The 1,153,433-nt window shown below is 42.6% G+C and overlaps 3 protein-coding genes, 3 non-coding genes and 1 pseudogene across 12 annotated transcripts in view; 3 read left to right on the forward strand and 4 right to left on the reverse strand.

Moving 5' to 3' along the window:
* Positions 1 to 21,209: 21,209 nt before the first annotated feature.
* Positions 21,210 to 541,246, reverse strand: LOC124799274 (membralin). Of its 6 annotated transcripts, none has more exons than XM_047262842.1 (14): positions 540,981 to 541,228; positions 539,265 to 539,542; positions 462,670 to 462,908; positions 458,895 to 459,079; positions 433,943 to 434,001; positions 425,620 to 425,737; positions 401,942 to 402,185; positions 361,606 to 361,650; positions 350,754 to 350,844; positions 323,215 to 323,272; positions 280,240 to 280,323; positions 188,902 to 189,034; positions 79,149 to 79,248; positions 21,210 to 22,979 (listed from the first exon to the last, which is right to left on the reverse strand). In XM_047262842.1, the coding sequence occupies exons 2-14, from the start codon at positions 539,508 to 539,510 to the stop codon at positions 22,293 to 22,295; spliced, it is 2,289 nt and encodes a 762-aa protein (XP_047118798.1). In that variant the 5' UTR covers positions 539,511 to 539,542; positions 540,981 to 541,228; the 3' UTR covers positions 21,210 to 22,292. The 6 variants fall into 6 exon arrangements, with proteins under 6 accessions (XP_047118798.1, XP_047118799.1, XP_047118795.1 ...); XM_047262843.1 differs by having other exon boundaries at positions 539,265 to 539,574; positions 540,977 to 541,228; XM_047262839.1 differs by having other exon boundaries at positions 540,977 to 541,227.
* On the forward strand, positions 77,140 to 77,214 carry Trnas-cga. The gene has a single exon. It is a non-coding gene; the product is annotated as a tRNA-Ser (tRNA).
* An 11,996-nt stretch (positions 541,247 to 553,242) lies between the features above and the next one.
* Positions 553,243 to 607,050, reverse strand: LOC124799276 (UBX domain-containing protein 6). Its single transcript, XM_047262845.1, has 9 exons — positions 606,932 to 607,050; positions 603,131 to 603,198; positions 590,035 to 590,362; positions 583,108 to 583,289; positions 580,093 to 580,220; positions 579,674 to 579,919; positions 569,411 to 569,568; positions 563,431 to 563,560; positions 553,243 to 554,141 (listed from the first exon to the last, which is right to left on the reverse strand). Exons 3-9 carry the CDS (start codon positions 590,265 to 590,267, stop codon positions 553,872 to 553,874), a joined length of 1,347 nt encoding a protein of 448 aa, XP_047118801.1. The 5' UTR covers positions 590,268 to 590,362; positions 603,131 to 603,198; positions 606,932 to 607,050; the 3' UTR covers positions 553,243 to 553,871.
* Positions 607,051 to 769,164: 162,114 nt separating this feature from the next.
* Positions 769,165 to 769,238, reverse strand: Trnas-cga. The gene has a single exon. It is a non-coding gene; the product is annotated as a tRNA-Ser (tRNA).
* A 139,820-nt stretch (positions 769,239 to 909,058) lies between these two features.
* Trnas-gga lies at positions 909,059 to 909,142 on the forward strand. The gene is given in 2 exon segments: positions 909,059 to 909,098; positions 909,108 to 909,142. It is a non-coding gene; the product is annotated as a tRNA-Ser (tRNA).
* A 64,100-nt stretch (positions 909,143 to 973,242) lies between these two features.
* Positions 973,243 to 973,370, reverse strand: LOC124799704 (annotated as a pseudogene).
* Positions 973,371 to 1,151,397: 178,027 nt separating this feature from the next.
* Positions 1,151,398 to 1,153,433, forward strand: part of LOC124798483 (sequestosome-1) — a 21,683-nt gene continuing 19,647 nt past the window's right edge. Inside the window, exon 1 of one of the 2 annotated variants that reach the window (XM_047261920.1) lies at positions 1,151,398 to 1,151,562. The gene's annotated coding sequence lies outside the window, so the exon portion shown is untranslated. The remainder of the gene's footprint in view (positions 1,151,563 to 1,153,433) is intronic. The other variant, XM_047261919.1, reaches the window with a different exon arrangement.

Raw genomic sequence — 1,153,433 nt, forward strand, 5'->3', positions numbered from 1 at the left:
GATAAATTCCTTGGGTTGCTTTCTGACGAAATGTCAACTTCGACAACTGTTGTTGTAGATATACTGCAATGTTTGCTTTGTTTATCGTTGGCATTGCTCTGATTTGTATCAACACTACTAGGTACTTTAGCACTGTTGTGAGTTACTCGTCGACTAAGCAGTTCGACTACGCTCCGTAGCCCCATGCTGTGTTCACCTTTGGGTACCTCCAGTCCAGTTCCCTGTTGCCCTTAGCAGCCAATATTGTGGTTGCGTGGTAGACAATATGTGGGGCATCCAAAGCCGTAAACGACATTGGCCTTCGCGACTTCGCACTCCAGGGGTTCCTCGTCAGTACCGTAGCCTGCTATACCCCGCCCAACACGATGATACCCCTATGAGTCAGAATCCCTATCAGGCTGGTCCCCACAGGTTCGCAACTTCCGAAGTACCAAGTCAACGACAGCCTCCAGTTCACGCTAAACTGATCGTTTACTAAATGTTATCGACATTTTCATTCAATATATACGATAAAATCTGTGTTATGAACGATACCGACAACTGGCATAGGCATTCGTACTCTTTCTGCCTAAATTGTGAATCCTACGAAAGTACTGCAGTGGAACGAAAGATCAGCTAACTCTAAAAAAGAAAGCTTGCAAAGAGAATTATTCGTTACTCAGCTTGATATAGTGCTGTTACACGAAACATGATTCAAGTCTAAGCAAACCGTTCGGTTTGGAAATTATTTCATAATAAGGGAGAACGGTCCCGATGGAAAGTTTCGTGTTGTTGCGTTGCTAAAAGAACAGGACTGAGGTTTAACTATCCTTGAGTTTGAGCCACGTCCAATATGTCAATGTTCCTCCATTAGAATTTGTTTGAAAATAACTTTCTATAGCCAAGACCACATAAACACTTATTTGTTTTCGACAGCTGGTTTTGACAGGCTTTGCTGTCATCTTATAGTATTCAACAATGTTTGTTACAAAATGCGTTCATTGTGAGTTGGAACCTCACGCCAACTTGCCTTATTAGTTGCTAAAAATGTAGCACATTATACAAAAAATTGTCAGGGATAAAAAGTTTACAATCAAAGATCACCTTGTCTACATTGCCATGCTGCATATGTAACGCTCACAGATGATTGTTAAATCTGCTGTTACACCCCAGGATGTGGCTGGCGAACACTAAAAATTCGTCGCACTTCTACCTTGGCAGTTCCCTGAACCCAAACTGCCTGTTTAAATTACCTATATACTGTCGGCTAAGAGTAAATTCTGAAAGAGTTGCGGCAAACACGGAAGCTATCGCAGCATGGCGAATGACCAATCATCCAAGTCTGCAAGCGAAACATGATGACATCACGAAAGCAGAGAGATATTGTCCCGCTAGTGGAAAAGCAGAGTGTCGTAAGGAAGACTTGGTACAACACAACAATAAGTATTTTAGGTGCCAAGTTAGCAGAAAAGAGCCTCTGAAAAGTGAAGTTTCGAAAGTCTGAAGTCACTAGGAGAGCTGACAGCGAGGGAAAACCAGAACGCTTGATGTAATAGCCATTTCCACCGCTGCAGAGCGCACGGGAAGCGCCAACATAAGTATCATACCTTTCTTAACAAACGGCTGGTTACTGAGAGCTGATTACTGACTATCCAGTGTGTAGTGTCAGCCCGTGTGTCAGCTACAGCTATCCAGTGAGAGGAGCGGCATTGGGGGTCGACTCTCAGCACACCTAGCTGTCTCCGATCATCTATGGAACTACGAGTCTGAGTGGAAGGATGCTGCTGCTGCTGACAACTTCTGAGCCAATACTGATGGGGCACAAAGGCAACGATCGCCGTACAGGTCATTCGCCTTTGACAGGGTGGGCATTGCTGCTGCTCATGGGAATTCCTGTGGCACAGACTATTACTGCTGACTCCTGTCTCCTAAATGGGAGCTGAGAGCTGATCCCTGTGACACAGTGAGTATTTCAGGTGGATCTGGAGCAAGGCTCCTGAGTGCAAATTTTCAACGTCAATGAGTGCACTTTGGAGATCAATATGTAGAGCTGGAGGCTGCCAGAGTCCTTTGGTTGATGTCTGCCTCCTGATGCAACAACCACAACCCACCCGATTGTACAGCAAAACGAGTGCACACCAGCCCCTCTCTCTGTTGACGAGGTGCTGCTCCACTGGACCATCTTTGGCTTGGTGCTTTGGAAGACAATCTTCTATTACTGTCTAATAAATGTATTATTGTCAATTACGTTTTCTTGGCGCTATCAAATGTATCTAGGTCACTGGGTTGGAGGGGTGGTAACATGAAATCTTGATTTACGAGACCCCTGCAGCTTCTGAGGGACCTACTAGCACAGGCTATGGCTGTGGCAGGTGCTCGAGGACAAGGGATTGGTGACTGTGTGTACTAGAATGTGGTACAGAGGTACCATATCACTGTTGACGTCGAGGCTCGTCACATCGAGCTGTATTTGTGAGTGGACCCAAATGGCAAAAAAGCAGGCATCGGAGAGCAATGTGTGTCTTGATATTTTGCTTGCAGTGGGTGAATGGTATATTTCTCAGCATGAATTTCTATGCTAAACTCCTGATGACTGTAGGAGTCTGGGAGCAGACTCCTATACCTGGTGTCAGAAAGTGTCTGCCATTGACAGGGACATGAACACATAGTGGCACAACTGCTCATCTAGGACAACAGCGGCCAATCTTCTATGCAGCTCTGACGAGAGGTCAGCAGCTATAAGGTGTAGCGGCACCACCGTTTAAAATGGGAAACGGTTAGCTTCGGTGCAATATTTCGGAGTGAACCAGTTATGGCCCGGCGTGGGCCTGATGATAGTAAGTTTCGCTAAAAGCGGTTGACAAGTAGAATGGAGGACACAGGGCCGTAGACCCGCTGAAAAGAGTAAATGCAGTGGTTTGCATGGCACAAGTTACAGGCAGAAATGGCCCACTGGCCCAACCCAGGTGTTACGAGTACATGACTCGGAGCAGCGCTTTTGGAAAACAGGGGTGCACAGCTGCATACACATAGGTGCCGCTTCACTAACAAGGCATTCAAGTGTCACAGATCTCCTGGATGGCGGGGCATGTCACACCACCTGCTACAGGCACAACCAGATGGGGTACCAGCCTTCCAGCCCAGGGCAGGTCACTGGTTCCACCCTCTGAGGCCAACGCGGGGACTGCAGCCAGCCAGCGGCGGGCCATGCCACGGCTCGCTACTGTGAGCAGTCTTGTTGGCTCCCAACACACGCCAGAGGCATCCCGAGGCAATGGCCGCAGATTCGGTTGCCAGATCACGGGCACTTGTTCTCACGCAGATCTTAACCACGCCGGCGAGGAAGCACACTGCGGGCCGCTTTGCAGCTCCCAGTGGGCGGCACTGAGGTGGCAGGGACAGAGATCACTGAGTCGACTGCCGGCGTATTCTGAGGTCATCACAACTCTGTGGCCGTACTAGGCCGGCACACAGCAGTGCACTGCACGGGTTTCTGAGGCAGCCATTCCGTTCAAAAATGGTTCAAATGGCTCTGAGCACTATGGGACTTAACATCTGTGGTCATCAGTCCCCTAGAACTTAGAACTACTTAAACCTAACTAACCTAAGGACATCACACACATCCATGCCCGAGGCAGGATTCGAACCTGCGACCGTAGCAGTCGCGCGGTTCCGGACTGAGCGCCTTAACCGCGAGACCACCGCGGCCGGCAGCCATTCCGTGCCAAGCCGTTTCGCAGACAGTGAAGTGGTGTATTCAGCATTGCGGGACCTGGTGACACAGACCGAGAGGAACGGGGGCACTCTAGCTGGAAATAATAAATCATTTGGGAAACTCGGACAAGTTTTAATACAGCGCATCCTGACAGTTTCCATCCTCGTCCAACATTCCTCTACATTTGGTGTCAAAATAGCGGGCATCGTCTGTACACAACAATGTTCAAGCCCACCACCTGCATTACAGTCACAAAATGTGGTAGGTGTTGACAATTTTTTTTTGTGTTGGACGTTTCCTTTTTTTTGTGTTTTGAGTATGGCTCCTGGACAGTCATTTTAGATGTTTTGCGTAGGGAATTTTTTTTTGTCAGAATAAGTGTTAGTGTGTTTGGGGCAATGAGATGTTTTTCAGGGCATTTGATTACTTTTGTATTGGTGTATGATGATAATGAGTATGATGATACGGAGCTGTAGGAAGTCAGGTTATTCTAGTACTTAAATGTTTTGTTTTGAGACAGCAAAGAGCAATTGATGTATTTTTTAGGGGGTTACCAGCGCATATGTCGCGGAAAGTGCGTGAAGAGACTCCAAAAGATTTGTATTTGGCCATTCAGCTGGCAATTCAACATGAGGAAATAGACGTGGCAATGGGGGTACGTGATAGACAAACAGTGTTTACAGCAGGTATGAAATGTTATAAGTGTGGTCGTACAGGACACATGCAGAGGCAATGTACCCAGTCACCGAGGAATAAAGGGGTGGAAATCAGTAGCGTGGAGGATGGAGAAGTGGAGTTAATAGAGGTGGACAATTTTTAAATGGCAGAGGGGGGCCCAAGACCCACCTAAGGAAGCTCCCATTTAATTTCAATGCTACAAATATGTATGCAGAGGTGTTCAATGTTAGGATCCAAGAGTTTAATGGGACAAAGGCAGTTAGACCCACCACGTTATAGGTTGTGTGGAGTGGGGGATATGGAGGTCACACCTTTGCGGTCAGTGACAGCTGACTTTCGCATAGGGAAAGTCCGATTTGATGCATGCATGGAGGTAGTACCGTGGGTAAGTGACGGCTATGACATGATCCTAGGAGTAGATTTCTTGCATCAACATCATGCCAGAATTGACCTTGGACAACGAACTGTGGAACTTGGCGGAATGATATTTCAGCTAGGCGAAATTGCTGTCGATGCAGAGCTGTCGCGAGAGGCATTCCTCATAATGAACAAACCAATTGAACAGCATACATTAGCATTAAGTCTTAAATCACATGAGTGTTTGCCTAGTGGCACTGGGAAGTCGCTTTGGCTGAGTGTATAGTCGAATCTACCTTTGGGTGCGGTATGTGGCAGTGAATCATTGGAGGATAATGAATTTTTGGATCCATTACGTTGTTTTGTGAAATGTAGAATTGTACACGTACAAGAGGGAAACGGCGAGCGAGTGGTCCCTGTGAACATGGATAATTTTAGCGCTGTACACGCGAATTTGAGAAAAGGAGTATTAGTAGCAAATTTCGATGTGCCAGATGACAAAGACTGGTGTTCGAGATGTAGGTGTAGTGATCAACCACTAACTGCCAATAGATCGGCATTGCGTAACAAAGTTAAGCATTTGAAAGGAGGAGAAAAAGAGCGTATATAAGAATTATTGTGGGAATTTAAGGATTTGTTTTTTCCACAAGGGCTGTTACCAGCAGCCGGCCGAAGTGGCCGTGCGGTTAAAGGCGCTGCAGTCTGGAACCGCAAGACCGCTACGGTCGCAGGTTCGAATCCTGCCTCGGGCATGGATGTTTGTGATGTCCTTAGGTTAGTTAGGTTTAACTAGTTCTAAGTTCTAGGGGACTAATGACCTCAGCAGTTGAGTCCCATAGTGCTCAGAGCCATTTGAACCATTTGTTACCAGCAACTCCATTAGTTCAACATAGGATACCAACAGGGAACGAAGCACCTGTTTTCCATACGCCATACAGAATACCAAGCTATTTGCAACCAATTTTGGAGGATTTCATTGAGCAGCAGCTTGCAGACGGTATTATAGAGCACAGTATTAGTTGCTGGGGAGTGGGCATTGTTGTTGTGCCTAAAAAAATCTATGGATGGAACTAAGAAATGCAGGTTCTGCTATGACTACTGAAACCTCAATAATGAGACACAGTAACAGACGCATAACCCATTCCAAACGTATCAGAGATTTTGGATCACTTAAGAAAGTTCCAGTACTTTTCTACAATGGATTTGACAAATGGTTATTATCAGTTAGAGGTGGCTCCAGAGGATCGTCCAAAAACTGCTTTCTCTACTCCAGGAGGCCATTGCCATTACATCAGAATGCCATTCCGTTTGAAAAACGCTCCAGCAACGTTTCAGGGGTTGCTAGACAGTTACGGAAGGGTGTGAAACTTGAGTGGACAGAAGAGTGTCAGAAAGCGTTTGACAAACTGAAAGAAGCATTAATATCAAGTTCGGTTCTTGCGTTTCCAGATTTTGAAAAGGAATTTATTCTAGCATGCGATGCATCGAATCAAGTAAAAGGGTGCGTTCTTAGTCAGGGAACTGATGAGAAAGAACATCCTGTAGGCTATGCGTCTAGGCAGTTGAATGCAGGAGAGGGGAATTACTCAACAACAGAGAGGGAGATGCTTAGTGCAATGTATGGAATCACATATTTTAAATGTTATTAATATGGGAGAATATTTCGGGTAGTGACAGATCATGCTGTGTTGAAGTGATTGTTGGGGTTGAAGGATCCATCCACTAGACTCGCTAGGTGGGCTGTGAGGCTCAGTGAATTCAACTACGAGGTGGTGCGCAAGCCTGGGAAGGAAGCACAGTAATGTGGATGCGCTTAGCAGAAAGGTGGCAAAAGTAGAAGTCATAGGTTATGACCTAGCAGTATGGCAAGAACTACAGGGCGCTGACAATGAGTGTAAATTGTATCAGACACAGCCAAAATTTAATATGTATGACATACTTCTGTGCAGGGAAATGAAGTTAGGACCAAGGGTAGTAGTGCCAGTGAAGCTGAGGGATGAGTTTTTAAAGGAAGCACATGATCACATGTTATCTGGTCATAGAGGGTGTAGAGCGATGAATAGGATAGTGGCAGAGAGGTACTGGTAGTGAGGTAGGAAAGTAGATGTAGATTAGTATGTCAAGAATTGTATACCATGCAGGCAGAGAGTAGATTTAAGTTGGAAACAGATACAGTTACAACGATTACCGGAAGCAACATGCCCATTCTCTATGTTGGGGATTGATGTCTTAGGACCTTTCAGCCAAACACCATTGGGGAACAGATTCGTTCTGACCATAATAGACCATTTTTCGAGGTATGTGGAGATGGTGGCTATGCCAAATCAACAGGCAGCATTGGTCGTGCAAGCATTAGTAAATAACTGGATTTTGAAGTTTGGTGTCCCAGGGACAGTAATTACTGACCAAGCGACCAACTTCATGTCGGATTTAATGAAGGAACTGTGTAACTTGTTGAACATAAATAAGTTGAGGACGAGTGCACTGCATCCACAGGTGAATGCGAGGACAGAACGGGTACATAGAACAACCAGGAAGATGCTGAGTTTTTATGTGGATTCTCTTGATCGTCAGTGGGACGAGTATTTGAAGCATACTGTAGGCGCATGCAGTGCAAAAGTCCATACCAATACTGGTTTGTCTCCGTATGAGGTAGTGTAAGGTCGAAAACTGCCGTCACCGTTTGATTTAGTGAAGCTACAGAAAGAAAGGACCGGTGAATCTGTACGTCAATTTGCGAGAACAATTCGGGATGTTTGGAAATGGGTACAAAAGCCGAATACGAAGGCTTTGGAAAGGCAGAAAGATGCATTGAAGCGGAAAGGAAGTTTACAACAGTATAGAGTAGGGCAATGAGTAACGCTATCCAGCCCCTATACGTCAAAAGGGAAATGAAGAAGTTCGTCATGAGGTATCAAGGGCCACACCAAGTAGTTGAAACCAAATCCCCCGTCAATGTTAAGCTTCAGCTGTCAACTAGAACAAGAATAGTACACATTGGGCAGTTGCGGCCCTTCAAGAGTTGTCCGGGTGTGATTCCAGGCATGTCACAGGAAGGGAAGAGGAAGAAAGAGAGAGTGAAGAGAGGTGTTCAGTGCAGAGAAAATCAGGAAGATAGAGTACAGCATGATGTACTGTATGCTTTGCGATCCAGAATGTAGTGGAGTACTTTTAGTTCTTTTGGTTCTTTTGTTATGTATCATGGGGTTTGCGTGGATTAATTAGGCATTGTTTTTGCATATGTTGTATGTGTTTTCGAGTACTGTGAGCCTGTTAGGGGCAGCAGTCTCTTTGAAGAGGGAGGAAGGGTGATGGTGTCCCGTTCTCAGGTCGCTGAAAAGGGGAGCATTGAGCAAGTTTCTAGAAGTAAAAACTGAGGAGGTACTGCTGATCTCGGCAGTTAACAGCCAGTACGCTGAGATGACAAGGGAGGAATCATGGAGCTGCCATAGAGCGAACGTAATGGTATGTCCAGCCAGGGTGATAAGAACCAATCTGGACACGTGCATGGTGCAGTTATTGTTAACGAGGAGGAAAGAAATAGACTGTCCAAGGGACATCATGGAGCCTAAACTGAGCTTGAAATGGATTGGGATGCATTGGATCTTCTCCACCTACGAAAATTTGATAGTAGTAGCAGGTTGTTTTGAGCAGGGAGTATCTGCAGAAGCAAAACGTATGGAGCTCGGGTGGAGTGGAATTTTAATCAACAGAACTCCATGTAACATAATAGGACCAACTTTCCACCTGCCAGTGGAAATTTCAGGAGTCGCGTAATTGAATGTTACACAGCCACATTTGTACTGGCCAGAATCAACTTTAGAGTTTTGCCGAGGCAGAATATGTCCTTGTTAAATCAAACTCTTGAGTCAGGTCTGTTGAGATCCATAAACCAGTTCATTTCAGAGCAAGAGGGGCGCATATCAGCCGAACAGCTTCTGCAGCACGTCACTCAATACAGGGAAAGGCAATGACAAGTAACGATCGTTTTGAGCACCTCTGTGCCAAGTGCCACTGCAGCCTTAACTTTGTTGTATGTTGTTTTCATTCTGATCATGTGGAGAGCCAATTCCAAGAGGGTACCACAGTAGTCAAAGTCCCAGTAGATTGGATACTGAGGGCATAAGATGGTTAGGTAAGGGCTTGATCGAGCATTAAGTGGAGTGGTCATCTAGTAAGGAATTTTCATGTTTTGTCTCATGTCATATGTTTTAAGAGGACTACACCACATCTAAATTTCTAATAGTAGTAGTAAATATGTCATAAGTACGCAAAAAAGTTTAAGAGTAGTTAGAGGTCGACCCAGAGGACCTAGTCTTTCTGAAGGGGGGAATATTGTAGCGGCACCACCGTTTCTGATAGGAAAAGGTTAGCTTCGGTGCAATATTTCGAAGCGTACAAGTTACAGTCAGGTGTGGGCATGTTGACAGTAAGTTACGCTACCAGCTGTTGCAAAGTAGAATGGAGGCCATAGTGCCATAGACCTGCTGAAAAGAGTAAACGCAGCGGTTTGCATGGCACAAGTTACAGGCACAAGGGGGCTCATTGGGCCAACCCAGGTGTTATGAGTACATGACTCGAAGTGATGCGTTAGCAAAAGAGGTGCACAGCTGCGTATAAATAGGCGCCAGTTCACTAACAAGGCATTTAAGTCCGACAGCTCTACTGGACGGACGAGCGTGTCACACCACTGGCTACATGCAGCAGCAGATGGGGCGCCAGCCGTCCAGTCCACGGCAGGTCGCTGGTTCGACCCTCTGAAGCCAACGTGGGGTCCGCAGCCAGCCAGCGGCAGGCCATGCCACGGCTCGCTACTGCAAGCAGCCTTGTTGGCTCCCAACACACGCCGGAGGCATCCCAAGGCGAGGGCAGCAGATTCCGATGCCGGACCACGGGTGCTTGTTGTCACCGCCATCTTAGCCATGCCGGCGAGGAAGCACGCTGAGAGCCACCTTGCAGCTCCCAGTGGGCACAGCTGAGGTAGCAGGGATGGAGACTGCTGAGTCAAATGCTGGAGCATCCTGACGTCGTCACAACTCCATGGCCATACAAGACCGACACACAGCAGTGCGCTGCATGGGTCGCTGAGGCAGCCATTCTGTGCCAAGCCGTTTTGCAGACAGCAAAGTGGTGTCCTCAGCATTGCAGGACCTGGTGACGCAGACTGAGAGCAAGGGGGCACTGTAGCTGCGTATAATAAATCATTTGGAAACTAGGACAAGTTTTAATACAGCATATCCTGACAGCTTCCATCCTTGTCCAACATTCCTCTACAGAGGTGAAGTTTGTAACAATACAGTGTTGTGACTGTTATTTGTTTGTTTTCTTGATCTGTATTTTATAATGTCCATGTCGAGACACAGCAACCACCACAGTACGTTAGAAGTGTCACTGATCAGGCCACAGGAACTTACAGAGTTGCCTCAGTTCTGAGGGAACGCTAGAGAAGTTTACTTGCAGCCATTGAGGTGTCCTTACTGTAGTTTGCCTAGACTTTACTTGCCATGCATTCACAGCTGCCTGTGGTATGTGTAGTGCACAAAATCTCACTGGGCTATGATACGATATAAAGATTAAGTATAGTTTCATTCCTTTGTTTTTGCCTAATTTTGCCTACTTTTCTGGTCTTAAACAACATAAAATACAATGAAATGTTGTCAATAACACATCTCTTTGCATCAGCTTGACATGCCTTATTTATTGGTCCATCAATGTGCTATTGTGTGAACAGATGTGCTCTTGTACATTTCATTTAGATTGTGTATTTTAAGACTTAACAATCATCTGTGAGTGCTACATATATGGTAATGAAAATGTACACAAGTTGCTTTTCGATTCTAACCCTTTTATTTCTGACAAATCTTTGCATAATTTGCTACTATTACGAACTAGTAAGACAATTTGGCATGAGGTTTCAGTGCCTAATGAATACATTTTGCAACAAAAATTGTTGAAGACCAGAGAATGATAGCAAAAACAATCTACAACGGTTGTCGACAATAATTAAGTATTGATGCGATTTTGGCTATAGAAAGCTTTTTACCAAGTAAAACAGATTGCTCCTTCTCACTTCTCAAAATTATAAATTTCATTCAAACTGTTCATAGACAGTATCTTTACGCCTTTCGACTAAAGTGGTATTGCTAATCGTCTCATCCCTCTCACAATGCTGTGCATTATTTATGGCTTTATGTACTGTCATAATAAACTTCAAGCTCCACTTCATAATTTAATTGAGACTGCATTAGCAGATGTGTGATGTAAGAAGTGGAGTGAGGTTCAAGCAACAGATGACACTGTGGCTACCAATTCTGTGAGAAGCTCCACCAGTTTAGCGAGCAGATAATCTGACTGCCCACCACAACAGAAGATTTAGGGGTTACCCTTGGACCAGCATCTCTAATATCTAATTTCCATTTATTGTAATTTTTCTAACAATATAACTCAGATTTAATTGATAATCATCTAATCATCCTCACAATAGTAAGCCATCACCCACTCACATCAGATTTTATTTTAATAACTGCTTTCAGTCAAATTAGAATAACGATAAAGCGGATGAAGCACTTCGTGCACCATCCGCTCCAGCCAAAAAATGCGCGCCGAGCGAAATGATTCGTGCTGATCAGGCGAGTTGCTAACATGGGGTCATATGGTACAGTTCAGTTTAAGGGCCGCAATAAGTAAAGCAACACTTTTTTTCTCAGACGATTTTCGTTGAAACAATGCAGAATTTGTTGTGGGACATCGTGGAATATTCCCACTTCAGCCCCTATAGTTTCATGAAGTTCCAATAGTTAGCGGTGCTGTGCATTGCCTTCAGAATGACATCTGTAAAGGAGGTGCATTCCAAGCAGAGTACTGTCACTAAGTTTCTTTTGGAGGGAAATCAGAGCATCGCAGATATTCATAGACGCTTGCAGAATGTCTATGGAAAATTGGCAGTAAACAAAAGCATAGTGAGTCGTTGGGCGAGGCGTCTACCATCATTTAACAAGGTCGCGCAAAGCTCTCCGATTTCCCATGTGTTGGACGGCTCCACACAGCTGTCACTCCTGCAATGTTGGAACGTGCGGACACAGTCATTCGAGTTGATTGACAGATCACAATCAAACACCTCTCCACATACCTGGACGTCTCTGTTGGTAGTGCTGACACACATATCCACCAGTTGCAGTTCTCAAAGGCGCGTGCCCGCTGGGTTCCTCACTGCCTAACAGAAGACCATAAAGAGCACTGAAGGACTGTCTGTGCAGAATTTCTGTGCGTTATGAGGCTGCACATGACAATTTTTTGACGAATATCGTCACACACGATTAAACAACTTCAGTGAGTTCATTGCCACAAAAATAAAAATATCTTCTCCTTCCTTATGATAACACAACGCCTCACCAAGTCTGCGCATCCGAGAGGAACTTACGAAACTTGATTGGTTTGTTCTTCCTCATCCACCCTAGAGCCCCGACCTCGCACCTTCCATGACTTGCATCTATTTGGGCCAATGAAGGATGCACTCCTTGGGGAGCAGTGCATGGATGACAGGAAGGTTATTGATGCAACAAAACATTGACTCTGAAATCGGCTAGTAGAATGGTGTTGAGCAGGCATACAGGACTTGTCAGTAAGATGGCGTCAGGCTATCGCACTGAACGGAGATAGTTGAAAAATAGGTTTTTTTTTAGCCAAAAGTGTGTCAAATGATATAGTATACTGGAATCCTGAATAAAACCAACCTGCTTTCAGAAAAAAAATGTTTTGCAGTATTTATTGAATGGCCCTTGTAATTCATACTGCAGAATCATAGTAAGTGTTACATACATGAACTGGGTATCGTGTGAACAATGGATTATGGAATAAGTGGTACTTCTGAGTAGGTACAAGAACACCAGTAGAAGACATCAGATGAGTGGACGATTAGAGAATTTCAGTGTTCTCCTTTGATGCAACAGAGTACATCAGGCCCCTCATGTCCTGCATTCCAGTACAAATGGTAAGAGTTTCATCTTTGGTCTGGCTCTACTGCCATAATTGTATCGCAAGTTTTCGTTTCTTTTGCTTAATTTTCCGTTGGTTCATGCTGTTTTCTGATTTTTCCCTAGTTTTGAGTGAACTAACGTATTTTGAAGTTAAAATAATTCTTTGTTTCTGACCATTTATCTCTGTCATTTTACTCCACTTTGCAATTTATATTTTCCTCATCATCCGAAATGTATATAGTTTCCTCAGCTTCATAGCCTGATTCATCTCCTTACATATCATGACAAATCTGTCCCCTGCCATCCATTGTTTCGCCACTCTATTTACTAGTTTCATCTCATACTGAGAGTCATGGAATCTTCAGAGATAAAAATCAACCACTTCACAGTACGCATTTATGGTATCCAAGTTTCAACCGATGCACAATTTCTTAGTTATTGTTCGCTTTTATCGTGTATTCCTGACTAGGAGCACATGACATCGCAAGTGGCCAATATTTCTTTCATCCATGACATCAAGTGATGCAGATGATGAATATAAGGCAAAGACAGATTCACTTTGAACACTCAGTATTTGTCTTTTGATTACATGTAGTAAGTAGAAAAGAGACAGTCAATTCAGAATACATAGCTTATCACAGAAAACTTCTTGTGATCTGTGCTAGCGGCCTTCCGCATGAGAACACGAAATCAAAAATATGCGACAACGAACTAACTGTAGAACAGATGTATCTGCCAATGTTCAGTCTAAATCTAGACTAGCTGATTACCTGGCTTTGCCCACGTACGTATTTATTCTAATCTTCTATTTGTATATCTCCTCGTTCCCTCTCCCTCTGTCCATCTCCTCCCCCCCCCCCCCACCCTCTCAGTCCATCTCCTCCTCCCCCTGTCCCTGTCCATCTCACACTCCCCCTGTCCATTTCCACCTCCCACCTATCTGCGTCCATTCCCTCCTTCACGTATCCCTCGTCGTCTCCTCACTCTCCTCAATAGGAAGTTGCTGGTTCTTACCCCCATAGTACTTCTTTCCAGATAGTAAGTAACATATGTACCAAGTTTGGTTGAAATTGTTGGGATTTAGGAGCATTTTCCACCTGCAGTTTCAACCGTGTATGCCTATTTCACTTATATTTCACACACATTTAACGTATTTCACACATATTTGTGCACAGATTTCACCTGTTTAAATTTCATCCTGCAGTTTCACTTTCACACGGCTCAATGTTTAAGACATCTTATGTACTGAACTGTGTGTCGTACAACAGGTACATCCAGCGGTATGTGTGAATATGTCTGCAAAATGTGTCGTGAACAATAGTAAAGAAGTAATAAATTAAATCATCGTGCATGATGCGACAGTACATGCCTGATGCGGCAGGTTAACCGCAGGGGAGAGTGAAAATGTAGTGAGTGATAAACTTTCGTATGAGATGCCAGTGGGAAAAACTGTTGTAAAGTGTCGAAATTGTGTTATAAGTTTGTTGCATTCTCAAATATTAGGTGAGTAAATTCTGGTATGTGCTTGTCGTGGGCTACACATCTTTTCCACCCTACCCCTATCCCTTTGCCGGCCGTTTTGGCTGAGCGGATCTAGGCGCTACAGTCTGGAACCGCGAGACCGCTACGGTCGCAGGTTCGATCCTGCCTCGGGCATGGATGTGTGTGATGTCTTTAGATTAGTTAGGTTTAAGTAGTTCTAAATTCTAGGGGACTGATGACCTCAGATGTCACGTCCCATAGTGCTCAGAGCCATTTGAGCCATTTGAACCCTATCCCTTTGATATGTAAGTGGTTCTTTTATAATACGTGTGATTCATAAATGGAGGCATACATTTTGTCCATATTTATTTTATCTACAAATGCTTACCTGGGGAGAAAAGAACCTAGCTATCTAAGATGTCAGAATCGGAGCAACACGGAGCTGCAGGCTTGTGCTTGTTTCTGCGGTGTCCCTCTGGAGAAGATGCAACTGCCAGGCATCATGGCCAGATAGATACAAAAGATTTATTTCTCCTAAGGTCATTTGGTGAACCGCAGAAGGAAAAAGTTTGTTAGTAAGATTATACCAGCCTGCACGGAACATACCAGGCTTCACTGTGGTTATCTGTCAGTTTTTTACAAACTGGCATATAACCTAATTATCACTCATTATTTAAAGCAGAAGACCCCAGTATAGTCATAATAAGAGTAGTGCACTTGGATATGCATATAAGTGTGAGTTATTATAGTAACTGTGAATCCCTTTAGTTTCTGTTCAGTCTTATGCACAATGGCGCTCATTCTTTCTGTTAGGAAGTTACGCGAGCTGCCGGGGAACATTTCCGCGCTGGGTTGGGATACTGATTTGCAAATGTGTTCGTTTCTGAACGCGGAGTGCAGAAGCAGTCGCCGCTGCACTTAGCTAAAGTACAGGGTCGTTCGCGGGACGTAACAACAGATAGCATCCGGTCGAAACTGTTGTTAGTTTGGTCTTCAGTCCAAAGACTAGCTTGATGCAGCTCTCCACGCTACTCTATTCTGTACAAGCCTCTTCATCTCCACATAATTACTGCATTCTACATCTTCTGCATCTGCTTACTGTATTCATCTCTTGGTCTCCCTCAACGATTTCTAAACCACGCACTTCCCTCCAATATTAAACTGATGATCCCTTAATTTCTCAGAGTGTATCCCGTCAACCTATCCCTTCTTTTAGCCATGTTGTGCCACATATGTCTTTCACCACAATTGTATTCAGCATTATTCTGTAGCAACACATTTCGAAAGCTTCTATTCTCTTTTTATCTAAACTGATGATCGTCCTTGTTTCGCTTCCATACATGGCTACATTCCAAACAAATAGCTTCAGAAAAGACTTCCTGTCACTTAAATCTATACTCGATTTCACCAAAATTTTCTTCTTCAAAAACGCTTTTCTTGCCGTTTCCAGTCTGCATTTTATGCCCCCTCTTCTTCGGCCATCATCAGGATCAGTTATTTTGCTGCCCAAATAGCAAAACTCATCTAGTACGTTAAACATCTCATTTCTTAATGTAATTCCTCCACCTGAATTAATTCTACTACATTCCATTATCCTTGGTTTGCTTTTGTTGCTGTTCATCTTATATTCTCCTTTCAAGACATTGTCCATTCCGTTGAACTGCTCTGCCAAGTCCTTAGCTGTCTCTGACATAATTACAATGTCATCAGCAAACCTTAAAGTTTTTATTTATTCACCCTGGAGTTCAATTCCTACTCCAAATCTTTCCTTGGCTTCCTTTACCATTTGCTCAATGTACAGATTGGATAACATCATGGATAGGCAACAAACCTTCTCAATCACCGCTTCCCTTTCATGCCCCTCAACCCTTATAACCGCCGTCTGGTTACTGTATAAGTTGTAAAGAGCCTTTCGCTGCCTTTATTTCTGATACCTCCAGCATTTAAGAAAGTATTCCAGTTAATATTGTCAAAGGCTTATTCTAAGCTTACAAATGCTATAAACGCAGGTTTGCCCTTCCTTAACGTATCTTCTAAGATCAGCCGTAGAGTCAGTGCCACCTCAGTGTTCATATATTTCTCTGGAATCCAAATTTATCTTCCCCAAGGTCATCTTCTACCAGTCTTTCCATTCTTCTGTAAATAATTCGTATTAACATTTTGCAACCATGACTTATTCAATTGACAGTTCGATAATATTCACACTTGTCAGTGCCTGCTTTCCTTGGAATTGGAACTGTTAGATTATCCTTGAAGCGTGAAGGTATTTCTTTCACCTGTCTCATACGTTTTGGACAATAGATGGAAGGGTTTTGTCATGGCTGCTTCTCCCAAAGCTGTCAGTAGTTCTGACCCTGTCGTCTACTTCCAGGGTCTTGTTTAGACTTCGGTCTTTCCCATCTCATCTTTGTCTATGTCTTCTTCTGTTTCTGTAATATTGCCTCCTGGTTCATCTCCTTTGTATAGACCCTCTATATAGTTCTTCCAGACTTCAGCTTTGCTTCAGATAGGTTCCCCATCTGAGCTCTTGATATTCATACACCTGCTTCTCTTTTCTCAAAAGTCATCTTCAATTTTCCTGTACATAGTATTTATCTTTCCTTTGGTACTTAAATCCTTTCATTAGTCCTCGTGCCACTCCTACTTAGCCATTCAGCAGATCTTGTAAATCTCATTTTATAGATGTTTGTATTGCCTTTCGACTGCTTCATTTTCTGCATTTTTATATTTCCTCCTTTCATCAATTAAATTCAATATTTACTGTGTCATCTAAGGATTTCTACTTGGACTTGTCTTTTTACCTGTTTGATCCTCTGCTGTTCCCTTCACTATTTCATCTCTCGAAATTACCCATTGGTCTTTTACTGTATTCCTTTCCACTCTTCTTTACAGTCATTGTCTAATGCTTCCTCTGAAACTCTAAACAACCTCTAATTTGTAGGGAAGCAGTATACTCACGCCTTATAAAATTCACATCAGTCTTTCCATTGTGTGCCAGCCTAGTCCGCTGTAACTAGCTCTGATGTCAAATGTTGCGCAATACTTTAAAAATCAAGTAAATAACCTGAAACGTTTCTAGCATGTCAGGAGTAATACTAAATCAATATGTGTTGAATATCAGTTCAATAACTTTAACCATTTTCGAAATTTTGACGTTTTTCTGTAAAAATCATTGGCGCAACAGAAAAGAGCTAGAAACTTAAAAATTTATATTTAGATTCCTTTTGCATAATAATTTAGTAGAAACAGTATTCTGGATCTCACAAATTTAAATTTTAGTTGAAATTCATGATTTTCTGGTTTTTATCTTAAAAATTAAGGAAGCAAGATAGAGTAAGTAGGCGAATAAATAAAGCTGGGATGTTTAAATTTAAGTAGAAGGGAGATCTGCAATAATCATAAGGATGTGAAGTTTCAACTGAATAACTATAAAACTGTATCGATAGCGTATCTCCAAAGGGCAAGTTCAGAGCTCGTGTACTGCGTGTAGTGTAATTAAATTAATTATCTCGCCCAAAATATTTGACTTAGCCACGTCAGACTTTTATTATGGTTACTTAACTGTGTGCTGATTGCACATTTAAATTGAGAGCTTCATCGGCCATCAGCAAAGGAAGCAATGATTTATTCAATAACTTAAAGTGCTGCATTACTAGCCCAGCGGCTAGTCGGGAGAGCAGATTTGATCAGGCGTTCTCTTAGCCGTCCGCACCGTGGCTTTATATGTAAGAAAGCTGCGTGAAAAGAAAGAAGGCCCCAGTTCTCTCCAGACGCTGATTAGCTCACGAAAATCATTTGGTGGGCGGAGGAAAGGCCTCGCCTCTGTGTACAAGCCTCTCCTCTCATTTGCGAGGATAGAATGATACGCTTTTGGAGAGAAAGAACTTCGAACTTCTGCTCGCACTTTACAGACAGTTAACATCATTGATTAATCAGATCGAAATACGTAAGGAAAGAAATTTTGGTAACATATTTCCGAAGTTTTTGTTGGCTGGAGTTCGCAGTCTTTTCCGTAATTGCCTAGAGAGTTTTCGACGATGGCAGAACCAGCACAATTTCTATAATAGCGAGCGTAGACACACACAGCACATCTTAAGCGGACACCGAGAACTCTCCGCCTTTGGAGCCCAGCGTCTTGTAGAGTTTGGACACACTCGCAATAAGGATGCAAATGCGATGAGCAGCGTTAAGAGTCCACGGCTGCCACGCTAGTCACACGCTACGACATGTACGTGTGGTAAGAAGATACAGCAGCTGCGCACATCGTGACGATGGGACCTAGAATTTACTTATTTCCAGATTGTTTTGGCTTAACTGAACTCACACTGGTAGCTAACCTGACTGAGACGAGGGAACTGGTGCTTGCATACAACTTTGAGTCTTATTTCTGGTATGGTCTTCAAACCCAATGATTAGTTACATTGACAGTCATTGGGTTACGTGGGGACTCTTGATAATTTTATTCGCAATCCTCTTTCCACCCACTCATGCCAAGGTCTTAACATCTTACTGGTTCACCGCGCATTCTACGCTGGTTGTAGATTCAGTCCACGTTTATTAACGACCTTTTGCATTTTTGTAGGAAATTTAGCTTAAGTGTAGCTTTTCGTTTCATTCCTTAACTTGATGAAACTCTTCTTTAATATATCTACGTGAGCTATGGTCCCATTTGTCGTGTTTGATAGGGCAACCCATATTGTCGACCCAAATTGCAGAAGCTTCCACTGCTCGACTTTTCATTAATTAATTTCACATGATTCCATAGGTGGGGCTATCTGTTTACTGATTAGGACATCAGTTACGGGTCTCACTAGCATCATAAGGGTACACTGAGCACCCCCCATAGGCTCACAATGGAATATACGCCATTTCCCAAGACTGAGAAGCAGAGGATAGTAACACTGGCGTGTGCACAGAATACTTAGGCCCGAACTATGCTGCACATAAGTGGTAGGCCCTTTGGCGCCCGCTTGTCTAGCAAAACAGCCCCCATTGCTGGGGTAACTCAAGCACGATTGTCCAATGGAGTTCTGCTCAGACATAATTGGTTGGAATCATGGTCGTGAAAAAATTTTCTCCCACAGCATTTGACCATCAAGATGATGAGAGAATGCGGAGTGAATTTCAGGTCACCTGACTGACGCCAGTGTGCTGGAGTTAATTCCAAACCTCTCTGCAGGTCCTCTTAGAGTGAGAGGGTGTGGCACTGTTTATGTCCAACCATCGGCCGGATGGGTCGTATGTTCGTCGGCATTCTTTGTGTTGCTCTACAGGAATAGGCTATCTATCATGACGATTATAATGATGCTCATAAGCAACACCACCAACAATACCAAAACAACATCACGACACACTTCACTTGCACTCACCACTGTCACCTAAACGATAGAGTAATAGTTATACACTGCTAAAATGTAAGGCGCCCAGGAAGCCACTCCTTGCTCTTTCTCAACAAACCTTGCAAAATTGCAAGGACAAATGCGAAGGACCACTGTCGACACACCAAGTCACGAGTGCTTCTACTGCCCTTCAAGATGACTATATTTTTTATGTGATCATGACTGCAACATTTTTACCATTTCCTTGAACTGATTTTTGTGTGTGTTTGTATATGTATCGCAATCACAACTGATAAATCAAGTGCTCCATAGTTTGCTGTTTTATTATCTTTCGATTTCAATTTTAATCTTAACTGATGGAAGCTAATACATGTGAATCACTTAACGAGAGACAGTAAAACATGCGACTGTAAATTGTGTACTGTACATTGGCAATGCCTTTGCATACTGAAATTATTTTCCAGGTATGAATTCTTGTTTGAAAAGTCTATTTTTGATGACTAGCTTTTGCATATAGAAAGAAAGAAATAAAGCTCTACACATCATGAGTGGATGTAATATTTTAACTTCGACGACTTACCTGTCACTGTCGTTCCTTGTTGGTTAAAGTAGCTTCTCATTTGCTCTCATGGGGCTCAATGGGTTTGGTTACAGACATTGGTCACAACGACTCAAACCCGGAGCGACCACCACAGCAGCTGACAGTACTAAACACTACACCAACATAAAGCGAGTGGCGACCAGTTGTTAAATATAGCGAGAGGAAAAAACTTGAATGTAATGGCTTGGTAGTTCCAATACTGCCATGCTGCTTTAATAATAGAATGGAAGCTCCTGACAAGAAATACAAGTGGTAGGATTAACACTTTCATTGAACATTAAAAATGGTAATTACGTCTAACGCCTATAAAATTATTGCAAATGTAATTTCGAGTATTCCCCATTAAATTCATAACAATGAATTTAGTTTCAATCGAATCAGATTATCGCTCCCGATACAAAAACGTGAAGGTGGGAGACTTGCTGTAAGTATTTCTTGCTGAACAATTGAAGGTCAGTGGAGTAACGTGCATAATGTTCATAGTCTATAGAGAAAATTGTTGTCTATGAGACCTGTCGCTACGCAAAATGACGTTACCGAGGTTGACAGAAGGGAAAGTAGGAAAACATGTTACGGAAAGACGTTGTAACCCAAGTGATAAGTATCCTTTTCACACTGACACATACATTCTACAGTTACGAAATTTTTACTATCAACAGCACTAGGATGACTTTGCAGCAGAGGTAATTGAGCGAAAAGTGGCAGAAAGCTAGCCCATTAAAATAGAAACTTGTGAAGAAGAAATGAAATAAAAACTGGCCGATAAGAGACGATTACAATAAGTTATTATGAATGCCACAACAGAAAAGTCGGAAAGTAGGAGAAATAGTACTTACCGAATTGAACATTCAAACGGACAGTTTCTTAGAAAAATAAATAAATTCCATGTGACGGTGTAGATTAGAGTAGCTCAGTACTCATTCAATAGCACAGAGTGCTGAATATGAGCTGATTTTCCAGTCAAGAAATGGGATATCAATTTTTTGCTCACATATCAAGAAAAATAAAGATAGTAAAGAAAATCTGTAAAATGTCACAGTTGATCACTTGATTCGATGTCATAAAACAACCATTAAAGTAAATAGGAATTATTAAAGCTTTAATTTATTCTTCTCGTTTAACATATTAACACTTTGTAACAAGAAGACTTCACAACATGCGCCTTACTTTAGAAACATACTTAAACGAAATGTTTCATGCACATCTGATGGCAGAAACGAATTTCTCTTTAATGTACAGTATTTGTAAATCAACTGCCAAAGGTAGACTGATCAATACAGATATTCGTACATATTAATGGAGATCTAAAATATCATGAATCAGTCACTTATTTCCTACGAAAAGAACCACAAAATATGTAAACACAATAATTTTTTCGAAGTACGTGACCCATTAACTGAAGTGCCATTTTGATCAGTAAAAGTGATAGAGCATTTTCAATTTAAAAGAAACACAAAGCAGCTGTCGCAGTGCAGAGTGGTAGAATAGGTGCTAAGAGGTCTCGATCTCACCGACATCTGAGACTGAAGTACCCGTCATAATCTTGCCTTCAATGAAGCACAGCTTTCAGTGTTAAAATACTTCAGAAAGTACAGAGCAAATATTAACAAAAACGCGATAGGATGTGCTAACATTTATGACCATCTAAATTGCACTGTCTGCTGCGATTAATAAAGGGTAGGCATATGTAAAACCATAAAATGATTTTACACATGTCAACAGTTAGCCATCACATGGCCAGTCTTCAGGCATTGAGGATCCAAAATTTCATCGTGGGCAATACATACGAACAAGACAGGTCTCCAGAGAATATAGTCCTCAAATATGTACAATACAAAAAAAATCACATCAGACCTGTACATATAACAATGTGGTCTTCACAGATAATAACACACATGGGCATCACATCACGTCACGTCACAATTTTACGCACACACAGATTTTATCAAAATATCCTGCTTTTAACGCTCCCACGTATCACGTGGTAAGTCACTGTAGCAAATAGCATCAGAGTATTTACAGCAACTCATTTGTGAGAAGAGTGTCGCAGTTCCCGTGTTGCCCATAGGCGAAAGTTCCGTCTTCTTGAGAAGTGATTCAGCACGACGAGCACCTGCTTGTATTCAGCACAGGAACTATGTTAGAGGTACAATGGGAATCTGTCGTCACTGATACTGATCCTGCTCCTGCCCGGTCGCTACTTGCCGTTGGTCATTTTCTGATCCGTCTCCGGTAGGAGATGTTGACGAGACATGAGCATCTGACTGCCCCGTATCTCCTTGACGCGGCTGACTCATCTGCTGTTCCACCCCTACATCTCGGTGCAATGACTTTGAGGAATTAAGCGGCGACTGTGTGGACTCTTCACGTTCACTGGCTGAGATGGTGGTTTGATCTCCGGTTGCGTCAGATGAAGACGTACTCGCCTGTAAAGACTGCGTAAGATCCTCCTCAACCTCTTGTAGACTCTGTGAGACTGTTTGCACGCTAGGCGGGAAAACTTCTTGACTGTCAGCTGCCGGCCCGCGCTGTTCGGAGCCCGCGGACTGCTCTCGCTGCTGTGATGCCGGAGACGCGCTCCCTCCTGCGGCGCCTGTCACCTCACCTTCGGCAGCTGTCGACGATTCCGCCTCCGGAGCAGCAGATGACGGTGGCGGGAGCGACGCCTGAGAACCCTGCTGCAGTGAGGGCGGGGCCTCTTGCTGCGGTGAAGGTGGTGGCGTAGGCGGCGGCTGCTGTTGCTGCTGCTGTTGTTGCTGTTGCTGCTGAGTCCGCAACAGCAGGTGTTGGATATGAGCCTGCTGGAGGATCACTGGCAGCTCGTAATGGTGGAAGAAGTACAGCATCGAATGCTGAAACAAAGCATATAAAAGTAAGTTATCGTGACGGAGCAACGTTATGTACTAACAAAATCTTCGCGTGCATGTTTATGGGTACGAAACATATTGACAGAAGTGTGCAGAAAAACAAGTGAATGACACACAAGGTGTAAGAGAGTAACGCTTTAAAAATTAGAGATACTGTAAAGGATGAAATTTTGAACGTTTTATTATAAGGAATCTGTAGCCGGAAGTGTGAAATAAAGTTCCCACAGCCACCGCTGGGCTATTGAACATCCACACACTACCTGCACAGAAGGTTATTAGGCGAGATTCTCAGTGAACGTTTGGGCTGAAGTTCTTGGAGAACATTTTGCTGGACCACACATCTGCTCATATCGTTTGAATGGTGCATGGTATTTGAAGTTTCTGGAGAATGCCTTCAGTTAAGTTGTGGAGGATGTTCCCTAGCAACTGTGCGCCAGTCTGTGGTTTAGAACGATGGTCATCCAGCGCACTTTGATCGTCAGACCAAGGCATCTCTCACGACCAACTTCAGGTAGAAAATAGTTGAAAGGGGATTGGGTCAAATGGCTCTGAGCACTATGAGACTTAACTTCTGAGGTCATCAATCCCCTAGAATTTAGAACTAATTAAAGATAACTAACCTAAGGACATCACACACACCCATGCCCGTGGCGGTCGCGCGGTTCCAGACTGTAGCGCCTAGAACCGCTTGGCCAACCCGGCCGGCGAAAGGGGATTCCCAGTCCCCTGGCCTTTGCGCTCCGCTGACCTCACCCCTCTTGACTTCTTCCTCTGGAAGGGGGGGGGGGGTTGTTACGTTAAGTCCCTTGTGTACTCAACACATTAAGAATAGCATCTGAGGTAACTGAGCGCATCTTTATAGCGCATGATACCATCAGACCAGACCACGAAATAGTAAAGAGAATGAAACGGGGCATTGTTCGTCGTTGCACATTATGCAACGACGCTGCTCGTCATCACACTGAACATTTACTCCACGTCAGCACAGGTTCGGTTTACAGTATTCGATTGTACTGTATTATCAATAAACCTTTTTTTATAAAATACAGTATTGTTGTGTTTCATTTGGACTACCAAAGCGTAGAAAATGCATACTGTGTATAAATGTTATTTCACATTTCCGGCTGCACGTTCCTTACATAAAGAAGGTCTAAATCAGATCATCTACATTTGCCAAATTTTTAAAACGTTATCCTACTACACCTTGCACAAAAAGAAGCTGTAACGTAACACCAAAAACTGTGCGGCAAATCAACCTAAGGAAAAAATTAGTTGGCACGAGTCATGATTACATACTCCACAGGAATAAATTCACGTCTTCCAGATTTCAGGCATTTCCACAAGTTTTGCTGATGACATGTGACGCCTGATCACCACCCCCACCCAAAAGAGAGAGAGAGAGAGAGAGAGAGAGAGAGAGAGAGAGAGAGATCAACGATATGGATCACAAATGAAGCTGAAGCAACAGTAAGCAAGTAATCAGCCCGTAAAAATGAGACTACTATTCCTTCTGACCGTATGAAAGATCTATTCCGCAGAACATTTTTGTCATCTACCAGCTTTAGCTTCATTCCTTGGTTATTATACACCAATACAATTATTATACAATCAGGTCTCACAACAATTTCATTCATTTAAGACCTCGTCTGTTTTCGGCTTGTCAGGTGACAACTGCTCACGTGCGGGAATCAATAAAAATTGTTGCACAGTACCAAGAAAATTTTTGAAAAATCATGACTCGACACAATGGCTGCACGTCGGAACTACTAGTTCCGGTCAAACCGACCGTCCTCAGCTATAACAAAAAAAAGGGAGGGGGGACATTAATTTCAGGACATGCGACCAATCAAAAATGGTTAAAATGGCTCTGGGCACTATGGGACTTACGATCTGAGGTCATCAGTCCCCTATAACTTAAAACTACTTAAACCTAACTAACCTAAGGACATCACACACATCCATGTCCGAGGCAGGATTCGAACCAGCGACCGTAGCAGTCGCGCGGTTCCGGACTGAAGCGCCTAGAACCGCTCGGCCACCGCGGCCGGCTCCGACCAATCACCATCATTTATAATTATATCGACCTTACATTTTAACTGTAATAACACTGTAAAAATCGGAAGAGAATCTGGTATATTTGAATGTATTTACACCTTGAGTGTCATGGTCAAAATGAGTAAACTGCAAGCCATGTTAAGCGCTTCAGACAGTTTGATTCGTCATCTCATTTGTTGTCCATCTATACCACCGAAACTTTAAAAAATTCTTGATGGAAAAGTGGAGCCTATACGTTATCTCGTAGTTGGCGTCGAGAGTTCAGCTCGGACGCCAAGTACGAGATAACTCGTTATCACAATCAGTCACAAGCTTGCGTATTTCGAATGATGTTCGACAATACGATACATGTCTTTGTTGTAACTGTATTAGTAGTTGTTCAGTCTTAGTTGTAGATGATTCACACCTGTATCGTTACCTGCGTTCAATTTTCCTCGTAAACTGGCTAGTAATAAGAAATTGAGTGATGTAGAACTTGAACAGCTAGCTAACGTGAACGAATTGGAATGGGACGAGTTTATGGACAAATTCTCGGATAGTGGAAAACTCTGCGAACCATCTCCATGTGAGTATTCAAGTGAGGACTCATATGTAGGTAACAGTGAATGTAATGGAGAACACAAGCAGGTTGGTCCAGTAGCATGCACTACGTACAACACTGATGAGTGGAGTGACCAGAAATGGTGTTCAACGAAGATATGGGATTGAAATTAGACAAACAAAATTTAGATGCCAGTGGACTTATCGATTCTTCTTCCCCCCCCCCCCCCCCCCGAAGAGTTCCCAATGTCTTTATGCGAGAAAACAAATCTATATGCAAGCCAGGAAGCAGAAAAACGTAGGAGGAGAAGATCCACCAGGCTCTCGAGATGGAGAGAGAGAGGCATGTTGTGGAAATGAAAGTATTTCTGGGGCTGTTGGTGCACATGAGACATTGTTGTTCTGCACTGACAGAACATTACTGGGATACAAAACCTTTTCACGTCCCATTTTGGAGTTCTGTTACGAGTAAAAATAGATTTCAGCTGTTACTGGGATCTCTACACTTCTCAGACAACTCATTGCAATCCAGTGACTGACTCTACAGAATTAGATCAGTTTTGGACAATTTCAATAGCATCATGAGCAATAATTACGTTCCAGGCAAGAATCTGTGCATTGACGAATCAATGGTTTCGTGTCGTGGTCGTCTGTCTTTTAAGGCAGTATACCAAGAGCAAGAAACACAAGTGTGGTGTAAAACTTTATGAATCTAATGGAGTGGTTCCCAAAATAAATATCTACTATAGCAAGTCACAGGAGAAGGTAGAGATGGGTCATGCATCAGAATTTGTTTTACACCTGATGGAAGTTTTGTTGAACAAGGAATATGGTCTTTTTTATATGTACAATTTTTGTAATTCTGTATCACAAAACTGTTCTCGACTTACATAAACTATGTGTGTGGAGTATTACGCAACAACAGAAAGGAAAACCTAAAATCGTTAGTTACTACGAAACTGAAGAAAGGTCAGATGGCGCGAAAAGATGACACCGTTGTTGTTTGCAAATGGAAGGACAAAAGGGAAGTCCTGAACATTTCTCATAAGCATGGTCGAAGTTCGCAATAAAACGGCAAAGTTGCCTTGAAACCAAACACAGTCAGAAACTACAACAATGGAATGGCAGGTGTCAATCGGTCAGAACAAACGCTGTTGTATTATTCAGCACTGCTACTAACTCATAGATGGTCGAAAAAGCTTGCTCTACAAATAATGGAAATTTATCTGCATAGTGCCCATCAGTTTTATAATCAAGCAGCAGGGAAGGATTATCAAGTCTCTAGCTTTGGGAGAAAAATTTATTCAGGCTTTGACTGGGGATAAGATTCCAGACACTCAGAAGAAAACCAGGACAGGTGGCAGCTTTCATTATTTAGAGAAAAAAAGGGCGGCCAACAAAGCCGCGCACGAAACAAAACAAACGCCTGAATCGTGGTATTTCTGTCCCATTTATGAAGAAAATCAGGTTCTTTGCGTGGAAGAGAGCTTCAACATATATTATCGTTAAAAAAAAACCTTTATTTTCATTACGATTAGTGACACATGTATATATTTTACGTCTAAAGCTAAAATATTTGTATGAACTTTTGTACGCATTTTTATGTTAGTTTTTCCCATGCGTGAAAATAAAAATTCTGTTCCACCACGCCCAGAAAATTTACTATACCTGACCCTGACGCCCAAGACCCGTAAATCGTACATATTTGCTACGAGTCAACTAGTAATCGGCGCAGCGGCGAGGTCGTCAGGTACGAAATAAATTGTAGACTGGCAGTCAACGTGTCGAGCAATAAGTTGACCGGCTGTAGGACAAGGTCAGAGTAGCCTCGCAAACATATTGCATAATGCACACCGTTGATCTACATGGGAATGAGCATGATTATAGATACGAACTGTAATTAACGTCTTCTTTCACGCCTGAGGATAGTCTATTTTACGGAAACTAGTAGTTCTAAGATAGTGATAAACAGTTGTTGTGTCAAATAATTTGTCAAAACATTTAAAATATGTAAATCATCAACTGTTTAAAATAGATCACGCACCGCTATTTGAGACCATTTTTGTTGACGACGGATGCTGGCAGTTCGTTGCTCAGCGCAGCACAATAAAATTATTACACACAAGTGATGAACACAAAACAAATTATTATGATGTTGATGTGTTTATAACAACAACCATGAATATGACACACACACACACACACACACACACACACACACACACACACACACACACACCACGCGGTCAGAGAGGGCCTGTGGGGGAGGGGGGTACAAGAGGGGTGTGGTCACTGCATGTACCACATTCTTCTGTTTACTGGTTACGTCGCAACAAGCAGTCCTCAGTGTACCACCCTTCGGAGTCAGGAGACTTTCTTTCACAGCTGCGCTTTGTTTAAGGTTCTTCATTCACTGTTTTAGGTACACATGAAAGTGCGTTGGTGGTCACACGTTTACGCCGTCTGTCAGCCTAACCGCTTCACCTTTGTAATGTGTTTATACAAGCCTCGGAGTTCAGTCCAACTGGCGTTGGAATTTTTATCGAAATTTTTTTATATTATTTACCTTTCAGATACGATACTAGTAATGGAAGGGTTATATCTGTTTATCGTAAATCGAAGGGATATTTAACGTCTCGTCCACAGCATAGCTATTAGATGTAGATCGTAGACTGTATTCGTCAGAGGAGGAGGAAAAGAATTTTTTCAAAGGAACTCCACCATAATGCTCGGGAAGACAGAGAGAAATTTCTAAGAAAAACTTTTTCCGTACGCGGATATGGACCCAGTGCCTCCCCATTATGAGAGCAGCGTCTTAGTCAACACATCACATTGCTCGATCGTAAATTTCGGAAGTGAGTGGAACAGGTACGAACAATGCTCAGTGGCTCGTGCATGTGGACTTGTGACGAGCAAACGGTTGTTAAACAGTATAAAGACATTCGTTGTTTGTCTAGCTGACAACACTGGGAGCTTTGACGTAGTATTAATCGTGAAGTGTGTGCAACTGGCAATTCTTTTGTGTTTTTCCTCAGAACCTTCATGCGTGGACGTGGCCTGTCTTTGAAATACATTTCTAGAGCTGAAGAAAACTAATTACAGCAATTAGTCTACCTCTCTTCAGAATTAACGTACGTGATGGTCGATTTTTAATTTTGCTTCAGGTAGGGACTGCAAGTGAATAGGGGTGGATGACACACCAGAAGACTCTTTACTAAGGTTTACTCCTCCACCTTCCAACCGAACAGCATCACAAAACATTCTGTTCCATTTAAGCGAATCCATCGAGTATGCTGCAGAAAAGGCGCCGTATCGGAAGAAATGCCCGCAAGGCGAGAGCATCACATCTCCCTCGAAGTGAATAACCGAGCATACAGGATTACAAGAGCAGCAGCCGTGCAAGAAAACGCCGTTGTGGGCTGGCAGCCGCGGGCAACAAGCCGACGAATTATTTTGCATAGTGAAGCATTTTAATCTTGGTGGCTGCTCAATATGCAGATGAGCGGCGGAGGCTGCGTCGGCGGCGGTCAGGCGGGCGTCTACCACCAGAGTCTGGTGCCGAGGGTAAAGGGAGATAGAGGTGGGGGGGGGGGGGGGGGGGGGAGAGGACGGAAGAACAGTCCGACAGCGCGCGGGCCGCGGAAGCTACAGGGAGGGAGGCGGTCTCTTCGCTTAATCCCAACAGCGTCACACTCCTCAACAAATTAACAACTCTGACAGGAAGCCCAAGCACTTCACATGGACAATGGAGTGAACCAAACGCCTCACTGGCACTGTACGAAGCGAAGTCAAAGTTTTAATTATCACCTCCAAAAAATTAGTATTTATTTTGCAACCTGCATTTCTGGCGAGCTGAAATCTCACGCCACAGTGCCAAAAGACAAAACCAGACGATGGAACCAAAAGAGGAATATCAGAAGGCAGCTCCTTTCCTGCATTTGAAGCAGCACATTGATTCAGCTCTCCATGCTCTCATGTCTTAAAATAGGTTTCTTCGAGATGACAATCACAACTCGTAGCTCGAATCTTATGTTTAGACAGTTTATCTGATAAATGAGTTCACGAAGTCTGTAGCTATCGGGTTGGCATATTAGTTCGTTCCGTTTTTCCACGAGTTTAATAAACACAACAGATACACATAACAGAGACCTTTGAACATCAATAATATGTTCTCCTTCACTATTTACAACGGTCTGTCAACGTTGGGGTGTCTTTCCGATTCCGTTACTGTAGAAATCACGTAGTTTTGAGGCGACGAACTCGTCGAGCCATGTTCGGAACGCATTTTCATCCACAAAGGAAATTGTTTGGAGGTTGCTCGATAGAGCGCGGAAAAGGTGTACTTGAGGACGCAAGATCTGGTGAAGAAGGTGGATGCGGAATGACTTCCTAGCCCAACTTATGTATATTGTTTTTTGTCAGTCTAGCAGCAGGTGGGCGGGCGTTACAGTGGAGTAAAATCACTTCAGGCAGTCTTCCTGGTTGTCGTCGTTCTTGGATTGCGACAGCAAGACGTCTCAGTTGTTGACAATGAATGTCAGCAGTGATGTTTACACCTCAGAGAAGCTATTTGTAGTACACCATACCATCGGCGTTCCACCAGATGCATAACATTGTTTTTTGTGGATGTGCTCAGGTCTTGGTAGGGGAGTTGCTGCTTTGTTTCCGCTCAACCATTTCCTTCTCTTTCCTTATGTTAGCATAAATACACCATTCCTCAACACCAGTAACACTACAGGATAGGAATGGCCGGCGTTGTCCACGAGTCATTTGATGACGAGCAAGCAGAGATGCACATATGGCCCACCCGCAGATTTTTGTGATTTTCGCTTGGAGCATGCCGTACCCATACACCACATTTTTTAATCTTCCTCATGATGGAACGATCATTGTACATAACATCTGCCAGTTCTCGAGTAGACTGACGTGGGCAATAGTGGATTAATGCGTTTAAACGATATTCATCGAACTCCGAAGGTCATCCTGATCGTGGGAAGTAACTAATGTCAAAAAGATTCCCCTTAAAACAAGAAATCCATTTTCTTGTCGTGCTCTGTCCAACAGCATTTTCCCCATACAGGTCGCAAATGTTTCTGTTGCCCCCGCTGCTGTCACCGTCTACTGAACGGAAACAAAAGAATATTTTGAAAATGTTCCGATTTCTCCACCTGGCACTCCATTTTCAAAAAGCGTTTACAGCTTCACTTACTATCTCAGAATGACAAAATTGCAATATGTCAACTCAGACAGCAACAGTGAACTATTAATAAAGGGTGACAATCGTCAAATAAACCCATAAACCAATGGCCCTATGAGGGTAATTAGACACATGATTACGCCCCTCTTGACAATCAGTTACGTATACCATACCAATAAAAATCTTTGTCATTTAATCATGGGCAGAATCTTTAAGATACAGCTTTATAAACATAAAATCACAATCTCTGCATTGGATGCATTAATTTATATACTTGCAATCTTACAGTTGTCAGATGTCATACTCACAAAAGACAAGAAACTGACGAGGGAACTACTTTCGTTCAGGAACGAAAAATCAATCAAAATTGTAGCACAAACGTAGGTGCCTGGTGGATCGCTAACAAAAATCGTACGGATCGGCTACCTCGCAATCCAACAGAATCTCCCAGTCATTGCAGTAGTAGTTCTCACGTCAACCATACATACAATATTGCTCTCAGTTTTAGCAAAACTGGTAATTTGTTGATTTTAGGCTCCATGAACCTGGCAGCTAGATTAATAGCAGTGATAACTTTCAGTATGAAAAATTGCTTACCAACGTACTTAAATAGCAAAAATTAATACATGTATTGACTTGGTGAAGACAGAACAGGCAGAACCCTATTCTCTTACGTTATACGAAGACGTCGCCAAAGACGACATAATATAATATAATAATAATAATAATAATAATAATAATAATAATAATAATGAAACTATAATGGCTATGGTTTATCGATCTATATATGACTTGCGTCTTTAGAAAATCGAAACGATGTTACCAACCAATTAAGATCAAAACAAGATATTAGTAACAGGATATATTTTTCAGCTTGAGTGAATTACACTTAAGGGTAACAGACTGCATGAACCAGCCTTCGACCAGCATCCAAAAACATACACTGAGGTGACAGAAGTCATAGTATAGCTCCCAATATTGTGTCGGACCTACTTTTGTTCCGCGTAGAAACTCGATATGGTATGGACTCAACAAGTTGTTGGAAGTCCCCTGCAGAAATACTGAGTCATGTTGCCTCTATACCCGGCCATAATTGCGAAAGTGTTGCCGGTGCAAGATGCTGTGCACGAAATGAGCTGTCTATTATGTCCCATTATTGTTCAATGGGATTCATGTCGAGCGATCTGGGTGATCAAATCATTCGCTCTAACTGTCCACAATGTTGTTCAGATCGCGAACAATTGTAGTACAGTGACACGTAGTATTGTCATCCATAAAAATCCCATATTTGCTAGGGAACATTAAGTCCACGAATGGTCTCCAAGTAGCTGAACATAACCATTTCCAGTAAATGATCGCTCCAATTGGATCAGACTACCCAGTCCATTCCACATAAACAAAATCTACAGCATTATGGAGCCACCACCAGATTGCACAGTACCTCGTTGACAAATTAGGTCTGTGGCTTCGTGGAGCCTGTGCCATACTCTAACCGTACCAATAGCTCTTACCAACTGAAGTCGGAACTCACCTGACCAGGCCACTGTTTTCCAATTGACTAGAGTCCAACCGATATGGTCACGATCTCAGGAGGGGCGCTACAGGCGATGTCGTGCTGTTAGCAACGTCACTCGCGTCGGTTCGTCTGCTGCCATAGACAATTAAGGCCAAATTTCGATGCACTGTCGTAACGAATACGTTCGATGTAAGTCCCACATTGATTTGTGCACTTATTTCACGCAGTGTTGGTTGTTTGTTGGTACTGACAACTATATGCAAACGCTGTGAGGACGGGGCGTGAGTCGTGCTTGGGTAGCTCAGTTGGTAGAGCACTTGCCCGCGAAAGGCAAAGGTCCCGAGTTCGAGTCTCGGTCCGGTACACAGTTTTAATCTGCCAGGAAGTTTCAACTCTATGCAAATGCCGCTGCTCTCGGTCGTTAAGTGAAGACCATCGGCTACTGCGCTGCCCGTCTTCAGAGGAAATGCATGATATTCCCGGCACACTCTTGAGACTGTGGATCTCTGAATACTGAATTACCTAACGATTTTCGAAATGGAATGCCCAATGCGTCTTGCTACAACTACCATTCCGAGTTCAAAGCCTGTTAATTCTCATCGTGGGCCATAATCACGTCGCAAACCTTTCCACATTAATCACCTAAATACAAATGACAAACCCGCCAATGTACCGTCCCCTTACACGTTGTGTACGTGATACTACCGCCATCTGGATACGTGCATATCGCTATCCCATGATTTTTGTCATCTTGCTGTATAACGTGCTTAACATACACATTGTTAAGATACCTTCATCGTAAGAAGGGCCCGTGCTTCATACACACATTGTTATGATACCTTCATCGTAAGAAGGGCACGGGACATCCAGCAGTGTACAATCTTAGCGTCTGCTATATAATATCCCACTACCGTGCAAAACAGATACCCGCTGGACAGCCCTACAGAAAACACACATTCAACCCGCCTATGAAAACAGTAGCAGGTGTCGTACAGACGTAATGCGGTAACGGTTCAAGTTTCCATCAGGTACGGCGCGCCAGCTGGAACGTAACGGACCATTTAGGAGCGAGCCAAACAGCTCTCGAGGCGCTGCGTGTAATGGGCGACCAACGTTAAACGCTGCCGATGTCGCACGGCCGAGTGAAGAGCGCGGAGTGGAGGAGACCGAACGGCCCGCATTTCACGCCCCGCAGCCAGAAGCAAGTGACCGCGAGGACCGCGGCGCTGGCCTGGGGTGCGCCATGCATATGCAAAGCAGGGCGTAGCGCGGGCAGCAGATAACGCCGGCCGCCGCAGCCCTAGCGCCACCCCGCTCCGCCAGCAGTTGCTGCTGCTTCAGGCTCCAGTTAACAATATGTTAATCACGCTGCCGCAGCCACACGACGTCTTTGTTCCCAGCAGTAGAACGGGGACGTGCCAAGATATCTTAACTCAACCAACAAGGGCATTGCTCTCCGTTAATATAGTGACACCTCGAAGGCGTCACGCAACAAACGTCAAACCGACACGCACTGTAGTGCTCTAGGCTTCGTTACGCAAATGATTAGCACGTCAGCGCTGCCGCAAAGGCAGGCACGTGTAACGCCATCTACGTACGTTCTATACGCTATACCGGGCGATTCGGCTGCCCTTGCCGCCGACGTTTTATGCACAGCGCAGTGATATAGCCGGATTTCATAAAACAGGCGCGAGGTTTTCATATCATCTCGCTCGCTACGTGCAAACTAGTCCTATACACAAAAAAAATAAATAAATAAATAAATAGGACCGTCTTGTGGGAAATTTAACGTTCCAAAATCTAGGGTGATTTGGAACTACTGGTCTGAATTGGAACACCGTTTCCGGCCGCTGTGGCCAAGCGGTTCTAGGCGCTTCAGTCCGGAACCGCGCTGCTGCTACGGTCACAGGTACGAATCCTGCCTCGGGCATGGATGTGCGTAATGTCGTTAGGTTAGTTAGGTTTAAGTAGTTCTAAGTCTAGGTGGCTGATGACCTCAGATGTTAAGTCCCATAGTGTTAGAGCCATTCGAAGTTTTTGGAACACCGTGTCCTTCTCAACAAGTCATCTTTTCTGAGGAGAGACACTTTCGGTGCAACTAATGGAAATTGTCCCTCACAGTGGCCAGAGTTACTGGGTGTTACAGTGATACAAAAAACGTGTGTGTCAAAGATTATACAGGGTGTCACAAAAAGGTACGGTCAAACTTTCAGGAAACATTCCTCACACACAAGTAAAGAAAAGATGTTATGTGGACATGTGTCCGGAAACGCTTAATTTCCATGTTAGAGCTCATTTTAGTGTCGGTCAGTATGTACTGTACTTCCTCGATTCACCGCCATGATTTCATACGGGATACTCTACCTGTGCTGCTAGAACATGTGCCTTTACAAGTACGACACAACATGTGGTTCATGCACGATGGAGCTCTTGCACATTTCAGTCGAAGTGTTCCTACGCTTATAAGCAACAGATTCGGTGACCGATGGATTGGTAGAGGCAGACTAATTCCATGGCCTCCACGCTCTCCTGACCTCAACCCTCTTGACTTTCATTTATGGGGGCATTTGAAAGCTCTTGTCTACGCAACCCCGTTACCAAAACATAAACTATGGAAAAATAAAAAGTATTTCTCAGTTTAAATACTTGGGGGGAAATCACACAAGTAAACTGCCTGGAAAAAGCTGCAGACGAAGATCGCTGTCAAAAAATGGCAACTGCATTCAAATCAACACAAAATATTTATAATAAAAAGCAACTTTCTAAATTCAGTAAATTTAGACATTACAGTACTGTAATCAAAACTGAGTGTCTTTATGGAGCAGAAATTTTAATTTTAAATAGAAATATGGATACCGAAGAAATTTAAAAGACAAAGAAAGATTACTAGGAAAATGTTAGGCCCCAAAATTACTGATGGAAAACTTATAGGCTCAGAAGTAATAAGGAAATAGAAGGATACACACACATATATGGTGACATGAGAAAAAGAAGAGTTAAATTTTATGGGCACATCAAAAGAATGCCAACCACTAGGTTGACAAAACAAGTAGTAGAATTCTACGAAAACAGAAGTAACGCCAAAACTGAGCCAATTAAATGGATCGCTGCGATTACGAAGGATCTTAAAGTAGCCGGTATAACTCAGGCAGACGTTACAGACAGAAAAACGTTCAGACAAAGGATATTTCATTGCAAAGTTGGTCAGAGGGAAGTTAGACAACGGAGTAGAACACCGTGGTCTCATTAAAGAAAGAGACTTCATTCTGAAAGGATGAAACAAATTTGGACACAAAGAAAGGCAAAGTATCAAAAGTGGCATTGATGGCTTGTACTCGCGTGGTCCTATTGGGCCCAAACGTGAATAATAATAGTAATAATAACAATAATAACAATAATAATAATAATAACAATAACACAACACACTAAACTGTAAAATTTCTTGTTTTCCGAAATTCTGCAAACAAACTATTGTACACCTACTCCGGTAATAGTAATACGGTTCCCAGACACTGGAAAGTGCAGGACAACTATCAGTCATGATGTAAGGAAAGTTAGGATATGTTTTGTTATGTTATTCGTTAGCTACAGGCATTAATACATAAAATCATTTTTTTTCAAGGTGAATTGAAACATGCCTCGAGCCTACAAAAGGAAGATTGGACCACCTGGCTGTCACAGATATAGCGATACAAGCTCCCAGAAAGCTGTTAATGAAGCGAAGGCATGTAAAATATTTCTCAGCAATCCATCAAAAAGATACGGAATATCTGTTAGTCCGCTTTCAAGGAAGCTAAATAATAAAAAGTCCTTTGAAAATAGGTGAACAAAATGTCTTGATGTTAGAAATCTGTGGTTTATTTAAATGTCCAGAATGATGTCAGCCAATTACGACCAGTGATGTTACGAATATTGTGAAGTGCTACTTGGGCCGAAGTGGAAGATTAGAAGAGAGGTTTGAAGACAATTGGCCTGGATATGAGTGGGTGAAAAAACTGCTCTCATATAACAAGGATCTTTCTATATGTTTTAGTAAAAATGTAAAGTTATAGCACACTATTTCAAAAATGTGGAGGAGACTGTGAGGTGTGTTCCACTCAGACAAGTTTGACAAGACCCTATTTCATCCTCCGAATGACGGCGGATACGCAAATGTGTCTCGACACGGACACAACCCAGACATTTTTGGCAAGATGCTATTTCATCCTCTGAGCGATGGCGCATAATCGGACGTTTCCGGCGCAGACACGGTCCGGACATGTGTGACTGGACCCTATTTTATCCACCTGAGTAACGGCGGATTTTCAGACATGCCTCGGCCCGGGCACAGCCTGGACATGTATGACAGGACCCTATTTCACCCTCTGAGTGACAGCTTCTACTCAGACGTGTCTCGGTACGGATACGGCCTGGACATGTGTAGCTAGACCCTTACAGCTCCAGTCAGTGATGGAGATGGCCAGTAGGTGCAGACACTCTTGCATGGAGTAAGTCAGTCAGACTCCTTTGTTTTAAGCACATTTTAATGCCACACCGTTTTATCGGACTGCTACTGTATGGCGAACGGCAACAAAATAAACGGATTGCAGGAGACTTGACCTTCCTTGGCGGTAATCTCTTACATAGCTACGGGAAAGAATACATTTATTTTGAATGTAATACTTATTCATTATATTTATTTCATTCTCTTCTGTCCTAAAGCTGCTCAACATATCAAACAACCGCAAAATCGGTGTCACATGTACAGTACAAGACGACGCAACGATCAGTATCCAATGGAATGCTTCCATCTAAAAAATGAGCTAGCTTGGAGCTCGATATCTTCTCATTCACTAAAAATAAATAAATTTGAAATTTAGATGGACAAAAGCAGAGGTCACACATTTCGTTTTCGAAAACCATAGAAAGGATGGCGAGAATTCACTAAAAGAACGTCATGGAACTCTATTTACATGGCTCACGCAACTGACATAAAAAGGATGATACAATTTTTTTAGATAAGTAAGAGTGAAATATGTACGACTTCCCATATTGGAATCATTTCAGAACTATTTATTGACTCTCAACTTGTCGTCACTAAAGTAGTAGCTAATGTTTTTTAGACCAACCCTTGCTGGTACCGATGGGGAAATGAAATACAGGGTGATTCAAAAAGAATACAACAACTTTAGGAATTTAAAACTCTGCAACGACAAAAGGCAGAGCTAAGCACTATCTGTCGGCGAATTAAGGGAGCTATAAAGTTTCATTTACTTGTACATTTGTTCGCTTGAGGCGCTGCTGACTAGGCGTCAGCGTCAGTTGATGCTAAGATGGCGACCGCTCAACAGAAAGCTTTTTGTGTTATTGAGTACGGCAGAAGTGAATCGACAACAGTTGTTCAGCGTGCATTTCGAACGAAGTATGGTGTTAAACCTCCTGATAGGTGGTGTATTAAACGTTGAAATAAACAGTTTACAGAGAATGGGTGTTTGTGCAAAGGGAAAAGTTCTGGACGGCCGAGAACGAGTGATGAAAATGTAGCACGCATCCAGCAAGCATTTGTTCGCAGCCCAGGAAAATCGATTCGCAGAGCTAGCAGAGAGCTGCAAATTCCACAATCAACTGTATGGAGAGTCCTACGAAAAAGGTTAGTTATGAAACCTTATCGTCTGAAATTGGTTGGATCGGCCGCCAGGCAGCCCATGACAGAGCACTTCATCACTGGCCTCCAAGAAGCCCTGATCTTACCCCCTGCGATTTCTTCTTATGGGGGTATGTTAAGGATATGGTGTTTCGGCCACCTCTCCCAGCCACCATTGATGATTTGAAACGAGAAATAACAGCAGCTATCCAAACTGTTACGCCTGATATGCTACAGAGAGTGTGGAACGAGTTGGAGTATCGGGTTGATATTGCTCGTGTGTCTGGAGGGGGCCATATTGAACATCTCTGAACTTTTTTTTAGTGAAAAAAAAACCTTTTTAAATACTCTTTGTAATGATGTATAACAGAAGGTTATATTATGTTTCTTTCATTAAATACACATTTTTAAAGTTGTGGTATTCTTTTTGAATCACCCTGTATATTGAAGAGCATTCTGTGTGCTTTTCGTTTACTTCTGTCACGAGCGAACTAAGTGATTTATCAGAGTTCCTAAATGGGATAATCTCTGACCGCGAGGCCAAGGGGCACTGTCTTTATAGCAGCTGGGTACATGTACCGTTTCTTGTGTGTCGATAGTGGAAGTCCCCCGTTTATGGGTTATTGCCACCAGTGTAAATAAATTTCGTCGAGATTGCACAGCTGCAAGTGCCTATAACGTACAAGGTTTATGTCGGCAACAACTACTCAAGTCCACCAGACACGCTACACTGGGGCAGATCACCGTCTAAATGAACGAAAGCAGCCACAATTGCGTTTGTCGCAACGGCTCAGCAAAGACAGTGCTTAGTGTGACGCTCAGTGACAATGAAAATAATGGTGCACCTGCACAAAACGATTGAATTTGCTCGACATCCAGAGCAGAGCTGCAGCTGTATGGCGAGGGACAACCTTCTGCTCCACAGGAAGGACGGACGTCAGACGAGAAACGACGGAGAACACAAGGTGGTGTGAGCAGCAGTTGTGATTTGGGGAAGATATTCCTGACACATTCCAGGACAATTAATCAAATGTGAATTATACCGAAACTCCCGGCAGATCAAACCTGTGTGGCGGACCAGAACTCGAACCTAGGACCTTTACCTTTCGCGCCCAAGTGCTCTAGCGACTGAGATATCTAAGCACGACATTCCAAACTTACAGAATTTCTGCTGCCTAAATTCCGGCACAAGCACTCCTGGAAGAAAGGATATTATGGAGACATAGGTTGGCCACAGTCATGGGGATTCTTTAGAGAATGAATTTTCACTCTTCCGGGAATGTGTGCGCGTACAGTAGGAGACGATGTACTGGAGGAATTAAAGCTGCGAGGAAGGGCCGTAAGTCGTGCTTGGGTAACTTAGTCGGTAGAGCACTTGCCCGTGAAAAACAAAGGTCGCAGTTCAAGTCCCGGATCGGTACATAGTTTTGAACCGCTGTGATGATTCGTATCACCACATACTCGGCTGCAGAACGCAAGTTCATTCTGAATGATAGTCTTGGCCGCTCAGGTTACGAACCTGATCCACAGATATCATGGTTCAAATGGCTCTGAGCACTATGGGACATAACTTCTGAGGTCACCAGTCCCCGAGAACTTAGAACTACTTAAACCTAACTAACCTACGGACATTACACACATCCATGACCGAGGCAGGATTCGAACCTGCGACCGTAGCGGTCGCGCGGCGCCAGACTGAAGCGCCTAGAACCACTCGGCCTCTTCGGCCGGCCAGATATCAAGTTAACGTTCTTAAGATGAGTGTTATCTCTGGGGTGGACATGATCTGGCCGCATCATAAAGTGCTGTGCAGCACAGCTAAAACTGTCAGCTCAGGGCCGTAAGGGTCCGGTACAGCCTTCAAAGCTATTTCCTGGCCTCCAAATTCCACGGGTATTTATCCTAGTGGACTGATTATGTGAGATTTCCTGAATAATAATGTGTAAATCTTTCATCACACATGCACCAATATCCGTGTAGAACACGGTAGTTAGTATGATTCCAAACATCTGTGGAGACCTACCAGCAACTATGAGCTTTCACCTCCTCTATCTTTTCTGTGTGTTTGCAAGTGACAGTCTGGATAGTTTCAGCTAATCACAACGATGCGGCAAGATGTATATTTAAATGCTGCAGGAACACCCCTTGTACATTTCTCCACACTTCTATAATATAATGACTTTTCAGTTCTTACAGAAACTTGGCCTCCAGGAATTACAGATAATTTCCATACAAAATTTACTTTTTTTGTTTATAGAAAACAGCCATGTGGAGGTGTCGGAACAAGCAGCCACTTGGCAGTTTTCCTGGTCCGTGCTGACAACTCGTGACCGATACGTAAGAGGAGAAACGTGCCATATTTGTTAGACGTCATTCGCCAAGTAGCGTTGCGCTTCAAGCCAAGCTCACAGAGAATATGGTGCTCCCGAAGTTACGGCCTCCTTTTGCTTGGTTTCACTACTGACAGTTTTTAGGTATTTTTCGAGCAACATACTTTTGTCGAAGTGGTTTCTTCAAATATTTATAATGTGATAATGTTACGTAAGATCCTTCCAACTGCCGGCCGGTGTGGCCGAGCGGTTGTAGGCGCGTCAGTCTGGAACCGCGCGACCGCTACGGTCGCAGGTTCGAATCGTGCCTCGGGCATGGCTGTGTGTGATGTCCTTAGGTTAATTAGGTTTAAGTAGTTCTAAGTTCTAGGGGACTGATGACCTCAGATGTTAAGTCCCATAGTGCTCAGAGCCATTCTTCCGACTCATTGTTGCAAAAAAAATAGTGAAGCGCACGAAAAATGACACAAAACTTCGTAACTCATTTCAAGGCTACCTGCGCGACGTTTGACTTTCCGTACACAGAGAAATCATTCTGAATATACCAGGCCTCGCCCATTAAAGCCGTCAGACTTTTTTTTGTGTGTGCTATCTATTTAGTTCTATGCAACTTTGCATTGAATAGATGGAATTAACCCATAGCACGTCTAATGAGACACCCTGTGTTGACGGGAACCGTTAGTTTAATTCTTCTTAAACATGAAATATATTTTAAAGTGGAACTGTATGGAACAGCAAATCTCGAAGAATAACCAAGACTCCTACATGGATTAAGTGGTCCTGATCCATGGGGTAGCAGGTACACAACGCGCTGCGTAGTGATGCACGTGACGCGGAGGGGCGTGCAAGGTAATGATGACCAAGAAACCTTTGCCGATATTTCGGTATTGCTGATCAGGAACAAGTCCTACAGACACAGTACTAACACAAGCCACCACAGTTATCAATTAAATACACATCTGTGGAAACGTGTTGAATGCGCCGGACTCGCACCAAGTCGTGTGACTTAATGTACCTCAAATGTGTCTGCTACCGCCATGCAGCAGCGCTAATCAATCGCAGATGGCGCACTGGTTTTTCTGTCCCTGTTACCACATAAAGCCAAATGAAACATTGCATCAGAATAATATAGGCTCGCTCTATCCACTGTGCGCATCAATTCCCCCTTACAAAACATTTTGTTGCAACGAGGAATAAAGCGATAATTTCGGTCGATGATAGGCGTTGCATAAACACTTGGTGAACAGCATTTGTCAGGGTTGACTGCTCGTACACAAGGCAAAAGAAAATTGCAGAAATAAATTGAAACATAAAACAAAATGAGCCTAGCGGCTACAACGAGAGCCACGCGCGTAATTACTTCCCCTTCCGTTATGGCCGTCTAGGAACCATGTGATAATTTCCATCTCTTCTCATCTGTTCTTTCGTATTCCTCCAATATTCTTTAATCTTTTCACCACGTCTATTTTTTTTCAGAGAACTTCACACCTCTTCTCTTACTATATGAAGATGGTATCTGTTCTTTCACATAGGTAAGGCTAATCAGCCATTGACCTCCTCCTCCTCCTGTGCGGATGCACACGCATGACCCGAACTCTTACGGGACTCAGTAAGATTGTCTGCCGCGAGTAATGAGTGTAATGGGCAGGGGCACCACGAATGTAGTGTGTGGACATTAAGTTGGGAATGTGGGTCTCACGGGGAGCGTGCAAGGGATAAGTCCCTGCAGTCGCTCTACCTTCAGTGTCATCGGTGGCTCAGATGGATAGAGTGTCTGCCATGTAAACAGAAGATCCAGGGTTCGAGGCAGGGTACACATTTTCAGATGTCCCCGTTGATGTATATCCACGCCTGTCGATCTTAGTTACCATTTTGTTCTCTTACTGTCTATGCATTGAAATCTTTGAAAATTCAACACTTTCCTTCTGAAAAATCTCTTTCTGTTGCTTAACTTCTAGTTTCATGCCGTGCACATGTAACACTTTTACGTTTTTGAATCCGGATTATTACTGATTTCGTTTCCCAGACCTACTGATCTCTTCTCCTTATTGCTCCCGTTACTTTTTCTACTTATGTCATCGTTGCTTCTCAATTTCCAGGGTATTGTTATTTTATTATATGGTTCAAATGGCTCTGAGCACTATGGGACTCAACTGCTGAGTTCATTAGTCCCCTAGAACTTAGAACTAGTTAAACCTAACTAACCTAAGGACATCACAAACATCCATGCCCGAGGCAGGATTCGAACCTGCGACCGTAGCGGTCTTGCGGTTCCAGACTGCAGCGCCTTTAACCGCACGGCCACTTCGGCCGGCTTATTTTATTATAGTACGCACAGTAAATGAGTTCACTATGGTGGATTTCGTATTTTATCATTGGTTGGACACTTCCCAAGCGTCGAGGATTACATAATGTATCGGTGGGTAATTCATTCAGATCCACGTAAAGTGGCCTTTTGTAGTTGGGGGACTGACATTTTATCAATCCAAATGGTTCTTAAGGATACAGGGTGCTTTTCCGGCTCAATATTATATAAAAATCAACACCTATTTCTTTCAGGCACTGTTATAATGTATATGTTTTACAATTTTTTTGTTGGTACCAGGTATTGCAGCACACTTTCTAAACAAATTAGAAGTATTTTGAGAATTTTTCCATCTGCTTAGGGTTATTAACAAAATTACAGAGAAATTGACGCCATTTTTTCCCCAAACTGCTTCCTCAAATTGAGGTACCATTTAATGCAGTTTTATACAGTTGAAGGAGACCAAATTTTTAACAGATATGCATGACACGATGGCTGAGGTACTACACCTATTTAATTAGACCTGTTATGTATATTACAAGGATAAAAAATATCAAATCTTACATTTTAATTTTTATAATTTTTTCCTAATAAAAATGTAATTTTTTCTATAATTTAGTTGATACTGCAATAAAGCTTAGGTCTACTATATAAGTATGGACTATTCCAAGTTAGAGAAAAAAATCAGAGCAACGCTTTATAAACTTTAGGAAATATTTGTACCTCAATTCTGAAAAATACAACTTGCGGGAAATTGCGAATGAAGATATGAGTCCAACTAAACTGTGCCTCAGGACATTCCTGAAGCATAGTCTTCATCCTACAGCATTTCTTCATCTTCCAGCTTCCTCTTGGCATTCCTTTTAGCACTTCTTGCTTATTTGGTAACTTGAAGAGCGAATCTTTGAGCTTTATGCACCCGTTGTCTGTCACGCCTAAGCAATTGATCTATATTAAAGCCACACATTATGCCTCAATTTCTCAGGCCTTCCAACCTTCCTATCACTCCATCACTGAACCATATCACTGCATCTAGTACACCAACTTTTAATGTAAAGTCCTGCAAAAACATTCTTGGGTAATCTTTCCCATATGCAATGGTTGAAACTTTCATTTGTATTCTCTCTAAAAACTGGCTTTATTTCATTCATAACAGGCTCAGGAAGAGAATGCCTCATTCGTGCTGGTTTGACAATATATAAAGAACCTTAACAAGGCATTTCCCGATCATTGCTACCTAACATCCTAATTAGCTTTGTTGGATCTGATACGAAGCAACTCTCGTGCAAATATTAACCGATCAGCCTTTATCAGTTGCACAAGGTCAAACTTTTCTGAACTGTTAAACTGTAATCTACCAGCCAATAATGGGTGGTTAATAAGGGAGTGTTTCAGACTCTGCGCGTTATCAGTCTGAACGATGTTTCTGCAATAGCTACAGATATGGTCAATTGTTTAGCCAGCTTCTCTGCAGTGTCTGCACTTTGGATCTTTCACTGTTTTCTGGATTCATGGCGTCAGTTCTGATGACGTGTTTCCGCGTGCATCAAAAATTAGTTCTTTAGCTTCCTTCTTCAGGGGTCCACTGTTAAGCCAAGACCAGGTCTTTTCTTCATCTCATTCGTCTTCAGACTTCTCCGAAAACTGCTCATGTAATGCTTTAGTCCGAAGGCAGTCAGTCAGGCACTGGAATACAGCTTTTCCCTACTGATTCTTGGTTTATTAATGGGCGTGATAGGGCCCTACTGAATCACGCAAAACTTTATGACAGAATTTTTTAAGTTTCAACGCAGCTCTCATTTTTTCTCCGTTATTTCCCTTTATTTCTCCAACCCATTTAGTTTCTGTTTTTTATCGTAGTTTCATTCTCCGACTGCACTTCTCATGTATTTTTTTTATTATGACCACAACGTCAATGGAATTTATTTAAGCTCTTTCTGGATTATTCTCCTTGTCGTTTACGTTAAAATTTTGTGGACAAGTCTAGTTGTTGGGAGTCCGTAAGTGTGTCTATAACATTTTAATCTTCTTCTTCTTCGGATGTCTGCCGATAAGTTGCACACTTTTTCTTTTGTTTCCTACTTTTTAGTCTATAGTCAAAATCCTCCTTTTTCGGCCAGGAATCTTTCTCAGAGTTTTACATCCTTTGTTTGCGTGACGAAACAATCTTCAACTGACTGAACGGTCAGTGTGCATTTTCCTTGTATTTCCGTTTTGTCAATTTTGAGTTACGTTTTTTAAAAAAGTCATGTTTACAGGAATGGTACACTGTTATGTTTCCGAACACGTCTTGAGGAGAGGAGTACCGAATAAAAAATATAAGGTGAAATTCAAAAAAGAAATTGCTGCGAGTGTCTTGGCAAAGGACAGAGTTACAACAAACACAATCATGCTGGTTATTTCGGGAACACATGGCAGATCCGCTCACACAGCATTCACACGAAGAAGCAAGCACTGACTGGACAAAAAGGAAATAAAAGTGCGTAGATATTGTTCTGAATGTTACAAAACAAACAAACAAACAACATTTGGGCGCTAAGCAGCTAGAAAATTAGCTAAACAGGTTTTTACCTTTTGTAATAGTCCAAATCTAAACCCCATCTTTGTACTGAACGTTTTACTACATTACAATTGCAACATTTGTTACTGCCATTCCAATGAACAAAAGTTGTCCAAACGAAAAATGCACTGTCAGCCCAAACGGATTCACTTTGTCCAAACGAAATGTACATTGTCAGTCAGAGGGCAGTGATGGCGCGCTTGAAGTGTTAATGTCCCCCTGGGAGGAAGTTAGTTATCAGGGGTATAAAAGAAACGACAATTCGACGTCCAAAACGAATACCTTAAGAGTTACGAGCACTCGTTCATCTTCGATACTGTGAAACACATCTCTTCTACTGAGAGAGTACTCATAGCTGTTAAGGTTTAAATTTTAGAGCCCTTGTTTACTAGAAACCTTTTCTTGTTTTTTGCCATTCTACTTCCACTCAAAGTTGATACAGAAAGCAAAGGGCTTGAAGACATTTGTTTCACAGCATCGAATAGGAAAAAGTGCTGATAGCTCTTAAGGTATGCACTTTAAAGCCCATGTTTACTACACGCTTGTGCTCTCATAGAGCTGGTTACTGACCATTCCTTCTGGGGAGCCTATATATAAAGGGGCAGTCAAATGAAAACCAAACAACTGCCCTAACACAAAGACCAAGCGACAGCTGACCCCAATCAGTGGGATAAATGTCTTCAAATGTGTGGTGATTATTTTTGAATGGAATCATTCCACTGTCCCTTTGTGGAGGGTATCCGATTTTCATTTGACTGCCCCATATATACAGGGTGTTAATTTTAACTGAAGACATTGAAATATCTAGAAAACTACTCACTGGATCAAAAAAAGTTATAATTCCAATTTCAAACCGTAAAGAAGTCACGTCAAGTTGCAGACAGACAACTGTGCCTGTCTGTAGCTTGACGCGTCTTCTTTACAGTAAATAGCAATCTGTATTTTCCTATAATTCCAATTTTGTGTCTTCGAGGGGGACAGCCAATGGTACCACACTCGAGCCCCCACCCAAACCTGAGCGTGGTTGGCAGGAGGGCAACTTGGAGAACTTCAACGGAAACCTCCGTTTTTTATTGCAGATTACGACCCTACAGCAAAATGTACACACGTTTTGTCCGAAGCATTTTCTTCGTTTCGCCACAGATAGCGCTGTAATCGGAGGAACAGAAATGGGTACAAAATGGCTCTGAGCACTATGCGACTTAACTTCTGAGGTCATCAGTCGCCTAGAACTTAGAACTAATTAAACCTATCTAACCTAAGGACATCACACACATCCATGCCCGAGGCAGGATTCGAACCTGCGACCGGAGCGGTCGCTCGGCTCCAGACTGTAGCGCCTAGAACCGCAAAGGCCACTCCGGCCGGCAAATGGGTACACCATCGTAATTTACGACATGCTACTCAATGGCCCTTGAGAATCCAATGACACGTGGGACCCCCACATCCATGCTGCGAGGGTAAGACAGGCCAGTGTTTCATAATTTCTAATTGTAGGTCCCACCCACAACGCTGTATTCCTCCGACATATCGAACAGGCGACTACTCGATGCGCCACTGCAGCCGTGGCTCGAGGCGAACGCTACTCCACTTTTCCAATTACAGTAAGCGTTCAAACGAAGTACCGCCAACTTCAATGCACTTTGTGATCCGCTTTTCAAATGGGCGTACACAGGACAGAAGCATATCTGCGGGAATGTCAGCACAAGCCTTTCTGATGCGGTCGACCATGCCTTCACGGCCTGTTGGCACTTTCTGGTACACTGTATCTTTTAAAAATCCCCACAGAAAGAAATCCGGCGACCCAATGGGCCAATGGGCCAATTAATAGGGCCACCTCTGCCGATCCACCGACCACTGTAAACTTTGTCTAATACCTCCCTGATTCAACTGTGTGATGCGCTGGGCTACCGTCATTCTGAAACCAAATTCGTTGTCGAAGGTCCAGGGCAGCATCTTGCAATAGTACAGGTAATTGCTGCTCCAAAAACGTTCGATATTTGTATTCGGTCACGCTGGCGCGTCGAGTAGTCCAAATGGTTCAAATGGCTCTGAGCACTATGGGACTTAACATCTATGGTCATCAGTCCCCTAGAACTTAGAACTACTTAAACCTAACTAACCTAAGGACATCACACAACACCCAGCCATCACGAGGCAGAGAAAATCCCTGACCCCGCCGGGAATCAAACCCGGGAACCCGGGCGCGGGAAGCGAGAACGCTACCGTACGACCACGAGCTGCGGGCTCGAGTAGTCCCTTGTTCCATATGTCGGAAGAATACAACGTTGAGAATGGGATTTCCAATTAGAAGCTATGAAATACTGGTCTGTCCTACCCTCGCAGCATGAATGTCGGGTCCCACATGCCATTGGATATGCAAGGGACACTGAATATCATGTCGTAAATTACGATTATGTACCCATTTCTATTACTCCGATTACAGCGCCATCTGTGGCGAAATGAAGAAAATGCTTCAGACAAAACATAGGTAGATTTTGCCGTAGAATCGTAATCTGCAATGGAAAACGGGGGTTCCCACTGAAGATTTCAAAGTTGCCTCCCGCCACCCACGCACGGGGTGGGGAGGCGGGTCGATTGTGGTATCGTTGGGTGTCCCCCTCCTAGACAAAGAAATTCGGGTTTTAACTTTTTTTGATCCGATGTCTAGTTTTCGAAATATTTCAATGTCTTAAGCTAAAATGAACAATACACACACACAGATGCGTTCGACGTCTTCTGAGTTATGAAGAACGGACGGCTAGGCTTAAGGCAGTCGGAAACTTGACAGGTGATAATCGAGGTCCCCAACAAAGAAGGGGCGGAGAGCACAGTATGGACGTCCCGGGGCCAGACGGCCGTGCTTATAAGGAGCGCCACAGCGGCACGCCGTCTTCCTGCGCCGTCGAATCTATATGGAAATGTGTCGCCGGCGGTGGGCTGGATCTCTGGGGGTTCGGGGGGGGGGGGGGGGGGAGGGGAGGGGGGGGGCTAAGGAGTGGGAGGAGGACGAGGAGGAGGATGAGATGGCGGGCGGGCGATCAGTCGGCCGGCGGCTGCTCATTAGACAAACATAAGTTCCGGGAGTGCGGCGGCAAACGCTGATTTCCGCCGAGAGGAGGCGCCCACAACTCCGGCCTTGCTGCCCCACTCAACCCATCCCCCCCCCCCTCCCTCCCTCCCGTAAAGACTGTATTTTAGGCATTGTGTCACGTGATGTTTAACGTACAGTCGACGACTATGTTATCAGACGGAAACAACATTGTGGGTCAACATCTCCCGTCGTCGATAACGGCAACAGAGACGGGGAACAAACTAGGGTCGGACTAGCAGGGGACAGAATATCACCCGTGGCTCCTTCTAAGGAACCTTTCCACCAATCGCCTCACGTGATTTATTAAAGCCTGTACACATGAACATGGATGGGCTGACGAGGGTTTGTATCCTTCTCCTCCCGAATGCGGGTCTAGCAACAATACTCATTAAACTCACTCACTTGGACGCGGTCATTATAGACGGCGAACACGCTCAGCTGTAGAGGTTGGCGGGAGGAACCAGCTGTTGTCTTACTAAGGGTTCCATACCGGAATTTGGCTGTAGGGCTTTCAGTAACAGTACAAATCCTTAGGTAGGATATTGTCATATCATGGTTTATAAAATTTGCACCGTTAAGAGAAAGGTTTTGACCAGCGACACACTACTTGAAACTTTGAAGAAAGCTTGGAGCGAGAGGTTATCTATGACTTGTAGAGGAACCACAATGCCGTTCTAAGAGTCGAAGGGATGAAAGTGAAGCAGTAGTTGAGAAGGAAGTAAGATACGTTTGTAGATTCTTCGCCGCCGTTAATCAATCTGTACACTGAGAAATCATTAACGAAAACCAAGGATACGTATGGAAAGGGAACTGCAGTTCAGGGAAACGAAATAAAAACATTTAAGTTTGCCGATGACCTTGTAATTCTGTCAGTGATGGCATAAGGACTTTCAAGAGCAGCTGAAGGGAATCACTATTGTCTTGAAAAGATATTCTATGAAGGATATAAACATCATTTGCACGAGAGTCCTGGAGTGTAGCGGAACTAAATCACTTGCAGATGCGGGAATTATATTACACAATGAGACACTAAAAGTAGTCAACGAGTTTTGTTATTTGAGCAACAAAAATAATTGATGGCAGCCGTAGTAGAGAGGCACAGCAGCTCGAAAGCATTTGTGGGGGGAAATAACAGAAATTTAAGTGCGCGAAATCGTTTTGAAGGTACAGGAAGTCCGACGAAGGGGTCCCTGATTTCAAAATTAAATATGTCAAAAATTAAAATCAACAGGGGGGAGCTATAAAAGACATATTTATTATGAGCGCTATAAGAATTTTATAGAGAAGTTTAGAAATAGTTTGAAAAGCTGCTAACAGATAGCTCTGTACTCTTTGCAGCTCGGTGTGCATAACTAAACTCGTTCTATGCGAGTAGTCTTTGCAATCACATCACAGTCTTTCGAAATGTCCACCACTCATAGTACGGAAGTGGCGCAAACGAACAATGAAATCTACCATCACATTCTGCAGCGCCTCAACGGAAATGGATTGGGATGCAACAAGGATCGCCGATTCAAGATCGTGTAGCATGTGGGATGGATACGGTAGGCAGTGTCTTTCAATGTGTCCCAAAAAAACGTAGTCACAAGGAGCCAATATGGAGGTCAAAATATCCCTGCTCCAGTGTAATGACTCTACTCTCCAACTATTCATCAAGAAAGCGAAACATCTGTTCGATGTAATGTAGTCTGCCCCCATCTTGCATCAACCACTCGGTGCTTGGTCAATCCTCCAACGCTAGTTGCGTGCCGATACATTGTCCGAAAACTGCAAGTAACGTTCACTGTTGAGCGTTTCTCGCATGAAAAAAATTGGGAGAATACAATGGTTTCGCTTCACAGAAATGAAGAAGTTGCATGCAGCGAGGTAAAAAAAGAATAAGCTCTTCCCGAAGATGGTTGGCATGACACTCGCCGCAACGTCGTGGTATGTCGACACTGCCAAGTGACTGGAAACCCGGCAATTTTTCCATCAGCAGCATACGTCTGGAAAGTCTACAGTGACGAAGATTAGCGCTGTGCCACCCAAGCATTATTTTCTTCCTTATTTCTTCACCAGATGATTACCCATGTACCCGATAACTTATTTGCCCCAGCAGCCTACCCGTTAGTAATGGAACGTATCTAAATTCAAAGTAATCTTATTTGCATTTTTTAAAATTATAACTATACAACGCAAGCTACAAATCTCGATTACAAATATGTTTGTACGTATCACCCCCGAGAGTATCTTAAGTACATTTGTAGACGATTCAATCCTAGCACAACCAAAAACAAGTTCTCGTTGGAGTCACAGTAATCTCAAATTCGCTCCGCAGTACTTAACAGACTGCCCCTGCCACTTCTTGTTCCAGATCTAGAAAGCTCGTCTCATTGGAAGCTGCTCTCAAAGTTAAAATGAAGATCAGTCGAAAGTTGTATCCGTAGAATAATTAGTCTCCTTTTGCTGGCAAGATAGTAGCTTCTATTACATCGCTTGGGGATTTTCTTTACAAACAGCCTTAAGCTGTTGCGAAGTTTTAGCGGGTGGAAGACAGACGGGACAAACGGAAACACTGCTTTCCCTCCATCGTTTTTCCTTTCCCCGATAAGTAAAAGAGCGTCAGACAACGAATATTTCAGTCCTATCCTCCACAGTTCACGATTATTTAGATGTCTTACGGAATAACCGCTGTGGTATTACTTGTCAAAAGATTGTCAACCACCCCAAGCAAAGAAAGCGTTGCGTGTATGATCGCTTTCTGTAAGTATTCGTTCTAAGTTAAGGAAATCATTTGGATTAAGGCATTATAAAGGAATGTCATCTGGTTTTGAGCACACCAAGGGTTGGGGGAGGAGGGGGCGGGGTTGTAATGACAGTTATGCCAAGGCAATAACATATTCTCAAAGTCACTTACTTGCGAAACATAAACGCATAGCATAATTTTCATTCGTGAGTTTATTAATTTCAATCCGCAATACGATACGAAATATTTCAAAGTATACGCCACTGTTCTGTAATCGTAACCATTAACGCAGCATAAGAAACTGTTTGCATAAATACTGTCATTTTGGTCTGAGCACTTTAGTATTTCTAAACAACATTATTTGTATAATCAATTATTTCAAAAGTTAAACTATATTGTAAAGTAGGATGTGTGCTAGGAGGAAACGAAGTATGTAAAATATTTATTGTTCTTGTACGAGAGCCGCAGTAGTTAGCCAGGGACTTTTTTTATCGTGACAACTTTGGAAGCAGTAGTTCGTCGTGGCGATGTCGCGTGCTGTGTGTGCAACTGTGAGTATTCTGTGGTGATCGATGAAATACGTGTGAAGGAATATTTATAGCGTGGCTGCATCTGGAGGTACTAGACTGAGAAAAGTGTCACTAAGTAATAATTAAAGTAACACGACAGTAAAAGGAATAAGGACAAATAATGAAATTATTTATCGCCCACTGAACAGCGACATCACAGCAACAGTCTAGCTAACTGATATTTATTTGTAAAGTGAACTTTCTCACTAGCTGTTTATGTTCTGATACTGAACGAGTAAATACAGTGTAAACCACTGATTTCTTTTATTAACTACTCATTACAAGTTACTCTGGAACTCTAAAGCTTCACTACGAGCGTACTGCTTCCGCCATTGCAAAAAATTATTCAGTTTAGTAAGTGTACCGTATTACCTACATGAAATACTTGTACTGATTAGTCCATCAATAGTATAATAACGTGCGTGCATGACGATGCGAATTACTAATGTAGTCATTACTTTACTAGATCATAATGTGACCCAGTGGTGCAGTGTAAAACGTCATTAGCTGCTCTACATCAACCTATCATTTGTCATAGCTAATGTTTCATGCTGATTATCAATTGTCAGTAAGTGAACATAAACGTGGAATAATATTCACAGGGTACTGAAATTTAGTTATAACTCTGCGTCGGACAATATTTCCGGTTATATTTTCAAAAAATTAAAATGTTTCGTAGCAAATCCCGACAGCCCCGTTATAGGGTGCAGTTCATGTTAGTTTTAGGATGAATGATGGAATAGTTTTGATACAGCGTGCGAAATGGTACCAGTCGCACTTGCTAGTAGTCAGTACCCAGTACGCGTTCTCATTTACATACAACTGACATTGTCTGGTGGTGCGGGATGCGAATCCGGGTGGCGGAGATTTTTTATTCTAAGGAAGGGGCCAGCAGCTCTCCCCTTCCCCTCCTAAGGTACCCCCTTTGGTTTTTACAATGAGATCACAAAAATCATGAGATATCTCCTAATACCGTGTCGGACCTCCTTTTGCCGGTATAGTGCAGCAACTCGAAGCGGCATGGACTCAAAAAGTCGTTGGACGTCCCCTGCAGAAATTCTGAGCCATGCTACCTCTACAGCTGACCATAATTGCGAAAGTGTTCTTGTGCTGGATTTTTTGCACGGATTGACTTCTTGATTATGTCCCATAAATGTATGGTGGGATCTCATGTCAGGCGATGTGGGTGGAGAGATCATGCAATTGTCCAGAATGATCTTCAAACCAATCGCGAACAATCATGCACCGGTGAAATGGTGCATTATCAACCATAAAAATTGCTTAGTCGCTTGGGCACATTTAGTCAACGAAAGTGCAAATGGTCTCCAAGTAGCTCAACATAAACATTTCCAGTCAATGAACGATTCAGTAGGAAAAAGAGGACCCATTCATTTCATGTAAACACAGCCCACACCATTATCGAGCCACCACCCGCTTGGCGGTGCTTTGTTGATAACTTGTGTCAATAGCTTTGTCGAGACTGTGATACTCCCGAACCCTACTTTCAGCTGTTACCAACTGCAATCGGTACTCATCTGACCAATCTGTATTCCAGTCGTCCAGGATGCAACCGATATGGTCACGAACGCTAGAGAGGCCCTGCAGGCGATGTCTTGCTACTAGCAAAGGCAGTCACATTGGTCGTCTGCTGTCATAGACCATTAACGCCACATTTCATCGCACTGTCCTAAAGAGTATGTTCGGCGTCCGTCGCACATTTCATTTCTGTTGTTATTTCACGCAGTGTTGCTTGTCTGTTATCAGTGACGACTCTACAAACACACCACTGCTCTTGGTCGTGAAGTGAAGACCTTCGGTCACTGCGTTGTTGGTTGAGAGAGCTGGTAATGCCTGAAATTTTATATTCTCTAACTCCAACTACCATTCCGTCTTCAAAGTCTGTTAATTCCTGCCCTGTGCCCACAATCACGTGGGAAACCTTTTCATATGAATAATCTCAGTGGAAATGACAACTCCGCCAATGCTCTGCCATTTTATATCTTGTGCCCATGACTTCTGTCGCCTCAGTGTAAATACTTGAGTATAGCTCACTCCAGAAGAAGGGAGATGGCCAATACCAAGGCTAACGAAAGACTAACAGCTGTACCGCTGGACGCCAGAAAAAGGAAAAATGCTTGTTATAACACATACTTTCTGGTCCGTTACATTTACTGTTATCAGTGCAAAAGTCTTCCGATTTTCTCGATATTATATTTAATGTGAGTTAGGAATACATATATCTCACGCTGTTAGACAAAACATAATATCTGAACAAAATTTAGCCAATATGGTCAGTGTACCGGCAGACGCCGATCCGAGCGGACGCGCTACAAGCGGTAATAGCAGCAGCGTTGTCCGATACACAATAATTTAGTTTAGTGTGGTTTTTTCCACTTGCTTCTGCAAACAAGTGAACTATACCTGCGTATTCTACTGTGTAGACTAGTGATTAGCAAATTATCATAAGTTTTTGTTTTTGCGTAAATCTTGGTGCATATCCTTAAGTAAGGCGACTTACTAGTGTAATTTTCCCGCTAGCAGAAGCCCCACGTCACGCCACGAATTTTAATTCTCGTGCTGGTTCACAGTATGTAGTTTTAGAGTAGTGGATTGTAGTTTGCATACTTATCTTGTGCAGAAGCTTTTCGTTTCTAGTAACAGGTAACTGAAGAGACAACCACTTCAGTAGAGCCGTCTCAGGGTATAGTGAGAAGTCTAAAGAGCAGTTTTCAGGGTTTCTTTATTCTCCTCGTTACATTTTTCGTACATTCCATCCTCAGTAGCTCCATTTGAGATCTTGTATCTGCTTATTACTCATTCCGATATGGCTAGGAACTGTGCTTGTTGTGAGCGGACGGAAGGAGAATTGGCTGCTGTCCGTAAACAGACGGAAGCAGCGTTGGCTGCTGTCGAAATGCTTCTAGCTAATGTTCAAAGTTGCGGTGAGGTCGGGGCGCCAGTGATGAGACCTGCAACACCTTTGGTGCCACTGGAATCTCCTGGTGACCCGGACGTCGTTGCGGCTCCTGATACACAACGCCTGACCGGTCTGTCCTTACCCTAGCGTGGGTGGAATATAGTGCTGGGTGGAAGGTGAAAGAAGGAATAGCTCTCGCGGCTGGCTCCCTAAGCCTTAGCTACAGGTACGAGGTGCTACCCAGTGTTGATGGTAACTCAGCAAGCACAGGATGCCTCTCCTGTTGGGCCAGCGGCCGAGTTTCCTGTCCAGTCCGGACAAATATGGAGGGTGGGTATGGTTGTCATTGGGAGCTCTAACGTTAGGCGGGTGATGGAGCCCTCAGAGAAATAGCAGGCAAGGCGGGAAAGAATGCTATTGTGCACTCGGTATGTTTGCCAGGGGGGGGGGGGGGGGGGCAGAGGGTCTCGTCCGTGATGTGGAGGAGGCCCTGCCAGCGGCTATCGAGGGCACTGGGGGGCAACCGGCAGCATATAGTGGCACATGTCGGCACGAATGAAGCCTGTCGCTTGGGTTCTGAGGGCATCCTCGGCTCCTTTCGGCGGATGGCTCATTTGGTGAAGCCAACTAGCATCGCACGCAGGCTGCAGGCTAGTCACTTTACCCAGAGTTGATCGCGGTTCTCTGGTTTGGAGCAGAGTGGAAAGTCTAAATCAGAGGCTCAGACGACTCCGCGACCATATCGGATACGAATTTCTCGACATCCGCTATCGGGTGCAGAACAGGCCACGCGTGCAATTCACGAAGGAAGCGGCTATTAGGGTAAAGGAGTACGTGTGGCGTGTTCACAGGGCTTCTTAAGGTTAGAGAAACCCTCCCTTGAGATCAAAGATGATTTACCTGACAAATTAGCCCCAATAACCTCAGAGAATATTCGTCGTCGCAGATAAAAGTAGAAAAGATTAATATGATTTTAGTGAATTGCAAGAGCATCCAAGGAAAGGTTCCAGAATTAATATCGCTTACTGAAGGTTACAATGCACAGATACACTGAACCACCAAAGAAACTGATATAGGCGTGCGTATCCAAATACATAGGTATGTAAACAGGCAGAATACTGCGCTGCAGTCAGCAAAGCCTATATAAGACAACAAGTGTCTGGCGCAGTTGTTAGATCGGTTACTGCTGCTACAATGGCAAGTTACTAAGATTTAAAGGAGTCTGAATATGGTGTTATAGTCGGTGCACGAGCGATGGGTCACAGTATCTCCGACGTAGCGATGAAGCGAAGATTCTCCCGTACGACTATATCACGAATGTGATGGTAAGTTACTATGGGACCAAATGGCTGAGGTCATGGTCCCTACGTTTACATACCACTTAATCTAACTTAAACTAACTTACGCTAAGGACAACACACACATCCATGCCCGAAGGAGGACTCGAACCTCCGACGCGGGGAGCCGCACGAGCCGAGGCAAGGCGCCTCAGACCGCACGGCTATCACGAATATACCGTGAATATCAGCAATCTCGGTAAAACATCTCCGACATCGCTGTGGCCGCAAAAAGATCCTGCAAGAACTGGACCAACGACGACGAAAGAGAATCGTTCAGCGTGACACGAGTGCAAGTGTTCCGCAAATTGCTACAGATTTCAATGCTGGGTCATCAACAAGTATCAGCGTGCGAACGATTCAACGGAACATCGTCGATATGGATTTCGGAGCCTAAGGCCCACTCGTGTACGCTCGATGCCTGCACTACACAAAGCTTTACGCCTCGCCTGGGCCCGTCAACACCGACATTGGACTGTTGATGACTGGATACATGTTGCCTCGTCGGAGGAGTCGCGTTTCAAATTGTATCGACCGGATGGAAGTGTACGGGTGCGGAGACAACCTCATCAATTCATGGACCCTGCATGTCAGCACGGGACTGTTCAAGTCGGAGACGACTATGTAATAGTTTGGGGCGTGTGAGTTGGAGTGATACGGGCCTCCTGATACATCGAGATACGACTTTGACAGATACGTACGTAAGCACCCTGCCTGATCACCTACATCCATCCATGTCCATTGTGCATTCCGACGGACTTGGGTAATTCCAGCTGGACAATGCGATACCTCAGACGTCCAGAATTTCTACAGAGTGCCTCTAGGAACATTCTTCTGAGTTTAAACACTCCCGGTGGCCACTAAACTCACCAGACATGAACATTATTGAGCATATCTGGGTTGCCTTGCAAAATGTTGTTCAGAAGACATCTCCATCCCCTCATACTCTAACGGATTTATGGACAGACATGCATGATTCATGGTGTCAATTCCCTCCAGCATTCTAGACATTAGTTGAGTCCACGGCACGTCGTGTAGCGCCACTTCTGCGTGCTTGCGGGAGCCCTAGATGATGTTAGGTAGGTGTACCAGTTTCTTTGGCTCTTCAGTGTAGTGTCACGAACAGAAAGCTGGTTGAAACCGAACGGTAATGACAACGAAATCCTAAGTTCAGATTGGAATATTTATCGTAAGGATACGTTAGTGGCCAACGATGGACGCGTGTTTACTGCAGTAAAGAGATCGACAAAATCTAGAAATGTTAACACGGATTCCGGTTTTGAATTAATTTGGGTGAAGTTATGTACCAAAGATCGGTCACAAATGGTAATCATATGATTTTTTTGAGTGAGTAAGTGAAACATATAAATTATTAATCTCAGGCACAGCCACAACAGTTCAGAAAGTGTAATTTTGCGTAAATGTTTTGCCTACATTAAGCTGTATATAGTTGCAGGTGAAAAACTGTTTAACAGCCTTAACAATAAAAAAAACCACTGATGATGCTGCAACTGCAGTGAAACATGTCTGGGACAAAAACAAAATAGTGTTTTGCTAAAGGCGGACCCCACTCAAAAACATATGTTATTGTTAAAGCAAATATGGACAAAAGAGCTTCAACATCAAGATGATGGTAATCAGATGGTTTTATAGAGTGCCTGGGTCAGGCGCTGCAGAGAGAAATCGCAGAATATCGTTAGCAATTTTCCCGATCATAACGTTGAAATAGGGGTGACTTCAACCAGCCAGGTACACATTGGGGGTGTCATGCTATCGAAACTGGTGCCAGAGAAAGGCATTCGTGTGACACTGTTCTGGATTTCTTGTTCGAAAAATGACTTTGAGCTGACAGTTAGGGAACCAACTCGTGAAGGTAACGTCTTAGACCTCCTGGCAAGAGAAAGACCTGAACTTATCGACTAAGTTAATGTATAGGAAGGTATCAGTGATGATAAAGCTGAGACAGTATGTATGACAAAGGGTCAAAGAATGTTAAGACAAATTGGAAGATGTTTTTGCTTACCAAACGCGACAGGATACAAATTTCAGAATATCTGAGCAGTCAGCATCAGACATTCGGTGATGAGGACGACGACGTGGAGAACAAATGGAAAAAGATTCAAAGGCATCGTGCAATATGCCCTTGACAAGTATGTTTCGAGTATGGTCATGATGGGAAAGACCCACCGTGGTTTAATAGCTGTGTTAGAAAACTGCTACGTAAACAAAGAGAACTTCATCTCAGATTCAAGAGAAGTACAAACCTAGGTGACAAAAAGAAGCTGAAAGAAGCGAAAATGAGCGTAAGGAGAGCAATGAGAGAAGCGTTAATAACTTTCGAAGTAAAATTTTGTCAACTGATCTGAGTAAAAACCCCAAGAGGTTTTGGTTGTATGTAAAATCAGTACGTAAATCAAGATCATTTATTCATTCACTCAGTGAAAATACTGGCAACGAAACGAAAGATAACAGACCGAAGGCCGAAATACTGAGTTCGGTCTTATGACATAGTTTCACCGCGGAAGATCGTAGCACGATCCCTCCTTTCAATCGGTGTACGAACGTCAAAATGGCAGATATTGAGATAACCGACCGCGGAATAGAAAAACCACTACAATCGCTAAGTAGTGGAAAGGCGTCAGAACCAGAACAGATACCTGTACGATTCTACAAAGATATGCGAAAGAACTTGCTCCCCTTCTAGCAGTAATTTATAGCACGTCGCTTTAGCAACGAAGGGTATCTTGCGACTGGAAGACCGCCGCAGGTCATTCCCGTTTTTAAGAAGGGCCGTAAGACAGATGCAGACAATTATAGACCTATATCGTTGAAGTCAATCTGTTGTAGAATTATGGAACATGTTTTGTGTTCAAGAATTATAGCGTTTTTGGAGAGTGGAAATCTCCTCTATAAAAATCAACATGAGATCGCTAAACAGAAATCCTGCGAAACGCAGCCCCCCTCTGTTCCTCCAGGAGATTCACAGCGCCGTAGACAAGGCGCTCAGGTTGATACCGCGTTCCTTGACTTCAGGAAGGCATTTGACATCGTCCCGCACTGCCGTTTAGTGGAAAGAATACGATCTTATAGAGTATCAGAGCGGATCTGCAACTGGATTCAAAACTTTTTTCCAGACATAACTCAACATGTCGCTCTTAGGGAACAATATCGACAGATGTAAAGGTAATTTCCGAAGTACCACAAGGAAGGGTGATAGGACAGTTGCTGTTTACAGCAGATATAAATGATCTAGTAGAAAGAGTCGTATTCTGTCTAAGGCTCTTTGCAGATGATGCGCTTGCTTATACCAAAGCAGCAACGCTAGAAGATAGTAACGATTTGCAGAATGACCCCCAGAGAAACGATGAGTGGTGCAGACTCTGGCAGTTGATCGTGAACGTAAATAAACGTAACATATTGGGCACACATAGGAAAAGAAATCCACTACTGTCCAGCTACACTACTGATGACAAACCGCTGGAAACAGTATCTACCGTAAAATATCTAGGAATAACTATCCAAAACAAATAGTGGGAAAAGCAGATGACAGACTCGAATTCGCAGGGAGACTTTTAAGGAAATGTAACTCGTTCACGAAAGAAGTGGCTTACAAGGCACTCGTTCGACCGATTCTAGAGAATTGTTCATTATCTGGGATCCCAACCAGGTACGACCGATAGAAGATGGTTCAAATGGCTCTGAGCACTATGGGACTTAACTGCTGAGGTCATCAGTCCCATAGAACTTATAACGACTTAAACCTAACTAACCTAAGGACATCACACACATCGATGCCCGAGGCAGGATTCGAACCTGCGACCGTAGCGGTCGCGCGGTTCCAGACTGACCGCTAGAAGAAGCGTTACGGAGATGCTCAACAAACTCCACTGGCAGACGTTACCAGAGAGGATCTGTGCATCACGGAGCGATCTACTACTGAAGTTACGAGAGAGCACTTTCCTGGAAGAGTCGGAAAACATATTACTCCCCCTCGCCCTATATACATCTTGCGTAATGACCACGAGGAGAAAGTTCGATAAGTTGGACCCAATACAGAGGATTATCGACAGTTATTGTATTCGCGAGGGGAACAGGGTTGGAGGGCTCAATAAGTGGTACAAAAATTACCCTCCGCCACACAGCATTAGCTGGCTTGCGGAGTATAATGTAGATGCAGATGCTGGAAACAAAAGACAGAGAGAGAGACGATGATGATGATGATGATGATGATATTTGGTTTGTGGAGCGGTCAACTGCGCTGTTATCAGCGCCAGTAAGAATTACCAATTTTTCAGTCCACTCGCGCCACTTTTCCCGAATGATGATGAAAAACGCGCCGGTTTTCCTGAGCGGAAAAAATCCACGTCCCGGCCGTGAATCGAACCCGTGACCCCGTGATCCAGAGGCAGCAACGCTAGCCACTAGACCTCGAGCGGCAGACAGAGAGGCAAAGTTGTGCCATGCGTAATGTGTGATTCTAATAGCACGCCAGTCCCCTTCTCCTGTATCATATTTCATGTGTCTTCAAGTATCGTGCCAAACTTGTTTAACCCTAGAATCCTACACAATTTCGAGCCCTTCCATACCTATATCTTCGTCGATTCGACTACACACCAGGGTCTGGCTAGGAAAATTACTAAAAGCGACGCACCGGTAGAACTATAAACCCTCGCTTGTATCTGTGTATGTATATATGTACGTTTTGAACTGGGGACCTATAAACGACGGAGAGGCTTCGTCCCCGCCGTAGCCCTCATTGGTAAACAATCCCACAACAGGCTACAGTAGTCCACTCACCCCACCGCCGCCCCACACCGAACCCAAGGTGATTGTGCGGTTCGACCCCAGAGAACGTCTCATTCCAGAACGAGTGTACCCCAATGTTTGCGTGGTAGAGTAATTATGGTGTACGCGTACGTGGAGACAGTGTTTGCGCAGCAATTGCCGACATAGTGTAACTAAGGCGAAATAAGGGGAACCAACCCGAATTCGCCGAGGCAAATGGAAAACCGCCTTAAAAACCATCCACAGGCTGGCTGGCACACCGGACCTCGACACTAATCCGCCGCGCGGATTTGTGCCGGTTACTGGCACGCCTTCCCGCTCGGGAAGCAGTGTAATTCTAGGCTTTCACGGCGTATGATTATTTTGAAAACTGGACGACGCCACTAGGGCGAATATCGGACAATATTTAAAAGAAGTCGCTGCACGTTAACAAAGTATCATTATGGTCACCATTAGTTCAAAACATCTTTTCGCCATATGTTGACGAAACTAAATGTACTTGTCAACAAACTGTTGGATGAATGACGTATTTACCTTTTACGGCGTCAGACCAGGCCACACCAGACTAATAAGGCATCAAACAATGCAGACAATAAACTGCACTAATAACCTCTAACACCTTGAAGGACAACACAGCGAGAAAATTTATTGACTGCTTCTCAGTAAACAAGAAAAATTAAACTATGATCACGATCAGTGACATTTTGCCACGAGTGTCATAACGCTAGTCCACACTTGTGCAAGAATAGCACTGGGAAGCCAGTCAGGCGCAAACCAGTAGCTGACAAAAAACTTAACGGACGGCGAGGTCCGGTCCGATCCGATCCCGGCCGGCCCTGCCGAGAGGCGCTAGCGAACGCAATTAATCGCGCAACAGCGTCCCCGGGAACACTCGAGCTGCTACCTGCCCGGGGATGACCCACTCCAGCAGCAGAAGCCAATTTCGGCGATTGGGCGATACGGCGCTCGAGACCAGCGCTGCCATCAAATCCCGCGGCACCCTTCAGCGAGCACGGAGCAGCAATCGCCTTGATGGTCCGGATGTCGGGACCCACAGCCGCGCGGTTCACGTCTCTCAAGCAGTTATAGTTACGGACACAGCTTCATATGATACGGAAAAATTAAGTTGTTCGCTGAACGACACTACATGCAATCCACAACAGTCTCCGTACTTCCGTTAGTTACTTTTAGCTTTGTTCACTGTTCTACGAGATCACACTTCAGTCCCAACTGGAGATCGCTTTTACAAAGAATCGTGTTCGTTCCTCATTACCTAACTGTAATGGTGTTACTCTGATAGGGCGTGGAGGACACGCCTGCCTACCCATTGTAAGTGCGCATTCAAATATAACAATATCATAAATACGGGACCAAATGCACGCTACTGAGTAATTTATTCTCTTAACACATATTTGAGCTTGTTATAGCGATTAATATATTTTCAAAATGGTAATTAATTTCACCATTGTCAGAACCTTAATTGTTCAATTATTTCGTAAATACTGTCGAAAAGAACTCATCTCTTCCCACCGCACATTCTCCTGTGTTTCTATGTGGGTTAGGTAAATTTATCAGAAAACTTCTATCTCTCTCTTTTCTGTTGATACAAAAGCATCAGGGTAGTATATCATTCACCAGTGGCGTGAATTATCTTTCTGTACGCATTAATTACCGTACTTCTTTATTTTTAGTAGTCAAGTCTCTTTATCGGGTGAACAGGAGTTGGGACGAAAGTCATTGCAACTTTTTTCTTTTTTTCTTTCTTTTTTTTTCCTTGCACACAAGCGAGCGTATCACAAACAGCTATACGTCGCGTGGAAGCTATATAGGCACAGTGTGTACGTCGTCTGTTCAAAAAAGAGGAACATTCGTAATTCCGCGCCAATGGTATGTTGGAGCGAAACGCGGTTGGCATCCCAGAATACGCCTGTGTTTAATGTCTAGCTGCTGGAAGTTTCGTTGCTGTATGTCTGTTAGTTATTGTCCAGAGCTGTATTGAGTAGAAAGCTATGTCGCGCAGTTTGCGAATTTCGAGATGGAAAGAGTTAGAAAAGCAACGCGTCTGCATTAAATTTTGCGTGAAACTCAAGAAAACTTTAACACAGACATACTAAATGAAGCAGGAAGCTTACCGAGACGAGTGCTTAAGCCGTACTCGGTTTTACGAACGGTTCAGAGGGTTTAGAAACGGCCGGAGTGAAGTTAAAGATGACCATCGTTCAGGGTGCCCTTCGATGTCTACCGACGACGCTCATGTCAGAAACGTCAACGAAATTGTGTGTCCCAATCGAAGACTGACTGACAGAGATTGCAGAAAAACGTAACACTTCAGTTGGATCATGTCATGAAATCCTGACACAGCATCTTGGAACGCATAAAGTTGTCGCCATGTTCGTCCAACGGCTCATGAGTCAAGACCAGAAAGACCTTCGCCTCGCAACCTGTGTAGAGCTTTTGGATCGCGAAATTGAGAACGAGATGTTTCTTAAGACAATCATAAATGGTACCGAGACTTTTTTTATTTCCAAAGTTGAAAACCTCGTTGAAAAGACGAAGATTTGCAATTATAGACGATATAAAAGAAAATCTGCACTTGGCGTTTCACGCGATGCAGCAAGAGGCGTATCACTACTGCTTCCGGAAGTGGAAACGGCGTTGTGTGCGGTATATCAATTGTGGAGGAGAGTATTTTGAAGGAGACCTTGCACAGTAAGTAAAAAGTAAGCGCAGAAAAAAATTGCGGTCACAACAACAGATGGCTCTGTGATTGCAGGAAGTAGCACAGAGGGTACTTCGAAATCATTTGTGTCGTGAGCGTCGTTCGAGAGGAACGAGCAGGACATTAGTGTTTAACGTCCAGTCAACAACGAGGTCATTAGAGACAGAGCACGAGCTCGGATTAGGGAAGGAAATCGGCCGTACCCTTTCAAAAGAACCATCCCGGCATTTGCCTGAAACGATTTAGGGAAATCACGGAAAACCTAAAACAGGATGGCCGGACACGGGTTTGAACCGTCGCCCTCCCGAATGCGTCGAGCGAGAGGGAAGTACCTGTGTTGACCAGCGCGCATACATAAAAATGGCCGTTCTGCGAGGGAGAATGTCATAGTGAATTGGTGGAAGCCCTTGGAAATAGTGCCCTCCCACAGCGTACAGTAACACGGTGGGCAGTGAAGTTTCAGCAAGGACATGTGGCAACCGGCGATTGGGAACGCTCGGAATGACGTGTCAGTGGTGTGGTCGGATGTGGCACGTGCCGTCATCGAGCGGCTCCAGGAGGAAGACAGACGATGGACGCTACTGGAATTAGGGCAAGTGGCACCGAGAAACACACAATTCACAGGACACAGCTATGCGCAAAATTTCATCGCGATGGACACCGCACGGACTGACGGAAGTTCGATGGTGGATATGATACGCAATACTCTCCGAGCACCTAGCACGCTGGCAACTAGACGGCGACCACTTCCTGTCACGAATAATGGCTGTCGATGAATTTTGGGTTAGGGCATACGAAGCGGAACTCAAATGTTAGCCCGCGGAATGGCGACATGTCGGATCACTGAGGCGGCAGAAGTTCTGTCAGAATCCTTACCCCGTGAAATTGATGGTGATCGCCACGTATGGTATCATGTGTATCACTGTACGCCACTTCGTGCCACGTGACAGAGCAGTGTGCGCAGATTGCTACAGGGACATCCTGGTATAACGCGGTAGTCGGGAGAAACATCCGAATCTTGTGGACAGCACATTCATACTGCTTGACAACGCAAAACTATGTAAAGCAGAATGTGTAAGTTGGCAAATGCGACGCTGAAAATGGGAAGAATCGAAACACCCACCGAACTCTGCTGACCTTTCGCCACTAAATCTGATCTCAAACGAAACGAACAGGAACCTCTACCGTACGTGGTAAGCCGTTTGTGGCACGAGGGGACATTGTCAATGCTGCACGACAACAGATGTCCCGATTGAGAAATGATGCGTCAAATGGTGATAGAGATGGTATCCAGTGCCTCCCACATCGTTGGCAGCGTGAGGTGAACGTTACAGGGGATTACTCTGAAGGCCTTTAGACCCAGTCTTGAGATGTCAACTGTATGTGGTGCTGTGCTGTAATCATCAACTGTATGTGGTGCTGTGCTGTAATCATTTTGCACCATGAAACCGGTATTGTGCTGTACACAAAAAAGTAAAACTACGTCCGAACAGGCTCAAGGTACCGACCGACCGCCGTGTCATCCTCTGCTGATAGGATGCGGAGTGTGGTATGTAGTCACCACACCGCTCTCTGAATGCACCCCGCTTGCCAACAGCGCTCGGCAGAGGCAGAGTCACCCATCCAAGTGCTAGCCAAGTCCGCCAGCGCTTAACTTCGGTGATCTCATGGGTCCGGTACTACCACTGTGGCAATGCCGTTCGCGCTGTCCTGTACACTAGCATAATAAATAAATGAGACACAATATTCGCGTAGTCTTCAATGTCCACAGAGGTAGTTTCTAACCCGTCCTTTCACCTACATAAGTCGCATTTTCCAAGCGGACTGCTATCTACAACGGAAAAAAAGTTGCAATGACTTTTGCCCCAACCCTCAAATGTCGTTTCTCACATATTGTTATATTCTGTTAAGCTCGAACATTTCGGCATAATTATGCGCTGAACAGACTCGGTAACTTTTGCAGCGTAGTGCAGCACTCGTTTCGTCTATCCTTGAGAACATTTATTCTCTAATACCTTTACCAGTACGTGTTGGAATTCGACTTTGGCAGAACCGTGGTCCATAGAGACTGCAGTTTATCTTCTTACGATACTGTTGTTCACATTGGTCGGAATCCACATTACTGTCAAACTAAGATACGGTCGATAGGTTCAGGATGGTTATCTCGACGCCATGATAGAACTCAACGGATCCAAGCGACTAAGGCCTGAGAGCAAGGCTTTTTCGCACGGGTGCCCAGGACTTGTAAGTCAAATCAAGTACTTTGAGTTGGGAAATCTGTTTCTCAGCACCAAGACAAGTAACCACACAGAGTGCGGCGACGAATAGAGCACTATAGGCTGTCAGTGAGGTGATGATTACTGCGGTTTCCATTGACGTGGCAGCCGAGAAAGACGCGCCCTTAGTGGAGCACCCAACAAAAGCACTACATACCGGATTTGTACCACATCACAGTCTGCGTGCAGTGTCACCACAGACGTATCCGTTTGTAGCGGCCCCAAGCAGAACGAACGTTGCCGTATTGCAACAGTCATCGTTATACGGGCATGATAGTATGCGGTGCCATTGGGTACGCAACATGGTCACCTCTGGTTCTTGTAGCTGCTCATGTAGATTGCACCCACTCCATTTCTGACACCTAAAGGCCGGTGTTCTGATCTACCTTCGAGTTTTCCGTGACATTGTCTTTCAACGAGATGTTACAAGACGGTATCTTGGCTGTGCTGCCCTGAGCTTCCTCGAAACGGAGGCTGTTCGGCTGGTTGTCCAGCCAGCAACTTTTCCAGATCAGCTGCCCGCTGGAAACGCCTGGCCATGGCTTCCCGAGAGACTGATATGCCACCACTTACCAGCCACTCCATTTATGAACTGTGGCACTGTTCAAACATCATGGGCTGGCGTGCCTCTATCAGTGTCGCAGCTCAGTTCCAAGAGTTGTCCAGCCGGTTTAAGGGCGTTGTCGCTAACAGAGGCGGCAGCTCTGTGTAACGAATTTCGCACCCTGTGTATCCCTAATACACAATTTTAGTTGCGTATTCTCGCTACTATACTGTTATAAGTACATTAAGGAGAATGTAGATGTCTGCTATCCTTCCTGGTGTTGCAGCTTTAATTGCTAACAGTGGTACTTAGACGATTTTCATCCCGGACAACGATCAGGAGGAAGTCACCGAGAATGGCAACGTTCATTTGTTTGATTGTCACAGTGAACACAAACTGTGGGGTTTCCAATTAAATTCCTGGCAACTTAACCAAGGCCAAGTTTTAGCCCTTAACTCCAAAAAATCTCTTACAACTTGAATCCTAGCAGGTGATATAAAAGAAATTTGGTCTCCATGAAGGTCTCTGGCGTAACACTGAACTACACACTTTTCAATATTCAAGAGTCCTCACTGAAAGTTTACACAGAAACACTTTTCCGCCTGGACCTCAAAAAGAAGATTTGTGTAATCAGAAGCATAGGGAGGTGGATTCGTTACCCATCTAGGCGAACCAATTATAAGAAAGCGTGATGTCTGTTCTTTCGGACATGTCCAAAGGAATATCGTCCCCATCATCCAAGTACGGCTTCCCGCGGGACGCATCCTTCATTGGGCCAAACAGATGTAAGTCGTGGAAGGGGGCAGATACGGGCTGTAGAGTGACTGAGTAACAGTCCAATGAAGTTTTTCTGAGCTCCTCTCGGGTGCGCAGACTTGCGTGAGGCCTTGCATTGTCATAAGGAAGGAGAAGTTCGTTTGCATTTTTATGGCGACGAATACACTGAAGTCAAATGGTTCAAACGGCTCTAAGCACTATCTGAGGTCATCAGTCCTCTAGACTTAGAACTACTTAAACCTAACTAACCTAAGGACATTACACACATGATCACACACATCCATGCCCGAGGCAGGATTCGAACCTGCGACCGTAGCAGCAGCGCGGTTCCGGACTCATGCGCCTACAACCGCTCGGCCACAGCGGCCGGCACGCTGAAGTCGTTTCTTCAACTTCCTGACGCTAGTGCAATATACTTCAGAGTTAATAGTTTCATCGTGAGGGAGGATATCGAACTGAATAACCGTTTCAGAGTCCCAGAAGACCGTCGCCGTCACTTTACCGGCTGACGGTACAGCTTTGAACCTTTTTCTTCGAAGGAGAAGTGGTGTGGCGCCACTCGATGGATTCCCGGTTTGTTTCCGCTCGAACAGATGAACCCATGTTTCATCGCCTGTGACGATATTCGACAAAGAATTGTCATGATTAGCCTCGTAATGGGCACGGAATTCCGCACAGCTCGCTGCTCTTCATAATCTTCCGATAGGCGGCGAGGTAACCGGCGGGCACACACCTGTGATTACCCCAGCCGGCGGCCGAGTATGTCAGCACTACCAACAGAGACGTTGAACTGCGAGGTGTTTGTTTGTGATCTGTCGGTCACCTCGAACGAAAGTGTCCGCAGGTTCCAACATTGGAGGAGTCACAGCTGTGTGTGGCCGGCCGGCACGCTGGAGATCGTACAGGTTTGCGCGACGATGGTGATAGATGCCTCGCCAAACGACCAACCGCGCTTTTGTTCACTGCCAGGTCTCCATACACGTTCTGCAGGTGTCCGTGAATATCTGCGATGGTCCGGTTTTTCGCCAGGAGAAACTCATTGCGATCCCTCTGCTTGGAAAATGCACCTCCGTTACGGACGACATTTTGAAGAGTACGTATAGCGCCGCCACCTATGAAACTGTAAGAGCTGATGCGGTAATATTTCACTACGTCTCACAACAAAATCTATATGTTTTCAACCGAAATAGGGCGAGAAAATAAATGTGTTGCACCACTTACTGGGCGCTTCTCGTATTTTGAAAAACCGTACTTCGTAGCTAACGCTTTTATGCTACGGAATGGTTACGGTTCTACACCATGAATACGGTTGTATTCACTGTGAAGCACACCTAATGTAATTAAAAAACGCAGTTCTTGATTACTAGTCTTATCAAAAGAAATCGATAGTTGAATCTCTGACTATGTCGTCTCACCCGGTGCTCAGTATATATCGCGAACGGCGTTGCACTATGAAGGATTCGTGATATCGTGAACACTTGTTGCAGCTTCAGTTCAGAAGACCTATTAACTTGAGACATACGGTGGGCTGGAAACCCGAATCACCTTCTGATATCTCAACATGACGCGCTCGCTGCATTCGGCTCTTCCGGATAACAGGCGAGGACCGGCGTTGCTCACTTCCGGTGCACCTGCCCCCGGAAAGAGCTAACGAGCGGGGCGGCGTGGCAGCGGCTACTTATAACAAGCGCCGTGCCGCTCGGTCGGCCCCCGCCTCGTAATTGGAACAGAGCGCGCGGCCCGCCGCCCCTGCAGAGACGTCCTCGCGTGGCGCCCACTGTGCCGGCTAATTAGCAGACCTTACGTCGCCGAGCTATTTGTTACGGCTGGCGATTCTTTTTCTGTCCGAGGACGCACAAAATAGACCGGGCACCCGTACTCCGCTACACAACCCACCACCACCGCCACAATCCTGCAAACGACGGGCTCGTTGCAGAACAGGATTCAATTAGTATTTACGTGGAAGACGTAATATGCGGATGATACTTCACTACATATTTGTGTGCAATTCCGCGTAAATGCGGGAGACCTGAATGAATGTACGCCGTGGCACACAGGTAGTCACGTTGACAGTCTGATACTGATTTCCGTATCATTTACATTTCGGTTTATCTTTGCATTTTTACCCAACGCAAACTTCAGCAGTTGACAGCAGTCGAATTTGGCCTCTACAATCCTCAGCTACGGCGCACAGGAATCGATAAGGGACTTCACCGACTGGATCTGAAGGTCAGTGCCCAGATATCAGTTCCCTAAAGCAGTGCGCAGAGTAATCATTCATTCATTCTCTCTCTCTGGATGGATATAGTCTGGATATTTTGCGCACCACGAGTTGCGCTGCCTCAAGACGTACACACAGTTTCCAACACTAATACTGGTCCTACTGTGTTAAATCTTTAACGTAGAAGTATATGCCTTAATGAGGAGATTATGACAGCATTTTAAACTGCGTCAATAATTACATAAAGTACTGAAAATGACATTTTTGTTACCCCTTGAAGTCGGCAATAGACAACATGTAACTGGGTATGGGTGACACTTTCAGCCGTTTAGTAATACAGATATTGAATGATGAACTCACATAAAAGTTGCTACGAGTACTAAAGATTGACAGTTACTAATACGTTCAGCACAATACTGTGATGTCACATGTTAACGAAAGACAGAGAGATGTTTCTATTATTTGTAGTGACAGCATGCAATTAAGAATGAGATAGCGGTACATCGAAGTTTCTAGAGAAACACATCAAATAATTACGTAATTGGTCAATACATAAAATAACAATATAGTTAGCTACACAGCTAGGAGATAGAGAAGAAACTTTTTTTTTTAAATTGTGTGGTTACCTATTTCTCTTCCTCAGTAAGAGAAGCAAAATCTCAATACTTCTCCCAGTTACGGTTGTTTTCTCTTTCAGTCAGCAGTGCTATTTTTTCTTTGCCTTTTCTCACTAATGTTCTAGGAAATATCTCCTTTCTCTTCCTCTCTGAACACTACTCCCATATCCATTACTGCCGCGCAGCCCACAGTCAATCTATATGTCTGAAATTTATCCATATTATTCCACTTTTGCAAAAATGTTAATGTTGTCCTGTAGCCTTCCAGATGTGTGGTGATACAGTCGAATGCTCAAGATTTCCTGCGTAGACAAGATATCAAACGAAGACATACTGCCGGCCGCGGTGGTCGAGCTGTTCAAGGCGCATCAGCCCGAAACCGCGCGAATGCTACGGTCGCAGGTTCGAATCCTGCCTCGGACATGGATGTGTGTGATGTCCTTAGGTTAGTTAGGTTTGAGTAGTTATAAGTTCCCTGATGTTAAGTCCCATAGTGCTCATTGCCATTTGAACAATTTGAAGACGTACTCCACAGAGTAGAGGAAAAGAAGCCATGTCTCCCGAAGGTAATCTAACACAGAAGGGACACATCGGCCGGCCATCTGCTGAGACACCATGGTATCAGTAAAAGTGGCCTTGAAGGGACAGAAGAAGGGAAAAATACAAGGGAGCAGACCGAGACTAGAATACATGAACCAGATCATGGAAGATACCAGCTGCACCACCAATACCGCTCTCAAGAGGAAGGCTGAAGACAAAACACATGGCCAACTGCCGCTAAGAATATGGAAGAAGAAGAAGTAGCTAATTCTGTTTTCAGTATTTATACAATAACTAAGCACTGAATTTTATATTTAACGTTAAAATCTGTTCCGAAATATGTATCACGGTAAATCTAATGTGAAACATGAAAAATGCCGAGTTCGATGTAAGAGAAGAGCCAGAAAAGAGGCATCTGAGCCCATGAAGAATGATAAAAATGATCTGTTGGGGTCTATTCTGGAATCTTCTATAAATCTCTTCCGAGACGATACGATGGTATGACAAAATCAAGAAATTGCCGAACGCATCATTAGCGAAGAAACGTGAATTCAAATCTCAAGTTTTGACCACTATCTTTTGCAGCAAGTGGAAGACTTCGGGCCGGCGATCTCGTCAGTCTGCGTTGCAGCAGCCGCCAGGGTCACGACAGCTGTAAATACAGCCTGAACGCAAATAGCAGCAGGCTGGGAGGGCAAACAAGCAGCCTGGGGCGCGGTAAACAATGAAGCGAGGTGTCGCGGGCGGGCAGTTCATTTGCGCAGGCCAGGCTGCTGGCCGGCCAGCCCGCCGCAAGAACAAACGAGACAGGCGGCGGGGGCGTGGCCGAGGCGAGGCGAGGCGCCACGGACTGGCGGCCGGTCGCAAACAAGAGCGCCGGGACAAAGGCAGGCCTACTAGGGCCCAGACGGCGCCAGCACAGCGGCACCGCAGCGCGTCCCTGCGTCTCCTTACAACCCGCGCATCAAACCGACTACTTGTACAGCAACAGCCGCGGCTCCAGTCTAGTAGATACATTTATTTTTTAACATACATCAGTTTACAAGTTAACTGCAAGGTATCAGAGCACAAATTAGTACTAAACTAAAAGCGTCGAAAATGGTAATGAATTCTAGAAATTCCGCAACACTGCGTCACGAAGAGGACGACCCTCCACAGGGAAAAAGATACCTCTCGAAGTTAGGCAGAGGCGAAAACCAATTCCTTTGCTTACCACGCTAGCAAAACCATAGTGTTCAGTACTGTGTCCACAACGAACTGCTTCGTTAAATTCATCTACATCTCATCTACGTGATTACTCTGCTATTCACAATAAAGTGCCTGGCAGAGGGTTCAATGAACCACCTTCATGCAGTCTCTCTACTGTTCCACTCTCGAACGGCACGCGGGAAAAACGAGCACTTAAATTTTTCCGTGCGAGCCCTGATTTCTCTTATTTTATCGTGATGACCATTTCTCCCTATGTAGATGGGTGCCAACAGAATGTTTTCGCAATCGGAGGAGAAAACGTGATTGAAATTTCATGAGAATATCCCGTCGCAACGAAAAACGCCTTTGTTTTAATGATTGCCACTCCCATTCACGTATCATTTCTGTGACACTATCTCCCTTATTTCGCGATACTACAAAACGAGCTGCCCTTCTTTGTACTTTTTCGATGTCATCCGCCAATCCCACCTGATGCGGATCCCACACCGCACAGCAGTACTCCAGAATCGGGCGAACAAGCGCAGTGTAAGCAGTCTCTTTGGTAGACCTGTTGCACCTTCTAAGTGTTATGTCAATGAATCGCAGTCTTTGGTTTGCTCTACCCACAATATTATCTATGTAATCGTTCCAATTTAGGTTATTTGAAATTGTAATCCTTAAGTATTTAGTTGAATTTACAGCCCTCAGATTTGTGTGACTTATAGCGTAATCGAGATTTAGCTGATTTCTGATGAAGGTGCGTCCAAAAATTTTATTTTATATTGAGTAAGTTATGATGCTATCATAACTGTAACAGAGTGTGTTACTGTTATAGTTCATAAATCAGTTGCATGACGTATTTACTTCGCAAATTTTTGGACGAATTCTTTATCGAATCCAATATTCAGTTATTTTCAATTTCTTGGACATTATGCTACAGCGGTGTACTAAGTACCGATGTACAGTAATATTCGGACACTATGCGATTACCGATCAAGGTGGCGCAGTGGTTAGCACACTGGACTCGCATTCGTGAGAACGACAGTTGAAACCCGCGACAGGCCATCCTGATTTACGTTTTCCGTGATTTCCGTAGAACGTGGCAGTGTTCTTGTCTGAGGCTGTATAAACACATTTGGACCGGGTGAAATAGTGTTCATCGGCAGTATTATTGACTGACGTGTCTATCTGAACATATTAAAAGCAACTTACGGAAATATGCTGAAAAAAATGGGATACCAAACACGTTCACGTTTACCAGGATAACGGACGCGAAAGGCTCGCACTGTGCAGGAATATTTGTCGTACAATCGGTCGAAAGTCTTACAACCACCACATCAATCACTAAACCTCAAATCTAACGAGAATGTGTGAGGCGAACTAGAGCAACGTATTAGATAAATACCAATACATTCCAACGAAACTTTGACGAGTCGATTAAAAGACGAATAGCACGGTGTACATAATGACAGTTAAAACAGATGACGAACAGTATGCCGCAGCATTTGAAAGAAGTGGTTCAACGGAATGGCTACCCGACAAGATACTGGAACATACATCTTTCACAAAAATTTGTCTTGAAATAATTAGTTCTGAAAGTACCCGAATATTAAAGTAGCGTGAAAATAGTGTCGAGTTTTACTGAAATTGTATTATTAAAAGACCTTTGTAAGTTATATTAATACAATTTATGCTATTATTTACAAGATACGTAACTTAATATACGTACTTGGTTATATTTTACGTTCGTTTTGCTAAGAATACGAGGGCGTGTGAAACCGTGCAAAAATAAAAACTACTTACATGTTTGAGGTAAATCTTTTTTATTTTTCGACATAGTCTCCTTTTAGACTTCGTCCAAAGCTGTTCTAATTTGTTGATTCCTTCTGAATAAAAGGAACTGTCCAAGTCTACAAAATAGCTATTAGTTGCTGCACTCATCTCGTTTGAATAAAATCTTTATCCCGCCAACCATTTCTTCAAATTGGGGAACAAAAAGTAGTCCGAGGGAGCCAAGTCTGGAGAATAGGGGGGATGTGAAACGAGTTGGAATCCTATTTCCATTAATTTTGCGACCACAACTGCTGAGGTGCGTGCTGGTGCATCTTCGTGATGGAAAAGGACATTTTTGCGGTCCAATCGCCGGCGTTTTTCTTGTACCTTGTTTTCAAACGGTCCAATAACAATGAATAATATGCACCTGTAATAGTTTTACCCTTTTCCAGATAGTCGATGAGGATTATCCCTTGCCATTGTCAAAAGACAGTCTCCATAACCTTTCCGGCCGAAGGATTGGTCTTCGCCTTTTTTGGTGCAGATTCTCCCTTGGTAACCCATTGTTTAGATTGTTGTTTGGGCTCAGGAGTATAGTAATGTATCCATGTTTCATCCACAGTGACGAAACGACGCTTAAAGTCCTGCGTACTCTTCCTGAACAGCTGCAAACAATCCTTGCAACACTACACACGATTCCGTTTTTGGTGAAGCGTGAGCAATCGCGGAACCCATCTTGTGGATAGCTTTCTCTTGTCCAAATGTTTATGCAAAATATTATGTACCCATTCATTAGAGATGCCCACACCACTAGCAATCTCACGCCCCTTAACTCTTCTATCATCCATCACCATATAATGGCTTTTATCAATGATATCTGGAGTCGTAACCTCCACAGGGCAACCAGAACGTTCAGCATTACTTGTGCCCACATGGCCACTCCGAAAATTTTGAAACCGCTTAAAAACTGTTGTAATCGAAGGTGCACAGTCACCGTAATGTTTATCAAGCTTCTCTTTAGTCTCGTGAGACGTTTTGCCTTTCATAAAGTAATGTTTAATCACCACAGGAAAATATTTTTCGTCCATTTTTGGGAAATCACTCGACTTCCTTGATTCACAAGAATGCCAAACACAAAGAAATAGACCAATATGGCTGAATCTTGGTGTGCGTTCTTTCCAAGGATCCTACTAACTAAACATGACCTCGATATGCGCCGGTGGTGCCATCTCTCTGACTTTGCACGGACTTTTCAAACGCCCCTCGTAAAGTTATGATGCCACAAAGTAAAAATCTCATACTGCCCGAATATTAACGTTAGTCACGGTGCATTAATCCTAGAAAATTCTGGTCCAATGTAAAATCGCTAGGTGGGTCTAAGGCTTCCACCTAGTCACTTGTAACCAGTCTGGTGTGGCAGTTGAACAGAGCAAAACGAAAGCCGAAGTTTTAAATTTCATATTCAAGAAATCGCTCACGCAGATGACTCGTAAAAACACACCGTCGTCTGACCATCGAAGAGACTCTTGTGTGGATGACATAATAATACGCATCCCTGGCGTAGAGAAACAACTTATGGAATTGAAAATAAGAGTGTCACCGGATCCACGGCATTAGCCCCTTTCTTAGCTTGCATTTATCCAGAATCTCTCGCCCAAACAAAGTCCCAAGCGACTGTGACAAAGCGCAGGTGACGCCTGTGTAGAAGAAGGGTAAAAGAACGGATCCGCAAAACTACGGACCGATTTCCCTAACATCGATCTGCTGCTGAATCTGGAGGATACCGGATGACTTACACAAAATTTCCAGTTGGTGTGATGAATGGCAGCTAGCACTAAATGTAGAAAAATGTAAGTTAATGCTGATAGGCAGGAGAAACAAATCCATAATTTTCGGATACGGCATTAGCAGTGACCTGCTTGACACAGTCACGTCATTTAAATATCTGAGCGTAACGTTGCAAAGTGGTATGAAGTGGAGCGAGTGTCTGAAGATAGTGGTAGGTAAGGGAAATGGTCGAATTCCGTTTATTGGGGAGAATTCTAAGAAATTGTGGTTCATCCGTAAAAGAGAGCGCGTATAGGACGGTAGTGCGACCTATTCTTGAGAATGTTTGAGATACTACCACTTCGGATTGAAGGAGGACATCGAAAAAATTCAGAAGTGGGCGGCTAGATTTCTTACTGGGAGGTTTGACCAAATGGGAATCCCTGAAGGAAAGGCAACGTTCTTTCCGAGGAAAACTACTCAGAAAATTTAAACTGCTCATACGGAGACATACAGATAGTTGCTTTTTGCTCTTTCTATATGCGAGTGGAACAAGAAAGGAAATGACTAGTAGTGGTACAGGGTACCCTCCGCCACGCGCCAGAAGGTGGATTTCGGAATATCGATACAGAACTACACGCAGATTATGATTTTACTGTTGGTGAATAACGCAACCAGCCACATATACTTTTGAAATGCTTTAGTTTATTGTAAACAAAAACATCGAACGCAAAGCACAGGTGCGAAGCTGAAACTCACACGAATATTATGAAGTGTGCCACAGTGATTTATTTCGAAATTGTACGCTATTTCCACTGCAACGGCTTACACAGTGTCTTGGAAAATATTATGGACAATTACAAGAGAAAACGCCGTCCAACGGAACATATTGCAGGGGTGGGCAATACGCTGCTGACCAAAACAATGTAATCGGAAATAATAGCGGAAATAATAGTCACCTGAAGATCGGCAACATAGCGCGAAACAGGTTGTGGCATGAAGTAAAGCATTGCAAAAGTATTGGTGGCTGCTTCCATTGTTCACCAACAATCGTTAAAAGCCACGGCGTTCACGAGATGCAGCATAGATAAATTAACATTATTATTATTATTAGTGTATCAACACATTTTACTGTCATTATTATTATTAAAATCATACGCACACGGATCACGTTAAAAGTGACGATGGCGCAAGTGTTATAACGGGGGGGGGGGGGGGGGGGGGGGGGGGGAAGCTTAAACACAGTACCAACCGTGACCGCCTACAGAACTTAGTTTTCGAACCGCTCCTGCCAGTTTGGCATTATCATATTCCAGGAACAGCGTTTCCGCATTTTGACGTCCGTAGGAGCAGTACGGCAGAATTACACCACGTAAATTTGTCTTGTATATGGCTCTTACGTCATATAAAATGGCAAAGTAGCATTCAAGATCCTCTTTGAGGTCATATCACCGGCGAAACTAAGCTTCCGTGCTTTTAGGCACCGGCCTTTCATAGCAGTCAATCTTCCGATCCGGAAGAGAGAGGTTTTGTAGGCGATGATTTCTATGAATTTCGGCGTCCAATCGCTTTATAATGATTTTGAATACGCCAGCTCTCGACCCAATGCAGGGTCACCATCACACGGTGGGTATTTAGAACTATATGAGCGCCGGGATCGTGGCGATGTCTTGTAGTCACATACGTTATAACCACTGCATTTTAAACGGATACATTATTCTTGTATACCAACGTAAGAAACAATGTTCAAGTATCCAGAATGAGATTTTCATTCTGCAGCGGAGTGTGCGCTGATACGAAACTTCCTGGCAGATTAAAACTGTGTGCCGGACCGAGACTCGAACTCGGGACCTTTGCCTTTCGCGGGCAAGTGCTCTACCAACTGAGTGGTAGAGCACTTCCCGCGAAAGGCAAAGGTCCCGAGTTCGAGTATCGGTCCGACACACAGTTTTAATCTGCCAGGAAGTTTCGTATCAGCGCACACTCCGCTGCAGAGTGAAAATCTCATTCTGGAAACATCCCCCAGGCTGTGGCTAAGCCATGTCTCCGCAATATCCTTTCTTTCAGGTGTGCTAGCTCTGCAGGATTCGCAGGAGAGCTCCTGTAAAGTTTGGAAGGTAGGAGGCGAGGTACTGGCAGATGTAAAGCTGTGAGGACGGGGCGTGAGTCGTGCATGGGTAGCTCAGTTGGTAGAGCACTTGCCCGCGAAAGGCAAAGGTCCCGAGTTCGAGTCTCGGCCCGGCACACAGTTTTAATCTGCCAGGAAGTTTCGTAATGCTCAAGTAGTTCTGCGGGGTGTCGTCCGTAGTCGTGTATCATCTATCACATTATACAGTCGTATCGATTATCAGTTTCAGTTACCAAAATGAATTACCAGCCTGCAGCGCTGATTTGAAACTTCCTGGCAGATTAAAGGTGTATGTCGGCCAGGGACTCGAACCCGGAACGCTTAGAATGTAGGAAAGGGATGTTAGTAGAAGTAAAGACGTGAGGGCAGGTCGTGAGTCTTGTCTGGACTGTTCTTCTGGCAGAGCATTTGGCAAAGGCTAAGATTCTTGGTTCGAGTTCCGCTCTGGTACACACTATTACTCTGCCGTAAATTTCAACTTTTCCATTCTTTCCACAGTTGTAAAGACAGTTCCTCGCCCTTGTGACTCAATGAACTGCATACACATCAACTGAGGGGTCCCTAGAAACATGCGAAATACGTAGCCGTTCACATGATAAAGGGAGCTGCTCTTTGGGGCCTCAACTTTGCTTGGACCAAACACCAACAACTTCTCCATGCTTATGTTTACAGGTAACCCCCCCCCCCCTCCCCGCCCTTACCTCTACGCACCGCTCTCCTCACTAGGAGTATAATGACTGTCCTAGTCCCTCCCCCCCCCCCCCCCTCTCCCAACCAGGCGTTGTAAAAGTATGCTTACGTATCACTAGCTCCCCACACCCGATGTCCACAAATAACGATGCTAAAGATGCATGAAAGATTTATTTTAGTTCGTAACTTGTCACATAATGAAAGGTTTCATTATAGTATCAACCTCTATGACATAACGATTCACAGCAGTCTTCTTCTACCATGCATGCTAAGCAAAGCAAGAAATTTCAGCGAGGCCCTTTAGCGTCTACAAAGAGATTACTTGTAGATGAGAAAATTGAAAATGTGAGCCAAACTATGAATAGCCCATATGTAAATTAGATGGTATAATGTTCCTCACAAAAACGTAAACAAACTAAACAGGATGAGACACGTAGTGAATTCAAAGTAGTTACATCTTGAAATCACTGTTTTCGATCAAATATCTATAATAATTAATGACAAAAGACTAATAGTGCATCACAACAGCAGGGGTAAACAAGATGAAAAGTGGGAAGAAAAAGTTCGGAACATAAAAACATGCTTATCTTTCGTAAATAGAGTTTCAAGGCGAAATCCGGGACGTGACCAGAAGAGTAAACGTAGGTGCCAACTAAAAAGCGAAGAACTGTAAGTAATCACTTATTTACATAAAAAACGAAACGTGAACTGTTTTATAATCTACACATAATACATACCAAAACAAAATTTTATCATTCTAGAGAGTACTGATAATGCCCTAAAGTGAAAAAAGACGAACGTACCTGAGAGAAATAAAATATAGCGCAGGAAGAGAAGGCTTTTTTTTATTAACAAATCAAATATTTCAGTGCTTATTGCTGAGGATGGCCAAGCAAACAAACTTGATAAAATTGTGAAAATTTTCTTGTTTTATATTCATGAATCTATCACGTTCTTTAAAACCGATGAGTTGTACCTCATACATCTGACTGCTTCACACAGAATAATTATGGAAATCGAATTTTGATGAAGTGACGAAATTATTACTCTCTCTCTCTCTCTCTCTCTCTCTCTCTCTCTCTCTCTCTCTCTCCCACCTATCAGTTCTGTACAGTACTCGCCCATGACTATGAGATAAGAAGTTATGCGATGTATTACCACACGAGATTATGTGCTATAACGTGCTCACTGGAGTATCTCAAAAAGGTCTGAAATTATGAAAGCTATAAATCACTCCAGTTTATGATAGCATATCCAAATAACACAAAAAAGAAAATTAATTGAAACTAAGATTGGCAACATGACCAAAAACCAATCAGTTAATGTCAAAGACAAAACTATACGTAAATTGCAGCACCAACCTGTATGAATAGCCACGACGTGACGAGAGCCAACCTGCTGTATTGCCCGTTGAACCGGTAGTGGTACGCGTAGAACGAGAAGTGGTAAAGATAAAAGAACCTGAAAGCAAATAGAAAACAGTAACTGTAGAGTGCAAACCAATTTGAAGTTATCAGGAAATACACCAAACATGCCAAATCAAATCCATTGTCATATTGATGAAACTATAACAGCATATACACAATGAATAAGAGCCAAAAAAGCACTTCTGATGACATGCTGGTTTATAAAATAAGGTGCTAGGCACTTAGCTTCATACATGAGATTTTTACCAGCTGTGAGCTCCAACAGTTCAACATGGCAACTTTCGAAAATATGGGAGTTTCACATCTAAATGGAAACCTTAAGCTTTGGTATATAAATAAATACTTACAATTCGTTATAATTTCTAGGTGACAAATATATGAACCGGACAGATGTCTCCACAATGGGATATCTGATCGTTTTGGGGGCTTGTAAAATGAATTAGAGGCTGTGTATTGTGCTGCTTTTTATTCATTAGTTAGTGTTTAATTCCTGGGAAAAAGCATAATATAAAGCTACAATTCTGTTTCATAGAGAAACCATTTATAATGGAACCCAGCCCTCTTGTGCCGTGGTGTCTGGTGTCCACAGGGCGCTTGGTCCTGCCGAGGTTCCTTTCCCCTGACTACCAAATAACAGTGGTGCTTGCAGCAAGTGCTGCATAGCAGATCCCTCCAACATGCAATGCCTCGCATAGCCAGCCATCGAAGCTGTGGTGAGTTGGCATGCGAGAAACTTGGGCTTGCAAGCGCTGTGACGTTCCCTAATAAAGATGTAATTCCTACCTTCAAGACGCCTCTGAGCATCGGTCTACGTATATAGTGCATGGCAGACCCAAGCTTGAACGCTAACTTGGATGTGGCATATTGTGGATCTGCATCCCAACATCGCTCTGTACATTGTGCGTGGCAGATCCACCTTGAAACCCTATCCCAGACGTGGCATACTGTGGATCTGCCAACCAACATCGTTCCGGATAGAACGCGTGGTGGATCCACACTCGAATGCTAACTCGGGTCTACTGTGGGTCCTGGGAGCCATCCGCAACACATGCACATACACAAACATGCAGAAAACAGAGAAAACGCTTTGCAACATACAGAAAACAGAGCAAACGCTTTGCGAATGTGGAATACGTGGGGTGAATGCAATCCGGTAGAGTGCTATACTATGCCTCGCGATCAGAAAAACAGTGAGTTTGTGCGAGGTGTTGGCAGCTGTACTACACTTACAAGTAATTTTAGAACACGGAACGAGAGGTTATGTCATGATCGCATGGGAAGAACTGACATAAAATCGATAGAATTGCGAAAAATGATGAGAGAATAAGTATAAACTGAGGGAATACACACCAAAATGCATTTGAGGATGAGCTTGCGTGTCTTCTGGTTAGCACAGAACAATTTGCACATGGGAACAAGTATGCAGCAGCAAGAGGAATCCGAGAAAACGTCGACATGTAAGCGAAGGGAACCAGGGAAACAGTCACTTTTTTTCGTTGAAGCAGTATTCTACTGTATGTCTATTGAGGTAATGGTGAGACATGTGAGTTGACTACTGTATTTCACGCTTTTCATGAAGACAGAGAACCATCTGTCTCTAGACTTACATGCATAAGCATTAAAGGATAACAGAGTGGATGGGGTGATCGATTGAGATGGAGATGTAAAGAGGAACGATTTAATGGCAGACTGACGATGCATTATAGAGAGGGAGATGTTGTTGCAGGTCATTTGACCATTTTTTCCACTGTTCTGTCAGGATGCATCAGTCACATGACATAGCCTGCTTTCGACTCGTATACAACCACGTGTTCTGTATATTGTTGAGAGCACTGTCTACTTGCGAACATTAATGGCAAACCTCTCAGTCTTCACATATGTCATGAAACGTGACCATCCTGTTTCGACACAATCCCCAAAACGAACGAAGATTTATGCAATGTACTCCATCCCCTTGTCGCATCTTGGGTGTAAAATCGAGACTTCAGCTTCATAACTAAGATGATTCTAAGTTAGCGACAGGTGTTTGCGAGACACTGCAATCCCCATGTATACATCTGCATGACAAATGTGCTGTTTACAGAGTTAGTGGTGGCATGACTTGTAATTTCACACGTCGGACACTGCTGCTAAACGCTTATCTGTTTCCTTGTAAGAGGTATTCTCCGTTACTAATGATCATTTTATATAGGACTGATATGGGCATAGTATAATTTCTGAACCATGATCAGATGTGAACAGTGGATGCTATACATCTCTGGAAAGTTATATTGTGCATGTATCTCACAGAGCCAATGTTTTATGGAAGTATATTTTTCATTTTACAGTTTGTTACATTAGTTCATCGTAGAGAAAACTGCAAGAAAGATGCATGTCATTCGCTGGAAATATATTTCTTACGCTGGATTATTAACAGTTAAAAACTCAAGCGATCTAATATTATAGCCTGTTTTAAGTGTAGAACCGTGTAGCCTTAGGAGTGCGTGTGTTTATGTTCTCTCTTACCAATACCCTCCTGGTATTGATCAAAGACACTAGAACCACACTTTAAAATTGATAGCGTAGTTGATTTAGGTAAAATGCTTCAAACTCCAACAACGCAAAACTCTTCCTGTTTCCTTATGTTGTAACTGTCTTTTATTTAAAATCATCCAGTGTGTGTAATGTGTTATGGTAGCAGCAGTAACAACATGATTTACTCCATGCAACCTCTAGTTTTCTGTGAGAAGCAATGGATCAGAATCTGTTAATGTCCCTTTAGAACCTGACACAGACCTCGAAGTCGTGGTGGGGAAAAAATGTATGGCAGTGTACAAAGTGCGTTACAGCAGAAAAAACAATGTTTCAAACAATGACACAGGGTCACCTGGGAGTGTGTCTTGAAACTTACAGTATAGTTTGTGGGATACGGTCATCCTCCTACAGTACAGGCGATGCAACTTTACACTGGTCTGTGCAATGGATCAATACCTGTATATTTAATATGATCATCACATGCGCTCAATACCTGCACGCAGACAGTATTTGTTTTCGATACATGGGAGGAGAGCGATGCAGTAAAAATCTTATGGAATTCTCCATCGGATGAAGTTAGTGGAGCTTTTAGAGTTCGTAATTTTTCTCTCTTTGATGGTACAGAATGATGATGATAGCACGTTGGGATGATAGACGTGAATGGGCCCTGAGGGATGCGGATCTGCTTCGGACTGCAGTATCTGTATGTAGTTTGGGGATGCACCACAATGCAGAAGTAAAATCCTGTCCTCCTCTCAATTCCCATACTTTCTTTTATACTACCTCGTGTTGCAGGAGCAGGCTTCATTTGGCGCTGACTATATATGTCATAAACTCTGGCGGAGCTATGACAACTTGTTCCCATTTCTACCGAATGGTCAGAACGCGGTCCTGTCGCACTAACTCGGGTCACTCTGTTCCTACACTGGTTGCAGAAGGTGGTGGATATAGCTCTCTCCGACTTGTGCTCAGTTCCGACTTAAATTGGAATGATCATGTGTGCAAACTTGCAGATATGGTAGCAGTTGCAAGAGGCATAGGGACTACATCAAATTTTACTGTAGCAGATAGGTTCGAAAAAGGTGACTGGTTTCGAGATATGAGAGTGCCAGAAAATGATTCACTAGTGGCTGTAATCATTAAAGGACTTCTCCATCGGATACAACACAGGTATGTGGTTGAATGGAAAGACTTGTTTCCAAATCATAGACATCATTTCTACTGGAAAGCATAGCACTAGACATGTGAAAAGCCAGTGTCCATTTCTAACGACCTAAATCAGCACACCGTCTACTGTTTGAGATCCTTCTCAATCAACCAATGCCCATAACCCAGTCGATATATCACCGAAACACTGACATGGCATCGCACAGAATGCATTACAATTACTGGAGAATTATCTAGCGGCGACGTGAGGGAGTTGCATATACCGGGTTCATACCATGTTCCTTAGCCAAATCCTTTCTAAATTCGATGATTTTATCATGATGTTGCTCCATCGGCGACATGTAACCGCACTGTTGGTCTGATAATATACACTCCAGTGATCACTGTCTATATTCGGTGTCGCGGTATTTGTCCAGAAAAACCACTTCATTCGGAGGTAATGCCGTACCTCGCTTTCTAAAGCCGGTATAACTTTTAACATGGATACTTGTGTGCACCTGTAGAACCAAGACCGATTGTGATAGTAATATGGTCGTTGCGATCGCGTTTTTTTAACACCTGGCTGTGTTTAAGGCGATTACTCCTCTCTTTCTAAGACACTCTCTTTCTAAGACACAGTGGTACCACTCGCATGGAAAACTTATGAGACATGCCCACCCAATCTCTGATTTCCCTCAGTATTATTTCGTATGGCCAGCAATTTTATTGGCGAAGTGTTACATTTAGTAGTAGGGGATGTGTGATAGGTTCACCTTGATATTTCTATTTCCAGAGCCACAACCGTCAGCAGGCTGTATTTCCGATACTTCGCTCATTGTCAAATGTCGACCAATTGAGACCGCGATTGTAATATTTAGCTGTAAGTTCAGTGATAAAATATATATGTGACAGGTTTCCTAGGATGATTTGGTCTATGCATGCTTGCCGTGCAGCGCTCGTTACCTGTGCATGGAATTAGTCAAGTTTCCGGCTAACGGTAGGAACTGTATGAGTTGAGAGGCCTGTTGGGATGCAGAAATATAGCTGACTTAATGTTGTCTTCTTCTAGATGGCTGAATAGCGAACTGATACTTAGTATGCGTTGGACAGCTTTGGTGATCGATGGAAATTTGAGACGATTCAATATGGAAGTGTGTTTGCACTGGACTATTATTCCCTCCCATGTAAATTGTCCAACTGATTACTTCTGCACATTTCTCGCCTTTTGTTTAGTTCAGAGAACATCGATTTTGGTGTGCACATGTAACAGGCGGAAGACATGTTTGCTGGCTCTCTAGACATGATAAATACCTTAGTTGACTTTGTAAATTATAAGAATGCTTTGGAACCTGTTACATCACCGACATCAGTATGCGCAAGTGGGTATATCAGTTTCCTCTATTTTTTTCGAGTTGTCACATAAAGGTCTTCACAGACAGAATAAGTTTCTAGTTGCTCAGTGGTTTACAGCACGCTATACCTCGCTAAGGTTTCGGGTTTCTAGAGAAATAATTTCCAGTCTATACCTTCGGAATTATACTGTGCGAGCGATACTACTGCTATGCAAGCAATATTGCTGTGTGCTTGATATCGAGAAGTGTCACGTAATTGGTATGATATTCTGGCAAATCGAATGAAATTACATATGTTCTTGTAATCCCAGAGTCTGGAGATGGTGTAAAAAGCAAGCAAGATGGAACATCAGGGTCAGAAACAGTAATGCCTTTGTGCCGAATGGAAATGAGCCCGTCTTTGTACAACAGTTTGGAGAGTAGCTTCGGGCCGCTCAGGGCGTTCTGGTCACGTCGGGAGTGGATGACTTGCGACCTCCTGACCTTGCGGGAAATAACTAGTGCTGTGAGGAGTATATACGGTGCTGCCTGTCTTCATGGTATATGTACCAGTGTCTGGCGGTCAATAGCTTAATGAATGATGCGAAAGGGGCGATTTTGTACGGCGCAGAGTACGACTTGTATGTTTACTACATCAACATGGTATGTGGTGATATACTGTCGGGTTGGAGATTAGTTTCACGCTCTAATATTCAAGCTTCTGTCCTCAGTGGCAGAGCAGTATAATTGATTAAGAGTCTTTCTGTATATGACAATCTGTAGGCCACTTTGAATAGTTTAACTGTGAATGCAATATGGTGATCTGTACAAAATAGTTTTGCTGCTGCAAGTCTCGTCTGCAAAAAGAGAAAGGCAGCCAGTGCTTCCACACCGGCAGCATCAGTAATTTGGCAGGTAAATTCAGTACAAGCCGATCATAATGCTCCATTCATTTACAAGACATCCTTTGTGCAGGGGCATAGAAGCCTCTACATAGCAGTGAGAACGTTTGCGTTTCGGAGATGTTTGTTGAAAGCAGGACTAAATTATTTTCAGGAAGGGTAACACGTGATGGATGGGGTGCCACATTTGGACCATCAGGAGTAATGAATTCGGTGTTATTCTGGGCTATTTTCGTAAACAGAATTTCCATGCAAAAAAGCTGAGACATCACAACAGCTCCTACAAAAGCGATTGTTAGCTATTTCTGCGACACTTTACGATTTCACATAGTCATGTAATGTCAGTGTAATGTTGAGAACCTTTTAGCAGCATCTGCAAGAGAGAGTAGCTGGGCAATTAAGTCTTTGCTATACCGCAGGTAGAGCGGCATCACACTAGCAATGGTAAACACATGCGCTTCCAGAGGGTGACTTGGCTCTTATTTACATAGACCCGTAATGTCAGTGTAAACTCGAGGAATTCTAACTGTATACCTGAAAATAGATGCAACTTTCACCTACTGGATGTATGTGGTGGCAGGGTGAGAGCAATAGCTCGCACCCCTGCATTTGTCTGACCGGCGGTGCTTCATGGTGGTGTCAGCACATGCGCGTGTTGGAACAGCTCGCTGATATGTCATGACTGACGACAGTTCGAAAGTGTTTTTTACATGCACTGAGTGTTTGTGTGCTGTATTATTTTCGGCTGTTTAAGCGTTGTGATTGTGTTTACAGAGCCTTTTCATGCATTATTTTTTGAAAATTTACGAGTTGTTTGCGTGTCTGTCGCATTATTTTGCGAGCAGGTCTGTATGCTGTGCTATGCATCAGTTCAGTAATTTACGAGTATTTTGCAGGTCTGTATGCTGTGTACTACATTATTTCGATAATTTACGAGTAATTTGTATGTCTGTTGGCTATGTAGTGTGACCCCAAGCACGTCAGGGAGAGTGTTTTGTATCAGCATAATAAATGAACTACATGAAATCCATTCCTAAATAAATTGTTCAAAAATAAATACAGTACACTCCTTCCTCTCTCCAGCTGCCCAGCACAGGCCGAGTCCTTTTCCCGTCATTTTCCCCCAGACTGCCATCTCGCATTATGTCATGGAAGGGATGATAGCGCCCTCTGGCGGCAGTACTGTGTCAGTTGGACTCCAGACCACTGGATGGAGCTACTGCCTCAAATTGTTTGTTTAAACACTGCATATAAAATAAAGACTTATGTCCATCCTATCCAGCAGCCCAGCACAGGCTAAGTCATTTGCCCACAATTTCCTACGAAGACGTGGCGGTTGGACGACTTAGGTTAGTGGAGGTGGCCCAAGTTACCCTTTTTGCCATTTTCTTAGGTTAGTGGGGGTAGCCGTGCTGCATTGCATTGTGCTGCTGGAATTTGAACTTCCCGCCATTTTCTGTGGGAGGGGAAGGTGGTGGTGTGGGTGGGGAGGGGGTTACGTTAGTGGAGGTAGCCTAATTGACCTATTTTCCCGCCAAAATTTGAACTTCATGCTATGAATGTCACTGCGACATTGCCATATCTATCGCTGCCATCTTGGATCCCCCATCTTGAATAAATTTGACAACAATGCAATGTTGCGTAGTATAAAGGTTACCCTACTACTATATGATCTGCAGGTTGTAATTGATTAGAACCGCAATTCTCTTTGAATGGCAGTACATCTACTAGAGTGCATTTGCGCTGTTCACGTTTAAGGTTGTTACGAGGGCTGTTGGTGTACATACGTGGATATGAACAGTGTCAGATGTTGACTGTAGAGGACACAGTGACGCCGTATACTCATATGAGACAGCATTATCAGCAGGTGACAAGAGTTTGTAAGTGACCTAATTGCTTGTCTCAGTTTGGCCTTTCGTCAAATCATGCTATATCCCAATTTGTGGGGTGTGCAGAATTGACAGTGCCCCAACGTCTGACCAGCATGGGAATTTCAAGTCAGGTATACACTTCATCGAGGTTCCAGTCAGCTATGTCTGATCACCTCAAGGGAGGATCGCCTTATAGTACACCAGGCACATCAAAGCCCCTTCTTGTTTGCGCCTGACATCCGAGAACTGCAACATTCTGTGTCATACCACACTATTGGTCAGAGGCTAGCAGCAGCAGGTTTAGGGAATCACTGTACCATGCGGTAAGTTGCCGTTAATACCACAACACAAACGGCATCGTTTGGAGTGGCGCTGTGACTAGGAAGCATGGATTGCTGGTGTTCGGCGTCGCATTGTGTTCATTGATGAAACGCGGTTCTGTACTACTCTGGGTGGGCGACCTGGTGAGAGGTCCCATCCTTCTAATGTTTAGGAGAAATACAGCACTGTTACTCCAAGCGTCATGGTGTGGGGAGCGATTGAATGTAACTGCAGGTCACAGCTGTTAGTGACGGCGTGAATTCTGATGACGTCAAGGACATCCTATGTCCTCATGTGTTACCTCTCATGCATCATTATTATGTCGCCATTTTTCTACAATGCTCGTCCACAGAGTCACGTGTCTCTATGAACTAACTGCTTGATGTTAAAATACTCCCGTGGCCAGGAAGGAGGTCTGGAGGAGGAGGAGATTAGTGTTTAACGTCCTGTTGACAAAGAGGTAATTAGAGACAAAGCAGGTATTAGGGAAGGATGATGAAGGAGAGTGGCCGTGTCCTTTTGAAGGATCTATCCTGGCGTTTGCTTTAAGCCATTTAGGGAACTCACGGAAAACCTAAATCACGATGGCTGGATGTTGGTTTGAACCGTCTTCCTCCCGAATGCGAGTCCAGTTTCCTGATAGAACAAGTGCGGCACCAGCTCGGAGCCACTGTGTCCCAGAGCCTGTATCGAGGATATCAAGGACTAGTCGCAACAGTTGTAGGCTAGCTTGCCTGGGGTGAGGCTACACTGGATTTATGATACCTTCCCCCACCGAACCAGTGCAAGCATCCAGGCCAGACAGGGCTGAACATCACACTGGAAAGTGGGCTCACACTCCCAAGTTCTTTGTGAATTTGACACGAAAATTGCAAACACTGAAATAACATCACATAACCGGAGAAGTGGACAGAGGTCCACAAGGTACTCTCTTGTGCTGGGGGTGGGAAACTGCCCTAAAGGGGGAAGAATCAGCAATGATCAACGGCATGAGGATGCAGAAAGCAATGGAAACCACTGCATTAAAGAAACATAACGCGTATCCACAGGGCATGTGGCCTCCAATTGAATGACGAAGAAATTTCTGAGAATGTACGTTTGGAGCACAGTGTTGTATGGTAGTGAAACACGGACTGTGGGAAAACCGGAACAGAGGAGAATCGAAATATTTGAGATACGGTGTTACAGACGAATGTTGAAAATCAGGTGGACTGATAAGGTAAGAGAAAAGGAATATGTAGAAAACACTTGACAAGGAAAAGGGACAGGATGATAGGACTATTGTTAAGACGTAAGGGAATGACTTCTATGGTACTAAAGGCAGCTGTAAAGAGCAAAAACTACAGAGGGAGACAGATATTGGAATACATCCACCAAATAATTGAGGACATAGGTTGCAAGTGCTACTCTGAGATGAAGAGGCTAGCACAGGAGAGAAATTCGTGGTGGGCCGCATCAAATCAGTCAAAAGACTGATGACTTAAAAAAACAAAAACTCGTGAAGTTTCGTTTCGTTTCCAGCTCCCATTCTGGGAGCTTCACATTTTTTTGTCAAGCAGTGTATATTCGAAGCCGTAAAACACGGGGTGGGAGTACACATTATTTATTGAACGACTCTCGAATGTTTATGTGAACTTTATTCCTTGGTTTGGTGTAAGAAATTTGTCCCCAAAATTCGTAAAATTATTTCCAAACCACGTTGCATAAATTTGTGGATATCAGGGGATTAGTACTACACGAAACGTACATTGTAGGATAGAACACTCCGAAGGAGGCGGGAGAATTAGCACGTCCACGTCGAGGCGTCGGCATTCGGCGCCGTCGTGGCCGGCTTAGGCGTCGGTGTGGAGAGGCGACGCATATCTGCTTCCTCTGGCGCTCTCGGCGCTATTGTGGCGCCGGCGCTAAGACATATGGAGGACACACAAAGGCCGCGCTGGTAAGGCTATACGACGGCCGGGCGGGGCCGGTAGACAGAAAGGAGAGTGGCGGTCACGTTGCCGGGATTACCCCCGCACATCCGTCACACACAAAGGTCGCCCCGTGGCTTTGTCTGCGCCTCGCTCCGCCCCGGGAGAAACCTGCCGGCGCGACGCCTTCTGCTAATGCCTTTGCAAAGGAGTGGTCCACACGGGCGAAGCTTTCTCGTAAGAAACTCCCGTCCCGGCCGACACACACGCGGGGGCGCTTCACGAGCTCCGCGTCTTGGGGTCGGCCAGGCGCTCGACTCCACTCGACAGTACCGCCGCACACAACACTCGGGAACGACATTCGACAATTCAGCCTTAGTCTCAAGTGACAAAGGAAAAACCGTGAAGTGGATCATGAGTACCAGGAGTAAAGACCGATTCACACTAGACCTCAACGAAACGGAACGGAACAGTAGTCTACGTCACCGTCACCGTGAAATTATGGTGCGTTCACACCAGGCGAAACGTCACCACAACGTCACTTGGCTTAACCCAGCAACGGTGAAAGTGAGGATATGACATACCACCTCTAACACAAAAGGTCGGAATATACGAGGGACAAAATCATGTAGGGAAAAAAGTTGTGTATTTTTACAAAATAGAACTTTCACTGCCCTTCACCATAATCCCCACCAATATTAATAAACTTGTCCGAATGACGAACTAGTTCCTTTATACCTGATGCAAAAAAGTCTTTGTCTTGTTGTTTGAGCTACGTTCCACAAATTCTTCCTTTCCATGCTTTGTCTTTAGGGTTCAGGTTAAAAATAGCGAACCCAAGTTTCATTACGCGTTAAAATCTTGTTTAGAAACTGGTCATCTTCCGTTCCAAAGCTTTCGTTCAAGTCTGTAAACATTTTGAGTCGTCTTTCGCCCACCATACACTTGTTTCACTGTACGTGAGCTTGTTACTGATAACGTTATGGACTCTACCAACACTTACCGCAACTGTTTTGCTATGTGTTTAATCAAGCGAAGGAGTTGACACTTCAACTGGCTGGCCAGGACGTTGATCGTCATTCACCGAGGTTCGATGTTTCTTCAACTGTTCTACGCCTTTATCAGAATATCCGCGGTTCATACAACTTTCATCATGCTGTAAAATTATTCGACAAAAGCTTTTCACTGGGTTTTCATCGACAAAGAGCCCAAAACTTAACTTTTTTTTCAATTAACGTGGAAATTTCAAGCAGTATTGGATGCAAAATAATTTCGTGGAACGGTTGGTAGACGTCACGAGGATAGCAGGTGAGTCGCGAACGGATCTGATGTTTTTAAAAGTGTGTTTAGTGTATCAAGTTGGGAGTGGGTAAACCTTACTGATCGACGAAGTTCTGTGCGAAAAGCTCCGAAAGAATTTGCAAGTACATTTATATGCGCAGGAGTGGGAAGAGGCCTAGACATTTGCCGGTTTCCTAGACGAGTGTCGCAATTTAATGGGCGAATATCCATAGGGAGATGCCGCATAGTAGATCATGGAACCATTACCTAGCTGGAGGTGGTGTTTAACCGAACGAGGCGGACTATATGAGGTCTAATACAAGAAAAAATTCCTTTTTCCGATGGAAAGTTCAAGTGTTTTGTTTACCGAGCGAGGTGGCGCAGCGGTTAGGACACTGGACTCGCATTCGGGAGGACGATGGTTGAAACCCGCGTCCGGCCATCCTGATTTAAGTTTTTCGTGATTTCACTAAATCGCTTTCCCATCCTCCCCAATCCGATGGGACAGATGACCTCGCTGTTTGGTCCCCTATCCCAAATCAACCGGTTTTATTTGTGGATGAGAGTATCGGCGGAGTAGCTGGAACCTAGCTGGAGACGGTTTATTGACTGTTCGCGGTCTGCACTTCCAATCTTGTTGGTCGTAACCTAGTGTCTATTAACGCAGTTAGATTTGTAAAAGCCATCGATTAATAGGACTACAGGCAATTTAATCTTGTACCCCGGGTCAAAGCGAAGCTGCCAACACTTATTTAGACTGATTTAACAGTCTAACACCGCAGAGAATTAACCCGGGTACTCCAATAAAGGTTTCAGAGTTAATGTGTGCAGGCTATATCGTGGCGCAATTAGTCCGGTGCGCCGACAACGCAAGTTCTGTGTTCATTCTGACCACGGCCGCGAGTGGGACTTCGTGCGTTGCCACGATACGTCCGAGGACAAACGTAAAAGATCGTTTCAATCCTGCTGGTTTGGAAACGATAATTCACAAAGGGACGCATTTATAGTCTGGTCGCTGTAATGTGGGTTACTTCGGATGTTATTTTTGAAGTTTTCTAGGCGTAACTAATATTCCATGAGGTTTCGAAAATGCAGATGGATTACGTCAACATCTTCTAACGATATTTCGGTTAACAGCCATTCAGCCATCTTCTGGTTAGTCCTACAATGGAGATTGCTGGTGCATGTCGCTGACTTTATACTAAAAACTGGCGGGGTAAAATGAAATGAGCTTACGACACAGGTAGGGTGTAAAAACAACCGCTGCCTGTCAGAATAGAAGGTGATTTTATTGAATTCACGATCGGTATCGGGCTTATGCTGATCTTTAGATAGTTTTACACTCAATTACATGATTCAAGGTTCATTGTTGGAGATCACTGTTTAAATTAAAAGCAAATAATGTGATGAAGACTAAACAGATCGAACTGAAACACTTTGTAGTTACTAAGCGACATGTGTTATAAAAATTACAGTATTTAAATATATCTGGCATATCCATTACATTGCCACATTACATTTATCGCATTGTTGACAGAAATATCTCGATTACACATTAACTTTATATACAGCACGGAAAATATTGGTACTTCCATTTTACGCATTTTGGTACACTACTGTATGTTCTGCCTTTTGAAGCGCTACTGGATCTAAGTAGTCATCATCACATCATTTGCATTTAATTTAAACAGTGATCTCCAACAGTGAGCAGCGAAACAATTGTATGTAAAACCACCTGAAGATGGGAACAAGCCCGAAACCAATCGCGTTAAATGAAATCGCCTTCTATTGTGACTGGTAGCGGGTATTATTTTTCACCCTATAAAGGAACAACCACGGAGTTCAATTTCATCCATTCTAGATCAAACTCACGTATGGTACAATTGTTTCTGTCTGAAGCCACTTAGCGACTTGCGGATCTTTGTGGGAAGGACGAGTTATAATTATTGGGACAATAGAAACAGCAAGTTGTGAATACGTTTTCGCTGCCTGATCGCCTTTTTTCCAATATTATCCCATCTGAGGCGCGCAAGCATATGCGGAACAGTAATATTCCACGCACTTCCGCTTTCGAACTGCATGCCCGCAGAGTTAAAATTCAGTGGCCAAACTAACCAACTTAATCCATAGAGTGTCCTGTGGAAATACAACGCTCAGCAGGCTTCCTGGGCTGCAAAAGAAGTGTGTCGCGACCATGTTCAACGCACCTTTTTGAACTGTGCCTTTAAGCTTTGTCACATTGGCACGGTAATCTGTACGCTCTAACCCTTCGCTAACTCTCATCATTCTTTATTCAGTCGAGAAAAACAAAGTCTCTGAACATGATCGGAAGATTACTTAAACATACTGTTTCTATGAGATTTGGTCAAATTTAAATGAAATGTTGCCCCACATGGGAGGAACACCCCGCTAAATGTCGAGTCTAGTGACAATTACTACTACTACTACTACTCTGGCCACTGAGTTGAACTCCGTTGACCAGCGATTGGACAGAGGGTGTGCATGGATTGTCACCGTCACACGTGTCCCTGTACGCCTCAGATACAACAACATTTGACAGAGGGCGCTAAATTCAAGACAGGGCCGCTCATGAAAGAGAAACTTAGGCGCATGAAAGGCTGATAATAAGTCCTTGGCTTTTCCTACTTAAAATGATGTAGATTAATTCTGTTGTTTTGGCATAAACCTTCTTCTTTACGTTATATGTGCCGGTAATTGGGTAACAGTAACAATGACTATTATTTTTCTGTACACATTTGAAGCGAAGATGGCGCCAGAAAATAGAGATATAATAGTGAAAGACAGTCGTGCTGTGATAAACTACTTTTTTAAAGCAGACACGAACAAATTTACGATGGTATATCTGGAACATTTGGTGGTAACTGCCTTTGCTACTCCAGTATTAAGAATTCAGTTGCTGCGTTTAAAATTGGGCATTTCAGGACTGAAAATTCACATCCCAAGGCCAGCTCATGTCACAGTTCCCAAAAATCATGGAGACTGTTCATTCACTGACCCTGGATGATTCGAGGATAGCTGCTAAAACGACAGCAGAGACCCTGGGCATATACCGAGAATGTGTGGGACACATCATTCATGAGATTTTGGACATAAGAAAGATCCCAGCCAAATGGCTTCACAAATTACTCAACGCCAAACCAAAACCCAAATGAGTGGTTGCTTCACGTTCCATTTTCGTCCACTTTCGCCGGGATCGTGAGGGGTTTTTGGATCGTCACCACTGATGAAACACGGATATCCATTTATGATCCAGTGTCCAGACAATGGAGACATAGTTGTTATCCACGGTCACAGTAGTTCAAAACACAAAGATCAGCATGCACACTGCTCGCATCCATCTTTTGAGACAAAGACGGAATCCTGCTTGCTGACTCCTTACAACATGGTAAAAGCACCACGGAAACGTACTTTGTTGAATTTCTCCACAAACTGAAATAACGACTGTGCCCAAACGTCGAAGAAAGCTGAGAAAAGCAATCTTGTTTCTGCAAAACAAGACGGCCATCGCGCACCAAAAATTGCCAATCTTCACTCTGAAATCCTCAAACATCCAATCTATTCACCTGAATTGCCGTCCCCACCCCCTCCCAAGACTATCGTGTGTTCGCAAACTTCAAGAAACATCTCTAGGCTAACAATTTCTGAACAATGAGGAAGCCAGAACGACTGCGAATGAAAAGTTTGCAGCACAATCGAAATCTTTTTTTTTTTTTTTTTTTTAAATGAGATAAAGAGTCTGGGAGGAAGGTGCCACAAAACTCAACGAGGACTATGTTGAGTAAATACATTTTTTATAGCCCATAACGTCATTTTTTTCTTTTTACAGTGAGGTGGCACCACGTCATGGGATAGTGATACGCACATATAAAGGTGACGATAGGATCGCGTAAGAAGACAGCGTATTGGCGGACCTGTCATCTGTACTCAGGTGATTCATATGAAAAGGTGTCCGATGTAATTATGGCCCACGATGGGAATTAAAAGACTTTGAACGCGGAATGGTAGTTGGAGCTAGACGCAAGGGATATTCCATTTCGTAAATTGTTACGGAATTCAAAATTCCAAGATACACAGTGTCAAGAGCGTGCCGAGAATATTAAATTTAGTGTGCTAGCTCTCACCACGGACAACGCAGTGGTCGACGGCCTTCACTTAACGACCGAGAGCAGCTGCGTGTGCATAGAGTTATCAGTGTTAACAGACAAACAACACTGTGTGAAATAACAGCGAAAATCAATGTTTGAAGTACGATGAACGTATCCTTTAGGACAGTGCGGCGAAATGTGACGTTAATGGGCTGTGGCAACAGACGACCTACGCGAGTGACTGTGCTAATAGCCGGCCGGTGTGGCCGAGCGGTTCTAGGCGCTTCAGTCTGGAACCGCGCGACCACTACGGTCGCAGGTTCGAATCCTGCCTCGGGCATGGATGTGTGTGACGTCCTTAGCTTAGTTACGTTTAAGTAGTTCTACGTTCTAGGGGACTGATGACCTCAGATGTTAAGTCCCATAGTGCTCAGAGCCATTTTGAACCAGTGCTAATAGCAGCGCCCCTTCTGGGCTCGTGACGAAATTGGTTGGACCATAGACGACTGGAAAACCATGGCCTTATCACATGTGTCCCGATTTCAGTTGGTAACAGCTGACTGTAGCGATCGAGTGTGACGCAGACCCTGCGAAACCATGGACTCAAGTAATTAACAAGTCATCGTTCAAGCTGGTGGTGGCTCCATAATAGTATGGAATGGGTCCTCGTGTTCAAATGAAGTGAATATTGACCGGAAATGGTTATGTTCTGTTACTCGGAGACCAAACAACGAAGGAAGTTTTATGGATGACAATAGGCTACGTCACTGCTCCAGAACTGTTCACGATTGGTCTGAAGAACATTGTGGTTTAAATGGCTCTGAGCACTATGGGACTTAACATCTGTGGTCATAAGACCCCTAGAACTTAGAACTACTTAAACATAACTAACCTAAGGACATCACACACATCCATGCCCGAGGCTGCATTCGAACTTGCGACTGTAGCGGTCATGCGGTTCCAGACTGAAGCGCCTAGAACCGCACGAGCACACCGGCCGGCAAGAACATTGTCCTAGACTGGAAATACTTTCGCAATTATGGACAGCTATAGAGAAAACATGGCTAAATATATCTGCAGGCGACTTCCAACGACCTGTTGAGCCCATGGCACGTCGAGTTGTTGCACTATAACGGGTACAGGGAGGTGCGACGCCATATTAGGAGGTACCCCACGACTTTTGTCATTTCAGTGCAAAGTGAAGGACAGCACCGAGTCGTATGCGCCACTGCGCCAATTTTTTTGGAAGAAAAAGATTTGAATTGGCTGAATGGTTCTCCACTGAAATCTTGTGGCAAACTGACTACGCCATCTGGCTGCACTGCCGAACACGGAACACCGGTTTACTTCTTTTCGACTACTTTACCCAAAAACCCAGTGTGGTACGCTAGATGGGCGGAAAGATGAAACCCCGCGTACGGCCAGCGGTGCGTACGAAAGCCCGCGGAGAGGCGGGGCGCGCTGCGGTGCAGACGACTGATTGTGGTCATCAATCGCGGACGCAGAGGTAACGAGTACGAGCGGCGGGGTCGGGTCGCCGCTGGCCGGCAGCGGGCGAATGACGGATGGCGCCGGGGGCGGCCGCAGCCGCCGACACCCGACACCCGATCCCGCCGCCAATTTACCTGCCCTGAAATTTTGCGCGCGCCGCGCCCAGCCGCACGCACGCTCATCCATCACGTAATGAATCTCGCCGCCCGACCAAAATACCATATTTCTGCGTGAAGGAGCTCGCTCCTGTAACCGGATGTACAGCGATTTCTATGAAATATTCTGCTGATCGGAAACCTAATGCCAGATGCGACCGAGACGGTCGTCACTTCCAATTATTGTGTTACAAGCAGATTTACAATAACAATGGTCTTTTTTCTTTTTCCCAAGTAGAAAAACTAATTTATATTTCAGCTAAAACCTAGGCAGCGGCTGTACGAAAACTGGTTGTTCTCACGGTTAGCGTGGCCTATAGTCTGATTTACGTTATATGAAACTATTAAGTCCTATAGACCACCTCAAGTCTCAAACATCGATGGAGTATATATCCACACTGAAGCGACGAATGAAATTAGTATCTAGGCTGAGATTCAAACCCAAGTCTCCTGCGTACTAGGCAGATGCACAATCCACTACGCCACCCTGCCACAGTGGCCTTTGCACAACTGCACGGACTAACCCTATACTAGCACGCCTCCCTCCCTCAGTCAATTTCCATTCACGCTTCAGTTCACTGGTATTATCACGAAACTGAGCGGGAGATCCAGGTTCGAATACCGACCTTGGTATAAATTTTCAGTCGTCTCTTCAGTCTGCATATACACATCACATATGTTTGAGAGTTGAAAAGATCTCTGGAACCATATAGTTTCATCTGATTAAAGCACCTCTGCCTGGTTTGAGGAGGGATCCCCAGTTTCGTTCGATGCTGAGATGCTAATCCAGTAAACTTGGAGAACCTCTGCAGATACTGTTCGAGTTTAGGGTGAATACTAGGGGGGGCTGAGGCATCTATGGGAATTTGGATTGAGGAAGGAGGCGTGCTAGGGTAGTCCGTGCAATTGCGCAAAGTCACTGTGGCACGGTTGCATAGTGGTTAGCGCATTGCCTAGTAAGCTACAGACCCGGGTTCGAATCCTATGCACAGTGCAAATTTTCATTCGTCGCTTCAGTCCACATATATACATGATTTATATTAGCTGGTCTTCGACATTAAAGAACCAAGGTTGTAGCGCAAGTAGTGTGTGCAGGCAGCTGTCATAGAATTCTGCTCACCGCTGCGTCAGAAAATCTCATTACAGTACCTATCACCTACAAAAATCACGTAAAATTTCTGAAACTGACACTGCCCATCGCGGGACTGAATGGTGCCTAGTGACGCTGCGGGCTCGTGACCCGTTAACGAATTTAAATAAGCGGAACAGAAGCGAATGGGAAATCAGTTGTTCGTCGATAAGGGCCACAAATAGGGCAAATACACTGACATAAGCGAATCTCGGAAATGGTAATTCGTTACGGGAAATTCGCTTATCTGCAACGGCGAAGCAAGTCGGCTGTCGTCAGTACCTATTACACAAAGTACGCGACAAGCTATTGGACGTCCGCGACTCCTAACTTTCGAGGTCGAAGGGGAGACATCTCTGTAAAGTAGGACAGGCGGCCATATCTGTGTAGTTCTGGCAGGAGAGTATAATGATGCTTCAGACGCATGTATTAAGGAGCACACCGTTCGGCGCACATTGCTGAGCCTTCAGCTCTGCAGCATACGACCCCTTCAAAACTCCCTACGTTGAGCCAACGACATGGTCAACTACAACTACAGAGGGCACGCGATCATCGAGACTCCACTGTGGGAGAAGCGAAACGTGTCGCCTGATCAGATGAATCACGTTTCTTGTTACAGCAGGTCGAGGATCGCACCCGGATACGCAGTTACCCGGACCAACGTCCGCTCGAAACGTGCACAGCGCAACAGACTCTGGCTAGCGCAGAGCAGTTAAGCCACGTGACACATTCACGTGGGATTACACGGAATCGGTGGCAATACTATGGCACAAGACACCACGATAGTGGAGTACTACGTGAACGTCAAGGTGACAATAATTGAACTATATGAAATAAAATCATCATAACTTCTGAAACGGTTTGCGTTAAGACGTTCAGACTGCACAGTTCGCCGTGGGGCATGATCGGAATTTTATGGTTTGGTTTAGTGACGCAGCCAACTTTCGTTTGAATGGGTTCGTCAATAAGCAAAATTGGCGCATATGGGTGACAGAGTCCGCATTCCGCGATCGAGAAGACCCTTCACCTTCAACGCTTGACTATGTGCTGTGCAAAATCCAGTCACAGAATAATCGGTGCAACATTTCTTGACGGCACGGTGACTACCGAATTGTACGTGAAGGTTTTGAAAGATGATTTCATCCCAATTATCCAAAGCTATCCTGTTTTCAACAAGATGTGGTTCATACAAGACGCAGATCGACCCTATCGAAGTAGGAGAGTGTTTGATATACTGGAGAAGCACTTTGGGGACAGCATTCTGACTTTGAGGTACCCAGAGGCCTCGACTGGCCGCCATATTCTCCGGATCTGAACACATGTGACACCTTTTTGTGGGGATGTATTATAGACTAGGTGTACAGCAATAACCCACAACCGTTGCTGAGCTGAAAACAGACATTCAGGAGGTCATCGACAGAATCGATGTTCCCAGCGGGTCATGCAGAATGTCGCTATCTTTAGCGCCTCATCACCGCCAATGGTGGCAGGCAAATCGAACGTGTCATAACGTAAATCCGAATATCTGTAGTGAGGTTTACATGTTGAATAAAGTGGGTGAACGCCGTAGTTTGTAACTAATTTAGGTTTTTTTTTTCATATACTTCAATAATTGTCACCCTGCACCCGCAACCTTTCACATTCTACGTACTCCTAGTCGGCGATGGCATCTTCCAGTAACTGTCCATGTCACAAGACCAGAATCGAGCTGACCTGAACGCGAAGGAAATCCTCTAGGGCACACTCGGGCGCCAGATTCGCGCCCACAAACCTCATGCCCGTAGTTTAAGAGAATCGCGTGATTTGTGCTTAGATATCTGGTGCATCATACCTCCCGAAAACCTAACAAGCACTTGACGAATCCATGCCTCATAGAATCACTGCCGTGCTGCCTGCCGATGGTGGGCCAACACTGCTATTTAGTACGTGGTCATAATGTTTTTGCATATCAATGCAGATTTCTGTAGTACCCTCAAGCACGTAAAAAATCTATTCTTAATTTTAACTAGGGCCAGAGTTATGCCTTTTCTTTCAAATAGTCGATTTTTTCGCTTCTGGCTAAGTTTCATACTTAAGAACCGGCAGCAAGCACAATGCTTTGCGCAGCGTCCCTTGGCACTACGGTGGGACTCCGCAATTCCACGATACAGGTGGTGTATTGTTGGCGAAAGTAGTCCAGGCCGCTCGCTGTCGAATGACAGCTACTTTAAATCAGATTGCACCAGTAATTACCCATGTTAAGACCGTCTGCCGCGACTTTTGAAAAGATTTTAACACTGCCTGAAGAACTAGTTGATGAAATATGTGATTGTGAAAAAAGTGAGAATGTATGTAACTGTTCTGACATTCTAAGAAAGAGGAAGACGGGGTGGCAAACTAAAGTTCCAGTATGCTTGCTTGTGTTTTCATTATGTCACTATTCAACGTATGAGTTTAAAAAAATAATCCTAAAACCGTACAGATTATAACTTCTTCATACACACAAATATAAATTCATCAAAGCTAAATTACAGGTTTTATAGCTCTCAAAGCGTTAGCAAAGTCCAAAAGAGGAAGCACAATTAAACATCACGAAACAAACTAGGTAAAACATTATAAAAACTTCGTGGTTTGATAAAAATGTGTGACAGTCTGAAGGAAAAATACACTTATTTCAGGAAGCAAAAGGACAAGGTGATATTAATATGGAAGAAACGACGTCGGCAATACAGGCTACAAAAAATGGGAAAGTACTTCGCGTGGTTTCAAAGTTAACTAAGAACTGCATAACGTACTTAATTTTAGACTTTTAGATAATTTTTATATTAATGCTGGAAGCATAATAAAATATCTCAAAATTAAAAGAAGACAAAAAAACAAAGATGGTGTGTGTGTGTTCCACGTCTCGTCCTAACCACTGAACCGATTTCAGCTAAACTTGGTACACACATACCTTACAGTCATTCGACGGTCACTGTGGAGGTAAGAACCACCAACCTATCAAACGGATGGAGGTGAAAAAGAAGCTTAGCTTCTAACGCGTGGATTCCTAGAATTCATTAATCCAATATCTGAGAATATGAGCACCTACAGACTTGCAGAAAACTTTATACACAATTTCAACCCTTTACGAAACTTTTTCTCGTTGATTGGTTAGTTGATTTAAAAGAGGGAGGAAGGGACCAAACTGCTAGGTCATCGGTCCCTTGTTCCGAATAAAACAATGCCACAAGGGTGAGGATAAAACAACCAAGACTGACAACACAAAATGGAGAGAAAGGAAAAACCACAAGAACGACAGAAGAGCAACAAACAGTTAAATGGAAAAAGGGGAGAAGAAAACAACAGAAACGCAAGAAACAGGTAGAAGAGATTAAAACGACAAAACGGATTTCCATGGCTGGCTGACCATGAAAATAAAAAGGAGAAGCCAGACACTCTGCAACACATTACAACCTCCACCTGTGGAGGACACAGGGACAAAGGACATGCGCTAAAATTTAGATCAAACGATAAAACCCACCCTCACGAATAAAATGTAAAACTAAATCAGCCGAAGAGGCGTTGTCAGATAAAAGTAGCGGCAACGAGTCCGGTAACCGAAGATTTCGTCGCAGGGCAGTCAAAGTGTGACAGTGCAACAGAATATGGGCCACTGTCAACCGGGCGCGCATCGACACTGAGGCGGGTCTTCGCGGCGCAGGAGGTAGCCGTGGCCCGCGCAGAATTAGCAAGAGCCAGCACTTCATTATTTAGTTTTTGTGCTTATGTACATACATGGTTGTTCTAATAAAGGAAAAAAAACAGTCTAAGGCGCTGCAGTCGTGGACTGCACGGCTGGTCCCGGCGGAGGTTCGAGTCCTCCCTCGGACATGGGTGTGTGTGTTTGTCCTTAGGATAATTTAGGTTAAGTAGTGTGTAAGCATAGGGACTGATGACCTTAGCAGGTAAGTCCCATAAGATTTCACACACAATATAACTTTTTTTTTTAGGTAGCCGTGGGTCGCCCAAGCGTGGCCAACGCGTAGCCGGCAGAGAACCACAGAGTTCCTGGGAGAGGCCCGCATGGAGGACTGCCACACATTCGTAGTCTCCTTAATGGCACGCAGTTTGTTGTGCGAACTGACACTATGCCATTTCGTCTCCCAAAGCCGAAAAATCTGGCGACGTAAAAACGAATGCAGGTCAGTTATTGGAATGCCGATCTCCATAAGCGGTTTCGTGTAGCCTGTTTGGCCAGCCTGTCAGCAAGTTTGATGCCAGGGATTCCGACGTGTCCTGGGGTCCACACAAACACCCTTGAACGACCGGACCGTTCCAGGGCATAGGTGGAATCCTGGATGGTCGCTACCGAAGGATGACGAGGGTAGCACTGGTCGATAGCTTGTAGGCTTGTAACACCATAATCGATAGTGAGTAGTTTATACAGTGTAATTTATTATGTGAAGTATAAAGTGTTTACTCTTTACTGCTTAAAGTCTTTGCATTACTGTAAGGAAGTGGAGTTTAGCGAAATATGGTTCAAATGGCTCTGAGCACTATGGGACTCAACTGCTGAGGTCATTAGTCCCCTAGAACTTAGAACTAGTTAAACCTAACTAACCTAAGGACATCACAAACATCCATGCCCGAGGCAGGATTCGAACCTGCGACCGTAGCGGTCTTGCGGTTCCAGACTGCAGCGCCTTTAACCGCACGGCCACTTCGGCCGGCAGCGAAATATGTTTGTAGAATTATAACTGTGTGCTTAAATAATGGAATTTTATTAAGTATGTTTGTTTATGTATGAAAATCTGCAATGTAAAAAAACTGGTTCATGCTTAGGGATTTGTATTGTATTATATAAAAGACATAGTGATTCCCCTCTGCTGCAGAGTGGTGAGGCGTGAGCTAGAAGGTGGAATTGGCGCTGAATCTGGGCGGCAAGCGAGAGAGACAATAGGCAGTCAATGGTCAGTAGTTGTGGAGTCACCGCAGGTATGGAGTGAAGCGTTCGGTATCCTCATCTCTGATGGAACGGCCTCGGATGGGGTTACTGCTATAAAATGGTACTTTCGCATTGGGAATGGCTCTAACATTAATATTTACGTCGCCAAGAAGAAATGAAATAGAGAGACCAGGTAGCTGCCGCGTGCTCGCCACAGCTATTGCGCCACTGCTCCAACAACTTCAGGAGGTTAGAACTGTATATCAGTATGAACCAGTGTGTTTGCGCGTGTCCAATTTTTCAATAATAATCCAAGTGTTGCAAAAACTGGTATTTAAACCATGAATTTACTCAGTTCATGGTACATAACAGGGTCCTCTCCTCAAAATTACTAAACACCGAGTAGCCTGTGTATGAAAACTGATAATAATCTGTGTTATTTGCTTCTGCCTAATTCCTGAATGCAAAAATATATAAATGTGGACAGTCAGATTAATGGTTTCATTGAAATCAAAGGAGACACTTACTGGTGAATTTATAAAAATCTCCAATGTGTTTTTATTTGCTTCTATCTTACAAATATCAGTGTTTTAATGTTCAGTGGTACAAAAGTTGTCAATGAAAATCATTTGCTCCCCCAGTGGTGTTATAAAGCATATGGTTTTGATGCTATTTGAAGATGAATTTTTACTTGAAGTCATTTCTGCAGTCGTAGAGAGTATTGTCAGTGCAAATAATGTTAAAACTTTCCAAGACAAATGATCTTAAGTGGGGCAGTAATTCAGCTTTTTTTCATAAATCAAAATATTTCTGAAAAGTGTGTACAGTTTGCTAATATAAAGAAGGGATGGTTTGTGGGACCCGATGTCATTCTTTTATGTCAAGAAGAAATCGAACTGAATAGTTGTTTTCTAGCTAAAGAAACTAGAAGTGATTATTTAAAAGAGTATATATAAAAGGTGTATGTACAGTGTTACCTTATTGCATTTGTGATGTATATATATGTGTTAGTCAAACTTTAATTCTTACTATATGCCACTTCCGTCTTGTGTATGCCCTAGGGAACAATTCATATGCGAAATTAGCGAAAGGTAGAAGTGAAGATTGTGGTTAACAGGCATAAAGACTCTCTTCTCTCTTCCATTTCTGTGATTGCTTAACTATACCGTTGACAACTACTGCTACCCACTGTGTATCTGGTTATTGTAGGTGTTCATTCACTTGATTAAGAAAGGATTTATGAAACTTTCTTTTGCGAGAGTAAAAATAGATTCATTAATGTTTCCACTTTATTATGCCTAATTAGGCTGGCGACCGTTTTATATTTCATATACAGGAACTCTGTTATTGTAATTTCTTACAAAATTTTAGTCTCTCTGTTGTCTACCAACTGCTACTATTACGAACTTCATGTTCGATTCCCTCTGTCTGCTAGGTAACACACGGTCAAACTTTTAAAAATCCTCCCAGAGGGTAACATTTACTGCAAGTTTAAACCAAATTTGGTAATCATTAATACACGGTAGTGTTATAGGCTCCTCAAGGAGTCAGTACACAGAAGAAACGCCTGCCCAGGGCAAGAACGGATGTGCTCAAGAGCATGAGATATAGCCACCGCCTCTGCAGTGAAAACACTGCAGCCATCGGGCAAGGAATGCTGTTCAGTACGTCCTCCATGGACATACGCGAAGCCAACGTAACCATCAGCCTTCGAGCCGTCAGTGTAAACCGCTTCATAGACTCGATACATGTCAAGAATCGAGATGAAGTGACAGCGGAGAGCCACGGGATGAACTGAGTCCTTTAGGCCATGTGGAAGGTACAGGCGAAGCCGTGGCCTAGGTGTACACCATGGAGACGTACGCGATTGGACCTCGAGTATAGGTGGTAAAGAGGCAAGGACTCCAGTTCAGATAGAAGGGATCGGACGCGAACTGCAATTGTAAGCCCTGACCTCGGCCGCCGATGCGGGAGATGAACCGCCGTGGGTGGGAAAAGGAGACGGTAATTCGGAGGCGCGCAGAACTACGAACGTGTGAAACGTAAGTGGCGAGCAGTTGTGCACGCCTGACTCCAGCCTCCGCAAGGACGCTGGTCACCGGACTCGTCCTAAAAACTCCCGTCGCTATTCCAACGCCACAGTGGTGCACTGGGTCGAGTAAACGCATAGCTGCGGGCGCCGCCGAACCGTAAATCAGACTACCATAGTCAAGATGGGATTGAACAAGGGCTCTGTATAGCTGCAGCAGCATAGAGCGATCTACAGCCCAGTTGGTGTTGCTCAGGCAGCGGAGGGCATTGAGGTGCTGCCAGCACTTCAGCTTAAGCTGATGAATATGTGGAAGCCAAGTCAATCGGGCGATGAAAACCAGTCCTAAAAATCGATACGTCTCCACTACAGTGAGGGGATCGTCAGTAAGGTAAAGTTCTGGTTCCGGATGAAAGATACGACGCTGACAGAAGAGAATAACACACGACTTTGCGGACGAAAACTGAAAGCTGTGGGCTAGAGCCCATGACTACGCATTGTGGATGCCTCCCTGTAGCCGCCGCTCAGCAACACCAGTACTGGTGGAGCAGTACGAAATGCCGAAGTCGTCTGCATACAGAGAGGGTGGGGCAGACGGCCCTATAGCTGCTGCTAGACCGTTAATGGCCACTAAAAATAGATATACACTCAATACAGAGCCCTGGGGGGCCCGTTCTCCTGGATATGGAGGGAACTATGGGAGGTACAAACTTGGTCAAGGAAAGAACGAAGCGACAGGAAATTATGGATAAAAATCGGGAGCGGGCCTCGCATACCCCACTCGTATAATGTTCCAACGATATGATGTTGCCCGGTGGTGTATAACCGCTTTTCATAAACCAAAAAAGACGGCAACAAGGTGTTGGCGTCTGGAAAAGGCTGTTCGGATGGCAGATTCGAGGGACACAAGATTATCAGTAGTAGAGCGACCCAGGCGGAAGCCGCGCTGGCACGGAGCCAGTAGGCCACGTGATTCCAGGACCCAACCCAATCGCCGACACACCACACGTTCCAGCCGCTTACAAAGAACGTTGATGAGGCTGATGAGCCGATTACTATCCACATCAAGCGGGTTTTGCCGGGTTTCAGCACTGGTATGACGGTGCTCTCCCGCCAGTGCGAGGGAAAGACGCCATCGCACCAGATCCGGTTGAAGATCACGGTCAGACGGAAGATATTTAATCATCTGACTGTGTTGCAATCAGGCCCAGGAGCTGTGTCGGAGCAACGTGCAAAGACACTGAGGAGCTCCCTCTCTGTAAATGCGGCGTTATAGGGTTCACTGTAACGTGTAGTGAACGAGAGGAATTTCCCTTCCATCCGCCGTTTGGGGGATAATTCTTAGACGCATTTATGTTAACACCTGTTTGGGTCTGGTACCCAAAAACTTGTTTGATCTTCGCCCACACTTGGGTAGATGGCGTATGGCACCCAATGGTCGACACGTACCTCTTCCAACACTCCTGTTACCGACTTTTGATAAGCTGGCGAACGCGGGCACGGAGCCGTTTAAAGGCTATGTGGTGCTCCAGGGAAGGGTGCCGCTTATGTCGCTGCAGAGCTCGTCGACGCTCCGTAATTGCCTCAGAGACGTCCAGCGACCACCAAGGGACTATCTCTCGCCGCGAGCACCCTAAAGAACGAGGGATCGCGTTTTCCGCTGCGGAAACGATCGTTGTAGTTACCTGCTCAACTACCACATCGATGTTACCTTGTGGGGGAGATTCAACGGTGACAGCAGAAGTGAAGGCTTCCCAGTCTGCCTTGTTTAAAGCCCATCTGGGCAGGCGTCCGTAGGCCTGACGCCGGGGCAATGACAGGAAGGTGGAGAAGTGGTCACTACCACACAGGCCATCATGTGCTCTCCAGTGGATAGATGGGAGAAGGCCAGGATTGCAAATCGAGAGATCAATGGCCGAATATGTGCCTGTGCCACAATGAAATGTGTGGCGGCCCCAGTATTAAAGAGGCAGAGGTCGAGTTGTGACAGTAAATTTTCGACATCTCTGCCTCGGCCAGTAAGAACTGTGCCACCCCACAAGGGGTTAAGAGCGTTAAAATCTCCCAAAAGTAGGAAAGGTTTAGGGAGTTGATCAGTGCAGTCAATGCCTTCAGAGGTACTGCACCATCTGGAGGAATATATACGTTGCAGACAGTTATTTCCTGTGTCTTCGTGGCCGTGCGGTTCTAGGCGCTACAGTCTGGAACCGCGCGATCGCTACGGTCGCAGGTTCGAATCCTGCCTCGGGCATGGATGTGTGTGATGTCCTTAGGTTAGTTAGGTTTAAGAAGTTCTAAGTTCTACGGGACTTATGACCTCAGCAGTTAAGTCCCATAGTGCTCAGAGCCATTTTTGAACCTGTGTCGTCCTTATCCTGACAGCCGCAGCTTCAAGAGGGGGTTTGAAGGGGCACGGGTTCACTGCATACTGAGTTCAGGACATAGGCGTAACTCAACCTGACACTCGATTATAGTTGCTACGGTCCCTGTAATGTCCATGTCCCTTATAGCCACGGAGGGCAGGGGTCCACACTGCTGGCAACCAGGTTTCCTAGAGTGCAATGCAGAAATCAGGTGTAAACCTTAACCGTTGCCATAGCTCAGCCAGGTGGTGGAAAAAAGCCGCCGCAATGCCACTGGAGGATGGCGTTATCATGAAGCACGCAAGGTGGCAGGTTATGCCTCAGGGTCACATGCTGCCTCCGACTGAGTATTTATAGCCATTTCTATGGTGGATGAGGCATCAGTGACATCCAGGTCCACAGGGGACGCTAAGATCTCCACTTCATCCTCAGAAGCAGAATAGATAGGGAGTGGTGCTGCTGCGGCCACCAGAGGGTCCTGTTTCTTAGCAAACCACGTCTTAGTTTGCTTGCTCCCTCGCTTCTCTTTCGGGGCTTGCTGGGAAGATTTGTCTGAAGCAGCTTCAGGCATGGAAGAAGACCATGAACCTCTTCATCCAGCAGCTTTTGGCTCCTTGAGCCAGTGGCGAGTGTCCGCCATGGCATTAGTGGAGACCTCGGGAGTGACGGCCCCAACGGACCTCTTCTGCACGAAAGGAGCCAGAGGAGGCTGTTGCGGCTCTGGCAGGGGGGAGGGGACCGACGTCCCCTGAGATTGGGGGGGGGGGGGCTTGCTCCCGAAGTAGGTGCTTTGGGAGCAATGGAGGAAGATTTGCCCCCTATCACAAAGGGGGTGGATGTATTCTAGTGGCCCACTATTCGTGGCACAGAGGGAGGAACCACTGCAACTTGGGACAGCGATGGTGATGTAGCTGCAGCATATGTCGATGTCAACTGAATGGGGTGTAATCTTTCGAATTAATGTTTAGCCTCTGTGTACGTCAACCGGTCCAGGGTCTTGTACTCCATGATTTTCCGCTCCTTTTGGAGTACTGGGCAGTCTGGCGAGCAGGGGGAGTGGTGCTCTTCACAGCTGATGCAAGTGGGAGGTGGCGCACATGGAGTTTCTGGGTGCAGTGGACGTCCGCAGTCTCAACATGTGGCGTTGGAAGTGCAGCGGGAAGACATGTGCCCAAACATCCAGCACTTAAAGCACTGCATAGGAGGAGTGACATATGGCCTAACGTCACAGTGGTAAACCATCACCTTGACCTTTTCACGCAATGAATCACCCTGAAAGCCAAGATAAAGGCACCTGTAGCAACCCTGTTGTCTTTGGTTCCCTTGTAAATGCACTGGATGAAATAAACACCCCACCGTTCTAAATTGGCGCGGAGCGCGTCGTCAGACTGCAAGAGGTGGTCACTATGGAAAATAATCCCCTGGACCATGTGGAGGCTGTTATGTGGAGTGGCGGAAACAGGAATATCACCCAACTTCTCACAGGCGAGTAACGCTTGGGATTGGTTGGGGATGCTGTCTGAATCAAGACCGCGCCGTTTCGCATCCGGGACAGCGCTGTCACTTCTCCAAACTTATCCTCAAGGTGTTCAACGAAAAACTGAGGCTTCGTAGGTAGAAAAGAGTCCCCATCGATGCTGCTACAGACTAAAAACCGAGGCGAATATGGCTCTCTCCGTTCTGTAGCTCCCATGGTGTAGCGAGGGAGGGAAACGATTTAGGGTGATACCGGATTGCATTATATTCTATCTTGCCCTTCTTAGAGGTACGGTCACCAGCAAGAGATAACTTAGTCCACTTCATTGCTGGTCGTCTGCCCTGATGCTACCCACACCGATCAGGGGCTCTCCCCATGAGCGCCACCCAGCCACAGCAAAGGCCAACTGGCATGGTGGTCATTGCCGGGAGTCCTGATGCCCCAGGAAGACAGGCATCTACTCCTTGGCATACGTGCGGAGTTTACAGCTCAGGCTTCAGCAGTGCGATCCCTGTGTTGTCATGGGGCTACAACCACAAGGGTACATGACGGCCCCACCGCAATGGACTGGCTACTATGCTAGATATTGGGTGCAAAGAAATCCAATATTGTCATGGGGGCGAAAGAGGACAGGAGACAACAGAAGAAGACGGCATACCCCGGAAAGTGTCCTCGCCCAAATAGTTGAATCGCAGGCGGAGATGCGAAGCCATGACAAGAGTTTCAGGTGATCGAATCTAAGGGCACTCGTGCACCACATAAGGCACCCTTCCCCATATGGCCCGCACTTTTATATACCTGCAGACGTGGCTCTTATCTAATTCTGGTAGGCTGCTAAGGATAATATAAGCACTTACCCCTTCATCTTTAACAACATATCAGAATTAGATAACAGTCAATAAGAAAAAAGATTTTTCTCATTCAGAAGTAAACAAAAACACCCCGAAGAAGGTAACAGTGACCGAAATGGTGGTAGTTTTACATATTGAGAATGCGGTCACAAACCCAGAAAAATTTTATTGACGGTAGTCAAATAGTTGTTGGATAAAAATAACTAATAATGTAATGCAGCATTTCCTTATATGCGTTTGGTGAGATTGTTAGTAGCAACTATGGCCCTCTTACAATACTAACAGTACATTGCCATCACCTGGATTTACAGTCATAAGGGTCTAAGCAGACATATTCAACTGTTTGGTATCTGCCCCCATTAGGTAGTACACAACCAGAGCCCTGGCTCTACACTACTCTGCCACACAGTATGCTTGCCCTGTTTGCTGCAGATCCAGTCACGCTAAGCAAGTTCATACATCTTTAAAAGAAACATGTCGACTCATCACTGGTTGTCTGAGATCAAGACCACGTCATAAAGTTCATTGTTTGACATTAATCTCCCCACCAGACATTAGAAGTTGCATCTATGAACGACTGGTATAAAGCACTTGACACTCGCGCAAGCTAATAGGCTGTTTTCCTATGTTAAAAATATGGTTCAGATTCCAGAATGAAATTTTCACTCTGCAGCGGAGTGTGCGCTAATATGAAATTTACTAACAGATTAAAACCGTGTGCAGGACCGAGACTCAAACTTGGTCCCGAGTTCGAGTCTCGGTCCGGCATACAGTTTTAATCAGCCAGAAAGTTTCATGATTCAGATTGTCGTTGTGATTGATTATATTTAAATAGCAATTATGGTCAATATTTTCACACAATACTGCTATTTTTATGTAATAAAAGCTTAAAAATCATTAAATATCAAGATCTGGTCATGTAATGGAAAAGGCTCTGTTATTGACTGATACTCTGGTGACATCGCAGGCTACGAGTAAGACTTGTGCTATAGGGGCGTTAGCCGAAGTTATTATCCTTATACGTACTTTTACTGCAAACAGGTTACCTGTTAGTGATGGAAAATCACAACTCCAGCTTTTACGTAACAATACAAAGGAATCGCACAATTTTTGCAAATGGGTTCGTATATTATAACTAGATTGTCGACTGTCAGTATGAGCTGCGACCCAAAGCGCAACAAAATTACTCTTGGCAAAACTTCCTGCGTGAAAGGCATTCAGCACAGATACTGCACCTGTTGGGCATTCCATAGCGCAACTGATAGCGCATTTGACTGCAGTGCAAGAGGTCACATGTTCGACTCCGGGAAAGCTCATATATTTTTAACAAATTGTAGCTGTTGTTTCGAGTGTGGCATGTGTTATACATAGCTTCACATTAGTCTTACTCTGAGAAACGGAAAACAGAAGATAATTGCATTTATTTTGCGAGCAAACAACTCACTTTATTTGTAAAGCATTTCTAGTAGTGAAAAGATTACCATACATTCAAAGAACAATGAGGTGTAGGACTATGAGGTTATACAGAGAGATATAAAGCGTGTACAACATGCAGGTGACACAAACGATGTCTGTGAGTGTGAATTAATGTTAGCGTCTGATGCAGTCTTACTTCAAAAGTTAAACAATAAGGATCCTAGCTTGACAGTGCGAATATGAAAAAGGAAACATTGTTTCTAACAACTGAAAAGTGTTTGGTCACATTAATTAGAAAACATCTTTCTGAACGGGCGTTTAAGAACAGAGACTGCAAATGTAAGCGCATGTAAATAGCATAGAAAACGCAATAATATTCTGTTTGTGATCGGAGTGCTGAAGCTTTGTAATTGTGATACTGCTTTCACATGAGAGGACTGACGAGTCGTTTTAGAAATAAGTTAAAATTTTCTTTAGGGTTAAATCCGAACCAGTGATCTACGGACATCGTCTTATAAAATTCGACGGTGTACCGTTCTAACAACTGAGCCACCGAATAACTGAGGTGTAGGCAGGTAAAAGACAATTTTCACTAGGTGTTTAATTTCGTTGAATGACGCTATCCTTCGTTGTCACTGTGGGAGAGCATATCTCGGAGATAAGTTATGTTAACTTCACTTTGCAACACACTTTTAATTAAGTTAGAACTTGTGCGTCGACGTGGTGGCAATTTGCCAGTACAGTGCAACCACATTTTACGCATCTTCTCATTCTCTGGAACACCCACACACAACTTTTTCAGGAGTTTTTATAGATGTATTCCTACGGGAAGTTACTACACACCATTTGTAACCCATTTCCCGAAAGGTAAATTCCAAAACAAGACATCAATGTGAATTAGCATTATGACAGTAGGGGCAACGAGCTAGCCGGTGACGTCACACGCATCACATGACTATAATGGTGCATTTTTTGCAGGCGTTCGGATTATTTAAATTTCATTTCCGTTTTTATAAAAGAATACTGACGTGCAAGAGGAGCGTAAAATGACATAAATGACAGTTTCCATAAAACAGTCAAATATGCTATTGTGTGGCTATCAATCTGCCTGCGAATAATTCAAGCCTAGGAGTAGTCTCCTCCACACAACCGAAAATCTACACTAATCTCCCAAGACTTCCACCACCACCACCAAGGACGCTGTGTTCACATGCCTACCAAAGCACAAAAATCCTACATTAAAACAACTTAAATATATCTAAGTTGGTGCGTTTATCCCACTGATTAACCTCCAAAGAAGGCTTAAAATTCTAAACGTATAATATTGAATAGCCATGAGGACATGTATAGTATAGTGGGCAATGTTTCTTAATGAATAAGTTCAGTATCACTAAATTACACTAAACCAATCACGGCAACTATTCGTGTATTCGGACACGCTTACCAATTTTCATTCTTAATACTGTCATATATCATCATAGCTCATTAGTAAAGAGCGGATACTGTTGCTAGATAACACCGTTTTGTTTCCACGACTCCTCGACACTAGCGCGCGTGAGTCTATTTCCTTTCCGAACACGTGATTGTTCCCTTCTCTGATTGGCTGGAACATATTGTAGCCAATCAGCTTCATAGCATTCCGGAGACAGCATGATAATTTTCCTCCTTGACGAATCCTCAACTTGGAATCACATTACGTCAACCATTTTTTTAAAATTTAGTGTTTTCAGAAGAGGAGGTAAATTGTTTCCAAGCCAATATTTACTTGGTTTAAGGACAAAAGTATGTTGGAGGCACAGATTTGTGTTTCTGGAAACATCCCCCAGGCTGTGGCTAAGCCATGTCTCCGCAGTATCCTTTCTTTCAGGAGTGCTAGTTCTGCAAGGTTCGCAGGAGAGCTTCTGTAAAGTTTGGAAGGTAGGTGGTGAGGTACTGGCAGAAGTGAAGCTGTGAAGACGTGCTTGGGTAGCTCAGTTGATACAGCACTTGCCCGCGGAAGGCAAAGGTCCCGAGTTCGAGTCTCGGTCCGGCACACAGTTTTAATCTTCCAGGAAGTTTCCTATCAGCGCACACTCAGCTGCAGAGTGAAATTCTCATTCTGTAAGCACAAGCTATGAATAAGTATATGTTTTTACATCGATAACTGCGTGTAAGGGCGAAATTATTAGCAGCATGTGTCTCGTTAGTCTGAGAATACGGCACACACATTTTCGACAAGAACTTGTTTTATGTAGTGGCCTCAAACAGCCCTCGTACAATGAAGCCACTTTACAGCAGGAAACAAAACGTTTTCTCCATCCTGCCAACACGCATGTATAGTGCAGCCCGTCTTTTACACAGCTTTTTCCAGGGTGAACCAAATTTTATGTCACTTCAGAGCTCACTAAGCTAAGTGTGTAAAAGCTCAGACAGACAGAACGATCCCGCGCCGCAGCACAATAAAGACAAGTAGCAAATCCCCTACGAAACGCCAGGACAGACAGCCGTGACTGTCGAAATGGCGGTCGCATCGGAGGTGAGTCTTTGACACCCTGAGGCGTGTTGTTGCAGACGGAGGCTAGAGAGTGGGCACTTGGCCGTTTCGGAACGAACAGAAAGTCGTCGCCGGCAGAAAACAGCCATGCTAGCAGTGAACAGCTAATGGGATAGCCGTGTAGGACGCGAGTGGCGGCGGCGACGACGGCGGCGGCGGCGGCTGCGTCGCGACGTGGTGGTGGTGGCGGCGGCGCCTAGGGAGCCACGTGGCGCGACGTACCGGGAGCGCTTCGCCAGCCGCTGGGGCACAACAGTTCTACAGTGGGTGGACAAATATATACAAGCACCAAAATCACAGCGCATAACAACAACTAATGCGATGTAAGAAAACCTTTGCCATTCAAAACAAATACTAGGCGTCACGGCACGGAAAAATACAGGTCCTGTATGGTTTTCAAGGCTGTCTTACACCGTTCTTCCTGCAAAACATTGGCAAGTTCACGTAACGCTGGTGGAGGTGCATGGCGATTACGCAGCCTTCTCTCCAACGTAGACCATAAACGCTCAATGATTCTGAGCTCTAGTGACTAGTGTCCAGGAGAGATGCGACAGTTCGTCCTCGTTGTCAGAAAACCAGTACCGGATGATGTGAGCTTTTGTGAACAGAGTTCATGTCGTCTCGGAAGACACATTGCATCATGAAAGCACCTAGTCACATAATCCTTGGCAGTAGTGTGACCTTGCAGAGTACCCATCAGGCACATGAAACATCACGATATGCCTGTCCAGATCATCGCCGAACCCTGGTCGTGTTTCACTTTTGGGATATAAACTCAGCCAGATGTTTGAAACAACGTCTAACGAAACCTCGTCCGACCAAATGGCTTTCTTCCATTGCTCCATACTAGAGGCTTTATGGCTTCGGCACCACATTTCCCTGTTACAGGTATTTGCAACAATGTTAAATTATTTTGGAATTCCCGCTCAAGAACTCCTTTCCTGTTGTTTTGGTGCTAACAGACTTCGCGAGTGCGACATTCAGTTCTGCAGTCACTTTTCAATTGTCGTCGTCCTATTTTTCTTCACAATTCTCTGTGTCTGCATTATACGAGCACCAACAATTTTCCGACTCTGGAATGCAATTGGCTGCGACTGCTTAGCTCACACCTGCACAGAAGAGTGTTCTGACCACGACTCACACTTGCAACGTATTGAGGACATTGCTCACGTGCCATTCGTGGCCAAATACGACGGGGCAACCTGCAGACTTGACTAGCATAAGCATTTACGTTCAAGCGTGCAGTCCTCGCGGTGTTTTCAAATTTTTGTCCAACGCCTGTAAGTACCCCAGTTGGCACACGTGGCTTTAATACGTAAGACACTCCTCACGTGATTGGAATTCAACCCAGGGCAACGGCGCACAGTCTGGAGAACAGAATGGCTATTAGAGAGCGTTTCAGAGTGCTCGAGCATCCAAGGTCTCTGCCTTTATTTCTTTGTTTGCTTCTTTTTTATGCGAAAACTAAGCGTCTAGGCGACATGCCGGTGGCTGGACTCTGTTAGTGTCACATTTCGCTAGTGCCTTCGCCGGCCGCTGTAGCTGAACGATTCTTGGCGCTTCAGTCCGGAACCGCGCTGCTGCTACGGTCGCCCCCCCACCACCACCACCACCGAGAAACACAATCTAAATTCAATGTCGAAGAGGTGTTAACGGTTTTCCTCGATTTGAATGCAACTGTATACGTCAATCTTTACCCCGAAGGTAAGTCAGTGAACAGACATCAGTCGGTCGACAGTTATTACTATCTACACCTACATAACATATACTCCACAAGTCAGTGTTCCGTGCATCGCAGACCGTACATCGTACCACTATTATCGATTTTCTGTCACATTCAATTAGCATACTGAACGAGGCAAAAATGACTGTTCATATGCCTCGGTTCGTGCCCTGATCTCTCGTATCTTTTTCTCCTGATCCCTCCGCGTGGTGTACGACGGCGGTAATATACTGGTCGCGCAGTCATTTTCGCATAAAGCATTCTTATGCGAGCGCTTGGAAATGTTTGCGCAAGAAACTGTGCAAAAATATGTAACAGATGTCACACGAACATTCATGATTCCTTCATCACAATGACGTGCCTTCACCATCAGTTTTGTCAATTCGTGAGTTTGGTTCACTGATTCTCCAGGTAATAACATTACACCATTATTATTTACAGACACATCAGACACATCACATCTGTCGGTGGCGTTACACAAGTAGTCATTGGCAAATTTTGGAGTAGCGTTTGTCAGGACACGAACACATTTTATTAAGCGTGAAGTCATTTTACAGCTGCAATCTCCAGGACAGAATCGACACTTCACCTTTTGTAACTCAGAAAGTAACAGCTTTGAACAATGAAGGCCCTTGTGGTAGTACACCTCTGACGACATCCGCCCGAAATTAATTAATCGGTCGTGGCACGAAATGCGCCTGTATGGCTAGCTGAAATAATTGAACAAAATGGGGTCGCCACATTAATGTTACTCAACGAGTCTCCTGAAAGAGCAACCACTCACATTAATAGAAATGCTCTGCAACAAGTGTCATTGTTCCGATCCTACTTGTAACGTAGGAAGGGCAGTAATAGAGTGACAGTATTGGTGGGCGTAGCAAGATTAATCAGTTATTTGGGCTGGTCACGCAAGAAGATTGATTAACATAAGAATCGTCGTAGAAGCTCACCTAAAACTTGCACCCCAAATATTGTGGGAATCGAAAGTGCTATTGATGTGTGATTTTCACAGAATGGATTTGTAGTCTGGGGCTCGTATTGTTAGTCAATAAACAGATTGCAATAATACTTGAAAAGTTTATTTTTTGTGCAAACATACATTTTTTAAACTGAACAATGCCTATTGACATTTACAAAGTCGGGTAAACTATGTCAGTGGCGTTTGTTGCAGAATTCTGGTACGAGTCGTTTAAGAGATGCCGTATTTTGAAAAGTTCCCACACCCACACTTGCACAACATATGTACCTGAGTATTAAAACCTCTCAAAATTAACGGTTTCTGAATTAACCGATTTTCGGATTTTTTTATTCCTATTATTTCCTGTAATATACGCAGATATTAAACAACGACTAAAAAATCTTGACTCCCTCAGTTTCAGATACACAAAATCAAAATATTAAATTAAATAGGCAAATAAAAGAAAACAGTCTGTCAACCGTTCGCTGCTTTTCTCGAAAAGAGATTAGTGGTAGAACACTACTATAAATCACCACTATTCTCGTGCTGATTCTAATTTTTTGAAGCTCTGCTCAAAACTCTTGTAATCATGGATCACACCACTATTTGGAGATTACGAATACTCAGTGCTAAAGGGTGAAAACAGATGAAATATTCTGCTTTTCGAGTTAATTTGTCCGTTTTTGAAAGCAACAGTCAGATAAAGGCATATTATGTAGATACAGGCAACAGATCAACTACTTTATATTTTTATTGTAAACTTTGAATAAACTGTTAAGTTTAGGGATGGTGTCATTCTGTAATACAATTGATGTCCGACAACTGCGAGAAACTACTTACAGAGCAGATGGTGTAAGCCACTGTATGTTCACGCGTACAATCCAATAGGCCGCGCCACAGCGTAACAGGTACATTATTGTCTGAGTAATTCTGTACCAATTCTTATTCTGTACCAATTCATACGCAGGTGTTTGTCGCCTGTTTCTGTCGGCATTGTCAGTACATAGCACTGGACTCTTTTTCCCATTTTCTATAATAACGAAGATGGAAATTTTACGAATAATAATTACTCGTTTTTAAAAAATGTTTTACTTAAATACCAAAAATTTTAGCACTGCCATAATGGCTAATTGGTATTCGAGTTTTTTACCCAGTTATCAGTAAGAAATGAAAAACACCGAAAAATACCGGCTATTCAGAACTAAAATACCGGTATCTGTTCCAGCCGATCGGTTTCTTCCATCCCTATCACACGCCCTGTTGTGCGAATCACTTCATTCTCTGGAACAACATCGATGGGTACAAGTGACTATATCCCGACAACAGTACGCAACTGGAAGTTCTGACTAATTTTAACCGATATTACATTTCGAAAACAGCACTCGTTAAAGGCCATAATGGTCAAAGGAGTTTACCTGTCTACCATTTAGTACGAGAGCTATCCACAAAGTACATTACGTTTTGGAATTAAATAAAGTATTGGAAATTTTTTTATTATATACAGATGAAAGCCACACTTAAATACTACTTTTCTACATAGTTGCCATTTAGATTAAGGCACTTATCGTAGCGATGGACGAGCTTGGAAATTCCTTCGTCGTAAAATTCGGCCGCCTGCGCCTTCAACCACGTGGCGACTGTCTTTTGGGACAGAAAAGGTGTGATTTTTGTGGATTTCCTGGAAAGAGGCACTACAATAAATTCTCAAAGGTATTGCCAAACTCTGCACAACCTCAGAAGAGCAATACAAAACAAGCGCAGGGGAAAGTTGGACTCAAAGATCTTCCTGATTCACGACAACGCCCGGGCCCACACGGCAAATGCCACTCGTGAAGTTCTCGAATCTTTTAAGTGGGAGTTGTTCCCTCATCCGCCGTACAGTCCCGACCTGGCACCGAGCGACTTTCACTTATTCCCAGCAATGAAGAAGTGGTTGGCTATGCAGCGTTTTGATGACGACGCACAGCTTCAAGAAGAGGTAACCACGTGGTTGAAGGCGCAGGCGACCGAATTTCACGACGAAGGAATTTCCAAGCTCGTCCATTGCTACGATAAGTGCCTTAATTTAAATGGCAACTATGTAGAAAAGTAGTATTTAAGTGTGGCTTTCATCTGTATATAATAAAAAAAATTTCCAATACTTTATTTAATTCCAAAACGTAATGTACTTTGTGGATAGCCCTCGTAACATACTCTCATTGACGACAAAATCTGTGCATTCATTACGTAGATGAGATAAAACTCAACATGTTAATCACACTACCAAGCAACGTTAAGAAACCGGTAGGGCAAAAATAGTTCACCGAAGTAACATGATAAGCGATTCAGACAACCTAAGGCAGAATACTCAAATTATTACTGGCAACATCACACTAGCCTCACTCCGAGCTCATCGTTTTCCCATCATTCCGAAATATTATTATTTCCCAATCACCTATCTTGGCGTTACCCTTAGAGATCTATACAAGTTGTACACAGCTATTTCTTTCGCTCTGATACTGTCATCTTAGGAGTAAGTTATAGAACTTGCCCAGACATCGCCCACAAAGTGACGGTGGCATAGTACACTCACATGAAAGAAAAAAATAATGCTTATTTAGGCTGCCTGTTCGTTTGTATGAAGAGGAAGAAACGTTACGGTTTAACATCTCATCAAATCGCAAAGAGTGGGTGCTCTAAGGAACTAGTGCAGCATTTGCTGCAAATGATTTAAGAAAACCACAGGAAACTTTAGACAGAACGGCGAAAGGGAGATTTGAACCCCTGCTCCTCCCGTTTACGAGTACAATGTGTCACAACCGCACCTTCACCGTCTGTCGGCATCTCTCATGTTATTATAAAAACGACATTGAATTGACGAGTTTAATACAAATTCCACGTTAAAACAAGTTCCTGTTCTCCCGGTTTCGCCACGTCTTCAAAGGGCTTGTAGCGATGGCAAAAAAAAAGTTAAGTCACGAGATGAGATTAGCATGTTGCCTTAGCATCGCCAGATGCGACAGGAAATCCTCTTGCAACATGGCGCGAGACAGCTTCCGAAAACTCGCAAATGACACTAGTTTAGAAGTGCGAGGAGGTGTGCCGACCGATCGCCAGGAAGCGTCAGCCCTGCTACCGACAAGACCAACTAATAATGAAAGCCAGGCGCCAAGGGACTTCAGAAACTTATAATTGGCTTCCGATTGTGGAGCGGGCAAAATACTTCCACTCTAAACCAGCTGCACGTGGATATTGGCGCTTCTATCCGCAGGGATCTCGTAAAATGTAAGCAACTGTAGTTGGCTCCGACGTACCACATACACAAGAGGGGAAAAGCAAAAGAAAATCTCCTTTGTTTTCGTTGTATTCCTTCCCTCCTCTCTGAATTTTTATTTCAGATTCTGCAAGGTCACTGAAAGTGAGCCCTGTTACATACTTGAGGCAACACATTTCGGAACCTCCACATCGTATCATCCTCGCCTAAATATTTGTCCCTCTTTAATCGGTTTTTGTTTGCATACATTAACAGTTTCTGGGTTGGCTGAATCTGTCGATATCGGACTTGTTTATTTATATATTTTTTAAAATATAGCTCGTGGTGACAGAATTCTCTGGAGTACAGTGCGAGCTATAAGAGCAGTTTTGTTGTGAGTTGGCGAAACTAACGAATGTCTTGTTATGAGGATAAGGCGTGTACTTGGCACATTTTAGATTCCGGTGAGTGGTATCGGCAGGTTCAATATTTCGGATTTTCTTCCCACTTTCCTTTTCTGTCCCGCAGGACCTGCCTGAATGTCAACGTCTTCGTAACGTCACTGGATACACACACAAAAGACAGAGGAAACGTAATATCGAAATAAGTGGAAAAACTTCTCAAAATTAACAACCAGGAAATGATATCTTTTCTTCTTTTCTTTCTTTTTTCGTAAATCCAATCCGATCTAAAGCTTACATGACATAGTTTCTTCCATAACATTACAACGAAATCCTCCGCCTTAATAGAAGGGTACTGAAAACTTTAACTTAATCTGAATTAACATTTTAAAGTTCGGCCCCCTACGATTGCGTAAAATCCATAAAGAACGGTGTTTGTTCGCTTGTAATTCATACAAATCTACAGTTTTATTCCGATTTTGATGAAATTTCTCACACTCCTAGTTACAAGACAAGGGGAAGATCGCTGAACATAACGTTTTGTAATCTGTATGTAATATACAGTGAGATGACAAAAGTCATGGGATACCTCCTAATATCGTATCGGACCCCATTTTGCCCGGCGTAGTGTAGCAACTCAACGAGACATGGACTCAAGAAGTAGTTGGAAGCCCCCTGCAGAAATATTAAGACATGCTGCGTCCATAGCAGTGCCGCCGGTGCAGGGTTTTGTACACTAAATGACCTCTAGATTATGTTCCATACACGTTCGACGGGATTCAAGTCGGACGATTTGGGTGGCCAAATAGTTTACTCGATTTGTCTAGAATGTTCTTCAAACCAATCGGAAAAAATTGTGGCCCAGGATCATGGCGCATTGCCATCATAAAAATTCCATCGTTATTTGGGGACATAAATTCCATAAATGGCTGCAAATGGTCTCCATGTAGCCGTAGCCGAACATAACCACTTTCGGGCAATGATCACTTCAGATGGACCAGAGGACTCAGTCCATTTCATGGAAACACAGCTATCATCATTGTGCAGCGACCAGCAGCTTGACGGTGTCTTGTTGATAACTTGGGTCAGTGGTTCGTGGGGTCTGCGCCACACTCGAACCCTTCCATCAGTTCTTGCCAACTGAAATCTGGACTCATATGACGAGACCACGGTTTTCCACTCGTCTAGGGTCCAACCGATAGGATCACGAGTCCACGAGAGGCGCTGCAGGCTACGTCATGTTGTTAGCTATGGCAACCCCGTCGGTCGTTTGTTACTATAGCCCATTAACGCCAAATTTCGCCGCACTATCCTAAAATACGATCATCGTACGTTCCACACTGATTTCTGCGGTTGTTTCACGCAGTGTTGTTTGTTTGTTAGCACTGACAACTCAATGCAAAGGCCGCTGCTCTCGATCGTTAAGTCCGCGGTGAGAGGTACTGCCCGAAATTTGGTATTCCCGGCACACTCTTGACACTGTGGATCTCGAAATATTGAATTCCCTAGCGATTTCAGATACTGAACGTCCCATGGATCTAGCTCCTACCACCATTCTGCGTGCAAAGTAAGTTAATTGACGTTGGAAAGCTTTCCACATAAATCACCTGAGCACAAATGACAGATTCGCCAACGCACTGCCCTTTTACACCTCGTTTTATACCATGTGTACGCGATAATACTGCCACCTGTTCATGTGCATATCGCTATCCCATGACTCTTGTCACCTCAGTGTATAAAGGGGAAAAGTTGTTACCAAACATCTCTATAGAAGTTCTTGGCCGATTTACTTCGAGCAGACTTAAGACGTCTTATTTTTTTATGTACACGTTGTTACCCAATATAGCGAAAAGTACTTGAACGATTTACTGCAAATTCCTTGGCATATTTGCTTCAAATGTCTACATTCAGATGAAACATTGAAAAATATTAACGAAAAATCGCTGTTACATATGAAGTATGCCATGGACGATATTTTACTCCGTGTTTTACACTTATTTTATGATTAAAATCCACTGTGCCATACAAATGCTAAGGCAGGTCTTGAATATACTACGAACCAAAGTCACTAGATAGCGGACCGATCAAAAAATCGAACAGAACCTGAGATTTCCCGAACTGTGACGTGAACTGTTCGAACAGTTCGAGTAGTGCTCAAACACAGTTATACTTGAAACCATGCAAACTGAAATGAAACAAGAGAAAACGAATTCTCCAAAAGCACAATGAGATAGTTACCCGCAAAATGTAAGAACAGATGGCGCATTTAATCATCTTTTCATGTAGGGGAAAACATGGAGTTCGGGAAAATGCCTTGAAAAAGTGAATTAAAAATGCTAATAGGCACAGAGCCAATCACGTTTTGTGGCAGATCTCGAACATCCCGCCGAACGCCGGGCACTGTGGCTAGTAACAGTATAAATGTAGACTGAATATCGCAGCTAGTCATAATTTAAGTGCGAAGTGTAATCATTGTATTACATTGTTGTCTCATATACGGTCACAATAAATTACCTACTGTAGGTGTCGAATAAGAGCACCACATACGTATTTTACACTTGTCAGCACAGTTCGCGTGTTTAGAATTTGTCTCCCAACAGGAAACAAACAACAAGAGACCATTTGTTTTAGGAGTTACCAGATGTTTGTAACTACATATGCCCTAATCCACCTACTTGTCTCAACAGTCCTCTGCAACACTACGAAGAATTTTGAACATTCTGCTTTCATACCTCCTACTGAGTAGACAGCCCATAATCGGCCTTCAGATTTTAAAGCGAGTTGAACCACAGTCTCCAAGTGATGAGCGTGAGCGTGCCTCCCATGCTAGAGACTCCATTTTTTCAACAATTATTGTAGTGATGACGCTTACACTTAATGGCCTGGGAACTTGAACTAAATTAAGACCCGTCATCGGCCTTTAAATTAGGACGATACGATTAGACGCAAGACAGGCACTGCAAAATCACGTTCAATAACTTTTACAGAATAGACATCGTTGTTTCATCAATATCAAGGAAAAAATGTACATTCTGAATCATTTGTTTTCGTACCAAGGGAACGCACACGTATCTTCTGAGGATACAGAAGGAGTTTCAAACGTATAATTATATAGTTTCATGTGTGTGTGAGAGGGAGGGGGGGGGGGGGGGGAGAAGCTAGAGCTCCAACAAGAAACCCACCTGGACAAGTTGGAGAGCTGCAGTTAATTAGTTACTCCTCAGCCATGGCGAATTGTTAATCTTTTCACGTCTACTTGTTGAAAGAGCATTTCCTACCACCTTCACTGTTTCGACTCTGCGAGCTTTCGCTAACGGACGCCCTACACCACGAAGATGAACAGCTACAATAGCAGTATGACAACGATGGTAGTGAAAATAGTAATCAACTTACCGGAATCAGTTACAGTTTCTCAACAGAGAGAGCTCTGTAACCGTATCGATTACTGTGAGGAAGATGGGCAACGGATGCTTCTTGTTAATTCTTATACAGAAATTAGCACTGCCTGTATGTTTTTCCTACTAGCTAAAGGACGCTAACAAGGAGTGGTCCCCAGCGATGGGATCGACTTTTTGAAACACTTTATGTGGTGATTTAGGTTAAGGTCCAAAGGATCACACCCTGCAGCCTTCACCCTAGTCAGTTGAGCGAGTATGTTCGGCGAGCGAGAAACGCGGCCGGGGACGGCCAGGGAGACAGTGCTGCTGCAGACGCGAAAGTGGACAGTTCGGCTGGAGGAGTGAAACGACTTAGAAAATTTCGCGTTGTGTGGTATCGCGGGAGCAGCCGAGCGCCTGTTGTGAGCTCTTCACTTTTCCCGTAGTTAAGGAGGCGGGGTATTGGACTTGTGTTTCGCGATGAGATTGTGAATGATCTAACTGTATCAAATGGATATGCGCTCGAGTGTAACAGTAACTCTAAATACGACCACTTTCGCTATTAGTTTGCTTTCTGAATAAACATTATCCTAAGCAAATAGCAACTGTGTGGTCTACATTATTTATGGGTCGTTAATTTAGTTCCCGATATTATTATTACTGTTATTGCATTTATATTAACTTGGCATTTTGCAAACTTGCCATCAGCCAGACAATTTAACCAAAGGGTCACAAGTGTCTACTTTAGGGCTTGTAATGCGTCACGCCGGCCGGAGTGGCCGTGCGGTTCTAGGCGCTACAGTCTGGAGTCGAGCGACCGCTACGGTCGCAGGTTCGAATCCTGCCTCGGGCATGGATGTGTGTGCTGTCCTTAGGTTAGTTAGGTTTAATTAGTTCTAAGTTCTAGGCGACTGATGACCTCAGAAGTTAAGTCGCGTAGTGCTCAGAGCCATTTGAACCATTTTGTAATGCGTCACGTGCGGTTCAACCCCTAGACGACTTTCAGTCATTTAGACGAAGAGGAATCGCATGTGAGCCCGCACATGTTTGGGATGTTACCTCGCAGAACATTCTTAGAAATTTCTTCCTCAAAGTAAGACCTATGTTTGATATTAATAGACTTCTCTCAGCCAGGAATGCCCTTTTTGCCAATGGTTGTGTGTTATTTTGCTATATGGGTAGCAGAAATCCTTAGCATCATCTACTTCGTGATCAACAATTCCGATGTCCAGTTCTCGCTGTTCTATTTCTGCTACTTCTCATTACTTTCGTCTTCCTTCGATTTACTCTAAAACCATATTGCGTATTCATTAGACTACTTGAATTTAAACCCATTCTTGAACCTTCCTTTTACTTCCGTCACTGGATCTTCGACGTACAGACTGAACCGCAGGGCCGAAAGACTTCATCCCTGTCTTAACCCTTCTTAATCCGTGCACTTCGTTCTTGGTCGTCCACTCTTATTATAACCTCTTAGCTCTTGTACATACTGTACATTACCCGTCCTTTCCTGTAGCTTATCCCTATTTTTCTCAGAATTTCGAACATCTTGCAGTATTTTACACTGTCGAATGCTTTTTTTAGGTCAATAATTCCTATGAATCTGACTTGATTTTTCTTCGGTCTTGCTTCCAACCGCAACGTCCATTCTTCTATATGTTATTCTTGTCAGCAACTTGGATGCATAAGATCTTAAGCTGATTCTGCGATAGTTCTCGAACTTGTTGGTTCTTGCAGTCTTCGGAATTGTGCGGACGATGTTTTTCCGAAAGTCCGTGTTTCTCATACATTCTACACACCAAAGTGAATAATAGTTTTCTTGACACTTCCCTCAATGATTTTAGAAATTCCGATGGAATGTTATATACCCCTTCCGCCTTATTCGATTTTAAGTCTTCCAAAGCTCTTCTAAATCCTGATTCTAATACTGGATCCTACTATCTCTTCCCTACTCCTGTTCCTCCTCCTATCACGTCATCATGTAAGTCCCCACTTCATGAAGACCTTCAACGTACTCTTTCCACCTATAAGTTCCCTCGCAATTCCCACTGCACCCTTAATCTTACCGACTTTGCTTGAAATTTCACCGACGGTTGTTTTAACACTTCTATAGGCTGTGTGAGCTTTTTCGACAATAATTTATTTTTCGATTTCTTGACAATTTTGATGTAGTCATTTCGTCTTAGTTTCCCTTCAGTTACTATTTAATTCCATTTCCAAGTGACTTGCATTTCCCTATTCATCAAGTTGCCTGAATACTCCGTACTTCCTTCTTTCGTCTATCAGCTGAAGTATTTCTTCTGTTACCCATTGTTTCTTCCCAGCCACCTTCGTTGCACCTATGGTTTTGCCTCCAACTTCTGTGATTGCCCTTTTCAGAGATGTCCATTCTTCTTCAAATAAACTATTCACTTTGTTAAAATAACCCTAAGAAATGTTCAGAATGTAATCATATGTACAAATTAATTTGCGATATGAAAGTAAAATAACTCCTACCAGATCAATACGATGTAGCGTGCAAAATGATCCATGGCAATTGTAACTAACTGCCTACTGAGGCATTCATTGATGCATTATCTATAGCCTCAGAGAACTTCAAGCTTATCTCTTCATTTCTTAGTACTTCCATATTCCACGCCCTTGCACACTGATTCTTCCAGACTAGTCTCTTAAACTTCGGTCTCCTCTTCATCATTACGAAATTGTGCTCCGAGTCTATACTTATCTCTGGATAAGCCTTAAACCCATCATCTGATTTTGTTACAAGGTAGTAATGATAATCTAATGACAGTAGCATTCGTGTTGGTACTGATCTCATTCCAGCATTACAGGAAAATTTCTATTTTTACAGCCGTGAAACAAAATGCTTCCTCCTGTCAACGGGTAGTTCTTCATAGCTCTACGAGCATTGTATTAGCGGCATTAATTCTTGTATACAGGCGTCAACAGCGAAAATGTGGGACGTATTGACATTTTGTAATGAAACTACCCCTTGCACCAACTAGTCCCCGCATGCGCGAAAACTTCAGTCTTCAGACAGATCCGAACTGAGAACGAGACAGAACACAAACAAGAGTGGAGAGGAAGCGGGTGGACGGTCTGCTAATGAAATGAAGCTGTACAGAATCGGAATGGAGCCGTCGCGCGGGAACACTGTCCAGCCACAGTTCCAGCAGCTAGGGGGTCGGGGTGGTGGTGGGGGTGGGGCTGGATGAGAGACTGGGGCACTGAAACCCTGCAATGGCAGCGGCCGCGGTCGCTACCAATTATCTTAAGTGGACTGACAAGTGGAGCTCGCGGTTGGGACACTGCTCCTGCAACTCTGCCATAGGACTCGTACCGCAATGGTTGCCTACCTACGGAGTGGGGGGGGGGGGGGACAGAGAGAGAGAGGGGGGGGGGGTGGGGGAGGGTAGAGAGAGAGAGAGAGAGAGAGAGAGAGAGAGAGAGAGAGAATTACATTAATGGAGTGAAACAATTTACAAGTTGCAGATATCGAAACCATAATATACGATTTACTTGAGACAATATTATGGAAATGGAAGAGGACATATGTATGAAGACGAGATGGGAGATATGATACTGCGTGAAGAATTTTCCACAGCACTGAAACATCTCAGTCAAAAAAAGGCCCCAGTAGCTGACAACATTCCATTAGAACTACTAGTAGCCTTGGAAGAGACAGCCATAACAAAACTCTACCAACTGGCAAGCAAGATGTAAGAGACAGGTGAAATACGCCCATATTTCAAGAAGAATATAATAATTCCAATCCCACAGAAAGCAGGTGTCGACAGGTGTGAAAATTACCGAACTATCAGTTCAATAAGTCATGGCTGCAAAATACTAACACGATTTCTTAACAGGCGAATGGGAAAACTGGTAGAAGCCGACCTCGGGGAAGATCAGTTTGCATTCCGTAGAAATGTTGGAACACACGAGGCAATACTGCCGCTACGACTTATCTTAGAAAATAGATTAAGGAAAGGCAAACCTACGTTTCTAGCATTTTTAGACTTAGAGAAAGCTTTGGCAATATTAAATGGAATGCTCTCTTTCAAATTCTGAAGGTGACAGGGGTAAAATACAGGAAGTGAGAGGATACTAATAATTTTACAGAAACCAGGTGGCAGTTATAAGAGTCGAGGGACATGAAAGGGAAGCAGTGATTCAAAAGGAAGTGAGACAGGGTTCAAGCCTATTACCGGTGTTATTCAATCTATACACTGAGCAAGCAATAAAGGAAACAAAAGAAAATTTGGAGTAGGAATTCAAATGCATGGAGAAGAAATTAAAACTTTGAGGTTTGCCGATGACATTGTAATTCTGTCAGAGAAGGCAAAGGACCTGGAAGAACAGTTGAACCGAACGGACAGTGTCTTGAGACGATATAAGATGAACATCAATAAAAGCAAAACGAGGATAATGGAATGTAGTCGAATTAAATCAGATGATACTGAGGAAATTAGATTAGGAAATGAGACTCTTAAGATAGCAGATGGGTTTTGCTATCTGAGAAGCAAAATATCTGATGATGGTCAAAGTAGAGAGGATATAAAATGTAGACTGGTAATGGCAAGGAAAGCGGTTCTGAAGAAGAGAGATTTGTTAATTTTGAGTATAGATTTAAGTGTCAGGACGTCTTTTCTGAAAGTATTTGTATGGACTGTGGCCATGTTTGGAAGCAAACATGGACGATAAATAGTTTAGACAAGAAGAGAACAGAAGCTTTCGAAATGTAGTGCTACAGAAGAATGCTGAAGATTAGATGGGTAGCTCATGTAACTAATGAGGAGGTACTGAATAGAATTGGGGAGAAGGGGAATTTGTGGCACAACCTGACTAAAAGAAGGGATCGCATTGGTAGAACACGTTCTGAGGCACCAAGGGATCACCAATTTAGTATTGGAGGGAAGTGTGGAGGGTAAAAATCGTTGAGGGAGACCAAGAGATGAATACACTAAGCAGATTCAGAAGGATGTAGGTTGCAGTATTTACTCGGAGATGAAGAAGCTTGCACAGGATAGAGTAGCATGGAGAGCTGCATCAAATCAGTCTCTGGACTGAAGACCACAACAACAACAACAACAACAATATACGAGGGAAGATTGGAAACTAACACACAATAATTTTATTCGCACAAAAGTTTAATAGTTAACGAAAAGGAAAAAATCAAAAGTGAACTGACATATTTTACCTTATTTTCTTCATAGTTACCAACGTTGTCAACACATTCCTCCCGCCGTTGTACCGGTTTAAATATGTCCTGTTTGTAGAAGTTCGTTTGGTTGGACTATAGTCATATTCAGATTGCTGATTTTACTTCCGCAGTACCACAAAGCATTGGCCAGTCAGGAATTTCTTCATGGGAGCAGACAGATGAAAGTCCGACGGTGCAAGGTCCAGACTATAAGGTGCATGCTGCGAGCACGTAGGTTGTAGCATTCACAGTGGTCTCGTGTTCAGCAGTCTACCGCCCACAAATGTCAAACTACACTTCGCTGCTTTTCACAAGCTGACGACAGTAACATGCGTTGCCATGTTTGTTTCGTAGTTCAAGCTTCTCTAGCTACAGCTGCACACCAAAATAAAATACCCTCAGTAGCGCAAACTTTAAACTACATCTTCGTGAAATTTCAACATTCCTGCTGCAATACCAGGAGAGAAGAAAATTATTGTGCGTTACTTTCCGATTCTTCCTCGTACTAAAGAGCAATCTTTCGAAAATATATGCTTAGTATACGACGTTCCATCATAAAGAAAATCATCTGAATCACCGTGTGTCGTTATGTGATGTGTATTTAAGGTGTTTATTTGTATGGCATAGCAAATCATTTCTGAAAAATACATCCCGTAAAAGAGATTACAGACAAACTGGAAAAATGAACAGTAAAAGTGAACACAAAACAACAAGTCTCACTTGACACACACACAGCACAAAAACAGCAGCGTTTTACCCATTTCTAGCGACGAATTACAAATAATGCGATTTTTGAAACACAAAGTACAGTATGTTCAAAATAAACCTACAGTTTAACAATTCATCGATAAAATGTTTGCAGAGCACATACTGTTGTACCCTAGGAGTGAGTTGCCCTTAGTGTCTTCCGTTAGTAAAATGCGAAAGACGACGCAATGATACGCTTGTTATTCAGAAGATGCGACTGCAGGATCCCTCATAGCCATACCTTAATCCAAACACAGTTACAATGGCACACCCTCCTACGGCTCCTGTATTCACTGCAGTTAAACAGTCATTATATTTCACCAAATATTTCATCCGTTATTTCACTTAAACACCGACGGTGGTGGTGGTGGTGGTGCGATTTTCCACACCAGAGATGCTTCTCTTGTCATCGGTGAAGTCTACAAGTCTCATGTTTTAGTCTTATTAAATAGACGATGAAGGGCCAACAACCCTTCATGAAGCGGAATAGCGTGCACGTGACTCTGCGCCGTATAGCAAACTAAGAGAAGTGGCCCACCGGTTAAAACACTGGACTTTCATTTGGTAAACTGGACTCTTATTTGGTAAGTTCAAGACATAAATCAGCTCTGTATATCCAGATTTAGGTTTTCCGAGATTTCTCTATAACGATCAAGCCTAATCTGGAACGGTTACTTTGGAAAGGACATGCTAGTTTCAATCTCCAGGCCGTGCGGTTCTAGGCGCTTCAGTCTGGAACCGCGTGACCACTACTACGGTCGCAGGTTCGAATCCTGCCTCGGGCATGGATGTGTGTGATGTCCTTAGGTTAGTTAGGTTTAAGTAGTTCTAAGTTCTAGGGGACTGACGACCATAGATGTTAAGTCCCACAGTGCTCAGAGCCATTTGAATTTTCAGTCTCCATCCTTATTTAATCCGATTTTGTGCACCATCTCTAATGATTCAATCATCAAGGTACCGTTACTTCACCTGTTCACGCCCAGAGATTAAGTGACCGCGTGTGACTCACTTTGAGACTAAGCGGAGACGCGTCTTTTCGTAGCTGATTTTTTCAAAAGATAATCAAAAGTTTTAATTAAATGATTACATGAGTATAATTAGTGCGAAGATCGTAGTAATGAATGAGATAAACATGGCGCGCACACACCGTTGCCCGTGACGGACGTAATTCCCAGACCATGTCCTCCTTTAGGACACACATTTATTCTACAGTAGCAGAAACCGTGGCTGTTCGTGTACATTCTTGAAAAAATAGCGACGAAATTATGTTGATGAGATGTACTTTAGGCAAAAGACCGAATAACACAATCTGCTTCAACGTCAGGCCATGCGTCTTTCAACGGATAATGGAAGTACCAGGCGGGTCATGTGGCTACTGTGGTGATCTACTGCATTCCTAATGTAGCATTCACGCAGTCGAAAAAATCGCTAGCCATACGATGGTTTACTACCTTACTTTTAGAAGCACTCTTGTTGAAAAACTGCATTCAACTACACGCGAAACGAAGGGATAAATCTCACATGGAAACCATAAAGTAATCAAACAGAAGATAATCAAAACTTTTTTCATTCAAAAATGTTGTACTGAAATAATTATTGGCCGCTATGAATTTGCAAGATGTAATCTGCACAGATCTAAGTGTTTACGTAGTTTTGTCATCACTTTCCTGCATGTCTCTTTAAACGGGCTCAAGTGACAAAGATGCCTTGCGACACATTCCAATCAGACTTCATCGAATTTTATATGAATGATGCCCTCCACAGTACCAAAACCCAAAATTCTATGAACGAACGAATATATCGACACAAGGTTGTCAATAAACCATGATTCACAAACAGGCAAATACTTTGTTGCGTAGTTATTTTTTTATCGTTCGCAAATCAACTTAAAATACGGGAAAGTAGCTCCTCCCTTGTTAATCTCTCTTATCTGTTAACTTAGGTCTCGGACCGCCGTCATTGATAATATTAGTCAGCTCAGTGTCGCGATCCATCCAAGTATCTGTCATTGAGCTACTAAACCACTGGCCGTAACGAATGTGCCTAGGCTTCACATTACTCAATAAGGTTTCCATTCTTTGTGCCGTAATTGTAGAGAGCCTTTGCTAACCTCTATTTTCTACCTGCTATATACAGAATCAATAACGTCAAAAGCTACGCATCACTGTTGTTCCACATACGTTTCGTTTCATATCTTGAATTCTCAAGTCTTACCAACAACCAACTTCTTCACCATTATTCGACTAGATGCTTGTGAGTATAAAATATCCATTTTTATGGAGTATCCTTCACAAACATTTGGAAATAGCTTTGTAACACAAACTATGCAGTATTGAAGAAACAAAGGATATTTAAAATCTGCCCAGTGACAACCAGTGTAGCAGACCGGGTAGGACAATTTGTGGTTGCGACGGACCCCGTTGTGACTAAAACATTCAAAGTTTCCCCAGTTATTACGCAGATAGTACACTGCGGAATGTCCGATCTTTGAACGTAGTAGCGCAGCTAGGTCATCTGCAGAAGGAAAAGCACACGCTCATCTGGACATAGTAGGAGTCAGTGAAGTGAAATAGGAAGCAGGTAATGGTTTATGGTCACACGAATACAAGATAACATCAACAGCAGCACAAAATGGTATAACGAAAAACGACTATTTGTGAATAAGAAGGTAGGGCAGCGACTGAGTTACTGTGAACAGTTTTGAACTTGAGTTGTTATTAGAATCGACAGCAAATCAACGACAACAAGAATAGTACCGATGAATATGCCGACGTCGCAAGAAGAAGATGTAACGTTACAGAAAGTATACAAGAATTCTGGCAGGGTAATTCTGTATCTAAAGGGAGATGATAACATAACATACGTGGGAGACTGGAACGCGGTTGTAGGGGAAGGAGTAGATGGAAGGGTTAGAAAAGAATATGGGCTTGTTAGCAGGTATGAGATAGGAAAAGACTAATTTAGTTCTGCAATAAATTTCAGCTAATAATAGCGAATTCTCTGTTAAAGAATCACAAGAAGAGGACGCATACTTGACAAGGGTTGCGAGATACGGGAAAATTCCAGTTAGATCACATCATGGTCAGACAGAGATTCGAAAATTACATACTGGATTGTAAGATGTAACCAGAAGCAGATATAGACTCGGATCACAATTTAGCAGTGATGAAAAGTAGGCCGAGGTTTAAGAGACTAGTAAAGAAGAATTAATGGGCAAAAAAAGTGGTATACTGAAGTACAGAGCAATGATACGGCGCGTTGAAGATATGTAAGGCTGTAGAAACTGTGATAATGAATACTTGAGAAGGCAGTTCAGTTGAAAAGGAATGGACACCTCTAAAAATGGAATCACAAGAGCTGGGGAAGGAAACTGAGAAGAAACCTTGGACGACAAAAGGAATATTTAAATTAATCGATGGAAGAATGAAGTACAAAAATGTTGAGGGAAAGACAGAAACACAACAATTGAAGTCACTTAGGAACGAAACTAATAGAAAGTGCATGGAAATAAAGACGAAATGGTCGCAGCAAAAATGTGAAGAAAACGAAAAAGAAATAGCTGTCGCAAGAACTGATTTAGAATACAGAAAAATCAAAACAACCTTACATCGTAGTCCCTTTGGACTGTAAAAAAGGATGTTAATAATGTAAAAGTACGAATAATTTACGCGATCTCCATGATGTACACAGCTTCGCTATCGCTCATTGTAGACGTATTTTTACGAGGTGCATTCAAGTTCTAAGGCCTCCGATTTTTTTTCTCCGGACTGGAAAGAGAGAGAATCATGCGCATTGTTTTAAAATGAAGCCGCGTTCATTGTCAATACGTCCCAGAGATGGCAGCACCGTACGGCAGATGGAATTTTACCGCCAGCGGCGAGAATGAGAACTGTTTTAAATACTTAAAATGGCGACGTTTTCCTTACTTGAACAGCGTGCAAACATTCGTTTTCTGAATTTGCGTGGTGTGAAACCAATTGAAATTCATCGACAGTTGAAGGAGACATGTGGTGATGGAGTTATGGATGTGTCAAAAGTGCGTTCGTGGGTGCGACAGTTTAATGAAGGCAGAACATCGTGTGACAACAAACCGAAACAACCTCGGGCTCGCACAAGCTGGTCTGGCGACATGATCAAGAAAGTGGAGAGAATTGTTTTGGGGGATCGCCGAATGACTGTTGAACAGATCGCCTCCAGAGTTGGCATTTCTGTGGGTTCTGTGCACACAATCCTGCATGACGACCTGAAAATGCGAAAAATGTCATCCAGGTGGGTGCCACGAATGTTGACGGACGACCACATGGCTGCCCATGTGGCATGTTGCCAAGCAATGTTGACGCGCAACGACAGCATGAATGGGACTTTCTTTTAGTCGGTTGTGACAATGGATGAGATGTGGATGCCATTTTTCAATCCAGAAACAAAGCGCCAGTCAGCTCAATGGAAGCACACAGATTCACCACCACCAAAAAAATTTCGGGTAACCGCCAGTGCTGAAAAAATGGTGGTGTCCATGTTCTGGGACAGCGAGGGCGTAATCTTTACCCATTGCGTTCCAAAGGGCACTATGGTAACAGGTGCATCCTACGAAAATGTTTTGAAGAACAAATTCCTTCCTGCACTGCAACAAAAACGTCCGGGAAGGGCTGCGCATGTGCTGTTTCACCAAGACAACGCACCCGCACATCGAGCTAACGTTACGCAACAGTTTCTTCGTGATAACAACTTTGAAGTGATTCCTCATGCTCCCTACTCACCTGACCTGGCTCCTATTGACTTTTGGCTTTTTCCAACAATGAAAGACACATTCACCAGCCGTGCTGCTATTGCCTCAGCGATTTTCCAGTGGTCAAAACAGACTCCTAAAGAAGCCTTCGCCGCTGCCATGGAATCATGGCGTCAGCGTTGTGAAAAATGTGTACGTCTGCAGGGCGATTACGTCGAGAAGTAACGCCAGTTTCATCGATTTCGGGTGAGTAGTTAATTAGAAAAAAAATTGGAGGCCTTAGAACTTGAATGCACCTCGTACAGTTAAAGAGACCCCTTACGGATGTGAAGATGACATGCATATGTATTAGATGATTTTTAGGTTCTGATGTGAGCTAAGGCACATACATTTCCACTTGATAATGGCCACACGCCCGAAATTGCAGTAGTAGATTGTACAAATCATTCAAAAGGCAACCATGTCATCATTTACAAAATTTTACATGACCGTGAACATCAGGTTCAAGAATTTAAAACAAAATTGGTAAAATTAAAAGAAAAGGTGTCCACATTAAGATTGCACGAGGAATTCACTGCTGAACGTATAGGAATGAGTACATAGATCGAAATAACGCATTCGAGGCCTATTAAATGACGAGGTAATGTTTGCACACGCGATAGAAGAAAAGGAATTCGATGTGGAAGGAAACCAATTTTACAGTCAGAGTTTGGCAGAACTTTGGAAGATTTGTGATCAAGTAAGGCGAAAGGATTGATAACACTTCTTCAGAATTTCTAAAATCATTGGTGGAAGTGGAAACTAAACGGCTCTTCAAATTGCTATGTAGGATGAACGACACTGGAGACTTATCAAAGACATTCGAAAAATTATCATTCATACAATCCTGAAGACAGCATGGACAAGTAAATGCGAGAACTGTCGCACAATCCACTTAAGGGCTCATGCATCCAATTGCTGACGAGAATAATATACAGACGAACTGAAAATAAAATCGATCACTTTGGCTTTAGGAAAGGTAAAGGCACCAAAAAGGCGGTTCTGACGTAGCGACTGATAATAGAAGCAAGACTTAAGAAAAATCATAAGAGTTGAGGGCATTGGCAGAAGATGTTCGAAATTCTGAGAAAAATATGAGTAAGTTATAGGGAAAGAGGGGTACTGTAAAATATGTACGAGAACAAGAGGGAACAATAAAAATGGAAGATCAAGAAGGAAGTGTTCGGATAAAAAAAGGTGTAAGACAGGGATGCATTCTCTCTCGCCTACTGATCAATCAATAAAAGAGTGGAACTGAAATTCAGGACGAAATAATTTCAGCGATAAGATTCATTGATGGCATTGCTATCATCGGTTACAGCGAGAAAGAATCACCCGATATACTGAACAGAATAAACAATGCACAGGGCACAGAACATGGACGGATAGTAAACCGAAGACAGACAAAAGTAACGAGGAGCAGCAGAAATGAGATCAGTAACAAAACTGTCATCAAAATTAGGGACCAGCAAGTAGACAATATGAAGGAATTTTGTTATCTAGGAAGTAAAATAAAACATGGCGGACGAAACAAGGACGACATACAATGCAGATTAAGGCAAAGAGGGCACTCCTGGCAAAAAGAAGTCTACCAGTAACTTACCAAATATCGGTCTTAATTTGAGGAAGAAACTTCTGACAATGAAAGTTTGGTGCACACCATTGTACGGCAGGGAATCGTCGTCTGTGGATGAGGAGGAGGAGAAGAAAGAGATTAGTATTTAACGTCACGTCGACAACGAGGGCATTAGATACGGAACACAAGCTCGGATTAGGGAAGGTGGAGAGGGAAAGCGGTCGTACCCTTTCGAAGGATCCATCCCGTCATTTGCTTTAAGCACTTTAAGGAAATCACAGAAAGTCTAAATCAAGAAGACCGGACGCGGTTTTCAACCGTCGTCTTCCCGAAATTAAAGTCCAGTTTGCTACCCACTACGCTACCCCGTTCTGTTTGGACTACGGACCAAGTGGGAAAACGTAAGTACACGGTATAATATGAACGAAATCTTCGATTTTTATCACCACCGTTTGAATAATCCGATTGCTTGGACGAAGATTTCTGTATCTTGTAAAGATTCCTGTGCGCAGAAATTCAGGACATTCTAACACATTAACGGGCACCTGTTCAGTCCGATTTTGTGAGATACCCATCACAGACGGTTACTGCAATTTTAGCAATTTAACGATAGTTTGGTTCCCGTATACACGTGTGATGGAGGACTTTTTGTTTTTTTTGTACAGACTCCCAAATACACTGGTTAGTTATCTTGCCTTCTGCTAGTCATCATCATCATCATCATCATCATCATCATTATTATTTTGAACCGTTTCCAACCCAGACTAGGTATGTGCGGAACATAAGCCTCGTCATTTAATCCCGTTTTCCCATCATCTTCCTATATTCACTTTGGTCCAGTCCTCGCCCCCTTTTTTCAACACATTCCTTCACACCTTCCAGCCATCTTTCTATTGGTCTTCCTCTTGGTAGATTCCCTCGCATCTCTATTTCTTTTATCTTATGGGAAATCCTTTTGTTTATCGTTCTCTTTAAGTGTCTATACCATCTTAGTCTTGATTTTCCTATTCTACTCTGCAAGGGTTCCTCTTTCATTAGTTTCCTTACGTTTTCACTCTTCATCCTCTGTCTCCTCCTTATTCCTAGCCTACTTCTGAGTAATCAGCTTAAATCTCTGTTTTTCATTACCCACGTTTCGGATGCATAGGTTAATACTGGCGTGTAGTAACTTACATAAACACGCATAGAAAAAAAAGTTTTGCATCACCTCGATTCCGAGAGTTCCGGAACCTGTACAGAAAATTAGAATAGAGATCAACATAAACATCATTTCTGCCTTTTTGTTGCTCATGAAAACCACACATTACATATTGTACCACCATACAACGAGGCCTTCAGAGTAAGTGGTCCATACTGCTATACACACCGGTACCTCTAATACCCAGTAGCACGTCCTCTTGCACAAATGCATGCTTGTATTCGTCGCGGCATACTATCCACAAGTTCAATGGTCGGAGGATGGCATGTACGTATCGTACAGCCGTTACGGCGCCTTCCATGACCACCAGCGGCGTACGTCAGCCACACATAATGCCACCCCAAAACAACAGTGAACCTCCACCTTGCTGCACTAACTGGACAGTGCGTCTAGGGCGTTTAGCCTGACCAGGTTGCCTCCAAACACGTCTCCGACGATTGTCTGGTTGAAGACATATGCGACACTCATTAGTGAAGAGAACGTGATGCCAATCCTGAGCGGTCCATACGGCATGATGTTGGGCCCATCTGTACCGTTCTGCATGGTGTCGTGATTGCAAAGATGGACCCCGCCATGGACGTTGGGAGTGAAGCTGCGCCCAGATTGAGTTACAACACGACGTCCTGTGGTTGCACGGAAAACATTATTCAACATGGTGGCGTTGCTGCCAGGGTTCCTCAGAGCGATAACCCGTAGGTAGCGGTCATCCACTGCAGTACTGGCCCTTGGGCGGCCTAAACGAGGCATGTCATTAACAGTTGCTGTCTCTCTGTATCTCCTCCATATCCGAACAACATCGCTTTGGTTCACTCCAAGACGCCTGGGCACTTCCCTTTTGGAGAGTCCTTCCTGGCACAAAGTAACAATGCGACGCCATCGGAACCGCGGTATTGGCCGTCTAGGCTTGGCTGAACTACAGACAACACGAGCTGTGTACCTCCTTCCTGGTGGAATGACTGGAACTGATCGTCTGTCGGACCCCCTTCGTCTAATACGCGCTACTCACGAATGGTCGTTTACATCTTTGGGCGTGTTTAGTGACATCTCCGAACAGTCAAATGGACTATGTCTGTGGTACAATACCCACAGTCAACGCCTATCTCCAGGGGTTCTGGAACCGGGATGATGCAAAAATTTTTTGATGTGTGTATTATCGTTTTGTGGGATATCTTTGTCCCAAAGTACGTCCTAACACCTAGCAGGAATGCTTCTTCCTGTCTGCTACGTTTACTGATGCCTTTCTCATTTCTTCCAATTTTGCTGTCTCACACTTCCCAAGTTTTTGACGCTCTCAGCTTCCTTCCACCGTTCATCGCGAATCCTTATTCCGCTAGTTGGTATATCTTTCCTTCAAATGGTTGAAATGGTTCTGAGCACTATGGGACTTAACATCTGAGATCATCAGTCCCCTAGAACTTAGAACTACTTAAACCTAACTAACCTAAGGGCATCACACACAGCCATACCCGAGGCAGGATTCGAACCTGCGACCGTAGCGGTCGCGAGGTTCCAGACTGAAGCGCCTAGAACCGCTCGGCCACACCGGCCGGACTATCTTCTAGTTATGACTAGGATCGCATATTTGTTTACATTAAATTTCGTTCCATACTACCTCAAGGTATCTTTCCGAGCATCCAGCTGTTCCTGCATCTCCTCTTCCCTGTCCCTCTAAATCATCAAACCATCCAGCAACACCATTGCTTTCATCTTGTCTTCTCCAGTTTCTTCTGCCACCTTAGTCACTGTCTCACAACGAAGAGATGAGGTGACAATGCACTGCCCTGTTTCACACCATTTGTTTGCTGGAACCAATCCGTTCCCACTTTTAGACAACACGGGCTTGCCGATTACATCTCGTCCACTCGGCTTGCTCCTCCTAGTATGATACTCAATTACATTGTTCATCATCCATAAATTCAACGAAAATAACATAACACACGAATAGACACAGTGGTCGCTTTGGGGCGCTGTAAACAGTGTAGAATTGGTACCAGGCCGTCACGTGACAGACCCCCGCTGATATAATGATATAGGCCTAAGTAGTGTGTGTGTGTGTGGGGGGGGGGGGGGGATATGTCGACTTGGAGACAACAGAAAGCAACGATCAAGTCTTGACGTGGACACTACAACACTGTGAATAAAGTTGTACACTTTGTTGGTGCATCAACGCGGAGTGCACAACGTGTCTATAAGGAATGACGTACCACTGGCAGCCGTTTAACATGCCGTAAAAGCAGAGGTCATAGCCGTAAAACTACCCTGAGAGATAAGGAACGGAGGCGAGTGTCACGCCTTGTCAACGACAATAGGTTTCAAATCCGGAAGGAATTGCTGTAATCAGTGAAAGTACATCCATCTTAAGTTGTTTCCGAGCGAACGCTGCGAAGAGAACTGCAGGCAACGGGCATTTGAATTCGGGTACCTGCTAAAAGGCCATTCTTCACAGCGGACCGTAAAGCTTCATGTCTTCATTGGGCCGAATAATATATGAACTTGAAAGTAGCAGGTTGGAGGCGTGCAGCGTGCCCTGATTCCTCCCTCCCCGATGCAAGGCGAGGGGTTCAGCGACGGTGCAACGATGAGTTTAATCGGCAGTTTGTGCAGGCAGTATTCCAGGTCGAAGGTGCTTCTGTGACGTTCTGGGGGGGGGGGGGGGGGGGGGCGGTTCGTTTCGTGACTACGGCCAACTTATACAAGTTGCCGAGAACATCAATCAGGACATTTATCTCCACATTCTCGGTGACCAGATGTCACGGTTTTCTTGAACTTCATCTCGATGAGTATGCTGTGAACACTCCCTTCTTCGAAGATGACAACCGTCGTATTCCCAGGGATGCCTCGGATGCGTTTCTCATTTGACAAACACTGCGGCACCCTATCGCTGCTCGATTGACTCGCTGAATCACTCAGTCTTAAACTCGAGGAAAATGTCTAAGGCTGTCTGGAGAGAGAGGGTGAAACGCAGCAGTCAACGTCCTTGCAATCTGGCAGCTCTACGTGATCTAATTACCAACTAATGGCTTCAGTTGGATATGGCCTAAATGAAGAAACGTTTGGGCTCTATTTTTCCGTCGATACGCGGTCATTACCAAGACCAGAGGCGGTGCTGCAGCTATTAGCGTGATACCTTTTTGGAACGAATTTTTTTTTTTCTGGTGTGCCTAATATCGCTCTTACTTAAATGTGAGCTTCGCGAGATGAAAGTGCTCCGAAACTAAGATTTTCAACAGCGCACGCGAAAAATAGGAGAGTTGCTCCGATCTCCCCTGAGGATTACACAGCTCCTGGGCAGGGAAGCCGGTATGTCAACGGGGCTCTCGCCAGGGCGACGCTCGACGAGCGGCAGGGCAGGCGCCGGGGTGTCGAACCGGCGAACGGCGCCGCAAACGCGCGTCGGTGCGGCAGGCGGGCGCCGCGACGCCACAAAAACAACAGCCGGCGGGCGGCCGCGCCGCCTCCGCCGCTCGCGCGCAGCGCAGCGCCGCGACGCACACGGACGCGCGCCGGCGCGTTTTAATTAAATTTCACTTAGAGCGCCGTCGGCGCCGGCGCCGACCCCCGGTGCGTGACAATAGGTTGCAGGGTGCGGGCGGGACAGCACGCCTCGCCGCAGCAATAACAGCTCTCGTCTCGTCTGGACGGGCCGGGACGCGCCGCGTCACGCTACGTTAATCGCCGCGACGCACGGAAACAGTGCCCGCGACTGCCCGACCGTGAACCCAAAGTTTGGACATCGCGCGCATCATCAATAATACTGCGGGCGACGCGGAGCGACGGGCCAAGCACAACCGGTCCCCCCCCCCCCTCCCACACACACACACACACACACACACACACACACATACACACTGCAACTGACAAATCAGAGGGCGAAATGCACCACAAAACCACCGCGGGTCTTTGATAGTCTGGCGAAAGCGTGGGTGTCTTCCATTCAGCACCTAACACTGACACCTGCAATTACAACGCGTGTCAGTATCCCCACAGGTTACGCAGTGAGCGAAAAGAAATCTCACAGTGAATAATCTGCGTTCCACACGCGCAGTCGTTACTCAAACGCCAAAGTGTTGTCGCTGTACGCCAAGTTCTCGTCCACAAACATGTTGCAGCGTTGAGTTTCGGCGTATGCTTCTAAAATCATCACCGGGTGCCAAGAGGATTAAAGCATGGTAAACACTAAACACAGTTCTTGCAGACTGGGGATAACTAGAAAGCCACAAAGAGGAAGACGGTCTTTTTCTACGAGTAGCTGCGTATATAGTAGCAAAGCATTAGTTTAGTAAGTCATGGTTCCAATGTACTGACACGAATTATTTTACACAAGATCGAAAAAACTGGTACATCTTCGAAAATAAGCTGAAAATAGGCAAACTTTCGGTTATCGCATTTGTTGATCTGCAGACAGATTTTGACAATGTTCACTAAAATACAGTCTCTGAAAATCTGAAGGTAGCACGGATAAAATAAACGGAGCGAGATGCTAGTCCTGAAACCAGATTGCCGTTATAAGATTCGAAGGGCTTGCCCGGTGTAGTGCAGCAACTCGTCGTGGCATGGACTCAACGAGTCGTCACAAGTCCCCTGAAGAAATATTGAGTCGTGTTGCCTCATAGCCGTCCATAAATACGGAACTGTTGGTGGTGCAGGATTTTGTACATTAACTGACCTCTCGATTATGTTCCATAAATGTTCGATGGGATTCATCTCGAGCGATATGGGTGGCCAAATCATTCGCTCCAAATGTTCGGAACGTTCTTCAAATCAATTGCGAATAACTGTGGCCCTGTGACATGGCGGATTAAAAACTCTGTCGTAGTTTGTGACCATGAACTCCATGAATGGCTGCAAATGGTCTCCAAGTAATCATACATAATCACTTCCAGTCAATGATCGGTTCAGTTGGACCAGAGGACCCAGACATACCATGCAAACACAACCCACACCATTACAGAGCCACCACCAACTTGCAGAGTGCCTTGTTGACAACTTGCGTCCATGGTTTCGTGGGGTCTGCACCACACTCGAATCCTATCATCAGCTCTTACCAGCTGAAATCTAGACTCATCTGACCGGACCATGGTTTTTCAGTCTTCTATCGTCCAACCGATATGATCAAGAGCCCATGTTGTGCTGTTAGCGAAGGCAATCTCGTCGGTCGTCTGCTGCCACAGGTCAGTAACGTCACATTTCACCGCTTTGTCCTAACGGATACGTTCGTCTTACGTTCCCCATTGATTCCTGCGGTCATTTTAAGCAAATTTTCTTGACTGTTAATACTGACAACTCGTAGCAAACCCGCTAATCTCGGTCGTTAAGTGAAGACCGTTGGTCACTGCGTTGTCCATGGCGAACGGTAATGCCTGAAATCTGGTACTCTCGACCAACTCTTGACACTGTGGATCTCGCAATACTGAATTCCCTAACGATTTACTAAAAGGAATGCCCATGCGTCTAGCGCCGGCTACTATTCCGCGTCCAAAGTCTTAATTCCCGCCGTGCGGCCATAATCACGTCGGAAACCTTTTCGCATGAATCACCTGAGACAAATGATAGCTCAACCAATGCACTGTCGTCCCATACCTTGTGTATACGATACTACCGCCATCTGGATACATGCATATCGCTACCCTATCACTTCTGTCAGCTCAGCGCATTTCGCAAGCAGTGTCCCAGATGAGTTGACCCCCTTACGCCGGACACACAGTTTGGCGGCGAGGCGCCGGCGACTTCCCGCGCCGGCCAGCTGGTGGCCGCGTGTTCGCGAATGCAGGACGCCGCCTCGAGTCTTCGCATCGTGTGCGCCGGCACGCGGCAGATTAGCCCACGCCGGGATTAGTCCGGCCGCGCGCGCGCCCGCTGGACACGGGGGCAGGCGGCGGCGTGCCTCGCCTGATCCTGTACACACCTAGCGCAACTCTGCCGCGCGTCACGCCGCTCTCTGCGCGTTCGTAACTCTGGCCGCCTTTGTTTACCTGTGTCGCGACGTAAACGCCCCAGTGCGGTAATCCCGCCTCCCTATTTGAGTGCATTTGCAATTAACACCCAGACGTCCGGCTTCAAGCTGGGCGGAGGGGAGTGAGACGCTCAGTTACTACGAAATAAACACACCTGATAGGTTCACAAAATTGTCAATATCAAATAACCTCACGGCCGTGAGGTAAATAATACGCATCTTACGTTCATTCAGTATTAACAAAACTACTGCAACGTTTCAGAAACCCATACTCTTGAAACAGTTCCAAAAGAAGCCCAAAAACAATCCAGGGTGTCTACGTGGACAAGAAAAAAAAATTCCCGGATTTTCCACGGATTTCCCGGTTAAAAACACGATTTCTCCCGGATGAAATTACGTATAAAGCGGATGAAAATACATCCGTGTTAAGCAACAGTATAGTTTCCCTGGGAGCTGTAAAACCTATCAGTCCTTTGAATCGTAAAGGTCTTATACCGGCGGAGGACGTCCCAGCACTTTAGAAAACGAAATCCAGGAAAAACAATAACGTTTGGAAAGATGTTTGATGCAAGACAATATGCACAGAGTTTATTTTCGTATTGCGAAAGTATACACACAAATTCCACAAATTAACAAATTACAGCACGATAGCTTCGGAAACACTAAAACAGAGATTGCGTTGAGCGATGCACTTTTGTCAGCCAGTCATAGCTCATGTCACGTGATCTCGCTAGCGAATGACGGCAGTTATTCAGAGCACGAGGCCTACGAGAAAGACAGGCCGCGGCGCGTACGTTACGAAGGTAGGCCGAGCTCGCTCAACTCAGCAAAGTGCGTTTCTACAGCGGTTAACTCGTAGATGTGTATGTACGAACGAGAATTGCATCGTCTATTGGCATCCACTGTTATTAGTCCTACAATGATAGGAAGTCCGTAGGCCTACTAACAGGCTCTAATTTGGCAATTAAAATCGTGCCAAAATGATTATCAGTTGCGTACACAAGTCGAGGTGTTCTGGCATGAAAAGACTTGTGACATTACTCATTAACACATTATGCACATTTTTCTGAAGGTCAATTACACTTTTTGCCATCGATCGCATAATTTTTATCTATGTAAGAACAACATTAAATATGAAAACTAACTTGAAGCTCGGTCTTTTTTTAGCGTGTGTTACACGTTAAGTCATATCAAATACAAATGTGCCGGTAAAATTTTAAATAGTGGCATAAATGACTTATCTTCTGGGCCCGACATTTTTCAAATGGCTGATCCTCAAAGTGTTACGTTTTGAATGAGAGTTGTAACGCCCTGTGTTTTAAGAAATTCACTGCACATTCTCACACGTAACATAAATCATCTTGCGTGGAAATTTCCTTTGAAAGTAACGCATCTCAAGCCACTATTCGTAATATTTACTGGTGACCTGTTAGAAATGTAAACAATTGTGACGTCACGCACATTGAATGCACGTTAGTTGTTACGGACGTACTGCATAATCTTCGACCTAAAGCCTTTGACACTTTACGGTGTTGGCAAACTGGTCTGTGCATTGTGTAAATTACCCATTTTCCATGCAACTAAACTTTTATTTTGGTGTTATTCCCTGATTTATGTTTCATTGCTGCAGTATTATTCAGCAGTAGTGGACTAAAGTTCTTTGTCAGAGTATCAGATCTTACACATCAAACCTACAAAACTTTAACTGAAATCTAAAACAACGAAAAATCCCGGAATTCTAAGAAATTCCCGGGTTTTTCCCGGATGAAAAAAATTCCCGGGTTTTTCCCGGATCTCCCGGATGTCCCGGGCCGTATACACCCTGCAATCACGTAAGTGTAATCATGCCTTTTCGCCAAAAACTTCGTTTTAATATTTCAAGTCCAGCTTCTCCAGACGACACTGTTCGTGGTTGGGTGTAATTGTGCTTGGAGCCTTCTGTTTTCTATGTCGACATAATTTGGCATCAGATGGATGCTCACTGCAGCCAGAAAAATTTCGATGCCGGTCGCCATCATCATCATCATCATCATCATCATCATCATCATCTTCTTCTTCTTCTTCTTCTTCTTCTTCTTCTTCTTCTTCTTCTTCATCGAAGACATCGGAATCTAGTGTTCTCTTAACACAGCTGACAACAGTAATTTCGACACGAGTTTTATTATGAACAATAGTGTCCCACACAAGTGCCAACTTTCATTACCCGCGGTGATTTTTAATATCTGAATATAAATAGAAACTCTTTCTATTGAAAATGCTACTAATTTAGATAACACAGCCACTTGGCAGTCGTGGTGCTCGTGTTATTCGATACCAGTATCTCTATTTCATATTCACCGCTGGGTAAACGACGCCTCTAGACTCTCCCACGGAGCTACATGCATCCATGTTGGAACTGTATGTTTTCTAGTCTCATCCATCAGTCTTCAATCAGGTCGTCGTCTCTATCATTTTTTATCCCTTAGAATACGACAAAGAAATTTCTTGTTGGATCTAGCATCTAATCATGTCGCTACCTGTCCCACTGACCTACCCTTCATTTTCATTACGGTCATAATGACGCCATACACTCCAATCTGATTCTTTTTCTAATAGTTGCCAAAATAAACCTCAATCCTGCAGGCATAGAATTCTATGTTCTGTATAATTTTCGTAATTTAAAGTCTATATTTCAATTACAGGCTTCTAAATTGGTAACAGACAACCACTGTACGCTTTGCTTTTCAAGTAAATCAGAACATTAATCAAATACTTCAAGCCATTTTTCCTCTTCCATTTATTTCGTCTAATCTGCGTCCAGTCACTGTCTTCAACTGCTCTAAATATACTGGTATGCGAGACTTAAAAAGACGAAAGCAACTTAACGAATGATGTGCACTGTGAAGTACCACAGCTCGATCGAACTTGCATCATACATAGAAATAACTGCTACAGTACAGTACAGAAGGTAACTGAAAGAAATACGCAATGAGACGAACGGAAATGACACTATTATTTGAAGACAATAATTGCACTGAAGACACCGCCACCATTTATGATGGTTCCCTGGCCGTCGCAAAACATGGGACATGATTCGTACTAGGGTGTGTGTGATCAGCACGGACAGCAATGCGCGTTCTGCAACGTGCTCTCATGCTGCCCGCAAGGTTGATAAGGAGTTTTTGTGGTGTGGCGTTCCAGCCCTCCACCAGTCAGGATGACAGCTGCTGGATGGTCGCTAGTGCATGTGGACCTGCTCCAACACACCTCCCAATCACATCCCACAACTGTTCGGTGTGATTCAACACGGGGGAACGAGCACGTCAGTCCGTTAGCCGTATATCCTCTCGTTCCAACAGCTCATCCACCTACGCAGTTCGATGATGTAAGCAGTGTCAGATTTAATAATTTTGCGCCCCTAGGCACACCATATTACATGCGCCCCCAAAAAAACATGTTTTAAATAATAGCTATTACTGATCACTTCACACTTGCCGTTTTTTGTGGGACCGCTGTTAGCTGTTTCCGTACTCTGCTATTTGTTGTTCTGAAGGACGCGTCAGTGGTCTGGTCGCGCTCAATCAAAATGTAATATGGTTCAAATGGCTCTGAGCACTATGGGACGTAACATCTGAGGTCATCAGTCCCCTAGAACTTAGAACTACTTAAACCTAACTAACCTAAGGACATCACAAACATCCATGCCCGAGGCAGGATTCGAACCCGCGATCGTAGCAGTCGCGAGGTTCCAGACTGAAGCGCCTAGAACCGCTCGGCCACACCGGCCGGCTGTAATATGGTTCCTGAATTGTGCTTGGTGTTCGCCAGCGGAAGAAACAAACTTAAAACTGCATTCTGTTAACACATTCTTCTGTCGAAAGACAACAGAAACTAACACAAGGAATGGCTTAAAATTTCAGCAGAGTGTAGGAGACAACGGATTTTTTATACATTCATTTTTAATACGTTCTTTTACACGAAACCGTTGAAAATGAAAACCAAAAAGTTGTATTACGATCTTAAAATTAAAGCGAACATGTCGTACATTAGAAATCAATACGTACTTTCACGGAGAAGCGTTCAAAATTAAAATTAAACTGTCGTTTTACGCTCTAATAACTTGAATGTGTAGCAGATAAAAAAAACACATTCGGTATTAACACGTGAATCTGTAGGAAAGCGTAAGAAATGAAAATGAAATAGAGATTTCGGCGCACGAACTAATAACTAAATACAGGCGAACAAACATATTACTGGATTTGCTATTGCATAATTTTACAGACTAGTGTGGAAAAATCAAATCTGTCTTATAATCTAATAGTTAACTTGTAAAGCATTAGGGCCTGTGTAGCGAGATGCTGCATAATAAGTGTACACAATACCTTTAATCCACGTAAGGGCTGAACAGTTTTGTACTGCAGCTACTGCTCTCACCATAACTCTTTCTAATGCTATTAGCAAAGCTTTTACGTATTTACCGACAGAACTTAACTACGTTATTTATTAACACTTTTTCATCTGAGTGTACTCTCCGATAACGTGCATTTTCGCGATAACTATACATTTCAGCAGACGCCAAGAATACGCATCAGTTGTAATATACTACAGTATCAGTATGAATTGACCGTACAGCGCCGAGCGGCCTGTGTCATTCGGGTATTGTTTAGTAGTGTTGGGCGTCTTCGGTCACGTCTGCACGTAAACGAGGTTTAGTTCCGCGTTCTGCCATCGGCAAATGGAAACAGGTAATACGTAGTTTGTAAATCCAATGAATGTGCTCTAAATTATAATAAAAATCACATTATAATCTTAAATTTTTAAAACTAATATGAATAAACAAACTCATCAGTCAGCAAAGTTTGCGTCTGACTTTGACGGCAGAAAACTCGCTTGATCATATCTTCGTAGATCAGACGGATACCAGTTACGAGGTCGGCTTCGATGTGAAGAATGGACAAGACGTTCAATCTATTCTCGACAACGTACAACGTAGGTACGATTTCAGCCTTTTAAGAGCCGAAAACGAGCGTTATGCTGAACAATTTTGCAAGTGCCATACATAGGAATATTGTAAGAGTAATGTCAACATTCGGAAACACAGGCTGTAACCTCTCTTTCCGTAAAAATTTACTCATTTCGACTGGTATATCACTAATCTCAGAAGATTTCAAAAGTTCCGCAAAATATACACATTCACTAGGGACGGAAGGCTCTAAATCTGGGTCGTATGACGCTTCGAGTGTTACTGCACATTCAACAATATCGTCAGGTGAACTCTTCTTAACGTTACTGAAAACTGTGAAGGAGTCCAACAGTGTTCTATAGCTTTCCTTCCTCCTCACTAATTCGGCATACAAGTTGTCGAGTGACGGGAGAAATGTTTCAACTCAAAATTTTTTCCCTTCTAATCAGAAAAACTTCTCGAGAGTCTCCTTCTTCGTCATCATGAAGTTTGCGTTTTCGTGATCTTTTATAGGTGCATTCATAGTCTATGTCAGTCACAACCTCCATGGCTTTATTTTCATATAGTCGAACATGATACGAATAGACGCAATAAATCCTACAAGTGATTCATACAATTCATACACTGTTTTAGTATTTGCAATTTCAGATTTACACTATTAAATCTCTGGAGTATGTCCTTTCAAACTGTTATCATGAATACTGATTCTAGTCTGCTGAGTTGATTCAATAACGCTGAAGCCTCATTTCGCACAAGTGGTTTTTAAAATATATTATTGGCAATATGTGTGAGGGCATTGATAACGCCCTCCCAGTTTTCATAGAGACTTAAAAACGCTTCCTCTCTTGCAAACTAACGTGTTTTGCATAAACCTTTTACCGTTCTGCTTCCTAGTTTCATGAAAGAAAGAAGTTTATCCCAGCGCTGTGTAGAAGCAGAGAAAAAATTATGAAGGTTTTGCACTACATTGAAAAATGAACATGCTTCCCGACAACAAAAAAATGTTCAAATGTGTGTGAAATCTTATGGGACTTAACTGCTAAGGTCATCAGTCCCTAAGCTTACACACTACTTAACCTAAATTATCCTAAGGACAAACACACACACCCATGCTCGAGGGAGGACTCGAACCTCCGCCGGGACCAGCCGCACAGTCCATGACTGCCGCGCCTTAGACCGCTTTCCCGACAACAGCAAAGCATGTGCTGCACAAGGCACAAAATGCGCTTGTGGATTTCGTTCTTTAATGCCTGCAAACCAGTGTAGGTTCCTGACACATTGCTTGCGTTGTCATATGACTGGCTTCTACAGCCCGTAATATCAATGGAATTTGTCGACAGGACTTTTGGTACGGCCTCAGCTAAGTTTTCGGACATGTGTCCCGGGTTTGGTACAAACAGAAGGAAATGCTCAACAGGTTCACCATTCTCGTTCACATATCTTAATATGAAAGATAATTGATCAATATGTGAAATGTCCGCAGTAGAATCTACTATTACAGAGAAATATTAGGCCTGTTTTATTTCACTTATGATAATTATTCTTATTCGTTCAGAAAGAATCTCTATTATTTCATGACAGATTGTTGAAGAAAGATAACTTGTATGTCCCTGCCCTGGATTTCCATATCGTTCAATGTGCTCTGCAAGAAAAGGATCAAACTCGGCTATAAGTTCAAGAGACATCACAAACTGACCATTACGTAATCAATGGAATCTTTCAACGTGTCCACGTAGGGGAAGTCATCGATCTGTTAGCTTCGTCACTACTGCAAACACCCTTTTCAACACACTGCGCCAGTACATTTTTTCTGTCTCAACATATGACTCGAAATCATTTTTTCTGTCTCAACATATGACTCGAAATGGTTATCTATTGTTCCAAGTGACTTTTTCTTGTTAAGAGTGATAAATCAGAATTTTGGTGTTCAAGTGAATTCTCATGATGAGATAAAATATTAGAAATACTTTTCCAGTCTGCAATATCATTAGTAGCAATCGCAGCCTTACCTCCAAACAATTTACATGGTGTACAACAAACAGCACCGGTGCTACAGGAGTATAATAGAAAATCACGCAAAGCTGATTCACCACTTAAAAGTTTGCGGTAAAATACATTTTTGTTCAAATATCTGGTTTTATCGCCTACTGATCTCTTTGACTTAGAAAAATCACCGTTACAATTTGATTAAAGCCATGTTGTAAGAGAATGTCGAGTGTTGATTCACTGACACAGCATTACGCAGGATCATCACTAACGAGGTTATTTGTTATTGTAATGTCTGACTCGACACTTTTTCGTGAAACTCGAATTCCGGAACAATTTGATTTTCTTCCTTTTTAACTTTTGTTTCGTCTGTATTCACTTCTTTTACAACAGCTGCAGTGCCAGAAATATCATCTGTACTACTTGAACTCGAAGTCGAACCAGCAACATTTTTTGCGAAAAATTTATCTACTCTGCCAAGTGTTTTTAGAACAATGGCTTCTCCTTCTCGCCTTTCCGAAATGCAGCCCCACTTAATCTGGCACCTTTGCTTTTTTCACTGTTATTCATGTTAAGGCACTTACAAAATTGTCAACCAACAGTCAAAACAAAAGAAAAAATTTGTAAAAGGAAAGAATCGTACTACACCGCACATGAGCACAAAGCTTTTTACTTTAAACACGGCACACGGGCACAAAGATTTTTCCTTTAAACACGGAGCGATGAACTGACCAACTCGGATTACTCGACGTAACTATGCTATGAAAGAACGACAATGCAGAATAATTTAATGTCATTGTCGCCTGTTTCTCTGTTGTCAGTGAACCGTAGAAGTACACCTGCCGGCTGGATTTCGTCTCGTGAAAAAAACGGGACAGCCGGTTTTTGGCTTCTGTTTCCCGCGTCACCGGAATTTTAGCTGGGACGTAAATATGTTCTGAATATTTTTGTCACAGTCTCACTAATTTAAAAAGCAAATAATTTTTACAATTCATGCAGTGAGGTGTGGTGGATCGACTCTTGTCCCACTTATTCTTCTAACTTTTTAGCGGTTTCTGTGGGCAATAAGAGACTAAAAACTTTAAGTAGTCTTGTTGGCAGTTGATGTGTGTTGTCATTTGTGTGACTACTGCTGTTATGTCTACATGCAAATGCACCTTTTGTTCCAACTTAAAATAAAAATAACCTTTCTTCGAAGAAAAAAAGCTTAGACGTTTAATATAAAATTTGCAACGCCACGTACTATTCGATTGCACAGTGTGGGAACTTTCATATCGTGCACGCTGCAGCACAATAAATCAGACAAATGGAAGTTGGTTTCTTCTTTTGTTTTCGCAAAAAAAAGTAACTAAGTAAATAAATAAATAAAATTTTTAAACTGTTGTGAAGTGTATTTCACACATTATTAGATATTCTGCTTATGTTCATTTCGTATAAACGTGTTTAAAAATGCATAACATTCCCAGTATCAACATGTTTTGTTGAACGGTTCCATTAAATCAAAGCTCAGATACTGAAGACCACATAGCTTTCACATTAATTACAGTAATGGAGAGTTGACTCGATACTTCCCCGTAATTTCTACAAGAAATTTAAGTAGAGTGAGGTTTTACATACCGAGGCCCACACAGTATTTAAGAAACTGCTGATTAGTTTATCACAGCTTTTCAGAAGTCCTGGTATTTTCATGGGGAAAATTTGGTAGGTTTAAGTAGAAGCCGACAACGTTCTCGGAATAATAACGTTTCAAACATTGTATTGTAGATTTCCGTCCTGACAGGTTACTTCAAAATATTTTGAAAATCATGAAGATGATACCAGACAGAAACGCAATGTAAAATTTCCATTCCGAGCGGTTCTAAGCGCTTCCGTCTGGAACCGCGCGACCGCTGCGGTCGCAGGCGCAGGTTCGAATCCTGCCTCGGGCATGGATGTGTGTGATGTTCTTAGGTTTGTTAGGTTTAAGTAGTTCTAAGTCTAGGGGACTGATAACCTCAGATGTTAAGTCCCATAGTGCTTAGAGCCATTTGAATCATTTGAACCGCCACGATGGCTGTAAGGACCAAATCCACCGCTGAAAAGACGCACTTGGGGGGAAGAAGTACAGTATCACTATAATGTTCACAGGTCAGTGCACCATGTTCAAAGTTTTGGATATTGGTCCCACCACGCAACATTATCCCTCCCCACACTGTAACACCTGGACTATCAAATCGATCATGCTGGACGTGCCCTCACAGAGCGAGAGTTGGGAATATGTTATGCAGCCAGGAACATGCTCGAACGTGATCATTTTGTAGGTCCATTTGTTAAGGTGTGGGGAGGCATAATGTTGCATGACGGGACTAATCTCCTACAATCTGAGTGCGGCGTACTCACTGACCAACTTACTGTGATACTATACACCTTCCCCAAGTGAGTCTTTTCAGGGGTACATTCGGCTTTAACTTCGTTTTTATGGATGGGAATATGCGACCCCATCGAACAGCGCAGGTGTGAGGAGCTCTTCGAACGAGAGGATTTTAGGAGGATGGGCTGGTCTGCCTGTTTCCCCCGAACTCAAATCCCGTCGAGTACGTGGGGGATGCATTGGGGAAGAAGTATTCCAGCACGTCCACATGCGCCAAAGTCCTTCCACCAGCTGTCAACCGCTCTGGTGGAGCAATCGAACGCCCTACCGTAAGAACTCCTGAACAATCTTGTGGCCAGCATGAGAACATGTTGCAGAGCATCACTACCTTTTGTAACGTCCAGGGGACCATGGCAAATTCACAGTGGCGTCAGTGTAATTAATTACTGTCTGTGAACAGACAGTAATTCCGTTCGTCTCATTGGTTGTTACTTCCAGTTACTTTCGTTACTGTAATGTACTGTACTATGCTGTAGCAGGTCTTTCTTATATCGACCAAGCTTGTTCGATCTACGTTACTTAGCAGTGACATCATAAGAAAGTTATTTTCGTCCATAAGTTTTGCACACCACTGTACGAAAACTGGCCTGGTTACATGACTTCCTGGTTAATTTCTACTATTTTCTTTTTTGCGTGTCATTTTTGTCTTGTAATTTTTGATGTTCAGTTGTAATCTGAAACTTCCTCTATTAAGTTGTTCCACTCTTTCCTGAAATTGATACCCACTGGAGGCAATCAATAAATAGCAGTCAGGAAAATGAACGCAGTTCAGATGTGTTCCATTAACACACTCTACTCCTTTGTTTTCCCTACTTCAAGGGTCACAAACCTTCCTCTAGGACGACTGAGAATGCTTCTGACGGACTCTTACAATCCTGCATTTTTCTTCAATCCAATGAAGTCTGATAGAAGCTATATCTTATTTATCAATGGCTGTTAATACAGATTTCGCTGATCAGGGTCAAAAAGTTTCCCAAGACCTGAGACTCACGGACACACACGTATTTCACACGTAGTGCTCCGCTTCATGATCTCCTTCACGACTTGATGATTGTCCACTGTGGTCTGTCTACTTCTAAAGCTAGCTCCATACTTTCTCTTATTAAAATCCCATCTTTTTTACCTATGATCAGGTATTGGCAATACTCCGTCAATATTTATGAACTTAGTAACTGAATATATTACGGAAATGCCGTAGCATAACGGAGATGCGTACAAAATCCGGGTGACCGCACATCATTAATTGCACGTTATTGCAAATAGCTTCACAGCAGGCAAAGTAGACATGGGGCCTCGTTGGAGCGTCATGGCTGAGAGATACAATTTCAATGGTCGCGGAAACAGCGCTTTTGAGCCGTGTATCAACGGAAACATCACTTGACCGAATGGAACAAGCTTTCTGTTGCAACACATTCATTGTCGTTTCAGAGCATTATCATACTTCATGGAAGTGTATGCTACGTAAATAACACGGAACATTCCCATACCGGTTATGGCAATATGAAGACCAAGGCTTTAAACGAAGGTAGGGGAATGTCGATGTAAAACAGAGTTAATCGCATGTAACACATGGTACGTCATGTGGTTTGTTAATATGGTTGATAGATAAACATCAAACCGAGAAATGGCTTTTCTGTCTCTATTTTTAGATTCTCACTAATGGCAACTTCGTCAGGATTTTTGCATGTAAAACATTGGTAGCTGCCAAAAATATGACTTCCAGTAATAGTAAACTGTACTGTGCTCTTGGCAGGAAACTGCTTTTCTGGGAAGAATTAAACAAATCCGATGTTGATGTGGGATACTAGAATGGAGGTACAGATCCTGAATGTGTTTCTGAACGCAAATGCGCTTCAAAAGTTAATGCTAGTCACGTAAATCTGAATAATTATTTACGCAAGTAAACATTGTTGTCCCCCTTACCATCGATTACGTGAATTTAACTGATAGTGTGACACCAGAAATGTTAAGGGGCATCCTTGACATTGTTTACGTGCTGTAGTAAGGCGACAAGAAAATGAATTTCATATTGTCCTGGATCACAGATTAATTTTTCTTGTTGTTATAAAAATGTGTGTGAAATCTTATGGGACTTAACTGCTTAGGTCATCAGTCCCTAAGCTTACACACTACTTAACCTAAATCATCCTAAGGACAAACACACACACCCATGCCCGAGGGAGGACTCGAACCTCCGCCGGGACCAGCCACCTTGTTGTTATAGTTCATTATTGCAAGAATTGGTAATTCAAATCTCAGTATTATAAAAACAATTTGTACATTTTAAGTTTGTATTTTTGAGAAGTTTCACGTTAATGATTCGTTAACGCGCCCCAAAAGTCGCAGTGGTAAGTCACTGCTAACCCATGTTAAGTGCACTCAATTTGCGAGTAAACAATGTGAAGTACCCACTGACCTATTTTTAAGAATAAAATATTTGACAGCCTTTACTATTTTAAAAATTGCCGTACGTCTAGAAATATTAGAAAACAATGACCCATTACAATAAATAAATCATAATGGATGTACTTAAAATATCTTATTCGTCAGATTTTACTGAAATTTTACTGTGCAATTTCTCAAAATAACCAGCTTATCCATTACTACTGTTGACAGCCTAGGTCTTCATACTGTGCTACGACGACAGGGACCTCGGCCCTTCTACGACATTGATAGTTATTGCACAACGTTTACACGAAGGTGGATATCACGTCAGTAATAATGCTAACGACTGATATCTGTCGCGGCGAGTGATATTCGGATAGGGCACTGCTTCCTAGTAGGATAGCTATCGATGCAACATGGTAAGGAATGTGTCTCAAGTAATTCGAGAAGCATGCATACGAATTCTAGTCACTACATTCGCCACACGTCACCGTTATCAACGTATCTGGCGGTGACGAGCACACAAACGACGTGTTCGTAACCTATTGGAATTGAGTGTTCTGTAAATGGATGTTTCGCTATGTCATCCACAAATCAGGCATGACCAAAGAACTTTTATAATCTACGGCTCGGCGAGATCGAGTTATTTTGATAGGAAATATGGACCAGTATTTCGTTTGGGAGTAGGCATAACAGCCTGCCTGATAAATATCTCTCACTCGCCACATCGACTTGATTCACTTAGACCGACAAATAGAGATTCTTCACAATATATTTTTACCTCGAAACGATAGTCCACAATAGGCTGTTTATTGTTTTCGAAGAAGTTGAACTTTTACTTCAACATTTATTTTGTATTAGTAGCCGTTCCAGCTCGGACTAGCTGTTGTCGTGATTTGTAAAGACAGTGTGTACATCAGTGTGAATGGAAGGACGTATTGTTGTGGGAAAAGTGTTAAAAAATACTTACAAGCCAACACATTCCTGTCCTCACGTAACGCGAATTAGTTTTAAATGTGGTGAAACACATTTCATCGATGTACATCCGTATTTGATAATCACTATGGGCTGAAACGTCATGACTAGAAACGCAAAACAAACTTTTGCTTCTAAGTTCAACTTGTTCCAGTAAAGCAAACAGCCTATAAAGGACAAAATAGTTTTAACCTACAGAAAATCCACTGCGGTTGCGAACCAGAATAGGAGGCAAATGTTTATTTTTTTTCTCGCAATTTTCTTGATACACGTGATTGACAACGTTTCGCATATGCCTAACTTCACCTTGCTTTAAATTACTTATTAACCTGTTGTTCCCGTCCTCTTACTACAAATGGCTAGGTGTTTCATTCCATGTTGGGGGAAAACGCAGCAGCATATCACTTAACTTGGGCAGACAGGCACTCCGTAATTCACGAAAGGTCGTGAGAGTTTACACTAAATACTGAACTGGAATTCCTCACCTTACCCTTCAGGCAGTGGATCTGCAAAACAAGTGTGTCCGAAGTCACTTTAAGGTCAGGTACATTATAGCTGGCGACAGAAACGAGCATAGAAGAGATGACCCTATTAAGTTACTTAAAAGTGCTGTTAGAGATGTAGGATAGTGATACTGGAGTTGGGAAACGGTGTGAACGTAATGTACAGTCAAAAACACTGTCATTCTATTAAAAATTTACATTAGAACATTACAAGAAAGTGGAATTAAATGGTGAAAAGGGTTGAAGATACTGGAACATAAAGAACTACAATGCCGATACTTTAACAATAGGAAGTGATTATGTTTTGCCTGATGGGGCAGGAAATAAGACTCATGATGCATCTTCAGAACAAGAACAGGCAAGAAATCAGTAACAGACGCAATAAAACAGAAAAGAAACTGAGTGCGAAAATGGGCAGCGCTGCCATTACTTCTTCTCTCTAACTTATTTTAATAATGAAGAAGCAGGAGATTGTTTTGTGATTTCATGAACATCAGGCCTGAAGATCCTTCTCTCGCATACTTCGCTGACTGCCATATAGAAAATTATTATGACGAGGAAACTGCGTCATTCGCAACTTGCATTTGGGCAGATGGGTCCTCTGCTCTTTGGAGAACAACAAATGGGTGCAAGCGTTTTCATTATCGTTTTAACTCTGTTCAATTCGACTCACCGAAACATAAGCATTTTGTGAGTAAGGTAATTTGATAACAGTACAAAGGGGCTCTTACAGTCGGCTAAATAGTGTCGGCCCTGGTTCCGTACCAAAAACATACAAGAAAACCAAAAAAGGAAAATGTTCATCCACAACAAGGTTGAGCAATGGCAAAAATATTTTGGAAGTATGTGAATTGCATACTGTCGTAATAATGGTCCACAAGAATTGATTTTTTTTTTAAATTTTATTTACGCCTCTGGTTTCGAGCTGTGATCGATTACTGTAGCAGTATGCATTTCATGCAATTTGTTGACGCTGCAGAACAGTGCACACAAGAAATATTTTTGAAGTGTTTTTCGTGCAAAGCTTAAATGTTACCGTTAGATTAAAACAATCTTCTGAAGAAAAGTACTGACAACTAAAGCTCTTATAATACACTTTATTTTCTTCAAACTATTTTTCGTCATCTTATTGTCAATTACGGTATTTACGACTACATACTGGTGTGGAACACTTAAAACACGAAAGTAGCTCTCGCACCATGTGTGACTGCTTTAGCACAGCTCGGTGAAACTTCGACCACACGTTTTACACAGCAGTTTTAAACACGACACTGTCCAGCGATATTAGAGGCGGTTCACACGAACTCTGCAACTTCTGCCTGCTCGACACCCACCTCGTAGACTCGCCCCCCAGCACCCGAAATTTGCAGTCACCAGCAGACGTTTGATTTGGCCAATCCCCGCAACGCATGAGCAAGCCATATCGTACGAGTCCCGAAATTTTAAGTTAAAGAGCACGCTATTAAATTTTTATTACAGAATTTACCAGCGAAAAACCACATTGTATGCAAAACTTCAGGTCGAAAGCAACTTTCGCGTGACGTGCCACAGCTACTTAAAATCGTTCCGTACATGGAAACAACTGTTACAATGTAGTGCAGCAGATAACCGAAAGAAATACGCAATGAGAAGAGCAGAAATACGACTTATTCAGAGACAATAATTACACTGACGTCACAGAGATTTATTATGGTCCTCTGGACAATACAAAAAGCATGGTATGGATCTCAATAGTGTGTGTGATCACCACGGGCAGCAGTGAATACTCTGCAACGTGTTCCCATGCTGGCCCCAAGGTTGGTAAGGAGTTCTTACGGTAGGGCGTTCCATTCGTCCAACAGCGTGGTTGACAACGGCTGGACGGCCGTTGCTGTATGTGGACGTGCTGCACATGTCTCCCCATTGCATCCCACATTTTTCGATGGGATCTAAGTCGGCGGAACGGTAAGGCCAGTCCATTCGCCGAATAAACTATCGTTCCCAGAGCTCTTCCACCTGAGCTGGTCGATTCGGTCGCACGTCATGGCGAAGGAGTACAGTGTCACAACGGCGTTGAGCAGCGAATTTACCGCGTTCAAATATTTGGAGATCAATATGCCCATACAACAAAATGCGTCCCCATACCATAAGGCCTGCGACATTAAAACGATAATGTTCGACAATGTTCCTGGTTGTACTGCGTCTTTCCTGCTCTCGCCACATGTGGGTACGTCTAGCATTGTCGAACGAGACCCATTCGGTGGTCCACTGGCTATGGTGCGGGGAGGTATAATAAATGGGCGAATGACCTCCAAATCTTTGAACAAAACCGCCATCGCTTCTGTGGCACAGTACTCCTACGCCTTGTGCGTCTTTTCTGGGGTTCATTCGGCACCTATTTCATTTAAATGAATGACCACGTGCGACCGCATCGAACTGCGGAGGTTCAAAATGGCTCTGAGCACTATGGGACTTAACATCTGAGGTCATCAGTTCACTAGAACTTAGAACTACTTAAACCTAACTAAACTAAGGACATCATACACATCCATGCCCGAGGCAGGACTAGAACCTGCGACCGTAGCGGTCGCGCGGTTCCAGACTGAAGTGCCTAGAACCGCTCGGCCACACCGGCCGGCCGAACTGCGGAGGTGTTAGGAGGAGAGGATTATCGGCGAGTAACTGGCCTGCCCGTTCCCCCGGCTTACACGCCATCGAGCACTTGTGGGGTGGGGTGCGGTGGGGATACTACTGCAGCACGCCCACATGCACTAATCACCATCCACCAGTTGTCAACCGCTCTACCACAACAACTCCTTACCAACTCTGTGACCAGTATGAAAGGATGTTGCCGTCGGTGGTGATCACACACATCCTATTCAGAACTATGTGCCGCCTTTTGTAGTGTACAGGGGACCATCATAACTCGCGGCGATTTCAATGTAATTATTGTTGGTTGGCTGGTTGACTTGGGGGAAGGGACCAAGCACCGAGGTCATCTGTCCCATCGGATTAGGGAATGATGGGAAAGGAAGTCGCCCGTGTCATTTTCAAAGCTAGCAACCCGCCATTTACCTTAAGCGATGACGGGAAATCATGGAAAACCTAAATCAGAATCGCCGGACGCCGGTTTTGAAGCGTCGTCCTCCCGAAAGCGAGTCTCGTGTGCTCACGAAGTTTCATTTCGTTCGTGTCATTGCGTATTTCTTTCAGTTATCTTCTGTACTATGTTGTAACCGTTCTTTCCATGTATGGCCCAAGTTTCCTCGAGCTATGTTAAGTGGCAGTGACACATCTAGCGAAAGTTGCTTTCTTCCTGAAGTTTTTCATACCATGTGGTTTACGCTGGTAAATTCTGTAATAAAAATTTAATAGCGCACTCTTCAACTTAAAATTTCTGGACTCTGACAATATGGCTTGATGGTGTGTTGCGCGGACTGGCCAAGACAAAACTTACATGTCTGCTGGTGTTTGCAGAGTTCGGGTGCTGGGTGCAAGGCCACTTCTAGCAAAGTCCCCGAATCCGGATGTCGAGCAGGTAAAAGTCGCTGAGTTCGTGTGAACCGCTTCTAATATCACCAGACAGTGCAGTGTTTAAAACTGCTGTAACATATCAGTTTGGGTCAATTCTGTCCAAATTTGTTCGACAGGTAATATCGCCGAATAATGCTTGGCCGCTGATGATGACGCGCCGTAGGCAATACAGTATGACACTTTGCGGGGCCCATGCAAACATCGGAAGTGCTCCACGACTGGCCTTCCGACACGGTGAAGGGGTGCACAGATCGCGTGGGCGTAGGCGCGGGCTGTGGGACGGCCGACCCGGTGGCGCCACGGCTATTAACTGCGCGTAATCCGGCGCGACGGCCTGCATATGGATGGCGGGTGGGGGCCGCCCCGCGTTTTATAAATATGCAAATAATTGCGTCTGCCCCGCTGCATTCATATGCAACGAGTCATCTAGCCTACGATTACAGCGCAGTCATCTGCGCCCCGGCCGGCCGCGTGTACCGTTCGTTACACCGGCGCCGATTTTCCGGCAGGCTGGCTTTAAACGGCCCTAACACGGCGTGGCGTAAACGCTGGCCGCCGTTCTTAGAGCGCCCGCTCACCCGCTAAAAACACTTCCGCACAAACAAGGGGACGGCAATCCAACACCCCCGCGTGCGACGGAAACGGAATTCTTATCGAACTCAACACGAATACTCTCTGGAGTCTGATGTGTTAATAACTGGGCAAAATCACAACAAGAACGTACGATCAACAACTTGTCGACGCAGCAGCAGCAGCAGCAGCAGCAGCAGCAGTAGTAGTTAAGACTTACGACATTAATTAAACGACACTGGGTTACCACTTATTAAGCCGGAAGCGCGCGGAATTTTTTATAAATACTGTCTGCTAACTACAATGTGGACTCAAGCTCCGCCGACAAAATTCAAGAATTATTTTCTGTAAATTTTTGTACAAGGGATTCGTGATCTCCGATGGTTCGCTTCAGAATAAATACCTTTCGTTTGATTTCTTACCCCCTCCCCCCCTTATCTTTGTACCCGTACTGGATTGAAAATATCTGCCCAACTGCGCAAACGTCCACTCGGTATTTCCTGTTAACAATAGTAATGCCCACTTCTAGCGTCACACCAATGAGTAAATGTAATTATCAAGTCATGTCATGAACGCAAAGTTGTATTCTCATTGTATTTTCTTTGACTTAAATTTACAACAGCAGAACTGTTTGGAAATATGTCAAAGAACTTATGATTGTAAAACATCATGTGGAATCTCAGCCTGGCTACGATTAATATACATGGAGAATTACCGTTGACACAGAGGGGCGTGGCAGGTTAGTGCGTGCGCACCAACTGCTCAGTATTCCATCTGTAACAGACTTCGTGTAAGTGCAGTGGTCGAATGGGTAGTGTTCGGCGCTCTAGTAACAACGTAGATACTTCGAGTTGTGAAGTAAAAAGAATATTAGAGTAGATAAAATGTGCAAACTTCCTGCTTTAAACTGCATTTACCAACCTCAAAAGGATGGTTTATATCACGTACAACTGCCGCAATATTAACTGCACAAAACAGTTTAGCAGAGAACAAGAACGTGCAGAAACCAAGTGATCTGTATAACTGGAGTTATATCTCTGAACATCTTCAAACTGAACATAAAATTCATCAGCTTCGAAGAATAAAGGCGTCACCTAAATATTGTATACACTATGTGATCAGAAGTATCCGGACACCTGGCTGAAAATGACTTACAAGTTCGTGGCGCCCTCCATCGGTACTGTTGGAATTCAATATAGTGATGGCCCTCCCTTAGCCTTGATGACAACTTCCACTCTCGCAGGCATACGTCCAGTCAGGTGCTGGAAGGTTTCTTGGGGAATGGCAGCCCATTCTTCACGGAGTACTGCACTGAGGAGAGGTACCGATGTCGGTTGGTGAGGCCTGGCACGAAGTCGGCGTTCCAAAATATCCCAAAGGTGTTCTATAGGACTCAGGTCAGGACTCTGTGCAGGCTAGTCAATTTCAGGGATGTTATTGACCTATAACGACTCCGCCACAGACGGTGCATTATGAGCAGCTGCTTGATCGTGCAGAAAGATGCAATCGCCATCCCCGAATTGCTCTTCAACAGCGGGAAGCAAGAAGGTGCTTAAAACATCAATGTAGGTGTGTGCTGTGATAGTGCCACGCGAAACAACAAGGGGTGCCAGCCCCCTCTATGAAAAACACGACCACACCGTAACACCACAACCTCCGAATTTACTGTTGCCACTACACACGCTGGCAGATTAAGTTCACCGAGCATTCGCCATACCAACAGCCTGCCATCGGATCGCTACATTGTGTACCGTGATTCGTCACTCCACACAACGTTTTTCCACTCTACGATCATCCAATGTTTACGCTCCTTACACCAAGTGAGGCGTCGTTTGGCATTTACCGGCGCTCGACCATGAAATCCAAGTTTTCGCACCTCCCGCCTAAATGTCACAGTACTTGCAGTGGATCCTAATGCAGTTTGGAATTCCTGTGTGATGATCTAGATAAATGTCTGCCTATTACACATTAAGACCCTCTTCAACTGTAGGCGGTCTCTGTCAAGTCAACAGACGAGGTCGGCCTGTACACTTTTGTGCTGTCCGTGTCCCTTCACGTTTCCACTTCATTATCACACCGGAAACAATGGACGTAGGGATGTTTAGGAGTGTGGAAATCTCGCGTACAGGCGTATGACACAAGTGACACCCAATCACCTGACCACGTTCGAAGTCCGTGAGTTCCGCGGAGCGCCCCATTCTGCTCTCTTACGATGTCTACTGACTACAGAGGTCGCTAATATCGAGTACCTGGCAGTAGGTTGCAGCAAAATGCACCTAATATGAAAAACGTATGTTTTTTGGGGTGTCCGGGTACTTCTGATCACATAGTGTATATTACTTCACAAACTTTGAACAACATAAAGGGTGAAGAAAAAATGCCGCACTAGGAGGTCGGCGTGCGATTCCTCGTCCAGATTTAAGACAAATTTTATGTAGTAAAATCAGATCGGGTGCATTTTTAAAACACATGTATAAAAACAAGGAGCTGGCAACACGATCACATAGTGCAGCGAATCGGAATGTACAGAGGAGCGTGTATCGACCCGCACTACTGTACCGCCTTACTTAGTAGTGTGCTGGGACATCAAAGCCACATCCACCTTGGAGCCAAGGTTGGAATCCTTGTGAGATGCCTTCTTCTTATTTTTTAGACGTCCGTTCGCTGGACCTCCTCGTTTACAAGTAAGACATCGTTTTGTCACACGGCAGTGGTATTCATTAAATTACGTGTATGTGTCTACTGAGCATGTAACGCAGAACCATAACTAGTCCTATCAGGTTCCTGTAGGGAGGACTGCCGCTGGACTACACAAACAATGAATACGTCGATATGATTCTGGAGTTGGGTGCATCCGATAACTGCTGCTGTTGTTCTTGCGTGTGTTGTACGGTACTTTCAAAGGCGCCATTCCGATAAGAAAATTTTTCGCCGCCTGTAGCAACGCCGCCAGCCGGGGTGGCCGAGCGGTTCTAGGCGCTACAATCTCGAACCGCGCGACCGCTACGGTCGCAGGTTTGAATCCTGCCTCGGGCATGGATGTGTGTGATGTCCTTAGGTTAGTTAGGTTTAAGTAGTTCTAAGTTCTAGGGGACTGATGACCTCAGAAGTTAAGTCCCATAGTGCTCAGAGCCATTTTGTAGCAAAGCCTTCAGGAAACCGTTACTCTTCGTCCACAAGTCAAGGACAGACGTCGTCCGAGGACTAGACGTACTCTACAAACAGAGGACGCGAATCTTGAAAGCTTTCACAAATCACCTCGGCGAGGTACCTCCGATATTGCGAGGCAGTTCCACATATTTCGAAGACAGGTTGTGGAAGTGTTGCACAATGAAGAACTGGATCCGTATCATTATAAGTTAACTCAACACCTGCGGCCAGAAGACCATATTCGACGAGTACAGTTTTGTGAATGGCTTTATTTTCAACTTCCACAACAGTCGTTACTGGTCGGAACACAACCCATATGTTACCAGTGAATGAGGCTTTCAGGTACGTTTTGGCATAAACCTATCGGGTGAAATCGTGGAAGCGCTTTTGGGCCCTTACCTTTTGCAGTACAAGTTGAATAAGCTCTTGTATCGTGCGTTTCTTTGTAATACTTTGTCTGACAAATTAGAAAACATTCCACTTGGTATTCGACGACAGCTATGGTTTCAGCATGATGGTGCACCACCACACTCAGGAATGTGTGCGCGTAACTATTACAATGAAGCGTTTACAGCGAAATGGATTTGTCGTGCAGGTCTCGTCCTCTGGTCTCCACGTTCCCGGATTTTAATCCATTAGATTTTTATTTGCGGTGTCGCTTAAAGGAACACGTTTATAGTACTCCACCGATGGATATACACGACCTAATAGCTCGTGTGCATGCCGCTTCGAGTTGCGAAGTGTTTGCAAATGCAAGGTGGCCGCTTTGACCACCTTCTAGGAAATGAACGTTGACCGTACGTGGATGTACCGGCTCTGTGAAGATAGGCCTGAACGTCAAGCGTACAAAATGGAATTACTGCGCGTAGCATAATGTGCAATCTAGTGTAGGCTACCTATCGTGTTTTGTCCGCCATTAAGTACAGACGATGTTACTGTATCCACTATTACCTTCTATTGACTTGACTTGTGTCATGGACGAAACAAAGTAGTCGTTTGCTTCTGTAAGAAGCTGATGTTATGTCTTGATGTTTAAATAGAGGTAAAAGCAGCAGAAAGAACTAGACAAGATACCGCATAGTTGAGACGAAAATTTGGTGTTTTAACTGAAAAACGAACGCTTCGCGAACATCGTCTAGTATGTATATCCGTTCTCCACGCCATTGCCTCGTCTCGAAGAGCTAATAGGAAACATCCGGCACAGCGCAGAGTTTATGCAACCTTTGTTATCCACGCTGCACGTAGTTACAGCGTTGCCAGAGGCTCATTTTTTAAATCGAATTTCTATTAAACCCACTGACGGGATTAGGTTTGCTAGATACATTTTTGTCTTGAATTAGGATGAGGAATAGATGGCTGACTGCTAAGTCCGGTATTTTCTCTTCACTCTGTATAGCGAATTACGAACTACATGTGTGCTAACGACTAAGGACTCCCCTGACTTTTCAATCCTTTAGACGAAATCTGTATGTACGAGTAAAGCTCTTTGAATATTGGTTTCGTTAATATTTCCATTACTAGTTATGCTTTACAGTACAAATGCAAGTGTGCACCATAAAAAGGCTATACCATAACGTGCTGTTACGAGAGATTTGAATGTTAAATAACCGTTAAGTTGTGCACTGTGTTAATAATCTAATCAAAACTGCTGACGTAGAAAGCCGTGGTGCCAGCAGGATTGTGACCTATGTTGATACGAGGTGAAGAAACTTGTAATTAATTAAACTTCAATTAAACGAAACTCGTAGCAAATGTAGTACTGTAGTTTCAATTTCTTTAGAAGTTAATGCAAACTTAAAAGTGCACACACCTTCAAAGTTGACAGTAAATGCATATTTTGCTTTCTTATGCTCATGTAATTCAACAATTAAAATTGCACACATTCACAGACTTAGCAGCAATGGAAATATTATGATCTCCTTTCTTAAAGTTGATACAACAGTACAGTACTAAAGTGAACACAGATTTAGAATTAGAAGCGAACGAAATGCTTATAGCTTCATTACTCAGTTAATTTCAAACAGCTTCTTTCAATTAAATATAAGTTTATTTTTATTAATAACAGATTGTTTTGGATTACATCACAAAGTTCATGTGGTTCAAGTTTTGAGTACAATTGTATGAGTAATCACTTTAGTTTCGTTCACACAATCTTAAGCTTTGTTAGTGAATGGAATAGCTCTGCAAATCCAAAGGCAGTGCAGAGAATCAGCACTCACATTCTGACAGGGTTAAATTTTCAGTCCACAGCTATCACAATATCTTCAAAATCTCAAATTTTCACATGGCTTGTCTAATATTAAGCACTAGCTTCACTAGCTTCTGTCTCAGCTGCGTGTCCTGCACTGCCACAAACTGTGCTGATGTTGGAAAATAATAAGCAGGCCAGTGTGACGTCGTTCCATCTACAGCTACATTTACATCTACCTGGATACTCTGCAAATCACATTTAAGTGCCTAGCAGAGGGTTCATCGAACCATCTTCACAATTCTCTATTATTCCAATCTTGTATAGCGCGAAGAAAGAATGAACACCTATATCTTTCCATACGAGCTCTGATTTCCCTCATTTTATCATGTTGAATGTTTCTCCCTATGTAGGTCGGTGTCAACAAAATATTCTCGCATTCGGAGGAAAAAGTTGTTGATTGTGGAATTTCTTGAGAAGATTCCGCCGCAATGAAAAACGCCTTTGTTTTAATGATGTCCATCCCAAATCCTGTATCATTTCAGTGACAGTATCTCCCCTAATTCGCGATAATGCAAAACGTGTTGCCCTACTTCGAACTTTTCCGATGTACTCCGTCAATCCTATTTCGTAAGGACCCCACATCGTGCAGCAGTATCAAGCGCAGTATAGGCGGTCTCCTTATTAGGTCTGTAACATATTCTAAGTGTCCCGCCAATAAAATGCCGTCTTTGGTTAGCCTTCCCAACAACATTTTCTATGTGTTCCTTCCAATTCAGGTCGTTCGTAATTGTAATTCCTAGGTATTTAGTTGAATTTACGGGCTTTATTAGATTTCACTGATTTATCACGTAACCGAAGTTTAAAGGATTTCTTTTAGGACTCATGTGGATGACCTCACGCTTTCGGTTACTTAGGATCAACTGTCAATTTTTGCACCATACAGATATCTTTTCTAAACCGTTTTGCAATTTGTATTGATCTTCTGATGCCTTTATTAGTCGATAAACTACAGCGTTATCTGCAAACAACCTAAGAGGGGTTGACCACCAGTGAGGACCGATCGGAGGACTCGAACGTGCCAGACGTCCGTTGGATCCCCACGGCCAGCTCACAACAATGGTGCGCATCCACTGCAGCCTCAAGCTGTGTAACCGAATCCATCACAGCCTGGAGCTGAGAGCAAAGTGTCACCAAATCGGCTCGCATCTGCACACAACACTCACAATCCCTATCCATACTAAAGACCGGAAAAAATCAAACTACCAAGATAAACGGACTACCGGGACGTGCTGTGGAAATGTACTGCAGACACTGATGAAAATGCAGCAATTGTGTTTAATTAATTAAATTAATATGCAAATATTCAAAAAACCTAACTATACAAGCACTCAAATGAAACTAAATGATTTGCCTCTGATTATGAACTTCTAAAAATCACAAAAGCGGTTTACTTTCCGACGCAAACGAAAATGCGAGAACTGCGGCTATTAGATATTAAATTAAAACGCAGAAACTCAAGGAACTAAACAATTAAAGTACACAGATGAAATGGTTAGGAACTCGTGAAAGTCACAAAATTGGTTACTTCTCTGTTGCTGTGTCTGTCTTGGCCGGCTGCAGCAGCCTGTTTAGTAACGGCCATAGTTCAGTGTGTCTTCAGACAGGGATTGTTTTTCCATGTTCCTTAGGTCATGACAAAGTTTTTCACTGAAAATCAGTGTAGCCACTATATTGAACGTGAAGTGACTACTAGCATTTATTTCTAAACTGATCTCGTTACAACATATTTATATGACAATTATTTATTTAATTAAATGATAGTAATTAATCAGTTCAGTCAAGTGCACAGTACTAGCTACGCAGGTAGTCTTGAGTAGCAATTGTCATTACAAGTGCAAACAGTTAAAGAATAAGATTTTCACTCTGCAGCGGAGTGTGTGCTGATATCAAACTTCCTGGCAGATTGAAACTGTGTGCCGGACCGAGACTCGAACTCGGGACCTTTGCCTTTCGCGGGCAAGTGCTCCAGCAACTGAGCTACCCAAGCACGACTCACGCCCCGTCCTCACAGCTTTACTTCTGCCAGTACCTCGTCTCCTACCTTCCAAACTTTACAGAAGCTCTCCTGCGAACTGGACAGGTTTACACTTGTAGCACAAGTGTAAATTCTGCGACATTCAAAAAATTTGCACCTACACTATTCGTTCTTGCTACATTTACAATGTCTCACCGCAAAGCAGGTTAACTACCAAATGGGGCCTGCTTCTGTGTCTGCAGCTCGAAGGGTCGAGGTGCAAAGCACATCCAGGTACCCTACCATATTGCATGTATAAGGTATTTCGCAAGTCACGACAAGCACACATTTTAAGGAGAACTATATGCGTTTCTTCATTTACTTGTCGATGGTTATAAACATGTTTGTTCTAACAATTAAGTTTAATTAAAGTCGTAAGTAGTCAAATAACATGATGTTCACTAAAACTTCATGCAAATACACGTGGTTTTTTACGAGGGTTGACGTGAATGTAATGCACCGCATTTTTTTGCTCAACCGAAAACAATGCTACGAATGCGAAACGTTACCTATGTATTATTTGAAGTCTTCTGAGTGAGCGCGACAAGATTACGTCACTTCCGACAGATAGCGTGGCGGCAGGACTGTTTCAAATTGGTATCTGTAGGTGATGTACGTTACAGCAATGCGCCGACATTGAATTTCTCACTGCAGAGAAAGAAACTGGGGAATATTCGCAGACGCTTGCGCAAAAGCCTACGGAGCATCTGCCCTCGACAGAAGTATAGTTAGTCGCTGGGCACGGAGAGTGGGGTCATCAGAAGGCGGTTCGGCGGAGCTCCACGATTTGCAGCAGTCGGGAAGACCATCCACGGTTGTCACACCTAACACGTTGCAGCGAGTTGATTTTGTCACTCGCGAGGATAGACGCATTACGACTGGGCAATTGGCGCTGCATCTGTCAATCGGCAAAGGAAGTGTGGATCCAATTATCCGCACTACTGGATATTCATAAGTGTGTGCAAGATGGGTCCCGCTGCGTCTAACGGTGGATCACAAATAGCACTGAAAAAACATTTGTCTTGATTTGTTCCAACGTTTTGAGGTTCAGGGGAAGGCTCTCTTGTTCCGGATTGTGACAGGTGGTGAAACCTGGATTCACCATTTTGAGCCCGAAACAAAACGACATCCCAATGGAATGGTGCCATTCCCACTCCCCACAGGAGAAAAAATTCTATGCAACTGCTTCCACCGGTAAGGTCGTGATCACCGTGTTCTGGGACTGTGAAAGTGTGATTTTCATTGATGTGACACCAAGAGGCGGTACCATTAATTCAGAAACGTATGTCAACACATTAACAAAACTCAAGACGCGCTTCCGGCGACTTCGTCGCCACAGCAACCCACGAGATGTTTTGCTGTAACACGATAACGCTCGGTCCCACACAAGTCTGAGGACTGCTGAACACATCGCAAAACAGGTTTGGACAATGTTACCCCATCTACCCTACAGTGCTGACCAAGCCCCTCGGACTTCCACTTGTTTGGGCAATTAAGGGACGCAAATTTGACGGCGATGAGGAGGTGATTCACACAGTGAAGCACTGGCTCCGCCACCAGGTTTAGGATTGGTACCGGCAGGGCACGCACGCCTTTGTTTCGCGCTGGAGGAAAGCCACAGAACAAGATGGAGAAAAATAGGGTGTGTAGATAAAAAAACATTCTTTCGTGTGTGTGATTCTCATTATGTTCAATAAAGAATTGCTGAAAAAACTTTCCTGGCAACCCTCGCAATTATATTAACTCTCAAATGCCATATAAATTAAATAATATAATCAGTGATGAAAAAAATATAGATTAAAAATTAAGTCTGAGCGGGAGAACCGTCACCTCACACACATTCGTCTTATGTAGCTAGAACGCTAACGACTTGACACCCAAGAACTACAGTATCCGGAACCTCTGCGCAGATATGTCAGTTACATAATCTATTTTCTCGGAATTACCTAAGTACTGCTCTGTTCTGGCTCGGATTTGTTTTACCGGCAGTGCCAGTTGTACGTTAACACTGATGCGTAGCAGTATGAACAGGTGTACTGAGCTAGGTGACATGCAACGGAAGATCCGCACTATGATGCCAAGCTGAAACCGCATCACATTACTTTTGAATCTGTACGTAAGCACCTATGAGGAGCACATGTTTCCACGTTAGAATGAAAACACTGGTCGTTTGATATATGGCAGAACACCAAGTCTGGATGAGTGTGTGACTTACACGCGATCGGTGACAGTCGTTCCACCCGCAATCGACGCTTTGCACGAGCACTGAAATACCAGCCAAGCAACCGTTACATTACTTTATCTTCTCTCCTGTACCTTCTGGTGATTGCATATTACATGATTCTTCACCGCTGTCAAGGTACGTTTTTGCAGAAACAAAGGTAACTGCAGGTAACAAACTGAATAAAAGATACTCGTGGCATTCTCTGGAGAAAAGACTTACTGAAATATACCGATATCGAAAACAGAGCATCAAACGTTTTAAATAAGTCTTTTTTTGTTATTTATTTCAAACTCTCGTAAACGGACTAAGTTTCAGTCAAAATAAATGACGTGATGCTGTAATGTGTAAGAATCACTGATTGCTTTGGTTTTCAGTCCGTCGTTCCACAGAACACCACCATTAATTTATTACTCTCTAACAAGCCAGCAAACACCATGGGTCACGTAAACCAATAATATTCCAAAAATATCCTTAAACAATCTCCTTAATTTTATCGGTGGAGTTCAGATTTGCCATGTATACAATAATGCACAGCGAAGACGGACGATAGAGGATAATTAATGTTCTCACGAAGAAACTTGTCTGTTGTCCTAGGAGACAAGGCCGGACCTAAAGTCAGTGGTAAGTCGAGGGTATGCTCTCAGCATCCGAAATAGTAGCAACTTAAGTGTATGGTTCATGCATTACGCACATTGACTGCTAGCTATGTTGGAGAAGAGACGTGACAGCTGTATGTCAGGAACGCTATATGTCTATTTCAAGCATTCCGGTGAGTAAGAGGAGATATCAAAAATGGAGGAAGTCAGATGAAGATCCACAACTAGGTATCCGTCTAACGAGATCGAGTCTACTACAAGTGGTGAACGTCTGGCCCATGAACGTTCTTGCTGGAATAACTTGGCGTTTTGTATCACTCTACAAAACTCTACGTGCACGTGGAGTGGAACTTTCACCCGTCTCTTATCGTCACGGGGAGGTCAGATCACCGAAGTTAAGAGCTGTCGGGCTGACCTAGCACTTGGATGGGTGACCATCCAGTCTGCCGAGCGCTGTTGGCACGCGGGGTGCACTCAGCCCTTTTGAGGCAAACTGAGGAGCTACTTGATTGAGAAGTAGCGGCCCCGGTCTCGGAAACTGACATACGGCAGGAAGAGCGTGTGCTGACTACATGACGCTCTATATGCGCATCCAGTGACGCCTGTGGGCTCAGGATGACACGGCGGCGGGTCGGTACCGTTGGGCCTTCATGGCCTGTTCGGGCGGCGTATGCCAGGTACACATTTGTAAGAAATTAAATTCACTGCCTATTAATATCAGAGGCACAAGTAGTGGCGCTTCCATCCTTACAAACAACTTACCGTAGTAGCTCCTGGACACCTTAGTTTGTTGTTGTTGTGGTCTTCAGTCCAGAGACTGGTTTGATGCAGCTCTCCATGCTACTCTATCCTGTGTTGCTTAGTTGAATGGAAGAATTATTTTGCACAAATTAATCAAATGTTTTATGAGAAACAGTCATGTGCACACAGAATTAAATGGGAAAATTTTGCTACGTCCATATCGTACACTATCTCTACAGATAACCTCCCGTGACAATCCTAACGTAATGGTAAAGGAAAAAACCTGGTGAACACGCCACTCCTTGTGAAGTTTGCTACACCACCACCACCACCACCACCACCACACCACAACTACCACCACCTAGGGCAGTTACTGTTGTTTTACTAATTAGTATTTGTTTTTACCGGTATATCTCTTCTATATGTGGACTCGTTCCACATCCATGAAACGTGTTCGCACATACAGACTTACGAAAGATCTATAAATAAATTTCACAAGCGATAATTAGATTTTATAATGGCAGCCAATTTAGCACAAAGATGTGCTTCACCCTCTGAATTAAGGGAAATGTATCCGAGAACTTGACAAGCTCGGCGATATAAGCGATTGCTGAACTGCTATGTTTACTACGCTCGGCAAAGTACAGAGAAACCTTTGCGAGAAAGCCGCGGCAGGCAAACACTGGCCGGTGGCTGTGCAGTCATATCGAGTAGGCTACCTGCTCGCTCGCTGGGTCGGCACGCAGCGCCGCGGCTTCAGGACGCAGACGCTTCTCGTCTTTGATCGGCGGCGGGGCCAAATAAGCCGCGCCTCCCGCGCTACACGCACGCGTGAGACCACGCGCCAAGCGGGAAGCAGGGGTCCGCGCGCAGCCGTGCACAGGACGCGCCAATGGCAATGCTCTCAATTACATTTGTTTGCACTGCAGATTGAAAACATGCACAGAAAATGCTTCTCTTTTATTTGTTTCCTTTTCAATTTTTTACGAAAAAAGAAAAGACACGGGCTGCAGCATTCACTCTACGTTTCGTTGAGCGCGATTCGCGGTCGCTTGATCACAAGAGATGAGCGTCTCTCTCTCTCTCTCTCTCTCTCTCTCTCTGTCTGTCTGTCTGTCTGTCTGTCTGTCTCTCTGTGTGTGTGTGTGTGTATATGTGTGTGTGTGTGTGTGTGGATGAGAAGGGGTGGGGAGGGGGGGGGGGCGCTTACGTCATGTGTGCTCTTGTTCTTCAATGTTCCATTTGCTACCAATGTCAACGAATAGGCAGCAACCTATTCAGTGACCGCTCAATATTTTCGCCATTCGCAATTTCATAAATAATAAGCGCTGTCTCACAAACAAAACATGTGCCTTTTGCTGTCTCCCTTTCTGCATAAAATCTTTTAGTTCTCAGATGTTCCTCATTATCTGCAATTATGATTTAGTTTCACATAGTTCAAACGCAAACTATTTTATTTTTGCCAGTGAAAACTAAGCATCGGATTATGAAAAGCATAAAGGATGCTGCAATACGGAGGAAACGGCACGGCGGTTCAGTATGTTTCGACAACAGTAGTTATGTAAAAATCTGCCACAGCAAAGTTTTTATCATCTGTACATAGCAACCATCTGTATGATTGAGAGGAAGCGGTAGTTAGTAGTCTTAGAGAGAGACAAAAAACTACAAGAACCAAGAGGAGATAATACGAGAGGAAGACCAAAACCGAAGTGCTCGGATTAAAAAGGGATGTACACTTTTTCCCTTCTTTTCAAGCTATACATCGGACAAGCAATGACGGACATAAAAGAAAGGCTCAAGAGTGGAATTAAAATTCACTGTGAAAAGTATCAATGAGAAAATTCACCGATGATAACAGCTATCCTAAGCGAAAGTGAAGAATTACATGATCGGTTGAATGGAATAAACAGCCTAATGAGTATACAATATGAATTGAGAGCAAATCGAAGAAGACGAATGCAATGCGAAATTACAGAAATGAGAACAGCGTGAAACTCAACATCAGGATTGGTGTTAACAACGTAGAAGTAGTTAAGGAATTCTGTCTGCTACCTAGGCAGCAAGATAACCCATGACGGTCAGGCCAAGGAGGACATAAGAATAAACTAGCTCTGGCAAAAAGGGCTTTCGTGGCCAAGAGAAGTCTGCTAGTATCAAACGTAAGTCTTAATTTGAGGAAAAAATTTCTGAGAATGTACGTATCGAGCCCAGCATTGTAAGGGAGTACGATCTGGACTGAGGGAAAACCAGAACAGGGCAGAATCAAAGCACATGAGATGTGGCGCTATTGAAAATTAGGTGGACTGATAAGGTGAGGAATGAGGAGGTTCTCCTTAGAATCGGCGAGCAATGGAATATGTGGAAAACACTGACAAAGAGATGGGACAGGAGTACAGGACATCTGCAAGGATTCAGGGAGTAACTTCCATGGCAGAGGGAACTGCAAACGGTAAAAAATGTACAGGAGGACAGACATTGGAATACATCCAGCAAATGATTGAGTAGATAGGTTACAAGGGCTACTCTGATATGAAAAGGTTGACACAAGAGAGGAATTGGTGGCAGGGCGCATGAAATCAGTCAAGTTTACCTGGAATTCATGTAATTTATAATATATGATACTCTATACTCAATCTGTAGTTACTCACTTTTCTGGCTAAATGGTTAGTGCCAAAGACTAATAAATTTAAAAAGAAGACTGATGACTAAAAAAAAAGTGAGAGAAGTCAGCAGAGGTAATCAAATGTTGGTCAGATGACGAGGAGGTCGAATTTACCACGCAAACAGCACTGAAGCGCCACTGACAGATGACAGCTAAGTAAAATTCGAACTCAAATAGGCAGGTTGTCAAATCATCATCAGTGATCAACACCTGCAATTTAGAGAATAGGTCTACCAAGTATGGAAACACCTAAGGTGAATTTTGTCAAATCCCAAGGGAGACGAGAGATTTTTGATGTACTCCTAGGATCATTTGGAGCCATTGCTGTTAGATGACTAGCCCACTCTGTCCATGCGTCAGCCTTCACCCACGACTGTACGTGCTGTAGAGGAGCCACGGTGTGGCTGGCAGCGCAAATAACCAGACTGCCACTTGGTAACGATATGCACTACAGCATACCAGTAAAAGTTCACAGGCCATTGCCTCCTTTGTCAAAGTCACTTATACGTAATGCCACAGAAGGTTATTCTCACATTACCATTAACATAATGGGCATAATACTGCTTTAAATCTCGGTTTGTGCCTGAAAGGTAACAGTTGTTTTGAAATCAGCATTTCAGTATAAGATTTTACATTAAGTTGTAAAGGAACTACCATAAATTTCTCCCTGACCTAAAGTGGGCGTCCATGTGAAAATGAAAGCAATTAAAATGTATACTTGACTCCACATAAATGGAGAACGACATCCCCTATGCTTAGAGAAGTCCTCATAGAATGATGATTGCTTCATTCTACAAGGCGACAATGCTGGACTTCTTAGTCTTCGTCATCGACCAGATACAACCCAGTTTCGTCCGACGACCTAAGTCCTATAGAGCATGTTTGGGCTCCTCTACGTTGAGATATTGGTACTGGCGGTAAGAGCCTTGTCAAGCCGAGAGCAGCTGTGTAATTATGTAACATTCATTCTGCATTTTCATGACCACGTACAAAGTTTCGAATTTAGGACTGGTGCTTCACCGTAGATCTACAGCAGAGAGGGTCTACTCAGGGATGGCCAGATAATCATTCCACAATATGATAAACACGGGTTAATCATTTAAAATCATAATTGTCATGCCGCCTTATCGTCTTACGCTATTATATGTGTTTATGTAAGCAGAGGTGCGATCAGTCTTGAGCTCCTGAAAAGCTACAGGTAAGCAGCCCACAATTTTGTGCCTCTATGTATCGCAGGTTGCCTATGTGGTCGTCTCGGTCCAGAACTGAAATTCCTACATTACACGACAAATGCAGCGGATTCTCTAACGGTCGACTTCACTGCAGATGATTACGAACTTTTCTTATAAACTGGCAAAGAGCCGTCGAGAGCGTTCGAAATTTGGGACTGCACTGTGTCGCTTCATACGTAAGACGTATTACATCTACATTTACATCTACATTTACACTCCGCAAGCCACCAACGGTGTGTGGCGGAGGGCACTTTACGTGCCACGGTCATTACCTCCCTTTTCTGTTCCAGTTGCGTATGGTTCGTGGGAAGAACGACTGTCTGAAAGCCTCCGTACGCGTTCGAATCTCTCTAATTTTACATTCGTGATCTCCTCGGGAGGTATAAGTAGGGGGAAGCAATATGTTCGATACCTCATCCAGAAACGCACCCTCTCGAAACCCGGCGAGCAAGCTATACCGCGATGCAGAGCGCCTCTCTTGCAGAGTCTGCCACTTGAGTTTGCTAAACATCTCCATAACGCTATCACGGTTACCAAATAACCCTGTGACGAAACGCGCCGCTCTTCTTTGGATCTTCTCTATCTCCTCCGTCAACCCGATCTGGTACGGATCCCACACTGATGAGCAATACTCAAGTATAGGTCGAACGAGTGTTTTGTAAGCCACCTCCTTTATTGATGGACTACATTTTCTAAGGACTCTCCCACTGAATCTCAACCTGGCACCCGCCTTACCAACAATTAATTTTATATGATCATTCCACTTCAAATCGTTCCGCACGCATACTCCCAGATATTTTACAGAAATAACTGCTACCAGTGTTTGTTCCGCTATCATATAATCATACAAAAAAGGATCCTTCTTTCTATGTATTCGCAATACATTACATTTGTCTATGTTAAGGGTCAGTTGCCACTCCCCGCACCAAGTGCCTATCCGCTGCAGATCTTCCTGCATTTCGCTACAATTTTCTAATGCTGCAACTTCTCTGTATACTACAGCATCATCCGCGAAAAGCCGCATGGAACTTCCGACACTATCTACTAGGTCATTTATATATATCGTGAAAAGCAATGGTCCCATAACACTCCCCTGTTGCACGCCAGAGGTTACTTTAACGTCTGTAGACGTCTCCCCATTGATAACAACATGCTGTGTTCTGTTTGCTAAAAACTCTTCAATCCAGTCACACAGCTGGTCTGATATTCCGTATGCTCCTACTTTATCAGGTGACAGTGCGAAACTGTATCGAACGCCTTCCGGAAGTCAAGGAAAATAGCATCTACCTGGGATGCCTGTATCTAATATTTTCTGGGTCTCATGAACAAATAAAGCGATTTGGGTCTCACACGATCGCTGTTTCCGGAATCCATGTTGATTCCTACATAGTAGATTCTGGGTTTCCAAAAACAACATGATACGAGAGCAAAAAACATGTTCTAAAATTCTACAACAGCTCGACGTCAGAGATATAGTTCTATAGTTTTGCGCATCTGCTCGACGACCCTTCTTGAAGACTGGTACTACCTGTGCTCTTTTCCAATCATTTGGAACCTTCCGTTCCTCTAGAGACTTGCGATACACGGCTGTTAGAAGGGGGGCAAATTCTTTCGCGTACTCTGTGTAGAATCGAATTGGTATCCCGTCAGGTCCAGTGGACTTTCCTCTGTTGAGTGATTCCAGTTGCTTTTCTATTCCTTGGACACTTATTACCATGCTGCAACGATCCAAATTAAAATTACACTGAACTTCGTGAGTAGCTAATTCTGCAATGGAATTTGTAATTCCAGTGCTGCAGCATCGGGTATTAGCAGTTTTTAATTCCAGCGGTGGAAAACTATTCTGACTCTGTGGTCGTCTCGCTTTAGGGTATTGCCGAGTACAGCTACCAACTGCGTCCAAGTAATGCATGGAGCTTTACTTCTTTTTCAGCGATATCGGTGGACATTAACATAACATCAGAATTAACAGACGCTTATTAATAACCTACCAAAAGCAGTTACCAAATGAGCCGCTTCTGGTAACCGTGCAAGATAACACAAAAGACATCATCCTACGGTCCAGGCGAAACCACGTGTCCTCCCATCGACACTGAAGACGAACAAGACAGTTCAATATTCCAGACTTGGCATACAAAACCGTTTCCGTATTATTTTCGTAGTATGGCTCAGACTAAAGTGAACTAGATCCTGTAAATTACGTGGTGGCGATTCGTGAGCTCTGAGGTGTTGCTGCTTAGCGAATGTGAGGAACTCGCAATACAACATCTGGCAGTGATCGGTGAATTCAAATGCTGCGAAAACTTTGATATGAGGGCAAATAAATACTTTTGAAAACCAATCTCGAATCGGCTTCCTCAACACTTATTAAAATTCATGTACTGTGCAAACATCACTGCTACGATACTTAAATGTGAACTGCCAAGCAAACGACAAATACCAAAATTAAAATACTCGGGAAATACGGAATTTGAAAGAGAGAGAGAGAGAGAGAGAGAGAGAAAGGCTGTTGTAGCCGTGAAGCCAACGCGACAGCAGCTGCTAAAAGCGCAAACTGAATCGACTTCGGTGCAGTCGATTGGCCGATCCATTGTGTAGGGCGGCGAGCGGGCGACGAATTCCCTTTGAGGTTTCGACGGCGATGGAGAACAAATAGCAACCGGGAACGGAACAACAGCCCCTCCCCCATCCACAGAGAGCCAAGTACCACAGTGCAGTGGCACTGGAGCTGCAGGGGCACCTGAAGGGCCGGGGGGGGGGGAGGACGGGAAACAGCGAGTCGGCCGAACAAAGGCCGCTGGGGACGGAAACTTTGCGGCAACTCCTGTCTTTACAGCGCAATGTATATCAAAACTCAGACGTAAAGGGGCGGAAAACTCGCGCCAAAAGAAACAAAAGCAAATGCCTTTTGGCTCACGAGGGACCTGTCACTGAATTCTCAGTCCACCAAGAGGCGAGTGCAAGCGGAGATTTATGCAAAATAAAAAATACCGCTGTACACTGTCCGGTATTCCGAAAACTCTAACGCAAACACATCTCGTCTCAGTAAAAAAGGCGAAGATGTCTATAGTTGACTGCTATCGATTTACGTCATGCAAGTATACATGTGATACGATTAAGACATAAAAAACACAAGACATGTACGAAATAACTGTATTATACACATTGAAACAAACGTATTCCAGTCCTCGTCTCACTCTTCCCCTGTAATTCGGAGGACTCCAGTAACCTATTCATTTATACGCCTAACTACTCTTAAGCCGTTGTTGTTGTTGTTGTCTTCAGTCCTGAGACTGGTTTGATGCAGCTCTCCATGCTACTCTATCCTGTGCAAGCTTCCTCATCTCCCAGTACCTACTGCAACCTACATCCTTCTGAATCTGCTTAGTGTATTCATCTCTTGATCTCCCTCTACGATTTTCACCCTACATTCTGCCCTCCAGTGCTAAATTTGTGATCCCTTGATGCCTCAAAACATGTCCTACCAACCGATCCCTTCTTCTAGTCAAGTTGTGCCACAAACTTCTCTTCTCCCCAAACCTATTCAACACCTCCTCATTAGTTATGTGATCTACCCATCTAATCTTCAGCATTCTTCTGTAGGACCACATTTCGAAAGCTTCTATTCTCTTCTTGTCCAAACTATTTATCGTCCATGTTTCACTTCCATACATGGCTACACTCCATACAAATACTTTCAGAAACGACTTCCTGACACTTAAGTCTATACTCGACGTTAACAAATTTCTCTTCTTCAGAAACGATTTCCTTGCCATTGCCAGTCTACATTTTATATCCTCTCTACTTCGACCATCATCAGTTATTTTACTCCCTAAATAGCAAAACTCCTTTACTACTTTAAGTGTCTCATTTCCTAATCTAATTCCCTCAGCATCACCCGATTTAATTTGACTACATTCCATTATCCTCGTTTTGCTTTTGTTGATGTTCATCTTATATCCTCCTTTCAAGACACTGTCCATTCCGTTCAACTGCTCTTCCAAGTCCTTTGCTGTCTCTGACAGAATTACAATGTCATCGGCGAACCTCAAAGTTTTTACTTCTTTTCCATGAATTTTAATACCTACTCCGAACTTTTCTTTTGCTTCCCTTACTGCTTGCTCAATATACAGATTGAATAACATCGGGGAGACGCTACAACCCTGTCTCACTCCTTTCCCAACCACTGCTTCACTTTCATGACCCTCGACTCTTATAACTGCCATCTGGTTTCTGTACAAATTGTAAATAGCCTTTCGCTCCCTGTATTTTACCCCTACCAACTTCAGAATTTGAAAGAGAGTATTCCAGTTAACATTGTCAAAAGCTTTCTCTAAGTCTACAAATGCTAGAAACGTAGTTTTGCCTTTCCTTAACCTTTCTTCTAAGATAAGTCGTAAGGTGACTATTGCCTCACGTGTTCCAACATTTCTGCGGAATGCAAACTGATCTTCCCCGAGGTCCGCTTCTACCAGTTTTTCCAATCGTCTGTAAAGAATTCGCGTTAGTATTATGCAGCTGTGACTTATTAACTGATAGTTCGGTAATTTTCACATTTGTCAACACCTGCTTTCTTTGGGATTGGAATTATTATATTCTTCTTGAAGTCTGAGGGTATTTCGCCTGTCTCATACATCTTGCTCACCAGATGGTAGAGTTTTGTCATGACTGGCTCTCCCAAGGCCATCAGTAGTTCTAATGGAATGTTGTCTACTCCCGGGGCCTTGTTTCGACTCAGGTCTTTCAGTACTCTATCAAACTCTTCACGCAGTATCTTATCTCCCATTTCGTCTTTATCTACATCCTCTTCCATTTCCATAATATTGTCCTCAAGCACATCGCCCTTGTATAAACCCTCTATATACTCCTTCCACCTTTCTGCCATCCGTTCTTTGCTTAGAACTGGGTTTCCATCTGAGTTCTTGACATTCATACAAGTGGTTCTCTTCTCTCCAAAGGTCTCTTTAATTTTCCTGTAGGCAGTATCTATCTTACCCCTAGTGAGACAAGCCTCTACATCCTTACATTTGTCCTCTAGCCATCCCTGCTTGGCCATTTTTGCACTTCCTGTCGATCTCATTTTTGAGACGTTTGTATTCCTTTTTGCCTGCTTCATTTACTGCATTTTTATATTTTCTCCTTTCATCAATTAAATTCAATACTTCTTCTGTTACCCAAGGATTTCTATTAGCCCTCGTCTTTTTACCTACTTGATCGTCTGCTGCCTTCACTACTTCATCCATCAGAGCTACCCATTCTTCTTCAACTGTATTTCTTTCCCCCATTCCTGTCAATTGTTCCCTTATGCTCTCCCTGACACTCTGTACAACCTATGGTTTAGTCAGTTTATCCAGGTCCTATCTCCTTAAATTCCCACCTTTTTGCAGTTTCTTCAGTTTTAATCTACAGTTCATAACCAATAGATTGTGGTCAGAGTCCACATCTGCCCCTGGAAATGTCCTACAGTTTAAAACCTGGTTCCTAAATCTCTGTCTTACCATTATATAATCTATCTGATACCTTTTAGTATCTCCAGGATTCTTCCAGGTATACAACCATCTTTTATGATTCTTGAACCAAGTGTTAGTTATGATTAAGTCATGCTCTGTGCAAAATTCTACAAGGCGGCTTCCTCTTTCATTTCTTCCCCCCAATCCATATTCTCCTACTATGTTTCCTTCTCTCCCTTTTCCTACTGACGAATTCCAGTCACCCATGACTATTAAATTTTCGTCTCCCTTCACTACCTGTATAATTTCTTTTATCTCGTCATACATTTCATCTATTTCATCATCATCTGCAGAGCTAGTTGGCATATAAACTTGTACTACTGTAGTAGGCATGGGCTTTGTGTCTATCTTGGCCACAATAACGCGTTCACTATGCTGTTTGTAGTAGCTAACCCGCACTCCTATTTTTTTATTCATTATTAAACCTACTCCTGCATTACCCCTATTTGATTTTGTATTTATAACCCTGTATTCACCTGACAAAAGTCTTGTTCCTCCTGCCACCGAACTTCACTAATTCCCACTATATCTAACTTTAACCTATCCATTTCCATTTTTAAATTGTCTAACCTACCTGCCCGATTAAGGGATCAGACATTCCACGCTCCGATCCGTGGAACGCCAGTTTTCTTTCTCCTGATAACGACGTCCTCTTGAGTAGTCCCCGCCCGGAGATCCGAATGGGGGACTATTTTACCTCCGGAATGTTTTACCCAAGATGACGCCATCATCATTTAATCATACAGTAAAGCTGCATTTCCTCGAGAAAAATTACAGCTGTAGTTTCCCCTTGCTTTCAGCCGTTCGCAGTACCAGCACAGCAAGGCCGTTTTGGTTAGTGTTACAAGGCCAGATCAGTCAATCATCCAGACTGTTGCCCCTGCAACTACTGAAAAGGCTGCTGCCCCTCTACAGGAACCACTTGTTTGTCTGGCCTCTCAACAGATACCCCTCCGTTGTGGTTGCACCTACGGTACGGCCATCTGTATCGCTGAGGCACGCAAGCCTCCCCACCAACGGCAAGGTCCATGGTTCATGGGGGGCTTAAGCCGTTAAAGAATCCAAAATGTGTTCGTAATACTCGTGAAAGCGCAAACAGATTTATCCTATTTGTTTTGTAAATAAAAAACGCCTTTGTCCTACCTTTAATGACAGGCAGTATCTTAAAAAGGCGTTGTAAGATGAACATCAGCAAAAATAAAACAAGGGAAATGGAATGAAGTCACATTATATCATGCGATCAGGCAATATCACATGCGGCTGAGAGAATTGGATTAGGAAATGACACACTAAATGCAATAAGCGAGTTTTGTCATTTGGATCGCAAAAAAACCGGTGACGGCAGAAGTAGAAAAGAAACAATATGCATACTGGCAATATACAGTAAAGCATTCCTAAAAAAGATAAATTTGTTGACATCGAATACAAATTTAAAAATTAAAAAGTTTTTCCCGAAGGTATTTGTTTGGACTATAGCGTTGAAAGGAAGTGAAACGTGGACGATAAGTAGTTAAGACAAGAAGAGAGCAGAAGCTTTAGAAATGTGGTGCTACATATTTAAAATTAAATGGGTAGGTGGAATACCTTATGAGAGGGTACTGAATCGAAATGAGAAAAATAAAATTTATAGCGCAACTTGAGACCAGAAATCAGTTCGTAGAACATATCCTGAGGCATCAACTATCGTTGGTTTGTGACTGGAGGCAAGTGAGTGGTGGTGAGGGGGGGGGGGGAGGAGAGGGGAAGGAGAGGAAAGAGGGGGGAGGGAGGGTGAGAGAGGGGGGGATTATAGAGAAACACCGAGGCTCGGCTACAGTGCGGAAGTTCAAATGGATGCAGACTGTAGCATTTATGCAGAGATGAAGATGATAGCCTACCTTGGACAGATGCATTAAACACCCCTTCGAAGTAAACAAAATAACAACAAAAACAACGGTGTACAAAACATTGGCAGCTAAAGGCCATCCACAAAACTCCAGCCAGGCAGCGACAAGTTAATAAAGGTGTAAAGCTGTCACAAAAATTATTGACGCCACTACAGTAATTCGAAACACGTCGGAAATTTTAGAGGTGTCCCAATCATTTCTTTGAGGATCAACGTTGGAACAAAATTTTGAAAATTTACTGCCAAAACCTATGGATTTCATAAGATAAGTTTCAAAATTTAATATTTTTTCCGCTTTCAACAATGCCTTATTTTACAGCTTCTTATGTAACTCTTATACGAAAATTTGGTTCATGCTCTCCGTACATTAGCAAACATTTTAAAATTTGCTTTTTGATTTCACTGTTAAAAAACATAGCACATAACAGTATCTCATTTTGATTTCTTTACACTGTCCCGTTTCTGTGGTGTAGTTCGCTACATTAACAAATTACTCGAATTGATGTACTTCTAACTTAGTTGATTTATCTGTGAGTCTTCACCCAGTAAACTGTACAGAAAGATCGCGTCTAACAAAACCAACTATGGATAGGAATTTTAAGTTGCCTGGCTTTGACAGTTTAACTTAAAGAATGAATTAACTTCTCCAGTAACTACGCTCTCGCTTTTTAGTAACCACCGAGGTCTCTCTTCCATAGAGCAGTGTGGGGACTGCAAGAGTTCTGTAGAATTTGAGCATCTTACTTAGTTTTCTTTTTAAGATTTCTATTCATTGTTCCACGGACCCGGCTTAATTTCTACATCTTTGCTGTCGCCATATGTCACCTCACAACGTAGGTAACTGATGGTTTACTTATTCTAAAATCGTCCGAACTACCACTATTTTGGTTCTAATGTATTCTTACCTCATGAAGATCATTGTCTTAGTTTTTTCTGTTGTGCTATGCCAAACGTGGTACTGGTTTATGTCAATAAGTAAATTCTTTTCTGAAGGTAATCATCTTTATCAGTTACGATCACTGTATCGTCAAATGGTTCAAATGGCTCTCAGCACTATGGGACTTAACATCTGAGGTCATCAGTCCCCTAGACTTAGAACTATTTAAATCTACCTAACCTAAGGACATCACATACATCCATGCCCGAGGCTGGTTCGAACCTGTGAGCTTAACGGTCGCGCGGTTCCAGACTGAAGCCCTACAATCGGCTACATCGGCCGGCACACTGTATGGTCAGCGCAGATTACGTTATTTAAAAGAATTCTTCCGTCTAGGTATATACCGTCCTGAAATTCTATTTTCCATATATGCGTTATTTCACGTATGTAATTGTTGAACAAAGATGGAGAGATACAGTAGCTTTGCCGTACTCTTTTGTTGACTGGTATCTCATTAGGCATTTTCCGTCCAGACCTAGAGTGATAGTCGTGCTCTGATGTAAACTTTTTATCGCGTTCACTAAGGGTTCGGATATCCGCGATCCGTAATTATCTTCCAAAGTTTCTGTCTATTGACACTGTCAAGAGCTTTTTCTTTCAAACCAATAAAAGTAATGTGTATGTGAGTATTTATCTATCGTATGCTCCATGTTTTTGCGTTATCTGCTGTAAAATAAAAAACTGCATCCATCGTGGAACGCCTTTTCCTAAAAACCATTTGTTCCTCATGCAGTAGTACTTCCATTATGTTTCTGAGTCTTATGTTTAAAATCTTAAGATCCGTTGTGTGTGCTGAGTCCAGCAAACTTATTCCTCCGTAGTTATTGCATAAGCTTTTACTTCCTTTTTAAAATCATACAAACCTGTTGCAGTCCCCACGCTGCTCTATAGAAGCGAGAGCCGGGTGATAAAAAGGAAGAACACCGTATTCAGACACAAAAAATGAAATTCCTGAGAGGAGTTAAACCTTGCACAATTGAAGATAGATTAAGGAAACAAGATATTAGAGAAGAACTAAAAATTTTTAATAACTGCTGTTTATTGAGTCAATCCATATCGCTGTACCCTTCCTTCTGCCCTGAAACTTGGCTTCCGTCACTCGCTTTGGTATTCATTCACCTTCCTTTCTCTTTACACGTAAAACCATTTCAACCTGTTCTTCTCAGATCTCTCATTCAATTTTTCTACGCCAATTTCGTTCATAACGTCTTCTTTTCTACGCTTTTTACCGTAACAGGCATTAGCTGGGGAAAGGGGACGTCCCACGCGCTCCTCGCCGACTGGCTGGCTATTTGTGTTCATACTTCCACAACGGTGCATTTTTTGGTTATTTGGCAATTTTTTCTCTACGTCACTATTCGATGTCCCCCATCCTGTTACTATTTCATTACCAACTATTTTCGCACTCTGTATACACAAGTAAGCAAGTGAATTAGGGACACCTCGTTGCACTAGTCAACAGCCATTCTGCATCTGGGATGCAATACATTTTAGTGTGTAGAATCCGAATATACCTTTCAAAATGTTTTAGCACGTACCATTTTTGAGTTTTTAAAGGTTTTTTATTTTTCGTATTCAGTATTTCGCTTTTTTCTGTTCTTCTGATTTGATATTTAATTGTTTGTTTTTGATTTGCAGAGGACAGCAAGAAGATCTACAAATCATCAGTAAATGGTTGGTGTGGTAATCCAGTGGTGTGAAAGAGATCCTCAGTGTGTGTTTCCTGTGAAAGATAATGCAAACTGTTTGTATTTAAAAGTTACACAACGAAAAATGACAACTAGTAAATCTCGTTGCTGTCTAAGCCACCCCGACAACTTTTGTTATGTCTGTGGGAAATTAACTCCAAAAGCCCAAAGAAAAACAATGACTGATTTGGTTAAAATGGCATATAAATTGTATTTTCATTGTTCTGTTGGTGATCAAGATAAAAACTTTGCAACTCGTACTGCCTGCATAGCCTGTACTACAACCTTAACAGAGTGGTTGAAAGGAAAACGTCGAGCCATGCCATTCGCTGTTCCGATTATGTGGTGTGAGCCTAATGACCATTATTCAGATTGTTACTTCTGTCTTACAAATATTTCTGGACATTGAAGCAAAACTAGATATAAAATATAGCATCCAAATGTATCTTCAGTGCATTTGCCTGTGCCCCATGATAAGGGGCTGCCTGTTCCCGTCTGTAATTTGAACGCCACGGGATCAGACACCATGTCAAGTAAATCAGAAAGTATTGAACATTTAGAAGAGTATTGCCCTAAATATCATGACATTTCGCCCCAGCTCTTTAATCAAAAGGAACTGAACGATCTGGTCCGCGATCTAAAACTTTCGAAACAGCAAACTGAACGCTTGGGGCCAAGACTGCAACAACGGGACCTTCTAGCTCCAGCGACAAAAATTTCCTGTTTCAGATCAATAGGTGCTTCCGACTTAACAAGAAGTTTAATAATAAACGTATTACGCAATATGCTTTGATAACAATGAGTCCAGTGTACATTTTCATTACGTTCGTGTAATCCTTGGTAGTCCTAAATGCCAAATCTTCAGATGAATATCTAAAACTGTGAAAAGAACATGTTTCGACCTGCATTCCATAAGCGATACCATTCTCCGATGTACGTTACGACCTGTGTTCCTTTGACATGACAAATGCCGTCTAAATTAACAAACTTACGAAGTTTTGAACATATGCCTCCTAGATCGTCCGGAAAGTCCAAATTCTGCAGCGATTTATCGGGAACGTTTTCTCAGGATAATGTGCACAGCGGCTGCAACAATTTCTATGTTCTGTCGAGTTCCAACATTAGCAGTTAGATAGGGCAGAACCTCGTACACAACAATCATTAATTTTTTTTGTTTTCATAGGAATTCTTTCAATTTAAGATATCACTAAGTTTGAAAGCACCAGTGTATGTACAAAAGAAAAAAAAATAACTTTTTCTGTTTCATTTAAAATCACACTCTCATTCATGTGTATCTGTAATTGGAGTCAACATAATGATCTCAACCAATAATAACTGAAACGAAGTATTGTGGGAACAAACACGGGATTGCATCATGTGACAACCTGGAGACGGACTGCACGCTCGGGCATCTAACGTAGCCACCAAGTCGGGAAAAACGGCCGACCGAAAGCTACCCATAGCCAGTGAGTGACCTAAACGACCGATCTGCGGTCGTGGAATGAAGTACCATGGTCCGTAGCTCCAGCGAACGAGCCGTACTTTTTGAGATCTGCAGCCGAGACAGAAAGGTATGAGCTTCCTTCCTTAGCCAGTCTGTGAATGGCAGTGAGAACTGCCTTCATAACACAAGAATCCGGGCAATGCGCTGGCAGGGGTGGCAGAGACAGTCGATTCGTCGCCTGGCAGCGCTCCATTAGGCAAGCCGAAACACAGATGTCGCCAGCCCCGACATAGTTTCGCGACTGCCTGCAGCTGCCGAGCCCGGTCTCCATTACCCTTCCCCTCCCCCACACCGCCATCACCCCAAGGGGCGTGATAGTTATCTCAAGGATGTTAGGAACGACAGCAATGTTGCAAACACGCCATGTCCGTGCAATGCCACGAAATCGTTACAAATGATCAACCGGAATCAAGAAGTACAAAACGACAAGTACTTACCTTTTAAATTCATGGATCACGGAGACCTCTCTAAAAACAAATAGGCAGAAATTCTACTTCGTGAAAGTTCATCGTATGGAAATTTTTGATCTAATGGCTTAATTATGTAAGCCTCTCTGCACGCTGTCATTTGCCAAATACGATTAGGTTTAATCAGGGAGATATTGTAAAGTTATATTTCAGTTAGGTGGATGGCATCTGCCTTCCTTACGTTTTTTGAAAGCTGTCCGATAACCAAAACCATGAAAATCAGTTGTTCTTTTAGCAGACATAAGAACTCTTAATGTAGAGGAGAGGCAGAACAGAACAAAAACTGACGCAGTTCTATTTTCTGTTGATTTTTCATACATCACGAGGAAATAAGCGGACCCGATGACGGTCCATTCTAATAGCTCTTTGAAGAACTATCTAATATTTGGCGAAAGAGATGTCAGGCAGTGATACTAGAGAACACTGAAGCCGTTGAATTTAAAAATGACATAAGTAACTAGGGGAAAGACTATGAATATTGTAACGCAAATGTACTCGCTGGTAAAGGCTGTTGTAAGAAGTCAATTCCTGTTGAATACAGAATTCAAGAACAGATATTATGTAGTACTTTTGAGCCGTATGTGAGTAATTTAGTGTCTGGCTATGGCATATTTTGTACCTGTTTTGTTTCTTTCTGTAACGTTAACGAAAAGTTCATAAATTATTCTCTTGTATTCAACGAAAAAAATAATTATGTGCACATAAAAATACAGGGTTATTACAAATGATTGAAGCGATTTCACAGCTCTACAACAACTTTATTATTTGAGATATTTTCACAATGCTTTTTCACATACATACAAAAACTCAAAAAGTTTTTTTAGGCATTCACGAATGTTCGATATGTGCCCCTTTAGTGATTCGGCAGACATCAAGCCGATAATCAAGTTCCTCCCACACTCGGCGCAGCATGTCCCCATCAATGAGTTCGAAAGCATCGTTGATGCGAGCTCGCAGTTCTGGCACGTTTCTTGGTAGAGGAGGTTTAAACACTGAATCTTTCACATAACCCCACAGAAAGAAATTGCATGGGGTTAAGTCGGGAGAGCGTGGAGGCCATGACATGAATTGCTGATCATGATCTCCACCACGACCGATCCATCGGTTTTCCAATCTCCTGTTTAAGAAACGCCGAACATCATGATGGCAGTGCGGTGGAGCACCATCCTGTGGTACGTTTAGCTCCCTGCTTGCTTTATTCGTCGACTTCCGCGGGCTACGCGTGAAACTTGCCCGCACGCGTTCAACCGTTTCTTCGCTCACTGCAGGCCGACCCGTTGATTTCCCCTTACAGAGGCATCCAGAAGCTTTAAACTGCGCATACCATCGCCGAATGGAGTTAGCAGTTGGTGGATCTTTGTTGAACTTCGTCCTGAAGTGTCGTTGTACTGTTATGACTGACTGATGTGAGTGCATTTCAAGCACGACATACGCTTTCTCGGCTCCTGTCGCCATTTTGTCTCACTGCGCTCTCGAGCGCTCTGGCGGCAGAAACCTGTAGTGCGGCTTCAGCCGAACAAAACTTTATGAGTTTTTCTACGTATCTGTAGTGTGTCGTGACCATATGTCAATGAATGGAGCTACAGTGAATTTACGAAATCGCTTCAATCATTTGTAATAGCCCTGTATATGATGCACTAAAATGTAATGTTGACATACTATGTAAATTGTCTAATGGACAATCTGTACACTTACAATATCTGGCATGGGAACGGTCGAACCCGAGATGTCGAAAGCTGCCCTGAAATTTTTTATACAGTAGAGATACAAAGAAAGAAGTTGCTAAGACACACTGCAAGTATTTTCAAAAATGTTCAAAATTGCCAAGTTCCTAGATCGCAAGGTCGCTGGAGAAATGTATACCCATGCGCAACACAGCAGGCACATACCCTTGGTTGATGGTACATCGTTAAACATGCGATCGTAATTTGTAAAGCACATTTCAGTGTCAGCTGAAAGTATCTACGACGCAGTTGTTCACAGTTACTATTCACTCGAATCTGTAACTCACTTAATATCCGTAACAAATAGCAGTGGTTCCTAATACCATCTATTGTAGCGCTGGTACCACAGTTTCACAGTGATGTGAAATCCAATTAATGCTTTCAACAACGCAAAAGAAGAAAAAGAAGACGGTGGTACGAAATCGAAATCACTTATTTCTCCTGAGGACCTACGTAAGGGTGTGTGTTATTTATTATTTAATTTCTTGGAATTCATTCGAATGATATCTGCATTTGGTTAGAAATCGTGGTAATACGAGTATTAGACGAAAGAGGAAATAACTTTGGCGATTCTGTGAATTGTAGTTCGAACGATGATTCTTGCGCTGATTTAAGTCTAGAACAAAAATAGACTACCTTCAAGACCGAAGAAAACATGTGGAGTAATAGCTTTCAGTGGCAAAGAAAATGCAGTAATGTTTTCAGTTAGATGAAGGGGAGAGCAAAGGCTTGAACTTAAGCACTGTCTCAAAGACTACTCGTATTTCGTTTCATAAGATCTAATCATATATTGTGTAACTGGCCTTTCACCAACTCTAACACAATATTGAAAACAAAATGAAAAAAAGCCATGTTCCATGTCGGAGCTGGCCTGCATTACATAAGAAATGAAAGTATTGGGCGAGTGGTTTCTATGGGTGACTAATCGCGCGCTATGCTTCCTCCTCATAACTTACCTCAGCCAGTGTCTCTTAGTGATGGACGTGTGACAGCAGATGGCATCATACTGGTCCGCAATCCACACGATTAGTATAATGTAGAAGGCTGTAGTCGTGTCGTTGAAGAACTCCGACATGATTGCCTCCATACCTAAAATAAGATACAGCATGAGGATATATGGTACATCTTTAAGTTCAGTTAAAACTATTAAAGGTACAACCTAAACGAACTAATGGTTCATTAACCTCCACCCTCACCCAGTCTCTCTCTCTCTCTCTCTCTCTCTCTCTCTCTCTCTCTCTCTCTCTCTCTCTCTCTCTCTATTTTTTGTTATTCAAATCAAAATACCGTATCTCCAATCCCCCGGTTTGATAAATGTTTATAAAAGGTAATCTTCATTAAATTCTGCAATAATCAGTAATAACACATATTTACATCATGCACTTAATTGTTCAACATTATATATAATAATTTGACGCTGAAAAAATTGTTACGATACAATTCCAATGCACAATAACAAACGCTCAAAAACGATGTGAACCTAACATAAAATTTCTCACTCGATTCTTACAGCAACGAGAACTCAGCTGCTTCGGTGTGAGTACTTTATGTGGCTAATGTTGCACATCAATAAAGTTCCAAATATGTCCAACTAGCGACATAATACGAAAATGTGGAGAGCAGAGTTAAGACCAGCGTCCAAACTTTGCAGGACAGGTCGCGCACAGCACGACTGACCCAGGACTAAGCATCATACTCCAGTATCGCGTCCATCTCATAAACTGAACTTTCTTCATCAGTAGCACAACACTGGAGCATAGCTGAGCAGTGAGAAATCCATGTCAGTACAAAGGTGGCGAATATGAGCATCTCTGGCGTGTTTCAGTAGCATATTGTCAGATATCAGACGTAAACGTGTGGCTATCTCACATCACGTGAGCTATGTGACGACACTGAGACATGTTATGTAAACTGAAGGTGGATAGCAGGGAAAGGGGACAGGGGAAATGGGGGGCAAGGGAGACAAAGGGGGGGCAAGGGGGACAAAGGGGGGGCAGGGGGGGCAAGGGGGACAAAGGGGTGACAAAGGGGGGCAAGGGGGGGCAAGGGGGACAAAGGGGGGGGGCAAGGGGGACAAAGGGGGGGGCAAGGGGGACAAAGGGGGGGGCAAGGGGGACAAAGGGGGGGGCAAGGGGGACAAAGGGGGGGGCAAGGGGGACAAAGGGGGGGGCAAGGGGGACAAAGGGGGGGGGGGCAAGGGGGACAAAGGGGGGGCAAGGGGGACAAAGGGGGGGCAAGGGGGACAAAGGGGTGACAAAGGGGGGCAAGGGGGACAAAGGGGGGGGCAAGGGGGACAAAGGGGGGCAAGGGGGACAAAGGGGGGGGCAAGGGGGACAAAGGGGGGGCAAGGGGGACAAAGGGGGGGGGGCAAGGGGGACAAAGGGGGGGCAAGGGGGACAAAGGGGGGGGCAAGGGGGACAAAGGGGGGGGCAAGGGGGACAAAGGGGGGGCAAGGGGGACAAAGGGGGGGGCAAGGGGGACAAAGGGGGGGCAAGGGGGACAAAGGGGGGCAAGGGGGACAAAGGGGGGGCAAGGGGGACAAAGGGGGGCAAGGGGGACAAAGGGGGGCAAGGGGGACAAAGGGGGGCAAGGGGGACAAAGGGGGGCAAGGGGGACAAAGGGGGACAAAGGGGGGCAAAGGAGGGCAAGGGGACAAAGGAGAGCAAGGGGACAAAGGAGAGCAAGGGGACAAAGGGGGCCGAGGGGACAAAGAGGGGAAGGAGGTACAGGGGGCAAGGGGGAAAAGACGAGGGGAGAGGGGGACAGGGAAAGGGAAGGTGGGAGGGGGAGAGGGGATGGTGAGAGGGAGAAAGGAGGGGGTGCAGGAGAAAGGAGGAGGAGAGGGAGAAAGGAAGGGAAGAGGGAGAAAGGAAGGGAAGAGGGAGAAAGGAGGGGAGGGGAGCAGGAGATAAGAGGGAGGGGGAGAGGGGGAAGGGTTTGAGAGAGGGGTGAGAGGAAATGGGGAGGGGGGAGGGGAGAGGGGATGGGGAGGTGAGAGGAAATGGGGAGGGGGGAGGGGAGAGGGGATGGGGAGGGGAGAGGGAATGGCGAGAGGGACTGAGGGAAGGGGAGGGGGAGGTGAGAGAGGAGGGTGAGATGAGAGAGGATGGGCAAGGGGAGGGGAGAGGGGAGGGGAGAGGAGAGGGGAGAGGGTAGGGGAGATGTGAGGGGATGGGCGAGGGTAGGGGAGAGGGGATGGGCGAGGTGAGGGGAGAGGCAAGGGGATGGGCGAGGCGAGGGGAGAGGCAAGGGGATGGGCAAGGGGAAGGGAGAGGGGATAAGCGAGGGGAGGGGAGAGGGGATAAGCTAGGGGAGGGAAGAGGGGATAAGCTAGGGGAGGAGAGAGGGGATACGCGAGGGTAGGGAAGAGGGGATAAGTGAGGGTAGGGGAGAGGGGATAAGCGAGGGTAGGGGAGAGGGGATAAGCGAGGGTAGGGGAGAGGGGATAAGCGAGGGTAGGGGAGACGGGATAAGCGATGGTAGGGGAGAGGGGATAAGCGAGGGTAGGGGAGAGGGGATGGGCGAGTGGAGGGGAGAGGGGATGGGCGAGTGGAGGGGAGAGGGGATGGGCGAGTGGAGGGGAGAGGGGATGGGCGAGGGGAGGGGAGAGGGGTAAGGGGATGGGCGAGGGGAGGGGAGAGGGGTAAGGGGATGGGTGAGGGGAGGGGAGAGAGGTAAGGGGATGGGTGAGGGGAGGGGAGAGGGGTAAGGGGATGGGTGAGGGGAGGGGAGAGGGGTAAGGGGATGGGTGAGGGGAGGGGAGAGAGGTAAGGGGATGGGTGAGGGGAGGGGAGAGGGGTAAGGGGATGGGTGAGGGGAGGGGAGAGGGGTAAGGGGATGGGCGAGGGGAGGGGAGAGGGGTAAGGGGATGGGCAGGGGGAGGGGAGAGGGGTAAGGGGATGGGCGAGGGGAGGGGAGAGGGGTAAGGGGATGGGCGAGGGGAGGGGAGAGGGGTAAGGGGATGGGCGAGGGGAGGGGATAGGGGTAAGGGGATGGGCGAGGGGAGGGGAGAGAGGTAAGGGGATGGACGAGAGGAGGGGAGAGGGGTAAGGGGATTGGCGAGGGGAGGAGCGAGGGGTAAGGGGATGGGCGAGGAGAGGGGCGAGGGGTAAGGGGAGGGGGAGAGGAGGGGGCAAGGGGGAAGGGTAGGGGAGAGGGGAGGGGGAGAGGAGGGGGCAAGGGGGAAGGGTAGGGGAGAGGGGAGGGAGAGAGGAGGGGGCAAGGGGGAAGGGTAGGGGAGAGGGGAAGGGGAGTGGGAGAAAGGGAAATGGAGGGGAAGGAGGGGAGAGGGGGAGGGGAGTGGGGTAAAGGGAAAGGGAGAGGAAGGAGGGGAGGGGAGGGAGCTCCATTGGGCTTTATGTGGATTCAGCAGCGATGAGTGAAAATGTGTCCCAGACAAGGACTTCAACCCAGGATCTCCAGCTTACTAGGTGGACGCACTAACCAATGCGCCACTCAGACTGCAAATGCGTTGACTATAATGGCAAGCTCCTCGGCCGACTCACATTCCCACCTAGCACTACCACTTACGTGTAGTCTCTGTCCATGTCCTTTGCGATTGCTAATTTTAGATTTGTGCATCTGCACTGACGGTGGTGGATTCATAGCCCATCAAGGTGTTCGGTTATATGAATGCTTGGTGTCTCTTCTTTCGGATATGTCGCTGGAACCGTTTTCTATCCGCTTTTCGCAATGTTTATCACGGAACTGCACTTAATATTACCTGTAATATTTTACTTCGAAGGATGATGAAGAGATGGTGCTATATCTTTGGAAATTTTTGGACTATCGATCTTGGAAGATGCACGTAAATCAAAGACAAAAGGTAGTTGTCAATCAGGTCTTTTATTTCATACGATGAGGTCGTAGGGTGAAATGTTGTTACTTGAATTAGCAACCGCGAGAATGTAGAGCAACAACATTCACATTAGCATTACTCCTGTTGCCCTGCGAAAACCAACTGACAAATAATAAAATTTCTCTCGTCTCGTAATGCTCTAACAACGTCATTTAATTGTGAATCATACCATTCACAGATATATTTTACTTTCTGTCAATGCTCTGGAGCAGGCAGCACATTTCACTATTGAGAAACGGACGACATCGGTCTTCCCATAGCTTCATGAATGCCACAGTCCAATGTTGCCGATGAACAGTACAGTTTTCTTCGAGATAAGGTACGATTTCATTAGACACGTACGAGAAAGACTACCCGCCACGATTGTTTGTGAAACAAGTCTGTAGTGCCTATTTGCACAACAAGTTTGTAGTGCCTATTTGCACAATTCCACTGCCCAATAACAAGACGAGGAGACTGAATATTCGTAACTGTCTCAACAGTGATTTTACGGCGTGATGTTTCAATCCTCGGCCTCTTCAACACCTCATATAGGGAACATGCTTTCCTTTAATCTGCGAAATTTCCGAAAGAAATTCAGAAACAAATCTGTCTCGTTAGAGCCTCATTCGAAAATTCAATGCAAGGTACAAATCGAACAACAACACAAGACAGCACATATTACCATCCGCGTAATATCCCAACCTTTTGTTACGGAAACCTGCTAAACTTGTATCATGGCCTGCTAGAATACTACATTAAACCTTCAGCAAGTCAACCGATGGCTAACGTATTCCCTGGATGCAACAGGAAAAGGAAGAGTAAAAAAACTTCTAATGCGAATATAGCCTGTTTTCTGGATACTATTACTCACATTGTATTAATCATTACTACACAGGCAATTTACATTATAGATGCTTACTGTGACACAGCACTGCCTTCTCTCTGTATATTACGGAGTACCAGAACAACTGCAATTGACACAGGAGCTTCTAGAAGCCTGCTACGAACGATTAGTTGGTGACTGACGAAGCAAACAATACATCAGCAGAGGTGAGCAGCTGACTAAGACCTCTTCATACACTCCTGGAAATTGAAATAAGAACACCGTGAATTCATTGTCCCAGGAAGGGGAAACTTTATTGACACATTCCTGGGGTCAGATACATCACATGATCACACTGACAGAACCACAGGCACGTAGACACAGGCAACAGAGCATGCACAATGTCGGCACTAGTACAGTGTATATCCACCTTTCGCAGCAATGCAGGCTGCTATTCTCCCATGGAGACGATCGTAGAGATGCTGGATGTAGTCCTGTGGAACGGCTTGCCATGCCATTTCCACCTGGCGCCTCAGTTGGACCAGCGTTCGTGCTGGACGTGCAGACCGCGTGAGACGACGCTTCATCCAGTCCCAAACATGCTCAATGGGGGACAGATCCGGAGATCTTGCTGGCCAGGGTAGTTGACTTACACCTTCTAGAGCACGTTGGGTGGCACGGGATACATGCGGACGTGCATTGTCCTGTTGGACCAGCAAGTTCCCTTGCCGGTCTAGGAATGGTAGAACGATGGGTTCGATGACGGTTTGGATGTACCGTGCACTATTCAGTGTCCCCTCGACGATCACCAGTGGTGTACGGCCAGTGTAGGAGATCGCTCCCCACACCATGATGCCGGGTGTTGGCCCTGTGTGCCTCGGTCGTATGCAGTCCTGATTGTGGCGCTCACCTGCACGGCGCCAAACACGCATACGACCATCATTGGCACCAAGGCAGAAGCGACTCTAATCGCTGAAGACGACACGTCTCCATTCGTCCCTCCACTCACGCCTGTCGCGACACCACTGGAGGCGGGCTGCACGATGTTGGGGCGTGAGCGGAAGACGGCCTAACGGTGTGCGGGACCATAGCCCAGCTTCATGGAGACGGTTGCGAATGGTCCTCGCCGATACCCCAGGAGCAACAGTGTCCCTAATTTGCTCGGAAGTGGCGGTGCGGTCCCCTACGGCACTGCGTAGGATCCTACGGTCTTGGCGTGCATCCGTGCGTCGCTGCGGTCCGGTCCCAGGTCGACGGGCACGTGCACCTTCCGCCGACCACTGACGACAACATCGATGTACTGTGGAGACCTCACGCCCCACGTGTTGAGCAATTCGGCGGTACGTCCACCCGGCCTCCCGCATGCCCACTATACGCCCTCGCTCAAAGTCCGTCAACTGCACATACGGTTCACGTCCACGCTGTCGCGGCATGCTACCAGTGTTAAAGACTTTTTTTTTTTCACTTGCTGCTCTTTATTTATTGACCCACCTTCTAATTGCTTATGGTGGGTCGTATTAAGCCGCTTAGCCACTGTGACTGGGCTCGGGCCCAGGAGTAGTTATGTGAGTTACCTCCCCTGTTCCCGATCCCACTCACACTGTTGCCCAAGTCTTGCCACGTGGAGGCGGGCTTTTACGTTATTTGTTCGTTTTTGTTCGTTGTGCAGCTTTTAGATACATTACAAATAATATAAATAATACGGAAATGGAAAACAATTTCATTTTGAATTTAAGAAGGAGTAAACAGAAAGATAGGAAAGAAAAGGATAGAGAAATTACCACCACCTATGTGTGGGTTGCGGTCAGGGTCTTGGAATGACCTTCAAGACGCTGGCCGCCACTCACAGTTCACATATGTACTTGTATACTTCATTAGCTTATTACTACTTACATAGTGCAAAATTAAATATTAACTAGTCTAGATGTGATGGAGTGATTTTATTGAATTTGTTTAGGTCTGTGTTTGTGTCATTATGTGTGGTTGTGGGTGTGTGTGTGTGTGCTTGTCAGACAAGTTCTCGCTTGATGAATGATTGGCACCTCCCGGCTATATGGCAACTCAGCCTGGACGGTGGTTTTCCCCGATCTACATTGTGTATCTGTCGGGTTGGGCCCAGCTAAGGGGAACCACAATTAAGATCCTTCCTTCCAGGCCCAGTGTTGCCTCTCGTCGGGAGGCGTAGGTTCGTATGGTAGGTGCCTATCTTGGAGTTAACCCTTGTTTACAGGTGTCATGTCACCTTTGACTGCATATCCTCTTGTGTGTGTTCTTGTATATATGTGCTATGTGCGTGTGTGTGTATGTGTGTACATGTGCATGTAAGACCAGTTCCCGCCTCCTGGTTACGCGGCAACTCAGCCTGGACGGTGGTTTTCCCCGATCTACGTTAAGTATCCGTCGGGTTGGGCCCAGCTAAGGGGAACCACAGTTAAGATCCTTCCATCCAGGCTGGGTGTTGCTTCTCGCCAGGATGCGTAGGTCCTTGGGGTAAGTGCCTGGCTTTTGACTATTACTCATTTGTGATTTTGTGTGCATGTGTGTGTTCTTTAGTGTTGTTCAGGTACCTAGACTACTCATACGCAGGTTGCCACAATGGGTCGTCGACATGGCTTATCTCAACATCTGTGTCTTCGCCCGAGGTGTTTGTACTGCTATCCATCTCATGGGCACTCTGTGGTCTGCGTCCCCGGCCTTGCCTTCTGAATGGTCTATTGTTTAGATATTCGGTATACAGAGACCTGGATATTTCGTCAGTTAGTGTATTAAGTTTGTCACATAGGTCTGGGTCTCGTAGAATGGTGTATATTTCATCTTGGGTATTCTGCCGGGTAATGTGTAGTGTGTGTCTAATGTTTGTGCGTTGCCCGCAGAATAGGACAGTGTGTTCTGGGGAGCCTTCTTCCCCACATGTGCATCTGGTAGTCTGCTGCAGACTCATGCGGCTCAGGTGCGTGGGATAAGGGCCGTGGCCTGTCAGAAAATGTACCATACCGCGGCTAGGATCGATATGCTTCAGTCTTAATCGTTCTTTGATGTCAGGGAAAAAGCTATAGACTCGTCGGCCCTTATCGCTGTTAGCCCACTCGCTCTGCCAGGTATCCACACGCCATGCTTTGAGTTGACGTGATGTAGCATATGGTACACCAGTGATCTGCCGAACCTGGTCTAGTTTCCCCATCTTTAGCCAGTACCTTGCCGCACGGTATCTTATGGTTACGTCTATTGGGAAGATTCCCATCACGACGCAAAGTGCGTCGACTGAGGTTGTGTTGAAGGCCCCTGTTAGTCGAAGCAGAATGCTTCTTTGCCCCCGCCGTACGGCGGTTCTGTTAGTGGAAAGGCTGAGTCTATGGGCCCACGTGCTGGCAGCAAAACATAGTACCGACTCGAAGAGAGCGCAATGATATGTTCGTATGACTGACAGTGGTAGTCTGTATTGTTTCGAGTTTAGCCTTGCCAGTTTGTGCAGTATTTTTTCTGCTTTGTCCGTGGATATTCGTATGTGTTCGTGGAAGTTCAACCGTTCGTCTATGTAGACTCCAAGGTAGCGTGTTACTTTTGATCTTTTAATGTTTGTGTCCCCGATTTTGACTGCTGGGTTCCTATGCAGGATGCCCTTTAGTAGTGTGTAAGTTGTTTTATTTTCTGCTACCTTGAGCTTGTTGTCTGTGCACCATTGTGTAATTGTTTTGAGTGTATCATTGGCTCTGTCTTCTAGCTGGGCACGGTTGTTTGCTGACACTGCCACAAGCAGGTCGTCAGCGTAAGCGACAACTCCATCTGTCGCATTGTGCTCCTCAAGTAATTCTAGGAGCGGTTCTAACATTATGTCCCAGAAGATGGGGCCGCAGATCGATCCTTGTGGACAACCTTTGGTAATGCGTTTGATTACCTTCTTGTCGTCCATGTGCCAAGCGACTGTTCTGTCCCTGCAGTAGTCTACAAGACTGTTGTACAGGGATTCCGGTACCTGCAGGTGTCTGAGCCTCTTGAAGAGGGCCGGCCACCATAGATTGTCAAATGCACCCGAGATGTCAATCATAATGGCTAGTGTGTACTTTGTAGGTGTGTTGTGTACAATTTGAAGTGCTTTCTTGATTGCATCGTCAATAGACTTTCCTTCCCGAAAGCCATATTGGTGTGGTGTCAGTCCCCGAAGTGTGCGATGTGTTTGTAATCTTTTGCAAAGGAGTTTTTCTTGTGTTTTAGCGAGTGTATTGATGAGGCATATGGGTCTGTATGATTTGGGTTCTGAGGGGTCTTTGTCTGGTGCTTTTTTGATGATGACCGCCCTAGAGGCTTTCCACACTGCAGGCACACGGCCTAGCCTTAATGCGTCGTTCAGCAGTGTTGTGAGGTATGGGGTGATCTGCGGTGCTATCTGTTTTAGTACCTCAGAGTGGATACCATCTGGTCCAGGCGCTTTCTTATTTTTAAGTTCTGAGATCGCTATCGCCACCTCTTCCTGCGCAAACGGACAGGTGACGGTTGGTGTGGTGTAGGCTGTGGTAAGTTCTCGTCTCAATGCTGCTTGTTCAGGTGAGTCTGTGGTGGCGATGTCGTCAGGAAGGAGTTTGCCTAGCAGGTACTCCGCTGTGCCTCTCCATCCTTTAGTCATCACCCCGTCATCCAGTCGTAGCGTTCCCAGAACCAGTGGGCTCTTGATTTTTTCGGTCACGATCTTGTAAGGTTCCCCCATATGTTAAGTTGTGTTTGTCTGTTAAAGACTGCGATGGAGCTCCGTATGCCACGGCAAACTGGCTGACACTGACGGCGGCGGTGCACAAATGCTGCGCAGCTAGCGCCATTCGACGGCCAACACCGCGGTTCCTGGTGTGTCCGCTGTGCCGTGCGTGTGATCATTGCTTGTACAGCCCTCTCGTAGTGTCCGGAGCAAGTATGGTGGGTCTGACACACCGGTGTCAATGTGTTCTTTTTTCCATTTCCAGGAGTGTATTTCCACCGCAGCAGTAGTTAAATCCCCTATATCTTGCCGAATGGCTACCCGCCACGCAGCGCTGCCTTGCAGAGAGTTTGAAATTTACTTCAGGATATAGCCGAGTAATGGCGAGAACTTTACGCCAGCACCACTCATCCAGTTTTCGGTCAAACAATGGAAATGAAAACTATTCCCCAAACGGGATTTGAAACAGCTACTCCTGGTTCGATCACGACCGCAATACCATGCGTTAACTAAGTTGCTTGTACTTGCAACGAACCACTTTCATTGCTGTTGTGATTCACCTCTAACGAAATATGAACCTGACGTATACAATACGTGTATATGCGTACAAAAATAGACTTACTGTGCATAAATAGGAAGAAAGAACAGTTCTTCTTGATTACACGACTACCGATCAATCGTTGAAAATAGTCATGATCATATAGGAGATTTCGTACAGAGCGAATTTAAGTTGAAGGATTTCATGAAACTAACCGTAGAATAGTAGATTCCAGACAGATTCATCAGAAGACTGCTAAGTAATCCACCCACAAAACAATTGGCTTACAAAACACTCGTTCGACTAGTTAAGTGAGAGAGGGGGGGCTGCTAAATTCTGAGAGCTTACTCCCAAAGAGAGTCACAAGTAACTTATTACTTCCTGTGACAGTCATCTTGCAAAGTGACTACGACGAAAATAACCTGGGAAACTACAACTCATACGGAAGAATGGGACATCTAGAACGAACTCCTCAGATAAGGAAGGGCGCAAGAAAAGGATGAGGATTTTCGCTCCCTTGTTAATCTATACGTCGGAGAAGCATTGACGAAAACAAAGGTTCAGGAGTGAGATTAAAAATCACGGTGAAAGGAATCAATGATAAGATTCGCTGTTGACATTGCTATCCTGTGTGAAACTGAAGAATTGTCGGACCTACTGAATGTAAATGAACAGTGCAATCAGTGCACAATACGGACTGAGAGTAGATCCAAGAAAGACGAAAGCAATGAGTAGTAGTAGTAGTAGTAGTAGTAGTAGTAGAAATGAGATAAGCGATGAAATTAGCAAAATTACTACATTGCAAAGAGGGCATAACTGACCAACAGAAGTGTACTAGTGTCAAACTTCGTCATTATTTTAAGGAAACTGTAGGTCTGACGCACAAAGTAACACTGAAGCAAATCCTGGAATGTCGCAAAATGTGAAAAAGTTAAAAACTCGTTGTGTGAGCGTAGTTTTTCGCGGCTACGTTCTTGAATAAACGCTTCACGGAATTCTTGTCGCGTGAGACTCGTCAATCTCGAGCTTTCGGCGACTTCCTACCTCGTCATCATCAGGAAATTAGATTTCAATAGGCCGTTAGGTATCTCAATTAGCCGATTACGTCTTGCAGAGGTCACGAACTCACGGATCCTACATGTGATACAAGAGTTTTTATGTCGATGCCTATGATTTCAGAGCAGTGATAGGGGTGCTGGTTGCTTTAAATGCCCGAGGATTCAATTGAATTCTATGTTGTCTTTCAGCGTCAAGCGCCGGTTCCCCTGCACCATTAGGAGTGTAGCCAGTATGTCAGTTAAAGTGGCTGTTGCACATTCTGATCTCAACGGTTCCTTTGGTGACAGAATCGCAGTAGGTGGCTGCATGAGATAATACTTTTGTTTTATCGAACATAATCGTTTTTATGTTCATGAGACAGTGTTCAGTAGCAGTAGATCTGTTCAAATCGCTGATATTTAATGTGGCGTCGGCGATCTGTGCATCGCTCTGGTATTGTTCTTGTTGATCTGCCATTGAAACTCCTACCACATCAATAACTCATTTTATAAATTCTACGGATACCGAGACCACGGCTATCTTTTACTGGGCGCAGTGTCTCTTTAATATTCTTGGGGGGGGGGGTAGGAAAATGCACTGAAAAAAATAAGAAAAAAGAACGTTTGCCGTCAATCGTTCTATACATGCACCGTCTGCAAAGGGAACAGAAAAGGGGGAGAGAGAAGTGGTGGTTTAGACGTCTGTAGGTTTGCTTCTCCCTCAGGTATCGCGCGCAGATTTAGTTGCTTGTTGTTTGGAATCGAGCCAAATTGTGAACGGCATGCGCTGCGCGTCATCCTAACAGTTGCTTGCCGGCTTCGTTAAAGAATAAAATTTTCAAAGAAATATAACGTATTCCAAAAGTCAACGAACAAGTGCTTAAAAATTTTTGTAAGTAATGAGAATGTGTTACGACAACACACTTCATCAAAATACATCTAATAGGCATTTATCTGTCAAATTTATATGAGGGGCAGTCAAGTGAAAGCAGATCAGGAGCCACAACGAGATCATGGAATGTTTCTGTTCAAAAGTAATCACCAAACGCGTTACGAAATGTATCCCAGTGGGAGAGGAGACGATCAATTCTTGTTTCGTAGAATGTAGTCGACCGCTGACAGATGTACAACCGCACCCAATCTTGCTCATCCTGCTGAAACCTACGTCCATGCACGTCTTTCTTCCGGTCGCCAAAGATGTGCGAATCACACAGCGAAAGATCCAGTCTGTACGGAGGATGCTGCAGTGTGTCCCAAGTACATTGGGGAAGCGTAGCCGTCGTCCGATTGGCTGCGCTGGGTTGGGCGTTTTTAATTTATGACGCGTCGCAGTTTCTGCGCTGCGCTTTGGTTGGTTGATTCGGGGGAGCGCACCAAACAGAGTGGTCATCGGTCCCATCGGATTAGGGAAGAATGGGCAAAGAAGTCGGCCGTATCCTTTCAAAGGAACAATCCCGGCACTTGCCTGAGGCGATTTAGGGAAACCACGCAAAATCTAATCAGGATGGCCTGATACGGGCTTTGAATCGTCGTCCTCCCGAATGCGAGTCCAGTGTGTTAACCACTGCGACTCCTCGCTCGGTCGCGGCGCACTAATGGAGGTCACGCGCTCGAGGATTTCGACTTGCAGAGGGCGACTGGAGTCGAAAAACCGTAATTCGTGCCACGATTTAGAGACCGAGGGCAAACACCAAAGATAGCAGTGGAAACATCCCACTTCTCAACCGCCAAAGAAATCCAAAGCTGCTCACGCAAGTCTCGGTAAGTTGGACGATAACGAACGCCCGCACAGTACCAATCGGACGCAGACTACGCTGCAGCAATTTATTTGGGAAACACTGCAACATCCTCAGTACAGCCCGGATCTTGCACCGCCTGGTTTTCATATCTTTGGCGACCTGAAGAAAGACATGCATGGGCATCGGTTTCAGTCGGACGTGGAAGTGCAAGACTGGGTGCAGTTGTCGATCCGTCAGTGTCCGAAAGCGTTGTACGAAAAACGAATTCATCGCCTCGTCTCTTTGTGGGATAAATGCCTTAAATCGTGTGGTGATTACTTTTTAATACAACCATTCCATAACCCCGTTGTGGCGGGACTTAGGTTTTGATTTGAGAGAGAGAGAGAGAGAGAGAGAGAGAGAGAGAGAGAGAGAGAGAGAGCTGCGATATGTTTTGCGACCTAGGGTGGTTTGCAGAAGGAATGGACGAATGAATATCAGGGTTTGTAAGTTCCATCGACGACGAGGTCATTAAGGATGGAACACAAGCTCAGAACACTTTCAAAGGAATCACCCTGGCATTCACCCTCAATGCTTTACACGGAGGCGACAAAACTAATGTGATACTTCTTAATATCTTGTCGGAGCTCGCCTTGCCACGTGTAGTGTAGCAACTCGACGTGGCATTGACTCAACAAGTCATAGGAAGTCTGTTGCAGAAGTATTGAGCCGTGCTGTCTCTACAGCCGCCCATAACAGTGAAAGTGTTGCCGCTGCAAGATTTTGTGCACTAACCGACCTGTCGATTATGTCTCATAAAGCGTCGATGGGATTCGTGTCTGGTGATCTGGTTGGCCAAACCGTTCGTTCGAATTGTCCATAATGTTCTTAAAAGCAATACCGAACAAACGTTGTGACATGGCGCATTTTCATCCGTAATGATGTCCATGAATGGCTGCAAATGGTCTACAAATACCCAGACATAACCATTTCCAGTCAATGATCGGTTCAGTTGGACCAGAGCAGCCAGTCCATTTGATGTAAATAAAGGCCACACCATTATGGAGCCACCACCAGCTTGCACAGTGCTTTTGTTGACAACTTGGGTCCACGGCTTCATGGGGTCTGCGTCACACTGAAACCCTACCATCAGCTCTTACCAACCGAAATCGGGACTCATCTGACCAGGCCACGGTTTTCCAGTCGTCCAGGGTGAAACCGATATCGTCACGAGCCCAGGAGAGGCGCTGCAGACGATGTCGCGCGGCTGGCAAAGGCACTTCCACAACCCACTCGCCGCACTGTCCTAAAGGATAATTTCTTCCTACGTCCCACATGGAGTTCTGCGGTTATCTCACGCAGTGTTGCTTGTCTGTTATACTGACAACACTACGCAAACGCCCCTACTCTCTGTCGTTGAGTGAAGGCTGTCAGCCGCTGCATTGCCAATGGTGAGATGTGATGCCTCATACGTGGTATTCTCGGCCTGCTCTTGACAATATGGATCTCTGAATACTGAACTCCTAAAGGTTTCCGAAATGGAGTGTCCCATGCGTCTAGCTCCAACTACTATTTCACGTTCAAAGTCTCTTTATTCCCGTCGTGCGGCCACATTAGGGTCGGAAACCGTTTCACACGAATCAACTGAGTCAAATGACATCTCCGCCAATCCACTGCCGTTTTACACCTTCAGTACATCATACTACTGCCATCTGTATATGTGCCTCTCGCTGTGCATGAGTATTGTCACCTTAGTATACAGATAACACGGAAAATCTAAACCCGGATAACTGGACAGGGATTTAAAATCCGTACCCTAGGTCACGAGTCTACTGCGCTTTATTATTGCGCCACCTCGCACTGTTGTGTATTGTTGACGTAGATGTGCAAAGAGATGAGACAGACATTGCAACACGCGGTCTACCGGCAACACAGAACCAATCGAAAGCGAAAGAATCGAAGCGATGAGTGGCTCGGAGACGGAGGATAGGAGAGGAGACGAGGGTGTGATCCACAGGGCAGCGAACGGGTAAGTTTTAATCGAGGTGGTGTTCCGGGAGGGAAGATTTATGGCGAGCGGTCATTAGGGATGCAGCGCGGGCGCCGGCGCCGGGCCGCTCACGGCTGCGACAAGTAATTACCGCGGCCGGCCGGCGCACAGGCGCAGGCGGAGGCGGAGCAGAGGCGCCGCAACTTTTAATGACGCCTGGCAGCCGCCTCCCGCCGCCACGCGACGCGACCAATCAGCCGCCCGCGAGCGACGCGCGCCGCTGGCCGGAGCCGCCTCGCCGGCACACAGCGGTGCCGCGAGCCTGTTATCCCATACGGCATAGCACCACCGCAGCCGGCCGCGGGCGCTGCCGAGGTCGGGCGCCGGCAAAAAGCAATGCCGCTGTCTCGCGAATAGCAAAATATGAACGTATATTTCACACAACCGAGCAAAGCAACACAGTACTAGAGACGGCTCTGTTTCTTTTATTCAAAATTTAACCGCTCCAACACGATGAAAAGATATTCCAGAAAAAGGGGTGCCTTCACCTCCAATATACAAGGCGTTCGAAGATAAATGGTGAATATTCAGGGATATGACAGGAACGATCATTCGAAGCAAACAATCTAAAATGCAACAGATAAAGTAGCCAAATATGGCCCCTTATCTAAATATCGCCACCTTACCTACTCTGAAGCGCCAAACAAACTGGTATAGGCATGCGTATTCAAATACAGAGATATGTAAACAGGTAGATTTGGGCGCTGCGGTCGGCAACACCCATATAAGACAACAAGTGTCTGGACCAGTTGTTAGATCGGTTACTGCAACTACAATGGCAGGTTATCAAGATTTAAGTTAGCATGAACGTGGTATTATAGTTGGCGCACGAGCGATGGGACACAGCATCTCCGATGTAGCGATGAAGTGGGAATTTTCCCGTACCACCATTTCACGAGTGTACCGTGAACATCAAGAATCCGAGAAAACATCAAATCTGCGGCATCGTTGCGACCGGAAAAAGATCCTGCAAGAACTGGATCAGCGACAACTGAAGAGAATTGTTGACCGTGACAGAAGTGCAATCCTTCCACAAATTGCTGTAGATTTCAATGCTCGGCCATCAACAAGTGTCAACGTGCAAACCTTTCAACGAAACAGCATCGATATGGGCTTTCGGAGTCGAGAGCCCACTCGTGTACTGACGGTGACTGCACGACACAAAGCTTTATGCCTCGCCTGGGCCCGTCAACACCGACATTGGACTGTTGTTGACCGGAAAGATGTTGCCTGGTCGGACGAGTCTCGTTTCATATTTTATCGAGCGGATGGACCTGTATGTGTATGGAGACAACCTCATGCATCCGTCGGCCCTGCACATCAGCAGAGGACTGTTCAAGCTGGTGGGGGCTCTGTAATAGTGTGAGGCGTGTGCAGTTGGAATGATATGGGACCCCTGATACGTCTAGATACGACTGACAGGTGACACGTACGTAAGCATTCTGTCTGATCACCTGCATCCATTCATGTCCATTGTGCACTCCGACAAACTTGTGCAATTCCAGCAGGGCAATGCGACACCTCACACGTCCAGAATTGCTACAGAATGGCTCCAGGAACACTCTTCCGAGTTTAAACACTTCCGCTGCCCACCACTCTCCGCAGACATGAACATTGAGCATATCTACATCTACATCTACATCTACATTGATACTCCGCAAGCCACCCAACGGTGTGTGGCGGAGGGCACTTTACGTGCCACTGTCATTACCTCCCTTTCCTGTTCCAGTCGCGTATGGTTCGCGGGAAGAACGACTGTCTGAAAGCCTCCGTGCGCGCTCTAATCTCTCTAATTTTACATTCGTGATCTCCTCGGGAAGTATAAGTAGGGGGAAGCAATATATTCGATACCTCATCCAGAAACGCACCCTCTCGAAACCTGGCGAGCAAGCTACACCGCGATGCAGAGCGCCTCTCTTGCAGAGTCTGCCACTTGAGTTTATTAAACATCTCCGTAACGCTATCACGGTTACCAAATAACCCAGTGACGAAACGCGCCGCTCTTCTTTGGATCTTCTCTATCTCCTCCGTCAACCCGACCTGGTACGGATCCCACACTGATGAGCAACACTCAAGTATAGGTCGAACGAGTGTTTTGTAAGCCACCTCCTTTGTTGATGGACTACATTTTCTAAGCACTCTCCCAATGAATCTCAACCTGGTACCCGCCTTACCAACAATTAGTTTTATATGATCATTCCACTTCAAATCGTTCCGTACGCATACTCCCAGATATTTTACAGAAGTAACTGCTACCAGTGTTTGTTCCGCTATCATATAATCATACAATAAAGGATCCTTCTTTCTATGTATTCGCAATATATTACATTTGTCTATGTTAAGGGTCAGTTGCCACTCCCTGCACCAAGTGCCTATCCGCTGCAGATCTTCCTGTATTTCGCTACAATTTTCTAATGCAGCAACTTCTCTGTATACTACAGCATCATCCGCGAAAAGCCGCATGGAACTTCCGACACTATCTACTAAGTCATTTATATATATTGTGAAAAGCAATGGTCCCATAACACTCCCCTGTGGCACGCCAGAGGTTACTTTAACGTCTGTAGACGTCTCTCCATTGATAACAACATGCTGTGTTCTGTTTGCTAAAAACTCTTCAATCCAGCCACACAGCTGGTCTGATATTCCGTAGGCTCTTACTTTGTTTATCAGGCGACAGTGCGGAACTGTATCGAACGCCTTCCGGAAGTCAAGAAAAATAGCATCTACCTGGGAGCCTGTATCTAATATTTTCTGGGTCTCATGAACAAATAAGGCGAGTTGGGTCTCACACGATCGCTGTTTCCGGAATCCATGTTGATTCCTACATAGTAGATTCTGGGTTTCCAGAAATGACATGATACGCGAGCAAAAAACATGTTCTAAAATTCTACAAGAGATCGACGTAAGAGATATAGGTCTATAGTTTTGCGCATCTGCTCGACGACCCTTCTTGAAGACTGGGACTATCTGTGCTCTTTTCCAATCATTTGGAACCCTCCGTTCCTCTAGAGACTTGCGGTACACGGCTGTTAGAAGGGGGGCAAGTTCTTTCGCGTACTCTGTGTAGAATCGAATTGGTATCCCGTCAGGTCCAGTGGACTTTCCTCTATTGAGTGATTCCAGTTGCTTTTCTATTCCTTGGACACTTATTTCGATGTCAGCCATTTTTTCGTTTGTGCGAGGATTTAGAGAAGGAACTGCAGTGCGGTCTTCCTCTGTGAAACAGCTTTGGAAAAAGGTGTTTAGTATTTCAGCGATACGTTGCAACGTGCTGCTCAGAAGAGATCTCCAACCGCTCCTACTCTTACGGATCCAGCCTGCAGGATTGATGTTGTCAGTTCCCTCTAGTACTACTTCAGACGTTACTCGAGTCAGTACCACGTCGAGTTGCTTCACTTGTGCGTGTTCGCGGGGGCCGTGCACGATAGTGGGCCGGTGTATCAGTTTCTTTGACTCTTCAGTATATATTCGAAAAAAGGTGTTGTATTCATCCCCAATATACAGGGTGACCGAAGATAGATGGTAACAATTCAGAGATATGACAGGAATGATCGTTCTAAGCAAAGAATCTAGTTAACATGAGCTCTACAATGCATAAGGTGAAGGATCCAAATACGGTCCCTTATCCAAATATCGCTACCCCAACCAAACTCTCCAACAAGTCGTGCACTCGTGCGGTATTAGCATGAACTTTTTCAGACGGCACTGGTAAGTCAAGCAGAGTGCGCTGAACAAGAAGCATTCTCTGAGACAGTCCTGAATCTTGTATTTTTATTTCAGACCAAAGGTGAATTTTTGGTATGTTTTAGTTACAGAACGTGTTTCATTGTGACATATAAATATTAGACAACCAATTTTTTAATCACAGGAAGTCGTCATTCTTTATTGTAGCTTAGATCTGTTGAACATATTTTACATCAACTTTACCTGCAATACAGGCCGTCCTTATAATATGGCTCCCATATAAACTTCAGTCATTTAAGTGACAACGGTGAAGATACAAAATGCCAGTGTGCAATAAACTGTTTTCGCAGCCCAAAAATAGATTCAGCGCATATGGCGCTTTTTGCGGAGCTATGACAAACGTAGTGTCAAACTTCACATAAAATTACAATTGCTTGCGCTCCTCGTCGGAAAAGTACACCGAAGAGCCACAAAACTGGTACACCTGCCTAATATCGTGTACGGCCCAGCGAGCAAGCAGAAGTTCCGCAACACGACGCAGCAAGGACTCGACTAATGACTGAAGTAGTGCTGGACGAAACTGACGCCATGAATCCTGCAGGACTGTCCATAAATCCGTAAGAGTATGAGGGGGTGGAGATCTCTTCTGAGCAGCACGTTGCAAGGCATCCAAGATCATCTTGCTTACGTAAAAGTTCGTTGCTCAGGCCAACTTGAAATACAATAGTCTCAGGTTGCTTTCCCTAACAATTAAGTGCCGTCGCCAGAGCATCATCATGGCTAGAAGTGAAGGGGTCGGTCAGTTCTTTCGGAAGTACAGAATAACGCCCACGCTAGTTTCAATACCATGAAAATTCCAAAATAACTGTGGTGTTCACTTGTACTGTCTTTAATATATACTCGTTGAGACAACGTTCCGCAACACACCTTACCGATTGTGAACTAGACACATGCCACTGGAAAGGTAATCAAAAGAACTACAAAACATATTGATTCATAGCCCTCTATACTGGGACTTGTCAATCGAACCTCTCCTACGTCATATGGGAGATGATGGCCACGTCCAGAGTAGTTATATAGGAAATTAACATCCACAATAGAGAGAGTCACAAATGGTGACCCTCTCCACAATGCAGCACTGGCGCGCGGACAACGAAGCAGCTATGGCCACAGAAAATTAAATCAATATTCTTAAAACGACAACTCTTCCTACGCAGACATCCCACAGTCGAAATAGAAAACACTTCCATCAACAAACACAATGAAGCCTTAGTTTGAGATCCAGTTGCATTAAAAGCTCAATTTTACATAATCCACCAACACAACCAATGCAACAAAACCCAGAAAACTGCCCGCGGAGCACACCCAACAAGTCAACGCGGCTAACTGTGAGGAAATGCGACAGATTTCCATAACCACTGATTACGCAACAAGTATCTGCTTATACAAACTTGTGTCCGCAGCAAACAACAAGCAAATCTTAAAACACGCACAGGGGGATGTGCTGTTTAAATTCACAAGCGCGTCTGGCACTACTTTAACTGATGCTTTGCTAACACCCTTCTACTGGCTCCAAAACAATGCTTATTAAAAGTTCAGGAAATAACTAAACACAGAAAAAGAAAAATGTCGAACTCCTGAACTGAGAGCTCAGCGTACGGCAGAACGACTGGAACAACTGTGTCATGTTAATTCAAGTCAAGACATGGGAAATTATTTCACAGGAAAAAGCTGAAAATCTTTTTTAGCAGCACAAATTTAGCAAAAACTAAAATATGTTTCAGTGTAACCGTACTGGAATATACCAAGTTAACAGTCGAGTGGATGATGTTGGAACCGGCCGATGTGGCCGAGCGGTTCTTGGCGCTTCAGCCTGGAACCGCGCGACCGCTACGGTCGCAGGTTCGAATCCTGCCTCGGGCATGGATGTGTGTGATGTCCTTAGGTTAGTTAGGTTAAAGTAGTTCTAAGGTCTAGGACCTGATGACCTCAGATGTTAAGTCCCATAGTGCTCAGAGCCATTTGAATCATTTTTTGATAATGTTGTAGACTCACTGAGGCTCTTCGCAGACGACGCTGCTGTCTACAGGGAGACTGCAACGGCATAAGACAGTTGCGAAATGAAGGAAGACCTTCAGAGCATCGACAATTGGTGCAGAAACTGACAGTTGATCCTGAAAGTAAATAACAGTAAAGTACTGCAGAAAAATAAGCGAAGATATTCACTGCTTTTTCGTTACGCCATTGGCAACAAATCACTGGAAACAATAACCAACGTAAAATTTGTAAGCTAACCGTCAGGAGCGACCTACAGTGGAATTACCACATGAAAACAAATTGTAGGAAAAGCAGACGCCAGGCTGAGATTCACTGGGACAATCTCAAGGAAATGTAATACATCCACAGAGAAGTGGTTTACTGAACACGTGTTCGACCGATTCTTGAGTACTGCTCATCACATCTGGGACCCTTACCAGGTTCGATTAAAAGAAGATACAGAGAAGAGTCAGTGCACTCTTACTGGTACAGCTTCAACATTTCACTTTATCAATGGCCTACGGCTCCATCTTGTTTTTGCTCCTGTGGTATGGTACTCAATTAATAACGATTTTATTTTTTCGATACATTAGTCAAAACTTTTTGATTACCACTCTTAGGCTACATATATAACAAGCGTATTAGCACTCTGTATCCTAACAACTATGTGAATATGATTTGTAATTGACTTTCTATTAATATGTAGGTGCCTAAACATGGAGCCTTGTCGCTTCGAAATCGATTCCTCTTTAACTGTAATGCAATAAACACAGCTGTCTGGATATAGAAATAAAACGAGAATAAATCAAATTTGCGAGCGTCTGGTGAAAAATAATACCTCCGAATTTTTTTAAGTGAAAACTCTTACGGCTTTTTCAATAAAACAGACGTTACTAACATTCTACATCTTCATTCTTCATATCTAACATTTGTAGCCCTCTGCCGCTAGAGCGTCCCGAATTACAGATTGTTACATGGCGGTGTGTAACGTACCTACAACGGTGCGTGAGGAATAGCGCGCTGTAATCGATTTTCGAATCGGAAGTGGTTGTCCACACATGGAGCGCCCCTCCTTAGCATGACAATGCCAAACCACATAGGAGCTCTGCGACATCTGCAGCAATCTGATGCCTTGGGTTCACTGCCGTCCATCATCCTCCATACAGTCCCCGACACGGTCCCATGCGATTTTCATCTGTTTACAAAACTTAAAAGAACACCTTCGAATACTTCACTTTTACAGTGATGAGGCGTTGCAGCTGGAGATGAAGTGACTCCGTCAACAAAGTCAAACATTCTATAGTGATACTATGAACAAACTTGTCTCTCACGGGGAGAAATGTGTACGTTGAAAAATTAAAATGCGTATACATGAAGAACAAATATGGAGAATGTCAATAACATTTGTTTTATTTAAAAAGCTTTACGTGTTTTCACATAAAAAATTCGGAGGCAATACTTTTCAGCACGTCCTCGTATTTTCCGTCGTCAAAATGTTAGGAGTTTCAGTATGGAAGCTAGTACATTATAAACGACAATCAGATGAAGTACAGGACCACGAACATAGATGCCTCTGACATCAATCTAATATGAGCGTGTCCAAGAGATAAGTTAGGAAACCTGAAGTAGTTTTCAAATTCGCGTAAAAAAGTCATTGGTACGGACATTGCCACCGTAACTGCACGTGAAAAATTGGAAAAGAAATAATTCGCTACGTCCACAAGGAATCTCAATTCGGCTGTACTTTGACACTGGGTCCTTACTTAGCTTGCATCTAATGTGAATCTCTCGCCCAGCGCGAAATCCGAAGCAAGTGGATAAAAGCGCGGGTGACTCCCGTGTACTGTATGAGAAGCGTAAAATAATAGACCTTCAAAGTTAAAGACCGATATCCTTGTCGGTTTGCTGCAGAATTCTCGACAAGATTCTAAGTTAGAATATAATACATTCCCTTGAGGCACAAAAGCTTCGCCGGCCGAAGTGGCCATGCGGTTAAAGGCGCTGCAGTCTGGAACCGCAAGACCGCTACGGTCGCAGGTTCGAATCCTGCCTCGGGAATGGATGTTTGTGATGTCCTTAGGTTAGTTAGGTTTAACTAGTTCTAAGTTCTAGGGGACTAATGACCTCAGCAGTTGAGTCCCATAGTGCTCAGAGCCATTTGAACCAACCACAAAAGCTTCCATCCGTAAATCAACAGCGATTTAGAAAGCATCGGTCGAGCGAAAATCAGATTGCCCTTTTTCTCGCAAAATATCCTGCGAACTGTGTATTAAGGGTAACAGGCAGATTGCTTATTTCCAACAGTTTTCGGAAACTAACACAGTCCGACACTCCAGAGTATCAACGAATGTCTGAAGATACGAAATAGGTCCTCAGATGTGTGTGTGGCTAGAAGACCCAGTTGTCTGTCTTGGACGACAAACATTGACAGGAGACAAAGCTGTCGTCAGGAGTACGTCAGGGGAGTGTGATAGGAACGATCTTGTTCTCTCTACATATAAAAGATCCGACGCATACGGCGAAAGGCAATCTGCGATTGTCTGCTGATGACGTAACTTAGGGGAAAGTGTCGTGTTTGAATTAATGCAGTAGGTTATAGGATAAGTCGGATAAAATTTCTATTTGGTATGACGAATGACACCTTCCTCTAAATGTCAAAGCAAGTAAGTTGATGCAGATGAGTAGGAAAAACAAACCTGCAATATTCGACCACGACATCAATGGTGTGCTGCTTGACATAACGGAGTCGATTAAATGTCCAGAAGTAACACACTCCAAATCGACGTGAAATGGAATGAGAACGTAACGCAGGTTACAGGGAAGGCGACTGGTCTACCTCGGTTTATCGGGAAGATTCTATGAAAACGTAGCTCATCCATAAAGGAGACCACGTACAGAACACTTGCTGAGTATTGTTCGAATGTTTGGCAGCCACATTACGTCGGATTAAAGATAGATATCGAAGTGATTCTGAGACGTTCTGTTAGATGTGTTACCGATATGTTCGATCAACACACGAGTATTAGGGAAATGCTGCGTGAATTCAAACTGTGGTCTCTGAAGGAGTTCAGACAATCGACATTTGCTAGTTATTGCAGAACGATTCTACTGCCACAAACGTACGTCTCGCCAAAGTTGTACGAGAACACGATAAAAGAGATCAGGGCTCGTATGGAAACAAATAGTTATTTTCCCACGCTCCACTTGCAGGTGGAACAGGAAAGGGAATCGCAGTGGTAAAGGATATCCTCCAGCACACACCATATGGTGGCTTGCGGAGTATGTACGTAGACGTAGAGTGTGCTGAAACAGACATACTTGATTAGTGACAACAAATGTGTAACACTGCCTTCCATTAAACGCAGCCGCTCGACAGGGAGCAAGTGGTTTAGACGGGTGCGCGCACTCGGCTCAGTGCATTTGCCGGCGCCTGCGCGCGGACGTCTGCGGCTACCTGCAGCGCGCGCGCGCCCCACTGGGCGGCCGTTTCTTCGGAGTGACGGCGCCGGCGGGTGCAATTAAAAGCCAGTTAGCGTGGCCGCGCGCGCGGGTAATAGCTGGCGGTAATCTGCTGACTTAGTACCGCGCGGGCAATTACACTCGCGCTGTCGTCCCACACGCCTGCCCGCATCCCTCCGTTGTGCCCTAAAGCGCCGCGCGTGTCCAGCCGTGCCGGACCCTCACACTGGCCCCCCGTCCCGTCAACTAAATTTCGCCCTGCGCAATTACCTAACACCGAGACTCTGGATTTGTTGGTTGCTTCTGGTCCTCAAACTACTACGACTTGTTATCCGATGTTTCCCGTCATACGTCAGTTAAAATTATTACATCGTACTAAAATAGGGCGAGGCGAAAAATCCTGTCTGCATGCTTCCACACAAGCCATGATTTCTCTCATCGTGTTCTCGTAGTACTTCGGCGAGACGTACAGTTGTGGCAGTAGAAACGCTGAGCAATAAGTCGCAAGTGCCGATTCTCTGAGCAACGCTCAATTTCAATTCACGCAGCATTTTCGTAATACTCGTGTACTCATCAAACCTACCGATAACAAATCTAGCATGTCTTCCTTTATTCCGACAGGGTTAGAATCCCAACACTCGTGTAATGTGTCTCACAACCTGATTTTCGTCTTGGGGAAGAGAAGCATTCTCAAAAAATCCTGAATATTGTGTATCGTATGTAGTCGTGAATTGTCACTGGGGAGTACGCAGAAGTTCGTAAGCCACTTCTACCGAGGGAGTTGGTGCAGTGGTTAGCACAATGGACTCGCATCCGGGAAAACGACGGTTCAAACCCGGGTCCAGCCATTATGATTTAGGTTTTTCGTCAATCCCTTAAAGTCGCTTCAGGAGAATGTTGGGATAGTTCCTTTGAAAGGGCACGCCCGAGTTCCTTGGCTACCCTCCCCTAATCCGAGCTTGTGTTCCCTTTCCAGTTGCCTCGTCGCCGATGGGATGTTACACACATCTCCTCCTCCTGTTCCTCCGCCTCTACATCTACATGGATACTCTGCAAATCACATTTAAGTGTCTGGCAGAGGGTTCATCGAACCACCTTCACAGTTCTCTATTATTCCAATCTTGTACAGTGCATGGAAAAAACCAACACCTACATCTTTCCGTAAGAGCTCTGATTTCCCTTATTTTATTATGGTGATCGTTTCTCCCAATGTACGTCGGCGTCAACAAAATATTTTCACATTTGGAGGAGAAAGTTGGTGATTGGAATTTCGTGAAAAGATTCCTCCGCAACGAAACCCGCCTTTGTTTTAATGATGTCCATCCCAAAGCCTGTATCATTTCAAAAAAAAAATGGTTCAAATGGCTCTGAGCGCTATGGGACTTAACATCTGTGGACATCAGTCCCCTAGAACTTAGAACTACTTAAACCTAACTAACCTAAGGACATCACACACATCCATGCCCGAGGCAGGATTCGAACCTGCGACCGTAGCAGTCGCGCGGTTCCGGACCGCGCGCCTAGAACCGCTAGACCACCGCGGCCGGCTCTGTATAATTTCAGTGACACTCTATCTCCTACTTCGCGATAATACAAAACGTGCTGCCCTTCTTTGAACTTTTTCAATGTACTCCGTCAGCCCTATCTGGTAAGCAGTACTCTAAAATAGAACGAACAAGCGTAGTGTAGGCAGTCCCCTTAGTAGATCTGTTACATTTTTTAAGTGTCCTGTCAGTAAAATGCAGTCCTCGGTTAACTTTCCCTACAATATTTTCTGTGTGTTCCTTCCAATTTAAGTTGTTCGTAATTGTAATTCCTAGGTATTTAGTCGAATTTACGGCCTTTAGATTTGACTGATTTATCGTGTAATCTAAGTTTAACGGATTCCTTTTAGCGCTCATGTGGATGATCTCTCACTTTTCGTTATTTAGGGTCAATTGCCAATTTTTGCACCATACAGATATCTTTTCCAAATCGTTTTGCAATTTGTTTCGATCATCTGATGACTTAACTAAACGACAGCGTCATCTGCAAATAACGTAAGACGGCTGCTCAGATTGTCTCCCAAATCGTTGATACAGATAAGGAACAGCAAAGGGCCTATAACTCTACCTTGGGGAACGCCGGAAATCACTTGTTTTACTCGATTACTTTCCGTCCATTCCTACCTGTCTGACAGGAAATCATTAATCCAGTCACATAATTGAGATTATATTCCATAAGTACGCAATTTCACTACTACTCCTCCTCCTCCTCCTCCTCAATTTCAGTGGACGTTTCCTGCTTGTGTCCTCCCTCCAACATCTTCGAACATTGCGACAGAAATCTTTACTGACCAGGAGGGAAGAACTTTTCATGAACAGTACCATACAAAGAGCTTAATTTCACTCTTTACTTGTAGAGATTTTTTCGGCCGAAATGAAGCATTTTTCTACTGCGACAGTTGCTGCTTAGTTTCATTTTAGAGTCATAGCCATAAACCCAGCGTTCTCCGCCAGTGACAGCCTTTGGAAAAAAGAAAAAGGTTGTTATCGTCTTGAAATAGTTCCTTACAGCAGAATTCACCGAGATGTTGCTAGTGATCACCTGTAAGCAGTCGTGGCGCAAACTACGCTGCAATCCTTCACGTGTTCAATTCTTCTGACAGAATACGTTCTCATGTAGCACATCTTATTCCCGACGTGTTACACATGTCTCGTATGATCTATCTGTAATCTTGCAGAATCAGATCCCTTCCTTCTTCGAATTTTCTGTTGTGATACCAGTTGAACATCGATCGCCTATATCCGCCAGTTTTTAAACGCATGTTCCACTCCCAAGTTTCGTCTTACCTAATGCGATGTCTCTACAAGCTTGGTTAAATATTTGGAGCGTTTATATAGGACACGCTGCACTTTCAGCCCAGACTTTGCAAAGCAGTAACCTGACGGAAGCATTACAATGGAAGTACGTTCATTAACAACTAACAAAGCTTATCAGCACACAACAAGTAGCCACTTGCCACACTGATTCAGGAAGGATGTACGGCGGCACAACCCGCTTTCTTTCATAGTGCTCGTAAGCTTTCGATGAAAATATAAAACTTTGATAACTTTTAGATACCACCACCATCAGCGCTATTTCCATGCAAATTTAAGGAACTTTTGGATACCAATACCACCACCACCACAATTGCAACGCTGTTGTTGCAGCTTCATTCCAAAGACTGTCTTGATGCTGCTCTCCACGTTAGTACGAATATATCTTGTGCATGTCTTTTCATATCTACATAATTATTGCAGCCCACATCCGCTTGGAACCTGCTTACTGTAGTAACTGTTGGTTTTCCTCTAGAATTTTTATCCCTCACACTTCCCTCTATTATCAAATCAATAACTCTTTGCTGCCTCAATATGTGTCCTGTCAACTTAGCTCTCCTTTCCGTGTGCCATACACTTCCTTTCTCCCCAATGTGATTGAATACCTCTTCATTAGTTACCCTATACATCCACTAATTGTTAGCATCATCATGTAGCGCCATAATTCCTGGCTGTACTGTATTGTCCATGTTTCACTTCCGTACAATGTTAAAATTCAAACGGAATCTACTTGAAGTTTATATCCACTTTAGTTCTGCCATCGTCGTTTATTTTGTTGCCCAGATAGTAACACTCTTCTACTATTTTTATGTTTCATTTCCCCATCCAATTCACTCAGCACAATCTGGTTTAACTGGACTACACTCCACAACACGTTTCTTATTTTTGGCGATGTTCACCTTATAAACTCTCTTCGCCATACTATCCAATACATTCAAGTGAGCTTCCAAGTCCTCAGCATTTGTAGGCGTAGAAAATATTTTGACAAGGTCTACTGAATACATTCTTTAAAGTTTCGAAGTAATCGAGGATCAAATACATGGACTGGAAGGTTATCCGTAACTTGGCTGGCAATCAGACAGCAGCTCTAAATGTCCAAAGATATGAAGTGGAGGCTCTAATTAAAGAGGGAGTGACTCAAAGCTGTGGCCGAGTCCCTATGTTGTTCAATCTTTACACATTAACGAGTTAAGGAAATCAATGAGAAATTTTAAAAAAATTGAAGTGCACAGAGAAAAAAGAAACACTAAATTTAAGGTTTTGCGATGAAACTGATACTCCATCGGAGATGCTATATTCCACAAGTTCGGTATATTTCCTAAAAAGAAGCAGTAACTGATGAAATCAGAAACCAGTTGACGGAAGGACTGAGTATGTTGTCACGACAGTAGTACTGAATTATAGCAGACAAATCAGTGACGCTGCAGTTCTCATGCGTCAGCTGTATACAGTAGCCAAATATATGTTGACTGTTGCGAAATTTTCTTTCCCAAACTGACAGGGATAGGATGTCCAAATTGCAATTATTCTGCCTGAATTTCAATATTGAGAATATTTCACACACTCTACTTGTGATGCGACAGATCCTTTAGGCATAAACATGAAAAAATAAAAAAATAAAAGGAAGAAAAGCACCTCAGCGTTCTGGCCTAGACGGGTCAATTGGGACCGACCGACCACCGTGTCATTCTCTGACAGTGGCATAATGCAGAAGGGGTCTGGAGGGCATAGGGTCAGCACGCTGCTCTCCTGGCCGTGGCTTGATCTCGTAGCCACTGTTTCTCAATCAGGTACTTCCTCATTTGGCATCACGAGCCTGAGAGCACTCCATCCCAATTCTCCCAGCAAACGAAAAATCCCTGCCAGTACTGAGTATCAAACCCTGGTACTCCACATAGTAGCCGTACAAGATGACGACTTTGCTACTGATGACAGTCACTGACATGAGATCGAATGTGACTGGATTGTTCGGCAAGTGTTTCCAACTTCGTGAGAGACTGGCTTCTTCCTCTGTGGCCAGTATGAGAATAATGATGAGGAGGGGATTTTCCTCAGATACGAGCATTGCGTGGCACTCAGGAATGCTTTCACTGTATGCCGTATTTAGAGAGTCCCTTCGTGACATTAATCCAACTCTTCTGACCACCAGTTTCCCCATAATTATTTCGTACTGTAGAGAGGGCTGAGCGACTGGGAATTGCCGTGAACGAGGAACCAAACAATTATTCTGCAACTACAGCGCTGATTTCCTACGTAGCCTAAATGCTAACAAATTTCGAGAGTTATGCTGACATTTTAAAGTCGGCAATTCCTTCGGGGATCGTCCTTACGATGTCTTCTCTCCCCCGCAGCAGCACAACGTGGAGTGTTACGGGCATTTACGAGTCTCGTAATTCCGTCTCATCATTTCAGTGCAGGCGGACCTTAATTTACGACAGGAGCTTCGCGTCAGTAATAGTTGACCAAGAGTTGCGACTTTGTAAGTTGGGCGTAGAGAAATTTAGCTCAAGTTCGTGCTGTTACTTTGTTGCAGTGTTGTATTACGTTGGCGAGCTAATAGTGCCTTGGAGAAAGTACTGGTCGAAGTGATGTAGTCATTAAAGTGGAAATAGACCGTGTTCTTTACAAGGAAACGGAATATTTAATTTACATGTCACAATCCCACATCCAAATCTTGTAACTAAATCTCTAAACTATTTCATTTGGTGAGCTTACCGATTATGACAAAGAGTCAGCCGACGGTTAAACTGAGACTCTTAAACTGAAATTAAATAACTTCGAGATAGTTGGAAGTTGGATAGATGTTTCAACGAATCGAGTAGTATGGTGAGAATCGGGCTGGCGGGGGGAGGGGATGAGGCGGCAGTGCTCAGGCCCACATCATCTGTTTTTGGAGCGCCACGTACAGTGTATGTCGCCTGTTACACGGTTACATGCATAGTCTTGCGACGAGTGGCTAGCTGCACGCCGGCAACAGTGCCCCCCGCACTGTAATCTGTCAATCACGAAGTTATTTTATCCGAGACGAAGCAATGTTCCCAGATACGCGGTGTATTGTTGTTGTGGTATTTGGCCCGAAGATTAGTTTGATGCAGCTCTCCATGCTAGTCTGCCTCGTGCAGACCTCTTCCATCACTACCCAACTACTCCAACACACATTTGTTTTCACCAGCTTACTGTAATCAAGCTTTGATACCCCTCTACAAGTTTTACCCTCCACGCTTACTTTTATTACCAAAAAAAGTATTTCTTAATGCCTCAGGATGTGTCCTGTCTGCCTATCTCTTCTTTTACTAAAGTTGTGCGATGAACTTCCTTTTCGATTCAGTGCCTCCTCTTCAGTCATTCGAAATACTGCTCTAATCTCCTGTATTTTTCTGTATCTCATTTAAAAAGTTTCTACTCTCTTCTTGTCTGAATTGTTTTTCGCCCACACTTCACTGTCATCTAATGCTACATCGACACATACAGGGGAAGGTCGGGTAAGTACTGAACAGCGGATTGTATCGTACAATAGCTGTTTCCAAACTTCGGCGCTAGTGACAGCCTCTGCCGCACCATTACAGTGTGAAATATATAAAAACAAGATCACGACTTTGAATCAAAACAACAGTGCGTTCCGGAGAAGCAACAGGTTGTCTTTTCATAGTTTTTCGGTGTACATTCTTAATTTTGCACTGTTGTATTTTCCTTGCAAGCAGGTATCTTTAGGTACAACTGACATCATTCTTTCATTTACACTGTAGATTCCGACAACGTCTAGTCCAAGTATGAATAATAGGAATGTTACACTACCACAGTGGTACATTTCTGATTGTATCGGACAAACCAATAATTCCCTACTGTAACGGACAAGACAATTTTTTTAAAATTTTTACGGATTTCTTGTTTAAGACAATTCGATGGAGATGAAAATAACATGAATGAATCCGTAGAAGAAGTCATAGAGCTTGAAATAGCAATATGAGAAGCTAGTGAGAAAAATTTAGTTCCAAAAAGTACATTAGGTAAGAGACAAAGCTTTGTGCGAAAAGACTTCATGGGAAATAAAGAAGTAGCCTGAAAACTGTTCTAGGAAATAACATTACGTCTACAACTTATGCAATAGATGGCAATGGTGGCATGTGGTGGCGCAGATGGTAAGTCGTTGTGCCACAGAATAAGCTCAGGCATTTTTAAATGTAGCGTCATCAAGATACTAGCGGATTTGTGATTCCATTATAAAGTTGTTCTCGATTGAATACGTCAACTTACGAACCCGACTCTCGTCTTTTGCGAGATATTTTAATTTTCTGCTTTAAGAGGAAGAAATCTAAGGGTGAGCCTCATAAAATGTTGAATATGGCCGCTATTAGTCAAAGAACGTGCAGATAACGGATTCAACACTTAAAGAACCGTGATTCTGACGTCGAAGATCGGCATGGCGGTGGAAGAGAGAAGGTTTTCGAAGCTATGGAAACCGACGGAAACAGTCACAGGAGATGGTCATCAAAAGCAGCTGATGCACGTGACCGCGTGATTATGCAGCATGACAGTGTTAGACTCGATGTCGCAAAAGCCGTCAAAACATACTTGGAAACGAAGTCCTGCCCCACCGGCCGTATTTTCCAGATATTGCTCCCCCAGATTACCACCTTCTTCGATCAATGGCACTAGTCCTGGCTGACCAGTACATATGAAAAAACGCCACATTGGATCGATTCATGTTCTCCTCAAAAGATGACTAATTCTTCCGCCGCGGGATTCGTATGCTCCCCGAAAGATGGGGGAAAGGAGTGGCTAGCGAGCGTGGTACTTTGAACCGTAAATTTTTTCGTAGGTTTTTCACAATAAAGCCTCGACTTCATGAAAATGCCAGAAGTAAAGTTGTGGACCTTTTTTCTTTTTCTTTATCGAGAACGCTTAATGAAGAACAGGAAACAGTATTATATGATCATGCTAAAAATTTAGATAGCCAGCTTAAGCGATTGAGCAATGTTGAGTTCTTAAATCTAGGGTACAAATATGCAGAGAATAAATAATTTACGTTAAATAGAGCAAAAATGAACGAGGGGAGACTTTTAATAAGATTTTATATTAAAAAAAACATGAGGCAGCACACAAGTCAGTCCAGGAGTTCCCAGCGAGTAGAAGGTTTCAGCTAGAAACAAGTTGATAGATTGATCAACTACATGAGCTGATGGACAAGTTCAACTTTTGCGACAAACATGACTTTTTTTTACACTTCACAGATTCACATTCGACACAATATTCCACAAATTTAAAAGACCAAAATGCCAAGGGCGGAAAAAATCGAAAAAAGAGCGAAGGTATATTCTTATAACATCGAATTTTTTAATTCTAGTAAGTAAAGCATCATAGTATTGTTTAATGTGAAGAATGTTGCAATATATATAATTTCGAAAAAGCTTACGTGTCCTATACTAACCGACTACTTTCGTAGAAGACTTCCAAACATATTTACATTAGATTTCAAAATGTATATAATTTTCAGAAAATCTTTTCTTTTAATACCAAATGTGCATTTTGTATCCTCTTACTGGCAAAATTTTGTAATTTATCCGAGGGCAATGCATGCGTAAATGCGCTGCTACTGGGCAGTTATCAGTTACCTCCGATTCGTGACACTTTAGCGTGATGCTAGAGTCTGTAGCACGACATTTTCGTGGTGTAGCAATTTTAATGGCTAGTAGTGTACAATGCGTTCATGATCTGTTGAAAGCATAATGGACGAACATTACTTCACGCAAACAAAGTGTTGAGTTGTAGTCATGTTTTAATAAGTAAATAAAACTGTTGTATTGAATTCTCTCTCTCTCTCTACAGATATAAACCGACGTCCCGCGTACGTTTCTTAGTGTATGTCTAGGCTAGTATGAGAACTATTGTAGAGTTTTTGATACGGTCTTGGAATTTCCGGGACTTGACAGAATCGATATCGATACGACGCAAAAATCGTTGAGACTCTCGATTCCCAGGATGGATGAGACCTTCATAATTAAGTTTGTACGGAACCCTCACTGCGTGAGTCCTACTTGCACTTTGAATTCTTTTTTTCTCCATCAGCCCCTTTCTCACATGACAGCACCTTAACATTTTCGGATGTCCAAGTATCTGTTCCTTCTCTCATCGTCTGTTAAGGACTTTCGTTTCATATACAGTGGTATCCAAAATTAAAGCAACAAACGGAAATTTTGCAAGTTGCGTTTATATGCGTGTATTATCTTCCGTTTCCAAGATAACGTCAACCACCTGTGCTCTATGAGGTCGAGCATTGTCATCTATCAATAAGGGGTCTGGGCGCACAGCACCTCGCAAGAACTGCAAACGACGTCCCAAGATCTCGTCACAATACCTGACAGCAGTTAAACCTTGGCGATTCATACGTACAATTTCGTGAAGAGGGGTTCGAGTGGTTAACACAATCCCTGCCCACACAATTACGTATCCTCCTCGATATCCGTCCCTTTCCACGGTGTTTGGGTGGCGAAATAGAGTTCCACGTTCCCTCCAGATTCGAATGCATCGAGAATCACTCTCCAGATCACACGGGGGCTCATGTGTGAAAAGAACACTGGCCCACTGTTCGACCGTCCAGGTGGCATGTTGACGACTCCACTCTAGACGCTCCCTTCTGTGAAGGCGCGTCAGAGGTACATATACAGCAGGTCTCCGACAGTAAAGGCCACTTTGCCGAAGCCTTCCTTACACCGTTTCCCTCGCCACAACACGTCCAGTGAATGCTGCGAGGTCAGATACCAGCTGCCGTGAAGTACTATGGCGGTACCGTCGTGCCCTTACAGCCAAATAACGGTCCTCTCTTTCTGATGTCAACACATTGCCGGCTCTGCCCTGGTCTTCGGGATACAATTTCAGTCTCTTATAAACTGTCGCCACATCCGAGACACAACAAAACTATTGAAACTTCCTCATAGATTAAAACTGTTAATCTGTCAGGAAGTGTCATATCAGCGCACACTCCGCTGCTGAGTGAAAATCTCATTCTGGAAACATCCCCTAGGCTGTGGCTAAGCCATGTCTCCGCAATATCCTTTCTTTCAGGAGTGCTAGTTCTGCAAGGTTTGCAGAAGAGCTTCTGCGAAGTTTGGAAGGTAGGAGACGAGGTACTGGCAGAATTGAGCCTGTGAGGACGGGTCGTGAGTCGTGCTTGGGTAGCTCAGTTGGTAGAGCACTTGCCCGCGAAAGGCAAAGGTCGCGAGTTCAAGTCTCTCGGTGCGGCACACAGTTTTAATCTGTCAGGAAGTTTCATATCAGCGCACACTCCGGTGCAGAATGAAAATCTCATTCTGGAAACAAAACGATTCACATTAAACCATCGGGCCACATCAGTTTGAGAGTGTCCTGTCACCATTCCTCCTATGGTCCTCCACCGCAGAGAGTCTGGCAGGCGTCTTCTCTGTGCCATACTGCACCGCCTGTGACTATGTACACAGCAACTGTGTACACAAAATCAAATGGTTCAAATGGCTCTGAGCACTATGCGACTTAACTTCTGAGGTCATCAGTCGCCTAGAACTTAGAACTAATTAAACCTAACTAACCTAAAGACATCACACACATCCACGCCCGAGGCAGGATTCGAACCTGCGACCGTAGTGATCGCTCGGTTCCAGACTGTATCGCCTAGAACCGCACGGCCACTCCGGCCGGCACTGTGAACACAGCAACTGTGGATGAGGGAGTACTCGGCAAACACTACCACGTTTGACAGGTGGCCCGTCTTCGTCGTTGACGTAGTTGTCCATTGACCGGAATGCTATCTTCGGTGCAGAACACGACTTTACAGACATATGTTGATAGTTTGTACTATTATCTCTAGAATTAGACACAGGACTGGCAAATAGCGGTTTGTTGCTTTAATTTGGGACATCAGTATACTTTACAGATGCACTTTATTTTGAACCACCTTTCTTAGCGCCATGTTCCTTCTTTTCAGTTTCTCTGTCGTTCAGACGTGAAGTGCCCAGCCCTTTTCATCAGTTACAGGGAAACACCTGAAACGAGTGCAGCTCTCCGTGCAGTAAACAGGCGCCAGCTGCCGTTCCCACCGCCCACGCGCTGCGCCCTACGGGATTGGGAGGGCCGGCGCGCCATTCGGCTGTTTATTGTTGCTCATCAGCGCCTCGCGCGGCGCTCAATCGCCCCCGGAACTCTCGGTAATACAGTATGTAGCTTCATAATCACTTTAATTAGAGACAGTTTCCGTTCTAATTACAACCGATTACGGGAGAACTGTGCCGTCTTCATCGAGTAATAGCTCCGCAGGAAATACGGCCCGAAATGCGCCGCTGCCGCCCCTACACCGCCACCTCCTCACCTCATTCCGAGCGCGTTACTAATTATTTTGCGCCAGCTTCAAGTTGTTTAAGAGCTCTTCGAAACACTTTATTATAGAAGAGGCGTGGAGAAAATGGAAAACACCATTAACAAGGCAGCCCTTCTTACGGGGATCTTCACGGTATCGAATAGCTCTAAAGCTAATAAGTAAGAGCCCCGTCCGCGAAAAAGACATGCGCCAGGTTCGAGTCAGAAAATTACCGCTAATTACGTCGATAAAATATCTACGCACAGATAGGTATAACTGCTACGTATGTGATATAGTCATCCATAAGTGAGTCTAATAGATAATCCGTCCACAACCCATCTAACAGCAATATTGGAACCTCTTATTCAAAAACGCACGTCATACACCCAAGCAAATTATTACGGAAGGAAAATTTCGCATGTAACATGAACTGTGGTGATTTCATTTGCTCAGAGACTCAGCGCTCTTAAACACTACAAGCCGTATCGTAACGCTGACGTCACGAGCACTTCGGTTCAACTTTGGTTTGGACGTTCAATGACGCGACGTTAACGTTAGGCGAATATGAATATGTTTTAAGTTGGTACACCAATTACAGTCATTTTTTAGTCTCGGGTTTCATTCATGTTGTGTTTATCATGTAGATAAGGTAAATTCAGTTGTTTGCAACTGAGTATTTTCTTTTCTATCACAAATTTTTCGCGTGTACGTACACGACTTTGTCAGTTGTCTATAATAAGAGTTCATTATTTAATTATACATATTTTGTTAGCAGATCTGTAATGTTCCTTCACAGAACATTTAAATTTCTAATTATTTATAAATGGTTTTCTTTTATAATTTACTTTCATTTTTCTGTTATTCTCATGTATCCACGGGTTGTTCCGCACACGGTAATGCACACAGTACACCTGTCCAATCGGTAGTTGGCCACTTTTGTTCATTTCACTACTCGCAACGTTTTCTGTTGCACACTGCAAATCGTCCTGCTCACTTGTTATACGGTTGACAAAAGGATCATGGAAGCTGAATAAGGTAATACTGGAGTAGGAGGACGCAGGGACGGCAATGGTGGGGCAGGCACTGCATGTGGATGCACGAGAAGAATAGAAAAAAATTCAAGCAGTTACTAAATATCAATCATATATTTGTAAATAATTAGATAATTCAATGTGCTGCCAAGAAACATTAAAAGATCCCTAATAAAACACACACAATTAAAAATTTTTCTTTATATTTTAGTCTCCTCATGATGCCTAGTATATGTAGGCAAAATATGTTTTGTTAGAAACAAGATAAACATTCAGCTGCAGAAGATCAAATTTTCCTTCAATGCATGATGAACATAATTGATATTGGAACTGAGGAGGAATGGCTGGCAATATGAATGTTTTCGTTCGTATATTGATCCTTGTTGTTTGTGATTTCCTCATTGAATACACTATTTGGTATATGTGAAATGAATTAAATGCTCTGAAATGAATTTCTTTAAACTCTTTTATAGCGACCGGTCAAACAACAAGGATATCAAAAGGAATCCAGGAAGTTATGAACAAATCTAAATGTAGTGCAGGAAACCCCCCCCCCCCTCCTCAGCTTAAAACAATTTAACTTGCGAGAAATCATATAGATTATTCGCTATCCCATCTAAAGCTCCGAGATGAATATGCAGGGAGTGATTTAAATTTTCTGAATACTGTATGCATTATTTCTTTTATAGTGAACTACATTCAACAATGTTCGTGATCGGTTGGAAATTTAAGTGAGAGTCCATTGCATTGTAACAGTAACGAAATAAAACGATGTAAAGTTAAATTCCATATTGGACGGAAATGTGTAGAATGGAATACTCTGTCACACAGGCCTAAACAGAAATTCTCCGAAAAAAGTAACGATTTTATTTCTGTTTTCCGTATCTATCACATTTAAATCACTAATGTTTTGTTGTTTTTATCTTTTTCTGTGACATGTAACTGGTAATAATTGTGTATGGAGGAATTTTACGAGCACTGTTACATTATACATCCGATGCTACCAGAAAAGACCGAGAAGTAGGATTTAATGCGGCTGTTATTAAGTTCGTTTCTAAACGCATAAGGTAGCGCACGGTAAATTTCGATCAGCACTTCATACGCGGAACTAATAAATTTTGCTTATTGACTGAACTGCGCAGATTTACCACCATTTCGTCAACTGTCCTTTCAGAAATACCTAAGATATTCAGAAGAGAAGAGCCTTGTTGAACGACGAAAGTAAATGATCGACGGAAGAACTAAATAACAGCGTACCTTTGCAGAAAGGCTACGCAAAGCATGCTCAAAGATTATGCACTTATATACTTTCAATTTCGATTTCCAGATACGGTGAGAGGTGGTCGCTATTTTCTTCCAAGTGGAGACTCTTAACTGACACGAGTAAAATAAACAATAGCTGTTGGGTATAATCGATATTACAACCTGCTGGTTTGCTTGTAGCTTTGCTTGTTAAGTAGTGCCCTTGGCCCAGTTCTTTTCTCGCTGATTACCACATTTGTTTTGTACAGACATCTCTTTCTGATGTGGATAGTGTGCAGCCAAGGTGATACATTCAAGACAAGCTATTAATCACAAATTTCGCATGGGAAGCCGCCACTTACTAGCTCTAGCCTGCAGCATCTAAAGATCTGTGAAGACGAACAGAGACAAAAGTAGTTACAATACAACGCAGTACCTCAGTGATCTGTATATTACTCTGAGGAAGACACTCTTGATCTCTGAACAGTGAACTTAGCATGCCTGAATATTTCTGTTGTCTACATCGTCCGCTAAAAGTTCCCATCGGCCTGGGCGTGACTACAAAAAAATGGTTCAAATGGCTCTGAGCACTATGGGACTTAACATTTGAGGTCATCGGTCCCCTAGAACTTAGAACTACTTAAACCTAACTAACCTAAGGACATCACACACATCCATGCCCGAGGCAGGATTCGAACCTGCGACCGTAGCGGTCGCGCGGTTCCAGACTGAAGCGCCTAGAACCGCTCGGCCACATTGGCCGGCGCGTGACTACAGACCGATTACTTCTGCTTATGACCCTCGTTTCACTTACCGTAACAATATCTAAAGCAGGCGACTAACAAATCAGTACAATATTGCAATACCAAATTAGAAGACAACGACGTAACAAAAAAGAATTCCTTCCTTCACAGGACCTGCGAATTTTACAATCCCTGTTTAAGTTTTGATCCTGCCGATTTATGTGCTCCAGAAATATGTATGGCCTGTTTACTATGTATAGCCTGCAGGAAACTGACAAGTATTTGCAACTTTACTACGGAAATGCGTTTTCTTTTACCTTGTACATGCATTTCTGTATAGTCTAAACAGATCACATGCCATATTGAGGCGCATAGGTATCTTTCTGACAACCTGTACTGAATGCTCTGTGGAGAAAAATATTTTGTCGAATTTCCAGTGCATGTGAATATGATATTGGCTGGCAACGTAAGTGCTGGTAGGCACTGCTTCAGCAACCATATGTGTAAAAATATATGTCGCTTTAGACTGAGAGGTAAACGTCCTTGCACATTCTAAAATCAGTTTACAGTAAATGGTATTCACTTAATTCATTCTTAATTTTTATCATCAACCGTGTCATAACTGAGCAAATTGTCAACTTTGTGAAAGAGGCTTGTACATTCTTTCCAGCATCTGATATTACGAATTACACACACTTAAACGTTTAGATAACATATTTCCTAATTTATCGATTCCTTCTGTGTCTAATCTTCCTTATTTTACACAACAGAGCAGAGAGTAGGTGAAGTAAAGCTGAATACATTTTCTGATCATCCCATACCTGTACGGTTCACAAGGAGTTTTGAAACGATACAGTAAAACTGTCTGCATATTTTGCACTAGCTCCGAAACTTTTCTTTTGTTCACAGCATCAATTTTCACTTTGCAGCAGAGTGTGCGATGATTTTAAAGTTCCTGACACATTAAAACTGCTTGCCGCACAGGTATTCGAACCTGGGATCTTTGCATTTGCGGACAAGTGCTCTACATACTGAGAAATGCAAGCACGACCCACGACCGGCCCTCAAAGCTTTACTTCCCACCAGTACCTCACCGCCTACCTCCCAAACCTCACTAAAGTTCTCCTGAATACCTGGAAACCATCCCCCATTCCGTGGCTAAGCTATGTCTCCACACTACCCTTTCTTCAAGGATTACTACTCCAGCATGGTATGCAGGAGAGCTTCTGTAAAGTTTGGATGGTAGTAGATGAGGTACTGGCAGAGGTAAAGCTGTGAGGACGGGGCGTGAGTCTTGCCCGTCAAAGGTCCCATGTATCTGTCCCAGTCCGCCACACAGTTTTAACCTGCCACAAAATCTCAGTTCATTATTTTTTTCTCCAGAAATATGGAACATTCTATCCAACAGGTTCATGTGACTGCACAATCATAAAGTTCTTTCTTTTGCGTCCTAGTAGCACTTAGTAGCCGGCATGTAAGCAAGAATCGAAATATTAAAATTTTTTTTTTAAAGTAATTTCCCAATGTAGGTTATTTTCTTTATCCGAAATAAACACTTAACTTCATTATTAGCGATTAGCTAATTTCGCTCCACTTGGGCATTAGCAAGCTGCATCACACCGCTCATACACCAGTATGGAACAAGTATCATGCAATGACATCCATAAGAAGATTTCAGCGTAACAACAATAGGTATGGTATGTGCACGACTATCAGAAATGTAAAGTTCATATGTAAAATGAAACGTGCAAACCACAGGCTAGTTTAGTCACCGTAACAGCATACATAACACTTTAAAACATGTCATCATACATATGAACGGGAAACAAGCATGGCGGCCACGAAATCTACCAGAATAAAAGCGCAAATTTGATTTGAAGATGTACTCTCATGCCTGAAACTGAGGTCCTAACCGCGGAATGAATGATAGCCAAAGTTAAAAAAAAAAATAAATAAATAAAAAAAGAGAGAGAGACGGAGAAACATTAGGGTTCAACGTCAAGTCGACGGCGATGTTATTATAGAAGGGGTGCAATCTCGGATTAGACAAGCATGAGAAACGAGAAGTAGATTGTGACCTCTTCAAAGGAACCATCACGGCATTCACCTAAAGCAATTTAGAAAATAATAGAAAACTTGAATCTCTGTGAAGTAAACCGTTAAATGTACGGAAGATCGTTTCAACGAGTATCGGTCTCTTTAATTAGTGCCACGACGCGGTATCCGCAAAATCAGTTTACCATTACGTAAGCAAAACTCAGTCAAATCATTATACAATGTCTTTTGGATTACGGATTACATAAATAACGATTATGCTTGTGATACTGCCGCGTCCGAAACCAGCAATCAGCAATTTCTTACTGACACTTTCTAATTCCAATACAGAATAAAAAAGTTGTATTTACAAAATTTTTAGGTACTCAAATTAGACAAAAACACTACAAACGAAAATTATTGGTTTTGTCACCTCACAATTTACGTTATATAGTGAGTTTTGTCGGAAGAGATCGTTTTAGTACATTAAGAACCGTTTTAGAAGGAACCAGAGTGGTAAGATGTACTTGCGAGAACTAACACACATGTTCAAGAAAATGTAAATAATCGAAGAATTACCCAAGTCAGATGTGGAAAATAATTCAAAAATACGATCAGTTCCGCAAGCTGTACGTAAAACACAAAAGTACAAACGACCAACAATGGCTGAGAGAATCGTTCAAAAAACGTAAAATACAAATTTCACTACTTGCGCTTGAATAATTTTATATACGTTGCAATATATAATTGTTTTAGTATGAACTGCAGTTACGCTAAAATCCGCATAAATCCATTCGCCGGGAACAATAAGAGCAGGTGCCTTACAATGGAAAGACGGAGATTCTAATCTCACTTTTCGGAATGCGCGCCCAGTACCAAAAACAATTCGCCAAACCGTTCTGGAATAATCAGTTACATGCCTTCGACGAAGAAATTCAGACGATGATCTTGGTAAGCGAGCAAACGCCGCAGTGTTTCGGGATGCAGATGACACCATCGAGTCGCTTCAGGCTGGAGCCGCTAACAACAGTGAAAGGTACGCAGCAACAAGCAGCGCGTAATGTCGTCCTGTTGTAAGAGAGGTGGCCACGGGAAAGATCTGAAGATAAAGTTCTAGAGAACGACGGCGCCTGTCGCCACATGATCCTGAAATACCCACAACGCGCGTGGAGATGACTGCCTAATGCTACCATATCAATAAATCGAACATGAACAGGTCTTAAATGAACGTCACCTTATAGGTGCCTTGAAAAATCCTTTGAGTCATGCTATCACCAAAGCGATCCAGAAACACCTATCCAACAGCAGAGGAACAGCATAAAAAAGTGGGCCCAGAAAAACCTGACGAAATTACATCAATAGTGCAAAACGTGCCAGAGCTTAGGGAAAGAATGCCTTCCAGCGAACTTAAAAACGAACAGCTGTCACTATATCCAGAATGAGTCTTTCACCCTGCAGCGAAATGTGCGATGGACTGGAACTTTCTAACGTCAAAAGTCTGTGTTGGACCAGTACTAGAACGAAGAACGTAGCCTTTCGCGGACAATGCTCTTATACAGTGAACTATCGGGGAAAGACTTACAACATCCTATTAGACACAGTTTCCATTCTGTCCGTAGACTCCGCTGCTCCTCTGTTGTGAGGCTGCGCCCTGGTTGTGCCTCCAGAGCTCTGTAGGCCGGAACATCGACAGTTAAAGGCAAGATTAAATTCGAACTACCGTCCGGCACACAGTTTCCGTCTGTCAAGAAGTTTCGATCGCTACATTGTTTATGTATTCAGTGACTAAGAACAAATTTCCTGTTTATGTACGTACACAATCGCTAGTGTTTTAATTTCCCGTTTAAGTCCGTACACAGTTACTGGCGTTTTTTTTTCGTTGTTAGGAAAACTGTTTGAACTCTTTCAAAATGTATTTTGGTACCCAGTTGTTTTCTGGTCTCACAGACGGTTGTGCGCCCATCTTTTTTCCGGTGTACTGGCAATTTCTTGCGACATTTGGGAATACCTAGCAGACACCATTCCGAAATGCGATAAACTATATGAAGCGATCGAATAATCGCCGTCGTATTTAAATCTTTCGGGATTAAATACTCATTCGGCAGACGACATGCGAGTTCCTGTACTTAGGTATTTTTCTCCTTTGTCTGTTACCTGTCAGCGTACACGTCGCAAAATCCAGTTCGTGAATAGTGATCGTGAGGTTGTCTTTTTCACTGTTCCCACTTAGGAAAAAAAAATAGAATAAATATATTCCAGGAATGATTTCAATTGGTTTTGAATATTTCATTCGCATTTAATAAATTATTGCGAAAAACCCCGTTTTTGTTACTCCACAAGAAGACATCTATAGATTTCACTTTCTAAAAACGCTGGAATTGAACAGACCATTATTACATGAATACAGTAAGACGGGCAGCAGATAGGCCACTAACAACGAGACAAATATTGCACTGTACTGTCTACGTATTTCCTATAAAACCGTTCCATTTTACATACACTGCCCCTTCGCTGCATGGAAAAGAGATGTAAACAGAACTAGTCATGTCCGTAGTCAGAGATATGGTTCAAATGGCTCTGAGCACTATGGGACTTAACATCTGAGGTCATCAGTCCCCTAGAACTTATACCTACTTAAACCTAGCTAACCTAAGGACATCACACACATCCATGCCCGAGGCTGGATTCGAACCTGCTACCGTAGCGGTCGCGCGGTTCCAGACTGAAGCGCCTAGAACCGCTCGGCCACATCGGCCGACGCAGAGATATGGCTATATACAAGACGTGCTACTTCTTTGTTTCATAAGGGTTGCAAAAAATGACGAATTTCAACTTTAAACTCTTCTGGGCAGATCCCCGTGCTATCTAAGTGCACGAATTAGGAAGATACAGGATGCAGACTGACGCCGCCGCGATTCACAGCACCTTGGATTCGATAATTATTCTATCCGTAATTATTCTATTCTCCGACTAAAACAAAAATTACAGTTACTTACTATGTTTTTCACCGACGGAGGTGCTGCAGTGGTTAGTACGCTGGATTCGCATTCGGGAGGACGACGGTTCAAACCCGCGTCCGGCCATTATGATATATGTTTTCCGTGATTTCCCTAAATCGCTTCAGGCAAATGCCGAAATGGTTACTTTGAAAGGGCACGGCCGACTTCCTTTCCCATCCTTCCCTAATCCGATGGGAGCGATTACCTCACTGTTTGGTCCTCTCCCCCAACCAACCAACTTTACTTTTCAGTGTCCGGAAATCAAATGACACTCTTTCAGCCCAGTATTGGGCCACGTCCAGAGCTTCTTTCTTGCCCAGCCAAAATCGTTGAGGTGCCATCTGTAGCGGCAATGTGGACAGGCCAGGAGCTGTTCCATGTCGTGCGCAGCACCAAAATAGCATTTGTCATCCACGGTACCATTACATCAACTAATCACGTTTGCTTCCACCGGGGGGCCACACGTGTTCTTATGCGGGTCAGGATCCCCCAGGTTTTTCAGTTTGTTGTGGAGCCGCTAGTAACCACCTGTGCAGGTGGATAATCAGGTGGTGGTTGTCCAACGTCGTTGTTTAAAGAACCTTTAGGGGATCTCAGTCGTCCCGGCTCGCACTCAGTGCCAAGAAGAGGATGCTTACCATCGATGGTTTTCTGAGCCTCTATCCGAATTCGTGAGTCGTTATTCGGGAGACAGGACTCGCTAGACCAACACACACACACACACACACACACACACACACACACACACACACACACACACTGCATCTGTTAGGAGACAAACCAAACGTCAAGATGACCGCGTAGCTGAATTCAGTGACATTTTAGGGAATACTGAAAAAAATCTTCAAGGAGCGCTCGTGAAGGTAGAAAGACGAGACAATGCTGAAGGGGTGGCGCAGAACTTGTCAATAATTTTCGAGCTTAAATGGTTTGTCTGCTGTTTCTATACTACTGGAAAAACACAGAGTTTGCCCGACAGAGAATGCGACACACATGTATCACTCATTACTCAGGCTCGGCTCGCAGGTCGCTGAGAACGCCCCCCTTTCCCGCTCCCGCAGTTCGTCCGGCCGGTGGGCCACAGCGGCGGCGACAGCGACTCCGCGTGACGGCGCGCCGGCCTGTCTCGCAGGGGCGGAACACAAAGGCCATCACGGCCGCACAGTTGGCGTCGGCGACGCGCGGCAGTCCGTAACGCGCCATTAACTCTGGATGGCAGCAGTTTAACTGTTATGCCAGAGAGGTGGACGCACTGGCCTCGCTAAATGCAGGCGCGCCCATAAACTGCCGCGGGCAGAGAGTGAGGGGCGCGGGGAGAGGGGCAGGAGGTGTGTCCGTGTAGCTCTTAACGCAATTACGTGAGTCCTGCAGAGCGACGAAAATAACGACGAGGCGAGGAATAGTCCCTCATCGGAAAAGCAGTCGCCGGAAAGAAGCGGCAGGTACTGCGCCTGGGCTGGCACAACTCGTATAACAGCGAGCTTTTCAACTGGAGTCAGCAACACGCGATGTGGAGCAGCTTCGCGAATTGTTACCAATGTTCTGTAACGATTACAGCACGAATAGCGGTTTCTTGAGATAGCTAAGAGACTTAAAAGGCATTTATTTCAAATGTGCCATTTCAAAAATCATTAACAGCATTCATACAAATTTATTTCCGACATATAATTACAATCTCACTCATTCTTGAATATTAGTTCACTATTCATTATAGCTCCTATGAAGTTCTATAGAACTGTAATATCTTACTAATGAAATTACCTCTACCATGTACACTGAAAACATTCTAAAACCACTCTATTCTCTATTACATTTTGTGGCTTGTTTCTTAGTTGTCTGTCCTCCTCCGAGGTTTCTCCAGTGCATTGTATTCGGTTCCTCTCTCACAATCTACCTTCCACACTCATAATAAAACCGTAAAACCGGTCGTTTGTCTGTCTGAACACGCTACGCACGAATTTTCATGGGAATTTCACAGGCAACTTGAGCTTAGCTCGGGGCAAGACACAGGTTTTACTTCATTCCAAATCGGAATAAAGAAATAAATTAAAAAATTCGCAGTTTAAAGTTTTAGAGATGTGTTCAGCTTTGTGGTTCGGATGTTTATCTTAGTGACACGACCATCATGAAGTAGTACACCAGAGAACCAGTGTTTGCGTCAGTGACAGAATTAAGCGCCTTTACGATTACAAACTGACACTAATTTTACTTGGTGAGGATACACGTTTTTATTGATATCGCTTTGTATATTAAAAACTTAAAGAAATTGCTTGCTTATTTCGATAGGTTTTATTTATATTTGGCTTCTTGGCTAGGAAATACGAGTTTACTTGTAATGTGATCCTATAAGGGTTCCGTTTTTATGGTACGGAACCCTAAAAAGCGACGGCAACCAGAGGCCATTCTTTAACTTCCGTTAGGATGAAACAAGGAGTATCAACGGTGTAATATTTGAGTACCACCTTGAAACCTTGGAGTAGTAAACGGCTTTGCGAATAAAAGAGGACCCAAATAAAATGTTTCATACCCAGAGAAACCTAATACAACTTCCAAGTAGCGATTGTGTCGTACTTTATAAGATAATGAATGGTTCAGTTCGATACTCACTTATCAGATGGAACGGCTGTTCACGTTGACACCGAGGTGTACTTTGCAGAAGCCTCTGGTTTCTTAGCGAGCCAGGGAACAAAGCCAGGATCGTCATTCTCTTAAAACAAGATTTAATAGTGCACGGCGGGGCAAATAAAAGGGGTCCGGAGAACAGAGTTCCAGGGTGCAAAGAAACACAACAGAGGAAAGGAAATACATACTAACCTGACTATAGCCGATGTTGAAAGTGACAACCATTCATCTCTTGGCAATTTTGAGCCCTGGTCAGCAAGCTGCCGAAGGCGGATCGAGGCTGGACTGCTGGAATTGCTGCGATCTCATGTGAAATGTTCTGGTGGAGGTCTTGAAGAGTATCGGGGTTGTTGCGGGCTCCCCACACAAAGTAATCGCACACTGATAGATCAGTTGACCTTGGTGACCAGGTAGGGCCGCTACCAGAGTGACCTCTGCTAACAACTCTATCAGAAGTGAAGATTGTGTAAATGTGCTCCAAGATTCGGTATGCTACATGGTCAGTTGCTCCATAGTGTTGGAAGTAACTGTAGTTGTTTTCCTCCTCCGTTAATGCATACATTCACGTCCAATCGTATCCAATTGTTAGGGCCACTTACCTGCCACACACAGTAGATGTATTTGGCACAGAGCCTAAGGTAACGAAGTTCGGGCTATGTACAAGGATCCCCTTTTCGATTTCTTGGTTCACGAAAGCCATATTAATACAAAGCTGTCCCAATTCTCTGAACTGTTTGCTCCTTCGCCTAGCCCAATGAGCCGTGATGTTCGGCAATGGGTAAGTACGAGGCTAACATTACTTCAAATCCGGAAATGGACAAGAAAGGGCGATAAACTACTGTCAAACACCTACAGCCACAAACTGTTCTTTCTTACCTATGAACTTTTAATCTAAACTAGTCATAATTTCGGTATCAGTCATGGTAACAATTGTTCACATAGCTTGTTTGATAGGCACTGTGAGGTGACGATACAACTCTATTGCTCTGACCTATATGCTTGTAGGACTCACGTGATCATGTAAACATGAATGGAATTTGTAACTGTAACTACGCAAGCTAGCACTACATAGAGTTATTCAACAGGCGGTGTTTGCTAATCCTGACAGGTGGAAAAAGTTTCCTTAGCATTCGTAAACAACATACTGAACCCATGCGATACATGTGACGAACAATGTTGGCCGTTTGCGGCGGTATTAAGAGGGCTTTTACAATTGTTTCGCTTGCTTCTGAGTAATTCCATTGGTGCAAAAAGGTTCCTACATCAGTGTAGTGTCCAGTGTTTCCATATCCAAAAGTTTGAAAGCATGATAGCAGAGCGAATTAACAGTTTGTCTTGCCATAAGATGTAAAATTTCTTGATCTATCAACTATTTTGACCAGTGTAAATTCAGATATACTGGTGAATGCAGGGTCTCTGGCTAGCAGATATGTTCTAGTCAGCTACGTACCGTCAGAGCACTGTCGTAATCGACTCTGCAAGGTGAGTCAAACATGGTAACGTGGTGATTTTATAGACGACCAGTCAAGCGAGGTGTAGTGCCAGAATGCTTCTGAAAAAGATTCTGCAATGTCATAGGTAAATTTTCTGTTTAAAGTTTGCTAATATGAGGATTTCAACTTTTCAGCTATAGAATGGGAGAGTCACGTGATTAAGATAGGTGCTCGGGATAGGGATTCGTGAGAAATGGTTTCGACGCGTATTATCTGCAATTTAACGTTGGACGTTACTTAGAAAATCTGTCCTCAGATCTGCTCCTTACAAACAGTTCATAGCTTCTACATTTAGTAAACCTAAGGAGGAAATTAAGAAACATAAAGCTGATATAGCACCGAAGACTATAGGCGTGAAATGGAATGTTAAAAAACTCAGGGAAATACATTTGCTTAGAAAACTTAACAGGAAATATTATCTGAGCAGTCAACACTACATATTCATTTCCAGCACCGAAAATGTCCCGTAGCAGTGGCTATAATTCAATAATATTGCACAATATGCTTCAGACATGAATATGTCGAGCAACATTATGGGGGATGGGAAGATCTACCCCGTGGCTCAATAATCGTATTAGAAAGCTGTTTCGAGGAGGGAGAGGGAGAGAGAGAGAGAGAGAGAGAGAGAGAGAGAGAGAGAGAGAGAGAGATGATAAACAATAGCTAAACGAACCCACGGCGTTCAGATAATAAAGGCAGATGTATTCTGTGAGATATAAAGTAAAATTATGTAACACAAATTTCACGAAAAATTCTAAGTAGTTTACGTAAAATCAGTAAACGGGTCAAAGGAATCTCCCTAGTCAGTGATCGCTCTACCACCGAAACTGAGGATGACGGGGAAAATTAACATAATGAATTCAATCGTTCGAAACTGTTTCAGGTATCGTAAAAAGGAATATCGTTAATTTTGACGTCCAAAGAAAGAAACGTAAATTAAGAATAATGAAATACATACTTTTCTATGTAACAACGAAATATTTGCTCTGACCACCCATATTTAAGGAAAACACTTTACTGATATTAAAGTAGCCCAGAAATAATCGTCATTTGCACAAAGGAAGAAAAAAAAAACTTTTAGTTTCTCGGCTTTCTAAAAGAACTAATACATATCTGATCTTCGTTTTGGCATAAAAAATTAAAGCTGCCCTCATCCTGAACGTTTGTTTAAATTCTGCTTTGCTTTACTAGATATGTTCCTGTTGCCTCCCTTGCCTCCTTCTAACTTTCGAGCTGACTAATTCAGTTCAACGTCCACTCCAGTCCACTGTGTAACCTGGCATCTTTCATATTAAAAAATCATTGCCACATGCGAAAAAAACGCTAAGTGACGAAAAGTTTCGAGGATCGACTTGGAATCTAACCGCACACTTTTGCATTTCAAATGTGGCACTTATCCTCTAAACCGCCAAATCACAACACTTGCGTCGATCTATCTCAACATTATACAGGATGTCCCAGGATGAATAGTCAATATTCAGGGATATGACAGGAACCATCATTCGAAGCAAAAAATTTAGTAAACATGGGCTCTAAAACGCTTACCTTAAGCGTTATGACCACTTGTTCATCTTCGCTTCTGTAATACACATCTTTTCTACTAAGAAAGTGCTCATAGTTCTTGAGGTATGCATTTCAAAGCCCGTGCTTACTACACTTCTTTGCTTCAAATGATCTCCCCTGTTACATTCCTGAATATTGCCCATTCCTCCTGGGATACCCTCTACATTTAGTAATTACAACCATTGTTGTATGTCAGACAACACGGTGGTTCTGTGTGTCACGTAGTGTACCACAACACACAGTGTGAACGTCTGTTCACTTTCTTCGTGTAGCGTGCGCGACCATTTTTACTTTTATTTACTAATACCCTACTTTTATTTACTAATACCCGTTCGGAGCACCCTAGTCGGTAACTCCGCATCTTCATGGTCCAGAAGTTATAAGTGGGTGTTCTTAATGTCTGCGACGATGAAGAGAAAAACTACACCGATAAGCCACAACATTATGACCACCGACCTACTATCGATACAAAACCATCCATGTGATAGCAGCGTCACCTGGCGAGGGGTGACTGCTAGTCATACACACGCACGACGCATGTAGTATCTATTTGAGTTTGACCGAGGGCAGAGTGTGATGGCCTGGAGGCTCGGACCGAGCATTTCGGAAACTGCACTAGTCGAGTGTTCGAGGATTGCTGTGGTGAGTGTCTTCAACACGTGGCGAAGCCAAGGTGAAACCAAGTCCAGACATCGTGGGGTTGGGCGGCCACCCCTCATTACAGATGTTGGACGTCGTACGCTGAGCAGACTGGTAACACAGGACAGGCGGCGAACTGTGGCGCAACTAACATCGGACTTAAAGGCTCGACTGAGCACAAGTGTGTCCGAATACCGATACCCCCTCATCATGCCGACGGAAGGGCGTGAATCCGTCGTCTTCCAAGGGAAAAGCTCCTTGACACCAGTAATGCGGGACAGAGACAAGCTGGCGCCTCCAATATGCTCTGGGGAACATACACGTGGGCATACATAGGTCCAGTGGTGTACTGTACACTGGTTGCAGATCACGTACACCCCATCATGGGTCATGGTTCTCGACGACAGTGATATTTTTCAGCAAGATAATAAGCCATGTCAGAAGGCCAGGAGTGTAATGGAGTGGCTCGAACAACACAGTGGCGAGTTCCAATTGATGTGCTGATCCCACAACTCGCCAGATCTGAACCCGATGCAAAACATCTGGGATGTGATTGAGCTTGGTGTCAGGGCTCATCGCCCCCCCCCCCCCCTCCCCAGACCTTACAGGAATTAGGTGACTTATGTGTTCCAACTCCTTACAGCGACCTACCAACGCCTCTCTGCTTCCACGCTATGACGCGTCGCCGTTGTTACTCATGCAAAATGTGGACATTCCGTCTATCAGGCAGATGGTTGTAACGTTCTGGCTGACTAGTGCATGTTTGTATATTATTGGTGATCAGAAGATATGTGTGTGTAAATCAAAGAACATTGTATAAGACGGACCTACCGAATAAGGCGGTGGAGCTATTCGGGAGGATGTGGTTCGTTCTGTCCCGACATCCTGATTTGGGTTATCCGTCGTTGTCCTAGATCACTGTTGGCAAATTCCAGGATGCTTCCTTCATCAACGCCACAGGTTGTCCCATCCTTACAGAGCATCCATACTAAGTATTCTGTGCATATCTGTATCTTGAGCTATTGAATTTTACTGTATTACAGTGATAACTCCTCTATAATTGTGAGACGTTCACTGGATGAAATAAATAAATGAATCCAAGAGGCAATGATTTCCTATTATTTGGTGGGGGGGGGGGGGGGGGCAGCGTCTAAGGGGTGCCGTATAGGCTTTGATCTGTATATTGTACCTTTCGCTGGATTTATAGGTTTTATTTGATTTGAATCCCATTCCTGTGCTCTTCAGGCATTTCTATGACACTACATGAAAATGCGAATGCCAAACAATCATCATTATTCGTCTCCAAGTGTAAGAAGGTACGAAAGAAGTATCAGCATAGTGGACACAGACTTTTCCTATTCTCTGTGAGATGTAAACTGATGCTTAGCCGGTATCCACTTGATCACCTTGCATCACAGAGCAGCATCAAGGTGGTGTAATGTGAACCTGAAACTGACTGCGAATCAAATAAGACCTACAAGCAGAGCTGAAGGTGTCATCCCTATACCTAAGAATCAAGGAAGTGTTAGCATCCCACTGTCCCCTCCTGCTCCTCCCCCCCCCCCCCCAAAAAAACAACACCCTCACTCTTTCCGACCACAGCTGTATAGGTGGGTGCAGTAGAATCTAATCTAAAACGCGGACGTCTCTGAGAAATCGGCTAGCGGAACGGCAGAGAGGGCTGCGACAGGAATCCCAGGAAAATGAGAAGCGGCGCGCCGCGGAGGCGTGCTACTGTGGGCCAGCATGTCCACAAGAAAGCACTAATATTATTACAGCAGCAGAAGCCGGTCGGCATTAAGGTAGATAATATGGCGGGCGAGGCGAAGTAGGGCCGCAGCGGTATTATCGCCGGACGCAATATAGGGGGCGACCGACGCGCCACGCCGCGGCGCGCCGAGCAAACACACGTTATTAGCCATTCTGACTTTGCGGCCAGCAGGTTTGCAATCTCCCCCTCCCTGGCCCCATATGCTGCTCGGCGGGCATAGGCCACCCCTATGCAGCAGCCACGGGCCTTTAATGAAGACCGTCGGACGAGCAGAGCCTGTTAGCAAGGTGCGCCACGTCCAGACGTGAGCGTGCGTTCGATCGCGCTTCCGCTGGACCCTTAATTAAAAGTATCGCGCGCAGTCTCTTCTCCGTACGGCTCATTCCAGACTTATTAACAGCAAAGTCGCGTCTGCTACCGAAAGCAAGTGCCAAAATAATTGGCTCCCCATGAAGAGCGCGTTTAAGGGAACGGAAATATCTCAATGTGGTGTCCCAAATCTCTTCTGACAGGTGACGAAACTTCCCAGTCCTCCTTAAGTTACTTTCATTTATACCTGTAAGGGATATCTGACCAGAATTGCGAATGGATTCACGACTTCATGTTCGGCGAACACAGGACTTTATCCGAACGGAGAGTCGTCCACAGACAAATAACAGGTAGAGCCATTACTTATCGTCCACCATACGAGTATGCTCACATCGAATTCCCCATAAATGGCTCTACGTCTCAAATCAGGGTGGTCTTCAACAAGTGAGTGCACGCAAAGAGATAAGTATTTTATTGTACTGTTATCTACCGACGTAACTGAAGCAGCAGCGGCTTTTTTGTTTTTATTTTTTTTAACAGAAAGTTGTAATTCCTTCAACAGCATTAGAAAAATACGAAGAAAAACACGTCACTGTTTGCAGCGAGATTTTTCGCTCATATACACGGTTTGCCTGCATGACTCACCAGGTTCCAAAACACTGCTTACTGAAAAGTATGCGACGCACACTGACGGATGACACATGAAAAGATAGATACAGTCACCAAGTTTACAAAAGTTCTCCTCGTGGCTCGCGTGCACGTTATACGGCAGGCCTGCGACGGCACTCTACACGATGGCGGCGATCTAGAAGAATAGTTTTCGTCCGCTAGAATACGCGGAAGTATTAGTCGGTTACGAGCGTTCAGGTGACTTTTTGCAGCTGTGGTGGTTGTTGATGATGATGTTTGATTTGTGGGGCGCTCAACTGCGCGGTCATCAGCGCCCGTACAAAGTCCCAATTTTCACAAAGTCCAATTTAGCCACTATAAACGAATGATGGTGATATGATGAAATGATGAGGACAACACAAAGACCCAGTCCCCCGGCAGAGAAAATCCCCAACCCGGCCAGGAATCGAACGCGGCAGCTGTGGTTGAGGCCACAAATGACTCCTGACTCTGAGACTGACATCTTTGAAGAGGACGGGGCTCCACCGAACTAGATCCGAGCGGAGTAGCGCATTAGTTAGCAACTGGACTCGCATTCTGGAGTAGAAAAAATCCACTGTCAGATGTGTCAGAAAGATTTTCGCTTGTAAATTTGACTCCGTCGTTTCCGGATCAGGGTTCCTTACCTCAAATTGGTACATTTACACTTCTCAATCATCCCTGAAAGTTTGTATCATCATCATCATCATCATCATCATCATCATCGTGAAATGATCCTGTGTGAAGGTTATGATTCCATATCGATTATGATTTGTACAGAAACCAGATGGCAGTTATAAGAGTCGAGGGACATGAAAGGGAAGCAGTGGTTGGGAAGGGAGTAAGACAGGGTTGTAGCCTCTCCCCGATGTTGTTCAATCTGTATATTGAGCAAGCAGTAAAGGAAACAAAAGAAAAATTCGGAGTAGGTATTAAAATTCATGGAGTAGAAATAAAAACTTTGAGGTTTGCCGATGACATTGTAATTCTGTCAGAGACAGCAAAGGACTTGGAAGAGCAGTTGAATGTAATGGACAGTGTCTTGAAAGGAGGATATAAGATGAACATCAACAAAAGCAAAACAAGGATAATGGAATGTAGTCTAATTAAGTCGGGTGATGCTGAAGGAATTAGATTAGGAAATGAGGCACTTAAAGTAGTAAAGGAGTTTTGCTATTTGGGGAGCAAAATAACTGATGATGGTCGAAGTAGAGAGGATATAAAATGTAGGCTGGCAATGGCAAGGAAAGCGTTTCTGAAGAAGAGAAATTTGTTAACATCCAGTATTGATGTAAGTGTCAGGAAGTCATTTCTGAAAGTATTCGTATGGAGCGTAGCCATGTATGGAAGTGAAACATGGACGATAAATAGTTTGGACAAGAAGAGAATAGAAGCTTTCGAAATGTGGTGCTACAGAAGAATGCTGAAGATTAGATGGGTAGATCACATAACTAATGAGGAAGTTTTGAATCGGATTGGGGAGAAGAGAAGTTTGTGGCACAACTTGACTAGAAGAAGGGATCGGTTGGTAGGACATGTTCTGAGGCATCAAGGGATCACCAATTTAGTATTGGAGGGGAGCGTGGAGGGTAAAAATCGTAGAGGGAGACCAAGAGATGAATACACTAAGCAGATTCAGAAGGATGTAGGTTGCAGTAGGTACTGGGAGATGAAAAAGCTTGCACAGGATAGAGTAGCATGGAGAGCTGCATCAAACCAGTCTCAGGACTGAAGACCACAACAACAACATCGATTATGACGGTGTAAGGTACTTCCTCAGCGGCACTACTTGTTTATTCTTACAGGTCGCGAGTGAATGTAGGTGTTGATGGTCGAAGGTGAAGCGCCGAGAGCGTTGGATCAGTTAAGTTTGTTCAGTCTGTAACTACATTAACTATTTAGAAAGTGTGTTTCTATTAAGAGTAGACACAAAGGGGATTATGTGAATGCTACGTAGAAGAATATTACGGTAGTGTAAGCGGCTGGCGCGCCGGTCACAATAGTTTGCAATGATGAACACGGGTGTCATTAGAGTGTTATCCCAGGATTGACCAGTGCACGAATTAACCGTTATTAGTTTGTGAGACAAATGGCTCTGAGCACTATGGGACTTAACATCAGAGGTCATCAGTCCCCTAGAACGTAGAACTACTTAAACCTAACTAACCTAAGGACATCACACACATCCATGCCCGAGGCATGATTCAAGCCTGCAGCCGTAGCAGTCGCGCGGTTCCGGGCTGAAGCGCCTAGAACCGCTCGGCCACCGTGGGCGGCGTTTCTGAGACAAAAGTGTGATTGTCTTACATCGAAGAAAGAAGAAATTAGTCTATATATTGCGAAATTAACGGAGACTTTGATTTCAATAGAACTTAAATTTAATTCAATATCAGTATGCTCTCTGCCGCCGCCCGTCACCCCCCCCCCCCCCCCCCACACACACACACACAAAAGGAACCATGGACCTAGCCGTGGTGCGGTGGATTGCTTGCCTCAGCGATACAGATAGCCATACCGTAGCGCAACCACAACAGAGGGATATCTGTCGAGAGGCCAGACGAGCGTGTGATTCCTGAATAGGGGCAACAGCCTTTTTCAGTAATTGCAAGGGCAGCAGTCTGGATGGCTGACTGAACGGGACTTGTAACATCAACTAACATGGCCTTCCTGTGCTGATACTGCGAACGGCTGAAAGCAAGGGGAAACCATAGCCCTTATTCTTTGCCGAGGGCCTGCAGCTCTACTATACTGTTAAATGATAATGACATCCCCTTGGGAAAAAAAAATTCCGGAGGTATAATAGTCCCTCATTCGGCTCTTCGAGCGGAGGGTACTCAGGATGATGTGGTCATCAGGAAAATAAAGAAAACTGGCAATCTACGGGTCGGAGCGTGGAATGCTAGATCCCCTAATAGGGCGTGTCGGCCAGAAAATTTAAAAAGTGAAATGCATAGGATGAAGTTGGATATAGTGACGATTAGCGAAGTTCGCTTACAGGACTAACGGGACTTCTGGTCAGGAGTGTACAGGGATATAAATACATAGTCAAACCAGTGTAGTGCAGGAATAGGTCTAATTCTGAATAAGAAAATAGAAATATAGCAATGTGGGTAAGCTACTACGAACAGCACAGTGAACGAGTTGTTATAACCCACACAGACACGGAGCCAACATCCACCATGGCAATACAATGCACGGCTATGTTTAAGAACATCTACATTAATACTCCGCAAGCCACCAGAGGGTGTGTGGTGACAAGGGTACTTCCGGTATCACTAACGGATCTCCATCTAACCCCCAACCCCCTCTCCCACCCCCACCCATCCCCTCCCTGTTACATTACTAAATGGTGTGTGGGGAGAATGATTGTCGGTTAGCCTCTGTATAAGCTCCAATTTCTCTAATTTTATCGTCACTGTCATATCGCGAGGCGTTTGTGGAAGGACGTAATATGTTGTCCGACTCTTCCCGCAAAGTGCTCTCTCGAAATTTCAATAGTAAACCACTCGGTGATCCACAACGCCCCTATCGTAACGTCTGCCACTGGAGTTTATTGAGCATCTCTGCAACGCTCCCGTTCCGGCTAAACAATACCGCCGCTCTTCGTTGGATCTTCTCTCTCTTCCATCGTCCTACTGGCAGAGATGCCAGATAGATGAACAACACTCAGGAAAAGGGTCGAACAAGCGCCTTATAAGCCACTTCCTACGTGGATTAGTTCCATGACCTTAAGATTCTTCCTATGAATCTGAGTTCGGCATCAGCTTTCCCACTATTTGTTCTATGTGGTCATTCCATTGAAGGCGCTCTGGATGGTTACTCCTAGCTATTTTACCGTAGATACCTTTTCCAGCGCTTTGTCATCAGTAGTGTATCTGCACAGTAGCGGAATTCTTTTCCTATTTATGCGCAATATGTTACATTTACTTACGTTCGGGGTCAACCGCAAGAGACTGCAACATACATCAATTCTCTGGAGGTCATTACAGTCTTCTGGCATTGCTACCTTGTTATAAAAACTGCGCCATCTGCGAATATCCTTAAAGAGCATTCGATGCTTTCTACTAGGTCATTTAAGTACACTGTAAACATTAACGGTCCTATCACACTTCCTTGGGATACACCGAAAATTACCTTTACATCAATCAATGTTGTTCCGTTAAGAGCCCACGTCGTGAGTTCCAGTTCTGTCAGCAAGGAAATCTTGAATACAGTTGCAAATATGCTTAGATACTCGATAAGCTCGTATTTGTTTCACTAAACGGCAGTGCGGGACGGTGTCAAACGCCTTCCAGCAGTAAAGCAACACGGCATCAACCAGAGCGCCGTTGTTTACATCGCTGTTGATCTCATGGAGGAACAGAGCGAGCCGAATTTCGCTAGGTCTCTGCCTGAGGAATCCATGTTGATTTCTGTAGAGGATATTTTCGTTCCCTAAAAACGTAATAATACTTGAGCGCAAAACGTGTTCCATAATTCTACACCAGTTTGACGTCAACGATATAGGCTTACAATTACGTGCATCTGTCCTGTGACCCTTTTTGAAAACGGCGGTATTTTCCAGTCGTTAGGTAACTTTCGTTGCTCCAGCGGCCTACGATAAGCTGCTGTTACAAAGGGAGCAAGTTCTTTCGCATAATCTCTGTAAAATCTTACAGGTATCTCATCTTGTCTTGATGCCTTTCCACTGCTAATCGATTGTGGCCGCTTTTCTATTCTGCGATCACATATCTCAATATTTGCCATTACGACGTTCGCACGATGATTGAATGGAGGGACCGTATTACGATCTTCCGCGGCGAAACAACGTCGGAACACCGAATTCAGCATTTCGGTCTTCTCTGTCAATTTCCGTTTCGGCTCCATTAAGGTCACTGAGTGACTTAACAGATGACTTTGAACCGCTTACTTGATTTTACGTAAGACCGAAACCATGGTTTTTATTCACATCGGTTGACGAAATTTTACTTACAGTCATTGAACGCTTCTCTCGTTTCTTTCCTTACGCTCATTGTCGCGCCGTTCATCTTTTGTTTGTCAGTTAGGTTTTGACTTGTCTTGAATCTGAGATGCTCTCTTTGTTTACGTACAGTTTGCTAACATGGGTATTAAACCACGGTGGGTCTTTCCTGTCCCTTAAGACCTGGCTTGGAAAATACTTGTCTACGGCATACTGAACGACGCTTTTGAGTTTTTCCGTTTGTGCTCCAGTGCTAGGTGTTGTCGGTTCTCTTCAGACTCAGATCGTCGACTATTAGGGCGTGCTTCGGCTTCTTGCGTTTCTGATGACTGAATTACGTAGAGGCGACAGTCGAGTGTTTGGCCAAGTTACAGGCATCAGTATTTGATGTTCCGTAATCGCCAGCAAGTTAGAAAAACTGTCACCCTCCTCCCCCGCGCCGGCGGCTGAGGCATGTGAGAGCAACTACACCGCCAGTGGCCGGACAGAGGAGTGCGCTTTGAGGCAGGCACACACAGACGTCTTGCGTGCGCGACCGGACGGCGCTTACTGTACAGGGCGAGTGGACGCGCGCTGGGCCGCCCTGTGTTGACACAGCTTTCAGCGCGGCCCGCGCCGCCACTGTTTGATCTGATTATAATGCAGGCTCTGGCAGCGGGAGGCAGGAGTGGGCTGTAAATAAAATCGCGAGGACAGAGCGCACCAGAAACAACGTTTGAACAGGTGTTCGGCCGCTGGAGGGCTCGCGGCCTCCCCGCTAAAACCCGAAGTGTGGCGAACGGGCAAAGGTCCGGTGGCGAATGTCCTCTCTTACTACGTAAATGTGCAAATGCAGACGTACTCCTCGCAGCGATCGTCCGGTCTTTGCCGAGCTAGAGCACCCGATACCCACACCTTCACTTTCCCTCCAATAAAGCCGTTACATTGTGAAACGTACAGCGAAGAAAACAGATGCTGTTCGCCACTCAAACAGTCGCATATTTTTTTTGTTTTTTTAAGAACATGCTACAGATGTGCATATAAAGCAGTGTTTGTCTGCTAGGAGTAGAGGAGAACCAGGAAAAAAACTGTTTTACGCAAATGCTGATTGCGAACGCATGTTTAAATTCGCACGAAAAGATAATCTTTCCCATCACGCCCCCTCAGAACAAAGTTAAAAGCACCTAACAAACACACCAAAAATTACTGGTAATGTTGTAAATACCACCTGTCATACACTCTAGAGCAGTGGTTCCCAACAGGTGGTCCGCGGACCCCCAGGGGTCCGTGAGCTATGCCAGAGGGGTCCGCAAGATGCTATTAGAATAAAAAATATATTAAATATATTTCGTATGATAACAGATTTTTTGTTTTGGCCGCTTCCTGCATGAGCAGTTTTAAGCTCAATATTTTTTCAATAATGAAGATGTCAATGTTTTTTCTAAGTACCAAAAATAGAAAATGTATAAAAAGACTCTTAATTTGGCTTTTTTGGTACTTGATACTGTCATATAGCAAGGTACCAATCATGCTCTATGAGGGGGTTCTCGAGAAAATTTTGTTGGGAACCCCTGCTCTAGAGTAACCACCTGCAGGTATGCCTGCCAATTTCCTTGTCGTTGTCCGTAGTCTTACTCGCTGTATGTATAACTCATCTGACAAGACATTTTGAGGTCTGATACAGCTCAAGGCGGTGCATGGTTCTTGAGCTGCACCATTAAATGCCAATGTCGCCTGATCTCACGGTATAATACGACTTTTTTTGTGAATAACTTCATCTATATGCCTCCTCTTCGAACAGCTTTGGCTAAACCGCGACGCCGCACAGCAACAGTAGTAAAACTCGAGAATGCTCACGAACCTATGGGGTTAGTTTGACTATAATTTGGATATTTGTCGTGCACCCAGTGGAGGACATACTGAACATTTGTAAAGCGTAAATGAAAACTTTGATCCTACACGTACTTGCAAAAATGGCCCCAAATTGTACAAGCATGCATCTCAAACATGCACTTCTATAAAATACGATGGTTCTTTTCAAAATGAAAACTTTACCCATCGCCCAACTGTACTCCTATCAACTGCAGCATTGCCGTACACTGCACACAAATGTTTATAGATGTTCACCACGGTTTCTTTTTCTGCACACAAGAATTCAATAACAGTACGCAGCTTGTAACGTGAATCGTACTACGGCTCTGCCATCTACCTGAACGGTTCGAAACTTCACCGGCGTACAGAACAAAAATCAGATATGAAGCACCAACAAGACGTTTGTCTATGCGCGACATAAATTTCAATAATCACAAGTAGTTTCTGTAACGACATGGCTGCCCCCAGATTGACTCATAATCTGACCAATGGGCTGCAAACGGTACACCGAGGAAAGTCTACACTTACACTTCAAACTGTTTCCTTGTAACGTTCTCTGAAGTCCGGGAAAGTAACAAGAGTCGGATGGACACCAAATAAAACTTACGAGTATCTCCAGAAACTATGAAGTTTACTTCTACAGCACGAAACATTTCCTATCGCATTTATGTGATTAGTACCTTTCTGTGTCGTCGTCTGGTTCAATCCCATTATGGGCGCAGAGTGCCTGGTCAGATGGCTTCAGTCCATTTACTGATTTAACATAACACGAAAACTTCTTAGGATTTTCTGTCAAGTCTGTAGATACGATTTTACTTTAGAGTTCATTTAATGACTCACACGTAGCCCTCTTTGCCCTCATTTTGGATTCGTTTGGTTTTTGTTTGTCGGCGTTATCTTCAAGAGTCCGTTACCTAATTAACTAGTCTAGGTTACTTTCGGATAAGGCACTTAGAACAATTTCACACGATCCTCTATCCTCACTACCAGAGTAATCGCTTAAGTCTCCCAGTCGGTACCTGGGAAAATGATATCTCCATCTAGAACTACAACATGAAGAGGAAATTTACGCGAAATATTCTCCAAGTTTCCCCTCGGATGCTCCGAGACTGCTGCTGCTGAGGCAGGGATCTATAAACACATTCAACGACCATGTTTGATCCACCTTCAACACGTGACTTCACCCAAATTATTTTGTATATTCAATCTGTATTAATCTCAACAGATATTACCGTACTTTTTTACTGCTATAAACACGCCACCAATGCAATCAGCATTCAGCTTATCTTTGCAATAAAAATTCATTTGGAGTTATTATTGGCGTGCTACTTGCTCTCAACGCTAGCACACTTGACAGTGGGACACCTCTAAGCTTTCGATTATGATACCAATTCCTCTTCCTCATGCTGATCCCCAAAAGTGAGTGGACGCTAGCTTTACCTGTAACTCTAGTAATGTTCCTTCACTTCAGCGATCCCTTAGTGGTGTGGCTTGTTGCTGGAGCCGTTCTTAAGCTCATTAGTCTTCTCTTAGCATTAATAGTAGTAAAATTGACATAAAATGATCTTGTGGCATTGTTGGCTGGGAGGCCCGTCTGGGGAAGTTCGGCTGTCGGGTTGCAAGTCTTATTTCAGATGACGCCACACTGGGCGACTTACGCGTCAGTGATGATGATGATGATGATAACACAACACCCAGTCCACGGGCGGACAAAATCTCCAACCCGACCGGGAACCGAACGTGGGCCCGCGGCATGGTAGGCAAGCACATTACCACTCAGCTAAGCAGGCGGACATTAACAGTAGTGTAGCGCCGCCACTATTTTCCTGGCGACTCAGTGGAAGAATGGCAATGCAGTCGGTGGGTGCATGATGTCGACATCCCAGTTACAGCAACACGGCTGTTTATACACTGTGAGACGGGTCAGGCCTAGCACCACGAACCTGCCAGCACAGCAGGGCCAAGGGATTTCGCCACCGGTATGCCGCAGAAATGATGTCAGAAAGCTGACCAGGAGTTGAGCATCGGCACAACAAATTAGCTGCTATCTCCTACAAATAGCTGTGACTCTTTAGCAGAGATATTCACAGCCTCATAAACCGACTATGAGGTGGGTCCTACAATGGGCATCACCATACTGAATCACGAAGCAGCAACCACGAACCCGGCCAGCTACACCACGGCGGCATCATCTAATAGCGCCAAGCCCACCTTCCGGGACTTGGTGCGGCACCAACTGTGGGTCACTCCCGGGTCGCCCCTGCAGCAGCTCGACTCTTGCATCGTGAGCGGGACGGTGCAGCCGCCCTCAACTCCCACCAACGCTGGTACGCCGCCACTCGTGAAGGCCGGACTCCCCACCGGGAGGCTGGCACTCCGTGCAGGTGGTTCCGGTCGCCAACTCCCACAGCGCAGCACACCGTCTCACTCGGAGTAAGATTCGCTACCATCTTACTTGCTGGCTCATACGACGGCTCCATTGAGGGCTCTGTCGTCTGCTAACCGGCTGCCCTGCAGGGAGTTGTTGACCATGTTTCCCGTGACAGATCCGGTGCTACTTTTCTTGTGGGGCCTAGTCCGGTTCCCTGCATGCTACCTGTCCTGGCCAATGAGGAATCCTGCTTTGCGACTGACGTCACAGCATACATAACGGGAACTTTGAGACAACTCCAGTCACGCGCCTGCCGGCCGACCTGTGATTTTTCTCAGATGATTGCAAAGAAATATTAGCTAAAAAACTTATTCTCACACATCTTGTAGCTTCATTCTTCAGCTTCATGGTGACCTGCTTATAATTTCGTTAATGGACACATTTATTGTGATATTTTAGGATTAAGTAAACAACTGCAAGAATTTTGGGAAGTTTGCAGTGAAAAATAAGAGGTTGCTATGAATTTGCGTTCGGTGCATGTTACGTCATATGTTGCTGCATATGAATTGTAGCTCACGCAGTGAATTTTTCTTTAAACTTTGAAGGATATTGGTATCTATAACCAATCTCGACAAAATGCATCTTATGTATTCGTTATGAGCTCGCGCGCCATCGAAAAAACTAAAATGAAATATTCACAGAATTCCTCGTATCTCGTTCAGATATCCTCGTTTCAGATATCTGAACAAAATTTTTGGCAAATGATAGTACAAAGAGAGGAAAACATTTTGCCATATAATTAATATTCGAAACTTCCCTATCTACTGCGATATTCAAGTGACTACAGAGTTTTTCAATGAAACGACGTAACACCTAACGGCTAACGATAGGTGGTGAAATAAGACTTACTGTGGGTTTGTAACAATATATGTGAAGAAATTACAGTTTAATTTTGTACCGAGAATAGGCATTTTTGTAAACTATTGAAATGTCTTTACAACTGTGCTGTTTTGTGGTTCTTTCACAATTTCAACTCCATTTGAATGTTTGTGAGATGAATATTTATAAACTCAGCTGTATTTTGGTGAAAGAAACCGATTAATATGGCAACAATTAGTTTTACGTATTACTCAAAAGTCGACACTGATATCGTTCCTCTGAATAAAAATAAAGGTCATGATACGTCTGGGGAAAATAAATCGCCACTTCTGTTGAAATTTCGGCGAAATCCTGTATCCCACTGTATTTTTAATAACGACTGATATGTATTGAGACTGGCCAACAGATTGTATTTCTATAACTCAATAATTAAGAAATATGAAAACAATTAATAGCACCTAGCATGCTATCTTTTCTTTTCTATTCCTATACAGAGTGAGATATTGTAATTTTTCAACGGAAATTCATTATTAAACAAACAAACAAACACACACACACACACACACACACACACACACACACACACACACTGGGGTACAGGATTCCATTAAAGTTTCAACAAAAGTTTCGATTTATTTTCGCAAGATTTATTATTCCCTTTACTTTTTTTCAGACACACGTCGTCGCTGTTGAGTTTTGAGTAATACGATAAGTTCCCGTGTCTCCACATTCAAATCTGCTTCATATCAGGAACATTCTAATGCGACAGAATCTTAAGGCAGCAACTGGTGGAAATACAAGTCAACAGTTTATGAAAATTCCCATTCTTGGTACAAAAATAAAGTGAAATTGCCTCGCATATGTTGTTCGAAACGTACAGTAATTCTTGTTTCACCAGCTATCGATGCCGCTTGACTATTATATCATTTCATTGGAAGAATCTGTACTCACCTGAATATCGCGGTAGATATGGAAGTTTCGAATATTAATCATATGGCGAAATACCCTTCTCTTTGCATACTGCCATTTATTAAAATCTTTTTCAAGTACCTGAAACCGTTTACGAGAAACGAGGAATTTTGTGAATATTTCATTCTGGCTTTGTCGCTGGCGCGCGAGCTCCGGAAGAAGCGCTTTACATACGATCCATTCTCTCGAGATTGGTAATAGATAGCAATATGCATCAAATTTTAAAGAAAAATGCACTATGTTAGCTACAATTCATATGCAGCAACATACGACGTAACATGCACCGAACACAAATTCATAGTAAGCTCTTCTTTTTCACTGCAAACTTCCTGAAATTCTTGCAGTATTTTACTTAATCGTAAAATATCACAATAAATATGACCATTAACGAAATTACAGCCGGTTCATTACGAAGCTGAGAAATGAAATTGTAAGATGTGCGAGAATCAAATTTTTTCACCAAATAGTTTCTTTACAATCGTTTGAGAGAGAACACAGTTCCGCCGGCTCGTGCTCCCTACCGTTCGCGGAGTCTAGGCAGCTAGCTAGCTTCCGCGCCAATCACACATCGTGTGAGGTAGAACTGTCGATATTTTTTTTTTTTAAATTACCGGAAACCCATTACATCGATACTTAGAAAGTATCATTATCGCGCCACGATATATCGAAAAAAAATCGGTACACAGATGAGAAAGACATCGACCTACCGGCCTATAAAAATATCGGCTGCACATTGTAAATATACTACGGGTTTTAGATCTGTATACTTAAGTATTGACTTATTATTAGATATTCTGTACAACAACAAGCTAGCTTCTTAAAGCAAGAATTGGAAAGAAAACGTTGCACGTTCACACTTGGCGATAACCAATTTTGCTAAAAAGTGTCCGATGGGTCCGTCGTTCGGTGTGCTACAGCTCATCACCGCCGTCCAATTCTACGTGGAAGTAACCCATCACTCCCTGGGTCGACTTCAGTGGTGTACAATCCAATTTGAAGATGTGATTCTTCGTGTGCGAGTGTGGCTTGACTACTTCTGTGAAGTCACGACTGTGGTTCAGGCGTTGCTATGCTGCCAATAGTGCAAAGTGGTTTCGTTTAGAATGAGAACTGGCTGTTTCGTACATAAGAAGTAATGCGTCAAACGTTAACAGCAGCAAACGCGAAGTGTTTTGGCACCGTAAGAAAAGCGAGAGTCTTCTTGCGAACCAGAGAGGGGACCGACGGAGGGTATGGTTCCTTTTATTTCTGTACTTGTTCGGTCCTGAGTGGACCAACGAGGATTTCGCACAGTCGGTGTTTTCGTTTTCGGATACGGCTGCTGAGGCTCGCAATATAAACAACGGACGTGCCCGAGTAGGGAAATGAACGAAGATTTAAAAGTACCGAAAAAAGAAGTCGGAGTAAAGAACCAAATCAGCCTGGAAAGCTAACAGGATTCTCGATGGCAAGCAACTGAGGTTTTAACACAGGCTAAAAGAAAAACCTACGAAGTCTTAGTGGATAGAGCAGTGGAACCCTACCTCAACTAACAATGCAGCGAAATCCGATCGCAACAAAAGGCACGCCGGGAACGTCATCACAATCTAAATTCACCGACTACCACGAAGTCGAAGTGGTATACTTAACTAATGTTATCCGCCAGCACAGATGTCTCAACAATTGAACTAGTTAAACATAGCAAAACTTGGGTCAGTTAGTAAAGACACAGCTCGTTTTTGGCTACCAATAATGAACGGCTGGTAACTTAATTATATCATGTAGCCTGACTGGAGTTTATCATCCCACGGACTTGAGAGAGAGAGAGAGAGAGAGAGAGAGAGAGAGAGAGAGAAGAGAGAGAGCTTAGTCCCTACTGAGCAAGTAAACTTACTGGGCAAAAAATCATATCCCCTCGAAAAGAGTACACCGGTCTCTTTGGAGTGCTGTAGACCGTGTAGAACTGATACAAGGAATGGTGTACCACTCGTACCCATGTAAGATGGCGTAGGGACAGCGATCGTAAGAAGATCTTAACCGATAGGGACCGGAGATTTGTAACACGCCCTGTCAACAATCTGTTTCAGGCCCGACAGGAACTGCTGTTCGTCTCAAGCAGATTCCCAGCGAACATTTCGAAGAAATGGCTCTGAGCACTATGGGACTTAACATCTTAGGTCATCAGTCTCCTAGAACTTAGAACTACTTAAACCTAACTAATCTAAGGACATCACACACATCCATGCCCGAGGCAGGATTCGAACCTGCGACCGTAGCAGTCCCGCGGTTCCGGACTGCAGCGCCTAGAACCGCACGGCCACCACGGTCAATATTTCGAAGAGAACAGCATGCAATGCCCATCCGGAGTCGAGTACCTCGCGAAAGACCACTGCTCACAGCGGCACAGAAAGTGGTCAGTAGCTGATGGAGACGTGTACAAAACCGTCTGACAAGTCGCGATCCTGCCTCTTTCCAAATGATGTGAGGCATCGAGCGAACCGCAGCTCAACGAGTCGTTCAACGTGCACTGTGTCTGGAGGGTGTAATTGACGCTGCCGATTGTGGTGTGACGCTTTGGTTGTGTTCCCCTTGCCATGACTCAGCACCACTAATTGAGGTTACCTTTAATATGAACCAGGCTGTTTGCTTCAAAATTCTCGGCGACTTAATGTAGTCCTTCCTTCTACATCTTCATGACGAATAAGATGTGGATATTTCCATTTTCCAAGATGGCAACAGCGGTGTTCCGAGGGCAACTCGAATACGTTCCTGGTTTGACGAACACCCAGGCATTCTACCGAGCCTCCATTGGCCAGCTAAGTTACTGAAACTTAATCCCATTGAGTATACCTGTGACTATTTGGGATTGAAAGTTATCTTCCCATCAATATGGAAGCTCTATGGGAACTAATCCGGAATGAGCGGCTTCAGCTGGATTTGGCATACCTGAAGGAAATTGTGGACACACTTTCGCCGAACTGTATTCATTATCAAGGCTAGAGGGGTGGGGGGTGTAAGAGTGTCACACGGTATTAGCATCATGTCTCCTGGGAATGATTAATTTTTCGTTCTGTTTGCTTATGATTAAGGAAACCAACTGTGTCCTTTTCGAAACTCTCCATATAGGCATTCACCTTAATCGAGTTAAGGAAAAATCCAAGTAAGCGAATGAAGTGCCTTAACCACAACGCCAGTTCACTGCGTGTGTGTATTTTGGTCGTGCCAAGACCAGTCACAAGGAAATGTTTCCACTCCCACATAACTATATAATACAGGCATTTTGTTGGGCACGGAGCCGTATCTGGTCGCCCCATTACACCGCCCCCTATACTGGATTGTCCATCCCTCTTTTCCCTCATCCCGCTTCTTAGAAAATTAAGATTTTATGTATAACGACGAAAGGGGGCAATTAATTAACTAAGGCACTTATTCAAACAGCAGCGGATGTTGCAGGTACGAAGCAAGTAAGAGAGAAGAAAATCTCTGCTGTAACGGGGTAATATTTAAATAGGAGAGTGTTTCAAGCAAACGAAAACAGAAACATGATAGCATATGCTACATTAAATAAAAACAGTCGAAAACATATTCGAAAGGACGAGAGAAGACACAATGAAAATACAAGAGAAACAAAAATACGAATACTAAGAAGACTCATGTCGAGTATACGTCATATTCCATCAGTCACGCCGGCACAGCAGCTAACAACTTAGAAAATATCGTACAACCATTCGAAAATCACTTGATATGTTTGTACTAGTCCTATATCTCAGGTCTCAGCAGAAGCACGGCAAAATTCAAACGAAAAGATTAAGTCTTATTTCTTGCAAAGTAACGTCATAATGGCAGCTGCTTTTAAATGCTACACTTTCAATATAATAAGAATTAAGTTATCACATACAGTTTGACTTAAAAGAAAAGAAGCTAATTATCTAGCGAACATTAAATTTTCATTTCGATTGGAAAGGACACAGTCCAGTGACATATCTGGATTTTTAGTCTTACAGTATAGAAAATGAGACTTCATAGTTCACAAGCAAATGAACTGAGTTGAAAAAATCGTACTCTGCAGTCCCAACGCACAAAAGAACTATAAAACAGGATCAAGTTGCTTCATGCAGCTTCAGTATGAAACTTCTCTGCAAAAGAAAGATCGCGCTGTAGCCCGAACGAAAAATTTGTCAAACGTAATAAAGAAGGGAGACCTAAAACGATGACTTCATTCCAACTTCTAATAACGGTAGTAAGAACAATAAGGGTAGAAAACACTCGCAGAATTCCACACTCGGAGATGAGATTCCTAAGAAGCCACGGTTAACTGCTCTTTATGAGATGAGCAGAAAAATGAGACCGTACTGATAAAAGCTGCCAGCAGGAAGGTAAAGGAATATGAGACGATACAACGCCGACTATCATAGGATTAATATCTATTAGACCAAATATAAAAATAAAGAAACGACGTTTTGAAATGTCAGAGGGCAGAAAAGTCATAAGTTTGAAAATTCAGGTTTGTTAATAGTTTTAGCAAGACATGAGAAGGGAACAATAGAGCACATCCACTAGGTGCTGACAGTGCAACATTGAATGTGACCCGTTTAGATGTCTCAATAATTAAAGTAAACGAGTTAGAATTTGAAGCACCGGTAGATAGTTAACACAACTGTAAGAAATTGCATAAAACTTAGTATCACTTGAGTTAGAACAGTGGTTCCGAAGCCGTTCTTAGACCATTACCCCCGAGTGTAATCAGACAATAGCTAGTACCAACGCAACCCCCCCCTCCTTCTCTACCACATTATCACCAACTTCAGCACCAAACTAAACTGTAGAATGAAACACTTTTCTTGGAGCACTTTTAAAGTGATGCAGAGTAAATAATATTTAGTTTGTTTGTGTTAGAATGAATGACGAAGGAATTCGTGGTGCATCGCAAATGCTACCCACAACTCCTCCTCAGAAAAGAAAACTAACTACCCACACACAGAGAGGGTACACACTTATCTTATTCCTCTCCACTGAGGCACTTGTTTGACCTGCACACTGCAACCCCACTTAAAATCAAACAAGTTCAGATGTGTGCACCATATTTACTGTTCCTATGTCACTTCACTGCTGCACTCCTTACTTCTGAAATGACGGAAATTGGAAGACTTCAGTCTGTTAATCCTTTGTGTCTAACCACTCTAATAACAATAAGAAGAAGAATTAAAAACTGTGTACAGTACTATAGTAGCCTTTATGTAGTTACTGCTGTGTCGAGCTGTCAATATCTACAACTTACAGAAAACATTACCTTGAGATATTTAGCATATGTTACGCATATGTCTCACTTTAAACATCACAGCAGTGTACGGAACAAAGTACAACATATGTGAGTAATGTGTGGGCTATGTGAGCAACCTTTAACCTCCACCGCATTAAGGCTATTAACTCAGAAAAAGTAATTATTGTTAACTTATTTAATCAATATTAGAGTCTTACAAAACTGTGACAACAGTGATGATTACAGTCATTTAGTTTCGTAACTGAAACAAAATCGAATCGTTTAGTTTTCATCCCTCCGAAAATTTCATTTCACCCCTCAGGGGATAATTACCCCCAGATTGGAAACCACTGAGTTAGAATTTTGCTTCTGCTTGCACTAACAGATCAGAAACGGCCCGAATAAGGGGAATGAGGTGCAGGAACGGTACCTACAACTTAGGAGAAAGAAAGACAGAGACCAGATGAAACTATTCTGTAGATCTTACAGAATACCAGAGTGGTACTGTGATTGGGTGAAACACAAGTGTCGCGTGGACGACACGTCAGCAGTGAGCGCTGAAACAGTGGGATACAACAGAAAATCTTCTGATGCCCCGATCGTCTGTAAACGCAGCACACTGCACTCGCATAGTTAAGCAGAAGAGTGTCATCTCTGGTTTTCACGGCCTTGTAACTACTAGAAAACCATGTGGTGTTTGGATATCAGGAGTTGTCTCTTGGAGTTTGGGCGGTCGAGACGTTTAGGATAGTGAATAAGTCTATGGAGCGACAAATGACGTCGCATCACATAATGTCGCAATGCAGGCTTGTCAGTATGGAGAATCGTTCGTTCATAATCTCTACCAGCCTGCAACGTGCCTCCAGTCAAAATTTAAAAATGAGGGGGCGTTTCACAGTTTTCCTTCTTGAAGCTCTTTCTGCTAGTCATTGCTGTATCACGAAAGCTAGTTAAAATATATTATCACTGTTCACTTGTTGCTTACAGTCTAAGACAGTCTGAGAGTACGCATTGGGGACGTGCTAAATTAAAAAAAAAAAATCCAGTGCTATGAAAGCTTCAGGGTCACCCAATAAAAGACTATCTGTAAAATCTGGACTGAGATAAGCCATAACCATGAAGTTGTTTCTTAATTAGGATATCACACGCACAAATTTTGCGCTTAATTTACACACTGAAAGAAAAATCGGCTGAAACTACTGCTAACAAATACAAAATCCCATGACGTTCGCCACACTATTCATTACGAAACTACAGCAGATATTGGAAGTTGTGTCAGTCAATCAGCCCCACGAAGCGTGGGTATCTCAGCTGACACAACGATGGTGTCTTAAAAAAAAAAAACTTTTTTTTTATAAACATTTCCGTGGCATCTTAGTTACGACTTTTAAGTGTTGATTACTCCAGGAAGAGTGCGTGTAAAAGTGAAAATACCAATTTTAAGACTCAAGTGAATTTAATGAAACAATTCACGGGTGGTGAGAAGAATTACGTTAAGGTAGAAGGACGTTACGGGTTGATTACCGCAAGGGGCGTTCGTGAACTTGCTGCAAGACAAAAAAAATAAAAAATAAAACACTGGCGTATGAGCCTCTAGCGAGACGTCATATCTGCCTAACTTTTGTACACAGAGACAGAAAACCCTTTGAGCATTATTTTCGGTAAGTTTCGTAAATCTTGTACAAACTTCTTCCCAAGAGAATAATCTTGCTGTAACGCACGGTTGAGTAAGACGTGAAATGTGTGGGAAAAAAGCTGTAATGCCTTAGCTAGGGACTTCCCGTATTATTCAAGACATCGGAACCGGCGGGCGACAAGTGTTAGATAGCACTATAACGAGACGAAGTTAGTTAACTCTCTGGATCTTTCGACACAATCAGCGCATATATACTGAAGAAAGTTTGCGTCCACTAACTGCTCTGGACCATCTTTCTATGATCAGCTTGGAAGAATGTAGTACGGTTACAGGAGGATAGTATACCGTAATTTCCCGGCCTAAAGTGTTCCGGGTAATCGGAAAGGAACAACAGATTGGTGTACTAGGAGACATCATGATAATATCTCTGCTCAGATCGCCATTATCATAAGTAAGTAACGTCCACACGTCACCACAAACTGTCATTAACTGACTCCTGGGTTCGCAGAGGACAGCACTTACTCCGAAATAGTTGTCGATTGTAATCTAGTGATATGTAAATTACTTCCATGCTTAGAACGGAGGCAGAGAATCAACATGATAAAGTTTCTGTGACACAGTCAAAAGCTTCACCCCTGCCGTTAGCTGATGTTCGAGACTCCTTTTCGCATAGGGTCGTCCCTTATGCGCGTAGGAAATATGCATCTTGCTGTTGAGTTTTTCAACGATATGTAGCAGCACATTCCGCGAGGACTGCATACCGAATGTAGTGATTGATTTGTCCATCGAACTGGCTTTGTAAAAACACAGATAACAGTTTCCTCTTACTCCGCTTCTGTAACACCACTGTGATGATCATACAACAATATAATTTTGCCTCCTGTTCACTATCTAACAGAAAAAGTAGTTATTGGTGTTGTTGAGTACATGCTTCTTCCAAAGTATTAAAATTCCTGTGGTCGTCCACTGGAAGGAGAGAGTAAAATGCAGCGGCGGCGTCCCCCATGGTTTTGAGTATCGTGTTTTCCTATACTGATCCTGGAGCGTTCCTCTCTTGATGTTTTGCCGTTTCCCTGTCAAGCTGGTGATGAATCAATCATGTAGCAGGTACCAAGTGGCTGTGTCGCGCCAAGGGTACCACAAACGCTGCTGCAGGCGACCAAACAACTTCTCTGACGCTGTTTCCAAACAACCTCTCTGACGCCGTTCCCAACGAGTACGTCTAACTCGACGTTAATACTTACCGCCGTGGAAAGTGCGAAACTGGTGGAACACGAATCAAAAAGGTTAACTGTATTTTTACTGACTGCGTGTACTGTTCAGTTAGAGTGATTACTGGTATATGATAGGTGGGTCTTAGCGATTTACAAGTCGACGGCGTGTCTACTGATAATTCATGCTCTGACAAAATAGTTTTGAGACACTAACCTCCTTTCTTCAGCAATCCCACAATCCATCTGTCAACAAACACATAGCCACTCAGTGACCAGCATGTTAGACGTTTGTTACATAAAGAATGAGGTGGGGTGGTGGTGGAGGAGATGGTTTGTGTGCCTCCACAATACATATAGACGAACCGCAGGTGCTACATTGTCGAAAGGCTATCAGCCGAGAGACCCGAATAAACTATGGCACACGAAAAGAAGCAGCAGAAATTAAAGTTCAGGCAGAAGACTTGTTTGGCGATGACATTTTATGAAAATCAAGCGTAAAGGAGTGTAATCGAATCGAATCACGTGACGCTGGCAGAATTAGGCTATTTGGCCAGCAAAATGCACTGTTGAGCCGAAATACTATGACCTCCAGCTCAATAAAATACTGTCCCATCTTTGAAACGCAATACAGGAGTGATTCTGCATGGTATGGAATCGACAAGTCACTGGTAGACTTACGCACGTACGTGGCACCTTATGTGTACCCACAGCTCACGCAATTCCCGAAACGACGGGCCTGCGGTTTGTGGTGGCGGAACCGGCAGCATTCCTGGTGTGTTCCACCGGATTCAGATCAGCGAATTTGAGGACTAAGGTACCGCCTTGAGTTCACTATCGTGCACTTAAAACCACAGTAGCACGATTCTGACTTGTGACACGGGCAGTTAACCTGCTGGAAAATGCAATCGCCGTTGAGGACAGTTGGTTGGTTGGTTGGTTGGTTGGTTGTTTTGGGGAAGGAGACCAGACAGCAAGGTCATCGGTCTCATCGGATTAGGGAAGGACGGGGAAGGAAGTCGGCCGTGCCCTTTGAAAGGAACCATCCCGGCATTTGCCTGGAGCGATTTAGGGAAATCACGGAAAACCTAAATCAGGATGGGCGGACGCGGGATTGAACCGTCGTCCTCCCGAATGCGAGTCCAGTGTCTAACCACTGCGCCACCTCGCTCGGTGTTGAGGACGGAATCTATCGTGAAAGGAGCAGCTGGCTCGCAATAATGTTCTCACAGTCCACAGCAGTATCACTGCCTTCGACTACTATAAATTTCTTGGAACCCAGGTGAATGTCCCTCCCCCACAACATAATACCGCCCCAACCGGCGTGCGTCCGCGACGAGATGCGCGTTTCGAGCAGCCGTTCGTCTGGATGACGACGTACCCGGACACGACGATCGACTTCGTGCAACAAGAAACGTGGTTCATCCAACCAGACGACACCATTCCATCCATCCATTCTCGGTAACCCCGTGTCGTCCACTGCAATCGTAACTGACGATACCTTTGGGCCAACATGGAAACATATAGGGATCGTCTGATACGGAGCCCCGTGTTCGACGGTGTGCACTGAACCGTGTGCTCCGAAGTTATGTGCACCCCACCTGCACCGTTGTCGACAGTACTGCCACAGAGCGCCGCTTACCCTGCTTTACAGAGCAGCAAGTCCTCGACGTCTACATCCGATACTTTGTCGCCTAAACATGGTTTGAAGGTCTTTCATTCTCTTCCCAGAAATGCTCAGCACAGCGGCACGCTGACAACCGACCAGCTTCGCCGTTTCTGATCTTCTCGTTCCCAGCCGCCGAGCCGCAGCAATCCGCCCTTCGTCGGAGTCGCTAAGTTAGTGGACTTTCCATTTGCGGCCCATACCGTCGCTAAAAATGTGTCCCAATCGCCTCTGCTACAGTTGTATATTTTTCCTACCCCATCACATGCCAACAGGCGGCATTCAACCTCGTGGTAGGCAATAGTCACACAGTTTTGGCTCGACAGTGTAGTCTAGCCCTGTCAGACGTAGTGAAAATATAAAATGTAGAAAGCCTGACGCAAAAAAAGCACTTCTAATGTTGACATCCACATATAATTTAATAGCAAGGAATTCTTTTCGTAAAGTATTATTCTGGTGAGTAAGAAGCCTCATACGGAAGAAAAATTTGGGTGTTAAACACTACAGACAAGAAAAAAACAGAAGCTTTTGAAACGTACGGTAACAGGAAAATGTTGAAGGTTATATGAATAGAATGGCTCTGAGCACTATGGGACTTAACTTCTAAGGTCATCAGTCCCCTAGAACTTAGAACTACTTAAACCTAACTAACCTAAGGACATCACACACATCCATGCTCGAGGCAGGATTCGAACCTGCGACCGTAGCGGTCACGCGGTTCCAGACTGTAGCGCCTTTAACCGCTATATGAATAGATCGAGTAACTTATGATTATGTACTGAATCGAATTTGGGATAAAAAAACTTTTTGGTAAACTTCACTGAAGTTACGTATAAGCTGATAGAAAATATTCTGAGGCATCAAGTAATATACGGTTTCATAATGGAAGGAAGTGGGAGGTAGAAATTGTAAAGGGGGAGACATCATAGAATACTGTAATGAGATTCAAATCAATGTAGGTAGGATTGGCACAGTTATTTTTAAGCCTATAAAGTACAATGGTTGTTAGAGGTGTGAATGAAAGTGCATTGTATCAGAATGAACTATGACTTATTATGCTTACTTATTTTGTTTAACAATACATTACTTACTGCTTTTAGCAATATTTAACAAATAACTGTCACCGTTAAACACCTTCACAGCGTCTCTGCAGTCTTCACTCAAGACAAAACTGAGAGATGCTTTTTTTTCTTTCTTTTTGTAGGTGTACAAGGAGGGGTTAATTTTGGGTCTTGCCCACTCGTCTCGTACAGGGATGCTGCGTTCTCTGAATGGTGGGGGGGGGGGGGGTTAGTGTTTAACGTCCCGTCGACAACGAGGTCATTAGAGACGGAGCGCAAGCTCGGGTTAGGGAAGGATTGGGAAGGAAATCGGCCGTGCCCTTTCAAGGGAACCATCCCGGCATTTGCCTGAAACGATTTAGGGAAATCACGGAAAACCTAAATCAGGATGGCTGGAGACGGGATTGAACCGTCGTCCTCCCGAATGCGAGTCCAGTGTGCTAACCACTGCGCCACCTCGCTCGGTCTCTGAATGGTATACTACAATTCAAGCAAATAACATTAGTAGTTTTATTTCTATAAAGTAGATTGACAATACTTAACTTTGGAGTTACATCGGTGTCAGAAGTGAAATGCAAAAAGTAATAGTTTTCGCTATAGAAAAAGTCCAAACAAGCAATGGATATGGACCCCTACGCACTCTCTGCTATGCCGTGCTAATGCTGCACTAATGTCCAGCCTAGGCTGGCAGGAGCGGCGCTTATATTCACTTCTCGCAGATGTTGCTCCTGTTGTCGCGCGGTCCTTGTCAGCGGGCTATTGGCTGACGTCGCCGCACCGCTTTCTCTGGTCTTGCATACCTCCTCTTCGTTCCGGCGCTTGTGGTTACACCAGAACAGTTAGTATCCTGAAGTTGCCTTTACCCATAATTCACTGTTACATAAAGCTATAAAACCGAATAACCAAACTGTTGCCCTCAATCCACCTCACATTACACAAACTGAAACAACTTAAGGTTTTCGCACGCTACAATAGTGCCATAACTGTTAGATCGCTGAGACTGGCAGCGGTCGTCTCGTAAGAAAACGAAACGTTGCGAGGAGTGCCGCTATGTTAGGAGCAGTACTTTGGAGGCCGTCTGCTAACTATTCATGAAATAAATAATGCAGAGAGGGGCAGTACTTTCGAGGCCTTCGGCTAAATCTTCCTGAAACAAATAATCCGCAGAGAGATGTTTGCTTAACTCACAGAGTCTAGCAGACTCATATGCAGTACTTACTAGTTGCAAAAAATATCGAATTAACGGGTTCTCATTTTTCCCCAATTGAAACTTTGACATTGACAATATTCAGATTTGTCGTTAGGCTGCGGAAACGAGTAATCCGTTCACTGTTCAGTTACTAGACCATCTGTTACATGCCAAATCGCGAACAATTTTTGTGGTCTGTTAATGAATTACGTAAAATGGTTCCTAGAAAAAAATCAAACTATGTGGAATAAAGTATTTTCACGTACTTTATTGCTCTCATAGAACAACTTCCCGAAATAACGTACAATATTTTATCATTAAGTAGTGGTGACAGCCCTTGGTGTGCGCTATAATAGTTATGCAAAAATGAACAGGCTTAGTACACACTAGTATCGAAAGCTGCATCAAACCAGTGTTGGAACTAATGGCTACGACACGAGCACGAGAAGAGGTTGGTTCGTTGGTTGGCTGGGGTTAAGGGACTATACAGAGAGGCCATCAGTCCCTCAGTGAAGCGATAGTTCGTCTTAAGAGTTAGAGACCTCAGCTAGAAATATGAGTGAATCAAGAAAGTATGTGGTAGTGGTAAATCGAGGCCTTGAAAGCAATACAGATGCCACAACTGAGAAACTATTTAAAGAGAGTGAGGTAAAAGCATACGGGTCGGGCGGCGGAGCAGACGAGGGATCTCCGAGGACTCGTCAGAAAACGAGCGGGAGAAAAGAACCGAACGTACCGGTCACTTTGTGCAACAATGAGTGTCAAGGGCCGGGGCGGCGGGCGAAAGCCAAGTGCGACGAGAGGCCGGTGCGGGGGCGGATCCCGGCGCGACGGGTGCGCAGACTTGCGGGTCGCCCGGTAGGTCGCGAGCGGCAATCAATGAAGTGGAAGGCGGCTGTGCGCGCGCCCGCGGTCCCAGGCGCCAGCGGCGGCACGCGCGCGCCGCTCCGCCACAAAGAACTTAATTAACAGGAAGCTACACGCTAATTAGCAATAGTCCACCTACTTAATTTCGGCGCTAATGCTCAAAGAGCCGCTGCACTCGAGACTCTGCCCGCCACACCGCAGCGCGATCCGCGCCGAGGCGGCGCCACAGACCCGTCAGCGACTGCGAGACTCGGTCTGTGACTGCGGCGTTGTTGTCGGTCGCTGAACGCGTCAGCCGCTTGCGGCGATATTCCATCGATTCGCGGAGCGAGCTGAAAACGTGCACTTTGATCGTATTCTCTGTGGCACACGACGGGCACACTTCTCTGCATTGGCTGTAATTAGATCTGACAGTGTTGTGGTGTAGGGTTCTTTGAAGCTACTGCCCTACCGTCGATTAACAAGAGACACTCACCAGGTACTTATCCTCGATGGGTTACATTAGCAGGGCGACTGTCAGTTTTACTAGTAGTATGCGCTACTATCTGCAGATCTACATGGTGTTGCGAAAACATTCATCACGTTTCACAAAAGTACGAGGGTTACCAGAAAGTAATGCACCGCTTTTTTTTTTTCCTTCAACAGTTCTTCATTGAACATAATGAGAATTACACACACGAAAGAATGGTATTTATCTACACACCCTATTTTTCCACGTAATTTAAATACCGTTCTATAGCCTTCCTTCAGCACGAAACAAGGGCGTGTATGCACTGTCGTTACACACACTTTTGAATATCCAAGAGTGCGGCTAATTGCATCCATATTTCTTTTGCTGATTGACAGATGCAGCGCCAACTGCCGAGTCGTAATGCGTCTGTCCACGCGAATGACATCATCATCTCGCTGAAACATATCAGGTGTGACATCCGTGGATTGTCTTCCCAACAGCTGCAAATCGTGGAGCTCCGCCGAACCGCCTCTGATTACCTCATCCTCCCTGCCCAGCGACTACCTGTACTTCTGTCGACAGCAGATGCTTCTTAGACTTTGCACAAGCGTTTGTGAATATTCCCCACAGTTTCTTTCTCTGCAGTGACAAGTTCAATGACTGCACGTTGCTTGTAACGTAGATCACCTACAGACGCCATTTTGAAACTGTTCTGTAGCTACGCTATCTGTCGGAAGTGACGGAAAGTTGGCGCGCTCACTCAGGAGGCTTCAAACAAGCCATACGTAACGTTTCGCATTCGTAGCATTGTTTTCGGCTGAGAAAAAAAATGCGGTGCATTACTTTCTGGACAACCCTCGTATATCATCTACATGAAAGAAGATCCCCCATCGCCTTGCTGAAGAAGGCAGCATTTATTTAGAAATACCGACGCGACCACGTCAAATCTCAACCTGAACAGCGATACAATGAGTGACGGGACATGACGCGACAAAATTTCGAAACGGTGGCGTGCTGTGACCCTTATCGAAAGAAAGGCGTCAGATACACAAAGCACTGTTGCTGACTGTGCATAAAGGAACAGGCTCCCTGGAGTATGAAATACTAACAAAGTTAAAAACAAGAATATTTTTTTTAAAAAACGTTAGCTTTATGATAATACTAGTAAGTCTCGCCGTATATGTGTTACCAGAATAAACATTTATAATTGTCGTTTCTTGGTATAACTCGTCTCAATCACAACTGGTCACAGACTGGCGAACAAACCAACCTCTGACTGTGCGGGGGAGAGGGAGAAAGGCGAGCGCAGTGACAGCGAAGGCAGCGTAGTCTGTACGTACTGTAGAGGTCTTTTAAAATATAAAGTAAATATTCTTAATCTCGAATTAAAGTGATGTATCTTGAGCCGGTGAAGGGATAATGAGAACAGTGCCCAGGTAAACAATGTGAACAAGTTCATTAATAACTACATAAACAAAAGCCCCTTCTTGGAGTAAGTTATTTACAAATGAAAAATTCGTTGCTACTTACGATCCAACAAGGAAAGCAAATAATGACTAAGTGGTCGAAGGCCACAGTGAGTAACAAATGGTTCAAGTCCAGGATCACTTGGATTGTTCTGAAGTTAATAACACCGCAGTACTTAGTTGGCGCAAGGCCAAAGTCTGGAGCAGTAAAATTACTGCCCTGTGGACGATACAGATGAGAAGTTAGTCATTCCACAGCGATTGTCCCACGTGGATCCTAGCGAGAGCTCCAACTGATGAGCTGTGGATGCTTCGGTGCCAAGCCCAGAAATCTCGAAGCAATGACTGGTTCGAGAGCTGAGATGGACTGCCGATACGTGGCTAAGTGACGCCCTGGAGTACTGTCGCGGCGCACGGATAGGCTACATGTCGTACGAAAAAAGTCACCCGCGATCACAGCGCCGTGGTCGTGGAAAATCACTCTGCTTGCACGGGACTTGCGCCTCTCGTTGCAGCTGCCAGAGACTCCGTGGACAGCAAAACAGCATGCTACTGTCGAGCAGGACATTTACCAAGATGTGGGACAAGCGCGGATCGCTAATTGGCTCGCAGGCGCTAGGGCCTGCTGAGGCAGAAGCTGCCTGAAACGTGGCCACCCGTGGGACGCGCGTGCGCTGCAGGTTGCTGTCTTGAAGGAGGCACACAGCATAAGCGCTCTCGGATTCACGTCAGAGATTTTTCCTCGACTCAAGACAGTAGCCGCAGAATTGTTTACATTAGCAGAGAATTCTTGCTGATAGATCCTTGTGAGAACCTTTGGTAAGGGTGTGAAAGTCTTGCGGGAGCAGTTGTCGGAAGCGTTTATACATGGCAGGGTAGGAGTGTCAAGAGAGCTGGAGATCATTCTTCGCGATAATTTTTTTCTGTCGTGGCTCTGTACATGCAGGAAGAGGTTGCGACGGAAGAGTGTCGGGCTGCAGTTGCCAAGAGGTTGCGATGGAAGAGTGTCGGGCTGCAGTTGCCTTTTTTAATACTTTTACCCTCAAAAAAGGAAATCGCAAACGACTGTTTTCGTGGATAAGGCGGGCAAGGATCTAATCGTATAGCTTGCAATGGAATCTCCACAACAATATCGTAATTTTATGAGAATGATAGCGACGGAGATGGAAGAAATACACTTTATAATTGGACTCAAAATTGACAATCTAGATATCTGTAAATCCATTAGTATTAAAGACAGACTGCTTGTGACACTAATATTTCTACAATCAACTATGTTTATTCTCTTTAATAGTCCGCCTGCTTAGCTGAGTGGTAACGTGCTTGCCTACCAGGCAGAGGACCCGTGTTCGATTGCCGGCCGGGTTGGTGATTTCATCCGCTCGACTAGGTGTTGTGTAGTCCTCAACATCATTCATCAGCTCCGACGCGCAAGTGTATTATCAGATCTACCGACGATACCGGTACGGTTTTTCTTGTCTGAGACCTAAGGTGAGCAGTTCTCGAGAGAAGGAGTTTGCCATCTACACGAGAGCTCCGAACTCGCAGAGAGCGACTATCTGGATGAGGTCTTGCCCCACTCTCGGACACTGCCGGCCAGACGACTCTCAGCGCTCTTTACACGGCACGTACGAGGGCAGTTCAATAAGTAATGCAACACATTTTTTTTCTGAAACAGGGGTTGTTTTATTCAGCATTGAAATACACCAGGTTATTCCCCAATCTTTTAGCTACACAACACTATTTTTCAACGTAATCTCCATTCAATGCTACGGCCTTACGCCACCTTGAAATGAGGGCCTGTATGCCTGCACGGTACCATTCCACTGGTCGATGTCGGAGCCAACGTAGTACTGCATCAATAACTTCTTCATCATCCGCGTAGTGCCTCCCACGGATTGCGTCCTTCATTGGGCCAAACATATGGAAATCCGACGGTGCGAGTTCGGGGCTGTAGGGTGCATGAGGAAGAACAGTCCACTGAAGTATTGTGAGCTCCTTTCGGGTGCCAAGACTTGTGTGAGGTCTTGCGTTGTCATGAAGGAGAAGTTCGTTCAGATTTTTGTGCCAAGAACACGCTGAAGTCGTTTCTTCAATTTCTGAAGAGTAGCACAATACACTTCAGAGTTGATCGTTTGACCATGGGGAAGGACATCGAACAGAATAACGCCTTCAGCGTCCCAGAACACTGTAACCATGACTTTACCGGCTGAGGGTATGGCTTTAAACTTTTTCTTGGTAGGGGAGTGGGTGTGGCGCCACTCCATTGATTGCCGTTTTGTTTCAGGTTCGAAGTGATGAACCCATGTTTCATGGCCTGTAACAATCTTTGACAAGAAATTGTCACCCTCAGCCACATGACGAGCAAGCAATTCCGCACAGATGGTTCTCCTTTGCTCTTTATGGTGTTCGGTTAGACAACGAGGGACCCAGCGGGAACAAACCTTTGAATATCCCAACTGGTGAACAATTGTGACAGCACTACCAACAGAGGTGTCAAGTTGAGCACTGAGTTGTTTGATGGTGATCCGTCGATCATCTCGAACGAGTGTGTTCGCACGCTCCGCCATTGCAGGAGTCACAGCTGTGCACGGCCGGCCCGCACGCGGGAGATCAGACAGTCTTGCTTGACCTTGCGGCGATGATGACACACGCTTTGCCCAACGACTCACCGTGCTTTTGTCCACTGCCAGATCACCGTAGACATTCTGCAAGCGCCTATGAATATCTGAGATGCCCTGGTTTTCCGTCAAAAGAAACTCGATCACTGCCCGTTGTTTGCAACGCACATCCGTTACAGAAGCCATTTTAACAGCTCCGTGCAGCGCTGCCACCTGTCGGAAGTCAATGAAACTATACGAGACGAAGCGGGAATGTTTGAAAATATTCCACAAGAAATTTCCGGTTTTTTCAACCACAATTGGCCGAGAAAAAAAAATGTGTTGCATTACTTATTGAACTGCCCTCGTATTACTCGCAAAAGCTATCTGAGAGCGAAGAACTCTCACATATATACCCAGCTTAAAGACTGCGAATAAATTTTTAATCAGATACTCGGTACGTAATACAGGATGTTTAAAAAAGATTGAGCCAGTTTTAAGATGATATATCTTCTACATGAAACAAGATAAAAACTGAGTGAATTTTAACTTACACACAAGACTACAAAAATTTCATTTTCGAAACAACAGCCCGACTTAAAAACGGTGCGAATAAAATCTTGGGGGGTACATTTCACAATTACGTTTAAGATCAAAGTTTTCATTCATCCATCACGAATGTTGAATGCGCCCTCAATCGGACGCACAAAAAAACTTCAGTCGGTAGCCAAAGTCGTCCCCTACTTTTGCGAGCATATGTCTCGAGTTACTGCATTCACTATTGTTGCTGTTCATCGCAAGTTGTTGGAAGGGAGGCACACAGACAGTGTCTCTCACAACACCACCTCTCCCACCTCCCCCCCCCCCAAAAAAAAAAAATAAAAAAAAGAGAGATGCAACACGAGACCCGTGTGCCTCTTACGGACTAAAGCGCTTGGTTTCAAAAACTAGAGCAAGAGACCGCCGCCCACCTCTCTCTAAAACGGCCTAACGTAAATACACAACTTAGCAACATATTCATAATTAGAGGAATTAAAGGTGGTGTATAATGTGTTCCTTCATGTGAAATAATTAATTAAAAATGGCTTATCCTGGTGTACCAAACTATAATCGGTCAGCTAAACATAATAATTGTAAATTGTCAGAATAGTTAAGTCACCTAACTAAAGAGTCACCCAATTCTTCGTCTATCCCATTAACTGCAACATCGATGCCAGGTTCATTTAAATCAACAATTACGTTGCAAACAAGCGCAGGAAAGCTGCTTCGAAAGTCAAAGTGCGATGAAATTGGCGCCAACTTTAAGCAGCGGGGTACCAGGACTCGGAACAGCTCGGCGCTAATGATACAGCACACGAGCCACGACCGCTGCTCTAGGCGCTGTGTGGCCGCGTCTTGCCAACTGTGGGAAGCATCTCACCTTGGCTTGGACAAGGTTAACAGTCAGGGCTGGTTTCGTCAGGCCACTCCTCCTCGTTGTTGGTACCCTGAGCAAGGTCGTGGAAGATCCACTCAATTCACAAAGTTGAAAGGCGAAGCTATAGAAGTGCCGGCGTTTCGTAGTTAGACCAGGAGTTACGCAGTCGCTCTCAGTCCTTCCCGATAGACGCCGCCATTCCAACACGCGAGTTCTCCCGTGAGATGAGCCCGTCTCATCACTGGTCTCCCACGCTGCCTACTACATCCTCTCAATTCTGGTTAGGTCTTCCTTAAATCTCTCTTTGGGAGACCAACTGTAGAAGAGCAATGCGTTGTTTCTAGGTTTCCTGGTAGGCCGTTTGTGTCTTCGAATGTGCTGTTCCAGTTACAAGGATTGCAACTTATACAAAATAGATATATGTTCCAGAGTTTTACCGTCCTTCACTGTGACAGAGACTCCTCGGGCAATAGACAGATCCACTCGAACTGGTGGTGCTAAGGGTGTCCTACGACTTTCACAAGGCTGAAACTGGTTATGCACAATGCTGCTAACTACTCTGAAGGGTAAAAACTACTTCGAAAGATGATTCAGTTGCTATTTATAGCAGATACCCTCAATAGTAAGAGATCAAACACAATACTCAAATCCCTTTCATCGCATTCTTTTCATAACGTTAACGTGATGCAATGCAGACGAAGCAATTCCAATTCGTAGGCCTGCGGCGCACCAACAATACCAGTCGCACTTCTTCGGACTGCGGTAGTTTTAGTCGAGTCCGGGACATGAACGGGTAAGTGTGCGCTTAGCAGCGACTATGCGTTTCGCTGCAGGCAGTGTCGCCGGGGTAAGGTCGTACATGCTCACCAAGTACGTAAATTATGTGAACGCGTGGTGTTTTGTTCTTTCGGGCATGCTCGAAAGAACAGACACCACGTGAAATCCCCGCTGTGAGAGATGTTACATAAACTGGTAAACTGAAGGTGAAGGAGGGATGAAGGAACGTGAATGAGGGAGAAAGGAAAAGAAAGCGAAAGGATTAGTGATGTCAGCTACGTCGGGACTGTGCGGAAGGAGCGGCGACGTGAGAAAATGTGTGCCGGACCGGGACTCGAACCCGTGATCTCCTGCTTGCTACGCAGTTGCGTTAACCATAGAGCCCGCGTACACAGTGTTTTCACTCGTCAACGCTGATTCCGCATAAAGTCCCGATGCAGCTGATATCATTAGTAGCTTCCCCTTCCTTTCCTTTCCTCTCTAACTCTGCCCCTTCAGTTTACGTAAACGTACGTACATACTAAGGTACCGCGACTCTGCGCAATATGCAGAGCAAATTGAGTGTACAAAAGTAACATTTTAATGTGCTTTATATCAAATTTGAGACTGCAACAGCATAGTTAACAGTATCAACAATGTGACTGAGGTCGAAGATTTATTTTATCTGTTGTAAGCGGTTTACAGTTTTGTCGTCTAACTTATTCCGGTTAATCATACCGTTGACGTACCTCAACTTTAAACTGGATTTCTTATTCAGCAGTTTGGTAGCTTTAGCCCACTCACTTCGACCTACGTGCTGTTTCTTCGCTGGGACATCATCATCATCATCATCATCATCATCATCATCGTTGTTATCATCAAGACACCAATTTGGTGTACATTTAGAACTCTTGCTCGTCGCAACTTGATGCGATAGTATGGCCCCTCGCACGCTCTGCTTTCAAAGTGGGAATTTGGACATGCCCACGTAATCTGTAGCAACACAGATGAGGACATACGCAGAACACTAGTTGTGCAGAAGATTAACACTTGTTCTCGTCGAGTTGCAAAGGTTAACTGGTTCCCAACCAGTTCTTGCACAATATTGTAGAGACCCCCGTTAGCATTGTTCCGCCGAACGTTAAATAACAAACTGCTGTACTGCAGTGTCAAATCGTACGTAATTTTGCTGAGTTTAACAAAGGGATCATTTCAACTTTTTACATTTTTTAACCCGAAAAGAACGAATAAATTCACATAAAATATTTCTAGTTTTGTACACTACACTTAAAAACTAACAAGAGAGAGACAGCGGGGAAGAGAGAAACGAGGAGGAGGGGTGTAGAGTACTACACTGAAGAGCCAAAGTAACTGGTATACCAGCCTAATATCGTGTAGGGCGCCCGCGATCACGCAAAAGTGTCGCAACCCAACGTGGCATGGACTCGACTAGAGTCTGAAGTAGTGCTGGAGGGAACTGACACCATGAATCCCGTAGGGCTGTCCATAAATCCGTAAGAGGACGAGGGGGTGGAGATCTCTTCTGAACAGCATGTGGTGTCACCGCCAGACACCACACTTGCTAGGTGGTAGCCTTTAAATCGGCCGCGGTCCGGTAGTATACGTCGGACCCGCGTGTCGCCACTGTCAGTAATTGCATACCGAGCGCCACCACACGGCAGGTCTAGAGAGACGTACTGGCACTCGCCCCAGTTGTACAGCCGACGTTCATAGCCATGGTTCACTGACAAATACGCTCTCATTTGCCGAGACGATCGTTAGCATAGCCTTCAGCTACATTTGCTACGACCTAGCAAGGCGCCGTATTCAATTGATATTGAGATTCTATTAATATATCATCAAGAGCGATGTTCTACAAATGTGGATTAAAGTTAAGTATTCCAGAAGCTACGTACTTTTCTTTATAGCATTCATTACGTACCCTGTTCCAGACCTCACGCCAGCCTGCGTGAGTTTAAGCGCGTGCCTTTCGGCTTCCTCTCATTGTGTCTAGGCTGTCTCTAGACACAACACAGCACGTTGCAAGACATCCCAGACATGCCCACTAATGTTCATGTCTCGGGAGTTTGGTGGCCAACGGAAGCGTTTAAACTCAGATGAGTGTTCCTGGAGCCACTCTTCTCAATTCTGGACGAGTAGAGTGTCGCACTGTTCTGCTGGAATTGCCCAAGTCCTTCGGAATGCACAATGGTCAGGAATGGATGCAGGTAATTAGGCAGGATGCTTTCGTGCGTGTCAGCTGTCAGAGTAGTATCTAGACGTATCAGGGGTCCCATATCATTCCAACTGCACACGCCCCACACCGTTACAGAGCCTCCATCAGCTTGAATAGTCCCCTGCTGATATGCAGGGACCATGGATTCATGAGGTTGTCTCCATACCCGTAAAAGTCCATCTGCGCGATACAATCTGAAACGAGACTCGTGTGACCAAGCAACATGTTTCCAGACATCAACAGTCCAATGCTGGTGTTTACGAGTACAGGCGAGGCGTAAAGCTTTGTGTCGTGCAATCATCAAAGGTAGAAAACTGTGCCTTCGGCTCCGAAAGCCCATATCGATAATGTTTCTTTGAATGCTTGGCACGCTGACACGTGTTGATGACCCAGCATTGAAATCTGTAGCAATTTATGGAAGAGTTGCACTCCTATCACGCTGAACGATTCTCTTCAGTCGTCGTTGGTCCCCTTCTTGCAGGATCTTCTTCCGATCGCAGCGTTGTCGGAGATTTGATGTTTTACCGGATTCCTGATATTCACGGTACACTCGTCAAATGGTCGTACGGGAAAATCCCCATTTCCTCGCTACCTCGTGCGCCGACTATAACATCACGTTCAAACTCACTTAAATCTTGATAACCTACCATTGTAGCAGCCGTAATCGATTTATCAACTGCGCCAGACACTTGTTGTCTTATATAGGCGTTTCCGACAGCAGCGCCGTATTCTGCCTGTTTACTCTTTATTTGAATACGCACGCCTGGGCGCTTTCTTTGGCGCTTCACTGTAGTTGAGATGGAAACGGGAGGAGAAAGAGAAGTGGGGAGGGGGTGTTCTAAACGCATCGCCCGAAAAACTATCGCAATAACGAATAGTCAGGGTATTTCTTATCACCTGAAAAAAAAGTGGAGATTTCAATATAATCTCGGACAGCAGAGACAAACCTAGAAGTGAACGAAACGTTAACTACGTAACTTTATTTTTTCGAGGAGATGATTAACACTTTGTGACTACTGCTCTCGTAAATCTTGGAGGTTGTGACGAAGGCCAAAGGCGCCGACGGGACGTGTGCTTTGCTCCGTCGGCGCCTCGTGTGCGGCAGACGAGCTGTTCTTTGTTTAGCAAAGGTGACAGCGGACGTACTGGGATACGCAGAGCGAAACCGTCTGAATATTTCAGCAGGCCTAATCCGAGCACCTCAAGGCGGCGGCTGCGGGCGCTGCAACATTTAGCGCGCCTCTGCTGGGTGCATTAGTAAAGGCCGCGTGCAACGCCCCCGCACCGGCTGCGGCGAGCGCCTGGGGACCGCCACTCGAGTGCATCCCCGCCAGGAATGTTCCTCACGGGGGCCACGCCGTTCTCCACTCACTTTCCTTGAGAACCCTATCGCTTTGCCATAGGCCAAGCCGTCCTGGACTCGTCAACGTCCTTACGAACATTCGTCCGTAATTCGAACATTCGTCTGTAATTACAGAAAGTCTATAAAAGCCGGTGTGAGGTTTATCTATCTTTTTTGTCGTTGGTGTTTCAACTGGTCAGATACCAACCTCTACAAATCTCAATTTCTTTCAATCTCTAAATACTTGCAAATCATCGTGCCCTTTATGATCTGTGCTGCTCCATACTTGTTATTTTCTCATTACTCTCTACCGTTCACCAAAACTATGTTTCTGGTATCAATGTTTTCTTTTCATTGCAGTCATCATTCCATCCATCCATCCTTATATATACTCCGCAGGCCAGTGTGTGGTGCATCGAGGAGGTTACCTCATACCACAATTTGGTTTTTTCTTTCCAGTTCCACTCGCAGACAGATCGAGAGAAACGAGCCTTAATTTCTATTATCGTGTCTGCGTGGTCCCTACGCGAAATGTACGTTGGCGGGAGCAAAATCGTTGTGCAGTCAATCCCAAATCCCGGTTCTCTAGACTTTCTCAAAGGTGCATCGCGAAAAGAATGTCATCTTCGTTCCAGGGATTCCCATTGAAGTTCACGAAGCATCTCCGTAATACTCGCGTGCTGATGGATCCTACCAGTAACATATCTATCAGCACACCTCTGAACTGCTTCGATGTCTTCCTTTAGTACGACCTGGTGAGGATCCCAAACACTCTAACAGTACTCAAAAATGGGTCGCCTTAGTATTCTCGACAGGTCTCGTTCACAGATCAATCTCATTTTCCTAGTATTCTCCCAATAAACCGAAACTGACCACTCGCCTTCCCTACTACAGTCCTTATGTACTAGTTCCGTTTCACATCTCTTTGCTACGTTACGTCTAGATATGTTTTCCACGTGACTGTGCCAAACAGCACAGCTACTTTCTACAATCAGAGCTAGCTGCCATTCCTCACACCAAGTAGAAATTTTTTCTAAGTCATCTTCTATCCTCCTACAGTCACTGAACGACGACACCACAGAGTCATCAGCAGCCGCAAATTGCTGCTCATCCTGTGTCAAATCATTTATGTATATACGAAGAATAAGAGCGGTCCTATGACACTTCCCTGTGGCACGCCTGACGATACCCTTTTGTCTGACAAAAACTCGCCGTCCAGAACAACCTACTGGGTTCTATTAATTAAAAGACTTCGAGCCACTCACATATTTGGCAACCTACTCCATATGCTCGTACCTTCGCTGTCTGCAGTGGGGCACCGCGTCAAACGCTTTTCGGAAATCTAGGGATATGGAATCTGCTTGTTGCCCTTCATCCATGGTTGGTAGGACATCATGTGGGGAAAAAGACGAGCTGAGTTTTGGACAAGCGATGCTTTCTAAATCCGTCCTGATTGGTGGTCAGAAGCACTTCCGTCTCGAGGAATTTTATTACATTCGAAATCATAGCTGGTTCAAAAGTTCTGCAGTAAGCCAATGTTAAGGAAATGTGTCTAATTTTGTAAATCCGTTCTTTTACCCTTCCTACACACAGGAGTCACCTGCTCTTTTTTTTCAGCCGTTTGGTACTTTGCGCTGGGCGAGAGAATTGCGATAAATGCAAGCTAAGAAAGGGGCCAGAGTACTCTGTGTAAAAGCAAATTCGGGTTCCATCCGGAGGCGACACATTTGTTTTCAACTCTCATCTGTTTTCAACTCTCATCTGTTTTCAACTCTCATCTATTTTCAACTCTCATCTATTTTCAACTCTTTCGGTTAATATTCAGGAAAATTTCGCCGACTGAAAATCCGTACCGGACCGGGATTCAATCCCGGATGCTTCGCTTCTCTATAACAGTTGTCTTAACCACCTCGGCCATCACGACACGATTCCCGACTGACCCAAATTCCGATCTCGTCATATGTTGATGCAGTGTCCCTGTCGATAATCACGGCCGCTAAATCATACCAGTGTGTAGTCTATGTTCAGTCAGACATGTCCGACAGAACAGACGCCGTACAGATGAACATAACGTAACCTTTCAGTTGCTTCTCTACGGCAGGGGTGCCTCCCTACGACAGTCTGTGCGATGATCAACGGCGATATGTCTGTAAGATTCTCCTGCAAGAATAATTTGTTAAATGTAAAATTTAAAACTTCACTTCTATTGCCGCACCAGACGGGTCAGTTATTGACTGGACAGAAGCGTTCGACCCGCTTAGTTGTTTTACGTAGGACCAGAATTTTCTGGTGTCCTCTGATAGATCTTCTGCTAAGGTATGACGGTGGTAGCAGATGTAGCTTCGCGCATCGATCTTGTTGCGTTGTATTTATACACCACCTATCTGCTGTCTACTTTGCATTTGCGTCGAGTAATCTTCACCGAACCTACACTTTCGGAATTGTATTCGTTGATTTAACGCAAAAATTTCAACAGGGTTAATATACTGACGATAGTTCGTGACCTTTTTTTTACCACTCCGTCAATTTCTCAACCTACTTCGGTACAAAAAAATACCTCTGTACTCAAACTCTTGTTACTATTTTTTCAACTTCCGAACAAGTTATGTCCAGGAAGTGCTCTTCGAAGACACTCTCAAATGCCACAGTTCCACTTAATAAAAAAATGAGTTTAGCGTCATAATTCGGCAGCTATGAACCTTAAAAATTACCAGCTCATACAACTGGCCGCACTGTCTGCTGTATCTTAGCTAAGTTTATTTTAAAATAAAGACTTTACCAACAAACCCCCAACTTTTTAAAGAATCGAGCCCCTATGTATAAAACAGCTTCAAAAATCTGATTACAAATCTGTTAATGTGTTAAATACTTGTCTTTAAGCACGTAAGCAATAAAACATTTTGGAAAGGTTTGAAATTCTGCTTAAAATCTGTTGTAAGTTGGTAAGTGCTCTGTTTCTCAAATACTGGATTTGAGCGCCATCAGTTACGTTGCCTTAAGACAAACACACGCCCCGTTCCTACCTGTAATACGTAAGATTATTTCTAATGAGTACGTTATGATAACATTTAAAATACGGTCAATAGTTACTTGAATTATTCTAAATCAAATTTTCGTTACCACAGGAGGCCGCTAAGATGGTCATACTGGAAGTGGTGCTGGATTCCCTGACAGCGGTTTAGTACTGTAGATTCCGATTTTCATTGCGTTCACTACCAACTTGTGTAAGCACATACAGAATACTGTAGTTCGACAATAATTGTTAATAGATGTTACAGAACTAGTTCCTCACAGCCTTTTGCCTCTGTTAATGTAAATGTCGGCTCGTTCTACAATCCTAAACGGTCTCCTATCCTACATAACTATCAACTCAACACGAAAAGTGAATAATGAATCATTGTGGACGACCGTATTAGTGAATACTGTCAGAGATTGGAGACGAGTGACACAATTCTCATGCCTTATGTCCTTAACAAGTACGTTTCGCCAAGAAAAACAGTAGTAATAGGTGAATTCCACGAAATTTGTCACTTCTTCCCAATGTTAGGTGAGCGTATTAGTGAAGATAAACTGAAACAGAGATTAGTAGGATCAATTTAAATGATGGTCGTGTAATATTGTATTATCTCATCGCGAATACCAAGCACCGACTTCATGCCTCTTCGTTGTGCAGTGTGTCATACCTAAGAGTCAGTTCGTATTCTGAAGAGCCTCTCACACAACGGAGAGTGTGTGCAGTACGACCAACGGAGTTTTCCTGAGCCATCTCAGTCGGAACCGAATCACTTCGATTGCGCAGTCGACATTTGTGCACAGTAACGTCAGTGAAACTAGATGTATCAGAACCCAGTAAGTCAAGTATGTTTGAAATGCTTCATCTCGCGCAGCGCAATATGGGTAGTAGTAGAAGATAGGGGCGGAGGACTAAACAGTCATTCCGGTATTCCCTCAAATCGATTTCGAGTAGCTACGAAAAACGTGTGTTTATGAAGAAGAGAGAGGAAACAATATGTAATGCTAGTTAAATTATATAGAAGACGTGGATATCTCATTTACTATCTTAGACTTCAAACAAAACAGAGTTCACTTTTTAACGATTACTGGTTTCGTGAGTAGCTAGAGTTAGTAATTTCAAACTATGTTGCATTTTACAAACTGCTTATTGTCTTCTGTCTAGGGTTCTTCGGCCGACGTTCGCCTGATGATTTTTCTGTCGTTTCGCCAGCACGAGTGGCTGTCATTATCAAAGTTTCAACCTCCATTGGTAGTGGTGGATTGGAGGGTGAAACTTTGATGCCAGCCACTCGTGCTGGAGAAACGTCAGAAAAATCATCAGACGAACCTCGGCCGAAGAATCCGAGGCAGAAGCCAACAGGCAGTTTTGTCAACGAGTGGTCACGAAAGTCTTAACAATTTTGTGTGTTGTATTTCATTGGATTTTCTTTTAAATTAAGGATTTATATACTTTAAGGCAAATGGTCTGCTTTATTTTTTATTTTTTAAGGGGAGTAGTGAAGGCCAAGAGGAGCTGATTACGTTCTGTCCTATAAAGACTGATTCACAGAGGGGCAAACACAGGTTATGGGACATACGAAATGTCCTGGGCTAAGCAACCGACAGCAGAAGACTCTCCATCCAATCACTGTAATCGAGCGATTAAAACCACCTGAGATCACAGAGTCTGCACCACCAGCCACATGCTTAATCCGTACGACGAATCCCGTGGATCCAAACAGAAAATAAGTTGCTCACGTTGCACGCCTCACTGTTGTCGCTGAAACGAATCACAACAAGGTATCCACAAATCATCTCAGAAATTGGAGAACAGGCTACAAGAAACATACGCTCGTTACTCTCAAATAGGGTAAAAAATAGTGTAGCCGAGCGCCAGTAGTGCGAGAAGAAGAAAGCAGCCGTCACCCCGCGCAGCGTCAACGGAAGCGAAGAGAACGGAGAGCCCGGAAAGAACTTACCGACGAGAGCGAGAATAACGGTGAGGAGCGGCGCGGCGGGGAACGTGATGGTCACGTTGAACTCCAGCATCTGCAGCACGTCCACTGAAACAGACAGCGTCAACAGGCGTCACGGAGGGCGGAACCAAATGACAGGCAAAAAGAGTAAAAATGGCGGGGAAGAAAGGGCCAAGTTCCGTAACCAGAATGAGGCGGCCGAGAGAACCCTGGACGCGAAGGGCACTATCCGAGTCTTGAGGGATCTTATGTGACTAATAACTGAAATAAAATGCATTGTGGGACACAGGCGTAAACAAACGGGGTAGTTAATAAGTGTATGGAAGTGGAAAAATTCCCAACGAAGCTACAGAAAGGAAACTCTACCGAATGTTACGTGACAATCAGCAAGAGCGAGAATAAAAATAAACAAATAAATAAATAAAAACAGCTCTGAATACTAGAAACCTTCACAGTACAAAATATTTTTCAGCATAAGAAGCGCCATAGATCTAAGTTTGTGTGGGAAGCGGCGAGTCTCTAGCACAGATACTGAGCAGTGGAATCATTCCACAATCACAAACGTCAAGTAGTCATAGAGTGCAAAGTGTTTTTCAGAACATCCGTGAAAAACAGGAGGCCGATCTCTTATTATGTACGTCTCTCTCCTTTCCGTCATCGGCCAGAATGCAAAAAAAAGACGAGAGCCACGTGAAATTATGAACCTTACATTTTACTGTTTATCCTGGAAAGCATGGCTATGGGTAAGCATCCCTGATTCCTATCCAATAGTTTCTCCCTCTCATTCCCAAATCATTCTTACTTTAGTTGAATTACAGTAAGGTTTTATTTCTATCATACGCGGACAGGTGTAGGGCTTCCACGTCACAGTGAGAATTGGTTACTGATGGAGCTGCATCGACAAGATACACGTGTAAAATGGGGCACTTTACAGGCAGAACGGCAGCAGGAAGACTCCAACATTTCGTCGACATCATTACAGTTTGTAAACTATCTCAGTTCAGTGAGGATTTGGGAGGAAAGAGCCACAAATTGACTAAGCTGCCTTTCCAGCATTCACATGCAGTGGATTATGAAAACCAGGGAAAACCTACATCAGGATGACCAATGTATCCAATTCTTTGTCCCGAAATCGCCTCCTGATTGCTTTGTCAATAATGGCCTACACAGTCTGGAAACCAAGAATAGTCCACCATTCAATTCGTATTGGAAATTATTGTGGTCATCACTGTCAAATCAAACGATTAATGTTACACTGGGGATTAAATCGCCGGTCTTAAAAAAGAAATGTGAAATTTCCGTGTGAAGCGTGTCGGGAAAGATTTCCGTCGCAAGAAGCTGCGTGAAAGGAGGAGAGAGGAGGAGGAGGAGGAGGAGGAGGAGGAGGAGAGAGAGAGGGGGGGAGGGAGGAGCGAGGGAGGGAGACGGCGAGAGAGAGCAGAAGGCGTAGCGCGGCGCGCCTGCAGAGCTGAAACAGAAATCCCATCTCATGTTCTTAAGGGGGTGGCGCTCACCTTATAGTCCGGCCCAAGCCATCCCCGGGGCCATGAATATTTCATAGCGACGGCGCGCCGTAGGCCACCACGCTGGCCTCCCGACTCCTCCTGCCGCCGCCGCCGCCGCCCCCACACAACACGTTTCCCACAAGCGCCACTGTACCGCCTTTCCTTTTCTGGCCCACACTCGCCCAGTCCACAGAATTAACACACTCGTATCACACTCAATTCGTCCCTTTCCTCCTGAATGTCGAGAGCATCGCCTCCAGCATGAGCAACAACCTTTTGGGACAGGGCACGCTTGGGCCCCAGAACTGTCAGTCTGCGACAGTGTCTACGGAATTTCCTAGTAAATTAGCCCCACGCTTAATTACAATTCATCGCAGATCGCTTTCGCTGAGAAAGGTTTCCAGTGACTGGAAAACGATCGCGATTCATATCCATGTACACAAACCAGTAGAAATGACTTACAGAACTACACTGCCATATCTCGACTCTTTCTGCAGCAAATACCACCTTTCTTATGTTTTTTTTTCTTTTTATGACACAATCACATGAACATTTCACAACGCCTTAACTGGTGGTCAACCTCAGGCTGTGGATACATTGTGCACTTGGTATTACGTGGACACCTTCACGCGGCAGTTTTAGGTGGGAGTATTTTGAACTACAGTCGCGTAAGACACCAGCAGAGATCGGGCCTGGACTACGTCGTTTAAGACACTGTAAACTTCAACAGGCCGGCCACTGTGGTCGAGCGGTTCTAGGCGCTTCAATCGGGAATCACGCGGCTGCTACGGTCGCAGGTTCGAATCCTGTCTCGGGCATGGATGTGTGTGATGTCCTTAGGTTTAAGTAGTTCTAAGTTCTAGGGGACTGATGACCTCAGATCTTAAGTCCCATAGTGCTTGGAGCCATCTGAATTTTGAAACCTCAACAAGCAATTGCGCAGTTGCCGTTAGCAAGTGTTACGCGACTCAGCGTTGCTTTGGGTTGTGCGTTGCTCGTTGGTTTCCTTTCTTACTCTGAAAGGAGTCAAGAGGCTAATCCTGACACATCATGTGGTTCGTGTACGACTTTCTCAACACCAGAAGTGATCGGTGATTCCTACGGCCATATGTCAGTTCCGCTTTCGCAAAAGCGCAGAACACAGTTGTATACCGCCAGCCTTGTAAGAGGAAAGCGGGGCATGTTACCTGTAACGCTCTCTCACCCCTGGGACTATCTAAGGTCTTGGTTGTTTACGCTCGGGCCCGACCGTCACGTAATAGTGTCCGCACTATAATGTATTAGTCGACCACAATATTATTGCAACAGGGATTGAAAACGCTTTGGTTGCATTATCGCAACTCAGTTCGTAATCGGTGTTGACAGTATAATGCATGCTTGATCTGAAAGCATTGACAACGCGATTAATTTTTCTTAGTCAAGACTTTACTTGTTTACTGTATCATCATCGCCTATTTTCGATAACGGACAAGTTCAATGATATCGTGATCTACTAATACTACTCAAACAAGAAGTTACTGCACTTCGCCGTTATCGAAAACATTCAATGATGTTACAGCAAAAAAGTAAAGTTTTGACTAAGGAAAAAGCATCGCACTGTCAATGCTTTCAGGTAAAGTGTACATTATACTATCAACACAGATTACGAGCTGAATCGTGATAAGGCGACCAAAGCGTCCTCAATCTCAGGTGCAATAATATTGTGGGCGACTAATAACGTTCCCGCTACATTGTCAACTATACTGAAAATAAACACTAGCTGGACGAAACCGGTTACACTATTGTGAAATGCTGTTGCGATTTTGTCGTACAAAATACAAAAAATATATAAGATCATAATGTGGACTAGAAAAATTTACAACAGATGTAAGACTTAACAAAATGGAAAGACCAAATGGTTTGACAAAGAACATTTACAACAAGAAACGCATTTCTATAAAAACTAAACCGAAACACCATATCACAGTGGTACAACCAGAATGTTTATATGGATCAGGTGCCTAAAGGTGAGCTATAAGCTAAAGAGAATAGAGGTACCTTTAAGACAAATTATTAGAAAATAATGGCTGCAATACAAACTATAGATGGCTGGGTAATGAGGAGATCTACAAAATATATACAGAAAATATCAGAAGTAATGGCTAACCGAATATTAATCTTTTTTGGACACCTCTACCGAATGAATGACAACAAGCTACCGGAACAAATGTTCCTTTATTTCTAGAAGAATAAATCGACATTAGCATGGACTGCAGAAATAAAGAAAGAACTAGAAAGAAATAACGTCAAAAAACACAAAAAGAGAAAATGAAACATTTTTAAGGAAAAAAGTGCTAAATTTAGAAGGCCTTCAAAACAGATGAAATAAGAAATCAGGAACAACATTGACAGAATAAAGGAAAAGACAACGTGAGGAGAAAATGAGGGAGCACTGAAAAAATAGAAACTAACAACAGGGAAAGAAGAGGAGTTGAAGCAGTTACGTGATCCTACTTCACCAGTAAGAAAATTTTAAAGAACATAAACAGTCAGTTAATCTCCACGGACAGTGCGTCATTCATGACAATCACCCAAAATTTCTGACATAAGGCAGTGTTATAAAACTAACGCCATAATGGATGACACGGATACGGATCAGGATACGGTATTTAATGGAAATATCAGCATCCAGTGACAGCAGATTAAATTATCATTCCACAGGAAAGACCAGCAATTGTCTCTTAACAAGGATTACATCACGAATAGTAAAAAAAGAAAAAATCAATCATCTGTGACTGCTGGAAAAGTCACAACTACAAGACTTACCTAATACAACTATGCCTCCCGAACAGCAATGCACGGACATACAAAGTGGACTAATTACATTGGCACTGTTGTTGTTGGGCGAAGCCAACGGCATCAGACTGTAATTCAGTGATGAAACATTCGTAGACTGCAAGTTGTTTAGGGATGTGTGTGTGTGTGTGTGTGTGTGTGTGTGTGTGTGTGTGTGTGTGTGTGTGTGTGTGAGAGAGAGAGAGAGAGAGAGAGAGAGAGAGAGAGAGAGATCAAGTTAAGCGACCAGACAATATCGATTGCACATCAGATAAAGAACAGCATGTGCTTGCATGACTGATGGAGTGTGTAGCAGAAAAGCTGCAAAATCTGTGCGCGCACACACACACACACACACACACACACACACACACACACACACACTAGGTGATATCTCATTAAAACATACTTCAAGAGTGTTCTATCACAGCGCAACGTACGACAATTACTAAATTTCCCACATATCGGACATGTTGGGACGGTGATGATACAGGGTGACAATTACTGAACTATATGAAATAAAATCGTCATAACTTCTGAATGGTTTGTTAGGACGTTCAAACTGCACGGTTGGCCGCGGGGCATGATGGGAATTAGTATGGTCTGGTTTAGCGACGAAACCCACTCATTTGGATGCTTTCATGAGTGAGCAAAATTTAGGAGACTGAGTATTCGCATTTCGAGATCGGGAAGTCTCTTCATCCTCAACGGGTCACTTGGGTGGTGTGCAGTGTGGAATCACGGAATAATCGGTACGACATTCCTTGATGCCACGATGACCACCGAACATGCAGGTTTTGGAAGATGATTACATCCCAGTTATCCAAACTAACCCTCATTTCGACAAGATGTGGTTCATGCAAGACGGAGCTCGACCCCATCGAAGCAGGAGAGTGTTTGATGTCCTGGAGGAGCACTTACAAGGTGGTCGGAAATAACCCTCAAAACCACTGCTGAGCTGAAAAAAGTCGTTCAGCAGGTCACCGACAGCATCGATGTTTCGAATCTTCAGCAGGTCATGCAGAATTTCGCTATTCGTCAGCGCCACACACCGTCAATGATGGCACGCATATCAAACATGTCATAACCTACATCGGAATATCTGTAGTGATGTTTATATGTTGAATCAAGTGTGTACACGCCGTAGGTATGTAATTTATTTACGTGATTTTCATGTACTTCAATAGCTGTCACCGTGTACAATAACGCACATAGACATTCATTCTTCCCTTCCGTCAAGAATGAATGGACAATAAAATGTACCCTTTGCAGATCACTTTAAAGAAACAGACGTAGCACATTTCAGCATACAGTCTGTGGTCCCTGCACCACACCTGTGGTGACCATCTCCCAACAGTAGCATTCTGACGGCAACGTATGCAGCATTTATCCATTCGAGAGTTAACCTGTGGAACTGATGCATTATACAGGCTACAAAGTAGATCTTTGAAGACTGTTCTATCTTACACAGTCATGACAACTTTGAAGAGCGGGCTAGCGCTGTGACTTGATTACAGAACCGTTACTCTGTGTCAGTTTTCTGCGTACCATTCCCTTAAAACAATCGTTTCGCAACGAGGATCAACGACGTCGTTAGCGTAAATAAAGAAACCAACATTTTCTCCATCACAGGTTGGTATTTTTGGTCTGCTAGAAGTGCGTTCTCATTATCAAATACCGTCTTTTCCGACTGGATCAGAAGACTGTTGGACTTTCGTCACTGTTCATTTATAGGTATCACATGTAACTTTTTTTTTTTTTTTGCGTGGAGAATAGGGGATTTTCTTGATAGTGCGAGGTACTACATAATACACGCTGTTCACTCAAGATCTATGATGACTGCTCTTTCAGAATAGTGTGAAATATACATACATGCAGACTCAAGATGGCTTATGTTTGGTAGCAAGATGCACACATCAGTCTATCGACACTAGCTTACCTACTGAAGCAACGTTCTCTTTAGTAATCTACGGAGAATATTCACGTGCGCGTACAGTTGTCTTCCAATCCTTCCGATACTGTCTGAACCATCTTAATATGGCAGAGCGGTATAAATAACTACTTCGGGTACTTGATGCATTTCCTCGAAGTACTCGCCCACTGTCACACATTATGAGATGAGACAGCGAACGCTAAAACTGCTAGTTGTTAGTTCTACAGCTCACACCCATACGATTGCCTAGAAATCACCTACGGCCACATTGACAGAACCAGATCACGCTCTTTGCCTGTACGTTCTACCCAAACATGCAACGAATCGTGTTGTGAATTCTCTAGCAGGAGTTCCATTTTGGAAACACGCCGTTGTGCCTGCGCAGCTGACATGCTTCACATCCCTCATTTGTTTGACGTACAAGGTTTTCTGAAGAAATATTTTCACATTCCGTAATACAATCCAACGGACACTACTCTGATTACTACTACGATGATTCTTCAATCGAATGCAGTCCTCATGCTCCAAAAATCGGGGGTACCGTAGTTTTTTCATTGGTTGAACAAAATCCCTTTACATTCGACATATCAAAATGTATACACTCTCCAGTTGTTCGTATCTGTCTTCTGAAGAAAAAGAAAAAGCGAGAGAGAGAGTGAGAGACATGGCTACGACGTACAATTTAAGAGTATGTGAAGCATGAAGTACTGCAATACTTTTTTAAAAAATTATTCTATCTCAGATAACAGCAATAACAATTTCTTGCGCTCAACGTACCACAATAAAAATATTGCGAAGAAAATAATTGACGATATCGGCGTAATTTTCATTAACTGGGACAAGTTACTTAACATGTCTTGCACCAGAACACGACGCACAAGGTTGTGTGTGTGTGTCAGAGAGGGGGGAGGGGGAGGGGGAGGGGGAGAGAGAAAGGGAGAATGATACGATTATCTGAGTCACTTATGTCGCAGTTTGTTGACTCTTATTTACGTTAGCAAACAAGTGATATCGATGATGGGATTTGTTTAACACATACATGCCAAAATATGTTTGACGGAGCCAAAAAATCAGAGTTATTTGTGTAGTACTGCGTAACGTCCAGCGCATATTACTGCAATAAGACGCAGAACCACGTTTTGCGCCTGCATTAGCCATTAAAAGTTTGAGATGACGCACCTAACACATGCTAATTTTCGCATATTATAGAGAACGTCATGCCAGTACCTCCAAGCTAATGGCATATGAAAATCCAATATACAGCCAGCTGCGCGACACGCAGTTAAATTTACGCAAAGGAAGGAAAAGAAGAAAGAAACCTCTCGATTTTCCCCATCCTCTTACTTTTTTTTAATAATTACAATTCGTTGTTACGCAGTACACGGGCAAGGCGAAAGGAGAGATACAACTCATGAAGAAAGTTGTCAGTATTCCTGAAGCCGTTTCATTATTTTTGACAACGAAGTTTGCTTCTGGAGATTATTTTGTGCTCAACTACTGTGAGTCACACAAGGGGAGGCCTCGGCGTTTGGGGTCACATATTTACTTCAGACTCTGTACATCTTTAGTAGGCCACTAAATCAACATAACGCGCAAGTAGTAAGGTGCACTACTCTGGCACTTCCGACAAAATCGCAAGAGAACTTTTACACGTCTATTATAAGAGTATAACGTATGTGCCTGTGCGTAGGTACCTGATGTTAGAGATCGTAAGACGAACGTGTATGAGGCGAAGGTTCGACTCCCGCTCTAACTTAATTTTTAATCTATATATTTTTCATCACTGGTCATATTATTTAATTTACACGATATTTGAGAGATAATGTAACTAAAAATAAACTCCTCTATTTCCATGAAGTTTTAGTGAATTTCCTGTTATCTGATTACTAACCACTTTTAATTAAATTTATTTATTAGAACAAACATATTTATAACTATCGACAAGTAAATGAAGAAACACAAAGAGTTCTCCTGAAAATGCATACCTGTCGTGACTTGCGAAATCCCTTACACATGCAATCTGGTAAGCTACGCGAAACTACTTTGCATCTCGACGCTTCGAGTTGTAGAGGCAGGCCCCATATGACAGTTAACCTGCGTAGCGATGTGACGTAAATGTAGCAATAACGAATACTGTAGGTGCAAAGTTTTTGAATATCACAGAATTTACACTTGTGCAACAAAAATGAAGATCTGAGAGGGAGTCGAATCGTCGCCTCATACACCTTCGTCTCCCGTAGCTCGAACGCTAACCGCTTCACCACCATTAGTGCTAACGTTCGGCACCCACGCAGAGGTACATCAGTTACATAATAGACGTGTAAATGTTCTCTTGCGATTTTCTCGGAATTACCAGAATAGTTCAACTTACTACTTGCACATTATGTTGTTTTAATGAGCTACTAAAGGTTCACAAAGTTTGAAGTAAATCCGTAATCCCAATGTCGTGGTCTCCCTTTGTCACTAACGACCAATAGAAAACTACATTCCATAAGGGGAAATAAAATAGTACTGAGGAGTATTTCCTCAATTTCACTTATTTTCTCAGAATTACTGCGGTATAATTTGTGCGGAGAAGAAACTTTTTTTTTCTTTTTTTTTATATGAGACGTCTCTAAGTAAATCAAGTAACGAGACGTATACTTCATTGAGGAAGAATAGGAAATGATCAGTTTTGGTAAGTTCTATGGGCGGAACGTTTCAGAAACGCTGCTTTGATCACCGCTGCGCGAGAGTTGAACGGTAAGGACGAGGGAGAGGGCGACTTTCTGATGACAAAGTCACTCACAAATCAGTGTATATATTTTGTCTCCATACTAAAAATTGTCGGACACACATTACTGTATTAATGCGCAGTGGTTTTCTGCGGTACGTATTATCTTTCCTGGAGTTTCAAATTCGGACTTCACGCGGAGTCTCGAGTTGTGGTGAAATCAGATCCTTGACTAGTCTCAACAGGCTTACAATGAGACACGGAAGAAAAAAAATACACTATCTGTTGGAAAAACGCAACTTTACTTTCGTGTATGAAGCGACGTGCTCGTGTGATTACGATCAGAACGAGCGTCCTGTGTAGTGCGACGCCTGACGGACCGTGTGTGAACCAGTGTCTGTTAAGCAGTTGCCTAGCAAAGGCATCTCGACAGAAGTCGCGAACAAATTTCGCTGTCCAATAGTCTTGAAAACTGTGTCAATTCGAGACATGAAATGCGTCTACAGCCCACTTTCGGCTTTGAGAAAGAGTGCACAGCGGCTGAACTTTAAGAATGTCCGTCACGGCGTCACAGCAGGCTCTGGCGATTTACCGTGGCCAGTGCGTCGAGGGAGGACGCCATCACCGGCACGTCAGGACGGAGCCGTAAATTATCCACAGACACTACCACGCGCTCTTCAGCCCCGAGGTATCATAAATGACACCTCTGTCTTTTTTTTTTTCTTCACGTCCACACACGCAGCTGAACTTTTTCTGGCCTGTGGTATCATGTACGACACACATCGTCCTTGCGACAGCTTACTTGTTCGTCCTTCTGCCGAGCGCCAAGAAGTCGAAATACTGATTGCGAACTTCGGATTTTGAAACTGCGCGACATTTGTTGGCGAAATAAACGTGCACAGACTGATACCTCCCAACTCGATGCCGACTTTATTTACGTAAGTTAAAGTGGCTTTTTCCGCTTGATTCCCAGTCGTGACTGCTATCTTCAAAAGAACAGCTCAAAATGCAGGGCATAAGGCTGCAAAGGCCTTAGGTTTGTACGACGAGAGCAGTGCAAAATGTTCCTTTGCTCCAGTAGTGACAGAAATTGCTTTAACACATTGCACAGAAAAATGGTACAAATGGCCCTGAGCACTATGGGACTTAACATCTGAGGTCATCAGTCTCCTAGAATTAATTAAACCTAGCTAATCTAAGGACATCACACACATCTATGCCCGAAGCAGGATTCGAACCTGCGACCGTAGCGGTCGCGCGGTTCCAGACTGAAGCCTCTAGAACAGCTAGGCCACAGCGGCTGGCCATTGCACAAACCCAAAAATTTAATCAGGGCAAATAATGTTAATGTTGATCCATGTACTAATATGAAGAAAAGCTACAATACTTTGAAAAATATTGCAGACATCCTGATCAAGGGGCATCCGCAAACTGTAATATTTGATGAAATGCTTCAAAACCAAGATCGCATTTAAATATCTAAAGTAAATGCAAAAAGTAACATCTCTCACCACGCTGCCACCTAGCGGACGTAAGAGGTAATTTGCTTCACACAGATTCAGTAAATCTCCAGACGAGCATGTGTGTGGTCGCACGCAGTCGGTGACAGTTGCATGGCAACATGATTGTAAGTAATACTTTTATGAACGACGTGCTGATTGGTTGTGATCTACTTGCTGCTACAGCTTGCATTTCCAATTAATTACATTTTCAGGACTGTCAGAAAACAGGGTCATTCTAAATATGGACCCATTTTTAAAACTTCATATTTATTCAAGTACAAATACAAAATCAACAAGCTTTATGCCCATGAAAAGAGGAAGTTTCAAAGTTTTTTTATATTGTTTGATATCAATTTAATCATTTGTAATTATTTGTAATAAATTGGTTTTTAATAATTATTTAATAATTAAAAATGTTATAAATGTTCAATGTGGCGACCATTGGCTGCACGCAAAACAACGACGCGGTAGCCAAACTCGTCCCACACACACGAAAACGTATCTGCTGTTACTGAGTGCACGGTAGCAGTGATCCGGTTCCGCAGATCGTTCAGAGTGGTTGGCAGAGGCAGGACGTAAACAGCTACCTTCACATAACCGCACAAGAAATAGCCGCAAGGTGTGAGATCAGATCTCGGTGACCAGAAGTGCAGAGCCAGGTCTTCGAGTCCCCTGCGACCGATCCAGCGCTGACGAAGGGAGTCATTCAAAAGCCTCGTACATCACGGTGCCAATGGGGCGGAGCTCCATCCTGTTGGAAAATAAAGTCCTGGGAATCTCCCATAACTTGAGGGAACAGCCATTGCTTCAATATGTCCAGGTACGTGATTCCAGATACAGTCCTTCCCGCAAAAAAAAAATGGTCCATAAACCTTTGTACGGAATACGGCACAGAACACGTTGATCTTGGGTGATACTCTTTCGTGTTGCAATAGTGAATGTGAATTTTCCAAACCCCATATGCGAATATTGTGTCTGTTGACTTTTTCACTAAGGTGGAACGTCGCTTCATCGCTAAAACTTACAAGCTGTAGAAATGCGTCATCCTCCATCTTTGCTAGGACATAACCACAAAATGCGAGACGCTTCTCTTTGTCACTGGGGTTGAGAGTCTGCACAAGTTGTAATCTGTTGGGCTTGTACAGCAAACGCCGTCTCAGAACTTTCCATACAGTTAGTTTGGGTATTCCAAGTTCTCGACTGGCTCTATTGGTAGACTTATTGGGACAGCGCACATAACTTTCTTGAATCCGTCGGACATCACCCTCTGACACACGCGGTCGGCCTGTGCTTTTTCCTGTACACACACTCCCAGTCTGTTTAAATTGCTTAAACCAACAGCTAATACTTTTGCGAATTGCTGGTTGAAAGCCGAATTTGGTACGGAATGCCCGCTGCACTGCAATTTGTGACTCACTTTTCGCGAACTCAAGAACGCAGAAAACCTTGTGCTCCACAGCCGCCATCTCACTCGGCACAACGGAATGACGGTCCTACCGGCCGCTTCTGAAACCATCACCACCGCCCACCAAAAACTTTGAAACTTCCACTTTTCATTGGTATAAAGCTTATTCATTTTGGTTTATTACTTGAACACAAAACAATTTTTGAAAATGGGTCCATCATTTAGAGTAATCCTTTATATGTATATTTTTGAAAAAGCTTAGGATGTCACCTATACGTAAAATATTATACTTAAGTTTTTCGTTCCTACTGATATAGAAAATATGTTAAACAAATGCAGTGTGTGTGTGTATGTCGTACTGCAGGTCCAAAGGCGACAGCAAAGTACTGCTGAAACCGGTCGTCAGTTTAAAAAAAATAAAAATAAAAAAATAAAATAAATAAATTAAACGCGATCTTGGCTCTGAAGTATGTCTTCAAATATTACTTTGAAAAATTTTTCTATAGCAATTTTGTTCCAATATTTTCAATTGTTTGCTCACAATTGTTGAAAATTTTGATACCAAGTGTGTATTTTGAGCTATCTTTGAACGTATAGCAAATATGAGGAATATGTGTGCGGTATATGATTTAAGTTATGTGCATAGTATTCCTGCTTAAGTCCTTACGTATCATATACGGTATCATCTATAAAAAAAAATTCACTACGGTCTCAAAAAAAATTTTGAGGGTCATTCATTGTTAACTCACATTAACAAAAAGGAACTGACACAACATATCTCATTCCTACTTCTCATAACTGCTTGGGACTGAAGATGATGGAAGTCATAAGTACGCTCAACGGCGACTCAGTAAATATTGTTGTTAAGAACCTTGAAACTCAAAACGTACAACGTAACACACGACCAGGGAAAGACCATGTTGCGTAGAAACAAGCGTGGGTGCAAATAACCGAAATTGAGAAATACGGAAGCAGAAAGAGTAATAGCTAAGGCCAACGTTAGAGCGTAATATATACAAGACCATGAAGGCGAATAAAGGCAGCACTGAGCCAAAATTCTATTACCAATAATGATAGAAGACAGCAATGACTGTAAAAATTACGATACGGTAAGACTTAATGAGAGTGAACAATCGCTTAAAAACTGTAGTATGTGGCGTGCAGAAGGGTGGACACGATCACGCTGTAGGCTTGAATGACAGTCAACTAGCCATACTCTGCCTACAAAGAACGAATAGACACGAATGTTGGAAAGGTACACGGAATGAAGCCTGGCCGAATACTATACCAGAATACATCAGAAAACAGCTGGCAGGTTATTGCAGCGGTGCCCAAGTAAGAAGACGTGTGCGCGATGCTTTCTGCGCAGACGGAGGCAGAGAATACTTTGCGGCGATGCCAGGGTGTTCCCTCTCACTCTCCCCACCACCACACCGTTTCCAGCTCTATCTGTTGGTAACGGGCAATGCTGTGGAGCAGCGCCACGCTGGCCTGTGTTGCTGTCCCTGTTTCTCGCTAGAAATGGAAATGAGCGTACAGAATTGTGGGTCGGGAGTCTCCCATTCCGGGGAAGTTCGGCCGCCGAGGGCAAGTACTTATTGCATTCGACGCCACATTGGGCGACTTGCGCGTCGGAGATGCGGATGAAATGATGATGAGGACAACACAACACCCAGTCCCTGAGCGGAGAAAATCTCCTGCCTCAGCCGGGAATCGAACCCGGGACCCTTGGCGTGGCATTCGGCCGCGCTGACCACTCAGCTAATGGGGGCGGACTTATCGCCAGAAAAAATTATATGCTCGGAAAACCATCAATGTCGCTTCTCAAAGTAACATTGTCGTGCTTGCTTTATGCTGCCCATAATGAACACTACAGTGGTTTTCCTCCCTGGGTCATTCGCAAAAATTATTATTTTTTATTAAACGCATTATTACTGCTTGCACAACCAAACCGATGAAATATGTGGCTGTAACACTGGAAAGTGAGACAAAATGGAACAAGCACGTACGAACGGTAGTAGGGAATGCGAATGGTCGACTTTGGTTAATTGGGAGAAGAAAAGTGTGGTTCATTTGTAAAGGAGACCGCATACAGGACGCTTGTACGACCTGTTATTGAGTACTGCTCGAATGTTTGAGATCGGTACCTGGCCGGATTAAAGGAAGACATCGAAGCAATTCAGAGGCGGGCCGCTAAATGTGTCCCCGATAGGCTCAAAAAACACGTGTTATGGATATATTTGGGAGCTCAAGTAGAAGTCCTTGGACGTAAGGCGACGTTCTTTCCAAGGAACACTACTAAGAAAATTTAGAGAACCGGCATTTAAAGCTTTATGCAGAACGACCCTACTGCCGCCAACATATATTTCTCGTAAGGACCAAGAAGATAATATAGGAGGAAACTGGGGCTCATACGGAGCCACAAGACAGTCGCTTTCCCCTCGCTTTACCGTCGAGCGGAACAGAAAATGGAACGACTATTAGTGGTACAGGGTACCCTGCGCGACGTACTCCACGGTGGCCGGCCGAGTATATATGTACATACGAGGCATGTTCAAAACGAAACCGAACTTTTGCTGTGTCAGCTTTACTGCTTATTGTACAACATTTTAAGCACTGCCCCTTGAAAATAGTCCCCTCTCAAAATGGTTCAAATGGCTCTGAGCACTATGGGACTTAACATCTGAGGTCATCAGTCCCCTAGAACTTAGAACTGCTTAAACCTAACTAACCTAAGGACATCAAACACATCCAGGCCCGAGGCAGGATCCGAACCTGTGACCGTAGCAGTCGCGCGGTTCCGGACTGAAGCGCCTAGAACCGCTGTGTCACAGCGGCCGGCATAGTCCCCTCCACTCGCAATACACCGTTCCCATCGTTTCTTCCAGTTTTGAGACGCCTCCTGGAACACATTTTGTGGGATGGCGCGCAGGTTTCTCGTCGCATTGTCTTGCATCTTCTCTATGGTTTGGAAACGACATCCTTTCAACGTGTTTTTCAGTTTGGATAATAGGAAAAAATCTACTGTGGCTACGTCTGAAGAATACGGTGGATGGTGCACAACGGGAATGTGGTGTTTTGCTACACAGCTGCAGACAAGGGGTGACGCATGAGTTGGTGCATTGAAGTGATGCAACATCCAACTCTGGTTTTCCCACATTTCAGGCCTCTTCCTGCGCCAGCATCCCTCATGCACACTAGGGTTCCCTGGTGGACTTCCTTGTTTACCGTCTGACCACGTGGCACAAATTCATGTTGGATAATGCCTTTGTAGTCAAAGAACACGACGAACATCACCTTTATCTTTGACCGACGCATGCATGTTTTTTTGGTCGAGGTGACCCTTTGCTCGCCCACTAGAACGACTGCATTTTCGTTTCAGCATCATAGCCGTACACCCACGTCTCATCGCCTGTTATGATGTTCTTAAGAAAGTTTTCATTACCATTAAAAGCGGCAAGCAGTTCCTCGCACATTTCAACACGGGTCTGTTTCTGATCTTGAGTCAAAAAAACGCGGTACGAATTTTGCCCGACAGGACGCACCTCAATTGATGGCATGATCCTACACTGATACCCACCTCTCAGTAACTTCCGGAGCAGTTAAACGACAATTTCCGCGAATGACAGTACGAGCGCTATCCACATTGCCATCATCTGTTGATGTGGAACAATCTGCCCTGTTGAAAACGTTTAAAGCACACGTAGCACAGTGCAGTCCTCCCCGTATGCTTGGCTAAGCATCTGAAATGTCTCTGTGAAAGTTTTGCCAAGTTTGTAGCAGAATTTCACACACGTATGCTGTTCTTCAAGCCCCTCCCTTGCACTAAACCGACGAGCACGCTGTACACATGCGTACTTCAGCGGCTGTGGTTCGCTTGCTAATTGTCCGAGCGACACAAGGCAAATGGAAGTTCGTTGTCCAAACCTGCCGCTAGGTGCGTTCAGTAGCCGCAGCGCTCTCTCTCTCTCTCTCTCTCTCTCTCTCTCTGCTGGTTTGCGCGCTATTTCAAAGGTTCGGTTTCCTTTTGAACACACGTCGTATACAAACAATCTGAAGTTTGCTGTACGCAAAAACTTCTAAAAAGGGCCACGTGACTGGCAATAGGCACACGGTCAGAGCCCTTTACTGTCACTTGTCGACGCGGAACGAAATAATTCCCCACGGCCTTGGACTACATTCGCGAACACTGAATACCGTCCGCATTCAGAACATGGCGAGAGTGGAACAAGTGTGGCACGGCACAGTGGGCTAGGCGCCGGCCTCGCTGCAGGTGGTGGAGCTGAGTGGAGTGGAGCCAGTGCACCCGCCGACGGCGGCCGCAACGCGACCGTCCCCTGGGCCGCAGTATTTGCGGACGCGGCTCCGGTTGCGCGGCGCGGCGCGGGCAATCCATCAGGGCGCAGCCTTCAGCCGGCTCGGGTCGCACAGCGCAGCGCGGCGCACCAACGGACCTCGGAATTGGCGGAAATGAAACCGCAGCGCAAACACCTGCCCGCCGTCCCTCCGCACGTAGGCGAGCGGCGCCGCGACCGGCCCTCCAGAACCACCAGTTAATCACCTCGTCGCTCGCGGATACTCGCCGCCATTCACCGACACGTGAAGCATACAGCCAACTGGACACTGATTTTGCTCATCTTTCGCACCACTGTAGTTCATATAGGGTGATAATTTTATTGAACTATACGGGAAACGAACGTAAAATAGTTACAAACTAAGGCGTGCACACATTATATTCAACATGTAAACGTCACTAGAGATATTAAGTTATGGCATGTTGGATACGCCTGCCATCACTGCCGATCATATGGCGCACACGAATAGCGAAATTCTGCATGACCCGCTGAAGTGTCGGAACATCAATGCTGTCGATGACCACCTCAATGGCTTCTATCTACATCTACATGGATACTCTGCAAATAACATTTAAGTGCCTGGCAGAGGCTTTTTCAAAAAAAATTGTTCAAATGGCTCTGAGCACTATGGGACTTAACTCCTGAGGTCATCAGTCCCCTAGAACTTAGAACTACTTAAACCTAACTAACCTAAGGACATCACACACATCCATGCCCGAGGCAGGATTCGAACCTGCGACCGTAGCGGTCGCGCGGTTCCAGACTGAAGTGCCTAGAACCGCTCGGCCACTCTGGCCGGCGAGGCTTTTTCAGCTCAGCAATTGTTTTGGGGTAATTCTTGCACACCTTATGTTTAAAATAGCCCCACAAAAACGAGTCGCATGTGTTCAGATCCGGAGAATATGGCGGCCAATTGAGGGCCATGCCTCTGGGTACCCCAGAACCAGAATGTAGTCCCAAAAGTGCTCCTCCAGGACATCAAACACTCTCTTGCTTCAATGGGGTCCAGCTCCGTCTTGCATGAACTACATCTTGTAGAAATGAGGGTCACTTTGGATAATTGGGGCGAAATCGTCTTCCAAAACCTTCACGTGCCGTTCGGTAGTCAAGGAATATCGCACAGATTATTCCGTGATTGGACACTGCACACCACACAGTCACCCGTTGAGGGTGAAGAGACTTCTCGATCGCGAAATGTGAATTCTCAGTCCCCCAAATGTGCCAATTTTGCTTATTGACGAACCCATCCAAAATAATTCCCATCATGCACTGCGGCCAACCGTACAGTTTGAACGTCCTAATGCAAGCCTTAGAAGTTATGACGATTGTATTTTTTATAGTTCAATATTTGTTATCCTGTATTTAGATGAACCAAATGGCGCTCTAATACTATGCGACTCTCAAGTATTTTATAAAATCTGATGTTCATCTAAATCACTATCTACACTCCGCAAACCACTTTACAGAGTATGGCGGAGGCAACTTTTGGTACTACTAACTTTGCCGCCCCTCCCTGTTCATTTCCGAACGCCTCGTATGAACAATGACTGCCGATAAGCCTCCTTATGACACTTTATGTCTCTGATTTTTTCCTGATGATCATTCCGCGTGACGTTTGTGGAAGCAATACAGGATGACTCCGTGATGGTGGTGCAAATTTTCAGCGTTGATGGTGTAGGATAAATGTATCAGTTTGAGGTACGGGACCTAGTCCGAGAACGACCGAGTCGAAAATGATAAGCGAAAATCCTTCTGACACCTCTGACAGTTGGAATACATGTACCAGTACTGATTTTGCTTAGTTGTAGGCTAGGCAACTTTTAGAGGCGGTGTTAGGCACCAAAACTAGAAACAAATGTCTAGTAAAAACGACTCTAAAATCCATATCTGAGGAGCTATTAGCATTTGTTCATGTCCACAAATATGAAACACATCTCCTCTACTGAACAACTACTCAAGCTCTTAAGGTACGCATATTGAGGCCCATGTTTATTAGACACTTTTTGCTATTTTTGGTCCATATTAGCACCTCCGAAAATTGCCTACCCTACGATCTTAGCAACAACACTACTGTAGGTATAGTCTGCTGTCAGAGGTACCAGAACGATTTTCGCTTTCTACTCGAGGGTTTTGTACCACGGTCCCTTACCTCAAAATGGCACATTTACCCTTCCCCATCACCCCTGATAGTTTTTCACTTCATCACGGAATCACCCTGTATATTGGCCGACTCTTCTCGGAGCCTACTTTCTCTTAACTTCAATTTTAAACCTCTCTGTGAGGCACATGCCTCTCTTCAAGCATATACCACTGGAGTTGAAGCATCTGTGTATTGTTCTTCCGCCAACTAAACGGTCTCGTGACGAAACGCGCCGCTTGCGTAGCATCTCTCTCTCTCTCTCTCTCTCTCTCTCTCTCTCTCTCTCTCTCTCTCTCTCTCTCCTATCCCCTGTCAAATTAATCTGGTAAGGGTCGCAGACTGATGGGTAATATTCAAGAAATAGTCAAACGAGTATTTTGTAATCCATTTCTTTCGTGCATCAATTATATTTTCTTAAGATTCTTCCTATGAATCTCAGCCTGGCATCTGCTTTTTCTACAATTTGTTTTTATGTGGTCATTCCACTTTCGGTCTCGTCGTAGGATTACATACAGATATTTTACAGTGCATATTGTTTCCACTGAGGCCGGCCGCGGTGGTCTCGCGGTTCTAGGCGCGCAGTCCGGAACCGTGCGACTGCTACGGTCGCAGGTTCGAATCCTGCCTCGGGCATGGATGTGTGTGGTGTCCTTAGGTTAGTTAGGTTTAAGTAGTTCTAAGTTCTAGGGGACTGATGACCACAGCAGTTGAGTCCCATAATGCTCAGAGCCATTTTTTGTTTCCACTGATGTGTCGACAATATTTTATTCATACAATGGTGGCCTACTTGTCTAAACTTTAATGACTGTGCTGATTTCTACAGGAGAGCCCCAGTCGTCAAGCAACGTTAACGGTCCTTTCTCCCATGTCACCCAGTAAAATACGTGATTTTTATGATTTTTTTAAACTAATGAAGCAACCAACGTAGATCTTTTTGCAGATTGTTTATTGATTCTTGGAGAGCATGTTTTTGATTTTTTAAAGAAATTGTCACCTTTAAGCGACTCGAGGGGTCAAAGTTGCTCTGTCCAAAATCAGGTGTGTCCATGATGAGAGTCTGTGGGGCGGCGGGTTGTTAATAATAATAATAATAATATAATAATCAGCCATAAGAAATGGGAGGAAAGATTTGAAATATTAGAATGTCGTTCGCTGTCTTCTACGAGAGCCTGAAAACTATTTCTGTGGTCAGCCAGAAAGCGATGGAGAACATACTGGCCATAGTTCCCATTCTGCAAGTCCACATTCTTGCCCAGTCCACTGACATAAATGTTTTTACTCTCTAACTGCTCAGCGGGATCAGGACTACAATTACGAGTATAAATGAAGAGTTTGAGTTCTAATTTGATAGATATATTTCAAAAAGTATCACAAACACAACATTGTAATCTTTATTATGTCGATACTAACAGTAAATCTCTCTATCCTAAAGAGCACTATGAACAGTTTAGAGGCGACCTCTACAGTAAGTTCCTATTAAATTGTCTTTCGCCCTGACTTCTGACAATCAACATAACTGCTCGCCACAAAAGTGGAAAATAATTGTTACCACTTGCCACGCAGATTTGTTAACATTTCGGGCGGCACACTAACAGTTACTTCTGCGAAATCTAAGCGGTCCAGGACGGTGTACAGTCCTCGTGAGTTCACTTTCCATTATTACTGAAAATAAGCGTTTAGTAACAGCCTGTCTCTGACGTCATCTGAGGCAGCGCGTACTCCGGCGTTTGACTGGCGCGCATTGTACAGAGGCTGGGTGCGAAGTCGAGCCTAGTCTTGCCTCTCGGGCAGTATTTATATATGTGGCGCAGCGGACGGGCAAGGGACCACCTGCTGTCATCCGCCCTATACCCACGGTAGCAGCCTCTAAACGGGCGCTTTCTCAGACACACAATATTTTATACCACTGTTGTGTATTAATTTAGAATCTTCATAATTTTTGTATGCATGTAGTTAAGTTGGTTAAAATTACAGAAAAAATTTTAGCTCGCTTGCATTTAAACGTTGCCGTCTAGAATTTTCAGAACGGAACTGACAGTACAACGTGACCTCTGAACTACAACTTTAAGAGACCTTGTGTTAGTTATTATTTACTGCCAGGCCTTGAAACTTATTATAGCTCAATTATTTAACAGGCTTCATCGCGTGTTGTAACCAAAACTTTCTAGCATTAATGTAATAGATACTTAATCTACTACAAATATGGGCATTTTAGTTCCATATTTAGTTTTCTGCAAACTACTAGAAAACTAATGTTGAACTGAAGCGTCATACAAATTTTTGTATTTCTAAGTCTAATATTTAGCGCCTTCAGTTTTTCTTAAAAACAGGGATTCTAACCAAAATATTTCTTTAATCACGTTGAGACTTGTACCAGTTAATTTTGACATACATCTGCACATTATGACCAATTTTTGGGTTTCTAGCTATATTATTTAGCACCACTTATTTTTTTAAAAAAAAACGATGTATTTAGGGAAAAACACAGACCTGATCATTCTGAGATTAAACAGTTCACGAATTAATATACTAAAGCACAAGCTAACAAAGTTTGGGAAACGAACTTTTAATTCCATTCTTAAATTACGGTGTAATACTTGTGTGCCACGCACAAAGGCGTTGTGTTGACTTGGCACTACTAGCAGTGAACTGGGGTAAGTCCCGGCACACTCGCTCGCCTCTGTATTTCTCCAACGATACAGCGCTTGTTTCGCCCCAAGTCCTGCAATCTGTGAATCTTCTTTGAAACACATATTTAAAAAAATCTTAATCAATAGGATAACGCACACGGATTAATAGCACGGTTTTTTGAAATTTGAAAAAATAAAGAGCGGACGTTTGAGACAAAGATGTAGTTTTGTCGTATGTTTCTGGTAAGTTTTTGTAATAACTAACGAATTAATTAAAATAAAAAGTAGCCCATTCCTCTATTCCTCCTTGAGAACATGCCCGAGGACTAATTCAGCCAAATTTCAGAAAGATATCTTCATTAGTGTGCCCGCAATTCATTCCGTCAGCTTGAAACACACTGCATATAAGCCTCACTGAATGGACTGCGATCACACTAATAAAGACATATTTCTAAAGTTTGACTGAATTACTCCTTGAGTATGTCCCCAAGGACTAATAGGCCACTTTTTTGGTCTCAAATAAGCTTGGCAGATTGCACGAATTCCATCAAGGACACACCTGATTTTGGACAGAGCAACTTTTAACTCCTCAAGCTGGGAGCTTAAGCCGGCCGGTGTGGCCGTGCGGTTAAAGGCGCTTCAGTCTGGAACCGCGTGACCGCTACAGTCGCAGGTTCGAATCCTGCCTCGGGCGTCGATGTGTGTGATGTCCTTAGGTTAGTTAGGTTTAAGTAGTTCTAAGTTCTAGGGGACTGATGACCACAGAAGTTAAGTCCCATAGTGCACAGAGCCATTTGAACCTTTGGGAGCTTAAAGGTGACAATTTCTTTATGAAAATCAAAAGTATGCTCTCCAGGAAATAAAGAAATAATGTGCAAAAAATTTACGGAGATTGCTTCATTAGTTTAAAAAATCATAAAAACCACATGTTTTACAGGCTAATTGATGAGACTGGACCTTACGCTCAACCCGGTAAGGCGCCAGACTACAACTCTTCCCATTCTACGATTGCATTTCGTCATTTTGTTCTAATCTCTCTAGCAAAGCTACAACGAATCCCATTTCTTCGGAAATGAACAATAATAACAATAATGACATTTACAGTGGTACAATCATGGCAAGGTATAATCGAGGTTGTCTCAGTCTTGTGTTGTATACTTTCACAATCAAGTCAGACATTTCCAGAGAGGATTTCAGAATGCTTCTACACCGTTGGAGGACCTGAGAGAAATATCATCTTATGAAGATTGCATTACGCTTAACTCCCTGGCATCCTCTCAGGTGACAGGTCCGGTAATCGTATCTATGTTGAAACACGTGTGATTTGCGCCGTAAGTCATATCTGAAGAGTATCTCTTTTTAAATATTTCCGAATGGAAGACAACAGAATACTAAAATTAATAATTCGTCATTAACCACCGAGAAGGCACAGGGTCTTTGGGAAGACCGACGAAAATGTAGAAGGGCCAATAATTTCAACCAAGAAGGCGTAACGGGCAAATGCCTAAATACACAGAAAGAAGAAGAAGAAGAATAAGAATGAGGTGTGCTTCCTGCGATCGTTACAAAAATCAAAGGTGTGTGTCAAGAAGTGTCATTCATAAAATATGCTTGGTGCAAGTCATGGGCTTCTCATGCCTTTATGGTATATCCAACCCCAAATTCTGCCGGCCTATCAATGAAAACGACGGTGGTATACAGCATACTGTAGACTGAAATGGCCAGAATACTTCCGGAGTAAACTTAAGTACGCCTTTTCTTTTACTGCTCCAGTACTGGTAAGGAGTGCGAACCTTGAACGAAATGCAAACGTCCCCACTACGCCCCATAAATTCACAACTGGATACACATCGTTCGAATGTGGTGAGGAGGCACTTCATTATCCAACTCAACTACATTTCTTCACTCTACCGCGGAGTGTGTGCGGATTTTACACCGCAGAGCAAGTTAAAACTGTGTCAAACCAGGACCCGAATCTGTGACTGCCTTTCGCAGGCAAGTGCTCTCTCGACTGATGTATCTGGGAACAACTCACGACCGCCCCACACAGCTTTACTTCCGCCAGCAACTCCTCTCCTACCTTCCAAACTTCAACAGACGTTGTCCTGCGTACCTTCCGGAAGAAAATAGAAGTTGACAATGGCACCGCAGCCTAGCGGATTGTCTTCAGACTGAATTTTTACTCTGCAGCAGAATATGCGCAGTACTCAAACTTCCTGGCGCATTCATAGCTGCCTGTCGGACCTGGAACCTTACCTTTCGCAGGCAACGAAGTTCGGAACGTTGAAGACAGGTACCGGCAAAAGTGGAAGCGTGAGGCTGGAACGTGAGTCGTGTCTGGATAGCTCAATCGGTTACAGCAGTGCCCGACAACGCCAAGCTTCTGTGCAATACACTTTTGACCTACCACGTAGTTTCAAAAAGGCTTCTCATTAATTTTCTATACAACTTCACGTAAGCCGAATCTGCACATTCTTCTTCTATTAGAACATCCATTAACCTGTCGGTATGTGCAGCGTTTTGAAGTTACATAAATAGCACGGCACATCCTACCCACTCCAAAGAGAGACATACAAGGGCTCTCTAGTAAACATCATCTACATGTATAGCACCTTCTCGATGATCAGGACCCTTGAACTAATGTGACCTGTATAGGAGCCAAGTCTGCCATCGAATCCTCACAGCTGGCAGCATGGAATCATTTGATCACGCTACTACATTTTGCCAATCCAGAAATTTCATAAGTCTGAATTCTAATAGTCCTAAAAACGGTTACGTAGCTTTCTCGGCTTCACGTTTGCCAATCATCACATTGGTGTATGACAGAGAGAAAGAAGCTTATAACGGAGTCTTAATAATTACTTACCTCAAGGGTCTGCCGCACCGATCTTCACAAGGAACATATTCCAGAGCTATCGTGTTTCAAGTTTCAATACTCTTACGAACTTGCAATATATCAGAGCGGAAGCTTCCAAGATTGGTTTGGTGAATTCACGAAGAATCAACACAAAGTGTACGAATACTTCACAACATGGCGTATCAACCAAATACTGCTACAGTCAAGTCTGTCGCTTTCATGTACCTTAGCCATTACACCTCTAATGGTAAAACCACGATTTCGGGAAATCGGAACTATTAAACGCATGAGACACCAAAATACTAGGAAGTCATTTTGGATGGGTATTAAAATATCGTATCCACTTGTATAATCGCAATAAAACCGCAGTCAGGAGTCAAGTAGCAGTTTGTGGGAATCATTTGGAGAGCAGGGTTCAAGGAGTCTGTGCAAGGGAGACTTTTGCCAGTCATATTTTCTCCGCAGCAGAGTACCGCGTATCAATATCTACAGGAAGCTTAACTACTCGAGTGTATAGTTACGAGTAAACTTAGGGCGACATGAATCCATCATGAGGCTCATGGTATTTGTCAACCATACACCTGCAGCAGAAGTCTGAATAAGAATATCCCCATAATCTGAGGTTTTACTATTAAACTGTATCAAATCAATGAAATTGGCGCACGAAAAAGATGTGATTGAGAAGAAACAGGGACATGAAAGAGAATGGCAACAGGTAATAATCACCACGTACACCGTCCAGCTAGGTCATCCAGTGAGCGTCAACTAATATATTCAGTCCGGCTCTAGGAAATTTAGTTTGCACCTGCTTTCAAATAAAGGTGTCTTTGTCGGCGTACCTGCCATTCGCACTCTTATACACAATTTTGTGTTAGTGAGTATACTGTACAGAACCTGAAATAGAGTTGCTATATCCAGTTTGCAGAAAATCGTTACTTTGTGACTGGTAGTCCAAAAATTCGGAAAGACAACGATGTAGAAGTCGGAACATAAAAAAGAAGAGAGATGGGAAGGGGGAAGGGGGCGGAGGAGACCAGTAATAGTACCAAAATATATTTTCTCCTCGAAGTTCCTAATCTGAGAATTTGTCGCAATTCAAATGTCATAAAACTATCTCGACCTTTCAATGCGCCACGTTACTTATTGGCATAGCTTTCTGACCCATTACAATTGCGTTTATATACAAGCATTTACGGGCATGTGTTGCAGAAACAAAAATTTCGATGTTCTGAAGGAAAAAAAGATCGACCCATGTTTTCAATGTTCAAATAGAATCCTTAAGATCCGCATAGCATATAGTTCTTTAGTGTGTGTTTTTTTCTTCATACTTAACCCTCTATGAGCCGTTTCCTGTATTAAATGTTTTTCGTAGATCTTTTAATTCATAGTGTAATTACTTAATACACCGAATTGTTTGTATTTACTGTGATTAGAAATCAATACATATTCTATAAATTATTTACCAGAGGTATTCCCTCGACTGGACGACGTTATAAGCCTCGACAATAAGAAAACAAATTAACATCATCTCCGTACGATTCCGTAATAATTACTGACAAAGTAACGATAAAATTAGTCAACTTTATTTAGATTCGTCGTTTATTTAAATACGTCTACCCAACAAAAGGCGTGTGCCGACGCACCCCAAATGGGTTGCTTCCGCGCCACAGCGTAAACTGAGGTGACTGAAGTCACGCGGTACCTCCCAATATCGTGCCGGATGTTCTTTCGCCCAGCGTACTGCAGCAACTCGACGTGGCATACACTCAACAAGTCGTTGGAAGTCCCCTGTGGAAATAATGAGCTATGCTGTCTCTGTAGGCGCCCATAACTGCGAAAGTGTTGCTGATGCGAGATTTTGCCTACGATCTGACCTCTCGATTATGTCCCATAAACGTCCGATGGGATTCACATGTCGGGCGATATAGGTGGCCAAATCATTCGCTCGGAATGTCCAGAACGCTCTACAAACCAATCGACAACAATAGTGACACGGTGACACGGCGCACTGTCATCCATAAAAAGTTCCATTGTTGAATGGCTGCAAATGGCTTCAAAGTAGCCAAACATAACCGTTTCTAGTCAATGATCAATTCAGTTGGATGTGTGTGAAATCTTATGGGACTTGACTGCTAAGGTCATCAGTCCCTAAGCTTACACACTACTTAACCTAAATTATCCTAAGGACAAACACACACACCCATGCCCGAGGGAGGAGTCGAAACTCTGCCGGGACCAGCCGCATAGTCCATGACTGCAGCGCCTTAGACCGCTCGGCTAATCCCGCGCGGCTAATTCAGTTTGATAGAGGGCACGCGGCACCCCATGTAAACATAGCCCACACCGCTATGGAGCCACCACCAGCTTTCACAGTATCTTGTTGACAACTTGGGTCCATGGCTTCGAGGTCTGCGCCACATTTGAAATCTATGGTCGGCTCTTACCAAGTGAAATCTGGACTCACTGACCACGTCGCGGTTTTCCAGTTGCCTAGGGTCCAACCGATATGGTCATGATCCCAGAAGAGGCACTGGGGGTGATGCCGTGATGTTAGCAAAGGCACTCGCGTCGGTCGTCTGCTGCCATAGCCCGTTAACACCAAATTTCGCCGCACTGTCTTAACAGATACGTTCGCCGTACTTCCCGCATTGATTCCTGCGGTTATTTCACGCCATTGCTCTCAGTCGTTAAGTGAAGGCCGTCGTCCACTGCTTTGTCCGTTTCGAGAGGTAACGCCTGAAATTTGGTATTCTCGGCACACTCTCGATTTCCGAAATAGAAGGTCCCATGCATCTTGCTCTAACTACCATTCCGCGTTCAAAGTCTGTTAATTCCCGTTGTGCGACCATAATCACATCGGAAACCTTTCCACATAATCACCTCAGTGCAAATGACAGATTCCCCCCCCCCCCAATACACTGCTCTTTTATACCGTATGTACGCGATACACCCATCTGTATATGTGCATCTCATTAGCCCATGACTTTTGTCAGCTCAGCACAAGTAGACGCACAGCAAAGGAGCCACTTTCATGTGGTCGATACCGCCGTGTGCTTCCACCCGATAGATTAAATTGTCATTTCACATCCAAGTTTCATAAAGTGGGGTTACGAAAATGGTTCAAATGGCTCTGAGCACTATCGGACTTAACATCTGAGGTCATCAGTCCCCTAGAACTTAGAACTACTTAAACCTAACTAACCTAAGGACACCACACACACCCATACCTAGAAAGGGTTTGAACATCTGCCAGTAGCGGTCGCGCGGTTCCAGACTGAAGCGCCTAGAACCGCTCGGTCGCAGCGGCCGGCTAAAGTTGCCACTTACGATTTACGAGCACAAAAACTGCGTTATAACTAATTGCTCCGATTAAAAGAAGCTTCTTAGGTTGCCAGAGCCAGAGATCAATTTATAAAATCTCCTATTTCATTAAATAAGATTCTAGTGTTGTCTTCAGGTATGCAGAGCTTTTGTGTGGATCAAATAACATGCTGTGCCAGCCGGCCAGCTTGCTCCCTTCCTCATTCTCCTGCTTTGCACAGCATAGCAACTATTTATTTAACCTACCTATTAACCATTAAGAACTCAAATCAGTTAAACAATTCCTTGTAGAATACTATAAACAGTAATAAGAGTGGCGCTCAAACTTATTAACTACAGAGAGATATTTTTTAGATCATTTACTTGAGTAATTTATAATTTCAAACAAATTTTGGCAGTAGTCTTTGACCTTCCGCAGTCCATATGTGGACCAAGGTCTGCCAGTTGCTGACTATAAGTCTAGACCAGGGGTGGCCAAGATTTCGGCTTGCGTGCTGCGCCTGGCACAAGCGCCTAAGTGCTCAGCCTCGCTGCATATTTCCCCGACCACCAAGCGGAGAGGAGGGAAAAGGGGCGGGGGGGAGGCAAACTGCAAACGCGCCGCGTTTAAATGGCAGTGCAGCCGCACTGCATACGACTTGGTTCTATATTTCATATTTCTCAACAACATAGATCAAAAAACAAAACACATTTTTAGTATTATTTAATTATTTTTGGCGCGCTGAAGACATAATTTTTATCTGGTACAAACTATCGGCGTACTGACAGACGCAGACAATTCCACAGAGTTTCATACATATTCGTGACTTACTTAGCTACACAATGTAAAAAAGGTCTTTCTCACAAATATGTCTATCGAAATGTTGTGGTACTCTGGACACTTCATTATGGTGACTTACAAACTCTGCCTGAGGAAAGCAGTGTAGACCTTCTGGAAAGTTTTAACATATGAATATTTATCCTTATAACTGGAATTACCTTATAGGTCAATCAGTTACATCTGCACATGCACAGTGGCACTTTCAACTGAAACGGTAAACGGTCTCGAAAACGGATGTAAGATTGATAGTGTCCTCAAAACCTTTGTAAAACTATACTTGTAATTCCTGCAAGGTCACAGTGATTTCTTAAAACCTCGAATTTTCTTTAACGCCAAAGATCTTAAGGGGCTAGACTGTCTTTGTCAGGATGTGTCCCTTCAATAACGCGATTTTCTTTTGAAATGCACCCCCATCAAATCAGGAAGAAGTTACCTTGCAATGTCTTACTGTGAGCAGCGTGCATTCAAGTCCTACATAAATACGAAGTCTGAAATTCATTACAGATGTTTGAATTTTCGTTACTGACTCCTTTTTTCGTTCATAAATTCAACAATAGCGAGTTTTATATCGAAAAATCGTTCCAGCCATGCCCCTTGACATAACGAACGTACTCTGCAGTAATATTTAAGTCTCCATACTCTTCGTTCAGTTCCACTGAAAACTGTTGCAACTGACATTGGAAAATGTGTGCAGCTTCAGAGATTTTACTATTCATACCACAAATTTCTTCACGTGTTCCATGCGTGTAAATTTAGCAAAGTGTTTCTCGATGTACAGAACAATGAATCTTCTGTCTGTCGATCGTTGTAATTTTTTACTCTTTGATCTTCAGCTAAATCTAAATTATTTCTGCATGGCGTTGTATGTCGTTACATAGCAAATGTGCAGTACCCGTCGCTTATGCGAACTGACAATTCTCATTCCTATCTTCTGTCATTCCCATTCATTTTAAACGGTTTGATAGATCGCTAGACTGCCTCTCTTTGTGCAAACAGCCACTGGACGTGTGAACATCCTTCATACCAATGACAAATAGAAAAGAGTAAACAGCGCAGACCACGATTCTGCCTGAAGTTGTGCCGACGGAAAAATTCCCCGCCGCAATTCTGAGTGGTATGTCGCGCTATACCGAGTACTTCCGAGAATAACCGAGCAAAGTCGAGTGATAGGCCGGGCCTTGGCCCACACACCATCCACATGTGAAGTTTGGCACGCCCTGGCGGGCCCTGATCTAGAATATTCTCGTTTCGCATTTAAGGACTGCTTGTCCATACGCAAGGAATTATATCGAGCAGAAGCCAGACTGCATATTAACTTATAAAAATGATGGCATTAGTATTACTAACATTTAGTTATGGAAGAGAATTTTACAGAAGGGAAACTGATATTAAATGAGTCACCTTTAATTCACTGCTTCTGTTTTGCAGCTGAACCGTAGCTAGTGAACTCGGAAAAATGAAATTGTAAACAGATCCGTTCATACAAGTGAAGGATGCACAGAAACGTAAAGTAGTTATGGCTGTCTATCACACTGGTGGTATGACATTGATTGTAGAAACGCTGACGCGGCAGCTTCCCAGTTGCCCTAGTAATAAGCTTCCGGAGAAATAAAACTCTTCGCAGTTTGGCTGGCAGACAGCTTGACTGTCCTCTGAACCGATGAGTCACAGCCGCACTCGCTTCACTTCGGGTGCGAAGATATTGCCAACTGAGAATTTTCTTTTGACATTTATAACGGTGAAAACCTACTCGCACTTGAATATTTTGTGACCTCTTGTTTGGTTGCGGAATGACGCATTTGGCAGAAACATACGAGATGTATCCTGCTTCCAGAACGTTATGATTTTATTCGAGGTACAATATTCAACCAAATCATATTAGAGTCTTGCTTGCAATCATTACTGGATACAGGCATTATCGTTACAGAATATTCGTTTTGTCCTCGTTTTGTCCCCGTTACTCGTGACTGGCTTCACTAATCATGCGGCTTCATCTACCCCGCTGGTGCGCGACAGTTACTAAGCTTTAGCTTCTCCACGTCCCTTTGGTTATTCGTCAGTCAACCAGTTCGAGGTCTTCCTCTCCCTCTCATTTTTGTAGCTATGGAAAGGCACTTTCTCACGGCATGGTCATTAGGTCTTCGTAATATGTGACCGTACAGTCTCAGCCTGGGTTCTGAGAGCTTTTCATTTATGAGAACGACTTTAAGCTGCCTCTTTTGAAATCAAAGTGCACTTTGTCTTTCAATGTAACGCCTCCCAGCCACCGTAACATACGCAATTTCCGTTGTTTGAAGCTCGCGTTCGTGTGTCTTTCTCATGCTAAGACTTCGATGCCGTGTAATATCGAAGAGCCTTACAGCTGTTTTAAAAATGTCGCCTCTTGTTTTTATGGACATTTTCGTGTCGCACGGAACTACTGAAACCATACGCCACTTGTTCCACTCGTGCGTTGCACTGTGGGTTACGTCTGCTTCAAACGATTCGTCTCAAAACTTTTAACTCTTGGACGTGCGATGTTATCATGCTATATGTTGATAGTGTAGCATCAGCGCTGAAGTTCCATGTTCTATTGGTGCGCAAGTCCTTTGTTTCAAGCGTCTTCCTACACTCCAACAGATTCTCTTGAGTTTAATGATCATTATTACGTACAACTGCTCCATCGTCAGCAAATAAATGATTCCACGTTGTTGGTTTCTGTACCTCAGACAACCCATTACAAAATTAAACAATAACTACTTAAGATGCGTCCCTGATGAACACTTGCATTAACATCAAAGCTGCTTCATATTCGTCGAGGACTTTTGATGCAACTTCCGTCACTGTTATCCACATTCATGGTAAGTAGTATATACTACTCCGGGACAAGATGTGCACATAGAGCTTTCCATATTATTGTGTCCTTGGTACTCATCAAAAACTTGTTTCGATGTCTACAATGAAAAACCAAAGATTTTGGTTGTTTTGTAGGGATCTTTCCACCGCTAGACTTACTGCACGAATAGCATCTGTAGTTCCCTTTTCCTGCTGTGAAACCATACTAATTTTCTGCTAATGATATAAATTGAGCTATTCAGTCTATTATATCTTGGGTATCATCACTTCGTGCTCATAAAATAAAAAGTACTGTAATGTAACAAGTCTATACTTGAGTTAAGTTTTCCAGAATTACTGATCGCTATTCCTGGTGAGTACTTCCGTACATCGTCTGAGCATTAAGTGAACTTTTGGAAAGAGGCTGGCGTGAAGGAGTTCTTTTACGTAGTCTTTATTCTCGTGCACTGTACGATCTGTTCGTAAATTTGACAGTTCAAAGAAAGTGGGGCGATGGGTAGAAAGGGCTGCTGTAACTGCTAAGTAAAATTTAACACTTTAGCAAACTAAAAATTTAATTCTGTCGTCTATTCTGACTACCAAACAGCTAGTTAGCTAGTTTCCAATTTTATACAATTTGCTACCGAGCTAAAAATGTTCACAAATACTAATTTTGAAGTAGGAGCCACGATGACATGCGAGTGAAGTCGTTCGGTGATTAGTCTTTTAGTGATTGCACTCAACGGGCAACCTGAAGATAGAGTCTCAAAATATACTGTTTACCATAAATTAGAGGAAGACCAAAACATTGTGAACACGAAATCTTGGCATGTTGTTTCGACAACAGTGGTGCACAGAACTACAATATGTAAACCACATAGGCTACAACTCACTCCACCATTTCTACAAAAGCCTTCATGTGAGAGTGTAAGACACTAGCAGGTAGAACAAAATAGACACATCTCGGATACTCTACCTGGTCGAATTGCATCGAAATATCATTTACCGGCCAAACTGCAACTACGACTTTTCTTTTCCAAAATAGCCTAAGCTCGTTTTCTTTCATTCTGTTAATGCAGAAGATTTCCTAAGTATTCGTTAGATATTGTTTTGCTCTTTGCAAGCCAAGCAACAAGAAAAATTCTCTTAGCTTAGACAGACACAATGCCAACACCCACCACAGAAGTACAAGTTTATAGCCATCTAGATCCGGTGATGACGAAGAGACTGAAAGAATGTATGATCGGATAAAAGAAATTATTCAGATAGATAATGTGGAGGAAAACTTAATTGTGCTGGGTAATTGAAATTAGGCAGCACGACGAAGAAGAGAAGGAACAATTGTAGGGGACTATGGACTGGGAGAGAGAAATGAAATAGGAAGACGCCGGATAGAATTTTGCAGGGAGGATATTTTATTTATAGCTAACACTTGGTTTGAGAATCACGACACTGGGCTGTATACATAGAAGAGACATGGAGACACCGTATGGTTTCAGTTTGACTATATAATGGTATGACAGAGAATTCGGAACCAGATTTTAATTGGTAAGACATTTTCAGGGGCATATGTGGACTCTATTGCTATGAGCTATTTATTGCTATTTATTGCTATGAGCTGCAGATTAAAACTGAAGGAATATGCAAAAACATAGGAAATTAAGGAGATGGAACCTGGATAAGTTGAACGAACCAGAGGTTGTGAGAATTTCAAAGGAAGCATTAGGCAACGACTGACAAACATGGGAAACAAATTGGGCGCGTATGACCTCAGTTGTTTCTGCGCCCTAAAACAAAACAAAACAAACAGGGGAAAGAAATACAGTAGAAGACGAAGTGATAACTTTGAGAGATGAAATAGTGACGGCAGCAGGGGATCAACTAAGTAAAGAGGACAAATCTTACCAGGAATCCTTGGATATAACGGGATGTATCGAATTTAATTTACGAAACGAGAAAATATAAAAATGCGGTAATGAAGCAGGCGAAAGGGAAAATAAACGTCTAAAAATTGAGACCGACAGGAAGTGCAAAATGGCTAAGCAGAAGTGGCTAGAGGACAAATATATGAATATAGAAGCAAACAGAACTAGGAAAAAGATACCGCCGATAGAAAATTAAAGAGGCCTTTGGAGAAAAGACAAGCAGCAGTATGAATATCAAGCGCTCCGTTGGAAAACCAGCACTACGCAAAAAAAGGGGAAGCTGAATGGTTGAAGTCGTATTTAGATGTCCGCAGAAAGGAGATAAACATGAATGCGATATTACAGAAATAGAGAAGGACGCAGATGAACATGACATCGGAGATGTGATACTGCGAGAAGAATTGACAGAGCTCTGAAAGGTCTACGCCGAAACAAGACCCCTGGAGTAGACGAGATTCCCTCAGACATACTGATAACGATGGGAAAAGGGAAAACCAGGTATAACAAAACTACTCCATCTCGTATGCTTGAGAAATGAGACAGACGAAATACCCACAAACTTCAAAAAGAATGTATTAATTCCAATTCCAAAGAAAACAGGTGTTGAGAAGTGTGAATATCATCGAACAGTTTACTACGTCATGGTTGTAAAATATCAATACGATTTATCTATAGAGGAATGGAAAAACTCGTAGAAGCCGACCTTGGGGCAAGATCAGTTTGGATTCTGGAGAAATGTAGGATCACGAGAGGCAATATGGACTTTACAACTTATCTTAGAAGATAGGTTAAGGAAAAGCAAACGTACGTTTGCAGCATTTGTAGAAAACTTTTCACAATGTTGACTGGAATACATTCTCTTAATTCCTGAAGGTAGAAGTAGTAAAGTACAGGGAGCAAAAGGTTATTTACAACTTGTACAGAAACCAGACGGCAGTTATAAGAGTCGAAGGTCATAGAAGGGAGCAGTGATCTGGTGTGATATATTTTTTTATACTTTTGCCTAGTTTGAATACCTCTAATTTATGGCAGTGCGTTATTCTTCACTCCTTTGCACTCGTGCATCTGTAGCGTTTTCGTTGGGTCTTTAATTCAAAGCATCAACCTATTTCTTCCTGAATGTTACTCCTTGCGTTTCACTCGCATTTTTGCTTGGCCGGACGTGCAGATACCATTTATGATTGTTTCGCGATTTTAAGCTACACTACTCGCCAAAGCAAGGCTTGATTCAGTTGGATTATGATGTTAAGTTTTCAATTGGAAAGGAGGATTCTTTCACATCATTCAGAGGGAAAATTTGCCTTAACTAGAAGTCTTAACTCCAGTCTGCAAAATAGCACTTGGAGTTACACATACTGAAGGTAATTTTCCTTTCGATTCAATGCTGATAATATTCTTTATAGTTTATAGCAGTATATGTTGTACTGCTATTGTTTCGACAGGACAGCCAAACGAACTAAGAAAAACTTGAGAGGCAGTGCTAGTTTTAGCGCCAATCTTTTGTTTAAAAAATATTATTTCTCTTTAATAAAAGACATTTAACAATTCTTGGTATAACGATTCAGTAATAGGTCGTATGAAATACGGGTTTTCCGGAACGCTGTTCTCTTCCCATTTCTTTGTTTGTCGCACGTACGTACTCCTGCGCTGCCTCCCTCCGCGATCTGTATTAGTCCTCTATTCTGTTTTTATCTTTTTTCTTATACTTCAGTGTAAACAGCTTCCTGGGCATTATATTTTGTCTCTGTGAATTAGAGTTACACTGTCTCGCAGGGGCCGTAAAACAGAAACGTAGCTGGGTTAAATGGGAGACCCTTCGGAGGGGCCTCTTGTCGGTAATGAATGCCGTTCTGGTCTGACTGCTTTATAACAACTGTCGCAGTGGAGAAGAATTTCTTTTTGCTTGTTTCCGTCGTCGAACAACTGCTTTATTGCTGTGAAATTAAATTCGTAGTATCGGATCGTTATGTTCCGATAACCAACAGAAAATTAACAAAAACGTTGTGCGACGCCATACACTTGTTTGCATAGGTCAAGAGACAGGGAGAAAGGTCAAACAAAACATAGAGAAATGAAATATAACGACACAAACACGAAGAAAAATTACCGGCAAAGAATTGATCTTCGAGATTTCAACAGGTTTGAAATATAGAAACTGAGAACATGGGAAAGGATCCTCCTGTAGTTCTCACAAACTAGTGCACGAGGGCAAGGTGGAAAAGTCTCTCCCTGGTACAGAGATGCGATGACGCCAATGAAACGTTTTAAAACGGTTGATGTATGTGACGCACAAGCGCAAATGAAGTTTCAACTTCACTTTCAAATAGTTTCGCTACACTGCGTTTTAAGATATCGGTGCTTTTTTCTTAGAAATGCTTATATTGAAATACAGAGCCGACGTAAAATTCTTTGTGTTGGACGGTTTATCGATAACGGAAATTGATCCGAAGTTGGCGAAGGTTCATAAGGAGTTTTTTCTTCCTTAGTTTTAAACAGTAGCTGATAACAACGTGACCATATTTCTCTTGAAGATTACCCGTGTGAAAGACGCCGTAAAACCGCAGACACAAATGAGATCATCGTGACAGAATGCACATAATGTTGTTGGACAATACGAGAATGCAGCTCTATGGAATAACTATCGCCACAGTTAAGTCACAAGAAAGAGTACAGTACGTTTTACTTGAAACATTCACTGTGAAAAAGATTCGTGTAAGAGTGCTGAATTTGTTGAATGCTGACGAAACGCATAAGCGAAAACGGATTCCTGTGTGTGTTCGTACAGTTTTAAAAAATTCGTCTGATTCGGAGTTTCGATTGCTCGCTGTGGGTTGGACGTGATTCTTCACCATTTAGCAAGAAATGAAACGAAGAGTCAAAGCAGCGGTGTATGTATGTGATCCTGCACCAAAAGGGGCGAAGACGATTCATCTGCTTGGAATTTCGATGTTAATTTCGTCACCTTCAGTCCGAAAACTGGTTGGACGCAGCTCTCCATGCTACTATATCCTTTACAAGTCTCACCATCTCCGAATAACTACTGCAATGCATGTCTATTGGAACCTGCATGTAATCGCCTCGTGCTCTCCCTAGGATACAAATTCCTTTTGTCCCCATTTCCTTTCAGTACCTCCTCTTTAGTTACGCGATCTGGCCTTCAGCATTCGTCTGTAGACCATATTTGAAACGCTACTTGTCTTAACTGCTTATCGTCCATGTTTCACTTTCACACAAGGCTACACTCCAGACAAGTTCCCTCAGAAAAGAAGACCTAACACTTAAATTTATTTTCGATGGTAGCAAATTTCCCTTCTTCAGAAACACTTTTCTTGCCATTGCTTTTCTCTACTTTATTCCCTCTATACTTCCGCCATCATAAGTTGTTTTACTGTCCAAATACATATGGAGGCGTGTGGCTGGTGAGGGAACGTCAAAGAGAAAAATGAAAGGAAAACTCTATTCCAACGGAAGGATAGGACGATCAAAATACAGGCGGACGGACAATGTGTCGGATAACGTTGTGGAGAAAGACATCAGAGGGTAGAGGAGAACTTCAGAAAACATATGCATGGAGGCAGATTGTTGATGAAGGTGAGAGTATTCAAGTGCCGTAATGTGGTAAAAAAGAAAAGAATGGGGTGACTTTGTGCCTCTGGTGAGACTCCAATTCCTGTAATAAAGGGCAGTTATCCCAGTTGAAGGCATCCACTGCATCGAAATCTGTCAACATCCCACACTTTTCCAGGATCTGGTTGCTTCGTTGGTCGATGTGGGAGGAGGGAACTAAACAGCGAGGTCATCGGTTCCACCGGATTGGGAAAGGATGGGGAAGGAAGTCGGCCGTGCCCTTTCAAAGGAACCATCCTGGCATTTACCTGAAGCGATTTAGGGAAATAACAGAAAACCTTAAGCTGGATAACCGGACGTGATTTTGAACTGTCGTCGTCCAGAATGCGAGTCCAGCGTGCTAACCATTGCGACAGCTCGGTCGGTCCTGGATCTGGTGGTGAAACCCCTGGAAAACTATATTAAACTACATTTAAAATCACTTAATGTTTCTTTCTCTGGACTTCAGTTTTGTCAAACTAGAACGGAGATCAGATGAGAATAGTTTTTGTCTTGATACCATTTATGATCGTATGATGGTAAGAAGGAAGCCAAATGAGCGTTTGGAATCAGGCTGTCTGCAACGAAGAAACACTGGACCCACATATATCAAAAAACTATGGTCTGGGAAGGGATTTCCTATGCCAGCAGGAGTTCTCTCGTCACTGTTCCAAGCATCTTGGCAGCAAATTTTTTCATCAGACAGGCGACTGAACCGGATGTGCTCGCAAGGTGGTGTTTCCTTAGTGTCGACAAATTGCCTTGGCCTGAGACGTCACCAGACCTTTGTCCCACTGAGCACGTGCCGGACGGCATACCCAACGTCACCCAGTACCAACATTAATCTTTGCTGATTTGACTCCCCAAATGTAACAGGCGAGTAACGCCGCCGCCCCCCCCCCCCCCCCCCACACACACACACACACACACACACACACACACACACACACACACACACACACATACACAAAAGGACTAGCCAGTTGCGACTCAAGCTCTGACGATTCAGTTCAAACTTAACTATGTGTACAGACAATTGATTAATCCCGGGAATCGAGAATCTCGGCGACATTTCCCTGTTGTTGGCGATCCCGGGAACCCCAAGACTTGCGAGAAAGTTTTAATTTTAAGCCTGAAATCTAATAACAAACGACAATACAAATATTTCTGTGTGATATAATTATAGATAAACTATTTCCATATTTTTTATTTACTTGTACTTGCTTCTTGCCCCATTTCATATTTCTAGGACAAAGAGAAGTACCCTGCTGGTTTTGGTGAGTGACTTTGTATCAACATATGTGACATAAATGACTGTATTTTTTTCACTGCTTTGACTTAGAAGCTTACATTTCTTTACACCACAAAGGGAAAGTACACCTTACTAGGTGGCATAAATTTCAACTTTATGCGTCTACCTGTTCCTGACAAAAAGGGTTTTTAACAATCGGACAGACAGACAACAAACTGATTCATAAAGGTTTCGTTTTTACCGATTGAGGTACAGAACCCTAAAAATTACATCGGCACCCATACGACGAGATGCATGCAGGTCCGCATGCCTGCATTCAAAATCGAGGCGACTACAAAGGTTTTTAAAGTATCACTATTTCACTTTTCTTCTTGCACATACTGCAACCTGTGACGTGGAAACTTGAATTAAATAAATGGGTTACTACGAAATTGCTGATCTTGAAATTTATTCCCCTGACCTAATGTCTTCTTCGAATTGTCATCTCATTTTCCACCAATGAGGTAGGAGGTCACATCTTTAAATACTCTGTGAACAGTTCCAAAGATATTCGCCGTTCAAGATCGCCGACAAAATACATGAAAGCCATGCAGATTGCCAGGTACTTCAGTAGGTCGACAGAGCAACACTGGTAGTCGGAGTTGAGATTGGGAGGAGAAACTACAATTGCAGCGATTTTTATTTATATTGAACAGTGAGTTTGTGTGTTCGTGTTTGTGTGGGGGTGGGATGGCGGGGGTGCCTCGTGACCGGGGCTTGAACCTGCGTTTCGCCCATTAGGCGAGCGGTCGCCCTAGTCTTTTTGGCTATCCGTGCACGACTGACGGCCATACACAAACTTACGTATGTTGTCCTCCATGCGCCACAATCTGCACCCGTAAAAGTTATGTAATTCCCGTACAGATGGGGGATTGTAATTGAAAGTTGCTGCCTGGTATCGGTGGATAAGTACGATATTAAGTGCCTGTGTTGTTAAGAAGTACGATGCAACGTTCTTACGGGCACGCATGTCTGTACAGACTGCAACTGTTGTAGGCATTGAAGCTAGACGACAAGCCACAACGTAAGCAGTTCGCTGTGGACGTTCTTCACCGTCCAGAGAAGGATGGAAATTTTTCTGAATAACCTATGTGAATGTATGGTGGTGCTTGATGGTTGATCCCTTTGTGACGCCCTTTTTCACAAGGAAAAATAACATTTAATTCTAACAATTACCTTCATATGCAGGAGTTGTCTGCGTTACCGCTCCTGGCTGACCGCCAAGAAACAGCCGTTTCCCAACCAGACAGTGCACCGCGACATTGAGCTCAGACCGTGCGACATGTTCTAGACCGGGTGTTTCCAGATCGCTGGATTGACACGGGTGGCCCACTTCCCTGACCACCTATATCTCCTGCCTTTACACCGATGGACTTCTTTCTATTGGAGTATGTCAAGGACACAGCGCTTGAACACAGACTGGATGTTGTCCGTGCCACCAAACAGGCACATGTCGAAATTGATTGAATGGCATCAAGACTTTGAGAGATAGTGTTTCACATACGACAAACATAGTGTGAATATCTTAATTAGTTCGGACGCTATAACACATTAAAGTGTACCGTACCTACTACGAAGCCCTATACAACTACGAAGCCCTATACAACCGCTGCAGTTTATACTGTCTGACGTCTTCAAGACGTTCTGCACCAATCGTGGAATCAGATTCGATACCGTTCTTTCTCGTTCTTTAGTTTCGCTTGCATCGTAGTTATTGACAGAAGCGAACGAGTATTCGAAAACAATTCGCCAGAGTTCACGATCATTCGGTTTTACCCGTTTGCACTGGAGGGAACGAAAGAGAACACGAGAGGTCAAGCTTAGCACGTCACTCGATAGCAACACTAGTTATAACAACGATGCCAAACTCTGACATTCAGATAGGTTTACTTTCATGGCGAGCGCGCTGATTTTGATTAAGGAAGCGGAACGTCGTAGGGAAAGGAGAATGTGTGTGTCTGAATTTGTACACGCAAGCGTGAAATGTGTGGAAGCAGTGCCCTCAACACTGAACTGCAGTTCCAGCTTTTCTTATCATTACGTACATATTTCAGTTCACGCGTTTCGATCGCTATACATCACAATCGAGGAGGAAATTTGAAAGGGAAACGCTACTTACCGACATAACCTGAAAAAGGGCTAACATTTACACTCTGATTATTAGCAACGTCAGACATTTAGGTTTGCAACTGTTCTGCATTTCAACAGCTGCAATATGTCAAAACCTCTACTATGACGTATACGAAGCACTTCAACGATTTTACTGAGCTATGTACAACGGAGGTAACTTGAATAAAGTCTGATAAACGAAATGTGAAATATACATACAATCTGTCACACAGACTACTTGAAAAATACGCTGTATACTTTGCTAGGGGGAAAAAAGAGTGTGATAGCTGGAAAACTATTTTTATCTACTTAGTTGTTACACTAGAAACCTCTAAAATGACAGTTATCACCTGCCAGCATTAATGCAAACAACGCAAATGATCAGATCGCTTACTAATTTCCAGTTTTAATTGGCGTGATAGGTACGGAATCGTTGTCGTTTACTTTCACGGAAATTTGTTGTGACGTTCCTTTTTAATAAAACGAAATGTAAAGCTTGAGTTCCGTTCCCATCTTACGGTATTTATCGCCTTTCTCATGTCCCCAGTTACGCCTTTGAGTGTCTCAACAATTTTCTTCCAATCAGATTTCTCTTACTTCTGTACTTGCTTTGTGGATCTCTTGGACCCTTAAGCACCGACGATATCGACGAGTGAATCTCGTATCAGCACGATTACATTTTGTTCAGCCCACTCCAGCCCTCATGCATCTCGTATCAACAGAAGAAACCAGAAGAAACAGTTCGTGCGCAAAGCATAATACGAATGCTCTCCGTGCTGTTAGCGCTGAATCGGGAAGAGTGCAAACTTCCTTAGAAGGTTTGATGAAAGACCGACAACCAGCAGAACACGAGAGAGCACCAGCGAATGAGAACTGAACACGACCAATCGCTGTTCGCTGGTGCTCGCCTGTCAGTTACACCGTAGAGAATTTCTCCTTCGCAGCTGCTTGTTCGCTTTCTTCGCTCCGCTGTAAACCAGATTTTATAGGCTTTAGCTTACATTTATTCACATTTAATGAGAACTGTCATTCATTATACCAAGTGGAAATTTTGTCCAAGTCTTCATGCAGTTCTTTACGACCATCCAACGACGATACTTCCCTACATGTAACAGCACTTTCAGTGAACAGTGTCACTGAATCCATCTCATACGGTCCAAGCTCTAGTCCCATTACGAAAACAGTCTCCAGTCAGTCAGGACACTCACATTATGCAAGTCTCCTGTTTGTGTTGTTTCACAGACTGCATTAGATGATTCTCTGATAGCGGTATGTACATAAGTAATCGTCTTGCCTGGGCAGCTCAGTCAGCAGAGCAATTGTTCGTGAAGGCAAAGTTCCCAGGTTCAAGTCCCAGCACAGTGTTAGTATGCCACGGAGATTCAATATTCAAAAATATGAACTTTGAACGCAAGCCAGCAGTTAAGAATCAGTTTGGCTACCGGTCACTGACTGTATACACTATGTGATCAAAAGTTTCCGGACACCTGGCTGAAAATTACTTACAAGTTCGTGGCGCCCTCCAACGGTAACGCTGGAATTCAATATGGTGCTGGTTAACCCTTAGGCTTGATGACAGCTTCCACTCTCGCAGGAATACGTTCAATAAGGTGCTGGAAGGTTTCCTGAGGAATGGCAGCTATTTTCTTCACGGAGTTCTGCACTGAGGAGAGGTGTCTTTGTCGGTCGGTGAGGCCTGGCACGAAGTCGGCGTTCCAAAACATCCCAAAGGTGTTCTGTAGGATTCAGGTTAGGACTCTGTGCAGGCCAGTCCATTTCAGGGATGTTATCGTCGTGTAACCACACCGACGAAGGCCGTGCATTACGAACAGGTGGTCGATCGTGTTAAAAGATGCAATCGCCACCTCCAATTGCTCTTCAACAGTGGAAAGCAAGAATGTGCTTAAAACATCAATGTAGGCCTTTGCTGTGACAGTGCCACGCAAAACAACAAGGGTGCAAGCTCCCTCCATGAAAATCATGACCACACCATATTACACATGCTGGCAGCTGATATTCACCAGGCATTCGCCATACCCGCACCCTGCCATCGGACCGCCACATTGTGTACCGTGATTCGTCACTCCACAAAAAGTTTTTCACTGTTCAATCGTCCAATGTTTACTCTCCTTACACCAAGCGAGGCGTCGTTTGGCATTTACCGGCGTGATGTGTGGTTTATGAGCAGCAGCTCGACCATGAAATCCAAGTTTCTCACCTCTCGCCTAGCTGTCATAGCACTTGCTGTGTATCCTGATGCAGTTTGGAATTCCTGTGTGACGGTCTGGATAGACGTCAACCTATTACACATTACGACCCTCTTCAACTGTCGACGCTCTCCGTCAGTCAACAGACGAGGTCGGCCTGTATGTTTTGTGCTGTACGTTTCCACTTCACTATCACATCGGAAACAGTGGACCTGGGGATGGTTAGGAATGTTGAAATCTCGCGTACAGACGTATGGCAAAAGTGACACCCATCACCTGACTACGTTCGATGTCCGTGAGTTCCGCGAAGCACCCCATTCTGCTCTCTCACGATGTCTATTGACTACTGAAGTCGCTGATATGGAGTACCTGGCACTAGGTGGCAGCACAATGCACCTAGTATGAAAACCGTATGTTTTTGGGGGTGTCCTGATACTTTTGCTCACATAGTGTATTTGTGATAAAGGCTATTAATAAACGGTGTGCAGTAAGTAATGGCGGATCGCGTTGTGCTTCTTCCTGACACCATGTTAAGTTTTTACACATAATTGACATGCATTAGATACAATGAAGTAAAAAGAAATGTACACCTAACTTAGTAACTGGGTTCGAACAACTTTGACCAAAATAATAGGGTTTCATCGATCAGTTTAAATAACCTGCACTTAATTAAAGTGCAATATGCAGATGTTGCAGTAACTGTAGAAAGATGAGGAGAACGTAGACCTATGATCAAGCAGTAATTGAAAAAAGCCGATGAACTAATTTACGAATGCCCGATACACTGATATTTTGATCAAGATAATGGACGGAGATGGGCCTAAACATACAAGCACCCCGGGAACAAAAAAAAGAAGATGTACCCCAGTAAAACATGAGTCGTCACTGATTTTAGCTTTCCTTTAACCAACTATTTTTCTCTTTGAAAGCACGGAGATACATAGCAAGGTTTTATTTTATTTTAAAATATGTATGTCATAATCAAACAAACTACTGCTGAAGTATAAAATCAAATGTAGTTCTGTACTCACCTATGAAAACAAATATCTGGTGGTGGGAGTACCGCAGCAGCATGGAAATGGACACAGTCTGAAAACGAAACAGTAGCGTTAGTTCGATACAGAACGTGCAATTTCTATGTTTACAAATACAAATTAGAAAACGTTTCACACAAGCATTGCCGTCGTTTACCAGTCCAACAAACTGCAAAGGCTTTTTCCAACAGCTACTTCCTATCGTCTGCTCCCAATTCAGATTCTGGATACAGTTAATGGGCGCGTACTTCCCGCATTTGAAAATATTTGTCCGTCAGATGCAAAAAAGTAGTAATATCACTAAAAGTGATAGCTCTATGAATGAAAACGAGATTTATAGACTCACTATCGCATCTCATTATTATGCCCACCTTTGCACATGACGCCTATCGCGTAAGCCCTGACATATGTAGAATGATATACTTACTGCCAAGCATCCTACTCTACAATAGTTTAACCTCGAGGGAAACACTTGTAGCTCCAGACGAGATTCACGTTAAGCTACAAGAAGCGCTTCTTTTCTCTACATTTGATATTACCCACAATATAACTTCATATATGTTCACCAAATTACATTTCACGTAACTACTTGTGGGGAAGTTTACCATTCAGAGTATTTTTTCCTTTTTTTAGCATTCATGCTGGTCCAACTTTACTTTTATTAGTTTTACGCATACAACGGAAATCTGGCTAATGAGAATAAGTCACTTTAGTTTGCTCAACATATACTGTACGAAGACAGCGCAAGAAAATTTTTTGCTGTATCAGTCTCAGAAATTTTTGTTACCTCAGGAAGAACATTTTCAATTCAAATTTTTGAAGGGGAGCCAATTTCGACCTTCACTGGAATTCAGCATGTAGAAAACAAACATAAAATTTGTATTTAATATAATGGTAAAGAGTACCAGAAGAGGTTTCATGATGAGCTAAAGGATGGACAAAAAAGGCAACTATCGTGGCCATAAAATAACAACAAGAAAAAGTAAAGTGCCGGGCTACAAATCCAAAGGTGCAGCATGAATAACTCAGTTTGTTGCAGGATTTTCTCTATAGCTTTCTCCCTCTGGTAACGAATTGTATATATGAAAAACATGAAACTACAGAATCGTCAATAATGTGACTGAGCCAATTCAGACACAGTTTTCACCCTATCTACACTTGCGTCATGAGGGACGATGATGATTTATAGCTCTCTTTACCCCTTCCCATGGAGGGCAATTGCCTTACGTATAAATGGCCGGCTGTTATCCAGTTGTTTGGAGACAGATAAGTGTGTTTATTTAGAAACCTTATCCCCATAATTTATTACCCAATATACAGTCCAATATGGTTACCACAATCAAACACGGTGCTTCCACAATGAAATTTTCACTCTGCAGCGGAGCGTGCAGTGATATGAAACTTCCTGGCAGATTAGAACTGTGTACCGGACGAAGATTCGAACTCGGGACCTTTGCCTTTCGCAGGCAAGTGCTCTATCATCTGAGCTAACCAAGCACGACTCACGCCCCGTCCTCGAATCTTTAATTTCGCCAGTACCTCCTCTCCTACCTTCCAAGCTTCACAGAATGTCTCCTGCGAAACTTGCAGAACTGGCACTCCTGGAAGAAAGGATATTGCGGAGACATATCCATATAAGTATATAGTTCTGGCAATACCGGCCATGACCTCCTTCTGTGCGGATGCACACACATTCCCCGAACTCTTACGGGACTTGGGAAGAATGTCTTCCACGAGTAATGAGTGTGCTGGGGGTGGGACACTACGAATGTAGTGTGTGGACATACAAGATAAGAATGTGGGTCTCGCGGGAGGCGTGCGCGAGATAGTCCCGGCAGTCGCGCTATCCTCTGTGCCCTCCGTAGCTCAGATGGATAGAGCGTCTGCCATGTAAGCAGGAGATCCCGGGTTCGAGTCACGGTCGGGGCACACATTTTCACCTGTCCCAGTTGATATGTATCAACGCCCATCAGCAACTGGAAGTGTTAATATAATTCTAATTTCACTCTAGGCGGCAGACATATCCATTTAAGTATATGTCTCCGCAGTATCCTTTCTTCCAGGAGTACTAGTTCTGCAAGGTTCGAAGAAGAGCTTCTGTGAAGTTTGGAAGGTACGAGACGAGGTACTGGCGGAATTAAAGCTGTGAGGACGGACGTGAGTTGTGCTAGGGTAGTTCAGTTGGTAGAGCACTTGCCCGCGAAAGGCAAAGGTCCCGAGTTCGAGTCTCGGTCCGGCGCACAGTTTTAATCTGTCAAGAAGTTTCATCTCGGTTCCTTCTAACGACATATGAACAGCTGCCGCTCCAACATAAAAACTCACTGCGGAGGTGCAAAAGAACTAACAGCTATCCTTCCTAGTTGCGTTGGTTACCAGGAATGGTGGAAAACCTGAGCGATAGCATCTACTGACAACCGCACACACAGACCGATACTTGCACAAACTTTCAAATCATCACTCGAGCAAAAAAATAAGAATGATTAATGCGCTTGTAACTCGTGCAAGACGAATATGTGAGCCGCTATATCTCTGGTACGATATGCAACACCTGGAATGCGTTCTGAGGAGCAAGGGGCACTCAATCCGGTGCATAAGAAGTGTCACGAAATCTAACACTCGGCAAAGTGACATGTCGGGTACAGTCTAACGACATACAACCCCAGGGTGATGGGTAGAATCGGCTGTATGCTTCGCAAATACGGCCTAAAGACTGTTTAGAAAACGATTAAGAAGATCAAAGGAGGTGTCACACTAGCAAAGGACAAAAGAGACCCACTCGCAACGTCGAAAATATACCGTCTACCATGTATACGTGGAAAAGTCTATTTTGAAATGACTGGACGATCCATCGACACCAAGTTTACCGAACAAACGATACTGCATGTTGGGACAGCTGGAGAAATCGGGCGTGGCGGAGCACTCGCTGTGTAAGAAGAACCACATGAACTTCGCTGTCGAGAAGAGCTACCACGCCCGCTTGTTCAAGGAAGTCATAAAATTTCACAAACATGAACATAGTTTCAACAACAAAAAAGGAAGCCTCGAAGTAAATGGATCCTATATTCCCGTGTTGCAGCAAACTTCCGTTGCAGTATAAAATCAGAACAGTACCATTAATTATTTTTATGGGATACTGATTTTATTACCGTCCAGAAAAACATCTTTGAACTGTAGAGGAGAGAAGACACTTTTTAGCTGGTCGCTCCTAGGATTTCGTTCCTCGTATGGTTTTACTCGATGTTCAGATTGTTCGTCCTCTGTCTTCACCTTCCTTTTGGCGCAGGCTTCCGAGCGAATGACACGCTTTCAGCCATTGTCCTGCCTTGATATTACACGCCTATTTCATTGTCTGTCAGGTCAGGAAGACAGGCATTTATATAAAAATTTTATCACTACAGCACCAACGGAAAGAAGTCATTAAAAAAACAACGTGAAAAAGACATTTTGTAATTCATTTGGTAGTTAGATGTGAAACGAATACACTTAACATTATTTTTAATTTCCTACGTTGAAGAAAGATATCCTATGTACTTATGATTGTGACGGTCCGCATATAACAACGCTGTGGGAGATAGACATTTAAAAAATTAACGTTGACTAATATTTATGTCGGCACAGCCACGTGTATAAAGAGAATCATACATCATCAGTGAAAGTAGTAACTTAATTCAGCATCTGTTTAGTAAGAATTGATATGAAGGACTAATGATCGTTCTTTTACACGGAAACACAAAGTCAGAAGATCAAATGATATTTCATTCATTTATTTAATAATTTCAATCCAAAAGTTATTTCACATATACAATATTTTCTATACGTCTGTTCACGCGGACGCTACCGCAGGTAGCATGGAGAGAAATACAGCGTTGATTACGTCAGGTAAAAGCCCTCAGACGCTGGCTAGACAGGTACATTATAATCTCCAGCCTGCCATCAGCAATGGAGGGTTGACCTTTGACAATGCCAGCCACTCGGCACTGTGAAACGTTAGGAAAGCTGTTAAACAAAAATTCGCCGAAGAGCCCGAGACGGAAGCCAACAGGCAATACGGCAAGAAGTGAACACGAAAACCTCAACAACTTTGTACATCTGATATATTAATTCAGAGGAAGAGATTTCTTTCAAAGTTGACACACGAAAATTACACTGCTGGCCACCGTAAATGCAACACCAAGAGAGACAAGAGGTAGCACAACAAAATTTATTTTGTAGATAACATGTTGACCAAGTATCAAATGATTACGTTTACAGACATCTGTGACACGTGGTTCCTGCCAGAATCAGTAGCCAGAGTAGCCACCATCGTTGGAGATCACCGCTGCCACACGTCTCGGCATTGAGTCAAAGAGACGTTGGATGTGTTCCTGGGGTACAGCAGCCCAAGCAGCTTCCACACGTTGCCAAAGATCATCTGGTGTGGCAGCTGGGGATGTAATCTGGGTCACTCGTTGAGCAACCATGGACCACATGTTTTCTATCGGCGAAAGATCCGGAGAGCGAGCCGGCCAGGGAAGCAATTCAATCTGGTTATTGACAAAGAACCTTTGGACAATGCGTGGCCGAGCCCTGAAGGTAAGGAAGGACAACTGGCTCCAGCACCTCGGATATGTAGCGCCGGCTATTTAAAGTACCGGCAATGCGTACTAGAGGCGTGCGAGAGTAATCACCAATACCGCCCCATACCATAATACCCGGTGCAAGACCAGTGTGGCGGTGCATAATGCAGCTGTCCAGCATCCTCTCTCCACGGTGTCTCCACACTCGAATCCGACCATCGTGGTGTTGCAGACAGAAGCGTGCCTCGTCAGTAAAGACAACGTCATTCCATTCTGCCGTCCACATCCGTCTGTCATCACACCATTGGCGACGGAGACGTCTGTGGTTCTGCGTCAGTGGTAGACGAAGCAATGGACGTCTTGCAGACAGACCATTCTGCTGTAAACGGCGTCGAATGGTATGCGCAGACACTGGATGATGCGTTACAGACGCAATGTGCTGTGCTATGGTTCGGGATGTCACTGAGCGATCCGTCACTGCCATGCGCACAATTTGCCTATCAGCACGTGCAGTGGTGCACCGAGGTGAATGCGATCGACCACGTCGGTCCGTCGTACCCTCCTGCATCCAACGGTCACATATCCGCATTACAGTTGTTTGGTTTCGTCCAACACGACTAGCGATTTCTCTGTATGATAATCCACAATCACGGTAAGCCACTATCCTTCCTCTGTCGAACTCGAATACTTGATCAAACGATGTTCGCTGTTGTCTACGAGGCATAACTGATCGTCTTGTGAAACAACCACAAGGTAAACACACGTGCCGAACGTACACTCGTCGAAATCGCCAAGCCTTAAATGGCGCTATGAGGTGGCGCCACAGGCGCGCGTGATGTGCGTCTGCGCTGAAATTCTAATCAGTTGCATATCTCATCGCTGCAAACCCATGGTGTAAATTTCACTTGATTCGGATGCTTCCTTCAGGGTGTTGCATTTACGGTGGCCAGCAGTGTATAAGACGTTTGTATGGGTGAGGTATCAAGTTAACAACCGAGAGCCATTAGAGGCGAAAACTCTGCTAGCTTATCATGCGAATTTCAAGAAAGTAGCTGTGGGGAAATCAATACAAGTGAAAAGCAAATAAATAATCTTTCAATTCAATGAGAGCAAAAAGGTACTACAGCTACCCAAGAGTCCATATTAAATTTGGTACAAAAATCAACAATGACACCATAAGCATAAAGAATAAGCTCATCGAAAAAAATCGCAACATCAGAAAATAATGTAGAGTAATAAAATTTACGGAGTACATTTGTCTAGGTAACATATGTAAGTGGTTAGCACTGCCGGGTCAGAGGTTAATGTCAGCACGAGATAAGCCGTTGTAAATGTGAAATCCTGGTGCATTAATAACCGGTGTAACCGCCAGAGTGCTGAACGCATGCATTCAAACGTGCATGCATTGTGCTGTACAGGCACCGGGTGCGAGTTCGTGGGATGGAGTTCCATGCCTGTTGCACTTTGTCAGTATAAGTGCAGTTAAAGTTCTTTGAGGCTGAAGCTAGAGTTGTCGTCCGACGATGTCTCATATGTGCTCGACTGGAGGCAGATCTGGGCACTGAGTAGGTCAAGGCAACACGTCAAGACATTGTTGAGCATGCAGGGTTACAACAGCGGTTTAGGGACGAGCGTTATCCTGTTGGAAAGCACCCCCTGGAATGCTGTTTATGAGTGGCAGCACAACAGGTCGAATCACCAGACTGACGTACGAATTTGCAACCAGGGTGCGTGGGATAACCACGACAGTGCTCCTGCTGTCATAAGAAATCGCGCCCCAGACCATAACTAGGTGTAGGTCCAGGGGTCCAGCACGTGAACAGGTTGGTTGCGGGCCCTCGACCAACCTGATTCTAACCAACACACGGCCATCACTGCCATTGAGGCAGAGTCAGCTTTCATAAGGAAACACAAAAGACCTCAGCCCTGCCCTTCAATGAGCCTTCGTTTGACACCACTTACTTAGGGTCAGTGGAATGCACGCTACGGGGCGTCTGGGTCGGAGCTGTCCTTAAAGAAACGGTTTTGTAACAGTTCGTTGTCTCATTATGGTGTCAGCTGGTGCTGAAATTGGTACTGCAGATGCATTATGACGTGCCGGAGCCATACACCGAACACAACAGTCTTCCCTCTCGGTGGCGCCACGTGGGCGTCAGGAGCCCGCCGGGTCTAGGGAGGCGGAGGGGAGGGGAGGGGAAGGGGGCGGGGGCAAACAGAGGTATCTGACCCGGGAGGCAATTTGAGGGGGGGGCGCCAAATTCATATTCTTGAAGGAAAAAAACATTGTTTAACAAAGCGCCTAGCATCCAGCATTGATCAATCGACTACTCATATTACACTCCTGGAAATTGAAATAAGAACACAGTGAATTCATTGTCCCAGGAAGGGGAAACTTTATTGACACATTCCTGGGGTCAGATACATCACATGATCACACTGACAGAACCACAGGCACGTAGACACAGGCAACAGAGCATGCACAATGTCGGCACTAGTACAGTGTATATCCACATTTCGCAGCAATGCAGGCTGCTATTCTCCCATGGAGACGATCGTAGAGATGCTGGATGTAGTCCTGTGGAACGGCTTACCATGCCATTTCCACCTGGCTCCTCAGTTGGACCAGCGTTCGTGCTGGACGTGCAGACCGCGTGAGACGACGCTTCATCCAGTCCCAAACATGCTCAATGGGGGACAGATCCGGAGATCTTGCTGGCCAGGGTAGTTGACTTACACCTTCTAGAGCACGTTGGGTGGCACGGGATACATGCGGACGTGCATTGTCCTGTTGGAACAGCAAGTTCCCTTGCCGGTCTAGGAATGGTAGAACGATGGGTTCGATGACGGTTTGGATGTACCGTGCACTATTCAGTGTCCCCTCGACGATCACCAGTGGTTTACGGCCAGTGTAGGAGATCGCTCCCCACACCATGATGCCGGGTGTTGGCCCTGTGTGCCTCGGTCGTATGCAGTCCTGATTGTGGCGTTCACCTGCACGGCGCCAAACACGCATACGACCATCATTGGCACCAAGGCAGAAGCGACTCTCATCGCTGAAGACGACACGTCTCCATTCGTCCCTCCATTCACGCCTGTCGCGACACCACTGGGGGCGGGCTGCACGATGTTGGGGCGTGAGCGGAAGACGGCCTAACGGTGTGCGGGACCGTAGCCCAGCTTCATGGAGACGGTTGCGAATGGTCCTCGCCGATACCCCAGGAGCAACAGTGTCCCTAATTTGCTGGGAAGTGGCGGTGCGGTCCCCTACGGCACTGCGTAGGATCCTACGGTCTTGGCGTGCATCCGTGCGTCGCTGCGGTCCGGTCCCAGGTCGACGGGCACGTGCACCTTCCGCCGACCACTGGCGACAACATCGATGTACTGTGGAGACCTCACGCCCCACGTGTCGAGCAATTCGGCGGTACGTCCACCCGGCCTCCCGCATGCCCACTATACGCCCTCGCTCAAAGTCCATCAACTGCACATACGGTTCACGTCCACGCTGTCGCGGCATGCTACCAGTGTTAAAGACTGCGATGGAGCTCCGTATGCAACGGCAAACTGGCTGAAACTGACGGCGGCGGTGCACAAATGCTGCGCAGCTAGCGCCATTCGACGGCCAACACCGCGGTTCCTGGTGTGTCCGCTGTGCCGTGCGTGTGATCATTGCTTGTACAGCCCTCTCGCAGTGTCCGGAGCAAGTATGGTGGGTCTGACACACCGGTGTCAATGTGTTCTTTTTTCCATTTCCAGGAGTGTATTTTCAACCGCATCTCTGTTGGTTTTTGAACACTTTTGAACACGTTCTAAGTTGACTTCTGAGCGAATCATAGCTGGCCGATGTGGCCGTGCGGTTCTAGGCGCTTCAGTTTGGAACCGCATGACCGCTACGGTCGCAGGTTCGAATCCTGCCTCGGGCATGGATGTTAGGTTAGTTAGGTTTAAGTAGTTCTAAGTTCTAGGGGACTGATGACCACAGATGTTAAGTCCCATAGTGCTCAGAGCCATCTGAGCCATTTTGAGCGAATCATAAGATGATATCTGATGCGTGCATAGTGTAGGTGATGTCTCTGCCACGGAAATCCACGTTGCATCTAGAAATAAACAAATTTCCCGCAGCCGAATCAACCCGAACAAGTGAATGCCAATCGGTGTTGGTTTATGTGGTTGATCGAGTGTGCGAATGATCGGCGTTGTAATAATCATTAGCGAAATCCATAGATTCAGACTACCAGAGTGGAAATAAACGACTAGCAGGAATAACATGTGCGAAACATTACATTATCTTCTCGGTGTATCCAAGAAAACAAAATTTTGACGGAAAATTTTTGCCAGATCGCTACACTTGTTGTACTGTCCCTTGTTAATAGCAGCTTAAGTTCTAGTCTCGGAATAACGCGGAAAAAGCATTGTACGAAAACTTAATATAACTTGTCTCTTGTCTTTACAGGTTTTGTTTCCTATATTTAATTTTTTGCCACACAAAAGGAAGAGTTATTGGCAAATAGGCAACAAATTTCCTGAAGAGTTCTTATTCTCCCGGTCACAAATAATTCCACCCATTATTTACTGTGAGTTTTTTTAAAGGGGGGGGGGAGGGTGTGAAACCGGCCGACTGGGAGAAGGAGAGGCCCCACAGGACATTTTAATTTCCACTGTACTGAATGTAGGTTTGATGGTTTCCATTACAAAATATCCACGTTTGAATTCCACAGAGCGAAATACAGTGACATGCGATGGAAAAATGCTGTGAGAAGATGCGTGGCACTGCAATTTGGGTACACTCAAGGCCAAGTAACTTAAGTTTCCTCGAACATGTATGTTTCATATAGCAAACTATTCAGGAAAGTGTGCGCTACAAAATGAACATATTTTTGAATTTTTTTTTTTTTTAATTTTGACGTCCTGTCTCAAACGCCAGAGGGGGGTGGAGGGCGCCACTATGAAGTTCTTACCCCATTTCCGAAATATCATAGATCCGGAGCTGGGAGCCTGGTATTCTTTCGACTGTACATTCTGGTGACCATAGCTGCCAGCAATCATGTACAGTGGCTACATTCTTGGCCAAGTCATTCTGTAATATCGCAGAAGGAACATCCAGCTTCTCGTAGGTCTAATACAAGACCTCGTTCAAACTCAGCGGAGTGTTGATAACCGTGTCTTTGTCGCTTTAGAGGAATTCTTGACAAACGTCAACTCACCATGCCCAACATAACTAACGTTCACGACCGTCACAACGTGTATTTAAAGCAAACCTGATTTGCATCCTCATAGTGGCACTACTAGCGCCACTCTTGTGCGACTGGCGTTAAATCTGAACAGACATCATCCTTCAGATGCACAAACACGATTACCGACTTTCGTTTATGTAGCGCAGCTCCTTCTTGATGTTGTGACTTTTTTCTGTCATTGTATTAATATATGACAAATTATTATTCGAAAAACCTGATTAGACATGCTTTGAAATCAAATCGAAGGCCAAACGATTCTTCCGATACAGACAGAATGGCGAGATCCCAAGAACCATTGAGTAAGCTTGACAATTTTATGTGTCTGTTGACTAACTCTGTAGCCTCCAGTTTTTCCATTATTTCTTATTTTTATAAAATTTTATTTCGATATTTTAATCGCTAACTCTGGGCACCATCGTCAGACCCTCCTACGCAAAATGAAATAAAGGCTCCAGACGTAGCGCAGAAATTCTCCGTTATTGCACAAGATTAAGACCTCACTGTTTCTAGAGCGAAAACAAACGCAATGGCATTCCCTGGCGAGGAACCAGTTCGATCAAAATTCGTACCCGCATTTTATTAACTTCAGTTTGTGAAGTCTCCTATTTTCTAAATCTGAGACGTAAAAACAAATTTTGGAGATATCAAGTACGTGGCGTATCACCAGAAATTTTAAAAAAAAGTAAGCACTGAAACAATTATGAAATTCTGCAAAACAGTAATCAAGCAGGCACTGCAATACGCCAGTGAGACCAAGACGACAAAGAAAAAGAAGAAACAAGATACACATTCGAGATGGGATTCGTAAGGAGAGTTCTAGGTATAATACGACACGGCTGGCACAAATGAAGATATCAGAAGACAACTCCATACAACTGCATTTAATGACATAATGAATTATAGAGAAAATGTTTGCTACATTGAGATGTATGAAAAATTACAGATTTGCATAGAACTTAATGATCTAGAAACCTTAGAGAAACTAAGTGGGGAGACAGAGATTTCACTTGGTGGAACACGTCTAAGACCTATTCCATGACATCATCATGATAAGTCTATTCAGAAGTGTGCGGAAAATCACAAGTAAAGCTACCTTCGTGGGACGTCCACGAAAACTACGTGAATGTCCTCTCCTTTGCTCCTTCACTCATCCCCATTCTGATATGATTATACGACAAACTACATCCTTCGTCTACTACTCCTACACTTCCAATATCAGTTATTGTGTCGAATTCAGTTAATCGCTGTATTCACTCCCCGTTTCTTGCATAGTCTTTTCATACGTATGACTTCAGAAACCTGATTTTTAGTCCGAAATCCATATTCAACACTAGCATTTCGATTCTTGTGTTACAGAACAGAATATGAAAATCTAGCTAATGTTTAATCCCAAACGCTAGAAAATTTTAAATGAACTAAGATCCCGCCGTTGGCACAGAAGTGACTTCCTGGTAACCACAAGCTACCTATTTCTACTGAAAGTACAAATTATCGTAACCAGTCACATTTATCACATTACACTTTCCCCTGTGCGTTTCAGAGGAGTATACCTTTATCATCAGGTGGAGTGGGATTGCTGTACGTACAAGTGTTATGTAACTTGCGTTCTTTGGCAGCAGACGAAACTATTTTAGTACAAAGGGCATACGCTTTAGGTATTAGCTTCTAATACGGCAGCTTTGGGTAGTTTAATGTGCAGCATTTGATTTAAATAAGAGTGCCGCAAACTGTGAGCACTAACACTATGTGGTAAAAACATCTACATAACTTTGAGCTCGCTCTGGCAGTACGCAGGTTACTCAAAAGTCGCACATTACAATACTTTCGCGCCCTATTAATGGACATAAATACACCTGATGATGGGACGTAATCTTCCGAACCGTGTAGTGGCAAGTGCAACGGAACAGATACGGGCAGTTCAACGATTTGTACATTTCATTGATGTTCATGAACTTCACGGACAGGCCTTGCCTAAAAATGAAAAAAAAAAAAAAAAAAAAAAAAAAACACCTAAGCTAACTCTTTATGTGTTAGGATCGATCGAGCACGAAAGCCTATCCCTCCGGTCAACATACTGAATCGCTGGGTTGCGCGGCAACGCTTGTGAAATCAAACATTTACTGCCAAATTCATCAACGCGTCTATCGGCCGCTGCGGGGTGGGGGAGTGCCGATCTAGAGCGCGAGTGGATAGGGTATGAGTGGTGCAAGCTAGATTACACGGCTCCGGCTCCCACTCTCCCAGACTGCCTTTATGACGTTGCCAAAAATAAACAGACGCCGTAAACGTGCACACGTCGGAGGAGGTGTGGCGGTTGTACAGGGTAAGAGCGAGAGGGGTAGGGTGGAAAAGCGAGCAGGGGAGGGCGATGGAGCACTGTGAGTGGCCTAAGTATGGGAGCGAGGAAGAGGGCGGATGGGGGGGGGGGGGTGGAGGGGAGCGAGGTGGAGAACGAAGGCTCGGCATCAGCGGCGTATTCATCTTGCTCGTATGCGGGGCGGGCACTGCGCAGCTGATGGCCTAATTAACCCCGGCTGCGCTGGGTTGGAGCAGAGGGAGGAAAGGGAAAGAGGGGGAGGGGGGAAGGGGAAGGCAGACACTGTACACCGACTGCGGCAGGCGCCGTATCAACTACTGTACCGCTCACGCCGCCGGCACAATGTATCAAAATTGTGATTATAGGAGTCTGCGGACGGTAATCACACGTCAGTCGGAGCCGGCGCCGGGGTCGGAACCAACGTCATCAGGCGCCTATTGACTGTGGCGCCGGCGCCGGCGCGACGCGACGCGACGCCATGCGCGGGGCCGGCAATCCGTCAGGCTCGCATGGCCGCAGCCGGGGGTTCCCCGGGGACGTAATTGTGCACAACACGACTCCCTGCCCGACCGCCGCGCCCACTGCTTCCCGAGCGGCCGCTGCCAGCTACACACCTGCGGCGCAGCTCTGCTATGACGTCGACGGCAGCCTGTTTGACAATGCCTCTGGCACAACGTAGTTGCAGTTCCCGTCAGCTCAGCAATACTGAGAGATGTAAAGTGCTATATTATGACAACAGAATGTCATATGGCCAAAAATTTAATTCCAGACACTTGTTACACCGGGGCTTTTCAAAATGAATATCTTGGTTTTCAACTTAACAATTGTAAGTAATACATCAAATGAAAAAGCAACCCTAACAGTTTTTCTCACAAGTGTTCAGTGTGAGCACCATTCGTCACACAGCACACATCGAGTTGATAGGCGAGCTCTTCCCAAACTGTGATCAGTGTGCCTGGAGTAATTAACAACTGCCTCGGTTTCTCTAATCAGGCAGATCAGTTATGCCATATAGGAGGTGCACCATTTTGCTGCCAAATAAAGTTATGTCGTTCAGCTTCTTCCTATTAAGAAAAGAGCCACATTTCTAGCGTATCAACATAAGAAACGTCAGTTACAGTTACTTCGAGAGAAAGAATGGTCCATAAGCTTTCCGCCGGCATATGGCACAGGAAAAACATTCAATTTAGGGGAGTCTCGTTGCAACTGTGCCATCTCGTAGGCATTTGCTGACCCCCAAACGCTCATGTCTGTTCATATTCCCACTTCGCTGAAATGTCAATTCATCACTGAAGACGAAACGATTCTGAAAATCTTTGTCGTCATGAAGCAACATTTCGTTTGCAAACCTTTGTCTGCGGGCTTAAGAGCTTGCAACAACTGCAGACAATGAAGCGTAGTTGTAGGTGTCTTCTTCAACATCTCCACACAGTCACTGGAATTGCTTAATTCACGACTAGCCATCAGAACGTGTGAAAACGCACTCACTCGTTCAACACATTCTTCACTCTTGTTCGTCCCGTATTCTTTCCTTTGCAAGCAAAGCTCGTATCTTCAACTGATGATTCCACCTACGCATCATCACTTGGAGGATTACAATGGAAATTAATGCTGAACGGACGATGCTCTGTGACAACAGATTCAGTCGCCATATTTGCTACTAGCGCTTTCTAACGGAAGACACAGGAATGCGCACGGGTTTACGAGCAGAACTGAATTGCTCTTTCATTTGCTGCATTATTTACAACTGTTGAATGCAAGAAGGGGGCTGAGATTGCTTATGTGAAAAGACGAACAACAGAAGAGTGTGTGTCCAGTTACCATTGTTCACTTATTTATCGTGTTTGTGAAAAGATCCCATGTAATGTTTTCTGCATTACACCTCGCAATGAACAATGAAATGAGCGTATAGCATCGTTGGCCGGGAGGCCCCATCCGGGTGCTCATTAGGGCTGATTTTATTTAAAGTACACTTAGAAGAAGTTTTGCAAAATTGGAAAAAAAACTGTGCACTTAACTATCTGCCAATGAAAAGGTCCTGATAGAGGGAGACAAAGACAACTGCACTTACAAGTCCAGGAAACTGCGTAGAGAATACTTAAAATGCTGCCTGAAAAACACAAAAAGATGAAGTATGTGGTAATGGGTGAAGGTGACTGAGGATTCTGAAACTTTAGTATTGTCTGTATCTTAAAATACTAGGGCAGCATTTTTACAACAAATGGAAGAAGCACACACAAAATTAAATAAAATTGGGCAATGAAAAAGAATAATTGGCTGACTTAAGTCCTTGTTATGGAGTGATGAAATGACAAAGAGAGCAAAAGTATTGTTGTAGAAGCCAATCTCCCAGGCTCTCAACATTAACTCTAAAAGCTGCAAATAAAATGTACACAATAATAAATGCCCATGCCCTGACAAATGATAAAAATAATAAAAAAGAACACAGAGAAGAGGTAGAAAAATTTTGGGAGCTCTTAGATCAAACGACGAATAACATTAATAAAAATCACATCAAAATTTTAATTGGAAACTTGAATGCCCAGTTAGGAAGGGAAAAGAGATATAGAGACATAATAGGGAAATGGACAGCACAAAGAAGAACAAACAAAAATGGCATAAGACTAGTGGAATTTTGCAGAAACCATGACATGATCTCAAAGTCGACGTATTTTAAGAGAAGACCAAGTAAACTAAAAACTTGGAAACATCCAGACTGGAAAAAAGGAGAATGGCAACTGGACCATGCCTGCATGGATAAGAATTACCACAAGGAAATTTACAATGTGAAAGTACTGAGAGGGACAGATACCGGATCAGATCATTACATGATAAAAATTAAAATTAAATTAACCCCATTAGCAAAGAAAAAATCCCACCAGAAGAAGAAGAGAACCTATGACCCTCATAAACTGATACAAAATGAGGATTATGAAGCACAAACCAGGGATATAAAAATAACAGATGATCTGGAAGAAATAATTCCCAAATTGAAACAAATAGCTGAACAAGTTGCCCCTATAAATCCAAGGAAAAAACACCAGTGGTGGAACGATGAATGTGATGAAGCAGTGTTGGATCAACACCAAGCCTGGTTAAGGCATCAAAATGAAAAAACAGAAAAATCATATTTGGAACTCACAAAACAAAGGAAGACAACACAAAAAATAATAAGGAGAGTTAAACGTCAGTACCAAAAAGATATACTTCTAATGATAGAAACAAATAATGAAAAAACAAACTCAAGAGACTATTACAAAATATTTGGCAGACAATTAAAAAGATATGATCCTCCAACATTAATGTTAAAAGATAAAGATAATAACCTAGCCCATAGCAATAGTAAAAATACAAAAATTCTAGCAGAAACATTTAACAAGTTACTAAATTGTGAAGATCCCCCAGAACTTCTTCAGATAAACACAGAAACCCCAATTAAAACACCAGCAGAAAATATAAATCCACCTACAATTAATGAGGTCTACAGAGCTTTGAAAGAACTCAAAAACTACAAAGCAAGTCGAGAAGATCAAACGTTTGCGGAACTTTGGAAATATGCAGCAGAACCAGTAAAGATAGCATTACACCAATGCATAGTAAAAATCTGGAATGAAGAGAAATTACCAGAAAATTGGACTACTGCTATAATACATCCATTACATAAGAAAGGAGAAAAATCAAATCCAGACAACTATAGAGGAATTTCCCTTTTGGACTGCACGTATAAGATCATGTCAAGAATACTATACAACCGCTGTAAAGATCAACTAGAACTGGAACTGGGAGAACATCAAGGAGGATTTAGATCCTGGAGAAGCTGCCCAGAACAGATAATCACCTTGAAGTTAGTTATGGATGTCTACAAAAGAAGGCAAAAACAACTAGTCATAACCTTTGTAGGTTTCAAAAAGGCGTATGATTGCATCCATAGATCTTCAATGATGAAAATATTAAGGAATTTTGGACTTCATCCTAAATTAATAAAAATGATACAGTTAACCTTAACAAACACCAAATCCAAAGTAAAATTTAGAGGAGAAATATCTGAACCATTTACGATTAAAACAGGGTTGAGACAGGGAGATTGTTTATCACCATTGCTATTCAATTGTGCTCTTGAATATGTAATGAGAGAATGGTACAAGGAAAATCCTATGAATATTAAAATTGGAACTAAGAAAGATAACATAAACCTAAATTGCTTGGGATTTGCTGATGACCTAGCATTACTAGCTAATAATATTCAGGAAGCCACGAAACAAATAACAAGCTTACAAAATATAGCACAAAAATTAGGACTCCAGATATCATTTGAAAAGACTGAAATAATGGTAACGGATCCACTTGTAATAGATCACATCACAGTGAACAATAGGGAAATTAAAATAGTGAAACAATTTAAATACCTGGGTGAAATTATAACACATAAATTGGACGAGAAACCTGCATGGCGAGCAAGAACTAATAAAATGATAAAAGCTCAAAAACTAACATGGTCTACGTACAATAAAAAATGTCTATCAATTAAAACAAAATTAAAACATTACAAGACGGTGGTTCAACCAGAGGTTACATACGGAAGTGAAACTCTTTTTAAAGTCACCCAGAAAAACAGAATTGACAAAATTTTAAAAGTAGAGAGAAGAATTGCTAGAACATGCATAAATAAGAAATATCAAAAAGCTGGGCAATGGCGGATAGTTCCAAATGAAGTGGTATACAGAGAACTGGAGCCCATCACTGATACTATACGAAAGAAAAGGATCTCTTTTTGTGGTCACATTCTGAGGACACCAGAAACCAGATTATCAAGGAAAATTATTGAGAAACTCTGGAATTTGAAACAACAAGGAGGATGGCTTAAGGAAATAAGAGAGGATATGGAAGAACTGGAAATAACTCTGGATGATTTGCAGAACAAAATGCCAAATTTAAAGAAGTTGAGGGACACAGAAATAAGATTTAAATCAAAAATTGACAAACGACATACAATGAAAAGGGTATTTACAGATAAGGAACGACGAAAAGCATCGGAACGAATGAAGAGATACTGGGCCACTCGGAAGGGGAAAATACCAAAGAAGAGGACCAGAAATGATTGACTGAAGTGGTCCAATGAGGCCGTAAAAGCAGAAGAAGAAGAAGAAGAAGCCAATTGTAGGGACTGTCACCACACACAGCACTGAAATATGGGAGTTAACCAAACAGGAGAAAAATAAACTCATCCCCTTCAAGATGGATTTCTGGAAAAGGAGTTGTCACACCTCCAGACTGGGAAACTTCAGAAGTGACAGAATATGGGAAATTATAGGCGAAAAAAGACACTGTTCTCGATGCCATAGGTGGCAAACTATTAACTTCATGCATCCAGCTCCAATGAATGGATGATAAGTGAAGGCCAAATAGATTCTGTGAACAGACACCAGCTTCGTGAAGAAAACAAGAAAATGTGGAAGACCACCTAGAAGATGGATGCAAGATGTCAAACATGTGATAAATTCTAGGGACCTTCAGGAAGAAGAATGGACAGATAGGAAACTACATAAGCTGATAAGCCAAATGTGACAACCGTCATAAAAAAGCCGCACACAAAGGGTGAATCGCCTAAAACTTGCACCGTAGATATTGTGGATATGGACAGTACTACTGATGTGCAGTTTCCACAGAATGGATTGGAAGTCAGGGATTTATACTGTTAGCCAATCAACAGATTGTGATAATACTTAGAAAGAGTATTTTTGTGCAAACATACACTTTTTTAAATGGAAAAGTGCCTTTTGACAAACTACAAGTTGGGTAAATTAGAATGTCAATAATATTTATTTCAGGACTCTAGTACAAGTCGTTTACACGATAACCCACACCGACACTTGTGCGACACCTGTTGTAGCACACACTAAGGAACAACACACAAGTGCATACACAAGTTACGTGGATTCTGACCAGGAACAAGGCAACTCACCATCACAGGTTATGTTCAGAAGGATCACTGGCAGCAGTAATACAGACTTCCAGCCTGGTATAACAACTGCTCCACACTTGCTAGCATTTCAGCAGAGAGGTCCAAGCAGGTTGCAGTAATATGTCATTGGATATCATCAGGTGTAGTTGGTACATCTTTGTAGACAGTCTCTTTCAGCTTTCACCACAGCATTCATGGAATGTGGTCTGTTAGGAGGCTGCAATACTTCTGTGCCTTGAGTGTTCCATCTGCGAGAAACGGACCTATGAGCTGATGGTTCACTATCCCACACCATATGTCTACACTCCCTGGACTCTGGTGTTCCACCTGATGAAGCCAACAGGGGTTGTCAACAGAACAATAGTGGATGTTTCGTCAGTTTACCTGGCCAAGACTGACAATTGTGGCTTCATCACTAAAAAGATACATCAGGAATATTCTGTTTAATGCCATATACAAAAGTTAACACTATTCTCATTATTGTTTGCAGGCAGCTCTTCATAAAGAGAGATGTGATAGGGATCAAACTTACGTCGATGGAGACTGCATAGAACAGTTGCCCGACTCATACCATTTCTTTGTGCGATTTCACAGTAGCTAATGTGTGTATCAACTGCAACAGCAGCAAGAAAATCAATTTCTCCTTCTTCTGTTGTCACTTGTCTCCTCCTGTTACATTGTCTAGTGTTACCCTACCACTTTGACATAACTGGTTGAAGAGGTAGATAAGTAATTCCTGGGATGGTTGACATCTATTTGGCTTATCTTGCCGCATACACCATACAATAATGAACTGCATTCCTCCCACTCTCTCCACACACCACAAGCATGTCTGCTTTTACTGCACTAGTAAATCCCATAGTCCACTCACTACCAACTGCTTCGACTGTCACACACTAACTGACCAGCAGGTCGCAATGCACTCGAGGGACACACAAGCACACTGTAAGCAAACGTAACAATACCGTACGTAGCCACTATGCAGGTTGAATGACACAAAAAAATACTGGGTGTGGGAACTGTCCCAAATACGATACCTCATAAACGACTCACACTAGATACTGCAAAAAACAGCACTGACCTTCAAAATTTCCTCTACTTTTAGTTCATTAATGTGAATGGGTTTTTCTCTATTTAAAAAGTGTATTTTTGCAAGAAAAATACACTTCCTTAGTATTATTACAATCTGTTTATTGGCTAACAATACGAAACCCTAACTACCAATCCATTCTGTGAAAATTGAACTTGTCTAGCACTTTCCATTTCCTCAATATTTGCGGTGCAAGTTTTAGGTGATACACCCTGTACGTATTGAGATTACAGCGCACGAAAACTAAGTCCTGAAAATTGCAAGGAATTCTAGGACTTACAAGCTATGTTTTACACAGGATACTTTTCAACTGGTGGTGTGCTGGCCTGCACATCTAGAAAAAACAATAGCCTGACCGGTCAGCACTTTCACAGGCTAGCCCCATGTAATGTCAACAACAAATCTGAGGCGTTTCATGAATCCACATGCAAGACCTGTAATCCACAGAAAATAGAGTAAGGAAAGACAGAAAGTGAAAGACCCTCCACTAACAGAAGGAAATAACAGAAAACTGACTTCCCAAATGTCAGCAGAAATGGCTGAAACAAACCACATTGGCCTCGGTAACACGCTCATATTTCAGCAGTTTGCAGACAAGTATTCAAAACTGCATGCTTAGTGAAATATTGATAATTATGAGAGCACACCTTGATTTATGTTCTGTATATTACGACATTATCAAAGGTGTGAGAGCTTGTTCTTATCACAGTTCTTAAATTAACTTCATGACACATTTACCTCTCAAATTTTTGGGTTTACACTTTTCAAAGGCTGTATTTTTCTGAATTGCAATTTCTTGGATGTTATACTAAAGAAGGTACTGTTCACTGGCATAAACAAGTTATTATTATTACATTAAAACATTTGATGGTAATTAAACAATTTATCACAGTTCATAGGTGTATTATGAGTTAATAGTGTCCAGGGGGACTATTTCAGCAATGAGGCACATCGCCAGCATCAGGGGTGTGGTTCAACAGCACACCTGGTGATGTCAGCATATCTGATAACCAAAATATTCTTACTGGCCACTATGAACTGGCAGTATGCCCATGACTGTTCAATCAAGTAATACATCAGGGTAAACTGAAGAATCACATAAAGAACTTATTAGTGATTGATTTTGGGGGAGGTGGCCAAACAGTAAGATGATAATTATTATCATCAATATTGTTGTTGTTGTTATAAAACTGCACACATTTAAGGCAGAAGATTATATTTGGGGGTTGGGGGAAAGGGACTAGAGACAGTAAGTGACAAACTGCAATCCTCATCACCAGACCCAAACCCTGGGATCTGAGCCTGCTTGCAAGGAATTAGTATGTGTTACATAAGAGCCATTGCACTTAAGATATGTTGTTATCTGACAAAATATAATTAATATTGCTTTGTTTTGGTTAACATGGACCCTATGTTACGTGATGAGAATTTGGGGGCAGTCATATTTCTTCTGTAAATAGAAAGTCAATGCTCAACAGGCTTTAAAAGGAAAAATGGAAATAACTGTAAGGATAATCAATTATGTAAAATTAACTTATGTGAAACAAACAACAATATATAAATAATCAACTGCCAGAACAGTTACAAATAATCAAATGTAATTAATCAGCTAGCCCCAGTCCAGATCGAGCTTATGTTGAACATCCACATAAAACAAGTTGTAGAAAAGGCTGAAGATTCACTGGTAGAATCTTATAGAACTATAATTCATCCATGAAGATGGTAACTCACAAAACCCTCATTCAGCCAATTACTGAATACTGCCCTTTAGTCTGACATGCTTAACAGATAGGATTATTAGAGGAGATAAAAAAGATCAAAAGAAGGGCTGTGCACTTTAACAGATTCATTTGGTTAGTATGAGAATGCCTTGAAAATGCTCACAACATTCCAATGATATACTACATCTAGATCTTCATAAATACTCTGCAAACTGCTGTGAAGTGCATGGCAGAAGATACTTATCATGGTACCATATGGGATGTTTCAATCAAGTATGGAATTTGTGAAGAAGGAGGGCTTAAGTGCCTCTGTGCAAACTATAATTAGTGTGATTTTGTCTTCACGGTCCCTACAGGAACAATATATAAGAGGCTGAAGAACCTGTCTATAGATTCTTCACATACTGTTGATTCTTGAAACTTTGTAAGTAGAGTTCTGTGGGTTAATTAGTGTGTTTGTTTTCAAGTATCTGCCAACCCAGGTTTCTTCAAGACTTCCATGAAGCTCTCCCATGAGACAAACAAACCTGTGACTACTCATGCTGCCCTTCTTTATATAAATTTGATAGCCCCATTAGTCCTAATTAGTTTGAGTCCCACAATTTGAGTAATATTCTAAAATGGGATGCATGAGTGATTCAAAACTAGTCACCTTTGTACCCAGACTTATTTTTCCCAGTACCGTGCCAATGAACCCTAGCCTGCCACTTGCCTTACCTATGACTAAGTCTATGGGGTCATTCCATTTTGTATCCCTACAAAATGTTTAAGCTACACTTGTATGAAATGACTGGTTCTAATTGTAAATCGCAGATATTGTAGTCAGAGGATAGTACTTTTCTCTCTTTTGGTGGAGTGAATAATTTTACATTTCTTTGCATTTAAATCAAGTAGCCAATCACTGCAACACTTTTAAATCTTCTCAAAAATATGATGTAACATTCTACAACTTTTTTCATACGGTACATCATTAAAGATAACTGCATTCCCTGCAAAAAGTCTGAGGTTACTATTAATATATTTTCAGGAGGCTATGTCCAGAATCTCTTATATATTCCGAAAATTTCATGATTACAGCTTTGAGCCAGTTTTGGCCAGCTGACCATCGTCATGTTCTTAAAATCATTTACAGCATCAGATAATAAAATCATGAATTTGTCACTGTTGTCACGTCTTAATAGAAATTACATCATCAAGATATATTGTGCTAGGCAGTGTACTCTTTCATGTTACATCAGCAACCTGTGTTAACACTGTCTGACAGTGACAGATTAACAGTTTTATTATCTGACTTCAATGATTTTATATTTGCCTATTATGATGATGTAAATGCTTTAAAGAATTTCTTGATGATCAGTCAACTGAAACTGGTTGTTTAAATGAATATTTTATCAGCAGCTCAAGGCAGCAATCATGACATTTTTCAAAGTTGCTATTAACATTGCTTGTCATGTCGTTAATACACAACATGAACTATAGTGACCCCGGCACACTTTCCTCAGCTACACTTGGCATTCCTTTTACAACTATCAATGACTCTCCATCCAAGATAACACTATTTACTGCCTATCAAGAAATCCTCAACCCAATCACAAGTTTTGTTCAATACCACATACAGCTGTATTCTTATTAATAAATGCTGGTGTGGTACCAAGTGAAATGCTTTCCCAGAAGTTGAAAAATGCTGCATCCACCTGACCACCTACATCCATGCCTTTCAGGATGTCATGTGCGAAAAGCACGGAGGAGGTCATTCTCTTGTTATCTTATCCCTTATCATTATCATTATCTTTGAGCTCATGATGTGTTCTAAGATTCTTCAACACATGGATAACAATGAGATTGGATGGTTGTTTTGTGGATCTCATGTGTAGACATGTGAATCATCCTTTTATCGAATTACTGGGCACAGTTTTTTGTTCGATGTATCTAAGGCAGATTGTGATTCAAACAGGAACTACCACGGCTACAAATTTTGTGTAAAATGTGACAAGGATCTCACTGGCCCTGGAGCCTTGTTTAATTTGAGCAAGCTGTTGTCAATGCCACTGACACTATTATCTATTTATGAAATAATTTTTACTGCTTCACTCACTACTTTTTATTAGTATTTATTAGCATGAAATGTTTTGGCAGTATGCTACAATTATCGACTGCATTACATTTACGTGTACATTAATCTGGAGTGTGATGAGAATTGTTTGGTGGGTGAGCCAGTAGGATTATGTACCAAAACTAACCATGTACAAGAAGACCAACATACTTCAACGTATACCTTAAGTAAATTTGTATGTTTGAGCTGTTTAACCAAATTCATTACATGTATTTTTTATGGAAATTTATTTTCCTGGCACACAGAGGAGAGTAATAAACACAACATCACTTAAGACATTCACATTCAAAATGTTTTCATTTGAAAGGCTATTAAGTGCTAAAAATTTATTTCAATTGCTAAGATATAATCGTTTTTATAGAAGCATATTTATGTCATGCCACATATTAAATATTAACAATTATTTGGTATTCCCTGGTTATTCAAGAATGTTCAGACAATATTTTTTTAGTTATCTCTTCCTGGTAGTAAAGTCCATCTCCATAGTTCAGTGGCCAGTGTATTTGGTTGCTATGCCAAGGACCCAAGTTTGATTCCCAGTACTGCCATGACTAGAACAGGGTGCACTCAGTTTTGAGATACCAACCGAGGAGTTACTTGAGCCATCAGTAGTGGATCCAAGATCAAGAAGGCAACAATTGCTGGGAGATCAGTATGATAACATAGCAAGCTTGCAATGATTGCACCTCTGATGATTAATACTTTTCTTCCCAGTAATTATGCTAAGTATCAAACTGTTATGTGTACCTTACATATGGTAACTAAATTCTTGAAAAGCGGAATTAGACTTTGCTCCAACTGAATTTATTACTCAGTACTTTACTTTCATTGTGCTGAGCCCAACACTATAATTAGTTTTCACTTAAGATTTATAAATCAGAAAATGTTGTTGATTGAACATCTTACATACGAATTTGTCATCATCATGTGAGCTAATACGCATTTGTAAAAGTAGCAAACCCATTCCAACTACAAAGCATCATTTTATTTTGCATGGAACTAATTAACTTATGAGATAATTACCATTGGAAAATCCATACCATCATAATTTCTATTGCCAATTTTGCCTTTGTATTTGATAGGTTCTGTACTTTTACAGCCCATCCTGAATAACAATATTTTAGTTAGCTGTTTCTTAAATGATTGTAATTTCTGAAGTAACAATTTGTTCATACAGCAATTTTTGTCAAATGTCATTCACAGTCATGCAGCATGAGCCCAGTCCCTGTCAAAAAGAATGTAACAACACTTAAGCTGCCAGCTTTTGTTTATGTTACAGCCATGTTCAATTTGTCCAAGGAAATATGTACACCTGCACCCACAAAAAGTAAGTACTGTTGATGCGTAATAACTTTAAAGTGATTTTCCTAATTCAAGTTAATGAATATTTTGCCTGGATTGTGTCACGATTGGTAGGAGGCATTGATTATCATTGTCATGTGAATGAGGTATTGCTGAATATTGTTACTCTCAACCAGTGAACTAAAGTAAACCATTGCATGTAATTTCACCCAATAGTTTTCTGCGACACAATACTGCCTGTGAACTGTGACATTTTGTGTAAATATGGAAAGCGTTTTCTGCCACACTTAATTACTTTGTTCAGTGACTTGTTGGAGCTCTCTTTGATTACTGAATAGGGATTCATTTAAGTTTGTTTGAAATTTGTATAAATACTTCTGCCACTGTAGCTTTTAGTTATTTGTGGGTACCATCCTGATAGTAGGTGCCAGTAACTTCATGAAATACTTAGGAAACCTGGTCATCATCTAAACAGTGTACCTTTAGTAAAAAAGTACAAGCTATAGTGTAGAGTACCTTTTTTATAGCAAATACCATCAAATACAGAGTAATATCTTCAGCTTCAAGTCAACAGACAGATGTGCTACTAAGAGGCAATGGAGGCTACAAAAATCAGGTTGGTGCTTTACAACAGCATCGGCAGAGGATGACGTGGTTGGTTGGTGTTGATTGACCCATTTGTGGCAGAAAGTGGAGTGAGTTGTTGTATTAGTGAAAATAATTAATTAAAAAATCTTCAGTATGTAACCTCATTGGCACATCCAGCAAATAATCCTGACCACACTTCAGATTAATGAACGTGTAACTGTAATACACCTGATGATGATAGCAGGCTGCTGAAACATGTCATGCTAATAAATGTTAGTAAAAATTAAATGCCATATAATATGGATAAATTTAAGACCAATATCTATATCGTCAATCTTTGCAGTGATGAGAAGAAGATAGCAGCATTCTGTATCTTCCTTAATAAAGGAACATTTGAAAACGGAGTTCAGCATTTTGTCTTTTGCTCTGTTAACCTTAATTTCAGTTCCTATACTGTCCATGAACATCTGGATGCTGTGTTTGATGCAACTGACACCTTTCACAAATGACCAGACCTTCTTTGTGTTTTGTGAGGGATCTTTTGATAAGATTCTGCTATGCCAGTCACTGAACATGCTCTGCTCTCTTACTAGCCAAAATGTGTTTCATTCAGCATCTCTCTATGGCCCTAGGCTTTGTTTTACACCTAATATGCAGTAGTCACTGTTTCTTTAGAAGTTTCCTTACAGTGACAGAACCAGGGAGGGTTCCTCCCATCCTTACAGGTTTCCATACAGTACATGCTGAAGCATTCTTTTAAGCTTGAGCCACAGTTCTGCTAAATGCTCCTTCCCAGAGGTAAATATTTTGAATTTATCTTCTAGGTAACAAATATCTGCCTCTTTATATAGTTTACTGAACATGTAAATCATCGAAACTATTTTAGCTACCCTCTGTACTGTTGTAATTACAGGTGCAAAACTGCCTCATTGACACTATACCAGTTTCAACACGGACATCATCTAACAGGTCAGATCTATTTGTTGCCATTAGGTCTAACATATTTTCATCATGAGTGGGCCCTCAAACTCGGTATTCTAGGTAGTTTTCAGAAAATACATCCAACAATGTTTTGCAGGATTTCTTCCCATGCTCATCCCTTGCTCTAATTATTCCAGTTCACTGTTGGATGATTAAAGTCTCCTCCAATTATGACAGTATGTCCGGGGAACATTCGTACTAGTGAAATGAAGTTATCTATAAAGTGTTTGGTTACATCTGGTAGTGAGTCTGATAGTCAACAGAAAGATCCAATCACAAATTTATGTCCCCCCCTTGATACTGTGTCTTGTCCAAACAATCTCCCATGTAGCTTCCATTTCTATATTGATAGATTTGAGTTTCTTGTCTACTGTAACAACTTCATTTCCCATTAGCCTATCCTTTTGATGAACACTAAGATTCACACCAAAAATCTCACTGTTAGATTTTGTGGCGTGTATTAAGTGAGCTCCACAGCTTTGTAGGGATGCTTCAAAGTCTGAAACTTCATTGCATACACTTTGACAGTTGAGCACTACAATTTTAATACTTTTTGATCTCTTAACACCCATCACTATACAATATGGATGGAGAGTCACTTACACCTTACATGCGCTCCACAAATTGTCAGCAACCTGTGTCTCTGATGTGCAGTTCATCCCTGGCCCACTTAGGAGGGCCTGTAATTCTCACAGGAAGTCACAGCATAAATTGTCACAGAACCTTTGTAGTCTCTGGTTCAAGCCTTCTAATCAGGTCAGAATTAGGCCCTGATCAGTTCTGTGGACAATGCTGCAGCTTATGAGCTTCACTGAAACTCCCTGAGTAAGGCTGGTCTTCTCAACCTTCTGCACCAGTTGCTGGCATGATCTATGTATGATCTAGACTCCAGGAGACAGGAATCTTGTCCAGCCTCAAGGAATGAACAATGGCTACCACTAAAGTAGTATACTTCCACTAAAAGGAAATTTATAATCTGTTTCAGCTAATGCTGTTGTGTGTAAGAGTACACTGGACATATAAGGAATATGCAAGAAGTCCATCCTCTTGCAAGCAGTGATATGCATATTCATAGGGTTAACTTGCCAAATGCTCCGAGTTTTTAATTATCTTATTTTCTAAACTACTGAGAATAGAGTGCATATTTACACAGTATTTACCATTCTGAAGATTATCTGCATGTTCTAATGTACATCTACCTCCTCTTTATACAGCCCACTAGATAATACAAAAGTTTTTCATGTACGCTCTTATATTCTGCTACATATCTGATCAGACACGAAGAACTCTATTCTCATAATCTAAATACACAGAACAGAACAAAAGCTTGTAATTTTAATTTTTTAAATGTCTACCTAACCCCAATAAGTTTTCAACCAAATTTTTTAGTAATATTAAATAGTGGACTTAAATGGCCTTTTGCAACGGCCATTTCCATAATTATTAACCAACAAAGTTATGTATTTTTAATGCAACAAAATCTGAAACTCAGTACAAAGTTAAGTATCTTAGCAAGTAACATAACAACAGACAAAATTATGCCACAATTTACTACAGAATACTGAAATTTAACCTTGAAGCTGTTATGCATTTTGCACTGCTTTATCAATATCAAACATAATTTCACTGGCATTTACAGAGCACTGTTTTAACTTTAATGAAAGAGACTACTTACAAAAACTAACATGATGAAGAAGGCTGCAAGATACGATGTCCTAGCCATCCACATGCTAACAAATCGATAATGTTCACCAGTGATGACATTCCTGAACAGAAGGAAAAAAGATTCACATAAATATATATTTATCAATATACAGGGTGCCCATAATTAAAGTTCCACTTCCAAAATGCTGTAGAAAGAGAACCACTGCTCAGAATGATGCCAAATTTGAAAAAAATAAACAAATAAATAAAAACATAAATTTGACCAACAGATGGCCCTGTAAGCATCAGGGTATGCATACGAACAACAGATGTGTGGCACATTGTACCTCAGTTTCTGTCTGAGATGCCTAATATGAATGTCTCCATGAAGGATTGCATCCTGCTGGTAAAGCTCTTTTACAACAACAGTGACTATGCACCAGTAGCCCTGCAGAAGCTCCAGGCACCCAAGGATATGAAAAAAAGGGTTGGTCTGATATCTGCTAAGGGTCTGCAGAAAATGATAACAAAATTCGAAAAAACAGGTTCTTTTGAAATGCAATGAGGCAGACAGAAGTAAGCAGTTGATGCGGCATCTGTCGAAGATAAAATTTTACGAAATTACCTGTATTGCTATCCACAGAAAATCAGTCATTTTCAGGAGTTGCTTCATGCTCGACTGCCAGCAAGACAAACATTCGCTCAGAATTTCTTGCTGACATGGAAGGGACAATGAATGGCCATGAAACATTCTGTGGACAGACAAAGCCCATTTACATCTCTACAGATAGGTCAATATGCAGAACTGTACAATATGGACAATGTAAAAGATGCATGCACATCAACCAGTATCACTTCATTCTGCAAAGGTGACTATGTGGTAAGGGTTGACAGCATCAGTTATCATTGGGCTGTATTTTTGCAAGTAGATGAGTCCTGCAGGTCCTGTTACATGTACCATCACTGGTAAACACTATGAGAGTCTTCTGTATATCAATGCCATTCTAAACCTTCAACAATGTGTATGTGTGGTTAGGAAATTTTTATGCAAGATGGCATTCATCCACAGACTGCACAGCCAGTGAAGGGGCTGCTGCAGAGGCATTACAGATACGCTAGATTCATCAGCAGTATTTCTCTACAGCCTGGCCATCCAGATCACTTGATCTTAATCCGTGTGAATTCTGGTTGTGGGTTATCTGAAAGAGGTGTTGTGTGCCTCAATTAAGAATATAGCTGAATTAAGCAACACATTCTGAATGTGACCTCTAATAAACTCCGATCTGTTGTGGAACATGTCATTTCTAGATTTCCACTTGTGGCAGAAAATGGCAGACAACATACTGAGTATGTCTTGCGCCAGTCCCACGACAATTATAAACAATGTCATTTTGCTTTTTATGCAGTTTTTGACCCCAAGGTAATTAGTTTTTGGACACAGAACAATTAAAAACTGAATTTTTCCACCCTGTGTGGTATGACCTTGCCGTGGTGGATGGGCTTACCTGACTAACAGTGCCAAAACTGTTGACTGCCGAACTTTATCAGTCATGCACAATGAACAGTATGGTTGGTGTAGTGTGCAGCTGAAACCATAGTTATTGCATTGTGATTCATCTGTCATTTGTAGCCAACTCCACTTGTATTAAGACACTTTATTAGCAAAATTTTTTTTAAACTTTTTTTGTTCCATGGCATTTCATCCTGTGTCAATAATATGCTATCCAAATTTGACATCATTCTGAGCAGTGGTTCTCTTTTTACAGTGTTTTCAAACTGGAACTTTAATTATGGGCACCCTACATCATTTTTAACACCCATACAAGTTATCAAATCTAAACATGTAAATAAAGATGAATGAAACCTTTAGAATGAAACAAAATGATAAAATGTGACGTAACTGGGTGATTTGATCTCAAATCATACAGGTCATGTCAACTCGTGATCATGAATTTCTTTGGAAAAAATATATATTAGACCTCTATATCATAGGTGTTAAGAAATATAGTGTTTTCATTTTGTCTTAATTTTTGTAAATGGTACGGCCCTTTGAAAAATTTATATTTTGTAAATAACTCTTAAAACAGTAGAGAACAAAAAAAATATAACTAATAAACCAAAAGTACAGGAGATCTGGCAGATGTTTTGCATTAAAGCTCCCTCTTAGGGTCTTGAAATTTTGTTTGAGACCTACACATTTATGGGCTTCTTTTAACTTACAAATTTAAGACAAACATTCAAAGTTTAAGTTAATTTTTCCACTTAATTTCACCCCCCCCCCCCCCCCACCCTAATCTGGAAAGTCACAGAGCACTAACTGGTATCATATTACCAGATACTACTGATGTAATTATAAACAGTACGTTCTCTGCTCCAGTTATCCATATTACGTAAATATTTATTAGTAAAAATCTAAAAAAATGCATTTTTATGAGTTTTCACAACTTATTTACTCAAAAACCCCCCATCCGAAAACTTTTGAGAACTAATGTGTTAGTAGTCAGTGCAAACACAGTGGGCAATATTTTTGTGTGTGAAGTGTTAAAAAAAATTTTAACATTCTGCATATTTCTCATCACTTAATTTCTAGTGTAAAATATGCATCTTGGCATCACTGTTTCCAGCACTCTTCTGTTTATAACAAGTGATAACTTGCACATAAACCATTCTGCACTGATTTTTGTGTTTTTGGTTTGAACTGTTTGGTAGATACAATGTCAGTGAGGAAATACAGTTGTGAAAGGGTGAGGTTTGTGGACTATGAAAAAAGACACAAAAAGGTGGTGTTTAAGAAAAGTGAAAAACACTTCACAGTTGTCAGAAATCTGTTACAGGTATTGCAGAAATTTCATGTTCTTCAGGTAATGGTATTAGCACCACATACATTGTGCAGGAATTGCTAAACTCACTACCAGAAGAAATTTAGTGACAACCCACCTGAATGATCACCATTACCCACATGTGAAACTCAAGAATACAGTGCAGATATTTATATACCTGGGTGTGATGCTGCTGATGTACTGTATGCTAGCATTTTTGCTGCAGCCCCTTAAACGTCCAGGAAAGGTAAGAAGCACAAGAAGAAAACAGTACGTAAAAATAAATGTGGAAGAAATTTAAACAAGTTTTACACAAGCAACATCTTCAAACCTTGTGAAGTGTACAATGTACATGTGCTTTGTGCAGAACCTGAAGATAGTGATGTGTGCACAAAATGAGATGTGTGGTTCAAAACTTAAATAGTGGTATCTCAGCAGCCACCTATACTGAGAAGGTACAGCTACCTGAGACTGATACCTGCTACTCTTAGCAGCAGATACAGAAATACATACCCACTTCCTCACATTATTTGATTTCAAAAGCTCATCAAATAAAGAATGAAAATGGTATTTTGGCATGCCCAGATGCTTACTGTGGGCATCCACTGCAAGATGATACACTTACTGCTGCTCTGGAATACTACCCAAGTGATGACAAAGATTGCAGTAGGCAAAGTCCTAACCAGGCTGATGTTTTCTCTGTTAGTGAAAATGGCGAAAAAGTTAAAAAGGTAAAAAGATATATGACAAGATCAATAAGAGAAGCATATCTCCTATTGAAAAAGGAGAACCTGAATTTAAAAACTGGTCTGACAAAATTCCTTTCCTTAGGACCAAAATAAATAAAATGCCAGCCATTGAATGAAGTATGCACATTTATTTACTGTATTAATTTGAAACTTGCTTGTTTCACCATAAGCAGTGTCACAGGAGAAGTACACAAAAATGGACCTGATGCTTTTGTGTATACATCAAGAGTGGCAAGATAAATGTTGGTTGCAGGAGTATGCAATGTGTCCTGGTGCTCAAGTGATGACTATTGAAGCATTACACCTTCAGGACACTGACAGAGACATAACCTATGCACTGTGGGAGGGACGAGAATTGGTGAAGAAGACTGTAGAGCCAGAGAAGTTTGTCATGAAAGGAATAGCTCACCTCATATCCTGAGGATTCAAAGATAGGCCATAGCAGAAGTAAAATCAGCCACATCCCAGAATACTGACACATTAGTTCTTCATTTTAACTGATAACTGATCTGTTACTTTGCAGAATGAAATTCAGTTACCAATGGCACACATCACAGGCATCAATATTCACATACGTTGCTCACTTCCTTGGAACATCATACTGTTTTGTTACTGTCAGTGATGATCTCATTCATGAAAGTGTACCTGCATACTACACTGTCAGCATGATTATTGATGACACAGCATCTGGAGGCCAAGTGTTTCCTATACATGTCTGTGTGAAAGATAGTGCAGCATCTCATTTTAAAAACCACTTTCAGCTTCATGAGCTTGCTCAACACTGTAGTACAGGAATCAAGACAAAAAATGGATATTTTCAGAAACACATCACAGAAAAAGTGCATGTGATGGGTAGGAAGTCTCTGTAAACATTTTGCAACAAGATTTAATCGCCAGTATAAAGCTGTTGGTGCTATAAGAGATGTTATTGGATTTGTACACATCATATCAACATTAGTAACACACATGAAAATCTTAATCCTTAATGAAAGTACATTAAGGGAATTCCATTTAAAAAAGAGAGAAGAGTGGCCTGCTATGAAGCCTGTGGTAGGAATTCGATCAAGTCACTACTGGGTTGCATCCAGGAGTGGCACATACATTGCAAGAATGGTTCTCCACAAAATGCAGCCTGTTACTGTGTGTGAAATGCAGAGATCACAGCATACGTTGGAAGACTTTGTAGTGAGTCACTTCATTTCTTGTGTATATGACAATCAGCGATTGGTGGGACAGATAATAAGTGTCTCTCATGAGTTGCACGATATAACCATCTCCTTTATGACATGTCATGGTCCTGTTAATGCTTTCAAATGGTCATCATCAAAAGATCAGTGTGCAGTTCCCATTTCCCAAGTACTGTTCTTGTTGGAGCATCCTTGTCCATGCGCAAATGCAGCTCAGCTATACAAGTTCAATGAGGAGCAGACTGGCCGGCCGGAGTGGCCGTGCGGTTCTAGGCGCTTCAGTTTGGAGCCGAGCGACTGCTGCAGTCGCAGGTTCGAATCCTGCCTTGGGCATGGATGTGTGTGCTGTCCTTAGGTTAGTTAGGTTTAATTAGTTCTAAGTTCTAGGCGACTGATGACCTCAGAAGTTAAGTCGCATAGTGCTCAGAGCCATTCTTTTTGAGAAGCAGACTACAAAAACTAACAAACTCTTTTCAACAGTGCAGTGTTGACTGTTACACTGTAGGCAATTTTAATTCATGGAAAGTTGTGAAGAAGTGAAATCATGACAGAATACAATAAAACTTTGTGAATAACAATCATACAAAGAAAAAGGAGTATAAATGTTCTCTGTCTCATTTTTGTTATAAAATGCTTTCAAACAAAATTATGAATTGTTCCCCACTCACTCATAATGTTGTAAAGTAATTTTCTGATTCATAAATACTAATGTTACATGAAATTTATTTAAAATCAGCAATCAATTAAATATTTAAGTGTCCATGAATTTTTGACATTGAGAGTAGCGCTCAAAAATTTATCACATTTTGTACTGACAAATATTGCCCACTCTGATTGTACATTCCCTAAGTACAATGAGCTACTAACGTACCATGAAATTTTTAGAACATTCAGGATGGAGGTTTTGGAGAAAATAATTTCTAAATAAGCAAAAAATTTGGGATTCTTTTATCTTTATGTACATATATTTTGACAGTTTAAGAATTTCATGCATTAATGTCCTAGCTGACAGTCAGTAGTCCTTCCACTTTGTCATTTCCCAAGACAGTTAATATACTGTGACTATTTATACTTTCATTTGCAAAAAGTTAAAAATTGTCATAGTTTATTTTTTTAAAAAAAAATAAAGAGGAGGCAAGCTAAGAAGTGTGAATGTATGTATTAACCATGTCTCATAGCACTGAGAACAAAGTATTTATTCCAGAATGAGATTTTCACTCTGCAGCGGACTATGTGCGCTGATATGAAACTTCCTGGCAGATTAAAACTGTGTGCCTGACCGAGACTCGAACTCGAGACCTTTGCCTTTCGCGGGCAAGTGCTCTACCATCTGAGCTACCGAAGCACGACTCACGCCCGGTACTCACAGCTTTACTTCTGCCAGTATCTCGTCTCCTACCTTCCAAACTTTACAGAAGCTCTCCTGCGAACCTAGCAGAACTAGTACTCCTGAAAGAAAGGATATTGCGGAGACATGGCTTAGCCACAGCCTGGGGGATGTTTCCAGAATGAGATTTTCACTCTGCAGCAGAGTGTGCACTGATATGAAACTTCCTGGCAGATTAAAACTGTGTGCCCGACCGAGACTCGAACTCGGGACCTTTGCCTTTCGCGGGCAAGTGCTCTACCACCTGAGCTACCGAAGCACGACTCACGCCCGGTACTCACAGCTTTACTTCTGCCAGTATCTCGTCTCCTACCTTTCCAGAAACATCCCCCACGCTGTGGCTAAGCCGTGTCTCCGCAATATCCTTTCTTTCAGGAGTGCTAGTTCTGCTAGGTTCGCAGGAGAGCTTCTGTAAAGTTTGGAAGGTAGGAGACGAGATACTGGCAGAAGTAAAGCTGTGAGTACCGGGCGTGAGTTGTGCTTCGGTAGCTCAGATGGTAGAGCACTTGCCCGCGAAAGGCAAAGGTCCCGAGTTCGAGTCTCGGTCGGGCACACAGTTTTAATCTGCCAGGAAGTTTCAAAGTATTTATTGTAAATAAATTCAGATCTCTTATCACTTTTGGATTATTTATTACAATTCTTCAGTTTTCCCTTTCATTGCGACATTTTCACAAATTCTCTCATTTAGAGAGGTCTGTGGTGTTTTAACAAATCCTCAGAAAATCAAAATATTGTAGTTTTGGAGAGGTGTCATGTGTAACTTCAACATAATTTCTTTTCAGCAAATTTTGAAATAGTGATGTGCCACATTCATTCTTGACCTGTATGATTTGAGATGAAATCGCCCAACTGATGAAATATTCTTCATATCCAAGTCACATAATTTCACTGTCATAAGGTTAATGTTTGAGGACAGCTATTGTATCCATTATTATGATTAAATGCTTGTAACTGCTATTAGACTTCTCTCCATTTTCTATCACTGGCACTGCTTTAATTCCCAGTTGCTGATCCAATGTGGTCCAACAAGAAAAAAGAATTCAAGTTGACAGTGCATTTACAGAAACTGTAGCTCAACACCAGAAGTGTTATAGCTTCAGTAATCCACTGGACAATAGGTATTTGGATAGTATAAGACCTATTCTCCATTTCATTGTTCTTGTTGACTAGAGAGTGAATAAATACGAACAGATACGTCTGCCAGTACTCACTCTCAGGATGCAAAATTTAGCTTTCAAAATTATTTTTTTGCTTCACTGGGAGGGAAAAGTGATATTTTGGGAAAGGTTAAAGAGGAAGAGCAGGTCATTCAGACCTCATGATGAGAGGGACCCACTTGAAGAGTGAACGAAGTTGCCAAGTTGTTCTGTGACAGTGCTGCCCCTTTCATGGACCCATTTTTTCTTCTTTAGCTACTGTGTTTCTACATTTAGCAATTTTCTCCCCTTTTCTTGCAGTCTTATTTGCTTTTCAGCATTAACAGTGCAATTAGTATCTATAGTTGTTTCAATTTTATTATTTTCTGTACATTCTTTCTGCAAACACTGTGTACAGAAACTGTAAATCTTATTTTATCATTTGGTGACCTTTTTTTAAATCTTCAGTATTTTTTCATTTCCAAAGAGTTGTTTAGTGACGCTCCCACTTTGGTTACATTTCTCCATTATTATGTGAACTTTTTACTTCTTTGTACGGTAATCTTTTTCCCTGTTTTTATTATTTGGCTGCTACTTATCTTTATTTAACTATATTCACCTATTACCTCGCATCTGGTCTGTTTTCCAGCCATCTTCTCAATACAGTTAATGACTGTGTTTTCTGTAGCTTATAGGGTAGTTAAAAACATCAGCACATGGCTAACAGAGAACACATTAAAACTTAATTGCAACAAAACTCAATCCATTCAATTTTTCAGAAATTTTATTGTACCAAGGTTATCATAGAATTGGTAAAATCAGCCATTTTAAATTCCGAAGACAGAGTACGTGAAGTATCGCATGCAGAAACTGAAGAAGAATTATGAGCATGACCTCCACAGTTACCGACATTAAAACATGAAGGGCTTGTTTACTTTGCTTACTTTCACTCTATTATCTTGTATGGTATTATATCTTGAGGCAACTCTGTACACTCACCAAGACTATTTTTACCCCAGAAAAGGGCTGTCAGCTGATCTGTGGTGTCATTTTATGAACTTCGTGTATGCCATAGATCAGGTGCCTCGGGAATTCAAACTCACTCGTCCCTTTTCATATATTCCATCAGTGGATTTGTTGTTGCAATACTGGCTCATTCAGAAGAAACTTTAACATTCACTCAGTGAACACTAGACATTAAAATGATATGCACTAGGGTAACACTTTCTTAAGCACTGTACAGAAAGATGTGCACTATTCAGCATGTTTCATTTTCAATAGGCTTTCAGCAGAGCAGGAAAAAAAAAATAGAGTGAGAAACACCAAGTATTCAAATCCAAGGTGAGGGTTTGCTCTGTACATGCAGTAACTGAGAAATTTTCTCTCTTATACGTTGTTCATTTGTATGCCCCCTCTCAACTTTTTTGTGTTTTATTAACTCTTTTGTTTATACATTTTCTAATCAGCATTCTGTAAACTGTGTACTGACAATGACCAATTAGCCTTACCTCTCATGGTCCAATGGAACCCAATAAATAAATATCTTTTCTGTGATATTTGCTACCTCTTCCTCATAACAGACATGCTCTTCTCATCTCGGGTGTGACTGACCTCCCCTTCTTCAAACTATCCCTTTGCCATCCCAAAGGAAGGATCTAATAGTTCTGAAAGCTAGGATAATGCCAACACTGTTGAAAGCTATGATGTCATCACTTCCACTTTTGTACGTTTCTACTGCCAGATTTGTCCCACTTCCATACCTTAGCAGTCAGCATGCCTGACAGCCACTTAGAGAACCCAGATTCAATTCCCAGTACCGCCAAGGATTCTTTCATCAGTTTCAGTATCACATCTTTATTCTTTATTCTGTATTCTTATTATTATTCAGTTCTGACTTCCAGAGATTTTCACTCAAATTATGTAACTTTACAGCTATATGAAAAAATACTAGCTTAGTGTATGGCTTTATCAAGGCAACCAATAGTTGGTACCACTGCACACAGTACAAAAGCTTTAAGTAAATGTATGTAGCCAAGTTCTATGTTCTTTTACCCTTGGTTTCTGAACTGGCTTCACATGTTAGCTTGTTATGCACCAAGAAAACCAAAACGAACTCCAGTTATACACCATATCTAGAGGCTGATCAACAACAGGTTTCACACTATCTTGGCAGATACAATTTAACTAACTATTCTCACTTATGTGGCATCAACATATGGATTTCAAAAAATGTGAAAGGAGTCCTATAGCTTATTATCTGTATTTAATATTAATTTTAAGAAAGTTTTTTTTGGAGCCTCTAAATACATTGAGGTGACAAAAGTGAGGGATACCTCCTAATATTGCGTCAGATCTCCTTTTGCCCAACATAATGTAGCAGCTCTACGTGTCATGATTGCAACACGTTGGTGGAGGCCCCTGCAGAAATAGCTGCCTCTACAGCTGTCTGTAACTGCGAAAGTGTTGCCAGTGCAGGATTTTGTGCACGAACTGACCGCACAATTACTTTCCATAAATGTTCAATGGCATTGACGCCAGGCAATCTGTGTGGCCAAATAGTTCAGTCAAACAGTCCAGAATATTCTCCAAACCAACTGCAAACAACTGTGGCCCGGTGACATGGCACACTGTCATCCATAAAAATTCCATCTTTGTCCTGGGACATGAAGTCCATGAAAGTAAATGGTCTCCAAGTAGATGAACATAACCATTTCCAGTGAATGGTCAGTACATTTATACCAGAGGACCCAGTCCATTCCATGTAAACATAGTCCACGCCATTATGGAGCCACCACCAGCTTCCACAGTACCTCATTGAGAACTTGGGTCCATGGCTTCATAATGTCTGCACGACACTCAAAATCTACGGTCAGCTCTTACCAACTGAAATCAGGACTCACCTGACTAGTCCATGGTTTTCCAGTCATTTAGGGACCAACCGATATGGTCATGACTCCAGTCAAGGCACTGGACGTGATGCTGTGATGTTAGCAAAGGCACTCTCATCGATCGTGTGCTGCCATAGCCTATCAATACCAAAATTTTGCTGCACTGTCCTAACAGATAAGTTTGTCATACATTCCACATTGATTCTTGTGTTTTTTTCATGCTGTGTTGCTTGTCTGCAAGCACTAACAACTCTAAGCAAATGCCGTTGCTCTCGGTCGTTAAGTGAAGGATGTTAGTCACTCCATTGTCTGTATTGAAAGATAATGTCTGAAATTTTGTATTCTTGGCACACTCTTGACGTGCTGATCTCTGAATATTAAATTCCCTAACGATTTCCGAAATGGAGTGTATAGCTCCAACTACCATTCAGTGTTCAAAGTCTGTTAATTCCCATTGTGCGGCCATAATCACATCAGAAACTTTTTCACATAATCACCCCAGTACACCTGGTAGATCCCCCAATGCACTGCTCCTTTATAACTTGTGTACACGATACACTCGTCATCTGTATATGTGCAAATTGCTATCCCATTGCTTTTGTCACCTCACAGTGTATGTTTACAATTAATTACTACAATGGGAAAATGGATCTGCTTTTAAATTTGTGGCTTACATTAACAACAGATTTATTTAAAATGTGTTAAAGTGGAACATACTGTAATTCACTGTTGTGACTGGACCCAATCTTGCTACTAAAATATCTGAAAGACAAAAATAAATGAGCATGTAAGCTTGCTTCACTTCAAATAACAGAAGAGATATAAGATTTTATTTCTCTGATAAAACACTAGGAAGTTATTAACCACCAGCACAGGAAATGTTTGAAAATATTTCTGAGCTTTATTTTTGACCAAAAGGTTACACCCCTAAGTAACAATGTGTGGCACATTTAAACAAACAACATGGTCAATACTGGTTTTATCCCATTAATGTGGGACTTCAACAGAAAATTAATAATATAAACTAATACAACCATGGGAAAAGAATGTTGGTGATCTCACAGAAGTCTCCCCATCTTCAAGAATTTAGCTAAGCGTCCATTTCTTCTTTGGTATTCTTCCCCTCTCCCCTCCTCTTTATTTCAACATAACCACAGCCATCACAGATAAAGTTTGAAACCATATGTTTTAATTTTACTCACAAGTGAGTAAACAGTGAGTGCTTGCCAAATGTCAAACTTTTAATTTCTGCCTAGGTAACATGCAGAATCATACCTACAAAATTCCACGAACAGAATTTCAATGAGTAACTTACCCATAGACCTGTGGTCTAGTGGTCACATCTTTGACTAGTAATCAAAATGTACTGGGGTCTCGCGTTCAAACCTAGACACTGCTTAAATTTTGAATCAATATCATCAGCAATGGTTGGTGAAGACTTCCCATGTAAATCACTCTCGTTCTGCCAACAGTCTTGTCAAAGAGGTTGGAGGAATGGAGAGAGGTCCAGAACACTCTATTGCCCTTAGGGTGGCAAACTTCCTCTAAAAGACAGAAGAATCAGCAATGACCAATGACATGAGGATGTAGAAGGCAATGGAAACCAATGCAGCAATGACACATAAGGTGTGTCATGATCATCTCTCCTTTGGCTAAAGATTCTGGATTAGCCTCCCATTCTGCTCTCTGGGAGGGAATGCCAAAGGGGAGGTGACAATGAGAAAAAGATAGCATAACCAATGAAAGAGTAATATTCCATGAGTATGAGCACAGAATGTCAGGAGTTGAGCATGGTAGCAAACCTGTAAAATATGAAATGGGCATTGCAAAGGCTTATTCTGAGAATTAGTCAGTGAAGTAAAATGGAAAGAAGATAAGAATTTCTGGTAAAATAAATACAGGGTAATATGAACAGCAGCAGAAAATGGATAGCTGGACAGAGTGATTGATGGGGTTAAAACTATGAGGTCAGTTCCCTTATCCTTTGTGTGTCAAGCCAGGAACCGTCCCCAGAATGGGAAGTCACAAAAGACAAAACCCAGTGGACTCAACTGTATCAGAGAATCCAAAAAAACAAGGGAGAGAAACAAGTGCAAGTGACAGAGGGGTAAAAGGACGAAGGTGGGAGAGCTGTCCCATTCACAAAGCAGCCAGACGCCATCATTACGCAACCAGAGTTACACATTCTGCATCTGACCAGTGCTTCCACACTCTCCACTACCACAACACAACTAGCTACACAGATAAGATAAAATCTCAGGACAGAGAACAACAATAATTAGTATGCTCCCCAACAACAGATGTGAAAGGATAAGAAATATTAAAGAGGTGGGAAGAGCAGGAACCAAGCTGGACCACCGAGCAACCCATTGGGTCGGAGGAGACACCATGGTACCCTACCCAATCCCTCTAGTGGCCGACGAGGCTGATGTGTCCTACGTCACGGGAGGAGTAAAAACGATTTTCACGGGTAAAAAATAAAACAAAATCAGCCTCTTTGGCTTTGTCAGCAAGTTTAAAGTTTCTCCGTAAGGTGGCCACATTTGGGCAGCCCAGTAGGATGTCTGTCACTGTGAAACATGCATCATTCTGCCAATGGTGATGAATCCTCATGCTGGAGGATGTGGCAGTGGGTCCGCCAAGTTTGGGCAATGTGAAGCAGACAGTGAACACTAGACTCCCTGTGAGAAGCATGAATGGAAGATTACCACACGATCGTCGTCTCCTTTATTGTTCGCAGTTTATGCAGAGAAACCAGTGCACACCAATCCACATTCCAAGCCTCCAACAATTGTCAGCATACAGTGGACCAAAGGTCCAGTTCCGGTACCCCCATCTCCTAAGTTGGCATCTCGATAGTCAACTTGGCCAAATGGTCAGCACTTTAATTCCCTTGGATCACAACGTGACCAGGAGTCCATACTAAGAAGACCAATCATCCAATGTGGTGGAGATTACACAGGAGATCCTGAATAGTCAAAACCAATGGGTTTGAAGGCTAGCACTGGTTGATAGCCTGAAGACTGCTCAAGGAGTCACTGCCGAATAAGAACAACTCGTCAGTGCGAGAATGAAGGCAGCTGAGCCGTGAATGCACTGCATCCATTTGGCAGGGAGTGTAGTTCACTGCATCTTGCATTTGTGCAGATTGTCTATAGCTCCTACAGCCATCGGGGTATACCACACCTCAACCCGGAAATACATCGAGGACATCCAGAAAATGGCGTGTGTTGTTGTTTTTTTTTTTTTTTTTTTTTTTTTTTTTTTTTTTTTTGGGGGGGGGGAGGGGGGGGGGGGCGCTCAACTACTGAGGTCATTAGCGCCCAGTCACAAATGTAAGTGCACATATAATCTGGTAAAACTCCAGGGGGGGGGGGGGGGGGGGGACCAGAAAGTTCTTACAAAGACGCAGATAAAATAATTAAAAGAGTTAGATGTCTTTGGACAAGTCCCTCAAAGTAATAAAACGAAGAACACGAGCAGCTGCTCGAGCGTCTTCAGCTAAAATTTCCTGTAAAGTAGATGGCAGAGACAGGACAACATGAGATTGATTAAAACGGGGAAACAATAAAACGTGGCGCACTGTCGATGCATGACCACAAGGGCACTGTGGGGCAGGGTCACGGGATAGCAGGTAGCAGTGGCTAAACAGGCAATGCCCAATCCGCAACCTGGCCAAAAGGGCCTCCTCTCGCCGAGATGGTTGGGAGGAGAATTTCCAAGCTGTTGGGAACGGTTCTATGGCCCGGAGCTTATTTTCTTGAAGTGACTACCAAGTATCCCACCATAATGACATAAGCCTCTTACAAACAACCCCACTAATGTCAGACGATGGGACACAAAGGGAAGCCGGCCGAGGCAGGAGGACTGCAGCCTTGGCCACAGCATCAGCAGCCTCATTCCCAGGCACTCCTACATGGCCTAGAACCCACATAAAGCTAACAGGAGAGCCATCATCAGCAAAAGAATGGAGGGATTGCTGGATCCGTTGCACCAAGGGATGGACCGGATATGGAGCTCCAAGGCTCTGAAGAGCACTGAGTGAATCAGAGCAGAGGACATATGGAGAATGGCGGTGGCGGCGGACATACTGAACGGCCTGATAGAGAGCAAAAAGCTCAGCCGTAAAGCTGGAACACTGGTCAAGAAGCCGGTATTTAAAGGTGACGTCCCCGACGACAAAGGCACAGCTGACACTATCGACAGTTTTGGAGCCACCAGTGTAAATAAAGGTGTTACTGGCGAGTCGTGCACAAAGTTCGACAAACTGTGAGCAATACACTGCATCCGGAGTACCCTCCTTCGGGAGCGAGCTGAGGCCAAGATGAATGTGAACCGGAGCCTGGAGACAAGGTGTTGTCAGGCTCTCACCCTCTCTGAAGGTGGTAGGGAGGGCAAAATCCAATTGTCGAAGCAGGTGATGAAAGCGGACTGAAGGGGGCAGCAGGGCAGACACATACAACCCATACTGACGGTTGAGAGAATCGGCGAAGAAGGACTGATAAGAGGGGTGGTAGGGCATTGACAACAGCCGGCAGGCATACCAACAAAGCAGTATGTCGCGCCGGTAGGTCAATGGTAATTCGGCAGCTTCAGCATAAAGACTCTCGAAGGGACTAGTATAGAATGTTCCGGTCGCAAGACGTAACCCCCGATGATGGATGGAGTTGAGACGGCGTAAGAGGGATGGCCGAGCAGACGAGGCTCCCATAATCCAGCTTTGATCGGACTATGGACTGATATAAGCGAAGCAGGACAGTGTGATCCGCACCCCAAGATCAACCACTAAGAACACTGAGGACATTAAGGGAACATGTACAACGGGCAGCCAAATAAGAGACATGCGGAGACCAACAAAGTTTCCTGTCCAGTGTGAGCCCTAAAAACTCCGCTGTCTCCACGAATGGGAGAACAACAGGACCGAAATGTAAGGATGGTGGAATGAATGTTTTGTATCGCCAAAAGTTGATGCAAATCGTCTGCTCTTCAGAGAACCAGAAGCCATTAGCCACACTCCATGAGTATAGGCTGTCAAGACAACGCTGAAGGCAGCACTCCAGGAGGCATGTTCTCTGGGCACTGCAGTAGATCGTGAAGTCATCGACGAAAAGAGAGCCTGAGACGTTAGGTGGAACGCAATCCATAATTGGATTGATCGTTATGGCAAAAATGGCTACGCTCAAAATGGAGCCCTGAGGCACTCCGTTCTCCTGGAGGAAGACGTCGGACAATACGAACCCACACGTACCCTAAACATTCGATCTGTTAAAAATGAATCAATAAAAAGGGGCAGGTGACTACGTAGGCTCCACCTGTGCATAGTGCGGAGGATACCTCCTCTCCAACAGGTATCGTAAGCCTTCTCCAAATCGAAGAAAACAGCTACCATTTGGCGCTTTCGCAAAAAGTTGTTCATGATGAATGTCGACAAGGTAGTCAACACCGGAGTGGCGTCGACGAAAGCCGCATTGAACATCGGTAAGTAGCCGTTGAGATTCAAGAATCCAAACCAACCGAGCGTTAAACATGTGCACCATCACCTTACAGACACAGCTTGTAAGAGAAATGGGGCAGTAACTAGAAGGAAGGTGTCTATCCTTCCCGGGGTTGGGTATGGGAACAACGACGGCCTCATGCCAACGCATGTGGACCTGACCTTCGGTCCAGACATGATTATAGGTACAAAGAAGAAAGCATTTGCCTGCCGGAGAAAGGTGTGTCAGCATCTGAACGTGAATGGCATCTGGCCCCGGAGCAGAGGACCGGGAGAGTGCAAGTGCACGTTCGAGTTCCCGCATGGTAAAGGCGGCATTATAATCTCCCAGATTCAGCGAGTGGAAGGAAGGTCGCCGAGCCTCTTCTGCCTCTTTTCTGGGAAGGAAGGCAGAGCTTGAAACCTCCGCAAAAAAGTGGCCGAAGGCGTTGGAGACATCCACAGGGTCCACAAGTACCTCATTACCTGAAGTCAGGCCAGGTATCGAGGAGTGGACCTTAATGCCCGACAGCCGGCGCAGGCCACCCCAGATGACAGAAGAGGGAGTAAAACTGTTAAAGGAGCTTTTGAAAGAGGCCCAACAAGCTTTTTTGCTGTCTTTGATGACTCGACGACACTGCGCTTAGAGTCGTTTGTAATCAATACAATTCGCCAGCGTAGGATGGCGGCGAAAGGTGCGTAAAGCACGTCGTCGAGCACGGATAGCGTCTCTGCAAGCCTCATTCCACCAGGGGACTGAAACGCGATGTGAAGAAGAGGTAGTACGAGGAATGGAACGTTCAGCAGCATTGATGATAACAGCCACGAGGTATTCGACCTGACTGTCACAGTTGAGAAAATCTTGGTCCGGAAAGGTCGCCAGGGAGGAGTAAAGTACCCAGTCAGCTTTCGGTATGTTCCAGCTTGAGGGACGTGGGGATGGGGTGTGGTGCAGGAGAAGAACGACACAGGGGAAATGGTCACTCGAATAGGTGTCAGAAAGGACATACCACTCAAACCGACAGGCAAGAGTGGTAGAACAGATCGAGTGGTCCAAGTGGGAGTAGGTATGAGTAGAGTCCGAGACGAAAGTCGGGGCGCCAGTATTGAGGCAGACAAGATTGAGATGGTTGAAAACATCCACCAAGAGGGAGCCTCTCTGACAGGATGCAGGAGAACCGCAAAGGGGATGATGGGCATTGAAGTCACCAAACAATAAAAACGGCGGAGGAAGCTGAGCAACCAGGTGCACCATGTCAGCCCGACTAACTGCGGATGACGATGGGGTGTAGACAGTACAAACAGAAAAAGTAAAGGCAGAAAGAGTAATACAGACAGCTATTGCTTGGAGCAGGGTAGTCAATGGGGTGGGATGGGATGGTAATAGACATCGTCCCAAAAGCAACATGACCCCACCGTGAGCTGGAATACCGTCCACAAGGGTTAGGTCAGATCGGTCGGAGGTGTAGTGGGTAAAAGCAATACTGTCAGTTGGGCGTAACTTTGTTTCCTGGAGACCAAAGACAAGCAGACAGTGCAGGCAGAGGAGCAGTTGTAATTCCTCCCGATTAGATCGAATACCTCTTATGTTCCAATGTAACAGCGCCATCGCGAATCAGAGAAAGGGGGAACAAAACGGGTGAAGAACTGTTCACCTCGACGGCCGCGGAGGGCCAGGTTTCGAGGGAACATCGCTGCAACCATCGGGAGGCGGATCCTGTTCCATCGAGTCGTCACCAGCTGCAGCCACATTCCTGGGTTGCGCAGGAGGGGCAGCATCGCCCGCCGACGACAGGCCAGCTGAGTGCCTGGCAGCAGAGCATCCCGGCGAAACTGAGGACGGCCGGTAGCAGCGACTGTCGGATGGAGCATCAGACAAAATGCGCCGGGGTGGAGAGGGGGATAAAGACTTCTTCTCTGAGGCCTTCTTGGAAGACCGATGACTTACAGGGATGATGGGCTGTGGGGGCTGGACCCGAAGAAAGTCCTCACGCTCGGGGTCCTTTTTGGAACGCCGGACCTCGTAAGCCGGGGTCCGTAACGTTTCCCCGATGGACGCCTGAGAAGAGGATTGCTTCTCAGGCGGAGGAGGAGGAGGAGGAGGAAGGGTGGCCCCTGGGGCAGACGGGGCAGGGGCCGCGAAGGAGGAGGATTTGGAAGGGAGGGAGTTGGGAGGCGGAGGCATAGACCCCGGATGGGGTGAGGAGGTGGAGGGGGGACAGGATAGAGGTGAGGATACTGCGGAAGGAGTGGACACGAACGAAGCAAACGACGTTGTCAACATCACGGGATGGAGGCGGTCATATTTCTTCCTGGTCTCGGTATAAGACAGGTGGTCCAAGGTTTTCAATTCTTGTATCTTCTTCTGCTTCTGATATGTGGGGCAGTCGAAAGATCTAGGCGAGTGGAGGCCAGGACAATTGACACACCGAAGTGGTGGGGTGCATGTATGTCCCTCATGAAGAGGACATCCACAATCGCCACGAAGGGGCTCAGCTTCACACCGTGACGACATGTGCCCGAAGCGCAAACATCGAAAGCATCGCATAGGATGCAGGACGTAAGGTTGCACGTCACACCGGTAGCACATCACCTGTACCTTCTCTGGGAGAACATCCCCCTCGAAGGCGAGGATAAAGGCCACAGTGTCGACGCGACGGTCTTTGGGGCCGCACTGGACTTGCCGGACGAAATGCACACCACAGCACTCCAGGTTGGCCCTGAGCTACCCATCAGATTGCAGCAGGAGGTCCCAATGGAAAATAATCCCCTGCGTCCTATAGAGTGCCAGATGTGGGACAATGGACACTGGGATGTCCCCTAGTCGGTCGCATGCCTGGAGCGCCGCCGACTGTGTAGCAGAGATGGTCTTTATGAGAATGGACCCCGAACGCATTTTACTAAGAGCCTCAATTTCTCCGAAGATATCCTCGAATTGCTGTACAAAGAACATGGGCTTGGAGGAGGCGAACGTCCCCCATCGGTCCGAGAACAGACTAAATAGTGGGAGAAGTATTTCGCCCCAAGCCGGCGGGTCTGTCCTTCCTCCCAGGGAGTGGCCAAGGGGGGAATGGCAGAAGTACCAGAACCAGAATCGACAGAACCTTTCCTCTTAGAAGATGCGGCCGCAGAGTGACCTGATGCATGTTGACGTCATCTGCGAAACGTCCGTCCCGATACCACCCACTCCAACCAGGGGCTCTCCCCACGGGCGCCACCCAGCCTCAGCAAGGACCACCTGGCAGGATAATTGCCGGGAGTCCTGATGCCCCAGGTAGACAGGCATCTACTCCTTGGCTGACGTGGGGAGGGTGCAGCTCAGGCATCGGAAGTACGATCCCTGTGTTGTCAGGGTACATGACGACCCCACCACAACGGGCTGGCTACCATGCTGGATTTCGGACGCCATGGAAAGTCCATCACGATCATAGGTGCAGATGGGGACGCACTATGGGCGTAACTTGAGCAACCCATCAGGTGTTTAGGCCCAAATGGAGGTCAAACCCCAATGGGGGACCATCACATTGAAGGCCGAAATGGTTGAAACTCCTTTTAGTCGCCTCTTACGACAGGCAGGAATACCTCGGGCCTATTCTTACCCCTGACCCACAGGGGGGAGAAAACGGTGGTGAAAAACCATATGGCCCGCTAAGTCTTTTGGTCCAAAGGAGAGGTCAAGGCAGACCCAAGGACAGAGTACACACACTGAAGTACCAAAGAAACTGGTATAAGCATGCGTATTCAAATACAGAGATAGGTAAACAGGCAGAATACAGTGTCACAGTCGGCATTGCCTTTATAAGACAACAAGTGTTTGGCAAGGTTATTAGATTGATTACTGCTGCTAAAATGGCGGGTTATTAAGATTTAAGTGAGTTCGAACGTGTTATTATAGTCGGCGCATGAGCAATGGGACACAGAATCTCCAAGCTAGTGGTGAAGTGGGCATTTTCCCACACGACCATTTCACAAGTGTACCATGAACATCGGGCATCCAGTAAAACATCAAATCTCCAACATCGCTGCAGCCTGAAAAAGATCCTGCAAGAACGGGACCAGTGTGGAATGAAGAAAGTCGTTCAACGTGACAGAAGTGCAACCCTTCCGCAAATTGCTGCAGATTTCAATGCTGGGCCATCAACAAATGTTAGTGTGCAAACCATTCAAAGAAAAATCATTGATATGGGCTTTGGGAGCCAAAGAGATACTTGTGTACCCTTGATGACTGCATGACAAGCTTTATGCCTCGCCTGGGTCTGTCAACACTGACAATGGACTGCAGATGACTGGACACATTTAACCTGGTCAGACGAGTCTCGTTTCAAATTGTACCAAGTGCATGGATATGTTCGGGTATGGAGACAACCTCATGAATCCATGGATCCTGCATGTCAGCAGGGGACTGTTCAAGCTGGTGGAGGCTCTGTAATGGTGTGGGGCATATGCAGTTGGAGGGATGGGGACCCCTGATATGTCTAGAAACAACTCTGAGAGGTGACTCCTACATAAGCATCCTGTCTGATCACCTGCATCCATTCCTGTTCATAGTGCATTCCAATGGACTTGGGCAATTCCAGCAGGACAATGTGACACCCCACAAGCCCAGAAATGCTACAGAGTGGCTCCAGGAACACTCTTCTGAGGTTAAACATTTCCGCTGGCCACCAAACTCCCTAGACATGAGCATTATTGAGCACATCTGGGATGCCTTGCAACCTGCTATTTATAAGAGATCTCCAGCCCCTCGTACTCTTATTGATTTACGGGCAGCCTTGCAGGATTTCCTCCACAACTACTTCTTTGGCTCTTCAGTGTACCATGGGGCACATGTAATTTTCCCCAAACCAGAGGTGACAGTGGGTAAAGATGGAGTTTAGAGCTGAGAATCTGTATGCAAATTGCGATCTTGACTCCAGACGTTAATCTCTGTTGTGGGAGGTAGATCTCCCTACCAGGAAAGACGACATGGCAGTTCAGAAGCTCAGTGGACTGTTGGCACCAAATCTGTAGGGGAAGGATGCCAGCTTTCACAAGTGTGCTGTTCACACAGCTGGTCTGAAAGGTGCCTGTTGCAAGTTGGACCCCACAACGGTTTATTGGGTCCAGCATCTGCAATTCTGAAAGGGATGCTGAGTCATACGCCAGGCTCCCATAATCAAGAACTGACAATATAAGAGCTTTTTAGAGCCACAGCAGTATAGAGCAGTCTGCACCCCAGCTGGTTTTAGTGAGACAGTGAAAGGATCCACCCAGGTTCAGTACAATGACGACCATGCTTTGCCACTGAGACAGAAACTCACCCTTGCTCCAGATATAGTTGAAAATGTCAGGAATGTGACATTGGCAATCCACTGATAAGTGTTTGAGCATTTGGTAGTGGATTCGGTCTGGCCCTGGAGCTCTGTCAGGGCAACAGAATTCACACTCACTGCATGAAGTTTATAAGGTTCCAAATGACATGTAGTAAATAATAAAGGAAATCGTCCTACCTACTGTTTGAGAACACAAAATGCAGATTGATAATTTTCAGATGCAGGGGATCGAGCATAATGAAAAGCAAAATGGTCGGCAACAGAGTCCGGGTGTGTGTACACATCACCATTCACAGAGATACCAGGTACACAATGGGGTACTGTTGTCCACACAGGTGTCAAATCTTCGCCAAAAGCTGCAAAGGAGGGATACGTGGTCCAGTGGTAGCAACATACTGTTCCCCATGCAGCAGACATGTCATGGATGACTTAATCAATATTACCTGACGAAGAGGGGTAAACACAAACAGAGATGTATAAAGCCAATCAGCATCATGGGAAGCCCAGCAAAGTAACCTGGCCATCGGGTGGTGGGAAAGGAATGAGAGTCAACGGGAAGTTGTCCCTATCACAGAGGTCATCGCGTGGTGACCAGCGCAATGAAGGGAGAAAGGGAGGGAAAGTGAACAAAAGATCTATGGCAGAAAAAATCCGTAAGCAGCACTGAAACAGGAAGGGGAACCATCACAAAGAAGGCACAGATCATGGTCGGAGGAGGAAGGGAAGGGGTACTTCCTAAGGAGAGAAGTTAGGGCAGCAGGCGTAGCTGGCCTATCAGTGTGAAGATAGAGATTGTAAACCATGACTGCAGAGTCCAAGTGGACTCAGATGTCCAATTCAGTACGAAGGGGGATCCATGTACTAACAACATGTGTGCTGTTATGAAACTTCCTGGCAGATTAAAACTGTGTGCCGAACTGAGATTCAAACTCAGGAACTTTGCCTTTCGTAAGCAAGTGATCTACCAACTGAGCTACCAAGCATGACTCACAACCCATCCTCACAGCCATGTCTCCACAATCTCCTTTCTTCCAGGAAGCCTATTTATGCAAGGTTCACAGGAGAGCTTCTGTGCAGTTTGGAAGGTAGGAGATGAGATACTGGCAGAAGTAAAGCTGTGAGGACATGTTGTGAGTTCTGCTTGGGTAGCTCAGTTGGTTGAGTACTTGCCGCCCGAAAGGCAACAGTCCTGAGTCCGAGTCTCGGTCCGACACACTGTTTTAATCTGCCAGGAGTTCCAACATCCATAAAGACCAACATTCTGGAAGCCCTCAATGGACCAGATGCAACAGAAAGCATAGCACCCACAAAGAGTCAGTATTCCTGGAGAATGATAGAAGCTGTGGAGTAAAAGGGAATAAGGGATTCCAAGTCCGGAAGGTGTTGGTAGTATCTGTTACAATTCCAATGAAAAAGCACAGAATGGGGATCCAAACATGAGTTGAACAGGACAAAACTGGCCATGCAGCCGTGTCACCATCCACCACCAACAAGGACAGGGTGACATTCATAAATGACGGTGAGATTTTCACTCTGCAGTGGAGTTTGTACTGATATGAAATTCCTGGCAGATTAAAACTGTGTGCAAGGCCAAGACTTGAACTCAGGACCTTTGCCTTTCGCGGGCAAGTGCTCTACCATCTGAGCTACCCAAGCACAACTTACGCCCGTCCTCACAGCTTTAATTCTGCCAGTACCTCATCTCTTACCTTCCAAAGCCATGTCTCTGCAATATCCGTTCTTCCAGGAGTGCTAGTTCTGCAAGTTTTGCAGGAGAGTTTCTGTGAAGTTTAGAAGGTAGAGATGAGGTACTGGTGGAATTAAAGCTGCAAGGATGGGGCACGAGTCGTGCTCGGATAGCTCAGATGGTAGAGTACTTGCCCACAAAAGCCAAAGGTCCTGAGTTTGAGTCTCGGCCCAGCATACAGTCTTCATCTGCCAGCAAGTTTCATAAACAAGGCAACTGTCTCAGGTTGTGAGGAGGGAGTTGGCACCTCTGGAGGCATCAGAGGGGCCTTGTCCTGGGACTTCTTCTTGTTTTCCTTTTTCTTCTTCTTCTTCTTCTTCTTCTGCTGCTCCTCCTCCTCCTCCTCCTCCTCCTCCTCTTTTTTTGATCGAGGAGGGCAGGACCCGGAGACAGCAGGCTTCAGCAAGACCTGGAACTGAGAGAAGCAGGCAGCCTTCGGGGCACAAGGGCTGTGGGTACCACGGCCACATTCTGGCAGCAGGCCTCTATCCTAGGAGATGCTATCGGAGGGGGACAGTTCTCCAGTCAGGCAGGGGGAGCGGCACCCAGAGAGGAGGGTGTGGGAGCCCCAAAGGAGAGGGATTTGGGACTGGGGTAAAGAGGAGGAAGGGGGGGGGAGAAGGACATAACAGAGGCAAGCTTAGATGTCACAGACACAGGGTGAAGATGGTCATGTTTTTGATGAGGTTCAGTGTAGGATAAATGATGAAGGGACTTATACTCCTGAATATACAGGGTGATTCAAAAAGAATACCACAACTTTAAAAATGTGTATTTAATGAAAGAAACATAATATAACCTTCTGTTATACATCATTACAAAGAGTATTTAAAAAGGTTTTTTTTTCACTCAAAAACAAGTTCAGAGATGTTCAATATGGCCCCCTCCAGACACTCGAGCAATACAACCCGATACTCCAACTCGTTTCACACTCTCTGTAGCATATCAGGCATAACAGTTTGGATAGCTGCTGTTATTTCTCGTTTCAAATCATCAATGGTGGCTGGGAGAGGTGGCCGAAACACCATATCCTTAACATACCCCCATAAGAAAAAATCGCAGGGGGTAAGATCAGGGCTTCTTGGAGGCCAGTGATGAAGTGCTCTGTCACTGGCTGCCTGGCGGCCGATCCATCGCCTCGGGTAGTTGACGTTCAGGTAGTTACGGACAGATAAGTGCCAATGTGGTGGCGCTCCATCCTGCTGAAATATGAATTGTTGTGCTTCTTGTTCGAGCTGAGGGAACAGCCAGTTCTCTAACAAATGCTTGCTGGATGCGTGCTACATTTTCATCACTCGTTCTCGGCCGTCCAGAACTTTTCCCTTTGCACAAACACCCATTCTCTGTAAACTGTTTATACCAACGTTTAATACACCACCTATCAGGAGGTTTAACACCATACTTCATTCGAAATGCACGCTGAACAACTGTCGTCGATTCACTTCTGCCCTACTCAATAACACAAAAAGCTTTCTGTTGAGCGGTCGCCATCTTAGCATCAACTGACGCTGACGCCTAGTCAACAGCGCCTCAAGCGAACAAATGTATAACTAAATGAAACTTTATAGCTCCCTTAATTCGCCGACAGATAGTGCTTAGCTCTGCCTTTTGTCGTTGCAGAGTTTTAAATTCCTAAAGTTGTGGTATTCTTTTTGAATCACCCTGTATATATATATTTTTTTCATTCTTATAACTGGGCAATTCAGTGAGTGTGAAGAGTGATGGGTCATGACAATTAATGCATACAGGTGACGGGACACAGGAGCACCCCTCATTGAGTGAATGTCCACATTCACTGCATAGAGAGTCTGCTGTACAGCGGGAAGACATGTGCTCAAAAAGCAAATACTGGAAACACCTCATGGGTAGTGGCATGTACGGCTTTACATCACACTGATAACACACAACCTTGACCTTCTCTGGGAGGGTAGCCTCCTCACGTGCCAGAATAAAGGTGCGGTATCAATGTGATTATTCTTACGGCCTTCCTGAACATGCCAAACAAAATGAACGCACCTCCGATCCAGACTGGCCCAGAGATCCTCATCAGTTTAAAGAATGAGGTCTCTCATAAAAATAACTCTCTGAACCAAATTCAAAGACTGGGAGGAGTAGTGGACACCAGGATGTCACCAAGATGGTCACAGGCACTAAGGGCCACAGACTGTGCAGCAGAAGTAGTTTTGATTGACAGCAAACCCGACTGAATATTACTCAGAGTCCACTTCATCAAACTTTCAATAGTTTCCACGAAAAATAACAGCTTGGTGGAGGTGAAAGTGCCCCCTTTAGCCTTGGTGTAGACCAAGTAGGGGGAAAGGATTTCACCTCAAGCTGGTGAGCCTACGTAGCCCTCCTTCCCGGGATGGCACCAGACAAGGGAAGGTGCAGAGTTATAAGGAGCAGCAATAAAATATCCATTGCCAAGTATGTAGATAACCATAGAAGAATGGTTAGCTTGAAAGTTAATGTGTTATATATGCACAGCATCCACCCTGATACCACCCACTCCGATCGGGGGCTCTCCCCGTGGGCACCGTGCAGCCACAGAAAGGATGGTCTGGCACGGCAGCTGTTGCTTGAGTTTTGATGCTCCAGAATAACTAGCAACTACTCCTAGGAATACACAGGCAGGTGTCAGATAAGCAATGCCTGTGTTGTCAGGGAGTTCAACCAAAAGGGTACATAACAACTCCACCACATGGACTGGCTACCATGCTGATTATCTAGCTTTAAAAGACAACAGCATCAAGGAAAAGATAGAGAGGTGGTAAGGCCACACGCCAAAGATGCTAAGTACAGTATACCCCACTTTTACATTCCCAGAAGTAACGTTTTCCCACTGTTTATGATATTTTTTATTGCTCCCATCAAATTTCTATGTTCACAATGTTAATTCACAACTGATTTTGCATCAACATATTTATAATTTTTGTGCAATTTACACTTTATAAAAAGTGTTCATAAGAATACAGGTATCATGACCAATCCAACCATTTCCAAACTGCCTCTACAGCACATGCACAGTTGTGTGGTTATTGTAATCATTGTCACACCTCTATCAAACCATATTTAGTGTTTCGTCTTTTGGCCGCTTGTAGCGTTAGTTGACACCTTCATTCGGTTTGCATTACTCAGATGTGTTTGGTTTAAACACAGCGCGAATTACGTATATTCTCATGCTGAGCCAAACATGTTTCAAGGATTTATTCTCATTGTTAAGAGCAATATTTACATACGTATTTTTTGTGATGTCACACAAAAAAACAATATGAGTGATAAGTTGTATGTGTGTGGTTTTCTACATAACTGAGGAGGCACAGTACCAAATAATATGAAAAAGACGACTACAGTTCAAGAGACGCAGAACAACATATATGCAAACACCACACAAAATACTTATGTAAATATTTGCACTTGATATTGAGAAAAAATTCTTGAAACCCACTGTGCTAAGCATGAAAAAATATGTAACTGATGCAGTGTTTCATTATTTAATTAATGAATGACAGCTGCAGGCATTCTAAAAACCATCTATAATGACGTATGAAATTTAGTCAAACATTTCTGCTTCCCAGTTATCAGTTCCCATTATATCAGTGGTTTTTATTAGATAATAAAAAGTCCCTGACATGAATATTTCGATGCTTATTATATGCACATATATAAAGTGTGAAAATGCAATGGGGTATCTTATACATAACTCTTACAGCTTAAAACGTTATTTCCCAAATTCTACATTTTCCTGCATTTTACACAACTTTTGTGAAGTCCCTTGAAAAGTGTAAAAGTGGGGTTTCACTGTATCTTGTTCTACCCACATTGTTTCTCACTACAGAGAGAAAATTTAGAAAGGGAGGTCAAACCTCAACCTCAAACAGGGAGCAAAAATGCCAAAAAGGAAAGGTGAAAATGGAACAGTAAGAGGAATAAAAACCAGAAGAAATACCAGAAACCAGGAGGATATCTGGGCCAATGTAAGCAAGGACTCTAAGAGAGGGGAAGGGGAAAGGGGGAAGGAGAAGGGACAGGGAGGGAGGAGCAATGGGAAGGGACTGAAGCTTCGGAAGGATGAAAGGCCCACAACAGCTGAGGGTCCCATGTGCACCTAGCATGAACACTCAGAACAGCCATGAGACAGCTGGGGGAAAAAATAAATAAATAAATAAATATTTAAGAGTATAATTTAAATACCAATTATACTTGTAGGCAGATGTGCACATTGGATCCAAGTCACATCTGTCAGTCAGTAGTAATATACTGATGAGCCAAAGCATTATGACCACCTACTTAAAAGCATGTTGGTCCACCTCCGGAATGTAGTTTGTGGGCACAGAGCTAGTGCCTGATAGCGTCCCAGCTGAGTTTCATTGAATTCAGATAAGCCAAATTTGATGGCCAAGACATCAATGGGAGTTCAATATCATGCTCCTCAAACCATTGCAGCATAATTATGGCCTTGTGACGTGGACAGTTATCCTGTTGGAAGATGTTATCACTTTTGGGAAGACATCAAGCATAAGGGGTTACAGATGGTCCATAGTAATGTTCACGTACTCCACAGCAGCTATGCTGCCTTCCATTACATAATACTGCTCCCACCAGCCTGACTGTGGCACAGTGCATGTTTCGAGCAGCCATTCACTTGGATGACCATGAACTTGGTTTAACAATAAACGTGATTCATCTGACTAGGTGACACAATTCCACTGATTCACAATCCAATCTCAATGATCTCATGCCCATTGCAATCATAGTTGATGATGATGTTGGGTCAACATGGGAACACGTAGGGATCCTCTGCTGCAGAACACCTTGTTCAACACTATGTGCTGAACAGCGCACTCCAAAACACTTGTACCTGTGCCAGCACTGTACTCTGTCACCAGATCACCACCTATCCTGCTTTAGTGTGGGCAAGGCTCCAATCCCTTAGTTTTGTCATGAAATATGCAAGTCCAACTTCTTGTCGCCTACTCATTGTTTCAGCATTCTTCAACCACTTTCCATTGCTGATCACGATAGTAGCAAGAAAACAGCTGACCAGCTTCACTGTTTCCATGCTCTCTACCAGGCACTGGGCCACAACAATCTGGCTTTTGTCAAAGTCATTTAAGTCACCGGATTTCTGCATTTGTGACTATTATCATCACTAGAATAAGTCCCTCATTCATTTCTGCTCCACTACTATACCTCTCTTACCGCATCACATGCCCACAACACCACTAGGCAGCATACAACTTTGTGGTGGGCAGTGGTCATAATGTTTGGGCTCATCAGTGTACAACACCAACAAAATCTGTGTTACATGGTACCTGGATATAATACATGCACAGGGGGGCACTATAGTGTTAGTGGTTCAATGTCAAGGTCATCACCAATCAGATAGCATTCAGGAGGCCTACACCTGAGCTGCTTCTGATTTGATTCTGCAGGCAGAAACTGTACTGGGTGTAGAAGTGAACAGTGTTTGCAATATCCATTCTTGGGTACTACCACATCCTGGCAATGAGTACATACTCCTGTTGAACAACTTCAGTCATTTGAATGGGTCACAATTGTCGGCCAGCAGGAAGCTGGATGATTATATCAATAGGTTGCCGCATATGTTGAGCATTTGATAGTGGTCTGTGGAAAATTCCCACACCTGTTGACCATACTCTGGACATCTACACAGTACAGACACATGTCAAGGTCAACACATTGTGTGAGCAGCAGTGGCCGACTGATCATCATCCAGGAAAGAAATCAGACACATGTTGCACATGCTGTGTCACCAAGGACCATTGGGAAACATTTGCTTGCAGGACTAAGATCACATGTGTATCTGGCCAGGCTATCACGGACACTGCCAAAAACGGCTATTCTGTTTTCATGAAAGAGTCAACTGGAGAGTGGAATGGCACTATGTTGTCTTCGGTGATGAGAGTAGGTAAGTGAAGGATGTACATGGGTGTGGCTTAGACCTGGTGAGTGGCCTATTATTGAGTGGATTAACCTATGACACACAGTTCCCATCCCAGGCTTCACAGTGTTGGGAGGTCATCAGTCACAACTCGTAGTCACATTTGGTATTTCTGCACAGTAAAATAACCAGTGCTCACTACATTGCAGAAGTTGTTATCCCCACTACTGCCATTTCTTCAACAGGATGGTGATGTGCTTTTTCAGCAGGACAATTCAGTTCCACATACGAAATTTCCTGGCAGATTAAAACTGTGTGTCGGACTGAGACTCGAACTCGGCACCTTTGCCTTTCACGGGAAAGTGCTCTACCAGGATTGCAGGAGAGCTTCTGTTGAGTTTGGAAGGTAGGAGACGAGGTACTGGCACAAGTAAAGCTGTGAGGACGGGGCGTGAATCGTGCTTGGGTATCTCAGTAGTAGAGCACTTGCCCGCAAAAGGTAAGGGTCCCGAGTTTGAGTCTCGGTCCAGCACACAGTTTTAATCTGCCAGGAAGTTTCATATCAGCGCACACTCTGCTGCAGAGTGAAAATCTCATTCTAGTTCCACATATGGTTGCTGGAACAAAACATGTTCTTCCTGGTGTACAACAATATCCCAGGCAAGCAAGATCTCCGTATCTCTCACCAGCAGAACATGTAGGGACATGGTGAAGCTTCAATTTACTTGTTCTCTAGAGCCTGCAACAACCATTGCCAAATTGCTGAAAAAGGTGCAAGATGCTTTGGACAATCTACCACACATTGCCATTCTGCATCTTTACAATCATCTGCGTGTGACAATACAAGCCTACATTACTGTCAGAGGGGGTATGCTGTGTAACGATGTGACCGTTTGGGCACCCTTTACTGTGAGATGTGTGTTTCATTTGGTCTGAATTTGTTATCATATAATCCTACACTTTTAACTACCTGTAACAACACCAGTCAATAAAATGACCTTGTCTTTGACGGTGGTGATTTTTTTTTCTAGTAGTGTAGTTACAGTAGTAGCAGTATTATTTGCTAATCTGAGTTACAATGCTTGCACAAATGACAACTGCTAAACAACTATCTCTCTCTCTCTCTCTCTCTCTCTCTCTCTCTCTCTCTCTCCACTGTTCCCCCCCAATCCCCCCCCCCCCCCAAAAAAAAAACAAAAAAACACTATATATAACATTAATTGAATTAATATATATCCTTTCTGGTAGTGTAAACTATGGTCCTCCACCAAATCCACTCCCGCAGAGCTGTTATTTCCATGTACCCAGAGGGGTGAAGGTGAACATCAGATATAATGTACTACTGGTTAAGGAAAACAAGAATCTGTTTAAGTCCTGTTCTGGTATAACGGTCTCAAAATATTCATTACATTTCAAGTTTAGCTTTTTTGTCCAATTTTCACTGATATCATTAAAAGTAAATGTATCTTTGCTGATTTCATCCCAAAGACTCCACTTCAGTCCAGTAATTTTAACTCAGTCCACATGGTGCAGTAATGGGAAGACTGAATTGAAAATTGAAAAATTGTTCATGAATAAGAAGTGCTCAGTAGGCCTCTTACTTATGATGTTGTTATAAAAGGAAGTAACATTAGAAACACTATCCCAAAAAATACCTCTGTCTTGTGTAAAGACATTACCGACTCAGTATCTAAATTAATACAGGAAGAGGAAGGACCGTATGAAGGCAGGAGGCCAAACCTGGATGCTCCGTGCATAGATCTGTTTGAGGATATTACTTCTCCAACAGTATTACAAGCCTACCAAAACTCAAAGAAAATACATGATAGGTGGTGCCTGCGCAGGAAAAACATATCTAAAAAGATGCCCACCCCTCCTTTATCTATCTACCCACTGAGATCATCTTTTCCTTGAAGGCTACAACATTTTAGCATAAGGGTGAGACCTAATTTACAACATGTTCCTTGTAAACAAAGGCACAAAGGTCTAACCCATGCTAAAAATTTGAACTATTCCTGATGCACTCTGGAGTTATTTAACATTGCACTATCAAGCCATCTGTTGAAGCCATCTGTTGACGAAGTTTTATTTTATCACTCCCCCTTCTTTCTGTAAATATTAGGATACAATCTTGTTTTGCGGAGGTATATGGGAGGTTTGTTGTGTGTCTTCGGCAGATTTCAGTATCTATGTAAACTACATTTGGATCTCCATCCAGTTCACCACACAGGACCAGTGTAACACAATCTAAGGGCTTCAACATTTTTCTTTTATAAGTTTTTTTTTAAATCACTCTTTTCTCATTCAACAGAAATCGCATTGCCTAGGGATAAAACATTTGATTTTTGTTGGGCTCAATGGGCCTTACAGTCTCCATTACAGACCCAGTTACAAATTTTGTTGGTAGTATGAGGGAGACAAATGGAGTTGTCCTAAGTCCATCTTTTGAACACGTGCATTCAGTGGAAGTGTTCATGATGGCTTTCAACTTTACAATCTGTGTAGATTAATACTTTTCTAATGGGCTGGTTTCATTGCTACTCCAAATGAAGAGACAAAAATGCATGATTCCCGTGCACTTTAAATCTGTTTTGCTTTGGAACAGAATATTTGCTGTCTCAATCTCCTGTATTTTTCTGCTCGTCTAAAAATACTATAATATCTTGAATATGTTGGCCTATTTGCTTAGCATTTCACACTGAATAGTTCCATAATACACAGAGTTCCATCCAAATATGCTGTCTGACTGCATTTCCTAAGTAGCATGTCCACTACAGGACACAGTATCAGGCCGTTAAGGTTGGCACTAGTAAGTTTTGGGTCATATTGTCTCTCTCTTTAAGACTGATAAACCCTCCTGTATGTTCAGGTAGTGTCAGCTGTATTCATATTGACATTTGACTCTTGTCTTCTTCAGCTCATCATTTTCTTTTCTTTTTTTCAAAATATTCTTCATGTCTATTACATCTTCCCTTTTCTTTCATTTTTTTCACGTTGACACACATTAAGTTTAAATCATATTGTTCCTCATTTGTCAATCATCACCAGAAGACAAAAGGAGACCACATGATTTTCAAAATGATGTAAACACAAAGCGGACTAACACAGCAAGAAAACTCATGGAGATGTTATTGCAATTTCGTGAATGGTGTGGGACGACCCTGTTGCCTCACTCAGCAAACTAAAATAGCATGTTAAACACAGTCAGTCAAAAAAGTTACAGATACTGTTGCTTGGGACATTGAAGGGATCTTGTTTTTGTTTTTGAATTTTGCGGAACATGGAAGACAGTCAGTTCTGAAGCCTACTTTGGGACATTTAGAAAACTGAGAAGTCATTCAAAACAAGCAATACAATCTGTTGACTATTAGTGTTGTGTTTTTGCAGACCAGCCATTTCCCACTGCAAATGAAAAAAAGGCTTTGGCCCACTTCAAGATGTGTCATGGGCTGACTCCAGTGTCTAAAAAACTAAACTCTGCCCTAACAGGCCATTAATGCCTAACGGTACCGGCCAGCTCCCATGTCATCCTCAGCCCACAGGCATCACTAGATGTGAACACAGAGCGGCATGTGGTAAGCACACCACTCTCCCAGCCATTATGTCAGTTTACAAGACCAGATCCGCTACTTCTCAATCAAGTAGCTCCTCAGTTTTCCTCACAAGGACTCAGTCCACCCCGTTGCCAACAGCGCTCGACACACCGTATGGTCACCCATTCAGGTGCTAGCTTAACTGAATTTATACAGAGATGATTAATAAACTAATTAAGAGATGTGATAAATACATAGATCTGAGGGGTGACTGCATGGAGAAGTAAGCAAAGATGGAGATTTAAGATTTTGGTTGAAATAAATGGACAGTGTCTTGAGAAGAGGTAGTAAGATGAACATCTAGAAAAGTAAAATAAAGGTAATGGTATGTAGTCAGACCAAGCAATGCTGAGGCAATTAGATTATGAAATGAGACAGTAAAAGTAGTAGATTAGTTGTGCTATTTGGACATCAAAATAACTGATGCCAGCCAAAGTAGAGAGGATATAAAATGTAGACTGGCGATGGCAAGTAACGCATTCTTCGGACAAATCTTATAACATCAAATATACATTTAAACATTAGAAGGTCTGTTCTGAAGGTTACTTGTCAGAGTTTAGCTTTGTACAGAATTGAAACTTGGATGATAAACAGTTCAGACAAGAAAGAAATAGAAACTTTTGAAATGTGGTACTATAGAAGAATGCTGAGAATTGGGTGGGCAAATTGAGTAACTAACGAGATATACCAAATCCAGTCAAGGAGAAAAGAAATTTATGGCACAATCGGACTGAAAGAACTGATCAGTTGATAGGACACATATTTAGGCCTTAAGGAATCATCAGTCTGATAACAGAGGGAAGTGTGAGGGCTAAAAGTTGTACAGGGAGAGGATGGCTTAAATATGGTAAGAAAATAAAAATGGATGTAGACAGTAGCAGTTGTGTAGATACGAAGAGACTTACATAGGACAGACTACTATAGAGAGCTTCATCAACCATTCTTTGATTGAAGACAAAAACACTTATGGTCTATCAGAGACCTCAAACACAGCATTTCTCTGCTCCATACAGAATGACATTTCAACTGTTAATACATTTCACTGGAGATGCAGATGGAGATATGCTACTGAACCACATTTACCACAAGTGTATTCACTATTACATGCAACAGTCACATGCCCAAATCTCTGGCACTGGAAACAGCTCATGAGATTTGGCATGCGAGGTTGATCTTTAAGGTGTGTGTGTGTGTGTGTGTGTGTGTGTGTGTGTGTGTGTGTGTGTGTTAAAAGCAGAGATGAATACTGTTGTTTATCATGGCAACAACTTATTGCACTTATCGTACAGTTCACATATTTTGGGATAGGCATCCATCTTCTATGTTCTTAGTAATTTTGTTGCCCACTGGGCTGTAGAAGTCTTCATCAGAAGGGTGGTATTTCACAGCTATTTCACAATTTTTAGGGTAGCTGCTATTACTCAAAATTCTATCTCAATATAAATGGTTTTGACAGAGCAACGCACTCTTACTAATCTTTGCTTCTATTTTATTTAAGACTTATCAGGGGAGCTTTTGTCTCACCCTCTCTGCTGATAGTCAATATTCCAACTTCCTAGCACACCACACAAAACACAGGGGGTGTTTGAAGTTGATTTTTGGGTTCTGTAAAAACCACCTAGTAGTTTGGGGTATACAAGACCAGTCAGGCAAAGTCATGCGTAACTGAATTAGCCTAATGAGGTATGGTTGAAGTCCAGAGGTTCCCCATCAATGACTGTTTCACATCATCAGCCATTCATTCCATCAACAGAAATCTGACCTTGAGATTAAAGATTTTTTTTTTTTTTCCATTACGGTTTTATCATGCACACAATTTGGGCACTTAAACTAAGTGCCCTTGTACTGTGACACATACACTGAGATGACGAGAGTCTCAGGATAGTGATAAGTGCATATACAGATGGCAGTAGTATCATGTACAAAAAGTATAAGAAGGCAGGGCATTGGTGGAGCCATCATTTGTACTCAAGCGATTCATGTGAAAAAGTTTACCAAGTGATTACAGCCACACAACATGAATTCATAGACTCTGAACACGGAATGGTAGTTGGAGCTATATGCACAGGACAGTCCGTTTCAGAAATCGTTATGGAATTCAATATTCAGTGATCTGCAGTGTCAAAAGTGTGTTAAGAATACAAAATTTCACGCATTACCTTTCACCACAGACAACACAGTCGCCAATGGCCTCCACTTAATGACAGAGCAACAGTAGTTTGGTAGAGTTGTCAGTGCTAAAAGAAAACAACACTGCGTGAAGCAACTGCAGAAATCAATGTGGGATGCATGACGAACGTAGCCATTACGATAATGCAGCAAAATCTGGCATTAATGGGCTAAGGCAGCAGACAACAGATGCGAGTGCCTTTGCGAACAGCACAATATCACCTGCAGTGTCTGTCCTGGGCTCATGAGCATACAGGATGGACCCTAAGCGATTGAAAAGCTGTGGCCTGGTCAGATGAGTCCCAATTTCAGTTGGTAAGAGCTAATCGTCGGGTTGAAGTGTAATGCACACCTCATGAAGCCACAGACCCAAGTTGTCAATGAGATACTGTGCCAGCTGGTGGTGGCACCATAATGGGGTGGGTTATGTTAACATGGAGTGGACTGGGTCCTCTGGTATAAATGGACCAATTATAGACTGGAAATGGGTATGTTCGGCTACTTGGAGGCCATTTGCAGCCATTCATGGACTTCATGTATTCAAACAACGATGGAATTTTTATGGACGACAGTGCACTGTGTCACCAGGGCACAATTGTTCACGATTTGTTTGAAGAACATTCTGGGCAATTCGAGCAAATGGTTTGGCCACCTAGATTACCCACATGAATCCCTTCATTTATTTGTGGAACATTAACAAGAGATCAGTTTGTGCACAAAATCCTGCACTGGCAACACCACAATTATAAATAGCTATAGAGGCAACATGGCTTAGTATTTCTGCAGTGGATTAATGACTTGTTGAGTACATGCTACATCGAGCTGCTGGCTTCTGCCAGACAAACGGAGGTCAAACACGGTATTGAGAGGTATCCCATGACTTTTGTCATCTCAGTGTAATGTCCTACTATCATACCTAATGGTGGCCACTAAAGCATTCCCAGATGTCAAGGTTATGGAAAACTGGCAAAGTCGAGCAGTATTGGCTGTTAGGATACATGGGTTCACAAAACTGATACAGAGAAAAGACTGAACGAGTTCTCCAAGTTGCTCGCCATTTGGTAGCGGCAGCCACCAAGCCAAGAGGACGTGCAGCAGCAGCACTTGCGTGATAAACTGTAAAGAATTTAGTTTTTTTAACTGCACATGTGTATTTTACTGTGTTGACTAGTGGCTAGAAAATTAATCATAGTTTTTGTTTTTGCGTAAGTCTTGTGAAGGGCGGCTCCCTAGTGTAAATTTTCTGTGTAGAGAAATTTATTTCTGTTTGATAGCTTGTGATCTCAGAGTTCAGCGAGAAATCTCCACACCAACTTTTAGTGTTACTTTCTTCTCCTTTGGTATAGTTTCAAACACAGTAGCGCCATTTGAGACCTTATATCTATTTTATAAACAGTACGATATGGCTAGGGACTGTGCTTGCCGTGAGCAGACACAAGGAGAGTTGGCTGCTGCCCGTAAACAGCTGGAAGCTGCATTGGCTACCGTCGACAAGCTTCTAGCTAATGCTCAAAGTTGCGGTGACGTTGGGATGCCAGTGATGAGACCTGCGACATCTTTGGTGTCACTGGAATCCCTTGGTGGCCCGGACTTCACTGCGGCTTCCGATACACAACTTCTGACCAGTCCATCCTCACTCCAGAGTGGATGACAGACAGTGGTGGGTTCGTGTTCCATTGGGCGGAAGGCAAAAGAGGGAGCAGGCCGTGCGGCTGGCTCCCTACGTCTTAGCAACAGGTATGAAGTGCTTCCCAGTGTTGATGACAACTCTGAGCCAGCACGGGATGCCTCTCCCATTGGGCCAGCGGTCAATTTTCCTGCCCAGTCCGGACAAGTACAGAGGGCGGGTATGCTAGTCATTGGGAGCTCCAATGTTAGGCAGGTGATGGAGTCCCTCCGGAAGATAGCAGGCAAGGTGAGAAAGAATTCCAGTGCGCATTCGGTATGTTTGCCAGGTGGTCTCATCCGTGATGTGGAGGAGGCCCTGCTGGCGGCTATCGAGCACACTGGGTGCAACCGGCTGCATGAAGTGGTAGCAGGCTTGGGTTTTGAGGCCATCCTCGGCTCCTTTCGGCGGCTGGCTGATCTGGTGAAGGCAACTAGCAATGCACGCGGGGTGCAGGCTAAACTGTCTATTTGTAGCATCGTACCCAGGGTTGATCATGGTCCTCTGGTTTGAAGCAGAGGCACAGACGGCTCTGCGACAGTATCAGATGCGAATTTCTCGACCTCTGCTATTGGGTGCAGAAATTTGCTTGTTAAATCAGCCACAGCGACCTCACATCAGAGATAGAAAAGATTAATATGATTTTAGGAACATCCAAGGAAAGGTCCCAGAATTAGTATCACTTATTGAAGGTTATAATGCACACACAGTATTGGGAACAGAAAGCTAGTTGAAGCCAGAAGTCAATGACAATGAAGTCCTAAGTTTAGACTGGAACATTTGTCATAAGGGTAGGTTAGTCGCCAATGGTGGTGGCGTGTTTATTTCAGTAAAAAATTTGATAAAATCTAGCGAGGTTATCACGGATTCCGAATGTGAATTAATCTGGGCAAAATTGAGTATCACAGAACGGTCAAAAATGGTGATTAGATGCTTTTGTAGACCATCTATGGCAGGATCTGTACTTGTAGAGCACTTCAGACAGCTTGCAGAATATCATTAGTAATTATCCTGATCATGCCATTGTAATAGGGGGTAACTTTAACTTGCCAGGTATAGATTGGGAGTGTTACGCCATCGAAACTGGTGCCAGGGACAGGTAATCGTGTGGCATTGTTGTTCTGGATGTCTTGTCCAAAAATTACCTTGAGCATACAGTTAAAGGACCAACTCATGAGGGTAATGTCTTAGACCTCCTGGCAACAAACAGACCTGAACTTATCAAATCAGTTAACGTAGAGGAAGCTACCAGTGATCATAAGGCTGTGACAGCTTCTATGACGATGGGTCCTACAAGGAATGTTAAGAAAGGTAGGAAGATATATTTGCTCAACAAGAGTGACAGGATACAAATTTCAGAATATCTCAGCAGTCAGCATCAAATATTCAGTGATGAGGATGAAGATGTGGAGAACAAATGGAAAAAATTCGATGGCACCATACAATATGCCCTAGACAAGTATGTTCCGAGTAAGGTTTTAAGGGATGGGAAAGATCCACCATGGTTTAATAGCCATGTTAGAAAAGTGCTACGTAAACAAAGAGCACTTCACCTCAGATTCAAGAGAAGTAAAAACACAGCTAACAAACAAAAGCTGAATGAAGAGAAAATGAGTGTAAGGAGAGCACTGAGAGAAGCATTCAATGATTTCAAAAGTAAGACATTGTCAACCGACCTGAGTAAAAACCCAAAGAGAGTTTGGTCGTATGTAAAATCAGTAAGTGGGTCAAAAACATCTATCCATTCTCTCAGTGACCACACTGGCACCGAACCAGAAGATAACAGAGGAGGCCTAAATACTGAATTTGGTCTTCCGAAGTTGTTTCACCGCAGAAGATCGTAATACTGTCCCTCCTTTCAATCGTCGTGCGAGTGTCGAAATGGCAGTATTGAGATAACCGATCGCAGAACTGAAAAGCAGCTACAATTGCTTATTAGTGGAAAAGCTTCAGCACCAGATTCTATAAAGATTATACGAAAGAATTTGCTCCTCTTCTAGCAGTAATTTATCATAGATCACTTGAGCAACAAAAGGTACCTAACGACTGGAAAAAAGCACAGGTCATTCCCGTTTTTAAGAAAGGCCGTAAGACAGATCCACACAATTATAGGCCTATATTGTTGACATCAACCTGTTGTAGAATTATGGAACATGTTTTATGCTCAAGAATTATGATGTTCTTGGAAAATGAACAGCTCCTCTATAAAAATCAACATGATTCCGCAAACAGAGATCCTGCGAAACTCAGCTCGCTCTGTTCCTCCACGAGATCCACAGTGCAGTGTACAATGGCGCTCAGGCTGATGCGGTGTTCCTTGATTTCAGTAAAGCATTTGACACCATTCTGCATTGTAGTTTAATGAAAAAAATACGAGCTTACAGAGTATCGGAGCAGACCTGCGATTCGATTCAAGACTTTCTTGCAGACAGAACTCAACATGTCGCTCTTAATGGAACTAAATCGACAGATGTAAAAGTAATATCTCCGGAGTACCACAGGGAAGTGTTATAGGACTGTTGCTGTTCACAAGATATATAAATGATCTAATAGAAAGTATTGGATGCTCTTTAAGGCTATTCGCAGATGATGCAGTTGTTTACATTATAGTAGCAACGCCAGAAGATAGTAAGAATTTGCAGAATGACCTGCAGAGAATTTATGAATGGTGCAGACTCTAGCAGTTGACACTAAACGTAAATAAATGTAACTTATTATGCATGCATAGGAAAAGAAATCCACTACTGTACAGCTGCACTATAGATAACAAAAAGCTGGAGACAGCATCTGCCATAAAATATCTAGGTGTAACTATCCAGAGCGATCTTAAGTGGAATGACCATATAAAACAGATAGTGGGAAAAGCAGACACAAGATTCAGATTCATCAGAAGAATCTTAAGAAAATGTAACTCATCCACGAAAGAAGTGGCTTATAAGGTGCTTGTTTGCTCGATTCTTCAGTACTGTTTATCTATCTGGGATCCATATCAGGAAGGACTGATAGAGGAGAAATAGAAGATTCAATGACGAGCGGCACGTTTTGCCATGGGGTCACTTAGCTGGCGAGAGAGCGTTACGGAGATGCTAAACAAACTCCACTGGCAGACGTTACAAGAGACACATCGTGCATCATGGAGAGATTTACTACTGAAATTTTGGGACAGCACTTTTCAGTAGTAGTCAGACAACACATTACTTTCCCCCACATACGTCTCGCATATTGACCACAAGGAGAAAATTCAAGAAATTAGAGCCAATACAGAGGCTTACCAACAATCATTCTTTACACACACTATTCGCGAGTGGAACAGGGTTGGAGGGATTATATAGTGGTACCAAAAGTAACCTCCTCGACACACTGTTAGGTGGCTTGCGGAGTATGATGTAGATGTAGATGATGATGTGCAAGCTGGTGCATCAAGCACCACAGATATGTTGAGCATTACTTTCCTTTTAGATTTTCTATTGTTGAAGCATTTTTCATTAGCCATTTTGTTGTATACTTTAAAATTATGGATAGAATGGCTGGCTGGGCAGCATGTTCTGTAAGGAGGCAATGTGTTGGTATGGCCAGAAGAAGAAGAAGAAAACCTTGATCGCCAGAGGTGAAACAATGTCAAGGTTTGTCAGACACTGCTTGGTAACCTTAACTTACTGCCTCTTATAGTCACACCCTGCCCTCATAATGGCCCTGAATGTGCATAGATTCAGACTGGGCAAATTAACTTGTAAATCTGTCACTCCGTTACAATGTGTTTATTGAAGATTGTTCATTTCAAACTTTATCAATTGAGACAATTATATCTGGCACTCACTCAATAAATCATTGTGTTCCATTTTCATCAATATTTCTTTGTGGTTTATTTTTTCACCCTGACATAGGCTTTCTCATTAACTTGACTGAAGTAAAAAAAGCCGACATCACAAAATATAATATGTTACAACATAGTTGAATCTCAGTCAGGCTGCAATACCAAGATAAGTAGTTCAGTGGAGAAACAATACATGTAAGCTGAGATACAATCTTCCAGTCCTCATTTATGTACCTGTCTATTTCCAGTGACTCCACTGCAGAAAGTGGTGACTGTTACTCACTCCTCCGTCTGCATTACAAATAGAATTTTCCATTACCATAGTATTTAATAATGTTATCTTCTTCTTCATGTACCACAATCTTTTTCATGAGAGGAAGTCTGAGGATGGTTTAATGAAATTTAAGGCTGTTACTGTTTATGTAAAATGTGATTTACACTCTATTTTAAAAACAATTCACCATTGTTTCTCCCCTGGCTTTTTAATCTCATCAGTTGCTTCATTATTATGATTCACTTCATCCTGCATGCTATGGTTTCATCATCTAGGATTTGATTGCTTTTCTGCTTTAAGCAAACCAGTGTGTTAGCATTTCAACATACCAGTCACTTCCTCAACTGCGAGTCAATTCTATAGGCAGTGACTGCCTTCAGGGATTGTCAACGGCAATGAAGTATACAGCAGTACTCACCTTTTACATCAGCAAGGGAATTCGACAACACTGAAAATATGCAGCAGCACTTGTCTTCCACATTGACGAGCCCACTTTGGCCATGTATAAACCCCCGGACTAGCCCAGCAGGTCATTGGCATGGCAGAGCCATGCACAATGCCCATCATGTGTCAGGCTCCACTGTGGCGTTGATGCAGTCATACTGACACATCTACCATCTTCGCAGCCTGCCTGCGAACTACAGACTGCTTCCTGAGGGCGTAGCCCACAGGCAACCAAGAACTGCCACCATATCCATGAGATCAGCTCCCATGATCCCAGGCACCAATTCATGGTCTAAGATGCAGGTGGGGTTCGACAACAACTGACGCAGCACCGCAGCCAACAAGCCTGGGTTCATCCCTTGGACAACAACGTCATCTGTCACATCACTGGGATGCTGGGCCATGACACATGCTGCCACCAGCCATATCAGAGGAAACATGCCAAGTACCATACCTACCCTATTATAAGCATAAGTTTTTGCCCAAATTTGTCATTTAAAAAATATGGGTTCATCTTAAATTCACAGATTAAACTACTGCTGCTGAGGTCAACATTTTTACCGAGTTAAATGCATTAATTAGGGGTTGTCCTACATGTACAAATGAAGCTTTTGCTACTGAGGTTTCATACAAATTTATTAATAACAATACCGAAGGGTAGGGCTTAGCAAACAATGCTTTCATTCGAATAGGCTCCAGATTTTCTAATATGCCGAAGCGCTCGATACAGTATCAACCTCACTCGAACAATCATGTGACATCTCACTAGCAGCACTAGTGCAAGAGATATGCGAGAATGAGCTAGCCACCACTACAACCTACTGGTCTGCTTAAAAAAATTTACAATTTTGTGAAACATAGGATCAAGTAGCATTAAATTCTATCAACTTACAAACTTTTGTTGTACTCTAATAGGTTACCATATATATACATTTATGCTGGTTTTTAAGTAAAGGCCATTCAAAGGTGAAAATCTTGCTCTTCAAAAACTGTAACTTGGTTCTGAACCCAAGTCAGTAGTTTATTGGGTTATGAGAAACTAATGATTTGCAAGGTGGGTTGCAAATGAGAAATACTGTCACTGCTCATGTATTACAGTACTGGGGAAAAATATCATCAGCTTTTAATCAGCCTTAGAATAAGATTGTGACATTCAGACGAAATGAGAAATAAAATTAATCCACAATTGAATATCTCGCATTGCGACCTTTTTTTTATGTACTAGTTGCTATTGTTGCATATGACCTGCACTCTAGAAGATATTGCCAAGCATGTTTCACTACTGTTCAAGCACAGCACTACAGAAGGGTTGGAGGGGGAACAATGACACCAGCTTGGCTGAAAACTACTATTGTGAGGGGAAGGGAGTGGCGAGCAGGCAACAAATTTCGTCATGCTGCCAACCATGGTACTCTTTTATACTGCGTACTTTATATACTATGTACTTTAACTTTTTATGAGCATCTACTATGTTTAAACTTCAGTTTGTCTGAACCCATTTGTATTCAGGATCAAATTGACTTTATAATTTGGCAAATAGTCAACAACAGCATATATTTCTGCAGGAGAAACAAATAAGTGCACAAACTCTTACGAGAATCAGCAGTAAAGCCGCGAGTAATGAGTATAATGGCCAGGGGCACTATGAATATAGTGCGCGACAATAAGCTGCAAATGTGGATCTCACGGGAGGCGTGCCAGAGATAAGTCCCTGCAGTCGCACTATCCTCTGTGTCCTCGGGGGCTCAGTTGGATACAGCGTCTGCCGTGTAAGCATGCGATCCTGGGTTCGAGTCCCATTTGGTGCATACATTTTCAACTGTCCCCATTGACTTATATCAACACCTGTATACAGCTAGGGGTATTCATTTCATTGTAATTTCCAAAACAAATAATCTTGATTGACTCCAGTGGCGTACGTCCTTATTTCATGCAACAGTGTTGTTAATGCTCACTGTGAGGTATGACAGATGACAGTAATAATTGGGGGGGGGGGGGGTCGGCTGCTTGTTCTACACAGTCAATGCAAGAGTGGTGGGCAGAAGATATGCTTGGAAGCAAGGGACATTGCAACCTTTTCATGTCAGTATAGAAGTGAAATCCGCTGTGTGTTCAGAAAAAAATGCTATGTTCTCAGATCCCACCATAACCATAACCTCAGAAATAGCAACACATTCAGAAAAAATAGCCAAATATTTGTGATGACGAAGATATAAGATTCACAGCTGTTATGTTAGAATGTTGGCAATGATGATTAAAAACAGTGACACACCACAGATGACTGTAAAAAAAATGGGAGTGAAGATAATGTAAACCATTTCTTTACGTTTATTTTATTTCTCCTTCTATTATCAATATGTAGACAGTGAAAAAATGGCATAAGTTTAGAATAGATGCAGTGTTAACTTTTTAGGCACATATCTTACAACAATGATTATCTGTAATTTTGATTAGTCATAATATGCCAAATAAATTTTTCTCAGGGAACCTCTTAAAAAAGAGGGCCATCTTATATTAAGGGTCGCCTTACATTTGGGTAAATATGATATTACAATTTGTCCGTGATTACCGTAATTTCTAGGCTAAAATTACAGTCTTACCCAAGCCCCTGCTAAAAGTAAAGAATTTGCTATTTGATTTATTGTAGTAGTTTGGCAATACATTGTTTTTCATTGCCTCATTTGGTGAAGAAGTATATTTCAGAAGTAAGGCAATAACCTTTTATCAACTGTTTAGCAGAGACTGCTTCATATACACACAAACACTTTTCTACTACAGCGCCTCACCAACTTCGCCTCACCAACTTCGCTACTGTGGGTGCATAAACTTGTAGTTATGTTGCGATTTGGTGCAATGATGTTCATGCTGTGACACCACAGCTGAGTATAAAGCTACTGAGTAGCATTTAAATTAACTCTCACTTTTTTTTTTCTTTTTTTTCCAGGTGTAGGTAACCAAATGTGAAGCTTAATGTGGTCTTTTTTTTTCTCCAGGTGTCTTTCTCGTGTCTTCACAATTACATCACAATTCTTTTGAACACGTCATTAGCAACTAAAACCACAGTTCACAAGTGACTAGCAACATATTCATTGCTCTGTTCTGTGTTTGCAGAGTGTCACACTTTTTGTCCTTTACAAGTATATTTAGTTATTAGTGGGTAAATAAATAGTCACTATTTTTTCTTTAATAACATTTTCAATTGTTTTATGTAGTTAGTTTTATTGTGTTATGTGGTTAGTCCTGCTGCTTTAAGAGAAAGTTTTGTTTTAGAGAAATAAAGGTAAAATATACGGTATCTATTTTTTACACACTGTTCTTTGCATTCAGTAATTAAAAAAGTAAGAGATTTTTAGTAAGTTTGGATTTAAAAGTTGACTGTAGTAATTCAGGGACCTATAATGGTGAAAATGCCACATTGTGGGGGGTGGGGGAAGGGGAGAACATTCGCGTGATTCAAAAGTGCACACTAGACTATACGAAAGAATTCCCTTGCCTCTTACAATCACAAAAGTCTATTCATCATGTATTCTGCAATACTTGTTCATGCAAGAGATGTCTGAGATGACTGTCGATGTCATACAAATAGCCAGCTCCATATCACAAAAGTAAGGCTTCAATAGAAATATTTATAACCTCTGTGAATGATAGAAACTTTATACGTAGTGCTGAATTACTCTTTACTGCATTTCCAATAGAACATAACCAACCACTAGCATGTTCTGATCCTGAAGGTCTCTTTCGTAAAATGTTTTCAGATTAAGCACTAGCAGTGTAATATGAATGTGCCAGAATGAAAACTGAGTAATGCTGTGACGTCTGACTGCATCAACACAAAGTGAAATTGCAAGTGTCATCACAAATAGCCCATTTGCTTTAGCTACTGATGGTAGTACCGATATGAATGATACATAACTCTGTTCAACTGTTGTGTCTTTTTTCAATGCAGAAATTAGAAAACAAGCACAGTGATGTTATCTGTGAAAGAGTCTACAGTAAACGTAGATGAAGGTATTTTTAATTTATTAAATACATAATTACGAGAAATGAACATTCCTTGAAAGAAATGCATTGCCTTCTCAGGTACCAATGCTTAGACGATGCTGGCTATTTCAAAAGAGTCATATCTTTTATTAAGACAGAGCAGCCTTTGTTATATGTTCAGAGCTGTGCATGTCATCTGATACATTTAGCGGCAAAACAGGGAATGAATTCCATCCACAATACTGAAAAATTTGTAATAGACATATACTAATCCCCACAAAAAAATTTCTAAAAGGCAGGCAGCTTTTATACTATGTCAATTACTGTATGGGATAAGCCTCAAAAGATCTTGAAGTATATGTCTACCAGATGCCTCTCTCTTCTTAATGCTGTTAACCATGTCATTGAACAGTGGGAAACATTAAAAAATTATTCAGTGAAACCAGTGAGAAGGAAAAATTTGCTCTGTTTCAAAGAGCAGTATTTTGTGTTCAAAATCCTGTTACCAAACTCTATCTACTTTTTTGAGTAGTCTGCTTCCAGTTTTTGTTTGTGTGAATGTGTTCTTGCAGCATGAGCAACCAGTTACTCATAAGCTTCACAGAAAATTCCTCATTCCTGGCTGTTCCGTATCAAGCTTAAAATCTAATGATTGAAAAAATCAAAAGGACAACCAAGACCTTGCTATTGGAGAGAACATACCTATATCAAAGTTTTACTTGGATGTTAGAGAATGCTATATAAGTAGCTGCAAATATGTAAAAGAAAAAATTCCCATTGTTAATGAATTTTTAAACAAAGCTGAAGTTAGCGCTATGAAATCTCAAACTTTTTCTTGTCTTCAGTATATGTTAACCAAATCCCCACATATCTTAAGTTCAAAAGAATCAGGGTCTATCGAATAAGAATTTTCTAAATACCAGTTGGGCAATTTTGAATCGTGTGAAAGTGATAAGACTGACAAATTTTGATACAACATTTCGGATATTTGAGATATGTAAGGAGTAAAAAACTATCCTTTTCTTTCAAAACTCACGCTGACAGTTTTACTGGTTCCAAAAAGCAATGCTCCAACAGAAAGAGTAATTAGTATGAGTGAGAAAAATGAAACTGAGCTTAGACCAAACATGAACACAGATACTTCAAGTGCATTAACAGTAGAAGAAATGACACAGCAGTCTGCAGACAGACTGTTATGAGAGAAAATTTTCAGAAGCTCAGTTGAAAGCAGCAAAGAAATCTACTTAGGCACACCTCACTTCAACAGTCAAGGCAGTTCTGGAAGAGAAGCACCCCTGGAAGAAGAGTATGCAAAAGAAGGTGGTCTGTAAGTGTGTTATACAAGTCTTTTGTTTAACCCTTTGACTGCTGGAGGCGCGCCACCTGCTTGGTGCGCTGAGGTGCCACGGCCTGCGGCGTAATACGTCTACCTGCGCTGCGTGCCTGTCCCTCGGAGCCACTGCCCGGACCAGATAGGCCCAGGCTGCCCAACCCGCCCTGTGCTGAACATTTCTCAGCTGAATACGACTCGTGCAGAGCCAGCATGAATTTTTGGTGACTTTGAGCTTTAATATCTCAGGCAATAGTTTTTGTAAAGAAATAAAGTTTAGCCATCTTGTACAACTTTGTATGTTCTCTTAAGAATAATAATGAAAAAAAAATTTACAAGCCATACTGAGCCAGAAAATTGTAGGAGGGGGGGGGGGGGGGGGGGGGGGGAGGGGGAAGAGAGAGAAAGAGAGACAGAGAGAGAGAGAGAGAGAGAGAGAGAGAGAGAGAGAGAGAGAGAGAGAGAGCGCCCGAAAAAATTTCGAAGTTTGGCTTCTTGCATCTCCTGAACTAATGCTATGACGAACGTGACACTTGGCATGTAGTAACCTCACAACACAAGGTTCTTAAACATAAAGTTTAATTTCATAGTACTTCTCAATACCGAATTAATTACGTGCAAAATTGAAGATTTTGTAAAAACATCAAAAATTTGGTATTTTCATTCCGATTTTGCTAAAAAAACTACGCTCTGTAAAACATACCAAGCTGTACAACTGGAATGAAAGTTGGGCGTGAAAATCAGGCCCGAAAACATTGTAAACTTCGGGTTAGCATATCTAGTAGTGTGAACGCATGATGAAAATGAAATTTAGAGTGAGATAGATTGACTGCACAATGATAAGGAATAAAAAATTTTATTTCCCTACTATTTTCCAATTATTTACAAATTAGTTAAAAAGATGTTGATTTTTGAAAAGACGAAAGCAGGGTATATTCAATACTTATTTTTCAAATACCATTTTCTATTAATGCTTCAAAGCCAGTCTCATTCGAACAACAAATTTTAAGCTCCCCCACCCTCCCCAGAACAATGAGTTTAATATTCAATATTCGCTAACAACATAGGCAAAGTAGCAAGAAAAAGCGCACTGAGAAAAGAGTTTTAACTTTGGCATGTTGTTTCTCGTTGATCAAAAGTGTTTAAATCAGTTATGGAAAACATGTTTTATACAAGTTGACCGAATGTGATCTACATTTGTACTACTAAGGATAAATGAATATAACTGTCCATGTTATGTGCTAATAATTTAAATGTATCATACACAGATTAAATATATGGTTTTTGTTATACTGGTGCAATGTTCTCGGTGTAATCACATTTGCCACAGTACAGATATTGCGCCATCTCAATCACCAAGTCCGTTCATTTGCCAGTAAACTGCTACATATGAAGAAGTCAGGCTTCGTTTGTATAATTTTACACCTGTTGCATCCATTTGACATCCTTCTACTCAATCCGGGCTTTGGGCCGGCACTGGCGAAGTTAAAAATAGATTTTTTATATTTTTTAAATTTTTGCCCTTTTTTGTTATTCATTTAGAAGCGTCAATAGATTTTCTCAGATTTAGTTCCCAACGATTAGTAATGCGTCTTTGTACGATAAGTCTCAAAGTGGGGTACAACACATAATGAAACGCCGCAAGTTTTGCATTGGTATCTAGTTTCCCGGTGCACTTTCTGTTTTGTGCAAACCACGCATCTGTGCATTAGTGTACTTTTCTGCGAATATTCACTCATGATAACAGCTGGAAAATGCCTCCCTGTGAATCACAGACAATTCTCATCGTCGTAGCACCTTCCCCTACCAGCTTTTCTCCGTTCTGTAGCATATTTTTCTACAATCTCCTTTATGAGAGAAAGGTGAAATTCTGTGAGTGCCATTTTTCGCCTTGTTACCGACTGGTGGAGAGCGTGATCATTTAGAATGCATAAATACAAAATGTGAAAAAAATATTTCTTATACCATTTCACAGTCTTATGCACTGAACCCACTGAGCTCAGTAACATGTCACAACAGTCAACTGCACCCATACTCGAAATATAATCTACAATATATAACGTCCCCCCCCCTTCCAAACCCCCTCCCCCCCCTCCACCAGTATTTCTGTCAGTCTCCTTCTTCTCTGTTTCAACTGTTTGTGTTGGGTCAACATGCAAACATTGGAACCACACAATAGCAACGAAGTGGCATCTAAGTCTACGGCCTTTTTGCCTTACGTAGGAAGCATTTCCAACAGGATTGGCCATATTTTGCAGAAATGTGATGTGAAATGTGTTTTTCAACTACCTTCTAAGATTAAGGCCCTGTTGGCGTCCGTAAAAGATGATCTTGGTTTGCGTAAGGCTGGTGTCTATGGTATTCCTTGCAGTTGTGGCACGTCATATATTGGTCAGACAATCAGGACTGTGGAAGACCGATGTATTGAACATAAGCGTCACACATGCTTACAACAGATGAGCAAATCCGCTATTGCAGAACATTGCCTTGACATCGGTCATCCTATGGAAAACAACAACATGGAGATTCTGGCTTGCACGTACAGCTATTGGGATAGAGTTATTAAGGAAGCTGTTTAAATCAAACTATTTTGGATTTTGTTTAAATGCTGCTTGGAATTCGGCTCTGTCTCTCATCAAAAAACAGAGGGACAGAATTAGTGCTACCTCACCTGTTGATTAATAGTCACTATCGATATTTCTGATGTTAGTTATCTTTGGTTGTGTGTTGACTCTGCGGTTACTTGTTCTGTGTGGTATCTTCCTTGTTTTTCCTCTGTGAACCGAGGTATTAAATTCCCTTGCACATTGCTTCCTCCTTGCAGTTGTGCCTTGAGAATGGCAGGGCGTGCTCCTGTCGAAATATTGGCAGTGGTCGACGACGTCACCCGGCAGCAAACCCGTAAGTTATTTGAACATTCAATTCGCCGGGAAAAGTTAAGGTCTCACAGTGCCACATGCGGCTGTTCCATGGTTGTGAAGCCAGAGGAACATGTCCAGGCTGAAGTACCAATTATCGACACATAGAATATGACACTGTTCTAAATATGGTCCCATAAGAGTTGCCACTACGTCGCCACTCTTTCCCAAATTGTGGAACCCAATTTCTGTTGTTGCACGTGCATATACAATAAAATCTAAAATATACCCACTCTGACAGTCACACAGTACAAATGTCTTTATTCTGGATCTACTTCGGTTGGTTGGAATAAATTGCTTAAAAGATAATCGTGCTTTGAACAGCAAGAGACTTTCATCTATACAAAGCTTGTGATGTGGGCAGAATGAATTACGAAACGTCCTACAAACTTTGTCAACAATCATCCTAATTTTAAATAGACTGTCGCCTCCAGTGCTCGCAGAGTTATCACTGAAGTGTAAGATTCCCAGAAGTAGACAAAAATGGTCTCAGGACATAATTTCGCTGAAAACTGGTGTGTTCAAAAGTGTATCTCTGGACCAATAATCACTCAATTTTTACTTCTTAACTTGCGCCGTTAGGGCAAACAGCAACAAAACAATACATTTCCTCAAATCCAGTGCCTTTCCACTTTTGACGGTCGAAAATTCATAGATTCTGTAGTATTTTCTCTGGTGTAAACATAAAAACGATTTGTCTCACCTGCAATAAATTGCAACAGTTCTTGAGACATAAATATCACAAAAATTGAAAGAATGCTTTGGTTAGTATCTAATTGACATTTGTGTACTGAACTCGAGTAATCGAAGTAATGGTTTAACGGTTGGAAATCTGTTTCTTTCTAGTCAAATGTGTCACTTAAGCGCGCTCTTTTCCAAACCGTTTCACTGGCACTTCCTGATTCCTCGGATTCAGAAGAACTGCTGACTGTAATTCTTTTCCTCTAACGTAAAGGGCTGAGGACTACAGCTTCGAAATTCCATTCAAGATTCATCACTGTTAGCAATGTCAGATAATTCACACTCACTGTCGCTCTTAGTGAGCATAAGTAGGATTTCTTTATTTGTGCAAGCACTGCAACGTGACATTTCTCACATAGAAAACAAGAAAACTGACGAAAATACAGGAACCTAAGTTGAATTCTGCACAGCGGGAACACAGCAAACAAAGATACATGCACTCTCGAACTATACAGTCAGACTACCGAACAGCTACTGGAAGAGCAGAGCAGAAAGACAGCTCTGCGTGTATACACGTCTGTAGCGCTCAGGGAGCTGTGACTCAGAGCACCTAAACTCTTCCCTAGCAGTGGGCAGGCTGGTGGCGCAGGAAGCGTAAACACATCCAAGGCCACAAGTATACACGTCAGGCGTGCCAGAGGAACGGCGAGGCATGACGAGTTTACACGTCCCCAGCAATCAAAGGGTTAAATGATGGAGAGAAAGTTACGATAACAAAAAAGATAACTGATCTATGTTTCACTTTTTCGTTAATATGACTGTGTTTGAAGTGTCATTGTATGCTTTCATTTGGTTTGCCTGTTACGCTACTTTTTAAACACACCCTGGAAATTCTCTCTGTCATTAGCAGTTCTCTGAAAGTATATATTATTAATGCAAGAGTCACGATTAAAGTTCAGTTTTTACTTCTTTGAAAATTCCCTTCACTGTTCACACCAATTATGGTACGTTTTCAACTGTTTTGCCCTTCAAAAATTGATCTTATTTTGCACTCCACTAACATTCTGCTCTAAAATAACATTTGCATTTTATACTTAAAAAATGTAACTTTTAGATCTAATTTTAAATTTCCAGCATCCTTTCTTCTCTTTCCTACTAGGTGTTAAAAGCCTACTTTTTACTTTTCAACTCAGCCGTAAATCGAGATTTTTACAGTCCTTGACAATGAGAAGAGCAGCTATTCCACCCCTCCATAGCAACTATAGCACTCTGCCCCATTACACTTTGCTCTTCTTACCCCTCTTCTACTGTGATGATATTCCTGCTCCTCAAGCTAGAGAATTTTCCACAGTTAGTGTGAGACTGCTTCTGTCTTTCGTGCTGTCAAATAATTATTTTTCATATCACAATGTGATTCCCAATAACCATAAATATACAGAAAAAGAAACATAAACCTGCTCTTGTATTAGCAACTTGTTTCTTTGCACTATAGTTAAGACTGATCTGACACGCACAGCAATACAAGCACAAAAACAATATTATCAAGATTGGATCCAGCACACTGTTCCATTACTGCATATGTATACATGATTTTTCTATGTGCCAATAAAACTTCAAATCACAGTTCTGTGAAATGTAAATTGGAGATGGATAAAATGGTTCTAGACAACTATTACAAAAAGTTTATTTACATTAAAAGATACTTACAACTGAAGATATTTATGCAACATTAAGTTAATATCATACCTCAGATACCCTTTATTGTCTTCCTGCTCAGCCAGTGTCTTGATGCTTGCCATTAGCAAATCATCATAACCCAAAAATTCATCTAAGATGAAACGGCTGAATGCATCTCCAAAACAGGAATCTTTGTTTGGATCTAGTGTCACAATTTTGACTGGTATATTTAGTCTTTGCCTTGTTCCAGGAGAAAGTCGCAGAAAACCATACTCTAGAGAATATTCCACTATGTATTCATCCTCAGGGAACACTAAAGAGGATAAAAAAAAATACAATGAAACATAAGAGAAGTTCTTTAGGTAAGCATCTCTACCTAATATGAAAATGTACAGTGAAAATTTTCAACCATCACAGGCTCTTAATTTTAAAATTATGTTGCAAATGTACAGTACCAGAGTTGCAATAAGTGAGAGGTTCTTGGATTTTAATAAAATCCACAACATTTAGATCAGAAGGAACAGAGTTACAGTAATCAAGGGAGTTACATCTGAAATCAACAACAAACACTATACAATGGTTAAATGACATTTGTTCTGGGCAACAGATTCTTAAGGAACACATGTTCATAAATTTCCAATACAAGACAACGTTTCAGCTGGCAATATAAAATTTCTTTGCTTACAATTGGAAAAGTTATTTGATGAAGTGTAGTGTTACAACAAAATTTTTCCTGTCAACATACACTGGTGATATAGTGTCAACTAATCATATGATTCCCTTTATAGGTCCTGATAGAGAAAACGTTTCCCCCCTTGCGCCACTGAATACCCCAAGTTGGTTGGACAGAAATGTTAGAGCATCCTGTTATGATCAGTCAGGTTTAACCTTTTACCTTGTAACGAGCATCTTGATAGAACATGCTTGTGATTAGTATGAGATGCCATGAAGAATTAATTTGACAGCTCCCATTTTGTTTTATAAAACTATCATTAATTCCAATTTCAGTGGCTTCAGTTATTACTCTGGCTCAGATGCGCTCACTCTGCAGAGGACATCAGTTCTCTCTACAGCATATTAATAGTGGTGTTTTAGCCATTTCATGGCCAAAATTCATAAACACTGCTATCTTTAGACTCTCCAGTACAGCAATCCACATGGCAAAGCCACATGAAGCAGCCCTATTCTCCACAATTTGCCAACTGCAACCTAAATGGTGCATGGCCTCCCGCAGCTGTGGAAACACAGTGGATAGCTACTTCACAACGAAGGGGTGATGTGTGGTGCCCCAAGTAAAGAGAGCCATCACACATACATTCTCTCACTTCACAACCTACGTGCAAACAAGCACACCTGAGTGAGCACCATCTAGCCATGCCAGCCAAGCATAGGCTACATCATAAGGTGGAGACAATATTGGCCACCTTCAGTAATTTCACCAAGTTACATAAAATTTATCCCCCCCCCCCCCCCCCAAATGAAGATCCTGCACAACCGTCTATTCAAATTCTTTTGGAAGTACAATCATATAACCAGAATGAAATTTTCACTCTGTAGCGGAGTGTGCGCAGATATGAAACTTTTGGCAGATTAAAACAGTGTGCCGAGCCGTGACTCGAACTCCGGACCTTTGCCTTTCGCGGGCATGTGCTCTACCATCTGAGCTACTTAAGCACGACTCACATCCCATCCCCACAGCATCACTTCTACCATTACCTCTTCTTCTGCCTTCCAAACTTCACAGAAGTCTCAGCCCAGCACACAGTTTTAATCAGCCAGGAAGTTTCATATCAGTGCACTCTTCGCTGCAGAGTGAAAATTCCAGAAACAATCCCCAGGCTGTGGCAAAGCCATGTCTCCGCAATATCCTTTCTTCCAGGAGTGCTAGTTCTGCAATGTTTGCTAGAGAGCTTCTGTGAAGTTCGGACAGTAGGAGATGAAGTACTGGCAGAAGTGAAGCTGTGAGGATGGGGCGTGAGTTGTGCTTGGGTAGCTCAGATGGTAGAGCACTTGCCTGAGAAAGGCAAAGGTCCCGAGTTTGAGTCTCGGTAAGGCACACAGTTTTAATCTGCCAGGAAGTTTTATAATCATGTAATTAGTTTCTCTCAATATCTAATCACACAAAAGGTTAACACACTTGGGAGCTAGTTTGACGAAATAGTGTTACAAAAACAGTCTGAAGTTGGAACCAGGTAAAGAATGTTATTTCAGCAGCCAGCCCTGTAGTAACTGACCATTGCACAGTGAAGGGGATGATCATGTTGCCTATATGGAATAAAGAACTCCCCATAGCTGATGCAGAAAAGAGGACTGCTGCTATTTATCTATCATTGAAATCTCAAAAGTGATTAAGAAAGTACAATTTGGAGCGAGATCAACAATGATTTATTTTATTTAAGTAGTTCCTTACATGACAACCAAACTGTTTCATAAATCATCAGTCACTATCAACTTCCTATTTGAGAAGCTACCATTTAGCATTTTGAAATTTTCAGATACTCTATCCCCTCCAAGGACAACACGATAGTACCAGGACAGAAAGCAGGTCAGCATCAATTGCCATATCATATTGCAAATCTATATTTCAGCTAACAGTGCAGCTATCATCAGTGTGTTACAGGTCGTCATGTAGACTCAATATAATTACAACGCACGTTCAAATATAACTTAGGCATGTGCAAGCATTAGTCTACATTTAGAGTTGGAATAATGCTTGTACCTGTCTATCTTATTTTGGAACATATGTTGTTATAATTACGTCAAGTCTACATGAACATCCACAGCTGTACTGTTAGCCAAAATCTATATCTGCAATAAAACTGACAGATGATATTACAACAAATGCTGACACTCTTTCTGTCCTGGATTACAAAGCAATCATGGAGTAAAATTATTCCCATGGAATTGAACATGACAACAGTACTAGTGAGGTATCTAAAACCAGCTCTGTTGTTAGCATTATTATGGAATAGCAAATGCCGTGCATCTATAAAATCTCTCTTCTAACAAATTATTTCTTTAATCTTTTATGGTGGTTAAAGGATTGATATAATGTGTTTGTAGTTCCCTTGAGATGACCCCATAGGGAAGGAATTCCAGACATTTATCCTACTCTAAGCAGCAGCAGGAGAACACATATATAAAAATGTTTTATGTGTGCAGGCTTTCAGAACAAGAGGCTCCTCCTCTTGGCTGAAGGGTTGAAAGGGAAGGAAGAGTGATGAAGGGTTGACAGATTTAGGAAAAGGGGTAAAGTTTGGAAAAGTCACCTAGAAGCCACAGGCAGGGGAGACTTACCAGATAGGACGAGAAGGAAAGACTCTTTCATCTTCTTCCTTCTCATCCCATGTGGTAAGTCTCTGCTGACCCAGTGCTCTGGGTGACTTTTTACAAAGTCTATCCCTTTTCCTAATCCTCTCCAGTCATTTTCCTTCACCCCTCTTCCTTGTCTTTCAACCCTTCTGTCACAAAAAGGAACCACTGGCTCCGAAAGCTTACGTAAGTGAAATCTTTTACAAATATGTGTGTGTGTGTTATCCTTCCACTGCTTGCTGAGTAGATTTTTTTGTCTATCCAATTACATTTTTCCACAATACATTCTTCATGCATGTCTCATTACTGGTATTCTCGCTGAAGGCAGTTGTCAGTCGCTACACTTCAGTTGGAAGGTGCTTCTAATCACTCGTGGCCTAAGTTTTGTGGTCAATACAGTGAGCTGGGGCAGACTATTGGGCCATCAATAAGATATGTGTGTGTGTGTGTGTGTGTGTGTGTGTGTGTGTGTGTGTGTGTGTGTGTGAGGGGGGGGTTTGTCATAGGAGGAGATGTCAATCAATTTTCTCAATTTCCATGAGGAATTTTATGGCCTTGTGGATGGCATTTACACTAATGAAAATTCATCCTGGGCCTCCCTGATATTTTGTCACACTATAAGGTTTTCACTGATTCAGCCTGAAAAAAATCAACCTTTAGAAACACGATTCCATCTGTTATTTCTGCAAAACATTCATACATACAAATTGGTAATTACTTCTGGTGACATCACATAGTGTATGGAAAACTCACTGACTTCTCAAGAATATTGTCTGTTTTAGTGCAAGTAGGTAGTCTGAGAGCCCTTATTGAAGTCTCACCATACAATCTGTGAACTGAAATGCACTGGTAATGACATTTAATTTCTTAGCAGCACATGAGTAAATATTAAATTTACATTAAAGCTTGCTAATTAATCTTACCTATTGAGGTATCTGTCTTCTATGTCTCTAACAAGTTAAACAATAAACACCGTGCCCAACAAATGATTTCAACAGTTCTGCAAGTGCTTGCACAATGCACTGTCCAAAATGATAGTATTCATAATTGCTGATAGATGTATTCCATTCTTATGTACTGTTGGAAAACAAAAGAAATAACGAGGTGCTGGTACCTCAGAGTGTAGGTTTCGCATGTTCCTCAGGTGAGCTGTAGGCTTCCTCGTTATGGTTGATGATATCTCAAGTTTCTAGTACGCTGGAACTTCCAGGGGTATTTTGAACTTTTAGTTGTAGGGGGAAGCATAAAACAAATGCATTACACAGACATCCCAGTCTACACTTGGTAGGTTACACCTACAAATAATACTGCATCACTGGGATCTTTGGTGGTACTGAGCACAAACATTGTCTGGACAATTTTACAACTGTTACAGTGAAATTAAGTGATTGGTACAAATATTATTATTATTATTATTATTATTATTATTATTATTATTATTGAAACATCCTGGCAAACTAAAACTGCAAGCCGGACCAAGACTCAAACTGGGGACCTTTCTCTTTCGTGGGCAAGTGCTCTACCATCTGAGCTACTCAAGCACGACTCACGCCCCATCCTCACAGCTTTACTTCTGCCTGTACCTCGTCTCCTATTGTTATTATTGTTGTTATTATTACTACTATTATAGTATCTTTACAATGTGATAATGCCGCTAAACAACACTGCTGGCAACAGATATTGTACACGCTGGCGGTGGCACAACAACAAGCCAAGGAACAGAACACTGTACAAGGAAATGAAAACTCATTGTGCGAGAGTCAATCTACTGCAAAGTAGAAAGTCAAAAACTGCACCAAAACATAAACTAGGCTGAACACAACACAAAGCATGCGGGTTCTGATGAATGAGCACACAGAAGCAGCACAAGGTGCAAGACGAAGACCATGAGCGTTGAACTCAATGTCAGAATTACCCCACCCACCTTACTTTTAAATGCAGGTAAACACTTTCGTAAGCAGGTCTGCCCATACAATGCATCATGTGTGCTCTCGATGGCAGCTGCCTGCAACAGTCATCTGTGCAACTCACCCCAGCTCAAATGCCTCCATCGCAATGTCCACAGACACGCATAATACATACTTTCCCCCTGGAAAGGCCCAGAAGGGTCGAAAATGGCCTAGTTTGGCCTGCAACCTCCGGTGCAGACTTGGAGAGAATGCCAGAGACCTGGACAGCAGACACACCACCAAAGGAGGAAAGGTCAATTCCACTGTTTCCACCAGTGGGGCAGAAGGATGTGGAGGCTGATGCAACAGTTATTCCACTGGCAGTGGTGTTGGTGAGGACACATTCACCTGTGAGAGGAGAGGAGAGAGAGCAGGTGGTGGAGGACTCAAAATCCATGAGCTCTTCATCAGCAGGCACAGAAGGGAACCTCGCTGGGGCCCAAGGCTGAAGCAAAGGAAGGATGGCTGTAAGCGAAGGGAGCATAAATGGTGAAGAACACCACTGGAACAACGTCACAGTCAACCCTGTTGCCCCTTCTGCTGGCCAAAATATGGTAGGCCATGGTGATCTGGGGCATGAGCTTCAGTGTGCAACAAATCGCAAAGATCTCGTGGCTAGCGTCCATGCAAATGTTCCACCGGACTGCACCCACTGACTGGCATCACCAAATAGATAGCCAGGAGACTCAACAATGCACCTTCACAGGAAGAGAAGACACTGACTTCATTTGGGTCCTGAACATATGCACAAAGAGCATCACCTCTGAGTTAGAAGCTGGTTGAAATAGGGAGGTAGTCAGATACAGAATACTGTCGCATGGGCGAAAGTCTTCAAATTCCTGAACCACAAATTGCTCACTGTTGCGAGTCATGAGGATCCTGGGAGACTCCTTGAAAAAATGGTTGACAACACGCGAACAGTGGCAGTCAGTGATGCAGAGAACAACTTGACTGTTTTCGGGAAGCATGACAAGGCATCGATCATCAACAACCACACACTTCCCAAAAACAAAGCTGCAAAATCAATGTGCATCCTGTACCAGGGTGCTCTGGAACTGGACAAGAAGAAACCTGGTACAGTGGCACAGACTAGTTCTGTGCATAGGCCCCTTAATACAGGGCCATCCATTGCAATAAACTTAATCTCATTCCTAATTATTGGACAAATATTTCTATTAATTCTAGAATCAGCACCAGATGTTTGATGTAACAATTCATCACCAGCCAGTAGACATGACATAATGCCTTCATATGAATCATACTTTAGTGCAACACATGCAGCAGCTAGAGTATGCAAGGATGCAACAACCAACAGCTTTGTTCCTCCATGGCAAGCAAGAGCACACCCTGGACAATGTTGAGTCAATCATGGAGGAGAAAAAACTGTACACCCCACCAGATCTGCGCTCATGCAATGCAAACACACTCTGGTCAATCCACCTGGACAGCTAAAATGACTTTCCAGATAAGCAGGTCAGCGGTCGTGGTGTTTATGACCTATTGTGCCATCAACAGAAACTCCAACAAGGTTTGCTACAAGGTATCTTCCAATGCAAACACAAAAGCCTTTGGCCAATCAAACTCCAGATCAAGCCCCACCAGCAGCTGTAATAGATATCATCATTTGCATGCTGAGCGGTCAAGCAATAACGAATGTCATAGCAATAATTACTGAGAAAGTGAGTCTATCTCTGCAACTGGTGGGCATTGCTATCTGCTAACTTGGAATGTGCATAATTACACTATGCGAAAGACAGCATTTTTTTTTAAATAAGTAAAGAAAAAAGAAAACAACACTAAAGCTCCTTTAGGTTCTCAGGCACTTGTAAGTGGGCAATGGTTTTGATGCAATTTCCATAGGAACTACATCTTTGCTTAGCACATGTCCCAAAAAATGCACTTTTAAGGAGAAAAAAACACTTTTCTAGCCTGCAATGAAAGCTGTTCTCCCACAGACATTGGAAAATCATACGTAGGTTTTGTAAATGCTCCTCTCATGTAGAGCCTGTACAACTCCTCCAGTTGTAGAACTAGACAAGAATCCACGACACACTGTGACTTATTGTCTGTTTAAAATTACCTCAAAGGTGCATTGAACCATCGGGCATCTGAATCGCCACCGATGGGGTGGCCCACTGATTTGACAAAACGTTAGAAACAACACCCTGATCCTGCCAGCGCTGCAACTCTGCCTTTACACTGTCGCACTTGGGGAAGAGAATTGGGGATGGGGAGGGTGATAAACTTTAGGAATTACCGATGGCTTAAGAGAAATGTATCCCAAGAAATTTTCTGTCCAACCCAAGATATTCTCAAATAGCTTGTTATGAAAGTAATACAAAAAGAATGACTTAGGCACTAAACAGACTACATCTACTATAAGAAAACCAAAAACAGAAAAAGTGTTTACCAAAAATATTTTGTGCCTGCAGGGAATTGCCTCTAACAACATCAGTTGCTGTTCCACTTTCTTGTAGTGTGCAAAGACTGAGAACTGAACCCTAAAAGGAATACACAGCTTATTATATGACAACTTGATGTAGCGGCCATTGCAACGCTGAGCAGCCCAAGAGCTTGTACGTACTGAAGCTAATAGGGCTGGCCATTGCTCCCATGGCTACCTGAAATTCAACTGATCACCCATCCAATACTCTGCCACTGATCGTGTATGGCAGAGGGTACTCCTGGTACCACTAACTGGTACCCCGTTTCCACTCACAAAAGGTGTGTCGGAAGAATGATTGTCGTTTAGCCTCTGTACTGGCTCTAATTGCTCAAATTTTCTTGTTGTGATCATTCTGCGAGATGTGTGTGGGACAAAGTAAAATGTTGTCAGACTCTTCCCGTGAAGTACTCTCTCATTGCTAAGTGGCCTACTTGACAGCATAAACCATACGTAGCTTCCACATCTGAGCAATCTTGTTAACATGGGTATCTGAGCAATCTTATTGAACATGGGCAGACAACTGGGGCAGGACCACTGGCTCACCCAATGAGTGGTAGGAGAGTGTTGCCGGGGACCAAAAATTGTTGTGGATGAGAATTATGATACTACGATCAATGAAAAACCACCGAGCTTGAAACAGGTGTAGACCGGCTGCACCACAGCACCAATGAACTGAAATCATCGACAAGCAGCAACTTGGCGAGAGGGAAGGCCACCTGGGGAACCCTACAGGCATCAGGGATGGTTTATCATTTACACCTGCCAACTGTTGGAAAGGATGTCTCTCGCCACCACCGTAAGGTCATGCTGTACCACAATATTGGCAATGTTGGCTAAAGACTGTTCGGGCAAGGTCAATGCCCTAATTTGGACCTCAGGATCAGGTGCTAACCAGACTATCACATTCAGAATCAGCAAGTCTGTGTACAAGGTGACACATTTTGGACACTCAAAACAACACTTCTGTGAGAGACCCTGCAAATCAGAAATCAAAGCCGTACATGACTGCCCAGGGCACTTGTGGTGGTGCTGCTGAGACTGTAATCATGCTGTTACCATGTGGGTTTAATGTCTGAAATACTGTGTAAGCAACCAACAGATTTCATCAAAGTGAAGTTTCTTGGGCTCAGAGGAGGACTCAAAATTTTGCACAACGTCTCATAATCACAAACTGCTGGACAACAAGAAGGTGGCTTCATCAACTGGCTCTACGGTATACCTTACCCAACAGCGCAGCAAGAACCAGTGTATGCAATTTTCCCAAATTTCTATAGACTAAATGAAACCAGAAAATGAGGGATGAGGAAGAAAATTGCACAGCGGGTGCATGGCCTGCCACCTGTGTGGCATGGGCATGAAGCAATTCCATATTCTGGTTTAGTTATCCAGGCTGTTGCTCCTGTAGGTATAAACTGTCCCTGCCAGCAATGCAGAAATTCCAGGTCCATGGTGTTCCAAAATTAACAATGAAAGGAAGGGAAAAAAATAGAAGTGTCACAAGCAAAAGAATGTCCTCTGTCGTCACTTTAGCCTCTGTATTAGTATGACAATGCTGCTAAACAACACTACCGGGACAAGATACTGTATGGGCGAACAGTGGGTCAACAACAAGCCTGGGAACAGAACCCCAGAACCTCACAGAAGGAAATGAAAACTCAGCAAGCAAGTCACCCTACAGGGAATCAGAAACTCCAAAATCGCAGACACATGCACAGGGATGAGTACAACACATGGCATCTGCAAGCAGCTGATGACAGAGGCTGTTAGGTTAGGTTAGTGTCGTTTAACGTCCCGTCGACAACGAGGTCATTAGAAACGGAGCGCAAGCTCGGGTTAGGGAAGGATGGGGAAGGAAATCGGCCGTGCCCTTTCAAAGGAACCATCCCGGCATTTGCCTGAAATGATTTAGGGAAATCACGGAAAACCTAAATCAGGATGGCTGGAGACGGGATTGAACCATCGTCCTCCCGAATGCGAGTCCAGTGTGCTAACCACTGCGCCACCTTGCTCGGTGACGACAGAGCACACAGAAACTGCAAGAGGTGCATGTCGATGTCAGCAGTGGTTAAACTCAGCGTTAAAACTGTCCCAGCTGGCTTACTTGTCTCTCAGAGATAAACACTTCCATCTGCGGGTCTCCCCATGTATGTTGTGGGTGTCACCCATGCCACTTGTCTGCACTTTTCCATTCACAGGCATACTATAATAATAATAATAATAATAATAATAATAATAATAATAATAATAATAATAACAGTAATTATTATTATTTATATTTTTCTCAGACCTTAGGTCTGGTTAAAAATGGAAAGTGACGCGGACCTTCATCAAGCGTGACTTCCTTTTAACCGTACGGTATATGTTACACTGTATTTAGGAACTTTCGGGTTATTGAACACGTATCAATAATTACGGATTTCTGTAGTTGTATATATACGTTTGGATGTAGCTGTATTGCGTTGATGTACTGGTGGATATTGTGTGGTACGACTCCTGTAGTTGATAGTATAATCGGTATAATGTCAACTTTATCCTGATGCCACATGTCTTTGACTTCCTCAGACAGTTGTATGTATTTTTCAGTTTTTTCCCCTGTTTTCTTCTGTATATTTGTTGTATTGGGTATGGATATTTCGATTAGTTGTGTTAATTTCTTGTTTTTATTGGTGAGTATGATGTCAGGTTTGTGATGTGGTGTTGTTTTATCTGTTATAATGGTTCTGTTCCAGTATAATTTGTATTCATCATTCTCCAGTACATTTTGTGGTGCATACTTGTATGTCGGAACGTGTTGTTTTATTAGTTTATGTTGTATGGCAAGTTGTTGATGTATTATTTTTGCTACATTGTCATGTCTTCTGGGGTATTCTGTATTTGCTAGTATTGTACATCCACTTGTGATGTGATCTACTGTTTCTATTTGTTGTTTGCAAAGTCTGCATTTATCTGTAATGGTATTGGGATCTTTAATAATATGCTTGCTGTAATATCTGGTGTTTATTGTTTGATCCTGTATTGCAATCATGAATCCTTCTGTCTCACTGTATATATTGCCTTTTCTTAGCCATGTGTTGGATGCGTCTTGATTGATGTGTGGCTGTGTTAGATGATACGGGTGCTTGCCATGTAGTGTTTTCTTTTTCCAATTTACTTTCTTCGTATCTGTTGATGTTATGTGATCTAAAGGGTTGTAGAAGTGGTTATGAAATTGCAGTGGTGTAGCCGATGTATTTATATGAGTGATTGCTTTGTGTATTTTGCTAGTTTCTGCTCGTTCTAGAAAGAATTTTCTTAAATTGTCTACCTGTCCATAATGTAGTTAATATAATAGAGGGAAACATTCCACGTGGGAAAAATATATCTAAAAACAAAGATGATGTGACTTACCAAACGAAAGCACTGGCAGGGCGATAGACAAACACAAACATACACACAAAATTCAAGCTTTCGCAACAAACTGTTGCCTCATCAGGAAAGAGGGAAGGAGAGGGAAAGACGAAAGGATGTGGGTTTTAAGGGAGAGGGTAAGGAGTCATTCCAATCCCGGGAGCGGAAAGACTTACCTCAGGGGGGAAAAAAGGACGGGTATACACTCGCATATATGTCTGCTTGTGTCTGTATATGTGTGGATGGATATGTGTGTGTGTGTGTGTGTGTGTGTGTGTGTGTGTGTGTGTGTGCGCGAGTGTATACCCGTCCTTTTTTCCCCCTGAGGTAAGTCTTTCGGCTCCCGGGATTGGAATGACTCCTTACCCTCTCCCTTAAAACCCACATCCTTTCGTCTTTCCCTCTCCTTCCCTCTTTCCTGATGAGGCAACAGTTTGTTGTGAAAGCTTGAATTTTGTGTGTATGTTTGTGTTTGTTTATGTGTCTATCGACCTGCCAGCGCTTTCGTTTGTTAAGTCACATCATCTTTGTTTTTAGATATATGTCCATAATGTAGGTTTTTTATGTCAATGAATCCCCTTCCTCCTTCCTTTCTGCTTAATGTGAATCTTTCTGTTGCTGAATGTATGTGATGTATTCTATATTTGTGGCATTGCGAACGTGTAAGTGTATTGAGTGCTTCTAGGTTTGTGTTACTCCATTTCACTACTCCAAATGAGTAGGTCAATATTGGTATAGCATAAGTATTTATAGCTTTTGTCTTGTTTCTTGCTGTCAATTCTGTTTTCAGTATTTTTGTTAGTCTTTGTCTATATTTTTCTTTTAGTTCTTCTTTAATATTCGTATTATCTATTCCTATTTTTTGTCTGTATCCTAGATATTTATAGGCATCTGTTTTTTCCATCGCTTCTATGGAGTCACTGTGGTTACTCAATATGTAATCTTCTTGTTTAGTGTGTTTTCCCTTGACTATGCTATTTTCTTACATTTGTCTGTTCCAAAAGCCATATTTATATCATTGCTGAATACTTCTGTTATCTTTAGTAATTGGTTGAGTTGTTGATTGGTTGCTGCCAGTAGTTTTAGATCATCCATGTATAGCAAATGTGTGATTTTGTGTGGGTATGTTCCAGTAATATTATATCCATAATTTGTATTATTTAGCATGTTGGATAGTGGGTTCAGAGCAAGACAGAACCAGAAAGGACTTAATGAGTCTCCTTGGTATATTCCACGCTTAATCTGTACTGGCTGTGATGTGATATTATCTGAATTTGTTTGGATATTAAGTGTGGTTTTCCAGTTTTTCATTACTATGTTTAGGAACTGTATCAATTTAGGATCTACTTTGTATATTTCCAATATCTGTAGTAACCATGAGTGGGGTACACATTTGCCTGAAACGATTTAGGGAAATCACGGAAAACCTAAATCAGGATGGCTGGAGACGGGATTGAACCGTCATCCTCCCGAATGCGAGTCCAGTGTGCTAACCACTGCGCCACCTCGCTTGGTGACGACAGAGCACACAGAAACTGCAAGAGGTGCATGTCGATGTCAGCAGTGGTTAAACTCAGTGTTAAAACTGCCCCAGCTGGCTTACTTGTCTCTCAGAGATAAACACTTCCATCTGCGGGTCTCCCCATATATGTTGTGGGTATCACCCATGCCACTTGTCTACACTTTTCCATTCACAGGCATACTATAATAATAATAATAATAATAATAATAATAACAGTAATTATTATTATTATTATTATTATTGTTATTATTATTATTACAAGATTATTTAATACAAAGATCAATTAATACCAACATTTTTCTGTACTCCTGTAATATTCTACCAAGCTTCACTAATCAGAGCATCATCCTTGCATAGACCACAGTGCTCAATTAATTTGTTGATGTGATCTTTCCAAGAGCATCATGCTCAGACACATTTACATGTGCCAGGTGGTTTCCATTGAAACGTCTTCTTTGGCCACCAATAATCTGGCGTTCTCAAGAAATTCCCATATCAGTTTATTTTCTTTCAATTCCATCAAACACTGTTTCATTTGCCCTCATACTAACTCTTATTTCACCATCATCAGTTTTTTCTTTGATTCTTAATATTCTGGTGTTCCTTCATAAGTAATCCATTTCCATAGCCATTGACCACATTCTGAGTTCACCATTTAAAACCCATAGTTCTAGTCCATAGCACAGGACAGATTCAACCATTAGCCTACCCACTCTTTTCTTACTACTGTTAGCAATGTTCTTGTACCACCAAAAAGAATTCATACACCCTCATACTTTTTTGCTTCGTTGTATTCTGTTTTTTTGCTCTACAATAGTAAGCCAGTTTTTTCAGTATATGTTCCCAGATATTTAAATTCCTCTACCTGTCTCATAACTGTGCTGCCAGTGACATGTACTTCAAATCTTTTGTCACTATTCACTACCAGATATTCGGTTTTTTTTAGACTCAAATGTAGTCCCCACCTGTTACATTCCTGATACAAAAGTTGTACCATGAACTCGAGATCATATTCATCGTGTGCTAGAATAGCCCAGTCATCAGCAAAACTTATGAAAATAACTGTACTTCATTAGCAACGATTCTCATTCTTCCACAGCTGTTCTTCCTTCTTCTTAGAGCCAGTTCTACATATAAATTGAACAAGATGGATGACATACTGCAACCTTATCCCACCTTTGTGATATTAATAAGTTCCCATAATTTGACCCTCTTTTAACCTGTACCTTTTTACCTCTGTGAATTTCAATAATAATCTGCAAAAGATGGTCATCCACATCTATTACCTTCCGTAACTTCCCACAGTTTGCTCTGGAAACCATGACATCAGCTTTTGCTAAATCTACAAAGGCAATGCGTAGCTCCTTCCCTACAGCTTTTAAATTTTTTCTGTTGGCTCTTGTAAAATAAAGAGGTTATCTGTAGGATCTGTTATGTGTATCTGAACCTTCCCCAATATGTCTGTCAACATCTTGTTGTATCTTCTCATACATAATTTTGCCATATAAACAGCTCATCATGCATTCCTCTATAGCAGGTAGTGTCTCTTCTACTCATCTTTCTGAAAACGGAAACCATATATCATTTCCACACAATGAAATTTTAATACAATGGAATTTTAATCCACTGGCAACACTTGTTCGTGACATGCATTACTCTTTTCTTCAAACGGTGTCCTCCAGCTTTCAATAATTCCACAGGCATATTTTCAGGACCAGGTAATCAGCCATTCTTCATTTTAGCTAATGCACAGTTTACTTCATCTATTGTAATGGTCCTATTTCGAAGAGTTTCTTCAGTCTTACCTTCTTCCTCTTTTGTGTACTTCAGCCTATCTTCAATTAGAAGATCTGTACAATGCTTTTCCCTTTCTCTTAAAGGAATTAAGTTGTCTACTGCTTTGTTTTACTGGTGTTCTCTTCATACCAGTAATTGTCCTCCATGCCTCCATCATTTGTGATCCTCCTATTAAACTCTCAATTTGAATGCATCCCTTTTCCCATACCCTGTTCTTTTCTGGTTTCATTCCTTTTCTTAACTCCTGATTGAATGTCTGGTAATTTTGTCTACCTTGAGGTAACTTAGCTGATAATTAGTTTTTATATAAACTCTTCTTTTCCCAAATAAACTTCTTATGATCACCTAACATCCTTGGAGGATCTGTTTGTCTGCACTCCCACTCTCAGTCCCCTGTACCTCTAGAACAACCACACACTAGTCTCTGTTGCAATGAATCTATAATGCTGGCCTGCTTCAGGAGAAAGAGCTTGTACCATGTCTGCTGTAGTTTCTCTCATTGTTCTGGCTAACCAGCTGCTGATGGTTCTCTCTTAAACGGACACATCATCTTTTGTAAAACTAAGTAGTGGTCAGATCCTCAGTTGGCTCCCAGAAAGACTCTACAGTTTTGAACTACCAATTTTCATCTTTGCTTAATAATGCTGTGGCTTGGTTCCAAAAGGGCCAATGTCAATATCTGTCAAAATTGGTTTTATTGGTCTACGCCATATAGTTTTATGTGCTCTTCATAATGTTATAATGGCCAATGTCTAAGCCACATAGGACAAGAGATACTGGGGTTTTAAGATGTAAGCCTCAAATTGTTTTATCAAGTTCCCAATCATCATAAAAGGGCCAATCTTGACATTGGCCATCCCTCTTACTTTACATTTGTTGTAAGAAGGGCCAATGTCGACATTGGCCTTTTTTGCTGGCAGATGGTTTCAACAACTGAAATAGTGCTGTGACATTGGACTTAAATCTGGGGGGAATACACAATAATAAGAGTTGTTTTTTAACAATTCCCCTAACTATTCGGTGCAGTGTTAGTGAGGAGTCTAGACAGTTTTGGTGGGCACAAACATCATGTTTCACAGAGGCGATAAGGAAGAGCTTGAGGAACAAACTGCACCTGAAATATCACTTTGCCTTGAAGATAAGTTTACTAAAGTAAACTGATATCAGGAGCATTTATCTCTAATGTTTCCAAAACATGACTATAAATTGACTGGTATCTCTACTTAATGCCAATCTAAAACATTATGAACCGCCTATTAAAGTTATTTCATTTTTAATTTCTTTAAGGTCATTCCAGTATTAGTACAGAAGGAAATGCATGTTCGTCATTATTGGCAGATGTGATTTCAAGTTCTGATGAAGATGTATTTGAAGATTCTGATGAACATGTTCCAAATAGTGGTGAAAGTAGTGATGAAAGCAGTGACGGAGGGAATATAGCTGTACAAAAGACAGTTAAAAGATCTTCAAGGATTGAAGAAATTTATCTAATTCAACAGCAGCTTGGCAATGAAACAAAAAGGGGGAGGAAGGGGGAGCAACAAATGTGATCCACAGGGTTCAGCCAGAAAAAGAAAGCAAAACGAAAAATTATGGGAGAAAAATCAGAGGAAAGAACTGAAAACTGCAGGAAAGGAATATGTGACGTCAAAAGGAAAAGTTATACCTGCTAAAGTTCTGAAATCATTGTGTAAGTGCAGCAAAAATTGTGGAGGAAAATTAAATGACTATGAGAGAGAAAAAATGTTGTCCCCAGAAGCTCAAAATCAGTTCATAGCTAATCATGTGTTTGAGGAAAAGAAACATGTGGAGCGTTTAAGGAACAAACCTGAGGGAACTGCAAGCAGCTGTAAATATTCCAGGAAGTACTTTATTTATGGTCTTTCTTTGCAGACTAAGATAGAAGTATGTCAGAATATGTTCCTTAGTACATTTTCCTTAACACAAAAGAAGATAAGAATAATTGTGGAGAAAAGATGGGGCTCTGAAGGAGGAGTGTGTTTGAAGATGGACGTGGTACACAATCTAATCATCCGAAAGTTCCATCTGATGACACTGATTTAATGAAGGAACACATTAACATGTTTCCTTCCTGTGAGAGCCATTATTCTTTATCTCATTCTTCTAAAAAATATTTACCTCCAGACTTGATTATTTCAGCAATGTACTGGCTCTATCAAGAATTTTGCCAAACCAAAGATATGAAGCCAAGAAGTGAAGCGTGTTATTGAAGAGCTTTTGTGATCTGTTTCAATCTTAGCTTCCACAAACCGAAAACTGACACTTGTGCAAAATGTGACCAATACTTCACATTACTCAAGAATTGTACTGATGATGCTGAGCGTTGTAAAGTTGAAGTGGAACAACAGCAGCATTTGGATTTAGCCCAGGCTGCTTACGATCAGAAAGACATGATAAAAAGAAAGCTGTGTAGAATTCCAATATAGTGACCCTGGCCTTTGATTTGCAGAAATGTCTACCCACTCCTTTTCTACACTGTGGTGTGACATTTTACACATAATAACTTTGGACCTGCAACTTGATCACCTATGTAAAGACACATATAGAATGTTCACCAGTATGTTACATTTGGAATGAAACAGTGGCGGGATGAGGTGGCAAAGAAATAGCTTCTTGTCTATATGATTATTTGATGATACTGGCTGACAAAAATTTTGGGGTACACCTGTACAGTGACTCGTGTACGGGACAAACAAATATTTTTATTGCCATCATGTTTCTGAGAGTAGTGGAAGAATTCATGATTCAGGTAAGACGTCTGTAAATCAACCACAAGTTTCTTAAAGTTGGACATACTCACTTGGAAGCTGACCCAATTCACGCAGCCTTTGAGAAGACAAAGAAAACAACAACTGTTGAAGTGTAACTGCCAAGAGACTGGACCAAATTTATATGCATGGTTCCCTGAAAGCCACCCATAACTGCAACAGAGCTGGAACAAAAGGACTTATACAACTTTAAAGACTTGATGAGAAGTCATTATCTGTACAAGAAAATTAAAACGGAAAGGAATCCTATTGTTTGGAATAAGATAAAATGGATGAAGTATCACTCAGGTATGCCAGGAATTGTCTCCTACAAACACAGTTACTCCTCAGAAGAACCATTCAAGATGATAGATCTGAACAGAAAGAAAATTCAATGCTTGTCGATGTCAAAACTTGCACTTATTTCTGATTTTATCATACCCAGCTCAGAAAAGAAATTAAAGGACTTAAGGGATCTCCTTACACACATCAATGTAAGCAGTTGTCCGTTCTACATGCAGATCATCAATCACCTGAGAGCCAATACACAGATGAAAGAGATAAACATATATCTTATGAAGGGGAGGATGAGGATGGTGATGGTGGTGGTGATGATGATGATGGAAACGATTGATATATTTTTTTCTCTCCCCTTTTACAATATCAACCATAGCGTATGCAAATTATTTGTATGATATTAAGAAATGTGAATAAATAGTCTCCCCCCCCCTCCCGATTATGAGACCAAAGAGTGTTTTCATGATTTACATGATAAAACGTGATTTTTGGAACATGTAACAGTTGCTATCAGTTATTAAATTCTTGAGGAATGAATAAAGTGATTTAATTAATGAGTACAAGGAAATTGTTTTCTTAAAATTACCTGTTTCTGGTTATTCATTCTACCTGACACTGATGTCCCAAGGGCCAATGTCAAATAATTTAAGAGAGTTCATGATGTTAAAAAGGGGCAATGTCCTCTTAAGTCCTTTAATTTTAAAGCTGAAAATTCTAGAAATTTATTATTTAAAAGCAAGCTTTAGTTAAGTTGATTTACTATAGTGTTAGTAACAAATAGCCCCAAATATATTGTTAGTAGCTGTCAGAAAATGTTAGAAAATATTCAAAAGCTTATAACTTAAAACTAAGATTCTTGACATTGGCCCTTTTAGGACCAAACCACAGTTATGATGCAAGTGATTAACAATTTCTGTTGTAATGAGGGTCGTTCCCACATATATCTGTGAGTATATTTATGCGAATAATGTGTGTTCAGAATTTTTAAATTATGCTCGTTACAGAATTCTACAATATTTTCTCCAGAACTATTAAAAACGTTATCTACATATCTTCGTACTATGACATCATTTCTTGTGAGCCTACTCTCGCGTTGAAGTCTTTTGCTATTATTTGTCACGTCCCCAGAGGATTGAATTAACAAAATGACATAGCTACTCATAATGTAAAGGTTTAGCGAGTATTTCTTACACGGACGCCGCGCAGTGAAACCCAAAGTTCCACAGACACGGAAGGGAAAGTGTCACACAGTACAACAGTACAAATAGCCTGAGCTAGTAAACACATCAAGGATACGAACAGCGCGTCTCTCGGACCTTGGAGGGCGAGAAGGAACTTTCTGCCCCAGGACTCTGCCAGACATATCCAAACCAACATAGGTCCACAGCAACGAAATGTCCGGGGAGACCGAAAAATAAGTTAGAGAAAGCGGATGTGAAGGCTGCATCCGAGCAGGACAGACCTTCAAAATGCGTATTTAAGGGCATCCACGAGCAGCAAGAAGCAGAGTCGCCACAGAAGTTGAAGAGGACACAAGCAGACGAGGCCTGGCAGCATAGAGAAGGTAGCAGCCGCTACTGATGAGTCTATAGGAACTGCAACTACAAGAAGACGGTGATGCTCTGGTGGATGCAACTACAACTGTCAGTTAAGTAGAAGTTTTGCATTGGAATAGTTTTGAACAGGGACAGTTTGTCTCTGTCTCAAGTAGACTCGACAGTTAGTTTCAGTAATAGAAGGAACAAGCCACTGGCTGGTGCTTCTCTCCTGTGAGATAGGACAAGGGTCCATTATTTAAACGAAGAGTGAATTCAAAGGTCGTAGTTCTCATGAGTAGTCATTTCCGACAGAGTGAGAATTGGAGATTCTGGCTAAATCTATAGAAGTGTACAGAGTAAGGGGAAGGGTCTGACACATCACATGTCCTTTGTGATATTAGTTCAATAAATTGTGTTAAAGGAGAAATCTCACCTTACTTTTTTGACAGTTCAGTGCTGCCAATTCCCCCCTTGTATCCGCTACCTATTGAAAGCATTGTCTAATATATCTACATCTCCTACACGCCCTTAGACAGTCCAGGAGATTCTACTCCCTCTCACCTCCATAATAAAGGTTAGTTAAAGGGAACCACAAACCCATAATTGTCGTCAACGTCCCGATTGCGCCACGTAGGCTCGACCAACGCTGTATTGGTATCCAGGACCTGTGCCGGGACACGACATATTATTTCTTGGTGGTTTTTAACTTGGTTAAGTAATGTTGAGGGTGACAATTCTATCATATAAAAATGTGTAATCCTTGATGTAAGAGCTCATAGATTCGTTAATTGGAAGGAAAACACCTGCTTTTGCCCATTAATGTCTAACAACTCCAGACCAAAAATTGATGAAATTCTCAAATTTCTCATTTCTTTGTCTCTTTTTCTTAGTTTCAGACAAAACAATTATGTGCACATTCAGTTGATTCACTTCATTCTCTAATTCAGTGTATTTATTTGCAATGTTGTGAACATTCCATGTATCAACTCCAAGAGTTCTTCTCCCTGCCAATAACTGTCATAATGTTATTCCATTCAAGTGTTGAGGGTTTACTTTGGAGTCCTGAACCTTAGAAAGTTTTTACATATAATGGGGTGCTCCCCCACTCACCCAACTCCCAACCTAGAGGACTACAATTTGACATCGAGGTTTACTCTCCTGGTAGTGTTCGCTTCACTATGCCTAAAGACACCTCCCTTCCCTACGAAAAGACTATAAAATGAAAATGTAGGACACCCCACCAGCCTTGTAACCAAATATTGTTGAGATCAAGAAAGCAAAAGTTGGCCAAGAGAGGGAGACAGAAAAGAAAACATAAGTCTGACACAAGTAAATGGAAGAAATGTCAGACTTACCTAAGGGCAAATGTGATTGCTGCCCTCATACTCCCATGGAGGGAAGCCCCTACACTGATACTCACCTCCAGATAAATTTGCAGTCAGAATCAGTTTCAACCACAATAGATGCAATGTTTTTGTAGACTGCAATGAACACTCCCCCTCCTACAATGCCCACCCTATTTACCAATAATATTCATTCCATGCCTCATTAAGTACAAGGAGTGGTCAAATGAAAAGGTATGAAATGTCATAACAATCCAGTCTCCAAGGTCTTATGAAGTTCAAGTGGGAACAGCTTGAGCAATCGCCTTGCAACCGGACATGTCAGCCTGTGTGTTTGGTCCACAAAAAGAACACCTCAAAGAGAAGCACTCCTACTCGGATGAGGAACTGGAAGACACAGAGGAGGACTGGCTCCTCTCACTGCGAAGCCACAGGAACTCTGGGAACAGCGAATCCCTCAGCTCATTAAACAATGTGATGGTTATGCTCAGGCCTCTGGGGATTACTGGGTTGCATCCAGTTCTCTCTCCTGAGTGTAATTTGATTGGGAAAGCTTTTCTTGGGACTATTCAAAGTGTGTGTTTTTTCCCATGTTCTCCTATCATTTCCCTACTCTTCCTTTACCTAGAATCAAGTTTCAGTCCCTCACCACAATTAAAGTTTTGTTTTTTTAACCCACATGAATAATTTCTTTTATCACTACAGACATTGTTTCGATATCTTTATCATGTGTGGAGCTACTATATACAGGGTGTCCCATTTATCTTGACCACCCTAAATAACTGTTTGTCCAGATGCAAATTACAAAATGTTTCAAGCAAATTTTTTTAGCCGTCAGGGTGGCACCCTGTATTTTTTATTTGGTAATTCATTCCCTCTCCTAAAGACCTATTCAAAAATGTATCACAGTGTACCACTCACTGAAATACAAAGTTATTAATTACATAACACAACTTTGATGTTGACGCTCCCAGCACTTAGTGCAGGTACTAGGGTTAAGGGAACACATCCAAGTGCTGACGTTGACAGAGGACAAATGTAAACATAAGTAGAATGCACACCCGTCATTGTTGAAGAGCTGTGCGAGTAGAATGTACACCAACGAAGAGAAGGTAGAAATGCTACTCATCTATGGGGAATGTAAGTTACCAGGACAGTAATTGCAATACTGTTTTCTTATGTAAGGATACATTTAGTACAGTCCTTTTAAATACTGTTGTGTAGAGTAGGCATACAGTAAAGGCTGTCCTTCCTACAAACTGCATAGACATAACATTTCTTTTATTATTGTTGTTGAAGGTAGGTGAAATGCTATGCAGGCAGCGGGAATGTACAGATAGCAATATCCAGACAAGAACCCACCTTCCCGATGGATGTTTTCTCACCTTGTTGCAATGCTTCAAGAAATGGGAAGTTTCAACCCACGACAACGCAATCATCATAGCACTCACACAGACGAAGCTGCCAAAGTTACTGTTCTCGCTTCCATCCCTATGAATCCACATGTGAGCACACAACAGATTGAACACAAGTTTGGCATTCCTGAAACCAGTGTACATTGTATTCTTACACATCACCGGTTCCATTCTTACCATATACACCTACATCAAAAATTGCATGGGAATGATTTCCAGAATCGTGTACATTTCTGTCATGGGAACAGCAGCAAATCCTTGTCAAACCTATCTTCATCTCCAATGTTCTATTTACCGATGAATGTTCGTTCTCAAACAAAGGACAGGTAAATACAAGGAACATGCATTATTGGTCCAGCGACAACGCACCTTGGCTTACACAGGTGGAACATCAGCGTCAGTGGAGAGTTAACTTCTGGCGTGGGATGCTTGGAACTACAATTATTGGCCCTTATTTCATCAATGGTAGTCTAAACAGCACAGCATATGCCAACCTCCTCAGATGAATTCTTCCTCCTCTTCTGGATGAAGAACCACTAAGAACCAGAATGCTTATGTGCTATTAACACAATGGATGTCCAGCACGTAATGCCTTGCCTGCACATAGTGTTCTGAACCGAAGGTATACTGCCAGATGGATTGGTCACGAAGGAACAGTTACTTAGCCTGCTACGTCTCCTGATTTAAATCCACTGGACCTTTTTCTTTGGGGATGCATTAAAGACGTCTATCGCGGTACTACAACTACTCCAGAGGACATGCAAGAACATATCGTGCTTGCTTGTAATTCTCTTCAGCAGGTAACACTGCAAGCAGTAAATAATTCTTTCATTCAACGAGTGCACCAGTGTATCGGTGTCCAGGGTCACCACTCTGAGCGCCTTTGAAAGTTCTACTCCTGGGCAATGGTACAGGAGAGTCAAAGTCAATTTTGTGTTATGTTTTTACTTGGTTTTCATTTGTTTTCTGACAACTCCAGCAAGTGGATGAGTTTGTGATCCCAGGCTCACAGCCAATAACATTGTGTTTCAGTGAATGGTACACTGATTTTTTAATAGGTCTTTAGGAGAGGAAATGAATTACCGAATAAAAAATACAGGGTGCCATTTTAAAAAAGACATACCGCTGTTCATATCTTTGTAAAAAACAAAGCTACAATGAAACAAGTACTAACAAAGAGATAGAGGGGCTGGCCAGTACTTACCTCAGCTCAGTACAGCCGATAGATCAGAAAATTTACATTCCTAGCTTTCGGAACTTTGTTCCTTCATCAGGGAGGAGAGAGGAAAAAAGGGAAGAAGGGAAAGTGGATTTAGTTACTCACAACCCAGGTTATGAAGCAACAGGAAAAGGTAAACAGGGAGGGTAGCAAGGATGGAGGCTGTACTGAACTGAGGTAAGTACTGGCCAGCTCCTCTATCTCTTTGTTAGCATTTGTTTCACATCTTTATACGAGATTTTCCATTAATCATTTAAAGCTACAATGAAGGCAATCATGCTGATTGATGTCCCCCTGATGGCTAAAGAACAATTTGCTTGAAACATTTTGTAATTTGCATCTGGACAAACAGTTATTTAGGGTGGTCAAGTGGTCAAGATAAATGGGACACCCTGCATATAAACTTGTACTACAGAGAGTCTCTCTTGTCTATGGTAACGCATTCACTGTGCTGTTCACTGTATCTATGGTTTAACCACTGGAAAACCATGCTCACCTGGTGAAAAAGAGCAAACATTATCCAAATGTTACATTGTAGTTTCAGATTAAAGTTAACAAAATCTGTGAAATAGCATACAATTTTTTCTTTAAATGTGAGAAGGAAGTAAAAATCCAACCTATTTATCCACATTTAAGAATAAATAATCCTCAATAGGAACCAGCACACAGTTTTAATCTGTCAGGAAATTTCAAATCAGCGCACACTCCATTGTAGATGACAATTTATTCAACAACAGAATAAATGATCTCTTACCTGCTCGCACAAGCTTCTCAACCTCTGACACAGATTCTTTCAATGGGGCAATAATTTTATCACTCGCCAATGGACTGTCGGCATCTTCCTTTATGGTTTCATTAGCACTTGGAATATACTGCAAGAAAGACATGTCACATGTTGAATAATATTCTGAATTTATATTGAACCACAACCATGTAAATTACATACCAAATAGCAAAAATAAAGAGATATCATCTACATTTACATTAATACTCTGCAAACCAATGTGAAGTGCATGGCAGACGATACTTCCCATTGTACCAGTTATTACGTTTCTTCCTGTTCCATTCACTCGGCAACAATGATTGATTGAATGCCTCTGTGCACCCTGTAATTAATCTAATCTTGTCCTCCCAACCTCTATGTGACCATTACGTAGGGGGTTGTTGTACATTCCTAGAGTCATCATTTAAAGCCAGTTCTTGAAACTTTGGAAGTAGACTTTCTCAGGATTGTTTACAGCTATCTTCAAGAGTATGCCAGTTCAGTTTCTTTAGCAGCTCTGTGACATTATCCCATGGGTCAAACAAACCTGTGACCACTTTTGCTGCCATTCTCTGTATATGTTCAGTATCCCCTGTTCGTTCTATCTGGTATGGATCGCACACACTAGAGCAATGTTCTGGAAAGAGTCACAGGAGTGATTTGCAAGCAATACCCATTGTAGATTGATTGCTCTTCCCCAGTATTCTAGCAATAAACTGAAGTCTACCACCTACTTTACCCACAACTGGCTTATGTGATCATTTCAAATCCCTACAAAGTGTTACACCCAGGTATTTGTACGAGTTGGTCCATTCCAAATAGTCGTAGGATACTATGTTTTTTTTGTTTTCAAGTGTACAGTTTTACATTTCCTAAAATTTAAAGTGATTTGCCCAACTTTGCACCACTTTGAAATATTTTCAAGATCTGACTTAATGTTTGCGCAGTTTTTTCCACGCTGTATTTCATTATAGATAGCTTCATCACCTGCAAACATTCTGAGGTTACTATTAATATTGCCCACAAAAATAATAATATGAATCGCAAGGTATGCAATACACTTCCCTGGAGTACACCCAGGACTTTATCTGTCAATGACTCTTGTACTTCCATTATGGATTTTCCATTGTTTGATTTTACCTAACACCTTTCCTTCCATCCCGTAATCCAGCATTGTTTTCCTCTGTTACTACCTTCTAACACATTACTACACTCAGTGTCTGCCAATATCTCTCTTCTTACCTCTGTTTCACCGGTTGCCTTCCAAAATGCACTGCACACTCTTTCTTACGAGTCACACTGTATCAACCATCTTGTCCATGCACAACATACAACTGCAATTCCACACTGATTGTTAGTGCAGCGTCTCATGTCCAACTTTACTCCTGTCATTATGAAGATGGTATCTGTTCTTTCAGACATGTCTGAAAATACAGATACCATCTTCATATAGATAAGGCTTACCGGCCAATGATCTTCTTCAGTGCAGATGCACTCACATTGCTCAAGCTCTTACAGGAATTGGTAGTTGACTGCCACAAGAATGCGTATAGTGGGCAGGGGTGCTACAAATGTAGTGTGTGTACAGTAAGCTGGGAATGTGCCACAGATAAGTCCCTGCAGTCACACTATCCTCCTTGTCCTCGGTGGCTCTGTAGGATAGAGCGTATAGTGTGTCTGCCATGTGAGCAGGAGATCCTGGGTTCGAGTCCCGGTTGGGGCACACATTTTCAACTGTCCCCGTTGATATTTATCAATGCCTGCAAGCAGCTAAAGGTCTGGATTTCATTATAATTTCATTACGCCTGTCAATCCCTCCCCACCCCAGCCAACCAGATTGCTTCTCCATTATGCACAGCTGCTCACAGTCTGGTCTTAACAGCCTTTTTTTTGGGCCAATCTGCGACTCAACATCTCCGCTATATGGTGAGTAGCAATCTATCCTTTTCACAATATTGTCTTTAGATGATAAACTTTGATGTGACACTGAGTCAAATTTTTTTAAACTGAAGAATACTTTATCTCGCACATTGCCTTGATCCATGGCTGTCAGGATGTCATGTGAGAAAAGTGCAAGTTGGGTAAAATGTGGACATCCTCAAAGAGGTCAGGTTTATTTATTGTTATTAGATTTAATATATTTCCATCATGAGTAGGCTTCTAAACTATCTACTCTGGTTAGTTTTCAGAGAAGGCATTTACTGATGTTGCACAGGACATTTATCATTCTCACCACTAACAACACTCATTTTCCCCAACTGACTGTTGGGAGACAATGTCTTCACCAATGATCACAGTATGATTGGGTAATTCACGTACAAGGGAACTGAGATCTTCTCTAAAGATTTCAATTACATCAAGAGATGAGTCTGGTAGGTGAAAGAAAGATCCAGTTACCATTTTATGACCACCCACTGATACTGACTCTTGCCCAAACAATCTCGTACGTGGCTTAAACTTCTATCTCGCTGGATTTGAGTTCCTTGTCTACTGCGACAAATACACCACCTCCATTTCTCATTAGCCTATCCTTTTGATACACACTTAAATCTTTGCAAAAAGTCTCACTGCTATCAATTTCAGGTTTCAACCAGCTTTCAGGAGCACTTCAGTCTCTGCCACTCTGTTGTAAATGCTTCGCCTGTTAACCACTAGGATCATAATACTCTCACCTGTGAGAGGCATTTCTTTCAGTTGTCACTTATACTTCCAGGTTTCCTTCTTACAGTGATACTTCTGTGTTTCCTACAGCTATTGTTATCTTGATTGGACGGAGGTCTCCCAATCTGAAAACCCTTGTGTGCAACCCACACATAGTTTGCTACCTGGACAGCAGTCTCTGATGTGTAGTGCACACCTGATCCATTTAGGGGGCCCTACAGTTCTCAACCCTATGGTGCATGTCCAGGAAGTGGCCTAGCTTGTCACAATACCTTCAAAATCTTTGATTCAGTCCTTACTCTCAACTCAGAACCAGGGGCCACAGTCAGTTTTGAGGCCAATGCTGTGAATTGTGTGTTCTGGGGCCTATACTGCAGATTGTGAGCTTCTTTCAGGTGTTCTCAACCTTATATGCCAGTCACTGGAATGATCCAAGTACGACCTTGGAGCCCAGGTGACTGGCTATGTCTGTTCCAACATGTGACACAATCTGCAGTTGGTTACACTCTCTTCCCTCAAAGGCTGCCACAATAGCCTTTCAAATATGTTGAATGAAACTCCCAGCATACACACCGAGTGCACCTGGTGTCCTTTCCTGTCCCTTGCTCCCATTTCCCCACGTGGTTGCAACATCTGCTATACATTTGAACTGCTGATGATTAGTAGACCGTTCCCCTTTTGTGTTTGCCTCCTCCTAACACAGGATGAAAAAGGTTTCCTCAAAACAAGCGAAGTGAGTCCCACTGGCGCAGTATCAGTTTCAGTGAAAGACAGCACCTAAAACTTGTTGGTTAGGAGGATCAGTATAACACCTCTAGTCCTCCCTGGTCCCCACCTACCCTGTAGAGGATCCCTAGACCTACCACTGAAACACCACATGCAGCCAAGTGGATGAGTAATGACAGGTTCTGTACCTTCTGCAGAGGAGACAGGATCCACAGGAGAACATAGTACTGGAGATATCTTTGGTACCTGTACCAAAGGTACATGACTCTGAAGAGCTCTTCCAACACAGCAATACACAGCCACTGCCAATTGTCTGACAATAGTCAGGGCGATTTTCAACTGCTTATGAACATCAACCGACTCATCCCATGTTTGGGAACAGCATTCACATTGGGGCTGCATTGTGGCTGGTGCCACATATGAAGCCCGTTTAAAAAGTATCCAACATTATTTTTTATTGTTGAAACTAATAATGGAATCATGCTGTGTGAGCTCTCTATGTTTGTTGGCATACGTAGTACGCATGCCGAAATTTTTTTTATGACTGTGGAAACAACCAGTCACTACCTATCAATTGACAAGTGAACATGTGTAAGTGGTATTTGCTAGATTTTGGTTTGTGGTCAATATTACAGGAAAAATGGAACAACATTATCGCATCAAATTTTAAGTTTGGTTGGCCCTCAACATCCACAAATGAGGTTTTTACTGATCACATAAGCACCCTGATGATTCAGGATAGATGAATCACGATCAGATAACTTACTGTCAAGGTTAAAAATAGTACTAGATCTATTCAACTCATTTTAATGGAACATTTGAACCTCAGGAGGATCTCAGTAAAATTTGCACCAAAGTTGCTAAAAACTGAGCAGAAGCAACTTCATTCAGGGATCGAACAGAACAAGCTGGATACTATGAACAGCAACCCCAACTTTGTTAACACAGTGATCACTTGTGATTAGTCCTGTATTTATGGGTACAAGCCAGAAGCAAACTTCCAGTCATCGCAATGGAAGCCCTCATCATTGCTGAGACCCAAAAATATGAGGCAAGTATGCAGTAATTTGAAAGTCATGCAGACTATATTTTTTTACTCCGGTGGTGTTGTCCATCATGAGTATGCCCCAGAAGGAACTAATGTCAATAATGAGTACTACGAAGAGATCCTGTGTCACCTTCATGAAGCTGTGAGATGCAAACAGCCAGACTTGTGGTCAGCAGGCAGCTGGCACCTTCACCATGACAACATCATTCTCAATTAATTCAGGTTTTTTTTGGACAAACACAACATGGCTGTGGTTTGTCAGCCTCCCTATTCCCCTGACCTATCACTGAGTCACTTCTGGCTTTTCCCTAAACTGAAAAAGATTCAAAGGAACCAGATTTCAGAAAGGAAAAAGCATTCCCCAGAACTGACTGGAGCAGCTCTGAACCATATCATACGAGGTTTTCCAGTGACGATTCCAGCAGTGGCAGCAGTGTTGAGAGAAGTGTGTACAAGATGAGACGTGGATGACTTTGAAGGTAACTAGTGTCAAATAATTGTATCTAAATAAAGACTGATTTTATTATAATAGAGGTAAACATTCCACACGGGAAAAATATATTTAAAAACAAAGATGATGTGACTTACCATACGAAAGCGCTGGCAGGTCGACAGAAACACAAACAGACACATACATACCCACAAAATTCAAGCTTTCGCAACAAATTGTTGCCTCATCAGGAAAGAGGGAAGGAGAGGGAAAGACGAAAGGAAGTGGGTTTTAAGGGAGAGGGTAAGGAGTCATTCCAATCCCGGGAGCGGAAAGACTTACCTTAGGGGGAAAAAAGGGACGGGTATACACACTCTCTCTCTCTCTCTCTCTCTCTCTCTCTCTCTCTCTCTCTCTCTCTCTCTCACACACACACACACACACACACACACACACACACACACACATATATCCATCCACACCTATACAGACACAAGCAGACCCCTGCTTGTGTGTGTGTGTGTGTGTGTGTGTGTGTGTGTGTGTGTGTGTGTGTGGGCGCGCGCGCGAGTGTATACCCGTCCTTTTTCCCCCCCTAAGGTAAGTCTTTCCGCTCCCGGGATTGGAATGACTCCTTACCCTCTCCCTTAAAACCCACTTCCTTTCGTCTTTCCCTCTCCTTCCCTCTTTCCTGATGAGGCAACAGTTTGTTGCGAAAGCTTGAATTCTGTGTGTATGTATGTGTCTGTTTGTGTTTCTATCGACCTGCCAGCGCTTTCGTATGGTAAGTCAAGTCATCTTTGTTTTTAAATATAAAGACTGATTTTATAAATAAAAGTCAGATACCTTTTGAACAGCTCTTACAGGACTGTGATCAACAATTTTAAACTAAGCCTGCCAATTATCTGTTAATCTCTTGAGTTAAAAACTTACTAATTCCTATAAGAATAGAAGCAAATATACAAAATGAGATTTCTATTAAGGCAACAGAAAAACGTGTGGTAAAATTTTTCAGTTTCTTAAAACTTTTTGAGGTTATTGTAGTCGTTAATATATTCAAAAATAGAATTAATTTACAATAAATGTAGATAACATACAGTTGTCTTTAAGGGAAAACTAGCTGTAATACAGTATTTTAGTTGCAATATCTGCTACAGTAACCAAATCACAAATGCCAATTTACTACAAATTAGATTATGCACAGGACAGTGCTAACTTCTGAAAATCCTCAAAAATGTATGTTTATTTGCATTGATACACACTGAAATTTGGAGTGATCTATCCTCTGGCAGTAACTGTGAATCACAAAATCTAATTTGCTATTAAGTAAGTTATCTACAATTTACAAAAATTTTCAAAAATACAGTTTTGTAAACATCTGAAATTTTTAAAAAGTAACCTGTTTCTGATATAATTATACATTGAAATCAGAGAACGATTTTTCTGAATGATGACAAGGCATACTGCTCTCAAAAATTTTAAAAGAGCAGAAATAAGTTGAAGCCTATAGTTGATGATAACAGTATGAATTTAACGCACACCTTCTTCACGAGTATAAAAAATCTACATGTTGTAAGAAGTAAAAGAGTGTTTGTATGTGAGAATGTGCTACACATGACTAAAAGACAGAATAAATCACTAGATCTGCCTTCTCTTACTATCTGAGAAACAAGTAACATGAAATTAGAAGATAAAAGCTCATTAATTTCTCCTCTAACACAATTAAATTTAGTTTTATTATATAACTGTATCCTGCTGCTTGAACCTAGTATTAAATTCTCCGCAAGAGATTCAAAGTAAGTAGAAAATCATCTTACAGAGATTGCTTACTCAAAATTTTACTATGGTTTCTGAAATGATTGCAACTAGTAACACAGCTATTTAATCTTCGGTATAATCTATTGATGAGTCACTGTTTGTTCAAGTGAATGATTATGCTTACACTTACTGGACTTGAAAGTTAGTGTTATTATTGTAACTGGATTGTCACTGTTATTATTTCTTTTAATCATTTTTTGCGTCATAATTCTTTCTCCTCACAATTTTGAATATTGGCAAAAAATACTCATCATCATTTACAATGATTCTTAGTGAAAATGTGACTGAACTAACTTGTTTTAGGAGTTCCAAAATGTGCTTTTTCCAGTTTAAATTCTTATCACTGTGGACACATGAAGATCTTGAAATTTCTACCACATTTTTAATTATCGTACTGTGTGCTATACTTATCATTGATTTAGTGCCTCGAGATGTGCATAACTGCATCTTTTAAAAATTGAGGGTGAATTTTACTTTCCCCATTATCCGTTTTACGTTATCATTAGACCATACAGTTCTTAGTAACATTTCAGGGCATTGTGAGCATTGTTTTGTAACTGTGGCAGGATGGAAAAAAAGTCAAAATGTGTTATGTTACACACGGTTTTAACAAAGTGACATCATTTCCAAGACTTTTGAGAATGTGATGAAATCTGTAAGAGTAACTCACCTTAGTAACTTTAATATCCTCAGCAAATCAGAGTTTGGGTTTCAGAAGAGTTTCTCTACTGAGAATGCCATTTACATGTTCACTCACCAGATTTCACAAGCAGTAAATACCACACTGGTTGGTATTTTTTGTGATCCATCTATGGCATTTGACCATGTGAATCATAGTATTCTCCGTGATAAATAGAAATTTTATGGGACTGATAGTATAGCCAACCAATGGATAATGTCACGGCACTTAATAATTCAACCAGTATAGGCCAGGGACAAAATTCCAACTGGGGCAAATCTTAGGTCCATTTAAACCATCTTCTGCATAATATACAACATGCAGAATTAGATCTTTCGGCAGATGACATTAGTATTGTAATCCAACCATATATACTGATACATAATATATGGTAAACAATGTTCTTGTAAGTATTGTTGGCTGGTTTTCTGAAAATTGTTTCACCCTCAATTTTAAAAAGACGCAGTTATGCACATCTAGAGGCACTAAATCAATGATAAGAATAGCACACGGTACGAAAATAATAAATGTGGTAGAAATTTCAAGATCTTCATGTGTCCAAAGTGGTAAGAATTTAAACTGGAAAAAGCACATTTTGGAACTCCTAAAACAAGTTAGTTCAGTCACATTTTCACTGAGAATCATTGTAAATGATGATGAGTATTTTTTGCCAAATTTCAAAATTATGAGGAGAAAGAATTATGACACACGAAATGATTAAAAGAAATAATAACAGTGACAATCCAGTTACAATAATAACAATAACTTTCAAGTCCAATAAATGTAAGCATAATCATTCACTTGAACAAACAGTGGCTCATCAACAGATTATACTGAAGATTAAATAGGTGTGTTACTGAAGAGAGCTGCTTAGTGAATAGGAGATAACAAATGCTGTACCATTGCTAACATTATTGTTATTTACAGTAAGACTGTTTGAAAATTAATTTACCTTATTAGTGTCAGAAAGGTTGCCATCCCAAGCTGTAGCTGAAATAGCTACGTCACTCCCTGAGAACAAATGAAAATATATGATGAATTATATATTTAAACACACTCTCTCTCTCTCTCTCTCTCTCTCTCTCTCTCTCTCTCTCTCCCTCCCCCTCCCTCCCTCCCCCCTAAAAAAAATGGTTCCCAAAGGCAAAATTTCAGTTTTCAAATGTTAATATCAAACTAAGAAGATGGGAGACTTTAGTAAGTTTACATGAATTGTTTGCCTATGGTCAGCTATATTGTGCTGGCTGAATGCAAATCAAAAATGTTAAAATATGTGTGAACTCCTAAGGGACCAAATTGCTTAGGTCATCGATCCCTAGACTCACACACACTTAAACTAACTTACGCTAAGAACAACACACACACCCATGCCCGAGGGAGGACACGAACCCCCAGCGGGAGTGGCTGTGCAGTCTGTGACATGATGCCTCAAACCACATGGCCATTCCTCGCAGTGGCTGAATGCACAATGTGGGGATGGCAATTTGTCAGGTAGACTGGGCTGATATGTTGGCTCATGTGGGGCAGGTGAGAGAGGAAAGAGGCAGGGAGGGTTTGGGAAGGGTAGCTAACAGCTGGGAAGGAGGTAGCAGGTACGCAAGATAGGAAAGTGGGAGGGAGAAGCAGCAGCTGCATGGTATAGAGATATGACAAAGGCAGCAGAGTTGGTGCATTTGTGCAGCGTGCAATGCTGACAATGTGAGGGAGTGGACTGGGAGGGGGTGACAGAACAGAGGGAGCGGAGACAGTGTGGAAAAGAGTATTGGTGCAGAAAGTTAGTGAAGACTGAGACCAGGAAGATCTCAGGAACACAGGATGTGCTGCATGGATAAATCCCCTGTACATAGTTCAGGAACGCTTTGCTGGGAGGGGGGAAAGATCCAGATGGTATGAGTTGTGAAGCAGACATTGAAACTGAGCATGCTGTGCTCAGCAGCACAATGTTTCTCTTGGCCACAGTTGGCAGTTGGCCATTTCTTCTAATAGACAGCTGGTTGGCAGCCATGTCCACATAAAATGCTATGTAACAATTGCAGCAGAGCTGATATGTAACATGGTTGCTTTCACAAATGGAACCTGCCTCTGTTGGGAAAGGAATGCCTTCAACATGGCTGGAGTAGAATGTGCTCAGTGGCCGACTTGAGCAGGTCTTACACCTGAGTTTTCCACAGGGAAATGACCCACTACCTCATTCCTTATTGTTGTTGTTGTTGTTGTTGTGGTCTTCAGTCCTGAGACTGGTTTAATGCAGCTCTCCATGCTACTCTATCCTGTGCAAGCTTCTTTATCTCCCAGTACCTACTGCAGCCTACATCCTTCTGAATCTGCTTAGTGTATTCATCTCTTGGTCTCCTTCTACGATTTTTACTCTCCACGCTGCCCTCCAATATTAAATTGATGATCCCTCAATGTCTCAGAAAATGTCCTACCAACCAGTCTCTTCTTCTAGTCAAGTTGTGCCACAAGCTCCTCTTCTCCCCAATTCTATTCAATACCTCATCATTAGTTATGTGATCTACCTATCTATTCTTCAGCATTCTTCTGTAGCACCACATTTTGAAAGCTTCTATTCTCTTCTTGTCCAAACTATTTATCGTCCAAGTTTCACTTCCATACATGGCTACACTCCATACAAATGCTCTCAGAAACTACTTCCTGACACTTAAACCTATACTCGATGTTAACAAATTTATCTTCTTCAGAAACGCTTTCCTTGCCATTGCCAGTCTACATTTTATATCCTCTCTACTTCGACCATCATTAGTTATTTTGCTCCACAAATAGCAAAACTCCTTTACTACTTTAAGTGTCTCATTTCCTAATCTAATTCCCTCAGCATCACCCGACTTAATTTGACTACATTCCATTATCCTCATTTCGCTTTTGTTGATGTTCATCTTATACCCTCCTTTCAAGACACTTTCCATTCCGTTCAACTGCTCTTCCAAGTCCTTCACTGTCTGACAGAATTACAATGTCATTAGCGAACCTCAAAGTTTTTATTTCTTCTCCATGGATTTTAATACCTACTCCGAACTTTTCTTTTGTTTCCTTTACTGCTTGCTCAATATACAGATTGAATAACATCGGGGATAGGCTACAACCCTGTCTTACTCCCTTCCCAACCACTCTTTCCCTTTCATACCCCTCGACTCTTATAACTGCCATCTGGTTTCTGTAAAAATTGTAAATAGCCTTTCGCTCTCTGTATTTTACCCCTGCCACCTTCAGAATTTGAAAGAGAGTATTCCAATCAACATTGTCAAAAACTTTCTCTAAGTCTACATATGCTAGAAATGTAGGTTTGCCTTTCCTTAATCTTTCTTCTAAGATACTTAATCCTTATACATCTAATCAATTGCATACTCACACATAAGTACTCCTTCTTTGGAGAAAAGATAAATAAACAAACCTGTGGCACAATCATGGGCACTAGCATGGCACCCTCCTACATCAATCTGTTTATGAGCTGGCGGGAGAAAACCTTCCTAGTGTCCCAAAACCCCTTGTCTGGTTCAGGTTCACTGATGATATTTTCATGATGACATTATCACCAACCAGCTGTCCACCAAGATTAATGGCCACACCAAACTGTACCATTATATAGTACAGTCTCTACTTTATCAACAATTCAAATACTTCTCTATTTGTTAGATCAACCAGTGCTACTGTTGTAATTATCATTTACTTCTCATTACCATTTTTGATTCCCTCTCTTACTCACATTTTTTCGCTCCAATGTTGTTCATTCTACCTTATCTAGTTCAGGAAACTGGCCCATACCAAAATCCTGTTCTATTCATTTTGCCTGATATCTTGGCATCATACTTTCTGTCTCTCATAACAGATTTGGCATAAAAATCACCATCCCTGGATGTCATCTACCCTTTCTCAAGGACAGATGAGCTTAGCAGTATTGATTTCCACATGGTACAGCGAAGGAGACAGACACATGCAAACACTTTACTCCTAGATTTCAGACACCCCCACTTGGAAGTAGAATTACATCTCAGCAGAGTGTTGCGTTGAGTTATGAATCGGAAGTTCTTGCTTTCCCTGTTTTGATTTAATGGCAGCCAGAGCTGGATGCTGGTGGCGCTTAACTGAAAACCTGCATCCTTACTGATAAGACTGTCCACCATACAGATTTGTCTGGCCTCCTTAACAACGTAATCCCAGAAAGATGCAACCGCAGCCAGAGATGGCTGAGCACAGGCCAGAGACTAAGTCCCGTTCAAGGTCACACAGTAACTTACGCGTGACAAAGCGTGCACACAACATGCATAAGTGGATCAATGTTTTTGTATTTAAAAAAAAAAAAAATCACGGGAGATAAGGAAACGACATAAGGAACTTTATTTTATTTCTGTAGTAATGAGTGAGATCACCCACTACTTTAATTTTTGCACAATTACCTCCACCTGTAACAAAAATACAGGCAGATTCACGCTTACTTATTTTGCGATGATTCCTTGTGTGAAGAACCAACAGCATCGAAGCCATATAACAAGACTGGTGCTATATAAGTGACGTTTGTCAGAAGACGGCGTCACTCGTCGAGCAGCTGCACGAGCAACAGCACTGAGACAGACTTATGATGCCATGTTACTACAGGAGGAGAAGACGTTCTCGTCTAACAGTTTATTAAGCTGTAGATGATGTTGGATTGAATGCTCAACCAGTAGGTGGACAACAGTTTTTGCACAGCCCTTCAGTGTTTTGTGGAGCTGTGTTTAATTTTACTTTGGATAACCTTGAAGCAAATGATCATGGAAATTGTTGGGTGACCATAGCTATTGTGCCGTATCCAATAAACGGTTAGAAATGATTTAAATTAAGAAGATTTCATTTACATAACAAGAGGTTGTAGGCAATGTGAATGAAATTCTTACTGCAAGTTTTAAGTATCTAACATGTTTGACACTGTTACTTTTCAGACTTTTCCTGAAATATATGTTGCAAATAAACTTCTCAGCCGGATTGTATTACGTAAATCCCACAATACCTCATTGATGCAACTGCCCAACATCTCTGGATGGTGATAGTTGCTGTTGTCACTGCTGCAAGATGCGACTGATTATAATCGCATGGCAGTATCAACATTTACCAGGGTAGGGGCAGACAATATGCGTGTGTGGGAAGAAATTCGCAGTTGGAGGAAAGCGGTGCACCTAGTGCCCCCTGCTGGAAGCTGCACAACAGCGTTCCGCGTGTGCACTGTGGGCAACAGCTGTGTCGCCAGACTCTCTTTCACTTGGAAGTTGAATTAAATCTCGGCAGAGCGTTGCGTTGAGTCATGAATCGGAAGTTCTTGTTTTCCCTGTTTTGATTTAATGGCAGCCAGAGCTGGATGCTAGTTGGCGCTTAACTGAAAACCTGCATCCTTATTGATAAGACTGTCAACCATACTCAACCATACAGATTTGTCTGGCATCCTTAACAACATAGTCTCAGAAAGATGAAGCTGGAGACAGAAATCCCATCTGTTCGTAAAACATGCGAGCCCCTTATCCAGGCAATGCTCTGCCACCACTTATTTAACAGATTGCCCCAGACATGTACGACGATGGTGTTCGACGCAATGTTCGTGCACGGTTCGGCATGTCTGACCAATATAAGAATTTCCACTTCGGCATGGGACCTTATACACACACCACATTTTCTAAGGCCAAGGTCATCTTTGACCAAGCACAAAAAATTCCTCAATTTTGCTGGTAGCCAAAAAACACACTTGATGTCATACCTTTTGAGGATTCTGTCTATTATTGAAGACATGCCACCAAAATAATGCAAGGACCCCGTTGCAATGGGTGCCTCTGCATCTCCATTTACATCACTGCTTTGAATTTGCTTAGAATGGAATGCATGGCATATCTGTCTATCAGAGTAGCCATTCTGTTGCAATACCATTCTTAGATGTTGTAGCTTAGCAGGAAGACTGTCGGCATCTGAGACCGCATGTGCTCTATGTGCCAAAGAGCATAACACAGTCCACATTATACAGGGTGATGACAACTTGTGTTCTGCAAAGATAGCTCCGTGTGTATTGGTTTATGATAAACACTATGTCCCACTTTATCATCGGCTTATCTTCTGACCATAACATGCAGGAATGGTACGATGCCATCTTTTTCCACATTCATTGTGAACTGTATATTCGGATGGAGTGAATTCAGATGCCGAAGAAACACTGGTAATGTCTATATTCCAGGAGGCCACATCACAAATGTATTGTCTACACACTGCCAGAAGCAGGAAGGTTTGAAACTTGCTGACTGCAGTGCTTTCTCCTCAAAGTCTTTCACAAAACAGTTGGCCATCAAGGAAAACAGAGGACTTCCCATGGTGACACTGTCCACTTGTTCAAAATAATGGCCACTGAATAAGAAATAAGTTGAGGTAACCATATGTTTAACCAATGCCACTATGACTTTCTCAAACTGGCTGTGGATAAGCTCTAACGAGTCCTGCAGAGGTTCTTTCATAAATAAAGTTGCAATGTCAAAGCCAATCGAAAGATCCTGCAGTTGTAACTTAGGGTCTTCAGGTGGCCCACGAAGTCCTCTGAATTCTGGATACAGTGGTCACACTTGCCTATGAGATGTCCCAACAGTGTAGTAAGATGTTTGGCCAGAAAATAGGTAGTAGCTCCAATGTTGCTCACTACTGGGTGAAGAGGAGACCCATTCTTATGTATCTTTGGTAGGCCATACAGTCTTTAGGGAACTGCAGCCTGTTGACGTAGCTCTTAATGACTGTCAAAGGAACAGAGCTCTTCTTCAGAAGGTCTTATGTTTTTCACTAGATATTGTCAGTCAGATCCTCTCTTAGCTTTGGATAAACAGGATCATTGAGTTGCGCCTCCGTCTTGCTGTTGTATTTAGTTTGCGAGAGGATGGTGATGTTCCCCTTGTTGGTAAGTAAAATGATCAGTTGTTTGTCCGCCCTTAAGTCTCACAGAGCCTTCCTTTCAGCTGAGCTGATGTTAAACTTTCTTGGTGGAATGCATGGCATATCTTTCTATCCTGTAGAGTTATCAGATGTGACTTTTCAGGCTTTCCCATTGGGTCTGCTGCAAATACATTTCTCAGGTTTGCTGCCAGATTGTATTGTGTAAATCCAACAATATTTCATCACAGCAATTGTTCAACATCTTCAGGTGGTGGTGGTGGTTGCTGCTGTCACTGCTGCAAGATGCAAATGATGATAATCGTGTGGTGGTGTCGAAATTTATAAGGCCGGGAGCAGACAATACACATGTGAGGGAAGATGCTTGCAGTTGGAGGAACATGGTGCTCTTAGTGCCCCCTGCTGGAAGCCGCAGAAAGGCCTTCCGCACATGTGCTGTGGGCAATAACTGTGCTGCCAGATGCTCCTGTGGTTGAAAATTGAATTAAATCTCAGCAGAGTGTTGCCTTAAGTCATGAATCAGAAGTTCTTGTTATCCCTGTTTTGATTTAATGGCAGCTAGTGCTGGATTCCAACCCGCATCCCTGTTAAGATTATCCACAGCGTGGATCTGTATGGCCTCCCTAAAACGCAGGGTCCTCTGTCTCCTATGGCGGCCAACTACACTCCTGGAAATTGAAATAAGAACACCGTGAATTCATTGTCCCAGGAAGGGGAAACTTTATTGACACATTCCTGGGGTCAGATACATCACATGATCACACTGACAGAACCACAGGCACATAGACACAGGCAACAGAGCATGCACAATGTTGGCACTAGTACAGTGTATATCCACCTTTCGCAGCAATGCAGGCTGCTATTCTCCCATGGAGACGATCGTAGAGATGCTGGATGTAGTCCTGTGGAACGGCTTGCCATGCCATTTCCACCTGGCACCTCAGTTGGACCAGCATTCGTGCTGGACGTGCAGACCTCGTGAGACGACGCTTCATCCAGTCCCAAACATGCTCAATGGGGGACAGATCCGGAGATCTTGCTGGCCAGGGTAGTTGACTTACACCTTCTAGAGCACGTTGGGTGGCACGGGATACATGCGGACGTGCATTGTCCTGTTGGAACAGCAAGTTCCCTTGCCGGTCTAGGAATGGTAGAACGATGGGTTCGATGACGGTTTGGATGTACCGTGCACTATTCAGTGTCCCCTCGACGATCAGCAGTGGTGTACGGCCAGTGTAGGAGATCGCTCCCCACACCATGATGCCGGGTGTTGGCCCTGTGTGCCTCGGTCGTATGCAGTCCTGATTGTGGCACTCACCTGCACGGCGCCAAACACGCATACGACCATCATTGGCACCAAGGCAGAAGCGACTCTCATCGCTGAAGACGACAAGTCTCCATTCGTCCCTCCATTCACACCTGTCGCGACACCACTGGAGGCGGGCTGCACGATGTTGGGGCGTGAGCGTAAGACGGCGTAACGGTGTGCGGGACCGTAGCCCAGCTTCATGGAGACGGTTGCGAATGGTCCTCGCCGATACCCCAGGAGCAACAGTGTCCCTAATTTGCTGGGAAGTGGCGGTGCGGTCCCCTACGGCACTGCGTAGGATCCTACGGTCTTGGCGTGCATCCGTGCGTCGCTGCGGTCCGGTCCCAGGTCGACGGGCACGTGCACCTTCCACCGACCACTGGCGACAACATCGATGTACTGTGGAGACCTCATGCCCCACGTGTTGAGCAATTCGGCGGTATGTCCACCCGGCCTCCCGCATGCCCACTATACGCCCTCGCTCAAAGTCCGTCAACTGCACATACGGTTCACGTCCACGCTGTCGCGGCATGCTACCAGTGTTAAAGACTGCGATGGAGCTCCGTATGCCACGGCAAACTGGCCGACACTGACGGCGGCGGTGCACAAATGCTCCGCAGCTAGCGCCATTCGACGACCAACACCGCGGTTCCTGGTGTGTCCGCTGTGCCGTGCGTGTCATCATTGCTTGTACAGCCCTCTCGCAGTGTCCGGAGCAAGTATGGTGGGTCTGACACACCGGTGTCAATGTGTTCTTTTTTCCATTTCCAGGAGTGTATTTTATGGAAGACTTTGAGAAGAAAGCACTGCAGTAAGCAAGTCAACACATTTGTGGTGTGGCCTCACAGAATAGAGACATTACCTGTGTTTATTCAGCATCTGAACTTGCTCCATCCAAAGGTACAGTTCACAATGGATGTGGAAAAAAATGGCATCGTAACATTCCTGGATGTCATGGTCAAAAGAAAAGTCAATAATACAATGGGACATAGCACGTATCGTAAACCAATACACACGGAGCTATCTTTGCAGGCCAAAGTTGTCACCACCCTACATAATGAGGTGCTGTATTACGCTCTTTGGCACATAGAGCACATGTGATCTCAGATGCAGACAGTCTTCCTGCTAAGCTACAACACCTAAGAATGGTATTGCAACAGAATGGCTACTCTGACAGACAGATACACCATGCATTCCATTCTAAGCAAATTCAAAGCAGGGATGTAAATGAAGATGTAGAGGCACCCATTGTAATGGGGCCCTTGCATTATTTTGGTGGCATGTCTTCAATAATGGAAAGAATCCTCAAAAGGCATGACATCAAGTGTGTTTTTTGGCTACCAGCAAAATTGAGGAACTTATTGTGCTTGGTCAAAGACGACCTTGGCCTTAGGAAATGTGGTGTGTGTATAAGGTCCCACACCAATGTGGGCAAACACAGTGAACCATGCAAGAATGTTGCGTCTAACACCATCGTCATACATGCCAGGTGGCAACATGATAAATCAGCAACATGATAAATCAGTGGTGGCAAAGCATTGCCTCGACATGGGGCATCACATGTTTTATGAAAATATAGAAATTTTATCCCCAGTTTCATCTTTCTGGGATTGTGTTGTTAAGGAGGCCACACAAATCCATACAGCAGACAATCTTATCAATAGGGATGCAAGTTTTTAATTAAATGCCACCTGGAATCCAGCTCTGGCTGCCATTAAATCAAAACGGGGAAAACAAGAACTTCTGATTCATGATTCGATGCAAAACATAGCTGAAATTTAATTCAGCTCTCAACTGCAGGAGTGTCAGGCAGCACTGTCATTGCCCGCAGTGCATGTGTGGAAGGCCCTTGTATGGCTCCCAGCAGGGGGCAATACAAGAGCCACTTTCCTCCAACTGCAAGCGTCTTCTCGCACATGCATATTGCCTTCTCCTGGCCTGATAAATTTTGACATCGCTGCGGGATTATCATCAGTCATATGTTGCAGAAGTGATAGTAGTAACTACCACCATCTGAAGGTGTTGAGCAGTTGCATCGATGAAACATTGTGGGATTTACACAATACAGTCCGGTGACAAACCTGAGAAGTATATTTGCATGTTTGACAATACTGAATCTTCCGCAAAGCTGTAATTCAGGGGAAAATGTTTGAAAATTTTACTACAGCTATGTTTGAGAAAGCAATGACACATTATTTGAAACATTTTTTTTGTCTTCACAACTGAAAACTGCTGTTTGTTGGAATTACGTCAACTGTTTAACAAACTATTTATCTGGGATTACATGTGTAATTTCGTTTTATGTGGGTGATAGTAGTGTTGTTGGATATTCAAATGGTATTTTTCTACATAAGCAAATTATTGGTTAATATGGTTTCCTATACTGAGATGTATCTGAGAAGAGTCTGTGGAATGAGAGAAATGTTTTTATTGTTTCTCACACAAGCACATTGTAATTACATGGTTATTGTGTAACTGCTTTCAAATTACAGGATTTGAAGTAATTGTGATTTTTTAAATTAATTAATTTGTTTTATTATTCTGGCTGTGGTGGTGTATGATTCTTTCATAGTCACAGGAAAGTGTGTGCCTTTGGGTTTTTCTTATCAACTGAGAACATTTACAAGCTTTCCAGTAATTTGACTATTAATGGAAGTGGTTTGCCTCATGGTAGCTCATTTGAACTAAAATTAGGCATTGTGAAGTTTAGGCAGAAAAATTACTTTTTCTGCTAAGCCACCACACCACCGTAAATTTAGCCCTCAAAAAATATGCATTCAGTTTTGTTTCTGCATCTGACTAATTCACTTCAGTGTCTGCTTCACAACAATTTTTACTTTTTCTTTCTCCAGATCAAATTTCACTATCAGACACAGCGCACTGATTGGCTACTTGCAAATGTCTAGTCAGTTGTTCCACCAGTTATCATGTTCATCGAGGCAGTGCTAAAGTCTCTCTTCAAGCAGCTGAAGGCTCTTACAGTTGGTATCGCAAACTTGTCAGCCACACTACCTATGCAAGATTCCATGACATCGCCTCACCCGCCTTTCTTTCCCCCTTACAATGATGTGGCCAAAGACTTGGAGACTTACTAGAAGCAGCTTCAGCAACACTACCTTGCTTTTGATGTTACTGAGCCACATGTGTAAGGCTTTGTTCCTTCCTTGGATTTATCACCAGATTTACCAGTTGTGGTGCCAGTTAGCCACACTCCAGGAACTAGTGTCACTTTTGTTCGATGTTATGTATAAGTTGTTGTCCAATTATTACCATGAGCACACGAATGTCAATGGAGAGTTCTATTGCTGTCAAGAACCGCCCCACCAGATCCTATTGGGCTTGAGTGGCCACACTCAACAGCCTTAGTCACAAATGCTAGTTTGTTGCTCATGAACATCAGAATTCCTCTGCTGATTCTATGGCCTATCATTTGGTTGGCTCCAGACAAGAAGGTGCATCAACATTCATTACACTGCCAGAATCTATCTTTGGCTGAAGTGTTGAGTACTGCTCAATCTTTCGAGGTATCTCATGCAGCTGCTGATCAGATTGAGGCTTGGTGTGATGTTGCCACGGTGGCTCCTTTTCCTCTTTGTCGGGTGTTGGTTAGGTCTCTGAGGAAGAAGGGCAGCTACATGGACCTTTACAAACACAGCCTCAGCATCCGTTCTGGGCAAAAATGTGCAAAACAACAACAACAGCAGCAACAGCAGCAGCAGCAGCAGCAGCACTCAGCACCCCCATCTTACCCACACTGTTTCGTGCAACACACAGGATCACTTGCTCTGAGCGCTGGGCGACTTGCAACAACGGTAAGAAAAATGTAGCGTCTCTCTGCCATTTCAAGTCCTCTCCTGCAGATATGGACGCGGGTGTTAATTGTGTGTCTCCAGTGCTTATGATTCATAACAAACTGGTTGTCAAAGTGTGATTGATAGGCAAAGTGCTCAGAGTACAAGCGGATACAGGTGCACCCATGAATTTTCTGAACTTACAAACTTATGTGGATTTGGGATCTCCAGCATTGTCTCCAGTTACTCAGCTTTTGGTCAGTTATGATAAACAACATATTCCAGTTCTGAGGCAATTTACAGCTCCTACTATGTATAAATCTGTGGTTCACTCCTCGAGTTTTTTGGTAGTGGGTGATGCTGGTACCACAGATTTGTTTGGTCTGGATGTTTTCAATCATTTTGTTTTCCATTTAAGATATAGTGCACCTTGTTACCGAAGAGGTCCCTTATCAGCAGTTAGACTGTCTGTAATCTGAGTTCTCAGGCCACCCTCTCCCCTCCCCAGGTGGGTTAGGTTGTGCCACTAATTTTGTGATCCATATTACCCTGAAACCTATCGCACAGCTGTGCTTTTTCCGGGCACACCCTATTCCAGTGGTCTATTACCCCCCCCCCCCCCCCCCCCGCCCCCACCTTGTGAATGTTACCGAATTGTCAGTTTTGCTTCTGTGACAACTTTAAAATTTCCGTTAATGCACAGTCTATAATTGACTCATTGACACCTACCATTCGCCCCATCAGAACAAATTGTTCCCCAAATTCACCAGGTCTCAGTTTTTCTCTAAAATTGATTTACCTGAAGCCTATTTACAGGTTCCATTGGACAAGGATTTGAAAAGGCTCCTTGTGATTGACACACACTTCGTGTTGTATCAGTAACTGTGTCTCCAGTTCAGCGTGGCTAGTGTCCCTGCAATTTCTCAGCATTTTCTAGAACAACTGACAGAGCCTGTTCCAGAGTACATCAACCATCCTGATAACAGTGTCATGGTAGGTCTTTCCACGGAAGAGCACTTACGCTCCTTGTTCACGGTCTTACACACCACAAGGTTGAAGTGCAACTTGCCCAAGTTCCACTTTTTTCAGCCGTCCATTGTGTATTTGGGGTTTCAGGTTTCTTAGGATGGTGTAAAGCCTTTACGTCGTCATGTCGCCATTGTCACAGCTCTGCCTCACCTTCCAATGTCATTTTTAGGGAAAATTGCCTAATATCACAAATTCCTTCCAAGTGTGGCAACATTGACCCACCCTCTCCACAAATTGCCTCACCAGAGCATTCCTTTTTGGTGGACGTCAGCCTGCAAGCATGCATTCAAGCTTTTGAAATCAAAGCTACGATCTGCTGTTTGTTTGGCTTCTTCCAACCTGACCACCCCCTCATCTTGGCTACAGACGCCTCTCAGTATGACCTTGGGATCAGTCTTGCACATTGCTATGAGGATGTCTGCAAACATCGAACAGCTCACATGACAAAAACACTCAACTTCTATGGGCAGTGCTATTCCCCAGTTGAAAAGGAAGCACTTGTGATCATCTATGCCCTCAAAAAGTTCCATATGTTCCTGCACAGGTGTAACTTCAACCTCATTACTGACCACAAGCCCTTGGTTTTGTTGTTTAATCCTTCTGCTTTGCTGCCCTACAAAGCAGCACGTCTCCTCCAGCACTGGGCCTTGTTTCTGTCTCACTACAACAATGAAATACTTTTCCAGTCTACTGTGCAGCATGGTGAGGTCAGATCCTACCATCACTCAGGATGAGCTCCTTTGTCTTCACTTAGATGTGGAGGCACAACATAGAGTGGAAGAGTTTCCTACTGCAGGCTTCCAGACTTCAGCTGCTTTGCTGCTGATCTGGTTCTACACTATGTTGTTAACCTTGTTCAGGATAGCTGACTGGACAGGCCTTCAGGCGAAGGCTTTCGATCCTTTGCATAACTATTTTGCCCTCCATCACCATCTTTCTGTGTTTGATCGATTGTTCTCTTAGCTATGGATGGGGGTGCCAACCAAGGTTGTGAACCTGGCAGTCCTACAGCGAGATCAGCTGCAGCTCCAACATCTGGAACATTGGAGGGATCTCTCATGACAAGCCACTGGCCTGTTGACATGTGTTTTGGCCCGACATCAATGGTGACATTATGTGTGCTGTTGCAGCCTCCTCTCAGTGAGGTACGCAACAAGCAGAGCTGCGGGTGATGCGCTCTCTGTGGCCCACATGACAGTGTCCATGGGAACAGATCAATGTTGATTTCACGGGTCATTTTATAAATTCTTACTAGTCATTGGTTGCCAATGCTTTCTCAAAATTTGTTTATGTTATCTGCCTTTCTTCCAAATCAGCTGTGGCTATGGTTTCCACAATTTGTCTAAGACCCTCCACAATTTCTGCACCCATCAAGGTATTTGTCCACGTGACTGCTCTCCATTACATGCTCATTCTAATGGCGAGGTGGAATGGCTAGTCTGCATGATCAAGGTTCAAATGAAGTACGTCATGGACTCTTCCACAGTCGATGCCTTGATGCACTTCTTGAATTCTACAAGTTTGTGTTAGTGGAGGATCAGAGTATGGTCGAAATGCACCATGACAGGGTGTATACATGGACAAGGAAAAAAAATTCCCGGTTTTTTTCCCGGATTTCCCGGGTGAAAAAAATGGTTCAAATGGCTCTGAGCACTATGGGACTTAACGTCTATGGTCATCAGTCCCCTAGAACTTAGAACTACTTAAACCTAACTAACCTAAGGACATCACACAACACTCAGTCATCACGAGGCAGAGAAAATCCCTGACCCCGCTGGGAATCGAACCTGGGATTCCCGGGTGAAAATACAATTTTTCCATGTTAAGTGAAAGTATACTTTTCCTCGGCACCGTAAAACTTATAAATCCTTTGAATGTTTATGGTTTTTTTACACAGACGTAGAATTTGCCGGCACTTTAGAAAACGAAACCCAGGGGGAAAAAAACACGTTTTGGAAAGATCTTTGATGTGCATCAACATCTGCACTGCTTTTGTTCGTGTTACGGAGGTATAAATTCGAATTCCACCAAACACTGCATATTACTTTCCGATGCAAATAAATCAAGATTGCGACGCGCTTTTGTAAGCCAGTCATAGCTCATGTCACGTGATCTAGCCAGCTGATGACAGCATAGGACACATGATGTAGTCAACCAATAGCAAGATCACTCTTAAGTAGCGCGAACACACAAAAAAGAAAAGTTAATGGTTTAAATTAATATATATAGTGTAGCTACAAGAAAAACAAAGCTTTCATAAATAATATTGGTCTCGAAGACTAATAAGGTGCAAGAGAAGCTAAGCTTCCACATATAATGCTGATCTTTTTGCGCGTGTTACACTTTAAGATACATCACACAAATGTGGCAGTAAAATGTTTAATAACGACATAAATGTCTGCTCTTCTGGGCTCGAAATCCTTCTAAATGTATCGTCTTCAATGAGTTGATTTTTATATGAGAGTCAAACGCTCTGTCATTCATAGTACATTCTCGCACATAGATTACCTTGCATAAAAGGAAATTTACTTTGAAAGTAATTCAAACCACCATTCGCAATATTTTCCCGCGACCTGTTAGAAATTGGTTTGTTTCAGCAGTTGCCAGAGAGCGCCAGATAACAGGCGTCGTCGCGCTTGGTCAGCTACGACGACGTAGGAAGCCCTTATGTTCGTACGTGTAGAACATTAAAAGATCTTACATTATGTCATAAAAAATACAAGGCATCAGAGAATACTCAGAGAGCATCGGAATTTCGTGAACCCAACTAAAATGCATAATTCAGCTTATAGTGCACACTCGCATGTCCAGATTCGGATGTAAATTTTCTTGAGTACCAGTACTGTATTATCTCATGTTTGGTTCTTCATTATGGCATAATGCTATACGAGCTATAAGTTGGAAAACGTGCAATTGAAATGCAGCAGACAGTTGAAACTAGCCAACAGTGTGAAATTAAACACTTCATTTCAAATAAATTTACTGCCTCACCGCAAAATATTAATAAAAGCCAAATCTCTTTAGCAAACTGACAAAAATAACTTCATTGTTCTGCAAGGCGATTAATGCTTGACTGTCATAAAGGTGGAAATAAAACCTGAAACTAACAACATATTTTAGCCTTCCGTAATTATGCGAACGTATTTTAATTCATTTGGTAGCTCCCGGCCACAGAAATCCGCTTTGTTTTCATTTAATGTGAGAGCAATAAACGAAGAGGAAACAGCAAAATCACTAAACGTAAACACAGGTCACGTGGAGACTACCCACCTCCCCACTACAACTCAGACTGCTCTGTGCATCAGCCCTGGATCTAAGATATTTCCGAACCACAGCAATTTCGATAGTGGCACCCAGCGATACAGTAATATCCTTCATTAGAATATTGGTTCTTACCAGTAAAAATCACAAAAATTTAACTGGTAACTAAAACAATGAAAAATTCCCGGAATTCTAAAAAATTCCCGGGTTTTTCCCGGTTTTCTCCTGGACGAAAAAATTCACGGGTTTTTCCCGGATCTCCCAGATGTCCCGATCGTATACACCCTGCATGATCACCATCTACGCATCCTCCTCCATCTGCTCATGCCACTCAACTAACATATGCCAGCGCAGCACTTATCACAGTTCACTCTGGGCTGCATGGTCTGTGCTCGAGGATTCAGTCGCCAACCGAAGTGCATCCCAGCCATAGTCCACACCTGCCGTGGCCACCCCCATCACCATGATCAGCTGCATCCTCACTCTATGGTGAGAGCTGTGCGTCTGCCGACATCTTCTCCTCCTTTGTCAGTACCTGTCCAGGCCTCACTGCGGGGGACACCCGCCCTCCTTGTGGTTGTTGCCCCTCCTCTGGGATCTGACATCCCAACACATGCTGCCAGCCCATCAAACTATTGTTTGTGTCTCACATTACAACAATGCTGGTATCTGGCAGCCATACTGTTTATTTTAATTACTTAATTTTGCATTTGCTTCATGGACAAAGTCTGGTTGTGTGTGGTTAACCTCGTGAGATTACTAAATATGTGACATCAGAAGGCACTGGTGACTGTTTAGTAATTTTCCAGTCTTTCACACAGAAAAACTCTGCACTCAGTTGAGAATGGAGACTAATGACTACCAGCTTAAAACCTCACTTTTTATTTACAATACGGACAGGCAAAGATAGTTGGGGATTCTTATTCACAGGGCAGGAAGCAATTTGAAATGTCAAGGTTAAACTTCATCAAGCTATAAATTTTGTTTAAGTCTTTGCAGCGCATCTAATTGTTACAGAAAATTAATTACATTTAGCATTTTCTAGCAGCCTCTTTGAGCTCACCTGACCTAACGCAAAACATTCTATGAAAGTTAAATCTATGAACAATTGTGAGCCTATAGTTAGCAAACTATCAATTAATTCAAAGAAAGAGACCAAGACAGTTACATGAAACAGTACAAATAAACACTCACTAATAGTACCTAAAACTTCATACAGGAACCAAATGCACATGTATCCTCTGTACCAGCTGAACCATTAGTTTTTTGTGTCAGTGGACTGGGCAGACACATATTAATGTATGATGATGACAACGATTATGTTTGTAAAGGGACTAAACTACTTTGTCATCAGTTCCTCCTTAGCACAAGAGAAACACGTAAAAAAGTAAAAACCAAAAAGTGGAAAAAAGGGACTTGATTGCTCAAACTGTATAAGCAAGTCAAAGAGTTTAAAAGGGCATGACAATAGTTGTAACACGACAGGTAAAAGAAAATAGAGATAACCTAGGCAGCATCTTGCACAAGAGGATCTAAAGGCACAACAAGATGAGGAGTAAGAAAGTAACCTGCAGTCACTTTGGGAGTATCCGCCACTGGGGGAGGCTCTCCTCCCCACAACCACCCCTGCATCTGGATGTGGAGGAGTATTATAGGTTAGTGTAAAATCCTCTCTCCCTCAGAAAATGCAAAATTTTGGTAGTAGCCATCTCACCATCTACAAATATCTGAGGTAGTGAGGTAGGCTAGCTGAGAGTGTGCCGCAGATCGACCAGCAGGGCGCACACAACATGCGCAATTATCAGTAGCCCACCACCACAGCTGCAGTGACTAGGATCCTCCTGATACAGAAGGAACTTATGGTTGAGTCTCTTGTGGGCAAGTCTCATGTTGCAGACACATAGTCGGCACAACAAAATGGCATCTTTCCAAGAGGACTGAAAAGATGTATGCTGCACCTTAGAAGACCCTTTGATCATTCTCAACTTGTTTTGCATATTGTATTGAAGCTGTAATCATTAAGTTCTTGCTCAGCATCCCATTGTCAAGTTGATCTCATGTAGCTGCGTCTTTAGCTAGGCGGTCGGTGAGTTCATTTCTCTGAATGCCTATGTGGCTGTGTGTCCAGATGAAGGTCACTGTCTTTCCAGAGCTGTAGAGGTCAGCCAGTAGGTGCTGGATGCTGGTGACCAAAAGATTTTTGGGATACCACAGGGTTATAACTTTTAAGTAACTTGTGGAATCGCTACAGACCAGAAAGTTTGTTGTGGCATGGGATTTGATGTACTCCAAGCCCGAGGTATTGCAACCAATTCTGCAGTGTACACACTGCAGGCACTCAGGAGAGAGTGCTTCTCGCGTCTCCTTACAGGTGTAAAAGCATAACTAACCCTGTCGTTGGCTTTTGCCCTGTCTGTGTAGATGAATACCAATTTAGAATAATTGTGGAGGATTGAAAGGAACATGTGTCAGAGAAGAGTAGGATCAGCATCCTTCTCGGGCTCACAAAAGAGGTTCACCCGTATCACAGGAGACGATGTCGAGAGGGAGCTCTAGGGACACGGACTAACAGAGGCTGCTGGAAGTCCTACAATAGAATATTGAGTCGGAACCCAGCTGATCTACCCAATTTCGAGTGATGCACAAACAGTCTGAATTGTTGGTTGTGGAACAGAGTTGAGTGACATGGGTGGGTAGGCATCTGACAGACTGCGACTACGTAACTTGCCAGAAGCTGCTGTCATCTAACCGGCAGTGGTGGGACTCAGGCTTTCACCTGGGGGCTGTCAACAGGGCTCATACAGAAGGCCCCCGTTGTCAACTGCACACAAGTGTGGTGAATAGGATCCAGCAAGCTCGGTACAGATGATTCTGCTGACCCGTAGGCAACTCTTTATAAGTCTGTAGTGTTAGGTCCTGATGGAAGAGAATACCTTGAATTCTATTGAGCTTGTTATGAGAAGAAGTGGTGACTGGCATATCTCTTAACTTGGCGCAGGGCTTAACTGCCAGTGATTAGTTGGTGTGTGATGTTTTTATCAGCAAAGATCAATTTCTCATCTTCTCTAGTGCTGCAACCTCCCCAAACCTATCTTCAATATTTTCAACAAAAAACCCTCTCAGAACAACTGTGCAGTCCGCACCCCACAAGGAGCAACTAAGAAAACAGAGCGCATTCAGCTTCTTCATGCAATTTGCCTTGAGCTGGTCGACATGCGGCAGCCAAGTTAGCTTGTTGTCAAATAAAATACCTAAGAATTGCCAAGTGTCAGTGACTTCAAGTAACTGGTCACCAAGATGTATGTCTGGGTGCAAGTGCACAGTCTGAAAGTGACAAAAATGTGTAACTCATGATTTTGCAGGAGAAAATTGATAGCCGTGTTTTAGGGTCCAGTCATAGACTCTCCAGACAGCGCCCTGAAGTTGGTGCTCAGTGATGCGCAGTGACGCAGAGGCACAGTACAGGCAAAAATCATCTGTGAACAGTGACTGAGAGACTGTGGTGCCCACTGCATTTACGATACCATTAATGGCGATAGTGAACAGAGTTATGCTCCAGTTTCCTGTACATACTGGTTGCTGAAATTCGAACCTATCTGGACAAAAAAAAAAAAACTGAGAGATAGGAAATTATCGATAAAAATAAGTAAACTGTTCCGGAAACTTCACTCGTGCAGTATAGGTAGGGTGTGATGTCATCAGATGGTCTATTATGCCTTAGATCAAAGAACACACCAATCAATGTTGGTGATGGGCAAAAGCATTGCACACTGTGGATTTCAAATGAGCCAGATGATCTTTGGTGGACAAAAAGCTCGAAAGACGATTTCGAGTCTTGATATATGCCCTCCAGCTTCAAGGCACCAACAAAGACAGCAGTTAACCATTCATTTGAATAGCTTACACAGCCCATTCGGTAATTAGTTAAAATATGTGGGTTCTCTCCCGGTTTCAGAACAGGAATAATAATACCTTCCCACAATCGAGAGGAAAATACTCCCTCCTGCCAAATCCAATTAAAATGCCCACGGATACGTTGCATGTTGTCGGCACAAAGAAGCTTGAGCATTTGGTTGTGGATTTTGTCGGGTCCAGCGGCCATATCTTGACACACTGCAAAGCTCTCATTCACTAAAAGGGACATTATATGATAGATATCTGTATGCATGGAAAGATAGTGGGCGGTGCTCAATAAGCTGCTTCCGGGTCAGGAAATGAGGATGGTAATTACTGCAAGTGGACATTTCAGTGAAGTGTGCTGCAAAACATTCGGCAAGTACCACGAGATCAGAGCAGATGTTACCATTGACAAGGATGCCAGGAACTGCTGCAGACGGTGTATGGCTGCAAATGCAGTGGAGTTTAGTCCATACTTCTGACAATGGGCAGTGAGATCACACAGTTGAGACATATTGCTCCCAAAACTCCTGCTCCCTTTCCTTTATTAAAAACTGCGCCTTTGCCCAGAGGCTCTTGATTGCTATTAAATTATCCATACAAGGACAGTGCTTCTGCCGTGGAATCACCCTGAAGTGTCCCCTGATAGCTACGGCTGTGTCTTCAGACGACCATGGGACCTATGATCATCAGGATGAGATGGAGGAGTAAGATGATATTGCTGCTACAGCATGAGTAATAGTATCAGTAGTGTCCTGTTCCAAGTTGTGCATCACATGACTGGCTGCAAAAGTAGTTGTAGAGGAGAAAGCCTGCCAATCAATTTTCTGAAGTGACCAACGTAGAGCATGTTCTATATGTCTGTGAGTGGAGAGGGAGAGAACAATAGGAAACTGGCCACTGTCACAAAAGATCACCATGGACGCACCACTAAATCAGGTGCATGATACTCGGGCTGAAAATTGCAACGTCAATAACTGAAAACATTCTGTGGGTTGCAGCTCCAGCATTGAGCAGGCAATGTCCAATTCTGAAAGGAGGTGTTCTACTACTCTGCCTCTGTGAGACATAGTGTCACCACCCCACAGAGGATTATGGGCTTTAAAATCCCCCAATAAGAGGCAGGGGACAGGGAGCTGTGCCACTAACTCTAACAGCTTGTGATAATGGAAAGGCAAATTACATACTGTCATCCAAACTGACAGGTCGACACTAACAGCTGTGGCCTCTTGTGGAGTAGTAACAGGCACCTGCTCATTGAAAATACCAGAGCATATGAGGGTACAGACTCCAACTTACGCTCTCAGAACATTAATGCAATTGGTACTGTAAGGTTTGTAGTTTTTCAGAGCAGAGAGGTGTGCTACCATAAACCGTGTTCCCTGAAGCGTTATACCAATTATGGAGTAGCCATTAAACGACTTAGTTTGGTCGAATGGCGATAGTAGTTGTTATAGTTCCATTGAAGGAATGTTGGAGTGAGGTCTGAGAAAGTGGCAAATGGAAAATATGGGTGTGATTAGTTTGCTACCAGGTAGTGGTGACCTGTATAGGCTTGAATGTTTCAAGGCTGAGGCCTCAGAAAGCAGTTTACCTTCCTGATTATCCTTCTTATCCTTCTGAGACTTCAATTTCTGTGAAGATTTCCCCATTTTATCTTCTGGGAGAGAAGAACACCTGACTGTTCTCTGGCATGCAGCCTGTGGCCACTGGTCCTTGTCTTGAGAGGGGGGCACTTTGACAGGTGTCTCTGGCCACACTGATGGTACAGGAACCACTGGTGCTACAGGTGTAGAGGATGAAGGAGCTGATGTTCCCTCCCCCAACCGTTGTGCAGGCTCTGGAATATGACCAGGGCCAGGTGGTGTCATGCGAGACCTTGTCATCGTGTGAGGCATGGACTGTGACATGACAGTTGCTAAACTGGAGACCATATCAGCCATATGAAGTCTTTCGAACTTTTTCCTTGCCTCTTTGTAAGATAGGCTGTCAAGCGTTTTACACTCCTGAATTTTCAACTTCCTCTTGAACAATGAGAATTGTGATGCATGAGGAGGATGTGGTTCTGAACAGTTGACACACTGAGTGGGTTGGTCACAAGGGCTGCCCTTGTGGGATACCCATCCAAATGCCCTACAGATAGCCTCATTAAAGCAGCATGAGGACATGTGTCCCATCCTTTGGCACCTAAAACACATTATGGGAGGAGGAAAGTGAGGCCTGACATCACACCTATGAACAAAGATCTTAACCTTCTCAGGTAAAATGTTCTATTGAGCTTGTTATGAGAAGAAGTGGTGACTGGCATATCTCCTAGCTTGGCACAGGCCTTAACTGCCAGTGATTAGTTGGTGTGTGATGTTTTTATCAGCAAAGATCAATGTATCATCTTCTCTAGTGCTGCAACCTCCCCAAACCTATCTTCATATTTTCAACAAAAAAAAACTGACTATGCTGTAGTGAAAGAACCACCGTCAGTGTGGGAACAAATCAAGAACTCGGCAAACTGTTCACTTCCATTTCTCCTTGCCTGGCTCTCGTCTTGAGGCATGGTCAATCACAGAAATGCCGTAGAACTGTAAACTTCTATATTAAAATCACTGTTCCTGACTGATGAAACTGCCTTGTTGACACGGCCACCATTAAGTTTAATCCTTTTCACTGTAGATCATTCACCCTGATGCCACTCACTCAAATCAGAGGCTCTTGCTGTGAGCACCACTCCACCAAGGCAAAGGCCACCTGGTGCAGTAGACATTTCCCGGAGTCCTAGTATCCCAAAGCAGATAGGCACTTACTCTTTGGCTGACACGGGGAGATCACAGCTTAGGCATCGGCAGTGCAATACCTGCATTGTCAGGGGGCTACCACTGAGAGAGTACATGACAACCTCACCATGACTGACTGGCTACTGCATTGGATTTTGGGTGCAGAGGTAGGTCCACTTGACTGGCAGGTGCAAAAGGTAACAGCGCACAGTGAAGAGTTAATGCACCACAGTACAAAATCCTTCCCCAAATGGCCCGTACTTCAATAAAATTTGGAAAGTAGAGGTCAAGCCCAAAAAGGGGACCAGAATTTAAAACTCGAAAAAAAGTGAGGGGAAAAAGCATTCAAAAAAGTGAAAAAGAGCAAAAACTGTCAAAAGTCTGAAGAACAGTCACAAGACCAAGGTAAAAAACTTGACCCAATAAAAAAGACTCTTACGATGAGCAAAGAAGGGCTGCACGTCTATTCTAGCCCCCAAAAGCGCAGTGGGTAATGTATAATAATGTGCGACAGAATGCCAAAAGGGTTAATATTTGAATGAAAAGATGGCGGTGGATACACAATAAGTTTTCCATGCAATTTACATAGCTTCATACATTTTCTGCAACAGTCACTTTTTTATCCCCCATTATTAGTCTTGAAAGCGTTCATATCCCTAAACAGGACAAATGAGGAAAAATGAAGTATATCTCAGGAATCTTCATTATGCTGAAGACACTGTACTGTTCGCATCTAATGTATAAAAAGTAGCCAAAGTTTTAATCATACCACAAAAAAAGTTATGTACTTAAATATTTGTTTATTTGCAAGGACATGTCTGCAGCCCAGGTACGTGCTGAAACTGCCATACCCCAGTAGCATATCATGCTGCTGGAGGAGCCACAGTAAAATGGTGCAGTCTGTTGATGAAGTGGAGTATCGTGTGGCAATTAATTTTCTGCTTTTGAAGAGGAACACTGCTGCAGCAATCCATGCTGAGTTACTGGGAGTGTAATGGAACAATATACCATCATCACACGCATAGTAAGATGGCACAGACACTCCCAGTGTTGTCAACCAGTGTTGAAGGACAAACTGACAGATCATCTCTCTATGAAGAACTATGGATCACAAGATAAGTGGAGGCCCCAGTGCTCGACCATTAGACACTCATAATGGGGGTGATAGAGGAAAAAATCAAACTGAATGGTGGATTAGTTTTCAAATTCTTGCATAACATTTTGAACATGATGAAGCTCACAACCCACTGGTTGCCATGACTATTCGCACCACTGCAAAATGTCCACTGAACCAAAGTGGCAGAATAACACTGCAACTGTCCTGTCAGTTCAGACGACTTTTTTAGCCGCCTTATTACCGAGGACAGGTGCTGGGTGTATCACTATGACCCAAAGACAAAGGGTCAAAGCAAGAAAAGGAAATGTGTATCACCACTGCCAAAAAAAGGCAAAGACCCAATTATCATCAGGCATGGTGAAACAAAGTGTTTTTGGGATTGCACTGGGTTGATGCTAGCAGATTATGCTCATAAGAGGAAACCACAACAGGACTATACTACCTATATCTCCTGACAAGCTTACGAGAGGCTCTCAAGATGAAGCACCATGTGAAGCTGTCCAATGATTTATTTTTGCTCCACAACAACACCCCAGCTCATTCCGCACAGAACACAGTCACACATGCTGCTTCTCTGGGCTATCAAATACTGCCTTGCCTCCCCCCGCCCCCTGCCCTCCACCCCACCATTCTCTATTGACATTGCACCCAGTGACTCCTGCTTCTTTCCTCAGATGAAGAAACTATTGTGTGGCAGGCATTTCCAGGTAATTTTTCAGTTGGAATGTTTCACAAACAGCCAAAATGCAGATTTCCAAGGCATTCACTGTTGAGAAAAAATGTGTCACAGTGAAGGATGAAAATGCAGAAAAGGCGTAACACCATCAACAAGTTTCATTGCCATACCTTGATTTTTTGAGATGCAAATTAAAATTTTACAATCCCCCCTCTTGGATATCAACAGTGGGTAAAAGAAAGAGCAAGTATGGCATGAACATCTATTACTGTACGACTAAAAAATATGTAATCAATGAATGAAAAAGGAAACAGTATAAATTAACAATGAACCATGGAACCAGTTGTCAATTTTATTTTGTTTTATTTTATTTATTTTCAAATTTATTTATTTATTATTATTTAGGACAGCTGATGGATGGATAAGAAAAGAAATAAACAGTTGAGCAAAAATGGACTGTTATGCTTTCAGTAAACAAATTAATTTTCAAAAACAAGTTTTTGATGGATCTGAAACGAATCCTTTACAGTCTGTGTATATTACTAGTTATGATATTTGGAATTGAGACAGGGACTTTTAATGTTCAGTTTCAAGGCATATGTTATATCATCAGATCACCAGGCCCAATTTTCACGAGACTGTAAATTGTTATTACACCATTTTGTGTAGTAAATCCTCCTTTCAAATACACTGCTTCTACTGGGCATGCCAGCAGTTAAGTTAGATGGTACAAATGTCATCTGCATGGATCAGCTCCAGTTTAAGCCTCTAGGGAAAAAGTGTCAAGTGATGTTTGCATTTGTGTTTTGGTGTACAGTGTGCCAAAAATGGATCATAAGTGTTCACAATTCAGGTGATATTTTGCCACCTATTCTAAGATATATGCAGGAAAAAGTTATAACCACTTACTGGCACTTTAAGACAAGGGTGTGCTGCCACCGTTCATTGTGCCAAAGTTACTGATACAGAAATCCCGTTAAGTTTTGCATATTTCTTAAAACAATCTCTCACCCAACTAATTTCTTTTTAATATGGATGTGTCTCATGCAATGCGGTTTATTATTCACAATTAAGGAAATCATGCAACCACACTTGCTAATAAGCTGAACAACTTGCTACAAAAATTTGGTAAAACATTCTAACATACCTTTCTCGCCTGTATCATTTGTGGTTTCTGTCTTGCTTGCTGTATTGCCAAACGTGTTTATGACATTCTCAATTTCAGTGCTCACAATTTTTCCATCTAAAGTCTTGTTCTCCACATCAGTTTCAGAAAGGCCACTTGGATCTTGGGTCACTTCCTCAACTGATGATGGTTCAATATTAACAAAGCTGGAACAACATAATTATAACTTCTGGTAGTACCACTGTAATACCTCTACATAATACTTAAGTGTCAATCTCTAAGATTCTGTCTTTGCAATGATCTTCCTGATTTGTGCACAAGAGTCACATCGTAATTTTTTGTAGTTTTATAGCTTCATTTAAACATACACTTAAAATAATAAATAAAAAACATGCTTGCTCTAGAGCATGAAACTGTCAGACACCCATAGTATCATGATACACAAGTACACAAACATTGGTTGCATTATTTACACAGCTTATTGCCCAGTCATTACTGTAACCAGTCGTCCAATGAATGTCAGCAACTCACAACACAAACTTATAAATGGATTTTAAATGTGCAGCTCGCAATGCAGAGCTCTCCATTTTCCCTTGGTGGCACACAAATTTAATCCTCTAATCTATCAGGACATTTTATTAGCAGGGACATTCCCTTGAAGAGAGTAAAATTCATTTTGGAAGCAACCCTTTGGCTGTGGATACACCATTCTTTGCCATACCCATACTTCCTTGACTGCAAATCCAGAAAGAAATACGGGAGAGCCTTCTGTTGTCTATAATAAATATTCAATAAATGTTTGCAAAATGAATGATGCACATAATGTTTTTGGAGAAGAAAATGTCTCAAACTGCAATAACCTAACACACAAGGTAGAAAACAAGTTTTACCTTATTACACATCAACGTGACTCAGAAGCTTAAGAAATAAAAAACAGTATCAGTAGTTAAGCATCTACAGAATTTATAGTACTGAATAATCAGGGGCAGTAGCACTCTTTGGTTCCAAATCTAAAACAGGAGCTGAAATGGATTTCACTGTGGACTAGAAGCACCAACCTGATTTGGTTCAATTTTTGTCAATATAATCTAGGGACCTATCCCAAAATACAAACTCGAACAGATTTATTAGGGTAACATCATTTCAGGATCCATTTCAATATGAAATCAGACAACCTATATGACCACAGCATTTGTTTAATCATTTGATGAAAGCTGGCAGTTTCCAAAAGGACATCCATTTCCACTCTCTTGAATTTTGAAACTATAAAGCTTTATTCAAGTATCTACACAACATAATAGGTAACATGTCTGCCAACTAAGTAACAAACATCTATGCTCTCATATTTCTGCTTACAGCTAATAAGGATTAGTGCAATTGCGAACCAAACTCACTCTCTCACTATGAAACAAACTTCATTTAAAAATCACCAACACATTCTACTCTACTTTGAAAATGGGTACAGCTATACTCACAATGCATTATTTAGCATTTGAGATAAAATTTTCATGACAGACAGTGTTCATCACATCTCCATCAAACCAAACCATGTTCTCTTTCCTCCTCTAGTTTCCTTTCTCAGTATACTGGGTGAGGGAGTTCTCATAACTACAGATGCATCTACTAATGAATGTATGGGGGGACCTTTTTTTTTGTATGGGAGGGGTGGCAACTGTTAAACTGCGCGTACTTTTGGGTATGACGGGTATGGTGGGTATGATGTAGATCGAGATAAGGATGGAGCCATCTGAGAGGAGGAGAGCAACATCTAGGGAAGTGGTGGAGAATGAGGATAAGGTGTCCTGGCCTCGGGTACAGATTATGAAGGTGTCATCAATGAACCTGAACCAGACCAGGGGTTTGGGGTTTAGGGAGGCTATGAATGTTTCCTCTAGGTGGCCCATGAAGAAAGTGGCATATAACAGTGTCATGTGGGTAACCACGGTTGTGCCACGAATTTGTTTGTATACTTTCCCTTCAAAGTGAAGCAGTTATGGATTAGGATGTAGTTGGTTTGGTGTATGAGAAACAAAGTGGAGGGTCTGCAATCTGCAGAGACTTGGAAGAAGTAGTGTTCCATCACGGCAAGGTCTTCGGCATGAGGGATGTTGGTATATAAGGAGGTTGCATCAACAGTGATGAGTAGGGACCTGGGAGGTAAGGGTTTGGGGAGGGTGGAGAGCCGGTGCAGGAAGTGGTTGGTATCTTTAATGTGGCAGGCTAGGTTTTGGGCAGTTGGTCGCAGATGCTGACCAACAAGGGCCGAGATTATTTCGGACGGGGGGGAGGGGGGGGGCTGTAACCAACCACAATGGGGTACCCAGGACTGTTAGGTTTGTGGATTTTGGGGAGCATGTAGAAGGTGGGTGTGTGGGCTGTTGCTCGGGTGAGTAGGGAGACAGATTCAGGGGAGAGATTCTGGGAAGGTCCTAAGGATTTCTGCAGGGATTGGAGGTTATGTTGGATTTCTGGGATTGGTCACTTCAGCAGAGCTCGTAGGTCGAGGTGTCTGACAACTGGCAGGGGGCTTCTGCAAGGAATTCACTCCGGTTCATCACAACATTGGTGGAACCTTAGTCTGCTAGGTGGATGATCAGGTTAGGATCCATTTTTAGACTGTATAGGGTTCTCCTTTATTCTTAACTGATTCATAATTCTCAACCAGAACTTTCCATACATTATTATTCTGTGATATGAAAAATTTGGTCTTTTATGTTATTCACTTTGTAACAGAAGGTTTTAACCTTTCAAAGAAGTTGTATACTTGGACTGGCTATATGGGGACAACTGAAGGACATTTGTTTTAATGTTCACATTAAAATAGAAGACACCTTTTGCACTCACATTGATTTCTAATGTGCCACATTATAATTATCTTTCCTGGAATGGACAGGTTTGAATTCCCCTTTTCCAGTCATTCCAATCTTACTCATTACTTACACTTATTACTTAGACTTACTATCTAATAGTAATACCCATTTTTTTGGCATTTAAGTCATTTTTGTACCTGATATCCAAACCTTCTGGCACGATTTGCACCATATCAAGTCTTATAAGTGTAATAGTCCCTTCAGTATTTTATCAGGACTTTTGAGTGTCCACAAAAATTCTTGTTTTTCTTGCTATTCAATTTGTTCTCTCAGCACAAGTTTTTTGTTGAACTTTTTGTATCTAAAGCTCAATTTTCAAACAATATCCTATTTAATTCAAATAGGAAAAGTCTTCCTCTTCATTTCTTAACCTTTCCTGAAATGCCTGTGACTACTAAATGTAACCCATTACATAATCAGGCTGCCCTGGGAGGAGGAGGTGGGTCTTGTTCCAGCAGCCACTGTGCAACAAGCCATTCACAAGCTTTTGCTCCTGGCACATCTGCTGCAAGAGAGCAACCTTAATGTGTGCAATTAATATGAAAGTAGTGAGAAACACACATCAAAATAACAAACAAATAAAAATTGAACAAAGCATCAGCAAAACCTTTCTGAAACATTTTGCTATATGGACCAATGTTTACAGCACTTTCAAGTGGCTTTCAGAGCGATAGATTATGGTGATCATCATCATCATCATCATCATCATCATCATCATCATCGTCATCAAAAGAGCACGGGTAAAAGTGGCCAAACCACTGCTTAGTTCAAAAGAGCACTGGTAAAAGTGGCCAAACCACTGCTTAGTATTGCACAAGAGAGTACAATCACTGGTCAAAAATGCTAATATATCTCAATTACAGCCTATCCTTCAGATGTTATGTAACTGAGTGCATACAGCTACTGTAAGTAGAATGTTATCTTACCCATCTCTTGTAAGCATTCCTATTACGGTGCTCAGATCAGCTGCTGAGTTTTCCTGCCTGAGTTTTTCTTCTTTAGCATAAGATTTTTCTATGTTATAATCCTCTCCTCCATTTCTTAATATTTCTACTCTTAAGATTCCTTCTCGAGGCCAGTCATCTTTTATTTTTTCTAAACAGTTTGTTGGTGTCCGGGAAAAAACAACATGGATGTACGCCAAAACAAAAAATGCTGTAATGGCCTGGAATTGAAAGGCATGGTTTATTAGTCATCAGTTTAATATAATAGCAGAAAGGACTAGTTAACAACATAAGACAGCCCATAATGAGAAACAATAGCATTTTCAAATCAAAATACATTACAGTTGCATTTCTGACATGTATCCTCCATAATGAACCTTTGGCACAGTGATTAACTTAATGGTAGCTAGGCAAGAGCTGTTCCAAAAATATTTAAGGTAAAAAATAAATACAGTGAAAAGAGCAAATCAAATAACTCTGATAAAAATGCAGATGCTAATACTCTACAATCTTTGAAGAAAGTGAATAGCTGGATGATTCCCAGATGTTAAATAGAATCATACATACAAGAACCCTAAAAGTGCACAAAAAAACAACAAACAAACAAACAAACATTAAGGATTAAGGTATTGCAAAAGGAAGGAAAGAAGACTAGGGTTTAATGTCCCATCGACATTGAGGTCATCAGAGATGGACAACAAGCTATGACTGTTTAAAGGAGGAGAAAGGAAATTGGTTGGATCCTTTCAAAGGAACCATCTGGGCACATGCCTAGTGCAATTTTGGGAAATCATGGAAAAACCTAAATCAGGATAGCTTAATGTGAATTTGAACTGTTGTCCTCCTGAGTGAAAGTCCAGTATGCTAACCATTCCACAACCTCACTCAGTTTAAGATATTGCCTCCTCAAAACTTGTCGGGAATTGGAAATACAACACAAGAATTCAAAGTTCGGCAGCACCTATTACTAAATAACAGTGCATACACACAGATGTCTAACATGTATATTGTCGTTGTGTGAAAGGATATGCTGTTACCAACAAATTTCATAAGGGTTGAAGAATCATGCTGTTAAATCAGACATCACCAGTCTTCACAATGATAAAGTATGAATTGTCAAATACTGAATCAACAGGAACTGAATTTTATGATAATTTAATCATTCTGTTTTTTGTACCGACCTCATAGTGAAATATAGACTTTTTTTTTTTTTAACTGAAGTTCCAGACACAGTACAAATGTCCAAAAATATTAATTTTATGACAAGACACAAATATTATTACAACATTACACTTTAAATCAAGAACACACAGTTAAACATTCTGTAAAGTTTTGCCATTTGATAAATAGTCAACAGTACAGAAGGGCAACAAATAGACAATACTGCAACCCACCTGAAAATTGGCAATTCTGCCAATTAATAAAGCAGGTTTGGAAGAAATCAACTGAAATGCAAAAGTATACATTTTAAAATCCAAAACACTAATTCTCCAAGGTTACTGGCCAATCAAAGCTGGGGAGAAGTGTACCATAAAAAATTAAAGTGAAGTGAAGCATTGCATAACAAAGATCAACAATCAGATAAAGAAAGAGTCGCAGATGGAGAGGGACGAAGGGGTATGATTAATAGATCATCCAAAAAAATTATCGACTTCTGAAAGAGACTATTTCCACGTACTAGATAGAAATTACAATCATATATTCCTGAGACAGGTGACACACTTAAATATATATCAAGTAATGCTGCTGCTGAATGAATGAATAAATGCTCACCAGAGAGCTTGAAGTGCGAACATAATAAACATTATAAAATTAGTCATTGAGTTCAAATGTTTCCTAAATTAAATAAGCAGACAAGGTTAGTGTCGTTAGTAAAGAAATATAATCAAGATATGTAAAATTACAGACAAGTTTCCTACTGTCATCAGTTTGAAAAACAACAATACACAGATTCGTTTGTAGAGTGCTACAGGATAAGTCATGTGGAATTTACAGAAGTTGCAAATGATACACTTGACAAAGATAACTGTCAATGTATTTTGGATAAATGGCAGCATTGGCCGTAAAGATAGAAATCTTTTATTTTACAGATTGATTTCAGTCACTGTGTGACCATCTTCAGTGCTAAAAATACATAAGAACCAACAGGCCTGAGGATCTTAACACAAATGTGGCCCTATTTAGAACCACCATCAAAAAATACTGAATCAGGGAAACACATACAAATATACAAATTCTCGTATGTACCAGACTCTTCACACCTTGTAGGCCCTTGTCATAACAACACAACATATTCTGTAAGGTGTAACATATAAGGTGATAATTACTTCCAACAGCTATCTTCACTTTTACTTCATACAATAGTTCTGAAATTACAAAAGAACCTATCTTCTGACCTTCATAGATTCCGGTCCAACATATAGTGAGCTTGTAGCTTACACAGCCAAATAGATAAGCTACGTACAGCAAAACAACCATCATAGTGCACTCTTTTTCTAAAGCATACACCACACAGACATAAAATACTGCAAAATAACAATAACAGAAAAAACCAAAGTTTCCATAAAAATAACCTTTAAAATCACATGACAATTTTACTGTCGGAAGTCTTAGCAAACTTTAAAAATGCAGTGCATAATAAAAATACAAAAAATTATGCCCTCTGACATAAAGTACAAGAAAAATTTATAAAAATATACCTAGTAATCTCTTAAAATCAAATACAGTAAAGTTAACCTCAGAAACAGCCTTTTTACATTTTCAAAACCATTGATTAGATGTAAAACATAAACCTTTACAACGGGACATTGCACCCTCTCTTATGATACTCGAAGACTTGAGCAATCCAATATTGACATTATCAGATTACATTCTTAACAGGCGTTTACAAAAAGTAATAACAAAATACAATGATCTCCCATACATACTGGACCTGTAATACTGCTATTTTTAATGTGAGAAATTAATGTTAAAATTCAATAATGACAAAGGGTGCAATTGTGGTAACTTCAATGAATAAACAGGCACATACTAAATATAAATTGCAAATAGGGCTCAAAAATAAAAGTAATACCCACCATTTGCTGTTATGAAACCGTTTAAATACATACAGCAAAAAATTACCAAGTTTACGCTCGTAGCATGAATCAGCATGTTGCACTGCATAGAAGTGTCATACCAGCTAATCTTCCATCACGTTGCTGGCCATGAGGACGGCCTTCTTGCCACACACCAGGCAGCTCTCAAAGTGCACCCAAAAATGGGTGCTTTTCGTAACTGACTGCTTGTTAAGCAACATGCAATTTCAAGATTTCAAACTACAGAAAATCTCCATCTCCTCAGGGAGATCAAGATATCTGCCTTTTTTCCCACTCTGTGCAGCAATTTAAGTTGTGATGTCAAGTCGGAGGAGCATGGCCCAGATTAATCAAATGTATCACACAACACCCACTTCATCATTATTGGCATTTAACATCAGTTTTGCACATGAAAAATAGCAGTATTGCAGGGGCAATACATAATATGGGAGAGCTTTGTATTGTATTTTTGTTAATGTCTTATGATTACCTTTTGTAAATGCATGTTAATAATTTGCAATGATAATGTCAATCATAAGGTTGGTCAAGTCTTCAATTATGATAAGAGAGGGCATAACAACCCACAGTAAAGGATTAATGTTTTTACATGCAGTTGATGTTTTTGGGAATGTAAAAAGAATGTTTCTGATGTTAACATTTCTGTATTTGGTTTTAAGAAATTACTATGTGCTTTTACGTTAGGCATATTCCCATAAAAATTTTTATCTTGTATATTATGTCAGAAGCCATAATTTATTGTATTTTTATTATGCCTGTAATGCGTTTTTAAAGTTTGCTAAGACTACTGACAGTAAAACTGTCATTGATTTTAAAGGTTATTTTTATGTAAGCTTTGGTTTTTCTGTTATTGGTATTTTGTTGCATTTTACGTCTACATGGTGAGTGCTTCAGAATGTAGAGGGCACTATGATGGTTGTTTTGCTGTACTGAGCTTATATAGTTGTCTGTGAAGCTACAATTTCACTGTATGTTGGACCGGTAACTATGAAGGTCACAAGATAGGTTCTTCTGTAATTTCAAAACTACTGTATGAAGTAAAAGTGAAGGCATCTGTTTGAAGTACTTGTCACAGTACATGTACACATTATGGAATATGTTGTATTATTACGATATAGGCCTACAAGAGTTTGTATATTTGTATATGTTTTCCTGTTTCTGTATTTTTTTTATGGTGGTTCTAAATAGGGCCATGTTTGTGTTAAGATCCTCATGTCTAATGGTTCTTACATATTTTTAGCATTGAAGATGGTCACACAGTGACAGAAATTAATCTGTAAAATATAGGATTTCAATCTTTATGACTGATGCTGCCATTTATCCAAAATATATTGGCAATAAGATAACTGAATTGCAACGATATTCATACATCCACTGAAAGTATCTGGCTCAACTAATGATAAAATTCCATTCAAAAAGTTAGAATCGCTGGGAATACCAGGAATACACGATCAGTTGCAATCGTACTTCAAAAACATGACACAAGGGGTAAAGGAAATACACATCTTGACTAAAATTAGTATTTTACTGGAGTTATTGAACCATTAGCACAACATTTCCAAAGACAAGCAAATTAAAATTGATACTGTTTTAATATATATCAGTGATATGTCAAACAGTATGGGATCTTTACATGCAGAGCTATAATTTCAGAAAAAAACTTAACTCCAGATATATATACAAATAATTCAAATGGAGGAAATCAGGCTTCTACAGTATAAAAGGACACACATCAGATGAAAGAAGGAAAATAACACTGTAAAATTAAATGCCAATGATATTCTAGTCTGCTGCTGGACACCAGAGGATATTCTTGGTTCTAACTTTCGAATTTTTCTGGGTGAGAATGGGCTACTCTCAAAGAAACAGCACAGGTTCAGGCAAAATCACGCACATGAAAAAAGCTTTGTCTTCATTCACACACAATATTTTTAAAACAGAAGTTGCAGGTTATCAGAAAGCAAGGAAGGGTGCAATATGGCTAAAAGCAGGGCTTCGGTAACTTTTCCGATAGTCCCACTTTCTGCAAAGGTGTAAATATCCATACCCACTGACCAGTGCTTACCGTTACAGAGCTCTCAGTCTTTTTCTTGGGCATCCAGGTCCATACGTGAGCTAGCTATCTTACTTCTTTGGTCCTGGTCATGAGGCATTTCACACAGTCATCCTGCATATAATTCAGTTGAAATGGAAACAGTGTACTCACTGTTGTTTCAGCCTTGTGACAATGGAGGAGAAGGAACAGTGTGAAGCCTACGATATATTACTTCTCTTAGTTGTATGTGAATGTCATGGCAGGCAGTACTGTAGTTCAATCTCTTTGTTCAACATCAATGTACATCAAGAGCATATCTGTCAATGTTTTATTATAGTGTTCTGTAGGGCCATTCATTTCTGGATGATAGACAGTTATCATGGTGTGGGTGATGTCAGGACATGAAATTATCTCTGATACTAGTTTTGAATGAAAACTTTTCCAAAATTAGAGACCAGTAAACAAACAGAACCTCCCCAAGATATCAATTTCAAATTTGGTGAAATGACGCTGCTGTAGGTAGAATTGATACCAGATGCATTGAAGGTAACTGTAGCATGTATTTCCATAGTTTGCATTCCTTATAATAGCTTACACCTTGCCATTTCTAACCCATTGGATCACAGCTCCTCTTACACAGTGCTTCATTAATTGACTAGAGTTCTCCTTTTGTTGGTTCTTCATCATGCAGGGCTCTCAAGGTTTTCAGCAAAATTGGATCTCCCTCTGTTAAACAGCAATGTCATTTACTGCAAAGCGACTAAAATTTCATCCACACTACTGTGTTCTGTCACAGAATTCAATGAAATGCAGTCGGCAGCCTTGTGTTTGCATCTGCTTTTCTATAACTACTGTGATGTTGTACTCCTGAAACCTCAGTTTCCATCTTGCTACTCAACCTGGTGGATCCTGTAGGCTAATAAGCCACCACAGATAATGGTAGTTTGTCACAGTGGTGAATAGTTTGCTAATTAAATGTGGTCAGAACTTGCCGATGGCTCACATGACTGTATGACATTCTTTCTCAGATGTAGAGTAGTTCATCTTGCACTTGGAGAGTACTCTGGAAACAGAAGTTATCACCTTTTCAGCGTCTTCCTGAATTTGCACTACAAGTACATCTATCCTATGACCGCAAGCATTAGTGTGATGTTCTGCCTTGGCTTTTTCATCATACAATGCTTGGGCTGGAGAAGACATTTGCACCTCCTTAAGGACAGGGAAAGATCTTTCTTGCACCTCATTCCACGAAAATTGGCATGTCCCTGCAGTAGTTCTTGCAAGGGATATGCCTTGGTACGGAGTCCTTTGTGAATTGCCAGTAGCATGAGCACATTCCAAGAAAACTTCTCACATTATGAATGTGCGAATGAATTGGAAAATCTGCAACTGCTCTTATTTTCTCTGGATCAGGACAGACCATACCACCATTCACTAGATGCTCTAAGACCTTTACTTCTTGGGTGGTGAAGAGGTACTTTTGCAGATTTAGGAAGGGGCCTACAAGTCTGAACACACTTCAACATGGCTGCCAGGCAGCTCAGGTGTTCTTCATACATTTTCCATGGTGCTGAGCCACAGTCAATCATACAGTATGTTTTGACTTACCAAATGAAAGTGCTGGCAGGTCGACAGACACACAGACAAACACAAACATACACACAAAATTCAAGCTTTCGCAACAAACTGTTGCCTCATCAGGAAAGAGGGAAGGAGGGGGAAAGACGAAAGGATGTGGGTTTTAAGGGAGAGGGTAAGGAGTCATTCCAATCCCGGGAGCGGAAAGACTTACCTTAGGGGGAAAAAAGGACGGGTACACACTCGCACACACACACATATATCCATCCACACATATACAGACACAAGCAGACATATTACCCTCTCCCTTAAAACCCACATCCTTTCGTCTTTCCCTCTCCTTCCCTCTTTCCTGATGAGGCAACAGTTTGTTGCGAAAGCTTGAATTTTGTGTGTATGTTTGTGTTTGTTTGTGTGTCTGTCGACCTGCCAGCACTTTCATTTGGTAAGTCACATCATCTTTGTTTTTCGATATATTTTTCCTACGCGGAATGTTTCCCTCTATTATAACCATACAGTATGTTTTGAAAGAACAAACCGCCATCTGACTATATATTACTGCATTTTTCTTCTGTACTATCTAGATTTTGGCTTTTACATCATGAAAGAGTACAAAGCTAAAAGTTCTTGGACCACTAACACATGATATATGGTCAAATCAGCCCAAAGCATATGTCTCCAAAAAATAACAGTGTCATCCAGATGGCAATGACATATCCATTTCAGGTGTCAAGGCAAGCTGTCCATAATATGTTTGAAAGTGACTGGAGCATTACACATCTAAATGGCATTACTTTGATCTTGTAGATGCCATCGGAAGCTATGAAGGCATCCTTTTCCTACACAGCCTCATCAACCTCTATTTGCCCATAGCCTTACTTCATATCCATAGTGGAGAAATACTGTGTTCCTTTCACAAGCAATCTATGGTGTCATCAGTGCAAAGCAACTGGTAGACATCTTTCTTCATTATTTTGTTCAGTTGTAGGTAGTCAGCACAGTAATGTCGAGTGCCATTCTCCTTCTTTACAAGGACTACATGAGAGGACCAACGATTTCTGAAGGTTCAAGACCTCATCACGCAGTGCCATCTCCACTTCCACCAGGATTATCCATCATTCAGCTGACAACACACTACAGTATATAAGCATTGGTTAGTTGTTGGACGATTGCTTGATCTGTCTTTTCCCCTCTCCTGACTTGAAAGCATCCAAAAATTGACCTAGAACGGCTATCATTCACCAATGTTGCTCCTCTGTTCGGCCAAATACTATTGGTAGGACAACAGTAGCTTTCCCTCCTGTGTAGTCTGCAGTGGCAGCAGAGCACAATTGTTTCTCAATGAAACTGGTTCAACTGCCTCTAAGAGCTTGCCTTTAGGGATGAGATATGGCTGCTCGTGCCAATTAATTATCCAAAGTTCTCCTTGGCCACCTAAATGCTTACAATCATCAGTAGTATGTGTCTTGTCAGCCTGAGTAGTTTTTTTTTTTTTTTTTTTTTTTTTTTGCAATTGATAACAGCTTCACATTTTAGCTGAGCATCTCAACCAGCAACTGGAACTCATCTTGATTATGACGATGGTGGGATAACAATGACTTCAATGGCAAACAACTGTCCAAAGCAATCTTTGTTGTGCGAGTTTGCTGGAATAGCTTCATCGATCTGGAGTTCTGATTTTCCACAGTCTATGAATGGCTGTGGTTACTGCAAGAAGTCCTATCCGAGGTTAACACTGTGGCTACATTCGGTTAAAACAACAAATTCGAAGGGCTGTGTTCTGTCATTGACAGTCATTCTTGCAATACACATTCTTATTGGCTGGATATATTTCCCATTTGTGACCTTTAGAATGATCACTTTCATATTACAGAACATAGTCTTCTATAGATGGCAACGATAAGCATCCAATATTACAGAAAAGAAAGCCCCTGAGATGACTAGCAGCCATACAGGTTGGCTATCAGTGATGACGACAATGAGATTTCCAGACAACTTGGAGACTGTCTGTCATCATTGGAGTATTTGCATCTTTGGCAGCCTTATCCCCATAGATGGTCATCATCTCACTTAGTTTTCCTGAAGCCAGAAATTAGGCAAGTAGATGGTACTTGGGTACAGCAATGGGGAACATTTATACTATGTCGGGGAGTGACCTCATCCAAGGTACGGCAATACATTGCATCTCACAGATCATCTGCAGTTGACTGGCATGAATAGAAGGCTTGCGAATGTCAATGTCTGGCAGCATAGTGGCTTCTTTGTCTCCAACAGTATACAATGGGCACAGATGTCCACAGTGGAAACACCGGCATGTTGTCCCGTGTCATCCAAATCTATGTTGTTCTATGGGGTGTTAAACTTGGCATAGGAGTTGGTTGTATCTGTGTTTTTGTTGTTTGATGGCTGCAGCACAACTCCAAGTCGGCCATGTTCATTCTTCCTGGCAAGTTAGCCTAGTGAGGATAATGTGCTAAAGACGGGTACGCCTCTTCATCAACATCCTCTATTACCTCCTGACATATCGGACTGACATTTGTGGTTGCTATCTCCTCCTTACTCAGTCTGACAGTTCTGGTTGCCATACAATGCTATACATCTCTCACTTCCTGGCATATGAGAGAGGCAAGGTCATGGCTGCCATAGAGACCACGTTCTAAAGTTGGTCTTATTTCTTTCACCCAGTCTTTTCTGTTGCAGTTCCTCAATGCGCTGACACCACTTAATGAACTCCTTGTTGTTGTGGCATCCTTTAGCAGAAGGGCCCAATACATGTTTTCTGCAACTCATTTCGTAGAGAGTGAGATTTTGTCACTTTTGTCTTATTTGGATTCACAATGTGACATAGGGCCAAAATATTGTGTATGTAGGGCTGTGTTCTTTTCTCATGATGATGGACCCTGTTCTTCTGCCAAGCTGATTTGCTGCTGATTGTTGCCAAACATTTTCTTCATTTGGCATGGAATTTATCCCAGTCACTAAGCTTCTCTTCTCCAGTCTTGAACATCAAACCAATTCAGTTCAGTGACACACTGCTAAGACTGCAACAGAGCAGTATAGCAAGTAAAAGAGTGTGGCAGATATGCTCAAGGAACAAGGCAGCATTGTTCTCATGAAATTCTCTTGCATAAATTCAGATACCCAGTATTTGAAGGTGAATGTGTTACAATTCTACTGCCTTCACCATACATATCACACAGATATCATGAGGATTAGGTTTTTTTCTGTATTGTATTTCCAAGAACCCCCCCATGAACCATGGACCATGGACCTTGCCATTGGTGGGGAGGCTCGCGTGCCTCAACGATATAGATAGCCGTACCATAGGTGCAACCACAACAGAGGGGTATCTGTTGAGAGGCCAGACACAGATGTGGTTCCTGAAGAGGGGCAGCAGCCTTTTCAGTAGTTACAGGGGCAACAGTCTGGATGATTGACTGATCTGGCCTTGTAACACTAACCAAAATGGCCTTGCTGTTCTGGTACTGCGAACGGCTGAAAGCAAGGGGAAACTACAGCCGTAATTTTTCCCGAGGGCATGCAGCTTTATTGTATGATGATGCTGTCCTCTTGGGTAAAATATTCCTGGGGTAAAATAGTCCCCCATTAAGATCTTCAGGCGGGGCCTACTCAAAAGGACGTCGTTATCGGAAGAAAGAAAACTGGCATTCTACGGATCAGAGCATGGAATGTCAGATCCCTTAATCGGGCAGGTAGGTTAGAAAATTTAAAAAGGGAAATGGATAGGTTAAATTTAGATATAGTGGGAATTGGTGAAGTTAGGTGGCAGGAGGAACAAGACTCTTGGTCAGGTGAATACAGGGTTTTAAATACAAAATCAAATAGGTGTAATGCAGGAGTAGGTTTAATAATGAATAAAAAAATAGGAGTGCAGGTAAGCTACTACAAACAGCATAGTGAACGTATTATTGTGACCAACATAGACACGAAGCCCATGCCTACTACAGTAGTACAAGTTTATATGCCAACTAGCTCTGCAGATGACGAAGAAATTGATGAAATGTATGACGAGATAAAAGAAATTATTCAGGTAGTGAAGGGAGACAAAAATTTAATAGTCATGGGTGACTGGAATTCGAGAAAAGGGAAAGGGAGAGAAGGAAACATAGTAGGTGAATATGGATTGGGGCTAAGAAATGATAGAGGAAGGCACCTGGTAGAATTTTGCGCAGAGCATAACTTAATCATAGCTAACACTTGGTTCAAGAATCATGAAAGAAGGTTGTATACATGGAAGAACCCTGGAGATACTAAAAGGTATCAGATAGATTATATAATGCTAAGACAGAGATTTAGGAACCAGGTTTTAAATTGTAAGACATTTCTAGGGGCAGATGTGGACTCTCACCACAATCTACTGGTTATGAACTGTAGATTAAAACTGAAGAAACTGCAAAAAGGTGGGAATTTAAGGAGATGGGACCTGGATAAACTGAAAGAACCAGAGGTTGTACAGGGTTTCAGGGAGAGCATAAGGGAACAAGTGACAGGAATGGGGGAAGGAAATACAGTAGAAGAAGAATGGGTAGCTCTGAGGGATGAAATAGTGAAGACAGCAGAGGATCAAATAGGTAAAAAGATGAGGGCTAGTAGAAACCCTTGGGTAACAGAAGAAATATTGAATTTAATTGATGAAAGGAGAAAATATAAAAATGCACTAAATGAGGCAGGCAAAAAGGAGTACAAACGTCTCAAAAATGAGATCGACAGGAAGTGTAAAATGGCTAAACAGGGATGGCTAGAGGACAAATGTAAGGATGTAGAGGCTTATCTCACTTGGGGTAAGATAGATACTGCCTACAGGAAAATTAGAGAGACTTTTGGAGAAAGGAGAAACACTTGCATGAATATCAAGAGCTTTGATGGAAACCCAGTTCTAAGCAAAGAAGGGAAAGCAGAAAGGTGGAAGGAGTATATAGAAGGTCTGTACAAGGGCGATGTACTTGCGGACAATATTATGAAAATGGAAGAGGATGCAGATGAAGATGAAATGGGAGATATGATACTGCGTGAAGAGTTTGACAGAGCACTGAAAGACCTGAGTCGAAACAAGGCCCCGGGAGTAGACAACATTCCATAAGAACTACTGACAGCCTTGGGAGAGCCAGTCCTGACGAAACTCTCCCATCTGGTGAGCAAGATGTATGAGGAAGGCGAAATACCCTCAGACTTCAAGAAGAATATAATAATTCCAATCCCAAAGAAAGAAGGTGTTGACAGATGTGAAAATTACCGAACTGTCAGTTTAATAAGTCACAGCTGCAAAGTACTAACGCGAATTCTTTACAGACGAATGGAAAAACTGATAGAAGCTGACCTCGAGGAAGATCAGTTTGCATTCCGGAGAAATGTTGGAACACGTGAGGCAATACTGACCCTACGACTTATCTTAGAAGAAAGATTAAGGAAAGGCAAACCTACATTTCTAGCATATGTAGACTTAGAGAAAGCTTTTGACAATGTTGACTGGAATACTCTCTTTCAAATTCTGAAGGTGGCAGGGGTAAACTACAGGGAGTGAAAGGCTATTTACAATTTGTACAGAAACCAGATGGCAGTTATAAGAGTCGAGGGGTATTAAAGGGAAGCAGCGGTTGGGAAGGGAGTGAGACAGGGTTGTAGCCTACCCCCCGATGTTATTCAATCTGTATATTGAGCAAGCAGTAAAGGAAACAAAAGAAAAATTCGGAGTAGGTATTAAAATCCATGGAGAAGAAATAAAAACTTTGAGGTTTGCCAATGACATTGTAATTCTGTCAGAGACAGCAAACGACCTGGCAGAGCAGTTGAACGGAATGGACAGTGTCTTGAAAGGAGGGTATAAGATGAACATCAACAAAAGCAAAACGAGGATAATGGAATGTAGTCGAATTAAGTCGGGTGACGCTCAGGGAATTAGATTAGGAAATGAGACACTTAAAGCAGTAAAGGAGTTTTGCTATTTGGGGAGCAAAATAACTGATGATGGTCGAAGTAGAGAGGATATAAAATGTAGACTGGCAATGGCAAGTAAAGCGTTTCTGAAGAGGAAAAATTTTTTAACATCAAGTATAGATTTAAATGTCAAGAAGTCGTTTCTTAAAGTATTTGTATGGAGTGTAGCCATGTATGGAAGTGAAACGTGGACGATAAATAGTTTAGACAAGAAGAGAATAGAAGCTTTCGAAATGTGTTGCTACAGAAGAATGCTGAAGATTAGATGGGTAGATCATACAACCAATGAGAAAGAATTGGAGAGAAGAGAAATTTGTGGCACAACTTGACTAGAAGAAGGGACCGGTTGGTAGGGCATATTCTGAGGCATCAAGGGATCACCAATTTAGTATTGGAGGGCAGCGTGGAGGGTAAAAATCGTAGAGGGAGACCAAGAGATGAATACATTAAGCAGATTCAGAAGGATGTAGGCTGCAGCAGGTACTGGGAGATGAAGAAGCTTGCACAGGATAGAGTAGCATGGAGAGCTGCATCAAAGCAGTCTCAGAACTGAAGACCACAGCAGCAACAACAACAACAACATTGTATTTCCAATTCCCGATCTGGGGCGGGCTGGCAGCAGCATTGGTGCTGCTCTTCAGCTGAAAGACATTATAAGTAGACAGGAAGACATTTAAAACAATGTATAGAAGAAAACATGGTGGAACATCGAAACAATAAAGGTAGAAGAGGATAAGGTAAAACAGATTCAGGTGTTGTTTGACATGTGAATGGAATACAACTTATATTAGTATGAAGGACCACACAATGCCTTGCAAAGTATGTACGTATATACACTTTACAGCAAACAAAAAATTATTAAGCAGGAAGGGTAAAGAACAGGTGGGTGAGGGAGGGTGCAAAGGGCAAGAGCAGGAAGTGTCCCAGTGATGCTTCGCGTGATGGGGCGCTGGCACTGCCACCGACCCATCCAGATCCCCATTCCATACTATGACCAGGACAATAGAGAGAACACCAGGGGAAGAAAGCGCAAGGAGAAGGGAAACAAAATGACACAAAAGACCAAACAAAATGTAGGGAAAAGGGTGTAGGGGGAACCTGGATGGTATGGAGGCACAGCCAAAGGCCTCCCAAACCAAAGCCATCGCTAACTGAAGGGCTCCAATATGTGAAGGGAATTTAGGTACTTAAATCTGGGTGGACAAAACATAGTCACGAAAAAGCTGAACACAGATGTAACCATGAAAGGGTCATTGCTAACACCTGTGACAAGGAGAGTGGGAGAGCATTTTTAGTGTGCAAGGATAAAAGGTGGGGGTAGTCCAGCAAAATATACACTACTCCTGGAAATGGAAAAAAGAACACATTGACACCGGTGTGTCAGTCCCACCATACTTGCTCCGGACACTGCGAGAGGGCTGTACAAGCAATGATCACACGCGCGGCAGAGCGGACACACCAGGAGCCGCGGTGTTGGCCGTCGAATGGCGCTAGCTGCGCAGCATTTGTGCACCGCCGCCGTCAGTGTCAGCCAGTTTGCCGTGGCATACGGAGCTCCATCACAGTCTTTAACACTGGTAGCATGCCGCGACAGCGTGGACGTGAACCGTATGTGCAGTTGACGGACTTTGAGCGAGGGCGTATAGTGGGCATGCGGGAGGCCGCGTGGACGTACCGCCAAATTGTTCAACACGTGGGGCGTGAGGTCTCCACAGTACATCGATGTTGTCGCCAGTGGTCGGCGGAAGGTGCACGTGCCCGTCGACCTGGGACCGGACCGCAGCGACGCACGGATGCACGCCAAGACCGTAGGATCCTACGCAGTGCCGTAGGGGACCGCACCGCCACTTCCCAGCAAATTAGGGACACTGTTGCTCCTGGGGTATCGGCGAGGACCATTCGCAACCGTCTCCATGAGCTGGGCTACGGTCCCGCACACCGTTAGGCCGTCTCCCGCTCATGCCCCAACATCGTGCAGCCCGCCTCCAGTGGTGTCGCGACAGGCGTGAATGGAGGGACGAATGGAGACGTGTCGTCTTCAGCGATGAGAGTCGCTTCTGCCTTGGTGCCAATGATGGTCGAATGCGTGTTTGGCGCCGTGCAGGTGAGCGCCACAATCAGGACTGCATACGACCGAGGCACACAGGGCCAACACCCGGCATCATGGTGTGGGGAGCGATCTCCTACACTGGCCGTACACCACTGCTGATCGTCGAGGGGACACTGAATAGTGCACGGTACATCCAAACCGTCATCGAACCCATCGTTCTTCCATTCCTAGACCGGCAAGGGAACTTGCTGTTCCAACAGGACAATGCACGTCCGCATGTATCCCGTGCCACCCAACGTGCTCTAGAAGGTGTAAGTCAACTACCCTGGCCAGCAAGATCTCCGGATCTGTCCCCCATTGAGCATGTTTGGGACTGGATGAAGCGTCGTCTCACGCGGTCTGCACGTCCAGCACGAACGCTGGTCCAACTGAGGCGCCAGGTGGAAATGGCATGGCAAGCCGTTCCACAGGACTACATCCAGCATCTCTACGATCGTCTCCATGGGAGAATAGCAGCCTGCATTGCTGCGAAAGGTGGATATACACTGTACTAGTGCCGACATTGTGCATGCTCTGTTGCCTGTGTCTATGTGCCTGTGGTTCTGTCAGTGTGATCATGTGATGTATCTGACCCCAGGATAGTGTCAATAAAGTTTCTCCTTCCTGGGACAATGAATTCACGGTGTTCTTATTTCAATTTCCAGGAGTGTAGATCACCATTGGGGGGGGCTGCACCAGCAACTACAAAGGGAGCAGGGGTCATTATGGAGCAAAAACCCATGGGTCAACCTGGTATGGCGCTGATACAAAGGCAGCAGAGGATGGTAGATTCCTGTCGGGAGAGTTGGAGGGAAGACCACCACATGGCGGCAGTCCCCTTAATCACATGAAGTTTATTAGATGGAGGTGGTCACTGGCTGCCAAGAGTTGGTCCACAACTGAGCGAAAAGGTGTTAAACATGAAGCCGCAGCCTGCACTTAGTATTTTTTATTTACCAGTTTCGCTCTTCAAATGAACAAGAGCATCATATGAACATAAAATGTAAAAGACATAAATTGTGATAATACAGAAAACTTATACTAAGCTATGTAAAGGACATAAGAGGTGATATCCAAAATTTTCAGGACTGTTGCTGCCATCTGTTGAAAACCTTACCTTTGCACTAATAGTCACCATCTCGCTCGAAGTAGTTCCCATCCTCAAAGTAGTTCCCATCCGCACGTACACACCGGTCCCAGCACTTCTGCCACTGGTCAAACTTTTCTGGGAGTCCTGTTCTTTGAGGGTGTTTATCACCGCCAGCGATGCTTCTTGAACCCTCTCTAGAGTGTTGAACTGACAGTCACAAGATGCCAAATCTGATGAGTACGGTGGGTGGGGTAAAAGCGCCATGTTGTTTTTTGCTAAAAAGGTCCTGGTGAGCAAGGACATGTGACAGGGCGCATTGTCGTGATGCAGCACCCAGTTCCCTTGACGCCAAAGTTCAGGCCGTCATCGCTGTAGGTTTCCACGGAGCCATCGCAAAACATCACAGTAGCACACGGAATTCACTGTTTGGTTGGGTGGGATGAATTCTTTGTGCACAATTCCCTTGGTATCAATGAAAATGTTGATCATGCTCTTCACTTTGCCCGGGCTCTTCCACTGGGACGATTGTTGCTTTGTCTCTTGGTCATAACCGTACATCCACCTCTCGTCGCCGGTGATAACCCGTGACAAGAAGGTTGGATCATCAGATGCAGTCTGACAAAGGTCCGTGCACACTTCAACATGCTGTGCTTTTTGATTGGCAGTCAAGATCCTTGGCACAAATTTTGTGGCGACACGATGCACTCCCAATTCATCAGTTAACATTCATTGACATGTCCCGTAACCAATAACCACTTCATCTGCAAGGTCTTGAATGGTTCAATGTCGATCCGCACAAACCAATTGTTGAAGTTTGGCAACAATGTCTGGCATTGTGTGGCTAACGGGCCTTCCAGTGTGTGCGTCATCTTCGACATCTGTACAGCCGGCTGTGAACCGAGCATGCCACTCAAACACATGCGTACAGCCCATGCTCTGTCCCCCAAACACTTGTTGAATCATTCCAAGGGTCTCCATAGCACTTTTCCCAAGATTCGCATAGAATTTGATACACACATGCTGTTCTGTTCGCGGATCCATTGTAAAATCACCACACACCAAACACAGAGTATTATGAGAATCACTGTGGACACGCAACTCATCCTCCCAGCTGAAAGCCACTCCACACACTGACTCCTCAGATATGCAGCTCTCTCCACCTAGCGGTGCAAAGATCTACTACTCCTACTTTCCAGATGGGCACCACCAGTCCCGAAAATTTTGGATTCCACATCGTATTCTATTTCCAGTATAGTGACTTGCATTTAAAGTTGGTTGACAGCACTAAAGATTGTATTTAAAGTTGACCAATAGCACTAAAGATTAAATTGGTTGTACTAAGTATTTAAACTTATGTTTGAACTACACTACTGGCCATTAAAATTGCTACACCACGAAGATGATGTACTACAGACGCGAAATTTAACCGACAGGAAGAAGATGCTGTGATATGCAAATGATTAGCTTTTCAGAGCATTCACACGAGGCTGGCACCGGTGGCGACACCTACAACGTGCTGACATGAACAAAGTTTCCAACCGATTTCTCATACACAAACAGCAGTTGACCGTCGCTGACTGGTGTAAAGTTGTTGTGATGCCTCGTGTAAGGAGGAGAAATGTGTACCATCACGTTTCTGACTTTAATAAAGGTCAGATTGTAGCCTATCACGATTGCGGTTTATTGTATCGCAACATTGCTGCTCGCGTTGGTCGAGATCCAATGACTGTTAGCAGAACATGGAATCGGTGGGTTCAGGAGGGTAATACTGAATGCCGTGCTGGATCCCAACGGCCTCATATCACTAGCAGTCGAGATGACAGGCATCTTATCCACATGGCTGTAACGGATCATGCAGCCATGTATCGATCCCTGAGTCAACAGATGGGGATGTTTGCAAGACAGCAACCATCTGCACGAACAGTTCGATGACATTTGCAGCAGCATGGACTATCAGCTCAGAGACCATGGCTGCGGTTACCCTTGACGCTGCATCACAGACAGGAGTGCCTGCGATCGTTTACTCAACGACAAACCTGGGTGCACGAATGGCAAAAAGCCATTCTTTAGGATGAATCCAGGTTCTGTTTACAGCATCATGATGGTCGCATCTGTGTTTGGCGAAATCGTGGTGAAGGCACATTGGAAGCGTGTATTCGTCATCGCCATACTGGCGTATCACCTGGTGTGATGGTATGGGGTGCCATTGGTTACACGTCTCGGTCACCTCTTGTTCGCACTGACGGCACTTTGAACAGTGGACATTACATTTCAGATGTGCTAGAATCCATGGCTCTACCTTTCATTCAATCCCTGCGAAACCCTACATTTCAGCAGGATAATGCACGACCGCATGTTGCAGGTCCTGTATGGGCCTTTCTGGATACAGAAAATGTTCAACTGCTGCCCTGGCCAGCACATTCTCCAGATCTCTCACCAATTGAAAATGTCTGGTCAATGATGGCCGAGCAACTGGCTCGTCACAATACGCCAGTCACTTCTCTTGATGAACTGTGGTATTGTGTTAAAGCTGCATGGGCAGCTGTACCCGTACACGCCATCCAAGCTCTGTTTGACTCAATGCCCAGGCGTATCAAGGCCGTTATTACGGCCAGAGTTGGTTGTTCTGGGTACTGATTTCTCAGGATCTATGCACCCAAATTCGGTGAAAATGTAATCATATGTCAGTTCTAGTATAATATATTTGTACAATGAATACCTGTTTATCATCTGCATTTCTTCTTGGTGTAGCAATTTTAATGGCCAGTAGTGTATGTTTAAAGTACAGTAGCAAATGATGACACTGATGTCACTAATGTCACTAAAAATTAAATTGACTGTAAATAGTATATGTTACATCCATAGTATAGTGTATCTCAAATTGTAGCTTTTACAGCGTATATTCTGATGATGCACTTGTTCATTTGAAGAGCAAAACCAGTAAATGAAAGACACTAAGTGCAACTTGTGAGTATTTTCAAAACTTAGTTTCAACAGTCCCTGTCCTTGCAGTAACCATTGTATGTATCTTGCACTAAAGGAAGTTCTGAGAAGCTGTGATGTCTTGGTAGGCATGAAACGTAATTCTGGTATCCACGGAACGGAAAAATATGTAGGCAGATGTTGCACTACCATATGGTGTCAACAAGTTGAATTCAAATCCAAAGTTCAATGGCTGATCCCAAAGTGTCTACCCTCCATTGAGCTGTAAGGGTAAAATCTTTGAAACAATTGAGATAAAGCTATGGCTGGGTCAAGAAAATAGTGACAAAAGTACTGAACGCACGAAGCACAGTTAAATAAAAAAGACAGTCTCCTATGGGGCTACATAAAGCATTTCAAAATGTTTGAGACTGTCTGCTGATGTGTTTAAACTATGCATTGACCAGATCTCTACAGAATCCAGATTTTAATTCAATTAGGCAAAGTGTTCTGTAGATGTTCTAAAAGGAAATATTGCAAACCAAAGGACTGAAGAAGAGTTTGTAGTTTATCACGATGTTTTAGCAAGTATCCTGGTCCACAATGAAGAATTGTCCCAGTAAAAGATGATCGCGGTAGAGGAAATAGGTACACTGTCCATGACACTTTATTCTGGCACAGAGGCAATGGGAGAGCTGAGGTATGTTGGTGGTGAACGCACAGCATCAACCAGCTGGGTGCACTTGTTTAGACCATGATGCTTTCAGCTGAAGGTGTCATGGGTTGAATATACCATCGACCACCTGTACACCTTTGAAGGCAGATGTGTTTTAACAAGTGATGTATCTTATCATTGATGTAGGCCATTTTAGCTACTTTAATACACTGATGACCCCTGTGTAATAGCTTGTCTGTCTATCTTTGGAACAAAGTACATCATTGACTCCGCGTATCAGGAATCTGACAGTTTGTTGGTAGTTTTGTGGAGGTATGTGGCATTGGTCAACTATGCACAGGTCATGTAACACAAGTAAACAATTGGCTGCTGATTTGCGTACAAAGCGATGGCACCCAATAATGACCCAGGTGAGTCTCATAGCATTTACATCAGGTGAATTTGGTCACCGAGACATTAATGTGAGTTAAATATAATGCTCTCCAAACTACTGTAGCTTGGTTCTGATTCCAACTCATGGACAATTATACTGTTAAAAGATGACTGCACCATTGGGGAAGACATCAAGCATGAAAACATGCAGGTGGTTCACAGCCGTCAGTGTGTCTTCGATTACTACCACGTGTCCCATGCAAGCATAGGAGAATGTCCCCCACAGCATAATACTGCTCCCACCAGCCTGCATCTGTGGCACACTGCATGTTTTGAGCAGTCATTCACTTTGATGATGGCATTTGTGGAGACGACTATCGACCCAATGTAACAAAAATGTGATTCGCCTGAAGAGCCAAAACGTTTCCACTGCTTGATGGTCGAATGCCAATGGTCCCATGCCCACTGCAATTGTAAATGATGTCATTGCGTCAACATATGAACACACAGGGGTGGTCTCCTGCGGAGCTCCACATTCAACAATGTATGATGAACAGTGTGTTCTGAAACACTTGTGCGTGCAGCACTAATTTGCTCTTCTGCCAAAGATGCCAAATATCACCATCTATCCTACTTTACAGAGCAGACAAGCCTTTGAACCCCACGTTCTGTGAAGAGTCATAGATGTCCAACCATTTAGCACCTAGTGGTAGTTTCCATAGATGCTCACGACTGCAGCACATGAACATTCGATCAGCTTCACTGTTTTCAAGATACTCTTTCACAGGCTCTGCATAATAACAACCTGGCTTTCATCAAAGTCGCTTATCTCAGTGGAATCCCCCATTTGCAGCCTTATCTTCACCAGAGTGATTCCCCGTCCAAGTCTGCTCCAGTTTCATACTTTTGTTACCACATCACATGGCCACAACACCACCAGGTGACATCCAACATCACGGTGGGCTGTGGCCATAACATTTTGGCTCATCGGTGTATACGTTAATGAGAAGTAATGAACTTTAAAATATGGAAGAGTTCAAATGATAGTTCATTCAAAGTCATTTCACAGCTCGGAGTAGAAGTTGTGATCTTTCATTTAGCATTCCCTGCAAGATGGAACAAAGTCCAGAAAAGCTGAACATTCAAGCTCAACAGTGACATGGTGAATCTGGACCACCAAAATGAAGTAATAAGACAATAGCTCACCAAGAAGAGACATTTGAGGTAAGAGGCAGCAATCTAAAATGGTGTTCAAAGCATACTCAAGTTCATATATAGTTACCCATAGCTTTTACCACAGCCATTCACAAATTTTACATCATAAGTTTGATATGCTGTTAGCGTCTCAGAAACTAAATCTGAGAGACCCAAACATCTCTCAGACAAGAAAAATACCGCAAGACTGAAACACACAGCAAAATCACCAGTTTCTGAAAGCTTGTATGAACAAAGATTCAAGAAAGATATGTTTAATATTCGTGATCTCTTTCTGAAACGGATTTATAAGCTCAGTCAAGAGGATCTAAAGTGACTATGCAGTCTTGAAGAGATACTTGGTAAGTCCTCCCAAACAGATACTCCACTACTCTTGGAAGAGTTGCCTGGAGTACACACAACACACTTTAACCTGGACGGCTGCACGCACAGCACAAAATGCTGTGAATCATTACAACTGATTAACAAACCAACCATGCATTCTCTATTCTGAGGACAACTTACTGCAGATTACGTCAGAGTTAAAGAACTGTTTCAGGAAGTTATTCGCCAAATTATTCTGATTATGACTATTCCAATAGTGTCAATGTCCTCTGAGATGTCATTCAGTAGCTTGACACAATTTAAAATAGTTGAGACTAATCCATCAACTCCTCCTCCTTGTTTGTCAAGATAGCTGGGAAAATTAATTTCACAGATGTCATGAAACATTTGTTTCTCGAACTATAAAAAGCTATGTTCCGGAATTGTTTGTAAAATTTTTGGAGTCTAAAAATAAATGACCTCTTCTGTTTCAAATAAATTATCACAGGGATTTTACAACATCAGTGGGAGTGGTGGTGGTGGTGGTGGTGGTGGTGGTTGTTGTTGTTCTAGTAGTAGTAGTAAAGACGTTTATCGATGGCCAATTCTTATTTATTTTTCAGTAAATTTGAACTACTGCTGGTAACTGATCTCAGAGAAGAGTAAACCAATGTCTTTTTGAAAATTAAAGGAACGAAACTGTTTCCAAGAAGCAGGATGTTAAAATTGGGTCCATATTCACAACTTCTAAAATTAATTAGATGTTTCTCTTTGTACAACAATGTAGTACTGGCTGCCTAAGACCTTCGCCCACAATCGAACACATATTATTTGCTTAATGGTTTTGTTGAAAGCTGTCTCAGATTAGAATGGGTTTCCTTGCTCTCCCCAACTATCAGGAAATACCTTGACACCCCCTATTGATGAAAAGCTCTTGAGTTTTCAGCTGGGTGGTGGGTTAAAATGCTGTGACATTTCGAAGAGTGTCATATTCATCATCATCTAACGAAGTGTAAAGATCTTGCACATCATGTACTATTTATACTATCACTGTGCCCCCAATACTCCACCTAACTGCAAACAGCTGGGTGCTGTCTGGCCAGAGGACAGGATGGAGGGTGAGGCTGCTGTAGTAGGGGTAGCGGGTGTGCCAGATGCTGTGCTCCCATACCTGTCTGGGCTTCCGGATGCATCTTGTGTGTTGGGCAGTGCTGGGTGCACTCTCTTCACTCTTCCAATAATGGGGGATTCCATACAGCACTAACATGGCATCGTTCATCCCTACTGACCAAATTCTCATGAATCCTTATTGCCATGGATACCTTTATAATACTGTCCCAATAGCCAGTTGCTTGGTACAGCACCTCACTGTTCTGTTCAAGTCAAATGTGTGGCCTTCCTTGAGGCTATCCTCTGCTATCGCTAATTTCACTGAGAGATCCAAACTATTCATGATGTACTCCTCACACTACTTTGAAATTCAGCTCAGTGTTTACCCTATGTATAACAGCAATGTAACGTCAAAACCCATGAGCAGGTCATCACTTTGCAATCACATGTCCTTAAGCATTTCACGGAACTGTACAGGTCTTCGCACAGTTACTACAAGGTCTCACAAGTGGTTTCACAAGTATCGCAGACTTTTTAGCCGGTCCTCAATTGTGTGAATTAATGGTGTAGAGTATTGGTCACAGAGGCACCCCTTCCTTGATCATTGTGGGCTGTCCGTACAGGCCTGGTGTCACTTCTTCACTGCATCTGACAGATCCGAGCAACCCAACACAGCTACCATTTTCCTGGTTGTAGTCAAACCTGGATCCTTCTTGAGCTTATTGTAGGCTGGATCCTGTAGCAACACACTTATTTTCCATCGATAGTCGTCGGTGCACAGCAGCATCATTGCAGTTCCTTTGTTTGCTGGAAGAAACATAGCATCACCATCATGTGTCAGTGATCAAAGAGTCTCCCATTCCACTGCAGTCATCTCCCATTCCACTGCAGTCATGTTCGCTTTCAGAAGTCCTGCCTGATGTACCGTACTTTCTTTGTCAAACTCACAATAGCTCTGTTGTTATTCAGGTCCTTGTGAAACACCTAAACTCTCAACAGTCTGTCAAAATTACCAAGGCATGGCAGCAACTATTTCTGTACCTCGCTGTCAGTGTAAGAGCTGCAGTCTGGCTGCTACCAAGTGTGTGCTGATAGTGCATACGAAGGTGGCACACAAGCAGGTATGCACATTCTTCCTCAGCTCTTTCCAAGTAGAGCAAATATGCTCCCTCTCAGTAGCCACGGCAGCTCATCGTACAACCAGTCGTCTTTTCAATTGCACTTGGTGTTTTAGTTCCACAAATCAAGTTTGGATCTTCTTATCTCAACACCATTGAAGGAAAGCCAATGTGCTGAGCAGTTTCGCTTTGCTGGTGTGTACTATTGATAAAAAGCTTTCGAAATTTCCAACTGAGTAGCAGTGTGAAAATACCATGACATTTTGAAGAGTATCATACCTGTCATATCTTGTCAAGTGTCCTACATTTTTCAGTTACTGTATTATTTGTACTAACAGAGGGCCTCACTCCACCTGGCTGCAGGTGGCTGAGTGCTGTTCACCCGGTGCAAGGGGGGGGGGGGGGGGGGGGGATGAGGTTGCTCTTCCATCTTTGTCTGGATATTCCCGATGTGTCTTGGATGTTGGACGGTGCTGGGTAAGCTCTTATCGTATTGCGGCTAATTCAGGATACAGTGCCTGCACCTCTGTTGCAGTTAGCCAGGTCCTTCTGAATCCTTACTTCTATAGATTCCTTTATAATACTGTCCCAATAGTCAGCTACTCGGCATAGCACCTTGGTGTTCTGAAAGCCAAAGGTGTGATCTTCCTTGAGGCTATGCTCTGCTACTACTGATTTTTGTGTGTATCCCACTTATATGTCCTCCTTGCATCATTTCCAAACACAGTGCTGCATATGCCCGAAATATTGTTGGCCACATTCACAGGCAATGCTGAATATCCTGGGTATGTTCAGTTTTAGTGGCTCTGACACAGAGCCAAGGTACTCTTTCTCCTTACGACGAGGTCAGAAGACAGTTTTTTGGTTGTATTTTTCAAGCATCCTCCACCAGGGACTTCTTGGCTCGGTTGTAGAGTTCAGATCTATTAGAGGCTGTATTCCAGGCAACAGCCACGCCAAGCCTGTACGGACTGCCAAAAATCAACAAGGAAAGGGTGACTATGTGGAAATAATCAACACCATTAACTCACACAACTGAGGATTGGTCAATAAACCCGTGATGCTTCTAAAACCACTTGTAGGACATTGTAGTCACCATGTGAAGACTCGGCCAATTTCGTGAAAACACTTATAGACATGTGACTACATAGGGGTGACCTGCTTGTGAGCTTCAACATTACATTGTTATTCACAAGAGTACCTCTTCAGGATTCCTTAGTGCTCCCGACTCAAACATTTTGAGCTGCAAACATTTAAACTTTCTGAACACACACTGACGATCATTTACTTCAAGTGCAACAGGTAGTATTATGAACAGACGGATGGACCGACCATGGGGTCGCCAATGACTCCCAGGCTCACAAATCTCTACATGGAACACACTGAGGACAAAGCCCTTCAAACTGCTTGGCATAAACCCAAGTATGTCTTCCATTACATAAACAATACTTCTGTAGTGGGAGAGCATGGCAGCCAGGCACTGGATGAGGTTCTGGACCACCTTAACAACATCCATCAAAACACGAGATGAGTGTCAGTAAAATATGCAAAACAGGAAGATAAAATAGCACATAAAACACAAGTAACAAAAGTTGGAAAACTGTGTGTACCTGCACAGAACCACGGAATGAAGTATTGTGTCAACAGTAAAACATTAACGACACAGGAAAAAAGTGGTATAAGGAGCCAAAACAATATAGCAGATGTAAATGGATGGCTGACCACAAGAATAAAAAAGGATAAGGCAGCCACTCTGCAACACACTAAAACCTGCAGCCTAAAAGTTTAGACTAGCATCAGGACACATCACAAAACTTTAAAACCTTAGTCACACTCATTTCATCAGCTAAAATCGAGGGCAGATCCCTACCAATATCTGTTTCTGCCCTCTCATCACCATTTAAAATGCACTCTGTTAAAATATGGCAAGTAGAGATGTGCACGCCACAAGCATCACAAAATGGGGGAGCCTCTCGCCATAGTAAAAAGCTATGTGTGAGAGAGCAGTGCCCAATTCTAAGACATGTGATGATCACTTCGTTCCACCTGAACAACTGGTAGGAGGAACGCCACAGCCACGTTGTTGACTTCACCAACCGCAGCTTATTTGCTGTCACCACCAACTATTCCTCATCCCACAATTGCATGCATCTACATCTACATCTACATCTATACTCCGCGAGCCACCTTACGGTGTGTGGCGGAGGGTACTTATTGTACCACTATCTGATCCCCCCTTCCCTGTTCCATTCACGAATTGTGCGTGGGAAGAACGACTGCTTGTAAGTCTCCGTATTTGCTCTAATTTCTCGGATCTTTTCGTTGTGATCATTACGCAAGATATATGTGGGCGGTAGTAATATGTTGCCCATCTCTTCCCGGAATGTGCTCTCTCGTAATTTCGATAATAAACCTCTCCGTATTGCGTAACGCCTTTCTTGAAGTGTCCGCCACTGGAGCTTGTTCAGCATCTCCGTAACGCTCTCGCGCTGACTAAATGTCCCCATGACGAATCGCGCTGCTTTTCGCTGGATCATGTCTATCTCTTCTATTAATCCAACCTGGTAAGGGTCCCATACTGATGAGCAATACTCAAGAATCGGACGAACAAGCGTTTTGTAAGCTACTTCTTTCGTCGATGAGTCACATTTTCTTAGAATTCTTCCTATGAATCTCAACCTGGCGCCTGCTTTTCCCACTATTTGTTTTATGTGATCATTCCACTTCAGATCGCTCCGGATAGTAACTCCTAAGTATTTTACGGTCGTTACCGCTTCCAATGATTTACCTCCTATGGCATAATCGTACTGGAATGGATTTCTGCCCCTATGTATGCGCATTATATTACATTTATCTACGTTTAGGGAAAGCTGCCAGCTGTCGCACCATGCATTAATCCTCTGCAGGTCCTCCTGGAGTACGTACGAGTCTTCTGATGTTGCTACTTTCTTGTAGACAACCGTGTCATCTGCAAATAGCCTCACGGAGCTACCGATGTTGTCAACTAAGTCATTTATGTATATTGTAAACAATAAAGGTCCTATCACGCTTCCCTGCGGTACTCCCGAAATTACCTCTACATCTGCAGATTTTGAACCGTTAAGAATGACAAGTTGTGTTCTTTCTTCTAGGAAATCCTGAATCCAATCACAAACCTGGTCCGATATTCCGTAAGCTCGTATTTTTTTCACTAAACGTAAGTGCGGAACCGTATCAAATGCCTTCCTGAAGTCCAGGAATACGGCATCAATCTGCTCGCCAGTGTCTACGGCACTGTGAATTTCTTGGGCAAATAGGGCGAGCTGAGTTTCACATGATCTCTGCTTGCGGAATCCATGTTGGTTATGATGAAGGAGATTTGTATTATCTAAGAACGTCATAATACGAGAACACAAAACATGTTCCATTATTCTACAACAGATTGACGTAAGCGAAATAGGCCTATAATTATTCGCATCTGATTTATGACCCTTCTTGAAAATGGGAACGACCTGCGCTTTCTTCCAGTCGCTAGGTACTTTACGTTCTTCCAGCGATCTACGATAAATTGCTGATAGAAAGGGGGCAAGTTCTTTAGCATAATCACTGTAGAATCTTAAGGGTATCTCGTCTGGTCCGGATGCTTTTCCGCTACTAAGTGATAGCAGTTGTTTTTCAATTCCGATATTGTTTATTTCAATATTTTCCATTTTGGCGTCCGTGCGACGGCTGAAGTCAGGGATCGTGTTACGATTTTCCGCAGTGAAACAGTTTCGGAACACTGAATTCAGTATTTCTGCCTTTCTTCGGTCATCCTCTGTTTCGGTGCCATCGTGGTCAACGAGTGACTGAATAGGGGATTTAGATCCGCTTACCGATTTTACATATGACCAAAACTTTTTAGGGTTCTTGTTTAGATTGTTTGCCAATGTTTTATGTTCGAATTCGTTGAATGCTTCTCTCATTGCTCTCTTTACGCTCTTTTTTGCTTCGTTCAGCTTTTCCTTATCAGCTATGATTCGACTACTCTTAAACCTATGATGAAGCTTTCTTTGTTTCCGTAGTACCTTTCGTACATGATTGTTATACCACGGTGGATCTTTCCCCTCGCTTTGGACCTTAGTCGGTACGAACTTATCTAAGGCGTACTGGACGATGTTTCTGAATTTTTTCCATTTTTGTTCCACATCCTCTTCCTCAGAAATGAACGTTTGATGGTGGTCACTCAGATATTCTGCGATTTGTGCCCTATCACTCTTGTTAAGCAAATATATTTTCCTTCCTTTCTTGGCATTTCTTATTACACTTGTAGTCATTGATGCAACCACTGACTTATGATCACTGATACCCTCTTCTACATTCACGGAGTCGAAAAGTTCCAGTCTATTTGTTGCTATGAGGTCTAAAACGTTAGCTTCACGAGTTGGTTCTCTAACTATCTGCTCAAAGTAATTCTCGGACAAGGCAGTCAGGATAATGTCACAAGAGTCTCTGTCCCTGGCTCCAGTTCTGATTGTGTGACTATCCCATTCTATACCTGGTAGATTGAAGTCTCCCCCTATTACAATAGTATGATCACGAAACTTCTTCACGACGTTCTGCAGGTTCTCTCTGAGGCGCTCAACTACTACGGTTGCTGATGCAGGTGGTCTATAGAAGCATCCGACTATCATATCTGACCCACCTTTGATACTTAACTTAACCCAGATTATTTCACATTCGCATTCGCTAATAACTTCACTGGATATTATTGAATTCTTTACTGCTATAAATACTCCTCCACCATTGGCGTTTATCCTATCCTTGCGGTATATATTCCATTCTGTGTCTAGGATTTCGTTACTGTTCACTTCCGGTTTTAACCAACTTTCCGTTCCTAATACTATATGCGCACTATTTCCTTCAATAAGAGATACTAATTCAGGAACCTTGCCCTGGATACTCCTGCAGTTTACCAATATTACGTTAACTTTTCCTGTTTTTGGTCTCTGAGGACGGACGTTCTTTATCAACAATGATAATGTCCTCTCTGGTAAGCCGTCAGGTATTTTATCGTTTCGCCCAAGGGGGGGGGGTCCCTCTAACCTAAAAAACTCCCGTGTGCACGCCACACGTACTCTGCTACCATAGTAGCTGCTTCCGGTGTGTAGTGCACGCCTGACCTGTCTAGGGGGGCCCTACAGTTCTCCACCCAATAACGGAGGTCGATGAATTTGCAACCATTATAGTCACAGAGTCGTCTGAGCCTCTGGTTTAGACCCTCCACACGGCTCCAAACCAGAGGACCGCGATCGACTCTGGGCACTATGCTGGAGATATTAAGCTCAGCTTGCACTCCGCGTACGATGCTGGTTGTCTTCACCAAATCAGCCAGCCGCCGGAAGGAACCAAGGATGGCCTCAGAACCCAAGCGGCAGGCGTCATTCGTTCCGACATGTGCTACTATCTGCAGCCGGTCACACCCAGTGCGTTCAATAGCTGCCGGAAGGGCCTCCTCCACATTACGGACGAGACCCCCCGGCAAGCACACCGAGTGCACACTGGCATTCTTCCCCGACCTACCCGCTATTTTCCTGAGGGGCTCCATAACCCGCCTAACGTTGGAGCTCCCTATAACTAATAGGCCCGCCCTCGGTGACTGTCGGGACCTTGCCGGAGAATCGGCCACTGGCCCAACAGGCGAGGCATCCTGTGGTGGCTCGGAAACGATGTCATCACCACTAGGAAGCACCCCGTACCTGTTGGAAAGGGGTAAGGCAGCTGCCACGCGGCCAGATCCCACCTTCGCCTTTCGGCCAGGCACGCGCGAGCCCACCACTGTCCGCCATTCACCCTGGAGTGATGGCTGACCGGTAAGATGCTCACTGCCGGAAGACGCAGTGACATCAGGGGTTGCATGTGATTCCAAGGCCACCGAAGTAGGCATAGGTCTCACCACAGTTGCCCCAACGCCACTACGAGCCGACGCCTGCGCCTCGAGCTCGATGAGCCTAACAGACAAAGCCTCCACCTGCCCCCGAAGAGTGGCCAATTCTCCTTGCGTCCGCTCACAACAACCACAGTCCCTACACATGACTATGTTTACCCTACTCTATATGGTGACAAATTCCCAAGATAATCTTCTGATGAGCTACTCTGATAATCAAGAAACACTCACTGAAATACGAGACGCGAAAACTACGCTAGGTTTTCCCAGAAAAACTATTTAAAAGCTAAGCGCAGCAAATAAGTACAAAAACGCTTTATACAAACAGTACTCGCTGCTGCTGGTGCTCTCGCTCTGGCTGTCACAAGACAACTGCTGATTCAAGTGACTAGTGGCTAACGGGCGCGAAACAAACAAAAGACGGTTTTAGGGCGCTTTCTGTTCTAAACGATCAAGAAAACACTAAGAAATCTAACACGAAAACTACGTAAAGTTTTATCAAGAACTGTTAGTTACTATGCAGAGCAGATAAACACAAATAGAATCCCTTCCTTAGTGGAAGGTCGTAAACAAAATGCAAAATAAACGCTTTATACAAACAGTACTCGCTGCTGCTGGTGCTCTCGCTCTGGCTGTCACTTCCTGTGTAGAGCAGAAACGACAGCCTGCAACGGAACAGAACACTGTGCCACATCCTGTTCTCTGCAGGCCTCCTTGGCAGCCCAATCAGCCTGCTCATTTCCCCATATCCCTACATGACTTGGCACACAGCAGAATGACATGTGCTTACCTGCCGTTGGAGCAAGTACAGTTGGTCATATATCAGCCAGGGAATCGGAGCAAATGAGAAACCGTTTGCCCCGAATACAACACATCTGCTCCAGTGCCTTCTGGATCGCTGAGAAAACAGTATACTCGTCAGGAAGGCTAATCCTGGTGACGTGGTCGGGGAACATTACACAGCAGCAAGGGAATTCCTTTGTTTGGAGCTATAAGTGTACACTACTGTGAACCCATCATGCACATCTAAAATGTTAAAAAAACAGAGATTGAAATGTAAAATATGATGTACAATCTTTCTTAAAATTTGTCAAGTCTAAAATAAGTCTGTGCCTCGGGGGAAGCCAAGTTGGAAATCTGCTCCCACCACAATGTAGAACATTAAGACCGTTCACACCCATCTCTAGAAGGCAATCCTGTGCACGAATCCCATAGGGCCTCATTGCTTGTTGCCGGTTATAAAAGAGCCTTTCCAGTGGAGGCTGAGCAATGGTATGGTAGGTGGGTGTGTAAGGTGTGGACAGTGTTTTATACGCCTGGCGCACCGTAAGTAACTGTCGCCTGATATGAAGTGGCAGTTCACCAACCTCTGCACAGATGCTTGGTATGGAACTTGTTCTGAATGCCCCAGTGGCCGACCGAATCCCTTCATGGTGAACCATGTCCAACATCTTTACATAAGAGGGTCTCAAAGACCCATACACTGTGCACCCATAATCGAGCCGAGATTGCACAAATGCCCTGTAAAACTGGAGCAGAAAAGTCCTGTCTGCTCCCCACGTACTGCGGCTAAGACATTTTAAAATACTTAAAGCCTTAAGTGACCATTCTTTCAGGTCCTTAAGATGTGGTAACCACATAAGCTTAGAGTCAAATATCAGACCCAGAAACATCACTGTGTCTTTAAAAGTAAGGACAGTGTCTCTCATCCTCAACTCAGGAAAGTTTAAAATGGAACGAGAACAGTTAAAAAGAACACACACAGACTTCTCGGTGGAAAACTTAAAGCCACTCTTCTGCACTCATTCATCCAAACATCGGGAGTTAGTTGCAACTGACGTGTTGTCATTGCGCGGCTTGAAAAAGAGCAAAACATAGAGAAGTCATCCACAAACAAGGAACACTGGACAGGACTTTTCATAATGGATATAATGCTATTAATAGCTATGGCGATGATAGTCACACTTAAAACGCTACCTTATGGACACCGTTCTCCTGCTCAAAGTGATCAGGCAGGATGTCACCAACTCTGTATCTAAACTATCATGGTGAGATGAAGAACTGAATTAAAAAAAAAAAAATGGGAAGGCAACCACAAAAGCCCCATTCATGAAGCTGCTCCAGGATAAGATGCCTCCAAGTAGAGTCGTAGGCCTTCTCGGTGTCAAAAAATATACCTAGAAGGTGATGCCAGCATAGGAAAGCCTGTTGTATAGCCACCTCCAGGTGGGCAAGGTTATCAAAGGTGGAGCAATACCCCCTGTGAATGCTCCAGTGAGCAATAGCTGGAGAGCAAAGTGAGAGATCAATGGCAGAGAACGACCCAGTTGCTGTGCACATGTGAGTGCTCTGTCCTGCACTTAGCACGTATGCACATGATGACATGAGAAACCTCTCAATTGCTCTGCCCCTGGGGCACGTAGTTGCAGAGGCCCAAAGCACACTGTGTGCATTAAAATCACCACATAGGATTAAGGGGTGGGGGAGTTGTGTAATAAGGTTGGTTAGGGCCTCTTCATCGAGTGCATCATGTGGGTGCAAGTACAGGGAACATATTGTCAACGGATGATGCATGTGCACAGATACAGCCAACTGCTTGGAAAGTCATTGTAAGTGAGAGAGGCGAGGAGCGGTAGTCAGTATTGAGGAAAATACCTATGCCTCCTGTCACTATCTCTACTCAGGTCCTTTTTGTAGAGTACATATAGGATGGGAGCCATTTCATCGATGTGGTTTAATTTACCCCTATCTTTGCACCACGGAGGTGAGGCACTTGTAGGGCAAGGAGGAGTAGAGGAGCTGCGTGGATCCAAGGCATCTAACTCCATGATGTCCTCCTCATCAGACAGATATGACAGAATGACGTCTGATGGCACTTGGGACAGCTTTTGACCCAAGCATCGTGAAGCTTCCCTGCAACCATCCCTTCGAGGATGAGGGGAAAAGAGGCCTTGAGAGACACTCAGCTTATCGTGTGCCTTCTCGACACTCACTACAGGACTGTTGCTGGTCATTTCTTTGGCAGCTGCTGGGATTGCTTTATCCTTACTTGTTTTGCCTCGGCATGTACACATGCAAGTACAGTTGCTTAGTGGTGAACAGTTGTACACTGGACAAGTCTACATCAAGGCACCAACCTTCGGGGCAGGTTTCTGCAACATGGAAGCATAAGAAGTGGTAAAGATGGGACGTTTTGTCACCTTATATTCCTTTTTGGCTTCAGCATAGGGGATCTGCATAGTGACTTAGTTCTTGAATTTTTCATTTCTCTGCAAAAACAGGGCAGTCTCAGCTCCAGACTGGGTGGCTCCAAGAGCAGTTAACGCAGACTGCTGGAGATGGACAGTCAATCCCAGCTTCATGGTCTGACTTTCCACACTTCCCACAGGTCACTTCACCCTCACAACTCAGCGTTGTGTGACCAAAATGCTGGCATTTGCAGTACCGCTCAGGGTTAGGTACATAAGGCCAAACCCCAAGTCGGAGGAAACCTGCCATGTTGTGGTCAGGCAGTGTAGTAGAATTAAAGGTAACAATAAATTTGGCGGTTTTCACAATTTCTCCATTATTCCTACGCATCCTTTGCTCTACATCCACTATCTCCAGTCATGCCCGTTGATATCCATGTCATGGCATGTGACCATACCCTTGGTAGAGTTAAGGGAGTTATGCAGTTCAACAGTTACATCATGTTCACGCAATTTTTCAGTCTTCGTAAGTAGTTCCACCTGCTTTGCCCTGTTGCCTCGACCAGTAGAGAACCATTCCACAGTTGCTTAATAGACTTCAGGCTTCCAGCAAATCCTTCCAAGCCTTTATGGATGTAGAAGGGGGACACTTTATCAAATGTCACCTCCTTGCTCTTAAGGACCAAAAACACATTTTGATTTATGACTCGAGCCCTGTTACTGTAATTCAACTGATGCAGATTACCAGGGGGGCTAGCCTCCCCCATTCGTTTGGAGGATTGGGTATGAACACTCCCAGGGCGGTACACCCTTCCCACTGGGAGGAGGAGGGGGAGGAGGCGGAGGAGGAGAAGAAGAATTTGAGAGTTCCATCTCAGTCCCACGAGCAGCTAGGGAAACAAGGGTTCATTCAGACAGAGCCCTGTGTGCCTGAGTAAGCCTTATACAACTGAGGTGCAGCAGATTCCCCGTAGGTTGCCTGCGAATGACTGTTCCACCTCAACAGCAATGCACCTCATCAATGCACAGCACACCTTTAGATTGAGATTTTTTTATAGAGGTTTTTACCATCCTCACAATCTGGGTGGTCAAGCCAAGATCCCCATTCCCTGCAACACACAACATTCCACTACTGCACCATAAAGTGGTCACTGACACATGCCCAGAGCTAACGGTAACAGGAGACTGGTGGTGCTTACCACGCTCCAGCTCAAGAATCCCAGGGTCGCCAAGCCCGTACTCAGCAAATGAATGCTGAGCCCCTGAGAGCTCCATCAAAACACCACTTTCATTATGGAAATAGCTGCCACCATCCAGCGCAAGGGCAGTTAGCACTAATCACCATTGTACATAGGGTGTGTGTCATCTGTGATAAAAAAAAAAGGCTCCCATCTGAAAGAAGTGTTCCGCAAAACTGGGTACCATGAAGCACAGATTGGTAGGGAATACGAAGATGAGAAAAGATGGAGCACACCATGAAGAGGAGGAAGACAGGAGAACTGCTCTCGTGCTGTACCAGGGTCCACTCTCAGCCAAAACTGCAAGCCTACTTGAAAAATCCAACGTAAAACCCGTCTTTTACCCAACCTCCTCCTAAGAGGAAAGAGTATCTTGGCTCTCCAAGATACCCACTAAAGCTGAATGCACCTATGATACATAGCACTGCTGGTGAATTTGGTCAACAATACATTGGGCAAATGAAACGCTGTATTCTAAAATGCTGCAAGAAGCACATCAGGCGCATACCACTGGGACATAGAAGAAATCAGCAACAGCTGAGCATAACCTCAAGGAAGACTGCACCTTCGTCTTTTAGACCCCCAAGATGCTACGCCGAGCAGCCAGCTATTGGGACAATATTACAAAGAAATCCATAGAAATAAAAATTCATGAGAATTTGGTTAATAGGGATTAATGATACCACCTTAGTGCGGCGAGGACTCCTGTTTTTGCAGCAAAATGATGAGTGCACACCGTGCACACCCAGCACTGAGCAACACACAAGGGGCATCCAAAATAATCAGAAAGAGATGTGAATGCAGTCTCTGGCACATCCATTACCCCAACCACTCAAGTCTCATCGCCTCTCACCCACAAGTCAGGCAGCACCCTGCTGCCCACAGTTAGGTGGAGGGGGGAACACACTAGAGTAAATAGTGCAGCATCCACCAGATCTTTACACCTCACTACAAATTGATAAGTATGACACACTTCAAAATGTCACAGTATTTTAAAACTGCCGACCACCTGGAAACCTGAGAGCTTTTCATCAATAGTATACACTAGAAACATCTACATTCACACTCACTATGTTTTTACTTGTGCTCTGTTTGACTTTGTAGTACTTGATGGTAAGTCTTAACTGGTTATTTACAACAAAGAAACAAAAGTACAGTACATAAGGAAACTACTAACAATTATGGCAATGAATGTGCAGTCTCATCAACGATAATTAATAAGATAATCATTGTTAATGCCATCAGCGATTTGCTATTTGTCACACTACTACAGAAAAATATGTTTTGAAGCGTACACTGCCACTATGATTTATCTACACTCCTGGAAATGGAAAAAAGAACACATTGATACCGGTGTGTCAGACCCACCATACTTGCTCCGGACACTGCGAGAGGGCTGTACAAGCAATGATCACACGCACGGCACAGCGGACACACCAGGAACCGCGGTGTTGGCCGTCGAATGGCGCTAGCTGCGCAGCATTTGTGCACCGCCGCCGTCAGTGTCAGCCAGTTTGCCGTGGCATACGGAGCTCCATCGCAGTCTTTAACACTGGTAGCATGCCGCGACAGCGTGGACGTGAACCGTATGTGCAGTTGACGGACTTTGAGCGAGGGCGTATAGTGGGCATGCGGGAGGCCGGGTGGACGTACCGCCGAATTGCTCAACACGTGGGGCGTGAGGTCTCCACAGTACATCGATGTTGTTGCCAGCGGTCGGCGGAAGGTGCACGTGCCCGTCGACCTGGGACCGGACTGCAGCGACGCACGGATGCATGCCAAGACCGTAGGATCCTACGCAGTGCCGTAGGGGACCGCACCGCCACTTCCCAGCAAATTAGGGACACTGTTGCTCCTGGGGTATCGGCGAGGACCATTCGCAACCGTCTCCATGAAGCTGGGCTACGGTCCCGCACACCGTTAGGCCGTCTTCCGCTCACGCCCCAACATCGTGCAGCCCGCCTCCAGTGGTGTCGCGACAGGTGTGAATGGAGGGACGAATGGAGACGTGTCGTCTTCAGCGATGAGAGTCGCTTCTGCCTTGGTGCCAATGATGGTCGTATGCGTGTTTGGCGCCGTGCAGGTGAGCGCCACAATCAGGACTGCATACGACCGACGCACACAGGGCCAACACCCGGCATCATGGTGTGGGGAGCGATCTCCTACACTGGCCGTACACCACTGGTGATCGTCGAGGGGACACTGACTAGTGCACGGTACATCCAAACCGTCATCGAACCCATCGTTCTACTATTCCTAGACCGGCAAGGGAACTTGCTGTTCCAACAGGACAATGCACGTCCGCATGTATCCCGTGCCACCCAACGTGCTCTAGAAGGTGTAAGTCAACTACCCTGGCCAGCAAGATCTCCGGATCTGTCCCCCATTGAGCATGTTTGGGACTGGATGAAGCGTCGTCTCACGCGGTCTGCACGTCCAGCACGAACGCTGGTCCAACTGAGGCGCCAGGTGGAAATGGCATGGCAAGCCGTTCCACAGGACTACATCCAGCATCTCTACGATCGTCTCCATGGGAGAATAGCAGCCTGCATTGCTGCGAAAGGTGGATATACACTGTACTAGTGCCGACATTGTGCATGCTCTGTTGCCTGTGTCTATGTGCCTGTGGTTCTGTCAGTGTGATCTTGTGATGTATCTGACCCCAGGAATGTGTCAATAAAGTTTCCCCTTCCTGGGACAATGAATTCACGGTGTTCTTATTTCAATTTCCAGGAGTGTATTAGGATTGTGGTTATCACCACTGACAAATGAAATAATGACTAACTGGAATTTTTTAAGTTTCTTCCCCAGATTTTTTGATTGCTGCAGAAACTACTATTAACGATTCTTTGATACTCACACAAGGACAAATTTATGTAAAGAAATATATTTCTAAATACGACTTATATTCACCACTGATCATGACAATAGTTTATCTTTAAATCCTAAGTTAGAAGTTTCAATATGACATTATTATAACCTTTAAATCCTAAGTTAGAAGTTTCATTATGACATTATTATAACTATAAACAGAACATTTTTCCATGCTGAAAACATTCCACAAACACACTCTTCTGCCACAGAAGTTAGTATTATTGTATTATACAAAGCACTTAATGAGAGCAGGTTCAACACACAGCTACAAAACAGCCTACTTCAACATAAACAGAACAGCTACTTTAACTGCTCAGCTTATACTGACAAGGGAACCTCCCCATCGCAGCCCTCTCAGATTTAGTTATAAGTTGGCACAGTGGATAGGTCTTGAAAAACTGAACACAGATCAATCGAGAAAACAGGAAGAAGTTGTGTGGAACTATGAAAAAAATAAGCAAAATGTACAAACTGAGTAGTCCAATGGCAAGATAGGCAACATCTGAGGACATAGTAAGCTCAGGAGCGCCGTGGTCCCGTGATTAGCGTGAGCAGCTGCGGATCAGGAGGTCCTCGGTTCAAGTTTTCCCTCGAGTGAAAATTTTACTTTCTTTATTTTCGCAAAGTTATGATCTGTCCATTCGTTCATTGACGTCTCTGTTCACTGCAATACGTTTAGTGTCTGTTTTGCGACCGCACTGCAAAACCGTGCGATTAGTAGACGAAAGGACGTGCCTCTCCAATGGGAACCGAAAACATTTGATCGCAAGCTCATAGGTCAACCGATTCCTCCACGGGAAAACACATCTGATATATTCTATACGATACTGGTGACGGCATATGTGTCACATGACAGGAATATGTTGTCGACCCACCTTGGAGAATGGGTAGAAAGATTCTTCTACCTTGCCCGATTTAGGTTTTCTTGTGGATGTGATAATCACTCCCAAAAAAGTGATGAAAACATAAGAGTTTGTCACATAAACTGCAACAAATGAATGCAACAGTTTCACAGTCGCACAGTTTTCCCTGTGCTCTGTCAAAACATATGTTTTAACATTTTCAAATTTTTCCGTGTGTAGACCGTCAAATCCTGCATATGTCCAAGCAAATCTGAACATGTCCTGGAATTTAGGAGAGCGAAGTTGATTATGTGTGAGTGCCTGAACTTCGATAATTGACACACGATCACAAACAGATAATAGTCTGAAAATAAAAAATTTAAAATTTTTACTCGAGGGAAGACTTGAACCAAGGTCCTCTCGTTCTGGAACTGCTCACGCTAACCACGGGACCACGGCGCTCCTGAGCCTATACAGTCCCTAATGTTGCCTATCTTGCACATGGACTACTCGGTTTGTATATTTTGCTTATTTTTTTCATAGTTCCACACAACTTCTTCCTGTTTTCTCGATTGATATGTGTTTAGTTTTTCAAGGCCTATCTACTGTGCCAACTTGTAACTAAATCTGAGGGGGGTGCGATGGGGAGGTTCCCTTGTGAGTATTCTGTGAAAGAACATTAAGAGTTCTAGTAAATCCCAGTTGGCTATAAAAAAACATTTCAACAACTGACGGACATTACATATGACGTTTCTAAAATCTGCTCACAAAGTGGTTGCAGGAGGAAACATATATATAGGTGTATGGTGAAGTTTAGAAAATGGGGAGGGAGCAGTCAGAAAAGTTGCCCAGAACTCCAGGTCATGAGGGGCTTACTGGATGGGATGAGGAGGAGTTACTGGGCCCAAAAGCTTGCAAATTTCAGTACCTTTATGTCTGTTTTTTCCTCTCACCTCTTGGTGACCAGATTTTTTTATCTATACAATCACATTATATTTTCGAAAATTGGTTATTTCTGTTATCAAGGTTTGCATATCCACAAGATATAGTGGAATCTTGTTTATCCAACCCTCATTAATCAAGATCTCTGGTTCATTAAGATCTCTCTCTCTCTCTCTCTCTCTCTCTCTCTCTCTCTCTCTGTCTGTCTGTCTGTCTGTCTGTCTGGCACGAGTGTACCAACACAGGCCTCAGCCAGAGCCCATTGTCATATCTAGGGCATCACCTGCTGCAGCAGCTTCAGTCAATGACCTGCTGATGCAGCATCCTCAGCAAAAGCAGGCTGCTTCCGCACTTCAATGCATCGCTGTGTAACAACCACCAGGCCTAGAACACTGACCCTCATTCGAGATGCTTCCACATGACATAGAAACATGGCTTCTTCTGAATGGTCAGCCCTCTACCGCAGTATTTATACCCCTGGTGCCCAGCCTGTTGTCATCGAACAGCTGGACGATGCCGTGATGTCCAGTACGTGCCAGTCAACTCTATACCAATGACACAACCACCACTACTGCCACTGCACCTTGAATCTTTGACAATTGCCTGACCACCGGGCACTTGCAACTCTGCAATCTGCTGCTTCTGCGAGTCTTTGCCACCAGGTTTCTGCTGTCTTCATGTGTTCAGGGCTCAAACTGCAACTCTTGTACCCTGTGCCACTGGGGCAATATGTTACTTGCTGTATTCTCTATGAAATCAACCAACCCTGCAGCCAGCATGCTATGATTGATTATTCCAAGCTTCCACCAACACAGCTATGAGGGGGGAGGGGGAACAGTAGGCACTCGCTACCACTGACTAGGCACGCTCTGGGAGATTAACACACTGCGTGACACCATGTCAGTGTATTTGCTGCTCTCACCAGAGATCAACATTAGGAGCATCAAAGACTGAATGAACATAAATAAACAACACTGAAGGGTTTCTTGCATCTTGCATCCATGCATCTTCTGCTACATCCATATCTATCTCCTGTACAGAATCAGAACCCACACCACGCAATACTAGACACCCCATTACACAAGTGTAAAATAAAATCAAAGAGAAAGAAGGTTGTAGTATCTACAGATAAGACACTGTGCAGAATGGATAAAGGAGAACTGTTGGGAAAAAAACTGGTATTGAATTTATTGTTGAAACATTTGCAAAAATCCCAGGGTGCTCACACATAGTTGTTATAGGACATAAACGACTGGTTTCAAAATGACAAAAGACACTAGCTGTAGCAAAATTTCTGATGATAAATTATCAGTTTGTTTGCCTTCTGAAAATGGAGATAGTGATGATGGATTAGCTGATGACACTGGCACTCAATCTGAAGATTTTAGGACACATACAGAGGCAAAAATGCTGCTAGGCAAAATGATGGCTTACTTGGAGCATTAAGCAGAAACAACTTGGTGAAACTACTGGGGTCAACATTTATGTGAAAACAGTGTGAAATTTGTGCCTTCAAGTAGAAATAATATGTATGTTTATATTATTAAATCTGTATTATTCTATTTTTTCTGACTTTCTGAATTATCAGGAGCTTTTATTATCCAGATGACCTGCAGTCTACTCTGTGTGAATACTCAGATCTGCCCATAACAAAGTAGGTGGACAAAGGTGATTTCATATGAAGTAAATAACATATTCTGACCACTTGCTGTTGCTGCATGCCACTATGCAAAATATCACTAACATAATCTCCTATGAGAAGTGGCATGTCTTTTTGTGAAATGTCAAAAATGCAGATAAGTTGTCTCAGTAGTACCGAGATCCAGTCTTTATTCTACAGTTCCATAAAGTTTTGTAAATACTGCAGATGTCACCAAAAAGAGTTAATGAATTGCTATGAAGCATGTGTATAGAAACCTTAGTCAGAGAGGAACACTAACCATTAGCCTGCAGAGAGACACATTTCTTGGATACACCAGCAAACAGCTGCCTTTTTTTAAACTTCTTTTTGTACAGAGGTTACATGTTAAGTGCTGTCAATTCTCCAACTGATACATCGATTTTGTTTTTTTGAAAAATAGAACCAAATTTTAATTTCCTACAGTTATACGAAACTTACTACCTGAAAAAACCTAGCAATGATTCACTTCAACTAACGAGCCATTCTTTCAGAACACTGTAAATAATTTATCACTGATTTAAATACATTACTGTAGTTTCTTCCAACTGTAAATAACTGTTTGTTCTTAACAAGATATTTTATGCTAAATACATTCTTAATATAAAATAACACAATGTGCAGCCTAAAATAAAACTGTTTTAATTTCTTTTAGCATCCTTTTAATTTCTTTTAGCATCCTTAATGGCTCTTTACTGCTGTACATATCCATACTTAAAGACATATTAAGGCAAGGACTCCAGATGTTGCAAACTTGAAGGAGCCACTGATCTGGAGATTAAGAACAGTTGGAGGGTGGATGTTCATTAGTGGTAATCATCTTCTATCTGAAGTCCCCTGCCACGTCTTCTGTCTGTACGTTCAGGATAATTTTAGGGACTACTGTGGGGATTTTGATGCAGTTTTCTCTAATAGTCAGACTGATTCATGAGAAACATGTTTTTCATATAATTTACAAACATTTCATGCAAACTGGCTGAACTAATAATTAAAGTTGTCGGGGGGGGGGGGGGGGGGGGGGGGGTGAATCAGCCCCAGAGCAGCGCAAGCTGTCATTACTGCAAGGCCAACACAAGCTACTGCTGACTTCTTAAACAATCTGCAATGCAGGAGCATCAGATATTAAGCTGATAAGGAAAGATTTCTTGTACAGAGTTAATGTTCAAAGGGGTGTGAAGTAATTACGGGAAAAGGTCACACCGATAAAATGGTTCAAATGGCTCTGAGCACAATGGGACTTAACTGCTGAGGTCATCAGTCCCCTAGAACTTAGAACTACTTAAACCTAACTAACCTAAGAACGTCACACACATCCATGCCCAAGGCAGGATTCGAACCTGCGACCGTAGCGGTCACGCGGTTCCAGATTGTAGCGCCTAGAACCGCTTGGCCACCCCAGCCGGCACACCGATAAAGTAGCTCATGCTGAACTGGTGCTGCAGTACGGCAGCCGGCAACTAGCTGTAGCTCGTCCCAAGCTCCACTGTGATTGTGTGGACTGTGCTGCGCTGGCACTGCAGTCAGGCAGCCGGCCTGTGGGCACAGCTCACACCAAAGCTGTGTTGCGTGTAGGCAGATTTGGCGACACAGTAAATTTCATCATTGCCACAGGTTGTCATGCCAAATATCAGTTAAATTAGGAATAGATAACATTTGTGCTTCCTAACAATTTTCCTTGCATCCACAGCCTAAATCATTTAAGTTAAACAAAAGTGATGCTACATATTTGAAGCCAGGACAGGTCACTAGTCTCAATATAAATAGAAGTTCACTGCTTGCATCAATAATGATTAAGTGATAAAGCTGCTTTCACAACTCGGGTGAATTTGCTAGTTGGAGGCATGGGACAGGTCTTGCACATGTGTCTTTCTACAGATGTAATTCAGGTCTCAAGGTGTCATGAGCAAGAGTTGCATTAGAATGGAGCAGGACATTCTGGAGGTTGAGTGGTAGGAAGTCACATGGATTAAGTGTGATAGTCTCAAAGAGCTACTGACATGATGTTACACCAGCTTCTAGTATAGGAAATCCTGGGTGGAACACAAACAATGGACAAAAGTGAGGACCCAGTAATGTCATCCTGATGCTGGAGACTGAATGGACTGCCCTGCTGGGCTGCTCAACATCTCTCGTATCAAGTGAGTGTCCACCTCTATTGTTTGCATTGCTCATACTGAAGAATGTACATTCACATGGGATATCTATCAACATTTGACTTGATTAAAAACTCTGTGACACTTAGTGTATTACACTAGATTAAAAGTCATAGATACAAAAATAATACCTAGTACGTGCCTGGAAAAAAGTATAGTAGCATTTTCATTCATATTTATATGAAACTGGAAAAAACCTCTCTTCCAATTTCATTAGGCACATCACTGGCTCAAACAATACAATTATGCATACACCTGGAGTGTTCACTAGGTGTGGCACAGAAGGACATCTCATGCTGCCAGGTCATGAGGCAAGACACCTATCGCAATTTAAGAGCTGCTGTGGACTGCGACAGCCTCTCTTTGTCAAACAGACAATATTTACAGTGAGCTCTGTGGTGAATCTACTGACGATTTGTTGTTATCTACCGTCTACGTTTAGCTAGCACACTGACTTGCCTGTCTACCTAATGCAGTACTGTCTTTATTCACTACTAAAATGACAGTTGAGTTTTCAGTAATGTATCAACAACATATGGGTGCACTGATGGCATTACTAGTGCTCGGGTATTTCCCAATCAAATCTAGCAATAGTGTTCTACTGCACTATTCTGTGAGTTAGTCAACAAACTTCCCAACTACTGTATCAGCTAAGAGGTACCCACTTCCTGAAGCATTGGTTGTGTGTATTTCCAGAAGAGTCAGTAACTATTCATTTCTGTGTTTTATTTGTACATAATTTGTGTTTAATAAAATCTGTGCTTACAACAACATCCATTTGAACCTATCCACAGCAGTCACGCCTTTGTCTCCCTCTACAATTTTTACCCCCTCACTTCCCTCCATTACCAACTGTCTACTCCTTGAACCTATAGGATATTTCCTACCATATGATTCCTTCCTTTAGTTAAGTTGTGCCACAAATTTATTTTCTCCCAAATCACTTTCTGTACCTTTCCATCTACATATACACTCCGCAAACCACCATACGATGTGTGGTGGGGCATACCTTCCACCACGACTAGTCGTTTACTTTCCTGTTCCACTTGTTCACAGGGTGAGGGAAAAATGACTGTGTGCCTCCATATGAGCCCCATTTGTCTTACCTTCTTGGTACTTATGCAAAATGTATACTGGCAGCAGTAGAATCATTCTGCAGTCAGCTTCAAATACCAGTTCTCTAAATGTTCTCAATAGTGTGCTTAAAAAAGAACATCACCTTCCATCAAGGGATTCCCATTTGAGTTCCTGAAGCTTCTTAGCAATTGTGTGTTGTCTGAACCTACCTATAACAAATCTAGCAGCCTGCCTCTGAATTACTTTTGTGTCTACCCCAACACTCGAGATGCAAGAATAGGTCGCACTAGTGTTCAGCATGCGGTCTTCTTCACAGATGAACCACACTTTTCTAAAATTCTTCCAATAGCTGCAGACTGCTACTCACCCCATCTAATAGAGGGAAACATTCCACGTAGGAAAAATATATCTAAAAACAAAGATGATGTGACTTACCAAATGAAAGTGCTGGCAGGTCGACAGACACACAAACGAACACAAACATACACACAAAATTCAAGCTTTCGCAACAAACTGTTGCCTCATCAGGAAAGAGGGAAGGAGAGGGAAAGACGAAAGGATGTGGGTTTTAAGGGAGAGGGTAAGGAGTCATTCCAATCCCGGGAGCAGAAAGACTTACCTTAGGGGGAAAAAAGGACGGGTATACACTCGCGCGCGCGCCCCCCCCCCCCCCCCCCCCCACACACACACACACACACACACACACACACACACACACACACACACGTCCATCCACACATATACAGACACAAGCAGGGGTCTGCTTGTGTCTGTATATGTGTGGATGGATATATATGTGTGTGTGTGTGTGTGTGTGTGTGTGTGTGTGTGTGTGTGTGTGTGTGTGTGTGCGCGCGCGAGTGTATACCCGTCCTTTTTTCTCCCTAAGGTAAGTCTTTCCGCTCCCGGGATTGGAATGACTCCTTACCCTCTCCCTTAAAACCCACATCCTTTCGTCTTTCCCTCTCCTTCCCTCTTTCCTGATGAGGCAACAGTTTGTTGCGAAAGCTTGAATTTTGTGTGTGTGTTTGTGTGTCTATCAACCTGCCAGCGCTTTCGTTCGGTAAGTCACATCACCTTAACAAGTCACAGATGATGTGACTTACCAAATGAAAGTGCTGGCAGGTCGACAGACAAATATATATATATATATATATATATATATATATATATATATATATATATATATATATATATATATATATATATATACAAAGATGAGGTGACTTACCGAACAAAAACGCTGGCAGGTCGATAGACCACAAACAAACACAAACATACACACAAAATTCAAGCTTTCGCAACAAATTGTTGCCTCATCAGGAAAGAGGGAAGGAGAGGGGAAGACGAAAGGAAGTGGGTTTTAAAGGAGAGGGTAAGGAGTCATTCCAATCCCGGGAGCGGAAAGACTTACCTTAGGGGGAAAAAAGGACAGGTATACACTCGCACACACGCACATATCCATCCACACATACAGACACAAGCAGACATATGTCTGCTTGTGTCTGTATGTGTGGATGGATATGTGCGTGTGTGCGAGTGTATACCTGTCCTTTTTTCCCCCTAAGGTAAGTCTTTCCGCTCCCGGGATTGGAATGACTCCTTACCCTCTCCTTTAAAACCCACTTCCTTTCGTCTTCCCCTCTCCTTCCCTCTTTCCTGATGAGGCAACAATTTGTTGCGAAAGCTTGAATTTTGTGTGTATGTTTGTGTTTGTTTGTGGTCTATCGACCTGCCAGCGTTTTTGTTCGGTAAGTCACCTCATCTTTGTATTTATATATAATTTTTCCCACGTGGAATGTTTCCTTCCATTATATTGATATCATATATATATATATATATATATATATATATATATATATATATAGAAAATAATTTTGGTCCTATCACACTTTTTTGGGGCAATCAACATGATACTCCCTCTCTCTGACAAACACCCACTGTTGAGGACAATATACTCAGTTCCATTACTTAAGAAGTCTTTGAGCCACTCCAGTATTGGGCAATCTGTTCTGCATGCTCACACCTTCATTAACTGTCTGAGGTGGGCCACCATGTCAAACACTTTTCAGAACTCTAATAATATGGAATTTGCCTGTTGCCTTCCATCCATAGTGCATAGTATATCGTGTGTGAAGAATGCAATCTGATTTTCTCGAATTCTCGGAAAAGTAATTTGCTAAGAGTCAATGGTGGTAGTTGTTGCATGCTTTGCGCATAGATCTTTTTACAGAGGCACACACTTTTACTAACTTTTGCCTGTCATTTGCACATCCTGTTTCAAACCAAGAGTGCAACATCTCAGCTTTCTCAGTAATTTCCAAATTTTGTTAAGCCATGACAGGTCTTTCCTGTCTTTAATGGCAGGTCTTTCCTGTCTTTAACACACTTACTCAGCAAATACTTCTCCAGAGCACGATTTGCAGTCCATTTAAGCTTTGCCCCTAATTCCATCATACTGGAACTATATAACATCAATTCATTTTCTAAGCACAAAGCTAACAACTACTTATCTGTTCTATCTAGAAAAAAATACTTTCCTAGCCTTCTCGATGGATTTATTGATTTCAGTAACTGTCGTCACTATGATGACATGATCACTAATCCCTGTCTCAATAATGACACTCCTCATTAGTTATCCCACCTACCAACCTAAGTTTCAGCATTCTTCTGTAAAATGACCTTTCCAAAACGGTTATTTTCTTTTTGTCTGTCCTGTGTATCACCCACATTTCACTTTTCCATACATGTCAAAAAAATTAATTTCTAACACTTAAGTTAATATTCCATGTTAAAAAACATCTCTTTTTCAGAATGGACTTCCTTGATTTTATCAGTTTGCATTTTATATCCTCTCTACTTCTGCCATTACCAATTATTTTGTTGCCATAATATCGAAACTTATCTATAACTTTTAGCGTCTCATTTCAGAATCAAATTCCCACTGCAACACTTGAATTAATGTGATTACATTCCATTAACATAGTTTTACTTTTTTATATTCATCTTATAAACTCATTTCAAGACTCTACCCATTCTTTTCAGCTGCTTTGCTACGACCGTTTTCATCTCTGATAGAATTACAAAATCGAGAATATTAGAAAAGGATAAATTGATACCCAACGCAAAGATGACACGAGTTACAGACGGGCATGATGAGAAGACTGTTGTTACATATAAGCTCTCAGCCAAAGACTCTTTCAGAAAAGAGAAATGAACGAACATTCATGCAAGCAAGCACACCAGCGTTGAACTGGAGCAACTTTCCTGAGTGTGACAGGGAGGTGGTAGGAATAGCAGGGTATCGGTGGGGAAAGAGGACTCAGCATCAGCACTGCCTGTTGGAGCATACAGAGACTACAAATGGAAGGATAGGGCTGACAGGCGCAACACTGAGAAGCTGGGGGAGGAGGCAGGGGGGGAGGGAGCAGAGAGTGGCGAGGAGGGGGAATGAAAAGGAGAAGAGCAGAGATGGAGAAAAGAGTGGTGGATGGGCCAACAGAGATTAGTGCATAAGGAGTGTGAGAGAGGCGAATTGTGACATGATGATAGAACAGAGGGTTGGAAACAGCTGAGTGGCGGGTGTGGGGACAGTAGGTTACCATAGGTTGACACCAGGATGATTTCAGGAGCAGAGAATGTGTTGTAAAGATAGCTCCCATTTGTGCAGTTCAGAAAAGCTGGTGGTGGAGGGGAGGACCAAGATAGCCCGAGTTGTGAAGCAGCCATTGAAATCAAGTGCATTATGTTCAGCTGCATGTCGTGCCAACGGGTGATCCACTCTGCTCTTGGCCACAGTTTGACAGTGGCCAGTCATCCTGGCAGACAGCTGGATGTTGGTCACACCAATATAAAAAGCTATAACAAAAAAATCAATTATTTATGAAATTATTTAATCAGATAGATAAAAAATCTACTCGCCAAGCAGCGGCAAAACACACACATAAAAGACAGTTGTGACTGGCAAACTTTCGGAGCCAGTGGCTCCTTCTTCAGGCAGATGGTTGAAGGGGTAGGAAGAAGGGTGAAGAAAAAGAAATGAAGAGTCTAGGAAAAGGGGTAGACTTTGCGAAAGCCACCCAAAACAGCGGGAAGGGGAGACTTACCGTACCTTCTTCCTTCCCCTTCAACCCTTCTTCCTGAAGAAGGAGCCACTGGCTCTGAAAGCTTGACAATCACAACAGTCTTTTATGTATGTGTTCTGCTGCTGCCTGGTGAGTAGATTTTTTTTATCTGTCCAATTAAACAATATAAAAAGCTGAACTATGATATATAAAATGGCTCCTTTCACAGGTGGCCCAGCCTCTGATGGGGTAGAAGAAGCCTGTAACAGGAATGGAATAGGAAATGCTGGATGGGTGGATTGAGCAGGTTTCGCACCTCGGTCTTGCGCAGGGATATGAACCCTATGACCGGGAGTTGGGATTGGAAGTGGCATAGAGATGGACTAGGATGTTGTCAAGGTCGAGTGGGCGACGGAATGCCATTTTAAAAGAGGGGTGGGAAGGATCTTGGGTAGGATGCCACCTAATTTCAGGGCATGATGATAGATAATCAAAGCCCTGAGGAAGGATGTGCTTCAGCTGTTCCAGTCTGGGCTGGTATTTGATGATGAAGGGGGAACTTCTTTGTAGCTGATTCTTGGGGATGGTAGGAGGACAGAGGCTATGTGGGGATATGGTACAGAAAATCTGTTTGCGGACTAGGTCTGGGGATTAGTGTCTGTAAGTGAAGGCCTGTTTTAGAACTTCAGCGTACTGGACAAGGGGGTTCTTGTCACTGCAGACACACTGGCCCAGGTGGCTGGACTGTATGGAAGGGATATTTGGTGTGGAAGGAATGCAGGTACTGTTGGTTGGTTTAATATGAACCGCAGTATGGATGGAGTTGTCAGAGAGGAGGACGTCAGTTTTGAGGAAGGTCGCACATGGGGTTGAGGAGGACCAAGTGAAGGGGATGGGAGAGAAGGTGTTGAGGTTGCGAAGAAATGAAGATATGGTGTCCATCCAACCTCCTAACGTCCTAGTCCATCCCTACGCCACTACCAATCCTAACCCCTTGTCACAGGGATCATATTCCTGTGACAGATCAAAGTGTAAGACTCGCCAATCCATCCCCACCCCTACCCCAGTACTTCATATTCCAGTCCTGTCACAGGACTATCCTACCCCATAATGGGCAGGCCATTTGTGAAAGCAGTCACATTGTATATCAGCTCTGCTGCCATCATCGTTCAGGTTTTTTATAATGGTATAACTACCACCTAGCCGTCCACCAATATGAATGGCTACAGCCGAATGTGGCTGAGAGCAAAGTGGACCACATTGCGGCACTACAAGCAGCTGCCTATAACATACTTGATTTCAATGACTTCTTCACAACCCGGACCATCTGGATCGTCCCTCCACCACCAGTTTTTCTGGATTGTACAGACAGACAGTATCCTTACAACACATTCTCTGCTCATGAAATCATTCTAGCCTCAACCTATGGTAACCTACTCTCCCCATATCCTCCACCCAACAGTTTTCCGCCGTCTCTGTCCTCTCACCTCCTCACAATTCATCTATCCTCACCCTCATTGTGCACTGCTCTCCGCCAGTGTATCCACCGGCCTTTTCTCCTTCTCTGCTCTCTTCCTTTCTGCTCCCCTTTTTCCCCCCTCCTCCCCCTCCCCCACAGTCTCCCAATGCTGCGCCTTTCAGCTCTGTCCTGCCACCTCCAGTCCATGTGTGCTCTGCCAGGCAGCACTGATTTCTCTTCCCCCATCCATACCCTGTTTCCCTTCCCCTTCCACACCATGCACCGGATTGTTGCTCCCATTCAGCACATTTCTGTTGCAGTCTGGCCGGAGGTAACGGTCACATTTATGTGAGGAGTGCTTGCTTGCATAAATGTGCGTGTGTTTCTCTTTTCTGAAGGAGGCTTTGGCCAAGAGTTTATATGCAACAGTCTTCTCATTGTGCATGTCTACAACTCAATGTGTCATCTTTACAGTAAGCAGCAATCTATCCTTTTCTGATATTGTTATATTCCAACCTCGACTTTCCATTGTTCGAATTACAAAATCATCGAATCTTTTATTTCTTCCTCATGAATTTTAATTCCATTTATAGACTGAACAACATTAGGTACAGGCTATGACCGTATTTCACTGCCTTCTCAACTACCACTTCCCTTTCATGTTCTTTGACTTTTATACACACAGTCTGATTGCTATACAAGATGTAAATAGCTTTTCACTTTCTAGGTTTTGTACCCACTACTTTCATAATTTCAAAGAGTGTATACCAGTATACATTGCCAAACACTTTCTCAAAATCTACAAATGCTATAACTGTAGGTTTTCTTATCTACAAGTTACCTTCTAAGGTAAGTTATAGGGACAGCATTGTCTTAAATATTTCTGCGTATCTCTGGAACCCAAAATGACCTGACCTGGGGTCATCTTCGGCCAGTTTACCCATTCCTATGTAAATAATTTTAGCCAGTATTTTGTGACCACAACTTAATCTGATTATTCTGTAATATTCACATCTGTCATCCTGCCTTCTTTGGAATTGGAATTACCCTATTTGTTTGAATATAGACTGCACTACCGTATTTGTTTGAATATAGGCTGCACATTTTTTTCCTAAATCTTGTCTTACACCAGCTGTAAATGTGTAATTGATACACACATCCAAAGACTCAAAAATACTTTTCATACTGCCAGGAGTAGTCCTTCGTTATCAAGTAATTGAAGAAGTGGAGGGGAAGGAGAAAGACTGAGATCCTGAGGACCTTAAGGGTCTAAAGCAAACCATTATCAACTTTTTGAATGTATCATGTGTGCATGCTTCCAATATCTATGAATCTTACAGAGAACTAGCTTTGTCTATACTGTTGGCCCATAACAAAATCTGTCTCACCAATTTCACTGGTATTCACTTCCATATGGGTCAAAAGCACAAAGTATAATATTGTTGCTCTGCACTGCTCAATTATTATGTAGGATTGTCAACATAGTTTAGTGTCTCCACCATCTACATAGTTGTAGTACTTATTAATCAGAGGCATACTGGCAGCTTTACCTGAACCTCAAGCAACAGAATGTTCTTCATGAAAATGATTATCATGAGGACCACAAAGTGTTACAACACGACAGAATTGTGTGTGTGGTACATTTCGTGTCTGTTCTTCATATTCTGACTCCAGTTTCTCATTAATTACGAACATTACCGGTTTCAGGCTCTGTCTCAGGCTGATACTGATCTTCGGTCTGACATGGCTGCTTGTCCTGTTCCAGAGGTTGCCCCTCAGTCTGCAAGATCCGGGCGGTCGCAGAGGGTGGGCTTACTGGTAGTTGGGAGCTCCAACGTCAGGCGCGTAATGGGGCCCCTTAGGGATATGGCAGCAAGAGAGGGGAAGAAAACCAATGTGCACTCCGTGTGCATATCGGGGGGGAGTCATTCCAGATGTGGAAAGGGTCCTTCCGGATGCCATGAAGGGTACAGGGTGCCCCCATCTGCAGGTGGTCGCTCATGTCGGCACCAATGATGTGTGTCGCTATGGATCCGAGGAAATCCTCTCTGGCTTCCGGCGGCTATCTGATTTGGTGAAGACTGCCAGTCTCGCTAGCGGGATGAAAGCAGAGCTCACCATCTGCAGCATCGTCGACAGGACTGACTGCGGACCTTTGGTACAGAGCCGAGTGGAGGGTCTGAATCAGAGGCTGAGACGGTTCTGCGACCGTGTGGGCTGCAGATTCCTCGACTTGCGCCATAGGATGGTGGGGTTTCGGGTTCCGCTGGATAGGTCAGGAGTCCACTACACGCAACAAGTGGCTACACGGGTAGCAGGGGTTGTGTGGTGTGGGCTGGGCGGTTTTTTAGGTTAGATGGCCTTGGGCAAGTACAGAAAGGGCAACAGCCTCAACGGGTGCAGGGCAAAGTCAGGACATGCGGGGAACAAGCAGCAATCGGTATTGTAATTGTAAACTGTCGAAGCTGTGTTGGTAAAGTACTGGAACTTCAAGCGCTGATAGAAAGCACCGAAGCCGAAATCGTTATAGGTACAGAAAGCTGGTTGAAGCCAGAGATAAATTCTGCCGAAATTTTTACAAAGGTACAGACGGTGTTTAGAAAGGATAGATTGCATGCAACCGGTGGTGGAGTGTTCGTCGCTGTTAGCAGTAGTTTATCCTGTAGTGAAATAGAAGTGGATAGTTCCTGTGAATTATTATGGGTGGAGGTTACACTCAACAACCGAGCTAGGTTAATAATTGGCTCCTTTTACCAACCTCCCGAATCAGCAGCATTAGTGGCAGAACAACTGAGAGAAAATTTGGAATACATTTCACATAAATTTTCTCAGCATGTTATAGTCTTAGGTGGAGATTTCAATTTACCAGATATAGACTGGGACACTCAGATGTTTAGGACGGGTGGTAGGGACAGAGCATCGAGTGACATTATACTGAGTGCACTATCCGAAAATTACCTCGAGCAATTAAACAGAGAACCGACTCGTGGAGATAACATCTTGGACCTACTGATAACAAACAGACCCGAACTTTTCGACTCTGTATGTACAGAACAGGGAAACAGTGATCATAAGGCCGTTGCAGCATCCCTGAATATGGAAGTTAGTAGGAATATAAAAAAAGGGAGGAAGGTTTATCTGTTTAGCAAGAGTAATAGAAGGCAGATTTCAGACTACCTAACAGATCAAAACGAAAATTTCTGTTCCGACACTGACAATGTTGAGTGTTTATGGAAAAAGTTCAAGGCAATCGTAAAATGCGTTTTAGATAGGTACGTGCCGAGTAAAACTGTGAGGGACGGGAAAAACCCACCGTGGTACAACAACAAAGTTAGGAAACTACTGTGAAAGCAAAGAGAGCTTCACTCCAATTTTAAACGCAGCCAAAACCTCTCAGACAGACAGAAGCTAAACAAGGTCAAAGTTAGCGTAAGGAGGGCTATGCGTGAAGCGTTCAGTGAATTCGAAAGTAAAATTCTATGTACCGACTTGACAGAAAATCCTAGGAAGTTCTGGTCTTACGTTAAATCAGTAAGTGGCTCGAAACAGCATATCCAGACACTCCGGGATGATGATGGCATTGAAACAGAGGATGACACGTGTAAAGCTGAAATACTAAACACCTTTTTCCAAAGCTATTTCACAGAGGAAGACTGCACTGCAGTTCCTTCTCTAAATCCTCGCACAAACGAAAAAATGGCTGACATCGAAATAAGTGTCCAAGGAATAGAAAAGCAACTGGAATCACTCAATAGAGGAAAGTCTACTGGACCTGACGGGATACCAATTCGATTCTACACAGAGTACGCGAAAGAACTTGCCCCCCTTCTAACAGCCGTGTACCGCAAGTCTCTAGAGGAACGGAAGGTTCCAAATGATTGGAAAAGAGCACAAGCAGTCCCAGTTTTCAAGAAGGGTCGTCGAGCAGATGCGCAAAACTATAGACCTATATCTCTGACGTCGATCTGTTGTAGAATTTTAGAACATGTTTTTTGCTCGAGTATCATGTCATTTTTGGAAACCCAGAATCTACTACGTAGGAATCAACATGGATTCCGGAAACAGCGATCGTGTGAGACCCAACTCGCTTTATTAGTTCATGAGACCCAGAAAATATTAGATACAGGCTCCCAGGTAGATGCTATTTTTCTTGACTTCCGGAAGGCGTTCGATACAGTTCCGCACTGTCGCTTGATAAACAAAGTAAGAGCCTACGGAATATCAGACCAGCTGTGTGGCTGGATTGAAGAGTTTTTAGCAAACAGAACACAGCATGTTGTTATCAATGGAGAGACGTCTACAGACAAAGTAACCTCTGGCGTGCCACAGGGGAGTGTTATGGGACCATTGCTTTTCACAATATATATAAATGACCTAGCAGATAGTGTCGGAAGTCCCATGCGGCTTTTCGCGGATGATGCAGTAGTATACAGAGAAGTTGCAGCGTTAGAAAATTGTAGCGAAATGCAGGAAGATCTTCAGCGGATAGGCACTTTGTGCAGGGAGTGGCAACTGACCCTTAACATAGACAAATGTAATGTATTGCGAATACATAGAAAGAAGGATCCTTTATTGTATGATTATATGATAGCGGAACAAACACTGGTAGCAGTTACTTCTGTAAAATATCTGGGAGTATGCGTGCGGAACGATTTGAAGTGGAATGATCATATAAAATTAATTGTTGGTAAGGCGGGTACCAGGTTGAGATTCAGTGGGAGAGTCCTTAGAAAATGTAGTCCATCAACAAAGTAGGTGGCTTACAAAACACTCGTTCGACCTATACTTGAGTATTGCTCATCAGTGTGGGATCCGTACCAGATCGGGTTGACGGAGGAGATAGAGAAGATCCAAAGAAGAGCAGCGCGTTTCGTCACAGGGTTATTTGGTAACCGTGATAGCGTTACAGAGATGTTTAACAAACTCAAGTGGCAGACTCTGCAAGAGAGGCGCTCTGCATCGCGGTGTAGCTTGCTCGCCAGGTTTCGAGAGGGTGCGTTTCTGGATGAGGTATCGAATATATTGCTTCCCCTACTTATACCTCCCGAGGAGATCACGAATGTAAAATTAGAGAGATTAGAGCGCGCACGGAGGCTTTCAGACAGTCGTTCTTCCTGCGAACCATACGCGACTGGAACAGGAAAGGAGGTAATGACAGTGGCACATAAAGTGCCCTCCGCCACACACCGTTGGGTTGCTTGCGGAGTATAAATGTAGATGTAGATGTAGACATTACTATTGTCAAAACACACTATTGTCACCAGCCTATATATGGAAATATTGTGAATTAACATTAATAATAAATATAATTCTTACTATTGATTATTTTTTCATAGTAAATATAGAAAGTTGACACTAAGTTAAAAAAAAAGTCAGACCTATGAGACCGTTATTATGTCAATAAATATGATTTTCAGAGACATCTGTTTTTCTCAGAACTTTGTGTCTGTGATACGTTTGTTTGCGTGGCCATCTTCTGCAGCAGCAAATGTGCAGTCAGCTCAAGACAGATAACCTGTAGTAACAGCTTCATGTCTGTGCTTTGGGTCCTTAAGGTCCTCAGTGCCTTGATTCTTTTTCTACTTGAACTTCATACTGAAACTTGTCCTACTGGTGATGAGTCACCCTCAGTTATGCAGGAGTTGAAGATGGGGAGGGAGAGAGATGCAACTCTAAGTATTCCTAACTGAACTTGCTCATAAATTTAGTCGTGCAACCTATGTTGAAGATTTACTTTTTACTATGAGGGTAATTTCAAAAGTTCTGCACACTGCAAATGCGTGACCATTACAGTGGCGTGATCAAGTTGAAATTCATGTCAGTTGTCAGTGAGCCTTTAGTTGTGATAGTCTAGTTCACATGACTACATGATGGGTAATTCAGTTTCAAAATGGAAGCTGAAACCTAGTTAGGTTGGATTACAGCATCCCTACGTCAAAATTGAACCTCTCTGTGGAAAGACGTCAATGGAACTTTACAATGCTTCGAGATACGTGTGTGGGTTTTGCTTTGTTTCGTTTTAGGGTGCAAAAACAACTAGGGTCATATGTGCGCATGTCAGAAATGTAGAACACGAAGAAAAAAAAAAGTTAGAAAAGACTACATGTTAAGCTTAATCGATGGAAGGACAGACAGCTAAAAACAGGTACTTCTAGAATGGTCCACAAAATGTGCCCTAGAGAAACAGAGGTCCTGAACTAAAGATTAAATGTCCTTCGCCATATTGCTATGACAGCCAAAAAGCAAAATGTGGTCGGTAGCCCAGGCATCATTCGCTAAAATTGCCAATAGCTCAAATGGCAAACAAAAATGAGAATGTAAGTGGTTAAAAAAAAAGGGCATTCCATCAGGAAATGGCGAACTGTCAGAGGCTGAGGGCAATGAGCAGAAAGAGGTGGGGGAGAACCACTTAACAAATGGCGATAGCTAAAAAGACAGTGTCCAATACACAACCTATCTAAAATGATCTCCTAGTGGTGAGAGGGCCGAGAGGAGGTTGTCCAAGCTGCTGGGAGAGATTTATTTCCACAGAGCTTGTTCCCATGAAGGGAGGACCAGTGCTAACACCAAAGTGACACCACCTACTGACAGAAGGCAACACAGACATCATCAGAGGGAATGGAGGAACTATTGGGCTGATGTATGAGGGCTGCAGCCTCGGCAGCAGTCTCAGTGGCCTTGTTTCCCATCAGACTGACCTGACCAGGAACCCACATAAACATCACAGTGGCTCCATCAAGAGTGTGCAAATGACAGCTTTCCTGGACTCGTTGCACTAAGGGATGGACTGTGTACAACACACACAGGCTCTGAAGGGCACTGAGAGAGTCAGAGCAGATGACGCAATGGAAAAGCCTGTGTCACCGGAGGTACTGCGTGGCCTGATACAGGGCAAAGAGTTCTTCTGTAAATACTGAGCACTGTTTCAGAAGCCAATACCGCGCATCATCAGTGCCAATGATGACGGCACACCTGACACCATGGTCAGTCCGACGGCTATCAGTGTACACAAAGGCACTATTTTGAAGTTCTGTGCACAGGTCATGAAACTTGCAGTGATAGAGCAAGGCTCGAGTAGTGTCTTTACGAAGTGAATGAAGGCCGAGGTGAACACAGGCCACTGCACAAAGTCAAGGTGATAAAGAGTTCACTCCCATCGGGAAAATGGCAGGTAGTGTGAAATTAAGCTGCTGGATCAAGAGCTGAAAGCGAATTCCATGATTTAACGGAGAAGAGGGATGCCCCCCCCCCCCTTACTGGCAATCAAAGGAGTCACTGAAGGAGGCGTATGATGAGTGGACAGGCATGGCAGACGAATGGCACGCGTATCTGCTGAGGAGAAAGTCACGGTGGTATGACAGCGGTAGTTCGACAGCTTCGGCATACAGACTCTCAATGGGGCTAGGGTACAAGGCACCAGTGGCCAGACGGATGCCACGATGGTGGATAGTATTGCCACAGTGAAAGAGGGATGGACGCGCAGATGCATAAACGAAACACCCATAATCTAGTTTCGAACAGACAATGGACTGATACAAATGGAGGAGGGTGGCCCGATCCGCTCCCTAGGAACTACCATTGGGGACACACAGGACATTGAGAAACCACATATAGCAAGCAGCAAGTAAGACATGTGGGAGGACTAAGAAAGTTTTCTATCGAGTATGAGCTCCAGAAATTTCACACTTTCAATGAACGGAAGAGCAACAGGCCCACGATGTAAAGATGGTGGAAGATACCAATTGTGCTGCCAGAAATTCATACAAATGAATTTTCTGTGGGAATGCGAAAGCCACTGCAGATGCTCCATGAGTAAAGACGATCGAGACATCACTGAAGACACGGCTCAAGGAGACAAGTTCGTGGAGAACTTCAATAGATTGCAAAATCATCAATGAAAAGTGAGCCGGAGATGCCCGGTGGAAGACAGGTCATTGTAGGGTTAATGGGGACAGCAAAGAGGACAATGCTCAGGATGGAACCCTGAGGCACACCGTTTTCCTGGATAAAGGTGTCCGACAAGCCAGAACCCACATGAGCCTTGAAAACTTCGTCTTTTAAAAATTCCTGAAGCAAACGGGCACAAGGCCACAGAAGCCCCACTTGTATAGAATACAGAGGATACCAGTCCTCCAGCAGGTGTCGGAGACTTCCTCCATATCGAAAAACATGGCCGCAGTCTGGTATTTCCACAGAAAACCATTCATGACATGTATTGACAACATGATGAGATGGTCAACCGCAGAGCAGTGTGCTCGAAATTCACAATGGGCTGTGGTTATTAAATTACAAGAATCAAGCCACCATACCAGGGGGGCATGAATCATACATTCCATCACTTTGCAAATAGAGCTGGTGAGGGAAATGGGGTGATAACTAGAAGGAAAAAGCTTGTTCTTGCCAGACTTTGGTACAGGTATGACAATGGCTTCACGCCAGCATCTGGGAAACGTGTCCTCTGTCCAGATGCGACTTTATGTATGAAGGAGAAAGTGCTTGCCCGCAAAAGAAAGGTTCTGTAACATCTTAATGTGAACATCATCCAGCTTTGGGCACAGGTGGTGGTTGTTGGGATGTTTAAGGGGGACTAAACAGCGAAGGTCATCAGTCCCCCATTCCAAAATCAGGCGAGCCCAAAATCGACGGAGAAGGTAAAAACCAAAGGGGGAGGAGACGTCCCCCGAGGCGCTAAAAGAACACAAATGCAGCAACAAACACTACAAACAAGAACAGGACAGAGGCACACCAGACAGAAAGAAACAGAAGAAAGGAAGATGGCCGGAGACTGGTTGACTGACCACGAGAACAAAAATGGGAAAGAGTCAACCATCTCACGGCACACCAGAACAGCAACAGACACAAGGACAAAAGACACAGAAAGGGAAAGGTGCAGGACCTCCCTAAATCGAACCATAAAACGGACTACCACGGATAAAATTTAAAACGTCATCAGCCCTGGAGGCATCGTCAGATAAAACCAAAGCCAAAGTGCCCGGGAGATTAAAAGATTGCCGGAGTGTGCGCAGTCGAGGACACTCCAGCAAAATGTGGCCGACCGTCAGCCGGGACCCACACTGACACAGGGGGGGATCCTCCTGACGCAAGAGATGGCCGTGCGTCAGGTACGTATGGCCGATGCGCAGCCGACACAGGACTACCGAGTCCCTGCGAGAAGCCCGCAGGGAGGAACGCCACACGGCGGTCGTCTCCTTGACAGCCCGCAGTTTATTCGGGGCTGTCATGCCACGCCACTCAGTAGCCCACATCCCAATCAGCTTACGGCGCAACACCATCTGCTGGTCGCGAGCCGTAAGGCCGATCTCCAAAGCCGGGGCGTCGATCGCCCCTTTGGCCAGCCTGTCTACACGTTCGTTCCCTGGGATGCCAACATGACCGGGCGTCCAAACCAGGACCACCGAACGACCAGAACGGGCAATGGCGGAAACAGTCTCCTGAATGGAGGACACCAGAGGAGAGGAGGGATAGCAGCGGTCGATGGCCTGAAGGCTGCTCAGGGAGTCACTGCAGATCACGACGGACCTACCTGAGCAGAAATGCATATGGTCAAGAGCGCGCAATATGGCCACCAGCTCTGCAGTAAAAATACTGCAGCCAGCCGGCAAGGAGCGCTGCTCAACATGAGCAGCATGAGCAAAAGAGTAGGCAGTGCAACCATCAACCAGGGAACCATCAGTGTAGACAGTCTCACAGTCCGAAAATGAGGCGAGGAGAGCAAGAAAACGGCGACGGAGGGCCACAGGCGGAACCGAGTCCTTGGGTCCCTGTGCCAAGTCCAGACGGACGGACGGCCGGGACAAACACCAGGGAGGCGTAGGTGTACGGACCCGGAAGGGAGGCAGAAGAGGGAATGACCCCAGTTCTGACAGCAGGGACTGGACACGGACAGCTATGGAAAGCCCAGACCTAGGGCGCCGTTCGGGCAGATGGAGGACCATAGCAGGGAAAAGCAGGCGACGATTGGGATGATCTGGTGAGCAATGAACGTGGACAGCATAGTCGACAAGCAGACGATGGCGGCGAATCCGCAGTGGGGGAACCCCGGCCTCCACCAGTAGACTATCCACGGGGCTGGTGCGAAAAGCGCCAGTGGCAAGCCTAACCCCACAGTGGTGTATGGGGTCTAACAACTTTAACACTGAGGGGGACGCAGACCCATAGGCCAGGCTCCCATAATCAAGCCGGGACTGCACAAGGGCTCTGTACAACCGCAGCAGCGTGCAGCGATCTGCACCCCAAGACGTGTGGCTAAGGCAGCGGAGGGCGTTGAGGTGCCGCCAGCATTTTTGCTTCAGCTGAGTAACATGAGGAACCCATGTGAGCCGGGCATCAAACACGAGTCCCAAGAAGCGGCAAGTGTCCACCACTTCAAGCAGGTGGCCGTCGAGGTAAAGTGCAGGATGAGGGTGGACCGTCCGACGCCTGCAGAAGTGCATTACTCGAGTCTTGGCAGCAGAGAACTGAAAGCCATGAGTCAGTGCCCATGATGCTGCCTTGCGAACGGCGACTTGCAGCCTGCGTTCGGCGACTCCCGTAGTCGTGGAGCTAAATGAGATGCAGAAGTCGTCGGCATACAAAGAAGGAGACACCGACGACCCCACTGCTGCTGCCAGACCATTAATGGCCACTAAAAATAAGGAGACGCTCAACACCGAGCCCTGCGGGACCCCATTTTCCTGTATATAAGAGGAACTAGAGGTGGCACCGACTTGCACCCGGAAAGAGCGGCGCAATAAAAAGTTTTGAAGAAAAGCCGGGAGCCGACCACGAAGACCCCACCCATGCAACGTGGCGAGGATGTGATGCCTCCATGTGGTGTCATACGCCTTCCGCAGATCGAAAAATACAGCAACAAGATGCTGACGTCGGGCAAAAGCCGTACGGACAGCAGATTCCAGCCGCACCAAATTGTCCACTGCAGACCGGCCCCGACGGAAGCCAACCTGGGATGGAGCGAGGAGACCGCGCGACTCAAGGACCCAACACAAACGCCGCCCCACCATACGTTCGAGCAATTTGCACAAAACGTTGGTGAGGGTAATGGGACGATAGCTGTCCACCGCCAGTGGGTCCGCACCGGGTTTCAAGATGGGGACAATAACGCCCTCCCGCCATTGCGACGGGAACACGCCTTCGCTCCAAATGCGATTAAATATCGCGAGAATGTGTCTCTGGCAGTCCCTGGAGAGATGCTTCAGCATCTGCGCGTGGATGCTGTCTGGGCCTGGTGCTGTATCAGGGCAATCGGCGAGGGCGGCGAGGAATTCCCTCTCGCTGAAAGGAGCATTGTATGTTTCAGAACGACGCGTGTGGAATGAGAACGGCGTCCGCTCGGCTCGCTCCTTTTCAGAGCGAAAGGCGGGGGGATAAGATGCAGTCGCAGAGCTCGTAGCAAAGTGCGCGGCAAGCTGTTCAGCAACGGCGGCAGCGTCCGTGCAGACAGCGCCGCCCAAGGAGAGCCCAGGGACACCCATAGGGGTCTGGGAGCCATAAATCCGCCGGATCCGGGACCACACGTGCGAGGACGAGACACGGGAGCCCAGGGAGGAGACGTACCTCTCCCAGCACTCCTGCTTACGCCGTGCAATAAGACGACGGGCGAAGGCACGGAGCCTCTTAAAGGCGATGAGGGTCTCCAGAGACGGGTGCCGCCTATGACGCTGGAGAGCCCGCCTACGGTCGCGAATAGCCTCAGCAATCTCCGGCGACCACCAGGGGACAGCCTTCCGCCGAGGGAGGCCAGAGGAACGGGGGATGGCAGCCTCGGCCGCCGAAATGATGGACGTGGTGAAAACACGGACCACCTCGTCAATGTCACCCTGTGGGGGAGACGCAATGGTTACAGCGGAAGTAAAAGCTGGCCAGTCAGCCCTGTGGAGAGCCCAGCGGGGCAAGCGCCCAGAAGAATGACACTGTGGCAGTGACAAATAGATGGGAAAATGGTCACTGCCACACAGGTCAGGATGTACCCTCCAGTGGAGGGATGGGACAAGTCCAGGGCTGCAAATAGAGAGATCGATGGCCGAGAACGAGCCATGGGCCACACTGAAATGTGTGGGAGCACCGGTGTTCAACAGGCTAAGGTCGAGCTGAGCCAACACATGCTCCACGGCCCGACCGCGATCATCGGAGACAGTCCCACCCCATAGAGGATTGTGGGCATTGAAATCGCCCAGAAGCAGCAATGGTGGCGGGAGTTGAGCCAGCAGCGCAGCCAAGACATGGCGGGGGAGCTCCCCATCCGGAGGAATGTAAACAGAGCATACAGTAATAGCCGGCGAGAGCTCAACCCTGGCAGCAACTGCCTCTAAAGGCGTCTGAAGGTGTACTGGCGAGCTACAGACAGAGTGGTGAACAAAGAGGCAAACCCCACCTGACGCTCGTTGACAGGCAGCACGGTTCTTATAGTATCCCCGATAACCGCGAAGGGCGGGGGTCCGCAGTGCAGGAAACCAAGTTTCCTGCAGAGCAATGCAGAGAACAGGGGAATCACTCAGAAGCATCCGGAGCTCTGGCAGGTGGCGGAAATAACCGCCGCAGTTCCATTGGAGAATGGAAGCAGGAAGGGACTGGGAGGGCGTGAATGCGACTAAGAGGCAGACAGCGCTTCAGAGCCAACCGCCGCCACTGGGGGAGAGTCAGCTGAGTCCATAGGAGAGGCCCCCAAGGGTTCCGTGAGGGCGAGATCCGCGGCAGAGGCGAGGATCTCCACCTCATCCCCGGAGCCAGGACTATGTACAGCAGGCGGTGCTGAAACCGCCGGAACGTCCTTCTTCTTGGACACATTCCGTTCCTTCTTCTCGCGTCTGCCCTTAGGGTGAGAGGGCTGGGAGAGCTTCTCTGAAGGAGCGTCGGAGGCTGACGACGACGCAGAAGCCCTACGACCAGCAGGTGGCGGAACCTTCAGCCACTGGCTGACATCTGGCTGGGAAGGAGAAGAAACGGAGGAAGGGAGAGCCCCGAGGGACCCCTTCCGCGAGAGAGGAACCGGCGGAGGCAACGCCGCCGGAGAAGGAGGGGGAGGAATCGAGCCTCCCGGTTGTGGAGCAGATGTCACTCCCGAAGTAAGCTTGGGGGGAGCGACAGAAGAGGGTTTGCCCCCAACTGCTAAGGGGGCAAGAGAGGAAGGCTTGCCCCCAGGCACGAGGGGGGCAGACAGAGATACATGGCCCCGAGGGCCCACTGAAGGCGGCACAGATGAAGCGACAACCGTCGCCCGTGCGGGCGACGATAACGTGGCTGCAGCATAAGATGTTCGAAGGGAAGCAGGGTACAACCTTTCATATTTCTGTTTAGCCTCTCGATAAGTAAGCCGGTCCAGGGTCTTAAATTCCATGATCTTCCGCTCCTTATGAAGAACGGGGCAATCCGGCGAGCATGGAGAGTGGTGCTCCCCACAGTTAACACATACAGGCGGAGGTGCACATGGAGAATCAGGATGAGAGGGGCGTCCGCAATCTCGACATGTAGCGCTGGATGGGCAACGGGAGGACATATGCCCAAACTTCCAGCACTGGAAGCACCGCATCGGGGGAGGCACGTATGGCTTGACGTCGCAATGGTAAATCATCACCTTGACCTTCTCGGGCAAGACATCACCCTCAAAGGCCAAGATAAAGGCACCGGTGGCCACCCTGTTTGTCTTGGGTCCTCGATGGACACGACGGACAAAATGCACACCACGTCGTTCCAAGTCGGCTCTCAGCTCGTCATCGGATTGCAACAAGAGGTCACGATGGTAAATAATCCCCTGGACCATATTTAAGCTACTGTGGGGAGTGACGGTAACAGGGACGTCACCCAGCTTATCACACAAGAGCAACGCTCGTGACTGGGCTGGGGAGGACGTCTTGAGGAGGATGGACCCATTCCTCATTTTTGACAACCCCGCCACTTCCCCAAACTTATCCTCCAGGTGTTCCACAAAAAACATAGGCTTCGTCGGAAGAAAGGAGTCACCATCAGTCCTGCTGCAGACAAGGTATTGCGGTACATAAGGCTCCCGCTTGGCACTAGATCGGCGTCCCTCCCATGGCGCAGCCAACGAGGGGAACGTCTGAGGGTCATACTGCGCAGCATCGAAGTCGACTCTACCTCGCTTAGAGACGCTGGTGGCCGTGCGACCACCAGCTTGATGTGATTTATTGCGCTTCATTGCGCCACATCCGCCCAGATGCCACCTACTCCTAATGAGGGCTCTCCCCAAGGGCGCCACCCAGCCAAAGCAACGGGTACCTGGCCGATATCCCGTTGCCCGGAGTCCCCGTGCCCCAGACAAGATGGGCACATACTCCTTGGCATGCATGGGGAGGAAACAGCTCAGGCATCTGTAGTGCGATCCCTGCGTGGTCAGGGGGCTACCACCAAGAGGGTACATGACGACCCCACCACAACGGACTGGCTACCGTGCTGGATTTTAGGTGTTTAAAGGGTCCACAGTTGTCGTAGGCGCTAAGAAGAAGAGTGCGCACAAGGCGAGGAGGAGACCACCCAGAAGATGTTGGGCGTAGTCCCCCCCCCCACGACAATAGGTAACATGCAAGATGGTGGAGCATGATGGACCAATACAAAAACACCACGTAAGGTGTCCTTCCCCAAATGGCACGCACTGACGACGGAAATTTGGAAGAAAAAAGGAGGTCAAACCCAAGAGGGGACCATCACAGAAGGCCGAAACGTTTGAGACTCCTTTTAGTCGCCTCTTACGACAGGCAGGAATACCGCGGGCCTATTCTTACCCCCGAACCCGCAGGGGGACTTTGGGCACAGGATCAGGCTGAAGTGAGAGCATGCTCTACCTCCCTCATAGTAAAGGCAGTATCATAGCACACACAATTCTGAGAAGAGAAAGGTATTGCCTGAGCCTCCTCCACTCGTTTCCAATGGAGGAAGGCGGGACGATAGTGGGAGGAGCTAGAAATCTTCACAAAATAGTGGCCCAAGGTACTGGAGATAGCAGAAGGGTCCACTATGACATCATCTGCTATGGTCAGACCGGAAATTGGGAAATGGGCCTTAGTCCCAGAGAGCCATCGAAGGTTGGCCCACACGATGGAAGAGGTAGTGGAACTGTTAAAAGAAATAGTAAAGGAAATCCAGCTAGCTTTTCTGCTATCCTGAAGAATGCAACGACAATGTGCATCCAACTGACTGTAACGAATGCAGTTTGCCATTGTAGGATGACGGTTAAAAACGTGGAGAGCACGTCTCCGTGTGCAAATTGCGTTGCGGCACACCTCAGTCCACCAAGGGACCAGGACACGGTGCAGTAAATAGGAAGTGCGAGGAATGGAACATTCTGCTGCAGTAAGGATAACATTTGTAAGATATTCTATCTAGTCATCGCAACTGGGAAAATGTTGTTCATCAATGGTCACCAGGGAGGAGTAAAGCCTCCAGTCGGCCTTAGAAAGCTGCCATTTGGGCATGCACATAGGTTGAGTAGGAGTCAGCAATCGGATAGCACACAGGAAATGATCACTTGAGTACATGTCAGAGACAACAAACCACTCGACAGAATGGGTAAGCTGGGCATTGCAGAAGGAGATATCCAAATGGGAAAATGTGTGAATGGAGTCTGAAAGGAACTGGGTGCTCCTGTGTTAAGGCAGATGAGGTTAAGTTGATTGAGAAGGTCCAGTTAATAGGGCACCTCTCTGACAGGTTCTGGGAAAACTGCAAAGGGGTTGGTGCACATTAAAGTCACCAAGAGCAGAGTGGGGTAAGGGAGTTGCCCAATAAGCTGGAGAAAGTCTGTCCTGGTGACACAGAATGAAGGAGGGATGTGAACGGTATAAAGGGAAACTGTCAAGTGAGGAAGAAAAATGTGGACTGCAACAGCTTGAAGCCAGGTAGTCAGGCAGATGGACTTGCTATGATCATCATCCTGGATGAGCAGCATGATCCCCGCGAGTTGGAATTCCATCCATGGGGGGAAGGTCAAAGCGGGCTGGGAAGAAATGAGAGAGTTCAAAGCGGTAATGAAGACGCAATTTTGTTTCCTGGAAGCAGAGAACAAGCAGACGCTGTGATTCTAAGAGCAGCCGTAAGTCTGCTTTGTTCGACTGAGGATCGGGAACATTCCATTGGAGGAGAGTCATGACAAGGAAAGGGGAGGAGAGAAAAAATGAAGGGGTGTCATCTCGGTGGCTGCCAAGTGCCAGCCTTCAAAAACTCACTGCTACAGGGCACGGAGGCTGCAGGATTCCTGCTCCACGAGACCTACAGAGGTGTCAGCATTCTCCTTCTGTCAGTCTGCAGAGTCCAGGATGGAAAAATGGTTGGCAGTGCGCACCAGTGACACAGAGGTCAGTCAGGCGAGGGTATCATTTCGTGACACTGTTGAGGAGACTCTCCAAGTCGGCAAAGCAGAAGACCGTTTGCTTTTGTTTGACTTCTTGGAGCCTTTCCAGTTGGCAGAGGAAGACTCAGATGTTTGTTGGCTGGAGGGACACAGGAAGTCTTCGCGGGAGTATTCCTTCTTTCCTTTCCGGCCTGCCAATTGTGTAGCAGGAGGCTTTGCCTTTGAGGTGAAAGTCTAGTGGCTTGTTGCACAGCTGGAGGAGAGGATAGGGATGCTATCATGACACTGGGTGATTTCACAACCACAGTGCTGAATTTGAGACCGCATGTCTGCTTGGCCACGTCCTTCATGGAGCAAGATGTAGCAAGAACAGTACTGTAAGTGGAGGATGGTAGAATGCAGGGTTTCCGACTAGCCAACAACTTGCGAGCGTCCGGGTAAGGCACTTTTTCCTTCACCTGGATCTCCTGAACAGCCCACTCATCAAGATACATGGGACAATTTCAGGAGGAGGCAGCATAGTCGCCTCCCTGCAGGGAGGAGGAGGTGGACAATCGTCTTCGTAAGCATCCCTAACACAGGTTACACATTTGGTCGGGTGTTGACAGGACATTCAAATGTGGTTGTAATGACGACATTGGTAGCAGCACATTGGGTTCGGAACGTATGGTCAGACTGTGATAACTTCATTACCCGCTTTGAAAGTGACGGAAGCAACACACTATCAAAAGTGAGAAAAAGAGTGTGTGTGGCCACTAAGAGTTAATCTACCTTTTTCATCACCCGATGGCCTGCAATGACAACCTGATCAGAGAGATATGTTTAGATTTCTGCCTCAGTCAGACCATTGAGCAGCAGAGTGAATCTACCTTTTTCATCACCCGATGGCCTGCAATGACAACCTGATCAGAGAGATATGTTTGGATTTCTGCCTCAGTCAGACCATTGAGCAGCCTAATGTAAATAACAAAACAGATAGAATTTAGCGTTCGATGGGCCTTGACGCCAATATCATAGCCATGGAGGATTGACACTGCAAGCAGTTGTTGTGCTTTAGAATCAGAAGTAGTCTCCATAAGCAAAGCACCATTGCATAAACGAGAGCAGGTTTTCACAGGAGCAGCAAATGTGTCAACACCTTTCTGAATAATAAACATATTTACCATAGAAAAGGACTGACCATCTTCAGTAAGTGAAACCATGATGAATTGTGGTGCAACTGGAAGGGTCTTTGAATTGCTAGCCTCATTCTGTTTATGTTTAGTAGATGTTGACTGTGAAGAAGATGATCGGCTCATTGCGATAAAATACCCCATGATTGCCAGCATCTCTGATGGCGTGCTCCTTCCAACTGGGGGGACCCTCAGAAGAGGGCACACCCACCTTAGGTGACTGTCCACACCTCAGGTCAGACCTCCCGAATGCCTGACAAAAGGACCAATAAGCAATTTGGGAAGCTCAGGCAATCACACCTCCCTGGCCCTCGCCTGCACCAGGCGGTATGTGCAAACCCTACCTGTCAACCCGGGCCTGGCATTACCCATTTACTTGTTACGTGTCAGGCACATGGGTGAAATGTGTGGGGATAGTGTAGTGGATCATAACACAGTACCAAGGTGATCTGTTTGTTTCTGTGAGACTTGGGTAAGCACTGACGACAAACAAGAAATGGAGGTCATCAACTGAAACACACTACACCTCTTAGGTTATTGTTATGACAATTTGAGTTAGGATTGAAGAAAAATGTGAGGAAATTGCATATGAGGCCAGAATGTCTATCACTTCATTTTACAGAATAACAAACATTAAACATGAGAAAAGTTGGTGACAGATGGGTTCTGGCATGATCTGAGTGAAGAGCAGAAAGCAGGTCACAAAAGAATCAGAGAAGAATTGCTTCCATGTTATCAGACAGAAGGAGGAGAGTTTCTGAAAAGGATTGTTGTACTTCATGAAATTTAGATCCAAGATTTTGAGGCAGAATTGAAATTTCAGTCATCACAATGGAAAGGTTCAGATTCACCATGCCCAAAAAAATTATGCCACCAACACTCAAAAGATGAAACTTATGATGATCTTTGCATATGACATGAACAATGTCATACCTACAAACAAAGTACTAAGGGTCATCTGTAACAGTTGCATACACTACAAGCTGTTTCTGCAAAAATTTTTGCACCCGAAAATTCATCAAAGAAGGCCTGACATGATTGCAGCTGGAGTCCTCATTTTGCACAACAATGCAAGATCGACTATTGCGTTGGTAGTGAGAGAAACACTTGACAAATATCGATGGTGTATACTTTCCCCCACACGCTATACAGGCCTCTTATGAGCACACAAGACTTTGATTTGTTTACCAAATTGAAGAAACAACTCAGTGGAAAATGTTTTGATACAATTGATGAAGCTTCCAGTGAGGTGTCTCAAGTAATCAGACAGCTCAATAATGAAGGTGCCCTATCCAGAGTACAGAAGTTGTCTTCATGTTGTGAAGCTGTCATAAGCAAGAAGGGAAATGATACTGAAGGCCTGTAAAGATATTTTGTAAGATAAATTACATTCTTCAATTCTGTCTTACAGTGTGCAGAAATTTTGAAATGAGCCTCATATAATCTCACATGAACTGTTGTGGTGTGACATCTATTCACTTAAATATGGTATTACATTCTTCTTTAAGTTTGAGGGTATTTTTCCTGTCTTATACATCTTGCACGCCAGTTGGAACAATTTTGTCATGGCTGGCTTTCCTAAATATCATCAATAATTCTGAGGGTTGTGAACTTCTCCAGGGTTAGATTCTACAGTGTTCTGTCACATTCTTCTCATAGTATCGTATCTCCCACCTCACCTTCATTTACATCCTCTTTCCTTTTCATAATGTTGTCTTCAAGAGTGTTGCCTCTCTGAAGTCCTTCAACACATTTCTTTCATCTTTCAGCCTTCCCTTCTTTACTCATTAATTGCTTGCCATCTGAGCTCTTGGTATTAATACAGGTGCTTCTCTTTTTCCGAAAAGTTTATGTAACTACCCTATAAGTAGCATCTACCTAGTCATACCAACATCAAAAGCTGTGCAATGCTTGCAGCAGAGCAGGTATGTGACATGGCTGCTTTATAGGCGATCTGGCCTCTGATGGGGTAGCATAAGCCTGTGACAGGACTGGAATAGGAAGTGCCGTGAGCAGGAAAATTTCGCAACCGTGTCTTTCACATGGATGTGATCCATGTGACATGGGATGGCTTTTCAACATGCCACTTTCCCCTAAACTCCCAACCAATACTCCGCAAAATCCAGAGCTGGAACAATCCCTGAACACTGTTGTTAACATTTCCATCAAAATCCTCAACCCCCACAGAAGCTCCAGTCTTAGCCAAACGATTCAGCTTCAGTCCTACACAAAATTTAACCATGTTGCCTCATCAAATAGCTACTCTCCTCCCAATCCCTGCAATTAAACACTTGTTTGCCACTAACCCCTCCAACCAAAGCCAACCTAATTCGAACTTTGAACCCTGCCTCTCCCGGACCATACCACCATTCAACCTCGACCCACCCCCTCTCCCACCTAACCACTTCCTGATCACCGTCCAAGAATTCCTTACCTCAAACTTGGCCTCACATCCTCCCCCAAGGTTGCTTTCTCAGAATACCAACCCATCAGTAGAGGACATGTTCTGAGGCATCAAGGGATCACCAATTTAGTATTGGAGGGCAGCGTGGAGGGTAAAAATCGTAGAGGGAGACCAAGAGATGAATACACTAAGCAGATTCAGAAGGATGTAGGTTGCAGTAGGTACTGGGAGATGAAGAAGCTTGCACAGGATAGAGTAGCATGGAGAGCTGCATCAAACCAGTCTCAGGACTGAAGACCACAACAACAACAACAACAACAACAGTAGAAGAAAGGACTGTCATATACTGGCTCAGCAATTCTACTTGCAGGCAAAGGTTCCACCACTGTTGTTATGAATCGCAGTGACTACCTAGCAGAAAGCGTCTGACAATGATCTGACTCCTCCACCTATAAACTCTGTCACACTGATCCCATCCCAGAAGTCCAATATAATCTCCGATCCCTGCTTGAAGTCTTAGGCTCATCCCAGAACCACTTATCTGAATCCATTACCCTCCTCACCCCCTATAGCACATCAAACACCAATCTTCTACACGCTCCCTAAAACCCACAAACACAACAATCCACGATCTGGTTACTGTGCTCCCACTGACAATAATTTAAAATCCCACTAACCAACACCTCTAACCAATTGCATCAAAGATACCAACCACTTCCTTCACTGACTCTCCACGATCCCAACCCCTTTAATTTCTGAATCCCTTTTCGTCAATGTTGATACCACTTCCCTATACACCAACATCCCTCATGCCCATAGTATTGCTGCTATTGAATACTACATCTCCCAACATCCTACAGACTCCAAACCCACTACCTCATTCCTTATAAACCTTACTAACTTTATCCTAATTCATCAATTTACTTCTGCATTGAAGGGAAGGTGTTTGTTTGTATACATACAAATCTGCAGCACAGTCATGGGCACCCACATTCCATCCTCCAATTTGTTTATGAGCCATCTAGATGAAGCCTTCCTAGTCTTCTAAAACACCATTCCTCAGGTCTGGTTCAGGTACACTGATGATATCTTTATGATCTGAACTCGGGGCCAAGACACCCTACCCTCATTCCTTCACAATCTCAACACCTTCTCTCTCATCAGTTTCACCCGGTTCTGCACAACACAGCATGCCACTTCTTGGATATTGACCACCTTACCTCTGATAGTCCCATCCACACCTCTGTTCACATTAAACCCATCAACAGTACCTGCATTTTGATGGCTCCCATGCCTTTTCCCAACAAAAATCCCTTCCATACAGCCTGGACTCCCAAAATGGCATATCTGCAGTGACGAGAACACCCACACCCAGTATGCTGAAAGTCTAATAAAGACCTTCACAGGCAGGCACTGTCCCTCAGACATAATCCACAAACAGATTTCCAATGCCATATCCCCACACATTCTCAATCCTCCCACCACCCCAAAAGAACCAGCTACAAAGGAGTGCCCCCTTCGTCACCCAATACCACCCCAGTTTTGGAACAATTGTACCACATCTTTCATCAGGGCTTTGATTAGCTATCATCATACCCTGAAACACATCCTACCCAAGATCTTTCCCAGCCCCCTAAAGTGGTATTCCATCACTTACCCAACATCCATAACATCTTAGTCCATCCCTCAGTCACACTCAAGACCACACCACCCCCTTGTCACACGAGTCATATCCCTGTGGAAGACCCTGGTAAAAGGCCTGCAGGCTTCATCCATTCAGCACTTCCTACTCCAGTCCTGTCTCATGCGTATCTTACCCCATCAGAGGCTGGACTACCTGTGAAAGCAGCCATGTCATATACCAGCTCTGCTGCAAGCATTGAACAATACTGAACATTTACATGAACAGCAGCACAAATGACATCACATGATTGCATTAGAGAAATACTGAAAAACCTAAAGTGAGAGATGTTTGAATACAGACAATAATTTTCCTATGACATCCTGCTTACAAAGTTTCAAGAAGCAGAATTTGTGAAGAATATAGAGATAGTCTGCATTCCCCTATATATAATTCTCCCATAGGGTCTAATTTCAGCATACACTGAGGTATTTAAGCAGTCATTATTATTGAGCTGAACATGCGATTGGAAGAGGAATAAACTATAACATGTGGTGCCCCATTAAGTACCCTATGCCATGCATTTTACAGTGGTTTGCAGATCATGCACATTGGTAAAGATGTGTGTAGACACATTTCAAAAGATAAATCTGCTACCAATAATTCACCCATATAATGTGTAAAAGTGGTCACTTAAAGAATGTTATTGCTAAAAACAAAGTATATACATGTCTCTGTGCAGAATCTCCAGTGGGTGCAGTCAACAGTATTAGTGATAAAACATGGGCAAGCAAAGTGCAGTCATTCATCATGTTTTACCATCAAAGTCCACTGCCTTTACTAGGTACACAGAATTGATTTCTTGGCTACTACAAGGTGTACAACTTTGCTCCTGCCGTTTTTTTCCATCATTTGAGGCTTTAATGAAACAAATTAGTTACACATGTATCATTCAAAGTATTTTCCATCGCTGGCCACTACTTTCCCCCTCTTTCAGGCAGTGTACGAATCCCCCATTGATAAAATTGTTCATCTTTTGAAGCGATCCGCGAATCGATCCAATTTGTGACTTTTTCATGAGATCAGAAGTGTTGGTCAGCCAGGCCATTGATCTAAATAAGTGACAGTCAGAGGCAGCAACGTCTAGAGAATACGGCAGGTGGAATAGGACTTCCCATTTTAACGTTTCCATGTATGTTTTGACCTCTTTTGCAATGTGGGCTTGAGCGCTTTCGTGCAACAAAATCACTTTATAGTGCCTCTCGCTGTATTGCAGCCGTTTGTCTTTTAATACTCTCCTCAAACGCATTAACTGCATTCGATAACGAACACCTGTGATTGTTTCACTTGGTTTTAACGCCTCATAGTACACGACGCCGAGCTGGTCCCACCAATTGCAGAACATGATCTTGGAGTCATGAATATTCAATTTGGCCGTTGACATGGAAGCATGGCCGGGATATCCCCACGATTTTTTACGTTTATTGGTTATCAGAATGAACCTATTTTTCGTCCCCAGTCACAATGCGATGCAGAAATCCCTCCTGTTTTTGCCTCTGAAGCAACTGTTCACAAACACACAAATGCCATTCAATTTCTCTTGCTTTCAGCTCACACGACACCCAAGTTCCTTCTTTCTGAATCATGCCCATAGCCTTGAGACATTTTGAAATGGCTTGCTGTGTCACTCCCACTAATTGTGCCAATTCTTCTTGAGTTTGATACGAATCTTCACTCAGCAATGTCTCGATTCTGCATCTTCGAAAACATTCTCTCTTCCACTACTATGCCGGTCTACGACATTAAAATCACCATTCTTGAAGTGTTGAAACCACGCACAACACGTTCTTTCACTAATTAGCATCCTTACCATAGGTACTGGAGAGTATTCGATGAGACTCAGCCACTGTTTTCATCATACTGAAACAAAACAGTAACACCTCCCACAAATGACGAGAATTAGGCTCGTAAACTGACATTTTCAATCAAGAACAACTTTATGATGCAGACACAAATCGACTAATGTTTGAATGAGGTTATGTTGACTGAGGTCCAAGCTAACCACCTGACATCTGCGATCTGTTTCTTTTGACTGCTACTTACCGTTGTCGCCACCTATCGGTAAACAGCAGAAGCAAAGTTGTACATATTGCATAATTTTTTTTCCAAATTTATTCACTACAAAATTTACAAATGAAAATATTCAATGTCAATGTCTTCAACTCATTTCAATGTAAGAGCAGCCAAAGAGGGCAGAAGGTTACCAATTAATCATTGTATTTTAGCAGTTCTCGTAGAGTGCTAGCAAGTGAAACTCTGTACCTCTACAGTTATAAATAATGATGGAAAAATATTAGATAATAATCCACTCAACTGATTAATTGGATACATCCTACATGTAGATACACTAAGTGGATGAGAACTTTCTTTCAACTCTGTCCTTTCTCAATTCCAAAACAAAATCTTCTCCTTCAGACCCAGAGCTCACTCAGATTTGGAGAGTGTGGAGGGATGATGGGCAGATGGGTGTGGGAGATGATACCCAAAACTAATGAGAATCATGATTAAAATGGTTTATATATTACGAAAGAGAAAAATATTGTAGTTTCCATTGAGGCAAATTGTGTATATAAGTGGATGCAATATCAGAAAAGGGTAATTTCCAAGAATGATTGTCTATCAAAGTCACAGGGTACAAATGAAACATATTGAATGTGCGATCGTAAATCGATCATGCAACCCCAGTGGCGGGCGTTAGGATCAATTATTTGTGATCATCATTTTTATCTGTTTTCCGTCATTCCCTTACTTGCTCTAAATTACATACCTCCACGAATTATTTGTGGGCTGCTAGGGAAACCCAGATGATTTATGTTGTTACTGAGTAGGACGTCTGGTGTTCTTGACGTTTCTTCGTCAAGATTATCTCACATGGAAGAATCTAATTCCATTTTTATGCAGCGTAGAAAATTGTTCAACTTTTGTAGCAAATTTGGAGTACTACCAGACAAGGAAAGAAGGGACTGTGTAGACTGTGGTGGTGTGAAGTGTGCAAAACTCCGTAAGAACAGTTTCAATGCTGAAATACCATTACAATTTCATTGCAGAAAGTGCAGAAAACGAACAAGTATCAGGAAGAATACACGGTTCGACTTTTCCAAATTATCCATCCAGATCACCGTAATGGACTTTCACATGACGACAACACCGACATCGAGTACGGTAAGTCGTCTCCTTTGCAATTAAAGGTATTTTTGTAACACTCTTCTTTTGTCATTGCTGTAGTGACCAACATAAACATACTCACAACGCCCGCCAGAGTCACACGATCGATTTACAATCGCACATTCGATATGTTTCGTTTGGACCCAGCGACTTCGATAGGCAATCATTCTTGGAAATTACCCAGAAAAGTAACATTTCTAAATTTAAATGGGTTACTTTGTATAGGAAACAAATAACAGATACCCATTCAAACCTGGCAAGGACTTTTCACTTTTCTTATTGGGAGACGTCTGAGCAGGAAAAAAGGGTATCCAAGAAATTCTACAAATACGCCACAGGGAAAAAATCCCAACACCAAAAAGTAATTAATGCAAAGTAATTAAATTTCAGGAATACATTTGTCTAAGTAACATATTTAAGTGATTAACATTATAAAGATCCCAGGTTAATGTAAGTACAAGATAAGCCATTGCAAATGTGAAATGCTGACACTTTAATAACTGGGGTAACTTCCAGAATGTTGAATGCAAGCATGTAAACTTGCTTGCTTCGTGTTGTACAGATGCCAGGTGTCAGTTTGTGGGATGGAGTTCTACGCTTGTTGCACTTGTCTTTCAATACAGGGACAGTTAATGCTGGCTGTGGATGATGCTGGAGTGGTCGGACGATGATGTCCCATACGTGCTTGACCGCAGACAGATCTAGTGACGGAGCAGGCCAATGCAACATTGGATTACAGCATCACTATGTGAACAAGCATTAGCCAGTTGGAAAACACTCCTCGGAATGCTTTTTGTGAATGGAAGCGCAACTGATCGAATCACCAGACTGACATACAAATTTGCAGTCAGAGAGCATGGGACACTCATAAGAGTGCTCCTGCTATCATACAAAAATCACAACCCAGAGCATAACTCCAGGTATAAGTCCAGTCCGTCTAGCATGCAGACAGGATGGCTGCAGGGACCCCAACTGGGCTAGTCCTAACCAATAATAGCCTTCACCAGCACCGTGGCAGAACCAGCTTTCATCAGAAAACACAACAGGCATCCTCCAATGAGCCCTCGCTTGTCACCGCTGAAGTTGCAAATGGCAGTGGATTGGGGTCAGTGGAATGCACACTACAGTGTGTCTGGCTCGGAGCAGCCTTCAAGTAACTGATTTGTATCAGTTAATTGTGTCACTGTTGTGCCAACTGCTGCTCAAATTGCTGTTACAGATGCGGTACGATGTGCCAGAGCCATATGGCACACACAATGGTCTTCCCTCTCGGTAGTGCCAAATGGCTGTGTGAATGGCATTCTTCTTCTGACCGTACATTCTCGTGACCACTGCTGCCAGCAATCATATACAGAGGCTACATTCCTGCCAAATCTTTCTGCAGTATAGCATAAGGAACATCCATCTTTTGTAGCCCTATTACACGGCCTCATTCACATTCAGTGAGGTTCTGATAACGGTGTCTTTGTCACCTTAAAAGCATTCTTGTCTAACATCTACTCTCCAAATCCAATCTCAAAGTCAACTATCACTCACGACTGTTATAACATGTATTTAAAGCAAACCTGATTTGCATCGTCATAGTGGTGCTACTACCACCACTCTTATGTGATGGGCTCAAAATTCTAACAGATATCATCTTCCAGGTGTAGAAACATGCCTACTAAGTTTCATTTTTGTCACCCAACTCCTCCTTGGTGCTGCATTCTGCCACCCCCCCCCCCCCAACCCCATCAGTGTGTTAAGTCATTTTGCTTGAAAAACAAGGAAATAGTGAAAACAAATTCTGAAAGGTCTTCGAGGAGTGTTCTGATTCAAAAAAAGAAAACAAAAAAACTTGGACCAAGGAAAAATGGAATGATGGTAGAGTTTAACGTTTTGCTAATGGTGTGGCCTCTGGAGAAAGAGAGAGATGAATAAAGCTACTTAACCAGCAGCAACAAACATCACCTAAAATACGGCATGCCAAAGACCATTGCCACACTTAAGCTATGATAAAAGAAAAATAAATAATACTAAATCTTTCAGACACAATGTGGCACAAGAATGGTGAATCACAAACATATCTGTTACGACCACTAAACTGAAGAAATATATGTCAGCATTAATATTCACACTGGCAATAAATTCACAAAAATTAAGAGCTAGCAATAATATACAATCATTTTATATTCTAGTTACATCCTCCTCTCTGTTTCACATCATTCAGTGCAGGCCTACTTATTTGAATGTAGCATATGTTTCTGAACACATGAATATAAGTTTAACACAACAAAAAAATATTTTTTTAATAGATATGAAGGAGGGGGTGGGTGAGTTGAAGATTGTTACTGGGCATGTATTGAGGCATGTGCAAAGTTTGAAGTAGTCACAAAATGCTACAGTTGTTGAGAAATGTAATTACTATGGATTCTAAATATAGTTAAAATAAAGACATATTGATAGAATTAGCAGCTAGACACAGAACAATAAATAAATAAATAATTAAATTATTACACCATGAAAACTTTGACAGGCAAATTTATCGACATGAGTGGCTAATGTCACATATTGGACCCCCACCCCATGCAACCTTCACTGTAGCAACAGACTCATCTGTAACACAGCCCGAAGTCTAGGTTGGGCTGGAAGGTGTCAATGTGGTTGCTTATTGGCGAAGCCAATGAATGTGAATGCTGAAAATCTGGTTGTGGTTTTAAACTGACTGGCAGCAAAGCATGTTTACATCCGCACCATAAAGGAAAATACAACAGGGGTCCAATACATAACTTTTACCCACACAACATCTTGTCATAGTCCTGCATTGGTTAAATACATTTTTTTAATATTATTAACATGTGTTATTTCCCAATTTACCTTGAGTAGTACAACAAATTCCAACACCCTCCTAACAGGTCTTGGAAATGTCCGTGCATATGCCAAAGCAGCTTTAAAGAAAAGTGCATGGAACAATCTGTCTCTCACATTGATTAAGGGATTCTGATTGTTGTTGTTTCGAGCTCTGTTGTTGTTGTTCCCATTTTCAGGATTTATATTTGCATCTGGAGCTGGTCCTGGATCTGGCCGCACTCCTTCTGCTCCCACCAGCTCCTCTCGTGGCATTGCTTCAATTGGTATGAAATTTGCAAATAATTCTGAAAGAACCCATTGCCTTATGAACTCAGCTCTGCAAGAGAAATGTCATTTCAATGCTTACTGTATCTATAAATTATTAATGGATAATCTCTCATTGAAGGTATTTAGGAACTTCCCAATACGATACACATTAACTTCTAATCCACGGAAGCACCACTAATTTCAAATTTAAAAGTGGAGTACTTCAAATACTGTTCAGATCCATGCGCAACAATATATTAATCATACATAGTCCCAGCATTTAAAAGAAATCTCCATTAACCTCCAAACATCCTCAGTGATAACATGTGTAAAAAATAACCTCCTATGAGTTACACATTGACAGTTTCAGAATGGTTTCTTATTATTTTACACGAAGAACAACAGTCATGGTTGGAATAAGAAATTTGGAAACAGATTTCTATATTATTATTAATCCACCCATGAACACAAGCTAAACATGACCTTCCATGAAAAAGTAAAGGTTTCCAAATCCTAACTAAAGCTGCTGACGGTTCACGTATGTAGGACAGTCGGTAAACTAAATTAAATACAAAAACTGGCAAGAAATGATCAATATCACGGAAGAAAAAGCTATAGTGAATCCATGTACAGATTTTTCGGATGATAAAAGGCACAAAGCATCAAGACAAATACCAAGTTTATATGCATTCCTTTGAGGGTAAAACAACAAGAGAAGAGATGGCTTGTAGTAAGTACTAAAAAGAATACTAAGCTGGCTTTACATGCAAATCTTCTACAGTCCTATAGTAGAGTTCACCATAAATTATCTAATAGTTCTGTAAGGTAATCAAATGGTAGTACTTTATGCTTTGGAAATGTAACATCAAACACACAGAGTTAGATGATACCTATCATGATATTAACCTCATCCATGTAATATTTAATTACAAAAATAAATTTTATTTATTCATATCAAATTAACCACTCTAAATCCTCCACTGTTGCTATACACTTCCAACATTACCAAAACTGAATAGGAGAAGCATGAACGAGGCATTTAAGTATATTACTGGCAACACATAAGGAACTGAAATTTATGATTATTAAGGAAGAATACGAAATTTAACAGATGAATGCGAAAAGTTCCAGTGTCAGATGTAGCACAAAGATGAGAGCAAAGTATGACCTGTCAACGTGAGTGAGTGTTAGTAATATATCTGGAAACATGCGACAGACATATCTGGATCAGCACAACACTACCAGTTTATTTCCTCCAGTCTCGTACGGAAAAATAAGTTTACAGTTAACCTTCAACAATAATAAACGATATTAACGGCAGGGTACTACGTTTATAATAAAAACAGTGCGAATGACTCCAGCCGAAAATACTGCGACGAGTATCGTTCGTGCACTGCTTTATTAGTCATTGCAACAGTTGACATCATTTAATTTTTAAGTGTTTGGGAAATTGGTAACAAATGTTACTATACCCACTACACTCCGTACGGTGTCTGCTGTCCACTGATAAACAAATCCATTATTTTGCATAGCTGCTTTAGAATGCACTCTGAAATCCTCCGCAGACTTTGCTCTTGGTTACCGGGTCAATTTCAAATTACATGACGATTCCTACAATGTTTTTGGACAGATATGATGCTGGTTACATGGTTCACACACAACACTATTACAACATTGGCAAACCTGCGCGTTATTCGGTATAGCGCTATTGTTATGTTATTAGCAGAACGGCATTATGTGTCGTCATTGTGTATTGTGATAGTTGCGGTTTCTTTATGACATTTCAGTTGCAGGGAGCTTTTCAGAGGGTTTCATTTTATAGTTTCACATACACAACTTAACGAGTCTTTTAAGATTTAGAAACTTCGACGACCGCATTTCGTATGAACGATTTTCATAAATTATCTTTGGCTCGAAGTCCTGCATTACACATTTCTAAACATCTGCGATGGTAGCTAACTTTCACAATATACGACGTTATGTCATTTCTGTGCTGTAAAACTGGATGTCGTGTCACACTATGATTTTCGGCCTTGTGATACCCTGTTTACAGCCCTGGTAAGACTGTCGGTAGAGTTCAGTAGGGCACATGTGGTTCTCGTTATGTCAACTTATGAGTCGGTACACATCAGATTTGGATGGGAGAAACGTTATATTAATTCATCTCGAAAGCTGCATTTTATTTTTTCGAGAATTGATTATCACCCACGTTGAAAAACAAACACGCATAAGGGGTTATCCTTTTTTTTTTTGTAGGGTTAGAAAACACGAGCCACCACTGTCAGATTATCGCAGTTCAAGGCAGTAGGCAAACGTTCAGTAGAAATTGACAGTTTGCTATAAAAATATGAGTATCATCTGTTTTCTCTTTGGCATTAATTTGTCCATAAGCAAACATTGCAGCGTATATACGAAGTTGTTTGCAATTTGCAGGGACTGAGCTTCCCATGCTACAGACTTGTAGCATTTTTTTAAACATTTTCATGAAATTCTTTTTACGTTCGTTGTTATAACCATTAAATAATGTTTGTAATCTATGAGAGTATAAATAAACATATTGATCAGCCAGAGCAAAGTCTTCAGGATATTGATCATGTAACAGATATTAGCCCAAAGCCATCATCTTCTGGCAATTCTGCATTTCATATGGCAAACCAAAATAATGTTTGAAGGGAAGCTACTGGGTCCACTCTCAACTGACCATGCCCCAACATGGAACTTTCACACATAAAGATGTGTTCGGAATGTAGCTAGTTTTAGTAATTTGTGAGGTCAGTTGTATGGTGCAGTACAACAAAATGTCTTTGAAGGTTGACATAATATCCAGGCAACACTAAGCTAAATCATTCACATAAGTACTACACTTTGAAATTCAGTGGTTGCTATTCATTTGTAGGTAAAGCGGCCAGGGAGTGAACCAGATTACCAAAAGAGATCTTAAACATCTGATGTGAGACTGTAGATCATCATATGGAGCACAGAGACTTTGTATTGCAAGAAAGTAATGTGACTGTAGTTATGTAGTATGTACACACCAAATAGCACCTACTTGCCTACCTTACTATGAGTATATAATACAAACAGAGAAAAGAAAGTCTAGTCACCAAGTGGCAGCAGGGAACACGAACACAACAGGATTTGACGTTTACGAGCTTTTGGAGCCAGTGGCTCCTTCTCAAGGCAGGAGAGTTGATGGGGAAGGAAGAGGGTTGAAGGAAAAGGACAAGTCACCCAGAACCCCAGGTCAGAGGAGACTTACTCATCCGGTAAGTCTATCCTGGCCTGGGGTTCTGGGTGACTTTTCTAAACTGTATTCCTTACTCTTAACCTCTCTAGTCCTTTCCTTCACCCCTCTTCCTTTCCCTTCAACTTTTCTGCCAGGTGGAGGAGCAGCCAAAGGCTCTGAAAGCTTGTAATAGTTAAATCCTTGTGTGTGTGTGTGTGTGTGTGTGTGTGTGTGTGTGTGTGTGTGTGTGTGTGTGTGTGTGTGTATGCGTGCGTGCGTGCGTGCGCGCGCGCACCTGCCACCACTTGGTGAATATATTTTTTATCTATCTGTATTATGAATAATTGATTATGTACTATGAGTATATGTAGTACATTCCTGGATCTTGTAAAGGCCTTTTACCGGGTGCCACACAATCTCATCTGGCTAGCACTTTGACAGCATAATGTACCAGAGCAGCTTATTAACTGGGTGCAGTTACTTTATGCACAGCCATGAAGTTATGTCTGTACAACCTCAGAACTATCCAAGGACTTCCCCATCACAGTCAACGTCCATCAAACTTGGTTTCAGATAAAGCACGGTTTAAACAGAGTTTGAAAGACTTTTTGAAAATAGGCAACTCCTTCTACTCCATAGATGAATATCTTAACAGAGACTGTTAAGTCAGCTTAAGTAAAAATATCTGTTAGATTTCAGTTTTGACAACACATCATCACAAAAGTCAAGATTAGGTATTTACCTAAATTCATTAATAGTGGATAACAGTGTTTCATTCTAACAGTGTGTTAATTCTGTAAATATTAGCTGTCTCAGTTTATTGCATTGTATTAGCTTATTTTCGATTATCTCCTGACAAATGATCAGGGTAGTAAGTATTATATTCTAATGTTTTATGTCATACTTTCGACATGTTCCACACACTTGAAAATCATCTCATTTTTTGGGTCTATGGAACAAAAACTGAATCTAATCTCAAGGTTCTGCATTATCACAACTTCTGCGCATTCTCGCAATGGACACTGTGACAGCTGACCTGCACCGGCCATTACCATGGACCCTACTTTTTGCTGACGAGATGATGCTGACAGCAGAAAACTAGCTTGATCTGCAGAGCCTAACTCAAGAATGGAGTGACCGGTTGGTTCAACACGGTTTGCACCTTAATTTGAAGAAAACCGAGTACATGACATCAGACAGACATGAAATGGGAACCATCATAATTAATGGTGAAGATCTGACTCGTGTGAGTAAGTTTAAGAACCTTGCTTCCACGATCACCGTTGGCAGACTCACCGAAGAGGTCAACACCAGCACTCAGGCAGCCTGGTTGAAGTGGTGAACAACAACCGGAGTCACTTGCGACCACAGGACGAAATCAAAAATCTATCACACAGTCATCCGACCAATTGCCTTGTATGGTTGTGTGTGCTGACAGACTACAGTTGAGACAGAATGCCACCTAAGTGTAATGGAAACGAAGATGCTAAGGTGGACAGCGGGCCTCACTAAGTTAGATCATGTTTCTAATGACAGCATTAGGAAACAGTTTGGTGTTGCTCCGATCCAAGACAAGATGCGGGAGAGTCAGTTTCAATGATTGGGGCATGTGATGACTCTATATTGCCAAGGCGGGTTACACACTTGAGGTTGTCGGCAGTAGACCCCAAGGACTACCTAAGCAACAATGGGCTGATACGACTCAGAAAGATCTTAAATGCTTCAACATCCACCCAGATGCAGCCCGCGATAGAGCAAAATGGAGACAACGGACCCATTTAGCGGACCCTGCAGGCATGCAGGACAAATACTGAAGGGAGAAAAGAGAAGAAAATAAGTATATGTAGTACAAGGTGTATTGAGTAAATTATTGCCACAAAAGTATCAAAGCTTCTTTTCAACTTACGGTTAAAAAAAAAAAGTTTGCGTACTCAATCTGAATATTCATTTTCCCAAATTTGTTGCCACTGAGTATTTTTTAACTTTTTATTTTGTTCATAGGTTTGAGAGAAATAGCAGGTTTATTTTGTGTAGATCAAGTTCATGCAGACAAACAGTGGCTTTACTCATAGGTTACCTTGTGGCATATGCTCAAGATAGATTTCATGTCTTATCTTGTGGTTTGTATTCCTTGTGGCATCAACTTCATGCTATACTTAAAACTATTTGTGAAAAATCAAACAATGGAAAATCCAGGATGGAATGTAACAATACGAGAGAAGGAAAATTGCTACTCACCATTTAGTGGAGGTGCTGAGTCGTGATAGGCACAATAAAAAGATTCATTCACACACACACACACACACACACACACACACACAAAGCACAACTTGCACACACATCTGCAGTCTCAGAGAGCTGAAACTACACTGCAAGCAGCAGCACCAGTGCATGATGGGAGTGGCGACTGGGTGTGGGTAAGGAGGAGGCTGGGACGGGGAGGGGGAGGGATAGTATCGTGGGAGTGGCAGACAGTGAAGTGTTATAGTTTAGACGGAGGGTAGGAGAGAAAGTGTGGAGGGGGGAGGGGGTAAGTAGCGAAAAGGAGAGAAATAAAAATAGATATAAAAGAAATTAACAGACTGGGTGTGACGGTGAAATGACGGCTGTGTAGTGCTGGAATGGGAACAGGGAGGGGGCTGGATGGGTGAGGCCAGGAGGGTTACAAGAATGTAGGATGTATTGCAGGTAAAGTTCCCACCTGCGCAATTCACAAAAGCTGATGTTGGTGGGAAGGAACCATATGGCACAGGCTGTGAAGCAGTCATTGGGATGAGGGGTATCATGTTTGGCAGCATGTTCAGCTGCAGGATGGTCCACTTGTTTTTTGGCCACAGTTTGCCGGTGGCCATTCATGCGGACAGACAGCTTGTTGCTTGTCATGCCTACATAGAATGCAGCACAGTGGTTGCAGCTTACCTTGTAGATCACACGACATGTAGCCCTGCCTTTGATGTGATAGGTAATGTTAGTGACCGGACTGGAGTAGGTGGTGGTAGGAGGATGTAAGGGACAGGTCTTGCATATAGGCCTATTACAGGGGTATGAGCCATGAGGTAAGGGATTGGGCGCAGGGGTTGTGTAAGGATGGACGAGTATATTGTGTAGGTTCGGTGGACGGCAGAATACCACAGTTGGAGGGGTGGGAAGGATAGTGGGTAGGACATTTCTCGTTTCAGGGCACGACGAGAGGTAATCGAAACCCTGGCGGAGAATGTAATTCAGTTGCTCCAGTCCCAGATGGTACTGAGTTACGAGGGGAATGCTCCTCTGTGGCCGAACTGAGAGACTTTGGGAGATGGTGGGAGAGTGGAAAGATAAGCCACGGGAGATTTCTTTTTGTACAAGGATGGGAGGATAATTATTACCTCTCGTCGTGCCCTGAAATGAGAAATGTCCTACCCACTATCCTTCCCACCCCTCCTACCGTGGTATTCTGTCATCCACCAAACCTACACAATATAGTTGTCCATCCTTGCACAACCCCTGCTCCCAATCCCTTACCTCATGGCTCATACCCCTGTAATAGGCCTAGATGCAAGACCTGTCCCATACATCCTCCTACCACCACCTACTCCAGTCCGGTCACCAACATTACCTATCACATCAAAGGCAGGGCAACATGTGAAACCAGTCATGTGATCTACAAGGTAAGCTGCAACCACTGCGCTGCATTCTATGTAGACATGACAACCAACAAGCTGTCTGTCCACATGAATGGCCATTGACAAATTGTGACCAAAAAACAAGTAGACCACCCTGTAGCTGAACATGCTGCCAAACATGGTACCCCTCATCTCAATGACTGCTTCACAGCCTGTGCCATATGGATCCTTCCCACCAACACCAGCTTTTCTGAATTACACAGGTGGGAACTTTCCCTACAATACATCCTACATTCCCGTAACCCTCCTTGCCTCAACCTTCGTTAGTCACTGGCCTCACCCATCCAGCCCCCTCCCGGTTCCCATTTCAGCACTACACAGCCGTCATTTCACCACCACACCCAGTCTGTTAATTTCTTTTACGTTTATCTCCTTTCCGTGGCTTACCCCCTTCCCCCCTCCGCACCTTCTCTCCTACCCTCCGTCTAAACTGCAACACTTCACTGTCCGCCACTCCCACCATACTATCCCTCCCTGCGCCAGCCACCTCCTTACTCACACCCAGTCGCCACTCCCATCATGCACTGGTGCTGCTGCTCGCAGTGTGGTTTCAGCTCTCTGAGACTGCAGATGTGTGTGCAAGTTGCACGTGTGTGTGTGTGTACTGCTGCAAAGGCCTCAATGGCCGAAAGCTATGATTTTTTGTGTGTGTGTGTGTGTGTGTGTGTGTGTGTGTGTGTGTGTGTGTCCTGCTGCAAAGGCCTCAATGGCCGAAAGCTATGATTGTGTGAATCTTTTATCGTGCCTATTGCGACTCAGCATCTCCGCTATATGGTGAGTAGCAACTTTCCTGCTCTCATATTGTGAAAAATCAAATGATTACAAGTTCGTGTAGGCATTGTATGGCTTTAGTATTATTGCAAGGTAGAGTGAGAAGTGGTATTACTGTGAAAGTCTGCTAGATTTCTCTACAGTGGTAAAGAATTCAGGGTTATTAAAAATGATTCATTACTTTTTGACATCTTATAAATTCCGTAGTGACGTGGGTCGGGCAAATGCCCAGTGGGCAGGACATTTATAAATGGGTATTTTTCAGGAATTTGCCCAAAACAGTTTTAAATGACCAAAATCTGAGTATTTATAAAAAAGTACTTTTTATAGTTTTTACTGCTAGAATGTGTAATTTATCAATTAAAATAAGGGATGGAATAAAATTAGTGAATGTTTACACTTAAATCTACATATATATCATCCATTGGCTTTATTTCTAAGAACAAAAGGAAAGAGGAGAGAAGCCTTTTTTTCTCATCTGGCATTCCAACTTGTACCAAGGAACAACACATGTTGTTGCTGACGTCAGCTAATCATTTATAATGTTGCCATTTCTACACACACACACACACACACACACACACACACACACACACACACACACACACACACACACACTTGGACAGCTGTTTAGTGATAAGCCAGTATTAAAAAAAATTACACAGTTTATGATTTCTGTCAAATCTCTGAATATTTTATTGAAGAATGATTATTGGTAGCAACATTATTGCTGAACGTATTAAACAGCTGGCATGTTTTTCTTGATGAAGTTATTCTTAAATGTTAGACTACTTTTTTCGGGGGGCAGGAGGGAGGGGAGGAGGGGAAGAAAAATTCTTGTTTGTCAAATGAAGCGACATTTCACACAGACAACAGTTTTTTATTCTGTTCCTTTATTTATCTAAAATGAGAATAGTAATATAAAAAGGATTTAATAACAAAGTGTCGATGCCCACCTTGCAGGTAATCTTTTTGATTCAGCAGTACGAGGTAGTAAATGGAAGTCTATCGAGATGCTTGTTGCAATAAGTTTTGTGACACAGCAGAGAACACTGGACTAAATTTTATTCAGGTTAGAGAAAACTTGGCTGATTATGGGGAAAAAACAAGGAATTTGGCCCCTACAATTTGTGTGGGAAGGAGTGAGTCCTTACCTCCTCACCCTCGGGAAGATAAGTCATTGTGTAAATTCTTTATTGTGGTGTTGATGTTTAAGAGGAACTTGTGAACTGGCAGATGTTGCTGTAAAAATTCTGGGCACATCAGTTACATCTGCTGCTATAGTGTGTCCTTTCAGCACTTTTGGGTGGATCCAAAGTAAAAAAAAAAAAAGCTAATTCAGATTAAAGAGAGCTGCAAAACTAAGCTACTTACAACTGGAGGTTGATGAGTGGAGCAGGAACAAAACGTAAGCATGTTGATCCCAAGGAAAAACCAATACTGAACAGTCCAAGCAAACACAAATTGGGAAGAAACCCAGGAATCAGATTCAGGGGAATCTGAGGCATAGTCGGAACTTCATGATTCTTGTTCAACTTGTGAAGATAAAGAAACTGATGGAAAACTATATTTACCTTCAAAAATTACTTTTAAGTATAAGTATTGTTTTCTTTTTTATTATGCACTACTACAAGAACTGGCCACATTGAAGATGTAAAAATTATGTTTATTGTCCAATTTATTTCCCCTAATAACTCTCCCCTAACAGTCAAGCAACTTTTTCAGTTTGATTGCCCAATCACTAAAGAAGCGGTGTTGCAAGAGACTTTTTCCAAAACAAAATATCAGCTTGAATTTTTTTATAAGTGTCGCTTATCAGTTAATCTTTAAAATGCATAAAGGAAATTATCCTAGGCATTTTCCCCAACTTATGCCCAGGCATTTTACACCTCTAAGCTTCATATATATAAATCCCACCCGTTGGACTAATGAACAAAAAAAGTATTTTAAAGCTTTGTTTGTGTCACTGCAGGTTTCATTATGGTTCTACAGGTGGCCAGTTTGCAAAATGGCAACTAATCAACAAACATTATGGAAACACTAAATCCATGACTGCCATGCAGCTTATGTTCCTTATACAATACAGCCACTAACCCATCCTGCTGTGGAATCAATGGTTCTAGGACCAAAGTTGCCTCTGTAAAGGATACACCTTCGGGTGATCACATGTTGCAGTTGAAACAATGGAGTGTGTCTGAGAGGCATTCTTTCTTAGCCCAAAGAAATCTGCACAGTGTACAAGTCATGAAGTGGACAGTACACAACCCTGTGGAAGAATCTGTGCAACCAATTTCAGAAACCATATAGTATAGAGCTGCTACCACAGTTACAGCCAAGTGACCGCATCGTCAGACATGAATTTCATGAACTGTTCCTGGAAGCAATGTAATAGTACAAATTTACCCACCAATTTACGTTCAGTGATAAGGCAACTTTCCACATAAAACGTCAAGTGATATTCACATTGTTACAGTGGAAACGCCAGGTTGGAATTAGTTAATGTTACAGTAGGATTGAGATAGATTCTTCTGTGCTGTTTCAAGTACCCAAATGTGTAAGTTCAACTTTTTTCTCAGAGGTATTTGTGATGAGTGCAATATGTTTACACATGTTGCACACTTGATTGCTTCCTAAATTGATATTCCAAACTTCATATATCAACAAGACCAAGCTCCAGTTCATTGGCGTATAGTAGTGCATCACCATCTGAATAAGGAACTTCTTAACTAGTGGGTTGGGAACTCATCATGTGACCCCATCAGGTCTCCTGAGTTTTTGATTTTTTTTTTTTTTTCTTTGGGAATGAGTGAAGACAATGTTTATGTACCACCTTAACCGACAACACAGGGTTGCATCATTGATGCGCTGATGAACAGTGACGGGGGCATGATCAAAAGTGTATGGGTCAAAGTCCAATATCAGAGACGTTTGTCATGTAGCTGAAAGAGGTGGACACAGAACACTTCAAAAATTGCTGTTTCATTGTGTGTCATTGATTTTTGTTATAGTTTGTGAAATAAGTTGCATTCACTCAAAACTCCATTAATCATTTGTAATCATCCTGCATTACAATTGTTGACCTGAATCAGAAGTGTGCCCAACTCATTGGAGATGCACAGTTGTTTACGCCATTTGTCATGTCTCCTATGTCTTAGCCAAAAACTAACAACTTATATTAAATGATCCTCTTCATCCCACAATGGTTACCTGCATATGCGTTGAGAGGAAGTGAAGATGATGAGAATATGCCATTTGTGCCGTTTTCTACCTGTAGAACAGCAAGCATTGCTACCACCACTGTTCATAGATTTTAGCAATCACATGTCTATAAAATGTTCTTGAGTCTGTCTTACCACTGCTAGAATTTGAAACTGTATATTGAAAACAAAATGTTTTTATATTCTATGTACCTGTATTAAGCAAAAATGTCTGTGTCCGTGAACATTTGGATATTTACAGAGTGGAAGAAGCCAGTTCCAGGACATTTTATGAGAGAATCTCCACTAGATGCTGCTGCTGATATATGTTTAGTCTCTTCAAAACTTTTTAAGGCCATCAGTCTCTTATTCACACCCTCAGCACAAAATGTGTATTCCCAGTCTGCATCTGAGTTGATAGTATGTGCCTAGAAGAGTCAACAATTCCTGTCAGATGAAGATGTGCAGCAGGCAATTACAAACTACTTCTTGCAACAGAACACAGCATTTTACCAAATGGGGTATCTTCAACCTGGAGTGTTGGGATGATTCGGTGTACCGATTCTGGACTGTATGGCTCTTGAATGGAAACGTTTTGATCACCCTTATAAATTTAAATGCATTAAGCCATTATGAGACACAATCATGTATGTTTGCTAAAAGTTTCATGTGTTATTTTTCTTCTACTCATTGTGTTGTTCTAGAACAGCCTTAATTTAATTTCATATTCCTTGCTACAAATATATACCACATTTGAAAATAACCGTTTCTCTAATGCAAACATTCACGAATCCATGTTTCCTCCACATCAAAATTTATACCGTAGCAGCTGATAGGTCAAGTCGCACACGACCATCAGTAGTCAGAACTGGAAGACAAAAAACACACACACACATATTCCCATCAAATCGTTTAACTCCACAGTGCTGTGCTACTTATCCCTCTCGCATGAGGTAAGCTGCCAATTTTACTTAGCTCTGGCTTGAACTCACCAACGCAAATTAAAATTAAGCACTTCTTAAAATATTACTATCTCTAAGTATTTTTATTACAGAGAATGAGGAAGAAAACTATGCTTGTAAGTTCTAAACATTAGTTGTCAGTTTTGAATTTGGCTGTTACTTGCTAGATGCATATTACAAAATGTGGCTCAGAACTGCGGGCCACTCAGATACTTGACTCGGGCCACAAGATGCCCACTGGCTGCAGTTTGACAAACACTGGTCCAGATGATTTAACTCAAATAGGAAAAAAAAAAGACTGTTAACTAATGTCCGTCTCCCTAACTGAGAAATTTTGTGTGTCCTACTGGACATTAGTCAGTAGACCTTATGTAATTTTAATCCATGGGATTTATGGTCAAGGAGATATTGGCATGTATAGGTGTCCTTATGGGAGGTACAGTTGTGTGTGCCCACCTTTTGCCACAGTTTTCTGTATGCAGCAATGAGGCACAATTGAATACTTTTGTTGCATTACTCCAGGACTAAGTTAGCAGGCTATTTCAATGGCAAATTTGTAACCATGACAGTTTTTTTAAAAAAATATTTTTAATGGCAGTCCTGGACTATTTCATAGATTGTTAGCCGCTTAGTACATGGTCTTTTGAACAAGAAAACAGAATGAACTCTTATCACAGTTGAAGGTGTGAGTGTACCTCTGGGCTGCTGTACAAATACAGCACCCCTCAGCGTTCTGTGATAAATAATCACTAGTATGAGCATGAGCTTTATAAAGCAGTTTTATCATCTCACTCTTCACCAATACTACTACAAATGTAGTGGAGGATCTTTAGTGCTAATATGGCTACATTGTACTTGGGATGGAAATACTAGCCATGCACTAAGTATTTCTAGAGCATCAAATTTTCGGTGCAGCTCACAAGTTACACTGAGATAGCACATGCTCCACAAACTAGTATTTACTGATGACCCTATCATAACGACAAACACATTGCTCATGTGATTGGGCTGTAGGGACTTTTTAATTTTAATTGCCTGCTCTCGACAGCATACCAAATGCTGCTAAATTAAATCTGCTGTGTGGATACTGATTTTTGTTGCTTTGAACTTTACTGGTATATTCAAAAGTAACTCAACCTACCTCTGTTCTATATCTTCCATCTATCACTGAGCAATCCTTTTCCTTAGTCTCTCTTTCTTTCCTTTCAACCCTTATGCCAGGAGGAGGAGGAGGAGGAGGAGCCCACTGGCCCCCAAAGCTTGCACATTTCCATATCTTTTATATCGGGTTTCTCTTGCCATGTGGTGAGCAGATTTTTTCAATCTACCCGGTTATATTTTCCAACAGTGCAAACTTAGCTGTGTATTAATTTCAGAAAATACTTTTAAATATCAGTTTAACAATGTGGATATTGACACTTGTTCGGAAAGTTCCTGCATTTAATGAAAATTCTTATAATTGTGTATCGAGTTGGAATTTTATTCCACAGTAGAATCACCTAATACCTGCCTCATGAAACAATGAAATATTCTCTCCTACAAAAGCAACTATCATTTGTCTGTAATAGTAGAACAACTACTCATGTTTTGAGGATCCAAAACAAAAGGCAGGTCTCTGCTGCCAGGTCCATTTAAATATAGCTCATCTCTCACTCCCATAAAATTTATTTCCTAGTAGCCATATTTTATTTTGTCTCCAGATCCACCTCTCACTTTATAACTTACACTACTAGAGCATTTGCAATAAAGCAACAGTGACTGCAGTTTTATACTCTAATATATGATCTAACAAATTTTGAAGTAATTATTCATTCGATTTATCGTTTGAATATTTTAAATTGTGGTCTCCCTCCAGCAGAACAAGCATTACTCTTTTATTTCCATTCCATTGCGAGTACACATTCAAATAGCTTGCCAGACAGCTTACAAAATTTATGTATAATTCAACGTTACACTCTGTGTACATAGTATATGAAATCAAAACACTGGCTTTAATATGGCATGTGCTCTAAGATTCCTTTACAAAACAGTATGGAATGCAACAACAGTCTTGTGTGGTGTTGATTAACAGCCCCAATTCACCATAAAAATGTCACTTTAGTTACCTCCTTGCTGTTTGTTTTGTTTTACTACCCAACCAAATTAGTAACATCATACAATTAAGTGCCCAAGAGCTTCAACAGCGTTTACTTGGTCGCAAGGTTCGAGACACTCAACATTTCCTGCTTCAGGAAGGCCTTAACTGCAGATCATTCTCAACCTTTAATATCAGCCATCCCTCTGCAGCTGAACAGCTTGAAGTTTTCCTTTCCAAGAAGAAAGCAAAAGTTACCACTAGTGCAAATACCATTTCTTGTAATCGGTGAAGGCTGTTAACAGAATTATCGTATTTTGTTTATAAATTTATATACACAGTTATTCAGATATACAGTCCATCAGTGCAATAAATAATAAATATTTATACAAGAGACAGCAATAATGCAGCAATGCACAACCAAAGGATGAAACTTAACAGATTCACAAAAATTTGTGAAGCATAACCATCATTACACAGCTTGTACAAGTAGCATGACTTCAGGTTTGAGATACATTGCTTGTTGGTCAACTGATTTTTCTTCTGTTTCCTGTGTGTCCCAAGAAAATATAAGAACTGAAGCTGGTACAAGGCGCAGATCAACTAACGTCTGATTTGCTTCCTCATGGCTCAAACGACAACCATTTGCCATTATGAGAATAAATGGTTGGTCATCTTGAACCAAATTCTCAGTAACAAAGTTAAGAACTGCGTCAAATTTTTCGTAGACATGGAATGTCCCCTGAAAATATAAAAATCATTCACTTCATATACATAATTTTAACAGTTTCACAATGAATTAAAAGATTGTCACAGAGCTTAAGAGGAGACAAGACTTTCTTCCAAGCACTGTATCATAGGTGACTTAACATACAGCATAGATGAAGTAACATTTAACTACTGTTAAAGGTACCAATCAGATGGACAAAAGCAGGCAAATTCAATAATTACTGATTATAAATAACAAGTTATAACTAATATCAAGAGCTGAAACTAGGAAAAAAATTGTTTCCTCATGTAGAATTACAAGATTCAAAATTAAGTGGTTTAGTTGAGTGAATTACAAATAGAGAAATGTTACAGGGATGGAACTGGCCCAAATATCACAAAAGGAGTAGTTAAAAAAAAGTCACAGCAGATCTCAGGAAAACAAAAGCTGTAGGCAAGCATTACACATAGTGAGAGATGCTCAAGGTTTGAGGAGATGATGTGATACAGAGAGTAACATTGTTTATAAAATATACAGGGTGAAGAAAATATGGTGGTTAGTATGAGATTCCTCATCCCACGTCAAGTGTATCTAGAAAAACCTAGTCTCACCAACAGGTTTAACAGAAATGCGATTTAAAAACGAGGCTCTGACGCTGCCGTAACTATGCGCAGCATGGCCAACAACATGCAGCATGAACTCTGTATGTGCCGGAGCTGTGTCATTAGCTGGGTGAGACAAGGCAATGACATGGGGAACGGATAATATGCAGACCTACCATTGTTCAAGTCAAGTTGCTGCCAAGCTCCTTCAATCATATTAATTAAACAATGATGTAGCTGTTGTTATTTAGTAATGCATTTTTTGAGTGCCTTACAAAGTGAAATTTGTTACTCCTCTTCAATAAGAAAGATGTTATGGTGATCCACTAACAATCTTCTTAGTGTATAAAATTATGTATTCTTTTAAATCATATAACATAATTCTCTCATCCAATAATGACACAACTGAGGTAACAACACATTCTTCTGCAATACAATCTGAGGCTTTCTGCAGCTCCTCATCTGATAATCTGTAAATTTTTCCAATGGCAGCTGAGAGATTTACTTTACAAAGTACGAAATTTCTTTTATTGGAGTCAATTTATTTGGTCTTCTTGGTTATGAAAAATAAAGAGTTGATCCACAATGGTGTGTAAATAAAAGGTTTACTTCTACTTTTTCATCTCTGGATAGCGCAAAAGTCATCTACTTTGCTTTACGTTTAGCTTTGGTCATAGGAATAAATGCATCATGTTTCTGTCTCCCAGTGACAGCTATGGCTATAAAAACTTTTTGCCAAGCTCCTTTTTTAGACTGCATGCTCATCATTTGTCACATATTAGTGACTGGTGGCTCATACAGGTGCTCTGAAACTATTTCTTCGCTTTCATACAAGAGACAGAGAACAAATATATTCAGATAAGGAACATATGATCTCTGAAGTCAACTTGTAATGTTAGGGAACATTTTGTTAGTGGTGCTATGGAAGCTGTTGTGTCGGTGTTGCTGATTGGGAACATGTACTGACATTCAAAACTGCTCTTTCCACGGATGGCTGGCTCTGAGGTCTGTTTGGAAACACACCAACTCATTTGCAAGCATCACCGCATTGTGTCAACTATGGTGATAGGTTGGTTGGACCACACTTCTTCTATTCGGCCTCAACAGATAGTGATACCATGTCTTCATGGAACTTGTTGCCAGGACTCCGGAGGACATACCTCTGAATGTTAGACCAAGGATGTTCTTTCAACACAATGGGGCACCATCTTATTTCAACATTGCTATGAGAAATCATCCGCGAGCCACTTTTGCGAACTGAAGGACCAGCTGAGGTGGCCCTATGGCCTGGCCACTCAGGTCACTTGACCAAGTGTTTGGATTGTTTCCTCTGAAGGCATATGAAGCAGTTGGTGTATGAAACAATTGTGGAAACAGAAGGAGACCTCATCACTATAATTGCCGTCGCTGCTGGTACCACTGTCGACATGACAGGAAATTTGGAATGGACACGACAATGATCTGATGATATACTGCGTGCATGCAGGCCAACAGTCACACATTTGAGTATTACCTGTGAATGGAACTGCTGTAATTAGAATGCTGAACAAATGTCTATCTAAATCATCCCCAACATCAGAAATTACCATCAGGGCCCATATGTACCATAACTAAATATGTGTGTTTTGATGTTCCTTACCTCCTGTATTAATTCGAAATAGTTGTTTTGGAACACTATGCACACTTTACCCCATTCAAACAACTGGAATGAAGCTAATATTTGATCACACTCTGCTTCGACAACCGATTAATAGAAGTATTAAGAGAACCATTTTGACTGAACATCCTCAATTGACAAATGTGCCGTTGTCATGATTTAAAATGCTTCATTTCCCAATAAAATGTTGAACCACTCATGCCTGAATACGACAAGTACAATATTTCACTTCATGTTTGTTTTCCAACGCGCCTTTCAACATTTTATTGGATGATTAAGCATTTTAAATCATGATGCAGCAGTTTTCAGTCACTTAATATCCCCTGAGCTCATGTGTTTAAAACGTTATACATGCATAAAGCACCCTGGTCCTAATTCCTTCACCACTACTTTGCTGATTTCATCTCAACAATTCATCTCTACTGAAGTGAATTACTGTCAATAGAAGTGACTGTGTGTACGTACGTACACACACACACACACACACACACACACACACACACACACACTGTTGTTCTACCAATATGTACAACAACTACCGTAAATTAAAAGTTATATAAAATAGAAAATGCATACTATCCCATACATTATTTATGTTAATTGTTATATGTCAAATAGATAAGACCTAGAGAACCCCCTCCATATTGGAAGGGGCTTGGCGCATGAGAAAAGGTGCAAGTGGCGGTCAATCTGGACGGCAAGAGAGAGAGAACGTTAGGCAGTCAGTGGCCAGCAGCTGCATAGTCAACACCGCAGGTGCCAAGTGGGGCATTCTGAAACCAAATCTATGATGGTATGTCCTCGGATGTGGTTCCAGCTGAAAAATGGTGCTCTCATATGTGGAAAGGCTCTAAAGATGATTAATACGTCACCAAGAAGAATTAAAGAGAGCTTCAAACTGCCAGAAGGAGACTTGATAGCCACCACGTGCTTGCCGCCTCTATTGCGCCACTGCTCAACCTACTTTGGGAAACAGATATGTATGCCAGTATGAACCAGGGTGCTTGCATGTGCTTTTGCAATAATAATTCAAGTGTTGCAAAATTTGAGTTTGAACTTTGAAACTGTCCTCTTCATGATACCAACCAAGGTCCTATCCTAAAAGTGCTAAAGACAGAGTATCCTGTTCATGAAGAAATGCAAATTTGTTTCTATTTAAATGTGCCTCAGTTTCAGTTTTAAAGCATACAAAAGTTGCTAGTTAAATCATTTGTTTCATAGGTAAAGAGAGAGGCACATTATTTTAAACTTGTTAAAAAGCTTTATTTTGCTTTGAACTGCTACTACTATGATTGTGCCAAAGTTTAGTGCTAAAGCGAATAAATGTTGATAATTAAAATCACTTGCTTCTCAAGTAATGAAAAAGGCACATAATGCTAAACCTATTTGAAACATTACTTTAACTTGAATTTATTTCCGAAGCTAAATAAAAATATTGCTAGTGTGAATTATTATAAAGCACCAAGGGCTAAATAATCTTAAGTGGGGTTGTAATTCTGCATTTATGTGATGCAAGTTGTTTCTGAAGTGTGTGCATAGTTGCTTATAAAGGGAGGGACAGTTTAAGGGCCCCCACTTTAATCTTTGCTAGTAGGAAAAGGTTAATTTCAATTCGGTATTTGCTATTGAAATCTGGAACATTTCCACAGTAGAGTGAAAATGAAATATCTTAGTACAGAGTTAAAATATTGCATTTCTGATGTGTATGTGTTAGTCAAACTTGAACTCTTGTTAGGTGCCACTTAATCTCTTTGAGAACATATTGTGCTGAATTAATTAATGGTTGAGGTAGTAATTATAGTTAACAAGAGTAAAGTCTCTTTTACATTTCTGTGATTGCTAACCTATGCTATTAATAGCTACTGCTATCCACTGTGCATTTCACCTGGTAGTTGTGTGTGTTCTTTGCACTTTACTAAGTAGAATTTATGAAAGTCCCTTTTGCAAGGGTATATTTAAATCCACTGAAAATAATGTTTTCACATTATTATGTCTAATTGGGCTGGTGACCGTTCATTATTTCATTTGAGGAACTTTATTTCCTTCATTTCTTACAAAATTAAAGTCTTTCTGCTTTCTACTAATTGCCATAGTATGAAATTCATGTTCGATACCCTCTATCCATTAGGTTAACACATGGTCAATTTCAAAATTCCTCCCGGAGGGTAACGCTATACTGTAGGTTTATGTCGTATTTGGCATTTGACATTCCGCGGTAGCATTACACTTTGCTTTCCTACGACAGGAGTAAGAGTTCAGTTATTAGGAAACAAGTAGCATGCACTGCCAATAGTGTTATAAGTCGGAATACAAACAGCAGTAAAATAAAATTTATTCCCATATGTTAACTTTAGAATACCACCATGAAATTCGGTACACACATTATCAGTGTACAACTAACATTTTTAAACATTTTTGTTTGGGAATGAAAAAAGGATTTTAATTAATTGGTCAAGCAGCCCACAGTTTTAAAGACTACAATAAACTGAATAAAATGGTATAAATTTTATGTCTGTATATCAAATACCTTTTGAGATATTGCCATTTTAAAGTTTCCAAACATGGCAAAAATCACAGTTTCGGGAGCTTTAAAAAATAATAATTCCAAAACTAGAAGTTCAAAAAAATTTTAGTTTTGGATTTTATCTTATTCTGATAAACAGAATAAACTGATAAAAATTACAAAATTCTAAACCACCAGGGTTGAAATTTATTTTTTTATTGGTTGATTCCATTTGGAATGACCCTTGAAGCATCAAACTGCATCCAATTTACACCTCCACAACGCAGTATCTTGTGAATTTCTTCCTGCTATTGTTACCTTCATGTAAGTATTAAGACATAACATAAACATCTTACAGGTGTAAACAACCACTTTGTTTTGTCCACGGTACAAATAATGCCACTACCAAATAATAGTGGATAACACTGTCTGTATCCAATGAGGTACAAACAACATTAGGTACACTACACTAGACTGCAAATCATGTTATACACAATAATTCCATTCTGTACGTCTGACATCCAGCCTTAGCTTCATAGAGCCGGTACATACACCTACTAGCAACGTTCACTTTCGAGATGATGTTCAAAGTGACCATCTTGCATTTGCAAACGCTTTGCCACTCACTGGATCATACTCTGCTGGACCCTTCACAACACACCTGCATCCACCGTTGCCGAAATGGCATGAACGTGAATGTACATCCATGGGTGGAGTACTATAACCCTCTTCCTTTAAGTGTCCCCAGACATAAAACTATAGCTGATTAAGGTCTGTGGAATATGCAGGTCAGAAAACTGGACCTCCACAACAAACCCATTTCTCTGGAAATGCTTCATTTAAATAGTTATGCACATTCATTCCAAAGTGTGCAGTGCACTATCATGTTGAAACCCTAGCTGTCGCCGAAGAACAAGCAGAATATTTTCTAATGAATTAGGCAAAGTATTGAAAAGAAATTAACAATACTGGGGCACATTCAACATGTCCAGCAATAGGTAAGTCCCAAAAGCACTCTTCCCTCATTTGCAGCCCACAGGTTTATGCCACTGTGTGCCTGAAAGCTGTGTTCACAACGAAATGTCAGTTGTGTTCTTACCAATAATGGAGATTGAAAAACCTTCATGAGTGAAGCTACAGGGTTTTTCAAAAATGACCAGTATATTTGAAACGGCAATAAAAACTAAACGAGTAGCGATAGAAATACACCGTTTGTTGCAATGTGCTTGGGACAACAGTACATTTTCAGGCAGACAAACTTTCGAAATTACAGTAGTTACAATTTTCAACAACAGATGGCGCTGTGGACTGGGAAACTCTATAGTACGATATTTTCCACATATCCACCATGCGTAGCAATAATATGGCGTAGTCTCTGAATGAAATTACCCGAAACCTTTGACAACGTGTCTGGCGGAATGGCTTCACATGCAGATGAGATGTACTGCTTCAGCTGTTCAATTGTTTCTGGATTCTGGTGGTACACCTGGTTTTTCAAGTGTCCCCACAGAAAGAAGTCACAGGGGTTCATGTCTGGCGAATATGGAGGCCAATCCACGCCGCCTCCTGTATGTTTCGGATAGCCCAAAGCAATCACACGATCATCGAAATATTCATTCAGGAAATTAAAGATGTCGGCCGTGCGATGTGGCCGGGCACCATCTTGCATAAACCACGAGGTGTTCGCAGTGTCGTCTAAGGCAGTTTGTACCGCCACAAATTCACGAAGAATGTCCAGATAGCGTGATGCAGTAATCGTTTCGGATCTGAAAAATGGGCCAATGATTCCTTTGGAAGAAATGGCGGCCCAGACCAGTACTTTTTGAGGATGCAGGGACGACGGGACTGCAACATGGGGCTTTTCGGTTCCCCATATGCGCCAGTTCTGTTTATTGACGAAGCCGTACAGGTAAAAATAAGCTTCGTCAATAAACCAAATGCTGCCCACATGCATATCACCGTCATCAATCCTGTGCACTATATCGTTAGCGAATGTCTCTCGTGCAGCAATGGTAGCGGCGCTGAGGGGTTGCCGCGTTTGAATTTTGTATGGATAGAGGTGTAAACTCTGGCACATGAGACGATACGTGGACGTTGGCGTCATTTGGACCATAGCTGCAACACGGCGAACGGAAACCCAAGGCCGCTGTTGGATCACCTGCTGCACTAGCTGCGCGTTGCCCTCTGTGGTTGCCATACGCGGTCGCCCTACCTTTCCAGCACGTTCATCAGTCACGTTCCCAGTCCGTTGAAATTTTTCAAACAGATCCTTTATTGTATCGCTTTTCGGTCCTTTGGTTACATTAAACCTCCGTTGAAAACTTTGTCTTGTTGCAACAACACTGTGTTCTAGGCGGTGGAATTCCAACACCAGAAAAATCCTCTGTTCTAAGGAATAAACCATGTTGTCTACAGCACACTTGCACGTTGTGAACAGCACACGCTTACAGCAGAAAGATGACGTACAGAATGGCGCACCCACAGACTGCGTTGTCTTCTATATCTTTCACATCACTTGCAGCGCCATCTGTTGTTTAAATTGTAACTACTGTAATTTCGAAAGTTTGTCTGCCTGAAAATGTACTGTTGTCCCAAGCATATTGCAACAAACGGTGTATGTCTATCGCTGCTCGTTTAGTTTTTATTGCCGTTTCAAATATACCAGTCATTTTTGAAACATTGGAACATATCACACTATTTATAAAATGTTAGCCACTCACAAACGGCTTCATAAACAGTAAATGCACTGTGCACTAAAAATTATAGCAGCCTTCTGAATATTTTCACATACCATTTTATAAATTTGTTTCTTTCCACAAGGCAATTTGTAGTTTGATCTCTTCAACTATCTCACTTCCAGACAAGGATCTTGGGTAGTATTGCGTATCATCAAGAGATGGCAGAGTAATACAGTTTTAATGTGGAACCGCAATTGTCAGTACGTGGCCAGGTTCCCACCAATGCACACATGTGCAGTGCTCGAGTACATACTGGCTTTCTAGCTCAAGAGGTTGCTGCATGAATCAGAATTCAAGTTTGATGTCCTCAACAATGATTGAACATATAAGCAACACAGTGTGTTCTCCTCATAGGGAATCAAAATTGATCATTAACTTGGTAAAAAGGAGTGTTATTGTCACTAGTTCCTGGTGGTTATGTTTTTAGGACTACTTCACAGTGTTTCTAATATTTAAATCTCTTTTACAATTGTAATACATATACAACATAATTATTATTTGATGCAATTTTAATGAAAAAGTTGAATGTAGTTTCATTTTAGACATTATTTGGTATGAAATTCTGACACTGACAAGTATGAGAAACATCTAAATAGAAGACAATGGTGTGAGTGAAGAGAACTGCTACCACCACAATAGATGGTGATGAACAAAGTACTTGAACATTATAACTTCGCTACAGAAAGAAGACATTTAACACTCACTGTTTAGCCCAAGATTGAATCAGTACAGCTTTTCATAACACTTGATTGTAACAGATATGTTAGGAATTCAGGGATGTAATCAGAAAATGAAAATTTTCACTGCACATGTGTACTATTCAGATGCTCTGTATGCTGAAAGTCCCTGACAGAACAATGAAATTGAACCTGGACAACAACAAAGCCGTTCCACAATTCTGAAGGCAGTTTTGTATAATGAATATATGGAGATAAATCTTTCCTGCCCCTACACTTAGAACCTGACAAATTCACAAATTTACGTTCAGTTTTGTCTGAATAAAAAATGAACTCAGTGTTCTATGAAGATTATATAAGTAAATTCACACAACACAAAAGATAATAGATATTGCATATAAATAAGGTACTGCAATAAAACTGAAGACTGAATGGAGCATCATAATGTGGAAAGTAAAGTGAGTGAGATTAGTTGTTTTAGTATGAAATAAATCTTTAAAAAAATGCTTACAGAACACGTTCAACCCAACTTTCATACGTACTACATTGTTAATATGCTATACCTGGTGAGAATTAAGTGCAACTAACACCTATTGTATCTTCCATTTCCATCCACAATGAACAGCATATCTCATGCTTATAACAGCTTTCTACCCACACAAATGCCGAAGTCCAATCTATGACCAAAGGCAATCTGAAAAAACAGTTGCAAGGGACACTTGTCAGCACAATATGGTCAACTTCAATTACTCCTTTAAAATCTGTGCCTTATGGATTCTTTGCATATCCTCCAAGAGCAACTTCTTGAAACTGCTGAGATGAATACTATTGCTTCAAAGCATCAGTTGGTCTTGCAATCATTCTGACCTTGATTTCCACTGTTTCCATGCCAATAATTGTCCTTGCCCCAGTTCCCTCCTATCATTATTCCCTCTTTCCTCAAACTAACTGCATACTTTCACACAATGCCAATGTGCTTTCCTCCACATGATTTTCTTGACAGTCTACTTTTATCCTGCTCCCTCTCTCCAGAACCCCTTCATGCACAAGAGCAACTATGTTGCCTGGACTAGGTAAATTTTCGGTTAATCTATCTTTCTTTTGTATACATCCTCATACAATTACCATTGTTTCATATGACATACCTGCAAGAGTATTCCATCTGGAAAGCGAACCCTGATTAAGGCATATCTGTATTTCTTCATTTCTCTGAGTTCGTCTTTCTCTCTCATAGCTTTTGTTCTGAGCATCATGCTCTTTTCGATTGTTTCAGCTCTGAAAGTAAAAGCATCTATTAATTGTGTAGTCATACTAATGAAATCCAGACACATTAATCAATTCTGACACAGAAAAGAAAGGGAATTTTTGAAGAAATGGGGAAGAAAGAAAAAAAAGAGAGAATGAAAAAAGGAGCAGCAGCACCAACACACACACACACACACACACACACACACACACACACACAAAAGAATTTTTATATACAAAGATTGTCCCTTTCTGACCAGAATACAGATAATGGAATCCTAAGACACAATACATGAAATGAAACTCTGAATTAGAAGTGAGTTCTTTTGTGCTATAAACTTTTCACTACCCATGCCAGCCTTTGCATGTTTTCATCAGCCATCTTTCTTTGGAAACTGATATTTAATCCATTTAAAACACCCCTTTCCCACAAAACCAATCTTCTGACAAACATATTTCTTTCACTGTGTCATTTTTGTCCCCCATCTCATACCATAATTTCTAGCTTAAAATCATTAAACTTAACCTAGATATCTCTTGTGAACCACAAGTGTACTCTTCCATAATTGCTTTTAAGCAAGGTTGGAATCCACCATGTTTCTCCAAGAGAGCTCAATATCCATAACCTGGGCACTCACTAGAAACAAATATCCTGAGCTGCTGTGGTAGGCAAAGCAGCTACCAGTGAAGGAAGAATCACTCACATAAATACCCATGCTCATTATTGAAAGAAACCAATTACTTTTTTAACCAGTTTTCAAGAATATAGGCACTACTCTGAATGAAAGGTGGTATGGCATAATAGGATTTTCTAATAGTTCTAAAGCTTCCGACAACTGAGTGTAGAGTATTTCCACATTTCCACTAGTAAAATAACCAAACAGTTGTATCTTTTGAGAAGTAATGAAGGGCAGCTTAAATCACTTAATAAAGGCAAGGCCACCGGGCCAGATTGTATACCTGTCAGGTTCCTCTCGGAGTATGCTGATAAAATAGCTCCATATTTAGCAATTATATACAACCACTCGCTCACAGAAATATCCGTACCTAAAGACTGGAAAATTGCTCAAGTCACACCAATACCCAAAAAGGGAAGTAGTAGTAATCCGCTCAATTACAGGCCTTTATCACTAACGTTGATTTGCAGTAGGGTTTTGGAACATATACTGTATTCGAACATTACGAAATACCTCGAAGACACACAGTCTGCATTGTTTCAGAAAATATCATTCTTGTGAAACACAACTAGCTCTTTATACTCGTGAAGTAATAAGTGCCATTGACAGGGGACGTCAAACTGATTCCATATTTTTAGATGTCCAGAAGGCTTTCGACACCGTTCCTCACAAGTGTCTTCTAACCAAACTGCGTACCTATGGAGTATCGCCTCAGTTATGTGACTGGATTTGTGGTTTCCTGTCAGAAAGGTAGTAATAGGTGGAAAGTCATCGAGTAAAACAGAAGTAATATCCGGTGTTCCCCAAGCAAGTGTTATAGGCCCTCTATTATTTCTAATCTATATTAACAACATAGGAGGCAATCTGAGTAGCCATCTTAGATTTTTTGCAGATGATGCTGTCATTTACCGTCTTGTAAAATCATCAGATGATCAAAACAACTTGTAAAATGATTTAGATTAGATATCTGTATGGTGCGAAAAGTGGCAATTGACCCTGAATAAGGAAAAGTGTGAAGTTATTCACATGAGAACTAAAAGAAATCAGCCAAATTTCAATTACGAGATAAGTCACACAACTCTGAAGGCTGTAAATTCCACTAAATACTTAGGGATTACAATTACAAATAACCTAAATTGGAATGATCACATAGATAATATTGTTGATAGAGCAACCCAAAGACTGCAATTCAATGGCTGAACACTTACAAGTGTGCAACAGGTCTACTAAAGATACTGCTTACACCATGCTTGTCTGCCCTATTCTGGAGTATTGCTGCGTGGTGTGGGATCCGCATCAGGTGGGACTGACGGATGACATCGAAAAAGTACAAAGAAGGGCAGCTCGTTTTGTATTATCGTGAAATAGGGAAGATAGTGTCACAAACCTGATACGTGAACTGGAGTGGCAATCATTAAAACAAAGGCGTTTTTCATTGTGATGGGTTCTTCTCATGAAATTTCAATTCTTCTCATGAAATTTTGATTACCAGTTTTCTCCTCCGATAGCGAAAACATTCTGTTGCCACCCACCTACATAGGGAGAAATGATTATCACAATGAAATAAGAGAAATCAGGGTTCGCACAGAAAAATTTAAGTGCTCGTTTTTCCCGCGTGCCGTTCGAGAGTGGAACAGTAGAGAGAGAGCTTGAAGGTGGTTCATTGAACCCTCTGCCAGGCACTTTATTGTGAATAGCAGAGTAATCATGTAGATGTAGATGGCCCGTACTTTAATGGGATAAGATAAACCTGTGACAGGACTGCAATAGGAACTGCGGGATGGGTAGATTGGGCAGGACTTGCAACTGTGTCTTCCACAAGGATATGATTCCTATGGCATGGACTTGGATTGGCATAGGGATGGACTAGGATGTTGTGAACGTTAGGTGAGCAATAGAACACCATTTTAGGAGGAATGGAAAGGACCTTGGATAGGACATCCCTCATTCCAGTGCATGATGATGGATAACCAAAGCCCTGACAAAGGATATGGTCCAGCTGTTCCAGCCCAGGCTGGTATTGTGTATTTTAGCTGGCTCTTGGGGGTGATGGAAGCTATTGGGGGGGGGGGGGGGGGGATGACAGCAAAGGAAATCTGTTTGGCTACATCCAGGGGATAGTGCCTGACTGTGACGGCCTTCCTTTGTTTAATTAGATTTTCTGAATCATTTCTCTATTTGCTATGACCTTTTTCCATAAGATTTCACTGGAATGTTTTTTGTTCATTCTTTACTGGGTTCTATTTTCTTGGTGAGCATGCATTTGCACAGCAGCAGATGCACATTCACCCAGAAAATAGAGCCAATAAAGAATGAATCAAAACTGTTTCAATGAAATTTCACAACAAAATGTTCCAGCAAGTAGAGAAATGTTTCAGAAAATCTAATGTTTGATGTGGCTTTCAAGTTACCACCATAAATTGTGAGTAAAACATGACACATTTGATGCCTCTGGAGTATACAGGATTGATTGTAGTAACTGTGATAAACATTATATTGGCCAAATTGGCCAGTCTTTTAACTTGAGGTTTATGGAGCATTCACAACTGCGTAACAAAACTGCTTTGGGATTGCACTCATCAGAAAGTGACAATACTGTAGGGAGCGTTGAGAATAATGTGTGTTTTCTCCACAGGGTGTAAAAAGGCTGTGGTCGCAACTTGTTAGATGAACTTCAAATTTATAAAGAAAAAAGAAACAAGGGCCAGCAACACTGTTAGTTGACAGCATGATTTTGTGCCCAATGCTTTGCTTTGTTTGACAGTGTTCTACTTTAATCATTGAACACCTCTATTGGATATGTATTGCCTTTGTCTTTACATAGTGTAAAGTGCTTTACATATTTGCTTTGTTTTCTTATGCTGAACACATCACTCATTTCTTGATTTATACAATATATATCATTAACTAGTTGATCATATTAACTGACTGGTACAGTTCCTTAGACAATTTCTCACTTATGCAGCATTTTGATGGTCGCACCAAGCGATGGCGCTCATTACTTACTACAGTCTGTGGTTTGATCCATTTGACTTCTTTCCCTGCTTAATTTTATCATTTTTATATTATTCTGTTAGCTCTGTAAACTTGTTCTTAAGAATTTCATTATATTTTAATCTAAAATTTGGCACAAGAGGGTATCGGAATTATTGTCACATACCTATTTCCTTCTTCACAATCTAACTTTAGTCATGTTTTTAATTTATTGCATTTTATTACTGTCATCACTTATACATCTGGTAAGCCCACTATAGACATTATCTACTGTATTCTTTTTAGTCAATATTGTACAATTATATAATTGATGAATACGCGTACACCTACAGTAGCAACAGCTAAAGAGCTTATGACATTAACATTTTGTGGCTACTGTTATGAACAACAGTGCTGTTAACAAGGTAACTCACCTGACACTGTAGCCTAGTATATGCCGTATCTCAAGTGTGTGTGATGATGCTAAGTTAGTCAGTTGGTTACATGTTCCATAGATCATTTGAATGTGTTTTAAGAAATGATGTGATAACAGTCAGTTTATAGAATATGCATACCATGGTCAATGCTAACATTAATGAACACATTATTATTTTATTCCTACTTATGTAACTAAACTTAAAAAGAAATGTTTTTCTTTTTGCAGGCTACCAGTTGAAATTCCTCAATGGAACGGAAGAGCTGTACGGGAGAAATGATTTTAAATCAGACTGACAACTTGCTTTGCTACCTGTCTGACATTTTATGTTACTGAGCAAATGATCAAAACATTTTATTCCTGCATACTGAATCCTTCTCTCTCCCATTGACAGCTTTAACAATGGGTAATAAAGATCTTTTCTCCACTAGTGTTCTCAAATTTTGATGGATTATTTATGATGAATTTCATTAGCGAAAATATGAACAGTGACGGCACAGTTAAAATGCCTACTTGAAGAAGTATCTACATGACACATTATCCTTACCGCTCACTTTTGTGTGACCAATATTTTCTTTCTATGTGATGAGTTACCCCTGAACATCATCCCGTATGGCATTATTGAGTGGAAATATGTAAATACGCCAGGAGATTGATACATTTGTTTCAAAGATAAGCAATTGTATGAAGAGCAAAAGTAGCTGAACTTACTTGTTTGAGAGGCACAGACGGAGCGCAAGCTCGGGTTAGGGAAGGATTGGGAAGGAAATCGGCCGTGCCCTTTCAAAGGAACCATCCCGGCACTTGCCTGAAACGATTTAGGGAAATCACGGAAAACCTAAATCAGGATGGCCGGAGACGGGATTGAACCGTCGTCCTCCCGAATGCGAGTCCAGTGTGCTAACCACTGCGCCACCTCGCTCGGTTTTAAGGCATGTATTATTTGATGAGTGAATATACAAATAGCATTCTCATTCAAGCAACCTTTCAGGAATCCAAACTGTGATAAGTAAATTGTTTCCATGTAAGTGTGCTACTACTCTCAAGTACATTACTTTTTTACATGTTTTGGAAAAAGGAAACTGTACGATAATTGTTTAAGTCTTTCTTGTGATTTTGAGTTTATCTTTTGATGATGCCACTATGGCTTCATTAAATTAGGACATGTTTTAAAATAGGTATGCCATGTATTTAAAGTGCATGCTTTCCACACGTATAGTAAACAATCCAACATTTGTATTTGTGTTTATCCCATGTTTTGCTGCAGGTATGAAGATGGTCATTGCTGATCAAAACCGGTAGTCTAAAATAAAGAAATTTATTCTATACTTTCAGGATCACTGTTCTACTCACAACTATGTTGCAGCTTGTGAAATCATTATCTTAAATTGAGGTATAATATCAAGTAAATAATACAAAAACATTATTTTGTATAATGTACAACAAAACAAGGTTATAGTTTCACTGGTCTATTTAGTTTTTTGAGCCCCCTTTACATTAGTAGTATCCACACTCCTTCTAAACCGCCTATTCAACAACCAATCTCTTCTCTTAATCACTATCCAATCTCAGTTTCCTTTTTCTGTGGCATCTATTCCCAGCTACTTTCTTCCTTCCATATCTGTTCCCAGTACATATTTTTTATTAATTTATCATCAATTCTTTTTATGCTTAGCAGATGTTATTGCTGATACACATGACTTTGTCAACTATTTTATTTATTAATGTACCACTAAAAATGGATTTTGATGCAAGATACTTGTATTCACGAAAATTCCTTAAAAAAAAAAATACCTTAACTGTTGTTCTTTCTTCAGTTCCTCTGGTGTCATTGTATAAAAAACTGGTGGCAAATCTGTCCTATGGGTTGCTTGTGAAGGAAGCAGCACTTGCAAATTACGATCTAATTCCAGTGAAATTGGTTCTGCAGATCTCAGGGCATCACATAATGTCTGAAACACAAACAAAATTAAATGGTTTTGGACACTTTCTTTTTATGTTCCAAATACACAAATTTTATTAATTTTTAATTTTTTTTTTTAAAAAAAAGATCATTAGGCCAACAAGAAGACTTTGAGCCAATGGGATCTAACACTCTCTCTCTCTCTCTCTCTCTCTCTCTCTCTCTCTCTCTCTCTCTCTCTCTCTCTCTGTAGCCCCCACAATCTACATTATCCAAGAGTGGTGAAATATGCATTAAAACGAAAAACTGCAGTTTTTGCATTCCGCTGTTGACTTTTTCACTACATGTATTATTCTGTTACTCCCCCTACTTCCCATTCCTTTTGTAATTCTGCTTTGCCTATACCCATTATATTACTGCAGCTTACAGAAAGATAACTGAAATTAAGGGTGTTACATTTTTCCACTACTATGGGATACTGGACCAGATTAAAGATGAGCAAGAAAGTGGTCCCCTGACAAGAAGTAGCGCTTTGAACCAAGAGGGATACCATTTCACAGTCATTTAATATATTATAAACTTCTCATAATTTTTTCCAAAGCTTAATAAGCAAAAAGTCAGTTGCAAAATTACAAGGACATTAGTATGTCTTATTCTCTATGACTACAATATCAACAAGTCACAACTGGATGGATGGCTGGTTGGGGGCCATCAGTCAAGGAAGGTCATCAGTTCCTGATCCAGAGGTGGTTCATCCAGTATTAGTGATGTCTGTAAAATACGTGGTCTGCTGATGAAAGTATGTAGGAGCAGTAAGACTGATGCATTGAAGGCAATACTGATGCCAGAGCCCAGAAAGAATTTATGGAGAAGTGTATGGTTGGGATGGTACGTAAGTCAGAGCATACAAGGGATCTTCCTCAGCTCATCCAATGGCAAGAAAATCCCCACCCTGCATCTGACCCCTGCAAGCCCAATGATGGGCAAAGCCAGTCACAGAGCAAAGAATACCTCCAAGTTGGTACATTCAGAACAGTAAAAGTGAGAAGGCTAAAAATGTAATAATAAAAACAACAAGAGAGAAATAGGTAAAGCAGCACGTGGGCACCCCCCCCCCCCCCCCCCCCCCCCCCGAGGTTCTGCATATGACAGGAGTAGCCCCACCTGCAGCCATCCCCATCCCTGCTCCAGTATAGTCAAGATTTTAAAAAGCACCCACTACTTAATACATTGCTAACTCTACAACAGACAATAGAATGCAGTATAAAAGGATACAAAACACATCAAAAAGCAATGAAATCAGAGTGAGAGAGGGACAGAAGAGTGAGCTGATCAGTCAGCTAGGATCACGAGACCCCCAGACTCAACATGCAGAGGAACATGCTCCACAACCCCAGTCATCCCACTCACACCCTGGGGACCGCTTGAGACCTTATATCTGAAAATAAAAACCACCTTCACGGAGAAAAAGGAGAACCAGCTCAACTATCTGTGAATTGTCTGTTTGTATTTGAGGCAAAGTATTTGGAAGGACGTGCTTAGCATGGAGGGCCAGGAGGAGAGAGAATTCCACCAGGATATTAACTACTACTGTAAGGCTCCACAACTACAATGTGGACATGGCTTAGTAAGTAAAATAAAACTATAGGTTAGCCTGGTATGAGCAACGTGGAGGCAGCATAGGGTGGTCAATTCCTTCTGGGAGGAGGTGGAGGGTTTGGGATACAAAAGGACCACATTACAGGGTCATCAGTCCCTTTTTCCTCAAGCAACCAAGTCTCAAGATAAAACAATTAGAGACAAAGGAGTTGCAGTACATAAAAGCATGTAAAAGTAACGCAGAATCACACCATAGGAGAAAACGGAAGAAGCAAACCAAAGGGGGGGGAATGTACATTTAAGGGCTGACTGATCACAAGGTTAAAAAAGATGAGCCAGCCACTCTGCAACACACTAAAATGTCTAGCGTAAAAGACAAAGGGAGGTGAACACACATACGGAAAAGACAAACACCAAGGAAAACAAGATGCAAAGAAAGAGTGACGAAGAAGTAAAAGGGAGGGAGGATGGAGGTCTGGGAGAGGAGCCCACACGCCCAACCTTAGATGTGTGATAACCCCCCCCCCCCCAAATAAAACGTAAAACCAAATGGGCCATTGAGGCATTGTTGCCTAGGTAGGGTGCAGCGCAGGCTGAAAGTCCACTGTTGAGCAGCTAAAATTGAGCAGTCCAACAAGAGGTGAACGACAGTTATATAGGAGCCACAGCAACATCAAGGTGGGTCGACGCAGAGCTGATAAAGGACAACAGTGACCCTACAAGTGGCTCGCATGGATTACTGCCACACATTCGTTATCTCCTTGATAACATGAGTTTGTTTGCGGTACTGAGAGTGCACCGTTCAGTATACCAGATCATGAAAACTTTGTGACAGAAGACCAATCATAGATCAGTCTCCAGCAGGCCGATCTACAGAGTTAGTGTACCGCTATCCTGTTTGGCCAGACTGTCAGCAAGTTCACTGTCCAATATCCCAACATGTCCTGGGGTCCAAATAAAGGTCACTGAATGTCCACAGTTCCCAAGGGCATAAAGCGACTCCTGGATAGTCATTACCAAAGGATGTCGAGGGAAGCACTGGTCAAGAGCTTGTAGGCTGCTTAAGAAGTCACTACAGATGACGATGGACTCACCGGCACAGGAGCGGATATGCTCACGAGCACGATAGATGGCTACCAACTCTGCAGTGAAAACACTGCAGCCATCCGGCAAAGAGCACTGTTCAGTATGGGCAACATGAGTGTAAGCGAAGCCAACAAGACCGCTGACCATTGATCCATCAGTGTAGACTATTTCTGAGCCCTTAAACTCGCTGAGAAGAGAGAGAAATTGCCAGCGGAGGGCCTCAGGTGGAACAGAGCCTTTTGGGCCTCGCAATAGGTTCAGCCAGAGGTGTACGTAAGTGGACCCACAGGAAAGATGGTAGCAGGGAAGCATCGAGTTCATTAAGAAGTGATCGGACATGGACATCAAGGGGATTCCCAGTTCTTCATCGCTGTTGTGGGAGATTGATTTCCGTGTTGGGGAAAAGGAGATGGTAATTTGGATGACAAAGGCGAACTATGAATGTGGATGGTATAATTTGCAAGCAGTAGTTGCCGCCGGAGCCGCAATGGAGGAACACCAGCTTCCACAAGGAGGCTGTTCATTGGGCTTGTTTGGAAGGCTCCCGTCGTTAGCCGAACTCCACTGTGGTGGTTAGGGTCCAGCAGACGCAATGCGGAGGGCGATGCTGAACCATACCCCAGGCTCCCATAGTCAATGCAGGACTGTACAAGGGCTTTGTACAGCTGCAGCAGTAAGGGACAATCAGCACCCCAGTTGGTGTGGCTCAGGCATTGAATAATATTAAGATTCCACCAACACTTGTCCTTAATCTGATGAAGATGGGGAAGCAAAGTTAAGCAGGCATCGAAGACCAGTCCCAAAAAGCGGCAAGTCTCCACTACATCAAGTAGCTGGTCATCGAGGTAAAGTTCTGGATGGGGATGGACAGTGCGATGACAGAAGTGCAAGATATCAAAAACTGAAAGCCGTGAGTGAGGGCCCACAATTGCACCTTCCATATAGATCCCTGCAGCCGGTGTTCAGCCGAAACAGAAGAGTGGCAGAAATAAACCGACAAAAAGTCTGTACAGAAAATGGGTTGTGGGCCCCAGACACCCCACTCATGCAGAGTAGCGAGGATGTGGTGTTGCCAAGTGGTATCGTAGGACTTCGTCAGGTTGAAAAAGATGGCAATAAGGTGTTGTCGCCGGGAAAAGTCCGATCAAATGACGGACTTCAGGTGCACCAAGTTGTCGACGGTGGAGTGCCCTTGGTGAAGCCTGCCCTGGGATGGAACCAGAAGGCCCCGAGGAGTCAACACAACTGCCGGCTCACCATACATTTGAGCAACTTGCACAGAACGTTGGTGAGGCTGATAGGATGATAGCTATAAACATCTAGTGGGTTCTTACCGGGCTTTAGCAGTGGGACGATGATATTTTCCCATCATTGCAACGGGAATTCGTCATAACTACAGATGTGGTTGATGAAGGCAAGGTGGTGGTGCTGGGAACCCACTGACAGATCTTTAAGCATTTGGGAATGGATGCGATCTGGGCCAGGGGATGTGTCTGGACAATCGGCAAGGGCCCTGAGAAATTCCCATTCACTCAAGAGAACATTATACGACTCAGGGTGGCATGGACCAAAAGAGAGCTAATGTCATTAAACCCACTGTTTGAGGAAACAAAAAATGGGGTGGTAATTTTCAGACACAGAGGTGAAAGCATAATACTCGGGAAGATGGTCTGCAATTATGTCTGATCGGCAGATAAACCTCCATGTGTGGTAATTTCACATACACCTGCAAGGGTCTAATAGCAGTAAAATCATCAAACCAACCCAGAAAGGAGAGGTTTGTGTACCAATGGTGAAGCCATATCACTCCCAACACTCCGGTTTCCATTGTCTGAAGAGTGTGTGGACCTGGGCTCGGAGCCGTTTGAAGGCAATGAGGTTCTCCAGGCCTGGGTGGTGCTTATGACATTACAGGGCCAGCCTATCGTTTCTAATGGCCGCAGCGATTTGTGGCAACCACCAAGGCACTGACGTCCGCTGGGGTAGCCGGAAGAACTGGGGATTGCCGATTCAGCTGCAGTAATAATGGTAGAAGTGATGGTGTGGATCACCTCATTGATGATGGCATGCAACGGAGTTTCAATGGTGGTAGCGGAGGTCAAAGAGTCCCAGTCAGTCTTGGGAAGAGGCCATATGGGCAAGCATTGAGAAGAGGGACACTAGGGTAGAGACAGGAAGAGTGGAAAGTGGTCACTACCACCAAGTCATCATGAGCTCTCTGGTGAGCAGACAGGAGAAGGCCAGGACTGCACACCAAGAGATCAATGGCCCAGGATGTGCCATGCGCCACACTGAAGTGTGTGGGGGGCATCTGTGTTTAGGAGGCAAAGGTCGAGTTGAGTTGGTACGTTCTTGACATCTTTTATCGCGGCCAGTAACCTTGGTTCCATCCTACAAAGAGTTATAGGTGTTAAGACCACCCAGAAGTAAAAAAGGTGGAGGAATTTGGAAATCAGTGCAGCTAATACGTGAGGAGCATCTTCATCTGGAAGGAGGTATACTATGTAATCAAAAAGTATCTGGATACATGGCTGAAAATGATTTACAAGTTCCTGGTACCCTTCATCGGTAATGGTGGAATTCAGTATGGTGTTGGCCCATCCTTAGCCTTGATGACAGCTTCCACCCTCGCAGGCATACGTTCAATCAGGTGCTGGGAAGGTTTCTTGGGGAATGGCAGCCAATTCTTCGCAGAGTGCTGCACTGAGGAGAAGTATTGATATCAGTCAGTGAGACGTGGCACGAAGTCGGCATTCCAAAACATCCCAAAGGTGTTCTATAGGATTCAGGTCAGGACTCTGTGCAGGCCAGTCCATTACATGGATGTTATTGTCTTGTAACCACTCCGCCACAGGCCGTGCACTCACTGTTGGCACTACACACGCTGACAGGTGATGTTCACTGGGCATTCGCCATACCCACAACCTGCCATTGGATCACCACATTGTGTACCATGGTTCGTCACTCCGCACCACATTTTTCCACTGTTTAATTGTCGAATGTTTATGCTCCTTACACCAAGTAAGCTGTCATTTGGCATTTACCGGTGTGATGTGTGGCATATGAGCTGCTACTCGACCATGATATCCAAATTTTCTCACCTCCTGCCTAACTGTCATAGTACTTACAGTGGATCCTGATGCAGTTTGGAATTCTTGTGTGTTGGCCTGGATAGATGTCTGCCTATTACACATTACGACCCTCTTCAACTATCGGTAGTCTGTGTCAGTCAACAGACGAGGTCGGCCTGTACACTTTTGTGCTGTACGTTTCCACTTCACCATAACATTGGAAACAGTGGACCTAGTGATGTTTAGGAGTGTGGAAATCTCACGCACAGACGTATGACAAAAGTGACACCCAATCACCTGACCATGTCCGCGAGTTTCGCGGAGCACCCCATTCTGCTCTCTCACAATGTCTAATGACTTACTGAGGTCGCTGATATAGAATACCTGACAGTAGGTGGCAGCACAATGCACGTAATATGAAAAATGTATGTTTTGGGGGGTGTCCGGATACTTTTGATCACATAGTGTAGATGTTACAGATGGTAATTTCTTGCGTTGTCCTCACCCTGACAGCCACAGCATCTAAAGGTGTTCGAAGAGGCACAGGTTCACTACAGACAGAAGTAAGGACAAAGACACAATCTCCACCTGACGGTCAGCGACAGGCAATGCGGTTTTTGTAGTATCCCCGATAGCCACAGAGAGCAGGGATCCGCATTGAAGTAAACCAAGGTTCCACTGGAGAAAGACATTTTCTGTCATCTGGGAACGTATGAAGTGACCAAGGAGGCAAATCAGGCCTCAGCATCACCTGCTGCCACCAGTTGAGTGCTATCATCCAATACCATTGCATCCGAGGCAAGGATACGACCCAGAACAGTTGTTCATTGTTGGAAGCCCAGAAGACCATGGAGCTTGGTCCTCACCTGTGATGAAGAGGCATATATTCCCACAGAGGAGACTTAACACTCCCAGCATTCCTTCTTACTGTGTTTAATTAGATAGTGAGCCTTTGCATGAAGTTGATTAAAAGTGGTAAGGTCCATCTGCAAAGGATGTCACTTAAAATGTTGCAGGGCTCTTTGGCGATTCCAAACTGCTATTCCAATGTCTTGGGTACACCAGGGCATTGCAAGCTGTAGAGAGTACCTCTAGAAAGGGGAATAGCAGTTCCAGAGGCATGGGTGATCACGTTAGAGACAACTTCATCAATGTACTATGACAGAATGGGGTGAAGGTGAATGTTGTGGAGTGTGACGTCATAATGGCCCGGAGTTTAGTTTATGAGTTTGTTGTGTTTGTAGATGTCGTTTTGCTGCAGTTGGTGGTGTCCTCTGGTGGTGTGTGTATGGTCCGCGTGTTATGTGGTGTATTGCGTTCATTTGTGTGTCGGTGGTTGAAGTGTGAATTTATCGGTCCTTGACTGTTAGTAAAGAACAGAAATTGGTTTCAGTGAGTTAAGAATTAATTTTCTTTTGTTTTTCAGTGTCGATTGTTGTTACTGGTTTGCTGTTTGTCATGCAGTAAGGCATTTAATTTAATTTGTGGCTACTTTTGTTAGGTATGGATATGACTTCTAAATTTAGCAGTGCGCGTCTGCGGGCTGAGAAGGGGGACGACATGTTGCCATCATTAAGTTTTTGTAACTGTTTGGACTTTCGGTGGAAATCGTGAAATGCAGCTTCTGCAGAGAGAACATATGATTGGCCAGAGTTCCAGTGTCTCGGACCAGGGACTGTTACATGTGGCGGTGCCAAAGGGATAACCTTTGGCGCTCCATAGGGCACGGTACCTGGTTCGAGAGGTCTATGTTGGCCATGAGAGAGAGTGAGTTTTGATGACGTCTTATTTTTGTTATAGATCCTCCATCAGTTTTTGTGCACATGAGATGTGTGAGAGAGAGGATGGTGTTAGACTGGTTTTCGTTTTGTAGTGAAGTTTGTACTGAATGTATTAAGTACAGAGGTAAGTTGCGCGGGCCTGGGGTGGTGGTTGAGGTAGACGAGTCGCAGTTTGGGAAGACGAAATATGGGAGGGGTAAGTCTCCAGTTGGTTTATGGGTGTGGGGAACCGTTGTTTCGGGTGGGGGGGAGGGCGGGGGGGAGTATTCAGAATGTGTTTTCAGGATTTTGGAGGGACATAAGAAGAGGGAATTAGTGGGGTTAACTGACGAGTATATAGAGGAGGGGATTACAGTAGTTTCTGATGCTTTTTCATCTTATAGGAGTTTGGGCAAGAGGGGTTATGATCATTTAGTTGTCAATCATAATTTAGAGTTCAAGAATTACGAGAGAGGGGCGTTGTACTAATACAATAGAGGGGTTTTGGGGAGCAGTTAAGTCAGTCATTGGGAGGGGGACGATGTGCTCTTCTAACCTGTAATCTCATTTAGATGAGTATTGCTGGCGGAAGAGCGTCCCTGGGAGCATTGCATTTTTCAGGTTTTTCTTTAGGGCTATTAGTAAAATATATATAGGCCAAGGGTGGTTAGTTAAGGTTGTTCTGTACAAGGGGGTGGGGGGGGGGGTGCGGTTGTGGCTCAGGGGGAAGGGGGTTGTTGGTAAGGTTTGTGGATTTTGGTGGGTTCGGTGGGTGGGATTTGCTTTATGATTATGTTGTGGAGGATCTGCTTTGCTGCAGTTGTTTTTGAGTTGTGTGTGTGATCGAGTTTTTTTTCTGATTTTTAATTGTTGGCAATTTTTTTTTGTTGAGGGGGGGGGGGGGCGAAGGTGAAGGTTTTTTTTTTTGGGGGGGGGGGGGGTTGGTAGGTTGTGGGTGGTTTGGGAGTTTGTTTTGGTTGTGTTTTTTTGTTTGTGTGTGTGTGTGTGTGGGGAGGGGGCTGAGTGTGATTGGGGTGGCTGGCCTAGTGTGTAGCGCCGGAACTTTTTTGTGGTAAGGAGTCATTTTTTTGGGTCTATTGTTCATGTGTTGTGATTTTTGGTGGGGTTTTTCAGGTGTTGTTGGATTGGTGTTATTTACTGTAGGTGTTTTATGTTTTGGTATCATCTGTTGTGATTGATTTTTGTAACTTAGGGGAAGTACCCGATTCCAATTTTTTTTGGTATTGTCAGTTGTATTTTACCTATATAGGTCAAGGGAAGTGTCCGATGTGTTGTAGCTACGTGTGTTTCTGTATCATCAGTTGTAGTTAAACCTATATAGGTCCAAGGGAGTGACCGATTCCAATGTCATCGTAGCTGTGTGTGTTTTGGTATCATCAGTTGTAGTTAACCTCTATAGGTCAAGGGAAGTGTCAGTTTCCAATGCATTGTCATAGCTGTGTGTGTTTTGGTATCGTCTGTTGTCCGATAGCAATGTGTCGTAGTTAAATGTGTTTTGGTATCATCGGTTGTAGTTGACATATATAGGTAAAGGGAAGTGTCCAATTCCAATTTTTGTTGTTTCAGGTGTTGGTTTTGTGGTATTGATAGTTGCGGTGTGATTATAATTTTTGGAGTGTTGGTTTTTATTTTGTGGGTATCGACAATTGCGGATGAGCTATGTAGGTGAAGGGAAGTGTGGATATTGTACGTGTAGTGGAATTTGGGAATTTTGTGTTGTTTTTATGTTGTCATTTTGTGTGGTTTGGGATCATGGTGTGTGTGTGTGTGTGTGTGTGTGTGTGTGTGTGTGTGTGTGTGTGTGTGTGTGTGTGTGTGTGTATTTAGTTTGTCCCCACCCCAAAATCCCCAATTTCCCGCACTGGTCCCATTCGTTTCATTATATTTTTGGAGTGAGATATGTTTGTTGGTTTCCTGTACGTATTTTCGTGTTTGTTGTCATGTTTATGTAATGACATCATAGGCGCCGCCATAGGTCAAAGCAGACGAGTGGAATCGGACGCTTCTGTAATATAGACAGAGGAGGTCACAATTTTGTTTGATTTAAGGGAGAGAGTAATGGACATTTTGAAGAAACTGAACTGATAGACACTTGAAGAGAGATGCGGACTATCTCCAGAAAGCCTCCTTACAAAGTTTCAGGAAACAGCTTTAAATGAATAATCCAGGGATATATTAAAACCTCTTCCATACCATTCCTACAGGGATTGCGAAGACAAGATTAAATCAATTACAATGCATACAGAGGCATTTAAACAGTCATTCTTCCTGCGCTCTGTATGTAAAATGAAAGTTAAAAAGCTCCGATAAGTGGCACAATGGGAAGTACCTTCTGCATGCACTTCACAGTGGTTTGCAGTTTATTAATGTACATGTAGATAGTATTGTTGCAAATGCTCCACAGCAGGCCTTTTAAACAATTTTGTATTTAGGTTTACATTAGTTTCATTTAAAAAAGAAAAAGAAAGAAACTGCTTACATGAAACCTCACTCTATTCCCTTAATTTACAGTGTCACAAGTAAATTATATGACATGAGAATTGTTACAGGAGTCGAAGAAACTTTTAGCAACACAGTTACTAAAATAAATGGTTTATTATAACTAAGTTTTACTTACTGATAAATATTCTAAGCTTTCAACATTCTGTTCAGAAAATACAAGGTAGTCCTCTTCACTACCTTGAAATTCTTCCTTTTTAATTTCAAATCCAGCTGCCATTAGGAAATCTTGAATTCCTTCAATGGGTGCAACACGTTCCTGAAATATTCTGTTTGACATTCGAATCTTTTTGTACTTATCTTCCGTTGGATTTTGCACTATGTTCTCTAAATACTTACAAAGTGTCTCCACACACTGAGCTATCTGTAACAAATATAACACAGAGATGTAAGTATTCAAAAGGATGTAATAACTGTTGCTGCAATTGCAGATATTACATGTCACATTTAATTTGGCAGGGGCAAGGTGGGGGGGGGGGGGGGTTGATGGAATAGGCTTTGGGCAAATAAAAAGCAGTGAAAGAATACCATACTTACTTTTTCCCTGTTCTTGTTGCAGGAGTGAATGATAAGACAAGATGTTAATCCACGTTCTTCTTCTAACTGAGAGTATAAGAATTCTTTAATTTTTACGGTCCACTCTTCTTTTGAAAGTATTTCATCACCTGTTGTGATAGAAACAAGATAAATCACAACCAGATACTTGAAAAATGAAGTCAATAGCAATTTACAGCAGATTACATTTCCTCGTTATCAATGTACATTGTGCTGCAAGTGGGACAGTCAGAACTTTCCTCGTAGTGCAGTTATGCTTAAAAATTATATTAAATGCAAACATTTAAACAGAAATTAACTTAAATGCAGGCATTTAAACAATTAGCAATGGTGACAAATGCTACAACTGATGTTAATCTCCTCATAGACACACAGCAGCATCTGTTAGTTAAAAGTTCTCATCGAGTGCAAACTCTACAGTGAACTTTTTACTTATGGTTTCTGAAACTTCCTCGAGCAGCTTTTTGACCTTTATCATATCAAATTTATTTAGATTTTTCCTCTTGAGCATTTAGCCATATGAGAGGTACTGGCACAAAATTCCAAATCATATGACACTGTGTTTATGTCTAGAATTAAATTTTGCATATTTCTGCAGTCTCTCATGGAAAAGGGGAGTCAATGATTCTTCTTTCAGTTGGTGACATACGCTCACTGATCCCCCCTCATGCCATTTGTGAGGAATAGACTATATATTGGTGCTGGGTTTTACCTAAACCCATCTCTCATCACAATCAACAACAAACCTAACACCTCACTATATGTGCGCTAATAATAATCTCCATAAAGGGTAGTTCATGTTAAGAAATGTGACACGCCATCGAAACAGCAAGAACTAGAAAAAACTCTGAGGAAACTGTAAGCTACTGGAATAAATACATTTGAATATCCAGCTACTAACCAGTAAACATGATTTGCTATTCAAACAATGGAAAATCCAAGACGGTATAATGACAATATTATGAAAAGGATAGACTGCTACTCATCATATAGCAGAGATGCCGAGTCGCAGACAGGTACAACAAAAAGACTGCTAACAAGTTTAGCTTTTGCCCAAAAGGCCTTCTTCTGCATTACACACACACACACACACACACACACACACACACACACACACACACACACTGAGTGTGAGTTGCGTTTGCATGAGTGTGTGTGTGTGTGTGTGTGTGTGTGTGTGTGTGTGTGTGTGTGTGTAGAAGAAGACCTTTGGCTGAAAGCTTAAACGTATTAGCATTCTTTTTGTTGTGCCTGTCTGCAACTCGGTATCTCCACTATTCATTCTACACCTTCCCCATTTGTTATTAGACTTTTCATTCCCTTCCCTTAAAGGAAAGGATAAGTTGTTTGCGGCATTTCATTTTGCCCTTTTGGCCACAATTTCACGTCAGGTTTCTTTAATCAAGTCAATCACTGCAACACCCATGTGACATACTTTGTCATCCAGCACTTCTTTAATTTTTTGTTTTCTTTTCATTTCTGTTGTCAATTTCCCATCTCGTTCTAGTATGTGGCAAGTCTCTTTCCTCAGTCTCACGTACGGCCCTTTCAGTTTATGCTAAACATTTTCCTATTTTGCACCTTTCTGTCATTTATACTTACTCTGAAGATAGGAACATTGTTCTTTAAAAGTTATACTTGGCACAGATGCTAGTCACACACAGGTACAACAAAAAGACTGTCACAAAATGAGCTTTCGGTCAACAAGGCCTCTGTTGAAGTGGTCGTGTGTGTGTGTGTGTGTGTGTGTGTGTGTGTGGGGGGGGGGCGCACGCGCGCGCAGGCGGGCGTGCACGCATGCGTGTGTGGTCTTTTTTCGACAATGGCCTCGTTCGCTGAAATCTCATTTTGTGACAGTCTTTTTGTTATGTCTGTGTGCGACTCAGCATCTCCAAATTTTCCATTGTTTGATACTGCCAAGGGATAAGTTTCAGGAAGAACTAAGTATACCAGAACCTTCTCAGGACAGTTTGTCTTTTAAGTGAAGACCATAGGGACCTGAAAACATTTTTGTGTAAAATTTACGTCTATTTTTGTTGCAATCACATTTTCTGTTTGTTAGTGATTAGATGTACAAATTTAAAAGGTTGTCATGCTACATGCCTAAAAGGCATGTGTTTGAAACTGACTGTTAAAAAAAAGTGGTGGCTGGGTTGATTTTTATCCGGAAACTTTACCTTTGTAAGAACTTCAACAGTTTCCTTTTTTTGGCTCTATTTTAGCTTTCAACAAATGATCGTTTCTGTTGAGAAGCAGCAGCATTTTCCTGCAGGTGAGCTGCATGCTGTTCTGATTTAAGATGTTTCTTGGCATTTTTTTTCTTTTCACTCCTAATTTGATAATCACAGAACAATCTAGAGTTTTTACTAGCAAAAGGGGAGGAGCAGTGAGGGAGCAAGCCCTGATTCCCTTTCACAAAGCAGCACTTCAAAACACAAAAAGAAATAGCGAGCATGCACAATGCAAAGCACTGAGCAAAGGCTACTGCACAATGGCTTGCTGGGGTTCACAGTATCAAAAATGAGGTAATTAAGGCCAACATCTACAGGTACTTGATGAAACCACATTTCTAAATACCTATCCCCTAGAACTGCTTTGTTGAAAGCGTCCACATTATACCAACTTCTGAACTTCAGCTAGCAGACAAATGTACGCATTTTTTTGTTGTAAGATGCCATGTCCCACAGTTGATTATTACATTGCATTATGTGGTGTGTATCTTATAGAAACCACAGTACTGGAATGGCACAAGAGAATGGAACACACTGATATGTTGTTGCGTTCATGCACTGTTTTATTTTGCAAGTACATCCTTATGCACATTACCTTTTCAACTGGGCTTTGCCAGATGATGTGTAACACCAGTAAGCAAAAATCTGACACATCTTTAGTATTTATAAGCAGAAAATAAAGCAATTTCAAACTATCTCTTATAGGTTAGTGAATGCAGCAGATTTATGCTACTACAACCTATTTAAATAAATTTTAAATACTCACTTATAAGAGGACATTTGAAATACACTCCATTCACCGCCAAGTGCGGTGAAGCTTCAACTTCTGATGATAGTTTCTGCTGAGCTATAACTACTTCTTCTTCTTCTTCTTTTGCTGCTGCAGATGCTGCTTTCTTTTCTGCCTCTAGTTCTTTGCGTACTTGTGCCTGGATTGCAGCTAATGAACTAAACAGAGAATAGTAATTATCACATACCTTATAAATAGTATCTCTTCTGGATCTATATAGTCTGTTTAAAACTGCATAAATGTATGTGCAGTATGATATGAACTGTCCTTCACAAGTATTCATCAGAACACAAGATAGTGAAATATATAGTTAAGAGTGGTGATGAAAATGGTGTCGGCACTCAGAGGGTAAAGTACTAATAGTGCTAAATTTAAAATCTTACCTATGACAAAACATCTTTTACTGAGTCTGTTTCAATGATATCCCTCCGGGTGTATGACTGTGTCGCATGAGATACAGTCAGCCAAAATATTGGTAGTTCATCTCTCATGATGTGGTCACTCATACAGAAGAATTTTATTGACATTTGTGTATTTCAATAAAAAATTATCAACAGACAAAAAATAAGAGCAGCAACCACACACCTACATATAACCAACAGATGCTGAACACTGATGCTTATCCTTCCTACCCCCCCCCCCCCCAAAAAAAAAAAAAAAAAAAAAAATCATTTCCTTCTACGTCAACAATACTCTAGGCAAGAATCAATTGCTGGATCCTCTGTCATTTTTACGAATCTTTTTCATCATGCTCTAAAATCAGAGACTGAAAAATTTCCTCATACTAGTATGGCACAGCTCTCATATGCTGCAGAGGGATATCATATACAATTCTGAAACTAATTATTTGTATATTGTTACCTGCATAATCAATGGTTTAAGTTGAGTCCCCCACAAGTATTCTTCTTAGTCTTGCTACTTTCAAATAAACCCAAATAAGACAGGAGAAACTTCACCAACAGGAAGAGAAAATTCACTAACACAAATTACAGAATGTGGACGAAGCAGCACAAATGTAAAAATATTGCTTCACCAAATGTATATTCCAGTGAATTTTTTTTAAATATTTCTTGGTCAAAGGCCAAGCTAATAATATTCACTACATTTTCGCATTAAATCTTAAAAGCGTGTGCCACAATTTTCATTTCCACTCTTTTTAGTTAGATACACATGTTGTACATTTATAACTTGCTAGAGTACAATTTTCCTTTAATACATATTGCTGTGTCCAGCAAGTCTGATAATTTTTTTTCTGTGCTGATAGGATACTTGGAAACATTCCATATCAATCTGGTTAGGAAACCATAAAAATAACTCTTTTGGTCGACTGGTCATCACTGTGACCCTTTTCACCATTTGGCGAGGGGAGTGTTGCAGAAGTTCATTATTCAATGTTTTTCAAACAATAGGAAATTTGGGGTGGAATAACAACAAAATAGGATAGATTGCTACTCATCACAACAGGAGGGACTGAGAGGCACACAGGCACATTTAAATTTAGACTCAACTATTGGACAAAGTAATTCCTCAGATACAGCTCATCTGACGCAAATTTCAGTTTTCCAAATATTTTTAACAGTCTGTTCAGTCTGCTTCAGTTGGCATACTCTGCTGCATGCATCTTTTGCATGTTCAAATGCTTGCAAACACATACGAATAATGAAATTACAGTAATACAGTTCATAGACATGACTGTAGTAGCTCAAAAATTCAAGAATTCCTAAAGAATGCTTCCCAGTTAGAAGATTTCTCTCACAAGAACGGTTATCTTTCCAAGGACAACAACTATCATTCATGTAAATTGGAAAGTTGAAACTTAACTTAGAGAAAAACTAAAGTGATTCTGAACCTTCAATTAATCTGCTGGACCAATTAATACAAGTCAGCTGTACAAACTGTGCAACTGAATGATTTTGTGCTCAAAAAACTTCTTCCAAAATATGTTGAATTACAGTGTGTAATATCAGACTCAGATCACAAACAATTCTTAATGGGAGAAATGGAACGCAGGAAGAATAAATGGAATATGTAAGTTATCTGCTAACATTCTGTACATTAGAGTTAAAAAGGAAAGAAAAAGGTGAAAAGGAACAGTGCTGGATTAAGTATTGTGTCTTTCACATCAATTACCTCTGCAAACACATTTTACACAACTCAACGAGATCTTGCCAATTACTGCGAATAGGTGGCGCCAGGTGGGTGTGTCGGTCAGCCAGGGAGCATGCTGAAATAGTCCCAGCATTTACTATAAACACTGTGTCCGGATGTCACAGTGATGAATGTAACTGCCTAGTAAGCAGAAGATCGCAGGTTTGGGTCCTGGTCCGATAGATATTTTCACCAGTCACTGCCGATTTCAAATAAAGCCACGATGCAGCTGACAACATTGGTTCCTTCCCTTTCGTTTCTCCCTCCTCCACCTTAAACTTATACTACAGCAATTCCTTCATCTCCTGGAACTTTGTTGAGATTATTTCCCTAAGTCGCACTGAACAAATGTCAAAGACGAACCGAACCAACCACAGGCTCAAACCTGCCTTATGTGACCTGGATGATGCTGAACAGACTGAGAACTGGGGCATCACAATGCAAAGTCTACCAGGGAAATTGTGTTTAGCAGTGATGATGAAATTTGTCAGGACTATCAGCATTTGCTTGTCTGCAGGAACCTGCCAGACAGATCCGCAACCACTGATGCTACTGCATCTAACAAAGCAATAGTCAACACCACCGAATACTACGCTCTCCACAGAATATGAAGACGAATATCTTGTTGTTCGCTTTGTGTGTGTGTGTATGTGTGTGTTTAAAATGAGTGCTTACAAAACCTTGATGATGAGCGGTATGTGAGAGCATAAGAAAAATTTTCTTGCAACTCTTTCTGACAGCACATGGTACTGAAATGATTATTCTAGCATTTAAATCCATAATATAGTGAATTAACAATGTAGCATCATCATCATCTCGCTTCCCACATTCCATTTCCTCTGATCGTATGAGTCTCTCTCTTTAGTCTGCTGGTATCCGTCATGTTCCAGACCTCTCGACTTCAGCTGCTCCTAAATCCTCGACGCTTTCTTCTTTCCACTGTGATATAATGCCACTCTTTCTTTGGCCATTGGTTATTGTCCATTCTATCTACATGTCTATACAATTTTCGACATTTTATCTCTATGGTGTCTGTTACTGATTCATCGACAACCATAGCCTCTCTAATGTTGGTATATGGTACGTTGTGCAGCTTGGATGTCGCAACTTCACCTCCGAAAGTCCATCACCAATGCAAACCTTGTTTCTCTGATGCTTGTTTATTACCCACATTTCTGCTCCATACGCAGCAATGTTTTCAACATTGCTCCATACATAGCAATGTTTTTAACATCTGAATGATGTATCACCTGTTTAGTCGACTTGTGCTGATAAATTTACAAATAATTTGCTGTAAATGCAGGAGTGGAACCAAATAATGAAGCAGTTATGCGTAAGTGCAGAAAATTTTCACGAAAACCATAATGCAAAAAAATAATGTATTATTAGTGGCTTTTTATGCAAATCTTGAAATTTGTAATTTTCCCATACAAAAATAATGACGGTCTCAGTATGGTAGTCTTCTACTAGTTGTAACTGATAGTTATTGAATCTGAAATTGTCTTTTAATTTCTTTTTTCTTCATGGCTGAGGTTCATGTATGATCTTAAAATGACAGTTAATTTCCCTCATAACAACCTATGATGTGATGTCGAACAAAAATACTATGCTTACGACAACTCCATCCAGTGACAGCTTTGTCAACGTCACATTTCTCAACTTTTACGTAGCAAATCATATAAAAAAGACACACCCTGTAAATACCTTTAATGTGATGCATCAAGTAAATTGCATACATTCATAGTACACAAGTATAAATAAGAAAATTGCCAAATATAGCACTTCAGTTTTGAAATACATAAATCAACATGGTGTCTGCTTGGATTACTTCTGCCAACCAATCATGAACATGCAAACTTGAACATCACATACAACAAAAGGAAGAATTTAAATAATGCTACACAACAGTTCTATTGATAACATCTGATGGAATCTAGTTCATTGGTTTCACCACCTCACAATCAACTTATTACCTTTCAACACAACCTAGAGCTCGGGATGTACAACAAATTGGGCTCTACCATTAACTACATTCAAAAAATAATATTGAATAAAATAGTGGAAAATCCAGGATGCAATAATATGAAAAGGAAAGATTGCTATTCACCACATAGTGGAGATACTGAGTCGCAGATAGGCACAACAAAAAGACTGCTGAACAAATAACCTTTCAGCCAAAAAGATCTTCATCAGAAGATAACAAGTACCCGAGTGCCATATGTACATGACCAAAGTCTCTGGTTGCCAAGGACAGACTGCGAGCAGCAGTGCATGAAGGGAGAAGCAATCTGGGTGGTGTAGGGGTTGGGGACAGTTAAGTGTTGCTTGTGGGAGCATGCAAGAATGAGGTGGAGAGGAGGTAGTGCAGCTAAGTGCAGTTGGGAGGCAGTCAGGGCAGTGAAATAGGTTAGAAGTAATAAGACTTTGGGTGTGTTGGTGGAATAGAGGGCTGTGTAGTGCTGGAGTGGGAGCAGGCAAAGGGGATAGGTGAGTGCAGGACAATTACTAATGAAGGTTGATGCCAGGAGGATTACAGGTACATAGAATATACTGCAGGGAGAGTTGCAACCTGTACAAATCAAAAGAGCTGTTGTTGGTTGGAAGGAAACAGATGGCAAAGGCTGTGAAGCAGTCATTAAAATGAAGATCATTGTGCTGCACAGTGCACTCAGCAAATGGGTGGCCCAGCTGTTTCTCGGCCAGTCTGTTGGCAGCCATCAAGCGGACAGACAGATTGGTTCCTGAATGAAATTTTCACTCTGCAAAGGAGTGTGTGCTGATATGAAACTTCCTGGCGGATTAATAATGTGTGTCGCACCAAGATTTGAACTCTGGGCCTTTATCTTTCGTGGGCAAGTACTCTACCATCTAAGCTATCCAACCGCCACAGCTTTAATTATCCAACCTCACAGCTTTAATTCTGCCAGTACCTTGTCGCCTACTTTCCAAGCTTCACAGAAGCTCTCCTGCAAATGTTGCAGAACTAGCACTTCTGGATGAAAGAATATTGCAGAGACATGACTTGGCCACAGTCTAGGGGATGTTTCCAGAATGAAATTTTCACTCTGCAGCGGAGTGCCAGGAAGTTTCATATCCGAGCACACTCCACTGCAGCATGAAAATTTCATTCTGGAAACATCCCTCAGGCTGTGGCTAAGCCACGTCTCCACAATATCCTTTATTCCAGGAGTGCCAGTTCTGCAAGGTTTGCAGGAGAGCTTCTGTGAAGTTTGGAAAGTAGGAGATGAGGTACTGGCGAAATTAAATCTGTGAAGAGGGGTCGTGAATCATGCTTGCATACCTCAGATGGTAGAGCACTTGCCCACGAAAGACAAAGGTCCCGAGTTCGAGTCTCAATCCGGCACAGTTTTAATCTGCCAGGAAGTTTCATATCAGATTACTGGTTGTAATGCCCATGTAGAATGGGCACAGTGGTTACAACTTAGCTTGTAGATCACATGACTGATTTCCCTTTGATGGGACAGTAAGTGGTGGTGGTTTGAAGATGTATGAGACAGGTCTGGGACTCCCATCACCACCTACTCCAGTCCAGTCACAGGCATCCCCTATCCCACCAAAGGCATAGCTACCTGTGAAACCAATCATGTGATCTACAAACAAAGCTGCATTCTATGAGGGCTTGACAAACAACAAGCTGTCTGTCTGCATGAATGGCCACCAACAAACTGGGGCCAAGAAACAGTTGGACCACACAGCTGCTGAGCACACTGCCCAACACAGTGTTCTTCATTTTAATGATTGCTTCAAAGCCTGTGCCATCTGGATCCTTCCTACCAACAATAGCTTTTCTGAACTGTGCAGGTGGGAACTCGCCATGCAATATCTCTTACCATAACCCTCCTGGCCTCAACCTTTGTTATCCATTGCCTACACCCACCTATCTCCCCTTCCCTGTTCCCACTCCAACACTAAACAGCACTCTGTTCCACCAATGCACCTACAGTCTTTTCATTTCTCTCCTTTTCTGCTTCCCCACCCCTGCCACCTCCGTCTAACCTCCCACCTGCATCTAGCTGCCCTACCTGCTCTCCACCTCATCCCTATGCTCCCACAAGCAGCACTCTACCACCCCAACCTCTACCGTGGTATCCCACCGCCTCCCCATTCCACCCTCCTCCTTACCCCAACCACCCAGACTGCTTCCCCCATCACGCAATGCTGCTCACAGTCTGGCCTCAACAGCCAGAGACTGCAGTCGCGTGTGCGTGTGCGTGCGTGTGTGTGTGTGTGTGTGTGTGTGTGTGTGTGTGTGTGTGTGTGTGTGTCTTCTACAATGGCAATTTATGTTAAACCAGATATGAGAGGAAACCGAGCAAGCATGGAGGTATGAACGATTATCAACCCTGTTGGAAGATGAGTCCCATCAAAATATTTGTTGATAATTTTAATACTCATTTCTATTCAAAAGGTTAAAAAAATCATCTTATTAATGCTACTAAAATATTAAATATGTCTATTATTTTCAGCTACTTTTATTTTCTGAAACACTCGTGTGAGATCTTTCATGAACGGGTAAGTTGAAAGATTGCTCATTCATGTCTGCCACTTAAATAAGCAATTCGTTCATTTGCATGTCCCATTCTACATGTCATCATTTTGGAGCCGTAGTCAATTCCAACATTATTTATTAAATGAGGTTACAGAACTCAATGACTGCACTCACTGACACTACAATGGCTAAGGCCGCAATATCTGAGGATAACAATCAAAGGTTCAAACAAATATCTCTCTTACGTGAAGGCTGTTGCACTGTCTTGCTTCTGCCCACCTAGTCTAGCCATTGCAGCAGCAGCTGCTTGGCTTGCTTCCGCTGAAAGGGCAGATCGTGATGTCGTCGGCACACTGCTCTTCGGTGTCACTGTATTTGACCTTGGTTGCTCATCGGTTAGTTTGTATCCCTTCCCTGCTCTCTTGAACTTTGCATCTACTTTTTTCTTTTGGAAAAATTGCTTAATCTTATCAGCCATCTTGATTTTGCCAACTCAAACTCTTGGTGAATGCTCCTTGGGCAATTTCAACAGTGACACACTCTTCTTCAGCTCTTCTATTGTCTTGGAGGTAGCTGCAAAAATTAAAATTATGATATTCAAAGTTGTTGAAAGTTCATACATTCAAGGCCGAAAAGAAAACAAGAAGGAATTAGAATACAGAAAAACACACATAAACCAGGCTTTGGAGTGCAAGAAATCAAAGCACAAATACACGAGGAGGAGAACAACAAAAACAATGAGGCAGTACTTGTTAACTAATAAACAGTTGACACAAAACAGGTGAAAAAAAGCTAGGCTTCCCACAAAATGTTCATAAGTGAACAATCTAATTGAGATGGCCAAGTGGTGATAGTAATTATCACAAAGATGAAGAATGAAGCACCAGGCATTTCTTTCTTAACTTATTACAGGGCTGAAATGACAACCACCCCCTTCCCTAACTATGTCAGAAGAAAAATTCACTTGAGAATAGTATAAAATTATGTGACAGAATTGGTGCCCAGTACTTAATTTCATGGGATTAAAAACTTAGTATTAGCAAGAGTAATGTCAATATACAGGGAACTATCCCAGCTTTTGAAACTATTAGTTCCTTTCTCAGGGAGGAAAGAGGGACAGATTCAGGAAAGGTAAAAAGGAAGAGCAGATCACTCAGACTCAAGGATGAGACGAACCCACCGATGTTGTATATAACTATTTACTACCTATGCTAAAGGCTCCTATTTGCTCTATGAGAAGAGCACTGCCCATTGATTCCATTTAGTATCTGCTTAACTAGCAAAAATGGTATATGCTTGTATCAGTACCGGAACATTCCAAACTTTTTATGGTTTTAAATGATCCAATAATATATTAAAATGAAATATGATACAGTATACACAGATCTTTTCAAGTAATCGTCTATCTTCTCTTTTCACAAAAAAAAAAAAAAAAAAAAAAATTGCAGATACATTTAACACAATGTTATAGTTCATGGTTCTCTTAACACTTTTAGTGGATATCTCAACAACCATTCATCTTACTAGCACTTGACAACCTTAAGATTTTAGTTTTTATTAATATGTTTTTACTATCCATACACTGTAGTTGGTTAAGTCAAGATGCTCACTCCTTGTAGCTAATCTATAACGTTCCACAATCACATTACAAAGTGGTCACATAAGAATGTTCACACTCTTCTGTTATAGAGGACTGGCAGCCTGCACCAGTCTCCACGCTCAAGCTAATTAATTCCAAACTCTGCCCTCAACAACTGAGTTTCCTGAGGGGGCACCTGCTAAATGCAGCTGATGTGGTGAGCATTGCCGTCAGTTATTTAAAAATACACTACTGTCAACACTGGTTCTTTAATGCTGTTTGCTAAAATTATGAAGTAATGGCTACACTATCACCCCATAACACAAGTTAGAAATGAAGTCTACAAAATAGCCAACTGCACTGTAACAACATTTTGTCCAGAACAGAGACACTGTGTTTATCTGAAATGGTCTATCTCTTTAAGTTAGATATGTCTCAGAATGCTGGATTAAAATGTTTTCTACAGTCTCTGGAAGTCATTAACAATTTTCAATATTGTTTATGGACTTTACTACATGATACAATAACAATCACTGTTTGAGCTCTAGAGCTCTTTGGTTCATTTGTTGCATCTCTCCTGTCCTTCAGCAGTTATGTACCCACACAGTACCTAGCAAAACGCAAAGTAAAAAAAAAGATCATGTAATTGGTCAGCAGAAAATTTATATCAACATAGAACAGACTTCCAGGTCAGTTTTTCGCCCCACAGTTATGTAATGCTTGGTGTCAAATGGTAAATTATTTCCCTTAGTTTGACAAGAAATTGTCAACTAGCTGTCAGTTCTCATGCACAAACAAACTTTCTAGTAGGCATTTTTGCTTTTGCCGCATTCTAGTAACTTCCAATTCAACTGCTTAACAATAAAATAATGGCATCAATCTCAGATGCTAGAACATCAAAAAGTGGTCAGTATTGATAGCACCTCAATTTTTCACTGGCCCAGTTAGCATTTATTCATACTTCTTACAGTGAGAACCGTCTCTTATTTGTACTTAGGTTTTTCTTTTTTGTTAAAGATGACTTTTCCATCTATAGATGTTCTTGAAAATCAACAACACCAGTTTTTCTTTGCGCTGTTAAATAGAGCATTTCATTCCTTCAGTCTCTACCGGTAACATATCTCAAGATACAGAGTAATACTATCAGCAGATATTGATTTCAAATTCATCCAGTGCTTCGAGGGTGTGTTACCTGTTATTTCCTGACAATTTCTTGAACAACCATTCCATTTTATTGCTGTCATCAAGACTGGCAAATGTGACTTCCTTCATTCAAAAAGTGACAGAGATGTTGGTTATAAGACTGAGGTGGAAAACCTCCAGTACTGTTGATAACTCATACCATTTCATAGGTCTACACAGAATTAAACTTAACAAACAGCTTTCAATATTATGTAATTTATATTTCGAAGTAGATACTTAAGGTCATATACTAACACTATTGCAGAAGGAAATGAAATGCTACACATTTGGGTTTCCTACCTAAACAATACTAAAGGAAATTTGGTACCTTCATAACTCCCAAAACCCAAATGTAAGTGGAACTGAATCAGTGACACACAATAACTGCATGGTCGACTCAAACTACTGATTTTGGATGTCGGCTTCATACTGTAACATAATGAATTTGTGGCACGTAATGTCTTATGAAAAAGAACAGAACACTGACAATATTTTTTTGGGTCTATATTATTTTTTGGAATGTAGGTTGTGGTGACAGAATGATCTGTACTGTAGCCCAGGGTATGAGTTATGTTGGATGGTGACTGACTGGTTGTGAGTTGGTAGTGCAGTATCGGACTACAGTTAATCTGCACAATAGTACAAAACATTAAAAGATGTTATAGACATAATAAGAACGGACACCCAAGCTACAAAAATTGTAATATATCATCCACATTACGTTTACGAACTCTGAAAACCAAGTCATAAATACACCATCTGCCACATGCAAGAGACTTACTGATATATTTCGCACAGTCGACTCTGGCTTGTGACAGAGAAGAGAGAGAAACTAATTCATTTAATAAACCACAAGCTCAATAAGTCTAATAATATATTATCTATTACATAACCATATTGTTTCTGGTGTATTTCAGTCCTGAGGGAATAAAGCAACAATGGATGTACAACTTATTATACAATGCAATAAACTGTCATCTAAATAGTATACACAGAAATACTGCTCTGGGCCAAAATGTGCTGAGTTCTATGACTGCCTCATCCAGACTACTGGGTTTTTTGTTGTTAGACATCATGTTGGTGACAAGAGTAGCAACAAATCTTTACAATACACAAAGGAATATTCCTGTTAGGCTGGATATTACTACTGTACAAAATAGCATAAGAACTCTTCTCAATAACCACTGCCAACTATTCAATTTGTGATTACAGATTATAATTATTATTCTTATTATTTATATCAGTGGTTTGTACCACCTTCAAATTCCCAACTAAATCTGGAACCTTGTTATATGAAATACACAATGTTCTTGTACTGAGACCAGTGAGCCTCTGAAACACCCCCACAGCTTGTGATAACAAGACAATTGGTAACACTACCAAGACACCATCTCTTGAAATGCATCTCCAGATGTGTAGCCTACCTGCAAACTGACGAGCAAGCTGGCGAACCCCAAGTCTACCCTGCTATATCACAACAAGCATCTACTGTCTGTTTTCAAAGCTATACCAATCCTTCTGCAGCACACTTTTCAAATCAGCGATGACACAGTGTGTCACGGGTAATACCTGTTTTCCACTAAATGTGTTAGCACTATATAGAATACAAAAATGAATAACTACTATAACAAATGCAAGAATGTACAGTAGCATAATCTACATAAATCACCTCATGCTACACAGCACTGTTGAACAGGAAATTGATTCTTTGACAACATGTATGGCAGTTATAGGGTCCTTCTGGGAGAATCTACATTCCCACCACAAGCATTATCCAACATTCAGACAGAGACTATACTTACCATATTTACCTCCAAGAGGGCATGTATAACACAAAAAAAGAGTACAAATGCAGAAATCATCTCCCACAATCCCTCCCTTTCCTCAATAACTGGAATGTGTGGCCTTGCATAAAAACAAAGTGAAACTGAAACATAGTTTGACTGCATTAGTTATAAAGCAATTTAGATAAAATCATACACTGAACCTCAATCAGTGGGCCTACATATTGAAAGTCAAGGGTTAAATTTTTATATATCTGTATCGCACTTTCAGGCCCAGTAGCACAACAAATCAAGAAGATAAGGAATTCTCTTGGATAGATCTCTAATGTGCTGTAGCACTGAACCTGCATACTTGTGGAATGAGCAAGGGTAAATACAAAATCCACCAAATACGGCACAAAAGCTTTGGAAACTGTGAAATCGAGATTGCACTGTACAATATGCTTTCATCACGCAATCTGAGCACAGGATTGGTTGGTTGGTTTAAAAGGGGGGGGGGGGGGGGGACCCAACTGCGACATCTCCGGTCCCTTGTCAGCAGTAAAATAATTACACAGCGGAAAGAAGAAAAGAAAGGAGACGTACAGCACAATAACAAGAGAAAGGAAGAACCAGTAGAATGGCAGAAAGACAACCAACACTACTATGGACAAAAACATAAAAAGAAAACCATAGAGAGAAGCACGAAACAGATAGAAGGGGTAAAAACAAGAGAGCAGATGACTGTAGCTGGCCAACCACGAGAATAAAAAGGAAAAGCCAGCCACTATGCGACACATTAAAACATCCAGCCTAAAAGCATTAGGGACAAACGACATGCAACAAAACTTATACAGAATGATAGAACGAACCATCGCATATAAAACGTAAAACTAAATTAGCCGATGAGGCGTTGTCAGCTAAAATTAACGGTAACTGAAGAGTCCGTCACAGCAGAGGGTATTGAGGTGCTTCCAGCACTTCCGCTTAAGCTGATGGAGGTGAGGAAGCCAAGTCAATTAGGCACTGAAAACCAGTCCTAGGAAGCGGTATGTCTCCACTACAGTGAGTGGATTGTCGCCGTTCAGCAACACCAGTACGGTGGTGTAGTATGAAATGCAGAAGTTGTCTGCATGCAGAGAAGGTGAGACGGATGGCCCTACAGCTGCTGCTAGACCATTAATGGCCCCTAAAAATAAAGAGACAATACAGAGACGTGCGGGCCCCATTCTCCTGGATATGAGGGAACTATGGGAGGCACAATCTTGGACATAGAAAGTATGAAGCAACAGGGAATTCTGGATAAAAATCGGGAGTGGGCCTCCGAGACCCCACTCATATAATGTGGCAAGGATGTGATGTCACCAGGTCATGTCATACACTTTTCACAAATCAAAAAAGACGGCGACCAGGTGTTGGCGTCTGGAAAGGCTGTTCAGATGGCAGACTCTAGGGACACAAAATTATCAGTTGTAGAGCGACCATGGTGGAAGCCGCCCTCACATGGAGCCAGAAGGCCACGACTCCAGGACCCAATCCAACAGCCGACACACCATATGTTCCAGCAGCTTACAAACAAAGTTGGTGAGGCTGATGGGCCGATAGCTATCCACATCAAGTGGGTTTTTATCGGGTTTGAGTACCGGAATGACAGTGCTCTCCCGCCACTGCGATGGAATGACGCCATCGCACCCAATCCGATTGAAGGTGAGGAGGCGATTTCGCTTGCAGTCAGATGAGACATGTTTAATCATCTCACTGTGGATCCGATCTGGTCCAGGAGCTGTGTCAGAGCAATGTGGTAGGGCACTGAGGAGCTCCCACTCTGTAAATAGGGTGTTATAGGATTCACTGTGGTGTGTAGTGAATAAGAGGACTTCCCTTCCAGCCGCTGTTTGAGAATGCAAAAGGCTGGGGGGGTAATTCTCCAATGCACAGGCTCGACCATAGTGCTTGGCAGTTGCGTTTGCATCGGTAGATAACACACCATTTATGTTAACACCGGTAACACCTGTTGGGGTCTGGTACCCGAAAACATGTTTGATCATTGCCCAGACTTGGGAAGCTGACGTATGGCACCCAATGGTCGAGACATCTCTCTCCCAACACTCCTGCTTCTGTCATTTGATAAGCTGGCGAAAGCGAGCAAGGAGCTGTTTAAAGGGTATGAGGTGCTCCAGGGAAGAGTGCTGCTTATGCCGCTGTAGAGCTCGCAGATGCTCCTTCATTGCTTCAGCGACTTCCGACGGCCACCAAGGGACTGTCTTTGGCCGGGGGCTTCCTAAAGAGTGAGGGATCTTGTTTTCTGCCACAGAAACGATTGTTGTAGTCACCTGCTCAACCATCACATCGATGTTCCCGTGTGTGGGAGATTCGCCTTGTTTAGAGCCCATCTGGCCAGGCGTCCGTGGGCTTGACGCCGGGGCAGTGACAGGAAGATGGGGAAGTGGTCACTACCACACAGGTCGTCATCTGCTCTCCAGTGGACAGATGGGGGAAGTCCTGGGCTGCAAATTGATAAATCAATGGCCAAGTAATTACCTTGAGCCACACTGAAATGTGTGGTGGCCTCAGTATTTAAGAGGCAGAGGTCGAACTGAGACAGTAAAGTTTCAACATCTCTGCTGCAGCCAGTAAGCACAGTGCCTCCCCACAAGGGGTTATGGGCGTTAAAATCTCCCAAAAGTAGGAAAGGTTTAGAGAGTTGATCAATCAGTGCAGTTAATGCATTCAGGGATACTACACCATCTGGAGGAAGATATACACTGCAGACAGTTAATTCCTGCATCGTCCTTATTCTGACAGCCACAGCTTAAAGAGCGGTTTGAAGGGGCACAGGTTCACTACAGATTGAGTTTAGGACATAAACACAAACTACTCCTGAACTCTATTACAATCGCTACAGTTCCTGTAGTATCCCTTATAGCCCCGGAGTGCAGGATTCCGCATTGCCAGGAACCAGGTTTCCTGGAGGGCAGTGCAGAAAGCAGTTGTAAACCTTAACAGTTGCTGTAGCTCAGCCAGGAGGTGGAAAAAGCCACCGGAATTTCACTGGAGGATGACGTCATCGTGACTCTGGGAAGGCATGGAACACTCAATGAGGCACTTTATGCCTCAGGGTCACCTGTTGCCACTGACTTTTTGCCCAAGCAGTCTATATCCATTGTGCCTGAGGGTCCAGCAAGATCTAGGTCCTCAGTGGACGCCAGGATCTCCACTTCATCTGCAGACACAGAGCTTGGATGTAGCAGTGGTATGGATGCCACCACAATTCCTTGGTCTTGGGGACCTTCTTTTTGGATTTCTCTCACTGTTCCTTTGGTTTCCCTGGCTGGGAGGACTTCACTGATTCAGTCTCCAGGACTGAGGATGAACATGAAGTTCTGCGATCAGCTGCTTTTGGGCTCTTCAGCCACTGGCAGGTGTCATCTTTCCCACTAGCACAAATCTGGGAAGGGAGTGACCCAAGGGACCCCTTCCTAGCAAAGGCAGCCTAAGAAGTTGTGCACTTCTCCGGCTTAGAAGTAGGGATGGACGTCCCTGATGGTTGGGGGGTGTTGCTTCTGAAGTAGGTGGTGCAGGAGCAACAGGGAGGGAAGTGCCTCCCACCATCAAGGGGACAGGTGTAGTCTTCTGGCTCTGAGAGGTGAATGGGGCTAGAACTGTTGTAGCGGCAGCGTAAGATGATGTCATGCGTAGAGGATGTAGGCATTAAAATTTCCTCTTAGGCTCAGTGTAGGTCAGTTGGTTCAGGTCTTGTACTCCATGATTTTCCTTTCTTTCTGTAGAATCCTGCAGTCTGGCGAGCAAGGCGGATGGTACTCTTTACAGTTGACACAGATGGGAGGTGGGGCATACGGAGTATTGGGATGTAATGGGCATCCGCAATCTCGACGTGACACTGGAAGTACAGTGGGAAGACATATGACCAAACTTCCAACATTTAAAGTGCTGCAAGCATGTAACACCCATGACTGGGCAGAGAATGCTGTTTTGATCAAGACTGACCCAGATATCATTTTGGACAAGCCTTCCACCTCCTCAAACTTGCCTTTTAAATGCTCAACAAAGAACTGAGGCTTCATCATAATGAAAGATTCCCCATCAGCTCTTGAACGTACAAGGTACCGGGGCGAATAAGAGCCGCTGCCATCCTTAGTCTGACGTTCCTCCAAAATGGTTCAAATGGCTCTGAGCACTATGCGACTTAACTTCTGAGGTCATCAGTCTCCTAGAACTTAGAACTAATTAAACCTAACTAACGTAAGGACATCACACACATCCATGCCCGAGGCAGGATTCGAACCTGCGACTGTAGCGGTCACGCGGTTCCAGACTGAAGCGCCTTTAACCGCACGGCCACACCGGCCGGCGACGTTCCTCCCATGGAGTGGCCAGAGAGGGGGAACAATTTGGAGTCATACTTCTGTGCACTGAATTGAACCCATGAATGCTTAGAGACTGCTGATGTTTGACCACCAGCAAGAGATGATGTATTACACTTCATCGTGTGTCATCCACCCAGAGGCCACCCACTCCAAACAGGGCCCCACGAGCGCCACCCAGCTGCGGCAAAGGCCACCTGGCAGGATGGCCATTGCAGAGGTCCCGATGCCCCAGGGGGATGGGCATCTACCCCTTGGCATACGTGGGGAGTTAATGGCGCAAGCATCAGCAGAGTGGTCCCTGTATGGTCAGGGGGCTACAACCAACTCGGTACATGGCGGCCCCACCACAACGGACTGGCTACCGTGCTGGATATCAGGTGCAACCAAACAAACAAGTCAATTATCATCGTCAGCGTAGAAAACGATACTGCACAGTTGATGGAAAAATACACACCCAGGAGTGTGACCTCACCCAACACTTGGAGAATGAGCAGAAGTGCAGATCCACATCAACGAAGGATGTGATAGATCTTAGTGCATGATGGACACGATGCACCATGTAAGGCGCCCTTCCCCAATTGGCTCACTCTTCGGGGAAAATTTTGAAAAATGGAGGTCAAACCCTACAGGGGACCATCACAAAGGCCAAAATTTGAGACACTCCTTTTAGCTGCCTCTTACAACAGGCAGGAATACCTCGGGCCTATTCTAAGCCCCAGACCCGCAGGGGGATGAGCACAGGACATGTTATCTAGTTAGGCAATTACAGTGAGCACAGAGGACATGATCTATTCAGCCAATGACAACGTGACTATTTCGTTATGCACACACCCAAATTAAAATATATATAGTATAGAAATAAGTAAAGCTATGGCATCATATATAATTTTGGTTTTGCTTTTTCTTTTCCTTTTTTCATCAGAGGTATGGTTAGGCTGGGATGTAACGTGACATCTTAAATTGATGGGAATGAAGCAATGACACTACTACTCTTTTTGAGCAAACGTAGGCTATTTTATTCTGAATATGTTGTGGTTTCCATACCGTTATTTCCAAGGTATGGTACTGCTTGGATGTAACAGAATTTAATCTGAGAACATTAAAGTGGGTTTGGGGGGGGGGGGGGGGGGGGCATTGCGACGTTGTTATGACACCACTGTAAATTTTTTTACTACTCCATATTTTATATCAAGGATGCCATAATTTATAGTTTATGTACTATTTAATTACAAGATCTCCAGTGGCATATCATATACAAAAGTCCTATCTTGCACCCTATACTGACAATAATCATGAATTGGTATCAACTGCAATTGTAAATTCGAGGAGAGTTTAGTGATCTAGGGTAAAATTGCTCAGAATGAAGTGACTTTTATATTCTTTATTACAGAGAATTATTCTATGAATAGGTCATGATTTCCAGGAATGTGGTTAAGTTGCTTTTGGCTGTATTTTCAGAGTTTGGCAGTGAATTGGCAAAGTGAAATTTAGGAAAATAAAACAAAGAAATTCGGGGAAATTCTACAAAATTGGGTGTTTGGTGAAATTCAAGAGGGTCGAAAAATGCTTCCCACTGAATTTCGGACCAAGGAAGTGTTGTTCACAAAAATAAAATAAAAGATCCTCCCTGTGACAATGATTATCAGAGACTCCTTCAGTTCATACAACACTCAAGATACCAAAGGTTTTCAGCACCTTAAAGTGAACCAGTCTGAACTTCGTAGATGCAAATGATCTTTCTGTTCACACACAGAATGTGGACAGAATATGGCAGTACATAAGAGGTACCATTACACAATATGGCAAAAAAAAATTCCACAAGTTACTTAGCTGAATATGAAACACATCACCATAAAGAAATATTACATAACTTTTTTTTTTAGGCAGGTTAATTTCACCTGCCCAGCAGGAATGTAAAGCGATAACTCTTTCGAAGAATGATGCAAGCACGACTAGTGACTACAATTCTTTGCCTTCTGGAGAAAGTGGCACCTTCAATTTCTTCAACATTACAGATATGTTACAGCGATCAGTTGGTAGGGCATATTCTGAGGCATCAAGGGATCACCAATTTAGTATTGGAGGGCAGCGTGGAGGGTAAAAATCGTAGAGGGAGACCAACAGATGAATACATTAAACAGATTCAGAGGATGTAGATTGCAGTAGGTACTGGGAGATGAAGAACCTTGCACAGGATAGAGTAGCATGGAGAGCTGCATCAAATCAGTCTCTGGCCTGAAAACCACAACAGCAGCATTGCTATGCTTGGTACTGAATATTTTGTACATTACATTGGAGTATATACTTTATTTGCGTGTCATTCTTAAAATGTTTTCATTGTTTGTGTGTTCACACATTGAAATTGTGATGATGCGATTGGCTGATTACATGACGCGTAATGTGCACTCATTCTGTATTCTGACTGGCTGAGGAGATCATGCGTCCTGTGCCCAGGATGTGTAACAAAATAACAACATACAGTGCAATCTCAATTCCATAATTTCTGATGGAGAGGTTTTGTCCCGCCATAGCCCTCAGTAGTTCACAACCCCATAACAGGCCACAGCAGTCCACCCACCTCACCGCCGCCTCATACCGAACCCAGGGTTATTGCGAGGCGTATTTAGTGGATTCTGTATTTATATTCGCTTATTCCACAAATATACAGTTTCAATGCTACAATGCATTAAAGATCTATCCACGAGATGCCCTTTCTTTTTCTCAGTTTGTTCTGCTACAGTGCCTGAAAGTGCAATAGCGATATCTAAAAATTCTACCTCAAAAACTATGCAAAAATTATACAGGAATTTGACTTTATTTTAAATTACAGCCCACTATCTAGTATTCTACATGGTCCTATATCAACATTCACATCTTTTAAATAATAGTGAAACTATCACCATTGGTGAAAATACTGCTACAGTTATTACATTTAATGCACACTTTACTACTTCCCCATCCCCCCTGCTGTTGTTTCCACTAGCCAGTACTGTCCATTTCTAACACAAAAGAGTTACTAAGTACTGGCTAACTAGACACAGGTGATTGTGGGAGTTCTAATAGCCCCATGACATAGTTTCACTGTTCGCATTGATAACTCATATCTGTATATGCAAAGGCCATAAGTGTTTTTATAGGCACTCTTCATCATTACATCCGGCTACACTTAAAAATACGTTATGTTCCCAGACTGTTTGAGCTTATCTTTACCAAGAGCGAATAAATTGCACACCATGAGACCACTGACTGCTTCACGACCATCCACACAAGCTAAGTTGACACTTGGCATGGTGACCAATGGGAGCAACTGTAAATGGGAATGCCTTTGCTATCACTCTCATCAGCCACATTCATTTGGAGTGATCTAACACCATATCCCAGAACACACGACCAGAGATGTATCGTTGTGAACAGCTTTTGTTAGTCCTTTGGCTAAATGTAACTTCCTAGAGGATCCTCAGTCTCAGTCCTGGCTATAGTTCTTCAGCCAGTTGTACAGTGCTTGAGTGCAATTTACTTTCCTCAGCTGCTAACAATATCGTAACCACCAGAGGCAGTCATACCCTCCCACCAAAGTGTACATCACAGTTACCACTTATTTTGTCGGTAATGCAATTATTATGTGAGAGAGCTAGTCATGAGGTTGCACCTAGGCAGTTCCTTCTGTTTTATAGTCTAATTTTTCATTAAAACTATTTGCATATGCAGTATAGATGACTTTTGTTGTTAATTTTAAGTACTGTATGATTTACTCGTAGCATGGGTACTGCCAAAGAATGCTAAGACAACTTTTATTAAATTTAAGCCACTATACAAGTTAGTAATTCCTAAATGGTAATATTTTGAGAGCAACTAAGCAAATTTTATGTGTGAGATGAACCAAATAAAGAATACATGAATCTTTAACCATCTACGTTTACCACTAATTTTTAAACTGATATATTCAAGGATGCAGTAACTTTCCCTTCAAACATGAGGTCAGACTCTTCAAATAACATTCATAATCAGATTATTGGATAAACCAGGGACAATTTTACTAAATTTAAAACAGAAAATTACTTTGACACAAAATGTTTATGCTTTCAGAACGGACAATATGGAACAAAATTACAATCTAATGGAAATAACATCTTAGAAAAACACAATATGTCAGTAATTTCAAAATGTTAAAAGAGGTGCAACTAACCAATAACAAATATGATGTAATGCATTTACTTTAGAAGTCTCAGCTCATCATGATGGTCAGTACTACATGATAAGCCATAAAACCAACATATACTGAAGATCAAAAGGTATGTAAGGTGAAACGCAATACTAGGCATATAGAAGTGGTTTTTATAACCACAACATTTTGGGAATCATAACTAGGTAGATAAACTACTGATAGTATACTTGAGAACTTTTATTATTTAATAGAACAGCAAAACACCTGCATTTATTGCTCTGTCCTCTATTTTCTCCAGAACCAGTTTTATTTGAAGGCAGGTGGTTGAAATCCTGGAATAGGAGCAAAAATTATAATAGTATCTAGAAATAAACAGCAAAGAACCAAGCTATCTACAGTGGGTTTATTCCTTTTACAGAAGCTGTAAAGTCATGTATGAGCTATTCCTTGAGAAACAAAATTGTGGTAATTACGTATGAACATAAAATTACATAAAAGTTAGTATCATCACAGACCACAGTGATGTGAAAAAAGGCCACTATATACAGAAATGCCTTATGTAGGCCTACCTTTCATTGATGTTGCCTGTAACCTCAGTGCCATGATCTACTAGTCAACTATTTTTTCTATGTTTTCACTTTCGAACACATTGATTGCTGTTGTGTCCAGACTGTTCCAAGTAACACTCATTAAGTCAACTCTCTGCTAGAAATTATTGTTTCAGACAGCTGGATCCAAATAGTAGTCTTACAATGATCACTGGGCTAGAGGAGACATCAAACAACTTTTTGCAGAATAAAGCTGTAATTTTAATTGTTAGTTACCTTCCCCTTTTTTTAATTTTATAAGGAAGTTATTTAATCACCAGCAATGAAAAATCTGTTATGAAACATTCATCTTATAGATTTTATATACACAAATAATATGACGGACAATACACGCAGCAGTCTGTGGCTGTTTGCTGATGACGCAGTGGTGTATGGGAAAATGTCGTTGTTGGGTGATTGTAGGAGGGTATAAGATGACAGACAATATTTCTAATAGATGCAATAAATGACAGCTAATTCTACATGAAGAAAAATTTAAGTTAAAGCAGGCGAGTATGAAAACCAAACCCATAATGTTCAAATACAGTATTAATAGTCTGCTGCTTGACACAGTCACGCCGGTTAAAAATCCAGGCATAATACTGCAAAGCAGTATGAAATGGAATGAGCACGTAAGAACTGTACAGGGGGAGGCAAATGGTCGACTTAGGTTCACAGGGAGAATCCTGGGAAAGGGTGGCTCGTCTTCAAAGAAGACCAAATACAGGAGACAAATGGGACGCACTGCTCAGTACTGTTCAAGTTTTGGGATCTGCATCAGGTTGGATTAGAGGAAGACATTTGAGGCAATTCAGAGGCAGGCTGCTAGATTTGCTACAGGAAGGTTCGAACAACATGCAAATATTATGGACATGTTTCAGGAACTCAAACGAGAATCACTAGAAGAAAGATGTCGCTCTTTTTGAGGATCACTACTGAGAAAATTTACAGAATCGGCATTTGATGCTGACTGCAGAGCGTTTCTATGGACGCTAACATAAATTTTGCGTAAGGACCATGAAGATAGGCTGAACGAGATTAGTACTTGTACAAAGGTATATAGACTAGTAGTGGTACAGGGTACCCTCCGTCACACAACATACAGTGGCTTGCAGACAATGTATGTAGATGTACACTTCATGCAATCTGTTCATGACTATCACATTTCTTGCCTAGGGTAAAAGATGTTCAAAATGGTTAATGCATGCAAAAAATTATATAGGCCTAATTTGATCAAGCGAAATAGTTCAGCTGCTATTCTTGAGGCCACAATGGAATTAAATCTTAATGATGAATGAAAAGTTGTAAATGAATTCTCTCTCTATCCCTACAATGTGGCAACATAAAATCAGGACCTAAACAAAAGAACAGATCTTGCAAGAAACTGTGAGATATACTTTCTACAAAAAGTAAACAACTGAAAACAATGTAAAGTCCAGGATGGAATAAAAGCAATATGGAAAGGAAAGATTGCTGCTCAACACATAAAGGAGGTGTTGAATCACAGACAGGCACATGAAACAAGAACTAGAATTATCTCAATTTTCGAACAATTTTCAATACAGCATGGACATAAACATTAGGCTTCACTACCAGTCAATTTGTTACCACAATCAGATTTTCTACTTTCAAATTTGTTGGCTGCACCAACTCACAACCAAATTGTCACCTTCCAAGCTAAACTAGACCCCAGGCTGCCCTGCAGATGTCACCACAACCAAGATTTCAAGGAGGTCCAATATGTAACTTTGTGCAATATCTCTTTGTGTGTGTGTGTGTGTGTGTGTGTGTGTGTGTGAAAGAGAGAGAGAGAGAGAGAGAGAGAGAGAGAGAGAGAGAGAGAGAGAGAGAGAGAATTCTACTTCTGAGGGATGACTGTCCGAAAGCTTAAATATTTCTACTATTCTTTTGGGTTGGGATGTTTTTGGGGCAGGAGACGAGACAGCGAGGTCATCAGTCTCATCGGATTTGGAAAAGAAGTCGGCCATGCCCTTTCGAAGGAACCATTCTTTTCATAGTGCCTGTCTGCAATGGCCTTATAATTACACTACAACCCATTTTAAAAATAAATCTCCACCATTTACATCTGAAGAAGGCAGTTACGATGTACTTGACAGCCAAAAGCCAATTCAATAAAAAAAAAAAAAAGGATTACACGGGCATGCCACAATGCTTTCTCATAATCCATACATCATATCAGTGCTGAAATAAAAATTAAATAATGATGATAGAAGAAAATGATCAATTTTGTTATAATCACTTTGTACAATGTCCAATCAACCATCAACTTTTCCAAGTGGGTTTTTCACCAGTCTGCAGCACGTGTGCTGTTGTGAAACTTCTTGACAAATTAAGACTGTGTGCCAAACTGAATGGGACTCACACCTTGTCTTTTACATGCAATGTTTTTATTGACTAAGCCATCTATGCATGCCTTACAACTGTCCTCACAACTTCACTTCTTCTAGCACCTCTATGCTACTTTCCAGACTTCAATAACACAGCATTCATTCTCAAAACAAAGCAATAGTCTGTGGCAAAACCATTTCTCTGCAACACAGTTGTTTCTAAGCATAGGAGAGAAATAGTAGAAGTGAAACTGAGGACAGGTTATGAGTTTTGCCTGGGTAGCTCAGTTGGTAAGAACAAAGCCCACAAAAGGCAAGCTTCTGGGTTCAAAATCATATATATGGCTTCAAAGCTCAAGGAATAAATGTGAGTGTAAAAAAAAATGCAATCAGCCTATGATGAGTAATCAGTGATTGGACAGCATCAAAAACAGGAAAGAAAGACTAACTTTTCAAGATACATTGCATATCAAAGGAGCCAAATTGTTTGTTTTCAGTGAGGATGACAGAGAGAAAGACTGTATCAATAACATTTAGGTTACGGAAGAAAATCAGAAAAAATAAAATGTTATTTGTTTCTGAATGGCACAAAAATTGTTTGTTTTTGAATGGCACTGGTTATGTCGTTCATGGTAAGTAAGGAGGCCATGTCTCTACCTAGGTGAATTTCATTTTTTTAAATTCTGCATTTTCTTAAAAATTTTAATTAGGCTAACTGCAATTGTATGTTATAAATAAATAAAAAGAAAAAAATGTATATACCCATTTGTAGTTCTGTGAAATAACATTTTAGAATTCTATCATTAGTTCTATGTCTAAAAATCGCATTAAGCAACAGCAATTTCTGGTGCCTGGTTAAGCAAGATAGGACTATATAGTACTAAGTATTATAGCAAACATCACGATAATCACAATACACACGGAAAAACATTACTGAAAAGCGGCTAATATGCTCATGCTGTAATTTCCGTAAGTTAGTGTTATATACTAAAAAATTCAATTTCATTGTTTTAAAAATATTCTAGAGGACGACACCGCTGGACCTTCTTGTGCAGATCAAAACATTAATACCATGACAACACTACAGTGGCAGTCATAAAAATCTTACAACTGCCGTCAACCCTACTAACCTGGTTTCAAAAATCGCTCTGATATTTGTTCTCCGTACACCCTCCAAGACAAGAAAATGAGTACCAAATTTGCCACAAGTATGAACAAGAAACCATTTAACAACTTTATCTGAAATTCATCAAATGCTAGCCAGTTAATCAAACTGTCAAGAATATCCGTTGCATACCTCGACGACAAATTAGCCGTCAAAGGTGTAGTGGAGGTTATGTTAAATGCACTAAAAATTTCATTAAACAATTGGCCAACATGATGCTGTATAACGTTCAAAAAAGAGAAGTAGCTAAAATAGTCATCTACGAATGTCATCACATATGTAATTGTCTGTATTTAATATTCACAATAAACGTTAGTGACTCCCATAACAGAATACAAAACACACGCCCTTCCAACCCTATTAGCTTACACCACATTCATTCGTAATAACATTACCAAAGATTTAAAGCTGCAAAGACAAATGACAATTACCTCAGGCAAACTGTCAAAGTGTAAGTGCGGCCCAATGGTTCTACTTATCAAAGACTTCACTTGCGTCCGTACTTTGCGACTGTGAAATTGTGCCGAAATCAGATTTCCAATAACCCTTTACGTTGCGCTTGAAACGATTACTAATTTATTTTGACATTAGTTTTGTACCTTTATGAACCTATGTAACACAGACGATTTTCGTTACTCAGAAACTGGACAGGCAGTACTGTCTGAGCTGCGGCCAGTTGACAAGGCACGGTAGAGCATTTAAAGTTCTGTAATACAAATTTTATTTTTGCTGTCCCTATATCGAAAGTAACTTCTGGAGAAGAGGACGTTGTACAAAAACCCGAGAGCAGTTAACTTCAAAGGAAATACGTTTCAATGATACAAACTTAATGAACAGATGCAAGCATAAATATAAAAGATCGATATACAAAAGCAAAAGCCAAATTTATTGAATAAAGGTGCACTTAGCCTTATGAAGTATTCAGTAATTCAGATTACTTTTAGATTAGTTTTCAAAATCTTTGAGCACATAAGAATATTTTTCTTTCAGCAGTTAGTGTTCTTTATTTTTATACACCTCTAGCGCAAAGTTATGTACCTGTGAAAATAACGTATTAAATAGCTTTATACGTGAAAATACATAACTAGACTGTTTTTCCTTAAGTCTAATTGTAGGATTATCTATCTTTAATGCTTGATGATTATTATCTCGATGTACAAACTTCCTCAGGCTATACCTATTACGCATTTCTTTTGTATTTGGAAGGCAATTGTGTATAAAGGTCGATTCACATTTGATGTCGAAACGGAACGAGATGTTTGCACAAGCCATCAATGGAACAGGACAAGTGGAACAGGAGATTGTAGCGACCGCTACTCATGTCGACTGCTTTGTCCGCGCACGTTAGTTCCTTTCGCGCCATCCATAGATACAGTTGTGACTCGAATTCAGTGACTGCGCTATAACAAATGAATGGCGTAAACCGCCAAGTTTCAATCCACCGCTTGGAGTGCTGAATAATGTTGTTGCCTACTCCTTGGAGCTACAACTTTTGTTTTTATGTTTATGCTGTTCCTTGATTACTGTTTTGTTGTTTACAAGTTACATACAGCAACTGTTCTTCTTTTTAGCTTGCTCACCAAATCTTCTGTGGTACCAGCAAGTGGTTGGACCAGCATCTGATACAGACTGAGTCGAGGAACGGCTCCTAGATCGTTTGCAGCTACATCCACTGTAGCGACTAGGACCTCCTTGTGACAACAGTGTGCCAAACTGTGCGCTCACTGCATCAACTTTGGCGGACAGAGCGTCGCAATCTGCGCGTGAAACGGGAAGGGCCACGGACGCTACACTACCAGACATTGTCACTGCACTAACCTGTTGGTTCGGAGCGATGGCATCTCGGATCCGGTCGGCCAGTTCCGCAACAGCGTCCAGGGATATCTCTGTCTGCGATGCGACGATCGCCCAAACCTGCAGCGGCAGACGGCTGCTCCATAGTGTACGCAGAGGATTGTAGGGCACTGTTCCGATGTCCACCTTGCTGCGGAGGTGACGCAGATACTGAGACGATTTTCTGTCGCCTACATCTTCCTGAGTCAGCACTTTTCTGATACGGTCTTCCTGCGATGCTGCAACTCTACATATAAGCTCAGCCTTTAATCTTTCGTATGCATTCTCCGTCGGTGGTGCTGTGATTATGTCTTGAACTTCGTAATCGTAGCGTTGCTCGATCTGACTCACTATTAGCTGTAATCCTAGCATAGCAAAAGCTGGCCTCAACCTGAGCGAACCATAGAACTGGATTATGTAGCTAAAACGGTGGGAGGCGAACAGCCAGTCTTGACACTGCAGGCGATTCCATTCTATAATCAATTTTGTCAAGGCACCGGTTTTCCCACCGCGGATCACGTCGGGGTCACCATTGACGGGTATATTTTCGTCGCGTAGAGCTACCCGTACTTAATAAATATTCAAACACGCACTGAGAATATACTTGAACGGTTTATTACTTGGTATTACAGTTGCTATATGAAACTTGTAAATAACAAAACAGTAACAAAGGAACAGAATAAACATAAAAACAAAAGTTAAACTCCAAGGAGTAGGCAACAACATTATTCAGCGCTGCAAGCGGTGGATTCAAACTTGGCGGTTTACGCCATTCATTTGTTGCCATGCAGTCACTGAATTCGCAACACAACCGTATCTATGGATGGCGTGAACGGAGCTAATGTGTGTGGACACAGCAGTCGACGTGAGTAGCGGCAGCACCCCCTGTAAATGAAAGCCTGTCCACTTAGTGCGTGACGTCATAACATGGCTACACATGGAGTCTAACTATTTTTCAACAGTTTTATGGGACAGTGCTTGTGAACAGTCGTGCGGCGCGTTTCGTATCAGTTTACTATTATAGTGAATGGTGTTCCTGCATTAGTGTACATGATTTGATTGTTTATTTTCTGTGCACTAAACTGATGAACTGTTTTTCTTGCCTGTGAAAATTTCGTTGCCTACCAAATGCCGTTTCCATGCTCTGCGCCGAATTGTAGGGGAAATTACGACGGTCAACCAAAAGTGACTGTTTAAATCCTCCGGGAAGGAGAATGAAGCAACGAGGAAGAAATAGTTGTCAAGTATTCGCAGAGATAACTTTAGTCCTTCTTCAAGTTCAATAGTGAGTATTTGTTAGGTTTATTTCCTAAAAGAGGCTAAGTGTGCTAACAAAGAATAGGCACTTACGCAGTGTGGAAGGTCAGCGACATTTTGACTAATATATAAGATCTTAAGTGCATAAGTGCCAAAGAAAACAGTGTTTCGTTTTCTTGTCCTGGAAATTCTACAGTTTAGCTGGTTTAGGTTATAGGAATTCTATATTCTGCAAGTTCAAGCAGTATAGCCTAAGCACATTCATACTTGATTAGTTAAATAGGCCTATCTCAGTATCTCTTTATACTTACTGTTTATTGTAAGGAATAAAAGTCGGTTTGTGATTAAGTACATGCACATAAGATACAGATGAGTTTTGATGTATTCTGGTTCTAGTATTTAGTTCTGTTTTTTCTGCTGTAAAACTCTTCAGGAAGTTGCCTGTTCAAAAACAAGGAATGTGGTATACCTAAAAATTGAAAATTAAGTAAAAGCAGTGTCTCAGTCGTTTGTTTTCAATAAATTATTGTTGGGAATTTGAAGTTCAATGCAAGGAATGTTACTGTTAGTGATTATAGTAAGCTTCTGACTTTATAATACATGAATAAATATTTTGCTTTAAAATCATAGAAAGGAGAAATGAATGAGTACATGAACGGATCAATAGGCTATCAGAAAATTCAAAAGGAGAAACTGTGAAAACATGCAAAAAATAAAATAAAATACTTGTGTATTTTACAAATTCTTACTTTCTGGATCTGGAATTACAGATAAATGCCGGTGGCCAACACTGCTGACTTATAGATACACAACTAAAATATTTGAAACAATTGTGTGTTTATGTTTAGCCTACTGGGTAGCACATAACTGGCACTGTATTAGCTTCATTATATTGTCAGTTTTTATGTAAGTTATGAATTGATATATCGACTAGGGAATAGCAGCTGAAAGACAAAAGCAAAACAGTGTCTGTCTCATAAAAAGCACCACCATTAAGTATTTCATAGTTCTATAGGACACACAGTCCGAGAATTACTTTGAATTATTCTGCTACTTTGTTTCACAGTTGCTTCTATGGACCACACCTGTGTCAGTTTGGTGTCTTCATGCTTTTGTGTATCCGAGGGGTCCTTTACGAATTTTCGTCGTCCGAATCCCTTTACAGTCTATTGCTGTGGCCAAACAGACTGCAAGCACTTGCACCAGACTCTGTGCGTGACGTCACTGAGCGGGCACGCAGACTTTCCACTATAGGGGGTGCTGGTAGCGGTCACTATGTCGTCATTGTCAGGGCTCGCCAGTTTTTACATTGATGTTGGTGTGGGGAATGGTATTGTGTGATGTGTTTCTGTGTAAATGTTTTCTGTACTAATGAACTATCGGTATTTTGAAATGTTTGGGCGACACTATTCCTACTGTTTCACTTCTCAACAATTTACCATACAGATTTTACCAAGAACGTCTCTTATGAAATTTGCTTGGGCTATTAATAAACTTTGTCATTGCCAGTAGCTTAATTCCCATATTATATTCCAACTTCTTCTAAGAATGATTGTATCCTTCATCCTCGGTTTTATCGTTCGGTATTGACATTGCACTGATATTCTGTGTAAAGTGAAATATCAGCATTTGATGGTGTCATCACCTGCTGTTCTGTTCCATTAAGGCCAATTTTCACTGGCCATCATGCCATTATCACATCACAGCACCGTTCTGTCAAGGTGTATTTGTGGAGATATGTGAACAAAGTATGTTTCCAGTGTGTGTAGTTGCGTACTAGACCTCTGTAAATTGGTATTCTATTATGTGTTAATAAAATATAAGTTTTTATTTTGTCCCTAAACAATTTTTCCACGTCATTTCGCTGCGCTAAACTAAAGAATTAAACAATTTATGGGCTCAGCATTGAATTAAACTGAAATAATAAATTTTATAGGCACATTTTTGTGGCAAAAGTGTGCAGAAGTTCATATAAAGTTGCATTGTGTATACAGTGAAGAAAATTGACTGTTAATATGAGTACAGCACATATACTGCAAATAGAATAGGTTGTAGGTCGCGAGTAGTATGCAGGCGTATTTGCACTTGGATGACCTGTGTAACACTGTAAAAGGTACATTGAAACATACGGTATTAAGTTTTTCTGCTAAGGGTCGGAAGGAGAAATCAAAACTAATCCTTTTGATTGATCCAGTAAATGATGTTCACATGGAAAAGACTACATCAGTAAAGGAGGTATGGGCCAAACTGTAAAACGCATTTGAAAATGGATGTTTAAGCAGAAACTAGGATTACTTCATGAGATGATAATTACAAAATTGAGCAAGTGCAAAAAGGTGAACGAATACATGAATGAAGTAATTTCAATCTCAAATTGTCTGAAGAACATTGGCTTTGAAATTGCAGAAGAATAGATTGTCACTTTGTTGTTAGCTGGACTACCAGAGAAATATGTGAACCTATGATTATGCATTTGGAAAGTTTTGGGATACCCATTACAGACAATAGTGTGAAGGTAAAGATTATACAGGGAATAAAAAATAAGCCTGATTCTTACACTCAAAAGACAGAAACAGCATTGGAAGAAGAAGAAACCAACAAAACGTTTCAGATGTCGGAATAATGGATATTTTTCACCACTGTGTAACGAAACGGTGAGTATTAAAGGAAAGAAGCATGTTAATTCTAGTAGTTCTGAGAGGAAAACCACCCATAAAGAAGTGGTACTCAAAAGCCTTAGGATGTAAAGCCATGGTTCAAATTTCGAAACCTCAGAAATATATTTTTATTAGTGAGGATTCAAAAGGATAAAGATTTTGTAATCCTGTGAATAAGAAGATAATAAGCAGTATAGATGTAGCATTTTAGGGAAAGAAAAGTAGTCAAAATAATACAGCAATTAACCAAAAATAATGTGTGTTAGTGCTAAAAAAGACATGGAAACTGAAACAGAGCAAGATAAGGATAAAGAGAAAGCGGATAAGCTGTCTTAGAATGAAACTGAGAAAGAAGATTCAATATAAAAAAGACAGTTTGAGACGTTCTACTGTATAAAAAAAACAAAAAATAGCCAGAGTATGAAATTTATGTTGCCCATACCTTCAGTAGTGAACCTATCATAGTCGATAAGGCTTTGGCAAATAGCAATGCTCAGAATTGTAAAGAGGCTACTGAAAAAGAATTACAATCATTTTTAAATACTGATACATAAGAATGGGTTGACAGATTTGAAAAAAAGCTGCTAAGAACAAGATGAGTATTCAATATTAAAAATCCTGAGACTGAAACACCAAAATTTAAGGGTAGATTGGTAGTACAGGATAGTGCCAGAAAGAAGGAACAGATTATAATGAGACTTTCTCACCAGTGATGAAATATTCATCATTAAGATAGCTTTTAGCTTTTGCAGTAAGGGAAGACCTATTAATTCATCAAATGGATGTGAAAATAGCCTATCTGAATTGAAAGCTGGAGAGGAAATATATGTGTGATAAAGTTAAAAGACATTTTCAAGGGAAAGGAAAATTTGATATTCGAAGAAAGGCATGTATGGATTAAAGCAGAGTGATTATTGCTGAAATAAATGTTTACATAAAACTTTGATAAAACTGGGCAAGTCGCAGTCAAAAGGAGATCCAAATTAATGTTATAAAAGAAGAAAGAAAGAAATCGCAATCACGGCCATATAGGTAGAAGATTTTTTTGATCTATAGTGACAAAAAATGGACCCATTTAATAAACAGTTATGATCAAAATTTAATATGCATGACTTAGGGGAAATTAATCAACACTTAGTTATCAAGATTCTAAGAAGTGCCAACAGAGAAGAATTATGGTTGATCGATCTCTGTATGGAAAGAAAATCTTAGAAAAGTTCAGTATGGAAAACTGTAAGCCTATTTCTACCCCAGTGGAAAATAATGCAAAACTGTTATTAGCTGTTAAGGACAGGGAATGTAAGGAAAGTGTACCCTATTTGGACGTTGTAGGAAATCTTCTGTAAATAGCACAGACTTCCAGACCAGACATTGCATTTGCCACAAATGTTGCAGGCAAGTTTTTGCGATGATCCAGGCGAAAACTATTGGATGGCAATTACATCATGGAACGCAAAGTTAGTTCAAGTCACTTGATCTCAAAACCTATGGCTACCCTCAACTGTTTTTTTTCACTGATACTGCTATCTTCACACAGATGACTGTCAACTGCTTTACTTGTGAAGTGCACATAATCAATGCAGTAGCTTATATACAGCGATGCTGAAGTCCACATTTGTACGAAAATGACATTTATTCGACTCAAATTGTATGCAGGTTGCAGGGATATGTTGTATTTAAAGAAGACAGAAGTGAAAAAACACCGCAAATAGAGTGTGTATCCGAAAACGTTATTATGTGGAACAGAAGGGAACTTTACCCACTATAAAAGGAACTCGAGGAAGGATAATCTGCATTTTATAAGTATTTTAGAAGATCAAAGAACAAGTTTTTCATTTGTTACGTCAAATTGCACCCAGAATAACTAAAAGGAACACAGTGTTATGAGCTGTCGTCATGTCCCATGAAAATTTGGTTTGTTTAAGATTGAGGTTAGTTGCCAGTACAGTGCAGATTTTTGGAAAGTCATACCTCACTCAGTATCTTTCCCTTCCAGATTTATAAGTTTTCTTTGTATCTTGAATTTGGCTTTTAATAGTTCAAATGCCTTTTTTTTACTGGGGTTAGCTAGTAAATCCTCATAAGCACTTACCACTGATGCTTGCAAAACTTTTTCACACACAGTCTAGGACGCTACTTAACAAAAAGCAAGCCTGCCACCAACATGCATTACCTGATGTATACTAAAAAAACCATTTTACCACTCTTGCAGTGTCTGGAGGTTTCAGTCCATTTCTTTATGAAACATTATAGTTGCCTGACAACATACAAATAAATTCCACTCACTAATCAATCTGATTCTATACGCAGTACTTTTTTCACTTCTACCTGCAGCATTTTTGCAGTCTGTATCATTGTACATATTGTACCAGTATATATAAAAATCCGGTTAATAAATGTAGTAGATGACAAGTAATTTAGCACACTCAGGGTGTAGTGTTCAGACTGCTGCCTAACTGTTTTAATTAATCTTTCATCATTTATTACAAAATTAGAAATTTTAACAAAGGAAATAATAAAACAAAAAATTAATAACAAATAATAAGAATAACAGACAACTGAGATTAATCACAAAAACTGCTACAAAACGAAATACAGAGCTGTGCACATGGCTGTGAATTGGGAGGAAATGAGTTTGGGGTCATGTGATCAAAAGGATCGATGTCATCAGTTGTCAAAACCTTCTTTCCAAGAAAACTGGTTGGTGCTGTGATGTGATGTTACATGATGTGAAAGCCAATGTGAAATGACCTTTAACGTTTAGTGTGATTTGACCTTAAAGAGAGACTGGAGCTGATAGCACCTAACTGTTGAAAGCAAAAATAACAATATATTCTAGTTTTGGATTTTCCAGACATGCACACGATGACCTCCACATGCCAGATAAAAAATTCTATAATCAGTAGAATTATCTCGCAAAAGAATGTAGCATATCTGTTGGCAGTGAAAGAAAGCATAATAGGAACTACGCAAAAGCTCCTGAGAAACATGTTAGTTACTTCACACAGCAGATAAATAATGAATGACAGCTGTTTACAAATACAGTTGCCACATTCATCAGGAACTGTCATAAATTTAAGATCATAGACATTCATAAATTTTGCCTAGAACAGCATATGGAAGCTATAAAATAAATAAAATAAAATAAAATAAAACATTAATTATTAATTATGTATGATAGTGATTGGATGTAATTAATATTTGCTTATCTGGAACGTGGACGTTTAATTATTCGGTATCAGACGCTTGACAATGGCTTTTTCGTAAATGTAATGTTATTCGTAGTTGACCGTGAAATAAGACTCAAATAATCGGACTTCGTATTTAAATCGTTTCCAAAGACTGCTGCGGTAGGTGCGGACTCAAATCTAAATCTCAATATTAGAATAATTTGCCAGCCATGTCAATACGTCGTACAGAGGTGACTGTCTACTAAACATAAAAAGTTTACACAGTTAGTTAAATCAGATATATTCAACGAATAAGCCTACAGTTAAATAATTCTACTTACTTTCATAAATATAAATTCTTTACAGAATCGAGTGCCTAGTAAGATTGCAACTCGCAGTGTTCTTATATAACATCAAATGTGGCGGTGTGCCAGTCAATGAAATATACGTGCTCCCCGCACCAGTTGTACAAGACCTCCCCTTCTTAATGAAACATAAGAGTATCGTAATTGTGTTTTTGTTTTATCAGCGACACAGCGCTGCAGTTCTGTGCCATAGGCTTTATTTATTTGTCACAGATTAATTATTTAATTAAGATTTCGCGTTTCCGAGGAAACTCACGCACGGCATGCAAATGTGCCTTTATAAAGCATGTGCAACAGAATTAGAATTTCACAAAAAATCCTTCATAATATTAAGTATATATCGAGCACCTGCAGGTAACTTTAATGTGTTTGTAAACCACCTTGAAGCTGTACTGGCCTATTTAACAACCAAAAACAAATAAATAGTGGTTGCTGGTGATTTCAATGTAGATTTCCTTAAAGACTCTCCCAATAAGAACTTATTTGAGTTAGTAACACTATCATTCAACTTAATTCCCACTGTAAAGTTCCCCACTAGGATAGCCACTTGCTCACAAACAGCCATTGATAATATCTTTATAGAAAAGTCCAATGAACAAAATTATATTACAAAACCAATAGTCAATGGCCTCTCAGACCATGACATGCAGTTCCTTCTGTTAAATGTTAATACTGAACAGAATATAAAATCTGCTAAATCTGAGCTCAAGAGGGTAGTCAATAAGCCAAAAATTGATTATTTTAGGACACCCCTCAGAGACATTCACTGGACTGATGTCTACAGTGCTCATGGCATGAATGAAAAATATAACATTTTTGCTAATAAAGTGCTTACCTTATTCGAACACTGCTTTCCCCCAAAACTTACCAAGGTTAGAGCAAAGTCTACAAAGAAACCATGGACTACCCGAGGAATAGGGGTATCTTGTAAAACAAAAAGAAAACTGTATCAGTCAATCCGAAACATTTCCAATGTTCATGCTATAGCACATTATAAGAAATACTGCAAAATATTAAAGACTGTAATACGGATGTCAAAGCAAATATATTACAAGGAAAAGATAGTCATATCAGATAACAAAATAAAGACAATATGGGATATAGTGAAGGAGGAGACTGGTAGAACCAGACATGAAGAGGAACAAATAGCATTAAGACTAAACGATACATTGGTGACAGATGTGTATAGTGTTGCAGAACTTTTTAACAAACATTTTATAACTGTTACTGAAAAGATGGGGTTGTCAGGTTCGGTAGATGCTGCTATGGGTTACCTTAGATCAGACATTTCAAGTAACTTCTATAATATGAATTTGACCCTCACTACCCCAACAGAAATAATGTCCATCATAAAATCTTTAAAATCAAAAACATCTAGTGGGTATGATGAAATATCAACAAAGTTAATTAAAGAATGTGATTCCGAGCTAAGTAACATATTAAGCTATCTGTGTAACCAGTCGTTTATCAGTGGAATATTTCCTGAATGGCTGAAATGTGCTGAAGTTAAGCCACTGTTTAAGAAGGGAGATAAGGAAATAGCATCAAATTTCCGTCCAATTTCACTGTTGCCAGCATTCTCAAAAATTTTCGAAAAAGTAATGTACAGTCGTCTTTATAACCATCTTATCTCAAATAGCAACAACAACAACAACAACAATAGGGGATATAAAAATGAAAAAAGCTGGCATACTATGCTTACTTTCATTCCATAATGTATATGGGATTATTTTTTGGGGTAATTCATCAATCCAAGCTAAAGTTTTCCAGGCACAAAAACGTGCAGTAAGAGTTATATGTGGTGTTAACTCAAGAACATCCTGCAGAAGCCTGTTTAGGGAACTAGGGATACTAACTACTGCTTCCCAATATATTTATTCCTTAATGAAATTTGTCATTAAAAATATATCACTTTTTCAAACCAACAGCTCAATTCATGGAATCAATACTAGAAATAAGAATAATCTTCACAAGGATTTAAAGTCACTTAGTCTTGTACAAAAAGGTGTGCATTATTCAGAAACACACATTTTCAATAACTTGCCAGCACCCATAAAAAGCTTAACAACCAATGAAATTCAGTTTCAGAGAAGCCTAAAGGATTTATTGGTGACCAACTCCTTCCACTCCATTGATGAATTTCTTAGTAAAATCAACTGATTTGTATATAAGTACAACATAACTTCTGCACAATTTCAGTGCAGTAATGTGTTCATTGAAAATTTGTGTGTCTGTGTGTGTGTGTGTGTGTGTGTGTGTGTGTGTGTGTGTGTGTGTGTGTTTGTGTGTGTGTGTGTGTGTAAGTATAATCTAACTTCTGCACCATTTCAGTGCAGTAATGTGTTCATTGTAAATAAGTATTACAGTAGTTGTATTACATGTTTATTACCTTATAAATAAATAAAAAACATTTTTATTTTAAATTCAGTGCATTAGTATTTGTAAAATGACTCTTAGTTGTTCATTAAAAAATGACGATCGTTCCACTTGGGACCTGTGGAATGGTACATTAGCTTATTTGTTTTAGTTGTAAAAATTTGTCATGTATTGTTGTTTTTCTGACATGTTCCACATCCTGGAGGACCTCCTCACTACAGATCAATTGGAATGAAAGTAAATCTAATCTAATCTAAAACAGTATGTGTGGTTGTTCCAAGTTAATACTTAATTCAGATATGTACTAAGGATTATAACAAATTAACATTCGATGGCAACATGGGATAAACTGCAAAAATGTTCATATTCTTTTCATAATTAATAGATAATCCATTAACTTTTAACTAGATATTTGTTAACTTAAGATACTTTTCATTGTGTAGTTTTAATTTGTTCACAACTTTCCTGGGATTTATGAATGTTATGTCATCTGCATAAAGCACAGATTTAGTTTCATGTTACTGGCAGCTCATTTACATATATTAGAAATTGTTGTTACCCAAACAACGATCCTTGGGGAATCCCTTGAGTAATATTCACGAGGTATGATTTTTCATTCTCATAGTTCCCAATTTGTTTTCCATTACTGAAATAGGATTCAGCTAGAGAGAGTTCAAAACATCTAAAGCAGTAACACTACAGAATCTCCAGTAATATTTAACGGTTTATAGAATTAAATGCATTTGCCAGATCAACTAGTGTGGCTTCAGCAGATAATTTTGAGTCAAAACAGATTTGCACAAAAGAAATGACCTCTTCAACACTTTTAGATATCAACAAGAGGGGACTGAAATCCTACTGAGATGCAATCCAGTTATTATTAGTAAATTAATGCATACTCATTTGCAGTTGTGTGCAACATTTGTGGCGGTACCAGTTTATAGTATTTCGTGACTTTAATTACTTATAAATTATATTTCAGGTAGATAAAAAAAATAAAACCAATTACCTATTGTCAGCATAACAATTCGTTTGATCTCGAAAATGATTATCCTGGCTAATATTTTTCACTCTGCTAAAGATATCTGCCCTTGACGTTGTGTAGAAATGTTGTCTGTAAAGTAGTGTGAGTGGCACTAAATTGCATATCATTTATCAGATTTTACACAACTTATACTCAAGATGGAAGCACTTTTCTCAGCAAAAGGAACATTTAGTCACAAAATACTACCCATTCACAGCACTGACGTATGTCTCCTATTAAAATATTTCATGTAAATCGTCAGAAATAATTAGGCTTCATACATCAGCAAATAAGAAATTGATATTACGTAATGTGCTGTGAGCACTATTTTTAAAGATCCAATCTGAGTTGAATTCTGTCTTTTAAACTAGATTCAGGACCACCAGTGCACATTTACTTCCATTCATTTATATCTAACAACATTTATGTTTGTTAAAATTCTCGAGTCAAAACTGCCACAGAGATATTTTTGCTAAGATGGCGGCAGACAGACGATAGTCAATTTGTCTATTGTTATTCCTGATTCCTTTTATATCAAGTTAATATACTTAGGTAAAAGTCTTTAAGCCTTTTGCTCTCTATTCTTTAGCATTTAAAATTATTCTCAATGAAATATACTTCATGTTTTTTATACCAGCTAGTAGTAATCTCCACTGTAAGTTACTAGCGGTAATGGCTGCGCTCCTAATTACGGAGCTGAAAATTAACACTTAAAAACATTAATTATATTGGATTGCAATTGAAATAAATACAAATCCACGTCTAGACAATAGCGGCTCTATTTTTCAAATAATAATTAACAATATAGTTACGGGCTTTCTCTTTACAGACCTCACATATCTCATGTCCAAACAGTTCATTGGTTAGCACAGGAAGAACATGTAAACCACAATTATTACAGATAACAAAAAAGATAATAATTGTCATTGTCTATGAATGTAGTTCTCTGATAATAGTTTTAATTCACACAGAAATTAAATTATTACAGAAATAATGAAATAATTATCGTCATTTTTACACGATACAGTCTCTTCTTCATGTATTATCGACAATATTTGTTGAAGTTTGTACACTTACTTCATTTTAACATCTTGTGTCTAGAACATAGTGTCATGGATATACACATTCAATTGTTATGGAAAATACAGGAATCATAGAGATTAGATGAGAGATGATAATGATAGATGATTATGATAATGATAGATGATAATTATTACTAAAGGATCTGTCATCCTTTCGTATAGGGGAAAAATTTCTGTCTTTTTTAGACATTCTGGAAAAGATGACTAACAAAGGTACAGTATATTAACACACGCTGAGAACATGATATCAACTCAATTATGTTTCTAATCACGAAGTTTGATTGGACACAATGTTTTCCTTTAAGGAAAGGAATTCATGGCAGACCACATCAAACCAATCAGAAGACTCATGACCAAAAAAGTGTTCACATATAGAACAGATCAATTTTGTCATTTATTTAATGGTATAATTAATATTATAATTAATATAATTAATTATTTCCAGACAAAAGTTGTCGCTGTATGTGCGAAGATTAGTAGAAACTGAAAGGAGTTAGGTAGTGAAACATAGATTTCTGGTATGGGTCCCTCACTCTTAGTGAGTAATAAGTATTCCTCTTACATTATTCTTTGAATCAACTTTCATAAGTTTCACTTAACGATGAAGCTTATTACATCTTCGAAATAAACATGCTCTTCATCATGTAGTGGCGTTCAACCAACTGAAAATCAAAAGTTTTTACAATTTCTTTTCATTCCTTTTTCATCCTACGTTACATTACTGAAAGCGTTGGTCCTCTAGTACAATAATCCTACAGCAGTTCAAGAGGTAGTGTGCTCTGAGGTGCTCCTTGGCATTCCATACAGTGTTCCTAGCTCCATTTCTGCACCTGCTGGAATGGAGATCTGTCTGCTGATGAACTCCAACTCCAAGGAATACCTCATCAAATAATAAAAACATATCAACTAATACAGAATGTCATATATATAGATATGTCTTCTTGTAATCAGAGACATTATAACAAAATTCATTGTAGACATCTTAGCTCATTTACAGAGAGTAGAAACTTTTGAACGTCTATTGCTTATGGGAAAAATCCTTAATTTAATTTGGCTGACTTCTGTAACCTCACATATGTTGCCCCCTATAAATCAGTAAATGTGTTTCTATTTCTGAAATAATCTAATTAAAATGTTAAGTTTTACAAGAAGAACTATATTTTTTCCAGTATACAACAAATACTGGGACATAATCATGTTTGCTGTTCTTTTATGTAAATTATTCATTAACCAACTCAGATCTTCACACCATTTCCAGTTTGCTTTCGAAAGCTACTATTTATGAATTATATTAGCTAAGTAGAAAAATATTTTTGTATAAATATTGTTCGTATTCTTTCTTTGACTTGTGTCTCGTCGCGCAGTTGCCGCTGGGTCGGCATTGTGACAATCGGATTTGTCATGGTTAATTTAAAGGGGTGGCTAGATACCATTCCTACTGCCACTCCACACCCCCCAGCAAGGAATCAGAGTACCCCAGCTATCTGTGTCTAGTGTAAACCGTGTTTCAAATGTCTGCAAGTCATGTAACTGAGGCGGGATGTGGGAATTAGCACAGTATTCACCTAGGGGTATGTGGAAAATCGCCTAAAAACCACATCCAGGACAGCCAGCACACCAGCCCACGTCATTAAGCCGCTGGGTGGATGCGACCGGGGCCATCACGTCCACCCAAGTCCAGAGGCAGTGCATTAGCACTCTCTACTAACCTAGTGGGTAAATATTTTCGTTATTATTATTCTTATTTTCTTTCCAAGTCAAAGGATCACATGAACTTTAATGGGACTGGTTCTGCTAATTTCATAATACTTCTGTATTATCATTTAGCTTCATCTTTCTATCATAAATAAAGTTTAAGGGGTACTATATGGAAATAGGTTCTGTTTTATGGGACCTGTCACATGTGACATATCACAGTTTTCCAAATATTACAACAAAGGGTTGTATTGGCATTTCAGCGAACGTACCATAATGTACTTATGTATTTGTTTTACAGATTCACCTAAGATATTTAGTTTATATTTAGTATTCAGAAAACTTTGTGTACTTTTTTGTGCAAAACCATGAAATATTCTTACTACGAGCTGTTTGGACACTGTTTCAAATTACCCACAAATTTATACCATTCAAGAATTCTTTAGGCACGGCAAAATAACATTAAACTTGACTACAGATACAATAATTAAGTTAACTACCCTTAGTAAATTATAAAAAAACCAAACCATATTTTAATTTAGTAAACTCCAAATAGTAGAAATTCCCTTTGATCAAAACTGAAATCATACTAAAACTATCACCCTGTAGGAAATAGTAAAAACACATACCAGTTGTCACACTTTAATAAATTAAAGCTACAAAATCGCACTATACAGATAAAATAAAATTATGTACCAGTGACCTTAATCTAGAAACTCATCATTGGACTGACACATTTATTAATCTGGAGTAGTAACCTTAATCTAGAAACTAGTCAGGTGATTGACACAAGCAGTAAACTAGAGTGTGTTTTTCATAGTGTAAGAGTGGCGTTCTCTTTCCTCCAGCACTGTAAATACTAGCTTTACCATTACTGGCAGACTCTCCTATATGAGAAAAAATCCGACCAGAAAAATCGCTTCTTCCCTGTAGGAAGAAAAGTAGAAATTGCCTCCCTGTACAGAGCACAAAACGTACAAAGACCACAGTATTTATTACCAATCAATCGATACTTTCTTGTGGTAGAATAAGAAAAGGCTCTTCCTTGCACAGAAGACAAAGGGTACTAGGTCTACAGTAGTTATAGGTAAATGCTACTTCAATATACACCACTGCAGGTGTGGCCCATACTAAGGGCACAAATGATCCTCTGACCACAATATATTTATATTCATACATATACACACTGTTAGGAATAAAAACCTAATACACTGCATAAACAAAGATTTAGTAAGTGTTGTTTATCAACATGTCACTCATGGCAACATAACAAGAACAACAGCAGCTCACCTACGAACTTACACAGTAGCACAGATATCATTACATATATAATAAAATATGAAGCTGTAATTTATGTATTCCATTACATCTCCCAAAATGTTCATATTTTTTATTGAATCCAAGATTTAACTCAGTCATTCCAGTCAAAGTTTTCATTCTTGATAACATCTTCATTGATAGACCATTAGTAGAAATGTCTGCTGCTTGATCTCTTACTGAAACATGTTCTAAATTGATTTTCTCACTGACTGACTGCTGATAAGTGTTTCAATAAGTTTAGAAAGTTCATAGAATACTTAATTAATCTACCTTGATTTTTAATGTGTAATGTAGGAACTGAACTTCAATAATTTTAGTTTCCAAGGGTTATTCATTGTTTGTTTGTTCACATATTGAAAATGTGACTGTGGTGTGCGTACTGTAAGACCTTCGGTACACACACCATCAGATTATTTGACTTGTCGCTCTAATGAAGTAGGCGAGTGTCGGCAATATGTCTCGTGGTCTTATCATGGTGTGTTTATCTTCTTCCGTTACGTCAGATGATAGAAATGCCACTTACACGCTTAGAGTAGCAGATTGACGGTGACCCTCTTTAAACAGAACTTGATTAATTTTCACACACATTTATTAAAATAATAACCAGCATAAAAATTACTTAACTTGGTTCTGGATGCTATTTATAATTGACAATCTGAAATTCCTTTGGTCTTGGTACGTTAATCTTATTCTCACATATCTCTGATACTTGACAAAGTGTTTATACAATTCTCTTCATGGCTATGTTCAGGAATATGATAATCTTATTAGGCGCAGACTGAAACTTGACTCTAGACTAATACATACTAATGCAGACTGATGCAGACTGACTAATCGGAGGTCTGTACACTTGTTACAATACCTCGCCAGTTCAGGTATTACTGCAGAAGTGTGATCCACGAGGAGAAAAGGTTATGTTAGCAGCAATCTCATTGGCTGCGTTACATATTAATACGCGGATCGGCGGAAGCAGAATTTGGTCCATCTCTAAGACAGCGCCATCTCGTAGTGTGGAGACGGACGAGCGCTGCGCCTGCGGTTTTGTGCTTAGCGGGGCGCGCTCTATTGGGAAACTTGTGTACGTGCTGACTACGAGGAACTATGTACACAACAGTGACTATATGATTAGTGATTACATAATGTGTGATGTGCTCACATTCTGTGTCCTCATTGGCTGAGCAGATCAAGTGTCCTATGTCCAGGTCGTGTAACAAAAGCTTATCAGATAGTACGAGTACAATCTCGATTCCACAGTTTCTGAAGCTATAGCTGATGCACGTCGTATTTGTACTTGCTTATTCCACGAATAAACAGTTTCAGCACTACAGTGCATTAAAATCTATCCAAGAGATGTCCTTTTTTTCTCAGTTTGTTCTACTAAAGTGCATGAGAGTGTGATACCATATATAAAAATTATGTTTAAAAAGATATGCAAAAATTGTACAGACATTTGACTTATTTCTATATTTTAAATTACTGTCCACCACCTAATATTCTAAATGATCCCACATAGACATTCACATCTTTCAAATAGTAGTGGAACTATCACTATTGGTGCAGATACCGCTACAGTTACTACATTTAATGCACACTTCACTAATTTTCCTCCTACACTGCTGTTGTTTCCAATAGCCATTCTAGCCACCTATAACACAAAAGAGTTAATGAGTGCTGGATAACTAGAAACAGGTGATTGTGGGAGTTAGAATAGCCCAATGACATAGTTTTATTGTTTGAATTGATAGCTCAGAACAGTCCATAAGTATTTTGGGGGGCACTCTTCATTGTTGCATGGCAACATTTAAAAAGGGGTTATGTTCCCAGACTCTTTGAGCTGTCAATAAATGATCCACCCACACTAACGACTTACTTGTCTCACTTGCAGTAACAAATTCAGTTTCAATTGAGGGCTGTGCAACACATTTTTAAAGTTTACTTTTGCACATCACTGGTCCACCACAGTACTTCAGTAAAACTCCATTTGTTGAATGTCTAGTCAATTTTTCATCTGTACAACTGGCATTACTATAAGATTCTACAACAGAACTCATTAATTTTGTAAACCTGATTCCATATTCAATTGCAGTTCTTAGATATTGGTGAATTCGTTTAACCTGTTTACAGTGGGCTTCAGTAGGTGAAGCTTGTGATCTCGAATCAGTATTTATATAAGTAGCATATGTTGTAGCTGGATGTGTTTCCCATTTTAAATGTGTCTCAGTATCACTAATTCGTGGTGAATCACTAGGTATCCATCCAGGTTCAGTCAGTGATAATACTGGTTTTGCCCCAGTCATACTATATTTTGTCAACACTCTTTTTGCTTATGCACTCAGCTTAATCTTTATATAATTTTCAAATCTTTGAACACCCAGTTAGCTATCCACTTAACATAAAATCAAGCTCCTCTTGTAATTGTTCTGGCAGGTATGAATCATTTCATCTAATCCCATTATCAATACATCATCCACACAAAACAAAAGAATTAAATTCTCGTTAAAATACACCCATGAATCAGCAGTACTCACTCTTTCAAGCGACCATATCAACATTTTTGAGCAAGAAGAGGAATTCAGTAAGGAAACTCTGTCAAATACAAATACAAATGTTTTATTTCTCCTTTGAGAATCTTCTATGTATTTGGTGCCATCAAAATTAATGCAATAATAATAACGATGGTAATAATAGAAACTTGGGCAAATATCATTAAGTACAAGAAAATAATGCAAGATAGATACATTGCATTTTTACGCATGTGACAATAACAACAAAAAGTTTCCTGATAGCTTCAATCCACACAAGCTTCAAAGGAGTTGACACATGATCTGTACCATCACCACAACCTTGTGGCTGTTGCATGTAAATTTCTTCATCCAACATACTATTCAGGAATGCCATTTTGACATCAAGTTGTTTAGTCTTCCAGTTTTGAAGATCAGCAGCATGCAAAAGGGCTCTCATTGTTTGAAATCTAATGGCAGGTCTAAATGGGTGTGCCTATTTTTTATGCTAAGATCAGTGTCCAATGATTCAAAGTTGAATGAAATTAAGCTTAATGAGAAGCTCAGGCAGGCAGGTCTAGAGATGTTAAAAAATCACAAGATTCTCATAAAAGTACAGTGGAAAACAATGTTCATATGTCACAAGATTGTCATAAAAGCATGGTGAAAAATAATGTTGGTATATTTCATCAGAATATCAGGGGATTTAGAAACAAAGTAGATGAGCTTTTTGTTTGTTTAGAAAATTTGGAAACTGAGGGTGGAATATATGTACTATGCCTGTCTGAACATAATAGTCACAGATGTGGAAAAGGTAAATGTAGGTGGACATAAGCTTTCAGCACATGTAAGAAGAGACATTATGGAGAGAGGAGTTGCCATATATGCTAAAATGTATCATAGTGTGAAAAATTTAGAAACTAAAATATGTTGTGTACAGCAACATATAGAAGCATATTCATGTGACTTTAAAATAAATAATGGAACTTTTATAATTATAGCTATGTATGGGTCACATTGGGAAATTTTCAGCTATTTTTGAAAAACTTAGATTCTTTGTTGTTCTTCCTGTGTGAGAGAGCGAAGCAAATTATTGTTTGTGGGGATGTCAGTGAGGATTTTCTGAAAGAGTTCGATAGAAAGCTTAACCTTAAAAGATTACTTGGTTCTTTCAATTTTATGTCAGTTATTGATGTTCCTAATCTGGTGGTACAGGAAAGCTGCACACTGATAGATAATGTTTTTATAAACCAAGATAAATTTAATCAAATAAAAACTTTTACAGTTAAGAATGATCTGTCTGATCATGATGCATAGCTAGTTATAGTATATAACATAGCTCCATACAGTAATGAAAAACAGTCCTTCAAATTAGTGCATTCAGTTTTAGGGAAAACTTGCGACAGTTAAACTGGAATGAGGTGTAAAGGAACCAGATGCTAATTTAAAATTTAATCTATTTCATGATGCCTTTGTGAGTATATTTGAAAACAGTTTTTCTAAAAAACAATGAACTATAATTGTGAGAAACCATCTAAAAACGATGGCTTACTACAGGATAAAAATATGTTGTAAACAGAAAAGGAAAATTTATCTTATAGCTAGGAGAGGTAATGAGCCAGAAACAGGGGCACTTTATAAAAACTACTGAATTGTATTAATAAAACATATTAAAAAGTGAGTCACGTTGACTCATTCTGTGTTTACATCCTTGCCTACTGATGCAGTGCACCTCTCCCTAGTTACAAGGTGGTGCCTTGGTGGCCCCGTAATAAAGTGCTAGGTTGTGTTTCCTTGAGCAGCTTGTTGACGACATTGGAGTCAGACACAGCCGATTTACCTGCATTAAGGAGAAGGAGGCATAGTTTGCTGATAAGGGTTGGAGTGCTGTCATTTTCTAACGCCATCTTGTCTGTCCTTGCAGATAAGGTACTCATTACTTGACTGCCACGTGTCCTCCCATGTTGAAGTTGCTCCAACTACACAGGATTGCCTGTATTTCTCCATCAATCTATTTGAAGAACGGAATTAACCTTTTGGTGCCTCTATTTGACATTGACATTATTTGAGCGCTACATTTGTATGTTTTAAAATTTCCTTTAATTAAAATTTGTTCAATGTCTGCTTATCTGTCAGCTGCATCTGAAATTAATTGTCTTACGCCATGTGTGTTAGTGAACACAGAGGTCGAAATTGAGTCTGATTTGTAATGGAATTTGTTGCTTCCCTGACTGATTTAGTGTCTAGAAAATTGCCTACAGCTGTGGTAAGTAAACACTATGATTACGATCATAGATGTTTGAGTGCTAGCACTCAAGATTTGTCTGTTTCCTTCTAAGTCAGTTAAGTTAATTTGACCGAGAGTTGTGTGTGATTATTACATCAAATTATTATTATATCTTATTGTAAGATTAACTGGTTAGTCAGTAATAATTCTTGGTAAAATTCTGATTGTTACACATAAGGTTTGGTCAGGGTTTAGAGCCATGCTCACATTGAGTTTTGGTCTTGGTCTGAGCATTTTCATATATTCCATGATTATTGTGTATGATTTATATGTTTGCTTGGTTTATCTCAGCCTTCCAAGTTGTTCATAGCATTTGGAAGTGCTATACAGGGTCTTATCTGTTACTCACTGGTCCACCAGGTGTAGCCCGTCTGTGTCGGCTGTGTACATGCACATGGGTGGCATGCCAGTTCCTGTCTCACCATAACCTCTGAGACGTTATGGCCTCCTGGTATGCTATGACATCCTTTATCAGTTGAATTTCTATCTCATAACTTCCGGGCATTAATTTACCCAGTTGTACCCATTATGTTTTTCACTTTATTCAGACCTGGCCTGCTGCAGCTGCCCCTGCCATGGTTTCCCTGTTTGAAGTTCGATTTTTTAACATAATAGTTTTAATGTTGATTTACTACTCAGCTGTTAAATGGTATTTTATTATTATTAAACCCCAGTATTTTGAATGTGCCAAGGAGCTTTCTCTGATTTAGTGAATGTTCTCAAATAAAGTGATTCACTTTGGCCAGGGTTATAAGAAATTTATATTTTTATTTATTGTGTGTTGTTAATGTGGAAATCTGAATCGAATGGTTTCCATTTTTAATGTATTTCAGAGAAATGCTCTATATTTATGGTGGTAAGCTAGACTAAAAGAATTCATAAGAAATGTGTTTCCTAGGTAGTATTCTGTGACTGATCAAATGTTTTCAGATCAGTGAGTTAGTACTGGCCAGTGTCACAAATAATTTAGTTATATTGAATCTATTGTTCTGTTTACCCATAAATCTGAATTGATGAGTTCGGTTTTTAACGTATGTTTGAAAATGCTCTATATTTATGGTGGTAAGATTCAGTAGGAATGTGTTTTGTTAGGCAGTTGAATTATAAGATTTGTCTGTGCAATAAAATGTTGTTGAACTTTTGTGAAGTAAGAAATGACTTGTGATGAATGCATTTCAGCTTCCCACAATGGTTTAGGTATTCTTTTAACCTGAGGCATGCACTGATATTTCAGGAAGTCCAGAAATATGTGCATTATGTCTGAGATTAGCGACTCTGATAATAAAATTAAAACAGTTTGGAATATTGCTAAAAGGGGAACAGGGCAACTGAGAGCACAGCAAGACTGTTTTTCTATCAACCTCAATGAAAATTTTTGTTAACAAAATGTCAGAAGTAGAAAAAGTTTTTAATAAACATTTTAAGTGGTGTAGAGAAGATAGGATCCAGCTATTTATTATAAAATGCAATGCAGTACTTGGAAGAGGTAATACTTATCCAGTTTGATAAAAGTGAAGTTCAACCCACATCTCCTACTTAAATTAGGAAAATAATAAATTCACTCAAAATAAAATCTCACATTGAATTGATGGCATTTCTAACAGAGTACTAAAAGCTTGTTTCCTACAGATAAATAGGATTATATATAGTAGCTCACTAAAGCAGGCCGTCTTTGCAGATAGACGTACATGCGATATTGTTAAACCATTGCATAAAAAAGCAGATAGGTCTGATGCTAACAACTACTGCCCAGTCTCACTTATTACAGCTTTATCCAAAAATCGTGAAAAATTCTTGTATTCAAGGGTAGCATCACATATTTGTAAAAATGAAGTACTAACAAAATATCAGTTTGGTTTTCAGAAAGGCTTTCACTGATCAAATATTAAATGCTCCGAGTAACCAAATGTCACTAACTGGGATATTTTGTGATCCCTCAAAGACTTTTTACAGTGTGACTCATGAAATTCTTCTAGATAAGCTTAAGTATTGTGATATGAGTGGGACAGTGCACAAATAGTTTAATTCATATCCAACTGGAAGAATTCAGAAGGTTGAAATTAGAAATACAGATAGTCTGCAAAAATCAGCAGAGTCTTCCAACTGGGGAGATATCGAGAATGGTGTCCCACAGGGTTCAATCTTGGCCTTTTTATTGTTCTTATTATGTGTTAAAGACTTGCCACTCTATATACACGAATACGAAAAACAACTTCCTTTTGCTGGTGATACAAGTATAGTGATCACACTCAACAAACAAGAATCAGCTAAGGAAATTGTAAATAATGTCTTTCAGAACATTATTAAGTAGTTATCTGCAATTGGGCTCTCACTAAATTTAGAGAAAACACAGTACTTACAATTCTGTACAGTAAATAGCATAACACCATTGGTAAATATGGACCTTGAACAGAAGTCTGCTGATAAGGCAAAATACACAAAATTTCTGGGTGTGTGTATTGATGAGAAATTGAAGGAATACATTGATGATCTTCTGAAATGATTAGGTTCAGCTACTTATGCTATTAGGGTTTTTGCGAATTTTTGTGATAACCATGCCAGTCAATTAGCCCACAATGCCTATTTCCATTCACAGCTTTCATATGGCATAATATTTTGGGGTAATTCATCATTAAGAGAAAAAGCATTCATTGCACAAAAGCGTATTCTCACAATAACGGCTGCAGCCCACCAAAGTACCTTTACAAAGCATACAGAACACACAACAGCCACTTTTGCCATTGACAATTATATAACCTTTGAAACATTTTGCACCCAATTTCTTCCCTTTCTGTGTTGGAAAGCAGACAAAATATTTTGTCCCAAATACTTTCAGTTGATCAAAATGACTCCTCTTTCTTAAAAAGTAATTAAATTGGTATTTTTCCTTTAACTCTTGTTGGCCCAGTTCTATTCAGAGGGTGAGTTGCAGCAAATACAACTTCACTCCACAATGTTTTTCGAATATGCTTTGCTGGCTGAAACCACACACATACCATCTGACAGATAATCCTGTTCTCACATTAAACAACTCCATTTTGCTGTGGTGTATATGGCACATTGAGAGATGTTTCAGCTTAATTGACCCAACATATCTTTTTACAACACAGTTATCAAACTCCTTGTCTAAAAGAGTTGGGAGTTCTTTAATATTCAATTGAGCTTCTTTTTCCATCATCTCAATAAATAGTGGCAACTTCTGTTTAACTTCATCTTTTTGCTGTAAAAGATTTGTCACTCTGTAACCAGAAAAATCGTCCTTAAAAACAACAAGATATCGACAGCCAGCTAAATCCTTTTCTTCTATTGGACCACAGACATCAGCAGAGACTAATTCTCCTGGGACAGTTGATTTATCGACTCAGTCACCAAAAACCAGCCAGTGATCTTTACCTAGCATACTACCTTCACAAAATTAATCATCATTATCGATGCCATGTGTTGTCTAGAATGATTGTATATGCTGTTTACTCTGATGTCCAAATCTTTCATGCCACCTTTTGATGAGTGCCATGGTTTCCTTTACACCAAAATACTTTTCTTGCAGTATCACTTTCAGTGCCAAACAATAGAGTTCATTCTTTCTTTTATATAAAGCAACAGTAATTGGTATGTTGTTTCTGTACAATAAATACTTTTTTGTCGCTTTGATCTATACATTTTTCTCCAGACTTTCTAACAGAAAATAAATAACAATGACCATCTAGACGGTAACACATCTTCAAAATATTGTGTAGTCCATTGTGTTTTCCATCAAAAGCTTCAACACCAGTACGGCCATTTCTGTTCATGCCAAGATGGCAGCGAGTGATGTAATTCACGTGTAAAGTGCAAAAAAAGGTAAAGCATGGTTATAGTTTTGGTGTATGGATTATGGTGTACAAAATCCTTCCACAATAACCATGTAGGCCGCAGTAACAGTGAAGCTCATGCTGTGATATGTTCAAAAGTGAGAATGAAGTTTCATTGCAAAGCTTGCGAACTTTTTAGAACCTAAAAAATACAAAACTGTGTTAACAAATGCGTCAGCTTGATGGGTTTAGTACAAAGTAGCTTAGAGATAATAAGTGAACTACCAAACTACAACTCAGCAATAAAAACAGAGCTAGACATAGTTCTCCATTCAGATTCAATATTAGAGAAATATTTGTCCAGCCATCTAAGCACTTCAAAAACGAAATGAAGAAATCCGTGAAAACAGTGTGGAAAGTGATTCTACAAAACAGAAAACAGAAGTTCGTGAACAAGACAATGACACAAATCTAAACAATTAAAGTATAAGCAGTGTGGGGATGTAACTCTGTGGAGTCAGCCAGAACAATGTGGCGGCCCTGAGGTAGCTCAACTAACCTCTGTCGAGCTGAAGTTACTTCACCCTGATCAATGTTTGTGATAATATGCTGTGTACCTTGTAGGACAATAAAATATATTTGTATGGAATCATACAACTTGTTTGATGTTATTATACATAACTATTATCCCGAGTACCATACCTCCTACAGTGGTGACACCGAAATTTCATCTGCGTTGCATTTAAAATGTAAAATCTCCCTTGCCGGTCCCATTTCCTATAATGCTGCAGCTCCAAGGAACGTCAATCTCACCTTTTCCGTTAACGCTTGTGAATTCCAAGAATTCTTCATGCCTCAGTTTGGCACAATCGCGAAAACCTGAAGTGTCCGATTCGATAGCATGTATTGAATCGGCGACTATGTCGTCATGCAGCGTTCGTTGACGTTATCTAGAAAATTATTATTCTCAGATATTTCGATAAAGGTCATAAATTGTTGTTTATTATTAGGCTTATAACAATTTTCAAATTTTTTCATCTTAATGATTTCATGTAGTCCTTTTGAAGATCTTTTATTCAATTAGCTGACGTTATTATTAATACTGTCAACAGGATTTAGGATAAGATCGATTAATTTTCTATATTAAGTTTGAAATAGTAATTTTAAATTTTTTGTTTAATCGAAGTTCTTTAGTGTTTTCATATCTTAGTTCTCTCTTCTTTGTTTCTTTCATATTAAAATAATCAATAAATTTCAAGAGATCTAATCTAGTTACAATTGAATATCCATTTTCTTTACAATAATTTTCTAAATCAGCATAAGTTAAAAACATGTTTCTTTGGAATAGTTTTCTCAGTTTTGGAATAGCTCGGTTCTGGAGTATATTCTGATTTCTTTTATATGTATAAAAAAGTTTTGATTTTTAAAAATTAAAACATTTATGGTCGAAATGTACCTTTCGAAAATTTCAGTTGGTCATATGGATAAACTCGATCTTGCAGAATTTATATAGGGAAAAATTTATCAAAATTTTTATTTTTAAAATAAAAAATTTGTTTGTTGGAATAGATACATTTAGGATTGTGTGATATGACAAAACTAAAATCTTATTTTTTAGTAGAGAAATTTTGAAATAATATACTCTTTGGTCCAGAACTCTCATAAATATACTACTGCCACCTGACAGGGCCTGGGCTTCTCCTACCAAGCTCTCCTCAAAAAAGGTAATACTTGGTGACTGTGTGGTGATTATTGGTACCTCAATGTCCGAACTTTAATACACAGCTACCATGTATTGATCTTAAAAGACTTCACTACTATATTGAATGCTGTTCATTGTAAAAGGGTCTATTTACAGATACTTATGATTGACAAGGACATGCCAAAAAAGCGATAATCACTCCATTCCGTCTGTTCGAGTTTTTATTTATGCCATATGGATTATAAAACGCATCCCAGACCTGGCAGAGGTTTATTGATGGCTTCCTTTTTAACATGGCCTGTTATTCTGACGAAGATGATACGATAATTTTCTTACAGTCTCCCAATGTACATGAGATTCAATTAATCAATGTTTTAGACAAGATAGTGGCACATGGCGTAGTAATTAATAACAATAAATGCCAACTATGGCAATCATGTGTCATTCTTGTTGGAAATTTGATTGATGCTTGAGGAATATACTCCACACCAGAGAAAAGGGAACAAATCCGCCTCCTATAACCCCCTTGGACTATTAAGAACTAAGACATTGCCTTGGAGTCATCAGATTTTACAGGTGTCGTCTGCAACATGCTGCTGAAAATCCCCTGCTTCTGACTGAGGCACTGTGCGGCAAGAACGCCCCAGCATAGAACTCCTGACGTGGACGCCTGAAATGCTAACAGCTTTCAACCAGATTTAATCCGACATCGCACAGGCTGTTACCCTCGCCCGTCTGTCACCAGACACACGCGTCGTAATCACCAAAGACGCCAGCGACCATGCGATTGGCACAGTAATGCGACAAGAGATCGCTGGCGTAAAACAGCTGCTGCATTTCTTCTCTCGAAAGTTGACCAATACTCAGAAGAAGTCGTCGACTTTCGACAGAGAGATCTTGACTATATATGAGGCAGACCGCTGTTTCCACTATCACATTGAAGGGTGCCCTGTAACCATTTACACAAACCACAAACCTCTTGCAGACGCGATCAAAAACCCTTCTGTTAACAACACGCCAAGGCGCTTTCGCCATCGCGACCTGGTCTCGCAATTTAGCACCGATGCCCACAGACCCTTACCTACAACAGCTACTCACTGGACAAGACCTTGGACTATAATTACAAGAGTGTACATTGCCAGGAACCACCAAACCTGTTTGATGTGATGTGTCTTGTGAGAGAATACGACCAGTCATCCCGCAATCGTATCGTAAAATTGTGTTCGACTTGCTGCACAGTCTTGCACATCCCAGTGTACGTGTCACACCTAAGTTAGTCACAGAATGCTTTGTCTGGCACATTGTCAAGTCAGATTGTGCTGCATGGACAAAGGGCTGCGTCACTTGTCGACAGACAAAGGTAGGATGCAATGCTCAGATTCCCTTAGGGAAATTCCCTATCCTAATGGGGCGTTTTCTACATGTTCATATTGATTTTGTCGGGCCACTCCCTGAGCCTTAGGGTTCAAAGAACATCTTATCCATGATTGACCATACGATGCACTGGGTTGTGGCCACCCCATTTTCGGATATTTCAGCCAACACCTTTGCCAACACCTTTGTTTGCAACTGTATTGCCAGGTTCGACTGTCCTAAATCACTGATGAGAGGTCAAGGCCGGTAATTTGATTATGCCTTTTTCAATGAACTGTGCCGAATTTGCAGGTACCATCATTTCCACATGTCTGCTTACTACCCCCATCAAATGTCACTGCCACTTGCAGTTAATCTGCCCCTTGCAGTCGTGGACCAATGTCCTGTCCTGGGTGCTTCTCGGAATTAGGACTGCTCATAAAGAGGATTTGAATGCCTCGCTTGTTGGGGCCCTATATTGTGAGCCACTTCATCTCCTTGCAGAATTTGTCACTCAAGGTGTAGATACACCGGACCATGACCTGTTGGAACTGCTGCATGAGCGTATACTGAATAGCTGTGTGCCACAATCTACCCATCATGCAAAGCCTACGATATTTGTTCACAAGGACTTAAATAGCTGTTCCCTCATTATGCTGCTCACAGATGCTGTCAAGCTGGCTTTGCACAATCCCCACAGTGGTTCATACCATGTAGTCAAGTGGGACACCAAGACATTTGACATTATCATCTCAGGACAGACCACTGTGGTGTCCTTAAGCAGACAGAAGCCTGCATGGACTTTAACCGACTCCCTTGTGGCATTGCGCCTTCACAGGCAACAGTCACTTCAAAGTACAAATGACTTTGTGCCAGAAGATATTGATGTCACCATACGTGACTCATTGTTAGTCATCACTGCCAGTTTCACAAATAGGCAGGCAGGTCCCAGTGTAGTCTCCAGGTCAATCAAAGATGCCATGAGCCTGCTGTGCTTTGTCGACAGAGCAGGGTTTGCATCACCCTTCATGTCCGATGGTGCCATCATCGGCACTTCCCTTGTATACATTGCTCCTGCCACCAACGCCAGGGATGATGCCGCTTCTACCGCGACTTTACCAGCCCCTGATCATCAGGCTGGGTACGCTGCCCCCTTCCTCACTAGCCAATGATGGCGTCACATCTTCTGCTGTCTCGCAGGGCGCGAACCATCATACCACCCACACTGCTTCGCCAACCCCCTTTCCTCCCCCTCCAGTGGCTACTCCCAATTCGCGCTTTGGCCGCTCTCTGCGCACATTGCTGATTGCGACATTTCAGCGATTAACGGCCTCTGTGGTCTCCATTGCACTGACACCCTACCAGAGCACACAGCTTTCTCCCATGTGCTCCATACTATTGGGGAGGGGGAGGGGAGGTTTCTGTGGGGATGTAACTCTGTGGAGGCGCTCAAAAAAAAAAATCACTGCCCTGAGGTAGCTCAACTAACCTCTCTGGGCCTACAGTTAGTCAGCTCTGATCGATGTTTACGACAACATGCTTTATACCTCATAGGACAATCTCTTAGTTGTTATTATATGTAACTACTATCCTGAGTACCATACTTCCTACAACAATAAAAGAATATTTCACCAAAACGTCCAGTATGCTTAAAAAAAGCAGAGGAGATAGAAACTTTATTTGCTGCAGAGGTACCAAATATCTTCTGAGCTTGGACTGACTGAAAATGAGATAAAAATGGACAATTTATAGGGTTACATTACAGTCTCATAATTTTGCAGAATCGAAAATGAAAGTGTTGAGGTAGCATGGTATGTGGTTAGCAGTGTAAGTGTATTCAACAGCGACTTGAAGCAGCAGCAATTCGAAAAATTTTCAAAAGGATAAATGTCTAGTGTTAGGTATATATCGATCTCCAAGCTAACAGAGCTTGGAGTACTACTTGATAAACCTGTTAAAGAATTCCCATACTTAATAGTACCTGGTAAGCTAAATATAAATACACTGAAAGAGAGTAGCTGTACAAAATGTTTTCATAATGTAGTAAATCATATGATATAAAGCTACATGTAAATAGGCCAACAAGTGACACTGACTCATCAGACACAATATTAGATTACTCTTTTTCGCGAATGCAGCTTTAAATAATCTAAAAGTACACATAATTAACAGTAATTACAGACCACCATGGTCAGTTACTTGCACTACAGTATAAGAAAACTGAAACTGGAAATGTAGTGTTAGACCATAGGTTGACAAAAGCAGGAAATCACAACGAAGTAAAAATGTTACTCATTGTCAGATCAGAAGACTAGAAGGCCATGTATGGCAGTGTTGTGTACGTAGTTTCGCGTAGTCAGTGCGTACACGACTTTACCACTAGAGCGGCCCCCGCTAAGCACAACAGCGCAGGCGCAGCGCTCGTCCGTCTCCGAACTACGAGATGGCGCTGCCATAGAGACGGACCAAATTCTGCTTCTGCCGATCCACATATTAATATATAATGCAGCCAATGAAATTGCTGCTAACGTAGAACCTTTTCTCCTCACGGATCACACTCGCGCAGTAATACATGAACACGCGCGGTATTATCTGCATTTGTCTGCACCAGTCTGTACCAGTCTACATTTGTCTGTACCAGTCTATAGTCAAGTTTCAGTCTGCACCTAATAAGATTACCATATTCCTGTACATAGCCATGAAGATAAATGTATAGACACTTTTGTCAAGTATCAGAGATATATGTGAGAATAAGATTAACATACCAATACCAAAGGAACTTCAGACTGTCAATTGTAAATAGCATCCAGAAGCAAGTTAAGTAATTTTTATGCTTATTATTTTAATAAATGTGTGTGAAAATTAATCAAGTTCTGTTTAAAGTTGGTCACCGTCAATCGGCTACTCTAAGCGTGCAAGTGGCATTTCTATCATCTGACCTAACAGCAGAAGATAAACACGCCATGATAAGATCATGAGACATATTGCTGACACTCGCCTACTTCGTTAAAGCGACAAGTCAAATAATCTGATGGTGTGTGTACTGAAGGTCTTACAGTACACACACCACAGGCAGTGATATGGAAGAAAACTGGAAAACTTTAGTTTCACTCTTTAGTCACCAAATAAACATGGCTTGTCCAAATGCCAGCAGAAGGAAATGTTATACACAGTAAGAAATGGATCACCAGAGATATCAAAACTGCGAGAAAAGATTTAAAGGTTTCATATGAAAGATACAGGAAATGTAATAGTCAAGCAGACTGAAATGTACAGACATAAGAAGAGAGAGGATATAACAATATGATACAGCAAGCAAAATCGATCTATTATGAACATCAAATAGGAACTTCATCAAATATTTCTAAGACAGTCTGGTCACAAATAAATACAACCAAGAATGAATCAAATAAGACAGAAAGTATGAATATGGTACTTACATCACAAGGGAAAGAACTGACTGACCCATATGAACAGTGTCCTTCCTTAAATCAGTGTTATGTAAATGTAGTTCAGAACCTAATGCAACAAAATTAAATTAAACACTAACTAAGAAGAGTATATTTCCAACAGAAATAACAAACTGTATATTCTGTTTCCAATAGAAGTTACAAATATAATCAGATCACTGAAAAACAAAGACACAAAAGGCAGAGAAGGAATATCTACAAAAGTAATCTATTGCTGCTCATAGTATCTAGTTAAGCCTCTGACATTATTATTAAGCTTGGTAAGGGAGAAGGGACTGTTCCCTACACACCTGAAAAAGAGTAAAATAGTGCCACTTTACAAAGGTGGCAAAAAGGAGGACCCTGGGAAATACAGACCTATAGCAGTTTTATGCATCTTATAAAAATTGTAGAAATAGAAATTATAAACAGGTTTATAAAATTCACAGAAAAGTGAAATATCCTGCATCAAGCACAGGATGGATTTAGGAAAGGGAAGTCTACGAAACAGCGGTGGCAAGTCTGAAGAGCTTTGGAAGAACAAAAGAAAATTTTTAGCGTATTTCTTGATCTCTCAACGGGCTGCAAGGGAAATGCAGTTAGTCAAAAAAATCGTTTACAGAACACAGGGAACAAAGCGTAGAATTAAGATATGCTATAAACAATAAGATGGAGACCTTTTACTCTGATATTCAAGTGGTGAAGTATGGGGTGGCACAAGGCTCAATACTTGATCCATTAATGTTTATATTACATGTAAATGACACAACAGCATCAGTAAAAGAAAATGTAACCGTGTCTGCAGATGATACATCCCTCAATGTAAGTAGAAGCTTAATAAATTATTTAGCAACAAGAAGTGTCATAGTCATAATAGAAGTAAATGACTATTTAAGTAAAAACAATCTATTTGTAAATGTAAAGAGAACAACCTACATGAAAGTACTTGCAAAGGAAACAATAATTGAAGAGAAACTAAATATAAGACTTAGGGGTAGGCTGCTAACAGAAGTTGACAGTTGAAAGTTCCTGGGATTGACAATAGACAGCCTTATGACTTGCGAAAAACGCAAAGAAATTATGAGGTCAAAAATAAACATCAGTGAATTTTTAATGAAGAAAATGTGCCATATATTTGGTGTAAATGCACTGCTAAAGATATACTATGGACTAATTCATCCATACTGTGTAATAATATGAGATATGGCAGCAAATGTGTGTACAAACAAACAGACTGATGAAAATGCAAAAAATATAATAAAATAAAACAAAAACAATGAGATGTATTGGAAAACTATCACAAAGCGACAAAGGGAGCCCTGTAAAATCAAGTTCAAATAATATAAAATTATGACTGTACCCATCATGTATAACTTGAAATACGACTGTCACATCAACAGTGCCCAACTACACTGCCCTATAAAGACGCTCCTAAAGCTGGGTGCGTATTGTACAGTAGATTACCAACAAAAAAACTGTCATTGTTCAAAGTAAAACTAAGAGAGTACTTAAAAACAGCATGTTTGCACAGTATCAAAGAATATTTTTAGACCAGTCTAAAAGAAGACACAGTGTTAATGAAAAGCAAACTTGAAAATAGTTTTTGTGTCTCATCCATTGGACGAGAAACTGAAACTGGTTGCCTATATGTTTTAAACTAAATTAATATTAAAAATTTATTTTGCCTATGTTTTCGTTAGTTATTTGACACATATGTGTAACTCTACTGTAAGGTAATAATATATGTGCTCAAATTGTAACTTGCACATTAGCTGAAATTGTTAATGTAGGATGACATATACAATATCGTTCTAAACAGTGACAAAAGGATAAGCAAATAAATAAAAATGCTTTAATGTGTACATTATTCTTAGCGCTAGTCATTTGCTTTGGTATACCAAAGGATTATATGAAAGATACCAACCGCAACAATTTGTCAAAAGATGTGTAGAATGAGTCTTTAATTATGTATGGCAGAAAATCACAGAGCAAAATACGGTATATTGGAGTAAAAATAACTTATTGCTCCTTTCTTTATTGCGACCAAAATTTATACCATAACTGTAACAGCAACAAAAAAAAACATTGATGTAATTTTATAATGTTACGGAACATGGCCGCACACAGAATGAACATAAATATCTGGTGCACTCACATCACGAAAACTGAAAATGAAGCCACTAAAAAAAATCTGTATAACAAGTTCACTGGTGTCAACACTCCCATTCTTGTTTTATTGAGTTTGTTTTGAGATCGTTGACAAAGCCTTTCTGCAATATAAGAATTTATCTCTGGTTAAAGGTTTTGTGAATAGGTCTGCCAACTTTTTATCAGAATAAATATAATAGAGTCCAATCTCATTATTTTCAAAAAGTTCATGTATATAATAATGGTATTTAATGTCAATGTGCTTGTTTTTAATCAGGCGAATAGCACTTACATTGTTAACGTGGAGTGTTGTTGGTTTGTCTAACTGAAAACCAAGTTCACTGAGAAAACCACACAACCAAAAAACTTGACTAGCATCATCTGAAGCTGCTATGTATTTGGCCTCCATTGTTGATCTGCTTACACATTGCTGCCGATGTGAACACCAGGTCAGAGGACCACCTGCAAACAAGCTCACATAGACTGTTGTTGAATGATGTGTGTCACAGTCATCAGCAAAGTAGTCATCTGAGTAGACCACCAGTCCAGTAGAGTCAGCTTTGTATCTTATGGCCAGGTCCCTAGTCCCCTGTAGATACTTCACAATCATTTTAACAGCATACCAATGATCGAGACCCAGATTATGTAAAAACCCACTCACCATGCTCACAGCGAACATGATGTCTGGCCATGAGACAGATGCTGCAACCATTAATCTGCCAACTGTCCGTCGATAAGGTTTGCTTTCCATCTCCTTTACCTCATGTTGGTTTGCAGGAGACTGCCCACTGTGCAACATGGTTCCAACATCAAAAGGAGTAGAGTTTAGTTTTGATTCATCTATGATGAACTTCTGAAGTAAACAACTGATGCATCTTTCCTGGCCTATATAGATTTCCTTTGTAGAAGGGCTTTGTTCAGTTTCCAATCCACAGAAGTATTTTTCACTGCCAAGAGTAATTTCAGACATTGATGCCAGAGCTGTCAAGACATTTTCCAGTATTTTTGGGGGCTTAGAAGTAAGCAAGCCATTATCCATATCCCCTTTGGTTACGCATGCACGTTTATTCTTTCAAATCCCCATTCAAGAATGCAGTCTTAACATCGAACTGCCTAATTTTCATATCTCATGAAGCTGTTATGGCTAATAAAACTCTGACTGAATCATATGGGGCCACAGGAGAGAATTTATCTTCTTAATCAGCGCCGTCTTGTTGTGAATATCCTTTTGCACATAATCTATTTTTAAAGCAGTCAATTTTTCCCTCAGAATTCTGCTTCACATGATAGACCCACTTACATCCAACTGCCTTGCGGTTGTGTGGTAATGGTACTAGATCCCAAGTTTTGTTCTTCTTCAAGGATGTCATTTTCTCTTCCATTGCTTGTTTCCACTTTGATGATCCTTTCGATGCTATAGCATCTTCAAAAGTCTGAGGTTCAAAGATAATGGCAGAACAAGCTATATCTTGGTCCCAAAAACGAGCAGGTACTCGCAGATTAGACCAATCTCTCAGATTAATCCTTTGATTTTCTTTCATTTGTTCACCAGTATCATCCTCTTCAGATTTCTCTCGAACATCTTTTTGATTTTCTGTCATTTGTTCACTGGTATCATCCTCTTCAGGTTCCTCTTGGACATTTTCTGTTGCATGGTCTCCAAGGTAAAATTCAGTATATTTTTGTTCTACATTTAAGCCATGGATTTGTTCTTCATTGAAAGAGACATTGCAGGAGATTGTAATTTTCTTTGTCTCAGAATTTTAGAGGCGATAATTGATTTTATACTCATCATAGCCAATCATGATCAATTTCTTCGATTTACTATCCCATTTTGATCTAAATTTATCAGGAACATGTACATATGCTGCTGACACAAACTTCCTCATGAGGTTTTCCAAACCATTTTTCATATGGCATAACGTTATCGTTTGCTTTACATGATCGGTGATTTAAGATATATGCAGCACATTTTTACTGCCTCTGTCCACAATTCGTGAGACAAGTCAGTACTTAATAACATAGTGGGTGCACACTCAGTAATGATACCATTTTGCTTGAAATAATCTTCAAATTGCTTATTTATGAATTCGGTTCCATTTTCACTTCTCAGAACTTTTATTTTGTTTCCAGTTTGTTTTTCAATCAGTCTCTGAAATTCCAAAAACATAGGGAAAGTATAATACTCACTTAAAAAAAAATACACGAACCTATAAGAAGTGCAATCATTCTTGAAAACTACATACAATTGTGCACCTCCAAGAGACCTTTTCTCATTCATCCACTCAAACCTACATGAATAAATACGCCATGAACTTTCGATCTTGATTCCAAATTTGAATTAAAAGATTTTCTTTTCATCTTGCCATACTGACACGTTTCACAATGATGATTTTCAACATTGTTCACATTGAAACTAGGTATTAAGTTGAGATCATTCATATTCTTGAGACCTCTGAAATGAATGTGCCCAAGTCTCTCATGCCAGATCATGGTGGAATTCAGGGAAGCAGGATTTGCCTGTAGTACATCTGGACATTTAAACAACATTTGATAATACTGATTGTCCAGCTTAATTCCTGCTGCAATTAGACCTTCCATTCTCTTGTCGTCAAAAATAACTTTCATTCCTCTTTTTGTGACTGCTCCCACTGACAATAAATTTTTATATAGCTTAGGAATATATAATGTGTTTTCCAAAGTGCGAGGTTGCCAGTTGCCCTCAACTAATACTTCAATTGATCCAATGCCTTCTGCTTTGACCATCGAGTTGTCTCCAATTTGAACAAACGAGTCATAAAACTGAATTGGCTTAAATGTGTTGAAACACTCTTTGTGTGATCTCATATGTTTTATGCAGCACTGTCAGCTAACCAAATGTTTTCACAACCTGGAGCAGAAACATAAGCATTTTCTGCACTCAAAGCTTGGTTTTCAGACATATCAGTTTCATATTAAGTTTTGCTAGAAGTTTTCTGCACTCAGATTTATAATGTCTCTTTTCATAACAGTAATAACATTCACCGTCTTTTCTACTGACCGTGTTAGACACACTGTTGTTACCAATATTTGAACTGAACTTGCGTGTTTTGTTCACATTAACTGCTGCGAAGGCTGTTGGGTTTTCATCACATTGTAAAAGTTTTTGTTCTTCTTTCAGTAACCTTAAAATCAAATTATCGAACGTTTGTTGATCTTCAGCACACGAGTGCCAGGCAGTTGAAAAAATTGCAAACTTTGCTTCCCAAAATTTTAGCCATTTTGTCAACTTCTGTGACAGGTTCCCCAATATCAGCTAATGCTTCATGTACCTAACTTGACTGATGTGTTGTGCGATTGTGTCTGTTGGCGACAATCTGCAATCAAAAAATTTCTGCTTGAAGGCCATTTTATTAACTGCAGATCGCTGTTCATGAATAGTCTTTAGTCTGGCCCACATATCTGCTGCATTTGTGCACATCATAACAGATTGCAATCGGTGAAATTCCATTGCTATTGATAGAATCAGCATTGACTTTGCATTTAAGTCGTTCCAAGCGGTTTGACTCTCACCAGCTTCATTTGGCCTCGGTTTCCTCTCGACAACATCGAGCAGGTTTTCAGCACGAAAAATAGTTTTGCAAATGATATTTTCACAATCGATATTTTTACCTTCAAATTTCTGGATACTGTACGTTTTCAATTTATCCATCTTCGTGTAGGTTGAATGTAAGTCAAACTTACAATACTCAGTTCAAAACGAAAACAAAGATTTTCCACGATAGACCAGCGAAATACGACGGTTCCAGAACTTGATTGTCACGGTTCACGCGAATAAAACTCCGATTATTAGCAATGAATTTACAAAGCAGAAACAGATACCGTATGTATGCGTTTGCCTGGTCCGATAACCTGATGTCTTTAACTATGTTTGGCTGAAAATAACAGAGCGAAATACGGTATTTTGGAGTAAAAATAACTTATCGCTCCTTTCTTTATTACAACCAAAAGTTATACTGTAACCATAAGAAAAAAGCTATAATTTTATAGTGACATGGAACCTGGCTGCACACAGAAGGAACATAAATATCTGGCACACTCGCACTACGAAAACCAAAAATGAAGCCACTAAAAAAACTCGATACAACAAGCTCACTGCTGTCACCACTCTCAGTAACCGTTCATAACAAACCGATACACCTACATTTTTAGGTAAATCAGATTCCTCGAACAAAATCTTGACGACTTACAGAATCAGAATGATTGCATTGCGTTGCAGAATCACCACAGATAGAACAGCTGCTGGATAAATTACTTTTACCTCTACATTTAAAACACACTAAACTTGTTGTTTCATTCTCCTGACACATGTCAGTTTTTGCAACAGGAAAAATACGTCTTCGCATCGTGTTTGATCTAATTTTGCCATTTTTGTATACTAAGCATTTTACTTTTGCCCCATTGCCCTGCTAATACCCTTCCCTTGGATTGCGATGCTACATTTTTTTCATCTCTTTGTATTTGCAACTCGCAACTTAGACTTTTTTCTGTAATTTATGCCACGTTTTCTGTTCTTGTGGTGTGCTAAGTCACATAAATGTGATCAAATTCTTTTGGCAATGTCTGAAGTAAACGTGAACACAAATCAGCTTCATCTCAAGGATTATTTAGCATAGACACCTTTGTTTGAACTTCATCAAATTTTGCTAAATGACCTTCCATACCACCTGACCATTTCCATTTAGTATTATGAAACTTATGCTGCAACATGTCAATATTTTCTGAAGACTCACTATAGTAACTCTGGTGTAACTGTTCCCATGCATCTTTTGCAGTTTCACATGTGGCAACGCGAAGTAGTAGTTTTATATGTAGTGTCAAATGAGATGTTCCTTTGCCTTAGAGTTCGGTTTGTCCAAGTAGCTAATGTTTCAATGCAGTCTTCAACATTTACTTCTGGTTTGGTGAAAATACCACTTATCACATCATAAAGTTCATCACATCCTAAAACAATGTTTCTGAGAGTATAATATCATATTGCCCAGTTCTCTCAATCAGTTAATTTTTCAGTCTGTTGTTTCTCTTCAGGCATGATATTTCTTCTTCTCCACAGGTGTCAACTGAGTACTCTTGCTCTTTTCTGTATTGTTTTCAATTTTTTCAAACACATCGAATGACTTTGTAAGCTTTCCAGAATAATGTGGTACAACATCACAAGCTGCCTGACTGAATTCATCGTTTTTAGATAACTGTATTAAATTACGAATCTCAATAGCTTAGCAGAACCACACACATCTGCTACCATCTCAGAAATAAAAAACCTAACATGCTGTTAAAAGAAATTTATTTGTGTTATATATTGACATGATACACATGGCAACATAAGAAGAACAACAGCATCTCACACAAGAAATAACGAAGCAACACTGATATCATTACAGTACATATATAATAAAATATGAAATTGTAATGTATACATTACTTTACAAGTACAATATGTATTTAAATAAATTTCCACATCACTCTCAGCTAGTCAGCCTTTCTGCTCTCCATAATATGTTTAAACTATCAGTTTTTTCTAGCAACCCCTGTAGTTAATAGAGAAAATAAATGTCATTTCCTCTAAGACTTCATCAAAAATATATCATCACATTGTTACAATATCAAAACACTTAAAATTAAGCACAGGGATCCCTCTTAAACATTCGTTAATTTTTGCATCACACTCTGTACTATTTGTTGTCTGTAGTTGTATGCCATATTTAGTGACATTTGTTGTCAGTATCTGTGTGTCAGCTAGAAAATATATGATTCCAGTGGGAACATACGCAATTCCTACCCTTGAAGTAGTGAACCACTGTGCCACAAAATGCCACAGGGTTTCTGGTATTATTAAATATAAAATATTATATGCACCTGCTAATTTTACTTTGTAAACTGTACTGTTGGTTCTTAATAATTTTTGACAAGATAAATATTCTGTTACAGTAATAATGTTTCTTCATGTCCAGTATACACTTTCTGTGACCAAAGTACATATTATCTAATCGTATGATTCACATACATTAACATAATAAAAGTTAAGTAATTACTGCTATGTCTTCACTGTGTAGTAGATCTCTAACGTCAATGTTTTTCAATGTAGTTCCTACTGCAGCTTTTACAGCACTAACAAAAGATAGGTGCTTATCAGTAATAACACATGATAGTAATTTATCAGTAGCAATAGAATGCAGCAGCTTATATCCCTATTATGGTCAGTTCATCCATGAGGTGAATTTTACATGTTAGTTTCTAAGTTTCCTAATTGTGATTCCATTTAATGGGTGATTTTTCTTTCTTAGCTGTAACTTATTTTAAATTATTCTTTACTTCTATTAACTCTTCTGCAACATATGTACTTTCTTCACAAGATTATTTTATAGTGAACTAATTATACAAAAAACTCAACATTCCTAATTTTTTGCAAACAGCAGTGCAAAAATGTCCTTTAATGACATAATTATCATGAATATCAGTCAGTTACACTGCTCTTCAAATGAATTTAATTTTGTAAATCACGCACAATGAGCCCATTTCGACATGTTGCCATATTCAGGCACTCTAAAAAACACATAAGTGATGGTGGCGTTCACAGAATGGTCTGTAACTATGATCATAAAAGTTACAAACATTCATTTGGTGTTTTTACTTTAAATGTAATATTGTTGCTGCAAGTCCTATCTTTTTTTGTTTTCTCTTTTTAGAACTATTAGTTTCACATTAGATGTACATTGGACACGTGTGTCTGCCTTTAGTCGGTTTTTATATATGCTATTTTTCCCTTGTCAGCGTAGATGACAGTGGATCAGCGTTTGTACATGGTTACTATATGTTTACTATCATAAATGATATGTGGAAATTCGTTATTTAAATATTTTTATAGGTTTGATACTAGTTATGTTTTTGCCTGGGATTTTATTTTAGTCTAGATTTTTGTGTTATATTTTCATTTTTTCATAATAAATTCTGCTATTGTCTATGATTTGTGATGATTTCTTGGTGTTATGTCTTTGTTGTGTACCCCTCATGTTGTTATCTCTGTTACTATGGATATGTGCAGTTTATTGTCTCTGTTTTGTTACTTTACCCGTTTTCTTGGTTTGTTATGTGCTTTAGGTCGGTTGGTTCATTCAGTAAATTCGTGGTGTTGCTGTATGCACGTGAATATATCTCTGTTTCTCAAAGTATGTTCATGATTGCTCCCTTTTGCGTCATCAGGTAGATGTCTAGTACTTCGTTTAAGGGTCTTACATAGTGTTTTTCTGTTTGTAGGTGTTGGAAAAACGTGGATGAGTTGTTTTCACTTTCCCTGGTGTTTTCTTTATGTCCAATGAAGTTTCTACCACTTTGTCCCTGTTTGAAAAATGTCGATGAGTTGTTTTCAGTTTCCTTGGTGTTCTCTTTGTATTTAATGTTGAAGTTTCTACCGCTTTTTCCCATATAGAATTAGTGGCATGTATATCATGAAATTTTGTAAATTTTAGTGTTGTTGTGTGTAGAAATTTTCCGACTCCCTTTGTGGATTTTATGTTTGAGACTGTGTGTGTTTTGATATGCAAATGCGATGTCGATTTTGTTGAATAATTTGTTAATTTTGTTAATATGTTTCCTAGATAAATTGTGGTTACACATATTGTTTTCTTCTTTTATGTTATGTGTATGTTTAGTGTTATCTCTTTATGTATATTGGGCCTTTGAGGTTGTGTCCCACTGTAGTATAATTGTGCTCCAGCTTTTGGCTCATAATCTTTTTGCTGTGTTATGTATTCTAAGATTTTTATTTCCTTCAGAATTGCTTTGTCTTCTAGTGGCAAATTTATTAATCTTTAAGCATTGTGCAGAATAATGTGAGTTTGTAGGCTGTGGGTTGATGTGATTATCGACTGGTAATACAGTTTGTTGTGGTAGGCTTTCTGTAAATTTCGAAGCAATGTTTGTTGTTAGTGTTCTTAATAGTTAAGTTGAGAAAGTTAACTGCTTTGTTGGTTTCCTGTTCTGAGGTAAATTTCACTTTGGGATGTAATTGATTCTGTGTTTTATGTGTTTCATATATGTCAGCAAGGTTACCTTCTATAACCATTAACGTATTGTTCATGTATCTGTAGTAGTATATGATTTTTTGATTAGTTGCGTTTTCTGTTCTGAAGAATTTTTCTTTCAAGCTGTTAAGGAATATTTCAGTTGTGGTTCCAGCAATGCTACATCTCATCACGACTCTATCATTTTGTGTATATATTTTATTACCAAACTCGAAGTAATTCAGGTGAAAGACAAGCTTTGTTAGTTGTAAAATTTCTATAGTGCCATGTATTGAGATATGTCTTCAATGTATGTCAAAGCAGAAACTTACAATTCAAAAAAAAAAGAGAAAAGAAAAGAAAAGAAAAGACGGGATGTGGCACCAACGGTATTACATGCAAGGTAAAAACGCCACATTACCGTATTATAACTTTTATGATCTTAGTTACAGACAATTACATTAAGACCATCACTTACTTATGAATTTACAGCCACCTGATGATAGCAATATGCCGAAATGGGCTCATTGTGGGTGATTTATAAAATAAAAACCATTTAAAGACCAGTGTAGCTAGCTGTTATTCATAATAACAGTATAACTAAGTTTTCTCCTTTTTAGTATAAATGATCATCTAAATCAGGTATATCTTTATCATCTATGCTAATTACTCCTCCTTCCATTGTAAATACCTGTCATATATTTGTCAGAATCTTTCAAATATTTGCGAAAATTTTTCATCTACACTCCTGGAAATGGAAAAAAGAACACATTGACACCGGTGTGTCAGACCCACCATACTTGCTCCGGACACTGCGAGAGGGCTGTACAAGCAATGATCACACGCACGGCACAGCGGACACACCAGGAACCGCGGTGTTGGCCGTCGAATGGCGCTAGCTGCGCAGCATTTGTGCACCGCCGCCGTCAGTGTCAGCCAGTTTGCCGTGGCATACGGAGCACCATCGCAGTCTTTAACACTGGTAGCATGCCGCGACAGTGTGGACGTGAACCGTATGTGCAGTTGACGGACTTTGAGCGAGGGTGTATAGTGGGCATGCGGGAGGCCGGTTGGACGTACCGCCGAATTGCTCAACACGTGGGGCGTGAGGTCTCCACAGTACATCGATGTTGTCGCCAGTGGTCGGCGGAAGGTGCACGTGCCCGTCGACCTGGGATCGGACCGCAGCGACGCACGGATGCACGCCAAGACCGTAGGATCCTACGCAGTGCCGTAGGGGACCGCACCGCCACTTCCCAGCAAATTAGGGACACTGTTGCTCCTGGGGTATCGGCGAGGACCATTCGCAACCGTCTCCATGAAGCTGGGCTACGGTCCCACACACCGTTAGGCCGTCTTCCGCTCACGCCCCAACATCGTGCAGCCCGCCTCCAGTGGTGCCGCGACAGGCGTGAATGGAGGGACGAATGGAGACGTGTCGTCTTCAGCGATGAGAGCCGCTTCTGCCTTGGTGCCAATGATGGTCGTATGCGTGTTTGGCGCCATGCAGGTGAGCGCCACAATCAGGACTGCATACGACCGAGGCACACAGGGCCAACACCCGGCATCATGGTGTGGGGAGCAATCTCCTACACTGGCCGTACACCACTGGTGATCGTCGAGGGGACACTGAATAGTGCACGGTACATCCAAACCGTCATCGAACCCATCGTTCTACCATTCCTAGACCGGCAAGGGAACTTGCTGTTCCAACAGGACAATGCACGTCCGCATGTATCCCGTGCCACCCAACGTGCTCTAGAAGGTGTAAGTCAACTACCCTGGCCAGCAAGATCTCCGGATCTGTCCCCCATTGAGCATGTTTGGGACTGGATGAAGCGTCGTCTCACGCGGTCTGCACGTCCAGCACGAACGCTGGTCCAACTGAGGCGCCAGGTGGAAATGGCATGGCAAGCCGTTCCACAGGACTACATCCAGCATCTCTACGATCGTCTCCATGGGAGAATAGCAGCCTGTATTGCTGCGAAAGGTGGATATACACTGTACTAGTGCCAACATTGTGCATGCTCTGTTGCCTGTGTCTATGTGCCTGTGGTTCTGTCAGTGTGATCATGTGATGTATCTGACCCCAGGAATGTGTCAATAAAGTTTCCCCTTCCTGGGACAATGAATTCACGGTGTTCTTATTTCAATTTCCAGGAGTGTATTTTAAGCAGCCTGTCATTTATTTTGGAGATCTCCTGCACATTTTTTTCGAAGGTCTCCCTTTTTACAATTAAAATCACGTTTGTTAATCTTCTCATAAATAATAATTCAAAGTCACAAAAGTGGTACTGACAGTAATGAAGCATTTCCTAATAGTAAGCAATACACATTGAGGTGACACAAGTTATAAGACAGCGATATATGCATATATAAAGGCGGTAGTATTGCGTACACAAGATATAGAAGGCAGTGCATTGGCGGAGCTGTCATTTCTACTCATGTGATTCATTTGAAAAGTTTCTGACGTGGTTATGCCCACACGATGGGAGTTAACAGACTTTAAACGTGGAATGGTAATTGGAGCTAGACACACAGGACATTCCATTTCGTAAATCGTTAGAGAGTTCAATATTCCGAGACCAAAGTGTCAAAAGGTGCTGAGAATACCAAATTTCAGGCATTGCCACTCACCATGGACAATCTAGTGGCGGCAGCCTTCTCTTAACAACTGTGAGTAGTGGCATTTGTGCATAGTTGTCAGTGCTAACAGACAAGGAGCATTGCGTGAAACAACCGCAGAAGTCAATGCAGGACATACGACGAATGTATCCAATAGTACAGTGTGGCAAAATTTGGCGTTAATGGGTTATGGCAGCAGACGATCGACGTGAGTGCCTTCTCTAACAGCACAACATCACCTGCAGAGCCTCTCCCAGGGATGGTTGGACCCTAGACGATTGAAAAACTGTGGCTTGGTCAAAGAGCCCCAATTTCAATTGGTAAGAGCTGAAAGTAGGATTCGAGTGTGGCGTAGACCCCTCATATCTATGGACCCAGGTTGTCAACAAGGCACTGTGCAAGGCCTCCTATGGTGTAGGCTGAGTTTACATGGAACTGATTGGGATCTCTGGTCCAACTGAATCGATTATCGATTGGAAATGGTTATGTTCAGGTACTTGGAAGCCATCTCGAGCCATTCATGAACTTCCTAATGCTGCACCATGTCAATGAGCCATAGTTGTTCATGACTGGTTTGAAGAACATTCTGGACAATTTCAGTAAATTATTTGCCCACCCAGACCTTCCAAGACGAATCCCATAGGATATTTATGGGATATAGTCGAGAGGTCAGTTCGTGTAATACATCCTGCACCAGCAACACTTTTTCAATTATGGATGGCTATAAAGGCAGCACAGTCCAGTATTTCTGCAGTGGACTTCCAACATCTTGTTGAGTATGTGCCATGTCGAGATGCTGCAAAATGCCAGGCAAAAGTAGTTCCGACACGGTATTAGGAGGTATTCCATGACTTTTGTCACCTCAGTGTACGTTTGTCTTTGATTTGAGTGTGGCACCCTAATATTATTTACCTTTTATCTTATTATTCTTAAATAACAAGAATCGTATTTTTATTTGTGTCCACTGGCTGTTGGACAACCAGTAAATTGTTGTTGCAATGAATAAGTGGCAGGTCTCTTTTTATTTAATTACTGCTGAAATGAGAAGATAGTGGTACACACCTCTCTTGTGGCAGCATAGTGATACAGCACCTTTCTTATGGCAGCAAAGGTTGTCCAAGATGTTGGACACTACAAAAACTCTGTTTCAAACACTGAAATAGAAAATGGATCAGCAGCAATAGTTGTGAGTGAAGATTCATTAACATACCTCAAAAATTAATAATAATTTTCTGTAGATTAGTGGTTACAAATAACAAGCCCTGAGTCTATAGTCCAACCAATATTATAGTAAAATATGTCAATCATGAGGGCAGCCAACATTATCTACTGGATGTCCAGAGAAAACAGTGTTACTTAACAAAATCCAATGATAAAACAAGTGCTAGGAGACATATTTGCAACAGAGATTTAATATCTTCATCGATAAGTATTACACTCATGAGAACAGAAAGGAGAGAATAAGGGAAAATTACATAAATTTATGTCAAAACGGTTATTACACCACCACCCCAGTGGTGACAGGAATCGTTCAAAGGAAAATTAATGCAGTCACTTTACACTCAATGTACAACCATCATTTGAATCACAAAAATCTACATCTACACACATACTCTGCAAACCAGTGTGTAGTACATGTCGGAGGGTAACTTGTACCACTACTAATCATTTCCTTTCCTGTTCCACTCGCAAAGAGAATGAGGGAAAACGACTATTCATGTGCTTCCATATAAGCCCTAATTTCTATTATCTTCATGGTAGTTATGCAAAATGTACATTGGCGACAGCCAAGAAAAATGTATTCTTGCTTCCAGAGATTCCACATGAGTTTATGAATACTCAGGTGTCGATCAAACTTACTGCAACAAATCTAGCAACCCCCCTCTGAACTGCTTCTGTCTTCGTTTAATCCAATCTGCTGGGATGCCAAACATTCAAGAATGTGGGTCCCACTAGTGTTCTATAAAAAGTCTCCTTTACAGATAGACTACAATTACCTAAAATTCTCCCAACAAACGAAGTCAGCCAATGGCCTTCCCTACCTACTACCGTCCTTAAGTGATTGTCCCATTTCATATCGTTTTCCAATGTTAAACCTAGATGTTTAATCAAAGTGACTCTGTCGATAAGTACGCTACTAATACTGTATTTGAATATTATGAGATTGTTTTTCCAACTCATCTGCCAAGCTGCCATTCATCACACCAATTAGAAGTTCCCTGTAAGTTATCCTGTAGCCTCCTGCAGTCACTCAAGGATGACACCTTCTCATACACCACAGCATCATCAGCAAACAGCCACAGATTGCTGCTCACCTTGTCCATCAGAACACTTACATACAGAGAGTAAGAGTGGTCTTATCACACTTCCCTGAGGCACTCCTGACAAACACTCACCATCGAGTCTTCGATCCACTCATCTACCTGGGAATCTATTGCATACGTTAGTACCTTCTGCTGTGGTGCACTGCTTTCTAGAAATCTAGGAAATCTAGAAATTGGAACCTGCCTGTCGCCCTTCAACCACGGGTCATAAGATATCATGTGAAAAATGGGCAAGCTGAATTTTGCATGAGCGATGTTTTGTAAATACATGCTGATTTGTCGTCAGTAGCTCTTCTATCTGAACCCAAAATTCAGTGTATTCAAACTGAGATTACGTTCAAGAACTCTGCATCAGACCATTGTTAAGTATATTGATCTGTGATTTTATTAGTCCATTCTTTTATCCTTCTTATATAGAAGAGACATCCTCACTTCTTTCCAGTCGCTTGGAACTTCGCGCTGGGCGAGATATTAGCGGTAAATGCAAACTAAGTAAGGAACTAGTGATGTAGAGTACTGTCTGTAAAACTGAACTTAAACTTCATTGTGACGCATTGATGCATTGTTTTGAACTCTTTCAGTTGCTTTCTAATACGCCAGGGATGACTATTACTACTATGTCCTCCACATGGGAGTCAAATATTATGGTCAAACGATAGTATGCTTGTATGCTCCTCCTCCATGAATGATTTCTTAAATGCAAGATTTAAAACTTCGGTTTTTCTACTGCTGTATTCTGTTACCACACCAAACCGGTCAACAAGTGGCTGGATAGAGGCCACTTATCTAATTTAGGTAGGATCAGAATCTTCTTTGGTTTTTGCAAGATCTTTTGCTATGCTGTGACGGTGGTAGTTGTTCTATATTTCTAGCATCGATCCTTTTACAGACTCACTAATTTCTACTACCTTTTACTTGTCCTTATTTGCCTGTTCTTTTTTGAAATGAGAATGCAATATTTCATGATTTGTGAATTTTGTTAGTAATCCATGTTGAGCCTTTCCACCAGTAATCTCTTTACTTGGCACATACTTCTACAGGATGTGACTTGCAATCCGTTTAAACTTTGCCCATAATTCTCTGTGTCCCCCATATGGGAACTAAGTGACGTCCATTTATTTTCTAAGTTAGATGCTTATCTGCTGTTTCTAGCAAAAATACTCTCCTAGCCTTTCTGATGGATTTATTATCTTTAGAAACCCTTGCCGCTATGATGACATCACGATCACTAATCCCTGTCTCTGTATCGACACCATCGATAAGGTCAGGCCTGGTTAAAACTACAGGGTCTAAAATACTCCCATTGCGTTTGGCCTGTCGAACTAGCTGCTCAAGACAGTTTTCGGTAAACGTGTTCAAAAGTACTTCACAAGATTGCTTGTACATACCACATGGATTGAATCCATAGACGTACCATTTTATAGGTTAAAATTACTTCCAACTAACATTGCATGGCCGGCCAATGTGACCGAGCTGTTCTAGGCGCTTCTGTCCGGAACGGTGCTGCTGCTACGGTCGCAGGTTCGAATCCTGCCTCGGGCATGGATTTGTGTGATGTCCTTAGGTTAGTTAGGTTTAAGTAGTTCTAAGTCTCGGGGACTGATGACCTCAGATGTTAAGTCCCATACTGCTTAGAGCCATTTGAACCATTTTTTATATTGCATGATCGGGATATTTTCGCACTGCTGTGTGTAGACTTTCTTTTAATGCTTTTAAAACTGCAGTAGTGGCATCGAGTGGCCAGTAAAAAATCTAGTAATTAATTTAAGTTCACCTAGACCTCTTATATGCCCTCACAAAACTCTACATGTCAGCCTCAATTTCGACCTCGATAGAAACATATTTCTGTCACCTGCAATGAACATCTCCCTAACTATAGTGTCTGACCTGTTTTCCCGGTATATGTTTCATAACTTGCTAAATATTTCAGACTTCTTGATTTCGCGTTTCAGCCCATTCTCGGTTTCAAGAATAATTTGAGAATGACAACTTTTCTGGAAGGTGGTAAGTACAGAAACTTTATTATGAACACTTCCACAATTTATTGTTAAAATTTTCACAGTCGCAGTGTCTTTACTTTGTACACCATTTTATTTCAGTCTCTGCATATTGACAGGCGACTGCACATCAGATGTCCTCAAACTACCGTCTAGTATAAAAAATCACCTTGTGCGCTCCCCAAGTACTCTGCTATCAAAGCAGTTGCTTCCTTTGCGTAGTGCACGCCGGACCTATCATGAGTGTCATACAATTCTCCACTCCCAACGCAGGTCCAGAAATCTGCAGCCACTACCATCACAGAATCGACAGAGCCTTTGGTTGAGACCTCCCACTCAGCTCCAAACCAAAGGATCCTGATGAATTCTGAAACAAGGCCACAAATTGTGAGTTCAGCTTGCACCGTGTGTGAGGCTAGCAGTCTTCAGCACTTTTGCCAGTCGTCTGTATGAGGTGAGGATGGCTTCAGAACTCAAACGACAAATGTCATTACAACTTGCAGACAAGTGCACCGTGCACTCTCGATAGCTGCAGGTATGGCCTTCTGCACATCTCGGACGAGGCCCTGTCCAGACGTACTGAATGGACATTGGATTTCTTTCTGGCATTGGATGCTATTTCCCTAAGGAGCTCCATAATGTGTCCCTCATTGGAGATAACAACAACTACCAAACTCCTTACTGTGTGTGCCTGCTCGGATCCTGCTGAAGGAATGACCACCTGTCCACTCACATGGTGAATAGACAAGGCCAGATGGCCATCCTCCACATCGACTCTTCACCTCATGCGCTGTGATTGCATTACTGCCAGCCACTCACTCTGAGGAGAGGGCAGATCCACTGTGTCAGGTACACTCCAATATGCCTTGGCAGCAGGGCCCATGGGCGAAATAAGCGACACCTGTGGCGTCCCATGTGATGCGGCAGATTCTCCGACACCACTACACCATGAGGCAGCAGTCTGAAAATGGCTGACTGACTGTTGCCAAAAGCGTCTTCAGCTGTTCACGAACAGTGGCCAGCCCCTGTTGTGTCGGCACTGAGCAAACACACATTCTATGCATCCCAGTACTACTAACTTAAACATTAACTATAAAACCACACACAGAAAGCTAAATGTGTATTGTGCTACCTTCCTGACCTGTCATCAATGGAGGTAGGTGCCTTATTGAGATGTATAGTAGGCAGGTCAAAAGAAATGACAACAGTGATGCAGACTGCACTCTTATTAAATACAAAAATATACACAGAATTTAAGAACCAAACTACGAAAAAACATACAAAAACCTAAATACGTAACTTGCTGCTCTGTTGGCCCATCACTGACGGAAGCCAGTCTAGAATGAACACAGCAGTAAGGGCAGGAATCATAGTCGGATGTTTGTACGCTTGCAGTTAACTAACATCCACGAGAGAAAGAAGTGAAGTAACATGAACATTGAAACTTCCTGGCATGGCTAAGCCATGTCTCCGTAATATCGTTTCTTCCAGGAGTGCTAATTCTGCAAGGTTCGCAGGAGAGCTTCTGTGAAGTTTGTAAAGTAGTTAACGAGGTACTGGCGAAAGTAAAGTTGCAGGGACGGGGCGTGAGTCGTGTTTGGGTAGCTCAGATTGTAAAGCACTTGCCCGCTAAAGGCAAAGGTCCCGAGTTCGAGTCTCGGTCCAGTACACAGTATTAATCTGCCAGGAAGTTTCATATCAGCGCACACACCACTGCAGAGTGAAAATCTCATTCTGCAAATGCACTGAATGACTCTCTCCGTTTGTGGCTTTACACCAGAAATAAACGATATGTGTGCAAATGCCTGTTAGCTGAATAGATTGTTCAAAAGCTATCCTGTTCCATTCATACGTTCTCAACATACCAATAGCGTAGGTATATATGAAAACTAAATCAACAAATGTCATTTCTTAACAAAAAAATTACACTGCTCCACAAATTTAAATTTTTAAGTTTTGCAGAACCGAAAGTAACTGTGCTTTATAATTTAGATACGCTAAAGACGAATATCAAGGTTAAAATTATCTTCTATCTCAGGATTACAAGTGAATAAGGTGTTTAAGTTTCGCAGTGACACTTATGGGAAATTATCAAAACTACACGCAAAGGTATTCTGACAAGGGATCCTCTGCCATAAGAGAGTGAGGTGAACGCAGTGCGCCCACAGTAGATAATCTGGTGGCAGCACTGACGCTCGACATCTTTGGCCACCATGTTGCTGAATGTATATCTGTCTCTCTCTGTCCAACTGTCAGTATACAGCTGTTCCGCAAAAAGACGAGTAAACTTTTATTTTGCCATTATTATGGACACAAAACATCGCATTTTATCTGAATTTTGTATTTTTGACATTCCTGATTGCTCAGTCTGGCAATTATTTGAACAGGAAGCATTCAATACCTACAGAAAAAAAAGAACCATAGCCTACTGTTTAAAAATATCTTCTTCACATTATGAGCTGAAAAACTGTATTGCAAAACTTCCTTGAAGACACAGCAATTCTGTAAATTGGTTGTTACTATCATTACATGTTTCGTTAAAAGTTTGATGACCTTCATTTGAAATAAAATGCACTATGTAGGGAGTGGGCGGGGCTAGTACAGACAGTTTTTATATTTCACGATGTATCTCGAAACAGTTTGACGCAAATTTTTAAGATTTAATGTATTTCGATTAACCAGTTTTCATACTAAAAGAATCATTAAAGTGATTCTATGTTTCTTCAATAGTTTGATCACCAAATGAAAAATCTAAACAAACGCAATCTGTCCACATTTACCCCATTGTAAAGTGTTGCCATTAACTGAAATGGGATGGGGTAAAAGTGGACAGCAATTTTTTATATATAAATAAGACCAGTTTTCCCAAAACAAAAAGATTATTTAATTAAAATTATTTTATGTCCACTTGTGTACCATCCCCATTCTCCTCTACTTATACAAAAGTTTGGGAATGATAAAACTTCTGACACTTTGATCTAGTTTCGGTGGAAAGGGTGAAAAAAACTTAAAAGTAAATAATTTTCAGTTCAACATTAATTTGTATTTTTCGTTTACATTAGACATTTGAAATCAAAATAATTTTTGTCAGTCTCTGTTGAACAGAACAATTTTTTCTGTTGACCTTATTTGCTACATTTTTTGCATTTGCTCTTAATCTAAACGCAATATATATTGATGCAATATCTTTAATAAGTTTTGTTTCGTGTATGTCCTCTAGGTCAAATGCAGAATTTACAGAATGTCCAAAAATATTTTTTTCATTAACAGAAAAATGGCGAGACACTGAATTTATGAACTGGGAATAAACCTTATCCAAATCTTCCACATTTGTACACACATGAAACTTCTTCTCACAATAAACAATAATTTTATTAATTGCTTCAGAAGCAAACTTAAGTCCTCCCCTAGAAACCTGCTGAATAAAAGCATTTTGGTCAGACAAAGGCGTCTTACACTATATGTGGTCACTTACTTTGTCATTATCAAAAATTAACAAACTAGCACACTCACAACACTTCAAACCTTTTAACATTTTTTTAACTACAAATCCTGCTATGAAATACAAAATATTATTAATATAATTACTGAGGTTTACATCATTCAGTCCACTACAATAATCTAAACACTGTCTCAGTGAAACATCATGTATATTAATATTTTCTGTTTGAACATGGTGGTACCTAAAGTGAGCAATTGGAAACACATTGTTTTATTCAAAATCAAGTACTTTGTCTTACATCCAGAGCTTATGCTATTTTTTAATAATAGGGCATTGAGAGCTGACTGGAACTGAATAGTATTTAGATTATTGTTCCAGCCTCCTTTGCCTCTAATACATGAAAATAATAATTCCAGTTGACCTTGAGACACTTTACACATTAAAAAATACTGAAATGGGTCTGTGTCACAGAAAAGAAATTCTGTAGGCAGCATCCCTACACTTTTAATCAACAGCAAGAAACCCAGAGCAAATGTCTTATGACAATTCCGTAGAATGGGTAAACGTTCAATGGAGATAGACTTCAAAAAATATTCCATCTCTTCATAACAATTATGGCAGAAATTTATGTTGAACGTATTTAATGGTTGTTTGAAGCCTTTAGTAAAAACATATCTACTATTTAACAAATCAAAATGTTTGTCTTCTTTTCTGATAAAAGAAATAGTTGCAGCTGATCCTTGAAAATCTGTATGTTGTTGTGACTCAAGAAATTCAATGGCATCTGCTACACTTGAACTCAGGGTTTGAGCAGCAAGAGAGACATTCATCTTCTTATTGTGGAACTTAACATGACGGTTGGTGGCTGAATTAGCAAACTTCAAGCCTTCACTCTCCTGTAGTTCATTTAAATTAACTATGTAGCTCCACTGTACTTCGTCATCAACTGTCTGCAAAATCTGTTTGTCAGCCAAAGTATTTCTTGTTAATTTAAGCATCTGGCAAGGGTCCAAAACTACAGAAACATTGCATTCAGCTGAAGGGTGCTTAAAATACTAAATAATATTATCAGGTTCATAGCTGCAACCCATGTTTTTCAAATCTTGTATGTTTACAACTCGTCCATCACAAGTAATGGACCGTACAACTACACCAACTTCATGTAATTTTAGGAGGCATGTATGGATTAATTCAGCTAAAAGTTCAGCTTGACTACTATTTACAAAAACTATGCAACTGGACATTTAAATTTTTTCCTATAGGAAACAATTTGGAATACTAATCTTCTCTAGCTAGTTCATTCGAATCTACTGGCTTAAAGCCATCAATATTTACGAAACCACTGTTAAATTTTCTACAATTGTTTGTGAATCATCATACTGTCAAAAATTAAAGCACATTCTCTTAAGCAGGGTTTTTTCTCTACATTTTCTTTTAAGAAACTGAACGCCTCACTGATGAAACATAGTTGACAGATGGGATCCACGATCTGATGCAGTTTGGATGGGGCAAACTAAAAAATGATCTAACATATCTATATGCTTTAGGTGAATAAAAATGTGTCAGAGAGAACTGTTTTATAATATCTGAGTATCTTCCAGCTTGTTTGTCACACATAGAGTTTTTCAGTTCGTTAACGATGAAGTGCAAAGGAAAAAACCACTAAACTTAAATTTTAAATGATTCTCTACATCACTGTTCAGGTGCCCTTTTCTTTAAGTTCATTGATAAGCTGTGCCATTGTCGAAATCTTTTTGTTTCGTTGGGCTACAGCCATTTGCAATCTTCTTATCTTCTTTCTTAAATTTGTTTTTGTTGGTAAATGGAGGATTGCCTGAATTCCTTTATTTTCAGCAACTGCTTCAGGAGACTTTTCCAGTTGTACACCTGCATGATGTACATCCTGCAAGAAAGCAGGTCATTGTAGTTTTGCACACATCACAACAGTTCAAAATTATAAAACCTTCATAAGCAAGCTTAAAACAATAATTATAAATACAGGCCTACTGAGGTTTATTTTGTTTAGGCCTATACAGTTATATTCAAAGCTTGTAATATATTCCACTTACTTGAGTACTAGCAGGTTCTTTACGAACCAACTGTCGCCTTGCAGTCATCTTTTACTGCATATGTTCCGGAAAATCAAAGACGCATGTGATGGAATCTTCTTTTAACAGTCTTAATGATGCTCCTGGCCACACTTGTTACCAATTTTCGGTAAAGTGTCTGCTGCATATCGTGCTGTACGCAGAAGGTGACCACTTGTCTCTATGAATTGCTTGCACCCATAATTTCAGAATTTGAGGACGAGACAGTGGAAACCTGCATAAACGAGAGGCAAATACAGAATTGAATCCAAGAAATATCGTCTGCAGTAGCGCAATTTATACATGAAATACAGTGCGGTAGAAACACTAGTTCTGAACAAAAATATAACATACCTATGAATCTGAACTCCACTGCCATTCCTCTGGAGTTCTTTACAACCATAAGCTACACAATATTTCACCATTATAGCTCCACAAACTTAATAAATAGCTCACAAATGAATGATTATCAAATAACAGAAAGCACAAAACAACACAACCTATACGTACGGTATTGCCAACCTAAAAAAAATTGATCGTCACTATTTCCAAGGTTCCAAAGCACAGCAGTTGAGTATCCTGTTTTTATTGAGATCATTGGATCGACGCTTCCAGTATAATTTGGCAACACTGTTTGACATCATAATTCTCGTGCGCATTATCCAGTCACGTGGACATTTTCGAATGTAGAAACCAGACGCGATTTTAATTGTCGTTTGTCACAGCTGCATGCTCTTGTGTTACGTTTGTTCACTTGTTACTGTAGTGAGTGTCGTGGTGTTTTGTAATGAATGTATGTGAAGTGATGTTTTGAATTTGAAGACGTGTATGATTCCACAAAAATTCCCTGCACCTACAATAACAAACCTGATAACTTTTATTACTTGTGTGTAGATGTTATTTGTGGTTCAAGAAGGCGATCAGTAACTAAAGCAGTGAAACGAGAACACCCCTTTTATTTTGAGTGTCGAGTTGGAGACCAAAATAAATCGTGGGCTCCACAAGTGGTTCACTTCTTGTTTGTCAACATTGAATACTTGGGTGCATGGTAAAAGCATCTCCATGAAGTTTGGCGTATTTGCTGTTTGATACGAAACCGCAAGTCATGCACCAGATTACAGGTTTTGTATTCTACTTCCCTTGAGGAAAAGAGTCAATACCAAGAGGAAGAGGAATAATCAATACCCTCATATACCAACTATCATTCACCCTGTGACTCATGTAGAAAGACTGCCAGTTCATGTTTCCCCCACATGTACCACCATCAAGCAGTTTTATCCGAAAACATGCAGTGATCTGCCAGTGACACTGACGCTTCATTTACATCAACTTCTAGAGAACTGCACAAAGTCACACAGTGTGAACTCAGTGACTTGTTTAGTGTCTTTGATCTTCCAAAATGTAAAGTTGAACTTTTGGCCTCATGAATGCACACTGGAATCTCCATGCTGACACAGTATTTGTGTCTGTGTTTCAGGAGTGTCAGAAAAAAACATCAGTGTCATTTCAGTATTGAAGGCGACATTACATTCTGCAGTGACATTGGCAGTTTGTTGGAAGACCTGAACATTACATAGCAACCAGACGTCCGAAGACTCTTTGTAAATGGCTCAAAAACAAGACTGAGGTAAGTACTGTTACATAACTGTAATGCAAAGCTATCCATCCCTGTCGCATATGCTGCCTTAACCAAGGAAAGCTATACCACGTTGAAATCCATTGTAAACCGTATTACTTACAATAAGCATGAGTGGTTGGTATGTGGAGATTTTAAAGTCATTGCGATGCTATTAGGTTTGCAAGTAGGTCACATTGAGTTTTGCTGCTCCCAGTGTAAGTGGGACAGCTGTGCAAGAGAAAAATACTACACACATACGGAATGCTCTATATGAACAGTCTGGAGGCTGGGTAAAAACATATTGCTGCAGAACCAGTGGCAGTTGTGGTGTAAGAGCAGAGAAGGGCACGAGCACCCTAACCTTTGACACCTTGCGAACTTATTGCTGTTAAACGTAAAGTCGATGCTGTAATCTGAAATGCATGGCACTAAATCTACCGCACTATGCTACATTGCTCCTCTAGACTCAGTGAAACATGTCATCAGTGTTGCGAGCACACCTTCACTTCTTGATATTTTAAGGCTCAAAAATGGTTCAAATGGCTCTGAGCGCTATGGGACATAACTTTAGAGGTCATCAGTCGCCTAGAACTTAGAACTACTTAAACCTAACTAACCCAGGGACATCACACGCATCCATGCCCGAGGCACGATTCGAACCTGCGACCATAGCGGTCGCGCGGTTCCAGACTGTAGCACCTAGAACCGCTCGGCCACCCAGCCCTGCGATATTTTAAGGAGACTTCGCGCATGCGCGACTTGCGTGACGTAATTGCCTTATGGGCCATATACATACGGATTTGATAAACAATGTGCACGGTTCACGGCGTGCACAGCTAACCCTTACTACACAAATACAAGCTTACGTCACTGCCACCATGTGGTAGCACACTGCAGCAGTCTTCGCTTGGTATAAATCCAGCTAGACGGTAGTACATTGCTCAGATATGCCGAGTCACTCACTATATATTAAAATTAGACTGAATGACAGTATATATTATAGTTATACTGATAAAAAAACAATTTTGTGGAATTCTGAATGAGATACAGTATATATTAAATTTTGGATTTGAGGAGCTGAGAACCATGAAGCACATCATCATCAAATGTGAGACTGTAGCATTTATTCATGTTTTTGACATCTGTTGATCTTACAGTGGGTCGGGTTTATCTGTATTGTATGCTCACATTGTATATATACACTCCTGGAAATGGAAAAAAGAACACATTGACACCAGTGTGTCAGACCCACCATACTTGCTCCGGACACTGCGAGAGGGCTGTACAAGCAATGATCAAACGCACGGCACAGCGGACACACCAGGAACCGCGGTGTTGGTCGTCGAATGGCGCTAGCTGCGCAGCATTTGTGCACCGCCGCCGTCAGTGTCAGCCAGTTTGCCGTGGCATACGGAGCTCCATCGCAGTCTTTAACACTGGTAGCATGCCGCGACAGCGTGGACGTGAACCGTATGTGCAGTTGACGGACTTTGAGCGAGGGCGTATAGTGGGCATGCGGGAGGCCGGGTGGACGTACCGCCAAATTGCTCAACACGTGGGGCATGAGGTCTCCACAGTACATCGATGTTGTCGCCAGTGGTCGGCGGAAGGTGCACGTGCCCGTCGACCTGGGACCGGACCGCAGCGACGCACGGATGCACGCCAAGACCGTAGGATCCTACGCAGTGCCGTAGGGGACCGCACCGCCCCTTCCCAGCAAATTAGGGACACTGTTGCTCCTGGGGTATCGGCGAGGACCATTCGCAACCGTCTCCATGAAGCTGGGCTACGGTCCCGCACACCGTTAGGCCGTCTTCCGCTCACGCCCCAACATCGTGCAGCCCGCCTCCAGTGGTGTCGCGACAGGCGTGAATGGAGGGACGAATGGAGACGTGTCGTCTTCAGCGATGAGAGTCGCTTCTGCCTTGGTGCCAATGATGGTCGTATGCGTGTTTGGAGCCGTGCAGGTGAGCGCCACAATCAGGACTGCATACGACCGAGGCACACAGGGCCAACACCCGGCATCATGGTGTGGGGAGCGATCTCCTACACTGGCCGTACACCACTGGTGATCGTCGAGGGGACACTGAATAGTGCACGATACATCCAAACCGTCATCGAACCCATCGTTCTACCATTCCTAGACCAGCAAGGGAACTTGCTGTTCCAACAGGACAATGAACGTCCGTATCTATCCCGTGCCACCCAACGTGCTCTAGAAGGTGTAAGTCAACTACCCTGGCCAGCAAGATCTCCGGATCTGTCCCCCATTGAGCATGTTTGGGACTGGATGAAGCGTCGTCTCACGCGGTCTGCACGTCCAGCACGAACGCTGATCCAACTGAGGCGCCAGGTGGAAATGGCATGGCAAGCCGTTCCACAGGACTACATCCAGCATCTCTACGATCGTCTCCATGGGAGAATAGCAGCCTGCATTGCTGCGAAAGGTGGATATACACTGTACTAGTGCCGACATTGTGCATGCTCTGTTGCCTGTGTCTATGTGCCTGTGGTTCTGTCAGTGTGATCATGTGATGTATCTGACCCCAGGAATGTGTCAATAAAGTTTCCCCTTCCTGGGACAATGAATTCACGGTGTTCTTATTTCAGTTTCCAGGAGTGTATATGAACATTCATGAAACGCTGTCTCGCTGGTTTCTCTGATATTCCCTTAAATGTGGGATCGAAGACGGTGTACTTTTGCCTCTTACGGTCCTCAGCATCTCATTTGTATTCCGGTTAAGTGACCTTGTAGGTAGATAGTATTACTTAATCTTTTCTGCAAATGGTGGTTTGTGTTGGGAGTTGGTTGTTTCGTGTGCAGTTATCAGCTTTCCTGTTAAATCTGTTTCATATGCATACAGAAAAGAAAGTTAACAGGAAAAAGTACCCGCAAAGGTACTAGGGCCTCCCCGACCAGATCAATTTTCTGAGAAAGTGACGAAATCAAATTAGGGTGATAGAAGTGAACGTTTAACAAAGAAGTGTATACTAAGCGCAAGTCTTTGTGTGGGTGCAACGTAAGAATATCTGATTTTCAACCTGGAAGTTAATTCTTTAACTAATAGATGTATTAGGGATATTGTACATTTGTCCAAAAAAATTAAAAAGCGCGAAAACTCCTACTAACACAAAAACGCAAAACGGAGAGTATTGATAGCTTAAACCTTAGTTCTTTCTTTCCATAAACTGTATGTAATTATGTACAAAACAACGAAATGCAACTAAAATAATTCTTTCTTCTTCAGACAATGTTATCCGTATTATTATTATTATTATTGATAGTGGCTGAAGTTGTACAAATAAGTTGATAAGCATAACAGCTGCACAGCAGATACTATGTATTTCACAATCTCGTATTTATCTGAATTTAAAAATCTTTGAACATCCCGAATGTGTACTTGATAGCCACCACAGCACAGAACCTCTAAAGTAATCTAACAAAATTGTTCTCACACCATCGCACATTAAGTTGTGTCTCATGGCAGCATTTGTTAAGACTGTGCACAGGAATGAGGCAACATTTCAGCATCTGTTTAAGAAGTTTGCACAACCCAGCACAGAGAAGATCACCAAGAAGATTTTCGTTTGTCCACTGATACACCAGCTGCCAGATGACACACGCTCGGAGTCTACTCTGACCCCTCATCACCTGCAGCCATGGCATTTTTTTTTTAGTGTGGCGACATTGTTCTTGGTAAACGAGAGAACCGAAAATTGCAGGACATCTGGGACGAACTCACTCATGCTTATAAAGTCGTTGGCTGCAACATGACCCTGAAGGTGCACTTCTTTTACTGCCACCTCGATGTGTTCCCAGAGCACTGTAATGCATTTAGTGATGAGCATGGCGAGCAGTTCCACAAGGACATTTCTCTCATAGAACAGCAGTACATAGGATGGTGCACTACTGTTACGTTGGCTGATTTCTGCAGGATGCTACATGGAGATTCTACAGACATCACCCACAAGAGGAAGGCAAAGAAATGGCGCGAATAAATTAGGTAAGTTCAGTATTATATCCTATTGATTATGGCAGCAATATAAGTGAAACGTAAAGTCGCAAATTACTTGTACCCTAAGCTGGGAGACGATTTTAATTGCGGTATTCATGTTCAGCCTATCGAAATCTCTAAATGTCAGCTGCTTTGGTTTCTGTGAAACATCCTACGTGGACAAGAGTTATTTGTACAGTAAAATTCACCCAAAGAGCTAAAATATTTCTAATTTTTATAATATGTATTTGAATTATCGTTACATCATTCAAGACTTTGATTACAAATTTGAATGAAGATTTCCTTGAAATTTAAATAACATTCTCTCTCAAATGACTGTTGTCTTTGCACTCTCCTAACCCTGCTATGTTGGCTCACATTCTGACATTTCTCCATGGCTCACAGAAAACTGTTTGGTAGGACGTTCCAGTCGGGTATCTCATCATCTATGCCTCGTAGTTTGGTATTCATTTCACTGAAGAACCAGGAACACAAGCAAGGGAGTGCGTCTAGAACAAAAGCATCGAAGTTTATCACCCGTGTAGTGGGTGACTGGATTGTGGCACAACTTTTGGACACTGTTTCAGGAAAATGTAGTTCATAGAACAAATGAAACTGTGCAACAAGAATCAGATTCATCAAACGTACTATCATATCTGGAAAGGAAACTACCATTAACGTAGGAAAACTATCTGACCATCTCAACACTGCATGTGGGGGCAGAGGCACATAAAAAAAGAAAACACATAATTCATGTACACAGATCTACCCTAATCAGTTCATTTTAATTTTCTCGACATTCAGAGAAAGGAATATGGCGTTAACTGAAAGTGTGTCTGCTTAAGTAATTTTCAGTATTCACTCATCACCTGGGGTTTCGTATTTTGTTTTTACAATTTGTTCTATTTATATTTTTCGTTGCTGGATGAGACTACCATGACAGCATCTTTTCTAGACTGCAATAAATATTAATAGTTCCCATACTGTCAACTTGTTAAGATGATGCTGGCAGTGTGTGTAAATTTCAAACCTCAATGATTTTGCTACAGTGTAACTGTTGGTGTTTCTCATCACTTAATATGATGCACAGAGTTGTTTCTTCAATTGAAACTGTCTGACATCTCAGGTATAGGAGTTTTTATCTTGCATAAAAATGTGAACATTGGTGTCACAAATTTCTTCCCAATGTGTAACATTTGAGCGCTGTCTATTCTCTTTTATATGACACAGTAACATTCTCTAGTGTGCATTAGTCTAAGCACTTTTGTTCACTGTCTACACATCACTACTTGCAGTCCAAGCACTTTTTCCACTGTCTACACATCACTAGTTGCAGTACACTGTCTAGAGTAAAACTGTCTTGAACCTCGCATTACTATACATTAGTTTTGCATACAATTTTCCACCAAATATTATGTGTGAAGAAATTGCTTCTCCCCATTAATAACTAACCTTAGTTGAGATAAAATAAATAAAAGAAGAATCAATCCTGAGACTAATTATGTGACATACAAAGAAATCCATACTTCTGTCTAAATAAAAGGCTATTAAATGGAATTATTCATGGCCCCACCATGGCTAAATGAACTTACACACAGATATCAACACGTTTCTTGGATCGCTTAGTCAGCATTCATATTTTTCCTCTCATCAGTCGTTGTAATTTCTGCAGAAGTGAGTATATATTTATCAGAACACATATGTACTGAATTACAAACACTTTCATGACATTTGTAACAGGAGAGTGACTCGCATACACATATTTCAAAGCACCTACTTTCCACAAAAAGTAAATAAATCTCCCAAAAATAAAATTACTGATCTATCTGTCCACCCTAAAGGATATGTGAAATATCATCTATGAATATGTCTTAATCCTCAGCACTTGTTTCAACAAACTGTGCAATAATCTTCATCTTTTAAGTCAACAAATCACACTGAACACAATGTCCATACAACTAACACATACTCGAATGTACATGCATATACATCCTATGAACACACATACTAGATCCATACATACTAACAAAAATGTTACATATAATAAAAAACCTTGTAAATTATATTTTTGTACTTTATTTTGAAGTGTATGTGCAGTTGTATTAGTTCACAAACTATCTCTGGAAGTCCTTGATATTTTGGTAAGTATACAGTCTCTTAATCTTACCAAAATTTGGATATACTAGTAAACAGTGTACAGAATTCGGAATTCTGGCGACAATAAATAGAGGCCAATACATCAGCTGCCATTTTTGTTGTGTTTATTTAGCCAAGATGGTTTAGGGTTAAGCAGCATGAGCACTTTATCACGAGGCAGACACATGTATGCCTGTGTTAACTATCAAAAATACTGCTTACACTGCCTTGCTTTTTCGTTAAGTTTTGAAGAAGTCTCACAATCAGCAAATACGGTTCATTTCTTTCTGGGTTGTCGAGCATAAGTTCTCTTGGTGAGCAGTTTGTGGAAGTATGAGGTAAATCACTCGTTAATTGTTCAAACTGACCTAAATGCTAAAATCATGTATTATGTTTATGGTGAATGTAAGCTATGATAAACCGATTTAATTCCATAAACGTCCTTACTGTGGGGTTTGCTTCAGGATAATATTTAGATATTAATATTTTCTTAGTCTGTTTTGGTAGCAGAATGTCCTTTCACTTATTACTAGTGAAAACACTGCCATTGTCTGAAAGAATTGCTTTAGAATGACCGAATCTAGGTATACAACCGTTTTGAATCTTTTCTGTGATTAGTTCACTGGTAACAGTACATGCCACACACAACTGTACATGTTCAGAAAAAAAAATATACAAAAATTCTGCAATCTTCACTCTTGTCATGCAACTGGAGAGTGGGTCACAGATGTTAACAGCTACTACATGTAATGGTTTGGTAGGTAGCATGCAAAATAGCTCACTCTTCCTGCATACATTTGAAGATTAGCTCACTCTTCCTGCATACATTTGAAGGTTTTGCCTTATGGCAGAGAAGACAAGTTTTCAATAACTGCTATACCTCCTCTCTCAAATTATTGAAACAGCAGTATTCACCAATCTTTTTGGCACACTTAACTACTCCAAAGTGCTCCCACACATAGTGTCTGTACCATATGAGTTTACCTTCTGCTTCAGAAGGTGTAGAGACACACCAAGCGCCATATTCAAGATGTCTCCCATGAAGTAACACTTCATTATAGATTTTATAACGAGAGAACTTAACTTTTCAGAGGGATTATTTTGAAGTTGATATCAACTTTTAGCCAATTGAGATCTGTATCTTGCATTTGAGCCATATTTCTGAATAGACCCAAGATATTGTTCCTGTTGATATAAGCCTTAATTAAATACACCTTAATATCACATTCCTGGTCATTAAAATAATATGGTATATTTTCCAGTCCTTCACATACCATCAGTAAGGTATCTGCCACACATTATCTTGGTCCCTGACATGTACACCCTTTAAACGCTATTCCTGCAAGTCTATTGACCATCTTGCAAGTCTTTCAAGCTGCAATTTACATTTAACAGAAATCTGGTGGCCACAATAAACATTTTTATTGTGACCTGTCAGTCAACAGTGCGATATTTTGAAGGTCCACATCACAGTTAATGCTTCCGGCTCTACAGCAGTGTAAGATCTTCCACAATTTGTGAAAATCCTGCTTGCAAAACTTATAGTGTAAGCGATTAATTTGCAATTTATTCGTCGCATCTGGAACAAACACGCCCCCAGACCAATTCTGATGCATCCATTGAGAGGTAGAAGTGTTCATTCATGTCTTGATCGTACAGTTATTATGAACTGCAAAGAGCTTGTCTGACCTTTTCAAAAGCTTGTTGCCATTCCCAGGATAAGTATCACTGAGCATGCCCTTTGAGAAGTTTAGACAAAGCTTCACTGTTTAATAGCTGGTTTGGAAAGAACCTGCCATTAATCTATACAAGTTCAAAGAAAGATTTCAGTTGTTTCCTAGATCTGAAGATTGGAAAATTCTTGACACCACTTAATTTGATGTCGTCAGGTCCAGATTCTCAAAGAGCAATAATACGTCCAAGAATTCTATGTTATCTTGTTCAAACTTTAATTTTTGTAGATTCGCCTTGACTTCAGCCTCTTTAGATTTTTATAGGACTTTGCCCAGTAATTCAAAATGTTCAGATGAAGTGCGTGTAGTTATCAGTAAGTCATTAACAAACAACATCGCTCTCTCTAATACAAGGAACATCCAGAAAATAAGGTTGCAAGATTCTTTACACAAGCAGAAATGCATATATTTCAATGAAGTGTTCAGGACCTGCAGCATAACTATTACATCATTTTGCCCCATAACTACCATTTACTTCAGTGCATATCATCGGCCAAGGGGAGAATTTTTTAAAAACCTTCATCATAGGTATCTCCTGCCAACTCCTTCATTTTTCACCTCCTCATCATCAGAAAAGTGTTTTCCATTGACGTATTCCTTGAATTTAGAAAATTAATGACAGTCGCTAACTGCAAGATTGGAACTGTGAGAGGGTTAGTAAAAAAGAAAATTGTATTGTTTGAGAGGAACACGGCATGCTTTGTCATAAACGAGGCAGACTTCCTTCCTTAGCATTCCACAGTGTTCTGTATGGCTCTATGGAGTTCCTTGAGGGACTCGCAGTATTATTGAGCCGGCCAGTGTGTCCGTGCAGTTCTAGGCGCTTCAGTCCGGAACCGCGTGACCGCTACGGTCGCAGGCTCGAATGCCTCGGGCATGGATTAGTGTGGTGTCCCTAGGTTAGTTAGGTTTAAGTAGTTCTAAGTTCTAAGGGACTGATGACCACCGATGTTAAGTCCCATAGTGCTCAGAGCCATTTTTTTAGTATTATTCAGAGTTGACTCCTTCGCGTCTTGGCAAGAAATCGACAAGTAGAACCCCCTATACCTCCCACCTTCCTAGTGCTGCGTCAAGATCAGATATACACTGGGGTAACGAAAGTCATGGGATACCTCCTAACATCGTGTCCTACCTCCTTTTAACGGGCGTAATGCTGCAGCTCGGCGTGGCATGGACTCAACAAGTTGTTAGAAGTCCCCTGCAGAAATATTGTACAATACTGCCTCTATAGCTGTGAATAACTGCGAAAGCGTTAGGATTTTGTGCACGAACTTATCTCTCGATTATATCCCGTAAATGTCCGATGTGATTCATATCGGACGATCTGGGTGGCCAAACCATTCGCTCGAATTGTCCAGGATATTCTTCAAACCAGTCGCGAACAACTGTGGCCCAGTGACATGGCACATTCTCATGAAGTCCTTGAATGGCTGCAAATGGTCTCCAACTAGCCGAAAGTAACTATTTCCAGTTGTAGATCGGTTCAATTGGGCCAGAGGACTCAGTACATTCCATGTAAACACAGCCCACACCATCAAGGAGCCACCACCATCTTGGGCAGTGCAGTGTTGCCAACCTTGGTCCATATCATTGCTTTGTGGAATCTGCACCACACGCGAACCCGACACTCAGCTCTAACGAACTGAAATTGGGACTCATTTGAACATGCCACAGTTATGTGGACGTCTAGGATCTAACCGATATGATCACGAGCTCAGGACAGGGCACTGAAGGGCTTTTAGCAAAGGCACTCACATTGGTCGTCTGCTACCATGGCTCATTAACGCCAGATTTCACAGTGCTGTGTTAACGAATACATTCGTAGTACGTCCCACATTAATTTCTGCAGTTATTTCACAGTGTTGCTTGTCTGTTAGCACTGGCAACTCTGTGATAACGCAGCTGCTGTCAGTCGTTAGGTGAAGGGTGCCGGCCACTGCGCTATCTGTGGTGAGAGATCTCGAAATGTTGAATTCCCCCCCGATTTCCGAAATGGAATTTTCCATGAGTCTAGCTCCAACTACCATACATGTCGTGCAGGCATAATCATGTCAGAAACCTTTTCATGTGAATCAATGGAGTACAAATGACAGCTCTGCCAACGCACTGCCCTTTTATATCTTCTGTATGCGATACTACCGCCATCTGTATCTGTTCGTATCCTATCGCCTAAATTTGTCACCTCAGTGTAAATATGTCAGAGTTTACATTAAAGACAAACGGCAATACTGTAAACTGGTAGCTTTTACCAGCAAGAATGAAAGTAGTGTATTTGTGTGACTCTTTGGCAACAGGGATCTGCCAGACGAAGCTTGTAAGTCAATATTGGACAGATAGTTTACCCCATGGAACCTGGAATTTTTTAAATATTTTCTGGCCTCATTCTGTTTGTCTTCCTCACTCAAGCACTGGACGTACACTACGACTTAGCTCGGAGACAGTAACTAATGGTCTGCGATACGGCCTTTTTGAAATTTCAGTTATGACCCAGTCTAGCTCTTTAGTTACCGCTGGTCGTTTGGCCCAATGAACACTGTAGGAGCAGTTGTCCTTAGGATAGACATCTAATTTACATTTCCACTTATGGGTAATTTTAGGACACTTTTCAAAGACTGTATCATAATATTTTAGTACTCACTGTAGTACAACAATCTGAATAGTGTGGAGACAATCTGATTTATTAATTATCTTGCTTATGGTAGACATTATATTCGTTCTGTTGTTGTTGTTATCTGACTGGGTAGTATCATTGAACTCTCTCACAAACCTCATTTGAAATCACTGACAAAATTTGCCATGGCCCTGTATTACGCTAATGAAATCAATAGTAACGCCACGATAACCAATCACAACATATAAATTGCTATCAGTGAGATCAACAACTGCACTCCTCTAGCTTAGAAAATAGTGCAATCATTTGTCACATCTTCTGCGTCGAAGAAATGCGTGATAAAACATCATTTTCCCCAATCTGATTTGCAACTGGGACTTTTTTATGGGCATAGATTTAGGGCTAAGTGCTCCCATAATCGTACATCCGCTCACAGGGATGTAGACACTTTCTGTGTTCACAAATCCTCTGACTAGACCAGCCTCGACAGCACCTAATTATGCACCAGTGTATGACCCGCTAAATGTTGTCTTAACTGCAGAAAACACTTTACATACCATATTTTTAGCGCATTTAGTTTGATCTTCACACAACTCACATGCTTATTCCATCGTTTATCTTTCAAGTTCAGGTTTTCACTCTTCGTTCTTCACGATCATTTAAAATTAAATTCAGTTTCTAGGAAATCTTCTTTGCGTGTGATATTCGCTGCTAAATGACATGGAATAATAGTTATTAATGTTTGCTCTGGTTGCTGAGTTTCTTGATAACGTCTTGAGTAGGCCTATTACTGTTGCCAAGAAAAATTAAATATTATACATCCTTTCAGTGTATACTAACTACTTTAAAAATTTTTGAAATTCAGATTATGCACAATTTGACAATATCTTGACACATTAAATATGCATTTATCTGACGTCCAGTCAATGCCAATTCTCCATCATCAATTTACGCCACTTAACCGCAGTACATCGGCATAACTTCAAAACAATCTGATAATTCACTTTATACATGAAATATTAAATCCAGTCCTCACTTTTATGTTTCATTCATTGTAATTATTAAGTCTTCTCTTCCTTTTATGTTTTACAGTTGCCCAGCCTTAACCACTGTGTTGCAGTGGTTACATGCCTAACACTGTCATCTGAATCCATTCAACTCCAGCTGACTGAATCACCTGCCACACACTTCATTTGAAAGTGGTGAAATATTCTTGAATGGTGGGAAGCGGAGTCGTAATTACACCATTCTTTAATAAATATTTTCTTCTTTTTGAATTTTTGTTTCATCTCAATAAGTATCTTCTCCTTTTCTTCACTACAGATTCGTTTCTGAACATGGCCACTACGTGAAAAAGTTCCATGGTATGAAAGACAAAGAAGTCCCAACAGGTGCCGTGTTGCGAGGTGTGTCCCCAGGCACTATGTCTGGTGTTGATAGCTCCTGGCATGATGCAAGGATGTCTGCTGTTGAACTTCAACCACTGTATGCCGCCCTAGGATTAACTCAGACAAATAATAAAAACAAAACAAATATTTTAATTAACACAGAATAGCATATACATAGAAATTACATCTTTCTGTAAGTTAAATAACATATAAATTATAATAAAATTAGTTTTAGACACTTTCGCTTATCTACAGATGATAGAAGTACAAAATTTCGCATCTTTGATGTCTACTGGAAAAACCCCGAATTTATGTCATTTGAAATCTGTACCTCAGAAAACTGGATAACTGGAACAGAATTAGAATCAGGTTTGGGCTTCGGATTACCAGAAGTTTTGAAACTGATCTTTGAAGCATTAGGAAGAAAATGTTCAGTTCATCTGTAGTAACATTAACTTCATTTGTTGCTTTTTTATAGTTTTGCTTTTACCTAATTCTGCGTTAATGAAATTGCCAGCAGTCTTTTTTATTTCTTTTTAGAGTTTGCAATGTAGTCATCATTTGCCCTACATTTGGCTAATCTAATTTTTGATCTGTATTTTCTTCTGTGACAAATACAAGTTGCTTTACCTACAGAATCAGTTATAACGCTATCACGCCAGGTCATAACTAAATTTTTATTTTCTACAAATGAAGTGTGAACGACTTCTGTAAGGGTTTTCTCTTTGACTAACAACATTGACCATGAATTTGTTTTTACATATTTTTATTTGTTTTCAGTTCTGGATGTATTAAGAGTTTACAGATAACAAATTCTGCATTACACCAAAAAAATTAATGAACAGCATTCTCCAGACTTGTGTTATTCTAGAGCAGAGGGCTACTAAGGCCTCTCGGATTATGTTATTAAACATAGAAAGAACGAAATTTTTATACAGTTGACTACTCTAATTAATAAAACATTAAATGGTGGCAAGGTCACCTGCTTAGCTGAGTAATAAGAAAATTAAAAAATTAAAAAAAGTGGTAACATGTTTGCCTAACAGACAGTGGGCTTGGGTTCAATACCCAGTTGGGTTGGAGATTTTCTCCACTTGTGGACTGTATGTTGTGCTGTCCTCATCATCATTTCATCATGACCGACATGGAAAGTGCCCAATGTGTTGTCACGTGCAGTAAGACTCACAACCCAGCATCCGGACTTCCCCAGATGGTGTCTCCTGGCCAGCAATGCCACACCATCATTTTGTTTCATTTTTCATAGTGGCAATTAACCAGATGTTTGAAAATCTAGTCAAACCAGTTCATAAAGAAATGAGACGTTGTACCTCCTGCTAAATATCGATAGCTGTGGTTGCAGATGCAAATATCTGCAGAGTTATCTGCATATATCCACAGTAATAATTACTGTTTGAATAAAAGTTTGTCTGAAGCAGATATTTGTGGGTAAAACTGTGAATAACTGCAATAATAATGATCTTATTCTTGGAAGTTAAAGAACAATGTCTATAGTATGCCTCCATCTGTTTCCATTACAAGTGACCGATATCAAGAATTAGTGCTGTGGTATTGTATTGGCTTGAATGTGCAGTGTCCTTGAGAGGGTATATTCATTATTGTCATACGCAGCGGCAAAGATGGTGGCATGCCCTTCCACCTGGTTTTCTATAGAATTACACATATATCCTGGCTCCGTCATACCAGCAGCTGTCTAACATCTGAGTCATTTATGTTTCATTTATATTAACAGAGCTGCCAAAAAGTGAAATGTGGGCTGTTCTAGAACACTCCATCGTCATCTGATTCTTTTTTGTGTATCATATATGATATAAATAATGTTCTGTATAAAATCAGTGGCGCTGTTGACGTTCTTACATACACATACATAATATGATGCTAGTTACATTGAGAAGTCCAGCTTATTACTATGATTTAATATTATGGTGAATTAATCTACATTTTCTAACCAAACTGTATGACTAACATTTAGGAACATGCGAACTGAGACGACAGCTTCTGACAGGATTTCATTGAGTCCCCAATGCAGAGGAAATACAATTTCGCAAAATCAGTTTCAGTAATTATGGCAGAAACCTGTAACTTACAGAATGTATCAACAATATGGTAGACTTTGATGTGAATGGTGTTTTTTAAAAAAAACTTCAAAACATTGAAAATTCATATAAATGAATTCATAGTGTCAATTTGTAGGGAAATACATCAAGTTTTGTCTCGCTTAGTTCGCTAGTGCCGAATCCCACCGTAAAGAGCGCTAGTGGCAGTTGTGTTAAAGGTGGCTGCCTTCGCTGGACCTGAGTGTGCTAGTTGTGTGTTTTTGTTCGAAGTCGGGGACAACAGTTCAGCGTAATTTCCACACAAAGTACCTTAAAGATCCTTCTAGTAGGCCTACAATTTATGAGTGGCATAAATGTTTTGTAGAAACAGGGTGCTCGGTAAGGCATGGGAAATCATCAGGTCGTCCAAGCACATCTGACGACGTCGTTGAGCGAATGAGACAACGTTTTGTCAATAGCCCTACGAAATCGACCTGGCGCGCATTTCGCAAACTGCAAATCCCACATACGATTGTTTGGCATGTGTTGAGAAACCGTCTGTATTTGAAACCTTACAGACTGACGATAGTACAAACAATAAAAGACACTGATAACACCGCTTGCAAGAACTACTGTGTGGATATGTTAAATCGATTACATGAGGATGAACATTTCTTGGATAAAATCATCTTTTCTGATGAGTCGACTTTTCACTTAAGTGGCAAGGTTAACACACATAGCTGCAGGATTTGGGGCAGTGAAGATCCACATCAAACATTGCAACATGTTCGTAATAGCCATAAACTGAACGTTTTTTGTGCATTAAGTGAGAACAAAGTGTATGGCCATTTTTTTCCTGTAAGAGAATCCCCAGCAGGATAGTGTACCTGGATATGTTATAACAATTTTCGATACCACAGATCGATGAGGATGACCAAGAACAAAATGTTTACTTCATGCAAGATGGTGCATCACGCCACTACATGGCTGACGCCCAGGATTTTCTCAGTGACTGCTTTACAGGTCAATGGACTGGCCGTGATGCACCAATCACGTGACCCCCACGTTCCCCAGACCTCACACCGCTCAATTTTTATTATAGGGATTTATAAACGATATTGTGTTTCTACCTCCTGTGCCAGCTTCGCTACCTGAACTTAGAACAAGAATTCACGCCGCCACTGAGCAAGATACACCTGCAATGCTGCAGCGAGTCTGGGAAGAAACTGACTTCTGATGGGATGTGTGCAGGATAACCAATGGAAGACACACACAACATCTTTAGTTTAAGGTAAAAAAAAACTTGAAGTGTTTCCCTACAAAATAATACTAAATCTAGCTCTGTATCTTCTTTCAGTAAATTCATATGACTTTTTGAAGTTGTGAAGTCCTATTTGAAACACACATTATTAATACGTGGTTATGACTAGACTCTGTAGTCTTAGTATCTGCAATGTATACTGTAAGATCAAACTTCAGCAAACGAAAGTTCAAGCCAGGAGCAAGACTGTTATAACAGGTCTGGCACACATAACAGATTAAAGTGATTTACCAAGTTTTATTATCTGCAGATGCAGACAAAAGACATGTGGATTTGGCTGTGGATGTTGACAAGGGACTCACAGGTGATGTGCATACATCTAACTTTCGACCTGTAATTTGAAAAGAAAGAAACTACTACATGCATAAGCAGATGAGACAGTGTTTAAATTCAACTAATAATTTATCTCTTGATAGTATGAGTTCAGGTATCTAGTGAAACGGTTTCAGAGCATAGTAGCATATACACAGAATTGTTTTGAAAATAAAGATATAGTCTGTGCAACAAATTTGATCTAAGGATAGTTTCTTTTACGGTCTCCTATAATATTATTATCAGAAAACATTACTACCATGTGTCTAATGATGTTTTATTTAAGCAACAGTAAACAGTTAATGAATCTTATTTAAGCAAAAGGAAACAGTGAATATGCAATCAGAAGTCAGACTGTCTTAAGTTGCAAAGGGTGAAACTCAAACTCTGCTACTGGACATTACTTCTTTATTATTTATGTAAATTGTTTACCTACAGTTGTGTCACTTGATGTAGTGCTAAACGCAGATGACATTATACTCATCACATGTAATATCATTTTTGACAACTATAGTATGTCACTTCCCCAGAACTGAAGTAAAACAATCCATGTAAGGTCCCATGTAGTTTGCTTACATGATTGTGAGACAATAAATTCATAATAATCTGCATCATCCGAGACAATATTAGAACTTTCGTTGCAACTGTTGATTTGGATTGATGCAGCAATTTCTAAGAACCAAAACAATAACTTTCAAAATTATATAATAAAACAGGTACATAATTCTTTTATATGCAAGCTTTTTCATTTTAACTGATAAACACAAACCTATAAGTATATTGTTATAGCAGCAAGCCAACCAACAGTGTGGAAGTATTTCGGATTTTGTCATAAAAAAAAGAGTGGTTTGTATAAGACACGCTACAGATGTAAAAACTGATGAGGGAATATGAAATCTGTTGACTGTGATAGGACCTGCACACAAGCTATTATTGGAGTATATGTTCATTCTTTGAATACCATTTTGAAGAGGTTGGTACTGTGATTACAGAAGTTTCTTAAATGTATACAAATACCTGTGAAAGCTTATCTTACATCTAAAAGCTGCATTGTATTTAAAGTGAAGTAAAAGGACAAAAAAGATAGAAAAGATTGGATGGATCAAATCTGACTGATGAAAAATGCAATCAGTTTGAGATATGTAAAATGCGCAAATTGAACAATTTAGTTTGTGGTTCCAGGAAATGCAGGCAACCAGTTCACATTATGCTTTTTATGCTTAGTACATAAGATCATAACTGTTTGTCATTTCCAACAATAGCAGTTTGCAATATTGATGATACTGTTGATCCAAAGAGTGGACGATGGTGTACAGCATTATAGTTTGCTGTTGTGTGCTTTATTTGCATTGTTTATTTTGGGGTAAAAATGTATTGCGTGCTTTTGGAACAGTGATGTTAAAAAATTTGCTACAATAAGTATTTTGTACAAACAGCAGACGAGTTGAAATGTGCGTTGTGGTAAAAGCAAATGAGGTGACAGAAGGAGGATGCACTCACACAGGTATGATTCAAGTACAAGAAGAAATATTTATCAAAGTAGTTGATAGTGTTACCTCGGTTTTTAGAAGAAAAGTATTTCAGTAATTATATTATTTCGCAGAAAGGCTCCTGTGCTTGATTATGAGATTTATGGTTGAAACAGCGTCATGTTTTTGAATCAGAAATTGTCCTGGAGGGAAAAAAATGACTCGAGAATGTAAATGAAAAGGCTTCAGTGATCTGTGATTACCTGTTTAATTAGTGTGGAAACGCAAGGCAGCAATGGTTACTTCAATGTAAACGTGAAACAAACATAACTGTTAAACGAGACGGAAGTGTGTTACGTGTTAAAAGGACAATCTGTGTTGTAATTTTATTATTTCAAAGCGACATTTTCATTGTTTAACTGAATAATTTTAATATTTGTAAATTAAAGGAGACAGGTATTCGTGTTAGAAACAAGGTCAAGTTCACTTTGTAACGAAACATGTTCTCTACCTGAAGCTGCCACACTTTAATCCGATAGTCCGATAGCTGCAAAATCAACCTGAAATAAACTGGTAAGACATTAACAACGAAACGAGGATCTTTAAAATCGCTGTTCACCTTTAACAGCATTTCAGTGAGTTCGTGGCTTGCATTCTGACGATAAGATTAAACGAAGCACTGATATAGGTATTTTAATTGCGTTTTGCAACAGTATGTACGGTATTGTACAATAGTTTACTATCATTAATTTGGAAGTGTGTAGCAGGGCATAGTTATAATTACATCAGAGATTGTGTTAAGTGTTGCATCAATTATCGCAACGCAGAATAAATTCCTAGCTTCCCTTACAAAATTACGTAGTAATTACTGAAAAATAGTTCTGCACTTTCCTGTAGCAGATCCACAGAGCCGAATTACCAATGGAATTACGACCGTGAGAGATGTTCTACAAGAGGGACACAACTTTAGAAGAAGCAAGGTGAGCAAGCAGCACTCTAGCGACGTGTGCCTGACGAGTACATGCCCAACTACAGGTTCCACGTCAACTGTTGGGCTGTGACAACCAGCCACACTCTCATGCACTTGAGGTGTGACACTTGCACTTGTTTGTGTTCTGTATTCTTCACATTGTTTCTACTTTACTATCAGCTGATAATACTGTTTTGTGACAAAATAAACGAAACCTTGCAAAATATCGGTTTGTTGCTTTGGACACCAGTGTAGATTTTTGAGGTGCTTTCACATCAGATTACCCCAAAAACATGCTCCAGATGTCAGACAGTTGCTGCTGGTGTGTAGAATGTATGTTCTTGCGTTGCAATGAATCTGTGAATGATGCCACCAGCCTCATGTTGGGGCAATAACTCCCCTTCTTCCTGCAGCGCTGCTCGCAAGTCTTGGAGAGTGATTGGCGGAGTCCGGAACCGCGCTGCTGCTAAGGTCGCACGTTCGAATCCTGCTTCGGGCATGGATGTGTGTGATGTCCTTAGGTTAGTTAGGTTTAAATAGTTCTAAGTCTAGGGGACTGATGGCCTCAGATGTTAAGTCCCATAGTGCTCAGAACCATTTGAACCATTTTGATTGGCGGATGCTGGTGTGATGCAACCCGTGTCCCTAGTGCATCCCAGACGTGCTTTGTGAGATTCAAATCGGGAGAGTGAGCAGGTCACGCCATGTGTGCAGTATCTTCCGTTTCGAAGAAAACATCAACCACGCTTATCGTCCAGCAACACGAAGTCTGGGTCCACAGCACCTCGCAACAGCCGCACATGAGGTCCCAAGATCTTGTCGCGATGTCTGCCAGCAGTTAAACCTTGCCAATTTAACCGTACAATTCCAAGAAGAGGTGTTTGGGTGGTCAACATAATCCCTGCCCACACCATTAGGGATCACCCTCGATATCAGTCTCTTTCCACAATGGTTGGGCCCCGAAATCCTGTTCCACGCGTCCTCCAGATGAGAATCCGTCGAGAATCACTGTCCAAACCAAATCGGCACTCATCTATAAAAAGAACATTAGCCCGCTGTTCTACTGTCCAGGTGGCATGTTGACGGCTCCACCCTAGACGTTCCCTTCTGTGAAGACGCATTAGGGATAGACATACAGCTGGTCACCGACATTAAAGGCCATTCTGCCGAAGCCTTCTGTACTCCGTTTGCCTCGCTACAACACGTCCAGTGGATACTGCAAGGTCAGATGCTAGTTGCCGTGCAGTACTGAGGCGGTACTGTCGTGCCCTTACAGCCAAATAACGGCTCTCTTTCTGATGCCACACGCGATCGGCCCCGTGCTGGTCTTCAGGGTCAGCTTTGATCTCTATAAACTGTCGGCACATCCGAGAAACAACAGAACGGGCAACATCAGTTTGCGATTGTTCTGCTTCCATTCTTCCTATGGCTCTCCACCGCAGAGAGGCTGGTAGGTGTCTTCTCTGTGCCATGTTCACCGTCTGTGAGTGTATACACAGTGGTTGCGGATGTGGGACTACCCGGCAAACACTATTCCGTTTGACAGGTGCCGTGACGTCATCGCTGGCGTGGTTGTCCAGTGACCAGAATCCCATCTTCCGTGCAGGACACAATCGTACAGACATCTGTTGACATTTTTACGATTATATCGTGAATTAGACACAGAAATAGCGGTTTGTTGCTTTAATTTGGGACACTACTGTAGGAGAGATTAAAAGTAAAAGTTGAGCGATTCGTCAAAGAATCGTTTTGTTAGCACGAGGGCACCACGGGAGTGTGGAAACATAAGACGGATAAGCTACGTGGAAGATGTCATGTAATACAGGAAGGCCTACTGTTAGAAACTGTGAGAGGACGTAGTTACTCCTCCCACATACATCGCACATAGCAATCATGTCGGTAAAATGAGAAAATTCATGGTTATATGGAGGCATATCTACTATAGGTTCAATCAAAAAAGCAGAGAAGAGGTATGGCACCAGCACCTAGTTCATATACATCGTTTGTCTTGGAATTTTTCTCACGTACTTCTCACTAGAAAAGAGGAATAACTGTATATTTGTATGTTTTTAGTAGTGTTATTAACTTAGTTCTATGAGTTTGTATGTTTTACGGTCGTCAGTATACGGTTAGCTACAGGGGTTGGGAAAAAATATGGAAGCACCAAAAACACATTAACATGCGTAATACGTTGTAGGAAAACCACTGGCATTCCAAAGAGCTTCCACTCGTTTCGGAATGGATAGAAATAGATCCTGTGTGGTTTCAAGGGTATCGTATACCTTTCTTCCATCAAAGTAGTGGCAAGCTGAGGTAAAGATGATGGAGGTGAATTGCGATCACTTAACCTTCTCTCCACAATAGATCACAAAGGCTCAATAATATAGAGATCTGGTACTGTGGTGGCTAGGAGAGACCTGACACTTCATCATCGTGCTCACAAAACCAGTCCTGAACTACGTGAACAGAGGCTCTAGCCTTGGAACACGGCTTCACAGTTTGGGGAGCAAATATTGTACCATGGGAGGGACTTGATCAATCCAGCCAGTAGCCCTTGGCAATAAAGCGACCATGCAGACTAACCATGGATCCCACGGCTGCCCAAATAATTACCCAGACCTGGCCTTTTTTACTCTTGGGACGCAAACTCGGCCAGAAGATAGAAACAGTGAGAAATACGACTCACATGACCAAATGACGTTCATCCATTGATCCATAGTCCAAGTTTTATGGCTTCAGCACCGCATTTTCCTGTTACGGGCATTTGCATCACTTATGAGTGGTTCTGAATTTCCAGTTCCCTCTGCAATTTCCTGCTTATGGAGCTCCCTTAGTGTTGTTTTGGTGCTGACAGTGTTCACAGCACGACGTTCAGTTCCGTAGCGAATTTTGCAGCTGCCGTTCTCTTTCTTTTCGTCCCAAACTTCTTCGATGACAGACTGTCACGATCACTCAGTACACGCTTCCGTCCGCATTGTGATGTAGCGAATGATGTTTTTCTCCTGTATACTCTATAGATCTTGGATGTGATCCCTCTTTAAACACCACATACTTCAGCTGCCTTGGTCACGAAAGCATCCATCTTATGAGCACCAACAATTTTCCCATGTTCGAAGTTACTTTGCTCTGAAATGTTTCATTCACAGTTACACAGAACACTGTTCTGACTACGACTGACACTTGCAACCTGCTGAGGACACTTCACAGGTGCAGTTCGTGATCAAATACCACAGCTGAACCAGCAGGCTGGCTAGCTCTTGCATTTATGTTGAAGCATGCATTTCTCACCATGTTACCAAATTTTTGTGCAACGTAGTGTAGAATTTAGTGCTGCTTTTTCTTTTACTTTTTTATATTTTGTGTGCATCGTAGTTCTAGTGGTGTAGATGTACGCTACTTACATTGCCACAGTCGGTGCTTTCATATCTTTTGCGTTGTGTTTGTAGTTTACTAAACTACTGGCCATTAAAATTGCTACATCAATAAGAAATGCAGATGATAAACGGGTATTCATTGGACAAATATATTACACTAGAACTGACATGTGATTACATTTTCACGCAATTTGGGTGCATAGATCCTGAAACATCAGTATCCAGAACTACCACCTCTGGCCGTAATAACGGCCTTGATACACCTGGGCATTAAGTCAAACAGAGCTTGGATGGCGTGTACAGGTACAGCTGTCCATGCAGCTTCAACACGATACCACAGTTCATCAAGAGTAGTAACTGGAGTATTGTGACGAGCCAGTTGCTCGGCCACCATTGACAAGACGTTTTCAATTGGTGAGAGATATGGAGAATGTGCTGGCCAGGGCAGCAGTCGAACATTTTCTGTATCCAGAAAGGCCTATACAGGATCTGCAACATGCGGTCGTGCATTATCCTGCTGAAATGTAGAGTTTCACAGGGATCGAATGAAGGGTAGAGCCACGGGTCGTAACACATCTGAAATCTAACGTCCACTGTTCAAAGTGGCGTCAATGCGAACAAGAGGTGACCGAGACGTGTAACAAATGGCACCCCATACCATCATGCCGGGTGATACGCCAGTATGGTGATGACGTATACACACTTCCAATGTGCGTTCACCGCGATGTCGCCAAACACGGATGCGACCATCATGATGCAGTAAACAGAACCTGGATTCATCCGAAAAAATGAAGTTTTGCCATTCATACACCCAGGTTCGTCGTTGAGTACACCATCGCAGGCGCTCCTGTTTGTGATGCAGCGTCGAGGGTAACCGCAGCCATGGTCTCCGAGTTGATAGTCCATGGTGCTGCAAACGTCGTTGAACTGTTCGTGCATGTGATTGTTGTCCTGCAAACGTCCCCATCTGTTGACTCAGGGATCGAGACGTGGCTCCACGATCCGTTACAGCCATGCGGATAAGATGCCTGTCATCTCGACTGCTAGTGATACGAGACCGTTGGGATCCAGCATGGCTTTTCGTATTACCCTCCTGAACCCACCAATTCCATATCCTGCTAACAGTCATTGGATCTCGACCAACGCGAGCAGCAATGTCGCGATACGATAAACCGCAATCGCGATAGGCTACAATCTGACCTTTATCAAAGTCGGAAACGTGATGGGACGCATTTCTCCTCCTTACACGAGGCATCACAACAACGGTTCACCAGGCAACGCCGGTCAACTGCTGTTTGTGTATGAGAAATCGGTTGGAACCTTTCCTCATGTCAGCACGTTGTAGGTGTCACCACCGCCGCCAACCGTGTGTGAATGCTCTGAATAGCCAATCATTTGCATATCTTCCTGTCGGTTAAATTTCGCGTCTATAGCACGTCATCTTCGTGGTGTAGCAGTTTTAATGGCCAGTAGTGTAGTTTATTGTTAAGGATTTGTTTGATATTCCCTTGTTTCACACTTTATGTGTTTTCCCATAGTAGGAAATGGAAGGGGACTGTGCTTGTTACTTGTATACACAAAATGAACTGGCTGCAAGTTGTGCTGACTGGCTAAACAGCTGTCCACTTAGACCTCAGCAGCATGAACGAGATGCTGACGAGTGTTGACAACACATCTGAGCGAGCACAGGGTGCTTCGTCTTTTGAGCCAGTGGCTAATTTTGCTGCCAAGTCCAGACAAACACAGAGGGTGGATATGTTGATCACTGGCAGCTACAGAGTTAGGCAGGTAATGGAGCTCCTCAGTGAACTGGCAGACTGTTCGAGAAAGGTCACTGTGCATTCGATATGCTAGCCAGGAGATCTCGCCCAAAATGTAGAGCAGGCTCTGCTGGTAGCTACTGAACCTAATGGTACAATTAGAAGCGTATACTCAGTCCAGCCACATTGAAAGGGTACAGTACCGCCCGACATTGAAAATAGGTACAACATACTTCATTATTTTTGTCAGAACAACACATTTTTTTGTAAAATAACTCAATTTCAATTAATACAGCGAAGCCGGATACCAGTGTAGGAAAGAATGACATTTTATTTATTTAATTGATCACATGTGCACTCCCACAAAATAAATCCCTACATCCAGTTTGGTGAGATCTGTGAAATGAATGAATGTATGGTCGTCTGCTAACCGCAGATAGTGAATGTGAATATATGATCGTCTTTGAGACGATCCTTTGGCATCCTTTGGCCACCTTTGGTGGGACCAAAGAGATGAAATTTACCTGAGCTTTGAGCACCTGAAATGTGGCTGACCAATACGGTAGCAAGGTGCTCCCCCACTTCAGCAGAGGTGCGAGAGGACCTGAAGAACGGCCATGTTTCGGCACTCTGCCGCTGGATCTTGTGCTGTTAAGACCTGTTTTAGTTGTGCTCCGTAAAGACAAAAAGAGTGGAGACATGGTATGCATGTGGAATATTTAAGAGTAGTTTGAAATAATAATTTCTCTATTTCAGGAACTTTTGTGGGGAGAATTAAATGTCAGGCAGGTAATATTAATGGGATCGTAGTAATCTTCGGAAGTGACCAACGGTCACAATGAAACCACGTGTAGCAATAAGTTGAAATACTTCCGTGTGCTTAAGTTAAGCTGAATTACTAGTGTGTGTACAATGAGTTGAAATATTTAAGAAATAGTGTGTGTACCATAAGTTGAAATATTTAAGAAATGGTGTGTGCAGGACTTGAAATTAGAGACGAGTACATCCACATGGTGAGTACTGTGTGAGTCTCAATCTGTGTATGAGACAAAGGATAAAGAGAAGTACTCGTCCATGGTATCAGTTGAGGACTCGTGTGTGTGATGAATATGTTCTTAATATTACTTTGCGTGATATGATTCCGTGTCATGCTAGATTCAAACTCTGAGAGAGAAGCAGGGTGAGTTGGCCGTCTATCCAGCAACGCCACTTGGCTTGCATTGCACAGGAAGACGTGCATATATCCCCAGAGTTCATAGTAGGAAAGTAGAATTACAAAGTGGGGCAGTGTCGTGTGAAACTGGGATAAATACTAATTGAAGTGGGAAAGCTGAAAGTGATAGTGTTGTGACTATTCATTGTATTATATTCCATGTCGTAGTGTGGTGTATGTCATGTAATTTGGGTATGTGTGGTTCGCATGGGAGAGTAGCAAGGTAGTTTCAAAAGATTAGTGGGTTATGCTTGTTCCTTCGGTACGGCTCGGTCTGGAGGAAAGTTTCGTGATGATGATTGTGAGAGTCGAAGTGTGAGGTATAATAAAAGATCCACCATCCTATCCAGAAAGTGCACTGTAGCGTTAAATAATTACGAGACCATAAGGTAGAGAATCACCAATGTAAAGCCATGCCCACTGGGCGGAATTTCTCATGTGTTATTGTTGTAGGTTATAGAATTTGTGTGTTTAGGTTATAGAATTTATCGGAATAAATAAGATAGTGAAAAGAAAAAGATTGGTGGACTTTTCCTTCGAATTGTATGTTGTCATGATGTCCCGAATTTATAATGTGTGCGCCATTCATATTCAGTGCGGTGGCCATGTGTTGATAAAAGCCATTAAATAAAAGAAAAAAGAAAATGTGGTATTGCCAGTGCGTAGTGAAGTGCGTTTCCGTTGCGTATTATTCATACAGGAGGTTGATTAGTGACTTAATTGTGAGTACGAGAGTTCATGTTACTCGATAAATAAAAATGAATCCACTCACTTGGCAGACCACTCATCTTGCAGGCCTGACTGCTTGATGCCACAGTATGAGCAAGGCATATGGGTGCCTCTCATAATTTCGACCCTGCCAGGATTCTGCTGTTAGGGTTTGCTGTAAAGATTTTTTTTTATGGAATGTATTGTGATAGCGCTAAGAAGTAAAATTTTTTTTGTTTGCAATTTCTTTCTGGATTGGTGAGGATCTTTTATTTTTTTATGTCATCACTTGCTACGTCATCTAAGGTTGGAAGATCGTTGTATAATTTTTTTTGCGTAATGTTCATAGTAACTAGGTCGCAGTCGAAAAGTGTAGTCACCATGGAAAATAGTGATTCTGGCGTGAACGTAGCACAGCGGCAGGAAGTAGCTGTCGACCATGGGTTAATGAGCGAGAACGGCAAACACTTGGAAGGGGCTGAATTGTTCAGCGGACCGCGGCTAGGTGGTCCTTTATGCGGCGAGCTTTGTCCACAAATGGGGACTTTTCTCGACGACGCGGGCGAGCCAGGACTAGGTCAGGTATGCAGTGAAAGTGAAGCTACCCTTAGCGAAGCTACGGTTTCTGAGGCGAACGAGGTGAGCGCACCGAAAGTAGCAAATGACAATGTGCTACTGCAGTTTTTACAGAGGATGGATAGCGATAATAAGGAAAGATTGGAAGCGATGGATAGAGATAATAAGGAAAGATTGGAAGCGATGAATAGAGGGAATAAGGAGAGAGATAGGGAGATTATGGAAATATTGGAAGCGATGGATAAAGATAATAAGGAAAGATTGGAAGCGATGGATAAAGATAGTAAGGAAAGTATGGAGGCACTGGATAAGGGAAATAAAGAGGCAATGAGGAAGCTACACACAGTTATCGATGAGCGTCTGCCCGTAGTTAATAATCGGTTAGATGAGGGGGAGAAGAATCTGGGTGAGTTGAAGCAAGTATGTGACACCGTGAAAGAAAAAGCCAATAATTTGGAGGTACGAATATTTGCAATAGAGAGTGATACTACAGAACGTAGGGACGTGTTGCCGGATGAGCGAATCAAAGAGGTAGTGGTCAGAATGAATACGATTAGTGCAGATGTAGAAAAGATCAGTATAAGAGGCGAGACAGGCTCTGACAGTACGCAGCGAGAGGTTTATGCCAACCAGGGGGAGATACAATCACTATTACAGCTTAAAGAGGCGCAATTAGAAATAAGTAGGAAACATAGGGAAGAACTAGCACAGTTGCAATTAGCGTGCAGTAGCGAAGGTGACACACCACCAGGTAGATTGCAGAGGGAGAGTGAGATAAATTCAAAAAACGAAAATAGGCAGAAAGAGGAAGACGAACTCAGAGAGTTGGAAGAACGGTTGTGTCGGATAAAACAGGTCGCAAACCCAACTGGGTATAGTCCAAGGCTGTCTCAATTTCACGATTCATTACCTTCATCATGGGGACCGCTCCTCAAAATTAAGTTTGTGTGTAACCATTTGAGGGACGAAGCTAGAGCGAAAATGCAGGAAGTTATTAAAGACTGTAGTAGCTACAAGATGTTTTGTGACAAGTTTTTAAATGAATTGTGGTCGAAAAGTAAGCAGGACGAGGTTAAGCAAAGCATATTGATGATGCCAAATTGTAACGAAGGTGGTATAAGAGATCCAGTGTCATGCTATCAGGAAATGCTGAGACGAAATAGGTATTTGGATGTGCCATACGAAACTGAGGAGCTCATTAGGATTTGTATAACGAAGTTGCCAGTGAAATTGCACAGAGATATAGCGATAGCAGGCAGAGGCGTAGACGATTCTGCGTCATTTCAGCACTTGTTACAGGAACTGGGTAGTGAGAGCTACATTGTGAACGGCGACACGACTCATAGGTCAGACAGAGTCGAGGATAGGAACGGCAGAAACTATCAGAATGACAGGAGAGCATGGAATCCTGGCATTTCTTTCTTGTCGTAATAGATTGATGGATAGGAGAAACTAATCCAACATATCAGCCCTCAGCATCTTGCCTTAGAACACATGCAGCTGGTACTGAAAATTGTCTATGTAACAGACATACTCTACTGATATGTAGGAATGCAAATACCACACTTCTGATCAGAGAATAGAACACCAGTAATGGCATCTGTTAGGCTGGTCTCTCAGAGCAAAATTTGCAAATTTTTATTTCGAACACTAAAGTAAAAGGACTGTTTCCTCAAAACAAACCAGTTGCTAAAAAAAATGTTATGTAATAATGCCAATGAGTCCAGTTTAATTAGTGTGATTTGACTATTGCAGGTACTTAACACGTAATGTAAAAAGTAAACATTGTGATCTGTATGGAATAGGGTACGTTTATACTGCTGTTACAGGTAACATCAGTAATGTGATCGAAGTTTTTAAATTAGATGCCATCTGATCTATAGTATGTCATTGTCGTGGTGACAGTTATAATGAAGTGCTGTGTATGGTTGTTCGGAATCGGGTGTTAGGGAAAGAGGCCACTAGCACCAAAGTTTCTAATACTTGGGCTGTCCCATCTCTTCCAGCTTGTATACTCTCTGCACACATTTAATTTTCATGTAAGCTCAGATTCCTAACCAGCAAATTCTTTACTGTGTATAGTGGACCATTCAGAGTGAGGCGGATTGTCCAGTAAAATGCTGTACTGATTGAGACAATCAAGGGAAAACAATCGCGTAGGCTTCGTCACATTTCTAACATCAAATTATGGAAAAGTTAAGGATAGATAGAAAGTCGGCAAGTTATGGGAGATAGTCAGTGTATTTATTTGTGGTGTGTAACGTTGTGCAGGGTCAAATCGAACATAAGAATTTTCAGGCGGGATGTCAGGAAGTGTCCGTAGCTCGTGGTCGTGCGGTAGCGTTCTCGCTTCCGACGCCCGGGTTCCCGGGTTCGATTCCCGGCGGGGTCAGGGATTTTCTCTGCCTCGTGATGACTGGGTGTTGTGTGCTGTCCCTTGGTTAGTTAGGTTTAAGTAGTTCTAAGTTCTAGGGGACTGATGACCATAGCTGTCAAGTCCCATAGTGCTCAGAACCATTTGAACCAGTTTGTCAGGAAGTATGACGGAATAGACTGGTCGAATGAGTCATGAACAGGAGTCGACAGAGTGGTGTATGTACGTATTTTTTGTCGTATGAATAAGGATCAAGCAGAAACGACGTGATGATTAATGAGTGGATAAAGATGGTAGATAGAGAAGCGAAGTGATAAATAGTAGTGGATAAAGGTGATATTTAAGGAGAGAAGGGACGTGAAGCAGTGTGATTAATAAAGAGAGATTCGACGTGATGAAACAGTGGTAAATAAAGGTGAGTAGAACTAATAATGTGGAGATGTCTTAGAGGTATGTTACAGAGAGGCCTGTGTATGCTGCAATTGAGATTGATGCGAATGGCGAAGGAAGACCAGGAAATGATGGAGTAATCGACGGACGGAGAGCCGAAATACGAATGAAGAGATGAGGACAACTGCACAACGTGAAAGGACATAAAGGGAGTATGAGATCCAGATGGTGAACGTTGTGGAATACTGACGTAAGATGTAATATAAGTGTAAATCTAATTCTTACCATAACATTTGCTATATGAAAAAAATAATTTTTGTTGTTGTAGTTGTTGAAGCCTGGTACCAGTATAACTAATCAAAACGGTACCAAGAATGTGTACAGTTATTTTGCAGGATGAATAATTTGTGTATTTTTTGTTCTTAGGTGAAATGTCGCAATTCTAAGTTGATATTTAGCAGGATGAATAATCGGTAAAGTGAATGCAGAGGGAAGCCGATGGAGAGAGGTGCCAGAGTGAAAGGACGAATTCGGAGACTGGAAAGCTATTTCCGAAACAGCTTCATGTGTTATGTGGTTGAGTATAAGGGAGCAAAGGTATGGTATGTTGTCGTGAGTGTGGTGGTGTTAAGGTTAGCTGACTTCTAGACCTATTCTGTTAGTGTATTAATGGGTTGAATGAGAAGGAAAATGTGATGTCTGGTGAGTGAGAGTCGTAGAGTAGTGTGATCAATGCGCACACTCCTGTAAAGGGGATGCTACCGATCCATAACTAAAACATTATTGTGTTTTATTGTTTGATTGGGATGAACCTCGATGGCAGGTCAGGATCTGACATGTGGATGGTACATACGTGTTCTAGAAATGTTGTTATATATAATAAAAAGGTAAAATATACACTCCTGGAAATGGAAAAAAGAACACATTGACAGCGGTGTGTCAGACCCACCATACTTGCTCCGGACACTGCGAGAGGGCTGTACAAGCAATGATCACACGCACGGCACAGCGGACACACCAGGAATCGCGGTGTTGGCCGTCGAATGGCGCTAGCTGCGCAGCATTTGTGCACCGCCGCCGTCAGTGTCAGTCAGTTTGTCGTGGCATACGGAGCTCCATCGCAGTCTTTAACACTGGTAGCATGCCGCGACAGCGTGGACGTGAACCGTATGTGCAGTTGACGGACTTTGAGCAAGGGCGTATAGTGGGCATGCGGGAGGCCGGGTGGACGTACCGCCGAATTGCTCAACACGTGGGGCGTGAGGTCTCCACAGTACATCGATGTTGTCGCCAGTGGTCGGCGGAAGGTGCACGTGCCCGTCGACCTGGGACCGGACCGCAGCGACGCACGGATGCATGCCAAGACCGTAGGATCCTACGCAGTGCCGTAGGGGACCGCACCTCCACTTCCCAGCAAATTAGGGACACTGTTGCTCCTGGGGTATCGGCGAGGACCATTCGCAACCGTCTCCATGAAACTGGGCTACAGTCCCGCACACCGTTAGGCCGTCTTCCGCTCACGCCCCAACATCGTGCAGCCCGCCTCCAGTGGTGTCGCGACAGGCGTGAATGGAGGGACGAATGGAGACGTGTCGTCTTCAGCGATGAGAGTCGCTTCTGCCTTGGTGCCAATGATGGTCGTATGCGTGTTTGGCGCCGTGCAGGTGAGCGCCACAATCAGGACTGCATACGACCGAGGCACACAGGGCCAACACCCGGCATCATGGTGTGGGGAGCGATCTCCTACACTGGCCGTACACCACTGGTGATCGTCGAGGGGACACTGAATAGTGCACGGTACATCCAAACCGTCATCGAACCCATCGTTCTACCATTCCTAGACCGGCAAGGGAACTTGCTGTTCCAACAGGACAATGCACGTCCGCATCTATCCCGTGCCACCCAACGTGCTCTAGAAGGTGTAAGTCAACTACCCTGGCCAGCAAGATCTCCGGATCTGTCCCCCATTGAGCATGTTTGGGACTGGATGAAGCGTCGTCTCACGCGGTCTGCACGTCCAGCACGAACGCTGGTCCAACTGAGGCGCCAGGTGGAAATGGCATGGCAAGCTGTTCCACAGGACTACATCCAGCATCTCTACGATCGTCTCCACGGGAGAATAGCAGTCTGCATTGCTGTGAAAGGTGGATATACACTGTACTAGTGCCGACATTGTGCATGCTCTGTTGCCTGTGTCTATGTGCCTGTGGTTCTGTCAGTGTGATCATGTGATGTATCTGACCCCAGGAATGTGTCAATAAAGTTTCCCCTTCCTGGGACAATGAATTCACGGCGTTCTTATTTCAATTTCCAGGAGTGTATAAAGAGATACTAGTTTCAGTCTGTCAGATGCACAAAGGTGCATTGTATGTTATAGATTTAGAGTCATCAGTTTCTAAAATGTTTATTGTGTTAGGATGTTAAAGTAGTTTACTATTTAATAACATGTGGTAGGTAATTGTGAGCTGTGTAGATTATTTCTTTTTTTTTGTTAGAACACTTTCAAGGGGTATTAATTTCAGTCTGTCACAAGCACAAAGGTTCACTGTATATTGTAGTTTTAGAATAAACAGTTTCTAATATTTTCACTGTGATAGGATGTTAGAGTAGTCTACTATTTGATATTGTAATTATTGAAACGTCCCCTTTTTATAACAATTATACCAGACTGTGCTTAAACTGACACACAATATTTTTTAGCGCAACGCAATCTGACTTTCAAAAAATCCCTACAAAAGAATGGCCCTGACTAACATTAACCTATACCTTTCACAAATCACTTAGCTCACAAAAATCTTCGTTACTCGAACTACTGCAGTACAGCGAGCGCCACTACTGCGAGCTAAATAAAAGATTCAAACTACGGAAGGCACTAACTACTGATAGGCATAGTTAACAAATGAAAGATTTTAATAGAGAACAAACAATGTATTTACCTTAATAGTCATAATATATATAGCAGTTCATGACAAATTTCAAAACTCCGCCATCTCTCTCCCCACATCCACCACTGCTGGCGGCTCACCTCCAACTGCGCAACGCTACGCGCTGTTAACATCCAGCTGCCCAACACTACAATGGCAGACAACAATGCAAACCAGCCACAGACTGCACACAGCACAGCCAGTGATTCTCACACAGATCGCTACGTAACGTTGCCAATAAGAAAACATAAACAGCCTACTTACATAGCCCCCATGCTCCCCACAAAAAATTTTACAAATTGTTTTGGGCACTGGCCAATACATATTTGTTAAAATTTTTTCACAATTTCAATAACAATGAAATCAAAGGCACGCACTTATTGATACAATGTTGGTCAAAAGCTAAAATTTTCTCACAGTCTATAAAGACAGTCCTGATCGTTCATCACAGTAAAATAGCAGTGTTTTTCTCAAAGTCTGAGCAGTAAAAGAAAATGCACATGGAAGTAGTGAATTTCCCTGTAGTCTTGAAGAAGTAGTGTTGTCCTTCTAACGGGAAGACAGTGCAGGCAAGTAATGGTCCACAACAGAGCAAACCCACAGCAGAGTCAGTCGAAATTTTGAAGAGTATTGGTAGGTAGGTCATCACAGAGCAGACCCACTGTAGTCCTGGTAGAGATTACGGTATTGGTGGGCCACCAGAGGTGCAGACCCAGTGCAGTCCTTGTAGAAATAATGGTACTGGTGTGTCAGCAAAGGTGTAGACCCACTGTAGTCCTTGTAGAAATGGCCAGCAGCCATCTGTTGTGACTGTGCAGGTGCACAATCACCATTGAAGAGTCTTGTGGATAATATAGCAAGTCCATAACCACCACTTGTGCACTCACAAAGTTTTTGGTATTATCCTTAGAACCAGCAATGCTGTTATCCAGTCCCTTGCTGAATTATTAACACACATGCAAACACTATCAGTCCCTACTTCTCACATATTGTCCATATACTATGATCAACAGAAACGTGTGCAGTGAAATGTAACTTACAAGTTACTTAATTTGATGAACTGGTGTCAATTACAATTTTATAACATAATAATACAATAACAAAGGTACAAAATACATCATTAAAGAACATAACAATACAGATAACATTTGTAGTAAAACAGGCTTTACAAAAGAATCGAAATAACATATACATCAGTGTTACAGGAATTATGACATAAGTACATACATAAATGATCAGAATAACTTTTGAAACATCAACTTCACACATGAGCAACAAAACAGAACAGATAAATAATGTCTAAACATCTTTACAAAGTAAATAACATATTATTAATGCCAATTATATTTGAGGATAACAGTATTCCTCATCATAGTGAATGTAGCTTAGTATTAGAAGAGAAAAAAATTCTATGAAACAGTACACAAAGATACGAAGAAAACAAATACACAAGGGTACACAAACACATAGTGGGATAACACAAAAGGAAAGGACAGGGTTTGTTTTCAGTGTAACATTTGGTACTGCAGTCCAACCCAAAACTTCATTCCATAGATCTTTCGTCTTATTTCAACATTTGTTTCCACCAAAAAAATCCTATTCAAGCATGCTTTCTGTATTTATATGTTCACATATTTCTTACCTCATTATTTATTTCCAAGAAAATCCTACCTAAACCTGTTCTCCATAAACCCTACTTTTTCGTTCATATCCTCTTTCAAAATACTTTTTTGGCCAAACCATTTTCTTATAGCTTCTCAATGCATTTCTTCCAATTCATCATAGTTAGTTCCTTATATAGTCTACCCCATCTTAAGCTAACTTAAATCTACTGAGCTCAGATGCTAAACTAAGGGACGAGGCAATGCAGCAGCATAAAACAATTAATACAAACAGCAATGAAAAAAATGGAAACTGTCAAAGCAAGCAGGAGTAAAATAAATTAGCAGAGCAATTGCAATATTACAACTAATATAAGGCAATGTGCAGCAAACAAAAAAAATAAATCAGTGGTAAAACTGGCATAACAGAGTAATACAAAGTCAAATTCAGTAACACTATACCTGGCAAACAGCAGCAGCTAATGCAAAACTTATATCTAAACATGACATAGCTCAAGCAGAAAAAATATTACACTAAAAATGGCCATGTCTAATACCTATGTCACATCTTAACACTAGAGTGATGCATCACGAGAACTTACACTGGCAGATAAGTTACCAAATCGTAAAGAACTTATTTATGCAATTGACTGGATCTGTAGGCATAAAATAACTATATTAGTACAATTATTAAATTTTATTTTAACCAATGCTGCAGTGCAGCTAGAAACTAGATATTAAAGAAAATGAGCAAATATGTACAAAGGTCGGCATGAAACTTCATTCATTAGCCATAAGGCATTTCATAAGGCAGTAAAAATTCTCTCAATTCTCGAGAAAGACGCTTGTCATAATCAGGTGTACAGATGTAAGTATCTTTCCACGTAATGGGCGTGTCGTATTTGCGGTGCTTTCTACAAAGGAATGTCAATAGCGAGGTTAATGGCCTCCCTTTTTTTTTCTACCTGTGCCTCTGAAAAGGCTTTTTCTCCAGGCGTCTGACACAGCTGGGTGCCCACGACGCATTACGTGCAGGTGGTCACTTAACTTCCTTACGGAAATATTTACGACAGCAGTTTCCGCTACAGTGGCAGTCTCATATAAAAAATTTCACAGGGCAAGAATTTGAGTTACAAATCCGTAGAAACAAAATCCTATTGATATAACAGTGTCCAAAAAATTTTCGTTGGCATTGTAATACAATCACGCATTTACATGCATTTCATAACTCTTAAAGTACGATTCTTGGTTTCCAACAACCTTTTTCACAAACCAGAGTCCCTAACCACTACTCATTTTTCCTTACCTTATTCGTCGACACTTCTTCAATATTTCATCATAACAGATAAGTAGCATAATCAAATAACTCATATAGCATCAGCTTACTGATCATAAACATACCGCAACAGCATAATACACATAGTCATCGTAATAATAACATAACATCTCAGTCAATTCTCAAAATCGTCGTAGCTTCCTCCAATAATTTCAAAACCTAAAAAAAATTCTCTGCTCATTTCAATAGTGTCATCTACCTCAAACATACTTTAAAAATTATGATCCCATACCAAATACATCATTCAAAGCTCTCATAGTATCACAATGGTTCTGAAAAAATATGAACAGTTCACAAAGTACAAACAACATACAATTTCTTAAGTGTGAAGTTATCCAACGGTGTAATTACGTAAACGTCTGTCACTGATGTAGTAAAATAAATGTTTGTCTCTCTCAGGTAAATAATCAGATAGGTGCGTAATTCTGTGTTAGAGAAATGTGGTAGCGATGTGTAAAGTTGTATAAGCAAATACCACATTAGCTAGGGCTCTTTGTGCTTGCCACACACATGGTACACAAAGTAGGCGTGTACCCCCCTGAGGATTAATGTAATTATACCCTCAGGTGTTACAGATTACAGCAATGGAATGAAATGTATCACGGAAAACCTTTGTATCATTGTACTTCAAATATCTTTGAAAATAAATGTTTTAAGTACAAAATTAATCACTCAAATACGTGTCCTGTAGCGCTAAATGTGCGTCTTGCTGTAAGATAATCTCTGTGGAAGTGTCGTAGTTATCGTCCTCCGAAAGATAAGTTCTGCAGAAGTCAATGTACTTACCTCATGATAAACAAAAGTGAAATGCTTTGCGTATAGATATCGTAGTTATTATGCTTATTGGCGTGATGAAGAAAGTACTGTACAGTAACGTATTGTTGTGCCACGAAAAAGGCTGTCTCATTGTTGCTATACCACAAAAGTTACTACTAAAACATGTTTTACTTTCCAGAAGAATTCAGAAAACTGTCCAGATATAAAACAGATACACCGCAAAAGCAACATTGTAAATTGTCACTCATTAGTAGCGTCGTGATAAAATCGTGTAGCTGTCACATAAACTAACCACTGTGTCATCTGGTATCTCACAGAAAGTACTTTAAATCCAGAATGTATTTTCAAGTAAACCAAAGTGTTGCATTAAAATCTCATTAGCAGTACTGGTAAATGTTCTAAGTATGTGAGCCTTATAGTCGTTACGTAATCGTGCAACTAACAAGCAAGAATGTACAAATAACAACATTGTGTCGTCTGTTCACTATAACAATGCATTCATAATTTCTGTTGTATGTAAGTAGGCTGTTTATGTTTTCTTATTGGCAACGTTACATAGCGGTCTGTGTGAGAATCACTGGCTGTGCTGTGTGCAGTCTGTGGCTTTGACAAAAGAATTCTAAGTTGGTTTGTTGGCGTACATCTACACTTTTTCCAATGATTGCACCTTGTAATTTAATCTTACGTAACGGAAGTGTGGGGCAATCGTTCGATTTGTTGCACTTGCTAAAAGCTGTTTCACTAATTACTGAAATGGGACTGCCAGAGTCAAGTACTGCCGTAAATTTTACGTCATTTACTGTAATGTGAATCACAGGATATGCAATGTTGTTATGTTTTACGTCGTGTTCCTGGAGTAAGATGTCCCTAATGTCTTCCATTTTGACGTAATTACTAGCTACGGCAGCTGCGTCGTCAGTTTCATACGTACGTTTCGTGGCTGCCAGCGGTATGAGTCATTGCCTATTGTCTCTTTGTTGGCGCGCGTCGTTATTGGGATTTGGAGACCTAACTTATACAAATTCACCTCCTCGAGAGGGCCCTGCTCTGTTTGAATCCCGCCAGTTCTGATGCAATTCAGGTCTGTCGTTACGATCATATCATCTGTCGTCATGTCGGTAGATTCCATAGTTTCTTTCTTGTCGGTCATGTGGTGGAGAATTTCTCCCTGAATCGTAACTGCGCGCTGGACCGTTGCTTCTAAAGTTATTCTGTCTCCCTGGATAATAATTATTTTGGTTCCCAAATTGTCTGTTTCTCTGATTGTCTCTGTGATAGTCACTACCGCAGAGAGCTGATCTTTCCCTGTAATTATTACTACTCTGCCAACGGTTGTCATACGGGTGGTGTCTGTTCTGGTCACGATATGTTTTGTGAGAATAGCCTTATCGTGTCGAGTTATTATTTCTTTCATCGCGGAATTGTGACAGATGTGACTTGTATTTGTTGTGCTCCTGTTTTCGCGTTCCGCGATTGTCAGTGTCAATTTCCAGTTCTTGTAACAGCCCCTGAAAAGCTTCAATGTCGTCTTTGCAACGTCCTGCCAAAATAATATGTCGTAAATGTTCAGGTAATTTGATTAAGCAAATGCGGATGAGTTCTGAGGGGCTGTATGGGTTTGAAAGATACTGATTCTTATGCAACATGTCTTCAAAATATTTCATAAGACTGGAAAATTCAGATTGTTCGAAACGTTTCATCATTATGATGCTATGTTTTACTCGGCCTTGTGTAGCTTGAGACCAATATGCTGAGAGGAAGGCATGATAAAATTCTCCTTCACTGTGACAATCATGAATGACCGATCGCATTCTTACAGCTGGTTCATTCTCTAAGTAGCCACACATAAATTCTAATCTGTGCTCCAATGACCAGTTGGGAGGAAAACAATGAGAGAATTGATGGAGCCACGCTTGTGGTTGAATGTCGTTTCCAGAATTCTTAAATGTTTTGAATTTACGTGTAGTAATGAACAGCTTATAGTCAAAATCATCATGTCGACGAGTCACATGTCGGTCATTGTTACGTCGTTTCGGCGGTTCCATCTCAAAATTCGGTGTGCCTTGCCAATTTCTTTCATAATTTCCGAAGTGTCCTGTGTTATTATTTTGTGGCTTTTGCGTATTTCTAAGTCCCTCTTCCCGTGTTGGAGTGCGAGTGTCCTCTGAAATAAGTAATTTTTGTATTACTTGTGCCAACTGATCTTGTACTTCCCGGATTTCTCTTTTGTGTTGCGTATTAATTTGATTCTAATTCTGTTTGAATTTCTTAATTTGTCCATACTCTTCTGTGTCAGTGATGGCTACAGGTCTTGTGTCATTCAGATCATCATCTATCTTTGTAGATAAATTATTTAGCTGATCCGAAAGTTCAACTACTTTCTCTGGTAATGTACTAATTTCCTCCATGTGTCTTTCTACTGTGTCCTTTAAGTTTTCCTGAGTTTTTGCAAGTTGCGTAACCGAATCGGTAGATGCAACTGAGTCAATTGTAGCTTGCAAGGTCTCATGATTTTCATGAACAATAGTTTGCAGTTCTTTTATGGCTGCTTTGTGATTCTGCAATGCATTTACATGCCGCAAAAAAATGCTCACAAATTTGAGTTTTTACGTCATTACAGACTTTTTGACGTTTCGATTCAATGTTATGTAACTCAGTAGTCAAATCTTCACGTGTTTGTTCAAGCGTGGTGTGAAGATTTTGTTCAATTGCGTCTAACTGTTGCTGTGTTTGTCTCTGGTGTTGTTCCATTGTGTCTAACTTTTGAAGATTTTGTTCCATTGTGTCTAAATGTTGCTGTGTTTGTCTCTGGTGTTGTTCCATTGTGTCTAACTTTTGAAGATTTTGTTCCATTCTGTCTAACTTTTGTAGCTTTTGCTGTGTTTGACTCTGATTTTGTTCCATTGTGTCTAACTTTTGAAGCTTTTGCTGTGTTTGTCCCATTTGTTGTATTAATTGCAATAATAATGTATTAGCGTCTGGAATCTGTTCCGCTATGCTTTTCGGCAGTGCATTTGCACCGGCAACATTCACGTTTTGACAAGCAGAAAATGTGTCTTGACTTATTTGAGAAAACGGTGAGGACCCAAAACCTGAATCTACACTATTTGCGAGATTGTTTCCTGTCATTTCGGATTCCTGAGGCGAGCTGTTGCCGACCGATCGATCGATAATGCTTCCCTGTTCACCAATTGTTTCACTGTGTACACCATTATTTGCAACCCGCTCCATTTCTGTATGCGCAGTTACCAAATTACTACTTTGAACATTAGTTAATTCATTACTCTGCGGCGCTAACACACTGCTTTCGCCTTCACTGTCATTTCTCAGTTTACTTTGGAGCCTAGTATTACGTTTTTCACACGCCATAATTGTCACAATATTTCACACGATAACACAGAAAAGCACAATTTGAAGAGCAAAATAAAATAACATAGCAATGGAAATAATGTCTACTTAATTGCAAGCGCAGCTGCGAAATACTTGGTGCAAATCTACATGCATGCCACAAATGTTTTACTGTACAACAATGAAAAACTATAACTACAATGGAAATTCTCTCTATAATTACGCGCTGGCAATAGACAAAAGCTACACTAATTACACAAACTACAAGAAAAAAAGTCAGAAGATTCCAGTGAGGTATCCTCGGCTAAGGGTCGACATATGAAACGTTCCCTTTTTATAACAATTATACCAGACTGTGCTTAAACTGACACACAATATTTTTTAGCGCAACGCAATCTGACTTTCAAAAAATCCCTACAAAAGAATGGCCCTAACTAACATTAACCTATACCTTTCACAAATCACTTAGCTCACAAAAATCTTCGTTACTCGAACTACTGCAGTACAGCGAGCGCCACTACTGCGAGCTAAATAAAAGATTCAAACTACGGAAGGCATTAACTACTGATAGGCATAGTTAACAAATGAAAGATTTTAATAGAGAACAAACAATGTATTTACCTTAATAGTCATAATATATATAGCAGTTCATGACAAATTTCAAAACTCCGCCATCTCTCTCCCCACATCCACCACTGCTGGCGGCTCACCTCCAACTGCGCAACGCTACGCACTGTTAACATCCAGCTGCCCAACACTACAATAGCAGACAACAATGCAAACCAGCCACAGACTGCACACAGCACAGCCAGTGATTCTCACACAGACCGCTACGTAACATTGGCAATAAGAAAACATAAACAGCCTACTTACATTATGAGCTGTATAGATTGTTTCTTATTCCTTTTGTTTTTTTTACACTTTCATGTTTTGTATGAGGGACGACAGGTACAATCAATAGCACAAGTGTGGGCTGTATATAGAAAAGGGATAAATGTTGATGTTGTATGTGTAGAAAACTAGGGTGTATGATTTTATGTTTTTTAGAACAAAGATTCTTTTATTACCAATGTATCTAATAGATCATACATGTAATCAATGAGTATTTAAATACTGTAAGAATATCCTTTTGTCTGTAATGTTGCGAGATGCATGGAAGGGTCTGATTGATTGGGTGTCGTAGCGCTGAGGTGCTCAGGCAGAACGCGCCCGTACCTGCATAAGAAGGCGGGAGGCCGAGCTGACATCGCCATGGGAGAGGCGACAGAACCGCGGCACTCCCCACTCCACTGCTGGTTGGGGTACACTCCATGCGCCCGCTACAACAGGTCAACAGCCTGGGGCGACACGCACGTACCACTGGCCATTCATAAGTTCCGCCACCCTTACGACTGGGGAAAGTATCCCGCGGAGGCAACAGCGTGTGGTTTCTTCTGCTCAACGGCTCGCGCGGCCGTGCCACGGCAGAATGAACGACACGGGGCAGAGTCCGGCGGACATTTGTTACCAGCAACTATTAACTAGTACTGGACTGTGGAGCCGTGAAGCAAGATGACTGCTCATATGTCTCCATAAGGTGGAAAGTGAAGGACTGGTGTTTCCACGTTGTGAGTGGTGGAAAAGATTTTGTCTTTAGCAGACAGGACGATCGTTTTGTTTTGTGTTGACCACTGAATGGTGGGATCCATAAACTTTTGGCAGTGACTTGTTAAGTGTGCTTTTTGAATTGCATGTGGGGCGCTTGGTATACTTAAAGAGGACAGTTGTCGTTTGGTGACTAATTACTGCATGAACGCAAGAAACTAAAGTGGGACATTGACATTTGCATTTGTAGTAGGAGACATTTCTTTAATTGGTGTGGGAATAAGTGCTGTTTGTTGGAACTTACGACTTTTAATTACACCATGAACTGAAAGGACGGAACCGTGGGTAATAGTAGTTGTAGGCCATTTTTGGACGACCAGATTCGTGTGGATGGTACTCTGAGAGTGACTATGACATTTGTGTTTAATGTGAGATACAGTTTACTGTTCAGTGCGTGTCCAAAATGCCGATTTGAGTGACTTAAAGACTTTCGTCCAGGTAACCATGGGAGAGCTTTGACACCGAGACAGTGTTTCTGGGGAACCTGTCAGCAACTTTTTTTGACCCCAAGAAAATCACAGAATGAAATGATTCCGTGTGACTCGCAAGATGGGGAATAATGTATTTGTACTTGTAATTGTGTAAATTTTTTTATATGTTTCATTTCTGAAGGGACAGCAAGTGTAATTGTATTTCATTAACATTTGTGTTTAGAATAGTTAGTGTTCTTTTTTGTTTGTTCTGGGCTACCAGTTCACGTAGCATGTTTATTAGAAAATTTGGTACAATGATGCTTTAATTATTAGCCAGTGGCGTAATACTAATGTAGCGGCTCTTGTTGCATAGGTCAGTAAGGTTGTCACAGGGGACAAGAGTTTGCATTGCACAACAAATATCGGAATTAATTGATGCATTTTGATGTCGTGGACAGTAATGATCTTGTTGGTGTGTTGACTGAAGCCACTTATTTTCATTATCACAGTGGTGATATTTCACATTAAAGTGTAACGAAGGCTAGTCGAAATGCAAGTTCTTGTCGTCCAATTGTGTAACAACAGAGAAATGAGCAGTAGAGTAAGATAAGAGAGCTACTGGTGGATTGAAGCACTTATTGCTAAACTATTTACTGCGTGTATTGATCAAAGTTGATGGACTGACTGGCTCAGCAGCAGGTATTTGTACTGGTGGACAAGGGTAAGGTTAAACTCACAGTCGAGTAGTGGTGGCAATTGCTTAAGTGATGATAATTAATGAGGTATGACATGATGTCATAGACTGACTATATTACGTAACCAGTATGTAACTTGTGGTATATTTCGTTGTTTTTTTTTTCTCAGTTTAATTTCTCTGTAGGTTTGATGTACATTTTAGAGTAATGGTATGGAGCCTGAGTTTTACGTGTAACTAGTGTACGAAATTTTTTTTCTTTTGTTGATTTTGTTTTGTATTTAGACATTGCCATGTAAAGAGTATTACAACGCAATTTATGAATGTCAGATTACTTGTTCTGTGTTTGGACGGTGAGCTATAAATTTTATGAGTACAATTAGTATTTTTTTATTTGTTTTAGAATTATTGAAGTTTGGATTCTCCTAAAAATAATGGAGATCCCAGTAACTAAGAAAATTTTTATCTCAACATTATTTTTTATTTGTATGATGTAATGTTTTATTTGTCATGTGGATTGTTGTAAATTTGTATGTGTATTTTACTCTGGATTGTGGAGAGTACAATAATGCAACAACTGTGTCAATAATTTGATAAAGTAACAGCAATTGGTCGTCTATTTGAGGTCACCAGGGGCTAAGGTCTCCTCCTGGTTATTTTGATGACTGGCTACGTTTGTTCTAATACAGCTTTCTTAAAAAAATGTTCGGAACTACCCTCGCATTGCAAGGATAGTACCGTGCCATTTTTTTCTGCATGGGTAGCCAGTGGTGAAAGGGTACAGTACCGCCCGACATTGAAAATAGGTACAACATACTTCATTATTTTTATCAGAACAACACATTTTTTTGTAAAATAACTCAATTTCAATTAATACAGCGAAGCCGGATACCAGTGTAGGAAAGAATGACATTTTATTTATTTAATTGCTCACATGTGCACTCCCACAAAATAAATCCCTACATCCAGTTTGGTGAGATCTGTGAAATGAATGAATGTATGGTCGTCTGCTAACCGCAGATAGTGAATGTGAATATATGATCATCTTTGAGACGATCCTTTGGCATCCTTTGGCCACCTTTGGTGGGACCAAAGAGATGAAATTTACCTGAGCTTTGAGCACCTGAAATGTGGCTGACCAATACGGTAGCAAGGTGCTCCCCCACTTCAGCAGAGGTGCGAGAGGACCTGAAGAACGGCCATGTTTCGGCACTCTGCCGCTGGATCTTGTGCTGTTAAGACCTGTTTTAGTTGTGCTCCGTAAAGACAAAAGAGTGGAGACATGGTATGCATGTGGAATATTTAAGAGTAGTTTGAAATAATAATTTCTCTATTTCAGGAACTTTTGTGGAGAGAATTAAATGTCAGGCAGGTAATATTAATGGGATCATAGTAATCTTCGGAAGTGACCAACGGTCACAATGAAACCACGTGTAGCAATAAGTTAGAACTTCCGTGTGCTTAAGTTAAGCTGAATTACTAGCGTGTGTACAATAAGTTGAAATATTTAAGAAATAGTGTGTGTACCATAAGTTGAAATATTTAAGAAATGGTGTGTGCAGGACTTGAAATTAGAGACGAGTACATCCACATGGTGAGTACTGTGTGAGTCTCAATCTGTGTATGAGACAAAGGATAAAGAGAAGTACTCGTCCATGGTATCAGTTGAGGACTCGTGTGTGTGATGAATATGTTCTTAATATTACTTTGCGTGATATGATTCCGTGTCATGCTAGATTCAAACTCTGAGAGAGAAGCAGGGTGAGTCGGCCGTCTATCCAGCAACGCCACTTGGCTTGCATTGCACAGGAAGACGTGCATATATCTCCAGAGTTCATAGTAGGAAAGTAGAATTACAAAGTGGGGCAGTGTCGTGTGAAACTGGGATAAATACTAATTGAAGTGGGAAAGCTGAAAGTGATAGTGTTGTGACTATTCATTGTATTATATTCCATGTCGTAGTGTGGTGTATGTCATGTAATTTGGGTATGTGTGGTTTGCATGGGAGAGTAGCAAGGTAGTTTCAAAAGATTAGTGGGTTATGCTTGTTCCTTCGGTACGGCTCGGTCTGGAGGAAAGTTTCGTGATGATGATTGTGAGAGTCGAAGTGTGAGGTATAATAAAAGATCCACCATCCTATCCAGAAAGTGCACTGTAGCGTTAAATAAATACGAGACCATAAGGTAGAGAATCACCAATGTAAAGCCATGCCCACTGGGCGGAATTTCTCATGTGTTATTGTTGTAGGTTATAGAATTTGTGTGTTTAGGTTATAGAATTTATCGGAATAAATAAGATAGTGAAAAGAAAAAGATTGATGGGCTTTTCCTTCGAATTGTATGTTGCCATGATGTCCCGAATTTATAATGTGTGCGCCATTCATATTCAGTGCGGTGGCCACGTGTTGATAAAAGCCGTTAAATAAAAGAAAAAAGAAAATGTGGTATTGCCAGTGCGTAGTGAACAGTCAGAGTTCTGTAAATTACTGATAGTCAGATGTGCGTTTCCGTTGCGTATTATTCATACAGGAGGTTGATTAGTGACTTAATTGTGAGTACGAGAGTTCATGTTACTCGATAAATAAGAATGAATCCACTCGCTTGGCAGACCACTCATCTTGCAGGCCTGACTACTTGATGCCACAGTATGAGCAAGGCACGTGGGTGCCTCTCAACATAAATGTGATCACGTGTAAAAAGCCTGAATAAACACCTTCTGCAGTGTGGACTGCTGTGAGATGTGGTAGAAAGGGAATCTATGAGGTTTTTTAAGGTACAGAATGGATATGTAGCCATGTCGACTCCAGTGTCATGGCCGTCTGCTCTTGGCTTCTTGGTTCAGGATCCATGCTGCAAACAGTCTAATTGAGTAGTCTCACAGATATTCGATTGGGTTTAAATGTGGAGTGTTTGGTGGCCAGAAGAGTAGAGTTAACTCATTCTGGTGGGCTCCGAACCACGCACATACTCTGCGAGCTGTGTGACACGTTGCATTGTCCTGCTCGTAGACACCATTGTGCAGAGGAAAAACAAACTGCCTTCCAAAATGATGATATCACCCGGAAAATACTACAAAAACATTCCCCAGACCATAATGCTCCCTCCTCTAGCCAGGAACCTTTGTTACCACACTTTTCAACTGTACAACCCAATGGCCATCTGCCCGATGGAGCATAAAACGTGATTTATTTGAAAAGGCCACCTGTCACCAATTAGTGAACGTCCAATTGCGGTACTGGCGTGGAAATTCCAACCTTTGTCAGTGACGAACAGCAATCAGCACAGGTGCATGAACAAGGCACCTGCTGCAGAAGCCCACACATAGCAATGTTTGCTGAATGGTCATTGAGGAGACATTGTTGGTAGCCTGCAGTTCATCTGGGCAGTTAATTGCTCAACAGTTCCATGTCTGTTCACCCATACACAGCTCTGCAGCTGATGTTCATCCCTGTCATCGGTGGCATGTGTTGCACCACAATTGTCTTGGCGCCAGTTTCGAATAGTGGTCATTTTGCCATGCGCGGTTCAGTTTAACCACAGCGGCATGTGAACAGTTTACAAACTTCCACTCTTGGCCCAAAAGTCAATTATCATGCCCTTTTGAATGTCAGATAAACTGCTCCTCGTCCACCCGCCAGGGTAGCCGAGAGCGCTAACGCGCTGCTTCCTGGACTCGGGTAGGTGCGCCGGCCCCGTATCGAATCCACCTGGCGGATTAACGACGAGGGCCGGTGTGCTGGCCAGCCTGGATGTGGTTTTTAGGCTGTTTTCCACATCCCACTAAGTGAATATCGGGCTGGTCCCCACGTTCCGCCTCAGTTACACACGTCACGGACACTGGAAACACGTCCGCACTGTTTCACGTAGCGTTGCCGGCTGCGGTGGCCGTGCGGTTCTAGGCACTTCAGTCCGGAACCGCGTGACTTCTACGGTCGCAGGTTCGAATCCTGCCTCGGGCATGGATGTGTGTGATGTCCTTAGGTTAGTTAGGTTTAAGTAGTTCGAAGTTCTAGGGGACTGATGACCTCAGATGTTGAGTCCCATAGTGCTCAGAGCCATTTGAGCCAACTATTTCACGCTTTACACTAGACGCAGACGGTGGGGTACACTGATTCCGTCCTGGGGGGTACAGGGTGGCGGCAAGAAGGACCCCCTTCCATCCCTAAACAATAACATTGCCAAATCTGTTGTACCCACGCCGATCCTGCGATCGCTGCGGGACTATGGCGTAAGCGAAAGAAAAAGAAGAAAGAAGAATAAACCGCTCCTCGTCCGCCTCCCCCTCTTCCCCACCACTGCTAGTGCTACAACCTGTCGTTTGTGAGTGGTTACAACTTCTGCCAACTTAAAGCTCTATACCGAAATTTCGCAAGAATGTACAGCAGAAGAACTGGCAGCCTACACCCAGGAGGATGTGGAATGTTATAACAACAGCGTCATGCAGGAAATAAGAGGAAAAATTAAAATCCCCGAATGTTCTCGTCTAGAAGAATTGCCAGAAGGAACAGAACTAATTATTAAAGCCATAAAAGAGGTAGTTTACAGGAAAAAAATTAGATATATACTGGAGTTCGAAAACATACCATCTCCGTGTTTGCAAAATTACTGGCTGGAGAAAGAAATAGATTATTCAGGTGTGGATTTAAGTTATAAGTTAAAAATTAAATTGGGCACAATTTAAACTACACCTAACAAAAATGAGGAAAGAGTTGTTTCTGTATGTAAATGGAAATGCAAAAGTTAATATAGACTTGGTACTAGAATATTTGCTTGTGTTATTCGCTAATCTACCAAAAATCCTAAGACATTTCCTATATACAATGATCCATGGGCAATTATTCCGGTTGTGGAAAGTGGGTAGTCGTATGACCTTGAAAAATAGTTGAAACCGGGTAGTTGAAAGGATGGTGACCCCCTTTTCGTACCTATATGAGGCGGTGCTCCTTCGCCAACGCAACAGCATGTATAGTCAACCAAACAAAAAGGACGGCCACCCCAAGTGCAACTTGTTCGTCTAAAATATAGCGACACAGCTCTCACACGCAGCCTCCCTGCTCAGGGGGCGACCACCCACAGACTAGGCAGGCTACCAACGCCTCCAATAGGCTAGTAATTCTGCGATGGAGAACACACTTATTTACCGTCAACGTAACTCCTTGCAGTCTGTTAAACGTACTTCTCGGAAAGACTGGATCCTCTGGGACAACAACGAAATTCTGGAGAACGCTCGAGAACGCTTTTTCATAGAGGTAAGAAAAGGGGGTGGCTACGCTTTCAGCTACATAGTGCAACTACTTTTCAAGGTCATCCGTATTTCGGATGGAGAAAGAGGGTGATTGGATGACCTTGAAAAATAGTTGAAACTAGGTAGTTGAAAGCATGGTTTAAATGGCTCTGAGCACTGTTGGACTTAACTGCTGTGGTCATCAGTCCCCTAGAACTTAGAACTACTTAAACCTAACTAACCTAAGGACATCACACATATCCATGCCCGAGGCAGGATTCGAACCTGCGACCGTATCGGTCGCTCGGTTCCAGACTGTAGCGGCTAGAACCGCCAGGCCACTCCGGCCGGCTTGAAAGCATGGTGACCCCCTTTTCTTACGTATATGATGCTACTGTAAACAGCAATAAGACTGTTACATCTCCTTTGTATACTCATAGTGGTGCTTACTCCCGCGTAAAAAGTTGCTGCTTCTTCTTGTGCATTTTCCTGCAGCACAATGTGTGGTACCTCAATGTATCAGCTGTCAAAAATATTCAAGTCGCTTTTTCTTCACTCTATTTCCTAGTGAAACATAGGAGCATCTACGAAAACCAATACTACTACTATTACTAGTGATATGCACGACTGACATGGGAAGTGTAATTGAGGGTACATATGTTTCCGACTTAAAAAGATGATAAAATCCACTAATTTCCTAAGACACAGAACAAGTCTCCAGACTTCATTATAGTTGGTTTATATGCAGCTCGAGCTGTGGATACACACTGATGATACCTTCCTAGGATACCGGAATAGCGTAGAAGGAAGTAGTTTTATCATTTTAAAATTTGTCACCGTAGTGAATGGGGTAACATACTTGTGGGGTGGCTGTGTGTCTGCTGTTGGACAAATATATCCTCCATTGGATTATTAAGAGCATTGCATTCCGCATGACTAATACTTCAGTAACCGTATGACTTTAACAGTATAGCACTTTTAGGTGCGGAACCGTGTAATCATAGGAATGTGCGTTTATACTCTATGATCACTTCTCTCATGTCAGTATCTTCCTGGTACTGACTGCAGATAGTGGACTAATGCTTCAGAATTGATTACACAGTTGATTTACGTGAAATGTTTCAAACTCCATACGTGTGGGCCTCCATCATGTATAAACCGTCTGTTATAGCAACGCAACGCTTTCATGTCTGCTATACACCGATAACAGGTGTGATCCTCCTTGACATGTATGCATCCAGGGAGGTCTTGAGCTTCTGGGCGGGTGCCGTGGGTAAGACTAGTATTGCAGGAAGGATTGGTCACGGCCAGTGTGGGACGGATCTGTCAATCTCCGACTTTATCCTACGAATGCGACAATACTCTGTGGTGTCCATCCACACAGGGAAAGTGGTCAATAGTAATCGTAAGTTCTGCACTATGTTCGATGTGCAGCAAATATGTAGATGACCTCTTTGCATCTGTATAGGTATACTCTGGTGTATATGGTCGGCTGGATGTACTGCACAGTCATCTAGCTGCAGACGCAATCTAGTATATGGTACTTGCAAAGTAGTGGAGTGGTGATTTAGCTATGATGTAGAAACTGGGAAGCGCTCTACCGCGTCACTGACTGGCATTGAAATAACGGAACAACAGGTAAAATTGATAAAACTGATCTCGCTATCAACCGTGGTGTTTATTACAGTACATCGTCCCATATCAACGGTGGCTCTACTATCACCACCGTCCATTGGGAACGCTGCTAATTACCGCATAATGATTGAATTACATTCCTCGGTTGAGATGGAGCGAGTATTGGCGGAACACTGGATATCTGCTACTTGTCGCTGTGGAGAATCTGATTAACTGTAGAGGTCATCACCTTCATACAGTGGTTTGGAAGCGTTCCTCAATGTTGCAAACTCATCCTATTTCCATATGCTGAGATGCCCCCCCACAAGTTTTTATTTTTACTTTTTTATTTTTTTCACTAATAACAATACCTCTTTTTATTTGTACTATCTCGCGTGTGTTGTGAACAGCACCTTCCGGTAATGGTCAGCATTGGAACAGTAATCTCTTACATGACTGCAAAATGAAGGAACAATGCTTTTCGAAGTGAAGCATCGAGACATCCGCTACCTTGTCTATGGGGAAGAGGAGATTAACCCTACAGGCCATCACCTTCGAATAGCTGTTGGAAGTGCTCTACAAGCCCACAGACTCTTCCAGTTTCCATATGTTGTGATGTCTTCCACATTTTTGTCAATAAGAAACATCGATACTGTGTTTTATTTCTACCAGTCTGTTTGTTGTAGCTGTGCGATGTTCACCTTTCTGTGAGAGCGGTTTAGTAACAGCCTACACAGACCTCTAAGTCATGGCAGCAAAAACAAATTGTATGATGGTGTACAATGATAGGATGTGTTTCAATCGAAAAAAACAGTATACACTACTGGCCATTAAAATGGCTACACCGAGAAGAAATGCAGATGATAAACGGGAATTCGTTGGACAAATATATTATACTAGAACTAACATGTGATTACATTTTCACCCAATTTGGGTGCATAGATCCTGAGAAATCAGTACCCAGAACAACCACCTCTGGCCGTAATAACGACCTTGATACGCCTGGGCATTGAGTCAAACAGAGCTTGGATGGTGTGTACAGGTACAGATGTCCATGCAGCTTCAATACGATACCACAGTTCATCAAGAGTAGTGACTGGCGTATTGTGACGAGCCAGTTGCTCGGCCACCACTGACCAGACTTTTTCAGTTGGTGAGATATCTGGAGAATGTGCTGGCCAGGGCAGCAGTCGAACATTTTTAGTATCCAGAAAGACCCCTAAGTACCAGCAACATGCGGTAGTGCATTATCCTGATGAAATGTAGGGTTTCGTAGGGATCGAATGAAGTGTAGAGCCACGGGTCGTAACACATCTGAAATGTAACGTCCACTGTTCAAAGTGCCGTCAGTGCGAACAAGAGGTGACCGAGACGTGTAACCAATGGCAACCCAAACCATCAAGCCGGGTGACACGGCAGTATGGCGATGACGAATACACACTTCTAATGTGCGTTTACTACGATGTCGCCAAACACGGATGCGACCATCATGACGCTGTAAGCAGAATCTGGATTCATCCGGAAAAATGAAGTTTTGCCATTCGTGCACCCAGGTTCGTCGTTGATTACACCATCGCAGGCGCTCTTGTCTGTGATGCAGCGTCAAGGGTAACCGCAGCCATGGTCTCCGAGCTGATAGTCGATGCTGCTGCAAACGTCGTCGCACTGTTCGTGTAGATGGTTGTTGTCTTGCAAACGTCCCCATCTGTTGACTCAGGGATCGAGACGTGCCTGCACGATCCGTTACAGCCATGCGGATAAGATGCCTGTCATCTCGACTCCTAGTGATACAAGGCCGTTGGGATCCAGCACGGCGTTCCGTATTACCCTTCTGAACCCACCGATTCCATATTCTGCTAACAGTCATTGGATCTCGATCAACGCGAGCAGCAATGTCACGATACGATAAACCGCAATCGCGATAGGCTACATTCCGACCTTTATCGAAGTCGGAAACCTGATGGTACGCATTTCTCCTCCTTACATGAGGCATCACAATAACGTTTCACTAGGCAACGCCGGTCAGCTGCTGTTTATGTATGAGAAATCGGTTGGAAACTTTCCTCATGACAGAACGTTGTAGGTGTCAATGCTCTGAAAAGCTAATCATTTGCATATCACAGCATATTCTTCCTGTCGCTTAAATTTCGCGTCTGTAGCACGTCATCTTCGTGGTGTAGCAAAATTAATGACCAGTAGTGTATTAAATTGCTTATGAAAGAACAATACAGAAACCCTCTCGTGTGATTGATAGTTTGTTGGATATGATCCTCCTACAGTATAGGTGATGGAACTTAACACTAGTCTGTCGAAGCGACTTCGATCACGAGCCACCTGCTCCAATGAACCAATATCTGCACGTATAACAGGATTGCCACATATGATCAATGCTGGAAAGCAGACTGTATTTGTTTCAGATATATCAGAAGACAGAGACGAGTTAATGTCTTACCGAGCCGGTCGGAGTGGCGTGCGGTTCTAGGCGCTACAGTCTGGAACCGAGCGACCGCTAAGGTCCCAGGTTGGAATCCTGCCTCGGGCATGGATGTGTGTGATGTCCTTAGGTTAGTTAGGTTTAATTAGTTCTTAGTTCTAGGCGACTGATGACCTCAGAAGTTAAGTCGCATAGTGCTCACAGCCATTTAGCCATTTGTCTTACCGAGTTCTCTAACGGATGACGCTAGTGGAGTTTTTATAGTTTGTAGGTTTCCTCTGTTGGATAGTACAAAATACCGAAGTGGGAGAGAATGTTTGGGTGATACACACGAATGCAACCTGAGACGCAGATCTCCTTTGAACTGCAGTACCTGTACGTCGTTTGGAGATGTGTCGCAATGCAGTAGCAAAATCCTTGCCGTTCCTCCATGCCTTGTATGATGTGGAGTCTTCCTAATTTTCACAGCAAGAAACACCATCGCAACTGCTCATACTAACTTTTCTACTACCTCATGTTGCAGGGGAAAGCTTCGTTCGGCGCTGGACTTACACAGTCTACACGGTCGACGGAGCTACAACGACAAGTTCCCATTTCCACCGAGTGTTCAAAACGCGGTCCTGTCGCATTAACTTAGCTCGTCCTGTTTCTACAGAGGATCCAGAAGATCTTAGATATAGCGCTCTTCGACTTCTGTTGAGGCCCGACTTAAATTGGGATGATCACATGGATGAAGCTGCAACGAGGGTGGGGTAGAGACTGAGGAGTAGTTACAAGAAGCAGAGGGACAATCAAAAGAACAGCACTGGAATTTTTGCTGCATGGGATCCTTAGCAGATAGGTTCGAAAAGGGTGACTTTCCACATATGAGAGTGGCACGAATATGTTTCGCCCGTGCTGTTATCATTAAAAGACGTCTCTACAGGATCCAATGCAAGTATGTGACTGAATGGATAGAGTTGATTCCAAATTGCAGACAGAATTTCTACCAGAAATCGTAATGCTATCAGCGACCCATGTGTGACTGTATGCAGATTGACGGTAACATAGGTGTTATGTTCGTGTTTTTTCGTGTTTTTATAGCGCTGTCTCTACGCGAAATGTATGTTGTGGGCTGTAGAATCCCTTTGTGGTCAGCTTCAAATGTCGTTTCTCAATAGTGTTACTTGAAAAGAACATCGTCTACATCGTCTTCCTTCCATGGATTCCCATTTGATCTACCTGGTCAAATCCGACAGCTGAAAAAAAAAAATACTTTTGTGGCCAGGAACAGGTTGGAACTGTTTCTTCATTTCCTAAAGACTCACAATAGATCTCGCAGATGATAGCTTGACCACGAAGGAGGAGATCGAACGGAATAACCACTTCAGAGTGTCAGAAGACCAGCCATAACTTTACGAGTTGATGGTACTATTTCGAAGGAGACTTTGTGTAGTACCACTCCACGCATTGTCAATTTGTTTCATGCTCAGAGTGGTGAATGCATATTTCATCGCCTGTGGCAGTGTTTGACAACAGAGTTCACCATCAACCTCAAAACGGAAAAACAGTTCGACTCAGATGCTCCTTCTTTCCTCTTTATGCTCTTCAGTTGGGTTTCGAGGGACCCAGTGGGCACAAACCTTTGAATACTGTAGGCCTATGCTAACTGTGGAAGAATGTGTCAGCATTACCAATAGAGGTCTCAAGCTTAGTACTGACTTGCTTGATTGCTATTCGTGAATCACCTCGGGTAACAGTGTCAGCACGTAACAAACTTGCAGGAGTCACAGCTGCGTGCGGCACGCCTGCGCAAATACTGTGTTCATCACAAGAATACACCTGATGTAAGCAATGTTGTTACTGTTGTGGTTTTCAGTTGAGAGACTGGATTGATGCAGCTCTCCATGCTACTCTATCCTGTGCAAACCTCTTCATATCCGAATAACTACTGCACCCTACATCCTCCTGAATCTGCTTACTGTATTCAGGTCTTGGTCTCCCTCTATGATTTTTACCCTTCATGCTTCACTGCAGTACTAAATTGGTCATCCCTTGATGCCTCAGAATGTGTCCTACCAACCGACCCCTTCTTCTAGTCAAGTTGTAAACATCACACCATATATTCTTCCTCGGTTGCTTGAATCTCATTTGATTTCTTTTCACGTGGAGCGGAAGCCAAATTGTGTCCAGTACTGTCAAGCACGATGATAAGGATACGTTTTATGTTGTGTTACACGCACATAGACTGAGCAGTAATGCCGGACAACAGGTTTCCCGACGCATTGAACTTGGATAGCAGTGGCCAGTCAGCTGGTCCAACTAATCTGCAATAATGTGGGCAGTTACAGTTCAGATGTAAAACGAGACGAGCAGAGAAACAATAGAGCTTCGAATGTCATTTAATTTTTAGAGAGAATGAAATAACATTTGGCAAAACTCCAGCACCACTGCACGCTCCTTAGGTGACGTGACGGAAAGCATAACATGCTCTAGTTTTCACTTAATATAGTATTCTAATTACAAAAAAGAGTGGTGAAAATTCCTTTAAACACAGAGTAATTTTTCTGAGCGAGCTGTGTGTCATGCAAAAGCATACTGCTGGGATTTCACCACATTGTTGAATACTGAAGCCACTGGAGGTATTAATTATAGTCAGTCGTCTAGTAATCTCTTAGCTCCTTCCTTATCCGAATCGGAGAAATAAATTTCAGTACCGAGCGAGGTGGTGCAGTGGTTAGCACTCTGGACTCGCATTCGAGAGGACGGCGATTCAATCCCGCGTCCGGCCATCCTGATTTAGGTTTTCCGTGATTTCCCTAAATCGCTTCAGGCAAATGCCGGGATGGTTCCTTCGAGAGGGCACCGCCGACTTCCTTCCGCATCCTTCCCTAATCCGATGAGACCGATGACCTCACTCTTTGGTCTCCTCCCCCAAGTCAACCCAACCCAACATTTCAGTTCTGGAACTGTCATTTACTACGTTGATATCGAGTCGATCAACAACAGAATCCACGAAGCCATCCAGGAGCCTCATTTTCTCCCTTCTTTTATGACGCGCCGTTCTATATCCCGCCATCGTTCGCCAGTGACGTGTGCAAAAGCTGCGAGCTTAGTTCCAGTACGTCCAGATCAGATCTGTTGGGCTCATATTGTAATTGTACAGTGGGAAATGTTAAAATGCAGCATTTGCATGGTGTGCTTGATGCTGTGAAAAGATTGTTTTTCGTGTTTCTACGACACTTATCACTCTGGTTCGTGTGAGACTACATCTGTGGTGCAAAACAATGGACATAGTCCAAACAAAGAGTATTTGGTTTTTCATTTCTGTCCTAAAAATTAAGTTGTTTTGTTTTCTTAATTTAAGTAAGCTTTATTAACAGTTTTTCATAAAAAATCGATAATTAATAACTTATATTTGAAATGAAAACAGGAATTTCGCGTGCAGTGTGTAATTAGAAACAAGAAGACATTCATTATCCATAAAAATGATAATGAATTTCACAGTTGCGAGATGCAGGTATTCCAAATTGAACGAGAAAAAATGGTGACTTAGGCGAGACTTGAACCAGCCATCCATCAACTGCACCAGAACATCAATCTACAGCGCTACCGATTCCAATATAATTCCAGTTCGCATTTCTATCTGACCTGTATAAAATACAATCACTTGTAAAACTTCAAAGCCGATTTTATTAAAAACATTAAGAACAACATATTTATCGGTACTTTGCTTGAAACACACCTCAACTGCAGACTTCGCTTTGAAGACTGGCTGTAGTGCCATCATCTGCGGGGAGTCGCTGGAAATATGAGACAACGCGGGACTGTTTAACGATGCCGCAGACAAAAGGACAATAATTTCGATTCAAAATTAAGTGAGGAAAAAATGTGTTGCATTATAGGTGGCGTTCAAAAAGAAAGGAGCCAGAGGCATAATTACAGAAACCAGTACCTGTACGTTAGAAATATTGATCCTGGCTGTTGAGACACTTGTCCCACTGTGACACAAGGCCGTGAATGGCTGTCTCATAAAATTCCCGAGGCTGCGATGTTAACCAGTTCCGCACCTGCAGCTGGACGTCGTCCACACGAGTGCAGGAGAGGTTATGCTGACGTTCTTCTTTGACCAAGATGGCTCCCTTCTGATTCACTTCCTGCAGCACGGGACAACAGTGAATGCCCAGCGTTACTCGCAAAACCTTGACCACCCTTCGCCAAGCGATCAAATCAAAACGACCAGGCAATCTCACCCGTGGGGTCATTCGGTTCCACGACAATGCAAGCCCTCATATGGTCAACACAGTCGGGGTACTCCTGCAGAAATTCAAATGGGAGGTTCTCGGCCACCCTCCATACAGTCCGGACCTCTCTCCCTGTAATTACGCCATTTTTCGTCCCCTTAAAAAGGCTCTGAGGGGCAAACGATTCACCTCGCACGACGACGTCCATCTGTACGTGCGGAACTGGTTCAAATGGCTCTGAGCACTATGGGACTTAACAGCTATGGTCATTAGTCCCCTAGAACTTAGAACTACTTAAACCTAACTAACCTAAGAACATAACACAACACCCAGTCATCACGCGTGTGGAACTGGTTAACATCACAGCCCCGGGAATTTTATGAGACAGCCAGTCACCACCTTGTGTCACAGTGACACAAGTGTCTCAACAGCCAGGGTCAATACTTCTAGCAAACAGGTACTGGTTTCTGTAATTATGCCTCCGGCTCGTTTCTTTTTGAACGCCCCTTATACTTATTGAACACCTTTCGCATTTTAGGATCGTTGTAACGACAGATGACTGCAGTGAAAAGCAGGAAGACCTGCAGAGGGTTGATGATCGGTACAGGGTCCGGCAGTTGCCACTGAATCCATGCAAACGTAAAGTATTTCGCATAAATATGGCGAAGAGATCCATTGCCGTTCAATTACGCTACTGGCGGCGAATCACTCTAATGTATCTCGGACTAACCGTCCGGAGCAGCCAAAGTGTAACAGTCACATAAAAAAATTATAGGAAAAACATGCCAATCTGACATTCATTGAAAGAATCTGAAGGAAAAGTAATCCATCTACGAAAGAAGTGGCTTACAAAACACCCGTCCGATCGATTCTTGACATTCACCAGGCTGTAGATAGAGAGAAGACGAGTAGCGCATTTCATCACAGGATAGTTTAGTAAGCACGAAAGTGTTGCGGAGATACACAGCCAACTTCTGTGGTTGACACCACGAAAGAGGAATTGTGCAACACTCGTGAAATTCAAAGAGCGCAAGTTCCAAGAAGAGAAGGGCAGCATATTACTTCCTCCTGGATAGGTCTCGCGAGAAAATCAGAGGAATAAGAAGTCATACAGAAGTTTACCTGCAGTGCTCTGCCCACAAAGACAGCTTCCCAAACCGGAGATAAAATGATTAAATACATATACGTATATCGTGAAAAAGTACTCTATGTTTGCTTTTCAGCTATATTTTTTTAAGAAACAAATGCTGGCCCGCAGCAAGCGCAGCCGTGTTTCTTCCCCTGGCGCTCTTACTGACTGCACATTAGGCAGAAGGTAGTCTCATTCTTTTATTGTATGTCTTACGATAATTAAAGTCTTAGTGAGATGCATTTGTCGGAGAGCTTGAATCACGTCGCCTTAAATACATATCGCATGATCAATGCAAGAAGCTGGCTTCGCTTTAAATTTACGTTACGAAGTCCGATGTCATTTTTGTAGACTCCTTTTATTAGAAAACCAAGACAGATGGTAAGTTTTTTTTTTTTAACTTTTTCTCGCGGTCGCGCATCCTCTTATTAATGAGAAACCAACAATTACTAGTTACGCCAATATCATTGCAGTTCCCACCACTTTCTCAATTTGCTTACTTTATCCTTTACGATCAACATTCAAAATGTAATCCCACAGGGAAAGAGCAATACGGTTAAGAGGGAAATGATAAGTACTAGAAGTGCTCACCGCCAAGCTTCGTAGGTGGCTTGCGGAGTACAGATGTAGACATAGACACAGAAGTAGATGCAGATATAGACTGCAGTTCTTCTCTTACCCGTGGAATGGGAAGATAGAGAGAAAAAAATGCTGGTACAGAAAGTAGTTCCTTCGACACACTGTACGGGAGGTTGTGGAGTATACGCAATCGTAATCGTGACTAGTTTTATTATAATTGTACAAATTAACACAATATAACTCGTTATAACATGGCAACCCTCTCATCTGGGTGCACCCGTACAAAGATGGTGTCCCAACAGCCCGCATTTTCATGCAGTGTCAAATCATTAGATATGCATGCAGTCGTACAGTATCGTATCACTAAACATACACAGAGAGGCAGCAAAACGTTAAAAACATGCTATAAAAAAACTCAGTTTTATATTTATTTCTGTTATGTTCAGAAATAGAACACAACAACTAATTTCTCCTAATTTTCTTCACTTAGTCTCATTCATTTATCTGACAGAACATTTCTGTACACAGAAAATTACCTTTTTACGTCACAAAGAGTGGCAAGTGCATACTTAAAAGAAGAAACCACATCAAGTTGAAAGTCTTTTTGCATTTCGCAACAGAAAGATTTCTTTGCCCCTTCCCTCGATCAGTTGTGACATAAGGTCTCTTCTAGCAATTCTAGCAGTAGCCATAACTAAACTTTATAATTCGACACAAATATATCAGGTACCTGTGTTCATTAGATCGTGGGCCGCTTTCCTTTGCCAACGACAGTGAAAAGAGCTTCACTGTCGATCATTTCGTAATACGAACGTAGGACGGAAATGGTTTAGGGCCGTGCTGTCGCCGTATTTTATTCGCAGTTCTACGAAGCAACACCCTGTTCACAAGTGCTTAAATTTCTCACTTCTGAAATAATAATTGGTAAACAGTCTGGAAATACTATCTTGAGACCTTCTCAGGGCGACTTCGGTGTGAAGGTAGGGAGTGAGGAGAATAGCAGTGCGGAGTGTAACGTTACAACGTCGTTGGCTAGTGGTAGATGGCGTCCTAAAGACTCTTCGAAAATAACTCGTATTTTATTTGCACGTGTCAGTTAGTTTCACCGTAATCTCTACTCTTAGGTAAGGCATTCATGCGCCACACGGAAACATAGGCGTAATTGTATCAATGCGCCACGAGTCATGGAGAATTTTCCGTAGCGGTAAAACAAAATAATTATTTTTCATTAAGAGCTATGAAATTTAGCATTTAACAATATCTTAAAATGCCAGAATGTGCGAAACTTGAGAAAATTATTGTTAATTTGGAGGAAAGGATTTTGTACGTCGGGATTTTGGCGGAAGCAGAGCAAGTGGTGAGACGCCCAGACACATGTTGTTCAGGGTGTTTTCCGTTGGACGGTGCTGGAGTGTGGATATGGATTCGACATGGAATAAAGCAACGTATGTGTTTAAACTTTGATTTTTTTATCTGGCCCAACTAGCTGCTTACATTGAACGAATCGTAATATGGCGCTAATACTGGCAAGGAACTGAGCGATAATGTCATCCACTAGAGAGGCAACAAGTAAAGCGTAATTTCGACCAGATTTTCTTAGTGAGCAAGACCGTTTAGCGTTATAGGAGGGAAGTATCTCGTGAAATACTGGCAATAGACTTTTCGTTTCGCTTAGCTCAAGTGTCGTAATTCGCACCACTCGTTGTAGATAGCAAGGACTGGCAGCGGTGAGCGAAAGCTTGAAGTATTTTGACTTCTACCGGCATCTACCGAGCTGCACTCGGCCACTTGTGCTTACTGTGAAATTTACTGTGACAAAATTCGGGAGTTTACTCATGTTCTACACTTTTGGTGTAATTCATAAATATAATGCAAATTATACGCACTGAAAAATGCTATCAGTATTATAAATGTTTAAAATCATGCTATTATAACGAAAAAGTCTTGGAAGTATGAATTTAATCCTCAAGCATCCAAAACATGCATGCAACATGAATTTCCGTGGAAAGCCGGGCTCCAGTGATGACGTACACCTGAAGGCAGAATGCATCCTGCGAGAAAAGCTTCCATCGGACGAATGTCAAACGGCTTGTTTTGTTATCTGTGTGTACATACGTATCTCTCGTCGGGCGGAACATTTTAAATACCCTCCACGACTTTGTCCGAAGGCAGCACGCACTGTGGAGTCATGGTCGCACATCAGAAATGACGAAGAAAGAGATGTCGTCGTAAGCTACATCAGCATATCGCGTATGCATCAGACGATGTAATTCCAGCCAAGATCTTCAAAGCCTGCGTTAATAACCCCATAGAGAGAAACAGCTTTGGAGCCATTCAGGCGGATTTCCTACCAACTAATTCGTATTTTCTCTTTTATTCGTTAGTGACGATTACCTACGCTTTATTCTCTGAAGTTTTGAAATACAGGAAACATAGCTTTGCTCTCTATCGTGATGATTCCGATGATACAGTGTCGTTAACAACAACAGAAATCGACCTTGCCATCAGTAAATCTGTTTCTATTACGGGCGCGTCAATAAATATAACCAACATGGTCAAACCTCTTACTATTCCTCGTTTTATTTTATTCCATAAACAATGAAAAATATATGGTTCGCTATTTTCAGGACTAGAAACCGCATAACAAAAGTTATTTGTTGTAGTCCTCAGTCCGAAGACTGGTTTGATGCATCTCTCCATGCTACTCTATCCTGTGGAGGCCTCTTCATCTCGGAATGACTACTGCGACCTACTTCCTTCTGAACCTACACACATAAAGACAAGTTTTGCGTTACCTCGGTTCCGAGGGTTCCGGAATCTGTACAGAAAATCGGAATAGAGATAAACATAAACATCATTTCCGCCCTTTTTATTACTCATGAAAACCACACATTGCATGTTGCATCACCATACAGCGAGACCTTCAGAAGTGGTGGTCCAGATTGTACACACCGGTACCTCTAATACCCAGTAGTACGTCCTCTTGCATCGATGCATGCCTGTATGCGTCGTGGCATACTGTTCACAAGTTCATCAAGACACTATTGGTCCAGATTGTTCCACTCTCCAACAGCGATTCGGCGTAGATTCCTCAGAGTGTTTGGCGGGTCACGTCGTCCATAAACAGCCCTTTTCAGTCTATCCCAGGCATGTTCAATAGGGTTCATGTCTGGAGAACATGCTGGCCTCTCTAGTAGAGCAATGTTATCCTAAAGGACGTCATTCACAAGATGTGCACGATGGACGCCGAATTGTCGTCCAGGAAGACGAATGCCTCGCCAATATGCTGCCGACATGGTTGCACTAGGCCGTGCGGTTCTAGGCGCTTCAGTCTCGAACCGCGTGACCGCTACGGTCGCAGGTTCGAATCCTGCCTCGGGCATGGATGTGTGTGATGTCCTTAGGTTAGTTAGGTTTAAGTAGTTCTAAGTTCTAGGGGACTGATGACCACAGATGTTAAGTCCCATAGTGCTCAGAGTCATTTTTTTTTGGTTGCACTATCGATCGGAGGATGGCATTCACGTATCGTACAGCCGTTACGCCGCCTTTCATAACCACCAGCGGTGTACGTCGGCCCCACATAATGCCACCCCGAAACATCAGCAACCTCTACCTCGCTGCTCTCGCTGGACGGTGGGTCTAAGGCGTTCAGCCTGATCGGACTGCCTCCAAGCACGCCTCCGACGATTGTCTAGTTGAAGACATATGCGACACTCATCGGTGAAGAGAACACGATGCCAATCCTGAGCCGTCCATTCGGCATGTTGTTGGGCTCATCTGTATCATGCTGCATGGTGTCGTGGTTGCAAAGATGGACCTCGCCTTGGACGTCGGGAGTGACGCTGCGCGTCAAGCAGCCTATTGCGCACAGTTTGAGTCGTAACACGACGTCCTATGGCTACACGAAAAGCATTCTTCAACATGGTGGCGTTTGCTGTCACGGCTCCTCCGAGCCATAATCCGTAGGTAGCGGTCATCCACTGCAGTAGTCGCCATCTCCTACCTGGTGAAATGACCGGAACTGATCGGCTGTCGGACCCCCTCCGTCTAATAGGCCCTGTTCATGCATTGTTGTTTAGATCTTTGGGCTGGTTTAATGACATTTCTGAACAGTCAAAGGGACTGTGTTTATGATACAATATCCACAGTCAACGTCTGCTGGCACGGTAGCTCAGCGTGTTCGGTCCGAGGGTTAGCTGCCCTCTGTAATAATAATAATAATAAAAAAAAACTGAGTTAATAGATCAACAACGAACTTAAAACGGTGTCTTACGACGTCTGCCCCGATCAGATGCAACGAACGAAAACGAACAAAATGAAATAAAAAAAAAGATAGCTGAATGTTCAGCGTGACGGACTGCCATCCTAAGGGGCCCGGGGTCGATTCCCGGGTGGGTCGGGGACTGGGTGTTGTGTTGTCTTCATCGTCATTTCACCCCCATCCGGCGCGCAGCTCGCCCAATGAGGCGTCGTATGTAATAAGACCTGCACCAAGGCGGCCGGACCTGCCCCGTAAGGGGCCTCCCGGCCAATGACACCAAACGCTCATTTCCATTTACCTCTTGGTCTCCCTCTACGATTTCTACCTCCCACGCTTCCGTCCTATGATAAATTAGTGAACACTTGACGTCTGGGAATGTGTTGTCAACCTTCATCTAGTCAGGTTATGCCACATATTTCTTTTCTCCCCTATTCTAACCAATACCTCGTCACAAGTTACGTGATCTTCCCATCTAATCTTCAGCATTTTTCCGTAGCACCATATTTTACAACCTTCTATTCTCTTCTTGTCTAAACTGTTTATCTTCAATATTTCACTTCCATACATGGCTACACTACATACAAACACTTACAGAAAAAACTTCCTGACTCTTAAATATGTACTCAATTTTAACAAATTTCTCTTCTTCAGAAACGCTTTTCTTGCCATTGGCAGTCTACATTTTATATCCTCTCTGCTTCGTCCATCATGAGTTTTTTTGCTGGCCAAATAACAGAACACATCTACAACTTTAAGTGTCTCATTTCCTAATCTAATTCCCTCAGCATCACCTGATTTGATTCGGCTACATTCCATTATCCTTGGTTTGGTTATGTTGATGTTCATCTTATATCCTTCTTTCAAAACACTGTCCATTGCGATCAACTGCTCTTCCAAGTCCTTTGCAGTCTCTGACAGAACTACATAGTCAGAGGTAAACCTCAAGGTTTTCATTTCTTCTCGCTGGAATTTAATTCATACTGCAAATTTTTCTATGGTATCCTTTACTGCTTGCTCAATGTAAAGACTGAATAACGTCTCTAAGCCCCTAGACTCTTATAACTGCCGTCTGGTTTCTGTACAAGTTGTAAATAGTCGCCGCGCGGGATTAGCTGAGCGGTCTAGGGCGCTGCAGTCACGAATTGTGCGGCTGGTCCCGGCGGAGCTTCGGGTCCTCCCTCGGGCATGGGTGTGTGCGTTTGTCCTTAGGATAATTTAGGTTAAGTAGTGTGTAAGATTAGGGACTGATGACCTTAGTAGTTAAGTCCCATAAGATTTCACACACATTTGAGCGTTTTTTTTGTAAATAGCCTTTCGTTCCGTGTGTTTCACCCCTGCTATTTTCATAATATCAGAGGGCATTGCTGTCCACAGTATCAAAAGTTTTCTAGAAGTATACAAATGCTATAAACATTGGTTTGCCTTTCCTTACCTACCTTCTACGATAGGTCATGTTTTCCTACATTTCTCTGGAATCCAAACCGATCCCTGAGGCCGGCTTTCTAATAGTTTTTCCATATTTATGTAAAGAATTCGTGTTAGTATTTTGCAACCATGACTAATCTGATACTTCGGTAATATTCACACTTGTTTTCTTTAGAATTATTATTGTGATATAAGCTCACGAAATCTTGGTAGCTTACACATGTTTAGTTGAGCTGAAATATGGCAACGATCGCAAACTCGTAGTAAAAATATTAAGACGAGTAGCGTGAAGTCTTGAAGTTGCTTCGCTGGGAATAGCATTTAAGACGCTTCCGTATTAGTTTCTCACTTGTGTCATTTTGATCTACAGTTTCGTAACGAATTTTTGCCTCATGTATCGACGGGAGGAAACGCCAGAGAAAATCATAGGCGGCTCCTTGTCTTTTGGTTTTTACAATAATGTGAGTTTGAATATTTGTGTACGAAACGGATAAACTTTTGTGACGGTGTTCGTAGCGACAAACACTTGGCTGTGGAAATGGCTTACGAAGTCACCGCCACACTTTTAATAGCGGGCCGACTGGTCCGCTGGAACAGTAAACAGAAAGATGAAACCCCAAACACTCTGATTAAATAAGTTGGTACTTATCTTTTATTTACGAAGATACACAAACACAGTAGTGAACTCGGTATCTACAGAAATCTGTCTAGTTCGAGTCGGAGCGGCTAGGTCAGCGTCGGCTGACGACAAACAACAACTCTGCTGCGATGAACACACAACTGACTAGCAAGTACACAAATCGGTGGCGAGTATACAACTGAGCGGCGAATACAGAACTGTCCTAGCGCTCGCGACTCCAGCGCGTAAGAAGCCAGAAGCCAGCGGTGGCGCGCGCAGACTTGCGGCGATTTCCTCTCTCGCTGGCGCTGCTTATGCGGACGGCGTCCGTACTTTGATGCTGCCAACCTTTTGGCAGCGGGCTCGGTTGGCATTACTGGCTAGGATACAACACTCCTCCCCCCCAAATCGCCGCACCGTCGTTGAATAATGCCGTGGCGAGCGTCGACGGCGGGGGAGGGGTCTGGCCGCAGGCGTAGCAGAAGAGACCGGGGCGGAGACTGTTGTCGGTGGCAGTCCCCGGTCCGCACCCCAGCATTGGCTGCGAGGGGCCTCGGGAAACACCGACTGAAAACCGAGGTCAGGGCGCACGCCTGTGACCACGGGCGCAGCTTCTGGTACTGGACGCGACGGGGCGTCGGGACCCACGAAGAGAGGCAGCGTCTCCTGACGCTGCGTCGACGGCTGCTGAGTGGGCGCCGGACAAGGCGCTGCGGTGTCAGACTCCTTGGGGGTGCCCAAGGAAAGCGGCTGCAGGACAGGCTGCACAGCCACCGGTTGGGAAGGCGGCCCGGCTGAGGGGTCGACGTCCATCAGCTCCGAAGGCGGTGGCGACTGAAGAGGGACCGCAGGCGCCGGAGCGACCACCTGGGGCGCTCCCGAATGAAGCTGCGCGGGAGGCATCAGCGGGACGGGCTGTCGGCGTGGTAGCGGCGACGGCTGCTGCTGCTGCTGCCCTGGGGGCGGCAGCGAAGTCGGAAGGCGCGGCTCGAAACCGCCGCGGACCAAATCTGTGGACAAAGAACGAGCGGCAGAATCCGGGCGGCCAGCGTGGCGCAACTGGTTCTGATGCCTCCTGTGCACCCCAGTAGCACCTTGAACAGTATAAAAACCGCGACCCTGGACACTTATCACGGTACCACGTTCCCAACGACGGCGACCGTGATAAACTCTGAAAAAAACGGCGTCGTGGCGCTGAAAACGCGTGCGTTGCTCAGAAGCGGCGGGTCGATCCGGGGGGTGCAACAACCGTAGTAGGGTGCGATGACGACGGCCGTGGAGAAGCTCCGCAGGCGAAGGGCCGTCGCGTGGCGTGGTCCGGTACGACGACAGGAACGCGATGAGGGCCTGCTGACGAGAGTGCGTAGCACGAAGGCGGTCCATATGATCCTTGAATGTGCGTACAAAACGTTCCGCTGCACCATTCGATTGAGGGTGGAACGGCGGAGTAAGAACATGGCGAATGCCATTGGCAGAACAAAAACTTTCAAATTCAGTAGAGGTAAATTGTGGACCATTGTCAGACACTAAAACTTCTGGAAGACCCTCAATACAAAAAATTGAAGTCAACGCCTGTATAGTTTGTGCAGACGTTGTAGACTGCATGGGCACAACAAACGGAAAATTACTAAATGCATCTATCACGATGAGCCAACGAGAATTCCAATATGGACCAGCGAAATCAATATGTACTCGCTGCCAGGGACCGGCAGGGCGTGCCCACTCAAAATAGCGTTGAGGCGGAGAAGCTTGGTGTTCGGCACACGTCGAACAATCTGTAGACATCTGCGTAATCTGCTTATCAATGCCGAGCCATGTACAATGACGGCGGGCAAGCTGCTTGGTGCGGACCACTCCCCAATGACCTTGATGCAATGACGTTGCGGATAATAGCGACGAACCACAGGATCCGATATGTCTTTTGCCTTGGACGGCCAACCACGTTGAACAAAACGTAATAGTAAACTCAGATGAGGATCCGTAGCTGTCTCACGTGCCACCTGACGATAATCAATCGGAAAATCCCGGAGGGATTGATGCTCATCGGCGTCAATCTGATGGCAAGAGTCTTCGGAGGAATCGAAGACATCATCCGCAGCAATCGGCAATCTAGAAAGCGCGTCAGCGTTTGCATGCTGAGCCGTAGGGCGATACAGTATCTCATACTGGTATTGTGATAACAAAAGAGCCCAACGTTGTAGTCTCTGAGCTGTCCGCTGAGGAACTGGTTTAGACGGATGAAACAGTGACGTCAGGGGCTTGTGATCTGTTACTAAATAGAATGGTCTACCATAGAGGTAGTGATGAAATTTTGTGACACCGAACACAATAGCCAACGCTTCCTTGTCCAATTGGCTATAATTACACTGAGCTTTGTTTAGCAATTGAGATGCGAACGCAATAGGACGTTCGGTGTTACCGACTCGGTGAGACAACACAGCACCGAGGCCGAAAGAAGAGGCATCACAAGCTAACACCAGAGGCTTGTTAGGGTCGTAATGGACCAGACAACGATCATTCAATAAAGCCTCTTTAAGCTGCTGAAAGGCTGATTGGCAATCAGCTGACCACACAAACGGAACATTCTTACGGCGGAGACGATGCAACGGAGCAGCAATCTGTGATGCATTAGGTATAAACCTAATATAATATGTCAATTTGCCAAGAACTGCTTGCAATTCATTTAGATTGCGAGGGGCGGGCAAATCACGAATAGCTGCTAAATGTGACTGGGAGGGATGAATGCCTTGAGCATTAATAACATATCCCAGATACTCCATCTCCGTAAGGAAAAATGAACATTTATCTATGTTGCAACGTAGGCCTGCCTGAGACAACACTTTAAACAAACACTCCAAATTACGGAAATGTTCAGCAGGCGTCCGACCGGACACAACAATATCGTCTAAATAGTTGCAACACGACGGCACATTAGCCAGAAGTTGTGACAAAAAACGCTGAAAAACAGCTGGAGCTGACGCACAACCAAAAGGCAAACGCAGAAAACGGAACAACCCCAACGACGTGTTTATGACAAAATACTGTTGTGATTGCTCGTCGAGGGGCAATTGCAAATATGCTTCACGGAGATCAATTTTGGAAAAGAAACGAGCTTCCCCTAACTTATCCATCAGCTCGTCCGGCCTAGGCAAAGGAAAAGAATCAATGACAGTCTGAGGATTAACTGTCGACTTAAAATCAGCACACAAACGTAACTTGCCAGACGGTTTCTTTATAATAACTAAGGGAGAAGCCCACTGGCTCGCTGAAACGGGTTGAATAACACCGTTGTTTTGCCAACGACGAAGTTCATCTTCTACAGGTGCCCGGAGGGCGTGAGGCACTGGACGAGCACGACAAAATCGAGGCTGAGCATTATCTTTTAACGTAATATGAGCGGCAAAGTTCGCAGCACAACCTACTTCGTCTTTAAATATGTCACTGTATCGTTTACACAACTCGGTTATGCTGTCTTGAGGAACAACAACAGAATTAATTTGCAACACATTGTCTTGGATAGACAGGCCAAACAAGTCAAAACAGTCTAATCCGAAAATGTTTACACTGTCTGTAGCGCGGAGCACTGTGAATGAAACTGTTTTGGTATTGCCACGGAATGTGGCTGGCACGCTACATACACCTAACACAGGAATTTGTTCGCCACTGTAAGTCGCCAAAGAATGTTTTGCCGCTGAAAGTTTAGGGCGGCCGATAGCCGCATACGTAGCACTATTTATGAGAGTCACAGACGCACCAGTGTCTAATTGAAAATTGAAGGTCTTATCCTGGATGCGTAGCTTCACAAATAGTTTATTACACTGTCTCTGGATCGGTGCAGTGGAGGCGGAAGACACAAAATCAGCGCGTTTAGCGCGTGTTGGCTGCTTACGACAACTCGTGGGTTGGGTGGGTGGAACAACAACTCCCGCTTCACTTGCAGTCTGTACATTACTTTTTACAGCGTTGGAATTACGCTTGGGTCGCATAGCAGAGGGCTGGGTGGGTGGCTTATTGCGAACAAGTTTATTACCCACACGAACCGTGGAAGAGTCTTTAAACGCGACCTGCCGGGCGGGCTGGCTTTGAAGAACATGAATATCCATGGGCTGGGCAGCACTAGAATTGTTCTTGCGTTTACGCAAACAAACAGTCTGGATGTGTCCTTTCCTTTGACAAAAGTGACAAACCGCGTTTCTTAACGGGCAACGTTCACGAGGATGAGCCAGAACACACTTAGGGCAAGACTGAACTCTTATTATTTTGCACACGCGGCTGACGAATGTGTTTGACATGACGCGGCCGGCTAGTGTTTACAGTCTGACTCTGCCGGTGGGGCCGCGGGCGTGACCTAACTTGCTTAGCACAGGCAATTTGAGAAATACATGGCTGATCTAACTCACACTCAGCATAGTCAAAAGTATCTTGGGCTTCAATGATGTTCATCACAGTCTCTAATGACGGGTCAGGCAACTTTAAGATAGCAGCACGAATACGAGAATCTGCAATGTTTTGAGTAATAGCGTCTCGTAACATGACATCACTGTAGGAAGCTCCACACACACAATTAAATCGGCACTGACGGGTGAGGCCCCGTAAATCTGTTAACCACTGTTTATTAGATTGATGTGGCAGTTTCTTTAATCGGAAGAACTTGAATCTGGCTGCTGCCACATGAACTCGCGACTCGAAATACTCAGCAAGCTTGTTAACAACAAAGTCTAAAGCTTCTGGCTGGGATTCCGGGAACAACTTACAAAGTAGTCGATAGATTTCCACGCCTGCAGTGGAAATTAAATAAAGCTGCCGCTCAGTACCTGTGATTTTGTAGACTGTCATGTGCGCCTGCAACTGCGCGAAATATTCTCGCCATTCTTCTCTGGATTCATCAAAAGCCCGGAACGGTGGTGCTGCCTGTGCTTGTTCCTTTTGTGTTGGAGGATTAGCCGCTTGTTTGGCGATTGCTTCCACCAGACTATGTATTTGCTGACTCTGTAACAAGATCAACTGTTGTAAATCGGCAGACAAATTAAACCAGCCCCCAAAAGTTTATCGCTATAGGTAGTAGAACAAGAACAAGTTGAACCAGCCCTGCACACGAGTTCGGAAGACCTCGTCGCCAGTTTTGTGACGGTGTTCGTAGCGACAAACACTTGGCTGTGGAAATGGCTTACGAAGTCACCGCCACACTTTTAATAGCGGGCCGACCGGTCCGCTGGAACAGTAAACAGAAAGATGAAACCCCAAACACTCTGATTAAATAAGTTGGTACTTATCTTTTATTTACGAAGATACACAAACACAGTAGTGAACTCGGTATCTACAGAAATCTGTCTAGTTCGAGTCGGAGCGGCTAGGTCAGCGTCGGCTGACGACAAACAACAACTCTGCTGCGATGAACACACAACTGACTAGCAAGTACACAAATCGGTGGCGAGTATACAACTGAGCGGCGAATACAGAACTGTCCTAGCGCTCGCGACTCCAGCGCTTAAGAAGCCAGAAGCCAGCGGTGGCGCGCGCAGACTTGCGGCGATTTCCTGTCTCGCTGGCGCTGCTTATGCGGACGGCGTCCGTACTTTGATGCTGCCAACCTTTTGGCAGCGGGCTCGGTTGGCATTACTGGCTAGGATACAACATAAACAGCTAGCGAAAGTTTATCGAAAGGTGTGGATGCAGCTCATGAGTACAGTTAGGGACTGTGGCCTGTGGGAAAACCGGAAGAGCAGAGAATCGAAGCGTTTCGGACGTTGTACTACAGATGGATGTTGAAAATCAGATGCGCTGATGAGATAAAGAATGAGGAGGTTCTCCGCAAAATCGTCGACGAGAGGAGCATGTGGAAAATACTGACAGGACGACGGGACAGGATAGTAGGACGGGTATCGGGGGATAGCTTCCAGGATAGCTGCAGACTGTAAAAACTTGTAGGAGAAGAAATCAAACTGGAATACGAGTAAATCCAAGAAATACTTGACATCGTTGCGTGCAAGTACTGCTTTGAGTTGAAGAGGTTGGCGCACGAGGGGAATATGTCAAACCAGTCGGAAGACTAGCAAAGCCGGCCGTGGTGGCCGAGAGGTTCTAGGTGCTACAGTCTGGAACCACGCGACCGCTACGATCGCAGGTTCGAATCCTGCGTCGGTCATGGATGTGGGTGATGTCCTTAGGTTAGTTAGGTTTAAGTAGTTCTAAGTTCTAGGGGACTGATTACCTCAGAAGTTAAGTCCCATAGTGCACAGAGCCATTTCAACCATTTAGACTAGCAAAACAAACAATAGAAGGTGAAATACGAACAGCAGACAAATTGCTACGATTGTGTGTGTGTGTGTGTGTGTGTGTGTGTGCGTGTAGGATTTTGGGGGCAGGGGGTAGGGGAGGTGGGTGCTGTACGGGATGGATGTGTCCATACATCGAATGTCATTCACTGATTCACACTTTAATCAGGCTTTGGACCAACTAGATACCAAACGTAAATTACCATTTAGGCATACTTAAAATCAGCTTGAAAATATATCAGTATATTAATTTTTTAAATTTGTGTATACACTATTGGCCATTAAAATTGCTTCACCACGAAGATGACTTGCTACAGACGCGAATTTTAACCGACAGGAAGAAGATGCTGTGATATGCAAATGATTAGCTTTTCAGAGCATTCACACAAGATTGGCGCCGGTGGCGACACCTACATCGTGCTGACATGAGGAAAGTTTCCAACCGATGTCTCATACACAAACAGCAGTTGACCGGCGTTGCCTGGTGAAACGTTGTTGTGATGCCTCGTGTAAGAAGGAGAAATGAGTACCACCACGTTTCCGACTTTGATGAAGGTCGGATTGTAGCCTATCGCTATTGCGGTTTATCGTATCGCGACATTGCTGCTCGCGTTGGTCGAGATCCAATGACTGTTAGCAGAATATGGAATCGGTTTGTTCAGGAGGGTAATACGGAACGCCGTGCTGGCTCCAAACGGCCTCGTATCACTAGGAGTCGAGAAGACAGGCATCTTATTCGCATGACTGTAACGGATCGTGCAGCCACGTCTCGATCCCTGAGTCAACAGATGGGGACGTTTCCAAGACAACAATCATCTGCACGAACAGTTCGACGATGTTTGCAGCAGCATGGACTATCAGCTCGGAGAACGCCTGCGATAGTGTACTCAGCGAGGAACCTGAGTGCATGAATGGCAAAACGTCATTTTTTCGGATGAATCCAGGTTCTGCTTACAGCATCATGATGGTCGCATCCGTGTTTGTCGACATCGCGGTGAACGCACACTGGGAGTGTGTATTCGTCATCGCCATACTGGCGTATCACCTGGCGTGATGGTATGGGGTGTCACTGGTTACACGTCTCGGTCACCTCTTGTTCGCATTGACGGCACTTTGAACAGTGGACGTTACATTTCAGAGGTGTTATGACCCGTGGCGCTACCCTTCATTCGATCTCTGCGAAACCCTACATTTCAGTAGGGTAATGCACGACCGCATGTTGCAGGTCCTGTACGGGCCTTTCTGGATACAGAAAATGTTCGACTGCTGCCCTAGCCAGCACATTCTCCAGATCTCTCACCAATTGAAAACGTCTTGTCAATGGTGGCCGAGCAACTGGCTCGTCACAATACGCCAGTCACTACTCTTGATGAACTGTGGTATCGTGTTGAAGCTGCATAGGCAGCTGTACCTGTACACGCCATCCAAGCTCTGTCTGACTCAATGCCCAGGCGTATCAAGGCCGTTATTACGGCCAGAGGTGGTTGTTCTGGGTACTGATTTCTCAGTATCTATGCACCCAAATTGCGTGAAAATGTAATCACATGTCAGTTCTAGTATCTAGTATAATATGTTTGTCCAATGAATACCCGTTTATCATCTGCACTTCTTCTTGGTGTAGCAATTTTAATGGCCAGTACTGTATTTATACTTTGCACTTTTTACATACATCATCTAACACTAGCCCAATAAATGTATCCAATTTTTGAAAGTAGGAGATTGTTTCCAAATAGTCCCTGTTGCCACCACCCTCTTTGTACCTTTTTTACTATTTTTTCCAGTCTTTCATTAAATTTCATGTTGGCTGTTTCCTTTCGTTTACCTTCCACGCCTAACACGGACCTCTAATGCGCACACCAAATTCTTTGCATCTGTCTTCTTACACTCGATCACGTCTTTAATTTTAGGATTCTATTTTCCGAGCAAATTATTAATTTTGTTGAGCCAGCGTTCTACGGCGTTAGTGATACGATGGCATCGTCTGTAGCAGCTACAAAAGACTGCTCGAAGCTTCATCATTTTCCAACTATCTGTCTATAAAACAATCGAAAGACTGAGAAATCTTGGCAATGCCCGGTTCTTCTGAATGTATCTCGAAATCTCGAACCAGAAATCGCAAACATATTCACGTTCAGACAACAGCAGAGCAGCGCACAGTGGAATTTGCAGCCTCGCTTCTTCATTTTCTCTGTATTCACAAGTACGTCCCAAATCTTGCACTTTCCTCCAGAGAGATTTCTTCATGTGAAAATGACAGCCATGCACTTCAACCGATGGGAGCACAACTTTAGAGCAGAAATCCCAGCTGAATCGCAATAAAGGATGACTTTTTTTAATCCTATTCTAGTACATTGTCGATAACCATGCATAAAAGACGAATGTATTTCTCTTTTCTTTTGCTTGCCAAGAAAGAAAAGGCCACCGGACGGATGCTTGTTGCATACTTCGAACGTTCAGACTCTTCGAGAACGGTGTACATACGAGAAAACTGCTTGCTACAGCATTTTGAAGGTCCCATACATATAAAAGTTTTCTTTATTCTTTAGAACCTCTCTTCCTGCTTTTCCACTAAAAAATATCATCCTGTCTCCAGAATTGTTATGCTGTCATTCATAGTTAGTACCTCTGCTTGAAGATCAACTTCTTGTCACGTATCTGGTTCTTTATGCTCACGGTGTAATTTGGTGTGGTTGTTTATAATGTCCTCTTCGGTGCAAGCTGTTCTAGTATTTCAGTAACATAGTCATACCATCATTGTGCAAGTCACCAAACTCTTTGGCTTATGTTTTAAAATTAGAAGTCTTTCTCTCGTGATCGCTTCTTCGCCTGATTCACAGTCTTTTGTAGTTCTTGGCGATCGTCATCCGGTGTTCCACACTGATGCTCATTTGAACTTTGCACCTTACAGTCATTGCACTTAAGCATTCGTCGGCAATACATTGACAAAACAGCGCCAGATCTCAGTTGTGTCTGCTTTTCTCTCTCTTTCTCTCTCTCTTTTTAATATGTAATGTTTTCTAGAAGTGCTGCCATCTTCGGCGGGTGGACTTTCTTCTTTCAGGTGGTCTGATGACTTGGCTTTTCATTTACACTTTAACAGGACTGGATTATGGTCCTTATGCCCCACTATGGTCACTGTTTATTTCTCTACATCTACATCTACATCTATTTCCGCAAGCCACAGTACGGTGCATGCCGGAGGGTACCCAGAACCACAACTAATCATTCCCTTTCGTATTCCCTTCGCAGATAGAGCGAGGGAAAGACGACTATCTATGTGTGTCTGTATGAGCCCTTATTTCTTCGTGGTCCCTAAGCGAAATGTATGTTGGCGGTAGTAGGATAGTTCTGCAGTCAGCTTCAAATGCCTGCTCTTAACCTTTCTCAATAGCGGTCTTCGAAATGGCTGTCTTCTTCCCTCCAGGGATTCTCACTTGAGCTCCCGAAGCGTATCCATAATACTTGTATGTTGGTTAAACCTACCGGTAAAAAATCTAGCAGCTCGCCTCTGAATTGCTACGATGTCTTCTTTAAATCCGATCTGGTGCGGGTCCCAAGCACTCGAGCAGTACTCAAGAGGACGACGGTTCAATCTCGCGTCCGGCCATCCTGATTTAGGTTTTCCGTGCTTTCCCTAAATCACTCCAGGCCAATGCCGGGATGGTTCCTCTGAAAGGGCACTGCCGACTTCCTTCTCCATCCTTCCCTAATCCGATGAGACCGATGACCACGCTGTGTGGTTCAAATGGCTAGAGCACTATGGGACTTAACATCTGTGGTCATCAGTCCCCTAGAACTTAGAACTACTTAAACCTAATTAACCTAAGGACATCACACACATCCATGCCCGAGGCAGGATTCGAACCTGCGACCGTAGCAGTCGCGCGGTTCCGGACTGAGCGCCTTAACCGTGAGACCACCGCGGCCGGCGCTGTCTGGTCTCCTTCTCCAAACCAACCAACCAAGTACTCAAGAACAGGCCGCACCGGCGTCCTATATGTGGTCTCCTTTACAGATGAACTTCACTTTCCCAGAATTCTCCCAATAAACCGAAGTCCACCATTGGCCTTCCGTACCACAATCCTCACATGCTCGTTCCATTTCATATCGCCTCGCAGCGTTACGCAGAGATATTTAAACGAGGGACTGTGTCAAGCAGGACACTACTAATGCCGTATCACATCATTACGGGTTTGTTTTCCTACTCATCCGCATTAACTTACATTTTTCTACATTAAGAGCCAGATGACACTCATCACACGGAACAGAAATTTTGTCTAGGTCATCTTGTATAAACTTACAGTCACTTTCTACGACACCTTTCTGTACACCACTGCATCATCAGCGAACAACCGTAGATGGCTATTCACCCTGTCTGCCAGATCATTTATACACATAGTCCTGATGTTACCCCTGTCCCGATGAACACTCGCCGTCAAGGACGACATACTGGGTTCTGTTACTTAAGAAGTAAGTGTCCGAAAAGTCTTTCTCTGATTACATAAATTGATAACTCAGGCTAGAAGTAAGATACAAATATGAAACTGGTGTCTAATTGTTTACAAACTATCAAAGTTTCTTTCACACATCAGTAAACTTCCACATGAGCACCCATGGTAGCATATAGCACATCTAGGCGATATTCAATTTCCGTCCACACATCAGCCAACATCACTGGAGGGATCAATTCAACGACTGTGGTTATCCGTTGCCGCAGGGTTTCAAGATCTGGTACACGTGTTCGGTAGACCTCGCCCATGACATAACCCCATAAAAATAAGTCTAATGGGGTTATGTCAGGAGAGCATGGAGGCCAAACCGTTGGCCCATCATGACCAATCCATCGCCCAGGAAAGGTCATACCGAGATAGGCACGGACGTCCAAACCCCAATGAGGCGGTGCACTGTCTTGCTGAAACAAGACATCGGGGTGATATTGAAGCAACTGAGGAACAGCATACAGTTGCAACATGTCCAGATACACTGCAGATGTGATGGTAGCCTCAGCGAAGAAGAATGGCCCGATAATTCGATCGTGCCATAGCGCGCACCAAACATTCACCTTTGGACTGCCTCTGGTGCACTCCATGACTTCGCCAGGGGGTTGTGAACCCCAAATGCGCACATTATGGCGATTCACTACTCCACTGACAAAAAAGGTCGATTCGTCGGAAAAGGAAATTCGTCTGAGATAACCATCATCGTCCTCAATACGTGATAGCATTTCGACTGCAAAGTCATATCGACGTGTACCGTCATTGGGCAACAAGGCCTGAACGATCTGCACTTTGTATGCACGAAACAATAAACGTTTGTGTAAAATGTCATGGAGAGAGCTTTTTGGCATCTGTAATTCATGTGAGGCTCTGTGCACCGATTTCTTCGGACTTCGCAGAAAATACTGCCTTACAGCTTCCACCCTGTCTGCTGAGGTTCTTGGTCGACCAGACCTCGGAAGGTCAGCAATCGATCCTGTGTTCTTGAACCTCTCATACCAGGCTTAAATGCTATTGACATCAGGTGGATTCCTTCCAAATGTTGTCTGGAATTGTCTCTGCACTGTAGTTGGTGATCGTGTCTCATGGTACCAGAGGACACACTGTGCCTTCTCCTGAATGGTTAACATGGCTTCTTGGGCACTGCACCTCATCCACTACTTACGTGCTGCGAGCCTAAAACAGAAAAAAACTTTGATAGTTGTAAACAATTCGACACAAGTTTGATATTTGTATCTTACTTCTAGCCTGAGTTATCAATTTATGTAATTAGGGAAAAACTTTTCGGACACCCTGTACACTCATAAAAAAACATTAAGCATATTTCCAAACCGCCCACCAATAGTCCCTAAGGACGTTCCTTTTATGTTTATGTAGGAAGGTGCTTGTGTACATAATGCGAACTCGTTCATCGTTGCCACTCTGCCCCATCAGGGGCCGTGCAAACAAACTCTGTACACCGGAGCTGAGTTCTTGTGAATGTACAGTTGTCTGTGGGCCTCGCAGTGCAGCACAATGCTTCGGAACAGGCTCAACGTGGCATACCGTGTCAAAATCGTCACATTGACAGGACAAAATATGAGACAAGCTGACGTTGCGAATATTATTCACGTTAATCAACGTGTTGTCTCCAGACTGTGGAAAAAGTTCCAGGGAATGCATTAAATAGCGGATCGACATCGCGAAGGCCGTCCACGCAAAACTACAGAAGCTCAGGAGCGATATGCAAAGATATCTCCACGGATTGGTTGTTTTGGAGAAGGAGACCAGACAGCGAGCTCATCGGTCTCATCGGATTAGGGAAGGACGGGGAAGGAAGTCGGCCGTGCCCTTTGAAAGGAACCATCCCGGCATTTGCCTGGAGTGATTTAGGGAAATCACGGCAAATCTAAATCAGGATGGCCGGACGCGGGATTGAACCGTCGTCCTCCCGAATGCGAGTCCAGTGTCTAACCACTGCGCCACCTCGCTCGGTCATCTCCACGGAGACACCCCACAAAGACAGCGACTACTCTGCGCCAGGAGCGTCGAGAAGCCACAAGGGCTACCGTAAGTACTCAAACTGTACGCAAAAGACTTCACGATGGGGGGTTGTACAGCCGAAGACCTCTCAAGACTCCACCACTCCGTCTACATCACAGAGGTGCTCATGTAAGATGGGCCAGAGCATATGAACATTGGACACGAAACCAATGGACGAAACCGCTGTTCACAGACGAACTGGGAATAGGCTTGCACCCTGACGATAGCTCTGTTGGCATATGGAAGCGAACAGGGGAACGCAATCATCCCTCAATGACTGTGGAACGTCACCAACGATCCTGTGGCTCAGTCGTATTCCGGACAGGTATCATGTATGACCGTCGCACAACACTCGTTCCAATTGAAGGCAACGTGACAGCTGCAGTACATGAAAACAGTATTCTCCGACCCATATTCAGTGGTTTCGCAAAGACTATAGGGAAAGGGTTTACTCTACAGGATGATAACCCCCGATCTCATCGCAGTGTGTGTCGGTATCTGACAGGGCGTGGGTTCCGAAGAATGGGTTGGCCAGCACGCTCACCGGATATGGGTTGCATAGAGCACGCATGGAACTTGCTCAAAACAGCGATTTCTAGTCGTTAGCATCGCCCATTAACGGTTGGAGCTCTCAGGAATGCTGCCATTGAGGAGTGGGACAATATGTCTCAAGAGGCCTGCAACTAGTTGGTACTGAGCGTGGCCCGTCGCATTCAAGAGTGCCTGAGGATTCGTGGAGGATCTACACATTTTTGAAGTGTGTCCTCAACACACCATTTAGCGTGTTTTGATATTGTGGGGAATTGCAACTTCTTTTTTTTTCAAATAATGTTCCTTTTTCATTTCATCATCGGTTCAAAGAGAGTACATAGTGTAGTTGTCTTTCGCGTATTATTCTGTATTATCAAAAAACAGTACAAGACATCTATCTCATTTCAAGATACGAGAACCAATTATATGCTTAACTTTTTTTGATGGGTTTATTCATCTATATGGGGTCTCCCATTATAGATTTAATCTCCAATTTGTCATCCCTCAGACTGCATTGAGCCAGTATATTCCACGTGTCTTGAATGTGGCCTTAAGGTGTGAAGGCTTTCCAGAAGTTTCCGAGTGCTATTTGTTAAGATATCTTTCAGCATAGGCATTTTAAGTTTCTCGTGAAGGTCTCGAGTACGGGCCCAGCTGGCTACTTGCAAGATTATTCGAAAGCACCCATTCTGAACTGTTTGCAATAGTGTGACGTTTGAGTTGCAAGTAGTGCCTCACGTGGAACATCCATACACCATAGCAGATAGAAGTGTCGATTTGTAGAGTGAAGTTTAATTTGTACGTTCATGTTCGAACTGCTGAGGAGGGGCTACAGTTTGTGTATGAACTTTATCACTTATCCACACTTGAGAAAATATATATGTGTCTTGGACGGCAATTTACTGGCAAGTGTAACTCCAGAGAAGCGGACATGGGATGTATCTTGCGTGAAGCTGTAAATTATCTCGCAAATCCGCTCTTTTTCGTGTGATTAATATTGCATGCGTCTTTGTCTCGTCTAGCTTGATGATATTGTCCTTAGACCACATGCCTATAGTCTTTGGATTGTTGCGTTTATCCTTCTACAACTGGTTAGTAGGGCCGTGTCATCAGTGAGCTGCGCTATCACGAGTTTCGGGAGTGTTGGTAAGCCGTTGACAAATAGTATGAAGAGGGCCGAGGAATGCCTTCGCTCAGTGCTTTGATTACCGTTTGTTGTCAATCCTCACAAAAACGTTCGTAAGGAAATCATCCAAGGTTTTCACAAGCCAATAAGGAATAACCTCGATAGATTGCAGTTTAGTGATCAATTCGTTTTTCCAAACCTTCCGTATGCTTTTTCAATATCTAGGAATACTGCTGCACTGTAATTTGATGTAGTTATATTATATACAATATGTTATGTCCTAGCCAGTAATGCCACCCGAGCCCGCTGCCAAAAGGTTGGCAGCATCAAAGTTCGGACGCCGTCCGCATAAGCAGCGCCAGCGAGAGAGGAAATCGCCGCAAGTCTGCGCGCGCCACCGCTGGCGTCTGGCTTCTTAAGCGCTGGAGTCGCGAGCGCTAGGACGGTTCTGTATTCGCCGCTCAGTTGTATACTCTCCTCCGAATTGTGTACTTGGTAGTCAGTTGTGTGTTCATCGCAGCAGAGTAGTTGTTTGTCGTCAGCCGACGCTGACCTAGCCGCTCCGACTCGAACCAGACAGATTTCTGTAGACACCGAGTTCACTACTGTGTTACTGTATCTTCATTAATAAAAGTACCGACTTTTATTTAATCAGAGTGTTTGGGGTTTCATCTTTCTGTTTACTGTTCCAGCGGACCGGTCGGCCCGTTATTAAAAGTGTGGCGGTGACTTCGTAAGCCATTTCTACAGCCAAGTGTTTGTCGCTACGAACACCGCCACAAAACTGGCGACGAGGTCTTCCGAACTCGTGTGCAGGGCTGGTTCAACTTGTTCTTGTTATACTAATTATAGCGATAAACTTTTGGGGGCTGGTTTAATTTGTGTTCACTATGTCTGCCGAATTACAACAGTTGATCTTGTTACAGAGTCAGCAAATACAAAGTCTGGTGGAAGCAATCGCCAAACAAGCGGCTAATCCTCCAACACAAAAGGAACAAGCACAGGCTGCACCACCGTTCCGGGCTTTTGATGAATCCAGAGAAGAATGGCGAGAATATTTCGCGCAGTTGCAGGCGCACATGACAGTCTACAAAATCACAGGTACTGAGCGGCAGCTTTATTTAATTTCCACTGCAGGCGTGGAAATCTATCGACTACTTTGTAAGTTGTTCCCGGAATCCCAGCCAGAAGCTTTAGACTTTGTTGTTAACAAGCTTGCTGAGTATTTCGAGTCGCGAGTTCATGTGGCAGCAGCCAGATTCAAGTTCTTCCGATTAAAGAAACTGCCACATCAATCTAATAAACAGTGGTTAACAGATTTACGGGGCCTCACCCGTCAGTGCCGATTTAATTGTGTGTGTGGAGCTTCCTACAGTGATGTCATGTTACGAGACGCTATTACTCAAAACATTGCAGATTCTCGTATTCGTGCTGCTATCTTAAAGTTGCCTGACCCGTCATTAGAGACTGTGATGAACATCATTGAAGCCCAAGATACTTTTGACTATGCTGAGTGTGAGTTAGATCAGCCATGTATTTCTCAAATTGCCTGTGCTAAGCAAGTTACGTCACGCCCACGGCCCCACCGGCAGTGTCAGACTGTAAACACTAGCCGGCCGCGTCATGTTAAACACATTCGTCAGCCGCGCGTGCAAAATGCAAGAGTTAAGTCTTGCCCTAAGTGTGTTCTTGCTCATCCTCGTGAACGTTGCCCGTTAAGAAACGCGGTTTGTCACTTTTGTCAAAGGAAAGGACACATCCAGACTGTTTGTTTGCGTAAACGCAAGAACAATTCTAGTGCTGCCCAGCCCATGGATATTCATGTTCTTCAAAGCCAGCCCGCCCGGCAGGTCGCGTTTAAAGACTCTTCCACGGTTCGTGTGGGTAATAAACTTGTTCGCAATAAGCCACCCACCCAGCCCTCTGCAATGGGACCCAAGCGTAATTCAAACGCTGTAAAAAGTAATGTACAGACTGCAAGTGAAGCGGGAGTTGTTGTTCCACCCGCCCAACCCACGAGTTGTCGTACGCAGCGAACACGCGCTAAACGCGCTGATTTTGTGTCTTCCGCCTCCACTGCACCGATCCAGAGACAGTGTAATAAACTATTTGTGAAGCTAAGCATCCAGGATAAGACCTTCAATTTTCAATTAGACACTGGTGCGTCTGTGACTCTCATAAATAGTGCTACGTATGCGGCTATCGGCCGCCCTAAACTTTCAGCGGCAAAACATTCTTTGGCGACTTACAGTGGCGAACAAATTCCTGTGTTAGGTGTATGTAGCGTGCCAGCCACATTCCGTGGCAATACCAAAACAGTTTCATTCACAGTGCTCCGCGCTACAGACAGTGTAAACATTTTCGGATTGGACTGTTTTGACTTGTTTGGCCTGTCTATCCAAGACAATGTGTTGCAAATTAATTCTGTTGTTGTTCCTCAAGACAGCATAACCGATTTGTGTAAACGATACAGTGACATATTTAAAGACGAAGTAGGTTGTGCTGCGAACTTTGCCGCTCATATTACGTTAAAAGATAATGCTCAGCCTCGATTTTGTCGTGCTCGTCCAGTGCCTCACGCCCTCCGGGCACCTGTAGAAGATGAACTTCGTCGTTGGCAAAACAACGGTGTTATTCAACCCGTTTCAGCGAGCCAGTGGGCTTCTCCCTTAGTTATTATAAAGAAACCGTCTGGCAAGTTACGTTTGTGTGCTGATTTTAAGTCGACAGTTAATCCTCAGACTGTCATTGATTCTTTTCCTTTGCCTAGGCCGGACGAGCTGATGGATAAGTTAGGGGAAGCTCGTTTCTTTTCCAAAATTGATCTCCGTGAAGCATATTTGCAATTGCCCCTCGACGAGCAATCACAACAGTATTTTGTCATAAACACGTCGTTGGGGTTGTTCCGTTTTCTGCGTTTGCCTTTTGGTTGTGCGTCAGCTCCAGCTGTTTTTCAGCGTTTTTTGTCACAACTTCTGGCTAATGTGCCGTCGTGTTGCAACTATTTAGACGATATTGTTGTGTCCGGTCGGACGCCTGCTGAACATTTCCGTAATTTGGAGTGTTTGTTTAAAGTGTTGTCTCAGGCAGGCCTACGTTGCAACATAGATAAATGTTCATTTTTCCTTACGGAGATGGAGTATCTGGGATATGTTATTAATGCTCAAGGCATTCATCCCTCCCAGTCACATTTAGCAGCTATTCGTGATTTGCCCGCCCCTCGCAATCTAAATGAATTGCAAGCAGTTCTTGGCAAATTGACATATTATATTAGGTTTATACCTAATGCATCACAGATTGCTGCTCCGTTGCATCGTCTCCGCCGTAAGAATGTTCCGTTTGTGTGGTCAGCTGATTGCCAATCAGCCTTTCAGCAGCTTAAAGAGGCTTTATTGAATGATCGTTGTCTGGTCCATTACGACCCTAACAAGCCTCTGGTGTTAGCTTGTGATGCCTCTTCTTTCGGCCTCGGTGCTGTGTTGTCTCACCGAGTCGGTAACACCGAACGTCCTATTGCGTTCGCATCTCAATTGCTAAACAAAGCTCAGTGTAATTATAGCCAATTGGACAAGGAAGCGTTGGCTATTGTGTTCGGTGTCACAAAATTTCATCACTACCTCTATGGTAGACCATTCTATTTAGTAACAGATCACAAGCCCCTGACGTCACTGTTTCATCCGTCTAAACCAGTTCCTCAGCGGACAGCTCAGAGACTACAACGTTGGGCTCTTTTGTTATCACAATACCAGTATGAGATACTGTATCGCCCTACAGCTCAGCATGCAAACGCTGACGCGCTTTCTAGATTGCCGATTGCTGCGGATGCTGTCTTCGATTCCTCCGAAGACTCTTGCCATCAGATTGACGCCGATGAGCATCAATCCCTCCGGGATTTTCCGATTGATTATCGTCAGGTGGCACGTGAGACAGCTACGGATCCTCATCTGAGTTTACTATTACGTTTTGTTCAACGTGGTTGGCCGTCCAAGGCAAAAGACATATCGGATCCTGTGGTTCGTCGCTATTATCCGCAACGTCATCTGTTGTCTGTTTCGCACGGAGTTTTGCTGTTACGCACCGAGAATGACCAGCTTCGTGTAGTGGTTCCCCAAGTGCTCCAATCCAAGGTCCTCGACTTGCTGCATCAAGGTCATTGGGGAGTGGTCCGCACCAAGCAGCTTGCCCGCCATCATTGTACATGAATCGGCATTGATAAGCAGATTACGCAGATGTCTACAGATTGTTCGACGTGTGCCGAACACCAAGCTGCTCCGCCTCAACGCTATTTCGAGTGGGCACGCCCTGCCGGTCCCTGGCAGCGAGTACATATTGATTTCGCTGGCCCATATTGGAATTCTCGTTGGCTCATCGTGATAGATGCATTTAGTAATTTTCCGTTTGTTGTGCCCATGCAGTCTACAACGTCTGCACAAACTATACAGGCGTTGACTTCAATTTTTTGTATTGAGGGTCTTCCAGAAGTTTTAGTGTCTGACAATGGTCCACAATTTACCTCTGCTGAATTTGAACGTTTTTGTTCTGCCAATGGCATTCGCCATGTTCTTACTCCGCCGTTCCACCCTCAATCGAATGGTGCAGCGGAACGTTTTGTACGCACATTCAAGGATCATATGGACCGCCTTCGTGCTACGCACTCTCGTCAGCAGGCCCTCATCACGTTCCTGTCGTCGTACCGGACCACGCCACGCGACGGCCCTTCGCCTGCGGAGCTTCTCCACGGCCGTCGTCATCGCACCCTACTACGGTTGTTGCACCCCCCGGATCGACCCGCCGCTTCTGAGCATCGCACGCGTTTTCAGCGCAACGACGCCGTTTTTTTCAGAGTTTATCACGGTCGCTGTCGTTGGGAACGTGGTACCGTGATCAGTGTCCAGGGTCGCGGTTTTTATACTGTTCAAGGTGCTACTGGGGTGCACAGGAGGCATCAGAACCAGTTGCGCCGCGCTGGCCGCCCGGATTCTGCCGCTCGTTCTTTGTCCACAGATTTGGCCCGCGGCGGGTTCCAGCCGCGCCTTCCGACTTCGCTGCCGCCCCCAGGGCAGCAGCAGCAGCAGCCGTCGCCGCTACCACGCCGACAGCCCGTCCCGTTGATGCCTCCCGCGCAGCTTCATTCGGGAGCGCCCCAGGTGGTCGCTCCGGCGCCTGCGGTCCCTCTTCGGTCGCCACCGCCTTCGGAGCTGATGGACGTCGACCCCTCAGCCGGGCCGCCTTCCCAACCGGTGGCTGTGCAGCCTGTCCTGCAGCCGCTTTCCTTGGGCACCCCCAAGGAGTCTGACACCGCAGCGCATTGTCCGGCGCCCTCTCAGCAGCCGTCGACGCAGCGTCAGGAGACGATGCCTCTCTTCGTGGGTCCCGACGCCCCGTCGCGTCCAGTACCAGAAGCTGCACCCGTGGTCACAGGCGTGCACCCTGACCTCGGTTTTCAGTCGGTGTTTCCCGAGGCCCCGCGCAGCCAATGCTGGGGTGCGGACCGGGGACTGCCACCGACAACAGTCTCCGCCCCGGTCTCTTCTGCTACGCCTGCGGCCAGACCCCTCCCCCGCCGTCGACGCTCGCCACGTCATTATTCAACGACGGTGCGGCGATTTGGGGGGGAGGAGTCTTATGTCCTAGCCAATAATGCCACCCGAGCCCGCTGCCAAAAGGTTGGCAGCATCAAAGTACGGACGCCGTCCGCATAAGCAGCGCCAGTGAGACAGGAAACCGCCGCAAGTCTGCGCGCGCCACCGCTGGCGTCTGGCTTCTTAAGCGCTGGAGTCGCGAGCGCTAGGACGGTTCTGTATTCGCCGCTCAGTTGTATACTCGCCTCCGAATTGTGTACTTGGTAGTCAGTTGTGTGTTCATCGCAGCAGAGTTGTTGTTTGTCGTCAGCCGACGCTGACCTAGCCGCTCCGACTCGAACTAGACAGATTTCTGTAGACACCGAGTTCACTACTGTGTTACTGTATCTTCATTAATAAAAGATAAGTACCGACTTTTATTTAATCAGAGTGTTTGGGGTTTCATCTTTCTGTTTACTGTTCCAGCGGACCTGTCGGCCCGCTATTAAAAGTGTGGCGGTGACTTCGTAAGCCATTTCTACAGCCAAGTGTTTGTCGCTACGAACACCGCCACAAAACAATATATTCAGATATTCGCAAAAATTGTAGTTCTGCTGATAATGTGGCCTGGAACGCAAACTGGTCTGGTCTTATAATGCCATTCTGTATTAGCAGTTGTCGAATTCAAGTTAGGAATATTCTTTTTAGGATCTTGGACAATGTAGGAAGTAACCTTAGAGGTCGGTGATTGGCAGCCTGTTTTGGATCCTTATTAGGTTTAGGAATCGGGACTACTCTTCAGATTTTCCGTTTGTCAGGAAAATATTCATGGAACAAGCAGCTGTTAAATATAAGCGTTAATAATACAACCGGCTTTCGCGGAAGATTTTGCAGCTGGGTCTATTTGGGCCAGCTGATAAGTTAGATCCCGTGTTTCGTAATATTTCTCTCATTTCCGAGGGAGAGATCAGTCTAGATTGAGTTTGTGGCGCTGCTTCACGTATTTGGATTACCGCATATCTTATTGGTGCTCGTTCACCCTCTATTCCATCAAAGTATTGTTCACCAAGCGTGTTGTGTAATTCATAAGTAATTGCGAAACAGCTCAGGCCTGATTAGGGGGTCTCTAACGAGTCCCTGAGGTCCCTGAGGTCCCTGAAGTACCGGTTTTGGCAGTTGCGGTTCCCTTAAGTTTCGAACTAGTTGCCAGTCGCCTTTGTCACGGAAGAGAAGTCGTTCCATTCTGTGTTCCCTCAACTCTGCACGCCACTCTAGAGCGCTTCGCTGAAGATCACGGATATCTGATTCTGTCACCCGGGTTCCTGTATCGTCGCCACCGTTTTCGAACTCTGTTCTTGACTGTTTTTAAGTCCTGTAGCACCATTTAATATTCCTGAACGTCAGGCGTATTAAATTCAGTTGTCACAGTTGGTAGGCGGTACGCCGTTTTGGTGGCCTCAGTCAATATATCGATCGCAGAATCTATCTCCTCTTTTGTCAATGTGGGTCTAACGCTATTCTGCAGTTTAATATCAAACTGATCCCAATTAGAAATTCTCCTCATTTTGGATCTAGGCGGTTCTATAGTGTCTGTTATTTTGCCAATTACCAGTCTATGGTCCGAAGAAAGATTGTTAATAGTCCTCAGTCGAGGATCGAACCGTAAATTTTTTAATATTGGTATGTTCAATACGTCAGGCTGGTGGTTAGCATTTCTCGGTATCAACATACGATTACACAGCCAACTGGTTGCACATAACTGGTAAGTACGTTGACCTATGTTTCGACACCTACTTGGGATGTCTTCATCAGAATAAAATTATGATAAATCGTAAAATTACATTTCTAAAAAGCAGTGGTCGTAATTTGGAGCAGCTATGCTCAAGTCAAAAGTGAAATAAAACGTTCTAGCCTTTACCACGTGTGGCCAGCTGGGAACAACATCAGACGGATCCAAATAAGAAACATACCAGTATTTGAATGTATCATCAAATAATGACCACGATAAAACAGACAGTGTTCATTTTCGAGTGTTACACAAAGCACAATTCATGGAAAACCCGTGCGGAGCTGTTTTCTGAAGACCTTAAGGCTGAAATTACTTCGGCAAAACCTCCAACAAAGTCTACACTGAGAAACCTAGAACAAAACTATGTGAAATGGTCCCCATAGCGAATAACAAGAGTATCCATCCGAAAAGAGTTGGAACAGTACAAGAGATTAGCGGAGTGATGGAAAGCAAGTGGACACTAAGAGATCGTTGTGTCGAAACATAGTCTAAAGTGACCTGCGTCTGTATCCTTAAAAGCTGACTGCTGTGCATTAGTTTTAGCGTCCAAAAGTCTTTCATGTATTGAGACTTTCACGTTGTTTCTGAGTGAACAGGAATAAGGTTTTTTGAATTTGATTTTTTCGTTTCTTCAGATGAGCCCTAGTTCAACAAGTCAGTGTACACGAACTCACAGAACACACCCCATCAAGCATCAGAAACTATCCGAGTGCCATCCAGAATCGTTGCATAATCTCAAGGTTGTTGGTAGGTGTGCACTGTCGTGTCTGAGTAATAATACGATTCTTTTGTAAAACTATTAATGCTCACCGATAAGTCCTGAAAGTGTTCAGCCCATTTGTAGATCAATTCGTAGAATTTGAACGACTGCATGGTCACATTCAACAAGACGGAACAACAACATGCATAGCCTTGACAACCTTGAGACGCCGTGGTGTCACATGTGCATGGGGTGTTTGGTGAGGAGAGGACAAACACCAGAGGCAGAACAATCTCGTGGCTATCTCGATCGCCTTATCTTTGTTCCTGTGATTTTCGTCTGCAGGGCAAAATAAAAGGTCAGATGGTGATTTGATAAGTGGTAAATATCCATGAAAGAATGGAAAATTTTTGTTGTGCCTTTATGGTTAGGAAGCTTGATTATTCCATGTATCGTATAAAGAATTTCAACAATATGCAGTGTACAGTTTTTTGTGACAGCTGTCTGAAATGGTCAGTGTGCCGACTGCTGTAGTGGGACGCGAAATTAAAGCGTCACCCATCCACAGGGATCAGCTCAGTTTGCAGGTAAATATAAGTTTAATTTAGTGTTTTGTTTATGTATTTGCAATATTTGTAAAATATTTAAAGTTTTGTATTTTTGTTTTGTATGTTTCATGTTTGGAGAGAGCAGCGCAAATCGCGGAAACAGCATCTTCACTGCCGGAGCCGGAAAGAAAATTGCTGGCCACTAGACGTCGCGGGTCAACGGCCAAAGAGCAGCAGAAGATCCTGTGACCGGGTTGTTGCGTCGAACCTCCAACATTCAAATAAATAAAAATTTTCTAATTTTCCATTGTAATGACGTCACAGAATGTTTAGTTCATGTTGTATTTTGTTCAGTTTTGTTTTGTCGAGTCTGATGTTCACATCTGTATGTAGCATATACGGAGACAATAAAACAGTGTATGCTCTAAAGCTTAAATACGTGTTCGAGAATTTTTTATGAAGAGTTATATTGAGGAAGAATTATTACTGAATTTTTCCAAGATATTAATTTTCAGAAGAGTTTGTTTTGGATTTTTTGAATCTTAAAGGTTTTACTGTCTGATTGTAATATGGGAAAAATAAGATAACTTGCTAGAATATAATTTCCAAGAAGAAACAAACTACATCTAAATTTCAAAAGTTTGCGCAAACCAGTTGGACTGAGTGACGTAATTTTGCACAAACGACTCAACTGAAGGTGTTTTAATTACAGTTTCGTTCAAGAATCTTTTATAGAGAACTTTAAAAAAATTTAAATAATTCTTTTTGAAGTGTTTTGTGAACGACGTAGGTGACGAAGTCTGCACATGGTCATATTTCAAACAAAAATCAATGAGCCATACACGTCGTTACACTACACTGTGACTGAAAGTAGAGGAAACCGAGTTTCGTGTTGTTATTAAACATTTCCATTTGTAGGGTTAGACTGCCGCACAAAGTAAAACAGATTTGTACGGTGTTCACGCGGACTCTGCACCACCACAGCAGACCATTTACTTTTGGATTAATAAATTTAAACATGGTCAGACACGTATCGAAGTCTAATCGCGCACCGGTCGTCCAGTTAAGGTTACCACAAAGGAAACCATTGACAAATTCCATGACACGATAACGCAAGACCGCAGAAAAAAGTTCATGAAATTGCTGAGACTGTAGGGATCTCAACTGAGCGAGCACTCATAGGGGCTGCTGAATTATTGGGATAAGTCAAAGCCTTCTAAATCACCCGTCCACTTTGACTAATGACGTCATCACAAGCTCCAAAATGTAACACAAATTTGATTTAAAAATTGCGACCAGGACGCGGTGTTCACACTTTCTCCTGGCACCAAAATATGAAAAAAATTATAAAATCCTACAAAATCAGAATAATAAATATTGACCTAAGGGGAAATCGAGGCAAAATGGGAATTTTGGGCAGAGAGAAATAAAATTCTCAAATAAAACTCACGAAAGTACTAAAATATACAAACCAAAACAACCAGAAGAACACGATTCGACGGTTGGCACTGAAGACACAAAAATACAACTTAAAAGCCAGACAACAACACAAAAAACCAAAAGCGATACCAATGCATATGGCTAAAAGTGACGGCAATTAAAGATCAACCAAATCTGGGATAGCCTACCCGTCGTCGATGTAAACACGGTAACCCTTTTCGAACAGCTCATGAGTAATCTTCAAAACAATTCTACTTTTTTTCTCTTCAGCATGCTGAATGTCGTAATTTCCATCCTCACCAGCATAAACGATGTAAAACGTCAACACTGGCCGAGAACAGATTTCTTGACCGACGGTAGGTACTGAAGCATTACCTAATAGCAGCAAGACGCCTGCCAGCTTAAAACTCGTCATTCCCACTAGTCACACGCTGCAGAAAGTTGAGGGCAGATGTATTCGTGGAACCTTCTGAACGAGCAGCGGATGGACTGAGAAAACCGCCAAATCCACTTACAGGGTTAAACTTCGTACAGCATCGTGTTTTATATAATTTAATTCGTGCATCCGTTTTTACTAGAACTGAAAATACTCGTGGAGTCTTAAGCTTACACTTTTGTTATTTTTAAATTTATTTATTTATTGTCATCTGTGATCTAGCTGGTTTGATGAGGCCCGGTACGAATTACTGTCTTGTGCCAACCTCCTCATCTAAGAGTAGCGCTTGTACCGTACGTAATCAATTACTTATTTGTTATGTTCAAGTCTCTGTCTTCCATTACAATTTGTGCCATCTACAGCTCTCTCTAGTATCATGGAAATTATTCCCCTATGTCGCAGCGCACGTCCTGTCATCCTGTCCCTTCTTTTGTCAGTGTTTTCCATACGTTCACTTCTTTGTCAGTTCTACGGAGAGTCTTCTCATTCCTTATGGTATCAGTACACATAATTTTCAACGCTGTTGTGTAGCACCACATCTCAAACGCTTCGGTTGTCTACTAGTCTAGTTTCCCCAAGGTCCATGAGTCACTACCGTAGAATACTGTGCTCCAAACGTATCATCTCAGAATTTTTTTTTTCAAGTTAAGGCCAATGTTAAATACTAGTAGATATCTTTTGGCTTGGAGCGCTCTCTTGGTCTTTGCTAGTTTGATTTTTAGATCCTCCTTGCTTCGAACACCATCTGTTATTTTGCTTCTGAAATAAAAGAAATGCTTAACTTCGTCTACTTCGTGGTCATCAGTTTTTATGTTAAGTTTCTATAAATCTCATTTCTGCTGCTCCTCATTTCTTTCTTCTTTTTTCAATTTGTGTTACCAATCCAGATTCTGTTCTCATTAATCTGTTTACTCCATTCAACAGGACCTGTAAATCTTTTTCGCTTTCACTAAGGATAGCAATACCATCAACGAATCTTATCACTGACGTCCTTTTTCCCTATATTTTAATACCAAACTGATTTTTTGTTAATTTCCGACATTGTTCATTTGACGCAGAGATTAAACAGTAGAGGCGAAAGATTATGACCTGCCTTAGACACTTTTTAAACGGATCGCTTCGTTCTTGGTCTACCGCTCTTATTGTTGCCTTTTGTTTATTGTCCATATTATACATTACCCGTATTTCCCTATACCTTACTCCTATTTTGTTAAGAAATTCGAACATCTTGCATCATTTTGCAATGTCCAGTGCTCTTCCCAGGTGTATTGATTTTTTTCTTAGGTCTTCCTTCCGTCATCAGTCGCAACATCCGAAATACCTCTCTGGTGCCTTTACCTTACCTAAAGCAAAACTGATTATCATCCAAGAGATACTCGATTTTCTCTTCCATTCTTCTGTATACTGTACTTGTCAGCAACTTGAATGCACGAGCTGTTAAGGTGGCTGTGTGATAGCACTGGTGCCTTCTTTACGAATTTTTGTTGGTGGATTCCCACAATGTAGAGGAAGAGAGACGCTCGCTACGCGCGTGGACAGAATTCCAGCGGTCTGTAGTCTCGGCATCCAGCAACGAAACCACTAGGCCAAAGGGATATGATTCCTTTCGTGTGTGTAGAAGAATTTCATCAGAGAATAGGGAGTTGCAGTGAACGAAATGGAAACTAACAGTCATTGTCATAGTAAAAGATGCGTGATGTGTCAGCCGAAGGTGGCGCAGGAAAAATACCCGTGTGTATATTGAATATCAAGTTTATTGGGACACATATAAACAGTCTTCTCCGACGGGAGATAACGTGAAAGACAATAATTGCAAATCAATCACTTCTTGAAAGTATCTGAAGGTTAAAGCCATGAAAATGTCGCAATAAATCGAATGTTCCAAATTCCAATGTCCATATACTGAGCATGGCAGAATCATATTCTGGAAGGGACATGCAAAAATTAAAGTCCCAAGGGGACGAGCGAAAGTTAAATTCCCAAAGGAATGCCGGCCGCTGTGGCCGAGCGGTTCTAGGCACTTCAGTCTGGAACCGGGCGACCGTTACGGTCGCAGGTTCGAATCCTGCCCTGGGCATGGATATGTGTGATGTCCTTTGGTTAGTTAGGTTTAAGTAGTTCTAAGTTCTAGGGGACTGATGACCTCAGATGTTAAGTCCATAGTGCTCAGAGTCATTTGAACCCAAGTCTACGTATTGCCAGTGATAAACAAAAGCATGTCCAGTTGCTGGTCATGGCGTCGGAGGTCATGTCTATTCCATGTAGAGGCCACAATTGGAGTAGATCTGCAGCTGGCAGTTCCAGGATGTGAATTTTGATGTAGACGGTGGTATTGTCGTAGCTGGGACTCCATAGTGAGATCCTAATTGTGGGAATGTTTTCGCAATCGGTGACTAGCCCAGGAAACTCACTCATAGCAAATTGCTCAACTGTACCCACGGCGTTGGCCTAAATATTGCCCTGGCGCTGTGGTACTGCATGCACCACTTTCAGCTACATAGGCCACTGGGGAGAAAAGATTCGCAGGGCCAGAGGCCTCTGGCAGCGCTTGGGTTGACGCCTAGTAGCTGGATGAAGTGCACAATGCCTTGTCTGTCATCTAAAGAGCTGTTCACTGCAAGGTCTGTACCTTCCTCATCCATTTGTGTTTTTGGTTGCTGGCTCAGTAGACACAAGGCCTCGACGTATCATCGCTCCACCTCCCCCAATCAGAGGAGAAGTGGCAGTACATCTAGCCATCCTTGGAAGGGGCTGGGTCCCCATTGGCGGCTGGCGCAGCTAGGGAGCTGAGGCTGATGTCCATCGGCATAATCGTTGGTGTGGCGTATGGAGCAGCTGAGGTTCCCTCCAGGGAACTGTCTGCAGGGTGAAGCTGAGATGAACAAGTGATATCCAGGGTGGGCATTGTGGAGGACTCCACCTCTGGAAAAAAGATAATGGTAATCTACAACACCCAGGAAGAAAACCATGGGAAAGCCAATTTTGGTTAGGTTCTTGGGGAACACTGTCAGTCATGAACCAGCCCAGAAGGTTGGAAACGACTGCAGGTAACCACTGCTGGCAGGTATCTTGGGGAGAGACGTGGTAACAGTTGGACTGTTGAGAGGTGGGTTGAGCATGTACATGATAGTAGTTCCTGGGAGCCTTTCAATTGAAAAAATGTAGGATTGATTGTGAATGGTCTGCTGTGTGGGCATGGTAGACATGTGTGAGACAAAAGGGAAGTCACTGCTGGAGTCTATGGTGATTAACCAGGAGTACCCAGGGAAAGGATCCACAAAATGCAGCTATATCCAGGACCAAAGGCAGAAGCGCGTGGACAAGGGAAAAAACCACATAGAGGGATGACCTGTTTGCTCTGGCAGGTGAGTCAATAAGTAACAATGTGGGGTATTGCCACGACTACGCCGTGCCAACAGAGATGTTGACAGGCCAAGTGCTAGGTGAGCTCAGTGCCCCAGTGCTTGATATGCAAGAGAGAGAAGACACGATGCTGGAGGGCGGACGGAATCTCACTCCTGATGTTGTCACTGTCCCCCTGGAGCCGGAGCACTCATTGAGAGTGGACACCTCGTACCATCTATACCAGTAGGCCTGGACCTCCAAGTATCGTAGCTGGCTGTACCAGTCAGAGTACGTTATGGAGCATTGGGCCGTTGGTGGTGTGGCGTGCGACGAGTTTGGCTGGCAACGGAATTTTGGTCATTGCTATCTGGATAGCAACGTGCAGGTGGAAACGGACTTTAAGATCCATGTTCAAGGCAGGCTCATGACCCAGGGGCAGAGGCAAGAGGAAGTTAGCAGGAGGAGATTAGCATTTGCATTTCAGGTTGGTGAATGGTACTAAATGTCACAATTATAATTTGAAAGAAACAGTGCCCACTGGCTGAAGGAGGCATGACGTTTCGGTCGGAAGTCTGTACTTTGAAAAACGTTCATAAACAGCGGCCATAGACACAGTCATGAAGCTTTTTTAGGCCAAACATGATTGCTAGGGCTTCTTTTTTGTCTGACTGTAGTTACACTGTGTGACAGTTGGACCCTCCACACTATCAATCAGATGTGAAGGGAAGGTCTCCAGCCCATTGACTGATATATCAGCTGCGAAGATAAGTGTTGCAATGGACGCCCTGTCTACTTGCAGCTCGATAGGCCTGTTGTTGCTGGCTACCGTAAACGACAGTGATTCCTTTGAGTGGGGAAGCGCGTATTTGATGTAAGATACATCTGGTAACAAGCCAGCATGTCGTCTACCCCTGCATTCGAGTTGTCCACGTATGCACAGTTGACATTCATTTTGAGTATTCCTTGGCACGTTTCAACCCTATATCTGAATTTCCCACAAGAGGCGCACTTAGCACGCTGGCAGTAGCACTGATGCCTCCAGTGATGAATCAGTCACTGGCTACAAGAACGGAATTGTTGAACGCAATGTTTGGCTGATGGTCTTTGCGTGCTTTGTATGAATCCGACTGGGGTGGGGGGTGTGACCGGGGCTGAGGGAAACCCATTGGTCTGGGAGTGGCCAAGGATCTGAGAGACTCTTCTTAAGCTCGGTGTTGGGAGTGCATGTTCCCTCAGTTTAAAGATATCTCTGCACAGACCTTCATTGGTGGATCGGGGATTGAACTTTACTAAATGCTTCACAATATCGTACTCTTAAGGGATGCATGATTTTAGTGATCAGAGAAGTGCAGATGACATGCTCATTGCATATTGAAGGCGATTTTAACTAACTAAATTGATGGAGAACATTTATTCACAGAGTGCAACCTATTCCTGAACTTCATTAAACATGTAACTTCTATAAAATCTTAACACCACAGTTACTTATTAGCAAACAGTGTTGATTTTCATTACTCAGCGGGGATCAGGCTGGGTCATGAACGCAATATGGATGCACACACATGCTCACACAGAGAGACTGAAAAATTCAAAGAATAACCGAACGTAAGGTTCAGCATTTTTAGTAGAAGTTGAGTGTACACAACTGGCTTGTCACTCACAGTGGAAAAAGATACAAGACTCAATCGCAAACGCAATGCATGAAATGAATCGTGATCCCATCCGAATTTAGTTCACTGATTGCAAAATTAACATTCTTGAGAACACCATAACACCTGACAAATGATAGAAAGTTCACTACTCTAAAAAATCTGAGCTAACTCACATCCAAGCACTTACGTGTCGCTTACGTGCACTAGAACCACGGCCAACCGTTTTAGAAAATCCACTTTACGATTCACCTTCTGCAACGACTACGCACGACCAAAGGCCTTGGAAGTGGAACGCTTCCTACGCGACGTTGCTAAGTTCCCAGCTTCCGATATCTTGGGCATCCATTTGTCCATATTAAGCAGTACGGTGTACGTCAAAGTCGTCAATTACGCGGTATGTGAACGAAAACTTCGTGACACCAACCATGGCTTACGCTTTTGCCACGCCGATGGCAATGTCGGAGCGGTCACCGTCGACCATGCCGGCTTAGGAATGCGCACCATACGAGTTTTCGAACTCCCGTTCGAGCTCCCGGCGGAAGACGTTATCGCGGCTTTCCGCCCATATGGCACTGTACATGGCCACACTGCCGAACGCTGGGCGCAATTCCAAACGTACCCCGTTCTTAACGGTGTACGGCAGATCACCATCGATCTCCACCGCCACGTGCCATCTTACCTGCAAATTAGCGGGTGCCGCGCGGTTGTCATATACGACGGCCAACCCAAGACCTGTTCCGGGTGCGGCAAAGAAGGCCACCTCAGATCTGAGTGTCTTCAGCGACGAATCACCCAATTGCCAGCCGCTACCGTGACACCTCCGGCTCCGACGACGGTTTTACCGGTCATCTACGCATCGGCGCTCTCTTCTCCTCCCACCGGCCGCCGCCCGTCGGCCCACGTACCGGTGACCCTTCCAGCTGCTACGGATACCGCCGGGGCCGACACGTCGCGCTCGAAGCCTGACGCTACTCCGGCGCCACTACCAACAGCGACGACTTCCGACACCCACCCGCACGACCATATGGACGCCCCGTCAATTGACGTTCCCGCGACGGCCTTCCTCCCGGAGCAACGCGACTCTCTTCCGTCTTCCGACACGGAGGGACGAACCCGCAAACAACGTTCACCTAAGAGGCGCAAGAGGCGGCGGGCGCCATACGGTCTCGGAACGAGACGGATCACCTCCCCCTGATGCTGCAGAGGCCGTCCGACCCGACGAGGCCTCGGAGAACCTACACGACGACACGAATGACGACAACATGACGCCGACTGTGGCTGTGTCGATGCCTACTCTACTGGCTCGCACAGATGCTCCTGAACCAATGGACTCCACCGCTGCGACTGCCGCCGAGACGTCCTCCGCCCCTACGACCGACGTGGAACATACGACCATCACCACGACAGCGCCTTCAATGGTGTGGAGTGAGGACGTCGATGAGGACCCGGACCATACTTTGGGGACAGAGTTACCCCAGATGGAAGCATCGTTAGGCCGCTGATAACGCCATCAGGTGGCGTACGGCACGACTCGCCGTTGGCTCGCCCCTCATCGTTCTCCGCCGGTGGAGTACCCCTCCAAGGCGGGGTACGGCTCCAAACCTACCGAATAGCAACGATCAACACTAACACCATTAGCTCACCCGTGAAACTTCAACTGCTGCGAGAGATGATATGGGCGTCAGACGTCGATATCGCACTACTACAGGAAGTACACTTGGCCACACTTCCAGACGTCGCGGGATATAACACTTATCCTTCTCCTGGTGACCACCTGGGACGCGGCGTAGCTATGTATGCCAGAGAAGGCATTCCAGCGACCGATCTCACGTACCTTCCATCTGCCAGAGGCATGGCCGTCACCGTCATGGAGACGCGTATCGTCAACATTTACGCTCCGTCAGGCTCCACCCGCAGACGCGACAGGGCCCTCTTCTATTCAGAAGAAATCGCTCCTTTGTTTCTTGGACGCTGCGACCATTACTTGCTTGGGGGTGATTTTAATTGTGTCTTGCACCCTAAAGATCAAGTGCCCCACTACAACACCTGTCAAGAACTGCGTCTTGTCGTCCGAGATCTGTTGCTCCGCGACACTTGGGAAGTTCAGCACGACGACGCACCTGGACATACTTACCAGACGAGTCACTCCGCGAGCCGCCTTGATAGAATTTACGTCTCTCGGGAACTCGCACCTGCAGTCCAAGGTGCAGAACTTTGGCCCCTGGCCTTTTCGGACCACTGCGCCTACATCTGCAACATTCTCTTCCACAAGCAAGTGGTCTGGCGTAGTCGTGCACCGTGGAAGCTAAACACCACCCATCTTAATGATCCCGAATGTCTTCAACGTGTTACCGAGACATGGGCCACCTGTGAACGTCGCTTACCTACATACTGCACGACCTTGACCTGGTGGCTGGAATGTGCCAAACCTGCCATTCGACGTACTTTGATTCAGTATGGAAAGGAAGTAGCTGCGTGGCGCCGGCACACTACCGACTATTTCTACGCCGTTCTCCGCGACCTGGACGCCCAACCGCCCACTCCCGACACCCAGAGGGAACGAAGCAGGATTAAGGCGCAAATTGTAACGTTGACACGCCGTAGACTGCAGAGGGCTATGGTGCGAACCCGATGTCAAGATTCGGCGGAACAAGAACATCCCAACATGCATCATATCGCCTCCGATAGGAAACATCGACGACAACAACTCATCTCCGAGATCAACACCTGTCACGGCCAGTACGCCACTTGCCAGGCCGAAATCGTCAGTGCCTTTGTCGACCACTACCGCACAATGTACCAGGAGGAGACCACCGACAACCACGCTGAGGAGTCTGTGTTACCACACGTAACTCGCACCCTCACCAACGACGAAGCGGACGAGATGATGGAGCCAATTACGCGTGACGAAGTCCACGATGCCATCAAAAAAGGCGCTCTGAATAAGTCACCTGGTGTTGACGGATTGCCGATAGAATTTTATCGCGCTTTCCTCACACTAATGGCGTCACGGTGGACAATGATGTTCCACGAACTGCTGACGATGGGGAACGCCGTACCGCCGTCCTTCGTCACGGGACTTATTATACCCATCCACAAACCGACACCAGGCGTGACGACAGCACATTACCGTCCCCTGACCTTGCTAAACGCAGACTATAAAATTTTTACACACATACTGGCAACGCGATGCCGCAAGGTCCTGCCTAGCATTCTATCCCCGGAACAGACAACTCTGGGCGGCTCAGTTAATATACAAACGGCCACAGGTGAATGACGTGATTTAATTGCACTGGCAGCGGCGAGCAAACTCCGCGCCGCAGTGTTTGCCATTGATTTTGACAGCGCATTCGACAAAGTGCGGCATCTTTTTCTCTTCTCAGTGATGAACCGTATGGGTTTTCCACCAGCCTTTATCGACGTTATCCGGCGCCTGTACGGCACAGCTGAATCGCTGATTCAGGTTAATGGCCGTGTGGCGGGACCAGTAGCGATACGGCGTTCCGTACGGCAAGGCTGCCCACTTTCGACCCTACTCTATGCCATGAGCCTGGAGCCACTCATCGGGAGTCTGACTAGCCACCTTTCTGGTCTCACCTTGCGACAGCACAGTTTTAAATGTCGTGCGTATGCGGACGACCTCCTCCTCTTGATCCGCTCACGGAGTGAAACACACACGGTACTTGATTTGATATCAACGTACGGGACTGCAGCGGGCAGTACCATGAATGTGGCTAAATCCGCGGCGATGTCCATTGGACGCGGCCTCTCACACGCCGACTTAGCACCTCTCCCGTGTGTACAAAAACTACGATACCTTGGTATTATTTTCACCTCCACCGTGCGCCGCTCCGCTGCCATCAATTTTCGGCGTGCACTGCAAACTATCCGCACGACGGTGAGACAAAATCTTCTCCGACGACTCGATTCTTTACAACGTGTCCAATACCTCAACCAACATGTGGCGTCCAGGATGGTCCACATCGCACAGGTCCTTCCGCTGCCATCAACAATTGGACGCAGCCTCCAGGCTGCCTTCGGATACTTCCTTACGGCCGGTACGCTCTTTAAGGTCCGCTACGACACGCTCACCCTTCCCACGCGAGCGGGAGGCCTCGGCCTTGTCAACGTGCAACTCCGAGCGGCGTCCTTGTACATGTCCACCATGCACAAGCAGTGGCACGGGGGCACCTCCCTTACGCGCAGCTTGCTGGAAATTCTTGTACCCGCAACCATAACACCACCAGTACCAGTAGGACACATCAAGCACCATCTGGCGCACATTTCTGATTTCATCGTCGACTTCAGTTACGCTCACACACACTTACCGACCACGCGTTCTCCTCAACCTAAAGATTTTTACACCCCACTGCTTCGTTCCATATCCAGCAACAATATTGGAGTGAGACATCCGTCCAAGCGGTGGCCCACGGTTTGGGGTCATATCCACCAGCCTTTTCTTCCCTCCCACGTCCGGGCAACATGGTACCAAGTCGCAAATGAAAAATTCGCCACAAATCATCGCCTTCACGCCATCGGACTACTGGACTCTCCACTTCGTTCCGTTTGCCACCTCGTGGATGACGATGTCCATCAACTGACTTGTGCTGCCACCAGTGACGTCTGGAAACTGGCCCGACAGTTCGTTGCCTGTTACCTCCGTGTTCCGCCGGACTCGATTGACCCATGGACTTTTATCCATCCTGAGAATACTTATTTCCCCGCCGCCAAAAATCATGCGATTGTATGGGTCAAGGGATGGACAATCACCTACATGTATAATGATGGCGACAAATCACGCCTTGATTTCTGGCAGTACTTACAAACCGCCCACAGTCAAGTCGAACACCGACCGCGCTACCGCGCCTTCTTCGCCAATTACCTACATGCGATCTTTACGTCACCCCCGCTCAGTTGGATGGTGCCACACGCCGACAACACTCCCGCCCCCCCTGCTGACATCTGAGACTCCCCGCGCTACTTTATATATTGTAACCCACAGTGGAGTAGGCGCATGGACACGTGCCTCCTTTCGTTTATGCACTATACCAGAACACAGTGGTTTTTCCCTCACTCCACTGTATATTGCTTCACACCTCTTGCTTACATCAGGATCATTATTCTTTTTTTCCTATACCTTGTTCATAAAAACAAAAAAATTGCTCGCCTGGCACGAGTATAATGTCTTGTGTTATTTTCGCCGGAAGGATGGCATTTCTGTTGTATTTAAGTTTGTACCAATAAAGATCTTTTGTTAATTTACCCTGTTCCTGCTAAAAAAAAAAAAAATAAAAAAAAAGTCGGCTGTCTCAAATGCGCTCAGGTGTGGCACATGATACTCATCACAGACCAGTTCAGCGACTCTTTCAAGATTGCATAGCCTATATCCTTGCACAATCACCAAAAATTTTGAGGGGGCGAAATGACCAATCAGCATGACAAACTTTTCAGTGGTTGCAGACACCTCCTCTAATCAGAAGGCAGTAGAGACGATGCCCGTTTACACGTCCACAAAATTTTCCTCCGGTTCAAAGTGTAAGATTTGAACAAAGGTGATCCTCACGCTTGGATGTGAAGTAGCTGACCACGAGGGCGCTTGTTACGAAAACCTGCGCAGATAACGCTCCAACGCTCAGCCTACGTGGCTCCTCAAGTTGAACTCAACTGCCATTCCCAGACCTCTGTTGCGATGCTGAAGCAAGAAAATCCACCATAAATCCACAAGTTGGATGCTTTTGCAATTACACCCTCATTCATTCAATCTAGCGATCATCCTTGTTTAGGAAATGTGGCTACAAGTGTACTGAATATCTGATCTAATGAAAATACGAGGGTTGGAACTTTAATAGTGACAACTATTTATTTACAGCTCGTACAAAACAGACACTTGTTTCAAAGGTTTACTGACCTTGAAATTAGTCACCAGCATTGTGTATAACCCATTGCCAGCGATGTGGAAGTCGTAGGATACTCTTAGTAGTGTCAGTTGTGTTGACAGTTCCGAGAGGTGCGGTCTATTGCCCGACGAATTTGTAGCAGTTCCGAAACGAATGCCGTGAAGTGTTTCCTTCAGTTTAGAAATCGAATTGAACTCACGAGGGCTTAAGTCATGGGAGTGCAGTTGGTGGTATAGCACTTAGCAGCCCCATCAGTCAAACAAATCAGTAACAGCTTACACTGAACGTGCTTGAGCATTGTCCTGCAAAATTATGGCCAGGTCCTGCAGAAAGCGTCATCACTTCTGTCTCTATGCTGCTCATTTTTGGAACACAACCTACGTCCAGCTTAAAGACAGAAGTGGTGACACTTTCTGCAGGACCTGACCATCATTTTGCAGGACAATGCTCAAGCACGTTCAGTGCAAGCTGTTACTGATTTGTTTGACTGATGGAGCTGCTAAGTGCTATATCACCCACTGCACTCCCCTGACTTAAGCCCCCGTAAGTTCAACTCGATTTCTAAACTGAAGGAAACACATCACGACATTCGCTTCAGAACTGCTACAAATTCGTCGGGTAATAGACTGCGCCGCTCGAACTGTCAACACAACTGGCAATGCTAAGAGTATCCTGCGATTTCCACATCGCTGGCAACGGGTTACACGCAATGCTGGTGACTACTTTGAAGGTCAGTAAAACTTTGAAACATGTGTCTATTTTTTACGAGCTGTAAATAAAAATTTGGCATTATTAAAGCTCCAACCCTCGAAAAACACAAGGTTCCCAGCGTGATCTTCTCCTCCGGCATGGACGAATATGAGAAGACACATGCAAAGAAAAGACGCTCCACAGAACTGGTTAACACCACGAAATTATATGAAAGAGATATTTAATGACGCCTTTCAGCGCTGTTGATATTAGCTGACAGTGTGTGCAGTGATGGGTGCTTAGAAATGAATGAACTCTATAACGCTAGCTGTTAACGTTATGAAGTACCTTGTTTGCAAGAGTCTCTAAACACAACAGTAATGGAGAACAGTGAGAACCAAACAAAGTTGCTTTATTTTAAACAGACGCGACCCGATTAAAAAAGTATCAGGGCAACTACGTAATGTGGAACTGACCACTAGATATCACGGGAAACGGACCTTCCAGAACAAAAGGTGGCGTTTTCTGTTGTCGGTAAAGAAGCAATAACAGTAGAATTGATCAGTCACGAGAACACAGTGACTGAAAAGTGTACTCGTCATTGTGTGTCAACTGAGTAACAGGTGATTGCAGAAAATACCAATCCGACTAAAGCCGCATAAATCGACCGTTGGTGATGTGATGTGACTGCGATGTGGAAACACGAAGAAACAACCACAGAAAAACCAAGACCAGACAGACCTTATGTACTGACGGGCAGGGACCATCGAGCATTACGTAGAGTGGTTACAAAAAATAGCATGAAATAAGCTAAAGGAATCGCCCTTGAGTTCCAAAATGCTACCAGCATTCCAGAAGGCACTATGACTGTGCAGGGAGTTACAAAGGGTGGTGTGCAGCAGTCGAACTGCTCCTCACAGGCTGCACTTTTCTGTAGCGATGCCTGAGTTTGCATCAAGAGAAATCTCTGACATCGATCTGTTGTAGAATTTTAGAACATGTTTTTTGCTCGTGTATCATGTCAATTCTGGAAACCCAGAATCTGCTCTATAGGAATCAACATGGGTTCCGGAAACAGCGATCGTGTGAGACCCAACTCGCTTTATTTGTTCATGAGACCCAGAAAATATTAGATATAGGCTCCCAGGTAGATGCCATTTTCCTTGACTTCCGGAATGCGTTCGATAGAGTTCCGCACTGTCGCCTGATAAACAAAGTAAGAGCCTACGGAGTATCAGACCAGCTGTGTGGCTGGATTGAAGAGTTTTTAGCAAACAGAACACAGCATGTTGTTCTCAATGGAGAGACGTCTACAGACGTTAAAGTAACCTCTGGTGTGCCACAACGGAGTGTTATGGGACCATTGCTTTTCACAATATACATAATATGACCTAGTAGATAGTGTCGGAAGTTCCATGCGGCTTTTCGCGGATGATGCTGTAGTATACAGAGAAGTTACAGCATTAGAAAATTGCAGCGAAATGCAGGAAGATCTGCAGCGTACAGGCTCTTCGTGCAGGGAGTGGCAACTGACCCTTAACATAGACAAATGTAATGTATTGAGAATACATAGAAAGAAGGATCCTTTATTGTATGATTACATGATAGCGGAACAAACACTGGTAGCAGTTACTTCTGTAAAATATTTGAGAGTATGTGTGCGGAACGATTTGAAGTGGAAAGATCATATAAAATTAATTGTTGGTAAGGCAGGTGCCAGGCTGAGATTCATTGGGAGAGTCCTTAGAAAATGTAGTCCATCAACAAAGGAGGTGGCTTACAAAACACTCGTTCGACCTATACTTGAGTATTGCTCATCAGTGTGAGATCCGTACCAGGTCGGGTTGACAGAGGAGATAGAGAAGATCCAAAGAAGAGCGGCGCGTTTCGTCACAGGGTTATTTGGTAACCGTGATAGCGTTACGGAGATGTTTAACAAACTCAAGTGGCAGACTCTGCAAGAGAGGCGCTCTGCATCGCGGTGTAGCTTGCTGTCCAGGTTTCGAGAGGGTGCGTTTCTGGATGAGGTATCGAATATATTGCTTCCCCTTACTTATACCTCCCGAGGAGATCACGAATGTAAAATTAGAGAGATTCGAGCGCGCACGGAAGCTTTCCGGCAGTCGTTCTTCCAGCGAACCATACGCGACTGGAACAGGAAAGGGAGGTAATGACAGTGGCACTAAAGTGCCCTCCGCCACACACCGTTGGGCGGCTTCCGGAATATAAATGTAGATGTAGACTGTAGATGTAGAAACATCGCTGCGCAGTGGAGGACTAGAAACGAGTAATTGATGACTCACGCTATACCCTGTGGCAGTACTATAGATGCGTTTGGGGTTGGCTACAGTCAGGAGAACGTTACCTGCCAACACTGAATCACATACGAGATTGTGTCACGATATGGGAGTATTTTCTGTGATTAGCGGTTGTACTCCTTACTGGTCTTAAGAAAACGCTAATTTTGGGAGGATCTGAACTCATTCCACAGCACTGTGTACTGCTTACAACACAGGAACTCCTCGGAGTCCACGACCGTTTGTTTCAGCTTGACGGTGCAATGTGTCATAAAACAGCATTGTGGGGCAATGGCTTAGGGACAGTAAGATTGTTCAAATGGACTGACTGCCCACAGTCCCGACCTGAACCCAACAGAACACTTTTTTATATGAGCTGGAACGTCGACTTAAGTTTCAGATCGCCCGTCGAACGTGGCTACATTATCTGGTTTCGGCTTTTGACGAAGATGCACATCCGTTCCTACACAGACATTCAGGTACATCACTGATGAAACTGCCCCTTAGAAAAATTATGAATAATTGTGCTGGTAAACTTCTACGTTATTTGATTTTCAAACAGCTGAGCAAAGCTCAACGTACTCAAACAGTTTTCTCTTTACTTATTCTGATAATCACTAAATTGACACACAATATTTTTAGCGCAACGCAGTCAGTCGAAGTTTTGAAGAATATTGGTATGCGCGTTAACACAGAGCAGATCCACTGTAGTCCTGGTAGAGATTATGTTATTGGTGGGCCAACAGATGTGCAGACCCACTATAATCTCTACAAGGACTACTGTGGGTCTGCACATCTGGTGGTCCACCAATACAATAATCTCTACAAGGACTACTGTGGGTCTGCACATCTAGTGGTCCACCAATACAATAATCTCTACCAAGACTACAGTGGGTCTGCTCTGTGTTAACGTGCATACCAATATTCTTCAAAACTTCGATTGACTCTGAAGTGGGTTTGCTCTGCTGTGGCCCATTACCTGTCTGCATGTCGAGAGTCAGCACTGTCTTTCCGTTGCAAGGACAACACTACTTCAAGACTGCATGGAAATCCACTACTTCCGTGTGCATTTTCTTTTACTGCTCAGACTTTGTGGAAAAAAAACTGTGATTACTAGTGTGATGAATGATCAGGACTGTCTTAATGGACTGTGAGAACAATTTTTGCTTTTGATCAACATTGTATCAATAAGTGTGTGCATTTGATATCTTTGTTATTGTAATTATGCAGTATTGGCCAAAACAATTTGTAAAATTTTTTGTGGGGAGCATGGGGGCTATGTAAGTGGGCTGTTTAGGTTTTTATGTTGGTAACGCCACGTAGCGCTCTGTATGAAAATCAGTGAGTGTGCTGTGTGCAGTCTGTGGCTTGTTGGACTCATTGTTGGAATATTTGCTTGTGTAGTATTGGGCAGTTCTGTGTGAACAGCGCGTAACGTTGGACAGTTGGAGGTGAGCCGCCAGCGGTGGTGGATGTGGGAAGAGAGACGCCAGAGTTTTGAGAGCGGACGATCTGGACGTGTGGCCGTCAGAAAAAGGAAATTTGTAAGACTGGATGTTATGAATATATATAATGACTTTTGAACGCTATTAAGATAAATACATTGTTTGTTCTCTATCAAAATCTTTCATTTGCTACCTATGCCTATCAGTAGTTAGTGCCTTCAATAGTTAGAATCTTTTATTTAGCTGGCAATATTGGCGCTCGCTGTATTGCAGTAGCCCGCAGCTCGTGGTCGTGCGGTAGCGTTCTCGCTTCCCATGCCCGGGTTCCCGGGTTCGATTCCCGGCGGGGTCAGGGATTTTCTCTGCCTCGTGATGGCTGGGTGTTGTGTGTGCTGTCCTTAGGTTAGTTAGGTTTAAGTAGTTCTAAGTTCTAGGGGACTTATGACCACAGCAGTTGAGTCCCATAGTGCTCAGAGCCATTTGAACCATTTTGTATTGCAGTAGTTCGAGTAACGAAGATTTTTGTGAGGTAATTGATTCATGAAAGGTATATGTTATTGTTAGTCAGGGCCACTCTTTTGTAGGGATTATTGAATGCCAGATTGCGTTGCGCTAAAAATATTGTGTGTCAGTTTAGTGATGATCAGAATAAGTAAAGAGGAAACTGTTTGAGTACGATGAGTTTTGCTCAGCTTTTTGAAAATCAAATAACGTAGAAGTTTACCAGCACAGTCATTCGTAATTTTGCTAAGGGGAAGTTTCACACTGAAAGTGTTAGCAGAGTTCAAGTAAAGGGTGGGCCCGCTCCATATTACTGTCCTCCAATAGATCCTCAGATAGTGTGTTTCATTTACACATGCTCATATTGCGACGTGAGTGAAAACGAACCTAATTGAATGGATTACACCGAAGAATTCTCCACCTCTTTCGTTATTAGCGTATAATATACTTAATATCTTGAATTCTTAATGCGAAGGAACTGATGTACCTATTGCGTTGACGACCTCTGACCTCTCGTAGCAACCAAAACATTAACTATATATCTTGTATCGGGATACAATAGTATCATGTGCTGGTTGATAGGACCCATCCTGAGACATGAAGGAATCGTAATGGGAACAGGTGTTAGGGCGGGAAACAGCTGTAGACGAGGGCAAAGACACGACTACATAGAGCAGTGTCTTCTCAACGTCGATTGAAATCCTTACGTAGCGACAGTCAGGTCAGATTAGCAGGACAGAGCTGCATCAAACCAGTCTTCGGACTGAAGACCACAACAACAACATATCTTATATGGCAGATTTACTAGTTTGCGAAAAAGAGGATACGGAATTGACTTTTCATATGTTTTCTAGCGTATTGTCCAATGCACAATCCCGTTCTGTCATTTTATCGTTATTTTCATAAAAATAAAGAAATTTTATTTAGTGGAATTTTATCCCTTTGCTCTGAGAAGCAATGGTTGGTTGGTAGGAGTATATATTTCGTTGATCACTCCAAAGTACAAGGGAAATCTGTGCAATGTATACACGTAACGATAAAGTTGTCATCAACCCGAACGGTGGTTCGAACACCACAATCACTTCCTAACCATGGTCTCGTTGCTTCCTCCAGCCTCGTAACTCATTTAACCAGTCTGTTGTAGGCGGCTCTGCAGTTTAACACGGAATACGAGCCATGGTTCGGCCTCGCATTACTCACATTAACAAAACCTTGTCGAACGTTAAAGAACCGATAAGTGAAATGAAAGTCTTTGGGCCAATCCCGGGCTGGGCCTTGGACCATTGTGATTTGTAATCTGACGCTTACCCACTGAACCGCCGAGCAAATTTGAAATGGTAATATTTACACTTTTATTAGTTATTGAAACAGACCGTCGTACAATAATAAAGATAAAAACTCTTGATGGATTTTCGAATATGAAATATTGCCGGTACTATTATGACGAGAGTGAGGCATTTCACTGCAGGAATTTGATTGTAGAATATCTCATTTGAAAGGATAAGTTGGAGATGGGATGGTAGTTGTAGGGTGCCAATGGAGAGGTAGCGGGAGAATTAGGGCTTGACAACCCGTAACATTTTGGAGTATACCGCTCTGGCTGGGACGCAAGATTTTCTATTCTTCTCCAACTACAGTTACGGTTTGCATCCGCTGCGTGGCGAATTTCAGTTCTTAGAAATTTCTTAGTCTGAATGGTTCAAAATTCGTCGTTACATGATGAAGCAGTAACTCTACTGACCTTAGATGAAAGCTGCTAATGCTCTATTTTTCACATTTTAGACGTTCTCTAGAATGGGGTCTTACATTAAGTTATTTCCACATTTCCTTACTTAACTGATTTTGCTTTAGAATTAATATTCTCTGCACAGAGTGTTTAAGATGAAAAGACATTCTTATTTTTTTTTAGTTCGCTTTTCCCGATTATTTCATTATATTTGCCAGGCATTTCATTGCAGTTGGAAAGCTGTATACGTCCATGTACATTCTGTCTACATTTAGCAGTTGCGTACCGTTTGCTGCAGCAGTCGACGTAAATACTTGTGTGATGCCCTCACTAGCTAACATATCCCTGTTAAACGTTCAGGAATCCTGTGGCAGTGATACTGCGTTACATAAGCTGGAAGAGATGCAACATTATCTTGACTGCGTGTCGACACTGCTCTCATCTTATTCTTCTCCACTCAGCAGGCGCCGACGGAAGAACGTATTGGCGGTTTGGTCTCCTTGTTCGTAGTTGCTAGTCAAATGAGTTATTACAAAGAGCGGAAAACTGTCACAGACCGACCCAATGTTTCAAGTTACTAATCTTTCTTAAAAGTATAATTGTTACATTTCTCAGTTTGTGGTGGTTTAAATACACTATTCGGTTCAAAACCGTCAGTGTCGACGTTCAATTACAGGTACAAAGGTTAGTGAAAAGGACGCTCATTGCAACACGATTTTAGAGGTGACCGTTTGCTCACTTTCATCATCGTATGCTCTCACTCAATGGCTGTCACGTCGATTAAGGTGAAAGTCACTTCAAGAAAAATGTCCCAGATTTGGCCAGAGTACAGCAAACACGTTTCGGCACACTTGACCATAGCTACTCAGCTATCAAGCTACTAAGACAAATTATTGCGTAAGGAAAACAAGCTAAAAAAAGCAACGAAACTTCGTGGCAGATTAAAACTGTGTGCCGGACCGAGACTCGAACTCGGGACCTTTGCCTTTCGCGGGCAAGTGCTCTACCAACTGAGCTACCCAGCACGACGCACGCCCCCTCCTCACAGCTTTACTTCCGCCAGCACCTCGCCTCCTACCTTTCAAACTTTACAGACGCTCTCCTGCGAACCTTGCAGAACTAGCACTCCTGAAAGAAAGGATATTGCGGAGACATAGCTTAGCCACAGCCTGGGGGATGTTTCCAGAATGAGATTTTCACTCTGCAGTGGAGTGTGCGCTGATATGAAACTTCCTCGCAGATTAAAACTGTGTGCCGGACCGAGACTCCAACTCGGGACCTTTGCCTTTAGCGGGCAAGTGCTCTACCAACTGAGCTACCTGAGCACGACTCACGCCCCCTCCTCACAGCTTTACTTCCGCCAGTACCTCGCCTCCTACCTTCCAAATCTTTTTCCTCAAAAAAGCAGTTTTCCGAGTTTAGTATGACTTCGGCTGTTGCGACTAGCTCCAGCTGTGATCAGACCAAGCCTCACCTGAAACTTGTGACGTGAGACGGCGAGAGAGAAGACAGGGCTACGTGACGTCGGGACTTCCTACCTCGACCGACTGCTTCGTTCTCTGCTCCTGGTGTGTGGGTGATAGCTCATATTGTGTCCTTGAAACTTTTTCCAGTTTACGTTGCTTTCTGCACCGTATTTGTTTTAATTTAATGACTTATCGATAGTATTACATTCACGGGATCTCTCATGTGCCAATACAATACACAGAGAGACCTCGACATCGCAGGGAATGACTTGGAAGAGAATTTACGCAGTATCTTTCTTGCCAGTATTCCGTGGCATGGGAACTCAAGAAAAAGTTCCATGATGCAAGACTCGCTTTCTAAACGAAATATTGGGTCTTTGTTCTCTAAGACAGCCCAGCTTAGTCAGAAATTAAAAGTTTGTTCTCTAAAATCTTTTCAGGAGATTACCAATTGAAATCTATAAGAGGAATCATACTTTAATTTTATAAGTTACATGTATTAATAAAGTTTTAAAATACACTGACGAAATGAACATGGCAACACCAAAACATAATTAGTGTACACTACTGGCCATTAAAATTGCTACACCACGAAGATGACGTGATACAGACGCGAAATTTAACCGACAGGAAGAAGATGCTGTGATATGCAAATGATTAGCTTTTCTGAACATTCATACAAGGTTGGCGCCAGTGGCGACACCTACAACGTGCTGACATGAGGAAAGTTTCCAACCGATTTCTCATACACAAACAGCAGTTGACCGGCGTTGCCTGGTGAAATGTTGTGCTGCCCACTGTGAGGAGGAGAAATGCGTCCCATCACGTTTCCGACTTCGATAAAGGTCGGATTGTAGCCTATCGCGATTGCGGTTTATCGTATCGCGACATTGTTGCTCGCGTTGGTCGAGATCCAATGACTGTTAGCAGAATATGGAATCGGTGGATTCAGGAGGGTAATACGGGACGCCGTGCTGGATCCCAACGGCCTCGTATCACTAGCAGTCGAGATGACAGGCATCTTATCTGCATGGCTGTAACGGATCGTGCAGCCACGTCTCGATCCCTGAGTCAACAGATGGGGACGTTTGCAAGACAACAACCATCTGCACGAACAGTTCGACGACGTTTGCAGCAGCATGGACTATCAGCTCGGAGAACATGGCTGCGGTTACCCTTGACGCTGCATCATAGACAGGAGCGCCTGCGATGGTGTACTCAACGACGAACCTGGGTGCACGAATGGCAAAACGTAATTTTTTCGGATGAATGCAGGTTCTGTTTACAACATCTTGATGGTCGCATCCGTGTTTGGCGACATCGCGGTGAACGCACATTGGGAGCGTGTATTCGTCATCGCCATCGCCATACGGCGTGATGGTATGGGGTGCCATTGGTTACACGTCTCGGTCACCTCTTGTTCGAATTGACGTTACATTTCAGATGTGTTACGACCCGTGGCTCTACCCTTCATTCGATCCATGCGAAACCCTACATTTCAGCAGGATAATGTACGACCGCATGTTGCAGAAAATGTACGACTGCTGCCCTGTCCAGTACATTCTCCAGATCTCTCACCAATTGAAAACGTCTGGTCAATGGTGGCCGAGCAACTGGCTCGTCGCAATACGCCAGTCACTACTCTTGATGAACTGTGGTATCGTGTTGCAGCTGCATGGGCAGCTGTACCTGTATACGCCATCCAAGCTCTGTTGCACTCAATACCCAGGCGTATCAAGGCCGTTATTACGGCGAGAGGTGGTTGTTCTGGGTACTGATTTCTCAGGATCTATGCACCCAAACTGCGTGAATATGTAGTCACATGTCAGTTCTAGTATAATATGTTTGTCCAATGAACACCCGTTTATCATCTGCATTTCTTCTTGGTGTAACAATTTTAATGGCCAGTAGTGTAGATTAACGAATATATTTGTCTATTTGTCTAGTTAACAATTTAAGTGATTAGCAGTGCAAGAGCACAGATTAACGTAAGCACTAGATAAGAGATGGCAAATGTAAAATACTGGTATATCAATGACACGTGTAACCGCCAGAACGTTGATTGCAAGCGTGCAAACGTGCATGCATTACGCTGTACAAGAGGCGGATGTCAGTTTCTGGGACGGAGTTGCACTTGGTCGGTCAATAAAGGGTCGCTTAATGCTGGTTATGGATGACGCTGAAATTGTCGTCTTATGATGTCCCATGTGGGCTCGACTGGAGACAGATCTGGTGATCGAGCAGGCCAAAGCAACATGCCTACTTCCTGTACAGCATTTTGGGTTACAACAGCAATGTGTGGGAGAGCGTTATCCTGTTGGATAACATATTTTGGAATGCTGTTCATGACTGGCAGCACAACAGGTCGAATTACCAGATTGACGTACAGATTTACAGTCAAGGTGCGTGGGATAACCACGAGAGTGCTAGTGTTGTCATACGAAGTCGCACCCAGACCGCAATATCTCAGAACGACAATCCAGCTTCTCGTACCCCTACTACACTATCTCATTCAAATTCAGTGTGGAGCTGTTAACGTCTCTTGACTAACATCAACTTCCTGTTGTTGTTGTTGTGGTCTTCAGTCCAGAGACTGGTTTGATGCAGCTCTCCATGCTATACTATCCTGTGCAAGCTTCTTCATCTCCCAGTACCTACTGCAACTTACATCCTTCTGAATCTGTTTAGTGTATTCATTTCTTGGTCTCCCTTTACGATTTTTACCCTCCACGCTGCCTCCAATACTAAATTGGTGATCCCTTGATGCTTCAGAACATGTCCTATCAACCGATCTCTTCTTCTAATCAAGATGTGCCACAAATTCCTCTTCTCCCCAGTTCTCTTCAATACCTCCTCATTAGTTATGTGTTCTACCAATCTAATCTTCAGCACTCTTTTGTAGCACCACATTTCAAAAGCTTCTATTCTCTTCTTGTCCAAACTATTTATCGTCCATGTTTCACTTCCATACATGGCTACACTCCATACAAATACTTTCAGAAATGACTTCCTGACACCTAAACCTATACTCGATGTTAACAAATTTCTCTTCTTCAGAAATGCTTTCCTTGCCATTGCCAGTCTACATTTTATATCCTCTCTACTTCGACCATCATCAGTTATTTTGCTCCCCAAGTAGCAGAACTCCTTTACTACTTTTAGTTTCTCATTTCCTAATCTAATTCCCTCAGCACCACCCGACTTAATTCGACTACATTCCATTATTCTCGTTTTGCTTTTGTTGATGTTCATCTTATATCCTCCGTTCAAGACACTATCCATTCCGTTCAACTGCTCTTCCAAGCCCTTTTCTGTCTCTGACAGAATTACTATGTCATCGGCGAACCTCAAAGCTTTTATTTCTTCTCCGTGGATTTTAATACATACTCCAAATTTTTCTTTTGTTTCCTTTACTGCTTGATCAATATACAGATTGAACAACATTGGGGAGAGGCTACAACACCGTCTCACTCCCTTCCCAACCACTGCTTCCCTTTGATGTCCCTCGGCTCCTATTACTGCTATCTGCTTTCTGTACAAATTGTAAATAGCCTTTCGGTCCCTGTATTTTACCCCTGCCACATTCAGATTTTAAAAGAGAGTATTCCAGTCAACATTGTCAAAAGCTTTCTCGAAGTCTACGAATGCTAGAAACGTAGGTTTTCCTTTACTTAATCTATTTCCTAAGATAAGTCGTAGGGTCAGTATTGCCTCACGTGTTCTAATACTTCTACGGAATCCAAAATGATCTTCTCCAGTCTTCTACCATTTTTTTTCCATTCGTCTGTAAAGAATTCGTGTTAGTATTTTGCAGCCGTGTCTTATTAAACTGATAGTTCGGTAATTTTCACATCTGTCAGCACCTGCTTTCTTTGGGATTCGTACTTCGTTCAATCTCAAAGGTTGCCTCACGACCTTTGCAGTGTGTAATTAAAGTAAACATGATTTGCATTCTCGTAGTGGCGCCTCTCACTGACAAATCTTCCATTTTCATGACGGAGAGATTCACCGAAATATATAGGAAGTTAATACACCAGACAAAGTGTTAGTGGTATTACACAAACGGACATAGAACGAAGGTGGCAGTTCGCTGAACTGAGGGAATCAATTTTGTGAAAACAAACATATTACGTGAATGCGGGGTCGAGGACACGAGCGTGCGACGTCGCTTCGAAGCGATGCTATACTCTGAAAAGCTGCAACATACGTTTAACTTATTTAAAATTTTATTTCCGTGGTCGTTCAACCATTGCTGTCGACGTTCCAATACAATGATGTGCGTTGTTGTCTCTTCGGTCCCTGTTTGATGTTGGTGACATGCCATGCTAACAACAATGCTGTGTCACCTACCGGCGAGGACCGTTGCCTAGCAATTACTTCGGTATTCTCTCGAGTACTAGAAGTGCCTATACGAATTCGTTGTGCGAATTATTGAGTAAAGGAAGCTTCAGCTTTGATTCAAGAGTTGTAGCGTTGAATTTTGTGTTCCGAGAACAACTATCGAAACATTTTATAGTTCCTGGGGAACTTTAGAAGCTTTGAGAGAAGCGAACGCCCAGCTTCAGAAGTGAGGAGCATTGTACCCGCAAGAGGTACGTACCATTCACTTAACTGTCACCTATTTATTTGCCATGCAGAATCATCTGCGTTTAGAATATCGTGCAAGCTTTTAAATGTCTGTATTTAGTGGAGAAATGCCACCAAATTCAAGAATGTGGTGGAGTGTGATGTGATTACAGAACCTGAAGTTATTAACAGGATATAACGTGAAATAGCACTTCGTTTTAATTTTTCGTGGAGATTCAAATATTAAGTGCTTCCTTATTCAGGAAGACCTCTGTTCTTACTTTTTGGCGATGTTCATGTGCTTTCATCTTGTATTTTCAAACTAATTTCTCAGTTCCACAGTAGCAAACGTGGTGAAGCGCACAGTCCTTTTCCACCCGTCTGGTTTGACCCATGATATCCTGTGTGACGTCATGACTTTATACTGCGGAGGATGTAAGCGGGTTGTTATTAAGCGTTAACCTGTGGTTGTGTTAATTACCAGTGTAATCTCTGATGTCTGTAAACTATGTTGTTATTCCAAATACGCTGTGACAAACGAGGGTTTGGTCTGGTTGGAACCTGAGACCACAGCTTAAACCGTCGTGGAGAAAGTAGTAGCGATTATATGTTTATTATGTTTTCTGACGAATATTTGTCAATTTATTCTATATTTCGCACGATTTAACAGGGTAAAGGCAGGCAGAAACTTCAGAGCTCAGGATAATTTTTTATGAGTCAAACGTTTAGTGATCGTGATTATCATGTTTATTCCTACAGTTATTTAGCTGTCTTTGTACTCGTAATGTGGCAAGTTTGTCGAGTGGAAGTTCTCCAGTAACCAAAATACATAGCTGAAATGGTTGTGAGTGAAACGAGTGGTAATTTGATTTATAATTTTTTTATTTACATATTTGGCCGTATTTCAAATGTCTCTCTCTGAGGCGCCACGCATATGAAATTTCTAAGAGGCTCAATTTGTTTTTAACGTGGCCCAATCTCGCGGTACATAATTGTTTTTGTGCTGTGGTTCGTACTACTGGTTTAGTTGAATGGGACATAGTATTTATTATTTAATGGTCACTTTTTGTTTCCGATTTATGAGCTGTTTATTTTCGTTTGGAGGGTGATTCCAGTTTTTTGTGTATATTTTCTTTCGGTTTATTGTAAAGGAATTTGTATGTGTTACTTTTCGATTAAGTCGATGTGTTGTAGGGTATTGTTTTGTATCTATTTCGTCGTTTTAGCAATAGAGGTCACTCGAAATTTATGTTTTCAGTTGTGCGTGGATGTCTCTTCTTGTTTCTTTTGTTCGATTTATTCTGCAGAAACTCGTTTGCGTCGTTCTTACATTATGTTATTTGTGTGTGTGTGGAGGGGAATGAGTCTGGTATTACTGTTTTCGGTTGAGGTGTATAGGCCCAGTATACACTGCGACACCACTTTTGTGTTTTTTTTATATTTTTTAGGTTTATTACGGAACAGTTTCTGTATGTTATTTACTTATTACGTCATTTTTTGGGACTGTGTCTGATACCGCTGTCTTCCTTTGAGGTATACAGGTCAAGCGAAGAATTCGCTTCCAATTCTGCCGTATTTGCATTTTTTCTGTTCGTTAGACTCATTTTAGGGGGTCTGGTATCGCTGTCTTTGTTAGAGCTATTTAGGTACAGCGCATGCTGCGATTACATTTTTTAAACATGTATTATCGCTTGCTTCAAATGTTCAAATGTGTGCAAATTCCTGAGGGACTAAACTGCTGAGCTCATCGGTCCCTAGACTTACACATTACTTAAACTAACGTATGCTAAGAACAACACTCACACCCATGCCCGAGGTAGGACTCGAACCTCCGGCGGGAGGGGCCGCGCAATCCGTGACATGACGCCTCAAACCGCGCGGCCACTCCAAGCGGCTTCGTTTGATTCATTCCGGAAGAATGTGTGTGTGTGTGTTATTTTCCGATTATGTTGTTGTTTGTGGAGGTGTGTATAGTACTCGTGTCTTCGTTGCATCTGTATGGGTCAAGCGAGTCATTCGAATCTAATTTTGTGTTTACTGTATATTTCGTTCGGTCTATTCTAGAGAAAGTCTGGGATGATCTTAGGTTTATTAAGCATTTTCAGTTTGTCCCCACCCAAAACTCTCCCATTCACGCTATTGTCCCGGAACTTTCATTTCATTTGCTGATTCAAATACTTCACATGCTTTTTTGTTTGTTAATAACTGCATTATGCAATACACAGCTGTAACGGTATATTTGATTAAAAACGATCGATTTCGGTCTAGGGTCCAAAAGCCATCTCAGCCTTCCAACTGAGAAACTGGAATCGCAGTTATCGAATGTACATGGTTCCATCATTGATATTAGCTGTACATACCTAACATCCGTCCATTTAACCATGTAGACGTTTTTCCCCAATATTAGATGTATACAGATAATATCAGAGCTGGAGCTATGTACACTCGCTAACTGCTATTCCAGTTACGCAAAGGCATAGCTGAGACGGCTTTTGTTCCCGATGATTATCTCACTCTAGACCGAAATCGATCGTCTGTAATAAAATATTCCGTTACCGCTGTGTACTGCACAAGGCAGTTCTTAACATTCATTAAAGCTGTGTAACACCATCTCCAAAAAATGTTTTATGTTTGTTTTCGATCGTAATGGTCTATATTGCACTCGCCGTCTTGAAGAACGTCGTCGGACTCTTATTAAATGTTAGCTGTGATTGTCGTGTTAACTATCCACTTTACTCTAAATATGACGTCCTGAGTCAAAGCAGACGAGTAGATTTGGACCTTGCTCTATTCCCTTTAAATGCATAGTTTCACAATGATAGCGGTCTCAGCGATTTTTCTCGATTTTCGATAAAAAAAAACTATCTGTGATTGTATTACAGGGTCATGCTTCTATAATTTTCTTCCGTCTGTGAAGAGGAACACATTTTGGAAATTGGTGCCAACTGTGTGGTGTCATACTGAGTTATGTTTCACCGTAACAAATGATTATCCCTCTCTTGTTGATTAAGGAAATCGAATTAAGAGCTTGGAGTATTTTTGACTGGTAAATTCACTGGGAGTTTATTAGCTATTCGGGTGTTTTCATCATTTAGTCACTGCTGCATATGTTTCAATTGGAAGGCATAATTATTTCGTCTTACATAGATTTAAATTACTTAAAATTTTATTCCGGTGTATATTTACCTAGTGGTATCGACGTTCCTATGCAATGATGTGCTCTGTTGTTTCTATAGTTACTGTTTAATGTCGATCAGAGGGTATAATAACAACAATGTTGTGTCATCTAAACCGAGGATCGTTGCCTAGCAATTACTTCCGTATTCTCTCGAGTACTAGAGGTGTCTATACGAATCCTTTGTGTGAGTTATAGCGTAAAAGAGGCTTAAACTTTGATTCCAGTGTTGTAGCGTTGAATTGTTTGTTTCAAGCACAATTAGCGAAACATTTTCACGTTCTTGGATAGCTTTAGAAGCTTTGAGGGAAGCGAACGACCACCTTCAGAAGCAAGGTGCATTGTGCCCGCAAGAGGTATGAGCCATTTACTTAACTGTCCTTATTAATTTATCATGCAGAATGATCTGCAGATATGGTCCAAACATTTAAATGACTACGAGTTTAGTGGAGAAGTACTGGCAAGTTGAACTTTTAGGAGGGGCCGTGTTGTGACTTCGTAACGTGTAACTAGTACAGTGCAACATGTGACAATTGCTTTGTCTTAATTTTTCATACAGATTCAAAGATTGAGGGTTGACTTTTAGAAACAAACCACTTTACTGAGTTTTTGACGTGGTTCACGTCACACACCTTCACAAATTTATTACTTAGTTTCACAATGTGTTACCAATCAGTTGTACGTACATCCTACCTGCGATCATTGCACAGTCGTGGTGCTGGAACTTACTTTCGTCTGTGAAGAAGAAGACACTCTGGAAACGGGTGACAACTGCATAGAGTAACAAAAGAGTCTTCTTCTCCTGTTGCTTAAAGAAATTGAATTAATACCTTTGAATGTCGTTAGCTGTTAAATCCATTAGAAGATGATTAGCTGTTCAGGTGTTTCCATTAGATACTGCTAGATATCTCCCAGTCGCAATACGATTATCTGGTACATATAATAATTTATTTAAAATTTTACAGCACTGCTCGTTTAACCATTTATATCGACGATGCTAAACAGTGCAGAGCTTTGCAGTTTAAGTTTGAAGTAAACCCGTGATCAGCCCGCCCGGCTAGCCACGCGGTCTAACACGCTGCTTCCCCAGAGGGAAGGCGTGCCGGTCCCCAGCACGAATCCTCCCGGTGGATTAGTGTCGAGGTCCAGTGTGCCGGCCAACCTGTGGATGGTTTTTAAGGCGGTTTTATACTCGTTTGATATGAGAGGCTCCCAGGGGAGGGGATTCCACTGGGGCCCAAACCGCGCAATAACCCTGGTTTCTGTGTGGGGCAGTGGTGAGATGGGTGAATTGCTGTGGCCTGTTGTGGGGTTGTGAACCACTGAGGGTTACGGCAGGACGAAGCCTCTCTGTCGTTTCTAGGTCCCAGGTATAATACACAATACACAAACCCGTTTTGATTCATATAGAAACATTTTACAGTTCTTGAGGACTGTTAGAAGCTTTGAACGAAGCGAACGCCCAGCTTCAGAAGCGAGGTGCAATGTATCGGCGAGAGGTATGAGCCACTGACTTAACTGTCTCCTGTTTATTTACCGTATAGAATCAGATGCAGTTTTAATATCTCTTAGCTGAGGCTTTGGCGATGTTCAATTGCTGGAATCTTCTATTCTCAAATTTATTATTGAGTTTCACAACGAGAACTACGTCACCTATCTCTCTCTGTCACCGAATCTGTTATATCCAACCGTCTGTGATGAAGAAGACAAGACGTAAACGAGTTCCAGCTGCGTAGGGTCATAATTTTCTCCTTCTGTTAGTCAAGGAAATTAAATTAATATCGTGGGCATCGTTAAATGTTAATTCCTTTGGGAGTTTATAAGCTGTACTTGTGTTTTCTTCATTCAGATATCGCTGAGTAATTTTCAATCGCAAATATGTATGTTACCTCGTACGTGTTGTTGTTTAGTTCACATGACGCTGAAGAGTGCTTCAAGGTTTGGTGTTGAACGTAGGTAGTTGTTGACTCTGCCATAAAGAAGGAAAGGTGCAGCCCTGTGAGAATACACTGACTCAGACAACGGGTAGCTGTAAAAATCGTAATCTCGTCAGACACTGCGGAGAAATTTGGGAATTAAACCAACACACTGTTGCACAGAAAAATTAACCAATAACTTCATATCACCAACAAGACGTTGCCTGAAGTACACACTAATTAAATTACCGATCCTGTCTCACGGTGCCATATTGAAGGAACGTGGGGTAGTAACCAATGCGCGGCGTAATGTCTGGCAAAATACGAAGTTTAAATAACTAAACTTGCGGTATCTCTGAAACTAGTGTAGCGTTGTACTGTCTTGCTAATAGTACTGTCTGTCTGTCTAATAATGATAGCTTTAAGTAACTGCCATTAAAACAAAATTATTCATTGCAGAATAAATGTACCGCGTAATGAACACACCTTTGGCTGTCATCGAAGAACTAGTGTTATTTTAATTCATCTATTAGGTACAAAGTACAAAGGAATTAAAATAATGAATTCCTGACCAGTCATAAATGGATAAACTTCAAGTAAATCATTGATATTTAATCGATCTGGATATTATAGGTCGTTTGTTAACACTGACAGCTTTTATTACAATAATTAAATTTAAAGACATGACATCACCTCCCAATTTTTTCCATGCGATATGCAGTTGTGAGACATCGCAATAAGATCTACTCGTGAAGATGGTCTGGCGATATCTAACGTGCTGCCCGTTATCGTTGCAGCAATGTTCCAGCGCATCAAGACGTTTTTCTCCCGGTGTGTGGGAGGGGAGAAAGAGAAAGGTCTGCGACTGGACAAGAACTTGGTCGCTGCTCGAGGTACTTTTGATGTGAGCTTCGTCATGTTGCATTACTGATATAATACTCAAAGCAGTGAAGTTTTAGAGCTACTACATTGTACATAGGATGATCAACACGTGTTACAGACTCTCACGTTTTACTGTAAATGAATCTGCGGTTCGCTATAAACATCGCATGTGACAAGTCATTAAAAATAATAAATGTTAGACAGGAATCTCTACTATGGTATTGACTAAGACGATTGTATATCAGTTTCCGTGTAAGAAAGCAGTACGTTTATGAGAAAAGTGAGGTTCACTGGGCTAAAACAGTAAAAATTCAATAAAAATCAAAATGTGAACAATCTCTAAAAACCTTACTTACACGCGCGCCTGCACACACACGCGCACAGACACACAGACACATAATTACTAAAATTATATTTAAAAACGTTTCGATACCTGGTGATATGACTGCGTTTCACTGGTTTAGTAGAATGATCTAAAATACCAACCAAATAACTTATTACGTCAGAACAAGCCTCGGAAGGCCCAACGGTACCGACCGACCTCCACGTCATACTCAACAGATAGGCATCATTGGGGAGGGATCGTTTCAGTTTTCGTGACTGGATCTAAAATACCGCCACAGATGAATGTCCCTGGCGAATGGATGGATTTGTTCATCACTGGAGCGAAATGTCATTTGCTGGTCAATCAACAACACACTAAAGCCTTCAACCTCGTCTCCAGAGACACACAAAATTTACTTCAAGTAAAATAAATGGCTGGTCTCCACTTAAATTCACTTCTGCCTTCTCATCAAAAGATAACGCACACAGAAAATATGGCGTGTAAGAATATTTACGCCACAGCCATTACAGATTTAGTTGTCTTCTCGCCAGATTGTGAAGACATTAGAAGTGTATCCTATTCGGATAGGAGTCAGGGTAACTTCAGTGTGAGAAAGTGATATGTATGAGGTGGGACTTGGTACGATGATTGGCCAGTCACACCTTTTCCGACAATTGCATGTCTTTCTCACCTGCAGGACAATGGTACGTTGTGTCCCTTGGCTGCATGATATGCTTGCTCTTTTCCCCCAGGTCCCACAGGCCCCAGCTTGTCTCCTCCATGTTATTGGCACATTATATCCCCAGTTCTAGCATTAGACAATAAAAAATTGATAGTCTAGCCGAAAGCTCGGAGGACTCAGAGCATAGAGAAACTGGAACTGTTAGTAAGAATTGTCACAGTCTCACATTCCTTTCCAGAGAAAGAACCCGCTGTAACACAGAATAGAAAGATCATGGCGACGCTGTACCTCGAGTAGTTCCTCTGTAGCCCTCTGACGTTCCAGCTTAACACTTCGTTCGTAGAATAGTGGTAAGGAACGTGGGAAGAACAGAGGTGTAACTTGGCTATTACAGGCAATCAATATATACTCACTATCGCTATCAACAGGCCCACAAATTCTTAACAAATGTAACACTTCGTAACACCTGTAGATGTTAACAACTAGTTCTATCTTCGAATTATAAACGAGCTCTATATCATAAAACTAATAAGTTCTTTTCCAACAGGAGCGTCAATTTACACTTGACGCTTTTTTTGTGGAGCTGCTGCTCAAGCGGCTGCAGGAAGAAGAAGAAATCCTAGATCTGTATAGGTAATAATAGCATTTAGTTTCAACGTGAATTTTTCGTTTCATGTTCACATGATCACTCAGTTTCGAACGTGATAGAAGTTAATGCTTTACTTCCGGGTATTTTGCCAAGTTGTTGTTTGCGTTTTGAGCACAATTCTTCGATGATCGTCCCAGCCACCTTCCTCGGGTGCAGAGAGTTTTGCTGTTACGTGTACTCGCTGCCTGCACACCAAACAGTCGGGAAACGTCACACGACATGAAGAAGACGGCACGGTTAGTCGTTGAAATATTGTGCGTACAACAGAAACGACAACTCGGCATAATTCCCAGAGGAAGTTCAATAACCAGTCGCGCAGAGGAGAACTTGGAGATGAAGAGATATTACTATTTTGTTAGTATTACTAGTTGGTCAGACATGGACAGAGTAGTGATGTTACTTGAATATTAAAATCAATCACTATATATATAATATCAATAAATGTAGCTCGCAAAAGTCGTGATAAATGTAACACTTCGTAACAGTCTGACATTTTAGGAACTAGCACATTTCATACATTACTCCACATGTTGGATATCAGAAAAATAATAAGTTCTTTTCCAACAGGTGCGTCAGTTTAAGATTGACGCGTTTCTTGTCGAGCTACTGCTGAGACGACTGTAGTGAGAAGAATAAAGCCACACTGCTACGGTGAGTGAAACTCCGATCTTTATAGAGAACAGTAGATTTCGGTTGCTAAGTGTATTTCCCGTTTCGTGGCCACATCGTTAACTCCCTTCAAAACGATAACCTGCGTTTGCGTTATTTTTCCGACTCTACAATAGTACGTTTTTAGTGTCACAGAAATGCTGTCAGCTTAGGTACATCGACAAGCCCACAAAACACGAAATTCTATGGCCGACTATAAATTTTGTTACCTTGAACTGTGGGCGATTATCACGATGCTTGCAATATTGTTCTTCAATAACAGTTTTGAACTGTGAGCAGATACCTAGTCCTTTAGCGGCAGTATATTTTTTCGCTCTTGTGTTCATAAGTTCTACTTAAACTCAAGAATCAACGGTACAGAACGGTTCCCCACACTTTCACAGCATGGAGAGCTTTTCAGAAAACATGCTCCTCTATCTCCTCCCGCATATGAAACAGTTATCAAGTTTTCAGTACACCTTCACCTTGAGCATCCCACGCTGCCTTTACTTGGTCTTTGGTTCCGTTATTTTATACTACATCAACGTTTATTTTTCTGTCATACAATTATCCATGACACCCTCTGAAATTCAACATTTGCAGAACTTCTTGTAAGAAGCTCTATGATTCTGGCATAATTGCACACACCAATAGTCAGTTCTTTCGGTTGATTTATGCGTAGAACTTAGTTTAATGGTCAGTATAATAGACAGTACAATGATAGAAATATCCTGATACTTATAACTACTACTTCCATCATGATATAAAGATTTTGTAGTTCATTTCATCACAAGGAATTATACTCATGGAGGAGGATAGGGGCAATTAGACGTTGCTAGTGTTTTCAGATTTAAATTGATATAATTTATACTTGGTGTTTTAAAGGCACAATTTTAGCCATAGCATGTAAATCTATTTTTTTTAATCAGAGAACCCTGTTTAATAAAGCATGAAAGCCAATGCAAGTTATCTTGTGCGCGGTCGCATGTGATCGCTGGTGAGACACAGAAAGGATGTCTAGTCTTTTGTTAATTACTTCTTCTGTTATCTGATGTGCAATTGAGTCGAGGGAGAGCCTCGCGCGTTAGACTGGCCGCTCTAATTTAAACTCTTTAATTTTATAAAAAGTCACTGCGTACTGCAGGGCGCATACTAGTAATTATATAAGGAAATTTCCACTGCGCACGGACGAGATACTGACGTGCGGATAATCAACCTATCACCAGTGATTAATATTGTATTCCCAATGTAAGTAGCATAGTGCACTTCAGTGATTACAGTTATGACTAACGCTATCGTGATTTCATTATTTGTTTAATCCATGATGCTAAAATTTCAAAATTATATGGAAACTGTATTTTCAGTATTTACCTCATTTTAGCTCAGAAATAACGTGGCCCACGAACCACCACCTTACGGCGACGAAATTCTCAAAGTTTATGTCCGATGCCACCTTATCATGGTTTAAATATATTCACTGATTTTTTAAATATTTCCATCGATCTCAATTCAGTTCAACAAAAATTATAAAAAAATACAAAATAATATAAATAATCATATATATATATATATATATATATATATATATAATTTAATTATTTACAGTATCCTAGGGTTGATGAGTAAGGGCGACAGTAACATCCCTTCGCTGAACCTGCATCTGGGGAGCAGAATAATTTACAAAAATATTGTCATTGCACTATTTTATTGGCCCATACCTACGAAGCGCTTTATACTTGTCCCAATAGCTATAAACTAGTAACTGTGCTTCGCGTGTGTTTTGCAGTCTGAACAATATCGATTCACAAATCGACCTATATATGCTTCGATCCTACGATATTTAGCAGTTTTATTTACACATTAAGTCATATCAACCCACCATAATGTGATCACGTTTTTAATTGTGAAATTTAAATTTGTCGGCAGGTCACTGCAGCGGCCTCTTCGCCAACCGTGAGGCTCCATACTCCACACCGTGCAGCTCTTCATAGTCACCAAATCCTACGCTGCATGTTGCGGGCGTCGCCATCAACTCGGCGTCTGCAGAAGGCCGTCTGGCTGCTAAACTGTTCGACGGGGATACCGCGGCTACTAACACCTCAAACCATAGCTGCCGGTTCAATGAACCTTCGGCTTAATGGGATAACATGGTCTCGTTATTTATTTTAGTTCTACTGACGTGGCATTACGGTAACACACTTACCTCGCATTTTGTCTGACAGTAGTAGAAGTCTCTATTCGTTCATAGACATCTAGGGTTTAGGTGGTCTCTCTAAATAGATTAAGGCAACCGCAAGTAGTGTTCCTTCGTAATAAGACTCGTACTGTTTTCTTCCCAATGCCAGCTCCGTCGGTCACTACCTCTCCTTCGATGGACGTTATGCCCGAATAATTCCTACATCTTTTTTTATTTGATAAGAAATTCATTTGAGCTATATTTAAAAAAAAACTATTGTGCTATTGGTACACCAGTGCGAGCATTTAGAGCCCACAGAACTCGCCTTTCAAAATTTACTAAGTAAGTTGAACCGCAAAATCATTGAAACTTAAACGAGTAGCGTGGCTAAAAGATCTCTGCATCTAAGGATAACAAGTTAACCCCTGTAATCCCGACGCTTACTCATTAACGCTGGGAGTCATATGTAATATAATCCTATACCATGTTGTTGTTGTTGTTGTGGTCTTCAGTCCTGAGACTGGTTTGATGCAGCTCTCCATGCTACTCTATCCTGTGCAAGCTTTTTCATCTCCCAGTACCTACTGCAACCTACATCCTTCTGAATCTGCTTAGTGTATTCATCTCTTGGTCTCCCTCTACGATTTTTACCCTCCGCGCTGCCCTCCAATACTAAATTGGTGATCCCTTGATGCCTCAGAACATGTCCTACCAACCGATCCCTTCTTCTGGTCAAGTTGTGCCACAAACTTCTCTCCTCCCCAATCCTATTCAATACCTCCTCATTAGTTATGTGATCTACCCATCTAATCTTCAGCATTCTTCTGTAGCACCACATTTCGAAAGCTTCTATTCTCTTCTTGTCCAAACTATTTATCGTCCATGTTTCACTTCCATACATGGCTACACTCCATACGAATACTTTCAGAAATGACTTCCTGACACTTAAATCAATACTGGATGTTAACAAATTTCTCTTCTTCAGAAACGCTTTCCTTGCCATTGCCAGCCTACATTTTATATCCTCTCTACTTCGACCATCATCAGTTATTTTGCTCCCCAAATAGCAAAACTCCTTTACTACTTTAAGTGCCTCATTTCCTAATCTAATTCCCTCAGAATCACCCGACTTAATTAGACTACATTCTATTATCCTTGTTTTGCTTTTGTTGATGTTCATCTTATATCCTCCTTTCAAGACACTGTCCATTCCATTCAACTGCTCTTCCAAGTCCTTTGCTGTCTCTGACAGAATTACAATGTCATCGGCGAACCTCAAAGTTTTTATTTCTTCTCCATGAATTTTAATACCTACCCCGAATTTTTCTTTTGTTTCCTTTACTGCTTGCTCAATATACAGATTGAACAACATCGGGGAGAGGCTACAACCCTGTCTCACTCCCTTCCCAACCACTGCTTCCCTTTCATGTCCCTCGACTCTTATAACTGCCATCTGGTTTCTGTACAAATTGTAAATAGCCTTTCGCTCCCTATATTTTACCCCTGCCACCTTTAGAATTTGAAAGAGAGTATTCCAGTCAACATTGTCAAAAGCTTTCTCTAAGTCTACAAATGCTAGAAACGTAGGTTTGCCTTTCCTTAATCTTTCTTCTAAGATAAGTCGTAAGATCAGTATTGCCTCACGTGTTCCAGTGTTTCTACGGAATCCAAACTGATCTTCCCCGAGGTTGGCTTCTACTAGTTTTTCCACTCGTCTGTAAAGAATTCGTGTTAGTATTTTGCAGCTGTGACTTATTAAGCTGATAGTTCGGTAATTTTCACATCTGTCAACACCTGCTTTCTTTGGGATTGGAATTATTATATTCTTCTTGAAGTCTGAGGGTATTTCGCCTGTTTCATACATCTTGCTCACCAGATGGTAGAGTTTTGTCAGGACTGGCTCTCCCACGGCCATCAGTAGTTCCAATGGAATATTGTCTACTCCGGGGGCCTTGTTTCGACTCAGGTCTTTCAGTGCTCTGTCAAACTCTTCACGCAGTATCGTATCTCCCATTTCATCTTCATCTAAATCCTCTTCCATAATATTGTCCTCAAGTACATCGCCCTTGTATAGACCCTCTATATACTCCTTCCACCTTTCTGCTTTCCCTTCTTTGCTTAGAACTGGGTTTCCATCTGAGCTCTTGATATTCATACAAGTCGTTCTCTTATCTCCAAAGGTCTCTTTAATTTTCCTGTAGGCGGTATCTATCTTACCCCTAGTGAGATAAGCCTCTACATCCTTACATTTGTCCTCTAGCCATCCCTGCTTAGCCATTTTGCACTTCCTGTCGATCTCATTTTTGAGACGTTTGTATTCCTTTTTGCCTGTTTCACTTACTGCATTTTTATATTTTCTCCTTTCATCAATTAAATTCAGTATTTCTTCTGTTACCCAAGGATTTCTACTAGCCCTCGTCTTTTTACCTACTTGATCCTCTGCTGCCTTCACTACTTCATCCCTCAAAGCTACCCATTCTTCTTCTACTGTATTTATTTCCCCCATTCCTGTCAATTGCTCCCTTATGCTCTCCCTGAATCTCTGTACAACCTCTGGTTCTTTTAGTTTATCCAGGTCCCATCTCCTTAAATTCCCACCTTTTTGCAGTTTCTTCAGTTTTAATCTACAGGTCATAACCAATAGATTGTGGTCAGAGTCCACATCTGCCCCTGGAAATGTCTTACAATTTAAAACCTGGTTCCTAAATCTCTGTCTTACCATTATATAATCTATCTGATACCTTTTAGTATCTCCAGGGTTCTTCCATGTATACAACCTTCTTTCATGATTCTTAAACCAAGTGTTAGTTATGATTATGTTGTGCTCTGTGCAAAATTCTACCAGGCGGCTTCCTCTTTCATTTCTGTCCCCCAATCCATATTCACCTACTATGTTTCCCTCTCTCCCTTTTCCTACACTCGAATTCCAGTCACCCATGACTATTAAATTTTCGTCTCCCTTCACAATCTGAATAATTTCTTTTATTTCATCATACATTTCTTCAATTTCTTCGTCATCTGCAGAGCTAGTTGGCATATAAACTTGTACTACTGTAGCAGGTGTGGGCTTCGTGTCTATCTTGGCCACAATAATGCGTTCACTATGCTGTTTGTAGTAGCTTACCCGCATTCCTATTTTCCTATTCATTATTAAACCTACTCCTGCATTACCCCTATTTGATTTTGTGTTTATAACCCTGTAGTCACCTGACCAGAAGTCTTGTTCCTCCTGCCACCGAACTTCACTAATTCCCACTATATCTAACTTCAACCTATCCATTTCCCTTTTTAAATTTTCTAACCTACCTGCCCGATTAAGGGATCTGACATTCCACGCTCCGATCCGTAGAACGCCAGTTTTCTTTCTCCTGATAACGACATCCTCTTGAGTAGTCCCCGCCCGGAGATCCGAATGGGGGACTATTTTACCTCCGGAATATTTTACCCAAGAGGACGCCATCATCATGTAATCATACAGTAAAGCTGCATGCCCTCGGGAAAAATTACGGCTGTAGTTTCCCCTTGCTTTCAGCCGTTCGCAGTACCAGCACAGCAAGGCCGTTTTGGTTATTGTTACAAGGCCAGATCAGTCTATCATCCAGACTGTCGTCCTTGCAACTACTGAAAAGGCTGCTGCCCCTCTTCAGGAACCACACGTTTGTCTGGCCTCTCAACAGATACCCCTCCGTTGTGGTTGCACCTACGGTACGGCTATCTGTATCGCTGAGGCACGCAAGCCTCCCCACCAACGGCAAGGTCCATGGTTCATGGGGGGATCCTATACCATACAGAAACTAAATGGTAATCAACATCTGATTCGTCAGTATACAGTCTTCATCGCACTCGGTTAGTTTTTATTCATTAATGACTACCTTTACTCGTACCTGCAAAACTATATTGGCGCGAAAGACAAGGTGTGTTGACACACTTAGCAACTGGTCATAACAGAAGCATGACTGTCTTTGCTAGTAGGAAACATAAGCTACAGCACTAACCTAAGGACATCACACACATCCATGCCCGAGGCAGGATCCGAACGTGCGACCGTAGCGGTCGCGAGGTTCCAGACTGAAGCACCTAGATCCGCTCAGTCATACCGCAGGCCATCAAAGATGTAAAAATAAAAGCATCTAATTAGCGCGACGCATATGGCATCAAAAACATCGGCTGTATTCTAGATCAGGGACAGTGGCAGCCACGGTGCTGCTTATCTGCTGCTCATACGTCGGCAAAGAGTCAGTTTCGTGTAGCCAGTGGGCTGATTCTTCGACGAAATCAATGAGAGGTTCGACGAAATCAATGAGAGGCGACTCATGTAGGTGACTTAGTTCTGCACGGCGACGCCGTCCGTTGGCTCATGTCTCATGAATTAATTGCAGATACATGAAGGGTATCAAACGTGGTGGTGAAATGAATATGCAATCGATCTGCGCAAGCTCAGTAAGTGAATCAATGTTTATTCACAATGGAGACAAATGTTCGCTATATTAACATTGATCCGTCTACTTTCTCCCATAATTTAATTAAAAAACATTGAGCCACTTCCTCAATGTGCTCACGCAGATTGATTGCGTAGCAATACGAAGCAGAGAAATATTTCTCTGCTATTGCTTATATATCATGGACTGTGACGCTGTCCTTCGTTTGCAGATACTAGCACTATTTAAATAGCTAAGACTCAACCCGGGAGCAAATAAATCTATAATCCTATTTCACGGCGCGTACGTCAGCTGTGCTCTGGAGTTTCGCTGGTGCGCATGGAGAAGTCAGTTGGGACACACCTGCATGACTGTAATGTCTGAAATAGTCATTTTCCAGGTATTTACAGAAGACTATGTCCGTCGCGTGTATGGAGGGGTGTGTGACGTAAGCAGAGCGACGGCGCAGCGATTGTACAGTTATTATGCGCGTGCGAGAGCGAGTCAATTAGCGAGCGTTCTAGTGGGGACCAAACGTGCTGTTATATAGTCATGAAGGATTCCACTGTCGATCAAACTTTGCTGCCAAAAGTGTAGCACTGCATTCTTGATCGCACAAGGACACGTGGTGGACGGTGAGCGTTCGGCAACGGTCGACCATTGTGTGATTCAGCTCCGAGGCAAACAATTTTGTTGGGAAACGTGTGGAGGCAACGAATACACGTAGTGAGCGGAAAGGGGGCCGCTGTGACGTCAAACTCGGCAAGTTACAGTGTATCCAGCGAAAACATGTTTATGACATGGGAGCGATCACTGGGCTCGCCCCCAGCGCGAGTGGCTGGCCGCCTCACGTGACAGGCATTGGCAGTGTCTCCGCGTGCTGGCCAGGGGGTGGCGAGGATTAGAACTAATTCAGTTGGAGCGCGGACGTCGTGGTGACTGCACTGCGATATCAAAGATTTGTGTGCTGGCTGTGTTGGAGAACAAGTGATGACCGTACTGCTTGAAATAAAGTCTTCAGTCCCTTCCTCCCTGCAAAATCAAAGGACGTGACTTACGTTACTATAAGTGCAGTTTATTATTTGACGCAATTATGATAGGCTACCAGTGGAAAAAAGATAAGTGACGGAGAAAGCTCATACGTGTGATCAGTTATGGTGTTGGGATTTGAACTTGTGATAGATTTTTGTTATGGGTGTAAAGAAAATGGCTTTCTCGCCGAGAAAATCGGACATCTTGAATAAATAATAAATGATAATAATAAATAGAAGTACAGTTTTCGAGACATAATCGTGTTGGAATTTGAATGTGACGCAATTTTCTAGTGGAGGTAGGCCTATGATAATAAATAATAATAATAATAATAATAAATGATAATGATTGATAATAAATGACAATGAATGATAATGAATGTTAATAAATGACAATGAATTATAATAAACAAAAGTAAGGTTTTGCAGCCATAATCGTGTTGGAATTTAGATGGAATTTTCTAGTGGAGGCAGGTCAATAATAATAAATAATAATAAATGATAATAAATAATAATAAATGATAATGAATGTTAATAAAGGATAATGAATAATAATAAAGGCAAGTACGGTTTTTGCCTGCATTATCGTGTTGGAATTAAAACTTGCCGCCATTTTTTCTTGTGGATGCTTAGGTTAGTGGACATAGCACAATTGGGCTATTTTCCCTCAAAAATTCAAACTTCCCGCCATTTTTTCTTGAGGTCAGGTTAGTGGACGTAGCAGAATAGGCCTATTCTCCCGCCAAAATCCACCATCTTGGATGACATCATGCGATGTTGCCAAGTCTATATGCCGCCACATTGGATGACGTCATCACCGCCGTCTTGAATAAATTTGGCAACAATGCAGAGTGCACTGGCACATACTTAGTCCCACTACTTACGATTTTCTGAGAAATCCAGAGCGCTTTGACTTCGTTACAGTCCAGCACTGTAATTTTGTGGAGAAAACAGAACTTGGTGAATAACGGACCAGATGGCTGGCTTCAGCACGTTATAGCAAACAGGGCTCAAAACGTATGTTTTGAGGTCCGGGGGAGCTCTGCAGGGCCGTTACTGTTCACAATATACTGGGTGTAACGGGCACAAATTCATGTGTTCTGAATGGCATTACATCAGTATATACGTTATTTAAAGACTAACAATTATAGTTTGCAGTATGAAAAGCCAAGATCGCTTGATGTGAAATAGTTCATTTCATGACCAGTTTCGACGATAACTAGTTGTTATCCTGAGGTTTTCAGATCTCCCAGAAATAGAATCACACACTAGTCTCATCGACATACTGAGAACACACTCAGTTATACAACCAGAGCTGTCCATTTGTTTGTAAGATATGTAAGGCAAACCGGTGTACAGCCTTATTATTATAATTGGGTCATGTTCGCAGTATGTTGACGATACTGATGTGTAATTGTATTTCGGGGAGATCTAAGAATCTGATGATGACAGTGTGACGGTTCGTCACATAAATATTGTCATTTTTATCGGTTTTAAGCAATGAACAATATTGCGAAATGTTAAGGGTGAACTAAAAATTGTTTGTAAACACTTAACATATTTTATGAACATAATTAGTATAAAAGATGCTGTTAATGTTCTTGAAAAAAAACTGATATGCAGCGATAATGTAAAAGTAGCATCTTTATTTACAACATGTCTATGAAAATAAAAAAGAATCTCTAAGAGACGCGATTGTACGGTCGAGGAGGGTAGACGTACTTTATGGTATGCACACTGTTTTGTTTTGCTATACAGAAGGCAGCCATTGAGTGGCTACACAAATTTTATGTAAGTTATTCTGTATTCTGCTAAAATAAACTAATTATTGTTGTCACGAAATGAATTTCTTTGTAATAGCTGTAACCTCAAATGGTCGCAGCGGCTAATTATTTTTAGTAAGCATTTTTTTCATTAATTTGCGCTGCAGGAATCTCATCTTCCGATGCAGCCTCTGGTCGGCCATTACGCGCCGAAGTATTGGTTTATTTTTCAAAGTGTTAACAGTAACTGTAAAGGCGAGAGATTTCGTTGTAAGAACCTTTCTAAATCGCAACAGATAATTAATTTAACGTTAAAGTTCATTTTTTAAATTATACAGTAAGTTTTATCTTGGCCGCTCCATGGCAACAATCGAAATTCTCTCTCGAGCCTTGCTTTGCAATCATTAAATAGAAATTGACAAAATTACATTCAATTCAGTTAACGGCAACTATATTTTAGTCATCACATTCAAAATCTAAAGTTGGTACATGAATAACAGCGGTCCTTCAAGAACCCGTTTCATATTTACTTATGCACCTAAGTAAAAGTGATAAGAAAAGATAATATCCCTGAGAGATAGAATTATGCTCTAACAAAAAAAATTCACCTTATAAATTAACTAGCTGTTATCCTGAGATTTTCAGATCTCCCAGAAATACAGGATGATTCAAAAAGAATACCACAACTTTAGGAATTTAAAACTCTGCAACGACAAAAGGCAGAGCTATGCACTATCTGTCGGCGAATTAAGGGAGCTATAAAGTTTCATTTAGTTGTACATTTGTTCGCTTGAGGCTCTGTTGACTAGGCGTCAGCGTCAGTTGATGCTAAGATGGCGACCGCTCAACAGAAAGCTTTTTGTGTTATTGAGTACGGCAGAAGTGAATCGACAACAGTTGTTCAGCGTGCATTTCGAACGAAGTATGGTGTTAAACCTCCTGATAGGTGGTGTATTAAACGTTGGTATAAACAGTTTACAGAGAATGGGTGTTTGTGCAAAGGGAAAAGTTCTGGACGGCCGAGAACGAGTGATGAAAATGTAGCATGCATCCAGCAAGCATTTGTTCGCAGCCCAGGAAAATCGACTCGCAGAGCTAGCAGAGAGCTGCAAATTCCACAATCAACTGTATGGAGAGTCCTACGAAAAAGGTTAGTTATGAAACCTTATCATCTGAAATTGGTTCAAGCACTGTCTGCAGCTGATAAGATTAAAAGAATAGATTTCTGTGATTTTATCCTTGCTCAAATGGAAACAGATGAATCTTTCGTTTCAAAGATTGTGTTTAGTGATGAAGCAACTTTTCACACTAACGGGAAAGTCAACCGTCACAATGTCTGTATATTGGGCACTGAGAATCCGCGGGAAACAACTCAGTATGAACGTGACTCGCCTAAGGTGAACGTTTTCTGTGCCATTTCAGCCAATAAAGTTTTTGGTCCCTTTTTCTTCGAAGGTGCTACTGTAACTGGACTACAGTATCTGGAGATGTTAGAGAATTGGCTGTTCCCTCAGCTCGAACAAGAAGCACAACAATTCATATTTCAGCAGGATGGAGCGCCACCACATTGGCACTTATCTGTCCGTAACTACCTGAACGTCAACTACCCGAGGCGATGGATCGGCCGCCAGGCAGCCCGTGACAGAGCACTTAATCACTGGCCTCCAAAAAGCCCTGATCTTACCCCCTGCGATTTTTTCTTATGGGGGTATGTTAAGGATATGGTGTTTCGCCCACCTCTCCCAGCCACCATTGATGATTTGAAACGAGAAATAACTGCAGCTATCCAAACTGTTAAGCCTGATATGCTACAGAGAGTGTGGAACGAGTTGGTGTATCAGGTTGATATTGCTCGAGTGTCTGGAGGGGGCCATATTGAACATCTCTGAACTTGTTTTTGAGTGAAAAAAAACCTTTTTAAATACTCTTCGTAATGATGTATAACAGAAGGTTATATTATGTTTCTTTCATTAAATACACATTTTTAAAGTTGTGGTATTCTTTTTGAATCACCCTGTATAATTACACACCAGTCTCGTCGACATAATGAGAACACACTCAGTTATAAAACTAGAGCTGTCCAGTTGTTTGTAAGATATGTAAAGCAAACCGGCGTACAGTTCTATTATTATAGTTGGAGCATGTTCGGAGTATATTGACAAGACTGATGTGTAGTTATATTTCTGAGATATCTGAGAATCTCATGATGACAGGTAGGTACTGTCGAAACTGATCTTGAAACAAACTATATCAAATCAAGCGATCTTAGCATCCAAAATTGTAAATAACAACATTGGATCGCCTCAATGACATGTGTGAATTATGTAACAACTATACAAGGGACATTCATAAATAATGCAACACATTCTTATGTTTTAGGAGGGTCACTCGAAAAGAAATGCATACTATTTTTGTAAAAATACAGTTTTCATTCTGCATCTGTGAAAGTTTTACAGTGTGTAGATACATTCTTCCCGCTTGTTTTCAAACTTAGTTCAATCTGTTCCCGTGAGTGGCGCCGTCACAGCATGTCTTCAAGATGGCTGCTACACTTGACGTTCGTCAGAAGCAACGCGCTGTCATAGAATTCCTGTGCTGTGAAAATGAGACAGTGGGAACATCCACAAGAGGTTGAAAAAAGTGTATGGAGATGCTGCTGTCGATCGCAGTACAGTTAGTCGGTGGGCATGCAGGTTACGTGATGAAAGCGGGCACAGCAATATTGAGGATTATCCTCACAGTAGCAGGCCTTGTACTGCACACACTCCAGACAATGTGCAGAGAGTTAACGAATTGGTGACTACTGACAGACGCATCACAGTAAACGAATTGTCACGCTACGTTGGGATAGGGGAAGGAAGTGAATGCAGATTACTGAAAGTGTTGGCGTTAAAAAAGGTTTATGACAGGTGGGTTTCCAGGATGTTGACAGTGGCTCACAAAGTAACAAGAAAAACGGTATGCAGCGAACTTTTGGAACAGTGCGAGAATGGTGGAGATGAATTTCTTGGAAGAATTGTGACAGGTGATGAAACATGGATCCATCATTTTTCACCAGGGACGAAGAGACGATCAATGGAGTGGCATCATGCAAATTCACCCAAGAAAAAAATTCAAAACCACGCCTTCTGCTGGAAGAGTTATTGCTACGGTGCTTTTCGCTTCTGAAGGACTCTTGCTTGTGGACATCATGCTAAGTGGAACCATCATAAATTCTGATGCATATGTGACGACACTGAAGAAACTTCAAGCTCGACTGAGTCGTGTTCGACCGCATCGGCAAAAGCAGGATGTTTTGCTGTTACACGACAATGTACGTCAGTCAAAAAACCATAGAAGCGATCACAAAACTGGGATGGACAACACTGAAACACCTGCCTTACAGTCCTGACCTGGCTCCATGTGACTATCATCTCTTTGGGAAACTGAAAGACTCTCTTCGTGGAACAAGGTTTGAAGATGATGACTCCCTTGTGCACGCTGCCAAACAGTGGCTCCAACAGGTTGGTCCAGAATTTTACCGTGTGGGTATACAGGCGCTGGTTCCGAGATGGCGTAAGGCAGTCGAGAGGGATGGAAATTGTGTGGAAAAATGAAAATATTGTTCCTAAAGGATACATCTACACACTGTAAAACTTTCAAACACGTAGAACAAAAGATGGATTAAAAAAAAAATAGTGTGCATTTCTTTTGGAGTGACCCGCGTATTCTGGATTCCAACACACCATATTATTCATCTCTCTTTTGGCTACAAAATCACAGTTTTCAACATAATTTCCGTTGAATGTCGCGGCCTTACGCCACCTCATTTGGAGGCCTATATGCCCGGATGGTACCAGTCTACTGGTCGTCGTCGCAGCTGTCTTCCTGCATTGGTAACCTCCACGTCACCGATATACTGCTTCACGCAGAGTCCATTCTTCATTGGGCCAAAACAGATGGAAGTCGGGAGTTGCAAGCTCCGTGCTTTAGGGTGAATGAGAAGGAACAGTCCAATCAAGTTTTCTGAGTTGCTCTTGGGTGTGTGGCCTTTGTGAGGTCTTGTGTTGTCATGGAGAAGGAGAAGTTCGTTTGCATTTTTGTGGCGATGAACATCCTGAAGTTGGTTCTTCAATTTCCTGATGGGTGCACAATAAGCATCAGAGTTGATGGTTGCACCATGAGGTAGAACATAAACAGGATACGACATACTAACGAACTGCTAAAGCGCCTAAACAAGTCTGTGTTTGCAATGCGAATGATGTCAGACATAGGAGATGCAAATATAAAGAAAAAACTGTCATATTTTGCTTATTTTCACTGCAGTATGTCATGTGGTATCATATTTTGGGGTAACTCACAAACCGAGAAAATTTTTTTAGAGGACAGAAGCGTATAATAAGAGTAATGTGTAGTGCAAATCCAAGAACATCATGTCGAAACCTATTCAAAGAACTGGGCATACTATCCACAGCTTCTCAGTATATTTATTCCTTAATGAAGTTTGTTGTAAATAATACATCTCTTTTACCAAGTAACTGCTTGGTACACAGTATCAATACTAGGAATAAAAACAACATACATAAAGATTTAAAATCACTTACTCTCGCCCAGAAGGGAGTCTAGTATTCAGCAACACATATTTTTAATAAGCTACCAGCAACGATTAAGAGTATAGTTTCAGACAAGGCACTATTTGAACATATTTTTTTAAAAAAATTTGGTGACCATCTCCTTCTATTCCATCCATGAATTTCTCAACAAGTGCAGTAGACCATTTTAATGAAAATTTATTGTACTTTAATTTTTTACAATACTTGCTTGTAACAGCCAATTAACTACCTACTGTGTGAATGATGGATGTATGGAAAGCAGATGTAAGTCTTAAGTCCGTAAATAGTGGAAGTTTAATTTTAAATCTTGTACATAATTTCACTGTTCTTAACTGAGGATCATTGAAGTGAATAATTTACTTTAATTTTTGACAATACTTGGTTGTAATAGCCAAGTAACTAGCTACTGTGTGAATGATGGATTTAATGAAAGCATATGTAAGTATTAAACCTGTAAATATTAGAAGTTTAATTTTAATTCATGGTACATAATTTTACTGTTTATTGACTGAGGATCATTAAAATTAACGAAACTCAAGTTTTTCTAATTACATTTCTGTAATGTGTTTACCTGACATGTTCCACACCCAGGAGGACCCCCTCTTTTGTGGGTCCATGGAACCAATAATTAATGTAATCAAATCAAATCAAAATCCTTCAGAGTCCTGGAAGACCACCGCTACGTCTTTACCGGCCGCGGGCGCTGCTTTGAACTTTTTCTTGACAGGACAGGTGGTTCGAATGGAAACAGGTTCACACAAAAAATTGTCAAAGTTAGCCTCAGAGAGTCCTTGGTTGCTGCTTATGGCCTTCTGTTAGGCGGCAAGGAACATAGTGGCCACAAACCTTAGAGTACCCCAACTGGTGGACGAGTGTGTCAGCACTACCAACAGAGACGTCTAGTAGGGTAGCGAGGTGTTTGATTGTGGTCCGTCAATCTCCTCGAATGAGTGTCCGCAAGTTCCAACATTGCAAGAGTCACAGTTGTTTCCAACTGGCCAGCATGTGGTATTTTGGGGATAGGTTTTCCCGACCTTGTTGCGATGGTGACAACCGACTCGCTCAATGATTCACCACGCTTTTGTTCAGTGCCACGTCTCCATACACATTCTCTAAGCGCCTATGAGTATCTGCAGTGCCCTGGTATTCCACCTAGAGAAATCCACTAACAGTTCTCTGCTTGAAATGCACTTCCATTACAGCCGCTATTTTGAAGGCTACGCATATCTCCGTCAACTATGGGACCGTCGTAAAACTTTAGGGGCTGGTGTGGTAATATTTCACAGTGTTCCGCAACAAATTCCGCAAATTTTCGCCGGCAGGGGTGGCCAAGCGGTTCTAGACGCTTCAGTCTGGAACCGCGCGACCGCTACGGTCGCAGGTTCGAATCCTGCCACGGGAATGAATGTGTGTGATGTCCTTAAGTTAGTTCGGTTTAAGTAGTTCTAAGTTCTAGGGAACTGATGATCTCAGATGTTGAGTCCTATAGTGCTCACAGCCATTTGAGCCATTTTGATCAGAAAATTTCCAAGAGAAACTGGCCAAGAAAAAAAGTGTTGCATGACTTATTCAACGCGCCTCGTAGCTATTACAAGTCGTATGTTTTTAGGCTGGTTGGTACCTCCAAATATACATGGCATGAGCAAACCATTACTGCTTATTTCCTCCTGGACAGCCAGTCTGGACACAAGCATGGACACAAAATGGGGCTATCTATGCGACAGGTGTAGCCTATTTAGCGGTGCAGTTTCGACCACGTAGAAAACGTCAGGTTGTAAAGTTTGTTAGATGTTTGTGGAAAGACTGTGTGACGCAGAGATAAAACAACTGACACACTGATGTGTGCTCATATTAAGGTACCACAGAGAAAAATATCTGCACTTATTCCCGTTACACCCTTTGTATAAATGGTGTAGTCGATAACGATGAATGCTCCATGAGGCTGTTTGCAGACGACGCTGGTTGTCAATGGGAAGGCTGCCACACCAGGAAACAGTATCAAAATCCAGGAAGACCTGTAAAGGATTGAAGATCGGTGTAATTGAACCTGATCTCAGACAAGTATAACGCGTAATTCCAGATATCCATAACTTTTCTGTTATACCCGGATACAATAAGAACAGTAAAACACTCGAGAATAGCCAGCAGATGACAGGCTGAGATTTACTGGAGCAACCTGAAGAGAATGTTAACTCATCCACGAAACAAGTCGGCTGATCATTTCTTGAGTATCGCTCATTGGTACTGTACCATTACCAGATTTTAGAAAAGAGAAAAAAAGATGCGAAGAAGAGGGACACGCTTTATTGCGGGGTCGTTGGTAAGCGCGAGATTCTAAGGGAAACATTTAACAAACTGAAGTGGCATACACTATAAGAGAATAGTGCTGGGTCACAAGGAGGTTTGCTGTTGAAATCCCGAAAGCGTGCGTTCGAAGAATGGTAATAGTCGTGTGCCATATTATTTTCACATAGAAGCCTCACGAAAGGATGAAAAACTTAAAGAAATTAGGTTTACGGAAAGGTGTTCTTTCCGTACATTGTTCGAGAATGGAACAAGGAGGGAAATGACAGATGTACAACAAGTACCCTCCACCACACACAGTAACGTGGCTTACAGAGAATAGATGTAGAGGCAGATAGTGCGTTCAAGTTACTTTGGATTTACCTCGTTTTACAGACAACTGATCGGATGACGTGGGCTCCGTGCACCACTGCTGCGTCGTTTCTTTGAACGATCGTTACCTGGCGACGTCCACCATTATCCTCCTTACATCACCTGTAGCATAAAATATAAAAAAAAATGTTTGAATGATCAAGTGATAAAAGTCACATATATAAGAATAATGTTATGAACTGAGACTATTGTCTGTATTAGTTAGGTAATTAGTTTCATTGATACATAATTAAACTCTCGAGAATGAGCTGCGTTTGCAGATTCACTTCGTCACATAACAATACAAACAGGCTGCAAGCCTCGCTAACATTTTACACCTCTATTCTTCATGTATACTTATATGTCCGCCCCGGTAGCTGAGTGGTCAGCGTGACAGACTGTCAATCCTAAGGGCCCGGGTTCGATTCCCGGCTGGGTGGGAAATTTTCTCCGCTCAGGGACTGGGTGTTGTGTTGTCCTAATCATCATCATTTCATCCCCATCGACGCGCAGGTCGCCGAAGTGGCGTCAAATCGAAAGACCTGCACCAGGCGAACGGTCTACCCGACGGGAGGCCCTAGCCACACGACATTTCCATGTATACTTATATGGAACCTCCTGCTGCTACAGGTCTCCGAATTGTAGCATGTTACATGGCGGTGTGTAACGGGACTACGTCGGTGGATGAGGAACAGCCAGCTGTAGTCTAATTTCGAATTCGAAAAGTTTGTCCGAACATGATCAACATCTCTTTCAGCATGATAATGCCGTACCACACACGAGCACGGAGACTCCTATAACAATTTGACACTGTGGGTTCCCTATCATCCGTCATCTTCCATACTGCCCCCCACTTGGCCCATCCCATTTTTATCTCCTTCCAGACTTAAAGTAAACCTTCAATAACTTCACTTTTATAATGTTGAAGCGGTGCAAGCAGAGATGATGTGACTCGATCAACAAAGCCAAACGTTCTACAGTGACGGTATCAACCAACTGGTCTCTCGTCGAGAGAAATGTGTTCCTCACCAGGGTGACTATGTTGAGAAGTATATGTACAGACATGAAAAATAAAGATATAAAATGTTAATAACGTTTGTTTTATTTAAAAAGCTTTAAGAGTTTTCATATAAAAAATCTAGAGGCACTGCTTTTCAGCACACTTTCATACAAACGAGAAATGCCTGTTACTACTTTTACCTTAGTTTGATCTTCCAATAAATTTTATCCAATCTCGCCATAGTTCATTACAAAGCTACTGAGCGTCGTACATCACTGATAACAAGTCGTAGGCAAATACACGAGTAATTAACTACAGCCGGCCGAAGTGGCCGTGCGGTTAAAGGCGCTGCAGTCTGGAACCGCAAGACCGCTACGGTCGCAGGTTCGAATCCTGCCTCGGGCATGGATGTTTGTGATGTCCTTAGGTTAGTTAGGTTTAACTAGTTCTAAGTTCTAGGGGACTAATGACCTCAGCAGTTGAGTCCCATAGTGCTCAGAGCCAATTAACTACAGCAGTCGAGAATGGCACCCTACTCTTTGCAATGCCAGTGGCAGACAAGAGTGAAGACAGAAAACTGAAACCTCATACATCGAGGTAAAGAAATTATTAACGAAATAATAAGTGTTATGATATAATAATGCCTATTAGCTTGTTGCTTCAAGGATCAATAACTTTATTCAGATGTGTTTTTATGTGAACAGTAGTTGCCTCATACAAAGTAATTTAGTTTAGCTTCCGATTTTTTTTCTTCACATGCTTCTTCAAGGAATTGAACTGTACCTGTGAATTTACTGTGTAGAGTAGTGGTTAGCAAATTACTCCAAGCTTTTTTTTTACCGTAAATCTTGGTGCATATCTTTGTGTAAGGCTGCTTCCTACTGTAATTATACCGCCCGCCAGAAGATCCATGTCACGCCACCAAGTTTAAATCTCGTGCTGCTACGCAGCATGCAGTTTAGATCAGTGCGTTCTAGTTTACATACTTAAATCGTGCGGTAGTTTTGAGTTATCAGAGATTCTAGCAACGGGTAGCTGTAGATACATTCACTTCAGTAGAGAAATTTAATTCTGTTTAAGATCATGCCGTGTCAGAGTACAGTGAGAAATCTGTAGAGCAGTTTTTAGTGTTTCTTTATCCTCCTCGTTATATTTTGCGTATATTCCAAAGTCAGAGGCGTCATTTGAGATCTTACATATACTTTTTACGCACTAGGGACTGTGCTTCTTGTGATCGGACACAATCAGAACTGACTGCTGTCCGTAAACAGCAGGAAGCTGCGATGGCTACCGTAGACTTGCGTCTGGCTAACGCTCAAAGTTGCGGCGACATCGAGGCGCTGGTGACGAGATCCGCGACACCTGTGGTGTCGTTGGAGTCCACTGGTGACCCGGGAGTCGCTGCATCTTCTGATACGCGACATCTGATCGGTCGGTCCTCATTCGAGAGTGGCTGGTGGGTTCGCGTGTCACTGAGCGGAAGGTGAAAGACGGAGCAAGTCGCGCGGCTTGTTCCCTATGTCTTAGGAAAAGGGAAGATGTACTACCCAGTGTTGATGATAAATCTGAGCCAGCATGGGATGCTTCTCCTATTGGGCCCAGTCCAGAGAAATGCTGACAGTGGGTATGCTTGTCATTGGGAACTCTAATGTTAGACGGGTGATGGCGTCCCTCGAGGAAACAGCAGGCAAGGCGGGAAAAATGCCAGTGTGCACGCGGTGCCGTTGTCGGCGGTTTCGTCCGTGACGTGGAGGAGGCCCTGCCGGCGGCTATCGAGCGCACTGGGTGCAACCGGCTGCATATAGTGGCACATGTCGGCACGAATGACGCCTGCTGCTTGGATTCCGAGGACATACTCGGCTCCTTTCGGTGGGTGGCTGATTTGGTGATGGCAATTAGCATCGCACGCGGGGTGCAGGCTAAGTTGTCTGTCTAAGCTGTCTATTTGTAGCATCGTACCCAGCGTTGATCGCAGTCCTCTGGCTTAGAGCAGATTGGAAGGTCTAAACCAGAGGCTCAGACGACTCTGCGACGGTATCGGATGCGAATTTCTAGACTTTCTCTGTCGGATGCAGAATTTTAGTGTTCCCCTTAATAGGTCAGGCGCCGGCAGTTGTGGCCGAGCGGCTCTAGGCGCTTCAGTCCGGCACCGCGCTGCTGCTACCGTGGCAGGTTCGAATCCTGCCTCGGGCAAGGATGTATGTGATGTCCTTAGATTAGTTAGGTTTAAGTAGTTTTAAGTCGAGGGGACTGATTACCTCAGATGTTAAGTCCCATAGTGCTTAAAGCCATTTGAATTGGTCAGGCGCGCACTAAACCCAGGAAGCGGCTACTAGGGCAGCGGAGTACGTGTGGCGTACACATGTGGTTTTCTTTTAGCTTAAAGGGAACCTCATCTGGGATCAAAGACGATTTGCCAGATAAATCAGCCACAACGTCCTCAGAGAATGTTCGTCGTCGCAGTCAGAAATAGAAAAGGTTAATATGATTTTAGTAAGCTGCAGGAGCAACCAAGGAAAGGATCCAGAATTAGGTTATAACACATAGATAGTATTAGGAACAGAAAGTTAGTTGAAACCGGACGTTAATGACAATGAAGTCGAAAGATCAGATTGGAATATTTATCGTAAAGATATGGTAGTCGCCAATGGTGGTGGCGTGTTTATTGCAGTCAAGAATTTGATACAATCTAGCGAGGTTATCACGGATTCCGATTGTGGATTAATCTGGGTGAAGTTAAGTATCCAAGATGGGTCAAAAATGGTAACCGCATGCTTTTATAGAGCTCCTGGGGTCAGGCGCTCTAGTAATAGGACGCTTCAGACAGAACTTGCAGAACATCGTTACTAAGTTTCCTCATCATGTCAGTGTAATAGGGGGTGATTTCAGATTGCCAGGTACAGGTTGGGAGTGTAGTGCTGCCAAAACAGGGATTTGTGTGACGTTGTTCTGGATGTTTTGGCCGAAAATTACTTTGAGCAAGTATTTAGAGAACCATCTCATTAGGGTAATGTCTTAGACCTCCTGGCAACAAAAAGTCCTGAACTTATCGAATCAGTTAACGTAGAGGAAGGTATCAGTTATCATAAGGCTGTGATAGCATCTATGACAACGAGTATTACAATGAACGTTAAGAAAGGTAGGAAAATATTTTTGCTCAGCAAACCGAAAGGATGCAAATTTTAGAGTATCTGAGCATTCAGCATCAAACATTCGGTGATGAGGACGAAGGTGTGAAGACCAAATGGAAAAAATTCAAAGGTATCGTGGAATACGCCCTAGACAATATGTTCCGAGTAAGGCCTTAAGGGATGGGAAAATCCACCGTGGGTTAACAGCCGTGTTAGAAAATTGCTACGTAAACAAAGAGAACTTCATCTCTGATTCAAGAGAAGTAAAACGCTAGCTGACAAACAAAAGCTGGACGAAGCGAAAGCGAGAATAAGGAGACCAATGAGAGAAGCGTTCAGTAACTTTGAAAGTAAAAATTTGTCAACCGATCTGAGTAAAGACCTTAAGACGTTTTCGTAGTATGAAGAATTAGTAAGTGGGTCAAAATCATCTGTTCATTCACTCAGTGGCAATATTGGCACCGAAACGGAAGATAACGGAAAGAAAGCCGATATACCACTTTCGGTCCTCCGAAATTGTTTCACCGCGGAAGATCGTAACGCGGTACCTCCTTTCAGTCGTCGTACGAACGCCGAAATGGCAGATACTGAATCGCAATGGGAGATAATGAGATAACCGACCGCGGAATAGAAAAACATCTCGAATCGTTTAGTAGCGGAATGGCGCCAGGACCAGATGAGATATCTATAAGATCCTATAAAGGTAACGCGAAAGAACTTGCTCCCAGTCTAGCAGTAATTTATCATAGATCACTGGAGGAACGAAGGATACATAGCGACTGGAAGAAAGCGCAAATCATTGCCGTTTTTTTAAGAACGGCCTTAGGAAAGATGCACAAGGTTAAAGAACAATATCGTTGATGTATATATGTTGTAGAATTATGTTGCATGTTTTATGCTCAAGAATGACAATCTCTTCTGTAAAAATCAATATGAATTCCGCAGAGATCCTACGAAACAGCTCGCTCTATTCCTCCAAGATATCCGTAGCACAGTAGACAACGGCGCTCAGGTTGATGCCGTGTTCCTTGACTACAGCAAGGCATTTGACACCGTCCCGCACTGCCGTTCAGTGAAAAAAATACGAGCTTATCGGGTATCGGAGCAGATGTGCGACTGGATTCAGTACTTCCTTGCAGACGGAACGAAACCGACAGATGTAAAGGTATTTCCCGGAGTATCACAAGGAAGCGTGATGGGACCTTTACTGTTTACAATATACAGTATATAAATGAACTAGTACAAAGCGTCGAATGCTCTTTAAGGCTGTTCGCAGATGATACGGTTGACTATAAAAAAGGAGCAACGCCAGTGGATAGTAACGGCGTGCAGGCTAATCTCCAGAGAACTGATGAATATTACAGGTACTAGCAGTAGGGTGACCAGATGCAACTGTTTAAAAAGGAGGACAAACAGCTTCAAAAAGGAGGACAAAGGAAGAAAAAAGAGGACACATCAAATAGGTTAACTGCAGATGAGGATACCACCCATCAGCTTTGTACAAGTCACGTGACTGCCGGGAATTACTGGTAAAACTAGTAGTTAATTGTTACTGATGGTCAGGTGGTGATTGACTGAGCAATATAAAAAAAAATTAAAAACATTGACTGTGGTGACAGTGTGGCGTCAATTGTTTTGTTATGTCAACAACACGGAATTGCTTACAAAGAGAAAAACGTAAGACCATTCACCTCCCTTCATTCGACGCACCGCTACCAACATCTACAATTCAAGCAGCAGCTGACGACATGTAAACTGCACTTTAACCTTCCGAATACAAATAAATTGAATGACTATGAAACAATGAAATAAAACCATGACAGTTAATCTGTCGAGTTATTTCTTACCTTTATTGGCCACTCACTAAGACGTACGTTCCAGCTCCACATATCTTACATTCCGCTTCAAATTCATTTCTCCATTTTTTGAAAGCTGGGTATTTGCTGGAAAGGACATCAGAAAACGTACACTTTCGTTTAGGCATAGCCAAATATTTTACGTAACTCACTCTGTTAAAAACTACAATCACAAATTACACGTGCACTATAGGAGACCAAGCCAATACAAAGCCAAGATACGAACCGAAAATTTTAAATAATCGATATTTCCATTCGCTTATAGATCGATCAACGATAACATCGACGATCCTGGTGCCACCTACTAACACCGCCTTCGTGCGTGTTTATCACGAAGGCTGTGCCAATAGTTAAAGTATTTAAGAAGAAAGCAATAGAACGGGACGGATTGTAAATTCAACTGTATTACGCTCAACTTTGCGAAAAAGCCGGATACTGTAAAAATCCGCCAGGATCCCGGACAATGAGCTAAAAAGGAGGACTTGTCCGGATTAATCCGGACTTTTGGTCACCCTAACTAGCAGTTGACCCTGAACGCCAATAAATGTAACATACTGCGCATACATAGGAAAAGAAATCCACTACTTTACAGCTACACTACTCATGACAAACCGTTGTAAACAGTATCTACGTAAAATATCTCGAAGCAACTACCCATTGTGACCTTAAGTGGAATGATAACATAAAACAAATAGTGGGAAAAGCAGAAGCCAGATTAAGATTCATAGGCAGAATCTCAAGTTAATGTAACTGATCCTCGAAGTAAGTGGCTTATAAGGCACTTGTTCGACCGATTCTTGAGTACTGACCTATCTGGCACCCCTACCAGGTGGGACTGATAGAAGAGATAGAGAAGATCCAATGAAGAGTGCCTCGTTCCGTCAGGGGATCGTTTAGCCGACGAGAGAGCGTTACGGAGATGCTAAACAAACTCCATTGGCGGACGTTACAAGAGTGGCGTTGTGCATCACGGAGATTTACTACTAAAATTTCGAGAGACCACTTCCCCCTGCGTTCGTCTCGCGTAGCGACCACGAGGAGAAAATTCGAGAAATTAGAGCCAATACAGAGGGTTACCGACAATCATTATTCCCACGCACTAATCGCTTGTGGGTGGGACAGCGTTGGAGGGTTTAGTTAGTGGTACAAAAAGTGTCCTCCGAAACACAGCAGTAGGTGGCTTACGGAGTATGACGTAGAGAGATATGTAGCGCCTAGCGAACAGAAACAGCGTTTTACTCAGTGCAAGTTTTGCAACTAAATTATCACTTATTCTAAAACAATATGAGTTTTACAGCAGCTGAAAGACTTCCGTCTGATCTGAAGCGTCATCTACACAGTATCACACTTGCATCATGGAACATTGTTTAAGTTGGGTGTGCAAGTATTTCTTTCCTGACTGTTCAGTGCAGTGTAATAATATAATTATATTTCATAGTTACGCCTATCTTCTTGTGGTAAATGTTAAGCAAAAATAGCAACCGTGAAAGGAATAGCGGTGAGGTTCCAGTTACAGTACAATAAGCCCACACCATCTTATATCGGTGAATGAGGAGAACGGAAGTTGCAATATCCATAGTATCAGTTCGAAATAAATGTACCATATTTCATTTGCAGCGTATCCTAAGTACAGTTCCTTCCATTTCTAAACTGTGTTGTCCATGATGCTTCAGGATGTGCGCTATCAACCAATCCTTTCTTTCAGTCAAGTTTGGACAAAACTTTCTCTTCTCTCCAGTTTGATTCAATACCTTTTCGTTAGTTACCCGATGTCCGCCCCCTGTAGCTGAGTGGTTGCCGGCACGGTTGCTCAGCGTGTTCGGTCAGAGGGTTAGCTACCCTCTGTAATAAAAAATAATAAAAAAACTGAGTGAACGGATAAACGACGAACTGAAATGGGTGTCTTGCGACGACCGCCCCGAGCAGATACAACGAACAAAAACGAACAAAATGAGATCAATATAAAAAAAAAGTTGTCAGCGCGACAGACTGTCAATGCTAAGGGCCCAGGTTCGATTCCCGGCTGGGTCGGAGATATTCTCCGCTCAGGGACTGGGTGTTGTGTTGTCCTAATCATCATCATTTCATCCCCATCGACGCGCAAGTCACCGAAGTGGCGTCAACTCGAAAGACTTGCACCAGGCGAGCGGTCTACCCGACGGGAGGCCCTCGTCGCACGACATTATTATTATAGTTACCCGATCTACAAATATAATCTTGAGCAATCTTCAGCAGTATCAGATTTCAAAAATGTATTAAATAAATATATTAATTTTTGAAGACATGTAATTGCTTCCTTACCCTTTAACAGGCTATCGCCAAGTGGACTATCAATACGTAATGACTTCTACCATGCCGATATTGAATACAGACACACAGATAAAGAAGATAAAATAAGATGAAGTTCACAGACAGGCTAACAATCAACGACATCCATAAAAACCAATTGTGTCGCCCCGATCACTTGCTGCCAAATCTGATTTATGCAGTGCAAATGTATTTAAAATTAGCTTTTCCTATGATGTGTGACGTTTTAAACACGTATCACCCAACGTTTTTGCTTCAATAAAGTGTTTCGCCGAGGTAACAGATAGTAGTTAATAGTGTATCCCCTTTGAAAGATTTGAATGAAGTACAGCTTATAAAATCTGCCTCAGTATTTATCGCTGTATATTAGAAGTCCAAATTTATTGCGTGTTACGAAGCAACGCTATTAAAGCAATATACGTAGAGAAGATCAAAGAGGAGATCTTTATAACGAAGAAAATTTTACTTATTTTGCAGTTGGCGTCAGCGTCGGGAGGCGTCTTGGGTTGATAACCTTAATGAAAGTAAAAAAAAAAAGATTCTGGGTTTTGTTTCAAAGATTACTGCAACATTTTACAAATCCACTTTTTATTTGCACTTCTTGCAATTCAGTAGACATTAAATTATAAACATTTTCACATCAGCTTAAATATAAACACACGTACACACACACACACACACACACACACACACACACACACACACACACACACACACACAAAACATTCATACAAAACCATTACGCATAGTTGTTCATTGTTCTACGCGCTTCACAGCAAAAGTCTCGTGAAGTGAACTTCAGCACAGTTGAAATACTAGTGACTAAGTGCGTGTCTATGGTGCCGATTACAACGTATATGTGACTTACATTATGTTCTAGAACCAGTCACAACATTCGACCAATCAAACTGGCTGTGGATAAACTTCCGCTTTTAATATTTAACACAAATCAAAATTAGCAGACTTTTTCACACATGAAAAAGCTTAAAAATATTACGGAAATAAAAGATATTTACGAAAGTGACAAAATTAATTTACGTTTTTTTTTTAAATACGGTCGTTATGGCACGTCATGAAGTCAACATAATATAGATTAGTAAATTATACAGCTGTAAGTGGCATCTCACACAAGTGATGCTATATTGATTTTATAAAACAAAATTGAAAAAATGTATTTTATATTTTGTTGTGAAATTTATAGGAAGACATTTTTTGTAGCATAACCCAATAGCGTGTAAAAATATCGATACAGACTCGACTAACTGTCAGCAAGCCAGAACTTCGGCATACTGCTAAAACACTGCGTAAATAATCCAAAAGAAAAAAAGTAAACCAGATATTACTCATACGAAAATAGATATAAACATGGTTGAAAATAAGGTGGTATTGTAAGTATCGGAAGTTTCCCTAGTCTGAAGAAGTTACATAAGATCTTGGTTTATTACAACCGGAATCAAAGTCTGTGTAGATCACCCGCAGTGGGAGATTTTAAGAAGTTTGTTTCATTTATGCTGCATGTAAAATATTTAGTACTGTGGCGTTATTAATTTGAAATGCTATTAGGTCGCTGTAGAGGGCCTAAAGAGCAGCAAAACTCATTTATATCTATTTCAAACCAAAAAATCGTGTAGTTCAATCTGTAACAAACAATTTGGCACTGGTGTTTCAGCCGTTAATAGGGTTGACAGAGCATTCGCTGTAATATATAAACTTTCACTGTCGGAATTGTCACGATTAATAAAATATTCCGGACTCTTATGCCGTGGTCGAAGGCATTTCACTTTAAAACCCGACGTTTCGTACCGCTCTGAGGAGGACATTTTCTGGCTCGATATGTAGCCAGGGTGTGAATCGGACATTCAACAAAGTTACGATTCCCTTTGAAAATGTCTTCCGCAGTAGAGGACGAAACGTTGGGTTTTAAAGTGAAATCCCTTCGATCACAGCATAATTGCTCGGAATATTTCATTAATTGTGAGAGTATTCGCTACTCTATGAGGTTATAGTGACTATGAAAACAGATTAGCAATATCTTCAGTACACCAAAAAATATCTGAAGTGAAACAATACAAGTAGGATTCGAGGAAGCGTGCTATCCCGCAATTACGGAGGCAGGCTCTTTGGCATCCCCTCGATCCCCACTCATAGGAAGCAACTCCGTGGCTCCGAAAGAAATGATGCGATAGGCTTTATCAGGAAGAATCACTCAGTGACAATCATTATTGTGCATAATCGAACAAATATGATGAGTAGTCAGAATGAGATTTTCACTCTGCAGCGGAGTGTGCGCTGATATGAAACTTCCTGGCAGATTAAAACTGTGTGCCCGACCGAGACTCCAACTCGGGACCTTTGCCTTTCGCGGGCAAGTGCTGATTGCCGCATGTCCTGCCATCAGTAGTATATATTGCTAGGCTGTGGCTAAGGCATGTCTCCGCAATATCCTTTCTTTCAGGAGTGCTAGTTCTGCAAGGTTCGCAGGAGAGCTTCTGTAAAGTTTGGAAGGTAGGAGACGAGATACTGGCAGAAGTAAAGCTGTGAGACCGGGCATGAGTCGTGCTTCGGTAGCAGTTCCGCTTTAGACGCCGTGCAGTGTGGACGTGCCTAGTCTTCCGCTCCGCCGTAGCGTTACGTATAGTGGACTATCGTTTTTGTTTACGTGTTGTGTTGCAACTTCTGTGAGTGTTTCTCCGTCGTTGTTTCGTACCTTGTGTTACTTTCTGTCCTTATTTCAGTGTTTTTTGTGTAGCGGTTTCGACCGCATATTTTGAAAATGTCGTCCCAGGTTATTCCTCGTCAGGCTACAGTTAGTTTTGCTTTTGACAAGTCAACCCGCCATGTGCAACCTAGTTCTCTTGAGATTCATGATTGGTTGGTAGATACCTTTGGTGTTCATTCGGATCAGGTGCACACTGCTTATTTTGATACCGAACTGTATGTTTTCTTTGTTAAGTTTATGGACCCACTTCAGGTTGATAAAATTCTTTCTAAATACGGTCATCAAGTTCTCTTTCGGCTTCGGGATGATTCTGTAAGTACCGTGCTGCTTTCCAATGCTTCCATTACGTACACTAGTGTTCGTGTTTACAACCTTCCACCGGAGGTGGATAATGTCTATCTTAAGGAGGGTCTACAGAAGTATGGTGATGTAAAGAGCATTCGCCTTGAACGCTGGTCAAGCCAACATCGCCTGCAATGTTACAGTGGTATTCGTTCAGTCGAAATGCACGTTAAGCAGAATATTCCATCTCACCTGCAGATCGGTGGATATCGTGTCCATGTAACATATAGTGGTCAGGTTGGCACCTGTTTTTTGTGCAATGAAAGTGGTCACGTGCGTACCGACTGCCCGCGGAGAGTTTTTGTTTTAAAAAATTCTCTCGAACAGCGTCGCAAGTTAACGGTCGCTGACCTCGTTGCAGGTGGTTCTGCTCTTGGTGTAACACAGTTCAGTGGTAGTAGCGCCCCGCCACAGGTTTTGCGCACCCCTGACACAGAATTTCCTCCTTTGCATGCTAAATCTGATGTTGTTCCGTCTGTCCCTCAGGTGGGTGTGCCACTTTTGAATAATAAGAGGCGTCGCCCACACGATGGAAATAGTACGGATGAGGATCTCCCTGAGATGCCCCAGTCCGAGCGACCGGCATCCTCCGAGCCACTGTGTACTGTAGCTGCTCCCTGCGCTCCTGAGGTAGCGGTTCCGGTGGCGGCTGCTGGCGCCCCTCCGGCCTCCGACGCGGCTTCTCTCGAGTCGGGTCGTCGGTAGGGCCTGTTGGCGCCGTCTTCCGAACCGACTTCGATGTCACAACAAGTGGAGCCGCGACAACTTCCTGCTTCGCTGCCCCATACCTCTGCCAGCGGAGCTGCTCCGCTTCCTTCCAACTCTGCGGCCTCGGACCTTCCTGCTCACGTTTCGCCTCCGTGCAGTCCATGTTTGCCGGAAGCTAGTGCAGGTGTTGACCATTCCGTTTTGTCGGATGTTTCCCCCGCGACCCCGGATCCCGCATGTGGACCGGCGCGGGTGGTGTCGGATACAGAACTTGACCCTCCTACGTCACCGGCGGCTGAAGCTTCCTTGCCCGTCAGCCGACGCAAGTTACGCGTTCAGCCGAACGTTAATGCTGTTCGTAAAAAACCGAAACGTAAGGGATCCGCGGAACGGGGTAGCAGTCCCCCTCCCTCGGATGCCTCCGTCACCCCTGCTATGGACTGTGACGCTGGTGCGTCGGTGTAGGTGATTTGTTTTCTCGCTTTTCTCTCTATGGTTCAAGCATACACCTTTCTTACCTTAAATGTTAACCGTATTGAGTCCGACGTTCGCATTGCCTCTTTGCGGCAGTTTATTTACGACGCCTGTGCGGACGTAGTGTTTTTGCAGGAAGTGTTGTTTTCTGATCTCTCTCTACCTGGATTTCAAACTGTTTTTAATGTCGCGCCGGAGTATTCAACAGGAACTGCTCTTTTCTTTCGAGAGGGCATTCCTATTACTGACATTGAATTCCTTGACTCTGGCCGTGGGATTGGTTGTCGTCTTTTTGATCTCCGCCTCGTTGTTTTGTACGCCCCCTCTGGTTCGGATCACACTGTGGCTCGATCGCGCTTTTATAAAGAAGAGCTTATTTATCTTTTGCGCCAGAGTCCTCGGAGTCTCCTGCTCGGAGGCGATTTTAATTGTGTTTTACGCCCTGAAGACCAGTCCCCCAATTTTAATTATTGCCGTGATTTACATGACTTAGTTCGTACGATGCATCTGCGTGATGTTTGGGAACACAAATATCCAACCCTGGTGAAATATACGTTTTTTACCGCGTCCTCATGCAGTAGACTCGACAGATTCTATTTATCTGATTTTTTATGTGATAAAATTCTTTCTGTCGATGTTATTCCTACTAGTTTTTCTGACCATTGTGCTTTTACTGCAACTGTAAATCTTAGTCACCAACCTGCAAAACTTTATCGTTCCCAGTGGATGTTAAATGTTTCCCACCTTGCCGACAGTGCTATGGATGATGTTATAAGTGGCGTGTGGGAGCGATGTCTTCGCTCTGTCCCGCGATACCCCTCCTTGCTGGTTTGGTGGACTGCGTTTGCCAAGCCCAAGATTCGTCAGACTTTGATTTTTTACTGTGCTGCAAGGGCGCGTGATTTTAAGAACACGTATGAATTTTACTACTCTGTCCTGCGTGAACTATATGACGCGGCGGGTACCTCTCCTCTGCGGATCCATGATGTTCGTCGTATTAAAGCCAAGCTCTTGAGCCTTAAACGACGACAGATGGTTGGTCTGCGAGTCAAGTCGAAACCTCACTCTCTTGTTGAAGGTGAACTGACATCCTTGTACCACCTGCTACGGCATCAGACTCGTCGTCGTCGCTCCTTCATCTCTTCTCTTACGGTGGATGATGGACGACAGCTTATTGCACAGGAGGAAATGGTTCGTGCTCTTCATCAGTATTACACTAGTCTATATTCTGCCGATGATTCTGGTGAGTCTCTTTCGGATGATGTATTTGGGGATCTAACTGCGACGATCGCGCCTGACGCGAACGGCGAATTTCTCCGGGAGTTCCAGGTAGATGATGTTTTCGATTTTATTGCTCGCTCTCCGTCCAGTAAATCGCCGGGTCCAGACGGCCTGCCTAAAGAATTTTATCTACGTTTTTGGCCTCTTTTGGGTGGCATTTTTACGCAGATTTTAAATGAGATTGTCAGGGGGATGGATGTGCCTGCCGATTTTAAAGTAGGGAAAATTGTTTTAATTCCGAAGTCCTCTGGTCGTTTATCTGCTGCCAATCTTCGTCCGCTCACATTGCTGAATTTTGACTATAAGACAGCTGCTAGAGCGCTCAATAGCCGGTTGTCTTCTCTGCTTCGGGGTGTGATTGGTGCACATCAATGTTGTTTTCATGATAGATCTATTCTGACACCAGTAGCCGAATATCGGGATGTTGTCTCGGTTGCGGCGGTTACAAACGTACATTGTGCCTTTGCCTTCCTTGATTTTTATAAGGCTTTTGATCACGTCAGTCATGTGTTTTTAGATCGTGTATTAGGTACAATAGGTTTTAACGCTTCATCACGTGGTGTTCTTGGCAATTTGTATAGGGGAATAACAGCTCGGGTGTCAGTCAATGGGCAGCTGACGCCGCCCATTGCTATCCGCCGCGGAGTGCCTCAGGGTAGTCCGCTCTCTATGTCTTTATTCGTATTGTCCCTGGAACCGCTGCTTCGGACTATTGCTCTCAAGCTTCAGGGTATGTCCCTCTCTGGTGGGAAGCTCTCTGTTAAGGCATATGCGGATGATGTCGTTGTTCTCCTCCGTCAACGTGATGATATCCCGTTGTTGAAAGGGGCAGTTGATGCATACTGTCGTGTCTCTGGAGCGCGTCTCAATCAGGGTAAATGTAAGTTCCTTGATATTCGAGGATTTCGAGATGCTGACGTCCCTTGGGCCACTTTTGTCGATCGCCATACGTCCTTGGGGATTATCATTGATCGGTGTCCTCTAAAAATGGCGGCTCTCAATTGGAAATCTGTCACCGAGAAGATACAGGGGGCTCTGATAGTCCATGAGCAGCGCTCTGCTACCATTTTGCAAAAAGTCAGAATTTTAGACACCTACGTTCTATGTAAAGCTTATTATGTTGCTCAGCTGTTCCCACTTCCCATGATGGTGGCGAAAAGGTTGCGCCAATTGTCTAGCAGGTTTATATGGAAGGGCCATCTATTCAAGTTACGTTACGAGGTAATGACGAAACCACGTATCTCCGGAGGCTTGGGCCTCTCTGACATTACTCGCAAGGCGTCTGCTTTGTACGTCCGCCGAACGACTCTAATTGTTACGCAAGAAGTGACTTCAATTACATTCAGGCTTTTTACTGTTGTGCGTCCGGCGAGCCTTGCTCCACCTGTCGATGTCGGACGCCTAAATTTTAAGTTGAAACACATTCGGGAATTTTACATTGCGGTGAGTTACCTCGGTGACGTCTTCTTGCGGCGACCGGTGCCAACGACCAAGGGCTTGATTGCCCGCTGGGAGGGGCTGGCCGGTCCCAATCCAATAGAACTGGCGTCTCCATCTGTGTCCTGGAGGAACGTCTGGAAGAATGTTAGTCTGCCGATCCACTCTATGGCCGTGGCGTCCACGTGGTATAGGGTAATAAATAATTTGGTTCCCACCAATGTACGACTGCACCGTATTGGTCTTTCTGACACGGACACCTGTACTCGGTGTGGTCTCCTGGATACCCTTGAACATCGATTCACCTGCTGTGGGCACCTTGCTAATTGGCGTTGGCTCAGGAAACAACTTGCTTTTGTCACTAGGTCTGCTGACGCCGCTTATACTATTGACATCATCGTCCGGCCCGATTCTTTCTTTTTTCCGCGAACGAAGCTCCATACCGTCATGTGGTTGATTGGGCATTTCGTACATTTTGTCAACAGTTGTCATGAAGAGGATGGACACCTAGCGTTTCGGCAGTACATGCTTACTGCTTACTGGCAGCGCTTGCGATTGCCAGGCCTCCGAGATGATTTTGCCAATATGCTTAGCCTGACATTTGAAAGAGAGGGTGTTGGCTAAGGTCACCTGTGTGAGCCATTTTCTTTTATACTGTTTCTGGATTTGCCGCCTTTATGTATGTTTCTTCTCTACACCAGGACTGAAGTTTTCGTAGACCTTTAGGGCGCACACGAACAACAACCGAGAGACCAAGTACCGAGACAGTAGGGGATAGTACGACGCCCTTGTACAGGTGCCATTCGGAAACAGGACGGTGGAGTCATCGTGGCCAGGCCTCGGACTTCGACCCCTGCCCACTTTGCTTCCGCAGGCCTGACTCTCGCACAATGAAAACAAAAAAAAAAAAAAAAAAAAAAAGATGGTAGAGCACATGCCCGAGAAGGCAAAGGTCCCGAGTTCGAGTCTCGGTTCGGCACACAGTTTTAACCTGCCAGGAAAATTCAGGAATATTTTCATTCATGTACAAATCGTTCACTGTATCGAGTGACTCTTGCGACAGGTGCAAGAATGGAGACCAGTACTTAATTGTATAGAAACTGTATGAAACAAATGTGGAAATCGGTATTGTTTTCATTTTCTCCTATTATCACTGCGTTAGTTTTCAACGACGTCAAGCCCGCGTCATGATGGATGCTCGAGAGAGTTAATTCCCGATGCTCGATAATCAGGTTGACTCCTTCATTTATTGCGCTTGTGGCTGGAGACTTTTAGCGTCGTATGAGGACTTCTCTACATCGTAAAAAAATAAAAATAAAATCCACTGATTGCCGCATGTCCTGCCATCAGTAGTATATATTGCTAGGAATTGTGTATAAGATGTAGCTGATCCTTCCTTGTATCGAGCGTCACGTGACGTCACAATTCTCGTATTAAATATAAAATAGTCGAAAATGTTTCTTAAGCACTACTCATCATGAAACTTCCTGGCAGATTAAAACTGTGTGCCCGACTGAGACTCGAACTCGGGACCTTTGCCTTTCGCGGGCAAGTGCTCTACCATCTGAGCTACCCAAACACGACTCACGCCCCGTCCTCACCGCTTTCCTTCTGCCAATGGAGAGCTTCTGTAAAGTTTGGAATGTAGGAGATGAGATACTGGCAGAAGCAGAGCTGTGAGGACTGGGATGACTCGTGCTTGGGTGGCTCAGATGGTAGAGCACTTGCCCGCGAAAGGCGAAGGTCCCGAGTTCAACTCTCGGTCCGACACACAGTTTTAATCTGCCAGGAAGTTTCATATCAGCGCACACTACGCTGCAGAGAGAAAATCTCATTCTGGAAAATATTCCTGTTGATGGTCACATTTAAAAATCTTGCGTTTCTTGAACAATCAACTAAAATTTCGTTGCCAAAATAAAGGAAGTGCTCAGAAGTAACAGGTATTTGGGCCACCATTCCGAGATCTTCCCACTCTGTGGTAATGAACAGTTGAATCGGATGTAGCAAATTTTTCCTCTAGATTAATTATGGAATCTTGCTCCTTTACCACGGCAAGAAATTGTAAACTTATTTTTTACGATTTGCTCAAATTGAATAGGATCTAATGTAACTAAAAAAATGTTAATCAGCGCTGTACAGATGATTGGAACTCACCACTCACTTACGAACAGAGGTCCAAATCACTATGAAAACAAATCTGAAACGAATATGACAGCTGTTAATGTTAACTGTTCCGCAACTTTTTTCGAGTACCTAATCCTCCATATTGATATGTGTTAGCTGCGGAGTGACAAGCGAGCTCTCTCTAACTTAAGCGACTAGTATTTTCGGTGTGTTGTACGTCGTATTTAGACTTGGCCGTCGAGTAATCGGCAGACACTATAAATAGCGGCACGCTGCTGGCGCTCGGCTCCAGAAGCGAGGTTATCCACCGGCGGTCCACACAAGGGGGGGAATTCCCGCATCGGGGAATCACCTGTGTTTGCGAAGCATGCGTGAGTAGCCTTAAAACGAAGATGCATGTTAAACAGCTACGTCTGGCCAGGAAGTTATTACTACGCTCATTCGCTATTGTATTTTATCGCAACGACAGTTATTGCTCCACGCATTACTGGTTGATATAATACAGTGTTGTTGTTGTTGTTGTTGGCGCTACAGTCTGGAGCCGAGCGACCGCTAAGGTCGCAGGTCCGAATCCTGCGTCGGGCATGGATGTGTGTGATGTCCTTAGGTTAGTTAGGTTTAAGTAGTTCTAAGTTCTAGGCGACTGATGACCTCAGAGGTTATGATGCATAGTGCTCAGAGCCATTTGAACCATTTTGTTGTTGTTGTTGTTGTTGTTGTTGTTGTGGTCTTCAGTCCAGAGACTGGTTTGATGCAGCTCTCCGTGCTGCTCTATCCTATGCAAGGTTCTTCATCTCCCAATACCTACTGCAACCTACATCCATCTGAATCTGTTTAGTGTATTCCTCTCTTGGTCTCCCTCTACGATTTTTACCCTCCACGCTGCCCCCCAATGCTAAATTGGTGATCCCTTGATGTCTCAGAATATGCCCTACCAACCGATCCCTTCTTCTAGTCAAGTTGTGCCACAAACTCCTCCTCTCCCCAATTCTATTCAATATCTCCTCATTATTTATGTGATCTACCCATCTAATCTTCAGCATTCTTCTTTAGCACCACATTTCGAAAGCTTCTATTCTCCTCTTGTCCAAATTATTTATCGTCCATGTTTCACTTCCATACATGGCTACACTCCATACAAATACTTTCTGAAACGACTTCCTGACACTTAAATCTATACTCGATGGTAACAAATTTCTCTTCTTCAGAAACGCTTTCCTTTCCATTGCCACTCTACATTTTATATCCTCTCTACTTCGACCATCATCAGTTATTTTGAGTTAGTTTTCTTGGATACTATTCAAACTTTTGAATATTTTTTGAACGGGTTTCATGATGTTGTTGTTGCTGTTATTGTGGTCTTCAGTCCTGAGACTGGTTTGATGCAGCTCTACATGCTACTCTATCCTGTGCAAGCTGCTTCATCTCCTAGTACGTACTGCAGCCTACATCCTCCTGAATCTGCTTAGTGTATTCATCTCTTGCTCTCCCTCTACATTTTTATCCCCCACGCTCCCCTCCAATACTAAATTGGTGATGCCTTGATGCCTCAGAACATGTCCTACCAACCGATCCCTTCTTCTAGTCAAGTTGTGCCACAAACTCCTCTGCTCCCCAATTCTATTCAATACCTCCTCATTAGTTATGTGATCTACCCATCTAATCTTCAGCATTCTTCTGTAGCACCAAATTTCGGAAGCTTCTGTTCTCTTCTTGTCTAAACTATTTATCGTCCATGTTTCACTTCCATACATGGCTACACTCCATACAAATACTTTCAGAAACGACCTCTTGAGGGAACAAAAATATAGAAAGACGAGAAGCACTACACACCGCCATGCCTAATGTGGTGTAGAAAAAACGTTTGCGTTCAAAACAGCTTTCAGTCGCCTCGGAATGGATACATACAGGTCCTGTATGGTTTTCAAGGGTTTCTGATACAATTCTTCCTACAAAATAGTGACGAATGCTGGTAAAGATAATAAAGATAGATAGCGATCACTTACCCATCTGTCCAAAGTAGACCACACAGGTTTAATGATAGTGAGATCTGGTGACTGTGGAGGCCAGGAGAGATGCGACAACTCAAGGTCGTGCTCACAAGACCCGACCCCGACGATGGAAGCTGTGTGAACGGGAAACACAGCATCAGCACTGGGGAACAAATACGGTACGATGGGATGGACCTCACTCACCAGAATGGTAACGTAATCCTTGGGACTACAGCGACCTTGTTGAGTAGCCTGGAGGCTCATGTAATCCGACGATGTGGCTGCCCAAACCATCACCGAACCCCGGCCACGTATCAGTCGTGGACCGGTGTTGCCAGGCGTCCAGTTATTTGTTCAAGTCCTGCCTGTGCGTCTTTTGTTAGGCATTTTAGCGACGAAGTGGAGAACGCGTAAAAAAGCTACGATCCAGACTAATGGCGCAAGGTCTAGGAATAAGTGTAAGGCACAACAAGGTGATAGTGAAATTGAAAAGACCAAAGTTACTAAATATCCTTTCGTTTTCGTTCCAAAAGAGTAGACAGTTGTTCATTTAGTTTAATATAGAGCTTCTAATTTATTTTGACACAAGATTTTCCTAGGAAGAAGGGTGAGTGATTGAGAAGACTCAGCACTTGGTTGCTATAGTAATTGCCAAATTAGGAGGCTGGTTACTGATTGTTTAATTTAAGCAAGTTTAAGATTGATGTTGCAAAACACGGAATGTAACTGATTTTTAATAAATGACTGAAAACATCCGACTGACTTTTAGGGCCAAATGTGTAGCTAAAAATTACAATGGGTCCTACCTGCTTTTCTATTTTTGGATACGGAAACCCCATTTGGCGTGTAAATCTGGCCGGAAGCTGCAACCGGTATGAAACAAGACTCAGCCGACCAAGAGACTTTCCTCCACTGGTCCAGAATTCGTGTTTTATGGCTTCGACACCATGTTTTCCTGTTATGCGCATTTACACAACTGGCGAGTGGTTTTGCTATTCCAGCTCCCCCTGCAATTCCCAGCTTACGGAGCTCTGTTTGTATTGTTTTGGTGCCGACAGTGTTTGCGAATGTGAGATTCAGTTCTGCTGCGACTTTGGCACCTGTTGTCCTATTATTATTTGCGGCAATGCTCGTCAATGACCGTCTATTACGGTAACTCAGCACTCATCAGTCTGCTTGTGACTTAGCATATGATGTTTTCCGTTTTGCCTGCATGCGGTAGAAATCTTCGGTGCGGTGCCTCTTAAAACATAATGCACTCATGATTGCATAACACACTGTCCTGACAGTGACTGACACTCGCAACTGAGGTCATTGTACAGGTGTCGTTCGTGATCAAATACAACAGCGCAACAAGCAGCCTTGGCTAGCATCTGCATTTATATTCAACAATTCATTCGTCGTGGTGTTTCCACATTTTTGTCGAACCCCTGTATGTGAAAGCAGGTACATCCTGAGCTAAATTATAGCCACAATGCAGTACACTAGGGATAAATATACATGTATGGTAGAGAGTAAAGATAAACTCAATGACGTACGGTAACACACAGATGCTTGCTGCTGAAACCTGTCAACATCTGTGCGAGCTAAGGTTGCCTTTGTATGCAGCACAGTGAGTATTTAGCAAACAAATTTAATTTTACTCATATGTAGAACTAATTAGTATTTTTCTATCTGATTTTTTTTTATGTGTACATAGTCACAAACGAAAAAACATCAATGAAATTTAACGTAAAACAACATGCATCTGAAGTATCATAGTGCATAAGTATTTTGGGATCCAAGGCAGTTTTATACTCGTACACCATCATACACACTACTATATGTAACTAAACTTCCCCCGCCGTTTTCGAACAGCGTGTCACAGGTCATGTAGTAACGACGGATATCAGCCACTAATTAAAAACTATTTAATTTCGCAAGCACCCTCTACCTTCATAAACTTGCAGTTTCTGTTATATGTGAAGCAACTTAGAAACTCCCGTCAACAGAATTGCGTTCATACCTGTATAATGAAGCAAACACTGTTGAAGTTCTTGGTTCTTATATGTTCTTGGTTTGTAATATTAGTATATGCTGTTCGGTATCAGAGCGAAGAGATAAGTCCGACAAGTCCGAAGATCATGCTGGACTGTTGCTGCACGTCTTGCAGACTACATTGAGTTTCATGGGCAATGTGTGCGTGAGCATTATGCTGTAGGAACAACATATCATCTTCTTGTTGCAAGAACGGCAAAATAATTCTGCACATACTGGGCGCTGGTTAGCGTCCCCTCTAGAAACACCAAAGGTGAATCAGAGTCATAGCTTATCGCACCTTAGTCCATAAAGCCTCGGTTATGGCCAGTGTGTCTTGAATGAATGCACTCTGTGAGACAGCGCTTACCAGATATGCATCGTATACACAAGCGACCATCACTTGCACGAAGAATCTGCTTTCATCGCTGAAGACATTCCACCTTCCAAGTGATCCTCTGACAGCACCAGTCGAGCCGTACACGTCGATGCTCTGGCGTAAGTGGAAGACGGGCTGGAGGTGTGTGTGCCCATTGTCCCACTGCTAATAACCAGTCTGCAAGAGTTCGTGTTGACGCATCTCAACTCCCAAGCCCTCTTATTTGTGCTGTGGTACTGTACGGTCAGCCACTGCTGTCCCTACAGTATGACGATCCTGGCAGGTGTCTGTGCTGCGTGGAAGTCCAGAATCTCGTCTACGGGTATTCGAATGTTCTCGTGACCGCTGATACCAGGAGTGGCCATAGATATGGCATTACATGATTACATTGTGGTCTGTATTGCTGCTAAATCACTCCCTGCTCATGGTTCTACATATAGAGTGTGATTCAGCTGCCCTTATCAATGGGTTTCATGCAGTCGATACCGCCCTCAAAAACCAAGCACGAGATTTTCATATTCTTTCACTCCAGTGGAAGACTCTGCGGGAGAGACGCTCAGTAGCTCGGTACGGGCTTTTGTTAAAGTTTCGAGAACATACCTTCACCGAAGAGTCAAGCGGTATATTGCTCCCTCCTACGTATATCTCGCGAAGAGACCATGAGGATAAAATCAGAGAGATTAGAGCCCACACAGAAGCATACCGACAATCCTTCTTTCCACGAACAATACGAGACTGGAATAGAAGGGAGAACCGATAGAGGTACTCAGGGTACCCTCCGCCACACACTGTCAGGTGGCTTGCGGAGTATGGATGTAGATGTAGATCGTTGCCCAACTGAAGTAGCACGTCCAACTTGTGTGGCAGTTTTTCGAAAGGACCATCCCGCCACTAGAAAGACGCCAATTTTTCCCCTTTAAAACTCGCTCAGTTGGCTGTAGGAAGCATCTCTGTGGCATGGTTGCCTGCTTGCTTCACACATTTGAACCACACTGAGCCTTCTGTATGTGAGTATTCCCTATTAAAGAAGAGACACAGAGGACGCTATGCCACTACGCTATTTATTGGCGAACAGGTGTTATCAGAACATCTACTATCTCCCAGGTGGCATATGCCATCATCGGATCAAAATCGATGTCGTCTTTCCACTGTACTAATTTTTTGTTCAACAGTGTGTATCCTGCATTGCAATGAGTGCGGCTGTCCTGAACTCATCGAGTCCATATTCACATGACAGTCGTGAAATCGTGACCAATGCAAGCAGCAACTTCGCGGAATGATAAAGCAAAGACTCGATAGGCTCGATCCTGCCGCTGTCGAATACAGACACGTGCCGGTACACGTATTTCGTTCCTACACAAGGCATAACCTTATCTTCTCACTGACAACCAACATTCAAATACTGTTTTTGAATGAGCAACACTCTGGTAAAATTTACTTATACACACAAAGTCGCCGGCCGGGATGCCCGAGCGGTTCTAGGCGCTACAGTCCGGAATCGCGCGACCGCAACGGTCGCAGGTTCGAATCCTGCCTCGGGCATGGATATGTGTGACGTCCTTAGGTTAGTTAGGTTTAAGTAGTTCTAAGTTCTAGGGGACTGATGACCTCAGAAGTTACGTCCCATAGTGCTCAGAGCCATTTGAACCATTTTTGAACAAAGTACGTGGCGTACTCACACCTACTTCCTGCGACTGTGTTGTAATGTTGATCATCAGCGTATTCAAGATTGTAGTGCACATCATACCAGTTTGACACCTGTCAGCCACTCACGCTAAACCCATTGTGGGGGGTCGTGCCGAGAAGCAAATTTTACGTTAGGATCTCACGAACTCGACGTAGTCTCGACTAGTTAAACTCTGGCAGTTTCTCTTTTCTCCTGCAGTGGGTAGCACATTCGTTAATAGTTCTTACTCCGTGGCTGATTTATAGATATGGCATTACATGATTACATTGTGGTCTGTATTGCTGCTAAATCACTCCCTGCTCACGGTTCTACATATAGAGTGTGATTCAGCTGCCCTTATCAATGGGTTTCATGCAGCCGATACCGCCTTCAAAAACCAAGCACGAGGTTTTCATATTCATTCACTTTACGCACAAACTGTTAGTCTTACAGAAATAAATGAACAGGATGTTTTTGTAGGAAATTTAATGTACTTGAATCCTGTGCTGGGACACATTTTCGTTGGACGCTACGGTTTCTTGAATAATTCTAAAACTGCGGCCTCTAGCGGAAACGAACCCCAGTACAAAATTTAACTACATTAAATTTCCTACAAAATCATCCTGTTCATTTTTTCCTTAGGGCGAACAGTTTGTGCGTAGTGAGGCAGTGAACTTCAAAATCTTGCCCGTGGTACTTGACGGTGTTGTGGGTTACATAAAACCCTTTGGTAGGGTCTGCTGAATCAGTTTGTATGTTCACACTTGCGTTATGAATGCCCGAACTTGCTCGACCAAAACTGGCATTTCACTGGGAACATTTTGCCTTCCACTTCCTTTACATGTTTCGTGGATCTTATTCGTGGCAACTTGCTGTGTCACAAACAGTTTGGCCCTCCTTGCAAACAGTTTGGCCCTCCTGACTAGGTGCTCGTCCAGGTGCCAACGCCAGGTGAGTCAGCCCTTCCCACTGTCTAGTCGATCTGAACGTCAGCTGTGTTCTCACATGCTCGTCGGCTGAGAAAAATGCCACCCGGGTAGCACTAGCGCTCATCAGCGCTCTCTGCGCGCCTAGTAATTGCTCGAACAAATACTCGTACCAAACTTCCACAAAAATAATACCAGTAAAGCATCAGTGCGAGCGGGAGACGGCAGGAACTTGCGGATACAATAGAAGTTACATCCCTAGCGGTACTTAACACTATGCCGTCCGGCGACACCACAGTGGTGTCGTGCGCGAAACAGCAGTCAACGGCCGGCGACACCACAGTGGTGTCGTCCGCAGAGTATCGTGCAGTGGCCGGCGATAGCACGTTACTATCTTTTGCGTTCTGTTGGTGTTTTGTTTAGGTAACAATAAGTTACACACGTCAACAAGGGTTTTGTTTTTATAAGTACTAGTGCCCTTTCATCATGGTGGACGAAAGAGACAATAGGATTATTTACGATGAATGCGTGGACGTCTTGTCTGACGTTCCGGACGACTTGGCCGATTTGGAAGAAGATATTGGATATAAAAAAAACGAAAGTGAAGCAGAATCGTAGGAAGATATTGAAATACGTCCAAGAAGAATTCGGCGAACGCTACGATTGCTGATTCGGCTGAATCAGACGAAGAAGACAGCGCACAGTAGTCAGTCTTTGATTCACCGAGGACCAATAATAAATTTGAAAGATCCCCGGGTCCAAACATATTTCCCAAAAATACACAGAGCGTCGAGGGTATCGTACAATTATATATTGGGAACGATCTAATTGAATGTATTAGCAACGAAAGCAAAAAGTACTGCTGTCAAAATTGCAATAGAAGGAAACTAGATTTAAAAAAATGCCAAATTTGTCGACGTTACGGGATCCGAACTTAGAAAATGGTGTGGGCTTGCTATCCTTATGGGAATTGTAAGAAAAACAAGGATCAATGATTATTGGTCAACGCATCCGTTGATAGACACACCGATATTTCGCAAAACCATGTCCCGCAACCGATTCAGACAAATATTATCATTTTTACATTTTTCCGACAGCAACAGTAAACTGAATAGTGCCGACCGGCTTGTCAAAGTGCAATTCGTAATTGATTATTTTTCCAAAAAGCTTAAAGAAACATTTAATCTAAGTGAAAACATCTCAATTGGTGAAGGAATGATACCGTGGCGTGGACGCTTAAATTTTAAAGTTCACAATCCGTCGAAAATTACGAAATACGGTATGCTCATTCGGATGCTGTGTGATTCGAGTACGGGATACATTTCCTCATTCAAGATATATTCCGGCGCTGGACAGCCTATAACAAAAACAGTGACGGAACTATTGACACCTTCTGATGGAAAGTGGAATCACCTCTGCGTGGATAATTATTATTATAACAGTGTAGAACTTGCAGAGAAGTTACTTGAAAAGAAAATTCGAGTTTATGGAACGATACGGCAAAACAGAGGATTTCCGGAAAACTAAAGCGCGCAGAAGTCAATGTGTTTGAAGCTGTCATCAACGGAAAGGTGACAAGCGGCCGGCGACAAGCTAAGTAATCCGAATTAGCGCTGCTGGCGCCAACCAAATAAATTTGTACGAGACGTGCGAACGGCAGAGTGTTAACATTACATGACTGCAGGTTTGCTGTAACGAGCAATGGTCGATCTTCTACAACTTCATACATAGGGCACTGTGCTTTCTCCGTTCCATTCATGTAAGGAGCGCGCTAAGAATGATTCTTTAAACGCCTTTTTGTGTGCTGTAATTCGTCTAATCTTACCCTCACGATCCCTGTGGGAGCGGTATGTACGGGGAAGTTTGGGGGTGGGAGGGGGTGTAGCGTATTCCTAGAGTCATCATTCACAACTGAGTGCTGAAACTTTGTAAGCACCCTTTCTCAGGATACTTTACGTCTATCCTCAAGAGTCTGCCAGTTCACTTCTTTCAACACTTCTGTGAAACCCTCCCGCAGTTCAAACAAACCTGTGATCATTCGTGCTGCCCTTGTCTGTATACGTTCAATATCCCCTGTCAGTCGTATCTGGTACGGGTCCCACATATTTAGTAATCTTCTGGAATGGGTTGCGCGAGTGCTTTGTAAGTAATGTCCTTTGTAGACTGGTTGGGTTTCGCTAACACTCTACCAATAAACCGAAATCTGCCACCTGCTTTACCCACTACTGAACCTATGTGATCGTTCCATTTCATGTCCCTCTGAATTGTTACACCCAGATATTCGTATGAGTTTTCCGAGTCCAGTTATGACTCACTAATATTATAGTTATAGGACACTACGTTTTTCAGTTTTGTGAAGTAGACAATTTTACATTTCCGAACTCTTTACAACACTCTATCATCTATCGAGATTTGACTGAAAATTTGGCGATTTCTTTCAGACTATACCTCGTTTTAGATAACTGCATCACCTGCAAAAAGTATGATGTCACTGTTAATATTGCCCGCATGGTGATTAATATACAACGGGAACAGCTAGGGTCCCAACACAAGTTCCTGACGTACTCTCGAAGGCCGTTAGCTACTGAAGCTGAGAGGCATTTAAGAAAGTCGCAAAACGCAATGGACGAAAAGAAATTGGATAACAATACTTCTCGAGACACTGCAGCTGTTACCTCTAAATCTGTCAATGATTCTCGATCCAAGACAACTTTCTCCGTCCTCCCTACCAAAAATTCCTCAGTACAGTTACAAATTTCGATTGCTACCCGATGTGATCGTACTTTTGATAATAAGCATAGGTGTGTTATGCTTCTCGGAAATCGAGGAATACTGCATCCACCTGACTGGTTTGATCCATGGCTTGCAGTATATCATATGAGAAAAGTGTAAGTTGAGTTTCGCATGATTGATGTTTTCGAAATCCGTGCTGGTTGGTGTCGAGGTGGTCATTCTGAGCGAGATACCTCATTACATTTGAGCTCAGAATATGTTCTAAGATTCTACAAGTTGGTGTCAAGGATACTGGACGCTAGTTCTGTGGATCACTTCTGCTACCCTTCTTATAGACGGGTGTGACCTGTGCTTTCTTCCAGCTACAGGGCACGGTTGGTTGTTTGAGCGATGTACCAGACATTGTAGCTAACAATGGGCTAACTCGGCTGCAAATTCGGGATTTCAGCGGTTTCTAAGACTTTGTTGAGTTTTGATGACCTCACCTGTTTCTCAAAGCCTCTGACACTTATATATATTTCATTTATCTTTTCATTGGTACGAGGATTAAATTGGAGCACTTCTCGCGGGTTTTCCTTCGTAAAGGAACATTTGAAAAAGGAGTTAAGCATTTATGCTTTTGTTATGTTATCCACAATTTCAGTCACTGGACACTAACTTCTGTGGCTCTAACAGCCTTTACATACGACCAGAATTTCCTTTGGGTGTTATGAAATATCATCTGACAATATTCGCTACGATACTCACAGGAGGCTTCATACATTGCTTTCTTGAGAGCCAAATATGTTTCATTCATCATCTCTCTATCTATAGTCCACCTAGGGACTGGAAACTAACTTTGGTGCCGCTAACAGCCTTTACATACGATTTGAACTTCTCTGGGTTTTGCGAAATGCCATTCGACAGTATTCTTTTACTGCAGTCTTTGAAGACTTCACACATAGCTCTCATTACAGCCAAACGCGTTTCATTTAGCTTCTCTTTGGGGGATCTCGGTTCTCGGTTCATATTTTAGCTAGGAACACAGGCTAAAAAGTTTTTTTTATTTATTTAGTTGGGACCAGCGGTCATTTGTCTAGCCATTTGAACTTCTTCGTTACTGTAGGTACGTTACAGAAAATTAAGTAAGGTTTTAACGACTAACCGGAGCTGATGCCCAAGCAAATTGTGCGGATCGATTAATTTCTTTTGCAACAGATTTTAAGTGGGCTTAAATTACTGCTAAGCTAATGATACCATTTTGCACCGTTCGGATTTTATATGAAAAAAAGAAAAAAACACCTTTTTCTGGGAGGTTTTTGAAGCGCGACACGTAATATTCATTCATACGTAAATTGAATGCGCGGAAATGGTTTGAAGTGAATCAAATAAATAGAAAATGCATTCTTACAAGTGCTAATGACTCTACGAACGGTCTGCGTGATGTCGAGATAACACCCGTTGCCAGCAAGACACCCAGGTCTGTCCCTCACACAACATGTGTGGGACCAGCTCGGACCTCCACTACAACATACTGACAGTATGCAGGACATCAAGAAACAGTTACGACACTAAGGGCCAGCTTGCTTCATGAGATGATACGGCTTTATGGTCTGGGGTGCGATTTCGTACAACAGCACGGGCACTCTCAGGTTACCCCATGCACTCTGCAAATTTGTACATCAATCTGGCGATTCGACCCCAAGCCACCGCCATTTGCAATTTCAGTTGTGCTGCCATTCACGAAAAGAATTACAGGGAGTGTTTTCCAACTGGCTAACGCTCGTCCACATACTGCTGTTGTAGTGCTCTACAGAATGTCTACCTGTTGCCTTGACCTGTTCGATCACGAGGTCTCTCTCCAATCGAGTACATATAGGACATCATCGGACGAAAACTCCAGCTTCATCCACAATCAGTATGAGCTGTTCCTGTATTGACCAACCAAGAGCAACAGGCGTGGAACTTCGGTGGTGTCAAGCGCGAGTTCGTGGAAGGGCAGGTGGAGGTCTGTTGTGATTTATGTTGAAAGCTGGTTCTATCTCGGTGCCAGTGGTGCCGTGTGTTGCTTAAGAGGAGGCCAGTTGAGTCTTGCAAACAGCCTGTTGGTGTGCTGGACACGCTGGGTCTACACTTAGAGTTATGGTCTTGGGTGCGATGTCGTATGACAGCAGGAGCACTCTCATGGTTATTCCACGCACATTGACTGCAACTCTGTACTTCAGTCTGGTGATTCGACGTGTTTTGCTGCCGTTCATGAGCAGCATTCCACGAGGTCTTTCCCAACAGGATAACGCCCGTCCACATACCGCTGTTGTAACCCAACATGCTCTAAAGCGTGTTGACAAATTGCCTCGGTCTGCTCAATCAGAAGGTCTGCTCCATTGGAGCACATGTGGGACATCATGGGTGATTTCATGACACCCTTCCAGCCCAGGGATGTTCACATGGATAAGTGGGGTCTCAGTTTCAAATTCTTCGTAAATTTGACTCGATTGTGTATTCCCTAAAATAACGTCACATCCCGTCTCAGCTCGCAAAGTTTCATTTCGTTTCCCCCTCCAATTCTGTACGATTTACTTCTTTTCCTGTCAGGCAGTAATCACCCGTTCTGAAACAACAGAATTCTTTTGCAGTCACTTCATAGCGGAGTTGATGAGGTGCTCTTAAGTGCCTTCACATAATTCTGCGTTCAATACACTGGCATTCGAAGTCTCTCCATGTCTGTATCGTTCAGAGAGGTTTCTAACAACTCTCATTTCAACGCAGTGTATCACACCCACGGAACTGATAAATTCAGGCGTCTGACACTGTTATGAAGTTAAGGTCGTCCGACTGGACATCCCGACCGCTAGAAACGAGAAGCACAGCCACTTAGGAGTAACGCTGTGACACAGACGCTGCGTGATACGACAGTGGCAAGCCCGTTCGCCTCGTGGAGAACGGATGATACTAATATTCTTCTCATGAATTCTATAGATGGTAAACACCATTCACGGATTAGGCCTTAGGCCTCATCCGACTGCCGCCTGCAGGGCAACACGAGGAGCGAACTGTGATCGTGGGACACGAGATCAACAAGTCGCCAATGTCTCCAGCACATTAAAAATTGTGTGTCCCTTTGGAAGCCAGATTTGGAAGCTGGAGAGACTGAATAAGAGTCTCTGAGCGTTCTTTCCACCAACCTGTAGTTTTCTAAAGTTGTGTCCCCGGCTCGTCGGTCGTGGGATCATCTTCGGCGGTGGCTCCTACGCTGTCAATTCGAACCTGTGATTGTGCTTTTTGTGGGATGCCACTTGCCCAGGTTAGTCTCTGCATCTACAGAGGGCAAGATCTGTAGTACCGGTACTGACAGTGATGGTAGGCGACACTTCTCATTAATGTATCCTGTTTGGTTACTATTCAAATATTCACACATTTACAATGTCTTTTACCACACTCGACATAGCTTTCTTAATTGTATGGTAACTTTTCCACCCAACTTCTGAAATATAGTACACATGTCCAGTTCTCCGGTAAGTACTAGACAGAGTGAACATTACACATTCACAACTAAGTTACGCCTGATATGGAGTACACATCAGGCTCTGAAGAACACCCGAAACAGAGTGACACAGAAGTACTTCGCCTCCCAGGCGCGCCAAAGCGACCCGAAGGTGTTTGAAGCACTTCGGTTGCAATACCGTTACTCTTGTGTTTCTCAAAATTAGTGAAATTTAATAAACAAAAACGATAGACTCGTAGGGCAATCATGAGAGATTGTCACACTAAAAACTACGTTAAATACAATGAAAAGTATATAAACAGTTAATAAGAGAATTTAGGCGTTTTGGCACGTAGCACCCGAACGTGCCGACCAATCAGAAGCAAGTTCAGTACAACTGGTGGACTCTCCCACAGGACTGGTACATACTGTACCATCTGTCGCTTGTATCTACTCCACTTTTGTACCGTATGCTACTTCATGTGTATCAAGCTGCATCAAGACGAGCTTTTAGAAAAATAAAATACTGGCGGCCATAACCAGGAACATCACAACGTGAATCCCGATAGAGCCGTTTCTTCTTTATTTAAGCAGCTCCTCATCTGGCCTCACAAGTGCTGAGTGCAACCCGTGCCAGACCTCCTTCCCTTTTTACACGTCAAGCACACATTTTCCTGTCTCCCAAAGGAAGGGGTGGGGATAAAGAGGGCAGTTGTTGCTATCCGAGGTCTGGTAACAATGTCGCGCTCCCTCCCCCAGGAACGAAGGAAAGCGTGGTGAACGTGGGTAGAGGTACAACGCACATCAATGAGAGGGTTATTTATTTACGATTTTTTAAAAATTTTGTTACTTCCGAGCTTAGTAGGAAACCGACGTCGCTGAGAAGAACATTCCAGTGACCAGAGAATAACCAGTAGCAAGAGTGGAAAATGTGTAGAGCAGATTCTCATTGCACTAACACTCCAACTTTGATATGCGTTAAGAAAGGCGCTAAAAGAAGATCAGAGAATATTTGTCTGTATTTGGGATTGCGAACAACTGCACAACGTCGTTCATTAAGGAAGTGCCAAAATGGCTTGGTTCAAATGGCTCTGAGCACTATGGGACTTAACTACTGAGGTCATCAGTCCCCTAGAACTTAGAACTACTTAAACCTAACTAACCTAATGACATCACACACATCCATGCCCGAGGCAGGACTCGAACCTGCGACCGTAGCGGTCACGCGGTTCCAAACTGACGCGCTTAGAACCGCACGGCCACACAGGCCGGCAAGGAAGTGCCAAAAATCAAGGACATTTTTCTCATCGTCACCAAACAAGTAGTGAGATTCGTGTTCACAAATCCACTTCACGCGGTTCATCATCGCTTACGGGAAGTATGAGTCGTACAGGTAATCAAGGCCAGCAGCTGTCACACCAAGGACGAGACACCTACCGCCTACCCGCACACCAGGAGATGCTCGTCTGTGTCTAGAATATCACAGGCGACACACAGTGGGGTGTTTGCAAGGTGGATCCCGTGAAGGAGTGGCCGGAATACTTGCTTCCCATTGACCGTAAGATAACATGCAGACTTGACGTCAGTGGTAGGATAAGGTGCGCATACCAATCGCCAGATGGCACGCCAGTCGACTTAGGGATGCTTCCCTTCAACTGCATTCGCTGGCCTGTTCTGTTGGAGAAAGCCATAGGTTGCCTTCGTGGAGACCAAGCGCATTGTCAGTGTCGTAGTACGGACATACTTCAGTTCAAGGAAGAAACAGTGGAAGTAAAAGGACGGCGGGACTTCAAAAAGCTGGGTAAGGGCAAAGAGAGAGAGAGTGTGTGGTGCAAAGTCCTCCAGCAACAGGCCGGGAGGTCCATGGCACAACGGCGCCACAACACCATCGGAAGGCTGACGATAAGGGCTTTTAGCCCCTGCAGCGCGGAAGGGTGAATGTCTCGTTCCGACTCTTGTGCGGCAAAACGTGGCAAACGTATAAACCCAATGCCGCTAGCATGCCGCGGACCACAGTATGTGGAGTGTGTGGCAAGTGAGGGATACGTGATGCCAAATATACATTAACATATTGTTTCCGTTGCAGTAGATCGAAGGCTCGTAAACGATGATTAAGGCGACCAGCTCTTAAATGGGACAGTAGGCATGGTTAGTTGAGGGCAATCGTGCACCGCAGATCACTCGCAAAATTGAGTCCTAAGCATCGGATAGTAGCAGCTACAAGCAATGGAGCAGCGCAGTCCTCGGGAAGCCCCGCACCTTTAGCCGTAGCGCTTGATTTGCGGACGTTAAGGCAGCTGCCAGAAGCTTCGCCGTAGGTGATAACACATGCAAATGACTCCCTGGCCTCAGCAGCGCTATGAAGAATTAGGACGACATCGTAAGCGTAAGTAGAGTAGCAAAAGACATGGCCACCGAGGGACATCCCGCGTTGACGGAGGTGGCAGAGCAACGTTTCCACGGCGAAAGCGTAAAACAGTGCCCGGAGTGGGCAGCCGTGACACACCGAACGACAGATTAAGGTGGGACGAGTGAGACGGCCATTGTGCAGTACTCGGCGCGCAGCTCCGCGAAGATCATTCGGCTACGGAAGTTATTTCTCATTGTCTAAGTATGGGAAACATTCGTCTTGAGCTATGGTAATTGCATTACACACAGGATTCTCACGCATTGCTGATACACGACTCATTACTGAGAATGTTATGTCACTAGCTTTCAAGTGTGTGGTATTATTTAATTTTTTACCACAACATGTTTCGGGACTACTTTATACCATTGTCAAGTGCTGTGAAACAAGGAAAACCAATCAATAAATCGCAGTACTACATGTACTTACTACCGTATACCGATATTTATACCGTTCTGCAGTATAACATCCCTAAAAGCTTCTACGGCATCAGGCACGGTAAGTAAAGTCCACCGGCAAACATACATTGTCAAACATAAAACTCTTTTCAAACAACTTACGGGAATTCAGCCAGGTAATATTTACAGCGACCACCAATATTTCGGCTGGAGTACACCCCGCCATTTTCAAGGCACAAACTGCAACGGACAGGCGATGTACAAGCAAATTTAATGCCTTTTTAGAACATCTGAACTCGATCCACCCGAACATTCGTTTTACGATGGACGTAGAAAAGGATGGTTGCCTTCCCTTTCTTGACGTTTTGGTAAGGATGAGGGTTGATGGATCATTGGGACAAGCAGTTTACCGGAAACGTATTCACACTGACTTGTATTTATAGGCTGATAGTTGGCCCCATCCGGCTCAGCGTGAAAAGGTACTCCGTACCTCGGGACACAGGGGCACATGCCATTTCCGATACTGAGACTTTGCCAGCTGATCTGGCCCATCTTGGAAGCGACATTTCGTCAGAATGGTTATAATGAAAGGCAGATTGAAAGTGCGTTGCGCTATCGACCAATTGTGCACCGGGTGACTGATGATAATACTGAGTCGATCGAAGTCTACTGCCGTTTTGTCTTACGCAGAAAGCACTTCCAACAAGACTGGTCGTGTATTACGGAAATACAATGTGAAATGTGTTTTCCGACCTCCATCTAAAAATTGCGAACCATGGATGAAGGGTATCAGACGGATGCCATATTCCTTGACTTCCGGAAAGCGTTTGACTCCGTGCCCCGCTGCAGACTCCTAACTAAGGTACGAGCATATGGGATTGGTTCCCAAATACACTCCTGGAAATGGAAAAAAGAACACATTGACACCGGTGTGTCAGACCCACCATACTTGCTCCGGACACTGCGAGAGGGCTGTACAAGCAATGATCACACGCACGGCACAGCGGACACACCAGGAACCGCGGTGTTGGCCGTCGAATGGCGCTAGCTGCGCAGCATTTGTGCACCGCCGCCGTCAGTGTCAGCCAGTTTTCCGTGGCATACGGAGCTCCATCGCAGTCTTTAACACTGGTAGCATGCCGCGACAGCGTGGACGTGAACCGTATGTGCAGTTGACGGACTTTGAGCGAGGGCGTACAGTGGGCATGCGGGAGGCCGGGTGGACGTACCGCCGAATTGCTCAACACGTGGGGCGTGAGGTCTCCACAGTACATCGATGTTGTTGCCAGTGGTCGGCGGAAGGTGCACGTGCCCATCGACCTGGGACCGGACCGCAGCGTCGCACGGATGCACGCCAAGACCGTAGGATCCTACGCAGTGCCGTAGGGGACCGCACCGCCACTTCCCAGCAAATTAGGGACACTGTTGCTCCTGGGGTATCGGCGAGGACCATTCGCAACCGTCTCCATGAAGCTGGGCTACGGTCCCGCACACCGTTAGGCCGTCTTCCGCTCACGCCCCAACATCGTGCAGCCCGCCTCCAGTGGTGTCGCGACAGGCGTGAATGGAGGGACGAATGGAGACGTGTCGTCTTCAGCGATGAGAGTCGCTTCTGCCTTGGTGCCAATGATGGTCGTATGCGTGTTTGGCGCCGTGCAGGTGAGCGCCACAATCAGGACTGCATACGACCGAGGCACACAGGGCCAACACCCGGCATCATGGTGTGGGGAGCGATCTCCTACACTGGCCGTACACCACTGGTGATCGTCGAGGGGACACTGAATAGTGCACGGTACATCCAAACCGTCATCGAACCCATCGTTCTACCATTCCTAGACCGGCAAGGGAACTTGCTGTTCCAACAGGACAATGCACGTCCGCATGTATCCCGTGCCACCCAACGTGCTCTAGAAGGTGTAAGTCAACTACCCTGGTCAGCAAGATCTCCGGATCTGTCCCCCATTGAGCATGTTTGGGACTGGATGAAGCGTCGTCTCACGCGGTCTGCACGTCCAGCACGAACGCTGGTCCAACTGAGGCGCCAGGTGGAAATGGCATGGCAAACTGTTCCACAGGACTACATCCAGCATCTCTACGATCGTCTCCATGGGAGAATAGCAGCCTGCATTGCTGCGAAAGGTGGATATACACTGTACTAGTGCCGACATTGTGCATGCTCTGTTGCCTGTGTCTATGTGCCTGTGGTTTTGTCAGTGTGATCACGTGATGTATCTGACCCCAGGAATGTGTCAATAAAGTTTCCCCTTCCTGGGACAATGAATTCATGGTGTTCTTATTTCAATTTCCAGAAGTGTATGTGAGTGGCTCGAAGACTTCCTAAGTAATAGAACCCAGTACGTTGTCCTCGATGGTGAGTGTTCACCGGAGGTGAGGGTAGCATCTAGAGTGCCCCAGGGAAGTTTGGTAGGTCCGCTGTTGTTTTATATCTACATAAATGATCTTTTGGATAGCATGGATAGCAATGTGCGGCTGTTTGCTGATGATGCTGCGGTGTACGGGAAGGTGTAGTCGTTGAATGACTGTAGGAGGATACAAGATGACTTGGACAGGATTTGTGATTGGTGTAAGGAATTGCAGCTAACTCTAAATATAGATAAATGTAAATTAATGCAGATGAATAGGAAAAAGAATCCTGTAATGTTTGAATACTCCATTAGTAGTGTAACGCTTGACACAGTCACGTCGATTAAATATTTGGGCGTAACATTGCAGAGCGATATGAAGTGGGACAAGCATGTAATGGCAGTTGTGGGGAAGGCGGATAGTCGTCTTCGGTTCATTGGTAGAATTTTGGGAAGATGTGGTTCATGTGTAAAGGAGACCGCTTATAAAACACTAATACGACCTATTCTTGAGTACTGCTCGAGCGTTTGGGATCCCATCAGGTCGGATTGAGGGAGGACATAGAAGCAATTCAGAGGCGGGCTGCTAGATTTGTTACTGGTAGGTTTGATCATCACGCGAGTGTTACGGAAATGCTTCAGGAACTCGGGTGGGAGTCTCTAGAGGAAAGGAGGCGTTCTTTTCGTGAATCACTACTGAGGAAATTTAGAGAACCAGCATTTGAGGCTGACAGCAGTACAATTTTACTGCCGCCAATTTGCGGAAAGACCACAAAGATAAGATAAGAGAGATTAGGGTTCGTACAGAGGCATATAGGCAGTCATTTTTCCCTCGTTGTTTGGTAGTGGAACAGGGAGAGAAGATGCTAGTTGTGGTACGAGGTACCCTCTGCCACGGACCGTATGGTGGACTGCGGAGTATGTATGTAGATGTAGATGTAGAGTGCTTTTGGGTTCTGTTAAGGATGATCTTGGTTTGCGTAAGGCGGGTGTATATCGCATTCCTTGTAGCTGTGGCGTGGCATACATTGGTCAGACTATCAGGACTGTGGAGGACCAAAGTCCTGAGCATAAACGGCACACATGATTACAGCAGCCAAGTCGGTCTGCTATTGCCGAACATTATTTGGATACTGATCACCCTATGTTATATAACAATACCGAGATATTGGCATGCACGTCCAGCTATTGAGACGCAGTTATGAAGGAAGCTGTTGAGGTTAAATTAGCGAGCATCTTTGTAAACAGGGATGGAGGTTTTTGTTTAAATTCTGCTTGGAATCCTGCTCTCTCCGTTGTCAAAAAGCAGAGGGACAGAATCAATGTGACCTCACCTGCTAGTTCGTAGTCTGAACTATCTATATCTCTGACTTTGGCCACTTTTGCTGGCAATAGTGTTCAGTAGGTGTTTGTGTGTATTATCTTTCCTGAATTACTCTAAGAACCAAGGTTTTAAGTTTGCTTGTACATCGCCTGTCCGTTGCAGTTTGTGCCTAGAAAATGGCTGGGTGTACTCCCTCCGAAATATCGGCGGTCGCTGCAAAATATTACCTGGCTAAATTCTCGTATGTTGTTTGACAATTGTATACGCTAGGAGAAACTCAGGCCTCATAAATCTCTTTCTGGAGCATCTGATATCGGCATGTTATTTTCTCAAGACAGAGTTGTAAACTAAACGCAGCCGCTTTCGCCTAGTAAAGATGGTACCTTCTTGCAAGGCGTCTGTCATAGCCCCCAGCGATTGCCTATCACAATATGTAGGTCTTTGTAAATTCCAAAACACAATACTACACCTGTGCGGCAACGTGTGCGTCCAAACAGTTGCCACCAATAAACGTTAAAACTAAAGCCGCTAGTCAGAATAAGTCAGTGTCTGCTTCGCTAGGAGGATGTCGCTAAAATGGTCCCAGAAGTGTCCCTTGGACATTTCTGTCTTTTCATTTAACGCGCTAACGCATTCCTTTCTAAATGCCTAAAAGACCTCCACTTCCTCTAAATTTGACAATAACAATCCCCTATCCTCAAAGTGCGCTACGCTCACGCTGTCTATGATGTTACTTAAAGAACGGTGGTCGTTCTTCAGGTTCTTCGCCACCACTGACGAGCCGTTCTCTTTAGTGTTCTGCTCTTTCAACCTTACAATAAAGTTTCTTTCCCGTTTGCCCCACATGCTTCACTGCACGGTCCTGACGCTTTATTTCACAAACTCCCGCTTTTCCCATCTATTTCTCCCCTGTGCCAATCTTATGCTTTAGCCTCTGCTCCAGTTTGTTGTCTGTCCTGAATGCTATTTTCAGCCCTTCGTTGTAATTTCGCCAGTTTATACGAGAACTTTTATTCAGATATTTATACGGTCGCCAGTACGCGTAGAATTGCGATTTATTGGTTTGTTTTCCTTTTTTATAGCGCTTGATAATGGTATAATAAAGTCCTGAAACATGTTGTACTAAAAGAAATAAAACAATCTCACATCTGACAACTGGTCGCGCAACGTTGACAATACCGATTCGTGAGACAGTTATACGATGGCTTCACAACAGAAAACCTGTTGCACGACGTTATATTAATTTTTAGTATACAAAAAGTGTGTAATACCTATCAAATTTTTCCCCTACGCCTTGGAGTTTGCTGCAGTATCTACATACCATTGAGCTGCGAGCTGTCTTAACACGATATCTAATGATATACTGAACGAGCTCTTACGTTTTGTTCTCAGCGCCGGAAGCAGAACTATACCACACTTGTTGAAACCTGAAATTGATAGCAGAGAGATTTTTGGATAAAATTTAAATGCTTATCTAATTGATAGGCACGTGGGAAATGGAGGTGGTGTATTTGTCGCAGTAGACAACAAACTCAAATCCACCGAGGTAGAAATTGAAGCTGCATGTGAGATTGTTAGGGCAAGACCCAGTATCAACTGTGGGCATAAAATGATAATTGGATCCTTCAAAAAATGGCTCGGAGCACTATGGAACTTAACATCTGAGGTCATCAGTCCTAATTGGATCCTTCAGTCACCCTCCTTTAGAGAAAGCCTCAGTTTACTTGTACATAAGTTCTCCAATCACACTATAATCATCGGTGGAGACTTTAATCATCCAACAATTAACTGGGAAAATTACAGTTTTGTTAGTGTTGGGCGTAATAAGACATCCAGTAAAATTTTACTAAATGCCTTCTCTGAAAACTACCTAGAACAAATAGTTAGGAACCCCGCTCATGATGGAAACATATCGGATCTAATGGCAACAATTAGACCTGAGGATGTCGACATCGAAACTGGTATCAGTTATCATGACGCGGTTGTGGAAGCTATGTTTACCACAGTACAACGGACAAATAAAGCAAGCAGAAATATATATATATGTTCAGTAAGCTAGATAAGGATCAGGAGTGTCGTATCTCTGTGAGGAACTTCAAACTTTCAACACAGGGCAGAAGCATGTAGAGCAACTCCTGCTCAAGTTAAAAAAACAATAGTTGACTATGCACTGAATAGAGATGTACCCAGTGTAACAGTTCAAAATGGGAGGCAACCTCCATGGTATACAGTCACTGTAAAGAAACTTCTAGAGAAATAAAGATTACTGCATAACAGATGAGAACCAAAGCGTAGGGCTACAGATGCTGAATGAAATGCGTTTGGCTGTCAAGGGAACAATGCGTGAAGTCTTCAATGACCACAGCAGGAAAATATTGTCAAGTGATCTTTCACAGAATGCAAAGACTGGTACTATGTAAAGGCTGTTAGTGGCATCAAAGTTAGTGTCCAGTCCCTAGTGAATGAGACAGGAACTGAAATTTGAAGTTATCAACCAAAAGCTGAAACCTTCAACTCCGTTTCCAAATGTTCCTTTACAAAGGATAACCTAAGAGAATTGCCCCAGTTTAATCCTCGTACTATTGACAAGATGAATGAAATAAGTATTAATGTCAGTGGTGTTGAGAAACAGCTGAAATCGTAAAAATTGAACAAAGCTCCAGGGCTCGATGGAATCCCAGTCACATTCTATACTGAATTTGAGGCTGAGTTTGCCCAACTATAATTTATCTTAGATCCCTCGAACAAAAAGTGATCCAGAAAACTACCGTCCAATATCCTTGACATCGATTTGTTTAGAATCTTAGAACATATTCTGAGCTCGAACATAATAAGGTATCTTGAACAGAATTACCTCCTCAATGCAAACCAACATGGATTTCAAAAACCCAACTCTCAATTTTCTCATATGACATGTTGAAAGCTTTAGAGTCAGGCAGTCAGGTAGATGCTGTATTTCTTGATTTTCGAGAAGCATTTGACTCAGTACTTCATCTACGGTTATTGTCAAAAGTGCGATCATATGCGACATCAAGTGAAATTTGTGACTTGATTGAAGACTTGATGGTAGGGAGGACACAGCATGTTATCTTGGACAGAGAGTCATCGTCAGATGGATAAGTAACTTCTGATGTGCCCCTGGGAGGTGCGTTGGGGTCCTTGCTGTTCATGTTTATATTAATGACTTTGCAGACAATATCAATAGTAAAATAAGGCTTTTTGCAGATGATGCAGATATGTAGAATAAAGTAATATCTGAAAAAAAGTTCAAATAAGTGTGAAATCTTATGGGACGTAACTGCTAAGGTCATCAGTCCCTAAGCTTACATACTACTTAACCTAAATTATCCTAAGGACAAACACACACACCCATGCCCGAGGGAGGACTCGACATTCCGCGGGCACCAGGCGCACAGTCCATGACTGCAGCACCTTAGACCGCTCGGCTAACTATCTGAAAAAAGCTACATAGATATTGAGTTTTCAGCGGATTACGCTGCAGATATACGCATTTTCGAAAGTATTTCTTAATGAATAAGTAGTAGCTTATGTTATTGAACTAGTATGATTCGGCTCCTTTACATGTACGTATTTCACGATAATTCGTGTCTCTTGGTAATTTAGCAACGCATGGAACGCACGGCTGTAGCAGCTATTTCGTTCATTAAGTAGAAAATAATTAAAAACACACGTAATCCTTACGACGCATGTCACTATGTCCTGTCTCACCCCATGGAGCGCTGGTGTCGCTCCATCTGTCAAACATTAACAACTTTCGCATCAGAGTGTGACGTGACTGTACTTATTAGACTGTGACTATACCGAGGCAATCCTGCGCCCCTGGCAGAACTGCCAGAACTGGACCCCGCATCCCTCGCTCCTCCCTCCCCACCTCAAAAAACTGCCTTATTACAATTTCTTCTACGCGTATTTAACATATTTTAACTTTCTACGTAGGTTCAACAAAAAGAAGCTGACTGTCGACTGAGATTTGACACAACAATGAAATGGGTTAGACGAAGCATGTTGAAGGCTTCCCGAGCAGCCAAGCCAACCGATCAATAGCCGGCGAACCGGACACGCCCATGGCGCAGCCCGCTCGCCCGGGGCGGTGACGACAGCCCAGCTCGCTAGCCGACATCCCTGCAGCCAGCGATGTATGGCGTCACAGAGAAAACTAAAGGCACTTCCCCCGGTTTTTTCATTCCAACCATTAATGTTGTCGTGAAGGCGTCATGTGCGTACGAATTGAAATAATAATTAATGTATTAAATAGTTGTTGTCTGCGAAAGACAAGTGATCATTATAAACATTGTACAATATAAACAAAAGGGACAAAGATACGAGACAACGGCGCAATCTGTCACTGCTATATTGCCCCGCTTGTAGGTTGTCTCTCAACTGATTGTCCTCTGCTGTAGTGACTGCTAGTTCGAGTGAGTTGTCGCACATTATCTTGTATGTCAGCGTTTGACATAATTCAGGTGTAAGAGTTACACCTCGATTACTACCTTTAACATTTTTTTTTTCATTCTAGTAAAGAGAGGAGTACGTAAAAGAAAAAAAGGTGAAATATTTAAATACGGAAGCGTTTCATCTGGTATAGGAATTAATTCATTTTCCGAGTTCGGGAATATTATTTCTCAGCCATTAATCACAAGAAAATCTCTTTCCTTTGTTCCGAAGTCCGCTCGTCTTTTCGAACTTCAAGCTTCACGGAGTTAAAGTCAGTATTACACGGAAAGGAGAAGTAAACCAAACAGAATGTTTCCAAGTAAACTGTAGGTCGTGGCTATTTCGAAAATTATAGTAAAAAAAAGCTTTGAGATTTTCAGTAATTCTACATTTTTATAAAGGGCAGAATTTAATAACTAAGTGAAAGATAAATTTTGGCCCCAGTTATTAAGTTTGTCGTTGCCACAGCTCAAGTGAATAGCACTAAATAATATTTTACTTTCCAATTGATAATTGAATTTATTAAATCACGAATAAAGAATGAAAGTAAAACCTCAGTAGCCGTTTGGCGACGGTAAAGATAGATGAAAAAATCTGAAAAGGGAAGAAAGGAAAGACAACTCAACAAAGGAAGGTACAAATTTCTACGTTTACAGTTTAAGGAGACATAGCATTACGAGCTCGACGTGCATCAAAATCGGGAATGGAATCATCCTCTGCAGAAGAATCCTCTAGTATAGCATTCACTCTGTCTCCGTCTTTCATGTGAGACGACTGGTAAGATTGAAAAAACGAATCTCTTTCGTAAAGCGAAAGAAACTAGATTTAAGGTAGGTGGGGCAAAGGTGCGCACTTAACACTCTTCTATTTTTCCCTACTGCTTTTCTGGTTACATGACAGTGAAAATTGTACAAAATACTCTAGGGTCATACTTTACACGATATCGTGATTCCAGATTGTTTGTATGAATGGATATTTGCCCCAGGTCTAATGTAAGTATCCTACTGTTATGGGGCAAAATTCCACATAAAAAAATTGTTACTGGGACAATAGACTAAATGAGAATTACAAGTTTCGTCAGGTACTGCCATTATTAACTTGTACAATGTTTTACTATATCAAAATCAATACCACGATCACAGTCATTATCATCATTATCATTATCATCATTATCTCCATCATCGTGACTGTATTAAACATGGCACTAACATGTCGCTAATTTGAACATAAAACATTTTAACACAAGGAAACACATTGTATTATTATTATTTGTCCTTTTGTTGGCACAGTTTTCGGCAGCTTTCCCGAAGCAGTCTGTTTTCCTTTTTCGTGTTCATTATAGACTCGATGAGACGGAAATTATATTTAGATTGCAAAGTTTCCAAGTTGCTGAAACTGGCCCGTGATATCCCGTGTACTAGTATTGGGACGGAGCTTACGTCCGATCTAGGCGCATACGTGTTCTAACAGGGACAGAGTTGGAGGTATTGCTGGCCACAGGAGTATATCGGCATCATAGAGACACATGCCATATGCAGACGAGCATTGTCTTATTGAAAAATGGTACCCTGATACTATGGCATGAAAGGTAACTCATGAACACGCAGGTCGTTTACGATGTATCACAGAGCCCTCAGAGTTCCCTCAAACACTACTATCTATCAACCTCAGATGAACTGTACGCCATGTTTTCCCCAAAGTATAGGATAGTCATAGTTGTTAACATACGATGCAAATGGAGATTTCTAAATCAATATATTGAAGAATTCGTTGAAAATAAGGGTGCCTGCTCAGCTGTGAACTGCACTAATTATTGAAAAACTGGTTTTTGCATCTTTAGATTTCCTAATGACACTGAATGAAGAAAAAGATGGGTCATAGACTGCCGAAGAGACAACTGAAAACACTGGCGCTTATGTGTGTATAGTAAATATATGTTAAAAATAGTTATAAATCTGGAACCAGTTGAATGCAGTTGCGTTTCTTCCCACTTTACTGAAGCAGTTCGTTTCAAAACTTTCCAATTCCTGAAATATTTTCGCAATTAGCAAGGTGGAGAGGAATATTTTTGATGTATTTATACGTCTTATCATAAACGTACATACATACACGAACTCAATAATACTTTACCCCATTTCTTATATAGGCGCTGTAGAACGAGTGATAATTCAGATATTTTTATAGCGGATTCGTCATTGTGAGGGAACCTGCACAAGTAACATAACTTCAAAGAATAAAGTTTTTACCACAACTCAACAAGCAACAAACCTATCATGAAATACATAAAATGAATATTGGTTAAATTATAGATGAAACTATTAACAAAAATTCGTTTCGCTGTAAGATGGAACTATGTGTTCTCCCACCGCTGTGCAATAAAAATTCAGAATTTCCTAAAGTACCTCCTTTTGAATAAAAAATAAACATCTCTTTTACAAGTGGCTAGATACAGGCAAAACTAATAAATAGCCACATGTTGTTGCTGTATAACACCCTTATTTTAAAACCTTGGTATCGAGTTCTTAACTCATTACATTCCATATTCACAAATTACCACGCAAATTCCGAGCTTCCGTTTCTATGGCCATGTAATATTACATTTGAATTCCTCTGTTATATGAAAAGGGCCTTCTAAAATCTCTATAAACATTAATTACTGTTTGGTTTACTTCATACGTGCAATATCAAATATTTTATAAGAAATACCGTTAAAAGTTGCGTTGATAGGTTAACAATCCACAAGGTAAGCATTGCTGAATCCTCAGAGATGGGGAAGACATGTCGGACGACTGAGCCTGTTATATAGGAGCTCTACTACCACCCGTGACCTGACGTCATGCCTGATGCAATCCGTCTTCAGGCCACGAGTGGCCTACCGGGACCATCCAACCGCCATGTCATCCTCCGTGGAGCATGCGGATAGGGAGACATGGGGTCAGCACACCGCTCTCCCGGTCGTTATGATGGTATTTTTGACCGACGTCGCTACTATTCGGTCGAGTAGCTCCTCAATTGGCATCACGAGGCTGAGTGCACCCCGAAAAATGGCAACAGCGCATGGGGGCCTGGATGGTCACCCATCCAAGTGCCGACCACGCCCGACAGCGCTTAACTTCGGTGATATCACGGGAACCGGTGTAACCACTGCGGCAAGGCCGTTGCCCTCATACCTGAGGACTCCCCGCAAACTGACACCTGTAGTAAAACAATGGAAGAACGGTACTTCTCCCTAGATTGCCTCCATAGTCGCTGACGATTGTAGTGCAGGACCGCGATTCATCGCTGAACAAAATGTGATGCCATTCATCAGCAGTCCATGCTTCTCGGTAACGGCACCACTCCAAATTCAGCCGGTTGTGTTGCTGTGTTAATGACAAGGAATGGTGATTCTCTAGTATGGCTACTGCTTGTGTGGGACGAATGGTTGTAATGCTGCAGGGAGACCATTACTTGTTTCCAGGCGGCAGGTCCGGATGTGAAGGGATTACGATGTGCTTGGTGCACAATATTGGAAACCTCTGTTGTGGTCGACTGGCGTCTCGACGAGGAGTATGGTTCAAATGGCTCTGAGCACTATGGGACTCAACTGCTGAGGTCAGTAGTCCCCTAGAACTTAGAACTAGTTAAACCTAACTAACCTAAGGACAGCATACACATCCATGCCCGAGGCAGGATTCGAACCTGCGACCGTAGCGGTCTCGCGGTTCCAGACTGCAGCGCCAGAACCGCGCGGCCACTTCGGCCGGCACGAGGAGTATGTCTCATTGCCATATGCAGTATAAGAGCGATCCACTATCACATCCAGATGCCCCACATATCTGGAAAGCGCACGAGTCGACTGCTCAGCAAAATGGAGACCAACAATGAGATCCTCTTCAAACTTTCTCACAGAGTACTCGGCATCCTCGTCTGCAACACAGCGACCACTCAACATCTGACTCTTATGTCTATATACGCCGTACCAATCCTAGTACAACAATACACACGAACAACACTTGTGAAGGTTGGTGGCCGTTCATATTTGCCACAAAGAATTGCAATTCCAATCATTTACATACGAGTTGATGGTGCGCGTGTGCGTACGAAGATACATTAACATCTGAGCATGTCAGGCAGTGGAAATCTTCTAGCAGCTATTGCTCACAACCATTTTAGCCCCAGAGAAATCGCGAGTACTCCTAGAATAAGTCAGTTCTGCATTGTTCGCATTTTGCGCACAAACAACTTCCATCATTATCATGTGTCAGTGTACCAGCACATTAACCGGCTGAATTCTGCCTCTTAGTTGTAATGTGACATCAGGATAATACGTTCGTTCTTCAAAGAATGATCTTACGGACGAAGCAACTTTTACAAGTCATGGAAAGCTGACTATACATTATCAGCAATCTGAGAATCTGCAGTGGCTGACACAGTGGTAATGTTTGGTGCAGTCTTACTGGAAACTGCAACATGTGCTCTCATTTCACTGAAGGAACCGTAAGGGTACTAGTTACGCACAATTTCTTACCAGAGCCTGCTGGTTCTCCTAGAGAAAGTACCACTTGAAATGCATAGATATCAGTGGTAAAAACACGATAAGTGCCTGGCTTACTTCTCGCTTTTGACGGGGAAGGCGCTAACATTCTCCTCCCTGCTCGCTGGATAGAGCGTTGTTACATACCAACCCTGTATCACGCAGCGGACTGCAAAATTTCATAATTACGAGACCTCGTTCACTTTGTGTTCCTTGCGGGACTGTCAACAAGCGCGACACGAAACAGCAGCGTTTCATCACGTTGGGAGGTCAGGCGGACAGTAGGACATCAGTGCTTTGCGCGAATTCTATATCTACATCTACATCTACATTTATACTCGCAAGCCACCCAACGGTGTGTGGCGGAGGGTACTTTATGTGCCACTGTCATTACCTCCCTTTCCTGTTCCAGTCGCGTATGGTTCGCGGGAAGAACGACTGTCTGAAAGCCTCCGTGCGCGCTCTAATCTCTCTAATTTTACATTCGTGATCTCCTCGGGACGTATAAGTAGGGGGAAGCAATATATTCGGTACCTCATCCAGAAACGCACCCTCTCGAAACCTGGCGAGCAAGCTACACCGCGATGCAGAGCGCCTCTCTTGCAGAGTCTGCCACTTGAGTTTGTTAAACATCTCCGTAACGCTATCACGGTCACCAAATAACCCTGTGACGAAACGCGCCGCTCTTCTTTGGATCTTCTCTATCTCCTCCGTCAACCCGATCTGGTACGGATCCCACACCGATGAGCAATACTCAAGTATAGGTCGAACGAGTGTTTTGTAAGCCACCTCCTTTGTTGATGGACTACATTTTCTAAGGACTCTCCCAATGAATCTCAACCTGGTACCCGCCTTACCAACAATTAATTTTATATGATCATTCCACTTCAAATCGTTCCGCACGCATACTCCCAGATATTTTACAGACGTAACTGCTACCAGTGTTTGTTCCGCTATCATATAATCATACAATAAAGGATCCTTCTTTCTATGTATTCGCAATACATTACATTTGTCTATGTTAAGGGTCAGTTGCCACTCCCTGCACCAAGTGCCTATCCGCTGCAGATCTTCCTGCATTTCGTTACAATTCAATTGGGTAGCTAGCATCAGCAGAAGCTTAGTAAAGCAATACGACTGAGAAGTATGACGTCACCTTGTTACGTGAAGTAAGAAGCCGCCTTGCTAACGCAAGAAGGCGTACTGAATATTGTTAGGGACCAGTCTGTTGGCATAACAAATGTGTTAAGCAAATAGGGCGTGATATGAATCGCTGATACATACGTATTAGGAAAGCCTATGCAGTCATTACAAGTGACGTTGGGTCAACACCAGCTGATACTTCATACTATAAATACTCCAGCAGTTGAGTTCAGAAGGGCATTGCTTCAGAAGGATCGACAGTGTATAGGATACGCTTATTCGATTCCCTGACATGGTATTAACGCAGGCTATAAGTCTGTTGTAGATTTTTTGCTCGTACTCAGCACAGCCAACAGCTGCCGGAGAGATGTCTTCCTCTCTGTAAACACCAGTCACGAGTTCGGCGCTGCTAGCAGCTTCCAACGCAGATGGGACGGTCTGGGGGTCTTCCGTGTCGACTTGGGCCAGGACGCCAGCGTTCCTGACACTTCAGTGTGGCCACGAGGCCTACCTGGACAGCAGGCCAGGGTCGGCGCACTCCTCGACCACACGGCAACCGTCGTCGCGGTTGAGAGAGCGGAGAACAAAGTAAGAGCATATGGACTATCAGACCAATTGTGCGATTGGATTGAAGAGTTCCTGGATAACAGGACGCAGCATGTCATTCTCAATGGAGAGAAGTCGTCCGAAGTACGAGTGATTTCAGGTGTGCCGCAGGGGAGTGTCGTAGGACCGTTGCTATTCACAATATACATAAATGACCTTGTGGATGACATTGGAAGTTCACTGAGGCTTTTTGCGGATGATGCTTTGGTATATCGAGAGGTTGTAACAATGGAAAATTGTACTGAAATGCAGGAGGATCTGCAGCGAATTGACGCATGGTGCGGGGAATGGCAATTGAATCTCAATGTAGACAAGTGTAATGTGCTGCGAATACATAGAAAGAAAGATCCCTTATTATTTAGCTACAATATAGCAGGTCAGCAACTGGAAGCAGTTAATTCCGTAAATTATCTGGGAGTACGCATTAGGAGTGATTTAAAATGGAATGATCAAATAAAGTTGATCGTCGGTAAAGCAGATGCCAGACTGAGATTCATTGGAAGAATCCTAAGGAAATGCAGTCCGAAAACAAAGGAAGTAGGTTACAGTACGCTTGTTCGCCCACTGCTTGAATACTGCTCAGCAGTGCGGGATCCGTACCAGATAGGGTTGATAGAAGAGAGAGAGAAGATCCAACGGAGAACAGCGCGCTTCGTTACAGGATCATTTAGTAATTGCGAAAGCGTTACGGAGATGATAGATAAACTCCAGTGGAAGACTCTGCAGGAGAGACGCTCAGTAGCTCGGTACGGGCTTTTGTTGAAGTTTCGAGAACATACCTTCACCGAGGAGTCAAGCAGTATTTTGCTCCCTCCTACGTATATCTCGCGAAGAGACCATGAGGATAAAATCAGAGAGATTAGAGCCCACACAGAGGCATACCGACAATCCTTTCCACGAACAATACGAGACTGGAATAGAAGGAAGAACCGATAGAGGTACTCAAGGTACCCTCCGCCACACACCGTCAGGTGGCTTGCGGAGTATCGATGTAGATGTAGATGTAGATGAGCCACAGTTTCGGGAGGGTATCGAGGACCGCCTAGGCCGGCGTGTGTAAGCCACATACGCACTCGCCACCTTCTTCGAGTGCGGAGGGTGGAGACGCAGCATCCACTTCCTGAGTAGCTGCCGGGCGCTCGCGGCGCACCAAGGCAAGCAGCGGCAGAGAACCGCCGTAGCATCGCTAAAGCAGAGATATATTTGCAGAAATTTACTGCGACCACCGCAATAAAAATTAAGGTAATTGCTGGTAATGCTGTTCAGATAGTTTCAATTAAATGCCCATGAAGTATATTTCCGTTTGTGTAGGCAATTGTTACAACAACCTCCTCTTCCCTGAGGAACCAGCAAGTGGCGAACTGGGAGAGTGCCTCGTAACAGGCCATTCATCTGCCACGCCTCCCAATAGTCGCCATCTGCAGCGTGAAGGTTGCATCAGGTGCTCCGCACGATACCATGATTCGAAGCTATTGGACTCTTTTTTTTTTTTTGTATGGAGTAAATTCAAAGATGTAATCTGTGCACAAGTTCCGACGACTAAAGAGCATTTAACATATGTTGGAAAAGTGTAATGATGTCATAGGAATTACTTCTGCCTCTTCAGAAGACCTTGCACCATCGACTGTAAACATGTACTGGAGCAGTCGGTGGTCACTTTGCATAAATGAAATTTTGAGAAAGTTTTTATAGTCACATTATGTTTTTTTTTGTTTTGTTTGTATCGCTGAATAATTTTGCAATGTTATTACTTAACGGTCTCTTTACCTCAATTCCCTGTTTTACAGATCCATTCAATTTTTGATGTGTTCTGACGAGGCTCTGGCAGGAACAAAAGCAGAACTAATCGTAGTTAACTGACGACCCATCTTTAGATGTCACGTCCTTAATCTTCCAGTCGCTGTGTCGGTTCAGCCACACATATTAAAGTGTAATTAGTACCAGTTGTAAATTTATTTTTTCATCAAAATTCCGCTTTTTCCAGTAAACTCTCTTAGCTGCGTCAAGCCGGAGCGCTCCTTCAGCCTACACGAACTTTTGCATAGGACAGCATTCGGTTTTATTTCCAAAACAGATCATTGGAAGCCCTTATCGGATTTCGAAAGACGTTGTATTCGCCTCTTTTAGAACTACGACGCTGTAAGAAGAAATTGCTGCAGACACATTTGAAAAAGCGAAGCTGATCACAATATATCTGTAAATGATATAGCTGTGAATAGTGAGAACGCGTCACAATTACATCGTCTTAAACTGTTAACGAAATATCTGAGGCGAACAGCTTCATAGAACCACACTGTATAATTCCCTCGGTATCACCTGATTTAATTCGGCTACGCTATGTCACCCTTGTTGAACAACCTGTTTTCAAGAAATTATCCATCCTGTGGAACCGAACTTCGCAGTCCTTTACCATTTCTGCCAGAACTGCATTGTCATCGACAAACCTTACAGTTCTTATTTCCTCTCGTTGAACTTGAGTTCTCGTTACAGATTTCACCTTAGTTTTACTTGCTGTTTACTCAAAGTATAGGCTAATAACGTTGGTGACAGCCTCCAGCCCTGAATCACTCACTTCTGCATTGCTTCCATCCTGTCAAGTACTTCAACTCATATAATTGCGGTCTGGCATGCATACAAGTTATAGATAACCTTCCGCTCCCTGATAACTTCAGAATTCCAAGCGTGTGTCCTAGTCATCATTATCAAACACATATTTTAATTCTAAAAATTTTATACTTATCTTATAAGAAAGACTAAGGAAAGGCAAACCTACGTTTCTAGCATTTGTAGACTTAGACAGAGCTTTTGACAATGTTGACTGGAATACTCTCTTTCAAAATCTGAAGGTGGCATGGTTAAAATACAGGGAGCGAAAGGCTATTTACAGTTTGTACAGAAAGCAGATGGCAGTTACAAGAGTTGAGGGGTATGAAAGGGAAGCAGTGGTTGGGAAGGGAGTGAGACAGGGTTGTAGCCTCTCCCCGATGCTATTCAATCTGTATATTGAGCAAGCAGTAAAGGAAACGAAAGAAAAGTTCGGCGTAGGTATTAAAATCCATGGAGAAGAAATAAAAACTTTGAGGTTCGCCGATGACATTGTAATTCTGTGAGAGACAGCAAAGGACTTGGAAGAGCGGTTGAACGGAATGGACAGTGTCTTGAAAGAAGGGGTATAAGATGAACATCAACAAAAGCAAAACGAGGATAATGGAATGTAGTCTAATTAAGTCGGGTGATGCTGAGGGAATTAGATTAGGAAATGAGACACTTAAAGTAGTAAAGGAGTTTTGCTATTTGGGGAGCAAAATAACTGATGATGGTCGAAGTAGAGAGGATATAAAATGTAGACTGGCAATGGCAAGGAAAGCGTTTCTGAAGAAGAGAAATTTGTTAACATCGAGTTTTGATTTAAGTGTCAGGAAGTCGTTTCTGAAAGTATTTGTATGGAGTGTAGCCATGTGTAGAAGTGCAACATGGACGATAAGTAGTTTAGACAAGAAGAGAATAGAAGCTTTCGAAATGTGGTGCTACAGAAGAATGCTGAAGATTAGATGGGTTGATCACACAACTAATGAGGAGGTATTGAATAGAATTGGGGAGGAGTTTGTGGCACAACTTGACTAGAAGAAGGGACCGGTTGGTAGGACACGTTCTGAGGCATCAAGGGATCACAGCGTGGAGGGTAAAAATCGTAGAGGGAGACCAAGAGATGAATACACTAAGCAGATTCAGATGGATGTAGGCTGCAGTAGGTACTGGGAGATGAAGAAGCTTGCACAGGATAGAGAGGCATGGAGAGCTGCAGCAAACGAGTCTCAGGACTGAAGACCACAAAAACAACAAAAATTTTATTAGTATGGGTTTTTCTTTCTTCAACCTATCTTCCAAGGTAATTCGTAGGCTTAGAATGGCCTTATGTGTTCCTACGTATCACCGAACCCAATTCTGCTCCAAGTGAGCGTCTACCAGTAATTCCGTTTATCTACGTATAATACCTGTCAGTATTTTGCAATTACGACCTACTACTCTGATTTTTCCTTGTATTCATACGTGTCAGCATCAGCCTTATTTGGTATTGGGATTATCATATTCTTCCTGAAGTATATACGTGTTTCCCCTGTCGTATATATCCTCCATACCATCTGAACAGTTTTATCATGACGGGTTCCTCCAAGCATATTATTATGTTAATTCTGAGGGAATGTAGTCTACTCCTGGTACCTTGCTTCGGTTTAGAGCGCCTAGCGCTCTGTGAAATTGTTTTGGCAGTATTGCAACCCCCATCTCACTTTGTCTTCTCTTTCTGCAATATTGTCTTCAAGGTATTCTTTATATTACTTCCACCTTTCAATCGTCCCTGCATTATTTAGTACTGACATCTCGCCTCAGCTCTTGATATATGTTCAGCCTCCTCTTTTTTTTCATCTATCTTTTCTGAAATCGTGCATGGTTCTACAGCCCTGCATTTCTCTTTCATCCGTTCCTAATTTGCACCTTTGATACAAAGTCATGTTTTATAAATGCAGTTTGTCTTGATCCCATGAATCCATTTCTTCTTTTGCAGCAGGTCGACACAATCAATCTCCTATAAAAGTATTATGGTTGTCAAAGGTTCTGGTCTACCCAATCGTCAAATCGGTAAGAGACTAGGACGACCCGGTTATGAAATTTGCAATTTTGTTAAACTCCATATCAAGTATACATGAAGCCAAGAATGCAGGCTGACAAACGAGCTCACCGAGAGACGAGGGATTTCATTTCGATATTTAACTCATAAATTAATTTTGTACTGTAGCCAACACTGCAAGAAATTGTTTTGACGTTGCGTAATTCTCCAGTTTGATTAACTGGTCCTAATGGGAATTCGTGCGTTTTGTTGAGCATCGTTCTGCAGTAAGCCATTTGTTGATTATCGATGTCACAAGAGGTTTCATTAGTCGTGACATACATGTATTCTGGTTTTTTGTGTATTTAAAATATATGTCTATTTTTAGAACTACGAATACTGAGGGACAGGAAATTTCAATCTTTGACTGTCTGGTGTTCAACAGTAAAGGTAATATTCTGAAGCATTTTATTTATATCTTCAGCAAGAGCTTCAATTTCTTATGTTATACCATGAAATAAAACTAGTGTGTCATCAGTATATATTTTTAAGGCATTATTGTATTAACTGTCTGAGGGTTCACTCTAAACAGTTTACTTTTAAGTTATTAATATAAATATCAGCAAGTAAGTTGGCGTAGCAGCTGTCCTTATGTAAGTGATCTTTCTGTTGTACTCTTTTTTATTAAAAGAAAAGTAGTTATACGATAAAATTAGAACCAACAAATCAGTAAACTCATACGTTCCCAATAAAGTTAATATTTTCAGCCTAATCAATCAATTTTTTATTACTTCTCTTTTTTTACAGTTGTGTTTGTATAGAGATTAGTGATACAAATGATGCAAAATTAGTGCCTTTGGACTGCTTTGAGAATTTACCGTAGATCGAAACTGGGCAATACGGTTTGTGGATATTGAATTGTGCAGATAACTGTGGTTCAAATGGCTCTGAGCACTATGGGACTTAACATCTGAGGTCATTAGTCCCCTAGGCTTAGAACTACTTAAACCTAACTAACCTAAGGACATCACACACATCCATGCCCGAGGCAGGATTCGAACCTGCGACCGTAGCAGCAGCGCGGAGATAACTATGGTTCAGATGTATTTATATCTGTGCTATCATGTATAATAGTTCTACTGCTTTGACTATTAAAGCATTATTGTCACTCAGTTATTTATTAATATTTTTAAGTACTACCCTTCCTCAAGAGTCAAAACCAGAGAAGATTAGAGAGACGATGGGATCTTGAGAGAAGTCGAAGTTCTGGCTAATCTCGAAGGCGTTCCATTCGGTCCAGGTCGGGGTTCTGGGCAGGCCGGTCCATTTCAGGAATGTTATTGTCAAGAAACCTTTGCCTTAGAGATTCTGATTTATCACAGGATGTATTGTCGTGTTGATACAAACAGGCATCGCCTCTGTTTCTCTACCGTGCGCAGTACACAATACTGTAACGTGTGTTCGTATCGTTCCGCATTTAGCGTTTTCTTAAGCACAGTAAGGGGACCACACCCTAACCACGAAAAACACCCCCATACTGTAACACCATCTCCTCTGTATTTGAATTACAGCACTAGTCAGGATGGCAGACAACGTTCTCCAGGCATTAGCCAAACCCAACCCTTCCATCTGATTGCCACAGAGTACAGCGTGATTCATCACAACATTTCACTCATTTCCAGCCATCCACTTCCAGTGGTGTCGCTCTACGCACCACCTCAAGCATCGCTAATGCACGAGCTATGAAAATGTTTGTCTTATGAGGAGCTGCTCGACCGTCATACCCCGTTCTTTTTTACTCCCTACTCACAGTCATTGTGCTAGCTGGACTTATGGTAGCGCTTTGCAACTCACCGGTGATTTCTTCCACTGATTTCATGTGATTCTTTACAGCCGCCCTTCCCAATAGTCGACGGTCACTGTTCGTCAGCACAGGAGGGCTGTCTGGTCTTGGATTAGCTGCGGCCGTTCAATCGCCTTTCCACTTCACAGTCAGGTCACGAAGTGTTGAAACGTTCCTGATGTTTGTTCCTGTTTTTTTTTTATTATTCAGATAACATCCAGTGACCACCATAGTCGTCGTTTGAAGTCATTGAGCTCCACCGACTGACCCATTGCATGATACTTGCTCCCCGCAAAGCCCTGGCAGACATCCTCAATTTGAAAATGGCACCTGTCTTTTGTGGAAGACGCCTACGACCGTTTGTGTGAGCAAACGTCATTATAAAAAATTTCTGCTGATTGATTAACTTTAAATTGAAAGTTTGAATAACTTAACTCGAATGGCAACGGAAATATGGCGTTGCTGTGAAAAATCCAAGTTACAAATTTTCTATAACAACAACATTTATTTCCTAAAATTCGTGAAAATACTTCTTAATCACTTTCTTTACTTAATAGTACGATTCTGTGGAATGCTGGCCCATCATCAGTAATACAAAACAGAAACAGCAATTTTATCCAACCTGACTATCTCTCCTAACTAAGATGACCGTAGGAGCCATCACACAGAGCGTTCGTACTCACCAGAGTCTCAGCAGGGAATGCCTAACCATCTCCCCTCGTCCGGGCTCCACACACGGTGGCCGGATGGGCTCAGAAAGTCTGCACACCGGCTATTTGCCAACCTAACGGGGTCTGCTAACACGCGGGGAACTTATGTCACTCTAATCCAGTGCAGTCGCACTCTACTTAAAACAATGGCTGGCAAAAATGCGTCTCCACATTCACAGAACCCACAGCAGGCAGCCCACGCATACGTCAGCAGACGACCCGCATTCACACTTGCAGTCTATACTTAGAGTGATAATACAACATAATAAATCTTATATTGCTCTTCTCTGAGTGTCGGAAGGGCACCCAGGTTTGTTTTGAGTATAAGACTATTGTGTCAAGCCATGTAGCGGCTCAAGATGGAGCCGTTACATCATTCGCTATTACACCCACTCTGTATAACCGCTTCTCTACTGACATCATAACGCTCCACATCTCCTTTTGTAACGGTGGGGCCGTCTCTCGTGACAACTAGCGGTGAATTCCAAGTGACCTTGGGGTTTCCCGATACTTTTGATCAAATAGTGTATAACAGAATCATTACTTGACTTCGGATGTGTATTGTAATATAAACAAAAGCGTAGATCGCCCACCTGACGAGCGCTGTGGTGTGCCAATTCAGCTACAAATGTGAATGCTGGTCTAAGACCATACTAGGGGACGTGTGGCCCCTGCGGGAAGACTTCCACGATGTTGGGCTGGCGTCTCGGAGTCTTCTGGCGGACCTGTCCTTGGGACACATGTCAGCTAGTCAGGCCTTCTTATTTTCACGTAGCCCTTTAATATCAATTAATATCGTCGCGAACTTTGAAAAGAGCTGTTTTGGTCTATTCAGTTTAATTTTCTTCTAGACTTTTACTTGTTTTCCGATTACAGTCAGCTTAACCGCTGACGTCAGTCAGCATTTTCCACGGTGTGCGCTGTCGTGGATCTCAACATTCTACTATAAGTCCCCTTCTATGCAACCCATAATTCGGATGAGCAGCCATTCTTTGTAAGTAGGCTGTTTAGGTTGTTATGTTGGTAACGTTACGTAGCGCTCTGTATGAAAATCACTGGCAGTGCTGTGTGCAGTCTGTGGTTGGTTGGCATTGTTGGAATATTCGCTACTGTAGTGTTGGGCAGTTGGTTGTGAACAGCGCGTAACGTTGCGCAGTTGGAGGTGAGCCGCCAGCAGTGGTGGATGTGGGAAGAGAGATGGCAGAATTTTGAGAGCGGACGATCTGGACGTGCGTCCATCAGAAAGAGTAAATTTGTAATATTGGATATCATGAACTGATATATATATTATGACTTTTGAACACTATTAAGGTAAATACATTGTTTGTTCTGTATCAAAATCTTTCATTTGCTAACTGTGCCTATCAGTAGTTAGTGCCTTCAGTAGTTAGTATCTTTTATTTAGCTGGCAGTATTGGCGCTCGCTGTATTGCAGTAGTTCGAGTAACGAAGATTTTTGTGAGGTAAGTGATTCATGAAAGATATAGATTATTGTTAGTCAGGGCCATTCTTTTGGAGGGACTATTGAAAGTCAGATTGCGTTGCGCTAAAAATATTGTGTGTCAGTTTAGTGTTGATCAGAATAAGTAAAGAGAGAAATGTCTGAGTACGTTCAGTTCTGCTCAGCTGTTTGAAAATCACATAACGTAAGAGGTTTATCAGCACAGTAATTCATAAATTTTACTAAGGTGATGTTTCATCTTTACTACGCCTTTGCCAGCCCTTGAGTCCAAACATTATTTTCGTGGAGTGGTGGTCACTTTCACCGCCACGTTTCATTTCACTGTGTTGGAGCGAATGGAATGCACACTCATGTTCACAAAAACAGAACACCTTGAACGACTGCAGATATGAGGTTCATATTTACAGAACGTGTACATTAGTATGTTCTACGGAAATGATTAGCATTTGAACCATGTAGAGCGGCGAGTTCAGGGTCAACATCGATATCGCGGTGTAACACCACCTACCGGTGAAATGTGCCTGTGCTGAAAGAGGGCGCATTATTGACGTAAGACAATGTGATGCATCAATCCGGAAAATAGCTGCTCGTGTGGGACGCAGTGTTTAGGCAGTGCAAGGGGCGTGTGCAGAATGGTTCACGGAAGGTTGTAGAACACGACGAGATTGGTAAGGTCGCACCACCCAGAGGACCCCCCGAGAAGATCGACACCCTATCCGAATGGCATTGCAGGACAGATCTGCGTCCTCCTCGGTTCTGGCACAATAGTGGACCAGTTTTACACACCGTACACTATGAAGCGTGACAGTCCGTTTATTATGGCATGTGTTACGTGCACGTTGTCTGCTTCTCTGCCTACCTTTGACGAATGTGCAGAAATATGCTAGACGGCAGTGGTGTATGGAAAGACGTTACTGGGAACAGGAATGGCATCGGATAGTGTTTTCAGACGAATACAGGTTCTGTTTGTTTGAAAATGATGCTGCATTTTGGATCGCCCCAGATAGAGGGAGCGACATAACAGTGGCTGCATTCGGATAAGATACACAGCGCCAACTCAAGGCCTTATGGTGTGGGGTACCATTGGGTAGCCGGCCACTGTGGCCGTGCGGTTCTAGGCGCTTTAGTCCCGAACCGCGCTCCTGCTACGGTCGCAGGTTCGAATCCTGCCTCGGGCGTGGATGTGTGTAATGTCCTTAGGTTAGTTAGGTTTAAGTAGGTCTAAGTCTATTGGACTGATGGCCTCAGATGTTAAGTCCCATAGTGCTTAGAGCCATTTGAACTATTTGAACTACTGGGAACAACCTCAAGTCACAGTTGGTGCGTGTCTAGAGCACTGTGACCAGTGTGAGCTACGTGAATGACATCCTGCAACCCGTAGCCATACCTTTTCTGCATAACATCCCAGATGACATTTTTCAGCCGGCCGGAGTGGCCGTGCGGTTATAGGCGCTACAGTCTGGAGCCGAGCGACCGCTACGGTCGCAGGTTCGAATCCTGCCTCGGGCATGGATGTGTGTGATGTCCGTAGGTTTGTTAGGTTTAATTAGTTCTAGGCGACTAATGACCTCAGAAGTTAAGTCGCATAGTGCTCAGAGCCATTTGAATCATTTTTTTGACATTTTTCAGCAAGACAATGCGCGACCACTTTATGCTGCACGAACACGTGCATCCTTGGTGTCAAAGGATGTCAGCCTTTTGACCTGGTCCGCCAGATCACCAGTCTTGCCGCCGATCGAAAATGTGTGGAATATGGTGAAACAATGGGTGCAACACTGTGACCCAATGCGAACCACCATAGATGAATTGTGGAGCCAGGTGAATCCAGCATGAATGGCTATACCACAGGACGCCATTCGCACGCCTTATACGGGTCGATGCCATCACATATGGAAAAATTTATCAGGGCCAATGGCGGACCCTGTGCGTACGAGGCAACAGGACACATGCCGAACCGAGGCGACTGAAATGTTGATCATTTCTGCAGAACATACTGATGTACATGTCCTGTGAATATGAACGTCCTACCTCCAGTCGTTCAAGATGTTCTGCTTTTTTTCTAAACACGAGTGTATTCAGTAGCTGTTTCTAATATAACAGTACATCTTCCGCTGTATAAGTTACCTTAATTTCGTCTGCACGAAACATTCAATCGGTAGCTGCCACTAGCTGAAGCAGAGAACACCGCTCCCACACCTGCAGCTGGCAATGTAATTTGAACTGGGCGGATCTGGGGCTCGCACCGCAGCGCCCTGCCTGCGGTGTCGAGTTTCCTTCTCCGTCCACTCCATACAAATCGGCAACGCGCAGGTGCACGTATAGTTTGCAGCCCTGCTTATTGTTGTCTTTCAGTGGAACTGCAAAGTGTCTGAGGATGCTCTGAATGATGTAACTGGCTACATGTCATCTCCCATGTAGCACATAGCACCACCATTCTTGTTCTCCTATCCTCAGCCTTCTGCTAAGCAAGTATCGACAGTCATCTACAATGATCTTGTTATTCCTACAAGCATCACCGATATTTCGTTCAGTGTGATACTAGGCTCTGTGAAAACATTGAGAAGTCTTTAGAAGGGAACATGGAACTGTTTCTGTGACGGTGTGTGTTCAAATGGTTCAAATGGCTCTGAGCACTATGGGACTTAACTTCTAAGGTCATCAGTCCCCTAGAACTTAGAACTACTTAAACCTAACTAACCTAAGGACATCACACACATCCATGCCCGAGGCAGGATTCGAACCTGCGACCGTAGCGGTTGCCCGGTTCCAGACTGTAGCGCCTAGAACCGCTCGGCCACCCCGGCCGGCGGTCTGTGTTCGTGAAAGTTGTTTTACAATCCATTTTTATCGATTAAGTAAGAGTGGGAAATTTCGAAATATTTACATGCAATTTCGTATTTTCTGAAACACTAACAAAATCGGACAGTCTTCCCTTGGACGATTAATTGCAATTAATCGATCAACTGTAATTATTCTGGTAATCGATTATGGGTACTTCTTTTACTTCAGTTAATTTTACACAATCGATTATTCTCACGATGAATTACTTGCTGTCAAGAAAGTTAATGCACAATACTGTATCGATTCCTGATAGTAAATGTATCAAAGTGAATCTGCGAGAATAATATCAAAGACGCTTTCCAGTTGTTGAGAACACCAAACTGTGAACGCTGTGTACGAGTCTAGATCCTAGCTTCAAGCAGCTCCAGATCCCGTGGCAATAACAACTGCCAATAGTACATTAAATGCTATTGTTCAGAAAAAAGCAGACACAGAAATCAACCGAAGTCGAAGAGTCACAAGTACAGTTACAGGCAACTGCAGAAGACGGTTTCTGGAGTATTCATGCGACGTCTTAGTTTCAATACAGCACGAGCAGAGCTCTACCACAGCAACAGCGAAGAGCCAGGATTTAGTCTCTTGAAAGTTCTGCTCCATTTACACTGGCCTGTAATCAACCGAAAGTCATCTCCTCTACAATTCTGGAAAGACAATGAGACAGTGTATCCTGTTGTGTATAATGGGGAATGTAGATATCTGGGAATAGTGGCTTCCTCTGTTTCCTCTGAAGAACTGCTTTTTAATGCAGACAATGCGGCAACAACTTGCTATTCGAGATTCAGTGGAAAAACATTACATAAATTGGTGCTCGAACAGTCCACGGGTATACTGCCGGTTCACAGTGTCCAACAGGCACACTATTTCGGCGATCATGCACGTCGCCATCGTCAGGTGCGCTGACGACAGTTCGTCAGCACCTGCCCGCGAAAGGCAAAGGTCCCGAGTTCGAGTCTCGGTCGGGCACACAGTTTTAATCTGCCAGGAAGTTTCATCTTGACTATTGTTCGAAATTTCATTTATTTTTGTACAATTAAAATTATTTGGTTCTTCCCATTTCAATCCACCATATGGTAAATATTAGTTCATAGCATAACCATGTAAATTATTTGCATCTAGATACATTATATAATTCGATATTTCCTTATTATTAAAATCTTTTAAATATTTATTATCTCCTTTTACATATCTTTTACAACATTGTGAAATTCCACCTCTAATTCCTTTTTCAACCATTAGAAGCATATCATAATCATATAATAATTCAAGTTTTTGATCAGTAATTTTTAATATTGCATCCCAAGATAAACCTGGAGCTGTAAAATACCAAGAAGGATCTAGATTATATGTTTTATTACATGTTTTTCTAAAATTTTCAAAAATATCAGTTAACACTAACACATTAGTTTTAAGATATAACTCATAATATTCACCAACATTTATAATATTGAATTTTTCCCAAACTAATTTTGCATGTTCATAACCTTTATCACTTACATCACAATCATTTAATTCACTATAAAATTTATCTTTTGTTGGTAATTGTGTTTCATCAAATATTGTCCAAGAATCCATGTAATCTTATGGATAAACACCTTTTCTAATTACTAGATTAAATAATTCTGGAGAAAAATATTTTTTAAAATTTTTTAATTGACTTTTCTTTCAATTTGATGAAAGTTTATCAAGTGAAGAAGCCATAAAACTATATGTATCAACAAATATGATTTTTAAGTTTTTCGTATATTTACTAAAACTATGGTATTTATTTTCATTATTTGGTATTAATTCTATTTCTTTATTATCATAACCAAGTTCTTTTACAGAAATGCGTGAATCATAAAAAGATAAATTATGTAATTAAATAGGTACAAAATCAGGTTGTTGTAGTTTTAAATTACAAGTATTGCATAATGGAGCAATATATTTTCCAGTTAAATTATCATGATGACGAACTTTTTTATTATTTTTTGTAAAATAATATTTACATAATGTACAAAATTATCCTAAGGACAAACACACACAACCATGAACGAGGGAGGACTTGAACCTCCGCCGGGACCAGCCACACAGTCCATGACTTGGTGGGAAGTAATTTACACATAGTACAGGATGCTGTTAATAGATATAATTAATTCATTTGTTATATAATCAAATAAAATGTAAAATGTAGACTGGCAATGGCAAGGAAATCGTTTCTGAAGAAGAGAAATTTGTTAACATCGAGTATAGATTTAAGTGTCAGGAAGTCGTTTCTGAAAGTATTTGTATGGAGTGTAGCCATGTATGGAAGTGAAACATGGACGATAACCAGTTTGGACAAGAAGAGAATAGAAGCTTTCGAAATGTGGTGCTACAGAAGAATGCTGAAGATAAAGTGGGTAGATCACGTAACTAATGAGGAGGTATTGAATAGGATTGGGGAGAAGAGAAGTTTGTGGCACAACTTGACTAGAAGAAGGGATCAGTTGGTAGGACATGTTTTGAGGCATCAAGGGAACACAAATTTAGCATTGGAGGGCAGCGTGGAGGGTAAAAATCGTAGAGGGAGACCAAGAGATGAATACACTAAGCAGATTCAGAAGGATGTAGGTTGCAGTAGGTACTGGGAGATGAAGAAGCTTGCACAGGATAGAGTAGCATGGAGAGCTGCATCAAACCAGTCTCAGGACTGAAGACCACAACAACAACAACATAATCAAACACGACCTTTAATCGATTCTTATTCATAATCGATATCCCTAGGGCTGTCTTGTAAAGCAGACATGCTCTAACTGCTGGCAGCCAGTGACATTTAGTCTTACTGTGTGCGCTTCAGTGTGTGTAAAGCTGCCTTCACGCAGACAACTTAAGTGATGCCACTGCTTTTACTAAGCGTCGCAGTTAAATGTGTGAAGACACAGTTTCTAGTGGCTTCATTATGGTGGTGCCATTTTCAGTCATGCTAAATGTTAGGCTGAGGCCACTATATTGGGATCACAGATTTACTTCAAACTCCGTGCAGCTTCAGTAGACCATTAAAACAACATAATGTGCAAGCAGTAAGGTACCTCTAGCAGTTCCAAGAGGAGTGCAAGAGAATTTTAATGCTTCTATTATGTAGCTTATGTATCTGTGTGTAGGTGCCGCATGATGGAGTCATGCTGGTCAAGCGATTAAGCGTTTGACTCATGCACCAGCTTGAGTATTAATTTCTTTTCATCACTGGTATGTTATTTAATTTATATGACTTTTGAGAGGTAATGTAGTTTTGCATGAAGCATTTGCATGAAGTTTCAATTTATGTTTTCCATGTCTGTATGACTAGTACCATCCTGTAACATGTGACGTTGAGAGCACATTACTCTAGTGGTCTGGCACATTGTCACTTATTGAATTACTGTTTGTGATTAATGTCACTCGCATCATTATTCATCAAGGTTTGACTTGGGCTTTCCAAGCCTGTCCCTTGTCCTTGAAAATTTAACTACAAATACTAAATAACATATGAAATCATTACAACTCCATGAAAATGCATGTGGTTTTTCATTATATTACCTCCCAAATGTCATATATATTAAATAATGTGACCAGTGATGAAAAAAAAAAGTTTAAAAAAAAACTCAGTGGGATTCGAGCTGTCACCTTGCGTACCATCCTCTGAGCACACGCGAACGTTAAGCATTTGACCGCAATCGCTTCTTACAGTTACCGCCTTTGCACGTGTACATCAAGTAGATAACAGATGCCTAAAATTTTTCTTGCAATTTTCTCGGAATTGCCAGATTAGTGCACCATAATACTTGCACATTAAGTTGTTTTAGTGGCCTACTAAAGTTGTACAAAGTTTGAAGTAAATCCGTGATCCCAGCGGTGTGGCCTCCCAATGTTAGTGACAGCACCAGCCTTCCTGCAACACTGGATAATGGCGTCCAACAGCTTTGTGATGGCTGTATTATGAAACACAACCATTCTTCTGCACTTAACATGGAATCATTTCTGCTGTGATCCAATCAGTTTAATTGTGTTTTCATTTCCTTACCGAAAATAAACAAACAAAAAGTGTTCAGACGGTAAAATTTCGCACTTTCTGGAAATATACGAAGAGTGATCTTGCTTACGGAGCCAAAAAAGCAAGTCGTATAGATCGTGATCGTGGTTTAAAAGACCAATCACTACTAGAAATAGCCCCAGAGTGTGATACGACAGTTGTGAAAGCAAAAGTTACAAGAATTCGAAGTGCCTACATTATTGAATACAATAAAATTCTGAAATCTCCAAGCAGTGGTGCGTCTGTATGTGATACTTAGGAAGCCAACTGTTCGATCACTGTGGTAGGTACCTTCTGAAAGATGTTGTGAAAACAAGTACTCTAAATGTGTTGTAGTAACTTGGATAGCCTGTACAGACGAGTTTTTGTTACTTCTTTTAGAAGTGTGTTAGTTGCCAGTAGGAATGCAATGTGGTTTCTGGATCAAATTCGTTTGACTAGCACTCGAGGAGACCCTCCTCGGTTACCTGCGTACACAGGCAGGGCTGTCGCGGGAGCGGCGATAGGATGACGTCATCATTCCCCTCCCCTACACTAAGCCAAGCCCCTTTGTTGGAAGTAGGTCAGTCAGAGAGGTTTTGTGCCAACTCAGACCCTCATACACTTGTATAAAGATCTCTCTGTCACAGCAGTGCTCTACTGGCTTTAAAGCGCAATAACCAATCAGTATATGCCCCAGAGCCACCACCTTGTTAGCATTTGTAGAACCCACATAGCTTTGTCAGTGCTACACACACACACACACACACACACACACACACACACACACAACACAAACACACACACACACACATTTAGATCTCCCAAACGCAGCCCACTATTTTACCAGTCATTAAATCGAAACAGCTAATCAGCATGTACCCCAGAGTTGGCGATCTTGTTCTCTTCACCCCACTTGTCAATGGATTAAAGTTTGATGTTTGCACACCACTTAGTACAAGGCACAAAGGACCCTCAAATTAAATATCACTCGTTATTTCTACGTCTAAATTTTCTGTATTATTGTTCTATAACAGCACAAAACACATGGGGCTCACTTATTGACACTGCTGGTCTAATTTAACATGTTAAACTGACCTTGGACGCCTGAAACACAGCTGTGGACTCTCAAATTAAATGTCACCATGTGAATCCCATATCTATATTTTATACAATATTTGTCAAAACATGTATCGATATTGGTACTTGGATCTTATGTTTACTTGCGTCTATTTCACTGGTGGTTCAAAGATCTAACTTTCATCACCTGCCGTTTTTAGAAGTTTTGGAACAATGTTTCACTTCATCAAACGTCATTTTAAGTGGGACGAAGATAATGCATCATATTCTACACTAAAAAAAGTAGCTGATGTTATTGACTGGACAATACAGATTTTTTATTATTTCCAGTCTGAGTCCTACTTGAGGTTACGTTCAACTGATGGTACAAAAACCAACTTTGGAGGAGAAGTTTAGACGCTATACCTTCTTTCCTTTCCATAATCAGCTACTAAATAATGCAAATATCTGTAGCATGTTTAGCGAGCGGTATTACATTTCCTGAACTTAGCACAACAAACCATACTAAGAATGATGTGTTTTGGAGAGATCTTTAATGCAGTGCACCAGTTAAGCTACATATTTTTGGAATGTGCAACTGTAACTACGAATAGCAACAAATACGACATCTTAACTTTGTAAATACACAAGTATTGCAATAAATAGTATGTCGAGTGTAGTTCTAGAAAGATCTGCTAATGATATTTTCATGGATATTAATAAATGGTTTAAAGCCAACTCACTGACATTAAACTTCGAAAAGACTCACTATATGCAATTCAGAACCTGTAAGAGGTTTCCACCCAGCATATGCATAAAGTATGAAGAAGAGCAGATAGAAGAGGTTGACAGTCTTAAATTCCTGGGATTACAACTTGATAATAAATTCAGTTGGGGTGAGCACACCACAGAACTGCAGAAACTCCTTAACAGATCTGTATTTGCAATTCGAGTGTTAGCAGACATAGGCGACAAAAAAACGAAAAAGTTTGCATACTTTTCCTACTTTAATTCCATAATGTCATATGGTATAATATTTTTGGGTAACTATTCAAGTCAAACAAATGTTTTCAGAGTCCAAAAGCGTGTAATGCGTATTATTTGTGGAGTAAATTCACAGATGTCCTGTAGAAACCTCTTCAAAGAACTGGGTATACTAACTACTGCCTCTCAGTATATTTACTTCTTAAAGAAATTTGTCCTAAATAATATATCTCTTTTTCCAGCAAACAGCTCAGTTCATACAGCGTGTTTCAAAAATGACCGGTATATTTGAAATGCCAATAAAAACTAAACGAGTAGCGATAGACATACACCGTTTGTTGCAATATGCTTGGGACAACAGTACATTTTCAGGCGGACAAACTTTCGAAATTACAGTAGTTACAATTTTCAACAACAGATGGCGCTGCAAGTGATGTGAAAGATATAGAAGACAACGCAGTCTGTGGGTGCGCCATTCTGTACGTCGTCTTTCTGCTATAAGCATGTGCTGTTCACAACGTGCAAGTGTACTGTAGACAACATGGTTTATTCCTTAGAACAGAGGATTTTTCTGGTGTTGGAATTCCACCACCTAGAACACAGTGTTTTTGCAACGAGACGAAGTTTTCAACGGAGGTTTAATGTAACCAAAGGACCGAAAAGCGATACAATAAAGGATCTGTTTGAAAAATTTCAACGGACTGGGAATGTGACGTATGAACGTGCTGGAAAGGTAGGGCGACCGCGTACGGCAACCACAGAGGGCAACGCGCAGCTAGTGCAGCAGGTGATCCAACAGCGGCCTCGGGTTTCCGTTCGCCGTGTTGCAGCTGTGGTCCAAATGATGCCAACGTCCACGTATCGTCTCATGCGCCAGAGTTTACACCTCTATCCATACAAAATTCAAACGCGGCAACCCCTCAGCGCCGCTACCATTGCTGCACGAGAGACATTCGCTAACAATATAGTGCACAGGATTGATGACGGCGATATGCATGTGGGCAGCATTTGGTTTACTGACGAAGCTTATTTTTACCTGGACGGCTTCGTCAATAAACAGAACTGGCGCATATGGGGAACCGAAAAGCCCCATGTTGCAGTCCCATCGTCCCTGCATCCTCAAAAAGTATTGGTCTGGGCCGCCATTTCTTCCAAAGGAATCATTGGCCCATTTTTCGGATCCGAAACGATTACTGCATCACGCTATCTGGACATTCTTCGTGAATTTGTGGCGGTACAAACTGCCTTAGACGACACTGCGAACACCTCGTGGTTTATGCAAGATGGTGCCCGGCCACATCGCACGGCCGACGTCTTTAATTTCCTGAATGAATATTTCGATGATCGTGTGATTGCTTTGGGCTATCCGAAACATACAGGAGGCGGCGTGGATTGGCCTCCCTATTCGCCAGACATGAACCCCTGTGACTTCTTTCTGTGGGGACACTTGAAAGACCAGGTGTACCGCCAGAATCCAGAAACAATTGAACAGCTGAAGCAGTACATCTCATCTGCATGTGAAGCCATTCCGCCAGACACGTTGTCAAAGGTTTCGGGTAATTTCATTCAGAGACTACGCCATATTATTGCTAAGTATGGTGGATATGTGGAAAATATCGTACTATAGAGTTTCCCAGACCGCAGCGCCATCTGTTGTTGAAATTGTAACTACTGTAATTTCGAAAGTTTGTCTGCCTGAAAATGTACTGTTGTCCCAAGCATATTGCAACAAACGGTGTATTTCTATCGCTGCTCGTTTAGTTTTTATTGCCGTTTCAAATATACCGGTCATTTTTGAAACACCCTGTATATACAACACCAGGAACAAAAATGATCTACACAAGGACTTAAAAGCACTTACTTTAGTTCAAAAAGGGGTCCACTACTCAGGAACACTCATCTTCAATAATTTGCCAACAAACATAAAAAATTTAGTTACAAATAAAGATCAGTTTAAAAGGAGCCTGAAAGATTTACTAGTGGCCAACTACTTCTACTCCATTGACGAAATTTTTAATAGAAACAAATGATGTATTGTATATATTCATACTATTAGTATTGTTATTTCAGCTTAAAAAAAATTGACATGTTCCACATCCACGAGGATCTCCTCAGCACGGATCTATGGAACGAAAAACTAATATAATCTAATCTAACTTAGATCAACATAGCAGCTGCCTGGTTTGCTTCTGTCAAAGATGTTCAACGTCTCCTCGAGTGTAGTAATACGACTTTCTGCACTAGTAATATCTTTGGACAAGGTTCCACATAGAGGAAAGGTTGTTCCCTGATCCCAGACGAAAATTTGATTTTTGGACCAAGTAAAACAGCACTTGCAAAAACTTAAAAACTGTCTGTATTATTTATCAAAACATGTAAATATTTGTTCTCTAACAACACAAAACACAAATGGTTGACCTATTTGCTCTACTGGTTAATTACTTTTCAAAGTCAGCCAAACACGCTAGAGTATTAACTTTATCTCGCAGCTGGGCGCAGTGTTTGCGTACACTCAGTACAACACCTCTTTTAGTCGGTTTACCTGTTATTTCCCATATAGTAATATTGTTAAGGCATTCCACATCATGCTGGGTGTCAAGATGGCAGCATTTCCTCACATTCTAGAAGATCTGTAAGAAGAACTTTAAGTTTATCACTTTTACGGATGAATACTCATTAAATCTAGTATTCCATCAGCTTTAAACTCTGCAAATTGATTTTCTGTTGCTGAAAAATTTCAGACTATTACATTTGGATACAATGTAGCCATTCTTTTCGCACCGATTTGTGACTGTTGACGAATCCAGGAGCCATTATTAACACAAGAGCCAAACGGCACTCAAAAACAATGTACAAAGGCTGGCAAAACTGCACTGAAGAAGGCAAAGAACTTTTTGTCCGCTGCTAAAATTAAGGTAACTGTTTTTTGGGATTCCCAGATTCACAGATCACTTGGAAAAAGGCAGAACCATAACTGGACCTTATTACGCTTAATTGTTGGGCCATTTGAAACTTGTGTTGGGTGAAAAGAGAGCAAGGTTGACATGCAAAGAGGTGCTCTTTCACCAGGATAATGCGCTGAAACGTAACAGCTAAGACCTTACTGCTTCTTTAAAGTTTGTTACCAGCAGTTTCTCACTCACATTAATTAACTGAAAAGCCTATAGCATATCAACAATAATTCTAAGCATAGCCAAATATGGATAATATCATTAATACTATACTTTGACTACTGTGATCACGAAATAAAGCTGCATAATGTATTCCATATATCTCAAGTAGACGCTGTAATTGGTAGGTATGTTTAAAACCACACTATTGAAGTAATACTGCTAAAATTCTACTACCATCTCTGTTAATAACATATTTAAAACAGGAGTGATTTGAAAGTAATTATAATCAGTCAGATTCAGTTATAATCATTAACGATGATATATAGTTTAAAACTAATGTAATTCAAACAACAAAGAACAGAATCCAATTAAAATACAAGTGTAATTATGTAATTACGAAATATTATCCTTTTTCCCAGACTCAATTTTGAAAAGATCGTTTTTACTTAAACGATTATATTTTTAGTAAAAATTGGAAACATGCGAGGAAGAATGTATATTCTATATTTTACGAATAATCCACTAAAATGTAGTATGTATTGTTATATTTATGTATGTTTATTTTCATTGTGAATGAGACTGCTCTTTAACAAAATTGATATTTTATGTAATGTCATTTTATTTTACGATTTATTCAACTTTATTTAATCTACTATTACCTGTCAAAATTTATTGCAGTTCTTTAATTTTCTGTTTTTAACAATCATCACTGTAGCAAAATGGATATAAGACACAAGTGGAACCACTTACACGAAAATTTTGCTTGAAATATGGACGCAGCACTTTTGCCGATCAGTTTAGTAAATACGTAACCGATTCTGAAATGCACAACTGTGCTAACTTTGTACAGTTGTACCTTGAAGTAAACAAGATGGAAACTCAGAACTACGTGTGGAATTAATCGGAGAGAAATGAGGGTGGAGGATTAAATGAGATTTCTCATGCACCTGCTAACATGGGAAATGTCATTCTCTACGAGAAGTCCAAAATACAGCCACTTTCGACTGGTCTTTACAGTAAATGATGATATCTTGCATCCCTCCCAGTCGCATCCAGATTTTTCCAAACACTATGTAATTAGTAGTAATTAGTAGTAATTAGTAATTAGTAGACCTTGTTTACACATCTGTAATGGATTGTTCTTTTCCTGTAACGGATTAAAGTTTTCCTTCGTAGCAGTTCTTCCTTTTTTTGCGCGAAATTCTTCAGTTTCCGGTTACTGATTGCGAACCTTTGCCCCGTATAAGTTCATCTCACGCCACATTGAAAACTGTAACACTACGTAAAATCTGTTGCGTCCTGTGTGAACGGTTGCTTGCATTACCGCCGGATTATGCCAGAAACTATGGTGTCACTTTAGTTGCGTGTGTGGACGCAGCTTAATGCAGGATGGCGATAATTGCTCTCCTTACAACTGCACCATTGACGACGGCACTGTTTTATTGTTGTCTCCCCAACAACGCGCAACGAGCCGCCCTCCGTATCCCCCTGGTCTCTGCCATCTCGTATAAATCCCATCCTCTCGACTGTTGCCTAACGATCTCTGAGTCTACGTTATCCACCATCGGATGTGCCGCTCAAAACTTACTACAGAGAAGAATTTATTCCTGTTGGTGACCCATTTCTTCGTGCGCCATTGAATGTCTAACAAAACCCTACCTCTTATTCGTAAAAATAATTAGTAAAATAACTCAGGGCAGTTTTTTTGCGTGCGACTGTAAGAAAGCAGAAAGTCTCCTGGGTGGAAGCAGGGAGAATGCTCAATACAAAGTTTCAGATGGAGCCCACCTGAGTAACTAGAGTCATGGTGGCCCCTTGTACCTAGGTGAGGCGCTCCCCCTCCCCTCTCCCCCCCCCCCCCCCTCCCAATCTCCTGGACGACTGGTTCCATCCTCCATCTCATTCCCAACTAAAGGTTTCTCAGACATTGTTTCCAACCACTGTAGCTTAGTGAGACAAAGAAACGTACATGTTCTCAACCGTTTCGAAATACAGGGCTGTTTTTTTAAACACGAGCCTCCACAGCACCGTAAGGAATAGATTTAAATAGTGTCTTGCTTCTTTTTACGCACTGCTGTTTACGCCACTCGTGATAGATGCTTAGTCATAGTCTTGGCCGAAACACTTGTTCACACCCTGTCCCTTTCGTTCTACAGATTCATTTAACTGATGTTCGAAATAGATCTTTGACCCGAGTAGTGGAGGTAAATGGGTCCCATACCTTAACCTCAGTGTGGTTTCTAAAACAATCAATGGTTTTTTGAGCACAGCGAAAAACTTATTTTGACTGATCGAGTTAACGAAATTTTCCACTTTTCCTTCCCATTTTAATTTTTGCATACTTCTTTTCTTTCTTTCCTGCAGGGGCCAGTGATGCTTTATACTTGAGGGCATTGCCGTGGACGTCCTAGCCTAGTTACGCCCTGCTATTAGGGCTGAACAATTCCTTTGATTATTTTCCTCATATCTTCCAAGAGCGAAGGACAACACAACTCTCCACGTGACGCAGTTCTCAATAATACAGGACCTCCCGCAGTGACCCACGGCGTTGTATAGCATCAGTATGACACTAATCGAATGGCGGGCAACACGAACGTTTCCGTCCTCCTACAGCGGAATCTTAAGAAAATCGAAGTGCAGTAAGAGCACAGAGCGACGACAGCAGTCAGGTCAAAAGGTAAGCCACCAACAAGCTTCTGACTACTGTCGATCCTTATGCGGACACATAACTTAGATTCTCACATGCACGTTTGTTTAACGAATACGGTGCTCTACGACAAAGCAATTATATTCAGGATAATTAGTCTTTGCGAACCAGTCATCCAGAGGATGTATCACGGTTTGTCTGTAGCAGTTTCTGTTGGAGAAACTTGAATTTTAGAAATTTTAAAACTCGGAATACTATAAATTATATATCATCCTAGGAAGCCATTATAACAAGTGCTTTCTGCATTCCCTTATATACCAAATGTTCGGCAGGTTAACTACGCCGCCGTGGTGTCTTGATACACGCCTTTTCCGTGTACGTGTCACAAAGCATAACTTATTTTGATAAGAGTTACTAACTCGTTACGGATGGATTTTATACATTAAGCTGTGATTTTGCCAGAAAACTCATTTGCCTTTTAAATCATAGGTGTCTTGTTGTTGTTGTTGTTGTTGTTGTTGTGGTCTTCAGTCCTGAGACTGGTTTGATGCAGCTCTCCATGCTACTCTATCCTGTGCAAGCTTTTTCATCTCCCAGTACCTACTGCAACCTACATCCTTCTGAATCTGCTTAGTGTATTCATCTCTTGGTCTCCCTCTACGATTTTTACCCTCCACGCTGCCCTCCAATACTAAATTGGTGATCCCTTGATGCCTCAGAACATGTCCTACCAACCGATCCCTTCTTCTGGTCAAGTTGTGCCACAAACTTCTCTTCTCCCCAATCCTATTCAATACTTCCTCATTAGTTATGTGATCTACCCATCTAATCTTCAGCATTCTTCTGTAGCACCACATTTCGAAAGCTTCTATTCTCTTCTTGTCCAAACTATTTATCGTCCATGTTTCACTTCCATACATGGCTACACTCCATACGAATACTTTCAGAAATGACTTCCTGACACTTAAATCTATACTGGATGTTAACAAATTTCTCTTCTTCAGAAACGCTTTCCTTGCCATTGCCAGCCTACATTTTATATCCTCTCTACTTCGACCATCATCAGTTATTTTGCTCCCCAAATAGCAAAACTCCTTTACTGCTTTAAGTGCCTCATTTCCTAATCTAATTCCCTCAGCATCACCCGACTTAATTAGACTACATTCCATTATCCTTGTTTTGCTTTTGTTGATGTTCATCTTATATCCTCCTTTCAAGACACTGTCCATTCCATTCAACTGCTCTTCCAAGTCCTTTGCTGTCTCTGACAGAATTACAATGTCATCGGCGAACCTCAAAGTTTTTATTTCTTCTCCATGAATTTTAATACCTACTCCGAATTTTTCTTTTGTTTCCTTTACTGCTTGCTCAATATACAGATTGAACAACATCGGGGAGAGGCTACAACCCTGTCTTACTCCCTTCCCAACCACTGCTTCCCTTTCATGTCCCTCGACTCGTATAATTGCCATCTGGTTTCTGTACAAATTGTAAATAGCCTTTCGCTCCCTGTATTTTACCCCTGCCATCTTTAGAATTTGAAAGAGAGTATTCCAGTCAACATTGTCAAAAGCTTTCTCTAAGTCTACAAATGCTAGAAACGTAGGTTTGCCTTTCCTTAATCTTTCTTCTAAGATAAGTCGTAAGGTCAGTATTGCCTCACGTGTTCCAGTGTTTCTACGGAATCCAAACTGATCTTCCCCGAGGTTGGCTTCTACTAGTTTTTCCATTCGTCTGTAAAGAATTCGTGTAAGTATTTTGCAGCTGTGACTTATTAAGCTGATAGTTCGGTAATTTTCACATCTGTCAACACCTGCTTTCTTTGGGATTGGAATTATTATATTCTTCTTGAAGTCTGAGGGTATTTCGCCTGTTTCATACATCTTGCTCACCAGATGGTAGAGTTTTGTCAGGACTGGCTCTCCCACGGCCGTCAGTAGTTCCAATGGAATATTGTCCACTCCGGGAGCCTTGTTTCGACTCAGGTCTTTCAGTGCTCTGTCAAACTCTTCACGCAGTATCATATCTCCCATTTCATCTTCATCTACATCCTCTTCCATTTCCATAATATTGTCCTCAAGTACATCGCCCTTGTATAGACCCTCTATATACTCCTTCCACCTTTCTGCTTTCCCTTCTTTGCTTAGAACTGGGTTTCCATCTGAGCTCTTGATATTCATACAAGTCGTTCTCTTATCTCCAAAGGTCTCTTTAATTTTCCTGTAGGCGGTATCTATCTTACCCCTAGTGAGATAGGTCTCTACATCCTTACATTTGTCCTCTAGCCATCCCTGCTTAGCCATTTTGCACTTCCTGTCGATCTCATTTTTGAGACGTTTGTATTCCTTTTTGCCTGTTTCACTTACTGCATTTTTATATTTTCTCCTTTCATCAATTAAATTCAATATTTCTTCTGTTACCCAAGGATTTCTACTAGCCCTCGTCTTTTTACCTACTTGATCCTCTGCTGCCTTCACTACTTCATCCCTCAAAGCTACCCATTCTTCTTCTACTGTATTTATTTCCCCCATTCCTATCAATTGCTCCCTTATGCTCTCCCTGAATCTCTGTACAACCTCTGGTTCTTTTAGTTTATCCAGGTCCCATCTCCTTAAAATCCCACCTTTTTGCAGTTTCTTCAGTTTTAATCTACAGGTCATAACCAATAGATTGTGGTCAGAGTCCACATCTGCCCCTGGAAATGTCTTACAATTTAAAACCTGGTTCCTAAATCTCTGTCTTACCATTATATAATCTATCTGATACCTTTTAGTATCTCCAGGGTTCTTCCATGTATACAACCTTCTTTCATGATTCTTAAACCAAGTGTTAGTTATGATTATGTTGTGCTCTGTGCAAAATTCGACCAGGCGGCTTCCTCTTTCATTTCTGTCCCCCAGTCCATATTCACCTACTATGTTTCCTTCTCTCCCTTTTCCTACACTCGAATTCCAGTCACCCATGACTATTAAATTTTCGTCTCCCTTCACAATCTGAATAATTTGTTTTATTTCATCATACATTTCTTCAATTTCTTCGTCATCTGCAGAACTAGTTGGCATATAAACTTGTACTACTGTAGTAGGCACGGGCTTCGTATCTATCTTAGCCACAATAATGCGTTCACTATGCTGTTTGTAGTAGCTTACCCGCATTCCTATTTTCCTATTCATTATTAAACCTACTCCTGCATTACCCCTATTTGATTTTGTGTTTATAACCCTGTAGTCACCTGACCAGAAGTCTTGTTCCTCCTGCCACCAAACTTCACTAATTCCCACTATATCTAACTTCAACCTATCCATTTCCCTTTTTAAATTTTCTAACCTACCTGCCCGATTAAGGGATCTGACATTCCACGCTCCGATCCGTAGAACGCCAGTTTTCTTTCTCCTGATAACGACATCCTCTTGAGTAGTCCCCGCCCGGAGATCCGAATGGGGGACTATTTTACCTCCGGAATATTTTACCCAAGAGGACGCCATCATCATGTAATCATACAGTAAAGCTGCATGCCCTCGGGAAAAATTACGGCTGTAGTTTCCCCTTGCTTTCAACCGTTCGCAGTACCAGCACAGCAAGGCCGTTTTGGTTATTGTTACAAGGCCAGATCAGTCAATCATCCAGACTGTTGCCCTTGCAACTACTGAAAAGGCTGCTGCCCCTCTTCAGGAACCACACGTTTGTCTGGCCTCTCAACAGATACCCCTCCGTTGTGGTTGCACCTACGGTACGGCTATCTGTATCGCTGAGGCACGCCAGCCTCCCCACCAACGGCAAGGTCCATGGTTCATGGGGGGGGGGGGTGTCTTGTTGAAGGAATAAAAAAGGATTTGAAAATGTTATTTCTGCTTACACATATTTAAATAGTGTTGGTCAGCATTATCATCTTTGTGCCAGTGCTGCTCAAACTCACTACAGTGCGCCCACATTTTCTAGCGGAGATTCGAGCTGCCAATGTTTTGATTCCCCTCACTACCAACTTGGACATCAAGTGATAACTGTGCCCCATAGGTCTCACACTAGGGGGCTCATAATTTTCAAATTTCATTTTTTCTCTGTGCTTCCACCTAATTTGATGCCACTGCGCTAAAAAATGAGTTGTGTGTAATTTGGGCTCCATAGGAAATTGGGAAACAGAACCCCTAGGCCCTTACATTTGGAAAGACGTGACTCCCATAAAAACATCACACTTATGTAGCTGATACCCTATTTATTTTCAAATTAATTTAAAATTTGTTGTTTTAATTGTAATAATTCATCGTGGTGGGCAGTGGTCATAATGTTTTGAAGTACCAGTGTAGGTTTCTCTTTCTTCAGCCTATCATGTAAAAGATAAGACGTAAGATCAGTATTGTCTCCCATGTTTCTTCCTTTCTCCGGAACCTAAACTTATCTTCCCTGAGTGTTTCCATTCTTCTGTAAATCATTCGTGTCAGTTCGTACTATCAACGCGGAAACACTCTGCGTATTTGCAATGTGGCAGGTAGTGTTCAAGGTTTAGCAGACAACGCAGTTATCTTTCAGGAAGTATTACATAACACTTGAGGCTTTCCCACACTGTAGAGGAATGTGTTGGGATCCAGCTGCGTTCTTCATTGTGCTGCAATGTACAAAGGGCAAAAAATCACCATGCAGTATGCCAGTCACAGAGCATCACAATTCCATTTCCAGCTCAAACATTTCATTGCACTAGTTTGTGGTTGTACAAGTGGGGCCCGATTAATGCAATGGCATAGCACTTTCTCTTGTTGATCCAAATACAAACTAAAACGAAAAGATAAAATACTGATGGTCAGCTACAAAGTTTTGTGAAGGTAGAATACATATGAATCACAGACGACAATTAAGTGTTCTGTGGACCATCACAAAGGAAAATGAGTTCTGAAAGTAGAGCACATATGCAGTATAGTGTTCAAAAATTGTATGTGCCATCACAAAGAGGAATAGTCTCTGAAAATATAGTACATACGAACTACAGAAGATGTTCGTACGTGTTCTTCCCTCAAGAAATTTTAGAATTAGTAATCAGTATTTTATATTTTTATATTCATTCTTGTATGTACTTAGAGCAAAATGCGCTAACTTTAAGGAGCGGTTTGAATCCCGACGTGGTAATGCCTGACATGGTGTTAGTACATCACTTGTACAACCTCAGTCAAATTAAATAAATTTTTTGTAAAGAAAATACATTTGTAATACTCTGAAATTGATGTGTAAACGAATAAAATTTGGTAGCTGCACACCGAAAATATATCCCCTTCTTTTATAATTTTATTTTATTGGCTTTTTACTGGAAATAGTATAACCATTACAATTGATTATTAACTTTAGCGACGGCAGTTAAACCTTAAGTATCCATTATTTTTCACAAAAATAAATTTACAAACGTCAGTATCTGATATGACACTCATTTATGTCCACTTCTTGAAGGTAAAGTGCTATTGAACACGTAAATTTGAGATTTTTCTGAGCGATCAATATTTTAATATGTTGACAAGGGGATTCGCCTTTTTGGAAGGTTTTCTCACAGTATATTTTGTATGCAGAGTACCTATAACACTCCAAAACGACTTGGTTAAGATCTCCGTCATCTCCTCGACTGGATAATCACTGCCTGTTGGAGAGTCCAGCAGTCTGATGCTACATCCCATGCTCATTCCAGTGGCTGTATCACGGTTTGGTTGGTATGGTGCGCTGGAGTGAGGCATCACTTTACAGGCATAATATTGTTTACAGCCTTTGTCGCAAGTTTCCTGAGTCACCGGTCAAAGACGATGACTCATATGAAACATTCCTCTATATCGCGGAAGCTGTATGAGCAGTATTTTCCTTCTTTGATTCTGCCTATTGTAAGATCCTCTACTGTTTCGATGTGACTAATTCTGAGTGCTCCACTAACCATATTAGATTAACTTTCATTTCTTTCTTGGCTTTCATAATTCATTCCACCACCTTATAAATAACCTCGTTTACCAGATTTGAACTTCCGATGCTCTAATTGCGCCAAAGCACTTCTTAAGACGGTAAGTGTTGATGATTTGCTCTGTTCTTTTTTGTTCCAGGCAAAATTGCTTCTTTACTTCTGCAATATAAACGCTACGTAATTGCGGGATTCTTTCCCCTTAAAAGACGTTATCAAATAGAAAATAACCAAATGCAGGCATATCTTGAAGAGGTCTTAAACTGGTAACTAAACATACCTTTTCTTTTTTCTCTCTTTCTCCCTCTATTGGAACCTCTTATGGTCCTCATAAACAACTACCTATGATTTACCTCCATGCTTTTCACAATTTCTCATTGCATCCGAGTGCTGTTGTTTCCGATTTTGGTTTTCTCTGAGGATGGGAATCCTAAAATTTCTTTCGAATCGTATCCCTCTTCAGAATTTCAAGATCTTCAGTATTCATCTTTTTTCAGATCGCTTCTGATACCTTGCGGCCACTTCTACAACGGGAAATTTTTTCCGGTTGGCATGTTCAAAAACTCTCTTGTATGTTCCGTTTTCATTCTTCCGAACCGGGTAACCGTAAAACGTCATTCTACGTTTTTTCACCGTTACTTTTAACTGAGCTTTCTTGTACAGACCTCCTATCTCTGTATTCAACATTGTGTTTTATAGGTCACGACACTTTTCTTGGAATTTCCCCCTCTTTCTTTTCCGTGGTCCCTGTACCTTCTGTATCAGTCAAATACGTACAATACGTTACGTTGCTTGTTGACATTCCAACTTTATTACTGCAACATAATCATGTAACTTTGCTTGAAAGGAGATCAACGTCATGTAGTACAGATTTTTAGTCCCTGAAAAGCCTTTTTCTTGTTCCTTGCCCTGAGTTTATTAGCCTTCACGCCAACGGCCGTTATAATATACACAGACGGCTTAAAACAAGTCTATATTCTTTTTTATTCGGTCGCGTTGCCCTACTATGTCTTCAGGATTTGCCTTCCTAATGCATGGGCATCTTCAGAGAAAAAAGTTTCCCGTCTGCTCCCATTCCCTTAGCGCCCTACAAGCATTTCTACAAACATAGTCAGCAGAGAAAATGATCCATTTGATGCAAACCTTCCTTCAACAGCAGGTGGAGCAGAATGATACCACTTTGCAAGGTACCAGGGCCGTGGAATCTGGGGACAGGAGCAAGCAGACCAGCAACCAAAGAGGCCTATAGGGAACACAATGTGCCGTTCGTTCGCTTGCAAGCTTCATTTTGCTGTTATGTCGGAGAGTTAAGGCTCAATAGGCTGCGGTCGGTGAGTCGACTGTCCGAAAGAGCATTCCTCGATTCAACCACTCCGATGGGATGTAATAAACCTGACCCGCCCCTAAATAGGACACTGAGCCCTAACACATGGCTTCAACTCGGGCAAGTGGACCCCCTCCCCTTCTGCAATGCCTGTGGAGCACAAATCACTATATGTCATATTTTAACAAAAATGGTTCAAATGGCTCTGAGCACTATGGGACTCAACTGCTGAGATCATTAGTCCCCTAGAACTTAGAACTAGTTAAACCTAACTAACCCAAGGACATCACAAACATCCATGCCCGAGGCAGGATTCGAACCTGCGACCGTAGCGGTCTTGCGGTTCCAGACTGCAGCGCCTTTAACTGCACGGCCATATTTCAACAGTCAGAATGTAATGCCTCCTATTTTTTTCGCCTAAATTAACCCTTAGCTGCTGTGGATATTGACAGGAACACAGTTACTATGGAGGAGTCTCTCAGACCGCCTTTTTATTTTTATGTTTGAAGTGAAATGTCGTGTGGCTAGGGCCTCCCGGCGGGTAGACCGTTCGCCTAGTGCAGGTCATTCGAGTTGACGCCATTTCGGCGACCTGCGCGTCGATGGGGATGAAATGATGATGATTAGGACAACACAACACCCAGTCCCTGAGCTAAGAAAATCTCCGACCCAGCCGGGAATCGAACCCGGGACCTTAGGATTGACATTCCGCCGCGCTGACAATGACTTCCTGTTGTTCGTTACACTTCTTTGAAACAGACTACGGAAATTTGCATTTTTAAACAATGAAAAATTTAAAACACTTTGGAAACTAAAATGAGCCTCAAATACAGAAATAACGTTTTGAAAAACGAAAAACATCAGTCTTTTGTTATCCTTGTTTGAAGTGGAAAAAGCCGGCAGGAGTGGCCGAGCGGTTCTAGGCGCTTCAGTCTGGAACCGCGCGATCGGTACGGTATTTTACATATTACTGAAATAACAGTACCTAGCTACCTCTCTACTCACTCACAAATTATCATCAGGGACATGGTATTACAGTTTAGCAACATAACTGAATGGAAAAACACATTTCAGTTCTGACGAATCGTATTTGCCGCGCGAGGTAGCCGCGCGGTCTCAGGCGCGTTGTCACGGTCTGCGTGGCTCTCCCCTTCGGAGGTTCGAGTCCTCCTTCGAGCATGGGTGTGTGTGTTGTCCTTGGCGTAACTTTGTTTGAGTTAGATTGTGTAGTGTGTGAGCTTAGGGATCGATGACCTCAGCTGCTTCCTCACTCCGTCGGGAATGGATGTGTGTGTTGTCCTTGGGGTAAGTTAGTTTAAGTTAGATTAAATAGTGTGTGAATTTAGGGAGCGATGACCTCAGCAGTTTGGTCCCATAGGACCTTACCACAAAGTTTTAAAACTGAATTTGGAATCAGCTATAAGGTTACTGCTCATCGTTTCAACCTTATGGCGATTATCCCACCCTACAGTTCTATCTATGAAGGGAGAAATTTTGCCTAATTTTTATTTTAAAAATCAAGAAGGAAGTAATTATCTTGTGTATTCTTCTCAGGCCCTGAATCAAACTTTAATTGATTTCAGCCTGCATGCACTTCATGCAGATCTTCCTAGAATTCTCCAACCAAATTAGAACACCACACTGTTTGACACGGATATCTTGTTTTCCACTTCAAAATGGTTCAAATGGCTCTGAGCACTATGGGACTTAACTTCTGAGGTCATCAGTCCCCTAGAACTCAGAACTACTTAAACCTAACTAACCTAAGGACATTACACACATCCATGCCCGAGGCAGGATTCGAACCTGTGACCGTACCGGGCGCGCGGTTCCAGACTGAAGCACCTAGAACCGCTCGGCCACTCCGGCCGGCTTTTTCCACTTCAAACAACGATAGCAAAAGACTGATGTTTTTCGTTTTTCAAAACGTTATTTCTGTATTTGAGGCTCGTATCTCGAAAACAGCGAGTTTTCTCCGAGACTTCAGAATCTGTTGTAGTCTAGATACCTTCCTCTTACGTTAGCGGCTTCTGTTTTCTCCATCGAAAACATCTTTCTCTTCTTACTCATGAAGTACGCTTCTCCATCATCATCACCTGTCACAGCTTCATCGCTTTCAGTTTCCTTCTCGAAATTAGTGTCGAGATCACTAAATACTCGAAATAAGGGTCATTATCATTCTCATCAGAGTCTTCATCTGAGAATTCACTGAGGCGTTCTTGAATGCCCACATCCGTCTGGCTTAGGGTGACCAAACGTCCCGGAAAAGCGGGATTGTCCCGGTTTTCATCCCTGTGTTCCGGTGTCCCGAAAATTTGTTTCGGGACGCTCAAGAGTCCCGGAATTCAGTTTTTAAATACATCTCGTGAAACTTTCTCAATTTTTTGGGATTTCGCCATATTAAAGGAAATACAACACAAGAAATTAATATATTTTAGCTTATTTGTCTCAAATCTCCATTGTCCCATACAAGTAATCACAGTATCAGTATTGATACACTCAGGCAATAACTTACTTTGAGCGGTACTTTGGCCAACAAGCAGTAAGTTGTATTATTGTAACAGAGCTATGAAACCGTCCGATTGTCGCGCCACTTACACACTCATTGTCAGAATAGTGTAGTAGTTGATGTTTTGTCAGAGAAACTGCAATAGTTTTTTCTCATATTAGTGGTATTATTGCTGCAGTACTGTGAAACGCAATGCCGAAACGTGCCTGCAAGTTCAGTGACTGTTATTCCAAGGAATGAAATTTCATTAAGAAAGGTCGTTTTGATTACGAAGCAGAGTGTTCCGTATGTAACTGTTTTATTAGTGTAAGTCATGATGGACGTTCCGACATAGTTGATCACATCAGGTCAAAGAAACACATTAACAGATACAGTGCACCGAGCTGCAGTAAAACTCTACAAAATTATTTTGTGAAACATCAGTCAAGTGAAGAGACGAAAGTTTGAGCAGCCGAGCTTACACTAGCCTACCACACGGTAAAACATCACCAAACTTATAGAACTAGTGATTGTACTAATAAGCTTAACAGCATTATGTTTGATGATTCTTCAATTGCAAGAAAGTTTAGTTCAGCAAGAACTAAAGTGTCAGCCTTAGTGAAAGGGGTTATTGCTCCCCAGAGTGTAAAGGAAAGCCTTGAATACATCAAAAAGTCTTCTTTCTGTGGGATATCCACTGATGCCAGCAATCATAATGCCACTAAAATATTTCCGTTTGTTGTTCGGTGTTTCGATATTAATCAGGGAATTCAAACCAAACTTTTGAAGGTGAGTTCCCTACCTAATGAAACATCTGACGAAATTTCAAGATTTTGTATGAATACTATTGAAATGTTTGATCTTGAGAAAAATAAATGTGGCATTTTGGGGAGACAACACCAACACAAACTTTGGTGGTTTAAAAAAGACAAGGCAAATGCAACGTATTTACCAAATTAAAGGCAACATTGCATGAAAACACTGAAGGCATAGGGTGCCCTGCACATGTTTTACACAGTAGCGTGCAGACATCTACTGACAGTTTAAGCTGTGATGTTGAAACTATCGTCATGAAGGTATACTCACACTTTTACATATATACTGTTAGAACAGAGAGGCTTAAGGAGTTGTGTGATTATGTGGGAACTGAATATATGAGTGTAATGTGTCACTCGAAAACTCGCTGGTTATCACTGTTTCCAGCAGTTGAAAGAGTAATCCTCCTATTTGAAGCGTTAAAAGATTTTTTTCCTAAATGAAGACAAAGCCCCCAAAGTAGTGGTTCAGTTTTTCAGTAACCCCTTAAGTGAAGCCTACTTATGGTTCATTCACAGTCAGCTTAGCACTTTGCAGCATAGGATAAAGGAAATTGAGGGAAGCACGAAAAGTGTAATAGAGGTAAATGATGTTTTGAAAAATACTCTGGAAACTGTTACTAAGAGGAGAGAGCAGCAGTTCATTTCTTTTAATGTTAAATATGTCCTTAAAAGAGCAGAAGCATCAGAAGCAGCGGAAAGGAGTTTTAGAGAAGAAGTTAACAAGTTTTATGACACTTGTGTAGAATATCTCAGCAAGTGGAGCGCCTCACATTTACCTTCATCGCCAGTGTTTGTTTGGATGTTACTGAAGAGGGTGCCAAAATGGGAAAGTGTTGAAGAGACAGTTTCTTATTTGAAGAGTAAAGAGATTGAAATCGATGATTCCATTCTCTTTGATCAGTTCGGCATACTGACAAATTTTGTTGAAGAAAGTCTTCACAAGTGGAATGATGCAAAGAAAAACACCACTGGAATGTCATGAGAAGTGGGTGAGTTTTTTTTAAAGCTGTGACTGTCTTCAGCATTACTCTGAGTTGGTAATAATTGCAAGGTATGTATTTGCAATCCCAGCCCATGTGGAAAGAATATTTTCGTTCATGAATACCCAGTGGACTGATGAAAGAAACAGAATGGAGCTGGACTCTCTTGAAGCAATCCTGCAGATCCTGTTTGCTACAAAATGGATTGTGCCGAGTTTTATCACTGTGTCTCAAAGAACAAATACATGATCAAGAAGGCTGGAGGCAGTGAAAAATACCCTTTTCTCCAAGGACAGTCAATTCCATCTACAAGTGCTCAGTAATATTAAAGCTCATGTTAATATTAACTGATTACAAGTTGAATGGCTGTAAAATTTTGTAAAATCGTAATACGTTTCTTTATTACTGTATACGTTTATTAAATGTCATTAATTATACAGATAATCTAGATTATATCATTCTTTTGTATCTTCTTATTAGTTATAATAATCGGGTTAACAAAATGTGTCAACAAAACAACATTTAAAATTAAGAAACCTGGGTACATGTGGAATGAGGTGTCCATTGGCACCCGGGTGAATGTGTCCCGGTTTTCACCGAAAATAATTTGGTCACCCTAGTCTGGCATAGAAAAAGTTGCATCTAAGGTCTAGCTTTCCTCACCACGGAGAAACGGTAACGTTCAACAAAAACACGACACGCACAAACACTATGGTATGCTGTGAGATCTCTCAAGGCCCATAAATAAGAAGCAAACTGCAACAACAATGCCAGATTTCTGGCATGTGTAACTCCCCATCCACTAGTAAGGTACACAGGAGAGTCTGCTTCAGAGGTGTGTGAATTTCAGGAGACAAAAACCTGTAGCGGTCTGAGAGACCATCCATAATAGTTAGGGTTAGGCTGATAATGTTGTAATCATAAATTTGGCGCTCATCCGCAAATCACATTCTACAGCACGCTCCAATAAGAATGTACTTCATCAACAGACAGCAGTACTGTACAAAGGTATTAGGGAAGTTTTGCAATACAATGCAAAAATAAGTCGCAGGAGGCTGATTGTTGCTGTGTTCTGAGAAAGCTTCTTGCTTGCATTGTAGCCGCTGTGCCAAGTCTGTGGGCGCAGTCGTTCTCTAGCAGGGTTATTTCGAAGTGCTTGCTATCGCATCGTGGTTACGAAGTGAGATTCGGGCAGTTTTGCGGCACAACTTTGCACGTGGTTTAAACATAGACTAGTACATTGAAGAAATGACTCTTGCACTCGGTGATGTGCGTCCAACAACGTGCGTCGTACAACTATATATTGAGGTGGTACAGAGAATTCCAAAGAGGAAATATCACTCTGGTGGACGCTGAGAGGACGGGAAAGCCACTATCATCATTTACGGAGTAAAACATTGATGCTGTGAGGAAAAAGTTAGACGAAGAGAGGCGGGCGACCTATAAGCAGGTATAGGATAGCTTAGGGCTAAATGCACCAGCAATTCGTTCGATTCTGCATGATCATTTGCAAGTAAAGAAACTTAGTTGTCCCTGGGTGCCGCATGGACTGACGGAAGAGCAGATGACACGACGTGTGACTTGGTGCCGGGAAATGTTAAAGAAGTTTTCTAAGGGACAATCTCACAAGGGGAAGCCACAACGTTGTGGTCACGGATTTACTTCAAGCTTTATACACCTTTAGTAGGCAATTAGAACACTATAATGTGCAAATAGTAAGGTGCACTACTCTGGCAAACCCGAAAAAATCGGAAGAGAAGTTTTACACGTCTATTATGTAACTGATGTATCCGTGCCAAGGTAGCGGAAGTCAGATTTCATGGTGGTCCAGCCGTTAGCGTTCGAGCTTCGTAAAACGACAGTGTGTAAGGCAACGGTTCGCCTCCCGTTCTTTTCTGTAGTGCAATTGTAAATTCTACGATATTTAAAAAAATTTCACCTACACTATTCGTTCTTGGTAATTAGCAACGTCTCACCACTACGCAGATTAACTGCCAAACGCAGCCTCTCTCTGTGTCTGCAGTTCGAAGTGTCGAGGTGGAAAGTAGATGCAGGTACCTTACCAGATTACAAGTATAAGGGATTTCGCAGATCGCGACAGGCATGCATTTTCAGGAAAACTCTCTACGTTTCTTCGTTTGTTTGTCGATAGCTATAAATATGTTTGTCCGAATAACTAAATTTAATTAGAAATAGCACGTACTCAAATAACATGAAATTGGCTAAAACTTGATGCAAATACATGTGGTTATAGGTCATCTGCTGCCATAGCCCATTAACGCCAAATTTCACGACACTGTCCCAATGGATTCGTTCGTCGTACGTCCCTCATTGATTTCTGCGGTTATTTCACGCAGTGTTGCTTCTCTGTTAGCACTGACAACTGTACACAAACGCAGCTGCTCTCGGTCTTTAAGTGGAGGCCGTCGGCCGCTGGGTTGTCTGTGGTGATACGTAATGCCTGGAACGTGGTATTCTCGACACACTGTTGACATGGTGGATCTCGGAATATTGAATTCCCTAACGATTTCTAAAATGGAATGTCCCATGCGCCTTACTCCAACTACCATTTCACGTTCAAAGTCTTTTAATTCCCAGTGTTGCGGTCGTAATCATCTGAGGACAGATGACAGCTCCACGAATGCACTGCCCTTTTATACCCTGCGTAAGCGATATTGTCGCCATGTGGCTTTTGTCACTTCAGTGTGTATGGTAGATACTTTTCATGTAAAATAAAAATTAAAAAAGGAAGCATTACTTCCTCACTTGTGATGAGAGAGCAGAAGAAAATTTAGGTGGAGATCTGCCCTCTATTCAGACTTGAGCTTTAAATTTAGCTATGATATTCCCTTCATTCAGACAAAAACTTTAAACATTTTCTATAGTGTCTGGACCCCAGTGTAAACTTTTAGGCTGGAGATTCCAGTGGGATGAAGAGTGGCTGGATCACCCTTTTTATTCCAACAATCAACCTGCCACAGCTGTCTGCTGAACTATTTTAATTCTTTAGACTGACCATATCTTTTTGTTGTAAGGTTCAGAATAGACTAAATGCACTACTTTCATATCTAAGTCTGTCCGTGTGGTTTTATGTGAGTGCAGGTTATATTTTTATATTCCAATAGTAGTTGAAGTTTTATATTAATGACACTTTTATCCTCACTCGTCTCATAGAATTTTGGTATGGGCATTTAAGAATTTGCTGTCGTGTTCTCCAAACACCATTGTCATCATCACCGCCACGGCGATTCTCTATACTACCCCACTAAAATATTTAAATTTATTGACTCTTCCGATTTTCCGTAGTAATAGTAGTGGTCTTCAGTTCGAAAACTGGCTTCGTGCAGCTCTCCACGTTAGGCAGTCCTGAACAAGCCTCTTTATCTCCAAATAACCACACCACCTACATCAATTTGAACCTGCTTACTATACTGATTGGCTCCATAATTTTTAAACCCAGCACTTCCCTCCATTACCAATCTGAGAACTCCCTCCATTACCAAACTGACGACTTCTCGATGCCTTAAGATGTTTGTTATCAACCGATCCCCTCTTTTAGTCAAATTTTCCCATAAATTTCTTTTTCTTCAATTCGATTTAGGCTAATACCTCATCATTAGTTACTCGATCAACACATTCAATCTTCAGCATTCTTCTATAGCACCATATTTCAAAAGCTTCTATTCTTTTCTAGTTTGAAGTGCTTATCATCCATGTTTCTCTTCCTTGGAATACTAAATTCTAGACAAATACCTTCAGAAAAGATTCCCTAACATTTAAATTTGTATTAGATGTAAACTGTTTCCTCTTTTTCAGACATGCTTTTCTTGCTTAAGCCAGCCTGCTTTTCATATCCTCTCTATTTCTGCCATAAACAGTTGTTTTACTGTCCATGTAGCAAAAATTAACTACTACTTTTAGTTTTTCATTTCCTCACATGATTCCCTCAGCATAGACCGATTGAATTGGACTGCATCCCACTACCCTTGTTTCACTTTTGTTGACGTTATGCATTCCGTTTAGCTGCTCTTCCAAGGCCTTTACCGCTTCTGACAGAGTTACAATGTCATCAGCTAATCTCTTAATGTTTTTATTTCTTCTCCTGAACTTCAATTCCTTTTCAGAATTTGTCCTTGGTTTCCTCTACTGTCTCACTCAGTTGTCAACCATTGCTTCCCTTTCACGTCCTTCAACTCCTTGTAAACCTCAGTCTGGTGGCATCTGCCCAAGTAGTAAATAACCTTTCGTTCGCTGCTACTTTCAGAATTTCAAAGAGTATATTCCAGTCAACATTGTTCCATAATCTAGCATTAATATAGGGAAATGCAGGTGTATCTGCGGGCACTCCACGGAGGACGCAAGCGGGCCTGTTCGCGTAGAACCAGACCGAGACCATGGCTAGACCGTTAAGGGGCAAGCGCAGAGGGGCAGTTAAAAAGAAACACGGTTTAGGAATTGGCAGGGAGAGGCACGTGGATAAGCCTGCCCCTCGTGTTCTTGTGTCCTGCCGGCGACAAGAAAACTTTCCATCGGCCAGAGACCGTAAACACGCGCTGTTGTCACACGTGTCATTTTGTCCAGGTAGCATCATGGATAAATTTCTGCTTCCGAATAGATGTGACGTCGTTATATGTCAGCAGCGTGCTTCGCTGATAGAGCTACTGTCTGCACAGTCAACTCATGCTCAACAATGGAGTATTTCATGGGGCATTTATTAACAAATCTGTCACAGTTGCAACACAAATGTTTGACGACAAGTTTCTAACCAACTGGTTCTTTCTCAAACCTGAGGCTACCAAAAAAAATAGTAAATAGTTGTCAATAAACAGTGAATACAAATGTGGAATTACAACATGAACAGTTATTACAGAATTATTTGAATTCAGAGATACCTGCACTGATATTGCCTCAATAATGAACATCACAGCTACAATACATGTTTTACAAAGTAAACGTTGATGACTGCTACAATCAACGTGTGCCTACCTATTTAGTCAGAATCAAATTCCAGGCTAACACAGCCAACAGTACCAGGATATCTTCGATGGCGCTAGTGTCACGCCGCCTCTACGTGTATGTATGTTAACTTCTAGATGCCAACGATCTGTGTGCATGACATAAAATTTGTAATGGAGCAACAAATGTTTTTTATTTATTTACTTTTTACTGTCACAGTATATTCTTTTTCCTTTATTGAATTTCGATTCCCCCCAAAGAGGGCGGGCTGGCAGCAGCTTAGTATGTCGCTCTTTAGCCTACAGAATTTTTAAAACATAAGAAGATAAGAAACAATAAAAGTAGGCGATAAAACGGTGACGTAAAATGTAAAACGGCGGAAAATTGTGGAAAGTTAAAACATAAAACAAATGGTGGGCGATGATAATAAAATACACAGGAAGCAGATAGGGAAAATAGTAGACAGACAATCAAAAAACACGGAAACAGTCTGGATTCTGTTTGCAAGAGATATAAAAATCACGCCCTGTGACAGTATGATGACCATTCGCAACACTTTGGAAGAGACACACAACACTTAACAATCACTGCAAACACTGCACTAAAAAGTCGGCATGAAGATGACACACCACAGGCAAGGGCAGATGGGGGGGGGGGGGAGGGATCTGGACAGATGAAGGGGAAAAAAGGGGGGAGGAGAGGAAAAACGAAAGGCTGGGGGGAACTGACGAAGGGAGAGGACTCAGAAGGGGGGAGCAGGGCAGATGCGAGAGGGAATGGGGAAAGGCAGAGGAAGTAAACGCAAAAGGACTTGGGGGAGAGAAGGTAGGCAGGGAAAAAAACAGGATGGAAGAGGGGAGGGGGAGGGGAAGAGGGAGCCTGGGAAAAGGACAAAGGAAAGGAGGGGGGTGAGGATCAGAGTTGATAGGAGGGATAAATGGAAAGAGAGAGGGCATCATCCGGGAGGGGTAGTTGATGGAAGCCACCTTCGCAAAGGAGATGAAGGGTGTAGAGATGGAGGGTAGGGGGGACACAACAGTGAAGGTGCAGCAGAGGGCAGGGGATGGAGAGGAGATGAGCAACCAGGGGATCAAGGTGGCAGGAGGTGTAGAGTTTGGGGATATGTTCGAGGAATAGGAGCAGATGGGGGAAAGGAATCAGGTCATAGAGGATCCGCGTGAGGGACGGGAGGCAGATACAGAAGGCGAGGCAGAGTGCATGGCACTCAAGGATCTGGAGGGACTTATAGAATTTGGGCAGGGAGAATATCCAGGTGGGACTGGCTTAACAGAGGATGGGACAGATTAAGGATTTGTAGGTGTGGAGGTTAATAGAGGGGTTCAATTCCCATGTCCAGCCAGAGAGGAGTTCGAGGAGTTGGAGGCGGTTGTGGGCTTTGGATAGGATAGAGCGGAGATGAGGGATCCAGGTGAGGTGACGGTCAATGGTGAGGCCAAGGTAGGTGAGGGTGGGGGAAGGTGGACAGGACGGGCGAAGATGGTAAGGGAGAAATCAAGGAGCCGGAAGGAGCGAGTGGTATGATCTACGATGGTTGCCTGGGTCTTGGAAGGATTGATTTTCAGGAGCCACTGGTTACATCATGTAGCAAAATTGTCAAGGAGATTCTGGAGAAGGAATTGGGATCGTTGGAGGGTAGGAGCAAGGGCAAGGAATGCAGTGTCATCAGCATACTGCTGGAGGTGTACTGCAGGGGGGGGGGGGGGGGTTGGGGCATATCTGCCATGTACAGGAGGTAGAGGAGAGGGGAAAGGACAGAGCTCTGGGGCACACCTGCAGAGGGGTAGAAGGTTCGGGAATTGGCGTTATGGAAACAAACTCAAAATAATTTTATTTCAAAAGCGGATAAAGTGTCACTAGAAGCCTTCCTAAGAGACAATCTCCATTCCTTCCGAATTGACTATGCAAATGTAGACGAGATGTGGCTCAAATTCAGAGATATAGTAACAACAGCAATTGAGAGATACATACCTCATAAATTGGTAAGAGATGGAACTGAACCCCCATGGTACACAAAACAGGTCCGAACGCTGTTGCAGAGGCAACGGAAAAAGCATGCGAAGTTTAGAAGAACACGAAATCCCGAAGATTGGCTAAAATTTACAGACGAGCGAAATTTGGCACGGACTTCAATGCGAGATGCCTTTAATAGGTTCCACAACGAAACATTGTCTCGAAATTTGGTAGAAAATAAGAAGAAATTCTGGTCGTATGTAAAGTACACAAGCGGCAAGACGCAGTCAATACCTTCGCTGCGCAGTGCCGATGGTACTGTTACCGACGACTGTGCCGCTTAAGCGGGGTTATTGAACGCAGTTTTCCGAAATTCCTTCACCTGGAACGACCAATGGAATATTCCAGAATTTGAAACACGAACAGCTGCTAGAATGAGTTTCTTAGAAGTAGATACGTCAGGGGTTGCGAAGCAACTCAAAACGCTTGATACGGGCAAGTCTTCAGGTCCAGATTGTATACCGATTAGGTTCCTTTCAGATTACGCTGATACATTAGCTCCCTACTTAGCAATCATATACAACCGCTCGCTCACCGATAGATCTTGAAAGGTGGCTACACTGAGCCACAGCGCCAGAGATTGCGCCAAAGAGTTTTATTTCGCCGCCTCCACTGGCAGTTCTTGTCGAGAAGTCGTGGTGGAGAGTGCTTGTTGAGATGTAGCAGTGGTGAGTCGTAGTTGAGAAGTTGCGGTAGTGAGAGCTTGTTCAGAATTTTAGTATTGTTTTGATGGGCTAGACACCAGATGTTATTGGATTGGGGATGCTGTAATGATCAGAGTGTGCTTTTCTTCAATATATATGAAGGTAAAAAAATTCGGTTTTTTTTTAGTATTTCAATGTCTTAAACAATAATGCCTCTTGGTCACAGGTTCAGTCAACAAAGCATCTGGCTCGTGTTCTTGTATTAGACTGCATTTCTGGTTTCTATGTGCAATTATAATATTTCTGTTTATTTTTTTAAATTACTTCAGTATAAATGGTATTTAAAATATATTGTTGTGTTGAGGAAGAACCGTGCCAGATGTGTACGTTGAATCACACTTCCACACACAGAACAGCGACACTTGTGCCTTGTTGTTTCGTAGCTTTCATAGTTGCTGGGGACTTAATTAATTAATTGTGTTAACGGAAGTTTTCTTTCGTTCTTTGTTGTTATTCTATGCAGTCAGATTGCGTACTATACCAGACAGGGCCAACCGGTTACGAGACTTCGTAATCGGACAGACAGCGACAAAAATAAAATTATTTGCATTCCTTATATAATTAAGCCCCCATGCACGTGGCGACCGCTGCTTCGGAACGTCCCTTGGAATTCTTCTGATTGTAAAAATAGCACACAGTAGTATTGTTGTAGTAATTTGTAGTTTAGTAATTGTAGTCTATATTGCATGTGTAGATTTGGTAATTGTCATTCTTCTAATGGTATTTTTTGCAGAATTCTTGTATACGGGTTTGACAATCTTGTGCAATTATGAAGATTTCAATTGTTCGTTAATCGTGTTTGAGGGAAGCATTTCGTGTGAATGGTATTGTTGGTGATAAAGTGTCATTGTGTGTAATTTTCGTATAGTTATGAGTTTTGTATGTTTTGTAAATGATTACACGATCGATGAAAAAGGCAAAAATGATGGATAGTCAGAATAACGAAATTGTTGACATGGCGAACTCGCCAACACAGGAGAACAGGATGATGAATAATGAAGTGGAAAACAATTTAATAAGCAGGGAACATAGTCCAGAAACAGTTCAAAACTTTTCACAATTAAAGAATTTTCAGAATACGAGATTAATGACAGAAGATTCTGGAATAGTATCAAACACTGATAGCTTTACGGCTATGTCGAAGGAAGTTCGTTTTATGGGAAATGTTAGGGGCGAGAAGAATTTCGAACAAGTTAACATGGAGCAGTTGATGAGTGCAATATTAAATTTGGGATCACAGTTAGACTCACAAATAGGAACAATTAAAACCGAGATGGAAGCAATGGCAACACGGTTAAGCTCACAAATAAGGACATGTTTCAAAAACATGAATGATGAATCAAAGAAAGAAATTAGAGAAGAAGTATAACCGATTTTGAATGCTCACAATAATAGTTTAATTTCAATAGAAATTAGACAAGAGGAACAGGACAGAGAACAGGAAGAAAGAGATCACGCAGTAGTACAAAAATTTTCAGAGTTAAATTTACAACGTGCACATGATAAGGAAGAAATACTTGAAAGAATCGAGGAATGCGTACCAAATGACAGGATAAATAACTTAACACAACAGTATGAACAGTTAACTCTAAATGTGACAATACCGAAACCCGAGTCGCGACACTTACGGAAGACGTAAATAAACAGAAAGAAGAAATAGGTGACTTATCGGAAAGAGTTGAGGAGATTTCAGATAAATTGACAAATCTTAGTTTACATGGGGACAGAGATTCAGATGATACAGCTCCATTGCCATTTTCAGAAACCGAAGAGTACCGGAACATAAATAAGCATGTTGAAAATCAGGGAAAATTTAATGATCACGTTAAAAGGGAATTTGAGGCATTACAAAAGCAAGTCAAACATATTGAAAGCGAAATCGTAGGAAAAGACAGCAGAAGAAATTTAGAATAGCAGAGGGGTTTGAAGAAAGTAATTTGTTTCATTTACGAGATGCAACAAGAGAGCGCCAGGCGCGCGAACTCGACAATAATCGACATTGGGACTGGGACAGACGCGGTAGGTCTTTGTCACCGCAAGGAGAAAACTTTGACTATAAACACTTCTTAACTGTTCGGAAATTTAAGATTATTCGCAATTTTAAGAGTGACATACATCCATGTTCATGGTTAGATCAATTTACGTACACACTTCCGTCAAGTTTGCCACTAAGTCACAAACTGGAATTTATGTGCGGCTATTAAAGTCCTCAGGGGATTCGCTACACTAAGTGAATATGTGCCGTAGCGTGCACAGGGCCCCGAGCTGTAGTAGCGCTATTTCCCTTTTAGTTTTCTGCACTGCTGCCTACTCTTTTACTATTCTTTGTATCTATCAAAATAACTCTTCAACTATCCATCTATCTAGAGAGTCGGTAAAGAATAACCGGATATGACTATTTTACCCAAAAGTGATTTTGGAAATTACCGTTTGGACTTACTATATCTTCTGCAACATTCATTCGTAGTTTAAACGAAATTTTACCTGTTTATCTTTGTGACAATATTACTTCATATGTTGACGATATTCTTATTGCTAAACGCTCTTGGAGTGATCATAACAAAATTTTAGATTCATTATTATGTAGTTTTGCAAGAGTTGCCATTACAGTGAACTTGGAAAAATCTGAATTTGGTCGTTCTCAGGTGAAATTTCTTGGTCATATTATTTCTACAGAAGGTATTCTTCCTGATCCAGAGAAACTTGACGCTATTCGTAATTATGCTGTTCCTACCACAAAACGTGATGTTTGTAGTTTCCTTGGTGTCTGTAATTTTCTTAGACGCCTTGTTAGATTGGAGAATCTGGGCACACCTCGTTTATGTGAACTATCTGGAAAGAATTCTAATTGGTGTTGGGATGAGGAAGCTCAGTCAGAATTTGAACAACTTCATGATGCTTTAGTTGCTGCTCCACTTCTTTCACATCCAGATTTATCTAAAGATTTTTGTTTGGCGATGGACTCATCATACAAAGGCCTAGGTGCACACTTATTTCATGAGATAGAAGATAATGGCGTTGTAGGGCAGAAAACTATTGCTGATCTGTTCTTGCCGAATGCAAATTATGTCAAAAGGCTAAGCCGCCAACTATTTCTCACAGAGCACCGTTGTTTCCATCATTCCAGCGAAATTAAAGGAGATGGCTGCAGTCGATTTGTTCGGTCCAGTGGTTCATTCTACTAATGGTTTTGCGTACATTTTGGTAGCAGTGGAATTGACATCAAAATATGTGTTTTTTACACCTTTACGCAAAGCAACAGCTCGTTCAGTATCTAACGCTTTCATCAAACATTTTCTTAAAGAAGTGGGTCATGTTGATAAGGTTATATCAAATAATGGATCACAGTTTCGCTCTAAAATTTGGCTTCGTACTCTACGGCGTCGTAAGATTAAACCAATTTTCATTTCACTTTTTCACCCTCAATCTAACGCTTCAGAGAGATGGATGAAGGAAATCAATAAATTGTGTCGACTTTATTGTCATCAGAATCACAGAACTTGGGATCAGTATCTTCATATTTTTCAAAACATTCTGAATGAACTCCCTAATGATACAACTTCTTTACCGCCGATATTGATTTTAAAAATTAAAGCACCGACAAATCGCATTTCTGAAATCGTTCCTTTTCCGCCTTCACGAAAACTGCGGCATTCTGAAGTTGTCAACCTGGCTCCACGAAATATTGCATTTGCTGCTGCTAGAAGAGAGAAATCAGCTAAACGTCCTCGTCGTTTAAAAATCTTGTCAGTTGGTCAGAAGGTGTTAATTAAGCCTCACCGTTTGTCTCACAAAGGAGAAGGCTTGTGTCACAAATTTTTTCTGTTTTATAACGGTCCATATAGAGTTCGCAAAATTATTCATGATAACACTGTCGAAGTAGAAACTCTTAAATCTCGGCGCTCTAAGGGAGTACATCATATATCGAACGTTAAAATTTTTGTGGAATGACATACTTTTGAGAGACTAACAGTTACATGTAACCACGCAGAGAATGCAAGGATACCGCTCCGTGTTCCGGCGGCGGCACATACTTAAAGCAACAGTCAAGTCTGCGCGCCGCACAAGGCAGTCGTTGACCGCAAACAACTACTTCCTACGTCACACGTACCTACAGCTGATCGAGCGCTCAGTGCGAATGCACTGACAGCAGTAAACAAATACACAGTCTAATTTCTCCGAATAAATTCAGTATAAAGCTATAGTGACTTGATAAATTATGTTATTTATGTTCAGTATTTTTCAGGATACAGTTGCATAAAATATTTAAGAACTTCAGGTAAATTCTGTGCGTGTCCGACTTTAAGAGGACTTGCTATCGAGAAAATTTCAGGAAGAATGTAATTTCGAAGAAGAAACTAAAAAACTAAAAAGGTAACTATTAATTGAGGTTATTTTTCAGGAAACATATTTCCACTTAGGTACGTACTTTAGACGTAATTTGCTGCTCGCGATTACGTGATTCATACTTTGTGCTAAATTTCATGTTCTATGAATGTACTTGTGAAGCGACGTGCTTGCGTACATTAACTGATTTTGACAATGATTGATTAATGAACACGGTTGTTACTTATGTATATTATGCATCGCTTGGCTGCTTGCTTTTTCACTGATGTCATATTTTTTTATGTGCCTGCTGTGCTTATTTATTTAAATTATAATTGTCACCTGATTAATTGTACTGATATGGTTATTTATGTAAGTCATACTTTGTGATTTATCTGCTTGCACCTTCATGTTTACTTATTAGATTACATATGAACATTTATTTGCTTATGCTGACATGGTGCTAATGACCTGTTTATTATGTAAGATACATATTTGCTGCTTTGCGTATGGATTGCGTATTTACACCTTTCTGTTTTGTTGCCATAACTACTCTTTAATTTGGTATATAGAAATGCTGATATACTGTGTACGAACATAGAGTTTAGGTCACACTATGGTATTAATTATAGATTGTTCGCTTGGCAGAGCCTCGTTGTAGGAATTGTGCTGCATCCACTGGTTGACATTCTGTTCTCCACTGGTATATTTACTCGTTATTGCATGTTTTACTTACGTTCAGTGTCTTATACACTCCTGGAAATGGAAAAAAGAACACATTGACACCGGTGTGTCAGACCCACCATACTTGCTCCGGACACTGCGAGAGGGCTGTACAAGCAATGATCACACGCACGGCACAGCGGACACACCAGGAACTGCGGTGTTGGCCGTCGAATGGCGCTAGCTGCGCAGCATTTGTGCACCGCCGCCGTCAGTGTCAGCCAGTTTGCCGTGGCATACGGAGCTCCATCGCAGTCTTTAACACTGGTAGCATGCCGCGACAGCGTGGACGTGAACCGTATGTGCAGTTGACGGACTTTGAGCGAGGGCGAATAGTGGGCATGTGGGAGGCCGGGTGGACGTACCGCCGAATTGCTCAACACGTGGGGCTTGAGGTCTCCACAGTACATCGATGTTGTCGCCAGTGGTCGGCGGAAGGTGCACGTGCCCGTCGACCTGGGACCGGACCGCAGCGACGCACGGATGCACGCCAAGATCGTAGGATCCTACGCAGTGCCGTAGGGGACCGCACCGCCACTTCCCAGCAAATTAGGGACACTGTTGCTCCTGGGGTATCGGCGAGGACCATTCGCAACCGTCTCCATGAAGCTGGGCTACGGTCCCGCACACCGTTAGGCCGTCTTCCGCTCACGCCCCAACATTGTGCTGCCCGCCTCCAGTGGTGTCGCGACAGGCGTGAATGGAGGGACGAATGGAGACGTGTCGTCTTCAGCGATGAGAGTCGCTTCTGCCTTGGTGCCAATGATGGTCGTATGCGTGTTTGGCGCCGTGCAGGTGAGCGCCACAAACAGGACTGCATACGACCGAGGCACACAGGGCCAACACCCGGCATCGTGGTGTGGGGAGCGATCTCCTACACTGGCCGTACACCACTGGTGATCGTCGAGGGGACACTGAATAGTGCACGGTACATCCAAACCGTCATCGAACCCATCGTTCTACCATTCCTAGACCGGCAAGGGAACTTGCTGTTCCAACAGGACAATGCACGTCCGCATGTATCCCGTGCCACCCAACGTGCTCTAGAAGGTGTAAGTCAACTACCCTGGCCAGCAAGATCTCCGGATCTGTCCCCCATTGAGCATGTTTGGGACTGGATGAAGCGTCGTCTCACGCGGTCTGCACGTCCAGCACGAACGCTGGTCCAACTGAGGCGCCAGGTGGAAATGGCATGGCAAGCCGTTCCACAGGACTACATCCAGCATCTCTAGGATCGTCTCCATGGGAGAATAGCAGCCTGCATAGCTGCGAAAGGTGGATATACACTGTACTAGTGCCGACATTGTGCATGTTCTGTTGCCTGTGTCTATGTGCCTGTGGTTCTGTCAGTGTGATCATGTGATGTATCTGACCCCAGGAATGTGTCAATAAAGTTTCCCCTTCCTGGGACAATGAATTCACGGTGTTCTTATTTCAATTTCCAGGAGTGTATTTTAAGATAAGAAAAGGAACTGCTATAATGCTACGAACGACATTGGTACAAGAAATTTCATTGAAGTCACATGAGCTGGAGGTTTTATGGAAGCTGTATAAATGTATGCTAATAGGAAGGAAGCTAACGACATGGCATACCAACACTAGGTTTAGACCATTGACAGTACACTGCATTCTTCATGAGCAATTGAAATAGCAAGTGACACTTGACACAAGAAATACTCCACATGTTTGCTTCTGTTTTGCCATGATTCTTAAATTGGTGTACACACTGTGAATTATTACTATCATTAACACTCCGTACTTGTACTTACTTACTGAAAGTTATTCAAACTAAAGGCTATTAGTGGTCATGTATGCATTTCTTTTATTTAATGATGGACAAGGTAACCAAAATGTATTTTATGATTCATAATGAGTAGAAGATTTGGATCAGATGGATTACACAGAGGTTGTGTGTGAACATTGTGTCTACGGATTGTATGGGATGATGAATTGAAGTTTGCACTAGGATTTTATCTGTACTTGTTCAAGGAGACTTACTAGATGAAAAGAGTTGTTATGGAAGTGAAATGGTATTGGCGATAGGGTTTATATGTATCGACGTATTGAAGAGGTATTATTGAGGTATTGAGATTATGTGAAGTTGATGATTATTGGAGTTTTGGTGGACAAGAGGTAAGGTAAATGATATTGATGATAAGGTTTATATGTATCAACGTAAGAGGTATTATTGAAGTATTAAGATTATGTGATGCTGATGATTATGGGAGTTTTGGTGGATAAGAGGTAAAGTAAGTGAGGAGCATATTTTTTTTGTTGCTTTATATGGAACAAGGAGGATGAAGATAGCAGACTTACATTTTGATTTGGCTTGGCAAACATTGGTCTTGACATGATGACTATGACGTTGACTAACTATTATCGACTGTTATACATTGCTGCCACTACTACTTGATACACATGTTGAACATCAAATTTTGACAGAATTGCATTTACACAGTTAACACTATTCAATTACACAGTAGTACTTAATGTGGATGAAAGATGAGTGAGTGTGTTTTGTTTGTTTTCCTTTCCTAATCCCAAATAATTGGTACCGACCTATCTCCTAAATATTATTTTACGTGTTTGTTGTGGCTTGCACTGACACCCACAAATATTATAGGTTTACTGTTATTTGTGTATTTGTAATAGTTAATATGACAATTATCTGATATCATATGTGTGTTTATTATAATTTGTATGTTTAGTGTAAGAGCATTGATAAAAATTTTGTAAAAGCAATTGTGTGTGCATTCAAACTGTTGTTTGTGTATACACGTATTAACATTGCTGGGTGCCACTTGGAAATGTTTAATTTCTGCTGATAAACTCTACTGAACAGTGTGATTAGTGATAGTGAATATTATGGACTGCTGTCTGCACCTGTTCAACATTACTGGGTGCCACTGATGGAACTGCTTCTACTGAAATGATGTCACTTGTTGGTGTCTGCACCGGTTCAACATTGCTGGGTGCCACTGATGGAACTGCTTATACTGATGATGTCACTTGTTGGTATCTGCACCTGCTCAACATTACTGGGTGCCACTGATGGACTGCTTCTGCTGAAATGATGTCACTTGTTGGTGTCTGCACCTGCTCAACATTACTGGGTGCCACTGATGGAACTGCTTCTACTGAAATAATGTCACTTGTTGGTGTTTGCACCTGTTCAACATTACTGAGTGCCACTGTTGGAACTGTTTCTACTGAAATAATGTCACTCGTTGGTGTCTGCACCTGTTGACCATTGCTGGGTGCTACTGCTGGAACTGTCAACTACTTGTTTATTGATATATTGACAAGATTTTATGTGAATATTTGTATAAACTGATTTTTAATGTGTTTACTGTTTATGAAATGTTATGAGACTCTTACCGGTACATATTCGTCATTGCTGACGCTATTGATTGACTGGTTTAACCACATGATACTTGTGTAAACTATTATGTAAAATCACATGTATGAAAGCATTTGTATTCCTTACTGTATTTTATATATTAGGTTATGGAATGGTCAGTGCAAAGCCAAAATTTATTTAGTGAAGTGATATTTACTTATTAATATTATCTTTTATTTTTGTCTGTATTTTTTTTGGACGAATTTGGTGGTATTTTCACCACCAATGCTGGCAAAAATACCATCAAATTCTAGCCCGTGGAGGAGGGGCATATGAAAGGTGGCTACACTGAGCCACAGCGCCAGAGATTGCGCCAAAGTGTTTTATTTCGCCGCCTCCACTGGCAGTTCTTGTCGAGAAGTCGTGGTGGAGAGTGCTTGTTGAGATGTAGCAGTGGTGAGTCGTAGTTGAGAAGTTGCGGTAGTGAGTGCTTGTTCAGAATTTTAGTATTGTTTTGATGGGCTAGACACCAGATGTTATTGGATTGGGGATGCTGTAATGATCAGAGTGTGCTTTTCGTCAATATATATGAAGGTAAAAAAATCCCGTTTTTTTTTATTATTTCAATGTCTTAAACAATAATGCCTCTTGGTCACAGGTTCAGTCAACAAAGCATCTGGCTCGTGTTCTTGTATTAGAATGCATTTCTGGTTTCTATGTGCAATTATAGTATTTCTGTTTATTTTTTAAATTACTTCAGTATAAATGGTATTTAAAATATCTTGTTGTGTTGAGGAAGAACCGTGCCAGATGTGTACGTTGAATCACACTTCCACACACAGAACAGCGACACTTGTGCCTTGTTGTTTCGTAGCTTTCATAGTTGCTGGGGACTTAATTAATTAATTGTGTTAACGGAAGTTTTCTTTTGTTCTTTGTTGTTATTCCATGCAGTCAGATTGCGTACTATACCAGACAGGGCCAACCGGTTACGAGACTTCGTAATCGGACAGACAGCGACAAAAATAAAATTATTTGCATTCCTTATATAATTAAGCCCCCATGCAATCTGTACCTACAGATTGGAAAATTGCGCAGGTCGCACCAGTGTTTAAGAAGGGTAGTATGAGTAATCCATCGAACTACAGACCTATATCATTGGCGTCGGTTTTCAGTAGGGTTTTGGAGCATATATTGTATTCAAACATTATGAATCACATCGAAGGGAACGATCTATTGATACTTAATCAGCATGGTTTCAGATAACATCGTTCTTGTGCAGCGCAGCTAGCTCTTTATTCGCACGAAGTAATGGTCGCTATCGATAGGGGATCTCAAGTTGATTCCGTATTTCTAGATTTCCGGAAAGCTTTTGACACCGTTCCTCACAAGCGACTTCTAATCAAGGTGCGGGCCTATGGGGTATCGTCTCAGTTGTGCGACTGGATTCGTGATTTCCCGTCAGGAAGGTCGTAGTTCGTAGTAATAAACGGCAAATCATCGAGTAAAACTGAAGTGATATCAGGTGTTCCCCAGGGAAGCGTCCTGGGACCTCTGCTGTTCCTGATCTATATAAATGACCTGGGTGACAATCTGAGCAGATCTCTTAGGTTGTTCGCAGATGATGCTGTAATTTACCGTCTAGTAAGGTCATCCGAAGACCAGTATCAGTTGCAAAGCGATTTAGAAAAGATTGCTGTATGGTGTGGCAGGTGGCAGTTGACGCTAAATAACGAAAAGTGTGAGGTGATCCACATGAGTTCCAAAATAAATTCGTTGGAATTCGATTACTCGATAAATAGTACAATTCTCAAGGCTGTCAATTCAACTAAGTACGTGGGTGTTAAAATTACGATCAACTTCAGTTGGAAAGACCACATAGATAATATTGTAGGGAAGGCGAGCCAAAGGTTGCGTTTCATTGGTAGGACACTTAGAAGATGCAACAAGTCCACTAAAGAGACATCTTACACTACACTCGTTCGTCCTCTGTTAGAATATTGCTGTGCGGTGTGGGATCCTTACCTGGTGGGATTGACGGAGGACATCGAAAGGGTGCAAAAAAGGGTATCTCGTTTTGTATTATCACGTAATAGGGGAGAGAGTGTGGCAGATATGATACGCGAGTTGGGATGGAAGTCATTAAAGCAAAGACGTTTTTCGTCGCGGCGAGATCTATTTACGAAATTTCAGTCACCAACTTTCTCTTCCGAATGCGAAAATATTTTGTTGAGCCCAACCTACATAGGTGGGAATGATCATCAAAATAAAATAAGAGAAATCAGAGCTCGAACAGAAAGGTTTAGGTGTTCGTTTTTCCCGCGCGCTGTTCGGGAGTGGAATGATAGAGAGATAGTACGATTGTGGTTCGATGAACCCTCTGCCAAGCACTTAAATGTGAATTGCGGAGTAACCATTTAGATGTAGATGGTAACGTAGGGGGGGGGGGGGGCGATGGGAGAGGAAGGAGGCAATCAGATGGACGTAGTTGACAGGAAGGGCGTAGATCTGGAGTTTAAACAGGATGCCAAATACGGTCGTAAGCCTTTTCGAGGTCGAGGGAGACAAAAATGGCGGAGCGACGGGAGTTAAGCTGGAGGGAGAGGAGATGAGAAGTGAGGCGTAGGAGTTGGTCATCGGCAGAGAAGGAAGGTCGAAAGCCACATTGGGTGTTGGGGAGGAGGTGGCTTCGGTGGAGGTGGTGATGGATGCGCCGGGTAAGGATGGAGTCATAGTATATTGACTGTGAATGTTTAATAAAGACGCTGTGATGCATCATACTTAATTCGATGCACCCGCTGGCTTTGGACGTGCACCTGTAATTCCAAACGTATGACACTATTATTTGTATTTCTGTAATACTTGTGCATTTGCCATTGTCATTTACTGCATTGATGTATAGATTAATAAATGTGCTTAGAAGCAATCTCATTTAAAATGTGACACGCCCACGGCTGTGGGCGTGCGCTTGTACGCGAAGTGTGGTACTAGCGCCATCGAACATTCCCTGATACTGTTTCCTGTGTTGGCCTGCAGTCTGATTCCGACTTGGTAGGAAGGCACATGTTGATTGTGGCAGTCATCTACGTTTACTCCGTAAAGCATGTATTGCCATTGTAATTTTCGTTATTTACATCAGGCGCTTTTAGGGCAGGTATGTCTGAATTCAAGTAATTAAGTTCTGTTACATTTGAACTCTTCACATAGTAATTCCGCGTTTGTACTCAGTGTTCATTGACAGATATATACTATTTTATGTAGCCTCAGTAAGTCAGCCTTGAGAGTGAACCAGCTGGTTCGAAACTAGACAGTAAACATATGTTCTCCAATTGTGACAGATTTGTTAACAAATGCTTCAAGAAATATTAAAAAAGGTTCCTGGTACTGTATACACAAAATGTTGAAACTGCAAAAAAAAAAGTAGTATTTGCTGCTACCTCACTATCGATTTCTGCCAACTGGAGACAGGAGTGAAGCAATTTAAGCTAGAGTGCTTCAAAGTATTTGATAATATAGTAAGTGAAATATGAAACGGATCTCACATGTAATACGCCGTTTCCTCTCACTTTACTTACTGTCGGGGACGTCGTAAATGAGAGCTCTGTACGCATTTGCAAAATACAGCATATTTTAGTGATAAACATAGCAGAAATATTGATACATTGAGATAGTTAAGGAGATATCGGCTTCCCAATTGCAGTAGAAAGAGCTAAAGATGCAAACACACATACAGATTCCCATACGGAGTGTCTGGAACCGCGCGACCGCTACGATCGCAGGTTCAAATCCTGCCTCGGGCATGGATGTGTGTTATGTCCTTAGGTTAATTAGGTTAAGTAGTTCTAAGTTCTAGGGGACTGATGACCTCAGATGTTAAGTCACATAGTGCTCAGAGCCATTTGAACCCATCCGGAGTGTTTTCTTCAAAGTATGGGTTACGAGATGATTGCCCAACCATCGAAATACTCCGTAGCTTCGAGCATATTTATGACAATTCCACTGATTGTAGCAACTCGTCAACGCAGTTTCAGCAAATGAAAGGTGAAGTAGACGATGAAATTCATTTATCTTGTCGACAGGATACGACATAGCTGCTAAATATGGCTTCAAAATCATAATCAATGAGTTTTCTTTTCTCCAAGTTAGAAAATAGATAGTAAAATTACACATATCAAAAAAAGTTTTGCGTCACCTCGGTTCCACGAGTTCCGGAACCTGTACAGAAAATTGGAATAGAGATCAACATAAACATCATCTCCGCCCTTTTTCTTGCTCATTAAAACCACACATTGAATGTTGAACCACCATACAGCGAGACCTTCAGAGATGGTGGTCCAGATTGCTGTACACACCGGTACATTTAATACCCAGTAGCACGTCATCTTGCATTGATGCATGCGTGTATTCGTTGTAGCACAAAAGTTCATCAAGGCAATGTTGGTCGAGATTGTCCCACTCCTCAACGGCGATTCGGGGTAGATCCCTCAGAGTGGTTAGTGGGTCACGTGGTCCATAAACAGCCCTTTTCAATCTATCCCAGGCATGTTCGATAGGGTTCATGTCTGTATAGCATGCTGGTCACTGTAGTCGAGCGATGTCGCTATCCTGAAGGAAGTCATTCACAAGTTGTGCACGATGGGGGCACGAATTGTCGTCCATGAAGACGATTGCCTCACCAATATACTGCCGACATGGCTACACTATCGGTCGGAGGATGACATTCACGTATCGTACAGCCATTACCCCTTTCACTGCGCATTTACCCTCAGCGGCTCCCGCCCTGTGCGCGTTATTTTCACCCGGTGCGTATATATGCGACTGTGGCAGTCTACTGTTATTATTGAGATAAAAATGAGACGCAAAATCCAGTATTGTCGGAGTAAATCGTTTCCTTTTTTAAATCTTTGTTCAGAAAGACTTATTTTGTTCAAAAGAGGTACTTTATTAGGAGAAAAAATACAAAACTTATTACATTAGTAATACTTCAAAGTGTGATATCTCTCGAAACAAAAATTCAAACATAAAGGCACATTACATTTTACACAAATGTATCTTGTGTCACTTCGTTTATCATGTTTTGCACATACAATACACCTTCTCTGGACGGCCTTCTTCATTGAAGTTCCTGGGATTAGCGAGATAAAGTGGCGCTCGGTTAGGCGTAAGGGATTGTCGCCATCAGCCGATCTCCTTCCACGACGTCCCTCTGTTTGCGGTTGGTGGTGAATCTCTAGGATCTCCTTGATAAGTTTCTGTTGAAAATCAGTTACTGGAATATTTCGTCCCGTTTGAGTTTTATATAATGCATGCGCATTGAGCAGAGACAGATCCACCAAATGAAAAAAAATACTTTTTTATACCATTTTACAGTTTTTCGTACGCATTCTACTGAACTTAGCATCATGTCGCTCCTGTCGACGCCCCCATATTTTCAGTGCAGCTTGCGATGCAAGCTGGTTTTGTTTTTGGCTCATTCCTGGTTCTGTCAATTTTGTCAGTCGCTGTAATTTCGCTTGTATGAAGAGTTGAAAGCATCCTCACTTCCCACTTGTCCTGCCACTTCAGAGCAAGAAGTTTATCTGTTGACATAAACTCGATCTCGCCTTTTCTAAGTTTTTTTGATAAAGCAGGCATGCCTTTGCGGTTTGTTCTCACAGTTCCACAGGCATTAGTCACTCTGCCATGCAAATAAGAAAATAACGTTGGGCTAGTGTACCAATTGTCAACATATAATGTGTGACCTTTACCAAGGTAACGTACAAGTAAAGTGAGAACAATGTTTCCAGGTATTCCAACATTTACACCAAAGTCAGTTTCTTTTTTTACATCTGTTGCTGGACCCACATAAATAATAAAGTCAAGAATATAACCAGTTTCACAATCACATAACACAAAACATTTTACACCAAATCTGTGGCGTTTGGAAGGAATCTACTGCTTGAAGAAGATACGACCATTGAAGAGAACTAAACTTTCGTCAATGCACACATTTTTAAAAGGATAGAAAGCACCTAGAAATATTTTTCTTAAGTGATCCACAATTAGACGTAATTTCCAGATTTTCTCATCTCGAGGGTCCTTACTGTTATTAGCAAAATGTAACATTCTAAGTAACAGAAGATATCTATCTCTCGGCATGATTTGTGCAAACATTGGAGTGGACATTAACTGATCATTGGTCCAATAACTATTTCATTTTTTCTCACTTGAGCCATCAGAAAATTTACAGCAAGGAAACAGTAAACTTCGTCACTGTTTGTGTTTTCCCAACGTCGTATTCTTGATCCTTCACTGGCATCATTGCAAAGGTGTTCATAATATAAATTACATTGCTCAGCTATGTAGCTCACAATTTCTTGGCTTAAAAAAAAAAAAAAAAAAAAAAAAAAAAACTTCGAAGCAGTCGTATATAGTACATAAATCATCTAAATTGACGATTTTGCAACCGTAACCACGGTTATCGAAATTACACACTTTAGGGTCCATCTAAAATCGACTGTTTTGTGTCTCTGGATCTGCATTTGTGTTGACAGATTTATCTGCCAGCTCGTCGTCGTCATTATCTGTCCACCCCTAATCAGCTGGACTGGGCATGATGATGTCCTCGTCGTCATTTTGGTTTAGAGTACTCAGCAGCTCATCGTCTGTAAACGGACGGTAACGTCGCGACATTTTATTCGGTAACGCGGAAACGGCCGCACACAAACTAGGTAATATAGCGATACGAATGAACTCAGCAGAAAGAGAATTCAGCATGAAATAGTCGTTCAGGTATTTCCTAGTATTCCAACAATTAAACTCCATACTTGCGCAACAATTACCTCCGACTCGCTGGCCCGATTGTCGGCGTTATACGTAACTATACGACTGTAGCAGGGAACCGCTGTAAGTCTTTTTTATAGCAAATAGCATATATACGTCTGGAGCACTGAAACGATTAGCGTATATTTACGTCTGGAGCAGTGAAAGGGTTACGGCGCCTTCTATGACCACCAGCGGCGTACGCAGCCTCACATAATTCCACCCCAACACAGCAGGGAACCCCACCCCCCGCGGGGGCCATGTCACGGATTGCGCGGCTCCTCCGGCCGGAGGTTCGAGACCTCTCTCGGGCATGGGTGTGTGTCTTGTTTATAGCATAAGTTGGTTCAAGTAAGTCTAGGAAACGATGGCCTCAGCAGTTTGGTCCCTTAGGAATTCACACACACACGCACATTTTGAACCTCCACCTTGCTGCACTCGCTGGACAGTGTGTCTAAGGCGTTCAGCCTCGCCGGGTCGCCTCCAAACACGTCTCCGACTATTGTCTGGTTGAAGACATATGCGATACTCATCGGTGAAGAGGACGTGATGCCAATCCCGAGCGGTCCATTTGCCATCTGTACCACACTGCATGGTGTCGTGTTTGCAAAGTTGGACCTCACATGGACGTTAGTGAAGCTGTGCATCATGTAGCCTATTGCACACAGCTTGAGTCGTAACACGACGTCCTGTGGCTGCACGAAAAGCATTACTCAACATAGGGGGGGGGGGGGGGGGGGGGGTTCTGTCATTGTTCCTCTGACCCATAATCTGTAGGTAGCGGTCATCCACTGCAGTAGTAGTTCTCAGCGTGGCATGTCATCGACAGTTCCTGTCTCTCTGTATCTCATCCATGTCCGAACAACATCGCTTTGGTTCACTCCGAGGCACCTGGACACTTCCCTTGTTGAGAGCTCTTCCTGGCACAACAATACGGACGCGATCGAACCGCGGTATTGACCGTCTACGCATGGTTGAACTACGGACAACAAGAGCCATGTACCTCCTTCCTGTTGGAACTGATTGGCTGTCGGACCACCTCTGTCTAGTAGGTGCTGCTCATGCACGGTTGTTTACATCTTTGTGCATGTTTAGTCACATCTCTGAACAGTCAAACGGACTGTGTCTGTGATACAATATCCACAGTCAACGTCCATCTTCAGGAGTTCTGGGAAACAGGGTGATGGAAAACTTTTTTTGGTGTGTGCATATTGAAAAACTCAGTTCTTAGAAAGAAATGTGTTCTGAACATTTCATTATAGCCTTTCTTTATCTGAATTAATAATTTATGGACATTAATAATTCATGAGGAGCAAATACAATCTGTTCTTTATTGTGCATCACACTAAAATAGAGCATTTGTCATAAACAATAAGACAAGGATTTTGTTTTACTTTCAGTTATTTTGGGAAGTTGATACAGTTTATAATTTATTTATTACAATGACAATACTTGTGTACAAATATTTTTCAGTTTTACAGGGCGTAACGGGTATAAGTGCAGACATTTCTGTTAGTGGTTGAGGATGCTGTATTGAAGAAGTTACATCAGTATTTGCGTCATTTTCAGACTAATATTTACAGGTATTGGGAACAGCATTTCTTTAGGTTGGTTGGTACCTCCTCAGGTTGTTCAGTACCTCCAAGTACATGTGGCAAGAGCAAGCCATGTATGCTTATTTTGCCCCCCGCGTTAGCTGCGCGGCGGACTGCTAAGTGAAGGAGACCGGATTCGAATCCCGGCTGGGTTGGAGATTTTCTCCACTCGAGGACTGGGTGTTGTGTTGTCCTTACGTTCGTATCGTCATAATTGACTTTCCGCTAGTGAGATGGCTGAATGGCCACCTCCAGAGAACCAATACTCACAATAAAATGCTTATTTTCTCCTCGGCAGCAGCTCAGGTGTTGACGAGTGGGTGCATGAACGGAAAATGGTTATTGTATACGGACGGGCATAATCCACTTAGTGGTGTAGAAAACTTCAGGTAGTAAATTATGTGATATGTCTGCGGGAAGACTGTTCGATGCAGAGATGAGACAACCAACACACTGATGTGTGTATGTACTAAGGTAACACACATAAAAAATATCTGCACTTGTACACATTGCACACTGTGTAGCTCATTTAAGTAATATTTTTCAATACCTCTTCATTTTTATTAAACTTACCCTAAAAATTGCAAAATTTCCTAAATATATGTAGAAAATAATTGTAGAAAACTACGAGGGCACTTTGATTGATCTGATTAATTTCAATGAAAGAATGGAACATATTTGTTGCTCCTTCATGGGTGGTGAGCTTGATTATTCCCAGGATGGTATAAAGAATTTCAATAACGTACAACATACAGTTAGCTATGGCATACACGCTGGTGATCTCTGGGCCATTTTCTGTACCGCAACTTCCCATCTGCTATCCTGAAAAACTGAGTCAGCATCCCTCCATAATGTTGAGCTCAGAAAGAGGAAGAGGTGTTAGTATTGTGTTATGCATAGCTTGGGGGGTAAGTATTTCTACAAAGGAAAAAAAAGAAGGAAAAAAAACATAAAGTGAAGGTGTTATGTGGAATGTTGGTTGTTTTATAATAATTTTTATTATTATTTATTTGTAGAAGATTTTTTTATCAAACCCGTACTCTCTTTTATCTACATAGTCCTTCAATTTATAAAATGTATTGCATAACAGTTACTTTTTACCTGCCTTTTTAAATAAGTGTATTTTTTCTATTTCTTTAATCTCTTTGAAGTTGACGCGGACTCTGCACCATTATTGAAGACCATTTACTTTTGGGTTAACGAATTTAATCGTGGCCGGACAAACACACTCTGGCTGTCATTCAAGATCGCCACAAAGGAAACCCATGACAAAATCTTTGATATGGTAATTTAGAAATCTCAACCGAGCGTGTGCATAATATCCTGCACTGTGAAGTGGCTATGAAGAAGCTGTCTGCGAGGTGGGTGCCACGCACGATTGCTCACAGTCGACTCAGAACCCATCCTGCACAATACTGACGCAATGTCTGGCGATGTTTAACCGCGGTCTGCAAGGCTTTTACGCCGATATGTGACTGTTGACGAAACCTGGATCCATCATTACACACCAGAGTCAAAACGTCACTCAAAAAAATGGTCAAGTGTAACCTCTGCGCTATAATTGTTCCGTACGAAATTTTAGCTCAGCTTTACCTCCCACTCTAAAAAAAAATCTACGTATTGCTAACCTTTGACCAAACAGAACCTAATTTGAACAGAACTGTAACTGATCTGAAGGCAACTTATCTTTATATTAAATGCGCAACGGAAGTAAAACAACTATCTGGCCCCAATCAAAATTTCCACTTACCTCGCTTTTTGACAACATTGTTGCAGATTTCTCGAAAGCACGACAGTAAACAGCAAGCAGGCAGCGTCTAGGCTATATTTCTGTTTCTGAACACATATTCAAACTGTCGCATGTGGTAATGCGTAATGATATACGAGACGTAAAATCCCGTCTGAGGCCTACTATCATTTTTATGTTAATAACTGGCAACCAATGCTGTACAATCGCAATAAAGTCATGAGGTGTTCAATTGACTGTTTTATTTGAACTAGTTACGCGTTTCGGGATTACACCCATCTTCAGACATGACAAACTTCAACTCCTTCCTAACCAACCAGGCGTACAGCCATGACAACTGAATGAAAATGTCCAATAACACATGACTATAACTGCGACACAAGCAGTCTTGAAGCAGAGGGTGGGGAGAGTAACCATTCCTGTGAAATGATATTCCAAACCAACGATCTTAGAATGAAGTATGCATTCAAAAAGACAGAGTAAAACTTCGCGTTATCTTCACACATAACATAGGTCTGAACAACACTGTGCTTAACAAGGTGAACAATGATTTATAAAGGGTACAATGTTAATAACGAATTTCTACAAAAACCAAACAGCTTAATCAGTTACTATGTTAATGCACGATTCAGGGAAGTGTGGTGGTCTTCTCGCAGCTCTGAACAAGTTAACTAGCTCAAAAATGGCTCTGAGCACTATGGGACTTAACATCTATGGTCATCAGTCCCCTAGAACTTAGAACTACTTAAACCTAACTAACCTAAGGACAGCACACAACACCCAGCCATCACGAGGCAGAGAAAATCCCTGACCCCGCCGGGAATCGAACCCGGGCGTGGGAAGCGAGAACGCTACCGCACGACCACGAGATGCGGGCAGTTAACTAGCTGACAATAATCATTCCTAGCAGTGCAGTGCTGCAGTTTTATCTCAAACTTCTTCTCTTCAAAAATAATAACATTATTCAAAATTGATATGTTTTTCACCTTCCAATATATACATCATATTCATGCTTGCTGTCCTTTACAATGAATCTTTCTTGATCTAACAGATACCATCACAAGCAAACGCAGCACAACTGAATACGTCCATTACCTACCACACTGCCGGCCTGGGTGGCCGAGCGGTTCTAGGCGCTACAGCCTGGAACTGCGCGACCGCTGTGGTCGCAGGTTCGAATCCTGCCTCGGGCATGGATGTGTGTGATGTCCTTAGGTTAGTTAGGTTTAAGTAGTTCTAAGTTCTAGGGGACTGATGACCTTAGAAGTTAAGTCCCACAGTGCTCAGAGCCATTTGAACCATTTTTGAACCTACCACACTTCACCTAAAAATGTATCAAGAGTGTGCAGAGGGAAAAACTGTGCCACGACAACACCAAAGATTGTTTAACAGTAACATAACTTGCTCTCTCTCTATGAGGTGCACATCGATAACATACAAAAACTAAAATGACATGACGATCTTACAAACTGTACCGAAGAAGGCAAAGACGCTTTTGTATACTGGTAACAGGATGGCCACTGTTTTTTGGCAATTCCAACGAATAATCCTCATAAGTTAGTTAAGACAGAACAACAAATGGACTCAGGCTTCATTGTTGGATCGCTTGGAAATTGTGTTGGCTGAAAAAAAAACAAAGTTGGCATGCAAAACAGCGCTGTACCTTTAGGTACACTGATAGTCCTCGGACTGATCGCGGTGTCGGGTGTGCCTTCGTCATTGGCACCGACGTTTTTCGTTATCGGCTTCCAGAACACTGCTCAGTGTTTACAGCAGAGCTCTTCACCCTGTATCGGGCCACCCAGCAAATCCGGCGAGACAGGTTTTTCAATTGCGTCGTCTGATCTGACTCTCTCAGTGCCCTTCAAAGCCTCTGTGTGCTGTACGCCGTCCATCCCTTAGTGCAACGCATCGAGGAAAGCTGTCACTTGCTCACTCTAGATGGGGCCACGATGATGTTTAATGGGTTCCTGTTCACGTCGGCCTGACAGGAAACGAGGCTGCTGGCGCTGCTGCCAAGGCTGCAGTCCTCGTACCTCAGCCCACTAGTTCTTACAATCCCTCCGATGATCTCTGTGTTGCCGTCTGTCGGCAGCTGGTGTCACTTTGGCATCACCACCGGTTTTCCCTTCTTAGTAACAACCTCCGGGGAATTAAGCCTCTCCCGACGGCTCGGACGACTTCCTCTCGGCCTTTCTCGCCGTGAGATCATTTTAGCTGGGATGCGTATCGGGCACTGTCTTTTTACCCGTGACCATTTGTTAAGTGATGCTCTCCGATCACTTAACACACATTGCACTCAACCTTTGACGGTTTGCCATACCCTGACGGAATGCCGTTTTTTTAATCACTTATGTTCTCGTTTGTGTTTGCTGCCTGAGTTGTCAGCCGTTTTAGCGAACGACGCGCGAGATGTGACCGCCTTTTACGAGGGTCACTCCAAAAGAAATGCACACTATTTTTTTAAAAAAAAATCCATGTTTTATTTTACATGTTTGAAAGTTTTGCAGTGTGTAGATATATCCTTTAGCAACAATATTTTCATTTCTCCACATAATTTCCATCCCTCTCAACTGCCTTACGCTATATTGGAACCAGCGCCTGGATATCCGCACGCTAAAATTTTGGACCAACCTGTTGGAGCCACTGCTTGGCAGCGTGCACAAGGGAGTCATCATCTTCAAACCTTGTTCCAGGAAGCGAGTCTTTCAGTTTCCCAAAGAGATGATAGTCACATGGAGCCAGGTCAGGACTGTAAGGCAGGTGTTTCAGTGTTGTCCATCCGAGTTTTGTGATCGCTTCCATGGTTTTTTGGCTGACATGTGGCCGTGCATTGTCGCGCAACAGCAAAACATCCTGCTTTTGCCGATGTGGTCGAACACGACTCAGTCGAGCTTGAAGTTTCTTCAGTGTCGTCACATGTGCATCAGAATTTATGGTGGTTCCACTTGGCATGATGTCCACAAGCAAGAGTCCTTCGGAATCGAAAAACACCGTAGCCATAACTTTTCCAGCAGAAGGTGTGGTTATGATTTTTTTTTCTTGGATGAATTTGCATGATGCCACTCCATTGATTGCCTCTTCGTCTCTGGCGAAAAATGATGGAGCCATGTTTCATCACCTATCACAATTCTTCCAAGAAATTCATCTCCACCATTCTCGTACTGTTCCAAAAGTTTGCTGCATACCGTTTTTCTTGTTTCTCTGTGAGCCACTGTCAACATCCTGGGAACCCACCCGGCACAAACCTTTTTTAACGCCAACAGTTGTAGTATTCTGCAAACACTTTCTTTCCCCTCCCAACGTAGCGTGGCAATTCGTTAACTGTGATGCGTCTATCAGCAGTCACCAATTCGTCAACTCTCTGCACATTGTCTGGAGTGTGTGCAGCACAAGGCCTGCCGCTGCGAGGACAATCCTCAATATTACCGTGCCCGCTTTCATCACGTAACCTGCTTGCCCACCGACTAACTGTACTGCGATCGACAGCAGCATCTCCATACATCTTTTTCAACCTCTTGTGGATGTTTCCCACAGTCTCGTTTCCACAGTATAGGAATTCTATGACAGCTGCGAAGAAAGCATGGGTAACAGAAGAAATACTTCAGTTGATTGATGAAAGGAGGAAGTACAAACACGTTCCGGGAAAATCAGGAATACGGAAGTACAAGTCGCTGAGGAGTGAAATAAATAGGAAGTGCAGGGAAGCTAAGACGAAATGGCTGCAGCAAAAATGTGAAGACATCGACAAAGATATGATTGTCGGAAGGACAGACTCAGCATACAGGAAAGTCAAAACAACCTTTGGTGACATTAAAAGCAACGGTGGTAACATTAAGAGTGCAACGGGAATTCCACTGTTAAATGCAGAGGAGAGAGCAGATAGGTGGAAAGAATACATTGAAAGCCTCTATGAGGGTGAAGATTTGTCTGATGTGATAGAAGAAGAAACAGGAGTCGATTTAGAAGAGATAGGGGATCCAGTATTAGAATCGGAATTTAAAAGAGCTTTGGAAGACTTACGGTCAAATAAGGCAGAAGGGATAGATAACATTCCATCAGAATTTCTAAAATCATTGGGGGAAGTGGCAACAAAACGACTATTCACGTTGGTGTGTAGAATATATGAGTCTGGCGACATACCATCTGACTTTCGGAAAAGTATCATCCACACAATTCCGAAGACGGCAAGAGCTGACAAGTGCGAGAATTATCGCACAATCAGCTTAACAGCTCATGCATCGAAGCTGCTTACAAGAATAACATACAGAAGAATGGAAAAGAAAATTGAGAATGCGCTAGGTGACTATCAGTTTGGCTTTAGGAAAAGTAAAGGGACGAGAGAGGCAATTCTGACGTTACGGCTAATAATGGAAGCAAGGCTAAAGAAAAATCAAGACACTTTCATAGGATTTGTCGACCTGGAAAAAGCGTTCGACAATATAAAATGGTGCAAGCTGTTCGAGATTCTGAAAAAAGTAGGGGTAAGCTATAGGGAGAGACGGGTCATATACAATATGTACAACAACCAAGAGGGAATAATAAGAGTGGACGATCAAGAACGAAGTGCTCGTATTAAGAAGGGTGTAAGACAAGGCTGTAGCATTTCGCCTCTACTCTTCAATTTGTACATCGAGGAAGCAATGATGGAAATAAAAGAAAGGTTCAGGAGTGGAATTAAAATACAAGGTGAAAGGATATCAATGATACGATTCGCTGATGACATTGCTATCCTGAGTGAAAGTGAAGAAGAATTAAATGATCTGCTGAACAGAATGAACAGTCTAATGAGTACACAGTATGGTTTGAGAGTAAATCGGAGAAAGACGAAGGTAATGAGAAGTAGTAGAAATGAGAACAGCGAGAAACTTAACATCAGGATTGATGGTCACGAAGTCAATGAAGTTAAGGAATTCTGCTACCTAGGCAGTAAAATAACCAATGACGGACAGAGCAAGGAGGACATCAAAAGCAGACTCGCTATGGCAAAAAAGGCATTTATGGCCAAGAGAAGTCTACTAATATCAAATACCAGCCTTAATTTGAGGAAGAAATTTCTGATGATGTACGTCTGGAGTACAGCATTGTATGGTAGTGAAACATTGACTGCGGGAAAACCGGAACAGAAGAGAATCGAAGCATTTGAGATGTGGTGCTACAGACGAATGTTGAAAATTAGGTGGACTGATAAGGTAAGGAATGAGGAGGTTCTACGCAGAATCGGAGAGGAAAGGAATATGTGGAAAACACTGATAAGGAGAAGGGACAGGATGATAGGACATCTGCTAAGACATGAGGGAATGACTTCCATGGTACTAGAGGGAGCTGTAGAGGGCAAAACCTGTAGAGGAAGACAGAGATTGGAATACGTCAAGCAAATAATAGAGGACGTAGGTTGCAAGTGCTACTCTGAGATGAAGAGGTTAGCACAGGAAAGGAATTCGTAGCGGGCCGCATCAAACCAGGCAGTAGACTGATGACCAAAAAAAAAAAAAAAAAAAAAAAATGACAGCACGTCGCTTCTGACGAACGTCAAGTGTAGCAGCCACCTTGAAGACATGCTGTGACGGCGCCACTCACGGGAACAGGTTGAACTAAGTTTGAAAACAAGCGGGAAGGCTGTATCTACAAACTGTAAAACTTTGATACATGTAGAGTGAAAACTGTATTTTTACAAAAATAGTGTGCATTTCTTATGGAGTGACCCTCGTAGTTTTTATCCGTCGTAGCAGTATGGTAAAGGCCATTTAGGTTTTTCTTCATGACCTCCGTTTCTGTATGGCGTATTTTACAGACCTTTGTCCACGTCCCTGATTTTAGCTGTCTTCTCTTCCGTTGATTGGGGTTAACATGTGGTCGTTTTTAGCTCCTCTCTTTGTCTTCGTGTTCTGCAGTTCTGACGTGGTTGCATATGACTTTAGTTGTTTTTGCGCCCTAAAACAAAACAAAACGAACTAGGACAACGCACCATTCTTCAAACGAGAGATAACACTGGCGAAGGTGCATCAAGTTAGTTTAAAATGGGTTCTTCAACCAACTCTATTCACCAGAGTTAGCCCCAAGTGACTTCTTCTTGTTTTCTAACTTGAAACTATGGCTTGCTGGGAAGAAATTCTCGTCGAATGAGGAAGTTATAGTTGCAGTCGACAAGTATTTTTCAGAAACTTCCTGGCAGATTAAAACTGTGTGCACGACCGAGACTCGAACTCGGGACCTTTGTCTTTCGCGGGCAAGTGCTCTACCAACTGAGCTACCCAAGCACGACTCACGCCCGCTTGTCAGACCTTTACTTCTGCCAGCACCTCGTCACCGAGCGAGGTGACGCAGTGGCTAGCACACTGGACTCGCATTCGGGAGGACGACGGTTCAATCCCGCGTCCGGCCATCCAGATTTAGCTTTTCCGTGATTTCCCTAAATCGCTCCAGGCAAATGCTGGGATGGTTCCTTTCAAAGGGCACGGCCGACTTCCTTCCCCATCCTTCCCTAATCCGATGAGACCGATGACCTCGCTGTTTGGTCTCTTCCCCCAAAACAACAACAGTACCTCGTCTCCTACGTTCCAAACTTTACAGAAGCTCTCCTGCGAACACACCGAGCGAGGTGGCGCAGTGGTTAGACGACGGTTCAATCCCATCTCCGGCCATCCTGATTTAGGTTTTCCGTGATTTCCCTAAATCACTTCAGGCAAATGCCGGGATGGTTCCTTTGAAAAAGAGCACGGCCGATTTCCTTCCCCATCCTTCCCTCACCCGAGCTTGCGCTCCGTCTCTAATGACCTCGTTGTCGACGGGACGTTAAACACTAATCTCCTCCTCCTCTCCTGCGAACCTTGCAGAACTAGCACTACTGAAAGAAAGGATATTGCTGAGATATGGCTTAGCCACAGCCTGGGGGATGTTTCCATAATGAGATTTTCACTCTGCAGCGGAGTGTGCGCTGATATGAAACTTCCTGGCATATTAAAACTGTGTGCAGGACCGAGACTCGAACTCGGCACCTTTGCCTCTCGCGGGCAAGTGCTCTACCAACTGAGCTACCCAGACACGTCTCACGGCCCGTCCTCACAGCTTTACTTCTGCCAGTACCTCGTCTTCTACCTTCCAAACACACAGTTTTAATCTGCCAAGAAGTTTCGTATCAGCGCACACTCTGCTGCAGAGTGAAAATCTCATTCTGGAGTGTTTTGCAAAGTTTGACAGAACCTATTTTTCCGATGGGATGAAAAAGCTGGAAGGTCGCTGGAGCAAGCGTATATCCCTCGAAGAAGACTATGTCGAGAAGTAAAGGTGAGTTGGTTGCGAAACAAACGTTTTTTCTTGGTTTTTACCAGATGTTTTGAACCACCGTCGTAGTTTTCGAGAGGGAAGGAGAAGGGGGAAGGGGGAGGGTACAACTCTGGCAGTTCTGCCAAGGCCGCAGCATCACCTCGGCACGGCTGTCTCGGGCGACGACCGGCAGGCGCAGCGCGAGAACAGGCCGGGACAGCGCGGTCACGTGCCGCCTCGCCGGAATGCAGGCCGCCTCGTCAGAGTCACGCGCTCCGCGGCAGACCTGACGGCCCGTCCCGTGACCGGCGGGGCCGAGCCGGCTTTCTCCTGCGTCACGAGGCGCGGAAAGCGCGCACTCACCCCTCAGGACACCGGACACCGCGTCGCCACGTCTGAGTCGGCGCGTTCTCGGCTCCTTCCACAGGCGACGTCGTTCTTAGTGAATAATACTGTGTCAATATATTACGCAAAATTGCAAGGCCGAGAACGGCACAGTATTATTGCGCACTATTTATGCCCGGGACGCGTCAGTTAAGAGGACCTCACACTTTTGATAATGCCGTCAAACTGTCAATATACCGGGTGATCAAAAAGTCAGTATAAATTTGAAAACTGAATAAATCACTCCATAATGTAGATAGAGAGGTACAAATTGCCACATATGCTTGGAATGACATGGGGTTTTATTAGAACAAAAAAAAAAAAAAAAAATAAAATAAAAATAAAAAAGTTCAAAAATGTCCGACAGATGGCGCTTCATCTCATCAGAATAGCAATAATTAGCATAACAAAGTAAGACAAAGCAAAGATGATGTTCTTTACAGGAAATGCTCAATATGTCCACCATCATTCCTCAACAATAGCTGTAGTCGAGGAATAATGTTGTGAACAGCACTGTAAAGCGTGTCCTGAGTTATCGTGAGGCATTGGCGTCGGATGTTGTCTTTCAGCATCCCTAGAGATGTCGGTCGATCACGATACACTTGCGACTTCAGGAACTCCAAAGCCAATAATCGCACGGACTGAGGTCTGGGGACCTGGGAGGCCAAGCATGACGGAAGTGGCGGCTGAGCACACGATCATCACCAAACGACGCGCGCAAGACATCTTTCACGCGTCTAGCAATATGGGGTGGACCGCCATCCTGCATAAACATCGTACGTTCCAGCAGGTGTTTATCAGCCAGGCTGGGAATGATGTTCAGATGTATGTGAGATCTTATGGGACTTAACTGCTTACACACTTCTTAACCTAAATTATCCTAAGGACAAAGACACACACACCCACGCCCGAGGGAGAACTCCGCCGGGACCAGCCGAACAGTCCATGACTGCAGCGCCCCACACCGCTCGGCTAATCCCGCGCTGCTTGGGGATGATGCTGCGATTCTATAACATATCGGCGTACCTCTCACCCGTCACGATGGCAGCTACTGACGTTTTGCTGTCCAGTGCCATCTGTCGGACATTTTGTGAACTTTATTTTTTTTTTTTTTTTTTGTTCTAATAAAACCCCATGTCATTCCAAGCATGTGTGTCAATTTTCACCTCTCTATCTACATTATTCCGTGGTTTATTAAATCTAATTTATACTGACTTTTTTATCACCCGGTATTGACCGTCTGAGGGCGCGTATTGGCGTATTGTCAATCCTAGAAATGTTGATGAGCAATATAGGTGAACCTCAAAATATTCTCAATATTGTCAATACACATTGATCGTGTGAGGTCAAATATTAACTGTTTGACAATATTCTCCATAAAGATGTTACCAGAGCTTCAACAACCAGCCACGTTGCGTTAGTGTGCACTTTTTATTTTTTTCAATTCGCCTTGGTGTATATCTTACCTTAGATGCAATTTTTAATGAGTCTTTTAACACAAAAGAATTTTAATAGGTATTGTATATGTCACTTTAGGTTAGTTAACGGTGCATTCTCTATAACACTGCTCACTTCATTGATTTGAAAATATATACTGAAGCATCAAAGAAACTGGTATAGGCATGCGTATAGAAATACAGAGATATGTAAACAGGCAGAATGCGGCGCGCCGGTCGGCAACGCCTATGTAAGCCTACAAGTGTCTGGTGCAGTTGCTAGATCGGTTACTGCTGCTACAATGGTCGGTTATCCAGATTTAAGTGAACCTGAACATGGTGTTATAGTAGGCGCACGAGCGTTGGGACACAGCATCTCCGAGGTAGCGTTAAAGTGGGGATTTTCCCATATGACCCTTTGACGAGTGTACCATGAATATCAGTAATCTGATAAAACATCAAATCTCTGACATCGCTGAGGTCGGAAAAAGATCCTGCAAGAACGAAACCAATGACGACTGAAGAGAATCGTTCAACGTGACAGAAGTGCAACCCTTCCACAAATTGCTGCATATTTCAATGCTGGGCCGTCAACAAGCGCCAGCGTGCTAACCATTCAACGAAACATCATCGATATGGGTTTTCGGAGCCGAAGGCCCACTCATGTACCCTTGATGACTGCACGACGCAAAACTTTACGCCTCACCTGGGCCCGTCAACATCGATATTGGACTGTTGATGAGTGGAAACATGTTGCCTGATCGGACGAGTCTCGTTTCAAATTGTATTGAGCGGATGGACGTGTACGGGTGTGGAGACAACTTCATGAATCCATGGACCCTGCATGTCAGCAGGGCACTGTTCAAGCTGGTTGACTCTGTAATGGTGTAGGGCGTGTGCAATTGGAGTAATATGTGACACTGGTACGTCTAGAAACGATTCTGACAGGTAACAGGTACGTAAGCATCCTGTCCGATCACCTGCATCCATTCATGTCCAGTGTGAATTCTGACGGACTTGAGCAATTCCAGCAGGTCAGTGCGACACCCCACACCTTCAGAATTGCTACAGAGTGGCTCCAGGTACACTCTTCTGAGTTTAAACACTTCCGCTGGCCACTAAGCTCCCCAGACACGAACATTATTGAGCATATTATGGATGCCTTGCAACGTGCTGTTCAGAAGAGATCTCCACCCCTTGTACTCATACGGTTCTATGAATAGCCCTGCAAGATTCATGGCGTCAGTTCCCTCCAGCACTACTTCAAACATTAGTCGAGTCCATGCCACGCGGTGATTCGGCACTTCTGCGTGCTCGCGAGGGCCTTACACGATATAATGAAGGTGTACCAGTTGCTTTGGCTCTTCAATGTATTTTCAATATTGTCAATGCACATTGAACGTGTGAGGTCAAATATTGACTGTTTGACAACATTCTCCATAAAGATGTTACCAGAGCTTCACCAACCAACCACGTTGCGCTAGTGTGCACTGTTTATTTTTTCAATTCGCTGTGGTGTATATCATACCTTAGATTCAGTTTTTAAGGAGTCTCTTAACATAAAAGAATTTTAATAGGCGTATGCGAGGGTAATCATTATAATGCCACTTTAGGATGGTTAATGTAGGAGTCTCTATAACATTTATTATTAGGATATAGTATAAATTGTTGTGTACCATAGCAGTTTTGAAAACACTCCCATGTCGAAAAATACGTCATATATCTGCAGTGACTACTAAGATGTTGGGATATGCGTATCAGTTTCACCAAATTATCAGAAAGCGCAAAAAGTTTGTCGTTAATTTCCTGAGCGCGCCCATGCCAGGCAGATATAATTGTTTCATAGGTTTCCATAGAATTTTCTAATTGTGCTTGCTGATATTAACAGAACTAAACTTCGAGCATTAGAATGATCTGTCTGTCGCCAGAGGCCCCTAAGTTACTCCTAATATCCTGTCAAATCCGACTGCCTCTTATTAACGTACTTGGCTTTTTTATTTTATCTCATATCAACATTAATAACTTGTCATACGATGCAGAACTCATCGGAAAATAGTATATAACATCTTTTTGGTCCACAATTCTGATTTCAGTCAGTAAATTAACGTGCGACCAGTGGCTCCTATTTTCAACCAATCTCGGACCCATTTCCTCTATTTTGTTGTTTTCTCTTGCTTATAAGCTATAGCTAATATAATTACAGAACACGCTTTCTTCTGGGCATTCGACATCTTACCCTCGTGAAATCGCAATGCCAACTGACAGTTTTTGTCAGTATTATTGATGGCGTGAGGTCGCTTCAATATATTGATGGTTTGATAAACTAGTATTGTCAATACATATTGAACGTGTGCAGGTCTCTTTATAACTTTCTGAAAGAGATAACCTTCATGTACAAGTATCAGGCAAAGTCTCAGAGAAATAGTACGGCAAACAGATAAATGAAAGTATGGGGTGCATGATTTGTTCTCTCACTTTCGTTGTTGTTGTTGTGGTCTTCAGCCCTGAGACTGGGTTGATGCAGCTCTCCATGCTACTCTATACTTTCAGAAATGACTTCCTGACACTTAAACCTATACTCGATGTTAACAAATTTCTCTTCTTCAGAAATGCTTTCCTTGCCATTGCCAGCCTACATTTTAAATCCTCTCTACTTCGACCATCATCAGTTATTTTGCTCCCCAAATAGCAGAACTCCTTTACTACTTTAAGTTTCTCATTTCCTAATCTAATTCCCTCAGCACCACCCGACTTAATTCGACTACATTCCATTATCCTCGTTTTGCTTTTGTTGATGCTCATCTTATATCCTTCGTCCAAAACACTATCCATTCCGTTCAACTGCTCTTCCAAGCCCTTTGCTGTCTCTAACAGAATTACAATGTCATCGGCGAACCTCAAAGCTTTTATTTTAATACCCACTTCAAATTTTTCTTTTGTTTCCTTTACTGCTTGATCAATATACAGATTGAACAACATCGGGGAGAGGCTACAACACTGTCTCACTCCCTTCCCAACCACTGCTTCCCTTTCATACCCCTCGACTCCTATTACTGCCATCTGGTTTCTGTACAAATTGTAAATAGCTTTTCGCTCCCTGTATTTTACCCCTACCACCTTCAGAATTTGAAAGAGAGTATTCCAGTCAACATTGTCAAAAGCTTTCTCAAAGTCTACAAATGCTAGAAACGTAGGTTTGCCTTTCCTTAATCTAGCTTCTAAGATAAGTCGTAGGGTCAGTATTGCCTCACGTGTTCCAGTATTTCTACGGAATCCAAACTAATCTTCCCTGAGGTCGGCTTCTACTAGTTTTTCCATTCGTCTGTAAAGAATTCGTGTTAGTATTTTGCAGCCGTGACTTATTAAACTGATAGTTCGGTAATTTTCACATTGACAACACCTGCTTTCTTTGGGATTGGAATTATTATATTCTTCTTGAAGTCTGAGGGTATTTCGCATGTCTCATACATCTTGCTCACCAGATGTTAGAGTTTTGTCAGGACTGGCTCTCCCAAGGCTGTCAGTAGTTCCAATGGAATGTTGTCTACTCCCGGAGCTTTGTTGCGGCTCAGGTCTTTCAGTGCTCTGTCAAACTCTTCACGCAGCATCATATCTCCCATTTCATCTTCATTTACATCCTCTTCCATTTCCATAATATTGTCCTCAAGAACATCGCCTTTGTATAGACCCTCTATATACTCCTTCCACCTTTCTGCTTTCCCTTCTTTGCTTAGAACTGGGTTTCCATCTGAGCTCTTGATATTCATACAAGTGGTTCTCTTTTCTCCAAGGTCTCTTTAATTTTCCTGTAGGGAGTATCTATCTTACCCCTAGTGAGATAAGCCTCTACATCCTTACATTTGTCCTCCAGCCATCCCTGCTTAGCCATTTTGCACTTCCTGTCGATCTCATTTTTGAGACGTTTGTATTCCTTTTTGCCTGCTTCATTTACTGTATTTTTATATTTTCTCCTTTCATCAATTAAATTCAATATTTCTTCTGTTACCCAAGGATTTCTAGTAGCCCTCGTCTTTTTACCTACTTGATCGTCTGCTGTCTTCACCACTTCATCCCTCAAAGCTACCCATTCTTCTTCTACTGTATTTCTTTCCCCCATTCTTGTCAATTGTTCCCTTATGCTCTCCCTGAAACTCTGTACAACCTCTGGTTCTTTCAGTTTATCCAGGTCCCATCTCCTTAAATTGCCACCTTTTTGCAGTTTCTTTAGTTTTAATCTACAGTTCATAACCAATAGATTGTTGTCAGAGTCCACATCTTCCCCTGGAAATGTCTTACAATTTAAAACCTGGTTCCTAAATCTCTGTCTTACCATTATATAATCTATCTGAAACCTGTCAGTATCTCCAGGCTTCTTCCATGTATACAATCTTCTTATATGATTCATGAACCAAGTGTTAACTATGATTAGGTTGTGCTCTGTGCAAAATTCTACCAGGCGCCTTCCTCTTTTGTTTCTTACCCCCAATCCATATTCACTTACTACGTTTCCTTCTCTCCCTTTTCCTACTGACGAATTCCAGTCACCCATGACTATTAAATTTTCATCTCCCTTCACTATCTGAATAATTTCTTTTATTTCATCATATATTTCTTCAATTTCTTCGTCATCTGCAGAGCTAGTTGGCATATAAACTTGTACTGCTGTGGTAGGCGTGGGCTTCGTATCTAACTTGGCCACAATAATGCGTTCACTATGCTGTTTGTAGTAGCTTACCCGCATTCCTACTTTCCTATTCATTATTAAACCTACTCCTGCATTACCCCTATTTGATTTTGTGTTTATAACCCTGTAGCCACCTGACCAGAAGTCTTGTTCCTCCTGCCACCGAACTTCACTAATTCCCACTATATCTAACTTTAACCTATCCATTTCCCTTTTTAAATTTTCTAACCTACCTGCCGGATTAAGGGATCTGACATTCGACGCTCCGATCCGTAGAACGCCAGTTTTCTTTCTCCTGATAACGACATCCTCTCGAGTAGTCCCCGCCCGGAGATCTGAATGGGGGACTATTTTACCTCCAGAATGTTTTACCCAAGAGGACGCCATCATCATTTAACCATACAGTAAAGCTGCATGCCCTCGGGAAAAATTACGGCTGTAGTATCCCCTTGCTTTCAGCCGTTCGCAGTACCAGCACAGCAAGGCCGTTTTGGTTACATCTACATCTACATTTATAGTCCGCAAGCCACCCAACGGTGTGTGGCGGAGGGCACTTTACGTGCCACTGTCATTACCTCCCTTTTCTGTTCCAGGCGCGTATGGTTCGCGGGAAGAACGACTGTCTGAAAGCCTCCGTGCGCGCTCGAATCTCTCTAATTTTACATTCATGATCTCCTCGGGAGGTATAAGTAGGGGGAAGCAATATATTCGATACCTCATCCAGAAACGCACCCTCTCGAAACCTGGCGAGCAAGCTACACTGCGATGCAGAGCGCCTCTCTTGCAGAGTCTGCCACTTGAGTTTGCTAAACATCTCCGTAACGCTATCACGGTTACCAAATAACCCTGTGACGATACGCGCCGGTCTTCTTTGGATCTCCTCTATCTCCTCCGTCAACCCGATCTGGTATGGATCCCACGCTGATGAGCAATACTTAAGTATAGGCCGAACGAGTGTTTTGTAAGCAACCTCCTTTGTTTATGGACTACATTTTCTAAGGACTCTCTCAATGAATCTCAACCTAGTACCCGCCTTACCAACAATTAATTTTGCATGATCATTCCACTTTAAATCGTTCCGCACGCATACTCCCAGATATTTTACAGAAGTAACTGCTACCAGTGTTTGTTCCTCTATCATATAATCATACAATAAAGGATCCTTCTTTGATCCTTCTTTCTATGTATTCGCAATGCATTACATTTGTCTATGTTAAGGGTCAGTTGCCACTCCCTGCACCAAGCGCCTATCCGCTCCAGATCTTCCTGCGTTTCGCTACAATTTTCTAATGCTGCAACTTCTCTGTATACTACAGCATCATCCGCGAAAAGCCGCAAGGGACTTCCGACACTATCTACTAGGTCATTTATATATATTGTGAAAAGCAATGGTCCCATAACACTCCCCTGTGGCACGCCAGAGGTTACTTTAACGTCTGTAGACGTCTCTCCATTGATAACAACATGCTGTGTTCTGTTTGCTAAAAACTCTTCAATCCAGCCACACAGCTGGTCTGATATTCCGTAGGCTCTTACTTTGTTTATCAGGCGACAGTGCGGAACTGTATCGAACGCCTTCCGGAAGTCAAGAAAAATAGCATCTACCTGGGAGCCTGTATCTAATATTTTCTGGGTCTCATGAACAAATAAAGCGAGTTGGGTCTCACACGATCGCTGTTTCCGGAATCCATGTTGATATCTGCAGAGTAGATTCTGGGTTTCCAAAAACGACTTGATACGTGAGCAAAAAACATGTTCTAAAATTCTACAACAGATCGACGTCAGAGATATAGGTCTATAGTTTTGCGCATCTGCTCGACGACCCATCTTGAAGACTGGGACTACCTGTGCTCTTTTCCAATCATTTGGAACCTTCCGTTCCTCTAGAGGCATGCGGTACACGGCTGTTAGAAGGGGGCAAGTTCTTTCGCGTACTGTGTGTAGAATCGAATTGGTATCCCGTCAGGTCCAGTGGACTTTCCTCTGTTGAGTGATTCCAGTTGCTTTTGTATTCCTTGGACACTTATTTCGATGTCAGCCATTTTTTCGTTTGTGCGAGGATTTAGAGAAGGAACTGCAGTGCGGTCTTCCTCTGTGAAACAGCTTTGGAAAAAGGTGTTTAGTATTTCAGCTTTACGCGTATCATCCTCTGTTTCAATGCCATCATCATCCCGGAGTGTCTGGATATGCTGTTTCGAGCCACTTACTGATTTAACGTAAGACCAGAACTTCCTAGGATTTTCTGTCAAGTCGGTACATAGAATTTTACTTTCGAATTCACTGAACGCTTAACGCATAGCCCTCCTTACGCTAACTTTGACATCGTTTAGCTTCTGTTTGTCTGAGAGGTTTTGGCTGCGTTTACACTTGGAGTGAAGCTCTCTTTGCTTTCGCAGTAGTTTCCTAACTTTGTTGTTGAACCACGGTTGGTTTTTCTCGCCCCTCACAGTTTTACTCGGCACGTACCGGTCTAAAACGCATTTTACGATTGCCTTGAGCTTTTTCCATAAACACTCAACATTGTCAGTGTCGGAACAGAAATTTTCATTTTGATCTGTTGGGTAGTCTGAAATCTGCCTTCTATTACTCTTGCTAAACAGATAAACCTTCCTCCCTTTTTTAATATTCCTATTAACTTCCATATTCAGGGATGCTGCAACGGCCTTATGATCACTGATTCCCTGTTCTGCACTTACAGAGTCGAAAAGTTCGGGTCTGTTTGTTATCAGTAGGTCCAAGATGTTGTCTCCACGAGTCGGTTCTCTGTTTAATTGCTCGAGGTAATTTTCGGATAGTGCACTCAGTATAATGTCACTCGATGCTTTGTCCCTACCACCCGTCCTAAACATCTGAGTGTCCCAGTCTATATCTGGTAAATTGAAATCTCCGCCTAAGACTATAACATGCTGAGAGAATTTATGTGAAATGTATTCCAAATTTTCTCTCAGTTGTTCTGCGACTAATGCTGCTGAGTCGGGAGGTCGGTAAAAGGAGCCAACTATTAACCTAGCTCGGTTGTTGAGTGTAACCTCCACCCATAATAATTCACAGGAACTATCCACTTCTACTTCACTACAGGATGAACTACTACTAACAGCGACAAACACGCCACCACCGGTTGCAGGCAATCTATCCTTTCTAAACACCGTCTGTGCCTTTGTAAAAATTTCGGCAGAATTTATCTCTGGCTTCAGCCAGCTTTCTGTACCTATAACTATTTCAGCTTCGGTGCTTTCTATCAGCGCTTGAAGTTCCGGTACTTTAGTTAGTGTTAGTGTTACAAGGCCAGATCAGTCAATCATCCAGACTGTTGCCCCTGCAACTACTGAAAAGGCTGCTGCCCCTCTTCAGGAACCACACGTTTGTCTGGCCTCTCAACAGATACCCCTCCGTTGTGGTTGCACCTACGGTACGGCTATCTGTATCGCTGAGGCACGCAAGCCTCCCTACCAACGGCAAGGTCCATAGTATTATGAAACATTGGACTTGAATGGAACCCAAGTCATCGTCAAAACATTTATCTTCGTAACTCTTCAGGCTTTCCCGGCGATCTAATGACATCTTGGGTTGTCGGGTGTTCTGCCGGATATCAGCGTCGTACTTGCACGATATTTCGGTCACGTAGCTCGTGGCCTTCATCAGGTGCGACCTGAGACTACTCCTCGAGCGCTGCGTGGCTTCTTCGCGAAGAAACTTCAGTCTTCGAGTAAAGCGGAGCTCACAACATATACATGTTTTGCCTCCTATTAATTCTGGTGGTGCGTCTTCTAGAGGTGATTGGCTTCTGGTTGTTTCCACTCTGTTTTCTTCTTCAGTTACAGCCTATGCCGTAAGGAGCTGGGGCCAGCGTGTGTTGGCATTGGGCCGTATCTTCTGCCCCAGAGAGCGTATGTACCGGTTCTCGGATTGCCGCACCTGTTCGTAGAAGCGGCGGGCAACCATACAGACGTGGTCCTTGACTTTGCGGACCTCAGCGAGGTCGTGCAGTGGTCCAGATGGGAAGTCCCGCGGCAGGTGCAGCGCGAGGCGGAGAGCCCTGTTCTGCAGAGATTGTAGTTTCTTCAGGTGGTCGTCTGCCGCATTCCCCCAGACGACAGCCGCGTAATCGAAGACAGGGCGGATTAGCGCCCTGTACAACGTGACGCCCAGTCGCGGAGGAAGCGGGTTGAGCAGGGGGTAGAGCTGGAGAAGTCGACCCCTTGCTTTGTGTACGACGCCCTTCACGTGTGGGCCCCAGGTGAGGCGGCGATCTATGGTGACCCCAAGATACTACGCTGTCGGTCGCCAGTTGACAGGACTGCCTCCAACGACGAGTGGGGGCAGAGCGGCTGGGATGACACGACGGGTTGCAATGAAAAATTGCGTCTTGGCACCGTTGAACTGCAGTTCCCACTTGACGGCCCAATCGGCTAGGGTGTCGACAGCGTGCTGCAACCTCTGGCGAAGTGTGTCCGCGCGCACACTTCGGGAGTAGAGCGCAGTGTCGTCGGCGTACAGTGCTAGGTGCACACGAGGGACCGTCGGCGTATCAGCCGTGTAGAGCGTGTACAGGATCGACCCCAAGACCGACCCTTGTGGCACGCCTGCTCTGATGGGACGGACTGTTGACAGGCCAGTTTCTGCATGGACGTGAAAAGTCCGTCCATCGAGGAAGGACCGTAGCAGACGGATGTGGGATCCAGGGACCCCCATCTCGAGAAGTTTGAAGAGCAGCCCATCGTGCCAGACGCTGTCAAAAGCGCGCGAGACATACTCCTCGAGTGGACCTGGTCCAGTATTTATGCCTATGGCCTTCCCCCTCCACCAACGGGTGCAGACGCTTCCTCTGTGGTCCGCGCCCATTCCCTGCGACCTGCTGGAGCGTTGCTGCTCCGTTTTCCGTCCGCTGCGGTTCTAGGTGTTCCCTCTGCGGTCCGCGCCCACCAAACCCGCTCCTGGGGGTTTCATCTACGGTCTGGGGTACCAAGCGTTCCCCCTGCGGTCCGCGCCCGCTCACCACGACCTGTTGGAGCGTTGCCGCTCCGTTTTTCGTCCGCTGCGGCTCTGGATGTTCCCTCTGCGGTCCGCGCCCACCAGTCCCACTTCTGGGTGTTCCATCTTCGGTCTGGTGCGCCTGGCAGTCCGTCAGGGGCTCGTTTTCCATCTCCATGTCTCTGGTTCTTCTGTTTGTGTAGTGTTGCAGCTGGCCCCGTTGCTCCTTTAACAATTCCAGAGCCGGATCTCAGGCTCTGCTTAGCTGGTACCCTGTGTCACGGTTCATAAGATCGTCAGCCATTTTAATTTCTATCGATTCTCTTATAACACTGTCCCAAAATCTGGGTGTTTGTGCTAGAATCTTGGTATCCTCATACTTCATGGCATGGTCTAGTTCTAGACAATGTTCAGCAATGGCTGACTTAGTCACCTGTCTTAATCTAGTGTGCCTCTGATGTTCTTTGCACCTGATCTCCACAGTTCTTGTCGTCTGGCCAATGTAGGACATGCCACATTGACAAGGTATATTGTAAATCCCTGATTTTCGTAACCCCAGGTCGTCTTTGACACTCCCCAGCAGTCCCCCGATCTTGTTGGATGGACAGAAAACACACTTGATATTGTGTTTACGGAGGATCCTACTGATTCTGTCAGAAATAGAGCCAGCATAGGGCAGATATGCCACCTTCTTTGCTTCATCTTGGTCTTCTTCAGGAACCTGTGGTATAGTGGCTGGTAGGAGTGCCCTCTCAATTTGTCTGTCCGTGTATCCATTCTTGGAGAAAACTGTTTTGAGACGTTCTGTCTCTATAGGTAGATTCTCTTGGTCTGACAGGGCACGTGCTCTGTGTACCAAAGTCTTCAGAACCCCATTCTTCTGTGCAGGGTGGTGACAGCTGCTGGCCTGCAGATATAAATCAGTGTGTGTTGGTTTTCGGTACACACTGTGGCCAATTGACCCATCAGCTTTCCTCTGGACTAGTACATCCAGAAATGGCAGCTGGCCATTCTTCTCCAGTTCCATGGTGAACTTGATATTAGGGTGGCATGAGTTAAGATGTTCAAGAAACTCATTGAGCCTGTCCATCCCATGTGGCCAGAGCACGAAGGTGTCATCCACATACCTAAAGAAGCATGTGGGTTTAAATGTGGCTGTCTCCAATGCCCTCTCCTCAAAACTCTCCATAAACATGTTGGCATTTAAACCCAGTTCTGTAGTTCACCATTTCCTAGACGGTCAATACCACGGCTCCATCGCGTCCGCATCGTTACATTGTGCCAAGAAGTGCTCCCAAGAAGGGGAGTCTCCAGGCGTCTCGGAGTAAACCAAAGGGATTTTGTTCGGACATGGAGGAGATACTGAGAGACAGAAACTGTCGATGGCATGCCTAGCTCAGGCCGCCCAAGGGCTACTAGTGCAGTGGCTGACCGCTACCGCTACGGATTAGGGCTCGGCTGAACCCTGAAAGCAACGCCACCATGTTGAATAATGCTTTTCGTGCAGCCACGGGACGTCGTGTTACGACTCAAACTGTGTGCAATAGGCTACATGATGCACAACTTCACTCCTAACGTCCAAGGCAAGGTCCATCTTTGCAACCACGACACCATGCAGAGTGGTACAGATGGGCCCAAGAACATGCCGAATGGATCGCTCAGGATTGGCATCACGTTCTCTTTACCGATGAGTGTCGCATATGCCTTCAACCAGACGATTGTTGGAGACAGTCCAGCGAGTGCAGCAAGGTGGAGGTTCTCTGCTGCTTTGGGGTGGCATTATGGTTCAAATGGCTCTGAGCACTATGGGACTTAACTGCGAAGGTCATCAGTCCCCTAGAACTTAGAACTACTTAAACCTAACTAGCCTAAGGACATCACACACATCCATGCCCGAGGCAGGATTCGAACCTGCGACCGTAGCGGTCGCGCGGTTCCAGACTGTAGCGCTTAGAACCGCTCGGCCACACCGGCCGGCGGGGTGTTATTATGTGGGGCCGACTTACGCCGCTGGTAGTCATGGAAGGCGCCGTAACGGCTGTACGATACGTGAATGCCATCCTCCGACCGATAGTGTAACCATATCGGCAGCATATTGGCGAGACAATCGTCTTCATGGACGACAATTCGCGGCCCCATCGTGCACATCTTGCGAATGACTTCCTTTAGGATAACGACATCCCTTGACTCGAGTGACCAGCATGTCCTCCAGACATGAACCCTATCAAACATGTCTGGGATAGATTGAAACGGGCTGCTTAGGACGACGTGACTAACCAACCACTCTGAGGGATCTACGCCGAATCGCCGTTGAGGAGAAGGACAATCTGGATCAACATTTCCTTGATGAACTTGTGAATGGTATGACACGACGAATAAAGGCATGCATCAGTGCAAGAGGACGTGCTACTGGGTACGAAAGGGACCGGCGTGTGCAGCAATCTGGACAACCAGATGGTGGTACAACATGCAATGTGTGGTTTTCATGAGCAATAAAAAGGGCAGAAATGATCTCTATTCCAATTTTCTGTACAGGTTCCCGAACTCTGGGAACCGAGGTGATGCAAAACATTTTTTGATATGTGTAATTTTACTATTCACTCCCTAGCTTTGAGAAAAGAAAACACATTGATTATGATTATGAAGTCAAATGTAGCAGCTGTGTCGTATCCTATGGATTTTTATTCGGGTTTTCACTTGTAGTGAGACTGATTCCCAAGGAAAGAGAATGTATATAATTTATTACAGCTACGCCAGAAAAATCGTCCGACCGCAAATACCTAGTGGTACCTATGCGGATCCGGGACGGGTCACTAGTAATGTGTAAGCTGTCAGCCGACCGCGGTGACCGAGCGGTTCTAAGCGCTTCAGTCCGGAACCGCACGACTGCTACAGTCGCTGGTTCGAATCCTACCGCGGTCATGGATGTGTGTGATGTCCTTAGGTTAGTTAGGTTTAAGTAGTTCTAAGTTCTAGGGTACTTATGACCTCCGACGTTAAGTCCTATAGTGCTCAGAACCATTTTTTGTAAGCTGTCGCCGGCCGGAGTGGCTAAGCGGTTCTAGGTGCTCCAGTCTGGAACCACGCGACCGCTACGGTCGCAGGTTCGAATCCTGCCTCGGTCATGGATGTGTGTGATGTCCTTAGGTTAGTTAGGTTTAAGTAGTTCTAAGTTCTAGGGAACTGATGACCACAGCAGTTGAGTCCCATAGTGCTCAGAGCCATTTGAACCATTTTGTAAGCTGTCAACACTAGTAATGTGCATACTGAACACGATGAAAGTGGCATAAAATAAGTCAGTAAAATACGCACCACGCCGTCACATACTAATAGACTTTACTGACACATTTTACACCACTTCCACGATGTGCGGTATGCATATAACTACAGTTTACGCATCACGGAGAAAAATTTTGTGGATTAGTACTGTAATGTGAATGTCTGGGTAGTTAGGCGATCTCAACTTCGAGGAAAAAGAGAAAGAGTTCAGTACGTGCCATTTCAGGAGAATACGAGGATGAGGCAAAATTTTACAGCCCAGAGAAGCAGAGTATGTGCCTGTGTCCTTAGAGAATAAGCTGCGCATTGTCGTGGAGCAAAATCACCCCATCGGACGTCTTTCCGAGACACTTGGTCTTGGCAGCGTCCCGTAACTGGCTCAAATGGCTCTGAGCACTATGGGACTCAACTGCTGAGGTCATTAGTCCCCTAGAACTTAGAACTAGTTAAACCTAACTAACCTAAGGACATCACAAACATCCATGCCCGAGGCAGGATTCGAACCTGCGACCGTAGCGGTCTTGCGGTTCCAGACTGCAGCGCCTTTAACCGCACGGCCACTTCGGCCGGCGTCCCGTAACTTCGTGAGCATATTTCTGTAGTATTCCTCATGTGACGGTTTGCCCTTTAACACCACATCATGTCAGCCGCTCCCCCCCCCCCCCCTGCAAAAAAAAGAAATAACGCAACATCAGTATGCCTGATATGGTTGCATCTTCGACTTTGTCGGTGGTGGTGACCCCCCCAGATTCCACTGCCCGTTTTTCTACTATGTCGCGCGGTCTTAATGATACACGTAACAGCCGTCCATGGTGATCAGGCAGCTAAAGAAGTCGACCTTCGGTGGCCTCACACAGCTGCTGCGTTTCCGTTGCTGCCTCGATTCAGCGGATTGAATGGCTGTGAACCAGGTCCAAAGAAGTAGAATACCAGAAAGGCGCAACACCGCGACCACAGTGAAGAAAACTGAACAAATCTCTAGTTTTGCGTAGGCAATCTATACGAAAACTTTCAATTGTTAGCGTTTAGCAGTTATAGCCAGAAAAAATATGACTTCTTAGTATAGCGTGCTAAAACTTTACAAGGGGTGTTAAAAAAAAGTGTTGAATACTTTGAGAGGTGGTAGTACTCACCAAAACAGGAAAAATAAGTTCAATAAACGTGGGTCCGGAAATGCACTCTCTCTGCCACAAACACGTATTACAGGAGGTATTCAAGGTGGCGCCCATTCATGACAATGCACTCCTCTGCCCTCCGGTTCAAATGGCTCTAAGCACTATGGGACTTAACATCTGAGGTCATCAGTCCCCTAGACTTAGAACTACTTAAACCTAACTAACCTACGGACATCACACACATCCATGCCCGAGGCAGGATTCGAACCTGCGACCGTAGCAGCAGCGAGCCTAGACCGCTCTGTCACAGCGACCGGCTCTGCCCTCCGGCGTGAGGAATGACGCACGCTTTTAAGTATACCCGCTTGTTGTTGTACCTGCTGGCATGCATTTAAGATGCGACCCTGTAGTGTTCGTACATCGTTGATTGGCTTGGCGTAGACCAATTCCGTCAAGTGTCCCCATAACCAAAAGTCTAGAGGATTGAGGTATGGGGAACGAGCACATGCATGAACCACATTTGTATTCCTTGCTGCAATAGCACAGCGTGCAGCAAGGTAAGCAATACAGTAATGAGAAAGTCCAGATATGCACCCGAGTTAAGCTTTGTGGTAGCACGTATGGCCCTATTAACCTATGACCATGTACGCCTACTGATACATTGATTGAGAATCGGTTTGAGGCCCTCTTTCCTGAATTGCTTGGGGATTTACATCTGCCCATACGTGCTGGTTATAGAAATTCACAAAACCATCTCTTGTGTACCCTGTCGCATCGGTAAATAAAATCTTGGATGTGAACAATGGATCCGCGGCACATTTCTACAGCAGCCGTTGACAGAACTGCCGGCTGCCATGATGATCCTGTGGCCTTAGGGCCTGAACGCGCTGAAGATGATATGAGTACAGCAATTGTTCATGAAGTATCCCCCTCCTGCCCCCCCACCCTCCCCGATAAGAGGGTGAGACAAGCTTTCTGCTTCTGCTAATCATCACACATTGGTCCTAGGGGTTTCTTCCACCGAACGTAGCACACGCTCCTCCATGTCAGGTGAGCGGACTGTGCGGGCCTTCAACTGTCAGTCTTTTGAGGTGCAAAGGTACCTGTGTCCGCCAGACGAGGGAAAAGTTTGCCGAACAGCTTATCAGAGGGCACTCTGCGCTCTCGATATTTTACAGCGTAGAGGACACGGCCTCGCACGCTACGTCCATATGCTAAACCATAGCGGAATATCGCCGGCCGAAGTGGCCGTGCGGTTCTAGGCGCTTCAGTCTGGAACCGCGGGACCGCTACGGTCGCAGGTTCGAATCCTGCATTGGGCATGGATGTGTGTCATGTCCTTAGATTTGTTAGGTTTAAGTAGTTCTAAGCTCTAGGGGACTGATGACCTCAGATGTTAAGTCCCATAGTGCTCAGAGCGATTTGAACCATAGCGGAATATCATATCCACCATTTCGCCTGTCGAGTAGTAGACTTCCATTGCTAACAAGTAGTGGCAGAGAGAAAATGTAAATGTACTACACCATTTGTACGTACAAACAGCATAATAACATAAACACATAAGTGAATATGCGTTTGGAATAAGGTAAAACGCTACGACACGCACCCAGGGTTGACAGTACTGTACAATAAGGCACACAAATGTAGCGAAAACTAACGTAGCTTACAACACGAGTGTAACCACACAACTGACTGCAGGCCACCAGGCCACTTAATGGTAGGTAGAATGTTATGAGTAACACATCATAATAAACTGCCGAGACATTTGACGGAGCGCCATTGCAACTACTGTGCCGGTTTCAGCAAACAAGCGTCGAGTAGCCATTTCTATAAACACGTGTTTATCTCGGGAAGAATGCTTTTTCAGACCCATGTTTATAAGACATATTTTTCTTGTTTCGATAAGTACTCTCAAACTATTCTACACCTTTTTTAACGTTACGAATACAGTGCGATCCATATAAACCTGAACAACTTTAGTGAGTCATAGCATTGGAACCAATAATGAGACACATTTGCAATTTGGAAGGTGATAATACAGAAATGAGAGATTACATACATATATATGAAGTCCTCAAAGCAAATGTTGGAATGCCCACCACCAACATTGATGCACTACTGTGCTTGTTTCACCATATTTCGCGACATTCTATGAAGTGTACCTTCGACAGTGTTGCTTATTTCGTGTGTAATGGCCTTACAGAGTTTTGCAGTCTATTTTTTTACTCTTGGCTGTTAAGATACCGCACAAGAAAAAATACAGGGGGTTTAGGTCAGGTGATCGGGGCCCTCACGAATTTCTTGAGATTATTCGGCTACCAAAGAAAGTGGTTACAAGTTATATGGCAGCGTTAGGCGTGTGACACGTCGTTCCATCTTGTTCGAAATAACATTCGGTAAGTTTGACATCATCCGGCTGCTCCACAAATGTATTGAAGATGTCCGTATAAACTTTGGTGTTACGGTCATGCCAAAGAAAATGGAGTCAACAATCTGACCACACTCCAACCTTTTCATCAGTTTCGTAAATGATACCAGCCCAGTACCTGTTGTTTTGTGTGCTAATGTACCGTGACAGATGGAACCACGCCTCATTTATAAACGAACTTAAGGAGAGAGCTTCTGGACGTTTAATAAGAAACCCCTGAAACCATCGACAGCAACGCATTCCATTCTCACGATTTGTTTCTTCGAATGGTAGCATCACGTGCACACTGTATGGTCGCAATGCCAATTTCTTCATTGCTCTCTGACATCTGCCATATTAAATGCCAGTCTCCTGGCTCAATCGACACAACGATTTCCTTGGAGAGTTTTCCAGGCGTCTTCCAACATCCTCAATAACCTCTGAACGCAGTGATTGCCTATGTATACCACTGTCACTATTTAGCACACCAATTGTCTCCAGCTTCCTTACACTCGGTAAAATTCGCATCCATTGAATTCTCTCCGGAATCCCCTTTGTGTTGTAACCAAAAAGTGTGTTCTCCCATGTGTTTCCACAGTAAAAACCCGCTCTCGAGGTGTGTACTGCATGTTTCTGCCAGCTAAAGACTGCGAACGAATCGCTAATTTGTTCGTTATTGTCACGCTGCCCGAACTAGACACTTACAGCCTTCACAAACCGCACTAAAACGAAGCTACAAGCTAATACGAGCCGAGCAAGCGAGGCATTAGGCCACGGACAAAGGACCCCGTGCGCAGTAACAACAATCAACTTGCCAACAATGGGCAGTACTTACGATTCTCCCAGAGCTACTGAGACCATTAAGTCAACTTTCCCATATCTGCGAGCTTTCTGAGGGAAATTATGACCCACTGAAGGAGTTCAGGTTTGGGTGGATCGCCCTGCACATGGTCTCTCAGCCGCTGAACGCCCTCACAAAACCTGGCGGTTAAGAGTACAGCATGGCATTGCCGGGAATGTGTCACAGCTTCGCTATGAGCGAGGGCTGAAAAGTAATTCCTCCGGATTTGTAACGCGAAAACTCTAAAAACTTTTTAAATAAAACAAGTGTTATTATCATTCTTCATATTTAGATCTCATGTCTACATATTTATTTCTCAGCACACCTTGGCGACGAACACAATTCTCCCAGCAAAATACCAGTTTGTTGATCCCATCAGTGTAGAATGTCTGACCTTTTTGATGTAGCTATAACCTCACCTTTGCTTCATCGCTTCGTCACTGTCAAAGTGACGTCCTCGAAGGTGTTCTGTTTTGGAAACAGATGAAGATCGGATTGGGCCAAGTCAGGACTCTGTGGAGGATGGTCGACGAGACTGAACCCAGGAGTTAGATTGCTGTAGATGTGGCAGTGCTTGTGTATGGTCATTGTCATGCTGAAGGAGAGAGTGCTTCATGTATGGACGAAATCTTCGAATTCGTGTTTTCAGTTTTCCGAGGGTCTCGCGGAACACCGAGGTGACAAACGTCATTGGGTAGCGATATGCACATACGCGGATGGCGGTAGTATCGCGTACACAAGGTAGAATAGGGCAGTGCTTTGGCGGAGTTGTCATTTGTGCTCAGGTGTTTCACATGAAAAGGTTTCCGACGTGATTACGGCAGCACGACGGGAATTAATACATTGTGAATGCGGAATAGCAGTTGTAGCTATACGCATAGAACATTCCATTTCGGAAATTGTTGGGGAATTCAATATTCCAAGATCCACAGGGTCAAGGGTGTGTCAAGGATACCAGATTTCAGGTATTACCTCTCACCGAGGACAACACAGTGGTCGAGCGCCGTCACTTAACGAGCGAGAGCAGTGGCGCTTGCGTACAGTCGACAGTGCTAATAAACAAACAACACTACGTGAAATAACCATAGAAATCAATGTAAGTACGACGTACGTAGCAGTGTGGCGAAATTTGGCTTTAATGGGCTGTTGTTGTTGTTGTTGTGGCCTTCAGTCCTGAGACTGGTTTGATGCAGCTCTCCATGCTACTCTATCCTGCGCAAGCTGCTTCATCTCCCAGTACGTGCTGCAGCCTACATCCTTCTGAATCTGCTTAGTGTATTCATCTCTTGGTCTCCCTCTACGATTTTTACCCTCCACGCTGCCCTCCAATACTAAATTGGTGATCCCTTGATGCCTCAGAACATGTTCTAACAACCGATCCCTTCTTCTAGTCAAGTTGTGCCACAAACTCCTCTTCTCCCCAATTCTATTCAATACCTCCTCATTAGTGACATGATCTATCCATCTAATCTTCAGCATTCTTCTGCAGCACCACATTTCGAAAGCTTCTATTCTCTTCTTGTCCAAACTATTTATCGTCCATGTTTCACTTCCATACATGGCTACACTCCATACAAATCCTTTCAGAAATGACTTTCTGACACTTAAATCTATACTCGATGTTAACGGATTCCTCTTCTTCAGAAACGCTTTCCTTGCCATTGCCGGTCTACATTTCATATCCTCTCTACTTCGACCATCATCAGTTATTTTGTTCCCCAAACAGCAAAACACCTTTACTACTTTAAGTGTCTCATTTCCTAATCTAATTCCCTCGCCATCACCCGACTTAATTCGACTTCATTCCATTATCCTCGTTTTGCTTTTGTTCAAAAATGGCTCTGAGCACTAAGCGACTTAACTTCTGAGGTCATCAGTCGCCTAGAACTTAGAACTAATTAAACCTAACTAACCTAAGGACATCACACACATCCATGCCCGAGGCAGGATTCGAACCTGCGACCGTAGCGGTCACGCGGTTCCAGACTGAAGCGCCTTTAACCGCACGGCCACACCGGCCGGCTTTGCTTTTGTTGATGTTCATCTTATACCCTCCCTTCAAGACACTGTCCATTCCGTTCAACTGCTCTTCCAAGTCCTTTGCTGTCTCTGACAGAATTACAATGTCATCAGCGAACCTCAAAGTTTTTATTTCTTCTCCATGGATTTTAATACCTACTCGGAATTTTTCTTTTGTTTCCTTTAGTGCTTGCTCAATATACAGATTGAATAACATCGGGGAGAGGCTACAACCGTGTCCCACTCCCTTCCCAACTCTTATAACTGCCATCTGGGCTATGGCAGCAGATTACCAACGTGACTGACTTTGCTAGCATGACATCGCCTGCTGCACCTCTCCTGGGCCAAATCAGTTGGACCCTAGACGACTGGAAAACTGTAGCCTGGTCACATAAGTCCCGGTTGCAGTTGGTAAGAGCCGATGATGGGGTTCGAGTTTGGTGCAGACCCCACGAAGCTATGGATTCAAGTTGCCAACAAAGCATTGTGCAAGCTGGTGGTGGCTCCACAATGGTGTGGGCTGTGTTCATATGCAATGGACTGGGTCCTCTGGTCCAACTGAACCGATCATTGACTGGAAACGGCTATGTTCGGCTACTCGGAGACCATCTGCAGCCGTGCAGGAACTCCATCCTCCCAAACAACGATGTCATGCAATTGTTCGTGATTAGTTTGAAGAACATTCTTTACAATTCGAGCAAATTATTTGATGGCCCAGATCGCCCGGCGTGAGTCCCATCGGACATTCACGTTACATGATCGAGAGGCCAGTTGGTGCACAAAATCCAGCATTGGCCAGACTTCCGCAATTATGGACGGCTATAGAGGCAGCGTGGCTCAATATTTGCGCTGGGAACTTCCAACGACTTGTTGAGGCCACGCCACTTCATGTTGCATCCCCATGCCGGGCAACAGGAGATCCGACACGATATTGGGAGGTGTCCCATGACTTTTAGCGCGTCACTGTGTGATGATCTCATTTCGCTAATGCTAATGGTTCGTGAGATTACGATGAGATGCACGTGCACATCTAGGCATACGGTGTGGTGATTTCCGCCTGAAAAGACCCAGTAACATTAGACACAGCCAAAGGGGTACTCACATCGTTCCTCATTTGTAGGAACGGATTCTCTCTGTACTGAAAATACAGAAGATAAATCGCGTAAGACTGAGAATAAATCGGTTTATCCCCAGCAGTAGAAAAACACGAGCAGCAGTTCGGTAGCGTTCGACAAAGGTGTACATGGCATAATTTTTTCCATTATCGTCATTGTACACCAAATGAAAGAACAAAAACCTCGAGTAATGAGTAAGGTCACAAGTGAATGCATCAGCGCTGGATGATTCATTAATCCCACACTGCGACCAGAGCACAGATTAGCACCGTGGGAATGCTTGGACAATGGGACGGAACCTGAATACGAATTATGAGAACGTGGGACCTAGTTCTTTGGTATAAACGACAGTGCAGCTTGACGTTTTTACACACAACACACACACACACACGCACACACACACGCTCATGGACACGCACACGCACACACAACATTGAACGAAAGAATTACAACGTCAAGTGTCGCCTGAAATCCGTTGTTGACACTAAATTAAAAAATTCCGGAATTTATTGTGGGATTTTAAAGCCTTTGTTTTAATAAATAACAAGAGAGTATCTGGCATAAAAACGACGACACCGTCACTGAATCGGAGAAATTTTGACGCAACTTGCTTATTCTTAGAAAATGTCTATTAGTTTGATGGTGTATTAGGTGCTAGACTGCTGTTCATATTTTCTCCGGCATAAATGTAACACGTTTTTGTGATATCAGGCACTCATCATTCACTTGGTGCACTTGGAAACATCATTGTTAAAACCATCCATTTGTGTTACAGGTTCCTTGCGATTTCGGTGCTTTCCAGGCGACACAAAACCAACTTTTTCTGAGATCCCTACAGCTCTGACACTTTCGTTTACAATTCTCTTTACAGTTCTCTTGCCGACACCACATGGTTCTGGTGTCCGTTCTTGTGTCTTCAAATGTCAACAGTAACAGACCTGCTTTCCAATTCCCATTTGAAATATTTATAAACGCCGTAAACAATACCCCTCGCCTTCTTGTGAAGCACTTCACATTATTGCCATCATCTGGCTTTTTTTTTAAAATCGCGCGTAAACATTTACAGTGACTGTTGAATGAATAAATCGGCTATCGCGAAGTACAGCAACAGTGCAGCATGTAGGAGCGAGATTCTCGCTCTCTAGCTGTAACTCTGCTAGCCGCTCGAAAAGAGAATGAATATTATTGGCTTCCAGTTGCTAGTGGAGGGAGATGCGCAGAACGGCTGACAGTTAAGCCGCTTTCCAACACGACGCGGAGTTCAGTCGACCACAACATTATTGTACTGCTCAGTGAGGACACTTAGGTCGGGTGAGTCAGTGCGCAGTCGGGATTGGCAGCATATGCACAATTGACCTTGAACCAATGCCGACAGTGCGATGAGTTTCCCATAGTCACCAATGTACTCGTTTACTGTGACGTCACCGCCTGTTTCCAGTAACGGCCAAGTGCAATAAAATTGTGGCTGAGCAGTAGGTACAAAGGACCGACAGACTGTCCGTACAAATTTCGCCGACTCCTGCCCCGCCTTAAGGGACGCGGTACCTCAGACTTTCAGACAGTGGTCGTCCTTGGTATTCAGGCCAAGGGGAACGGTAGTTTTAAAATTACATACATCGTGTGCTGTGGGTGTGCCCCTGTGGTGAAACCGACCCTTAAATGAACCTATGGATCGATTGTGTTCAATGGCCGCAAGAGTTCCATAGCGTCCGCAGTGAACATCGACCATGACAATGCAGTTAGGTCAACTGACAAACCAATGTAGTGTAGTTGATCCTTAAATACACTACTAGGACCAACGTTTGCATGTTTGATCACCAAATATTACAAACCACAAATATTACAATAATATCGATTACTGTTTGTTGTGATCTGTCCTAGGCAATTATATGCGTGTATCATGAAACCCGGTCAAAATATATTCAAAATTTTGAATACTATTCAAGAAAACTAACTCCTAATGTGCTGCTGAACAATTCAGATGACGCTGGAAGGACCGGAACTTTTATGACAGAGGAGAAGAACGAAATTTCATACGTCTCTATTCTGGCCCACCTGTATTTCTTGTACTTGGTGGTCAGAAACCGTCTGAAAAGCTTGTGAGGTTGCTGCACGGCAGGTTGGGCTGAGAAACAATCGTTCAGAAAAAAGTCGATACGTTGCGCCGTTTCCGAGCTAATTACCATTGAAGCTGCCCAGTCAGGCAGTTGCGCGAGCAAATTCAAGCGTCCTGCCAGATACAATTAGTAACGATTGTTCTCGTAGTGTACTGTAGATGATAGCGCACGAGACTGCTCATCCTTTGGCTCTTGTTCGATCTTTACTACCGTCCTACGTTCAATTTTTTTATCGCTCACATGTTCGGTTTTAGGTAACCGGACGAAAAACACATTTGGCCACACCCTCTCTGGCCAGACGATTGAATTTGCCACAGTTTGACTAAGTAATTTCAACGCTAATTAATTCGGAAACGGTGCAGCGCTTTGATTTTGTTTCTTAACAGTTATTTCTGAGCACAACCTACACTGCAACACCTTTACAAGCTTTTCAGGCTGTTTGTGACCACCCTATAATGTGATTCATCTTTAGGAAAGACCAAACATCAGAGTCGGTACATCTTGCAGACGAAAGAAGTGTTACAATTAGCCCAGTTAGCCAAACAACAATAGAAGAAATTACTAATGATGATCTTTCAAAAAATGTGGTTTTGCAACTGGACCCTGACTTACTGTCCGAAAAACGTTGTATAGCCAGTTCCGTACAATTAATGAATAACACTAAGCCTGAAACTAGCACATGGACAGCAGTCAGTGAATATCGTAGAATGCTCCAAATTTTTCGGGTTTACATATTGATGAACATGTTAACTAGACAAAATGTGTTATTGAGCTTCTCAAACAACTGAAATTCAACTTTCGCTGTTAGCATAACTGCTAGTTTCCGAAACAAACAAACTTATTAATAATTTTGTCTATTTAGAATCATTAATGTCTTTCATAATAATTTTCCAAGGTAGTTTATTGCTTACGAAGAAAATACTGACTACACAAAACCTAGTAGGGAGAATAATATCTCATATTCACCCACAGTCGTCTCTTAGGTGCATCTTCAAAGACGCAGGTATTCTATGCGCAAACTTGTTAGGTGACGCAGTCGTTACGACAGTGGACCCACATTCGGGGGGGATTGCGGTTCAAATCCCCTTCTGCTCATCTGGATTTAGGTTTTCCGCTGTTTTCTCAGAACGTTTAAGCCAAATGCCTACACGATTGCTTTGAAATGGGCGCGAACGATTTCCGTCCCCCAGTCCGAACACGTCTTTAATGTCCTAGTCGTCGACGTCAAGTTTAACCTGAACCTTCTTTGACTGCCTTGTGGCTGCACTATTGCAATATACATATTCGATAATGAAATTAGTCACAAATAACACATCGCAGTATCAGAAGAACAGCAGTGTCCACACCTGCAAGAGTAGGTATAAAAAATGACCTTTGTTACTCATTACTAAAGCTGATATTGATTCAGAAAAGTGTTCAATGTGCAACCACAAAAATATACAATAACAAAAAATCTCCGACAAGTAGCAAAGCAAGTTTTAAGTTTAGTATGACATCGTTTCTTAAGGACAGCTTCTACTATTCTATATACGAATATTTAAATTAACATTGGTTGTGTAATTAGTATCGGAAACAAATATGCTTACTGCGTTGTTAAGTTAGTGTTTCACTTCTAACATTAGTAGTGTCAAAAACTAATGCTTTGGGTTTTTAATGGCTTTTTCTAGCTGCAAGAAAAAAAACGAAGAATTATATATTTTTTGCGGACAATGACCATGTAAACAAACTTATTACTAATACGTTAATTGTTTTTTAAACTGAATGCATCTATTAAGAAAAAAAATGGCCAGCCTTCAGACATACACACAAACAAATAGTGTAGACAGTCCGTTTAAATGACTCTGAGCACTATGGGACTTAACATCTGAGGTCATCAGTCCTCTACACTTAGAACTTCTTAAACCTAACTAACTTAAGGACATCACACACATCCATGCCCGAGGCAGGATTCGAAACTGCGACCGCTGCGATCGCACGGTTCCGAACAGAAGCGCCTAGAGCAGCTCGGCCACAACGGTCGGCTAGATAGTCTGTAAACTGACTCGTTCGACATCATTTAGGTATTAGTGCATGTAGTCATTCGTCTTATGGCTATTAAAATATTTAGTGTGATTGCTGTTTTGACACTTTGTCGTTTTCGAGCACAACAGTGTCCATGTGGCGAGCGCAAAAACAGCATTCCACCTACATAGAAACAATGACTACGTCCATAAGATACACCGACGTGTATCGTTTGTGTAGCCAAAGTGGTGGTTGGATTACCATTACCGCTGAGAACTATTTTCCTGGATGTGAGGAACTGACGGTACAGACTGAGCTTTAATGTCCCACTGTGCTTAAGAATGACAAAATGCGGAAACAGCAATCACAATAAATATTTTTTACAGCCACAAGTGAAAAGACTACATTCAGTTACGTTAGTAACGTGAAAAGGTGCCTACAGAACTAACGACAGTATCCAGACGGAAAATATTTGCATTCTACTGCACAGTATCGAAACTGTACTGCAGCGACTCGTACCAGGTAGCATTTTTAATAAGTCATCAGACTTTCGATTTGTTTCTTATTGCTCTCCATCTTTTCCTATCTGGTGATGATCTTTTCGTCTTCAACCTATAGACAAGGGGTGCACAACGTACCGACCAAGGGAGCATGTACATACAACCAGTATGGAGGGGGGGGGGTGGAACAGGAATGTAAATAGAGATTATTATGGGAGGAGAGACTTTGAAAATTCTGTAAATAATGCTCCAAATAGGGGAGATAGGAGATATGAAAATGATTTCAGAAACAATACACAGGAGGGAGGATGGAGGAGAGATACCAGGAATGATAGAAATAGGTATTGGGGAACAGAACAAGATAGAAGGAGGTTTGTTGAAACTAGTGAACAAAACGACAACTACAAACGGACAGACCGAGGGAACCAGCCGGGAAATGGTGGACAGCCCCACTAGATGTCCGTAGTTTTGGGGCTAGATAATATTATGACAGGAAAACACATAACCGAAACTGGAAAAGGAGAGGATACAATATAAAGAGTAAGTGCCATGAAAATACTGATGTTGTTAGAATGAATAAATTAGAATTTAATAAAAGGTTTTGGGATACTATGAGTAAAAGTGATACAGTTAATAAAAACAGCGTTCAAGTACAGGTAGTTAGTGAAAGTGCAGAAGTTGAAGGTATTGCAGAGTTCCATAGTTGGGCTGAAAAAATACTGGTGTTAATAACAAGTCAGACACACCACAAATAGAATTTATTTTGGGGGTTTATTTGATAAGAAGGGGGATGATGAAGTGTTTAATGGAACCAAAGACTCAATTGCTGAGATTCAGATACATAGGGGGGAAACTGAAGATGGGGTTGTTGTGGAGAAGGAGGAAGAAGTAATAGAGGGACATTTAAATAATGATCCTAAGTTAAGTGATGTTGTTGATGAGAGTGTGGAGGAAGAAATAAAAGTATTTGTAAAATTGAAAAGTGATGATGAGGTAAAGGTAAGTGATGTGACAAATATGTGTATCTGATGACAAGCTATTGCCTATTGGGAACTATGAAACACTAATCTATGAGAATGGTAATAATAATAATTTTAAAGAAAATATAGAGGGATGGAATGTAAATGTGTGTTCTCAATAAAAAGGGGAAAAGTTTTTAGAAGTTTTGTGGAACAACTATGGAAACTGTATAAACAAAGATGCCTTTTGGAAAGAATTAGCAAAGGTAAGTGCAACCTTGTATCCTACAAGGTGGATAAGAATCCATAGTGGACTTCATAAAAAATGGGGTGAAAACAGTAGTTTATTAAGTGGCAACACAGTGTTAAGAGGAACAGATGAAAACAAAGGTTTATATTTAAATGTCAATGCTTTGCAAACAGAGAGGGATGTGTCTAAGTGTAGGAAAGAGACATTAGACTTAGGAACTAAAGAAATTGAAAACGATCTATTGTTTGAAAATAATGAAATAGACAAAGATGTTGAGCTAGGTTGTCCATATGTTAAAATAAACTTTGACAAGTGGGAAGGAAGAGTGTTAGTAGACACAGGAAGTCCTGTTTCTGCCATCACTTCTAGACTTAGAGATAAGCTCAGAAATTCTCCACATTTTCCTGAGATGCCAGTTATTGGAGTGAAAGTGAAAGGAGCTACAGGCAGAGCCAGTAAGGTAGTTAAGAAGCAAGTGTTACTTACTTTTAAAATAGATAACCTAAATTTTGAACATGGATGCTTAGTAGTAGAAGACCTGAATGAAAATTTCATTTAGGTATGGACTGGATATTAAAAGTGAATGGTGGGTTTAATTTTGCAGCAAAACAAATGTGTATTATAGAATCTGTTACACAACAAAGCTGTGTAGTGAATTTGTTAATTTTAAACCGTGGTGACAGCTGTAACCACATTCAATCAGTGTATCATGAAAAAGAGGGTGTTTATTACCTGGATGAGAACTTAGAGGGAGATGCAGAGGGTCAAGAGTTTGATAATCTAGTAGACAAAAAACAAGTGGAATCAAGAAAAAGGAGGCATGCAGCTAAATGAAAAGCTACACAGTTCAAACCAGGGGACCTTGTACTCATCAAGACACAAGAGAAATCAAAATTATTGTCAGCTGAACTTAAGAAGTTTTTAGATATTTATATTGGTCCATTTGAAATAAAAGAAAGCCCACATCCTAATGCATATAGACTTATCTTTCCCAAATCAAGAAGGTTATTTGGATTAAGAAACATCACTGAATTGAAACCATATAAACATGATTAAGCACATTTCCCTTTTTGAATACAGTTACTTACCCATTTTCTGTAAAGTATTTTACCAGCAAAGATTTTTACTGGGTGTGCCAAATAGCAACTACCACTCATCCTATAGACCCTGGAAAAGTTCCAGATCTCTGAGAGAATGTTTTTATATGTTTATTGTCACTATTGAATGTTAAATTTTCAGACATCTTCTTTACTTGCAATGGGCAAGTTTAACCATGCACCCAAAGAGGTGACAAACATTTATTAGGTTTTTTTTGTATTGCTGAATATGGGACATACTTGCACCAAATATAAAAGATAATGAAAAAATTGTTGTGCAAGACCCATCATTTTGTTACTATTCTTTTCTTAGGCATAAGATTTGTGTAAAATTTTCTACAGCTAATCAAATGTTCACCAAGTTTGATGTTTGTGTTATGTTGTGAGCAATTTAAGTGTGCAATTTTGGTATTAATATGTTCTTGTACTATCTGGGCTATGTGTCTCAATGGGAGACAATATTTAAAAAACTTTTTTTTCAAATGCATATTATATTCATACATGTGACTTGTCTAGTGTGTGTGTATATATATCATGTCCATACTTATAATTATTTTCTTTGTTTTCATTTCCATTATGTGGCTCAAAAAGAGCAGACAGTTGCAATATTTTCTTATGGACATATGACCTGTCCATCTATGTAATATATTTATGTGCCTTCTATTATCTTGATTATTCTGTGACTCAATGAGAGCTGACTTTGAAATAATTTACATATAATTTTTTATATATCTTAACATCGCATGTGATATATTTGTGTCTGTTTTTGATCATTTCCATGTGGCTCACTGGGAGCAAAGATTATACAATTTTTTTTTTTACTTTCATATATTACTAAATATTTTTATTATGCTGTCATACTGAGACTCATAACACAAAGTACAATTGAAACAACACAACAAAGATATTTGCCAGAAGAAGTCATGTTGAAACTGTGTAATGGTTATTGTATACATACACATTACGCCTAGTAAAACAAAAAATTTATTAAAGTAGAACTTTTCCAAATGTTAGCCATTTGACACATTTGTCCTAGTCGGTTAATATCACTAACATTCTGTAAATAATATTACCCGGGGGGGAGGGGGGGTATTGTAACGGAACCTATTAAAGGCTTTACTTTACCGAAGTATGCGATACCCTCCACATTCAACCAGTTTAATGAGTATTTATGATTATAGAAAAGTTATTGTGTATGTTAACATGATTGCATAACATGTCTCCATAAACAGTCAACCCATTAAATTATACTGAATAACTGACCCACATAAAAGTAAATATCACTTGATTACTGATACAACAAATATCATAATGTAAACACACTAAGTTCATCTTAAATAATTAATATGAAGTACGAAAAATAGTGGCCAACTTCCGTATTTTGGATCTCCTTAAATAAAAATCACCCAGTGAAACCTATTTGTTCACTAGGAGCGTTTTCACTCAGTATTCACGTAAACACTCCTATTTTAGACAAAAACCAATGTAATTCTTAATAATTCATGTTATTTACTTATTTATGCAAATTAGAGAAGTCAATTGACAAACTTCTAAAAAACGGCCTTTTTGTAACAAAGAATTTTTCTGTCAAGTCAACAAATCTGTCTGTCGTTTTAATAACCTGTTAAATTATGTCACTCGATATAAATTAATAACTTTTCTGCACAAATTATGATAACAGATGTACATGTGACTTATAAACTATATCTCTTTTTAGTAGTTCTTTGACAAGGTTATAAATACAAGCAGCAAGAAGGGTTGGGGACGCAGTCGGAGTGTCACTTTGGTAAAGTGTGTATGTGTGTTATTGTTCGAGGTGGATAAACAATGCAAAGAACATGTAAAAGAAGTACTACTTTGTGTTGTGTCATTGTCTTTGGTGGACAGTGGAATTAAGATGGCCACCAGAGTAACAAATATTTGAAGTTTCAATATGTGCTGGTTTCGCTCGTTATTTATCATCAAAAGAACATCAAAAATACGGGACCACATCTTTTTACCCCTAGACAACCAGATTTAGAGCCAGCATCAACATTGAGACACAGCAGCGATCCAGCAATCAGCAGCGATTACCACAATGCATTTTAATGGCGCCAACCTAACATCAAGGGCTAACAAGCTCCGTAAATGGGAGTGAAATAGTGCGATTATAGCAATATCTACGACAAGGCGACCATTACAAGCACAATGTACAGTCCGTTACATATCTTGCATTGGTCCACGGGAGAATCTTTGAAGAATGATCACTTCCATATTTTTTATATAATTCTATGATTCTTAGATAAATCTTTTGTGTCATCTCATTGTCACTGTAGGCTTGTACCATGGGAAGCAAGGAGATGATGTTGTTTGGTGGCCAGTATCCTCTTTCCATAGCACAACTGCACACATATACTAACAGGGTTCTTTATTAAGCAGAACAAGAAGTTACTTATCTTAAGCTAGTTGTTGTGATACAACCTCTTCCATCATCGTCCATGTTAGCCTCACTGCTGGTAGCTAAATACTGACTGACTCTGAGCTAGAGGCTGAGCTAACTGCAACTGCGACTACCATTGGGCTGCGACTGATGACTCGACTCGTTGACTCACTAGATGACTGATTGGGCCTCCCGTCTGCGGCGGCGATCTAAATACTGGCGGTCGAGAGGGCGTTGGCAAATTTTGGAAATTTGTGGTAAGATCTTACGGGACCAAACTGCTGAGGTCATCGGTCCCTAAGCTTACACACTACTTAATCTAATTTAAACTAACTTATTTTAAGGACAACACACACACTCATGCCCGAGGGAGGACTCGGCTCGAACCTCCAACGGGGGGGGGGGGGGGGGGGGGGAGCAGCCACGCGAACCGTTGACAGGTCGCCACCGCGCCACCGCGCCCACTATCGATCTTCTAGCAACCTTTTTGCCGCCTGGCGACAGCTTGTGCCAGCACAAGGTCTATTATGATAATAAATCTAGATATCATTTAAAAATTCTTTGATTTGTTGGGAATGGCAGTCTCTGTGACAGCTAGAGTAAAATAGGTTTATATTATGGAAGCGCTTGCAGGAAGATGGCACTTCTGGGCTTGGGTCCAGTGATGCTATCATTAAACAGCGGTCGGAACAAAACTGCACTGCTAATGCGCTCTACTAAATATGGGGCATGAGCCTCTGCCAAGTGGCCCACGGATGCTGACTTAGGGTGGGGGAAGCTGCTTGATCGGCTGCTATCCCAGGTAGACACAGTCACGGCTAGAAGCTAGTTACTTCACATACACAAACAAACAATGCATGTGATTGTTGCACTTGCAACAGATGTGTGCTGTGTTTCCAGTAATTAAAGGTTGTTGAAAGAGGAAAAAGTGCCGATGTACTGCACTAGAGCATTTGTGTCCTGCGGTCAGGTTGTCTCACAGTATTTGAATTTAATTTCTGGCGAATGTTTTTGTCTTACTGGCACGACAGAGTCATACATACACCTCTTATTTGTTGTACTCTTGTGGAATTAATACTGCTGACATAGTTTTGATTAAAGAATAAAATTCTTGTCCTTGGGTAGAAGTTAAAATTCAGGTGTCTTGAGACGAACATACCACTTTACTTATAGCTCGTATCAGTTATTATGGGAACTCTGCATTTACAAGTGCGTACACGGTAAAGGACAAATTTTAATTATCAACCTGCCTTATAAGGCGGCGAGAAAGAATGGGTAACAACAACGACAAGCAAAAAATTATGTCTGAACACAGAGTATTTAATATGGAGTGGACAAAGTACTTTCTTTGTTCTGTATAGCGGCAAAGTACTTTGATTGGTTCGCCGCGAATCAAGAGCAGTTGCAGAAGAATATAAACTCGATGTCATTTTGAATTAAAACTTGCTGATTTGGCGAAGTTGGGTGATAACGAAAGGAACATCAAAGCGCTTACTTTGCTAAAATCTTCGTCTAGTCAACAGCAATTTTTCAAGGAAGTAATGACAGTTCAAAGAAAAGCGCGTGATATCTCTACCAACCTTCACAACTAATTAAGAAAGAGCTGCAGAATTCGTGATGTTGACGCCAGTTTCAATATCACATACGAATTTGCAGGATTTTGTTTCATGAAACAAAACTTTCAACATTATCCGAAAGCTCTACATTTCAGATGCTTCCATTTTCTTCTTCTTCGGATTTCCGATGATCCAACTTTTATTTCCATACAGACATACACTTTCAGGTGTAATTTTTCCTCTCCTATCTATTCTACGTAATTCTGTAGCTCTCAATTCGTTCGAGCAATCAATCATTCATGATAGGAAACACAGTCATAGCTCAGTCACTCAAAATGATTCTGAAATTTTACTTGTTAGAATGAAATCAGGCGATGATTCTTCTTCTCTGCAGGCTCGTGCTTTGCGGCAGTCTGCTAATCTGTACAAATAAAATGCCTCGTAATTTTGGGAGCGTTGTATAATCAGTCGGGAAACCTCATATCAAGCGGATATTTGGCTTTGATGAAGTTTAACCTTCCGAAGAAGTAATGGAGCTCTTGGATTATTAAATGCAGGTTCGTATCCAGTCTTTCGGAAGTTCCCTTCTGATTAACAACTACGCAATATATCGATAAATGTCATTAATTCTCAAATTTCAAACACACACCTTTTATGTGAAGGAGCAATCTATATATATTTCCTTTTAATCGTACAGTTCGTATCAGTTATCTTCTATGATAAATCTCAATAATCAGATTACAGTTCATCCAAACCAAGCTCAGGCTAATCGGCACGAAGACAATCCCGGAAGCCCCTTTCTTTCTTTTTTTTTTTTTTTCTAACGACCACCAGAGAGAGTACTACAAAGAATACTTATGCGCTCATGGCATAGCTATTGTATGAACTACTTTTCGCATGGATTCTGCGGGTATGAAGATAGAAAATTAGTAAACGTCATTCAAGGGTAGAATTGTATCTGAATAATTCATCGAATATAAAGAGATATTACACAGGTACTTCTTACTAACTTCCGTACAAACATTTGCTGTAGTAGAGCATGCACTGTGCGATCAAAAGTATCCGGAAATTCCCAAAAACATACGTTTTTCATATTAGGTGCATTGTGCTGCCACGTACAGTACTGCCAGGTACTCCATATCGGCCCCCTCAGTAGTCATTAAACATCGTGAGAGAGCAGAATGGGGCCCTCCGCGCAACTGAAGGACTTCGAACGTGGTCAGGTGATTGGGTGTCACTTGTGTCAAACGTCTGTACGCGAGGTTTCCGCACTCCTAAACATCCCTACGTCCACTGTTTCCGACGTGATAATGAAGTGGAAACGTGGAGCGGCACGTACAGTGCAAAAGCGTACAGTCCGACCTCGTCTGTTGACTGACGCAGAGCTGAAGACGGTCGTAATGTGTAATAGGCAGACATCTATCCAGACCATCACACAGGAATTCCAAACTGCATTAGGATCCACTACAAGAACTATGGCAGTTAGGAGGGAGGTGAGACTACTTAGATTTCATGGTCGAGCGGCTGCTCATAACCACACATCACGCTGGTAAATGTCAAACGACACCTCGCTTCGTATAAGGGGCGTAAACATTGGACGACTAAATAGTGGAAAAACGTTGTGTGGAGTGACGATTCACGGTACAGAATGTGGGGATCCGATGGCAGGGTGTGGGTGTGGCGAATGCCCGGTGAACATCATCTGCCAGCGTGCGTAGTGCCAACAGTAAAATTCGGAGGCGGTGGTGTTATGGTGTGGTCGTGTTTTTCGTGTTTGTTATTTTGTATTTTTCATGTTTGTTGTTTCGCTTGGCACTACCACAGGCCCTACATTGATGTTTTAAGCACCTTCCGGCTTCCCACTATTGAAGAGGAATTCGGGGATGGCCATTGCATCTTTCAACGCGATCGAGCACCCGTTCATAATGCACGGCCTGTGGTGGAGTGGTTACGCGACTGTTACATCCCTATAATGTAGTGACCTGGACAGAGTCCTGACCTGAATCCTATAGAACACCTCTGGGATGTTTTGGAACACCAACTTCGTGCCAGGCCTCACCGACCGACATCGTTACCTCTCCTCAGTGCAGCACTCCGTGACTAATGGGCTCCTATTTCCCAAGAAACCTTCCAGCATCTGATTGAACGTATGCCTGCGAGAGTGGAAGCTGTATTCAGGGCTAAGGGTGGGCCAACACCATATTGAATTCCAGCATTATCGATGGAGGGCGCCACGAACTTGTCATTTTCAGCCAGGTGTCCGGATACGTTTAATCACATAGTGTATTTATCCTCTTCATTCCTGAGCTCAGATTTTGTGAATGAAAAGTTTTATCGGTGGTCAAGTCGTTGTTGTGGGGAAAAATAAGACTAAAAAAAAACTAAACCCCGCGATTAGGCCCTGAAGACCACGCGATTGTCGACCGACCGCCTTGTCATCCACTACCAGTGGCGTTACTGGATGCAGTATGAGGGGGTGTGGAGTCAGCACACCACAGTCCCGGCCGTTATCGGCTTTTTCGGCCTTGGAGCCGCTACCAGTCCGTCAGGTAGCTGCTCAGTTGGTATCAGGAGGCTGAGTGAACTCTGTTCCATCCTCCCACCAAGGAAAACTCACTGGCAGTACCGGGAATAGAACCCGGGTCCTGCGAACTGCGGCCATCTCCTCCCATTTAGTTCTTCTAATTTTAACAGGTCTTTAATCTACCTTTCATCCAGAAAGGAGGGCCATTGGTTTAGGGACTTAAGTTTTGGAATATGTTCCCTTCACTCTTTTATTCCCCTTCTTAAACTTTCTTTCGCTGGGTACATTGTGCAAGAGGGGACTTTTGGGAGGGCGTAAGTAGAGTTGATTCTGTGACGGGAGGCATTCTGCCAGTTCGCTCCTTGTCAGTTTTCCTTGGAAGGTTGGTAGTGACGTATGGGCGCCGGTAGGTGCAGTGAACGAAGATTCAGAATTAAACCTCAAACGGAGTGGTGACTTCATAGTGTCATAAATGGTGTTGTGGGGTCCAAAAGAATACCACTCAATTTTATCCATGAAAATTAATTTACTTTACTTTCATTAGAAATATTTATTTATAAATTCCTCAATTGCCTGTGTTACAAGACAAAACTTCAGTTAAACTAAAAAAAAACTCTATAAAAATCACAAAAGGAAAACAAGTTTATGCAACACTACTTAACATTGAAATGAAATGCAATATAAAAATTCAAACTAGTTTATTGTATCAGTAATAACACGAAACAGTAATAGATTGCTACGAGATAAATATATAGTGCTTGAAGAATTAGCTGCATGTAACGAACATCAAATATGAATTGATACAGAGTTTTTCACAAATCGTCAATAGTCACCCGCATTCTCCTCTCCACACTCTTTACAGACAACCGAACGACAGGTTTGGCAAACTGGGTGACTGCAGCAAGTACAATACGAGTTTGTCTTTTTCTCACTGGCACGTGGACAAAGAGCACATCGTTTGCTCTTTGAATCCAGAGTGGATATTTATGATTTTGGGAGAGGTTTCTTCAAAAGTCCTGAGATTGTTACTCTTAGTTCTTTTGGTAGTCTGCCATTCATCAGCCCCTCATTGAGATAGGGTTCATAAGCTGCCTGGCAAGTGTCTTGATGAATTCAAACATGGAAATAGGTATGTACTTCTTGCAGGACGTTTGTATTACACACGAGTTAACTCCGAGTATGTTCAGAACTGCATAAAATACAGCAAGAGGCGATCTGCGTGTTCGTCTGCCTGTGCTGTAGGTAACACACTTCTAGTCAAGAGAGTCTACGCCACCTTTTGTGCTATAGTAAAAGGAAATTATTTCTGGTTTCCCTGTTTTTGGATCTGTACTTTTTGAATGATGCATACTGGAAATCAAAATGACAGCTTTTCCTTTTTTAGGGACATAAGAAATGAATGTTCTGTCATTTGTGAAGCCATAAAGTGTTGAACCTTCCACACGCCTCTTAGATGGCTGGAATTCGGGTGAGATTTCCTTTTTGTTTTTCCTCAATGTACCAACAGAAGTCAACTTACGTTTTTTCAACTCCGAAACTAACTCAATAGGGCCAAAGTAGTTGTCAGCTGTAATGTTATGGTTTGTACCGTAAATGGGCTTCGCTAGTCTCAGGACAGATTGAGTAGGTTTCTGAAATTTCTTTTCTTCTGATGTCAAGCCAACGCCATCACTGTCTTTTCCAGGGTATAAATAGGCATTCAGAAGGTAATTTGTTTGAGCATCAGCTAAAATCATTATTTTCAGCCCATATTTCGCTGGTTTACTAGCCATATAAACCCTAAATGCGCATCTCCCACTAAAACCAACCAGCATTTCATCCACGCATGCATGTGAACATATGCTATAAGATGCCTGAGAATTGTGAAAGATTGTATCGAAAATCCAAGAAATCACTGCTGCAGGGTCATTGTTCTTCCTCTCATCTCTGCTAGTTATGTCATCAAATCTTAGGCAGGAAAGAAATACCAGCACTCTGTTCTTGGATAGTGTGGCGCGGAAAATATCTCTTCCAGTGCGGTCTGTTGCAAACATAGACTCCAGATTTTCATGATTAGATTTGAAAATGGCACTGAAGTATAATAACCCAAATAGTGCCCTAAGTTCATTGGCGTTCATGTCTCGTAGTTCTGTGCGGTGCTGATCAGAAAATTTTGATCGATTTGAAGAAATTTTCACATTGGTATGACTCACAATTTCTTCTAACATACACTCCTGGAAATGGAAAAAAGAACACATTGACACCGGTGTGTCAGACCCACCATACTTGCTCCGGACACTGCGAGAGGGCTGTACAAGCAATGATCACACGCACGGCACAGCGGACACACCAGGAACCGCGGTGTTGGCCGTCGAATGGCGCTAGCTGCGCAGCATTTGTGCACCGCCGCCGTCAGTGTCAGCCAGTTTGCCGTGGCATACGGAGCTCCATCGCAGTCTTTAACACTGGTAGCATGCCGCGACAGCGTGGACGTGAACCGTATGTGCAGTTGACGGACTTTGAGCGAGGGAGGCCGGGTGGACGTACCGCCGAATTGCTCAACACGTGGGGCGTGAGGTCTCCACAGTACATCGATGTTGTCGCCAGTAGTCGGCGAAAGGTGCACGTGCCCGTCGACCTGGGACCGGACCGCAGCGACGCACGGATGCACGCCAAGACCGTAGGATCCTACGCAGTGCCGTAGGGGACCGCACCGCCACTTCCCAGCAAATTAGGGACACTGTTGCTCCTGGGGTATCGGCGAGGACCATTCGCAACCGTCTCCATGAAGCTGGGCTACGGTCCCGCACACCGTTAGGCCGTCTTCCGCTCACGCCCCAACATCGTGCAGCCCGCCTCCAGTGGTGTCGCGACAGGCGTGAATGGAGGGACGAATGGAGACGTGTCGTCTTCAGCGATGAGAGTCGCTTCTGCTTTGGTGCCAGTGATGGTCGTATGCGTGTTTGGCGCCGTGCAGGTGAACGCCACAATCAGGACTGCATACGACCGAGGCACACAGGGCCAACACCCGGCATCATGGTGTGGGGAGCGATCTCCTACACTGGCCGTACACCACTGGTGATCGTCGAGGGGACACTGAATAGTGCACGGTACATCCAAACCGTCATCGAACCCATCGTTCTACCATTCTTAGACCGGCAAGGGAACTTGCTGTTCCAACAGGACAATGCACGTCCGCATGTATCCCGTGCCACCCAACGTGCTCTAGAAGGTGTAAGTCAACTACCCTGGCCAGCAAGATCTCCGGATCTGTCCCCCATTGAGCATGTTTGGGACTGGATGAAGCGTCGTCTCACGTGGTCTGCACGTCCAGCACGAACGCTGGTCCAACTGAGGCGCCAGGTGGAAATGGCATGGCAAGCCGTTCCACAGGACTACATCCAGCATCTCTACGATCGTCTCCATGGGAGAATAGCAGCCTGCATTGCTGCGAAAGGTGGATATACACTGTACTAGTGCCGACATTGTGCATGCTCTGTTGCCTGTGTCTATGTGCCTGTGGTTCTGTCAGTGTGATCATGTGATGTATCTGACCCCAGGAATGTGTCAATAAAGTTTCCCCTTCCTGGGACAATGAATTCACGGTGTTCTTATTTCAATTTCCAGGAGTGTATATCTGGTAAACAAACACTCCCACGCTTCCAATGGACTGCATGAGTCTCCCAATCGCCTTGCAGGGACTTTCAGTGTAGGAACTTTTATTATCAAGTTGTGGGCTGGTGTTCTCATATTCCTTTGAGGTTTTAGAGTGGACCACTTATACCTATTTCTGCCATAGAAACTAGATGATTTTCCTCTATGTTTATTTCCTTCTAATTTATCTGATTCACTAGAGTCACTACTTTGTTCTGAAGCAGTTTCATGTTCACTGTTGTAAGAAGGGTCATTTTCATCGTCAGGATCATTTGCATCACTACCCTCTTCTCCTTCTTCTAGCGTTTTTCTCACAAAGTCTGGAAAACCTGGATCGAGCACTGACATACGTGAATGAGAGCTCGAAGGCATAGTAACACTGAAAATAAATGAAAACACTCACTAAGCCTAAAAATAAAATGACATTTCGTTGTTAAATAAACTTTTGACGTATGGCAAACAAAAACACTTACGGTGTCGTGGGGTCAACAACGGCACCACCCAAACTTTACAGCTGTACACTGAGAAAGAGAACAACTCGACAATGCTGCTAGTTCGTCAGGAGGCTCACTATCAACTGCCGAGAAGGTATGTAGAACCACCAAGAATAGAATGACCAACAGAGGAAACGGCACGTGTGTACAGTTTGACTGGTATTAAAAAGGACCCCACAACTCCGTTTGAGGGTTAATTATTTATTTCTATAAAAATACAGGTAGCGTATGGACTCGGGGTTAGAACCTTCTGCCATGCCCACTGAGGAATCGCATCGCCAGCGGCCGTCGGCGCGCTCAAGGCAGCTACGCCGCACTCTTGGTTCCAGCCGACTGCTGCAGTGGCGGTTCGCCGCTTGCGGTGGCCCTGGCGCTTGCTGTACCGCGACGTCACGGCAGTGGGTGACGGCGGCGCGTGTACTGAACTTACACACACCGATCTCGGAGGTGCTCTGTCCCCTCCCGCTCACCACCGTTCTTCGCCATCCGTCGTACCCTGATGAGGGTTGCCGTGTAGCTGTGAAGTTCGACGATATTGATCTGCCGTCAAGGTAGACCTTGTTCAGTCCTTCGTGTTGTGTCTAGGAATCTGAATACTCGGTTCGCTAGACAAACAGTCAAGCAACTTTTGTTAATGAGTTTTATTACAATAAGATAATTACAATACTTAACTTTAATAAATGTGTCGCAAGCAAAGGGCGACACAGAAAATAATCAGTCTTCTTCAGAATAGACAGTGACAACTCTGTGCTACATAGAGACAGCTAACGAAGTCTCTAACATTGAAGCTGCTCTCGAAGTGGGCTTCCACCGGTCGGGCGCGGCGTTTATGTCCTCTTCAGGTAGTGGCCGCTGCTGTCGCGTTGGAGTCCCAGAGGGAGGTCGGTCAGCGTGCGATTGGCTGACTTCTTCTCAAAGCCGTCTCTTCTCTTTCGCCGTGCCGGCGCTGACTTCACGCCGTAACACTCCCGAATGTCAGGAACGCTGGTGTCCAGGTATTGGTGGGAAAGAAAGACCTCCACGTCCTCCCATCTACGACAGAGGCAGACTGTGGTGTTGAACTCTGCGACTGGTGATTACGGCGAGGTAGCCATCTCTCCCAGTAGCAGCTGCTGTCCGTACTGTGCAGGAAATCTACAACAGAATTTTGCCAGATGTCACTTCACCCGCAGTCATGGAAACGAGTGCGAACACCATGCACGGCATCAAACCATCTGACCGATTGCCTTATAAGCTAAACTGCTGGGGTATCGATGGAGCGAAGTAGTTGCTAATGTTTACCTGACGTCATTCGTCACGATCGCATAGGCCTTACTATCACGAAGGCAACAGCGGTTTTCCTTCTGCCGTGCTTGTTGTAGTATACAACTGGTTCGTATTTGACCTGAGCCAATCCCGGCGGCGAAATCTTTTCATTGTGGCTGCCTCGTGTCGACATTGCCGTAATCTACCGAGGTAGCTTCACTTTGAGACTTTAAAAATGTTACCCGTTTTTCTACCATAGGCCGGCCTGTGTGACCGAGCGGGTCTAGGCGCTACAGTCTGGAGCCGCGCGACCGCTACGGTCACAGATTCGAATCCTGCCTCGGGCATAGATGTGTGTGATGTCCTTAGGTTAGTTAGGTTTAAGTAGTTCTAAATTCTAGGGGACTGATAACTTCAGATGTTAAGTCCCATAGTGCTCAGAGCCATCTGAACCATTTTCTTCCCTATACAAAGTTGACATGTAACTACTGCTTCTTCGCTGTACAACCTGAACAACAGTGGTGACAAGCTGCATTCCTGGGCTACACTCTTTATAACATTAATATAGCTAATATACACTACTGGCCATTAAAATTGATACACCACGAAGATGACGTGCTGCAGACGCGAAATTTAACCGACAGGAAGAAGATGCTGAGATATGCAAATGATTAGCTTTTCAGAGCATTCACACAAGGTTGGCGCCAGTGGCGACACCTACAACGTCCTGACATGAGGAAAGTTTCCAACCGATTTATCATACACAAACAGCAGTTGACCGGAGTTGCCTGGTGAAACGTTGTTGTAATGCCTCGTGTAAGGAGGAGAAATGCGTACCATCACGTTTCCAACTTTGATAAAGGTCCGATTGTAGCCTATCGCGATTGCAGTTTATCGTATCCCGACATTGCTGCTCGCGTTGGTCGAGATCCAATGACTGTTAGCAGCATATGGAACCGGTGGGCTCAGGAGGGTAATACGGAACGCCGTGTTGGATCCCAACGGCCTCGTATCACTAGCAGTCGACATGAAAGGCATCTTATCCACATGGCTGTAACGTATCGTGCAGCCACGTCTCGATCCCTGAGTCAACAGACGGGGACGCTTGCAAGACAACAACTGTCTACACGAACAGTTCGACGACGTTTGCAGCAGCATGGACTATCAGCTCGGAGACTATGGCTGCGGTTACCCTTGACGCTGCATCACAAACAGGAGCGCCTACGATGGTGTACTCAACGACGAACCTGGGTGCACGAATGGCAAATCCTCATTTTTTCGGATGAATCCAGGTTCTGCTTACAGCATCATGATGGTCGCTTCCGTGTTCGGCGACATCGCGGTGAACGCACATTGGAAGCGTGTATTCGTCATCGCCATGCAGGCGTATCAACCGGCGTGATGGTATGGGGTGCCATTGGTTACACGTCTCGGTCACTTCTTGTTCGCATTGACGGCAGTTAGAACAGTTCAGATGTGTTACGACCCGTGGCTCTACCCTTCATTCGATCCCTGCGAAACCCTACATTATCATAATGCACGACTGCATGCTGCAGGTCCTATACGGGCCTCTCTGGATACAGAAAATGTTCGACTGCTGCCCTGTCCAGCACATTCTCCAGATCTCTCACCAATTGAAAACGTCTGGTCAATGGTGGCCGAGCAACTGGCTCGTCACAATACACCAGTCACTACTCTTGATGAACTGTGATATCGTGTTAAAGGTGCATGGGCAGCTGTACCTGTACATGCTATCCAAGCTCTGTTTGACTCAATGCCCAGGCGTATCAAGGTCGTTATTACGGCCAGAGGTGGTTGTTCTGGGTACTGATTTCTCAGGATCTATGCACCCAAATTGCGTGAAAATGTAATTACATGTCAGTTCTAGTAAATATATTTGTCCAATGAATACCCATTTATCATCTGCATTTCTTCTTGGTGTTACAATTTTAATGGCCAGTAGTGTAGTTTTCGCTACTGCTTCTCTGCGACTTACGAAAGAAAACTTTTGGTTGTTTAGGTAAAAAGAGGGTATAGAGAATAAATGTAAGGCAGACGTAGTTAAGGGCAATATTACAGAAATGGAAGAAGACATACATTCTAGATGAGTTGGGAAATATGATACTACGAGAAGAATTTGACAAAGCACTGGAAGACCTAAGTGGAAACAAAGCCTCCAGGGTAGACAACATTCTGTCAGAACTCTGACAGCCTTGGGAGAGCCCGCCATGGCAAAATTTTTCCATCTGGTGTGCAAGATGTATGAGCCAGGCAAAATACCACCAGACTTCAAGAATAACGTAATAATTTCAGTTCCAAGCAAATCAGTTGTTGACAGGTGTGAAAATTACCGAACGATCGGTTTGTAATAGTGGGGTTTTTGTTTTTGCTTATTCTTGAATTGAGAACAACTGTGTGAGGGGATATGACAAGTGTATAGTCGCACTATTTCTCACCAAATTACAGCTGTCACACAGTTTTCAACTCGCCAACTTAAAAACAGCGCAATGGATAATGCATCTTGCCAACATGAAAAAGTGAAGTAAGTTTATACACGACAATGTTAAATATTAACTCTGTAAAAGAACATTAATCCTAAGCACAATATTATGAAAGTTTGATTGGGAGTTTCTTTACATTATTCCTAAGCACAATAATATGAAAGTTTAATTGGACGTTTCTTTACAAAATAGCTCGTACACATACGCTATGATGTTGGTCAGTACTACAAAACTCGTCCGATACCGGTTCTAAGTTCGGTACTATTTAGGATAACAATCAAGCCTACAGTGGATGGTTAGTCAAGTGGCAAATCTGAGCGCAAGATTACCCAAGGCCGCTCGAGTTTACAGTGGACGCAAGCTGGTTAACCAACAAAGTTTATGCCTCTGCACGCGGTATTTACCTTAAGCTGCGATGTGTTGCTGTCTGCAAGGCCACTCTTTCCCACTGAAATTCCAATAAAACTAATCTGGTCTTTGCTGAACTTTCCAGCAGAAACTTTCCCTATGTTTCTCGTTATGCGAGAAAACATGTACTAAGCGCTAGCCTTATTATGTGGCAATATATACACACATGGTTGGAGCAGCGTGCATATTATAGTGCCCTATCAGTTCTCGCAAGAACAATTAACTAATTTGGCTGGTTTGTTTCTCCACAGTTTGAGCTAAACGTTGCTACATCTAATTCATTAGCTGGAGTGCAGCTCCTGTGAACGCAGTGTCCACACCAATTTCTTCTCTGCGTCGTACGGAGTGTTAAGCACTCTGTTCTGCACTTGCCGCCAGTTCAGAGAAGAGTTCCTTCCGAACAATTTCTCTCTTGTCCTGCTCATGGCAGAACAGCCCCCTCCACTTGGGTTTCTTTTTCACATCATGGCTTTTTTCGACCAATAGGAGAGTTCCTCTTATTTTGTAGAAACACCTTCTACTAATCGCAACGTCCCTTCTGTCAAACTGCGTCGAAACTTCAGTATTTTTCTCCTTTCTAGTGTGTTTCCGCCAATCTGACGTTTTGTGCCTGTTCTAGACGCCTAAAGTACATTAACCTTTCCATGTGTTGCACTCTCTGGACGAAAATGCGTTATATGCTTTTGTTCGCATCCTGTTAGAATTCAGAAACGCAGTTTTATAAAGCTTCTTATCTGCCCTTGAGCAGATTCCTCGCTACAGGCTGTCCTCCAGCTTGAATCACCTGGTCTGGGGTCGCTGTCCTCCTTCCTGCCACCCCTTTATGTGGTTTCTGGCGTAACTCCCACAGCGGGGTTTCGCTACGCCATTGTGGAGCTGGCTTTTCAAAACTAAAAACGACTTGACTCTTGTTCCTTGTTCTACCTTCCACTCAAAGACATGCATTGTATAGGAATGGTGTGTTAATTACTGTCGATTGACTGTCATCCCTTTTTGCATTACATATTGATAGGCAAATGTTCTCATAACTGTCGGTTTACGTTAGGTGTCATCTTCACCTTCTCATTGCGATTTGTAAAGGTCTCATGTAAGGTGCGAATCTGACCATTTATTCTGCCACCTTGCAAGTTTAATAAGACATGATTGCAAAATGCTAATATGAATTTTTTACAGAAGAATGGAAACACTGGTAGAGGCCAACCTCAGGGAAGATCAGTTTGTTTCCAGGGAAATTGAGGAACATTCAAGGCAATACCGACCCTATGACTTCTCATTAAGAAATAAGTTAAGGAAAGGCAGACCTATGTTATAGTAGTTGTAGAGTTAGAGAAAGCTTTTGACTTAGCTGACTGGAATATTCTTTTTGAAATCCTGAAGTTAGCAGAGCGGAAATACAGCGAGAGAAAGGCTATTTACAATTTGTACAGAAGCCAGACGGCAGATATAAGAGCTGAGAGGCACGAAAGAGAAGCAGTAGTTGAGAAGAGCGTGAGACAGGGCTATAGCTTTTCTTTTATGTTAGTCAATCTGTGTACTGAGCAGGCACTAAAGGAAACCAAAGAAGAATTTGAAGTAGGAATTCAGGTTCACGGGAGAAGAAATAAAAACCTTGAGGTTTGCCGATGACATATTAATTCTGTCAGAGGCAGCCAAGGACTTGGAAGATCAGTTTAGATTAGATCAGATGCACTTTTTGTTCCAATTGATCCATAGTGAGGAGATCCTCTGTGACGTGAAACATGTCAGAAAACAAGAAATCACGATAAATATGTACAAAATAAGAACAGATACGAAAATGTACCCTCCATATATCCCAAATGAAACTGCCCTTTGTCCTTGTGGGTGTGGAATTGGTAAAAAAATATCTTAAGCATATTCACATTTAAAAGGACATAAAACTTCTCACGAAATATTAAATGTTCAATAGACTTAGGTGCATATGGTAATTCTTAGGCTGTTGTAGCCACAAATCATCAAATAAAATAAAAAAAATAACATTTTCAGCACTTACTTACAATGATCACATTACTGGACAAAATTTGTGCAGAAATCAGATTGAACATCATATTTTCAGTATGTGATATATTTATAATATGCAAGCATCAATCGATTCCATTAAAAAACTCGTTAATGGATCAGATGGAGTTAGCCGCCAATAAATCATTAGGACTCTTCTCAAACTGAACCTTATTATCAGTTAAACTTTTTATGGCTGCTGGCACATTACTGAAAATGTGTATTGCTGAATATTGGACACCTTTCTGAATCAAAGTAAGTGACTTCATATGTTTGTCAAAGTTATTCTTATTTCTAGAATTGATTCCATGAATTGTGCTGCTGGTTTGAAAAAAAGATTTATTTTTAATAACAAGTTTAATTAAGGAATAAATATATTGAGAAGCAGCAGTTAGTACCCCAAGTTCCTTAAATAGTCCCCTCCAGGACGTTCTTGAGTTCACATCACCAAATAATTCATATTGCATGTTTGTTGGCTTGGAAAACTGTAGCTTGCCTTGATGAGTTGCCCCAGAAAATATGTCATATGATATTACTGAACGAATTAAGCATAGTACGCTAGCTTTTTGGTTTGTATCACCTGTGCAACATTCACATAGCAAATAGAGATTTGCTTAGGTGCTTCAGCACTTCTGTGGTATGCTCCACCCAGTTAAATTTATTATCAAGCTGCAATTCCAAGAATTTAACACTGTCAATTTCTTCTGTCTGGTTGTCGTCATATTTCAGCCATATACTGGCAGTAAGCGTTTTATGAGTTCTGAATTGCATATAACTTTTTCAAGGTTTAGCGACAGACAGTTGGCTAGGAACTATTTATTAATGTCCATAAGCATTCCATCATCCGATCTTTCTAAGGCTGTGCTTCATTTACTATTTATTGAAGTGTTTGTATCACCTGCAAACAAAACAGACTTGCGGTCTGGTAATGTTACTGATGAAAAGTCATAAATATAAACAAGAAAAAGTAAGGGCCCTAAGATGGAACTTTGGGAGACATCACGTGTTGTTGGTTCCCAATTGGATGATGCCTGATAGCTTAATACATGTCTCTTTCCTATTGACAGCCTTTGTTTACTGTCAGAGATATAAGACATGAGTCATTTAGCAGCATTTCCTGTCACACCATAATATTCTAATAAATTAGAAAGGGTCTTGAGATTTACACAGTCAGATGCCTTTGACAGGTCACAAAATATACCAGTAGCCTGTAATTTATTGTCTAATCAATTAAGTACATTCTCACTGTATGTGTAGATAGCCTTCTCAATATTGGAACCCTTTAGAAATCCGAATAATGACTTGGATAATTTTTTGTGGTCAGGTGATTCAGAAGATGACTGTGTATTCTCTTTTCTAAAATTTTTGAGAATGTGGGTACAAGTAAAACTGGACAGAAGTTTGATGGTATTTCTTTATCTCTTTTCTTACACAAAGGCTTAGCTTGAGCATATTTCAGGTATTCAAGAAATGTACCACTGATACAAGATTGGTTACCCAAAACCATAAAATGCCACCAAACTGAGAGGCACATTCTTTAATCAACTTTCTTGATAGATTAGCATTGTAGTTAGAATTTTTTGATTTTAAGGATTTTATGATGGACATTACTTCTGTTGGTACTGTGAAGGTTATACACATATTATTGTAATTATTTGTAGTGACTGGTCTGACATGTTGATGGCAGCATCTACTGAAACTGACAACCTCATCTTTTCAGTAACAGTTATGAAGTTATTACTGAAAAGTTCAGCAGCACTGGAAACATCTGTTACCCATGTACCATTTACTCTTAATGCTATGTGCTCCTCTTCATCCCTGGTTCTACCATTCTCTTCCTTCACTATATCTGAATTTGTCCTTATTTTGTTATCTGATGTGACTATCCTTTTCTGATAATGCATTTGTTTTGATGTCTGTATTACCTCTTCAATATTTGTCAGTATGTTATGTAACAATGTGTAGTATTTTCATTAGACTTGTTCTAATAGATGTAACTTCCTCTCTGTTTTACAGAATACCTTTATTTCTTGAGTAATCCATGGCTTTTCTTATAGACTTTGGTCTGATCTGGGTTAGTTTTGGGGGAAAACAGTTTTCAAAAAGTCAAAGACTTTACTAATAAATGTGTTGTATTCCTCATTCATGCCATGAGCATCGTACACATCATTCCAATTCAGGTCTTTGAGGAGTTTCCTAAAACAATCAATTTTTGGCTTACTAACTGTCCACTTGAACTCAGATGTATTAGATTTCATGTTTAGCAAAAGGAACTGCATGTCATGGAGTAGAGGCTACTTATTATTGTTTTTATGATATAACTTTGTTCATTAGAAATTTCTATGAAGATACTATCAATGGCCATCTTTGAGCCCTTAGCTATTCCAGTTGGAACTTAACAGTATGAATTAAGTTGGACGAAATTTCTACTGACTGCAATAAGTTCTTACTGGAAGAATCTTCAAGCAAATCTACATTAAAATCACCAGTAACCATTAATCATTATTTTCAAAAAAATAGGCCAATAGAGCTTCAAAGTGATTTATGAACACATTAAAATTACCTATTGGTACTCAGTATACATTTACTATTATGAATGATATATTATTAAATTCTACTTCTGTTGCACGTTTCCATATGCTGCTCTTGAAAAAATTTATAAAAGCCTATGTTTTTAAATTTATGGCTGTTCTTGATGAGTGTGACAACTCTTTCTTCCTCCATTTCTGCTCTGCAGAAGTTGGAAGCTTACCTAAATCCTGCAACGCTTAATGCATCAATAGCAGTGTTCCTGTGATGTTCAGGGAGGCAGATTACGTTGTTGTCATCTGCGCTGAATGACTTAATTCATCAGTGAAGGCAAGTGGTTAATTAATTTTACTTCTTAGCCATTGAATATTTTGGTGCACTACAAATAGTTGGCATTTCAAATTGGCTGAGATAAACCTGAGTGGAAGTAAAATTTCTGCTAATTGTTGTTTTACGATCCAGTGAACTTTACTTCTTTCTGTCCTGCATATCCTAAAAAGAGTGCTGCTCCAACAGCTATAAGCACTGGTATTTTACCACTCATGGCAGTGTCCCACTCCCTTAACTTTCCTCTATTAGCCTAGCCAGTTTACCCTTCCCTTTCCCATTGAGGTACAGGCCATGTTTAGTACTTGTATAACCCCACCTATTGAGAGAATCGACAGGAAGCACACCAATATCTGACCCCACACCCAACCCAAGCAGCTGTTCCAAATCCAAATTAACTCTCCTGACAGAAGAGTTCAATTGAGGTCAGTCACGGCGTCTCACAGACACAAACACGACACTGTTTTGTCTCGATGTTGCAGGGTATTTTCCCAGATAGACTGCAGTATGCCATTGTTAAACCACTGCATGTCTGATGTCAACAACTACTGCCCACTCTCCCTTCTGACTGCCTTATCCAAAATTCTTGAAAAAGTAATGTATCGTAGAGTAGCTTCACACCTTTGTAAAAATAAAGTTTTAACAAAATGTCAGTTTGGTTTCCAGAAGGGTTTTTCAACGGAAAATGCTATATATACTTTCACTAATGAAATATTAAATGCTCTGAGTAACCGGAAGTCACCCGTTGGGATTTTTTGTGATCTATCAAAGGCTTTTGATTGTGTAAATCATGGAATACTTCTAGATAAGCTCAAGTACTGTGGTATGAATGGGACAGTGCTCAAATGGCTTAAATCATACCTAACTGGAAGAGTGCAGAAAGTTGAAATAAACAGTTCACATAATATACAAAAAACTGGCGATTTCTCAAACTGGGGAACAATCAAGAATGGGGTACCGCAAGGTTCAGTCTTGAGTCCTCTGCTGTTCTTAATATATATTAATAACTTGCCATTCTATATTCACGAAGATGCAAAGCTGGTACTTTTTGCTGATGATACAAGTATAGGTATCACACCCGACAGACAAGAATTAACTGGTAAAATTGTAAATGATGTTTTTCAGAAAATCATTAAGTGGTTCTCTGCAAGTGGGCTCTCATTAAACTTTGACAAAACACAGTATATACAGTTCCACAAAGTAAATGGAATGACCCCATTAATAAATATAGACTTAGATCAGAGAATATTCAAAATTTCTAGGTGTATGCATTGATGAGGGGTTGAACTAGAAAAAACACACTGAGGATCTGCTGAAACGTTTGAGTTCAGCTACTTATGCTATTAGGATCATTGCAAATTTTGGCGATATACATCTGAGTAAATTAGCTTACCACGCCTATTTTCATTCTCTGCCTTAGTATGGCATCATATTCTGGGGTAACTCATCATTGAGTAAAAGAGTGTTCATTGCACAAAAGTGTGTAATCAGAATAATTGCTGGAACTCATCCAAGATCATCCTGCAGACACTTATTCAAAGAGCTAGAAATCTTCACTATAGCCTCACAATACATATATTCACTTATGAAATTTGTTATTAACAATCTGAACGAATTCAAAAGTAATAGCAGTGTACATGGCTACAACACTAGGAGAAAGGATGATCTTCACTACTCAAGGTTAAATCTAACTTTGGCTCAGAAGGGGGTAAATTATGCTGCCACAAAAGTCTTTGGTCACTTACCTAATAGCCTCAAAAGTCTGACAGATAGCCATATAGCATTTAAGAGGAAATTAAAAGAATTTCTTAATGGCAACTCCTTCTACTCATTAGATGAATTTTTGGATATAGTAAGTGGGTAATCTCCCAACCTCAAAAAAAAAAAGAAAAAAATTTAAAAAGTAAATTAAAAATATTGAGTGTCATGTAATATTTTGCCTAATATAATAGCTTGTATAGACATCTTTTATTAACCTGACACATTCCACACCATTACGAAGCGTCATATTCATGATGTATGGAACAAGTACTAATCTAATCTAATCTAATCTGCAGTGTTTACCAGGTCACCCTCTGTATTGTACCCAGGATCTCTGTCAATACTGTTGCCTGACCCACCCACAATAACCACGATGTCTTCCTTGGTAAAGTATTAATAGAGTGAACCTAAATCAATTGTTACCTGACCCACACCAGCTCTAGGTTTTAAAAAATTGGTGACCTGGTGATCTGATTCTAATTCATCCTGCAGAAGTTGACCTGCACCCCTGGCATGAGAACTAACTAACAACTAAACTTTCTCTCTCTTTGCTGTGTTCCTCACATTCTTACTCAGTTTTCTACTGAAAGTTTGGTGTGCCCTGCCTACACCTACCTCTGCCCGAAGATCATCAGTTTCTAACTAAGAAACATATCAAACTTATTTCTTACGTTCACCACAAAGCTGTCTGATGAAGTTATAAACCTCTTCCTTCTGTTACATGTTACCATTTCCCGCCTCTACTTAGCGTTCCCTCCTTAATCTGTCCATATCTTTGCTAGCCTGGTCTAACTCAGCCGGAAGGGAAGCAATTTCCCCCTCCTCTTCCGCTATCATCCGGTCCCTACTATATCCTTCAGAACCACTGGCGAGTCTGATTTGGTTCCTTCAGTGGAAAAAAAAATACTGCATCCATCACACCAAACCACGGAGTTAACAATTCTGTGGCAAGTCAGGAACTTTTCACTAATGACAAGAGTAAACATTACCGAAACACAAGAAAACACGTTTACGAAAATTGGCCTACTCGCGAGTGTATGTAGACAAAGCTACTGTGTCGACGGGACGTTAAACACCAATATCCTCCTCCAAAGCTACTGTGTTCAAAGTTACTAGATACAGCAAATTATAGATACGCTGCCTTTCGCAAATAAGAATTAAAACAATGGAGTGATATGCTGCACTTAACTAGTTAGTAACAAAAAAGAACAATTAAATGAGATTCTTTAAGTTTAATACGCCAAAACGTAAATAAACAGACGACTGTAACCATACTTTATGATCTTTTGGCGCTTTCTGGAATAATACGCAAATAAAAATGAAACCTTTAATGGTAAGCTTGAAAAACAAGTTAATACACGTATTCAATTAGTTATCGGTATTAAACTAAGTTTTATTTCAGTGTAAATCACTTATCTGTACTAGACACAAAACTCGCGCGTCTCGCAGTAGATTTGAATGGACACTGTCTTGAAATGAGGATATAAGCATAGCATGGATAATGTAGTACAGTCAAATTAAATCAGATGATGTTGAGGAAAATAGATTAAGAGACGAGATGCGTAAAGTGATAGATGAGTTTTGTTATTTGGGCAGCGAAATAACTGATGATGGCCGAAATAGAGAGGATATGAAATTTAGACTGGCGATGACAGGAAACGCGTTTCTGAAGGAAAGAAATTTAAAGTCGAATATAGAATTAAGTATCAGGAAGTCTTTTCTCAAAGTATTTGTATAGAGTGTACCCATGTAGGAAAGTAAAACATGAACGATAAACAGTTTAGACAATAAGAAAATAGAAGTCTTTGAAATGTGGTGCTACAGAAAAATGCTGAAGATTACATAGGTAGATCATGTAACTAATGAGGAGGCACTGAATTGAACTGGGGAGAAAAGAAAAATGTGGCACAAATCGTGTAAAAGAAGGGATCAACTGAGAGGACACTTTCTGAGACATCAAGGGATCACCAATTTAGTACTGGAGGGAAGCGTGGGGGCTAAAAATTGTAAAGGGAAACCAAGAGAGGAGTAGCTTAAGCAGACTGAAATGGATGTATGTTGCAGCAGTAATTCGGAGATGAAGAGGTTCGCACAGGGTATAGTAGCATGGAGAGCTGCATCAAACCAGTCTTCGAACTGAAGACCACAACAGTTCGTATTTCCTTGCATCTTTGTTGTCTTTCTTAAACAAACCATAAGGAAAAATATTTAAGGTAGCCCACACCAGCATATTTTGAGACTCGCCGTTTATTTTAACAAACCAGTGGCAAAAACGTGAACACGCCCCCTCTCTGGGCCGGCGCAGCCTGACTGGTCCTGGGAGAAGATCAATAACTGGGGCCGGGCAAGCGATACTCGCCTTCTAACCGGCTCCACATTTCTCGATTCGCCGCAGTGCTCGATACAGCACCACCACTGCAAATCTGATAGTCCCGTGAAAAACAGTAGAAAATAGCATTAAATTCTACCACTACACAAACTCCCATTGTATTTGAATAAATCTGCAATAAAAGGTCTCATACAGTACCTGTATGTGCGGATACACAAAAATTCATGCTGATTTTTTTTTTAAGTGTAGGTACAGGCGAAAGTGTTGTCCCCCCCCCCCCCCCCCACCACCACCACAAAAAAAAAAAATCACTGGTGTGCAAAACGTAAAGACGAAAGTAACTTTCGTATGATGTTTCGTGCCAAGTAACAGTGCTCGATGAAACTTAGATCATACATAGAATGAACTGCTGCAATATACAACAGAAGGCAACTGAAAAAATGCGCAATGAGACGACCGGAAAACACACTTTTATTCAAAGACAATAACTACAATGAAGTCACCGCAATTTATGGTGGTTCCTGGACGTTATACACTACTGGCCATTAAAACTGTAACACCAAGAAGAAGTGCAGATGATAAATGGGTATTCATTAGACAAGTATATTATACTAGAACTAACATGTGATTATATTTTCACGCAATTTGGGTGCATAGATACTGAGAAATCAGTACCCAGAACAACCACCTCTGGCCGTCCAAATGGTTCAAATGGCTCTGAGCACCATGCGACTTAACTGCTGAGGTCATCAGCCGCCTAGAACTAAGAACTAATTAAACCTAACTAACCAAAGGACATCACACACATCCATGCCCGAGGAAGGATTCGAACCTGCGACCGTAGCGGTCGCTCGGCTCCAGACTGTAGCGCCTAGAACCGCACGGCCACTCCGCCCGGCCCTCTGGCCGTAATAACGGCCTTGATACGCCTGGGCATTGAGTCAAACAGAGCTTGGATGGCGTGTACAGGTACAGCCGCCCATGCAGCTTCAACACAATACCACAGTTCATCAAGAGTAGTGACTGGTGTATTGTGACGAGCCAGTTGCTCGGCCACCATTGACCAGGCGTTTTCAATTGGTGAGAGATCTGGAGAATGTGCTGGACAGGGCAGCAGTCGAACATTTTCTGTGTACAGAAAGGCCCGTACAGGACCCGCATCATGCAGTCGTGCATTATCCTGCTGAAATGTAGGGTTTCACAGAGATCGAATGAAGGGTAGAGCCACGGGTAGTAACACATCTGAAATGTAACATCCACTGTTCAAAGTGCCGTCAATGCAAACAAGAGGTGACCGAGACGTGTAGCCAATGGCACCTCATACCATCATGCCGGGTGATACGCCTGCATGGCGATGACGAATACACGCTTCCAATGTGCGTTCACCGCGATGTCGCCAAACACGGATGCGACCACCATGATACTGTAAACAGAACCTGGATTCATACGAAAAATAGACGTTTTGCCATCCGTGCACCCATGTTCGTCGTTGAGTACACCATCACAGGCGCTCCTATCTGTGATGCAGCGTCAAGGGTAACCGCAGCTGATAGTCCATGCTGCTGCAAACGTGATGGAACTGTTCGTGCAGATGGTTGTTGTCTTGCAAACGTCCCCATCTGTTGACTCAGGGATCGAGACGTGGCTGCACGATCCGTTACAGCCATGCGGATAAGATGCCTGTCATCTTGACTGCTAGTGATACGATGCCGTTGTGATCCAGCACTGCGTTCCGTATTACCCTCCTGAGCCCACCGATTCCATATTTTGCTAACAGTCGTTGGATCTCGACCAACGCGAGCAGCAGTGTCGCGATACGATTAACTGCAATCGCGATAGGCTACAATCCAATCTTTATCAAAGTTGGAAACGTGATGGTACGTATTTCCCCTCCTTACACGAGGCATGACAACAACGTTCCACCAGGCAACGCCGGTCAACTGCTGTTCGTGTATGAGAAATCGGTTGGAAACTTTCCTCATGTCAGGACGTTGTAGGTGTCGCCACCGGCGCCAAGCTTGTGTGAATGCTCTGAAAAGCTAATCATTTGCATATCACAGCATCTTCTTCCTGTCGGTTAAATTTCGCGTCTGTAGCACGTCATCTTCGTCGTGTAGCAATTTTAATGGCCTGGAACATGGTTCTCAGTATGCTCTGTGATCACAAGGGACGGCGATGCATGCTCTGCAACATCCTCCCGTGCTGGCCACAGAGTTCGTAAGAAGTCATCTGGTAGGGCGGTCGATTCCTCCACCAGCACGATTAACAACTGCTAGATGGTATGTGGTGAATATAGACGTGCTGCGATACGTCTCCCCAACGCATCCCACACGTGCTCTATCGCCTTTAAGTCGAGCTAATGGGCTGCCCAATCGATTCACCGAATATCCTGTCGTTACGACAGCTCCTCCACCTGCGCAATTCGCAGCTCGATGCGGTCGCGCATTGTCATCAGAAAAAGAATAATTGCCAGTAGGACTCGCACACGGAGGTTTCCGTAATACCGAGCTAGGTGGCGCAGTGGTTAGCACACTGGACTCGCTTTCGTGAAGAAGACGGTTCAAATCCGCGTCCGGCAATCCCGATATAGGTTTTCCGTGATTTCCCTACATCTCTTAAGGTAAACGCTGGGATGGTACCTTTGAAAATGGCGCAGCCGATTTCCTTCCCCATACCTGAATCGATCCGAGCTTGTGCTCCATCTCTTAACTACCTTGCCACTGATGGAACGTTAGACACTAATCTCCCCCTCCATCCTGAGGGCTCTGTACAAACCTAATTACGTATATATGTAGTTCATCCGTCCTGGGAATCGAGAATCTCCACGAATTTTGCCTGTTATCGATATCGATACTGGTAAAACACTAGTCCCAGGAATTCCAAGACTGTATCAAAATCTCTACATTAGTTCCTCATGAAATGTATTCGCAGCTACGAATATGGACAAGCATCAGCTGTATAATGGAATGACGACAGTGAAAATTTGTGTCAGACCGGGACTCGGACCTGGATTTCTCACTTGTCGCGAGCGGTTGCCTTACCCCCTTTTTTTTTATCTCATGTTATTCGTCATTGCACGTTGCGTTTGTTCAGGATGGACGTCCGATGACACCCACTCAAGTTCATCGTTGAGTCATTCATTGAGGTTTTTTGTTTGTTTTTTGTTTTGTTTTTTTTACAGAGGACAACTACCCCCCTGACCGAACACGCCGGCTACTGTGCCGCTGTCCATTAGGCTATCCGACCACGACTCACGGCCACATCCAAACTACCATATGTCGTCAATGATGTGTCTACAACCTGTACTCGTACATCCATTATGTATATATTCCCGCCCAAGCGAGACATTTAACTTGAAAGTCGCTTGCCCGCTGTCGGCGGATAAATAGGATGCTGCAGCACCTGTGTTATTTCGAATTACAATGCAATGTTCCTTTGACTCTGCAATATCATATTTATCCACCGACACTGGGCAAGCGACTTTCAAGTTAAATGTCTCACCTCTAATGGATTTACGAGTACGGGTCGTAGGCCCGTGATTGACGACATATGGGAGTTTGGGTCTGGCCAAGAGCACAGATAGCCAAATAGTAAGGCGACCGCTCGAGAAAAACTGGAAATCCATGTTCCAGTCTCAGTCCGGCACAAATTTTCAGTGTTGTCATTCCATTATACAGCTGCCTGCCCCCATAGCTGAGTGGTCAGCGTGACGGAATCGCCGTCCTACGGGCCCGGGTTCGATTCCAGGATGGGTAAGGGATTTTCTCCGCTCAGGGACTGGGTGTTGTGTTGTCTTCATCATCATTTCATCCCCATCGGGCGCGCAGGTCGCCCAATATGACGTCGAATGTAATAAGACCTGCACCAAGGCGGCCGGACCTGCCCCGCAAGGGGCCTCCCGGCCAATGACGCCAAACGCTCATTTCCATTATACAGCTGATGGTTGTCAATATACGCAATTGTGAATACATTTCATGTATTCCATAACGGCTGTAGTCGCAGCAGTAATTCGGAATAAAACAGGCACTGCAATATCATAGTTCCCAGATTACCCCAACATACAAAAAGAAGCGGGCAGGGGACTTCAGTTTATTAATGTAGAGAAAGACGATTCAATACACCATTTTTCGTTTGCTTATTAAAACACGACTACAGGTTCCATTTTACGCTTGCATTCAGTAATGTTCGTCTATTATACTTCTGACAGATGATGAAATGCAATGTATTTTAAAATGGGTAGAGATACTTTTATGCGATTTAATTACAATTTCTAGGTTTCACATTTTTTTACTTCACTTGTACTACGAAACCACGCTTCTTCCCGAATCTCAAGATTCTAGACCAACGGCAAGTACCATATAGGTTTTGATGAGTGAGTTTGCGTGTATCAAAACATGTGTCATAAGTGACTGAATCTTTTGACTGCATTGACTTAGAGGCTTAAATTTTTTATACTACCAAGGCACCATAGACTTTAGTGTGTGACATACACTTGAACTTGATACGCCAATTTGTTCCAGGGAAAAAGGAGTCTTAAAAGACGGACAGACAGAAGAATAAAAAATGATTTTTCCCCTTTACTTGTACTGTGAAACCTTGCTTCTTCCGAAATTTCACGATTCTATCTCAACAGGAAATACTCCATAGGTTTTGATGAGTGAATTTTCGAGTATCAAAATGTGTGACCTAAATGGCCGTATCTTGCGACTGCATTGACTTAGAAGCTTACACTGCAAGACAAAGGTTACTCACCATGTAAAGGATCTCTCATGATCAACTTTATTAATCAGACAATCGATTTAATATCAATGACGAACCGCCAAGGGGTAGAATCGATGGCGAGACTGCCACAGATATGATTCGCGAGTTGAAGTGATAATCAGGTGTTCTTTCGTTGTGGCGAAATCTTTCAACGGAATTTCAATCTTCCTCCTACACAATGGGGGATGGTCATCGTATTAAAATCAAATATATTACTTAATTTATAAAGTGATACGTGGTATAAAGCTGATATATACAATTCGCCGGTGCTGCTACCTTCATAAACTTTGTATGTGCTGAGGCATTTGGTTACCCTTAGAGAGTTCGAAACTGAGGACGCATCTTGGAAAAGAGGTAGAGCACTCCGTCATGAGCCAAAAATTAAATTAATATTCTACTCCTGTGATGCAGAACATAGCAGATATTAAGCTGATAAGAACAGATTTTTTACCGGATGAGAGAATACTCAGAGGGAATTTAGCCTATGCCATACTATTGTACAGAATTTTCACTCTACGAATTAATAAGTACCGATACTTTACCGATGTGAAAACACGTGTATGCTCCGAATTCTTCCGTCTTCAGAAATAAAGCAATTAAAAGGGAAAAATCTACATTTCACATGAGAAACTGGAGGTGTATGGAAAACAACATCCCCATCTTAGATTGGGTAAAGTGGATTTTTTAAACTGGGGAGCCTATGCCAGTGCTGGAACTGCAATTAGAAATCTATGTCCAAGCCACGCCTGCTTGTCTTGTAGTGTGATAGGAGTTAGACACGCCAGCCTGTGGGCAGAGGTAGGCGTAGTCACATGGCTGCATCCGACCGGAAGCCGTGGCTTAGCTTGTCATGACCGGGTAGCTACAAAGAAAGGCTCTGGCAGGTTGGCTCTTCAGGTACATAATTCACTTGGTAAATAGCGCTGGACTACACTGGTCATTGGTAAATAGCGCTGGAGTACACTGGAGGCGACTGGCCAGTTTTTTCGTTTTGAGATGTCTTGTTGAAAGAGGCTAATAAGCGCTACACTCACGAAAAATATCGCGCGCTGTTTCTGTTGGCTAGAATGTGACTTGCGACTCATAAATAGTCAGTGTGTTTCATTCCCCAATGCTGTTGCTACATGACTACTGTATACAGGCGGCATGGGTTTATAGCAGGCATCATCCTTCCAGTAGCATCAATCGGCAAGTGTAAATACTACAACCAGTTCTCTCGCTGCTACTCTTCTTATAGGATGGACTGGTAGGGACAACTCCCCTATGGTTTATGTTTGATTGTCCATGTAGTTTATCGTGCATTTGAGACGTCTTTGTGAGTTTGCATGTTCATCATCAGCTTATTCTGCCTTTGGGAGTTCTTATGTGTGTGTGTGTGTGTGTGTGTGTGTGTGTGTGTGCCTGTACAATGTCACGGTCGCCATCTCCATCGTGCCACTGTTTCGTCTCTGTTCCACAGCTACCGCCACTACCGCCGACGCCACTGCCGATGCCTTTGTAGTTGATGCCTTCATTGGCGACATCATTACTGACACCGCTGACACCGACTGTGCCAACTGTCCATCAGCTGGTAATGTCGTCACCACCTTGCCTTCCCCAACCACACCTGTCCCTCCCAACACCCCTTGTGCAGGATATGGTGGCTGATGTACAGTGATCAATTTTCGTCCAAAGCGCTGGGCGAGTTCATTCGTTTGTTCGGAATGTGAGGCCAGCAGTGTCTGTAACCATACGGCTGGTCAGCGATGACAAGCTCGAGGCGCACGCCCTGCAATCTTTCTCAAACGATTTCACATAAACTATTCTTTAAAAAAATTTCATTTTTTCTTTACTTGTACCTTTATACGTCAGCCCATCATTTCGTTAATGTTTATAGTTATTGTGATATTGATGTGTAATTAAGAGACTGCGCGAAATTCTAAAAAGTTTGTAGTGAAAAATAGGAGTCACTATGATGTTGCGTTAGGTGCTCTTCACAAAATATGTTGCTGTATATGAAATTTAGGTAACATATTGAATTGGGTAGAGGTCTCTATCTGTCATCAATCTTGAGAAAATTGATCTGCCCTAGAACACTATTTTGTGATCGCGCCTCGCCAGTGACAAAACCAGAGTGAAATAGCCACTACATTTCTCATATTCCATAAACGCTTTGAGATACTGAAATGAGACTGTGGCAAATCATAGCATGCAAAGAAGAGAGTATTTTGCAATATAGTTATTATGTAAAACTTCATTTACCTTGTTATTCCACTAACTACAGACATTTTCAATAAAAGAATGCCATTTTTAAGCGCCATCGATCGCTGGTGAAACGAGAAATGTTATGGGTTTTGGAACAACATAAGTGAAGACGTTACACGTTTACTTTGTGCCAAGAATCTGTGTTTTTATAACCTACTGACCTTGCTTTTCCCCACTTAATAAACTTAATAAACTGCTTTTTCAGAATTCTTTTGCAACTGCATCTGCATATCATGCATTTTTGGTGAAATTCTTTTTAGAAGCTAACCAAAGCAGAGATGACAGTAGATCTTCCTGAAAGATCACAATCAAGTTTTGGTATGGAGGGACAAACTAAGGGGTGGGAATTGTTGGGGATGAACAAGATGAAATTGGAGCGTGTTGGTCGAGAATGCAGGTGGCAGAGGGTAAGTGTATTCGAAAGGCTATGTGCAGTGCGTGGCGTTCTAGGATCTGTAGTTCCTGACAAATGGAGGGAGGAGTGGAAGTCGATGCCACATTTTCATAGCAGAGGATGCATCAGATCAAAGATTTATAAGTGTGGAGGATTGTGGAAGGGTATAATTCCCACGTTCGGCCAGTTAGTAGTTTTCGTAATTCTAGTCTATTGTCGGCTTTCTGTTGAATGGTTAGTAAATGGGGTTTCCATGGTAGACGGCGATCAAGTGTTAGTCAGAGGTATTTTAGCATGTTCGTTAACTGGATAGGAAGGCCATAAATGACAAGGTAAAAGTCACTGGGACGGAAGCTGTGGGTGGTTCAGCCTATAATTACCGCATATACTTTGGCAGGGTTGATTTTGAGGAGCCACTGGTTGCTCTTGAAGGAGAACTGATTGAGGCGGAGCTAGAGATATCGTTGGGATTTCTGGAGGGTGGGGTAGAGGGTGAGAAAAACAGTGTTATCCACCTACTGGAGGATATGCTCAGGGAGACGGGGTTTGGGCATATCAGCAGTGTGGAGGACAAACAGGAGATACGAAAGGATAAAACCTTAGGGCACAACTGCAGTGAAATGGAAGATATGTGACATAAGACGGACATTAAAGAGAAAGGAGGCGTTAAGCTGGACATAATTTATGGGAAATGCATAGGTCTGGAGCTTAAAAGTGGCCCAGAATGCAATACACGATCATAAGCTTTCTAAAGATCTAGAGAGACAAAAACGGCGGATTTGCCGTTGTTGATTTGATGGAAGAGCAGATGAGTAAGGTACAGGAGTTGCTCATTGGAGGAAGAGTTGGGATGGAACCCACACTGATGGACAGAAGTGGGTAGATGTTGTTGTAGATGTTTATGGATGAACTGGGATAGAAAGGCCTCAAGGACTTGTTAAACAGGTGTATGTAGGTAATGCAGTTGTTACTGGGAGCCATGTTGCGTTTGTGATGGGTTATCTGTTGAATGTCTTGTGTTGTTATAGGAGTGTTGAGTTCTGTCTGTGGAATGTTGTCGAGATTCTGGAAGCTATGAGTGAGGGGTTGGAGGGAAGTATTGGTACACTTATAGGGTGTCAGGAATAAGGAGTAATCGAAGTGGGGATCATCTGGGATGGTGTAGGTGTCAGAGAGATAGGACGCAAAGTGTTTGGCTTTGCATAGGTTGCCAGGGAGAGGGTGATTATAATGCAGGAGGGGACAAGAAGGAGCAAGGTTGTTGCCAGTAAGGTGGTGAAATGCCTTTCACTACCTGGAGGAGATTATGAGCAGTGTGGCATTGAGGTCTGTGCAAACTTGGCGCCAAATGTGGCCTTTCTTTGCATTCAGCGAATTTCAGATGTGTCGTTGTAGTTGTCGGTAGCGTGTGTGTCTCAGTCATGGGTCAGCTGGAAGGATCAGTAAAGATGACAGGATTCACGGAGGTGTAGGAGAGCATGTGGAGGTAGTGTGGGACAGTGTGAATAGATAGGTTTTGTCATAATATTGTGAGTTATGGCTTTTGACAAGGTCTGCGGTAGGAAGGTGGTGACATGGTGGATGTCATGGGGTCTTGGAAGGAGAAGCGGAGGCTTCCAAGTTTCATAGCAATGAATTCCCTGTGGATATCCCAGTTGGGAGTAATCCTGGATGTGTTTGTCGGAGGCAGGAGTAGTAGGTGCACACGTAGGGTGTGCAGTGTAGGTGATGGTGAATAGGGCAAGGAGGTGGTTGATTCCACTGGGATGAGGACTACAACAGTAATACGCCCAAGAAAGTTAGGAGAGGTGACAATAACATCAGGAGTGGAATCGCTTTCAGGGGGGGGCATGTAGTGGCAGAGGGACTATAGCACCATGGAGGGAGTCAGTAAATCGATTCCACCACGGGAGATCATCATGGGACTTGCTTCATAGGTTAAGGTCAGTGGTACTAATATAGGTTGAAAAGATTGAGCCGTGGTAAAAATTGGTGCTTTGGAGAGCGAGCCGCAGCGCGTAGTGTGAAGCAGTCGCCCTCCATTTCTGGCAGTGGCGCCGCTGTGATAATCGCAGCTTTGGCGTCTCCCTCCAGTGGGAAATCGGAAAAGTTGCCTGTTCACGTGCATTTAAGGGGCGCTATGAGCTCGCCAGAAGGGTCAGCCTGGGTCAGTCTCTCGTCTCCAGCTTGCTAGTCTGTCTCTCGTCCGCATTTGTTAGGCAGTTAGTGACTGTCTGTCATTCGGAGTGCTAGTATGTCTGTCGTTCGGATCAACCTTTAAAGCTGGCAAAATGAGATTCTTTCCACTCCGCCAGTTAGAGAACTCAGCGAGTGGTCGCCCGGTCGGGGCTTAGTTCCTGCATCTGAGTCTGCGTGTTAGGCCACCAGTCTGCTCGAGTTTGCTCAGACAATGGTCATTGGCGGTTGGATCGATCGGTTGGTCGGTCGCGCATGTGAGGTCGCCACGTGAGTTCAGTGGGCCGCGGCGTATAGCGATGGGTAGTGACTTCGCGGTCGACACGAGAGCAATAGGAGTCAACCCACGACATCAGTCTGGCCAGTGCGAGCTGCGACGCCGTGAGACGGGAGATCGGCGCGCCTTCCCGCGTCCGTTGAAGCGTCTGGCAGCGGACGGTTCCGGAGAGCGATTTGGGGGTGCTGCACCAGGTCTTCTCGAGAAATCGCAGTTTATTAGAGGTTGTTTACTCTTGTTACATTCTAGTTGTTTTCTTGGTGAGGTCACCAGGCGTTTTGCTTTGGGGTCGTCCCACCATTCTTCGCCGTTTGCCCACCTGCGGGAAGGTGGTTGTTTATAAATTGGGTGGTCCGTTTTTCCCTTGTGGAGTAGGGGCGGCTTAGAGCAACCTTCGGTTCGGGTTGTTCGGTAATCTCCCTATCAATCTACCGTACGTTAGTAGGTGCCTCTGTCATGTTTGTCGGATTTGGTGTGTTAACAAATTTATTGCTTGGAGTGTAACGGCCCAATACCAGAAATATGTTTTGGTCTTTGGAAACTTTGATATTATTGCCTATGATCTTGAGAGGCGGTATCTGGGTACTGTAGAGCATCTTAACTATTGTTTGGCCAACCTTATAGAATGTTATATAAGATTGCTTTTCATGGGCTTTTATTTAAACGATCATTTTAGTATATAAAGTTGCCACCCTTTCACCGTAAGACTTTTCTTAGAAGTTATAATCAAGTTGCACCTTCAGTGGCAAGGTTAATATTTTAATTGTTAGTGTTTTGTACCATTTCCATCCCTCCTATGGGGGAGGGGGTGCATAGTTTGTGTGTTTGTGTAAATTGTTAAAACTCTTTGTTTAAAGTTATCGGGTGTGTTGCAGATTTGCACTAGTGCAGTCTTTCAGAGGCTGTTGTGAGCAGTCATAACTACGGTTGTATCAAAAGTGAGTGGCAAGGTTCTCTGCCCAGAAAGTTCATACAGTCAAAACTTGTTTCTTTCTGTCTCTGAATAAACTGTAACTTTGATATTTAGAGGGTGCTTTCTGGTTATAATTTTAAATCTGTTCCTTTTTAAAAAATGATTTTAGGCACTATTAAAGGGAATAAAATTCCCATTTGTTAAAAGGAATTTGGTTATGATTTCATCAGTTACTCCCTGGCAACTACTTCCCTGCTCACATAGTGTGATTAAATGTGTTAATGTTCTTGATGAATCGCTAGTAAATAAAATAAAGCTTAAGAATATTCTTTGAAAATCAATCACAGTTCAAAGATATTGTCTATGTGGGTGGTGAAGTCATATGAAATGGGATGATGTGGTTGTATATAAATAGTGGCACAGGTAACAGTTATGGTTTTGAGGAAGAGAGTGAGAATAAGGTGTTCAGTCAGAGTGTTGTAGAGAAATTGTGGCCAAATGGGGAGATGGCTAATAGCAACTTCACCTTGGGCCATGGGTAGCAGATTATCTCTTCGGTGGAGGATATATGGCGAGATGTGGATAATATGATGAGGTTCAAGGAAGGTTTCATTTAGGATGAAGGCATCAATATGGTGTCGGGAGAGGGTGTGCATGAATAGGTGTTTCTTGGCTAAAAAGGAGCAGCTCTTATGACAGTGGTAGGATTGAGGATGGGATTTGGGTGACTCAGCTGTGTTGTCATTTGTAGATCAGGACCCCATGGTACAGATGGTGATCAATTGTGGATGGAGATTCAGTGAAGAAGCGTACTTTGAAGGTTGGGGCTGAATTTTCAAAGATACGGGGCACCTTCTGAACTTTGAAGTGAGGATGGAGATGAGCTCAAACTCGACCTCTTCCATCGTGGACTCAGGGTCGATTCCTTTGACCATGGTGTTGAGGGTAGGGGAACAGTGAGGAGGTTGTGGTTGCTTGGTCTGGTTGGTTGTAGGAAAGTGTGTGAGATTTGCATAGGGACTGAAAGTGACCCAGGGAATCTTCTGGAAGAGTTTGGTGTGGAATTGTGGATCAGGGGATTTAATGAGGATGGACTCACTTCTAGGGATGATCTGTGTGATGGTTAAGGAGAGATATATTTTCTGATTTCGAGGAGCAGGTTTTAGATTCGAGGAATTTCGAGACAGGAAAGGAGAGGAGGAAGGTGTGAAATTTTGTAGATGTAGTGACAGATGGGATGGCCTGGCAGTCAATGAAGTCTGGGCTTTTCGTTTGTTTAGGTGCTTTTTTGGCATCAGGGGTGGGGGCAGCATCAGGCTAAGTCGATGGTGATAGTGCAGAGTCGATTATGATAGCGCAGGTGGGTCTAAGCATGGTGGTGGCAATTCTGGTGTTGTTGCTGCACTGGATAATACTGGTCCTTGTGTTGAATCTGAAGAGGGTGCTACTGAGGATGGTATGCCTGGAGAGGAGGGGAGTGGAACAGAGAAATAGGCGTGATGGAATGTGGATGTGCCCCAAGTGATGGAATAGCGCACACAAAATGCCATCGCCACTACATGCAGAGATGGCATGGCACGCGTGGGGAGTGCGGTAGTGTTGGGGGTTACAGGCAGGCATTGTAGGGGAAATGACGAGCGTTGGAGGGTAGTGCCACACTAAACTGAAACCTATGGTCACATTTTCTGTGAAAGTTAAGTGGAGGCCCTCCATGCGTGCATGCACGTGGTCTTTCAGTAAGATCTACTGCCACCTCTGCTTTGGTTAGTTTCTAAAAAGAAATTCGCCAAAAATGCAGCGATATATTTTCATCTGGCTTGTCAATCATTTGCAACTTTCAGAAAAGCATCATGAATGGCGAATTTTGAATAAACCTACACATTTCTCTGGTTGCAATGTCTCACCTCACTAAAATGTTATGCAGATGAAATTGCAAAAGAATTCTGAAAAAGCAGTTTATTAAGTGAGGAAAAGTAAGGTCAGTATGTTATAAAAAAGGACATTCTTGGTACAAAGTAGGTAATGAAATTTTCAATAATAACTATATCACAAAATACTCTTCTCTCTGCAAACTACAATTTGCCAAAATCTCATTTCAATATCTCAAAGCGTTTATGGAATATGAGAAATGAACTGGCTATTTCACTCTGATTTTGTCAGTGGTGAGACGCGATCGCAAATGAGTGTGCTAGGGCAGATCAATTTTCTCAAGATTGATGACAGATAGAGACCTCTACCCAATTCAATATGTTAGCTAATTTCATATGCAGCAACATATTATGTGATAAGCACCAAACGCAACATCATAGTGACTCCTATTTTTCATTACAAACTTTTTAGAATTTCGCGCGGTGTCTTAATTACATATAAGTATCACAATAACTACACACCTGGAAATTGAAATAAGAACACCGTGAATTCATTGTCCCAGGAAGGGGAAACTTTATTGACATATTCCTGGGGTCAGATACATCACATGATCACACTGACAGAACCACAGGCACATAGACACAGGCAACAGAGCATGCACAATGTCGGCACTAGTACAGTGTATATCCACCTTTTGCAGCAATGCAGGCTGCTATTCTCATATGGAGACGATCGTAGAGATGCTGGATGTAGTCCTGTGGAACGGCTTGCCATGCCATTTCCACCTGGCGCCTCAGTTGGACCAGCGTTCGTGCTGGACGTCCAGACCGCGTGAGACGACGCTTCATCCAGTCCCAAACATGCTCAATGGGGGACAGATCCGGAGATCTTGCTGGCCAGGGTAGTTGACTTACACCTTCTAGAGCACGTTGGGTGGCACGGGATACATGCGGACGTGCATTGTCCTGTTGGAACAGCAAGTTCCCTTGCCGGTCTAGGAATGGTAGAACGATGGGTTCGATGACGGTTTGGATGTACCGTGCACTATTCAGTGTCCCCTCGACGATCACCAGTGGTGTACGGCCAGTGTAGGAGATCGCTCCCCACACCATGATGCCGGGTGTTGGTCCTGTGTGCCTCGGTCGTATGCAGTCCTGATTGTGGCGCTCACCTGCACGGCGCCAAACACGCATACGACCATCATTGGCACCAAGGCAGAAGCGACTCTCATCGCTGAAGACGACTCGTCTCCATTCGTCCCTCCATTCACGCCTGTCGCGACACCACTGGAGGCGGGCTGCACGATGTTGGGGCGTGAGCGGAAGACGGCCTAACGGTGTGCGGGACCGTAGCCCAGCTTCATGGAGACGGTTGCGAATGGTCCTCGCCGATACCCCAGGAGCAACAGTGTCCCTAATTTGCTGGGAAGTGGCGGTGCGGTCCCCTACGGCACTGCGTAGGATCCTACGGTCTTGGCGTGCATCCGCGCGTCGCTGCGGTCCGGTCCCAGGTCGACGGGCACGTGCACCTTCCGCCGACCACTGGCGACAACATCGATGTACTGTGGAGACCTCACGCCCCACGTGTTGAGCAATTCGGCGGTACGTCCACCCGGCCTCCCGCATGCCCACTATACGCCCTCGCTCAAAGTCCGTCAACTGCACATACGGTTCACGTCCACGCTGTCGCAGCATGCTACCAGTGTTAAAGACTGCGATGGAGCTCCGTATGCCACGGCAAACTGGCTGACACTGACGGCGGCGGTGCACAAATGCTGCGCAGCTAGCGCCATTCGACGGCCAACACCGCGGTTCCTGGTGTGTCCGCTGTGCCGCGCGTGTGATCATTGCTTGTACAGCCCTCTCGCAGTGTCCGGAGCAAGTATGGTGGGTCTGACACACCGGTGTCAATGTGTTCTTTTTTCCATTTCCAGGAGTGTATAAACATTAACGAAATGGTGGGCACGCCATCATCAGGCTGATGTATAAAGGCACAAGTAAAGCAAAAATGAAATTTTTTTACCGAATAGTTTATGTGAAATCGTTTGAGAAAGATTGCAGGGCGTGCGCCTCGAGCTTGTCATCGCTGACTGGCCGAAAGGTTACAGACACTGTTGGCATGCCATTCCGAACAACCGAATGAACTCGCCCAGCGCTTTGGACGAAAATTGGTCACTCCACATCCCACATCCTGCACAGGCTGTAGTAGGGGACAGGTGTGGTTGGGGAAGGCATGGTGGTGGCGATGTTACCAGTTGATGGACAGTCGGCGTCAGCGGTGTCAGTAATGGTGTCGCCAATGAACCCATCAACTACAAAGGCATTGGCAGTGGCGTCGGCGGTAGTGGCGGTAACTGTGGAACAGGGGCGAAACAGTGGCACGATGGAGATGGTGATAGTGACATTGTACAGGCACACACACACACACACACACACACACACACACACACACACACACACACACAGAAGAACTCGCGAAGGCAGAATAAGCTGATGATGAACATGCGCACTCACAAAGACGTATCAAAGGCACGATAAACTACATGGACAAACACATACAAACCATAGGGGAGTTGTTGGTATGGGCCAAAACAAGACAAAAACAAGGAATCTAAAATGCATACTTGACGAGATACGAGCATTTGTCCATCTACGCAACTGTGAAATACATTTATTCTCTTGCAGGCTCTTTGCTATTAAGAACGACCCACAGAATTAAAAAAACAATTGAGGAGATGTGTTTCATAGTAGCGAAGATGAACAAGTGCTCATACCTCCTAAGGTATGCAATTAAGAGCCCAAGTTTAATGTACGTTTGCGTATTCTTTTGGTCCATACCACCACCTCTCAAACTATGAAATACTTTTTCTTAACACCATTTATAGTCTTGTCTCTGTCGTCACTAATAGACGGAAAAGTTGATTTCCTTAGTTTCGTAAGGCTTATTCTTTTATTGCCTGGTATCCTTAAATATAAGCCCGTAATACAAAACAGTTTTACAGTAGTTGATGTAAAAGTCTCAAAATAATTTATACAAATTACTTTAGGAGGCTATTTGTGGGAAATCAGACAGTGGTATACGATGTGGTTCTGTGCATAGAGCAAAAGTTCTCACGAAAACCGTAAAAATACTACGTATAATCTGCCACGAGGAACTTAAGAACCTACCTGCACACTGCTTTTACGGCCGAGCTCTCCTGCTTGATAACGTGGGCGATGTGACACAAAACATTCAGCGAGGCAGTAAAACGTCGCATCCGGGAAACGTGTGCTAAATAGTGACTCAGCTGATACAGCCACGAAACGAAAGCCAGGCCAACAACACCGTGCCGTCCTCGAGTGCGTGCTCCAGGCTGCACTCCTGTAACTGATAGACGCTGCAGTGTCTTTTTTTTATATCCCAAGCACTTTTCTTCTGAATTTAGCGACATTTCTTCATGGCTAACCTTTTGTGCTTTGTTGTCACAGGACTTACGCGAAATGATGCATTTAAAACATTGTAAACGAAACAGAGAATAGGGGAATTTGAAGCAAGTGGGAGGGTGGATGGGAAACTAGCGACTTTCAGTTGAAAATTTTTGCCGGACCAGGACTCGAACCCAGATTTACCGCTTCTCATGAGCGGTTGCCTTAACCGCTTTTTTATTTTCCCGCTTGTTGCAAGAGGTTGCCTCAACCACATTTTTTCCCTTTTTTTTATTAATTAAGGAAGTAGAGCAATAAGCGTCAGGCCGGTGGAGGCAGAGTGGCCAGGGGTCGAAACCTCTTCCCATCGCCAAACTGCTCCCCTTCAGTTTTTCATTTTGTCTTTTTTTTTGTGGAACAAAAAAACAGGTTACAGCTTCGGCCATCCGGACACAGTCCCTGACCGATTCAAGTTTCCAGCTTATCGCACTCCACAATGCAGCGTCCCTCGTCCATTCGCAAATTATTGATTCTCGTAGGAGATTGGACGATATTAGTGCATCCGCACTGAAGGAAAAGTCATCGAGCCTTCACACTGTCACACACAATATGTGGTAGGTCACCAACTGTTGCCACCAAGAATAACTCCGAAAGTATGATAGGAGCTGAAAAGTTTGTGGGACAAAAGTTGCATGGGACAAGTGGGACCATAATATGACGTTGATTTTTTTGTTGCTAGGTGGGGTCGCTTCAGAGATACGAAGGTCAACTTTGTTTTTTTGAATGGGATGCTATAGCTTGGTACTTATTTTCTGATAGCGGCTTTCGAAACGAATCCAGTGGTATGAATGCAGTGGTGCAAGCTCCTTATCATAGGCTGAGTGGTATTCCTTACCACATCGGCACATATGGAAGCACATGCTCTGACAATTCTCTCTTTCATATCTTCAGGTGTAGTTGGTACGTTTCTATAAGCAATGTCTTTTACGAATTCCCAGAAGAAAAAATCCAGAGGCGTCAAGTCTGGCGAAGGAGCCGACCACGACACATCTCTTCCGCGCCCAATCCAACGATTTGGGAATTGTCTCTGCAACTCATTTCTAGCCATCAGCGAAAAATGTGTTGTACACCCATGGTGCTGATACCACATTCTGTTCCTTGTTCCTAAAGGTATTTCTTCCAATAACAGACCTAATGTTTCTCGCAGGAATGTGGTGTACTTCCTTCCATTAAGATTTCCTTCGATGAAATAGGGACCTATAATTCAGTCCTTCAGAATCCACACCATACATTCAATGACCACAGCTTTTAGTGTGCAACTTGCCGCAGCGAATACGGATTTTCAGTTGCCCAATAACGCATGTTATGCAAATTAACATTTCCATGGTTCGTGAATGTAGTCAGTAAATAACATTAAATTAATAAATATGTCATCCCTCTGAACCTGAAGTTGAACCCATCGGCAGAATTCAATGCAACGCATACAATCCGTCCCAGTTAATTCTTGGTGGAGACTGATATGGTAAGGATGATATTTATGGCAATGCAGAACACGAAGAACACTACTCTGGCTCGTGCCACATTCCCTTGCGATTTGAACCGAACTAACACAAGGATCTCGAACCACAGTGACAAGAGTACCAATTTCCGTTTCCTCGTTAGAAACTTTCCTTTGCTGGATATGTTTCCGATACGTTAAAGATCCGGTTGATCTCAGTTTATCATACACATATTTAAATGTACGACGTGTAGGGTAAGTACGTTGAGGATATCTTTCAGCTTACAAGCTTCTAGCTCTCACTGAATTTCGTTGGCATTCTCCGTAAATGAGAAGCATATCGACTTGTTCCTCGAAAGTATACACAATCACATTAGCCTGATTAATCGATACTAGTCTTACCGTTCGTATTAGTGTTGTATCGCGAAACCGTCGAATGGAGTTTACATGTCAATGACACGTTAGATGGATACGCCGTATTCGGCGAATGTTTACTACTTGCACGATATACAAGAGAGAACTGACAGAGCATGTGCTTCGATAAGTGCCGAAGTGATAAGGAATGCCACTCAATCCACGATAAGAAGATTGCAGCACTGCATTGATATCAATGGTCATCACTTCGAACACCTTCTGTAAATGGACGATCATGCGACCTTTTTGACCTTCGTTGACCTTCAAAGACCTTACTGTTACACATCATTGCATTTGTCTCGATAGCGGCTATCGGAAAATAAGTACCAAACTATAGCAACCCATTTAAAAATAAAACAAAGTTGACCTTCATATCTCTGAATCGACCCCACCTAGCAACAAAAAACCAATGTCATATTATGGCGCCCGTTGTTCCATCCAACATTTGTCCCACAAACTTTTCACCAACTATCATACTTTCGGAATTATTCTTGATGGCAATAGTTAGTGGCTCACCCTGTATATATACACTCCTGGAAATTGAAATAAGAACACCGTGAATTCATTGTCCCAGGAAGGGGAAACTTTATTGACACATTCCTGGGGTCAGATACATCACATGATCACACTGACAGAACCACAGGCACATAGACACAGGCAACAGAGCATGCACAATGTCGGCACTAGTACAGTGTATATCCACCTTTCGCAGCAATGCAGGCTGCTATTCTCCCATGGAGACGATCGTAGAGATGCTGGATGTAGTCCTGTGGAACGGCTTGCCATGCCATTTCCACCTGGCGCCTCAGTTGGACCAGCGTTCGTGCTGGACGTGCAGACCGCGTGAGACGATGCTTCATCCAGTCCCAAACATACTCAATGGGGGACAGATCCGGAGATCTTGCTGGCCAGGATAGTTGACTTACACCTTCTAGAGCACGTTGGGTGGCACGGGATACATGCGGACGTGCATTGTCCTGTTGGAACAGCAAGTTCCCTTGCCGGTCTAGGAATGGTAGAACGATGGGTTCGATGACGGTTTGGATGTACCGTGCACTATTCAGTGTCCCCTCGACGATCACCAGTGGTGTACGGCCAGTGTAGGAGATCGCTCCCCACACCATGATGCCGGGTGTTGGCCCTGTGTGCCTCGGTCGTATGCAGTCCTGATTGTGGCGCTCACCTGCACGGCGCCAAACACGCATACGACCATCATTGGCACCAAGGCAGAAGCGACTCTCATCGCTGAAGACGACACGTCTCCATTCGTCCCTCCATTCACGCCTGTCGCGACACCACTGGAGGCGGGCTGCACGATGTTGGGGCGTGAGCGGAAGACGGCCTAACGGTGTGCGGGACCGTAGCCCAGCTTCATGGAGACGGTTGCGAATGGTCCTCGCCGATACCCCAGGAGCAACAGTGTCCCTAATTTGCTGGGAAGTGGCGGTGCGGTCCCCTACGGCACTGCGTAGGATCCTACGGTCTTGGCGTGCATCCGTGCGTCGCTGCGGTCCGGTCCCAGGTCGACGGGCACGTGCACCTTCTGCCGACCACTGGCGACAACATCGATGTACTGTGGAGACCTCACGCCCCACGTGTTGAGCAATTCGGCGGTACGTCCACCCGGCCTCCCGCATGCCCACTATACGCCCTCGCTCAAAGTCCGTCAACTGCACATACGGTTCACATCCACGCTGTCGCGGCATGCTACCAGTGTTAAAGACTGCGATGGAGCTCCGTATGCCACGGCAAACTGGCTGACACTGACGGCGGCGGTGCACAAATGCTGCGCAGCTAGCGCCATTCGACGGCCAACACCGCGGTTCCTGGTGTGTCCGCTGTGCCGTGCGTGTGATCATTGCTTGTACAGCCCTCTCGCAGTGTCCGGAGCAAGTATGGTGGGTCTGACACACCGGTGTCAATGTGTTCTTTTTTCCATTTCCAGGAGTGTATGTTTAACATCACTTTTGAACGGTTTTCTTTAATAACTCGAAAACCACACACTCCAACGAAAACGTATCTCAGTACACAATTAAACTAAATTAAATTTGCTACAAAAAAGGCCCTATTTATTTTTGTCTAGGACTAACAGTTTACACGGAGAGATCGCAGGAATATTGAAAATCTCGCTAGACACGGGTGCGCTGTAACTTAGGTACTGCTTGTAGGCCAGTTTGAGGTAGTTTTCCGACTTGCTAGACCACAAGCGACCTGTATCAAAATGTTGGTCTCACTTCCTCTATATTACTGTGGTACGTTGTAAACAATGATAGTGAATACTACAGAAAATAAATGGACATGTACATTAAAATTGTTCTATCTCGGAAACCATTCGGAATAGGGCATATGTCCACGTCAAGTGTTTTGTTCAGAATCAGTAATGCTATCACCCATCAAAACACGTACCTTTCCTCCTGACTCACCCTACATTTTCTGTCGGACATGTCTGACATTCATACATACGCTATGTGATCAAAAGTATCCGAACACCCCAAAAACATACGTTTTTCACATTAGGTGCATTGTGCTGCCACCTACCGCCGGGTACTCCATATCAACGACCTCAGTAGTCATTAGACATCGTGAGAGAGCAGAATGGGGCGCTCCACGGAACTCACGGACTTCGAACGTGGTCAGGTGATTGGGTGTCACTTGCGTCATACGTCTGTACGCGAGATTTCCAGACTCTTAAACATCCCTAGGTCCACTGTTTCCGATGTGATAGTGAAGTAGAAACGTGAAAGGAGGCAAAAGCGTACAGGCCGACCTCGTCTGTTGACTGACAGAGGCCGCCAACAGTTGAAGACGGTCGTAATGTGTAATAGGCAGCCATCTATCCAGACTATCACACAGGAACTCCAAACTGTATCAGGATCTACTGCAAGTACTAAGACAATTAGGCGGGAGGTGAGAAAACTTGGATTTCACGGTCGAGCGGCTGCTCATAAGCCACACATCACGCCGGTAAATGCCAAACGACGACTCGCTTGGAGAAAGGAGCGTAAACATTGGACGATTGAACGGCGGGAAAACGTTGAGTGGAGTCATGAATCACGGTACACACTGTGGCGATCCGATCGCAGGGTGTGGGTATAGCGAATGCCCGGTGAACGTCATCTGCCAGCATGTGTAGTGCCAGCAGTAAAATTCGGAGGCGGTGGTGTTATAGTGTGGTCGTGTTATTCATGGAGGGGGCTTGCACCCCTTGTTTTGCGTGGCACTATCACAGTACAGGCCTACATTGATGTTTTAAACACATTCTTGCTTACCACTGTTGAAGAGCAATTTGGGGATGGCGATTGCATCTTTCAACATGATCGAGCACCTGTTTATAATGCACAGCCTGTGGCGGAGTGGTTAAACGACAGTAACATCCCTGTAGAGGATTGGCCTGCACAGAGCCCTGACCTGAATCTTACATAACATCATTGGGATGTTTTCCCCAAGAAACCTTCCAGTACCTGATAGAACGATGCCTGCGAGAGTGGAAGCTGTCATCAGGGTAAGGATGGGCTAACACCATACTGAATTCCAGCATTGCCGGTGGAGGGCGCCACGAACTTGTAAGTCATTTTCAGCCAGGTGTCCGGATACATTTGATCACATAGTGTATATACATTTAAAACTGACCGTCAACAAAACGACTTAAGGACCAGTATGCGACGAGTCGTTCCAAACATTGTTCTGAATAATTTTTTTATCCTGAAATAATTAAAAACCTGTTGTTGTACGACCCTGCCATAAGGGAATGGAATAGTTTTTATATTATTCGGAATGTTATACATTGTGTGCCTTATTTTTTCACATACTGTCTGCTTTTGTCTTGTGCTGTACACCATGGCATTTCTGAGCAGCGATTCTGTGTTCACTCCAAACCACTGGCGTAAGTTCTCCAGCCAGGATGATAAGCCATGAACAAACGGGACACCACGCTACCGATCGCCATGTTCTTTGAGAACGAGGCACTTAAGTAGAGCAATATCCAGCATGTACGCTGTGTAGTTATTGAACGTTATTTTACAGATTGAAAATTTGGTTCACATTTCTTTTTTCACTCGTAAAGAGAGGTGGCTGAAATTATTACCGAAAATTTTGAGTTTCAGATCTTACTCTTATCAATATGACAGTTTATAGTTGATGGTCTCTTGATTATTATAGGGAGGCGGCAAACGGAAAATTCTATTCGCGTCATTTTTATGTTCAAGGCGTCGGATGGACAAGAATCTGAAAACCGCGTATGCGAATGAGATTCTGGATAAATATAAGCTATTCGTATGCTCGAACTGCCTCTGCCGATGTCAGATTTGACGTGAGTCGTGCGTGGGTAGCTCAGTCGGTAGGGCACTTGCCCGCGAAAGGCAAAGTTCCCGAGTTCGAGTCTCGGTCCGGCACACAGTTTTAATCTGCCAGGAAGTTTCATATCAGCACACACTCCGCTGTAGAGTGAAAATTTCATTCTAGCTACAATTCTTCTTTCCAACACTTCTGATTCATCAAGTTTATATTTAGTATTAGTCATTCGCTAGCATACAAGCATTTTTGTGTAACCACTGCTTTGTTGTGTATCATTTTAAGTTTTTCAGATATGAACTTTTCGTTGTAGGCATTCTTAGTTATATCATACGTCTTTTCCATCTTGTGTATCCTCCGCTTTAAAGCAGATTTTTTTAAAACCGTTTTCGTGTTTAGTATTCCTCAAATACTTCAGTTTTCTTTACCTTTTGTATTTGCCAGTTTTTAACTAGTTTGGATCACTTTTTACATTTGTCATACACTTTCTTTTCTCTGCAGAGATTAAGCCTGTCATGTTGGCTACCTCTTTCAGAAGATTGACTTGCACTGCTACATCTGTCAGGCTTTCATAAAGTAGTGCAAAATAATCCGCAAATCCTAGGCAATCTATTGCAAAACCTTTGTTTTTCTCTCCCCATCGCGAGTAGCAACATATTTTGGATTCTTTCAGTTTTTCATTCCACATTCTTACAGTTTTCATCATGACACAATTGGAAAGAAGTACAGATAAACCACCGCCTCGATTGATACTTGTATTTATTATAAAAGATCGAGATATCCAACCCATTTATTTTTTTATTTTTTATTTGTTAGATTATTCCACAACATCTCTACGGTCAAATTTGGCATAGGATTTACACCAAACTGGCATCTAGCTTTGAATCAGAAGTTATAATTTTGGATTTGATAATAGCATCAGGTAAGATACGTAATAAAATAATGCAGTAAATAAATCACCTAACGCACGCTAGACAGTTCTATTCGTAAAATTCGTAATGATCGTCGACTTATGCCGCGAATCTATTTCCTTTACTAATAGGCACTACAATGACTTCTACCGATATCGATGCATATCTAGATACTCCTTTTTCTTTGAGACGTTGACCAGGCAGCGAGTGTGAGCAATTCCAGTTCTTATTCTTGACAAGGGTTGCATTTACGCGCGTGTTATCTGGGGCGCAGCCTAAGGGCCCACGCCACAAACATTTAAAACAAAAAAAGTCATTGTTCAATACCCTGGTGCGGGCTCCTTACAATCGCAAAACCCACAGTGGCCCCTGTTTTGTATCGGCTTATTCGGCAGAATTTTTCATTGGACAGCTGACATGAATGATGTCAGAGATCACCTCTCAGATACCGCTCTCCCTCCCGTCAAATTCCCAGTGGCGGCCGGTGAAACGCATGCCATTTCAGTTCGGAAAACGGCTATGACTTTTAAAAAAATGTTTAGAGGAATTTAGGGAGTTCGAAATGAGGTCGGCTGCGGTGGCCGTTCGGTTCTAGGCGCTTTAGTCCGGAGCCGCGCGACTGCTACGGTCGCAGGTTCGAATCCTGCCTCGGGCATGGATGTGTGTGTTGTCCTTTGGTTAGTTAGGTTTAAATAGCTCTAAGTTCTAGAAGATTGTTTTCCTAATGTCGAGGTCGTTCTAAGTGACTATAAACAAAACGAGAAAAAAATTCATTTTCAGAATTGATTTTGATCAAAAACAGGCGTCGACCGCACATCTTAGAAAACGTCCTTAAACATTTAGGCATCGCTCTATTTTGAAAGCGATGTTGTATGACAGCTAACCAATGGAGATACTACACGAGGTGTTTCCGTTGGAGCGTGCAAAAATATTACTGGACATAGAGAACGCTTCATTGAACGATCTGAGGTCGGAGAGGCCAGCTTAAGGAGATGGGAGTAAACCTGCCTGTTGCTTTGTCTAGCATTACTGTTATCCAGCTTGATAGTTGATAACTAGGAAGTCTGAATGGCCCCCTGTTCTTGAGGTTAGTGCAGAGAGTTCTACCTAAGTTGTTGAAGAACGTACCCTTGGCTGTTCGTGAGTAGATGTGGATTAAACTTCAGTGTGGATGTCCGCAGCCACCTCAATGCCCCATTTCCTGGTCGCTGGATTGGAATGGGAGGTCTTATTCCATGGCCTGCGAGGTCGTCTGACCTGAATCCCCTTGATTATTTCCTATGGGGATATCTAAAGTCACTTCTGTGGATACGGAGATGGAATTAGTTGCCAGAATTGTAACCGCCTGTGGTGTGATTCGAAACACGTCAGGGATATTTGTGGGAATCTTCTTTGCCGATGTCATGCTTGCATTGAGGTTGATGGCAGTCAGTTTCAGCACATTTTGTAAGATACAGTACAAATGGTACGTTCATTGTGTCAGTGATGGTATCTGCAGTTAACTGTAATTAATGTAAATAAAAAAGTACACAGTAACGCGATTTTATTCCTTTTATCTCCTTAAGCTATCTTCTCTGACCCCAGGTTCCCTACCTGAAATTGTCCTGTTACATTTTTTGCACGCTTTTACGGAAACACCCTGTATGTAGATTCATTGGTATGACGTTTAGAAGAAAACCCATTAGCCAATAAGATTATCTGAACCTGTAACACTAAGGCTGACTATTTCGATATGTGTTGTATTCTGCAGCATGGATAGTCGTGCGTCTTAAGAGGCCGCTTTCGGGATGAGGAGGTGCGCCAGCCCCGGATTGAATTCGCCTTTAGGATTAACGACGATGGTCGGTGTGCTGGCCAGCCTGGATGTGATTTTTAGGTGGTTTCCCAAATCCGACTATCTGAATGCTGGGCTGGTACCCAAGACCCTCCTCATTTGCACAACCCGCAAAACATTTCTTAAACTTTCGTTCACTTTCACATGAATACCATTCAACACAGACAGTTGTGGTACAAATGATCTGGCCCTGGGGCTAACGAGGTGGCGACCGAAGCAGCATCCGACCATCCCTTAAATTAACCATGCCAGATTCCTTTAATAACCATGCCGGCCTTGCGTCGTTGCGAGGCAAAGGCACGAGTACAGGAAGAAGAAATTTTGGAAAAGTGTTGTATTCGAATTCAGTGTACATAATGCATACTTTTTTAGGTTAAAATTAACAGTCGAGAATGCAATAATACTTGTTTATTTACAGGTTTCGGCTTATGCTAAAACCGTCTTCAGAAATTTTGGGCCCATATGGGTGGCGCTGGCGGCTCCTCGGTTCTCTCATGATACCACGATCGTACACTGTCAGCCATAAGGGGCCAAAAATTCTGAAGATAGCTTCACCGCAAGCCGAAATTGTTAAATAAACAGATATTATTGCGATCTAGGCTGTTGTTTTTAACCTAAATATAGCGCCAGATGCTGCACTCCATAGGCAATATTGTCTAAATTTATGAAAGTATGCTTGGTTGAAAGCAGAAAGGTGGAAGGAGTATATAGAGGGTCTATACAACGGCGATGTTCTTGAGGACAATATTATGGAAATGGAAGAGGAGGTAGATGAAGATGAAATGGAAGATATGATACTGCGTGAAGAGTTTGACAGAGCACTGAAAGAACTAAGTCGAAACAAGGCCCCGGGAGTAGACAACATTCGATTAGAACTACTGACAGCCTTGGGAGAGCCAGTCCTGACAAAACTCTACCATCTGGTGAGTAAGATGTATGAGACAGGCGAAATTCAATCAGACTTCAAGAAGAATATAATAATTCCGATCCCAAAGAAATCAGGTATTGACAGATGTGAAAATTACCGAACTATCAGTTTAATAACTCACAGCTGCAAAATACTAACACGAATTCTTTACAGACGAATGGAAAAACTGGTTGAAGCCTAACTCGGGGAAGATCAGTTTCGATTCCATAGAAATGTTGGAACACGCGAGGCAATACTGACCCTACGACTTATCTTAGAAGAAAGATTAAGGAAAGGCAAACCTACGTTTCTAGTATTTGTAGACTTACAGAAAGCTTTTGACAATGTTGACTGGAACACTCTCTTTCAAATTCTGAAGGTGGCAGGGGTAAAATACAGGGAGTGAAAGGCTATTTACAATTTGTACAGAAAGCAGATGGCAGTTATAAGAGTCGAGGGACAAGAAAGGGAAGCAGTGGTTGGGAAGAGAGTGAGACAAGGTTGTAGCCTCTCCCCGATGCTATTCAATCTGTATATTGAGCAAGCAGTAAAGGAAGGAAAAGAAAAGTTAGGAGTAGGTATTAAAATCCATGGAGAAGAAATAAAAACTTTGAGGTTCGCCGATGACATTGTAATTCTGTCAGAGACAGCAAAGGACTTGAAAGAGCCGTTGAACGGAATGGACAGTGTCTTGAAAGGAGGGTATAAGATGAACATCAACAAAAGCAAAACGAGGATAATGGAATGTAGTCGAATTAACTCGGAAGTTGCTGAGGGAATTAGATTAGGAAATGAGACACTTAAAGTAGTAAAGGAGTTTTGCTATTTGGGGAGCAAAATAACTGATGATGGTCGAAGTAGAGAGGATATAAAATGTAGACTGGCAATGGCAAGGAAAGCGTTTCTGAAGAAGAGAAATTTGTTAACATCGAGTATAGATTTAAGTGTCAGGAAGTCATTTCTGAAAGTATTTGTATGGAGTGTAGCCACATATGGAAGTGAAACATGGACGATAAATAGTTTAGACAAGAAGAGAATAGAAGTTTCGAAATGTGGTGCTACAGAAGAATGCTGAAGATTAGATTGGTATATCACATAACTAATGAGGAGGTATTGAACAGAATTGGGGAGAAGAGGAGTTTGTGGCACAACTTGACCAGAAGAAGGGATCGGTTGGTAGGACACGTTCTTAGGCATCAAGGGATCACCAATTTAGTACTGGAGGGCAGCGTGGAGGGTAAAAATCGTAGAGGGAGACCAAGAGATGAAGGATGTAGGCTGCAGTAGGTACTGGGAGATGAAGAAGTTTGCACAGGATAGAGTAGCATGGAGAGCTGCATCAAACAAGTCTCAGGACTGAAGACCACAACAACAAACATGCTTGGTTGATAAACTAATTTTCTTATCTTGCATATACCTAAGAAACACCTTTGCTTATAGTTCGAATATGATATTTTTAAAACTGAAACATTGAGTCTTGTGACGGTAGAAATCTCAACTTTTTGTCCTTTTCCTAAAACTATGGCTGTTCATAGCGCTGTTGATAAATCGTGTTTAATGCCTTAATGAACTCGGTTCTTTTTATTTTTAAATCTCATCAGTTCATTAAATCGTGGAGTAAAATCTTATAATGTTAAACAGCATTCCTTAAACTGTACATTGCAGGCTTCTAATTCGAAACTTGCTCTAGAATGCTGTTTTCATGGGCCAGGTATAGTAATATTTCGCTAGTACGGCCCACGTCAAAAGTTCAGTCCAAGGACCTACAGATCCTAATCGCGGACAAGCGCTTAGCTAACAGCTAGGAGAGCGTTGCTCTCCAGACGTGAAAATAATCTGAACGTGTAAGTGGAAGGTGCGCAGCGACGCTATTTAACAAATGTCAGTTTAAATTACTCCAACAAAAAGCCACGACCAGTTACCTCGGCCCTGTGCTTTTTCAACCATTGTTGCGCGCTCTCTCTATAGCCTCACATCGACGAGTGAAAGTCTTTACTTTCCCTCCAGCCACAAACGGCAGTTCGCCTAACACACGCCGGTATCGTCTAGTAACGATCGCTGATTGCGTCACATTAGTCTAACGAGAAGACATGTTGTAGTTTCAAAACTGAAAAGTCATCGGCTGCGAGAGCGGGCGTAGTGCATGACGCACCGCACCGTGACCTTGCGACTTCGGTGCTGTTATAAAATAAACATGGCGGGCGTACTTCCCGTTCCGAAGGCAAGTGCCGAAAACTGCAATACCGCGATACTGTTGTCGATTGCGTACTAACATCTTGTCGTACTGAATTCACAGTGCTAACCCGTACAATCGTGGTCGATTAGATTTTCTCTCGGCCTTGCATTTCATGACGACTAGAGCGTCACGTGCTGACTAGGCGGAATTGGTCTCAGGAACGCGCAGAATGAGTAAGACAGTGGAAGACGTACTTATCACTGTTACGATCAGTGCAACCGATGCTCCAGCTTTATTTGACTGACTCATAATTAAGATTAGCAAATAGTTCCTTAACGTAATCTATATCACAGTAAGCTAACAACTTTTTTACGACATCTTCAAATATGGGAGGAGGGTGAAACGCTTTAAAATATAAGATATGTTTAACCTCATCATTCAGATCGTACAACTACATATAGACAAATAATCTGCAGTGTTAGGACGAGCGCAGTGAACACACAGATTGGCAAATTGGCACACAACCTGGCCACATCCTCTTTCCCTCTGTCTTTCAAATTGAACTTACGAATACATTCAACCACCTAAATAAAAACGCGAAGATTACCCCCAGACGAACTGCCGCTGTAATTAATTTAGCAAGCGACCTACACTGCAGAAGTCGATCGTTTTGCCTTCGGTGGAACTTCATCATATTGCGAGAGTACGCATCCTTCTCGAAGCCCGAGTGATTCTGCCAGTTCATAAACACGGAGTTATTTTACTGGCCAATGTGGTAGAAACGCTTTAAATGAAAGACTTGATTTCTTGAACAAATCGTTACTCGTGTGTGGACGTTACACAGAGGATACGCTAAATGCCGCCAGCTCTTTTGTGTGCAGCTGAGAGCACGTTAGCAGTGTTACGATTGCAGAAATAGCCCAAAGCTCTTCTGAATACAGGAGTGGTGGCCACAGTAATGGGAAGCTGACACACGTGCGCTACGGCAATCACGTGAATGCATACAATACATTGTATGTGGTGTACTTTTCGTTCCTATAGCTCCATTGTTTTGAGGTCCTCCAGGATGTAGAACATGTCTGATAACAAGAATACATAGAGTCCTCATGGATGGGAAGAAAATCAACAAAAATTTAAATATACTTCATTTAAAAGGTAATAACAAACTTATAACAAAATATATAAATGTTCAATATACTGAGCTGCCTACGATGGTTGTTAGGCTATTGTAGTCACGTATCATCATGCAGAAAAATCATTTTACACTTATTTGCATTGATCGCATTACATACTCATCAGTCTATTCTGTTAACAACTTTATCAGTGGAGTAGAACGAGTTGGTTACTAAAAATTGCTTTAAGTTCTTGTTAAACTGTAGTTAAACTTTTTATGGCTCCTGGAAAGTTATCGAAAATGTGTGTTCCTGAGTAACGAACGCATTTCTGGACCAAAGTAAGAGATTTAAATCTTCGTGAAGGTTGTACTTATTTCTAGTATTGATTCTATGAACCGAGCTATGGGTCCGAAAAAGAAATCTATTTTTAATGGTAAATTTCATTAAGGAATAAATGTATTTTGAACCAGTATTTATGTACCCAGTTCCTCAAACAGGTCTCTGCAGGACGTTTTGGATTCGGAAAACTTTAGCTTGGATTGACGAGTTACCAGAAAATTGTCCCTTAAGACTAACGTGGAATCGCCCTCAGTTTCGATGAGTATAGACTGTTGGCATAAAATACCGATGAAAATGATAAATCGTGGTTCTACGGCCGGCCAGGGTGGCCGAGCGGCTCTAGGTGCTACAGTCTGGAACCGCGCGACCGCTACGTCGCAGGTTCGAATCCTGCCTCGAGCATGGATGTGTGTGATGTCCTTAGGTTAGTTAGGTTCAAGTAGTTCTAAGTTCTAGGGGACCGATGACCTCAAAAGTTAAGTTCCATGGTGCTCAGAGCCATTTGATTTTCGTGGTTCTACGACGACCGTTATAGAGTACTCCGCAGTCTTATTTTTAATAACAGGTATGGTTTACGTACAGCGGATGACCAGTGAAGTTTACACGTAGAGCTTCCTTCCGTTTAACCTATGGCGGCCCAACGAAAATGTAAAACGCAGTTTCGTAATATTCAATAGTATCTGTCTACTCGTTCCAGAGGAACTAAATCGACGTATTATGTGAGTGTTTTAGGAGCATGACGTGCTTCCCACAGGAGAGACTGTTGGCTATTTAGGAGTATCTTTGAAAATGAGAAAGCAGTTAAGTGCGCTGCCAGCTGTGTTCGCCTCTTCCAAGGTGACAGTGCACTTGTGTATACTGCCAGCTCAGTTCGGCCGTGGCTCGGACAGCACGTGTACCAACTTCTACACACACATAGGTTACCTGTACAGTCGACTTCGACGGTAGTGAGCGTTCATGGTCACTTGCAAGGTTGAAATATCTGATTCACATTTCGTCCCTCATCGTCACTCCGAAACCGAGTGCACTTTCGTAAGTGTACTGAATGTATTAAGGTTTCACAACAGCACAACGGCCAGTGATCCATAAGTAAAACATACAACACACATCACTAGATCCGCGGCAAATGTTGAACACCCAGACAACAAGAAGAATTTGACACTTTGTTAGGAATAACATCAGAGATATGGTGAACAATCAATTTCTGTTCCTAAGTTGCTAGACGTCCATCCTCTTTAATTTCAGGCGTTGAAATGCCGTAGAGTTTTCAGCTCAAGAGTTACGCTGTGCTGTTTTAATGTGTTAACTATGTTTGTACCAATCGCAGAAGGACTGAGATTCTAAAATTGTCTTTGATATGAGTGATCCGGTGAATTCGAGAACGGATCGTGACCAAGGAATTAAACAAAATGGTTCAAATGGCTCTGAGCACTATGGGACTTAACATCTGAGGTCATCAGTGCCCTAGAACTTACAACTACTTAAACCTAACTAACCTAAAGACATAACACACATCGATGCCCGAGGCAGGATTCGAACCTGCGACAGTAGCAGTCGCGCGGTTCCGGACTGAACTCCTAGAACCGCTCGGCCACCCTGGACGGCAAGGAATTAAATAAAACTGATTGTATCTCAAACGACTGATATCAGTTCTTTGAATGTTTCCAAGGTAGATTCTTTTGATGTTTGGAGACAGGAAAGGCCGCGTTCTTCAGTCAGTACCACGGTTTCCCAGGCTGTGTTCCGCAGGACATTGACGTTCCGCGGGAAGTGAGTAAGTGCTCCGTAAAAAACTATTAATAACATGGCGTTTTTTTCAACATTTTGACATACCAGTTTTATTAGTTCTGATATAAACTGAAGTTCAAAATGGCTCTGAGCATTATGGGACTTAACATCTGAGGTCATCAGTCCCCTAGAACTTAGATCTACTTAAACCTAAGGACATCACACACATCCATCCCCGAGGCAGGATTCGAACCTCCGACCGTAGCAGTCGCGCGGTTCCGGACTGAAGCGCCTAGAACCGCTAGACCACCGCGGCCGGATAAACTGAAGTAATCACTGCATGAAACTAGTTTTTATTGTATTTTAAAATGTTGTTTACTTTCAAAATAATGTGTTTCACCGAATTACAAAGTAGCAGGATTCTCAAAGTGTTCCGTCAACAGTTTGTGAACTCCTGATATGTACCTATACAATGCCACTGCCGTATAAACATGAAGTGAGACTGTGGAAGTCGTCGCGAATAGTTTGCGTTCTTCACAGATGACAAACTATGGTTGTGATTAAGTTGTTCAGTTTGGGGCTGGGCCTCCTCGTGCGAAATGGAGTCGGATGTCTGGAGGGTATACTGCACGCATGTTTATGTTGTGCTGGGAATCGTAGTCGTAGTCCGAGCGATCCTTTTCAGCAGCTGTACGAGGAAGAGAGAGAGAGAGAGACAGGGCTAGGTGCACTATTTCGACTGTGTTCTATGAAGGTTCGCATCCATTATGACTCCAGGACAGTTCCTGATAGCGAACAAAGGTACGGTGGGTCGTGGGCCGAGGTGACTGCAGTCACAACAAGGTCGCGCAAACCTGTCCGATATCGCGCATGCCGGCCGGCCGCATCCAGCTGTGACTCCTGCAAAGTTGGAACGTGTGGACACTCTCATTCGAGATGACTGGCAGATCAAATCAAACGCCTCGCTGCACAATTGAACGTCTCTGTTGGTATTACTGACGCACCCACACACCAGTTGGGACACTCAATGGTGCGTGGCCGCTGGGTTCTTCGCCGCCTAACAGAAGATCATAAGTAGTAGTAGCACGGTATTCTGCCTTACGGCAGGTTAAGCCTCTTCCACTTTTGTTTGTCCACAGCCAGCCTTTCCATTTCTGAGTATTTGTCTCCTTTTACATTGTCCAGCATTTTATATCTTCTTTTTACTCTTCCCCTTTTTTCCTCCACCATTTTTTCTATTCCTTCCTTCAATAAACAGTCCCTCCTCAAATAATGTCCAATCCAGTTCCGTTTTCTCTTTCTGATAACTTTCAGCATGTTTCTTTCTTCTCCAACTCTTGATACTTCTTCATTCCTTATTCGGTCTTCCCATTTCACTTTTTCCATTCTTCTCCATATCCACAACTCTAGTGCCTCTAATCTTCTTTCATCTTCCTTCCTCAATGTCCAGGTCTCCGCAGCATAGAGCAGCAAAGAACCATCCGTACGGTAACATTTTTTTTTTTTTTTTTTTTTTTTTTTTTTGTCGAACATCGCGACAGATGTAGAAATATGGATTCATCACTTCGGACTGGAAACAAAACGGCGTGGCGCCACACCACCTCTCCTCCGAAGAAAAAGTTCAAAGCGGCACCCTCAGCCAGTAATGTCATGGGGACGTCTTCTGGGACTCCGAAGAGGTTATTCTGTTTGATGTCTTCCATCATGGTGCAAAAATCAACTCTGAAGTGTATTGTGCTACCCTTAGGAAGCTGAAGAAGCCATTTCAGCGTGTTCATCGCCACAAATATTCAAACGAACTTCTCCTTCTCTATGACAATACAAGGCCCCATACAAATCTGCCGGCCGATGTGGCCGTGCGGCTCTAGGCCCTTCAGTCTGGAACCGCGCGACCGCTACGGTCGCACGTTCGAATCCTTCCTTGGGCATGGATGTGTGTGATGTCCTTAGGTCAGTTAAGTAGTTCTAAGTTCTAGGGGACTGATGACCTGAGATGTTACGTCCCATAGTGCTCACAGCCATTTGAACCATTTTGAACCATAGAAGTCTGCGCATCCGAGGTGAGTTCACACAACTTCAGTGAGCTGTTTTTCCTCATCCACCGTAAGCCCGGATCTCGCAACTTCCGACTTCCATCTGTTTGGTCCAATGAAGGATGCATTCTGTGAGAAGCAGTACGTGGCCGATGGGAGGTTACTGAGGCAGCGAGACGTCTGCTCCGACGTCGATCAGTAGACTGGTACCGTGTGAGCACATAGGATCTCCCAGTACGGTGGCGCAAGGCCGTCGCATTGGACAGAGATTATGTTAAAAATGTAGTTTTGTAGCAAAAGAGTGGAGAATAATATGGTGTATTGGAAACATGAATAAAATCAACCTGCTTTCAGAAAAAAAATGTTGCGTTACTTATTGAACAGCCCTCTGATAACGTATTTCGTTTTAGAAGGAGCTGTAGATGTCGTTGCAAATTTTAACATCAATTTATACTTAATAAATGTCTGCTTGGTTCATACATAATAGTTATCAGTAGCTGCATATCTCAGCAAAAGGAAGCTATGAATATATGTGTTTAACGCAAATTTAAATACCTGGGAGAATTTATAACGGGAAGGAACAGGAGCAAGGAGCGAATAACAGAGAGGATAAAGAAGATGAGGTCAGCCTTCTGCATGACGAGAGTGATATACAATAAAAAGAATACATCCACAGAGGCCAAGATAAGCCACTACAAGGCAACGGTGAGGAATGCAGTATTATATGCTGCTGAGACGGTGACACTAGGAAGAGATGGGGCAGAACAACTAGAGAAAGAAGAGAGAAAAATACTGAGAAAAATACTTGGTCGCAAAAGAGGTGGAGAGAGGTGGATGCGAAGACATAGGGAAGAATTGTACCGGAACATAAGAACAATATCTGGGGAAATCAGACTCAAAAGGCCAAGGTTTGCTGAACATGTAGTTAGGATGAGTATGGACAGAATGACGAAGAGAGTGTGGGAAACAACAGGGAGGACAAGGGGAAAGACAGGAACCAAGTCGGTTGTTGAACTTCGGAAGGACTGGTTGGAATTGGGGATCAAGGTCGAAGGAAAGGAAAATTGGAGGAAAAAATATACACCGACCAATATACCGGAGATCAATGACAGAGAAGAATACAAGAAAGATTAGAGTGTCACCAGTGGAGCCGACAGGAGATACGGAAACTGAAGATCTCGGAAGAAGAGCGGGAGAGAAGAAGAGAAAGAATGAAGAGGTTCTGGGAGAAGAAGAGGAAAATGCAGCCCATGAAGGGGCTACCCGTGGTCCTACAGAGGCCGTAACGCAAGAAGAAGAAGTGTTTAACGCCCCCGACAGGATGGGGCCCCTCCACGCCCACACCGACGTGGTGACCAAACCTTACGTTCTAGTGTCACCTCCGTATAACATGTTAGTTTTCAAATCAGGAGTCACAGGATGCGGGCTGTGATATTGTACATGCGTCTGGGTAGGATTACTCATTGACATGGTCCATCAGGAGACAGGAAGTGGACGAAAGCGATCGAAGGGTAGCGGTCTGTAAGGGCAGAGGGAAAAAAGTGCCAAGGCAACTGTCAAGGGTAAACGCCTTTGCGACAGTAGGACGGATAGTAAGGGCAGTAGCGGCTTACTAGCTGTGACAGTGCATCCAAGATGTGGTTACGTTAATGCGAGGTATCGTGCATCGTTACCTTTGTCGTTGCGGGTGCTCGTTGTAGGGCCTGCTGCAGCTGCTGCGTCTCTGTGACAGTTCGAGGTCGTTGTACATTAGTGGGCGATCGGCCGTAGACTAGCTCACAGTGTGGGGTTGTGTGTATGACTGGTTTGCGTATTGTATACAGTGCGGCTTTCCTGCGATTGCCTGTTTTTCGGCGGGTCGAGCATCTGGGGTTGCCAGTAGTAACTGCGTTGCAGGGGTTCGCCAGTACTGTCGTGTTAGCGTGCTATGGACCATAGGTGTTTAATTTCTTGCTAATAGTGTCTTTGGTCTATAATGTTTCCATCTATGGTTGTGGTCGTAGTTCCCCAGAGAAAGGATTAACGGGTTACGCGAGTGTCTCGTGTTTCTGTACAGTCGTGTGGAGAGTTTCTGGAATACCTGCAAGATGGTATCTATCCGATATTCCCCGTGAAGATCCGCGGTGCGTGTCTAGCGCGGAGCATTGCTTATGATTCTGAGTAGTTTGTTCTATATGAGCCGCAGACGGCGCAGACGTGTGGGTGCAGCGTATCCCCAGACGGGAGCAGCATACATCAGAGGTCTGGTAAGTGTGGTGTACATGGACCTGGACACCCTACTATTCAGTGTGCTACGCCTGTTAAGCATAGGGTAGAGTTGTTTGAGCCTCGCGTTTGCTTTGTTGATCACGTGCTGAATGTGGTCCCCCCAGAGTAGTTTCCGGTCCAGGCAGACACCGATGTATTTGACCTTCTCACGGAAAAGTATTGGGCGTGCATGTAGTGTTACTGGGTTGCAGTGTTGATTTTTAGGCATTTGCTTCGGTCTTAGAGTGAACAGAACGGCTTCGCACTTGTCGACGTTTACTCTAACACTCCATTTCACCAGTCAAGGCTCTGTCGCTCTGAGTGCAGTCTGTAGTCGTGAGTTAATGTTAGACGGCTTCCAATCTTGCGCGAGGATGACAGTGTCATCCGCGTAGATTGCCACCATCGTGTTGCGTGTAGCTGGAAGGGCTAAATAGTATGGGCCCTAGGATGCTTCCTTGGGGTACTCCAGCCTGGATACCATATCGTGTTGATTGTTTGCCCTGCACGTCTGTGTTGAAACTCCTGTCCGTGAGATACGAGTGTGTGAAACGTCCGAGCCCGTGAGGGAACCCTGCGTCGCCGAGTTTGCGTATGAGGCCGTTGTGCCACAGACGATCGAAGGCCTTTTCGATGTCCAGGAACACCGCCCCTGTTGCTTTGTTTGTATTGTATCCGTGTGTAATGTATTCGACGACGCGGAGGAGTTGTTGTGTTGTCGAGTGGTGCCACCTACAACTATGTCTTTATAGACGGAGCACGAATTCGGATTAAGGAAGGACGCGGAAGGAAATCAGCCGTAACCTTTCAGAGGAACCATCCCTCCACTTGTCTCAAGCGATTTAGGGAAACCTCAGTCAGGATGGCTGGAAGCGGATTTGAACCGTTGTCCTCCCGAATGCGAGTCCAGTGTGCTGCCCACTGCGCTTCCTTGCTGATGTGTCTCAGCAGGAGACACCTGTGCTGCTGTTCTAGCAATCACACGCATTTATACTTCTGCCTAATACAGCACCGCACCTAATTTATTGATTTCTGTTGTGTCCCACGGCGTTCCTTCGTACGACAACGGAATGTGTGAGGGAAAGCATAAGTGAAATGAAGCAGAATTAACTGTCAATTTTCCGGAGCACACCATATTTTTGAAATAATACAACAGAATATTAACTGCTTTTTGCACTGGTCTCGAAACAGTTCGTCTCATTCCTCTGCCATACGCAATGTAATATATCCATGTGGGCACAGAATCAGTAAGTATTTTCTTTTGCATTCTACCGACAGTCCGTGGCCGCCATGTTTTGGTTGAGCAACATACGAAGTATGAGGGTACTTGGCCGGCAAACTTAAGACACCTGGCGTTCGGCCATCAGCTTACACTGCGAAGGGCACTGACGAGAATTCTTTCCTGATTCAATTCAGACCGCACCACCATCCTATGAGATCGGCCTGTTTCATTCTATTTGCCACCTACTGCTTCTGTTTTCAATTCAAGGCAGCGGTTGTTTTCCACCATCAACCCTTTGCGTGACCATCAAAAATGTCGACATGCACTACACGAGAAAAATAGGGGAAACCTCAACTAACTGCATTCCGTGTTCTATGATATATGAGTGTGGAGTAATTCAAATTGAGTGGTGGTGCAGAAGCCGATGTTATTATTCACAAGCGTTAAATAGTGGTTGTTGTTATGCCAACTTAACTGAAATTAAACTCATGAAATCAAACACTTCCAATTTTGACACAGTTCTACATAAGATATACCGTATCTCGTAGCTATACATTCAAGGAATGTGCAACTTATAACCAATACACTGTTTAAAATACGCAATTCATTGAAGCTGGAGGAACATTAATTACATAAACACAATTATGACAGGCAGTGGTACTGTCCAGATTTGTAAATTGTCTTTTTTTTTCAGAAAAAAATCCACATTAAATGGTTCATCAACAAATTTTACTGTCGTCTAGATTGGATATATTTATGGTGTTATGGTCGATTTATGTTCCACACAATCATCTCTAGGTCTGTAAAGATAATAAACACAAAGTAACTAACCATCCTATAATCTGAGGTACACAGCGCTGCTATTACGCCGTATCTAAAACCAAATGCACCAGAACATACCCAAATATGTCAGCTACTAGAATAACCAGTCAGTTTCTAGAAGCAATATGTATGCTATGGCGGAGTATAACACAATAGTGTTACACTCCGCCATAGCAAAGCAACTGCCGTAAGTGGCATGAATGCTTCAAAACTAAATCGTTCATTACCTCTAGTACATTTGTCGTATAGAAATTAAAATATACATGCAGATAATTAATAAACATTTCTTAACCATCGTCTATTAATGTTTATTAATTATTATTAACGGTCTGTTGACTGCTTGTTAATTAAATCTGGGAGTGTTTGGTAAGTGAACCAAAGAAATATGCGAGTTCGGTTTGTAGAACGTCCGCCACGTACTGTCATTCTCCTTGTGGGTTTATATCGAAAAAGCGAATGCCACCACGCTAGATTGTTGTCCTCCGACGTAGTATTCACTTTGGTTACATAATTTGACGCGTTGCTCTTGTACCTGACATACTCAAATTTGAATATGGTTCGATGGAACCGAACCTGCTCGTAATATTAGGAATCTATACAGTAAAGTTCGTTGTAGGCACTGGTAAGTGCCTGAACTCCGGCACTTTTTCCTTTAAGCTTTAAGTGACCGAAAACTTGTCGGACGCCAAGTAGCGTGTAACGAAATGTTCCGCCGTTATGACGCAGAGATTGCGTGGCAAGATGCAGTTACTTCAAAACTGAGAAGTCATCGGCCGCGAGAGCGAGCCTGCTGGGTACCGCACAGAAGTGCAGTTACAGCACGCTAGGTGTCACGGGACAGGAGACGGCCTTAGAAACAGAAACGTTGATCGCAGTCTGACTGTCCTTACAACAAAACGTCGATCCCATATAACGCTGAATCGTTAACAGCTCGCCAGGTGTTGATAAAGGCAAAGAAATAGGAAGGAAAACGTACGAAGAGCATAAAAGACTGCTTTCAAATATTCCTTTACAAAGGAAAACCCACGAATATTGCCCCACTTTAATTCTCGAACCACTGAAAAGATGTGTGAAATGAATATTAGTGTCAATAGTGTTGCGAAACTGCTGAAATCGTTAACACTGAACAAAGCTCCAAAATCCGATGAAATCCCTGTCAGATTCTGCACTCAATTTGAGACTGATTTAGTCCCTTTGTCAATACAATCCATCGTAGATTCGTCGAACAGAAAACAGTCACCAATAGCCGAAAGACAGCACAGGCCACACTTTTCTACAAGAAGGGCAGCAGAGGTGATCCACGACCAGTATCTTAGATATTCATTTGTTGTAGAATCTTAGCACATATTCTGAGCTCAAACATAATGAGGTTACTCGAACAGAGCTCCTACATATCAACCAGCATGGATTTAGGAAACACAGATCGTGTGAAACCTAACTTACACTTCTTTCACATGACAAATCGAAGGTCATGGATGAAAGTAGCCGGATAGGTGCAGTATTTCTAGATTTGCGAAATGCATTTGACTCATTACCACACCAACGCATAGTGTCAAAAGTACGATCGTATGGGGCATCAGACGAAATTTATGACTGCATCGAGGGTTTCTGAGTAGGGAGGATGCAGCGTATTATATTGGATAGAGTCATCGACAGATGTAGAAGTAACTTCGGGTGTGCCGCAGGGAAGTTCCTTGCTGTTCGTGTTATGTATTAATGATCTTACAGACAATATTAGTAATAACCTCGGACTTTTCGCAGATGACGCAGTTATCTACAGCGAAGTTCAGACTGAACAAAGCTGTACAAATATTCAGTCAGACCTTAATAAGATTTCATTTCTGGATGCACTCAGCCTCGTGATGCCAATTGAGGAGCTACTCGACCGAATAGTAGCGGCTTCGGTCAAGAATACCATCATAACGACCGGGAGAGCGGTGTGCTGACCCCACGCCCCTCCTATCCGCATCCTCCACTGATGATGACGCGGCGGTCGGATGGTCCCGGTAGGCCACTCGTGACCTGAAGACGGAATGCTTGTAATAAGATTTCAGAATGGTGCAAGTATTGGCAACTTCCTTTAGTGAGTCACAGTTGCAATCTCTAAACTCGTAGAAACACGTAGCAGGGACATGAAATGGAGCGATCGCATAGGGTCAGTCGTGGGTACAGCAGATGGTAGGCTTACGTTTATTGGTAGGATACCAGAGAAATGCAAGCAGTCTACGTAGGAGATTGCTTGCAAAAGTCTCGTGCAACCCATCCTAGAATATTGCTCCGGTGTGAAGAACCCATATTTGAATGTTTGAGTGCCTCATAGGCCTACTTGTTTTGTTTGCTTAGCTGCCATACGCTGTGTCAACTTCACCGGCTCCCCAGTGAGCGTGCACCACAATATCTCACATCGGAGATCAAATACCTGTCACCTCTTCATAATCGCAACACTAGTGTCCTAGCTGTATCCAACCGCCGGCCATGGTGGCCGAGCGGTTCTAGGCGCTTCAGTCTGGACCGTGCGACCGCTGCGGTCGCAGGTTCGAATCCTGCCTCGGGCATGGATGTGTGTGATGTCCTTAGGTTAGTTATGTTTAAGTAGGTCTAAGTTCTAGGGGACTGATGACCTCAGCTGTTAAGTCCCATAGTGCTCAGAGCCATTTGAACCTTTTTTTTTTGTATCCAACCACAAAACAAAAACATTCGCAAACTCCTTCTCTACAGTCTGCCTCCTGAACAAATTACCTTATTACGTCTTTACCACATTTAAGGAACGTGTGAAACTCTTCCTTCTGGACAGTCTTCTCATAGAATTATTTTGGCGTATATGTGAGTAAATACTTCACGTCTACATCTGTGCTCTGCAAACCACTGTGAAGTGCGTGCCAAGGCAGGGGATTTCTCACTGTATCAGTCATTAGGGCTTCTTCCCGTTCTAGTCACGTATGGAGAGAGGAAAGAATGCTTGCTTAGAAACCTCTTCACTCTGTAATTAGTCTAAGCTTTTCTTCGCTGTCCTTACAGCAGCGATACGTATAAGGTTTAGCATATTCCTAGACTTCTCATAGCTGGTTCTTGTAAACTTGTAAATATATGTCACAGAATAGTTTGTGTCTATCTTCAACTGCCTGGGAGTTCTTTTGTTTGTAGCATCTATGTGATGCTATCGCATGCATAGACCATATATAACATACACCGCACATGTCCATAACTCTGCCGTGTTAACGCTTGAAACCAGCATCTTACTCGGGGCGGAAAGCCGAGTCTACCATTATGCCCTTTGTGAAGTGGAGCTGATTTTGACAATTCAACGAACTGTAGTACTACTCTTACGCATGCAGTACTGCAGTTAACCTAGTTTCTCTGAAATTCCTGATAATAAAGCAGTGGTTGTCGTTTTTACATGTGGTCAAGTTGAAACGTATTGACAGTTCTTTTAAAAAGCGACAGAATGACTGTTCTTTAGTGAATACATTTTTTTTCGCTGTGAATTCTTGTAGTTCACCGCTTCCAATGACGTTTAAGACAAAATAAAAATTTCGAACGCAGCATGACTTTTCTAACGATTCCACAAGAATGTGTGTGAAATGCTTTAGTAAGCTTTTGTGAGAAAGAAAATTCGTTTATGTACATAATATCAGGTAGTTACACAAAATCTTTTCTACTTTTGCTTAATCCAGTACAGATATCGAAACGATATCAAGACAGGAAGCGTAATATATTACAAAACGTTGATTATGCTGGTGTAGTGAGCTAGATATTAACGGTGTACTGTCTCAAAACCTTAGTCATTCACCAAAATTTTACATCCAACGACCAACATCCATCCTAACTTTCAACTTACGGAAATACCTCTGCAAGTATTTTACAGTAACTGACTGACGCAACTGAGATTTTCGTCACTTTACCTAATCTGAAGGATACAAAACAAGACTAATCTGAGTATATTTGAAGGTTATTGCTTCTGCATCTAGTAAAACGTGCAACATTTGATATGTAAATAAAAAGTCCAATTGTGCAATATAAATGCACAATGATATGCTCGGCTTCGTGCCCCGAGTCACGTGACTTAGATGCTGGATTCAGTAAAATGACGACATGCGCAGTCTGTGTTATCTATGGTCTATGGTCGTATGAGTCGAAGAAATCTGCGATCACTCGTGCCGCTCTACGTTCAGTATCGCCTTCTTAGTCCTTTGTGGACGGCTCACACAATTGAGAAATTTCCTGGGATGGATCACACGAGTGTTTAATAAGCAGTACCCCACGTAGACTGACTGCATTTTCCTAGTATTGTACCAATGAACCAGAGCAGGCCGCTTACCTTACCTACTGACAAAGCTCTCCCAGTTCGGTTTTTCCAGATTTTGCGTGGAAGTGCGCCGTGCGTCAAGCAGATTTGTCACAATTCTGTCTTTTTTGTGTACGTTCGAAATCCTGTGTTGAAGCCAGACGGAACGGGTATCACACACTAGAGCGGTGTTAGAGGACAGTGTGGCGTCCGCTACCAATAATGTTATATGTACATACAAAAACATTGCATGATGTCACAATCAAAGATAAAGACACAAATGTTAAAGCCATTAATCTGTGCCTCAAACAAGTCCATAAATGATATACGTATAATAAAACAGCAATCACTATCCTAACGAAAGACTGAAGTTTCTTAATAACAGTGAATATATCTGCTAGAAGAAAAATTTTTGGCAGTGCTACGTATCATGACCTCTGTCACGACAACATGACACGCGGATACAAACATTTTAGTGAAGATTAACCCTCCTTTAACACAGGAAATAACAGATGATCGTGAGTGCATTCATCACTGGATCAAGCTACTCAATTAAATGACACAAAACATTAGTTTTACCCTGTTGTTAATGACTATTTTCTAAGTGTACCCTTTACAATAACTGTTTATATAATTGATAGTGTTCCTGACCTGGCAAGAAATTAAATAGGCAAGTAATTGCAAGACAGTGAGAGCCAAAATGAGCAGATGATAACTGTGTGTAGTTCGCTCGGTTGCCTGCGCCGGAAAGGGTGAAGACAGAGACCGAAATATCTGCACATTAAATTAGAACATTAGATGGTCGAAATTAAAGCAGCGATAAATTAAACTATCTCTCTCTCCTCTGAATTTCAAAAATACCTTTTCTGGCTGAAAATTATATTAACATTTCTTCAAAAATAATAGTGACTTGTGTCACGATATTGCAACAGTTTCCACGAATGTTTTGTAAGAAATATCCTTTGCAGCCCGGCGCCGTTTTCCCACTGTACAACCAACGAAACAAAGACCGCCATCTACTTCACCTATGACATAAATCAATTCCACACTCCCACAATTTACAAGACATTGCCAACTTTTGTACCTCATTTTAAACAGCTATCAAGATCTGACTGAATATTTCTCAGATTTTTTTTTTTTTCCAGAAACTAATTCAGTATAGATATCTGCATCATCTGCAAAAACTCTGAGGTTACTAGTTTCGTTATTGAACCACAGTAGAACACTTTTTGTGTTCATTTCTCCGTAAATTTTATCTTACCCGCTGGGAGTAATTAGACCGAGACTGGGAACCAGTGTATTAGACTACAAATATCACAGATCTAAATGATTAATGGAAAATCTCATATAAAGATGTGAAACAAATACTAACAAAGAGAGCTCTGACAACCATGCCTCCATCCTTGCTACCCTCCCTGTTTACCTTTCCCTGTTGCTGGGTTGTGAGTAACTGAATCCACATTCCCTTCTTCCCTTTTTTCCCCTCTCTCCTCCCTGATGAAGGAACGAAGTTCCGAAAGCTAGGAATGTAAATTTTCTGATCTATCGGCTGTACTGAGCTGAGGTAAGTACTGGTCAGCCCCTCTATCCCTTTGTTAGTATCACAGATCTGTCTCATAGCTATTTAGGTACACTTATAGCATATATAATTTTTTAATCCTGTAAATGTTTAATACTAATTGATTACCCTCTGTTGCCGGTATATTATCAGAACAGTATTAGACGTACTTTTTCATACTTTGGGTGTGGCTTTCTCTCACAAAAACAAAAAAAAGAGCTCATGGAGAATATTTTGAGCAATTGTTATCAGTTTCTGATCTGACAACTTTGTAAAAATGTTCTTGCATTAATAACTAAAAAACGAAAAATCTTCGGACATATGTTTTAAACAGAGGCAGCTGGCTCTAACCTATCTATCCGGTCAGGTATGGGCACTGCGTTGGCACCCCCAACATATTTCGAAGTTAAATTGGCTAGCCTAGGTCTAACATTCAAAACAATTTGAGACATTAATTTTGTTTTAGGATTCGGACAAAAATAGATTTTGTAGACTTTTCATTTATCATCACAAACGCAACATTAAATCATACAAGGGCGACCAAAAATGTACAAAATACTTAAACATAAACGCGGGTGAAACACTTCCATAAGACCTGGACTTAGGAGCAATGGAAAAGTGTCATTTGGTCGGATGGGTCTTGTATCACACTTTTGCCAACTTCTGGCCGAGTTTACATTACAAGAGCAAAACATGGCGAGGATTCAATGATGATTTGGGCACTCATATCGTGATTTTCCGTGGGAACGTGGTTACTTTTCAAAGTCGCACTATTGCCACGGATTATTCGACGATTTTGGCTGATCAAGTCCAAGCCATTTTAAATGATTGCTCCCCGACGGCGATGCTGTATTGTAAAACGACAGGGCTCATCGCATCGTCCAGAACTGGTTTTGTGAGTATGAGGATGAACTGTCGCATCTCCCCGGGCCACGAAAGTCACCAGACCTTAATATTACTGAACCTTTGTGGTCCACTTTGAAGAGACGTGCTCGCGATAGCTGCCCGTCTCTATCAATGTTATCTGAACTTACTACTATTTTGCGGGATGAATGGTTATAAGATTCCCTTGAAAACCATATAAAACTTGTGTTTATCCATTATGAGACGACTGTGAGGTGTTCTGAATGCCAGCGGTTTTCTTACACCGTATTAGCGATGGTAATGTGTTGCGTTTTTGGCGTTTTCATGTTTCAGTTCACCATCTGTATATCTTTTGTACGTAGTGACAGGGTTTCGAGAGTCTCCCGCACGCTACACATCGGCCTATCCAAAGCGTAGTCGCGATGGACGCTGATCAAAATCGAAACGTCATCGGCCGCGAGGTGCTGCGTGACGCATTGCGCCGTGACGCAACAGGCTCACGTGGTGGAATACGCAGCGAAGGAAGCACGGCAGCAGCAGCCAGCCTCTAGAAACTCCGAGAACATGGCAGTTGGCGCGCAGCTACGCCAAGTAGGAGACTGCTAGCACACACAACGCATTACAACAGCGCTGTTTTTAACGCAACACTATCGTAATTTTAAGGTTTACATTTATAACCTCGGCTATAAACATGTATTTGCATTCCAGTATTCAAAGTGTAATTACGAATTTGAATAACTGCCCTGCTTTTGAAGCTTCGCATATGGCGCAAAGCACATTTTTGCTGAAACATATACTTGCACTGTTGTACGCAACTAATACCATACGCCTCTCCAACATTGCGTATTAGGATGGAACGTAAGTTTGTTCCTACCCCGCTGTACGTCGCATGTACTGTTTGTTCGTAATAGAAGCCTAGACACCAAATTAACCCTAGAATACTACATCAATATCGAACCCTTCCATACCTGTACTTTTGTCGATTCGACTGCCACACTTATGATGGGCTAGGAAAATGACTAAATGCGACACATGGGTAGAATAAGAAACCCTTTATTGTAGGAAAGTTAACGAAAAATACGTTTCGCGGTATACACAGTCTTTCCATTGCAATAAATCACAAAAACTCTCGCCGTATGGGTTCACAAATAAAAGGGCCTCGATACATATTTTTAACCCGCTGGGAACACTATGGAATAACTACTCAAAAGATAGTTCCAACAACTCTTACATGACAGAAAAAGAAAAATACTAGATCAGTTTATCTAACGAATCAAAAATAACTTGACAAAAAATGTGGGCCGCGCGGGATTAGACAAGCGGCCTAAGGCGCTGCAGTCATGGACTGTGCATCTGGTCCCGGAGGACGTTCGAGTCCTCCCTCGGGCATGGGTGTGTGTGTTTGTCCTTAGGATAATTTAGGTTAAGTAGTGTGTAAGCTTAGGGACTGATGACCTTAGCAGTTAAGTCCCATAAGTTTTCACACACATTATTTTGAAAAAATGTGGAAACACGGAAAATACGCATACCTAACGAAATAATCAGAACAGCTGACATAAAACCGAATACAACATCCGAAGAACAAAAAAAAAAAAAAAATCAAAGCTGCTGTTGATTAACGAATCGCAAATGGCCTCTTGCTTATAAACGTTGCGTTGAGGAACTGTGTGAAATCTACTTCGAAGGAAAAACACTGTGGGAGAAAAGTAATTCTTCCCTATAATATGAATTCCTTCAGGCTTCATGAGTGTTGCTGATGGCACGTATTGCACACAACCTTTTGATGTTCCCCACATACAGGTTGCATCACACGTTACACAGTTGCTTTTCGCCGTTCTTCTCAGCTTATAGCTGCAGTCTCTGCAAATGCGGCTTTTTTTGCGCTGAGAGGGCTGGGTGTCGGATGCGGCTCCTTGATCTGCGTTGGGAATTCCTGATAGAAGGGGTGGACTTCCTGTTCCTTTTGTTTCGGGCACCGTTCAGAAATATTTGTAACTTCAACACTTTTCAATTCTCTGCTTCACGTGCCGATGTTGCCCTGCAATATATACATTTTTTTTTTCCTTACCATGAGCCATTCCTTCGACAAAGCACCTGTAAGGGAGAACATGAAATTCAGCCGCGACGGATTTCGTTCGCCCCTTTCCACATGATGGTCTCCGTAGAAAATGCGCGTATAAATGATGTAGGCGTAAAAACAACAGAGTGGCTACCGCTTGGTTTTTCTGATGACATTTGAAGCGTGCACATATGGTCAAATGTATCAACGCCAGATTTCGTCTCATTATACTGGAGAATACTGTGCCGTTTATGGCTCTCCGGATAGACGCGGCCATCGTAATGGGTGGATGAAAGAACGCAAACGAACTCCTTCTGATATTTTGCAGAATCAGCCTCAGTTGCGCAAATTTTCTGGTCTTTACCAGGTTTCGGCTAAATTAATCTAGCCTTCTTCAGAAGCATAAAATTACTATAACATGCCAGAGTAAGGCACAGTCAACATTAAAATTAAAACCTATAGTACCGTGGTACCATGCTGAATCAAAACTACTTAACTGAAGTCCAGCCCCAGCATCTCTTCGCGACGCGATCGGTCGGCAGCGGCAAATACGTACTCTCGCATGTTATAGTAATTTTATGCTTCTGAAGAAGGCTAGATTAATTTAGCCGAAACCTCGTAAAAACCAGAAAATTTGCGCAACTGAGGCTGATTCTTCAAATGTTCGAAAATGGTTCACATGGCTCTGAGCACTATGGGTCTTAACTTCTGAAGTCATCAGTCCCCTAGAACTTAGAACTACTTAAACCTAACTAACCTAAGGACATGACACACATCCATGCCCGAAGCAGGATTCGAACCTGGGACCGTAGCGGTCGCGCTGTTCCAGACTGAAGCACCTAGAACCGCTCGGCCACCGCGGCCGGCTCTTCAAAATATTAGTCTATCACAGTTGCTGATGGGGCTGCAATATGCTAAAAATTCTTAGAACTCCTTCTGCTTTGGCTTGTAGGAAACTGTCAGATCGTCATCGTGAATGAAGAAGAATATATCTGTACATTGGGTTTTCAAAATTTATATCGATGAATTCAGCCAGAACTTCTCTCTTATTCAACCAAATTGTCCACATGGCGGTGAGCTTGTAGACGAACTTCAGCTTCCTGAAAAGCGGAACGGATGCGAACCGGTTGTCCAAGGTTACATTTCGATTCGAGCCGTTGATCGATTGAAAGAGTTTTTCTGCCAAAAATTCTGCCACCAGTATTCCAGCTGGACCTTCCACGAATATGGAACTGCGTGTATCATGTACAGCGAGACTACTATTGAACTATATGAAATAAAATCGGCATTACTTCTGAACGGTTTGCGTAAGGAAGTTCAAACTGCATGGTCGGCCACGGGGCATGATGGGAATTAGAATGCGCATTGTTGTTTGATTTAGCGAGAAGACCCACCTTCCTTTGGATGGTTTGTCAATAAACAAAACTGGTGCATTTGGGTGACAGAATCCGCATATCGCGGTCGAGAAGTCTCCTCACTCTCAACGGGTGACTGTGTGGTGTGCAATGTCTAGTCACAGAACAATCGGTGCGATATTCCTTGTGGCATAGTGACTACCGAACGGTATGTGAAGGTTTTGTAAGATGATTTCAACCCTTTATCCAAAGTGGCCCTGATTTTGACAAGATGTGCTTCATGCAAGACGGAGCTCGACCCCGTCGAAACAGGAGAGCGTTTGATATCCTGGAGGAGCACTCTGGGAACCGCATTCTGGGTCCGGGGTAGCCAGAGGCTATTGGCATAGGCTCGATTAGTCGCCATATTCTCCGGATCTGAACACATGAGACTCTTGTTTGTAGGGCTATATTAAAGACAAGGTGTACAGCATTAGCCCCAAAACCATTGCTGAGCTGGAAACTGCCGTTCTGGATGTCATCGACAGCATCGATGTTCCGATACTTCAGCGGGTCAAGCAGAATTTCACTATTCGTCTGCGCCACATCATCGTCAATGATGGTAGACATATTGAAATGTCATAACCTAAATTCGAACACCTGTAATGACGTTTACATGTTGAATAAAGTGTGTACACGCCGTAGTTTGCAGCTAGTTTACGTTTTTTTCGTATAGTTCAATAATTGTCGTCCTGTATATTGTCCAACTGCCACACATCATTACGATTTTCATTTCAATTCTGTCGGGCTTGTTGGGAATGTACAGCTTGAGTGCGACCCGACCGCGGACTCCAACCAGTTGCTTGTCAATGATGATGCAGACGCCAGGTTCATAGTGTTGCTGACAGCTCCCTAGCAACATCTGCCAAACCTCTCTCTCTGGAGTTATCATTGCGATCGAAGACAGTTTACGATAAAATCGAATCGAGCCCGGGAATTTGTAGCCAAAAACTGGGGGCCGCATCTGCTCTCGTTGAAAAGAATGCGCACTGGAAGATGATTCGTCTTGAAGGGCAGCGCTGAATATACGCAGCCCCAGAATAGCTTTCAGGTCAACTTTGTTGGTGTCCGATGTTCGACTGATTGGTCTAAACTTTGTGCGTTGCTCAGCCATTGCAGCATTCGTGCAAAGTAACATTTCCTGAGAATGTCAGCTGAGAAAAATAACTCAAAACGTTTTATAACGTCACACGTATATCCAGTGGACGCAGTCGGTCCTTGGCAGATATGGAGAAATCCAAACGTACTTTTCAACGAACATCTAATCAGATACCTATAGCAAAGTGGTTGCTCATTACTAAATGTTCGTCGAATCAACAAGTACATTTTGTTCGTGAATACTATACGTTAGTCTTTTCGACGAATCAGCATTTATGTGCACGCCTATAGCTTCGTCGATTCGATGCTGTAACTTCGGAGTGAAATATTGTTTAGCTGATAGAAGAACAGCGTAGGTCACTTCCGCCAACTAGACCCACCTTCCCCCTTCCCCCTTCCCCCTCTGGTACTAAAATCTTTTTGTTGTAAAACACGTTCATTTTACGCTGACGTCAAACACAAGAAGTCAAGTGGATAAAAATAGTACCTTATAAAAGGTTTCTCATCGCTAAAATATTTAAAAACATAAAGCACATTGTGCAACAGGCTAGGTCTATATACATATTGTTCACAGCTGCTTGTTGCATTATAAAAACACAGTACACAAAAGCACAATTGTTTGCATGTGCTGGACATATTCTAAACGGTGCAAATCCACTTTAAACTGCGTATAAGGTACAACTGCTCGACTTGTACCTTATGCCCAACTGTCTGAGTTGTACCTGATACGCAATTGTACCTTATACGCAATTTAAAGTGGATTTGCACTTTTTAGAATATGTCCAGCACGTGCAAACAGTTGTGCTTTTGTGTATCGTGTTTTCACGAAGTAACAAGCAACTGTGAACAATATGTATACGGGCACAGCCTGTTGCACAAGGTGCTTTGTGTTTTTAAGTGTTTTAGCGATTCATGACTTAATACTAGTTACCAAATTTCTGTAAGTAGGCTTTCTTGGGATAGTTGTCATCTACTGACAAAGCTCTCCCAGTTCGGTTTTTCCAGATTTTGCGTGGAAGTGCGCCGTGCGTCAAGCAGATTTGTCACAATTCTGTCTTTTTTGTGTACGTTCGAAATCCTGTGTTGAAGCCAGACGGAACGGGTATCACACACTTGGGCGATGTTAAGAGGACAGTGTGGCGTCCGCTACCAATAATGTTATATGTACATACAAAAACATTGCATGATGTCACAATCAAAGATAAAGACACAAATGTTAAAGCCATTAATCTGTGCCTCAAACAAGTCCATAAATGATATACGTATAATGAAACAGCAATCACTATCCTAACGAAAGACTGAAGTTTCTTAATAACAGTGAATATATCTGCGAGAAGAAAAATTTTTGGCAGTGCTACGTATCGTGACCTCTGTCACGACAACATGACACGCGGATACAAACATTTTAGTGAAGAGTAACCCTACTTTAACACAGAAAATAACAGATGATCGTTGAGTGCATTCATCACTGGATCAAGCTACTCAATTAAATGACACAAAACATTAGTTTTACCCTGTTGTTAATGACTATTTACTAAGTGTACCCTTTACAATAACTGTTTATATAATTGATAGTGTTCCTGACCTGGCAAGAAATTAAATAGGCAAGTAATTGCAAGACAGTGAGAGCCAAAATGAGCAGATGATAACTGTGTGTAGTTCGCTCGGTTGCCTACGCCGGAAAGGGTGAAGACAGAGACCGAAATATCTGCACATTAAATTAGAACATTATATGGTCGAAATTAAAGCAGCGATAAATTAAACTATCTCTCTCTCCTCTGAATTTCAAAAATACCTTTTCTGGCTGAAAATTATATTAACATTTCTTAAAAAATAATAGTGACTTGTGTTACGATATTGCAACAGTTTCCACGAATATTTTGTAAGAAATATCCTTTGCAGCCCGGCGCCGTTTTCCCACTGTACAACCAACGAAACAAAGACCGCCATCTACTTCACCTATGACATAAATCAATTCCACACTCCCACAAATTGTTCAAAAAAATGGTTGAAATGACTCTGAGCACTATGCGACTTAACATCTGTGGTCATCAGTCCCCTAGGACTTAAAACTACTTAAACCTAACTAACCTAAGGACATCACACACATCCATGCCCGAGCAGGATTCGAACCTGCGACCGTAGCGGTCACGCGGTTCCAGATTGAAGGGCCTGGAATCGCACGGCCACACCGGCCGGCACAAATTGTTACACGCAGAAATTTGTATGAGTCGAACGGCTCCATTTAAGACACACTGATGCTGTAGCCGTATGACACGTTTTGTAAAGTGCACAGTTTTATAACTCACAGCATTTAAAGAAAGTTGCCAGTCTTCAAACCACACTGATATCTTATCAAGATCTGTCTATATATTACTGATCATTTTTTTCAGATAGTAGAGAGATACCAAACCGGCCTTTGGACAGAAGACTACGATAACAAGAACTGTATCATAGAAAACTGCATAATCTATAAAAAAAGTTTTAGCTTACTATTAATTCAACATGAATAGCAAGCGTCCCAAAACACTTCGCCGGACGGTGTGGCCGAGTGGTTCTAGGCGCTTCAGTCTGGAACCGCGCTACCACTACGGTCGCAGGTTCGAATCCTGCCTCGGGCATGGATGTGTGTAATGTCCTTAGGTTAGTTAGGTTTAAGTAGTTCTAAGTTCTAGGGGACTGATGACCTCAGATGTTAAGTCCCATAGTGCTCAGAGCCATTTTAACCATTTTGAACCCAAAACACTTCGCTTGGACACCGTGAGGCTAAGTCTACATCTGTCAGTGACTCCCTGCTAAGAAATACGCAGTTCAGTTACAAATTTTGTTTGATACCCTATATGATCATTGTTGATGTGGTACTGTGTCAAATACTATTCTGAAGTCCGAAAATACAGTATCTACCCGATAGCCTTCTTTCAGGGCTTTCAAGAAGTCATGTGAGAAAAGCGCGAGTTGCGGTTTGAAATACTCAATTTTCCGGAATCCATTATGGTTGTCATGGAGGAGGATATTCTGTTCAATATACCGCATTATGTTTGAGCTCTGAATACTTTATGAGATTCTACAGCAGAGATTATCAGTGATACTGGCCGACAACTTTGTGGCTCATTTCTGCTAGCTTTCTTGTAGATGGATGTATCACTTGCTTTCGTCCAAGTACAGCATATAGTTTTTTCTTAGAAGGGTCTACGATGTATACAGAAAATTCTCTGCAGACTCTCACTTGAATTCCGTAGGGTCCAGAGGCTCTGTAAAATTTAGAGATTTCAACAGTTCCTCAACAGCTCTGATTAATATACACTCCTGGAAATTGAAATAAGAACGCCGTGAATTCATTGTCCCAGGAAGGGGAAACTTTATTGACACATTCCTGGGGTCAGATACATCACATGATCACACTGACAGAACCACAGGCACATAGACACAGGCAACAGAGCATGCATAATGTCGGCACTAGTACAGTGTATATCCACCTTTCGCAACAATGCAGGCTGCTATTCTCCCATGGAGACGATCGTAGAGATGCTGGATGTAGTCCTGTGGAACGGCTTGCCATGCCATTTCCACCTGGCGCCTCAGTTGGACCAGCGTTCGTGCTGGACGTGCAGACCGCGTGAGACGACGCTTCATCCAGTCCCAAACATGCTCAATGGGGGACAGATCCAGAGATCTTGCTGGCCAGGGTAGTTGACTTACACCTTCTAGAGCACGTTGGGTGGCACGGGATACATGCGGACGTGCATTGTCCTGTTGGAGCAGCAAGTTCCCTTGCCGGTCTAGGAATGGTAGAACGATGGGTTCGATGACGGTTTGGATGTACCGTGCACTATTCAGTGTCCCCTCGACGATCACCAGTGGTGTACGGCCAGTGTAGGAGATCGCTCCCCACACCATGATGCCGGGTGTTGGCCCTGTGTGCCTCGGTCGTATGCAGTCCTGATTGTGGCGCCCACCTGCACGGCGCCAAACACGCATACGACCATCATTGGCACCAAGGCAGAAGCGACTCTCATCGCTGAAGACAACACGTCTCCATTTGTCCCTCCATTCACGCCTGTCGCGACACCACTGGAGGCGGGCTGCACGATGTTGGGGCATGAGCGGAAGACGGCCTAACGGTGTGCGGGACCGTAGCCCAGCTTCATGGAGACGGTTGCGAACGGTCCTCGCCGATACCCCAGGAGCAACAGTGTCCCTAATTTGCTGGGAAGTGGCGGTGCGGTCCCCTACGGCACTGCGTAGGATCCTACGGTTTTGGCGTGCATCTGTGCGTCGCTGCGGTCCGGTCCCAGGTCGACGGGCACGTGCACCTTCCGCCGACCACTGGCGACAACATCGATGTACTGTGGAGACCTCACGCCCCACGTGTTGAGCAATTCGGCGGTACGTCCACCCGGCCTCCCGCATGCCCACTATACGCCCTCCCTCAAAGTCCGTCAACTGCACATACGGTTCACGTCCACGCTGTCGCGGCATGCTACCAGTGTTAAAGACTGCGATGGAGCTCCGTATGCCACGGCAAACTGGCTGACACTGACGGCGGCGGTGCACAAATGCTGCGCAGCTAGCGCCATTCGACGGCCAACACCGCGGTTCCTGGTGTGTCCGCTGTGCCGTGCGTGTGATCATTGCTTGTACAGCCCTCTCGCAGTGTCCGGAGCAAGTATGGTGGGTCTGACACACCGGTGTCAATGTGTTCTTTTTTCCATTTCCAGGAGTGTATAAAGGGATGGACAAAAGTATAGAAACATCAAAACCCCAACACATTACCATGTCTAATACGGTGTTGGCATTCAAATCATCTCCCAGTCGTATCGGGATGGATAAATACAGGTCCTGCATGGTTTTCAAGAGAATCTTATACGGTTCTTCCTGCAGAACAGTGGCAAGTTCGGGTAACTTTGATAGGAGGCAGATTGCGACCACTCATCCGTCTCTCCAAATCAGACCACAAACGCTCAAAACTATTGAGATCTGGTGAGCTTGGTATTTGACCAGGGGAGACGCGACCAGTGATCACAAAACCAGTCCTGGACGCTGGACGCTTTGTGAACAGGGGCCCCGTTGTTTTGGATCACAACATCACCACTGGATTACAAACATTGCACCATGGGATGGATCTGGTCAGCCAAAACGATGACATAATCCTTGGCAGTAACGCGCCTTGCACAGTAACTGTGGCGCCCATGGAATACCAGGATACGGCTGTCCAAACCATCACCGAAGCCTAGCCAAGTTTCACTCGTGAGACGTAAACTCGGCCAGAAGTTGGAAACAGTATGAAGCAGGATTCATCCGGCCAAATGACATTCTTGCATTGCTCCGAAGTCCAGGTTTTATGTCTTCAACACCACGTTTCTCTCTTGCGTGCATTTGAAGCACTGACGCGTGGTTAAGCAATACCAGCTCGCCCTGCAATTCCTTGTTTATGGAGGTCCCATCGTGTTGTTGTGGTGCTGACAGGGATCGCGAGTGCAAGATTCAACTCTACAGTAAGTTTTGCAGCTCTCATCCCTTAATTTGCGTCCCAATCCTCTTCAAGAACCGCGCGTCACGATCGCTCAACACACATTTTCGTCCGTATTGTGAATTAGTTGATGATGTTTTCGGTTTTCCCTGTATGGAACTACTGACAGCATTGGGAGAGCCAGGGCTAACAAAACTCTACCATCTAGTGAGCAAGATGTATGAGACAGGCGAAATACCCTCAGACTTCAAGTAGAATATAGTAATCCCAATCCCAAAGAAAGCAGGTATTGACAGATGTGAAAATTACCGAACTATCAGTTTAATAAGTCACGGCTGCAAAATACTAACGCGAATTCTTTACAGACGAATGGAAAAACTGGTTGAAGCCGACCTCGGGGAAGATCAGTTGGGATTCCGTAGAAATATTGGAACACGTGAGGCAATACTGAGCCTACGACTTACCTTAGAAAATAGATTAAGGAAAGGCAAGCCTGCGTTTCTAGCATTTGTAGACTTAGAGAAAGCTTTTGACAATGTTGACTGGAATACCCTCTTTCAAATTCTGAAGGTATCAGGGGTAAAATACAGGGAGCGAAAGGCTATTTACAATTTGTACAGAAACTAGATGGCAGTTATAAGAGTCGAGGGTCATGAAAGGGAAGCATTGGTTGGGAATGGAGTGAGGCAGCATTGTAGCCTATCCCCAATGTTATTCAATCTGTACATTGAACAAGTATGACAGGAAACAAAAGAAAAATTCGGATTGGTAATTAAAATCCATGGAGAAGAAATAAAAACTTTGAGGTTCGCCGATGACACTGTAATTCTCCTAGAGACAGCAAAGAACCTGGAACAGCAGCTGAACAGAATGGACAGGGTCTTGAAAGCTGGATATAAGATGAACATCAACAAAAGCAAAACGAGGATAATGGAATGTAGTCGAATTAAATCGGGTGATGCTGAGGGAATTAGATTAGGAAATAAGACACTTAAAGTAGTAAAGGAGTTTTGCTATCTGGGGAGCAAAATAACTCATGATGGTCGAAGTAGATAGGATATCAAATGTAGACTGGCAATGGCAAGGAAAGCGTTTCTGAAGAAGAGAAATTTGTTAACATCGAGTATAGATTTAAGTGTCAAGAAATCGTTTCTGAAAGTTTTTGTATGGAGTGTAGCCATATATGGAAGTGAAACGTGGACGATAAATAGTTTTGACAAGAAGAGAATAGAAACTTTCGAAATATGGTGCTACGGAAGAATACTGAAAATTAGATGGGTAGATCACATAACTAATGAGGAGGTATTGAATAGAATTGGAGAAAAAATTGTTCAAATGGCTCTGAGAACTATGGGACTTAACATCTAAGGTCATCAGTCCCCTAGAACTCAGAACTACTTAAACCTAACTAACCTAAGGACATCACACAACACCCAGTCATCACGAGGCAGAGAAAGTCCCTGACCCCGCCGGGAATCGAACCCGGGAAGCGAGAACGCTACCGCACGACCACGAGCTGCGGACAGAATTGAAGTGAAAAGAAATTTGTGGTACAACTTGACTAGAGGAAGGGATCGGTTGGTAGGGCATATTCTGAGGCATCAAGGGCTCGCCAATTTAGCTTTGTAGGGCAGCGTGGAAGATAAAAATCGTAGAGGGAGACCAAGAAATGAATACACTAAACAGATTCAGAAGGATGTAGGTTAAAGTAGGTACTGGGAAATGAGTTTGCACAGGATAGAGTAGCATGGAGAGCTGCATCAAACCAGCCTCTGGACTGAAGACCACAACAATAACAACCGTTTAAATCTTCGATACTGTGCCTCCTGGAACACCAAACACTTCGGCTACAGAAGCTATACGAGCTCAAACAATTTGGGAATGAGCGAATTCACTCCGCTTCGACGTAATGCACCCACAACTACACAGAATACTGTTCTGAGCACGACTGACTCTTACAAACCATTGATAACATTGCACAACTGTGCCGCTCGTGGTCAAGTAAAACAGTGTAAACAGCAGGCTTGGCTGTCACCTGCATTTATGTTGATGCACGTATTGAAACATGTATTTCTCTCAATGTTCGCATATTTTTGTCCAACCACCGAAAATCATCCATCTTTGTAGTGGTGTGAGAATGGAGCTGGGGATGTATTCCTGTACCTCCCTGCCATCAGCTACCAGAGACTGTACTGTCACTTTCCGTATGTATCACAGTCCCCAACGATGGTGCTGTCAACCGTAAAATCTGTGAACGTTTATGTTTCAAGTCACAGCAGATCTTAAAAACCAGTCTTGCACATATATTGCTGGCATCCATTTAGAGTCACCAACAGGAATCATTACAACTTAACGAATACTACAGAAGGAGAAGCAGCCACCAGCCTAGTCTTCGTAGTTGTAGTTACGTTTAAATTTTCCTGTTGCTTATTCTAAACAGACGTTAGCATTTTGCATTCCAGCATAGCTGCAACATTGGTTTTTAGGATTTGCTATGACTTAACACATGAAAGCTCACTTGGGGCTTTGACACATACGTAACACGACTGTACAATCTTTGGTAAGTGAGGGCAGTTGAAATGAAATGATCTTAATGGCATTGATGGCCACCTGGGAAAGTTCGGCCGCCGGGTTGCAAGTCTTTTCAATAGACACCACACTCGGCGACTTGCGTGTCGATGATGATGAGGACAACACAATACCCAATATCCGATCGCAGAAAATCTCCGACCCGGCCGGAAATCGAACGTAAGTCTGCTGCATAGCAGTGAGACGCACTGAGCACTCAGCTAAGGGGGCGGATCGGGGAGGGTAGTTGACTTTAGCTAATAATTGAGCTTTTTGGGAGTATTATGTGTCCACAAGTAATGTTCAAGGAAGAGTTTCTATGTCTTTGTCTTTGCAGCTTACTTTTGACGTTGCCTATGGGCATATTAATTTTAATTATGTATTACTACACAGCAATATAGGAAGATTTACATATGTGACAGTATGCGTATTAATAGGAAGTAATGGTTCGTGTTTCCTTGTTTTATCGAACCTGATAATGGCTTAACGTAATCCCGAAACTTTTTTTGGCCACATTTTCGACAACTGGTGCGTAATATTCACAGCACTAATACAAGTGTTAAGCGACCGTTTTTGACAAAACTGCCACATACGATATTCAAACTCCGTGAAATTGATAAAGGCAGCCAATCTAAATTAATTATCAGTGATTACTATATCTAACTGCTAAATTTGCATGTTAATCTCTTATTCTGGAAGATTATCTAAATGTGTAGTTGGGAAAGCTATTGACTAGGTATTGAGTAGAGGTCAGTAGAACAGGGCAAAGTGAGTCGATGCCCAGCAGTTGGTGGGGGGGCAGGTTGGGGGGGGGGGGACAGTTATCTTCAAAGGACGCTCACCGCCACTACGGCAAGGGAAAGAGGAGCCGAGTAGGGATAGGAAAAACCGATACCGGTATTTTAGTTCTGAAAAACCTTTATTTTTAGGTATTTGTTTGGCCTCAGTTACAACAGATTTTATTTTATTTTTTACTAATAACGGAGTAAAAAATGAAGTATCTAGCCATAGCAGCACTGCTAAAATTTTTCGTTTTGAAATAAATCTTTTTTTTAAAAAAAAGAAAAAAGAGGAGTAATTTTAATTTGTAACATTTTCGTTGGTTTGAAATATTGCGTTATTATATAAAATGGGAAAAGCGATGAGTACTGTTTTAATAACAATGCCGACAGACACGAATGACAAACACATGGTATAAGAATTGGTACAGTGTTGCTGAGACAATACTGCTCCTGTTGCCCTGTGTCTTGGCATAAGGCCGGCCGGTGTGGCCGTGCGGTTAAAGGCGCTTCAGTCTGGAACCGCGTGACCGCTACGGTCGCAGGTTCGAATCCTGCCTCGGGCATGGATGTGTGTGATGTCCTTAGGTTTTTTAGGTTTAAGTAGTTCTAAGTTCTAGGCGACTGATGACCTCAGAAGTTAAGTCGCATAGTGCTCAGAGCCATTTGAACCATTTTTTCTTGGCATAAGGTATGCGTGTGTGGCGCCTGCTGTGTGCAAGACTTTCCCTCACTTAGTCTATAAGGCTGTCTCTTGCTGTCGTACCTGGATATCCGTCGTATTGCAGAATGGCACCAACTCTAGTCTGAAAATACTTCTACGAAGTGACATAGCAATGAAGCACAATGCTTCATTTGCTTGAAAAAATTAAAGATTTGTTAGTCATTTCTGCTACGTAATGAAAGTGGAAGGAAATTATGGTAACAGTAAAAAATTAAAAATTTAACAAGAGTTCATTCATAGTGCACAATAAAAATAGAAAGTAGCTGATCTGTTACCTGTATCTACATAATATGCCTTAGTCTGCTTGTAGCCTTTGAAAACGGACAAATTAACACGAAAGAGTTCTATAACCTCAGTTTTCATCCTTCAGCACTGGCTATTGATCATGCCCAAAGAGTAGTATGATCCCCGATTACAAAATGATTTTTCAGCAAAGTTTGAAGAAATTAGAATCAATAGGAGAATACTGGTGCCTTTTTGTAGTATTCAACCACTTATCACTTCCCGAGAAAAGCAGCGAACGGCAGAGGGACTAAATTTTCTTTTATTCGGCTATTTAACTTAATATTTTGATTCTATATATTTCGAAACTGAGAGAATCAGAACTTTTCGGTCTTTCTCGATTTCTATATGTTACAGCAAATAACAGGGATAAACAACCGAAAATCGGTTATTTCAGAATACGGTTGTTTTGAGCGGTTCTAACAGGTTAAACTGGTGCGGAAAAAACCGATAGAACCGAAAACCAGTTGTTTCACTGATGACCGTAATGTCTAGAACCAGGTAGTAGTTGGTACCAGTTTATTGCGTGTGGGCCAAGCTGAACTGGAAAAGTGCTATCATGTATGCGCCGTAAGCGGCGGAAAGCTACTGTGTACTGTCCTTAACATGACGCGAGCACTTCAGAGTTACAGCACCCATCTTCACGTATGCTAGGGCCAATCCTTAATAAATTCAATTCATTAAGTAATCTGTTGCATGTCACATGCAATTAAATTCACGTGATGCCATGGACAGGATTCTGTTTACCGGTATGGTCACGCAGTGCAGATCTTTCTGACTTCCAAGGGGTAAGTATTTGGTTGACTCAGCCGTAATCTCACACAGAAGCCAATGTATTCGTTCGACCTCTTGAAGGTTCTCCGCATTCAAACAATTCTCTCGTCCTCCATAAATCACTGAAGACATCATCTTCTACACAACAACTGTCGTCCAGAATCTCCTCACCTTCGAGCGTCCCCAGATACATTTCCAGATAACTCTTAGTGTCCATTTAATTTTTCGTTTAAGTGTAAAAACAGCCCCAGAAGGAATTCATTTTGTTTAAACCTACTCGCCTTTTTAATTTAGCTACTCCCTTTCACTTCACACGTATGTCAGCTCCACAATAAACCTGATTACCGACACGCTATTCCAGTCTCACACTCCACTACTCCAGCCCTTGTTCATCCATCCATACAGCTCCCACACCCTGCATTACACAGCTCCTTTCTCCCATAACCCAATTTCCTCTTCTTACTTTGGGTCGATTTCACTTACCCACAGCGAGAGCGGCTGTTGATTTGTAAGTACTGATGCCTCCTACACAACAGCACATCCAGAGTATTTGCAACATCATCATGAAACCGAGCGAGGTGGCGCAGTGGTTAGCACACTGGACTCGCATTCGGGAGGACGACAGTTCAACCCGTGTCTGGTCATCCTGATTTAGGTTTTCCGTGATTTCCCTAAATCGCTCCAGGCAGATGCTGGGATGGTTCCTTTCAGAGGGCACGGCCGACTTCCTTCTCCATCCTTCCTAATCCAATGAGACCAATGATCTCATTGTCTGGTCTCTTACCCCAAATCAACCCAACCCAAACCAGATAGATCATCATGAACATCATCACCAGGAGTGTCTGTAGCAGCGCAATCAACATTATCAACACAAATAACTGCAGCATCACGAGCTTCATCCCACCAATTTTCAAACTCTAAAATAGTGTAACCACGTTCACATGAATCAGTCCGTGTGTATTACATGTCATTTAAAAAATATATTGTTTTACACATATAACACTGTATGGCTGAGGAGTAGACGTTCTGGGTCTCCCATCCCAAATTGGGGGGGGGGACTGAAACTAATAACAAATAAACTGAAGTCAGTTATTCTCTTTCAGCCCACCACCATAATTGAGTGGTAAGCGTAGCTGACTGCTATGCGGAGGATCTGGGCTCGTTTTCCGGTACTGCCAGCGACTTTTACTTTTGGGAGGATTATAACTGGGTGTACTGAGCCCCATTATGCCAACTGAGGTGCTGTTTGGCCGGGTAACAGTTCTAGCAGGTCTGCGAAACCGATAAGGGCCGGGAGAGCGGTGTGCTGCCCGCTACACCTCCATACTGCATATATACGACGCCATTGCCCTCGGGGGTGACACCACAGTCGATGGGCCCTCATTAGCCCCTCTGTGGCCAGAACGGCGATGCGTCCTTGTCTACCTAATTCCTTTACCAAATCATCAAATTCGCTTCCTTCCTCATCCACAGCGAACATCTCCTTATATATCCTTTGCATCCTGAGAAAATAACTCCATCATCCTTATTGTAGGATCAAAACGAGCCTAAGGCCTATTTGAGGCAAATTTGTGCAGTGTCGCTAACTGGTTTTATCATGTGAATTCATAACTTTTAAGACTTGCTTCTCATCTCTTGCAAAAGTTTTCAGTTATTTCCATTGGTAAACAACTAAGTTACATCGTTTTTCTGCGTATTTTTAAGTGGCGAAGAATAATCGTAATTAGTGATTTTTTTCTTCCCGGGTACATGCTTTCACTTTTTCCACTTCGGACTTGTTCTGAGATCTGTGTGTCGGCTCTGTATCGTGAACTTTTTGTGACATCTTACTTAAAGGATGTGTTTTTGTCGGGATAGCTATATTATGCTTTATGTTGGCGGTGTGTTCCCACGTGTCAACGGGATGTTTCTTTTGCTTTCTCTTAATCGGTCTAGTTTCGTAAACATTTTTCTTGCTTCGTTTGGTTTTCTGTTTATTTATTTTCGGGTTCTGTGGCAACAAAGCGAGCTTTCATCACGGAAAATTCAAATGGCTCTAAGCACTACGGGACTTAACATCTGAGGTCATCAGTCCCCTATGTAACCTCCCCCTCACTTACCGACCTTAATGACAGTGAAAAATTAAACCGCGTGTACCTAATGGATTTTTGGGAAAAGCAATCGTCACCGAAGTTAATCTGTCGGTAAAGAGGGAGGAAAGGGTTGCATCTCAATGAAAGGAAAAATGCAAATGAAATTGGTGGAAATTAATTTAGAAAAAGGGTAAAGTTAACGAAGAAAGTAAATGTGCGGTCGTTACGTTAACAATTAACTGGCGTTAATTAGATATTTGAGATTTGGGGAAAATTACGGTCGCCAGTCCTATGGACAACTACTATAATAACTGAAAAAGAAAGGTTAATGCACATATAATTAGCACTAAAAGCGTGGCAACTGAAGGTTGACATGTGTTGTGTGAAAACTGAATGTTTGTCAGAAGTAATAAATTTCGCTGCACTCTGACTTAATTTAGCAAAAGAATTCATAAAACCGGAAAATTGAAAGTTAATTTAGTGACTGAAATTAATAGTGAACTTTGCTTCTGAAGCACTACGAAATTAAATAAAATAAGGTTAGTCTTGGGCTACATCAACAATCATCTCAAAAGTTACTTGAATCTACGCAGTTTAGAAATAAGAGATTTAACTTTGAACTTTAAGTAAATGATTTTAAACAATTAAAAATAGTAAAATTGAGTACTTACCAAGCTGAGCTACAGTCACAGGTAAGCTAAAGTATGGTAACAAAACTCACACTCTTAGTTTGTGCTTGTGTAATCTAAATATTGTAGCCGGCTATGAATGCTTTAACTGAACTTTGAAATTAAAGCAGTGAAATGGAATGATATTACTTTAATGCTGACGTTTGAATTTCAACGACACTCAGCTTCATTTCGGTTAAGGAAGGGACCCTGCTTGGTAATGCAATTAGGACAATGAGCAACATAGGTTCATGCTAAGTTCCAGTATTTTAGTGACGCAAATGGAACAGTTTGAAAAGCTGAGGTCTGCCATGCAGTTCTAAAACTTTACGTGCTTTCAGTCTTCCTTGTTGATTGACTGAAGGTTTGAAGTCGTCGATCGAGGAGGTGGCGACAATCACTTATTGTCGGCTGTAACTGTTGCAGAAGCTGGATGATGGCGCGCCTTCTTCTCGACACGGTCACCGGGCGAAATGGGCTCTTGATGTGTGCCAGCTTATGTTTCCCGTCCGCGACACCGTGCCAGAAACTATCATAGCAAGTCGAGCACAATTACATGCTGCCAAACCCCGAAAGCGCGGCAACTCGCGGGAGCGTCACTCAACTCACCTGCTCCACCGCCCTACTCCAGCCAGACTCCCCTCTGCCCGCTCTCCACGCGGCAGCGTTAACACTACTCAAGATCCTAAACACTTTGGTTCTCCACACGACCTATCGATGTAATCGTTCGATAGCATAGTTTTCCCTAGGCCACACCCAGTGTAAAAATACACATAATATTTACAAAACAAACCAATTATACATCGACATAAATGCATAAATATATATATATATATATATATATATATATACAAATTGTAAAACAATTATAATATATAAATACACAGAAATGTCATATCTTCAGGTAATAAAATAAGGAAAAAATTTATAGTACAATAGATGGAAATAGGAGGATATGCATTTCTGGCGTTACACCTAGACTTAGAACTACTTAAACCTAATTAACCTAAGGACATCACACACACCCATGCCTGAGGCAGGATTTGAACCTGCGACCGTAGCAGCGCGGTTCCGGACTGAAGCGCCTAGAACCGCTCGTCCACAGCGGCCGGCTTTCATCACGGAGGGCGCACAGAGCAACGCATAGTCTTACAGCAGAAGAGCATGCACTCGAGCAACGCATGCGCAGTGCTGTCTAGGACACGATGCATGTGCTGTCGGAATCTGAAATAGGGGATCTCAGTGTACTGTTCGTCACTATTCACCTGAAAATGGCCAGACACTCTGCGCCGAAACATCATACCAGGAAGTTACAGACATCTGTCAGTTCTCCCGAAATTTTGTAGAACAGTCTGTACGCCGGGAAAGTTCTAAATTTCACAAAGATGATATGCTTCACATCCAAATGGCCAGAGAATTAAAATAAAATAATTGACAAATGGTGAATGAGAAATTTTGGTTGTGGGAACAGAACTGATCTGTAGTGCAAGTCGAGTTCCACGCTCGTCGTTTCCAACATACCTAGAACCTGTTATTATGATGACATCGGAATCCTACTTTTTGATTGGTTCACGCGTTTGTCGGACGGCCGCTGTGGCCGAGCGGTTCTAGGCGCTTCAGTCCGGAACCGCGCGACTGCTACGGTCGCAGGTTCGAATCCTGCCTCGGGCATGGATGTGTGTGATGTCCGTAGGTTAGTTAGGTTTAAGTAGTTCTAAGTTCTAGGAGACTGATGACCTCAGACGTTAAGTCTCATAGTGCTCAGAGCCATTTGAACCATGCGTTTGTCGGACAGAATCCGTCGTTGCCAACATTTGCTCCGCATTTAACACACTTCTATTTACAAAGAGCTAAAATTACGAGATTAGTTCATAAACTTTGTTCAAAAATGTGTGTGAAATCTTACGGGACTTAACTGCTAAGGTAATCATTCCCTAGGCTTACACACTACTTAACCTAAATTATCCTAAGGACGAACACACACACCCATGCCCGAGGAAGGACTCGAACCTCCGCCGGGACCAACCGCACGGTTCATGACTGCAGCGCCTCAGATCGCTCGGCTAATCCCACGCGGCATAAACTTTGTATTACGAGTCTTTTGGTATATGTTATTCACGTATACTGCACACACCTGCAATAAATGCAACAGTTTTTAGTAAATATTATTTACCTATACTGCACACACATGTGTTAAATACAAAGGGGTGCCATTATGATAACCGCACAAGACAAGCAACGGACCACAGTATTAAAAGGACTATCAAGATATGGATTGGTGATAACTCATCAATAGTGGATCATCACGAAGCTTTTTCATGGGATTATGTACCGAAGAATGTCTGGACCTTCTATAAAACGACTAAAAATGTATCAAATAGTTACAGTGAGATACTGTATGTGAAATCGCAGTGCAGTTGACACGTAACTTTGGCCTATCACTGAAAGTCGATTCGTTATGCTAGATATTAAATTATTTTGAATGAACGTTTTCTCATACATAAGCATATAATGAGAATGTTTTTTGATATATATGGTGTGGTCATAGAGAGTATAGAACAATAATTACATGTCACGAATGTCATCATTAAATTCGCGCTTGCACAATGGTCGCCGCTCCCAGTGTTACTTTTTTGGACTGAACCCATATTTCCGCCCCTTACAACACTCTAAACTAGTTTCCGCTATCTTTTGTGACAATAGTGTGATCTAAAACATTGAATCGCGCGTAAGGCTACTTTAATTTCAGTATAAACATCTCCCGAGCTAAAATGAGAAAGATTTACTTCTATTCATTGAAGACTTGTGATTAGCATGGAAGATAGAGGTCCAGAGATGATCACATTTTTTTTAAATCCAAAGAATTTTTTGTTTTGTTTTAGTTGGTGAGAAGCAAAGAAGCTGGTTAAATGAAGATACTAAGGCGTTTCAAACGGCAGTATATTGAAACCGTCTTACGATAACTTTTTGCTTTTCTTTTGTTTTTAAAATAAAATAGCACGTAAATGTTACGTGTTCATGAACGTCGTGATACGTGCACTTATCTCTCTGTGTTGGGTTATCTCGGAAATGAGTGTGTGTGTGAAATGCGTCATACACTCTGCTTATCTTTCACAAGCTGAAGGGAATACTACAGAACAGTATCATAAGTCGTCAACAACAGTTATGATGCCATCAAACCTCTCACAATTTCCGAGGCAATTACTGAAGTAAATGAATTGGACTATGATGTGTTTTTCTCTCTCTACTGTGGCACTTAGATTTGTGTTCAGTGGAATGCTACGGAAACCTCTCTGCTCTAAAACTGTGTATACTTTGTATCCGTTTATGCGCTGTGTTAAATGTGTTTGTTTGCTTGTCCATATAGCTACATCAAGTGAGCAATTCTTAAAGGTATAATAAAGCTTCGTGTTTATGTCATGCTACAAATATATCCTTAACGGGGAGGAGTAGGGGCAAAGTCCCTGGCGTCCGTGACATTCCTTAACTCACACGTGCCGCCTAGGTGATGCTAAAAGCATAACAGAAGAAGGAAAATGCCTCATTGCAAGAAAAATAGTGTCCTTAGAGTGAAACAAGAAAATTATGTACAGAGTGACAGTTATTGAACTATATGAAATAAAATCGTCATAACTTCTGAACGGTTTGCGTTAGGACGTTCAAAGTGCACGTTTGGCCGCGGGGAATGACGGGATTAGTATGAGCGTGCATGGTTTGGCTTACCGACGAAGCCCACTTTCATTTGGATAGGTTCGTCAATAAGCAAAATTGGGGCATTTGGAGGACTGAGAATCCGCATTTCGTGATGGAGAAATCTCTTCACCTTCAACGGGTGATTGTGGTGGTGTGCAATGTCCATTCACAGAATAATCAGTGCGATATTCCTTGATGGCACGGTAACTACCGAACGGTACATGGAGATCACGCAAGATGATTTCATTCCCATCATCCAAAGTGACCCTGATTTCGACAAGAGTTGGTTCATGCAAGACAGAGCTCGACCCCATCCATGCAGGTGAATGTTTGGTGTCCTGGAGCAGCAATTTGGGGACCCCATTCTTGCTATGGGCGACCCAGAGACCACTGGCATGGCCTTCGATTGGCCGCCATATTCTCCGGATCTGAACACATGCAACTCCTTCTTCTGGGGCTATATTAAAGACAAGGTGTGCAGCAATAACCCCAAAACCATTGCTGAGCTGAGAACATCTGTAAGTAGGCTGTTTAGGTTTTTTTATTGGTAACGCCACCTCTGTATGAAAATCACTGGCTGTGCTGTGGGCAGTCTGTGTCTGCTTTGCATTGTTGTAATACTCGCCATTGTAGTGTTAGGCAGCTGGCTGTGAACAGCGCGTAGCGTTGCGCAGTTGGAGGTGAGCCGCCAGCAGTGGTGGATGTGGGGAGAGAGATGGCGGAGTTTTGTAATTTGTCATGAACTGCTATATTTATACATGATGATATCAAGGTAAATACATTGTTTGTTCTCTATTAATATCTTTCATTTGCTAACTATCCCTATCAGTAGTTAGTGCCTTCCATAGTTTGAATCTTTTATTTAGCTGGCAGTAGTGGCGCTCGCTGTATTGCAGTAGCTTGAGCAGCTAAGATTTTTGTGAGGTAAGTGATTTGTGAAAGGTATAGTTTAATGTTAGTCAGGGCCATTCTTTCGTAGGGATTTTTTTTGTAAGTCAGATTGCGTTGCGCTAAAAATATTGTGTGTCAGGTTAAGTACAGTCATGTATAAATTGTTCAAAGGGGACGTTTCATATGTCGACCCTTAGCCGAGGATACCCCACTGGAATCTTCTGATTTTTTTTCTTGTAGTTTGTGTAATTGGTGTAGCTATTGTTTATTGGTAGCGCGTAATCATAGAGAGAATTTCCTTTGTAGTTGTAGTTTTTCATTGTTGTACAGTAAAACAGTTGTGGCATGCATGTAGATTTGCACCAAGTATTTCGCAGCTGCGCTTGCAATTAACTAGATATTATTTTCAGTGCTATGTTAATGTGTTCTCCTATTTTTGCACTTCAAATTGTGCTTTTCTGTGTTATCGTGTGAAATATTGTGACAATTATGGCGTGTGATAAACGTAATACTAGGCTCCAAAGTAAACTGAGAAATGACAGTGAAGACGAAAGCAGTGTGTTAGCGCCACTGAGTAATGAATTAACTGATCTTCAAAGTAGTAATTTGGTAATTGTGCATAGGGAAATGGAGCGGGCTGCAAACAATGGTGTAGACAGTGAAACAGGTAGTGAACAGGGAAGCATTATCGATCGATCGGTCGGCAACAGCTCGCCTCAGGAATCCGAAATGACAGGACACAATTTTGCAAATACTGTAGATTCAGGTTTTGCGTCCTCACCGTTTTCCCAAATGAGTCAAGACACATTTTCCGCTTGTCAAAATGTGAATGTTGCCGGTGCAACTTCACTGCCGAAAAGCACTGAGGAACATGTTTCAGACACCAGTGCATTGTTATTACAGTTAATGCAACAAATGGGACAAAAACTACAAAAGTTAGACACAACACTTGAACAAAATCAGAGACAAATGGGACAAAATCTTAAAAAGTTAGACACAGTGGAACAAAATCTCAAAAAGTTAGACACAATGGAACAAAATCTTCAAAAGTTAGACACTACACTTGAACAAACACGTGAAGATTTAACCACTGAGTTACATAACATCGAATCGAAATGTCAAAAGGTCTGTAATGACAAAAAACACAAATTTGTGAGCATTTTCAACCTATTTTTTCGCGGCATGAAAATGTATTACAGAATCACGAAGCAGCCATAAAAGAACTGCAAACCATTGTTCATGAAAATCACGACACCTTGCAAGCTAAAATTGACTCAGTTGCATCTACCGATTCGGTTACGCAACTTGCAAAAACTCAGGAAAACTTAAAGGACACAGTAGATACTCTGAACCTTGGTTCACAAAAACATACAGAGGAAATAATTTCACTATCGGATAAAGTAGCTGAACTTTCAGATCAGTTCACTAACTTATCTACAAAGGTAGATGATGATCTGAATAACACAACACCTGTAGCCTTCACTGACACAGAAGAGTATGAACAAATTAGAAAATTCAAACAGAATCAAAATCAAATCAATACACAGTACAAAAGAGAAATCCGGGAAGTACAAGATCAGCTGACACAGGTAATTCAAGAATTACGTATTTCAGAGGATACTCGCGCCCCAATACGGGAAGAGGGACACAGAAATACGGAACAGCCACAAAATAATAACACAGGGCATTTCGGAAGTTATGAAAGAAATTGGCAATGTGCACCGAATTTTGAAATGGGACCGCCGAAACGACGTAACAATGACCGATATGCGACTCGCCGACATGATGACTTTGACTATAAGCTGTTCATTACTACACGTAAATTCAAAACATTTAAGAATTCAGGCAACGACATTCATCCACAAGCATGGCTCCATCAATTCTCTCATTGTTTTCCTCCCAACTGGTCATTAGAACACAGATTAGAATTTATGTGTGGCTACTTAGAGAATGAACCAGCTGTAAGAATGCGATCGGTAATTCACGATTGCCACAGTGAAGGAGAGTTTTACCATGCCTTCCTCTCAGCATATTGGTCTCAAGCCACACAAGACCGTGTAAAACATAGCATCATGATGATGAAACACTTTGAACATTCTGAATTTTCCAGTCTTGTCGAATATTTTGAAGACATGTTGCATAAGAATCAGTATCTTTCAAACCCATACAGCCCCTCAGAACTCATCCGCATTTGCTTAATCAAACTGCCTGAACATTTACGACATATTATTTTGGCAGGACGTTGCAAAGACGACATTGAAGCATTTCAGGGACTTTTACAAGAATTAGAATTTGACACTGACAATCGCGGAACGCGAAACCGGGAAAACAATCACTACAGGTCACATCCGTCACAATTCCGTGACGACAGAAGTAATAACTGGACACGACAAGGCTATTCTCACAACACAAATCGTGACCAAAACAGACACCACCCTTATGACAACCGCTGGCAGAATAATAGTTACAGAGAAAGATCGCATTTCCGTAGAAATGAATATGACAGAGATAACCATAGAAACAGACAATATGGTAACCAGAACTGTTATTATCAAGGGAGACAGAATAATTTCAGACGCAACGGTCCAGCGCGCAGTTACGATTCAGGGAGAAATTCTCCACCACGTGACGGACAAGGAAGAAACTACGGAATCTACCGACATGACGACAGACGATATATTCGTAACGACAGACCTGAATTGCATCAGAACTGGCGGGATTCAAACAGGGCAGGGCCTTCTCGTCAGAATGAATTTGTAGAAGTTAGGTCTCCTAATCCCAATAACGGCGCGCGCCAACAAAGAGACAGACAATGACTCGCACAGCAGGCAGCCGCGTGCGCCCGCTGGCTCCAAGAAAAATAACATAAGACGCTAGCCTTGAGAAAAATTTTAGCATTCTTTACCGATGTATACAACACGATAATTGTTTTGAAGTTGAAACTCTGCGTACTAGGAAGAGTAAAGGTTTACACCACATTTCACATGTAAAACCATTTATTGAAAGATAATCTGCTTTTTAACTTTGTCTTTGCCATATAACTTTTCACTTTACATTACTAGTATGCTGTGTCAGACTTAAGAAACTGTTAACATACAACTATGTTTGAAGTTCAATATCCAGGCTAGAACCTAGGGAACATTTTTAAACAGAAATTACGAATGCATTGTTATAGTGAACAGACGACACAGTGGTTAGTTTATGTGACAACTACACGGTTTTATCACGACGCTACTAATGAGTGAAAATTTACAATGTTGCTTTTGCAGTGTTTCTGTTTTATATCTGCACAGTTTTCTGTTTTATTCTGGAAAGTAAAACAGGTTTTAGTAGTAACTTTTGTAGTATAGCTACAATGAGACTGCCTTTTCCGCAGCACGATAATACGTTACAGCACAGTACTTTCCTCATCACGGCAATAAGCGTAATAACTAAGACATTTATACGCAAAGCATTTGACTTTTGTGTATTATGAGGTAAGTACATTGACTTCTGCAGAACTTAGCTTTCGGAGGACGATAACTACGACACTTCCACAAAGATTATGTTGCAACAAGACGCACATTTAGCGCTACAGTACACGTATTTGAGTGATTAATTTTGTACTTAAAACATTTATTTTTAAAGATTTTTGAATTACAAAGAAAGTTTTCCGTGATAACACCTGAGGGTTAATTACATTAATCCTCAGGGGGGTACACGCTTACTTTGTGTACCATGTGTGTGGCAACCACAAGGAACCCTAGCTAATATGGTATTTGCTTATACAACTTTACACATCGGTACCATATTTCTCTAACACACAAATTACACAGCTATCTGATCATTTAACTGAGAGATAAACATTTTTTTACTACATCAGTGACACATGTTTACGCAATACACAGTTGGGTAACTTCACACTTATGAAACTGTAATTTGTCTGTACTTTGTAAACTGTTCATATTTTTTTTTCGGAATCATTGTGATACTATGAGAGCTTTGAATGATGTATTTGGTAAGGGAGCATGATTTTAAAGTACGTTTGAGGTAGATGACACTATTGAAATGAGCAGAGAATTTTTTTTAGGTTTTCAAATTATTGGAGGAAGCTACGACGATTTTGAGATTTGACTGAAGTGTTATATTGTTATTATTACGACGACGATGTGTACTATGCTGTTGAGATATGTTTATGATCAATAAGATGATGCTACCGTATATGAGGAATAAGAAGTATGTTGGAAACCAAGAATCGTACTTTAAGAGTTATGAAATGTGCGTAAATTCGTGACTGTATCACAATGCTGACGAATATTTTATTTGGACACTTATATTTATAGGATTTTCTTTCTACAGATATGCAACGCTAATTCTTGACCTGTGAAATATTTTTATGTGAGACTGTCACTGTAGCGGAAACTGCTGTCGTAAATATTTCCGTAAGAAAGTTAAGTGACCACCTGCACGTAATGCGTCGTGGGCACCCAGCTGTGTCGGACGCCTGGAGAGAGGGCCATTGGCGCGTGCCTTTCAGAGCATGGGAAGGAAAAAAAAGGAGGCCATTATCCTGGCCATTGTCATTCCTTTAGAGAAAGCATCGCAAATCCGACACGCTAATTACTTGGAAACATATCGTACTTTCTGATATTTACTGAAATGCCTAATGAAATGACAAGAAATAGTTTGTCTACACACCTGACTATGACTACTGTCTTTCTAGATGAGAGATTTTTTTTACTACTTATGAAATGCCACATGACTATTGAACGATGTTCTTACGCTTTGCTTTGTACATAGTTGCTTATTTCATTTGATATCTAGTTTCTAGCTGCACTGCAGCATTGGTTAAAATAAAATTTTATAGATGTACTAATATAAATATTTTCTGTCTACAGATCGAGTATATAATAATTTTTTTCAAAAAAATGAGGTAGCACAAAGCGACATTTACCTTCACAGGAACTGCATTCATAATTTTCTTTTCAAGTACTTGGTAATTTCTATTGTAGAATAAATTGTGATGCATCACTCTAGTGTTAAGATGTGACATAGGTATTAGACATGGCCATTTTTAGTGTAATATTTTTTTCTGCTTGAGCTATGTCATGTTTAGATATAAGCTGCTGTTTGCCAGGCGTAGTGTTACTGAATTTGACTTTGTATTACTCATCTAAGCCAGATTTATTTTTTGGTTGCTGCACAGTGCCTTACATTAGTTGTAATATTGCAATTGCTTTGCCTATTTAAATTTTTTGTCATTGATGTTTGTGTTAATTGTTTTGTGCTGCGGCATTGCTTCGTCCCTTAGTTTAATATCTGAGCTCAGTAGATTTAAGTTAGCTTAAGAGGGGGTAGACTATATAAGAACCTAACTATGGAGAATAGGGAAAGAATGCTTTGAAAGTTATATGAAAACGATTTGGGCCTAAATGAGTATTGTACAATGAGCCATATTTCTTTTGAAAGAAATATGGTTAGAATACAGAAAAGAGGTACAGATAGGACTTTTTGGGAATAATGATGAACGAAGGGAGATCTCCAAGAACAAAAAAGGTTTTGTTCGCAAAATACTGCAGTACCAAAAGTTACACTGAAAACGAACCCTGTCCTTTCCATTGTGTTATCCCACTATGTGTTTGTGTACCCTTGTGTAGTTGTTTTCTTTCTGTCTCTGTGTAGTTTCATAGAATTTTTTCTTCTTTTAATATTAAGCTACATTCACTATGATGAGGAATACTGTTATCCTCAAATATAATTTGCATTAATAATATGTTATTTACCTTGTAAATATGCTTAGACATTATTTATTCTGGTTTGTTGCTCACATGTGAAGGTGATGTTTCAAAAGTTCTTGTGATCTTTATGTATTTACTTATGTCATAATTCCTGTAACACTGATGTATATGTCTATTTCTATTCTTTTGTAAAGCCTGTACTACAAATATTATCTGTATTATTATGTTCTTTAATGATGTATTTTGTACCTTTGTAATTGTATTTTCATGTTGTAAATTTATAAAATTGTAATTGACACCAGTTCATCTTATTATTAACTTGTAAGTTACATTTCACTGCACACGTTTCTGTTGGTCATAGTATATGGACAATATGTGAGAAGTAGGGACTGTTAGTGTTTGCACGTGTGTTAATAATTCAGCAAGGGACTGGATAACAGCATTGCTGGTTCTAAGGACAATTCCAAAAACTTTGTGAGTGCACAAGTGGTGGTTTATGGACTTGCTATATTCTCCGCAAGACTCTTCGATGGTGAATGTGCACCTGCACAATCGCAACAGATGGCTGCTGGTCATCTCTACAAGGACTACAGTGGGTCTGCACTCTGGTGGCCCACCAATACCGTAATCTCTACCAGGACTACAGTGGGTCTGCTCTGTGATGACCTACCTACCAATATTCTTCCAAACTTCGACTGACTCTGCTGTGGGTTTGCTCTGTTGTGGCCCATTACCTGTCTGCATGTCGAGAGTCAGCACTGTCTTTCCGTTGGAAGGACAACACTACTTCTTCAAGACTGCATGGAAATCCACTACTTCCGTGTGCATTTTCTTCTACTGCTCAGACTTTGAGAAAAACACTATATTTTACCGTAATGAATGATCAGGACTGTCTTTATGGACTGTGACAAAATTTTAGCTTTTGACCAACGTTGTATAAATAAGTGTGTGCATTTGATTTCTTTGTTATTGTAATTATGAAAAAAATTTTTCAAATCTGTATTGGCCACTGCCCAATCCAATTTGTAAAATTTTTTGTGGGGAGCATGGGGGCTATGTAAGTAGGCTGTTTAGGTTTTTTTATTGGTAACGCCACCTCTGTATGAAAATCACTGGCTGTGCTGTGGGCAGTCTGTGTCTGCTTTGCATTGTTGTAATACTCGCCATTGTAGTGTTAGGCAGCTGGCTGTGAACAGCGCGTAGCGTTGTGCAGTTGGAGGTGAGCCGCCAGCAGTGGTGGATGTGGGGAGAGAGATGGCGGAGTTTTGTAATTTGTCATGAACTGCTATATTTATACATGATGATATCAAGGTAAATACATTGTTTGTTCTCTATTAATATCTTTCATTTGCTAACTATCCCTATCAGTAGTTAGTGCCTTCCATAGTTTGAATCTTTTATTTAGCTGGCAGTAGTGGCACTCGCTGTATTGCAGTAGCTTGAGCAGCTAAGATTTTTGTGAGGTAAGTGATTTGTGAAAGGTATAGTTTAATGTTAGTCAGGGCCATTCTTTCGTAGGGATTTTTTTTGTAAGTCAGATTGCGTTGCGCTAAAAATATTGTGTGTCAGGTTAAGTACAGTCATGTATAAATTGTTCAAAGGGGACGTTTCACATCCATTCAGGAGGGCATCGACAGCATCGATGATCCGACACTTAAGCGGGTCATGCAGAATTCCGCTATTCGTCTGCGCAACATCATCGCCAATGATGGCAGGCATATCGAACATGTCATAACCTAAATCCTAATACCCGCAGTGACGTTTACATGTTGAATAAACTGTGTGCACGCCGAAGTTTGTAACTGATTTTTTTCACATAGTTCAATAATTGTCACCCTGTAAATACAAGTATAAGGTTAAATACTCGTCAGTAGAATGCTGGAGAACCCTGTAAACAAAAAAAAATTGAAAAAATGTCAAATGTTGTATGAAATAATTTTCCTAAAAGTAAGAAATAAAACAGATTCGAGACACATTTGACGCGTCTTTGAATAGTGATAGAAATTATGTCCTTTCATCGGGAAAAGTGGGTAAGCAAGAACAATGATGACGACAGCACATGTAAGGAAGACATTGCTTCTTTCCTGATATTTGAAAGAGTCTCTATTCAAAAATTTTCGAAACCGAAAAATTGGTGGAATAGCTTTACATATTCGGGAATAGGTGGCAGAAATGTGTCATGACCGCGCAACGGTCTACATAATCCAATGTAATCCAGATATCCTTTAGTACTCTTTAGATTCTAAGATTATGAATTAAACATTTAACTTCAAATTCTCAATTGGGACATCATTTGCTGTACGTGACTTCGAACATCATTTAAAGGCGCGTCAAGTGTCTCTCTCTAATCTATTTCATTTCTTACTTTTAGACAAATTATTTTACCAAACAAATTTTCAAGTTTTATTCAGAAAGCATGAAATGCGATATATTTAATATCGATCATTACTCAATTAGTACTAAGAGTATATAGATGAAGAGATAGCAGATAAGTAGCTTATGTTGTGATTTGATATTTATTTTGTATTTTCAACGTGAAAGAAAGAAATCCACAATTTCTGCTGTGATGAAAAGTGTAGTTCTAATAACTCTTCAGTTCTTTATTTGGTCAACCTTCGTGCTGACTGTTGTCATCGTCTAAGAGCAGTTTTATAGCAGCCGTAGGAAGTCCTTCCGTTCTAAAATGCTGCTCTGCATCAAACGGTGGAAGGCCTGTCAAACGCTCATATTCTTCGACAGTTACTGGTGAGGCGCAGCCACAGAACCGTCAGTCTTCGTCAGTATTATGCAAAATTAAAATAAAGAGTCAGAAGGTCGAAATTTGCTCTACATCACTTATACCTGACCAGTAACGAATATTTGTCCGCCCAAGTAGACCATATCTGAAGACAGCGTAGACGCTTACGACTTGTGAGATGTTACCGCCCAGCTAGATGGCAAAGGCAGCTGAAGTCGCTCGATTTTCATTCGTCACCGTAATCGACAACTGTCGGTTGAATAGCATAAAGATGTTTATCATTAGTAGGAATGTTGAGAGGACCGTCGACGCGAACGAGAACTTCCAGTGGCTGCTAACGTTCCTGAAACTGACCACGATGCGTCAACAATTTCATCCAGTATGCCACAGATGAGACCAGCGCTAATTGAAATGCAAAACTCGAGCGCCGTCTGGAATACTGATTTCATCTGCAAGTCGACCACAGTTATCGGTGTTTTGTTTACGATGCTTTTTCAGCACTTGGTTTTCTGCATCCTCTGACATTTCGGAGCAATTTCTTTCTTTTTTCCCCTGAGGGGACAGGAAAGTCTGTTTCAGGTCTTCCTGTTTGCTCTTTTTACCCTTAGGGTGTTACGAATTACGTTCATTATATTTATTTTCTCTTTCTTGGAATACATTGCATGTTTCACTTTGATATTATTACAGTTTGCAATGATTCTCTGGAGCTTATTATAATTTTACAGTATAATCATTTTGACATTCCCATATTACAACGATTCTCTGGAGCTTTTTATAATTGTACATCGTAATCAAATTAACATTACCATAATTTTACAAAGATTACATTTTTATTTTTAGCATATTAACAATAGTTTTGTACTGATGAAGAGCAGTGTGCGGAGGGATGGAAGAGGTAGGACATATCAGGGTATGGAGTTTGTCTATAGAGTGGGTACAGAGGTGAGGTGTCTTAATTATTGTGTACATGTGTGGTTTAATTACTATGTATGCGGTCATACCTAGTTTGGTAGGACCTTGGGGTTCCTTGGGGCTCCTTGAGAAGGTCATGATCATGTGATCGTATGGTGTGGTGGTTGTGGTGACGTGTGTGTGTGTGTGTGTGTATGCATGGTTGTGTGGGTTTGCTTTAACCGTATGTTCTTTCATCTAGGTGTGGAGATGTGATGGTGTCTGCTGTGAGTGGTTCCAAGATGGGGGCCAGGTCTGAGTACATTTTAACAGTGTTCTGGGCTATTGTGCAGGATGGGATGATGTATTTGAACCAATGCTTTCGGTGTGTTCTGTGGTCATTGGAAATTAGGCCCTCCATGTTGGACCTTTTGTTTAATATGTGTTTACCACACCTTGCCCTCAGATTGGCTAACCTAGTTTGGAGGGATTCTACTCTCGTTGTTTGGTAAACCTCAGTACTGTGTATGATATACAGTGGTTTGACAATGCTGCGGAGGAGTCTCCTTTCTGTGCTATATAGCCTATTCACTAGTGGTGCATTTATGCGACCCAAGGGGGCAGCTGCATATTCGAAGACCGGTCGTATGAGAGTCTATATATATGCAGTGCAGTTTTTATACTGCAGCCATGGATGCGATTTTGACTTGTGGAATAAGATTTTGTCGGCGTCTATTCTTGTTTAGAAGGTGAGTCAGGTAGGTGTTCCAGCTGAGGTGCTTGTCAATATAGACCCGGAGGTATCTGGCTGTGACGTTTAGTCTTAATGGGGTGTCCCAAAGTATTAGACGAATGTGATATTCGTTTTGTCGTCTTTTCTTTGTTAGATGTGTGTGTCTAAATTCTTTGGTAGATGTGTGTGACTAAAGAGAACTGTCTATGTTTTCGGGGGGTTAGGTCCTATCCTCCATTTGGTCACCAACTTTTATAGGCGGAAGAGTTACGAGTGTGTCTTGCGCTGTATTGTTGTAGAGCGTAATGCGGTGCACCAGTAGGCCGCGTCATATGCGTGAGTCGAACTGTTTCGTTTTGTATCGTCTCAGTAGATGCGTCAGCGGTGTATAGGGTGTACAGGAGTGAGGATCAGATAACGCCCTGGGGTAAAAGCTTCAGTTGGCGACATGCACCCTACAGGTCCATTCTGTAATATACGAGGCTGTTCAAAAGTAAGGCGACTTTTCAAATTGCGTGGGCAACATACATTTGATTGTCGATCTTTTTTTTCGTTATGTTTTTACACACGTCCCGAACATATGTTCACAGTTTCAAGTGTACAGCATACTTCGTTTGTTTTTGACAGATAGCAAGGTAAGACGTGTTTTAGTCTGCTCGGCGATTTTCGATTATTATAAAAAATGGAGCATAGAATTTGCATCTAATTGTGTGTGTAAAATGGAATCAAGTGCACGGTAACACTTGACATGTTGACAGTGGCATGCGGTAAGTCTCCTCTAAGTAAAAAAAAAGTTTACAAGTGGTACAAGGTCTTCCGAAATGGCCGAGATGATGCCAATGACGAACCTCGCTCCGGACGCCCCTGCACATCAACAACAGATGATAACGTCGAAGCTGTGAAGAAAACTGTTTTGGACAATCGTCGAATTACTGAAGTTGCTGAGGGTGTCAGCATATCGGTCGGCTCGTGTCATGCAATTTATCAACTTGTCAATTTTGGTCAGAAGAACGGTTGCATGAGCATCACTCAAGAGCTCTTGAATGACGTCAATGATGATCCTGATTTGCTCAAAATGGTCATAACTGGTGACGAAACATGGGCTTGCGGTTATGACGTAGAAACCAAAGCTCAATCGTTCCAATGGAAGCATCCTGGAGAGCCACGACCAAAAAAAGCACTCCAAGTTCGATCGAATATCAAAGTTTTACTCATGTTTTTTCCAATTACCTTGGCGTAGTGGATCACGGATTTTTGCCTCAAGGTCGTACGGTCAATAAGGGGTATTACCTTGACGTTATGCGCCGTTTGCGAGATGCAATACGCAAAAATGTCCGGAATTGTGGAAAAACAGTTCATGGCTTTTGCATCACGACAATGTACCTGCTCATTCATCGTTGCTTATGAGAGATTTTTTGGCCAAAAACAACACGACAATCCTGGCTCAGCCACCACATTCACTGAATTTGGCCCCCTGCGACTTTTTTCTGTTCCCAAAACTGAAGAGACCTATGGAAGGACGAAGATTCTCAAAGATTGAGGAAATAAAAACTGCATCGCTGGAAATACTCAAGGCTATACCAAAAAGTGCTTTTGAGAAGTGCTTCGAGGATTGAAAGACGCGTTGACACAAGTGTATTGTATTGAGAGGGATTACTCTGAATGGGAAAACATGGATATTGATGAATAAATACTTATTTTTTCATAAAAATATAAAGTCAACTTACTTTTTGAACACACCTCATATGTTCTGATTAGTATAATGACATTAGCCGGAATATCCGTATTAACCAGTTTGAACAGCAAGCCCTCTTGCCACAGTATGCCAAAGGCTCGTCAAAGATCCAGGCACACTGTAAGAGTGCAGTGTCCTTGGTCGACTTCTTTGGTTATGCTGTCAGACAGTTTGAGAAGTGGGTCGTTTGTTGAGTGATTTTGTTGAGAACGTATCAGTGGCGCAACCTTCATAAACGTTTGCAGCCAGTTGCGAAAGCCTCTGCTCGTTCCAGGCGATGCACTGTGAGTTTGTTTGATAGATGTGAAGCAACTGCTTGACACTCTCCGATCTCAAATCAACTTCGCGTATAACTCTGCCATAGGCGACACCCATGACAAAGTTCAAAACCATCGTACAATATGCATTAGATGATATGTGCCAAGCAAGATCGTAAGAGATGGAAAAGAGCCACCGTGGTACAAAACCGAGTTAGAGAACTGCTACGGAAGCAAAGGGAACGTCACAGCAAACATAAACATAGCCAAAGCCTTGCAAACAAACAAAAATTACATGAAGCGAAATGTAGTGTGAGTCAGGCAGAAAATTCTAAGAAATTTTGGTCTTATGTCAAAGCGGTAGGTGGCTCAAAATGTCCAGACACTCTGTGACCAAATTGGTGCTGAAACAGATGATGACGGACTAAAGGCCGAAATACTAAATGTCTTTTTCCAAAGCTGTTTCACAGAGGAAGACTGCACTGTAGTTCCTTCTCTAGATTGTCGCACAGATGACAAAATGGTAGATATCTAAATAGATGACAGAGGGATAGAAAAACAATTAAAATCGCTGAAAAGAGGAAAGGCTGCTGGACCTGATGGGATACCAGTTCGATTTTACACAGAGTACGCGAAGGAACTTGCCCCCCTTCTTGCAGCGGTGTACCGTAGGTCTCTAGAAGAGCGTAGCGTTCCAAAAGGTTGGAAAAGGGCACAGGTCATCCCCGTTTTCAAGAAGGGACGACGAACAGATGTGCAGAACTATACCTATATCTCTAACGTTTATCAGTTGTAGAATTTTGAGACACGTATTACGTTCGAGTATAGTGACTTTTCTGGAGACTAGAAATCTTCTCTGTAGGAATCAGCATGGGTTTCGAAAAAGACGATCGTGTGAAACCCAGCTCGCGCTATTCGTCCACGAGACTCAGACGGCCATAGACACGGGTTCACAGGTAGATGCCGTGTTTCTTGACTTCCGTAAGGCGTTTGATACTGTTCTCCACAGTCGTTTAATGAACAAAGTAAGAGCATATGGACTATCAGACCAATTGTGTGATTGGGTTGAAGAGTTCCTAAACAACAAAACGCAGCATGTCATTCTCAACGGAGAGAAGTCTTCCGAAGTAAGAGTGATTTCAGTTGTGCCGCAGGTGAGTGTCGTAGGACCGTTGCTATTCACAATATATATAAATGACCTTGTGGATAACATCGGAAGTTCATTGAGGCTTTTTGCGGATGATGCTGTAGTATATCGAGAGGTAGTAACAATGGAAAATTGTACTGAAATGCAGGAGGATCTGCAACGAATTGACGAATGGTGCAGGGAATGGCAATTGAATCTCAATGTAGACAAGTGTATGTGCTGCGAATACATAGAAAGAAAGATCCTTTGTCATTTAGCTACAATATAGCAGGTCAGCAACTGCAAGCAGTTAATTCCATAAATTACCTGGGAGTAGGCATTAGGAGTAATTTAAAATTGAATAACCATATAAAATTAATCGTTGGTAAAGCAGATGCCAGAATGAGATTCATTGGAAGAATCCTAAGGAAATGCAGTCCGAAAACAAAGGAAGTAGGTTACAGTACACTTGTCCGCCCACTGCTTGAACACTGCACACCGGTGTGGGATCCGTACCACATAGGGTTGATAGAAGAGATAGAGAAGATCCAACGGAGAGCAGCGCGCTTAGTTACAGAATCATTTAGTAATTGCGAAAGCGTTACAGAGATGATAGATAAACTGCAGTGGAAGACTCTGCAAGAGAGACGCTCAGTAGCTCGGTACGGGCTTTTGTTGAAGTTTCGAGAACATACCTTCACCGAGGAGCCAAGCAGTATATTGCTCCGTCCTACATATATCTCTCGACGAGACCATGAGGATAAAATCAGAGAGATTAGAGCCCACACAGAGGCGTACCGACAATCTTTCTTTCCACGAACAATACGAGACTGGAACAGAAGGGAGAACCGATAGAGGTACTCAAGGTACCCTCCGCCACACACCGTCAGGTGGCTTGCGGAGTATGGATGTAGATGTAGAGGTGAAGCTGCCTTCACCACGTCAATTAAGCAGTTCAATGAAGACACTATCTTGCTGTCGCATACTTTGATGTAGTTCTACGAAACGGAAGAGGTGCCACAGATTAAAAGTATGTTCTCAAGACTTTAGCTGCTTGAAAATCCACGAGCCGAAAACAGGATGCAATTGAAACACTCTTTTAAATTGTCGAATTCACGATTTGGCTGTCGTTCAACTTCTCTCTTCATTCGGGAGGCTAAAAGCGCGATGGCAAGCCATTCCGTGTACAATCGTTAACTGCAACACCAGTTGGCGTGGCGACAAGAAGATCAACAGCCCTCTAAACACAGTCTGTGCCAGTTCGCGCATCGCTCTGAGCACCAAGCTTTTGCCAGTTCCAGCGCCTCCAGAAACAAATAAACACAGAGGTGATACGTGTGCACAACTGATGTCTACATTGATCCGACGTTTGGCAAAATCGTCGACTTCTCTGCTCGACTGTGAGTGCATCCGGCCTGACTTTTTGTTCCTCAACTGACAGTCTGAGTTCAGCTGGAAAGTTTCAGTCGAAATCCACATCAAATTTAAGTTACGCTTTCGTAGGTGCGGAAATTTATCGCAGCATACTGGGGAATATGCTTGCATCTTCCGCTGACCGCAGGACGCTGCGCGGAAAGCTTTCCTGACAGCTTTTTCCTAATTTGACAACTGTACATGATAAATACGAGAACTACCTCGGGTATCTGTTCTTAATTCAATGAAAATTTTGTGCTATTGAAATGGAGAAATATTTAAGCTTATAAGAAAAAGTTGATTTTTCGCGTTACTCAATACTCACCACGCCACATCTCCTGAACTATACGCAGTACAAATATGTCGATAACGCGTGCAAAAAGTTTCTGCCGAATAGTCAGTAACAGTGAAGTAATAAATAAAAATACCGCGCACGACGCGGGATTTTTAGCAAACAAACATCCGAAATGTAGTGAGCGACTGACTTCTTCCCTTTACACATCTTGTGTGTGTGTGTGTGTGTGTGTGTGTGTGTGTGTGTGGCAGGGGGGGGGGGGTGTCAAAGCGAAAGAAAGTTTCGGAAAGGTTTCATTTTCTTCTAACGGTTTTCAGGTGTGCAGCTGGACCCCGTCGATATTCTGCCACGATATTTCGGCCCAGAGACGTCCGACCACCTTTAAGTGAGCAGTCAATTACTGAAGAGCCCGGATAGTTATGCCGAATCTCGCGCATGCGAAATGTGCTGTCTAAAGGCGGTTCCACACTGAGCGCGCCGCGCCGCGCGCGCAAAACGGCCTTGCGCGCTCAGTGTGGACGGCGAACCGTGCCGCGCCGCGCAGTTTACCGGCTGTTGTCGGTACATCAAAGGAAGTGGCGCGTTTGCGCGCTCTGTTTAGACGGGGCTTCGGCTCGCTCCATCTTCAGACCTCGCGCGCGCTCCAACTGGAACACAGTGCGCGCCTCGGAGCGGCGCACCCCCCTCTGTGCTGTGCGCGGGATGCAGCAGCGCGGCGCAGCACGGCGCGGCGCGCTCAGTGTGGACCCGCCTTAAGGCGCTGCAGTCACGGACTGTGCGGCTGGTCCCAGCGGAGGTTCGGGTCCACCCTCGGGCATGGGTGTGTGTGTTTGTCTTTATGATAATTTAGGTTAAGTAGTGTGTAAGCTTAGGGACTGATGACCTTAGCAGTTAAGTCCCATAAGATTTCACACACATTTGAACTTTTTTTTTGAACAAATGTCCTCAAATATTTGATCAAATGTAGGGCCTCTCTGTAGATTTGATCAAAGAAGTCGCTTGTCTTCTGTTCACTGCAATGTGACATATTACCACGTGGAGCGCTGTCATCTGTAGTGTTTTTATAAACATTGCCAGTAAATACAATTGGTGTGTACCGACAACTACAAAATTAATAGAGATGTATGAAGCTGGTGAGGCGCTTTACAACGTGAGGCACCATGAATACAAAAATAGATTAAGAAGATTGAAGACCTCACCTGACCTAACCTAACCCTCTCCTGTAGCGAGGAAACGGAGTGTTACAGTGAACCTGTCTTCTGCAGATATAGCAGTTCTTACGTGAGTATTGTGCTTTGTGATATGAGGATACACTTCACTGAGCACATACAGAAATGTGTGCTCACCCATTCTTAAGTAATTGATGTACGACTTGACGTCGTCCACTATAAGCTCACGTAACAAGTTTTGTTGAATGCTTTTATCGTGTCGTCGTAAAACGAACAGATTCACCCAGGTACGTTTCCTTTCCCTCCCATGAACCATGGACCTTGCCATTGGCGGGGAGGCTTGCGTGCCTCAGCGATACAGATAGCCGTACCGTAGGTGAAACCACAACGGAGGGGTATCTGTTGAGAGGTCAGACAAATATGTGGTTCCTGAAGAGGGGCAGCAGCCTTTTCAGTAGTTGCAAGGGCAACAGCCTGGATGATTGACTGACCTGGCCTTGTAACAATAACCAAAACGGCCTTGCTGTGCTGGTGCTGCGAACGGCTGAAAGCAAGGGGAAACTACAGCCATAATTTTTCCCGAGGGCATGCAGCTTTACTGTATGATTAAATGATGATGGCGTCCTCCTGGGTAAAATATTCCGGAGGTAAAATAGTCCCCCATTCGGATCTCCGGGCGGGGACTACTCAAGAGGATGTCGTTATCAGGACAAAGAAAACTGGCGTTCTACGGATCGGAGCGTGGAATGTCAGATCCCTTAATCGGGCAGGTAGGTTAGAAAATTTAAAAAGGGAAATGGGTAGGTTAAAGTTAGATATAGTGGGAATCAGTGAAGTTCGGTGGCAGAAGGAACAAGACTTCTGGTCAGGTGACTACAGGGTTATAAACACAAAATCAAATAGGGGTAATGCAGGAGTAGGTTTAATAACGAATAGGAAAATAGGAATGCGGGTAAGCTACTACAAACAGCATAGTGAACGCATTATTGTGGCCAAGATAGATACGAAGCCCACACCTCCTACAGTAGTACAAGTTTATATGCCAACTAGCTCTGCAGATGACGAAGAAATTGAAGAAATGTATGATGAAATAAAAGAAATTATTCAGATAGTGAAGGGAGACGAAAATTTGATAGTCATGGGTGACTGGAATTCGAGTGTAGGAAAAGGGAGAGAAGGAAAAGTAGTAGGTGAATATGGATTGGGGGTACGAAATGAAAGAGGAAGCCGCCTGGTAGAATTTTGCACAGAGCACAACATAATCATAGCTAACACTTGGTTTAAGAACCATGAAAGAAGGTTGTATACATGGAAGAACCCTGGAGATACTAAAAGGTATCAGATAGATTATATAACGGTAAGACAGAGATTTAGGAACCAGGTTTTAAATTGTAAGACATTTCCAGGGGCAGATGTGGACTCTGACCACAATCTATTGGTTATGACCTGTAGATTAAAACTGAAGAAACTGCAAAAAGGTGGGAATTTAAGGAGATGGGACCTGGATAAACTGAAATGAACCAGAGGTTGTACAGAGTTTCAGGGAGAGCCTAAGGGAATAATTGACAGGAATGGGGGAAAGAAATACAGTAGAGGAAGAATGGGTAGCTTTGAGGGATGAAGTAGTGAAGGCAGCAGAGGATCAAGTAGGTAAAAAGACGAGGACTAGTAGAAATCCTTGGGTAACAGAAGAAATATTGAATTTAATTGATGAAAGGAGAAAATATAAAAATGCAGTAAATGAAGCAGGCAAAAAGGAATACAAACGTCTCAAAAATGAGATCGACAGGAAGTGCAAAATGGCTAAGCAGGGATGGCTAGCGGACATATGTAAGGATGTAGAGACTTATCTCACTAGGGGTAAGATAGATAATGTCTACAGGAAAATTAAAGAGACCTTTGGAGATAAGAGAACGACTTGTATGAATATCAAGAGCTCAGATGGAAACCCAGTTCTAAGCAAAGAAGGGAACGGAGAAAGTTGGAAGGAGTATATAGAGGGTCTATACAAGGGCGATGTACTTGAGGACAATATTATGGAAATGGAAGAGGATGTAGATGAAGATGAAATGGGAGATACGATACTGCATGAAGAGTTTGACAGAGCTCTGAAAGACACGAGTCGAAACAAGGCCCCGGGAGTAGACAACATTCCATTGGAACTGCTGACGGCCTTGGGAGAGCCAGTCCTGACAAAACTCTACCATCTGGTGAGCAAGATGTATGAAACAGACGAAATACCCTCAGACTTCAAGAAGAATATAATAATTCCAATCCCAAAGAAAGCAGGTGTTGACAGATGTGAAAATTACCGAACAATCAGGTTAATAAGCCACAGCTGCAAAATACTAACACGAATTCTTTACAGACGAATGGAAAAACTAGTAGAAGCCGACCTCGGGGAAGATCAGTTTGGATTCCGTAGAAACAATGGAACACGTGAGGCAATACTGACCTTACGACTGATCTTAGAAGAAAGATTAAGGAAAGGCAAACCTACGTTTCTAGCATTTGTAGACTTAGAGAAAGCTTTTGACAATGTTGACTGTTCCGTAGAAACAATGGAACACGTGAGGCAATACTGACCTTACGACTGATCTTAGAAGAAAGATTAAGGAAAGGCAAACCTACGTTTCTAGCATTTGTAGACTTAGAGAAAGCTTTTGACAATGTTGACTGGAATACTCTCTTTCAAACTCTAAAGGTGGTAGGGGCAAAATACAGGGAGCGGCAGGCTATTTACAGTTTGTACAGAAAGGAGATGGCAGTTATAAGAGTCGAGGGACATGAAAGGGAAGCTGTGGTTGGGAAGGAAGTAAGACAGGGTTGTAGTCTCTCCCCGATGTTATTCAATCTGTATATTGAGCAAGCAGTAAAGGAAACAAAAGAAAAATTCGGAGTAGGTATTAAAATCCATGGAGAAGAAATAAAAACTTTGAGGTTCGCCGATGACATTGTAATTCTGTCAGAGACAGCAAACGACTTGGAAGAGCAGTTGAATGGAATGGACAGTGTCTTGAAAGGAGGATATAAGATGAACATCAACAAAAGCAAAACGAGGATAATGGAATGTAGTCGAATTAAGTCGGGTGATGCTGAGGGAATTAGATTAGGAAATGAGACACTTAAAGTAGTAAAGGAGTTTTGCTATTTGGGGAGCAAAATAACTGATGATGGTCGAAGTAGAGAGGATATAAAATATAGACTGGCAATGGCAAGGAAGAAGAGAAATTTGTTAACATCGAGTTTATATTTAAGTGTCAGGAAGTCATTTCTGAAAGTATTTGTATGGAGTGTAGCCATGTATGGAAGTGAAACATGGACGACAAATAGTTTGGACAAGAAGAGAATAGAAGCTTTCGAAATGTGGTGCTACAGAAGAATGCTGAAGATTAGATGGGTAGACCACATAACTAATGAGGAAGTATTGAATAGGATTGGGGAGAAGAGAAGTTTGTGGCACAACTTGACCAGAAGAAGGGATCGGTTGGTTGGACACGTTCTTAGGCATCAAGGGATCACCAATTTAGTATTGGATGGCAGCGTGGAGGGTAAAAATCGTAGAGGGAGACCAAGAGATGAATACACTAAGCAGATTCAGAAGGATGTAGGTTGCAGTAGGTACTGGGAGATGAAGAGGCTTGCACAGGATAGAGTAGCATGGAGAGCTGCATCAAACCAGTCTCAGGACTGAAGACCACAACAACAACAACAACAACGTTTCCTTTTTTTTCCCCCGCTTCTCTTCCGCATGTGCACACAGTGCAATTATGGTACATGCAACTGCTGCGGTTAATAACAAGTTGTTGTTGTCAGCCATCCTGAACTTTGACGAAAAATATGACGACAGTTAATACCCCTTTTTAGCGCCATGCGAAAGATCTTTGTCAAATATATTTGACGAATATTTGATCACATCTTTGATCAAACCTTTGACAAAGGAGGGGAGGGGGTGATTGGGCGGGACTTGTGCACCGTCCGGGGCTGTCGCTAACGTTACGTAATACCGGCCTTACGCAGCACGTTGCGGGGAATTCCTGCAGCTAGGAAAACGAAGCTTTGGGCTCTGCAGCGGTCATAACTTCACTCGTTTCAGACCTGAAGTCACAGTCTTCGCCTCGCAATACACTAAGAGCTTCAATAGCTCATAACGCCTGTTCTCAAGATGATCTATGCTGGCATCCAATGCTGGCGCAAACAATCTCATTTTGAATCGAATGCTTCCTTAGGGCCCCTAAAAATGGACCACTGTCGCTGTGTAAAAGATATTCTTCTTTTCGAAGAGGACAGAACGGAAGTAGCAGTTAGTAGGCATTGTCCCCAACGTAGTTGTATATGCTTGTATGCGGTGTTTGAAGCACCGCTGAGACCTTCCTTATTCGTGATATCAGTCTCATCAGCACTGGGCTCCGTTTCACGGAATTTATTGACTGGTCCATAACTTGCTGTAAACTCTGCGAGTCAAATACTCTTCAAGTTTGCTGGCCTCTTTTCGTCTTTTTCGAAATTTTTTTAGCTCAAGTGACTTGCGTACAACACTTGTCTAAAACAAAGCATTCTTGGCCTCTCTCATTTGTGAACTGAGTTCTAAAATACACATTGTCTACGCGAAGGATGTTATCCACTTTCAGAACTGTTGTATTCTCGCAGGGTTCACGAAGAAATTCGAAACAGCAGGCTTTATTCCCTCTTCTGCAAGTCTTGCGATATTGTGTATCTGATACTTCTGTACCAGCCGGTGCAACTGGTCATCACGCTTTGCAAAAATGCAGTCCAGCCACTGCTCAGTCTACGCCACTCCAGCACCTGAATACATATCAGGAGCGACTTCAGTCCAAAGCAGAACGTGAGCTTCCTCATAACCTCTAATCTAAAATTTAAAACGAATGAAGTAGTCGACGACACGTCTTTCCAGTACAGTATTGTTTTCAAAGCTACACTATAAATGCTCGGAACATGTGCCTTAAAGATAGCGTGTCACATGAACTGGGAAACGGTCTAACAATGCCATCCCTTCATTCAGCACCAGATTCTCATGTAGTTTGTCACTGGCAGTGCCATCCGCAACCAGGTCAGGCTAGGAAGTGTCATTAGAGCTGAAAGTGAGGAACCTGAACGGAGGCCCTAGCTGACTGAAAAACTGCGATACGATCGCTTAACGTGCTTTTCCAGTAACTCGCATAAGAACGCATGTTCTTGAAATACAATCTCAGATCTGTGAGCTTCACCACGTTAAATCTTCCAGATCATGGAGTGCTGATTTTGGTATTCATGCACTCTTCCTCAACTCTTCTGTGAATGTAAAGAAGATATTCGGTGAACCAAAATCTTTTATCGCTTCCCATAATACGCTGCCGAAAAAACTCATATCGTTATGGATATTTCGTTTGGCAATGAAGATTCACACAAAAAAAAATTGCGCAAAAACGGTAACTAAATTTTTCTTGACCACTTTGATAACTTTAAAACAAAGGAAACGCTGGTCAATTCGATACTCCATTTGCTGTCTTCCACTCTTCGTTTGGCCATGAAAAATTCGGACAAGAGCCCATTGTGTAATTTATATGCAGTCATGTTTTCGTTACATTCTAGCATTTGGCCAAAAATTACACTACTTAAGGAAGCTGATTTCGAAGAAAGAATCGACATTCTAATAGTTACAGAAGCAAATATCACTGGAAAAATACCAAAAATGGTAGCAGAAAGCAATATATGGACCTTACAAGAAGACAAGTAACCAGCAGGATTCTACTGAGTCCGTGCATAAAAGTTCGTAGCGTTTTTCCATAAGTTTGATCAATATAAGAGATAAACATACCAGAGACTTTAATCATCGATAACATATTCTCCTTCACTATTTACAACAATCTGCCAACGCTGGGGTAACTTTTCGATTCCGTGACTATAGGAATCACGTGGTTTTGAGGCGAAGAATTCGTCGAGCCATCTTCGGAGTGCATTTTCATACGGAAAGGAAGTTCGTTGAGTTTCGATAGAGAGCGAAAAAGGTGAAAATCCGAGAGCGCAAGATCATGTGAATAAGATGGTTGCGGAATTACTTCCCATCCCAACTGCTTTAAAATGTTTTTTGTCAGTCAAACAGAATGCGGGGGTGCGTTATCGTGGAGTAGCATAAAAATAAATTGAGCGAGTGGCATTGTTAGCCTGGAGGCCCCATCCGGAGAAGTTCGACCGCCGAGTGCAAGTCTGATTACAGTCGACGCCACACTGGGCGACTTGCGTTCCGGTGGTGAGGATGAAATGATGATGAGTACAACACAACACCCAGTGCACGAGCGGAGAATATCTCCAACCCGACTGGTAATCGAACCCGGGCGCGCTGCATGGGAGGCAAGCACGTTATCACTCAGCTAAGCAGGCGGACAACGATAGGTATGATAACAGTAAAACAAACAATCTTGTAAGAGCTGTGTAAAATTTAAAAAAAAGCAAAATTGTCTGATTATACACTTTGGTAAACAACCTAGCGAGCAGTTTTTGTGCATGCACATTAGAGCAAAAGAAAATCGGGGATAAAGCAAGAAAAGAAACTGAAAATAGGGAAGCAAAAACACGGGAGGAACAGAAGCAAGATGTCATGCACAGAAAATAGACAACGCCAAACAGCAAACATGGGTTAATTTCTTAAGTACGATAGACTATGGAATTGACAGCACGAACGTGAATACATTAACAATAAGAAGGTGCCGAAGAAGACACGACCAATGAAAATCGGAAATGAAGAAGTTACGAGCAATGCTGAAGAGTTCAACAAATATTACCTTGCATAATATATTCTCAGCAAAAGAAACAAAAAAGGATACCTAAGGAGGTAGACGAATTGAAGAGGTCGGCAAAACCGAGAGCTTAACACCGAGAACACTGCTGAGTTATTGATTGTGTGTTATATGTTTAATTAAACAGATACCGGTAAATCACAGATCACAATCGACTTATTTGCAGTTTTGTCGACGAACTGTTAAACTATTTATTCAGCTATGTGATCTGTTAAATGGGTAAAAAATTGCTAGTAAGTCCCAGAAAATTGTTCACTTCATCACACAGGTGTGTACAAACTTGAACGTTTGGCCTGTGACTGCTACTACGTAGGCCAGACAGGCAGATCAGTTGAGATTAGATTCAAAAAACATACGGCAACACTAAAAAACAAAAAATACCACATATCAGCAATAACCACCCACACGCATGAAACAAAACACCATGTTAACAACACAAGTATCAGCATCATACACATCCAACCAAAAGGCAGAAAACTAGACATCCGTGAAACACCCCAAATATACAAACACCAAACAAAACAACATGAGTCCATCTTTAATGACAAAAATGACACTGTTTACAATAATATCATCTCTGTTTTCAGCAGCTGCCTACATCATTAAACTTGCAATGCACACACACACACACACACACACACACACACACACACACACAAACACACACCTTAATATTTACCATAAATATTTAGTTATTTTACCACGACAGCCGCCTAGTGTACAAGATATTAACCTCATTTACAGATACATCATCATACCAACGGCTTCTACCCCTTGCCAGTTTGAAAATTGTACATCCATCTGCACATATTAAAGCATTAAACAACGTATTACCCCACCCTTTAGGCACTTATTACATGTAACAGATATAATCTTAAGACCCCTTGCTTTGTAAAGTTTGCTCTCATACAATCACTCTTTCCACCCTCTCTCTCCCTCTCACTTTCTCTTTCCCTTCCTCTCCTTCTGCCTTCAGCCTTTCATATCTATCTATGAATACCAACCAAAAATTGTTATTTGTGTATGATTTTACCACTGTAGCCAATATGATTATTGTACTTAAAGTTTGTAACATTTCACCTGATTGTATAAATGAGTATGAAGTTTAAGCTATTTTAACTTGTCAAAATTGGATTTATATACTACCTAAAGTATTTATTCCAACGCATGTATTCGACACCTCAAAACAAACACCTCCATATCCTTTGAAATTTATTCTGTAATAATCTTGTTACGATGTATATTCTTTGCACTTCGTGATAATGTTTTCTTTTCTGCTATGCGATCCTTGCGCCCAATAGTTTCCAGACGACGTATTTGTTTACACAATATGACAGTATACATGTAATGTGTTACGACAGTGAAAGGAGTCTATGACCTCTGGAGGTACTGTTAGATATACTTTTAATTCTTTGTCAAAAGAAACCCAAAACCACGTTATGAAATAGTGTTTTGTTTCTCGACTAGACAGTGCCACAAGTTCCTCCAAAAAATCTTAACATACGACACACACAAATGTCATACTAACAAATGTAAACTCACCTGATCATGGAGGTTTAAACCGTTGAAACCCGTCTGGGAGCTAAATAAACAGTGACTGGTAACAGTATACTTGTTGTTTCATTTAATGTCAATAACAGTCACGGTAAAGCCTAACCTAAAATGTTCGCACTTAAACATTTGATTAAATTTAAACCTTAGCTAAACAATAGTTTTATGTCTCAGCTAAGTCATGTGTGGTGCTGTTTGAAAGTAAATATTGACATGGTTTAGTGCAATTGGGAAATAGGAGGTATGGAAGGGGTGGAAGGAGATGAGACGATTATTGACCATTGTAGTGTTGTGTGGAAGCATATAGGTACTTCAATGGAAATCTAACAAAAATAAATAAAGCGATAACCAAGAAAATAAGTTAATTTTACGACCTATAGTCAAAATTACAGAGTCCAACATTTTCAGACAATTATACATAACTTAAATATAAACCAGCATTATTAATTTATGGCTTAAAATGCTTTTGCGAAATTTTAATACACAGCACATTTGTGCGTCCCTACAAAAATTACGGGGATGCCGGATACCTGGGCTAGAAAAGGGGACTGTCCCGTTTTTTTGACGAGACAGGTGGTAGGCTTACCGATAAACACACGAGGAAGAAATCATGTAAGTTTTTATTAGGTGTAGTTCTAAACATTGTGTGGTGTCTGTTTGTTCTATATCGTGTCTCCCTACCACTTTCGCGCAACGACGCTCTGAGCGTGTTTTTCAGGGAATTGACTAGTTTGAACCTGGGACCTGTTGCTGGTAAGGAGACGCCAGACCACACATGACATGTAGAATTCAGAAGAGGTCAGTGAGACTAGCGATGATATAACTAAACACTTAATGATTTCAGCGTCAGCTCCACTGCACTCCCTGTAAAAGAATCTTAATACTAACTAAATTTAGTGGAAGGGCTTCAAGGCTTTCCTATTTTTAGTTAGCTGGTAAAATAACGTCGAAAAAGCAGTTAAGTTACCATTGGAAATTTCATTCTACTCACAAAACATTGTTTATAAATTGCACTATTGATAAAAGGAAATGTTTTAATACAGGATGATAAAAACCAACTGCGTTCAACAAAAATGTGAACGAATATTCCCTGAATGGGTTTCCAAGTTCTACAATGGATCGAAGGATGACCTATGCCATATCACATCTATAATCTAGGTTTAAATTAAGTTTCACAAGAGAGAAAACTATCAAAATGGTCTACAGTGACCCTCAATTATCGTTAATTACTTATCTAACTTTTCACAGTGGCTGATGTGGCTTCTCAATAACTATATAACAGAAAAATCATCGCGTTTCAGATTTTTACTTCAAGTGCCAAATGTGAACACCATAAGCTTTAATTGACGATCGACACTAGTATTACGCAAAAAGGGGATGTAACAGATGAGACTTCTGCAGTTCTGAGTGAAGCTTTATGCGCTGTTATGCGGCATCGCGTGCGTTCATTACCTTGTCGGTGTTCGTCAGGGGGCGGCGGACAGCACAGTCCACTCACCTCGCCGTCTCCGAAGCAACTCTCTCCTCTAACTTCTCCTTATTACAATTTACCGAAGTTGGTTTAAAAAAAGACTATCTGGCTGTGTTTTCATCCGACCAATCAGGGTCTCAATGTTAACCTTAAGCTCCGCCTACAAAAAGTCTGTCTATCCAATGAGAAACGTTATACTTTTCGTCGTGGGGCAATGTTTTTAAAGTTTGCAACGTAACAGAGAAGCGATAAAGTCTCACGCTAAAACTAGCAGCTGGTGTGGTCCTTTTAGCGTTATCGTAAGATCTATACTGTTCTTCTGGAGGGCTCTAGCTTTTAACATTGGCTGGGGGGGTGGTCTTGACGTAACAGAGACGCGAAAAAGCCTCACGCTAAAACTTGCGGGTGGTGTCGTCCTAGTGGCTAGCTGGCGAAGTTGGTGTCCGTCCGTCCCTTATCGTAGGGCCTTCTAGCTTAACACGGTTCTGCTCTCGGCTTCTGTTCTCGCTTCTCCCCTCCGAACTGCGTCTGTCTCACGGTGGGAAGGTATGACATGCATTTAGGCATTCTTGTGTTAGTCTGTGGTATTCCATTTTCTCACTCGTTACTCGTATTACTTTGGTTAATTTAATGTCACGATTTATTCCGAGCTGTGTGACATACTACTAGATTTGCTTATCATGTCAGGGTTTTCATGGAAGGTGTTGGATTTGCCTGACACCTTACATAGTAATAACACTAACAAAGAAATTCTGGAACTTCATTTTGTTTATTATTAGTAAATGTTTTACATCACTTATTTTTCTTGAAAAGGATGTAGTCCGTTATATTTTCTTGCTAACACAAAGTAGTATGAATTTCCTCTACCTCCTTTTTAACGAAACTTCTAATAAGTCTGCATTCACTTAATATGTGACGTACGTTGCGTTCCCATTTAAGACAAAAATTATGTCTCAAGCTGGTGTCTTGGTCATCCTCACAGTTTTTCTTTGTTGCACTCAGCTTCGTTTCCTATTGTTGTGAAGTAAGACGAAACGGCAACTGTAACAGCCTTACAGGCGTGTGTTGATATATGTTACATTGCATTTATGTGCTTCTAATGTTATGGAATTCTTCAAAATATTGACAAATGCGGTGTCTAAAACTTCTGGGTTTGGAGTTATTGCTAAGCCACACTTGCAGTATTGCAACATCGGATGTATTCCCTGGTGCATAACCAGTATCTACATCACTGTCATCAGTGCATGGATCATTTTGTTAAACTCCTGGCCATGCAGCTAACTCTGTACTCAATTACAAGATTTCAACTTCACTGCCATATTGATACTGTGGCATGCCAATGTATTTATACTTAAGACAATAACATAAATATTGTAAGGCAAAACAGTGTATTTATAGCCAAGAAAAAGTTTATAGTGGTTCAAATGGGAGGACCTGTTGCAAACATGTGCAGTTGAAACCAAAACGTATAGATTTATCAGGCTACATTTCACTTTGTCCTGCCAACCTCTTCGACTAAAAACTCAACTTAACAGGGGCTTCGTCATGGAAGAATTTAATCAATCTATAAATAAATTACAAATGAAAAAACAATCAGGATCAGATAATATATTCCTCGACTTTTTAAAACATTAAGGAGGTAAACCAAGATCCATTCCTTTATCCATATGCAACAGATTCTGGAGAGAAAACATAAGCCTACCAACTGAATGAGTAAAAGCTGAAGTTATATCAATTCTAATGCAAGGGAAGCCATGTGAAGACATGAAGTCCTATCGACCAGGCTCATTGACGTCAAAAGTGGTTAAAACCTTCGAAAACATGGTAATTTTCACATTCATTTACTGCCTTGAATGTCAGGAAATCCTAGAAGAAGAGCAAGCAGGTTGCAGGAATACCATGTCCACATCCAACTCAATTCTGAAGCTAATCAAAACATCAAATAAGAATTAAATAAAAAGCAAAGCTCAGCAGTAGTATTCGCTGATCTCCAAGGACCACACGACACGGTTTAGAGGAGCAAGCTTATGTGTAATCAGAAACTGTATGCAACTGGACAAATATGAATAAAATACAGTAGAACGTGGTACACTCGAGTACCAAACAGAAAGACTCTGACTGCTCCAGGGAAAAGTCAGTCGCTGCACACTTTTCGGAAATGATCGGATTAAAGTGGTGAAGAACATTAAAAATATAAATATATGCTGTTTGCAGACGACAACGTAATATGTGACACTGAGAAAAATTGTCGAAATCGAAAGTACAAAGTAGAAGAAACAATAAATAAGGCATTAGATATACTTGAAACTTGGTATTTAGAGAATAAGAAGAACCTATAGAGAGGGGCAGACCGCAATCAGATGAATGGCGGGTCACATGTGGCCCACGAACCATGGTCTGTGCATCCCTGCCATAGGCCAGGCGCATATTGAACCGCAGGCGACGAAGGGCAGCGCCGCACAGGTTATTGTGACTCACGGATGTAAATACATCAGCGCATATTGAGGCGCAGAGCACGGCAGTTCATTGCGCGAGCGCCACACTTGCCCCTGTGGGGAAGAGTCGCAGAATGACAACAAAGGTGAAAGTATTGAAAATGTGGTTGGTTACCAGGGGGATGCAAGGCCTGCAGAATTGGACGATTCCTGGTTAGTGAAGCACCGATGAAGTAAAGAACAACCAAAGAAAATGAAGAAACTTGGTCTTTCCGAGCTTATACCATATTCCACAGTGGAGTGTGAACAAAGTCTAAAAGAAAGAGCGATCGAACGTAAAAAGATGGAAGACTCAAAATATACCGTCTCTTCAAGTCGATATACCAAGCAACTAAAAATATGCCAGGAAGAAGTCAGCATTTCATCCGAGATAAAACATTTGAAGCAATTTCGCAAACTGAGGCATTTCTCCAAGTAGTCTTACGCTCAACTCATGAATAGCGACAACAATTTCCCTAATTCAGTTTCGTAAGTAAAATATGTAACTCTTGCTTATGCCTTCAGCTTGAATGGAAGTTCAGTAAAATTTACAAGAACACAAATAGCTCTTTACACACACGAGGTGTTGAGTGCTATCGGCAAGGGATTTCAAATTGACTCCGTATTTTTAGATTCCCAGAAGGCTTTTGATATTGTACCACACAACAGTCTTGTAGTAAAATTGCATGCTTAGGCATATTGTCTCACTTATGCGACTGGATTCGTGGCTTCCTGTCAGAAAGGTCACAGTTCGTAGTAACTGCCGGAAAATCATCGAGTAAAACAGAAGTGATTTCAGGCGTTCCCCATGGTTGTGTTATATGCCCTTTGCTGTTCCTTATCTATATAAACTATTTGGGAGACCATCTGAGCAGCCGTCTTAGGTTGTTTGCGGATGACACTGTCGTTTATCGACTAATAAAGTCATCAGAAGATCAAAACAAATTGCAAAACAATTTAGGAAAGGTATCTGTATGGTGCGAAAATTGCCAGTTGACCCTAAATAACGAAAAGTGCAGGTCATCCACATGAGTGCTAAAGGAATTCCTTAAACCTCGATTACACGATAAATCAGTCAAATCTAAAGTCTGTAAATTCAATTAAATACCTAGTAATTACAATTACGAACAACTTAAATTGGAAAGAACACACAGAAAATGATGTGGAGAAGGCAAACCAAAGACTGTGTTTTATTTGCAGAACACTTAGAAAACGTAACTGATCAACCAGCGTTTGTCCATCTTTTGGACTACTTGTGCGCAGTGTGGGATCCTTACCAGACCGAGTTAACGGAGTACATAGACAAAGTTTAAAGAAGGTAAACAGTTTTTGTATCATCTAGAAATAGGGGAAAGAGTATCACAGACATGATACAAGATTTGGGGTGTACGTCACTAAATCGGGTGTTTTTCATTGCGGCAGGATCTTTTCACGAAATTTCAATCACCAACTTTCTCCTCCGAATGAGAAAATATTTTTGTTGACGTTCACCTACATAGTGATAAATGATCATCATAATAAAATAAGGGAAATCAGAGCTCTCACGGAAAGGTAAAGGTGTTCCTTTATCCCGTGCGCTGTTCGAAATTGGTTGGTCGAGATTGCAATAATAGAGAATTATTGTGAAGGTGTTTCCATGAGGCCGGCCGGCGTGGCCGAGCGGTTCTAGGCGCTACAGTCTGGAACCGCGCGACCGCTGCGGTCGCAGGTTCGAATCCTCCCTCGGGCATGGGTATTTGTGATGTCCTTAAGTTAGTTAGGTTTAAGTAGTTCTAAGTTCTAGGGGACTGATGACCACAGCAGTTAAGTCCCATAGTGCTCAGAGCCATTTGAACCATTTTTTGTTTCCATGGACCCTCAGCCAGGCACTTAAGTGTGACTCACGGAGTATCCACGCAAATGCAGATGTAAATGTAGGTGAAATTTTTCTCCACTTCCAGCTGGTTTTTGGCATTGTACCTTTACGAAAATATTGATTTCCGCACAAGCTCGCGAACCTCGTGGAACTAACTGACTCCTGTCCAAGCGGAAGTAGTTGGTGAGCTGTTTATTAGAAAACTCTGACGTCAAAGAGAAATCGCTGTGAGTATTTGTTCACGTATCCGCTTTTCGATTCTGATTTGTTCCGTTTTGTAGCGTTATGTAATAACATCAGAGCGTCCATTTCCTCAGCAGAAACCGACAGTGAAGTAAGTTTCATGAATTTAGTCGTACATTCACAAGGAAAGAATTCGCAGTGGATCAAGAAGGAAAGACTGCGCAACAGTGGTTGAACTGAAACTTCCTGGCAGATTAAAACCGTGTGCCGGACCGAGACTCGAACTCGGGACCTAAGGCAAAGCCCCGAGTTCGAGTCTCGGTCCAGTACACAGTTTTAATCTGCCAGGAAGATTCGTATCAGCGCACACTCCGCTGCAGAGTGAAAATCTCATTCTGGAAGCATCCCCCAGGCCGAGTTCGAGTCTCGGTCCAGCACACAGTTTTAATCTGCCAGGAAGTTTCATATCAGCGCACACTCCGCTGCAGAGTGAAAATTTCAATCTGGAATGGTTGAACTGTCTCCGAACATACACATTGTGTCGCGAAGTGTTTCCTTCGCTGCGCTGCCCTTTGTACCCTTCGTCGGCTGCGTCCCAGTGTGCGCTTGGCCTTAAATAAAGCATTCAGTACGTATATGCGACCTGTTATAATATATGGAAACGAAATTTTGATTTCCACAGAAAAAAACAAATACACGCTTTAGAAACAATTCAGAATAAAGCTCTTCGGCTCATAATAGGTGTGGTCAAAATAACACACAGTGTTACCATTCAACTATAACGAAAATCGCTTCAATCGCAACAGAAATCAAGAAACAAATCATAGGTACTTTCACAGAAATGAAAACCTCTCAGAAAGCAGATTGAATCGAAATCTGCCCTCCGAGCTCCTTAAAAACGCAAACGTCGCCAGTACGAGAAGCATGTATAAAGAACTGAACAGCCTAGACATAAATATAACTGCAGAGAATCCTGAAAAAATTAACAACTTGTCACTTCTTAACATTACATGGACACAAAAACCGTTTGACAAAGAACAACATTACGAAGAAGGAAATTCCAAGAATGGTTTTTAAGACGATTGCAGTAAAGATGCCACATGAAAAATGCCCAGGATCAGAACGCTTGGACTGTTGTACGGCCGGATCACAGATTAATGATACTACTTCAATAAAACATCTGCAAATTATACTGGGACGCAAATATACATTATAACTTTTTTTGCACTTTTGCTTCTTTATCACATTTACTTCTCCGCAAGTTTTACTGGGACGCCAGAAACTGTACGTTATAACTTTTCTGTAACTTCTGCTTTTTGATTATTGTTTCTTTCAGAGAAATTATGTATGGAGTTATTAAAATTTTCATGTTGATGCGAACTGAGATGTTAATGTGTAGTAGATTAAATTCATATGTAACAACAACAACGTATCCTCAGCTCAAAACGACAGCGAAACGGAATGCAACAGGGCAGTTATATACTTTGTCAATAATAGATATGTATGCCATGAAACCTCTCACAATTTTAGAGCCAAGTAGTCACAGAGTGTTACGGCAATGAGATTTCAACACGGTTGAGAAGCGGCGCATGCGCATCCCATGGATGTCAACGTCACGAAGCTGAAGTCAATGATCAATACAGCCTCGCGTTGTTATAGCAACCGCTGTTACGCACAGACTGCCCAGCGCCCGAAATGGCTTTGTGATCAGCGCATCCCATGGATGTCAACGTCACGGAGCTGAAGTCAATGATCAATACAGCCTCGCGTTGTTATAGCAACCGCTGTTACGCACAGATTGTCCAGCGCCCGAAATGGCTTTATGATCAGAATCTTTCTCCCAGAAATCGAGGAAGAACTCTAAAAATAGAGATAACGCAAAAAATTGTACTATGAATGGTACATAAATTATCACACGACATACACCAATCAAGCGAACAGATACACAGGAAAGCTATAATAATTTCAGATAGGCAACATTGAAGCGTTAATTTTGTACAGTACAAGTAAAGTCAGTACAAAGTGTGTTTACAGCTAGCAGCAATACATCAAAGTTGTGTATGTGTGCTCCGTAAAAAGGAACAGCTCTCCATTAAGCTAGCTCACATCTTACGGTATAGTTGTCTTCAAGTTCAAAGAGTCTTGCGTTGATGGCAGTTTGAATTCCTGTCCGTAGTTCTTCGTAGACATCTCTGTTATTTATTGATCTTGATCAACAACTCGTCTCATTGCAAATTAAATTTATGTCGTGCCATTGTACCCTCACACACACCACGTCAGGAATAACAAATCATCGGAACTGCCATCAATCAGCTTAATAACGCGAAAATTATACAATTTACACAAATGTCCATTTTTTTCCTCCTTCACTCGATCATATTTTCAGCATCTAAAAGCGTCTTCTATTCGCTGTTTTCAAATTAATGAATTAATTAATTAAATTTTTGTTCTTCCGTAAGTTACGAGGAAAGTTCCTTCTTTCGCTTATCGTTCGTCTTCTTTTGTCAATTAAGTGCCCCCTAGACAGTCAACAATATTGCACAGTTTTTCCTGAAGGGCAATAATATTTAACGTCTACCGGCGAGTTTGAGAGGATGCGCAGTAATACTGAGAACAAAAACTTTTGGAAATACGAATTTTGCGCTAGCCGGAAATATTGTGCTGTCTGTGGGCAGCATTGACAGTATCCTTTCCAGGCCCTCGTGTGCTACGGACTATGGAACCATTGTTCGATATTGTTATTGTGTTGAAAATGAGTTCACAACAAGACGAAAGAGCATTGTAATTGGAGTGTATTGAAATGTATAACTAATTGTCGGCATTACGGGATGTTAGGGAAAATGGGTACAAAACAGAAATGCTGAGCATCAGTAGTGTGATTTGTTGCTCAGAAAAAGCGGGGAAAGGTTACAAAGGACAATGCTTAAAAGAATAATTAATGCAAAATTATGAATAAAACTGTATATACATATTTATGTGTGTGTCAGCATTACCTACCCGAAAATAATCGTTTTAGTGCACATGGTCTGTTTTGAGATGTATCGGGCCTGAATAACTAAATTTTACAGGTTACACAAAAGACTTCATATCCCAGAGAGCTCGCAGTATCTACTCAATGTTTATGACTCGTAAATTACTTCGGTACCGTACTTAAAACAACAAACAAACGATTATGTGTGGGGACGCCTATGTATCTTGACAACTATTTCCAGTAATGTATCAGGTGTTGGACTATCAACAAACAAAAAGTTATGACCTTTTTTTGTTCGAGCACAATTCTCTCAGGAAGTTTTCGTGAGCAATCTCTGACGTCCCTTGACCAAATTTTTCATCCACCTTTTTTTGTCTTGCAACTAAGTCATTCCGAACCACAATCTTTGTTGCACAGTTAGATTGAGTTGTAAAAAGAGAACGTCAGTGATGTTGCTCAGTATTATTGACCGTCTAGGGCCCGCCTCAAGCATAAACTAGCGATGTTGTTTCATTAAGAGATAACTCGTGCTACATCAAGTTCTGTTCGATATTTTTCTTTCTTAGTGTATAAGATCATTAACATCTTCTTTTGAAAAAATCTTTTGCGTTACAATTTGCGTCATATATCTGACTGCATATTTGACTGTTACAAGGTATTTGACTAAAGACAATATTGAAATAGTTCACAGAATAGGCAACATTTAAAAAAACAAGAGTTCAAATAGGATACAGGAAAGACAACACAGCATAGAAAAATCCACAGATGGATTCCAGAAATTAGACTTATATGGAGACCTCAGCTGTAAACAGTAAGCGACGTCTTGGTTGTTTCGGGAAATCACGCTGTACAGTTGCAATAAATCCCTATAAATGAGATGTTGCTTGTACATCCAATGTGATTTTTTTTATCCAGATACATCATTGTTTTCATATATGTCTACTGTAACGACATATTTTTAAAATTGTAAATTCTACCATAATTCTATTCTTAATGTTTCGGCAATGGGTATTTAACATTGTTTACTTGCAGTCCGAGTGTACTTAATATCAGTTATTGTTGACTTATCACTTTTTACTTTGTGGGTGAGTTAATGAAACGTTACTCCAAAACCTCTCCGACATACAAATTTAATAGGTCCTTTTACAGATAACATTTTTTGACCATAAATAAATTGGCAAATATTCATTTTGTGTATCATAGCGATTCAGCTGTCGGAAATTCCTGAATATGTGTTGCTAGTCTTCTTCATTTGTATGCTCGAAACACGTTTTAGAGCACTCACGTTGTGAGCCTATATGTTGTCACACTACACCGTCCTTGCTCCTGTATGTTAAATATTTGTTTTTTTTTCGGTTCTCTTTTTCTTCATTTGTTCGTGGATACCTCCCTATTTTACCCTCTTCCGACGTCTCTGTATACCATGTGCCTCAGTTGTATCTCCTTGCAGTCGGGACCTGGTGGATCTTGAGAAGGATGTATTTCTGTGAGGTTCCTCTGAACATATAACAATTCAGGGCTATAGCTTAACACCCTCCATATATCTCATAGTAATTTCACGCACAAAAGTAAAATAAATCCATCGATAGGTTGTACTTTGTACTCGTTAACTCCCTCATATACATACAAGCAACACAGGCATATAGGCAGTCATTTTTCCCTCGTTCTGTTTGGGAGTGGAACAGGGAGAGAAGGTGCTAGTTGTGGTACGAGGTACCCTCCGCCACGCACCTTATGGTGGATTGCAGAGTATGTATGTAGATGTAGATGTAAATGATGCGACTTTTCATTGTTTTCCTGCTGAACGAAATATGCACTTTTACCTGATTAGTAACTCCTTTTGATGCGCATTTCCGTTCAGTAACGTATGCAGGATCTTTATCAGAATTATATGTATTCACATCATCCTCCAATTCGTTCATCTCGTTCCTGGGTACCATTTTCTTGGAACGATCACCACAAACGTTCGACTATAGGTAGCCATGATTGTGGCACTTAAATACTGTTTACGTGCTAAAGTCGTCAGTAGCTAGAATCTGATTTTCGAGACAGAGCTACTATACAGCAATTTATCATGGAACTTTTAACTAATGGGACTGAAGCACATCACTCACTATGTTTTTCATGCAATTGGTCACGTTCTCATCGAGTGTTGCTTCCCACTGTTTACATATGAGGTCTCCATATGAACTTAAATGCAACACTTGTCAGTTAATATACGTGTGGACAACAGAACACCACAGAGCTTTAAGAAGTAACAGTTCCCATAGCTCATTTGCTGATCACCTAATAGCACTCAACCGTCACTCGAGTAAAATAGAAACAATTTTAAAGATACTAAAATCCAGCCACAGATTATAAACGACTACACACTGATGAACACATTAAAGTGATTCTACAAAAAAAAGGAGACACACACACACACATACACACACAACAGCATTTACACCACATATTGGAGAAATTTGAGTAGTGTTACTCACAAACGAAGTTCTGCAAGATATGTGTAGCGTTTGTGTGTGCTCCACAACAACTCTAGAGAACGCAACTGAAAAAAATATTTGCAAGAGCTGAATGTAAGTAATTGCAAATACAGTCCCAAAATACCTTGCACAACAATATTACATTTCGATATCGAGTGGTAAGTTAACTCGCGAACCAAAATCACATTAACATGGTTTAGTTCAAATGGGTCAAATGGCTCTGAGCACTATGGGACTCAACTGCTGAGGTCATTAGTCCCCTAGAACTTAGAACTAGTTAAACCTAACTAACCTAAGGACATCACAAACATCCATGCCCGAGGCAGGATTCGAACCTGCGACCGTGGCGGTCTTGCGGTTCCAGACTGCAGCGCCTTTAACCGCACGGCACTTCGGCCGGCCATGGTTTAGTTGTTGATACCAAGCTACCAGTATAAGCCATGATGTAAAATTAAGATAGTGGCAACAATAAACAAAAACTGTTTTAGACTTAATTTTCTTATATTATCACTTAAAAACATGTTCAGTTTTTACAGGTTAAAAAAAAAAGAAAACCCACTGAGGTGCTGTAACCTGTTTGGGTCTATATGGAAAAAGAAGGATCCATGTGAAGAATCAGTGTTTTTCATAACAGGCAGACCTTACATCTAGTAACTGTCTGTATTCATCTGGCGATATCGAAGCCTTTTAGCCGCTGCAGGGCAGGCTGTTTTACACGGAGTTCACAGTCCCCTTGGCGGTGCCCCGTTTGGGCACTCTTCCACTGGGTGGGTAAGAGTCAGCCTGTTGCCTCATTCGCATACCAGGCTCGCTTTGGCAGACATCTCAGGATTGCCATCTTACTTTCGTTGGCTTGTCTCCCGTAAGTAAGTTATTTTCATGTTTCGTGAATTTTAACTGCGATCGCTCGCTACGATAAGAAACGAGTCAGTTTTATAAATTACAGTACATCTTCTCACCCGAAAATATAACATTATGCTGTCGATTTACACGATTTTGTCAGGTTTTTTTTTACATGTCTACAGTGATTTATACAAAACTATATTCAGTGTCTCTCTCCCTATGATCACACACACACACACACACACACACACACACACACACACACACACACACAGAGAGAGAGAGAGAGAGAGAGAGCGAGCTTCTATTGTTATATTTACGGACACTACTGTTTTTCGCCTCGAACTTTGATTGATTGTTGACAACACACTTCATAAGGGAATAAATTGCTTCGGTGTTGTTCTCAGTATGTCTAACTGTTTAAAGAGCTATGGGGCAGCAGCCTTTTCTGTAGTTGCATGGGCAACAGTCCGCATAATTGACTGATCTGGCCTTGTAACATCAGTCAACACGGCCTTGCTGTGCTGGTATTACGAGCAGCTGAAAACAAGGAGAAACAACAGCCATTACCTTTTCCTAGGACATGCAGTTCTATTGTGATGTTAAATGGTGATGGTATCCTACTGGGTAAAATATTTCGGAGGTAAAATAATCCTACAGTCATGTCTACAGGAAGGGACTACACAGATGGGTGTCATCATCAGCGAAAAAAACCACTGGCATTCAACGGGTTGGAGTGTGCAATGTCAGACCCCTTAATCAGATAGGTATGTTAAAACAATTTGAAAAGGGAAATATATATGCTGCAGTTAGATATAGTGGGAATTAGTGAAGTGTGCTGGTAGGATGAAGAGCACTTCTGGTGAGGTGAGTAACGCACAAGTGTATCTAACACTGAATAACAAAACAGGAATAAGGGTAAGCTGCTATGAACAGCCTAGTGTGCACATGATCATAGCCAAAATAAACACGAAGCCAACGTTCACCGCAGAAGTTCAAGTTTACATGTCAACAACCTCTGAAGATGATGAACAGACGAAAAGAACCTATGAGGACTTAAAAGAAATTATTTGGATGGTTAAGGGGGAAGAAAATTAATTGCGATGGGGGACTAGAATGGGATAGTATGAAAAGGAAGAGGTGGAAAAGCGCTACCAGAATATCGACGGGGGGGGAGGGGGGGGGGGGGGAGGAACGAAAGAGGAAACTGCCTGGTCGAATTTTGCACAGAGCATAATTTCATCGTCACAAACATTTCGTTTCATAATAATGAAAGGGCAATGTATACGTGGAAGAGATCTGGAGACACGAGGGTTTCAGATTGATTATATAATGGTAATAAAGAAATTTCATAACCCAATTTTAAACTGTAAGACATTTCCAATAGCAGATGTGAACTCTGACCACAATTTATTGGTTATGAGCTGTAGATTAAAATGGAATAAATTAAAAAGGGGTAGGAAATTAGGGAGATGGGATGTGGATAAGTTTAAAGAACCAGATGTTCTTGAAACGTTCAAAGAGAGCATTAAGCAACGATTGACTGAAACTGGTGAAAGGAATACAGTAGAAGATGAATGAGTAGATTTGACAGATGAAATAGTGAAGGCAGCAGAGGATCAACTAGATAAAAAGACAAAGCCTAGAAGAAATATTTGGCTTTCGCAGAAGATACTGAATTTAACTGATGGAAGGAGAAAATAAAAAAATCAGCAAATGAAGCAGATGAACGCGAATAAAAAATTAGGTTTACAGAAAGTGCAAAATGGCTGAGCAGGAATGGCTAGAGAAAAATACAAGTACGTAGAAACATGAATAGCTAGAAAAAAGATAGATACTGCCTAAAGGAAAATCTTAGAGGCCCGTAGAGAAGAGAACAAGCATCCGTAAGAATATTAAGACCTCTAACAGGAAACTAGTACTAAGCAAAGAAAAGAAAGATGAAAAGTGAATGTGTATATGGAAGTGCTGCACAAGGGAAATAAACTTGAGGGCTGTGTTATAGACGGGGAAGAGGAAGTGGATGAGGCTGAAAAAAATGGTTCAAATGGCTCTGAGCACTATGGAACTTAACATCTATGGTCATCAGTCCCCTAGAACTTAAAACTACTTAAACCTAACTAACCTAAGGACAGCACACAACACCCAGCCATCACGAGGCAGAGAAAATCCCTGACCCAGCCGGGAATCGAACCCGGGAACCCGGGCGTGGGGAGCGAGAACGCTACCGCACGACCACGAGATGCGGGCAGGTGAGGCTGAGGTGGGAGATATGATATTACGAGAAGAACTTGGCAGAGCATTGAAAAACACATGTTGCACTGGAGTAGACGACAGTCTTCAGAACTAGCAATATCATTTGGAGAGACAGTCATGACAAGATTATACCACCTGGTGCGCAAGATGCATGCGAAAGGGGAAATATCCTCCAATTTAAAGAAGAATGTAATATTTCGAAGTCCAACAATACAGCTACGACAGGTGTGAATATTACTAAATTACCAGTTTCATAAGTTATGGCTGCAAAACGCTGGCAGGAATTCTCTGCAGAATAGTGGAACATTGGTAGAGGCAGACCTTGGGTAAGATTAGTTTGGGTCCAGAGAAATGTTGGAACTTGTGAGGCAATACTGGCGCTATGACTGACTCGGCCAGAACAGTATGACCAGCGACCTACCACCGATATAAACCCATCCAGGCGACAGCAGTGTCACGAGGCGAGGAATGACTGCTAGCCAGACACAGCACGGAGCATGTAGTATCAGTGAGGGCGCTGTCCATGTGTAGAATAGGGAAGGCGTGCGATCTATCTGAGTCTGACCGAGAGCAGATTCTGATGAGCTGGAGGCTCAGCACGAGCGTTTCAGAAACTGCACGGCTGTCAGGTGTTCGAGGAGTGCTGCGGTGAGTGTCTTCAACACGTGGCGAAACCAGGGTGAAACCAAGTCCAGATGTCGTGGGGTTGGGCGGCCACCCCTCGTTGATGTCAAACGTCGTAAGTTGGGAAACTGATAAAACAGGGCAGACTGCGAACTGTGACGGAACTATCAGACTTTAATGGTGGACAGAGTACAAGTGTGTCTGAAAACACAGTGCACCAAACACCCGTAACGATGGGCCTCCACAGCCGATGACCTATGCATGTGCCAATGTTAACACCACGACATCGGCAACTACGACTGACATTGGGAAGTGACCATTGGCATTGGACATTGGCGCAGTGGCAGAGCGTTGCATGGTCTGATGAATTTCGACACCTTCTTCATCATGCCAATGGGAGGGCACGAATCCGCCGTCTTCAGGGGGAACCTCTCCTTGACACTTGCACTGAGGGACAGAGACAGGCTGGCAGTGGCTCCATTATGTTCAGGGAACATTCATGTGGGCACCCATGGGTCTAGTGGAGCTCGTACAAGGCACCATGACGGCGAAAGAGTATCGAACACGGGTTGCAGACCATGTACACCGCTTCATGATGATCATGTTTCCCAGTGGCAGTGGTATTTTTCAACGCCATGTCACAAAGCCAGGAGTGTGATGGAGTGGTTCGAGAAACAGAGTGGCAAGCTTCATTTGATGTACTGGCCTTCCAATTTGCCAGATCTGAACCCAATCGAACACATCTGGGATATGATTGAATGTGGCGCCAGAGTTCATCGCCTCCTTCGCTAGGATTTACGGGAATTGGACGACTTGTGTGTGCAGATGTGGCGCCAACTCACTCCAGTGACCTACCAAGGCCTCACTTCTTCCATGCCACGATCTGTTGCCACTGTTATTAATGCCAAAGTTGGACATACGGCTATTAGATAGATGGTCAGAATGTTCCGGCTGATCAGTGTGTATTACAATATAGGTTAAAGAAAGACAAAACTATATTTAAAGATTTTGTAAAGAAATCTTTTGACAATGTTGACTGGAATACGCTCTTTGAAAATCTGGGGGTAGCAGACTTGAAACACTGGGAGCAAAACGCTATATATAACTTGTATGGAAACCAGATTGCAGTTATAAGAGTCGAAGGAGGTGAAAGGGAAGCGAAGGCAGTGTACATCGAGCAAGCAGTAAAGGAAGCCAAAGAAAAATTTGGAGAAGGAATTAATTGAACGTAATGAACGTACTGAACACTTTCTCGAAAGGAGAATATAAGATGCACGTTAACAAAAGTAAAATAAGGGTAATGGAATTTAATTGAGTTAAATCAGGCATTGCTGACGGAATTAGATTAGAAAATGAGACACTTGAAGTAGTAGATGAGTTTTGCTATTTGGTCAGTAAAATAACTGATGATAGCCGAAGGAGAGAGGGTATAAAATGTAGACTGACAGTGGCATCGAATATACGAGGTTTAAGTTTTAGGCAGCCTTTCTGAAAGAATGTGTCTGTAGTGTAGCCTTGTACAGAAGCCAAACGTGGACGATAAGCAGTCCAGACAAGAAGAGAACACAAGCCCTTGAAATGTGGTGCCACAGAAGAATGGTGAAGATTAGATTGGTAGCTCACATAACTAATAAGGAAGCAGTAAGCGGAATCGGAGAAAAAGAAATTTATATTGAAGCGCCAAAGAAACTGGTATAGGCGTGCATATTCAAATATCAGTAAACAGGCAGAATACGGCGCTGCGGTCGGCAACGGCTGTTATGACAACACGTTCAAAAATGGTTCAAATGGCTCTGAGCACAATGGGACTTAACACCTTAGGTCATCAGTCCCCTAGAACTTAAAACTACTTAAACCTAACTAACCTAAGGACATCACACACATCCATGCCCGAGGCAGGATTCGAACCTGCGACCGTAACAGTCCAGCGGTTCCGGACTGCAGCGCCTAGAACCGCACGGCCATGACAACAAGTGTCTGGTGCAGTTGTTAGAGGGGTTACTGTTGCTACAATGGTAGGTTATCAAGATTTAAGTGAGTATGAACGTGTTGTTATAGTCGGTGCACGAGCGATGGGACACAGCATTTGTCAGGTAGCTATGAAGTGGGGATTTTCCCGTACAACCATTTCAAGAGTGCACCGTGAATATCAGGAATCCAGCAAAACATCAAGTTTCCGACGTTGGTGCGGCCAGAAAAAGATCCTGCAAGAACGGGATCAACGACGACGGAAGAGAATCGCTCAACGTGACAGAAGCGCAACCCTTCCGCGAATTGCTGCAGATTTAAGTGCTGGCCCATCATCAAGTGTCAGCGTGTGAACTATTCACCGAAACATCATCGATATGGGCCCCAGAGCCGAAGGCCCACTCGTATGCCCTTGATGACTGCACGACATAAAGCTTTACACCTCGCCCGTCAACATCGATATTGGACTGTTGACGACTGGAAACATGTTGCGTGGTCGGATGAATCTCATTTCAAATTGTATCGAGCGGATAGACGTGCACGGGTATGAAGATAACCTCATGAATCCACCCACCCTGCAGGGACTGTTCAAGCTGGTGGAGGCTCTGTAATAGTGTGGGGCGTGTGCCGTTGGAGTGATATGGGACCCCTGATATGTCTAGATGCGACTCTGACAGGTGACATGCAGATAAGCATCCTGTCTCATCATCTACATCCATTTATGTCCATTGTGCATTCCGACGGACTTGGACAATTGCAGCAGGACAATACAGCACCCGACACGTCCAGAATTGCTGCAGAGTGGCTCCAGGAACACTCTTCTGAGTTTAAACACTTCCGCTGACCATCAAAATCCCCATTCACGAAAATTATTGAGCATATCTGGGACGCCTTGCAACGTGCTGTTCAGAAGAGATCTCCGCCCCCTCGAACTCTTACGGATTTATGGACAGCCATGCAGTATTCATGGTGTCAATTTGCTCCAGCACTACTTCAGACATTAGTCGAGTCCATGCCACGTCGAGTTGCGGAACTTCTGCGTGTTCGTCATATTAGGCAGGTGTACCAGTTTATTTGGCTCTTCAGGGTATAACATTACTTGACAAAATGAAGGGACCGATTGATATTGTGAGATATTAAGGAATCGTCAATTTAGTATTGGAGGAAAGTGTGGGGGTAAAACCTGTAGAGAGAAACCAAGAGATGAATCCAATAGGCGAGTTCAAATAGATGTAGACTGAAATAGTTATTCGGAGATGAAGAGGCTTGCATGAGATAGAGTAGTGTTGCACCACAGAATAATATTCCGGCTAGATGTGAAAAATTTTAAGGTTTTTCCCTGGCCAGCACCAGTGCCGGAGTTGAAGCCATGACAGGCTAGTACACCGTATCTAGATGTCAACAAGGTAGAACAGATAATGTAGCATAGAGCGTGGGCACATTACCAAGTTTTTGTTGTACATCACATAAGCTGGAGGATGAAGGTGCTAATGCAGCAAAGTAACTTCACAGGCTAGGGAACGTAACGCTCTGTTCACCAGACACTGTGAAGTAACATTGTGTAAGTTGCATGTAAGAGTTGCTTTTCAGCGCACCGATGCTGCAAGAATAAGCAAACTGAAAGCCTGAAGAGTAGAGTTGGAACATCACAGCACAGTTCAGAACTTTGATGGGTTCAGAAAACTAAGCCATGTTCAGTCATTATTGCCATATAGTCACTGACATTGACAGAGCAGTGCAAATATTATGGCTTACAAAGCCCAGCTCTCAGTTTGCAGCTAACCAGTCCAAGGTGGGGGGACCTGTGATGCTCCATGCACTGTCTGCCTAGATGACTTCGATCTATGATGCAACAGCCAGACTGTTGCTGAATGACTTGGCTGCTATGGGCTCATGCCACCACATCTTCACTTTCACTGATGAGATGATTTGGGTGCCTCCTACCGCCAGGCCCCTGGAGGTCTTGCTGTTGGTACTTAGAGAGCTTCCAAACTATCATGATCACAGGGGAGCGTGACCCTCCAACCTACTTCTACGAGCATACACTGGCGTCGCTGGCTTTCCACATGCTGAGAGGCTGCCCATAGCTTGTGCAGAGCTGTCGGTTGCCTTTCCTAGAACACCATATTCGATGTCAATGAGAGCACCTTGGTAAGCTGCTAGCCATGCTGCTGATCACTGGGACACAGATACAACATTCACAGTGCATCTGATCAGCAACCTCCTCTGACACAGCTGCATGCTGCATGGCTCTATGACCATGGCAGATGTCAGTGCATACTGGCATGGCTATTGCCCTTTGCTCTTCCAGCTACTGGCAGCCGTGAAGGAAGTCAACTGTGTATCCATGAAAAATAAATGTGTATATTGTTAACCGTGTGTTACTAGGGCTTCCAATGTTCAACCGATCCTAACAACTGTACTCCACTTCACGCCATCCCAGCAACATAGAGGCCACAGCCCTAGCCCTCTATATTTGGCGTCAGAAATCTAAATTTGGTACCAGAAGTGGCCACCACCCATAGAGACGTCTACACCTGGTGCCAAACCCATACATCTACTGAATCAGCAGCGAATGTCGCCTATTCAGCTCCTTCACAAGCTCTACTGCTACAGTTAATAGCTCGCCCAAATGTGGTATGAATAATGGTTGCCTTTTTTCGCCTTTTTCGTTTCTCTTTTATTTATGCCTATGTTGGGTCGAAGAAACATGCACTGGGATCTGAAGGTTACTTTTGTTAAGCATGTCTCTCCCCGATTGTAGAAAAGTCTACCTGCAGCTAGTGAGGTGTCAGTTTTGTAATTTGTCTGTGCATGATTCGCCATGTACTAAGACAGTACCAGTTACATACGGTGCTGGTAGAAGGCTTGGCAGTGAGACACAGCAGTGCACGAAATCCTATTGGGCCACGATACGTCACAAGCAGGAATATAGTTTGTTTCTTGTTTATGTGTTGTGGGTAATGTACCCTCAGTTTTTCTAGTATAGAGGCAGATGGAAGTTACACAAATGCCAGAAACACTTGCACTGGCTTTTCGTGAAGTATTTGAAGTTTTTAAAGGGTAGATAGCTGCGTTTTTAGGAACTAATTCTGAACAAATGTATTACAAAGGAAAATAGAAGTGATGCAAGCCACTCGTGGACAAATGCAGTCTGATTCAGAAAAGACAAAAATCTTGTTGACGTTTCCTGTTACTTCCATTGATCTTGTTGGAGCTAATTTAGTGACTCCTTTTCGAGGAGAACAGTCAAAGATGTAGCGGTGTTTATTAGTGATTTAAGGGCCAACTGTAAACTGAGCAGCTGGTCAGGCGACACTTGTTTAAATTTGGCTAGGTTAAATGAGCCACGCACGGCTCGTTTTCATGCCGTTTATTGTTTGTCATCTTCTATTACGGTACTGCCGCCACGTTTTCTTATTCCCTTATTCCATTTACTGGCGTCACTAACTTCTTGCTTTACTTGCCTGTGAGTGGCAGCAGCAGCGCATATCGATAAGTGCACTGTGGTACCATCTCTGGAGCGACCGATGGTATTTCCGGGTCGTCGTGTGTCTGGCAGTCAGTTGGAGGAAGACCTGAGTGGAGTCGGGATGCAGCAGCAGTGCAGTCGTGGACGGAGCCCCAGTGAGGTCCGCACAGCCAGTACCACTGGGGACGACCATTGGTTGGTCGTTCGGTCGGTTGTCTCATCGACGATGTGTACTTGGGTCGGTTCCTTCCTGTGCAGAGATGTCGGTTGTGTTCCCTCTGCATGATTGGGTCGAGTCAGTGTCTCAGGGACGTCGTCCGTCCGAAGGATGTCAGTGAGTTGGAGAAGAACCAACAGGGCGGTCGGGATGCAGCACCAGTGAGGTCCGCACAGCCAGTACCAGTGGGGACGAGCACTGGTTGGTCGTTCGGTCGGTCGTCTCATCGACGACGTGTATTTGGGTCGGTTCCTGCCTGTGCAGAGATGTCGGTTGTGTTCCCTCTGCATGGTTGGGTCCGAGTCAGTGTCTCTGGGACGTCGTGCGTCCGAAGGAAGTCAGTCTGAGGGACCCCCCAGCAGTGCAGTCACGACGGAGCAGCAGTCGCGGACGGACTAGCAGTCTAGTGGGTCGGTTGGCGTGGAGCAGCAAGCAAGCCCCCATTGCTGGGAGTCGGGCTGGAGCCGCTGGCAGCGTGCACTTGCGGTTGGAGTGTGAGGTGCTGCTTGCGAGTGCCACGAAGTTCGTCGCCCACCGATCTTGGACATGAAAGTTGAGTCCTCACTTAACTTACTACCGAGCGTCAACTGTTTACATTTCTTCGTTTGATCCTGGTTGTCGCTTTTGGGACATCCCCGCGAGCAGCAACGGGTGTGTATTTAAGTTGGCTAAGATTCCTGCCATCTTCCTGTGAAATTTAACTTAATTTATTCCCTGTTATGGAAGTTCACCAGCGGTATCTTCTGCCTTGTAGCTGTTGACGTGCTAGTTACCTGCCCTGGTCGTTGACGTAATTTTAGGCAGTGTATTTTCCTCGTTGTGCTGTTGCTCTCCAGCGTGGCGCGTAGTTCCACAGCCTGTTTAGATTGAAGATTTAGAAAATATTTTTGGGTGACACCTCCAGAAGAACCTTCTATGACAATTTCTTACTTAGGCCTTGCGTCTTCGATTTTGAGTGTGGCCTTCAGCCGATCTTAAGTTAATAAAAGGAGATCCATTACAACTTTGAGTGTTTTGCAGTCTTGTGTAATATTATGTGTGGACAAATAAAGTTTGTATGTCCAACTGACAGCAACCTCATTTTGGTCCCTTTCCACAACCTAATCTGCTCTGGCCTGTTAGACCAGGTGTTTCATTTAAGTTAGTGGATGACATGAACACTTACAAATTCTTAATAACGCACAAACGAATGACCAGCTGCAAACAGAACAGGAGAACTACAGACATGAACACTAAAGATTAATTTGCTTCATAACATACCACAATGTACAGGGAAGTTAGTCTGGGTTAGTGTAGCTATGGACTTACCAAAGGAAGTATTATGCGTTGTAGAACAATTAGAAAGCAATGATGAGTTTATGTAAGTCAGTTTGTTTTGTATACAGAAGCGTTATATGCGACACGGAAATAGATGGAGAGTCTATGGTTCTGGTTAGTTCAAAATGGTTCAAATGGCTCTGAGCACTATGGGACTTAACATCTATGGTCATCAGTCCCCTAGAACTGAGAACTACTTAAACCTAACTAACCTAAGGACATCACACAACACCCAGTCATCACGAGGCAGAGAAAATCCCTGACCCCGCCGGGAATCGAACCCGCGAACCTGGGCGTGGGAAGCGTTCTGGTTAGTCTCAGTAATTTTGGCATGGACAAGGTGAGTCTGCCAAAGGTTTTAATGGTTGCTAATTTACATGGTGTAGAGGAGGATAATATAAATAGGTAAACAGGACTTCTGCTGCGAGCAAAATGTTGATGCACGTTATTTACATAATAAAATGAAGCACTTACAAGGAACTGACAGGAAAACAATGGAAGCTGTGCCGTCACTGCAATTTACGGATTTATTTAATTCATGTAGTCCACTGCCATCAACACCAGTCATGCAGCACAAAATACCAACAGGGAATGACGCTCTAGTATATAGGGAACCATACAAGGTTCCAGGATGTCTGCAACTGTTGATGGATGAGTTTATTAATCAGCAACTGGATGATGGAATTATTGAACATAGAGTCCTTGGGGTGCAGCCATGGTACTTGTCCCAAAAAGTCTTCAGATGGCGTTTGGAAGTGCAGATTTTGCTGTGACTATCGGCACGTTAATGCAAGAACTGTCATCAGTGTGTATCCCACAGCAAATACAACAGAGACTCTGGACGTTTTGAATTAGTGTAAATATTTTTCTACAACGGATTTAAAGAGTGCCTATCACTAACTGGAAGTAGTGCCAGAGGACTGGCTGAAGTCGACTTTTACTGTCCCATGTGACCACTTTCAGTACTTTTGAATGCCATTTGGACTCAAATGTAGTACTTGAGAAATTAAAGCCAAAACGGTGCATGATGTATCTGGACGACATCATAATATTTTCAAATGGCATGCAGGAACATGTCTGATGATTGGAGGAGGTTTTCAAGAGACTGCGAACTGCACATCTACACTGAGTATTGGTATGTGTCAACTTGTAGCAAAAGAAGTAAACCATCTCAGGTATGTGATGAGTCAGAAATGGGTAAAAATTATTCCACGGATAGTGTTGGTGGTTTGTAATTTCTTGGCATTGCATACAGTGGAACAGTTGCAGTCGTTTTTCGGCCTTTGTAAGTATTAAAGAAAATGTGTCAAAAAGTTTGCTGAAATTGCTGAATCTGTGAACTGTTTGTTAAAGAAAGGAGTAAAATTTGAGTTGCCTGCTGACTATCAGACGGGGTCTGTTGCCTCAAAACTGCCACTAACGTCAGTTCCAGTGTTATTATTTCCCAACTTTGAAGATGAATTCATTTTTCCCCGATATGCAAGCAGTGTGGCTACTGGAAGCATTCCCAGTCCCAATGTAGGTAATAATGGACACCCAATAGCACATGCATCCAGGCAGTTGAAAAAAGCGAAATGGAATTATTCCACTATCGAGAAGGAAATGTTAGCAATTATGTACAGCATTCTTATTTCTGTTCTTACTTGTATGGACAAAGTATAACGAAGTGATGGACCATGTTGCATTGAAGTAGTTGTTTGGATTGAAAGGCCCTTCCAGTAGATTTACATGGGAGGCACTAAAGTTGAGTGAATTCAGTTTGAGGTAGTGCACAGTTCTGCGAAAATCCATAGCGCCACCGATAGTTTTAGCAGCTAAATTTGAGTTTTACAAGCACTGGACAAGTGCTTTGGTGAATGCCAGACAGCACAGGCAGCTGATGTGACTGTCAGGCATTTAGGTTACAGCCACATTTTGTGCCGCTTGATGGGTTATTGTGCAGAATGATAAAGTGCGGACCGTGAGTGGTGGTACCCGTGGAGTTCAGGGATGAAGTTTTGAAACAAGCACGTGACCATATGCTGGCAGATCATTTCAGTTGCACAGCAGCTGACCGACGGGTAGTTGAAAAGTTCTGGTGGAGGACTGGGAAACAAGAGGTCGATGAGTATGCTAGAAACTGCATACCTTATGCTCAAGAAGCTGACTTTAGTCACTGAAAAATTTCATTGCAGAGACTACCAAAAACATATAAGTCAATCAAAATAACAGGACTGGACATTTTAGACTCCTTTAATGGAACACCGCCGGCTAATAGTTACATATCGACTATAATAGATCTTTTTCATGGTTCTTAGCGATTATTGAAATTCCTGAACAGCAGGCAGATATGGCAGCAGAGGCAATGGTGAATAATCGGTAGGTCACATTTGGCATTCCACGAATCAGGTCACTAATTTTATGTCGTATCTGATGAAACAGTTGTCAGTTGCTTTCCATTCACAAATTTCAAACAAGTCCTTTCGCCCTTTAAGGAAATGGCAGAACGGAGAAAGTGCATCGCATGATGCCTGAGAAGTTAAACTGTTAAATGAACAGTAATCATGACAACTGGGATATGTACCTCCAGTACATCACGACATAAGGGGAAGGTGTGGCGTGGCTATGTTACTATCCCGCCGCCTTTCTTGGCTCCACTAATTAAGAGAAAGCTGAAGTCCAATGGTTGATACCTATGGGAAACAGATAATATGGGGTATTACAAGGAACAGTTACTGTTCAACAGGTCACGTATAGTTTATTGTCAAAAGCACTTTGAAACATGCAAAATGAATTAATATCCTGCATGCTACTCTAAGCCATCAATAAAAAAATAAAAAATAAAATAAAAAAAAGTTCAAATGTGTGTGAAATCATATGGGACTTAACTGCTAAGGTCATCAGTCCCTAAGCTTACACACTACTTAACCTAAATTATCCTAAAGACAAACACACACACACCCATGCCCGAGGGAGGCCTCGAACCTCTGTCGGGACCAACCATGGCTTCAGCACCTTAGACCGCTCGGCTAATCCAGCGTGGCAGCCATCAATCCTTTCACAATAAAACTCTTCTATGAATCAATACGACGCTAATAATTATACAGAATACAAGTTACCAATTTCAACCAGTCGGTGCCGGCGCGCTCATATTCTCAACCCAGCCGACAGGTTCACAGTTTTGCATGCCAACTGCCAGCCAGCACTAGCGCCAAGAAACGACAATCAGACATTATTTCGTCACTGCGATTAACCAGTTCGATAAACTGATTCACACATGTTATACATGATAGCAAATAATTCAATATGTGACGATACAGGATACTCACAACCATGGCATACAATTTTAAGGTGCATACAGCTAATGACCTTTCGCTGTATGGGGTAGCATATGGAAGGGAGATGCCTTCGCCTTTTGAAATGATAAAACGAGGGCTTGGAAGCATTGGCAAAAGAAATTACAAAAATGTTACGCAGCGTCTGGCAGAAAATAAAACGAACAAATACAAAAACTTTAGGACGTCAAGAGCAGACAGGACAACGTGTAGAGTGGTCCAATGGATTTTGGTAACGAATCCTTAAACGCATAATGGTGAAATGGAGAAATTTCTAACTCAATACAGGGACTACAGCAAGTTGTGGAAATGACATCACGTGTCAACGTTAAGACGCAAATGGCGACGAAAATTTCTGTTATTCATGTGGGACGTGTTACATCATTCAGAGTAACTTACCGCATGTTCCTTCATAATCTTCAGTACATAATGCTGATTCTAAAAGAGACAAATAAGGACCAGCCAGTGATACTCGAGCTGCACACAGGATAAAAAAAATGTTCAAATGTGTGTGAATTCCTAAGGGACCAAAATGCTGAGGTCATCGGTCCCTAGACTTACACACTACTTGAAGTAACTTATGCTAAGAACAACACGCACACCCATGCACATGGGAGGACTCGAACCTCCGGCGAGAGAGGCCGCGCAATCCGTGACATGGCGCCTCTAACCGCACGGCCACACTGGATACCTTATGCGCTTACATCCATCAGTAAGTAGGAATGTGACCGGATTTTTAGATTATTTACGATGGTTATTACATGCTCTGATCGTCTTTGTTCTAGATTAATGGTTTATTTTTGTGCTATGTATCGTGAATTTTTTTCCCTTTTGGTTCTTCATCCGTGAACTGTGTTGGTAGGTACAGCGGAAGGTAGTTTTATTGTGTAATGTGTTGCTGAATCATGTAGACACGTCTTTCGAAGGAAGTAGGAAAGGTAGTGAACATTTCTTGCTCAAGTAGTGTACCATTATGGGCGCCCAGCAAGAATACAATAAGAAGGTGAGTAGCGAATACATTGCAGAACCAGCTTTCCGAGCCTGGAGTATTATTCTCCAGGCAACCATACTTCTTATTGGCTACCCATCAGTGGACGCTTAGGCTGACCTTCAGTACATGGGAAGTGAGGAATGATGTGCGTAGGTTGCAAGACACATTACATATGCTGATTCTTGGGGAGAAGAAAACAGCAACCTGCCACTTTTAATAATGTTATTTATACCACGTAAATAGTGCCGTTAACGGTTTTGAACCGTCAGGTTCATCATCAGATGGCTGTTCACGTTAGGGCACAAATGTTCTGTAACCTTATTTTCACTTTTTATTGCCCCTCATGGTGAAGATTCATTGGGGTGTTGACGCCGTCGAAAATCCCGCGTCATTACGTTACAATGATGACTGTGCAAAAGTGAAGACTACATGAAGTACTTTTTGGTACATGTGTATGCACATAGTTTGAAAAGACACATTGCAAGGGGGCTTAATTATTTTAAATGAAAATATTTTTAATACCTGTATGTCCGGTTACGAAGTCTCGTAACCGGTTGGCCCTGAGTAGTATTAGTACGGAATCTGACTGCAGAGAATAACAATAAAGAATGAAAGAAAATTTGCGTTAACACAATTGATTAATTAAGTCCCCAGCAACTATAAAAGCTACGAAACAACAAAGCACAAGTGTAACTGTTCTGTGTGGAAGTGTGATTCAACGTACACATCTGGCACGGTTCTTCCTCAATACGACAAGATGCTTTAAACGCCATTTACAATGGAGTAATTAAAAGAAAACAGAAATACTATAATTGCACATAGAAACCAGAATTACACTCTAATACATGAACACAAGCCAGATGCTTTGTTGACTGAACCTGTGACCAAGAGACATTGTTAGTTAGGAAATTTGAAAAAAAAATGTTTTTTTTACCTTCACATATATTGACGAAAAATACACTCTGATCATTACAACATCCCCATTCGAACAGCATCGGCTGTCTAGCCCATCAGAACAACTGCACACAACATGTTCACAACTAGTACTGCTATCAACATCGTCTCAACAAGCACTGCCCACGGCAACTTCAGAACTACGACTTCCCACAGCAACTTCTGAACAAGCACTGCCCACGGCAACTTCCGAACAAACACTGCCAGTGGAGGCGGCTGAATAATACTCTTTGGCTCAATCTCTGGCGCTGTGACTCAGTGTAGCCACCTTTCATATGCCCCTCCTCCACGGGCTAGAATTTGATGGTATTTTTGCCAGCATTGGTGGTGAAAATAGCACGAAATTCGTCCAAAAAAATACAGACAAAAATAAAAGATAATATTAATAAGTAAATATCACATAGCTAAATAAATTTTGGCTTTGCACTGACCCTTCAATAACTTAATATATAAAATACAGTAAGGAATACAAATGCTTGCATACATGTGATTTTACATAATAGTTTACACAAGTATCATTCAATCAATGGCACCAGCAATGACGAATAGGTGTAGGTAAGAGTCTCATAACATTTCATAAACAGTAAATACACAAAAAATCAGTTTATACAAATATTCACATAAAATCTTTTCAATAGTTCAATAAACAAGTAGCACTCCTCAGAGAAGTTGACAGTTCCAACAGTAGCACCCAGCAATGGTCAACAGGTGCAAATAACAGTCTCATAACATTTCATCAGCAGTAATTAAACAGCTCCAACAGTGGCACCCAGCAATGTTGAACAGGTGCAGACAGCAACAAGTGACATTATTTTAGAAGCAGTTCCAACACTGGCACCCAGCAATGTTGAACAGGTGCAGACACCAACAAGTGACATTATGTCAGTAGAAGCAGTTCCATCAGTGGCACCCAGCAATGTTGAACAGGTGCAGACACCAACAAGTGACATTATGTCAGTAGAAGCAGTTCCATCAGTGGCACCCAGCAATGTTGAACAGGTGCAGACACCAACAAGTGATATTATCTCAGTAGAAGCAGTCCCATCAGTGGCACCCAGTAATGTTGAACAGGTGCAGACAGCAACAAGTGACATCATCAGTAGTAGCAGTTCCATCAGTGGCACTCAGCAATGTTGAACAGGTGCAGACACCATCAAGCGACACCATCTCAGTAGAAGCAGTTCCATCAGTGGCACCCAGTAATGTTGAACAGGTGCAGGTAACAGTCCATAATATTCACTATCACTAATTAGACAGTTCATCAGAGTTCATTAGTAGAAATTAAACATTTTCAAGTGGCACCCATCATGTTGAACAAGTGCAGGTAACAGTCCATAATATTCACTATCACTAATCAGACAGTTCATCAGAGTTCATTAGCACAAATTAAACATTTCCAAGTGGCACCCACCAATGTTAATACGTGTAAGCACGAACAACAGTTTGAATGCACACACAGTTGCTTTTACAAAATTATTATCAATGCTCTTACACTAAACATACAAATTATAATAAACACACAAATGATATCAGATAATTGTCATATTAAATATTACAAATACACAAATATCAGTAAACCTATAGTATTTATGGGTGTCAGTGCAAGCCACAACAAACAAGTAAAATAATATTTAGGAGATAGGTCGGTACCAATTATTTGGGATTAGGAAAGGAAAACACACAAAACACACTCACTCATCTTTCATCCACATCAAGTACTACTGTGTAATTGAATAGTGTTAACTGTGTAAATGCAATTCTGTCAAAATTTGATATTCAACATGTGTATCAAGTAGTAGTGGCAACAGTGTATAACAGTCAATAATAGTTAGTCAACGTCATAGTCATCATGTCAAGACCAACGTTTGCCAAGCCAAATCAAAATGTACAGTTGCTGAACAACTGTCAGTGTGCCAAGATATGCAAATGCTTCCTCTCTCCAAAAAAAGTAAATACTGCTTATTGATTTAACAAAGTGTGTGTGTAGACAATCTTCCTTCCACTTGAGTGGTCTAGTCTGCCATCTTCATCCTCCTTGTTCCACATAAACCAACAAAAAAAATATGCTCCTCACTTACTTTACCTCTTATCCATCAAAACTCCAATAATCATCAGCATCACATGATCTTAATACTTCAATAATACCTCTTACGTCGATACATATAAACCTTATCATCAATATCATTTACCTTACCTCTTGTCCATCAAAACTCCAATAATCATCAACTTCACACAATCTCAATACCTCAATTATACCTCTTCAATACGTCGACACATATAAACCTTATTGCCAATATCATTTCACTTCCATAACAACTCTTTCCTCTAGTCAGTCTCCTCGAACAATTACAGATAAAATCCTAGTGCAAACTTCAGTTCATCATCCCATACAATCTGAAGACAAATGTCCACATACAACCTCTGTGTAATCCATCTGACCCAAATCTTCTACTCATTATGAATTATAAAATACAATTTGGTTACCTTGTCCATCATTAAATAAAAGAAATGCATACATGACTTCTAACAGCCTTTTGTTTGAACAACTCTCAGTAAGTAAGTACGAGTACGGAGTGTGAATGATCGTAATATTTAACAGTGTGTACACCACTTCAAGAATCATGGCAAAACAGAAGCAAACATGTGGATTATTTCTTGTGTCAAGTGACACTTGCTATTTCAATTGCTCACGAAGAATGCAGTGTAATAACTGTCAATGGTCTAAACCTGGTGTTGGTATGTCATGTCGTTAGCTTCCTTCCTATTAGCATAAATTTATACAGCTTCCATAAAACCTCCAGCTCATGTGACTTCAATGAAGTTTCTTGTACCAATGTCGTTCGTAGAATTATATCAGTTCATTTTCTTATCTTAAAATATAAGGCACTGAGCGTAAGCAAAACACGCAACAGCGAGTAAATATACCAGTAGAGAACAGAATGTCAACAAGTGGATGCAGCACAATTCCTACAACGAGGCTCTGCCAAGCGAACAATCTATAATTAATACCATAGTGTGACCTAAACTCCATGTTTGTTTACTATATATCAGCATTTCTACATACCAAATTAAAGAGTAGTTATGACAACAAAACAGAAATGTGTAAATATGCAATCCATACGCAAAGCAGCAAATATATATCTTACATAATAAACAGGTCATTAGCATCATATCAGCATAAGCAAATAAATGTTAATATGTAATCTTAATAAGTAAACATGAAGGCGCAAGCAGATGCATCACAAAGTATAACCTACATACATAACCATATCAGCACAACTAATCAGGTTAAAATTATAATTTAAATAAATAAGCACAGCAGGCACATAGTAAAAAAAATGTGACATCAGTGAAAAAGCACAGCAGCCAAGCGATGCATAATATACACAAGTAACAACCCTGTTCATTAATAAAATGTTGTCAAAATCAGCAAATGTACGCAAGCACGTCGCTTCACAAGTAAATTCATAGAACATAAAATTTAGCTCAAAGTATAAATCACGTAATCGCGAGCAGCAAATTACGTCTAAAGTACGTACCTAAGTGAAAATATGTTACCTGAAAAATAAACTTAATTAATAGTTACCTTTTTAGTTTATTAGTTTCTTCTTCGAAATTACATTCTTCCTGAAAATTTCTCGATATCAAGTCCTCTTAACGTCGGACACACACAGAATTTATCTGAAGTTCTTAAATATTTTATACAACCGTATCCTGAAAAATACTGAACGTTAATAACATAATTTATCAAGTCACTATAGCTTTATACTGAATCTAATCAGAGAAATTAGACTGTGTATTTGTTTACGGCTGTCAGTGCATTCGCACTGAACGCTCGATCAGCTGTAGGTAGCCGTGACGTAGGAAGTAATTGTTTGCGGTCAACGACTGCCTTGTGCGCCGCGCAGACTTGCTGTTGCTTTGAGTATGTGCCGCCGCCGGAACACGGCGCGGTATCCTTGTACTCTCCGTGTGTTTACGTATAACTGTTAGTTTCTCAAAAGTATGTCATTCCCCAAAATATTTAACGCACGATATATGATGTATTCCCTTAGAGCGTCGAGATTTAAGAGTTTCTACTTCGACAGTGTTATCATGAATAATTTTGCGAACTCTATATCGACCGTTATAAAGCAGAAAAAATTTGCGACACAAGCCTTTTCCTTTGTGAGACAAACGATGAGACTTAATTAACGCCTTTTGACCAACTGACAAGGTTTTTAAACGACCAGGACGTTTAGCTGATTTCTCTCTTCTAGCAGCCGCAGATGCAATATTTTGCAGAGCCAGGTTCACAACTTCAGAATGCCGTAATTTCCGTGTAGGCGGAAAAGGAACGATTTCAGAAATGCGATTTGTCGGTGCTTTATTTTTTAATATCAATATAGGCGGTAAAGAAGTTGAATCATTAGTGAGTTCATTCAGAACGTTTTGAAAAATATGAAGATACCAATCCCACGTTCTGTGATTCTAATGACAATAAAGTCGACACAATTTATTGATTTCCTTCATCCATCTCTCCGAAGCGTTAGATTGAGGGTGAAAAAGTGAAATGAAAATTGGTTTAATCTTACGACGCCGTAGAGTACAAAGCCAAATTTTAGAGCGAAACTGTGATCCATTATCTGATATAACCTTATCAACATGACCCACTTCTTTAAGAAAATGTTTGATGAAAGCATTAGATACTGAACGAGCTGTTGCTTTGCATAAAGGTGTAAAACACACATATTTTGATGTCAATTCCACTGCTACCAAAATGTACGCAAAACCATTAGTAGAACGAACCACTGGACCGAACAAATCGACTGCAGCCATCTCCTTTAATTTCGCTGGAATGATGGGCAACAACGGTGCTCTGTGAGAAATAGTTGGCGGCTTAGCCTTTTGACATAATTTGCGTTTGGCAAGAACAGATCGAATACGTTTTTCCATATTACTGAAGTAGCAATTTTCTCGTAATTTATGAAAGCATTTTCTGGGACCAAAGTGTGCATGACTGAAATGTGTATACCAAATCAATTTATTAACCCACTCATTAGGAATGCAAACAGAGTTGTCGACCGATTTTCGTTTAAAAAGAATATCATTGCGAACTAAATAATACTGTCTAATCGCTACGCTTTTCTTTCTCCTCCACTTCTCCTTAATGTCCTTCCAGATTGGATCCTTATTTTGCTCCTTGGCGATGTCCTGGAGCGAAGACGAAATAAAATTTTCAAACGCAGCACCTTGAATATACATCAAACAATAATTGTTTTCCTTGCAGTCCTCTTCAGCACTTTGTTTCAAACCCATAGGTGCACGTGATAAAGCATCAGCAATAATATTTGAAGAACCCTGTATGTAAACAATACTAAAATCAAATTCCTGTAGATACAGCGCCCACCATGACAATCTTCCATGTGTTAATTTTGATGACATAAGAAATTCCAGAGCTCGATGATCGGTGTAAACCTTAGTATGTCTCCCATACAAAAATGTCCGTAATTTTGTGAAAGCCCAAACAACAGCCAAGGCTTCAAGTTCCGTAATCGAATAATTCTTTTCTGATTTAGAGAGAACACGACCTCCAAATGCAATAATTTTCTGTGCTAGAACGCCGTTTTCTTCTATCTCTTGAAATAAGTGTGCACCTAGGCCTTTGTATGATGAGTCCGTCGCCAAACAAAAATCTTTAGATAAATCCGGATGTGAAAGAAGTGGAGCAGCAACTAAAGCATCACGAAGTTGTTCAAATTCTGATTGAGCTTCCTTATCCCAACACCAATTAGAATTCTTTCCAGATAGTTCACATAAACGAGGTGTGGCCAAATCGTCCAATCTAACAAAGCGTCTAAGAAAATTACAGACACCAAGGAAACTACGAACATCGCGTTTTGTAGTAGGAACAGCATAATTACGAATAGCGTCTAGTTTCTCTGCATCAGGAAGAATACCTTCTGTAGAAATAATATGATCAAGAAATTTCACCTGAGAACGACCAAATTCAGATTTTTCCAAGTTCACTGTAATGGCAACTCTTGCAAAACTACATAATAATGAATATAAAATTTTGTTATGATCACTCCAAGAGCGATTAGCAATAAGAATATCGTCAACATATGAAGTAATATTGTCACGAAGATAAACAGGTAAAATTTCGTTTAAACTACGAATGAATGCTGCTGAAGATACAGTAAGTCCAAACGGTAATATCCGAAACTAATAACAGTTACCAAAGGCTAAAAAGGCAGTGTATTTTCAACAATCAGGGTGGAGTTATATTTGCCAAAAACTTGCGCGCATATCAATCGTGGATGAAACTTTAATTCCATGGAAATGTTGAAGAAGTTCATCTAAATTTTGTGGATGGTCAGTTTCAGGAATGATGATATTAGTTACCTGTCTGGAATCCAGAACCAAACGAATTGACCCATCCTTTTTAAGAACGACGTGTAATGGGCTGGTATAAGGACTGACTGCTGGCTCAATAATGCCTTGATCTAACATGTATTGAAGTTCACTCTTAACCTTGTCTCTGTAAGCCAAAGGAACAGCGTACGTTTTTCCTCGAAATGGTGTGTGTTGTTTTACTTTAAATAAATATTGTAAGCCTTGTATAGTTCCTGTGTGATGACTAAATACTGTAGCATGTGAAGTCAAAATTTGGTGCAATTCTTCTCTTGCAACGTCATCTGGCACTTCAGCTTTGTTAACCTTTTCAATAATTAATTGTTCGCTATTAATTGTATCATCCATCGCGTCTCTGTATCTATTGTCGTTGTCATGAATGAACACATTGTCGTCATAATGCTCAGCGAAAACATCAGAAGTAAGAAACCTTAAACATTTTGTGTCTGATTCAGATTTTGTTAAACACTCGAAAAATTTCAAACATTACGGCATTCCGGCAACAGTCAAATTCACACTTCCTTCTTTAAAGTTTAAAATTGCCTTATGTGTGTTAAGAAACTCCATACCTAATATAATTTGTGTATTGAGTAATGGAACAATAATAAAATTAGCAGAAAATTCGTATCCTTGACAAATGAAATTTAGGTTGGTCTGTTGTTTGACTTCCACACTTTTTCCAGAAATAGCTCCTCGAATTGTAGTTTTAGAAACAGGTAACATAGGACAAGCAATAGTTCTTACACATATACGAAAAACTGATCCACTAATAACATTCAGTGGGTTCCAGATTCTAAAACCGCAGTGAACTTATTCTTACCCACACATACTTCAATAACAGGATGTAAAAATGCGTCTACATTATTTTCCTTTTCGTCTAGCAAAATGTCTCTCACGTCTTCCAGGCGTACGTAGTGTAAAGTCGTAGTGTCATTACTTTCTGAACCGTCTATATTGCTGCCAGACGCCGAAGCTACAAGTCATTGTCGATTGTTTGCGTCACGTCTTTGATTATTCGCGTCATTTCGCGGATCAATTTCTACTTGTCTCTCTGAAGTTATGTCACGTGGAGGATGCCAATTAGGTCCCTCCTGTCTGTTACATGTAAATTCTTGGTTGTGTCTGTTATTAAAATTTCTGTTTTCCTATCTGCATGACTACTTCTTGTGTAATTTCGACTGTCACTTCTGAAATTATTGTTATATCTACTACCCTGGTTATTTCTGTAGTAAGAATTTCTATTATTGTATGAATAATTTCTGTCTTGATGATACCGATTACTGTTTCCGTATGATTGATCATTCCGGTAGGAATTTCCGTTATTATAATTGTCTGTGTAATTTCTGTTAGAACGTCTGTTATTGTCATAAGGCTGGTATCTATTGTCCTGTCTGTTTCGTCTGTCATTCTCAAAATTACCCATATAACGTCCGTTCCGTTGTGATTACCGTCACTGAAAAAATTACAAGAAGTCCCGTCGTCGTTGTCATACTCAAGTTCTTGTAGCAAAGTCTTAAAAGTCTCAATGTCGTCTTTACATTTTCCGGCTAAAGCAATTTGTCTTATCGATTGTGGCAGCTTAGTTAAACAAATGCGAATTAATTCAGTCGGGCTATAAGGGTTGGAAAGGAACTGATTCTTTCGAATCATGTCTTCAAAGTATTCTGCTGGCGTGCGGAACTCAGACTGTTTAAAATTACGCCGCATAATAAGACTATGTTTGACTCTGTCTTGCGTGTTTTCGGACCAATATGCCGATAGAAATGCATGATAAAAATCATTTAAATTATTACAATCTCTAATAAGTGCGCGCATGCGCGTCACCGGTTCGTTTTCTAAATATCCACACATAAATTCCAGTTTGTGACTTAGTGGCCAATTTGGTGGAAGTGCGTACATAAATTGATCTAACCATGAACATGGATGTATGTCATTCTTAGAATTGCGAAAGATCTTAAATTTCCGAACAGTTAAAAAGTGTTTATAGTCAAAGTTTTCTCCTCGTGGCGACAAAGACCTACCGCGTCTGTCCCAGTCCCAATGTCGATTATTGTCAAGTTCGCGCGCCTGGCGCTCTCTTGTTGCTTCTCGTAAATGAAATACACTCCTGGAAATGGAAAAAAGAACACATTGACACCGGTGTGTCAGACGCACCATACTTGCTCCGGACACTGCGAGAGGGCTGTACAAGCAATGATCACACGCACGGCACAGCGGACACACCAGGAACCGCGGTGTTGGCCGTCGAATGGCGCTAGCTGCGCAGCATTTGTGCACCGCCGCCGTCAGTGTCAGCCAGTTTGCCGTGGCATACGGAGCTCCATCGCAGTCTTTAACACTGGTAGCATGCCGCGACAGCGTGGACGTGAACCGTATGTGCAGTTGACGGACTTTGAGCGAGGGCGTATAGTGGGCATGCGGGAGGCCGGGTGGACGTACCGCCGAATTGCTCAACACGTGGGGCGTGAGGTCTCCGCAGTACATCGATGTTGTCGCCAGTGGTCGGCGGAAGGTGCACGTGCCCGTCGACCTGGGACCGGACCGCAGCGACGCACGGATGCACGCCAAGACCGTAGGATCCTACGCAGTGCCGTAGGGGACCGCACCGCCACTTCCCAGCAAATTAGGGACACTGTTGCTCCTGGGGTATCGGCGAGGACCATTCGCAACCGTCTCCATGAAGCTGGGCTACGATCCCGCACACCGTTAGGCCGTCTTCCGCTCACGCCCCAACATCGTGCAGCCCGCCTCCAGTGGTGTCGCGACAGGCGTGAATGGAGGGACGAATGGAGACGTGTCGTCTTCAGCGATGAGAGTCGCTTCTGCCTTGGTGCCAATGATGGTCGTATGCGTGTTTGGCGCCGTGCAGGTGAGCGCCACAATCAGGACTGCATACGACCGAGGCACACAGGGCCAACACCCGGTATCATGGTGTGGGGAGCGATCTCCTACACTGGCCGTACACCACTGGTGATCGTCGAGGGGACACTGAATAGTGCACGGTACATCCAAACCGTCATCGAGCCCATCGTTCTACCATTCCTAGACCGGCAAGGGAACTTGCTGTTCCAACAGGACAATGAACGTCCGCATGTATCCCGTGCCACCCAACGTGCTCTAGAAGGTGTAAGTCAACTACCCTGGCCAGCAAGATCTCCGGATCTGTCCCCCATTGAGCATGTTTGGGACTGGATGAAGCGTCGTCTCACGCGGTCTGCACGTCCAGCACGAACGCTGGTCCAACTGAGGCGCCAGGTGGAAATGGCATGGCAAGCCGTTCCACAGGACTACATCCAGCATCTCTACAACCGTCTCCATGGGAGAATAGCAGCCTGCATTGCTGCAAAAGGTGGATATACACTGTACTAGTGCCGACATTGTGCATGCTCTGTTGCCTGTGTCTATGTGCCTGTGGTTCTGTCAGTGTGATCATGTGATGTATCTGACCCCAGGAATGTGTCAATAAAGTTTCCCCTTCCTGGGACAATGAATTCACGATGTTCTTATTTCAATTTCCAGGAGTGTAAATTATTTTCTTCAAAGCCCTCTGCTATTTGTGATTCTAAATTTCTTCTACTGTCCTTTCCTACGATTTCGCTTTCAATTTGTTTGACTTGCTTTCGTAACGCCTCAAATTCCCGTTTAACGCGTTCATTAAATTTTCCCTGATTTTCAACATGTTTATTAATTTCTTTCTTTAATTCATCTTTCATATTTTTGAAACATGTCCCTACTCGTGAGTCTAACCGTGTTTCCATTGTTTCCATCTCTGTTTCAATTGTTCCTATTTGTGAGTCTAACTGTGTTGCCACTGTTTTTAATTCAGATCCTAACTGTGAGCCCAGGAGTCTAACCGTGTTTCCATTGCTCCCATATCAGTTTCTAAACGTGTTGCCAAAGTCCCCATCTCTGTTTTAAATTCAGATCGTAACTGTGATCCCACTGTTTTTAATTCAGATCCCAAATTAAATATTGCACTCATCAACTGCTCCATATTAACTGGTTCGAAATTCTTTTCGCCCCTAACATTTCCAGCAAAACCAGCTTCCTTCGTCATAGCTGTAAAGCTATCTGTGTTCGATACTTTTCCAGAATCTTCTGTCATTAATCTCGTATTCTGAAAATTCTTTAATTGTGAAAAGTTTTGAACTGGTTCCGGACTATTTTCCCTGCTTATTAAATTGTTTTCTACTTCATTATTCATCATACTGTTCTCCTGTGTTGGCGAGTTCGCCATGTTAACAATTTCGTCATTCTCACTACCGATCATTTTTGCCTTTATCATCGATCGCGTAATCATTTACAAAACATACAAAACTCGTCACTATACGAAAATTACACACAATATAACACTTTATCACCAACAATATCATTCACACGAAATGCTTCCCGACAAACACGCCTAACGAACAATTAAAACCTTCACAATTGCACAAAATTGTCAAACCCATATACAAGACATCAAAAATTAAATTCTGCAAAAATACCATTAGAAGACAGGCAAGACAAATACAAATGTTCAATTACCAAATCTACACATGCAACATAGACTACAATTACTAAACTACAAATTACTTCAACAATACTACTGTCTGCTATTTTTAGTATCAAAAGAATTCCAAGGGACGATCCGAAGCAGCGGTCGCCACATGCATGGGGGCTTAATTATTTTAAATGAAAATATTTTTAATACCTGTATGTCCATAAAGTACGCAATCTAACTGCAGAGAATAACAATAAAGAATGAAAGAAAATTTGCGTTAACACAATTGATTAATTAAGTCCCCAGCAACTATAAAAGCTACGAAACAACAAAGCACAAGTGTAACTGTTCTGTGTGGAAGTGTGATTCAACGTACACATCTGGCACGGTTCTTCCTCAATACAAGATGCTTTAAACGCCATTTACAATGGAGTAATTAAAAGAAATCAGAAATACTATAATTGCACATAGAAACCAGAATTACACTCTAATACATGAACACAGGCCAGATGCTTTGTTGACTGAACCTGTGACTAAGAGACATTGTTAGTTAGGAAATTTGAAAAAAAAATGTTTTTTTTACCTTCATATATATTGACGAAAAATACACTCTGATCATTACAACATCCCCATTCGAACAGCATCGGCTGTCTAGCCCATCAGAACAACTGCACACGACATGCTCACAACTAGTACTGCTATCAACATCGTCTCAACAAGCACTGCCCACGGCAACTTCAGAACTACGACTTCCCACAGCAACTTCTGAACAAGCACTGCCCATGGCAACTTCCGAACAAACACTGCCAGTGGAGGCGGCTGAATAATACTCTTTGGCTCAATCTCTGGCGCTGTGACTCAGTGTAGCCACCTTTCAACACACACACACTTACACACGCACATACATACACACACCATAATGGAAGGATGTATACAAGGAAGGCGATATCACAACTACACAGTGCCAAAGAATTTCACTCTCAGAGATGTTTCATTATGTACATTGAGGTGACAGTAGCAATTTACAAAGTCAAACATGTCGTCGCATGTAGTTTACATTCAGTGAGGACTCAGTACAATTAAGGTAAACAAATAGAGAAGCCTGTTTTTTTAGAAAAAGTTATTGAAATGATATGGTATACGCTGGAAACATAGTAAATGATGAGAGACAGTACATAAATATAACGACAGTGGACATATTAAAATATGATAGCTAGTTGAAGATTTAAATTAATCAGACAATTGCAATAAAGCATGATTCAGCAAGCTGTTATATTTTATATACCGTTTCATGTTGGATTAGAGCTGAATGTTGTTAGCATGTGAAGTAGTGTCTATGTCTCAAACTGGGAGGCAGGTTGAAACGTCCCCTTTGAGAAATTATGAATGACAGTGCTGGAAAAACTCTTATTTGATACAGAAACAGCAGAGTAAAACTCAACATACTCAGACAGTTTTCTCTTTACTTATTCTGATCATCACTGAACTGACACACAATATATTTAGCACAACGCAATCTGACTCAGTAATCCGTACAAAAGAATGGCCCTGACTAACAATAATCATGTATCACTTACCTCACAAAAATCTTCGTTACTCGAACTACTGCAATACAGCGAGTGCCAATACTGCCAGCTAAATGAAAGATTCTAACAACTGAAGAACTAACTACTGATAAGACATAGTTAGCAAATGAAAAATTTTGATAGAGAACAAACAATTTATTTACCTTAATAGTGTTCAAAAGTCATATTAGTTCATGACATCCAGTCTTACAAATTTTCTTTTTCTGATGGACACACGTCCAGATCGTCCGCTTATAGCAACCTGTCAAACCTCTGGAATCTCTCTCTCCACATCCGCCACTGCTGGCGGTTCACCTCCAACTGCCCAACGCTACGCGCTGTTCCCATCCAACTGTCCAACTCTACAACAGCGAATATTCCAACAATGCCAACCAGCCACAGACTGCACACAGCACAGTCAGTGATTTTCATACAGAGCGCTACGTGGCGTTACCAGAATAAAAACCTAAACAGCCTACTTACAAGATGAACGAAATTTCGAATATAAGCAGTCAGCATTGCAACGTCATGATGCGGGATTTTCGATAGCGCTTCCACCCCAAGGAATTTAACCACAAGGGACAATGAAAAGGGAAACTAATGTAAACAACAACAATTTATATCTTAACGTTAACACCTGTCTGATGATGAACCAGACCGTTCGAAACTGGTAACGGCGCTATTTACGTGAATAAATAGCTTTGGCTGGTTGCTGTTTCCTTCTCAGCAAGAATCAATCTGTATTTTGTACACAGGCACAATCTCAAAATGTCAGCTTACGATAAAATAGCATTGCACGACACATTTTTGAAGATTGCATGGGTCAGCACAGACTGGCTTGATTAGCACCCCTCTGCTCGTCCGGCTACTGGCGGATGTGAAAGAAGACAACTTTGTATCCATGAATAATGAACATATATTCTGTTATCAATGTCTTACTAGCACTTCTGGGCATCCCACAATCCCCACCACCACACTCCACGACATCCTGGCAATCGTGGAGGTCACAGCTGTGGCATGGACAGCTGCATCAAACTAGTCTTCGAACTGGAAACAATACCAACAACCACAACACATTAATGAATGTAAATGGAAAAAGTAAGACAACTTTTTTACAGGTTGTCTCCAGAATCTGATACGAGGATTGCCCAGAAAGTAATGCACCCCATTTTTTTATCAGCCGAAAACAACGCTACGAATGCGAAACGTTACGCATGTATTATTTGAAGTCTCCTGAATGAGAGTGCAAAGTTTTCGTCACTTCCAACGGATAGCGTAGCTTCAGGACAGTTTCAAAATGGCGTCTGTAGGTGATGTACATTACAACCAATGTGCTATCACTGAATTTCTCACTGCAGTGAAAGAAACTGTCTGGATTATTCACAAATGCTTCTGCAAAGTCTATGGAACATCTGTTGTGGACAGAATTGCAATTAGTCGTTGGGCACGGAGAGTGAGGTCATCAGAAGGCGGTTCGGCGGAGCTCCACGATTTGCAGCAGTCGGGGAGACCATCCACCGCTGTCGTTGCAGCGAGCTGTTGTTTGGGCCTTAAAGTATGCCATTCGTGGAAGACGTTCTGAGGACGATGAGTAGATGATTCACACAGTGAAGCACTGGCTGGTATGGACAGGACATGCATGATCTTGTTTCGCGCTGGTGGAAGGCCATAGAACAGGATGGAGATTACGTGGAGAATTAGGATGCACTGATAAAACACCATTCTTCCGTGTGTGTAATTCTCATTATGCTCAATAAAGAATTGTTGAAGGAAAAGATTGTGGTGCATTACTTTCTGGGCAGCCCTCATTATCCATAACATAAAAGCTGAGGAGCTAAGTTGTTTCAGAAGACAATGTGACATGTGACTTCCAGTTCAGCTTGTTGTCAATAGCCGGCCGAAGTGGCCGTGCGGTTAAAGGCGCTGCAGTCTGGAACCGCTAGACCGCTACGGTCGCAGGTTCGAATCCTGCCTCGGGCATGGATGTTTGTGATGTCCTTAGGTTAGTTAGGTTTAACTAGTTCTAAGTTCTAGGGGACTAATGACCTCAGCAGTTGAGTCCCATAGTGCTCAGAGCCATTTGAACCATTTTTTTTTTTTTTTTTTTTGTCAATAAAAACACTTAAGAATTTAGAATATTCTATTTCATTTTTTGGATTTACTCTCATATGTTATTTCTAATGTTGTGGTCATGCCTTGTGCAGTCGATATTGTATTGAGTGTATCGTGCTTTCTCTAAAGGCAGCGACAGTCCATTTACAGAGAACGTTTAAATTATTCCATTAGAGTTGGTTATAATACTTGCATCCTCAGCAAACAGCACTATTTCTGCTTCTTGGATGTATCATGGAAGATAATGCATGTAATACAAGAACGAGATCAGACCCAGTATCGATCCTTGTGGTACATCTGTAGTGCTTATTCCCAATTCTGAAGACGCTGTTTCATTGTGTACACAGGGTGCATACAGTCACTCAACGAAAATGTCTGTAAATAAAAGAAGCTGTCTGGGTATTTTACAGCGGTTTTAGGCGTAATGTTGCTGCCAGCAAAGAGATAATCTCCAGCAAAGAGATAATCTCTGCAAACAGCATGTGGGTCATGGAAAATGAGTCGTATTATTATGTAAATAGGAATTCGTGAACGATTTGCTAATTATTATGTACAGCTTTCCAGAGCTTCATAATACATGTCCGTGATTTTTTTTTTGTCTGTTATCCCTCTGAACAACTAGAAGACCTATTAGGAACTGAAGCTATACTCTATCAGTATCAACCCACAGTCGCTGTTTACATTATGTCGCAGCAGTGATTAAGTTTAAGGCTATTGTATAATTACGTAAGTCGTTAATAATTATAATTAATGAAGTCTGACGTTGTCAGGAAGGAGACGGCAGCCTTAACGTAATCTATTGAATTAAAAAAATTAATTTAAAAACTTTTATTACCTAGACCGCAATTTTTGCTTTACAATTGTAATCTGGTGACTGATTTGGGTTGCTTTCGGTAATCATCTATGGCCGAGCGGTTCTAGGCGCTTCAGTCTGGAGCTGCGCGACTGCTTCGGTCGCAGGTTCGAATCCTGTCTCGGGCATAGGTGTGTGTGATGTCCTTAGGTTAGTTAGGTTTAAGTAGTTCTAAGTTCTAGGGGACTGATGACCTCAGATGTTAAGTACCATAGTGCTCAGAGCCATTTGAACCATCTGATAATCATCATCATTAGCAACAGTCATGCGACAACATGCAATCGTATTATGGGCCAACAAGACTAGGACAGTATGTAGTTAAAAGCTTTTCGAGAGCGCGCCATGTTTTAAACTATGATCTCACAAGATGCAGGTACTAAAGAAGGAACTGTGTATTTTCCTTCTTTAGTACCTGCATCTTGCAAGACAATAGTTTACAACCTGGCTCGCTCGCGAAGAACCTTTTAACTGCATGGTGTCTTAATCTCGTTGGCTAGTAATAGAAATGCACGTCATTGCATGACTATTGCTAATGATGTTGTGTTTCCGAGCATATTCAACTGCTTTTTACGATTTGAACGATATGAAGATGACGAAAATAAAATTTCGACATTAGCCGCAATCGGACATTGTAATAAATTCAGTGGCGACAAGTGAATATTTGTGGTGGGCGGAGACTCGAACCGGGATTTCCCGCTTTAAGCGAGCGGTCGCCTTAACCGCTCTTACTATCCGAGCACACTTCACATCCAACCCGAACTCCCAATTTGTCGAACACTACATACGTGGCGTCCCCTATCCATTACCCTCATTATGCGCACCCTCACGCTGGTTCCTGCAAGAGGTCGGGTGAAGAGTGCATTGACATCAAGGCGCATATATTCACGTGTGTGATGTCTGATCTTTCGGACATGTCCGATAGAACAGACACCACACGTATAAAGACGTGAAGATGGTTGTTGAAAGCAATCAAAGATATAGTCGGCGACAGCGTTAACGGCCTGTGGTGGCGTAGCTCTGAAGGAATACTGCTGTGTGAACTCGGTTGAAAGTGCGTAGGCAGCAACTACTCTATGGATAGCTGCGATAGCGGGAGTTAAACCTATCTCGCTACAGTCTGGTTCATTGTGGGCTAGAAACTATTTCGTTATATGTTTTTTGCCAGCTGCGACATAGTCGCGTATACGAACAGTGATCCAATACTGTCGAATGTTTTTTATTCCAGTCTTTGATCACAATATCAATTCTTTTGACGATGACCGGTTTCAGTTCGTAATGACCATCCTCAGATCTTTTCTACACCATGTCCTAAAGTGATAAGACCATAATGGCATCGTCAAAACACATACAGTCTGGTCAATTAATAGTGACCGTGCCAAATATTTCACGAAATAAGCATCAAACGAAAAAACTACAAAGAACGAAACTCGTCTAGCTTGAAGGGGGAAATCAGATGGCGCTATGGTTGACCCGCTAGATGGCGCTGCCATAGGTCAAACGGATATCAACTGCCTTTTTTAAAAATAGGAATCCCCATTTTTTATTACATATTCGTGTAGTAAGTAAAGAAATATGAATGTTTCACTTGGACCACTTTTTTCGCTTTGTGATAGATGGCGCTGTAATAGTCACAAACGTATAATAAGTACGTGGTATCACGTAACATTCTTCCAGTGCGGACGGTATTTGCTTCGTGATACATCACCCGCGTTAAGATGGACCGTTTACAAATTGCGGAAAAGGTCGATATCGTGTTGATGTATGGCTATTGTGATCAAAATGCCCAACGGGCGTGTGCTATGTATGCTGCTCGGTATCCTGGACGACATCATCCAAGTGTCCGGACCGTTCGCCGGATAGTTACGTTATTTAAGGAAACAGGGAGTGTTCAGCCACGATGGCACCGAAACAGAGGACGACCGAAGAAAGGCAGAAATACTGAATTCAGTGTTCCAAAACTGTTTCACTGCGGAAAATCGTAACACGGTCCCTGACTTCAGCCGTCGCACGGACGCCAAAATGGAAAATATTGAAATAAACGATATCGGAATTGAAAAACAACTGCTATCACTTAGTAGCGGAAAAGCATCCGGACCAGACGAGATACCCTTAAGATTCTACAGTGATTATGCTAAAGAACTTGCCCCCTTTCTATCAGCAATTTATCGTAGATCGCTGGAAGAACGTAAAGTACCTAGCGACTGGAAGAAAGCGCAGGTCGTTCCCATTTTCAAGAAGGGTCATAAATCAGATGCGAATAATTATAGGCCTATTTCGCTTACGTCAATCTGTTGTAGAATAATGGAACATGTTTTGTGTTCTCGTATTATGACGTTCTTAGATAATACAAATCTCCTTCATCATAACCAACATGGATTCCGCAAACAGAGATCATGTGAAACTCAGCTCGCCCTATTTGCCCAAGAAATTCACAGTGCCGTAGACACTGGCGAGCAGATTGATGCCGTATTCCTGGACTTCAGGAAGGCATTTGATACGGTTCCGCACTTACGTTTAGTGAAAAAAATACGAGCTTACGAAATATCGGACCAGGTTTGTGATTGGATTCAGGATTTCCTAGAAGAAAGAACACAACATGTCATTCTTAATGGTTCAAAATCTGCAGATGTAGAGGTAATTTCGGGAGTACCGCAAGGAAGCGTGATAGGACCTTTATTGTTTACAATATACATAAATGACTTAGTTGACAACATCGGTAGCTCCGTGAGGCTATTTGCAAATGACACGGTTGTCTACAAGAAAGTAGCAACATCAGAAGACTCGTACGTACTCCAGGAAGACCTGCAGAGGATTAATGCATGGTGCGACAGCTGGCAGCTTTCCCTAAACGTAGATAAATGTAATATAATGCGCATACATAGGGGCAGAAATCCATTCCAGTACGATTATGCCATAGGTGGTAAATCAATGGAAGCGGTAACGACCGTAAAATACTTAGGAGTTACTATCCGGAGCGATCTGAAGTGGAATGATCACGTAAAACAAATAGTGGGAAAAGCAGGCGCCAGGTTGAGATTCATAGGAAGAATTCTAAGAAAATGTGACTCATCGACGAAAGAAGTAGCTTACAAAACGCTTGTTCGTCCGATTCTTGAGTATTGCTCATCAGTATGGGACCCTTACCAGGTTGGATTAATAGAAGAGATAGACATGATCCAGCGAAAAGCAGCGCGATTCGTCATGGGGACATTTAGTCAGCGCGAGAGCGTTACGGAGATGCTGAACAAGCTCCAGTGGCGGACACTTCAAGAAAGGCGTTACGCAATACGGAGAGGTTTATTATCGAAATTACGAGAGAGCACATTCCGGGAAGAGATGGGCAACATATTACTACCGCCCACATATATCTCGCGTAATGATCACAACGAAAAGATCCGAGAAATTAGAGCAAATACGGAGACTTACAAGCAGTCGTTCTTCCCACGCACAATTCGCGAATGGAACAGGGAAGGGGGGATCAGATAGTGGTACAATAAGTACCCTCCGCCACACACCGTAAGGTGGCTCGCGGAGTATAGATGTAGATGTAGATGTAGATGCGAAACGTCAACCACGACCTGCAACAAATGATGATGCCCAAATAGGTGTTTTAGCTGCTGTCGCGGCTAATCCGCACATCAGTAGCAGACAAATCGCGCGAGAATCTGGAATCTCAAAAACGTCGGTGCTGAGAACGCTACATGAACATCGACTGCACCCGTACCATATTTTTATGCACCAGGAATTGCATGGTGACGACTTCGAACGTCGTGTACACTTCTGCCACTGGGCACAAGAGAAATTACGGGACGATGGCAGATTTTTTGCACGCGTTCTATTTAGCGACGAAGCGTCATTCACCAGCAGCGGAAACGTAAACTGGTATAATATGCATTACTGGGCAACGTAAAATCCACGATGGCTGCGACAAGTGGAACATCAGCGACCTTGGCGGGTTAATGTATGGTGCGGCATTATGGGAGGAAGGATAATTGGACCCCATTTTATCTATGGCAATTTAAATGGTGCAATATGCTGACTTCCTACGCAATGTTCTACCGATGTTACTACAAGATGTTTCACTGCATGACAGAATGGCGATGTACTTCCAACGTGATGGATGTCCGGCACATAGCTCGCGTGCGGTTGAAGCGGTATTGAATATTATATTTCATGACAGTGGATTGATCGTCAAAGCACCATACCATGGCCCGCACGTTCACCGGATCTGACGTCCCCGGATTTCTTTCTGTGGGGAAAGTTGAAGGATATATTGCGTCAGCGCATTCTCAATGCATGTGCAAACATTACGGAAGGCGAATTTCTCGCTGTTGAGGGCAATGTCGTTACATTTATTTCTAAATACATTGAGGTTGACGGACATCAGTTTGCGCATTTATTGCATTAATGTGGTATTTACAGGTAATCACGCTGTAACAGCATGCGTTTTCAGAAATAATAAGTTCACAAAGGTAAATGTATCAGAGTGGAACAACCGAAATAAAATGTTCAAACGTACCTACGTTCTGTATTTTAATTTAAAAAACCTACCTGTTACCAACTGTTCATCTAAAATTATGAGCCATATGTTTGTGACTATTGCAGCGCCATCTATCACAAAGCGAAAAAAGTGGTCCAACTAAAACATTCATATTTCTTTACGTACTACACGAATGTGCAATAAAAATTGGGGTTCCTATTAAAAAAAAAAAAAAACGCAGTTGATATAAGTTTGACCTATGGCAGCGCCATCTAGCGGGCCAACCATAGCGCCATCTGGTTTTCGTCTTCAAGCTAGACAAGGTTCTTTCTTTGTAGTTTTTTCGTTTGACACTTATTTCGTGATATATTTGGCCCGGTCACGATCAATTGACCACCCTGCATATTTCGTGATAAATTTACTAAGTGTACCTAATAGGTATGAGATACACATAGAATGGAATGTGTATTCAATCTTTCCCAGTCATAATGACACGAAGAGAAATCGCTGGTACAGCTTCTTGCATTCCAGAATAGATTCTGTAATAAATTGTTTCTGAAAAAACGGATTACACATTCTGTTGCCTCTTACTCTGTTAACGAAACGACGAAAAAATCAGTTCTACAATATCCATGGCAAGATGAACAGCATTTTAAACTACGTTGTACTGTAGTCAGAACAGCGAGATAAGTAAAATAAATTTCCGTTACGGAACAGATGATGCCCTGAACTATTTTTTACAGCACAGCAACTTGACAAGAAAGCAAATTTTACGTGAAAATTACAAAATAAATTTACATTCCGTTCACATACCGTTTAGTTCAGCAACATTGAATTTATCTGTTTCCTCGCCAGTCTTTCAGTGTCGGCTATTTTAAATGTAGTATTTAATTCTGCTACATATCTCTTCACCTGTTCCCACACCAGTCCTGTTGGATTGTAATGGCAATGACAAGGAGGTACTCGCATCACGACTGAGACCATCTTGCAGAGCTATGGAATCAGTTTCGTATTTTTTTACCGCTGCCTTTTGAAATGTTAACGAGCTCTAACAGCTCTGCTCTTGTTTATGTTTCAATACTACGTATATCACTGTTTCGCTGCTGCAAAAGAATATCACTTTTTGTTGTATTTGTAGTAGGAAGCCACTTCGAAAATGTTTCTCCCTTCAATTTGGGATGATAGTTGTTGTTGTTGTGATCTTCAGTCCTGAGACTGGTTTGATGCAGCTCTCCATGCTACTCTATCCTGTGCAAGCTTCTTCATCTCCCAGTACCTACTGCAGCCTACATCCTTCTGAATCTGCTTAGTGTCTCTGCTTAGAAGTCTCCCTCTACGATTTTTACGCTCCACGCTGCCCTCAAATACTAAATTGGTGATCCCTCGATGTCTCAGAACATGTCCTACCACCCGATCCCTTCTTCTAGTCAAGTTGTGCCACAAGCTCCTCTTCTCCCCGATTCTATTCAATACCTCCTCATTAGTTATGTGATCTACCCATCTAATCTTCAGCATTCTTCTGTAGCACCACATTTCGAAAGCTTCTATTCTCTTCTTGTCCAAACTATTTATCGTCTATGTTTCACTTCCATACATGGCTACACTCCATACAAATACTTTCAGAAACGACTTCCTGACATTTAAATCTATACTCGATGTTAACAAATTTTTCTTCTTCAGAAACGCTCTCCTTGCCATTGCCAGTCTACATTTTATATCCTCTCTACTTCGACCATCATCAGTTATTTTGCTCCCCAAATAGCAAAACTCATTTACTACTTCAAGTGTCTCATTTCCTAATCTAACTCCCTCAGCATCACCCGACTTAATTCGACTACATTCCATTATCCTCGTTTTGCTTTTGTTGATGTTCATCTTATACCCTCCTTTCAAGACAATGTCCATTCCGTTCAACTGCTCTTCCAAGTCCTTTGCTGTCTCTGACAGAATTACAATGTCATCGGCGAACCTCAAAATTTTTATTTCTTCTCCATGGATTTTAGTACCTACTCCAAACTTTTCTTTTGTTTCCTTTATTGCTTGCTCAGTATACAGATTGAATAACATCGGGGACAGGCTACAACCCTGTCTTACTCCCTTCCTAACCACTGCTTCCCTTTCATACCCCTCGACTCTTATAACTGCCATCTGATTTCTGTACAAATTGTAAATAGCCTTTCGCTCCCTGTATTTTACCCCTGCCATCTTCAGAATTTGAAAGAGAGTATTCCAATCAACATTGTCAAAAGCTTTCTCTAAGTCTACAAATGCTAGAAACGTAGGTTTGCCTTTCCTTAATCTTTCTTCTAAGATAAGTCGTAGGGTCAGTATTGCCTCACGTGTTCCCACATTTCTACGGAATCCAAACTGATCTTCCCCGAGGTCAGCTTCTACAAGTTTTTCCATTCGTCTGTAAAGAATTCGCGTTAGTATTTTGCAGCTGTGACTTATTAAACTGATAGTTCGGTAATTTTCACATCTGTCAACACCTGCTTTCTTTGGGATTGGAATTATTATATTCTGCTTGAAGTCTGAGGGTATTTCGCCTGTCTCGTACATATTGCTCACCAGATGGTAGAGTTTTGTCAGGACTGGCTCTCCCAAGGCTGTCAGTAGTTCTAATGGAATGTTGTCTACTCCCGCGGCCTTGTTTCGACTCAGGTCTTTCAGTGCTCTGTCAAACTCTTCACGCAGTATCGTATCTCTCATTTCATCTTCATCTACATCCTCTCCTATTTCCATGATATTGTCCTCAAGTACATCGCCCTTGTATAGACCCTCTATATACTCCTTCCACCTTTCTGCTTTCCCTTCTTTGCTTAGAACCGGGTTTCCATCTGAGCTCTTGATATTCATACAAGTGGTTCTCTTTTCTCCAAAGGTCTCATTAAATTTCCTGTAGGCAGTATCTATCTTACCCCTAGTGAGATAAGTCTCTACATCCTTACATTTGTCCTCTAGCCATCCCTGCTTAGCCATTTTGCACTTCTTGTCGATCTCATTTTTGAGACGTTTGTATTCCTTTTTGCCGTCTTCATTTACTGCATTTTTATATTTTCTCCTTTCATCAATTAAATTCAATATTTCTTCTGTTACCCAAGGGTTTCTACCAGCCCTCGCCTTTTTACCTATTTGATCCTCTGCTGCCTTCACTATTTCATCCCTCAAAGCTACCCATTCTTCTTCTACTGTATTTCTTTCCCCCATTCCTGTCAATTGTTCCCTTATGCTCTCCCTGAAACTCTGTACAACCTCTGGTTCTTTCAGTTTATCCAGGTCCCATCTCCTTAATTTCCCAACTTTTTGCAGTTTCTTCGGTTTTAATCTACAGTTCATAACCAATAGATTGTGGTCAGAGTCCACATCAGCCCCTGGAAATGTCTTACAATTTAAAATCTGGTTCCTAAACCTCTGTCTTACCATTATATAATCTATCTGATATCTTTCAGTATCTCCGGGGTTCTTCCATGTATACAACCTTTCATGATTCTTAAACCAAGTATTAGCTATGGTTAAGTTATGCTCTGCGCAAAATTCTACGAGGCGGCTTCCTCTTTCATTTCTTAGCCCCAATCCATATTCACCTACTATGTTTCCTTCTCTCCCATTTCCTACTCTCGAATTCCAGTCACCCATGACTATTAAATTTTCGTCTCCCTTCACTACCTGAATAATTTCTTTTATCTCATCATACATTTCATCAATTTCTTCGTCATCTGCAGAGCTAGTTGGCATATAAACTTGTACTACTGTAGTAGGCGTGGGCTTCGTGTCTATCTTGGCCACAATAATGCGTTCACTATGCTGTTTGTAGTAGCTTACCCGCACTCCTATGTTTTTTATTCATTATTAAACCTACTCCTGCAGTTAGGCTCGGTCAAAATGCAAGTTTACTTTGAGGCACAAATCCGTTAGCAGCTGAATTGACGTGACATAGTGTAAGCCGCCTTCCTTTTCCCACTGCAGCTGCATGTCGCCTTGTCCCTTTACTGTCTGACAAATAAAATTTCTGGAGTGGCTTTGATTTACACAAGTCTCGTCCAAATGATACACAGCTGACGTTCCTTTTGATTTAACTTCGTGCATTGTTATTAGAAACGTCATCCTAACAGCAGCAATACGAGTATCACTTCGCTCCACTAAAAATGCAGCTCAATTTTCTTGAGCGACGCTAGTACACTTCAAGACAAATGAAACAGTGGAAATCTATCGCACTCGAAGTTAGGTCGTACTTTGTCTCGAAAAGCTATGAAGTAGGATCGCTTTAAGCCACTCATCTTGCAAAAACTAATCTTACTCGTCTTTTATAGTTTATATGGTTACAAATTAGACTGCAGCTGGTTTGCGATTTGCGAAAGTCAGAAGAACAAATTTCTGCTATTTTGTTGATTGAAAACGGATTTAAACCAGTTAAAATACTACCCAGCACATTACGAGGCAGATTAATGACACAAAATGTATTAGGCTCGTAGGTAGGTCCTAGTTCAAAGGAAATAACTGTCATGTAGTACAAAATCATGATGCTCATGCTGTTAAAACTAATCCTATCCATGCTTGTGTTTCAGATGGGCACAAATGGTCTGCATGAGATGTGCGAAGTAGAAAATAAACTCATTCTTGAGGTTTATCGATGAAAAACTCAGTTATAACTCTTTAAAATACCTCCCACCATGCTGCGCGACGGAAAAATATTGGACAGGGAGGTAAGTCGTACTTTGTAACACATAGTTGTCGGTGTTGATCATCGAACAGAGATTAATTTATTCAATTGCTATGTTTCAGATGTGTGCTGAACTGACTACATAGTATTTGACCCAGGAAAACATTAATTTTTTTCTTATTTCTTGCCCAATATGCTAGCTACAGCTTGTACAGAACCTTACAGTAGAATGCAAGGCCGACGAAGTGGGAGAGACGAGACATCATCCAAGGGAGTCCTGTTTAGTGTCACTCACTGGCGCTCGTCCTGCAGATACTAATATCCCTTTTTTTTCAAATTTTTCATATCCATACGAAATGGACACCAGAAGATTTGAGAAACACAAAAGAAGCTATTCCTGCTGGTTTCGTGTTAAAAAATTTCTGTCGGTCGTGAGAAACCCAGCTCGCGCTATTCGTCCACGAGACTCAGAGGGCCATAGACACGGGTTCACAGGTAGATGCCGTGTTTCCTGACTTCCGCAATTGTGTGATTGGATTGAAGAGTTCCTAGATAACAGAACGCAGCATGTCATTCTCAATGGAGAGAAGTCTTCCGAAGTAAGAGTGATTTCAGGTGTGCCGCAGGGGAGTGTCGTAGGACCGTTGCTATTCACAATACACATAAATGACCTTGTCGATGACATCGGAAGTTCACTGAGGCTTTTTGCAGATGATGCTGTGGTGTATCGAGAGGTTGTAACAATGGAAAATTGTACTGAAATGCAGGAGGATCTGCAGTGAATTGACGCATGGTGCAGGGAATGGCAATTCAATCTCAATGTAGAAAAGTGTAATGTGCTGTGAATACATAGAAAGATAGATCCCTTATCATTTAGCTACAAAATATCAGGTCAGCAACTGGAACAAGTTAATTCCATAAATTATCTGGGAGTACGCATTAGGAGTGATTTAAAATGGAATGATCATATAAAGTTGATCGTCGGTAAAGCAGGTGCCAGACTGAGATTCATTGGAAGAATCCTAAGGAAATGCAATCCGAAAAGAAAGGAAGTAGGTTACAGTACGCTTGTTCGTCCACTGCTTGAATACTGCTCAGCAGTGTGGGATCCGTACCAGGTAGGGTTGATGGAAGAGATAGAAAAGATCCAACGGAGAGCAGCGCGCTTCGTTACAGGATCATTTAGTAATCGCGAAAGCGTTACGGAGATGATACTCCAGTGGAAGACTCTGCAGGAGAGACGTTCAGTAGCTCGGTACGGGCTTTTGTTAAAGTTTCGAGAACATACCTTCACCGAAGAGTCAAGCAGTATATTGCTCCCTCCTACGTATATCTCGCGAAGAGACCATGAAGATAAAATCAGGGAGATTAGAGCCCACACAGAAGCGTAACGACAATCCTTCTTTCCACGAACAATAAGAGACTGAAATAGAAGGGAGAACCGATAGAGGTACTCAGGGTACCCTTCGCCACACACCGTCAGGTGGCTTGCGGAGTATGGATGTAGATGTAGATGTAGATTGTACATGTTTAAAACCGATGTACTTCAATATCTTCGGATTGACCGCGCACTTCCTTTAAGTCCAGTAAAAATGTTCAAATGTGTGTGAAATCTCATGGGACTTAACTGCTAACGGTATCATTCCCTAAGCTTACACACTACATAACCTAAATTATCCTAAGGACAAACACAAACACCCATGCCCGAAGGAGGACTCGAACCCCCGCCGGGACCAGCCGCACAGTCCATGACTGCAGCGCCTTAGTCCAGTAGCTTCAAGCATTACAATGAGTAATTTCACTGACGTGGGGAACTCTCCTCCTTTATAAAATCCGAAAACCTTCCGACGAATAACACCTTGTTCGAAGTCGTCGATTCCTGTTATCCACTTTGTTTCTTTCCTGGAGACCGAAATTCCACATTTCCAGTTGCCTGCTGAGACAGCTTGAACTCCTGCTCAATTGGTCTGACAGTTCGTATACCAATACCGTCACTGGCCCCTGCAGTGCGCTCCCGCACCTTGGCAAAGTCGCAGACCGGCTCACCTGAATCTGCCTCCCATCTGAAGAACGAGTACACTCCCAATGGTGCAAATGGCTCTGAGCACTATGGGACTTAACGTCTGAGGTCATCAGTCCCCTAGAACTTAGAACTACTTAAACCTAACTAACCTAAGGACATCACACACATCCATGCCCGAGGCAGGATTCGAACCTGCGACCGTAGCGGTCGCGCGGTTCCTGACTGAAGCGCCTAGAACGGCTCGGCTACACTGGCCGGACGAGAACACTCAAAGAATAAGATCCCTTGCCTGTTTGTGAAACACTTGGCTCCTTCTGGGTGTTTCAGCCATTACGCGAAAGCTCACAGAATACCGCAGAAATCAGTCAATCGTAGTTTCACTCAAGTAAAACAAGTAAGAAGGCTCAAATACGACGGATGTTCACACGGTTCGGAACACGGAAACAGATTGACCGCTGATTGCCAAGTTTGCAGCTGTCTATTGCGCATCCCCTGTCCAGGTGCCATAAAAACTGTCACGGACCATTGTCTTCATGCTTTACTTGTATAATGAAAATCATGTTCTAGGCAGTAAAAAATTTTATATTAAAAAATCTTTTTTTTTCAAATAATTATCATAATTATTGATTGTCTTTGCCTGTAAATGGGTAGCTTATCGTGTGAGTCTCTCAGACGCTTAAGGTTTTGAAGGTTTTCCTTTACTGTAAGGCAAATGTCGGAACCGAACCGCACCCAAAATTTCCTCCGAATAAATTCCCTATTGGAAGATACAAGCCACCCACCTCCTTGCATATCATTTAACAAATGATACACTGGCTCACAACAGAATAAAAATATTTCCTCTTGGCTGAAAAGAGCATCATCAGTAAAGCAGTCTGCCCTTTCATTAACAGGAGGGAATGGAAAGTGAAAAAAGTAAAGAAACATAATTAAAGATGAACCTACTCATGGAATCATTGTCGCAGGCTAACACTCCGTTTATGTGTTATAGATTTGATTCGGTGAAGGCTGCGGATACCAGACTCAGGCAACTCCACGTCTGCTGTGTAAGGACGCTACGTAAATCCACGTCAGAGAAGCTGCTGTAGTGTATTACACCTTCCACGGTTGCGGCCTAAAGTTTTACCTTTAATTTTGTACTTTCATGAAACGTTTTCATTTTTATTTTCGTGGGCAAATATCGTGTATTATGATTAAGCCCTCACTTGAGCAATTATGTCTCCACTGACGTCTCATTTTCAGTTGTCTTGAAATAAATGAAAAGAGGGAAGGCAGGTGTTATTTGTCCTCTCCTGGGAGGTTTGAAGCTGAACAGACGCAATGACAGGCGCTCTCACGTTTTTGAACAGATTCGTTAAAAGAAATGGTGAGTCTGAAAATACATTAGCGTAGACTACAGTATTCTTGAACCTATTTAACAGATTTATGTTTATGTTCATGAAGGGCTGAGAACAAAGAAACCAGTGATATCCAAAATAGCAAGGAAAATATTTCTTCCGCCAATTTCAGTCGCAACGGAAAAAGTTGAAATGACCCTAATTTCGTACTGCAATCTCATTCACGACGTGTACTGCTGTACTTTTTCCTCATACCTGCGTCACGCCTTTCGCTTATCGTTCCTGGCTCCCAGTAAAGCCCACATTCTTCCTGATAACATAACGTTGAAAAAGAAACCGCGTGGAAACTAATAACAAGGCAATGACTGTATATGTTTCTCTTTCATTTCACTGTATAAATCATCCCATAATCCCATTGTAATAAAGAAAAGCTTCTTCATCTCCCAGTACCTACTGCAACCTACATCCTTCTGAATCTGCTTAGTGTATTCATCTCTTGGTCTCCCTCTACGATTTTTACCCTCCACGCTGCCCTCCAATGCTAAATTTGTGATCCCTTGATGCCTCAGAACATGTCCTACCAACCGGTCCCTTCTTCTCGTCAAGTTGTGCCACAAACTCCTCTTCTCCCCAATTCTATTCAATACCTCCTCATTAGTTATGTGATCTACCCATCTAATCTTCAGCATTCTTCTGTAACACCACATTTCGAATGCTTCTATTCTCCTCCTGTCCGAACTATTTATCGCGCATGTTTCACTTCCATACATGGCTACACTCCATAAATACTTTAAGAAACGACTTCCTAACACTCAAATCTATACTCGATGTTAACAAATTTTTCGTCTTCAGAATCGATTTCCTTGCCATTGCCAGCCTACATTTTATATCCTCTCTACTTTGACCATCATCAGTTATTTTACTCCCCAAATAGCAAAACTCCTTTACTACTTAAAGTGTCTCATTTCCTAATCTAATTCCCTCAGCATCACCCGATTTAATTTGACTACATTCCATTATCCTCGTTTTGCTTTTGTTGATGTTCATCTTATATCCTCCTTTCAAGACACTGTCCATTCCGTTCAACAGCTCTCCCAAGTCCTTTGCTGTCTCTGACAGAATTACAATGTCATCGGCGAACCTCAAAGTTTTTACTTCTTCTCCATGAATTTTAATACCTACTCCGAATTTTTCTTTTGTTTCCTTTACTGCTTGCTCAATATACAGATTGAAAAACATCGGGGAGAGGCTAGAACCCTGTCTCACTCCTTTCCCAACCACTGCTTCCCTTTCATGCCCATCGACTCTTGTAACTGCCATCGGGTTCCTGTACAAATTGTAAATAGCCTTTCGCTCCCTGTGTTTTACCCCTGACACCTTCAGAATTTGAAAGAGAGTATTCCAATCAACATTGTCAAAAGCTTTCTCTAAGTCTACAAATGCTAGAAACGTAGGTTTGCCTTTTCTTAATCTTTCATCTAAGATAAGTCGTAAGGTTAGTATTGCCTCACGTATGCCAACATTTCTACGGAATCCAAACTGATCTTCCCCGAGGTCCGCTTCTACCAGTTTTTCCATTCGTCTGTAAAGAATTCGCGTTAGTATTTTGCAGCTGTGACTTATTAAATTGATAGTTCGGTAATTTTCACATCTGTCAACACCTGCTTTCTTTGGGATTGGAATTATTATATTCTGCTTGAAGTCTGACGGTATTTCGCCTGTCTCATACATCTTGCTCACCAGATGGTAGAGTTTTGTTATGACTGGCTCTCCCAAGGCCATCAGTAGTTCTAATGGAATGTTGTCTACTCCCGGGGCCTTGTTTCGACTTAGGTCTTTCAGTGCTCTGTCAAACTCTTCACGCAGTATCATATCTCCCATTTCATCTTCATCTACATCCTCTTCCATTTCCATAATACTGTCCTCAAGTACATCGCCCTTGTATAGACCCTCTATATACTCCTTCCACCTTTCTGCTTTCCCTTCTTTGGTTAGAACTTGGTTTCCATCTGAGCTCTTGATATTCATACAAGTGGTTCTCTTTTCTCCAAAGGTCTCTTTAATTTTCCTGTAGGCGGTATCTATCTTACCCCTAGTGAGACAAGCCTCTACATCCTTACATTTGTCCTCTAGCCATCCCTGCTTAGCCATTTTGCACTTCCTGTCGATCTCATTTTTGAGACGTTTGTATTCCTTTTTGACGTCTTCATTTACAGCATTTTTATATTGTCTCCTTTCATCAATTAAATTCAATATTTCTTCTGTTACCCAAGGATTTCTATTAGCCCTCGTCTTTTTACCTACTTGATCCTCTGCTGCCTTCACTATTTCATCCCTCAGAGCTACCCATTCTTCTTCTACTGTATTTCTTTCCCCCATTGCTGTCAATTGTTCCCTTATGCTCTCCCTGAAACTCTCTACAACCTCTGGTTCTTTCAGTTTATCCAGGTCCCATCTCCTTAAATTCTCACCTTTTTACAGTTTCTTCAGTTTCAATCTGCAGTTCATAACCAATAGATTGTGGTCAGAATCCACATCAGCCCCTGGAAATGTCTTACAATTTAAAACCTGGTTACTAAATCTCTGTCTTACCATTATATAATCTATCTGATACCTTTTAGTATCTACAGGATTCTTCCAGGTATACAACCTTCTTTTATGATCCTTGAACCAAGTGTTAGCTATTATTAAGTTATGTTCTGTGCAAAATTCTACAAGGCGGCTTCCTCTTTCATTTCTTCCCCCCAATCCATATTCACCTACTATGTTTCCTTCTCTCCCTTTTCCTACTGACGAATTCCAGTCATCCATGACTACTAAATTTTCGTCTCCCTTCACTACCTGAATAATTTCTTTTATCTCGTCATACATTTCATCTATTTCGTCATCATCTGCAGAGCTTGTTGGCATATAAACTTGCAATACTGTAGTAGGCGTGGGCTTCGTGTCAATCTTGGCCACAATAATGCGTTCACTATGCTGTTTGTAGTAGCTAACCCGGACTCCTATTTTTTATTCATTATTAAACCTACTCCTGCATTACCCCTACTTGATTTTGTATTTATAACCCTGTAATCACCAGACCAAAAGTCTTGTTCCTCCTGCCACCGAACTTCTCTAATTCCCACTATATCTAACTTTAACCTATCCATTTCCCTTTTTAAATTTTCTAACCTACCTGCCCGATTAAGGGATCTGACATTCCACGCTCCGATCCGTAGAACGCCAGTTTTCTTTCTCCTGATAACGACATCCTCCTGAGTAGTCCCCGCCCGGAGATCCGAATGGGAGACTATTTTACCTCCGGAATATTTTACCCAAGAGGACGCCATCATCATTTAACCATACAGTAAAGCTGTATGTCCTCGGGAAAAAATACGGCTGTAGTTTCCCCTTGCTGTCAGCCGTTCGCAGTACCAGCACGGCCGGCCAGATCATGCAATCATCCAGACTGTTGCCCCTGCAACTACTGAAAAGGCTGCTGCCCCTCTTCAGGAACCACATGTTTGTCTGGCCTCTCAACAGATACCCCTCCGTTGTGGTTGCACCTACGGTACGGCCATCTGTATCGCTGAGGCACGCAAGCCTCCCCACCAACGGCAAGGTCCATGGTTCATCTGAATAAAACAGAGTCTTTTACTAATCCATGAGAGGGATCGGATGTTGTGTCTCTCCATTGTATATCTTGCATTCCATTCGTCATAGAGTGTTGGTGACCCGTAAAATATAATGCATACAACTTCTGGGCAGCGACAAGGATTCCGGAGACTGACCTTGTATTATTACCATATTTTCTGCAGTCTGTTTGATCTGCAGCAGATAAGACCATTTTCACTGAGTGGACTACGATACGTTGTAAAGAAACTCAATAAATTTTCCTTATTGATAAATGTATAGGTAATTATTCGAATCTCATATCAAAGATTCATTTGAAAAGTATTTAATACTGACAGACAAAAGAAGATTTACGCTCTTCGTTTATTAGTTATTCTAATAGTTTGTTACCTTTGGTTGCTTTCATATCCTGGTGATAAGACGTATAAACAAAGTACTCCGTAATTTCAAGTGAAATTGTGCTAAATAATGAAAGCAACTTCTGAAACTAAACAATTTTCTCAATTACGATACCACGGATCCCAGCTCTTGTAACTTTGGAAGATTATTATTATTTTAATTTTGTATGGAGAATTTAGATGGAGGCGACGATCTTCAAGACGGCGCTGCTCAACAATAGAGGTACGTGAATGTGTTCATCTCTTTCCCTTCGTGGCCGCCAATGTCAATTGCAATATTTAGGTCACATTTGCCGCAACATTCAGAATCTGCAATCTTTCTTTTCATTTAATTACTAAGCCCGATTATTTTCTTTTTCAAATGAATAAATGCATTTTAACCACAATTCTTTTTACCCAGGTCACGAGGAATGATAGTACTTAGAACGTACGTACTCTATTCCGATCGTACGTTCGCATACAACTGTGTACCGACGTAATTACTTACGACCCATTTCCCTTATAGTATTAATACTTATTTTGAACTAATCACTCGCGAATGTACGTGCCCTCTTATTTTGTTTACTCAGTCGGGTGTATTCCTTAATAACGTTACTTTTAATATTGAGTGGTACAGTTTCCACAATTGACCCTGGCCACTGTCGCAACGGCGCTTCACGCGAAATATTTACTACGCGAAGTTCATGCTAACCCTCCTTTCAAAATTGCGATACCGGCTGACTAAGTTTTTAACAGTTTAACGGGGCGGTTACAACTTCAAAAAATAAATTCTAATCTATGTGTCATTTGCATTAGTGGCGGAGATCAATCGTTCTTCGCCCCTGGATCAATTACAGTTCATACTATAATAAAATAGCTGATTAGTTTATCAGTATCAATGTATAGCAGCATATTTCGTTTTTCACATACTGGGTCTATGCATTGTCTTTTTTTCAGAAATGCCTTAGTTAAATACCCTTAAAGACATTAGAAGGGAAGTAACTGATTTTAATCTCCTGCACTGCCTGACTAAAGCGATTGATTATTCATTTATGTAAGTTTTGGTTTTAGAGAATAGTGACTCGTGTGTGAATTCCTATGAGCAGCTTCCCTTAGATTCATTAGGGATTTATTAATCAGAAATGGAGCGTATTTTGTTTGTGGGTACCATAGTTGTAAACCCCTCCAAGAGGTGTCTGAAGAAATACAGACTAACCTATCGTTCCTGAAGAGGTGCAATGGCGCTTTCAGTAGTTGCAGGGGCAACAGTATGATCTGGCCTTGATATATTAGGTTATACGGCCTCACTATGGTGGTACTGTGGATGACAGAAAGCAAGAGGAAACTACAGAAATAGATATCCTAGGTGTCGCAAAGCAGCTTAAATCACTTAATAAAATCAAAGCTTCCGGTCCAGATTGTATGCCAGTCAGGTTCCTCTCAGAGTATGCTGATACAATAGCTCCACATTTAGCAATTATATACAGTAAAGATCCGCACCTAAAGACGGCAAAATTGCTTAAGTCACACCAATACCCAAAAAGAGAAGTAGGATTCATCCGTTGAATTACAGACCCATATCACTAACGTCGATTTTCAGTAGGGTTTTGGAACATATACTGTATACGAACATTACGAAGTACCTCGATGAAAACGATCTATTGACACAAAGTCAGTACGGATTCAGAAAATATCGTTCTTGCGAGACACAACTAGCCCTTTATACTCATGAAGTAATGAGTGCTATCGACAGGGGATGTCCAATTGATTCCCTATTTTTAGATTTCCCGAAGGCTTTTGACACCGTTCCTCACAAGTGTCTTCTAACCACATTGCGTGCCTATGGAATATCGCGTCAGTTCTGCGACTGGATTCGTGATTTCCTGTCAGAAAGGTCACAGTTCGTAGTAATAGACGGAAAGTCATCGAGCAAAACAGAAATAATATCCGGTTTCCAAAAGGAATTGTTATAGGCCCTCTATTGTTCCTGATCTATATTAACGACATCGACCAAAACCAAAGCGGATTATTAATTTCATTTTGACTGATGCAAAACATGTTCAATATGTTGTCCATCGTTCTCTGCAACCAGTTGAAATCGAGAAACAGCATGTTCCACAACTGATCAAAGTGTTTCCGGGCTCATGTTCAGAATGTGTTGCGCAATGCATGCCTTCAATGCGGCTAAATTTGCAATCGGAATGCTGAACACAACGTCTTTCAGATAGCCCCACGGTCAGAGTCACATGGATGAAGATCAGGTGATCGGGACGGCCAGGCAATTGGGAAATGGCGGCTGATAAATCTAGCATTTCCGAAATGGGGTTTCAGCAGCTGCTTAGCTGGATTTGCAAGATGCGGAGGTGCGCCATCTTGCATAAAAATGATCCCATCAACACATCCACATATGGCCCTATAATAAATGATGCCGTAAACCCACACCACCCAGTGACCTTTTCAGGATGAATTGGTACTGGTTCATTTGCGCGTGGATTTTCCGTTGCTAATATTCGACAATTCTGTGTATTGAAATATCCTGTCAGATGGAAGTGGGCTTCGTCTGTCTACAAAATATTCCACAGCTAATCATTGTCCACTGCCATGCGTGCAAAAAATTCTAAAGCAAAGGTCTCTCTTGCTGGCAGCTCAACAGGAAGCAACTCATGCACATGGGTAATCTTTAATGGATATCAAAGAAGGATGTTTCGTAGGATTTTACGCACTGTGCTCATGGGTATGCATTTCGCCGTGCACTATACGTTTTCACACCACCACTCGTCTCCTCCTGCATTACTGTGGCCATTGCTTCCATTGACGTTGAATAATTCGTTTTCTCCCTCTACCAGGTAGCACACCAAAAGAACCCGTCTGTTCGAAATTCCGAATCATTTTCTCCAGACCCCCGGCAGTCATCGGACCACCACCTTTTTTTCAAACCCTTCATCCGGCCGGTGTGACCGAGCGGTTCTAGGCGCTTCAGTCAGGAACCGCGCTGCTGCTTCGGTCGTCCCAATGAGCTTAGAGCCATTCGAACCATTTGAACCAAATCCTTCAGTGTCTGGAACTTTTGCAGAGCGACGTGTGCAGAGTCACCATTCTTGTAATACAGCTTTACAGGCAGACCGCTATCGTGCAGTGAGATAGTCATGGTAAACGTCGCAGACGCGAAAGGAGGAAAAGCCGTGTACCCGGCGTGTTTATACCAACTTCAATGGGTCGTGCACATGACAGGTGTTTTCGTTTACGTATTCTGATACATTCTATTGATCAATTTTCACACTACTTTTCTTTCCTCTGCCTTACGTTTTTCCCCCTCTCCGATAATATTCCTCTTCCAATTTGACGTCATTCTGGCCAGTGACGTTCTACGGATCGGAGCGTGCAATGTCAGATCCCGTAATCGAGCAGGTAGGTTAGAAAATTTAAAAAGGGAAATGAATAGGTTAAAGGTAGATATAGTGGGAATTAGTGAAGTTCGGTGGCAGGAGGAACAAGACTTTTGATCAGGTGAATATAGGGTTATAAATACAAAATCAAATAGGGGTAATGCAGGAGTAGGTTTAAAAATGAATAAAAAATAGGAATGCGGTTAAGCTACTATAAACAGCATAGTGAACGCATTATTGTGGCCAAGATTGACACGAAGCCCACGCCTACTACAGTATTGCAAGTTTATATGCCAACTAGCTCTGCAGATGACGAAGAAATTGAAGAAATGTATGATGAAATCAAAAAAATTATTCAGATAGTGAAGGGAGACGAAAATTTAATAGTCATGGGTGACTGGAATTCGGTAGTAGGAAAAGGGAGAGAAGGAAACATAGTAGGTGAATATGGATTGGGGCTAAGAAATGAAAGAGGAAGCCGTCTGGTAGAATTTTGCACAGAGCATAACTTAATAATAGCTAACACTTGGTTCAAGAATCATAAAAGAAGGTTGTATACATGGAAGAATCCTGGAGATACTAAAAGGTATCAGATAGATTATATAATGGTAAGACAGAGATTTAGGAACCAGGTTTTAAATTGTAAAACATTTCCAGGGGCTGATGTGGACTCAGACCACAATCTATTGGTTATGAACTGTAGATTAAAACTGAAGAAACTGCAAGAAGGTGGGAATATAAGGAGATGGGACCTGGATAAACTGACTAAACCAGAGGTTGTAGAGAGTTTCAGGGAGAGCATAAGGGAACAATTGACAGCAATGGGGGAAAGAAGTACAGTAGAAGAAGAATGGGTAGCTCTGAGGGATGAAGTAGTGAAGGCAGCAGAGGATCAAGTAAGTAATAAGACGAGGGCTAGTAGAACTCCTTGGGTAACAGAAGAAATATTGAATTTAATTGATGAAAGGAGAAAATATAAAAATGCAGTAAATGAAGACGGCATATAGGAATACAAACGTCTCAAAAATGAGATCGACAGGAAGTGCAAAATGGCTAAGCAGGGATGCCTAGAGGACAAATGTAAGGATGTAGAGGCTTATCTCACTAGGGGTAAGATAGATGCTGCCTACAGGAAAATTAAAGAGACCTTTGGAGAAAAGAGAACCACTTGTATGAATATCAAGAGCTCAGATGGAAACCCAGTTCTACGCAAAGAAGGGAAAGCAGAAAGGTGGAAGGAGTATAAGAGGGTCTATACAACGGCGATGTACTAGGACAATATTATGGAAATGGAAGAAAATGTAAATGAAGATGAAATGGGAGATACGAAACTGCTTGAAGAGTTTGAGAGAGCACTGAAAGACCTAAGTCGAAACAAGGCCCCGGGAGTAGACAACATTCCATTAGACCTACTGACGGCCTTGGGAGAGTCAGTCCTGACAAAACTCTACCATCTGGTGAGCAAGGTGTTTGAGACAGACGAAATACCGACAGACTTCAAGAAGAATATAATAATTCCAATCCCAAAGAAAGCAGGTGTTGACAGACGTGAAAATTACCGAACTATCAGTTTAATAAGTCACAGCTGCAAAATACTAACACGAATTCTTTACGGACGAATGGAAAAACTGGTAGAAGCCGACCTCGGGGAAGATCAGTTTGGATTCCGTCGAAATATGGGAACACGTGAGGCAATACTGACCCTACGACTTATCTTAGAAGAAAGATTAAGAAAAGGCAAACCTACGTTTCTAGCATTTGTAGACTTAGAGAAATCTTTTGACAATGTTGATTGGAATACTCTCTTTCAAATTCTGAAGGTGTCAGGGGTAAAATACAGGGAGCGAAAGGCTATTTACAATTTTTACAGAAATCAGATGGCAGTTATAAGAGTCGAGGGGTATGAAAGGGAAGCAGTGGTTGGGAAGGGAGTGAGACAGGGTTCTAGCCTCTCCCCGATGTTATTCAATCTGTATATTGAGCAAGTAATAAAGGAAACAAAAGAAAAGTTCGGAGTAGGTACTAAAATCCATGGAGAAGAAATAAAAACTTTGAGGTTCGCCGATGACATTGTAATTCTGTCAGAGACAGCAAAGGACTTGGAAGAGCAGTTGAACGGAATGGACATTGTCTTGAAAGGAGGGTATAAGATGAACATCAACAAAAGCAAAACGAGGATAATGGAATGTAGTCGAATTAAGTCGGGTGATGCTGAGGGAGTTAGATTAGGAAATGAGACACTTGAAGTAGTAAATGAGTTTTGCTATTTGGGGAGCAAAATAACTGATGATGGTCGAAGTAGAGAGGATATAAAATGTAGACTGGCAATGGCAAGGAGAGCGTTTCTGAAGAAGAAAAATTTGTTAACATCGAGTATAGATTTAAATGTCAGGAAGTCGTTTCTGAAAGTATTTGTATGGAGTGTAGCCATGTATGGAAGTGAAACATAGACGATAAATAGTTTGGACAGGAAGAGAATAGAAGCTTTCGAAATGTGGTGCTACAGAAGAATGCTTAAGATTAGATGGGTAAATCACATAACTAATGAGGAGGTATTGAATAGAATTGGGGAGAAGGGGAGTTTGTGGCACAACTTGACTAGAAGAAGGGAACGGTTGGTAGGACATGTTCTGAAGAATCAAGGGATCACAAATTTAGCATTGGAGGGCAGCGTGGAGGGTAAAAATCGTAGAGGGAGAACAAGAGATGAATACACTAGGCAGATTCAGAAGGATGTAGGTTGCAGTAGGTACTGGGAAATGAAGAAACTTGCACAGGATTGGGTAGCATGGAGAGCTGCATCAAACCAGTCTCAGGACTGAAGACCACAACAACAACAACTGGCCAGTGGTGTTATTTCTACAGCGTTTTGAAAGTGTAACTTTAATTATAATCACCCTGTATAACATTTGCAACATTGTATGAAACAAGAAAGCAAAAAACTCATGGAGGTAAACAAGTAAGGAATTATCATTACGACACAAACCGCCGTCCGCCATCTTATGTAGCCCAAAACATTAGGTTCGCCGCATTTATACCTCCACAGTTCTCCACAGTGATACTTCCATGTGACGTCATTCTGACGTGCCCGTGGCTGTGACTACTTTCGTGGTCATATCCCAAATGACATCTGGTGCTTCGATTGTGTGGAGACGTAGTTGTTTCATGAAAAAAATAAACATTTCAATAATATTTCACTTTGTTGACAAGCACAAGACACGATGGCATGCCGTGCCTCTTACCTCGCTGTACAGTTTATGGGCTAAAAGTAGAACTTGCGTGTAGGTTTTTTCCAAATGTGAGCATTAAAAATGCTGTGGATACTAAATGAAAATGAATCGAACCAGTACAAATACAATAAAAGTGGGATTACATGAATTATGAAAGCAGCGTTTTATCATCGCATCCTTCTCTTCTTGATTATTCGAAATATATCAACAAAAACATGTAACATTAACGAGGCCAAATGTGTCGTTACTAGAGCAAATACCCATTCAAGAAAAGAAAAACATTCGAAATTGCCTTCCTGACACTGTGTTACTCATGTAAGCAATGCAATTTTTAGCATTTAAAAGAGCTGTTGCATGCACACGACAGAAATAATGAACAAGAAGAAATTGTAAAGAACAGTCTGCTGTTTAAGATGGCGACAGGCCTCGCCCACTCTGGCTTCAAAATAATGTATGGTGTAAGTCCATAGTGCCATCTCCCATTTTTTTACCTCCTTGGAAAAACTGCATGTGTATCTTGCTTGGTTTCTGGTATGTAAGATGTACCTTACATAGAGCACCACAGTCGGTTCATCGCATGACATACAATGAATATGTCATGATACCAGACACTAAAAGCGATAAGAAGAGGGTAATGGTATTAGTCGTTAATTTACACACAGACTGCAAATGTATACTGCAAGCCCTCAACACCGAAGCATCTTTCAACATAGTGCAGTCTACCGTTAAGACGCTGTTAATGTAGAATGATGGTTGCAGGAAACTGGATTATTTAAGCAACCCACTGCTTCTGGCTATTCTAAATATTCTAGAACAAATTATACTGGAATATGTGCAGCCAGAAGACTATGGATTAGATAATATGGACAACGTTAATGCTTATTTCATATTCAAATGGCTTAAATAAGGAAATATATGTAAGGTGCACAAGTCATCCTGCATGGTCCATCAGTGTTCTGTGGTGGAGTTCTTAACTTTACCCTTAGCAACAATGTTGCCAATCAGCACGGTAATGGCTGGGTCACCGTTGCTCTAGTACATGGACCTAAAGTCGATAAAGTTGCAGGGCTAGAAAGTTTTAACACTTGTGATCTCATTGCTTATCGGACATTTCAGATGGCAGAGGTCTACAACAGAGATGTGGGTAAATCGTATTACCTGTCTTCGAAGCCTTTGGTTCTTACGACCAGGAATCGCCTTAAAATAAATCTGCCTCCTTCAGCACGATAATGCCAGATCACGCACGAGCACTGTGACTTTGCAACAATTCGAGATTTCGGGTTCACCATAATCGATTACCTCCATAAAGTCCCGACTAGGCGCTATACAATTTTCATCTATTTCCAAAGCTTAAATAACACCTTTGAGGATTTTGCTTTAATGGTGATGAAGCAGTGCAAGCAGAGGTGAGGCTGTGGCCCCGTCAACAAAGTCAACAAACGGTATCAACAAACTGGTCTCTTGTTGGGAGAAATGTATTCGTTAGCAGAATGACTATGTTGCGAAGTAAGTGTGAGGCACATAGTATCAAAACCAGACAAGTGACTGAACACTTATTTCTGAGTGTGGATGAAAAACCTCTAGAAACAAAACAATGATGGCCACTATCGTAGTTTCATCGTTAATAGTTTAATATTTAAGTTCTATCCTTTTGTGGATTCGGATAAGGAACTAATCGTTTTGTTAGTTAGAGTTGACTTGGCCATTTTTGTTGCAATTTTATGTAATTTTGTATTAATAATTTTTTATAAAATTGTACTCTTTTTAAATTCCAAACTCTTGTGCAAAAAGCACTAACTGAAAATGTAGTGATATAATGACTTTTCTGTGTAGCAATAAAAACAACTCTTAAACATAAATTGGATCCTAATATAACAAGAACAAAATCAGAAAATTGAGTAGAATACAAAATAGGATTTCACTCACTGAAAGTTTGTAGTCCTCTTAGATACCAAATACAATAAAAAACAAAATGATCTGCAAATATTCAAGTATATTAATAATTTCCACTTTGGTCTGCTTCTTGTTCTCTTTCTTGCACTTGATCTGAGGGGTACATCTACTGATGTTTCCGCTATGTAGTGCAAGGTATGAAAGTTAGTTTTTCAGTACATCACTCGGAACAATATTCACATTACAATACGCAATAATGACAGAATAAAAGCGCATAGGAAACAAGATTGTCTTCCCACCAATTATGGTATGAATTAGTGTAAAAGATTGATGTTACTGACATACAAATGAAATATTATGACTTCAAAGAAAATACAATATAAGGAACAGATTTTTCTCCTTATATAGTTACATTGTTCCATAATATAATAACACAAGACTCCACACAAAAACTCTGCGACAGGGAAATTGTTGCTCGTTCCTTGACATGGTGGGTTATGAATTCCCTGCCTGCAAGACTTGGCCCATTCTGTTGCACAACCAAGAATTCAGTGCTCTGTGACAGGAATATTGTGAAACATATTCTTGTTTCACCTGATAGTGATCTACATCTACTAGTTTAAAGTGATAACTGTAACTCATTTTTGAAAGTTTTGTAATCTGGCTGGTTTTCTATTAGACATCTCTATGTAGACATGAAGAATACAGATGTAGAATGCTAACAACGTTTGTTCTATTTATAAAGCTTCAAGTATTCAAAGCCATTACTTTTCAACATGCCCTCATAATATGTATTAGGCTTGTCTGTTATAAACGGGAAAAATTAATAAATAAAATAGATAAGAATTATGAACAAATGTAACTCGCTAGTTTGCAGCATATCATAGCTCCGAATTCGATGTTTACTCTGCTCAGTTTCAAAACTATACATCATAGCCACCACCATAATTTAATGAAACAGACACTGGGCAACACTATCATGTACCGTAAGAAACTTATTGTGGCTTTTCTTTTCCCAAAAGAAATATAGCAACATCTGGCGTGAGCTGTGTCATCTGACCTGATCTGTGTGGTCGGAAACAAGTTACATTTGCATTTACCTCTTTGAAAATACATACCATGTTCATTCTAGGTATCACATGCGAATCTGTAACACATCTACAAATCTAGAGAATTAAATCTAACTAGTTTTGAACTGGGTCTGTCTGTACAAGCGCTGTGTTGACATTCAAAATCGATACATCACCTTCGGGCCATGGTGGTAGTTCACAGCCACACTGAACCATGGTGGGATTAGCCTCTGCACAGAGGGGCCACGAAAAATGACCAAAAAAATTTATAAGAATTGACTGGGAGATGTACTGCTACGTCGGTTTTATTATCTGTTGTGTTCCTACCTTCTGCCTGTGAGGAGTAGGCTTTCTGTCAGCCTGGAACTATAAATGCACTCCTGTAATAGGGTAACAGTGGCACTGGAACAATTTATATCAAATTGATATCAATTTAATTATGCTAATTAATTAAATTGATCAATTAATTACCCCTCTGATGATGTTATGTGTTTTGCCCACCCAGCATATGGATCCCTTCCCCCAAACTTCTGGGAAATCCAGACCCCAACCTGGATAAAAAGGTGAGTATTTAAAATTTTGGCGGTAAATTCAAAAATGGCGGAAATTTCTGGTTTTGTGGGATTTTTTTAGAAAGTTAAGCCAATTGTGCTACGACATCACCAGTAGAGAAAAGGAAAGCTACCTTCACCCCTCCTGGAAACCACCCTCACTCTCTCGCTCCTGGAAATCGATGGGAACTGCTCAGTGCGCACTGAGCTGCCTGCCTCAAAGGAAGGACGTCTTTATATAGTTTTGGCGGGGAAAACTGCTCAATAGATGAAATGCTGGTGTTTAGCAGAGAGAATTTTTTCATTTCTTTACCTGTAAGTATACAGTGGACAACTATGTTATAACCACCTACATTAGGAATGGAAGGAAGTCCTAATGTATGAATGTAAGTGTAATACTTTCCAGCAAATAATGATGATGCAGAGGGATCGACTGAAGATGTAATTTGCAACTCAGAAACTACTGTCTATGCTGGAGCTGTTTGTCGTTTCTTTTTCTTTCTTTTTTTTGTAATGGACAGTCAATCCTCGTTGTCAGAGACAATTTCGTCCTATTCCAATACTCAACACAGGGTGACTGCTCACTTTGACGTATGGCTCTTAACTCAGTTAGTTCACAAAACCGTCACAGAACGCACTGTGTCTTCCCCTCACCACTGCATCCTGGTGGACCAATAGTAATGCAGTATTCTCCTGCCACTTCTTGGAGGACCAATAGGAATACAGTATCCCCCTGCCACCGAGGGATATAAGGCTGGGTGTTTTGCCTGTAGCATGTCTTTGTCTGTGGATGCTTCTAATTTCCTTTGTTCAGCCACATTTATCTGTTCTGCTCATCAATTTCAGCAACAGAGGCACTCAGCCTGTTCCTGAGAAGAATAATTTTGCAAATGGTGGTCTTACCCAAACACGGTGCATGCCAGTAAAGCTGTTCCATCTAGTGCTCTAATGCTTTTTGCTTCAACATACAATTTAACATCAACTGGTTTAAAACGTTTAAGTGTCAGTATACTACCTGCTGTAGAAGATGATGACTGATGTGTTTTGTTAGAAATTGAGAATGTATCTAAAAATGTTAAAGTGCACATTGCTGAGCACAAATGGAATGAAATGGAACGTGCTGAAGCCTATATGAATCAGCAGATGATCACCGAGTATTATCCAACTCGTTCTCCCCAGGATACTATCTGTGATGTATGATGACTCAGCACTCTGTGTGAAATTAGGGTAAACATCTGTTTAGCTACCACGCTCCACCATTACAAACTTGCGTGGACTAAGTATGGCATTATCCTGTGTGTTGGAAACACTGAACAGATGGTTGCATTTGTTAAACTGTCTATAAAGACATTGTGGCCTATCACTGAGTGAATAGTGTGAATGCTGATGACTTACATCAGTGTATCAATACAGTGCCGAAAGAAACTAAATGACAACCAATAAGTTTGAGAGAAATTTAAGCTGATTTCCATGCATACAAGAAAACTTTATTTGCTAAATTCTGTACAGGAGTGGAGATGAAGAATGAACCCATTGGTTTTTCAGATATAGTGCATCCAGTGCTTGATTTTTGAATAAGTATGTTCAAATAATTTCAAACTGTGTATGTGTTTTTATTTCTTATTCAAGATATCACAAATATTTTCACTGTAGCAGCAGAAAACTGAATGAAGAAGAACTAGCTAAATTCACAGTAGATTAAGTGTGTGTCTTTTTTTTATGGATGCCTATTGCTTGCCAATGCCTTTACGTAGTCAGTATCAAGTCAGGGTGGGTGAAACACTTGTTGTAAGCCACTGGTACTGTGGAGATGATGACTAGAAGAAGAGAAAGAAGAATTATATACTTCTTCCTGATAACATAAGGTCTGTCCAAGAGTGGTAAAACAGATGAAATCCTGTGGCTTCCGTTACGTCCAGATCGACCCCGCTTTGAACGTGTATGTGTATTTCCAAAAATTCTGTTTCAAGCAAAATATGAACTATTGCAAGAGATATTGCAGGATGTAGATGGTGTGACATACAGTGAAAACAGCGCTATCTCTCCACCAGGAAAAGTAAAGCCAAATCATAGTGTTCATATTTGACGATGGTACAGTGGAAAACCAAAATCAAATTAGAAGGTATTTCTGTTTTGGTCTCCATTTACATGTTGACGTATTTTACTTAAGTCAGACATATTCCAGAATTCCAAAACAGTTGATTAGGGATAATGCAAAGCTCATTACAGCCTTCAAACAAGACAATCTGAAGTTAAAGTACAGTTACCCAGCACATGTGGGAACAGGTAGGTCATTCAAAAAATTCGTAAAAGTATATGGGGATTGCTGGAATCATGCACACTATTGACAAAACAAGAAAACTGAATGACGGTAGGTACAGACAACACTTCCATGAGTTCCTACATATACAGCTCAGCAAAGAGGTGAGTACGTCAGTATATGTAGTGCCACAGGTAAATTCGACTGTACATCAAGCACTCATCCTGATTAGATGGGTGTAAATTGTCAGAACATTCGTCCAAATGTGGATGCGAAAAAAAACGATAGAATTCAACCGCTCAACATGAATCTGAAAAAATGGCTAAAAATGTACAAATACTCAATGAAGTTCTTAGAAATCATACTGAGCAGATCATTATCATTAGTGAAAGAATCTCAATCAAGGATGAACAAGATATGGCTTTCAGTAATACCCTTTTGAAGCACAGAAATGAGGTAAATAAAACACTCCATGAATTAGAAGAAACAGGGCATAGAATAAATTCAGCATTGTTCGAGCAATGAAGATAGCGAAGCAGGTTTATACAAATATGTAAGTCGCATACAACCTCATACTCAGTTCAGCCTGCATCACCACGTTGACAACTAAGCATAAAGTCATGGAAGAATGTGAGTCTGTTAGGGAGAAATTACAGCAGCTAAGGTCAGGGCGTTTCGACTGAGCGCAAACACTAAGAGAAACCATTAACTCAGTTACTGAATCTCTCAGGCAACTCTCTGTGAAATTATGTGATGATGACAACAATGATGACATTGATGTTTTCATTAACCATCACAGTGATGCTATGATAGATCGAACATTCGGTGTCAGCAGGGTACAACCATACATGGTGGGCATACAGTTAATAAGTTTCACCGATAACACAATACAGATCAGTGAAAAACAGTTTCGATGAACACCAGGTCTGCTGAACCTCATTTTCCTATGACCCACAATAACTGTAAATTATACACCTAAAGATCTGAAAATGTATGGTACCATTATAAAATCTTTACTACATGATGAAAATACTAGTAGTGAAGGTATTGACATTGAGTGTAAGAGGGCGAACGATCGAACAATCGACTGCCTCAGTTTATGTATTATGACGACCCCAACAAGCTAATAGACTGGCTACAACTGCTTATGGCATCAGCTGCTGTTGGTAATACAGCTCATTCAGATGAGGTTGTTTCAATAATTTCCGAGCTTAGAGAGAGAGGTATCATCGAATAAGCATGGAGGCTGTGGTTTGAGACCTACACAAATCAGCACAAAAAACTGCCCTTGCAAGCAAGTTATGATTAAAGGTTTGGCTGACTTATGGCAGGCAGATGTTGTAGACATGAGGAAATATTCACATGCTAATAATGGTTTCAAGTATATTATAATGATCATTGATACATACTTAAATTTGCCTGGGCAGTACCTGTGAAAACAAAAACTGGGATAGATGTTTGAACAATTGCTACTGATGGGAAACTATTGATGCCCTGACAGTCTTCAAAGAGATCATGGTGGGGAGTCTACAATAGATACTGCAAGACAGTGAGCGGTATGGAATACACCACTTGAAAGAAAGTATATCTGAACAGCAGAACCAAACAAAAAAATGTCAATTGTGGATGTGTTTTAATCTTTGTGGATCATACATATGGACAGATATTCTCCCAGAAATAACTTATCAATACAACTGAACTAAACATCATACAGTAAAAATGAGATCTATTGATTGTGATACTGAAATTCTAAATACAGTATACAATCATATTAAAATGGCAGACCTATGGAAACAAAAGTTAAATGTGGGTGATTTATTTCGTAATTCAGAGTATAAGACAACCTTTGAGAAATCATACACGCCAAGCTGGTCAAGTGAAATATTCACCGTCTCCAAGGTGCAAACAACGAATCCTATGATGATTGGTTGGTTGGTTTGGGGAAGGAGGCCAGATAGCATGGTCATCGGTCTCATCGGATTAGGGAAGGATGCGGAAGGAAGTCGGCCGTGCCCTTTCAGAGGAACCATCCTGGCATTTGCCTGGAGTGATTTAGGGAAATCACGGAAAACCTAAATCAGGATGGCCGGATGCAGGATTGAACCGTCGTCCTCCCGAATGCGAGTCCAGTGTCTAACCATTGCGCCACCTCGCTCGGTCCTATAATGCATATATTAAAGAAAAAGTAAACATGAAGAAACAGCATGAGACTTTTACACAGCAGGGTTACAAAAAGCTCAGAACCAGATGTGTTTTTCGTGGTGAGTGTCCAATACATCGAGGAAATAGAATACTCAAATGGCTTTGTTTTCCAGCAACACAAAACAGTTGGATTGACTCTTACGATCTGATGTATAATGGGGTGCACAGACCACAACCGCCACAGTAGCACAACATGCATGAAAGGAGGTGCATTTGAGGAGACAGTGATGTTCTCGACAAAATACCTGTGGAATTACACATTCCGGAATATAATTATGGTGGGCCAAGAACAAAGCTTCAAAAGCATTTGGCACAGGGTGATAAGGAATTAGTCTGTTCGAGGAACTATTTTAGGAACACGACATCACATAAACTGCAAATAAAGATCTCTCAAGTCGTCACATTGCAGATCGAATTTTAGCTGATAAGGCTAAGGCGATATGCAAAAGAAAGGGTACTGGTGTAGGTCAACGTATTGCAGCATTTGCAGTTGACAAAATCATGCATGGTAAAATTAAGTTGGGCTTAAGGGTGATGAATTTCAAGCAAGTTATGAATGCCACATGTCATGCAGAGAACAAGAAGAAGAAGATGATGATGAAGCAGGGGTGCTTAGAAACCTGTATCCTGGCACTGATGTATGGCATTAAAGGTGCTCTGAAGAAGCAGAAGAAGAGAGGATCGGTTAATGCACCCAGGGTACTGCCACTACCCAGGGCGTCAAGCAGAATTATACTATTCCTCATCTCTGCACTCTCCAGTCTCTCAGCCAGTGTGCGATTTGCAGGGGGGGGGGGGGGGATGGGGGGGATTTCCCCCCCCCCCCCCTCTGCATCAGACCATCCCTTCCTCTGGTTTTAGTTTATGTATCCCAACCTGGGTTGTTTATTTCCCACGCACTGGAGTAAGACTTTACATATAATTTAAATTTGTGGAGCCGAACACTGAAAGTTTACTATTAATATGTTTGCTTATTAATTTTGAAAAAGTGTTATGTAGTAGTTAAGCATTTCAAAACATTTACAACTAAATGGCAGGACAATGTACACCACACTTCCATAGCATGCCACAATGTTGCAAGACGTCACCCCAGCATAAATGAGGCTTTACAGCCAGGTCTGTCTTGTATGGTGGATGTGATGTGTTGCGTACGAAACTAAAACCTGCAATCAGATCTAAACGTCGCGGAAAACTGTGAAGAGGTGTCATCCTGCAGCAAGCTAACGCTCACTCACATTCTGCCAAACGGACAGCCGACGCAATAAAGGAGTTGAGATTCGAAGTGCTGGAACATCCACCAAACAGTCCAGACCTGGCTCCAAGCGATTTTCACATGTTTGGACCCTTAACGGAAGCACTACAGGGAAGAAGATTTGAAAGAGATGAAGACGTAATTGCTGCGGTGCAAAATTGGTTACAGATGCAACCGACAAACGTATTTTCTGATGAAATGAAAAAAAACTTGTAAAACATCGGGAAAACTGCATTGAAGTCCAGGGAGGTTACGTAGAAAAATAAGGCATGTTTCAGTTTTCTGTCATCAGAATAAGTACAACTTTTCACTAATGTGCCTCTACTTTTTGAATTCCCCTCGTATACCTGTATGTAGATGATTTTGTAAATAAGCTTTACCTATAATGTACTTTTAAAGATACAACAAGGGATGACTTTTCTGATAGTGCATACGCGTGAACAGTGAGTTTCTGCATTAACATCTGTTTATAAATAACTGTTTAACCATGGGTAACGCCACGGTCGAAGCTAGTGACATATATAATTATACTAACCCCATAAGACATCCCCCCCCCCCCCCCCCCGCCCCACTGGTAAAAGCACAAATCGCTCACTGCTCTCAGCTGTGGGTTCACTCGCTGGTGGGGTTGCCGCTATTGCCCAAACAATCAAGTATGCACAGAATTCTCGGGAACAACTAGAAGAAGCAAGAAGACATAACCACATGATGGAAGCACTGACCATTGGAGAAGGACTATACTTGAAACCGTACAATAAAGGACTTCATCTCTTCATAAATTAAAAAAAGTAAAAAAGCCTCTTAGTACTCGTACCAGATAGAGCACTTACAAATACTGATCTGCTGAAGTTTGTCAGAAAAAAATTGTTCATTCTAAGACTCTGAGGTGTGTTTATGGGTAACACATTACTGAAGACTATGTGGAAATCCAGATATTTTGGAATTATGAATTTAGATGTTGCTAGAATATCTGGGCCCACTGGTGAGCTTATGTTAAAACAAATGCAAATAACGTCTACTATTTCGACTCATTTGGTGACCTGTAGCCTCTGGAAGACTTGTAACATTACTTCACCAGCATAAACGAGTGTTCTACAATTTTCAACGCTACTAAGACTTTAATACACACCTGTGTGATCATCTGTGCGTCATGTTCCTCCTGACATTCACGAAGAAGGAGAAGGATATATTTAAGGAGATGCATTAAACGTCCATTCATCAGTTAAGGTTCAGATGCAATGTCATACACTATGACTTTAAAAGACCGTTTGTCAGTATTATGTGTGAATTACTTTCCACCAATTGATTTAAGCATGAGTGAATGGAGTACAGCGCTGATTTGGTTGGTGGTGTACAATATCATTCCAAATATCACAGTGGCTAATTAGTCCAGTGAAACTGTCAGAAAAAAAGCCTGTACCATGCAAAAGGTGGGGTGGAAGATTTTATTTTTTTAACTCGTTCATATTGTTGGAAAGGTTAGAAAACCAAGTTTCGCCAACAAAATTTCTCTTGGGAAAACTTTCTGCAGTCAAAAAACTTCGAAAATGTCGGCCTTTTTCCAGTTTTTTCAAAATATCTCAGTTTTATTTGCTCCTATCGCTTTGACGTCTATTTTCATTTTTAAAGAGCACAAAATTCTCAACAAATTTGATTCTTACCCCTTTTTTTCTACTCCCAGTATCTAAGGCGCTATAGCGCGTCAAAAAATACCAACTTTTCAAATTTCGAGCAAAGTGGCCAATTACCTAATTTTTTAACACTGTTATTTCAGTTTCTATTTGTGTAGTATAAACATATTACTCATTATGTTATTCATTGGAATTTACCATCTCACTCTGCTGCAGGGCCAGAACAAACAGCATCATATTCAGTAACTACAAACACATTCACGTCGGATTGCGTGAAGTTTATTTGTGTTACAATACCATACGATTGCATGCAGGTGCCGTATATTTTCTACAGTTGATTGACGTTAATGATCAGTATGTAGGAATAGTTCATTAGCGGACAAAAGCGTATTTATTCTTTGGCGGGCGGAAGGCGATTATCTCTGGTGATTGTTCACAGCGCGCTGACAGCTGTTAGCACACAACAATAAGGGTCTACAGTTTGGAGCCGCTTCCATTCAGTATATGTTGTGGTGCTGAAAATGAGTATGTCTGACATGAATTTGTGTTTCATTTGCAAAAACCGTGGTGACTGGTGGACGCAATGTGAGAAAGAAAGGACTGAGCACACTTATCGATTGTAGTGCTAAACGCAGTGAGTCTGCTCACACCCGTTTTTTGAAAACGCTCAGTGAAGTGATGGTGCATGAAGCATGCTACATTAATGAGAGACTGATAGCAGCTAGCCTTCGACATCCTCAGGCATGGAGGCTATATTTGCCTACCTGGAAACCAATACGGAAGAATGTCAGTTTTCTATGGACGATCTGTTAGAGCAAATACCCACATCACCTCGTCCTGATATTCGAACCGTCAAGGCTCGCCTTTTCCAGAAATATGGTGCCGATGTGGTGATAGTTGAAACAGCTTCAAAGTCAGCAGTCGTATGTTTCAAGAAAGTTGGGCACCAACTACTCAGTGAAAATTGGTACACCAAAAGAAATTCAGATCCTCAGCAAGAAAGACTACGAATCGTCAAAGCAGCTGCAAATATCATATTAGACGATATAAGATCAGTAGTGTACGATGTAAAACAGTACCCTCCCTCTGATAATTTTTTATGTGATGTAGAGTCTGTCATAGCAGAATCTGTAAGTTCAATCCTTCAGCTTGACAACGAAAGACAACAAAGTGACGCATTTTGCCAATTTGTGTTTGATAATGCAGATTTAAATGTAAACACCCTAGATGGAACTGGTACTTTTCATGCAATGGGAGGCATAATGTGTGTTACTCCTCATGATGCACTGCTTCCTCAGAAAAATATTAAAAAGTTGAATCATCGTCCCTCAGCTCAACTTGTTAGTGAAGCCGGAAATAATGACTTACAGACATTCCACAGAACACAAGTTGGAGGGCTGAAGGCTATAAAAATTGAAGATTTGGACATAATTGCTCCTGCAAAAGGTGAGATCGTCATCTCAACAGCGGAAATTACGTGGTTATATTGTAAATAGTCTCAGAATGCAGTTGTTTCAGGATGGAATGGTTACATGGAACACTTCACGGCAGGCAAAGAATATGAAAGTTCTAAAATAGAGTGTCTTCCATTTCTTAATTCATCACCAACCCATTATGACACCATATATACTGCTCTGATGATAGCTAGAGATGCATGTAAAAGACATAATCAGACTACATGCTTTGTCACATTTGATCAGCCTCTGTATTGGAAGGCAAGGGATATTGTGGAGATTGACCTTCCTGAATTTCATAATGTGGAGGGCCGACTTGGAGGTTTCCACTTAATTATGTCGTTCATGGGATGTATCGGAATGATCATGGGTGGAAGTGGATTAAAGGACTTATTTGGTGTAATATTCGCTGAAAAGAGCGTTGAAAAGATTTTGTCAGGACATGCATACTCCAGGGCTGTGCGAGCGCATTTCTTGTGTCACCTTGCTTTGGCGTGTCAAGTGTGGGATCACATTGAGCTAACACTATGCTTAAAATTTGAAAAATTGGTATTTTTTGATGCGCTGTAGCGCCTTAGATATTGGGAGTAGAAAAAAATGGCAAGAACTAAATTTTTAGAGAATTTTGTGCTCTTTAAAAAAGACAATAGATGTTAAAGCGATAGGAGCAAAAAAACTGAAAAAAGGCCGAAATTTTCCAAGTTTTTTGGCTGCAGAAAGTTTTCCTAAGCGAAATTTTGTTGACAAAACTCGGTTTTCTAATCTTTCCAACCATATGAACGAGTTGAAAAAATAAACTCTTCTACCCCCACCTTTTGCAAGGTACATCTGCTATTTGACTGGACTAAATAATAAACTGCATCTGGAAATTAATGGTGTCAAAGAAATTGTGAAAATAGAAGCTGGCACGTAAGATACTGACGACTTAAATGAAGTTTTAAAACAGGGATTGAGCTATGTGCAAACATCAGTACACTTAAATCTGAAATAAGGGCCGTAAATGCAACGATTGACTTCAGCCAGAAAGGTTCAATAGGACGACTACTGAGTTTCACAAAGACTCTGGTTTTGAACAAGGATTCTAGTAAAATTTTACAAGTCTCATCACACTGCTGATACTACCTGTCAGCACAACCCATGTTGAATGCAACATTGCAACGAACTCCTATCTCAACGATGGCTTGATTCATACAACTAAGGATTCTTCCCCTCAGTAGGAACAGGATATAAGATTACTGAGATTCGCACCAATACAGTAAACATTCCAACGACAGTTCACACATTGGACTAAATGGAATTGCATATTGTAGATCAGAATAATCAGCTTGTTAACTTTTGTGGTGAGGAAATCATTATACGGCTGCATCTAAGGCCAGATGGGCATAAGGTATAAAACCAATGCACACCGTCCACATCATGGTACTTTGCAGCAGAGTCGCAAGGTGATCATATGTGTGAACACAAGTTTCTTACATCAGTAGGCCTGAAGCCCTGCAAAGACGTCGCTCGTTATAATGGAGCCTGTAGAAAATGATGAGCGAACCATGCATCAGGAATACTTCTTGCATAAACCTTATGCTTCAACCACATTTAACAAAACCGATGAAATTAGGATTGTCATTCAGCATCAAAATGCTTTAACCCTTCCATGCAAGAGTTATATGTATCTCAATGGGTCCTTTAAGCAAAAGGATGGCACACCAACAGGTGCATGGAAGCTTACACGTAATGCTTTCACATTTCTGTTTCAAGAGATACGATATGAGTTTAACAGTGCTGAGATTGACCTTACACGTAGTATGGGTATAGACTCAACCATTAAAACTTATGTCTCTGCATCGCCTTTGATTTGAACAGTTTAGAAAATGCAGTATGGTTTAGATAGGAGCCAGAAAATAGAAAGGTGGATGAGTACAAACGATTTATAGCATGCATCCTCTAAAAACTTTGAGAACATGGAGCGAATTATTATGAATGCTAAACAAGAACTTATTCTGGTGCAGAGTGCAACGGATAACAACTCATAACACAAGGTACACCTCCAGAGGAGAATGAGATATTCGTCAATAAAATTATATGGAAAATGCCTCACATCAACACTTAGGACAAGGAGTGTTTGACGCTTTTAAAAGTTCTGAATACTGGTCCATATTTGACATTAAGTTTCTGTTCATAGGAGCTTTTTGAATACCCATTGCTACGAACACCAAGCAGACAAATGTGGACTACTAAAACTACAAGTCAATTAGAAACCCCCAAACTGATCATATCTGCATTTCAGGCAAATAGAAGGGTGGAATATTAACAGCTGATTCCACAATATTTCACAACTGCAAGTTAACTAATGCCAGAGTCTACTTGAATTCAGAATTCTATCCATATGACAATTTACTGCAGCAGTGGGATGAAAATGTATACAGCATAGCATCTGACATGTATGCAGGGTCCTGTGCCTCTTACTATGAAGGAGAAGAAGGATGTCCACTCAGTCCATGGGAATTCAAGGAACTCCCACGGGTCATCGTAACAAACTGCTCTAAACAGGACGAAATAATTAAATCAGGACTGGTAACTGTGTGAATTGAATTTGAATCTTCAGAAATTTTCTCACAACACACTGCAGCATCTGCTCTAGCTCTACATGACTGTGCGATTAACTATATACCACTCACTGGTGTTGTGCAGCGAGCTGTATAAATGAACAAGTGTTGTAACTGAGTCTGCAAGTTTCAGAAGGGTATCTCAAAGTGTGAAAATCATTGCAGACGTTCAAGGCTTTCAAGCTGAGTTGAAACAATTCATACTTAAAGATATTGCTTTCATAGTATTCTCATAACATTATGGTATAATAGAGACGTATTCAGCGACCACTGCATCGCAAAAACCTTTCAAGGACGTAAACTGTGCTAAAATAGGCCGGCCGCTATGGACGAGCGGTTCTAAGTGCTTCAGTCTGGAACCGCGCGACCGCTACGGTCGCAGGTTCGAATCCTGCTTCGGACATGGATGTGTGTGATGTCCTTAGGTTAGTTGGTTTAAGTAGTTCTAAGTTCTAGGGGACAGATGGCCTCAGATATCAAGTCCCATAGTGCTCAGAGAAATTTGAACCATTTTTGTGCTAAAATAAGGAGAAGTTGTTAACATGTTTCTCCCAGAGATTTCACTGGACTGAGACTGATTTACCCTACAAAGATGTGGTGACTACATTAAAGGAGAAGAGAAAATCACATGGATGTGTGGAATCTACAAGTATGCTGCTATTCAAGACTGGGAATTCTGTGAGTGTCCTGATCACCATTTGCTCAAGAAGATGATGTGTGAATATGAACAAAACAGTCTTGTGTCTACATATGAAAATGTAAAAGTACTGTTTAGTTGAATGAAGAAAAGCAAATGAATTGGGTTTCTCTCTCACTCATTTCATGTAGTATCATTTTTTCTCACCCTGACCCATGTCATTTAGTCCAGACACTGTACCTGTGATTTTCCTCAAGCACTGACAATATTTCCTATACATCTTTGGAAACAGACATGGTTACATTTTGTCTGCTCTCATAACCCTATATGGGCAGCACAATAGGCAAAGTCCCACATCACCATTTTATAGATTTTGTTTTTCTCCATCTTAAACATCACCTCCCTCTTGCTTCAGACTAATAGCTTATGTGTCTTGTACAGCCTTTATATACATTTGTGAGGGTAGGAATTTGTGAAATACCAGCAAAGACATATAGTAATTAATTTTATTGTCATATATACATATATAAATTTATATATTGATGTTTTTTGATAGATGTATACATACACACATCAAAAAAAGTATTGCATCTCCTCAGTTCCGAGAGCTCTGGAACCTGTACAGAAAATTGGAATAGAGATCAACATAAATATCATATCCACCCTTTTTATTGCCCATGAAAACCATACATTGCATGCTGTGCCACCATACAGCGAGACCTTCAGAGGTGGTGGTCTAGATTTCTGTACACACCAGTACTTTAATACCCAGCAGCACGTCCTTTTGCATTGATGCATACCTGCATTCGTCATGGCATACTATCCACAAGTTCTTCAAGGCACAGTTGGTCCAGATAGTTCCGCTCCTCAACTGTGATTTGGCATAGATCCCTCAGAGTGGTTGGTGGGGCACGTCGTCCATAAACAGCCCTTTTCAATCTATCCCAGGCATATTCGATAGGGTTCATGTCAGGAGAACATGCTGGCCACTCTAGTCGAGCGATGTCGTTATCCTGAAGGAAGTCATTCACAAGATGTGCACGATGGGGGCGCTAATTGTCGTCCATGAAGACGAATTCCTCGCCAATATGCTGCTGATATGGTTGCACTATCGGCTGGAGGATGGCATTCATGCATCATACAGCCATTACGGCGCCTTCCATGACCATGGCACATGTCGGCTCACATAATGCCACCCCAAACCAGCAGGGAACCTCCACCTTGCTGCACTTGCTGGACACTGTGCCTAAGGCGTGTCTGATTGAAGGTATATGCTACACTCATTGGTGAAGAGAACGTGATGCCAATCCTGAGCAGTCCATTTGACATGTTGTTGGGTCCATCTGTACCACACTGCATGGTGGCTGCATATCATGCAGCCTATTGCGCACAGTTTGAGTCATAACACGACGTCCTGTGGCTGCACAAAAAGCATTATTCAACATGGTGGCGTTGCTGTGAGGGTTCCTCTGAGCCATAATCCGTAGGTAGCGGTCATCCACTCTAGTAGTAGCCATTGGGCGGCCTGAGCGAGGCATGTCATTGACAGTTCCTGTCTCTCTGTATCACCTCCATGTCCGAACAACATCACTTTGGTTCACTCCGAGACGCCTGGACACTTCCCTTGTTGAGAACCCTTCCTACCACAAAGTAACAATGCAGACGCGATCGAACCGCGATATTGACTGTCTAGGCGTGGTTGAACTACAGACAACATGTGTACCTCCTTCGCGGTGGAATGACTGGAACTGATCGGCCATCGGACACCCTCCGTCTTTTAGGTACTGCTCATGTATGCTTGTTAACATCTTTGGGCGGGTTTAGCGACTATGTCTGTGATACAATATCCATAGTCAACGTCTACCTTTAGGAGTTCTGGGGACTGTGGTTGATGCAAAAGTTTTTTTGATAGTTCTTTTGGTTCACAACACAGCTATTTGAAATATTTTACAGACAGATTTTTGGTTCAGATCACAGATGTTTGAAATACACTCCTGGAAATTGAAATAAGAACACCGTGAATTCATTGTCCCAGGATGGGGAAACTTTATTGACACATTCCTGTGGTCAGATACATCACATGATCACACTGACAGAACCACAGGCACATAGACACAGGCAACAGAGCATGCACAATGTCGGCACTAGTACAGTGTATGTCCACCTTTCGCAGCAATGCAGGCTGCTATTCTCCCATGGAGACGATCGTAGAGATGCTGGATGTAGTCCTGTGGAACGGCTTGCCATGCCATTTCCACCTGGCGCCTCAGTTGGACCAGCGTTCGTGCTGGACGTGCAGACCGCGTGAGACGACGCTTCATCCAGTCCCAAACATGCTCAATGGGGGACAGATCCGGAGATCTTGCTGGCCAGGGTAGTTGACTTACATCTTCTAGAGCACGTTGGGTGGCACGGGATACATGCGGACGTGCATTGTCCTGTTGGAACAGCAAGTTCCCTTGCCGGTCTAGGAATGGTAGAACGATGGGTTCGATGACGGTTTGGATGTACCGTGCACTATTCAGTGTCCCCTCGACGATCTCCAGTGGTGTACGGCCAGTGTAGGAGATCGCTCCCCACACCATGATGCCGGGTGTTGGCCCTGTGTGCCTCAGTCGTATGCAGTCCTGATTGTGGCCCTCACCTGCACGGCGCCAAACACGCATACGACCATCATTGGCACCAAGGCAGAAGCGACTCTCATCGCTGAAGACGACACGTCTCCATTCGTCCCTCCATTCATGCCTGTCGCGACACCACTGGAGGCGGGCTGCACGATGTTGGGGCGTGAGCGGAAGACGGCCTAACGGTGTGCGGGGCCGTAGCCCAGCTTCATGGAGACGGTTGCGAATGGTCCTCGCCGATACCCCAGGAGCAACAGTGTCCCTAATTTGCTGGGAAGTGGCGGTGCGGTCCCCTACGGCACTGCGTAGGATACTACGGTCTTGGCGTGCATCCGTGCGTCGCTGCGGTCCGGTCCCAGGTCGACGGGCACGTGCACCTTCCGCCGACCACTGGCGACAACATCGATGTACTGTGGAGGCCTCACGCCCCGCGTGTTGAGCAATTCGGCGGTACGTCCACCCGGCCTCCCGCATGCCCACTATACGCCCTCGCTCAAAGTCCGTCAACTGCACATACGGTTCACGTCCACGCTGTCGCGGCATGCTACCAGTGTTAAAGACTGTGATGGAGCTCCGTATGCCACGGCAAACTGGCTGACACTGACGGCGGCGATGCACAAATGCTGCGCAGCTAGCGCCATTCGACGGCCAACACCACAGTTCCTGGTGTGTCCGCTGTGCCGTGCGTGTGATCATTGCTTGTACAGCCCTCTCGCAGTGTCCGGAACAAGTATGGTGGGTCTGACACACCGGTGTCAATGTGTTCTTTCTTCCATTTCCAGGAGTGTATTTTACAGGCAGAGTTCTTTTGGTACACATCACAGATTCAGAGTATCACAGACTGAAATATTTTGACACACATCAGAGATTCAAAGTGATACTGTTTGAAACATTTAGGTTCACATCACAGATACAAAGGACTATAATTAATGCAGAGGTACTTTCTTCTTACACTAATACCAATACTAAAGAAATTCATCCAATTTACAATGAACTGGATGGACCTACAGGTCCACCCAAACAGATTCAGTAGTAAATTTTCACGATGGACTGGGAAGATCCAACAAAGGACATGAATTTTGCTTTCCTTTTTGTTTTCAAATGAACTGGATGGATATTCACTTTTCCACACAAACAGACAAAGTAATAAAAAATTTACAAATGAAATGAAATGGATCTGTACATTCCTCCCCCCCCCCCCCAAACAGACGAAATAATTTACAATGAAATGGGTGGATCTATAGACATCTACACTTAAAAACTAATTGGACTGGATGGCTAGTGGTATGTGTAACTTAAAAACTATTCTATTTACATAATCCACATTATGCAGAGATACATTTGTACACGTACACAGTACACAAGGTATGTATAAATATTTAGACGACAAGCAACATAGATACTGAAATACTTCTCTTTATGCCTTTCTATAACTTTTTTGCGTTTTTCCCAGCACACACATATTGTGTGCATAAATAAATAAATATTTACACCACTCACCCATGCCCACCCAACCACCCGCCGCCCGCCGAACCTCCCCCCACTCCTCCCACCCACAAACACACACACACACACACACACACACACACACACACAATTATTTTCACTATGATGTAAGGGTCATACTATTTTGCACATACACTCTCTCTCATTCTCACTCTGTTCCATTCTCTCCCTCTCACTCAATCAGAGGCCCCTCTCTCCCCTCCAAGCTTTCTCAACAAGTGCATAGTGCGAGCAAAGGAGAGTTTCAATCCCATCATCACAAATGATCTTGTTATTGTCATGAATGACAAGCCGACTTTAGATTGCAGCACAGTGTACACCTTGTGTCCTATTGGACAAGTTCTAGTCTGCAGCATCATGTGTTATGACTGTGGCAGAGCACTGTGGACACTGCTGCAGACACTGTAAATAATCATCGATAGAGGGGGCTCTCAATACCACATGACACACACTCTTAATCCACCTGTGGGTGGCACCTGCGCCATATAACTTCCCTGTGAGATGAGAGGGATCCCTAAGAGGAGTTCCCACTTTCCTACATATCAGAAGTCCACAAATACGGCAGTCAACCACGTTATTGCACAAATCTTCATTCTCCTTAGATTTGGTCATGGGAACATTGTCACTGTAATGCTTATCAACCCCCCATGAAAGTTTTTCAAGCTCAGTGACAAGCCAAACCGCAGGATTATCCCCAACAGCTATTAAAACTTGAACATAGGATGATATAATTAGGGAAGCAGTCGGATACGGTTCGTGTTTTTCTGTAAAGATGGTACGTGAAGACGTAGGGTCACCTTCACAGAGGGTCACAGGGGTGAGGAGGCATTCAAAGTCGGCATACACCACAAAAGAGCATCGCTTCTGATGATAAGCATTTTTAAACTTTATGAATTTGTTTTCCTCAGTAGACATAATAACATATACTGGGTCCTTGGAAACGCAATCTTCTAGATGCTTTGTTAATAACTCACTTGTTGAAAAGGCATTGAGGCACCTTAGGCAAATATCCTTTTACGTTCATGTTTACTCAAGTGGGAGAATAGAAGCCTTTGATCCAAAATAATCGTAATTGCCTTTGTCTTTATTGTTCTCATTGGAGAATAAGAGCGTGTTTACATGCATCTAATACTCACCAGCAAATTTTGAGAAATGGAGGTAGCTAATGAATGTACGCTTGTTATGCTCATCAGACTTGCGAGCATGAACCAATGTGCCGGTATTCTGTGCCTCAAATTTAGGTATGTCCTGGAGTTCAATGGGGAACTCCATACCATCAAAGTTATAACACCTATGAATATCAAGGTATTTACTGAATAGAGATTTGTGCTCTGAATGCACCGCATAATTTCTCTCACAAGCCAGGATTGACCATGCAAAACAAGCCTCATCGTCTTTATTTTGAACATTAACATGTATTCTGATCAGCTGTATCTTTAGGTAGCTCTATATAGCTAGATACTCCATTTACTGGATCACAGGCATGTATATGCATGTCGAGGTGTAGCATTTGGCTGAGTGCTTTACCTGCTCCCCTTAATTCCATCTCGGAAAATCAGGCCAGTTTAGCTCTCATGATGGACTCATGAAACCACTTGACAATTGATGTGCTCCGCAATATCACGCCATGTGCTCCGCAATATCACGCCATTATCCCCAAAATGTAATGAAGACTTTTTTCCTCAGTGTCACCTTGCTGTTTGGGGGTGGGGGGTGGGAGTGGGGGATATGATGGTGGGATACCACAGATAACTAAGGACTTGAAGGAGCTCTACTTCCAGCACAGGAAGGCACACTTCCAGAAACCTGGCTGGCTCTCGGTGCCCTCCTGCTAGTTTCTCAGTTCTTGTGAAAGAGGTTCGGCCCTTAAAGACCTTAGTAACTGCGCAGTATTCTAATGGCGAAATGACGCCACTGACCTAATGTCCTCCACTAAAAGGATAGGAGAGAGAACTACTACTAGCCATAGTATCATCATCACTACTAGTACTGCTACTAGTAGGTGTGGATGTCCATCCTGTTGATGATGAAACCAATGATGAGTAAAGGGGTATGCACTAAGTGCACACATACCTTTTGTTGATGCCAATCCTGGTGGGGATGCTATAATGTAGGAGGAGGTGACACTACTGGGTCAAGCCAGTGAGAGCAGCTTGGCAGTGGTGACAGTTCTTGCTGCCGCTGTTGTTGCAGACCTGACCCACTAGCCTGAGGGGTGAATGGCTGTTGTTCTTCCTGATGACCTGTCCAGGAATGCCAGAGTGGAGGTGGCGCTGGGTCAGCACTGGGAGTGGGCTGAGTGGCAGCCGCAGCCGCAGCCATAACTACACCAGCTTCCTGCTCTGCGACTACAGGTGCCTTGCACGGCTGCACATGCTTCTTCAGGCAGCACTTCACTGCCATTGGTTTGCCCACCATCATCCCTGCAACCCTAGTCAATGCGAGATGTGGCACCGCTTAACAGAGAGAGAGAATAACGAAAATTAAGTGCAGCATTCCAGAGAGAAGAAGAAGAAGAAGAAGAATACAGAAGGAAATCTTCACTCTGCAGCAGAGTGTGCACTGATATGAAACTTCCTGACTGATTAAAGCTGTGTGCCAGACCAAGACTTGAACTCTCGAGGCATAGGTCCCAAATTCGAGTTTCAGTCTGGCACACAGTTTTAATGTACCAGGAAGTTTCAAAAAGAATACAGATTTTTGTGTATGACCTTTCCTGCTCTGGATGCATGGCAAGAGCACTTCATCCATTTCATGAAGAATATCTCCCACCCCCTCAGGTATGTTCTCCTCCTCCTCTAACAGCACCAGGTCATGGCGCCTTTGAACCTCTTCTTCCACCGCCATTCCCCTGACCCATTCTGGTGTCTCATCCTCATCAGAATCAGCATGGACCCATCGATCTAACTTTCTGAAATCGCCTACAGCAAGACATTGGTTTTAAAACTTATACAATAATCTATTAACAAAATCTATAGAATCATTACAACAACAAAATAATGATTTTAAAACTTATACACAAATGTACGAAAAAAATGTTTAAACTCGCTACTTACAAGATGGATGTGTTGGCTCCTGGCCCTCATCCTCAGCACACGCCCTTCCCAGATCATTTGATGTTGCTTCATAGGCTCATCTATAGCATACAATATATAGCTCAGACAAGAACATACTAAGTAAATGATCAAATTATAAACTATGTTCAACAGCAAAAAAGCACGAAAAAAATATATGTACTTGTGTTCTTGATGTGCTGCTGCCTCAGCTACTGCTGGAGACTGCCTCTGCTGTCTTTCAGCCTCCAGATGCTGATCGAAGTCAGCTAAGATCTTGTGCAAAAATGCTGCAACAACGAAAAAAATTTGCACATACTATGAAAGTCTTTTATGAACACATGTTACGAAAGTCACTTTTGAATGACTCCTTACAGGGTAACCCAGTGTCTTCCGACTCTCCACACCATTTGTTGGCACTGCTCTCGTTGATACTGCTGCTGCTATGTTTCATTTTTTCTCAGAAAACTGGCAACGAGACACAGGCAGAGGATACATGAGACTTGCTGACACAAGCGAACACAACCACAAGCGATAACTGAGATCGATAATGGTTTGGTAGTGGTTTAAGTACCTTCACCAATTCTATTTTAGCCAATAGTAGAGTTGTATTCAAGTATGCATGTCGAAACCTGTTTGAGGTGCACTCAAAGAGGGGTTCCCAAGGTATCGTGTTTCATAATTTTATAAGTAAAGAATATTCCCACAAATAGTTTAAAGAAACATAGGTATTATGAGAACATAAAGATATTCCAGCAGTACTTGATAGTGAGTGTGAAAACTGTCCCTCAAATTGTTGAAGTAAATAAATAAACAGGGTGAAATGGTTTAAATAAATACTATATTGATCCTCTCAGTCCAGTAGCTCAATACAGACTGAGCAAGTTTCCTGCCATTTTTCTGGAGAGGGGGGGGGTGATGGGAGTGGGGGTGGGGTAGGAGGAAGGGGTGGGTGAGAGGTCTGTATTTTCCAGAGGGATGGAGGAGGGACCCATGTGCCGGCTGGGCACAATCCATGATGTCATCAGGGGGTGGGGGTAATTAATTGATCAGTTTAATTAATTTGCATAATTAATGTGATGTCCATTTGATATAAATTGTCCCAGTACCGCCAAAACCCTACTACTCATGCTGTTGCCACACACAGTGTAATTTCATGAAGAAATAACTACTTCTGACCAGCTGGGTTGTGTGTCAATAGTGCGCTTTGTTCTTATAACTGCCGCATACACAGTTAGCTTATTTTCGACAATGGATTTTTTGCTGGTACTTCGCTGCAGTAATGTGGGATATTAAAGGTTGGCGATCGTGTGTTGAAGCAATATGCTGTTTGACTGATTTATTCCGATTTTTGCCAACTGAGGCCTGGAGTAAAACTATTTGAGCTACAGTGCTTTAAAGTAATTGATACAAAACTAAGTGAACTGGGAAACAGACCTCAAATATAACAAACTATTTCATCACACTTTCATTTAGTGTTGGGAACACCTTAACAGAGAGCTCTGTATCTCATTTTGAAAAATGTGCAGCGGATTTTGGTGCTACATATTGCAGAAACACAATGAAAAATGGTCCTTTCATTGCATAAAGAAGGCGAATATGTCTTTGGCAGAGTGATGAATGTATGTAAAAGAAGGGAAATAGATTTCCGACTTTTCTGGCAGCTTCAGAGGCATTTAAATCACAATATCTTCACATATTTGCACACTTTTATTAGTTATTATTAGTATGCACATCATGAAATGTAATACATCGTGTGAAGCAAAGTATCAAGCTGCATGCTGTCTTACCGACCCTCGCCCCCCAGGAACAATTCCACCTCCAGAAACTTTATCCCCCCCCCCCCAATTTTTTTTCTTAACCATCACATGTATGGTCTTCAGCCATATGATATAATATCTTGTTTACTACGGCGGGCGATTCGTTTGGATTTTGGACACAGGATCACGGACTTGAGTCCACAAATTGCAAGATGCAGTGTGCGCCATCATCTTGCTGCTTGGGAGAGGTCACTACGCTTGGAGAGTAGGGATTAACTCGTAAAAAAGAACGAATATGTCAAGATGTTTTGATCCAAATGTCTTCGAAATTTCCAGATAAGTCTAAAACCTAGTTTCCTTCTTTTACATCGCCCATTCTGCCCCAGGCATATTCGCTTTTATGTGCTATGATAGGAGCATTTTTCATTCTGGTTCCCAACTTTTGCTCTACCATAATTTTCACGTTGGGCCGCGATAGCTTGGCAACCGAAGTAGATTTTTGCTGACTCGGGCGACCATTGATCTGGGATAGGTTTTTTATTGTCTTTCGAAGCACATTGCTTGTATCATGACAACTGATATACATTTCGCAAAACAGCAGAACGACCATTAACTACAAGTATTTGCCTACCGTCTTACAATATTTGAACCGATTCTCACAAACTTGAAAGATAGAAGTGGCCAGCGTAAAAAAAAACCCTCACAAAACATGTGTTATTTACACATAAAATCCGAACGAAGCTAAATTTTCGAAAGCAAGTTCTCAGTTTTATCGTAAGAAAGCATTTTTTATTTATCTGAATCACTTTAAACCGTTCCCACGCATTCGGTTCATGTAAGTGTGAATTTCACGCGCAACAGTTTACCTCGACTTCAAACCGTCGTATCTCGACAACGGGAAAAGAGTATTGGATAAAAATATGTATCCATTTACCTATCTTAGCGCAAAGTTTAAACTAATTACGACAAGTTTAAAGTATAGAAGTGGCGCGGTTCAAAAACCTCCCAGAAAAAAAGTATTTTTTGCATGTAACATTCGAACAGTGTACATACAAATGATGCCATTAGCTGAGTGTTAATTTCAGCCTCGTTAACATCAGTCGTAAAAGAAATTAACTGATTTTCAAGTTTGCCTGGGTTAAAGTACTGTAGACATACGTTCGAATGACCGCTGGTCCGAGCTAAACCAAAAACTTATTAGCCCATGTTTCTAGCTCCAGTGGGAACCAAGCACGAAGATCTACCCATACAGCGGTTCTGCGCACAGCGTTCTCAAACATATTTAACTAGTTAACGAAATAATCCTTACTGTGCACACCTTGAAATATTTTGCATGTATTTGCACAGTTCGCGCACATCAAATCACAATGACGCAAGCCGACACAAATTGCATTACAAATAGAAGTGGGTGTCAGAACACTTCGCTGTGAATGTAAGTCAATAAAATATTAATTCAGAGTCTCTTAACTGAAAATTCGGAAGTTCAGTCATAACGCAGATGACAATAAAAGTGAAATTAGTTGGTTTTAGTACTGAAGCAGTTCACGTGACGCGTAGCTGTCAAGTAGCTTACAGTGCAGCCAACATACTCCAGTACATTTAGCTCAAAAGGCCTCTGTGTATAGCAGAAGTTCGAATGTATCACGTTGGCAATCGTAATCTTCGATTTTAAAGTATCATGGTGGGTTGGTCCAGTGTGTTGCGTAGTTGCATCAGAATTGCTGACGGCGTTTGAGGTATATAAAGACTCGCAGACGCAGTGGCTGTATCTGTTTTGTTGTAACCTGTGCACAGAAGATTACTTCGTAACGCTGCGTTCTTGCTGTCGCTACTAACGTAAGTAAAGTGCAACAGCAGTTAAAATGTGTAAATCAACGATTTCTTCTGACGTTTCAGAAAACAGAGTCGTAATAGTTCGTAGTTTTCGTGTCATGAGAAACTCGCGTTTGTGCCTTAAGATCAGAATCGTCTTTCCTCACAACTTCACTGCACTTTTTTTAAATTAATATTACAATATATTCTAATGACAACGTGTAATGCGCGTCTGTTGGGTCTACGAGAAATGTAATTGTTGGGCAGCCACGAATTATTGGCATTATCATATTTTAAGTCTTGGATCACAATGTTTGTTTGTAATCAGGTTAGTAATTTCGTTAGGTAACGACCATCTTCAGACCTACGTAAAACCTTGTTGCATTAGTTCACGCAGTTTATACATATACTATACGTCAAGGAGAGCTGCTGAACCTCTGTTCATGAACAGTATGTACGCTCCAGTGGTGCACTTTACATACCATAGTTTTATTTGTTTGACGAATCCGAAATGGCTGATGATTTTACTGCAGTATCACATGTAAGGCCTGATACGTGTAAAGCAACATGTTTCTACTCAGATCTGAAAATGGTCATTACCGGCCGAAATTAATAACCTGATTACAAATAAAAATTGTGATCCAAGACTGGAATTATAGTATTTTCCTGCATCACTGAAAACTTTTTCTTAACTGTGTCATAACTACAAGTTATTGAATTCTAAACAAACCAATTTCAGTAGAATGAAAGAATGCATAATGTTCGGTATATTGAAATGTATCGTACAACGTCACGACGTTGATGTAAAGCCCTGACTGCAACTTTAGTAAGGGTTAATAGTTGCTGAAAGTGTATTATCTTTCAGGGAATAAAGAGGGACGAGAATAATTGCAAATTACATGATATTTGTCTTCATACACCCAATGAAACTTCCACAACCATCGTCAGTCATTTGACATCTGCCACTGGAAGTTGACGTCTGCTTTACCATACATTACAGTATTTAACTTCACGCAGTCATGCGGTTCCCACAGATTTTCTGTTGTCACGTAACCACATCAGTTTCATCGCTTTCTTGGCCTGCACCTCCCCTGAAATCCTGTGAAGAACTAGCGCTACTTCTTCTACGCGACCTTGTCACTTACATTTCGGTTTCATTGTACTCGTAATTGCATTTTCCACTTCAAAGTATTCCTTGTTTCGTTTCTTTCCTTGCCTGTCGTAGTAATCACTAACATATATTTTTCCAATGTCTACTGAGCAGTCTTTAACAACTCCAGAATAGTTTCTTTAAGTCAAACCTGGTGAACTCTTTTTGGACACATGAGAAGTGGTGTTTTGAAAACTTGTTTAGTTTACCAAATACAAACAAGACCATATTTACTCATTTTCTTGTTCTGGCCATTCAGTCATTGCCTTAAACTAACCTAAATACAAAAACTCGTGAAGACATTCCATGAATTCTTTGATAATTTGCCCTTTTTTCTTTTCAGTGTGCTGCCTATAGATTGTTAGTTCAATTGAGTTTGATTTTCCAGGCCTACTTTCAAGCTTACACCCAAAGTCTGTGAGTTTAGCCGCTCTGTGTGTGTGTGTGTGTGTGTGTGTGTGTGTGTGTGTGTGTGTGTGTGTGGAGGTTGCATTAGTGATCAGTGACTTTACCCAATATTGCTCTGTTCACTTATTTTGTTCATGATTTGCAAATTATCCATTTTCCTGTGCTGGCTTCTAATGCCACTTTGTTACTTTGGTTGATTAAGATCCAAGTTTCTTTTCTGTACAGTCAATGATAACATACATTGTCTGTAATTCTTTTTGTCTTGGCTGTTTCTTTCTTGAGAAGAGGAGGTTACAACATTGTTCGAGGAATGCACACATGTTATAAATTATTTTGT

Source organism: Schistocerca piceifrons, chromosome 5 (assembly GCF_021461385.2).
Source record: "Schistocerca piceifrons isolate TAMUIC-IGC-003096 chromosome 5, iqSchPice1.1, whole genome shotgun sequence".
Lineage (NCBI taxonomy): Eukaryota > Metazoa > Arthropoda > Insecta > Orthoptera > Acrididae > Schistocerca > Schistocerca piceifrons.

Excerpts from the sequence above, each read along its gene's own strand:
- LOC124799274 (XM_047262839.1), bottom strand. The coding sequence starts at position 541,034 with ATGCAAAATAATGGATTTGTTTATCAGTGGACAGCAGACACCGTACGG. Across the intron at positions 361,651-401,941 it reads GACAATAAAGGGTATCTGAG|ATATTTTAGTAGCAAGATTG; the intron begins GTATGATATTAA and ends TTTGTCTTTCAG. Across the intron at positions 189,035-280,239 it reads CGTTATTCTCGCTCTCGTCG|GTATGGAGGCAATCATGTCG; the intron begins GTAAGTTCTTTC and ends ATCTTATTTTAG.
- LOC124799276 (XM_047262845.1), bottom strand. The coding sequence starts at position 590,267 with ATGGCTGATAAGATTAAGCAATTTTTCCAAAAGAAAAAAGTAGATGCA. Across the intron at positions 563,561-569,410 it reads AAGAAAGAACAACAGTTAAG|AGCTGAAACAATCGAAAAGA; the intron begins GTATTTTTTTTT and ends TTTTACTTTCAG. Across the intron at positions 554,142-563,430 it reads CAGATGGAATACTCTTGCAG|GGGACATTCCATGTCTACGA; the intron begins GTATGTCATATG and ends TTATATTTTCAG.